Source organism: Scyliorhinus torazame, chromosome 13 (genome assembly GCF_047496885.1).
Source record: "Scyliorhinus torazame isolate Kashiwa2021f chromosome 13, sScyTor2.1, whole genome shotgun sequence".
In the NCBI taxonomy this organism is placed as follows: Eukaryota; Metazoa; Chordata; class Chondrichthyes; order Carcharhiniformes; family Scyliorhinidae; genus Scyliorhinus; species Scyliorhinus torazame.
In genome coordinates, this window is record NC_092719.1 from 106,169,189 (window position 1) to 107,296,801 (window position 1,127,613).

At 48.7% G+C, this 1,127,613-nt stretch overlaps 5 protein-coding genes across 8 annotated transcripts; 2 read left to right on the top strand and 3 right to left on the bottom strand.

The window, feature by feature from the left end:
• The first annotated feature begins 3,786 nt into the window (after positions 1-3,786).
• On the top strand, positions 3,787-722,014 carry rnf123 (ring finger protein 123). Of its 2 annotated transcripts, XM_072472026.1 has the most exons (38): positions 3,787-3,937; positions 16,692-16,776; positions 36,047-36,129; positions 56,041-56,138; positions 56,588-56,642; positions 62,778-62,863; positions 90,306-90,392; positions 97,717-97,784; positions 101,780-101,905; positions 113,528-113,642; positions 118,240-118,344; positions 119,119-119,244; positions 119,744-119,836; positions 131,932-132,005; positions 133,723-133,840; positions 133,962-134,052; positions 139,782-139,843; positions 152,307-152,378; positions 186,918-187,038; positions 187,754-187,855; positions 242,454-242,557; positions 244,754-244,949; positions 260,093-260,238; positions 286,180-286,263; positions 286,839-286,946; positions 288,930-289,107; positions 315,205-315,279; positions 320,945-321,032; positions 321,515-321,602; positions 342,025-342,109; positions 403,629-403,768; positions 422,079-422,267; positions 451,258-451,333; positions 481,865-481,949; positions 645,196-645,338; positions 654,291-654,385; positions 706,569-706,654; positions 719,780-722,014. In XM_072472026.1, the coding sequence occupies exons 1-38, from the start codon at positions 3,847-3,849 to the stop codon at positions 719,877-719,879; spliced, it is 3,924 nt and encodes a 1,307-aa protein (XP_072328127.1). In that variant the 5' UTR covers positions 3,787-3,846; the 3' UTR covers positions 719,880-722,014. The 2 variants fall into 2 exon arrangements, with proteins under 2 accessions (XP_072328127.1, XP_072328128.1); XM_072472027.1 differs by lacking the exons at positions 645,196-645,338; positions 654,291-654,385; positions 706,569-706,654; positions 719,780-722,014 and adding an exon at positions 510,083-510,237.
• Positions 573,121-575,813, bottom strand: amigo3 (adhesion molecule with Ig-like domain 3). Its single transcript, XM_072472028.1, has one exon. The coding sequence runs from the start codon at positions 575,216-575,218 to the stop codon at positions 573,707-573,709; it is 1,512 nt and encodes a 503-aa protein (XP_072328129.1). The 5' UTR covers positions 575,219-575,813; the 3' UTR covers positions 573,121-573,706.
• Positions 722,015-722,652: 638 nt separating the features above from the next.
• gmppb (GDP-mannose pyrophosphorylase B) lies at positions 722,653-754,430 on the bottom strand. 3 transcript variants are annotated; one of them, XM_072472030.1, is made up of 10 exons: positions 754,330-754,430; positions 749,538-749,672; positions 747,946-748,026; positions 743,792-743,840; positions 742,879-743,021; positions 741,511-741,669; positions 737,845-737,923; positions 736,296-736,423; positions 726,972-727,154; positions 722,653-724,362 (listed from the first exon to the last, which is right to left on the bottom strand). In XM_072472030.1, the coding sequence occupies exons 2-10, from the start codon at positions 749,664-749,666 to the stop codon at positions 724,231-724,233; spliced, it is 1,083 nt and encodes a 360-aa protein (XP_072328131.1). In that variant the 5' UTR covers positions 749,667-749,672; positions 754,330-754,430; the 3' UTR covers positions 722,653-724,230. The 3 variants fall into 3 exon arrangements, with proteins under 3 accessions (XP_072328131.1, XP_072328132.1, XP_072328130.1); XM_072472031.1 differs by lacking the exon at positions 754,330-754,430 and adding an exon at positions 750,388-750,955; XM_072472029.1 differs by lacking the exon at positions 754,330-754,430 and adding an exon at positions 750,173-750,194.
• A 34,448-nt stretch (positions 754,431-788,878) lies between these two features.
• On the bottom strand, positions 788,879-843,348 carry abhd14b (abhydrolase domain containing 14B). Its single transcript, XM_072472032.1, has 4 exons — positions 843,228-843,348; positions 832,601-832,833; positions 796,565-796,806; positions 788,879-794,799 (listed from the first exon to the last, which is right to left on the bottom strand). The coding sequence occupies exons 2-4, from the start codon at positions 832,806-832,808 to the stop codon at positions 794,617-794,619; spliced, it is 633 nt and encodes a 210-aa protein (XP_072328133.1). The 5' UTR covers positions 832,809-832,833; positions 843,228-843,348; the 3' UTR covers positions 788,879-794,616.
• A 22,480-nt stretch (positions 843,349-865,828) lies between these two features.
• On the top strand, positions 865,829-1,127,022 carry mst1 (macrophage stimulating 1). Its single transcript, XM_072472033.1, has 18 exons — positions 865,829-865,990; positions 905,285-905,417; positions 926,077-926,189; positions 968,012-968,126; positions 971,082-971,224; positions 986,392-986,512; positions 988,413-988,531; positions 998,426-998,594; positions 1,037,085-1,037,215; positions 1,041,396-1,041,498; positions 1,054,558-1,054,694; positions 1,072,180-1,072,215; positions 1,080,014-1,080,131; positions 1,091,736-1,091,813; positions 1,101,044-1,101,190; positions 1,109,536-1,109,642; positions 1,114,713-1,114,852; positions 1,126,159-1,127,022. The coding sequence occupies exons 1-18, from the start codon at positions 865,939-865,941 to the stop codon at positions 1,126,315-1,126,317; spliced, it is 2,121 nt and encodes a 706-aa protein (XP_072328134.1). The 5' UTR covers positions 865,829-865,938; the 3' UTR covers positions 1,126,318-1,127,022.
• Positions 1,127,023-1,127,613: the final 591 nt, after the last annotated feature.

Here is a 1,127,613-nt window from a genome sequence, read left to right on the forward strand (position 1 = left end):
CCGCCCCCACCCGGGCCGCCCGCCCCCACCCGGGCCGCCCGCCCCCACCCGGGCCGCCCGCCCCCACCCGGGCCGCCCGCCCCCACCCGGGCCGCCCGCCCCCACCCGGGCCGCCCGCCCCCACCCGGGCCGCCCGCCCCCACCCGGGCCGCCCGCCCCCACCCGGGCCGCCCGCCCCCACCCGGGCCGCCCGCCCCCACCCGGGCCGCCCGCCCCCACCCGGGCCGCCCGCCCCCACCCGGGCCGCCCGCCCCCACCCGGGCCGCCCGCCCCCACCCGGGCCGCCCGCCCCCACCCGGACCGCCCGCCCCCACCCGGACCGCCCGCCCCCACCCGGACCGCCCGCCCCCACCCGGACCGCCCGCCCCCACCCGGACCGCCCGCCCCCACCCGGACCGCCCGCCCCCACCCGGACCGCCCGCCCCCACCCGGACCGCCCGCCCCCACCCGGACCGCCCGCCCCCACCCGGACCGCCCGCCCCCACCCGGACCGCCCGCCCCCACCCGGACCGCCCGCCCCCACCCGGACCGCCCGCCCCCACCCGGACCGCCCGCCCCCACCCGGACCGCCCGCCCCCACCCGGACCGCCCGCCCCCACCCGGACCGCCCGCCCCCACCCGGACCGCCCGCCCCCACCCGGACCGCCCGCCCCCACCCGGACCGCCCGCCCCCACCCGGACCGCCCGCCCCCACCCGGACCGCCCGCCCCCACCCGGACCGCCCGCCCCCACCCGGACCGCCCGCCCCCACCCGGACCGCCCGCCCCCACCCGGACCGCCCGCCCCCACCCGGACCGCCCGCCCCCACCCGGACCGCCCGCCCCCACCCGGACCGCCCGCCCCCACCCGGACCGCCCGCCCCCACCCGGACCGCCCGCCCCCACCCGGACCGCCCGCCCCCACCCGGACCGCCCGCCCCCCCCTCCTCCCTCCCCCCCCCCCCCCCACCCGGACCGCCGCGCCCTCCTCCTCCCTCTCCCCCCCCCCCCCCCCCCGACCGCCGCGCCCGCCCCCCCCCCCCCCCCGACCGCCGCGCCCGCCCCCCCCCCCCCCCGACCGCCGCGCCCGCCCCCCCCCCCCCCCGACCGCCGCGCCCGCCCCCCCCGGACCGCCGCGCCCCCCCCCCCCCCGGACCACCGTCCCCCACCCTCCCCGGACCGCCCGCTCCCCCACCCCCCAGACCGCCGCCCCCCCCCAGACCGCCGCCCCCCCCTCCAGACCGCCGCCGCCCCCCCCTCCAGACCGCCGCCGCCCCTCCCCAGACCGCCGCCCCCCCTCCCCAGACCGCCGCCCCCCCTAGACTGCCGGCCCCCAGACCGCCCGCTCCCCCCCCCCAGACCGCCGCCCCCCCCAGACCGCCGCCCCCCCCCCAGACCGCCACCCCCCCCCCCCCCAGACCGCCGCCCGCCCCTAGACCGCCGGCCCCCCCCAGACCGCCCGCTCTCCCACCCCCCAGACCGCCGCCCCCCCCTAGACCGCCGGGCCCCCCACCCCCCAGACCGCCCGCAGCACGGTAGCGTTGTGGATAGCGCAATTGCTTCACAGCTCCAGAGTCCCAGGTTCGATTCCCGGTTTGGGTCACTGTCTGTGCGGAGTCTGCACATCCTCCCCGTGTGTGCGTGGGTTTCCTCCGGGTACTCCGGTTTCCTCCCACAGTCCAAAGATGTGCAGGTTAGGTGGATTGGCCATGATAAATTGCCCATAATGTCCAAAATTGCCCTTAGTGTTGGGTGGGGTTATTGGGTTATGGGGATAGGGTGGAGGTGTGGACCTTGGGTAGGGTGCTCTTTCCAAGAGCCGGTGCAGACCTGAGGAGGAGGAAAAGAGAGAGATTAAAATTCCATGAAGACCGCCCGCTCCCCCCCCCCCAGACCGCCCGCTCCCCCCCCCCAGACCGCCCGCTCCCCCCCAGACCGCCCGCTCCCCCCCCCCAGACCGCCCGCTCCCCCCCCCCCCAGACCGCCCGCTCCCCCCCCCCCCCAGACCGCCCGCTCTCCCCCCGCACAGACCGCCCGCTCCCCCCCCCCCACAGACCGCCCACTCCCCCGCCCCCCACAGACCGCCAGCTCCCCGCCCCCCACAGACCGCCCGCTACCCCGCCCCCCACAGACCGCCCGCTCCCCCGCCCCCCACCGACCGCCCGCTCCCCCCCCACCGACCGCCCGCTCCCCCCCACCGACCGCCCGCTCCCCCCCACCGACCGCCCGCTCCCCCCCACAGACCGCCCGCTCCCCCCCACAGACCGCCCGCTCCCCCCCACAGACCGCCCGCTCCCCCCCACAGACCGCCCGCTCCCCCCCACAGACCGCCCGCTCCCCCCCCACAGACCGCCCGCTCCCCCCCCCCACAGACCGCCCGCTCCCCCCCCCCCACAGACCATCCGCTCCCCCCCCCCCACAGACCATCCGCTCCCCCCCCCCCCCACAGACCATCCGCTCCCCCCCCCACAGACCATCCGCTCCCCCCCCCACAGACCATCCGCTCCCCCCCCCCACAGACCATCCGCTCCCCCCCCCCCCACAGACCGCCCGCTCACCCCCCCAGATCTTCTCTCTCCCCCCCCCCCCCCCGATCCCCTCCTCCAGACCGTCCGCCCCCCCACTCAGATCGCCCGCCCTCCCCGTCCCCCCAGACCTCCCCTCCTCCATCTGTACCCCCCCCCCTCCCCAGAGCATTGCCCCCCCTCCCCGATTTCCTCCCCCTCCCATTGTGCCCCTTGACTGACCCGGTTATGAGCTCCAGCAATGGCACATGCCCATGCTGACTCCCTCTCTTTGCTTCGTACCCCCAAAAGTGCAGGAACAAATGTCACACAAGCAGCCGCTGTCCACTCTTACTCATTAATCCCAACCCCATTGACCATTAACCTCTCTCCTACCACTACCCCCCAATTACACAGCGTGAATGCTTCCCCCTCGCTTCCCAGATTGGACTGCAGCTCATCCACCTCTCCAGGAGGTTTTGTCTCTGTCCCTCTGATCCCTGACCACTTGACCGCACCTACTTGGTCAAGTGCTGACAGCCGAGCCTTGTTTCCTGAGTACTAACTCGCCATAATCAGCATGGGCCTCTTTTACATCTCTCCTTCTGGTTGTTGTTAGGTTGATAGTCTTGCCACTTCCAAAATAAATGATCTTTCAGTTGTGCATTTCTGCTCATCTTCTGGTGCTTTGCAAGAACCAGGGCAGCACGGTAGCCTTGTGGATAGCACAATTGCTTCACAGCTCCAGGGTCCCAGGTTCGATTCTGGCTTGGGTCACTGTCTGTGCGGAGTCTGCACGTCCTCCCCGTGTGTGCGTGGGTTTCCTCCGGGTGCTCCGGTTTCCTCCCACAGTCCAAAGATGTGCAGGTTAGGTGGATTGGCCATGATAAATTGCCCTTAGTGTCCAAAATTGCCCTTAGTGTTGGGTGGGGTTACTGGGTTATGGGGATAGGGTGGAGGTGTTGACTTTGGGTAGGGTGCTCTTTCCAAGAGCCGGTGCAGACTCGATGGGCCGAACGGCCTCCTGCACTGTAAATTCTATGATAAGAACGTTGGTGCAATTCTGCACTTTTCTGCTTACTTCGCAAAAAAATTGGACTCCTTGAGCCCCCATCACTCCAGTTGAACTTGGAATGGCTTCTAAATTAAACTGAGGCAATCACAGAAATTAATTCAGCCGTGGTCTGACTGTCAGATTTTCCTTGGTTTCACTCAGTGTTATGTTTTCACTTCTGCTTTCTGCTGATTCTCAGCTCACACAGTATTAGATGACTGCACCCAACTCAAAGCATGGAATGGGAATAATGAAGTTGTTGCTATGCAAAATTTTTTCACACACAGATTTATAAGTTATAGAGACACCGATGTGGAAAATGACGTCTAAAGGTTCCAGCACGTCCTTTTCCAGGAGGAGCTATCGGCTGACCTCTGACACAGAGAAACCAAAGGTCACAGGTATGTTTGCAGCACTGGCAGTGTAGAAATTTGAATCCATCTGAGTGCTTGTCGGAATGTATGTATGGATATCAGCGCCAGAGTCCCTGATTCGATTCGATTCACGCTTAGGTCAGTGTCCTGTGGGGGGTCTGCACGTTCTCACCGTGCCTGCATGGGTTTCCTCCGGGTGCTCTGATTTCCTCCCACAAGTCCCGAAAGACGTGCTTGTTAGGTGAATTGGACATTCTGAATTCTCCCGCTGTGTACCCAAACAGATGCCGGAGTGTAGAGACCAGGGGATATTCACAGTAACTTCATTGCAGTGTTAATGCAAGCCTACTTGTGACAATAATAAAGATTATTATTATATCCCACCCCCATTAATATTGATAGTTTGTGTAGAAAAAGACCTTGTATTGTAAAAGTTTAAAAATAACCTGAAGGAATGGAGATTTAAACCATCAGGTGGCTGCTGTCTGGATGATAACTATGTCCTGTGAAGCTGCTGGGATGCAAAGGGGGATTTCTTCCTAAAAAGTACTAGGATATTGCCGTTCAGCTGGCTTGGTGGAATTCTCTACAAGTGTTGGCTCATTGAAACCTCTATTCATGGGAGCTTTGTTTGTGTTTCAGCATTAGCAAAACCTAATTGGTGTGAGCCCCTGACTCAGCGCTAACGTTCTCTCTTGTGTGCAAAGGTCGTGCATTCAAATCCCTCCTAATCTGGACTGACAATTTGATGTTGAGGTTAACAACCCATTTAATGGCTTCAGCTGATGGTGTGAGTGGTTGCAATGACACCAGGAATGGATCTCTCAGGGCAGGAATTCAGGTCTGAGCTGGAGGGCCAGGGTCACAATTTGAGCTGATTCTCATGTGCATGCGTGGAGCAAGTGGTCATGTCTCCCCTGGACCACCTTCAAGTCGTCAGGCATCGTCCATATTTTCTGTGGAAAGTTGAAACCTGGTCTTCACTCGGGTCAGTTACCAGGTTACAATTGGTGATCTTTGCAGACATCAGGAGGTGTGTCATTGAGAGGTGGACTGCCATCAGTTTTGCAGGGTATGCAATGTGTTCCAGTAGGGGCTATGGGATTTCAGGCAACTGCATGGATGTTTCTTTGAGGGTGTGCCGGTGGGACTCCGGCTGAGCTCCAATGTCCTAGTACTGAAATAGGCTGTGTTCTTGGAGGAGGATGTTTTTTCTGTGAACATCGACAGGTTCAATGCATGCTCACACAGGCAGCCACTCAAACTGTGTTGGTCTCAACATCCCAGAAATAAACCACATAACTTCCTAGAGATGGATATCTACCACGTTTGTGTGGTAGCTCCTGAGCCAGGTTGAGCAGCAGTTCTCAGTGGTTAGGTAGACCAGGGCAAGCAAAGCAGTGCATAGTGTGTTGACTCTGTTACCCAAGGTGGAACCCGCCAGTTTCTGTCTGAGATTTGCTTGTTTTAACGTTGGCTCCTGCGTTCTGGTGCTGTTACCATGAGGTCGCAAGTGATGCAAGGGTATTTGGTGTTGGTTCATGGGTAAGTGTTCAGCCTCATGGCTGAACATGAAGTTCTTCCCTGGCCTTTGAGTTGTTCAGGTGGAAGGCTGATACAACAGTCTTGGCAACATTTGGTGAAAGACATTTTCTGAAATAGTGAGTGTTTTCTCTATGTCCCGCAGCTCTTTAGCAAGGAAAGCAGAGGCCATGCCATCAGTTTATGCGAAGAGCTGTGATTTTTGTGGGAGAATGTTCACCAGTATATATGTTGGAGAGAGCCTGTGCGAGGACTGATCCCTGTGGGAGCACGTTGTGTGTGCTTGGCTGGCTGATTTGATCTCCATGGTGAACATTTGGTCGCTGATCATTGAGTTAATTAGTTTTCAGTGTGGTTTTCAGGCAACAGATGACCTGGGCACCACACTGTGACATAGGCACAGGACAAGTCAATGAAGACCTGTCTTCAGGTCTTTCTGGCGTTAATTTGTGTGGTCAGTGTCAGGACGTGCTTGGAGCAGCTGTGGCCAATGCAAAAACCTACCTGTTGTGGGGCATTGCTTATGCCAAGGTGGGGGACTGAGTCTATTTAGTAGGAGACGTTCAGTGTCAGTTCCAGTTTTTTACCGCGAGCTGGGATTTGGGTTTGCAGATGAATGGGTTGCCAAATGGTCTCCCTGGCTTACAATGACCACTATCTTGGAATGGCATCAGATGTTTGGATGGGTGCCTCTGTAGTGGATGTGGGTGAATAGCTTTGTTAGCATCTTCATGTCCCTGTGATCTTATTTTCTTCAGGAATTCTGAGTAAATCCCATTGACTCCTGCTTTGCCTGACATGGTCAGGCTGCTATCCACTTCCTCCTGTGTATATGGACTTGAGAAGTCTGCTCTGGGGCAGTTTTAAGAGATTGCAGCAGCTTGTTGTGTCTGCTGATTTTCCCTGCTGGCCGGTATCTTTGAGTTTATTAGGAGTTGTCAAACAACGGTGTCAGCTCTGACTCTGAGCCATCAGTTGCTGCGCAGCTGCTCCCAGGAGGTGCAGGAGTTTCCAGAGCTTTTCGACTTGAGTGTGTGAAGTCAATCCTCTCTGTTGTTTCCTGCCCATCTTATGAGGCATCTTTCACAAGGACCTCGAGGTGTGCTGTTGCTGCACTGAGATCTTAATTTTCCCTATATTCTTCCAAGAACCGCTCACTTTCTAGTGTCCAGTAAAGATTGAAAACCTGGCTGCTGAAAGTTCAGGACTGAGGGAGAGTAGTGTGGCAGCTGCAATCCATTGAGATGTCCAACTGAGGCCCTGCCTGCCCCCACTAGTGAACATACTCTTCCATGAAGAACTGCGGTATTCCCCTTGGGGTCCTGGTCAATATTGATCATCCCTCCAACAAATTGGTTAGCACTGCTGTCTCACACCCCCAGGGACCCAGGTAGATTTTGGTCTTGGGTGACTGTGTCTTTGTGGGTTCCCTCCGGGTGCTCCGGTTTCCTCCCACAGTCCAAAGATCTGCAGGTTAGGTTGCATTATGGGGATAGGGCGGGGGAGTGGGCCTAGGTAGCATGCTCTTTCAGAGGATCAGTGCAGACTCGAGGGACTGAATGGCCTCCTTCTGCACTGTAGGGATTCTATGGGAATTGTCCAGTAATGATCAAATTTCTGTTTGTGAGATCATGCTGTGCGCAAATTGTCCACAGCATTCTGTACATCAGAGCAGTGATTGCACTTCAAAAGTACTTGGTTGGCTGGATAGTGCTTCAGGATGTCTGAATGTTGTGAAAGGTCTTGTATTTCTCACCACCAGCTTGAGCTGGGAAGAGTGCTGGTTGGCTTGGTTCCTTCTGTGTGAACAGAATCCAGTTTTGATCCCATATCTGTGCCTTGTTGATTCTTCCCAGGTAGATGTGGGATTAGATTAAATGAATCTTCACATTCAATCCTCACCTCTCCCCACCCCAACAAAGGGAGATTAGAATCACAGTTGAGGAGCATAGATCTTTTTAAGGTGGCAGGACAGATTAAAAGAGTAGATAGTAAACATCTGAGATCATGATCTTCATAGTGGTATTGAGTACTTAAACAGGCAAATTATGCTGAATCTTTCTAAAGTTTGGGTTCGGCTGCAAGTGGAATATTGCATCCAATTGTAGTCACCACAGTAGGAAGGATGTCAGGGTTCTTGAGAGATTGCAGAGATTTACCTGAACATTTCCAGAGATTAGGAACTTTAACTACCAGGTCGGTTGAAGAAGCTGGGCTACTCTCCTTGGAGATTGTGGGGAAGTTTGATTGAGAGATACAGGATCTTGATGGGTTTGGATAAGGTTAATAATAACCTTATTGTCACAAGTAGGCTTACATTAACACTGTAATGAAGTTACTGTGAAAATCCCCTGATCACCACATGAAGAAGAACTTCCATTAGTTGATGTCAAGAGGAATATGGGATATAGATTTAAGGTTTGAGGCAAGAGGAGCAGGGGGAAATGTGAGGAACTTTTTTTACACAGCAAGTGGTAAAGATCTGGAACTCATTGTCTACGATGAATAGTTTCAGAAATAAATTGGATAAGTACTTGAAGGAAATGAACCTGCAGGCCTATAGGGATAGAGCGGATAATGGGACTGACTGGATTGCTCCACAATGTGCCAGCATAGACTCATTGGGCTGAAAGGCCACCTTCTGTCCCATAAATGATTCTGACTCCTGTGGTTGCAGCTGACCACTAGTGTGCCATCAGAACTTGTTTACATAGACAATTCTCATTTTATCTGATTGCAATGCCATGTTCAATAGCAAATGTTGATGTAAAAAGTATTAAAGATAAAAAATCATGATGGAGTGGAATTTGTGGATAGAAAATGCTTGCATAAACAGACTCTATATATTTTATACATTTTTATGTACAGTTAGCTGTATGAACCAGATATTAATATGTATATATTAGCTGGAAGCCTATAACATGTAGGGTAAGTTATAGGTTGCTGTGTGTCACCAGGCAGTGAATGTTTGCGGCTTGGATGGGTTGTCAGTATTGTTCAAAGCCACCACCAGTTTCTATCTTACACTGGCATGAAGGGTGCTGTGGCTTTTGCAGAAAATTAAAATTCCAATTGGATGCAGGTGTTTAGAATCCTAAGAGTTGAGAGGTAAACCAACAGGTCCTGCTGAAGCTTTGGAGTTGGGTGTTAATGCCTGACCTTGTCTCTAAATATCCCAGGGTTTTAAAGGAAGTAGATGAGAGTATTGTAGATGGCCAAATTATAATCTTCCAAAATCCTCTTAGTTCGGGAACTGTTTCTTTAGTCTCGAAATTGGTGTGTGTTATGCTGCTATTTACGAAAGGTGAGGGGGGAACCCAGGGAATTATAGACCAGTTAGCGAATCATTGAATCCCTACAGTGCAGAAGGAGGCCATTTGGCCCATCGAGTCTGCATCGACCCAATGAAAGAGCTCCCTACCTAGGCCCACTCCCCTGCTCTATCCCTGTAACGCTGCCTCACCTTTGGACACATGGCTAATGCACCAAACTGGCACATCTTTGGACTGTGGGAGGAAACCCACGCAGACATAGGGAGTGTGCAAACTCCACACAGACAGTCACCCAAGGTTGGAATTGAACCTGGGTCCCTGGCGCTGTGAGCAGAGCAAGCTGTGCTAACCACTGTGTCAGCATGCCGCTCATCTGTTGGTGAGAAATGACTAAAGTCTGTAATTAAATGTGCATTTCCAGTTTGTAATGGACAGATCGTGCGTGATGAATCAGATTGAATCTTTTGAAGAGGTGACTAAATTAGTGCAGAGGGAAATGTCTGTGGATATTTTTTATATGGACTTCCAGATGGCATTTGATAATATTAGCTAAAATTGAAGCATATTGGAGTTGAAGGCACATTATTGACCTCGTTAGAAAATTGGCTGAGTGAAGGAGTCGGAGAGTAGGGATAATGGGCAGGTACTCTAATTGGCAGGATCTGATTCGTGGTGTCTCTCAGGAATCTATGTTGGAGTCTTAACTATTCACTGTATTTAATAATGATTTAGATGGTTTAGAATAATAATCTTTAGTAGTGTCGCAAATAGGCATACATTAACACTGCAATGAAGTTACTGTGAAAATCCCCAGGTCACCACATTCCGGCGCCTGTATGGGTACACAGAGGGAGAATTCAGAATGTCCAATTCACCTAACAAGCACGTCTTTCGGGACTTGTGGGAGGAAACCGGAGCACCTGGAGGCAACTCGAGCAGACACGCGGAGAAGGTGCAGACTCCCGACAGACAACGACCCAACCCGGGTCCCTGGCGCTTTGAATCATAGAATTTACAGTCTGAAGGAAGCTATTCGGCCCATCGAGTCTGCACCTAAGCCCACACCTCCACCCTATCCCTGTAAACCAATAACCCCGCCCAACCCAACCTTTTTGGAAGCTAAGGGCAATTTAGCAGAAGGTGCAGACTCCGCACAGACAGTGACCCAAGCCGGGAATCTAATCTGGGACCCTGGAGCTGTGAAGCAACTGTGTTAACCACTGTGCTACCGCGCTGCCCAAAAAGCGCAGATCCTAATTTGCCAATGACACAAACACAGGTGGCAATGTATGTAGTGTAGATAGAAGTGATACATTGCAAAGCAATAGTAGGCAGCACGGTGACGCATGGTTAGCACTGCTGCCTCACGGCGCCGAGGTCCCGCGTGCGAGCCCGGCCTTGGGTCACTGTCTGTGGAATTTGCACATTCTTCCCATGTTTGCCTGGGTTTCGCCCCCACAACCCAAAGATGTGCAGGGTAGGTGGATTGGCCACACTAAATTGGTCCTTAATTGGAAAAAAAAATGAATTGGGTACTCTAAATTTACCTTTAAAAACGCAAATGAAAATTTATTTTAAATGAAAGGGCAACATTTTGTCAAATGACTAATAAAATGTTAACCGTTTATATATAGAAAATTAAAATACAAGGAGCTGGAAACCATGCTTCTGCTATTCAAAGCCCTGGCTAGACCACACCTGGCCTTGGAGGAGGTATAGTTTACATTTACCAGAATCATACCTGGACTCCAAACGATTAAATTATGAGGAGAGGTTACACCATCTAGATTTGTATTCTCTGGAATTTATAAGGTTAAGGGGTGATTTCATTGAAATTTTCAAAATAAATAGTAAAGGGAACAGGTAGGGTAGTTTTAGTAAACGTCTTTCCACTGGTTGAGGAGTCTAGGGGGTATAGTTTAAAAATGAGTCAGACCTTTCTGGAGGGATATAAGGAAACAGTACATATTCGAGGTTTGGAACTGGCTTCTGCTGAATCAATTTGAAACCTGAGATGGATGATTTTTGTTCAGTGAAGGTGTTATGGAATTGGGGCAATGACCAGTAAATGGAGTTAGGTTGCATGTAGTTAAACAAAGTTCTCACTGAATGGAGAAATAAGCTTGAGTGGCTGAATGGCCCCCCTTCCTGTTCTATGCACTGTGATTATGTCTGTTTGATTGGTGTTGCTAGCTGGAGGGATGGACTGTTACCAGGAGAATTACAGACATGACAGATGATATGTTCTAATTATTCAGTGACTTCATAGAATCCCTCCACTGCAGAAGAAGGCCATTCGCCCGATTAAGTCTGCACCGACCCTCTGAAAGAGCACTCTACCTTGGCCCTGACCCCGTCCCCCTGCGCATTGATCATGGCCAATCCACCTAACCTCTGTGGGAGGAAACCAGAACACCTGGAGGAAACCCATGCAGGCGTGGGGAGAATCTGCAAACTCCACACAGTCACGCAAGGCTAGAATTGAACCCGTGTCCCTGGCATTGAGGAAGCCGTGCTAACCACCTTGCCGCCCCCTTATTGAATCCCAAATCAATTTCTGTAATTGGGGCTGCATGGAAGCACAGTGGTTAGCACTGTTGCTTTACAGCACCAGGGTCCCGGGTTTGATTCCCTCTTGGGTCACTGTCTGTGCGGAGTCTGCATGTCCTCCTCGTGTCTACGTGGGTTTCCTCCGGGTGCTCTGGTTTCCTCCCACAAGTCCTGAAGGACGTGCTGTTAGGTAAATTGAACATTCTGAATTCTCCCTCTGTGTACCCGAAAAGGCACCTGAATGTGGTGACTAGGGGATTTTCACAGTCATTTCATTACAGTGTTAATGTAAGCCTACTTGTGACAATAAAGATTATTAATTATTAATTTAGCGTGGCCAATCCACCTACCTGGGTTGTGGGGGGTGAGATCCACGCAGACACGGGGAGAATGCGCAAACTCACTCGTACCTCATACCCGCCTCATGAATTCAACATCGTAACATCGTCCCCATTTGGGGGACCACCGGCATCCCCTCCAATTTGTCACCCATCCCCCGAGTCTGCTACTATATTTCCTACCTCAAACGCTACCCGCTAATTTATTAGGACGGCCACCCCATGCTTCTTCATATCTAATCCTGAGTAGAAGACCTGACACCTACCCACCCTTTCCTTAGCCTGGTCTGATCGAACTTCAGGTGTGTTTCCGGCAATAATGCCACATCCGCTTTTAAGCTCCTCAAATGCGCGAACATGTAGGATGTCATGACCTGCCCAAAGTCCTCTCACATTTCCATGTGATCAGTCTGGTCGGGACCACCCTCCCCGGCCCCTCACCCCGCCCTCTTGGGCCCGCGTCTCACAACCCTCCAGGCCCTCCCTTGGATGGCCGCCATCCTCGACACCCTCCTATCGTACTTCAACAGCCCCACCCCTGTCAGCAGTCCCCCTCCCCCAAACAAAACAACAATCCCACCCCTGCAACACACTAATCACCTGCTCACCCCCCATTGCGCTCCCGTGAACGAGCTAGCCTGGCAGCCCCTGCTCATGGTGCCAAACACCCTTCCCGCCGCTGATTTCCACCCCCCCTGCTCACACTCTCCCATGGTGCAAACAACAATAACAATAAGAAAGAAAGAGAAAAAGGAGAATAACCCACAGAAAAGAAGGGGTGCACTCGCCCAGCACAACCCTTCAGCATTTCACCAGAGAACCCTGCAAAAAAACAGAATGACACTTGAGTGAAAAAAGGTTCTCCTCCGAACCCTCCTCCCCCAGAGAAATGGGAAAATAACAAAAACAGTAGAAAAACAAACAAACTCCCCAGCATTGCCGGGGGGGGGAGGGGCTGCACAGAGAGAACCAACATCCCCAAACATCTCCATAGTTCAATGTTCTCCTTCTCCTGCCGGTCCATTGTCTCTAGAAAACTTCAAAAAGGAGCTTTTTTTTAAGAAACTATTCCATTTAATCAATATCTTATGTTCTTAGCTCTTTCTATGGCACATACACTTTTTTTTAGAATTTTGCAGTGCAGAAGGAGGCCATTTGGCCCATCAAGTCTGCATCGGCCCTCTGAGGGAAAGGCAATTATGATGCGATGAGGCTAGACTTAGGATGCATCGGATGGAGAGGAAAACTGCAGGGGATGGCACAATGGAAATGTGGAGCTTGTTCAAGGAACAGCTACTGCGTGTCCTTGATAAGTATGTACCTGTCAGGCAAGGAGGAAGTGGTCGAGCAAGGGAACCGTGGTTTACTGAGGCAGTCGAAACACTTGTCAAGAGGAAGAAGGAGGATTATCTAAAGATGAGACATGAAGGTTCAGTTAGGGCGCTCGAGAGTTACAAGTTAGCTAGGAAGGACCTAAAGAGAGAGCTAAGAAGAGCCAGGAGGGAACATGAGAAGTCTTTGGCAGGTAGGATCAAGGATAACCCTAAAGCTTTCCATAGATATGTCAGGAATAAAAGAATGACTAGGGTAAGAGTAGGGCCAGTCAAGGACAGTAGTGGGAAGTTGTGCTTGGAGTCCGAGGAGATAGGAGAGGTGTTAAACGAATATTTTTTCGTCAGTATTCACACAGGAAAAAGACAATTTTGTCGAGGAGAATACTGAGATTCAGGCTACTAGACTAGAAGGGCTTGAGGTTCATAAGGAGGAGGTGTTAACAATTCTGGAAAGTGTGAAAATCGATAAATCCCCTGGGCCGGATGGGATTTATCCTAGGATTCTCTGGGAAGCTAGGGAGGAGATTGCTGAGCCTTTGGCTTTGATCTTTAAGTCATCTTTGTCTACAGGAATAGTGCCAGAAGACTGGAGGATAGCAAATGTTGTCCCCTTGTTCAAGAAGGGGAGTAGAGACAACCCCGGTAACTATAGACCAGTGAGCCTTACTTCTGTTGTGGGCAAAATCTTGGAAAGATTTATAAGAGATAGGATGTATAATCATCTGGAAAGGAATAATTTGATTAGAGATAGTCAACACTGTTTTGTGAAGGGTAGGTCATGCCTCACAAACCTTATTGAGTTCTTTGAGAAGGTGACCAAACAGGTGGATGAGGGTAAAGCAGTTGATGTGGTGTATATGGATTTCAGTAAAGCGTTTGATAAGGTTCCCCATGTAGGGTACTGCAGAAAATATGGAAGCATGGGATTCAGGGAGATTTAGCAGTTTGGATCAGAAATTGGCGAGCTGGAAGAAGACAGGGTAGTGGTTGATGGGAAGTGTTCAGACTGGAGTCCAGTTACTAGTGGTGTACCACAAGGATCTGTTTTGGGGCCACTGCTGTTTGTCATTTTTATAAATGACCTGGAGGAGGGCGTAGAAGAATGGGTGAGTAAATTTGCAGATGGCACTAAAGTCGGTGGAGTTGTGGACAGTGCGGAAGGATGTTACAAGTTACAGAGGGACATAGATAAGCTGCAGCACTGGGCTGAGAGGTGGCAAATGGAGTTTAATGCAGAAAAGTGTGAGGTGATTCATTTTGGAAGGAATAACAGGAAGACAGAGTACTGGGCTAATGGTAAGATTCTTGGCAGTGTGGATGAGCAGAGAGATCTCCGTGTCCATGTACATAGATCCCTGAAAGTTGCCACTGAGGTTGAGAGGGTTGTTAAGAAGGCGTATGGTGTGTTAGCTTTTATTGGTAGAGGGATTGAGTTTCGGAGCCATGAGGTCATGTTGCAGCTGTACAAAACTCTGGTGCGGCCGCATTTGGAGTATTGCATGCAATTCTGGTCGCCGCATTATAGGAAGGATGTGGAAGCATTGGAAAGGATGCAGAGGAGATTTACCAGAATGTTGCCTGGTATGGATGGAAGATCTTATGAGGAAAGGCTGAGGGACTTGAGGCTGTTTTCGTTAGAGAGAAGAAGGTTAAGAGGTGACTTAACTGAGGCATACAAGATGATCAGAGGATTGGATAGGGTGGACAGTGAGAGCCTTTTTCCTCGGATGGTGATGTCTAGCACGAGGGGACATAGCTTTAAATTGAGGGGAGATAGATATAAATAAGACAGATGTCAGAGGTAGGTTCTTTACTCAGAGAGTAGTAAGGGCGTGGAATGCCCTGCCTGCAACAGTAGTGGACTCGCCAACACTAAGGGCATTCAAATGGTCATTGGATAGACATCTGGACGATAAGGGAATAGTGTAGATGGGCTTTATAGTGGTTTCACAGGTCAGCGCAACATCGAGGGCCGAAGGGCCTGTACTGCGCTGTAATGTTCTATGTACTGAAAGACCACTCTCCCGCTCTATTCCCGTAACCTCATCTAACCTTTGGACACACGGTGCAATTTTGCATGGCCAATCCACCTAATCTGCATATCTTTGGACATCTCTCGAGCACCCTGAGGAAACCCATGCAGACTTGGGGAGAAAGTGCAAACTTCACACAGACAGACGCCTAAGGCTGGAATTGAACCCGGGTCCCTGGCACTGTGAGGTGGAAATGTAAACCACTGATCCACTGTGCTGCACCTTGGAGGAAGGTGACTCTCTCTGCACCTCCCCACAGTGAGGGAATGACACATCAAGAGGACAATGGTGAAGGGATCAACATAAGTTCAGAACTGATACCAGCAATTGCGTTCATTATGTCACAAGAGTAGGCTATTTGACTCACAAGTTGATATTGGCTCTGTGTAGAGCACTCCTGTCAGTCCCATTCCCTTGCTCCGTCACTCTGAAGTTTATTTTCGAACAAGTGCTTAGTGCAAAAGTTGAATATAGCTGAAAAGATAAACATGTTGCTGAAATTTTTCATCTTTCACTTCTCAGGACATCTGTAAGAATGTCAAATTTCAAACAATCGCAACAATTTATACTATAGGAGAAAAGAGTCCTGATTGGTTGGCAAGTTGATTCTGATTAACTGAGGCATTGCCATGGGGTTCCCCAAGCCTCTGGGTAATGCAAAAAAGGCACAAGGCTTGAATGCATTCCTTTTGATGGATGCGTAAACCATGTTACAAGCTTGACTGGTTAGTGTAGCTACTAGCTCACCCAAGATTGTTCAGCGAGTACAGCCCGATTGCAGAATCGCTTCCAGCAGGAGATCTTTTGTTTTGGGTTTTGCAAGTGCAGATTGGTTGAATACATTCTGTACTCTGCCTATTACAAACAATAAGAAGTCTTACACCAGGTTAAAGTCCAACATGTTTGTTTCAAACACTAGCTTTCGGAGCACTGCTCCTTCCTCAGGTGTATTACAAACAAGGGAAAAAACATGCTGTTTGATTGAGGTGTTGGGACCAAACATTGAATCAGCATCCAAATACAGCCACAACATTGCTCAATGGTGTGGCAGCCAGAATGTTCTTCTTGGACTGTAAGCAGAAAATATCATTTGCAATGTCATTCAAATACCAAGGAACAAAAGCCATAAATGGTCTGGCTGTGATTTTATAATTTGTAGGGAAATAAAGAAGCGCATTTACATGCAAAGGAAACCTGGAACTCTCTTCAACCCTGCAAAGTACTGTCGAATGAAAGAGAAAATGCTGGAAAAATTCAGCAGGTCTGGCAGCATCTGTAGGGAGAGAAAAGAGCTAACGTTTCGAATCCACTGATTCTTTGTCAAAGCGCACGTACTGTGGATGCTGGGGGTCAGTTGGAGCTTTGAACACAGAGGTCAATAGATGCTTTTTTAGGGAAGGGCATCTAGGGTTATGGATCAAATCTGGGTGAATGGAATTGATCCAGCTGAATGTTGGAGCAGGCAGGTCGGGTCGACTTCTGTTCCTATGTTTCTTAGAGAGCACAGTGTGAGATCTGGAAGGTGAGAAATGGAGAATGGTTCACAATGCATGACTGCATTTCAACCAGCTGCATTCAGGAGTTCATGCAAACAACACAACTGAAGTGAATGTGTTTAAATATCCATGTACTTTAATAGCAAAACTATTAAGTCTGCATTTGTCACAATCCAGGACACTGCCTGATTCCACACATTTCTTTTGTTGATGCAGGTTTTGTGAATGATAAACTCCTCAGCAACTACCTCCACCATGCCTTCCCCAGCTCTGAGAACACACAACTGGCTGCTACGTCCAGGTACACTGTTTAATATAGTGTATCTATCGACTCTTGCTAGGCTTCATCTATATGTATAGTACCACCCACGTTCTGGCCACTTCTCTTGTGGCTCCGATCTTTTGTCCCAAATTACTGACTGTTGAAGGCAGTGTAAAATGTCCTCTGAACTCTGTGGTACAGCCATTTTTTGTATTGTGCTCCCCATATCTTACCTTTTATATTACTGTAAGGATGAGGAGAGTTAATTAGAGTGAAGGTGTTGGAATGCAGTTTGGCATTAAAATTGGTGAGTACATACCGTAGCATAAATGAATACTAGAGAGCTGTATATAATAGTAATAATGCTTCTGCAACTTATTAAAATTGATCACCTTGTTCAACAGGACAGATTTCAGAGGCGTTTTTCTGTGAAAACATTAAAACAGTGAAGCAATTCACTGAGACAAACCGAGATTTGCAGTGACAGCTGCAACAGTGCGATCAAAGCTGGTAGAAACCATTTGATGTGGTGCATCAATTGGCTTTTTCTTTAGGTTGGGGGATGAGAGCAATTAGCCAGGGTTCCTGCGCGTGTTTGTTTTCCAGGAGTGTGTGCATAAATTGAAGGTGAAAACAGGAAAGGGTTCGACGGTGCTTGAAAGCCAGACCATATCTGCTGTATTGGCTTGTATGTGCAGTATGGTCACTTGGGCAGCGTGCTGGAAGGTGACTGCTCTCCATGAACTGTACCCCAGTGTAAGTCAGCACAAGGAAGGGGGGGGGGATGCGAACAACGTGCGTTAGTCTCAGGGAGTCATTGTAGCCCAAGTAGAGGTAGACTTGTTACAATTTAACTTGGGTAAGAAACTTGACTTCAAGTGGCGATGAGCACTTGGTGTGAGCTTATTTCAGGACACCATATGTCATTCAGTGTATCATGTTACAAAGTGAAATCAACGTTCCCCAAACCTGCTACTCTAGTTGCAAGCAGCCTGTTCCTGCCTGGAAGAGTTCAAGAACACTGGGTGACAGGATGTATAAGCTTCTGTTACTTGGTATACTTGTACATTTTGTGATTTGCTCACAGAGAGCTTGCTCGTGAATTATTGAAAACAAATTATTCCTTTCTCAGAATTACATGTGCAGTGTGGATGGGGCAAACCCTGAATCCATCTCCCTGCTCGCTTCAAAAAACAATCCAAATTCAAGTTGAATCCAGTTCATTGTCCCCACAAAAGGGACATACTAGATCCAAGCTGACAAAAACAGGCATTGCACCTGATCTATGGTCTGATCCTTGCTAATGCATCCATGTCTGCTTGCTCAAGGATGAAAAAGTCCTGGGTGGCAGACAGATGGTAATAGCAACTCTCTCTCTCTCTCTCTCTCTCCTTCATGTAGCTGCATCTAACTTTGCAAGATTCGAGTCACTAATAATAGTCTGGCAGTGTAACTGGATGATACAGCTCAGTTTACACAGCCCTAGTCATGCAGATGTGTTCCAGAAAGACCACACTCATTCCTTACGTTGTTTTAACAGCAGTCAAATTTAAGTTGACCTTTAATACAGGTTGAGTGGATTCTGGGTGACAAGTAGAAATCAACTAAACAAATAAATGGAATACTGTGAACAGTTTTGATCCCCTTATCTGAGGAAAGATATACTGGCATTGGAGGCAGTCGAAAGATCCCAGGTATGGAGGGATTTTCTTAGAAGAGGTTGAGTAGATTGGGCCTGCACTCATTTGAGTTTCGAAGAATGAGAGGCGACCTTAGTGAGACTATGGGATTGTCAGAGGGCTTGGCAGGGTAGATGCTGAGAGGGTGTTTCCTCTTCTGGGAGCATCTAGGACCAGAGGGCAAAATCACGGTGTAAGGGCGGCCATGAGCTGAGCGGTCGCACGAAAGGTGAGTCTCATCTAGAAACCTTGGTTAAGGCCCTTTAACCCCAACAAATGAGCATCAGAAGAATAGAAAATCTCCCAAATCAATCCCCATCGACTGCAATGATGCCCAAAGTACCGAAGAACCAGGAACTAGTGCAGACTCGACACAGACAGTGACCCAAGCCAGGAATCGAACCTGGGACCCTGGAGCTGTAAAGCAATTGTGCTAACCACTATGCTACCGTGCTGCCCCACGTGTTTAACAACTGGATGTTCTGTGTACATCATGACAACATCCATAATGCAGAACACAACATGATACCAGGAGTGCAGAACATTTAAAGATAACGGCAGAGAAAATGAGGTGAAATAGGCTGGAGAACGAAAAGAGAAGATTCTTCTGCCCACCTGGTGAACTACGGCCAACTCAACGCAACAAACAATGGTGAAGGTAGAGATGGAAGGTTTAAAGGAACACCACCAGCTTCAAGTCTCAGGTAACCTAGATGAAAATTGGCATGTTTTCAAGCAACAATTTAGACTTATGTTGCCGCCCTTGGCCTGCAGGCACAGCCTGATGAGAGACATATTGCATAACAGGTCCTCAAGCAATCAAAATATTCAATACCTTCGCTTTTAAAAAATATTTAGAGTACCCAATTCATTTTTTTCCAATTAAGGGGCACTTTTAATGTGGCCAGTCAACCTACCCTGCACATCTTTGGGTTGTGGGGGGTGAAACCCCACGTAAACACGGGGAGAATGTGCAAACTCCACACGGACAGTGACCCAGAGCCGGGATCGAACCTGGAGCTGCGGAAATTCCCTCATCTGTTGCCTCACAAATGCCCTCACTTGCATATGATGAAATGCATTCCCAGGCGGCAACCCGTATTTTTCTGTCAGTGCTCCCAGACCCGCGAACGTCCCGTCCAAGAACCAGTCCTTCAGTTGCGCAATTCCTGCTCGCTGCCAAGATTGAAATCCCCCGTCTATCCTTCCCGGGACGAACCTGTGGTTGTTCCTTATCGGGGACCGCACTGAGGCCCCCGTCACTCCCCTATGCCGTCTCCACTGCCCCCAAATCTACAGAGTCGCCACTACCACTGGGTTTGTGGTGTACCTTTTCGGGGAGAACGGCAGTGGCGCCGTTGCCAGTGCTTTTAAGCTAGTTCCCCTACAGGACGCCATCTCCAGCCTTTTCCACGCCGCTCCTTCTTCTTCCCTCATCCACTTACATATCATAGACACGTTAGCGGCCCAATAATAATCACTCCGACTCGGCAGTGCCAATCCCCCTCTATCTCTACTGCGCTGCAGGAACCCCCTCTTTACCCTTGGCGTCTTTCCGGCCCACACAAAGCTCATGATGCTCCTGTCCACCTTCTTAAAAAAAGGTCTTTGTAATCAGTATGGGGAGGCACTGAAACACAAAAAGAAACCTCGGGAGGACCACCATTTTAACCGCCTGCACCCTGCCCGCCAATGACAGGGGCACCATATCCCACCTCTTAAAGTCCTCCTCCATCTGCACTACCAGTCGTGTCAAGTTAAGCTTATACAAGGTTCCCCAGTCCCTGGCCACCTGGATCCCTTATTACCAGCAATCTCTTGTTACCCTCCTCAGCGGCAGCTCGTCTATTCCCCTGCCCTGTTCCCCGGGGTGCATCACAACCAGTTCACTCTTCCCCATATTCAGTTTGTATCCCGAAAACTCTCCAAACTCCCTGAGTGTCTGCATTATCTCAGGCATCCCTTCCACTGGGTCCGCGACATATAACAGCAGATCATCCGCATATAATTACACCCGATGTTCTCTCCTCTAAGTACCCCTCTCCACTTCCTAGAGCCCCTCAGCGCTATGGCCAATGGCTCAATTGCCAACGCAAACAGTAACGGGGACAGGGGGCACCCCTGTCTTGTGCCCCTATATAGTCGGATGTAATCGGATCGTTGCCTGTTCGTAATCACACTTGCCACCGAGGCCCCGTATAGGAGCCGAACCCATCTAATGAACCCCTCTCCAAATCCAAATCTCTTCAGTACCTCCCACAAGTAGTCGCACTCCACTCTATCAAATGCCTTCTCTGCATCCATAGCCACCACTATCTCCGCCTCCCCCTCCGGTGGGGGCATCATCATCACCCCCAACAACCTCCGTATATTGGTATTCAATTGCCTCCCTTTAACAAATACTGTTTGGTCACCATGCACCACCCCAGGGACACAGTCCTCTATCCTTGTCGCCATCACTTTGGCCAATAACTTGGCATCTACGTTCAGGAGGAAGATGGGCCTGTATGACCCGCACTGCAGCTGGTCTTTGTCTCTTTTCAGGATCAGCGATATCGTCGCCTCCGACTTCGTTGGGGGTAGTGTCCCCCTTTCCTTAGCCTCATTGAAGGTTCTCATCAGGAGTGGGGCCAGCAGGCCCACATATTTCCTGTAGAATTCCACCGGGAACCCATCTGGTCCTGGGGCCTTCCCTGCCTGCATGTTCCCGATTCCTTTTACCACCACCTCTACCTCAATCTGCGCTCCCAGTCCTGTCCTCTCCTGCTCCTCAACCTTCGGGAACTCCAACTGGTCTAGGAAATGCATCATTCCCTCTTTCCCTTCCGGGGGTTGGGCCTTATACAGCCTCTCGTAGAATACCTTAAATACCCTGTTCACCCTCTCCGCTCTCTGTTCCATCCTTCCCTCCTTGTCTCTAACTCCTCCGATCTCTCTCGCCGCCCCCCTCTTCCTAAGTTGTTGGGCCAGCAGTCGGCTCGCCTTCTCTCCGTATTCATACTGTACTCCCTGTGCCCTCCTCCACTGCGTCTCCGCCTTACCCGTGGTCAACAAGTCAAAGTCCGTGTGTAGTCTCCATCTTTCCCTGTGTAGCCCTTCGTCCGGAGCCTTCGCATATTGCCTATCCACCCTCAGAATCTCCCCAATCAGTCTCTCCCTTTCTTTACCCTCTTGTTTCCCCTTATGGGCCCTTATGGAAATCAGCTCCCCTCTCACCACCGCCTTCAGCGCCTCCCAGACTACTCCCACCTGGACCTCTCCGTCATCATTGACCTCTAGGTATCTTTCAATACATCCCCTCACCCTTCCACATACCCCCTCATCCGCCAACAGTCCCATGTCCAATCTCCAAAGTGGGCGTTGCTCCTTCTCCTCACCTAGTTCCAAATCTACCCAATGTGGGACATTATCTGAAATGGCTATAGCCGAGTACTCTGCTCCTGCCATCTTCGGGATCAGCGCCCTTCCCGGGACAAAGAAATCTATCCGGGAGTACACTCTATGGATGTGGGAGAAGAAGGAAAACTCTTTACTCCTCGGTCTAGTAAATCTCCAGGGATTCACTCCTCCCATCTGCTCCATAAAGCCCTTAAGCACCTTGGCCGCTGCCGGCCTCCTCCCGGTCCTAGATCTGGACCGGTCCAGCACAGTGTTGAAGTCCCGTCCCCCCCCATTACCAACTTTCCCATCTCCAGGTCCGGGATGCGCCCCAACATACGCTTCATAAAGTTCGCATCATCCCAGTTCGGGGCATATACGTTCACCAGCACCACCGCTTCACCTTGCAATCTGCCACTCACCATCACGTACCTACCCCCACTGTCTGCCACTATGGTCTTCGCCTCAAACGATACCCGTTTCCCCACCAGTATTGCCACCCCTCTATTTTTCGCATCCAAGCCCGAGTGGAATACCTGTCCCACCCATCCTTTTCTTAATCTGACCTGATCGGCCAGTTTCAGGTGCGTCTCCTGAAGCATAACCACGTCTGCCTTTAGCTTCTTTAGGTGCGCAAATACCCTTGCCCTCTTAATCGGCCCATTCAACCCTCTCACGTTCCACGTGATCAACCGGGTTGGGGGCTCTTTGCCCCCCCCCCTCGTCGACTAGCCACCCCCTTTTTTAAACCAGCTCCACACATGGAACCCACGCAACAGCTTGTCCGCCAGACAGCACCCTCCCGTCCCGACCATCCCATCCCGTAACAGCTCCCCCTTCTCCTTAGCAGCAGGAACCCAGTTAATCTCTCCTCCCCCCCCCCCCCCCCCCCCCGCTAGATCCCGCTCTAGCTTGATTGCACCCCCCATATTGCTTCCCGGAGTCAGCAAACTCTGGCTGACCTCGGCTTCCCCCGTTTATCCTTAGCCTCCCTGCGTGTGAGGCCCCCTCGTTCCTACGCCCCCTTTTCCCGCCACAATTTCCATATCGCGGGAACAGAGCCCGTGCTGCCCTCTCGGCCCCGCCCCTAATGGCGCAGCTCCCTCTCTCCTTCCCCATCCCCTTCCCCACCGACGCCCACATTTCTTCGTGTCCCCCTCCTTCGAGGGGAAAAAATTCCCCCATCTGATTTACAATTTCTTGCCACACCTCGCTACTTCATTCCAAGCATCCTTTCCCAAATCTAGTCCAACTTCTCCTCTTGAATGAATGTCCACGCCTCCTCTGCCGTCTCGAAGTAGTGATGTTTGCCCTGGTGTGTAACCCACAGTCTTGCCGGCTGCAACATTCCGAATTTCACTTTCTTCCTGTGGAGCACCGCCTTGGCCCGATTGAAACTCGCCCTCCTTCTCGCCAACTCCGCACTCCAATCTTGGTAGACGCGGATCACCGCGTTCTCCCATCTGCTGCTCCGTGTCGTCTTAGCCCATCTCAGGACCATCTCCCTGTCCTTGTAGCGGTGGAATCTCACCACTATTGCTCGCGGTGTTTCCCCTGCCTTTGGTCTTCTCACGAGGACCCGGTACGCTCCCTCCACTTCCAAGGGGCCCGTCGGGGCCTCAGCTCCCATTAAGGTATGGAGCATCACGCTCACGTACGCCCCAACGTCCGCTCCCTCTGCCCCTTCGGGAAGACCCAAAATCCTTAAGTTCTTCCTCCTCGAGCTATTTTCCAGGGCTTCCAATCTCTCCATACACCTCTTGTGTAGCGCCTCGTGCGTCTCCGTCTTCACCACAAAGCCCTGTATCTCGTCCTCATTTTCGGCAACCTTTGCCTTCACTCCACGGAGCTCCATCTCTTGGGTCTTTTGCGTCTCCTTCAGCCCCTCAATCGCCTGCAGCATCGACGCCAGCACCTCCTTCTTGAGCTCCTCCACACATCGCCGGAGGAACTCCTGCTGTTCCAGGCCCCATACCAACTGGGCTCCCTCAGCCGCCATCTTGCTTCTCCCTTCCCTTCTCTGCCACTGCTCCAGAGGATCCTCCACAATCTGGCCACTACTATCACTTCTTTCCATCCACACCCGGGGGGACTCCTTCCTATGTCGCCTCACACTGGGTTTAGCCTTTGAAAATTTCCGTTGGGGCTCCCGATAAGAGCCCAAAAGTCCGTTGAAACGGGAGGTGCCGAAACGTGCGACTTAGCTAGTCATCGCCGCACCCGGAAGTCCCTCCTTGTGCTTTTTGACATCCTCTTACAAAGGCTGTCAAATGTGACAGATCTGTCCACCAATTACCCCCGGGAAACCGGGTGAAAAGGGCAAAAACCAAGGACTCTAGTGTAGCCACCTGGGATGGCCACTTCCAACTAGGTGCAGAGAAACTCGCAAAGACTGGCGGGTAAAATGGACAAGCCAAGAATCAGGCAGGCTCAGAGCCTGAAATGCATATTTGTCAGCAAAAGTCCAGACGGTATCGAAACTCCGTCCCATTAGCATGCTAATCAGGCCGATTAGCATTTGATGGCCCATCTCCACCAAAACAAAGGACTGGTACTCAAGCAACCGGGACAGCCCCAGACATTTTGGCGCCACTCCCTGTTCAAGGGAAATGCAAACAACGGGGTCAGTGACCGCTTGGGACACACCCAGCCATCCAGATCCCCGCCCACATATTGGTTAAGGAATCGAACAGAGTGATCAGGAATCACCCAATTAGTAAGGCCCAAATCAAAGGACCGCCCAAAAGCGCGCAAAAACCCCCTGAGTATAAGAAGAAGAATTCGCCATATGTTCGCTCTCTTTTGGCCTTGGTACCCCGGTCAGGGTCATCGCCAATCGTAGCAACACCAGAAGCGAGTCCAACTTCAACGCCCGCTACCAGATGGATGAGCCCAGTTGAGCAGCAGTTACTCCTTCGAACCCGAGGGATCCAGAATTGAACAGCGGCCACTGTTTTCTGACCTAAGCCACGTGCCCGAAGTTAAGTACAGGTTGTCTTAGTTGATAGGGGTAGTTAATTAGTAGTGTTTATGTTGCATGACTAATTGTGTGTAAATAACGTGCCCTTGACCTTGAACTAACTAACTGGTCATTGGCTCTTTGATCGATAGCCGGTTGAAACTTGTGGTGGTATCAATCGATACCTGGCGACTCTAAACATTCGGGCATAGAAAGAAAGGCAAATTCGCTGATGGCCCTAATTGGAACACCGCCACAGAAAAGACCAAGTAGAAAAAGAATCGGCAACAGTTATTGGCGACATCTGACGGGACTCGACCCAGAAGTGACCGTGTCACTCTGAGAGAACCCACAAAAGCATTTGAATTAGAATCCAAATTGGCAAAGTAAAAGAAACCACAAGCGAAACCAGTATCGATCAAACCTCCAGAATTCGGAAGTGTGTAATTTGCATGCGTACTAACAAAGGGATATAAGGTAAACTCGATAGATTTTGTTGCGTGAAACTTTCGGGAGTTGCGTAAACCGGAAAATAGCTTAAGCCGTACCCGTGTTTGCACCACCGCTTTATTCCCCCTTGTTCCAAATGCCGGTAAGAGACAAAAGTATTTGTAGGGATGGCCATAAGAAAGGCCTTATGCACCCATAAGAGCTCAAGGTCGCAGCGACCAATAGATCAGAACAGTGTCCCATATGGGAAGAAGAGATCAGGAAGTACCTAAAGGGAAATGGATGGCCCCTATGGTCTGAGTTTTGCACGAATGAAGAGACAGGTCCTGGCAGCATAGGACAGACTTGGTGGGACAGCCTGACCGAGATCCATAAGAAAAGTGTGACTAAGGTTCGTAAGCCGATGGCAATCGTGTCCTGTCTGGCACAATTGTGAGGCACAGAGGAGGTCGTGAGGACGCTCCGCAAGCAGCTAGAGGAGAAGGAGAAAAGTAGAGAGGGAGATTTAAGTGAAAGCGAGAAATTAAATGTACAGCTCCGGGAGCAGTTATCAGCGAAGGACAAGGAAATGGATGATGTCAAGGAGACACATCAATCCTGTTTCGCCCACCGTAGCAGCTTCCAAACCCAATATGATAAGGCATACCAGGACACACAACCTGCTGTACAGGGAAGAGAAGAGACAGATGATCAGGTACAGCAGTTAAAGAAACAATGCGATGATTTAAAGGCAGCCTTCCGAGCACTCCACAGTTCCACCACGGAACAGAGACAGTGTTCGCTGGACCATGCCAAATGCAGGCAGCAAATTGCAAGGTTGCAATCCCTGCTATCAGTTCACAATGGGTTTAGAGATACCTTTGGCCCACAGCTAGACCAGGAAGACGGCCCCGATTGGCAGGATCTCAGTGAAACGGCCCAACGGTGCATAAGCGAAACCAGAATCAAAATAGAGCCCCCCCAGGCCCCGGAAAGAAAAGCACCGCACCACCGACTGCACAGGCAGCACCCAACCCAATGAACCCCATTACCACGCAGCGCAGGGTTACCACGGAAGGCCAACCCGATTTTGTGTACACCACCCCATTGTCGATCACCCAGTTACAAGATGCCCGCGAAAAGATAGATACTTTCCACCCCACATCGGACCCACATCACTTTTTCGAGTTAGTGAAACAACAAACCCTCATGTATGGTTTAGACGAGCAGGAGCAGGTCAAGCTCATAGTTATGTGCTTGGACCCTTCAGTTAGTTCAGCCCTTCCCGACCCACAAAATGTAGGAGGAGGTAGCTCCACGAAATGAAAACGGCTATTTTAGACGCCATGGGATATAACAGAGGAGACACGGTAGACGGACTCAACCGGTGCAGGCAGAAAAAGGGAGAGCATCCAACAGCGTTTGTTAGACGCCTTCGGATCCATTTCACTACGGTATTTAGTGAGTTAGCCCGCGCCCATTTATCAGCAGACAATACGGCCAAATGGACCCGTACGTTAGTGTCCCATGCTACAGAGGCAGAACAGAAGGCATGCGCCAGTAATGACCCCTCAGACCCAGCACACAATGAAGTGTGGGTTCTGAAAAGATTGTCCAGAGCTTGGGAACAGTCCGCTCAGAAAAAGACCGAGCATGAGAGAGTAGATGCCACAATGAACCCAGTAAGGGCACACCAAGTCTCCGCATGGTTAAATGAAGGCAGATGTACTGCGCAACACCCCAAAACACAGGAATGCTATAATTGCGGACAGAAAGGACATTATGCCTGAGAATGTCAAGCCCCCCCCGAAGCAGCAAAGAAATCAGCACCCAAATGCCTCCCCAGAAACAATACCCGACCCATTCACAACGTTAGCGCCCGACCAGATAATTCGGCCATGAGTGGCACTGATTGACTGTGTTCGGGCTCCCCAACTTGGGTCTGCGATACCCTTTGGGATAAGTCTGGAAGACCGGTAGTTGCAGGCACAGTCTGGGGATACCCCGTAGAGTTCCTTTGGGACACAGGAAGGTCCTGAACCACGTTAAACTCCTACATGTTCCAGGAAGAGATCTGGCCCACTACGGATACCATTACCCTTAGTGGCTTTACAGGTCACCTCCAGCAGGGACACATCACAGCCCCTGTGGACGTACAGTTTGGTAATATTAGGACAAAACATTTGGTTGTTTTAGTAGACTTGCCCCAGGCAGCAGAACACATCCTAGGCATTGATTTCATGAGCGCGCACAACCTTTCATTCGACCCAATCAACCGATGCGTATGGAAAATGGCTAGAGCAGCGCGAGCACCCGCCACGCTCACAGTAGAAGATTATGCATATAGAATCAGCTCAGTAGGAGAGTACTGGTTTGATCCACAAACCATTACCACAGACAAAGCGGTTAGAGAGGTCTTAAAAGACATAAGACAGCATTTGCCCAGCACAAGCACGACTGCGGCAAAATCCCAGGTGCAGTAGACATTACAGGTCCCGATCCCAAGTCCCAGAAACAGTACGACTTCCCCCAGCAAGCTGAGGGAGAGAGAGCCAAGGTAATTCAAAGTTTATTGAATCAAGGTGTGATTCGACCCGTTGCATCGACAAATAATGCCCCGATTTGGCCAGTAAGAAAACCCGATGGCTCATGGCGACTGAGCATCAACTACAGAGAATTGAACAAAGTAACTCCCCTAGCAGCCCCCACCATTGCCACAACACCCGAGACCATGTTGAGACAGGGACTCCAGATGAAACTTTTTTCGGTATTAGACATCTGTAATGGCTTTTGGTCCATACCACTGGACTAAGCATGCCAGTATAAATTTGCGTTTACCTTCCAGGGACAGCAGTACACGTGGCCATGCCTTCCACAAGGCTTCCACAACTCCCCCTCCATTTTTCACAGACAATTGGCAAACGGATTATCTAAATTTTCCCACCCTGAATGCCTTGTTCAGTATGTGGACGACTTGCTCCTACAGACTGACACCAAGGAAGAGCACATCTTGCTTCTTTCTGAATTGTTAGAACTCCTTACAACGATTGGATGCAAAATTAACCCCAAGAAAGCCCAAATCCTTCAGGAAAAGGTTACATATTTAGGTACAGTCATCATGCACGGGAAGCGTGAAATAGAACTCAAACGCATTGATTCCATTGTAAATTTGCCCTTGCCCCAAAACGTTACAGCACTCCAATCATTTTTACGACTGGTTGGATATTGTCGGAACCATATAGACGGATTTGCCACAAAAGCAGCCCCACTTTCCGAGCTACTAAAGAAACAGACCCGATGGAAATGGCTTCCCCAGTACACGGATGCCGTGGATGCATTGAAACACGCCCTGAGCATAGCCCCTGCTTTGCAAGCTCCAGATCCCCACTCCACATACGCGATAAGAGGTGGCGACCACTGATCGCACCCTTTCGGCCGTTCTCCTGCAGGAAAGGCACGATCGTCTAGGACCCGTAGGCTATGCCTCACAAGTCTTAGATCCGGTCGAACAAGGATTTTCAGCCTGCGAGAGGCACCTGTTAGCAGATTTCTGGGCGGTACAGTACTTCTTGTACATAACCGGACTCAACCCAGTAACCATTTTGACCGAGCACACCCCGACACAGCTTTTATTGGACGGCAGACTAAAGGACGATACAGTAAGCCAAATTCGAGCAGCGCGATGGACCCTACTCTTACAGGGACGCGACGTCACTCTAAAACGGACAACAACGCACACGTTTCTGGCCGATAATTTGCATTATTCAGGGTGTCCACATGAGTGCGAGATCATAGCCCCAAAGCACACCACAGGACCCTTTGTTCCGAAGCCGGTACCAAGAAAGACAGGCATCGGACCCCAGACCACAGACAAAGCACTGAGAATTTATGTAGATGGCTCCTCCACAGTCCTTGAGGGGGAAAAAAGATAACAGGCTGTGGCATTTATGTAGCGGATGTGCAGGGACGCTCTTTAGACGAGATAGCTTTAAAATTGCCTGGACACTTAGGTTCGCAGGCAGCCGAGTTAGCGGCCATTGCTTACATTGTCCTGCACCCCGATTCATTCCCGACCCCTGCAGACATATATTCGGACAGTTTGTACGTCTGCAAGAGCCTAACAGAATTCCTACCCCTGTGGGAATCGAGAGGATTTATTTCCACGGACGGAAAACCTCTACCCACAGCCCCACTGCTCAAACATATCCTTCAGACAGCTAAAGGCAGAAAATACAGCATCGTCAAAGTAAGAAGCCACCATTGTTCCTCCCCGCCCGGTAATGTGAAAGCTCCCATTCGCACTGATATTTATTAGGAACACAGTGTGGAGCTCAACTGGATATACCCCCATACCCTCATGACCGGACGATCCATGAAGGATACCGAATACTTATTCGGACTTGATTTGGCCAGCCCCGCAATCACCGCCCTGACCCATGAGAAAGCAGTCCAGCACACGGTAGAGAATATTAAAGCAGCACAGCTCGCTGCAGCTGTTCAACTAGGCGCTAAACGAAAGCAGAGTAAGGCCTGCTTTGATAAAACAGTACACCCGACAGAGTATACAGTCGGACAGCAAGTAATGATCACCTTATACAACCCTAGCTCATTCCTCTCCCCTAAATTTGCAGGACCCTATTCAATTTCAGACAAAGTAAGCCCCTCAGTTTATAAAATCACGTTTCCAAACGGAAAATCAGGATGGTTCTATGTAAATCAGCTTAAGGTTTATGGAATACAGTGCATCCACTCGCACCACCTCTCATTGGCGATGGCAGACAATGAGGACCCGCCCACTGCCAACCTGAGTTCCCCCTCCTCAGCAACAGCTGCACGTCCACAGACACGACTTTGACCACGCCCCCAGAATAACATTTCACCCTGACACTTGATTCGGCTGCGAGTGACAGCACTACTGAAGCACCTGAGAGACCCAAACAGAGATCCCACGAAACAAGCTCCAGTCACTGCAGGCCCAGAGACCCCCAACCACGATACGCTCAGCCTCTTTGAAACGATTTATTTGCCCACACCGGAACCTGACCCGCCACTCGACGATAGCGACACCCCCCTTGCAACCTCCCCTCCCTACGGACCATGAAGCACTGGCACCACGACAATTCCTGTCACTTGACAAGAAATTACGAAATGGACCCCACATCGGCACGCCGGGTGAGCACGCAAACTCCAGGGAAGAGTTTGGCTCCCGGGAGATTGTGAGAACTCCGAGTCTGACTCCCACCATGGTAACCCCTTTGCAAATCTTTTTGAAATGGAATCTTGAGGTGTCCAGATGATGAGAGTCAGGAACCGATGGAGATTTACGGTGTCCTGTACCCTGTTGGAGCCTGCCCGCTTTTTCTTTCTTTAATTTGTTATTTTTATATGTTGAATGTTTTTTCTTCGTGCGACTATTTGTGTTGATCTCACTGAATTTCTTGATACAGTTTATTCTTTCGGCCTCACACCACAATTCTTGATGCAGCCATAATTACGCGTCTGACGCCACATGGCAGTTAGTGAAACAAGTTTTTTTTTTCATAGAATTTGTGTCCAAAGTTGCCCTTGGTATTGGGTGGGGTTGCTGGGTTGGGGGGATAGGGTGGAGGTGTTGACCTTGGGTGGAGTGCTCTTTCCAAGAGCCGGCGCGGACTCGATGGGCCGAATGGTCTCCTTCTGCACTGTAAATTCTATGATAATTTACAATGCAGAAGGAGACCATTCGGCCAATCGAGTCTGCACCGGCTCTTGGAAAGAGCACCCTACTCAAGGTCCACACCTCCACCCTATCCCCATAGCCCAGTAACCCCACCCAACACTAAGGGCAATTGTGAATACTAAGGGCAATTTAGCATAGCCAATCCACCTAACCTGCACATCTTTGGACTGTGGGAGGAAACCGGAGCACCCGGAGGAAACCCACGCAGACACGGGGAGAACGTGCAGACTCCGCACAGACAGTGAACCAAGCCTGAGAATCGAACCTGGGACCCTGGAGCTGTGAAGCAATTGTGCTAACCACCATGCTACCGTGCTGCCCATATTTTGTCTGGAGCCCATATAGTTACAAATTCTTACCGCTCTTGGAAAGTCACTCAGGCAGTGGAGTAACGGCACTGATCCCCGCCCTGCCTGGGGACCCACTATACATTTGATCAGCCAAGCTCGGATAGTGGAGCAACTGCACTGATCACCACCCTACCTGGGGATCCCACCCATTCTTGCCCTTATCATACCCCCCGCCCCATTCGGATGCTTGTTTTTGAAACTCTTTTTCTGTTCTTTTCTAGTCCTGTGGTTTAAAGAATGCTCTTTGCCACTAATTTTGCCCTTCCCGGCAACCCTTCGGTTGCTATTCCCCCACATCCTATCTACATGTAAGAAGCACTTGGTTGGAAAAACAAGTTTGCAGAGGACGGCGAAATTGTCCACCCACTCAGCTCATCGACCGCAGGCTGCGAGAGTGCTTGCGCTGTGACACAGAATTTTTTGGGAAATCTTGTCTCCGCAAATGGTTGTTTACAAAAATAAAATGAGGGAGTCACATATGGTGACAATTATAATGGGAAATTGACGTTGAGGAGACACAAACGGGCATACGAGATGTTAAACAACACGATTATAACAGATGCTATGCTTGTGCCCCCAGGAAGATACGAAGATACTCAACGGCGAAGGAAAGCCGAATAAGATGAAGACGACCCTGATGATCGACATCATGATCGTCGCTGGAACAGCCCAGCTGCGCGCGTTACCTACCTCTACCCCCCATACCACACAGGCCCCGAACACGACAACCCAACACAACACCCCTAGCCCAGACACTACACCGCACACACCACCCAGCCACCGATACACCCACATGGTGTGAGAACCTCATCAAGTGGTATTCACTGCCCTACACAGTGGAAGCCTTACTAGTAATAACCATATTGTACAGTATCATTCAGACCATCAGATTGCGGAAATGGAGAAGGAGAGTCTCCCGCACTCCAGTATACACATTTAGAGCCCCTTTCCTCGGACTCCAGCAAACCCCACACTCTTTCTGAACCTCTCTCTTTAATAAATACCGCGGTTGTTGTTTTGTTAATGAAGTTTATTTTCTCTATGTGAATGTTAGTGATAGGAAGAAATGTGATGCTGCTATCGAATATTTTTTGTATTGTAAGATAAGTTCTTTGATTGTTAAATAGCAGCATGAGTGCAGTCTAGTTAGAGACAGTTAGAGTTTCCCCTTTTTCGGAATGTTAAATGGCCCCCTAGAAATTTTTAGACCTGTTGTTTAGGGAAATTAGGTAAATGTTTTTGGACCCATAGGACAGAGTAGAGTAGAACCTGTCCTTGGTTAAGGGTACCCGGCATCACAACAGAACAAAGAAGACCCAGTATTGTGATCCTTCACGCTTCGCGTTGAGGATCAAGAGGACGGAGTGTAGCCATCTGGGATGGCCACTTCCAACTAGGTGCTGAGGAACTCTCAAAAACTGGCGGGTAAAATGGACAAACCAAGAATCAGGCAGGCTCAGAGCCTGAAATGCATATTTGTCAGCAAAAGTCCAGACTGTATCGAAGCTCCGTCCCATTAGCATGTTAATCAGGCCGATTAGCATTTGATGGCCCATCTCCACCAAAACAAAGGACTGGTACTCAAGCAACCGGGACAGTCCAAGACATTTCGGCGCCACTCCCTGTTAAAGGGAAACACAAACAACGGGGTCAGTGACCGCTTGGGACACGCCTAGCCATCCAGATCCGTGCCCACTTATTGGTTAAGGAATCGAACAGAGTGATCAAGGATCACCCAATTAGTAAGGCCCAAATCGAAGGACTGCCCAAAAGAGCACAAACCCCCCCCCCCCCCCCCCCCCGAGTACAAGAAGAAGAGTTCGCCATATGTTCGCTCTCTTTTGGCCTTGGTACCCCGGTCACGGTCATCGCCGATTGTAGCAACACCAGTAGTGAGTCCCAAGTTCAACTCCCGCTACCAGACGGATGAGCCCAGCTGAGCAGCAGTTACTCCTTCGAACCCGAGAGATCCAGAATTGAACAGCGGCCACTGTTTTCTGACCTAAGCCGAGTGCCCGAAGTTAAGTACAGGTTGTCTTAGTTGATAGGTGTAGTTAACTAGTAGTGTTTATGTTGTTTGACTAATTGTGTGTAAATAAAGTACCCTTGACCTTGAACTAACTAACTGGTGTTTGGCTCTTTGATCGCTAGCCGGTTGAAACTTATGATGGTATCATTCGATACCTAGCGACTCTAAGCATTCGGACATAGATAGCCTAGAAAGAAGGGCACATTCACTGATTGCTCTAATTGGAACAGAGCCACAGAAAAGACCAAGTAGAAAAAGAATCGGCAACACTAACGGGAGCTATCTTACGTGCGACGTCCTTCTACATGGCTGCCACCGGAAGTGCCATGAATGAATTATAAGAAAGTTCTTCACCTAAAGAGATGGTAAGAAAGTGAAGCTTGCTATCGTAAGAGACAGTTGTGGCAAATGGTAGAGATAAAGATAGATAAGTGCATAAGAGAGAAATAAATAGAATGATAAGCTGATGGGTTAGTTAGTTTTAGTTATGAGGTTTATAAGGTTATTATGTTTTGGGACCATAGATTTAAATTTTGGGTAAAGTTTGAGGCTCTTGTGACCTGTTCTGATGTCTGCCTAACAGTAAATCTGTTGGTTTGATTGATAGAGGTAAAAGCATGACTTTGATTGTTCCACTGAGAAGAATGTGCAAGGTATTTACCCTTGGAGACAATGGCAGTCTCCTGAGTTTAGAACAAGTAGACTCTTGGCTCAGCCAAAGCCCCAGAAAGGTACTGGGTTATTAACAGCTGTGCTGTAAGTTATCCATTTACTTTTAAGATGAAGAAGAGTTGTGATCAAAGATAGCTAATAGCATTTCTACGTGGATACAAAGCTTGTACAGCTTACTACAGGGCTAAATCGCTGGCTTTGAAAGCAGACCAAGGCAGGCCAGCAGCACGGTTCAATTCCTGTACCAGCCTCCCAGAACAGGTGCTGGAATATGGTGACTAGGGGCTTTTCACAGTAACTTCATTTGAAGCCTACTTGTGACAATAAGCGATTTTCATTTCATTTCATGTTGTCACAGGAAAGAGGACAGAAGAAGCCAAAATTGAGATTGGGTTACAGGCTTCCCTACAAATCAATGAATATTTCAGACAGCGGTTCTGTGTGATCAGAAAGAAAATACTACTTGACTTTGTGAACTCCAACATCTGGATGCTGGAGGGAGACAGTCTTTAGACGAAGCAATGTCTGCTATAAAGACAGTCATTCCGTTGAGTGTGGTGGGTGATAAGTACACAAGTGAGAATCCCACTTTTTGTCTACACAAAGAAAGTATTTAGTCAATTTTGTTTTGCCACTTGTTACAGTAAACATTTTGCATATGCAGTCTCTGGGTTATTCAGCTAATAATTGGAAGTTCATATTGCTAAAAATTATCGATATCTGTGGAGATCGTGACAAGATGAAGACTGCTGGGAGGAGATTCATGTGGAGCATAGATGAGTGGGCTGAATGCCGTTTCTGTCCTGTAGACTCTTCTATACGCTGCAGATCAGAGGTTATTTTATTGGCAAAAAGTTATAAATCTCTTCCAGCAATTTTGTCTCTGCCTGTTTCCCATTCAAGTAATTTTGTGTCACATACTCTTATTCTCACACATATTTGATATTGCTCGCTCTGGGGCTGTTGGACATTGTGCCATTGTTACTGTCACTCTTTTGAATTTAGTTTTGTTGTTTGCAATTTCATGTTCCATTCCACTTGATAATGTTGGCATCTCCTGTAGTCAAATTGAGCTGTACTTGGGTAGGTACGGAATGACCTAGTGATTATAGCCAGCAGATTCTGAGCGCTGCATTGTAGAATTGGAATAAAAATGTGGGCTGTTTCTGCAGAACAAGAAGTCTGTTCATTTTGAAAGCACCTCTCCCCATCATAGAATCATAGAAGTTTACAGCATGGAAACAGGCCCTTCGGTCCAACCAGTCCATGCCGACCAGTTTTTACCATTAAGCTAGTCCCAGTTGCCCGCACTTGGTCCATAACCCTCTATACCCATCTTACCCATGTAACTATCTAAATGCTTTTTAAAAGAGACAATTGTAATAGAAATCACCTTCTGTTCTGTGGAGCTTTCTGTTCCTCCAGGTGCTGGCTCAGGCTTTGTACTACTTTATGATCGTGCCAATCAATAATTCACCATTTCAACTGAATCTAATCCGAAGCCAATGAACTCCTCCCATGCACTAGGAGACAGGTTACTTAGTTATCTCCCTCCTTCCCCATAATGAGATCAGTTGTGAGAAAGGAAAGCTGAGCTCATAAAGAGGCACAATGTGCTTTGCTGTTAACATTTTAAAAAATTCTTTCTTGGGATGCAAGTGTCACTGGCAAGGCCAGCATTTGTTATCCATCCCTAATTGCCTGTGTATCAAGTAGCTTCTAGGCTGTTTCAGAGGCAAGTTAAGAAGCTACCATATAGCTATGGGCCTGGACTCGTATGTAGGCCAAGCCAGGTAAGGAGGCAGATTTCCTTCCCGAAAGGACATTAGTGAACCAGATGGGTTTTTACAACGAGTGATGAAGTTTTCATGGAGACCATTACTGGGCGATCTTTCAATTCCAAATTGAATTAAAATTCCACCAGGTGCCATTTGAACCCATGTCCCCAGAGCAATGACTTGGGTCTCTGGATTACTCCTCCAATGATATTACCACTTATGCCACTGTCTCCCCCCACTTATTCTGTGGTCTAGTTTAAGCTAGAGGAAAGGTGCACTTACATGGTTATGATTGTATGTTATAAATTTGTTTCAGGAAGCCACTGAATTTTCAGAACCTGAATGAACATTTGGATCGGCTACTGTCTGAGGGACTGGACAATGAGGCTGAGGACAAAGGTAGGATATGTAGAAATAATGGATGGAGTTGCAAAATAATTGACAAGTAAAAGAGCTGTCACCTCGTTCTGCTTTATGAGAAGGGTTAGTAAAATAATTCTGTGATCCATAGCCCCAGATGCGGGCATACATGGCAGGAAGGGCATTTGTTAATGCCTACATGTTGTTAAGCCTAGCTCTTTTTCAACATGTTACTGCTTTGGGGGGCATGCCCTGTCCTCATCCTACCTGACCTGTAACATGGTTAGCCACACTCTTCCTCCATTGCCACCTCTGTTGCTCTAATCTGGTTCCCTTCCTATATATTCAATGATAGTCCGAAAATATCCTGCATTTGAAACAATATCAGGGATTCTAGGGATTCAGGTGGAGCTGTACCCGATGGTGGACATCTTTGGTGTTTCAGACTTGTCAGAGCTGCAGAAGGGGAAGAGGGCATATGTCCTGGCCTTCATCTCTCCAATAGCCCAGAGGCAAGACTTGCTCGGGTGGAGGTCCCTGGTGCTGCCTAAGGCTTTGGCTTGGTTAAGGGACTTGGTGGATTTTCCTGGAGAAGATAAAGTACACTATGACAGGACTGGTGGAGGGGTTTTATTCAAGGTTACGGCTGTTCATCACCTTTTTAAAGGAACTGGCTACAGCCAACTGTTAGGGGGGATGGGGGGGTAGGGGGGATGGGGGGGTGGGGGGGGGGGGAGGGAAGGTGGTTAATTTGGTAATGTTTTCTTTAGGGAGGGGTGGGAGGGTGTAGTCTTAGTATGGGGTTGGGTTAGGGTGATGTGGGAGAAATTTTGTTTTTATAATAATGTAAAATTTATTGGAATCGTTTGAATATTTTATATGTTATAAATGAAAATTTCTGAATAAAATATTCCTGCTCCTGACCATTACTTCTGGTGTTCCCCAGGATTCTACTCTGGGCTCCTTCCCATTTCTCATCTACATGTTGCTCTGTAGCAACACTATTTACAATCATGTCAAGTTCCACATGTATATTGACATCCAGCTCGACTCCTCCATTGCCTCTGATTTATGACACTGCTTTTCTGACTCCCAGGGTAGGAGGAGCATAGATTTCCTACAGATAAATATTAGGAAGATTGAAGCTATTGCTACAGGCTCCGTTTTCTAGCCACTGCCTTCACCCGCCTCCCTGGTCATTTTCTGAGACTGAAATAGACTATTCACAATTTTGGTGTCATATTTACCTTGAGCTAAACCCCTCAATCCCATATCGGATCCAACTCCAAGACCACCTGCCTCCAGCATTCTTAACATTGCCCATCTCTGCTACTGACTCAGGCCAACTGGAACCCTCATCCATACAGTTGTTGTTTGACTCTTGACCAGCTTCCCAAAATGCACAAATGCTGGGAGGTAGCACCAAAATAGGGAACAGAATGTTAATGCTGTCAGAGTAAGGGAGAAAATAATAAGATATAAATCTGGATTACAGGTCATGTATGTGAATTCATGAAGTGTGGTGATTGGTGCGTTACAGGCACTGACTGACATGTGGAAGTATGATGTGGCTATAACTGAGACCTGGCTGGTCAGGACTGGGTGTTCAATATTCCTGGATACAAGGTGTTGAAAGAAAGATAAGAAAGGAAGATAAGGGGGAAGGGATGGTGGTGTTGACTTTTCAATCTTCCTTAGATTCATGGTGGTCTTGTAGGACTGAAGAATTGCAAATGTTAAACCCTTTTTCAAAAATGAAAGTAAAAATCAGCCCCTCAATTACAGATCTGTCGGTTTAACTTCAATGGGGGGGGGGGGGTAGCTTCTAGAAACAATAACTCGGGACAAGTTTAATAGTCATGAACAAATGTGGGTTAAATAAGGGGAGTCAGCATGGATTTCTTAAGGGAAAATCACGTTCAACTAACTTGCTGGAGTTCTTTGGAAGAGGTAAAAGAAGGTTGGTATGGGCTATGTTGTTGATGTGGCGTACAGGCACGTCCAAAAACCATTTGATACAGTGCCGCACAACAGACCTCTGAGCAAAGTTACAGCCAATGGAATGAAAGGGAAAATAATAACATGGATGCAAACTTGGTTGAGTGACAGGAAACAGATTAGGGGTTAATAGATGTTTTTTGGGCTGAAGAAAGGTTTGTAGTGGAGTTCCCCAGGGGTCAGTGTTGGGACCCTTATTTTCTTTCTAATATATATTAATGGCTTAGATCTTGGTGTAGGGGGCACAATGTCAAACTTGCAGATGAGACAAAACTTGGAAGTCTGGTGAACCATGAGGAGAGTGCAGAACTTCAAAAGTACATAGACAAGCTGGTGGACTGGACTGATGAAGTTCAATGTAGAGAAATGTGGAACATTTTGTTTTGGTAGGAAGAACGTGGAGAGACAGTAGAAAATGAATGGTACAAGGTCGGTGCAGGAGCAGAGAGTTCTGAGTATATATGTGCATAAGTCATTGAAGGTGGCAGGACAGGTTGAGAGAGCATACAGTATTAATTTATTAATGGAGTAAGGAGATTATGTTGAACTTGTATAAGATACAAGTTCAGTTTCTGCTGGAATAGTGTCCAGTTCTCGTCGCCACACTTCAGAAATAATATGAAGGAATTGGAGAGAGTGCAGAAAAGATTCACGAGGATGATCCAGGGTGAGGAACTTCAGTGGAGAAGTTAGGACTGTTTTCCTTGGAGAAATGTCGGAGGTTAGTTTGAGGTATTCAAAATCATGAGGTCTGGACTAAGTTGGGGGAAACTGTTCCCATTCATGAACAGATTGAGAATGAGAGGACAAAGAATTAAGGTAATTTGCTTAAGAAGCAAAAGGAATATGAAGAAAAACTTGTTCATGCAGCAAGTGGTTAAGGCCTGGCACCTTATCCATACATTGTGCTGGCACTCCCTGAGAGTCTGGTGGAGCCAGGTTCAATCGAAGAATTGAGAGAATTTTGACTGGTATCAGAAAAAGAAGAACGTACAGGGTTACGGGAAGAAGGTGGAAGAATGGCACTAAAGGAATATTACTCTTGCGAGAGCCAGTGCAGCCACAATGGACAGAATGGCCTCTTGTTCTGTAAAAATTCTGATTCATATTTTGCTTGATAACATTTCTGTAAAGCCACTTGAGATGTTTTATGGAGTTAAAGTTGCTATACGATTTAAAGTTATGGATTGATTATCTGAAATTATCAAATAACACAATGCTGAGTTCTGTCAATGACTGAGCTGCACAGAGTAAGACTCTGTTGAGAGGTACACTCAGTTGAGATAGTCTAGTGGGGTGCGCTCCAGTTTGCTATGGCACCTCTGGATGGGGAAATGGAAATTAGCCATGGTTTTTTTCCCTGGTCACTGTTTTCCGATTTTGTCCGCAAAATGCACAAGTGGATGTTGGGCAGTTGGTTACTGATCCATAACGATACATAATCCATATAGAATAATATTCATATTTGTGCTTTTTGTGTGATCAGCATGTCATGTTGCTTAACGATGCACATGTTTGTTTGTAATCAGGAAATTGTTCTACTTAGAATCGCTACAGTGCAGAATGAGGTCATTCGGCCCATCGAGTCTGCACCGACCCTCTGAAAGAGCACCCCAGCTAGGCCTAATTCCCCACCCTATCCCTGTAATCACACGTACCCTTTAGATACTTGGGGGCAATTTACCATGGTGAATCCATCTAACCTACACATCTTTGGAGTGTGGGATGAAAACCGAGCATCCCGAGGAAACCCACGCAGACACGGGTAGAATGTGCAAACTCCACACAGACAGTGACCCAAGGGCAGAATTGAACTGGGGTCCCTGGCACTGTGAAGCAGCAGTGCTAACCAGTGTGCTACCGTGCCATCCAACCGCTTGGCTGTGCTTGATTCTGTTCCTTGTGCAAATGGCTTGATAACTGTTATCATAAGCAGACCATGTACCTCACACCAACTGAAACCTATTTATTTTACTTCCCAATATTCAAGAAAGGAGGAGTAAATGGGAAACTATGAGCGGTTAGCCTAACATTTCTCACTAGGAAAATGCTAGAATTGGTTTTTAAGGAGGTCATAGGCAATTTAGGAAATTAATGCAAACATGTAGAATCAACATGGTTTTGTGAAAGGGAAATCATGTTTGACAAATTTATTGAGAGTTCTTTGAGAATGTAACAAATGGGTGGATAAAGGGGGACCGGTTGATGTAGTATATTTGGATTTCTAAAAGGCGTTCAGTAAGATGCCAGATAAAACGTTATTGCACAAAATAAGATCTCGGTGTTGGATATGATTATATAGGCATGGATAGAGGATTGGCGAACTAACAGGGAGCAGAGTCAGGATAAATGGGTAATTTTCAGCTTGGCAAACTGTAATTAGTGCTGGGCCTCAACTATTTACGAACTATATTAATGACTTTGATGAATGGACTGGCTGTGTTATAGCAAAATTTACTGATGATACAAAGGTAGGAAAGCAAGTTGTGAGGAGGATACAAAGGTTCTGCAGAGATATAGGTTAAACAAGTGGGTAAAAAATTAGCAGATGGTGTTTAATTTGGGAAATTGTGAGGTTGTCCACTTTGGCCGGAAGAGTAGGAAAGCAGAATGTTATTATTTAAAGAGAGAGATACTGCAGTATATATTCAAGGCCAAGAAAGAGTTTTGACCGGTGAGCGAGTTGACTTGTTATTGGGGACTGACGGGAAAGTGAAGTTTGGGCCACAATCCGATCAGTCATTACCCTATCAAATGGAGGAGTAGGTTTGATGGGCCGAGTGGCCTACTTCTCCTATTTCTTACGGTTTTATGATATGATATGCTGAGAATTGCCCAGCTCTTAACCAGTATCCTAGATCATTACTTTAAAAAAAAATTTTTTATTGAAAATTTCCATTTACAACAAACCTCTCAAACACACAACCCGAGTATGCAATTGTATCTACCAGAATAACAGGTAGAAATAAAACGTATTCTTGAACTGAACATACAAGAAATGTGATTAGAATGTACACTTGTCCTAGCCTTAGTAACAATGTGATCAGTTTTCACAGTTATGACAGATGTGGTAGAAACTACAACCTAAGAATGCCCTGTGGTAACCTGAGGGGAGCGGGTGGTCCCAGCGTACAGCCCCACAGAACGTCATGCAGCTTACCGAAGCTCGTTACCTTTCGGGAGTTGGAGCCTCTCCGTTAGTTCCCCCAGGGTTGCTATCCTACTGTCCACGTACATGTCGTTAACCCTCAAGGTCCTTCTGTTCCCCTTCCAAGTCCTAAATGTGGCATCTATCTTCGCCGTGGTGGCCCTGTGGTTGTTGCAGATGGGGGCCCCCATAGAGATACCACCAAGTTTAAAGTGGCGCTTGAATTAATTGGTTCCAGGTCTTTACTGTGGCTAGTACCACCGGTGGCTCCTTGAGTGTGTGTGGTGTGGGGGTGCGGGGCTGGGAGTGAAGCAGTGACTCGTGCCCGGAGAGACGTCACTGTGCTGGAGGCCGCCTCCATTTGGACCCATTCCACCCTCGGCTCCTTCAACCACCCCCTTGCCCCCTCTACCCCCCCAGACAAAGGCCATGTTTAGCTTATCAATCCTGGTGAAGAAGAATTTGGGGATGAAGATCCGGAGGGATCTAAATATGAAGAGGAGCCTGGGCAACACGTTCATTTTGATCACCTGTACCCTTTCCACTAACGAGAGGGGAAGGGTGTCCCATCTTTGTAGGTCCCCCTTTTCCTCCTAACACCAGGCTAGAGGGAGCCTTGTCTAGTTGTGAGCCACCTGTACCCTCAGGTACCTGAACTTGGTCTGGGTTACCTTAAACGGCAACTCCTCCAGCTCCGCTCCTCCCCCTCGGGGGTTCACCGGGAAGATTCCGCTCTTCCCCAGGTTGAGTTTGTAACCTGAGAAGGCACCAAACTTTTTCAGGAGTCCCATTATCTTTCCCATGCTAGCCAGGGGGCTCGACACGTAGAACAGCAGGTCATCTGCATAGAGTGAAACTCTTCGACTTGGTCCACCACTTCGCCGATCTAAGAGCGATGGCCAGTGGTTCAAATGCCAGTAAGAACAGGAACGGGAACAATGGGCACCTCTGCCTCATTCCTCTGTGCAGCCGAACGTACTCCGCGCTGGTGGCGTTCGTCCGCACGCTCGCCATGGGAGCATTGTATAGAAGTTTAATCCACGCGGTGAACCCTGACCCAAGCCCAAACCATTCAAGCACCACCATGAGGTACCGCCATTCTACTAAATCGCAGGCTTTCTCTGTGGCCAAGGAGATGATCACTTCGGGTGTCTTCTCCCCGGGTGCCATTATTACGTTCAGCAGGCATTTGATGTTCACGTTAGCTATCTGCCCGTGACAAACCCGGTCTGATCTTCCGCGATTACTTCTGGCAGGCAGTTCGCCAGTACTTTTGCTCGGACATTCGCATCAGTATTTGAGAGAGATATGGGTCTGTATGATCCACACTCTGTTGGATCTTTATACTTTTTGGGGATCAATGAAATTGAGGCCTGTGGCAGCGTGTGCATCAGGGCCCCCTTCAACTGTGAATTGTTGAACATTTCCTGCAAGTGCGGTGCCAATGCTGTTGCAGATTTTTAAAATAAATGTCTACCGGGAGCGCATCTGGTCCTGGTGCCTTCCCTGACTGCATGGAATTAATACATTCCATGATCTCCTCCAGCCCCAGCGATGCTTCCAGCCCTTGTCTCTCTACCTCCTCCACCACCGGAATGACCAGTATGATAAGGAACTGTTTCATCTCGAGTCCCCCTCTGGGGGCTCGGAGGTGTCTCGGCCCCGGTAAAGGTTTTCAAAGGCCTAGTTAACCTTATTCGGAACTACCATCATCTTACTATTTCTGTCCCTAACTTCCACTATTTCTTTTGCGGCAGCCGGCTTAGTTGATGCTCCAGGAGGCAGCTGGCTTTGTCTCCATGTTCGTAGAAGGCCCACCGTGACTGGTGGAGCTGGTGGACTGCTTTCCTCGTGGAGAGAGATCGAATTCCACCTGCAGCTTTTTCCTCTCCACCACGAGTTCCACAGTTTGTGCCGAGGTGTACTGCCCATTCACCTCCAGTATGGAATCGATATGCTGCTGCCGGGCTGCATTTTCTCTCTTGTCCCCAAGAGCCCTGTATGCTATTATTTCCCCCCCTGATCATGGCATTCAGTGCCTCCCAGAATGTGGAAGATGAGACCAGCCCGTTCTGGTTGCAGGTTACGTAACCATCGATGGCTTGGGATATTTTTGTACAGAGTTCCATTGGCGAGGAGGGCTGTGTCCAGCCTTCCTGGGGGCGTTGGACCTGGCCTGTCTCCAACTTTATGTCCATATAAAGAGGCACGTGGTCGAAGATTATGATCGCAGAGCATTCCGCTCTCACTACACCCTGTAAGCCCCATTTTCCCTACGATGATAAAAGTCTATACGTGAGTATGCCTTCTGTACGTGGGAGAAGAAGGAGAACTCTTTTTCTCTTGGGTGGTTGAACCTCCATGGGTCTACTCCCCCCATCTGCTCCATAAAGGAGTCTAGCTCTCGAGCCTTTCCTGTTGTGGCTCTTTCTCTGGGGTTGGATCAATCCATTTTTGGGTCTTGCACACAGTTAATGTCACCCCACCCCATGATGAGTCGGTGGGTGTCTAGGTCAGGGATTTTGGCCATAGCTTTCTTGACAAACACTGCGTCATTTCAGTTTGGGGCATACATATTTACCAGTACTACTTCAGTGTCCCGCTATCCACGACAAATCGGCTCCCTGCGTTTATCACTGTCTGTTGCCGTGAACGCTGCTGTCCTGCTAACTAATGTGGTTCCCTCCCGGGCCTTGGTGTCGAAACAAGCGTGAAACTTTTGTCCTGTGGGGTCAGTCATACTCGCCCTGTTCTCTCGAGCCTGCCCTCGCTCTCAGGCCATTCTAAATGGCCTCTGTCAGCTCCCTCTTTTCCGCTGTTGCCATGTGTGACCTGTTGTAGCCAACCTTCTACCTCCTCCCCCCTCCCTGTGTGCCCCACTCCAAACCTGACTTACCCCTCCGTTTCCTCGAAAGCATCGAAAGAGACTCATGGATGGTATGTTGCCTCCCGGGTGCCAAGGTCCGTGACGTCTCGGACTGTGTTTTCAGAATCCTTAAGGGGGAGGGGGAACAGTCACAAGTTGTGGTACACATCGGTACCAACGACATAGGTAAGGGAAGGGACGGGGATTTAAAACCGGAATTTAGAGAGCTAGGGTGGAAGCTGAGAGCCAGGACAAACCATATTGTCATCTCTGGTATGCTGCCAGTGCCACGTGCTAGCGAGGTGAGGAACAGCGAGAGAGTGCAGATAAACACATGGCTGCAGGGGTGGTGTAGGAGGGAGGGTTTCAGTTACGTGGATAATTGGAGCACATTCTGAGGAAGGTGGGACCTGTACAGACAGGATGGTTTGCACCTGAACCAGAGGGGCACTAATATCCTGGGAGGGAAATTTGCTACGTCTCTTCGGGCGGGTTTAAACTAATTTGTCAGGGGGATGGGAAAACGAGCTGTAGTCCAGAAGCCAATGTTGAGAGTAATGAGGTACTGAGGAGGTATCAAGGTCGCAGGAGTGTACCGGCAGACAGAAAGGTGGGTTGAAGTGTGTCTACTTCAATGCGAGGAGCATCCGGGATAAGGTTGGTGAACTTGGAGCGTGGATTGGTACTTGGGACTACGATGTTGTGGCCATTATAGAGACCTGGTTAGAACAGGGACAGGAATGGCTGTTGGAAGTTCCGGGGTATAGATGTTTCAGTAAGAGTAGGGAAGGTGGTAAAAGAGGTGGAGGAGTAGCATTGTTAATCAAGGAAAGGCAGTTCGAAGGGGATCTGCCTACTGAGGTAATATGGGCCGAAGTTAGAAATAGGAAAGGAGCGGTCACTTTGTTAGGAGTTTTCTATCGTCCCCCAAATAATAATAGAGATGTGGAGGAAGAAATTGATAAACAGATTATGGATAGGTGTGGAGGTCTCAGGGTAGTTGACATGGGTGACTTTAACTTTCCAAATATTGATTGGAACCTCTATAGGTCGAACAGTTCAGATGAGGCAGTTTTTGTACAGTGTGTGCAGGAGGGTTTCCTGCCACAACATGTGGATAGGCCGACAAGAGGTGGGGCCACATTGGATTTGGTACTGGGTAATGAACCGGGCCAAGTGTTAGATTTGTTTGTGCGTGAGCACTTTGGAGATAGTGACCACAATTCGGTGTCTTTCACTATTGCAATGGAGAGGGATAGGGCCATACGGCAGGGCAAGGTTTATAATTGGGGGAGGGGTAATTATGATGCGATTAGGCAAGAATTAGGGAGCATAAGATGGGAACAGAAACTGTCAGGGAAAGGCACAAATGAAAAGTGGAGCTTGTTCCAGGATCAAATACTGCGTGTCCTTGATAGGTATGTCCCTGTCAGGCAGGGAGGAAATGGCTGTGTGAGGGAACCATGATTCACAAAAGAGGTTGAATGTCTTGTCAAGAGGAAAAAGGAAGCGTATGTAAGGATGAGAAAACAAGGTTCAGTTGGGTCGCTTGAGGGTTACAAGGTAGCAAGGAATGAGCTTTAAAAAAGGGCTTAGGAGAGCTAGGAGGGGGCATGAGAAGTCCTTTAGGGTCGGATCAAGGAAAACCCCAAGGCTTTTTAATCTCATGTGAGAAATAAAAGAATGACCAGGGTGAGGTTAGGGCCGGTCAAGGACAGTAGTGGGAACTTGTGCATGGAGTCAGAAGAAATAGGAGAGGCGTTGAATGAATACTTTTCTTCAGTGTTCACCAAGGAGAGAGGCCATGTTTTTGAGGATGAGTGTGATACAGGCAGGTAGGCTGGATGAGATGAATGTTCTGAGGAAGGATGTATTAGCAATTTTGAAAAACCTTAGGGTCGACAAGTCCCCTGGGCCAGATGGGATATATCCAAGTTTTCTTTGGGAGGCCATGGATGAGATTGCAGAGCCTTTTGCTTTGATCTTAGGGTCCTTGCTGTCCACGGGGATAGTGTCAGAGGACTGGAGAGTGGCGAATGTTGTTCCTCTGTTCAAGAAAGGGATTAGGAATGACCCTGGTAATTATAGGCCGGTTAGTCTTACTTCGGTGGTCGGTAAGTTAATGGAAAAGGTCCTGAAGGATAGGATTTATGACCATTTGGAAAAATGCAGCTTAATCCGGGATAGTCAACACGGATTCGTGAAGGGTAAGTCTTGCCTCACAAATTTGATTGAATTCTTTGAGGAGGTAACTAAGTGTGTAGATGAAGGTAGAGCAGTTGATGTCGTATACGTGGATTTTAGTAAGGTGTTTGATAAGGTTCCCCATGGTCAGCTTCTGAAGAAAGTAAGGAGGTGTGGGATAGAGGGAAATTTGACCAATTGGATAAGTAACTGGCTATCACATAGAAGACAGAGTGGTGGTGGATGGAAATTTTTCAGACTGGAGACCAGTTACCAGCGGCGTACCACAGGGATCAGTGCTGGGTCCTCTGCTATTTGTGATTTTTATCAATGACTTGGAGGAGGGGGCTGAAGGGTGGGTCAGTAAATTTCCTGATGAGAACAAGATTGATGGAGTAGTGGGTGAGGTGGAGGGCTGTTGTAGGCTGCAAAGAGACATTGTTAGGATGCAGAGCTGGGCTGAAAAATGGCAGATGGAGTTTAACCCTGGTAAGTGCGAGGTGATTCATTTTGGTAGAAAGAATTTGAATGCGGATTACATGGTCAACGGCAGGGTTCTGAGGAATGTGGAGGAACAGAGAGATTTTGGGGTTCATGTCCACAGATCTCTGAAGGTTGCCACTCGGGTGGATAGAGCCGTGAAGAAGGCCTATGGTGTTAGCATTTATTATCAGGGGGCTTGAGTTTAAGAACCGTGGGGTTATGCTGCAACTGTACATGACTCCGGTGAGACCACATTTAGAGTATTGTGTGCAGTTCTGATCACCTCACTATAGGAAGGATGTGGAGGCATTGGAAAGGGTGCAAAGGAGATTTACCAGGATGCTGCCTGGTTTGCAGGATAGGTCTTATGAGGAAAGGTTGAGGGAGCTAGGGCTTTTCTCTTTGGAGCGGAGGAGGATGAGAGGTGACTGAATAGAGGTTTAAAAGATGATGAGGGGGATAGATAGAGTGGACATTCAGAGACTATTTCCTCGGGTGGATGTAGCTGTTTCAAGGGGGCATAACTATAAGGTTCAGGGTGGGAGATATAGGAGGGATGTCCGAGGTAGGTGCTTTACTCAGAGTGGTTAGGGTGTGGAATGGACTGCTTGCTGTGATAATGGAGTCGGACAGTTTAGGAACTTTCAAGTGGTTATCGAGGGGCCAGATGGCCTACTCCTGTTCCTAGTTCTTCTAGGGATTCGGGGATATGGTGTACGGGCCGGAGAGTGGAGCTGAGTCCACAAAGATCAGCCATGATCTCATTAAATGGCGGAGCAGGCTCGAGGGGGCCAGATGGCCTACTCCTGTTCCTAGTTCTTATGTTCTTATGTTATTGGATAGGCACATGGAGCACACCAGAATGACAGGGAGTGGGATAGCTTGATCTTGGTTTCGGACAATGGTCTGCACAACATCGAGGGCCAAAGGGCCTGTTCTGTGCTGTACTGTTCTATGTTCCTCCTTTACGTTTGTTTCCCCTGAACTTATGTTTGCGCTTTCTCTCCTGCCAGATGCTCCCTCCTGAGTAGTGCGCCGCAGCTTCCTCCCTCATTATACCCTGTACAACGGCCTATTGGCTAGTGCAGTGGCTCCCCTCAACGGTCGGATTCCTCAAATAACCAAGTATACCCCCCGGTGTGTCCGCCCCTACCCCTCTTGGATCCTGAAAGTCCATGATGTGATAATTGACATTTACTGCTATTTCCCAGGTTGTGTTTCTGCACAGACTTGTTGGCCGCCTCTGGGGCGACAATGTAGCCCTGAATGGTGATCCAAAGCTTGATGGGGTAGCACATGCCAAATTGCACCTTGCTTTTGTACAGTGCAGATTTAGCCCTGTTGATTTCTGCCCGGTGCTTGGCAAGTCTGCTCCAATGTCTTGATCCAAGCGGCTGGAATGTCCTTGAGTATAAGAATTGGCAAGTCATGTTGCAGCTGTATAGAACCTTAGTTAGGCCACACTTGGAGTATAGTGTTCAATTCTGGTCGCCACACTACCAGAAGGATGTGGAGGCTTTAGAGAGGGTGCAGAAGAGATTTACCAGAATGTTGCCTAGTATGGAGGGCATTAGCTATGAGGAGCGGTTGAATAAACTTGGTTTGTTCTCACTGGAACGAAGGAGGTTGAGGGGAGACCTGATAGAGGTATACAAAATTATGAGGGGCATAGACAGAGTGGATAGTCAGAGGCTTTTCCCCAGGGTAGAGGGGTCAATTACTAGGGCGCATAGGTTTAAGGTGAGAGGGGCAAGTTTTTTACGCAGAGGGTAGTGGGTGCCTGGAACTCGCTACCGGAGGAGGTGGTGGAAGCAGGGACGATAGGGACATTTAAGGGGCATCTTGACAAATACATGAATAGGATGGGAATAGAAGGATACGGACCCAGGAAGTGTAGAAGATTGTAGTTTAGTCGGGCAGCATGGTCGGCACGGGCTTGGAGGGCCGAAGGGCCTGTTCCTGTGCTGTACATTTCTTTGTTCTTTGTTCTTTGTTGTTCTTTGTTCCTACTTGCATGCCTTCACACTTTGACCATTTCAGGATCTGTTCTTTATCCTGGTATCTGTGAAGCCGCACGGTTATCAGCCGTGCTGGCTCCCTAGCCTTGTGCTGCTGCCGAAGTGACCTGTGGGCGCAGTCTACCGCCGGGGGCGCTTGGTGAAGCCCTCCTCTCGGACCAACTTCCCGAGCATTGCTGCCACATACTCTGGGGGTTCTTCCCCTTCGTGTCCTCCGGCAACCCCACAATCCACGGGTTTTGCAGACGTGATCAGTTCTCCTGGCTGTCGATTTTCTCCTTCAACCCTTTCTGTGTCTTGACCAGCCTCACTACCTCGGCTTCGAGAGCCATGATCCGATCTCCCTGAACCGTAGCGACTCTCTCTCGAGATCCCATGTCATATTATGTTAATAAAATGGTATATCACAAACTGAAGTAAGGGGCATCATGGGTTTAGCTGATTTGACCACATTCCTAGAACATTCTGTAATCAGAGACACAGACAAATAGCTGCTTGGCAAGGCCTCTCATCAGTTGCACAGGCAGCTGCGTGGAGTCACTGCTAATTGAATTACTGACGAGACAGAACTGAGATAAGGGGGATCCTAGGCCTGGTTTTGCATTGCACAGATGCTAGGACAGTTGATAAGAGTTCTGAGAAATGTCATGAGGAAGCCCCGAGCTGAACATGGACTGATCATGCAGCCCATCATGCCCAGTTACTTATTTCATTGTATCAGTATGTAATGTATGTAATCTATAATCATTACGATTGATTGTGTCCAGCCGTGATGGGCTGTGTAACTGTATCAGAATTGATGATTTTCTTTGTTTGGTGGAGAAGCGTTGGTGAGTCCAGCAACTCGCCGGTGTGAAATCAATAAACTGTTTGACGTTTGGAACATACTCGAGTGTCGAGTGATTTTGTTCGGACTAATGGGTGCTAACAGGTCCAAAGCCTTAAATCTGTGGTTCCTTGTACTTGTATGATCAGCTAATGTGAACAGCTGTTCTTTGTCTATCATATCTAAACTTCTCAATCTTGCATACCTACATCCTTTCAAACCCCCTCCACTCCAAAGTGAGCAGCCCCAGGTTCTCCAACCCACTCTAGAGCCAAAATACCCCACACTGGTGCCATGCTGGCAAATCTAATCGAATGCAGCTGTAGTTCTGAAAGGCTTGTGCTCCAGAACTATCCATGCTTCTAGCTAAGCTGTTCCAGCACATCTACAACACAGGCATTTAACTGTGTGTGGAAAATTTCCTAGGCATTTCCTGTTGACATAAAAGATCAGAGAAATCCGACCTGACCATTTATCATCCCAAGTGTCATCGATAGTACGAATAAGTGGCACTCACCATGAAACTGCACAGCTCCATTTGGGCTCTGTCAGGACCACTTGGTTCCAGGCCTCAGAACAATCAGGGCTGGAATCTTAAGCGACACAAAGGAAGACGATTGTGGTTGTTTAAGGCCAATCCTCTCAGCCCTCGGACGTTGGTGCAGAAACTCCTCATGGCAGCATTCTAGGCCCAAAAATTTTCAGCTGCTCCCTTACTGACCGTTCTTTCATAAGGTCAGAAGTGTGATGGTGCTAATTATTGCACAGTATTTAGGTCCGTTCATAATTCCTCAATGCCCATATGCAAGATGCCCAGGGCAACATCTAGTCTCAGGCCAATGAATAGAAAGTGACATTAGTGCCACAAAGTGTCAGGCAAGGATCATTTCCAATACTGGAGTCTGACCATCTCGACATTTATGCATAATGGCAGTGGCACTACCATTGTACAGTTCCTCAACATCAATATCTGTGGTGACTATTGACCAGAAACTCAACTGGTCCAGCCATATATGAGCGACAGGAACAGATCCGTGGCTGGATATTCTACTCAAGTGGTTCAATTTCTACAATTGAAGTCTGGAGTGTGATGGAATACTTGCCTGGGTGGGTGTAGTTGTAACAATACCCAAAAAGCTTGCCAAAATCCAGAACTAAGCAGCCCACTTGATTGGGAACTGATCTACTGACTTAAACATCGAATTATGAACAGTAGTTTATTGTGCCTGCAATCTGGGATAGCACCTGGATGTACAATTGGCTTGATGGTAGGAAGCAGAGGGCAATGATGGAAGGATGCTTGTTGGACTGGAGGCCTGTGACTAGTGGTGTGCGTCGGGCGTCAGTGCTGGGTCCATGGCTGTTTGTTATCTATATCAACGATTTGGATGAGAATGTAGAAGGCATGATAAGTAATTTTGCAGATGACAAAATGGGTGGTATTGAGTAAGGTTATCAAAAATTGCAGCAGGATCTTTTTTAAAATAAATTTAGAGTACCCAATTCTTTTTTTTACAATTAAGGGGAAATTTAGTGTGGCCAATTCACATACCCTGCATGTCTTTTTGGGTTATAGGGGCGAGACCCACGCAGACCCGAAGAGAATGCGCAAATTCCACACGGACCGTGACCTCGGGCCAGGATCGAACCGGGATCCTTGGCGCCATGAGGCAGCAGTGTTAATCACCGCCACCGTGCAGCAGAATCTTGATCAGCTGGGGAAGTGGGTCGAGAAATGGCAAATGGAGTTCAATACAGTCAAGTATGAGGTGTTGCATTTTGGAAAGTCAAATCAAGGTAGGACTTTCACAGTGAATGGTAGGACCTTATATGGAACAGAGGGACCTTGGAATTCAGGTGCATGGTTCTCTGAAGGTGGAGTTTCAGGCAGATAGGGTAGTGAAGAAGGCCTTTGGCATGCTGGCCTTCATCAGTCAGGGCATTGAGTATAGAAGCTGGGAAGTTATGTTGCAGTTGTACAGGACATTGGTGAGGCCACACCTGGAGTATTGTGTTCAGTTTTGGTCACCTTGCTATAGAAAAGATGTTATTAAACTAGAGAGAGTGCAGAAGAGATTTACAAGGATGTTGCCAGGACTCAAGGGACTGAGTTATAGGGTGAGATTGGACAGGCTCGGACTTTTTTCTTTGGAGCATAGGAGACTGAGGGATGATCCTTTGGAGGTGTATAAGATCATGAGAGACATGGAGAGAGTGAATGCATTAGTCTTTTTCCCAGGGTTGGGGAATCGAGAACTAGAGGGCATAGGTTTAAGGTAAGAGGAAAAGAATTGATGGGAACCTGAGGAGCAACTTTTTTTTAGACAGAGTGTGGTACGTTTGTGGAATGAGCTGCCGGAGGAAGTGGTTGAGGCAGGGACATTGTCAACATTTAAAAGGCATTTGGACAGATACATGGATAGGAAAGGTTCAGAGGGATTTGGGCCAAATGCAGGCAAATGGGGATGGCCACAGAGCGGCACTGTGCTACCGTGCTGCTCCATGTACTCGAACAGGCACCAAAATGCGGCGACTAGGGGCTTTTCACAGTAACTTCATTGCAGTGTTAATGTAAGCTTGCCCGTGACAATAAAGATGATTATTATTATTTTGGTTGGCATGGACCAGTTTGGGCCGAAGGGCCTGTCTCCATGCCGTAGTTTCTATGATTCTATGATAATCTTCAGTGTCCTTCAGCTGCATATTAAGGTCAGAAACAGTGCTTTTAACCCCTGTTACAAACTTCTCTTGCATCTGGTATCATTCTCTTTTCCAGCCATTGCCTCATGCTCAGCCAACTCTCTGTTGGTACCTTGCGTGACCCCATAAACTGACCTTTCAACTCCATTTCATTCCATCACCACCAGCATCCATCCACCCCTGCCCCAGCCATTGACACCCTCAATTTCTGAAAACCCCCTTGGTGCTTTTGTTATCTCCAGACTTTACTGTTCCAATCTGTTCCCATTCTCCAACGTTTGTAAACTGCTGCTGTTTCCTAACTGACATCAAGTCTTGCCACCCATCTCTCCTGTGCTTGTTGACCTACAATGGCAGTGGATGGAGAAACATAGAGTTTAAAATCCTCACCTTTATGTTTAACTCTCTTTATGGCCTTCAGATCCTCCTTTTTACAGGTGCACTGCAGAAAGCATCCTATCTGGCTGCATCACAGCCTGGTATGGCAACTGTTCGGCCCAAGACCGTAAGAAACTACAGAGAGTCGTGATCTCAGCCCAGTCCATCATGCAAACCCGCCTCCCATCCATTGACTCTGTCTACACCTCCCGCTGCCTTAGGAAAACAGGCAGCATAATCAAAGACCCTTCCCACCCGGGTTATTCACTCTTCCAACTTCTTCCATCGGGCAGAACTCCTGAATGAGCCTCCTATGGACGGAACCGATCTCTCTATGCATCTTCTCTACTGTTCGCACTATACTCCGTATGCCTCACACAATGTCTATGTATTTACATTGTGTGTTGGTTGAATGTCCTATGTTTTTCATGCATGGAACGATCTGCTTGGACTGTACACAGAACAATATTTTTCATTTGACCGTGGTACGCATCACAAATCTAAATCCTTGACCAAACTTTTGATCATCTCTCCTAATATCTCTTGTGGCTAAATGCTATTCTTCATTTCAATTGCTGTTTTAAGAGTGCTTTCCGCATTGACATCAAAAGCAGTTTACTTACAGGTTGTCATGAGCAAATCAAATGTCAGTCATGTGAACAACAAGATGGTGGTTTCGCCTATCTGTCTTCATTATTCTCCACCTGTCATGGATTCAATACATGCCAGCAGTCCAGACTTTATATTGTAGACTGTTATACGAGGATGAAAATACAATAGTCCTGTCTTCCATCAGATTGCAACACATGTACTATATTAAAAGAATTAGTTGTGACCGTATGCACAATTCCGCCCTACTCCGGGTCCATATTTGAGATTAAAAGCTTGTGAAGCCTTGTTTGAAATACAGTCTCCTGAGTGTGTGCTGGTGGAGGGATGCAAAGCCAGCAGTATGGAAATTGTAGTCCTAATTAACCCGTTACAGAATCACAGAATTGTCAGTGTAGAAGAGGGCCATTCGACACATTGTGTCTGCAAATGGCTCTCCAAATGGGCAATTGACTTTGTTCCATTCTCCCACCTTCTCCCCAGTCTTCTGAAGATAACAGTCTAGTTTCCTTTTAAATGCCTCAATTGAACCCGGCGCCACCACACATGAGCAGCTAATTCCAGGCCCCGTTTCAGTGTGTGAAAAAATGTTTTTCTCTTCTCACCATTGCTTCTTTTAGAGTGAAGTGAATACATTAAAAGTAAACAAACATAAAATCCTGTTTTCTGATTAGTACCTGTAGTGACTTAGTCACAGGGGGCTGTACTGTGGTTGGAGTCAATACCTTTAGTAGGTACATGGATACATGGAAGATAGGAGCAGGAGGAGGTCTTTTGACACTTCGAGCTCCTCCACCATTTATCATGATCATGGCTGATCATCCAATTCAATAGCCTAATCCCAAGGGTAGCATGGTGGTGCAGTGGTTAGCACTGCTGTCTCACAGCGCCGAGGTCCAGGTTCGATCCCGGCTCTGGGTCACTGACCGTGTGGAGTTTGTGTGGGTTTCGACCCCACAACCCAAAGATGTGCAGGGTAGGTGGATTGGCTACACTTAATTGCCCCTTAATTGGAAAAAATGAATTGGGTGTTCTAAATTTAAAAAATAAAATAGCTTAATCCTGCTTTCTCCCCATAACCTTTGATCCCATTCGCCCCAAGTGCTATATCTAGCCGCCTCTTGAATATATTCAATGTTTTAGCATCAACCACTCCCTGTGGTAATTAATTCCACAGGCTCGCCACTCTTTGGGTGAAGAAATGTCTCCTTATCTCTGTCCGAAATGGTTTATCCTGAATCCTCAGACTGTGACCCCTGGTTCTGGACCCACCCACCATTGGAAACATCTTCCCTGCATCTACCCTGTCTAGTCCTGTTAGAATTTTAGAAGTCTCCGAGATCCCACATTCTTTGGAACTCCAGCGAGAACGATCCTAACCGTGTCAATCCTCGTATGACAGTCCAACCATCCCTGGAAACAGTCTGGTGAGGAGAGTTGGCATGTAGAATCTGCTTTATATCTGTATTGGTCTAGTTCAATGAGATATATGGCTCTGACTTAGCTCCTTGAGTTCATTTGCAGTGCAACTGCTGGATTAAAAGAAATGGATTTAGCAGTGTCAACTTGCAAAGCTAGCTCACCAGGTTACACATGTTGGTTTTCCGGAATTTCAGTATGGAAATGGATTAAACCTTCCTGATGCTGCTCGTTACCCTGTGCTGCTCCACCTGCAGGCAGCAAAGCAATATTGAAGTTTCATTTATTTTGCATTTGATAACTTGAATGCTGTATGCATTGTGTCCAGCAAGTGCGTGCGCACATAACCAAAATGTGGGCTGCATGAGATACTGATATACAACATGTAACTTGTTTAGCTCAGTTGGCTGGACAGTTGGTTCATGATGTAAAGTGAGGCCGACAGCATGAGTTATTTTGGGTACTGGCTGAGGTTATTCATGAAGGCCCTGCCTTCTCAACCTTGCCCCTCGCCTGAGGTGTGGTGATCCTCTGGTTAAATCACCACCAGTCAGCTCCCCCCACCACTCAAAGGGGAAAACAGCCTATAGTCATCTGGGATTATGGCAACTTTATATCCAGGGACACAATTGAGGAGATGCTTCTACACCACTCGGCTACCAGAATTCTTAACTTCATAGAAGAACAGAAAATGTTGGAAATGCTCAGCAGGTCAGGCAGCACCCGTGGAGGGATAAACAGAGTTAATGTTTCGGCTGAATGACTTTTAGATTATCTTCCTGGAATGTTAACTCTGTTTCTCTCTCCACAGATGCTGCCAGACCAGCTGAGTATTTCCAGCATTGTCTGTTTATATTTCAGATTTCCAGTATCCACAGCATTTTTGCTTTTGGTTTATCCTTTGATTTTGATTGCTTTCAAACCACTGTCTCATCCTGCCTTGATTGGATTGAAGAACTGATTTCACTGTGATCAGGAATAAATCAGGCAATGCAAATATTCGTCAAACTACTAACATATGACTTACAAGCGTCTTGTTCAAAATTGCTATTGCCTTTTTGAAACACAATTTACATCTTTTCAGTACCAGTTTTCAGGGTTCACACTGTATGTAAATGATCTGAACCCCACAGATTAGATTTCAGCCGTTGCTCATCCTTGTGTTTCTGTTCCCCCCCCACAAATCCTTGAACTTGGTTCCAGCCTGTAACTCACTCCTAGGTATCTGTCAACCTCTACATGGTTTTTAGGTCATATTTGATGACTATCTGTCTTCCAGGGTAGTTTCTGATTGATGGCTTGGTTTTCAACTATATTTCAGATCAAAATATGGACGGGCGCCTTGGTCCAGCCACGGTGGTCCTGGATCACACAAGTGGCTTTGAGGGACTGCTGCTCGTGGATGATGATCTACTTGGGGTAAGTACTTTAGAGAAAGGCTTTATTTACTGTGCCAGGATTTCGCTCATTGACGTCTGAAGCTTCCTGCATCAGTGACAGTTCCACAGACTACAATCAGGAGTCTTCTTGGCCTATATCACTTGGCCATCAAGCACCTGTACTCCATGTGGTATAAGTAATCTGACTGGAGTTCAACCTCACCATGTTACAGCAGCCTTGCTCACACTTACTGACCAGTCCAGCTGCTGGAGCTTTCTAATACTCATTCCTTTGCACAAAGTCTTTGAAAGTTATGATTTCATAACCCTCAGAATCCAGACTAACAGGGTTACCATTTCTTCATTTCCAGTTTCTTGGTTCTCTTAATTTGAGGGGATGACTTTGAGAGTGATGCTAACCTCTTTCTGCTTGCATTTGAGGGTGTAATTGTGGAAACTGGCTTGTACTTACTTTGTTTTTTCTTTTAGGTTGTTGGTCATAGTAATTTCAGTTCAATCAGAGCTACCTCGTGTGTGTATAAAGGTGAGTGTTTAAAGAAGCATTCCGGTTGAGTCAGAGCATCAGGTGTTGCAGTTAATTCTGAGCAAGAACAGGACAAGGATTGTTTAGCTTGTCTTTCCCTTTAATCTGGGGCTAGTGCTACTGGGGCATAATGTGAACAGTCAAATTAGGAGCTGGAATAGACCACATGGCCCTCAATCCTGCTCCTCCAGATCGGGCGGCATGTTAGCACAGGGTCCCAGGTTCGATTCCCGGCTTGGGTCACTATTTGTGCGGAGTCTGCACGACCTCCCTGTGTCTGCGTGTGTTTCCACCGGGTGCTCTGGTTTCCTCCCACAATTCCAGAAAGACGTGCTTGTTAGGTGAATTGGGCATTCTAAATTCTCTCTGTGTACAGACGCCGTAGTGTAGCGACTGAGGGATTTTTAGAGTAACTTCATTGCAGTGTTAATGTAAGCCTACTTGTGACACTAATAAAGATTATAATAAGAGCATGGCTGATCTGATTGTAACCTCCAGCCTATCCCCGATAACCTTCAACCCACTTGTTTATCAAGAATTTATCTACCGAGAGTCATAGAATCATAAAGTACAGAAGAGGCCCTTTGGTCCATCAAGCCTGTGCTGACAAAAAAAACACTGATCCCACTTTCCAGCACTTGACCCATAGCCTTGAATGTTACGACATTCATCCATGTACTTTTGGTTGTGAGAGTTCCAATCTCTTCTACCCTTCCAGGCAGTGCATTCCTGACTCACAATCCTGTGGGTGAAGAAGCTTTTCCTGAAATCCCCTCTAAACCTCCTGCCTTTCACCTTAAAATTATTCCCCCTCGTTATTGACCCTTCAGCTAATGGGAACTGACGCTTTCTGTTCACCCTGCCCATGCCCCTCATAGTATTATGCACCTCAATCAGGACCCCTCTCAGCCTTCTCTGCTCCAAAGAAAACAACCTGAGCTTATCCAGCCTCTCTTCATAGCTAAAATGCTCCATTCCAGGCAAAATTCTGGTGAATCTCCTCTGCACCCTCTCTAGTGCAATCACATCCTTCCAAAGTGTGTTGACCAGAACTCCAGCTGTGGCCTAAACAAAGTCCTGTACAGCTCCAACATAACCTCCCTGCTCTTATAACCTATGCCACAACTGAAAAAAGCAAATGTCCTGCATACCTTCTTAACTACCCTATTAACCTGTACTGCCGCCTTCAGGGATCTGTGGACAAGCACCCCAAGATCCCCCTGTTCCCCTGAGCTTCCTGGTGTCCTGCCATTCATTGAGTACTCCCTTGTCGTGTTACTGCTTCCAAAGTGCATCACCTCACACTTTTCAGGGTCAAATGTAAGGAGAAGTCGCACACAAGGTAGCTCCCGCCAGGGTACTTGCTTTGTGGCCCTATTTGCCCAGTTTCAGGAATAATTCTGTTGAAAAAACCTATCCATTTAAAGACAAGGTGCTTGCATCAGAAAAATGTCAAAAAATGCTGGGGTAAGAAACCGATGGACAAAAATTCGTCAACAGACTTGAAGGCTTTGTATGACTCCTCTGTGGAGAAAATGGCGGAGGCCGCTCCAGTGACTGCGGCCGCTCCGATAACAGCGGACTTGCTTGCCGGCGTGCTATCGATGGAGTCGGTAAGCAGTTTGAATAACAGTGGAGAGTGACATCTGAGGGCCTCAAAGTTGACCGAGGACGCCGTGGGTCCTATGAGATCGAAATTGGAAAAGATCTCCGAGGTGGCATGGTGAGGTGTTAGAGGGAGTGAGTGGAGAAAACGTTGATGAAGTACAGTGAGCAAATTTACTCATTGGAGGCTGAAACCGCCAGGGTAGCCAGCGACAATACGTTGCTGAGGGCCAAAGTCGATGATCATGAGAACTGTTCGAAGAGGCAAAACCTCAGTCACGTGGTTGCTGGAGGGTATGGAAGGCCCGACTCCCACTGTGTATTTATCACGGATGTTTGGGAAGATGACGGGGGAGGGTGGACTCAAGTCCCCTCCAGAGTTGGACAGGGTTCATATGACACTCCGGCAGAAGCCCCGACCGAATGAACCACCACGGGCAGTCATTATTCAGTTTCACAGCTTTCAGGAGGAGTGGATCCTGAAGTTGTCCAAGGAACACCGAGACTGGAAATGTGAAGGTAACCTTGTCAGGAGTTGTAGCTGAGCTGGCAAGGAAGTGGGTGGCCTTCATCAAGGCCAAGGCTGTCTTATACAAAAAGGGAATTTGGTTTGGGGTGCTGTACCCGACAAGGCTTCTTGTGACCTACGAGTTGAAAGACAATTACTTTGATGTACTGGAGGAGGCAGATGCCTTTGTAAAAAAGCATAGACTTGGCTCAAGTTAATTGTGCTCTGTGACGTCTTTGATTGCTGTGGGTGGGGAAGGATGTTGGAGCATCTTGCGCATATCTGTTGGTATTTCTTTGTTTTTTGGTGGGATGGATTTTCCACTTGTTGTTTGTTTATTGGTGAGGGTCTAACTGGTATGAAGGGTGTTGTGTTATGTAATATTGTTGCAAATATATAGCTCCCAGTGGGAAATTGGTTTTTCATCGAATCATACAATCCCTACAATGCAGAAGGAGGCCAGTCAGCCCATCGGGTCTGCACCGAACCTCTGAAAGAGTACCCTACTCCCCTAGCACTCTATCCCCGCAACCCCACCTAACCTGCACATCTTTGGACTGTGGGAGGAAAACTGAGCATCCGGAGGAAACCCACTCAGACGGGGAGAAGGGGCAGACTACACAGTCACCCAAGGTTGGAAGGATAACTGCGAACAGTGTGGGAAGGGCCCACCTTATCATGTTCATATGTTTTGGGTCCTGCCCAAAGTTGGAGAAATTTTAGGGGTTTCTCTGTCAGAATTCTGCACCTACATCCTCCCTCTCAAAGTGAAGACAGATGTGAAGAACGTGTTTTAACATCCTACTAATGTCATCTGGCTCACTTACAGATTTACCCCCTTGGTCCCTTGATGAATTTATGGAATATCTTGGGATTTTCCCGAATCTTAACCGCCAGTGCTTTTTCATGCTCCCTATGCTCTCCTAATTGCTTTTAAGTTCTCCCTGCACTTTCCAAACTCTGCAAGGGCCTCTGTAGATTTGCTCCCTTTGTACCTGTTAAAAGCCCTTCTTTTCCTTCCTATCCAGTCCTGAATAGTCCTGGAGATCCAGGGTTCTCTGGACTTGTTGCATCTATATTTCACTTAAAGGGAGCATGTTGGACCTGTACTCTCGCCAATTCCATTTTGAACACTCCCACAGTTCTGCTGTGATCTGCCCAGAAGTAGCTGGTCCCAGTCTACTTTGGCCAGATAGAGTCATAGATGTTTACAGCATGGAAACAGGCCCAACGGCTCAGCTGGTCCATGCCGCCTAGTTTCTATCACTAAGATAGTCCCACTTGCCCGCATTTGGCCCACATCCCTCTATACCCACCCTGCCCATGTAACTGTCCAACTGCTTTTTAAAGGAAAAAATTGTACCTGCCTCTACCACTGCCTCAGGCAGTCTTTTCCAGGTGCTCACCGCCCTCTATGTGAAGAAAATTTCCCTCTGGTCTCTTTGTATCTCTCTTCTCTCACCTTAACCTATGCCCTCTAGTTCTGACTCTTCTACCTTTGGGAAAAGATGTCGACTATCTAATTTATGAATGCTCCTCATTATTTTAATGACCTCTATAAGATCACCCCGAAGCGTCCTATGCTCCAGAGAAAAAATCCCAGCCTATCCAGCCTCTCTATATAACTCCCTCTTCTGCACTATTTCTAATTTAACAATATCCTTTCTCTAATAGGGTGACCACAACTGAACACAGTATTCCATGTGTGGTCTTACCAAAGTCTTGTACAACTTCAACAAAACGTCCCAACTCCTGTATCCAATATTCTGACCAATAAAACCTAGCATGCTGAATGCTTTCTTCACCACCCTGTCCACCTGCGACTCCACCTTCAAGAAGCTATGAAGCTATATTCCTAGATCTCTGTGTTCTGTAACTGTTGCCAACTCCATACCATTAACTGAATAGGTCCTGCCCTGATTTGATCTATCAAAATGCATCACCTCACATGTATCCAAATTAAACTCCATCTGCCATTCATCACTGGCCCAATTGATCAAGATCCTGTTGCAATCTTCTATAACCTTCTTCACTATGCCACCAATCTTGGTGTCATCTGCAAACTTGCTAACCATGCCTCCTACATTCTCAACCAAATCATTTTTATATATATATATATATCTCACAAATTAAACTCCATCTGCCATTCATCACTGGCCCAATTGATCAAGATCCTGTTGCAATCTTCTATAACCTTCTTCACTATGCCACCAATCTTGGTGTCATCTGCAAACTTGCTAACCATGCCTCCTACATTCTCAACCAAATCATTTATATATATATATATATATATATATATATATCTCACAAATAACAGTGGACCCAATACCGATCCCTGAGGCACACCGCTGGTCACAAGCCTCCACTTTGAAAAACAACCCTCCATACCACCCTTTGGCTTCAGTCGCCAAGCCAATTTTGTATCCAAGCTTCGGTCGCCAAGCCAATTTTGTATCCAAAGATCTTGCCTTATTTTAATAAAATCAGCCTTCCCCCACCAATCCAAAACCCTTTTCTGCAGACCATCTTTTTCCTTTCTCTTGACAAATTTAAAATGTGCTGTGTTATGGTTGCAATCACTAAAATGTTCCCTCTCTGCTCCCTCGAGCACCCGCCCGGCTTTGTTCACCAGAACTAGGTCCAGCACTGCACCAGCCCTTGTTGGATCTTCGACATGTTGATATAAAAACCTCTCTTGAATACATTTGAAGAAATCTACTCGCTCTCAACCCTTTACAATGTGACTAGCCCAATTAATGGCATGGGTCGTGAAGGCCGGCCGGCTGGCATGGGTTGCGATGGCCGGCCAGTTGGTAAAAGTGGGTTCTGAGGCAAAAGTTTGAACAACACTGCTGTGCAGAGTACTTCAGATGTGGTCTCACCAATGTCCAGTATACCTGAAGCATAACCTCTACTTTTATATTCAATTCCCGTACAATAAACAATGACATTCTATTTGCTTTCCTAATTACTTATCGTAGCTGTATACTCACATTTTGAGATTCATACACGAGGACACCCAGACACCCTGCATCACTGAGCTCTGCAATCTCTCACCATTTAACTATACTGAAATGGACAATTTCACATTTTCCTATAGGAAACTATTTGCCAAGTCTTTGTCCACTCATTTATCCTATCTATATATCCCTTTGTAGTCTCCTTTTGTTCTCTTCACAACTTACTTTCCTACTTAACTTTGTGTCATCAGCAAATTTAGCAACCAAACCTTCGGCCCATTCATCCAAGTCATTTCTATAAATTGTAAACAGTTGTGATCCCAGCACTGACCCCTGTGGCACACTGCTCGTCACATCCTTCCAACCAGAAAAAGATGTACACACTGTTTCCTTCTTCGCCTGACAATCTTCTATCCATGCCAATATGTTACCCCCAACACCATGAGCTTTTATTTTATACAATATCCTTTGATCTTATCAAATACCTGCTGAAAACCTAATTACAGCACGTCCACCAGTTAGTTCTCCTTTATCCACAGCACATGTGACCCCTTCAAAGAGCTCCAATAAATTGGTTCAACTTTATTTCCTTTTTACAAAACCATGTTGACTTTGCTTTGAATTTATCTTAGTGTCTTTAATAATGGCTTCTAACATTTTCCCTATGATGGATGTTTTTTTTAAATTGTAAATTTAGAGTACCCAATTATCTTTTTCTGATTAAGGGGCAATTTAGCGTGGCCAATCCACCTAACCTGCACATCTTTGGGTTGTGGGGGTGAGACCCACGCAGATATGGGGAGAATGTGCAAACTCTACACGGACAGCGACCCAGGGCCAGGATTCGAACCCGAGTCCTCAGCGCCGCAGTCCCAGTGCTCATCACTGCGCCACATGCCGCCCTCCCTATGATAGATGTTAAGCTAACTGGTGTATAGTTTGTGATGGACATGCTTGAGCTGTGTTTGAGACTATTGTGAAGTGATGTAGGCTCTTTCTGTCATTTACCGCTGTTGTGATGTTCAGCTCACTAACTAATTCTTATGTTGTCTTTGGTTACAGGAAAGTGGATGTATGAAGTTTTGATCTCATCTCAGGGACTGATGCAGATTGGCTGGTGCACTCTGCACTGCAGGTTCAATCAGGAGGTGAGCACATATCTCTCTCACCCGTACATAGAGGGTCTGGCAAGTGGGTGCTTTTCATACTCAACAACACAGTTACAGCTCCTTTAAAATAAAACAACACATGGTGTTCCATAGAAACATAATCGGACAAATATTGACACCGAGCAACATGAGATGTTGATAAAAGTGACCAAAAACATGGGTAAAGAACTAAGTTTTAAGGAACACTTTAAGGTCGATGGAGAGGTTTAGGGAGTGAATTTCAGAGCATGGCTACCAATTGTGGGGCACTTCGCTGGAATTGGGAGAGAGCAAAGATCTTGACAGGTTGTAGGGCTGGAGGAGGTGACAGAGATCAAGAGATTTGAACGTGGGAATGACAAGTTTAAATTTGAAGAGTTGCAGGACTCAAATTGAACGTAGGTCAGCAGCAAGCTAAGCTACGAAGACAGAATGGGACAATGTGCAATATGTACAGTAGAGATTTGGATGAGCTGAAATGTACTCATTAACTGTAATTCATTTGGTTGTGAGCTGAAGGAATCTTGGAGGGTGCCCATCTCACTGATTAAGGTGAAGTGAACAGGCCGCACTATTCACTGTTGTGGTCCACTCCCTATCCTTTTATTTATTTTGTTGACAGATATTTCTACACTCTTCCACAAATCCGGCGTTCCCCTTTTTGCTGTCATCTAGGCTTTATACCTTGTTTGAATGAAAGTTTTTTTTCTAATTCACCAAATCCTCAATGTTTACTTTCATGTTGGGTGCAAAGTAAGAAAATTGTGGGCAATTCATTTGAATAGACTGTCTGATTTAAATGTGATTCACGAGATTGGATGGGTAAAGTGGAAATACTAATCCGTTTATATATACAAATCTTTCTCCACAAAATGGAATGAGTGACTGTTTGGGTGATTGCTGAGAGTTGTGGGATTTATTGTCAAATCACATATAGCTGTGCCTATATGTGATTAACACACTTTCACGTGGATTACTGGAGGGCTCTACCTGATTAATTAACTCATCTCACTTTCACAGGGATTACTAGAGCTGTGTGTGACTGTGATTAACTCATTTCATTTTCACAGGGATTACTGAGAGCTATGTCTGATTGATTAACTCACATTCACAGGGATTACTGAGAGCTGTCACTGACTGTGATTAACTCAGTTTCACAGGGATCACAGAGCTGTGTCTGACTGATTAACTCTCACATTCACAGGGATTATTGAGAGCTGTGTCTGACAGTGATTAATTCCCTCACTTTCACATGGATTGCTGAGAGCTGTGTCTGACTGTGATTAACTCACTTTCACATGGATTGCTGAGAGATGTGTCTGACTGATTAACTCAGTTTCGCATGGATTGCTGAGAGCTGTGTCTGACTGATTAACTCATTTTCACAGGGATTGCTGAGCGCTGTCACTGACTGTGATTAACTCACTTTCACATGGATTGCTGAGAGATGTGTCTGACTGTGATTAACTCACTTTCACATGCATTGCTGAGAGCTGTGCCTGACTGTGATTAACTCACTTTCACATGGATTGCTGAGCGCTGTCACTGACTGTGATTAACTCACTTTCACATGGATTGCTGAGAGCTGTGTCTGACTGATTAACTCACTTTCACATGGATTGCTGAGAGCTGTGTCTGACTGTGATTAACTCACTTTCACATGGATTGCTGAGAGCTGTGTCTGAGTGATTATCTCACTTTCACAGGGATTGCTGAGCTGTGTCTGACTGATTAACTCACTTTCACATGGATTGCTGAGAGCTGTCACTGACTGATTATCTCACTTTCACATGGATTGCTGAGAGCTGTGTCTGACTGTGATTAACTCAGTTTCACATGGATTGCTGAGAGCTGTCACTGACTGTGATTAACTCAGTTTCACATGGATTGCTGAGAGATGTGTCTGTCTGTGATTATCTCGCTTTCACATGGATTGCTGAGAGATGTGTCTGACTGATTAACTCAGTTTCACATGGATTGCTGAGAGCTGTGTCTGACTGTGATTATCTCACTTTCACATGGATTGCTGAGAGCTGTGTCTGAGTGATTATCTCACTTTCACAGGGATTGCTGAGCTGTGTCTGACTGATTAACTCACTTTCACATGGATTGCTGGGAGCTGTGTCTGACTGTGATTAACTAAGTTTCACATGGATTGCTGAGAGCTGTGTCTGACTGATTAACTCACTTTCACAGGGATTGCTGAGCGCTGTCACTGACTGTGATTAACTCACTTTCACATGGATTGCTGAGAGATGTGTCTGACTGTGATTAACTCACTTTCACATGCATTGCTGAGAGCTGTGCCTGACTGTGATTATCTCACTTTCACATGGATTGCTGAGAGCTGTGTCTGACTGTGATTAACTCACTTTCACATGGATTGCTGAGCGCTGTCACTGACTGTGATTAACTCACTTTCACATGGATTGCTGAGAGCTGTGTCTGACTGATTAACTCACTTTCACATGGATTGCTGAGAGCTGTGTCTGACTGATTAACTCACTTTCACATGAATTGCTGAGAGCTGTGTCTGACTGTGACTAACTCAGTTTCACATGGATTGCTGAGAGCTGTGTCTGACTGTGATTAACTCACTTTCACATGGATTGCTGAGAGATGTGTCTGACTGTGATTAACTCAGTTTCACATGGATTGCTGAGAGCTGTCACTGACTGTGATTAACTCAGTTTCACATGGATTGCTGAGAGTTGTGTCTGACTGATTAACTCACTTTCACATGGATTGCGGAGAGCTGTCACTGACTGTGATTAACTCACTTTCACATGGATTGCTGAGAGCTGTGTCTGACTGTGATTAACTCAGTTTCACATGGATTGCTGAGAGCTGTCACTGACTGTGATTATCTCACTTTCACATGGATTGCTGAGAGCTGTGTCTGACTGTGATGAACTCACTTTCACATGGATTGCTGAGAGCTGTCACTGACTGTGATTAACTCAGTTTCACATGGATTGCTGAGAGCTGTGTCTGACTGTGATTAACTCACTTTCGCATGATTTGCTGAGAGATGTGTCTGACTGTGATTAACTCAGTTTCACATGGATTGCTGAGAGCTGTGTCTGACTGTGATTAACTCACTTTCACATGGATTGCTGAGAGCTGTGTCTGAGTGATTATCTCACTTTCACAGGGATTGCTGAGCTGTGTCTGACTGATTAACTCACTTTCACATGGATTGCTGAGAGCTGTCACTGACTGATTATCTCACTTTCACATGGATTGCTGAGAGCTGTGTCTGACTGTGATTAACTCAGTTTCACATGGATTGCTGAGAGCTGTCACTGACTGTGATTAACTCAGTTTCACATGGATTGCTGAGAGATGTGTCTGTCTGTGATTATCTCGCTTTCACATGGATTGCTGAGAGCTGTGTCTGACTGTGATTAACTCAGTTTCACATGGATTGCTGAGAGCTGTGTCTAACTGTGATTAACTCACTTTCACATGGATTGCTGAGAGATGTGTCTGACTGATTAACTCACTTTCACATGGATTGCTGGGAGCTGTGTCTGACTGTGATTAACTAAGTTTCACATGGATTGCTGAGAGCTGTGTCTGACTGATTAACTCACTTTCACAGGGATTGCTGAGCGCTGTCACTGACTGTGATTAACTCACTTTCACATGGATTGCTGAGAGATGTGTCTGACTGTGATTAACTCACTTTCACATGCATTGCTGAGAGCTGTGCCTGACTGTGATTATCTCACTTTCACATGGATTGCTGAGAGCTGTGTCTGACTGTGATTAACTCACTTTCACATGGATTGCTGAGAGCTGTGTCTGACTGTGATTAACTCACTTTCACATGGATTGCTGAGCGCTGTCACTGACTGTGATTAACTCAGTTTCACATGGATTGCTGAGAGTTGTGTCTGACTGATTAACTCACTTTCACATGGATTGCGGAGAGCTGTCACTGACTGTGATTAACTCACTTTCACATGGATTGCTGAGAGCTGTGTCTGACTGTGATTAACTCAGTTTCACATGGATTGCTGAGAGCTGTCACTGACTGTGATTATCTCACTTTCACATGGATTGCTGAGAGCTGTGTCTGACTGTGATGAACTCACTTTCACATGGATTGCTGAGAGCTGTCACTGACTGTGATTAACTCAGTTTCACATGGATTGCTGAGAGCTGTGTCTGACTGTGATTAACTCACTTTCGCATGATTTGCTGAGAGATGTGTCTGACTGTGATTAACTCAGTTTCACATGGATTGCTGAGAGCTGTCATTGACTGTGATTAACTCAGTTTCACATGGATTGCTGAGAGCTGTGTCTGACTGTGATTAACTCACTTTCACATGGATTGCTGAGAGCTGTGTCCGACTGATTAACTCACTTTCACATGGATTGCTGAGAGCCGGTGCCGACTCGATGGGCCGAATGGCCACCTCCTGCACTGTTAATTCTATGACTGTGATTAACTCCCTCACTATCACATGGGTTGCTGAGAGATGTGTCTGACTGTGATTAACTCACTTTCACATGGGTTGCTGAGAGCTGTGTCTGACTGTGATTGACTCAGTTTCACATGGATTGCTGAGAGCTGTGTCTGACTGTGATTAACTCAGTTTCACATGGATTGCTGAGAGATGTGCCTGACTGTGATTAATTCCCTCACTTTTACATGGATTATTGGGAGCTGTGTCTGACTGATTAACACATTTTCACAAGGATCACTGAGAGCTGTGTATGACTGTAATTAACTCACTTTCACAGGGATTACTTAGAGCTGTACCTGACTGATTAACTCTCACTTTTGCTGGGATTACTGAGAGATGCGTCTGACTTTGATTAACTCACTGTCGCAGGGATTACTAGAACTGTGTCTGACTGTGATTAACTCAGTTTCACAGGGATTACTTAGAGCTGTGCCTGACTGATTAAATCACACTTTCACAGGGATTACTGAGAGATGGGTCTGACTGTGATTAACTGACTTTCACAGGGATTGCTGAGCGCTGTCACTGACTGTGATTAAATCACTTTCACATGGATTGCTGAGAGCTGTGTCTGACTGTGATTAACTCACTTTCACATGGATTGCTGAGAGCTGTCACTGACTGTGATTATCTCACTTTCACATGGATTGCTGAGAGCTGTACCTGACTGATTAAATCACACTTTCGCTGGGATTACTGAGAGATGAGTCTGACTGTGATTAACTGACTTTCACAGGGATTACGAGAACTGTCTGACTGTGATTAACTCACTTTCACAGGGATTACTAAAATTGTGTCTGACTGTGATTAACCCACTTTCACAGGGATTACGAGTGCTGTGACTGACATTGATTAACTCCCTCACTTTGACATGGATTGCTGAGAGCTGTGTCTGACTGTGATTAACTCAGTTTAACATGGATTGCTGAGAGCTATGTCTGACTGATTAACTCACTTTCACAGGGATTGCTGAGCGCTGTCACTGACTGTGATTAAATCACTTTCACATGGATTGCTGAGAGCTGTCACTGACTGTGATTATCTCACTTTCACATGGATTGCTGAGAGCCGGTGCTGACTCGATGGGCCGAATGGCCACCTCCTGCACTGTTAATTCTATGACTGTGATTAACTCCCTCACTATCACATGGGTTGCAGAGAGATGTGTCTGACTGTGATTAACTCACTTTCACATGGATTGCTGAGAGCTGTCACTGACTGATTAACTCACTTTCACATGGATTGCTGAGAGCTGTATCTAACTGTGATTAACTAAGTTTCACATGGATTGCTGAGAGCTGTGTCTGACTGTGATTAACTCAGTTTCACAGGGATTGCTGAGAGCTGTGTCTAACTGTGATTAACTCACTTTCACATGGATTGCTGAGAGCTGTGGCTGACTGATTAACTCAGTTTCACAGGGATTGCTGAGCGCTGTCACTGACTGTGATTACCTCACTTTCACATGGATTGCTGAGAGATGTGTCTGACTGTGATTAACTCACTTTCACATGGATTGCTGAGAGCTGTCACTGACTGTGATTATCTCAGTTTCACAGGGATTGCTGAGAGCTGTGTCTAACTGTGATTAACTCACTTTCACATGGATTGCTGAGAGCTGTGGCTGACTGATTAACTCAGTTTCACAGGGATTGCTGAGCGCTGTCACTGACTGTGATTACCTCACTTTCACATGGATTGCTGAGAGATGTGTCTGACTGTGATCAACTCACATTCACATGGATTGCTGAGAGCTGTCACTGACTGTGATTATCTCAGTTTCACATGGATTTCTGAGAGCTGTGTCTGACTGTGATTAACTCAGTTTCACATGGATTGCTGAGAGATGTGTCTGACTGTGATTAACTCACTTTCACATGGATTGCTGAGAGCTGTGTCTGACTGTGATTATCTCACTTTCACATGGATTGCTGAGAGCTGTGTCTGACTGTGATTATCTCACTCTCACATGGATTGCGGAGAGCTGTGTCTGACTGTGATTAACTCACTTTCACATGGATTGCTGAGAGCTGTCACTGACTGATTAACTCACTTTCACATGGATTGCTGAGCGCTGTCACTGACTGTGATTAACTCAGTTTCACATGGATTGCTGACAGCTGTGTCTAACTGTGATTAACTCACTTTCACATGGATTGCTGAGAGATGTGTCTGACTGATTAACTCAGTTTCACATGGATTGCTGAGCGATGTGTGACTGATTAACTCACTTTCACATGGATTGCTGAGAGATGTCTGACTGTGATTAACTCACTTTCACATGGATTGCTGAGAGATGTGTCTGACTGATTAACTCACTTTCACATGGATTGCTGAGAGATGTGTCTGACTGTGATTAACTCACTTTCACATGGATTGCAGAGAGATGTGTCTGACTGTGATTATCTCACTTTCACATGGATTGCTGAGAGCTGTCACTGACTGTGATTAACTCACTTTCACATGGATTGCTGAGCGCTGTGTCTGACTGTGATTAACTCACTTTTGCATGATTTGCTGAGAGATGTGTCTGACTGTGATTAACTCAGTTTCACATGGATTGCTGAGAGCTGTCATTGACTGTGATTAACACAGTTTCACATGGATTGCTGAGAGATGTGTCTGACTGTGATTAACTCAGTTTCACATGGATTGCTGAGAGCTGTCACTGACTGTGATTAACTCAGTTTCACATGGATTGCTGAGAGTTGTGTCTGACTGATTAACTCACTTTCACATGGATTGCGGAGAGCTGTCACTGACTGTGATTAACTCACTTTCACATGGATTGCTGAGAGCTGTGTCTGACTGTGATTAACTCAGTTTCACATGGATTGCTGAGAGCTGTCACTGACTGTGATTAACTCAGTTTCACATGGATTGCTGAGAGCTGTGTCTGACTGTGATTAACTCACTTTTGCATGATTTGCTGAGAGATGTGTCTGACTGTGATTAACTCAGTTTCACATGGATTGCTGAGAGCTGTCATTGACTGTGATTAACTCAGTTTCACATGGATTGCTGAGAGCTGTGTCTGACTGTGATTAACTCACTTTCACATGGATTGCTGAGAGCTGTGTCCGACTGATTAACTCACTTTCACATGGATTGCTGAGAGCCGGTGCCGACTCGATGGGCCGAATGGCCACCTCCTGCACTGTTAATTCTATGACTGTGATTAACTCCCTCACTATCACATGGGTTGCTGAGAGATGTGTCTGACTGTGATTAACTCACTTTCACATGGGTTGCTGAGAGCTGTGTCTGACTGTGATTGACTCAGTTTCACATGGATTGCTGAGAGCTGTGTCTGACTGTGATTAACTCAGTTTCACATGGATTGCTGAGAGATGTGCCTGACTGTGATTAATTCCCTCACTTTTACATGGATTATTGGGAGCTGTGTCTGACTGATTAACACATTTTCACAAGGATCACTGAGAGCTGTGTATGACTGTAATTAACTCACTTTCACTGGGATTACTTAGAGCTGTACCTGACTGATTAACTCTCACTTTTGCTGGGATTACTGAGAGATGCGTCTGACTTTGATTAACTCACTGTCGCAGGGATTACTAGAACTGTGTCTGACTGTGATTAACCAACTTTCACAGGGATTACGAGTGCAGTGACTGACATTGATGAACTCCGTCACTTTGACATGGATTGCTGAGAGCTGTGTCTGACTGTGATTAACTCAGTTTAACATGGATTGCTGAGAGCTGTCACTGACTGTGATTGACTCAGTTTCACATGGATTGCTGAGAGCTGTGTCTGACTGTGAATAACTCAGTTTCTCATGGATTGCTGAGAGATGTGCCTGACTGTGATTAATTCCCTCACTTTTACATGGATTATTGGGAGCTGTGTCTGACTGTGATTAAATCACTTTCACATGGATTGCTGAGAGCTGTCACTGACTGTGATTATCTCACTTTCACATGGATTGCTGAGAGCTGTGTCTAACTGTGATTAACTAAGTTTCACATGGATTGCTGAGAGCTGTGTCTGACTGTGATTAACTCAGTTTCACAGGGATTGCTGAGAGCTGTGTCTAACTGTGATTAACTCACTTTCACATGGATTGCTGAGAGCTGTGGCTGACTGATTAACTCAGTTTCACAGGGATTGCTGAGCGCTGTCACTGACTGTGATTACCTCACTTTCACATGGATTGCTGAGAGATGTGTCTGACTGTGATTAACTCACTTTCACATGGATTGCTGAGAGCTGTCACTGACTGTGATTATCTCAGTTTCACAGGGATTGCTGAGAGCTGTGTCTAACTGTGATTAACTCACTTTCACATGGATTGCTGAGAGCTGTGGCTGACTGATTAACTCAGTTTCACAGGGATTGCTGAGCGCTGTCACTGACTGTGATTACCTCACTTTCACATGGATTGCTGAGAGATGTGTCTGACTGATTAACTCACATTCACATGGATTGCTGAGAGCTGTCACTGACTGTGATTATCTCAGTTTCACATGGATTTCTGAGAGCTGTGTCTGACTGTGATTAACTCAGTTTCACATGGATTGCTGAGAGATGTGTCTGACTGTGATTAACTCACTTTCACATGGATTGCTGAGAGCTGTGTCTGACTGTGATTATCTCACTTTCACATGGATTGCTGAGAGCTGTGTCTGACTGTGATTATCTCACTCTCACATGGATTGCGGAGAGCTGTGTCTGACTGTGATTAACTCACTTTCACATGGATTGCTGAGAGCTGTCACTGACTGATTAACTCACTTTCACATGGATTGCTGAGCGCTGTCACTGACTGTGATTAACTCAGTTTCACATGGATTGCTGACAGCTGTGTCTAACTGTGATTAACTCACTTTCACATGGATTGCTGAGAGATGTGTCTGACTGTGATTAACTCAGTTTCACATGGATTGCTGAGCGATGTGTCTGACTGATTAACTCACTTTCACATGGATTGCTGAGAGATGTCTGACTGTGATTAACTCACTTTCACATGGATTGCTGAGAGATGTGTCTGACTGATTTACTCACTTTCACATGGATTGCTGAGAGATGTGTCTGACTGTGATTAACTCACTTTCACATGGATTGCTGAGAGATGTGTCTGACTGTGATTATCTCACTTTCACATGGATTGCTGAGAGCTGTGTCTGACTGTGATTATCTCGCTTTCACATGGATTGCTGAGAGCTGTGTCTGACTGTGATTATCTTCCTCTCACATGGATTGCTGAGAGCTTTGTCTGACTGATTAACTCAGCTCTCAGCAATCCATGTGAAAGTGAGTTAATCACAGTCAGACACAGCTCTCAGCAATCCATGTGAAAGTGTGTCTGACTGTGATTAACTCACTTTCACATGGATTGCTGAGAGATGTGTCTGACTGATGAACTCACTTTCACATGGATTGCTGAGAGCTGTGTCTGACTGATTAACTCACTTTCACAGGGATTGCTGAGCACTGTCACTGACTGTGATTAACTCACTTTCACATGGATTGCTGAGAGCTGTGTCTGACTGTGATTAACTCAGTTTCACATGGATTGCTGAGAGCTGTGTCCGACTGATTTAACTCACTTTCACATGGATTGCTGAGAGATGTGTCTGACTGTGATTAACTCACTTTCACATGGATTGCTGAGAGCTGTCACTGACTGTGATTATCTCAGTTTCACAGGGATTGCTGAGAGCTGTGTCTAACTGTGATTAACTCACTTTCACATGGATTGCTGAGAGATGTGTCTGACTGTGATTAACTCACTTTCACATGGATTGCTGAGAGCTGTGTCTGACTGTGATTATCTCACTTTCACATGGATTGCTGAGAGCTGTGTCTGACTGTGATTAACTCACTTTCACATGGATTGCGGAGAGCTGTGTCTGACTGTGATTAACTCACTTTCACATGGATTGCTGAGAGCTGTCACTGACTGATTAACTCACTTTCACATGGATTGCTGAGCGCTGTCACTGACTGTGATTAACTCAGTTTCACATGGATTGCTGACAGCTGTGTCTAACTGTGATTAACTCACTTTCACATGGATTGCTGAGAGATGTGTCTGACTGTGATTAACTCAGTTTCACATGGATTGCTGAGCGATGTGTCTGACTGATTAACTCACTTTCACATGGATTGCTGAGAGATGTCTGACTGTGATTAACTCACTTTCACATGGTTTGCTGAGAGATGTGTCTGACTGATTAACTCACTTTCACATGGATTGCTGAGAGATGTGTCTGACTGTGATTAACTCACTTTCACATGGATTGCTGAGAGATGTGTCTGACTGTGATTATCTCACTTTCACATGGATTGCTGAGAGCTGTCACTGACTGGGATTCACTCACTTTCACATGGAATGCTAAGAGCTGTGTCTAACTGTGATTAACTCACTTTAACATGGATTGCTGAGAGCTGTGTCTGACTGTGATTAACTCACTTTAACATGGATTGCTGAGAGCTGTCACTGACTGATTAACTCACTTTCACATGGATTGCTGAGAGCTGTGTCTGACTGTGATTATCTCGCTTTCACATGGATTGCTGAGAGCTGTGTCTGACTGTGATTATCTTCCTCTCACATGGATTGCTGAGAGCTTTGTCTGACTGTGATTAACTCACTTTCACATGGATTGCTGAGAGCTGTGTCTGACTGTGATTAACTCACTTTCACATGGATTGCTGAGAGATGTGTCTGATTGTGATTAACTCACTTTTGCATGATTTGCTGAGAGATGTGTCTGACTGTGATTAACTCAGTTTCACATGGATTGCTGAGAGCTGTCATTGCCTGTGATGAACTCACTTTCACATGGATTGCTGAGAGCTGTGTCTGACTGTGATTAACTCAGTTTCACATGGATTGCTGAGAGCTGTGTCTGATTGTGATTAACTCACTTTTGCATGATTTGCTGAGAGATGTGTCTGACTGTGATTAACTCAGTTTCACATGGATTGCTGAGAGCTGTCATTGCCTGTGATTAACACAGTTTCACATGGATTGCTGAGAGCTGTGTCTGACTGATTAACTCACTTTCACAGGGATTGCTGAGCGCTGTCACTGACTGTGATTAACTCACTTTCACATGGATTGCTGAGAGCTGTGTCTGACTGTGATTAACTCAGTTTCACATGGATTGTTGAGAGCTGTGTCCGACTGATTTAACTCACTTTCATATGGATTGCTGAGAGCCGGTGCCGACTCGATGGGCCGAATGGCCACCTCCTGCACTGTTAATTCTATGACTGTGATTAACTCCCTCTCTTTCACATGGATTGCAGAGATGTGTCTGACTGTGATTAACTCCCTCACTAGCACATGGGTTGCTGAGAGATGTGTCTGACTGTGATTAACTCACTTTCACATGGATTGCTGAGAGCTGTCACTGACTGTGATTAACTCACTTTCACATGGATTGCTGAGAACTGTGTCCGACTGATTAACTCACTTTCACATGGATTGCTGAGAGCCGGTGCCGACTCGATGGGCTGAATGGCCACCTTCTGCAGTGTTAATTCTATGACTGTGATTAACTCCCTCACTTTCACATGGATTGCTGAGAGTTGTGTTAGACTGTGATTAACTCCCTCACTTTCACATGGATTGCTGAGAGATGTGTCGGTGATTAATTCCCTCACTTTTACATGGATTATTGGGAGCTGTGTCTGACTGATTAACACATTTTCACAAGGATCACTGAGAGCTGTGTATGACTGTAATTAACTCACTTTCACAGGGATTACTTAGAGCTGTACCTGACTGATTAACTCTCACTTTTGCTGAGGTTACTGAGAGATGCGTCTGACTTTGATTAACTCACTTTCGCAGGGATTACTAGAACTGTGTCTGACTGTGATTAACTCACTTTAACAGGGATTACTTAGAGCTGTACCTGACTGACTAAATCACACTTTCGCTGGGATTACTGAGAGATGAGTCTGACTGTGATTAACTCACTTTCACAGGGATTACTAAAATTGTGTCTGACTGTGATTAACCCACTTTCACAGGGATTACTGAGTGCTGTGACTGACATTGATTAAATCCCTCACTTTGACATGGATTGCTGAGAGCCGTGTCTGACTGTGATTAACTCAGTTTAACATGGATTGCTGAGAGCTGTCAATGACTGTGATTAACTCAGTTTCACATGGATTGCTGAGAGCTATGTCTGACTGATTAACTCACTTTCACAGGGATTGCTGAGCGCTGTCACTGACTGTGATTAAATCACTTTCACATGGATTGCTGAGAGCTGTGTCTGACTGTGATTAACTCACTTTCACATGGATTGCTGAGAGCTGTCACTGACTGTGATTATCTCAGTTTCACAGGGATTGCTGAGAGCTGTGTCTAACTGTGATTAACTCACTTTCACATGGATTGCTGAGAGCTGTGGCTGACTGATTAACTCAGTTTCACAGGGATTGCTGAGCGCTGTCACTGACTGATTAACTCAGTTTCACAGGGATTGCTGAGCGCTGTCACTGACTGTGATTAACTCAGTTTCACATGGATTGCTGACAGCTGTGTCTGACTGTGATTAACTCACTTTCACATGGATTGCTGAGAGCTGTCACTGACTGTGATTAACTCAGTTTCACATGGATTGCTGAGAGCTGTGTCTGACTGTGATTAACTCAGTTTCACATGGATTGCTGAGAGATGTCTGACTGTGATTAACTCACTTTCACATGGATTGCTGAGAGCTGTGTCTGACTGATTATCTCACTTTCACATGGATTGCTGAGAGCTGTGTCTGACTGTGATTATCTCACTCTCACATGGATTGCTGAGAGCTGTGTCTGATTGTGATTAACTCACTTTCACATGGATTGCTGAGAGCTGTGTCTGACTGTGATTAACTCACTTTCACATGAATTGCTGAGAGCTGTCACTGACTTGTTAACTCAGTTTCACATGGATTGCTGAGAGCTGTGTCAGACTGATTAACTCACTTTCACAGGGCTTGCTGAGCGCTGTCACTGACTGTGATTAACTCACTTTCACATGGATTGCTGAGAGCTGTGTCTGACTGTGATTAACTCACTTTCACATGAATTGCTGAGAGCTGTGTCTGACTGTGATTAACTCACTTACACATGGATTGCTGAGAGATGTGTCTGACTGTGATTAACTCACTTTCACATGGATTGCTGAGAGATGTGTCTGACTGATTAACTCACTTTCACATGGATTGCTGAGAGCTGTGTCTGACTGATTAACTCACTTTCACATGGATTGCTGGGAGCTGTGTCTGACTGTGATTAACTCACTTTCACATGGATTGCTGAGAGCTGTCACTGACTGATTAACTCACTTTCACATGGATTGCTGAGCGCTGTCACTGACTGATTAACTCAGTTTCACATGGATTGCTGACAGCTGTGTCTAACTGTGATTAACTCACTTTCACATCGATTGCTGAGAGATGTTTCTGACTGTGATTAATTCACTTTCAGATGGATTGCTGAGTGCTGTTACTGACTGTGATTAACTCAGTTTCACATGGATTGCTGAGCGCTGTCACTGACTGTGATTAACTCACTTTCACATGGATTGCTGGGAGCTGTGTCTGACTGTGATTAACTCACTTTCACATGGATTGCTGAGAGCTGTCGCTGACTGATTAACTCACTTTCACATGGATTGCTGAGCGCTGTCACTGACTGTGATTAACTCAGTTTCACATGGATTGCTGACAGCTGTGTCTAATGTGATTAACTCACTTTCACATCGATTGCTGAGAGATGTGTCTGACTGTGATTAACTCACTTTCACATGGATTGCTGAGCGCTGTCACTGACTGTGATTAACTCACTTTCACATGGATTGCTGAGAGCTGTGTCTGACTGTGATTAACTCAGTTTCACATGGATTGCTGAGAGCTGTGTCTGACTGTGATTAACTCAGTTTCACATGGATTGCTGAGAGATGTCTGACTGTGATTAACTCACTTTCACATGGATTGCTGAGAGCTGTGTCTGACTGATTATCTCACTTTCACATGGATTGCTGAGAGCTGTGTCTGACTGTGATTATCTCACTCTCACATGGATTGCTGAGAGCTGTGTCTGACTGTGATTAACTCACTTTTGCATGATTTGCTGAGAGATGTGTCTGACTGTGATTAACTCAGTTTCACATGGATTGCTGAGAGCTGTCATTGCCTGTGATTAACACAGTTTCACATGGATTGCTGAGAGCTGTGTCTGACTGATTAACTCACTTTCACAGGGATTGCTGAGCGCTGTCACTGACTGTGATTAACTCACTTTCACATGGATTGCTGAGAGCTGTGTCTGACTGTGATTAACTCTGTTTCACATGGATTGCTGAGAGCTGTGTCCGACTGATTTAACTCACTTTCACATGGATTGCTGAGAGCCGGTGCCGACTCGATGGGCCGAATGGCCACCTCCTGCACTGTTAATTCTATGACTGTGATTAACTCCCTCTCTTTCACAGGGATTGCTGAGCGCTGTCACTGACTGTGATTAACTCACTTTCACATGGATTGCTGAGAGCTGTGTCTGACTGTGATTAACTCAGTTTCACATGGATTGCTGAGAGCTGTGTCCGACTGATTTAACTCACTTTCACATGGATTGCTGAGAGCCGGTGCCGACTCGATGGGCCGAATGGCCACCTCCTGCACTGTTAATTCTATGACTGTGATTAACTCCCTCTCTTTCACATGGATTGCAGAGATGTGTCTGACTGTGATTAACTCCCTCACTAGCACATGGGTTGCTGAGAGATGTGTCTGACTGTGATTAACTCACTTTCACATGGATTGCTGAGAGCTGTCACTGACTGTGATTAACTCACTTTCACATGGATTGCTGAGAGCTGTCACTGACTGTGATTAATTCACTTTCACATGGATTGCTGAAAGCTGTGTCTGACTGTGATTTACTCAGTTTCAAATGGATTGCTGAGAACTGTGTCCGACTGATTAACTCACTTTCACATGGATTGCTGAGAGCCGGTGCCGACTCGATGGGCTGAATGGCCACCTTCTGCAGTGTTAATTCTATGACTGTGATTAACTCCCTCACTTTCACATGGATTGCTGAGAGTTGTGTTAGACTGTGATTAACTCCCTCACTTTCACATGGATTGCTGAGAGATGTGTCTGTGATTAATTCCCTCACTTTTACATGGATTATTGGGAGCTGTGTCTGACTGATTAACACATTTTCACAAGGATCACTGAGAGCTGTGTATGACTGTAATTAACTCACTTTCACAGGGATTACTTAGAGCTGTACCTGACTGACTAAATCACACTTTCGCTGGGATTACTGAGAGATGAGTCTGACTGTGATTAACTCACTTTCACAGGGATTACTAAAATTGTGTCTGACTGTGATTAACCCACTTTCACAGGGATTACTGAGTGCTGTGACTGACATTGATTAAATCCGTCACTTTGACATGGATTGCTGAGAGCCGTGTCTGACTGTGATTAACTCAGTTTAACATGGATTGCTGAGAGCTGTCACTGACTGATTAACTCAGTTTCACATGGATTGCTGAGAGCTGTCACTGACTGTGAGGAACTCACTTTCACATGGATTGCTGAGAGCTGTGGGTGACTGATTAACTCCGTTTCACAGGGATTGCTGAGCGCTGTCACTGACTGTGATTACCTCACTTTCACATGGATTGCTGAGAGCTGTGTCTGACTGATTGACTCACTTTCACAGGGATTGCTGAGCGCTGTCACTGGCTGTGATTAACTCACTTTCACATGGATTGCTGAGAGGTGTGTCTGACTGTGATGATCTCACTTTCACATGGATTGCTGAGAGCTGTCACTGACTGATTAACTCAGTTTCACATGGATTGCTGAGAGCTGTCACTGACTGTGAGTAACTCACTTTCACATGGATTGCTGAGAGCTGTGGCTGACTGATTAACTCAGTTTCACAGGGATTGCTGAGCGCTGTCACTGACTGTGATTACCTCACTTTCACATGGATTGCTGAGAGCTGTGTCTGACTGATTAACTCACTTTCACAGGGATTGCTGAGCGCTGTCACTGGCTGTGATTATCTCACTTTCACATGGATTGCTGACAGCTGTGTCTAACTGTGATTAACTCACTTTCACATCGATTGCTGAGAGATGTTTCTGACTGTGATTAACTCAGTTTCACATGGATTGCTGAGCGCTGTCACTGACTGTGATTAACTCACTTTCACATGGATTGCTGGAAGCTGTGTCTGACTGTGATTAACTCACTTTCACATGGATTGGTGAGAGCTGTCACTGACTGATTAACTCAGTTTCACATGGATTGCTGAGCGCTGTCACTGACTGTGATTAACTCAGTTTCACATGGATTGCTGACAGCTGTGTCTGACTGTGATTAACTCACTTTCACATGGATTGCTGAGAGCTGTCACTGACTGTGATTAACTCAGTTTCACATGGATTGCTGAGAGCTGTGTCTGACTGTGATTAACTCAGTTTCACATGGATTGCTGAGAGCTGTGTCTGACTGTAATTAACTCAGTTTCACATGGATTGCTGAGAGATGTCTGACTGTGATTAACTCACTTTCACATGGATTGCTGAGAGCTGTGTCTGACTGATTATCACACTTTCACATGGATTGCTGAGAGCTGTGTCTGACTGTGATTATCTCACTCTCACATGGATTGATGAGAGCTGTGTCTGATTGTGATTAACTCACTTTCACATGGATTGCTGAGAGCTGTGTCTGACTGTGATTAACTCACTTTCACATGAATTGCTGAGAGCTGTCACTGACTTATTAACTCAGTTTCACATGGGTTGCTGAGAGCTGTGTCAGACTGATTAACTCACTTTCACAGGGCTTGCTGAGCGCTGTCACTGACTGTGATTAACTCACTTTCACATGGATTGCTGAGAGCTGTGTCTGACTGTGATTAACTCACTTTCACATGAATTGCCGAGAGCTGTGTCTGACTGTGATTAACTCACTTTCACATGGATTGCTGAGAGATGTGTCTGACTGATTAACTCACTTTCACATGGATTGCTGAGAGCTGTGTCTGACTGATTAACTCACTTTCACATGGATTGCTGGGAGCTGTGTCTGACTGTGATTAACTCACTTTCACATGGATTGCTGAGAGCTGTCACTGACTGATTAACTCACTTTCACATGGATTGCTGAGCGCTGTCACTGACTGTGATTAACTCAGTTTCACATGGATTGCTGACAGCTGTGTCTAACTGTGATTAACTCACTTTCACATCGATTGCTGAGAGATGTTTCTGACTGTGATTAATTCACTTTCAGATGGATTGCTGAGTGCTGTCACTGACTGTGATTAACTCACTTTCACATGGATTGCTGAGAGCTGTTATGACTGTGATTAACTCAGTTTCACATGGATTGCTGAGCGCTGTCACTGACTGTGATTAACTCACTTTCACATGGATTGCTGGGAGCTGTGTCTGACTGTGATTAACTCACTTTCACATGGATTGCTGAGAGCTGTCACTGACTGATTAACTCACTTTCACATGGATTGCTGAGCGCTGTCACTGACTGTGATTAACTCAGTTTCACATGGATTGCTGACAGCTGTGTCTAATGTGATTAACTCACTTTCACATCGATTGCTGAGAGATGTGTCTGACTGTGATTAACTCACTTTCACATGGATTGCTGAGCGCTGTCACTGACTGTGATTAACTCACTTTCACATGGATTGCTGAGAGCTGTGTCTGACTGTGATTAACTCAGTTTCACATGGATTGCTGAGAGCTGTGTCTGACTGTGATTAACTCAGTTTCACATGGATTGCTGAGAGATGTCTGACTGTGATTAACTCACTTTCACATGGATTGCTGAGAGCTGTGTCTGACTGATTATCTCACTTTCACATGGATTGCTGAGAGCTGTGTCTGACTGTGATTATCTCACTCTCACATGGATTGCTGAGAGCTGTGTCTGATTGTGATTAACTCACTTTCACATGGATTGCTGGAAGCTGTGTCTGACTGTGATTAACTCACTTTCACATGGATTGGTGAGAGCTGTCACTGACTGATTAACTCAGTTTCACATGGATTGCTGAGCGCTGTCACTGACTGTGATTAACTCAGTTTCACATGGATTGCTGACAGCTGTGTCTGACTGTGATTAACTCACTTTCACATGGATTGCTGAGAGCTGTCACTGACTGTGATTAACTCAGTTTCACATGGATTGCTGAGAGCTGTGTCTGACTGTGATTAACTCAGTTTCACATGGATTGCTGAGAGCTGTGTCTGACTGTAATTAACTCAGTTTCACATGGATTGCTGAGAGATGTCTGACTGTGATTAACTCACTTTCACATGGATTGCTGAGAGCTGTGTCTGACTGATTATCACACTTACACATGGATTGCTGAGAGCTGTGTCTGACTGTGATTATCTCACTCTCACATGGATTGATGAGAGCTGTGTCTGATTGTGATTAACTCACTTTCACATGGATTGCTGAGAGCTGTGTCTGACTGTGATTAACTCACTTTCACATGAATTGCTGAGAGCTGTCACTGACTTATTAACTCAGTTTCACATGGATTGCTCAGAGCTGTGTCAGACTGATTAACTCACTTTCACAGGGCTTGCTGAGCGCTGTCACTGACTGTGATTAACTCACTTTCACATGGATTGCTGAGAGCTGTGTCTGACTGTGATTAACTCACTTTCACATGAATTGCTGAGAGCTGTGTCTGACTGTGATTAACTCACTTACACATGGATTGCTGAGAGATGTGTCTGACTGATTAACTCACTTTCACATGGATTGCTGAGAGCTGTGTCTGGCTGATTAACTCACTTTCACATGGATTGCTGGGAGCTGTGTCTGACTGTGATTAACTCACTTTCACATGGATTGCTGAGAGCTGTCACTGACTGATTAACTCACTTTCACATGGATTGCTGAGCGCTGTCACTGACTGTGATTAACTCAGTTTCACATGGATTGCTGACAGCTGTGTCTAACTGTGATTAACTCACTTTCACATCGATTGCTGAGAGATGTTTCTGACTGTGATTAATTCACTTTCAGATGGATTGCTGAGTGCTGTCACTGACTGTGATTAACTCACTTTCACATGGATTGCTGAGAGCTGTTATGACTGTGATTAACTCAGTTTCACATGGATTGCTGAGCGCTGTCACTGACTGTGATTAACTCACTTTCACATGGATTGCTGGGAGCTGTGTCTGACTGTGATTAACTCACTTTCACATGAATTGCTGAGAGCTGTCACTGACTGATTAACTCACTTTCACATGGATTGCTGAGCGCTGTCACTGACTGTGATTAACTCAGTTTCACATGGATTGCTGACAGCTGTGTCTAATGTGATTAACTCACTTTCACATCGATTGCTGAGAGATGTGTCTGACTGTGATTAACTCACTTTCACATGGATTGCTGAGCGCTGTCACTGACTGTGATTAACTCACTTTCACATGGATTGCTGAGAGCTGTGTCTGACTGTGATTAACTCAGTTTCACATGGATTGCTGAGAGCTGTGTCTGACTGTGATTAACTCAGTTTCACATGGATTGCTGAGAGATGTCTGACTGTGATTAACTCACTTTCACATGGATTGCTGAGAGCTGTGTCTGACTGATTATCTCACTTTCACATGGATTGCTGAGAGCTGTGTCTGACTGTGATTATCTCACTCTCACATGGATTGCTGAGAGCTGTGTCTGATTGTGATTAACTCACTTTCACATGGATTGCTGAGAGCTGTGTCTGACTGATTAACTCACTTTCACAGGGCTTGCTGAGCGCTGTCACTGACTGTGATTAACTCACTTTCACATGGATTGCTGAGAGCTGTGTCTGACTGTGATTAACTCACTTTCACATGGATTGCTGAGAGATGTGTCTGACTGATTAACTCACTTTCACATTGATTGCTGAGCGCTGTCACTGACTGTGATTAACTCACTTTCACATGGATTGCTGAGAGCTGTGTCTGACTGTGATTAACTCACTTTCACATGGATTGCTGAGAGCTGTGTCTGACTGTGATTAACTCAGTTTCACATGGATTGCTGAGAGCTGTGTCTGACTGATTAACTCACTTTCTCAGGGATTGCTGAGAGCTGTGTCTAACTGTGATTAACTCACTTTCGCATGGATCGCTGAGAGATGTGTCCGACTGTGATTAACTCACTTTCACATGGATTGCTGAGAGCTGTGCCTGACTGTGATTATCTCACTTTCACATGGATTGCTGAGAGGTGTGTCTGACTGTGATTAACTCAGTTTCACATGGATTGCTGTGAGCTGTCACTGACTGTGATTAACTCACTTTCACATGGATTGCTGAGAGCTGTGTCTAACTGTGATTAACTCACTTTCACATGGATTGCTGAGAGCTGTGCCTGACTGTGATTATCTCACTTTCACAGGGATTGCTGAGCGCTGTCACTGGCTGTGATTATCTCACTTTCACATGGATTGCTGAGAGCTGCCACTGACTGATTAACTCACTTTCACATGGATTGCTGAGCGCTGTCACTGACTGTGATTAACTCAGTTTCACATGGATTGCTGACAGCTGTGTCTAACTGTGATTAACTCACTTTCACATCGATTGCTGAGAGATGTTTCTGACTGTGATTAATTCACTTTCAGATGGATTGCTGAGTGCTGTCACTGACTGTGATTAACTCACTTTCACATGGATTGCTGAGAGCTGTTACTGACTGTGATTAACTCAGTTTCACATGGATTGCTGAGCGCTGTCACTGACTGTGATTAACTCACTTTCACATGGATTGCTGGGAGCTGTGTCTGACTGTGATTAACTCACTTTCACATGGATTGCTGAGAGCTGTCACTGACTGATTAACTCACTTTCACATGGATTGCTGAGCGCTGTCACTGACTGTGATTAACTCAGTTTCACATGGATTGCTGACAGCTGTGTCTAATGTGATTAACTCACTTTCACATCGATTGCTGAGAGATGTGTCTGACTGTGATTAACTCACTTTCACATGGATTGCTGAGCGCTGTCACTGACTGTGATTAACTCACTTTCACATGGATTGCTGAGAGCTGTGTCTGACTGTGATTAACTCAGTTTCACATGGATTGCTGAGAGCTGTGTCTGACTGTGATTAACTCAGTTTCACATGGATTGCTGAGAGATGTCTGACTGTGATTAACTCACTTTCACATGGATTGCTGAGAGCTGTGTCTGACTGTGATTATCTCACTCTCACATGGATTGATGAGAGCTGTGTCTGATTGTGATTAACTCACTTTCACATGGATTGCTGAGAGCTGTGTCTGACTGTGATTAACTCACTTTCACATGAATTGCTGAGAGCTGTCACTGACTTATTAACTCAGTTTCACATGGGTTGCTGAGAGCTGTGTCTGACTGATTAACTCACTTTCACAGGGCTTGCTGAGCGCTGTCACTGACTGTGATTAACTCACTTTCACATGGATTGCTGAGAGCTGTCACTGACTGTGATTAACTCACTTTCACATGGATTGCTGAGAGCTGTGTCTGACTGTGATTAACTCACTTTCACATGGATTGTTGAGAGCTGTGTCTAACTGTGATTCACTCACTTTCACATGGATTGCTGAGAGCTGTGTCTGACTGTGATTAACTCAGTTTCACATGGATTGCTGAGAGCTGTCACTGACTGTGACTATCTCATTTTCACATGGATTGCTGAGAGCTGTGTCTGACTGTGATTAACTCACTTTCACATGGATTGCTGAGAGATGTGTCTGACTGATTAACTCACTTTCACATGGATTGCTGAGAGCTGTGTCTGACTGATTAACTCACTTTTACATGGATTGCTTGGAGCTGTGTCTGACTGTGATTAACTCACTTTCACATGGATTGCTGAGAGCTGTCACTGACTGATTAACTCACTTTCACATGGATTGCTGAGCGCTGTCACTGACTGTGATTAACTCAGTTGCACATGGATTGCTGACAGCTGTGTCTAACTGTGATTAACTCAGTTTCACATAGATTGCTGAGAGCTGTCACTGACTGTGATTAACTCAGTTTCACATAGATTGCTGAGAGATGTGTCTGACTGTGATTAACTCAGTTTCACATGGATTGCTGAGAGCTGTCACTGACTGTGAATAACTCAGTTTCACATAGATTGCTGAGAGCTGTGTCTGACTGATTAACTCAGTTTCACATGGATTGCAGAGATCTGTGTCAAGACTCTGATTAACTCACTTTCACATGGATTGCTGAGAGCTGTCACTGACTGTGATTAACTCACTTTCACATGGATTGCTGAGCGCTGTCACTGACTGTGATTAACTCAGTTGCACATGGATTGCTGACAGCTGTGTCTAACTGTGATTAACTCAGTTTCACATAGATTGCTGAGAGCTGTCACTGACTGTGATTAACTCAGTTTCACATAGATTGCTGAGAGATGTGTCTGACTGTGATTAACTCAGTTTCACATGGATTGCTGAGAGCTGTCACTGACTTATTAACTCAGTTTCACATGGGTTGCTGAGAGCTGTGTCTGACTGATTAACTCAGTTTCACATGGATTGCAGAGATCTGTGTCAAGACTCTGATTAACTCACTTTCACATGGATTGCTGAGAGCTGTCACTGACTGTGATTAACTCACTTTCACATCGATTGCTGAGCGCTGTCACTGACTGTGATTAATTCACTTTCACATGGATTGCTGAAAGCTGTGTCTGACTGTGATTTACTCAGTTTCACATGGATTGCTGAGAGCCGGTGCCGACTCGATGGGCTGAATGGCCACCTTCTGCACTGTTAATTCTATGACTGTGATTAACTCCCTCACTTTCACATGGATTGCTGAGAGATGTGTCTGTGATTAATTCCCTCACTTTTACATTGATTATTGGGAGCTGTGTCTGACTGATTAACACATTTTCACAAGGATCACTGAGAGCTGTGTATGACTGTAATTAACTCACTTTCACAGGGATTACTTAGAGCTGTACCTGACTGATTAACTCACACTTTCGCTGGGATTACTGAGAGTTGAGTCTGACTGTGATTAACTCACTTTCACAGGGATTACTAGAACTGTCTGACTGTGATTAACTCACTTTCACAGGGATTACTAAAATTGTGTCTGACTGTGTTTAACTCACTTTCACAGGGATTACTGAATATTGTGTCTGGCTGTGATTAACTCCCTCACTTTCACAGGGATTACTGAGAGCTGCATCTGGCTGTGATTAACTCCTCACTTTCACAGGGATTACTGAGAGCTGTGTCTGGTTGTGATTAACTCACTTTCACATGGATTACTGAGAGCTGTGTCTTTCTGTGATTAACTCACTTTCACAGGGATTACTGAGAGCTGTGTCTGGCTGTGATTAACTCCCTCACTTTCACAGGGATTACTGAGAGCTGCATCTGGCTGTGATTAACTCCTCACTTTCACAGGGATTACTGAGAGCTGTGTCTGGTTGTGATTAACTCCCTCACTTTCAGAGGGATTACTGGGAGCTGTGTCTGGCTGTGATTAACTCTCTCACTTTCGCTGGGATTACTGAGAGCTGTGTCTGTGATTAACTCCGTCAATTTCGCGAGGATTACGTTTGTCCCACCCAGCCTTCTCTTACTTGCAGTCGGTCCCTCTCTCTTACATCTGTCTCCTGTAGGAAGGCGACATCCACCCTCAGACTCTTGAGATGGGCGAGGACTTTGGATCCCTTCACCGACCCGTTGATGCACCTCACGTTCCATGTTACAATCCGAATAGGGGTGGGGGGCTGCCGCCCCCTCCTCTTGTGGGGTCAACCATGCTCGCTGTAAGCACCCAGACCTGCCCTTGCTCACAGGCCATTAAAGGTGGCTGCCGACTACTTCCTCATTTTCGCCGTAGCATTTGCGACCTGTTGCAACCAGCATTCTTTCCTCCCCCCACCCCCTTGTTTCTCTCCATGTACCCCTCTACCTTTGTACTCGCTCTGTGCCTCTCAACCTCTTGCAGTCTGAGTTCTGGCCTTTGCCCTCTATCATTTGCCCAGTCCATTTTTCTGGGGCGTCAAAGTAATGTTCTTTACCCTGATATGTGACCCACGGTTTGGCAGGGTAGATCATGCCAAATTGCACTCAACTTTTGTAGAGCACGGATTTGGCACTGTTGTATTGTGCTCGGTAGGTCCGCACCAATATCTTGATACAAGCAGTTGGAATGTCCTTTCCAATTGCACCCTCTCACACTCTTCGTCCACCTCTGGATCCGCTCTTTGTCTTGGTACCAGTGGAACTGCACGATTATCGCCTATGGTGCTTTACCAGCCCTGGGCCGCTGCTGAAGTGACCTGTGGGTGCAGTCTACCTCCAGGGGCTTGGCGAAACATCCTCGCTGACCAGCTCTGGAGCATCACTGCTATGTACTCTTTTTTTAAAAAAAATATTTTAATTAATTAATTAACATTTCAACATTTTTACAAAAAAATAAACGCAAACTCAACACAAGACCCTCGCCCCCTTCCCTTGGCGGCAACCAGATCCCCAAAGATAAACAAACCCTCATCTGAGGAAATTTAACCTTCTCCAAGTACTGGAACTCCATTAGATCCCCCAACCACGTCGAGGCACAAAGGGGTGAAGTTGATCTCCACTCCAACAGAACCCACTTGCAAGCAATCAACAAGGAGAAGGCTAAGACATCTGCCCCCGTACCCGTCTACAACTCCGGCAGATCTGACATCCTGAATATGGCCTCCAGGGGACCAGGCTCCAAATCTACTTGTAGGACCTCTGACCTCTGCTAAAAAACGACGTCCAAAATGTCTCCAACTTGGGGCAGGATCAAAACATATGAACATGATTAGCTGGGCCCCTCCCACACCGTTCACAGTCATCCTTCATCCCTGCAAACAGCCGGATCATCCTCATCTACGTTAAGTGCGCCCCATGCACCACGTTTAATTGAAGCAACTCCAGCCTCGCACACGAGGTTGAAGGATTAACAATCTACAGCATCTCACACTATAATCCCTCCTCCAACTGTCTGTGTGGAGTCTGCACATCCTCCCCGTGTGTGCGTGGGTTTCCTCCGGGTGCTCCGGTTTCCTCCCACAGTCCAAAGATGTGCAGGTTAGGTGGATTGGCCATGATAAATTGCCCTTAGTGTCCAAAATTGCCCTTAGTGTTGGGTGGGGTTCCTGGGTTATGGGGATAGGGTGGCGGTGTTGACCTTGGGTAGGGTGCTCTTTCCAAGAGCCGGTGCAGACTCGATGGGCCGAATGGCCTCCTTCTGCACTGTAAATTCTATGATAACTCCATCCCCAGCTCCTCCCACTTGGCCTTAATCCCTTCCATGGACACCTTATGCTCCTCCACGTCGAAACGATCCCACCCTCCAGCCCAATCACCAACAGCACTTCCTCCAGCAACAAAGAGGATGGTTCCACTGGAAATTTGGGGAGACCTTTCTCGTGAAGTTCCGCACGTGCATGTATCTGAAGTCCTCCTCATGCTGGAGCCCAAACTTCACTCCCAACTCCTCCAAGCTTGCGAACTGTCCCTCCAAAAACAAATCCTTCATCTCCTTCACCCCTCTCTACTCCCATCCGTGGAAACTCGCATCCGTTCTCCCTGGCTCAAACCCATGGTTCCATCTTATCGGCATCACCCTTGAGCCTGCCCTCAACTTGAAGTCCTGCGGAATTGCTTCCAAATATTCAGCTTGGCTACCACCACATGGCTCCCCGAACACTTCCCTGGGGCAAACGGTAGTGGCGCCTTTGCCAGGAGCCCACCTCCATCTGCATCCATAAGGCCTCCACCTCCCTACTCCAGCCCCGCACTTTCTCCGCATTCGCTGTCCAGTATTAGTATAGCAAGTTTAGAAGGTGCACTGCTTTCCTTATCCTAGCCACCTTCCCTGCCCACACAAGCAACGAGACCGGCTCATCTACCCCCTTAAAAAATGACTTTGGTCATTGCTTTTCCCTAAATTCCATTTTTACCCCGAAAAGCTGTTACGTAATCTGTGGGGTTCCTCCCCTCTGTCCCGTCCGGCAGCCCCACGATTCTCAGATTCTGCTGACACGATCGGTTCTCCTTGTTGTCGGTTTCAGCCCTTTCTGCGTTCTGACCAGGTTCGCTACCCCGACCGCGAGGACCGCTATCCAGTCCCCTTGGTCCGTGGCGGCTTTTTCGAGGTCCCTTGCAGTCGTCTCCTGGATCTCTTGTCTCCGTCCCATATCGTCCATTGCTTCATTTATGGGGGCCGTCGCGGCTTCCACTGCCGTCTTGACGGCTGCCAGGAGGTCTCTTCTCATCCCCTCCCTATGTCTCTGGATCTCTGAGGTGACGAAGCTTGTCAATTTGTCGATCAGTGCCTGGGTCTGTGCTGGGAGCTGTGCGGGGTTGGCCCTCACCAATTTTATCCCTCCCATGTGCGGTTCCCTGTTTCGAGGCTGAGATTTCCCTCCCCTCATCTTTACTGGATTTTTGACTGGGGGTGGGGGTTGGTTCTTTCCCATCTTGCTTGGCAGTGCGCTCGATGGGGGGTTAAACTGGGGGATTATATGTACTTTTGGTGCCCGTTTGTTGGGGTTAAAAGGCCGTAGTCTAAGTTCTTAGATGAGAGCCACCTTTTGTGCGACCAGCTCATGGCCGCCACTGGGCATCCGAGGATCCACACATCGTTTCATAGAATTTACTGGCTGATGCATATGATTGACTATTCGAAGAAGGATATAATTTTTTTCAAGACAGTATTTCCATGCTAGCGTGGAATATAATAGAAGAATAATAGGGAGCTTGGGGCTTTGCTTTTAGGCAGCAGTTAGTACAAATGCTGCAAATCGAAGAATCGTTTAGGAGCACAAAGGTGATCAGCTGTATTTAAACACATCAGATGAGGTTTGCTGCTTCAGGGATTGCCAGATTTTTCACTATCTTCATGACACCTGTCTATCTGCCTAACAGGAGGGGGTTGGTGACACTTCGGATTCATATGCTTACGATGGAAACAGAGTGCGCAAGTGGAATGTCACCACCACTAATTATGGCAAGGTAAGACACTCATGGATTTACACAGTAACTTGAAGAACATGGCTCAGCGTGAGTTAGGATAGAATTAATTCCAACTGCATTTGTGGTTCCTTCATAATTTCACGAGACTAATATAACCAGCATCAATAATAACTTGTCGACATTTTCTTTTCAATTTGCCCACGAGCCTTTATGGAGGGAGACATGGTGTTGTATTTCAGTTTGTCGGCCTGTGTGTTTCTGTGTCCAGTTTTGTGAATACAATCCTCTTCTGACAGTGTATTCGATATCAAAGCTGACCGGACATGGTCTTAAATGGGGTAAAGAATATGGAAGATTTTAACCCAGGTCTTGCTATATGTAATTCAGTCCCATTTTAAAGTGGTACATTTTGTACCTATTTTAAAATTTCCTTTAAAAGTGGAAGTTTCCGAGGGCGGCACTGTGCACTCTACACTGGTCCGACACTAGCTAAATCCTTCTTATTTACTTCCCTTACTCTACAATTGGTGGCTGCTCGCTCAGGCATTGTCGTCTCTGCCATCTGAGACTCAGAACTGCTCCAGCTTACTACTGCCCTCTATGCCTTAAGGTTCAGCTCTTTGTGTTTTTTTTTTGTCTTCACCTCTTTTAATGAACCTGACTAATCACAAAAAGCAGATTGTGGCGAATGGCTGATTTTCAGAGTGAAGAGAGGCTTAGTGGTCCCTAGGGACAATGCTATTTTGATACATACTAATCACTTGGTCTTCAGTAATACAGGGCATAATTTCAAAGTTTGCAGATTACATGAATCTCAGTAAAGTAGTAAATGGTGTGAAGGATCATAACGGTCTTCAGGATGTCCTAGAATCATGAAATGGCAGATGAAATTTGATATGTTGTAGTGTGAGGTGATTCATTTTGGTTGAAAAAATAGAAAAGGCGGTATAATCTTAAAGGAATATAAGAACAGATACCTTTGTGGTTGTACATACTCAAGTCTTTGAAAGTGACTGAACGAGTTAGCAAGGATGTTTAATTAAAAAAAAAAAGAAAATGGGATGCTTGGCTTTATAAACTACCATCAAATATGATAATGAAGACGTTGCACTAAATCATAAAGTACTGGTTGGACCCCAGCTGCAGTATTGTGTTCAGTTTTCGGTACCACACTTTAGGAACAATGTTGTGACCTTTGAGAAGCTGCAGAAGAGATTTGCTAGAATGATCGGAGGTGGAGAGACTAAAGAAGCTGAGATTGTTCCCTTGAGAGCAGGGAAGATCAAGGGAAGACTTTCTTGTGTGGTTGAAATCCTTGAGGCTTTCTGAGAACAAATATGAAGCAGTTTCTATGGTAGGAAGGCCAGTAGCCAGAGGACACAGATCTGAGGCAATTGAAAAAGAACTGGAGACAGCATGAAGACTTTTTTTTTGCAAAAGGGACTTATGATCTGGAATGCAGTGCCTGAAAGAGTGATGGAAGCAGATTCAATAATAACCTTCAAAGGGAAATGGATAAATACTTGAAATGGATTAAGTTGCTGTGAGTGTGTGTATGTGTATACTGTACACCAGAAAGTAAAATTAGAGGGAACATGGGCTGAGGGACGAACAGGGAATAGCAGGGGGTGGGATTAATTGAATAGCTTTTTCAAAGAACCAGTACAACCATGATGAACTAAATGCCCTCCTGTGCTATGTTAATAATGGGTTAAGAGACATTCCAATTAGTTCTCATTTATGTTAAGTATCTAATAATTGACACTGATATGTAAAGAGGCTTCAGGTGGCCTTTGTGTCAGGTGATGCGAAGATAGAGTTTTGTGCAGAGTCTGTTAAAATGAAATAAAGGTGTTTGTAAAAAGGAGCAGTACCATTGACTCTTTATACAACAGCAGCTAAACGTCTCACAAATGGTAGCAGAGGATGGGTGCTGTGCAAATGTGAAGGGTTGAAAGATACAACTTTTCCAGACCAAACTAAGGAGTGAGTGAGAAGAAAAAAAATAAGCTATATGGCTGAACCTAGGATAAAGATGGCCGGATATGACTACCCCCCCTTATTTTCTGAAAGGGGATCATACAACCAATGGAGAAGTGCAGTAGTTATGTGGACTAAGGTAATTGCTTTGGGAAAGAGAAAACAAGGTATGGCATTGGCTCATTCTCTACCTTATGACAGTAAAATCCGAAACAAAGTGTTTTCTGAGCTGGAATTGGAAGAGTTAGACTCAGAAGAAGGTCTGGAGACTCTATTACGTTATATGGATAAGATTTATGAAAAGGATGACTTGTTAAATGCATATGAAGCATGGTCAGATTTTGATAGGTTCTGGAAAATAGAGGATTTCTCCATGGAAGACTATATAATGGAATTTGGCAGACTATATAAAAGTCTGCAGAAACACAACTTGGATTTTCCACAGTCTGTGTTGGCCTTTAAATTACTTGACTGTGCTAGAGTGAGCAACATGGATAGGCTCCTGATTCTGACAGGAGTTCAGTTTGCGGATAAGGATATCTTATTTGATCAGATGACAGAAGCTTTAAAAAAGTTTCTGGGGAAACATTCGATTCCGATGGCTCTGATGACCCAAATAGGTCAGTCTGCAATAAAGCAGAGTATGGAAGATACTCTACTAACAGGATGGCGAAATCGCACGGCTACAAACAGGTACCAAGACTATAGAAGGAGATCGAGACCCGGAAATTATGAAGACAGAAACCCAGTTAGAACCTACAATAGGACGATGAACCCCAGAAATGCCCGGGGTATGATAAATCTATGTTTTCGATGTGACTCTCAATACCATTATGCTTTCAACTGTCCAACACGTTATAATAGAATGTTTGAAGCGACACATGACATGGAAGAGTCAGAAGAGGAAAAAGATAGTGACCAGAAAGAAGGCATTGTCCTATTAACAAGTAGTTTTACGCCGCTAATGAGGGTGTTGGTTGCAAAATCCTTCAATTGTGCTGTATTGGACAGTGGCTGCACATCTACTGTGTGTGGAATTGACTGGTTAAAATGTTACCTGGACTCTTTGAATGCTGAAAATCGTAACAAGTTTAAGGAATTTGAAAGTTCCACAGGTATGGGGATGATAATACTCTGAAGTCGCTGAAAAGAGTGGTGATCCCTTGCAATATTGCTGGAGTGAATCATTTCATTAGCACGGATGTTGTATCAAGTGAGATACCTTTGCTTCTGAGCAGACCGTCGATGAAGAAAGCACACATGAAACTGGATATGGAACAGGATAAGGCAACAGTTTTTGGAAAGACGGTGGACTTACAATTTACACAGTTGGGACATTATTGTATTCCATTACTGACAAATAATATTTCAAGTACAGTTGTTAAGGATGTGTTAATAGCAGTTGAAAATGGGACTTTAGCTGATAAAAAGCTTGTTGTATTAAAACTGCATAGGCAATTTGCGCACCCGTCTCCTCGGAGGCTGATAAATTTATTAAAGGAAGCAGGGGTAAAGGATGAAGACTATACTAAACTGTTAGAACAGGTTAGTGATCGCTGTGAAGTGTGTAGGAAGTACAGAAGGACACTAGCATGACCGATAGTAACCCTACCTTTGGCGAGAGATTTTAACGACATTGTGGCCATGGACCTTAAGATCTGGGATAAAGCCAATAATATATTTATTTTGCATTTTGTAAATTTAGCAACCAGATTTAGTCAATCAACGATTGTATGAAGTAAAGAAAAGAGAGTAATTCTGGATCAAATTGTGGAAAAATGGATAGGGATAGGAATCGGCCCACCGGCAAAATTCCTTACGAACAATGGGGGAGAATTTGCTAATGAGTTTAGGGATATGTGTGAAAATGTGAATATCGCAGTTATGAATACGGCTGCGGAAAGCTCCTTTAGTAAAGGTGTGTGTGAAAGAAACCATGCGGTTATAGATGACATGCTCTGGAAATTTTGGTAGAAAGACCAAACTGCAAGCTAAATTCAGCTTTAGCATGGGCGGTACATGCAAAGAATTCATTGCAGATGGTTGGGGGCTATAGTCCTTATCAATTAGTGTTTGGTAGAAATCCTAAAATTCATTCCATTTTAGATGTCCAGCCTCCAGCTTGGGAAGGGACTACAATTTTTGCTCAGCATTTAAATGCATTACATAACAGTAGAAAAGCTTTTTTGGAAGCAGAAGTCTCTGAAAGAATTTGCAGAGCTTTAAGGCATAATGTACGGCCATCAAATACCATTTTTCAGCAAGGAGACAGAGTATACTATAAGAGAGACAATGATGGAAAGGCCCAGGCAAGATCATAGGCATAGATGGCAAAACAGTTATTTTGCAACATGGCAATCAAACTGTTAGGGTACATTCATCAATGATAATGGGTACAGATAACAAATTTTCAAATGTAGACCGAGCAGACAGACATGACGAGGAACCAGAGGCATCTAGTAAGCACGTGTTACAGAACTATGAGGACGAGTTAACTGATATAGACAGGGTTTCTGTAGAGGAACACAACACTTCTGATGAATTAGAACAGGCCATTTTTCCGAAAGGACGACTGCCAAAAGTTGGTACAAAAGTGACATACTTGCCTGAAGGGTCTAGTCAATGGAAGGGTGCAACTGTTATTAGTCGAGCAGGGAAGGCCACTGGAAAGTATAAACGTTGGTTGAATGTGCAGCATTCAGGAGAAGGAGTCAAGACAATGGATTGGGAAAACTAAGTTCAAAAATGGAGGGCACAGAAACGCAGTGCCAGTTCAGATAGAACATCGGATAGTGAACAGCTCCGCAGGAAAAGGTCGAGAACTATTGAAAGGACATCCCACAGCAGAAGGGATAGATCAAGCTGTAGCAGTACAGAACAATATCTCAGGCGGGAGAGGGGACGTAGTTCATCAAGATTTCGGAACATGAGCAAGATTACGGATACTATTAGGAGTAGAAGCCCACATGCACGTGAGATTTTGGTAGCTTCCAATAAATTAGATGAAAATGTTCTCAAAGATGCCAAACAGCAAGAACTGCATAGTTGGAGTGAATTTGGGGAATACACAGAAGTACCGGATAGGGGACAAAGTGCTCTATCCCACAGATGGATTTACACGGAAAAGGTTCTTCCGGATGGAACTTATAAAGCAAAGGCCAGGCTCGTGGCAAGGAGATTTGAAGAAAACTTAGAAGATCAGGATTTAAGGGTAGATTCACCTATGGCAGGAAAGGTTATTTTAAAGATCATTTTGGCTCTATTAGCCACAAAGGCATGGGAATGCAAATCTATAGATATAAAAGCTGCCTTTTTGCAGGGGCATCAGCTCCAGAGAGACATTTTTCTCCGTCCTCCTAAAGAGGCAGCTAACACAGAAGGGGTACTCTGGAAGTTGAACAAATGTGTTTAGGGATTAAATGATACGTCTCGAGTCTGGTATTTTTCGGTAAGGTCAGTTTTGTTAAAGTTAGGCTGTTGCCAGTTGAAAGCAGATCTGCAATGTTTTACTGGCACTATTAAGTAAATCCTTCTGGCATCTTTATGATGCATGTTGATGATTTTTTGTGGGGTGGTACAAGTGATTTTGAAGCTATTGTAATCTCTGGTTTGAGGAAAGAATTCAGGGTTGGAAGTCAGGCTTCCGGTGCATTTAAATATGTTGGACTGGAAATCGGACAGACCAAGTTAGGAGCAACTTTACGTCAGCAATCTTATTTGGAAAGCATCAGCGCAATAGCAATTAGACGCCGTCGGGTTTCAGAAAAGACGCAAAGGTTTCAAAGATGGAAAAAGAACAACTGCGAAGTTTAATTGAGCAATTGAATTGGTTAGGTAGACAGACTAGACCGGACGTGAGTTTTGATATCTTAGAGTTGAGTACAAAAATGAATGATCCCAAAGTGGAAGACATAATAAGAGCAAATAAAGCGTTGGCCAAACTAAAAATGCAGGAGTGTGTTTTGAGGTTCCCGGTTTTAGGTGACCTTAGTTTATAGTGATGCATCCCATGCAAATTCATGTGATGGGGTTTCAAGCGCTGGAGGTTCCTTTTGGGGAACAATGGTAAATGTTGCCCTCTTGTGTGGGAAACAAAGAAAATAAGGAGAGTGGTCAAAAGCATTTTGGCTGCTGAGACGTTCAGCCTTCTAGTGGTGGATATGGCCTTTTATATATCTCAGATATTGACAGAAATTTGGGGATTTGGGTAATATACCTATTGACTGTCAGTGACAATAAATCCCTGTGGGAAAATGTGCACTCTACAAAATGTGTCAATGAAAAAATGTTAAGGATAGACATCGCAAGTTTGAAGCAGATGTTGGACGGGGGAAATAGCAAAAATTAAATGGGTCGACAGTAGCTATCAATTGTCAGACTGTTTTACAAAAAGAGGGGCTAGTTCACAAAGTTTTGGATATTGTTAATGAAGGGCGCCTGTTTCTGTGACTTTTCTTCTTCCAAAAATGAAAAAAAAAAGGGGGGGAAATTGCGTGTGTTTTTTGAGTTTATTGTCATTTTGGTTTCACCTAATAATTTTTTTTCTCCAAGGAAGGGGAGACTGTTAAGTAATGGGTTAAGAGACATTCCAATTAGTTGTCTCATTTATGTTAAGTATCCAATAATTGACACTGATATGAAAAGGGGCTTCAGGTGGCCTTTGTGTCAGGTGATGTGGAGATGAGAGTTTTGTGCAGAGTCTGTTAAAGTGAAATAAAGGTGTTTGTAAAAAGGAGCAGTACCTTTGTTTATACAACAGCAGCTAAACGTCTAACATGCTATTCTGTGTTTCTATTATTACTCTGCACAATCTGGCTGCTGGCTTAATAGAGAAACCGGAACAAGCCAGTCACCCCCTCGATTGAGTTCTGCATCCAGTCTGATCACAAATGATGTGTACCCCATTGCCGTTTTAACCACTTTTGTTGCAGATATCCCTTGATATCTCTGCCTTCAAAAACCCATGGGTTTCTTTTGGAAATTTTAATTGTCTGAGCAGCCAGAAGCTTTTTGGAGAAGAGATATCCAGATATCCATTACCTTTTTTGTGAAGAGGTATTTCCTGATTTCACTCCTAAATGCTTTAGGTCTAATTCTAAGGTTACATCCCCTTCATCTGGTCTGCTCCACCAGAGGAGGAAGTATCAGTATCTGCACAGAAAGAGGCATGATAGAGAAATAGTTATACAAATAGTAATAGTGCGAAATACAGGGATAACAGAGACATAATAGAGAGCAACATGTTTTCCAACTTGCCATCTGCAATGCTGGGATGATTAACTTGTATTGTAGCTGGGCATCTAATCATGGAATGTGAAGAAACAAAAAATAATTTTCTCTTTTCGATGTATATTCTTACAATTTAACTTATTTTGTTCCCTAGGCTTGGGCAGCTGGAGATATCGTCACTTGTGTGATAGACCTGGATGAAGGGAAGATTGCCTTCTGCCTGTGAGTACTGCTTAGTTATTGTGAATGAAGGTCGGCATAGTCCCAGAGGACCATAGGCTGCTCTCCCCATTTGAGAGAGAGAGAAAGAGCTGACTGGTGGTGAACTAACCTGAGGGTCACCACACATCAGGTGAGGGGTAAAGTTGAGAAGGCGTGAATAACCTCAGCGGGTTCGGGAATTGAGTCCGTGCTGTTGTTATTGTACATTCCCATAGTTGAATCTCTTACAGATGTGCTGAGACTGCAATGAGAAAATCTGGTTTATTGTCTTGAGTTAAATATACATTAATTTTATAAATCGGGGAACAAGAGAGGGGACTTGACAGCACCCTGAGGTAATATGTTGCAAAATGAAACGGTGGGGGGGAAAAAATGGGAATATTTATTGAAGCTCTGGTTTCTAATTTGACATGTGTCCATCAGTGGTATAATCCGTTTCTCTGCTCTAGTGAAGGACTTGCCTGTTGGCAGAATTGCTGTTTATGATTGAGAGATGGTTCCCATGTGAAATATCAGGAGGAGGGCCTTGGTTGGCCCTTGTGCATTGGAGAGTGATAACTTCAGAAGAAAGACGACCAACTGCCGTGCTGTACCAACCATTAGGAATAGTGGGCAAATCACATTTGTGTGCACATATATGCTCTTCTTGGTGGGCACTGTCTCAGTGAAAATGACTATGGTGCTGTTTGGCTAACTGGTTCATCAATATCCTTTAAGAAAAGTAACCATGCCCTGCTTACCTGGTCTGGCTTGTATACCACTCAGCCCCATATCAAAGTGACTGAGTTTTAATTAACTGCTCTCTGAAGTATCCTTGTGAGCTCTCAATAAATAGAGACAGGCAATAAATAGCCTAACCAATAATGCCCTACATCCCAAGAATTAATTTTAACTCCTCGAAGTGTATGGTGCCCATTGAATTGTACTTCACCATGATAAACAGTGCTAGGAATCATAGACTGTTTATAGCACAAAAGATTACAACATGGAAATCGAGCCCCCAGCAGCTCTCTACAAGAGAATTTAACTAATTCCATTCCCCACCCTTTTCCTATAGCCATGATGTGGAGATGCCGGCGTTGGACTGGGGTGGGCACAGTAAGAAGTCTTACAACACCAGGTTAAAGTCCAAAAGGTATTTTTGGAGTCACTAGCTTTCTGAGCGCAGCTCCTTCATCAGATGAGCTGGGCTCCGAAAGCTGGTGACTCTAAACAAGCCTGTTGGACTTTAACCTGGTGTTGTAAGACTTCTTACTTTCCCTATAGCAGTTGCTTATCCAATTCCCCTTTGAAAGCTACAATTGAATCTGCCTCCCTCACCCTCAGTCAGTGGATTCTAGATCCCAAACTGCTTCCCTCACCCTCACCCAGTGGATTCTAAATCCCAGACAATCTCCCTCACCCTCAGACATTGGCTTCTAAATCACAGACAATCTCCCTCGCCCTCACCCAGTGGATTCTAAATCCCAGACAATCTCCCTCGCCCTCAGACATTGGATTCCAAATCCCAGACAATCTCCCTCACCCTCAGACATTGGATTCTAAATCCCAGACAATCTCCCTCACCCTCAGACAGTGGATCCTAGATCCCAATCTGCTTCCCCCACCTCGAGCCAATGGATCCTAGATCACAATCTGCCTCTCTCAGCCAGTGGATTCTAGATCCCAGTCTACCCTCTCACCTCAACCAGTAAATTCTAGATTCCAATAACTTGCTGTGTAAAGACTTTCTTCCTCGTGTCACCTTGGTTCTTCTGTCATCAATGATTAACCTGTGTTTTCTGGTTCCTGACCCTTCCACCAACCGTAGCAACTTCTCTCTACTTCGTCTAGGTCCCTCATGATTTTGAACACCTCTATCAAATATCTTTTCAATCTTCTCGAAGAACAACCCTAGTTTCTCCAATCTATCTATGTAACTGAAGTTCTTTATCCCTGGAATCATTCACGTGAAACTTTCTGCATCCTCTCTTAAGACTTCACATCTTTCCAAAAGTGTGGTGTCCAGAATTTGATGAAAATTGACTGGGGAAAATTTCCTGGTCTTTAGATTCCAGGGGAAAGGGTGCTGATTGGCCAATAGATGACTTTGCTAAATGTGTCATTGAAGAGGGAGTGCTCCTGTTGTGACTTGTTAAAAACCTGCTGCTGAAAATTTGTCTTCAGTTATTTGTAATTTGGCCTGCATGGTTCACATTTTTAATACACCCTGAGCACATTGGCTAAAATAACGTGTGGTAGTAGCTCATGCCTAAGAAATGTGTGATATAACCTGAAGGAGGCTGGTGCCATCCGATATTAGCTCATTAAGAAAGGAGTAAATGGTCCAGACCTTCGAGAAAGCCGGATAGTCGGAGACGGGATGTACCTCCCAAGAGATGTTATGGGACCCCTCAGAATTTCCAACGCAGTGACTCTGTGGGAATTGTCCAGCAAATTTGAACTTCTGATGGGCAATTCTCTTGTTGCCGAGGACCCTGCAATAAAGTCTCAAACTCTGAGTTAGAGTCAGCGATCTCGGATGGTTCCAACTTAGTAACCTGGATAGTTACCCAGGAAATGTGAGACAGATGAAAATCTAGTCAACCACTGAACACAGCCCTCAACCTCTCACACTGATTCCACTGACACCCTTCCTGACCTGCTGACTCGTCCCTCCGACTTCCTGTCCGACCCTCTGAAATCCTGTCCGATCCTCCAACTTCCTGTCCGACCCTCTGACTCTCTCTCCAACCGTCCAGCAACTCCCTGGCCCTGTGGCGCCCTCCCCCACACCCTGTGGTGCCCTACCTCGATTGGAAGACTAGGGCCAGTGCCTTTGGGAAGAGTTGGGAAAATGGAGGTAGAAAAAGTGTTTTTGGTAGATCAGCACTGTGGGAATGGAGAACCGCACAAGATGAGATGTTCTGAATGATGTGTTAATGGGCAGTGATACATTATTAAGCCTTTTCATTTCATTGAGAGTGCCCCACATGTTGGAATGGTGACATAAACAGAATATGTGGAAACACTCGGCAGGTCAGGCAGCAGCTGTGGAGAGAGGCAGGTAACTCTTGTCTGACCTTTAGCTTTTTGTCTGCTACATTACTGAATAGCTGGTGACGTGCAGTTATTGTAAAGTCAGTCTATGCAGTTCTAGGTAAATTGCTTCTCAGACAGTCTCCCATGTTTGGAATCTAATTACAAACGATGTAACTTGTGGAATCCTGCAGCCGACTGCATGATCAGTGCATCCCAGTTGCATACCGACCTAGTGACAGCAGCTTGCTTTGGTGGGCTAAAACCCAGTAGACTGAAAGCTATTTTAAGTGTGAATTTGTGGAATGCAGCATTTAGCATCTCTTCCCTCTGGACACCTCGATTGCTTTAAATAACTTCAGTGCCAGCTGCAGCCCTCTCGCCTGGAGCTTATTTCTGGCTGTGTTCCCATGCACATCTAGGTCATGTTCCATCAACTGCTGGGTGAAAACATCAACTCGTGACTTCTCTGTTTTGATTTAAACCGCAAGAAGCCCCCTCTTCCACCTGAAGCAATGCAGATCAGAAAAGCAGCTGTCCTGTAAACGTATGGCTCATTTATCCTGTGAGAACTAATTCACCAGTGGAGATGTGCAACTCAGGATCACTGCGCTCACCTACTCTCTGGCTTGCTTAAACTGTCCCTGCCCCTTTCCCTTTCTGTGATGGTCTCCTCACTCCTCTCACCGGTAACCCAAGGCATGGGCAAATTCACTTGCTGTCTCACTTGACAATTTAAATCTGGCAAAATATATATCTCGGCTCCTCTGGGTGGAAATGCATGATGAGGGTGACCATTTAAGTTGTTGTTGACATTGGTATTGAAAGTTTTGTATGCGTAGTTTTTCTGAATTTTACCATTCCTCTGCTAATTCATGAGCGATAGTTGAAAATAATTAAATGAAACTATTATGAATTTGTAATGGTATGAGACTGAGGATGAACATTCGCTGCCATCTTGGGTCTTCCTTTTCCAGAAATGGGATCTCCTTGGGCGTTGCATTTGAAGACATCAGATTGGGACCTGGAATAGCCTATTTCCCAGCAATCAGCCTGTCCTTCAAAGAATCGGTAGCATTCAACTTTGGGAGCCGGCCAATTCGATATCCTTTTCAGTATGTGTATTGTGTTGGGAGTAATTGTCATTCAAATGTGGCACAGAAGTGTTGGCCAAAGGCTCCATCTGCAGCTTCGTAGATTCATAGAATTTACAGACAGAAGCCATTTGGCCCATTGAGTCGGCACCAGCCCTTGGAAAGAGCACCCCACTTTTTTTTTAAATACATTTTTTATTGAGGTATTTTCTTTGGCATTTTAACAGCAACAAAATCAACAATATAAATAACAAGAAAAATATATACATAGTGCAAATTCCGCCACCCTGTCCCGCAGGTCTTGCCATTACTTACCCCCCTAACCTAGACTAACTTAAACCCCCCCCCTTTTCTGCTGACGATTAGTTCTCTGCAAGGAAGTCGACGAATGGTTGCCACCTCCGGGCGAAACCCAGCAGAGACCCTGTCAGGGCAAACTTAATTTTCTCCAGGCAGAAGAAGCCTGCCATGTCTGAAAGCTAGGTCTCCGATTTCGGGGGCTTTGAGTCCCTCCATGCCAGCAATGTAAGCCTCCGGGCTACCAGGGAAGCAAAGGCCAGAACGTCTGCCTCTTTCTCCTCCTGGATTCCCGGATCCTGCAACACCCCGAAAACCGCCACCTCTGGACTCATTGCCACCCTTATATTTAATACCTTGGACATGACGTCAGCAAACCCCTGCCAAAATCCCCTCAGTTTTGGACATGCCCAGAACATGTGGACATGATTCGCTAGCCCCCCCGCGCACTTCGCACACCTATCCTCCACTGCAAAAAACCTGCTCATCCGGGCCACTGTCATGTGAGCCCGGTGCACAACCTTGAGTTGGATCAGGCTGAGCCTGGCACATGTTGCGGTAGCATTGACCCTTCCTAACGCGTCCGCCCAAAGGCCCTCATCTATCTCTCTCTCTCTCTCTCCTGCGCCCCAACTCCTCCTCCCACTTTCGCTTCAGCTCCTCGGTTTGCGACTCCTCTGAACCCATAAGCTCTCTATATATGTCCGAGACGCTCCCCTCTCCTATCCATCCTCTAGAGACCATCCTATCCTGAATCCCCTTTAACGGCAGGTGTGGGAAGGTTGGTACCTGCTTCCGCAAAAAGTCCCGTACTTGTAAATATCGGAGTTCATTTCCCCCAGCCAATGCAAACATCTCCTCCAGTGCCCTCCTACTCGGGAAGCTACCTTCCAAGAACAAGTCCTCCATCCTCTCAATCCCCGCTCTCCGCCAAATTCGGAACCACCCGTCCATCCTCCGCAGGGCAAACCTATGATTGTCGCAGATTGGGGACCACACCGATGCCCCTTCTGCTCCCACATGTCTCCTCCACTGCCTCCAGACTCTCGCCCCCCCCCCCCCCCCCCCCCCCCCCCCAGCCACCTCCTCACCATGGCTATGTTAGCCTCCCAGTACTAATTACTGAAATTCGGCAGCGCCAGCCCCTCCATCCCCCCGACTCCGCTCAAGCATTGCTCTCTTCACCCGCGGGGGCTTGCCCCCCCACACAAAGCCCACAATAATCTTATTAATCCGCTTAAAAAAGGACCGCGGGATGAAGATGGGGAGGCACTGGAAAACGAATAGGAACCTCGGGAAGACCATCATTTTTACCGACTGCACCCTACCCGCCAGAGACAACGGGAGTGCATCCCATCTCCGGAAATCCTCCTTCACCTGGTCCACCAAACGGGCCAGGTTCAATTTATGTAGCCTGTCCCAATCCCTCGCCACCTGAATACCCAAGTATCTAAAACTGTCCCCTACCGCTCTAAACGGCAGTTCCCCCAGTCGCCTCTCCTGACCTCTCGCCTGAACCACAAACAACTCGTTCTTCCCCATATTGAGCTTATACCCCGAAAACTGGCCGAATTCCCCTAAAATTCCCATAATTTCCCCCATCCCCTTCATTGGGTCTGAGACATACAACAGCAAGTCATCTGCATACAACAAGACTCTATGCTCCCCCCCCGGACCAACCCCTTCCAGCCCCTTGAGGCCCTCAGAGCAATTGCCAGCGGCTCTATCGCCAGCGCAAACAGCAGTGGGGAGATGGGACATCCCTGTCTCGTCCCCCGGTGTAGTCTGAAATATTCCGACGTCGTCCTATTTGCCCGTACACTAGCTACCAGAGCCCAGTACAGCAACCTAACCCAGTCAACAAACCCGAACCGCTCCAGCACCTCCCATAAGTAATCCCACTCGACCCGGTCGAAGGCTTTGTCCGCGTCCATCGCAACCACCACTTCAACTTCCCTACCTTCTGGGGGCATCATGATCACATTGAGCAACCTTCTTACATGGGCCCCCAACTGCCTACCCTTAACAAACCCTGTCTGGTCCTCCCCTATAACATCCGGTACACAGTCCTCAATCCTAGAGGCCAGAATTTTGGCATCCACGTTCAACAAGGACATTGGCCTATAAGAACCGCACAGCTCCGGGTCCTTGACCCTTTTCAAGATGAGCGAGATCATGGCCTGTGACATCGTCTGGGTCAAACCCCTCTTTCCTTGGCCTCGTTAAAGACCTTCAACAGTACTGGCCCCAATATTCCGGAAAACCTTTTATAGAACCTGACTGGGTATCTGTCCGGCCCCGGGGCCTTCCCCGACTGCATGGCCTTCAAACCCTCCACTATCTCCTCCAGCCCGACCGGGGCCCCCAACCCTTCTACCAGCTCCCCATCCACCTTCGGGAAAGTCAGCCCATCCAAGAAGTGCCTCATCCCCTCCGGCCCCCCAGGGAGTTCCGATCTGTACAACCTACTATAAAAGTCCCGAAAGGTCTTGCTCACCCTTGCTGAGTCCCCGACTAAGTTCCCATCCCCGTCAACAACTTTCCCTATTTCCCGAGCAGCCTCCCTCTTTCTGAGCTGCTGTGCAAGCATCCTACTGGCCTTCTCCCCGTGCTCGTAGATCGCCTCCTTCACCTTCCTGAGCTGCTCCACTGCCCTTCCTATAGTTAACAAACCAAATTCCGCCTGCAGGCTCCGGCGTTCCCTTAAAAGCCCTGCCTCTGGAGCTTCCACATACCTCCGATCCACTCGTAGAATCTCCCTTACCAGTCGGTCCGTTTCTGCCTTATCTGTCCTGTCCCGATGAGCCCGGATCGAGATCAACTCTCCTCTCACCACTGCCTTCAGCGCTTCCCAGACCACCGCTGCTGAGACCACCCCGTGTCGTTTACCTACAGGTAGTTCAGCATGCACTTCCTCAGCCTCGCGCACACCACTTCGTCCGCCAACAGCCCCATATCCAACCTCCATTGCGGGCGCTGCTTGCTATCCATACTGACCTGCAGGTCCACCCAGTGCGGAGCATGGTCCGAGATCGTAATCGCCGAATAACCCGTGTGCACCACCACCGCCAACAGGACCCTGCCTACAACAAAGAAATCTACCCGGGAATACACCTTGTGAACGTGGGAGAAGAAGGAAAATTCCTTGGCCCTCGGCTGCCTAAATCTCCACAGATCCACCACCCCCCCCCCCCCCCCCCCCCCCCCCCATCTGCTCCATGAACCCTTTCAGTTCCTTTGCCATTGCTGGCACCTTGCCCATTCTCGAGCATGACCGGTCCAGGCCTGGATCAATAACCGTGTTGAAATCCCCACCCATAATCAGCCTGTGTGAATCCAGGTCCGGAATCTTCCCCAGCACCCTCTTTATAAAATCCCCATCGTCACAATTTGGTGCGTGTACGTTGACGAGCACTACCTTCATCCCCTGCAGCCTGCCACTGACCATGGTATATCGACCACCCACACCCGAGACTATCCTTCCTACCTCAAACGCCATCTGCTTGTTGATCAAAATCGCAGCCCCCCCTTGTCTTTGGGTCCAGCCCCGAGTGGAAAACCTGACTAACCCAACCTTTCCTCAACCTGACCTGATCCACTACTTTAAGATGTGTCTCACGCAGCATCCCCACGTCCGCCTTCAGTCTCCTCAGGTGTGCAAACACACGAGCCCTCTTCACCAGCCCATTTAGCCCCCGGACATTCCAGGTGACCAGCCTATTTGGAGGGCAAAGTGCCCCCCCCCGGTTAGTCATCTCCTTTCTTGGGCCCGCCTCTAGCCCATGCGCCGCACCTCCTCCAGCCCGCCCCGGGCGGCCCCCACCCCCGACCCCCTCAGTGTCCCTCCACCGAAGTCCCTCCTTCGTCAGCAGAACCCATCCCCCCCCTAGCAACACTACTCTAATTCCCAACCCATCTAATGAACTAAGCATATACAACCCCCCCCCCCCCCCCACTGTGCTTCCATGGGCTAGCTCACCCAGCTAGCTTGGTGACCCCCGCCTCTGGTGCCCGGAAGTCTCCCACCCATTGTTCCCTCACTCCCCTCACCATGCTCATGTAAACAAGTTCCCTCATCCAACAATCCCCAAACAAACAGCCCGTAGCAAGAAAACACAAAGAATAAAAGCACCACCCACCGAAACCCAGACAGGCACGTCTCCATCCCACCAAAGTGCACAACAGTATAAACACACAAGATAAAACACAAAAGGAACATTACCAACATCTACCCCGAAAAAGAACCAAAAAACGAAACGGAAAACCGACTCTGTCCCCCCCCCCCCTTTCCTTCTCCCCTAAACAGCGCTCCAAAAAAAAAAAGACAGATACAGAAGGCATAGCCAATTTTAACAACAGAAAGAAAAAAAACCAACCGGAACCCCACCAACATTTCAAGGGGGAGAGAAGAAAAACAAACAAGAAAAAAACCTCCCAGAGAAAAACAGAAAAGGAAAAAGGGCCCAATATAGGTCAACATATTATCACTGAGTCTAAAAGTTCTCAAGCTCCCACCAGTCCTTTTCTTTTTGCCTAGTCCAACGCCTCATCGGGCGACTCAAAGTAAAGATGTTGGTCATCATGCGTAACCCACAGGCGCGCCGGGTACAGCAGACCAAACTTCACCTTGTTAAAGAAAATCGCCTTGACTTGATTGAAGCCTGCCCTCTTCCTCGCCACCTCCACGCTCAGGTCCTGGTACACCCGCAGGATGCTGTTATCCCACTTGCAACTCCGCGTGCGCTTGGCCCACCTCAGAATTCATTCCTTGTCCAGGAACCTGTGGAACCTCACCACCATCGCCCTCGGAGGGTCCCCCGCCCGCGGCTTCCTGGCAAGCGCCCAGTACGCCCTGTCCACCTCCAGCGGTCGGGGGAATGCCCCCTCCCCCAGCAGCTTTTCGAACATACCCGCTATATATGCTCCAGCATCGGCTCCCTCCGGGAACCTGACAATTCTTAGGTTCTGCCGGCGGGACCGGTTCTCAAGGTCCTCCACCTTCTCCAAGAGTCTTTTCTGCTGTTTCCCGAAGCATCCCCACCTCCAGCTCCACTGCTGTTTGATGCTCCTCTTGTTCCAGCAGCGCCTTCTCCACCTTCTGAATCACCTGGTCCTGGGTGTCCAGTCTGCTCTCTAGCCGATCAATTGATTCTTTGATCAGGTCCAGGCATTCCCGCTTCTGCCTGGCGAAACCACCCTGAATGGCCTGCATCACTGGGTCCGTTGAACGCTGCGCTGCCACCCTAGAGGCCCGTCCCTCGGCCATACTGTCTCCCGTTACAGCTTCAACACGGCTTGCTACTGGCTTCTTGGTTCTGCCCTTTCGCATACTTCTGATCCTTTTCTCCATACATCAATGCGAGGAAACCGTGTCCAGCTGCCTCAACCTACAAATTTTCCATTTAAAACCGGAAAAAGGTCCGTGGGAAAGGTCCAAAGGTCCAACCAGAGCGGGAACCACCAAATGTGCGACTTACTCCTCCATAGCTGCCACCGGAAGTCGCCAGGAGCACCCCACTTAAGCCCACACTTCCACCCTATCCCTGTAACGCAGTAACCCCACCTAACCTTTTTGACACTAAGGGCAATTTATCATGGCCAATGCACCTAACCTGCACACCTTTGGACTGTGGGAGGAAACCGGAGCACCCGGAGGAAACCCACGCAGACACGGGGAGAATGTGCAGACTCCGCACAGACAGTGACCCAAGCTGGAATCGAACCTGGGACCCAGGAGCTGTGAAGCAATAGTGCTAACCACTGTGCTACCGTGCCGCCCAGTTCATTGTGTTATTTTTGCCCCTTTACCAATGGTTTTATTTTGATGTGTGGCAGTGTTTTTGTCACTATGTTCATGATGTGACGTGAATTGTCAGTTGTCCAGCTGAGTGAGAACAAGGTTTTTTTTGCTGTCGTCCTGTGTCTTGTGTCTGGAAACCCATCCTAAATTACTGAGAAATGTACCCAAGTCGAGTTTCTATTTATCTGGTACTGAATGCGCACACATTCATGTCGATCACAACTCAGCAGCACTCTTGTCTTTGAGTCAGATGATTGTAGTTTCGAGTCCCACTGTAGGACTTCAGCAAAGAAATTTTGGCTGGTGCCCCTGTGCAGTACTGAAGGAAAGCTGGACTGAAGAGGTGATGCCTTTTAAATAGGATGTTGATGGTAGGGGTTTCAGCGATAGCAGTGCCGTTGAATGGCAAGGAGATATGGTTAGATTTTGTTTTGTTGGAGATGAGCATTGACTGTGACACTTAAGTGGCAAGTAACATTTGCACCACACATCTGCTTGAGCCTGAATTCTGTCCAGGGCTTGCTGCAGATGGCCACTGACTGCTTCCTTAGCTGAAAATGTGCTGACCACTGTGCAATCATTAGCAAATATCCCAACTTCTGACCTTATGATGGAAGGGACAGTCACTGATGAAGCAGTTGAAGATGGTTGAGTTAAGGACGCTACCGTGAGGAATCCCTGCAGCGATGTCCTGTGCCTGAGATGACTGTTCAGCAACAATCACTGTCCTCTTCCTTTGTGCGAGTTATGACCTCAAAACAACAGAGAGTTTCCCCCCAATTTCCATTGACTATATTTTTCACAGGGCTCCTTACTGTCACACTCCGTCAAATGCTGCTTTGGTGTCAAGGGCAGGTGCCTTCCCCCACTTGGTGTGACATTCAGCTCTTCTGTCCATGGACTAAGGCTGTAATGAGGTCCAGAGCTGAGTGGTCCTGGAAGAACCCAAATTGAACATCATTGAGCAGGTTATTGGTAAGTAAGTGCACCTGGTAACACTGTCCACAACACATTCTGTCACTCTGTTGGAAATTAAGAGTCGAATGAAGTGGTGGCAAGTGGCTGGATTGAATATGTCCTACTTTCTGGACAGGACATACACTGGGCAAATTTCCACATTGTTGGGGAAATGCCAATGTTGTAGATGTACTAAAACAGCTTGGTTATGGGTACAACTAATTCTAGAGTGTCTTCAGCACTACAACCGATTTGTCAGGGCGCGTGGCCGTTGCTATATCAAGTGCCTTTAACCATTTCTTGACGGCTTAAGGTGAATGGAATTGGTTGAGGATTGGTTTCTGTGATGTTGGGGACCTCGGGAGGAGGACAAGGTGGATCATCCACTTAGCACTTCAGGCTGAAGATGATTAAATACTCTCTTCTTATTCACAGAGCCTTCTACTCCCATTAATTATTTTAATTGTCCATCACTATTTACGACTGGATGTGGCAGGGCTGCAGAGTTTTGATCTAATCTGTTGGTTGCAGATTGCTTAGCTCTGGCTAAGCATGCTACTTCTGCCTTTTAAATGCATGTATTCCAGTATTGTAAAGAGTACATCACAGGAAAATCAGCAGAGCCAAGAGGATAAAAGAGTGCCATAAAGAGCGAGATGGAGAGGGGAACCTAGAGGATAAAGAGCGAGACTGAAAGTGGAGCCAGGAGGAGAAAAGAACCCAAGAAAGTGCGAGACTGAGACGGGAGCCTGGAGGATAAAAGAGAGCGAGGAAGAATGAGACTGAGGGGAGTCTGGAGGATAAAAAAAGAACGAGTGAGATGGGAGCTTGGAGGATTAAAGAGAGTGAGACTGAGATGGGAGCCTGGAAGATTAAAGAGCATGAGAAAGAGCGACACTGAGAGTGGAGCCAGAAGGATAAAAGAGCGACACTGAGAGTGGAACCTGGAGGATGAAAGAGAGCGAGAAAGAGAGTGTGTGAGGGGAGCCTGGAGGATAAAAGAGAACGAGAGTGAGATGGGAGCCTGGAGGATAAAAGAGAGCGAGACTGAAATGGGAGCCTGGAGGATTAAAAAGCACGAGAAAGAGCGAGACTGAGAGTGGAGCCTGAAGGATAAAAGAGCGAGATTGAGAGTGGAGTGCTAGCTTGGAGGCCCTGAGCTGACATCCGGATTCAAAAGTGATGTGGGGCAAGTGGAAGCAGCTGATTGAGTGGGTAAGTGCAGTCAGGCAAGTATTAACTACTTTATCGGTAATAGTTTGTAAGGTCTTTTTTTTGTGGTCTATAGTTTCTATGGGCTATATTCTATAGTAGCGAAAGCCAGGGAAGAAGGGCCCTAGAGTAGTTGATATTATTTGATTTTAAATATCTTGAAAAGACATTGGGCTGGACTCTCCATTCCTGAGCCTAAGTGCCGGCGCGAACGGAGAATTTGCGGGAGTTTTATAACAGGAAAATCGGCGCGAACCCCCATCGATTGGGTTACGGGAATAGGGTGGAAGTGAGGGCTTAAGTGGGTCGGTGCAGACTTGATGGGATGAATGGCCTCCTTCTGCACTGTATGTTCTATGTTCTATAATTCCGGTACAGAGAGGGTCCAGCACAGGTGCCGTGTGAAACATCTGTTGATCGCGCCAAACACGGCTGGAGAATGGCCGGGTCCCTGGTCGCACATGAGCAGGGCCGACAGCCTGCACCTGCCGGAAAACACGATGCCGGCGGTACACGAACCCGAACCCACCAACCGCGACCACATAGCTCACCCCTGTCCACCTCCGATCACTCCCCCTAGCAGAAGCCCCCCCCGGCCAGTGGTTAAAGAAGCCCCCCTCTTTAACTCGCCCCACCTCTATATATACACACACGTAAGACAGACAAATACAGCGGGGAAAGAAAGATGTAACATAATGATGAAAGTAGAAGGGTAAGAGTCTTTGTTTCCGATGGACATCTCCCAGTTCACCTTTCATCAATGTAGGCCTTCAGTTGGAGGATATTGTCTTCAGTCTGTAATGGTTTTCACTGTAGATTCATCCAGTTCTCAAAAACCTCTCTGTAGGTTCAGAAAAACAGCAGATAGGCAGTATTTCTAGAGGGAGACAGACAGACAGACACTCACAGCTGCTCCTCTCAGGATTCGACTGCGTCCTCTGAAATTCATACCACTCGGATAGGACCCAATCAATGCCTGTCACCGGGCAGAATATGGCCGTTGGCCAATTCATTGGCCACCAGCCAGCCAATCGAACCGAATCACTCCGATCTCTCGGGTGCCAAAAAGTCTGAGTTCTGCTGTTCAAAAGCTATATTTCCAATAGCACAGTGTACTATTTTGCAACTTTTGAATTCTTCACTTCCTCTCCTCGACTTAAAGTTTTTGTCCATTAAATATCCATGGACCAAAATGATAACGGCAAAGTAAAGAAGGAGTTAGATATAGTTTGGGGCAAAGGGGCTCATAGGATATAGGGGGGAAGGCGGGATCAGGTTGCTGAGTTAGATGATCAGCTATAATCATAATGAATGATGGAGCAGGCTTGAAGGACCTAATGGTCTCCTCTTACTCCTATTTTCTGTGTTTCTATCTTCATCAGATCAACACCTCATTTAAAAAACTTGGTGCTGCTCTTGTCATGCTTCTCTACATTGCGCATTGACCAGATGTTGATCAGTTTTCTTGATAATAGAATCAAGGATATGTCAGGCCATGAGGTTAGATTTTTATGGAATACAATTCTGCTGCTGCTCATTGCCTGCTGTGCCTCATCGATATTCTATTTTAAGCTAAACCTGTTCTGAATCTGTCGCATGTAAAACTGTTGTACTGCCAAGTGACACCTGAGTTTCCTCAGGGTGAAAACAGGAATTCATGTCCACAGTGCAATGAGGTGCCCACCCCTTCCAGCATCATCAAGGACAGAGGCATCAGCAATGGGTAGATTGGTGAGAGGTGGTCAAGTGCTGCACTCTGCACAACATTGCACATCAGCGACTTTTGGACCTGTAGGAGAACCAAAGCGGAGCTCAAAGCTTCTTTGGACCTTAATACTGAAGTGGCATGTACTGCTGCCCCGGATGCCCTCATTATTGCAAGGTTCACTTGGGTTCCATTGGTCCACTCATCTAACAGCCACATTCAAAATTATTAGCCATTCTTCTGCACACAAACACGCACACCCCTGCCCCCAATACCACCAACTTGATGGGCAGCACGGTAGCATTGTGGGTAGCACAATTGCTTCACAGCTCCAGGATCCCAGGTTTGATTCCGGCTTGGGTCACTGTGCGGAGTCTGCACATCCTCCCCGTGTGTGCGTGGGTTTCCTCCGGGTGCTCCGGTTTCCTCCCACAGTCCAAAGATGTGCAGGTTAGGTGGATTGGCCTTGCTAAAATTGCCCTTAGTGTCCAAAATTGCCCTTAGTGTTGGGTGGGGTTACTGGGTTATGGGGATTGGGTGGAGGTGTTGACCTTGGGTAGGGTGCTCTTTCCAAGAGCCGGTGCAGACTCGGTGGGCTGAATGGCCTCCTTCTGCACTGTAAATTCTATGATAATTATTCCCAAACGCACATTATATACACACCCATTGATGCAAGCTTTTTTCACTTGTGTTTTGCTTCCTACTTCAGAATTCACCAACTGTCATGCTTGCAGTGTCCCTTTAAATACTGGAGTTCACTAAATGCTGGCTTTGCCAGCGAGACCCACTTCCCAAGATATAATTTATTTGTTAAATCGGCCCATTGGTTTTCATTGTGCGCACTCAAATAATTAGTTTGCAAACCAAGTTTGATAATGCATTGTCTCTGGTTAAAAAGCTACAGACAGAAGTGCCTCACATGCTGCACATGGACAAGCACACACGGGCACGACGCACGTGGGCACATGACACATGTAGGCTCGACGCATGTGGGCACACGCCGCACTTGCACAGGCCGCACACGTGCGCACATATACCATGCACGCCACATACCACAGACGTGCCGTATGCGCATGCCCCGTGGATGCCGCACACGCGTACACACATGCCGCGCACACACACATACACAAACACAAGGGATGACAGGCAACATGGAGTTGAGGCCACAATTAGATTAGCCATGATCTTATTGAATGGCGGAGCAGGTTCGAGGCGACAAGTTTCCTACTCCTGATTCACATATGAACATACATACAAATATGCAAGTCTTTTTTTTATGAATTTTGAGTACCCAATTATTTTTTCCCCAATTAAGGGACAATTTAGCATGGCCAATTCACCTGCCCAGCACATCTTTGGATGTGGGGATGAGACCCACGTAGACACGGGGCGAATGTGCAAACTCCACACGGACAGTGACCCGGGGCTCGGACTGAACCCAGGTCCTCTGTGCCGTGAGGCAGCAGTGCTAACCACTGCACCACTGTGCCCCCGACAAAGATGCAAGTTGACATTTATGATCATCAATCGACAGCAGTTTGGCTATCACTTGTGTAACAGTTAACTGCCGGTTCACTGCTCTTTGCCAAGCCCTGTCACTTATTGTTTAAATAAATGATTGATCTAAAAAGGAGCTTGTTGTCTTTTAACTTGTCCACACATACCCAATGGAAGGCTATCGTCCTATGCAGGATCCACCAGAGGCAGATCTTGTGAAAGCACACAAACTCCTAGGATATCTGAAGAATGTGATCACTACCAGTATGGACACCCAGGTATGGAGTTAAATTTGTCCCCATAAGTGATGTTTTATTACTGCTTCGTGTCTTTGTTATTCATATTGAGGGGTTTTGAAAGACAGAGGGGCATAGGTTGGGAGAGGACATTATTTTGAAAGGTGCGGGCTAGTGTACTCTGACTAATTTTTGACACCTTGCTCCAGCATGCGATTATCCTACTCCGTGGTTGATCTGCCTACTCTAAGCCTCTGATAAAGCTGCTGATAAAACTCCGTGTTGTGAGTTAGTAGATCCCTGATATGTCAGGAGAGTAGTTTCAATTGGCCACAGGTTGATCTAGTGAGGGAAAATGTGAATGACAGTTGTGTGATATGCTGGAATCCAGTGGGGCTGTAATGATATCTTCTCGAGGACTAAGTAACCTGCTGATGTTTCTCTGTTGGTGTGAAGAATGGTCACTGGGATCACATCTTGGAATTGCTTCTCGGACTTTAGGAAAGGGGAAAGAAACAGAGCACCATACTCATAAACCCCAGGAAAAAATTACCCCCGCCATGAGTCGCAAATGCCCATTCCAGCTCAGTACTCTTCTTTTCCTTGTCTAGATCATCTGTAGTCGGAGGACATAGGGAAGATTTTAAATGAGTATTTTGCATCTGTGTTCACTATGGAGAAGTACAGTGTAGTTATAGAAATCAGGGAGGGGACTGTGATGTACTTGAACAAATTAACATTGAGAGGGAGGAGGTATTAACAGTTTTAGCGGGTTTAAGAGTGGATAAATCACCAGGCCCAGATGAGATCCCAGGCTGCTGTGGGAGGCAAGGGGATTGCAGAGGTCTTCTCTGGCCACAGGAGAGGTGTCCAAGGACTGGAGGATGGCAAATGTGGTTCCTTTATTCAAGAAGGGTGGTAGGGATAAACCAAGACATCAAGACGAGTGAGCCTAACTTCAGTGGTAGAGCAATTATTGGAAAAAATTCTGAGGGACAGAATTAATCTCCACTTGGAGAGGCAAGGATTAATCAAGGATAGTCAGCATGGTTTTGTCAAAGGGACATAATTCCTTTAAAATTTGATTGAATTTTTCGAGGTGACTGTGTGTAGATGAGGGTAGTGAAGTTGATGTAGTCTACATGAAATTCAGTAAGGCTTTTGACAAGGTCTCACATGGGAGACTGATCAAGAAGGTAAGATCTAGGGCAATTTAACAAATTGCACCCTAAACTGGCTTAGTGGCAGGAGGCAGAGGGTGATGGTCGAAAGTTGCTTTTGTGACTGGAAACTTGGGTGCAGTGGTGTTCCACAGGGATCGGTGCTGAGTCCCTTGTCGTGTACATTCATGATCTGGACATGAATATCGGAAGTAGGATTAGTAAGTTTGCAGATGAGTTGGGCAGCACAGTGACAGTGGTTAGCACTGCTGCCTTACAACTCCAGGGACCTGGGTTCAATTCTTTCTCCCCGTGTCTGTGTGGGTTTCCTCCGGTGCTCCAATTTCCTCCCACAGCCCAAAGATGTGCAAGTTAGATGGATTGGCCATGCTATATTGCCCTTGGTGTCCAAATGGTTAGGTGGGGTTACTGGGTTGTACTATTCTATGACACAAAAATTGGTGGTGTGATAAATAGGAAGAAATTCTTTGATTACAGGATGATAGAGACGGGCTGGTTAGATGGCAGAAGAGTGGCAAATGGAATTTAACCCTGTAAAGTGTGAGGTGATGCATTGGGAGGACTAACATGGCAAGGGAATATACAACAAATAGTAGGACTCCAGGAAGTACAAAGGATCAGAGGGACTTTGGTGTGCATGCCCATAGATCCTTGAAGGCAGCAGGTGAGGTAGATAAGGTGGTTAAGAAGGCATATGCGATTGTTGCCTTTATTAGCCGAGGCATAGAATATAAGAGCAGGGAGAGTATGATGGAGCTGTATAAAATGCTGTTCGGCCACCGCTGGAGTATTGTGTGCAGTTCTGATCACCACACTATAGGAAGGAAGCAATTGTGCTGTAGAGGGTGCAGAGGAGATTCACCAGGATGTTGCCTGGGCTGGAGCATTTCAGCTATCAAGAGAGACTGAATAAATAGGGGTTGTTTTCCTTGGAGCAGAATAGGCTGAGGGGTGACCTGATTGAAGTATATAAAATTATGAGAGACATGGATAGGAAGAAACTTTTCCCCTTAGTGGAGGGGTTAATAACCAGAGGACATAGATTTAAGGTAAGGAGCAGGAGGTTTAGGGGGTGGGGGGATGTGAGGAAAAGCTTGTCCACCCGTGGGGTGGTGGGAATCTAGAACTCACTGCTTGAAAGAGTGGTAGAGGTGTGAATCCTCACAACTGTTAAGAAGTATTTAGATGAGCAGTTGAAGTGGCATAGCCTACAAGGCAACGGACCAAGTGCTGGAAAACGGGATTAGAACAGATGGGTGCTTGATGACCGGTGTGGACACAATGGACCGAAGTGCCTCTTTCTGTGCTGTAGAAACACATTTAATTTCCAGCAGGTCCTCGACAGCCTCTGGCCATCACCTTGCATCATCAGCACCTCTGCATTCTCCGATCTATACCTCGTCTCAATGACCATAAACCACCTCTATTCCAGGATCATCCTGAACAGTAAGAGCAACCCTAAACTTCTCTTCACCAATCGCCTTTTAGACCCATCTCCCGAAATCCCTCTTTCTCACTTTTGACACTAAATATGAGGTGTTTGTTCACCCCTCTGTTGCCAAAATTGCCATTTTCACAGCTGCTGCAGTATTTTTGGACCTTGATCTCCCTCTCTGACTTTATCAAAAATTATTTCCTTTAGTGAAGCCTTCTAAAATCCTTTCTGACCCAGCTCCATAGTCCATTACACTATATGTATCCATGCTGCCTGACATTGTCAACATCTCACCAACCTTTGTACCATTCCCATTACTTTCCAGAAGACCAGAAGACATAGGAGCAGAATTAGGCCACTCGGCCCATCGAGTCTGCTCCGCCATTCAATCATGGTTGATATTTCCTCATCCCCATTCTCCTGCCTTCTCCCCATAACCTCTGATCCCCTTATTAATCAAGAACCTATCTATCTCTGTCTTAAAGACACTCAGTGATTTGGCCTCCACAGCCTTCTACGGCAAAGAGTTCCACAAATTCACCACCCTCTGGCTGAACAAATTCCTCCTCATCTCTGTTTTAAAGGATCGTCCCTTTAGTCTGAGATGGTGCTCTCTGGTGTTCCTTTACAAAAATCTCCAGCAGAATTCTCCGTTGGCCGAATCCTCCGGTCCGGCGGCAGTGCACCCATGTCCTCGGGTTTCCCAAAAGCGTGGGGTGGCCACAATGGGAAACCCCATTGGCTGGCTGAGGGAACGGAGAATGCCGACCCCCATCTTCATTCATTTAACCAAACAAAAATCTCCTCTGTACTTAAACTAATTACTTTCGACTCTCGAGTCTTCCCTTTTGTATCATTGCCACCCAATCTTTTTGGAGCTTCCTCCAATTTGGTTTCTGGTTTCTGAGCATCCCACGTTGAGGTTGTCAGCATTAATATTCCGAGAGACTGCAACAGTGGCTTCTTGTCCTCGTCAACTCCAATATTAAATAATTACTTTTTGTCTTCAGTATTTAACATGGAAACAGGACAGGGGAAGATGCCATTGAATGATGAGATCAGAAATGGAATACTTTTAAAGTAAGAAGAGGTTGACTATGAAATAAAGTAATGGAACTGGAGGATGAAATCCCTAGTCTGAGTGGATTGCGTTCCTGCATTTTAAAAGAATCTGGGAAAAGAAAACAGGCATTGCTGCACTTTTTTAAATAGTTTGTTCATGAAAGGTGTAGTGACAGAGGGGCTAGGGGATAGCTGATGTTATCTGTTTTTAGAAGGGTGATAGACCATCAACAGAGAACTATAGGCCAATCATCTTAACAGTGATAGAGAAATTAATTCATAGAATCCCTACTAAAGCAGAGAATAGAAGAAAATCTAGAAACCTAAAATATAATAATGAATTTCAAAAGGAAACATTTTGCTTGACCAATTTCATTTTTTTTTTAAAGAGGTCCTGTATCGCCCCACCCTGCCCAGCGATTGCCAGGGTAGTGGGGGAACCTTCTAACCCTGTTGTTGGGGACACCCAACCCTGCAATTGTCAAGGTGTCCACTTCTTGTCTTTCGAGCTGTGTTGCACAGAATGTAGTTTTCCCTTTCCCATGATGTCTGATGAGGTGGGGTTGTGAGGCACCTTTGTGTCCTGTACATTTGTGACATTGCCAAAGCAGTGTATACACTACCATTTTACAGTTAAAGATAGCAGGACAACTAATGTGTCTCTATTTTGCACAGTAATGGCCCCATGGATTAATTAAAAAAGGCGCCACATGCTGTTGCACTGAAGAGATTTGTACTTCTTAGACATTAGACACTGCAGTTAACCTGCCCATAACCCCTGTAAATCTTGCTGTCAGTTATAATACAAACATTGCTCGATCTTTAATCTTTAATGAGCTGGGTTAATTATAAAACTTTGTGTGTCTGAAGGATGTTTCCGTGAGATGTCTTTAGGATTATTTATGTATATCCTGCACCAGAGGATGAACAATACTTAATTTGTCATGTGATCTTTTTAAAGGAAGGGACGTTGACGGAACAGAATTCTGCGTTATGGCAAGCACAAGGGGAGCCCACTGTGCTCATTACTCTAGCACATATCTTCAACCGCTTTGCACCCCTTATGGCAAGTACCTGATTACTCTCTCTAGCAGTAAGGAAAGCATGGCATTTATCTGGGCCAACTGCTCAGTCACCCTGTGTGCACCAGGAGCTGAAGGCAGCAATAACATGGAAACTCTGAAATGTTGTCCAGTTGTACTTATGCAGAAGCTATAGTCACAACTCCAAAGCAGCTGCACAAGCCTGGTTAATGCAAAGTGGCATTTTACAGCTTTTGCCAGATAGAGCACTTCTGAATGCCAAGAGGAGGGCTGATATATGCCAGCAGTGAGTGGAATGCATTGCCGCCTCTTTGGGAGGGCTGATAATTCAGCTGATGCATGGCCAGAGCCATGAATGTGAATAGCAAGAGCTGCTGGTGGGCACCTGTTAAATTTGCTGGCAGTTGCAGCACTTGGAGTCAGAGGCTTTCAGTGAACCCCCCAAACCCACCAAATCAGTTCCTTCAATAGTACTAGACTTCAGTCCTGTAAATTACAGGGTTGCCTCTGGCAGTCCACTTGTCATCAATGTACTTTCAAGGCAGTATTGCATATTTCAATGGTGTTAAATGATCTGAATTTGAATAATAACTTCTCCAATAATCGTTTTGACTATTTGGCGCAGTCACCTGTATGCCTGAAGTCTGTAACTGTAAGTTATTATTTCTGTCTGCCTGTTCCTTTAATATATCAGTCACTGATAGCCGCTTGTTTCTGACACCACTCCTTACATAAGTTAAAGTCCTGCTGAAAGAGGACGTTTCTGACATTTTGTCTCTGTATTTTATTATAACCAGTGCAAGGTTTACCTCGTGGAAGATGTGTTGATGACCTATTTCTTGGGTATATTGGAGGGAGGCGGGGCAGTGGACGAGCACCCTCTGATTCAACACTTACTAGACCTCATGTGGCTCCTTATGGAGGTGAGTGCGTCTGGCTACAGATACAAACTTTATTGATGGGGGAGGAAGAAAGCTTATCCATTTCTTTGGGGGGAGGGGAGCAGGTGGCATTCAGGGTAGTGACCGCTGCTGCTCCATTGGGTTAGAACTTGGTCTATACTTGTACCCCACCATGGGACTAGGGTACTGTTGAATTTGTACTTATGCTCATCTGTGACAGTGTGTAATTTTGTTGTATCCCTGTCTCCCCATGTTGTTCAGTCTGTAACTCTATCCTGCATTTGTTTAGTGTACTTATGGTTCTTTATTTGAATGCCTCTATGGGGTTTTGCATACTGTTACCTATCCATTGGTTTAGCTAACTGTCGTGTATGTACTTGTGCACTTCAATCAAGTTAATGTATTGTTTGGAAGTCTCTGTGTGAGATAATTCATTGTATTGTACCGCTTAGGTAGACACGTTTCATTTTACAGTGCATATTCCTCCTTGTCCCTCAGGCTTGATTGATTTCTGTTACAGGATTATGAGGTCCAGGAGTGTTTGAAACAGCTGATGATGTCACTGCTTCGTGCATACAGATTTTCCCCCATCATTCCTGATTTAGGGCTACAGGTGAGGCCTTCCCATTCTATAAGGCATGTGCATCTAATCATTCGGTGCAAAAATCTGCAAGGTCCCTAAATGCAGAATCAGAGGACTGCTGTCCTTCCCTGCCCTGAGACACGTTGAATCCAAACTCTCCAAAACATCACATTTCAATTGTAACATTTAAAGTTGATTAAAATTGCTTACTACATATTAAACTGGTTGCTGGACAATACTTGGCACAAACAGTATATTTGCAATATTTATGTATTTTAACTTTATTCATGCCAAAAACAACCAAAGCACTACTCCTAATCCAATCCATAATTTAAAATTAACCCTTGACATAGAGTTGCCATATCTTGTGATTGTTCAGAACCTCTGCTTAGTTCAGTGTCTCACAGCTCAAATAGTAAAGTAAACCCCACAATTTTTGAAGATCTTGGTTATAGAACTGTCCACCAAAGAGGCCATCGTTGGCCGCTCTCACAGAGCCAAAGTACCTCTTTACCCCATGTATTGTCAATCCAACCGAGAACTTCCAAAACACCCACTGTACGTCATTCAGATGGAATGGTTGTCCCCACTGCTTGATAAGACCTGTAATATTTGGGAATTAATGCATTGCCCAGCAAGCTGTTGAGGATATTACTCCATTGATTGACATCAAGAACTCGCCGATCAACATGTATCAGTATAGTAAACCGTCTTTTTTTGACAAGAGTAGCAATACTGTTTATATACACTTTAAAAAATAAAAAATAAATTTTTATTAAGGTTTTCATAAAATATCAATAACAAAATGAAAAAAGAACCCAACAGGGTTAAGTACAAAACACGGTCTAGAAAAGCAACCCTCCCTACCCCCCCACCCCCTGTACATAAATAATAAATTAACATTAACACCCCGACTTAACACAACTGGTATTTTAACCCCCCCCGAGTTGCTGCTGCTATTGACCAATGTCTACCGCTCTGCCAGGAAGTCTAAGAACAGTTGCCACCGCCTAAAGAACCCTTGCACCGACCCTCTCAAGGCGAATTTCACCCTCTCCAATTTAATGAACCCCGCCATATCGTTGATCCAGGATTCCACGCTTGGGGGGCCTCGCATCCTTCCACGGAAGAAGAATCCTTCGCCAGGCTACCAGGGACGCAAAGGCCAGAATTCCGTCCTCTTTCGCCTCCTGCACTCCCGGCTCCTCTGCCACCCCAAATATTGCGAGCCCCCAGCCCGGTTTGACCCTGGATCCTACCACCATCGACACCGTCCTCGCTACGCCCTTCCAAAATTCCTCCAGCGCTGGGCATGCCCAGAACATATGGGTGTGATTTGCTGGGTTCCCTGAGTACCTAACACACCTGTCCTCACCCCCAAAAAACCGGCTCATCCTTGTCCCGGTCATGTGTGCCCTGTGCAGCACCTTAAACTGTATGAGGCTGAGCCTCGCGCACGATGAGGAAGAGTTCACCCTCCCTAGGGCATCTGCCCACGTCCCTTCCTCAATCTCCTCTCCCAACTCCTCCTTCCACTTACCTTTCACGTCCACCACCGAGGCCTCCTCCTCCTGCATCACCTGGTAAGTTTACGACATCTTCCCCCCCCCGAGAGCACCCTATCCTGTACTGTGTGTGACAGTAGCCTCGGGAATTCCACCACCTGCCGTCTGGCAAGCGCCCTTACCTGTGAGTACCTGAAGGTGTTCCCAGCACCCCAGACTCGTACCCACACAGGACGCCGTCTCTAGCCTCTTCCATGCAGCTCCCTCCCCCTCCATCACCCACTTGCGCACCATCGTCGCATTGGTGGCCCAGTAGAACCCACAGAGGTTGGGCAGCGCCAGTCCCCCCCATCTCTACTCCGCTCCAGGAACACCCTTCTCACCCACGGAGTCCCTCGCGCCCACACAAACCCCATTATACTCCTGTTAACCCGCCTAAAAAAAGCCTTTGTAATAAACACGGGGAGGCACTGGAACAGGAACAAAAACCTTGGGAGCACCGTCATTTTGATTGACTGTACCCTACCCAACAAGGATAGCAGCAACGCATCCCACCTCTTGAACTCCTCCTCCATTTGCTCCACCAGCCTTGTAAAATTAAGCCTTTGCAGGGCCCCCCAGCTCCTGGCCACCTGGACCTCCAAATACCTGAAGCTCCTCTCCACCTTTTTTAGTGGGAGCTTGGCAATCCTCTCTCCTGGTCCCCTGGGTGAACCACGAACAGCTCGCTCTTCCCCATTTTGAGGTTGTACCCCGAAAAGTCCCCGAATTCCCTAAGAATCCTCATTACCTCCGGCAATCTCCCCACCGGGACCGCCACATATAGCAGCAGGTCGTCCGCATAGAGCGACACCCTATGCTCCTCCCCACCCCGCACCAGCCCCCTCCAGTTCCTTGACTCCGTCAGTGCCATAGCCAGGGGTTCAATCGCCAGTGTGAAGAGCAGGGGGGACAGGGGACACCCCTGCCTCGTCCCTCGGTGCAACCGAAAGTACTCGGACCTCCTCCTGTTTGTGGCCACACTCGCCATCGGGACCTCGTACAACAGCCTAACCCACCTGACAAACCCCTCCCCAAACCCAAACCTCTTCAGCTCCCACAGGTACCCAGGCTTTCTCAGCGTCTATCGCAACCACTATCTCCGCCTCCCCCTCCCTCGCCGACATCAAGGTAACGTTCAAAAGCCCCCGCACATTTGCGTTCATCTGCCTCCCCTTCACAAACCCCGTCTGGTCTTCATGGATGATCTGCGGCACACAATCCTCAATCCTCGTGGCTAAGACCTTCGCCAGCACCTTGGCATTTACATTTAGCAACAAAATCGGTCTGTAAGACCCACACTGCAGGGGATCCTTGTCCCGCTTCAGGATCAAGGAGATCTGTGCCCGGGACATCGTCAGGGGAAAGCCCCCCCCCCTCCCTCCTCCCTTGCCTCATTGAAGGTCCTGACTAGCAACATGGGCCCAACAGGTCCATGTATTTTTTTATAGAATTCGACCGGGAAACCGTCCGGCCCCGGTGCCTTCCCCACCTGCATGCTCCTTATCCCTTTGGTCAGCTCCTCCAGCCCAATCGGGACCTCCTATCCCGCCACCAGTCCCTCTTCCACCTTTGGAAACCTCAATTGGTCCAGGAAGCGGCCCATCCCTCCCTCCCTCCCGTGGTGGCTCGGATCGGTACAATTCCTCGTAAAAGTCCCTGAAGACACCATTGATGCCAACCTCACTCCGCACCACACTCCCTCCCCTGACCTTAACTCCTCCGATCTCCCTAGCTGCGTCCCGCTTCCGAAGCTGATGCTCCAGCATCCGGCTTGCCTTTTCCCCATACTCGTAAATCGCCCCCTGGGCCTTCCTCCACTGCACCTCCGCCTTCCTGGTGGTCACCAGGTCGAATTCGGCCTGGAGGCTGCGCCTCTTCCTCAACAATCCTTCCTCGGGCACCTCCGCATACCTCCTGTCTACCCTCACCATCTCCCCCACCAGCCTCTCCCTCTCCCTCCGCTCCTTGTGGGCCCTAATGGAGATCAGCTCTCCCCTCACCACCTCCTTCAGCGCCTCCCATACCATCCACACCCGGACCTCCCCGTTGTCGTTGGTCTCCAAGTAGCTCTCTATACTTCCTCGGACCCGCTCGCTCACCACCTCATCCGCCAACAGCCCCACCTCCAAGCGCCACAACGGGCGCTGGTCCCTCTCCTCCCCCATCTTCTAGTCCACCCAATGCGGGGCGTGGTCCGAAATGGCTATTGCCGAATACTCGGTATCCTCTACTCTCGCTATCAGCGCCCTACTCAAAATGAAAAAGTAGATTCGGGAATAAGCCTTATGGACATGTGAGAAGAATGAAAATTCTCTAGCCCCTGGCCTTGCAAATCTCCAAGGGTCCACCCCTCCCATCTGGTCCATAAACCCCCTCCACACTCGAGCTGCCGCCGTCTTCCTACCCGTCCTAGACCTGGAGCGATCCAGTGCCGGATCCAGCACCGTGTTAAAGTCTCCCCCCATTATCAGGCCCCCCACTTCCAAGTCTGGGATCCGACCTAACATACGCCGCATAAAACCCGCATCGTCCCAATTTGGGGCATACACATTGACCAGTACCACCCTCTCTCCCTGCAACTTACCACTTACCATTACGTACCTACGGATTTACTCCCCCCATTGCACTTCCGCAAGTCTGCTGACCCCGGCCACCCCCGCCTCTCCTTCAACTCCTCCCATTGTGTGTGACACCCTCCTCTCCCGTTCCCCGTCCTTAGGCTCTCCCCCTCCCCCTTCCATTCTAAGCGTGGGAAACAACCCTCGCTTCCCCGCCCCCTCCAGTCTTCAGCGCGGGAAAAAACCCGCGGTTTCCACCTACCTGGCCCCGCCACCTCTGACGCAGCTCCTTTTACAGGCCCAGTCCCCTCACCCCCTGGCTCGGGCCTCCCCCTCCCCTGCGGGGCCCCATCTCACCGACGGCCACCACCCCTGTTCCGTTTACCTATCCCCCTCCAAGAGCCCCTCCGCCCAACCCAACCAAAACCGTGTCCAACCCGCCCCAACCACCCTCACCGACCCAAAAGAGAAAAACACAGAGAAAAAGAAACCAGGAGCAAAGCAAAGGGCCCCCCCTCAAAAAACCCAAAACATATCAACCGCAGTCCCCAAACGCCCATTCCGACCCTCAATCTGTGTCCAACTTCTCGGCCTGCACAAAGGCCCACGCCTCCTCCGGAGACTCAAAATAATGGTGCCGGTCCTTGTAGGCGACCCACAGTTGCGCCGGTTGCAACATGCCAAACTTCACCCCCTTCCTGTGCAGCACCGCCTTCGCTCGATTGTACCCAGCCCTCCTCTTCGCCACCTCCGCACTCCAGTCCTGGTATATTCGAACCTCTGCGTTCTCCTACCTGCTGCTCCTCTCCTTGGCCCACCTGAGCACACACTCCCGATCAACGAACCGATGGAACCTCCCCAGCACCGCCCGCGGAGGCTCGTTAGCTTTGGGCCTCCTCGCCAGCACTCTATGGGCCCCTTCCAGCTCCAGGGGCCCCTGGAAGGATCCCGCTCCCATCAGCGAGTTCAACATGGTGATGACGTCCGACCCCTCCAGCCCCTCTGGGATTCTTCCGCCTCGACCGATTCTCCATCTCCTCGAACCGCTCCTGCCATTTCTTGTGGAGCGCCTTGTGCGCCTCCACCTTTACCGCCAGGCCTAAGATCTCGTCCTCGTTGTTGGAGATCTTTTGTCGAGCCTCGCAGATCGCCACCCCCGGGCCGTCTGTGTCTCCACTAGTGTAATGTGTGATCATATAGATTTTAGAGGGAGCTAGCTGTAACTAATTTTATCCCTTTGTGAACCTTGTGTATTCAATAAAAGATCAAAAATTTACTTCATTTTTGTCAGTTTTCAGCTGTTTTGTTATTTACACAAGACATTTTATATACTTAATAGAAGTAAGTCCTAGGCTGCTTCGAGTAACTCTACAGGTAATAGCAGAGGCTCTGGCGACAATCTTTCAGACATGTTTGAATTCGGAATTTGTACCACACGATTCAAGGGTTGCCAGGGTAACACTTCTGCTAAAGAAGGATAAACTACACAACTGGGGATAGATCAGCCGAGCATTGTTCACATGTAATCTTCTGCAGGCCATAAATATAGATTATAATTCAGATCACGAAGGAAAACATGAATTGATTAAAAGTAGCTAGTATAAAAACAAGAAGTTCCCTCTGATAAATTTAATGGAGTTCTTTGAGAAAGTCATTACTGCCAAAGAAACCGCAGTGAACATATATGCTCGATATGATGCTGCAAAGCAATCTTGTCAATTAAATTAAGACAAATTAAAGGAAATGTGGCAGCATAGATAGGAATGTTGGTAAATGAAAGATATAGACCACCGGTTAATGGCACTTTGGGTTAGAGGGATGTAAAGAAATCGGTATTCCCCAGTGTTTGGACCGTCGCTATTAACATATATTATTGATACCACATATCAAAATATACAATAATCACAAAAAATATGTGAATGTAGTTTATAGAAAAGGAACACTAAACCATCTCAATAGAAAAAAAAACTGTTTAACACAATAGGTGGATATTGGATGAAATTTAGTGTGGAGAAATAAGAGAGGATGCAGTTTTGGAGGAAGAATCAGAGTAAGTACACATAAATGATAATTCATTTAGGAATAGAACAGGCATACTTGGGCTTTTCTTTACAGGAAGGGTAAAAAAGTGAGAATACAAGTTGACACATTAGTTAAAAATAAGCTCCAGGATCCTTGATTTATAAAGAGGGCTTAAAGTACAAAATCAGAGAATTTATGCGGCCCCGTTGCAAATCACTGGCTTGGCTGTTTAGTTTTTAGCTTTGGGGAGGATGGTGGAACCATGGTGTGAGAACAGGGAGATTTGCTAAGTTGACATTTGGCTTTACGTTCACAAGATCATTACGCAAGAAATTGGAGCAGTAGTAGGTCATTCAGCCCCTCACGTCTGCTCCACTATTTAATAAGGTCATGGCTGATCTGATTGTGGCTTTAACTCCACTTCCCTGTCTGCCCCCATTTCCTCCTCCTCCATTTAAATAATATTCGGTGTTTCTATTCTTCCTACCAACTTCACACTTTCCCACATTATACTCCATCTGCCAACATTTTGTCCATTGACTTGACCTGTATCCCATTGCAGACTCTATATCTTCCTCACAATTTGCTTTCCTATTGTATTCTCAGCAATGCAGTTGACCCCTTCATCCAGGTTCAGGCAGCAGCACTGACCGTTGCGGCACTTTCCTAGTTACAGTTTGCCAACCTGAAAATAACCCATTTTCCCCTACTCTGTTTATACTCTCCAGCCAGTCATCTATGCATGCTACATTACCCCCAACACTGTGGGCTCTTACCTTTTGTGGTATATTCTCGGAAGCCTTCTAGAAACCCAAATACATTACAACGCCTAGTTCCCCTTCATACACCCTGCTTGTTACATCCGCAAAGGACTCCAATAATTTTGTCAGACACAATTTCACTTTCCCAAAACTATGTTGACTCTGCCTGATTGTGTTGTGATGTGTTACTTTAAATGTCCTGCTGGTACCGCCTTAACAATGCATTAACATGTTAGGCTGGGGACTTGGTGGTGGCATGTAGGTGGAAGTCACACATCAGGTGGCTCCTACTAGAGTCTCTGGTTTTTGGACTTTTATGCCCAGTCTCAGGGGTAGTTTTTGGATGGGTTGGTGTGGGAAGTCATAAGGAGGTTGGGGAATGTCGAAATCCCAGAAGAAAGGCACTGGAAAGAAGGGGGGTGCGCAGACGTCTGCCGGTGAGTGCTGCTGTGAATCCGGCAGGAAGAAAGATGGCAGGAGCTGGGTTGTCGGGTGAGGCAGCTCCCTTTCACGGTGAAAACTCTGACTGAGGTGATGTTGGTGGAGATTGAGGTGCTGTTTGGCAAGCATTTGGAGGTGCTTCAGAGGGCGATGACGACCTCGCTTAAAGAGTGGGCGGAGGAGGCAATTGCCCCGGTAAAGGTGGCAGTGATGAGGATGTCGGTCGAGGTGTGGGAGCGAGCAGAGAAGTTGAATGGGGTGAAGGCAGCACTGTCGCAGCACAGCGCCCAGTTCACATCAATGGGTGAGAAGCTGTGGAGGGTGGCGGAGATCAACAAAGGGCTTAGAATCAAGGTCAAGGATTTGGAGAATAGGTTGAGGAGGCCCAGTTTGATAATAATGCGTCTGCCCAAGGGGGTGGTGGGCCTGAGGCCGACCGAGTACCTTGCAAATATGTTTGCTGAGTTGATGGGGGAGGGGGAAGAACCCTCCCATTGCGAGTTGAACGGGGCAGATCGATCACTCAGGCCGAAGCCTAAAGCAAATGAGGGACCAAGGGCGGTCATAGTCTGCTTTCACATCTACCACGTGAAGGAGAAAGTTTTGACTGGGTGAAGCAGAGACAAGATGTGAAGTGGGAAGGCGTTGGTATACGCATATACCAAGATTTGACAGCGTAGTTGGCGAGAAGGCAGGTGGCCCTTGGATGAGTGAAGGCGGCGTTGTACGGCAGCGGAGTGAGGTTGGGAGTGGTCTACCCAGTGAAGCTGAGAGTGACTCACAATTCAAAGGACTTTTATTTTGAGGCGGCAGAGGCGTTCGTTAAGGCTGAAGGACTGGGACTGAGATGAGAGTTGAGATTTGGATTTGGTTGGTGGGGACAGGGATTGTTTTTCTTATTGTGGGCTTTGGAGCCTTGTCGATCTCGTTTCTTTGGACTTGAGAGGTGTGAATGGTGGGGGAAGGGATCGATATCGGTAACAAGAGGATGGGTAGATCCGGCCGTGGGTGGGGCTTGTAGTAATGGTGATGGCAAGTGAGGATGAGACACCCCGGTCAGAGGGGGTTAGGGGGACCGGTGAAGAGAGTGAGAGATTTTGCGCATTTGAAGAGTTTGAAGGCATGCTGCAGGAGACCCACCTGAGGGTGAAGGATCAGATGAGGCTTAGGAAGGGGTGGGCGAGCCAGATGTTTCAGTTGGGGTTTGATAGTAGGGCTTTTTTTTGGGGGGGGGGGGGGTGATCTTGGTGGGCAAATGGGTGAAGTTTCAGATGGCGAAGGTAGTGGCAGACGCCGTTGTTGCTCAAGAAGGACAAGGATCCGGTGGAGTGTGGGTCGTACAGGCCCATATCTCTACTGAATGTCGACGGCAAGATATTGGCAAAGGTGCTGTCGCTAAGAACATAGAACATACAGTGCAGAAGGAGGCCATTCGGCTCATGAAGTCTGCACCGACCCACTTGAGCCCTCGCTGCCACCCTATCCCCGTAAACCAATAATCCCTCCTAACCTTTTTGGTCACTAAGGGCAATTTATCATGGTCAATCCACCTAACCTGCACGTCTTTGGACTGTGGGAGGAAACCGGAGCACCCGGAGGAAACCCACGCAGACGCGGGGAGAACGTGCAGACTCCGCACAGTCGGTGACACAGCAGGGAATCGCACCTGGGACCCTGGCGCTGTGAAGCCGCTGTGAAGCCACAGTGCTATCCACTTGTGCTACCGTGCTGCGCCAGGTTTGAGGGGTGCCTTCCGAAGGTGATTGGGGAGGACCAAATGAGGTTCGTAAAGGAAAGACAGTTGCCATTGAATGTAAGGAGGCTGTTGAATGTGATGCTTTCTTCGGCAGAGGGAAGTAAGATGGAGGGCGGTGGTGATGTTAGATGCGGGGAAGGGATTTGTTTGGGTGGAGATGGGGTTATTTGATGGCAGTGTTGAAGAGATTTGAAATTGGGCCGAAGTTTGTGGTGTGGGTGCAGCTGCTGTATAAGGAGCCGATGGCAAGCGTGTGCACGAATAATATGAATTCAGGGTACTCTGCATTGCACCGGGATGCCCCATGGGCCCCCTTTCTGTTTGCATTGACTGTAGAGCCCTTGGCCATTGCGCTGGGAGCTTGGGTTGCGGAAGGATATAGTAGGGGGCGGAACATGGGGGTCCCTATATGCTGACGACTTGTTGTACCTTTCGGAGCCAAGCTCTTCGGTGGGGAGTATAATAGGGTTGCTTCAGCAATTTGGGACGTTTTCAGGGTACAAATCAAATTTAGGGAAAAGCGAGTACTTTACGGTCTTATGGGAGTGGGGGGGCTGGCATTTCGTTTGGCAGTGTCTCACTTTAGGTATCTGGGGGTGCAAGTGGCCTGGGATTGGGCAGGGCTTCGAAAGTTTAATTTCACTAACTTGGGGAGGGTGAAAGCCTACTTGTTGAGGTGGGACAGTCTCCCTCTGTTGGCGGGCCGGGTTCATGCAGTAAAGATGAATATTTTGCCGCGATTCTTGTTTCTGTTTCAGTGCCTGCTGGTCTTTTTGCCCAAGGTTTATTTTTAGGGGGGGATGGACAGGCTGATCTACTCATTTGTTTGGGCGGGGAAAGTGGCTAGGATTAGGAAGGTGATATTTCAGAGGGAACGGCAGCGGGGACGGGGGACGGGGCCTCCCAAATTTGATGTACGACTACTGGGTGGCGAATGCAGAATAAATTCAAAGATGGAATGGGGGGGCGGGGGGCTCTTGCAGGGGGTCAGGGTTGCCGGCATTGACAACAGTGCAATTCCCCATGGCTCCAAGGAAGTGTCTGGTGGTAGTAACCACACTGAAGATCTGGAGGCAGTTTAGGCAGCATTTTAGGTTGGGAGCTGGGAGGGGATGCCGTTTGGGGAAATCATTTGTTCGAGCTGGGGAGCATGATGCAACGTTCCGGGGGTGGGAAGAGAGGGGGATTTCGGATTTGTTTCTGAGCGGGCGATTTGCGAGTTTGGAGGAGCTGGGTGAGTAGTTTGGGCTAGCACGGGGCGAAAGCTTCAGGTATATGCAGGTGCAGGACTTTGCGAGGAAGATCTTCCTGACCATCCCGATAGTGCCGGCCTCGTTGTTGGAGGTGGTGCTGTCCGTGGGTAGGGGGGGGGGTGTCGAAGTGGGAGGAAGAGTTCAAGGTGGCGATGGAGGAGGGATTGTGGTGTGTGGTGCTGCGGAGGGTAAGCACCCCGGCCCCGTGTGCGAGGCTGGGGCAGATACAGAGGAAGGTAGTTTACAGGACGCACCTTACAAGGTCTAGGATGAATCAATTGTTCAAAGGGGTGGAAGATGTCTGTGAGTGATGTTGGAGGGGCCCTGCAACCATTTGCAGATGTTTTGGGCCTGCCTGAAGCTGGAAATAACTTGGAGGACGGTGTTCATCATTTCATGAGTTCTACATGTGAAGGTGGAGCCCGGTCCCCTAGAAGCCATATTCGGGGTGTCAGACTGGCCGGAGCTGTAGGCAGGTGTGGGGCAGATATTTTAGCCTTTGCCACGCTGATTGCTCGCAGGCGTGTCTTGTTGGGGTGGAGGTCAGCTTCTCCACCCTGTGCCTCGGTGTGGTGGGGGAGCCTGCTGGTGTTTTTGGCCCTGGAAAAAGTGAAATTTGCTGTAAGTGGGGTGAGTGATGGGTTCTACAATTGTTGGGCTTGTTTATTTTGCATTCTGAGGAGTTGGTTACTGTAACTGCTGAGGCAGGGTGGGGGGGGGGGGGGGTGGAGGGCTGGGGGGTTTGTGCGTTTGTTGTAAGTTGTAAAAAATTATTAAAATTTGTGGAATTAAAAATACTTTAAAAAAATTTTCGGCTAACTTGTCTCCAGTTTCCTGTTTTTTGTCTCCCTCCTTTCTTGAATAGACGTGTTATACTTTTGGTGTTTCAATCCTTTGGGATCTTTGCAGAATCTAAAAAATTGCAACCAATGTATCCACTATCTCTGCAGCCACTTTTAAAAGCCTAGGATGCAGGCCATCATTATTATTTACAGTACTTTTGCTCTAGCTATCATATTGTTTTAAGCTCCTTTCTTTTTCCTCCATGATTTTCCACTACTCTTGTGTTGCTTTCTGCGTCTCCTACTGTGAAGGCAAATTACTTGTTCTAAGTCTCTGCCATTCCTTGTTTCCCCACTGTTATTTCCCCATCTCCTCCTTTAAGAGTGCCACTGCTCATTTTGGGTCTCCTTTCCTTTTTATATACTTGTAGAAATTTTTGCTGTCTTTTATAGTTATTGCTAGGTCTCACACTTTACTTTCTCCCTCTTTATTAATTTTTAGTCACCTTTTACCAAAGTATTTCCCAAAGTTCTGACTTCAGGTATATCTTGAAGGATTGTATACCCTTTCACTCAATTTGATACCATTCTTAACTCCCTTGGCTTTACCTATGAGGAGAAACTGAGTCTTCTCTTCATTTGACCAGGCATCGTTAAAAGCAGACCTATAGATGTATTTAAAATTATGAAGAATTTTGTATTGTGAATAAGAAAAAAATATTTGTGTGGGTCTACGAGTCAGCAACAAAGGGCTGAGTTTAGAACTATTGATAATTCATGGCCATTAGGTTGTGGAATATATTACCTAAAATAGTAGAAGTTGGCTTTTAAAGAGAAGTGCATAAATATAAACAAAACAAAGGGTAAAAGTCAGAGAAATGGGACTAAGTGGATAACAATGAGAGTTGGCACAGTGAGGTTGGGCCACATTGCTTTCATTTTATGATTCAAATCTTTTTTGTGATCTTTAGTGTGCTAACAGTTTATCTTTGTGTCTCTTTGCAGATCCACTATTTGCGTCTTAGCATAGCTATTCTGAAGCATGAGAAAACCAGGAAATATCTGCTCAACAATGTATTATATCCTTTTAAATTCACTTGCGCTAGTCTCTGTTTTATTCTTCTGGGCAATTGTTCGCACAGAAGAAATATTAGAAATAAAGACTCCCTGGTTCAGCTGTTCCATCTACTATTTTCTCAGTGAGCAGGCAGACAAGGTATCCGTTCTGATGGTTTTACTTATGCAGTGAAGGTTAAATAGCAGTTGGAAGGTAATAATAGCATTCTGTTACTGTCTTAAAATTTCCATCTGTGCTTTTGGGAAGTGCTTCACTCCCCCCACAATGAGACAATCACGATGGCTTTTCAATTCCGTCTGGGTAGGTTGAATGGATTGCTGCACCTCCCTGTGACCCCATAACAATAGTTGAGAAAGTTTGACATGCCATGGAAGAGCAGGGAAACATTATTCGCTACCATGCCATAAAATCCTCAACATTTGTGTCAAGAACCACTGCAAACTGCTGATCACTAAATACCCTGAAGTTTGAAGAAGAAACCACACTCAAATGATATTAGATGTGTTTCTTCTGTCACTGAATTAACATTGAATGATAGGCAGCACGTTGGCACAGCGGTTAGCACTACTGCCTCACAGCGACAGGGACCTGGGTTCAATTCCAGCCTTGGGTAACTGTTTGCACCTTCTCCCTGTGTCTGCATGGGTTTGCTCCGGTTTTCTCCCACAGTCCAAAGATATGCAATTTAGGTGAACTTTCCATGCTAAATTTCCCCTTGGTGTCCAAAGATGGCCAGGTTAGGTGGGGTTACAGGTGGGGGAGGGGGGTTTGAGTGGGCTAGCTGGATTACTCTTTCAGAGGGTCGGTGCAGACTCAATGGGCCGAATGGCTTCTTCTGCATTATAGGGATCCTATGGATAGTCAGTGATAAAATGGAATGTTATTGTTGGTGACATCATATATCAGTATTAACTATTTGTTCAGGATTTGATTCCAAAAGAATCAATCACAATGTAATTGTGTCTTTAAAAATCCCAAGTACAGAATGCTTGATCGGTGTACACACTGACAAAAACACATTATAGCTTGATAATGGTTTCTTTAGTTTTATCGAAGTACAGAAAGGATAAAACCAGCTTTAGTGATTGGGAAGAAATATTGTGCATTACTTATTAAATAGATGCAATTGGTCACTTGCCTGATCCATACATACATGTGATACTGGGGGTTAAGCTATTTCCGATATAAACTTCTAATGGGATTGGTTATAACACATTTGTCTGTCAGATCTTTTAGTGCCAAACAAGCAATAACTTACATTTGTTTGGCTCTGATTGTTTTTGATTATGATTTCTTAGCTTGTGTTGTCCTCCCTTTAAACCTGTTTCTGTACTGTGATGTTTAATAACACTTACTGCAAAGGTGAACTGCCAAATGGAAAATGCTTGTCCAATAAATTCCACTTGAGCAGTGCAATTGAAGTTGTGTTGACCTCTGTAAAAGTGCCTACTTCCCATTGATTGGTATCTCTGACATTTTCATTCTTGTATGCCAAAGGCCACCGAGGTCATGGCTGTCAGCCAGCCTGAACTGTTCTCTCCCTTTTTCTGCCTAAGGTGTGGAAGGGACAGGTGAAACCGGTTCGCACTGAGGGGAAGGGGTTTAGGGTGTGGAGAGTGGAAGGGGTTGAAGGGAAAAGGGTCATTTGGCAACTTGATATGCTAACTTCTTGTGTACCCTAAGAACTGGCATCCCAATGACCCTTAACTCAAGATTACATTTGATGTGCTGAGATCAGTGGTGTTTTTTTTCATTAAGACACCTCTTCGAGTGGAGGAAGCTGGGTTAGAGGAACTCATTCCCACCACTTGGTGGCCAACCAAGTTTGACAAAGAGGTGAGATTCTTTGTTATTTACCGGTGAACAAACTCTTATTTGAATAGGTTCAGCTTGGATGAAAAGGTTCCAAATGGTTTGCCTCATTTTAAGAGAAGATATCCCCACTTTCTTCTTCCAGGGCAAGGAGGTCAAGGAAGAAAGTGCTGAGGAGAGGCTGAGACGTCGGGCCTACGAGCGAGGCTGTCAAAGGTTGAAGAAACGTATTGAGGGCAAGTACTTAACATGGACGTCTGTGAACAATGTTAAAGGTGGAGTCATTTCCACATTGGAACCTCTTATGAGCCCCTTGTGATTGAGGATGATTTGCTTTCACTCCAATTCGATGGGTTCTGAGATGGCTGATAAAACCAATCAGTGTGTGTTCTGCAGACTCTATCACATGTGAGTTAGGTGGCTCTAGGCGGGTCGGCTGGATGAGTTTGGAGGTTGTTGTGCTCTCTCTGCCTCGGCTTTGCCTTTGCCTGTTCTGGGCAAAGTCTGTTAATGTGTTTGGTTCCTTCCCGGATGAATCTTCTCCATTTTGGTTGACCACAAACCAGGGACACCCATGAGTTGGCAGGGATGTTTGACCTCTTCATGGATGCTTTGAGGACATCTGTAAAAGGTTTCCATTCTCCTCCTGGGAGTCGCCTGCTGTGACCATTTCCCATATCACTCATGATGCAATCAACATCAGGCTCTTTCCACCTGCCCCAGAGACCTCCTGAATTTTCTTGTCATTTTTTTTACTTAATCTAACAAAGATGCTGAGCACAGTTCCTTGAATGTTAGTACCTCTGAGCGTATTCTTCATGTGGGAACCTTGTGGGAATGCCCAAAACATATTGAAGTGTGTGGGAGAGCCTTGAAGATGGATGAGCTAGATCAACTGCATTTATTTTCATATACAACAGTTGCTCATCACTTCTCACTTTTAACTGGCAAAGCAGTCTTGTCGCTGTGATAATATTGTTGCTGAACTGGCCATATTCCTGCCTCAGAGTCAGAATGTGCAGAGCCCTACCCCATTCTGGCCAGTCCTGCCATGCAGAAACCAGAGCACCAGTTCTGAATTCTAGGTTGTCATTGGCAATGGGTGTGGGAGCCACACTATTTGTATAAGATCTATGAGCCTAGGAGATCCTTTAAGCCACACATGACAAATCACCTGTAAAAATACAAAAATAAACAACAATGTACCTCTCCTGGTATATACCAACAAAAGTGTTCTGGCAGGCAGGCTGTCATCCAGGCTCCGACATAAATTAAAGATGAGAAGGTTACAGAGTTCTGTTGACAGTCTGGTGGGTAATGCCACTGGGCTTCATAGATGGTATTGAGGTTAAAGGGCTCTATTGATGTTTTAGAGGTTAAATGTTACAGGATTCTATTGATGATCCATTATGTATTCTGCCAGGGATGCAGTAGGGAGGCTACACAGCTGAACTCAAAAACTTCTGTTTGGATTCCTGGTTCGTATCCAAAGCTGGAAAGTGCACACAAAGATAGAATCAAATTCGGCTGTGACTGAGCCAACAGTACTGTTAACTGACTGCAAGACATAATTGATCAGCAGCTGTTTACAAAGATAACTTTTCCTTATTTGTTCATGGGATATCAGTGTTGCTGGCACATCCAGTTACTGCCCTTCCCTCATTGCCCTTGAGAAGGTGGTGGGGGTGAGCCACCTTCTTGAACCACTGCAGTCCATGTGCAGTAGGTACACCCTTAGTACTGTTAGGGAAGGAGTTCCAGGATGTTCCAGGGGTGGCACAGTGGTTAGCACTGCTGCCTCACTGTGCCAGGGACTCGGGTTCAATTCCGGCCTGTCTGTATGGAGTTTGCACATTGTCCCCGTGTTTGCGTGGGTTTCCTTCGGGTGCTCCAGTTCCCTCCCACTGTCCAAAGAAGCGTGGGTGAGGTGGATTGGCCATTATAAATTGCCCCTTAGTGTCCAGGAATGTGCAGGTTCAGTTATGGACTTACGGGGTTAGGACGGGTTTGACATGGGTAGGGTGTTCATTTAAAGGGTCGGTGCAGACTCGAATGGTTGCCTCCTGCATTGTAGGGATTCTATTATTCTGTGTGTTAATCCAGTGACGGTGATATAATTTCAAGTCAGGATAGTGCGTGACTTGGAGGGGAGCTTGGTGTCCCCATGCACCTGCTGTCTTGTGTTTTTAATTTTTCCCTCTATTTTCTTCTTCATATAGTTTCCTTCCTGTTCAGGTACTATTCCATGGACCCTCTCTGTCCTTTGGTACCTCTCTCAAATGCCCAGCCTTGATGCTTGGACCCATACAGTTTCTACAGCAGGCTATTCCACTCTGGTGGGTGACACACTGAAGCTTGTCCTCCTCCAGTGTTCACCCTCCCCCTTTCAGGAGTGGATGATTTGGACGGTGATCAGGAGAAAGAGCCGACAGAGTTTCCTCATCCTAGGCTGGGGCCAGTGACAACATTAAGAAAATTGAATAAACGCCTTCTCCCTCTTAGCTGGTGTATAAAACAGCATCGGGATCATGCCCAAGTATAGATTTCAGCTGTCTCCATGGTTATGGCTAATTGCTAACTGCGGGAACCCTGATTTGTTGAGCACTATTCACATGATATTTCACTCAAACAATAAATAATTAAGATCATGTCAGGCACTGAGTGCTGAATCAACTGCTTTAAGCAGAAATTATAATTAAATCTGATTTGTTGGACTGTTGGGAAATTCACCGTATTGAATGTCATCCAGACCTTGCCAGTTGGAAGGGCATAAAATCTTACTTCACTGGCACAGCTATTTGTTTCTGCAGCTTCTTCAAACTTTTACACTACAAAGATTATTTGGTGCTTTGCATCATTTTTAATTGTTTGCCTGGGATATACTTCACCTGGGGCTAGATATTCATCCCACCTAATATTTTGCGTTTCTCCTTAATTAGCATCTACTTCATCCCCCTCTTTTGTGGAACCAGATGCAAACCATTCATTAAGACTTACATTCATGTCTTCCTCCTTCGGTTACCTTTTTAGTTTTGAATAAGCATGATTCTTTCCTTAGATAGTCCCTTGCTCTCCAGGTGTTTAGAATACATCTTTGGGTTTTCCTTGATTTTTGCCAGTATTTATCTTTGCTTTCCTAAGTTTATTTTAATTTCACTCACTACACAACTCCAGACTGTCTGCACGGTTGGGGTTTAGACATAAGCTTTCTATTTTTGTTGTCGTCCTCCTCTCATTGTGTTCATTGACATCCAGGTGGGTCTAGATTTGGGAGTCTCACCCTTTTTCTTCGTGGGAACACATTTACTCAGAACCATCTTTACCTTGGTTTTGAAAGCCTCCCACTGCTCTGGCACCTTCAAGTAGCTATTTCCGGTCCACTTTTACCAAACTGCATGTCAGCATGGTAAAATGGACATTCCCCAATTTATAACTTTGACACTTGGTAGTTCTTTATCCTTTTCCAGAACAGATTCTATATCTAATTGAATTGGACCACGACCGTTAAACTACTCTTCCATTCATACCCCTTCCACCTGCTCCGCTTCATATGGGCAGCACGGTAGCACAGTGGCTATCACTGTGGTTTCACAGCGACAGGGTCCCAGGTTCTATTCCTCGCTGGGTCACTGTCTGTGCGGAGTCTGCACGTTCTCCCCGTGTCTGTGTGGGTTTCCTCCAGGTGCTCCGGTTTCTTCCCACAGTCCAAAGACATGCAGGTAAGGTGGATTGGCTAAATTGCCCTTAGTGTCCAAAAGAAAGGTCAGGAGGGGTGATTGGGTTAGGGGGATAGTGTGGAAATGAGGGCCTAAGTGGGTCAGGGCAGACTTGATGAGCCGAATGGCCTCCTTCTGCACTGTATGTTCTATGATCCACTAAAACTATGTCCAGAACTCTTGGTGGGGCTTGCTCTGCACCAGCGAAAAAGGTTCCCCTGAACACAGTTTAAGATTTCAGCGCTTTCTGTACCTTCTAAACCAAATTGATCTCAATTAATGCTCGAGTGCCCCACAACCCAAAGATGTGCAGGTCAGGTGGATTGGCCACGCTAAATTGCCCCTTGGAAAAAATAAATAAATAATTGGGTACTCTAAAATTAAAACAAAAAATTAAAGTTCGAGTAGTTAAAACCCCTTATTACTGCCCCATAATTTCTTAATGTTTCAGCTATTTGCCTACGTATTTGTTTTTCTAACTCTTATATTGAAATAGATACAGTCAATCACTGAGCAACTCTTTTGTTGTCTATTTTCTACCTTTTGTTTCCTCAACCTCCATGCGCACTTACTAATTTTCACTTTATTTTTCCAGCTTGGCTTCTGCTCCTTCCGAATCTACACTCGTGTTACCATCCCTATGCCAAGCTAGTTTAAATTCTCCTCAATAACACTTGCAAGCCTCACCACCGAGATATTGGTCCTGGACTCATTGGGTGCAACTTGTCTGGCTTGCACTGATCCTATTTCCCTTAAATCCAGTCCCAATGCCACAGGAATTAAAAAAAATGTTTTAATGGGATGTGGGCATCACTAGTTAGACTATTTATTGCTGATCCCTAATCTGAAACCCTTTCTCCTGCAACATCTCTCCAGCCACACACTAGGGTGCACTGTCCTCCAGTTTTTGTACTGTCTGGTGAGTAATTCCAGCAGGATCTCATCTGTTACTCTATGTCTTTGATATTGATAAGGGCCACAATCTCTGGCTGGCTACCCTCCCCCCCTCAGAGTCTCCTGCAGCCACTGAGCGACCCTGGACCCCAGTACCAGAGAGGCATTCTATCATTTAGGAGTCATATCTGCAGCTGCAGGAATGCTTCTCTGTTACACTAATTATTAAATCTCCTATCATTATTGCTTTAACTTCCTCGTCACCCATGATGCTGTGATCTTGAATCGGACTGTATTCTCCAGAGGTACCATGGCCCTGATCAGTACTGGCTGTGGAGCGAGATGCACACAGTGGACCCCTGCATTATCTGCCTGGTCCTGCTTCGTAGTCAAGTTTAATAGTAATAATCTTTATTGTCACAAGTCGGCTTAGATTAACACTGCAATGCAGTTACTGTGAAAAGCCCCTAGTCGCCACATTCCAGCGCCTGTTCGTGTACACGGAGGGAGAATTCAGAATGCCCAATTCACCTAACAAGCACGTCTTTCGGGACTTGTGGGAGGAAACCGGAGAACCCGGAGGAAACCTATGCAGATACGTGGAGAACGTGCAGACTCCGTACAGACGGTGACTGAAGCGCACCCGGGACCCTGGCACTATGAACCAACAGTGCTAACCACTATGCAACCGTGCCTTCTTCCTCTGCTGGCATACCCTTAAAGCGATGGGGTGGCCACCTGTAGAAATGTGCTATCTGTGCAACTGTCAGCTTCGCGGATACACCACAGTGACTACAGCTGTTGCTCAAGCTTTGAAACCTGTAGCTTGAGCTTCTTCAATTGATGATGTTTCCTGCACATCTGTTTATCTAGGAGTTGAGAACTTTCCTGGACTTCCAGGGTGGAATAAGATGTGCCCTCTACTGTTACTGTGATGCCCTGCCAGACCTCTATTTTTTGGACTACTGATCATAACAAAAATAAATTTAAAAACTTGTTTGACTGCATAAGGGCACAGAATTATAGAACTCATAGAAATATAGAGGAGGCCATTCGGCCTGTCATGTCTGTTCTGTCTCTCAGTGGTCTGTTTCAGTCCCCTGCATGTTTCAAGTTTCTATGTGCAACCTCTTTCCCTGGCCTGACAGAAATGTTAACTCTGAATCGAATATGGGAGCTTCAAACCTGTATTACTTGATTGTAGATTGGACAGTGCCAGCAGCAGATGGAAGATTGGTGTGTGTAATTATTAATGATAGGGAATGTTAGAAGTGAACATGTTATGAAGTGTGCATTGGTGGACCCAGGCAGTACAGAATGTCAATGAATGATATGTTTGGATTTTGTTTTGGCAGTTGTGGAAGAGCTGCAGGTCCAGATTCTGAAATTATTTCTCAACAACAAAGATAAGGGATCGGTGAGTAACGGTCGCTCTCAGGAAACATACAGTCAGCAGGAACAGCCTCAATACACACTCCTTGTATGAAAATGAACATGTACCAGCCAGTAACAGTTAGTCATTGCTAGCTGACTGCTACGTACAGGGTGTAGTGGGTGTCGAGCACAGCAGGAATTTAATGCATGCCTTTGCTGACTGTTGAACTGCCCTTGCGGTTTCCAATGACCTCATTAATTCACTGCAACCATGCTCTGCTGTCAGTGCTCTTTTTTGAAAAATACTTTTATTGGCAATTTGCACTTAATATCCAAACTTTGCAGAACAATACAGAAACTACAATAATAACCACCACGGTAACAACATCAACACAAGTATCACAAGCTGTCCCTCCGTCTGACAGTGGCCCAGTTCTATCTTTTCCCTACTTTATTTATATTAGTGTGAATCTTCTAATTTTTTTTAAAAAGTGTTCATATCGGGACTCTTAATGTTTAGTGATAAGAGTTACACACAACTTTACATATGTATTTGCAATTATTGCCAGGACTCTTTTATATCGTTTATAATTAATAATAACATGTGTTTTGCTGGGGAGACTGGTCTGTCCTCCAGGTTTGGCACGTGTGGGAGGGATCTGTATCCTCTCCTGCGAATGGCCTCCCTCCCCGTTTCTTCTCTGCTATATGCAGGTTCCTTTTCATCCAGGTGGTGTTCCCTTCCCCCCAGTTAGTTGCTGGTTCCGAACCGAAAAAAGGCTTGTTAACTTGTTAACTTCTACCATGTGTCGTAGAATCTCTCCTAGGACCCCCTTATTGAGAATTTTATTTTTTCCAGTTGCAGGAACTCGGCCTGGTCTGAGAGCCACTCCCTGGGCTTGGGTGGCGCTGCCGGCTTTCAGCCTAGCAGAAGTCTCTGCCTGGCGATCAGCGAGGTGAAGACCAGGGCATCCACCCACTTTCCCGTCCAGAACTCTGACACCCCGACCACTGCCACTGATCGGTACGACTCCATCTCGAACCCACCACCCAGGACTTAGCCCCGGAAAGGCCGCCCAGAACTCTCCAAGTCTAGGGCAAGGCCAGAACATGTGGGTGTGGTTGGCCGTGCCCCTCTGACACCACTCATATTTATCCACCACATTCAGGAAGAACCCGCTCATGCGTATCTTAGTAAGGTGTACTCTGTGACTTGAGCTGCATCAGGCATAGCCCGGAGGTGGAGTTGATCCTGTGCAGTGCCTCAATCCAGAGTCCTCCCCCTAGCTCCATGCCCAGCTCCTCCCATTTTGTCTGGTCTCGATAGAGGGGTCCTGAACTTTTCTATGAGTTGTCCATAGATGTCACTACATTTGTCATCCCCCAACCAGTCCAGCCCTACCATTGTGCCCAGAAATGTGTGCGCGCGGGTCTCTGGTGGAACGATTTTGTCTCCTTGCGGAGGAAGTTGTGCAGCTTGTTCCCTTTCGGGAGTTGGAGCCTCTGACGGTTCCCCAGGGCTGCCAGTCGATCATCCACATACATTTCCTTCATTCTGTGTCTCCCTGTCGTTCCACATTTCAAATGCGGCGTCTATCCTCGCTGGTGTAAATCTATGGTGTTGCAGGTGGGGGCCTCTATGGATATTGCGCCAAGCTTAAAATTGTGTATGAACTGGTCCCATGTTCTTAGTGTTGGCACTATCATCAGGTTGGAGAGGGAGGGTGTGGGAGGGAGGGAGGGCTCCGTTACTGTGCTTGTCACCGTGAATGAAACTATCCTTAGTGTGCCCACCCCCTTGCCCTTGTTTCGAAAAATGAATGAAACGCATGTCCCATCCTGCCCTTGTTCGTGGGAAATTCAAGATGGCTGCTGGCTACTTCCTCATTTTTGCTGTCACAACGTACGACCTGTTGCACCAGCCCTTTCTACCTCCAACCCTTTCTACCTCCATCCCCATATCCTTGTGCTCCCTCTTTAGTCTCCCCAATCCCTCTTTGGCTTTACTGCCTTTTGCCCTTTGTTTTCCAGTAAGCTCTGTTTTTCCCTTCCCCTCTGCCAGGTGCTTCCTCCCTCCTGTGAGGCGTGCCACGCCTCCTCAATCGCTATATTCCTGTACACCGGCCTGCTCGCGAGTGAAGCAACTCCCCAACAGTCGGTTTCCTCCATTTAATCCCCGACTACCTCCCCCCAACTACCACCCCCCTCCCAATCCTCGCTCTCTCCTCACCTAGCCCTCCTTGACCCCTTGCAGCCCGCATTCTGGCCTCTGCCATCTATCGTTGTTTGCCCAGTCCTTGGTGATCGACCGTGTGGAGACAAAGCTGGAGAACCAGGGTCAGGCGATCGAGAAGATGGACGAGGAGCAGTTTGCCTCGATGGCAGCAGAGGTGGGCCTAATGTGCGATCAGCAGATGTGGCTCCAGGAGAAAGTTGAAGACCTGGAGAATCGGTCGCGTAGGCAGAATATCAGGATGTGGGCCTGCTGGAGAGGAGTGAAGGAGTTGATGCAGGCGCGTATGTGGGAAGGATGCTGGAGAAGCTGCTGGGGAGGGTGCATTCGCATGGTCTCTGGTGGATCGAGCCCATAGGCTAATGAGGAAACTCCAGGGGAATGATCCGCCGAGGACGAAGGTGGTGCGGTTGCACCAGTTCCTGGACAAGGAGCAAATTATGAGGTGGACCAGGCAGATGAGGCGCTGCATCTGCTAGGGCAGTGAAATTCGAGTGTACCAGGATCTGGGTGCGGAGCTGGCCAAGAGTAGAGCAGGTTTTAATAAGGTCAAGGCGGCCCTCTATAAGAGGGGGGTGAAGTTTGGGCTGCTGTACCCGGCACGTCTGTGGGTGACCTACGAAGGCTGGGAATTGTACTTTGGGACGGCGGAGGAGGCGATAGAATTTATCAGAGACAGTGGACTGGCAGGAGAACGTGGACTATGAACTTTGGTGGAGATGCTTTGGTGCTGCTTTTAATTTGCGTTTGGGCCATTTTTTTTGGCTTCAGGTTTGTTTTTGTTCTCTGTTGGAAGACGGGGTTTTGATCCATTCGATTGGGCTTGGGGAGGGGTTGTTTTTGCTTGCACTGCTGGGATGTTTGAGCGGGGTGGGGGGGGATCAGTGGTGGGTAGGATGCTAGGAGTCATGGGTGGGCGAGTTCACGGAAGCGCAGTGGGGGGTGAGCAGAAGGTTAGTGGGAGGATGGGGCAGGGGTTGTTGTTGGGGGAACTGGGTTGGGGGGGTGTACTGCTGACGGGTGGGGTTTTAAAGTGTGAGGGGAGAACGATCGATGACGGAGGGCGCACGAGGGAGTGCCTGAGGAGGTGCGGTACGCAGGTTGGAGGCTGGCCCAAGAGGGACTATGGTTGATCGGCGGGGGGGCTAGGGTACCCCCCGACCAGGCTGATGACATGGAACGTGTGAGGGTTGCATGGGCCAGTCAAGAAAGGCCGTGTGTTTACACATTAAAATGGATTAAAGACGGATGTGACGCACCTGAAGGTAGGGGACCAGACTAGACTGAGGAAGAGATGGGTTGGGCAAGTATTTCATTTGGGATTGGACTCTAAAATGAAGTGGGTGGCGATTTTGATCAATAAGCGGGTGGCGTTTGAGATGGGAAGTATAGTGGCTGACTCTGGGGAAAGGTATGTTATGGTGAGCGGGAAACTGCAGGGGATGCTGGTGGTGTTCGTAAACATCTATGCCCCGAACTGGGATGGTGTTGAATTTATGAGGTGGGTGCTGGGAATTATCCCTGACCTGGACTCTCATTGGTTAATTATGTGGGGGGGGGGGGAGAAACTTTAAGACGGTTTTGAATCCAATACTGGACCGTTCGAGCTTGAGGTCTGGAAGAGTGTTGGCAACAGCCAAGGAGGTTCGGGGGTGATGGAGCACATGAGAGGGGAGTGGATCCGTGGAGTATTGGGAAACCAAGGGCGAAGGTTCGGGGGTTCATAGAGCACATGAGAGGGGAGTGGATCGGTGGTGATTTGGGAGACCGAGGGCGAAAGAACTTTCATTCTACTCCCATGTGCACAGGGTATACTCCCGAATAGACTTTTTTGTGTTTGACAAGACATTGTCAGAGGTGGTGGATATCGAGTATTTGGCAATAGTGGTGTCGGACCATCCCCCCCCACTGGATGGATCTACGAGTGAACAAGGGGGGCGTCCAGCGCCCGTAGTGGAGGCTGGATGTGGGACTGTTGGCGGAGGAAGAGGTGTGTGAGCGGGTGAGGAAGGCCATCTGGGGTTATGTAGAGATTAATGACACGGGGAGGTTTCGGCAGGTACGGTTTGAGAGGCACTGAAGGCAGTGGTCAGGAGGGAGTTTATTTCGATTCGGGCACATCGGGAGAAGGCGGAGCAGCGGAGATAGAAAGGCTAGTGGAGGAAATCCTGCAGATGGACAGGGGATATGCAGAGGCCCCGGAGGCGGGGCTGCTGAAAGAACGACAGAGGTTGCAGATGGAGTTTGGGCTATTATCTACGGGTAAAGCGGTAGGACAGTTGAGAAGGGTGAGAGGGGCGGTATATGAGTATGAGGAGAAGGCGAGCAGGATGCTAGCGCACCATTTGAGGAAGCAGGAGGCGGCGAGGGTGATTGGGAAAGTAACGGACGCAGTTGGGAATACGGTCTTGGACCCGGCGGGGGCGAACGGGGTGTTTAGGGACTTCTGTAGTAAATTGTACGAGTCGGAACCCCCAGCCGGGGAAGAGGGGATGAGGCTTTTCTGGAAAGTTTGGAGTTCCCGAAGGTGGATGAGGAGTTGATGGATGGCCTGGGGGCCCCAATTGGGCTGGCAGAAGTAGTGATGGGACTGGAGGCGATGCAATCGGGGAAGGCCCCTGGTCCGGTCAGGTACCTCCGATCTCCCTGTTAAATGTAGATGCCAAACTACTGCCAAAGACCTTGGCCTCGAGGATCAAAGACTGTGTCCCAGGGGTAATAGGGGAGGACCAGACGGGGTTCGTTAAGGGGAGGCATCTGGCGATCAACATCAGGAGGTTACTTAATATGATCATGACACCTCCAGAGGGGCGGGAGGTAGAGGTGGTGGTGGCCATGGACGCAGAGAAGGCTTTTGATCGAGTAGAGTGGGAATACTTATAGTAGGTCCTGGGCGGTTTGTGTGGGCAGGGTTTTGTGGACTGGGTCCGGTTGTTATATCCGGCACTGGTGGCGAGTGTGCTAACGAACCGGGTGAGATCAGACTATTTTGGGTTACATCGGGGGGGGACGAGGCAGGGGTCTGAATGCGGATTACAGGGTCAACGGCAGGGTTCTGAGGAATGGGGAGGAACAGAGAGATCTTGTCCACAGATCTCTGAAGGTTGCCACTCAAGTGGATAGAGCCGTGAAGAAGGCCTATAGTGTGTTAGCGTTTATTAACAGGGGGCTTGAGTTTAAGAGCCGCGGGGTTATGCTGCAACTGTACAGGACCCTGGTGAGACCACATTTGGAGTATTGTGTGCAGTTCTGATCACCTCACAATAGGAAGGATGTGGAAGCATTGGAAAGGTTGCAAAGGAGATTTACCAGGATGCTGCCTGGTTTGCAGGATAGGTCTTATGAGGAAAGGTTGAGGGAGCTAGGGCATTTCTCTTTGGAGCGGAGGAGGATGAGAGGCGACTTAATAGAGGTTTATAAGATGATGAGGAGGATAGATAGAGTGGACGTTCAGAGACTATTTCCTCGGGTGGATGTAGCTGTTACAAGGGGGCAGAACTATAAGGTTCAGGGTGGGAGATATAGGAGGGATGTCCTAGGTAGGTTCTTTACTCAGAGAGTGGTTAGGGTGTGGAATGGACTGCCTGCTGTGATAGTGGAGTCGGACACTTTAGGAACTTTCAAGTGGTTATTGGATAGGCACGTGGAGCACACCAAAATGACGGGGTGGGATTGCTTGATCTTGGTTTCGGACAATACTCGGCACAACATTGAGGGCCAAAGGGCCTGTTCTGTTCTATGTTCTAGATGAGGGGGGACTTTCAGAGGTGGGATGCGGTCCTGTTGTCTTTGGCAGGGTAGGTCCAGACAGTGAAAATGACGGTCCTCCCGAAGTTTTTGTTTGTTTTTCAGAGCCTTCCAATTTTTTTTCCCAAGGTGTTCTTTAAAAAAGTGAATGTGGTGATCTCGGGATTTGTCTGGGTGGGTAAAACCCTGCGGGTGAAGAAGGTGCTGCTGGGGTGGAGGCGTGGGGGAGGCTGTCTCTTCCGAATTTTATCAATTCTTATTCGGCGGCGAATATTGCAATGGTTAGTAAGTGGGTAGTGGAGAATGGGTCGGTGTGGGAGTGGGTGGAGGCGTCCTCATGTAGGGACCCGGGTTTTGGGGCACTGTTAACGGCACCTCTGCCGTTCTCGCCGGCCAGGTACTCCACAAGCCCGGTATTAGTGGCAGCCCTGAGGGTGTGCGAACAGTGGAGGCTGCATATGGGGTTGGAGGGGTGTCGGTGTGGGCACCGATATGTGGTAACCACCGGTTCGCTCTGGGGGGGGGGGGGCGGGGGGGGGGGCTGAATGAAGAGGTGGCAGCAGGCAGGGATTGAGAGATTAGGAGACCTTTTTATTGATGACGGCTTCCGAGCTTAGGAAAGCTGGAGGAGGAGTTTGAATTGCGAGGTGGGAATGGGTTCGGGTATCTGCAAGTGATGGATTTTGTGCGGAGGCAGGTTTTAACCTTCCCGTACCTGCAGCACCAGGGTCTACAGGATAAGGTGATGTGGGGAGCTTAGGAGAAAGTGGGAAGAGCTGAGTGGGGAGTTGGAGGCTGGGTTATGGGCGGAGGCCCTGAGGCGAGTCAATGCATCCTCGTCCTGTGCCAGGCTCAGCCTGATACAATTTAAGGTGGTCCACAGGGCACACATTACTGTGGCCTGGATGAGCAAGTTATTTGAGGGGGGGGGGGGGGGGGGGGGGAGGAGGGGGGGTTCTGCGAACCATGTCCATATGTTTTGGGCATCCCCGAGGCTGAGGGGTTTCTGGCAGTCATGTCAGAGGATGGTGCCGAGTCCAGAGGTGGCGATCTTTGGTGTGACATCCGTGAGCCCAGGGGGTGAAAGAGGCCAATGTTCGGGCCTTTGCCTCCCTGGTGGCCTGGAGACGGATCCTGCTAGGCTTGAGGGACTCAGGTTAGCGACATGGCGGGGTTTCTCATACTCGAGAAAATTAAATTCGCTTTGAGGGGATCGCTGCAGGGGTTTGCTGGGAGGTGGCAGCCATTCATTGACTTTAGGCTGTCAGCAGGATGGGTGGGGCGGGGTGAGAGAAGGGAGGCATGAGAGGGGCGAGTAAGGGCAGGAGAACCAGCGGAAGGGGGACTGGGGAAAGTGGCACTGTCAGTGTGAGCCATGTTGGCTGAGGTTTGTTACTAGGGGGTGTGATGATAATATTGTTTTGTCCTTGTTGAAACCTGATGTTTAAAATTGTTGCCTCAATATTAATATTTTCTATTTTAAAAAAAAAAAAAACAATTTCTGCATGGCGCTTGGCCAGGTCAGCACCAATGCCCTGGTACAAGTGGATGGAATGTGCTTCCCACTTGCACCCTCTTGCGTTCTTCGTCCACCTCAGGATCTGCTCTTTGTCTTGGTACATGTGGAGCCGCACGACTATCGCCCGTGATGGTTCCCCAGCTCTGGGCCACTGCCGCAGGGACCTGTGGGCGTGGTCTACCTCCGGGGGCTTGGCGAAGGCTCTTTGCCGACCAGCTTCATGAGCATCGCTGCTATGAATTCTGTGGGGTTTCTCCTTGCGTTCCCTGCAGCAGCCTCACGATTCTCCAATTCTGCCGACACGATCGGTTCATCTGATGGTTGATTTTTCCATCAGCACCTTCTGGGTTCTGATCAGGCTTGTTATAACCTGCCTGAATACTATTGGCTGGGGTCTATTGGGTAATATTTTAGTTTAGTAACATTATCAAAATCAATAACAGTACAACAATGACACCAAACACATGGCACCTCCCCCCCGGACCCACATCAGCGGAAAGGCACACCAGCCCAACTCACCAGAATAGGCCACTCCAACATGGAGCACGGCGGAGGAGAGAGAGAAAGAACAGTCCACCCCTCTCAAGAGGGGCATAATTCAGCCCGGAATAACCCCGACACATCATAACCAAACCGTACAGAGCATATCAAAAGACAAGGAACAATGCCAACAGGTGCCGAGGCAGTGCCCTCCCTCGCACCCCCGGCCGGCATCAGTGGAAGGGCGCTCTGAGCAGCCAAAGTCACCGGAAAGGGTCTCGCTGACACGGGGTAATGGAAGAAGGAGAGGGAATATCCCTTCCCCACCAGCATCGTTATTGTGCACCAAAAGAAAACACAAAAAAACGGGCAGAAATATAGCGAAGACACCAGCCCAGACAGTAGACAAAAAGCAGCATCAATACAATAACAAGCATATGAGCAAACATTAAACAACAATATGCAACAGTACGAAGACATCAGCCATTAACATGGCCTTCCAAACTTGAACTCGAAACAGTCATTATTACACCGAAGCGGCCAACAGCCTTCACGGATGTGTCATTACGGCCTCCAAGGTATCCAGTTGAGGTGAGTCACCACCGCCCTCCTCCTGTAGTCCCAATATCCGATCACCTGCTCCAGCCAGCCCCCGGTCCAGGCCACAAAAGTTGGAGTGGTAGGAATAACACATTACTTCCAAACATAGAAAAGGTAAACAGTCAGCAGTCCAAACAAAAGCAGCATCAGATGGTAAATCAGTCCTCCAAATCTCCAGCATGTTGCAGTTGATTCGGGCCGCCGCTCTTCCTCACTGGATTTCTTCCCTCTCCTGCAACAAGGCATTCAAATGAACCAGCCACCACCCTTCTCTCCTCCTTCCACCGAGCAGCAGTCGTCAATCAAATAAGCAGAAAAGGGGGCAGGCAGTTGTTAAATCTAGCCTCAGAGATACAGAGCTTCCCGGTAGAGCCAGCCTCCACATTGCTGGAAGAGGTGCTGACGACAGGGGGAGTGGAGAAGGGGGTAGTGTCGGCAGTTTAAGGGGCTATTTTGGAAGAGGAGAATGCACCACTGGATGGGATCAAGGCAAAGTGGGAGGAAGAGCTGGGAGTGGGTATGGAGGAGGGGTTCTGATGTGAGGTGCTCTGGAGGGTGAACGCCTCCACCTTGTGCGCAACGTTGGGGCTGATGCTGCTGAAGGTGGTATATAGAGTACACCTTACAAGGGTGAGGATGTGCCGGCTCTTTGAGGGGGTAGATGATGTGTGTGAGTGATGCGGGGGGGGGGTCCCCCGCGAATTATGTTCATGTGTTCTGGTCCTGTCCAAAGCTGGAGGCTTACTGGAAGGAGGTTTTAGGGTAATCTCTAAAGTGGTGCACGTGAAACTGGACCCGGGCCCTCGGGAGGCCATATTCGGGGTGTCGGACCAGCCGGGGTTGGAAACGGGTGCTGAGTCAGATGTAGCCTTCGCCTCGTTGATTGCCCGAAGGCTGATCCTGTTGGGATGAAGATCAACCTCTCCACCCTGTACCCTGACGTGGCGGGCGGACCTGCTAGAATTCTTGACTCTTGAGAAGGTCAAATTTGAACAGAGGGGAAGGAAGGCGGGGTTCTACAATCCATGGGCGTTATTCATTATACACTTTCGAGAATTGGATTACATCGAACATTTGGGGGGGGGGGGGCGGCAGGTTGGGAGGATTGAGGGAAGGGGGACGGACTGTATGTGTTGATGGTGACTATGGGTGATTCCTGATTCCTTTTTGTTATTTGTTTATGTTAACGTGCGGGAGGACAGCATGGTGGTGCAGTGGTAGCACTGCAGTCTCACGGCGCCGAGGTCCCAGGTTTGATCCCGGCTCTGGGTCACTCTCCATGTGGAGTTTGCACATTCTCTGCGTGTTTGCGTGTGTTTCGCCTCCACAACCCAAAAGATGTGCAGGGTAGGTGAATTGGCCACGCTAAATTGCCCCTTAATTGGAAAAATGAATTGGGTACTCAATTATTATTTTTTAAATGTTAGCGTGCGGGATGCTGTTTGGGGGATTGGTGGGAGGATGGGATTGTTTTTATTGATATGGGGATTGACATTGCATTCGTTACTGATTATTGTTTATTGTTGGTGGGTGTAAATTTGGGAGAAAGTGTGAAAAAGGAGGAGAATAAAAAATATATATTATTTTTAAAAATCCAGCCTCAGACTGAACCCCAGGCCAGGTCTTACCAGCAAAATGTCCTGCCCCTCCCTCGCTCATGTTTGCAAATGCGTGGAGCAGTCTCTCAGCAATGGAATTGAGAGCCTCCGCAGCCCATGTGTGCTCTCGAGAGTATGCGCTCACCTAATGAGGAGGGTGGAGAAATCATTAGCAGTTACACCTGCATAAACAGAGCTGGCCAGTGTGCTACCAACTAGAGGTGTGATGCAGTAGTGAAGTACGACTACTGCTGCTGTATATATGTAATTGTAAATAAAGTTATTTATTTTGACTCTACAAACGGGAGTTCTGGATTCTTCATGGCCCTCACAAAAGCCTCAAGTGCTGTGATCCGGTCCCCATGGTCCATGCCAGCTTTTTCGAGGTCTCATGTTGTCATCTCCTGGACTTCTAGCCTCCACCCCATATTATCCATTGCCTCCTTTATGGGGGCCATCGCGGTTTCCACTGCCATCTTGACGGCTGCCAGGAGGTCTCTTCTCATCTCCTCCCTATGGGTCTGGAAACTCACTGTCCACTGTCTGTATTCCCATGTGGAGCTCACTGCCCACTATCTGTATTTTTCTGTGGAGCTCACTGTCTACTGTCTGTATTCCCACATGGAGCTCACTGCCCATCGTCTGTATTCCTGTGTGGAGTTCAGTGTCCACTGTCTGTATTCCCACATGGAGCTCACTGCCCATCATCTGTATTCCTGTGTGGAGTTCAGTGTCCACTGTCTGTATTCCCATGTGGAGCTCACTGCCCATCGTCTGTATTCCTGTGTGGAGTTCAGTGTCCACTGTCTGTATTCCCACATGGAGCTCACTGCCCATCGTCTGTATTCCTGTGTGGAGTTCAGTGTCCACTGTCTGTATTCCCACATGGAGCTCACTGCCCATTGTCTGTATTCCTGTGTGGAGTTCAGTGTCCACTGTCTGTATTCCCACATGGAGCTCACTGCCCATCGTCTGTATTCCTGTGTGGAGTTCAGTGTCCACTGTCTGTATTCCCACATGGAGCTCACTGCCCATTGTCTGTATTCCTGTGTGGAGTTCAGTGTCCACTGTCTGTATTCCCACATGGAGCTCACTGCCCATCGTCTGTATTCCTGTGTGGAGTTCAGTGTCCACTGTCTGTATTCCCACATGGAGCTCACTGCCCATCGTCTGTATTCCTGTGTGGAGTTCAGTGTCCACTGTCTGTATTCCCACATGGAGCTCACTGCCCATTGTCTGTATTCCTGTGTGGAGTTCAGTGTCCACTGTCTGTAATCCCACATGGAGCTCACTGCCCATCGTCTGTATTCCTGTGTGGAGTTCAGTGTCCACTGTCTGTATTCCCACATGGAGCTCACTGCCCATTGTCTGTATTCCTGTGTGGAGTTCAGTGTCCACTGTCTGTATTCCCATGTGGAGCTCACTGCTCATTCTGACTATTCCCTTGTGGAGTTCAGTGTCCACTGTCTGTATTCCCATGTGGAGCTCACTGCTCATTCTGACTATTCCCGTGTGGAGTTCACTATCCACTGTCTGTATTCCCATGTGGAGCTCCCTGCCCACTGTCTGTATTCCCCTGTGGAGCACACTGCTCACTGTCTGTATTTCCCTGTGGAGATCACTAACCACTGTCTATATGCCCATGTGGAGATCACTGCTCACTCTGACTGTATTCCCATGTGGAGCTCCCTGCCCACTGTCTGTATTCCCATGTGGAGCTCCCTGTCCACTGTCTGTATTCCCCTCCCTGCTCACTGTCTGTTTTCTCCTGGTGAATCTTGGTTGTACATATTCAGGCTAATGTGTCCTTTTTGAGGCGTGATGCCCTAAACTGATCACGGTCGTCTAAGTGAGATATGGTTAGGAACCTGTTACTGAAGTGTCACTGTCGCCCATTTATATTCACTCCCATTTACCTACTGTACATTAGCCTTTTTGATTGGTCTTTGTACCTAGCTTTTAATGATTTGTGTAGATGGAGTTTGTGGAACTTGAGATGGCACAGCCTTAAGGAGTGTTGGAACTTTGGCCAAGGTGCAGTTAATGTAGGGAGAAAGATGTGTGCAGGATACTGAGGCCAGCGGTGTTGCAGGCACAGCTGAAGATTTCTGCAGTGATGTGTGGACACCGATATTGTTTGAGGTACAAATGGGCCTTATTGGTGCTGGAATCTGAAGCTGGGTACACTGAAATTCATCCATTGAAACTTTTAAGATCTGAAGGGCAGGAATTTGAGCTTCCATCTAGTTGCAAACTGAGGCTGTACCCAATTTTTGAGATGCTGCGAGGTTTAGTTCGACACTAAAATGTTTCAACTTTATCATTTCAGGGCGAGGCATCCAGATACATTTTCCTCAATAAGTTTAGAAAATTTTTACAGGAGAATGCCAACAATCGAGGGGTGAGTATTTGTTTATGATGCGTCCTAATAGAGTACTATGATATTGCATATTAATATTATGTAAGGGCAATCAATATTTTTATGTCTGTGTTTATAATTTTGTACCAGTGGAGAATGTGAAGACCTTCCTGTTGATTCCCTTAGCTCCTATTTCTTTTATTTTGCCTTTATTGTTTTGGTCCATGGATCGTTAATGGAGACATACCTTTAAGTTGAGCAGAGGACGTAAGGAACTCAGTGTCTCAAAATAATACACTGTTATATTTTGTATTTTGGGCAGAAGATCTCAGACTTTAGTATCCAAGAGATTGGAGGGGTTTGTTTCGATTGGTTGGCTGGTGGCCAATAGATTGGCCAGGGACAGTGATTGGTTCCTGTCAGGTGGAGTTTTCAGAGAAAACGTATGAGAAGCCACTGGACCCTCAAGGTGGAAGCAGCTCTCTCTCTGCTGCCTACATCTGAAGGCAGAACGTTTCTAGACCTGCTGCCTCTCTCTCTCTCTCTCCTCTCTCGACTGCTGGCTGCCTGCTATTTCTGTGAGACTACAGTGAAAATCATTACAAGCTGAAGAAAAAGATAACATCAAAAGAAAGCCTAGAATGGAGGAACTAACTGGAAGACGTCCATCTGAAACAAAGACCATAAGACATAGTAGCAGAATTAGGCCACTCGGCCCATCGAGTCTGCTCCGCCATTCAATCATGGCTGATATTTTTCTCATCCCCATTCTCCTGCCTTCTCCCCATAACCCCTGATCCTCTTATTAATCAAGAACCTATCTATCTCTGTCTTAAAGACACTCAGTGATTTGACCTCTATATCCTTTTACTTTCATCATTATGTTACACCCCTCTAACCCTCGTGTTTATTTGTCTGTACGTGTGTAGGGTGGGGCGAGTTAAAAGGTTGCGGTGGGGGGGGGGGGGGGGGGCAGGTTAGAGATTAGATAGTAGTTAACCAGTTAAAATAAAAATTAATTTCAGCTGTGTTGCGGCGCTGGGTCAAGTGTGGCTGGAATTGACTGCACCAAGGTGTCATGACGAGTAATCCCTAGATGACTGGAGATTGTACATAGCGTTGGTGTGTTTGACACTGCCTCAGAACAGGGAGCAGAGCCTTGTTGGGAGATTTAACAGGATGGGTTGGATCAGGAATAGGTGAAGAGGAGATTCGGCTCCATGTTGCTGAAGTATGTCACGAGCTGCTTGCTGCTAAGAATTGGGGCTGAAGGAAAGCCTAGGACTAGTTTTTGCATGAATGCAGCTCAGTGAAGCTGGCTGTTGGGACAAATGAAAGTTCAGACAAAGTGGTTCTTCTCATGTTAGCTAGAGAGCTGGTAATTAGACGCTGGGCTGCAGCCTGGGGAATTCAATGGGACTCAGTCTCGGGAGAAGAGATTGAGCAACTGGGAGATGATTGGGGCAGTCTCAGTTCGAGTGGCTGCTGAGGGAAAATAGAGGAGCTGAAACCCTTCAGGGGCAGACAGGGCTTTAAAGAATTTTTGTGACTCACTGATGTCTGGATGAGTTGCTGAGAAAATTTGGGGGATCGGTATGAACTGTGCCTGCCCTTTAATGTGCAGCTTGTGGTGTGCTCAACCCACAGTTTTCCTGTTAATTCATGTTTACCTCATGTTAATTCTGAATATTAGAGTTGAAGGTAGATAATGTTGACTGTTTGCTGATTTTTCAATAGCAAAAGTTCTTCTGTTTGTTTAAAACCATGGAAACTTGTGGCTCTATTTTCTGAGGAAGTTTTGGGGATTTATAGGTTTGTCTATTTTAAAACAAAAGTTAATGGTCCTTAACTGGATTGTAACAAAATTTGAGGGTCTCCTTGGCTGCCTCCTATTGATCATCTTATGCTGACCCTCAGGACATCATCAAGAAACATGTCAGTTTCCACGTCCAACAAATTATTTGCCCCTTTCCACTGCTTCAAATTTCAGTATTGGATGGACGGAGATTTTCCTCCGAGGAAACAAAGAGTAGGAATAAATGGGTCTTTTTACAAATGGCTGGTAGTGACTAGTGGGGTACCACAGGGATCAGGGCTAGAACCCCAGCTATTCACAATATATATTAATGATTTAGATGAGGGAACTAAATTTGCAGATGACATAAAGCTGGGTGGGAGGGTGAGCTGTGTGGAGGATGCAGAAATCCTTCAGTGTGATTTGGACAAGTTGAGCGAGTGGGCAAATGCATGGCAGATGCAGTATAATGTGGATAAATGTAAGGTTATCCATTCGGTAGAAAAAATAAGAAGGCAGATTATTATCTGTGGCTATAAATTGAGAGAGGGGAATGTGCAACCAAATCTGGGTGTCCTTATACACCTGTCACTGAAAGTAAGCGTATAGGTGCAACAGGCAGTGAAGAAGGGAAATTGTATGTTAGCCTTCACAGTGAGAGGATTTGAGTACAAGAGCAGGGATCTCTTTCTGCATTTATACAGTACCTTGGTGAGATCACACCTGTAATAATATTGTGTGAGGGTTTGGTCTCCTTATCTGAGGAAGGATGTTCTTGCTCTAGAGGGAGTGCAGAGAAGGTTTGCCAGACTTATTCCTGGGATAACAGACTGACATATGAGGAGAGATTGAATTGGTTAGGATTACATTTGCTGGAGTTCAGGAGAATGAGGGGGAATCTCATAGAAACCTATAAAATCCTAACAGGACTGGACAGGGTAGATGCAGGAAGGATGTTCCCAATGGCGGGGGAGCCCAGAACTAGTCTGAGGATACGGGATAGACATTTAGGACAGAGATGATAAATTTCTTCACCCAGAGAATGGTGAGCCTGTGGAATTCTCTACTACATGAAGCAGTTGAGGCAAAACATTGTCTGGTTTCCCGAAGGAGTTAGATATAAGTCTTGGGACGAAAGGGATCAAAGGATATGGGGTGAAGGTGAGATTAGGCTATTGAGTTGGATGATCAACCAATGATCATAATGAATGGTGGAGCAGGCTCACAGTTCCTAATGGCCTCCTTCTGCTTCTATTTTCTATGGTAAGAAGTCTTAGAACACCAGGTTAAAGTCCACCAGGTTTGTTTCAAACACTAGCTTTCGGAGCACTGCTCCTTCCTCAGGTGAATGAAGAGGTAAGTTCCAGAAGACAAAGTCAAAGATGCAAGACATGCTTTGAATGTGAGCATTTGCAGGTAATTAAGTCTTTACAGATCCAGAGATGGGGGTAACCCCAGGTTAAAGAGGTGTGAATTGTCTCAAGCCAGGACAGTTGGTAGGATTTCATAAGGCCAGGCCAGATGGTGGGGGTGAATGTAATGCGACATGAATCCAAGGTCCTGGTTGAGGTCATACTCATGTGTGTGGAACTTGGCTATAAGTTTCTGCTCGGCGATTTTGCGTTGTCGTGCGTCCTGTACAACGCTTACCCGGAGATCAGCGGCTGAATGCCCTTGAATGCTGAAGTGTTCCCCGACTGGAAGGGAACATTCCTGCCTGGCGATTGTCGCAGCGTCTGCATGGTCTCGCCAATGTACCACACTTCGGGACATCCTTTCTTGCAGCGTATGAGGTCGACAACATTGGCTGAGTCGCACGAGTATGTACCGTGTACCTGGTGGGTGGTGTTCCCGCGTGTAATGGTGGTATCCATGTCGATGATCTGGCATGTCTTGCAGAGATTGCCATGGCAGGGTCGTGTGGTGTCGTGGTCACTGTTTTGAAGGCTGGGTAGTTTGCTGCAAACAATGGTTTTCTATGTTTAAATATTGGGAAGACAGAAATCATCGTCTTTGGTCCACTGTGGATGGCTCAGCTATACATACAGGGAGGAGGAGGATTAGAAATACAGGATGCAATAGTGGAGTAGATGGGTATTTCTGTGGTTGCAGACACAATTCATGTATGGTATGTTGCCTACCCGATGCCAGGGTTAAGGATATCACTGATTACTTGTGGATTATTCTGAGGGGCGAGGGTGAATAGTCATATGTCCAGCATATTGGGATCAATTGTAGAAAGAAGGATGAGGTTCTGCAGGCAGATTTTAGGGAGCTGGGAAAGAGGTTACTGAGCAGGACCTCAAAGGTGTAGTGATGTGTGGATTACCTCAGTGCTATGTTCCAGTGCAGTGTTTTTTGAACTTTTTTTCCGGGGACCCATTTTTACCAACCGGCCGACCTTTGCGACCCCCGCCGGCCGACCTTTGCGACCCCCGCCGGCCGACCTTTGCGACCCCCGCCGGCCGACCTTTGCGACCCCCGCCGGCCGACCTTTGCGACCCCCGCCGGCCGACCTTTGCGACCCCCGCCGGCCGACCTTTGCGACCCCCGCCGGCCGACCTTTGCGACCCCCGCCGGCCGACCTTTGCGACCCCCGCCGGCCGACCTTTGCGACCCCCGCCGGCCGACCTTTGCGACCCCCGCCGGCCGACCGTTGCGACCCCCGCCGGCCCTTGTCCCCTATCCGGTACTTCTGTGTATACCCCAAATTCACTCCAACTATGCAATTCTTGTTGTTTAGCTTCTTTAATAACTTTTTCATCTAATTTATTGGAAGCCACCAAAATCTCACGTGCATGTGGGCTTCTACTCCTATTAATGTTCGTAGTCTTACTCATGTTCCGAGATCTTGATAAACTGCGTCCCCTCTCCCGCCTGGTATCTCGTTCTGTACTGCTACTGCTTGATCTATCCCTTCTGCTGTGGGATGTCCTTTCAATAGTTCTCGACCTTTTCCTGCGGAGCTGTTCACTATCCGATGTTCTATCTGAACTGGCACTGCGTTTCTGTGCCCTCCATTTTTGAACTTTGTTTTCCCAATCCATTGTCTTGACTCCTTCCCCTGAATGCTGTACATTCAACCAATGTTTATACTTTCCAGTGGCCTTCCCTGCTCTACTAATAACAGTTGCATCCTTCCATTGACTAGATCCTTCAGGCAAGTATATCACGTTTGTACCAACTTTTGGCAGTTGCCCTTTCGGAAAGGTGGCCTGTTTTAATTCACCAGAAGTGTGGTGTTCCTCCACAGAAACCCTGTCTATATCAGTTAATTGGTCCTCATAGTTCTGTAACACGTGCGTACCAGATTGCTCTGTCTAAATTTGAAATTTTGTAATCTGTACCCATTATCCTTGATGAATGGACCCTAACCGTTTGATTACCATGTTGCAAAATAATTGTTTTGCCATCTATGCCTATGATCTTCCCTGGGCCTTTCCATTCATTAGAATTGTCTCATAGTATACCATGCCTCCTTGCTGAAAAACGGCATCTGATGGCCGTACATTGTCTTAAAGCTCTGCGTATTCTTTCAGAGACTTCTGCTTCCAAACAAACTTTTCTACTGCTATGTAATGCATTTAAATGTTCAGCAAAACCAGAGCTAATTGTAGTCCCCTCCCAAGCTGGAGGCTGGTCATCCAAAATGGACGGAATTTTAGGATTTCTACCAAACACTAATTGATAAGGACTATAACCCCCAACCATCTGCAATGAATTCTATGCATGTACTGCCCATGCTAAAGCTGAATTTAGCTTGCAATTTGCTCGATCTGCCAAAATTTTCCGAAGCATGTCATCAATGACAGCATGATTCCTTTCACAGACACCATTACTAAATGGGCTTTCTGCAGCCGTATTCATAACTCTGATATTCATGCTTTCACACATATCCCTAAATTCATCATTAGCAAATTCTCCCCCATTGTCCGTAAGGAATTTTGCCGGTGGACCCATTCCTGTCCCTATCCAGTTTTCCACGATTTGATCCAGAATTATTCTCTTTTCTTTACTTTGTACAATCGTTGATTGACTAAATCTGGTTGCTAAATCTACAAAATGCAAAATAAATATATTATTTGTTTTTTCCCAGATCTTAAGGTCCATGGCCACAATGTCGTTAAAATCCCTGGCCAAAGGTAGGGTTACTATCGGTCATGCTGGTGTCCTTCTGTACTTCCTACAAACTTCACAGCGGTCACTAACCTGTTCTATCAGTTTAGTATAGTCATCATCCCTTATCGCTGCATCCTTTAATACATTTTTCAGCCTCCGAGGAGACGGATGTGCAAATTGCCTATGTAGTTTTAATACCACAAGCTTTTTATCAGCTAAAGTCCCATTAACACATCCTTAACCACTCTACTTGAAATATTATTTGTCAGTAATGGAATACAATAGTGTCCCAACTGTGTAAATTGTAAGTCCACCGTCTTTCCAAAAACTGTTGCCTTATCCTGTTCCATATCCAGTTTCATGTGTGCTTTCTTCATCGATGGTCTGCTCAGAAGCAAAGGTATCTCACTTGATACAACATCCGTGCTAATGAAATGATTCACTCCAGCAATATTGCAAGGGATCACCACTCTTTTCAGCGACTTCAGAATATTATCATCCCCAAACCTGAAACTTGTGGAACTTTCAAATTCCTTAACCTTGTTACGATTTTCAGCATTGAAAGAATCCAGGGAACATTTTAACCAGTCAATTCCACACACAGTAGATGTGCAGCCACTGCCCAATACAGCACAGTTGAAGGATTCTGCAACCAACACCCTCATTACCGGCGTAAAACTGCTTGTCAATAGGACAATGCCTTCTTTCTGGTCACTATCTTTTTCCTCTTCTGACTCTTCCATGTCATGTGTCGCTTCAAACACTCTTATCATCACGAGTTGGACAGTTGAAAGCATAATGGTATTGAGAGTCCCATCGAAAACATCGATTTATCATGCCCCGTGCATTTCTTGGGTTCATCTTCCTATTGTAGGTTCTAACTGGGTTTCTGTCTTCATAATTTCCTTGTCTCGGTCTCCGTCTATAGTCTTGAGCCCTGTTCGTAGCCATACGATTTCGCCATCCTGTTACTAGTGTATCTTCCATATTCTGCCTTATTGCAGGCTGACCTATTTGGGTCATCAGAGCCATCAGAATCGAATGTTTCCCCAGAAATCTTTGTAAAGCTTTTGTCATCTGTTCGAATAAGGTATCCTGATCAGTAAACTGAACTCCTGTCAAAACCAGGAGCCTATCCATGTTGCTCACTCGAGCACAGTCAAGTAATTTAAAGGCCAACACAGACTGTGGAAATTCCAGATTGTGTTTCTGCAGCCTTTTATATAGTCTGCCAAATTCCATTATATAGTCTTCCATGGAGATATCCTCCATTTTCCGGAACTTGGCAAAATCCGACCATGCTTCATACGCACTTAACAAGTCATCTTTCTTATAAATCTTAGCCATATAATGTAATAAAGTCTCCAGACCTCCTTCTGTGTCTAACTCTTCCTATTCCAGCTCAGAAACCACTTTGTTTCGGATTTTACTGCCATATGGTAGAGAATGAGCCAATGCCACACCTTGTTTTCTCTTTCCCAAAGCAGTTACTTTAGTCCACATAACTACTGCACTTCGCCATTGGTCGTACGATTCCCTTTCAGAAATAAGGGAGGATAGTCATATCCAGCCATCTTTATCCTGGGTTCAGCCATGTATCTTTTTTTTCTTTCTCACTCACTCCTTGGTTTGATCAGGAAAAGTTGTATCTTTCAAACCTTCACATTTGTATAGCAACCGTCCTCTGCTACCATTGTTAGACGTTTTAGTTGCTGTGAAATGAAGAGTCTAAAGTTATTGTTCCTTTTCACCAAACACCATTTATTTCACTTCCACAGTCTCTGCACAAAACTCTTAACAACACACCACCTGACAGAGGCCACCTGAAGCCCCTTTACACATCAGTGTCAATTAATGATACTTAACATAAATGAGTCAACTAATTGCAATGTCTCTTAACCCATTACTTAACAGCAGACAAGGGGGCAATGTACAAACTCAACACAGACAGTGACCCAGGGCTGGGATTTGGACCCAGGGCCGGGATTCAAACCCGGGTCCTCAGTGCAGCAGTCCAAGTGCTGTCCACTGCGCCACCGTGCTGCTTCCAAAAGCAATCATCATCCTTCATTTGCAATTTGAGGTTCAGTTCATTTAGAATTTAAAAGATGTCTGCAAGGTAAGACTAGTTAGCATCCAAGTTTCATCAGCAAATGAATCAACCAGAGAGGACAATTTCTCGAGGAGGAAAGCGTGGATTTCGTACCTCAGTTCGTAAACTCTTGAGTAACTTCCCTGTTGACTGACCATTACAGGAACGCTTCAAGTGGATGAAGTCCACCGTCATTGGGATTGACTGGTCACTGTTTCGATTCAATGCTTTAATGTAGACTAAAAGGTAAGCAAAAAAACTTATAGCCACCCTTCAGTTCGCAGAGGGTGACAATGTGATGGTTTCCCATGGCTTTCATTCTATCCTTTGCCAAACGTTCAGTTCAGTCCATGATTAAACCATGAGGAATATATACTCTCTCCAGATCATTTGAGTAATGTTTAGGGATGCAAAACAGATCGAGGTCATAGCTTTGTTCATCACAGGTAATCACCACGCAGTCAGCCGCCAGCATACTGCGATCACACTTTGACCCCGTGTTCAGGTGCCAACACCCCCGGGCCGCACGTGCACTGCTGAGCGGGCACGCATGCGCAGTGCGCCCGCATTTTTATAGCTGGTCACGGCCGCGACCCCCACTTTGAAAATGCCTGTTCTAGTGAGTACAGAAGGAGAAAGTTATCAATGCTTGCTTGTGTGTTGCTGCCCTCTGCTGGCAAAAACTGGGAAAAAAAAGATAAATATGATCCTCACTGCCGGTTTGATTCACTTTTAAATACTCGCAACTTGAATACAAATGCTACTATTCACACCTTGCTGTCCCTGGACATGTTACACAGACAGATTGTCGTGTTCCGATCCTGGGTCGGCACCACCTATCTGCTGTCCTTAAGGAAGAGACTGTCCTCTATCTCTATGTTAGATTTCCATTTGATATAAGATGCCGGAAACACTCCACCCCTGATTTGTTTCAAACCCTCATCTACCCTCTGTGCCTTGACAGAAATTTGAAGAGTGGGGGTGGCGGCACCGGCCTAGACCTTTGTGTCCCGGGCTTCCCTTTTTGTTTTGGCCGAGCAGTCTCTTGTGATCCTTCGCTGTCAACACCTAACATTCATGTTATTCCCCTTTGTAACTGGGATTGTCTGTGAGGAGGGTACGTGTTCTGATTCTCTAAGATGTAATGTCACACCTTGGAGCATTCGTGTCCACAGGTGGTTAGCAAAGGACCTGTGATGTTCCCCTTTTCTTTGCCTGCACTTGTTCAGGCCTTATTCTGGATCCTCTCTACTGTATCCCACAGCCTTTTTCATTTCCTCGCGTGTTCCCCTGGGTCTGGTAAGGTTGAGCGAACAGCCAAACCTAAACACATCAGCTTGAGTTTCCTCGCTTCATCTGCATCTAACCCGTGAAGAATGTTGATGGATGTAATTAAAGAACTTGAGGATCTTCAGATGGTTTATATGCCGGGATCTTTTGTGCTATTTCTGCTAACTAGGCCACTGTATGTGGCGTGTCACACTCCATGCACCCAGTCTGTGTTGTTGCGATGGGGCTCATGGGAATTAGTTGCGGAGTGGTGAGCCTAGGATGTTCAGACCAAGGAGGAAGAGGGTCAGGCCTCTCGGCTTCCTATACAATTGCAGTATTCTTGCACAGCTTTGTCCAGCTCACCTCAGTCTACCTCACCTTTCTCTGTCTTCTTTGATTCTACAGCTCCAAATGTGCACATCAGATCCCTCTGGATCTTTAGTTGCGATTTCAACTTATCTTTATCTCATGCTGACATCTCAAATGGTCAGTGGTTTGATGTCAAACAGTTTTACTCATTTGATGCAACACTTTTATGGTTGCTTGTAAAACTTATTCAACCTTTTAAGCTCTTTCTGGGCTGAACTTCATTCATGTACAGTTCGCTCCTTTCCTATATAGGCTTTCTTCGTTTCTGTTTGGAATCTGCTCATGTACCAAATTCATCTGATTCTTTTGCACTTATGTAGTAAATCTGATTTTGCAGCTTTCAACTCTTGTTTTAAAATTTCTATCTCCTAGTCTTTATCATGTCTTAAATTTTCTATCTCCTTTGCTTTTAACTCTCTCATGCAACTAAGTATTGCTATGGCGGTCTCGCATTTAGACATGCATTTTTCTAACTCTGTGGGCTTCTTCCCACTGTCTCTGTCCAATGGGTCCCAGACCTTTAATTTCCTCCCCAAACTGTCTATCCACTTGGGCCATTTACAGTTTAGGTACTCCCTGAGTGTCGTTTCCCATTCTGGATGATACTCAGCCATTTCTCAACTCAGTTGATCAAAACAGTAGTTCACCGTTTTTGGGGTCCGGTGCCAATCTTGGCAGAGGAAGAGAAGAGAATGTCTCTTCTTAATCCTTTCCAGATACCTTTATCGCTAACGTTCCGTCCGGTCTCCTCTCCACTACACCCTTGAGGTTTGCTGAACACTCCTCAAGGCTGATTATTGGAGGTTACTATATTATTAACCGGTAATCACTTTAATCTTTTTCTCTAACAATTTGTCTGCAATGTTGGTAGTTCAACCAAGCCCTCAGAACTAATCGACTACCCAGTCCTTTGTTTTTATGCTCCCTTCACCAACTTAATCCTGTCCTTCATGTGGGGCAACTGCCCTCTTAATTCAGGCTAGGTGATTGAGATGGTTTAACTCAAAACCGGACCAGTTAGTCTAAATTTAGACGTGTCCAATCTTCAGTTCATAAGATATAGGAACAGAATTAGGCCATTTGTCCCATCGAGTCTGCTCTGCCATCTCATCCTGGACTCAACTCCACCGTCCTGCCCGTTCTCCATAACCTTTCAATCCATGACCAATTTAAAGTCGGTCTAACTCCTCCTTAAATTTACTCATTGTCCCAGAATCCACTGCACTCTGGGGTAGCAAATTCCACAGATTCACAGCCCTTTGGGAGAAGTAGTTTCTCAACTCCATTTTAAATTTGCCACTTCTTATCCTGAGACTATGACATCTTGTTCTAGAATGCCCCACAAGGGGAAGCATCCTCTCCCTGTCTATTTTATGCATTCCTTTTACATCTTTGTATACCTCAATTTGATCTCCACTCATTCTTCTAAACACTCGAGAGAATAGGCCTAAACCGCTCAAACTTTCCTCATACAACAAACCCCTCATCTCTGGAATGAATCTAGTGAACCTTCTCTGAAATGCCTTCAATGCTATTATATCTTTCCTCAAATAAGGGGACCAAAACTGTGCACAATACTCCAGGTGTGGTCTCACCAATGCCTTGTACAGTTGCGACGACACTTTCTTACCTTTATACTCTATTCCTTAAGCTATAAATGCCAACATTCCATTTGCTTTCTTTATTATCTGTTGTACCTGCTGCTGGTTTTCTACCACTCATGAACGAGGACCCTCAAATTCCTCTGCACCTGAACACCCCAAAGTCTCTCCCCATTTAGATAATAAGTTGCCTTCCTATTTTTCCGAAAAATGCATGACCTCATACTTACCCGCGTTAAACTCCATCTGCCACATTTTGGCCCACTCTCCTAACCTATCTATATATCGACTTGTAAGGTTCTTATTTCCTTATTTCCTCCTTGCAACTTACTGACCCACCTACTTTTGTGTCATCTGCAAATTTGGTTATTGAACCTTCTATCCCTACATCCAAGTCATTTATATAGATTGTAAATAGCTGGGGCCCAATGCCAAACCCTGTGCCACCCATCATAGAATCATACAATTTACAGTGCAGAAGGAGGCCATTTGGCCCATCGGGTCTGCACCGGCCCTTGGAAAGAGCACCCTACTTAAGCCCGCACCACCACCAACAACCTATCCCTGTAACCCAGTAACCCCACCTAACCCTTTTTTTTTGGACACAATGGGCTATTTAGCAAGGCTAATCCACCTAACCTGCACATCTTTGGACTGTGGGAGGAAACTGGAGCACCCAGAGGAAACTCACGCAGACATGGGGAGAATGTACAGACTCCGCACAGACAGTGACCCAGCTGGGAATCGAAGCTGTGAAGCAACTGCTATCGTGCTGCCCATGTGGATCACCAAGATGTTGCTGCCCCCTGCTGGCATTAATTGATGAAACCGACAAATGTGATACTCACTGCCAGTTTGATTTACTTTTTAAAAATAAATTTAGAGTACCCAATTCGTTTTTCCAATTAAGGGGCAATTTATTGTGGCCAATTGACCTACCCTGCACATCTTTGTTGGTTGTGGGGGTGAGACCCACGCAAACATGGGAGAATGTGCAAACTACACACGGACACTGACCCAGGGCCAGGATCGAACCTGGGTTCTTGGTGCCGTGAGACAGCAGTGCTAACCATTGCGCCACCATGCCACCCCAGTTTGATTTACTTTAAATACAGCTTTACTTAACTCAAGAAACATCTACATAAGTTTCAAGACTCACAACTTCCAACAAAAATACTACCCGCTCGAGAGAACTTGGCCAGGCTCGCTCTGGAGGGTGTGCGCTTATGAACTTCCGAACTCGGGCCTTGTCTTGCGACTGTGGATCCCAGGGTTATCGTCGTCAAAATGTTAAAGCTGCTGCTTTTTAAAATTTTATTTTTTAATTTTTAAAATAAATTTAGAGTACCCAATTCATTTTTTCCAATTAAGGGGCAATTTAGCGCGTCCAATCTACGTACCCTGCACATCTTTGTGTTGTGGGGGCGAAACCCACGCAAATACGGGGAGAATGTGCAAACTCCACACGGTCAGTGACCCAGAGCCAGGATCGAACCTGGAACCTTGGCACCGTGAGGCGGCAATGCTAACCACTGCACCACCGTGCTGCTCAAAGCTGCTGCTATTTAGAATGTTAAAGTTAAACAATCCTGTCGTATAGAGACATCATTCGACCTTGAGAGACCCTTGTTCTCGATGTTCCAAAACAAAGTGTTATCAGTGAAATGTCCAGTTGCAAGATGTTGTTCTCCAGTTCCCATGAAAGTCATTCTGCTTAAGCTGCAGCTTCCACACACACACATCCGTTGGCCTCTTTTGCCATCAAGCCTCATGGCACAATGTTAACCACTGTCCTCTTTTACGATCATGCATCACAGCACAACAGTTCCATCTTTCCCATCAGAAACTGAACTGGACTAGCCCTTTTAATACTGTGGCTACCAAGGCAGGTCAAAGGTGAGGAAACCTACGGCGAGTAACTCACCTCCTGACCCCCCCAAAGCCAGTCCACTTCTACAAGGCACAAGTCAGGAGTGTAATGTAATACTCTCCACTTGCCTGGATGAGTGCAGCTCCAACAACACTCAAGAAGCTCAACACCATCCAGGACAAAGCAGCCTGCTTGATTGCTCCCCCTTCCACAAACATTCAAACCCTCCACCACCGACAACAATAGCAACCATGTTTACCAACTACAAAGATGCAGTGCAGTAACCTCTGACCACTACCATCTAGAAGGCCAAGAACAGCAGATACCTGGAAACCCCATAACCTGGAGGTTGCCCTCCAAGTCACTCGCCACCCTGAATTGGAAATATATCGCCGTTCCTTCACTGTCGCTGGGGCAAAACCCTGGAACTCACTCCCTAAGAGCGCTGTGGGTGTACCTATACTTCAGGGACTGCAGCAGCTGAAGAAGGCAGCTCACCACCACCTTCTGAAGGGCAACTAGGGATCGACAATAAATGCTGGACTAGCTAGCAACACACAATCCCATAAATTAATTGTTTTAAAAATCATCTGGCTGGAGCGATGACAAAAAACAAAGAAGGCTTTGATTCCTGGGCCATTAGGAAGGTCCTGGGGGAGGTGGAACCTACACTCGACGAACAGATTGCACCTCAACAGGACATGGACCAATATTAAAGTGGGAACATTTGCAAACGTTATCGGGAAAGGCTTAAGTTAACTTGGCAGGGTGATGGCAACCAGGGCATAGATTCAGAAGGGAGTAAAGCAAAACTGGAAATGGAAAGCAGCAAATCAGTAAGCGAGATTGGAATGTAGAGGAAACAAAGGTGTTTGGTGGTGCTAAATGATGTATGTTCCAATGCAAGAAATTTAGTGAATAAGGCAGATGGGCTGAGGGATTGATTACTCGGAAATATGATACCATTGCTGTTACTACAATTCGGCTCAAAGAATATTTGGAATCACAGCTAATCATTTCCAGATTACAGGGTTTTTGAACAAAATCGGTTATGGATTAAAAAGGTTAGCAATGTTGGTTTAGAAAAACAATTATACCTTTGAGGAGAGATAATCTATAAGGATCAGCAAATAACACCATATGGGTTGAACTGAAGAACACAAAAGGGGCAACCACACTGAGTTTACTACAGCCCTCCAGTCAGAGGGAAAAATGACAAATTGCTGAGATTCAAAAACAATAGGGCAATCATTTTAGGAGATTTTTCAAAAAAAAACCTCATATTACCTGGGATAGAATCAGTGTAAAAGATATAAAGGGCACAGAATTCTTAAAATGCGTTCAGGAGAATTTCTTTTGAGCCACTGCATAGCAAGCTCAAGAAGAGAGGGAGCAGTTTTGGACTTAGTTTTAGGGAATGAAGTTGGGCTGATGTCAGGGATATCCGTGGGGACGCATATTGGTGGTGATCATGGCTCGGAGTTAGAATAGTAATGAAAAAGGGCAAAGACCAGGAGTAAAATTTTCAATTGGGACAAGATCAATTTTACTAAGTTACGACTTGATTTAGCATTGGTGGACTGGAACTAGCTACAGAAGGTAAATCAATATCAGAGCAGTGGGACAGAGGAGATGGGGAAATATTAGGACAAGTATGGTTCCACAAAGAAAAATTGTGGGATTCCCAAATCCAGAGTTTCTTGGATGATGAGAATCCTGCAGTATTAATTGTATATGAACTGCGTTTAATTATATGCAGATGATAGGCATTGTCTGGATACCGTTACGCCTCTAAGTACACGGATTGAAACTGTGGTTGTTGGGTTAGGCGGTGCATGATTGTAATGTGTAACTCTAAACAAATATAAAAGTGTGTAAAGATTGGCTCCCATTCTATTCTTCATCAACTGACCTTCTGGATTATAGCATACAAGGTAGAATATGGCAAAAAAGAAAGTTTACATAAGAAGTTGGGGGCTGGGAAATGTATGAATGGTTAACAGATGAGATACGCTGATATAGCACAAGTGATGTACCATTGACATCAGTCAGTCAGTCATGTGTAACACTCAAGAGAGCTTGAATTCATGCTTCGGAGAACCTGTTTCTCTGTAACCTGTTTCGATGTAGTGTCAATAAAGAACTGTTATGCAGATACCAGAGTTTGTCTAGTCTGTCCATTAACCAAGTCCCACACCTAGAGTATATATAAAAACCATCCCAGAACGTGGAGACATAAATGTAAAAAACACATTGGTGTTATCGAAGGAGCCATTGAGCGAAGAAAACTGAAAGCAGCTCCGTGAAAATCAGGGGAAAGAGTAGGCATGCTGGAGAAAGGTAATGATGAGCATACTTGCTGAGCAGTCCCTGCCCTTTGTCTGCCTTCAGGGCCCATAGAGATGCCAGCATTGTGTGTTTTGCAATTTTATTTGGTACCGAGCAGCATCAGGCCTTCAAAAAAAGGATCAAAAGCTTCCTTTCTTTATGTGGTAGGTCCAGTAGCAGATAACATTCTCTGAAGATATGGAATGTTGCACTTTATTTCAAAGGGGATGGAATGTAAAAATAGGGAAGTTTTGCTCAAACTATACAAGGCACTAATTAGACCACAACTGGAATACTGTGAACAGTTTTGGCCCCTTTATCTCAGGAAAGATATCCTAGACATTGGAGGCAGTCCAGAGAAGACTCACGAGGTTGATCCTGGGTATGGAGGGATTTTCTCATGACAAGGAGTATGAGTAGGTTCGTCGTGTGTTCATTGGAGTTTAGAAGAATATGAGGTGACCTTATTGAGACATAAAGGTTCTTGGGGGGCTTGACAGAATAGATGTTGGGAGGTTGTTTCCCCTTGTCTGAGGGTTTGGGACCAGTGGGCATAATCTGAAAGTAAGGGGTCATCCATTTATGACAGAGATGAGGAGGAATTTCTTCTCTCAGAGGGTAGTGAATTTGTGGAATTCTTTGCCGCAGAGAGCTGGAGAGGCTGGGTTTGCAAGTATGTTGAAGGATAAGATAGATTTTTAATCAGTAAGGGAATTGAGGGTGACAGGGATAAGTGGGGAAGTGGAGATGAGGATCATCACATCAGATCAGTCATGATCTCATTGAATGGCGGAGCAGACTCGATGGGCCGAATGGACTACTTCTGCACCTATGTCTAATGGATTGCAGGAGTCCAGGAATGGACTCTGAGTCCATTCTTAAAGCTTTGATACTTATTTTAGCCTGAAGTAAAATTTAGTAATTGAATGAGCATATTTTAACCAGCGTGGCAAAGAGCCGGAGAATTGATTGAATTATTTCCAAAAGGCAGGCAGGATGATTGCCCCTCTTAGCTATAAGGAGCGACAGATTATTATTATTTTTTTAATAAACGTTTTATTGAGGTATTTTTTTGGGCATTGTAACAGCAGCAATATAAATAAATACATGAAAATATAAACACAGTGCAAATACCACCTCCCTCCCCAACAGATCCCACCATTAATTAACCCTCTAATCTACGCTAACCTACCCCCCCCCCCCCCCTGCTGATGATTAAATCTCCTCGAAGAAGTCGATGAATGGTTGCCACCTCATGGCGAACCCTAACAGTGACCCTCTCAAGGCGAACTTAATTTTCTCCAAATAGAGAAAGCTAGCCAGGTCTCTGACTTCGGAGGCCTTGAGTCCCTCAATGCTAGTAATATCCGTCTCCGGGCTACCAGGGAATCAAAGGCCAGAACGTCTGCCTCTTTCTCCTCCTGAATTCCCGGATCCTGCGACACCCCGAAAATCACCACCTCTGGACTCATTGCCACCCTCGTATTTATTACCTTGGACATGGTGTAGGCAAAGCCCTGCCAAAATCCCCATAGTTTTGGACATGCCCAGAACATGTGGACATGGTTCGCTGGTCCTCCCGCACATTTTGCGCACCTGTCCTCCACCCCAAAGAATCTGCTCATCCGGGCCCGGTGAACGACCTTGAATTGAATCAGGCTGAGTCTGGCACAAGTTGCAATCGCGTTGACTCTACTCAACGCGTCTGCCCAAAGGCCCTCCTCTATCTCTCTCCCCAGCTCCTTCTCCCACTTTTGCTTCAGCTCCTCGGTCTGCGTCTCTTCTGATCCCATAAGTTCCTTGTAAATGTCAGAAACGCTTCCCTCACCTATCCATCCTCTGGAAACTGCCCTGTCCTGAATCCCCCATAACGGCAGGAGTGGGAAGGTTGATACCTGTCTACGCAGAAAGTCCCGCACCTGCAGATAACGAAATTCGTTCCCCCCACAAATGCAAAGTTCTCCTTCAGCGCCCTCATACTCGGAAAGCTCCCCTCTATAAACAAGTCTCCAATCCTCTCAATCCCTGCTCGCCGCCATATTCGGAACCCCCCCGTCCATCCTCTCCGGGACAAACCAGTGATAATCGCAGATTGGGGACCAGACTGATGTTCCCACTGCTCCCACATATCTCCTCCATTGCCCCCAGACTCTCATGGCCGCCACCATCACGGGGCTGGTGGAGTACCGCGCCGGCGGGAACGGCAGAGGCGCAGTTACCAGCGCCCCCAAACTTGCGCCCTTGCAAGAAGCCGCCTCCATAAGGAGTGACAGATTCTCTCTTTGTTCTTTCCAGTCAGCATGCATTCTGTGGTAAAATTGCCAACGGCCAGAATTCTATGACCGATATACAATTGGGACACTTTAAGAATTGGGCATTTTAAATTAAAACCACAGTCCGAACCAGAGATAGGCCTAATGGGAAATCAAACTCAAATATGCTGGACAGAGACAGACTGCCAGGGCAAGTCTGGGCCTGTAACTAGGACATCAAAGATGAGGGTGGCACAGTGGTTAGCACTGCTGCCGCACCGCGCCAGTGACCCAGGTTCGATTCTGACCTTGGGTGACTGTGTGGCGTTTGTATATTCTCCCCGTGTATTTGTGGGTTTCTTCCGGGTGCTCCCATATCCTCCCCAGTCCAAAGATGTGCAGATTAAGTGAATTAGCCATGCTAAATTGCCCCTTATTGTCCAAAAGTTAGGAGGGTTAAAGGGATAGGTGGAGGATTGGGCCTAGGTAGGGTGCGCTATTGAAGCAGGGGCTGGTGCAGACTCAATGGACCGAATGACCTCCTTCTGCACTGTAGGGTTTCTATGATAATTGGTCCCATTCAAATGGATCAATTGTTGTGGATTGCCCAGATGAAGCCAGACTTTCTGGCACCTAGATTTCCCACCACTACCATATATGCGATAACGTTACGTGCGGACAACGCTCCTGAAGCTGGACCCTGGCGGTGGGTTCCTGGTCTCCTGCAGAATTGCAAAGATCTGGGGATCTGGGTTTGAACCCCACCATGGCAGATGGTGAAATTTGAATTCAATAAAAATCTGGAATTAAAAGTCTAGTGATGACCATGAAACCATTGTTGATTGTCGGAAAAACCAGCTGATTCGCTAAAGTCCTTCAGGAAAGGAAATCTGCCATCCTTTCTGGTCTGGCCGACATGTGACTCCAGATCAACAGCAATGTGGTTGACTCTTTAAAAAAAAAAGGACGGGCAATAAATACTAACCTTGCCTGAGACACCCACATCTCATGAAAGAATAAAGAGAAAAAAAATAGGCAACTCCATTGAGTGTTATGACCCCAGCCCCAAGACCTCATTGGCTGTGGGCCAGATAAGCTCTGGAAGGGCGCCAAGAGGGGTAAAAGGAAGAGGCATCCAGAGACCCTTCCCAGTGAAGACTCGACGCAGAGGCAGCGGAGAAGACTCAACGACAAACCAGAAGGAAGCAGTAGGTGAGACCCACCTTCGCCGATGAAAGCTCTGAGGCGACCAAGATTCGGAGGATTGGACCCGCAGCTCAATCCAGTTCTTTGGAATGGGTAGTATTAAGAATCTTAAGGCATACTATGGGGTAATTTAAGGGATACTGTTGAATTGTGAACTTATGTTTGTCCTTTGTTCATCTCACAAATAAGGGCACCTGGATAAAATGTTTGCATAATAAACAGGTCGAAGTGTCTGAATTTTACAGACAACAATCCTTATTGAGTGGCGATGATGGCACACCAGATGATACTCATTTGAACGCCTCAGTCTTTCATGCAACAATCTTCAACCTTTTATTTAGAAGCAGTAGAAATTCAGCCTTCAGAAACTGTGGAAGTTTATACACTCAGCAGTAAGTTGTTTTCTTTCACAACGATACCATTGGATTGGATTTGTTTATTGTCACGTGTGCCAAGGTACAGTGAAAATTATTTTTCTGCGAGCAGCTCAACAGATCATTAAGTACATGAAAAGAAAAGGAAATAAAAGAAAATACATAATAGGGCAACACAAGGTACACAATGTAACTAGATGAAACCAGCTTCGGGTGAAGCATACAGGAGTGTAGTGTTAATAAGGTCAGTCCACTGGTAACAGTGGGGAAGAAGCTGTTTTTGAGTCTGTTCCAGCATGTTCTCAGACTTTTGTATCTCCTGCCCGATCTCCTGCCCATCCACTTGACAGTGGCAGAGTTTAAAGTTATAAGTCTCTCAGTTCTTCACAATGTAAGGCCAGAGGTGGTGGATACAGACGGCACTGCAGCAGATGGTGACCATCCCCACGAAGACCTGCTGAACCTGAATTGGCTCTTCCTAGAAATTGATGAGGAAGAATTCCTTGCTGTACTGAATGATCCCTTGGAGGTTGAGGTTGTGGAGGATAATGGGCTTTCTAGTTGATAGATGCACCATGTGAAGTATCTTGTTTTTTTTTTAGAGGATTCAGCTATGTTTTTAGTGACTGAGCAGAATTCAGATCTCACCTCCACTGAACCTACCAATGTATTGCCCAACCTATCTCCTGTTGTCTGTGAAGAGTTTTCTACAGAGAATGACCTGCCTCGGTCCGGGTCGCAGTCCATAAGAGGATCACACGGCTAAAGAGAGGGTACCTTCCAGGGGTGAAAGTCAATTGACACCGTGCTTCAGTTCCAGAAGAAAATCATCTTCCCTCCAGAGCTGGAGGTCAGTACAGAAGCTGTGCTCTGAGTCCTCATTTCAGAAAGCCCAATGGTCGATTCTCTTCAGCCTCCTCGCTTGTACTGCAGGAAGAGTGTCTAAAGTGTAGGTGTGAAATTAAAAAATGAGGGAAGCAGAGTGAGGACATTGTCACGGGAGTGTCCCCTAGGAAATGTTTTCATCAAATGGCTTCAGTGATGTCATTGTGTGGGTGGAGCTGGACTGTGGCTCTGGGCTTTACTTTCGTTTTGGTTTGTGCTGTTTTGTGGCTCTGAGTTTTTTTGCTTTCGTTTACAGTTTTTGGAAGCTGGATTCAGACAGAGAAGTCTTTAGTCTCTGCATGTTAAAAGGTGATTTCAGATCACTTGATAATTTAAAAGTGGTAACTTTTCTGGAAGGAATTCAAACCTACTGTTTTGGTAAAAGGGTTTTCTGGTTTATGGGATGTTATTACATTGAAATAGTTAGGGGAAGTTATCAAGGGTTATGTATAGAGCACTGTAGCTGTGTGGGGTATTTATGTTTGTAGTTGATAAAAATGCTTACTCTATTAACTGAATTCGTAGAATAAACTTTGTTTTTGATTAAAAGTGCTTAAGGCCTCTGTTGAATAACACCTGAAAGGCAGGCCCTTGTGCTCATCGTAACCAAAATCAATAAACAGTTATAGGTTAGGTGAACTCCCATGATATACTTTGGAGTTTTAAAAAAACCCTGGCCCATAACACCATGAAAAGATCTTGGTAAAATCTTGCATAAATCTCAAGAGAATAACAAAAGGAAGTGAAGTCTTATTAGTGACCAAAAAGGGAACCTGTTTGTGGAGTTGAAAGACATGAGCAAGGTTCTAATCAATACTTGGCATCTGTCTTCACCAAAGAGGGAGGAGTGTTGCAGATATTGTCGTTCAAGAGAAATGTAAAATATTGGATGACCTGGAAATAGTGGGAAAGGAGGAGTTTAGCATCTATGAAAGTAGATGAATTGTCTATTCTGTGTCCGATGACTGCCACATTTCCCACTTGACCTGTGTCTTGTACCATGGTGCTATGGTTAGTTTGCCCATTAACCCTGCATTCCTTTATTTTCATCCACGCAAGTAGTAAGTATCTTGTACCTTTGTTCAAAGTCGAGGCCTGAGGCTCCTCCATGCCTCAATTCTGGGTGCCCAGAGTTGCCTCGTATCCCTGACCATTGACCAACTTTGAATCTCTACTAATTCAGGGTGGGGAGTTCCCCCTAGAATAATGCACATAGGAAACTCCCCCTCCCTGGTGCCCAGCAATGTCTGAAGCTCTCTGTTTGAGCTGTAGATATCGTCAATATTATTCAGGATTTCAGCATTCTCCACAAACTGCATATGTTGCAGTGACAGCACACCACCTGCCTTGCCTTTTGTCTCTCATTTGTTTATTTGATCACTTATAAAATTACAGAAAGTTACAATTTCTTAGCCTATATAAAAAAATAAACACTCACCATCTATCTGCGGTTAAAAAAAAGAAAGAAAAGAAGCATTTCTTCCCCCTCTGCTGTGAATTCGTCATCTCTGCCACCACCTCTGGCACGCAGTTCTCCAGTCGCCTGGCTAGAATGTTGGTCAGTATTTTCGTGTCCATAATGAGCAGCGAGATGGGCTTGTAAGACCTGCATTCTGTCGGGTCTTAGTCTTTTTTGGGTATCAGTGATATACTGGCTTGTGCTAGTGTAAGTGGCAGAGTGCCCCTTGCTAACGAGTCTGAATATTTGCCGCAGGTGTGGGGCCCAGTCCTGTCACAAATTTTTGTACAAGTCTGCCGTGAGTCCACCTGGTCCCGGCACCTTCCCCGCCTGCATGGAGTTCATGCTCTCCGTGATTTCTCGCAGCTCTAATAGTGCTTCTAGCCCCCGCTTCCTATCCTCCCCTACAACTGGCACGTGCAGTCCATCGAGGAACTGCTTCATCCTCAAGTCCATCTCAGGGGGGGCTCGGAGGTGTACAGTCTCCAATAGAAGGCCTTAAATACGTCGTTGATCTTTTGTGGCTCTGCTACTAGTCTGCCTTTGTTGTCCCTAATCTGCGCTATTTCCCTCGTGGCTGTTTCTTTCTCAACTGGTGAGCCAGCAGGCGGCTGGCTTTGTCTCAGCGATCATAATAAGTCCTCCTTTCCTCGTGGAGAGCAGTTCAAAACCCATTTGAAGGTTTTTCCTCCCTGCCAGGAGCTCTACAATCGGGGCCTTGGAATATCGGCGGTCTACTTCCAGTATGGTGTTGACTAGCTGTTGCCTGGCCGTCCTCTCTTCCCTGTCTCTACGTGCTTTAGAGGCAATAATCACACCCCTGGTTACAGCCTTCAGCGCCTCCCAGAACGTGGAGGGTGAGACCTCCCCATTCTCTAGCATTGTTAGTCTGTTGTCGAAGGAGTACAGCCCCCGGTAGAAGGCTTCGAATGTGTCATTGACCTTTTCTGGCTCTGCTACTAGTTTGGTTGTTGGTGATGTGCCCACCTATGGCCTGTGATATTTTCTCACAAAAATCCTTGTCGGCCAGGAGGGCTGAGTCCACCCTCCTTGGGGGCCGTTAGGCACAGCTCCAGGGTCCCAGGTTCGATTCCCGGCTTGGGTCACTGTCTGTGCGGAGTCTGCGCGTTCTCCCCGTGTTTGCGTGAGTTTCCTCCGGGTGCTCCGGTTTCCTCCCACAGTCCAAAGATGTGCAGGTTAGATGGATTGGCCATGATAAATTGTCCTTTGTGTCCAAAAAAAAGGTTAGATGGGGTTACTGGGTTACCGGGATAGGGTGGAGGCGTGGGCTTGAGTAGGGTGCTCTTTGCAAGATCCGGTGCAGACTGGCCTCCTTCTGCACGGTAAATTCTATGATTCTGTTGGGGGTTTCTGTCCATGGGATTCCTGTCTTCGGTTCCCTCTGGCAATTCGACCAACATCTAGGGTGATGATCCGGTCGCTTTGTTCCATGGGGGCCTTTTCTAGCTCCCTGATCGTGTTTCCCTGCTTTGGCGAGGGCCACCTGCATGGTGTCCAGTGGTTCTGTGACCGCCACCTTGACCGTTGCCTGGATTCCCAGCCTTATGTCCTCCTTGAGCTCCTTTAGCTCTCTGGTGACGAACTTCCTCCAGCCGCCCTAGGCAAGTGGGGGGAGTTCCTTGCGCGCCTTGTTGGCCCCTCTCTGCTGTCTGGGCTTCCTCGCCTTGTGTGTTCACTGTCTCGCTCACTGGTTTCTCCAGGCTCCTGTTGCCCCTCGTTTCCTTGTGGTCTCTGCTGCAGCTGTTGCTCGGAATATTTGGAAATATCCTGCATCTTGTGTTGGTTGAAGAGGGTGGTAAGGGGATGCTTTTTTCCCTCGGTCCTGGTGGTCTATTTCAAATAAAATTGCCTAAATTTGATTTCCTAGGAGGAGAGCCATCTTCCGTGAGTCCTCTCAGCACATCCCCGTCACCAGAAATTCCACGTGTGAAGTGATTGTGTGAAATTCATTATTATATTTTCCTAGCGACTGTAACGCATCTACAGATTATCAGTGTGAAAATCTCACATCACTTGTATTTTACTTAAATCCCTGCGAAAACATGATAACGTCAGTGAAAACACGCCAGTGTTTAGGAGCTCCAAGATGTACTTAGAATACTTGGTCTTTAATGGTTTCTCCATTACTTTTATTTTTCTGAGTTGAGTCGCAGTATTTGACACAGTGATACCATCTAGTGGTGAGAATGGGCACACCAGTCTATTCTGCCAGTAAATAAAGGTACACTTCATTTCTCATGGCTGAGGATTAAGTATTTTAAACATTCTCTGTCAAATCTTGAATTTACATTTATAGTAAGGATTTTCTCCCAGTATAGATGAAGTAACATGATGTAGCCAAGTCGGTGATTACTTTGGGAATAGCGATCACAATTCCGTAAGTTTTAGAATACTCATGGACAAAGACGAGAGTGGTCCTAAAGGAAGAGTGCTAAATTGGGGAAAGGCCAAGTATAACAAAATTCGGCAGGAGCTGGAGAATATGGATTGGGAGCAGCTGTTTAAGCGTAAATTCACATTTGAAATGTGGGAGTCTTTTAAGAAAAGGTTGATTAGAGTGCAGGACAGACATGTCCCTGTGAAAATGAGGGATAGAAATAGCATGATTAGGGAACCATGGATGACGGGTGGAATTGTGAGACTAGCTAAGATGAAAAAGGAAGCATACATAAGATCTAGGCGACTTAAAACTGATGAAACTTTGGACGAATATCGGGAAAGTAGGACAAATCTCAAACGCGCAATAAAAAGGGCTAAAAGGGGTCATGAAATATCTTTGGCTAACAGGGTTAAGGAAAATTCCAAAGCCTTTTAATCGTATATAAGGAGCAAGAGGGTAACTAGAGAAAGGATTGGCCCACTCAACGACAAAAGAGGGAATTTATGCGTGGAGTCAGAGGAAATCGGTGAGATTCTTAATGAGTACTTTGCATCGGTAGTCACCAAGGAGAGGGACATGACGGATGTTGAGGCTAGGGATGGATGTTTAAATACTCTAGGTCAAGTCGGCATAAGGAATGGGGAAGTTTTGGGTATTCTAAAAGGCATTAAGGTGGACAAGTCCCCAGGTTCGGATGGGATCTATCCCAGGTTACTGAGGGAAGCGAGGGACGAAATAGCTGGGGCCTTAACAGATATCTTTGCAGCATCCTTGAGCATGGGTGAGGTCCCGGAGGATGGGAGAATTGCTAATGTTGTCCCTTTGTTTAAGAAGGGTAGCAGGGATAATCCAGGGAATTATAGACCCGTGAGCTTGATGTCAGTGGTAGGCAAACTGTTGGAGAAGATACTGAAGGATAGGATCTATTCACAATTTGAAGAAAATAGACTTATCAGTGATCGGCAGCATGGTTTTGTGCAGGGAAGGTCATATCTTACAAACCTAATAGAATTCTTTGAGGAGGTGACAAAGTTAATTGATGAGGGAAGGGCTGTAGATGTCATATACATGGACTTCAGTAAGGTGTTTGATAAAGTTTCCCATGGCAGGTTGATGGAAAAAGTGAAGTCGTACGGGGTTCAGGGTGTACTAGCTAGATGGATAAAGAACTGGCTGGGCAACAGGAGACAGAGTAGTGGTGGAAGGGAGTGTCTCAAAATGGGGAAAGGGGACGAGTGGTGTTCCACAGGGATCTGTGCTCGGACCACTGTTGTTTGTGATCTACATAAATGATCTGGACGAAGGTACAGGTGGTCTGATTAGCAAGTTTGCATATGATACTAAGATTGGTGCAGTTGCAGATAGCGAGGAGGACTGTCAGAGAATACAGCAAAATATAGATAGATTGGAGAGTTGGGCAGAGAAATGGCAGATGGAGTTCAATCCAGGCAAATGCGAGGTGATGCATTTTGGAAGATCTAATTCAAGAGCGGACTATACGGTCAATGGAAGAGTCCTGGGGAAAATTGATGTACAGAGAGATCTGGGAGTTCAGGTTCATTGTACCCTGAAGGTGGCAACGCAGGTCGATAGAGTGGCCAAGAAGGCATACAGCACAAAGGCCTTCTTCAAAAAAATAGACAGGAGCATTATGAGCTTTGTGTGGGCGGGAAAGACCCCGAGGGTAAAGAGGGGGTTCCTGCAGCGCAGTAGGGACAGAGGGGGATTGGCACTGCCGAGTCTGAGTGACTACTATTGGGCTGCCAATGTGTCGATGGTCTGTAAGTGGATGAGGGGAGAAGAAGGTGCGTCGTGGAAAAGGTTGGAGATGGCGTCCTGTAAGGGAACGAGCCTAAAAGCGCTGGCGACGGCGCCGCTACCATTCTCCCCGAAAAGGTACACCACAAACCCAGTGGTGGTGGCGACCTTGAAGATCTGGGGGCAGTGGAGACGACATAGTGACGAGTGCCTCGGTGTGGTCCCCGATAAGGAATAACCACAGGTTCGTCCCGGGGAGGATAGATGGGGGATTTCAATGTTGGCAGCGTGCAGGAATTAGGAAGCTGAAGGACCTGTTTGTGGACGGGACGTTTGCGAGTTTGGGAGCATTGGAAGAAAAATATAAGTTGCCACCAGGGAATGCCTTCCGATACATGCAAGTGAGGGCATTTACGAGGCAACAGGTGAGGGAATTTCCGCGGCTCCCGACACAAGGGGTCCAGGATAGAGTGATTTTGGGGGCATGGGTTGGAGAAGGTAAAGTGTCCGAAATATACAGGGAGATGAGAGACGAGGGGGAGGCGATGGTAGAGGAGCTGAAGGGAAAATGGGAAGAGGAGCTGGGGGAAGAGATTGAGGAGGGGCTGTGGGCAGATGCCCTAAGTAGGGTAAATTCCTCGTCCTCGTGTGCCAGGCTTCGCCTGATTCAATTTTCGGTTCTACACAGAGCGCATATGACGGGAGCAAGACTGAGCAGGTTTTTTGGGGTGGAGGACAGGTGTGGGAGGTGCTCGGGAAGCTCGGCGAACCACACTCACATGTTCTGGTCGTGTCCGGCACTGCATGAGTTTTGGGAGGGTGTGACAAGAGTGATCTCAAAGGTGGTAGGGGTCCGGGTCAAACGAAGCTGGGGGTTGGCTATATTTGGGGTTGCAGAAGAACCGGGAGTGCAGGAGGCGAAAGAGGCCGACGTCTTGGCCTTTGCGTCCCTAGTAGCCCGGCGAAGGATTCTACTTGTGTGGAAAGAAGCGAAGCCCCCGGCGTGGAGGCCTGGATAAATGACATGGCAGGGTTCATAAGACTGGAACGAATAAAATATGCGCTAAGAGGATCGGCTCAGGGGTTCACCAGGCGGTGGCAACCGTTCCTTGACTATCTCGCGTAACGATAATGGAGAAACAGAAAAGACAGCAGCAGCAACCCAGGGGGGAGGGGAGGGGGGGAGAAGGATTATTCCATGTTCTTGTTTTTTCTTAGTTAGTTGGTGATATTTGCTTTTTGTTTATTTCTTTTTCCATCTGTTGGTTTAATATATTTAAACGACGTTTAATGTATATTCCTTTATTAAGTTGTAAAAACGGAAAATCTTTGTTTGAAAATCTTCAATAAAATATATTTTTTTAAAAAAAGAAGGCATACAACATGCCTGCCTTCATCGGACGGGGAAGTGAGTACAAGAGTCGGCAGGTCATGTTACAGTTGTATAGGACTTTGGTTCGGCCACATTTGGAATACTGCGTGCAGTTCTGGTCGCTACATTACCAGAAGGATGTGGATGCTTTAGAGAGGGTGCAGAGGAGGTTCACCAGGATGTTGCCTGGTATGGAGGGCGCTAGCTATGAAGAAAGGTTGAGTAGATTAGGATTGTTTTCATTGGAAAGAAGGAGGACCTGATTGAGGTCTACAAAATTATGAGAGGTATGGACAGGGTGGATAGCAACAAGTTTTTTCCAAGAATGGGGTGTCAATTACAAAGGGTCATGATTTCAAGGTGAGAGGGGGAAAGTTTAAGGGAGATGTGCGTGGAACGTTTTTTACGCAGAGGGTGGTGGGTGCCTGGAACGCTTTGCCAGCGGAGGTGGTAGAGACGGGCACAATAGCATCATTTAAGATGCATCTAGACAGATATATGAATGGGCGGGGTACAGAGGGAAGTAGATCCTTGGAAAATAGAAGACAGATTTAGATAAAGGATCTGGATCGGCGCAGGCTGGGAGGGCCGAAGGGCCTGTTCCTGTGCTGTAATTTTCTTTGTTCTTTATAACCAGGGGCGCTGAGGTGCTGGGCTGTGTTGATGGTTGTGGGGGGGCTTGTTTTTAAAAAAAAAATAATAATTCTTATTAAAGGCTTTCATAAAATATCAATAACAAAATGAAAAAGAAACCCAACAGTGTTAAGTACAAAACACAGTCCAGAAAAACATCCCTCCATACCCCCCTCCCCCCTGTACATAAATAATAAATTAACATTAACACCCCGACTTAATACAACAAGTATATACATCCTCTCAGACCCTCCAGTGTAAATAACAAAAACAAAAAAATAAAGTGACCCCCCCCCCAATCACCCCCCGAGTTGCTGCTGCCATTGACCAATGTCTATCGTTTTGCCAGGAAGTCTACGAACGGTTGCCACCGCCTAAAGAACCCTTTTACAGACCCTCTCAAGGCGAATTTCACTCTCTCCAATTTAATGAACCCTGCCATATCCCTGATCCAGGATTCCACGCTTGGGGGCCTCGTATCTTTCCACTGAAGGAGAATCCTTCGCCGGGCTACCAGGGACGCAAAGGCCAGAATTCCAGCCTCTTTCACCTCCTGCACTCCCGGCTCCTCTGCCACCCCAAATATTGCGAGCCCCCAGCCCGGCTTGACCTGGATCCTACCACCCTCGACACCGTCCTCGCTACGCCCTTCCAAAATTCCTCCAGCGCTGGGCATGCCCAGAACATATGGGTGTGGTTGCTGGGCTCCCTGAGCACCTAACACACCTGTCCTTACCCCCAAAGAACCGGCTGATCCTTGTCCCGGTCATGTGTGCCCTGTGCAGCACCTTAAACTGTATGAGGCTGAGCCTCGCGCACGATGAGGAAGAGTTCACCCTCCCTAGGGCATCTGCCCACGTCCCTTCCTCAATCTCCTCTCCCAACTCCTCCTCCCACTTACCTTTTACCTCCACCACCGAGGCCTCCTCCTCCTCCTGCATCACCTGGTAAGTTTCCGAGATCTTCCCCACTCCTACCCCCCCCCCGAGAGCACCCTGTCCTGTACTGTGTGTGGCCGTAGCCGTGGGAATTCCGCCACCTGCCGTCTGGCAAACGCCCTTACCTGTAAGTACCTGAAGGTGTTCCCCGGGGGGGAGTCCGTACTTCTCCTCCAGCTCACCCATTCTCGCGAACTTCCCGTCCACAAACGGGTCCCCCAACTTTCGTATCCCTGCCCTGTGCCACCCCGCAAACCCTCCACCTGTTCTTCCTGGGGCGAACCGGTGGTTCCCCCGTAATGGGGTCCCTGCCGAGGCCCCAACTTCCCCCCCTGTGCCGCCTCCACTGCCCCAAATTTTGAGGGCAGCCACCACCACCGGGCTTATGGTATACCTCCTCGGAGGGAGCGGCAGCGACGCCGTTGCCAGCGCCCCCAGACTCGTACCCACACAAGATGCCGTCTCCAGCCTCTTCCATACGGCCCCCTCCCCCTCCATCACCCACTTGCGCACCATCGTCGCATTGGCGGCCCAGTAGTCTCCACAGAGGTTGGGCAGCGCCAGTCCCCCTCTATCTCTACTCCGCTCCAGGAACACCCTTCTCACCTTCGGAGTCCCTCGCGCCCACACAAACCCCATTACACTCCTGTTAACCCGCCTGAAAAAAGCCTTCGTGATAAACACGGGGAGGCACTGGAACAGGAACAAAAACCTTGGGAGCACCGTCATTTTGATTGACTGCATCCTACCCGCCAAGGACAGCGGCAACGTGTCCCACCTCTTGAACTCCTCCTCCATTTGCTCCACCAGCCTTGTAAAATTAAGCCTATGCAGGGCCCCCCAGCTCCTGGCCACCTGGACCCCCAAATACCTGAAGCTCCTCTCCGCCTTTTTTAGTGGAAGCCCGCCAATTCCCCTCTCCTGGTCCCCTGGATGAACCACAAACAGCTCGCTCTTCCCCATGTTGAGGTTGTACCCCGAAAAGTCCCCAAATTCCCTAAGAATCCTCATTACCTCCGGCATTCCTCCCACCGGGTCCGTCACATACAGCAGCAGGTCATCCGCATAGAGCGACACCGTATGCTCCTCCCCACCACGCACCAACCCCCTCCAGTTCCTTGACTCCCTCAGTGCCATAGCCAGGGGTTCAATTGCCAGTGCGAATAGCAGGGGGGATAGGGGACACCCCAGTCTCGTCCCTCGGTGCAACCGAAAGTACTCGGACCTCCTCCTATTTGTGGCCACACTCTCCATCGGGACCTCATACAACAGCCTAACCCACCTGACAAACCCCTCCCCAAACCCGAACCTCTTCAGCACCTCCCACGGGTACCCCCACTCTACCCTATCGAAGGCTTTCTCAGCGTCCATCGCCACTACTATCTCCGCCTCCCCCTTCCTCGCCGGCATCATGATAACGTTCAAAAGCCTCCGCACATTCGCGTTCAACTGCCTCCCGTTCACAAACCCCGTCTGGTCTTCATGGATGATCTGCGGCACACAATCCTCAATCCTCGTGGCTAAGACCTTCGCCAGCACCTTGGCATCTACATTTAGCAAGGAAATCTGTCTGTAAGACCCACACTGCAGGGGATCCTTGTCCCGCTTCAGGATCAAAGAGATCAGTGCCTGGGACATCGTCGGGGGCAAAGCCCCCCCCCTCCCTTGCCACATTGAAGGTCCTAAATAACAGCGGGCCCAACAGGTCCATATATTTTTTATAGAATTCGACAGGGAAACCGTCCGGTCCCGGTGCTTTCCCCGCCTGCTTGCTTCATATCCTTTTGATCAGCTCCTCCAACCCAATCGGGGTCCCCAATCCTGCCGCCAGTCCCTCTTCCACCTTTGGAAACCTCAATTGGTCCAGGAAGTGGCCCATCCTCCCTCCTCCCTTGGGGGCTCGGATCGGTACAATTCCTCGTAGAAGTCCCTGAAGACCCCATTGATGCCAACCCCACTCCCCACCCCCTGTCCTTAACTCCCCTGATCTATAAAAACAGATAGTAAAAGTTTCTACAAATATATAAAACAAAAAAGAGTGGCTAAGGTAAATATTGGTCCTTTAGAGGATGAGAAGGGAGATTTAATAATGGAGATGAGGAAATGGCTGAGGAACTGAACAGGTTTTTTGGGTCGGTCTTCACAGTGGAAGACACAAATAACATGCCAGTGACTGATGGAAATGAGGCTATGACAGGTGAGCACCTTGAGAGGATTGTTATCACCAAGGAGGTAGTGATGGGCAAGCTAATGGGGCTAAAGGTAGACAAGTCTCCTGGCCCTGATGGAATGCATCCCAGAGTGCTAAAAGAGATGGCTAGGGAAATTGCAAATGCACTAGTGATAATTTACCAAAATTCACTAGACTCTGGGGTGGTCCCGGCGGATTGGAAATTAGCAAACGTGACACCACTGTTTAAAAAAGGAGGTAGGCAGAAAGCGGGTAATTATAGGCCAGTGAGCTTAACTTCGGTAGTAGGGAGGATGCTGGAATCTATCATCAAGGAAGAAATAGCGAGGCATCTGGATGGAAATTGTCCCATTGGGCAGACGCAGCATGGGTTCATAAAGGGCAGGTCATGCCTAACTAATTTAGTGGAATTTTCTGAGGACATTACCAGTGCGGTAGATAACGGGGAGCCAATGGATGTGGTATATCTGGATTTCCAGAAAGCCTTTGACAAGGTGCCACACAAAAGGTTGCTGCATAAGATAAAGATGCATGGCATTAAGGGGAAAGTAGTAGCATGGATAGAGGATTGGTTAATTAACAGAAAGCAAAGAGTGGGGATTAATGGGTGTTTCTCTGATTGGCAATCAGTAGCTAGTGATGTCCCTCAGGGATCAGTGTTGGCCCCACAACTGTTCACAATTTACATAGATGATTTAGAGTTGGGGACCAAGGGAAATGTGTCCAAGTTTGCAGACGACACTAAGATAAGTGGTAAAGCAAAAAGTGCAGAGGACACTGGAAGTCTGCAGAGGGATTTGGATAGGCTAAGTGAATGGGCTAGGGTCTGGCAGATGGAATACAATGTTGATAAATGTGAGATTATCCATTTTGGTAGGAATAACAGCAAAAGGGATTATTATTTAAATGATAAAATATTAAAACATGCTGCTGTGCAGAGAGACCTGGGTGTGCTAATGCATGAGTCGCAAAAAGTTGGTTTACAGGTGCAACAGGTGATTAGGAAGGCAAATGGAATTTTGTCCTTCATTGCTAGAGGGATGGAGTTTAAAACTAGGGCGGTTATGCTGCAATTGTATAAGGTATTAGTGAGGCCACACCTCGAGTATTGTGTTCAGTTTTGGTCTCCTTACTTGAGAAAGGACGTACTGGCGCTGGAGGGTGTGCAGAGGAGATTCACTAGGTTAATCCCAGAGCTGAAGGGGTTGGATTACGAGGAGAGGTTGAGTAGACTGGGACTGTACTCGTTGGAATTTAGAAGGATGAGGGGGATCTTATAGAAACATATAAGATTATGAAGGAAATAGATAGGATAGATGCGGGCAGGTTGTTTCCACTGGCGGGTGAAAGCAGAACTAGGGGGCATAGCCTCAAAATAAGGGGAAGTAGATTTAGGACTGAGTTTAGGAGGAACTTCTTCACCCAAAGCGTTGTGAATCTATGGAATTCCTTGCCCGGTGAAGCAGTAGAGGCTCCTTTATTAAATGTTTTCAAGATAAAGATAGATATTTTTTTGAAGAATAAAGGGATTAAGGGTTATGGTGTTCGGGCCGGAAAGTGGAGCTGTGTCCACAAAAGATCAGCCATGATCACATTGAATGGTGGAGCAGGCTCGAGGGGCCAGATGGCCGACTCCTGCTCCTAGTTCTTATGATCTCCCTAGCTGCGTCCCGCTTCCGAAGCTGATGCGCCAGCACCCGGCTTGCCTTTTCCCCATACTCATAAATCGTCCCCTGGGCCTTCCTCCACTGCACCTCCACCTTCCTGGTGGTCACCAGGTCGAATTCGGCCTGGAGGCTATGCCTCTTCCTCAACAATCCTTCCTCTGGCTCCTCCGCATACCTCCTGTCTACCCTCAGCATCTCCCCCACCAGCCTCTCCCTCTCCCCCTGCTCCCCCCGCTCCTTGTGGGCCCTAATGGAGATCAGCTCTCCCCTCACCACCACCTTCAGTGCCTCCCATACCATCCCCACTCGGACCTCCCCGTTGTCGTTGGTCTCCAGGTACCTCTCTATACTTCCTCGGACCTGCTCGCTCACCTCCTCGTCCGCCAACAGCCCCACCTCCAAGCTCCACAGCGGGCGCTGGTCCCTCTCCTCCCCATCTCCAAGTCCACCCAAGGCGGGGCGTGGTCCGAAATGGCTATTGCCGAATACTCAGTATCCTCTACTCTCGCTATCAACGCCCTACTCAAGATGTCGATTCGGGAATAAGCCTTATGGACATGTGAGAAGAATGAAAATTCCCTAGCCCCCGGCCTTGCAAATCTCCACGGGTCCACCCCTCCCATCTGGTCCATAAACCCCCTCAGCACTCTAACCGCCGCCGGCTTCCTACCCTTCCTAGACCTGGAGCGATACAGTGCCAGGTCCAGCACCGTGTTAAAGTCTCCCCCCATTATCAGGCCCCCCACTTCCAAGTCTGGGATCCGACCCAACATACGCCGCATAAAACCCGCATCATCCCAGTTCGGGGCATACTCATTGACCAGTACCACCTTCTCTCCCTGCAACTTACCACTTACCATTATGTAACTGCCGCCATTATCTGCCACAATGCTTGGGTGGTGTGTGTGTGTGTGTGTGCTTGTCCTTATGATAAGTGTGCCTTGTGATAAGTTGACCTGTTTGCGTCAGTGCTGTCAGATAACTAGAGTCAGTGCCTTTGTGCATGTCTCTCTTTGGATCTCAACAGTGGGACTTGAACCTGCAACCTTTTTGCCCAGCAGCATGAGTGCCTCTGACTGAGCCATGTGAATCACCCAGTCGAATCATTCAGACTTGTTCTCATCCATTACTCTTACTCTTCTTCAAACCTCAAAGTATATTTTAAAAGATATGTGGATTCTGCTCCACAAATGGTTTGTGACTGAGCATTAGTCATTTTAATCATCCCCAGTATGAAGGTGTGTTTTATAATTCCCCCCTTTTAAATCCTGTAATCTCTTGTCAGTCATGGCTCAGTTGGTAGAAGCCTTGCTACTGAGTCACGAGGTTTGGGGTTCGAGTCCCACGCCAGGCCTTGAGCATAAAAATCAGGCTGACATTCCAGTGGAGTGTTGGAGTGGCATCTTTCAGATGTTGTGTTGCCCTATTATGTATTTTCTTTTATTCCCTTTTCTTCTCATGTACTTAATGATCTGTTGAGTTGCTCGCAGAAAAATACTTTTCACTGTACCTCGGTACACGTGACAATAAACAAATCCAATCCAATCCAATCCAATGTGATGTTAAACTGAGTCCTCATTTGCCTGTTGGGTGGATGTAAAGAATCCCATGGCAATATTTTAAAGAAGAACAGGATAGCTGTCTCCAGTGTCTGGGTTGGTATTTATTCCTTAATCAACTGCACAAAAACCGAACATCCGGTCATTATCACTTCAAAAAAGCGACATTGTTGGAAGACATTGTTGCCCTCGGTATCTTAATATTCCTCCCTTGATTTTTACTCCCATCCCCATCTGACCGTTCATATCCTACTTATGGGTGGTCTTCTCGTTCTCTGAACTTCTGGCATGATATTTGCTGGTGTGAAACAATGAACAGACATACACTCATTGCAGTGAAGTAAATACAATAACATTTGCAGACCTCCAGGAATAACCCTCATTGGATTCTCCGGTGAACTATCATTCCAGCTGTAAATGTTCTCTTTGTGTGTGAACAGAATCCTGCAATCCTTTGCCCTCCTGAATACATGGTCTGCTTCTTGCACCGACTGATTGCTGCTTTGCGTAGCTACTGGGATGAATACAGACAGAGGAATCCATCATCAATACTCAGTGAAGGTACGGACTAATGCTTTAATGCTGTATGCAGAACAGTCAAAATCTGGCATGTAGTTATGAGAGATGAGGGCCTACAAATCCATTCCAAAGGGTTAAACTTCATGCTGAAGTGTGTGACCTAGAAGAACAGTGCAAAAACACCATTTGATCAAAAGTGGCATTGGTTGGGGAGCCATTGCGTGAATAGTCTCGGCATTGGAATAGTGGGTTCCCATGCCCCTGTTTCGCATGCAGCCCATATCTAATTATCCTTTCACAACCTCCCCCCAACTCCGTGTATGATTATTTTAGCATGGACCCTTCCTGTGTCATTATTGCTCCCTTCTTTCGGACACAAAGCACCTTTCCTAAGACCCCTGAAAAAATAACAGAGCTTTAACAGAATAGGACTTGTATTAGTGGCACCAGTTTTTGATGTGCGGGTCTCGACAGACAGGCTGCAATCTGGTCATACAAATCACTGGGATTCACTGCGGCACACTGAATAAAAACAGGACTTTCCACTCCTGGCCTTGAATTCTGGCAGGTATAGGTTTCGACTTCTGCTGAGTGTTGCAAACTGCTGCATCAGAAGCTGATGGCAGGAGCATGGTCTCATTTGTTAATGTGGCAGCCTGTTGATCGTGAGTCTGCCAGGAGTGGCAGATGTTAACTGTGGAAGGAGGGCCCATTACCCTTGGGTGTCTACTGAATTGCCCTGTTTTTCTGCTTCCAGATGCTTATGTTCCCCCTCAGCTCTTCTTCAATGGGAAGGTGGATTACTTTGACCTGCAGCGGCTTGGTGGGCTTCTCTCCCATCTGAAGAAAACTCTGAAAGGTGAGACGCTAGATGTTAAGTGAATAACATTCAACCATTTGGGTGTTGACTTCTCTCCCAGAAATGCAGCCTTTCCGAGAGGATGTGACCTCTAGATTTCAGTGTCCTACAAACATGTTGTATGTCTGGTTGAGTGTAATAAGGGCACATGTGCTGTTTTGTGACTACCCCTGATTCAACAGTATGAATTGCCAGGGCACTCCGTTCAAGGAAAGACTGTGGTCCCAGGCACAGAAATTACGAGCATGAGAAAAGAACAAAGTATGCCCTGGTTTTGCATTGGTGATTCAGTGATAGAATTATTGCCTGCCATGCGGGAGGCCTGGGTTCGATTCCTGGCCAGTGTAAGTCACCTTTTTTGGGTGGTACGGTGGCACAGTGGTTAGCACTGCTGCCTCACAGAACCCGAGACCCACGTTTGATTCTGGCGTTAGGTGACTGTGTGGAGTTTGCACATTCTTCCTGTACCTGTGTGTGTTTCCCCAGGTGCTCCGGTTTCCTCCCACGGTCCAAAGATGTGCGGGTTAGGTGCATTGGCCGTGCTAAATTGCCTTAGTGTCCAATGGTTAGATGGGGTTTCGGAGAAAGGTGGGAGGGGTGGGAGTGGGTCGGGGTAGGGTTCTCTTTCGAAGGGTCGGTGCACCTCGATGGGCCAACTGGCCTCCTTCTGCACTGTAGGGATTCTTTTAAAGTAGGAAAATTGAAGAGCAATCACAGTGTACTTCATGACACAAGCTATTGAAGTACAGCTCCAGACATTTTCTGGTTTAAAGTTGGCCTGCACATCATCTGACATGAACGCACCAATGAGGGGTTTTGCAAGAGGGGGAAATGCTTGTGTGAGAAAATAAATGCAAAAAGGAAGGCTGACCCAAAAGGAAGCAGTCGTTTAGTGGAAGAGAACTTGAGTATCGCAGAAAAAAAGAGACATGCTGTTGAAGCTTTTTGTCTTTCACTCATCAGGACAGTTTGCAAGAAGATCAATAATAAAGGAAACAAGATTTTTTTTTCAAATTATTTTTATTGGTTGTCCAAAGGAATTAAGGAGCAAACAAGCCCCGCCCCCAATAAGCAAGCACACAAGCAAAAAAGATAATTAAATTAACAGTCAACAGTAATTAGTACAATAAAGAGATAAAAGGCTACCATGTACTAAAAAACTTATCACTGAATCCTCTTAGGGCATACTTAATCTTCTCCAAATACAGAAAAGACAAAGTCATCCAACCAGGATGAAGCAGTCGGTGGGTTGGGGGACCTCCAGGTTATTAGGATCTGCCTGCGGGCTATTTATCAAGTAAATGCAATAATGTCTGCCTTAATCTTAGTGAAACTGGCCAGTTCAAATGGGACTCCAAATATGGCTATCAAAGGACAAGGCTGCAAGTCAATATCTAAGGCTTTGTTGGAGAAAGTGTCAAAGAAGGATGACCAGAAACCAGCCAGCCAGCTTTGGGCATGGCCAGAACATGTGGGTACGGTCTGGTTTGTAAGGGCGAGTGAGCACATGTCACATTTGTTCTTTGTGTTGGAAAAAAACTTGCTAATACTGGCCTTGGTGAAGTGAATTCTGTGGCAAACTTTAAATTGATGTGCCAAACTTTAAATTGAATTAAGCTTAACCAAGCTCAGTTGGATGAGGAGTTGATCCTAAGAAGGGCCTCCTTTCACCAGTCATCTGTTAGGTCAAGCCCAAGTTCCACTTCCCAATCATTTCTTATCTTATGGAGAGGGGAGGATCTAGAGGATAGCATGAGATCAGAACATAGAACGATACAGCGCAGTACAGGCCCTTCGGCCCACAATATTGCACCGACATGGGAAGTCAAAAAACAAAAGCCATCTAACCTACACTATGCCATTATCATCCATATGCTTATCCAATAAACTTTTAAATGCCCTCAATGTTGGCGAGTTCACTACTGTTGCAGGTAGGGCATTCCACGGCCTCACCACTCTTTGCATAAAGAACCTACCTCTGACCTCTGTCCTATATCTATTACCCCTCAGTTTAAGGCTATGTCCCCTCGTGCTAACCATTTCCATCCGCGGGAGAAGGCTCTCACTGTCCACCCTATCTAACCCCCTGATCATTTTGTATGCCTCTATTAAGTCTCCTCTTAACCTTCTTCTCTCTAACGAAAACAACCTCAAGTCCAATAGCCTTTCCTCATAAGATTTTCCCTCCATACCATGCAACATCCTGGTAAATCTCCTCTGCACCCGCTCCAAAGCTTCCACGTCCTTCCTATAATGCGGTGACCAGAACTGTACGCAATACTCCAAATGCGGCCGTACCAGAGTTTTGTACAGCTGCAACATGACCTCCTGTCTCCGGAACTCAATCCCTCTACCAATAAAGGCCAACACTCCATAGGCCTTCTTCACAACCCTATCAACCTGCATGGCAACTTTCAGGGATCAATCAATCTACCAATCTTGAAATACACCCATCACTAGTTTTAGGCACTGACAAAATCCCTTCTGTTAATGTGCTTGGAGATAGCTGAGGAAAGGATGAACAGTGTGAGTCAATAAAACTATGGGCTTGGAAGTAGAGGTAAAGCTTAGATTGAGGTAAGTTAAAATTGGCTACAAGCTCTGAAGCTGGCAAAATTCCCATCTACAAACAGGTCCATGAAACGTTCGAGTCCCCTCCGCAAGGCAAACGTCGAATCAAGCTTGGAAGGCGAGAATAAGTGGTTATTACAATAGGGCCTAATAGCAAAGGAATGGAAAGTTTAAAATGCTGACTGAATTAAATCCATATTTTGAAAGTAGAAATCACCACGGGGTTTGATGTGTATTTGGAAGGGGAAAAGGGTAGCGGGGGCACAAATGAGGGCAGGAAGAGACACCAGTTCATACTTGGATCGTGACACCATACGAGAATCTTTTGAATATTGACAGCCCAATAATAGTACAGTAGGTTAGGTAGTGCTAGCCCCCAAACCCGTCTGCTCTGCGGGCTGTAGGAGTCTTGTCTGCAATGACAAATGTTGATACCAGTTATTTACAAAAAATGATTTTGGTAAAAAGAGAGACATTGAAAAAGAAACAAGAGTTTGATTGAATTCTGCCAACTAAGGAAAGAGGGAAACTATCCCAGCGCTGTAAATCAACTTCAGTTCTGATGACCAGACTAGTAAAGTTTGTTTCATGAAGAGTTGCTGGAGAATGTGTTATGTTCACATCGAAGTAGTGTGAACCAGCACCAAATATACAAAATGGCAAAGTTCCTTGGTAATTTGTTTTGTAATGGGATTGATTGGAAAACGCTCACTTTTGTTGATATTTAATTTATAGCCAAAAAATGAACCAAAGGTGCTGGGAATTATGCTGTCAACACAGGCAATAGGGTTAGTAATATATAATAATAATCTTTGTCACAAGTAGGCTGACATTAACACTGCAATGAAGTTGCTGTGAAAAGCCGCTAGTCGCCACATTCCAGCGCCTATTCGGGTACACAGAGGGAGAATTCAGAATGTCCAAATTACCTAACAGCATGTCTTTCGGCACTTGTGGGAGGATATTGGAGCACTCGGAGGAAACTCACACAGACACGGGGAGAACGTGCAGACTCCACACAGATAGTGACCCAAGCCAGGAATCAAACCTTGGACCCTGGATCTGTGAAGCAACAGTGCTACCCACTGTGCTACCGTGCTGCCCATAATAGGATGCCATCATATAAGGACACCCTGTGCTCCACACCAGCTCGCTGGATACCCTTTAGCAGCATTGATGACTTTAAGACTATGATGGGTTCTATCGTCAGGGAAAAGAGCAGTGGAGACAAAATGCACCCTTGACGGGTTCCCTTAAATAAAGGGAAGTACTTTGAGTGTAGAGCTAGTGTGCACTTGCGGTGGAGGAGGTAGAGAGAAGGTGAATCCAAGAAATAAATTTTGGACCAAACCCAAATTTACCCAAAATTGGGAACAGATGTTCCTACTCTGCCCAGTCAAAAGCGCTCTCCACATGCAGAGAGACAACAACCTCAGGGTCAGTCATGGCAATTGAGGAAATTAAAATGTCAAGAAGAAGACGTACATTTGGGGATAATTGGCGTTCCTTCACAAAGTCAGTTTGGTCATCAGCTATTATACCAGGAAGACATGGCTCAAATGGCGCGCCAGCACCTTAGCTAACAGCTTTACATCTGTGTTTAAAAGAGAGATAGGCCATTATGAGCCACATTCCATAGTGTCTCAGCCTTTTTGAATATATATCAGGTGGATGCTTGAGTCAGTGTTGGGGCCAGAGAACCCTGACATAATGAGTTGTATATATCTAGTAATAAGGGAGTGAGTTGAGTGGAGAATTTTTTGTAAAAGTCAATAGCAATGCCACCGAGACCTGGGGCCTTGTCATTTTGCATTAAATTAATGTAGTTATCTCATCCTGATGCCAAGTTTCTGCTCTTGTCCACATCTACAGATGGGATGTCAAAATTATTTCGGAAGTCTGGCATTGCCATGCTTTCCGACGGGAGTTCCGATTTATAAAGGTTACAGTAAAAAGAAGAGAAGGTCGAATTAATGTCAGTGGGGCCAGTAGTAAGATTATGGGAGGAGTCATAAGCATGGGAGATAAACTGAGAAGCAGACTGGTGCCTGAGTTGGTAGGCTAGTGGCCAGCTTTATCTTTGTATTCATAAAAGATCCCCCATAACCATTGTAACATATACTCAGCTTTACTTGTGGAAAGTAAGTCAAATTGTGTCTGGAACTTTAGCCTGTCGGCATCTAACTCAGGAGTGGGGGTAATGGAATTTTGATAGTCGGTTTCCAAAATTTAATCCACCAATTCTTGTTGTTTTAATTTTCTTTGTTTGATAATATATGCATTGTAAGAAATGATGTTCTCCTGCAGAACCACCTTGAGGGGTTCCCATAATATTGATGGGGGGTTGGAATCAGATTTATTTGTTTGAATAAAAACATCTATACTGGTGGATATAGATTTACAAAAGTCTTTCTCAGATAGTTCAAGCTCCATTGAGGCCGACCTTTAGCTTTGGACAGAAGAGCCAAGTCAAGGGAGTGGCACGCATGGTCTGATATAACTATAGCAGAATACTCGGCAGTTTTAACTGCGGAGAGAAGAGCTCTGTCTTAAAAAAAAGTAGTTGATGCATGAGTAAGCCTGATATGCGAGAAGTAGGAAAGGTACCTTGTGACCGGTGGAAGAAATGCCAAGGATCAAAACAATCCATTTGAGTCAGATGGGCAGCACTATAGCACAGTGGTTAGCACTGTTGCTTCACAGCTCCAGGGTCCCAAGTTCGATTCCCGGCTTGGGTCACTGTCTGGGCGGAGTATGTACGTTCTCCATCGTGTCTGCGTGGGTTTCCTCCGGGTGCTCCGGTTTCCTCCCACAGTCCAAAGATGTGCAGGTTAGGTGGATTTGCCATGATAAATTGCCCTTAGTGTCCAAAAAGGTGAGGTGGGGTTACTGGGTTGCGGGGATAGGGTGGAGGCATGGGCTTACGTGGGGTGCTCTTTCCAAGGGGCGGTGCAGACTCGATGGGCCGAATGACCACCTTCTGCACTGTAAATTCTATGATGATAAAGGTGGAGAGAGATCCTTGGACATGGCGGAAGAGGCAAAGATCTTTGGACTTGAGTGGTCCGGGCTTGGATCTGATGCACAGTTTAGATCCTCTCCAAAAATAAGATGGTAGGTGTCTAGATTGGGAAGGAAGGATAGAAGTGATGTAATCAATTTTGTATCATCCCATTTAGAGGCATAGACGTTTACCAACAATATGGGAGATTGAAAAAACGGGCCACTAACTAGTATAACATGCTCCAGGATCTGAGATTACATTTAAGAGTGACAACTGTATTCTTTTGTTAATCAAATTGCCATTCCCCCTAGCTTTGCAGTTAAAGTTGGAATGAAACACCTGACCAACCCATGCTTTACGTAATCTAGTGTGATCATTAACACAAAGGTGCATCTCCTGAAGTAATGCAATAGCAGTGTTAAGGGTCTTGAGATGGGAAAACACTTTGGAATGTATTACTGGGCCATTTAATCCTCTAACATTCCATGTAAAGAGTCTGGCTGAGAGCCCTGTACCACTCTGACCATCTAAGCTAGTGATGTATAGGAAGATTTTACAAACAGGTCAGTAAATTGAATGAGAAAGAAAGCAAGGCCAAGAGTATCCATTACACAATGAAAAAAGCCAAATACAAAAAAGTCTTTGGTTACTGTCAAGGTTAAAAATCCTTCCCATCTCCCCCCTTCCTCTCCAGGACAATCATCACACTCCTAAACCACTAGAACAGAAACCAAATGGTGTGATAATAAACTTTGAATTAAATGAAACCATAAATCAAATCTTAAACTCGCCATTATAAACAAGACGAGCAGCAGGGAATTGTACCTTACGTAGCATCCGGTGACTATATAACCTTTTTAAGAGGGCATAACCTCAACATATGGACTATGTGATATAATATACTGTTGAGAAGTTACTTGTTATAATCACATGGTAAGTGCTGTAGTGCATTCGAACAATTGAACATGCCCTTAATTTTGATCATATTAAATAGCCAATACAGAGGATCAAGCACATGATACCCAAAACCTATCAACCTCCTGGCTAGCTCAGTGATGAAACGAGGCTCTGTCTGACATTTTGCCTTAATTTAGAGTAGCCAAATAACTTGACCATAACTGAAAGAATCAGCCAAGATGTTCTCACAGAAACAGAGACATGCAGCATTAAATTGCCTTGAAAATATGACCCCTAAAAGTCAGGTGACGATGTTCCCCATATCCGGAGACGGACTAAGATGAGAACCTAGACTGTAGATCCACATTCAACAGTACCATCTTTAATGACCCCGAGTGTAAACAACAATGACCAGATATTGAAAAAGCTTAATTCCAATCATTACTCCTATAAAACCCACTGAGGCATTAAATTGTAAGCCTGTCAGGAATTAAGTATGCGCCGCTGAAGGGAAGAATCTGCTTCATCTGGTGTGTCAAAGAAGTGCTCTTCTCCATTAAATGTGATCTGGAGACAAGCGGGGCGAATCAACCCGAAGCATATTCTTTTCTTGTACATTGTGGACTTGATGGGATTAAATGCTGCACGCCTCCTTGCCAGACCTGCACTTGGAAACAACTATTTATACTGTATGAGAAGAGTGTGTTGGTTGGTTGGCAAGTGGCCTCTGGTAGAGGCGTTCCATGGAAAGAATACACTAGGAAACAATCAACTGCCAAGCTTTTGTTCAAATTCAAATCAGGCAGATTGACTCGTCAAGGCATTGCCATGGGGAATGAATCAGGGAATGGCTGTTCCTTGAGCTTTTTAGTTGAAAAAGACGGACTGCGAGGACATGCTCCTTTCGCCTGAAAAGGACGGAGTCCTGTGTGTGAATAAATGTAGCTTTCAGCATGCGTAAATTAGTCACTGCGAGCTCGACTGATAATCCTAAATTGGTTTTCAGTGTACTTACCACGACCAGCAAGTGTTGTCCTGTTGCTAATGTTTGGTTGGCTCTTAATTTGGCTCTGTTTAATCACGTTTGCTCAAGAATCGCCAGGTGTCTTTCGACACCGCCACAAGGTTCAGAACCGAATACTGATCAATGACTCGATACACCAGTTAGTAAGTTCAAAAGCAATGCTCGTTTATTTACACACAGTCAAATGTACTCATGCATAAACTCTACAAACTAAACTACCACTATTACTAAAGCCTATACTTAGCTTCGGGTGCCCACTCAGTCAGAGGAACAATGGCCGTTGCTCGGTTCTGAGGCTGCTGGGTTGAGCTGTTTACAGGGTAGCAACTAGGAGCGTCTATCTCATCGCATGCGTTGACTTGGAACTTACTTGGTCTGGTGCAGCTGCTAGGCAGGTCTCTTCGATGAGAGCCAAAGCCAAAGAAGGAAGATTCTCCCTTGGGGAATATCTTTTATACTGAAAAGGGCTTCGCGCGCTTTTGGGTGGGCCTTGAACTTGGCCTCAACTAATTGGGTCTTTCTCAATCAGTCATATCAATTTTCCTCCAATAGAGGGGTGGTTCCCTGATCGCTGGGTGTGTCCTGGTGACTGTTAGTCTGCTTTGTCTTAGCCTCTTCTGGCGCCGAGGAATCTGCCTTAACAATGTGTATCTAAATGTTTCCCTTTTGTCCCCGGAGATGGCTCATTAGTATGTAGATTGCTTGGTTGTTTCTGTCCTGTCTGAGAGTTTAAGGTTCTAATCAACAGACTGAGCTTGCACCTGCTTGTTTCTTAGCATTGTCCAATTTTCCCTGCATTCTTTGCAAGTGTCCATTTTGTAATCGGTATGTGGCCATCCCAGATGGCTACAGTCCAACCCCAGAATCACAACTAAGATTGAAGCCTATTTTGAGTTTTGCAACCACAGGCAGTCAAATCAGCTCCCTTTCCTTGATGTACCATTGAGAAATTTACCAATGGTTTCTCTACTACCATCTCGCACAAGTGTACTGTCACTGGTTAAGATATACATTGGGGTTCCTACAGTTCCACACTTAATACGATTGACCTTATTGGCAACCCCGTATATAGGTCCCGAGCCATTTACTCACCGTGCAAGCTTGATGCTGAAAAAGGTCACGTCAAAGCTATCCTGATGGCTACCCTGATCAGATCGTTCCTCGCTGCGTGTCACACAAACTCATGAATGGGCTGTAAGGCTGCCACCTTTGGTTCTGAAAAGTGCCCAGTTTACGTCAAATTTTTCTATGTTTCTATAGGGTATGGGGAAAAGCGGGATTAGGCTATTGAGTTGGATGAACAGCCATGATCATAATGAATGGCGGAGTAGGCTCAAAGGGCCAAATGGCCTCCTCCTGCTCCTATTTTTTCGATTACGCTGGAAGGTTAAGGTGTCTCAAAAATCTTGACCAACTGGCCAACAAAAAGGGAAGAGTTGGTTCATGACTTCCATCAGTATGGTCCTGAATTTCCTCAAGTGAATAATTTGTCAATAGGAAAACAGCACAGCATTGAGATAGCTGTAGGAAAAAGTAATATTAAATTGACCACACCGTATTTGACAGACTCAACATTCAAAACGGAACAAAATTGTGGCATTGGTGACGTAATTGTATACAGACTGAACTATAGTTGTACTTTGTTACGGATTTTTCTTGGTCCACTCTTCCATCTTAATTGACAAAAGTCGAGTTTCGACAGATTTCTTTCAAAGAATGACATTTTGGGGCAAAGTAATTTGATCAAGCCACATAGTAAATTTAGCATGCACAGGAGAAATCTTAAAGCTCCGCACCACTGGACTTTTCCTTGTCTCATTCATTTCTGTGTTTGTGTAAACTAAATAAAGATGATATGGGGCTGGTTTAGCACAGGGCTAAATCGCTGGCTTTGAAAGCAGACCAAGGCAGGCCAGCAGCACGGTTCAATTCCCGCACCAGCCTCCCCGAACAGGCGCGGAATGTGGCGACTAGGTGCTTTTCACAGTAACTTCATTGAAGTCTACTTGTGACAATAAGCGATTTTCATTTCATTTTCATTTCATTTCATGATAATTGCAGTTCAATCAGCAGTGCCATTGTCTTGTATCATGTGAACACCAGAATGGTCGAAGGCAAACAAGATGCATATTGTTTATTTTTCATCTGGGAATTCCTATATTTATTTGCTGTAACTCCTTGAATTATCAGCTATCTCCCCATATTCCTGATGTATTATTGCTATCACGAAGGATCTTGATACTGTTGTCCCTGGAAATATTGGTATTTCCTCATTTTATTACACGGCTATAACATCTCTTTAACTGCCTGTTGATTAACTTGTACTTTAATTAAAGTGTAAAACTAATTATTGAAACAGTATCTTGTGTTCAGTGGAAGGACTACTCCGTTCCACACTGAGGAGCAATAATGGAAACTGCACTTCAATCCGCCTGCTCCTTAATATTTAGAGCAGGCAATTTTAAAAGTTCATGTCTGAGCTAATGTTGAAACAATTCCGCATGCAGCTGTGTCTGTTGGAAAATTACATTCAGTATGAAGTTCTTGACACTCAGGCTTGTAGAGTGGGATATTATTTGTGACTCTAGAAGCAGGTATAATACCAGCCTTTGTCAGGGCTGCCTGCCAGGGAAGGAAGGTCCCAGGCCTCACTCAGTTGGTTGGCACTGAGGTCAGTGAGTCTGGGAGCTCATATCGCTCTGAGATAAAAGCTTATTAATTGGTTGGAACTAAACCACCAGATCCATGTGAGACAAAATGTTTGCTTAAAGGAGGAAGCAAATTTAGGGGGCGGGGAGAGAAGCTAATTAAATTTGGTCAAATTACTTGTGCATTTTATTGAGGAAGTTTGAGAGATTTGAACACATTGTACACTCACCAGCGAGGAAGCTTTTTGTTTAACAGCTGCTGGCTTTCTGATGGGCAAACCACATCAGTGTGCTCTCATTCAGCTAGATCATCATGAGGACAGCCCTGCATGGAACACACCCACACTCCAGACCCCCCACACCTGACTGATGCCCTCCTCCCCGCAGTCCCCCCAACAAACAACATCCCACTCCCACCTCCAACCCTGACCTGGCCCCCGCCGCCACACCCCAGCACAACCGTCCTGACCGTCCAAATCTCATGCACTTACCTGGACACTGACCTTCACCCTGGGTCTGTCAGTTTTACTGGCCCCAATGCAGTTAAAAAGGGGATGTGACCACTGAGTTCACTGGAGTTGCACTGCGCTGTTAGATTCGGGGACTCATTCCCTGCAGGCCCCAAGCAGCTCCAGCCAGCGAAGGTTTGAACAGAGTTTCCCAGTGTACGTAAGTGCACTTCAAACCCTTGTGATTCTAGCAGGCCACCACTTTCTGCAGTTAGTGGGAAGTTATGGGCCTCTGTTTCTCGCTCCGCAGATGCTGCAAGACCGCTGAGTATTTCCAGCATTTTAATTTCTGATTTCCTGCAACTGCAGTATTTTGCTATTGTAACTTCCATTCCCTTGCCCTTGCCTCCTGAGGAAAAGATTTATTCGCCGATATATTTTTATGGCAGCCTGGCAACCCATTAGTATTACTTGGAAATGATATTTTTAACGTGTCAGTTGAAGCAGCGAGTGCTCGCAGGCAATAGTTATGAAAGTCCAATCCTTTGCTCATCTGACATCCATACATGACCACTTTTCAGCAGTTGTCAGTGGATAGTTAGCATTTGTCAGAATCTTACCCCATGGGATATTGAGACCTATTTGTTGCACTATTTGCAACCAACTAACAGGCCAGGTCAGGGGTCAGGCTTACGATCTTTCTGATCAGTACACACCTGGAGCTAAGATGAGATTGATCAGAAAAGATTTGAAATGGGCATGTGGTATATATGGAGCATTCTTGGGCCTGCTGCATCTCTGCAAAGAAATCCTTTTGTGTAAAGGATCATTGCAATTTCACTTGTTGACCCATTTGCGTTAGTTGGCTCCAAAGTATTATATCAAGAAACAATTAATGTTTTAATTATCTCGGTTTCCATTCAGGCTATCGATTTGACTTGTCCTTTGTTTAAACTTCCTCCCCTCACCCGCTAATTGTTGTCTCAATAAATCTATTTATTGTTGCCCTGTGTATAATAGAAACCGAGATTGCTAGAAATTCAAATTTGGATTTATGGAACTGGTAGATTATGTATATTGGAGCAATTTAACATTGGGGATAGAGGCAGGAAGAAAACACAGTTATTGATCTAAAATCAAATGTAGCTGCCACAAAATCAGGTCGAACTTATGCTGATTAAAAATAAGATGTGGGTTTTAGATTGTTTCATTCCATCCAGCTGAACAACTCAAGTGTCCTTTAATGAATGTTACTCTGCAGAATGGTGGTAAAACAAATGCAGTTTAATTGAATATGCTGCAAATTTGTAAATAATTACTATTCTTGGTTGCCTGGTGGGGCAAATCTTGAGTCAGCAATTGATGTTCGGCAACAATGATCTGTGATTTCTGAAAAGTAACAAGTTGGGCACACAAAGAAAATGTGTGGGGGGACCTGCTGCCAGGTATGTGTTATAAAAGTAAGGTACTGCGGATGCTGCCTATCTGGAAAGAAAATGTTGGATCAACTCAGCAGGTCTGGCAGTGCCTGGAGAGAGAAACCGAGTAAACTGTTCAAATCCACTCTGAAGAAGTCATACGGACACAAAACGTTAACTTTGTTTCTCTTGTCACAGATGCTTCCAGACTTGCTGAGTTTTTCACGCATTTCCTGTTTGCCAGGTATCTGTTGTTGGGTTTGTTTATTCAGAAAGTTCATTATGGGGACCTGATATCACTGAAAATGCAATGATTTTCCGATTCTGATCTCTTGAGCTGCCCAAATGTAACTGCTCCATCATTGGTGGCTGTACAAATTTATAAATTTTCCGATGAGGACCAAGCCGCTCACTTGAAATGATCTGTCCTCTTTTCTTCCATAAATAATTCTGCCAACGTGGTGCTCGTAGTGGCATGGAGGGGTTGTATTATAAGACAAAAGAAAGCTGGCCAACCTAAGACATAGTGGTCACCTGGACTGTTTCTTCATAGCTGCCTTGAACATTGTCCAGCTGCGGTGGGCTGTGCAACTGTTCGAATTGTATAAGAATTGATGATTTTCTACGTTCAGTGGAGAGGTGCACGGTGAGCCCGGTGGCTTACTCCCTGCCCTCCGTGTACCCGAACAGACTGTGGCGACGAGGGGCTTGTCACAGTAACGTCATTGCAGTGTTAATGTAAGCCTACTTGTGACAATAATAAAGATGATTATTATTATTATACCATCAGCCCGAAGTTCTGGAGTTTCCTCTCTGAACTTTACCTCCTCTAACTCTCTTTCCTCTTTGAAAACACTCCTTAAAATGGACCCTTTTGACGAAGCTTTCGCTCATCTGCTTTGATAGCTCTATGTGGCTCGGTGTCAGATTTTGTTTGAAATGCTCCTGTGCATTTTACTTCAGTGGAGCACTTTACTTAAAAATGCAACATAAATGCAATGTTGTTGTGATAATGAAGCATAGGTTCGTGAAAGGTCAGAGATTATCATAGAATTTACAGTGCAGAAGGAGGCCATTCGGCCCATCGAGTCTGCACCGGCACCTGGAAAGAGCACCCCACCCAAGATCAACACCGCCACCCTATCCCCATAACCCAGTAACCCCACCCAACACGAAGGTCAATTTTGGACACTAAGGGCAATTTATCATGGCCAATCCACCTAACCTGCACATCTTTGGACTGTGGGAGGAAACCGGAGCACCGGGAGGAAACCCACGCACACACGGGGAGGATGTGCAGACTCCGCACAGGTGACCCAAACCGGAATCGAACCTGGGACCCTGGAGCTGTGAAGCAATTGTGCTATCCACAAGGCTACCGCGAGCTGCTGGGGAACAAGTCTGCTCAATAAATTGTAGCACCATCGATCACTCACGAGGCGAGACGTAGAGAACTTCAATCGAGGCTTTATTGAGCAGACTTGTTCAGACTTGTTCCCCAGCAGCTCAGTCACAGAATGCAGCTGCGGGGAGTAAACCGGGTTCTTATACCCCGCCTATCTGGGTGGAGCCCAGTAGGCGGCAGATCCAATCGGGACCCAGCATCTGTCCTCCAATAGCTCCTCGGCATTCATGGTGTACCGTATTACCCCAATACATACCACAACATTCTCCCCTTGTTAAAAAGGAACCCGGCGGGGTGGTATGGTGGTAGGGGTTTACAGGGTCGGTGCCTTAACCATTAAACTATATACAACCATGCCGCTTTTACTGGGCCACTGAATTATTCACATTTTACCCGATTAGCAGCGTTAACTATTTACAACCATGCCGCTTTACTGGGCCACTGAATTATATACATCTTAAGTCGACTCGATGAGTCGAGATGGTGCTCTGGTCGCCCTCTCCGATCGTCGTAGCCCGGGTGGTGGTGGTGGTGGTGCTGGCTCGGGTCCGGTCGACTCTGGGAGCATTGCGCTGTCCCTCTCTGTTTCCTTACTCCTGGGCGGGCCTGGGAGGAGAACCGATCCCCCTGGGAAGGGGGTGGCTGTGAGGTGCACCGGCGGGAGTGAGGGGGTGGTGATTGGTGTTAGGGGTGTGTGAGGAGCTCCGGCGGGCGCCAGGTCCCGCAGAGAGACTGTGTCCTGTCGGCTGTCTGGCGAAATGGCTGCTGAATGGAGGACATGCATATTTATACTCCGCCTATTGGGCGGGGCCAGCAGGCAGGGACTACCGGCGAACCTGTAGTACAGGTCCTACCTTACATCACCTAATATCGGTGCAACAGTGGTTTACCACAGGGTGCTGGTGAGGCCGTACCTGGAGCACTGTGTACAGTTTTGGTCTCTTTACTTGAGAAAGGATGTACTGGCACTGGAGGGTGCGCAGAGGAGATTCACTATGTTGATTCCAGAGTTGAGAGGATTGGCTTATGGGGAGAGACTGAGTAGACTGTGACTACACTCATTGGAAAATTAGAAGAATGAGGGGGGGGATATAAGATTATGAAGGGAATAGATAAGATAGAAGTAGGAAGATTGTTTCCACTGGCTGTTGAAACTAGAACTAGGGGGCATAGCCTCAAAATAAGAGGGAGCAGATTTAGGGCAGAGTTGAGGATGAACTTCTTCACCCAAAGGGTTGTGAATCTGTGGAATTTCCTGCCCAGTGAAACAGTTGAGGCTACCTTGTTGAATGTTTTTGAGGCAAAGATAGATAGATTTTTGAACTGTAAAGGAATTGAGGGTTATGGTGAGTGGGGCGGGTAAGTGGCGTTGAGTCCACAAAAAGATCAGCCATGATCTTACTAAATGACAGCAGGCTCTAGGGACCAGGTGGCCTATTCCTACACCTTGTTCTTATGAAGCATACTGATTCCAACAAAAGCATGGTTTGTGGAAACTCTTGCTGTTGCATGGTATTTTCTCTGTGATGTTCTTCTCACAGGCAGCCCACTTGGTTCTACCTTGTGGCATCTCCTCAGAAAACCATGCCGATAAATTCTCGGAAATAAACTGGAACAGTGTTCTTAAATATGGTTCTCACCTGTGTAGGAATACTTCCAAGAGTCTAGACATCAATTTCAAGAAAGGGTATTCTTCTAAAAGTTATGATGACTGCAAGAAATATTTGGCGCAGTATTTCCAAAGTATTTTCCCCTGTAACTTCAGTTGAAACCCCAAAGAATGTGTAAATGGCTGCATTTCCACTGAGCAGTGCTGATTTTGTAGCATACGATCAGGAAACCCTCACCCCCATGCACTTTCTAGCCATCATATGTTTAGGAAAAATGTTGCATTCCGCGGAAGAGTTTGAACGAAGAACAAAGACACTTACAGCACAGGGACAGGCCCTTCGGCCCTCCAAGCCTGCACCGACCATGATGCCCATCAGAACTAAAAAACCCTACCCTTCGGGGGACCATATCCCTCTATTCCCATCCTATTCATGTATTTTCAAGGCGCCCCTTAAAAATCACTATCGTCTCTATTGAAGTCGCTATTGAATGCAGAATTCTCTGCTGCAAACCATTGCTGAAAAATGTGCATCGGATAGTTGCTTGAACAGAAGAGACTATTTAAGGGGTTTGGGAAGCAAGAGGTTTGGGAATTTGGGTAGTTTATGTGGAGGAAAACCCTAAGCATTAAGTTGATCAGATGAATGGCCTGTAACATTTGATGCAGGGGGAGTGAGAAGTATAGTCTTTTTTTAAACAATAGCAGAAGCAGGTAGCCTGACAGAAGGATTCTCATTTGTACTCTTATGTGAAAAATAATCTTGCAAGGCAGACATTAACATTAAAAAAAAATTCTATCCTATATTATTTAGTTTTCACTAATAATAACATAAAATAAATCAATACAAAATAATAAGGTGATGAAAGTGCAGAGAACTCTTGGGATGTCTCTGCATAAATTGCTGGAGGTGATTGGGCAGGTTGAGAAAGTAAAATCGCCATGTCCCCAGATGACCGTGGGCTGCTTTCCCCTTTGGTGGTGATTTGACCTGAGGATCACCAAACCTCAGACGAGGGGCAAGGTTGGGAAGGTGGGCCCTTCATGAATAACCTTCAGCCGGTACGGGAATTGAACCTGTGTTGTTGGCTCTGCATCACAAACCAGATATCCAGCCAACTGAGCTAAACTAGCCCCAAATGGAGGGTTTCCTCGAGCTGGTTGAAAAAGTGGTTAATAAAGCAAAAGGAAACCTGGGCTTTATAAATAGAGGCATAGAGTACAAAAGCAAGGAAATTCTAATGAACCTTCATAAAACACTGGTTTGACCTCAACTAGAGTATTGTACCCAACTCTGGGCACCATGCTTTAGAAAGGGTGCAGAAAAGATTTGAGAATGGTTTGAGGGTTGCGGGATTTCAGTTAATGTTTGCAGATAGATAGGCGAAGCTGAGGTACCCGTCTTTCAAGAAGTTAAGGTTGAGAGGATATTTGATAAAGGTGGTCAAAATCATGTGGTGTCTGTACAGAGTAGATAGAGAGAGACTACTTCCATTGGCAAAGGGTTGAGACTAGACAACGCCGACTTACGGTGAATGGCAAAAGACTAAAGGCAACATTAAGAAAAACATTTTTATGCAGCATGTGGTTAGGATCTAGGATGTATTGCTTGAGAGTGTGGTGGGGACAGATTCAAAAGGGATTTGTATTGAAAAGAAAACATTTACAGTATTATGGAAAGAGCAGGAGAGTAGGGCCAGCTGAAGTGCTCTTCCAGAGAGCCGGCACAGACATGAGGGACCAAATGATCACCTCCTGTGCTGGACCATTCTATGATTCTATAAATTCTAGAATTGTCTTTATCCACAGAGTGGGTGGAATGTGGAACTCGCTACCACAAGGAATAGCTGAAGTAAATGACATAGATGTACTTAACGGGTAGTGAGATAAGCGCATGAGGGAGAACCTATATTTAACAGGGTTAGATGAAGAGGGAGTGTGTGGAAGCTTGTTTGGAGTATCAATAGTATGCATTGACCACTTAGGCAGAATGGCTTGTTTCTGTGCTGTACGTTTTATGTAACTATATAAGTTAGCAGAGTTGATTGTGGAGCAGCCTTGCTGGGTGATGCTACTTCACTACCAACAGAGAGAGCTGCAGCAGCATCACCACTATAACCGTCATTCAGTCTTTTTGAAGTTCCTGAAATGTATTGAACTCAAAATTTAAAAAGGTATATATTGCAATTGTGGGTCAATCCCAAGTCTCAGGTTTTAATTGTGGAAATAGAAATTGTGCCGTTTATCATGACCAATGAATCGAACTTCTGAGGATGATTCAAAAGCAAAATGCTGCAGATGCTGGAAATCCAAAATCAAAACGGAGCATGTTGGGCGGCACGGTAATGCAGTGGTTAGCACTGCAGCTTCACAGCACCAGGGATCAGGTTCAATCCAGCCTTGGGCGATTGTTGTGTGGCGTTTGCACGTTCTCCCCATGTCTGCTTGCGTTTCTTCTGGGTGCTCCAGTTTCCCCTCTCAGTCCAAAGATAATCTGTCACAAGTAGGCTTACATTAACACTGCAATGACGTTACTGTGAAAATCCCCTAGTCGCCACACTCCAGTGCCTGTTCGGGTACACTGAGGGAGAATTCAGAATGTCCAATTCACCTCACAAGCATGTCTTTCGGGACTTGCGGTAGGAAACCGGAGCACCCAGAGGAAACCCACGCAGACACGGAGAACATACAGACTCCGCACAGACAGTGACCCAAGCCGGGAATCGAACCCGGGTCGCTGGCAGGTTTCTTGGATTAGCCATGCTAATTTGTCCCTTAGTGTCCAAATATATGACCGTTAGGTGGGATTGTGGTGATAGGGTAGGCGAGTGGCCTAGGTAGGGAGCTCTTTCAGAGGGTTAGTTCAGACTCGATGGGCCAAATGGCCATCTTCTGCACTGTAGGAATTCTATGAATACTGAGCAGAACAAGCAGCGTTGGCAGATAGAGAAATGGGTCAATGAATTTATCCCCAGAAATAGAGACAGAGAACGTAGAACATAGATCATAGAAAAATACAGCACAGAACAGGCCCTTCGGCCCACGATGTTGTGCCGAACCTTTGTCCTAGATTAATCATAGATTATCATAGAATTTACAGTGCAGAAGAAGGCCATTCGGCCCACCGAGTCTGCACCAGCTCTTGAAAAGAGCACCCTACCCAAGGTCAACACCTCCACCCTATCCCCATAACCCAATAACCCCACCCAACACTAAGGTCAATTTTGGACACGACGGGCAATTTATCATGGCCAATCCACCTAACCTGCACATCTTTGGACTGTGGGAGGAAACCGGAGCACCCGGAGGAAACCCACGCACACACTGGGAGGATGTGCAGACTCCGTACAGACAGTGAAACAAGCCGGAATCGAACCTGAGACCCTGGAGCTGTGAAGCAATTGTGCTATCCACAATGCTACCGTGCTGCCCTTAAGAACAAATTAATCTACACTATATAATTCTACCGTAATCCATGTACCTATCCAATAGCTGCTTGAAGGTCCCTAATGTTTCCGACTCAACTACTTCCACAGGCAGTGCATTCCATGCCCCCACTACTCTCTGGGTAAAGAACCTACCTCTGACATCCCCCCTATATCTTCCACCATTCACCTTAAACTTATGTCCCCCAGTAATGGTTTGTTCCACCCGGGGAAAAAGTCTCTGACTGTCTACTCTATCTATTCCCCTGATCATCTTATAAACCTCTGTCAAGTCGCCCCTCATCCTTCTCCGTTCTAATGAGAAAATGCCTAGCACCCTCAGCCTTTCCTCGTAAGACCTACTCTCCATTCCAGCAACATCCTGGTAAATCTCCTTTGCACCTTTTCCAAAGCTTCCACATCCTTCCTAGAAGTGAAGGAAGGGAATGGAAGAGTCATAAATAGACCAAGTGAAGGTGAGAGAAGTGTGGAAACAAAGTTAACAAATTCCTGTTTTGGGCGAGAGCAGTGCTCCACAGCGATTAAAGTCATCAGCATTCAGGGAGAGTGGGTCTGAGAAGGACTGAAACAAGAAATGTTCCATTGTATTGCACTAAAGTTAGGCATAGCTAAGACCCATGTGGATCCCAAAAGCAACATTCTTTGTTTGGAGTCGAAGAAGAAGTTGTTCAGTGTGAGAACAAGTTCAGCCAGGCGGAGGAATGTAGTGGTGAATGGGGACTGGTTAGGCCTCCGTTCCAAGGAAGAAGCGAAGAACCCTCAGCTCCCTGCTGGGGAATGGAGGTGTGGAGAGATTGGAAGTGTATGCTGAAGAAATGTTTAGGGCTTGGGAACCCCTGAAGTGATGCATGGCATTGGAAGAATTGTGAATGTAGGTAGGAGTAAAATGGACATGAGAGCAATTATATGAGACATTAAGATATCAGTTCAGTGAGGCAGGAATAGACTGAACCATTGGGTCTACTGGGATAGTCCTGCTTGTGGATCTTGGGAAATAGGTAGAAGGCAGCTATTAAGGATTGGGGAGATTGGAGGCTGTGTAAGGAAGATCTTGAGCGGTGATGAGGCCAGTGATAGTTACAGATACGAAAGAGAAAATGCTGGAAAATCCCAGCCGGTCTGGCAGCATCTGTAGGGAGAGAAAAGAGCTAACGTTTTGAGTCCGATGACTCTTTGTCAAAGTTAACAGATAGAGAAAGTGGGAAATATTTATACTGTGGAGTGAGAATGAAAGATGAGTCATAGCCACAGAAACCCACGGAAACCGGGTGCTAATGGCCACAGAAACCAAGGGGAAAGCAAGGTCAAACAGCAGGGAAACTAACATCAGAGGATGAACTGTAGATGTGGGGGAGGGGAAGGGGAGCAAAGAGGAGAAAGGTGAAGGAAAAGTGGATAAGATTTTTTTTTGGGGGGGATTTAAATGTATATTAAGAAAGAAAGAAATGGTAAAAGACAGTTAAAATGAAATGAAAACAAATGGGTCAAGGTGGGGTAGAGCTGATCATCTGAAGTTGTTAAATTCGATGTTCGGGCCGGAAGGCTGTAGCGTGCCTAACCGGAAGATGAGATGTTGTTCCTCCAGTTTGCGTTGCGCTTCACTGGAACATTGCAGCAGGCCAAGAACAGACATGTGGACATGGGAGCAGGGTCTTGTGTTAAAATGGCAAGTAACAGGGAGGTCAGGGTCCTGTATGCACACAGACTAAAGATGCTCAGCAAAGCGATCACCCAGTCTGCATTTGGTCTCTCCGATAAAGAGGAGACCACATTGGGAGCAGCGAATGCAGTAGACCAAATTGGAAGAGATGCAAGTGAAACGCTGCTTAACCTGGAATGGGTGTTTTGTGCCTGGGATGTTAAGCATGGAAGAGGTAAAGGGGCAGGTGTTACACCTTCTGCGATTGCATGGGAAAGTGCCATGGGTGATGGGAGGGTACTGTGTATGGTGGAGGAGTGGACTAGATTGTCTCGGAGGGAACGGTCTCTGTGGAATGCTGACAGAGGGAGTGAAGGGAAGATGTGTTTGGTGGTGGCATCAGGCTGGAGTTAGCGAAAATGGTGGAGGATTATGCTTTGCATACGGAGGCCGGTGGGATGAAATGTGAGAACGAGGGGGACTCTATCCTTGTTCTGGGAGGGAGTGGAGAGGGTAGAGGCGCGGGAGATGGACCGCACACTGTTGAGGTCCCTGTCCACAACTGTAGGTGGGAAATCACGGTTGAGGAAGAAGGAACACATTTTCGAAGGACCATTTTGGAAAGTGGCATCATTGGAACAAATGCGACAGAGGCGAAGGAGTTGAGAGAAAGGGATGGAGTCCTTACAGGGTGTAGGGTGCGAAGAGCTGTAGTCCAGATAGCTGTGGGAGTCAGTGGCTTGTAGTGGATATTAGTGGATAGTCTATTGCCGGAAATGGAGACAAAAAGATCAAGGAAGGGAAGTGACTGAGATGGCCGGTTTAGCACAGTGGACTAAACATCTGGCTTGTAATGCAGAACAACACCAGCAGCGCGGGTTCAATTCCCGCACCGGCCTCCCCGAACAGGCGCGAATGTGGCGACTTGGGGCTTTTCACAATAACTTAATTGCAGCCTACTTGTGACAATAAGCAATTCTTCTTCTTATTATTATTATATGGACCAGGTGAAAGTGATGGAGGAGTGGAAACTGGAAGCGAAGTTGATGAATTTTTCCAGGTCCGGGCGAGAGAATGACGAGGCACCAAAATAGTCATCAATGTATTGGTAAAGGAGTTGTGGGATGGGGCCCTGATAAGCCTGGAGCAAGGAATGTTCCACATATCCCATAAAAAGGCAAGCGTAGCTAGGACCCATGCGGGGTACTCATTGCTACACATTTGATTTGGAGAAAGTGAGATGAGTTAAAGGAGAAATTGTTGAGAGATACAACGAGTTCAGCCAGGCAGAGGAGAGTGGTGGTGGATGGGAATTGTCCGGGCCTCTTTTCGAGAAAGAAGCGAAAGCTCTCAGGCCACCCTGGTGTGGGATGAAGGTGTAGAGGGATTGCACATCCATGGTGAATAGAGTGCGGTTAGGGCCCGCGAACTGGAAGCTGTCAATATGACGCAGATACAATGGTTTGATGTTGGGTAGTGTGTCATCGTCCAGGGGGAGGTAGGAGTAGGTATGATCGACCTGAAATCTTAACATTGTTTCTCTCCGTAGAAGCTCTCTGACCTGCTGAGTTTTCCAGCATTTTCTATTGTAATAATGTGATTATTCAGGTAGCAGAGTAGCAATAAATACATGATGGCTTTGTAGAGTCCTGCCAAGATGAGGAAAATGCTTAAGAGTCAGGTTTTCCATGGCCTGCTTGCCTGAAAATCACACTCACTGATTGATATCACACTTTCAGCTCCTTTGGTCATTAATTGTGCATCAGTGTTTGTTCCAAATCACGCCCGTGAAATAAGATTAAAAGTTTCAAAGTCAGATCTGTTAATTCTCTTTGACTTTTCATTCTGCAGCTTTTACAAGCCACTCATTCGGTATTCCACTTTTTACGATGCCCTGCTGTCATTTTGAAGCACCAGGCTTTGTTTATTCTCACTTCTAATGTATATTTTACTTACATGGCCACTGGCCGCCCTCATGTACTTTCAGAAAAATCAAATATTTGGAGTCAACAGAATAGTCAGCTGTAGTAATACATACGGTCTAGTCGTATCCAGTCCTCTTCCAATGTCCCTAAATGTGCTCTGTTCAGGGATCGCTAGATCATAATCAGGAGCTGAAACTAAATATCATAATCTTTCCTCCTTTTAAAATTAGTGGCTTGGTGGCACAGTGGTTGGCACTGCTGCCTCACAGTGCCAGGGACCCGGGTTCAATTACAGCCTTGGGTGACTGTCGGTGTGGAGTTTGTGCGTTCTCCTCGTGTCTGTGTGGGTTTCCTCCAGGTGGTCCAAAGATGTGCAGGTTAGGTGGGGTTACGGGGGAATGGACCTAGGTAGGGTGCTCTTTTATTTTTTTTTAAATAATATTTTATTGAAAATTTTTGGTCAACCAACACAGTACATTGTGCATCCTTTACACAACATTATAACAATACAGATAATAATGACCTTTTTTATTTAAACAAGAACAAAAGAAAACAACAACAAATAAATAAATATTAAATAACAAAAATAAAAACTAGCCCTAATTGGCAACTGCCTTGTCTCAGGCCCCCCCCACCCCCCCCAAGTCCTGGGCTGCTGCTGCTGCCTTCTTTTTTCCCCCATCTATCTTTCCGCAAGATATTCGACGAACGGTTGCCACCGCCTGGTAAACCCTTGAGCCGACCCCCTTAGGACGAACTTAATCCGCTCTAACTTTATGAACCCCGCCATATCATTTATCCAGGTCTCCACCCCCGGGGGCTTGGCTTCTTTCCACATTAGCAATATCCTACGCCGGGCTACTAGGGACGCAAAGGCCAAAACATCGGCCTCTCTCGCCTCCTGCACTCCCGGCTCTTGTGCAACCCCAAATATAGCCAACCCCCAGCTTGGTTCGACCCGGACTCCTACTACTTTCGAAAGCACCTTTGTCACCCCCATCCAAAACCCCTGTAGTGCCGGGCATGACCAAAACATATGGGTATGATTCGCTGGGCTTCTCGAGCACCTCGCACACCTATCCTCCACCCCAAAAAATTTACTGAGCCGTGTTCCAGTCATATGTGCCCTGTGTAATACCTTAAACTGAATCAGGCTTAGCCTGGCGCACGAGGACGACGAGTTTACCCTGTTTAGGGCATCTGCCCACAGCCCCTCCTCGATCTCCTCCCCTAGCTCCTCTTCCCATTTCCCTTTTAGTTCGTCCACCATAGTCTCCCCTTCATCCCTCATTTCCCTATATATATCCGACACCTTACCGTCCCCCACCCATTTCTTCGAGATGACTCTGTCCTGCACCTCTTGTGTCGGGAGCTGCGGGAATTCCCTCACCTGTTGCCTCGCAAAAGCCCTCAATTGCATGTACCTGAATGCATTCCCTTGGGGCAACCCATATTTCTCAGTGAGCGCTCCCAGACTCGCGAACTTCCCATCCACAAATAGATCTTTCAATTGCGTTATACCTGCTCTTTGCCACATTCCATATCCCCCATCCATTCCCCCCGGGGCAAACCTATGGTTGTTTCTTATCAGGGACCCGCCCAATGCTCCGGTCTTTCCCCTATGTCGTCTCCACTGTCCCCAAATCTTCAGTGTAGCTACCACCACCGGACTCGTGGTATAGTTCCTTGGTGAGAACGGCAATGGGGCTGTCACCATAGCCTGCAGGCTGGTCCCCCTACAGGACGCCCTCTCTAATCTCTTCCACGCCGCTCCTTCCTCCTCTCCCATCCACTTACTCACCATTGAAATATTAGCGGCCCAATAATACTCACTTAGGCTCGGTAGTGCCAGCCCCCCCCTATCCCTACTGCGCTGTAAGAATCCCTTCCTCACTCTCGGAGTCTTCCCGGCCCAAACAAAACCCATGATACTCTTTTCTATCCTTTTGAAAAAAGCCTTCGTGATCACCACCGGGAGGCACTGAAACACAAAGAGGAATCTCGGGAGGACCACCATCTTAACCGCCTGCACCCTCCCTGCCATTGACAATGCTACCATATCCCATCTCTTGAAATCTTCCTCCATCTGTTCCACCAACCGCGTCAAATTTAGCCTGTGCAATGTGCCCCAATTCTTAGCAATCTGGATCCCCAGGTAACGAAAGTCTCTTGTTACCTTCCTCAACGGTAGGTCTTCTATTTCTCTACTCTGCTCCCCTGGATGCACCACAAACAGCTCACTCTTCCCCATGTTCAATTTATACCCTGAAAAATCCCCAAACTCCCCAAGTATCCGCATTATTTCTGGCATCCCCTCCGCTGGATCCGCCACATATAGTAGCAGATCATCCGCATATAAAGATACCCGGTGTTCTTCTCCTCCCCTAAGTATTCCCCTCCATCTCTTGGAACCTCTCAGCGCGATCGCCAGGGGCTCAATCCCTGCCTTGTCCCTCTATGGAGCCGAAAATATGCCGATCCCCGTCCATTCGTGACCACACTCGCCACTGGGGCCCTATACAACAGCTGCACCCATCTAACATACCCCTCTCCAAACCCAAATCTCCTCAACACCTCCCACAGATAATCCCATTCCACTCTATCAAATGCTTTCTCGGCATCCATCGCCACTACTATCTCCGTTTCACCCTCTGGTGGGGCCATCATCATTACCCCTAACAGCCTCCGTATATTCGTGTTCAGCTGTCTCCCCTTCACAAACCCAGTTTGGTCCTCATGAACCACCCCCGGGACACATTCCTCTATTCTCATTGCCATTACCTTGGCCAGGACCTTGGCATCCACATTGAGGAGGGAAATTGGTCTGTAGGACCCGCATTGTAGCGGATCCTTTTCCTTCTTTAAGAGAAGCGATATCGTTGCTTCTGACATAGTCGGGGGCAGTTGTCCCCTTTCCTTTGCCTCGTTAAAGGTCCTCGTCAGTAGCGGGGCGAGCAAGTCCAAATATTTTCTGTAAAATTCAACTGGGAATCCGTCCGGTCCCGGGGCCTTTCCCGTCTGCATGTTCCTAATTCCTTTCACCACTTCTTCTACCGTGATCTGTGCTCCCAGTCCCACCCTTTCCTGCTCTTCCACCTTGGGAATTTCCAGCCGATCCAAAAAATCCATCATTCTCTCCCTCCCATCCGGGGGTTGAGCTTCATACAATTTTTAATAAAATGTCTTGAACACTTCGTTCACTCTCTCCGCTCCCCGCTCCGTCTCTCCTTCCTCGTCCCTCACCCCCCCTATTTCCCTCGCTGCTCCCCTTTTCCTCAATTGGTGTGCCAGCAATCTGCTCGCCTTCTCTCCATATTCATACTGTACACCCTGCGCCTTCCTCCATTGTGCCTCTGCAGTGCCTGTAGTCAGCAAGTCAAATTCCACATGCAGCCTTTGCCTTTCCCTGTACAGTCCCTCCTCCGGTGCTTCCGCATATTGTCTATCCACCCTCAAAAGTTCTTGCAGCAACCGCTCCCGTTCCTTACTCTCCTGCTTCCCTTTATGTGTCCTTATTGATATCAGCTCCCCCCTAACCACCGCCTTCAACGCCTCCCAGACCACTCCCACCTGAACCTCCCCGTTGTCATTGAGTTCCAAGTACTTTTCAATGCATCCCCTCACCCTTAGGCACACCCCCTCATCCGCCATTAGTCCCATGTCCATTCTCCAGGGTGGGCGCCCTCTTGTTTCCTCCCCTATCTCCAAGTCTACCCAGTGTGGGGCATGATCCGAAATGGCTATAGCCGTATATTCCGTTCCCCTCACCCTCGGGATCAATGCCCTACCCAACACAAAAAAGTTTATGCGTGAATAGAGTTTATGGACATAGGAGAAAAACGAGAACTCCTTACTCCTAGGTCTACTGAATCTCCACGGGTCCACCCCTCCCATCTGCTCCATAAAATCCTTAAGCACCTTGGCTGCTGCCGGCCTCCTACCAGTCCTGGACTTCGACCTATCCAGCCTTGGTTCCAACACTGTGTTAAAGTCTCCCCCCATTATCAGCTTTCCGGTCTCTAGGTCTGGGATGCGTCCTAGCATTCGCCTCATAAAGTTGGCATCGTCCCAGTTCGGGGCATACACGTTTACCAAAACCACCATCTCTCCCTGTAATTTGCGACTCACCATCACGTATCTGCCCCCGTTATCCGCCACTATAGTCTTCGCCTCGAACATTACCCGCTTCCCCACTAATATAGCCACCCCCCTGTTTTTCGCATCCAGCCCCGAATGGAACACCTGCCCCACCCATCCTTTGCGCAACCTAACCTGGTCTATCAGTTTCAGGTGCGTTTCCTGTAGCATAACCACATCTGCTTTAAGTTTCTTAAGGTGTGCGAGTACTCGTGCCCTCTTTATCGGCCCGTTAAGCCCCCTCACGTTCCACGTGATCAGCCGAGTTGGGGGGCTTCCCACCCCCCCCCCTTGCCGGTTAGCCATCATCTTTTTCCAGCTTCTCACCCAGTTCCCACGCAGCTGTATCTCTCCCAGACGGTGCCCCCCCGCCCATCCTTTCCCGTACCCACTCCCCCCTTTCCCCAGCAGCAGCAACCCAGTAATTCCCCCCTCCCCCCCCCCCCCCCCCCTGCTAGACCCCCCGCTAGCGTAATTACTCCCCCCATGTTGCTCCCAGAAGTCAGCAAACTCTGGCTGACCTCGGCTTCCCCCCGTGATCACGGCTCGCACCGTGCGACGCCCCCTCCTTCCTGCTTCTCTATTCCCGCCATAATTATCATAGCGCGGGAACCAAGCCCGCGCCTCTCCCTCGGCCCCGCCTCCCATGGCCAACGCCCCATCTCCTCTCCCTCCCCACCTCCCCCATCACCACCTGTGGGAGAAAGAAAAGTTACCATACCGCAGGATTAAAACATAAAACCCCTCTTCGCCCCCCCCCATTCGCCCCACCACTTTGTCCAAACGTTCATTTTCATAATCCAATCATTCCAATTTTTCTTCTACAATAAAAGTCCACGCTTCATCCGCCGTTTCAAAGTAGTGGTGCCTTCCTTGATATGTGACCCACAGTCTTGCCGGTTGCAGCATTCCAAATTTTATCTTCTTTTTGTGAAGTACCGCTTTGGCCCGATTAAAGCTCGCCCTCCTTCTCGCCACCTCCGCACTCCAATCTTGATAAACGCGGATCACCGCGTTCTCCCATTTACTACACCGAGTTTTCTTCGCCCATCTAAGGACCATTTCTCTATCCTTAAAACGGAGGAATCTCACCACTATGGCTCTGGGAGTTTCTCCTGCTCTCGATCCTCGCACCATAACTCGGTATGCTCCCTCCACCTCCAACGGACCCGTCGGGGCCTCCGCTCCCATTAACGAGTGCAGCATCGTGCTCACATATGCCCCGACGTCCGCCCCCTCCACACCTTCAGGAAGGCCAAGAATCCTCAAGTTGTTCCTCCTTGCGTTGTTTTCCAGTGCCTCCAACCTCTCCACAGATCGTTTCTGGTGTGCCTCCTGTATCTCCGACTTCACCACCAGGCCCTGTATATCGTTCTCATTCTCTGCTGCTTTCGCCTTCACGACCCGAAGCTCCTGCTCCTGGGTCTTTTGTTCCTCTTTCAGCCCTTCAATCGCCTGTAATATCGGGGCCAACAACTCTTTCTTCATTTCCTTTTTTATCTCCTCCACGCAGCGTTTCAAGAACTCTTGTTGTTCAGGGCCCCATATGAAACTGCCACCTTCCGACGCCATCTTGGTTTCTGCTTGCCTTCCTTGCCGTTGTTCCAAAGGATCCGCTGCAATCCGGCCACTTTCCTCTCCTTTTTCCATCCGTGTCCAGGGGGAACACCCTTCTGGTTTACCGCACGGTGTTTTTAGCCGTTAAAATTGCCGTTGGGGCTCCTATCAAGAGCCCAAAAGTCCGTTCCACCGGGAGCTGCCGAAACGTGCGACTCAGCTGGTCATCGCCGCACCCGGAAGTCGGTAGGGTGCTCTTTTAGAGAGTTGGTGCAGACCCAGTGGGCCGAACAGCCTCCTTCTGCAGGGATTCTATGATTCTATTCTATGGTTCTAGATCCATAATTTACCGTTGAACCTGCTCCCACCATCTTTTCAGGTGTAGCTCCTTCCCGACTATAACTTGCTGCCTAAAAGCATCATCTCCTTTCTGCATTTCTTAGCTTTCTTAAGTACATCAGTTATCTTAAATATGCCAAGGTTGACGATAGATCACATTCAATGAGGATATGTTCAGAAAAACAGTAATTGGGGAGAGCAATAATTCAACCAGTTTACCTCAAGTACAATAGTTTCAGCGCAGGAGGAGGTCATTTACCCCATCATAGCTACGCTGGTTGACTTTTAATGGGAGCCATCTGTTCTAATCCTATTTTTCTTGAGATCGTGGACTGTGGATAGTGAACAGTTTATATTAATTTGTGAATCGTTCAAAAAGGGACACAGACTGAGAATTATCACGAGAGGAGAAAGTGCGAAAAATATTGTTCACGCAGTTATCAGATTGTTGAATGGCTGTTGAGGCTGAAACTACAGCATTTAACATATGGGGAATGGGATTAGAACAGATGGCTCCTGTTAAAAGTCAATCAGCGTAGCTATGATGGGGTAAATGACCTCCTCCTGCACTGAAATTAATGTACTTGAGGTAAACTGGTTGAATTATTGCTCTTCCCAATCACTGTTTTTCTGAACATGTCCTCACTGAATGTGATCTAGCGCCAGCCTTGGCAAATGTATTTCCTACTGGAGAGTGAAAACAATCTGTTCCATACTCGCAGTGTTTAATACTGTTGAGGATTCTGATGTTTGACTTGCAGATTTGGACAGAAAGCTGCAAGTGCTGTGAAGATTTAATTTGGTGTTGTGGTGTCACCCAGCCTCAATCACCTTACTTTTAGGAATACAGCAAAGGACTGACATATCATGTCTTGCTGATTATTGTTTATTGTTGATGGATGTAAATGTGGGAGAAAATGTGAAAATGGAGGAGAATTTAAAAAAAAAAAAAATTTTTAAAAAGAAGGAATACAGCAAAGGGCAGTGGCAAGCGGTAATATCCTGACAATTTAGGTAGGCTGAGAGAGAATGTTCCAATATAAAGAAAGACATTTAGAAAATGTGAAGAAAAGCAATGACTCCAAAGCATTGCAGGTAGATAACCAAATGTTGCATGTTATTGTAATGGTGGTGAGTGCAGGTAATCTTGAATGAAATGAAAATGAAATGAAAATCGCTTATTGTCACAAGTAGGCTTCAATGAAGTTACTGTGAAAAGCCCCTAGTCGCCACATTCCGGCGCCTGTTCGGGGAGGCTGGTACGGGAATTGAACCGTGCTGCTGGCCTGCCTTAGTCTGCTTTCAAAGCCAGCGATTTATCTGTGTGCTAAACCAGCCCCAGCTTGACTGTGGGTTTCAGGTTTGGAATGTGAATCTGACAGTAATGTAGAATAAGAATTTTATATTATTGGTTCAGAGGAGAACACAGGGTGGAAAGGACTGGAAAGACAATACTACAGTTGGCAGCAGGAATGAGAATTGTGAATGAGAATAGTGCATTGCTTTATTTTTTAAATGTAAAACTTGAGGGAGATATTTAATGTATTTCCGTAGCCCATCTCTGTAGCATTACCTTTATTGTATCTCCATTCCCACCTGTCCCGAGTCCCCTCCTGAACACTCAAAATCAGCTTTAGTGTGTCCAAGGATTGTTCTTGGCCTTCGTCTATTCTTCTATATTTGACCTTTAGTAATATTATCTGTAGGGCAGCATGGTAGTGCAGTGGTTAGCACTGCTGCTTCACGGCGCTGAGGACCCAGGTTCGATCCCGGCCCTGGGTCACTGTCCGTGTGGAGTTTTCACATTCTCCCTGTGTTTGCGTGGGTCTCATCCCCACAATCCAAAAAGATGTGCAGAGTAGGTGAATTGACCATGTTAAATTGCCCCTTAATTGGGAAAAAGAAAGAATCGGGGTACTCTAAATTTATTTTAAAAAGCAATATTATCTGCAGGTCCAAAGTCTGACTCCATGTCTTTGTCAAAACCATGTTTCCATCAACTATTGGTGCTCTGATGTAAGTTGTGTATCAGCTGGAAGTTTTTGAAATTTTACATTGGCAGGTTTGAATCTGGGCTGTTTGTACCTCACCCGCTGCATACTGCTCTTCTGCTGGCTCTAACACTTTCTCGATGCTCTGCCGGGGTCATCAAGTCAGCATGCGGCCTTGACCCTTGTGGTGTTGGGTGCTCTGGTGCACAGATGAGCCAACACAGTTGTATGTGGTACAACTCTATTTTATTTTAACTCTTATATACAGTTCGTTCTGGATACTCTGCACGTGCTGTCACCCTGAGTGTGTCGTGTAGCTGGTCTGTCCTTGTCCTCATCTCCAGCTAATACTGAGCACCAGGTGTCGTGTTTGTGCTTTTATATGTTTCCTGTCTTTGTCTGTGATTGGTTGTGGTGATGTGTGTTCTGATTTGTCTGTTGGTGTGTCTATCATGATGTGTGTGTTTGAATATCATGACATTCCCCCTTTTTACAAAGATATGTGCCTACGTGGTTATAAATATAATCGTGTCGTGAGTGCATCTAAGAGTGTGTGTGTGTTGTGTACAGCGTGTGTATATGACGTAACTATTTACATGGGGCGATGTCGGGTGCATCACACTAACAAGGTTGTACCATAACAAAACATGAATGCGAGAAAAACAAAAACAACTTGAACAGTGGTCCGGTCAGACGATATCTGGAACGATAAACAACAACAGGTTATAATACAGAAGTGTTTGACTTTTTGAACGTATGAACAGCGTTATAAGTCCAGTCTAATGGGTGACCGCCTCAAGAATAGGCTGGTCCTCAAGCCGGTTCAGCTGTGGAGATTTGGGTTCACACTGGTTCACCTTGGACTGTTGGAGGTGATGCTGTTGCCGAAGTCTCTACTTTTCCATTTGTTGCACTTCGTGCAGTGCTTGGTTTTTCATTCGTGCAAATATAACATTCAACATCTTTGTTAGTGTTGCCTTGGCTGTGGTTTGGTTACTAAGTTTTTTGCTGGCCAGGTGAATATTGTAGCACGTTCTAACAGCCTGTAACACAGTTCCTTCGTGTATTTCTATGTGCTGAGATGTTACTGTAGTTAGTAAGGCCTTAATTATCTGCAACTGAACACCTTCGTCGGTTTGTGGTCCTTGAGAACAACCACATATTGTCTCTATAATTCTATCAATTAATTTCTGTAAACAGTCAGATGATGTGCTGACTATGTGGGGACATTTCGACTGGCATGCCAACTCAAAAGGGAGAAAATACTTGTCTGCTTCAATAAAGTTTGCCCTGGATTTGACAGGTGGCAAGGTCCCAGAAACAGCCTTAGCTTCTGCATGGGGAGGATTTTAGCTGCTGTGGCTTGGTCACGGGTGGCGATGGAAGGGGCATGATCCGTGGCATCTCCACGAAGTCATCCTTGGGAACCAGTGGAGGATCCAGCGTGTGCGTACGGTTCAGTTGCGAGCGTGGAAGGCGGCGCAAAGCTCGCTGATTGCGCCTACGCACCAATCCATCCGCCCTGCATGCCAGGAACAAGGTGGAGTCTTTTTACTTTTTATGTTTGTGGTGGACGGCATCTTGTAGCCGATGGGTCGTTGCCATCGAAGAAGCACCATCACTAATGTCATGCAAGGCGATGACTGTGCCAGATGTGGAAGTTGGCCGAGACCGTGCACGCTGGTTCCGGCCACCTGCTGTGCCGGAAGGGCGACTCCGCAGAGAAACGTCGAAGCATGTCGCCTTGGAGAGAGAATTGTTGCTCGCATCAACGTCTGGCGATGGCGCGAATTGGTGTGTCCGTCTTGGACCGCCGGTGCTGGTCGCCACTGCCGACCCAGTGGGACTGCCACGCGATCCATTCCCTGTCGCCGTGGCATCCGCCGTCACCCTGAGCGTGCCATCACCGAGGCCGCGACACCGCCCGTCCGGAGCAAGGTCTGGTGTGCGCGAATCAGAGTCGGCGCTTGGCTGCTCCCCATCTGGAGTCCGGTCTGCCTTCCGTCGATGCTCCCCGTCCGGAGTCCCAACAGGTTCTCTGGAGGCCGCCGAGATTCCCTGAAGCTGCACTTCTGGAGTCAGAACATGCAGGAATGCACCGACCAGTGGAGAGGCTCGAGCCGTCGAGGGTGGAAGCGGTGCGCCGCCACCGCAGTCGCCAGTGGTCCCACCGTGATCGTCGAGTGCCTCGGTACGCACTAGGCGAGGTCTGTCACCTTGCACCTTTTGCATGGGAAGTGGGATGCTGTCGTCACTCGTCTCACATCCCGTGGATAGATCCTCATTAGCAGCTTGCTGTTCACTAGGGTTGGGTGAATTGTCAGAGTTTTCATCTGGTGGTGCACACCATGTCGGTGGACTGTCATTGTCTTGCCGTTGTCCTTCATTTGGGCTTTTCTTCTTTGGAATTTTAAATCTTCCCCCAGACATTGCAGAACCTTGTTTATTACCCCCAAATTCTCCCATATGTATGGTCTCGAATATAGGATCCAATGTTTCTATCGACATTGTACTATTTTCCAAAGAACATTCCGTTTCACCTTTCTTCTCAGGTACCTCATATGTATCTTTGTCTAATGTACATGCCTTCATGGTCTCTGGGTCTGATTTTGCTGGGACTGGCATGGTCACAGTCTCTCTTTTACTGTTCTCAATTGCCCACATTATACTCCCCATACATAACTGCTTAATCACTGGGGTTAGTGTGGTACAATGGATAATCGGGTCGACCTGATCTGCATCTTCACCATTAGTGGAAAGCACACTTGGTTCACTTGAAACTGCTGCGGGTTTTAAATTCGTTATCTGGCTACTCGATGTCGGTGTCCTCCGGATTCTTGCTCCGATGTTCTGCTCATTTATCAGTGGAGTGTGTATAGGTTCAATGCAATTAATGTTCCCCTCAAGGTTTGAAGAGTCATTACTGACTAACTGCTGGTCTCCGAAGTTGGGACTTTGCGGTGTTGTGTTGAAGGGAGACATTTGTCCCTGCTGTAGATATGATTCAGGTTGTGTTATTTCCATTACCTGAGGATCAATGTCTTGTCCATTTTTTCGATCCGTACTAAAACACTGGCAATTCTCAGTCTGCTCCTTGCAAGTTAAACATTCAAGTAATTTCTTTAGCAAATCCTCAGCATCCTTCTGTGACCGTGCAGCATTATTAATCTCTGTTTGGCTATAATGATCCTGAAGGTCAGCGCATAAACCTTTTTTCTTCGGGCTTGGAAGAGGCGATTCCTTTGGCTTGTCTTCAGTTGGGCTTGAACAGTCTTCAGCGCTGTGCCCTTCATTGTAGCATGAGAGACCGTCATGGTCATGCTGCTGTGTAGTGGAGCATGGTAGGCTGTTATAGCCATCTTGCTGTTCACGTGAGCATGGCAGACTTGCATCGTCTACCGCTGGTTGGTCAGGAGAGGTTGCTAGACCCTCATGGTCTTGTTCCTGCAAGGACCGCACATTGGAGTCTTGCGTTGCTTCTATCGTGGAGGCTGTCCTCTGTGGAGGCTCGTGACACTGGAGTCACTTCTTGTTCGTGCAAGGACTGCGCTCTGGAGTCTTGCGTTGCTTCTATCGTGGAGGCTGTCCACGAGCTCTCTGTGGAGGCTTGTGACACTGGAGTCACTTCTTGTTCGTGCAAGGACTCCGCTCTGGAGTGTTGCGTTTCTGCAATTGTGGAGTCTGTCCACGAGCTTGCTGTGGAGGCTTGTGACTCTGGAGTCACTTCTGGTTCATGCGAGGACTGCGCTCTGGAGTCTTGCATGTCTTCTTTCATAGAGTCGGGAATGCTGAGCGGGACGTGGACCACGCTCTGTTTGGCAGCAGGGCGCTCTCCGTGTGCTTGCACCGCTCCCTGTCTGTTAATGTCAGGCTGCAGCATCATCCGGCACTGATAAGTTGGGACGTCATATCTGCTGGGTTGAAGACCTTCAAATCCGAAAAATGAATCCGCACCTGCGTCGGATTCAATGTGGGGGTCGCCAATGTGCAACACGAAAGGTCCGTCCGAGTCATAGTCGTATAGGACCACGGAGCTATCATTGGGCACGCGAGGTCCTGAAACACTGTAAAGATCGTCATCGAAGTATTCGAGGTCGGAATCATCGGCTTGTGCGTAGGTAACTGCTTGTCGGAGGGTTCTTCGGAGGTCAAATTCATCTCCTGGGTCAATTTGTGGCAATGTGCTGTCATTCCAGGTGAGGGAAGGTTGTTTTACAGCTTTAACAGATTTTTGTTTTTTTGATTTGGGACGTTTCCCTTTTAAATTGGATTTGGGACGTTTCCCCTTTAAATTGGTGCGGTCTGGGGCCTCTGACATCCTGACGCTCGGTATGTAGCACGTAGGAAGCGACTGCGCATGCTCAGATCGCTGTTCCTTTACCGATGGCTGTTTTCTTGACTGCGCATGCGCAGCATCTCGCGCATGCGCAAACGAAACGTCCGGTTCTGCGCACTGCTCGCGCAACTGTGCTAGCGTGATACCTTTAGCAAGATGGCCGCCAACCTCGACCCATCCCTCTCTCAGGCCCGGGATTTCGGCCTCTGGGAATTCGGGCTCCGGGATCCCGGCCACGAGGTGAGTACTGCCGCTTTTCTTACCTTTACTTGCCGATTGGATTGCGTTTTCTTCACAGTACTTGGAGAATTTGTCCAGGACTGCCTGGTAATTGTACCTTTGCTGCCTCCTGAAGAAACTGAACCTTGTGAATATTTCTCTTGCCCTTGCACCGGCGATGGTGAGGAGAAATTCAATTTTTTCGCTATCATCCAGGTCTTGGAGTTCAGCTGCCACCAGGAACAATTCGAACACTTGCCGGAATCGCCGCCAGTTTTCGCGGAGATCGCCGTGGCACTGGAGCGGCTGCGGAACCGGGAGCTGTAACATTTTGCCTGGGCACTGCTGGTTGTCTCTGTACACTGAGGTATGCCGGCAGGTATTGATCCACTCCTGTGCCATGTGGTGTTGGGTGCTCTGGTGCACAGATGAGTTGTATGTGGTACAACTCTATTTTATTTTAACTCTTATATACAGTTTGTTCTGGATACTCTGCACGTGCTGTCTCCCTGAGTGTGTCGTGTAGCAGGTCTGTCCTTGTCCTCGTCTCCAGCTAATACTGTCCACCAGGTGTCGTGTTTGTGCTTTTATATGTTTCCTGTCTTTGTCTGTGATTGGTTGTGGTGTTGTGTGTTCTGATTTGTCTGTTGGTGTGTCTATCATGATGTGTGTGTTTGAATATCATGACAACCCTGAGCTCTTTTATCTAAAGCATTCCAATCTCCACCCATATAAGCTCTGATAATATATACAATATCTACTGCTTCACTGTCCTTGTCAATGCCCATAGACTCTTCTCTCTCCCTCTCTCTCTCTTCCCCCCCCCCCCCCATATACTCTTCTCTCTCTCTCTCCCTCTCTCTCCCTCTCTCTCTCCCTCTCTCTCCCCTCCCCCCCCCCCCCCCCCCCCCCCAACCAGAGCCATCTCCTCCAGCATGGAATGCCTCCTTTTTAGATCTCTCCCATCTTCTAAATTAACACTTCAATTGAGCTTCTGAGCACCCTGTCTAATCTCTATCTCCCACCTGCTCAGGATCTGCATTCCAATTGTGAAGCAGCTTTGGAAATTTTGCTGTTTTAAAAAATGCTGGAAAAGTGGATGTTGCTGAATGTAACGTTTGAGATTCTGAATTGATTTTCTTTAACCTAGACAGATTAGGTTGGAATTCTCCTTCCACCGCCAATACTTAGAATCTAATAAAACATTGTATTTAAAGCGGTGCAGATCACTGGGAGGCCTGGCTCCTCCCTTCCACCCATTGTTTCTTTAAATCAGATGCTGCCGATTCTGCTGCAGTAAGTTCAGCCCCTCAATGCTGCTGATAACTTTCTGCAACCAGTTTGATGAAGCTTTCCATCAGCAGGATTATCCAAGCTCACCTGGCGGTAGTTCAGTTTCCTAATATCCTTGATTGGAAGTACAGACACCCCCGGTCGGTGTCAGCCGTAAACCTGTCCAATGTGCAGGACAGACGATGCTTCAACTCCCCGGGTGCAGCTGATTTTGGCCGAGGTGCGGCTATATTGCTGGAATTCCATAAGTCACTCAGAAAGGTTCCTTGAGTGATCTTTATTTTACATTTATGATCTGCAATCTGTAGATTGCTGCGACAAATTTAGTACACCTGACAACAAAATGCACTTTGCAAAATAAGCTATAAATTCAAAGAAATTAAACACTAAATTATTATGTAACCCTTTTTGAATACACTCTGTTTTTCATTGCTTCAACTCCTTTCTTTTTGAATGGATCTCTCTGGGCATTGCACCCTGTGCTTCCATACTGAGGGTACCAGGCTTCCTCTCATTTTTATCCACAGCAATTGAAATACTGTTTAATCTCTTCGCTCCATTCCTCCCCACTTCATGTCCTAGTTCCTGTTGAACTTTTTGATCCTGTGGAATGCATAACGTTTGCCCTTCAGACTGGACCTAAACAGTATTGGCAGTGATCATGGTGGACTGCGCAGCCCAACAAGCAAAGGTCCATTCAGAGATATTGGGGAGGGTTGTGGTGGTTAGAAAAGGGAGACATGCTGAGATATAGAAGACTTCTGATGACAGCTAAATAGGCTAATGGATGTTTGAAGCATGGACATGCTGACATTTTCACCATGTTGTTGGCTCATACTTTACTTTCAGGCAACTAGTTTATCTTCACACTGACATTGATTCAGGCTGGGGATTCGGTTATCTAAATTAACTTTAACTCTCAGATTCTGATGGGCAGCTTTTCATTTCAGAAATATAAACAGAAATGCTGTAAATACTCAGCAGGTCAGGAAGCATCTGTAGGGAGAGAAAAATAGAGTTAACCGTTCAGGTCAATAACGTTTTGTCAGAAATGGAACTTTAAAAATATTAATTTATTGTCCATCCCTGGTTACACTTCAGAAGGAGATGGCGAACTGCCTTGAACTGGTGCAGTCCATGTGGTATAGGCACATCCCACAGTGCTGTTAAGGAGGGAATTCCAGGATTTTGACTCCTCAACAGTGAAAGAACGGTGATATATTTCCAAGTCAGAATGGTGAGTGGCATAGAGGGGATCTTCCAGATGGTGGTGTCCCCATGTATCTGCTGCCCTTGTCCTTCTAGATGGTAGTGTTTGTGGGTTTGGAAGGTGCTCCCTCAGGACCCTTGGTGAGTTCCTGCAGTGCATCTTGTAGATGGCACACACAGCTGCTACTGTGTGTCGGTGGTGAAGGGAGTGAATGTTTATGCATGGGGTGCAAACAAAGCTGGGCAGCTTTCTTCTGGATGGTCTCAAGCTTTTTGAGTGTTCTTGGCGCAGCACTCTTCCAAACAAGTGGAGAGTATTCCATTACACTCTTGATTTGTGCCTTGTAGATCGTGGATAGGCTTTGGGGAGTCAGAAGGTGAGTTTCTTGCTGCAGGATTCCCAGCCTTTGACCTGCTTGGTAGTCACGGTATTTATTATTATATTACAGTATATTATTCTGGCTAGTCCAGTTCAGTTTCGGGTCAGTGATAACCCCCAGGATGTTGTTGTGGGGGCGGCACGATAGCGCAGTGGTTAGCACTGTTGCTTCACAGCGCCAGTGACCCGGATTCGATTCCCAGCTTGGGTCACGATTTTGTGGAGTCTGCATGTTCTCCCCGTGTCTGCGTGGGTTTCCTCCAGGCGCTCCAGTTTCCCCCACAGTCCAAAGATGTGCGGGTTAGGTGGATTGGTCACGCTAAATTACCCTGTAGTGTCCAAAGGTTTGGTGGGATTGCTGGGTTACTGGGATAGGGTGGACTTAGTGAGGCGTGGGCTTAGTTAGGGTGCTCTTTCAGGGGCCGGTGTAAACTCGATTGGCTGAATGGCTTCCTTCACTATAAATTCTATGATTTTTTTCTATGTTTTTCTGTATGATTTAGCGATGGTAATGCCTTTGAATGCCATGGGGCGATGGTTAGATCCTCTCTTGTTGGAGATGTCCATTGCCTGGCACTTGCCACAGTCAACCCAAGCATTTGGACATGGTCTGCATCTTAGTCTGAGGAGTCGCGAATGAACATTGTGCAGTCATCAGCGAACATCTCCACTTCTGACCTTATGATGAAAAGGTCATGGATGAAGCAGCTGAAGATGGTTGGGCCTAGGACACTATGCTGAGGAACTCAGACCATGTTAGAGATGTAATGGGTTTTAATAAAGTACAGGTGTGGAGAAATGGGTGAGTGGAGGATAAGGTAAAAAGGAAAGGTCTTCAATAAAGTGGAAGGTGGGAGAATTAAATGACAAAAGGGGTGTTAATGGGCCAAGTAAAGAAAAAGATGGGGTTAGAGGAGGTGTAACTGGGAAAAGCAGAATCATCACCAAAGACTTGGATCTAAAAATAACACACAAATGGGATCTGAATCATTGAACTCTGTTGACTCCAAAAGACCAAAACTTGCCATGTTGTAAAATGAGGTCCTGTTCCTCGAGCTTCATTGAAACCATGTAGGAAGCCAAGGACAGAGAGGTCAGCGGGGAGTGGGAGAGTAAAAATGCCAGGTAAGCAGAAGCTATGGGTCATGCTTGCGGATTGATTGGAGATGTTCTGCAAAGTGATTACCCAATCCAAATCTGCTTTTGGTCTTTGCAGGGTAGAAAACTATCATGGGTAGTCAATACAGTATGCTAAATTGAAAGAAATGCATTTATAAGGAGTATGCACGGTTGGGGGATATGGGGATTCATGTGGATAGACCTCTGAAGGTGAAGGCATATAGATAGTAGTTAGCAAAGCATCTGGGATCTTGGGCTTCATTAATAGAGGCACCGAGTACAAAAACAGTGAAGTTATTCTGAACATGTAAAAGCTCTGGTTAGGCCCCAACTAGAGTATTGCACCCAGTTCTGGTCACCATACTTACCCCCCACCCCCCTCCACATTCTTCTAAACTCCAGCGAATATCATCCTAACCGACTCGATCTCTCCTCGTATGCCAGTCCCGCCTTCCCAGGAATCAGTCTGGTAAATTGGTTTAATTAGTTGCATTGGGTACAGGCACAGGACCCCATATCGGGCATCCCAAAATCCAGAAGAACCCGAAAACCAGGTTCTGCCCTGGAAACTACGATCTTTATCAGACATAGCTGATCTGGTCATCTGACCCTTGCTCAGAGGGTTACGGATCAATGACGGAAACTGGCCTGGTCCATCCCTCATTCCTTTCTTTTCTCGTCCTGGCAGGGTCCTGCTCAGTGGAGACTGCATTAAATTATCTTGCTCCCCCGCCCCCCATCCCTGGACCCAAGTTCCGGAAGATTGTGTATCTGGAACCAAGCTTCCCGGATACAGGATCCAGCGCCTGTATTTAATAATGAACCAAAAAAATCATCAAGCTGATTCATGAAACAAATTTGAACAAATGGATGGGTTGGTTTCTGTTACTTTCCAGTTTGAGATTGGCAGCTTTGAAAATACGTAACCAACTTCCCTACTGATTGTCTGTTCCTCATTGATTCAAGCTGTTTTGGATCCTCGCTGTCTTCAGGGGATGTCCCGGAGGACTGGAGAATAGCCAATGTTGTTCCTCTGTTTAAGAAGGGTGGCAGGGATAATCCCGGGAACTACAGGCCGGTGAGCCTTACTTCAGTGGTAGGGAAATTACTGGAGAGAATTCTTCGAGACAGGATCTACTCCCATTTGGAAGCAAATGGACGTATTAGTGAGAGGCAGCACGGTTTTGTGAAGGGGAGGTCGTGTCTCACTAACTTGATAGAGTTTTTCGAGGAGGTCACTAAGATGATTGATGCAGGTAGGGCAGTAGATGTTGTCTATATGGACTTCAGTAAGGCCTTTGACAAGGTCCCTCATGGTAGACTAGTACAAAAGGTGAAGTCACACGGGATCAGGGGTGAACTGGCAAGGTGGATACAGAACTGGCTAGGCCATAGAAGGCAGAGGGTAGCAATGGAGGGATGCTTTTCTAATTGGAGGGCTGTGACCAGTGGTGTTCCACAGGGATCAGTGCTGGGACCTTTGCTGTTTGTAGTATATATAAATGATTTGGAGGAAAATGTAACTGGTCTGATTAGTAAGTTTGCAGACGACACAAAGGTTGGTGGAATTGCGGATAGCGATGAGGACTGTCTGAGGATACAGCAGGATTTAGATTGTCTGGAGACTTGGGCGGAGAGATGGCAGATGGAGTTTAACCTGGACAAATGTGAGGTAATGCATTTTGGAAGGGCTAATGCAGGTAGGGAATATACAGTGAATGGTAGAACCCTCAAGAGTATTGAAAGTCAAAGAGATCTAGGAGTACAGGTCCACAGATCACTGAAAGGGGCTACACAGGTGGAGAAGGTAGTCAAGAAGGCATACGGCATGCTTGCCTTCATTGGCCGGGGCATTGAGTATAAGAATTGGCAAGTCATGTTGCAGCTGTATAGAACCTTAGTTAGGCCACACTTGGAGTATAGTGTTCAATTCTGGTCGCCACACTACCAGAAGGATGTGGAGGCTTTAGAGAGGGTGCAGAAGAGATTTACCAGAATGTTGCCTGGTATGGAGGGCATAAGCTATGAGGAGCGATTGAATAAACTCGGTTTGTTCTCACTGGAACGAAGGAGGTTGAGGGGCGACCTGATAGAGGTATACAAAATTATGAGGGGCATAGACAGAGTGGATAGTCAGAGGCTTTTCCCCAGGGTAGAGGGGTCAATTACTAGGGGGCATAGGTTTAAGGTGAGAGGGGCAAAGTTTAGAGTAGATGTACGAGGCAAGTTTTTTACGCAGAGGGTAGTGGGTGCCTGGAACTCACTACCGGAGGAGGTAGTGGAGGCAGGGACGATAGGGACATTTAAGGGGCATCTTGACAAATATATGAATAGGATGGGAATAGAAGGATACGGACCCAGGAAGTGTAGAAGATTGTAGTTTAGTCGGGCAGTATGGTCGGCACGGGCTTGGAGGGCCGAAGGGCCTGTTCCTGTGCTGTACATTTCTTTGTTCTTTGTTCTTTGTTCTTTGTATGCACATAGTCAATCGGATATTTGGTAACAACAGATGTGTACTTTAACCAGTCACTAATTTTTAATTCCTGAGGAAGCCTCTCAAATCACAATTTCATCCTAATGCTATTGCCATTATTTATTCTGCCAAGGACAGTCCTACAACATCCTGGGCGCTGCCATTGTCCAGAAACTCAACTGGTCCAGCGATATAAATACTGTGGTTACAAGGGGAGGTCAAAGTTATGGAATCCTATAGTGAATCACAAAAGGCTAGTATACGTACAGCAAATAATTAGTAAAGTTAATAGAATGTTATTGTTTATTGTGAGGGGAATTGATTACAAGAGTAGGGTGGTTATGCTTCAGTTGTACAGCGTAATGGTGAGACCACATCTGGAGTATGTGAACAGTACCAGTTTCCTTAGTTAAGGAAAGATGTAAATGCGTTCGAGGCAGTTCAGAGAAGGTTTACTAGACTAATACCAAGAATGGGCGAATTGTCTTATGAGGAAAGGTCAGTGTGGTTAGGTTTGTATCCATTGAAGTTTAGAAGGGTAAGAGGCGACTTGATCAATACCTTTAAGATCCTGAGGGGTATTGACCCCTTAGTTAGGCCACACTTGGAGTATAGTGTTCAATTCTGGTCGCCACACTACCAGAAGGATGTGGAGGCTTTAGAGAGGGTGCAGAAGAGATTTACCAGAATGTTGCCTGGTATGGAGGGCATTAGCTATGAGGAGCGGTTGAATAAACTCGGTTTGTTCTCACTGGAACGAAGGAGGTTGAGGGGAGACCTGATAGAGGTAAACAAAATTATGAGGGGCATAGACAGAGTGGATAGTCAGAGGCTTTTCCCCAGGGTAGAGGGGTCAATTACTAGGGGGCATAGGTTTAAGGTGAGAGGGGCAAGGTTTAGAGTAGATGTAGGAGGCAAGTTTTTTACGCAGAGGGTAGTGGGTGCCTGGAACTCGCTACCGGAGGAGGTGGTGGAAGCAGGGACGATAGTGACATTTAAGGGGCATCTTGACAAATACATGAATAGGATGGGAATAGAGGGATACGGACCCAGGAAGTGTAGAAGATTGTAGTTTAGTCGGGCAGCATGGTCGGCACGGGCTTGGAGGGCCGAAGGGCCTGTTCCTGTGCTGTACATTTCTTTGTTCTTTGTTGACAAGGTGGACATGGAGAGGATGGTTCTTCCTGTCGAGGTCACTGTTTAAAATAAGGGGTCACCCATTTAAAACATAGATATGGGGAATTTCTCTTCTCTGAGGGTGGTGAGTCCGGAATTCTCTTCCTCAAAAGGCAGTGGAAGCTGAATCTTTGAATATTTTTTTTTATTTTAAAAAAATATTTTAATTCTCCTCCTTTTTCACATTTTCTCCCGCATTTACACCCATCACCAATAAACAATAATCAGCAAGATATGTCAATCCCCATAATAGCAACAATCCCATCCGCCCACCAACCCCCAAACATCAGCCCGCATGTTTACATAAACAAATGACAAAAAGGAATCAGGGATTAGTCACCCTTAATCTACACAGGCCCCCTCCCCCCCCCCCAAACTAATGTTCGATGTTATCCAGTTCTTGAAAGTGCATAATAAATAGTGCCCATGATTTGTAGAACCCCTCCGAGCTTGCCCCCAGTTCGAACTTATCCTTCTCAAGGGTCAAGTATTCCAACAGGTTCCCCCCGCCACGTCAGGGCACTGGGTGGAGAGGCTGCTCTCCATCCCAGCAGGATCCGCCTTCGGGCGATCAACGAGGCAAAGGCTATGATATCTGCCTCCGCTCCCGTTTCCAACCCTGGCAGGCCCGACACCCCAAATATGGCCTCCTGGGGGCCCGGGTCCAGTTTCACACTCACCACCTTGGAAATTACCCTAAACACCTCCTTCCAGTACTCCCCTAGCTTTGGACAGGACCAAAACATATGAACGTGATTTGCGGCCGGCCACCCCCCCCCCCCCGCAATGCTCACACACATCCTCTACTCCTTCAAAAAATAGTCTCATCCTCGCCCTCGTGGGGTGCGCTCTAAATACCACCTTCAGCTGTATCAGCGTCAACCTCGCACATGAGGTGGAGGCATTCACTCTCCGGAGCACCTCACGCCAGACCCCCTCATCTATAACCTCTCCCACTTTGCTTTGATCCCTTCCAGTGGTGCCTTATCCTCTTCCAGAATAGCTCCGTACACTGCTGACACTGCCCCCTTCTCCAGTCCCCTTGTCGTCAACACCTCCTCCAGCAATGTGGAAGCCGGTTCCTCTGGGAAGCTCTGTATCTCCTTCCTGGCAAAATCCCGAACCTGCATGTACCTAAACACTTCTCCCTGCTCTAGCCCATACTTTGTTTCCAGCTCCCTCAATCCTGCAAACCGACCCCGAAGAAACAAATCTTTTAGCGTCTTAATCCCCTTCTCTTCCCATTTCTGAAAACTTCCTTCCCACCTCCCTGGCTCAAATCTGTGGTTCCCCCGAATCGGCATTTCCCTTGACCCTAAACCCAGTCTTTGAATATTTTTAAGGCAGAGCTAGATAGATTCTTGATTAACAAAGGGGTGAAAGGTTATTGGGGGTAGGCAGGAATGTGAGTTTGTGGTTACAATTGGATCAGCAAATGATCTTATTAACTGGCGGAGCAGGCTCGAGGATCCAAGTGGCCTACTTCTGTTCCTAATTCGTACGCTCATATGTTCATACGAGTAACTTACTTCCTGACTTCACAAAGCCTCTCCACAATCTACAAGGCACAAGTCAGGAGTGTGATGGAACATTCTCCATTTCCCTGGATGAGTGCAGCCCCAACAACACTCAAGAAGCCTGACGCCATCCAGGACAAAGCAACCCGCTTGATTGCTACCCCTTCCACAAACATTCACTCCCTGCAACACCAATGCACAGTGGCAGATGGTGTTCCATCAACAAGCAGCACTGCATGAACTCAACAAGGTTCCTTAGGCAGCACCTTCCAAATTCACAACCACTAACATCTAGAACAACAAGGGCAGAAGATACATGGGAATACTACCACTTGCAAGTTCCTCTCTAAGCCACACACCATCCTGACTTGGAAATATATTGCCTTTCCTTCACTGCCACTAGGACAAAGTCCATTAACTCCCTCCCTAACAGCACTGTGGGTGTACCTACATCACATGAACTGCAGTTATTCTAAAGGTAGCTTACCACCACCACCTTCTCAAGGGCAGTTAGGGATGGGTAATATATACTGGCCCTAACCAGCGAAGCCCACATCCTGTGAATCATATGGGCTGTGTAATTGATCAACAACCTAAGCATAACAGTAAATTTACTCAGCTAATGGATCTTACATTACTTCTTAACTGTTAGCTAGTTAATCAGCACAGCTGTAACATTGTTTGCTTATTTATGTTACAAGGGACCAACTAGAGAACAGACCATCCTATACTGACTATTATCTAATGGAAAAAGAATAATTGGTAGTCTAGTTGTGCAAGGCATTTGGGGATGAGTGACCATAATATGCTAATTCTTCATCAAGATTTTCTTAGGATACCGGACCAGACCCCAACATTTGTTAGGATACGGACGAGAACCCCAAACAAATTTTCTATTTGTAAAACTGTGAGGATAGGACACTTCACCCCAGGAGTGATGACTCTGACAAATAGGTATATTTTATGTTATTTTAATAAAGTTAACAAAAAAGGTTACTTGCTTAGCTGTGTAGAGACTTTTGGAGAGAGTTCCTTTCAAGAGCAGATGCAGTACACATCTGCTCAACCTGACAGCATTTGGCAAAACTGGGGCGGGATTCTCTGACCCCACGCTGTGTCTGAGAATCCCTGGGGGGCAGCACGAATCCCGGCCCGATGCTGGCTGCCGTATTCTCTGGCGCCGGTTTTCGGGCGGGGGCGGGGTTCATGCCACGCCGATCGAGGGCCGTTGGCAGCGCCCCCCTGGCAATTCTCCGGGCCCCGATGGGCCGAGCGGCCGTCCGTTTTTGGCCACTCCCGCCAGCGGGACCTGACAGGTAAGTCTGCGTGGGCGGTCCTTGGGTGGACGTGGGGGGATACGGCCCCGGGGGTGGGGCCCCCACGGTGGCCTGGCCCGCGATCGGGGCCCACCGAGTGGGGGCACTCCTTCCTTCTGCGCCGGCCCCTGTAGTGCTCCACCATGGCTGGCGCAGAGAAGCGAACCCCATGTGCCAAAATGCGCCGGCCAGTCTGCGCATGCGCGGAACCACACCGGCAGTTCCGCGCATGCGCGAGATCACGTGCGGCACAGGCTGGCGCGGCACCAACCACTCCGGCGTCCATCTAGCCCTGGAAAGTGCGGAGCGGAGAATTCTTTGACAAAGAGTCATCGGACTCGAAACGTTAGTTCTTTTCTCTCCCTACAGATGCTGCCAGATCTGCTGAGATTTTCTTTTTCTCTTTCATTAGCCCTTTATCTTTAACCAAGTAAGTGGTTGGAATCAATCATTACCTTACCTTCCCCGACTTTTTAATTCCAGCTTTAATAGACTTTGTCAATTTTAAACCAGGGTTTTAATAACAATGCTGCCCAAATATGAAATATAATGTATAACAAGTTCTACATTCATCAAGATGGAGAGTGACACAGTTGATTTTGAGACTAGGGTCCCGAATCTAAATAAAGGAAACTATAATGGTATGAGGTGCAAGTTTGCTGTGATGGATTAGGGAATGTTACTCAAAGGGATGATGGTGGATTGGCAATGACAGACATTCAAAGAGTGCATGGGTAAATTGCACAATTGTTCATTCCTGTCTGATACAAAAATAAAAGGGGAAATATGGCCAAATGATGGCTAATAAGGGAAATTTGAGATAGTATTAGATCCAAGGAGAGGCATACAGTTTGGCCAGAAGAAAAACAGTAAACCTGAGGATTGGGAAGTTTAGATCGCAGCAAAGGAGGACAAAGTGATTGATTAAGAAGATGAAAATAGTAGACCAGAGTAAGCTTGTGGGGAACATAAAAATTGACTGTAAAAGCATCTATAGCTATGTGACGAGAAAAAGATTGGTGAAGACAAAAGTAGGTCCCTTACAGTCAGAAACAGGGGAATTTATAACTGGGAACAAAGAAATGGCTGGGCAACTAAACACATACTTTGGTTCTGACTTCACAAAGGAATACACAAATGACATATCAGACATTTTGGGGAACACAGGGTTTAATGATGGGGAGGAACTGAAGGAAATCAATATTAGTAGGGAAATGGTACTGGAGAAATTGATGGGATAAAAGCCAATAAATCCCCAGGGCCTGATAATCTACAATCCAGTTAAGGAAATGGCCCTAGAAATAGTGGATGCATTGGTGGTCATCTTCCAAGATTCTATCGATTCTGAACAGTTCCTACAGTTTGGAGGGTAGCTAAGAAAACCCCACTATTTCAAAGGGGAGGTAAAGAGAAACCAGAACTGAAGACAAGTCAGCCTGACACCGGTCGTGGAGGAGTTGATTTAGCTCAGTGGGCTAGACACCTGGTTTGTAAGGCAGAACAAGGCCAGCAGCGCGGGTCCAATTCCCGTATCAGCTTACCAGAACAGGCGCCGGAATGTGGCGACTAGGGGCTTTTCACAATAACTTCATACTTGTGCCAAGAAAAGATTGTTGTTATTATTATTATTATTAAATGCTAGAGTCCATTGTAAAACATATAATAGCGGAGCACTTGGAAAACTGGCAGGTTAGGACAGAGTCAATATGGATTTACGAAAGGGAAATCATGCTTGACAAATATTCTGGAATACTTTGAGGCTGTAGTCAGTAGAGTTGACGAGGGAGAGCCTGGTTTATTTTGATTTTCAGAAGTTTTTCAACAAAAAGGTCCCACTTTGGGGAAAGCGGGAACAGGTTACTGAGTTGGATGATCAGCCATGATCATGATGACTGGTGGAATCAAAGGGCTGAATGGCCTCCTCTTCCTATTTTCTATATTTCTGAATATGTTTCTTGCTCTACATTCCACAATAGATTTGCAGTATTTGCTTATTCGTGGGTGTTTACTATTCCCTCCTCTGAGTCTTCCTCTTGTACGAAGTCTTACAACACCAGGTTAAAGTCCAACAGGTTTGTTTCGATGTCACTAGCTTTCGGAGCGCTGCTCCTTCCTCACCTGAGGAAGGAGCAGCGCTCCGAAAGCTAGTGACATCGAAACAAACCTGTTGGACTTTAACCTGGTGTTGTAAGACTTCGTACTGTGCTCACCCCAGTCCAACGCCGGCATCTCCACATCATGTCTTCCTCTTGTGTCTGTTATTTACTTGATCGCAGAAGATAATTAATTTGCCCACTTACCTCGCGATAAAATTTATAAATTTTGCTGAAACTTTCTTTGGTGTTGTATTGCCTGGGAACTTTACCTGCTGTTGAATTTCCATTGAACAATGTCTTTCAGTGTAGTTCATATTTTCAGTTTATTCCAACTGCAGTGTCCAGGATCAACATTGTAAACACCCCACTGTTCCCTGCAAGCAAACATTGATACCCTTCAGAAATAAGCAAAACTGTGTAGAAGCTTTGGAATTATTGGCCTTGGAAGGAATGCAGCATGGCTTTACCCAACTGAGGGATTATAGAGGGTTGTATTGCTTGGAATTTAGGAGGTCCAGGGGAGATATGATTGAACTTTTCAAGTTATTAAGCTGGTTTGGCAGCCTAGAGCTAGGAAATGCAGCCTAAAGTTTGGAGCTAATCTATCAGGATAACAGTTCTACACAAAAGGTGGTGGAAATTTGGAACTTACTTTCACAAATGGCAGCTGATTCTGAGTCAAAACTTAATCTTAAATCGGAGGCTGGTTAACAAAGATTTAACAAAGATCGTAAGGGATAAGGGGCAATATGGAGTTGGGGTTCGGATCAGCCATACTCTTTTTTTTTTTTTTTGAATGGTGAAATGAGCTCCTGGGGCTAAATGGCCTCATCCTATTCCTTTGTTCGCTGTCGCACTTCTCAAAACTTATACCCAATCTTGCACATTGAATTGGATTTGTTTATTGTCACGTGTACCGAGGTACAGTGAAAAGTATTTTTCTGCAAGCAGCTCAACAGATCATTAAGTACATAAAAAGAAAAGAAAATACATAATAGGGCAACACAAGGTACACAATGTAACTACATAAACACCGGCATCAGGTGAAGCATACTGGGGTGTTGTGTTAATGAGGTCAGTCCATAAGAGGGGCATTTAGGTGTTTGGTAACAGCAGGGAAGAAGCTGTTTTTGAGTCTGTTCGTGCATGTTCTCAGACTTTTGTATCTCCTGCCCGATGGAAGAAGTTGGAAGAGTGAGTAAAGACGGGTGGGAGGGGTGTTTGATTATGCTGCCCGCTTTCCCTAGGCAGCGGGAGGTGTAGGTGGAGTCAATGGATCGGAGGCAGATTCGTGTGATGGACTGGGCTGTGTTCACGACTCTCTGAAGTTTCTTGCGGTCTTTGGCCGAGCAGTTGCCATACCAGGCGGTGATGCAGCCAGATAGGATGCTTTCTATGGTGCATCTGTAAAAGTTGGTAGGAGTTACTGTGGACATGCCGAATTTCCTTAGTTTGCTGAGGAAGTATAGGCGCTGTTGTGCTTTCTTGGTGGTAGCGTCGACGTGGGTGGACCAGGACAAATTTTTGGAGATATGTACCCCTAGGAATTTGAAACGGCTAACCCTCTCCACCTCGGCTTCACTGCACCACTCCACTAGATTCTCTATCTCCCTCCTGTATTCTGACTCGTTATTCGAGATCCTGCCCACAATGGTCGTATCGTCAGCAAACTTGTAGATGGAGTTGGAACCAAATTTTGCCATGCAATCGTGTGCGTATAGGGAGTAGACTAGGGGGCTATGTACGCAGCCCTGCGGGGCCCCGGTATTGAGGACTATTGTGGAGGAGTTGTTGTTGTTTATTCTTACTGATTGTGGTCTGTGGGTCAGAAAGTCGAGGATCCAGTTGCAGAGTGAGGAGCCAAGTCCTAGGTTTTGGAGCTTTGACATGAGTTTGGCTGGGACTATGGTGTTGAAGGCGGAGCTGTAGTCAATAAATAGGAGTCTGATGTAGGAGTCCTTGTTGTCGAGATGCTCTAGGGATGAGTGTAGGGCCAGGGAAATGGCGTCTGCTGTGGACCGGTTGCGGCGGTTTGCAAATTGCAGTGGATCAAGGTGTTCTGGGAGTATGGAGGTGATGCGCTTCATGACCAACCTCTCGAAGCATTGCATTACGACTGAAGTCAGTGCCACTGGACAGTAGTCATTGAGGCACGTTGCATGGTTCTACTTTGACACTGGTATGATGGTGGTCTTCTTGAAGCAGGTGGGGACCTCGGAGCGGAGTAGGGACAGGTTAAAGATGTCCACGAACACATCTGTCAGCTGGTTCGCACAGGCTCTGAGTGTACGACCAGAGGTCCCGTCCAGACCCGTTCTCTTCTGAAGGTTCAGTTTCAGGAAGACTGATCTGACTTTGGATGTTGTGATGGTGGGTATGGGTATGTTATTGGCTGTTGGGGCACTCAACAGCAGATCGTTGGTTTCCTGCTCGAACCGAGCATAGAATGCATTGAGTTCATCGGGGAGGGGTGCGCTGCTGCTGGAGATACTGCTCGGCTTCGCTTTGTAGTCCGTTATGTTGTTTTGGCCTTGCCACAACCGACGGACTCTGTAACGCTAGTCTGTGACTCTAGCTTGGTCTGATATTCTCTCTTGGCATCTCGGATGGCTTTGCGGAGATCATGCCTGGATTTCTTGTATAGGTCAGGGTCGCCTGACTTGAGCGCCTCAGACCTGTCCTTCAGTAGGGAGTCAATCTCGCGATTGAGCCATGGTTTCCGGTTGGGGAACGTATGTACTGCTTTCTTTGGCACGCAGGCGTCCACACATGTGCTGATGAAGTCTGTGACGGTGGTGGCATACTCATTTAAGTTGGTCGCTGTGTTCTTAAATAGTGACCAGTCCACAGTCTCTAAGCAGTCACGCAAGAGCTCTTCTGTTTTCTCGGACCAGCACTGCACAACCTTCTTAGCTGGATTCTCCCGCTTGAGTTTCTGCTTGTAAGCTGGGAGAAGGAGCACCGTCTTATGGTCTGATTTCCCCAAGTGCGGTCGGGGGATGGAACGGTCGGCGCCCTTGATTTTTGAGTAGCAGTGGTCAAGAGTCCTGTCGCCCCTGGTGGGACAGGAGATGCGCTGGTGGAATTTTGGCAGTACACTCTTGAGGTTGGCTTTGTTGAAGTCCCCAGCCACGATGAACAAGGCCTCTGGGTGTTCTGTTTCGCAGTTGTTTATAACTGTGTACAGTTCATTCAGCGCCGCCTTCACTTCTATTACATGCATGCACTGGTCCCTTTCAGGAATACACAATCTATATGCAAACAGTGCGATTAGATCAGCAATTCTGTTGAATAGTAAGAAGTCTTACAACACCAGGTTAAAGTCCAACAGGTTTGTTTTGATATCACTAGTCTCCACATCATGGCTACTGTTGAATAGTATACACTTTAAAAATGGAAGAAATGTTTGCACCACTTGTGCCTTACCTTTGTTTGTAACTGTCCATCCTTGAATGTTGGACTTATGGAACAGGATAAACAGTACAACTCCCATGTGACATCCTTCTCGTACACACAACACTTTCATCACATACATTTATGTTTCAGACCCAGAGATTTTGCAAACATTGAGAAACCCCAGCACCTAAGTGTAACAGATTTTCTGTTTTGCTTTTGAAATAAATAGATCAAAATTGAGCCTGTCCTCTTTCAGTCAATTATAAAATGAAAGAGACATATCATCAAGTGGCTGGTGAAATATGTGTTTTTGCTGCCTAGGGAGTTAAGTTTAGAGTTTGTTAATGTGTACAATTTAACAGTTGGAGAGATTGTTAAGCATATGCTAAATGCAGACAGTTTAGAGTTCCATGTGTGTTGAAATATTAGGGAATCTATTGTAATGTGGATCTTGGGATTCCCAACATTGTCAGGATGGAAGGGCCAGCTCTGCTTCTATGGCTGATGTTAGACGTTATAGTTGCTGTGAAATGAAGAGTCTAAAGTTCCGTTCCTTTTTCACAAACACACATTTATTTCATTCCAACAGCCTTTGCACAAAACTCTCACTATACATCACCTGACAGAGGCCACCTGGAGCCCCTTTACATATTAGTGTCAATTAATGGATACTTAACATAAATGAGACAACTAATTGCAATGTCCCTTAACCCATTACTTAACAGTTGATACAGTCAATCTTGTGCTTTGACATCAAAGGAGACTGTAGCTGCAGTGTGTACGATCTGCAGGCCCACTGTAATACTCAGCAAGATTACTTCAACAGAGCCTCCCAGCTCAGTGACCTCAGCAAGAAGGGGCAATGGCAGCAAAGTCATAGGAAAACCATCAGCCTCATGTTCCCATCTAAGTTGCAGAGCATCCTAAGAGAAACATATATAACTGTTCCTTCATTGCCGCTCTTCAATATCCTGGAATTCCCTAATCAACAGTGTTGTCGTGGATCAAGAAGGCGGCTCATGACTATCTGCAGGGGAGCTGGGGAAGGTCAACAAATGGGACTTTGCCAGTGCCAGCCACATTCTGAGAATTTTTCAAAAAGACATGTTTACCATCAAGGAGCTCTCCTGGTTACCATTTACATTTTCCCTTGGTGATAATACTTCTATGAATAATCTCCATGCGGAATCAGCACCTAGCCATAGAATCTATCAAATCCCTGCAGTGCAGAAGGAAGCTATTTGGCCCATCGAATCTGCACCGACCCTCCGAAAGAGCACCCTACCTGAGCCCACTCCCCCGACCTATCCCTGTATTCTCACCTAACCTGCACGTATTTGGACACTAAGGGGCAATTTAGCCAATCCACTTAACTTGCACATCTTTGGACTGTGGGAAGAAACCAGAGCACCCGGAGAAACCTATGCAGACACGGAGAACGTGCAAACTCCACACAGATGGCAATCCAAGGTTGGAATTGAGTCCAGGTCCCTCGGGCTGTGAGACATCAGTGCTACCCACACTGCCACTGTTTCAGACTTCCAGTATTTGTTCTTGTCCTGCAATTTGCTGTCAGAATCTATCCTACCAAAAACCTGCTGTGAACAAATAAGACCAGACTTGTGTATATTGCTTCTTGTGGTCTGTTTCTGCTTATAGAAATCCTCTTGTTTAGTATCCCATTATGTTTTTTGCTGGAATGATGTATCTGTTTAATAAATTCACCTGCTTAGCCTGTATACAAAAGTTTAATGGTGCATGTTTTTTGCCACCTTCAAAGGTGACTGGACTGGGAATTCCACCCACACATTCTCCAGCAAGTGACTTATAGTATCCCTGGTAAAGAATAAAAACATAAGTATTGTAAATAGATAAGAAACAGTTGATATAAAGAAACTGAGCAAGCGAAACATTTTTGCGAAAAAGCCTAGGCAAAATTATCAACTCAAACTACAGGATTCTGAAATATAGGAGAAACCTCTTATTGGGGTTTCTAATTGTAAGTCACCAATCTTGTGGAGATATTGAGATTTCCCCCACCCCTTTTATTATCCAGTTTTGTGTTATTTCTAACTCTGTGACTCATCTAATGGAAGGGAATGGCAAATGAAGAACAAGATTAGATATTATTTCATCCGTTTAGTGGTCCTTTCTAGTTTGGGAAGGGCTCTGGGAAGAAAACAATAATTTAATAGGTTTACACTGGGCACTCATTCCTCATTGCATATAATAATATAATAATAATCACTTATTGTCACAAGTAGGCTTCAATAAAGTTACTGTGAAAAGCCCCCAGTCGCCACATTCCGGTGCCTGTTCGGGGAGGCCGGTACGGGAATTGAACCCGCGCTGCGGCATTGTTCTGCATTACAAGCCAGCTATTTAGCCCACTGTGCTAAACCAGCATTACAACAAACTATAAAGTAACCAATTAGACATATATGCTCATTTGGTCGAACAAAGCAGCCTTTGCCATGCAGATGTTTGGAGCTTGAAGCGCAAGTGGGAAGATGAGCTGGGTAAGGAGCTAGAGGCAGGTCTGTGGGAGGATGCTCTGGGCAGAGTCAACACGTCCTCATCATGTGCCGGGCTCAGTCTGATATAATTCAAGGTGGGCCACCGGGCACACATGATGATGGCCTGGATGAGCAGTTTTTTTGGTGTAGAGGTCAGGTGTGTGAGGTGTGCAGGTGGGTCTGCAAATCATGTCCACATGTTTTGGGCATGTCCAAAGCTTAGGGGATTCTGGCAGGGATTTGTCGATGTCATGTCCACGGTGCTAAAAACAAGGGTGGCGCCGAGTCCTGAGGTGGCGATTTTTGGAGTGTCGAAAGACTCGGGAGTCCAGGGGGCAAGAGAGGCTGATGTTTTGGCTTTTGCCTCCTTGGTAGCCTGAAGACAGATCTTATTAGCATGGAGGGACTCGGAGCTCCCAAAATCGGGGGTATGGGTTAGCGACATGGCCTGGTTTCTCTGGCCTGAGAAAATTAAGTTCGCCCTGAGAGGATCAGTGTTAGGGTTCGTTCGAAGGTGGCAGCAGTTTATCGACTTCTTCGGGGAAAACTAAACTGTTAGCAGATACAATAAGGGGGGAGGGGGGGTTAGAAAATGAGCGGGGTAGGGGGAGTTAGTTTAGTTTAGTTTAGGCGGGATCAGCGAGAGGAGATGGAGGGACTTGGGAATTGTGTGTATAAGCTATGTTTCATAGATTATCATAGAATTTACAGTGCAGAAGGAGGCCATTCGGCCCATCGAGTCTGCACCGGCTCTTGGAAAGAGCACCCTACCCAAGGTCCACACCTCCACCCTATCCCCATAACCCAGTAACCCCACCCAACCCTAAGGGCAATTTTGGACACTAAGGGCAATTTATCATGGCCAATCCACCTAACCTGCACATCTTTGGACTATGGGAGGAAACCGGAGCACCCGGAGGAAACCCACGCACACACGGGGAGGATGTGCAGACTCCGCACAGACAGTGACCCAAGCCGGAATCGAACCTGGGACCCTGGAGCTGTGAAGCAATTGTGCTATCCACAATGCTACCGTGCTGCCCCATGTTGACAGGGTATGGTTGTTGGTTGGGGGGAGTGTTACGTACTGGATTATGTTTAAATTTGTATTTGTATCTTTCGTTGTTATAAAACCATAAATGCCATAATAAAATGTTTGAAGCTTTAAAAGTGTGACTCCTGAGGTCACATTTTCAGGTATGCCTTGACAATGCTGCTGCAGCAAGTTTTAAATACATAAATATCTAATATATATGAAATGAAAACCGCTTATTGTCACAAGTAGGCTTCAAATGAAGTTACTGTGAAAAGCCCCTAGTCGCCACATTCCGGCGCCTGTTCGGGGCGGCTGGTACGGGAATTGAACCGTGCTGTTGGCCTGCCTTGGTCTGCTTTCAAAGCCAGCGATTTAGCCCTTGCTAAACAGCCCTTATATTAGGATGTGTGCGTTTGAGGAATTAAAGAAAGTTCTCTCCTCATTTGTATTTTTTATAGATGATCTTGCATCAAAAGCCAACATCATCATTGACCCTGCAGAGATCTCTGCCATTTCAATGGACGACTTGGATGAGGATGATGAGAATGTAACTCAACAACAGGTATAAATTCACAGTGTGGTCTTTCCTGACTTTGCATAGCTTGTTTTATTTGTTAGATCCCAAAGAGGTGTTGAAGCTACCATAGTCCTATGGTACTCTGAGGCTCAGAGTACCATAGGGATTGTAGAGGGAGTTTGTGTTTGAGATTCTGACTTCACATCCTTAGATCAACAGAACAACTATTTGTCAGAGGTTTGTACATAGTCCTCTTTAGCACAGCTAGATATTGCAAGCGTTCTTTGTATAGCATCTGAAGCTTCATATTGTGCAAGTTGCTTCTTAACCTTCACTTGCAGAATCTACATTGCCTTTGTATCAGGATGCCTTGTTTAATAGTACCTGTAGCACAAAAACAGGCCAGTCAGTCCAAGAGGTCCACACTGGCGTAGATGCTTCATAGGAGCCCAATATTGTTTGAATTCAGTGAGAGCCCCAAACACACACTTCCAACAGGAAAACCTGCATGCTGCATTATGGTTAACTACTACCCCAGAAACTCTCTTTGACTCTCGTATTGTGTTAAGCCATTATGCAAACAGAGCACGGTGGCACAGTGGTTAGCACTGCTGCCTCACAGCTCTCGGGCTCCGGGTTCAATTCGAGCCTCGGGTGACTGTCTGTGTGGAGTTTGCACTTTCTCCCTGTGTCTGCATGTGGTTCCTCCGGACGCTCCGATTTCCTCCCACAGTTAGGTGGATTGGCCATGCTAAATTGCCCCTTAGTGTCAAAAAGGTGAGGTGGGGTTGCTGGAATACAGGGATGGGGTGGAGGTGTGGGCTTGGGTGGGGTGTTCTTTCCCGTGGCTGGTGCAGGCCCGATCGGCCGAGTGGCCTCCTTCTGCACTGTAGACATTTTATGATTCTATAAACCTGCAAATGTTATGTTCATTATCCTGCATATCAAGCTCAACTTTAGCTGGTAATTATTGCTGGGCCCGAAAACATGTCGGAAGTGGATGCAGTCACAGAATGATCAAATTCACCAGATCAGATATACCGAGAGAGTGAGGAGCCAAAGAAATGAGAGGACACCATTGGATATTCAACAACACTTCAGGAGAGGAATGTGGAACACCTTTAGATGTACAGTGCTGAGCTTGTAGGGACAGATACATAGCAGAAATCAACAAGCTCAGGCTAAATAATGTGAATGGATTAACAAGTTAATAGCAATATTAGATCCTGCCGGGAGAAAGGGAAAGGTGTTCACTGGCGTGCATACAGCTACGTGCAGCAAGCAGCGTATTTAGAGGGTTATCAGATGGGCTGAAGGATACATAAAAACGTACATTGTTGCTGCAGCAAGATATAACCTTCTACTATAGTACCGAGACAGTCCGATAAGAAATGAATCTATAACCTTACAGCTGGAGATGAGCACACCATATTAAATATTCTGAGTGACTGCTTTCTTCAAGCATTTACCAGGGGAGACAATGAACAATAAGCTGTCCCTAAACAAGGTTAACCATGGCAGAATACGGGCAGCACAATAGCGCAGTGGGTAGCACTGTTGCTTCACAGCGCCAGTGTCCCAGGCTGGATTCCCGGCTTGGGTCACTGACTGTGTGGAGTCTGCACGTTCTCCCCGTGTCTGCGTGGGTTTCCTCCGGGTGCTCCGGTTTCCTCCCACAAGTCCCGAAAGACATGCTGTTCGGTAATTTGGACATTCTGAATTCTCCCTCTGTGTATCCGAACAGGCGCCGGAATGTGGCGACTAGGGGCTTTTCACAGTAACTTCATTGCAGTGTTAATGTAAGCCTACTTGTGACAATAAAGATTATTATTATTAAATTAATGGATTTCATGCGCAAAATAAAAATCTGAGATGGGCCTCAAATGAGCCCTCTCAGGTAAATCTTCAGATATAGTCAATATTCACCTTAGTGTTGGGGGAAAGCAGGGAGAAGTCATATGAGACACTGATAATCATAATAAGGGAGTTACTGAGGGTGGGGGGGGAGGGAGGGGGGGGGGGGCGTGGTGGGAGAGTGGGGGCAGAGGCAACTGGTTGGAAACAGGCATAAATATTGCAATTACTCTAGAAAGGTGACTAAACAGAAACAACTATTAACATTAATCTAGTTCCAATTCGTGTAAGATTATCTATGTAGATCAGAGAGAATCCAGGGAGTAAATAATGACGCACCCTTACGGCTGGTTTCTGATTCCTTCTCTGCATGTTTCCGAAATCCAGCAAAGGCTGGGTGGTGCTGCTGCAGGTGGGGGAGCTCTTGCCAGGCCGAGTTGGTTAAGTTCACCAACATTGGGACGAGCTAATAGGTTCCTCAGCACGGCAGCTGTGAGTTTGATGAATCCCCGTCGATCCCTGGCCACAGTGGAAAAAGTGAAGGTTCGTACTCTGACTGTGGAGCAGAGGACAGAGGAAGACAGTAAGTACCCACTGAGTAGATGCTCAGTTTGATGTATGTTTACAATAAAAATTGTAAGTTATAGTATGTAATCTTGAACAATTGCAGCAAATCTGACATCAGACGTAACGTTCTGAGATCATCTTAGCAACAAGCAATGAATTCATGATGATTTGTAAATTTGGGGAGTAAGTGTTACATCTGAGGCAGCAAAGACAATTGACATGAAAACAGAAAATGCAGGTCAGGCAGCATCTGTGGAAGCAGAATAAAATTAAATATTTTGTGTTGATGACTTTTCATTGGAACCGGAAGATGTTCGTGGATTAACGGTTTTTAAACAATTATAGAGACCGGTAAAAGGATTATTTGTTGATGGGGAGATGGTAAAACAGGGATAAAACATGGATAATGCAGGATAGAATAAATGGGGAAGAACAATGATAGTATAGAGGATAGGAGTGATTAACTGAAGATGGATGATGGTACAAGGGAAGTGGAGATGGTATTGCTGCAAGTAAAGAAATGAAAGATGCCTCCAGCGGAGGTGTAAATGGTTACCGTAGATATTTTGGTAACTTAATACAAAGCAAGAAGCTACAGTAACTGTGCAGAGATAGACCCTAATCTGCAGGTATGCTCCACTATCAAGCTCTAACCTGGGAGAGCTGCTTGAACTTCTTGAAGGTAAAACCTCCAGCTCCATCTTGGCTGCTGTTGACGGTTTTAAAAATTCTTTTACTGGATGTGGTCTTCGCTGGCTAGGCCAGCATTTGTTGCCCATCCCTGATTACCCTTGAGAAGGTGGTGGTGAGCTGCCTTTTTGAACTGCTACAGTTCATGTGGTGTAGTTACACCCACTGTCTTGTTAGGACGGAAGTTCCACGATTTTGACCCAGCAATGGGTGGTGTTCCCATGCATCTGTAAGACCATAAGATAATAATCACTTATTGTCACAATTAGGCTTCAATGAAGTTACTGCGAAAAGCCCCTAGTCGCCACATTCCGGCACCTGTTCGGGGAGGCCAGTACGGGAATTGAACCCACGCTGCTGGCATTGTTCTGCATTGCAAGCCAGCTATTTAGCCCACTGTGCTAAACCAGTCCCATGTCGGAGAGTAGGAGTTTGTTCCTGTATTCAATGAGATCATGACTGATCTGATGTGATAATCCTCAACTTATTTTCCTGGCTTATCCCCTAACCCATGATTCCCTTACTGATTAAGCATTTGTCTCTCTCAGCCTTGAACATACTCAACAACCCAGCCTTTACAGCACTCTGCGATGACGAATTCCACAGAGTCACTATCCGCCGAGAGAAGAAATTCCTCCTCATCTCTGTCTTAAATGGGTGACCCCTTTTTCTGAGATTGTGCTGTCTGGTCCGAGACTCTCCCACAAGGGAAAAACCTCTTGCCATCTACCGCGGCAAGCCCCCTCAGAATATATGTCTTAATGAGTACAGGCCCAACTGACTCAACTTCTCATTAAAAATCCCTACAATTCCGATTTCCCCACTGCAAAGAGGTTGATCCTGGTGTATACCTTGTGCACTTGTGAAAAGAATGAAAATGCAGGAACCTCCATGGGTCCACCGCCCCCATCTGCTCCATAAATGTTCACAGTTCCTTAGCCATGCCTGTCTTTTTTCCCCATTCTGGGGTTCGAACGGTCGGTCAGTGTGTCCTGTACACAGTTAAAGTTGCCCCCATTATCAGTTGGTGTGTGTCAATGTCGGAGATTTCCGCCACGGTCTTTTTTTATAAAGTCTGTGTAGTCTCAATTGGGCGTGTACACATTTACTAGAACCACTGGTGCCCCATCCTGGACACCGCGATCGGCATCTCCGACCACGCTCCGCACTATGTGGATGTGAGGTGAGAGACGGGCCGTGCCCAATGCCCACATGGAGGTTGGACACACACCTCCTGGCCGACAAGGCCTTCTGCCAGAAAACATCACAAGCCAATAGTGACTACGTGACTAACAACCGGAACAGGGAAGTCTCACTTTCAATATTCTGGGAGGCACTAAAGGCAGCGATTAGAGGGGTTACAAGGCACGTAGAGACTGTGAAGAGAGGGCGGCCAGGAAACAGCTGATTGACTCCATCCTGGAGATCGGCAGAAAGTACACGGGGCCCCGACTGGATTGGATTGGATTTGTTTATTGTCACATGTACCGAGGTACAGTGAAAAGTATTTTTCTGCGAGCAGCTCAACAGATCACTAAGTACATGAGAAGAAAAGAAAATACATAATAGGGCAACACAAGGTACACAATGTAACTACATAAGCACTGGCATCGGATGAAGCATGCAGGGTGTAGTGTTAATGAAATCAGTCCATAAGAGGGTCATTTAGGAGTCTGGTGACAGTGGGGAAGAAGCTGTTTTTGAGTCTGTTCGTGCGTGTTCTCAGACTTCTGTATCTCCTGCCCGATGGAAGAAGTTGGAAGAGTGAGTAAGCCGGGTGGGCGGGATCTTTGATTATACTGCCCGCTTTCCCCAGGCAGCGGGAGGTGTAGATGGAGTCAATGGATGGGGGGCAGGTTCGTGTGATGGACTGGGCGGTGTTCACGACTCTCTGAAGTTTCTTGCGGTCCTGGGCCGAGCAGTTGCCATACCAGGCTGTGATGCAGCCTGATAGGATGCTTTCTAAGGTGCACCTGTAAATGTTGGTAAGAGTCAATGTGGACATACCGAATTTCCTTAGTTTCCTGAGGAAGTATAGGCGCTGTTGTACTTTCTTGGTGGTAGCGTCGACGTGGGTGGACCAGGACAGATTTTTGGAGATGTGCACCCCTAGGAATTTGAAACTGCTAACCATCTCCACCTCGGCCCCGTTGATGCTGACAGGGGTGTGTACAGTACTTTGCTTCCTGAAGTCAATGACCTGCTCTTTAGTTTTGCTGGCATTGAGGGAGAGATTGTTGTCGCTACATCACTCCACTAGGTTCTCTATCTCCCTCCTGTATTCGGACTCATCGTTATTCGAGATCCGGCCCACTATGGTCGTATCGTCAGCAAACTTGTAGATGGAGTTGGAAACAAGTTTTGCCACGCAGTCGTGTGTGTACAGGGAGTAGAGTAGGGGGCTAAGTACGCAGCCTTGCGGCGCCGATGTTGAGAACTATTGTGGAGGAGGTGTTGTTGTTCATTCTTACTGATTGTGGTCTGTTGGTCAGAAAATCGAGGATCCAGTTGCAGAGTGGGGAGCCAAGTCCTAGGTTTTGGAGCTTTGATATGAGCTTGACTGGGATTATGGTGTTGAAGGCGGAGCTGTAGTCAATAAATAGGAGTCTAATGTAGGAGTCCTTGTTTTCGAGATGCTCTATGGTTGAGTGTAGGGCCAGGGAAATGGTGTCTGATGTGGACTGGTTGCAGCAGTATGCGAATTGCAGTGGATCAAGGCGTTCTGGTAGTAAGGAGGTGATGCGCTTCATGATCAACCTCTCGAAGCACTTCATTACGACTCAAGTCAGGGCCACTGGTCGGTAGTCATTGAGGCACGTTGCCTGGTTCTTCTTTGGTACCGGTATGATGGTGGTCTTCTTGAAGCAGGTGGGGACCTCTGAGTGGAGTAGGGACAGGTTAAAGATGTCCGTGAATACCTCTGCCAGCTGGTCCGCGCAGGCTCTGAGTGCACGACCAGGGATCCCGTCTGGGCCCGTCGCCTTCCGAAGGTCCACTTTCAGGAAGGCCAGTCTGACTTCGGAAGCTGTGATGGTGGGTATGGGTGAAATATGGGCTGCTGGGACACTCGCCAGCGGATTGTTGGTTACCTGCTCGAACCGGGCATAGAATGCATTGAGTTCATCGGGGAGGGTGGCGCTGCTGCCAGAGATACTGTTCGGCTTCGCTTTGTAGCCCGTTATGTTGTTTAGTCCTTGCCACAACGGCCGAGAGTTTGTCCGTGACTCTAGCTTGGTTTGATATTCTCTCTTGGCATTCCGGATGGCTTTGCAGAGGTCGTACCTGGATTTCTTGTATAGGTCAGGGTCGTCTGCCTTGAATGCCTCAGATCTGTCCTTCAGTAGGGAGTCAATCTCGCGATTGAGCCATGGTTTCCGGCTGGGGAACGCACGCACTGCTTTCTTTGGCACGCAGTCGTCCACACATTTGCTGATGAAGTCTGTGACGGTGGTGGCATACTCATTTAAGTTGGTCGCTGAGTTCTTAAATATGGACCAGTCCACTGTCTCTAAGCAGTCACGTAAGAGCTCTTCTGTCTCCTCGGACCAGCACTGCACAACCTTCTTAGCTGGATTCTCCCGCTTGAGTTTTCTGCTTGTATGCTGGGAGAAGGAGCACCGTCTTATGGTCTGATTTCCCCAAGTGCGGTCGGGGGATGGAACGGTAGGCGCCCTTGATTTTTGAGTAGCAGTGGTCAAGAGTGTTGTCACCCCTGGTGGGACAGGACATGTGCTGGTGGAATTTTGGCAGTACACTCTTGAGGTTGGCCTTGTTGAAGACTGTAAAGCTGCTGGTGGAGAGGAAAAAGTTACAAATGGTCTTTAACCTGCTATCCACTAGGAAAGCAGTGCACCAACTCCGCCAGACACGGGGGACCTTCTACGAACATGGAGAAAAAGCTGGCCGCCTACTGGCTCACAAGCTGAGAAAGCAGGCAGCCACGAGGGAAATAGCCCAGGTAAAGGACAACAGAGGCAGACTGGTAGCAGACCCAAAAGGGGTTAATTGAGCATTCAAGACCTTCTACCGTGGACTGTACAGCTCCTCGATGGACTGGACAGGCCAGTTGTAGAGGAAGAAAGGCGGGGAAACTGGAAGCACCAATAGATCTGGGAGAAATCATGGAGAGCATCAGCTCCATACAGGCGGGGAAGGCGCTGGGACCTGCTGGGTTCCCGGCGGACTTCTATAAAAAAATTTGCGCTGACCCGATTAAAGTACCCAATTAATTTTTTCCAATTAAGGGGCAATTTACCATGGCCAATCCACCTACCGTGCACATCTTTGAGTTGTGGGGGCGAAACCCACACAAACACAGAGAGAATGTGCAAACTCAACACGGACAGTGACCCAGAGCTGGGATCGAACCTCGGACCTCGGCGCCGTGAGGCAGCAGTGCTAACCACTGCACCACCGTGCTGCCCCTCTGGGTCCACAGGAGGGGGGGGGGGGCGACACCGGAGGTGGTTGTCTCCCTGGACACAGAAAAGGCAGGTACTGGAACGTTTTGGGCTAGGACCGGGATTCACCGCCTGGGTGAAACTCCTGTACAACGCCCCCAAGACGAGCATTCGAACCAACACTACCAGCTCTGAATACTTCCAGCTGTATAGAGGCACAAGGCAGGGATACCCACTGTCCCTGCTTTTGTTCACCCTAGCAATCGAACCCCCGCCGATAGTTTTATGGGGCGCGAAAAGCTGGAAGGGTATCCAAAAGGGAAACAGAGTTTTACTCTATGCGGATGACCTGCTTCTATACGTCTCAAAACCACAGGAGGGACTGAAAGCAATTGTGCAGATCCTGAAAGAGTTTGGAACTTTCTCGGGTTACAAACTTAACCTGGGCAAGAGTGAGGCATTCCCTGTGAACCCGGGGAAGTGACAGAGCTGGAGGGTCTCCCGTTTAAAATAGACCAAAACAGATTCCGATACCTGGGATCCAAATAGCCAGGGACTGGGCACATATTCACAATAAAATACACATCCAGCCCAGTGGTAGTTGCTAAACTGAAAACATGGAACCAAATGAGGCAACATTTCGGTCTGACCGAGATGTCCCTCATGGCTCCCATCTGCGGAAACCACAAGTTGCCACCAGCCATGCAAGACACCACTTTTAAGAGATGGAGACAGGACGGGATCGCTGACAGTCGGGGACTTCTACATAGGAAACAGACTAGCGACACTGAATGAACTGACAGAGGAGTTGGAACTACCTACAGGGCAGGAAATGAGACACCTGCAAATAAAACCTTTCTCTGTAAAGAGACAAGAGGATACCCCAGAGCCCTGGAGACCACACTAATAGAGGACCTGATGAATACGGATAACAAGGAAGGGGGAACTGTGGGAAAATGTATGGACAATTATTGGACAGGGCTCGAATGCCGTTAGATGAGACCAGCCGACAATGGGGAGACGAACTGGGGACAGAGGTGGGTTGGGGACTCTGGAGTGAAGCACTGAGCAGGGCCTACTCCACCTCCTGTAGCGCAAAGCTCAGCCTAATGCAATTTAAAGTGGCGGACCTGACCAGAACCCGAATGAACAGGTTCTTCCCAGAGATGGAAGATATATGTGAATGGTGCCAGAGAGACTCGTCAATCACACCACATGTTCTGAGCCTGCCCCAAGCTTGTGTTCTGGACAACTTTCTCCGAGGCAATGTCCAAGGTTGTTGGGTGAGGGTGGAGCCGTGCCTGACAGTGGCAATCTTCGGGGTATCAGAACAGCCAAAGCTACACTTGGTATAGGGGGCCGACGGCCTAGTTTTCGCTTCCCTAATCGCACGCCGGAGAATCCTGCTCGAGTGGCGATCAGCAGCACCACCCACTGCTGCAGACTGGCTAGCAGACCAATCAGAATTTCTCCACTTGGAGAAGATCAAGTACACCATCTGAGGTCAGAGGAAGGCTTCCTTAAAGCATGCGGGCAACTTGTCCTGGGAATTTTGCAGCAAGTAATACACCTCCTGACTTCCCAAAGCCTGTTCACCATCTACAAAGCATAAGTCAGGATTGTGATGGAAGACCTGTTTGAAACCAACAATGATTAGAAAGAAAGAAAACTAGAAAGAAACTAACAGGAACGCACAATCCGAGGGGGAGAGAGGAAGAGAAGGGGGAAACCTAAGGGAATGAAGGGGATGCCAAAAAGTGGGGGGGGGCGGGCGGAAGACCCCCTCCCATCCGCAAGGCAGACATGGCAGAAAACCCAAGGGAAAAGAGGGGGAAGGGGGGAGAGCGGAAGGGAAGGGGGCATCCGGGGGGGAGGGGGGGGGGGCGAAGTCAGAGCACTGGGACGGATGGTGACAAAATGTAAATAGACAGCAAAATATTACATGTACTGCACAATGATGGACACAAAACATATAGAATTGATAATGCCAATAAAACCATTTTTTAAAATGGAAGTGTAGCACCGTCAATATGACGCGAGGCATGTTGAGGTAATGTCAATTGAAGGCTTTATTAAGCAGAACTTTATCCCCAGCAGCGTGGTTACAGAATACAACTGCTGAGGGAAATGGAGGGAAAAACTGGGTTCTTATACCAGCATTTCTGGGTGGAGTCCAGTAGGTGGCAGATCCTATCAGGACCTGGCATCCCTCCACCAATAGCCTGTCGACACGTGGTGTACCGTATTACCCCTAATACATACCACCACATTCACCCCTTGTTGAAAATAAACCCGGCGGGATGGTGGTTCGCATGGTGGTAGGGGTTTACAGAGTCGGTACTGTGCCGTAACTTTGAACAAAACACAAAATTATCGCTTCAACAGGGCCAAATGGCCAAACAGGGTCGGCATGATGCCATAATTATAACAAGACACAATAACTGAAAACTGGGCCAACGGGCCAAACAGGGTCGGCATGATGCCATAACTATAACAAGACACAATAACTGAAAACGTTGAGAGTTAAAGTGATTCGATGAGCCGGATGGGCGCCCTGGTCGTCCTTTCTGATCGTCTCGGGCGTGGTGGTGATGGCGCTGGCTCGAGTCCCGTCGACTCTGGGAGCGTAACGCTGACCCTGTGTCCTTACTCCTGGGCGGGCCTGGGAGGAGAACCGAATCCCCCGGGAAGGGGGTGGCTGCGGGATGACCCGCCTGGAGTGAGGAGGTGGTGATTGGCGTTGGGGGTGTGTGGGTAGCTCCGGCGGGCGCCAGATCTCGCAGGGAGACCGTGTCCTGTCGCCCGTCGGGGTACTCCACATAGGCGTATTGCGGGTTGGCGTGAAGGAGATGCACCCGTTCCACCAACGGATCTGACTTGTGTGCCTGCACATGTTTCCAGAGCTGAATGGGTCCCGGAGCTGCTAGCCAGGTCGGAAGTGGCGTTCCAGAGGAGGACTTCCTAGGAAAGAGGAGGAGGCGCTCGTGAGGCGTTTGATTTGTGGTGGTGCACAGCAGGGACCGGATAGAGTGAAGGGCATCCGGGAGGACTTCCTGCCAGCGGGAAATTGGGAGGCTCCTAGACCGGAGGGCCAGCAGGACGGCCTTCCAGACCGTTCCATTCTCCCTTTCTACCTGCCCGTTCCCCCGGGGGTTGTAACTGGTCGTCCTGCTCGAGGCTATGCCCCTGCTGAGCAGGAATTGACGCAGTTCGTCACTAATAAAGGAGGACCCCCTCTCGCTATGGATATAGTCAGGGAAACCGAACAGTGTAAAAATGGTACCGAGGGCTTTAATGACCGTGGACGCTGTCATGTCGGGGCAGGGATGGCGAAAGGGAAACTGGAGTATTCGTCAACGACGTTCAGGAAGTACGTGTTGCGATCGGTGGAGGGGAGGGGGCCTTTGAAATCCAAACTGAGGCGTTCAAAGGGTCAAGAGGCCTGAACCAGGTGTGCTCTATCTGGCCTGAAAAAGTGCGGTTTTCACTCAGCGCAGATCTGGCAGTTTCTGGTGACTGTTCGGACGTCCTCGACGGAGTAAGGGAGGTTACGGGCCTTAAGGAAGTGGTAGAAACGAGTGACCCCCGGGTGGCAGAGGTCCTCGTGGAGGGCTTGTAGACGGTCCACTTGTACATTGGCACATGTGCCGCGAGATAGGGCATCGGATGGCTCGTTCAGCTTTCCGGGACGATACAAGATCTCATAATTGAAGGTGGAGAGTTCGATCCTCCACCGCAAGATCTTGTCATTCTTGATCTTGCCCCGCTGTGCATTATCGAACATGAAGGCAACCGACCGTTGGTCAGTGAGGAGAGTGAATCTCCTGCCGGCCAGGTAATGGCTCCAGTGTCGCACAGCTTCCACTATTGCTTGTGCCTCCTTTTCCACTGAGGAGTGGCGGATTTCTGAAGCGTGGAGGGTTCGGGAGAAGAAGGCCACGGGTCTGCCTGCTTGGTTGAGGGTGGCCGCCAGAGCTACATCCGATGCGTCACTCTCGACCTGGAAGGAGAGGGACTCGTCGATGGCGCGCATCGTGGCCTTTGTGATATCCGTTTTGATGCGGCTAAAGGCCTGGCATGCCTCTGTCGACAGGGGAAAAGTAGTGGACTGGATTAGCGCACGGGCCTTGTCGGCGTACTGGGGGACCCACTGGGCGTAATAAGAAAAGAAGCCCAGGCAACGTTTCAGGGCTTTGCACAGTGGGGGAGAGGGAACTCCATGAGGGGGCGCTTGCGTTCAGGGTCAGGGCCTATCACTCCATTACGCACTACGTAGCCCAGGATGGCTAGACGATCGGTGCGGAACACGCATTTTTCTTTGTTGTAAGTGAGGTTCAGGGCGTGAGCGGTCTGGAGGAATTTTTGGAGATTGGCGTCGTGGTCCTGCTGGTCGTGGCCGCAGATGGTGACGTTGTCGAGATACGGGAACGTGGCCCGTAAACCATGCTGGTCAACCATTCGGTCCATCTCTCGTTGGAAGACCGAGACTCCGTTCGTGACGCCGAATGGAACCCTTAAAAAGTGGTATAGAACATAGAACGATACAGCGCAGTACAGGCCCTTCGGCCCACGATGTTGCACCAAAACAAAAGCCATCTAGCCTACACTATGCCATTATCATCCATATGCTTATCCAATAAACTTTTAAATGCCCTCAATGTTGGCGAGTTCACTACTGTTGCAGGTAGGGCACTCCACGGCCTCACCACTCTTTGCGTAAAGAACCTACCTCTGACCTCTGTCCTATATCTATTACCCCTCAGTTTAAAGCTATGTCCCCTCGTGCCAGCCACTTCCATCCGCGGGAGAAGGCTCTCACTGTCCACCCTATCTAACCCCCTGATCATTTTGTATGCCTCTATTAAGTCTCCTCTTAACCTTCTTCTCTCCAACGAAAACAACCTCAAGTCCATCAGCCTTTCCTCATAAGATTTTCCCTCCATACCAGGCAACATCCTGGTAAATCTCATCTGCACCCGCTCCAAAGCCTCCACGTCCTTCCTATAATGCGGCCGGACCAGAGTTTTGTACAGCTGCAACATGACCTCCTGACTCCGGAACTCAATCCCTCTACCAATGAAGGCCAACACTCCATAGGCCTTCTTCACAACCCTATCAACCTGGGTGGCAACTTTCAGGGATCTATGTACATGGACACCTAGATCCCTCTGCTCATCCACACTTCCAAGAACTTTACCATTAGCCAAATATTCCGCATTCCTGTTGTTCCTTCCAAAGTGAATCACCTCACACTTCTCTACATTAAACTCCATTTGCCACCTCTCAGCCCAGCTCTGCAGCTTATCTATGTCCCTCTGTAACCTGCTACATCCTTCCACACTGTCGACAACACCACCGACTTTAGTATTGTCTGCAAATTTACTCACCCACCCTTCTGCGCCTTCCTCTAGGTCATTGATAAAAATGACAAACAGCAACGGCCCCAGAACAGACCCTTGTGGTACGCCACTTATAACTGAACTCCATTCTGAACATTTCCCATCAACCACCACCCTCTGTCTTCCTTCAGCTAGCCAATTTCTGATCCACATCTCTAAATCACCCTCAATCCCCAGCCTCCGTATTTTCTGCAATAGCCTACCGTGGGGAACCTTATCAAACGCTTTACTGAAATCCATATACATCACATCAACTGCTCTACCCTCGTCTACCTGTTCAGTCACCTTCTCAAAGAACTCGATAACCGCCCGTCTGCTTCGAAGGCAGTATAGTTGCGGTCACCGGGACGGATGGGGAGCTGGTGGTAGGCGGACTTGAGGTCCACGGTGGAAAAGACCTTGTACTGTGCAATCCGATTGACCATGTCGGATATGCGGGGGAGAGGGTACGCATCTAGCTGAGTGTACCTGTTGATGGTCTGACTATAGTCGATGACCATCCTCTGTTTCTCCCCGGTCTTAACAACTACCACCTGGGCTCTCCAGGGACTGTTGCTAGCCTGGATGATGCCTTCCTTCAGCAGCCTCTGGACTTCGGACCGGATAAATGCTCGGTCCTGGGCGCTGTACCGTCTGCTCCTTGTGGCGACGGGTTTGCAATCCGGTGTGAGGTTCGCAAACAAGGAAGGCGGTTCAACCTTGAGGGTCGCGAGGCCGCAGACAGTCAGTGGGGGTATAGGGCCGCCAAATTTAAATGTTAAACTCTGGAGGTTGCATTGGAAGTCCAACCCTAGGAGTGTGGGCGCACAGAGATGGGGGAGGACATACAGCTGGTAATTTCGGAACTCCCTCCCCTGCACCGTTAGGTTAGCGATGCAGAACCCCGTGATCTGAACGGAGTGGGATCCCACCGCCAGGAAAATTTTCTGGGTGCTTGGCCGAATTACGAGTGAACAGCGCCTTGCCGTGTCCGGATGAATGAAGCTCTCCGTGCTCCCAGAGTCGATAAGACACGGCGTCTCGTAGCCATTCACTAGGACAGTAGTGGTTGCAGTCTGGAGCGTCCGGGGTCGCGACTGGTCGAGGGTCGTCGAAGCCAGACGTGGTTGTTGAAGTTGAGCATCGTAATCAGGCAGTATGTTGCCGTCTGTGTCGGGGTCCTTCAGCCAAGAAGGCGGCGTCCACGGATCGAGCGCGGTCGGGGGTGGACAAAATGGCGGCGCCCATCTCTCCCTCGTGGCGTCCGGGGTCCAAAATGGCGGCGTCCGTTGTTCACACGTGGATCGCTGGGGAGGCTGGGTCTGTGGTCCCGTTTCTTCCCCGGAGATAGCGGCGACCCCGCGGGACTTGCACACCGTCGCGTAGTGGCCTTTCTTCCCGCAGCTTTTGCAGGTAGCTGCGCGGGCCGGGCAGCGCTGCCGAGGGTGTTTCGGCTGGCCGCAAAAATAGCAGCGGGGCCCCCCCCCCCGGTTGGTCTGGTGTTTTGGCCGTGCAGGTTTGCGGGGGTGGGGGGGGGGGGGTGTCGGAGAGTCGACCGCAGCGGGAGTCCACGGAGCCCAAGGGACTGTAGTGCGGTCGGGGGCGTAGTCGCGGGCGTTACGCAAGGCCACATCGAGGGATGCCGCCAGGGCCCGAGCTTCTGTAAGTCCCAGAGATTCTTTCTCGAGAAGCCTCTGGCGGATCTGGGAAGAGGCCAAACCTGCCACATACGCATCGCGGACCAGGAGCTCTGTGTGTTCACTCGCTGTTACCGCCGGGCAGTTGCAGTTTCGACCCAGGATCTGCAGGGTGTTATAAAACTCGTCCAGCGATTCCCCCGGAAATTGCCGTCGTGTGGCGAGCTGGTAGCGAGCAAAAACCTGGTTGGCGGGCCGGATGTAGATATCCTTCAGCGCGGCGATGGCACCGGTGAAACCGTCCTCGTTCTCGATAAGGGAGTAGACGTCAGGACTCACCCTGGAATAGAGGACCTGCATCTTTTGTTCGTCAGTCGGTGTGCCGGGGGCCGTTCGGAGGTAGCCCTCAAAGCATGCCATCCAGTGTTTGAAGATAGAGGCCGAGTTAGCTGCTTGGGTTGCGATGTGCAGGCACTCCGGGGTGATTCGGAGCTCCATGTTCCCACGTCGTTTTCTTCAATTTAAATTCTGCTTAATAAATTGTAGCACCGTCAATATGACGCGAAGCAGGTTGAGGTAATGTCAATTGAAGGCTTTATTAAGCAGAACTTTATCCCCAGCAGCGTGGTTACAGAATAGAACTGCTGAGGGAAATGGAGGGAAAAGCTGGGTTCTTATACCGGCATTTCTGGGTGGAGTCCAGTAGGTGGCAGATCCTATCAGGACCTGGCATCCCTCCACCAATAGCCTGTCGACACGTGGTGTACCGTATTACCCCTAATACATACCACCACAGGAAGAAAAACAAATCCCTCCATCAACCTAGTGAACCTTCTCTGGACTGCCTCCAATGCCAGGATATCTTTCCTTAAATAAAAGGATCAGAACTGTTCACCGTGTTCCCGGTGTGGTCTAAGTAGTGCCCTGTATAGTTTTAGCAAGAGTTCCCTATTTTATACCCCACTTCCTTTGAAAAGAAAACCATCATTCCATTTGCCTACTTTGTCCTTCTAGATGGTAGAGGATGTGGGTTTGGAAAGTGCTATCAAAGGAACCTTGGTGAGCTACTGCAGTACATCATGAAGATGGTGTACAATGTTGCTAGTGGCAACATTGTGCTACTGATGGGGGAGTGAATGTTTAAGGTGGTGGATGGGGAGCCAATCAGCTTTGACCTAGTTAGTGTTCAGATTTGAGTGTTGTAGGAACTGCACTCATCCAGGCAAATGGAGAATATTCCATCACAATCCTGACTTATGCTTTGCAGATGGTGAACAGGTTTTGGGAAGTCAGGATGTGTATTATTTGCTGCAGAATTCCCAGCTTCTGACCTGCTCTTGTAGCCACAGTATTTATATGGCTGGTCCAGTCAGTTTCTGGTCAAAAGTAACACCCAGAACGTTTATGGTAGGGAATTATGTTATGGTAATGCCATTGAATGTTAAGGGGAGATGATTAGATTATATCTTGTTGGAAATGGTCATTGTCTGACGTTTGTATGGTGCGAATGTTACTTTCCAACCATTAGCCCAAACCTGATTGCTGTCCAGTTATTGCTGAATGCGGGCACAGACTGCTTCAGAATCTGAGGAATTACAAATGGTGCTTTGCAGCTACCTGGCACGTGCTTCTTCAGGGACTGAGCACAAGGCCTGCTTCATAAACCAGATGTACGAACGCTGCACAAGCGCAGGTAGAACTGTGTTATCTCTTGCAACAGGATTTGCCAAAAGTAATCAATAATCAGTCTGTTGGGAGTTTGAATATTACATGGATGCAGTCAGCAAAAGTCTTAACAAAGAAAGCAACACATTAAGTCTCCAGTATTGAACTGCCCACAAATGCTTTTGGCACAAATGCTAGGGGCTTTTCACAGTAACTTCATTGAAGCCTACTTGTGACAATAAGCGGTTATTATTATAAATGCTGTCTGAATGAAATTCTCGCACAGTCGATAAAAAGTGCACAACAGTAAAAATTGTTTTTGACCCACCTAGTGTACTGTCAGCAGAAGTGCACTTAAATGTAAATTAATGTGCTAACTAAAATAGTTTAATACACAGAGGATACCCTTAATGCAACTGAAAGGTGCACTCAAACGTTAGCACCGTTGTGCCACTCAACCCTAATACTTTGGTTGAAGTGAATGCACCATGACTGGGCCAGTGTGGTTCAGTCCATGATGAATATTGTTTTTTTCTTGTGTCTTGACAATGATCTGATGCTCTAAATCCACTCAAGTGTGCCTTTTTCTATAACATTATAGTTTAATTGCGATTAGGAAGCTCCATTCAGAGCTGATAAAATTGACAGTTGATCCAGGGAAATTGTTTGTTACTAGATTTTAGGCAAGGCGGGTGAAACATTTTTTTCAGCAGCTACATTGCAGACACTGTATTCACAAGCATAATGGTGATTCTGTGAAATTTTGTATTATATACACAGTCAAACAGTGGAGTGACACACCTCAAGTATATGCCACATTGGCATAGTGGTTAACACTGCTGCCTCATAGCGCCAGGGATCCTGGGTTCGATTCTGACCTTGGGTGACTGTGGAGTTTGCACATTCTCCCCGTGTCTGCGTGAGTTTCCTCCGGGTGCTCCAGTTTCCTCCCACAGTCCGAATTAAATGTATTGGCAATGGTAAATTGCCCTTTAGTGTCCAAAGGTTAAGTGGGGTTACGGGTTTGCGGGTGCTCTTTCAAAGTTGGGCCGAATGGTCTCCTTCTGCACTGTAGCTATTCTATGAAGCCTTCTGTTTGTGATGAAACACTGTGGGAAATACTTGGTTGATTTAGGATACAGTCCTGTTGTAGATGGGGTAACACTTCTTGCAGCTTGATGCGCTACCAGTACAAGAACTGAACCACTGCCTCTGCTCCAGTACTTGTACCCCAGTGCTTGGTCTCTGTGATAATTTGGTTTGATCAGTCTGCAGGATTAGGCTTGTGGCAGACTCACAAAGAGAGTGAGTCTGTAAAGCTATCAGACTGTGATTGTTTGTCGATAGATGCAGTGCTGATGCATAATGATACTTTCCTTCTCCTTACAGTTGAAGGAAGCCAAGGAAATGATGGCCTGTTGTTAGGGCGCCCCCCCGATGAACCGGATCACCCGATCACAGAGAAATCTTTACTGGAAATTCTAGACGGCGCTATCATGATGTACAACCTTAGTGTGCACCAGCAGCTTGGCAAGGTAACGTGTTATTTTTGTTCGATCAGCTGATGTAATGGCAACTTGTGCCTGGTTATAAAATTGGCATTCTGGACTGACCAGTTTTAGAGCATGTCTGATATTCATTGCAACTGATGCCGGTCTGCCCCATCTATCCCAGTATCTGTGAGCTGCTATGGTCTGGTAGCCTTCTTTTTAAAATGGGTGGTATTAGTGCTAATTATGCATATTCTGCTCTCTGGGCATCAAATTGACATTGTCTTTCCGCATGGTGCCAAGTGAGCTACAGCAGATAGTGCTGTTGAGAAAGAATTAGCTTCTGACTGGAAAATAGGAGTTGATTGACTGGAAAAGCCAGTCCACATGTTGTAATAAACACTATTAATCATCACTTTAGCTTACTCATTGACAGGCTCAGTGAACCTTGTTTGTGTGGAATCCCAAACAAAGCCATGTTCTCTTGCAGCTTCACAGAAAGCAATTGAATTTTAATTTATTTCTCAGTTGATCACCTGTGGAATTAAGACTAAGTGTAGCCTTGAAGTGAACTGAGGTTAAAGTGTGAGGGATAATTAGACCAGAACATGTAGACTTAATTAAATTTCCATTTAAATGCTGTACTTTCTGCCATTAAAATATTACCATTATGATTGACTGAATCCAAATTTATACTGGAAAATATTCATGTAAACACGCCACACTGTATTCACACCCAATCATCAGTGTTCCATTTCTCCATGAGTCTGGTTAACTTAGTATGTGGTGGCTCTCAACCATTTTTGTCATTAAAGTAGCCTTGCCGCAGTGTCAAGTGTGCAGGGAGATCAGTTTGAAATGTTGAGTGCATGGGAAGCTTTGTTTCTCTGTGCCCCCACGCCCCACCACATTATCTCCCCTCTTCTGAAAACACCGAGCCTTTCCTGGCTTGTGATTCCACCCATCACTCCAGTTCCCCACAAAACCCATCTGTGAGGCCAAGGGGGGTTAGTAGACAATACTATTTGCTGTTTATCACCCCAATGTTAAACTCAGTTTGTAGCCTTGAGTTAATTCTCCACAGACAGAGCAGGAGGATGTGAAAGTGTATCATTGGACTTGGACAAGTATCAGAGTGAATTCAGGGTGGGGATGTCAAGATGGGAGTTCAGTTGACAATTATTCTCTGACAAGGGGAGACATTGTTTCACGACGGCAGTATTCTGAGAGAATGGAGATGCAAGTGCTGCAGGAACCTTTCAAAGTTGAACTTAAAAAACAAGATTTCAGTCAGTGATGACACTTCAGAAGCTGGGGATATGTTTGATTTCCCTTTTCGCACCTATACATCAGATAGACTAAGTATGAAGATCTATCTTATCACAAGGATTGAATTTTGAATATAATTTACTATTGACAGTTTTGTGGGGAACCGGAATCCTAATAAGTGACAAAAGGGAGGTCGCTGGGAAGTTATGTAACATCCCCTCCCCCCCCAGACTATTAGATGAACAAAATTATTCCCTGAGGTGTTGCTCTCTTCCCCGCTGGTTTTCATTCGAGTGAGAGTGATGTCAAGTGAGGGTCCAGAATACATCCATGGCGACATGTGAGAAATGATTACACGGGGGATCACAGGAAAGAGTAGAAATGTTGTTGTGTAAGGAATTCAATAGTAAGTGGGGTAAACAGCCTTTTTTGAAACAACCACCATGAGTCTTGCAAGGTATCCAATTCAAGGTGGTACACAGGGTTCATATGACACAAAGTCGGATGAATGGGTTTTTCCGGGAGTGGAGGATGCATGTGGGAGTGGGCCGGTGAATCACGCTCATATGTTTTGGGGGTGTGCAACGCTGGAGGATTTTTGGGAGGAAGTGTTCGAGACTCTGTCGGAGATAGTGGGGGTCAAGATGGTGCCATCCCCTTTGGTGGTGGCTTTTGGGGTGTGGGGCTTGCTGGAGCTGATGAAGGGGAAGTGGGGCTGATGTCGTGGTCTTTGCCTCTGATTGCCCGGCAACGGATTTTATTGAGCTGGAGGTCGGCAGCACCGCCAGGGATTGCGGCGTGGTTGGAGGATTTGTCCGAAATTTTGAGTTGGGGACAAAAAAAAATCAGGTTTGCCCTTAGGGGGACGGAAGAGCATCTTGCGCGCAGTGGAGGCCATTTCTGATCATGTTTGAGGACTTGTTTGTCGCCCGGGGTGGGGCTGGGGGTAAAAAAGGGCAAAGATTTACAAACTGTATATAACAACTTGTATTTTGAGGTGCTATTTTTTGTTTGTATCTGATTGCGTTTGGAATACATTATATTAAAAAAAAAGAGTCCTGCAAGGTGTGTTGCCTACTGGTGCCGGGTTAAAGGGCAGGGGGTCAGGAACAGACAAGATGTTGTGGTTCATGTTGGAACCAGCAAATGGTATGTTAACCTTTATAACAAAGGGATTGGATTTGAAGAGTAAAGAAGTCTTGCTGAAATTTTATAGGGCCTTGGTGAGACCACATCTGAAGTATTGTGACGGTTTTGGTCACCCCCCCATAAGAAATAATATACTTACTTTGGAGGAAGTTCACGAGATTGATTCCAGAGATGAGGGGATTGTTTTATGAAGAGAGATTGAGCAGTTTAGACCTATTCTCTCTCGAGTTTAGAAGAATGAGAAGAGAACTAATTGAGGTATATGAAATGATAAAAGGTATTGACAAAGTAGATGTAGAACAGATGTTCCACTTGTGGGCAATCTGGAATGGGAGGTAATAGTTTTAGGAAAGGGTAGCAGACTTAAAACAGAGATGAGGAGAAATTATTTCTCTCAGAAGGCTGTGAATCTGTGGAATTCCCTACCCCAGAGTGCAGTGGATGTCGGGACATCGAGTAAATTTAAAGAGGAGATAGACACATTTTTAATTAGTAATGGGTTGAAGGGTTATAGAGAACGGGCAGGAAAGTGGAGTTGAGACAGAGATGAGATCAGCCATATATATGTATGTATATATGTAATTATATATATATGTGTAATAAATAATATTGTCCAATGAGGAGAAATTAAGTAGAGTAGGTCTTATAGACATAGAAACATAGAGTAGGCCATTCGGCCCTTTGATCCTGCTCCGTGATTCATTATGATCATGGCTGACCATCCAACTCAGTAACCACTGTTTTCCAAGTGCTCTGCTATTAAACCTTTTAAAATTGACTGTAGTATTTTCCCTACTACCGACATCAGGCTAACTGGTCGATGATTCCGTTTTCTCGCTACCCCCCTTTTTCAATAGTGGGGTTACATTAGCTATGCTTTTTACAAAATAATCTTTATTGTCACAAGTAGGCTTACATTAACACTGCAATGAAGTTACGGTACACGGAGGGAGAATTCAGAATATCTAAATTACCTAGATACTTTTCCAGAGTATATGGAATCTTGGAAGATGACCACCAATGCACCCACTATTTCTGGGGCCACTTCCTTAAGTACGCTGGGATGTTCCCCAAATTTCAGAAGAATGCGAGTTGATTTAATTGAAACATGAACTTGATTTAAAAAGTGCTGGGAGGATATTTTGCCTAGCTTGGGAATCTAGGATTTATGTTTTAGTATTTATTATTTCATGGGTTGTGGGTGCCTTTGGCGGACCAGTGTTTGGCGTCCATCCCTAATTGCCCTTGAACAGAGTAGCTAGTTAGGTCATTTCAGAGGGCATTTAAGAGTCAACCACATTGCTGTGGGTATGGAGTCACATGTAGGCCAGGCCGAGTAATATACGATGCTGGAAATCTGAAATAAAAACAGAACATGCTGGATAAACTCAGCAAATCTGGCAGCATCTGTGGAGAGAGAAACGTAGTTAACATTTCAAGTCCATATGATCTTTCTACAGAGCTGAAGAGAGATAGAAAAATGATGAATTATATACTTAGAAAGTGTGAGGCAGAATGGAAAGTTAATGATAGGTCGGTGTTAAGGAGGGATAAAGGTGCCATTAGGGACTGAAGAATGTTAATGGTGGCAAAGGTACGAAAGCAGAATGTGTTAATAGGAGAACAGAGGTTAGTGCTGAGTTGGAGCAAAACTGAACAAGGGACATTGGCCATGTGGGGAAGGGATGGTTTGGGACAAACCGGAGAACTGAAGAATAGAAAGCAAAAGAGGAGAGTCCAGATGGAGGGCAAATGCCACAGTCTAAAGTTGTTGAACTCGATCGCATGTCCAGAAGGCTGTAATGTGCCTAATCAGAATAGTTCTTGCCGTTTGGGTTGGACGTTGCTGGAGCAGACCCATATCCCACACCTCTGCCCTGAAACCTTACCCTCCCTTCCAGAACCATGACAGAGCACCTCTTGTTTTCACTTTACACCCCACCAGCTTCAAAGGATCACCCTCTGCCATTTCTGCCAACTGCAGCATGATGTCACTGCCAAACACATCTTCCCCTCACCCCCACATCAGCATTCCACTGGCATTGCTCACTCCGTGACACCATGGTCCACTCCTCCAGCACGCCCAACCCCCCATCTCCTTCCCATGGCATTTTCCCTTGCAATCGCAGAAGGTAAGAACGTGACATTATGATAGGATAGGCAGAACAACTCCTCACTGTCCGAGGGCTAAAACACTCCTTTCAGGATAAGCAGCATTTTACTTTCACTTCCTTCACATTGGCCTTCAGTATTTGCTGCTCCCAATGGGTCTCCTCTACAATGAAAAGACTAAACGCAGACTGGGTGACTGCTTTGCGGAGCACCTTCGCTCCATCCCAAATATGGGTGGCACAGTGGTTAGCACTGTTGCCTCACAGCTCCAGTGACTCAGGTTCAATTCCAGCCTTGGGTGGCTGTCTATGTGGAGTTTGCGCGTTCTCCCCATATCTGCGTGGGTTTCCTCTGGGTGCTCCAGTTTCCTCCCGCTGTCCAAAGATGTGCAGGTTAGGTGGATTGGCCATGCTGAATTGCTTCTTGGTGTCCAGGGATGTGTAGGTTAGGTTAAGGGGTTATTGGGATAGGGTGGGGAAGTGGTTTTGGGTGGAGTGCTCTTTCAGAGGGTCGGTGCAGATTCGATGGGCCGAATGGCCTTCTGCACTGTAGGAATTCTGTAATCCCAGCTTTCCTGTTGCTTGCCATTTCAACTCAGCATCTTCATAGTTATCATAGAATTTACAGTGGAGAAGGAGTCCATTCGGCTTATCGAGTCTGCACCGGCTCTTGGAAAGAGCACCCTACCCAAGGTCAACGCCTCCACCCTATCCCCATAAACCAGTAACCCCACCCAACACTAAGGGCAATTTTGGACACTAAGGGCAATTTATCATGGCCAATCCACCTAACCTGCACATCTTTGGACTGTGGGAGGAAACCGGAGCACCCGGAGGAAACCCACGCACACACGGGGAGGATGTGCAGACTCCGCACAGACAGTGACCCAAGCCGGAATCGAACCTGGGACCCTGGAGCTGTGAAGCAATTGTGCTATCCACAATGCTACCGTGCTATCTTGCTATCAGACCTGCTGTAGTGCTCCAGTGATACCCAACTGGAAGAACAACACTTCCTCTTCCGATTAGGTGGCGGCACAGTGTGGCAGTCGTTAGCACTGCTGCCTCATGGCACTAAGGACTGGGGTTCGATCCCGGTCCCGGGCCACTGTCCATGTGGAGTTTGCACATTCTCCCTGTGTTTACGTGGTTCTCAACCCAAAGATGTGCAAACTAGGTGGATTGACCACGCTAAAATGCCCCTTGATTGGTGAAAAAATAATTGGGTATTCTGAATTTATATTTTTAAAAATCTTTAAATTAGGCAAGTTACAGCTTTCTGGGCTCAACATTGAGTTCAACAACTTCTGACTATGGCATTTCCCTCCATCTTGACTCCCTCCTTTTATTTTCTGTTATTCGATTCCCTTGGCTTGTCCCAACACAGCCCAATACCCTCCACCTGGCGGTCTCTCGGTCTCTCTCTTGGTCTCTCGCTCTCTCAGAAGGTGGCCACTCAGCCCATTGTGTCTCTGCTACCTGTCTGCAAAACAAACTCTGCTAGTCCGACACTCCCTACCTTATCCGCTTGGTCCTGCAAATCGTATCACTTCAGGTAAATATCCAGTCCCTTCTTGAAAGCACAACTAAACCAACCTTCACCAGACTCTCAGTGGATCATAATCACTCGCTGCGTAAAGAAGCTATTCCTCATGTCGCTGTTTTTTCCCCCTGTCACCTTAAATGCTGAAGTCTGATTCTCCACCTTTCCACCAGTGGGAATAGTTTGTCTCCTGCCTACTCTCCAATTCCCTCTTGATTTTCAACACCTCTACCAAATCTCCTCTCAACTTTCCCAGAAGGAGAATAGTCCCAGCTTCTCCAATTTATTCACTTAACTGAAGTTCCCCATTGCTAAAACCATTCTTTCCGACACTCTCTGTAATGCCTTCACATCCTTCCTGAAGTGTGGTGCCCGAAATTGGACAGAATATGTCAGTAGTTGCTGATTCAGTGTGTTATAAAGGTTACCCATTCATAATACCCATTGGGTAGGTGACTTTGTTTGAGAAGGAAAGTATCACAGAATCGTTACGCTGCAGAAGGAAGCCATTCGGCTCATCATGTCTGCACTGGTTCTCCAAACAAGCATTATGATTTAGTACCATTTCCCTGTTTTTCCCTGCACATTGTTTATATTAAAATGATCATCTAATGCCCTCTTGAATGTCTCAGTGGAACTTGTCTCCAGACAGTGCATACCAGACCTGAACTACTGGTATGAAAAAGATTTTTCTTATATCACATTTGCGCCTTTTGTCAATCACTTCAAACCTGTGTCCTCTCATTCTTTTACGAGCTGGAACAGTTTCTCCCGATCTACTCTGTCCAGCCCCCTCATGATTTTGAAATCATGAGCACACACAGTTGAGGGTGGGGGTGGTGGTGGTGAATGGGTGTTAAGAGCATGAGCACTTGAGAGAGAATGCAAGCGCTGTTGGTGGAGGAAAAGAGCAAGAACATGTGTAAGGGAGCACTGCTGTTTAATTCTGTACTAATGGCGTAATATATGGAAAGTTACTGTTGGTTACGGCGCTACTTTTTTCACTAAGGCCCCCAAGTAAACAGAAACACAATCCAATACTTTACAAATTATAAAATCATGACTCGTCAGTGACTTTCATTTCTACGATGTCCTGAATCCAACAAAACCTCCCAAGTGGTGCTGTCTACGAGAGGAAACAAAGTGGAGAATTAGGAAGAATAACCTAGAAACGTGGTTCATACAGAAAGTATAGGGACAGTAACATAATGGCCATGTTACTGGGCTAGTAATCCAGAGGCGAAATCTGGCAGATGGAATATAATGTGGGAGAATGCCCACTTTGGCAGGAAGAATAAAAAACAGCAGCAGATTATTCAAATAAAAATAGATTGCAGAACTCTGAGGTACAGAGGTATCTGGGTGTCCTGGGACATGAATCAGGAAAGATAACTGTGTAGGGACAGCACGTGATTAAGGAGGAAAATGGAATGGTGTCATTTATTGCAGGAGGAATGGGATATAAAAGTAGGGAAGTTGTCCACAGTTGGTCAGGACCTTGGTGAGACCATATCTGGAATATTGTGTACAGTTTTGATCTCCTTAAATGATATAAATGCAATAGAAGCAGTTCAGAGAAGGTTCACTGCACTTATACCTGGGATGGGAGGGTGTTGCAAGAAAAGACTGGGCAGGTTGGGCCAATGCCCATTGGCATTTAGAAGAATGGGAGGTGATATTGAAGCATGTAAGATCCTGAGGGGACTTGACAGGGTGGAAGCTGAGAGGATGCTTCCCCTTGTGGGAGAAACTAGAACTAAGGGAGACTGTTTTAAAAATAAAGGGTCTGGACTTTCGGTGGCGGCCATGGAGGAGTAGGTCGCACATTTGATAGCTCCCGCCTGTAACCGGCTTTTGGACCTTTTCCCCACGTTTTTTTCGGATTTCATGGAATAAATCGGTGAAGAGTGAGACAGTAAGGAGAAATCCCCCTCCGGTGTATGGAGAATTGGACCTGAAGTGGCCGTGTGAGAAGTCCTATAAGGAAGACGCAAGTAGCGCTGGTAACACGGGACAGCATAGCGGGGCAGCAGGGCCGTGGGGAGACGACACAGTGGTTGACGGAGCAGCTGGTGAAGTTTTTCGAGGATTGCTTCGCCAAGCTGTAGAAGGACACGCTGGACCCGATTAAGGCTTCGATTGATCAAGTGGTTCAGAATCAGGAAACCCACGGGAGGTCGAACAAAAGTTGTCTGAACACGAGGAGTATATAACCGTGCTGGAAAACAAGGTGGGGATGATGACCGACGGCCAGAAAAGAATGCAGGAGAAGCTGGAGGACTTGATGAATGGGTGCAGGAGGCAGAATCTCAGAATTCTCGGCCTCCCTGAAGGCAGTGAGGGATCGGATGCGAGGGCCTATGTGACGGACATGTTGGAGAAATTGATAGGGGCTGGGGCATTCCCTCGGCCCCTGGAATTGGACAGAGCGCACAGAGCCCTCGCGAGGAAGCCCCGAGCGAACGAGCCGCCAAGGGCTATGGTGGTACGTTTTCACCGTTTCATGGACAAGGAACATGCTTTGAGGTGGTCCAAGAAACAACGGAGCAGCAAGTGGGAGAACTGGGAGCAGATTTGGCCAAGAGGCCAGCTGGGTTCAATCGGGTGAAAACAACCCTCTTTAAGAAGGGGGTTAAATTCGGGATGCTGTACCCGGCCCGTCTGTGGGTCACACACGAGGGATGGGACTTCTACTTTGAAACGCCAGACGAAGTATGGACCTTTATTAAAGAAATGAAGCTGGAGGCGAATTAAAAAACACTTGGAGAAGTACTGTGGTGGCGATTTGTAGTGCTGGATTGTATAAATTTAAGTAGCTCTATGTGAAATAATGGGCTGTGTGGATGGCCAAAGATTGCTTTGTCTTGCAGGGATCTTGTTAGAGGGGGGGATGGGCTTTGAATTTGGTTCTGCTTTTTGGGGTGACTATTTTTCAAAATTGACTGTTTCTTCACTGTTTTTTCTGATGTTTGTTTACTGGGGAGTGTGATGCTTTTAAAATGTTTATTCATGTCGGGGGGGAGAGAGGAGAAAACAATAGGGAGACGGACTGCTTGATGCCAGAAGCTACCGAGTCAGCGTGGGTCAGCTGACTCTCGGATGCGCAGTGGGGGGTGAGCAGGTTTAAGCTGGAGCTTGACTTGGGGGATTGGGTTTACAGTGTTGCTAGGAGGGGAGGGAGAGTGGGGGAGAGCTGCTTTGCTGACAGGGGAGGAACTGGTACCAGGGGACAAATGGGAGGTTGGGAACGCCGTGAGCTTGAGGCTGGCCTAAAAAGGGTGATGGCTAGTCGAGAGTGAGGGGGGGGGTGGTGGGTGTTGGAAGCCCCCCCGTCCAGGCTGATCGCATGGAACGTGAAAGGACTGAATGGGCCGGTCAAGAGGGCTCGCGTGTTCGCGCATTTGAGGGAACTGAAGGCGGACGTGGCAAAGCGACAAGAGACACACCTAAAGGTTGCAGACCAGACGAGATTGAGGAAGGGTTGGGTCAGCCAAGTGTTCCACTCAGGATTGGACTCAAAGACCACGGGGCTAGCGATCTTGATCAGCAAACTAGTGGCACTCGAGGCAGGGAGAATCGTGTCAGACAAGGGGGGTAGGTACATAATGGTGGGTGGGAAGCTGGAGGGGGTGCGAGTGGTACTTGTGAACATATATGCTCCGAATTGGGACGACGTGGAATTCATGAAGTGGGTGTTAGGTAAGATCCCAGACTTAGAGTCACATAACCTGATCATGGGAGGGGACTTCAATACAGTCATTGATCCGGAGGTGGACCGGTCAAAATCCACGACAGGGAGGAGGCCGGCTGCGGCAAAGGAATTGAAGGGTTTTATGGAACAGATGGGGGGAGTAGGCCCATGGCGGTTTGCAGGGCCGAGGACGAAGGAGTTTTCCTTTTTTTCACATGTCCACAAGGTATACTCTTGCATCGACTTTTTTGTTCTGAGCAGGGCGCTAATACCGAAGGTGGTGGATACTGAGTACTCGGCAATTGCAGTGTCCGACCATGCCCCGCATTGGGTGGATCTACGGGTTAGTGTGGAGAGAGGGCAGCGCCAGCTGTGGAGACTGTATGTGGGGTTGCTCGCAGACAAAGCGATCTGTGGGCGGGTTAAGAGGTCCATCCAGAACTACATGGAAACAAATGATATGGAGGTCTCTGCAGCGACGGTCTGAGAAGATTTGAAGGCAGTCGTCAGAGGGGAATTAATCTTGATACGGGCCCACAGTGAAAAGGCGGAACGGGCTGAGAGGGACAGGTTAGTTGAGGAGATACTCCAGGTGGAGTTTGGGCTGTTGACCACAGCGAAAGCAGTGGAACAGTTGAGGAAGGCAAGGGGGGGGGCGATCTATGAGTATGGGGAAAAGGCAAGCAGAGTGTTGGCGCACCAGCTCAGGAAAAGAGAGGCAGCTCGGGAGATAGGTAAAGTAAAGAGTAGAGACGGTAATACTGTCCTGGACCCAGCGGGGGTGAACGAGGTGTTTAAGGACTTTTACAGTAAATTATATGAGTCGCAGCCCCCGGCTAGGGTGGCGGGGATGAGGCAGTTTCTGGATCAGTTGAGGTTCTCGAGGGTGGAGAAGGACCTGGTGGAGGGGCTGGGAGCCCCAATTGAGATTGAGGAAATAATCAAGGGACTGGAGGGCATGCAGTTGGACGGTGATGGCTACCCGGTTGAATTCTATAAGATGTTTTCAGAGATATTGAGCCCACTGCTGGTGAGGACATTTAACGAAGCAAGAGAGAAGGGAGTCCTCCTCCCAACAATGTCGCAGGCCTCAATTTCATTGATCCTGAAACGGGAGAAGGAACGGAGCAATGCGGGTCATACAGGCCGATTTCTCTACTGAATATGGATGCCAAACTGCGGGCTAAGATACTGGCGACAAGGATAGAGGACTGTGTCCCGGCGGTGATAGGGGAAGACCAGACGGGATTTGTTAAGGGCAGGCAACTCAAGGTCAATGTTCGAAGGCTTCTAAATGTTATTATGATGCCCTCAGAAAGAGAGGAGTTGGAGGTGGTGGTAGCGATGAATGCGGCGAGGGCTTTTGACCAGGTGAAGTGGAATTACCTGTGGGAGGCGCTGGGAAGGTTTGGGTTTGGTGAGGGCTTTATTGACTGGGTGTGGTTGCTCTATTAGGCACCAGTAGCGAGTGGGCGTACGAACCGGCTGAGGTCGGGGCATTTTAAACTACACCGAGGGACGAGGCAAGGGTGCCCCCTCTCCCCGTTACTGTTTGCTCTGGCCATCGAGCCATTGGCCATGGCGTTAAGAGCCTCTAGGAACTGGAAAGGGCTGGTTTGGTGCGGGGGGGGGGGGGGGTTGGAGCACCGGGTCTCGCTCTACGCGGATGACCTGCTCTTGTACATTTTGGACCTGTTGGAGGGGATGGGGGAAGTAATGCGAATCTTGGGGGAATTTGGCAATTTTTCGGGGTATAAATTGAACATGGGGAAAAGCGAGATGTTCGCGATCCAGGCAAGAGGACAGGAGAAGAGACTGGGATAGCTGCCGCTTAGAATGGTAGGGAAGAGCTTTCAATATCTGAGAATCCAGATGGCCCGGGAATGCGATGCACTGCACAACTTAAACCTATCCCGGTTGGTAGAACAAATGGAAGGGGACTTTAAGAGATGGGACATGCTCCGCTATCACTGGTGGGGAGGGTACAGGCCATGAAAATGACGGTCCCCCCCAGATTTCTGTATGTCTTTCAGTGCCTCCCCATCTTCAGCCCTAAGGCCTTTTTCAAGCGGCTGAATAAGATTATTTTGGGCTTTGTGTGGGTGAGTGAAACCCCGCGAGTGAAGAAAGTGTTGCTGGAGCACAGTCGGGGGGAGGGTGGGTTGGCCCTGCCGAACTTCTGCAATTACTACTGGGTGGCTAATATAGCCATGATTAGGAAGTGGGTAGTGGGGGAGGGGTCAGCATGTGAGCGGATGGAGACGGCGTCATGTAAAGACACCAGTTTGGGAGCATTGGTAACGGCACTTCTGCCGTTCTCGCCGGCCCGATACTCCACAAGTCCGGTGGTAGTGGTGGCTCTGAGGATCTGGGAGCAGTGGAGGAGATATAAGAGAATGGAGGGAGCATCGATTTGAACCCCGATTTATAACAACCACAGGTTTGCACTGGGTAGGCTAGATGGCGGGTTCCGGAGTTGGCAGAGGGCAGGAATTAGAAGGATGGGGGATCTATTTATTGACGGAAGCTTTCCAGGCTTGAAAGCTTTGGAGGATAAATTTAAATTGCCAGCAGGGAATGGTTTTAGGTATTTGCAGGTGTGAGACTTCCTGAGAAAACAGGTGCCGGCCTTTCCGCTGCCGCCGCCACGGGGGATACAGGATAGAGTAGTTTCCAGTACCTGGGTGGGAGAGGGGAAGGTATCGGATATTTACCAGGAGCTTTCGGAGGCGGAGGAAACTCCGGTGGAGGAGCTTAAGGGCAAGTGGGAGGACGAGCTAGGAGGCGAGATAGAGGCGGGACTATGGGTGGATGCCCTAAGCAGGGTTAATACCTCCTCATCATGCGCCAGGCTTAGCCTAATACAATTTAAGGTAGTCCACCGGGCACACATAACAGCACCTAGGATGAGTAAGTTCTTCGGGATTGAGGATAGGTGTGCGAGGTGTCCACATGTTTTGGGCATGCCCGAAGCTCAGAGGGTTTTGGCAGAATTTTGCTAAGGCAATGTCTACGGTACTAAAAACACGGGTGGTGCCGAGTCCGGAGGTAGCGATCTTTGGATGCCGGAAGATCCGGGAGTTCAGGGGGCGAAAGAGGCTGATGTCTTGGCCTTTGCCTCCCTGGTAGCCCGGAGACAGATCTTGTTAATGTGGAGGGACTCGAAGCCCCCGAGTGTAGAGACCTGGGTTAGTGACATGGCTGGGTTTCTCAGTCTCAAGGAAGTAAAGTTTGCCTTCAGAGGGTCAATGTTGGGATTCTCTCGGAGGTGGCAGCCGTTCGTCGACTTTCTCGGGGAAAATTAAAATGTCAGCAGATGCAGTATTCCAAGGGGGATTACCCACTCACGTTCGCACAAAAAGAACCTTGCTCTGAATATGTAACTAACATCCAGACACAGGTGATCAACGTTTGTAGCAGAACAAACAAAGAGGCCATCAGACGCCATAATGGGCTAATAGCTGGTCAGACAAGAGTGTTTCCGATGACAATGGATCTTGATTGAATCACCATGGCTGAACAGGAGTACTCTATCCAAATGGGACAATAGAACTCAGGTCAGGTGTGGGCTTATACCGAAGACTAATACCGACTGACCATGATGGTTTCTCCTGCAGACTCCTCCCAGGTTACAATGTCACGTGTTACTACTTGCCTGCACCTACTGGTCGGAGGCTATACATATTTACACACATCACTACAGTCAGTGAGCCAACTCTGGCAGGGACCTTCTGTGAACACAGAGACAAGGCCACCCGCCTGCTGGCCCACCAGCTGAGAAAGCAGGCAGCCACGAGGGAAATAGCGCAGATTAGGGACAATAATAACAACGGCGGACCAGTAACTGAGCCGGAAAAGGTCAACGAAGCATTCGAGGCCTTCTATCAGGGCCGGTACACCTCCGAGTCCGACTCAAGGATGAAGCAGTTCCTTGATGGGCTGGACATGCCGGTCGTGGGGATAGGAAACGGGGGCTGGTAGCACCACTAGGACTGGGAGAAGCCATGGAGAGCATCAACTCCATGCAGGCAGGGAAGGTTCCCGGACCAGACGGATTCCCGCCGGACTTCTATACAACATGTGCAGCAGCATTGACCCCACGTGTGCGGGAGATGTTGCAGACGGTAGCATGGTGGTTAGCACAATTGCTTCACAGCTCCAGGGTCCCTGGTTCGATTCCCGGCTTGGGTCACTGTCTGTGCGGAGTCTGCACGTTCTCCCCGTGTGTGCGTGGGTTTCCTCCGGGTGCTCCGGTTTCCTCCCACAGTCCAAAGATGTGCAGGTTAGGTGGATTGGCCGTGATAAATTGCCCTTAATGTCCAAAATTGCCCTTAGTGTTGGGTCGGGTTACTGGGTTATGGGGATAGGGTGGAGGTGTGGGCTTGGGTAGGGTGCTCTTTCAAAGAGCCGGTGCAGACTCGATGAGCCGAATGGCCTCCTTCTGCACTGTAAATTCTAAGACTCACTAGCAAGGGGCACACTGCCTCCGACGCTGACGCAATCTTAATCTCGCTGATACCCAGGAAAGGCAAAAGACCCGACTGAATGTGGATCCATCTCGCCGCTCAATGTAAACCCTGAAATACTGGCCAAGGTCCTAGCCAGGCGACTGGAGAACGGCGTACCAGAGGTGGTTGCAGAGGACCAGATGGGCTTTGACAAGGGTAGGCTGCTGACATCGAACATCAGGCGGCTGCTGAACGTGATAATGATCCCACTCAGGGAGAGAACACCGGATGTGATCGCCTCCCTAGACACAGAAAAGGCCTTCGACAGAGTCGAATGGAAGTACCTCCTCGAGGTACGGGAGCGGTTCAGGCTTGCACAAGGGTTCACCGCCTGGGAGAAACTTCTTTTTTTTTAAATAAGTATTTTTATTAAGGTTTCGCAGAATTTTTCATAATAAAACAGTAGTAACAATAATAACAAAACAAACTCGAGTGAACATTAACATAGTGCAAAAAGAGAATATGCAATAACAATTAAATAGACATTACCCCCCGTGACCCAGTCTTCCCACACCATCCCAATGAAGCACTCACCCCCTGCCCCCCCCCCCCCCCCCCCCACCCCACCCCCGCTACGGATTGGTGCTGCTGCCGACATTTTAATTTTCCCCGAGAAAGTCGACGAACGGCCGCCACCTCCGAGAGAACCCCAACATTGACCCTCTTAAGGCAAACCTTATTTTCCCGAGGCTGAGAAACCCAGCCGTGTCGTTAACCCAAGTCTCCACACTCGGGGGCTTCGAGTCCCTCCACATTAATAAAATCCGTCTCCAGGCTTCAAGGGAGGCAAAGGCCAAGACGTCGGCCTCTTTCGCCTCCTGAACTCCCGGGTCATCTGACACTCCAAAGATCGCTACCTCTGGACTCGGCACCACCCGTGTGTTAAGCACTGTGGTATTATCAGGTATTCCAGTACCCGAGAGGCTGTAGACCATTGGGTAAACCTAGGAGTTTACCATTGGCTGTTTGGTATGTAGCTCCGCCCTGACAGGGGGGTGGGCACGGGAGCAATAGGTCAGAAGGTGAGAGCATTGAGGGAGAACTAGGGAATAGGGACAGTGTGGCTCTGAGGCAGAGCAGACGGGGAGAAGCTGCTGAACACAGCGGGTCTGGTGGCCTGAAGTGCATATGTTTTAATGCAAGGAGCATTACGGGTAAGGCAGATGAACTTAGAGCTTGGATTAGTACTTGGAACTATGATGTTGTTGCCATTACAGAGACCTGGTTGAGGGAAGGGCAGGATTGGCAGCTAAACGTTCCAGGATTTAGATGTTTCAGGCGGGATAGAGGGGGATGTAAAAGGGGAGGCGGAGTTGCGCTACTTGTTCGGGAGAATATCACAGCTGTACTGCGAGAGGACACCTCAGAGGGCAGTGAGGCTATATGGGTAGAGATCAGGAATAAGAAGGGTGCAGTCACAATGTTGGGGGTATACTACAGGCCTCCCAACAGCCAGCGGGAGATAGAGGAGCAGATAGGTAGACAGATTTTGGAAAAGAGTAAAAACAACAGGGTTGTGGTGATGGGAGACTTCAACTTCCCCAATATTGACTGGGACTCACTTAGTGCCAGGGGCTTAGACGGGGCGGAGTTTGTAAGGAGCATCCAGGAGGGCTTCTTAAAACAATATGTAGACAGTCCAACTAGGGAAGGGGCGGTACTGGACCTGGTATTGGGGAATGAGCCCGGCCAGGTGGTAGATGTTTCAGCAGGGGAGCATTTCGGTAACAGTGACCACAATTCAGTAAGTTTTAAAGTACTGGTGGACAAGGATAAGAGTGGTCCGAGGATGAATGTGCTAAATTGGGGGAAGGCTAATTATAACAATATTAGGCGGGAACTGAAGAACATAGATTGGGGGCGGATGTTTGAGGGCAAATCAACATCTGACATGTGGGAGGCTTTCAAGTGGCAGTTGAAAGGAATACAGGACCGGCATGTTCCTGTGAGGAAGAAAGATAAATACGGCAATTTTCGGGAACCTTGGATGACGAGTGATATTGTAGGCCTCGTCAAAAAGAAAAAGGAGGCATTTGTCAGGGCTAAAAGGCTGGGAACAGACGAAGCCTGCGTGGAATATAAGGAAAGTAGGAAGGAACTTAAGCAAGGAGTCAGGAGGGCTAGAAGGGGTCACGAAAAGTCATTGGCAAATAGGGTTAAGGAAAATCCCAAGGCTTTTTACACGTACATAAAAAGCAAGAGGGTAGCCAGGGAAAGGGTTGGCCCACTGAAGGACAGGCAAGAGAATCTATGTGTGGAGCCAGAGGAAATGGGTGAGGTACTAAATGAATACTTTGCATCAGTATTCACCAAAGAGAAGGAATTGGTAGATGTTGAGTCTGGAGAAGGGGGTGTAGATAGCCTGGGTCACATTGTGATCCAAAAAGACGAGGTGTTGGGTGTCTTAAAAAATATTAAGGTAGATAAGTCCCCAGGGCCTGATGGGATCTACCCCAGAATACTGAAGGAGGCTGGAGAGGAAATTGCTGAGGCCTTGACAGAAATCTTTGGATCCTCGCTGTCTTCAGGGGATGTCCCGGAGAATAGCCAATGTTGTTCCTCTGTTTAAGAAGGGTAGCAAGGATAATCCCGGGAACTACAGGCCGGTGAGCCTTACTTCAGTGGTAGGGAAATTACTGGAGAGAATTCTTCGAGACAGGATCTACTCCCATTTGGAAGCAAATGGATGTATTAGTGAGAGGCAGCACGGTTTTGTGAAGGGGAGGTCGTGTCTCACTAACTTGATAGAGTTTTTCGAGGAGGTCACTAAGATGATTGATGCAGGTAGGGCAGTAGATGTTGTCTATATGGACTTCAGTAAGGCCTTTGACAAGGTCCCTCATGGTAGACTAGAACAAAAGGTGAAGTCACACGGGATCAGGGGTGAGCTGGCAAGGTGGATACAGAACTGGCTAGGCCATAGAAGGCAGAGAGTAGCAATGGAGGGATGCTTTTCTAATTGGAGGACTGTGACCAGTGGTGTTCCACAGGGATCAGTGCTGGGACCTTTGCTCTTTGTAGTATATATAAATGATTTGGAGGAAAATGTAACTGGTCTGATTAGTAAGTTTGCAGACGACACAAAGGTTGGTGGAATTGCGGATAGCGATGAGGACTGTCGGAGGATACAGCAGGATTTAGATTGTCTGGAGACTTGGGCGGAGAGATGGCAGATGGAGTTTAATCCGGACAAATGTGAGGTAATGCATTTTGGAAGGTCTAATGCAGGTAGGGAATATACAGTGAATGGTAGAACCCTCAAGAGTATTGAAAGTCAAAGAGATCTAGGAGTACAGGTCCACAGGTCATTGAAAGGGGCAACACAGGTGGAGAAGGTAGTCAAGAAGGCATACGGCATGCTTGCCTTCATTGGCCGGGGCATTGAGTATAAGAATTGGCAAGTCATGTTGCAGCTGTATAGAACCTTAGTTAGGCCACACTTGGAGTATAGTGTTCAATTCTGGTCGCCACACTACCAGAAGGATGTGGAGGCTTTAGAGAGGGTGCAGAAGAGATTTACCAGAATGTTGCCTGGTATGGAGGGCATTAGCTATGAGGAGCGATTGAATAAACTCGGTTTGTTCTCACTGGAACGAAGGAGGTTGAGGGGAGACCTGATAGAGGTATACAAAATTATGAGGGGCATAGACAGAGTGGATAGTCAGAGGCTTTTCCCCAGGGTAGAGGGGTCAATTACTAGGGGGCATAGGTTTAAGGTGAGAGGGGCAAGGTTTAGAGTAGATGTACGAGGCAAGTTTTTTACGCAGAGGGTAGTGGGTGCCTGGAACTCGCTACCGGAGGAGGTAGTGGAAGCAGGGACGATAGGGACATTTAAGGGGCATCTTGACAAATATATGAATAGTATGGGAATAGAAGGATACGGACCCAGGAAGTGTAGAAGATTGTAGTTTAGTCGGGCGGCACGGGCTTGGAGGGCCGAAGGGCCTGTTCCTGTGCTGTACATTTCTTTGTTCTTTGTTGTTTGTTTGGGGGGCGGGATTGTTGTTGTATGGTTGAGGTGTGTGAAGATTGGGCTGGGGGAGGAAATGTTTATTTTACCATGTTGATGTCATTGTTTATGTTACTGTTATAAAAATTTTCAAATACATAAATAAAATATTTTTAAAAAAAATAAAGGGTCGCCCATTTAAGATGGAGATGAGAAGAAATTTTGGGTGGAATTCTCTGTGTTTCTTGGCAGAGGGAGGCTGTTCGCTGGCAGTGGGATTCTCTGCCCACTGTACTGTGAATAGCCGAAGAACCTCTCCAGTGACAAACAGGAGGAAGTTTATCCAGTAGAGGCTGCAGACAAAGGTTCCGGGAGCAGTCAACTCAGTCACCTCAACTGTTCTGTGGGTAGCCGAAGATCCCCTCCAGGGACAAACAGGAGGAAATTCATCTAGTAGTGGTGACAGAAGAGGATTCTGGGAGAAGTCAACTCAAGTCACTTCGACTGAACTGTGGGTAGCTGAAGAACCCCGCCATTGACAAACAGGAGGAAATTCATCCAGTAGAGACCGCAGAAGAAGATTCTGGGAGAAGTCAACTGTACTGTGGGTAGCCGAAGAACAGGTGTCAAAGAGTGGAAGGTGGCAGCAGCCAGATTCATGGCACCGTGGCTGGCTCTGCTGCACAGGAGGGCAGGAAAAAGAGTGGCAGAACTTTAATGATAGGGGATTCAATTGTAAGGGGAATAGACAGGTGTTCTGCGGATGCAAACGAGACTCCAGGATGGTGTGTTGCCTCTCTGGTGCAAGGGTCAAGGATGTCTCGGAGCGGCTGCAGGGCATTCTGGAAGACGGAGGGTGAACAGCAAGCTGTTGTGTTGCATAAAGGCACCAATGATATAGGTAAAAAAAATGGGATGAGGTCCTACAAGCTGAAGTTAGGAGTTAAACTAGAAAGTAGGACCTCAAAGGTAGTAATTTCAGGATTGCTACCAGTGCCATGTACTAGTCAGAGTAGGAATGGCACGATAGCTAAGATTAATATGTGGCTTGAGGGATGGTGCAAGAGGGAGGGATTCAAATTGTTGGGACATTGGAACCAGTTCTGGGGGAGGTGGGACCAGTACAAACTGACGGTCTGCACCTGGGCAGGACCAGAATCAATGTCTTAGGGGGAGTGTTTGCTAGAGCTGTTGGGGAGGGTTTAAACTAATGTAGTAGGGGGGTGAGAACTGATGCAGGAAGTCGGAGGGTATTAAGGTGACAGAAACAAAAGGCAGTGAAGGCAAAAGTGGAAGGCATAGAAACCAAAGGCAAAAATCAAAAAGAGCCACATTACATCATAATTCTAAAAGGGCAATAAGTGTCAAAAAAATAAGCCTGAAGGCTCTGTGTCTCAATGCGAGGAGCATTTGTAATAACGTTGATGAATTAACTGCACTGACAATCATTAACGGATATGATGTAATTGGGATCACGGACTTGGCTCCAGGGAGATCAAGGATGCGATCTCAACCCAGGGTAATCAATATTAAGGAAAGATAGAAGGAAAGGAAAGGGAGGTAGGGTAGAGTTGGTGGTTAAAGAGGAGATTAACGCAATAGCAAGGAAGGACATTAGCCTGGAACACCAAAGGGCAAAAAACGTTCGTGGGAGTTGTGTATAGATCACCAAACAGTAGTTGTGAGGTTGTGGATGGCATCAAACAGGAAATTAGTGATGCCTTTAGTAAGGGTGCAGCAGTTATTATGGGTGACTTCAATCTGCGTATTGATTGGGCAAATAAAACTGGTAGCAATGCGATGGAGGAGGATTTCCTGGAACATATAATGAATGGTTTTCTCGACCAATAAGCCGAGGAACCAACTAGGGAGCAGGCCATCCTAGACTGGGTATTGTGCAATGAGAGAGGATTAATTAGCAACTTTGTGCTGTGAGATCCTTGAGAGAAGAGTGACCATAATGGTAGAATTTGGACAGTGACACGTTTAAGTCTGAGACTAGGGTCCTGAACTTAAAGAAAACTAACCTTGATGGTACGAGACGTGTATTGATTAGGATAAGCTGGCAAAGGGGATGACGGTGGATAAGCAATGGACATTTAAAGAACACATGGATGAATTTCAACAATTGTACATCCCTGTCAGGCGCAACAGTAAGTCGGGGAAGGTGGCTCAACTGTGGCTAACAGGGAAATCAGGGATAGCGTTAAAGCCAAAGAGGAGGCATCGAAATTGGCCAGAAAAAGCAGCAAGCCTGAGGACTGGGAGAAATTTAAAATTCAGCAGAGGACGACAAAGGGTTTAATTTGAAAGGCGAAAATATAGGTCGGGATTCTCTGATCCTGTTTTACGAGGGCGTCAACAGGGCCCCAGGAGCAGTGATTCTGAGCCCTACAGGAGGCCAGCATGGCACTGGAGCGACCCACGTCGCTCCAGCTGCCGATACCAGTGTCAAATGGGCGCCGCGGGGCTGCGCATGCGCGCTGCGACCGGCGCGAATGCGCGATGGCTTCCTTCTCTGCGCCGGCCCCAATGCAACATGGGGTAGGGCTACAGGGGCCGGCGTGGAGCTAAAGAGGCCCCCAGCCCTAGAGGCCAGCCTGCCGATTGGTAGGCCCCGATCGTGGGCCAGGCCACAGCGGAGGCCCTCCCTGAGTCGGACCCCCCACACCCCACCAGGCCACCACTGAAAGGATGCATGCCGAGGTCCCGCTGGGTAAGACCACATGTGGACAGCACCAGCGGGCCTCAGATTTTTTTTGCGGCCACTCGGCCCATCCCGGGCGGAGACCCCCGACCGGCGTCGCGCCGACTGCGCCAGCGCCAATTGCGCCGATTCTCCGCTCAGCTGGAGAATTGGCGGACCAGCGTCACGCGCTTCGCACCCGGCCTGTCGATTCTCCGACCCGGCGTGGGCTGAGAGAATCCTGCCCAGAATACGAGAGCAAGCTTGCAGAAAAAATAAAAACTGACTGCAAAACTTCTTTAGATATGTGAAGAGAAAAAGACTGGTGATGACAAATGTAGGTCCCTTGCAGTTAGAATCAGGTGAATTCATAATGGGCAAAGAAAGAGATAGCAGACCTTTTGAACGATTACTTTGGATCTGCCTTCACTAATGAGGACACAAATAACCTTCCGGAAATACTAGGGGCAGAGGGCCTTGCATGAAGGAGGAACTGAGGAAACCCTTATTAGTCAGGAAATTGTAGTCAGGAAATTGTATTGGGGAAATTGATGGGATTAAAACCCCAGGGTCTGATGCTCTGCATCCCAGAGTATTTAAGAAAGTGGCCCTAGAAATAGTGGACGCATTGGTGATCATTTTTTAGCATTCTATAGACTCTGGAAGAGTTCCAATGGATTGGTGGGTAGCTAATGTAACCCCACTTTTTAAAAAATGAGGGAGAGAGAAAACGGAATCATAGACCGGTTCGCCTGACATTGGTGGTGGGGAAAGTGCTGGAGTCAATTATTAAGGATGGAATAACTTGAGCATTTGCTAAGTGGGGACAGGATTCACTAAAGGGAAATCATGCTTGACAAATCTTCTGGAATTTTTTGAGGATGTGACCAGTAGAGTGGACAAGGGTGAACCAGTGGATGTTGTGTATCTGGACTTTCAAAAAGCTATCGACAAGGCCCCACACAAGAGATTAGTGAGCAAAATTAAATCTCATGGTATTGGGGGTAATGTATTGACGTTGATAAGAGAACTGATTGGCAGAAAGGAAGCAGAGAGTGGAAATAAATGGGTCCTTTTCAGAGTGGCAGTGTAGCCACCTGGGTTGGCCAATTCCCGACGTAAAAGGGAGAACAGCAAAGGCTGAAGGGAAATTCAGCCAACACAGGCAGAAACTAGCAGGTGCAAGTTTACTGTGTATTAAACTCTGCAAAAGCCCAGACAGCATCGATACCAGCAACCATCTGCATAATAATGTAGCGGCCATCTACATACTAATGAGCGATCCCCGGGAACAATAGAAACATTTGAAATAAACAAGGCCAAGCCAGACTCCTCGGCGCCAGCATGAGCCAACACAAAAGAGGTTAACGGACACCTAAAGACTGCCCATCGATCAGGGAACTGCCCCAGTATTGGAGAAATCAAACCAAGCGATTGGAACGAAGTCCAATCACTTGGAACCAGGTATGGGGTTCGCCCCAAAAGGCGGGAAGCCCCTGGGGACTACAAAGTAAAGCCCCCAAGTTCAAATCGTCCTTCTTGACAGGGTCACTCAGCAATGCGAACCAACCCTTGACAGTGACCTGTTCAGCTGCCGCCAAAAGACCGTAAGTTTCAAGTCAATACCAGTCCATACCAGCTTTTGAATCCCGCAGACTCAGAACCCGAACGAAAGGCCATTTGTTCCCCTGACCTGGTGGGCCAGTCCAAAGCTAAATACAGGCCTGTTAGTTACAGAAGTAGCTTAGAAAGTAGCGTTTATGCATGAGTAGATTTGACTGTGTGTAAATAAATGTGCTTTGATTTGAATCTTACTAATTGGTGCATTGAGTTATTGATCATTACTTGAACTTGACCTCGTGGCGGTGTCATAAAGATACCTGGCGACTCGAGAGCAAAGGTTATAAAACAGAGCCAATTGAACCAACCAAAAGTTAGCAACAGCAGGCAGTGACTAGTGGGGTACCGCAGGGTTCAGTGCTGGGACCCCAGCTATTCACAATATACATTAATAATTTGGACAAAGAAATTGCATTGAATATCGCCAAATTTGCAGACAACACTAAGTTGTGTGGCAGTGTGTGCTGTGAGGAAGATGCAAAGAGGCTGCAGGGTGACTTGGACAGGCTGCTGAGGGGGAAATACTTGGCAAATGCAATATAATGTGGGTAAATGTGAGGTTATCCACTTTAGTGGCAAAAACAGGAAAGCAGATTATTATCTGAATGGTGGCAGTTTTAGGAAAAGGGAGGTGCAACAAAACCTGGGTGTTATGGTGGAACAGTCACTGAAGGTTGGCATGCAGGTACAGCAGGCGGTGAGGAAAACAAATGGTATGCTGGCCTTCATAGCGAGAGGGTTTGAGTATAGTAGGGATGTAGTGCTGCAATTATACAGGGCCTTTGTGGGGCCACACCTTGAGTATTGTGTGCAGTTTTGGTCTCCTAGTTTGAGGAAGGACATTCTTGCTATTAAGGGTGTCCAATGAAGGTTTACCAGACTAATTCCTGGGATGGCAGGACTGACATATAAAGAGAGACTGGATCGACTGGGCTTGTACTCACTGGAGTTTAGAAGAATAAGAGAGGATCTCATAGAAACATATAAAATCCTGATTGGACTGGGCAGGCTAGATGCAGGAAGAATGTTCCTGATGTTGGGGAAGTCCAGATCTAGGCTTCACAGCCTAAGAATAAGGGGTAAGCCATTCAGGACTGAGATGAGGAAGAACTTCTTAGAGAATTGCGAAGTTGTGAAATTCTCTACCACAGAAATCTGTTGGGGGCCAGTTCGTTGGATGTATTCAAGAAGGAGCTGGACGTGGTCCTTGGTGCTAAAAGATAAGAGGGTTTGGAGAGAAAGCAGGAGTGGGATACTGAATTTGCATGATCAGCCAAGATCATATTGAATGGGGGTGCAGGCTCGAAGGACCAAATGGCCTACTCCTGCACCTATTTTCTATGTTTCTATGTATGTGACTCCAGACCCACAGTGTCTGGCCTGAATGTGACATCTGATCTACAGCAATGTGCTTGATTCTAACTGCCGTCTGAAGCAAGTCGCGCAGTTCAGGGCAATTAGGGAGGGGCAGGAAATGTTGACTTTGTCAACAATGCTCATACCCCCTGAACAAATGAGAACAACTGTTTTGATGAGGTTTTTAAAAGGAACTAAAATTGAGATGGCAAAGCGTTAATGTTTGGGGAAACAGTTCCAGAAATAGACTTAGATTGCTGGAAGCTCTGTTCTACAGAGCGGAATATGCAGAGTCGGGCAGATGTGTGGCTGGGATGAGTAGCTGAAGAATGGCGTCGGGTGGTGAAATAATGTGGTCTCAGTCAACAATGGGATCGGGTATTTGAAATCTAGCACGGGTTGAATGGGACACCACAGCCTGAACAAGTAGTGGAAGATGGGGGTGGCTCCAGGTGAAGGGACGATTACAAAATCATAGAGTCATAGAGGTGTACAGCATGAAAACAGGCCCTTCGGCCCAACTTGACCATGCCACCACTTTTTAACCACTCAGCTAGTCCCAATTGCCTGCATTTGGCCCATATCCCTCTATACCCATCTTTCGCAGAGAACTGTCTAAATGTTTTTTAAAAGACAAAATTGTACCCGCCTCTACTACTGCCTCTGGCAGCTCGTTCCAGACACTCACCACCCTCTGTGTGAAAAGATTGCCCCTCTGGACCCTTTTGTATCTCTCGCCTCTCATCTTAAACCTATGCCCTCTAATTTTAGACTACCTTTGGGAAAAGATGTTGACTACCTTATCTATGCCCCTCATTATTTTATCGACCTCTATAAGATGACCTCTAAGCCTCCTACGCTCCAGGGAAAAAGGTCCCAGTCTATCCAGCCTCTCCTTATAACGCAAACTATCAGTCCCGGTAGCATCCTCGTAAATCTTTTCTGTAGTCTTTCTAGTTTAATAATATCCTTTCTATAATAGGGTGACCAGAACTGTACACGGTATTCCATGTGTGGTCTTACTAATGTCTTGTACAACTTCAGCAAGACGTCTCAACTCTTGTATTCAATGATCTGAGTAATGAAACCAAGCATGCCGAATGTCGTCTTCATCACCCTGTCCACCTGTGACTCCACTTTCAGGAAGCTATGAACCTGTACTCCCAGGTCTCTTTGTCCTTTTACTCTCCCCAACACCCTACCATTAACTGAGTAGATCCTGCCCGAATATGGGTAGCACAGAGGTTAGTACAATTGCTTCACAGCTCCAGGGTCCCATGTTCGATTCCCGGCTTGGGTCACTGTCTCTGCGGAGTCTGCACGTTCTCCCTGTGTCTGCGTGGGTTTCTTCCGGGTGCTCCGGTTTTCTCCCACAGTCTCCCATGTGCAGGTTAGGTGGATTAGCCATGATAAATTGCCCTCGGTGTCGAAAAAGGTTAGGTGGGGCTGCTGGGTTATGGGGATGGGGTGGAGGCATGGGCTTGAATGGAGTGCTCTTTACAGGGGCCAGTGCAGACTCGATGGACCAAATGGCCTCCTTCTGCAATGTAAATTATATGGTTCTATGATTTGATCTACCAAAATGCACCACCTCACATTTATCTAAATTAAACTCCATCTGCTAATCATCGGCCCACTGGCCCAATTGATCAAGATCTCGTTGCAATCCTAGATAACCTTCTTCACTGTCTACTATGCCACCAATCTTGGTGTCATCTGTAAACTGACTAACCATGCCTCCTAAATTCTCATCCAAATTATTAACATAAATAACAAATAACAGTGGACCCAGTATTGATCCCTGAGGCACACCACTGGTCACAGGCCTCCAGTTTGAAAAACAACCCTCTACAACACCCTTTGTCTTCTGTCGTCAAGCCAATTTTGGATCCAATTGGCTACCTCACCCTGGATCCCGTGAGATTTAACCTTGTGTAACAACCTACCATGTATTTGCTAGGAGACACATAATGGGCTGATTTTACTGTGCCACAGTGGAAAGATTCTCGGGGCATATATTTAACAGTTAGAGTCCATCTTGTTTATTATTGACAAAAAGGCTTGGTTTCATGGGTTGTGTTCAACTCACTGTCTGTGTCTGCAGATGGTGGGTGTATCGGACGACGTCCATGAATATGCAGTGGCGTTGAAGGACACTGAAGACAAAATTGCTCGATGTCCTGCAAAGGTAAGGGAGAAGTAAAGTGAGTCTGCGACAAAGACAGATTGCATTTGGTTGGTGATACAAATACATAGTTAATTTGTTGCCCTGACTCTGGATACAGGTCCATGGATACTGGTTGGTCTTGACTCTTGCTCGAGTGGTCATTATTCAGATCTGTGTCTTGATGGTAGACTGTTAACTGTGGAAAGCATTCTGGAACTTTATTATAAAGTAGCACAAAAGCAGGTCATTTGACCCAAAAATTCTATGCCTATGTTTATGCTCCACATGAGCATACTCTAACGATTCATTTAAGCCCATCAAAATATGCTCTATTCCTTGGTCCATCTGGGCTTACTTAGCTACCCCTGCCATGCCTCTGTACTATTCACCTCACCTACTCTTTGTGGTAGTGAATTACACATTATAATCACTTCCTGAGTAAACCTTTCTCTTGCAGTATAAATTGCTGTTCCCTTTGAGATTTGATATTCTTGCAATTCTGTCCTGATGAGTGCAAGACAAAAAGCTATGACAGCGTGTCTCTTTATGATCTTCCATGCATCTCCAGCTTCAAGTTGTGCCTTTATTCCTTTCAGAGGAAGGATATTCTAGATGAATTGACAAAGAGTCAGAAAGTTTTCTCTGAGAAGCTGAATCACCTGAGTCGCCGCCTAGCGTGGATCAATGCCACCATCTACTCCAAGGTAAAGTGGACCACATGCTGGGAATATTGATGTGAGGAGACACCCACTTTCATTAGGAAGCTTGGAGCTTGACCAACTAGTCTGTGAAATCGGTCAGAGTGAAGTAATCTGTGTGGTGGTTTTCTGAAAACTTTCCCCAGTTACATAAGAACATAAGAACTAGGAGCAGGAGTAGGCCATCTGGCCCCTCGAGCCTGCTCCGCCATTCAATGAGATCATGGCTGATCTTTTGTGGACTCAGCTCCATTTTCCGGCCCGAACACCATAACCCTTAATCCCTTTACTCTTCAAAAAACTATCTATCTTTATCTTAAAAACATTTAATGAAGGAGCCTCGACTGCTTCACTGGGCAAGGAATTCCATAGATTCACAACCCTTTGGGTGAAGAAGTTTCTCCTAAACTCAGTCCTAAATCTACTTCCCCTTATTTTGAGGCTATGCCCCTAGTTCTGCTTTCACTCGCCAGTGGAAACAACCTGCCCCCATCTATCCTATCTATTCCCTTCATAATCTTATATGTTTCTATAAAATCCCCCCTCATCCTTCTAAATTCCAATGAGTACAATCCCAGTCTACTCAACCTCTCCTCGTAATCCAACCCCTTCATCTCTGGGATTAACCTAGTGAATCTCCTCTGCACACCCTCCAGTGCCAGTACGTCCTTTCTCAGGTAAGGAGACCAAAACTGAACACACTACTCCAGGTGTGGCCTCACTAACACCTTATACAATTGCAGCATAACCTCCCTAGTCTTAAACTCCATCCCCCTAGCAATGAAGGACAACATTCCATTTGCCTTCTTAATCACCTGTTGCACCTGTAAACCAACTTTTTGCGACTCATGCACTAGCACACCCAGGTCTCTCTGCACAGCAGCATGTTTTAATATTTTATCATTTAAATAATAACCCCTTTTGCTGTATTCCTACCAAAATGGATAACCTCACATTTGTCAACATTGTATTCCATCTGCCAGACCCTAGCCCATTCACTTAGCCTATCCAAATCCCTCTGCAGACTTCCAGTATCCTCTGCACTTTTTGCTTTACCACTCATCTTAGTGTCGTCTGCAAACTTGGACACATTGCACTTGGTCTCCAACTCCAAATCATCAATGTAAATTGTGAACAATTGTGGGCCCAACACTGATCCCTGAGGGACACCACTAGCTACTGATTGCCAACCAGAGAAACACCCATTAATCCCCACTCTTGCTTTCTATTAATTAACCAATCCTCTATCCATGCTACTACTTTCCCCTTAATTCCATGCATCTTTATCTTATGCAGCAACCTTTTGTGCGGCACCTTGTCAAAGGCTTTCTGGAAATCCAAATATACCACATCTATTGGCTCCCCGTTATCTACCGCACTGGTAATGTCCTCAGAAAATTCCACTAAATTAGTTCGGCACGACCTGCCCTTTATGAACCCATGCTGGGTTCAATGGGACAATTTCCATCCAGATGCCTCGCTATTTCTTCCTTGATGATAGATTCCAGCATCTTCCCTACTACCGAAGTTAAGCTCACTGGCCTATAATTACCCGCTTTCTGCCTACCTCCTTTTTTAAACAGTGGTGTCACGTTTGCTAATTCCTAATCCGCCGGGACCACCCCAGAGTCTAGTGAACTTTGGTAAATTATCACTAGTGCATTTGCAATTTCCCTAGCCATCTCTTTTAGCACTCTGGGATGCATTCCATCAGGGAATAGTATAGTTACGTATAGTTTATACCAACATGTTGCTGTGTGGAGTACGGAATCCCACTTGCACACTTGAAATCTTCCCACCAACACAGGATCAACATTGTAATGTGGTCAGACAATAATTCCAGTCCGTCGGTCATTTCAGTTTCATAGCTTGGGGATGTGTCTTGGTCTTGTGCATAGGGTGAGGCTAGGGCAAAAGCTAGGTGGTTCTACTCTTCCTAGAGGCTAGTTGCCGTTGCTCCTTGTGTAGTAAAACTTGTTCTTGTTTCAGGAGAAGATGTTGGACATCTACTGGCTGCTGCAGGTGTGCATACGAGTAATCGAACACAGTGACCGGACAAAGACGCTGTTTGCTTTCATGCCAGAGTTCTACATGAACGTCGCCATGAACAGCTACAGCGCTCTGAAGAATTACTTCAGTCCAGTCAATGGCATGGACGAACTGTCTGGTAAGTGCAGGGAACGTGGGTCAGTGATCAACAAGTCTTGTGCTTGGACTAGGAAAGAATCTTTTGCCCCGGGACAATTTGCTTGCTGTTTAATTACACTACAGTGGGGTGTTAAATCTTTTGTGGGAATGTGGTTAGTGTAGGTTATATATGCTCCAACTTTGCCAGCTATATGTTCAGCTGCCTGGGTATTACGTTCTGATGGCCTTTGTAAAATGTCTCTACCTCTCTCCCACTTTAAGGTGCTTTTCAACACCCAGCCCTTTAACCAAGTTTTTGGTGCACAGTCGTAATATCTCTTTATGTGACTAGGTTTGATCATGCTCTTGTGAAATGCCTGGGGACCTTTTACTATATTAAAGGAGTTGCATAAATCAAGTTGTGGTTGGAAGCAACAACCTCAATTGGGTGGGACAGTGGTTAGGACTGCTGCCTCACAGCACCAGGGACACGGGATCAATTCCAGCCTTGGGTGACTGTCTGTGTTGAGTTTGCACATTCTCCCCCTGTCTGTGTGGGTTTCCTCCGGGTGCTTCGGTTTCCTCCCACAGTCCATGTGCAGATTAAGTGGATTGGCCATGCTAAAATTGTACCTTAGTGTCCAAGGATATGCAGGTTAGGTTACGGGGATAGGGCGGGGCAATGGACCTGGGTAGAGTGCTCCTTCGGAGAGTCAGTGCAGACTTGCTGGGCCGAATGCCATCTGTACTGTAGGGATTCGATGATGCTGAGTACCCTTTTCTGTGGAGTAACTTTGAGAACTTCTCTAAATCTCAAACAGTCTTCAGCTCTGCATCACTTGGTTAACACATACCCCTGCCTCCCACACCAAACCCCTGGCCCCATTCCAAACAAGCACCCTGGCTTCAATCAGGATGATGAATCGTTTTTTTTTCAAATGAATCAGCATGTTATGGAGCGTCTCAATCAGAGCAGTCACTTGTGCTCTACTCGATGTTTGTTGGAGCTATGCATAATTGCTAAAAGTCTCAGTGTGATTTCAGATATAGAAATGAATGAAGAAATAACATTGTTACCATATGCCGAGACGAGCTGTGAATGGTTTCAGAGGCTGGTGGCATTAAATAGTTATTGATTAATTTATAACAAGCTTATTATTATTCTCCTGTGCAGCGTCTGAAATTGTATTTGAAATATGAGACCTGCGATTTTCATAGAACGATTCCAGTACTGGAGGCTACAATTTGGCCTGTTGTGTCTGTGGTAATTCACTGCATTCAGTTAGTTCCATTTCTAAATCTTTCCCAGTAGCCTTGCATGTTTTTCTTCGGGTGCTATCCAAATCCCATTTTGAAAGGTGTGATGGACTATGCCTCCGTCACAGTCACAGGTAGTGTCTTCCAGATCCTAATGACATACTGCATACAAAACTATTTTTCCTCATGTGACCATTAGTTTGTTTTTTTACCATTCGCCTTATATGAGTGTCCTAATTTCTCGACATTTCTACCTATCTGTATTGTCTGGACCCCTCATAGTTTTGAATTTTAAAAATTTCAATTTTGGGGATGAGAGCATCGCCGGCTAGGACAGCATTTATTGCCCATCTCTAATTGCCCTTGAGAAGGTGGTGGAGAGCCACCTCCTTGTACCGTTGCAGTCCATGTGGAGTAGGACACCCACTTTGCTGTTAGGGAGGGAGATCCAAGATTTTGACCCAACAACAGTGAAGGAAATGTGATATTTTTCCAAGTCCGGATGGTGAGTGGCTTGGTGATGGTGATGTTTCCATGTAGAATCATAGAATTCCTACAGTGCAGAAGGAGGCCATTCGGCCCATCAAGTCTGCACCAATCCACTCCACCCTATACCTGTAACCCCGTAACCTAACCTGCACATCCCCACACTAGGGGACAATTTATCATGGCCATCCACCTAACCTGCTCATCTTTGAACTTTCTGCTTTCTTGTCCTTCTAGATCAGGGTTTTTCAAACTGCAGGTCGCGACCCACGGATGAGTCACAGGCAGGTGTCGGGAGTGTTGTGTCTAAACCACAGTGTGTCTTAACCCATATACGGTGGATAAATGACTACAAGCCTGTTTCATACAATAATTCAATATTTACTCACTATCACACAATTGTTACTGTTAATCAATCACACACACACATAAGTTAAACTACAAAGCTAGTTCGCGCAAGACTTTAACTTCACTTCAAGTGTCTGGCAAGTACCGGACAGATATGGCCTTTAAGTGTAACCCGCAGTCTTGCAGTCCTCGATGGTTGGTTGTTGGTCTTCCTCGCCCTTGGCTCTGGTCTTCCTTCTGCTGGTGTCGAGGATGGTCTTCCTCTTTGGCCAGTGAAGGGTCACCGTTGTTGGTTGCTGCTGCACAGAAAGAGATTCTAAGGTGGTGCAGCACCTTTTAACCTGCTTGGATTTCGTGCCCTTTGGTGGCCAGTCTCTGGGTCATTGTCGATCACCCTGATCGATCAAGTCCAATCAGGGGCTGCCACATCGATTTTGGGGTGGGCACTCAGTGGCCATGCCTGCAAGTGTTGGGGGCAGGTAGGTCCTTCCAAATAAAGAGTTTAGGTGCTGCTGTGTCTGGTAAACAAGTATGATTGTAAACAAGTGTGATTGACAAGGCAGTTCTATTCCTGGGATAGCTTGGAGATGACCTTTTTCCTGTGTATTGTAGAGTCTGAGCTGCAGTTTATTTCTCAAGTGCTTATTTGAACAGCAGCCTGCTTGTCCTCGAACTTGGCCAATTCTCCCAGCATCCTCTGCGGAATGCCATTTTAGGTGGCCACAGAAGGATCATGGAGTGATCGGCTTTTAAATTGAGAATTCCGTCTGCGACCGGCTTTTAAATAGAGCGTTGCAGTCTTCCAGCCAGAAGCGGCAGCAGAGAGCAGATCACACACCCGGCACGTACACAGAATCACGCGCCCTGTACGTCCTTACTTTTGGCTTAAAATCACGGAGGAGATATTCCTCCATTTTCTAGCTGCAAGCAAGTGAGGCAACAGGACTGTGAAAAACTGAAGAGGGATCATTTTAATAAAGAACAAACTGAAATTGGGAACAAATCAGTGTAAAGATGATTTCTTGAGATATGGCTTTTTTAATTGTGCCAATGCAAATCAGGATGCAAAGCCCATGTGTGTTATGTGGAGGGAAGTACTGACAAATGAAGTTTAAAATCCTCAAAGGCATTTGAAGACTAAGCATGGCAAGTTCGAAGACAAACCTCATGATTTTTTTCAAAGGATGCAGCGAGAACTTAAATCATCAGCTACAATCTTTAGCAGAAATGTAACATTGAATGACAAAGCAATTGAGATTGTGAGGCCCAATAAGGCTGACCTGTCGCATCAAAGGTAAGTGAAAATGGTGTGTCGCGAAGGTTGACCGGTGTGGGTTTCGAAGTTGGCCAGCTCATAAAAGTGGGTCCCGGGAAAAAATGTTTGAAAAACACTGTTTTAGATTGTAGTGTTGCCGAAGGAGCCTTGGTGAGTTCCTGCAGTGCTTGCAGTCTGTTTGTGGTGGAGGGAGTGAATGTCTGTGGAAGACTTGCCAATCGAGTGGACTGCTTTGTCTTGGATGCTATTGAGCTTTTTGAATGTTGTTGGAGCTGCACTTATCCAGGCAAGTGTAGAGGACTCCATCACACTCCTGGCTTGTGTCTTGTAGATGGTGGACAGGCTTTGGGAGTCAGGAGGTGAGTTACTCGCCGAAGATTCCTAGCCTTTGACCTGCTCTTCTAGCCACAGTATTTTAAAGGCTAGTCCAGTTCAGTTTCTGGTCAAAGGTAACCCCGCAGGATGTTGATAGTGGGGGATTCAGTGATGGGAATGGCATTGAATTTTAAGGGACCATGGTTCGATTGTCTCTTTTTGAAAATGGTCATTGCCTGGCACTTGTGTGGCATGAGTGTTATTTGCCACTTGTCAGCCCAAGCCTGGACATTACCATGTTGCAATTGGACATTGACTGCTTCAGTATCTGAGGGGTCCTGAATGGTGCTGAACATTGTGCAATCATCAGCAAACATCCACTTCTGATCTTATGATAGGAGGAAAGAAATTGATGAAGCAGCTGAAGATGGTTGGGCTGAGGACACTATCCTGCGGAACCCCTGCAATGCTGTCCTGGAACTGAGATGATTGACCTCCAACAACCACAACTATCTTCCTTTGTGCCAGATATGACTCTAACCAGTGGAGTCTCCCCACTGATTACCATTGACCCCAGTTTTATTAAGCCTCCTTGATGCCACACTGCCTCTCGCTTCCACTTTGGCGGCCAGCTCACTTGTTCATGTTTGAAACAAGATTGTAATGAGGTCAGGAGCTGAGTGGCCCTGGTGGAAACCAAACTGACTGTTGGTGAGCAGGTTATTGAAAAGCAAATTCTGCTTGATAATACTGCTGATGACCCCTTTCATCAGTTTACTGATGATCGATGGTTTTATAAAAGGGAAATCTTGTTTAATCAATTCATTAGAGTGCTTTGAAGGAACAAGAAGAGTCGTGGATAGAGGGGAGCCTGTACACTTACTTTACTTGGATTTCCAGAAAGCATTTGATAAGGTGCCATATCAAATGCGGTTGCAAAAACTAAAAACTCATGATGTAGGGGGTAACATATTGGCCTGGATTGCAGGTTTCGCTGGCTGGCTGGCAGAAAATCAAGATTATGCATAAATGGGTCTTTGGATGATTGACAGGATGTGATGAGTGGAGTCCTGCAGGGGTCTGTGCTGGGGCCTCTACTTTCACAATTTACATCAAAGACTTGGATGAGGGGAGTGAAGGCAAGGTAGCTAAATTTACAGAAAGCACAAAGATAGATAGGAAAGTATGTTGTGAAGAAGACAAACGGAGTTTGCAGGTGGATAGGTTGATTGAGTGGACAAAACCCTGGCAGGTGGGAAAATGGGGAAGAAGAATTAAAAAACAGAGTATTAGTTAAATGATGAACAACTGCCGAATGCTGAGGTGCAGAGGGACCTAGGTGTTCATGTGCATGAATCATAAAGGTTGGCATGCAGGTGTAGCAAGTAATCAAGAATACTGTACTTTATCATGAGAGGAATTGAAGAAAAGTATGGATGTTATGCTTCAGTTATACAAGACATTGATTAGACTGCACCTTGAGTACTGTGTACAGTTTTGGTCTCCTTATTTAAGGAAGGATGTAAATGTGTTAGGAGGTGGTTCAGAGGAAGTTTACTAGATTAATGCCCAGAATGAGCGGGGTTGTCTTGTGAGGAAAGGTTGGACAGACTGGGCTTGTTTCCACTGCAAGCTTAGAAGAGTGAGAGGATGACTTGATTGAAGTGTATGAGATCCTGAATGGTCTCAACAAAGTGGATGTGGAAAGAATGATTCCTCTTGTGGCTGAGTTCAAAACCAAGAGGAGAAATTAGGGATCGCACTTATAGGACAGATGAGAATTTTTTTCCCTGAGAGGGTTTTGCGATTTTTGAACCTTTGCCTCAGAAGGCGGTGGGGTCAATGAATATTTTGGAGTTGAAGGTAGACAGATTCTTGTTATGTGAAGGAATCGAAAGTTAGTAGGGGTAGATGGGAATGTTAACCTGAACACAAACCGACCAGTCATGGAAGCAGACTCGAGGGGCTGAATGGCCTACTTCTGCTCTTATTTTATAAGTTCATACTGAGAGTAGGCTGATGGGGCAGTAATTCTCTGGATTGGATTTGTCCTGCTTTTTGTGCATAGGACATACCTGGGCAATTTTACACAATGTTGGATGAATGTTAGGGTTGTAGTTGTACTAGAGCAGCTTGGCTAGGGAAGCGGCAGGTTCTGGAGCACAAGTCTTTGCAGTATACAATGCCTTCAGCTGTTTCTTGATACCATGTGAAGAGGTCTACACTCAGCACTTCTGGCTGAAGATTATTACGAATACTTCAGGCTTGTCTTTTGCACTGATGCTGGGCTCGTCCATCACTGAGGATGGGGGTATTTGTAGAGTAGCCACCTCCCATTGAGGTGTTTAATTGTCCATCACCAACTGGATGTAGCAGGACTGCAGAGCTGAGATCTGATGCATTTGTTGTGGAATCTCTTAGCTCCATCAATCACTTGCTGCTTATGCTGTTTGGCACGAAAATAGCCCGTATTGTAGCTTCACCAGGTTGACACCTCGTATGTAAGCATGCCTGGTGTTGCATCTGGCATGCCCTCCTGCACTCTTCGTTGAACCATGATTGATCCCCTGGCTTGGTGGCAATGGTAGAGTGGGCCATATGCCAGGTCAAGAGTGATGTGTTGGGTGTTCTGGATCACAAACAGGTCACCAACACTGGAAGTGGTGCAACTCTATTTTATTATAAGGTAAACTATATTAACATACTTGAACTGTGGGTAAATGCAATACCAGCTTTAACTGTTGACCCTTGCCTAGTCCTAACCAGGTGATGCACTCAGCACATGGTGAATGTCTGTGTTGCAGGCTGTGAGCTCTGTGCTCCGAACTGGCTGCTACTAGAATGAGCGGGAACTCTCCTGTCCCCTGTCTTTATAGTGCGTGTGCTCTCACTGGTGATTGGCTGCGGTGTTGTGTATGCTGATTGGTCCCACTGCATGTCCATCAGTGTGTGTGTGTGTGTCTACACCATAATATACTGGTGTATATTATGACAAAGAGGATACAGATTGTGGTGGAGTTCAGTTCTGTTGCTTCTCATGGCCCACAGTGCCTTATGGATGCCCGGTCTTGAGTTGCTAGATCTGTTCAAAATCGATCCCATTTAGCACAGTGGTAGTGTCACCCAACACGATGGAGGGTATCCTCAATGTGAAGACGTGGTTTGTCTCCACAAGGACTGTGCGGTTGTCACTGCTGAAGATAAAGTTGAGTATGTTTTTCCCTCTTGATGGTTCTCTCACCACCTGGCGCAGACTCAGTCTGTGGTCGAGATACCAAACCGCTCTTGGTGATGGACACAGAAGCTCGCCACCCAGAGTACATTCTGTACCCTTGCCACCTGCATCCTTCAGGTGGTGTTCAACATGGAGGAGGACTGATTCATCAACAAGAGATTTCCTTGTTTCATCTGATTCCATGAGACTTCATGGGGGTTGGAATCGATATTGAGAACTCCCAGTAAATGACCACTCATCTGTGTACCACGGTGCCGCATCACCTCTGCTGGTGGGACAGGATATACCCAGGGATGGCGATGGTGGTCTGGGACGTGATCTCTGAGGTATGATTCCGTAAGTATGACTATGTCAGGCTGTTGCTTTCTATTCAATTCTGGTCGCCACACTACCAGAAGGATGTGGAGGCTTTAGAGAGGGTGCAGAAGAGATTTACCAGGATGTTGCCTGGTATGTAGGGCATTAGCTATGAGGAGAGGTTGAATAAACTCGGTTTGTTCTCACTGGAGCGACGGACGTTGAGGGGAAATTTGATAGAGGTCTACAAAATTATGAGGGGCATAGACAGAGTGGATAGTCAAATACTTTTTCCCAGGGTAGAGGGCTCAATTACTAGGGGGCATAGGTTTAAGGTGCGAGGGGCAAGGTTTAGAGGAGATGTACGAGGCAAGTTTTTTTACACAGGGTGTTGAGTGCCTGGACGTCGCTGCCGGAGGAGGTGGTGGAAGCAGGGACGATAGTGACGTTTAAGGGGTGTCATGTGAGAGTACCTTTAAGAAATGGGTGTTTATAAATGGGTGTGTATATAGATATCTGTAGTGAGCGTACCTTTAAGAAATGGGTGTTTATTACTGCAGTGATGTCAGAGAGGGGGTGGAGCTGGGCTGTCCATCAGCTTTTTACTTTCGTTTTAGGCTGTTTGCTGAAGTCAGACCGAGCAGGTGTACTGTTGATCTCTCTGCCATGAAAAGACTATCTCTTGATCATTTGGTGAATTCAGAATTATAAATGTTCTCAGTCGTGAATGTAAACCTACTGTGCTTCTGGTAAAGGTGTTTCTTTTATCTTCTGGATGTTGTTTGGGAAGTTATTAAGGATTATTTAGTGTTGTATTCTTTGGGGGTTGTATTTGAATTGATGGTTGCTGAGATGTTCACTGTATGTTTTAAAAAGGTTAACTTGAGTTCATAGAATAAACATTGTTTTGCTTTAAAAAATACTTTTCCATTTCTGCTGTACCACATCTGTAGAGTGGGCCGTGTGCTCCCCATACCACAATCTATTAAAAGTTGTGGGTCAGGTGAACTCCATGATACACTTTGGGGTTCTCTAAACCCTGGCCCATAACAGGGGCATCTTGACAAATACATGAATAGGATGGGAATAGAGCGATACGGACCCAGGAAGTGCAGAAAATTTTAGTTTCGACAGGCAGCATGGTCGGCACAGCCTTGGAGGGCCGAAGGGCCTGTTCCTGTGCTGTACATTTCTTTGTTCTTTGCTCTTTATTAAATTTTTAATTTTAGATTTTTATTGAATTCAAATTCCAACGTCTGCTTTGGTCAGAGTCGAACCCAGATCCCCAGAGCATTACTCTGGGTCTTTGGATTCCCAGTCCAGTGACAGTATCACCATGCCACTTCCTCCCCTTAATGCCTTTAACAAATTCCTTCTCCACCTACTCTGAGGAGAATAATGCCAGCTTCTTATCCCTGGTACCATTCTTGTAAGTCTGCAACTTCCCGAAAGTCTTCGCATTGTTTTTAAAGTGAGGTGCCCAGAATTGGACACAACACTGTAGTTGTGACCAAACCAGTGTTTAGAAAGGTTCGTCATAACCACTTTGGTTTTGTACTCTATGCCTCTGTTTATAGTATTGAGGATCCCACATACATTATTGATTTTTGCATTTAACTTGTAACAACTTTTCTGAGTGAAGATTTAAATAAAAAAGAAAAGAGGACAAAAGATCCAAAGGCAATACACAGTCTTAAACAAAACAAAAATGGGGAAATGAAGTGATCAGGTATTAATACACAGGAAACATATATCCAGATTTGAGGCCTGTTAGCATTAGGCCCTCAGTAATCGATTATCCCAACCCTGCTGTTTCACTATTTACTTGTGGCCCCATGATATTAAAACATATCAGGGCCTCGTTTGAGGTCACCCAGGTGTGCCCTCTTGCTGTTTCTGTGGTCGCCTCCCTGGGTTCTCCCCCCCCCCCCCCCCCCCCCCCCCCCCCCCTTCGGTGCCCTTTGGTCCACCTTCCCCTGTGCTCAGGGTGATGTCTTCCCTCTTCTCTTTTCTAGTTTCTCTCCATCTTTTGTCTGTTTCAGTCCTCTCCTCCCTTATTGCTTGCTGGTCATGAACAGGTCCTCGAACAGGTTGGTAAATTGCTTCCATGTATTGCGGAAGCCCCCCTCCGATACTGGCTGCCTTGGGTAGCGCAGCTGATCTCCAGCCAAGCAGGAGTCTCCGGCAGGTGATCAGGGATGCAAAGGGTCGGGCGCCTGCTCCTCTCCCCGAAAAGAGCTCTGGTTGTTCCAATACCGCAAAGGCAATCACTAGTGGGCATGGCTGCACCCTCACCCCCCAACCTTGGATGTGGCCTTGAAAAAGACGGTCCAGTACCCGGCCAGTCTAGGACAGGACCAGAACATGTGGGTGTGGTTGGCTGGTCCACCCTGTCACTGTTCACATTTGTCCTCCACCTCCAGGAAGAACACGCTCATGTTTGTTCTGGTTATGTGCGCCCTGTATACTACCTTTAGCTGCATTAGGCTCAGTCCTGTGCATGAGGAAGTGATGTTTGCCCTATGCTTCGATCCAGAGCCCTCTCTCCATCTCCAAGCCTAGTTCTTGCTCCCACTTTTCCCTTGTCTTGTCGAGTGGTGACCATATCTCCTCCAGTAGTCGTCCGTACATTTTGGCACAGTTACCGTTCCCTAATTCACCCGCAGTTAGATGTCTGTCCAGTAGTGAGTATCCTGGTAGCTGGGGGAACATTACTGCCCCCTTGGGGAGGAAGTTCGTTAGTGGCATATATCGCAACTCTTTCCCGTAAGGGAGCTGTCCATCAGTTCCCGGCATGATTAATTTGTCTAACTTAGTCAAGAAGGCCTTGGAGATGAAGATTGGAATGGATCTGAATAGGAAGAGGAATCTGAGCAGCACGTTTATCTTGATCATCTGCACTCTCCCCGCCAGGGTGAGTGGGAGTGAGTCCCACCTCTGCAGGTCCCTCTTTACCTCCTCCATCAGGCTCGACAGGTTCCATTGTGGATCTGTGTCCAGTCGTGGGCTATTTGAATCCCCAAGTATCGGAATTTGGTTTGGGCCAGCTTGAACAGCAAGTTTCCCAGCTCTGGTTTTCACCCGCCCCCTGCGGATACACGGGGAATGCTTTGATATTTTTCTCTGCTCACGTTACGTTTATAACCTAAGATGGCTCCGAACCCCTAAGGAGATCCACTATTTCTCCCATGCTGGCCAGTGTGTTTGAGTCATGGAGGAGCAGGTCATCATTATGGAGTGAGACTTAGTGCTCTCTGTCTCCCCTCTGGATGCCTCTCCAGCCCTTCGCTGCTCTGAGAGCGATGGCCAGTGGCTCATTCGCCACGGCAAATAGCAGCGGCATCCCTGCCTCGTGCCTATATGCAGCCAAACGTATTCAGAGCTGGTGATGTTTGTCTGTATACTCGCCATGGGAAACCGTGCAGTAGTTTCAGACATGAGGTTATCCCTGGCCCAAATCCAAACTGTTCCAGTATCTCCATGAGGTACCTCCATGTGACTCTGTTGAAGTCCAGGGAGATGATCACTTCTGGCATCCCCTACTTGGGTGGGGTCATGATCATGCTCAGCAGGCATCTGATGTTCGCTGTTCGTTGTCTGCCCTTGTCAAAGACAGTCTGATCGTCTACGTAGCTCTCCAGTCACCTCGTCAGGGCCTTCGCTATGACTTTGGCGTCAGTGTTTAGGAGTGCGATGGATCTGTATGACACGCACTCTGTCGGGTCTTTGCCTTTTTTGGTAATCAGCGATATCGAGGCCTGTGCCAGCATGGGTGGCAGGGCCCCCCGTGATACCGAGTCATTGAACATTACCTGCAGGTGCGGAGCTGGTGCTTCCAGTCCCTGTTATTTTCTTTCCCATGACTGCTTTATCCAGTCCATCGATAAACTCTCATCTTTGAGTCCCCCTCCAGGGTTTGGAGGTGTACAGCCTCGGGTCGTAGGCCGTGAAGGTCTCGTTGATCTTGCCTGGGGCCGTGGCTAGTCTGCCGTTCCTATCTTTCATCTGTGCTATTTCCTACGTGGCTGCCTGTTTACTGAGCTGGTGAGCCAGCAGGCGGCTTGCCTTGTCTCCATGTTCATAGAAGGTTTCCCGTGTCTAGTGGAGTTGGTGTACTGCTTTCCCAGTGGAGAGCAGATCAAACTCCATTTGTAATTTTTTCCTCTTTGCCAGTAGTTCCATGGTTCGGGCTATGGATTACTGCCGGTCCACCTCCAATATGGAGTTGATCAGCCCTTGCCTAGCCGCCCTCTCCTTCCTGTCCCTGTGTACCTTATATGTAATTATTTCCCTCCTTATCACCGCCTTCAGTGCCTCCTAGAATGTGGAGGGTGAGATTTCCCCATTCTGGTTGCATGATACGTACCCAGCGATGGCCTGTGACTATCTCTTGCAGAATGCCTTGACTGCGACGAAGGGTGTATCCAGCCTCCATGGGGGCACTGGGTCCAGCCCATCTCCAACCTCACATCCACGTAGTGTGGTGCATGGTGGGAGATTTACTACTGCGGGGTATTTCACTCCCGCGACCCCTGGAAGCACCGCTTTACCCACTGATACGGGAGTATACTTTGGGGGCCTGGCAGGAGAAGGAGAACTCTTTCTCCCTCGGGTGTCTGAACCTTCACGGATCCACCTCCCCGCTTGCCCCATAAAGGCTTTCAGTTCCCTTGCAATTATCAATTGCTTCCCCAACTTGGGGCTGGATTTGCCTGTCACAGGTCCTGTATGCAGTTGAAGTCCCCCCATGATGAGTCGGTGGGAGTCTAGTGTTGCTCGTTTTAGCCTTAGTTTATTTGCTCTAATTCTGTCACCTTTGCTCATGAGTCGCCAGGTATCTTTCTGATACCGCCACGTGGTTCAAGTCCAAGTAATGATTAATAATGCAACACACCGCTTAGTAAGCGTTGAATCAACGCTCATTTATTATATACAGCAATTAATACTTATACAATAATCCTACTTCTAGACTACTACCTACCACTAAAGGCCAATACTTAACTTTGGAAATGGCCCACCAGGTCAGGGAAACGAATGGTCTTTTGAATTGGTTCTGAGCCTGCGGGATTCAAAAGCTGGTGCAAGTCGATAGTCAGGAGCGCCTATCTGGTAGCGATCGCTGGAATAAGACTTACAGTTTTCTTGTAGAAGGGTCTCGAAGGTTGCGAGCAGGAGAAGAAGGGTCGAATTGAACTTTGCCCCTATTCTTATAGTCCCCAGGGGCTTCCCGCCTCTTGGGGTGGACCTCGTACCTGGTTCCAAGTGATTGGACTTGGTCCCAATCACTTGGTTCGATATGCTCCAATACTGGAGCGATTCCTTGATCGGGGGGGTGGTCGTTTACCTTTCTTTGTGTTAGACCCTGCTGGCGCTGAAAGGTCTGGGTTGGCTTTATGTTGCCAATTTGTAGCAATTGTTCCCGGGAATGGCTGATTGAAATGCAGATGGCTGGGCTGTTGTGATGTTGACGGCTGCAGGTATCGGTCTGGACTGACTTCCCCAGAGGCGAATACACTGTTTTACCTGGGCTACCCCCCATGCCCCTTTTCTCATCCTCCCCTACGCCTTGTAGTTTTGTCCCTCCCCCACCTCTCTCCTGCCATGGGCTCCCTCCCTTTCAGAGCTGTGCCATGGCCCCATCTCTCCTCTCTCTTCCATGTGCTCACATGTTCGCCAGTCTGGTGACTCTCCCCGGAAGCATTTTCATCTATCCTTCACCCTTATTTGCCGTCCCGTGTGTCCACCACCCCCCCCCCCCCCCCCCCCCCCCCCCCCAAACCTTTCTCGCTTCAGTGTCTCTCTTCCTTGCCCCCTTCCCCTAGGACGTACTGGTGCTCATTCCTGAGAACACCCAAGGACAGACAGAATAATAAAACAAAAGAGTATTATTAGTGGTCCATGTGTATCCATTATTGCTGTGTTCCCAGCCCATTTTTCTCAAAAAATTAGCCTGCTTTTCCAGGCGTGTTGAAATAATACTCATTTTATGTCACCCAGAGTCCTGCCGGGTACAGCATCCCAAAGATGTTCTTAAAGAGAGCTGTCTTGGCCTGGTTGAACTCGGCCCGCTGCTTAGCTGGCTCGGTCCCAATGTCCTGGTATATGCGGATCGTACGCCCTTCTCTTTTGCAGGACCACGTGCTCCTCGTCCAGTTCAAAGTTCGCTCCTTATCCTGAAATCTGTGGAGCTTTTCAATGATCGCATGTGGTGGTTCACCTGTTTTGGGACTTTGGCGGAGCGACCTGTGGGCTCTGTCCACCTGTGGGGCTTGGGAAAGCTTTCTCCCCGTCCAGCTTCCCTGGCATCTGTGCTATGTTTTCTGTTGGGTTTCTGCCCTCAGGTAGCCCGACAAACCTGAGGTTCTGACAGCAGGACCTATTTTCCTGGTTCTCCACCATTTCCTTGAGCTGCCACCAACCTTGCCACTTCTGTCTCAAGCAAGGTGACCCGTTCACTCTGGTCGACGGCTGCTTTTTCTAGTTCCCTCACCGTCTCCTCCTGGGCCTTCAACTGCCGCTCTGTCCTCTCCAGCGCCTCTTTGAAGGGGGACAGAATTATTATTGTGGTCGCCTTCACGGTCACCATGAGGTCTTCATATGGAGTCCCTAAGTTTTAGGAACTCGTGCTAGGAGCTCCATCCACTGTCCCTTCGGGTGGACCGGCTTTTCCATTGGCGACACTGCTCGGTCTGCCATGTCCTGCTTTGCTTCATTCCTTGTGTTGCAGCTTGGGTCGTCATCTCCTGACTCTTGCTGCTTTTACTATCTTTTCGGCTTCTCGTTTGACTTCAGGTAGTACCTTTATAAACCACTTTATCTAAACCTGTCCAGTCACCTTCGATAATTCGTGCACATGTACCTTTAGATCTTTCTGTTCCTGCATCCTTTATTTTGTCTCTTCTCGTTCTTCCTAGCAAAATGTATCACCTCTCTGCTCTACATTTAACCTGCCATGTTTTTACCCATTCAATGTCTATCAATATCATCTTCAAAGTTGACGGTACTTCCCAGTTGAGTATCATTTGCAAATTTTGAAATTGTGCCGTGTACACCCAAACCCAGTTCATTAATATAGATCAAGAATAGCAGTGATCCTGGTACCGATCCCATGGAACTGCACTCTATAGCTTTCCCAGTCTGAATATCCGTTGTTCGACAGTGCCCTATATGCTTCCTACCACTCAGTCAACTCAGTATCCATGCTGCCACTATCCCTTTTATTTCATGAGCTTCAACTTTGCTGGCAGGCCTTTATGAAATGCTTTTTTGAAGTCCATGGACACCACATCAGTTTGCTCTGAATCATCAGCAAAGTGATGGAAGGTGTCATCAACAGTGCTATAAAGTGGCACTTACTCAGTAACAATCTGCTCACTTCATTACAGCCTTGGTCCAAATATGGACAAAATAGATTAATTTCAGAGATGAGATGGGAGTGACAGTCAGAGAGACATACAATACAGAAGAGGCCCTTTGGCCCATCAAGTCTGCAACGACAAACTACACTAAATTTACACTAATCCCACTTTCCAGCACTTGGCCCCTAGTCTTGAATGTTATGACATTCCTTGACAGGAAAGAAGCATTTACTCAAGTATGGTGTAAAGAAGCCCTAACAAATTAAGTCAGTGGGAATCGGGCAGAAAGCTATCATATGGTTGGCGTCATACGAAGCCCAAAGAAAGATGGTTATGGTTATTGGAAGCCAATCACCTCAGCTCAGGACATTGCTGCAGGAGTTCTTCAGCGCACTGACCTAGGCCCAACCACCTTCAGCTGCTTCACCCAAGACCATCCTTCTGGCATAAGTTCCATTGGGGAAAGGGTAAATACGATGTTGTCAGACAAGAATTGAAGTGCATAAGTTGGAAACATAGGCTGTCAGGGAAGGACACAAGTGAAATGTGGAACTTGTTCAAGGAATAGGTACTACGTGTCCTTGATATGTATGTCCCTGTCAGGCAGGGAAGAGATGGTCGAGTGAGGGAACCATGGTTGACAAGAGAGGTTGAATGTCTTGTTAAGAGGAAAAAGGAGACTTATGTAAGGCTGAGGAAACAAGGTTCAGACAGGGTGTTGGAGGGATACAAGATAGCCAGGAGGGAACTGAAGAAAGGGATTAGGAGAGCATAGAGAGGGTATGAACAATCTTTGGCGGGTAGGATCAAGGAAAACCCCAAGGCCTTTTACACATATGTGAGAAATATGAGAATGACTAGAGCGAGGGTAGGTCCGATCAAGGACAGTAGCGGGAGATTGTGTATTGAGTCTGAAGAGATAGGAGAGGTCTTGAACGAGTACTTTTCTTCTGTATTTACAAATGAGAGGGGCCATATTGTTGGAGAAGACGGTGTGAAACAGACTGGTAAGCTCGAAGAAATACTTGTTAGGATGGAAGATGTGTTGGGCTTTTGAAAAACTTGAGGATAGACAAGTCCCCCGGGCCTGACGGGATATATCCAAGGATGCTATGGGAAGCAAGAGATGAAATTGCAGAGCCGTTGGCAATTATCTTTTCGTCCTCACTGTCAACAGGGGTGGTACCAGGGGATTGGAGAGTGGCGAATGTCGTGCCCCAGTTCAAAAAAGGGACTAGGGATAACCCTGGGAATTACAGGCCAGTTAGTCTTACTTCGGTGGTAGGCAAAGTAATGGAAAGGGTACTGAAGGATAGGATTTCTGAGCATCTGGAAAGACACTGCTTGATTAGGTTTTAGTCAGTACGGATTTGTGAGGGGTCTTATTGAATTCTTTGAGGAGGTGACCAGTCATGTGGATGAAGGTAAAGCAGTGGATGTAGTGTACATGGATTTTAGTAAGGCATTTGATAAGGTTCCCCATTGTAGGCTTATGCAGAAAGTAAGGAGGCATGGGATAGTGGGAAATTTGGCCAGTTGGATAACGAACTGGCTAACCGATAGAAGTCAGAGAGTGCTGGTGGATGGCAAATATTCAGCCTGGAGCCCAGTTACCAGTGGTGTACCGCAGGGGTCAGTTCTGGGTCCTCTGCTGTTTGTGATTTTCATTAATGACTTGGATGAGGGAGTTGAAGGGTGGGTCAGTAAATTTGCAGACGATACGAAGATTGGTGGAGTTGTGGATAATGAGGAGGGCTGTTGTCGGCTGCAAAGAGACATAGATAGGATGCAGAGCTGGGCTGAGAAGTGGCAGATGGAGTTTAACCCTGAAAAGTGTGAGGTTGTCCATTTTGGAAGGACAAATATGAATGCGGAATACAGGGTTAACGGTAGAGTTCTTGGCAATGTGGAGGAGCAGAGAGATTTTGGGGTCTATGTTCATACATCTTTGAAAGTTGCCACACATGGGGAGAGAGCTGTGAAGAAGGCCTGTGGTGTGCTAGCGTTCATTAACAGAGGGATTGAATTTAAGAGCCGTGAGGTGATGATGCAGCTGTACAAAACTTTGGTAAAGCCACATTTGGAATACTGTGTACAGTTCTGGTCGCCTCATTTTAGAAAGGATGTGGAAGCTTTGGAAAAGGTGCAAAGGAGATTTACCAGGATGTTGCCTGGAATGGAGAGTAGGTCTTACGAGGAAAGGTTGAGGGTGCTAGGCCTTTTCTCATTAGAACGGAGAAGGATGATGGGCGACTTGATAGAGGTTTATAAGATGATCAGGGGAATAGATAGAGTAGACAGTCAGAAACCTTTCCCCGGGTGGAACAAACCATTACAAGGGGACATAAATTTAAGGTGAATGGTGGAAGATATAGGGGGATGTCAGAGGTAGGTTCTTTACCCAGAGAGTAGTGGGGGCATGGAATGCACTGCCTGTGGAAGTAGTTGAGTCGGAAACATTAGGGACCTTCAAGCAGCTATTGGATAGGTACATGGATTACGGTAGAATGATGTAGTGTAGATTAATTTGTTCTTAAGGGCAGCACGGTAGCATTGTGGATAGCACAATTGCTTCACAGCTCCAGGGTCCCAGGTTCGATTCCGGCTTGGGTTGCTGTCTGTGCGGAGTCTGCACATCCTCCCCGTGTGTGCGTGGGTTTCCTCCGGGTGCTCCGGTTTCCTCCCGCAGTCCAAAGATTTGCAGGTTAGGTGGATTGGCCATGATAAATTGCCCTTAGTGTCCAAAATTGCCCTTAGTGTTGGGTGGAGGTGTTGACCTTGGGTGGGGTGCTCTTTCCAAGAGCCGGTGCAGACTCAATGGGCCGAATGGCCCCCTTCTGCACTGTAAATTCTATGATAATCTATGATTAATCGAGGACAAAGGTTCGGCACAACATCGTGGGCCTAAGGGCCTGTTCTGTGCTGTATTTTTCTATGTTCTATCTATGTTCTATAAGGTTAGAAGTAGGGCTATTTGCAGATGATTCGACAGTGTTCTGTACCGTTTGTTAATGTGGAAAGAGGCGAAGCCCCCCAGCATGGAGGCCTGGATAAATGATATGGCCGGGTTTATCAAGTTAGAGAGGATAAAGTTTGCCTTGAGAGGGTCTGCGCAGGGGTTCTACAGGCGGTGGCAACCGTTCCTAGACTATCTCGCGGAGCGTTAGATGAAGGTCGGACAGCAGCAGCAGTAACCCAGGGGGGGGAGGGGAGGGGGGGATATCTTTCTTGGGGGGGGGAGGGAGGGGGAAGGGGGGCTTTTCTGGGGGGCATTTGAGGAAGAAAATACATGAATGATCCGGAAAACTGATATGTACGGGAGGAATCCAATGTACAAAGTTCTGTATCAGATTGACTTGCCGTGTTCATGTCTTGCTATGCAAGCTTTCTTTCTTTTGTGTTACGGCGGCGGCGGGGGGGGGGGGGTTGTTTGTATGGTTGGAAATTTGGTTAAAAAAATTCTTAATAAACATATTTTTTTAAAAAAGTGTTCTGTACCTCCTCAGATACTAAAGCAGTCCATGCCCACCAGCAGCAAGACTTGGTCAAGATTCAGGCATGGGTTTATAAGTGAATAGTAACTCGTGCCACACTAGTGCCAAGCAATGACCATCTCCAACAAGAGCGAGTCTAACCATTTCCCCATGACACTCAAAAAGCATTACCATTGTTTAATTTTCAATCATCAACGTAATGAAGGTTACCATTGGCCAGAAATAGAACTGGACCAATCATATAAACACTGTGGTACAAGGGCATGCCATGGCGCCGAGGACCCGGGTTCGATCCTGACCCGGGTCACTGTCCATGTGGAGTTTGCACATTCTCCCCGTGTCTGTGTGGGTCTCACCCCCACAACCCAAAGATGTGCAGGGTAGGTGGATTGGCTGCACTAAATTGCCCTTAACTGGAAAAAAATATAATTGGGTACTAAATTTATTTAAAAAAACAAGAGCATGCCACAGGCTAGGAGGAACCCACCACCTGACTCCTCAAAGCCTGTCCATCATCTACAAGGAACAAGGCAAGAGTGTGATGGAATACTCTGTTTTTGCCTGGATGAATGCAGCATGACAACACCCAAGAAGCACAACATCATCCAGGACAAAGCAGCCTGCTTTATTGGCACCCCATCCACCACCTTAAATGTTCAATCCTTCCACCACAGTGGCTGCAGTGTGTACAAGATGCACTGCAGCAACTCAGCAAGGCTCCTTTGACGGCATCTTCCAAAGCCGCAGCCTGTAACACCTAGAAAAAGTAGGGCAATAACACATGGAAATACCCACCGCCTCCAAGTTCCCCTCCCAGCTACAGGCCATCCTGCTTTGAAACTGTATTAACGTTCCTTCGTTACTACTGGGCCAAAATACGAGGAATCCCCCCCCTAACAACATATCAGTGTTCCTACACTACTTGCATTGCAATGGCCCAAGAAGGCAGCTTACGGCCACCTTGTTGAGGGCAGTTGGGGATGGGGAATAAATGCTGTTTTTTTCAGCAAAGTTCATGTCCCATGAATGTATTAAAAAAATGCATTATCCTTGGCAACCCCCTCAGTTATGTCAGCAAATTACTGAATCAAGTTGGTTAGACAGAGTTAGCCATTAATATATCTATGCTGGCTATCTTTGACTCGTCAGTGATTGTCCGAGTGACTGCTGTAGATTTTGTCCTGGAATGTTACTCCTAACATTTTCTCACCAGTACGTTTAAACGAAAATAAAAACAGAAAATGGTGGAAAAACTCAGCATGCCTGGCAGCACCTGTGAAGAGATATGACTCTTCAGAGCTAAAGGGACGGAGATATGTGGCCGCTTCTTCCCCTCTTTAGGTCTGTTGAAGAGCCATTTTGGACTTAAAACATTAAGTATTGTTTCATTGCAGTTCTGCCTGGCATTCCCTGATTCTATTTTACCAGGGCAAGATCCATTCACATGTCACTGGAATCAGATCTCCTCCAATTAAATACTTTTACTCTAGATTTTTCCGTGCCCTTTTCCGTGGGCGGCAAGGTAGCACAGTGATTAGCACTGTTGCTTCACAGCGCCCAGGGTCCCAGGTTCGATTCCTGCTTGGGTCACTGTCTGTGCAGAGTCTGCACGTTTTCCCCGTGTCTGCATGGGTTTCCTCCGGGTGCTCCGGTTTCCTCCCACAAGTCCCGAAAGACGTGCTTGTTAGGTAATTTGGACATTCTGAATTCTCCCCCTGTGTACCTGAACAGGCGCCGGAATGTGGCGACTCGGGGATTTTCACAGTAACTTCATTGCAGTGTTTATTATTATCCATAACTAAACTAAACCTTAAGATATAATGATAGCTGTTCCCTAAATATTTCCCTGCTGACATTTGGTCCACTTGACCTACCTCATTCCACAGAATCAAAGTCAGCAGTGTCTCCTTCCTCGTTAGACTGGAAATAAACTGATCAAGAAAATTCTGCTCAACAGACTTTAGAAACTCTTCCCCCTCTTTGACCTTTGCAATATTATTATCCCGGTTTATATTAGGATAATTAAATCCCCCATCATCATGATATACATTTTGCACCCTTCTGACATTTACCTCCAGTTGGTCCTCTATATTTTTCCTACCAGTTGGTGGCCTACAGAATACACCTAGTAGCCTGCGTGTTGACTAGTGCGGGAGTACTCTGTTGTTTGTTTAACTCTAACCATAGATTCTGTCCTTAACTCCTTCAGAAAATCATCTCTCTCCAGGAGTATGATATTCTCCTCAACAAATACTTCATCCCTCCTCCCTTCTTTCCTAACACAAGAGGGAGATCGTAGTATAGTGGTAATATCACTGGACTAGTAATCCAGAGGGTAATGCACTGGGGACCCGAGTTCAAATCCCACCATGGCAGATGGTGATATTTAAATTCAGTAAAAATCTGGAATTAAAAGTCGAATGAATACTAATGCCGATTGTCGTACAAACTCAACTGGTTCAATAATAATAATAACCTTTTATTGTCACAAGTATGAAGTTACTGTGAAAAGCCCCTAGTTGCCACATTCCGGCGCCTGTTTGGGTAAGCTGGTATGGGAATTGAACCCACGCTGCTGGCCTTGTTCTGCATCACAAACCAACTATCTAGCCCACTGAGCTAAACCAGCCCTTAATGCCCTTTAGGGAAGGAAATCTGACGTCTTTACCTGGTCTGGCCTACATGTGACTCCAGATCCAATGGTTGAAGAAAAATGCCCCAGGGGTGGGCAATAAACGCTGGCCCAGCCAGTGATGCCACATCCCATGAATGGATAAAGCAAAATCTTGTATCCAGCTGTATTTAGCACCAAGACCTGTTCTCCTTTGAGCCAGGTCCTTTTTATTGCCACAGCATCATATCCCTATGTGCCTATGTACACCTGTGGCTCATTAACCTTTACAATTATTTGTACGTTTGCATGTCGTTTGCATGTATGCACAGTAAATATTATTTATTCCCTCTTAGTCTGACCCCACCTGTGTTACCTGTTCCTCCCAGTCCTTGTTGCACTTTGTTTCTCCTTTCCAATTTTACATCCTGGTTTCCACCCCAATAAATCATGCCTCCCCCAGGATTGTCCTTGCGTCTCAGGAATCTAAAACTCTCTCTCCTGCATCATGTCTCCAACCAGGTATTGATGTGCTCTATCCTCCTATTTCTGTGTTGACTAGTGCGGGAGTACTCTGGAGAATGCGATCTCTGACGTTCTCTAAAATCGGCCTGCACGGCCTTTTTACCCACGTTATAGGTACCAAAATGAACTACAACGTCTGCCTGTTGCCCCCCCCTCCCCGAGCACCTCAGTGCCCTTGCACCAAGGAGGCAACATACCATCCAGGGATCACGTCTGCAGCCGCCAAAACGCCTCCAGCTCCTCTAGGCATAGAATTTCTAATCATTATTTCTTTCCCAATCTTCCTCCTGTCCCAATGTGCTGTTGAGCCGCCCATGTTGCCATGGACTTGCCTCAGGTTGCACTCTCCAGAGGAATCATCATTTTCACCAGAATTCAGAATTCAATACTGTTTGGAGACTGAAATGTACTCGAGGGACTCCTGCACTATCTGCCTGGTCATCCTTGACTGTCTGGTGATCACCCATTCCTTTTCTTTCTGCACATCCTTGGGCATTGGGTGACCACATCCAGACAGGTACTATCCACGTAGCTCTCAGCCTCAAGAATGCATCAATGTGACACCAGCTGCTGCTGAAGCTCTGAAACCAGGAGCTCGAGCTCCTTGAGCTGGATGACAATTCCTGCTTGTCCAGGACATGTGAAGTGGTTTGGAGTTCCCATGTGCATAGGATGGGCACTTCATAGGACTGAGGCATGCTGTCATGTTTCTGTTTGTTAAAGTTAACTGAACCAAAATAAATTGAAAACTTACTGAAAACGTGACTGAACGAAAAGCTTACCAGCTACTCGTCAGTTAACATAATCCCTTGTGCTGATGACAGCTTTTCCGTCCTCAACCCCCACCCAGTATTCACCCTCTCTCCACATAATATTCACGCTCCCTCCGCCCAGTATTTACGCTCTCTCCGGCCAGTATTCACGCTCTCTCGGCCCAGTATTCACGCTGTCTCGGTCCAGTATTCACGCTCTCTCCGCCCAGTATTTACGCTCTCTCCGCCCAGTATTTACGCTCTCTCCGCCCAGTATTCACGCTCTCTCCGCCCAGTATTCACGCTCTCTCCACCCAGCATTCACGCTCTCTCCACCCAGCATTCACGCTCTCTCCGTCCAGTATTTACGTTCTCTCCGTCCAGTATTCATGCTCTCGCTGGCCAATATTCACGCTCTCTCCGCCCAGTATTCACGCTCTCTCCGCCCAGTATTCATGCTCTCTCCGCCCAGTATTCACGCTCTCTCCGCCAGTATTCATGCTCTCTCCGGCCAGTATTCACACTCTCTCCGCCCAGTATTCACACTCTCTCCGCCAAGTATTCACGCTGTCTCCGCCCAGCATTCACGCTCTCTCCGCCCAGTATTCACGCTGTCTCCGCCCAGTATTCACGCGGTCTCCGCCCAGTATTTACGCTCTCACCGCCCAGTATTCACGCTCACTCCGCCCAGTATTCACGCTCACTCCGCCCAGTATTCACGCTCTCTCCGTCCAGTATTCACGCTCTCTCCGTCCAGTATTCACGCTCTCCATCCAGTATTCATGCTTTCTCCACCCAGTATTCACGCTCTCTCCGCCCAGTATTCACGCTCTCTCCGCCCAGTATTCACGCTGTCTCTGCCCAGTATTCACGCTCTCCGCATAGTATTCACGCTCTCTCGGCCCAGTATTCACACCCTCTCCGTCCTGTATTCATGCTCTCTCGGCCCAGTATTCATGCTCTCTCTCTGTCCAGTATTCACATTCTCTCCGTCCAGTATTCACGCTGTCTCCGCACAGTATTTACGCTCTTTCCGGCCAGTATTCACGCTCTCTCCGCCCAGTATTCACGCTCTCTCCGCCCAGTATTCACGCTCTCTCCGCCCAGTATTCACGCTCTCTCCGCCCAGTATTCACGCTCTCTCCGCCCAGTATTCACGCTCTCTCCGCCCAGTATTCACGCTCTCTCCGCCCAGTATTCACGCTCTCTCCGCCCAGTATTCACGCTCTCTCCGCCCAGTATTCACGCTGTCTCCGCCCAGTATTCACGCTCTCTCCGCCCAGTATTCACGCTCTCTCCGCCCAGTATTCACGCTCTCTCCGCCCAGTATTCACGCTGTCTCTGCCCAGTATTCACGCTCTCCGCATAGTATTCACGCTCTCTCCACCCAGCATTCACGCTCTCTCCACCCAGCATTCACGCTCTCTCCGTCCAGTATTTACGTTCTCTCCGTCCAGTATTCATGCTCTCGCTGGCCAATATTCACGCTCTCTCCGACCAGTATTCACGCTCTCTCCGCCCAGTATTCATGCTCTCTCCGCCCAGTATTCACGCTCTCTCCGCCAGTATTCATGCTCTCTCCGGCCAGTATTCACACTCTCTCCGCCCAGTATTCACACTCTCTCCGCCAAGTATTCACGCTGTCTCCGCCCAGCATTCACGCTCTCTCCGCCCAGTATTCACGCTGTCTCCGCCCAGTATTCACGCGGTCTCCGCCCAGTATTTACGCTCTCACCGCCCAGTATTCACGCTCACTCCGCCCAGTATTCACGCTCACTCCGCCCAGTATTCACGCTCTCTCCGTCCAGTATTCACGCTCTCTCCGTCCAGTATTCACGCTCTCCGTCCAGTATTCATGCTTTCTCCGCCCAGTATTCACGCTCTCTCCGCCCAGTATTCACGCTCTCTCCGCCCAGTATTCACGCTGTCTCTGCCCAGTATTCACGCTCTCCGCATAGTATTCACGCTCTCTCGGCCCAGTATTCACACCCTCTACGTCCTGTATTCATGCTCTCTCGGCCCAGTATTCATGCTCTCTCTCTGTCCAGTATTCACATTCTCTCCGTCCAGTATTCACGCTGTCTCCGCACAGTATTTACGCTCTTTCCGGCCAGTATTCACGCTCTCTCCGCCCAGTATTCACGCTCTCTCCGCCCAGTATTCACGTTCTCTCCGCCCAGTATTCACGCTCTCTCCGCCCAGTATTCACGCTCTCTCCGCCCAGTATTCACGCTCTCTCCGCCCAGTATTCACGCTCTCTCCGCCCAGTATTCACGCTCTCTCCGCCCAGTATTCACGCTCTCTCCGCCCAGTATTCACGCTCTCTCCGCCCAGTATTCACGCTGTCTCTGCCCAGCATTCACGCCCTCTCCGTCCAGTATTCATGCTCTCTCGGCCCAGCATTCATGCTCTCAAGGCCCAGTATTCATGCTCTCTCTGTCCAGTATTCACGTTCTCTCCTTCCAGTATTCACGTTCTCTCCTTCCAGTATTCACGCTGTCTCCGCCCAGTATTCACGCTGTCTCCGCCCAGTATTCACGCGGTCTCCGCCCAGTATTCACGCGGTCTCCGCCCAGTATTCACGCGGTCTCCGGCCAGTATTTACGCTCTCTCCGCCCAGTATTCATGCGGTCTCCGCCCAGTATTCACGCTCTCTCCGTCCAGTATTCACGCTCTCCGTCCAGTATTCACGCTCTCTCCGCCCAGTATTCACGCTCTCTCCGCCCAGTATTCACGCTCTCTCCGCCCAGTATTCACGCTGTCTCTGCCCAGTATTCACGCTCTCCACATAGTATTTACGCTCCCCTGGCCCAGTATTCATGCCCTCTCCGCCCAGTATTCATGCTCTTCTGTCCAGTATTCACGTTCTCTCCATCCAGAATTTACGCTCTCTACGGCCAGTATTCACGCTCTCTTCCCCCAGTATTCACGCTCTCTCCGTCGAGTATTCACGCTCTCTCCGTCCAGTATTCAGGCTCTCTCCGGCCAGTATTCAGGCTTTCTCCGGCCAGTATTCAGGCTTTCTCCGGCCAGTATTCACGCTCTCTCCGTCGAGTATTCACGCTTTCTCCGTCCAGTATTCACGCTCTCTCCGTCCAGTATTCACGCTCTCTCCGCCCAGTATTCACGCTCTCTCCAGCCAGTATTCACACTCTCTCCGCCCAATATTCACGCTCTCTCGCCCAGTATTCACGCTGTCTCCGCCCAGTATTCACGCGCTCTCCACCCAGTATTCACGCTCTCTCCGCCCAGTATTCACGCTCTCTTCGCCCAGTATTCACGCTCTCTCCGCCCAGTATTCACGCTCTCTCCGCCCAGTATTCACGCTCTCTCCGCCCAGTATTCACGCTCTCTCCACCCACTATTCACGCTCTCTCCACCCAGTATTCATGTCTCCGCCCTGTATTCACACTCTCTCTGCCCAGTATTCATGTTCTCTCCACCCCTAAGCTCTTTCATGTTTGTGCTGCTAACCACCAGGTTTTCCAATCACCTACCTGCAACCAATCACCTACTTGCTGTCCTGTAAAGTTGCTGCTTTTTTTTCTGTTAATTTGTTCCCTCTCTATCTCTACTGGTGCTTTTTTCCTCGCTGCACGTTCGGTTTCCCACTGTTCTGTTTTCTTTCTCTATAACCGTGCTACTCCTTTTATTCTTTCTGCACTCTTCTTTCCATACTCTCTTTTTTTTCCCCACTGCTCCTTCTCGCCCTGCTGTGCTCTTGGTCTTCCTGTGTTCCTGCAGTGCTCTCTTAGCTTGCTCACTCTTCATTCATTGAGCTTCCTGCTGTTCTTGCTGTATTCTCACCTCCCTCCCTCCTTCCAAAGGAACTTGCCCCATGGGAGGATGAACCTTCGTCCCGGCAGGTGCAGTGGCTGTTTCATGTGCCTGGGGACAGGTTTCAATGGTCACCATGTCAATTGCAGTCGGCACATAAAACATTGTACAAGTTAGGTTGGTCCAAATCCACAATGGGGGAAGAGACATTTTCAAAAGAAAAATGCTGGTATCAAACGACTGCAATATCATGTCGACAATGTGTTGGTGAAAATGCAAAAACTGCTCATATTGAACATTGTGATTGGGTCTGTTTTTAGTTGTATTTCACCACTGGTGTTGTGTGCATTAACTGGATGCTTCTAATTGCAACAGGACTTTCAGTAATCGATATCTCTCTCCGCAGGGTATCAGGAGACGCTAAGTCGATTGGCTGCCATCCTTGCTAAACACTTTGCTGACTCGAGAATTGTAGGAACGGGTAAGCTCTTGTTCTACGACAGGAAATGCATCAGTCCTTTAGGAACGGATTTCCACGACTAAGTACAAGCAACCTGTGCAAGCTAACTGTTTGCAGCCTGCACATCTCCAACTTGACACGCAACACTAAATTGATAATAGTTTGGGAATAATTCGCCCATCAACTTGCAGATCACGGGATGAGGAAAATATCACCGGTCATTGGGGAACACTCCTCTGAGTTTGGTATGAAGGCACATGGTCAGGGAAAAGCTGAGAGGGCCTTGCTCCACCTCTGTGGTATTGCCCTGGGAGGGAGTGTCTGTCATGGAAAGTGCTCCATTTCCCAGCATGAATATTCATCACCTTTATAAACACATAATTATTTAAAAGTCAAATGCTGCAGATGCTGGAAATCTGAAATACAAGCAGAAAGTGTGAGAAATACTCAGCAGGTCAGGCAACATCTGTGGAGAGAGAGGCAGAGTTAATTTTATGGATAGACATGACTTTTCCCCAAAGGAAAGACAGAAGTGTAATAGGCTTTGAGTCAGTGGAAGGTGGGGAAGTGGCAGGGAGAAAAACAGGAAGACGTGATAGGCTGGGGGGCAGGAGAGATTAAATGAAATATTCACATACAAACTTGAGGCGTAAGCGTAGGCCACTTGGTCCTTCATGTCAGCACTGCCATTTAATAATCTATAATAATAATTATTGTCACAAGTAGGCTTACATTAGCACTGCAATGAAGTTACTGTGAAAAGCCCCTGGTCGCCACATTCCGACACCTGTTCGGGTGCACAGAGGGAGAATTCAGAATGTCCAATTCACCTAACAGTGCGTCTTTCAGGACTTGTGCGAGGAATCTGGAGCACCCAGAGGAAACCCACGCAGAATCTGGGAGAACGTGCAGACTACACAGACAGTTACTCAAGCCGGGAATCAATCCTGGGACCCTGGCGCTGTGGAGAAACAGTGCTAACCACTGTGCTGCCGCGGCTGATCTGCTTGTAACTTCAACTCCACATTCCTGCCTACCCCTTACACTCCCTTGTTAATCAAGAACCTATCCAGCTCTGCCTTAAAAATATTCAAAGACTTCTTCCACCGCCTGTGAGGAAGAGAGTTCCAGAGAATTATGAGACTGCCAGAACAACAGCAGTTTTTAGCTGAGTTGCCTGTCATTCAGTCAACAAGGTGAGGCAGAGAGCAACATTTGCCTTGTGGAGGAGGCACCGTCCAAAATGATGTCAGATGCAGCAAGGCGAAGAATTAAAATGATAATTGACAGGAAGCTCCGAGTCATGCTAGCGGACTGAACAAGGTGTTCCACAAAACAGTCATCCAGCTTGTTTTTGATCTCCCCCATGTAGAAGAGGCCACATCTTGAGTGGTGAACGCAATAAACTAAATGGAAAGAAGTACAAGTAAATCACTGTTCCAGCTGGAAGCAGTGCTTGGGACCTTGAGCTGTGAGAAGGGAGGAAGTGAACGACTGCGTTTGCATGGAAAGGTGGTGTAGTGAAGGAGATGACTGAGGAATACATTAAGGTGTCTTGGGGGGAAATGGTCCCTTTGGAATACTGAAAGGGATGGGTAGGGGAGCTATGTTTGGTAGTAGCTTCACAATAGAGCTGGCAAAAATGGCAGAGGATGATCAGTTAAATAAGAAGGCTGGTGGCGTGGAAGGTGAGGACAAGGAGAACCCTCTTGTGATTCTGGGAGGGAGAGTATGGGATAAGAGTAGAAGCGCGTGAAATAGATTGAACAGGGTGGAGGAGAATTCTTAGTTGAAAAAGGAAGACATTTCAGACACACTCGTTTGGAAGATTGTGTCATCAGAACAGAGGTGACGGAGATGGGAGGAACTGGGAGAATGGGATAGAGTCCTCACTGGAAACAAAGTGTGAGGAAGATTACCCAAGGTAGCTGAGGGAGTCTTTAGGCTGAAAGTGAATATTAGCTGATAGCTTGTCCCTACAATTGGAGACAGAGATGTCTGGGTAGGGAAAATCCAGAGATGGACCAGGTGAAGGTGAGGGAAGAGTGGGAGCTGGAAATATGGTCAATGCAATGTCCCAGGAGGCGACACCGATCGTCAATGTACTGGAAAAAGAGAATTAGAGGTCACAGCCATGAATAGGACTGGATTAAGAAATGTTATACCTATCCCACAAAAAGATAGGCATTGTTGAGACCTATGTGGGTACCCATAGCAACCCTTTTAATTGGAGGAAGTGAATGGAGTTGAAACTAAGAACAAGTGCAGCCAGGTGCAGGAAGCTGGGAGAACATAGAACATTACAGCGCAGTACAGGCCCTTCGGCCCTCGATGTTGCGCCGACCTGTGAAACCACTCTAAAGCCCATCTACACTATTCCCTTATCATCCATATGTCTATCCAATGACCATTTGAATGCCCTTAGTGTTGGCGAGTCCACTACTGTTGCAGGCAGGGCATTCCACACCCTTACTACTCTCTGAGTAAAGAACCTACCTCTGACATCTGTCCTATATCTATCTCCCCTCAATTTAAAGCTATGTCCCCTCGTGCTAGACATCACCATCCGAGGAAAAAGGCTCTCACTGTCCACCCTATCCAATCCTCTGATCATCTTGCATGCCTCAATTAAGTCACCTTTTAACCTTCTTCTCTCTAACAAAAACAGCCTCAAGTCCCTCAGCCTTTCCTCATAAGATCTTCCCTCCATACCAGGCAACATTCTGGTAAATATCCTCTGCACCCTTTCCAATGCTTCCACATCCTTCCTATAATGCGGCGACCAGAATTGCACGCAATGCTCCAAATGCGGCCGCACCACAAGTTTTGTACAGCTGCAACATGACCTCATGGCTCTGAAACTCAATCCCTCTACCAATAAAAGCTAACACACCATACGCCTTCTTAACAACCCTCTCAACCTGGGTGGCAACTTTCAGGGATCTATGTACATGGACACCGAGTTCTCTCTGCTCATCCACACTGCCACGAATCTTACCATTAGCCCAGTACTCTGTCTTCCTGTTATTCCTTCCAAAATGAATCACCTCACACTTTTCTGCATTAAACTCCATTTGCCACCCCTCAGCCCAGTGCTGCAGCTTATCTATGTCCCTCCGTAACTTGTAAGATCCTTCCGCACTGTCCACAACTCCACCGACTTTAGTGTCATCTGCAAATTTACTCACCCATCCTTCTACGCCCTCCTCCAGGTCATTTATAAAAATGACAAACAGCAGTGGCCCCAAAACAGATCCTTGTGGTACACCACTAGTAACTGGACTCCAGTCTGAACATTTCCCATCAACCACCACCCTTTGTCTTCTTCCAGCTAGCCAATTTCTGATCCAAACTGCTAAATCACCCTGAATCTCATGCCTCTGTATTTTCTGCAGTAGCCTACCGTGGGGAACCTTATCAAACGCTTTACTGAAATCCATATACACCACATCAACTGCTTTACCCTCATCCACCTGTTTGGTCACCTTCTCAAAGAACTCAATAAGGTTTGTGAGGCACGACCTACCCTTCACAAAACCGTGTTGACTATCTCTAATCAAATTATTCCTTTCCAGATGATTATACATCCTATCTCTTATAAACCTTTCCAAGACTTTGCCCACAACAGAAGTAAGACTCACTGGTCTATAGTTACCGGGGTTGTCTCTACTTCCCTTCTTGAACAAGGGGACAACATTTGCTATCCTCCAGTCTTCTGGCACTATTCCTGTCGACAAAGATGACTTAAAGATCAAAGCTTTGATCAAAGATCAAAAATACTTTTCACTGTACCTCGTTACACGTGACAATAAACAAATCCGATCCAATCCAATCCAAAGCCAAAGGCTCAGCAATCTCCTCCCTAGCTTCCCAGAGAATCCGAGGATAAATCCCATCCGGCCCAGGGGACTTATCTATTTTCACACTTTCCAGAATTGATAACACCTCCTCCTTATGAACCCTTCTAGTCTAGTAGCCTGAATCTCAGTATTCTCCTCGACAACATTGTCTTTTTCTTGTGTGAACACTGACGAAAAATATTCATTTATAGAAAGCTTTAGGGTTATCCTTGATCCTACCTGCCAAAGACTTCTCATGTCCCCTCCTGGCTCTTCTTAGCTCTCTCTTTAGGTCCTTCCTAGCTAACTTGTAACTCTTGAGCGCCCTAACTAAATCTTCATGTCTCATCTTTACATAAGCCTCCTTCTTCCTCTTGACAAATGTTTCGACTGCTTTAGTAAACCACGGTTCCCTTGCTCGACCACTTCCTCCGTGCCTGACAGGTACATACTTATCAAGGACACGAAGTAGCTGTTCCTTGAACAAGCTCCACATTTCCATTGTGCCCATCCCCTGCAGTTTTCCTCTCCATCCGATGCATCCTAAGTTTTGCCTCATCGCATCATAATTGCCTTTCCCCAGATATAACTCTTGCCCTGCGGCATATACCTATCCCTTTCCATCACTGAAGTAAACGTAATCGAATTGTGGTCACTATCACCAAAGTGCTCACCTACCTCCAAATCTAACACTTGTCCTGGTTTATTACCCAGTACCAAATCCAAAATGGCCTCACCCCTCGTTGGTGATGGATGGAGATGGTTTGGGCCTCTTTTCAAGGATTATTTACACCTTTTTAAGGCTACATCTTTTGGGGTTTCGAAATGAGAAGATAGGGTCAGCTCCAAATTCAGCTTCAGGCACAATTGGGAGCTTTGGAGCTGAATCTTAGCATGTTTGCTTCTTGGGCCCAATTTTTTAAACCTGAATTTCAGACGATTCGGGACGTGAAACCTGTCTGGATTCCCAGTTGCGCATGAGACAGCTTGAAGAAACTGACAATGTTTTAAAAAATATAGGAAAGAAAGATCACCTGGTCCATCAAGTCAGCCGTATTGTCTCAAGGTGTTACCATGGTAATGGCTGCTCTGCCTTCAACAATCAGTCCTTCAACAAAACGGCATTATCGTTTAGTGAACAGATTGCACTCGTTACTGCAAACTGTTAAAAGTTCTGTATTCAGTTAGATGGGACTGACTGATAACACGTTGCCTCACTCTGTGAGGCCTTTCCCTGTCAATTATATCAATTCAATCCAGATTAATTTGATTAAAGTAGCCTCCTTCAGTTTGCCTTCCCTGTGTGAAACAAACTTGGGTGATCAGATTCCTTTTTAGGTGTGCAAGAATTCCTGTAACTAAGCCCCTTTGTCACAAAGGTTGCAGCTACACCACAGCCCCCCCCCCCCCCCCCCACCCACACACACGTCCTAGGAGATAGGTTGGGACCTGACCCTGAACTAATACCACACATTCCTATCGTTACTGACAATAAGTATCTTGGTTATTTTATTACATTAAAGAATTAATAGAAATACAATTCGGTGTTGGTTGCAGTATGAAATGGCATTTTTACTGAGAAAGCCATCGGGATGGTTGCTGTGAGCAGTGAAAAAATTAACGTGGCTATAAAGAAGTGCTCTAGTACCGTTGTACTGTGGCATATTTATTTAGTTCATGAAAGTTTACCCTGCATGTAGCCAGCACCATGCCTAATGTGAGAATGCACAATGGAACAAAGTTCCTGGGCAGCTTGTTTATAGCAGAAGTGGAAAATATAAAATTTCTCAGCCTGATGGACCTCACGACAATAAAATCCGTTGGCTTGATTCATTCTCTCTTCCCAGATATTAAAGATTCTTTGATGCAGGCTCTTGCCAGCTATGTCTGCTACCCTAACTCCCTACGAGCTGTGGAGCGTATCCCAGAGGAACAGTAAGTCCAAACAACATATACCTTAACCTCGGCCTTTGATAAACTTACTTCAACAGATATAAGATACAATATATATACCCGTTTCTGCATTCATCACACCTGAATTTCTTTATTAAGCCACCATTAGATTTTTTTTTGTTGAGTTTTTATTCTTAATTCTTATCAAAACTATTCATAATTTTTTAAGATCTCTATTAGTTTACCCCTCAGTTTTTTTGTTAAATATCGCCACCATGCTAAAATATCATCTCGTTGCTTGTTCCATGTAGTATAGCTCCTCCTGAGGTATTTATTGCTGACAGTTGAAAGCATAGAACCAGCAACAGTGTCATTTTATCAACATTTCCGAGACTAACTGCTCAGCCTTTCATCCTCTTGCATACATTATCACTGCACTCAACACTTCTACTGACACAACTGACAAGCTGCAAGTAAGTATTGATCCCTTGGAGTAATGGAATCTTGTGCCTGTGCTTTTACAGACGTGTGGCCATGATGAAGAATCTCTTGGCTCCATATGAACAGCGACCATGGGCCCAGACCAACTGGATCCTTGTGCGACTCTGGAGGGTATGTTTACCTCTTACATTTAAAAACAGTGCTTAAAGCACTTAACAATTTTCCTTCTTCCATTGCTGTTCATTTCAGATAGGGTGACACATTTGCAAATGTCTTTTTAAATGGAAGCATTACAGGAGAGAGTTTCCGTTATAAATATTTCACAGCCCCTGCATGCCTATCTAGTTTTAAAAAAAACCTGAAATCATTTGGAGCTCAAAGTGACAAACTCAGTAGCTAAATTTGCAGATGTTACAAAGCAAAAGAAGGGAGTGGAACTAAAGATGAACAGGAAAAAGTGAAAATAGTTTTCAATATTCTTGGACATTGGATAGCCAAATAGCAGATTAATTCATTGTACACCAATACGTGCTTTACCTGGGTCAGAAATTCCTGAATAATTACACAAATGGAAAGAAAGCAATGTACTTGGAAAGAGAGAGATATAGGTTCCTAATTAGCAATAAATGGAAGCAATGAAAATCATTGGATGAATCTTCCGAGGAGTGATAATTACTGTGATTGCCACTCTGCTCCCTTTTACTTACCTTGCACCGGAACTCCACATTTTTCATCCGAGTTCCGAACTGAGTCTCCTGAGAAATCATAGAATTATCAATGAATTATCAAAGAATTTACAGTACAGAAGGAGGCCATTCGGCCTATCGAGTCTGCACTGGCCCTTACAAAGAGCACCCTACTCAAGCCCACATATCTACTCTATCCCCGTAACCCTGTAACCCCCACTTAACATTTTTGGACACTAAGGGCAATTTAGCATGGCCAATCCACCTAACCCACACATCTTTGGACTGTGGGAGGAAACCGGAGTACCTGGAGGAAACCCACGCAGACACGGGGAGAACGTGCAGACTCCGCACAAACAGTGACCCAGCCGGGAATCGAACCTGGAACCCTGGAGCTGTGAAGCAACTGTGCTAACCACTATGCTACCATGCTGCCCTAAATACAGAGCACAACTGCTCCTGGAGTCCTTCCCTCGCGGTACAGGAGTGTTTGGGAAGCCATGCCCCCTTTTTGTGGCACTCCCTGCCACATACTGGCAAAATACCAAAGGTAATTTGAGAAGCTGCAGAGAGAAGGTAAGGGGGATTGGGTGCCAAGTAGATGTGTGAGGGCAGGGTGGTAGGTAGGTGGGTGAGGAGGTTCGGTGGTAGGTAGATGGGTAAGGAGATTCGGTGGTAGGTAGATGAGTAAGGGGGTTCGGCGGTAGGTAGGTGGGTGAGGGGGTTGAGTGGTAGGTAGGTGGGTGGGGGGCTAGGGTGGTAGATAGGTGAGGGGTTAGAGTGGTAAGTACGTGGGTGAGGAGGTACGGTGGTAGATGGGTAAGGGTGTTGGGTGGTAGGTAGATGGGTGGTGAGGGGTTTGGGTGGTAGGTAGATGGGTGAGGGGTTTGGGTGGTAGGTAGGTGGGTGAAGGAGGTAGGATAGTAGTTAGGCGGGTGAGGGGGTAGGATGGTAAGTAGGTGGGTGAGGGGGTAGGATGGCAGGTAGGTGGGTGAGGGGGGTAGGATGGTAGGTAGGTGGGTGAGGGGGTAGGATGGTAGGTAGATGGATGACGGTAGGTTGTTAGGTAGGAGGGTGAGGGGGTAGGATGGAAAGTAGATGGGTGAAGGTGTAGGATGGGAGATAGGTGGGTGAGGGATAGGGTGGCAGCTGAGAGGTAATGTGATGAGTAAGAGGATAGGGTGGCAGTGCGTGGGTAGGGTAAAGGGTGAAGCGGTAGAGTGGTAGGTAGGTGGATGGGTGAAGGGGTAGGGTGGAAGATAGGTTGGTGAGGGGGAGCGTGATAGGTGCTTGAGTGGGCAGGAAGTCAGGTAAGAGTAGGGTGACGGTGAGGGGGTAGGATGGAGATAGGTGGGTGAGGGGGCATGGTGGTAGCTAGGTAGATGAGGGGGAAGGGTGATAGGTGGGTGTGGGGGTAGGTGGGTGAGAGGGTCGGTGTGAGGGGGTAGGGTGGAAGGTTAGGGGGTAGGTTGGTTGGTACGTGTGTGAGGTGTTGGGTGTAAGATAGGTGACTGGGAGGTAAAGTTGAACATATGTGAGTGTGGGGGCAGGGTGGAAGGTGAGTGAGGGGCAGGGTGGTAGGCAGGTAGGTGAGGGGGTAGAGTGGGAGGTAGGTGAGTGAGGGGCAGGGTGGCAGTTGAGTAGGGTAACGGGTGAAGTGTAAGGTGACTGGGTAGGATGGTAGGTGGGTGAAGGGGTAGGGTGGCAGTGAGGGGGTAGGGTGATGGGTAGGTGGGTGAGGGGGAGTGTGGTAGGTATGTGGGTGAGGGGGAAGGTGGTAGGTAGGTGGGTGAGGGGAGGGTGCTAGGTAGGTGGGTAAGGTGTAGGGTGATAGGTAGATGGTGAGGGGGTAGGATGGCAGGTGAGGGGTTAGGGTGATGGATGAGGGGGTAGGGTAGCAGGTGAGAGGGTATGGGGTCGGGTTGTTGGGGAGGTAGGGTGACGCGGTAGGATGGTCGGTAGATGGGTGAGGGAGTAGGGGGGCAGGTGAGGGGGTAGGGTGGTTGGTAGGTGGGTGAGGGGGTAGGGTAGCAGGGTGAGGGGGTATGGTGGTCAAGTTGTTGGGGGGGGGGGTCCAATGGGGATTTGGTTGGGACTGTGTAAAGCTAATTTTATGTTGGAGTGAATTAAGAGGCCCATTTTGAGTGCCTGAATATTGAGAGAATCCTTGGTGCGATGGCAGCTCGAATATTGTGTACCATTTTGTTCACCACAGTACAGAAAGTATATTTTTGTTAATTGTATATCAGTTGGGCGTTGATTTGCGTAAGGATATTAAATGGAAAATATTGAGTGAAAAAATGTGTATAGGAACAGACTGAAGGTGTACAACATACAGTATGTGGCTCTGTAATTAAAAACTCAGAAATAGAGTTCATTGTCCTATCTTTCACCACCTGGCTATCTGAGTTATAACAATTGCAGCTACGGAAAAATACAGGTGAGAACAACCAGAACGACGAGGGAATGGAGTGATCTGAATAGGGAGTAATTATGTAAATAGATCTTGCTCTTACTGGAAAAGAGACGGTATAGAGGTGATACGATTGTTATTTTTAGGATTCTAAATGACCTAGATATGTCGACGATAATGTTGTTTCACCTTGACCTGAATATAAAAGCAAAGGACGCAGCCTCCATTCGAAACATTAGAAATATATGCTGAGCAGAAGGAGGCCGTTAAGCCTAACGTGTTCATATTGATAGAAAAAGGACTACGCAGTCTAATCCCCCTTCCAATTCTTGGTGTATAACTCTGTAGATTATACCAATCCAACTATTTTCTAAAACATGGTAAGGGTTTCTGTCTTTACTAGCCTTTTAGACCATGAGTTCCAGACCCCCATCATCTTCGGGTGATGAAGCTACATTTTGAAATGACATCTCAGCTCTCCTCTAATTATTTCTCTGAATTACTATTTTTAAAAAAAATGTATTTTATTACAAATATGTATCAAAGCAGGTTGCAGCCAATAAACACCCGGGGAAACATACTTCCCAACAATCAACTATGCAGTCTGTACAGATTTTTCCCCTTTTTCACTCACTGCAAATGGAAGTGCATCCACCCTATCTATTCTGACCAGACCCCTCAATTTTATACATCTCAATTAAACCTACCCTTTAAGATCCTCCATTCCAAAGAAAACAAACCCAGCTGATCCAATCTTTACTCATGGATACAATTCTTCAGTCCTGGCACCGTCCTCCACTATCTCTTTTCACTCTCTCGTATGATCAGACCCGTCCTGTAACACGGTGACCACAACTATATGCAGCACTAGCTACAGTCTAACTAGTGTTTGTGTTGTGCAGTTCCAGCATTACCATCCTGCTCTGATACCCCAGCCCTTGGCTCACAAAGGAAGTTATCCCGTTTACTCTTGTCAGACGTGGTACCTAAATTCTAAACCATTCTTTAGAAATGTTATTTCAGTGAGTGAGTGGTAAATCTATTGAACTGGTTCTCGAGACATTAATATTTTTAAAAATATAAATTTAGAGTACCCACTTAATTTTCCCTTAATTGGAAAAAAAATTAGTATGGCCAATCCACCTACCCTGCACATCTTTGGGTTGTGGGGGTGAAACCCACGCAGACATGGGGAGAATGTGCAAACTCCACACGGACAGTGACAGAGGGCCGGGATCGAACCCAGGTCCTCAGCACCGTAGGCAACAGTGCTAACCACCGTGCCACCCTTCGGGGCATGAATATTGACTCATTCAAATGCATATTCAAAGTAACATTTTAATATCTTAATAATTTGAGACGTGATATGGTAGGTATAGAATGCTGGGGAAGAAGAGTTGACATTTGGACCAATGGTTTCCAAAGCTTCCCAACATTGACATTTTGTTGTCTTGTGTCTGGCCATATTGTCGACTAATTTAATAGATATTTATTGCAGTGATTAATCAGCTTCATAATGTATCCTGACATTACCTGGATGATAGAGGTAGAATGAGGTGGGTTATTGCCTTCCTTTTGTTTGACGATTCCTAATTTCCAAACCATCTTGAAATTATTCAAATTTTCATTCTGTGATCGTGCACCATACTGTGCCGAGACTAAATGTTTTCCTGGCTCAATTATCATCTAGCAATGGCCCAAGTGCTGATTATTGGGGGTTCCTAGTGGGACCTTACAGTGACTGGTCTCATTGCTGCTAATAGTGGGCCAGATGTGGACAGATGTTGAAGACAAAGGATCTCTGTATCATAAGTAACATTCCACCTCACTTCAAATGAGAAGTTCTGTGCTTTTTTGTTTTGAGGGTCTGAAATTCAGCCTTATGAATTTAGCTTCAATGGACGCTGGCCTCATCCGTTTCTGTGATTTTTCATAATCAGAACCCAATTAGGTCGAGCATATTTAACCAGGCTATCAAAGTGATAACTAAATAAAGAATAAATTCACATTTACGAAGCGCATTCCACAGCCACAGGAAGTCTTAGTTTGCTTCACAGCCAGTGAACTACTTTTGAGATACAATCACTGTTGCGATGTGGGCAACATGGCATTGACGTATTACGATCCTGGACCAGACCCCAACAGATACTGGACAGAAAGCCCAATAATTTAATTTGTAAGACTGAGGAAAGGATACTTCCAACCAGGAGTGATTCAACGCACAAATATGAATATGGTATATTAAAACAAGCTTTACTACCAACACAGGATTAAAATAACTTTAACATCATATGAGAAAATAGATTACAATTACCAGTTAAACAATGCTTAACTATAACACTAACAATGGAACACTAAATCCGAACTGTTATCTTTTATCTTCACTCAAGCAAAGCACATCTCTGGTCAAAATCCACTTTTAAATACAGTTGGCAAACCCAGGAATACTTGCTGTAAAGAGATGTTGTGGATAAACTGCTTTGAGAGAGAGACCCTTCGGGATTCAGCTTGCAGATTTTTGCCTGTGTCAAACTTCTGTTTAACCTGCCAGCCTTTTCAGAAACTTCTGTTCTGTTTTAACTAAACTGCTTTGAGACAAGCTGCTGGTTTGTCCACAGTCAAATCTTTAACTGGCTGTTTCTCCAGAAACTGCTAGCCTGTTCACAGACTGATCTAAACTGAACTGAATGTTGAAACTCAACACTTGACTGCTTCATCTCCTGGCCCCTCCCATTAACTATATCATCTTAATAAGCTAAACACAATGGGCAGGATTCTCCACCCCCCGCCGGGGATTCCGCAACTTCCGGCCGGTCCGACGCCAGAGTGGTTCGCATCGTTTTTTACGCCGGTGTCGGGCCATCGCGGGTATTCGGGAGAATCCCGACCAATGTCTCTAATTATATGCCTCCCAGGGAATCTTATTCATATAAACAAAATTCCATTAGTCCAACTTTTACAATGCTCCATTTTATCCATTGTAGCCAAAGTGTCGGTGATGGGCTTTGCTTGAGTGAAGATAAAAGATAACAGTTCGGATTTAGTGTTCCATTGTTAGTGTTATAGTTAAGCATTGTTTAACTGGTAATTATAATCTATCTGTCTTTTAAACCAGGACTTTAAAAAAAATGTTACTGCAGCAGTCCGATACATAGTAACCCTGACTTTTAACCCTTTCTGCAACAGATACATATAATACAATATATCTGAAATTTCTACATTCATCACAGACGTTTGCACCCTGCAATATGCTGCAAACAGTAAAGAGTTAAATGACCAAATCATCTTTTTCTCAGGTTGCCGCTTGAGAAATAAATGTTGGGCAGGGCATATAGTATCTTCAGCTTCAGGATGACCTAATGTGCTTTTTGCTGAGTAAATTACTTTTGGCATAATTATGTGGGCAAACAGGCCTTTCTGTTTGTTCAATGGTGAACCTGTTTTATTGATGTTCTTTGAGGGACAAATGTTGGTCAACACACCTGAGCAATCCCTCTTCTTTGGATGGTGACATGGGATCTTTTACATCCACCTGAACAGACAGCTACTGAGCTGGTTTTCTGGAGGCTAGGACTAATAACTCGATTAACAACAGAAAATGCTGGTCTCACAGCATCTGTGGAGAGAGAAACGGAGTTAACATTTCGAGTCTGTATGACTCGAGTGAAAACACACAGGGTTCACTGAACTGCCATCCTTACCCGGTCTAATCTTTGTATAACTCTAGTCCCATGCTGATGTGGTTGACTTTTAACTGCTCTCTGACTAGGCCTAACAAGCTCCTCAGTTGTAACAAACTGCCTGAAGGTCTGTCAACACCTTCTCAGGACAATGAGGAATGGGCAATAAATGCTCATATCCCAAGAATGAATTTTAATAAAAATGGAGGCGTGGGTTAATATCTCCTCCAAATGACAGCTATAACAGCGCAGCACTCTTCAACAATGTGCTGGTGTGATGGCCTAAATTTTGCATTTTAAGTCCTGGAGTGGCACGTGAACCTATAGTGTTCTGACTTGGACCCCTGTTACCAGTCAAGTCAACCTGACATTTGAGCATGTGCACGCATGTTGGTTAATGTGTTGGCAGATGTGAATTAAAACTTCACCAATGACCATATGAAAATTATATTTTTTTAAATGGTGGCATGGGAGCGCAGTGGTTAGCACTGTTGCTTCACAGCGCCAGGACCCAGGTTCAATTTCCAGCTTGGGTCACTGTCTGTGCGGGTCTGCACGTTCTCCCTGTGTCTGCGTGGGTTTCCTCTGGGTGCTCCGGTTTCCTCCCACAAGTCCCGAAAGACGTGCTGTTAGGTGAATTGGACATTCTGAACTCTCCCTCGGCATACCTGAATAGGTGCCGGAATGTGGTGACTGGGGGATCTTCACAGTAACTTCATGCAGTGCTGATGTAAGCCTAGTTGTGACACTAATAAAGATTATATTTCCTTATATATTTATATATATTTCTGGGCCTGACCAACAGCTCTTCAGAGAGTAACGTGGCAGCCACCCTTCAGATATAAAATAATTAATAATCACCAGCATGTTAACAAAGGAACAGTATTTATTTGAAAGCTGAGTGTCCACTCGAGATGGGAATCTTCTGCAGGCTGTTGATCATCAAAACGGATGAATCAGTCATTCATTTACTATTGATTTTGATACTTTGCTGTTTACAACAATGCTGCTACCTTTGAATGCAAAGCATGTGAGAGTCATTTGTTGAATGGAAATGCTGCTGTTGTGTAAAAGAACCATATGGAGCAGTCTTTTAGTTTATTTGACTGTGCAAGAAACACTTTCTGGAAAACATACTCTTCGGCTTGTGGATTGACCTAAGTCGTTGGTTTTTAAATACATTCAGTGTTACTTGTTTTTTTTAAACCTGTTTCTATGTATGTTTAATTTACTGTAAATCCATTTTGGAGTTTTAGTCTGAATGATATGATCTGACAGTGTGTTTTTCCACTTTCTGCAGAAGACATGTGTGCTTGGCTGTCAAACTCTGCAACTTCTGCACAATCTTTCTGTATCCCCATACCCAGTTATCACAAAAGCCTCTTGCTTTTTCCTTCAATGTATTGCGGACAAATGCTACCTTTCCCTCTCTGCAAATCCCTGGCACATTGGTCTAAAGGTTCAGCAGAATGCTGTTGCTGGGCTCTTTGCCCACCATAAACTATAATTTATTTATCTGCACTCACATCTCCCCTGTTTTTTTGCCAAGCTCTACTGCCTTCATTATCTGAGGACATTGACTTTGATCCTTGTATACAAATCTCTACTTGATCTCTTATTTCTCCCAAAAGCACTTTGGCTCAGCAACGTCTTCAAGACCATCAATTTCACCAGAGCTGGATTAGCCCCACCCCCAAAGACATTCTACACTAGGAGACTGCTCTTTCAGTCACTTCACCTCTGCTTTATCACACACTCTCCCTAAAGATCACCTTTCTCCAAGGATTCAAAACATTTCTAAGAACCCTTCTGTTCAGTCGAGCTTCCATTTTCTCCCCCTCCTTCCGATTTTTCTTACGCCTCTTCTCCTGCTGGGCATTCACTTTTCCTCCCGCTTGTTAGACCCCTGTAGGATAGTCACTAGGCAACAACACATCCAAGGATCCTTGCAGCTCCATCTGATCAATTTGTTTTGACTTTCAATTAATTCTAGTGAGCAGGAGTACGATTATCCATTTCAACTATGTTATGATGGCGGCCAAGTCCAGTGACTTCTTTTAAAAAGAAGAGATGAAAAATCCCAGTTACTTACTGGAGAAATTAAGACGCAATTCCATGGTTTAAAACAAAATAAATTTTACTATACAAGAGTCAAGCAAAGCAATTCCAAAATACTTTCTTTGGTAACCTCTTACACTCAAACCCAGCAAGGTAGCACAGTGGTTATCACTGTTGCTTCACAGCACCAGGGTCCCAGGTTTGATTCCCGTCTTGATTCACTGCCTGTGTGGAGTCTGCATGTTCTCCCCCTATCTGCATGGGTTTCCTCCGGGTGCTCCGTTTTCCTCCCACAAGTCCCGAAAGACGTGCTGTTAGATAATTTGGACATTTTGAATTTTCCCTCCGTGTACCCAAACAGGCGCCGGAATATGGCGACTAGGGGATTTTCACAGTAACTTCATTGAGGTGTTAATGTAAGCCTACTTGTGACACTAATAAAGATTACTATTATTAGATTATTATTAAATCAACATAAGTTAAAACATAAATTAACATGCAAATTGATTACAAACTAAGCACATTGAATGGCAAATGCAACAAAGACAGATTTCAGGAATTTTCTTTTGTTTAGAAAATATATTTTATTCAAGATTTTTGGCCAAACATAACAGTACGTAGTGTTTCTTTTACACAACAATAAAGCAATATAAATAACAGTGGCCAGTTTTAAACAAGTAAATAAATAATATATAAACAAAAACAAAGCTGAATGGCAACTGCCTTGTCCAAAATAAATACTCTCCAAAAATACAATCCAACAATCCAATAACCTATAACAACTACCTATACATATTATACATATACAATAACATCTCTGAGAGTCCGTTCGATTCCTCCGCCCCCTTCCCCCCTCTCCCCCCGGGTTGCTGCTGTTGTCTACTTCTTTTCCATTCCCTCTATCTTTCTGTGAGGTAATCGACGAACGGTTGCCACCGCCTGGTGAACCCCTGAGCCGAACCCCTTAACACAAACTTAATCCGTTCTAACTTTATAAACCCTGCCATGTCATTTATCCAGGTCTCCACACCCGAGGGTTTGGCTTCCTTCCACATTAACAATATCCTGCGCCGGGCTACAAGGGACGCAAAGGCCAACACGTCAGCCTCTCTCGCCTCCTGCACTCCTGGCTCTTCTGCAACCCCAAATATAGCCAACCCCCAGCTTGGTTCGACCCGGACCCCCACCACCTTCGAAAGCACCTTTGCCACCCCCACCCAGAACCCCTGTAGTGCCGGGCATGACCAGAACATGTGGGTGTGATTCGCTGGGCCTCTCGAGCATCTCGCACACCTATCCTCTACCCCCAAAAATTTGCTAAGCCGTGCTCCAGTCATATGCGCCCTGTGTAACACCTTAAATTGTATCAGGCTTAGCCTGGCACACGAGGACGATGAGTTTACCCTACGTAGGGCATCAGCCCAAAGCCCCTCCACAATCTCCTCCCCCAGTTCTTCCCATTTCCCTTTCAGCTCATCTACGATGATTTCCCCCTCGTCCCTCATTTCCCTGTATATGTCTGACACCTTACCATCCCCCACCCATGTCTCTGAGATCACTCTATCCTGCGTCGGGAGCTGCGGGAATTCCCTCACCTGTTGCCTCGCAAAAGCCCTCAATTGCATGTACCGAAATGCATTCCCTTGGGGCAACCCTATTTTTCCGTCAGCGCTCCCAGACTCGCAAACGTCCCACCTACAAACAGATCTCTCAGTTGTACTACCCCAGCTCTTTGCCATGCTCCAAATCCCCCATCCATTCTCCCCGGAACGAACCTATGATTGTTTCTTATCGGGGACCGCACCGAGGCTCCCGTCCTTCCCCAATGCCGTCTCCACTGCCCCCAAATTTTCAATGTAGCCACCACCACCGGGCTTGTGGTGTATTTCTTTGGTGAGAACGGCAACGGTGCCGTCACCATTGCTTGTAGGCTAGTCCCCCTGCAGGACGCCCTCTCCAATTTCTTCCACGCCGCTCCCTCCCCTTCTCCCATCCACTTACACACCATTGAAACATTGGCGGCCGACTTCCGGGTGCGGCTATGCAGAGCTAGGTCGCATATTCGGCAGCTCCTGCTTGGAACGGACTTTTGGGCTCTTTTACAGGGCCCCCACGGCATTTGTTTGACATTTCCCGGTGTGGGAAGAAGGCGGCAATATTCCCCCGACAGTGTCCCCCAGGAAGGGTATGTCTCTTGGTTGCCAGACACACGCAGAAACAGTGAAAGATTTGGCTGCAACTACAGGATAAACAGGGCCTCTTCCAGCATGCAGGCGGGGGAAGGGCAAGCTTAAAGCTGCAAGCTGACCTGAGGGCCTGTATCAAAGGTGAATTCTAGCAGCAGAGGGAACAACTGTGAAAAGACCTCATCAAGGCCACTGAAGGGACTTCCGGTTGCGGTGATGCCTAGCTAGCCGCACGCTTCGGCGGCTCCAGCTCCGACGGACCTTCGGGCTCTTTTAAGAGCCTCAACGGGGAATTTTTCGACGACGCAACCCGGTGTGGGGCGTGTGAGAAGGGAGTCCCCCCCAAACGAAGGAGGAAAAAACCGGCGGCGGCGGCTGCAGCGCGAGGAATCGTCGACCAAAGGGTCAGAAAGAGAGAAGTACAAGATGGCGGCGGAGAAAGCGCAGGCGACATGGGGGCCTGAGCATGAAATTGTGAGACGGTGCGTGGAGCTGCTGAAGAGGGAGGTGCTGACCCCGTTGCTACAGGCAATTGAGGGGCTCAAGGAGACATTAAAGACCCAGGAGACAGAGCTCCGTGTGGTGGAGCAGAAGGTGACAGATATTGAGGACGAGATCCTGGGCCTGGCGGTTAAGACACAGACGCACGAGGCACTTCATAAAAAGTGTACTGAAAGGATCGAAGCCCTAGAAAATGGAGCGCGAAGGAAGAACCTTCGGATACTGGGTCTCCCTGAGGGTGTGGAAGGAGTGGACTGTGGAGCGTACGCAAGTACGATGCTGAGCTCACTGATGGGTGCTGAGGCCCCTACGGGCCCCTTGGAGGTGGAGTGGGCAAATCGGATTCCGGCGAGAAGACCAAAAGCGGGAGAACCACCCAGGGCGATAATCGTGCGATTTTACCGCCTTAAGGATAGAGAAGAGGTCCTGAGATGGGCTAAAAAGGTGCGGAGTAGCAGATGGGAGAATGCAGTGGTACGGGTATACCAGGATTGGAGTGCGGAGGTGGCGAGAAGGAGGGCGAGCTTCAACCGAGCCAAAGAGGTGTTGCATAAAAGGAAGGTGAAGTTCGGGATGCTGCAGCCGGCAAGACTATGGGTCACGTATCAGGAGAGACACCATTATTTCGAGACGGCGGAGGAAGCATGGACCTTCATCAAAGAAGAGAAATTGGATCGGAACTGAGGGACTGATGCTGCAGGAAATGTTATTGTTAATGTTACGGTGGAAGTTAATTGAGAAGTAAACAGGGAAGGGGGGAGACATTGGGGAAATGTGGGCGCCGGTGAGGGGGGAAAGACGGGACATAGTTGGAGAATGGGGAAGGGGAGGGGGAGGGGAAAGGGAGCTGCGCCATAAGAGGCGGGTCAGGTAAAGGGATGTTCCCGCACCAGAAAGAATAAGGCGGGAAGACAGGCGCAAGGCGGATGGGAGTTCCCCACATGGGGGGGGTCGAGGAGTGAGCAGGAGTAGCCGGGGTCAGTTGAAGTCAGCTGACTTACGGAAGTAATATGGGGGGAGCAATCAAGCTAGAAAGAGATCTAGCGGGGAGGGGAGGAGGGAGGGAGAAGGGGGGGGGGGGACAACTGGGTTGCTGCTGCGGAAATCCAAAAGGAAATGGCTAAAGAGTGGGTGGGCGGGGATGGTGTGCGACGCTGGGGGAGCGAGCGGGAGCGCGGAGGCGGGATATGGGACTGGCCTAGAGAAGGTAATGGCTAGTCGACACGGGAGGGGGGCAGGTAGCCCCCTAGTGAGGCTGATCACGTGGAACGTGAGAGGCCTGAACGGACCGATAAAAAGGGCCCGAGTGCTCGCGCATTTGAAAGGACTAAGGGCAGACGTGGTTATGCTCCAAGAGACGCACCTAAAGGTGGCGGACCAAGTTAGGCTAAGGAAAGGATGGGTGGGACAGGTGTTCCACTCAGGACTGGACGCAAAGAATAGAGGGGTGGCCATTTTGGTGGGGAAACAGGTCGCATTTGAAGCAAAGAACATCGTAGCAGATAGCGGAGGTAGATATGTAATGGTGAGTGGCAGGCTGGAGGGAATGGAGGTCGTGTTGGTTAACGTGTATGCCCCTAACTGGGACGATGCGGGATTTATGAGACGGATGCTGGGGCGTATACCGGACCTGGAGGTAGGAAACTTGATTTTAGGAGGGGACTTTAATACGGTGCTGGACCCGGGGCTAGATAGATCCAGCTCAAGGACCGGAAGAAGGCCGGCAGCGGCCAAGGTACTTAAGGGGTTTATGGACCAAATGGGGGGAGTGGATCCATGGCGATTTCTTAGACCTAGGGCTAGGGAGTATTCCTTCTTCTCCCATGTCCATAAAGTGTACTCCCGGATAGATTTTTTTGTTTTGGGAAGGTCGTTGATCTCTAGGGTGGAAGAAGCTGAGTACTCAGCCATAGCGGTTTCGGATCATGCCCCACATTGGGTGGACCTGGAATTAGGAGAGGAAAGGGAGCAGAGAACACTCTGGCGATTAGATGTGGGACTGATGGCGGATGAGGGAGTGTGTGCAAGAGTGCGGGGGTGTATTGAGAGATACCTGGAGGTCAATGACGACGGCGAGGTCCCTGTGGGAGTGGTATGGGAAGCACTAAAAGCGGTGGTCAGAGGAGAGCTGATCTCCATTGGGGCCCACAAAAGGAAAACAGAGGCCAAGGAAAGGGAAAGATTACTGGGGGAGATTTTAAGGGTGGATAGGGAATTTGCAGAGACCCCGGAGGAGGAATTGTACAGGGAGAGGAGACGACTCCAGACGGAATTTGACCTTCTGACCACCAGAAAGGCGGAGGTACTGTGGAGGAAGGCACAGGGGAGGAGGTATGAATATGGGGAAAAGGCGAGTCGCCTGTTGGCTCATCAATTGCGAAAGAGGGCAGCAGCGAGGGAAATAGGAGGAATTAGAGACGAAAGGGGAGACACGGTGCGAAGGGCAGGAAAGATAAATGAGGTGTTCAAGACCTTCTATGAGGAACTGTATAGGTCTCAACCCCCAGAGGGAGAGGAGGGGATGCGGCAGTTCCTGGACCAATTGAGGTTCCCGAAAGTGGAGGAGCGGGGGGTGGTAGGCCTGGGGGCACCGATTGGGGTGGACGAGGTTATTAAGGGACTGGGAAGCATGCAAGCAGGGAAGGCCCCAGGACCAGACGGGTTCCCGGTGGAGTATTACAGAAAATATGTGGACTTGTTGGCCCCGTTGATGGTGAGGACGTTCAATGAGGCCAGGAAAGGGGGGACTCTACCCCCGACGATGTCGGAGGCGACGATATCGTTAATTTTGAAGAGGGATAAAGATCCGTTGCAGTGCGGGTCCTATAGACCCATTTCATTGTTGAACGTGGACGCCAAATTGTTGGCAAAGGTACTGGCATCGAGGATAGAGGACTGTGTCCCGGGGGTGGTGCACGAAGACCAGACAGGGTTCGTAAAAGGGAGACAACTGAATGTTAACGTGCGACGACTATTAGGGGTGATAATGATGCCCCCAGTGGAGGGGGAGGCAGAGATAGTGGCGGCAATGGACGCAGAGAAGGCATTTGATAGGGTGGAGTGGGAGTATTTATGGGAAGTGTTAAGGAGGTTTGGGTTTGGGAACGGGTTTATTAGCTGGGTTAGACTTCTTTATGGGGCTCCAACGGCAAGCGTAGTTACAGGTCGACATAGATCGGAGTATTTCCGACTATATAGGGGAACAAGACAGGGATGCCCGCTGTCTCCATTGTTGTTCGCGTTGGCAATTGAACCTCTGGCCATGGCGTTGAGAGACTCCAGGAAATGGAGAGGGGTGATTAGAGGGGGAGAAGAACACCGAGTCTCGTTATATGCGGATGACCTATTGTTATACGTGTCGGACCCAGCGGGGGGAATGATAGAGGTTATGCGAATTTTGAGGGGGTTCGGGGATTTCTCGGGGTATAGGCTAAACATGGGGAAGAGTGAATTATTTGTGATACATCCAGGGGACCAGAGTAGAGAGATAGAAGGCTTGCCTCTAAGGAAAGTGGAAAGAAACTTCCGATACCTGGGGATTCAGATCGCTAGGAGCTGGGGAACCTTGCACAGACTTAATCTGACACGGTTGGTAGAACAAATGGAGGAGGACTTCAAGAGGTGGGACATGCAGCCTCTATCGCTGGCGGGCAGGGTGCAAGCAATTAAGATGATGGTCCTCCCGAGGTTCTTATTTGTATTTCAATGTCTCCCTATACTAATCACTAAGACCTTTTTTAATAAAATAGACAGGAGCATCACGAGCTTCGTGTGGGCAGGGAAAGTTCCGAGAGTAAGGAGGGGGTTCCTTCAGCGTAGTAGGGACAGAGGAGGATTGGCACTACCGAACTTGGGCGATTACTATTGGGCCGCCAATGTGGCAATGATACGTAAATGGATGATGGAGGGTGAGGGAGCGGCGTGGGAAAGACTGGAGAGAAAGTCCTGTAAAGGGACGAGTTTAGAGGCGCTGGTGACGGCGCCGCTACCGATCTCACCTAAAAGGTTTACCACGAACCCGGTGGTGGCGGCAACATTGAATATCTGGGGACAGTGGAGGCGACAGAGAGGGGTGCGGGGAGCCCTGGTGGGGTCCCCAATCAGGAACAACCATAGGTTCGCCCCAGGAAGAATGGATGGAGGATTTCAGAGCTGGTTCCAGTTGGGAATTAGGAGGGTGGGAGATTTATTTATAGATGGGACTTTTGCGAGCTTGGGAGCATTGGAGGAAAAGTATAAGTTGCCCCGGGGAAATTTCTTGAGATATATGCAGGTGAGGGCATTTACTAGACAACAGGTGAGGGAATTTCCATTGCTCCCGACACAGGGGATACAGGACAGGGTGCTTTCAGGGGTGTGGGTCGGAGAGGGCAAGGTGTCAGAGATTTACCGAGAGATGAGGGAAGAGGGGGAGGAGTCGGTGGGCGAACTAAAAGGAAAGTGGGAAGAAGAACTAGGGGAGGAGATAGAGGAGGGTATGTGGGCTGATGCCCTAAGCAGGGTAAATTCCTCTTCCTCATGCGCCAGGCTTAGCCTGATTCAATTTAAGGTGCTACATAGAGCACACATAACGGGAGCAAGATTGAGCAGGTTCTTTGGAGTGGAGGACAAATGTGGGAGGTGTGGCGGGAGCCCGGCAAACCACGCACATATGTTTTGGGCATGCCCGGCACTGGAAGGGTATTGGAAGGGAGTGACGGGAGTGATTTCGCGGGTGGTGAGGGCCCGGGTCAAACCAGGCTGGGGGTTAGCTCTATTTGGAGTTGCGGAAGAGTCGGGAGTGCAGGAGGCGAAAGAGGCCGACGTTGTGGCCTTTGCGTCCCTAGTAGCCCGGCGCAGGATCCTACTCATGTGGAAGGAGGCGAAACCCCCCGGACTGGAGGCCTGGGTAAATGATATGGCGGGGTTCATTAAACTGGAGCAGATAAAGTTTGCCCTGAGAGGATCGGCTCAAGGGTTCACCAGGCGGTGGCAGCCATTTCTCGACTACCTAGGGGAACGTTAGAGGGAAGACAGATGACCAGCAGCAGCAACCCAGGGGGAGGGGGGGGGGGGGGGGGGGGAGGGGGGGTTTAGTTTAGGTCAAAGATAAAGGGGTTTTGTTACTTGTGTATTGTTTAAAATTTCTGTATTGTTATTGTTGCGTTTGCTTTGTAAGAGGGGAAAAATTGTTGTTTGGGAAAAAATTTTCAATAAAACATTTATAAAAAAAAAAAAAAAAAAGAAACATTGGCGGCCCAGTAGTACTCACTTAAGCTCGGTAGTGCCAGCCCCCCCCCCTGTCCCTACTACGCTGCAAGAATCCCCTCCTCACTCTCGGGGTCTTCCCAGCCCACACAAAACTCATAATAGTCTTCTCGATTCTTTTGAAAAAAGCCTTCGTGTGGGAGGCACTGAAACACAAAAACGAATCTTGGGAGGACCACCATTTTAACCGCCTGCACCCTACCTGCCAATGACAGGGACACCATGTCCCATCTCTTAAAGTCCTCCTCCATCTGCTCCACCAACCGCGTTAAATTAAGCCTGTGTAATGTACCCCAATTCTTGGCTATCTGGATCCCCAAGTACCGGAAGTCCCTTGTTACCTTCCTCAACGGTAAATCCTCTATCTCTCTGCTCTGCTCCCCTGGATGCACCACAAACAACTCACTTTTCCCCATGTTCAGTTTATACCCTGAAAAATCCCCAAACTCCCCAAGTATCCGCATTATCTCTGGCATCCCCTCCGCCGGGTCCGCCACATACAGCAACAAATCATCCGCATATAGAGATACCCGGTGTTCTTCTCCCCCCCCCCCCCCCCCCCCCCCGAGTACTCCCCTCCACTTCCTGGAACCCCTCAATGCTATGGCCAGGGGTTCAATCGCCAGTGCAAACAATAACGGGGACAGAGGACATCCCTGCCTCGTCCCTCTATGGAGCCGAAAATAGTCAGACCCCCGTCCATTCGTGACCACGCTCGCCATCGGGGCCCTATACAGCAACTGTACCCACCTGATATACCCATCCCCAAAACCAAATCTCCTCAGCACCTCCCGCAAATAATCCCACTCCACTCTATCAAATGCTTTCTCGGCATCCATCGCCACCACTATCTCCGCTTCCCCCTCTGGTGGGGGCATCATCATTACCCCTAACAGCCTCCGTATATTCGTATTCAGCTGTCTCCCCTTCACAAACCCAGTTTGTTCCTCATGAATCACCCCCGGGACACAATCCTCTATCCTCATTGCCATTACCTTGGCCAGGATCTTAGCATCCACATTCAGGAGGGAAATGGGCTGTAGGACCCGCATTGCAGCGGGTCTTTTTCCTTCTTTAGGAGGAGCGATATCGTTGCCTCTGACATAGTCGGGGGCAGCTGCCCCCTTTCCCTCGCCTCATTAAAGGTTCTCATCAATAGCGGGGCCAGCAAGTCCATAAAGTTCCTGTAGAATTCAACTGGGAATCCATCTGGTCCCGGGGCCTTCCCCGCCTGCATGCTCCCAATCCCTTTCACCACTTCATCCGTCTCAATCTGTGCTCCCAGTCCCACCCTCTCCTGCTCCTCCACCTTAGGAAATTCCAGCTGATCCAGAAAGCACATCATTCTCTCCTTCCCATCCGGGGGCTGAGCTTCATATAATCTTTCGTAAAATGCCTTGAACACTCCATTCACTCTCTCCGCTCCCCGCTCCATCTCTCCCTCCTCATCTCTCACCCCCCCTATCTCCCTCGCTGCTCCCCTTTTCCTCAGTTGGTGGGCCAGCAACCTGCTCGCCTTCTCCCCGTATTCGTACTGTACACCCTGTGCCTTCCTCCATTGGGCCTCTGCATTACCCGTAGTCAACAAGTCAAATTCTACATGTAGCCTTTGCCTTTCCCTGTACAGTCCCTCCTCCGGTGCCTCCGCATATTGTCTGTCCACCCTCAGAAGTTCTTTCAACAACCGCTCCCTTTCCCTACTCTCCTGCTTTCCTTTATGTGCCCTTATTGATATCAGCTCCCCTCTAACCACTGCCTTCAGCGCCTCCCAGACCACTCCCACCTGTACCTCCCCATTATCATTGAGTTCCAAGTACCTTTCAATACACCCCCTCACCCTTAAACACACCCACTCATCCGCCTTCAGGAATTTTCTTGACAGTCCACTCAGCATATATGTCATCAAGCACAGTTACAATGGATTTCAGCTCCTCATCTTCCAGGACCTAGGCAGATCATCACAACCAACCTGAATTCCATTGGCATGTTCTTCACAAAAAATAGCGCATACCTGCAGAATCTCTGCAATTTTACTTATGATGCTCTCGATGAACCATCACAGAATCTCTATAAGCCAACATCACATAGTCTACAATGCAAGGTTTGTGAGAGATGTAAACTGGAGACATAATCCTGGGAGATATCTTCGGTATCTTTTCAACTTTGGAACAGGGCGAAAGGAATCAACACATGTCTTTCTTGGTTCATTAAACTGACCGTGGTATTTTCTGAATTCATTTTGGGTGCTGGGCTTAAACTCATTAACATTTTATGTCATGAGCCCAGTGGACCAAACCCATTATCCTCACTCGATTAAATTTAGGATCAAATAACCAACTTGTGTTTTCTCTAGTAACTCTCCAATCAAATAAATCTTTGCTTAGCAATAATGCCTTTGAAGTGACATTTTTCATGCCAAGCTGTGATTTTTATCCTCTTCAACTTTCAGATAAGTCAGCAGACAGCTATTTGGCGTCTTCCCTCTCAACATGCAGTAATTCATTTAAGATGATCACGTTACATAAGCATCTCTTAAAATACATTGTTTATAAAACCTGGGATTTGAGAGGATTCCTGATTCATCACACATGACTCATTTAAAACACACATATTGTTTATTGGACAGCGTTTTGGCTAATGTAAAACTATTACTGTACGTGACAACATCCCTGCGATGAACAGACTGTAAATCTGATGCATCATTGAGTCCCTGGCAACCAGGTCAAGCCATTTTCTGTTTCAAGAGTTTTAATTAATCAGTGAATAAAAATGATTATATTGCTGGTTATAAAATAATTTATATATTAATAGTTAATTTTCTGTAATTGGATACACATTTGTGGCAGTCAGGGTCAGCAGTTAATATGTTTGTGGAGCACATATAAGTATATTGTAGAGTAAGTAAGCCTGTCAGATTTATTCTCCCTCTCTGAACCTCTTGGTGAAGCATAGATTCAGTCAAATTCTGATCGGAGAAACGTTTTTAAAAATTGACATCCTGACAAACAAGCACTGGTACGTTTTGTGATTGAATTTTAAATCTGTCAAACTTATTCCCTTATTTATGTTTAATTGCTATTGCTAAAGTGGCGTTAAATATTTTTAAATGGTTTATTTGATTCCTGTCCTGCCAAAGAATCGCTCAAACAGGATAATGTGTGAAGGCGTTCAGATGCTGTCAACTTATTACAGATCCCTGGCTGTCAAGGTGGGCAGGTGAATGTAAATCCTTTTGCTCATTCCCAGGCCTTTCTTCAGTGTGTGCCCTGTCACTGCTTGGCCTGACTCTCACCAGCTATCTTTATTATCAACTTTTTTAAAAAAATGCTTTTGGTTCATTGGCAAAGTGTGATTTAGCGATCATGTAGGTAGTGCAGTGATGCAGAGAATCTTGTGCCTGTCTCAGCTGATGGCAGTTGTCCGTGAAAGAGAACAAGGCCTATTTCCAGCAATCCCTCAGTCCAAACTGAACAGACTGGAGATAAACAACCACAAGCTGGGACAAACTTATCCCACTCAGTTTGAAAGTCCTGGGAGGACTCCCTCTTCCTTTCCCTGTGTGCTCGGCCAATCTGAAAAAGAGAAGGTGATTAGTTATCAGAGTTTCTTTGAAGAATAGCCCGCCTGCACAGTCTCACTCACCTGCCAACAGGGCTGCTGTAGGAATTGAGGAGGGTTTGAATAGCTGTCGTTGTGCTTATAGTCCTGCCAGCTCCAAATCTTGCACTTAAGCGTAAAGTGCCAGAAGAAAAGGGAATGTTTGGGACCTGTGTGACTGGAAACATGAGTTTTCTTTTGGTGTAATTCTGTTTCTACTTTTAGGGATGTGGATTTGGATACAGGTACACACGACTCCCTCACTTACTGAAAAGTAAACCGGAAGATGCCAACATGCCGAGCCTGCAGAGTGAGTATCAGCTGGTAAATAATGCCACTGGGGGCTTATCCCTATAGTTGGTGACAATCCTCTAGTCGTCAATTTTCGCATTGGTTTAATTTCATTCATAGAATCATAGAATTTACAGTGCAGAAGGAGGCCACCCGGCCCATCGAGTCTTCAACAGCCCTTGGAAAGAGCACCCTACCCAAGCCCATGCCTCTACCCTATCCCCGTGACCCAGTAACACTATCTAACCCTTTGGACACTAAGGGGCAATTTAGCATGGCCAATCCACCTAACCTGCACATCTTTGGACTGTGGAAGGAATCCGGAGCACCCGGAGAAAACCCACGCACACACGGGGAGAAAGTGCAAACTCCACACAGTCACCCGAGGCCCGAATTCAACCCGGGACCCTGGAGCTGTGAGGCAGCAGTGCTAATCACTGTCATCATGCCGCCAAATAAAATGGAACAAAATTACTTGGATTACTGTAATTAATAATAACTAGAATTCACATCATAGATGGGATGTGATAGCACTGGTTAGGGTGAAGAGGAGATTTACCAAGATGTTGCCTGGGCTGGAGGGTTTTAGCTACGAAGAGACATTGGATAGACATGGATTGTTTTCCTTGGAGCAGAGGAGACTGAGGGTGGACATGATTGTGATGTATAAAATAATGATGTATATAGATAGAGTAGACAAGAAGAAACTTTTCCCCTTGGTGGAGGGATCAATGGCCAGGGGGCATAGGCTTCAGGTAAGGGGCACAAGGTTTACAAGGGATGTGAGGAAAAGCTTTTTCACCCAGAATATGGTGGGAGTTTGGAACTCACTGCCTGAAAGGGTGGAGGTAGAGACCCTCATATGATTTAAGAAGTATTTAGATGTGCACTTGTGATGCCACGGCATAAGTGGTTTGGGCCAAGTGCTGGAAAATGGGATTAGAATACTTAGGTGGTAGTTTTTGACCGGCGCAGACGAGATGGGCTGAAGGGCCTTTTCTGTACTGCAGACCTCTATCACACTATGACTGTCCCTCAAAAGAGTTTAATGTAAAACTGGAAATGCTTTGGTCTGATGGTTTCCTCTATCCTATTATGAAGTCCTGTTGTAATTCACACATCAGTCCACTTAGCTGCTATGCAGTGTGTCCTACTTTGCAATTAGGTTTCTCTCCAGGAGAATGCTTCACTGCCACAAAGATAGATTAAATGTTACAGAGTCTCCATCTTGCAACATCCTGAAAAAAAAGCGTAACTAAAATGTGTTGATTGAAGTGGGTAGTAGAACAAACTCAAGGCGGTGAATGTCCAACTCCTAGTCCTTACTTTCTTCCTATGATGATAGAAGATGAGACATTTGCTGTGAGTTGTAGCCTCCCGGGAGTAAATGAGCACTGATAATTCAACTGTGATTTTTTAAAAAAAGTATTATACGGGAACCTCAGTTTCAGAACGTCTGAAGAAGAGTCATATTGGACTCAAAATATTGACTCTATTATTTCTCCTGCTTACTGATCGTTGAGACGTTTGAGAGCCTTATTTAATGAACGTAATAAATGTTAAAGGCTGTAATGAATAATCCATAATAAAGGTCAGCAGCCTCATTAGTAATGTGATCGAGAGCTCAGGATGACTCCGCTGCTTAGGACAGTGGCAAGTTATGTCGTTACATCAAGAGAATTCCAGAGAGGAGTCAAAGAGGAACTTAATCTGGGCGTGGGAAATTGAGAAAGTTTGGGTCAAATCTGAAAACACTTGATTTGGAGAGCAGTTAGCGTGAGAGCAAGTTATCCTCAAAAATCTCCCACTCCCGGCAGAAGCACACTCACCCTCTTGGATGGATGTGAAAGATCTCATGCTATTCGAAGAAACTGCAGTCCAAACAATGTGTGGGGGATCAATATTTCTCCTTCAACTAACATCCATAGAAACAGATTATCAAATCATCCATTTCATTGCTACAAGTGGAACTTTGCTATGCGTAAATTAGCTGCTGTGTTTACTGCAAAATAACAGGGACTATACTTCAGCTTTATTCATGAGCACCAAAACGTTTTGGGAAATCCAAAAGGCATGAAAGATGTTCGATAAATAAAAGTTCTTTCACTCTTGTGTCACGGAGCATCAACAATAGTGACAGCCTTCCATCCCTTAAGATGCTGCTTTGTGTTGTGGTGGCGAACTTCATTTCGTGAGACTCAGGAGCTTCACTTCTGGCATGGCAGCCTCTGCCACATTGCCTACAGAGGAAGGAAGTGGACTGAGAAGGTAAATAATTAGCTGGCTTCTGTTTTCTTATTCTTGGCTAGTTCAATTTTTTGTTTCTAACTGTCCCTCCCAACACCCTTGTAAACAGTCAGCCTTCAGAGGTCATGGAAATCAGCCACTGTCTCTATAAGATGATAAGACAAAGGAGCAGAATTAGGCCACTCGGCCCATTGAGTCTGCTCCACCATTCAATCATGGCTGATATGTTTCTCAACCCCATTCTCTGCCTTCTCCCATAAACCCTGATCCCCTTATTAATCAAGAATCTATCGAAATCTGTCTGGAAGACACTTAGTGATTTGGTCTCCACAGCCTTCTGCGGCAAAGTGTTCCACAGATTCACCACCCTCTGACTGAAAAAATTCCTTCTCATCTCAATTTTAATGGATCGTCCCTTCAATCTGAGGCTGTGGCCTCGAGTTCTAGTTTTTCCTACAAGTGGCAACATCCTCTCCACGTCCACTCTATGTAGGCCTCTCAGTATCCTGTAAGTTTCAATAAGATCCCCCCTTATCCTTCTAAACTTCAACGAATACAGATCCAGAGTCCTCAACCGCTCCTCACATAACGAGCTCTTCATTCCAGGGATCATTCTTGTGGACCCTTTCCAAGGCCAGCACATGCTTCCTTAGATACGGGGCCCACAACTGCTCCCAATACTCCAAATGGGGTCTGACCAGAGCTTTATACAGAAGTAATAATAATCTTTATTATTGTCACAAGTAGGCGCACATTAACACTGCAATGAAGTGACTGTGAAAATCCCCTAGTTGCCACAAAGTAATTGCAGTGTTAATGTAAGCCGACATGTGACAATAAAGATTATAATTATTCCGGTGCCTGTTCGGGTACACAGAGGGAGAATTCAGAATGTCCAATTCATCTAACAAGCAGGTCTTTTGGGACTTGTGGGAGGAAACCGGGCCACCCGGAGGAAACCCACACAGTCACGGGGAGAACATGCAGACTTCACACAGACAGTGACCCAAGCGGCATCGAACCTCGGACCCTAGCGCTGTGAAGCAACAGTGCTAACCACTGTGCTACCGTTCTGCCCTACATCCCTGATCTTGTATTCTAGCCCTCTCGACGTGATTGCTCACATTGCATTTGCCTTCCTAACTGCCGACTGAACCTGCATGTTAACCTTAAGAGAATCTTGAACTAGCAGTCCTATGTACCTTTATGCTTCTGATTTCCTAAGCCTTTTCCCATTTATAAAATAGTTTATGCCTCCATTCTTCCTACCAAAGTGCATAACCTCTCACTTTTCCACATTGTATTCCATCTGCCCCTTCATTGCCCACTCTCCTAGCCTGTCCAAGTCCTTCTGCAGCCCCCCTGTTTCCTCAATACTACCTGTCCCTCTGCATATCTTTGTATCATCTGTAACCTTAGCAACAATGCCCTCAGTTCCTTCTTCTAGATCGTTAATGTATATTATGAAAAGTTGTGGTCCCATCACGACTAGTAGTTTGCCTCAGGTGTCGGTGTTGGGACCACAGCTTTTTTTCATCCTGAAAAAAACCTCTTTATCCCCACTCTCTGCCTTCTGTCAGTCAGCCAATCTTCTATCCATGCCAGTGTTTTACCCTGAACACCATGGGTTCTTAACTTATTTAACAGCCTCCTATGTGACACCTTGTCAAAGGCCTTCTAGAAATCTAAATAGATCACATCCACTGGTTCTGGAAGTTCTGTCTAACTTATTTGTTACCTCCTGAAAGAACTCTTAACAGATTTGTCAGTCATGACCTCCCTTGACAAACCCGTGCTGACTCTGTCCTATTTTATCATGCTCTTCCCAAGTATTCCGCAATCTCATCTTTAATAATGGACTCTAAAATCTTACCAATGACTGAAGTCAGGCTAACCCATCTTCTGCCTCCTCTCTTCTTAAACAGTAGTGTTACATTAGCCATTTTCCAGTCCTCTTGAACCCTCCCTGCCTCCAGTGATTCCTGAAAGAGCACCACCAATGCCTCCACAATCTCCTCAGCAAAATCCTTCAGAACCCTGGGGTGCAGTCTATCCAGCCCAGGTGATTTATCCACCTTCAGACCTTCCAGTTTCCCAAATACCTTCTCCTTAGTGATGGCCACTACACTCACCTCTGCCCCCTGATTCTCCTGAAGTTCTGGTATCCCACTAGTGTCTTCCACCGTGAAGACTGATGCAAAGTAACTATTCAGTTCCTCTGCCATTTCTATTACTGCTTCTCCAGCCTCATTTTCCAGTGGACCCAATGTTTATTCTTGCCTCTCTCTTACCTTTTATATATTGTGGAGATGCCGGCGTTGGACTGGGGTGAGCACAGTACGAAGTCTTACAACACCAGGTTAAAGTCCAACAGGTTTGTTTTGATGTCACTAGCTTTCGGAGCGCTGCTCCTTCCTCAGGTGAATGAAGAGGTCTGTTCCAGAAACACATATATAGACAAATTCAAAGATGCCAAACAATGCTAGGAATGCGAATGGTCGGAGAGCAGAAGGCCTCGGAGAATGAGGACAAGATATTGGGCCTGGCGGTGAAGGTGGAGGTGCATGAGGCGCTGCATAAGAAACAGCAGAAGTTCAAGGACATGGAGAATCGGTCGAGGAAGAAGAATCTGCAGATTCTGGGTCTCCCGGAGGGAGTGGAGGAGTCGGATGCTGGAGCATATGGGGTCACGATGCTGAACAAGTTGATGGGCGCGGGTGCCTTCCCGAGGCCCCTGGAGCTGGATGGGGCCCACCGAGTCCTGGCGAGGAGGCCCAGGGTCTAATGAGCCGCCGCGGGCGGTATTGGTGCGGTTCCACCGCTTGGTGGACAGGGAGTGTGTCCTTAGATGGGCAAAAAAGGAGCGGAGCAGCAGGTGGGAGAATGCAGAGGTCCGTATATACCAGGACTGGAGCGCGGAGGTGGCCAAGAAGAGGGCCGGTTACAATCGGGCTAAGGCAGTTCTGCATCGGAAGGGGGTGAAATTCGCGATGCTGGGGTTTATGGACCAGGTGGGAGGAGTGGACCCATGCGGGGTCCAGGGAATTTTCTTTTTTTCCCCACGTCCATAAAGCCTACTCCCGGATAGACTTCTTCGTTATGAGCAGGCAATAATTCCGAGGGTTGAGGGCGCCAAGTATTCGGCCATAGCCATCTCAGACCATGCCCCGCATTGGGTGGAGCTGGAGCTAGGGAAGGAGAGGGATCAGCGCCCGCTGTGGCGCCTGGATGTGGGCTTGCTGGCGGATGAGGAGGTGAGCGGGCGGATCTGGGGGTGCATTGAAAACTATCTAGAGGCTAACGATAATGGGGAGGTGCAGGTGGAGGTGGTCTGGGAGGCGCTGAAGGCGGTGATTAGGGGAGAGCTAATCGCCACTAGGGCCCACAAGGAGAAGAAGGAGAGGAGAGAGAGGGAGAGATAGGTGGGGGAGATTTTAAGGGTGGATTTTAAGGGACTACTCAAGGAGCGACGAAGCCTCCAGGCCGCGTTCGACCTGTTGACCACCAAGGAGGCAGAGGCGCAGTGGAGGAAAGCGCAAGGGGTGGTGTATGAGTACGGGGAAAAGGTTAGTCGGATGTTGGCACACCAGCTTCGGAAGCGGGAGAGATTGGGGGAGTTAGGGATAAAGGGGGGAGCACGGTGCGGAGTGCGGTGGGAATAAATGGGGTATTTAGAGACTTTTATGAGGGGCTGTATAGGTCTGAGCCCCCGACAGAGGAGGGGGGGGATGCGTCGATTTTTCGATCGACTGAGGTTCCTGAGGGTGGAGGAGGAGCAGGTGGCTGGGCTTGGGACACCGGTAGGGCTGGAGGAGCTGACTAAGAGGCTGGGGAGTATGCAGGCGGGGCAGGCACCGGGGCCAGATGGGTTCCCGGTGGAATTTTACTGGAAGTACATGGACCTGCTGGGCCCTCTATTAGTGAGGACTTTCAATGAGGCGAGGGAGGGGGGGGCCCGACCACGGACGATGTCCAGGGCGCTGGTCTCGCTGATCTTGATGTGGGACAAGGACCCATTACAGTGTGCGTCATATAGGCCAGTCTCTCTCCTCAACGTGGACGCGAAGCTGTTAGCGACTTTGAAAATTTTGGGGCAGAGGAGGCGCCACAGGGGTGAGGTAGGTGAGGACCTTGAGATGATTGTAATCACTAAGGAGGCAGTATTGGGCAAGCTAATGGGGCTAAAGGTAGACATGTCTCCCGGCCCTGATGGGATGCATCCCAGAGTGTTAAAAGAGACGGCTAGGGAAATTGTAAATGCACTAGTGATAATTTATCAAAATTCACTAGACTCTGGGGTGGTCCCAGAGGATTGGAAAGTAGCAAACGTGACACCACTGTTTAAAAAAGGAGGTCGGCAGAAAGCGGGTAATTATAGGCCGGTAAGCTTAACTTCGGTTGTAGGGAAAATGCTGGAATCTATCATTAAGGAGGAAATCGGGGGGCACCTGGAGGGAAATTGTCTCATTGGGCAGACGCAGCATGGGTTCATAAAGGGTAGGTCGTGTCTGACTAATTTGGTAGAATTTTTTGAGGACGTTACCAGTGCAGTAGATAACGGGGAGCCAATAGATGTGGTATATCTGGATTTCCAGAAAGCTTTTGACAAGGTGCCACACAAAAGGTTGCTGCATAAACTAAAGATGCATGGCATTAAGGGTAAAGTGGTAGCATGGGGAGAGGATTGGTTAACTAACAGAAAGCAGAGAGTGGGGATAAATGGGTGTTTCTCTGGTTGGCAACCTGTAACTAGTGGGGTCCCTCAAGGATCAGTGTTGGGCCCGCAGTTGTTCACAATTTACATAGATGATTTGGAGTTGGGGACCAAGTGCAAAGTGGCAAAGTTTGCAGACGACACTAAGATGAGTGGTAAAGCAAAAAGTGCAGAGGATACCGGAAGTCTGCAGAAGGATTTGGATAGGTTAGGTGAATGGGCTAGGGTCTGGCAGATGGAATTCAATGTTGCCAAGTGTGAGGCTATCCATTTTGGGAGGAATAACAGCAGAATGGATTATTATTTAAACGGTAAGATGTTAAAACATGCTGCTGTGCAGAGGGACCTGGGTGTGCTGGTGCACGAGTCGCAAAAAGTTGGTGTGCAGGTGCAACAGGTGATTAAGAAGGCTAATCGAGTTTTGTCTTTCATTGCTAGAGGGATGGAGTTCAAGACTAGGGAGGTTATGCTGCAATTGTATAAGGTGTTGGTGAGGCCACATCTGGAGTATTGTGTTCAGTTTTAGAACATAGAACATAGAACAATACAGCGCAGTACAGGCCCTTCGGCCCACGATGTTGCACCGAAACAAAAGCCATCTAACCTACACTATACCATTATCATCCATATGTTTATCCAATAAACTTTTAAATGCCCTCAATGTTGGCGAGTTCACTACTGTAGCAGGTAGGGCATTCCACGGCCTCACTACTCTTTGCGTAAAGAACCTACCCCTGACCTCTGTCCTATATCTATTACCCCTCAGTTTAAGGCTATGTCCCCTCGTGCTAGCCATTTCCATCCGCGGGAGAAGGCTCTCACTGTCCACCCTATCTAACCCTCTGATCATTTTGTATGCCTCTATTAAGTCTCCTCTTAACCTTCTTCTCTCTAACGAAAACAACCTCAAGTCCATCAGCCTTTCCTCATAAGATTTTCCCTCCATACCAGGCAACATCCTGGTAAATCTCCTCTGCACCCGTTCCAAAGCCTCCACGTCCTTCCTATAATGCGGTGACCAGAACTGTACGCAATACTCCAAATGCGGCCGTACCAGAGTTCTGTACAGCTGCAACATGACCTCCTGACTCCGGAACTCAATCCCTCTACCAATAAAGGCCAACACTCCATAGGCCTTCTTCACCACCCTATCAACCTGGGTGGCAACTTTCAGGGATCTATGTACATGGACACCTAGATCCCTCTGCTCATCCACACTTTCAAGAACTTTTCCATTCGCCAAATATTCCACATTCCTGTTTTTCCTTCCAAAGTGAATCACCTCACACTTCTCTACATTAAACTCCATTTGCCACCTCTCAGCCCAGCACTGCAGCTTATCTATATCCCTCTGTAACCTGCTACTTCCTTCCACACTATCGACAACACCACCGACTTTAGTATCGTCTGCAAATTTACTCACCCACCCTTCTGCGCCTTCCTCTAGGTCATTGATAAAAATGACAAACAGCAACGGCCCCAGAACAGATCCTTGTGGTACTCCACTTGTGATAGAACTCCATTCTGAACATTTCCCATCAACCACCACCCTCTGTCTTCTTTCAGCTAGCCAATTTCTGATCCACATCTCTAAATCACCCTCAATCCCCAGCCTCCGTATTTTCTGCAATAGCCTACCGTGGGGAACCTTATCAAACGCTTTGCTGAAATCCATATACACCACATCAACTGCTCTACCCTCGTCTACCTGTTCAGTCACCTTCTCAAAGAACTCGATAAGGTTTGTGAGGCATGACCTACCCTTCACAAAGCCATGCTGACTATCCCTGATCATATTATTCCTATCTAGATGATTATAAATCTTGTCTCTTATAATCCCCGCCAAGACTTTACCCACTACAGACGTGAGGCTCACCGGTCTATAGTTGCCGGGGTTGTCTCTGCTCCCCTTTTTGAACAAAGGGACCACATTTGCTATCCTCCAGTCCTCTGGCACTATTCCTGTATCCAATGATGACATAAAAATCAAAGCCAATGGTCCAGCAATCTCTTCCCTGGCCTCCCAGAGAATCCTAGGATAAATCCCATCAGGTCCCGGGGACTTATCTATTTTCAGCCTGTCCAGAATTGCCAACACCTCTTCCCTACGTACCTCAATGCCATCTAATCTATTTACCTGGAGCTCAGCATTCTCCTCCACAACATTATCTTTTTCCTGAGTGAATACTGACGAAAAATATTCATTTAGTATCTCGCCTATCTCTTCAGACTCTACACACAACTTCCCATCCCTGTCTTGACTGGTCCTACTCTGTCCCTAGTCATTCGCTTATTCCTGACATACCTATAGAAAGCTTTTGGGTTTTCCTTGATCTTTCCTGCCAAATACTTCTCATGTCCCCTCCTTGCTCGTCTTAGCTCTCTCTTTAGATCCTTCCTCGCTACCTTGTAACTATCCATCGCCCCAACTGAAACTTCACACCTCATCTTCACATAGGCCTCCTTCTTCCTCTTAACAAGAGATTCCACTTCTTTGGTAAACCACGGTTCCCTCGCTCGGCACCTTCCTCCCTGCCTGACCGGTACATACTTATCAAGAACACGCAGTAGCTGATCCTTGAACAAGCTCCACTTATCCAGTGTGTCCAAAACTTGCAGCCTACTTCTCCACCTTATCCCCCCCAAGTCACGTCTAATGGCATCATAATTTCCCTTCCCCCAGCTATAACTCTTGCCCTGCGGTGTATACTTATCCCTTTCCATCCTTAACGTAAACGTCACCGAATTGTGGTCCCCAAAGTGCTCACCTACCTCCAAATCCAACACCTGGCCTGGTTCATTACCCAAAACCAAATCCAATGTGGCCTCGCCTCTTGTTGGCCTGTCAACAAACTGTGTCAGGAAACCCTCCTGCACACACTGTACAAAAAACGACCCATCTAATGTACTCGAACTATATCTTTTCCAGTCAATATTTGGAAAGTTAAAGTCTCCCATAATAACTACCCTATTACTTTCGCTCTTATCCAGGATCATCCTCGCCATCCTTTCCTCTACATCCCTAGAACTATTTGGAGGCCTATAGAAAACTCCCAACAGGGTGACCTCTCCTTTCCTGTTTCTAACCTCAGCCCATACTACCTCGGAAGATGAGTCCCCATCTAGCATCCTCTCCGCCACCGTAATACTGCTCTTGACTAGCAGCGCCACACCTCCCCCTCTTTTGCCTCCTTCTCTGAGCTTACTAAAACACCTAAACCCCGGAACCTGCAACATCCATTCCTGTCCCTGCTCTATCCATGTCTCCGAAATGGCCACAACATCAAAGTCCCAGGTACCAACCCATGCTGCCAGTTCCCCTACCTTATTTCGTATACTCCTGGCATTGAAGTAGACACACTTCAAACCACCTACCTGAACACTGGCCCCCTCCTGCGACGTCAAATCTGAGCTCCTGACCTCTATACTCTCATTCTCCCTTACCCTAAAACTACAATCCAGGTTCCCATGCCCCTGCTGCATTAGTTTAAACCCCCCCCAAAGAGCACTAACAAATCTCCCCCCCAGGATATTTGTGCCCCGCAGGTTCAGATGTAGACCATCCTGTCTGTAGAGGTCCCACCTTCCCCAGAAAGGGCCCCAGTTATCCAGAAATCTGAATCCCTCCCGCCTGCACCATCCCTGTAGCCTGAGAAGCCTTCCCCAGAAAGGGCCCCAGTTATCCAGAAATCTGAATCCTTCCCGCCTGCACCATCCCTGTAGCCTGAGAGCATCTCCTTACCTGAGAAAGGACATATTGGCACTGGAGGGAGTGCAGAGGAGATTCACTAGGTTGATCCCAGAGTTGAGGGGATTAGATTATGACGAGAGGTTGAGTAGACTGGGACTGTACTCATTGGAGTTTAGCAGGATGCGGGGGGATCTTATTGAAACATATAAAATTATGAAGGGAATAGATAGGATAGATGCGGGCAGGTTGTTTCCACTGGTCGGGGAAAGCAGAACTAGGGGGCATAGCCTCAAAATAAGGGGAAATAGATTTACGACTGAGTTTAGGAGGAACTTCTTCACCCAAAGGGTTGTGAATCTCTGGAATTCCTTGCCCAGTGAAGCAGTTGAGGCTCCTTCTTTAAACGTTTTTAAGAAAAAGATAGATACCTTTCTAAAGAATAAAGGGATTCGGGGATATGGTGTACGGGCCGGAGAGTGGAGCTGAGTCCACAAAGATCAGCCATGAGCTCATTGAATGGCGGAGCAGGCTCGAGGGGCCAGATGGCCTTCTGTTTGTTCCTAGTTCTTATGTTCTAAGTAAGGAGGCATGGCATAGAGGGAAATTTGGCCGATTGGATCAGTAACTGGCTATCATATAGAAGACAGGCGGTGGTGGTAGATGGTGTCATGTGAGAGTACCTTTAAGAAAACAGTGATGTCAGAGAGTGGGTGGAGCTGAGCTCAGTTCAGTCATTTTGAAGTTTCAGTTTGAAAAAGAGCTTGGGTGTGTGTCTGTGTTTTGCAGTGAGCTGGATCTGCTGTGATCTCTGCCATGAAAGACTATCTCTGGATCATTTGGGTGATTTAAACTCATAATAGTAAAGCCTTTAACTTAATGTGTTTCTGTTTAAAGGTGTGAAGTCTCATGGATGTTGAAAGGGATAACTGAAGGATTATTTAGTGTTGTAATATTTTCAGGGTTATCTTTGAAGTAAGGGGTGTTAAGAGATCCAATGTTTATTTAAGAGGTTAAGTTGAGTTAATGGAATAAACATTGTTTGTGATTAAAAACCCACGTGTCCATAATTGTAATATCACACCTGGGGAACAAGCCGTGTGCTGGAAAAGCAACAATCCATTAGAGGGGGAGGTTGGTTGAACTCCATGATACATTTTGGGGTTCTGAAAACACCTTGCCCATAACAATTGGGGGCTCGAGGGGGATAAAAGTCTATCTATTGGATTGGCTTTTGTGAACTCAAAGACAGTGAAGGATTATTGCTTTTCCGGTGTGGTATTTTAGTTTAAGTGGGGAGAGTTGTGAACAATGGCTCTTTCGGAGGCTCAGAGGTTTTTGGGGTTGGACGCGGTAACACGTGATACCTTACGAACAGAGAGTAAACACAGACTGTTGGGTTTGGCGAAAGCATTGCAGTTATCACTGCGAGATTAGCAGCAGATGATTATGAATTAGTTCATATGTCAAAGATTGGTTTCCGACATCAGTTTCAGCCTGTGAGGGATAGAAACTGGGGACATGAGAAATACTCAAGTGATAAAGGTAAAGGTGATCTGATGGGAGACAATAAAGAGAGTGTACCTCAGATTAAAAAAGAAATCCAGGAAGGTGGAAAAGAAATGAAAAGTTTCAAATGTTTTCACTGTAATAAACTAGGCCATGTAAAGTCACAGTGTTGGTGGTTGAAGAAAGCACTGGGAAGGCTGATGTGGTAAAACAGGATAAGACAGAGGGACTTGTTAGAGTGGTAAAGGAAAGCCCAAGGGAAGCAAAGGAGGTGCCAACGATTGTACAGCCTGTTCAAGAAGTAATTGTTAAGAAGGTGCCAGACATCTTTAAAGAATTTACTTGTGTGGGTAAAGTTTACTCATGTGTATCAGGAGGAGCAGGTAAAGAAGTCACAATTTTAAGAGATACAGGGGCTAGTCAATCTTTAATGGTAAGAGATGACGTATTATGTAATTTGGGAAGAATGTTGCTAGAAAAGGTGGTGATATGTGGAATTCAGGGTGAGAGGAGTAGCGTTCCATTATATAAGGTAAGGTTGGAAAGTCCAGTGAAGGGTGGTGAAGTGGTAGTAGGAGTAATAGATAAACTACCTTGTTCAGGAATACAGTTTATCTTGGGTAATGATATAGCTGGATCGCAAGTGGGGTTGATGCCTACTGGGGTTAATAAGCCAGTGGAAAATCAGACAACTGAAGGATTGAAGGAAGAATATCCTGGGATTTTTCCGGATTGTGTAGTAACAAGGTCGCAAAGTCACAGGTTAAGACAAGAGGAGAAATCAAAGAGTGAAGATGAAGTTGAAGTGCAATTATCAAAAACGTTTTTTGATCAGATGGTTGAAAAAAACCCAAGAACAGGCAGAGGATGAGGCGGATATTTTTAGTTCAGGAAAATTGCCGGAGTTACAACAGAAAGATGTAGAAATAAAACGGATATATCAGAAAGCTTATACGGAAGAGGAATCTGAGAGTATACCAGAGTATTATTACCGTAAAAGTGATGTCTTGATGAGAAAATGGAGACCTGTACATATGCAGGCGGATGAAAAGTGGGCAGAAGAAGGAGGTGTTGCGAGTGGCACATGAGGTACCAGTGGGAGGTCATTTGGGAATAAGGAAATCTCAAGCTAAAATACAGAAACATTTTTATTGGCCTGGACTACATGAAGATGTAGTTAAATTTTGTCAATCATGTCACACATGTCAAGTGATAGGGAAACCTCAAGCAGTGATAGAATCAGCGCCCTTAATACCCATTCCAGCATTTGAGGAACCTTTTACCAGAGTCCGAATTGGTTGTGCAGGACCGCTTCGTAAAACAAGAAGTGGGAATCAATATCGTTTGGCTATAATGGATGTGTCTACTAGGTTTCCAGAGGCCATTCCAGTACGTAATATTACAGCTAAAAGGATTGTGGAGGAGTTACTTAAATTCTTGACTAGATATGGACTACCCACAGAAATTCAATCGGATCACGGATCAAATTTTATTTCAAAGTTATTCAAAGAAGTTATGGATAGTTTAGGAATAAAACAATTTAAATCAACTGTGTACCATCCAGAATCGCACAGAGCGTTAGAAAGGTGGCATCAGACATTAAAGACAATGTTGAGGGCGTATTGTCAAGATTATCCAGAGGATTGGGATAAAGGAATCCCATTCGTATTGTTTGCAATTAGGGATGCACCGAATGAGTTTATCAAATCTAGTCCTTTTGAACTAATTTAAAAAAAAATATATATATATATTTATTAAAGTTTTTTAGCACAATTTTTCTCCCTTACAAACAATAACCCCCCCCCCCCCCCCCCGTAACAAAAAAAACAACAAGAAATTGCGCAGAGCAAGATATATACATGGCAAAATGATATATTTACACAGCTTTGTACACTGGCCCTCACCCGTACCTGCCAGTTTCCCCAACCCTTCATGTTATCTCTTGCCCATCCACCCTCTCAGGCAGTCCCCACTCCTCCCCCCCCCCCCCCCCCCCCCCCCCAAGGTTGCTGCTGCTGCTGACCGACCTTCCTCTAACGCTCCGCGAGATTGTCTAGGAACGGTTACCACCGCCTGTCGAACCCCTGCGCAGACCCTCTCAAGGCGAACTTAATCCTCTCCAACTTTATGAACCCAGCCATATCATTTATCCAGGCTGGGGGGCTTCGCCTCCTTCCACATTAGCAAGATCCTTCGCCGGGCTACTAGGGACGCAAAGGCCAGAATGCCGGCCTCTTTCACCTCCTGCACTCCCGGCTCGTCCATTATTCCAAATATTGCTAGCCCCCAGCTTGGCTTGACCTGGACTTTCACCACCTGAGATATTGCTCCCGCCACTCCTCTCCAGAACCCCTCCAGTGCCGGGCATGACCAAAACATGGACATGGTTCGCCGGGCTCCCTGAGCACCTTCCACATCTGTCCTGTACCCCAAAGAACCTACTCAACCTCGCCCCCGTCAAGTGCGCTCTGTGTACCAGCTTAAATTGTATCAGGCTGAGCCTGGCACACGAGGAGGAATTAACGCTACCTAGGGCATCAGCCCACAGACCTTCCTCAATCTCCTCCTCCAGCTCCTCCTCCCATTCACCCTTCAACTCTTCTACCAGCGCTTCCCCCTCTTCTTTCAACTCCTGGTGTATTTCCGACACCTTGCCCTCCCCGACCCATACACCCGAGATCACCCTATCTTGAACTTCTTGTGCCGGGAGCAACGGGAATTCCCTCACCTGTCGCCTCACAAAAGCCCTCACCTGCATATATCTAAAGGCATTTCCCGGGGGTAACTCGAATTTCTCCTCCAGTGCCCCTAGGCTCGCAAACGTCCTGTCGATGAACAGGTCCCCCATTCTTCTAATCCCCGCCCGATGCCAGCTCTGGAACCCCCGTCCATCTTCCCCGGGACAAACCGGTGGTTACCCCTGATCGGGGACCACATCGATGCTCCCATTGCACCCCGGTGCCGTCTCCATTGGCCCCAGATCCTTAGCGTTGCCGCCACCACCGGGCTTGTGTTATACTTTGTCGGCGAGAGCGGCAGCGGTGCCGTGACCATCGTCCCCAGGCTCGTTCCTTTACAGGATGCCATCTCCATCCTCTTCTATGCCGCCCCCTCTCCCTCCATAACCCACTTGCGGATCATCGCCACATTTGCTGCCCAGTAGTAGCTCCCCAGGTTTGGCAGCGCCAACCCTCCTCGGTCCCTACTGCGTTCCAGGAACCCTCTCCTTACTCTCGGGTCTTATTCGCCCACACAAACCCCACAATACTCCTGCCTACTCTCTTAAAAAAGGCCTTAGTGATCACGATGGGAAGGCACTGAAACACAAACAGAAACCTCGGAAGGACCACCATTTTGACTGACTGCACTCTACCCGCCAGCGAGAGCGATAACATGTCCCATCTTTTGAAATCCTCCTCCATTTGCTCCACCAACCTCGTCAGATTCAGTTTATGTAGGGTCCCCCAACTCCTGGCTATCTGGATCCCCAGATGCCGAAAGCTCCCCTCCGCCTCCCCTCCGTCCCCTATCCCTCTTTCTTGGTCCCCCGCCTGTAATACAAAGAGCTTACTCTTCCCTACATTGAGCTTGTAGCCCAAAAACTCCCCAAACTCCCTTAGAGTCTGCATGACCTCCACCATCCCCTCCATTGGATCCGCCACGTACAGCAACAGGTCATCCGCACATAGCGACACCCGATGCTCTTCTCCCCCTCGGACCACCCCCCTCCATTTATTAGACTCCCTCAATGACATGGCCAATGGTTCGATCGCCAATGCGAACAACAGGGGGGACAGGGGGCACCCCTGCCTCGTCCCTCGGTACAGTTGAAAGTACTCCGACCTCCGCCGGTTCGTCACTACACTCGCCATTGGGGCTCTGTAAAGGAGCTTAACCCAATTGATAAACCCTACCCCGAACCCAAACCTACGCAGCACCTCCCAGAGGTACTCCCACTCTACTCGGTCAAAGGCCTTCTCCGCGTCCATAGCTGCCACTATCTCCGCCTCTCCCTCCTCCGATGGCATCATTATCACGTTTAAGAGCCGCCGCACATTGGTGTTTAGTTGCCTGCCCTTTACAAATCCCGTCTGGTCCTCGTGGATTACCCCCGGGACACAGTCCTCGATCCTCGTGGCCAGCACTTTTGCCAGCAACTTTGCATCCACATTGAGGAGCGAGATCGGCCTGTACAATCCACATTGCAGTGGGTCTTGTCCCGCTTTGGGATCAAAGAAATTGTCGCTTCCGACATTGTCGGGGGCAGGGTCCCCTCCTCTCTTGCCTCATTAAAGGTCCTCACCAGCAGCGGGGCCAACAGGTCTGCGTACTTCCTGTAGAACTCCACCGGGAATCCGTCCGGTCCCGGGGCCTTCCCCGCCTGCATGCTCCCCAAACCCTTGCTCAGCTCCTCCAACCCAATTGGTGCCCCCAAACCAGCCACCTCTTGCTCCTCCACCCTCTGGAATCTCAGCTGATCTAGGAATCGTCTCATCCCCTCTTCCCCCGCTGGGGGCTGGGATCTGTACAGCTCTTCATAAAAGGCCTTGAATACCTCGTTTATTTTCGTTGCACTCCGAACCGTGGCTCCCCTTCCATCTTTGACTCCCCCTATTTCCCTCGCTGCCATCATCTTATGGAGCTGGTGTGCCAGCATCCGACTAGCCTTTTCCCCATACTCGTAGGCCGCCCCCTGCGCTTTCCTCCACTGTGCCTCCGCCTTCCCTGTGGTCAACAGGTCAAACTCCGTCTGGAGCCGTCGTCTTTCCCCAAGTAATCTTTCCTCCGGGGCCTCTGCGTATCTCCTGTCCACTCTCAAAATCTCCCCCACTAACCTCTCCCTTTCCATACCCTCTGTCTTCTCCCTATGAGCCCTAATGGAAATTAGCTCTCCCCTGATCACCGCCTTCAACGCCTCCCATACCACCCCCACCCGCACCTCCCCGTTGTCGTTGGCCTCCAAGTACCTTTCGATATACCCCCTCACCTTCCCACACACCACCTCGTCCGCCAGCAGTCCCACATCCAGCCGCCACAATGGGCGTTGGTCCCTCTCCTCTCCCAGCTCCATTTCCACCCAGTGCGGGGCATGGTCCGAAACGGCTATAGCCGAATACTCCGTCCCCTCCACCCTCGGGGTGAGCGCCCTACCCAGAACAAAGAAATCTATCCGGGAGTAGGCTTTGTGTACATGGGAGAAGAAAGAAAATTCCCTGGCCTGCGGCCTTGCAAACCGCCATGGGTCCACTCCCCCCATCTGATCCATAAACCCCCTAAGTACCTTGGCCGCCGCCGGCCTCTTTCCAGTCCTTGATTTGGAGCGGTCCAGTGCTGGATCCAACACTGTATTGAAGTCCCCTCCCATTATCAGGCCTCCTATCTCCAGGTCCGGAATGCACCCCAACATGCGCTTCATAAATCCTGCATCATCCCAGTTCGGGGCGTATACGTTTACCAACACCACCCACGTCCCTTGCAGCCTACCGCTCACCATTACATATCGCCCTCCATTGTCCGCTACAATAGTCTTGGCCTCAAATGACACCCACTTTCCCACCAATATTGCCACCCCTCTATTCTTCGCGTCCAGTCCCGAGTGGAATACCTGTCCAACCCATCCCTTTCTTAACCTGACCTGGTCCGCCACCTTCAGATGTGTCTCTTGGAGCATGGCCACGTCCGCCTTCAGTCCTTTTAAGTGCGCGAACACTTGAGCCCTCTTCACCGGCCCATTCAGGCCCCTCAAATTCCACGTTATCAGCTGGATTGGAGGGGCTCTCACCCCCCCCCACGCCCCGCCGACTAGCCATCTCCTTTTCTGGGCCAGTCCCGTGTCCATGCCTCCCTCACCCTCCAGTCCCCCAGAGGGGGGATCCCCGTCCTGACCACCTCTTCTGTGTCCCATTCCCTTTCGGCGTGTGCAGCAGCAACCCTTCCTCCCCCTTCCCCCCTCCCCTCCCCCCCGCTAGACCCCTGTCTTGCTTTTTTGATCCCCCCATGTCACTCCCATAAGTCAGCTGATGCCTGCTGACCCCCGGCTTACCCCGCCATCCCATTGACCTCCCCGCTTGGGAGCCTCCCAATCCATATGCATTCCTTCGTTCCCCTTCCCGCCTTCCTGCGCGTGGGAAAAAAAACCCGCGCTTTCCAAAGCCCGCTCCGCCCCCTCTGGCGCAGCTCCTATCGCGGCCTTGTCTCACTCCCCCAGCCCATGTAACATTTCTTGCGCGTGATTGACCCCCTATATACAACAACCATCACACATCAAACCCCAAAACATCCCCTCCACCCTCACAAACCCTCAGCTGGAGTCCAACTTTTCGGCTTGTACAAAGGTCCACGCCTCTTCAGGCGTTTCGAAGTAATAGTGTTGGCCCTTGTATGTGACCCACAGTCGCGCTGGCTGCAGCATTCCGAATTTCACTTCTTTCCGGTACAACGCCGCTTTGGCCCGGTTGAAACCCGCTCTCCGCTTTGCAACCTCCGTGCTCCAGCCCGGGTATATTCGGATCTCTGCATTGTCCCACTTACTGCTCCGCTCCTTCTTGGCCCATCTCAGGACCCACTCTCTGTCCGTGAACCGGTGGAACCTCACCACCATCGCCCTTGGCGGCTCATTTGCCTGGGGCTTCTTTGCCAGCACCCGATGTGCCCCGTCCAACTCCAGCGGCCTTGAAGGGGCCTTCGTGCCCATCATCGCCTCGAGCATCATGCTCGCGTATACCCCGGCATCAGTCCCCTCCACTCCCTCAGGGAGACCCAGGATTCGCAGATTCTTTCTCCTCGACCTGTTCTCCAGGTCTTCGAGTCTTCCCGCCCACCTCTTGTGTAGCGCCTCGTTCTGCTCCACTTTCACCGCCAGGCCCACGAGCTCGTCCTCGTTCTGACTGACTCTTTTCTGTACCTCCTGGATCTTAGCTTCGTGGGCCTTCTGCGTGATCTCGAGTCCTTCAATTGCCGAAAGCATAGGTGCCAACGTCTCTTTGCGCATCTCCTCGCGCTGCTCCTCGAAGCAGCGCTTGATGAACTCCTGCAGCTCCCCTTTGTCCCTGGCCGCCGCCATTTTGTTTTCTTTCCCTCGCTTCTCCCGTTGCTCCAGTGCCGCTCCTTTGGCCGTTACACTTCTGGTCCATTTCATAGAAGTTGGCAGTGTTTGCTTCACCAGTCTGCCCCAAAAAGTCTATGGAAACTCCTGAAAAAGGTCTGAGAGTCGGCTCCAGACGGGAGCTGCCGAATGCGGAACCTACTCCTCCATGGCCGCCACCAGAAGCCTCGTCCCTGCTTCTTCAATGGCCCTGGTAGATCTTTTCACAGTTGTTCCCTCTGCTGCAAGAATTCACCTTTGATAGAGTCCAGCCAGATTGCAGCTTTAAGCTTGCCCTTCCCCCGCCTGCATGCTGGAAGAGGCCCTCGTCTACTGCTGCAGCTCAAGCCAAATCTCTCACTGTTTCTGCCGGGTCTGGTAGCCAAAAGACACAACACTCCTGGGGGACACTGTCAGGGGAATGCTGCAGCCTTCTTCCCACACCGGGAAATGTCAAACAAATGTCGTGGGGGCCCTGTAAAAGAGCTCAAAAGTCCGTTCCAAGCGGGAGCTGCCGAATATGCGACCTAACTCTGCATAGCCGCACCCGGAAGTCCTTTTGAACTAATTTTTGGTCATGAGGTAAGAGGACCACTTAAATTGATTAAGGAAAAATTGGTGGGTGAGAAATCGGAAATTACACTATTGGATTACGTGTCAAATTTTAGGAAACGATTCAATAGATCAGGTGAATTGGCTAGACAACATTTGAAAGTTGCGCAAAATGTGATGAAGCGGGTAGCGGACAAGAAATCCAAAGTTCGTAGTTAAGCCAGTGGGGATAAAGTTTTAGTGTTGTTACCAGTGGGAGGTGAACCTTTAAAAGCTAGGTTTTGTGGACCGTATCAGATTGAAAGGAAATTAAGTGAGGTGAATTATGTGATAAAAGCACCAGATAGAAGGAAAACTCACCGAGTGTGTCATGTGAATATGCATAAAAGGTACTTTGAAAGGGAAGGAGAGAAAATTGAGGTTTTAATGATTCTAACTCAAAGTGACAAACCAAATCCAGATGACTGAATTTGACATACCTCAAATTAAATTGGAAAATGACGATGTTCTTAAAAATTGGGATGAATTGTTAAGTTACCTTCCAGAGGAAAAACGAACTGACCTGAACGAGAACAAAGAACAAAGAAATGTACAGCACAGGAACAGGACCTTCGGCCCTCCAAGCCCGTGCCGTCCATGCTGCCCGACTAAACTACAATCTTCTACACTTCCTGGGTCCGTATCCTTCTATTCCCATCCTATTCATGTATTTGTCAAGATGCCCCTTAAATGTCACTATCGTCCCTGCTTCCACCACCTCCTCCGGTAGCGAGTTCCAGGCACCCACTACCCTCTGCGTAAAAAACTTGCCTCGTACATCTACTCTAAACCTTGCCCCTCTCACCTTAAACCTATGCCCCCTAGTAATTGACCCCTCTACCCTGGGGAAAAGCCTCTGACTATCCACTCTGTCTATGCCCCTCATAATTTTGTAGACCTCTATCAGGTCTCCCCTCAACCTCCTTCGTTCCAGTGAGAACAAACTGAGTTTATTCAACCGCTCCTCATAGCTAATGCCCTCCATACCAGGCAAAATTCTGGTAAATCTCTTCTGCACCCTCTCTAAAGCCTCCACATCCTTCTGGTAGTGTGGCGACCAGAATTGAACACTATACTCCAAGTGTGGCCTAACTAAGGTTCTATACAGCTGCAACATGACTTGCCAATTCTTATACTCAATGCCCCGGCCAATGAAGGCAAGCATGCCGTATGCCTTCTTGACTACCTTCTCCACCTGTGTTGTCCCTTTCAGTGACCTGTGGACCTGTACTCCTAGATCTCTTTGACTTTCAATACTCTTGAGGGTTATTGATATCACAAGGGAAAGTTTGTAGAGATAAATTGGGAAGTACTAAAATGGCTATACATGATGTAGATGTGGGAAATGCTGTTCCTATCAAACAACATCCATATAGACTTAATCCTTTAAAATTGGCACAGGTTAACAGAGAGATTGAGAGTATGCTTAAAAATGGCATTATTGAAGTGGGTTGCAACCAATGGAGTTCACCTATAGTGATGGTACCTAAACCAGATGGCACCCAATGGTTGTGTGTGGACTATCGAAAGGTGAATGCAGTTACAAGAACGGACTCTTAGCCTATCCCACGTTTAGAGGATGGCATTGAGAAAGTGGGACAATCCGCTTTTATTTCCAAATTGGGTTTATGTAAAGGTTACTGGCAAGTACCTTTATCTGAAAGGGCGAATTAAATTTCAGCTTTTGTAACTCCTGATGGTATATACCAGTTCAAGGTTATGCCATTTGGCATGAAAAACGCACCAGCAACATTTCAACGGTTAACTCATACCGTCGTTTCAGGATTATCCAATTGTACGGTATACATCGACAATCTGGTAGTTTTCAGCCAGACATGGAAAGAACATTTAAAACATCTGAGGGAATTATTCGATCGACTTCAGGAGGCGGGTCTGGTGATAAACCTAGCCAAAAGTGAATTTGGAAAAGCCCAAGTCACTTTCCTTGGCCATACAATCGGACAGGGTCGAATGGTCCCACGGGATGTGAAAACAAAAGTTATTGGGGAGTTTCCGATACCCTCGACACAACGGGAAATAATGCGATTTCTTGGTATGAGTGGATTTTACCGGAACTTTGTACCACATTTTAGCAGTGTGGTTGCTCCACTGACGGACTTGCTCAAGAAGCGTAACAAATTTCAGTGGACAGCGGAGTGTCAACAGGCATTTGACGGCCTGAAGGCTGTGTTAACCACTGCTCCTGTGTTAGCCATCCCAGATTATACCAAACCATTCAAAGTGGCTGTTGATGCGAGTGATGTGGGTGTAGGTGCGGTGCTTCTACAAGACGACGACGAAGGGCTAGAGCGGCCTGTTGGTTATTTTTCAAAGGAATTGAATTCTCACCAGAAAAAGTATTCGACGATTGAGAAGGAGACTTTGAGTTTGGTGCTGGCTTTGCAACATTTTCACATTTATGTGACCAGCAATCCATCTGACACCATTATATACACGGATCATAATCCTTGGACGTTTTTGGAGCAATTCCGGAATAACAATGCAAGGCTGTTTCGCTGGAGTTTATTGTTACAGCCATTTCATTTAAAAATAGTACATGTGGCAGGACGGGAAAATGTGATAGCTGATGCTTTGTCAAGAATGTGATGAATGGAAGGATTTCGGTTGGAGGAAAAAAAACGGGGAAAATAGACTTTATTATTATACCTGCTTGCGTGTGTTGTTGTTTTTGTTTTTTTTGAACCGGTAAAGTGTTTTTACTGTGTGCATTTCTTAATTGATGGTGCAAAGGTGAAAAATGAAACCATGTTGAAGTTGATGGTTTATTTTTTTTCCTTGGGGGGAGGTGTCATGTGAGAGTACCTTTAAGAAATGGATGTTTAGAGAGACTTCTGGGTGCGGCGATGCCCAGCTAAGTCGCACGTTTCGGCAGCTCCCGGTGGAACGGACTTTTGGGCTCTTAATAAGAGCCCCAACGGCAATTTTAACGGCTAAAAGCACTGTGCGGTAAACCAGAAGGGAATCCCCCCTGGATACGGATGGAAAAAGGAGAGGAAAGTGGCCGGATTGCGGTGGATCCTTTAGAGCAGCGGCAAGGAAGGCAAGCAAAAACCAAGATGGCGTCGGAAGGTGGCAGTTTAATATGGGGCCCTGAACAACACGAGTTTTTGAAACGCTGCGTGGAAGAGCTTAAAAAGGAGATGAAGAAGGAGCTGTTGGCCCCGATATTACAGGCGATTGAAGGGCTAAAAGATGAGCAAAAGACCCAGGAGCGGGAGCTTCGGGTCGTGAAGGCAAAGGCTGCCGAGAACGAGGACGATATACAGGGCCTGGTGGTGAAGACGGAGATGCACGAGGCACACCATAAACAATGTGTGGAAAGGCTGGAGGTGCTGGAGAATAATGCGAGGAGGAAGAATTTAAGGATTCTTGGTCTTCCTGAAGGTGCAGAAGGGGCGGACGTCGGGGCATATGTGAGCACGATGCTGCACTCGTTGATGGGATCGGAGGCCCCGACGGGTCCGCTGGAGGTGGAGGGAGCCTATCGAGTTATGGCGCGAAGACCGAGGGCTGGAGAAATTCCTCGAGCCATAGTGGTGAGATTCCTCCGTTTTAAGGACAGAGAGATGGTCCTTAGATGGGCAAAGAAAACTCGGAGCAGTAGATGGGAGAACGCGGTGATCCGCGTATATCAAGACTGGAGTGCGGAGGTGGCGAGAAGGAGGGCGAGCTTTAATCGGGCCAAGGCGGTGCTTCATAAAAAGAAGATCAAATTTGGAATGCTGCAGTCGGCAAGACTGTGGGTCACATATCAAGGGAGGCACCACTACTTTGAAACGGCGGATGAGGCGTGGACATTTATTGTTGAAGAGAAATTGGAATGAGTGGGTTATTAAAAAAGAACGTTTGAGACAAAGTGGTGGGGCGAAGAGGGGGGACAAAGGGGGGAGAGATGATTTTTATGTTGTTAATCCTGCGACCCGGTAACTTTTCTCTCTTCCACAGGTTGTGGGGGAGGGAGGAAGGGAGGTGGAGGAGTTGGGGGCGTTGGCCATTGGGGGCGGGGCCAAAAGGGAAGCGCGGGCTTTGTTCCCGCGCTATGATAATTATGGCGGGAATAGGGAAGCAGGAAGGAGGGGGCGTCGCACGGTGCGAGCCGAGGTCACGGGGGGAAGCCGAGGTCGGCCAGAGTTTGCTGACTTCTGGGAGCAACATGGGGGGTGTAACTACGCTAGTGGGGGATCTAGCGGGGGGGGGGGTGGGAGGAGGGGATTTACTGGGTTGCTGCTGCTGGGGAGAAGGGGGAGCTGGTATGGGGTGGGGTGGGCGGGGTGGGGGGGGCACCGCCTGGGGGGGACACAGCTGCGTGGGAACCGGGTGAGGAGCTGGGTAAAAGGGGATGGCTAATCGACAAGGGGGGGGGGGGTAAAGAGCCCCCCAACCCGGCTGATCACGTGGAATGTGAGAGGGCTGAACGGGCCGATAAAGAGGGCACGGGTACTCGCACACCTAAAGAAACTTAAGGCAGATGTGGTTATGTTACAGGAGACGCATTTGAAACTGATTGACCAGGTTAGACTACGCAAAGGATGGGTGGGGCAGGTGTTTCATTCGGGGCTAGATGCGAAAAACAGGGGGGTGGCTATATTAGAGTGGAAGCGGGTAATGTTTGAGGCAAAGACCATAGTGGCGGATAGTGGGGGCAGATACGTGATGGTGAGTGGCAAATTACAGGGGGAGGCGGTGGTCTTAGTGAACGTATATGCCCCGAACTGGAATGATGCCAACTTTGAGGCGCATGTTAGGACATATCCCGGACCTAGAGGTGGGGAAGTTGGTAATGGGTGGAGATTTTAACACGGTGCTGGAACCAGGGCTGGACAGATCGAGGTCCAGGACTGGAAGGAGGCCGACAGCAGCCAAGGTGCTTAAAGACTTTATGGAGCAGATGGGAGGAGTAGACCCATGGAGATTTAGTAGACTTAGGAGTAAGGAGTTTTCGTTTTTCTCCTATGTCCACAAAGTTTATTCGCGAATAGACTTTTTTGTTATGGGAAGGGCGTTGATCCCGAAGGTAAGGGGGACGGAGTATACGGCTATAGCTATTTCGGATCACGCTCCACATTGGGTGGACTTGGAGATAGGGGAGGAAAAAGAACGGCGTCCACCCTGGAGAATGGACTTGGGACTAATGTCGGATGAGGGGGTGTGTCTAAGGGTGAGGGGGTGTATTGAAAAGTACTTGGAACTCAATGATAATGGGGAGGTCCAGGTGGGAGTGGTCTGGGAGGCGCTGAAGGCAGTGGTTAGAGGGGAGCTGATATCAATCAGGGCACATAAAGGAAAGCAGGAGAGTAGGGAACGGGAGCGGTTGCTGCAAGAACTTCTGAGGGTGGACAGGCAATATGCGGAGGCGCCGGAGGAGGGACTGTACAGGGAAAGGCAAAGGCTACACGTAGAATTTGATTTGCTGACTACGGGTACTGCAGAGGCACAGTGGAGGAAGGCACAGGGTGTACAATACGAATATGGGGAGAAGGCGAGCAGGTTGCTGGCCCACCAATTGAGGAAAAGGGGAGCAGCGAGGGAAATAGGGGGAGTGAGGGATGAGGAGGGAGAGATGGAGCGGGGAGCGGAGAGAGTGAATGGAGTGTTCAAAGCATTCTATGAAAGATTATATGAAGCTCAGCCCCCGGATGGGAAGGAGAGAATGATGTGTTTTCTGGAACAGCTGGAATTTCCTAAGGTGGAGGAGCAGGAGAGGGTGGGACTGGGAGCACAGATCGAAATGGAGGAAGTAGTGAAAGGAATTAGGAGCATGCAGGCGGGGAAGGCTCCGGGACCGGATGGATTCCCAGTTGAATTTTACAGGAAATATGTGGACTTGCTCGCCCCGTGACTGATGAGAACCTTTAATGAGGCGATGGGAAGGGGACAGCTGCCCCCGACTATGTCAGAGGCAACGATATCGCTTCTCCTATAGAAAGAAAAAGACCCGCTGCAATGCGGGTCCTATAGGCCTATTTCCCTCCTGAATGTAGACGCTAAGATTCTGGCCAAGGTAATGGCAATGAGGATAGAGGATTGTGTCCCGGGGGTGGTCCATGAGGACCAAACTGGGTTTGTGAAGGGGAGACAGCTGAATACGAATATACGGAGGCTGCTAGGGGTAATGATGATGCCCCCACCAGAGGGGGAAGTGGAGATAGTGGTGGCGATGGATGCCGAGAAAGCATTTGATAGAGTGGAGTGGGATTATTTGTGGGAGGTGTTGAGGAGATTTGGCTTTGGAGATGAGTATATTAGATGGGTACAGCTGCTGTATAGGGCCCCGATGGCGAGCGTGGTCACGAATGGACGGGGGTCTGCATATTTTCGGCTCCATAGAGGGACGAGGCAGGGATGTCCTCTGTCCCCATTATTGTTTGCACTGGCGATTGAGCCCCTGGCAATAGCATTGAGGGGTTCCAGGAAGTGGAGGGGAGTACTCAGGGGAGGAGAAGAACACCGGGTATCTCTGTATGCGGACGATTTGTTGTTGTATGTGGCGGACCCGGCGGAGGGGATGCCAGAGATAATGCGGATACTTGGGGAGTTTGGAGAATTTTCAGGATATAAACTGAACATGGGGAAAAGTGAGTTGTTTGTGGTGCATCCAGGGGGGAAGAGCAGAGAAATAGAGGACTTACCGCTGAGGAAGGTAACTAGGGACTTTCGCTACTTGGGGATCCAGATAGCCAAGAATTGGGGTACATTGCATAGGTTAAATTTAACGCGGTTGGTGGAACAGATGGAGGAGGACTTCAAGAGATGGGACATGGTATCCCTGTCACTGGCAGGGAGGGTGCAGGCGGTTAAAATGGTGGTCCTCCCGAGATTCCTTTTTGTGTTTCAGTGCCTCCCGGTGGTGATCACGAAGGCTTTTTTCAAAAGGATTGAGAAGAATATCATGAGTTTTGTGTGGGCCGGGAAGACCCCGAGAGTGAGGAGGGGATTTTTGCAGCGTAGTAGGGATAGGGGGGGCTGGCACTACCGAGCCTAAGTGAGTACTACTGGGCCGCCAATATCTCAATGGTATGTAAGTGGATGGGAGAAGAGGAGGGAGCGGCGTGGAAGAGATTGGAGAGGGCGTCCTGCAGGGGGACTAGCCTACAAGCTATGGTGACGGCGCCGTTGCCGTTCTCACCGAAGAAATACACCACAAGCCCGGTGGTGGTGGCGGCTCTGAAAATCTGGGGGCAGTGGAGACGGCATAGGGGTAAGACGGGAGCCTCGGTGTGGTCCCCAATAAGAAATAACCATAGGTTTGCTCCGGGGAGAATGGTTGGGGGATTTGGAATATGGCAAAGAGCAGGAGTAACACAATTGAGAGATCTGTTTGTAGATGGGACGTTTGCAAGTCTGGGAGTGCTGACCGAAAAATACAGGTTGCCCCAAGGGAATGCATTCCGGTATATGCAACTGAGGGCTTTTGCGAGGCAACAGGTGAGGGAATTCCCGCAGCTCCCGACGCAGGAGGTGCAGGAAAGAGTGATTTCAAAGACATGGGTGGGGGACGGTAATGTATCAGACATATATAGGGAAATGAGGGACAAGGGGGAGATTATGGTAGATGAGCTGAAAGGGAAATGGGAAGAGGAGCTGGGGGAGGAGATTGAGGAGGGGCTGTGGGCTGATGCCCTAAGTAGGGTAAACTCATCGTCCTCGTGTGCCAGGCTAAGCCTGATACAATTTAAGGTGTTACACAGGGCGCATATGACTGGAGCACGGCTCAGTAAATTTTTTGGAGTAGAGGATAGGTGTGCGAGATGCTCGAGAAGCCCAGCGAATCACACCCACATGTTCTGGTCATGTCTGGCACTACAGGGGTTTTGGGTGGGGGTGACAAAGGTGCTTTCGAAGGTGGTTGGGGTCCAGGTCGAACCAAGCTGGGGGTTGGCTATATTCGGGGTTGCAGAGGAGCCGGGAGTGCAGGAGGCGAAAGAGGCTGATGTTTTGGCCTTTGCGTCCCTAGTAGCACGGCGCAGGAAACTGTTGATGTGGAAGGAAGCCAAGCCCCCGGGTGTGGAGACCTGGATAAATGACATGGCAGGGTTTATAAAGTTGGAACGGATTAAGTTCGTCCTAAGGGGATCGGCTCAAGGGTTCACCAGGCGGTGGCAACCGTTCGTCGAATACCTCACAGAAAGATAGAGGGAATGGAAAAGAAGAAGACAGCAGCAGCAGCCTGGGGGGGAGGGGGGTGGGGGGTGGGGGGGAGGAACCAGAAGGACTCTCAGGGATGTTAGTGTATATGTATAATATGTATAGGTTGTTGTTATAGGTAATTGTATATTGGACTGCTGAATTGTATTTTTGGAGAGTATTTATTTGGGACAAGGCAGTTGCCATTTAGTGTTGTTTTGTTTTTTGTTTTGTTTTTTAATTTTGATGTTGTTTATATATATTATTTATTTCTTGCTTAAAACTGGCCATTGTTATTTATATTGTTATATTACTGTGTAAAGGATACACAATGTACTGTCATGGTTGGCCAAAAATTTTGAATAAAATATATTAAAAAAAAAGAAATGGATGTTTAAGCAATGTACCTTTAAGAAAACAGAGATGTCAGAGAGTGGGTGGAGCTGAGCTCAGTTCAGCCATTTTGAAGTTTCAGTTTGATAAAGAGCTTGGGTGTGTGTCTGTGTTTTGCAGTGAGCTGGATCTGCTGTGATCTCTGCCATGAAAGACTATCTCTGGATCATTTGGGTGATTTAAACTCATAATAGTAAAGCCTTTAACCTGATGTGTTTCTGTTTAAAGGTGTTAAGTTTCATGGATGTTGAAAGAGATAACTGAAGGATTATTTAGTGTTGTAATATTTTCGGGGTTATGTTTGAAGTAAGGGGTGTAATAGATCCAAATAAACATTGTTTTGTGTTTAAAAACCTACGTGTCCATAATTGTAATAAAAGCAACAATCCATTAAAGGGAGAGGTTGGTTGAACTCCATGATACATTTTGGGGTTCTGAAAACGCCTCGCCCATAACAATGGTAAATTTTCATCCTGGAGCCCAGTCACCAGCAGTGTACCACAGGGATCAGTGCTGGGTCCTCTGCTATTTGTGATTTTTATCAATGACTTGGATGATGGAGTTGAAGGTTGGGTTAGTAAATTTGCTGATGACACCAAGGTTGGTGGAGTAGTGGATAATGTGAAGGGCTGTTGTAGGCTGCAAAGAGACATAGATAGGATGCAGAGCTGGGCTGAAAAGTGGCAGATGGAGTTTAACCCTGATAAGTGTGAGGTGATTCATTTTGGTAGGATAAATTTGAATGCGGAGTACAGTATTAACGGCAGGATTCTGAAGAATGTGGAGGAGGAAAGTGGTGAGTCACCTTATTTTCATAGAATTTACAGTGCAGAAGGAGGCCATTCGGCCCATCGAGTCTGCACCGGCTCTTGGAAAGAGCGCCCTACCCAAGGTCAACACCTCCACCCTATCCTCATAACCCAGAAACCCCACCCAACACCAAGGGCAATTTATCATGGCCAATCCACCTAACCTGCACATCTTTGGACTGTGGGAGGAAACCGGAGCACCCGGAGGAAACCCACGCACACACGGGGAGGATGTGCAGACTCCGCACAGACAGTGACCCAGCGGGGAATCGAACTTGGGACCCTGGAGCTGTAAAGCAATTGTGCTATCCACAATGCTACCGTGCATTTATAATGCATTTATACCTTGAACTGTGCAGACGATGAGAAGTAGATGCACCCAAAGTGTCGATAGGGAGAGAATTCCTGGGCATTGGCCCAGCAGAAGTGAAGGAACGGCGATAAATGGTTCAAAGTCAGAATGTTGTGTGGCTCCGAGGGAAACATGCAGATGGCGGTATTCCCATATGCCCTTTTAGGTATTGCACCGACATCATTATTGTATTGATTATTATTTGATTGATTGACTGATCCAGCAATTCATACTGTTTTCCACATTTCAACGTGGTAAAGCTTTGCTTGGTGTTTGACTTATTCATCAAATATCATGGACTCACCTTACCTTCTGTACTTAGTCTGATGTCATGCAACCTTGTACAGATCAGAATGACTCCTTTTTCTATGTTTTCTTTGTTTTAAATTGAGGCATATCGCCTTTTGAAAGTTCAGAAAGAGTATTTGCATGATGATTATTGTCAGATCAAAAAAATCTCTAAGGAACAGTTTTCTATGACGTGATCTGAACTAAAGAGTGATGAGGATCTCCGAAGGATTGTTTTTGCTTGTATTCTTGCTGCTAAGATGCCACAGTAATATGTAAGGCTGTTTTTGTGGGGGATGTTAATATTCTGTTTTATACAAAATACCACGAGACCCAGTGAGCTCAGTCCCATTTGTCTGCATGAAGCTTTTCTTTGAACCAGTGGAAATGTTACACCTTCCACTGAATAGAGGAGTTGTAGATTCCTTTTTTTCCCTCTTCCTGAAGACTCTTTATGGGAAATAGCTCCCCAACATCATGAAACGTTGTCCTTTATGGTCAAATCTAGACATGATGATCATGGGATATGTAATAGTGGTGAAGGGGAAGCATCTTCTCTAAGCTCCGTCCTGTTCTTGGGTCATTGGGATTTGAATAGGTAACATCACATACACCACATGGACTGCATTGGCTCAGTAAGGCAGCTCACCCGTACCTCCTGAAGGACAATTAGGGATGGACAATAAATGAGCCGAGCCAGGAACACCCATATGCCATGAACAAATAAACAAAAAAATCAACATCACTTCAGTAAAGTACTGTTGAGTGCTGCACTGCTAGAGATGTTGTCTTTCAGATGAGCTTGTACAACAATGTCCTGTCAGTCTAATCGGGTTGGGCTTTTGAGGTCTCGCAACATTTTTTGAGGAAGGTTAGCCAATGTCCTGGTTGACACAGTTCCATATACTTAAGTTAGATCAAGATTGAACTGATCCAGAGGCGTGCATTTAAATGCCACTAACACAGCTGTGGAATTTAAATTTGGCTAATAACATTTTTAAAATCTGGAATGAAAAGTTACTATCGGTAATGGTGACCATGCAACTGTTGTGTTATGCTGCTTTGGATAACACAGGCTGCTACTTGATGCAGTCTTAACTAAAGGATGCTCCAGACTCTGAGATGAGTTCACCGTGTTTATTGAACTTTTAAGACAGTTCTCAAATGAGTTTGACTCTCTGCTAATCTAACTGTAATAACTCAGTCTAACTGTACCAGCTCGCTCCAAGCCACGTGCTGGGGTGTGATGTTGCTGATCAACCCTGTCTAACTCTCTAGATGTCTTTCTGTGGAAAGAGGCAGGGTGTGAGTGCCTCATCCCTTTTATAGTGTTTATGTTATGCCCCCTTGTGGTGATGCCACCTCTGAGTGTCCTGACTGCCCATTGGTTGTGTCCTATTCTGAGTGTTCATTGGTTGCATGTTTGCATATCATGACAACAACGACCAGATTGTCAAAAGAAAACCCAGCTGGTTCACTTCAGGGCAAGGAAATCTGCCATCCTTATTCAGTCTGGCCTACATATGACTCCAGACCGGATAATGTCTTGTTTGCCAACATAAGTGATTACAGAGTAATTAATTCAGGGAGATTTAGAATGTTTCTGAGAGACATAATCTTACTGTATGAATGGAAGTCTATTCTCCCTCCCTTCCTGTAAGGCTTATTGATCAATCAATACAGTAGATTTATTTCCTCTTACCTTACTCAATGGTACTGCTCCCAACTATGAGAGACCTACTCCTGCTCCGCTCCACCTGATCAGGGAAAATCTTCCTGTTTTATGGGATTCAGAATCTTAATGTTAAGTACCTGTCCACTGAGCCCAGTAAAGCTGCAGTCAGACAATTTAAAAGCCTGTCTCCTATTTTGAGTGCATGCCATTTATGAATTTTGTATGCATTGTGGGCTGCAACAATGTGTCAATGAGTCAGAACCACTGGTGTGCGCTCAGAGATGGTTACGCGAGCAGTGCCATTAATATTATCAATGTACTGTGCTCATCAAAAGACGCTGCTCAGTGACAGGGATTGTATGCTTTACCAAAACTAACCATCAGCAAGAATTTATGCACAGCCTGTGAAATACAGTTGACTCTTAACTGCCCCCCTCTGAAATGGCCAAGCAAACCACTCAGTTCAAGGGCATTTATTGATGAGCAACAACTGCTGACTCAGCCAGCGATGCTCACATCCCAAGAACGAATAAACAAAAATACTGCATCATTCTCTAACCTCTTTCCTTCACAATGCTCCTGATATTCTGGAAATGTAACCCACTTGATGCTGAGCAATCCTCACTGGGAGCACACCTCAGGGAGTAATTTTTAGTCCATTAAAATAAATCACCCTTACATCGTACTCTTCAACAACCTTTCCAAGCTATTTTATCCATCTTTCTTTGAGCATGTGTTACACCTTGAAAATGTGTAACACAAGGATATCAGGTAAATATTGTGAGGCTGCTCCCTTTGATACGGAGGTTCTCTGATGGAGAATGTGGGTCACAGATTTAACATCGATCAAGTGTAGTAGTGCAGGCTCCTGTACAGCAGAGCTCTTGCAAAATGTTTCTTATTTGCTCACAAGGTGTGTGAGATCCTGGCAAAGCGCAGATTCCTTCTCAGCTCTAGAAATCCTGAGAAAGTGATGGTGGGCCTTTTCATGAATCTCTGCAGTCCTTGCAGTAATGGAGTTTGCATGATGGGTTTGGGCAGGGAGTTCCAGGATTTAAAGAGATATGTGCCCAAATCATCACGAGTGCATAACAAGAAGGTGATGTTGTTTCTACAACATCAATCATGTATTTCTAGTATTAGGTGGTGTCGGACGGATCTATGTTGGTGAGCTACTGAATTGGATTTGGATTTGATTTATTGTCACGTGTACCGAGATACAGTGAAATGTATTGTTCAATGTAGAGTCCAGCCAGATCGTTCCATATATGAAAAAATATAGGACTTACATTAATACACAATGTAAATACATAAACACTGACATCGGGTGAAGCATACAGGAGTGTAGTACTACTCAGTAGAGAAGATGTGAGAAGAGATCAGTTCAGTCCATAAGAGGGTCAGTCAGGAGTCTGGTAGCAACGGTGGAGAAGCTGGTTTTGAATCTGTTAGTGCGTATTGTTATGGGCCAATGTTTAGAGAGCACCAAAGTGTAACGTGGAGTTCACTTGACCTTTTAATAGATTTCGGTTATGGGGAGCACAAGGGCCCACTCTACAGGTGTGATGCAACAGAGATCTAAAGTACTTTTAAAACAAAATAATATTTATTATATGAATCCAGTTAACATTTTATAAACACACAGGAAATATCTTAGCAACTATCAACTCAAATACTCCCCCCAAAGAATACAGTACTCTATAAGTAACCCTTAATCTTTCCTAGCAACATCCATGTGTTAAACCCTTTTCAAAGAAAGGGTTCAAGCAGGCTTAAATTCTCTGCAGAAACAGGTATTACTTTGAAATCCTCCAATGCGTTGAAGACATTCTGTAGCTTGTAAAGAGAGAGATCATTATACAGCTGCTTGCTTTGCCTGCAGCTATCCAACTCTGAAAACGAAACTAAACACACAGTGTAGCTGCCTGCTCAAAAACGAAAGTGAAAGACAGACAGCCTTTTCCACCCACACTCTGACATCACTGCAGCTATTTGATAAACACCCATTTCTTCAAGGTACATCTACTACAGCTATTTGATAAACACCCAGTTCTTAAAGGTACTCTCGCATGACACCGCCCCCCAAGAAAAAATAAATAAACCATCAACTTCAAGATGGTTTCATTTTTCACCTTTTCACTTTCCTTTAAGAAATATTGACAGTGAATATATGTTTTTTTTTAAACAAAACAAAACACGCAAACATATATAATAACATAGTCCATTTTAGTTGTTCTTCGCCCAACTGGAATCCCCTTTGGACAAGAAGGTCTCTGCACGATCCATCCATTTCTCTATGCCTCGGCATTTCTCTTTAAAGTCAGATACTTTAGTTCAGTCTGATCACAGAGCCACTTGTAATTCCCCAACACAGGAGCATTGGTTAACACAGCCTTCAGGCAGTCAAATGCCTTTTGACACTCCGCTGTCCACTTAAATTTGCTACGTTTCTTTAACAAGTCAGTCAGTGGAGCAACGACACTGCTAACATTTGGCACAAATTTCCGGTAGAATCCACTCATGCCAAGAAATCGCATTGTTTCCCGTCGTGTCGAGGGTATCGCCCTTTCGGATAAAGGTACCTGCCAGTAACCTTTAAGTAAATCCAGTTTGGAAATAAAAGCTGATTGTCCCATCTTCTCAATGCAATCCTCCAAACAAAGAAAAGTTACAGCACAGGAACAGGCCCCTCGGCCCTCCAAGCCTGCGCTGATCCAGATCCTCTATCTAAAACTGTTGCCTATTTTCTATGGATCTGTATCCCTCTGCTCCCTGCCCATTCATGTATCTGTCTAGATACATCTTAAATAACGCTATCGTGCCCGCCTCTACCACCTCCGCCGGCAATGCGTTCCAGGCACCCACCACCCTCTGCGTAAAGAACTTTCCACGCATAATCTCCCTTAAACGTTTCCCCTCTCACCTTGAACTCGTGACCCCTAGTAATTGAGTCCCACACTCTGGGGGGAAAAAGCTTCTTGCTATCCACCCTATTTATACCTCATGATTTTGTAGACCTCAATGAGGTCCCCCCTCAACCTCCGTCTTTCTAATGAAAATAATCCTTATCTACTCAACCTAGCGCCCTCCATACCAGGCAACATCCTGGTGAACCTCCTCTGCACCTTCTCCAAAGCATCCACATCCTTTTGGTAATGTGGCGACCAGAACTGTACGCAGTATTCCAAATGTGGCCAAACCAAAGTCTTATACAACTGTAACATGACCTGCCAACTCTTGTACTCAATACCCCTTCCGATGAAGGAAAGCATGCCATATGCCTTCTTGACCACTCTATCGACCTGCATAGCCACCTTCAGGGTACAATGGACCTGAACACTCATCTCTCTCCGTACATCAATTTTCCCCAGGGCTTTTTCATTTACCGTATAGTTCGCTCTTGAATTGGATCTTCCAAAATGCATCACCTCGCATTTGCCCGGATTGAACTCCATCTGCCATCCTTACTTGGGTCTGGCCTACATGTGACTCCACATTCACAGCAACTTGGTTGCCTCTTAACTGCCATCTGACATGGCCTATCAAGCCACTCGGTTTATCAGACTGCTACAGAAAAGTTGAATAAGAATACACCCTCCCAAGTCAACCAGACAAAGTCTTCCTCAGTCACTTAGTGCCAAACTGGGAGAGCTGTTCTACAGATTAGCCAAGCAACAGATTGACACAGTCATATAAGCAAGCCAATATGGCAGACTCCTCCATCACCATCATTGGGTTTGTTCTGCCAGTACCAACATAATCCATTTTACCCTCTCTCTTCTCTTCTCTCTCTCTCTCTCTCTCTCTCTCTCTCTCTCTCTCTCTCTCTCTCCCCCCCCCCCCCCCAAGGTCTCCATCATCACATATACCAGTCTTCAGCCAATTCTATTCACTCCATGTGATATCAAAAAATGACTGAAGGCACTGGATACAACAAAGATTTTGGACCCTGACAACATCTCCGATGTAGTACTGAAGACTTGTGCCCCATCCCTAAGCCAAGCTCTTCCAGCACGGCTCCAACTCTGGCATCTACCTGACAATTTGGAAAATTGGCCAGTCATGTCCTGTCCACAAAAACCAGGACAAATCCTATCCTGCCAGTTATTGCCCCATCAGTCTATTCTGTCATCAGCAAAGCAATGGAAGGTGTCATCAACACAGCTATTAAGCAGCACTTAGCAATAATTTGCTCGCTGATGGTCTGTTTGGCATCTCACCTTATTACAGCCTTAGTCCAGACATGGACAAATGAGCTGAAAGGTGAGGTGAGAGTGACTTCCCTTCTGTTGTGGGCCAGGGTTTAGAGAACCCCAAAGTGTATCATGGAGTTCACCTGACCCACAACTTTTAATAGATTGTGGTATGGGGAGCATACGACCCACTCTACAGATGTGGGACAGCAGAAATCAAAAAGTATTTTTTAAAGCAAAACAATGTTTATTCTATGAACTCAAGTTAACCTTTTTTAAACATACAGTGAACATCTTAGCAACCATTAATTCAAATACAACCCCCAAAGAATACAACACTAAATAATCCTTTAAGCTTTCCTTTTAACATCCAAGAAGACTGAAATAAAAACTTTCAGCAAAAGCACATCAGGTTAAAGTCACTACTAAGAGCAGTTATTAGTTTTAAATCACCAAAGGATCAATTTACATTCTTTAGATTACAGAGAGAGACACTAATACACTTTCTGGCTGTGACTGCAGCTATCCAGCTCTGAAACCGAAACTAAAACACACCCTGCAGCAAAAAGCCTAAAACGAAAGTAAAAAGCTGACAGACAGCCCAGCTCCACCCACTCTCTGACATCACTGCAGTAATAAACACCCATTTCTTCAAGGTAGTCTCACTACAGATACTTGTATACACATTCATTTATAAACACCCATTTCTTAAAGGTACGCTCACATGACACTTCACATCAAGACAGCATTTGACTGTGTGCAGCATTACAGAGTCCTTGTAAAATTGAAGACAGTGGGAATCGGGGGGAAAACTACACTGGTTGGAGTCACACCTAGTACAAAGGAGCATGATTGTGATTGGCCAGAGACCAATCATCTCAACCTCAGGACATTGCTGGAGGAGTTCCTCAGGGTGGTGTCCTGGGCTCAACCATCTTTTGCTGCTTTATCAATAACCTTCCTCCATCAAAACGTCAGCAGTAAGGATGTGTGTTGATGAATTGACTGTGTTCAGTTCCATTTGCAACTCCTCAGATGCTGAAGCAATCCATGCAACAAGACCTGGACGATATTCAGGCTAGGAATGAATGTGGCAAGTAACATTTAGCACCACACAAATGCCCGGCAATGACCATCTCCAACAAGAAAGAATATCCCCGTGACATTCAAATGGTAAATCCCCCACTATCTATATCCTGGGGGTTACTATTGACCAAAAACTTAACTGCGCAAGCCATATAAAAGCTGTAACTACAAGAACAGGTCAGAGGCTAATAATGTTGCGTGTGTAACTCGCCTCCTGACTTCCCAAAGCCTGTCAAGTCTCCAAGGCGCAAATCAGGAGTGCGATGCAATACCGTCTGCTTGCCTGGACGGTCGCAACTGCAATGACACTCAAGAAGCTCAACGCCATCCAGGACAAAGCAGTCCCCAAGAATGATACCCCGTCCACTACTTCAAACATTTATGCACTCGACCACAGGCATCAGTGTGTAATCTACAAGATGTGCTGCAGCAATTTACCAATCTCCTTTGACAGCATCTTCCAAATCTGCGACCTCTGTCTAGAAGAACAAGGGAAATAGGCGCTTGGGCACACCGTCTCTTGCAAGTTCCCTTCCTAGTCACACAGCATTCTGACTTATATAGAATTTACAGTGCAGAAGGAGGCCACTCGGCCCATCTAGTCTGTACCAGCCCTTGGAAAGTGCACCCTACTTAAGCCCATACCTATCCCGTATCACAGTAACCCCACCAAACATTTCTGGACACTAAGTTGCCCGTAGTGTCCAAAGTAGGTTAATTGGGGTTACGGGGATAGGGTGGAGGTGTGAGTTTCAGTAGGGTGCTCTTTCCAAGAGCTAGTGCAGACTCGATGGGCCGAATGGCCTCCTGTACTGTAAATTCTATGAAGTGCAATTTAGCATGGCCAATCCACCTAACCTGCACATCTTTGGACTGTGGATGGAAACCGGACGGAGTACCCGGAGGAAACCCACACAGGCACGGGGAGAACGTGCAAACTCCACACAGACAGTCACCTGATGCCGGAATTGAAACCGGGTCCCTGGAGCTGTGAGGCAGCAGTGCTAACCACTGTGCCACCATGCCGCCCCCATGACTTGGATTGGATTTGGGCTTATTGTCACGTGTACCAAGGTACAGTGAAAAGTATTGTTCTGCATACAGTCCAGGCAGATCGATCCATACATGAAAAAACATAGGCCATACGATAGACACACAATGATTGAAGTATATCACAATTCCTTCACTATCGCTGGGTCAAAATCCTGGAACTCCCCCCTCCTAACAGCACATGTGGGTGTACCTACACCAAATGCGCTACAGTGGTTCATCACCACTTTCTTTTTATTAAAAATGTGTTTCTTCAAATTTTCCAACAAAATTTTTAACAAACCCCCCCCCCCCCAATAACAAAAAGAAAGAAACGCAAACACAACAGTCAAAAATTATACAAAACTTTTACATTGGGTTTCCCCGTATACAGTAATCCCCTCATGACATTCAAAGATACCCGTAGGGAAGCCCCCTCCCCCCCCCCCCCCCCGGGTTGCTGCTGCTGCTGACCTCCTCCTAACACTCCGCGAGATAGTCTAGGAACGGTTGCCACCGCCTGAAGAACCCCTGCACAGACCCTCGTAAGGCAAACTTTATCCTCTCCAGCTTAATGAACCCTGCCATGTCATTTATCCAGGCTTCCTCACTGGGGGGCTTCGCGTCCTTCCATAATAGCAAGATCCTCCGCCGGGCTACCAGGGACGCAAGGGCCAGGATACCGGCCTCCTGCACTCCCAGCTCGTCCGTTACCCCAAATAGTGCCAACCCCCAACTCGGCTTGACCTGGACTTTCACTACCTTGGACATAGTCCTCGCGAAACCCATCCAGTGCCGGGCACGACCAGAACATGTGGACGTGATTCGCCGGGCTTCCCGAGCACCTCCCACATCTATCCTCCACCCCAAAGAACCTACTCAACCTCGCCCCTGTCATATGCGCTCTGTGAATAACCTTGAATTGTATTAGGCTGAGCCTGGCGCAAGAGGAGGAAGAATTAACCCTACTCGGGGCATCAGCCCACAGACCCTCATCTATCTCCTCCCCAAGCTCCTCCTCCCACTTACCCTTTAACTCCTCTACCGAGGCCTCCTCCTTTTCTTTCAGCTCCTGGTAGATCGCCGAAACCCTGCCTTCTCCAACCCATACGCCCGAAATCACCCTGTCCTGAGTGCCCTGTGCCAGGAGCAGCGGGAATTCCCTCACCTGCCGCCTCACAAACGCCCTCACTTGCATATACCTGAAAGCATTTCCCGGGGGTAGCCCAAACTTCGCCTTCATCGCCCCCAGGCTCGCAAACGTCCCATCTATAAACAGATCCCCCATTCTTCTAATCCCTGCCCGATGCCAGCTCCGAAATCCCCCATCCATCCTTCCCGGGACGAACCGATGGTTCTCCCGAATCGGGGACCAAACCGAGGCTCCCACCTCGCCCTTGTGTCGTCTCCACTGCCCCCAGATCTTCAACGTCGCCGCCACCACCGGACTCGTGGTGTACCTTGTCGGCGAGAGCGGCAGCGGTGCCGTCGCCAGCGCCCTCAGGCTCGTGCCCACACAGGACGCCATCTCTAACCTCTTCCACGCCGCCTCCTCTCCCTCCATTACCCACTTACGGATCATTGCCACATTGGCTGCCCAATAATAGTCGCACAAATTCGGCAGAGCCAGCCATCCCTGTCCCTACTACGTTCCAGAAACACCCTCTTTACCCTCGGGGTCTTATTTGTCCACACGAAACCCATGATACTCCTACCTACCCATTTGAAAAAGGCCTTGGGGATCATAATGGGAAGGCACTGGAACACAAAGAGAAACCTCGGGAGGCCCGTCATTTTGACCGACTGCACCCTACCCGCTCGCGAGAGTGGCAGCACATGCCATCTTTTGAAATCCTCCTCCATCTGCTCCACCAACCGCGTCAAATTGAGCTTGTGCAGGGCCCCCCAACTCCCAACCACCTGGATCCCTAAGTACCGAAAGCTCCTTTCCGCCCTCTTCAACAGCAGGTCGTCTATCCCCCTTCCCTGGTCCCCTGAATGCACCACAAAGAGCTCACTTTTCCCTACATTAAGCTTATACCCCGAGAAGTCCCCAAACTCCCTTAAGATCCGCATGACCTCCACCATCCCCTCCACTGGATCTGCCACATACAGCAACAGGTCGTCCGCATACAGCGACACCCGATGTTCCTCTCCCCCTCGGACCAGTCCCCTCCATTTCCTGGACTCCCTTAGTGCCATGGCCAGAGGCTCAGTTGCCAATGCAAACAGCAAGGGGGACAGGGGGCACCCCTGCCTTGTCCCTCGGTACAGCCGAAAGTACTCCGACCTCCGCCGATTCGTAGCCACACTCGCCACCGGGGCTCTATATAGCAATCTGATCCAGCTGATGAACCCCTCCCCGAACCCAAACCTCCGCAACATTTCCCAAAGATACTCCCACTCCACCCGGTCGAAGGCCTTCTCCGCGTCCATAGCTGCCACTACCTCCACTTCTCCCTCCACCGAGGGCATCATAATCACATTGAGGAGCCTCCGCACATTAGTGTTTAGCTACCTGCCCTTTACAAATCCCGTCTGGTCCTCCTGAATCACCCCCGGGACACAGTCCTCAATTCTCGTAGCCAGCACTTTTGCCAGCAACTTAGCATCCACATTGAGGAGTGAGATCGGTCTATACAACCCACACTGCAGTGGGTCCTTGTCCCGCTTTAGGATCAGAGAGATCAGCGCCCCGGGCATTGTCGGGGGCAAGGTCCCCCCCCCCCCCCCCCCCTCCCTTGCCTTACTGAAAGTCCTCACTAGCAACGGGCCTAGCAGGTCCACGTATTTCCTGTAAAACTCGACCGGGAACCCATCTGGCCCCGGGGCCTTCCCTGCCTGCATGCTCCCCAATCCTTTAACCAGCTCCTCCAGCCCAATTGGCGCCTCTAAACCAGCCACCTCCTGCTCCTCCACCCTCGGGAACCTCAGCTGATCCAAAAATCGTCGCATCCCCTCTTCCCCCGCTGGTGGCTCAGATCTGTACAGATCCCCATAGAAGTCCCTAAATACCTCATTTATTCTCACCGCACTCCGCACCGTATTCCCCCCCGCTATCCTTAACTCCACCTATCTCCCTCACTGCCTTCCTCTTACGAAGCTGGTGTGCCAGCATCCGACTCGCCTTCTCCCCATACTCATACGTCGCCCCCTGCGCTTTCCTCCACTGTGCTTCTGCCTTCCCTGTGGTCAACAGGTCGAACTCCGTCTGGAGGTTCCGCCGCTTCCTGATTAGTCCCTCCTCGGGGGCCTCTACATATCTCCTGTCCACCCTTAAGATCTCCCCCACCAACCTCTCCCTCTCCCTGCTCTCTCTCTTCTCCCTGTGGGCCCTGATGGAGATTAACTCTCCCCTGACCACCGCCTTCAGCGCCTCCCAGATTCCCCCCACCTGCACCTCCCCGTTGTCATTGGCCTCAAAATATCTTTCAATGCACCCCCGCACCCTCCCGTACACCTCCTCATCCGCCAATAATCTCACATCTAGACGCCACAGAGGGTGCTGGTCCCTCTCCTAACTCCAGCTCCACCCAGTGCGGGGCGTGGTCTGAGATGGCTATGGCCGAATACTCCGTTCCCTCCACTTTTGGGATTAGCGCCCTACTCAAAATTTAAAAATCTATCCGGGAGTAGGCTCTGCGGACGTGGGAAAAGAATGAAAATTCCCTGGCCTGGGGCCTGACAAACCTCCATGGATCCACTCCCCCCCATCTGGTCCATAAACCCCCTAAGCACCTTGGCCACAGCCGTCTTACCCGTCCTGGACCTAGAGCGATCCAGTGCTGGGTCCAGCACCGTGTTGAAATCCCCCCCCATTATCAAGCTTCCTACCTCCAGCATGCATTTCATAAATCCGGCATCATCCCAGTTCGGGGCATATACGTTTACCAGTACCACCCGCACCCCCTGCAACCTACCGCTCACCATCACATATCGACCTCCATTATCCACTACAATATTCATTGCCTCAAACGACACCCGCTTCCCCACCAGTATTGCAACCCCTCTGTTCTTCGCATCCAACCCTGAATGGAATACCTGTCCTACCCATCCCTTTCTCAGCCTAACCTGATCTGCCACCTTCAAATGTGTCTCTTGGAGCATAACCACGTCTACCTTCAGTCCCTTTAAGTGCGCGAACACCCGGGCCCTCTTGACCGGCCCGTTCAGGCCCCCCCCCCCCCCCCCCGCCGACTAGCCATCTCCTTTTCTAGGCCAGCCACATGCCCGCGCCTCCCGCACCCCCCAGACGGTGGACCCCCGCCCCGACCACCTCTCCTACTCCCAGCTCCCCTTTGGCCAATGCAGCAGCAACCCTATACCCCCCCCCCCCTCCCCCCGCTAGACCCACATCTAGCCCTTTTGCTCCCCCCATAACACTCCCGTAAGTCAGCTGGTCCTGCTGACCCCGGCCTCTCCCGCCATTCCATCGATCCCCTCCAGTGTGAGAATCCCCCCTCCCTGGCAGTCAGTGTGCGCTCCTCTCCAGCACCGCCCATCGGGCGGCCACTCGGCCCATCGCGGGCCTGAGATTCTGGGGGGGGGCCGCTGACAGCAGCCGCCAACCGGCGTGGCGTGATTCCCGCCCCCACCAAATCCCCGCCACCGGAGAATTCGGCAGCCGGCGGGGGTGGGATTCACGCCGCCCCCCGGCGATTCTCCGACCCGGCGGGACGTCGGAGAATCCCGCCCCTTGTCTTAACTCGCAACAATTCCTGATCACCTCACCCTATGCTTTTGTATTCTAGACCTTTATATATAAAATCCAGGATCATGTACACCTTTATAAACACTTACTTAGCTTGCCCTTCACCCTTCGACAGTGCTGCGGGTTTCTCAGTTCCTGCATCCTCTTGAGAATTTGAGCCCTTTATTTTATCTTGTTCTCCCTACTGTTGCTAACTTTTGGTTGGTCCAATTTGCTCTGTTTTATAACCTTTGCTCTAGAGTCGCCAGGTATCTTTATGATACCGCCACGAGGTTCAAGTTCAGGTACTGATGAATAACTCAACACACCAATTAGTAAGGTTCAAATCAAAACACATTTATTATACACAGTCAATCACTACTCATGCATAAACTCTACTTTCTAGACTATTCTCTATCACTAACAGGCCTATACTTAGCTTCGGAATTGGCCCACCAGATCAGGGGAACAAATGGCATTTCGTTCGATCTGAGTCTGCAGGATTCTAAAGCTGGTATGGACTGGTAGCTAGGAGCGCCTATCTCGTAGCGAGCGTTGACTAGAGACTTACTTGGTTGATGCGGCAGCTTGGAGGTCACTCTCAAGGGTTGATTCGCTGCTGAGTGACCCTGCCAAAGAAGGACGATTTGAACTTGGGGACTCTATTTTATAGTCCCCAGGGGCTCCCCGCCGTTCGGGGCGGACCTCGTACCTGGTTCCAAGTGATTGGACTGCGTTTCGATCACTTGGATCGATTTCTCCAATACTGGAGTTTTTCCCTGATCGCTGGGTGGTCCCAGAGTGTCCGTTGGCCTTCCTTTGTCTTGGCTCCTGCTGGCGCCGAGTCTGGCTTGGCCTTATTCACCTTACATGTTTTGATTGTGCCCGGGGATCGCTCATTACTATGCAGATGGCTGCTGGTTTCAGTGCTGTCTGGGCTTTTGCAAGTTCTAATACACAGGATTTCTGCACTTGCTGGTTTTTGCCTGTGTTGGCTGAATTTCCCTTCAGCCTTTGTGGATCTCCATTTTAAGTTGGGAAGTGGCCAACCCAGGTGGCTACACTACCAAAATGTGCCACTTCACATTTCTGGAATAAATTCCATCTGCTAATATGTCTGCCCATTCTTTCTGTCTATATCCTCTTCTAGGCTATCACTATCCTCCTCACACTCCACAGTCCAACCAGATGTTGTGTCATCTGCAAATTTTGTAGTTGTGCCATGTGCACGAAGTCTAGGTCAATAATCTATATCAATAAAAGCAGTGGCTCTAGATCTGATCCCTGGGGAACCCCACTGTCTTCCTTCTTCTGGTCCCTAAAACAATTATTCACCAGTACACACCGTTTCCTGTCACTCAGCCAACTTTGTGTCCATCCTAACATTTTTCATTTTATTTCATTGGCTTCTACTTTGCTAGCAAGTCTATTATGTGGCACTTATCTTTTGGATATACATCACATCAACAGCATTATCCTCATCAACCATCCCTGTAACCTCATCAAAAACTTAAATTGTATTTATATTTAATAAATTCATGCAGGTTTCCTGAATAATTCACATATGTCCAAGTGATTTGCCCTGGATTGTTGTCTCTAAAAGCTTTCCCATCACCGAGATTAAACTGTCTGGCCTGTGGTCCCTTATGCTCTTTTGTGAACATAGAAACATAGAAAATAAGAGTAGGCCATTTGGCCCTTTGAGCCTGCTCCATCATTCAATATGGTCATGGCTGATCCTCTATCTCAACACCATACTCCCGCATTCACCTATACCGCTTGACACCTTTAGAGTCCAGAAATCTATTTATTTCCTTCCTAAGTATATTCAGTGACTTGACCTCTACTGCTTTCTGCAATAGAGAATTCCACTGGTTCACCACCCTCTGAGTTAAAAGATTTATCTTAATCTCAGTCCAAAATGGCCTATTCCATATCCTGAGACTGTGACCCCTTTTTCAAGACTCCCCCAAGCCAGAGGAAACAATATCTCTGCATCCAATCTGTCCAGCTCTGTCAGAATTTTATACGTTCCGCTTAGATCCCTCTCATTCTTCTAAACTCCAGTCAACCCAGTCTCTCCTCATATGACTTGTCCCTGCTCCTGTTATGTGTTTTTCAGAGAAAAAAAGGGGGAAGCACAGCAGAACAGTGGTTAGCACAATTGCTTCGCTGCTCCAGGGTCCCAGGTTCCATTCCCGTCTTGGGTCGCTGCCTGTGCGGAGTCTGCATGTTCGCCCCATGTCTGCGTGGGTTTCCTCCTCCACTGTGCTACCATGCTGTCCCCTTTTCCTCCCACAGTCCAGAGATGTGCGAGTTAGGTGGATTGACCATGCTAAATTGCCCTTAGTGTCCAAAAGAAAGGTTAAGTGGGGTTACTGGGCTATGGGGATTGGGTGGAGGCGTGTCCTTGAGTAGGGTTCCTTTTCCATGGGCCGGTGCAGACTCGATGGGCCGAATGGCCTCCTTCTGCACTGTAAATTCTATGAGTCTATGACAATCCTGCCATCCTAGGAATTAGTCTGGAGAACCTTCACTGTGCTCCCTCTATGACAAGCATGTAATTTCTTGGGTAACATAACATAGAATTTACAGTGCAGAAGGAGGCCATTCGGCCCATCGAGACTGCACCGGCTCTTGGAAAGAGCACCCCACCCAAGGTCAACACCTCCACCCGATCCCCATAACCCAGTAACCCCACCCAACACTAAGGACAATTTTGGACACTAAGGGCAATTTATCATGGCCAATCCACCTAACCTGCACATCTTTGGACTGTGGGAGGAAACCGGAGCACCCGGAGGAAACCCACGCACACACGGGGAGGATGTGCAGACTCTGCACAGAAAGGAGACCAAAACTGCACACAACACTTTAGGTGTGGTCTCACCAAGGCAATAAGACATCCTTGCTCCTGTACTCAAATCCTATTGCTTTGAAGGCCAACTGTACCTCCATACTTGCTTTCAGTAACTGGTGTACAAGGACATCCAGGTCTCTCTGTGCATCAACCTTTCCCAATCTATCACTATTTAAATAATACTCTGCCATAGATTATCATAGAATTTACAGTGCAGAAGGAGGCCATTCGGCCCATCGAGTCTGCACCGGCTCTTGGAAAGAGCACCCTACCCAAGGTCAACACCGCCACCCTATCCCCATAACCCAGTAACCCCACCCAACACTAAGGGCAATTTTGGACACTAAGGGCAATTTATCATGGCCAATCCACCTAACCTGCACATCTTTGGACTGTGGGAGGAAACCGGAGCACCCGGAGGAAACCCACGCACACACGGGGAGGATGTGCAGACTCCGCACAGACGGTGACCCAAGCCGGAATCGAACCTGGGACCCTGGAGCTGTGAAGCAATTGTGCTATCCACAAGGCTACCTTGATAACTTCACATTTATCCAGATTATGCTGCATTTGCCATGTATTTACCTGATCAAAACTTATATAAATTGCCTTGAAGCATTTTAACATCCTCCTCACCAACAAGTTTTGCATCAAGAGCAAAATTGGAATTATTATATTTGGTTCCCTCGTCCAAATCTGGGGCTGGTTTAACACGGCTAAATAGCTGGCTTTTAAAGCAGACCATGGCAGGCCAGCAGCGTGGGTTCAATTCCCGTACCAGCCTCCCCAACAGGCGCCGGAATATGGCGACTAGGGGCTTTTCACAGTAACTTCATTTGAAGCCTACTTGGGACAATACGCTATTTTCATTTAATTTCATTTCAATCATTGATGTATATTGTTCGCGCCACACAAGTGCCAGGCAATGACAGTCTCCTACAAGAGAGGATCTAACTACCTCCCCTTGACATTCAATGGCCTTATCATTGATGAATCCCCCACTATCAACATCCTGGGACGTTACCATTGATCAGAAACTGAACTGGACCTGCCACATTAATACTGTGGCTACCAGGGCAGGTTAAAGGCTAGGAATCCTACAGCGAGTAACTCACCTCCTGACACCCCAAAGTGTCCACCGTCTACAAGGCACAAGTCAGGAGTGTAATGGAATACTCTCCACTTGACTGGATGAGTGCAGCTCCAACAACACTCCAGAAGCTCAACACCATCCAGGACAAATCAGCCCGCTTGATTGCTCCCCATCCCACAAACATTCAAATCCTCCACCACCGACGAACAGTGGCAGCCTTGTGTACCATCAAGATGAATTGCAGTAACTCGCCACGGTTCCTTAGACAACACCTTCCAAACCCAGGACCACTGCCATCTAGAAGGACGAGCAGCAGATACCTGGGAACCCTACCACCTGGAGAGTCTCCTCCAAGTCACTCACCATCCTGACTTGGAAGTATATCGTCGTTCCTTCACTGTCGCTAACGCAACATTTTGGAACTCCCTCCCTAACAGCACAATGGGTGTACCGACACCTCAAAGATTGTAGCGGTTCAAGAAGGCAACTCACCACCACCTTCTGAAGGGCAGCTAGGGATGGGCAATAAATGCTGGCCTAACCAGCAACACCCACATCCTGTAAATTAATTTTAAAAAAGAATAGCTGAAGCCCAAGCAGTGGACCCCATGGGACCCCCTAGTCACTGCCTGCCACTCTGAAAAAGACCCATTAATTTTCCTGTCTGCTAACCAATTCTCAATCCATGCCAATATATTACCCCCAATCCCATGTGCTTTAATTTTACCCACAAATCTCTTATGTGGGACTATCAAAATTTTTTCTGAAATTCCAAATATACAGCATCTACTGGTTCTCCCATATCTGTTTTACTAGTTACGTCTTTAAAAAATTTCCGTGGGTTTGTCAAACATTTCCCTTTCCCGTTTGACTTTGTTTAATTCTGTTTCTAAGCGTTCCATTTTTTTATAAATTTAGAGTACCCAATTCATTTTTCCAATTAAGGGGCAAATTTTCCACCTGGCCAATCCATCTACCCTGTACATCTTTTGGGTTGTGTGGGCGAAACCCACGCAAACACGGGGAGAATGTGCAAACTCCGGGATTGAACCTGGGACCTTGGCATTGTGAGGCAGCAGTGCTAACCACTGTTCCACCTTGCTGCTCCTAAGCGACCTATTATCACATCCTTTATAATAGACTCTAGCATTTTCCCTATTGCTGATGTTAGGCTAACCGGTCTGTTATGCGGCCTGATTTTTCCCTCCCTCCTTTTTTAAGTAGTGGGGTTACATTTGCCACTCCGGGCCCGATCTGCCAAAACTGTTCCAGAATCTACAGAATTTTGGAAGATGACAATCAATGCATCCACTATTTCCGTGGTCACTTCCTTTAGTACCCTGGGAGTTAGATGCTCAGGTCCTGGGGATTTATCGGTTTGCAGTCCCATTAATTTCTCCAGCACTATTTTTTTTTTTTTAACTCATGTTAATTTCCTTCAATTTCTCCTTGCCAGATCCTTCATTTCCTAGCAATTCTGGAAACTATTTGTGTCTTCTTCTGTGAAGACAGAACTAAAGTAGTTGTTAAATTTTTTTGCCATTTCCTTGTTCTCCATTATAAATTCTACCGTTTTCCGGCGGGGGTGAATGATGTGTTTTAGGAGTTTTAAAGTAGATTGTATAAATCAGAACCCCCAGCCGGGGAGGAGAGCATGAAGTGATTCCTGGGTGGGCTGGAGTTCCCGAGGGTAGATGAGGAGCTGGTGGAAGGTTTGGGAGCCCCAATTGGGCTTGAGGAGGTTATAGACGAGTTGGGGGGGGGGGGGCAATGCAATCAGGTAAGGCCCAGGGACCTGACGGATACCCCGTTGAGTTTTATAAAAAGTGTTCCGGATTGCTAGGGCTGTTCCTGGTAAAGGCTCCAAGGAGCTGGGAGTGCTCCCCTCAACGTTATCGCAGGCATCGATCTCCCTTATTTTGAAGCAGGATAAGGATCTGGAGAGTTGTGGGTCGTATAGACCGATCTCCCTGTTGAATGTAGATGATAAATTGCTGGCAAAGGTCTTGGCCATGCGCATAGAGGATTGTGTCCCGGAGGTAATAGGGGAGGACCAGACGGGATTTGTGAACGGACGACACCTGATGTCCAATATTAGACGGGTCCTAAATGTTATCATGATGCCTTGCGGAGGGGCGTGAGGGCGAGGTGGTGGTGGCCATGGAAGCAGAGAAGGCCTTTGGTCGGGTGGCGTGGAGGTACCTGTGGGATGTCCTGGGAAAGTTCAGGTTCGGGCAGGGATTCGTGGATTATTTCCGGTTGCTATACCAGTGACGAATGCAAGGACCAACCGGGTCCGGTCAGAGTATTTTAGTCTGTGCAGGGGGACAAGGCCCGCTTTCCCTAACACAGTTTGCCCTGGCCATTGAGCCTTTGGCAATGGCGCTGAAAGTATCGAACATTTGGCAGGGGATAGTGAGAGAGGGGGTGGAGCATAGTGTCTCACTCTATGCAAATGATTTGCTCCTGTATATAACAGACCCATTGGGAGGGGGGATTGCGGAATTATGGGAATACTGGAGTAATTTGACCGGTTCTCAGGCTACAAACTAAACATGAGCAAGAGCGAGGCCTTCACGATCCAGGCAAGGGGGCAGGAGAGGAGACTGAGGGAGATGCTGTTCAATGTGGTGGGAAGGAGTTTTAGGTACCTGGGGATTCAGGTGGCAAGGGACTGGGGTCAGCTTCATAAACTTAATTTGGGCAGGGTGATTGAGCAAATGAAAGTGGACTTCCGTAGGTGGGACGTGCTCCCGCTGTCATGGGCGGGGAGGGTACAGACTGTGAAAATGACAGTCCTCCCGAGATTGCTGTTTGTGTTTCAGTGTCTCCCAATCTTTATCCCCAAGGCATTTTTTAGGAAAATGAACGTGGCAATCTCGGGTTTTATATGGGCTGGGAAAGCACCGAGGGTGAAGAAGGTCCTTCTTGAGCGGGGGTGTGGGGAGAGAGGCTTGGCCCTTCCGAACTTTATTAATTACTTTGTGCAGCTAATATTTTGATGGTTAGGAAATGGGTAGTGGGGGAGGGGTCGGTGTGGGAGTGGGTAGAGGCGGCATCGTGTAAGGGCACGAGTCTGCAAGCTCTGTTAATAGCACCTCTACCGTTCTCGCTGGTTCGGTACTCCACAAGCTCACTGGTAATGGCAGCCCTGAGAGTGTGGGGGCAATGGAGGCAGCATATGAGACTGGTCACCGATCTGTGACAATCACCGATTTGTTCCGGGGGGTGCTGGATGGAGGCTTTAGCAGGTGGCAGCGGGCAGGGATTGGGAGATTTGGGGATCTCTTCATTGAGGAGGGTTTCCTGAGCCTGGAGGAGCTAGAGGAGGAGCTTGGGTTACCGGGTGGGAACGGTTTTCAGTACCTGCAGGTACTGGACTTTGTCCGGGGGCAGGTTCCAAACTTCCCTCGCCTCCCTCTAAGGGGACAACAGGATAAGGTGATGTCAAAAACAGGGGTTGGGATTGAGAGGGTCTCGGAAATATATAAGGAATTGATGGAGTGGGAAGGGGTTACATTTGTCTTCACTAATCTTTTTCTTTTTACATACTTATGGAACATTTTACAGCCTGCTTTTTATATTCTCATACTCTACTTTTCCCCTTTTATTCAATTTTAGTCCTCCTTCGCCTAATTCTAAACTGCTTCCAGTCCTCGGGCTTGCTATGTTTTCTAGCAACTTCATATGATTTCTCTTTCGATCTAATACTATCCTTAATTTCTTTTGTTAGACGTGGTTGGGCTGCTTTTCCTGTTGTGTCTTTGCTTCAAACAGGAATGTAGAATTGTTGTAATGCAGTCATTTATTCCTTAAATATTAGCCATTGCCTATCCACCATCATGCCTTTTAACGAAGTTCCCCAATCTATTGTAGCCAACGTACCCCTCTATTATAACCTGCCTATTTGCTGGGGACAATTGGTTACCCCATGTGATCTTGAGGAATAGGAGCTCCCCAAGGGGGGTGTGGCAGTTGTTAACCTTTCAGCTGTGTAAATAGAGGTAGCCAGTGTGGTACCGGCTAGAGAGAGAACCAGTAGCGAATTACAGGTGCTGTAAAAATATTGTTGTAAAAAAAAATAATACCTTGTTGGACTCTACAAACTCGTGCTGGATTCTTCGTGGCCTCCACAAAACCTTCATATTTTCGTACTTACCTTTGTTTAGATTTAGGACCTTAGTTTAGGATCGGACTTCATTCTATCATGTTTTTAAAAAATATATTTTTATTAAAGTATTTGCAAATTTTAAAACAATAACAAAAACAATGACATTGACATGGTAAAATAAACATTTCCCCACACGACCCAATCTTCACACACAACAACCATCTAACACCTATCCCCCCCCCCGGAATACTGCTTCTGCTGACAATTTAATTTTCCCTGAGAAAATCGACGAACGGCTGCCACCTCCGAGAGAATCCCAACATTGACCCTCTTAAGACAAACTTTATTTTCTCAAGACTGAGAAACCCAGCCATGTCACTAACCCAGGTCTCGACACTCGGGGCTTCGTGTCCCTCCACATTATAAGGATCCGTCTCCGGGCTACTAGGGAGGCAAAGGCCAGGACATCGGCCTCTTTCACTCCCCGAACTCCCGAATCTTCTGACACTCCAAAGATCGAGTCCTCTGGACTCAGCACCACCCGAGTTCCTAGCACCATGGACATTGCCTTTGCAAACTCCTGCCAAAACCCTCTGAGCTTCGAGCATGCCCAGAACATGTGGACATGGTTTGCTGGGGTTCCCGCACACATCACACATCTATCCTCGACCCCGAAAAACTTGCTCACCCTCGCTGCCGTCATATGTGCCCGGTGGACCCCTTAAATTGTATTAGGCTAAGCCGGGCACATGAAGAGGAGGAATTGACCCTGGTGAGGGCATCCGCATATATACTCGGCTCTAACTCTACACCCAGCTCGTCCTCCCACTTGCCCTTAAGCTCCTCCACCGGGCTTTCCTCCGCCTCCAACAGCTCCTGGTAGATATCCAACACTTTTCCCTCCCCCACCCAGGTACCGGACACAACCCTATCCTGTATCCCCCGTGGCGGCAGCAGCGGAAAGGCCGGCACCTGCTTTCTCAGGAAGTCTCGCACTTGCAAATATCTAAAACCATTCCCTGGTGGTAGTTTAAATTTATCCTCCAGCGCCTTCAAGCTGGGAAAGCTCCCATCTATAAATAGATCCCCCATCCTCTAATTCCTGCCCTCTGCCAGCTCTGAAACCCGCCATCCAGCCTGCCCGGTGCAAACCTGTGGTTATTACAAATCGGGGTCCAGACCGACGCACCCTCCACCTTCTTAAGCCTCCTCCATTGCCCTCAGAGCCGCCACTACCACTGGACTTGTGGAGTACCGGGCCGGCGAGAATGGCAGAGGTGCCGTCACCAATGCCCCCAGACTGGTGCCTTTACAAGACGCCGCCTCCAGCCGCTCCCACGCCGACCCCTCCCCCATTACCCACTTCCGAATCATGGCGATGTTAGCCGCCCAGTAGTAGTTGCAGAAGTTCGGCACTGCCAACCCACCCTCCCCCGACTACGCTCCAACCACATTCTCTTCACCCGCGGGGTTTTATTCGCCCATACAAAGCCCGAGATGATCTTGTTCAGCCGCTTGAAAAGGGCCTTAGGGATGAAGATGGGGAGGCACTGAAAGACAAACAGAAATCTGGAGAGGACCGTCATTTTCACGGTCTGTACCCTCCCCACCAGTGACAATGGGAGCATTTCCCATCTCTTAAAGTCCCCTTCCATTTGCTCTACCAACCGGGTAGATTAAGCTTGTGCAGTGCCTCCCATTGATGAGCCACCTGGATTCCCAGATAGCGAATGCTCTTCCCTACCATTCTAAGCGGCAGGTCCCCCAGCCTCTCCTCCTGCCCTCCAGCCTGAATCACAAACATTTCGCCCTTCCCCATGTTCAATTTATACCCCGAAAAACTGCCAAATTCCCCCAAGATCCGCATGACCTCTCCCATCCCCTCCAGCGGGTTCGAAATGTACAAAAGCAAATCGTCCGCGTAGAGCGAGACCCGATGCTCCCCCCCCCCAAACCAGTCCTTGCCAGTTCCTCGAAGCTCTTAGTGCCATGGCCAGTGGCTCTATAGCTAGAGCAAACAATAACTGGGAGAGGGGGCACACTTGCCTCGTCCCTCGGTGTAATTTAAAATACCCCGACCCCAGCCGGTTTGTACGCACACTTGCTGCAGGCGCCTGGTCGAGCAACCGCACCCAGCCAATAAAGTTCTCTCCAAACCCAAATCTTCCCAGCGCCTCCCACAGTTCCTCCCACTCCACCCGATCAAAGGCCTTCTCTGCGTCCATCGCTACCACCACCTCCGCCTCTCCTCTCTCTGCGGGCAACATAATAACATTTAGAAGCTTCCGCACGTTGGCCTTGAGCTGCCTGCCCTTAACAAATCCTGTCTGGTCTTCTCCTATCACCCCCGAAACACAGTCTTCTATCCTTGTGGCCAATATCTTAGCCAACAACTTGGCATCTACATTCAAAAGTGAGATCGGCCTATATGACCCACAGTGCTCAGGGTCCTTCTCCCATTTAAGAATAAGTGAAATCAAGGCCTGCGACATTGTCGGGGGAAGAATTCCCTTCTCTCTAGCCTCGTTAAACGTCCTCACCAGTAGTGGGCTCAATATCCCTGAGAACTTTTTATAAAATTCCACCAGGTAGCTGTCCGGCCCCGGAGCTTTGCCCGACTGCATGCCCTCCAGCCCCTTGATAACTTCCTCCATCTCAATTAGGGCTCCCAGCCCCTCCACTAGGTCCTCCTCCACCCTCGGGAACTCCAACCGATCCAAAAATTGCCTCATCCCCTCCACACCAGCCAGAGGTTCCGATTCATATAATTTACTGTAAAATTCTTTAAAAACTTTGTTCACCCCCCCTGGGTCCAAGACCATCCCTATTCTTCACTCTACCAATCTCCCTGACCGCCTCTCTCTTCCTGAGCTGTTGCACCAACAGCCTACTTGCCTTTTCCCCGTACTCATAAACCGCCCCCTTTACCTTCCTCAACTGTTCCACTGCTTTCCCTGTGGTCAACAACTCAAACTCCGCCTGCAACTTCCGCCGCTCCCTCAGGAGCCCCGCATCTGGGGCCTTCGCGTATCTCCTGTCCACCCGGAGTATCTCCTCTAATCTCTCCCTCTCCGCCCTTTTCCCTGTGGTACCGAATAGAAATTAGCTCCCCTCTAACAACCGCCTTCAGAGCTTCCCACACCGTCGCCACAGATACCACTCCCGTGTCATTTCTTTCCAGATAGTTCTGAATGGACTTATTCACCCGCCCGCAGACCGCTTCATCCGCTAACAACCCCAGATCCAATCTCCATAACGGACGTTGCCCTCTCTACTCGCCAACCCGCAAATCCACCCAATGCGGGGCATGATCCGAGACTACAATTGCCGAGTATTCCGTCCCCACCACCCTCGGTATTAGCGCCTGCTCAGAACAAAAAAGTCAATACGAGAGTAAACCTTATGGACGTGAGAAAAAACGGAAAATTCCATCGCCCTCGGCCATATGAACCTCCATGGGTCTATACCCCCCATCTGTGCCATAAAGCCCTTCAATTCCTTTGCCACAGCCGGCCGCCTCCCTTTCCGAGATATTGACCAATCCAATTCTGCATCAATGACCGTGTTAAAGACACCCCCCCCATGATCAGGTTATGTGACTCTAGGTCCGGGATCTTACCTGACACCCGCCTCATAAACTCCACGTCATCCCAATTCGGAGCACGAGCACCACTCGTACAACCTCCAACCTTCCACTCACCATTATGTACCTACCCCCCTTATCTGACACGATTCTCCCAGCCTCGAATGTCACTCGCTTACTAATCAAAATTGCTACCCCTCTGGTCTTTGAGTCCAGCCCTGAGTGGAACACCTGGCTAACCCAACCCTTCCTCGGTCTCGTCTGATCTATGATCTTAAGATGTGTCTCCTGTAGTATAGCCACGTCTCCCTTCAGTTCCCTTAGATGCGCGAACACGCGAGCCCTCTTGACTGGCCCATTCAGTCCGCCTGGACGAGGGGCTTCTAACCCCCCCCCCGACTAGCCATCACCCTTTTTAGGCCAGCCCCGGGCCCGCGCCCCCCGCTTCCCCGAGTACCCCAATGAGCAGCAGCCGCTCCCGATCTCCCATTTATTCCCTGACAATAGTTCCTCCCCTGTCAGCAAAGCAGTCTCCCCCCCCCCCCAACAGCACCAGAAACCTCATTCCCCAGGCCAAGCACCAGTATAACACTTGCTCACCCCCCACTGCGCTTCCGAGAGTCAGCTGAACCATGCTGACCCCGATAACCCCCGCCCCTGGTGGCAAACAGTCTGTCTCCCTATTGTTCGAACCTCTCCCCTCACATGAATAAACCTATTAACAGCATCACATTCCCCACTAAGTAAATAGCAGCAAAAACAAACAAACAAAAAGATGCAATTAACAGAAACTAGTGAAGAGACAGTCCCTGAAGGCGAAACCCAGTCTCCCAAAGAAAAACTCTAACTTGAAGACCCCCCCCTCCCCCCCCCCCCCCCCCCCATCAAATCCCTGCAAGGCAAAGCCCCCTACTCCCATTACCGCAACCCATAATTTCACCCAGAATGACATGAAATCTCTTTTCTCTTGAAAAAACAGTACAGTATTACGAGCCACCTCTACACAACTTCTACGCAACTTAAGTGTCCTTTAAATCGTCTCCAACTTCTTTTCTTTAATGAATGCCCATACATCGTCCGGCGTCTCAAAATAAAAGTTTCGCTCCTCGTGCGTAACCAACAGCCGCGCTGGGTACAGCATCCCGAACCTCACCCTCTTCTTGAAGAGGGTCGCCTTTGCCCGATTGAACCCAGCCCGTCTCTTGGCCAGGTCCGCTCCCGTGTCCTAATAAATACGCAACTCACAGTTCTCCCATTTGCTGCTCCGTTCTTTCTTGGCCCACCCCAGGACGTGTTCCTTATCTGTAAACCAGTGAAAACGTACCACCATGGCCCTCGGCGGGTCGTTCGCCCTGGGCTTCCTCGTGAGGGCTCTATGCGCTCTGTCCACCTCCAGGGGCCGAGGGAACGCCCCAGCCCCCATCAACTTCTCCAGCATGTCCGTCGCATATGCCCTCGCATCCGACCCTTCACTGCCTTCAGGGAGGCCAACGATTCTGAGGTTCTGCCTCCTGGACCTATTCTCCAGGTCCTCCAGCTTCTCCTGCATCCTCTTCTGGCGATCATCCAGCACCTCAGCCTTGTTCTCCAGCACGGTTATATAGTCCTCCTGGTCGGATAACTTTTCTTCAATCTCCCGTATCGCTTTCCCCTGGGTCTCCTGATGCAAGACTACTTGATCAATTGAAGCCTTGATCGGGTCCAGCATATCCCTTTTTCAGCTTGGCGAAGCAATCCTCAAAAAACTTCACCAGCTGCTCCGTCGACCACTGTGCCGTCTCTCCTCGGCCCTTGCCCTCCGCCATGCTGTCCCGCGGTACCAGCTCCGCTTGTTCTCGCTATCACGACTAAGTCGTTTCACACGGCCACTTCTGGTCCAATTCTCCATACACCAGAGAGGGAATCCTCTTTACTGTCACAAAGTTCACCGATTTATCCCAAAAAATCCAAGAAAAATCAGGGGAAAAAGGTCCAAAAGTCCATTACAGGCAGGAGCTATCGAATGTGCGACCTACTCCTCCATGGCCGCCACCGGAAGTCTCATTCCATAAAGGACCCCGCACAATAAGATTATTAATTAACCCATTTTCATTGCACAATACAAAATCCAAGATAGCTTCCCTCATTCCTTGTTGGTTCATCGACGTACTGATCGGAAAAAAAAAAAAATCTTGTTCACACTCCAGGTATTTATTTACCTTGGTATTATTGCTAATTTGGTTTGACCACTCTTTATGTAGATTAAAGTCACCCATGATTGCTGTATCACTACATGCATCTCGAATTTTCAGTTTAATGCCATCCCCTACCTTGCCACTACTATTTGGAGGCCTGCAGCCAAGTCCAATTAATATTTTCCTCCCTTTGTTAGCTCCGCCCAGACTTACCAGACTGATTCTACATCTTGATAGTTTGAGCCCGGTGCTAAGTTCCCAGCTATTCACAGTATATATTAATGATTAAGATGAAGGAACATAATGTCATGAATCCAAATTTTCAGATGACACCAAGTTGGGTGGGAGGGTGAGATGTGAGGAGGGTGCAGAGATCCTTCAGTGTGATTTGGATAAGTTGAAAGAGTGGGCAAATGAATGGCCGATGCAGTGTAATTTGGATCGATGTAAGGTTATCCACTTTGGTAGCAAAAACATTCAGACTATTATCTGAATGGCCATAAATTAGGAGAGGGGAACGTGCAACGTGACCTGGATGCCAATGTACACCAGTCACAGAAGGTAAGCATGCAGGTGCCGCACGCGGTAAAAAAGACAAATGGTTTGCTGGCCTTTATGGGGAGAGGATTCGAGCAGGAATGTCTTGCTGCAATTATACAGGGCCTTGGTGAGGCCACACCTGGAATGTTGTGTGCAGTTTTGGTCTAGAGGGAGTGCAGCGAAGGTTTACCAGACTGATTCCTGGGATGGCAGGACTGACATAGGAGGGGAGATTGAATTGGTTAGGATTGTATTTGCCTGAGTTCAGGAGAATGAGGGGGAATCTCATAGAAACCCATAAAATTCTAACAGGACTGGACAGGGTAGATGCAGGAAGGATGTTCCCAATGGTGGGTGTGTCCAGAACCAGTGGTCACATTCTGAGGATATGGGATAGACCATTTAGGACAGAGATGAGGAGAAATTTCATCACCCAGAGAGTGGTGAGCCAGTGGAATTTGTTACTATAGGAAGTAGTTGAGTCCAAAACATTGTATGGTTTCAAGAACCATAGGGCAAAGGGGACCTAAAGATATGGGGAAAACGGGATTAGGGTATTGAGTTGGATGATCAGCAATGTTCATAATGAATGGCAGAGCAGGTTTGAAGGGCCGAATGGCCTCCTGCTCATACTTTTTCTATGTTTCATCTGTTATGTTACATTCTTCCTCAGTGTTAGCTGTGACCCTCAGGTTGATGCCATCTGAAACATTTGATAGTTACTTATTGCTCATTCTAAATCGTTAATTTAAATTATGGTTAACAGTGGTTCCAGCACTGATCCTTGTAGAACACTGCTTTCTACCTTCCTGTGGTCTGTGTAACTACTCTCTACTCATAATCCCTGCTTTCTATTTTTAGCCAATTTCTAATCCTTTCAGCTCCCTGTTTTTGGCATCACATACCCCAATTCTATGATCCGATTGCGTGGCAACTTATCAACACTTGTTAAAATCTATCTATATGTCATTTACTGCATTACCCTAATTTACTTTCCATTTCCTATTCAAATAATTCTACTAGGTTATTTAAGCTCTTCAAAATCTGCGGAATAATTTTTGTTATATTTTCTGTCTTAGATGCTTTTCTATCATTACTTTTAGTGTAGATTTCTGTATCTTTCTGTCACAGATAGTTAGTTGACTGTCCTAGTGTTCCCAGGTTTTGTTCATTTTCCTTTTAGGTATATAGGAACAACTTTAGCTGTCCACCATTTGTCATTGACAATTTTCTTTGTCCCAGAGTGGTCCTGTCCCTAATTTAATTTTTAATTTTATTAAAATTAAGAACACTTCTTTGTTTCTTTTTATATTCATTGAATATTTGATTTTGTAGTTTCTCTTTGCTGTCCTAATGTTTTATTTTTAATTTCTCCCTTAAGTTCTTTGTATTCCCAATTGCCCTCATTTTCTTAAGTATGCAAATACATCTATTATGTCTTTTTAGATTCAGTGTTCCCTTTAGTTTGTTATTCATTCACAGTGCCCCATAATTAGCTGCTTATTATTGGCCTTTAACAGAATATATTTCTCTTTATTCGTTATAATTTTCTGTCTCTTTGCTTTTCTGTATTTTCTCCAAGTTTACCTTCTTTATTTCCATCCTTCTTGCTTCATAATTTGCTCTATTACCATAGATTATCATAGAATTTACAATGCAGAAGGAGGCCATTCGGCCCATCGAGTCTGCACCGGCTCCTGGAAAGAGCACCCTACCCAAGGTCAACACCTCCCCCCTATCCCCATAACCCAGTAACCCCACCCAACACTGAGGGCAATTTTGGACACTAAGGGCAATTTATCATGGCCAATCCACCTAACCTGCACATCTTTGGACTGTGGGAGGAAACCGGAGCACCCGGGGGAAACCCACGCACACACGGGGAGGATGTGCAGACTCCGCACAGACAGTGACCCAAGCCGGAAGCGAACCTGGGACCCTGGAGCTGTGAAGCAATTGTGCTATCCACAATGCTACCGTGCTGCCCTGCCAGTTATTCTCCTGATGTCATTCTAGATTCTAATCTTGCCCGTAAGACTATAAGAAATAGGAGCTGGAATAGGATATACCTATCACAGCCCTGCAAACCTGCTCCACTATTTCATAAGATCATAGCTGAATCCCAACATCGACTCCATTTTCCCATCCTATTCCCATACCGCTTGGTTTCCCAGATGCCCCAAAATATATTGATCTCAGTCTTGAATATACACATTGATTGAACATCTGTAGCCTTCTGCGGTAGATATCATCTGAGTGAAGAATTTTCTCCTTGTATCAATTCTCAATGGCTGATCTCTTATCCTGAGACGATAACCTCTAGTTCTAGACTCTCCAGCCAGAGGAAATGGTCTCCAAGCACTTAGCCAGTAAAGTCCTTTAAGAGGCTTATACATTTTAATGTGATCACCTCTCATTCTAATGAACTTCAGGGAATATAGGCCTATGTTGGACAAATCTGTTGATGGGTCAAATAACAGAAGATCAGTGGGAGGTGTTCAGAATTTAATTTAATGTGATACAGAACCAGTTTATGTCTGCAAGTAACAAAGTTCTACTTGCCAAAAGAGAGACACATGGATAACTAAAGAGATAAAGATGATATAAAACTAAAAAAAAAGACAAGCAAAGCTTTAAAAATGTATAGTACTGGTGAATGGAGAGGTTACAAAGAACAGCAAATGGTGACAAAACAGAAAGGAAAAGTCACAAAAAAGGAGAATATAAAGAAACTTTCAATGGATATCAAAATTAACACAAATCTCTTAGAATTGTATTGGCGAAAAGAGTTGAGTATTGTGGCGCCCTGGAATGCTGATAAAGGTGACATTGCGAATAAACATAAGGAAATGGCAGACATGCTGAATAATTATTTGGCCTCACTATTTACAGTAGAGATCAGGATGTCGGACATCCTAAGGAAACTATTATTGAATGAAGACCAGGGACCTTTGAGAATTAACATAAGAAAATTAATAATAATGAAAATAATGACAGTAAAGAGTGAAAATCCAGAGGGCCAGATTATTTCCATCCCAGAGTTTTAGAGGAAGTCGGTGAGAACAATGCCAATACCCTCACTATAATCTTCCAAAGTTCTCTTGATTCAGGACGCAGAGGTTTAGATTGGGACATTGCACGTATCCTTCCGCTATTGAAGAAAGACTAAAGAGAGAGCCAGGGAATTGTCGACCTCATGAAGTTAGTAGACTAAATAATTAAGGATAGGGTGACTGGACACCTTAAAAAGTTTTTGCTGATCAGAGAGAGCCAGCACGGATTAGTAAAGGGTAACTCACACCTGACAAACCTGATTGAATGTTTTGAAGAGGTGACTAAAATAGTGGGTAGGATAATGTCTCTGGATATTATTTATATGGACTTCCAGATGTCCCATATAAGATACTATTAACTAAAATTGAAGTGTGTAGAATTGAAAGCAAATTTATTGACCTGGTTTGGAAATTGGCTGAGTGGGAGGAAGGAGGCAGAGAATAGGGATAATTGGCATGTGCTCTAATTGATAACATGTGACAAACGATGGTCTCGCAAGGATCTGTGTTGGGGCCTCAGCCATGTGGTACAAAACCAGTTCATGTCTGCAAGAAGCAGTGTTCTACTTGCCAAAAAAGACAGGCAGGGATAACTAAAGAGATGAAAGACGACATAAAACTTGTAAAAAAGGCAAGCAGAAATTTCAAAATGCACACATCCTGGTGAATGGGAAAGTTACAAAGGACAGCAATGGTGACAAAACAGATAGTAAAAGTCATGGAAAGGGAAAATATAAAGAAACTTGCAACAGATATAAAAATTAACACAAGCTTTTTAGAATTATACCTGGAAAAAGAACAATGGCCCCTATTGTTAACTATTTATTACCGACATATCCAAAATTGCTAATGATACAAGGTTGAATGTAGTGTAAGGAGCGTTGATGAAAGCATAAAATTGAGAGGAGATATTGGTAGATTAAGTGAAAGGGCAAAAACTGTGGCAGATGGACTTCAGTGCCTGCAAATATGAGTATATCAGAGTAGGAAACAACAGGGTACTTTCCAAATTTTGTAAAGCTAGAAGCAGTGGAGGTGCAATGGAACTTGGAGGACCAGATACATAGATCATTAAAATGTCATGAACAGCACCTGACCAGAGGACACAGTTTGCAATGCCATTACTCTCTACTGTTAAAATGCTTGTCGGATATCCAGTCTTTGATGGTAGCTAAGTATTGGGAAGTCCAAAACTATTGCCGGTGGCCCTTTCCATTAATTCCATCCTCTCGCAGTTGTTCTCAGGTTGAACCAGAGTGTTGGTAGCCTTATACTCTTCAACTCTTGAGTTGAATTTCTAACTTGTATCCTCTCAGTACAAAAACCACTGTCACTATAACATTGTTCACCTCTGCCCTGTTTTAGATTATCTGGAGCTGAAGCTCACCCGTGCCTTGCAGAAGGAGCAGAAAAATCCTCACCCCATTCCATGGTCCGCCTTTAAATTCACAGCCTAGAATTATGTTTGTTTAGAAAACCACTGCCCATGAGGCTGCATCCCTTTGGTCAATGATTTTTTTCTATGAGGGGCTTGACGCACAGACCATTGTTGTTGATCTTGACTCCTGTCATGCTTGTAATCTCAGTAAATTTCTGTTAACTACCTGCTTTGCTTTTCTTCTTCCTCTCAGAACCTTGTCCTTCTACTCTGCTGCAGCAACACATGGCGGACCTTCTTCGCTCTGATTCTGAAATGGCAGCAAGTTTTCTGAATAGCGTGCTCAACCAGCTGAACTGGGCCTTCTCGGAGTTTATTGGTATGATCCAGGAGGTAAGGATCTGGGGGCAGCTCTACAGTAAACTCCAATCCTCTTGCCCATTCTACCAACATTTCAGAGCAAAGATGCACACAAATCGTTCTGCAATGTCCTCTAACCATTTAACAATGAGCAGCCTTGGATATGAGAGAATGGTGCCTCACCTAATATGTCACCCCCCCCTCTCATTTGTTTAACCTGTCCGTTTGAACCGCCATGATTTTTAGGGCATTGTATTTATTTATTCAGCTTGGTTTTTCAGTTTCTTTGCAAGATTTTTCTTTCTGGAGAAAACAGCACTCAGAAAAACAACTTCTCTTTCCTCTTTACCGTCACTCCCCAACCTCCACCAAATAATTGTTCTCATTCAAATCAAATCACTGCATGTGCCTTCTATGATGTGGGAATCGGCAAACACTGATGTTTGCCAGATGTGTTGTGGGAATCTGGCGTTTACCGAATGTGATTTGGGGTTGGACAGGCTCTGGCATTTGCTGGATATAATTTTGATGCAGTAAATGATCCTTCCTGAAACCAATGGAATTGGAAACCGATCAAGCTGATTTGTCTTTAGTGTATTTCAAGGTTATCAGTAATCCAATATTGATGAAGGCTTGGGAACCCGTCACTCCAATGACTAATTGCTGGGCCTTCTTGCTAAATCACATCATCTGTTTATTTACAGATCTGCTTTTAGAAAACTATCATCTTCTTCACTCTTATTTCATCCCGTGCACTTAGACTGAACATAAATAAAATATGAGATGGGAAAATCTCATAAGTGCAAGACACCTGCTATTGTTCCTGCTAAAAGTACACATTACTCAGCACATTGTATTGAATTCCCCAGCCCAAGTGATGCATGCTCTTAAGTAGATTTCTGGTATGATTATTAGATCTATGATGTTCACTCTGATCAATTGCTTTTTTCCTCTCTCCATTCGCTGATTGGATAAATACACCATTTGATTTGGCGCTGAGCAATATAAGAAAATCTGAGCCTTAATCACTGGTCTATGCTAAACGAGCTAATTGGATGACATTCGAGGTGCAAGAATTCAACTAGGCACCACGGCCTTGAGGGGTTTGTGGGGGGGTGGGGGGTGGGCACAGTCTCCATCTCTGCTCCTAACCACAATCCAGCAATCTCACCATATGTAGAAACAGCATCAAGCTCAGCTGTTAAATGTTTGATGTGGAAATGTAGCCAACACTCATTAGTCAGATTAGAAACATAGAAACTAGAAGCAGGAGGAGGCCATTCAGCCCTTCGAGCCTGCTCTGCCATTCATTATGATCATGGCTGATCATCAAGTTCAATACCCTGATCCCGCCTTTCCCCCCATGTCCCTTGATCCCTTTAGCTATATCTAATACCTTCTTGAAATTACACAACTTTGCGCAGGTCAAGGAGACACATCCTGAGTGAGTGAGACACATCCAGAGTGGGAATTGGAACTTGGTAATTTGATGCAGTGAGGTAATTCGGTGCAGAGTGGGAAAAGGTGTTTTTTCCCTACCATTTTGTTCTCTTCTGGCCTGTAACTTTAATTTGCAGGGGGAGAACCAGAGAGCATCCTGGGAAGGTAAGTGATTTTTATTTTATTTTTATTACCTTTTCAAATTGTGTGGCGGGGGAAACTGAAGTGACATCACAGTAAAGCTGTGACCTGATTGGCTGGTTGGTAATCTACACTAAATTTAAAAATTAAGCATTGTTAAACTAATTACTTAATTATAATTTAGAGGGGTATCTAAGCCAGAGATCGGAGAGTACTGTATTTAGCTTTCACATTTATAGTAGAAATCGAGTGCTAGGAAACTTATAGTTAATAGTAACTTAAAAAAAAAAAATTTTTTAATTTAATTTACTAATTAATTAACACAATGTCAATTAGAGGGCTGCAATGCTCTGACTGTGACATGTGGCAGGTCCGGGAGGCTTCCAGTGTCCCGGATGGCTTCATCTGCAGAAAGTGCACCCAACAAGAGCTCCTCACAGACCGCGTGGTTCGATTGGAGCAGCAGTTGGATGCACTTAGGAGCATGCAGGTGGCGGAAAACGTCATAGATAGCAGTTATATAAATGTGGTCACACCCAAGGTGCAGGCAGAGAAATGGGTGACCACCAGAAGGGGCAGACAGTCAGATCAGGAATCCCCTGTGGCTGTCCCCCTCTCGAACAGGTATACCCCTTTGGATACTGTCGGGGGGGGATAGTCTATCAGGGGAAAACAGCAGCAGCCAGAGCAGTGGCACCATGGCTGGCTCTGATGTTCAGCAGGGAGGATCAAAGCTCAGAAGAGCAATAGTCATAGGGGACTCTATAGTCAGGGGCACAGATAGGCACTTCTGTGGACGTGAAAGAGACTCCAGGATGGTATGTTGCCTTCCTGGTGCCAGGGTCCAGGATGTCTCAGAACGTATAGCGGGCATCCTGAAGGGGGAGGGCAAACAGGCAGAGGTCATTGTACATATTGGTACTAACGACATAGGCAGGAAGGGGCATGAGGTCCTGCAGCAGGAGTTCAGGGAGCTAGGCAGAAAGTTAAAAGACAGGACCTCTAGGGTTGTAATCTCGGGATTACTCACTGTGCCACATGCCAGTGAGGCTAGAAATAGGAAGATAGAGCAGCTAAACAGCTGGTGTAGGAGGGAGGGTTTCCATTATCTGGACCACTGGGAGCTCTTCCGGGGCAGGTATGACCTGTATAAGAAGAACGGGTTGCACCTAAACTGGAGAGGCAGAATATCCTGGCCGCGAGGTTTGCTAGTGTCACACGGGAGGGTTTAAACTAGTATGGCAGGGGGGGGTGGGTACCGGAGCAATAGGTCAGAAGTTGAAAAAATTGAGGGAGAACTAGTGTTAGGGCCAGTATGGCACTTGAGGAAGAGCAGACGGGGAGATGTTGCTGAAAACAGCGGGTCTGGTGGCCTGAAGTGCATGTTTTAATGCAAGAAGTATTATGGGTAAAGCAGATGAACTGAGAGCTTGGATTAGTACTTGGAACTATGATGTTGCCATTACAGAGACCTGGTTGAGGGAAGGACAGGATTGGCAGCTAAACGTTCCAGGATTTAGATGTTTCAGGTGGGATAGAGGGGGATGTAAAAGGGGTGGCGGAGTTGCGCTACTGGTTAGGGAGAATATCACAGCTGTACTACGGGAGGATACCTCAGAGGGCAGCAAGGCTATATGGGTAGAGATCAGGAATAAGAAGGGTGCAGTCACAATGTTGGGGGTTTACTACAGTCCTCCCAACAGCCAGCGGGAGATAGCGGAGCAGATAGGTAGACAGATTTTGGAAACGAGTGAAAACAACAGGGTTGTTGTGATGGGAGACTTCAAGTTCCCCAATATTGACTGGGACTCACTTAGTGCTCGGGGCTTAGACAGGGCAGAGTTTGTAAGGAGCATCCAGGAGGGCTTCTTAAAACAATATGTAGACAGTCCAACTAGGGAAGGGGCTGTACTGGACCTGGTATTGGGGAATGAGCCCGGCCAGGTGGTAGAAGTTTCAGTAGGGGAGCATTTCGGGAACAGTGACCACAATTCAATAAGTTTTAAAGTGCTGGTGGACAAGGATAAGAGTGGTCTTAGGGTGAATGTGCTAAATTGGGGGAAGGCTAATTATAACAATATTAGGCGGGAACTGAAGAACCTAGATTGGGGGCGGATGTTTGAGGGTAAATCAACATCTGACATGTGGGAGGCTTTCAAATGTCAGTTGAAAGGAATTCAGGACCGGCATGTTCCTCTGCGGAAAAAGGATAAATACGGCAAATTTCGGGAACCTTGGATGACGAGAGATATTGTAGGCCTCGTCAAAAAGAAAACGGAGGCATTTGTCAGGGCTAGAAGGCTGGGAACAGACGAAGCCTGTGTGGAATATAAGGTAAGTAGAAAGGAACTTAAGCAAGGAGTCAGGAGGACTAGAAGGGGTCACGAAAAGTCATTGGCAAATAGGGTTATGGAAAATCCCAAGGCTTTCTACACGAACATAAAAAGCAAGAGGGTAGCCAGGGAAAGGGTTGGCCCACTGAAGGATAGGCAAGGGAATCTATGTGTGGAGCCAGAGGAAATGGGCGAGGTACTAAATGAATACTTTGCATCAGTATTCACCAAAGAGAAGGAATTGGTGGATGTTGAGTCTGGAGAAGGGTGTGTAGATAGCCTGGGTCACATTGAGATCCATAAAGACGAGGTGTTGGGCGTCTTGAAAAATATTATGGTAGATAAGTCCCCAGGACCTGATGGGGTCTAGCCCAGAATACTGAAGGAGGCTAGAGAGGAAATTGCTGAGGCCTTGACAGAAATCTTTGGATCCTCACTGTCTTCAGGTGATGTCCCGGAGGACTGGAGAATAGCCAATGTTGTTCCTTTGTTTAAGAAGGGTAGCAAGGATAATCCAGGGAACTACAGGTCGCTGAGCTTTACGTCAGTGGTAGGGAAATTGCTGAAGAGAATTCTTTGAGACAGGATCAACTCCCATTTGGAAGCAAATGGACGTATTAGCGAGAGGCAGCATGGTTTTGTGAAGGGGAGGTTGTGTCTCACTAACTTGATAGAGTTTTTCGAAGACGTCACCAAGATGATTGATGCAGGTAGGGCAGTGGATGTTGTCTATATGGACTTCAGTAAGGCCTTTGACAAGGTCCCTCATGGTCGACTGGTACAAAAGGTGAAGTCACACGGGATCAGGGGTGAGCTGGCAAGATGGATACAGAACTGGCTAGGTCATAGAAGTGGAGATGCCGGCGTTGGACTGGGGTGAGCACAGTACGAAGTCTTACAACACCAGGTTAAAGTCCAACAGGTTTGTTTCGATGTCACTAGCTTTCGGAGCGCTGCTCCTTCCTCAGGTGAATGAAGAGGTCTGTTCCAGAAACACATATATAGACAAATTCAAAGATGCCAAACAATGCTAGGAATGCGAGCATTAGCAGGTGATTAAATCTTTACAGATCCAGAGATGGGGTAACCCCAGGTTAAAGAGGTGTGAATTGTCTCAAGCCAGGACAGTTGGTAGGATTTCGCAGGCCAGATGGTGGCGGATGAATGTAATGTGACATGAATCCCAGGTCCCGGTTGAGGCCGCACTCATGTGTGCGGAACTTGGCTATAAGTTTCTGCTCGGCGATTCTGCGTTGTCGCGGGTCCTGAAGGCCGCCTTGGAGAACGCTTACCCGGAGATCAGAGGCTGAATGCCCTTGACTGCTGAAGTGTTCCCCGACTGGAAGGGAACATTCCTGCCTGGTGATTGTTGCGCGATGTCCGTTCATTCGTTGTCGCAGCGTCTGCATGGTCTCGCCAATGTACCACGCTTCGGGACATCCTTTCCTGCAGCGTATGAGGTAGACAACGTTGGCCGAGTCGCACGAGTATGTACCGCGTACCTGGTGGGTGGTGTTCTCACGTGTAATAGTGGTATCCATGTCGATGATCTGGCACGTCTTGCAGAGATTACCATGACAGGGTTGTGTGGTGTCGTGGTCACTGTTCTGAAGACTGGGTAGTTTGCTGCAAACAATGGTTCGTTTGAGGTTGCGCGGTTGTTTGAAGGCAAGTAGTGGGGGTGTGGGGATGACCTTGGCAAGATGTTCATCGTCATCAATGACGTGTTGAAGGCTGTGAAGAAGATGACGTAGTTTCTCCGCTCCGGGGAAGTACTGGACGACGAAGGGTATTCTGTCGGTTGTGTCCCATGTTTGTCTTCTGAGGAGGTCGGTCCGGTTTTTCGCTGTGGCGCGTTGGAACTGTCGATCGATGAGTCGAGTGCCATATCCCATTCGTACGAGGGCATCTTTCAACGTCTGTAGATGTCTGTTACGCTCCTCCTCGTCTGAGCAGATCCTGTGTATACGGAGCGCTTGTCCATAGGGGATGGCTTCTTTAATGTGTTTAGGGTGGAAGCTGGAGAAGTGGAGCATCATGAGGTTATCCGTGGGTTTGCGGTAAAGCGAAGTGCTGAGGTGACCGTCCTTGATGGAGACGAGTGTGTCCAAGAATGCAACTGATTTTGGAGAGTAGTCCATGGTGAGTCTGATGGTTGGATGGAACTTATTAATGTCATTGTGTAGTCGTTTCAGTGATTCTTCGCCGTGGGTCCAAAGGAAAAAAATGTCATCGATGTATCTGGTGTATAACATCGGTTGAAGGTCCTGTGCGGTGAGTAGGTCCTGTTCAAACTTGTGCATGAAGATGTTGGCATATTGGGGTGCGAATTTGGTCCCCATGGCTGTTCTGTGCGTCTGAATGAAGAACTTGTTGTCGAAGGTGAAGACGTTGTGATCCAGAATGAAGCAGATGAGTTGCAGAATTGCGTCTGGAGATTGGCAGTTGTCGGTGTTGAGTACTGAGGCTGTTGCAGCAATGCCGTCGTCATGGGGGATGCTGGTGTAGAGTGCCGAGACGTCCATTGTGACGAGGAATGTTCCTGGTTCAACTTGTCCATGGGTGCTGAGTTTCTGTAGGAAGTCCGTCGTGTCGCGACAGAAGCTGGGTGTACCTTGTACGATGGGTTTCAAGATGCCCTCGATGTAGCCAGAGAGGTTCTCATACAGGGTCCCATTGCCTGAAACGATAGGGCGGCCTGGTGTGTTGGCCTTATGTATTTTTGGGAGGCAGTAGAGATCTCCAATGCGGGGAGTACGTGGGATGAGAGCACGTAGGGTGCTCTGAAGATCTGGATCCACGGTCTTGATCAGTCTGTTAAGTTGGCGGATGTGTTCCTTGGTCGGATCTGCGGGTAACTGTCTGTAGTGTTCTTGGTTGTTCAGTTGTCGGTATACTTCTTTGCAGTAGTCCGTTCTGTTCAGTACGACAGTGCTGTTCAGTACGACAGAAACCCATCGTACAAGGTACACCCAGCTTCTGTCGCGACACGACGGACTTCCTACAGAAACTCAGCACCCATGGACAAGTTGAACCAGGAACATTCCTCGTCACAATGGACGTCTCGGCACTCTACACCAGCATCCCCCATGACGACGGCATTGCTGCAACAGCCTCAGTACTCAACACCGACAACTGCCAATCTCCAGACGCAATTCTGCAACTCATCTGCTTCATTCTGGATCACAACGTCTTCACCTTCGACAACAAGTTCTTCATTCAGACGCACAGAACAGCCATGGGGACCAAATTCGCACCCCAATATGCCAACATCTTCATGCACAAGTTTGAACAGGACCTACTCACCGCACAGGACCTTCAACCGATGTTATACACCAGATACATCGATGACATTTTTTTCCTTTGGACCCACGGCGAAGAATCACTGAAACGACTACACAATGACATTAATAAGTTCCATCCAACCATCAGACTCACCATGGACTACTCTCCAAAATCAGTTGCATTCTTGGACACACTCGTCTCCATCAAGGACGGTCACCTCAGCACTTCGCTTTACCGCAAACCCACGGATAACCTCATGATGCTCCACTTCTCCAGCTTCCACCCTAAACACATTAAAGAAGCCATCCCCTATGGACAAGCGCTCCGTATACACAGGATCTGCTCAGACGAGGAGGAGCGTAACAGACATCTACAGACGTTGAAAGATGCCCTCGTACGAATGGGATATGGCACTCGACTCATCGATCGACAGTTCCAACGCGCCACAGCGAAAAACCGGACCGACCTCCTCAGAAGACAAACATGGGACACAACCGACAGAATACCCTTCGTCGTCCAGTACTTCCCCGGAGCGGAGAAACTACGTCATCTTCTTCACAGCCTTCAACACGTCATTGATGACGATGAACATCTTGCCAAGGTCATCCCCACTACTTGCCTTCAAACAACCGCGCAACCTCAAACGAACCATTGTTTGCAGCAAACTACCCAGTCTTCAGAACAGTGACCACGACACCACACAACCCTGTCATGGTAATCTCTGCAAGACGTGCCAGATCATCGACATGGATACCACTATTACACGTGAGAACACCACCCACCAGGTACGCGGTACATACTCGTGCGACTCGGCCAACGTTGTCTACCTCATACGCTGCAGGAAAGGATGTCCCGAAGCGTGATGCATTGGCGAGACCATGCAGACGCTGCGACAACGAATGAACGGACATCGCGCAACAATCACCAGGCAGGAATGTTCCCTTCCAGTCGGGGAACACTTCAGCAGTCAAGGGCATTCAGCCTCTGATCTCCGGGTAAGCGTTCTCCAAGGCGGCCTTCAGGACCCGCGACAACGCAGAATCGCCGAGCAGAAACTTATAGCCAAGTTCCGCACACATGAGTGCGGCCTCAACCGGGACCTGGGATTCATGTCACATTACTTTCATCCCCCACCATCTGGCCTGCGAAATCCTACCAACTGTCCTGGCTTGAGACAATTCACACCTCTTTAACCTGGGGTTACCCCATCTCTGGATCTGTAAAGATTTAATCACCTGCTAATGCTCGCATTCCTAGCATTGTTTGGCATCTTTGAATTTGTCTATATATGTGTTTCTGGAACAGACCTCTTCATTCACCTGAGGAAGGAGCAGTGTTCCGAAAGCTAGTGACATCGAAACAAACCTGTTGGACTTTAACCTGGTGTTGTAAGACTTCGTACTAGGTCATAGAAGGCAGAGAGTAGCAATGAAAGGGTGCTTTTCTAATTGGAGGGCTGTGACTAGTGGTGTTCCGCAGGTATCACTGCTGGGACCTTTGCTGTTCGTATTATATATAAATGATTTGGAGGAAAATGATTAGTAAGTTTGCAGACGACACAAAGTTTGGTGGAATTGTGGATCGCGATGAGGACTGTCAGAGGATACAGCAGGATTTAGATTGTTTGGAGACTTGGGCGGAGAGATAGCAGATGGAGTTTAATTCGGACAAATGTGAGGTAATGCATTTTGGAAGGTCTATTGCAGGTAGGAAATGTACAGTGAATGGTTGAACCCTCGAGTATTGAAAGTCTGAGATTTAGGTGTACAGGTCCACAGGTCACTGAAAGGGGAACACAGGTGGAGAAGGTAGTCAAGAAGGCATACGGCATGCTTGCCTTTATTGGCCGGGACATTGATTATAAGAATTGGCAAGTCATGTTGCAGCTGTATAGAACCTTAGTTAGGCCACACTTGGAGTATAGTGTTCAATTCTGGTCGTCACATTACCAGAAGGATGTGGAGGCTTTAGAGAGGGTGCAGAAGAGATTTACCAGGATGTTGCCTGGTATGGAGGGCATTAGCTATGAGGAGCGGTGGAATAAACTTGGTTTGTTCTCACTGGAACGATGGAGGTTGAGGGGCGACCTGATCGAGGTCTACAAAATTATGAGGGGTATAGACAGAATGGATAGTCAGAAGCTTTTTCCCAGGGCAGAGGGGTCAATTATTAGGGGGCATAGGTTTAAGGTGCGAGGGGCAAGGTTTAGAGGCGATGTACGAGGCAAGTTTTTTTTCACAGAGGGTCGTGGGTGCCTGGAACGCACTGCCGGAGGAGGTGGTGGAAGCAGGGACGCTAGTGACATTTAAGGGGCATCTTGACAAATACATGAATAGGATGGGAATAGAGGGATACGGACCCAGGAAGTGTAGAAGACTTTAGTTTAGACGTGCAGCATGGTCGGCACAGGCGTGGAGGGCCGAAGGGCCTGTTCCTGTGTTGTACTTTTCTTTGTTCTTTGTTCTAACATTTTGGCCACAACTAGTTTCTGTGGTAGCGACTTTCACAGATTCACCACTCTCTGGGTGAAGAAACTTCTCATCACCTCAGTTCTAAAAGGCTTACCCCTTATCCTCAAGCTATGACCCCTAGTTCTGTACTCCCCCACCATCGGGAACATTCTTGCACAAAGAATGATAGTAACTGTAGTATAAGAGGAAAGTTGGACTGGAGAGCTTTACTTAACCAGTATCCAGTATACAGCTTTCTGCATAACATACTTTAGTCTATGCACAACCATGCTACTTATTGCTCAGTCTAGGTATAATCCACGAATAGCCTGCTGCTCAGTCCAGGAATCTCTCTGGAATTTCCTGCTGCTCAGAACAGGATTCTTTCTCAAACTTCCTGCTGCTTAGTCAATGAGTTTACCTCAGGCGGCCAACTGTGCGGTGTATTCACCCCCTCTGTATCATGTTATTTATTGCATACATTTCCCTGATTTAATACACTGGCCTGTGCAGCTTCAGAAGAAAAGGGCAACATTAATTTACATGGTACCTTTCACAGAGGTACAAATAAATACATTTCCCTGATTTAATACACTGGCCTGTGCAGCTTCAGAAGAAAAGGGCAACATTAATTTACATGGTACCTTTCACAGAGGTCCATACAAATAGCAACAGATATGTAGAAATATTTTGTGATTGTTGCTTGCTCTGAAACTTTAAACGGAGCAGAGAAGGAAGTGTCAGTAAATACTCTCAGGGAGTCTAGCTGTCTTCATGTTGGGTCCTAGGGGAAACACGGAATGAAAAGCAGCTGGGGTGTTGAACTCCAGTTTGAGTCTAGAGGCAGTAAGATACAAATCCAGACATTGGCCCATGTCACATGATCTGTTCTTTGATTATAACTCTGTAGGTCTCTCTGTGATCTAACTAGTTGTGATAACTGTAGATGTGAATGATGTGAGAGTGAGTGTGCACTGACGTTTCTCACAAAGCACGGTCTTTCAGTGCCAGGGATGATTGTGCACACCAGGTGACTGACGTTTTTCTTTAAAGTTTTTTTTTTTGCTATCCCCTTGGTTCAGTTTCTGTGTTTCTAATGGTTGATCAGCATTCGTGTCAGTTCATTGATCCTCTGTAAAACATCAATACCTTCCTCACAGGAGTTCCAACAACATCTACCTCGAAACTCATTTAAACTCAGAGCAATTTGAATGCTCTTGGTCAGGGGCCATGTTTGTATGTGTTTTGTGAAAGCCTAGAGCGTAGACACAGTGGTTGACCAGTGAGTAAAGAAGTGGAGTGGGATTCGACTCAGCCCACCTGACTCCAGTGCAGACTGAATTTGATGGAACTTAGTTTGGTGCAGACAGACTGATGCGCACATTCAGGTATTCATACACATCATAAATGCAGAGGAACCTGTCTGGATTTCATATAGGAGGATTCCTGACCCAAGTTAACAATGGGATCAGGCAGAGCAGCCTTTGGCAACTCGATTTGGTTCTCAAAAGGCCTGGCTTGGAGCACTGGGCGTTTGCAATTAGTAATTATAAACAGGGCATGAATGTCTGTGAACTGAGCAGTTATAACACAGATAGTCCTCTGGTGACATGAACATCAACTCAATTTGCAGAGATGTGATGTACCATTGATTCTTTCATTCCTGCAAATGCTTGAACCCTCCATCCTTTGAAAAATTGTTTTACCCAGTCAATAGAATGGAAAACAAATATCTCAATGTCTCCCACTTTACGAAGGTGACCTGGAAAGCAATCCTTTTATTGCTGAGGTTGGCCTTAGGGGCAACTTTAATTTGTTCCTAATAAATGACTTAAAATCTCCCTGCTCACCTTAAATGTTTCTCCTGTAAGATCACAAACCAACCAGACCAGCAGTGGATTGTATGCAGTTCAGCGATTAGTCTTTGGTCATACAATTGGAACTGTTTTCAAGTTTGAACTTTTTCCAACACCAGTTATTCTGTGAACACCTTAACAACAGTTTTCAGGAACAGTGTAGTCCTGATTTATTTGTGAAGTTTGAAAAAAGGAAGTCGAAATAATGATCGCAAGCTGAATCTCCTATATTTGGCAATGGAGTGTCTATGGTTGAGCGGTGTCCTGGCCTGCCCTAATCCTCTTTTTTAAAAACAAATTTAGAGTAGCCAATTATTTTTCTTTTCCAATTAAGGGGCAATTTAGCATGGCCAATCCACCTAACCAGCACATCTTTGGGTTGTGGAGGTGAAACCCAGGCAGACATGGGGAGAATGTGCAAACTCCACACGGACAGTGACCCAGGGCCAGGATTTGAACCCGGGTCCTTAGCACTGCAGTCCCAGTGCTAACCACTGTGCCACATGCCACCCTCCTAATCCTCTTTCTGACAATATTCTCTTGTTATTGAAATATTCCAGAGCGGGACTTCCGGTTGCGGCGATGCCCTGCTAGCCGCACGTTTCGGCGGCTCCAGCTCAGACGGACCTGCGGGCTCTTTTAAGAGCCCCAACGGGAAATTTTTGGGCGACGCAACCCGGTGTGGGGTGAGTGAATAGGGAGTCCCACCTCAACGAAAGAGGAAAATATCGGCGGCGGCGGCTGCAGCGCGAGGAATCGACGAAAGGGACAGAAAGGGAGAAGGCACAAGATGGCGGCGGAGAAAGCCCAGGCGACATGGGGGCCCGAGCAAGACAAATTTTTGAGACGGTGTGTGGAGCTACTAAAGAGGGAGGTGCTGACCCCAATGCTACAGGCAATTGAGGAGCTCAAGGAGGCACAAAGGACCCAGGAGACAGAGCTTCGCGTGGTGGAGCAGAAGGTGACGGATAATGAGGACGAGATCCTGGGCCTGGCGGTCAAAACACAGACGCACGAGGCACTCCATAAAAAGTGTATTGAAAGGATTGAGGCCCTAGAAAACAGAGCGTGAAGGAAGAACCTTCGGATACTGGCTCTCCCTGAGGGAGTGGAAGGAGCGGACTGTGGAGCTTATGTAAGTACGATGCTAAGCTCATTGATGGGTGCTGAGGCCCCTGCGGGCCCCTTGGAGGTGGAGTGGGCACATCGGATCCCGGCGAGAAGACCAAAAGCAGGAGAACCACCCAGGGCGACAATCGTGCGATTTCACCGCCTTAAAGATAGAGAAGAGGTCCTGAGATGGGCTAAAAAGGTGCGGAGTAGCAGATGGGAGAATGCAGTGGTACTGGTGTACCAGGATTGGAGTGCGGAGGTGGCGAGAAGGAGGGCGAGTTTTAACCGAGCCAAGGAGGTGTTACACAAAAAGAAGGTGAAGTTCGGGATGCTGCAGCCGGCACGACTATGGGTCACGTACCAGGAGAGACACCATTATTTCAATACGGCGGAAGAAGCATGGAACTTTATTAAAGAGGAGAAATTGGATCGGAACTGAGGGACTGATACTGTAGGGAATGTTATTGTTATTGTTATGGTTGATGTAAATAGAGAAGTAAATTGGGATGGGGGGAGACACTAGGAAATGTGGGCGCCGGTGAGGGGGGAAAGAAGGGACATAGGTGGAGAATGAGGAATGAGAGGGGGAGAGGAAAGGGAGCTGCGCCACAAGAGGCGGGTCAGATAAAGGGATGTTCCCGCGTCAGAAAGATTATGGTGGGAAGACAGGCACAAGGCGGATGGGAGTTCCCCACACGGGGGGGTCAAGGAGTGAGCAGGAGTAGCCGGGGTCAGTTGAAGTCAGCTGACTTGCGGAAGTAATATGGGGGGAGCAATCACGCTAGAAAGGGATCTAGCGGGGGGGGGGGGGGACAACTGGGTTGCTGCTGCGGAAATCAAAAAGGAAATGGCTAAAGAGTGGGTGGACGGGGATGGAATGCGACGCCTGGGGAGCGAGTGGGAGTGCGGAGGCGGGATATGGGACTGGCCTAGAGAAGGTGATGGCTAGTCGACATGGGAGGGGGGCAGGTAGCCCCCTAGTGAGGCTGATCACGTGGAACGCGAGAGGCCTGAACGGACCAATTAAAAGGGCCCGAGTGCTTGCGCACTTGAAAGGACTAAGGGCAGACGTGGCTATGCTCCAAGAGACGCACCTAAAGGTGGCGGACCAAGTTAGGTTAAGGAAAGGATGGGTGGCACAGGTGTTCCATTCAGGACTAGATGCAAAGAATAGAGGGGTGGCCATATTGGTGGGGAAACGGGTAGCATTTGAAGCAAAGAACATCGTAGCAGATAGCGGAGGTAGATATGTAATGGTGAGTGGCAGGCTGGAGGGAATGGAGGTCGTGTTGGTTAATGTATATGCCCCGAATTGGGACGATGCGGGATTTATGAGACGGATGCTGGGTCGTATACCGGACCTGGAGGTAGGAAACTTGATATTGGGAGGGGACTTCAATACCATGCTGGACCCAGGGCTAGATAGATCCAGCTCAAAGACCGGAAGAAGGCCGGCAGCGGCCAAGGTGCTCAAGGGGTTTATGCACCAAATGGGGGGAGTGGATCCATGGCGATTTCTTAGACCGAGGGCCAGGGAGTTCTCCTTCTTCTCCCATGTCCATAAAGTGTACTCCGGGATAGATTTTTTTGTTTTGAGAAGGTCGTTGATCTCAAGGGTGGAAGAAGCTGAGTATTCAGCCATAGCGGTTTCGGACCATGCCCCACACTGGGTGGACCTGGAACTAGGAGAGGAAAGAGAGCAGAGAGCACTCTGGCGATTAGATGTGGGATTGATGGCGGACGAGGGAGTGTGTGGAAGAGTGCGGGGGTGTATTGAGAGATACCTGGAGGTCAATGACGACGGGGAGGTCCGTGTGGGAGTGGTATGGGAAGCACTAAAAGCGGTGGTCAGAGGAGAGCTGATCTCCATTGGGGCCCACAAAGGGAAAACAGAGGCCAAGGAAAGGGAAAGATTACTGGGGGAGATTTTAAGGGTGGATGGGGAATTTGCAGAGACCCCGGAGGAGGGACTGTACAGGGAGAGGAAACGACTCCAGACGGAGTTTGACCTCCTGACCACCAGAAAGGCGGAGGTGCTGAGGAGGAAGGCACAGGGAAGGAGGTATGAATATGGAGAAAAGGCTAGTCGCCTGCTGGCTCATCAGTTGCAAAAGAGGACAGCGGCGAGGGAGATAGGGGGAATTAGAGACGAAAAGGGAGCCACGGTGCGAAGAGCAGGGAAGATAAATGAGGTGTTCAAAACCTTTTATGAGGGACTGTATAGGTCCCAACCCCCAGAGGGAGAGGAGGAGATGCGGCAGTTCCTGGATCAATTGAGGTTCCCGAGGGTGGAGGAGCAGGAGGTGGAAGGCCTGGGGGCACCGATTGGGGTGGACGAGGTTATTAAGGGGCTGGGGAACATGCAAGCAGGCAAGGCTCCGGGACCAGACGGGTTCCCGGTGGAATTTTATAGAAAATATGTGGACTTGTTGGCCCCGTTGTTGGTGAGGACGTTCAATGAGGCCAGGGAAGGAGGGACTTTACCCCCGACAATGTCGGAGGCGACGATATCGCTAATTTTGAAGAGGGATAAAGACCTGTTGCAGTGCGGGTCCTATAGACCTATTTCATTATTGAATGTGGACGCCAAATTGCTGGCAAAGGTACTGGCATCGAGGATAGAGGACTGTGTCCCGGGGGTGGTGCACCAAGACCAGTCAGGGTTCGTAAAGGGGAGACAACTGAATGTCAACGTGCGACGACTATTAGGGGTGATAATGATGCCCCCAGTGGAGGGGGAGGCAGAGATAGTGGCGGCAATGGATGCAGAGAAGGCATTTGATAGGGTGGAGTGGGAGTATTTATGGGAGGTGTTAAGGAGGTTTGGGTTCGGAAATGGGTTTATTAGCTGGGTCAAACTTCTTTATGGGGCCCCAACGGCAAGTGTAGTCACGGGTCGGCAAAGATCGGAGTATTTCCAATTATATAGGGGAACAAGACAGGGATGCCCGCTATCTCCACTGTTGTTCGCGTTGGCAATTGAACCTCTGGCCATGGCGTTGAGAGACTCCAGGAAATGGAGAGGGGTGATTAGAGGGGGAGAAGAACACCGAGTCTCGCTATACGCGGATGACCTACTGTTGTATGTGTCGGACCCAGCGGGGGGGATGATAGAGGTTATGCGGATGTTGAGGGAGTTCGGAGATTTCTCGGGATATAGGCTTAACATGGGGAAGAGTGAACTATTTGTGATACACCCAGGGGACCAGAGTAGAGAGATAGAAGGCCTGCCTCTAAGGAAAGTGGAAAGAAACTTCCGATACCTGGGGATTCAGATCGCTAGGAGCTGGGGAACCTTGCACAGACTTAATCTGACACGATTGGTAGAACAAATGGAGGAGGACTTCAAGAGGTGGGACATGCAGCCTCTGTCGTTGGCGGGCAGAGTGCAGGCAATTAAGATGATGGTCCTCCCGAGGTTCTTATTTGTATTTCAATGTCTCCCTATACTAATCACTAAGACCTTTTTCAAAAAAATAGACAGGAGCATCACGAGCTTCGTGTGGGCAGGGAAAGTCCCGAGGGTAAGGAGGGGGTTCCTATAACGTAGCAGGGACAGAGGAGGATTGGCGCTACCGAATTTGGGCGACTACTATTGGGCCGCCAATGTGGCGATGATTCGTAAATGGATGATGGAGGGAGAGGGTGCGGCGTGGAAAAGACTGGAGAGAAAGTCCTGTAAAGGGACGAGCTTAGAGGCGCTGGTGACGGCGCCGCTACCGCTATCACCAAAAAAGTTTACCACGAACCCGGTGGTGGCGGCAACATTGAATATCTGGGGACAATGGAGGCGACAGAGAGGTGTGCGGGGAGCCCTGGTGGGGTCCCCAATCAGGAACAACCATAGGTTTGCCCAGGAAGAATGGATGGAGGATTTCAGAGCTGACACCAGTTGGGAATTAGGAGGGTGGGAGATTTATTTATAGATGGGACGTTTGCGAGCTTGGGAGCATTGGAGGAAAAGTATAAGTTGCCCCGGGGAAACTTCCTTAGACATATGCAGGTGAGGGCATTCACTAGACAACAGGTGAGGGAATTTCCGCTGCTCCCGGTACAGGGGATTCAGGACAGAGTGCTTTCGGGGGTGTGGGTCGGAGTGGGCAAGGTGTCAGAGATATACCGAGAGATGAGGGAAGAATGGGAGGAGTTGGTGGGCGAATTAAAAGGAAAGTGGGAAGAAGAGCTAGGGGAGGAGATAGAGGAGGGTATGTGGGCTGATGCCCTAAGCAGGGTAAATTCCTCTTCCTCATGCGCCAGGCTTAGCCTGATTCAATTTAAGGTGCTACATAGAGCACACATAACGGGAGCAAGACTGAGCAGGTTCTTTGGAGTGGAGGACAAGTGTGGGAGGTGCGGCGGAAGCCCGGCAAACCACGCACATGTTTTGGTCGTGCCCGGCACTGGTGGGGTATTGGAAGGGAGTGACGGGAGTGATTTCTAAGGTGGTGAAGGCCCGGGTCAAACCAGGCTGGGGGCTAGCTCTATTTGGAGCTGCGGATGAGCCGGGAGTGCAGGAGGCGAAAGAGGCCGACGTGGCCTTTGCGTCCCTAGTAGCCCGGCGTAGGATTCTACTCATGTGGCAGGAGGCGAAACCCCCCGGACTGGAGTCCTGGGTAAACGATATGGCGGGGTTCATAAAACTGGAGCGGATAAAGTTTGTCTTGAGAGGATAGGCTCAAGGGTTCACCAGGTGGTGGCAGCCATTCCTCGACTACCTAGAGGAACGTTAGAGGGAAGACAGATGACCAGCAGCAGCAACCCGGGGGGGGGGGGGGGGTGGGGGGGGTGGAAGTTGTAGTTTATGTTAAATGATTAGACTACCATGTTGATTAGCCATTTGTTTATTGTTGAACTTTCTTTACTGTTATGTTTGTTCTGTAAGGGGGAAAAAATTTTGATCGAAAAAAATTTCAATAAAACATATTTTTTTAAAAAAAGAAATATTCCAGGGCTCTTACAGGCTCCTTGAGCCTCTACTTTGTTGGGACAAGAACAAAAGCCTTGCCTTCTTTGAAGACAGATGCCAGATTAGAGAAGTTGAAAATACAGGGATAGCAGGTTCTATGGCCAAATTTGTGGATGACACAAAAGTAGGTGGGACAGTAAGCTGCAATGAGGAAATAAGAACCTTACAAATGGATATAGATAGATTAGGAGAGTGGGTCCAAATATGGCAGATGGAGTTCAATGTCGATAAATAAGGAACATATCAGCCATGATAGAATGATGGGGCAGACTTGAAGGGCCGAATCGCCTAATTCTGCTCCTATATCTTATGAACATGAACGTATGAAAATATTCTCAATTGGATAGTGCCGCATGGAATCCACTAATTTCTGTTCGCCAGTGTTCTTTCTTTGCACCCTCCTCTTTGTAATTTACCGGTCGCCTCTTGGTGACATCATTCACAGACATGGAGCCAGCTTCCACATGTACATCAATAACACTCATTTCGGCCTCTCTGCCATTCTGCCATGTCTTTCAGATCTTTGGGAGGTGGGTAAAAAGAGAGACAGATAAATGACAGGTGTGATAGAAGCGATGGGCCTGGTTTAATTTAATCCAGCGCACCGGTCTCCTTTTGATTCTGGTTGAATTGGGGCTCTCTGTCAGTTTATTTCTTGCCCTGGTATATTCGGTAGAATGAATAGTCGGGTCCTTGTTTCAATATTGAAGTGGAGTTTTCTCTGTTAATTCACACTGCTCTTTCTTTTTGCCCTTGTAGATCCAACAGGCAGCTGAACGGCCAGAGCGGAACTTTGTCGACAGTCGCCAGCTGAAGGTTTGCGCCACCTGCTTTGACCTTTCTGTGAGCTTGCTGAGGGTTCTGGAGATGACTATCACTCTTGTCCCCGAGATTTTCCTGAACTGGTCCAGACCATCTGCAGAACTGCTGCTGAGACGCCTTGCACAGGTAAACGACAAACCTCAGGCCCTACAGGCATGTTCACCGTTACAAATCAAATTGCTTATTCCTTTGAGAATGGGTGTGCTTGTTTGCATGCTTGTGAGGGTACTTAATTGTCACTTAAGATACTACAGTTGCCACATGCAATTGACATGGACTGTTTAATCTGGAATATGATTGTAAATGGATTACAAGACTCAGTGTTGTAAGAGACAAGCAATTCGGTCTATTTCTACTATTTCGACTATTTCTAACCACACTTAGCTGATTGCTAGGGTCGGAGCTCTTGGGTCTCCGGTCGTGGCCTCCTCTTACTGGAATTTCTGCAAGATTCAGACGGGTGTTAGAGGTCATGGATATGGAAATGAGACACACGGGTTCATTTTTTATTCTTTCATGGGATGTGGGTGTTGCTGGCTATGCCAGCATTAATTGCCCATTCCTAATTGCACCTTGAGAATGTATTAAACACTCAGAAGTATTTATTCCCACTGGTCAGATTCTTTGGCCTAGGTACTAGCCTTGTCTTAGTTGTAGCACTGATAGCCCAGAGTCATAGAGGTCTACAGCACTGCAAAAGTCCTTTGGCCCATTACCCCTGTGCTGGTCAAAAACAACCACCTAAGTATTCTAATCTTGTTTTCCAGCCCATAGCCTTTATTGTCTTGGTATCGCATGTGCACATCTAAATACTTCTTAAATGTTATGTGGATCTCTGCCTCCACCCTTTCAGGCAGCGAGTTCCAAACTCCCACCACCCTCTGGGTGAAAAGGTTTTTCCTCCCACCCCGTCTAAACCTTCTGCCCCTCTTAAATCAATGGCTCACGGTCATTGATCCCTCCACCAAGGGGAAAAGTTTGTTTCTGTCTACTCTAACTATGCCCCTCATAATGTTGCACACCTCAATCATGTCCCCCCTCAGTCTCCTCTGCTCCAAGGAAAACAACCCCAGTCTCTCTTCATAGCCAGAAATCTCTAGCCAAGGCAACATCCTGGTAAATCTCCTCTGCACCCGTTCCAGAAAATTCACCTCAGAAGGTCATGGGTTTAAATTCCACAAATCTCGGCTGACTCTTGAGCATAGAATTGAGGGAGTGCTGCACTGTTGGAAATTCCATCTTTTAGATTAATTGTGAAACGGACAGGACAGAGTGGATGTCCAAGGCACTGTTCGATAAAGAACAATTGGTTTGTCACTGTGATATTTGCTGTGTTACAGCATTCCCAGTGGTTGTGATGTGCTGCATCAGAACAATTTATTCTAAGGGGTACACCCTGATATTTCAGGCTGTATTGCATGTTATGTTCAGACAGACTCTGGAAGATTTGTTCCCACTGGTGAGATTCCTATAGTAGATCAGTGTTGTAGTGTACAGGAAATGAGGGAAGATCTGACCATAGTAGAATTGGGAGCTTCATACTGATGCTGTGTGACAGAGTATTGTAGCTCCCATCCCCAGGACCTCAGAATTATGGATCCCCACAGTCCCTTAGGTTTCCCTTCCACCTACAATCTTCCAAGTTTTCCAATCCTATCATCAAATCCAAAATTGATCTTGTCTCTTTTACTTTCTTTAATCTTGATATTTTATCAGTAAAAATACGTGTTGTCACTGGGTTTACTGAGTGTATTGACCCTGGTGTACCAGAGTTAAAATCGCACATATACATGGTATAGCAACTACACTTTCAAGATCCTAGCTATCTGTCCCCTGTCCCTGTTTCCACACCGCCTGATTTGGTCAACCACACCCTCACCTCCATCTTTGATTCTTAGCCCCCACTAAATTCATTACTCTCTATCACCCTGACCATTCTCCCCCCCCCCCCCCCCCGCCCCCACGTATAGTCCCTTAAATCCATGGGATGCAGATTTGAAAGAATATGGCAGAAGACTGATTTAGCCACACCTGGTTGGTCCACTATTTGATCCTGCTCTCCTCTGCATAAACTGCCTACCGCCCGCCACCCCCCCTTCACCTTCAAAAATAAGTTTGAGGAGCTCAACCAGGGGCTGGTTTAGCACACTGGGCTAAATCGCTGGCTTTTAAAGCAGACCAAGGCAGGTCAGCAGCACGGTTCAATTCCCGTACCAGCCTCCCCGAACAGGCGCCGGAATGTGGCGACTAGGGGCTTTTCACAGTACTTCATTGAAGCCTACTTGTGACAATAAGCGATTTTCATTCATTTCATTTTCATTTCATTTTTCATTTCATTTTCATTTTCATTTTCAAGGACCTCTTTTTCACTAGGGTCAAAACCAACTGGTCAGCTGCCATTTCCACATGCCTCCCTTCTCTCAGTCCACCTGAGCAAAGTTCATCTAGAGCTGCTCCTACCCTGGCCTTGAACTAGCATCATTCCCTACTTTCTCTATCTCCCTTCATCCCGTCTCTGGGCTCAACTTGTTCATAAGATCCAACTCCTGTTCCCTCAGTCATACTCCCACTAAACTGCTAACCATCAAATTTCCCCTTCTGATTCCATGTTAACCATTATCGTTAACAGTTCTCTCTTTGCTGCCGTCACCCCCTCATCAAGAAAAACCCTTGACCCCATCTTCCCTGTAAACCACCGTTCCCATTTATAACCTCTCTTTCTTCTCCATAAGTCCTAGAATGTGTTGCTGCCTCCCAAATCGGCTCCTATATTTGCCTGAACTCCATGTTTCAATCCCTCCAATTGGGTTTCCATCCTGCCAGAGTTAGACCATAAGACATAGGAGCAGAATTAGGCCACTCAGCTCATTGGTCTGCTCCTCCATTCAATCATGGCTGATATTTTTTGCATCCCCATTCTCCTGCCTTCTCCCCATAACCCCTGATCCCCTTATTAATCAAGAACCTATCTATCTCTGTCTTAAAGACACTCAGAGATTTGGCGTCCACATTCTTCTGCAGCAAAGATTTCCACAGATTCACCACCCTCTGGCTGAAGAAATTCCTCCACATCTCTGTTTTAAAGGACCATCCCTTCAATCTAAGACTGTGCCCTCTGGTTCTAGTTTTTCCTACAAGTGGAAACATTCTCTCCCCATTCACTCTACCCAGTCCTCTAGTATCTGTAAGGTTCATTAAGACCCTCCCCATATCATTCTAAACTCCAACACGTACAGACCCAGAGTCTGCAACTGTTCCTCATACGGCAAGCTCTTCATTCCTGGGATCATTCTTGTGAACCTCCTCTGGGCCCCTTCCAAGGCCAGCACACCCTTCCTTAGATACAGGGCCCAAAACTGCTCTCAACACTCCAAATGGGGTCTGACCAGAGACTTATACAGCCTCAGAAGTACATCCCTACTCTTGTATTCTAGCTCTCTCGACATGAATGCTAACATTTAATTTGCCTTCCTAACAGCCGACTGAACCTGCACTCCTCCTTCCAAAGTACATAACCTCACACTTTTCCACATTGTATTTCATCTGCCACTTCACTGACCACTCTCTGAGCCTGTCCAAGTCCTTCTGCATCCCCCCTGCTTCCTCAATACTACCTGTCCCTCTGCATATCTTTGTATCATCTGCAAACTTAAGCAACATTGCCCTCGATTCCTTTTCCCAGATCATTAATGTATATTGTGAAAAATCATGGTCCAACACCGACTCCTGAGGCACAACACTAGTCACCAGCTGAAGTACTCCACAATCTCATCTTTAATAACGGACTCTAAAATCTTACCAATGACCGAAGTCAGGCTAACCGGCCTATAATTTCCCATCTTCTGCCTCCCTCGCTTCTTAAACAGGGGTGTTACATTGGCCATTTTCCAGTCCTCTGGGACGTTCCCTGCCTCCAGTGATTCCTGAAAGATCACCACCAATGTCTCCACAATCTTCTCAACTATCTCCTTCACAACCCTGGGGTGTAGTCCATCCGGTCCAGGTGATTCATCCACCTTCTGACGTTTCAGTTTCTCCAGAACCTTCTCCTTAGTGATGGCCAATACACTCACCTCTGCCCCCTGATTCTCCTGGAGTTCTGCCAAAATTACAAATTACATATGTGATTGCGACAAAGGTAAACATTTTCCTTTTGTCCTTTGATATGGTTGACCACAGCATCTTCCTTTTAACACCTCTCCACTCCCCTGCATTAAATTCATCACATTTCTCCCTCTCTTTGCAGGCTTGAAATGTTAATTCTGTTTCTCTCTCACAGATGCTGCCAGACCTGCTGAGTAATTCCAGAACTTCCTCTTTTGACCTGTCCACTCTCATCCAGCTGAGTGGGATTGCTTTCTGATGGTCCCATTATAACAGTGGCCAGAGAATCATCTACAATTGCTTCTCACACAGTTACCTCTGGTGTTCCCAAGGATCTATCCTTGTCCCCATCCCTCTTTCTTCTCATTCTGCATGTTGGTGACATCATTCAAAAGTACACATAGCTTTCACGTGCCCCCCTTTATTTCTCATCTACATGTTGCCCGTTGGTGACATCATTCAAAAGTACACTGTTAGTTTTTGTGTGAACACTGATGACACCCAGCTCTTCCTCACCTGGCTCTACCTCACCCACCACTTTTCCCGACTCCTTTGGCCTGGGACTGCAGGCTCTCCTTACCGGGATAAATTGGTGAACCATTTGGGTTTTTACAGCATTCCAGCAGCTTATTGATAATTAATTGACTTTAGTTTCACAATTTTCAGTTTGTGGTCGGATTTGAACTCTCAGCATTGGTCTTCTATACTCTTCTCAGTTTGAGAGGGCATACATACCTGGAACATTTCACAGTCACCATCGCACTGATTAAAATGCCTGAGCAACATAGAATCTTCAGTCAGTGTCCTTGCACTGAAATCTGTCAGTCATTTGATTCCATTTTATTGGGATATCAACATACAGATGAGAATAATTACAGATGATATAGAGTACCGATACAAGAAGTGATTTAGTCACAGGATTTGAATGACTCCCATAAACCATTGAAATGTCCCACTTGTTTATGATCTCATCTACAGGTGTTAATTGAATTCTGGATTAATTACTCCCCATACCCTGAAGTTCATTGTACTTTATTGCCTTGTCCCTTTGCCTCTGCACCCTTTGTTTCAATTATTGGATTCATGTGGAGTGTTGTGTTCAAGTTCACTGCTGACGTGACTTATAACGTGTCGTTGCTGGATTATGCCATCTACAAATGCACATTTGGAAATAGAAAATATATAATTCCTGCTGAATATTTTAAAAATATATTTGGCATATGGGGCAACATTTGTAAGATCTTTGTGGGCATGGGGAGTTAACCGTGTGAAGTGGAACTTTGGGCTTCATGGGACGCAATGTTGCTCCACAGCAGAAAGCAGATTGAGTTCATTTTCAAGACAGCAAGAGAGGAAACAATCCTGCTGAGAAAACCATTGCAGTCCAATAAGAAAAGCATATGCGAGCAGGTTCACAAAATCCAGAAATACAGATTTATTCTCAGGCAGTCTGACACTTACTGTCTTGCTGCAGCCAGAGGGGTGTTTTAAATCGCCAATTTGCTCTGTCTGTCCTCCTCATCCAAAGGTATTGATCCTTGCTGGGGTACAACTGCGGAAACACCTAATGACCTAACCTGCACGTCTTTGGACTGTGGGAGGAAACCGGAGCACCCGGAGGAAACCCACACAGACACGGGGAGAACGTGCAGACTCCGCACAGACAGTGACCCAGCAGGGAATCGAACCTGGGACCCTGGCGCTGGGAAGCCACTTGTGCTACCGTGCTGCCCTAATATCTTGAATACTTAGATCAGATCACCCCTTAACCTTCTAAATTCGACCGAAAAAAGGTCTAATTTGAGTCATCTCTTCTTGTAACTCAACCCCTGTAATCCAGGTATCTTTTTTGTAAACCTACGTTGCACACCCTCCAAGGCCAAAATATCCTTCCTAAGGTGTAGTGCCCAGAAATGCTCACAGTACTCCAAGTGGGGTCTAACCAGGGTTTTGTATAGCTGTAGCATAACTCCTGTGTCTTTATATTCCAATCCTCGAGATATAAAGACCAGCGTTCCATTAGCCTTTTTGATTATTTTTTGCACTTGTTCCTGGCATTATGAGGACTCATGTACCTGAGTCCCAAGTCTTTTTGTACGTCTACTATACCTAACCTTCCATTTAGAAAGTACTCTGCTCTATCCTTTTTGGGTCCAAAATGGATGACCTCACACTTGCTTACATTAAATTCCATCTGCCATAATTTTGTCCATTCATCTAGTCTGTCAATATCTCCTTACATTTTTCTGCGATCATCTAGGTTGCCTACAATGCCACCTAACTTTGTATCACCCGCAAATTTAGATACATGCTTTCTAGGCCATCATCCAAGTCATTAATTAATCGTGCAAATAATTGAGACCCCGACACAGATCCCCGTGGTACACCACTAGTCACATCCTGCCAGTTAGAGTAATTACCCATTATCCCCATTCTGTCCCCTGCCAGTCAACCGATGTCCTAACTATGTCAATAATGTTCCCTCAACTCCGTGGACTTCCACTTGAGTTAACAGTCTCTTGTGTGGGATTTTATCAAATTCTTTCTGAAAGTCCATATAAATGACATTCATAGACATTCCCCTGTCCACTACCTTAGTCATTTTTTCAAAAAATTCAACAAGATTAGTCAAGCTTGACTTTCCATGTTCCGGGTGCGGCGATGACCAGCTAAGTCGCACGTTTCGGCAGCTCCCGTTGGAACGGACTTTTGGGCTCTTGATAGGAGCCCCAACGGCAATTTAAACGGCCAAAAACACTGTGCGGTAAACCAGAAGGGAATCCCCCCCGGGCACACATGGATAAGGGAGAGGATAGCGGCCGGATTGTGGAGGATCCCCTGGAGCAGCGGCAAGGAAGGGAAGCTCAAAGCAAGATGGCGTCGGAAGGTGGCCGCTTGTTATGGGGCCCGGACCAACAAGAGTTCATGCGGCGCTGTGTGGAAGAGCTGAAAAGGGAGTTGAAGGAGCTGTTGGCCCCAATATTACAGGCGATTGAAGGGCTAAAGGAGGAGCAGAGGACACAAGAGCTGGAGCTTCGGGTCGTGAAGGCAAAGGCTGCTGAAAATGAAGACTAAATACAGGGCCTGGTGGTGAAGACAGAGACGCACGAGGCACAGCACAAAAGGTGTGTGGAAAGGTTGGAAGTACTGGAGAATAACTCGAGGAGGAAGAATCTAAGAGTTCTGGGTCTTCCTGAAGGCGCAGAAGGGGCGGACGTCGGGACATATGTGAGCACGATGCTTCACTCGCTAATGGGATGGGAGGCCCCGACGGGCCCCTTGGAGGTGGAGAGAGCTTATCGAGTTCTGGCACGAAGACCGAAGGCTGGAGAAATACCCCGAGCTATAGTGGTGAGGTTTCTCCGCTATAATAACAGAGAGACGGTCCTCAGATGGGCGAAGAAAACTCGGAGCTGTAGGTGGGAGAAGTGCGGTGATCCGCGTATACCAGGATTGGAGTGCGGATGTGGCGAGAAGGAGGGCAAGTTTTAATCGGGCTAAGACGGTGCTTCATAAAAAGAAGATCCAGTTTGGAATGTTGCAACCGGCGAGATTGTGGGTCACACACCAAGGGAAGCACCACTACTTTGAGACGGCAGAAGAGGCGTGGACATTCATTGTGGACGAGAAGCTGGAATAGTCGGGCAAGAGAAAGAACTTTTGGGACAAAGTGGTGGGGTGATTATGTGGGGCAAGAAAAAAGGGGGGGGGATGGTTTTTTCAATTTGTTAATTTTGCGATCCTGGAACTTTTCTCTCTTCCCCATGTTGGGGGGGGGATGAGGAACTGTGGGCGCCGGCCATTAGGGACGGGGCCGAGTGGGAAACGCGGGCTTTGTTCCCGCGCTATGGTAATTATGGCGGGAACAGGGACGCAGGAAGGAGGGGGCCTCGCACAGTGGGGGCAGAGGACAAGGGGGGGAAGCCGAGGTCAGCCAGAGTTCGCTGACTTCTGGGAGCAACATGGGGGTGCAACTACGCTAGAGGGGCATCTAGCGGAGGGGGGGGGTGAGGGGGGGTTAACTGGGTTGCTGCTGCTAAGGAGAAGGGGGAGCTGTTATGGGATGGGGTGGTCGAGGCGGGAGGGCGCCGTCGGGGGGATATACGGGTACGTGGGAACCGGGTGAGGAGCTGGGTTAAAAAAGGGGATGGCTAGTCGACAAGAGGGGGGTGGGGGGGTAAAAAGCCCCCCAACCTGGCTGATCACGTGGAACGTGAGAGGGCTGAACAGGCCGATTAAAAGGGCACGGGTACTCGCACACCTAAAGAAATTAAAGGCAGATGTGGTTATGTTGCAGGAGACGCATCTGAAACTGATAGACCAGGTCAGACTACGTAAAGGATGGGTCGGGCAGGTGTTTCATTCGGGTTTAGATGCGAAGAACAGGGGGGTGGCTATCTTAGTGGGGAAACGGGTACTGTTTGAGGCAAAGACCATAGTGGCGGATAGTGGGGGTAGATATGTGATGGTGAGTGGCAGATTGCAAGGGGAGGCGGTGGTTCTGGTGAGTGTATATGCCCCGAACTGGGATGATGCAAATTTTATGAGGCGTATGTTGGGACGTATCCCGGACCTGGAGGCGGGAAAGTTGGTAATGGGGGGAGACTTCAATACGGTGCTTGATCCAGGGCTGGACCGGTTGAGGTCCAGGACCGGGAGGAGGCCGGCAGCGGCCAGGGTACTCAAGGACTTCATGGAACAGATGGGAGGGGTAGACCCCTGGAGATTTAGTAGGCCGAGGAGTAAGGAGTTCTCATTTTTCTCCCATGTTCATAGAGTATACTCACGGATAGACTTTTTTGTCTTGGGAAGGGCACTGATTCCGAAGGTGACAGGGACGGAATATACGGCCATAGCCATTTCGGACCACGCTCCACATTGGGTAGACCTGGAGGTAGGAGAGGAAAAAGAACAGCACCCACTCTGGAGAATGGATATGGGCTTATTGGCGGATGAGGGGGTATGTTTAAGGGTGAGGGGGTGCATCGAAAGGTACTTGGAGCTTAATGACAATGGAGAGGTTAAGGTGGGAATGGTCTGGGAGGCGTTGAATGCAGTGGTTAGAGGGGAACTGATATCCATAAGGGCACATAAAGGGAAGCAAGAGGGTAAAGAAAGGGAGCGATTGCTGAAAGAACTTCTGAGGGTGGACAGGCAATATGCGGAGGAACCGGAGGAGGGACTGTACAGGGAAAGACGAAGGCTACATGTGGAATTTGACCTGCTGACCACGGGTAAGGCAGAGGCACAGTGGAGGAGGGCACAGGGTGTACAGTACGAGTGTGGAGAGAAGGCGAGTCGGCTACTGGCCCACTAATTGAGGAAGAGGGGAGCAGCGAGGGAGATAGGTGGGGTGAGAGATGAGGAGGGAGAGATGGAATGGGGAGTGGAGAGAGTGAACGGGGTGTTCAAGGCATTTTATGAGAGGTTATATAAGGCTCAGCCCCCGAAAGGGAAGGAGGGAATGATGCATTTCCTGGATCAGCTGGAATTCCCTAAGGTGGAGGAGCAGGAGAGGGTGGGACTGGGAGCACAGATTGAGATGGAGGAGGTGGTAAAAGGGATTGGGAGCATGCAGGCGGGGAAGGCCCCGGGACCGGACGGATTCCCGGTGGAATTTTATAGGAAGTATATGGACCTACTGGCCCCGCTTTTGACGAGAACCTTTAATGAGGCCAGGGAAAGGGGGCAGCTGCCCCCGACTATGTCGGAGGCAGCGATATCGCTCCTTTTGAAGAAGGAAAAAGACCCGCTGCAGTGTGGGTCCTACAGGCCCATTTCCCTTTTAAATGTAGATGCTAAGCTCCTGGCTAAGGTGATGGCGATGAGGATAGAGGACTGTGTTCCGGGGGTGGTCCACGAGGATCAAACTGGGTTTGTTAAGGGGAGACAGCTGAACACGAACAAACGGAGGTTGCTAGGGGTAATGATGATGCCCCCACCAGAGGGGGAGGCGGAGATAGTGGTGGCGATGGATGCCGAGAAAGCATTCGACAGAGTGGAGTGGGATTATCTGTGGGAGGTGCTGAGGAGATTTGGTTTTGGAGAAGGGTATATCGGATGGGTACAGCTGCTGTATAGGGCCCCGGTGGCGAGCGTGGTCACGAACAGACAGAGGTCTGACTACTTCCGTCTTCATAGAGGAACGAGGCAGGGGTGTCCCCTGTCTCCGTTACTGTTTGCATTGGCGATCGAGCCCCTGGCCATAGCACTGAGGGGCTCCAGGAAGTGGAGGGGAGTACTCAGGGGAGGAGAAGAACACCGGGTATCTTTGTATGCAGATGATTTATTGCTGTATGTTGCGGACCCAGTGGAGGGGATGCCTGTGATAATGCAGACACTTAGGGAGTTTGGGGAATTTCCGGGGTACAAATTGAATATGGGGAAGAGTGAGTTGTTTGTGGTGCATCCGGGGGAGCAGAGCAGAGGAATAGATGACTTACCGCTGAGGAAGGTGACAAGAGATTTCCAGTACTTAGGGATTTAGATAGCCAGGGGTTGGGAAACCTTACATAGGCTTAATTTAACAAGATTGGTGGAACAGATGGAGAAGGATTTTAAGAGATGGGACATGGTGCCCCTGTCACTGGTGGGTAGGGTGCAGGCGGTCAAAATGGTAGTCCTCCCGAGATTCCTTTTTGTGTTTCAGTGCCTTCCGGTGATGGTCACGAAGGCTTTTTGAGAAAAGTGTCATGAGTTTTGTGTGGGCCGGGAAGACCCCAAGAGTGAGGAGGGGGTTCTTGCAGCGTAGCAGTGATGGGGGGGGCTGGCACTACGGGGGCTGGCACTACCGAGCCTAAGTGAATACTACTGGGCCGCCAATATCTCAATGGTGTGTAAGTGGATGGGAGAAGGGGAGGGAGCGGCGTGGAAGAGATTGGAGATGGCGTCCTGCAAAGAAACCAGCCTACAAGCAATGGTGACGGCGCCGTTGCCGTTCTCCCCGAAGAAATACACCACAATCCAGTGGTGGTGGCAACACTGAAAATTTGGGGGCAGTGGAGACGGCATAGTGGAAGGACGGGAGCCTCGGTGCGGTCCCCGATAAGAAATAATCATAGGTTTGTCCCGGGGAGAATAGATGGGGGATTTGGAGCATGGCAGAGAGCTGGGATTGTGCAACTGAGAGATCTGTTCGTAGACGGGACGTTTGCGAGTCTGCGAGCGCTGACGGAAAAATATGGGTTGCCCCAAGGGAATGCATTTTGGTACATGCAACTGAGGGCTTTTGCGAGGCAACAGGTGAGGGAATTCCCGCAGCTCCCGACGCAGGAGATTCAGGATAGAGTGATCTCAGGGACATGGGTGGGGGATGGTAGGGTGTTGGATATATACAGGGAAATGAGGGACGAGGGGGAGATCATGGTGGATGAGCTGAAGGGAAAATGGGAAGAAGAGCTGGGGGAAGAGATTGAGGAGGGGCTGTGGGCTGATGCCCTACGTAGGGTAAACTCGTCGTCCTCGTGCGCCAGGCTAAGCCTGATACAATTCAAGGTTTTGCACAGGGCGCATATGACCGGAGCAAGGCTCAGTAAATTTTTTGGGGTAGAGGATAGGTGTGGGAGATGCTCGAGAAGCCCAGCAAGCCACACCCACATGTTTTGGTCATGCCTGGCACTGCAGGGGTTCTGGGTGGGGGTGGCAAAGGTGCTTTCGAAGGTGGTGGGGGTCCGGGTCGAGCCAGGCTGGGGGTTGGCTATATTTGGGGTTGCAGAAGAGCCGGGAGTGCAGGAGGCGAGAGAGGCTGATGTTTTGGCCTTTGCGTCCCTAGTAGCCCGGCGAAGGATATTGCTTATGTGGAAGGAAGCCAAACCCCCGGGCGTGGAGACCTGGATAAATGACATGGCAGGGTTTATAAAACTAGAACGGATAAAGTTCGCGCTAAGGGGTTCGGCTCAAGGGTTCACCAGGCGGTGGCAACCGTTCATTGACTACCTCGCAGAACGATAAAGGAAATGGGAAGGTAACAGCAGCAACCCAGGGGGGGAGGGGGAGGGCTCGGGCAGGTCCCCAGGGGTGTTTTTGTATAGATATTTGTACTTGGTTATGTATATTGGATTGTTTGATTTTATTTTTTTGGAGAGTTATTATTTTTGATATGGCAGTTGCCATTTAGTTTATATATATATTATTTATTTATTTGTTATAAACGTCCACTGTTATTTATACTGTTTTATTGTTGTTGAAAGGAAGACCTTTGTATTGTTTTGTTTGGCCAAAAAATTTGAATAAAATATATTTTATGGGAAAAAAAGCTTGACTTTCCGTTCACAAATCCATGCTGGCTCTCCCTGATTGACCAAAGGTGTTCAGTCACGCCATCCTTGATTATTGACTCCAGAAATTTCCCTAGAATTAATGTTAGGCTAGCTGGTCTATAATTCCCCGGTTTCCCCCTTTCACCCTTCTTAAAAATTGGAGTGACATGTGCAATTTTCCAATCCAGAGGGACTACTCTTGAATATAGGAAGCTCTGGAAGATTAGGGCAGCACGGTAGCACAAGTGGATAGCACTGTGGCTTCACAGCGCCAGGGTCCCAGGTTCGATTCCCCGCTGGGTCACTGTCTGTGAGGAGTCTGCACGTTCTCCCTGTGTGTGCGTGGGTTTCCTCCGGATGCTCCGGTTTCCTCCCACAGTCCAAAGATGTGAAGGTTAGGTGGATTGGCCATGATAAATTGCCCTTGGTGACCAAAAAGGTTCGGAGGGGTTATTGGGTTACGGGGATAGGGTGGAAGTGAGGGCTTAAGTGGGTCGGTGCAGACCCAATAGGCCGAATGGCCTCCTTCTGCACTGTATGTTCTATGTTTCTATTATAGTTCGGGCATCTACAATGTGCTCCCCTACTTCCTTTTGCACCCTCGGATGACAACCGTCAGGTCCTGGGGATTTGTCACTCTTTAGTTCCATTAATTTCCTAGTTAGTGATGCTCTACTTATGTTAATTGTATTAAGTCCCTGTCCTCTATCGACTATTAATTTTTTTTGGAACGTCCAACAAGTTATCCTCCTCTAGTGGCGCATTGGTTAGCGCTGCTACCTCACAATGCCGTGAATCCGGCATCGGTCCTGGCCCCGGTTCATTGTCCATTTGGAGTTTGCACATTCTCCCCGTGTCTGTGTTGCTCTCACCCTCACAATCCAAAGATGTGCAAGGCAGGTGGATTGGTCACGCTAAATTGCTGCTTAATTGGAAAAAAATAATTGGGTACTCGAAATTTATTAAAATTAAAGATATCCTCCTCTTCAACTATAAATACTGAGGCAAAGTAATTATTCAACATGTCTGCCGTTTCCCCATTATCACTGACAATATCCCCATTTTCAGCTTTTAGTGGGCCTACATTGCTCTTCACTACCTGCTTTCCCTTTATATAACTATAATACTTATTGGTTTTGATGTCCCTTGCAAGATGCTTTCATGAGTCCTTTTACTTGCTCTTATAAGCTGCTTTGTGACACTTTGCTGGTCTTTGTATCTATCCCATTTGTCCAGATCTGTGCTTTGTTTTGCATTTTTATCAGCCCTTTTTTTAGTTTTATGCTGTCCCTAACCTTTTTAGTTGTTCAGGGCTGCTTTTTTGTGAAGCGGAGCCTTTCCCTCTCAGGGGTATATACTTGCTCTGTATCTCATTAAATGATTCTTCAAATATTCTCCACTGATCTTCAGTTGTTTGACTCATTAACAATCTTCCCAGTTTACCGTGGACAGTCTCTGTCTCATTATTGAACTGTGCGTAAAAACAAATGTTTGCTTAGTTTAGGGCTCAGAAATAAAGCCAATAATGTACTTTTGCCATTATTTTACACATAGCAAAGTCCCACACACAGACATATGATAAAATGATCACATGCTCCATTTTAGTGATGTAGGTTGACCGATAAAATTTGGCCAAGACACCAGGGAGAATTCTCCTGCTCTTCTTCAAATAACTCCCTCAACCAGACGGGCAGGCCCGTGGTTTTCTTCTACCGTACCCTCCAAAATTCGACACTCCTCCGTCAAAAGGAAGCCCAAGCCATTGTAGAAGCTGTGCAGCATTGGAGGCATTACCTGGCCGACAGGCGATTCACTCTCATCACTGACCAACAGTCGGTTGCCTTCATGTTTAATAATACACAGTGGGGCAAAATCAAGAACGACAGGATTCTGAGGTGGAGGATCGAACTCTCCACTGTTTTTGAAAACTCACCACTATTCTTAGAAGTCCCCCTATACCAAAAAGGGCCGACATTCTAAATGGTGATCAGGGATTCTCACTCCCCGACTCCGATGCAGACTTCAGTTGGTGCTATTCAGGTCAAACTATGTTTTCAAGTTATCCCCCGGTACAACCCATACCTTCACCAAAGATTTCATCTACTTACCACTTAGCAATGCGGGACCCAGGATCGATGCTACTAAGTAAGTAAAGTAGACTTTGGAATAACCACTATTTCAGGTTAAATTAAATTATTTTATTATTATATTTTTTCTTTTAAAAGCTGCAATTACTGTCTTTACAGAAAGGTAACAACATCTTGCTTCTGGATCCTTCTGGTTGGTTGAAGGGACCTTCAGGCCCTCTTTGACAATCAATCTTCTTTAAAGTCTGGTCTTCTTTAGATGTATTCGCTGGTTAACTCGGTTGCTGTGTCCTATCTTTCCCATGTACAGAGTTGTGAGAGCTGACTCTGCTGGCTGTCTCTGAGCTGACACTACCTACTTTTAAAATCCTAGTCTTCCTTAGATGTATTAGCTGTTTTAGTTCGGCTGCTTTGCCCTGTCCATTTCCCATGGCCGAGCTGACTGTAACCTGACTCTGCTTCTCCGCCCCTCTCTGAGTTCTGGTTCTGGTAGTTCCTGCCCTGGTCTCTGGGTTTATATATTTTTCGAACAGTTATTAAGTTTTTATGATATTGTAAAGTAACTCTTATTTAACTTTGATTGCAAAAAGTATCTTTGATCTAAACCTTCTCATCCAACTAAGTATTCATTTTGACATGACTTCACTTCATAGATCTGATTACATTGTGTCCTTTGTGATATTCAAAAATGCTTTGACTTCAAGAGGTGTGAATTTTGGTTTGGTTCCTGTCATTTCTATAGTTTTATTTTCCAATTGTGTCCTCAGCTCATAATTTTGACTTTGATTTTGGCTTTGAATTATGTTTCTCGTAGATTCTTTAATTTACCTGGTATTAGCAAATTTTCACACCTAGAATCGTCACCAAATTCAACTGAACCTCATCCTTCCTTTTCCAGATGCTTACTAAGATAGTTAATTTCAATGAAGGTGTGAGCGATTGTTTTTGGCTTCATTCAAAATCCTGTTTGTCGTGTTTGCCAAGCCTGCTTGACCAAGGATATCTACATTTTACAATCCTGCTCTGGCAGCTGCTGTTAACCCTTTGTGGGATCTTTCCCTGTATCCTCTCATGTTTCTCTCAGACCAGATATTGCCAGACCTCCATGTTTCAAATGACACATCTTTCCATATTTTCAATTACACCACCTACAACTACGATATCTTGTATCGACCCGGGAAGCTCAATGAGCCCCCAGATGCCCTCTCCCGTGGTACATGTGCTAGCGCACAAGTAGACCGACTTCGGGCCCTACACAATGACCTCTGTCACCCGGGGGTCAGTGCAGACACGATGAAACAAATGGCCTCCTCCTGCACTTTAGGGATTCTATGGTCTATGGAGGCATTTATAAGAAGAGAAAGTAGAAATTTACGTTTCTCGAGTGCCCTATCACAATGTGAGGACAGCCCAAAGTGCTTTATAGCCAGTGAAATATTGTTTGATGTGTGGTCACTGTGGTAATGTAGGTAATTCTGTGGTAATTCTGAAGCTGGCCTTTCGGACAGATTTCTCTTCACCATGACTGTAGTATTGGAAAAATTCCCAATATTCACCCCTTCTCCTGACTCTTGCAGATATCTTCTCTCTCCAGTGGTAATGCCACATGTAGTGAATAGCAGGCTATTCAACTGGGGGTTTCCGCATCCATTGGAAAATACACAGAAGCACACATTTCAGTCTGTTTGGGAACCTGGCTAATTATTTTATCCTCCCTCCCTGCCACGCCACCTCACCAGCCCAGGGGCACTGAGGCCAATTATTGTACAGCCTGACTCAGATCAGCAAACTCCGGTCAATCCAGGTAATCAAGAGTTGGAACGTTCTTGGTGTGTTTGTCTCAGCTGAACACAGGACAGTCTGTTTCATAACTGACCCCTGGGGTGAGCTCATGGAGTTCACTTCAGAAATTCTGTTAATTATGTCCTCGCATTTGCCTCGATAATAGCTCGGAGATGAGTCCTGCTTTGGTGGAGATCTGCTACGACCCATGCCTTGGTTTGGTTGGGTGACCTCTTGTCATTCTTGCATTTGGAGAAGGTCAAGTACACTTTTAGGAGGTCGGTAGTAGGGTTCTACTTGAGATGGAAGCCATTCATTTCATTTTTTAAATATTTAGTCGCCATCACTTGTTAAGGGGTTTGGTTTAATGTTGGGGGATTAAGTTAGCGTGGGTTCTTGATTGTTTATTGTGTTCATAATGAAAAATCTTTAATAAAAATATATTTTTAAACAGTCTGTACCGATCCTCTGAAAGAGGATTCTACCTAGGCCCACTTCCTCACCCTATCCTGATAACCCCGTGTATTTATCATGGTCAGTCCGCCTAGCCTGCACTTCATTGGAAAGAGAGGAAACCGGAGCACCCGGAGGAAATCCATGCAGATACGGGGAGAACATGCAAACTTCACACAGACATCCAAAGCCAGAATCAAACCCGGGTCCCTGGCTATGTGAGGCAGGAGTGTTATCCACTGTGCCACCTTCCCACTTCCCATATACCTGAATTCCATGAGAGACTAAAATTCTGTCCATCCCAGCCTTAAATGTATTCAGCGATGGAGCAGCCACAAACCTCTGGGGTAGAGAATTCCAAAGATTCACAACCCTTTGAGTGAAGTAATTTCTTCTCATCTCAGTCCTAAACGATCAGCTTCTTATCCTGAGACCTTTCTCAATTCATGTATCAGTGCTCCTTCATGTTATAGGAGGCCATGGAGGGAGGTGGAAATGTAGCATTATCACTGTTAGCAAGTCCACCACAGTGTTTGCTGTCTATTCGTGAGATGCCACAAATATCTTCACAACGAACATCTAGCAGCACAGAACTTGGCATCCATTAGATATGGTGGGCCATTATTGGTGGTCGATTTGTTTGCTTTATTATGGTGACAATCCTCTTTCTTCCCTTGTCAGCTCTAGTTTAATGGGGAGTGTAGAAGCGAGTGCCAGAAGCAGCACCATAGTTTAGACTGAGGGGGCCACGTGAGTGAGGCTGCCATGCAGTGTTTCTGTGGATTGCAATCAGCAATAGACAGAGGTAAGTGGTCCTATAACAGCTGTATTCCAACCACATCCAGTCACAAATTGTAGTAGCGAATAAAGCATCTAATAGGAAGATGTCTATGTGTAGCCACATGCTTAGCTATGATGGAACTCAGCATGTGAGTACAAGAAACAAGGCTGAAATGTTCGCAAGCATCTTTAGCCAAAGCCGCTGAGTAGATGAACCCATGTTAGCCTCTTCTGTTGGATCCACTATCATTGAAGCCATTAACAAAGTAATTCTGTTCACTGCCTGTGGCATTAAGAAGCAGCTGTGTGTACTGGACACAGAGAAGGCAACATTGGGACTATCGTGCTGAAGACTTGCACAGCTAGATGCTCCCTTAGCTAAGCGCTTCCAGTGCAGCTAAGACTGTGGCACCTTGATAATGTGGAGAATTGTCCAGGTCTGACTTTTTCACAGCAGCTTATCCACCCCCATCTAATTAGCAGCAAAGTCATCAATGGTGCCATTAAATGACATTCGAGGACAACTGTCTTCCCTTTATAAACCTCGTCTGGTCCTCCCCAATCACCTTTGGGAGGCACGCTTCCAACCTTAACACCAACACTTTTGCCAATATCTTGGCATCTACATTCAGCAGAGATATGGGTCTACACAACCCACACTCCACCGGATTCTTGTCCTCCTTTAGCAACAGCGAGAGATACCCTTAACCATCGCGTCCTCAAACATTCCCACCATCAATGGCACCAGCCTATCCTTAAATCTTTTATAAAACTCGACTGGAAGCCCTGCAGCCTTCCCTGCCAGCATCCTCCCACTTGCCACCTTCACCTCCTCCTCCCCCACCGGCTCCTCCAACCCTGCCCTCTCTTTGCCTCCCTCAACCTCGGACACTCAAGCCCACCCAAACACCCCCTCATCTACCGTCCCCCGGTGGCTCTGGCTGATACAGGTCTCTATAGAACTCCACGAACACCTCAATCTGTTCCAGAGCCGCCACCAACTCCCCCGCCTTGTCCCGTACCTGAATTATCTCCCTCTCCGCGGCCTCCCCACGGAGCTGACCTGTCAACATACGCCCTGCCTTCTCCCCGTACTCATAGACAGCCCCCACCCCCCTTTCTGGTTCATAGTATCTACAGTGCAGAAGGAGGTCAATTGGCCCATCGAGTCTGCACCGGCCCTTGGAAAGAGCACCCTACTTAAGCCCACGCCACCACCTTATCCCTGTAACCCCACCTAAACTTTTGGACACGAAGGGGAAATTTAGCATGGCCAAACAACCTAACCTGCACACTTTTGGTCTGTGGGAGGAAATTCGGAGCACCCGGAGGAAACCCACGCAGTCACGGGGAGAATGTGCAGTAAACTGAAGACTTACGGTCATATAAATTATTCCCACCCATATTTTCTGGCCCTGTTTCCTAACTCCACCCAAACGGACTCTACATCTTGATTTTCCAAGCTAAGCTCCTTATTTTCTCACGGCCACACTCTTTCCCATTGTGCTAATCAGCGTCGCAAATGGCATGCTATGTAACTGTGACAAGGACATTCAATTCCTCCCTGTCCTTCTTGATCTATCTGCAGCCTTTGACACGATTGACCTTGGCATCCTCCTCCAATGCCTCTCCACAGTTGTCCAGCTGAGTGGAGCTGCACTCGCTTGGTTCCATTCTTACTTATATAATCATAGGTAGAGAATTGTTTGCAAAGACTTCTCTTCCTGCTCCAGGACTTAAGTTCTTGTGTTCCCCAAGGATCCAACTTGGTCCCCTCCTATTTCTCATGTCCATGCAGTGTAGCCACCTGAGTTGGCCACTTCCCGACTTAAAATGGAGAACCGCAAAGGCTGAAGGGAAATTCAGCCAACACAGGCAAAAACTAGCAGGCGCAAGTTACTGTGTATTAGACTCTGCAAAAACCCAGACAGCATCGATACAAGCAGCCATCTGCATAGTAATGAGCGATCCCCGGGAACAATCGAAACATTTTGAGGTAAACAAAGCCAAGCCAGACTCCTTGGCGCCAGAAGGAGCCAACACAAAAGAGGTTAACGGACACTTAAAGACCGCCCAACGATCAGGGAACAGCTCCAGTATTGGAGAAATCAAACCAAGTGATTGGAATGAAGTCCAATCACTTGAAACCAGGTACAGGGTCCGCCCCAAAAGGCGGGAAGCCCCTGGAGACTAGAAAGTAAAGCTCCCAAGTTCAAATCGTCCTTCTTGACAGGGTCACTCAGCAACGCGAAGCAACCCTTGACAGTGACCTGTCCGGCAGCCTCCAAAGAAGTAAGTCTCAAGTCAACGCTCGCTACGAGATAGGCGCTCCTAGCTACCAGTCCATACCAGCTTTTGAATCCCGCAGACTCCGAACCCGAACGAAAGGCCATTTGTTCCTCTGACCTGGTGGGCCAGTCCGAAGCTAAGTATAGACCTGTTAGTTATAGAAATAGTCTAGAAAGTAGAGTTTATGCATGGGTAGCGATTTACTGTGTATAATAAATGTGCATTGATTTGAATCTTACTAATTGGTGTGTTGAGTTATTGATCATTACTTGAACTTGAACCTCATGGCGGTATCATAAAGATACCTGGCGACTCAAGAGCAAAGGTTATAAAACAGAGCCAATTGAACCAACCAAAAGTTAGCAACAGCTGCCCACCTGAAAGTGCAGTGTTTGTTTTTGCATGTATGCTGAATACATGCAGCTGTACCTCACCACTACCCCTCTCGACCCCTCCACTGTTGCTAAAGTATGGGATGCTTCTCCAACATCTTGTACTGTATGAACAAAAATTTCCTCCAATTAAATATTCGGAAGACAGAAGCCATTGTTTTCCTCTCTGCACCAAGCCGTACTCCCTCGCCACCAACTCCATCCCTTTCCCTGACAATAGGCTAAGATTAAACCAATCTGTTTGCAACTTTGGTGTCACATTTGACCCAGAGATGAACTTCTGCCCTCACATTTGTGCCATCATTAAAACCATAAGATCGCCCAGCTTCACCCCATTTCACCAAATCTACTGAAGCCCTTATTCTAACCTTTATTACCTCAAAACCTGATTGTTCCAACATACCCCTGGCTGGTCTCCGACATACTACCCTTTGTAAACTTGAGTTCATTCAGAACACCGCTGCCCTTGTCCTAACTCAACACAAGCCCCATTCCCTTATCACCCCTGTACTCGCTGACCTACATTGGCTCCCAGTCAAGCACATCTTGATTTTAAAATTCTCATCCCTGTTTTCAAATCCCTTATTGGCCTTGCCCAACCGTATCTCTGTAATCTCCTCCAACCCCATGACCCTGTGAAATATCTGTCCTCTTGTGTCTTCCTGATTTTAATCACCATTGGTGGCCACACCTTCAGCCGCCTAGGCCCCAAGCTCTGGAATTCGCGCTCTACTCCGCTGCACCTCACTTTCTTCCTTTAAGGCCCTCTTTAAAACCTGCCTCTTTGACCAAGCTTTCGGTCATCTGACCTCATATCTGAGTGTTATTGGAGCTGCACCTGAGTCAGTGTCATACTTTGTTGCATAACACTGCATCACTGCAGGAGTTCCCCAGGGTAGTGTCCTAGGCCCAACCATCTTCAGTTACTTCATCAATGACCTTCCTTCCATCACAAATGGTAATGTTCGCAGATGACTGCACAAATTTCACCATTCACAACTCCTCAGATAATGAAGCAGTCCATGTCCAAATGCAGCAAGATCTGGATAATGTCCAGGCTTAGGCTGACAAATGGCAAGTAAAATTCGCGCCACACAATGACCATGCCAGGCAATGACCATCTCCAATAAGAGAGAATTAAACCATTGACCCTTGACATTCAATGGCATTACCATCACTGAATCCCCCACTATCAATATCTTTGGGATTAACATTGACCAGAAACTGAACTGGACTAGCCATATTAATTCTGTGGCTACCACAACAGTTCAGAGGCTAGGAATCCTGAGTCGTTTAACTGAATGGCAAAGTTGTTAGCACTGCTGCCTCACAGCTCCAGGGTTCCGGGTTCAATTTTGGCTTTGAGTGACTGTCTGTGTGGAGTTTGCACTTTCCCCCCATGTCTGCGCGGGTTTCCTCCGGGTACTCCGGTTTCCTCCCACAGTCCAAAAATGTGCAGGTTAGGTGGATTGGCCTTGCTAAAATACCCCTTAGTGTCCAAAAGGTTAGGTGGAGTTACAGGGATAGGGTAGAGGGTATGGGCTTCAGTAGGGTGCACTTTCCAGGGGCTGGTGCTTGCTCGTGGGCCGATTGGCCTCCTTCTGCACTGTAGATTCTATCATCTATGACCTCCTGACCCCCCCTAAAAACCTGTCCACCATCCACAAGGTACAAGTCAGGAGTGTAATGGAATACACTCCACTTGACTGGATGAGTGCAGCTCCAACACCACTCAAAAAGCTCGACATCATCCAACACAAAGCAAGCCCGGTTGATTGGTACCCCTTCCACAAACATTCAAACCCTCCAACACCGACGAACAATGGCAGTCGTGTATACTATTTACAAGATGAACTGCAGGAACTCACCAAGGTTCCTTCGGCAAATCCTTCCAAACTCACAACCACTGCCATCTAGAAGGATAAGAGCAGCAGACACATGGGAACACCACCACCTGGAAATTCCTGCCCAAGCCACTCACCATCCTGACTTGGAAATATATCGCTGTTCCCTCACTGTCACTGAATCAAAATCATGGAATTCCCTCACTAACAGCACTGTGAATTTACCTACACCTCGGGGACTGCAGTGGCTCAAGAAGGCAGCTCACCACCATCTTCTGAAGGGCAGCTAGGGATGGGCAATAAATGCTGGCCTAACCAGTGACACACCCCCCGCAAATTAATAAAATATAAATTGCTGTTGTGAATTACCTTGGCACGTTTCATTACATTATAGGCGATGTATAAATGTCAGCACGGTAGCAGTGTGGCTTCACAGCGCCAGGGTCCCAGGTTCGATTCCCTGCTGGGTCACTGTGCAGAGTCTGCATGTTCCCGTATCTGCGTGGGTTTCCTCCGGGTGCTCCGGTTTCCTCCCACAGTCCAAAGACGTGCAGGTTAGGTGGATTGGCCATGATAAATTGCTCTTAGTGACCAAAAAGGGTAGGAGGGGTTATTGGGTTACGGGGATAGGGTGGAAGTGAGGCTTAAGTGGGTCAGTGCAGACTCGATGGGCTGAATGGCCTCTTTCTGCACTGTATGTTCTATAAATATAAGTTGTTATTTATAGTCGTTTGGTAGTAGAGAGCATGAGGATTGCTGAAAAAAGAGACATGCTGTTGAAGCCGTTTGCCTTGCACTCATCGGGCCAGATTTGCAAGAATAAAAAATTCTTGTGAATCAGTTCTGATGAGTGCAACGCAGAAAACTTTGACAGTAAGTCTCTTTCAGCAAAAGGTTGGTGTAACTTTGTAACAGGCAGACCTTCGTAACGCACCATTTTTGCTTACCTTTAATTCGACAGGTGAGCCTGCTTGGTCCTCACAATCTCACTTGCTTTGTCATTCAATGTTGCATTTTGGATAAGGCCTTCAGCTGACGATTTAAGTTCTCACTGTATCCTTTGATAGAAATCAAGAGGTTTGTCCTTGAACTCGCCATGAATGCCTTTGAAGTTTTGAGGGTTTTAAACTTTCATTTGCCAGTACTTCCCTGCATACAACATACATGGACTTTGCATCCTGATTTGCATTGGCACAATAAACAATGCAACACCTCAAGAGATCATCCTTATACTGCTTTGTTCCCGATTTCGGTTTCTTCTTAATGGGTTGTTCACCAGAGGCCCTGGAGCTCTGGACACAAGTCACACCAGCACTGTTTTGTCCTGCCGTGAGAAGCTCTCTCCAGCAAATTCAGTTGTGAGATCGTGGCCTGTTTGTGCCTTTGGCCCTCTTTTCCTTATTACAAAATGATCCGCCTTCAGTTCTTCACAGTCCTCTTGCTTGCTGGCAGCTGCAAAATGGAGGAATATCTCCTCCGTGATTTTGTGCCCAAAGCAAGAACCTACACGGTATGTGATGCCAGCGTATGTGCTGGGCAAGTGACTTGCTTTCAAGACTCGATCGTTCGCATTTAAAAGCTGGTCGCAACCGACATTCTGAAAAGCCAGTTGCGGCCATTGGGCACTTCTCCTGCGATCGGGAATGCCACGTCCGATTGCTCCGCTAACCCCCCGACACCCGCCCGCGACCCATCAGCGGGTCGTGACCCTGAGTTTGAAAACCGTGTTGTAGATGGTACACACGTCTGCCACTGTGTGTCAGTGGTGGAAGGAGTGAATGTTTAAAGTGCTGGACGGGGGGCTGGTCAAGTGGAGCTATTTTGTTTCCATGGTGTTGAGTTTCTTGAGCGTTGTTGGAGCTGCACTCATCTAGGTAAGTGGAGCGTATTCCATCACACTCCTGAGTGTTAGACATTTATCTGCTGTTGTATAAAGAGTCAAAGGTTCTGCTCTTTTTCCACAAACACCTTTATTTTACTTTAACAGACTCTGCACAAAACTCTATCATCACATCACCTGCCCCAAAGGCCACCTGAAGCCCCTTTACACTGTCAATTATTGGATACTTAACATAAATGAGACAACTAATTGAAATGTCTCTTAACCCATTACTGAACAGTTTCCCCTTGGAGAAAAAAAATAATTAGGTGAAAACAAAATTACAAGAAACTCAAAAACACACACGTAATTTCCCACCCCCCGCCCCTTTTTTTCATTTTTGGAAGACAACAAACAGTCACAGAAACGGGCACCCTTAATAATATCCAAAAGTTTCAGGGAACTAGCCCCTCTTTTCATAAAACAGTCTAACAATTGACCCTCGACCCATTTAATTTTTGCTATTTCCCATCTGTCCAACATCTGCTTCAAACTTGCGATGTCTATCCTTAACCTTTTTTCATTGACACTTTTTGTAGAATTCACATTTTCCCACAGGGATTTACTGTCAATGTGACAGTCAATAGGTATATTACCCAAATCCCCTAATCCCAAAATTTCTGTCAATATCTGAGATATATAAAAGGCCATATCCACCACCTCTACAAGGTTTAACGTCTCAGCAGCCAAAGTGCTTTTGACCACTCTCCTTATTTTCTTTGTTTCCCTCACAAGAGGGCAACATTTACCATTGTTCCCCAAAAGGAAAATTATAAAGCTTCCTGTGCTTGAAACCCCATCACAGAAATTTGCATAGGACGCATCACTATAAACTGAGTTCCAAGTGCCTATGGTCACCTAAAACCGGGAACCTCAAAACACACTCCTGCATTTTTAGTTTGGCCAACGCTTTATTTGCTCTTATGTCTCCCACTATGCGATCATTCATTTTTGTACTCAACTCTAAGACATCAAAACTCGCGTCCGGTCTAGTCTGTCTACCGAACCAAATCAGTTGTCCAATTAAACTTCGCAGTTGCTCTTTTTCCATCTTTGAAACCATTGCATCTTTTTGTGAAACCCGGACATGACTAATTGCTATTGGGCTGATGCTTTCCAAATAAGTTGCTGACGTAAAGTTACCCCTAACTTTGTCTGTCCGATTTCCAGTCCAATATATTTAAATGCACCGGAAGCCTGACTTCCAACCCTGAATTCTTTCCTCAAACCAGAGATTACAATAGCTTTGAAATCACTTGTCCCACCCCACAAAAAATCTTCGACATGTATCATAACGATGCCAGAAAGGTTTCCTTTATAGGCCAGTAAAACATCGCCGGATCTGCTTTCAACTGGCAACAGCCTAACTTTAACAAAACTGACCTTACCGAAAAATACCAGACTCTAGACGCCTCATTTAATCCATATACAAATTTGTTCAACTTCCAGAGTACCCCTTCTGTGTTAGCAGCCTCTTTAGGAGGACGGAGAAAAATGTTTCTCTGGAGCTTATGCCCCTGCAAAAAGGCAGCTTTTATATCTATAGATTTGCATTCCCATGCCTTTGTGGCTAATAGAGCCAAGAAGATCTTTAAAATAACCTTTCCTGCCGTAGGTGAATCTACCCTTAAATCTTTATCTTCTAAGTTTTCTTCAAATCCCCTTGCCACAAGCCTGGCCTTTGCCTTATAAGTTCCATCCGGAAGAACCTTTTCCGTGTAAATCCATCTGTGGGATAGAGCACTTTGTCCCCTATCCGGTACTTCCGTGTATTCCCCAAATTCACTCCAACTATGCAGTTCTTGCTGTTTGGCATCTTTGATAACTTTTTCATCTAATTTATTGGAAGCCACCAAAATCTCACGTGCATGTGGTCTTCTACTCCTATTAGTATTTGTAGTTTTACTCATGTTCCGAGACCTTGATAAACTACGTCCCATCTCCCGCCTGGTATCTCGTTCTGTACTGCTACTGCTTGATCTTTCCCTTCTGCTGTGGGATGTCCTTTCAATAGTTCTCGACCTTTTCCTGCGGACCTGTTCACTATCCGATGTACTATCTGAACTGATACTGCGTTTCTATGCCCTCCATTTTTGAACTTTGTGTTCCCAATCCATTGTCTTGACTCCGTCCCCTGAATGCTATACATTCATTCAATCAATGTTTATACTTTCCAGTCGCCTTCCCTGCTCTACTAATAATAGTTGCATCCTTCCATTGACTAGACCCTTCAGGCAAGTATGTCACTTTTGTACCAACTTTTGACAGTTGTCCTTTCGGAAAAATGGCCTGTTCTAATTCATCAGAAGTGTTGTGTTCCTCTACAGAAACCCTGTCTATATCAGTGAACTGGTCCTCATAGTCCTGTAGCACGTGCATACCAGACGACCCTGGTTCCTCGTCATGTCTGTCTGCTCTGTCTAAGTTTGAAAATTTGTAATCTGTACCCATTATCCTTGATGAATGTACCCTAACAGTTTGATTGCCGTGTTGCAAAATAATTGTTTTGCCATCTATGCCTATAATCGTCCCTGGGCCTTTCCATTCATTAAAATTGTCTCTCTTATGGTATACTATGTCTCCTTGCTGAAAAACGGAATTTGATGGCCGTACGTTATGCCTTAAAGCTCTGAAAATTCTTTCAGAGACTTCTGCTTCCAAAAAAGCTTTTCTACTGCTATGTAATGCATTTAAATGCTGAGCAAAGGCAGAGCTAATTGTAGTCCCTTCCCAAGCTGGAGGCTGGTCATCCAAAATGGACGGAATTTTAGGATTTCTACCAAACACTAATTGATAGGGACTATAGCCCCCAACCATCTGCAATGAATTCTTTGCATGTACCGTCCATGCTAAAGCTGAATTTAGCTTGCAGTTCGGTCGATCTGCCAAAATCTTCCGGAGCATGTCATCGATTACAGTATGGTTTCTTTCATACACACCATTACTAAATGGGCTTTCCGCAGCCATATTCATAACTGTGATATTCATGTTTTCACACATATACCTAAACTCATCATTAGCAAATTCTCCCCCATTGTCCGTGAGGAATTTTGCCGGTGGGCCCATTCCTGTCCCTATCCATTTTTCCACGATTTGATCCAGAATTACTCTCTTTTCTTTACTTTGTACAATCGTTGATTGACTAAATCTGGTTGCTAAATCTACAAAATACAAAATAAACATATTATTTTCTGTATCCCAGATCTTAAGGTCCATGGCCACAATGTATTTGAAATCCCTGGCCAAAGGTAGGGTTACTATCGGTCGTGCTGGTGTCCTTCTGCATTTCCTACAAACTTCACAGCGATCATTAACCTGTTCTATCAGTTTAGTATAGTCTTCATTTCTTACCCCTGCATCCTTTAATAAAATTTTCAGCCTCTGAGGAGACAGATGCGCAAATTGCCTATGCAGTTTTAATACAACAAGCTTTTTATCAGCTAAAATCCTATTTTCAACTGCCGTTAACACATCCTTAACAACTGTACTTAAAATATTATTTGTCAGTAATGGAATACAATAGTGTCCCGACTGTGTAAATTGTAAGTCCACCGTCTTTCCAAAAGCCTTATCCTGTTCCATATCCAGTTTCATGTGTGCTTTCTTCATCGACGATCTGCTCAGAAGCAAAGGTATCTCACTTGATACAACATCCATGCAAATGAAATGATTCACTCCGGCAATATGGCAAGGGATCACCACTATTTTCAGCGACTTCAGAATATTATCATCTCCAAACCTGAAACTTGTGGAACTTTCAAATTCCTTAACCTTGGTACGATTTTCAGCATTCAAGGAGTCCAGGTAACATTTTAACCAGTCAAACCCACACACAGTGGATGTGCAGCCACTGGCCAATACAGTACAATTGAAGGATTCTGTAACCAACACCCTCATTACCGGTTTGTTATAGGCCAATGCCTTCTTTCTGGTCACTATCTTTTTCCTCTTCTGACTCTTCCGTATCATGTGTCGCTTCAAACACTTTATTAAAACGTGTTGGACAGTTGAAAGCATAATGATGGTATTGAGAGTCACAACGAAAACATCGAGTTATCATGCCCCGTGCATTTCTGGGGTTCATCTTCCTATTGTAGGTTCTTACTGAGTTTCTGTCTTCATAATTTCCGGGTCCCGACCTCCCTCTATAGTCTTGAAACCTGTTTGTAGCCGTACGATTTCACCATCCTGTTAGTACTGTTTCTTCCAGATTCTGCTTTATTGCAGACTGACCTATTTGGGTCATCAGAGCCATCGGAATCGAATGTTTCCCCAGAAACTTTTTTAAAGCTTCTGTCATCTGATCGAATAAAGTATCATTATCCGCAAACTGAACTCCTGTCAAAACCAGGAGCCTATCCATGTTGCTCACTCTAGCACAGTCAAGTAATTTAAAGGCCAACATAGACTGTGGAAATTCCAGGCTCTGTTTCTGCAGCCTTTATGTAGTCTGCCAAATTCCATAATATAGTCTTCCATGGAGAAATCCTCTATTTTCCGGAACCTATCAAAAACCGACCATGCTTCATACGCACTTAACAAGTCATCCTTTTTATAAATCTTATCCATATAACGTAATAGAGTCTGCAGACCTTCTTCTGAGTCTAACTCTTCCAATTCCAGCTCAGAAAATACTTTGCTTTCTCTTTCCCAAGGCAGTTACCTTAGTCCACATAACTACTGCACTTCTCCATTGGTCGTACAATCCCCTTTCAGAAAATAAAGGGGGATAGTCATATCCGGCCTTCTTTATCCTAGGTTCAGCCATATATCTTTTTTTTTCCTTCTCACTCACTCCTTGGTTTGGTCTGGAAAAGTTGTATCTTTCAACCCTTCACATTTGCACAGCACCCATTCTCTGCTACCATTTGTTAGACATTTAGCTGCTGTTGTATAAAGAGTCAAAGTTTTTGCTCCTTTTCCGCAAACACCTTTATTTTACTTTAACAGACTCTGCACAAAACTCTATCATCACATCACCTGCCCCAAAGGCCACCTGAAGCCCCTTTACATATCATTGTCAATTATTGGATACTTAACATAAATGAGGCAACTAATTGTAATGTCTCTTAACCCATTACGTAACACTGACTTAGGCCTTGTAGATGGTGGACAGGCTTTGGGGAGTCAGAAAGTCAATGTTGATTGTCCTCCAATGAGCAGAGAAACAAAACCACAAGCAACGATATGTCTTCATTGGATAAATATTGGATTTCTGTCTAATCAATATCCATTTGCTCTTCCATAGCTGATAAATCAAGTATTGAATCGAGTGACTGCTGAAAAGAATCTTTTTGATCGTGTTGTCAATCTGCGCTTACCTGGTGAGTAGTTTCTTCTTTCATGCTTTTTCAAAAAGCCTATTTGTGATGCTTATTCAGGGTATGTACTCTTAGTTTGGCCAGTGAGCTATTATCAAAGCTCTTAGACTCACATCCATCATACACTAAGTGCAGAACACTTAGCCGCTCAAGCACATTCTCTCTACATTTGAGTCTATGGTTACAGGGCACTACCCAAAATGGGTGTAGGATTATAGAGTGCTAATGCCCTGCCTCAGTTTGGATTGTGTGTGTGCACCCCTCCCCCTGGCCTGGTTCAATTCAGTAAGATGTTAGGAGAGGGTCCAGGGAGGGGGACCCTGGGTGGAAGGATAGCAGGGTGAATGGAAGCAGAATGTTAAGAAGTTGCTGGGGAGGTCGGGGAGGGTGGCGAAACAAAGTCACTAGAGAAGGTGGTTCAGGAGGGAGGCAGAATGGGACTGTGGAAGAAAACGGAAAGGGGGCTCGGGACGAGGGAACATGAGTCACCGAGGAGGAAGCAGTAACTCGGCAACAAACAATGAATGAGCTTTGACAGAACAAGACAAAGACACACTCAAGGAGATGGAAGTAGTCATAATTTTTAATCTTAGATTCTAATTTATTAGGGGCAGCGCAGTGGTGCAGTGGCTAGCACGGCTGCCTCACGGCACGTAGGATTTGGGTTCGATCCCAGCCCCGGGGCACTGTCCATGTGGAGTTTGCAAATTCTCTCCTCCACAACCCAAACAGGTGCAGGGTACGTAGATTGGCCATGCTAAATTGCCTCTTGATTGTGGGGGGGAAAAAAGAATTGGGCACTTCAAATTTATTATACAACATCTATTGATTGTTTTTTTTTTAGGTTTGCATGCAATGTGTGGTATTCCAGGTGAAACGATCTGCAATGATCAATTGAATGCCGTGTGAATTACTCTGATAAGGGAATGACAAATAGTGCAAAGGTATTAACATTATTTGGATGCATGTAGGATAGATTTGGGTGGGGATCTGGAGATCTCTTAAACTGTTCTAGTTTGACCTTTTTCTGGGTAGTTAGGTTGTCTGCTGAAGGTCAATCATGATGCAAGTTGTTGCTGGTCCTCGCTTCATTCAAATACCTTTTTGGCCATTAGTCCTCCTCTTGCAATCCTTTCCTCTTTATTCATTCATGGGATGTGGGTATCGCTGTGCAGGTATTAACCAACCCTCAGTTGCTCAGGTGACGATGAGCTGCCTTCTTGACACTGCAGTCTGTATGTGAACGTGGGTAGCAGTTTTGATAAAATTGAGTGGCTTGCTGGGCTATTTCAAAGGCCAATTGAGGGTCCGTCACATCGCTGGTTGCTTTAGAGTCACATATAGGCCAGACTGGGTAAGAATGGCAGATTTCCTTACCTGAACCAGATGGAGTTTTAGCAACACCATTGATGATACTAACCTTTTTATTCCAAGTTAATTCAGTGAATCCAGGGGGAGGCAGTGCTGTAGTGGTAATGTCTCCAGACTAATAATCCAGAGGCCCAGGCAAATGCTCTGGGTAGCCGGGTTTAAATCCCAACACGGCTGGAATTTAAATGTAATTAATAAGTCTGGAATTGAAAGCCTTGGTAAGAGCGATCTTGAAACTATTGTTGATTGTTGTAAAAAGTATCTGATCCACTAATGTGCTTTAAGGAAGGTAATCCTTGGCCAGGCCTTATCGTGACTCCCGACCCACAGCAATGTGGTGAACTCTTAAATGCCCTCTGAAAATGACCTAGCAAACTATCCAGCTGTATTAAACTTACAAAAAGGAACGACCACATCGACTGCAGCAAATCAAGAAAGCAGCCCGCTACCACATTCTCAAGGGCAATTAAGGATGGACAATAAAGCTCATATTTAGCTGAATTTAGATTCCCGAACTGCCAAGGTGGGATTTGAACTGATGTCGCTGGATCATTAGGCCAGACCTTTGGATTATTAATGTAGTAGTAGAGCTTCTATGCTATATACTCTTGTGTTGATATTGATGAACATTAGTAACTCAATATATTTGCACTCTTTAGCTGATCAGTAAAGTCTTCAGTCTATGCTGACCTAGTTGACATTGTGCTGAAAGGTTAATGCCTCAGATGGTTCTCTCTGCCAGTTAAATGTAAAGATTTGGGGAAAATACAGATTCAATACTGGCTATGATGCACTATTCAAAGACAAGTTGTTGCTTGCATCCCATTGCAAATCTGTATGATGAAGGCTACCTTAAGGTCAGTGTCATAGGAAGGCTAAACGTTAGGGAGGCTAAAAGTTAGGAGTTAGGAAGGCTTAAAAGGGGTCATGAAATGTTGTTGGCAAACAGGATTAAGGAAAATCCTAAAGTGTTTTATACATATGTAAAGAGCAAAAGGGTAGGCAGAGAAAGGGTGGACCAAGGATATTGGAGGGAATCTATGTATGGAACCAGATGGAATGGAAGAGATACTAGATGAATACTTTGCCTCAATATTCACCAAAGAGAAGGACTTGGTGGACGAGGAGTATAGGGTAGAGTGTGTGGATATTCTGAGTCACGTTGATATTAATGAAGAGGATGTGCTGGGCATCTTAAAAAGCATTAAAGTAGATAAGTCCCCGTGGCCTGATGGGATCTACCCCAGAATACTGAGGGAGGCAAGGGAGGAAATTGCTGGGGCCTTGACAGTAATCTTTGTATCCTCATTGGCTACAGGTGAAGTTCCAGAGGACTGGAGAGGATCCAATGTTGTTCCATTGTTTAAGAAGGGTTGCAGGGATAATCCAGGAAATTATAGGCTGGTGAGCCTTACGTCAGTGGTAGGGAAATTATTGGAAAACATTCTTAGAGATAGGATTAACTCACATTTTTAAACAAATGGACTTATTAGTGATGGACAGCATGGTTTTGTGAAGGGGAGATCGTGCGTCACTAATTTGATCGAGTTTTTCGAGGAAGTGACAAAGATGCTAGATGAGGGAAAGGCAGTAGATGTTGTATACATGGACTTTAGTAAAGCCTTTGACAAGGTACCCCATGGTAGACTGGTACAATATGTGAAGTCACATGGGATCAGGAACTGGCTTGGCTACAGAAGGGTGCTTTTCTGAATGGAAGGCTGTGACTAGTGCCGTTCCATAGGGATCAGTTCTGGGGCCTTTGTTGTTTGTGGTGTATATCAATGATTTGGAAGAAAATGTAGCTGGTCTGATTAGTAAATTCGCAGACGACACAAAAATTGGTGGAGTTGTGGATTGTGAACAGCACCTCCTCCACAATAGTCCTCAACACCAGGACCCCGCAAGGATGTGTGCTCAGTCCTCTACTATACTTCCTATACACACAACTGTATTTAACTTCAATTCAATCTATAAGCTTGCAGATGATAAAACTGTGATGGGTTGTATCTCAAACAATGACGAGTCGTATCTCAAACAATGACGAATCAGACTACAGAAGGGAGATAGATCACTTGGTTGCATGGTGTACCGAAAACAACCTCTCTCTAAATGTTGGAAGCATAGCACGACATGCACCCCCGTCTACATCAATGGCTCCGAAGTGGAGATGGTCGATAGCTTTAAGTTCCTGGGGGTCACCATCACTAACAGTCTGTCCTGGTCTGCTCATATTGATGCAACAGTCAAGAAAGCTCAACAACGTCTCTACTTTCTACGGAAGCTAAAGAAATTCGGCACGTCTGCATCGACTCTCACAAACGTCTACAGATGTGTGATGGAGATCATCCTATCTTGCTGCATCACAGCCTGTATGGCAACTGCTCAGCCCAAGATCGCAAGAAACTGCAGAGTGTGGTGAGCTCAGCCCAACGCATCTCACAAGCTTGCTTTCCTCCCATTGATTCTGTCTGCACCTCCCGCTGCCTCAGGAAGGCAGACAGCATTGTCAGAGACACCTCGCACCCAGGCTTTGCCCTCTTCCAGACCCTTCCATCAGGCAGAAGGTTCAGACGTCTGCACCTGCACATCCAGACATAGGAACAGTTTCCTCCCCACAGCTTCAAGACTCCTCAACGACTCTCCCTTGGACTGATCTGTTGCCTGTAAGAACACTATTCGCGGTGTCCTATGCTGCTCTTGCTCATGTGTTGCTTGTCTGGCCATTATTCCGCAGAAGGCTGTGGAGGCCAAATCATTGAGTGTCTTTAAGACAGAGATAGATAGGTTCTTATTTAATAAGGGGATCAGGGGTTATGGGAGAAGGCAGGAGAATGGGGATGAGAAAATATCAGCCATGATTGAATGGCGGAGCAGACTCGATAGGTTGAGTGGCCTAATTCTGCTCCTGTGTCTTATGGTCTGTAACAATCACTATTTGTTGATGTACCATTTGTTAATGTACTCTGTCGATTATTCTTTTGTCTACTATATACGTACTGTGTCCATTCCCTTGGCCGCAGAAAAATACTTTTCACAGAAAAAAACGGTACATGTCACAAATATCTATCAATCAATCAATGCTCTTTTCTAGGGTAGGAGAGTCAAGTACTAGGGGACATAGTTCAATATGCGTGGGGAAAAGTTTAGAACAGATGTGCGAGGCAAGTTTTTTTACACAGAGGGTCGTAAATATATGGAACACGCTGCCTGGGGAGGGGGTGGGAGCAGGTAGGATAGGGGCATTTAAGGGGCATCTGGACAAATATATGAATAGGGAGGGAATGGAAGGATACGGACTCCGTAAGTGCATACAGTTTTAGTTTAGGCACAGGCTTGGAGGGCCGAAGGGCCTGTTCCTGTGCTGTATTGTTCTTTGTACATCGCTGGACAATTCAAGACTGAAATTGGTAGACTTTTCTGGCAAGGGGATCAAGGAATGTTGAACAAATGCAGGTAAATGAATTGGGTTACATCTCAACCACGACCTAATTAAATTGCAGAACAGTCTGGAGTGGCTGGTTAGCTGATTCCTCTTCATCTGAGTCAGTGATTTTTGGAGGGGAGAAAAGGAGAAGTGGTGCAAGATTTTAAAAATTATTTCGCAGGATGTAGGCATCGTTGACATGGCCAGGATTTACTGTTCATCCCTAATTGCCCTCGAGGAGGTGATAGTGAGCCACCGCTGCAGTCCCTGTGGTGTTAGGGAGACAGATGCAGGATTTTGACCCAGCGACAGTGAAGGAACAATGATATATTTCCAAGTCAGGATGACGTGTGGTTTGGAGGGGAACTTACTGGTGATGATGTTTGCATGCATCTGCTGCCCATGAACCTCTCGGTGGTAGAGTTCGAAGGTATGGACAGTGCTGTTGAAGGAATCTTGGCAAGTTGTAGAAGATACACATGGCTGCCACTGTCCATCAGTGGTGGAGGGAATGTATGTTGAAGATGCCGATCTGCAGGCTGCTTTGACCTGGTGTGAGTTTCTTCAGTATTGATGGAGCTGCACTCAAGCAGGCAGGTGGAAATTATTCTATCACACCCCTTACTTGCGTCTTTTGCATGGTGGGCTGACTTTGGGGGAAGTCGGAAAATGAATTGCTTGCTGCACAATTCCCAGCCTCTGACCTCTTTAGCCACAGTATTGTTATGGCTGGTCCAGTTAAGTTTCTGGTCAATGGTAACTCCCCAGTGATGGTAATGCCATTGAATGTCAAAGAAAGATGGTTGGATTTTCTCTTATTGGAAATGGTTGTTGCCTGACATTTGTTGTGGCGATAATGTGACTTGCCAATCATCAAGTCTTTCCAAGTCTTACCGCTTCAGACATGGACAACCTCACTATCTGAGGAGAAGCAAATGGTGCTGAACGTTGTGCAATTATCAGTGAACATCCCCACTTCTGACCTTATGATGGAAGGAAGGTATTGGCGAAGCATCTAAAGATGGGCCTAGGACTGTACCCTAGGGATCTCCGGCAGTAATGTTCTGGATCTGAGATGATTGACCTTCAACAACCATAACCATTGTTTGTTGTGCCAGATATGACACAGGGGCTGTTTAGCACAGGGCTAAATCGCTGGCTTTGAAAGCAGACCAAGGCAGGCCAGCAGCACGGTTCAATTCCTGTAACAACCTCCCCGAACAGGCGCTGGAATGTGGCGACTAGGGGTTTTTCACAGTAACTTCATTTGAAGCCTACTTGTGACAATAAGCGATTTTCATTTCATTTCATTTCATATGACTCCAACCGGTGGAGAGTTTTCCACATGATTCCCATTGACCTCACTTTTGCCACATTCGGTCAAATGCTACCCTGATAATAGAACATAGAAAAATACAGCACAGAACAGGCCTTTCGGCCCACGATGTTGGGCCGAACCTTTGTCCTAGATTAATCATAGATTATCATAGAATTTACAGTGCAGAAGGAGGCCATCCGGCCCATCGAGTCTGCACCGGCTCTTGGAAAGAGCACCCTACCCAAGGTCAACACCTCCACCCTAGCCCCACAACCCAGCAACCCCACCCAACACTAAGGGCAATTTTGAACACTAAGGGCAATTTATCACGGCCAATCCACCTAACCTGCACATCTTTGGACTGTGGGAGGAAACCGGAGCACCTAGAGGAAACCCATGCACACACAGGGAGGACGTGCAGACTCCGCACAGACAGTGACCCAAACCGGAATCAAACCTGGGACCCTGGAGTTGTAAAGCAATTGTGCTATCCACAATTCTACCGTGCTGCCCTTAAGAACAACTTAATCTACACTATATCATTCTACCGTAATCCATGTACCTATCCAATAGCTGCTTGAAGGTCCCTAATGTTTCCGACTCAACTACATCCACAGGCAGTGCATTCCATGCCCCCACTACTCTCTGGGTAAAGAACCTACCTCTGACATCCCCCTATATCTTCCACCATTCACCTTAAATTTATGTCCCCTTGTAATGGTTTGTTCTAATGAGGACAGTTACTCTCACCTCACCCCTTGAGCTCAGCTGTTTTATAGGAATATATGAATTAGGAGCAGGAGTTGACCATTCAGTCCCTCAAGCCTGCTCCGCTATTCAATAAGATTGTGTAACCTCAACTGCACATTCCTGCCAACCCCGATAATTTTTCACCCCCTTGCTTATCAAGAATCTATTTAGCTCTGCCTTCAAAATATTCAAAGACTGTGCTTCCACTGTCCTTTGTGGAAGAAGGTTCCAAATATTCATGACCATCGGAGGAATAATTTTTCCTCATCTCTGTCTTAAATAGGCGACCACATATTTTTAAACAGTGAACCCTATTTACAGATTCTTCCACGAGATGAATAATCTTTTGCTCATCCACCCTGTCAAGACCCCTCAGGATCTTGAATGTTTCAATCAAGTTGCCTCTTGCTCTATACTCCAGCAGACATAAGCCTGGCCTGTCCAACCTTTCCTCATAAGACAATCTGCTCATTCCATGTGTTAGCCTGGTAAACCTTCTCTTTACTTCTTCCAACGCGTTTATCTCCTTAAATAAGGAAATATTGTACACAGTGCTCCAGGTGTGATCTCCCAATGCCTGTGCAAGTGAAGCACAACATCCCTACTTTTGTATTCAACTCCCCTCACTATAAGTGATAACATTCAAATTACTTTCCGTATCTGCACCCTAATCTTTTGTGATTCATGCACTCGGACACCCAAATCCCTCTGCATCTCAGAGCTCTGCTTTCTCTCACAATTTAGATAAATGCTTATTTTTTATCCTTCCTGCCAAAAGGGACAATTTCACATTTTTCCACATTATGCTCCGATTATCAGATCCTTGCCCACTCGCTGAGCCTATATACATCCCTTTATAGCCTCCTTATGTCCTCTTCGCAACTTACTTTCCTATTTACCATCAACAAATATAGCAATCATACCTTTGGTCCGTTCATCCAAGTCATTTATTTAAATTGTAAAATGTTGAGGCACCATCACTTATTGGCAGCACGGTAGCATAGTGGTTAGCACAGTTGCTTCACAGCTCCAGGGTCCCAGGTTTGATTCCCGGCTTGGGGAATCTGTGTGGAGTCTGCACGTTCTCCCCGTGTGTGCGTGGGTTTGCTCCGGGTGCTCCAATTTCCTCCTACAGTCCAAAGATGTGCAGGTTAGGTGGATTGGCTATTCTAAATTGCCCTTAGTTTCCAAAAAGGTTAGATGGGGTTACTGGGTTACGGGGGTAAAGGGGGATAGGGTGGAGGTGTGGAGCCAAGTAGGATGCTCTTTCCAAGGGCCAGTGTAGACTCGGTGGGCTGAATGGCCTTCTTCTGCACTGTAAATTCTATAATCCCTGTAACACACCACTCGTCACATCCTGCCAACCAGAAAATGACTCATTTATGTGTAGTCTATCTTTCCTGTTGACTAGTCAATCTTTTATCATGACAATATGTTACTCCTGTAACATGTGCTTTATTTTCCCACTCTAACCTTTAACATGGTACCTTATCAAATGCCTTCTGGAAATCCAAGTACAGTACATCAACTGGTTCCCTTTTAGCCAAAGCACCTTTTAATTCAAAGAACTGCAATACATTGGTTAAACACGATTTCCCTTTCACAAAACCACTCTGGTTACGTTTGAATGTATTTAATTACCCTGCCATATAATCTTTAATAATAGCTTCTAACATTTTCCCTATAACAGATGTTAGGCTAACTGGCCAACATTCCCCCTTTCTGTCTCCCTCTTTTGAATAAAACAGTCATGTTTGCTATTTTTCAACTTCATAGAAGCTTCCCTGGGAATTTTGGAAAATAAAAACCAATGGCATCAATTATCTCAGTAGCCACTTCCCCTCGGACTCCAGGATGAAGTCCATCAGGACCCGAGTACTTGTCAGCCCCCAGACCCAACAATTTACTTAGTATCACCTCCCTGGTGATTGTAAATTGCTTGAGTTCCTTCCTTCCATTCCTGATTTACAGCTATTTCTGGGATGTTATTTGTATCCTTTATATTGAAGATAGAGGTGAAATATCTATTCAATTCATCTCCCATCTTCTTATTTCCCATTATTAATTCCCCAAACTGGAGACTTTGGATTGTGAGGCTGTCTGAGGGGCAGGAAGGCCTGAGGCCGGCAGGGTGTACCTTTTAGGGATGTTTGCGGAATTGCAGGGGGAGGAGGATAATACCTCCCCCTTTGAGCTGGATAGGGCTCATCAGTCACTCCTGCCGAAGCCTATTGCGAATGATCCACCAAGAGCTGTGATAGCCTGTTTTCACAGCTATCAGACTAATGAGAAGGTCTTGAGATGGGCCAAGCAAAATCGGGAATCATAGAATTTACAGTGCAGAAGGAGGCGATTCGGCCCATTGAGTCTGCACGTTCTCTTGGAAAGGGAACCCCACCCAAACCCACACCTTTACCCTATCCCCATAACCCAGTAACCCCACCCAATCGTTTTGGACACTAAGGGCAATTTAACATGGCCAATCCACCTAACCTGCACACCTTTGGACCTTGGGAGGTGTAGCCACCTAAAATGGCTGATTCCTTATTAATTTGGCTAAAACCCGATTTAAAATGGCTAACCGAAAAGGCTGATGGGAAAAGCAGCCAACAGGACACAAACGGACAGCTGCAGACAGAATAGCGTATTCGGCTCTGGGGAAGTCGGCCCAGATCGATACTCAAGACTATTAGCAGCACATCAACCCAGACATCTGCAGTTTAATCGGCTATCCCCGGGAACAATTGCAACATATTAGCAATTGAATGCCGGGCCAGACCTGTCAGCGCCTGCAGTGGCCGAAACAAAGACAGGTGAACGACCACCCCCCGATCGAGGAATCGCCCCATTATTGGAGCATATCAGACCCAGTGATTGGGAACAAGTCCAATCACTTGGGACTCAGGGTCAAGGGCCGCCCCGAGAGGCGGGAAGCCCCTGGGCCCTATAAAGTGAGGGGCCAAGTTCAGATCTCTCTCTCTCTCTCCCTTCTTCACCTGCTTGCAGCCTTCGCAAGAACCTTCAGCAAAGAACCGTAAGTTTGACTCCAGCGATCGCTACCCGATAAAGACTCCTAGCCATCGACCCGTATCAGCCTTTTGAATCCCATGGGCCAGATCCGATTCGATAAGCCATTTGTTTCCCTGACCTGGTGGGCCCTTCCTAAAGTTACAAGTATTGGCCAGTAGTGGTAGGTTTCGATATAGATGGTAGGATTATTGTGTAAGCATTAGTTATTGTATATAATAAATGACTGTTGATTTCAATCTTACTTAGCGGTGTGCTGACTTATTAATCATAATTCGAGCTTGAACCACGTGGCGGTATCAGAAAGATACCTGGTGACTCGTGAGCAAAGGTGACATAATCAGAGCTAATAAACTAAGGCTAAAAAGAGCAACAGAGGAAACCGGAGCACCCGGAGGAAGCACACGCAAACACGGGGAGAACGTGCAGACTCCGCACAGACAGTGACCATAGCCGAGACTCGAACCTGGGACCCTGGAGCTGTGAAGCAACTGTGCTAACCACTGTGCTATTGTGCTGCCCTTAAGTAAGGTGAGGTGGGAAGGCAATGGGATTCATTTATACCAGGATGTCATGGTGGAGTTGGCAAGAAGGCAGGCAGAGCGAAGGCAGCGCTTTACAAGAGTGGTGTGTGATTCGGGGCGATCTACCCAGCGAAGCTGAGGGTTACGCATAACTCCAAGGACCACTTCTTTTAAACTGAACCAAGTTTGGAATCAGTTCCCTCATGTTATGGTTGTGAGGGCATGGTTTGGGGACAGTGGGGTAATGTGTTGGGCTTTTCCTCTTGGTTGTGTTTAACATGTTTGGTTGTTTAGAAGGGTTGGGTGTTGGGGGGTTTTCTGTTGGTTTTTATGTTGGGTATCTGGGGGAAGGAGGCTCTGACGGAGGCCACCTCGTTAGCCAATTTGAGTTGGCTGGTGAACGGGAGCGAGGTGGGGGAGGGGCTGTGGCCGACCGAGCCTGTGTGGACAGGTTTCGACTGGCCTATGAGGTGTGAATAGTGGGGGGATGGGGAGTGTGCAGAGAGGAACAGTTGCAAGAAGAAGTAATTAGGGGGTTTCTGGGATGGGGGAAGGGGGAGGGGAAGTTGGCTTGACAGTGACTAGGGGTACCGCTTCATGGGGCGGGGCGACGCCCATTTTGGGCGGACGGTAAGCCTAAGAAGTTGTGGGGGGGCCAGTTATGCCCTGTGAGGTGGTAATGGCTGATGGGGTGGGGGGTGAGAGACCCCAGTCCGAATGGACTGTCTAGACCGGTGAAGTAGGCATGATACTTTTTGCATTTGAAGAGCTTGCGAGCAGATGTGGTGCTGCTGCAGGAGACCCATCTGAGGGTGTAGGACCAGGTAAGGCTTCAGAAGGTTGGGTGAGCCAGGTGTTTCAGTCGAGCTTTGACAGCAGGGCCCGAGGCGGTAGCGATACTGGTGGTAAGAGAGTTAGGTTTCAGATGGGCATGGTGGTGGCAGATCAGGGGGCAGATACATTAAAGCGACGGGTGCTTTGGAGGGGAGGTTGGTGGTGTTGGTTAGCATGTGTGCCCCGAATTGGGATGATGAAGAGGATGTTTTGTATCAGTTAATTTTAGGTGGGTACTTAAACACAGAGTTGCATCTGAAGTTGGGTTGATTAAAGCCGCGCCCTTGACCCCTTGTATGCACCGTTCATGAAGAGATGGGGGTAGCGGACCCATGGTGGTTCTTATCTGCAGGGGGTAGAGAGTATTGCTTTTGTCGCCAGTATATAATGTATATTCGAGGATTGATTTCTTTATTATGGGGAGGTCGTTGTTGTCGGGGGTGAGGAAAGCGGAATACTCGGCGATCATTATTTCAGATAATGCTCCGCGCCTAGTGGGTGTGGCCTTGGAGCAGAGGCCTGCACAGAGATTCGGACACAACCGACAGAATACCCTCCGTCGTCCAGTACTTCCCCGGAGCGGAGAAACTACGGCATCTTCTTCACAGCCTTCAACACGTCATTGATGACGATGAACATCTTGCCAAGGTCATCCCCACACCCCCACTACTTGCCTTCAAACAACCGCGCAACCTCAAACGAACCATTGTGTGCAGCAAATTACCCAGTCTTCAGAACAGTGACCACGACACCACACAACCCTGTCATGGCAATCTCTGCAAGACGTGCCAGATCATCGGCATGGATACCACTATTACACGTGAGAACACCACCCACCAGGTACGCGGTACATACTCGTGCGACTCGGCCAACGTTGTTTACCTCATACGCTGCAGGAAAGGATGTCCCGAAGCGTGGTACATTGGCGAGACCATGCAGACGCTGCGACAACGAATGAACGGACATCGCGCAACAATCACCAGGCAGGAATGTTCCCTTCCAGTCGGGGAACACTTCAGCAGTCAAGGGCATTCAGCCTCTGATCTCCGGGTAAGCGTTCTCCAAGGCGGCCTTCAGGACCCGCGACAACGCAGAATCGCTGAGCAGAAACTTATAGCCAAGTTCCGCACACATGAGTGCGGCCTCAACCGGGACCTGGGATTCATGTCACATTACATTCATCCCCCACCATCTGGCCTGCGAAATCCTACCAACTGTCCTGGCTTGAGACAATTCACACCTCTTTAACCTGGGGTTACCCCATCTCTGGATCTGTAAAGATTTAATCACCTGCTAATGCTCGCATTCCTAGCATTGTTTGGCATCTTTGAATTTGTCTATATATGTGTTTCTGGAACAGACCTCTTCATTCACCTGAGGAAGGAGCAGTGCTCCGAAAGCTAGTGACATCGAAACAAACCTGTTGGATTTTAACCTGGTGTTGTAAGACTTCGTACTGTGCTCATCCCAGTCCAACGCCGGCATCTCCACATCATGCACCGAGATTGGCGTGGAAGTTGGATGTGGAGCTGCTTGCGGATCCGGCTTTTTGTGAGGATGGCAAAGGTGGTTGATGATTATGTGGGGTTCAATAAAAATGGGGAGGTCTCGTCATTGGTGATATGGGAGGCGTTGAAGGCAGTGGTAAGGGTGAGATCATCTCGTATAAGACACGGGTGGATAAGGAGGCAAGAGAGAAGCGGCAGTGGATGATAGACAAAAATTTGGAAGTTGATGGGAACACTCAGGAATGTTTGGCCAGCAGAAAGAAAGAGCAGATGCATTTTGACCTTTTGTCTACTGGGAAAGCGATAAACCAGTTGAGGCAGGCAACGGGTGTGGTGTATGTGTAAGGAGAGAAGGCCAGTCACTTGCTAGGACAGCTCCGCCGGCAAACTGCCTACTGGGAAATTGTTTAGGTCTGTGACAGCGCTGGAGCAGGTGAATAGGGCATTCGAGGAATTTTATAGGAAATTGTATAGGTCAGAGCCCCGGGGGACAAGTCGGATATGAAAGAGATTTTGGTAGGGCTAGAGTTTCCCCCAATGGATGAGGAGGATGGGGCAGGGTTGGAGGAGCCTGTGAGGATCGAGGAGATTCGGACGGCGATAGGGAAAATGCCAATGGGGAAAGCACTGGGGTCAGATGGGTTCTCAGTGGAATTTTATAAGACGTTTTCGGACAGGTTGGCACCGCTGTTGGCAGATGTATTTGAAAATGCGATAGCCAGAGGGGTGCTTCTGGAAATGATGGGACAGGCATCATTTTACTTTTCTTCAAAAAAGATAAGTACCCAGTGGAGTGTGGGTCTTATTTGCCAATATCCCTGCTAAATGTGGATGCCAAGACTTTTTGCCAAAGTGTTGGCACTTAGGCTGGAGGAGTACATTCTGCGGGTGGTTCCGGAGGATCAGACAAGGTTTGTAAAGGGTAGGCAGTTGCCCTCGAATGTGCAGTGCTTGCTAAATGTGGTGCTCTCCCCATCAGAAGGCCGGGGGGGGGGGGGTGATATTTTCAGCTGCATACGGGAATGAGACAAGGATGTTCCATGTCCTCCCTTTTGTTTGTGCTTGGCGGGGGGGGGTACAGGGTGTCCCTGTATACCAACAAACGTTTGTCATATATTTCCAACCTGATTCCAACTGTGGGGAATATAATGGGGCTGCTCAAGTGATTTGGAGCTTTTTCGAGATACAAATTGAATTTGGAGAATGAGTGCTTTTTGGTCTCTCCGCCAGGAAAAGGAATGAGCTTGAGGGATTGCTGTTTCACTTCAGGTATCTGGGGGTACAGCTGGCTCAGGATTGGGCCTGGTTCTGTAAATTGAATTTTACAAGCCTGGTGGGCAGGGTCAAGGCATATAAGTTGAGGTGGGACAGCCTCCCCCACTCATTTGCAGGCCGGTGGAGTCAGTAAAGTTTAGTGTTTTGCCGCGGTTTTTATTCTTATTCCAATGTTTACCGGTCTTCTTGCCAAAAGCATTTTTATGGGGTGGAACGATTGAATTTGGCGTTTGTCTGGACAGGCAAGGTAGCAAGGATTTGGAAAACGGTGCTTCATTAGTGGGCAGCAAACGCCAAGAAATTATGGGGTTGGGGTAGGGAGGCGGAGGCATGGGGCTGGTTAGCACAGTGGGCTAAACAGCTGACTTGTAAAGCAGAACAAGGCCAGCAGCGCGGGTTCAATTCCCCTACCAGCCTCCCCGAACAGGCGACTAGGGGCTTTTCACAGTAACTTCATTGAAGCCTACTTGTGACAATAAGCGATTTTCATTTCATTTCATTTCATTTTTCATTTCATGTGGGTGAGGATAGACGTAGGACCTTGTAGGGGGTCGGGTAGCAGGCAATGGCGCCACTCCTGTTTGCCCCAGGGACATATTCCGGTAGTCCGGTGGTGGTGGCCACACTGAAGATATGTAGACAATTTCGGCAGCATAGGGGCCGGTCAAAGTTGATGCCGATTCGAGAGAATAATTTGTTTGAGCCGGCGAGATTGGATGCTAGGTTTCATGGCTGGGAGGAGCGGCAATGGTGGAAATGACAGACTTTGGAAGGGTAGTTCGCGAGCTTAAAGGAGTTGGCGGAGAAGTTTAGAATTCCACAGAAGGAGGCCTTTAGTTATGGACAGGATTTTGCAAGGAAGGCTTTCCGATATTTCCGGTGACACCGCCCTTGTTGGAGGGGGTGTTGTCAGTTATGGGGTCATTTTGACGATCTAGAGGAGGACTCAGGAGGAGGATACGATGCTGTTGGAAGGGGTTAAGGCCAAGTGGGAGGAGAAGCTGGGGGTGATGCGAGGGTCGTGGTGTGAGGTACCGCAGAAGGTGAACACCTCAACTTCATGCACGAGACTAAGGCGAATAAAATTAAAGGTGGTTCATAGGACGCACCTGGTGAGGTCAAGGTTGAGCCGGCTGTTTGAGGGGGTGGAGAATTCTTGTGAGCAGTGTGGGAGGGGCCCGGCCGACCAGATATGTATGCTTTGGTCCTGTCCGAAGTTGGAGATGTTCTGGGGGTCTTTCTTCAGCACCATTTCGATGATCTTGCACTTGTACTTGGATCCGGTCCCCTGGGGGCCATATTGGAGGTATGGGATCTACCAGAGCTGCAGACTGGGGCAGGGATGGATGTTTTGATTGCTCTGAATGCTCGCAGGCGGGTTCTGTTGGGGTGGATGAAGGTCAGCTCCGCCCTGTGCCTCAGTGTGGTTGGGGGACCTGATGGAGTTCCTGAATCTTGAGAAGGTTAAGTCCACTTTGGGGGGGGCTACTGAGGGGTTCTAGAAAACAAATTAAAATATTTTCACAAAATTTATTCCACGGACTCATTTTCTATCTGACCAACACTCACTTTGTTAACTCTTTTCTTTTAAGTTTCTGTACAAACTCTTCCTGTCTACCTTTATATTTCTGGCTTGCTTGCTGCAATAATGTTAGTCATTCTTTGCATTTTTATATTCTGCCCAGTCTTCTGACTGTCATAATATACACACAGGGATATGATGGTGCACAGACAGGCAGTAATTGACACAGGATGACCAGTAAACACACAGAACACAGCAGCCAATCACCACACAGGACACGGCCACTATAAAGCCAGAGGACACTAGTTTTCCCGCACTCTTGAGTTCCAGCCTCTGAGACAGTCAGAGCCCATGAGCAGCAACTAGAACATACACCATGTGGTAGTAAGATAGTCTGGTCAGGTTAGCCTCAGGCCTCCAGTCAAGTCAGCATAGTGTCAACCCACAGTTAAAGTATGTATGATAGTTAAGAGTTCAATAAAATCAAGTTGCATTTCTTCAAGTGTTGGAAGCCTGTCTCTCTCGCTGCTGCAGCAAACGCAGTCCTCGCAGACCCGGCATACCCAACACATCACTGACCTGCCACTCATCTTTGTACAATTATATGCTTTCATACTTTCTTTAAATTTTTTAGTTAACTACAGCTGGTGGGACCTCCCCTTTTCTTTCTTTGTGGAATGTGTGTTCTGTGTATTTCTGAAGTATCATTTTAAATGTCTGCCGCTCCAAATCTATTGACTTATCCCTGAACCTAATTTTGTCCATATTTGGACCATGGCTGTGATGAGGTCAGGAGCTGAGTGGCCCTGTCGGAACTCAACTGAGGATCGGTGAGCAGGTTAATTCTAAGTAAATGCTGCTTACTAGTGCTGTCGGTGGCCTCTTCAGTCACTTTACTGATGATTGAGAGTAGACTGATGGGGCAGTAATTGGCCAAGTTGGATTTGTCCTGCTTTTTGTAAACAGGACATACTTGGGGAATTTTCCACATTGTTGGGTATATGCCAGTGTTACAGCTGTACTGGAACAGCTATGCTAGGTCTGGAGCACAAGTCTTCAATACTCTGGCTGGAATGTTGTCAGGGTCCAAAGTCTTTGCAGTGCCCAGGACTATTCCTAGATATCAAGTGAAGTGAATCAAATTAGTTAAAGTCTGACATCTTAAATGCTGGAGACCTCAGGAGACCCGAGATGGAAATTCTTCAGCCTTGCTTTTTGCACAGTGGTAAAAAGAGACTTCCCATCCATTTATTATCCTTTTCTACAGCATAGATTTGTAAATGGGCTCTCATTAGTCACCTCAATAACAATAAACACCTTTCCCCTTCTGCTTCAAGGTTACATTTTTGTCTCAGGCATAGTTCAGGTGATCACATTCCTTTTCTAACAGGAGGGATATTAAATGTCCAAATTCTCTCTTGCCCTGACAGGTAGCAGAGTACTCTTGCTGAGCCAAGATTGATGGATACCCATCCTCCCATCCCATTCCACTGTAACGCTCTACTGGCTGCCGACCACTTGCAAATCTACTGATGACTTCTGTCCAGTTATCCCTCACCCACCTTACCCCTATGGCTGGCACTCACTCTCTTCCAGGCTTTGCTGGCTCCAGATTTGAGAATTCCACCATAGTCCTGGTGCTCCTCTTGCCTTCCATTAACCGTAAACTTAAGCTCATCCAAACGTCTGCTGCCGATATCCGAACTCATACCAAATCTTGTTCACCCAACAAGCCTGTGCTCAGTGACCTAAACTGACTTTCAGTTTATCAACGCTTCAAATTTAAACCTCACCAACTCCTCCAATTCTTCCATTTGAATCTTCAATTCCTGATGAAAAAGAAATACTTGCATTTATCTAGCACCATTTGTGACCTCAGGACATTCCAGAACCAAGAGGCGTGCCTTGAACTGCCTTGACCCTGAGCTCTGGAATTCTTGGCCCTCCACCTCTTTTAAGATACTTCTCAAAACCAATCCCTAGTATCTCCTGATGTGACTTGGTGGTCAATTTAGTTTGATTATTGTTTTACTGCGCTAAAGTTGTTACTGGGGGAGCACTACAATGCTGAAGTATACAACATGCTATATTAAAGCTTGCCATTAGGCCTACCATATTCAGGTATGCGCTTGAAAAGCCAGTGGAAGCAATGATTAAACTGACATGAAACCTGGTGTAAAATTCTGTTAGAAGTGTTCCAATCCCTGTAGAGGTCTATAACTTTAAACAAGAGGTTTAAATTCCCAGTGGCTGACTGAAAGGATCACACGTCATGATTTTCGAGTTTTAAGACTTTAACAAATATCAGCTAAACTCTATTTAGTTGGCCTCTAATGCTATAAACTATGGAACTACAGAAAAGACCCACCCCGTAACTTTTTAACATGTCAAAAATCCCCACACCATGGCTGTACTTAATTGCCTACGATCTACAGAATTGCAGTTTTCACCGGAATCATTCCAACGTCACTCTCAGCTTCCAAGCTTCGTAACATCGGGCTACCGTCAAAAGACACTTCGTTTTTGAGGAATTCTAAACTGAATAGTATCAGTAAGGCCCATTACAGCAACAGGCCAGGTGGCTTGATTACCATGGGAAGGCTCCCTCCGATATTTCTTTTCTCCCCACCACTGCCAACAGTCACACCAAAATGAATCTACCCTATTTCTTAGACTGGTTTTCTGTATCACAGTGAAATAAGCTGTATGTCCTCTTTCATCTGCAATTAGATTTGTGACTGGTGTCCCTTTTTACACCCATCACTGTGATGTGGCTCTCATTGTGCACAAGGTGCCAACAAGGCTTCTGTTAAGTTATCGAACCTTGCATGAGAAGGAAGCTGCCTACTTGAAATGATTGGTACATTTTATTGTCTTTTCTTATAATCCGAGGTCATGTGACTTGGTCAGATTGGTCACTCCAAGAACGAGCGCCATCTTTGGTCTTAATTCAGTTCAGTTTGCGACTGTCAATGACTGGAACGAGGTACAACTAAAGCTGTAGCTAACTAATTTTATTACTGAGGATGCCTTTCGCCGAAAGGTTAAAGCTCTGTTGACTGATAGTTGTACTTGCTAAACTGTCAATTCTATTTCACTGCTAATTTGTATTTTATTGTTTTAAGTGTTTAAATTAATTGTATTGTTGTGTAATTTTTGTTGCTGCAGCATTAGCCTCTTGGCCAGGTCGCTATTGTAAATGAAAATTGGTTCTCAATTGATATAGCTGGCTAAGTAAAGATTAAATAAAACTACATTTATTTGACCAGAGAGATTGGCGTCCCTGAGCGCATTAGCTTCAGTCCTTTTTTTCTGTCCGTAAGATCTCTCGCCCTCTCTCTGAAATCTGGGAATCAGAAAGTCTGTCTACAGTTGGTCCCAGCTGTTCTTGACTTTATTTCAGGTGTGAATATTTTGTACCTTACTTATAGTAACTCTAGATTTGGGTCCCCCCCCCACCGTCCCCCATGTCTGTTGCCAGGGAGAATTTATCACAGATCAAATGATTCTTCATTACCCCATTTTACCTTAAGTTAAAGAGATTTGAAGCATAGTAATCTTAGAAACATTTGCATTTGTAACAGAGCTTACCATCTAAGCAGTCTAGAGTAATTTAAAATTCTTGATTCACATTAGCACCTGATCTTGCATTGCTTTTGTTGGGCATAGTTTGGTTAGCCTTATTAAGGTACTTATAGCCTTAGGGTCATTCAACAGTAAATATTTATTAAGTATTAGAAGCTATATATATAGGCATAGTAAAGGGCCAAGCTAGGAGCTGTCTTCATGCTTGCTTCTAGACATGACTCTACACTGACTCAGAGGTGTAGATCATGTGTACTCTTACATCACTGTGTCGGCGGTATTGTACTCAAGCCCTTATACTACAACTCCCCACCCCCCGAGTCTTTATCCAACGTATAAGGAGGTCTTATCACCCTTCCATATCGTGTTCTTGCAACTGTTTTTAAAAAATATATATATTTATTAAGATTTTTAACACAATTTATCACCCTTACAAACAAACCCCCTCCTCCCCCCGTAACAAATAGAAAGAAAACGCACATAGCAAGACATAAACATGGTAAAACGATATGTTACAGAACTTTGTACATTGGATTCCTCACGTACATGTCAGTTTTCCAGATCCTTCATGTATTTTCTTGCTCAAATACCCCCCAGACAGACCCCCCTTCTCCCTGCCCCCCCCCCCCCCCCCTCCCCAACGCAAGACATTCCCCCCCCCCCGGGTTGCTGCTGCTGCTGACCGACCATCTAACGCTCCGCGAGATAGTCTAGGAACGGTTGCCACCGCCTGTAGAACCCCTGCGCAGACCCTCTCAAGGCGAACTTTATCCTCTCTAACTTGATAAACGCTGCCATATAATTTATCCAGGCCTCCACGCTGGGGGGCTTCGCCTCCTTCCACATTAGCAAGATCCTCCGCCGGGCTACTAGGGACGCAAAGGCCAGAATGCCGGCCTCTTTTGCCTCCTGCACTCCTGGCTCGTCCACTACTCTAAATATTGCTAGCCCTCAGCTTGGCTTGACCCGGACTTTCACCACCTTAGATATTGTTCCCGCCACTCCCCTCCAGAACCCCTCCAGTGCCGGGCATGACCAAAACATATGGACATGGTTCGCCGGGCTTCCTGAGCACCTCCCACATCTGTCCGCCACCCCAAAGAACCTACTCAGCCTCGCCCCCATCATGTGCGCTCTATGAGCCACCTTAAATTGTATCAGGCTAAGCCTGGCACACGAAGAAGAGGAATTAACCCTACCTAGGGCATCAGCCCATAGCCCCTCCTCAATCTCCTCACCCAGCTCCTCCCATTTACCCTTCAGCTCCTCTACCAACGCCTCCCCCTCTTCTTTCATCTCCTGGTATATCGCCGACACCTTGCCCTCTCCGACCCATACACCCAAGATCACCCTGTCTTGAATTTCTTGTGCCGGGAGCAACGGGAATTCCCTCACCTGCCGCCTCACAAACGCCCTCACCTGCATGTATCTGAAAGCATTTCCCGGGGGTAGCCCAAACTTCTCCTCCAGTGCCCCTAGGCTTGCAAACGTCCCATCATTGAACAGGTCCCCCATTCTTCTAATCCCTGCTCGATGCCAGCTCTGAAACCCCCCCGTCCATCCTCCCTGGGACAAACCGATGGTTACCCCTGATCGGGGACCACACCGAGGCTCCCATTGCATCCCTGTGCCGTCTCCACTGGCCCCAGATCTTTAGCGTTGCCGCCACCACCGGACTCGTGGTGTACCTTGTCGGCGAGAGCGGCAGCGGTGCCGTCACCAGCACTCCCAGGCTCGTTTCGTTGCAGGACACCATCTCCAACCTCTTCCATGCCACCCCCCTCTCCCTCCATCACCCACTTACGGATCATCGCCACATTTGCTGCCCAGATTCGGCAGCGCCAACCCTCCTCGGTCCCTACTGCGCTCCAGAAACCCCCTCCTTACCCTCGGGGTCTTATTCGCCCACACAAAACCCATCATACTCCTGCCTACCCTCTTAAAAAAGGCCTTGGTGATTATAATTGGAAGGCACTGGAACACAAAAAGAAACCTCGGGAGGACCACCATTTTGACCAACTGCACTCTACCCGCTAGCGAGAACGGCAACATGTCCCATCTTTTGAAGTCCTCCTCCATCTGCTCCACCAGCCTCGTCAGATTCAGTTTATGTAGGGCCCCCCAACTCCTAGCTATTCGGATCCCCAGGTACCTAAAGCTCCTTTCCGCCCTCCTCAGCGGTAGATCGTCTATCCTCTTTTCCTGGTCTCCTGACTGTACAACAAAAAGCTCACACTTCCCTACATTAAGCTTATAGCCCGAAAAATCCCCAAACTCCCTTAGAGTCTGCATGACCTCCACCATCCCCTCCACTGGATCCGCCACATACAGCAACAGGTCGTCTGCATAAATCGACACTCGATGCTCCTCTCCCCCTCGGACCACCCCCTCCATTTCCTAGACTCCCTTAATGACATGGCCAAGGGTTCAATTGCTAATGCAAACAACAGGGGGGACAGGGGGCACCCCTGCCTCGTCCCACGGTACAGCCGAAAATACTCCGACCTCCGCCGATTCGTAACCACACGCGCCACCGGGGCTCTGTAAAGGAGCTTAACCCAACTAATAAACCCTCCCCCGAACCCAAACCTACGCAGCACTTCCCAGAGGTACTCCCACTCTACTCGGTCAAAGGCCTTCTCCGCGTCCATAGCTGCCACTATCTCCGCCTCTCCCTCCACCGATGGCATCATTATCACGTTTAGGAGCCGCCGCACATTGGTGTTTAGCTGCCTACCCTTTACAAATCCTGTCTGGTCCTCGTGAATCACCCCCGGGACACAGTCCTCGATCCTCGTAGCTAGCACTTTTGCCAGCAACTTAGCATCTAAGTTAAGGAGTGAGATCGGTCTATACGACCCACATTGCAGTGGGCCCTTGTCCCGCTTTAGGATCAAAGAGATCGTCGCCTCCGACATTGTCGGGGGCAGGGTCCCTCCCTCCCTTGCCTCATTAAAAGTCCTCACTAGCAGTGGGGCCAACAGGTCTACGTACTTCCTATAGAACTCAACCGGGAACCCGTCCGGTCCCGGGGCCTTCCCTGCCTGCATACTCCCCAGACCTTTGCTCAGCTCCTCCAACCCAATTGGTGCCCCCAAACCAGCCACCTCCTGCTCCTCCACCCTCGGGAACCTCAGTTGGTCCAGGAATCGTCTCATCCCCTCTTCCCCCACTGGGGGCTGGGACCTGTACAGCTCCTCATAGAAGGCCTTGAATGCCTCATTTACTTTCGTCGCACTCCACACCGTAGCTCCCCTTCCATCCTTGACTCCACCTATTTCCCTCGCTGCCATCCTCTTACGGAGCTGATGTGCCAGCATCCGACTCGCCTTCTCCCCATACTCATACGTCGCCCCCTGCGCTTTCCTCCACTGTGCCTCTGCCTTCCCTGTGGTCAACAGTTCAAACTCCGTCTGGAGACGTCGCCTTTCCCTAAGTAATCCCTCTTCAGGGGCCTCTGCGTATCTCCTGTCCACTCTCAAAATCTCCCCCACTAACCTCTCCCTTTCCATGCCCTCTATCTTCTCCCTATGAGCCCTGATGGAGATTAGCTCTCCCCTGATCACCGCCTTCAGCGCCTCCCATACCACCCCCACCTGCACCTCCCCGTTGTCGTTGGCCTCCAAGTACCTTTCGATACACCCCCTCACCCTCCCACACACCGCCTCATCTGCCAGCAGTCCCACATCCAACCGCCACAACGGGCGTTGGTCCCTCTCCTCTCCCAACTCCAGTTCCACCCAGTGCGGGGCGTGATCTGAAATGGCTATGGCCGAATACTCCGTTCCCTCCACTTTCGGGATCAGCGCCCTGCCCAGAACAAAAAAATCTATCCGGGAGTAGGCTTTGTGCACGTGGGAGAAAAAAGAAAATTTCCTGGCCTGCGGCCTGGCAAACCTCCACGGGTCCACTCCCCCCATCTGATCCATAAACCCCTAAGCACCTTGGCCGCAGCCGGCCTCTTTCCGGTCCTAGATCTGTGCTGGGTCCAGCACCGTATTCAAATCCCCACCCATTATCAAGCTTCCTACCTCCAGGTCCGGAATGCGCCCCAAAATGCGCTTCATGAATCCGGCATCATCCTAGTTCGGGGCGTATACATTTACCAATACCACCCACGTCCCCTGCAACTTACCGCTCACCATCACGTATCGACCACCATTGTCCACTACGATATTCTTGGCCTCAAACGACACCTGCTTCCCCACCAATATTGCCACCCCTCTGTTCTTCGCATCCAGCCCCGAATGGAATACCTGTCCTACCCATCCCTTTCTTAACCTGACCTGATCCGCCACCTTCAAATGTGTCTCCTGGAGCATGACCACGTCTGCCTTCAGTCCCTTTAAGTGTGCGAACACTCGGGCCCTCTTTACCGGCCGATTCAGGCCCCTCGCATTCCACGTTATCAGCCGGATTGGGGGGCCTCTCTCTTCTTTCCCCCCCCCCCCCCGCCGACTAGCCATCTCCTTTTCTAGGCCAGTCCCGTGCCTGCGCCGCCCTCACCCTCCAGTCCCCCAGACGGGAGACCTCCGCCCCGACCACCTCTTCTGTGTCCCATTCCCCTTCGGCCAGTGCAGCAGCAACCCCCGCCCCCCCCCCCGCTAGACCCGTGTCTAGCTTTTTTGCTCCCCCCATAGCACTCCCGTAAGTCTGCTGACCCCGGCTTCCCCCGCTGTCCCATTGACCCCCCTTGTGGGAATCTCCTAATCAGCGTGCACTCCTCCGTTCTTCCCTAACGTGGGAAAAAGCCCGTGCTTGCCTAAGCCTGCCCCGCTCCCTTTGGCGCAGCTCCTGTCGCGGCCTTGTCTCATTTCCCCCATCCCCGAGCCTCCTCTCCCTCCAGCACCAGTGCCCACCATCTCGTACGGTCTTCTCACCCGGCCCCTTTCCCCATCCCCATCCATCCCCCAGCCCGTGGTACATTTCCTGCATGTGATTAACACCCTATGTACAACAAACATCAAACATCCCCCCCACCCTCACAAACCCTCAGTTTGAGTCCAACTTTTCAGTTTGAATAAAGGTCCAAGCCTCCTCAGGCATTTCAATATAGTGATGTTGATCCTAGTATGTGACCCACAATCGCGTTGGCTGCAGCATTCCGAATCTCACTCCTTTCCGGTGCAGCACCGCCTTGGCCCGGTTGAAACCCGCTCTCCTCTTTGCTACCTCCGTGCTCCAGTCCGGGTATATTCGGATCTCCGCATTCTCCCAGCTGCTGCTCCGCTCTTTCTTGGCCCATTTCAAGACCCTCTCTCTGTCCGTGAAACGGTGAAACCTCACCACAATCGCCCTTGGCGGCTCATTAGCCTTGGGCCTCCTCGCCAGCACCCGGTGTGCCCCATCCAGCTCCAAAGGCCTCAAAGGGGCCTCCGCGCCCATCATCGACTCGAACATCGTGCTCGCATATGCCCCGGCATCGGCCCCCTCCACTCCTTCAGGGAGACCCAGGATCCGAAGATTCTTTCTCCTCGACCTGTTTTCCAGGTCTTCGAATCTTCCCGCCCACCTCTTGTGCAGCGCCTCGTGCGCCTCCACCCTCACCGCCAGGCCCAAGATCTCATCCTCGTTCTCATTAACTTTTTTACCTCGTGGGCCTTCTGGGTCATCCCTAATCCTTCAATCGCCGACAGCATAGGCGCCAGCACCTCTTTCCGCAGCTCCTCAAAACAGCGCTTAATGAACTCTTGCAGCTCCGGCCCACATTCCACTTTATCTCCGGCCGCCACCATTTTTTTTTTCTTCCCTCGCTTCTCCCGCTGCTCCAACGCCGCTTTTTTGGCCGTTTCGCTTCTAGTCCGATCCATAAATGATGAAGGGGGACCTCGCTCTCCCCTTCCCACATGGAACGTCTTCAAAAAATTCCTGTTGGGGCTCTTCTAGAGAGCCTGAAAGTCCGTGATCGCGGGAGCTGCCGAATCGTGCGGCTTAGCTCCGCATCGCCGCAACTGGAAGTCCTTGTTCTTGCAACTGTTAGAGGATGGTAGGCTCTGTTGCTGCAAGTAAACTTTGTTAAATATGAGTTTTTTTGGCATCTGCGTGCCTTTTCATCCTCTTTCCATTTGTCGACATTTTGGCGAAACTCCAGTTGTAGTGAAAGATGCTGGTTAGTTTATCCCACTGTTTTCTGGGTTGGACGGACTCTGGGATCGTCTCTCTGGTGTTTTTTCTCTTCCTTCATGCGTCTTGCCATTACGCACGCTGGAAATGGAAGTTGGCTCTCCTATTGTGAAGGTTTGACTTGGTTGTAAGTTTACCTTTGCGTTTGGCTGTGTGGTGTGCTGCCATCAATAATTGGCTGCTACTTGGTTCCAGCATCGTTTTGGCACTGTCATCCTCGCTAGGGATTGCAGCATATGCTCTGCTATCTCTCGGTTTATTTTTTCAACCGGCATTGGACCAGAGGTTAAGGCGCTTATTGTTGCTGATTCCCTCGCTTGACTGTTTTCTACTTGAGGTGCTGTGGTAACCCTCTGATTGGTTAGTTTGTTCGACCACCTGTAATGAAAGTGACAAACTCTGCAAAGAGAGAAGACCGTTCAGAACTGAAATCCCAGTCGAGAGAATCTTCCAAGATGGAATTCCTGGGAACTTGCAGTTCTGTATAATTTATGACCGTGGCTATCTTGATGGCTTCTGAGGAGATTCAGGGCTCTACAGGTATCAAGAGAGAGAGACTGGTTAGGGATGATATACATCAGCTCAAAGTTTAATTTTATTACGATCCAGGAACAGACCCCAATTGTGGCTAGGATAGTGGACAGAAATACCAATATTTTATTTTGTAAGACTGAGGAAAGGATACCTCGCTCTTGTCGTGATTTAACGCAAAATAGGATACGATATATTGAAACAAACTTTATTACTAACACAGTGTTCAAATATATTTAAAATCACACAAGAGAATAGCTTACAATTACCCCTTGAACAATTCTAATCAATACAATGACACAATAACCCTTAACTGCTATTTTTACTTCCACTTAAACAACAAATCACAGATTCCAATTCATTTTCAAATACAATTAGCAGACTCAGGAATGCCCGAGATGTCTTTAGAGACTGCTTGAACAGATTAACCTGAGCCCTGCCAGAAACTACTTCTCAGTTTGCCTTCCACCCACAGACTAATTCTGAACCTCAACACCTGACTGCTTCAACCCCTGGCTCCTCCCATTATCTACATTATCTCACTAAACTGAACACAATTTTTCTAATTAACTATTCCACAGGGAATCCTCTTAATCGAAATAAAAATCCAGTAGCCCAAACTTTTACCATGTTTTAATAACACTTCTGGCTCACAAAATGCCTTATCTGTCTTGCAAACCAGGATTTCTAAAAAACACTACTGCAGCAGTCACATACACACTAACTCTGAGCTTTTTAACACTTACTGCACCAAATACATATATTATAATATATCTGAAATTCCTACATTCATCAGAGTTTGCTGCCATACCTTAATGGTTCCAGAATCATACCTATGACCGGAAGCTAGATTCCTCCAGGCCTAAAACATGGTGTGTCAGTTGTTCATAGCCAGAGGGTCTCAGCCATGGTTAGTCATCTAATAGGGCTGTAATATTGACCTGTGTCTAATTTAAAGTTTGTTAGATGGCCAATAACCAAAATGCCCGCATTCCAGAACAAATATCCAAGATTCAGTCAAGAAACATGCTTTTGTGCTCTCTTGGTGTGCAGCCACAACTGCATGAATCCTCTTGCGATATTTGATGGGCTTTGATGTTTTAGCCTCGCACAGCTTCCAGAAGTGCCCTAATTGCTTACATTGAAAGCATTGGACTGAAATTGCTGGACATTGATCACGCCTATGGGGGTGCTTTGCTCCGTAGTGCTGGCACAGTTGACCCACTGATTAGCAAGGATATTGCATCCGTTGGCCTGGAGTGTCCCTGTTTATGTACTGCTTCATTAACTGGGCAGTGGGGTTTACTTTATACTACGGTTTGTTTCCTTCCCTTAATATGGATTCATGCTGCAAATGGATTTCAGATTGCCTGACAATCTGGATGGCTTTCGTAAAGGTTAGATTTTCCTTCCCTTGAAGTATATCAGTGAGTGAATTTCCTACAATTATTCTATCCCTGATTAGCTCAGATTTCAGGTTTATGCAATCACAGCCTTCAGCCATTCTTTACATCTCATAAATGAAGGAGTTTTCCTGGTTGTTGGACACATTTATTGAATTTAACCCTTTCAAGGATTGTATTGCTTCTGAGGTTAAAATAAATGTCAAATGATTTTAAAACGTCATCAAATTTTTCAGATGGTTCATTAATGCCTTGTCCAAGGAATTAATGAATGGTGGCACAGTGGTTAGCACTGCTGCCTCGGCACCAGGGATCCGGGTTCAATTCCAACCTTTGGTGCCTGTCAGTGTGGAGTTTGCACTTTCTCCACATTTATGCGTGGGTTTCTCCAGGTGCTTCGGTTACTTCCCACAGTCCAAAGATGTGCAGGTTAGGGGATTGGCCATGTTAAATTGCCCCTTTGTGCCCAAAAGGTTAAGTAGAGTTACAGGGCTAGGATGAGAGGATGGGTGCTCTTTCAGAGGTTCAGTGTAGGCTGGATGGGCCGAATGGCCTCCTTCACTGTCGGAATTCTATGATTCTAACTATTAAATCGTTGGCGATCAGGCCTATGGAATAAAGCAGTGTGTTAACTTGTTCAGCTTCTGTCTTGGTGTTCAGACCTGAAGCAATCATGTGTACAAGGAATCTCTTTCTCCAAAGTCTCCAATTTTGTGACTTATCTAAACCATGGAAAATCCCAATTTGATCTGGAAGAATGGATTTCTGATTCATGGTTACGTTTTTAAATTGCGGGTTCAGCTTCAGAGGGTAGTGGGTGCCTGGAACTCGTTGCCTGAGGAGATGGTGGAAGCAGGGACGATAGTGACATTTAAGGGGCATCTTGACAAATACATGAATAGGATGGGAATAGAGGGATACGGACCCAGAAAGTGTAGAAGATTTTAGTTTAGACGGGCAGCATGGTCGGCACAGGCTTGGAGGGCCGAAGGGCCTGTTCCTGTGCTGTACTTTTCTTTGTTCTTTGTTTCCAAAAATCCCAAATGGCGCTGCTGTATGTTTCTGCACAAAGGGTATTCCCGCACTTGCTGGTTTTAGTGGGTCCCCGCAATAATGGCATTCGCAATCTCCGCATTTTAAATCTCTTCAACAATGGCTGCCCGGATTGGCTGGTTAGAATCATGCCTTCTTAGCACAATGTTCTCAGGTTTTGGAAGCATCATATACGGGCTTTGCCTGGGTTTTTAAGCTGCCTACTCAGTCCCGGTTCATTTTTAGTTAACATTTTGTTCGAGTGAACTCGGCTGCCATGTGTTCAGGCACCCACTCAGGAATTGAGTTTCTAGAACCATGATTTGAATGGCAATTTCCAACCAATGCGGTATTTAACTTTTTCCAGGACTTGTGTTAGGTCTACTGACTCTACACTCTCTTGGCATTGAAGCTGGACCTCCATAGGGCAGCACGGTAGCAAAGTGGTTCGCACTGTTGCTCACAGTGCCAGAGACCCAGGTTTGATTCCTGGCTTGGGTCACTATCTGTGCGGAGTCTGCACGTGCTCCCCATGTCTGCGCGGGTTTCCTCCGGGTGCTCCGGCTTCCTCCTACAAGTCCAGGAAGATGTGCTATTAGGTGAATTTGACATTCTGACTACTCCCTCAGTGTACCCGAACATGTGCCGTAGTGTGGCATCTGGGGGATTTTCACAGTAACTTCATTACAGTGTAATGTAAGACTACTTGTGACACTAATAACATTTATTATTATTATTTTGAGATTTATTGGAGTCTTCTGCTGCAGTGAGGAATTTAATTTTTACCTTCAGCTTCAAAACCTTTCTTTGGAACTTTTCTCTGGTGATTTCCTTCTGTGCCTTTGCTTCTTGAACATGTCTTCAGGTCAGAATACTACTTCGATTTTCTTCCTTCATTTACCCGGATTTTAATTTTCTTCTGCAGTCTTTGCGAGGTTTTAAGTTCTTCCAAAAATGTTGCAAAGTGTTGGGTTTTGGTCTTATTAAGATACTCTAAGTCTTGGGTAGTATTAATTAAACATAGGAAACTATTTATGTCGGTAGAGTAAAGGCCCAAGCTAGGAGTTGTCTTCACGCTTACTTCTACACGAGGCTCTGTCCAACACTACACTAACTCCGAGGTGCAAGTCATGTGTTCTCTTTCATCACTGTGGGAATAAGGGTCTACCTTGGTCCTGTGTATGCAGCGCACACATCTTACAGTTCACTATCATGTCCTCAAATTGCCCTGAAATGCCTGGCCATCAGATGATTGATTGTGCCTGTGCTCTGCACTTGGTGATGACCAGGTGGCCCAGTGTATTTTTTGGAGGAACTCAGGCCAAAGGGAAAGTGGGATGATCAACTGCTCATTATAGACCAGGAGATCATCAATGACAGTAAAGCTTTCATTGTACCACTGCATGGTCTCTTTATGGCCACCCTTGTTGGCAATAATTGAGAATGAGGGCAAGCTCATCTCGTATTTGTTCTTGGCAAGTTGCCGTTTGCTTGTCGTCACCAGCAGATGTCCCCTTGTCAATTGTGAGTATGCTTCAATCTCCTCAATCAGATTGGCATCCTGTTTTGTCGGAAGGTACGCTAATGCGTCCTGCCCTGTACAGGTGCATTGTGATGACACCAACCATTGGCCCACCAATGATGTTGATCTGTTTAGTGTTACGACCTTCTAGTCTAGGGCATATTCATTTCCAGCCCCCCTTGATTCGGAGTCGCAATACAATTTAATTAACCAATAATTCTTGGGAAAATACCCAAAGTCTTTGGCCTACGGATGCCCAATTATTACAGTCACCAGGTTTGTACATTTAAATACAGTTACTTTTTATTTATAACAAGAACTATCATGAAATATGCAGAAAATACAACTGGTTAACTATTATCTAATTCACAATATAGACCCAACTCTGCATTCCTTAGGTCTCTGGAAATCATCCCACTGAGGCAGGGTCCAATCATCACCTGTTAAGGGGCAGAATACAACCTTTTGGCTAATTCATTGCCCACCAGCCAACTAATTGAACCGAGTCCCACCCTATCTCTTGGGTGCCACAGAGTCTGAGTTCTGTTGTATAAAGTTAGCGGAGTGTACTATGTTGTAACTTTTGAATTCCCTTCTTCCCCTGCTGGACTTAAAGGTATATGTCCATTAAGCATCCATGGATCAAAATGATGATAACACACATAAAGAAAGGGGAAATAAGGGAATGAACAGGAAGGGCCCTTACAGTAAAATGTTGGAGGCTGGGGTCTCAGTAAACAGGAAAAATTAATATTTCTGTTTTTTTCTACCTCTTTCTGCAGGATTGGAGAGCGTGGATCATTATCCAATCCTTGTAGCTGTGACGGGAATTCTTGTCCGAATCCTGGTTGACTCTGACGTTCAGGGGTAAGAAATAGTGGGACAGGGGTTGAATATAGCAATATTGAATCTAGATGTGATACTTTAAAATGGTCAAGTGTTCACCACCCTTTTGCATAGTGTAATGTTTACATTAGCCATCCGAACAAAACCAGTTGTTCTTTAAGTCATGGTTGAGGAACAAGATGGACAAACCTGGAGATTTGGGTCCATTAATCATAGCGTATTCTGAAAAGAAGTTTTATGAAGGCAGGTCACAATATTGAGCTTTTACAGAGCGCTGACAGAAACAATGGCAGGTTTTCAGGAGGTTCAACTCCATCCCATTGATTAATTCGCTTTAAGCCCTGCTTAAAAATGATTGAGCCTTTTGCAATAAGATTTGCACACTTCATATCTACATTAGTGAAATGTTCACTGTTTCATTGTCTCCATTCTGTCAGTCACTGCACTTCAAAATAATTCATTGGTTATGAAGTGCTGCGAGATTGCGCCAATATGCGGTTACCAGAAAAGAACATCTTGTCCAGCAAGCTTTGAGAGAAATTACTGGACATAGCGACATGAATGATTCTGTCATCTGAATATATTCACGTGTTAAAAATCTCACTTTTCTTCAGGAACAAAATGCTTTTATGTATTAATGTATATTCTAATGTATAGACTAATGTATATTCTCATCAGCTTGAAAGAAATAGCTAGTAGGAACCAAGAAAGAATCATTAAGTACCCAGTAAGTATTCCACAACTGACTAAATGCCTTCATGGGAAATTTTTGTTTGGCTGCTGCACGCAATTCCATAATCGCTGTGTTTAATGTTTTTAATTTATTCATTCATTCAAGGTATGTGGGCATCTCAAGCAAGGTCAGCATTTATTCCCCATCCCTAATTGCCTATGAGAATGTGGTGTAAGCTGCCTCTTGACCCACTGCAGCCAAGTGGTGAAGAAACTCCAGCGCTTTTAGGCAGCGAGCTCCAGAAGTTTGACCCAATAACGATGATTGAATGACGATATTTTTCCATGTCATGAGGCTGTGTGACTTGAAGGAAAACTTAATGATGATGGTGTTTCCATACTTGAGCCTTTGCCATTCTAGGTGTTAGAGGTTCAGGCAAGGGAGGTACTGTTGAAGTTGTGCCAAATTACTGTACTGCATCTTGTAGATGCTGCACACTGTAAACATGATACACTAACCGTGAAACGATGGGTGCCAGTCAAGCAGGCTGTTTTGATCTTGATGGTGTCGAACTTCTTCAGTGTTGTTGGAGCTGCACTCTGATTCTGATTGGATTTGTTTATTGTCATGTGTGTCAAGGTACAGTGAAAAGTATTGTTCTGCATACAGTCCAGAGAGCTCATTCCATACATGAAAAAAAACATAGGGCGTACATAAATACACAATGTAAATCATCCAGGCAAATGGAGAGTATTCCAATACAATTCTGACCTGTTCCTTGAAGGTGATGGAAAGACATTCAGGAGTGAGGAGGTAAGTCACTCATATATAATTTCCAGCCTCTTACCTGCTCTTGTAGCCACAGTGTTGTAGTCTTGTTGTCACAGCATCAGGGACCCGGGTTCAATTGCGTCCTTGGGTACCTGTCTGTGTGGAGTTTGCACATTCTCCCGTGACTCCGTGGGTTTCCTCCGGGTGCTCCGGTTTCTTCCCACAATCCAAAGATGTGCAGGTTTGGTGGATTGGCCATGCTAAATAGCCCTTTAGTGTCCAAAGATGTGCAGGTTAGGTGGGGTTACGCAAATAGGGTGAGGAAGTGGGTAGACTTGATGGGCTGAATGGTCTTTCTTTCCTTTTTTGTATCCACTAAGCACAGTAATGTCTTGATACTTCTTTGAATGAGTCAAACTGGCTTAAAACTGATATTTGTAATGGTGTCAGAGGCTTAGGAGTAGATGATCTTCCACTCAACATTTCTGGCTGAAGACGATTGTCAACACTCCAGCCTTGTTTGCTGCACTCACATGCCACATGCTGGGCACTATCATCATTGATGATGGGGATGTTCCAATCATTTCAACTGAAACACGGAATCAAACTAGATAATCTCCCAACTTTTTTCTTCTTCGTTAAGCTCCTTTTGTAAGCGTTAATACATCCAGATTGAATAGGCACTTCGGAACGTTACCTATGTACACTTTGAATTGCAAGTACCTTGATTTGTGAATAGAGCAGAGATTACCCCTTAAAGACCACAACATGGTGTCGAACCTGACTGCTCGATGTAGTCTCTCAGCCCCTCACAATTTACCGATTTTTCCACTGAGGTAAGCTCTTAACTGGGGTTTATACAACACTCAGAGCAAAATTTCACTCCAATAGTTCTGGCAACTCCTATTGCATATGGACAGCAGCCAGTACACGGACACTGTTGCAGTGAGTTAATGCAGGAATGACTGATGGGGTAAGTCTGTGTAAAAGGTTTTCAGTGAGATGCTGCCAGGATTTAAAATAAAAGCTAGATACCAGGTCATGACAGGGCACTCAATTTACTGCTGTATATTTGCAGCCCATCAGGAGTGCTGTGAAGGAGTTCAATCAGAGCTCCTCTGCACTTGAGGGATATGGTAGCAGATTTCAATTGGCATCTCTGACACTGCACCAAGTTGAACACAGAAATTATGTAATTCTTGAATCCAGCACTGTGACTGTTTGCAGTTGGAGTCCCGGTGAAGATCTTACATGAACTGGTTTTGTGTTTTAAGAAACAGACTTGGCCTTCCAACAGATTACTGTCTGTAACCCTCCAGGTTTTCGATGGTGTGGGTATGGTTGCTGTCAGTAAGATAATACCGCAAAGGAAATCACAGTTCACAAAGTAAACTGAATGCAAGTGATCAACTGATCGTCAAAAATTGTAGAGCAGGCTCTGATGGTGAATGATGAAAAGCAAATAATGCAGAAAACGTTAGCAAGTAAGGAAACATAGACAGAATTGGAAACATTAACGCTGTTTCTCTCTTTACAGATACTGCCTGAATTGCTGAGTTTTTCTAACATTTTTCTCTGTTAGATTTCCAGCATCGACAGTATTTTGCTTTCTGTTTTCCGTTGATGAGTGGATCTTTCTGAATGTATGAAATCAACTGTTCATACATCAACTGTCCTTCTTGCTGTTCTCTAGTTCCCCTCTGTTGTTCCCCACCATTCTGTGGCTAAGTGACATGCTTCCAGGCTGCTGCTGATGCTTCAGAGGTGCAGGAGCAGACTGTGCGCATACTTTACTGGTCAGTGCTTCACTCTGCTGGTGGGGCTGAGTGATTAGCTGTGGCCGTTTAATATTGTAGCATTCTGTGTCACTAAAGGAATGTGTGGAATTTACCTGCTTCGATTTCTCTCTGCTATCGGTGACTTCTTTATGTAATGGGTGGCTCAGTATCTGCTGTTTTATCTGAATTTAGTTAAAATCTTTATCACCTGTAATGCTGATGCCAACACTGTAGCTTATCTCATTTTATTCATACAATTCTACTGTTTGCATAGAAACCCCATCAGACATTATGCATTAGACCTATGCAGCACTCCAGTGCGACTGTTGCTAATGGGACATCACTGTTAGAAATGGGATAATACTGACACCAGTATCCTCCTTCCCATCACTGGAATTCATTTCCATAAGTGCTAGTGCCGTCTGTATTACTCTTCTGGACCAGACTCCCAACAGTTGTTAGGATACCGGACAGAAACCCCAATATTTAATTTAATTTGTAAGACTGTGAGGAAAGGCTACGTCACTCCAGGAGTGATTCCACGTGCAAAAAGTGATATGGTAAATAAAACAAACTTTATTACTAACACAGGATTAAGATAACATCCACATCATACAAGAAAATAGCATGCAATGCTTAACAATGATAATGAAATACTAACTTGGAACTGCAATCGTTTATCTCCACTCAAGCAAATCCCATCTCAGGTCAGAATCCACATTTAAATACAGTTAGCAGACCTCGGGATACTTATGTTATAGGGATGTCTCAGATAAACTGCTTTGAGAAGGAGAGATCCTTCAGGAACCAGCTTGCAGAATCTTGCCTGTATCATCCAGCATTTGGCAAAAAGTTGCTCGACTATTCTCATTCCCAATCTCAACTGCTTTTTACCAGAAACTGAAATTCAGCACTTGACTGCTTCAGCCCCTGGCTCCTCCCATTAACGATATCATCTTAATAAAGCTAAACACAATATCTCTAATTAATTACTCCCCAGGGAACTTCCTTTTTTATAAACAAAATCCTATTAGCCTTTACTTTTACGATGCTTTAGTTATCCCATCTGTAGTCAAAAAGCCAGGCTTTCTTACAAACCGTGATTTTTAAAAACAGTACTGTAGCAGTCACATACAGACTCTAACCCAGGCTCTTAATCCTTAAAACATCAAATATATATAATACAATATATCTGAAATTCCTATATTTATCACATCTGGTACTTCATTTAGTTATTCATGTGTGAGTCTCAACGCTGAGAGTTGTCAGGCAGATTGACCACTTGGAGGAGGGCGGGGGTCATATGACAGCTCCACCCTGATTCTACTGGGGAGGGTGTCACGTGACAACTCCACCCTGATTATACAGAGGAGGGCATCACATGACAGCTCCATCCTGATTATACCGGGCAGGGCGTCACGTGACAGCTCCATCCTGATTATACTGGGGGAGATGTCATGTGACAATTCCATCCTGATTACACTGTGATAGGTGTCATGTGACAATTCCATCCTGCCTATACTGGGGAGGACGTCACGTGACAACTCCATCCTGATTATACTAGGGAGGGTGTTGCATGACATCTCCATCCTGATGATACTGGGGAGGGCGTCACGTGACAACTCCATCGTGATTATACTGGGGAAGGTGGACAGATCAAGGTCATAGCTACTTTGTGTGCCAATCATAGCTCAGTTGGTAGAACGCTCACCTCTGAGTCCCGCTCCAGGCCTTAAGCCCAAAAAACAAAGCTAATGCTCCAGTGTAGTGTGAGGGAATGTTGTTTTGTTAGAAGACGCTTTATAATGAAATGCCAAACCAAAGCGCACCTGCACTCTTGCTCCCATATTCATATCGTACTGTACATGTCCTTGAAATATTGTCACAAAATCCATGGGTGACATGTTGACATAGCAGAAAGGCACCAGTAGTTCCACCAAAAGTAGTCCTGGCACTTTTTAATTCTTATGTTGATGCTCCATCCTGGATCTATCTATTGTTTTGGGAAGTGGGGAAGAGTTTTCTCCAGAGGCAGCCAAGGTATCATAAGGTTTAGGTTAGCCATGGAAAAGGACAAGAAGCAATCCAGGACAAGAAGCAATCCAGAGTAAAAATACTTCATTGAAAGAGATCATAACTTTCAGTGGTGTGAGACCAAATCTGACCCAGGTAACTTGGAATCAAAGATTAGCAGGTAGAACTGTAATGGAGATGGTTTAGGTACAGTCAAAGTACATACACATGTACATGCATTGGTTAGCACTGCTGCCTCACTGCACCGAGGAACTGGGTTCAATCCCGGCCCAGGGTCATTGTCCATGTGGAGTTTGCACAATCTCCCCATGTCTGCATGCATCTCACCCCCACAGCCCTTAGATATGCAGGGTAGATGGATTGGCCACAATAAGTTGCCCCTCAATTGGATTTTATTTTTTAAAATTGCAAGGGACAACGGAAGGATGAGCAATGCCAGAACTCCCTGGATGTCACAAGAGTCAGAATAAGATGAAACAAGGAAAGCATGTATGTGACAGATGTCAGGTTGATAATATAAGTGAGAACCAGGCAAAATATAGAAAACTCAGGGGGGAAGTGAAAAAGAAATGAGAGAGCGACAAGATAACAAATGCAAAGAGAAAAACAGCTAACATAAAAGGGAATCAGAAAGTTTTCAAAAGCCCATAATTAGTAAAAGGGTGGTAAAAAGAGGGTGGGTCGATGAGGGAATATAAAGGAATTTACATTTGGAGGCAGACGGTGTGGCTGAAGTATTACCAAAAAGAAAAATGTTGTCAATTTCTTGTGAGAGAGTTGAGACACTAGGTAGCCTTAACATTGATGGATCGGAGGTATTAGAAAAGTTGGCTTATGGCGGCTTCGTGTAAGGGCACAAGTTTAGGGGCACTGGTGATGGCGCCCCTGCCGTTCCCGCCGGCGTGGTACTCCGCCAGTCCAGTGGTGGTGGCGGCCCTGAGAGTCTGGGGGCAGTGGAGGAGACATGTGGAAGCAGAGGGGGCATCGGTGTGGTCCCCAATCTGCGATAACCATCGGTTTGCCCTGGGAAGGATGGACGGGGGGTTCCGAATTTGGCGGAGAGCGGGGATTGAGAGGATGGGGGACTTGTTCTTAGAAGGTAGCTTCCCGAGTATGAGGGCGCTGGAGGAGAAGTTTGCATTGGCTGGGGGAAATGAACTCCGATATTTACAGGTATGGGAATTTTTGCAGAAGCAGGTACCAACCTTCCTACTCCTGCCGTTAAGGGGGATTCAGGATAGGGTGGTCTCTAGAGGATGGATAGGGGAGAGCGTCTCGGACATATATGGAGAGCTTATGAGTTCGGAGGAGACGCAAACCGAGGAGCTGAAGCGAAAGTGGGAGGAGGAGCTGGAGGGGGAGAGATTGAGGAGGACCTCTGGGCGGACGCGTTAGGAAGGGTCAATGCTACCGCAACATGTGCCAGGCTCAGCCTGATCCAATTTAAGATTGTTCATCGGGCTCACATGACAGTGGCCGGGATGAACAGGTTTTTTGCGGTGGAGGATAGGTGTGCGAAGTGTGCGGGGGGGGGGGGGCCAGCAAACCATATTCACATGTTCTGGGCATTTCCAAAACTGAGGGCGTTTTGGCAGCGGTTTGCTGACACCATGTCCACGGTATTAAGTATGAGGGTGGCAATGAGTCCGGAGGTGGCGATTTTTGGGATATCGCAGGACCCGGGAATCCAGGAGGAGAGCGAGGCGGATATTCTGGCCTTTGCTTCCCTGGTAGCCCGGAGGCGTATATTGCTGGCATGGAGGGACTCAAAGCCCCCGAAATCGGAGACCTGGCTTTCAGACATGGCAGGCTTTCTTTGCCTGGAGAAAATTAAGTTCGCCATGTGAGGGTCTCTGCTGGAGTTCGCCTGGAGGTGGCAACCATTCGTCGACTTCCTCGCAGAGAACAAATCGTCAGCAGAAAGGGGGGGGGGGGGGGGGGGGGGGGGAGGAAGGGGGTTAAGTTATTGTAGGTTAGGGGGGGTAAGTAATGGCAAGACCTGCGGGAGAGGGTGGTGGAATTTGCACTATGTATATATTTTTCTTGTAATGTATATTGTTGATTTTGTTACTGTTAAAATGCCAAAGAAATACCTCAATAAAACGTTTATTAAAGAAAAATAAAAGTTGGCTTATTTCTAGTTGATAAGGACCAAATTAATTGCGTCCGAGGATACTGAGGGAAGTGGGGGGGGGGGGGGGGGGGGGAAAGGAGAGGGGAGGAGGAGGAGGAGAGAGAGAGCTGAGGACTGGAAAATTGCAAATGTTACACCCTTATTCAAAATACGATGCACGGATAAACACAGCAGTAGTGGGCAGGTAGCTTAACCTCGGTGGTAGGAAAACCTCTGGAAACGATAATCCATGACACACAAATTGGACAAGTGTGGATTAATTAAGGAAAGCTGGGACTGATGAGTTAAGGGCAAATACATTTGACTAACTTGACATAAATTATTGATTTCTTAGAAAGAGTTTGATAAGCTTGCCAGCAAAGTGAAGCTCATGGGCTAAAAGCTGACAGTAGCAGCATGGGGACAAAGTTGACTTAGTCACAAGAAGCAAAGTCGTGGTGAATGGTTGTTTTTCGAACTGGAGGAAGGTATAAGTGGGGTTTTCAATGTCGGCACTATTGCTTTTTTCGATATATATATCAATGACCTGGACTCCAGTGTGCAGGGCACGATTTCAAAATTTGCCAGTGAGACAAAACTTGGGAGTACTGTGAAGACAATAATTGAAGGGCTTCAACAGAGCATAGGCAGGCTGTTGTAAGGCAACTGGCATTTAATGAAGGAAAGTGTGAAGTGATGTATTTTTGGTAGAAAGAATGAGGAGAACTAACATAAGTTAAAGGGTGTAATTTTAATGGGGGTGTAGGGGCCGATGGACCTGAGGTGTACGTGTATAAATCCTTAGAGAGGATGCAGAATGTGGTGGAGACAGTTTCAATCATGTATTTAGAAAGGAATTGAATAAAAACAAGTGCAATCTCACACACACACTTAGTTCACTTAACCCACCTCATTCCCCAGTTGGGCCAAGAAAATGCTGGTCAAGGACGTTTTCCTGAACACAATTCCGAAATTACCCCCCCCCCCCCCCCCCCCCTTCTTACCCTTTACTGTAACATTACCCAACCGATATTTGGGTAATTAAAAAAACTATGTTCTTTCACAGGATGTGGACATCGCTGGCTAGGCCACAATTTGTTGCCCACCCCTAATTACCCTTGAGAAAGTGGTGGTGAGCTGCCTTCTTGAACCACTACAGTCCATGTGGTGTAGGTACACCCACAGCGCTGTTCAGGAGGGAGATCCAGGATTTTGATCCCATGACAGTAAAGGAGCAGCGATACATTTCCAAGTCAGGATGGTGAGTGACTTGGAGGAGACCCTCCAGACGGTGGTGTTCCCAGTTATCTACTGCCCTGGTCCTTCTAGATTGTAGCAGTTGTGTGTTTTGAAGGTGCCAGTCCAGGAACCTGGGTGAGTTGCTGCAGTACATCTTGTAGATGGTGCACACTGCTGCTACTGTGCATCAGTGGTGGAGGGGGTGAATGTTAAAGGTGGAGGATGGGGTGCTGATCAACTGGTCTACTTTGCCCTGGATAGTGTTGAGCTTCCTGAGTGTTGCCTGCACTCACACAGGCAAGTGGAGAGTATTCCATCACATTCCTGCTGTTCTGTATTTTGTTTTTCTATTCTTCTGACCAATGTGGATAACTTTACATTTCCCCACAGTATACTCCATCTGTCATCTTGTTGTCTACTCACTGTCAGTATCGCTGCAACCTTTGTGTCCTCCTCGCATCTTGCATTTCCACCTAACTTTGTATCGTCAACAAACTTTGATACATTAGCCTCTGCCTCTTCGTCCAACTCATTAATATAGATTGTAAATATTTGAAACCCCAGCACTCACCCTTGCCATATTCCATTCGTACCAGCCTGCCAATTTGAAAATGCCTGATTTATCCCACCTGAAAGATGATCTTATCTCTACTTGGGATAAGGTACTCAGTCCGGTCGAAGAGGTATACAAAGCACTCTTTATATTTCAAGAATTCACTTCATAGATCTGCGCAAAATTAAATCAAACAACTTTTGTGAGTATGGAGAAAGGTCCTTGAGATGCGGGAGAATAAAATAACAGATTTCAAACTAAGAGCAATTCCAGAAAAGCTACAAAATAAGTTATTTCAAAAAAGTTTTTTTTAAAAGTAATTTTCACAGGTGCTTCAAGAATCTCGGAAGGCTAAAATTCTTCTCATCAGTCATACGGATCACATTCTTAAGGTAATCTTTATCTATGGTTTAGTCCCTTATTTACTTTCATTGGTTTAATTCTCAGCTGAGACCCCCTTGATTTGTTCAGGAAAGTGTCAGTCACTTAACAGGTGATTGGTTAATTAGACATTAAGCAATTACTCCAAATTAATTATCCTTTCTTTGATATTGTATGATTCCCGTGCCTCCTGTCCCACGGTCAAACTCCCTACGTCACATCTGGTCTATTCACATTGTTGCAAGATTGTTGCAAATTCATTGAATGTACCCTTGTATCGCTTCTCTCGCAGTACATCCTTTGCAACATTTGTCAGCATCTATAGACAGTCATGGTCAAAATTCAATAGTTTAGTCAATTTTTATAACTTGATCATATTTCTGCAGATTCAGTAATTTTTCAAGAATCATTTTATTTTCTAGTGTATTTTAGCTAATTATCTTAAAGGACCCCCTCTATAATTGTTGAATCCAACACCACTCCACTACTTTTTGCCCATGAACCAGTCCCCTCTCTGTGCTTATATATTACCAATAACTCCATGAACCCGTAATATGTGTTAACCTTTTGAGTGACCCTTATTAAATGCGCTTTGGAAATCCAAGTTTACATCATCTATTGGTTTCCCTTTATCTGCTCTATTATGTATCTCCTCAAAAAAACTCTAATAAAAAACTCAAACACCATACCCCTTTTGTAAAACCATATTGACTTTGATCATACTATGCTTCTGTAAGTGCATTGTTAAGACTTCCTTAATTATTATTAATAAATAATATTAATTATAATATAAATCCAGTATTCCTGATGATTGCGGGCCAACAGATGTTATACATGGCCATGGAGATCATCGAATAGAAACAAAAGATCTAAGTCCCGATTTTCTCTGGTGGGATAGTGGCAGAATCGGCAGAAAGATGTGACATTCAGGCCAATCCCCCTGCTGCCCGTGATTGCTGGTGGGGAAGCAGGACACAGCTTCCAGATCCATTTCCTGCCATTTCACTCCCAATACCATCGCTCCCAAAGATCCATCCAGTGGGATATGGTAATAATTCCGGAATAATAGCTCCAAAATCTATATGGGAGGGAGAAGATTGGGCGTCACGCTGGCACAGTGGTTAGCACTGCTGCCTCACAGCCCCAGAGACCCGTGTTTGATTCTGACCTTGGGTAACTGTGGAATTTGTACATTCTTCCCGTGTCTGCGTGGGTTTTCTCCGGGTGCTCCTGTTTCCTCCTACAGTCCAGAGTTGTGCACGTTAGCTGGATTGGCCATGCTAAACTGTCGCTGTGTGGGGTTAGGGGATAGGGTGGGGGATTGGGCCTTTTCACAGGGTCGGTGCAGACTTGATGGGCCAAATGGCCTCCTTCTGCACTGTAGGGATTCTATGAAGATCTGGAAGATTGGCTATTCTTCCGTTTCAATGCCTCTGGACCCTACCAAACCATTCATAGAATTTACAGTGCAGAAGGAGGCCATTCGCCCCATCGAGTCTGCACCGGCTCTTGGAAAGAGCACCCTACCCAAGGTCCACACCTTCACCTTATCTCCATAACCCAGTAACCCCACCCAACACTAAGGGCAATTTTGGACACTAAGGGCAATTTAGCATGGCCAATCCACCTAACTTGCACATCTTTGGACTGTGGGAGGAAACCGGAGCACCCGGAGGAAACCCACGCGCACACGGGGAGAATGTGCAGGCTCCGCACAGACAGTGACCCAAGCCGGGAATCGAACCTGGGACCCTGGAGCTGTGAAGCAATTGTGCTATCCACAATGCTACCGTGCTGCCCACATTGATGTGCAAGATTCTGAATGGGTTTGACCTGGTAGACACTGGGACATATACTCCCAGCTGGTGAATCTAGAATATGAGAGCACAATTTTTCAATAAAGGGCTAATCATTTAGGACTGAGGAATTGCTTCACTCAGAGGATGAATGTTTTAAAGCCTCTACTCCAGAAGGTTCTGGATGCTCCATCATCGAATACATTTTGGGCTGGGATAGATGGATATTTATTCTTGGGAAATCACAGAGTATGGAGAAAAGGCAGATGATCAACCATTATTGTTTTGATTTGTAGATCAGGCTGAAGGAGCCATGTGGTCTATTACTGAGAGTTCTTATGTTCTTAAACAACAACAGGATTCAACACAGCAAATTGATGCCTCACTCTGGAGAAAACTGCTACAGGTTACAGCTTTTCTTGCAATAATCACTCAAAGGAGATACTGCAGCTCTAAGGGATGAACGTCATACTATAAACCAGAGCTCTCAGTACTTCATGATCTCATTTCATTTCATCTAGACTGGAACATGCACTCAATGAGCAAAAGTTAGCATTTCAGATCAACATAATAGCAACCTTAAAAATTACACAGTGGAATTAGTTTGAAACTTGTAGCTATTGCAAGCACTTGGAAGCAAAGATGTGTAAAGTCAGCATCTTCTTGCCCCCCTGTCTCGAGAGGCAATAGGTGCGTGCCAATGGGTCACTGACTGATTTGGCAGTATCTGGTTCTCTATGCGGTGTCGCCTCATGGTCTTGCCTTCTGAGATTCTTCTCTCCGCCTCTTTTCACTCCATCATTCACTGCTGTCTGCCAGCTCTGGTGATCGCTGGCAACTTGTGGGCCATGTCACCGGACTTCATGTCACGTTTGCAGAAGTCTTTGAAGTGAAGGGATGGGTGGCAAGTGGGTCTTATGTTGGTGGCGAGCTCGCTTTACAATATGTCCTTGGGGATCCTGCCACCCTCCTTGCAACTCACATGTCTGAACCATCTCAAGTGCTGCTGGCTCGGTATGGCATACATGCTGAAGATATTACTATCTCGAGGACTTTTATGTTGGAGATGCAGTCCTGCTACCTATTGCCAAGGATTTGTTGGAGGCAGCAAGGATGGAATATATTGAGGTGTCGTTCTTGGTTGGCATACATTGTCCAGGCCTCCAGGCTGTAAAGCAGAATTCTGAGGACACAGGCTTGGAACACTCAAACTTTTGTGTTCCGTGTGAGTACGCTATTTTTCCGACAGACCCTCAGTCAGTTTGCACAAACCAGTAGATGCCTTTCTAATGCGCCTGTTGATTTCTGCATTGAGAGACAGGTTGCTGGTAATGGTTGAGTCCAAGTAGTTAAAATGTTGGACCACTCCAAGTGTGGTCACCCATGCTGATGGATGGAGTATTTATAACATCCTGTCCCATGACGTTTGTTTTCTTGAGACTGATGGTTAAGCCAAATTTGTTACAGGCAGCCACAAGCCTGTCGATAAATCTCTGCAAACACTCTTCTGTGTGAGCTGTTAATGCAGCGTCGTCAGCACAGAGGAGTTCCCTGATGAGAACACTCTGTATTTTTGTCTTTGCTCTAAGATGGGTGAGGTTGAACAGGCTGCCATCTGATCTTGCGTGAAGAAAAATTCCTCCTTTGGGAGACTTGAACACAAAGTCAGCCTATTCTAAATAAAAGACCTGCTCGTAGGAGCCTGTCGGACAATAGCAGACTGTACACTGCTTATTTCTCACGGTTCCAATCCAGGGAGAACTGTTGTATGCCTCATCCTTATTATCTTTCAGTTGGATGTCAACTATGCAATGGAAAGGCCCAATTATTAAATACTATGCAACTGCAGAAGCTCCCTGTGTTAACTGGAATAGATACCTTTAACCCATAAAAGGCAAGCTCATAAAACCAGTGGTACAGCCATGAACCACATCTCAATGAAGGAGACATCTGATGACAAGTTGTTGAGAAGTGCATAAGTTCCACTCCTCCACAGCTTTGGAGGTGTTCCTGAGTAATAAAATCAATATTCAAGAGAAGAGTGACGAAGTACTTCATTGAGGCAACAAGGTCACCAAGAATGGCCATGAAGAAAACTATTTTAACAATTCTGATTCCACCAGAAATTTCAAACTGGTGGGTAATTCAAGAGTTAACCTCCGCTTCCGAAGATTCTGAATGTATTCTGTAAAGGGTAATGGGGTGGGAATTAAAGGTGAGATGAATCAATTCTCCTGGTAAATGAATACATTTTCAGAGAGAAGAAGAAGTGGACTGAATGCCAGAGAAATTGAGCAGACAACACGGAGCAGCAGAGGACAGGCACATGTCCTTGCTATCAATTGAAAGATATCAAAGACCAGAAAACTGACAGATCTGGTGTGATTGATACTTGATATCGCTCAATGGTCAAACTTGAGGGAGTAATCTTACCAGCTCCATAGAAATTAGAGTTGAAGGAATGAGTGAACTTTCTCTTTCAGGGCTTGCGGCTGTACCAGAAGGATGGAAGAAGGCAGAACAAGGAATTCATAAAACTTCCCAAGTGATAGGTTTGGCCAGGGGAGAGGAAGAGGAGCAGTTGCTGAGACAGATAGCAGTTCCTGTTATTTTTGAATTATGATCCTTTCCTGAATTGGTGTGACATTTATGATCAGGGGTTATGTGTAGAAGGCAGGAAAATGGGAATGAGAAATATATCAGCCATGACTGAATAGCGGAGCAGACTCAATGGGCAGAATGGCCTAATTCTGCTCCTATGTCTTATGATATTTATAGTAAATTTGCTCTACTAGCACCCATCGACTTGGGATTTCGAGGCAAGGCCCCATTGGTCTTGAGCATGGGCTTTAGTCAATGGGACTGTATTTTTCGCTCCCTCATTGTTCCAGGCCCTGAATACTTGTACTGATCTCACTTTGCAATCTTACCAGTGTCAATATAATGGGCATTCACTGTGCTGAATTAACTGGAAAAGTCTAATTTTGATTAACCTCATTTGTATGCAAATTCTAATTAACATAACCAATTAACCATATTGTAATTGCAGAAAATGGTTTCTCTCCTAATTAATCTGTGTTGCATGCACAAATTAGATTTAATCTCCAACATTACAAAAACATCCATCAAAGTCCAGCAAAGCAATTCCTTTCTGAAAGAGTTTTGAAAGTTATTTCTGGCCGGCTGGCATGGTGGCACAGTGGTTAGCACTTCTGCATCACAACTCCAGTGACCTGAGTTCAATTCTGGCCTTGTGTGGAGTCTGCACATTTTGCCGTGTCTGCGTGGGTTTCTTCCGGATGCTCCAGTTTCCTCCCACAGCCCAAAGATGTGCAGGTTAGGTGAATTGGCTTGATAAAATTGCCCCTTAATGTCCAAAGTTTCGGTGGGGTTATGGGGATCGTACAGAGGAGTGGGACTGGATAGGGTATTCTTTCAGAGGGTTGCTGCAGACACAATGGGCCGAATGGCCTCCTTCTGCACTGTAGGTATTCTATTTGGGAGATATGTTCCTGCTAGCAATTCAGCAACAAACAACATCATGTTTTGATCAATCACAGGGGTTCCAAAACCCGGATCCACGAATTACCAGGGGTCTCCAGAGGGTCCATGATGCTGCCGACTGCCACGTGACAGGCAAGCGTTGATTGCAATACTCCAGATTTTTAAATTGGCAGGGAAAACAAATAGGCCGATCTCGGTTTATCAGCATTGAGTGCTTTGAGAGGCCTTGCTCTGATTGGAGCATTTGATTTATTCAATCCCACTGTTACGGGGCATAAACCCCCCCCCCCCCCCCCCCCCCCCCCCCCCCCCCCCCGCTCCATACATGCTTCACTACATGGTGCTGGGCCCTGGGTTGGCACTATCAGCAGTCTGGTCCGTGGGGTGAAGGGTGATGACAACCCGCTCTGCGATGAGCTCTGATGCTTACCATCATTGGACAATGTCTGACTCCTGCCCTCGGTAGCACATTCCGCCATCCAACCAGTGATCCCTGCATGCGAACTGGCCATCCCAGTGCAATGTCCCACCGAATGCTTAGAGTAGCAGAAGTGGGGACGGGCTGTGGGGGGCAGGAGAGGGAGTAAGAGGGGGGCAGAGCTGGGCACCGGGGCAGTGTGCCGTGGCTGTCCTGGGGGCCCTGGCCCGTGCCCACCTCTGCCCATGACCTCACCCGCACACCCTTTCCTCCTAGCCCAGCCTATCCCTCGCATCCTGCAGACAGAGACAGAGCACCAAGGCAGTTTGGAACGTTAGTGTACAGAGGTCTTTATTGTGATATAAACATGTGCCCTATCCCTAACACTGTCTTATCCGCTGCACCCATACCAGCTTAATTGGGGTCTAGTTTTCTGGCCTGGGTCTCAATGCTTGCAGGTATGAGCAAAGTGACTGGGTACTCTAAATTTTTTTTAAATGGCATGACTTGCAGTGAGGCTCATATCATTTTGCCTCTGTATTGTCACGCTGGTCGATTGATACAGGTCAGTGACGAAGAGGTTAAAAACATCTTCTTCATGTCCTCCCTGTGCTGAACTTCCAGGAAAAATAAGTGGAATAATTGTGTTCCTTGGTATAATTACTGATGTAATCTACTTAGGGTAGTGACAGATGGGACCTAAAGGAAATTGCATCAGTTTTGTGTTCAGCAACGTGAAGGGTATTGGTGCTGGAGAATGCAACACTTCTCTGGCACCTATTGTTAGTGGCAAATTCCCAGATCAGTTATAGGATTGTTAGATACAGAGGAAAGCCGCCTGTGCTCAGCCTGAATAATAGGCCTCAGTTTCAATCTCAGGCCATCAACCGTGCTCCAGCAGTGTAATAGTTTGTCCTACCAACCATCCTGTGACTCTCTGACCCTTCTCTTTGTGCAAAAGCCACTTACGGAGTTGAGCGTTATGGTTTCATGCTGTGTGCCTTTGTCCTGTACCTCTACTGAAAGCATATGATGCTCCTACCAAGAAAGAAGAATTGCCATTTGTTTTCCCTTTCTTCTCCGCTGCAGCAAGACGCTTAAATTGCAGGTTGGGTTGAGAGGCTCTGGGCTGTGCTTTCGGCTTGGATTGACATTTTTGGCTGATGTTCCATTGGAAACTTTGATGATTTTTGCAGAATATCCCCACATGAAGTTTCCAGGCGCAGGTATCACTCACATTGGCTATGTCTGTCATCTGATTGCTTCGTTCACACCTGACTAAATTAAATTGCCTGTTCAGCAGCACTCTGAGATTTAGCTTTGTGAGGGATTCACAAAATCTGAACAACTTGTTTTTTGGGAAACTCTGTCCTGGGTACAGTAGCCGACAAAACCATTTTGACTGGATCATCCGTCTGTGTGGCAATTTCGAGACTTCTACATAAGTTTAACAAGTGTTCAATGCACAAAGTTTCATGATATATTTATTAAATCATGAGAAACCAGGATATCCAAGTATCAAACTGCCTCTGGCTCAGTGAAGTGGACAGTATGAATTAATACTTTGAGTGAAAACTGTCCGTTTGCCATTGTACACTTTATCAGGACCTTCAGAGATTCACAATGAATATAATAACAGTATCTCTATTGCTTAATGTGCTTTACTGCACAGAGTCATACCGTACAGAAGATGCCCTTCGGCCCATCAAGTCTGTACCGACAAAACTACATTAATCCCACTTTCCAGTGCTTGTAATTTACACACTGCTTCCTGTCCTTGACACACAATTTGGATTTGATTTATTGTCACGCGTACCAAGGTACAGGGAAAAGTATTGTTCTGCGTATAGTCCAGACAGATCGTTCCATAAATGAAAAACCACAGGACATACGATAAATATACAATGTAAATACATAGACACCGACATCGAGTGAAGCATACCGTGTGCAGTACTACTCAGTAGAGAAGATGTGTGAAGAGATCAGATCAGCCCATAAGAGGGTCATTTCGGAGTCTGGCAACAGCGGGGAAGAAGCTGTTTTTTGAATCTGTTATTGCGTGTTCTCAGACTTTTGTATCTCCTGCCCAATGGAAGAAGTTGGAAGAGTGAATAAGACGGGTGGGAGGGGTCTTTGATTATGCTGCCCAATTTCCCAAGGCAGCAGGAGTTGTATGGGAGGCGGGTTCGCGTAGTGGACTGGGCTGTGTTCACAACCCTAGTTTCTTGCGGTCTTAGGCTGAGCAGATGCCATACCAGGCTGTGATGCAGCCAGATAGGATGCATCTGTACTTGGCCCATAGCCATGAATGTTATGACATTTCAAGTGCTCGACCACGCACATTTTAAAGGTTGTGAGGTTTCCTCTACTACCCTTCCAGGCAGTGCATTCCAGGCTTCCACCACCCTCTAGATGAAAATTGTTTTCCTCAAATCCCCTCTCAACCTCCTGCCTTTCACATTAAAATTCTGCCCCTCATTATTGACACTTCAACTGAGGGAATAGGTGCTTCCTATCCCGCCTGTCCACACCCCTTATATTTTTACACCTCAATCCATTCTCCACCCAACCTTCTCTGTTTTAAAGAAAACAACCCAAGTTTATCTGGCCTCCCTTCAGAGCTCAAATGCTCCATCCCTGGCAACATCCTGGTGAATCTCCTTTGCATCCTTTCCAGTGCAATCACATCCTTCAAATAGTGAGTCGACCAGAACTGCACACCGTACTTCAGCTGTGGCCTCACCAAAGATTTGTACAGCTCCAACATAACAGCCCTGCTCTTATAATCTTATAATCTATCCCTCATTGAATAAAGCCAAGCATCCCATATGCCTTCTTAACTATCCTATTAACTTGTCTATCATGTAATGCATAAGCAATTCTGTATGCTAATATGTTAGATCTCCAACCAGCAGGTGGCAGTAGAACAACATTGCACCCTCGGGGAGTCTGAGTGAGGAGTCATCATGGATAGTCGTGTTTTGTATTAGCTCTCGTATTATGGTTGTTAACAGTATACTGTTCGTTAGTAGTATTAATATTGTTTTCTACCCACGTTATTGTAATTTAATAAATCTTAACTAGTCATGAACTAGAAATTCTTTGGTTTCTAACATTGCAACGCACTAGAACATAACATGGTACCAGAAGTGATGATCTATGAATTGAGGATCTGAAGTAAAGAACTTAAGAAACAGTACTACTATAAATAAAATCTACTAATCAATGAAGAGCATCAACAGAACACATCTCAATGCTCAGCTGGTCACCAAAAAAAAATGGATAGCTTGAAAACACCACAAAGTCTTCGTGTAACTGGTAAGGTAGATGCAAATTGGTGCGCTCTTCAGTCACAGTTTACCTTGTACATAGCGGCTCTAGGTTTACAGGCACAGTCTGATAAACGGAAATAGCGTTGCTGTTCACAGTAGCAGGTCCGCGGGCTATCAAAATCTTTAACATGCTTAATTTTGAGAGAGAGAGACAGATAGTGAAAACTTTGATGCCACCGTTAAAATGTTCGATGAGCATTGTACCCCGAAGAATGAAACCTTTGAAAGGTAGATTTCAGAACGCGCACACAGCAGACAGTCAGGTCGGGTTGTTCGACAGAGTGTGTAAATTCAATGGTGTGTGTTAAGAAACGCCATAATGATTTAAGAATATGCATGGATCCGAAAGACCTCAATGTCAACATCAAGCGAGAACACTATCCAATACCAAAAGGTGAAGAAATAATGAGTGAAATGTCAGGTGTGACATGCTTCAGTAAACTGGATGCATTGCAGTGTTTTTGGCAACTGAAATTGGATGAAGAGAGTACAAAGTATTCTACATTTAACACTCCATTTGGGCGCTTCTGTTTTCTCCGAATACCTTTTGGTATAATATCCGTATTTGAAATCTTTCACAGGGCAATGGAGCACATTGTGGAAGGTATTCAAGGAGATCTTGTGTATTTTGACGATATAATAATATGGGATTCTATGAAGGAAGAACACAGCGATCGACTCATCAAAGTACTAGTGTTAAGAAGTATGGGCTAAGGTTGAACAACGCCAAGTGTCAATTTGCTGATAAATAAATCACGTTTCTGGGGGAACAAGTTGTCTGCTCAAGGCGTACAACCTGATCAAATGAAAATCGGGCAATAATGAATATGCCACGACCGTCAGACAAGAAAGGAGTTCTGAGGATATTAGTAATAATCAACTTTATAGGCAAATTTATTCCGAGTTTGTCAGCCAAGACAACTTGTCTGAGAGAAGTTATCAAGAAGATGAACACTTTTGAATGGACAGATAAGCATGAGCAAGAATGGCTTACTCTGAAGACAGCTTTGACAACAGCTCCAGTGCTAGCATTTTTCGACCCGACCAAGAAAACAAAAGTCTCGACTGATGCGTCGAAGGATGGGTTGGGTGCCGTTCTGTTACAGCAGGAAGGTGGAGAGGATTGGAAGCCAGTTGCCTCTGCGTCGAGGTCCATGATTAACTCTTGAGTGTCGATATGCTCAAATTGAGAAGGAATGTCTTGGACTAGTTAATGGCTTGGAAAAGTTTCATAGCTATGTGTGTGGCCTGCCAACTTTTCTGGTAGAAACGGATCACAGACCATTGGTAGCCATCGTCAAAAAAAACCTAAGTGATATGTTACCATGAATCCAGAGAATGATGATGAAGCTCCATCGGAATGATTTTGATCTAATTTACACTCAAAGCAAGCACATTGTAGTTGCAGATGTGCTATCAAGAGCTACAGCTGTGCTGAAAGACAACCATATTGACAACCAACATGCAAGTGCATGTCAATCTAATAACAGAGACACTGCCGGTGTCTGATGAAAAATTGAAACTAATAGTGGCAGAAACCAAAAAGGATGAAGTTCTGCAGATGGTAATCAAGAATCTCAACGAGGCATGGCCAAAAGGGTTATGTTCAAAATACCACAGCATCAGAGCAGAACTAAGTGTAACCAATGGATTCCTACTAAGGCAACAAAGAATAATAATACCACAGTCTCTGCGAGCCAAAATTTTACAAAACATTCATGAGGGCCAGCTCGCAATTGAAAAGTGTAAAAGAAGAGCACAAGACACGAGTGTTGCATTGATTACTGGGTCCAGTGGATGATGCAATACAGATTACTGGATCCAGTGCCGGGTGGGATACTGAATACTGGATGCAGTGGAGGATGTGACAATAATTACTGAAACCAGTATGGTGTGTGATACTCATTACTGGTTTCAGTGTAGGGTGTGTTGCTAACTACTGAATCCAGTAAAGGGTGCAGTACTAAATCCAGTGGGGGGCAGGGGTGGAGGAGTGATACCAATTACTGGATTCAGTGTAGCATGTAGTCCTAATTACTGTATCCAGTGTAGGCTGTGATACTGATTACTAGGTCCCATGTAGGGTGTAATACTGATTACTGGGTTTAATGAAGTTTGTGATACTGATTACTGGACCCAGTGTAAGGTATGACAATGACGATTGAATCCATTATGATGTGTGAAATTCATTATTGGTTTCATTGTGGGGCGATACGGTGGCATAGTGGTTAGCATTGCTGCCTCACAGCACCAGAGACCCGAGTTCGATTCCAACCTCGGGTGACTGCGTGGAGTTTGCACTTTCTTCCCATGTCTGCGTGGGTTTCCTCCGGGTGCTCTGGTTTCCTTCCACCGTTCAAAGATATACAGGCTAGGTGGATTGGTCATGCTAAATTGCCGCTAAGTGGGGATAGGCTGGGGGATTGGGCCTAGGTAAGGTGCTCTTTCAGTGGTTTGGTGCAGACTTGATGGGCTGGATAGCCTCCTTCTGCACTGTAGAGATTCTATGATTCTGCTCGGTCTCCCCACCTCCCCTTATTTGTAAATGCTTTGTTAAGGAGCGGACTGATCTCACTGAGCACCACTCTGTCTTACAAAACCATATCTGTGAAAACAACTATTCTGGTTGGCAATATCCCTGACTGTAAGCCTTCAGATCTCACATCCAGACAAACAGACACAGGCCTTCTTAATGCTATTAATGCTAATTCCATTAAGTATGCAGTTACCAAATATTCTGTCTGAACCGTAAAGACAGCAGCAATCTAAATTGGTGGATCGATTCCAGTATTACCATTCCATCTCACCCAGCTATTAAAAACTGCATTAGTACATCCAGTTGAACCACTGTATTTATTTCTGAAGAGCTATGAGGCCTATGTGTTACTAAATCACAACTTTGAGGGAGAGTGAACAGTCTTGTTACAAGATGACCCCTCACAGCAGCACTCACTTCTTCCGAGCTAAAGGGGGGGGGGGGGGGGGGGCAGAACTGTGATGGATGATATAGTTGGGTAGTGGGATGGAGAAGCTGAAGCAGAATAAAGGGTCACGGACCGGGGGAGCTCAGGAGAAATTGTCAAAGACGTCATGGACATAAATCGAAGGGAGTGTTAATGGTAGTGTGAAACACTAAAGAAGATATTGAGCACCACCTTATCCACCGTGCTTTCTGACTGTATAACCCATCACATTTCTACCCCACTTCAGCTCTGAAGAAGAGTTATACGGGCTTGAATCGTTAACTCCATTTCTCTCCACAGATGCTGCCAGACTTGCTGAGTATTTCCAGCATTTTCTGTTTTATTTCCGATTTACAGCATCCACAGTATTTTACATTTATTCTATGACACTCTGATTTGGACATATATCTCTGTTTCTCTGCTGTGACTGGATAAATATCCTGGAACTTCCAATCTAACAGCACCATGGGTGTACCTTGGTATTCCAATCTAACAGCTCTGTGGGTGTACCTTGGTATTCCAATCTAACAGCACCATGGGTGTACCTTGGTATTCCAATCTAACAACACTGAGGGTGCTCATTGGTATTCCAAGCTCACAGTACTGTGGGTGTACCTTGGTATTCCAAGCTCACAGTACTGTGGGTGTACCTTGGTATTCCAAGCTAACAACACTGTGGGTGTACCTTGATATGCCATTCTAACAACACTGTGGGTGTACCTTGGTATTCCAAGCTCACAGTACTGTGGGTGTACCTTGATATGCCATTCTAACAACACTGTGGGTGTACCTTGGTATTCCAAGCTAACAACACTGTGGGTGTACCTCGGTATTCCAATCTAACAACACTGAGGGTGCTCATTGGTATTCCAAGCTCACAGTACTGTGGGTGTACCTTGGTATTCTAAGCTCACAGTACTGTGGGTGTACCTTGGTATTCCAAGCTAACAACACTGTGGATCTACCTTGATATGCCATTCTAACAACACTGTGGGTGTACCTTGGTATTCCAAGCTCACAGTACTGTGGGTGTACCTTGATATTCCAAGCTCACAGTACTGTGGGTGTACCTTGGTATTCCAAGCTAACAACACTGTGGGTGTACCTTGATATGCCATTCTAACAACACTGTGGGTGTACCTTGGTATTCCAATCTAACAGTACTGTAGGTGTACCTTGATATGCCATTCTAACAACACTGTGGGTGTACCTTGGTATTCCAATCTAACAACACTGGGTGTACCTTGGTATTCCAATCTAACAGTACTGTGGGTGTACCTTGGTATTCCAAGCTAACAACACCGTGGGTGTACCTTGGTATTCCAAGCTCACAGTACTGTGGGTGTACCTTGGTATTCCAATCTAACAGTACTGTGGATGTACCTTGGTATTCCAATCTAACAGCACCATGGGTGTACCTTGGTATTCCAATCTAACAACACTGAGGGTGCTCATTGGTATTCCAAGCTCACAGTACTGTGGGTGTGCCTTGGTATTCCAAGCTAACAACACAGTGGGTGTACCTTGGTATTCCAATCTAACAGTACTGTGGGTGTACCTTGATATTCCAATCTAACAGTACTGTGGGTGTACCTTGGTATTCCAATCTAACAGTACTGTGGATGTACCTTGATATGCCAATCTAACAGCACAGTGGGTGTACCTTGGTATTCCAATGTAACAACACTGTGGGTGTACCTTGGTATTCCAATGTAACAACACTGTGGGTGTACCTTGGTATTCCAAGCTAACAACACTGTAGGTATACCTTGGTATTCCAATCTAACAGCACAGTGGGTGTACCTTGGTATTCCAATCTAACAACACTGTGGGTGTACCTTGGTATTCCAATCTAACAGTACTGTGGGTGTACCTTGATATTCCAATCTAACAGTACTGTGGGTGTACCTTGGTATTCCAATCTAACAACACTGTGGGTGTGCCTTGGTATTCCAAGCTAACAACACTGTAGGTATACCTTGGTATTCCAATCTAACAGTACTGTGGGTGTACCTTGATATGCCAATCTAACAGCACAGTGGGTGTACCTTATATTCCAATGTAACAACACTGTGGGTGTACCTTGGTATTCCAAGCTAACAACACTGTGGGTGTACCTTGGTATTCCAATCTAACAACACTGTGGGTGTGCCTTGGTATTCCAAGCTAACAACACTGTAGGTATACCTTGGTATTCCAATCTAACAGTACTGTGGGTGTACCTTGATATGCCATTCTAACAACACTGTGGGTGTACCTTGGTATTCCAATCTAACAACATTGTGGGTGTGCCTTGGTATTCCAATCTAACAACACTGTGGGTGCTCATTGGTATTTCAATCTAACAACACTGTGGGTGTACCTTGATATGCCATTCTAACAACACTGTGGGTGTACCTTGGTATTCCAATCTAACAACATTGTGGGTGTGCCTTGGTATTCCAATCTAACAACACTGTGGGTGCTCATTGGTATTTCAATCTAACAACACTGTGGGTGTACCTTGGTATTCCAAGCTAACAACACTGTGGGTGTACCTTGGTATTCCAATCTAACAACATTGTGGGTGTGCCTTGGTATTCCAATCTAACAACACTGTGGGTGCTCATTGGTATTCCAAGCTAACAACACTGTGGGTGTACCTTGATATGCCATTCTAACAACACTGGGTGTACCTTGGTATTCCAATCTAACAGTACTGTGGGTGTACCTTGGTATTCCAAGCTAACAACACCGTGGGTGTACCTTGGTATTCCAATCTAACAACACTGTGGGTGTACCTTGGTATTCCAATCTAACAGTACTGTGGGTGTACCTTGGTATTCCAATCTAACAACACTGTGGGTGTACCTTGGTATTCCAAGCTAACAACACTGTGGGTGTACCTTGGTATTCCAATCTAACAGTACTGTGGATGTACCTTGGTATTCCAATCTAACAGCACCATGGGTGTACCTTGATATTCCAATCTAACAACACTGAGGGTGCTCATTGGTATTCCAAGCTCACAGTACTGTGGGTGTACCTTGGTATTCCAAGCTAACAACACTGTGGGTGTACCTTGGTATTCCAATCTAACAGTACTGTGGGTGTACCTTGGTATTCCAATCTAACAGTACTGTGGGTGTACCTTGGTATTCCAATCTAACAGTACTGTGGGTGTACCTTGGTATTCCAAGCTCACAGTACTGTGGGTGTACCTTGGTATTCCAATCTAACAGTACTGTGGGTGTACCTTGGTATTCCAATCTAACAGTACTTTGGGTGTACCTTGGTATTCCAAGCTCACAGTACTGTGGGTGTACCTTGGTATTCCAATCTAACAACACTGTGGGTGTACCTTGGTATTCTAATCTAACAGTACTGTGGGTGTACCTTGGTATTCCAAGCTAACAAAACTGTGGGTGTACCTTGGTATTCCAATCTAACATTGCTTTGGGTGCACCTTTCTATTAACTCTAACAACACAGTGGGTGTACCTTGATATACCAATCTAACAGCACTGTGGGTATACCTTGGTATTCCAAGCTACCAGCTGTAAGTTTCAATAAGATTCCCCCCCCTCGTCCTTCTAAACTCAAAAGAGTACAGACTCAGAGTCCTCAACTGTTCCTCATACGACAAGCTCTTCATTCCAGGGATCATTCTTGTGAACCTCCTCTGGACCCTTTCTAAGGCCAGCATATCCTTCCTTAGATACAGGGCCCAAAACCGCTCGTAATACTCCAAATGGGGTCTGACCAGAGCCTTTTCCACCTCAGAAGTACATCCCTGGCCTTTTATTCTAGCCCTCTCGACATGAATGTTAACATTGCATTTGCCTTCCAAACTGCCGACTGAACCTGCACGCTTTACCTTAAGAGAATCGTGAACAAGGACTCCCAAGTCCCTTTGTGCTTCTGATTTTCGAAACATTTCCCCATTTTGAAAATCCTCCATTCCTCCTTCAAAAGTGCATAAACACACTTTTCCACATTGTATTCCATCTGTCACTTTGCCCACTCTCTGAGCCTGTCCCAATCTTTCTGTAGCCCCCTGCTTCCTCAATACTATCTATCCCTCTACATATCTTTGTATCATCTGCAAATTCAGCAACGGTGCCTTCAGTTCCTTCTTCCAGCTCATTAATGTATTGAATGTAACAACACTGTGGGTAGACATGCGTACTCCAATCTAACAACACCGTGGGAGTACCTTTGTATTCAATCTAACAACACTGTGGGTGTATATTCGTATTCCAATCTAACTGCAGTGGTGTACCTTGGTATTCGAATATAACAAGCCAATCCACCTAACCTGCATATCTTTGGACTGTGGGAGCAAATCGGAGCACGCGGACGAAACCCACACAGATACCTGTGAGGCAGCAGTGCTAACCACTGTGCCACCGTGCCACACAGTGGGTGTACATTGGTATTCCAGTCTAACAGTGATATGGGTGCACCTTAATACTCCAATCTAACAACACTGTGTTCCTTTGTATTCAATCTAACAACACTGTGGGTGTACCTTGGTATTATCATGTGAGAGTACCTTTAAGAAATGGATATTTATCAAATAGCTATGGTGGATGTACCTTTACAAAATGGGTGTTTATCAAATAGCTGCAGTGATGTCAGTGTGTGGGTGGAGCTGAGCTGTGACTCAGCTTTTACTTTCGCTTTTGAGCAAAAAGCTGGTGTATGTCTGAATTTTAGTTTCGTTTTCAGAGTGGAGAGCTACAGTGAAAGAAAGCAGATGTATATGGATATCTCTACAAGCTAAAGAATGTTTATTTGGGTGATTTCAAAGTAATAACTGTTCCTGTAGAGAATTTAAACCTGCTGTCTTTCTGTAAAAAGGGTCTTTTGGACTTATGGATGTTGTTAGGAAAGTTATGAAGGATTTCTTATAGAATATTGTATCTGTGGGGATTATTGGTGTTGATAGTTGTTAAGATGTTTCCTGTGTATTTATAAAGTGTTAACTAGATTCATTTAAAAAATGTTTTAAAAGTACTTTAGATCTCTATTGCATCACACTTGTATAGTGGGTCCTTGTGCTCCCCATAACCGAAATCTATTAAAAGTTATGGGTCAGGTGAACTCCATGATACACTTTGGTGTTCTTTGAACCCTGGCCCATAACAGTATTCCAATATAACAACAATGTGGGTGTACCTTGATATTCCAATCTAACATTGCTGTGGGTGTACCTTGATATTCTAATCTAACAGCATGTGGGTGTAACTTGGTATTCCAATCTACCAGTACTGTGGGTGTACCTTGGTATTCTAATCTAACAGCATGTGGGTGTAACTTGGTATTCCAATCTATCAGTACTGTGGGTGTACCTTGGTATTCTAATCTAACAGCATGTAGGTGTAACTTGGTATTCCAAGCTAACACCACTGGGGGTGCACATTGGTATTCCAATCTAACAGCACTGTGTGTGTACCTTGGTATTCCAATCTAACCGTGCTGTGGGTGTACCTTTCTATTCAATCTAATAACACTGTGGGTGTACCTTCATATCCCAATCTATCAGTGCTTTGGATCTATCTTGGTATTCCAATCTAACAACACTGCAGGTGTACCTTGGTATTCCAACTAACCGCACTGTGTGTGTACCTTGGTATTCCAATCTAACAACACTGTGAGTGTATCTTGGTATTCCAATCTAATGGGCAGGTTTAGCACAGTGGGCTAAACAGCTGGCTTGTAATGCAGAACAGGGCCAGCAGCACGGGTTCAATTCCCGTACCGGCCTCCCCGAACAGGCGCCGGAATGTGGCGACTAGGGGCTTTTCACAGTAACTTAATTGAAGCCTACTTGTGACAATACGCTATTATTATTATAACAACACTGTGGGTGTACCTTGGTATTGCAGTGTAACAACACTGTGAGTGTACCTTGGTATTCCATTCTCACAACACAGTGGGTGCACCTTGGTATTCCAATGTGAAAACACTGAGGGTGTACCTTGGTATGCCATTCTAACAACACTGTGGGTGTACCTTGGTATTCCAATCTTAACAGTGTGTGTACCTTGGTATTCCAATCTTAACAACAGTGTGTGTACCTTGGTATTCCAAGCTAACAACACTGTGGTAAACCTTGGTATTCCAATGTAACAACACCGTTCTAACAGTGCTGTGGGTGTACATTGCTATTCCATTCTAACAACAACAATGGTGTATCTTGTATGCCAATCTGACAACACTGTGGGTGTACCTTGGTATTCCAATCGATCAGTGCTGTGGGTGTACCTTGGCATTCCAATTTAACAGTGCTGTGGGTGCACCTTGGTATTCCAATCTAACAGTGATGTGCATGTACCTTTCAGTGCTGTCTTGCTGAAAGCTCCAGGATTTCCAGACGCAGTTGTTGAAAGATGTGACAATCTGCTACATTTGCAGTGATAACTAGGGGTAACGAACCTTTGCCAATGATATCCGCACCCCCAAGAATGTCTTTGTTTTTAATGACAGAAAGGTTACAACTGACAATATTTCAGAACACTGGATGATTTACCAGGGACAGAAACAAGTTGCGAGCATGGGTACAGGAGGTGAGCAATGGAGTTTGATGTCTGTTTTTCACTCCTGTCGCCTCTCCAGCTGGGATCAACCAACTTAGCAACAGTACGGATCAATCTTTGGAGCCTTCCTAGCACAGCTCAATACGTTTACCTTTTAAGCCACCAAGAATCTGGAGATTTGTGCTTTGGTGAAGCTTGGAACTGCAGACCTGTGGTGTGGCACAGTGGGTGCAAGCTGGTGAGGCGAGACACTTCTGCTAACATATCACAGTAAGTAATAGTGGAGTTGAATTTAATATGATGGATGTGGCCCTGTCTTATACCTTGCCTGTCACCGAGAGCAGCACAATACAGAATTGCTGATGGCACTGACCATACAACTTCCTGCAGTGTCAGATTTACTTTTAAAGACACACCATTGATTTTGATATGATGATGCTGTATTTATTACTTGTGACTACTGATTATTATCCATATAGCTAGGATGACTCGGGGCAAGGGATCTCTTTGATTTGGAGCATTCAGCCTTTATTTGACAACATTGATGCTGTGGCAGATTTAACATTTGTGCTTTCACTTTAATTGGATATTCTCTCCATTCTTCACAACGGAAATCATATTTTGTCTTTAACTTCAAGCTGACATCACTGTTGCCTTCTATTAATTCCTTTGGAATTTTACTGCTTGCTTGCTCTAATGTTAAAAGGAAGTTGTTGGTTTAAAACAGTTGCCCAGGTATTCTTGTGGTTTTGAATAGGTAGCATGCATCTGGAGTGACTCCAGAATTGTCCTACTACTGATCTACACAGTGTGTACCTGGAGTGAGTCCAGAATTGTCCCCTGTTACTGATCTATGCAGTGTGCATCTGGAATGTCACCAGAATTGTCCGATTACTGATCTATACAGTGTGTACCTGGAGCGAATCAAGAATTGTCCGATTACTGATCTATACAGTGTGTATCTGGACTGCCTCAAGAATTGTCCTATTCCTGATCTATGCAGTGTGCATCTGGAGTGACTCCAGAATTGCATTATCACTGATCTATACATTGTGTATCTGGAGTGTCTCCAAAATTGTCCTATTACTGATCTATGCAGTGTGCATCTGGAGCGACTCCAGAATTGCCTGATCACTGATCTACACAGTGTGTATCTGGACTGCCTCAAGAATTGTCCTATTCCTGATCTATACAGTGCGTATCTGGAGTGATTCAAGAATTGTCCTAATACTGATCTATGCAATATGCAACTGGAGTGACTCCAGAATTGTCCTATTACTGATCTAAGCAGTGTGTATCTGGAGTGATTCAAGAATTGTCCTAATACTGATCTGTGTATCTGGGTGAATCTGGAGTTGAGGTTGCCAATTCTCCAGCATTGGCCTGGAGCCTCCAGGAATTGGTGATCAATCTCCTGGACAATGCTATTTGCAATCTTGGTGAAAAGCATTAGAACAATGAGAAATTGTGTTTTTTGTATTTTTCTCTGAGAATTTCTCTTTACCAGATATAAAAATGTTGAAAATGGTGAAAAAGTAAAGGCTGTTTGGCTGACAGTCAAGGGTCATCCACTTGAGTAATGAGTCATTTTGCTTTCCATTTGACATCGAAAGGCAGTGCCACAAGGATGGACATGACTATTGACTAATGGCTATAGTGTGGGGCAAGTCATGGATGAAACCTCCGGGAATACATTTAGTCATAGTGTGCAACCTTATCTGGAATAGATTACCTGTCAATTTAAAATGCAGCATCCTGATTGAAAAGTGTACCCATCGAGTGTAATGAGAAGCTGTTCCACTCACTGCAACATTTATTTATAAAACTGAGATATGTGTGGAGAGCAAATATGTTTATTATGTATTTACACCAGTAATATATTGTTTATGAATGACAAGGGGAGAAACTAGAAAATGAGTGTGTTATCTGCTGTGGGAAAGTTAGTGGAATCTATAAGGACGGGGCACTCTGAGAAATTTGGGCTGATGAGAATGAACCTACTTAAATTTGTAAAGAAAAGATCATGTCTAGTGAAACTAAAAATTTTCTTGAGCAAGTATTGGTGGCTTAGCGAGTGTCTATGAATGTATAATACAAGTTATTCGCCTGGCTGTGTGTTCGAAGTGGAGTCGGAATAAATGGATATGTACTCGAATTAGAAGGAGGTAACTGTTGGAGTTCCTTGAGGACCTGTACTGAAGCTTCAACTATTTACTATATGTTTTAATAATTTAAGTAACTTAATAGAGAGGCATATAAGATTGGCGACACAACAAACTGTGTAGATAAGAGCAAAAATGAAAAGACATTGATTGATTAAGTGAGCGGTACAAACTGTGGCAGATCAATTTCAGTGCAGGTAAGTATGATGCCATTCACTCGGACCAAAAGCGGGGAATTTAATATTTTTGAGTAGTGAAAAGCTAGAAACAGTGGAAGCTCAGAGAGATTTAATGGTCCATGTGCATAGATTAACAGTGACAGTTTAGTTTTATTTAGTGCCTTCAACATAAGGAAATGCCCCAAGGTACTTTGCAGAAGCAATAAAATCTTGCACAGCCCCATGAGGAAATATTTGGAGACATGACCAAAAGCTGTGTCAAAGAGAGGAGTGTCTTAAAGAAGCAAAGCGATGTAAAGAGACAGAGCATGTCGGGAGGTTGCTCCAGAGCTTAAGGCCTACGTAACTTGATGCCTGGCCACCATTGGCGCAGTGATTAAAAATGAGGAAAAGAGGCCAGAGTTAGAGCATTGTCAATATCTTGCAGGGTTGTGGGGCTGGAGGACATTACAGAGATAGGGAGGGGTGAGGCCACGGAGGGATTTGAAAGCAAGGATGAGGATTTTTAAATCAAGCTGTTGCTTGGCTAGGAGCCAGTGTAGACAGTGAGCGCAAGGTTGATTGATGAACAAATCTGTTGCGACTAAAGACCTCAAGTTTACAGAGGATTGTAAGTGGGAAATCAGCCAGGAGTGCACGGGAATAACCAAGTCTGGAGGTCACAAAAGCATGAACGAAATCAGTGAGGTGCAATAGTCCGATACAAAAAAAAACTAAAAAGGCTAATAGAATATTAGTGAAAGTCACCATACTCCCAGAGGACCATAGACTGTTTTCCTCTTTGAGAGAGAGAGCGGACTGGTGGTGATTTAACCTGAGGGGCGTCACACTTCAGAATTGGGGCATTGTTCATGGATAACCTCAACCTGTACAGGAATTGAACCCATGCTGTTGGTATCACTCCACATCAAGAACCAGCTGTCCAGCCAACTGAGCTAACTGGCCCCCAATGGGTCTCTCCCCTTGACCTTGAATATTATTCTTTATAACAGAGGCCTGGAACATGTAGGGAAGCTTTGTTTCAGGTATGCAAATCCCAATTAGATCCTTGAGTTGTAAGTATACCTACTGTGCTGATAGGGAGGGAGTTCCAGGATGTTGCCCCAATGCCAGTGATGGAGCAGTGATACATTTCCAAGTCAGGATGGCAAGTGACCTGGAGGGAAACCTCCAGGTGGTGGGTTTCCCAGGTATCTGGTGCTCTTATCCTTCTAGATAGTAGCGGTCGTGGGTTTGGGAGGTGCTGTCTAAGGAACCTTGGTGAGTTATTGCAGTGCATCTTGTAGATGGTACACATGGCTGCCACTGTTCGTTGGTGGTGGAGGGTTTGAATGCTTGTGGAAGGGGGAGCAATCAAGCGGGCTGCTTTGTCTTGGATGGCGTCGAGCTTCTTGAGTTGTTGGAGCTGCACTCATCCAGGCAAGTGGAGAGTGTGGTGATATGCCTGTAAATAATATTACATGTAATCAGCAGTCAGACCTCTCACCAGCTGGTGGCATCAGACATCAGTCAGGTGGCATCCAGAAATGAGCAGAAGGTTGTTGTCGTGGAAATCATAATAAAGACAAATTCCTCGAGATTCGATTTAAGGAAATGTATTGCGGAGAGAGAGTGTTCCAGCTGCAAAAGCTAGTGCACCACACTCTGCGATTCGATTAAAGAATGCATATTTTATTGTCTGAAAAAATAACAGCTTGAAGTAAACAGGCATGTTTATATTAAATAGACCCTGGAAAGTACGTAAGATGAAATACGTAGTATGTATGTTCTTGCCCTTGGATAAACAATTTGAGTACACATTTTGTTATCTTTCGGAGGACAATTGTTTTCATAATAAGGCTGAGAGCAGAATATTAAGCAGTATTTTGTTTATGTTACCTGACCTACTTATTTTAGTCCAAAAGCATTGTTAAAATATAGTCAATAGTCCCAGCATGTTTCACAATTGGTAACTCATTAACTTCCCTTCCACAATTCCCTCCTTGTTGATGAGAAAATGGAGTCCTTTACATATGCAGGCAGGCTCATGTGGGCAAAGGAGGAATGACACATGCTATATGTCAACAATGGTATGCTCGAGGTATTACGGATGGAGTTACTATTGCATAGCCGGCCAGGAGGGTCATATCATTTGGTCGGTTTGCTGACCCATTGGTGAAAAAGGTGATGTCTGGATTTTCTCGTGGGTGAATCAGATCAAGGGGTTGTGGTGGCTTCAACCAATGGTAAACAGTCATGATCATACATATGTTCTGCTTCCGAGGGCGTGGGTAAGAGTGTAGCAGGGTTGACAGCTGGCACTCGCTTGTAGGTAAAGTTGGTTTGAGAGAGGATTACTTCGTACCCAGTGTGTCGAGCCGCTGTAAAATGCTACGTTGTGGATGAATTAAGCAGCAGCAAAACTGATTTTTTTTTTCTACTATGGCCGCTGTGGCTGCTACTGCTCTTAAGCAATTTGGCATACCCTTTACACAGCACATAGGGCCACCGAGTAATAGGCAAGGGGTCTTTTCCCTCCTCAATGCTCTTGCACCAGGACCCCTGTTGCAAATCCCCATGCTTCATTCACATAAAGAGTAAAGGGCTTGCTGAAATTAGGAAGTCCCAAGGTAGGGGCGCTAATCATGGCTTGTTTCAAATTTGAAATGCTTGCTCCCTCTCTGGGATCCAGGTAACAACTGAAGGGGCATCCTGTAGGGTAGCCTTGCGCAGTACTGCGTCCATCTCTCTATCGTCCGGTATCAACTACCTGCAATAGCCCACAATTCCGAGGAAGGCAAAGGTTTCCTTTTTCGTGCGTGGAGTTGGAACTCTTGCTACAGCCTGTACGCTTTCAGACCCAAGCCTCCGTTGTCCTTGCTGCAGCTGAAATCCCAAATACTGAACTATCACCTGACAGAATCGCAGCTTGTCCATTGAGACCCTATGCCCTCTTTCTGCCAGATGTGATAATAACAAAAGGGTATTCTGTTGACAAACTAGCCCTCCCTCTGAGGCTATCAATAAATTGTCATCATATTGAGGGAATGTTGAGCCTGCAGACAGCTGGCACTCGTCCAAGTCTCTTTTAATACTGTTAATTCCAATATGTAAAGGCAAATAGATATTGACTTTCTGGGTGCAATGTAATGGAGAAAAAGGCTGAGAAAGTATCCGTTGTTGGTGGTATAAAAGACAAAATGACATTGTGTCCGGCACCAATGGAGCAATAGTGCTGACAATTTTATTGATGGCTCTGAGATCTTGTCCAAACCACCACTCGTTGGGTCTTCCTACCTTTGGAATGGGGAATATAGGGGTGTTACAGGGGCTTTGTGTTCCCTTCAGCACCCCTTGCTGTAATAGTGCATTGATCACTCCCTCTATCCCTTTTTCTGCTTCCGGTGCCAACCAGTATAGTTTTAAGCAGGGCAGGGCAACGTTGTTCTGTAACTACTCCCTATGCGCTGGGGCAGAATTCAGCAATGTACTTTTACAACATGAATTTTATGTTGGGCCCATAGATGTGCCAGTACCTGGGCCAGGATTGAAGGGAGTAAATGATGGCTCTCTCAGGAAGGTTGTTGTCTTTCAAATGTAGCGGGCCATTGCTCCTCTTTCCAGGTCACTTTGCCTTCCTGTTTGCCATAAAATTCTATCAGGCAATTTTGTCCGTCCATTTCAATATACATCCCATGTATTACTTTTTTCCTTTGGCCTCTTTGATCACTTCTCCTATTTGCTTTGCCTTAGAGGGATGTCTTACGGCCAATGTTAACAAGGGTTCTGAAGTTAAACCCATCCTAAAAAGGACCCTCTGTCTATGGATCAACTGTACTAACATTCCTAATCCCACAACACCGAAAAATAAAAAGGAGGTCTGCTTTCCTTTAATGACTTTGTGTTTGTAAATTGTATGCGTGCTCATCCTCACAAACATACCAAGCCATGCAATGGGTTACTATATTCTCTCATCTGGACTCTATCAGCTTTTAATCAGTTTTAATAGCTGTGCCCAAGGGTCATTAATCTTTTGTACGACTTCCTGCAGTTTAAAAAATTTTTTTTTTTTTTAAACAGTGGTACTGTAAGGGTTGACGTTCAGCTGCCAGCATGGAACACAGGCACAGAGCGATCGGGCGCAGGCTCAGAAGTTATTAAATTTTTCAGCTGGTGAGCTCGTATTTGAGATAGTTCTACAAACATTCCATTATCAATGCAATGTATTACCAATCCTAATTTGCAGAGTGTCTGCCTAATAGGGGAAGGTGTCGCAAGTTGCGGTACATCCTTCCTGGGGGGGTTAAATGCTTCTTGGCCCCTTGCATGATAGCCTCTTTCCCTCTATTTGCTAACCAGTGTTCGAGGGACTCATTTCCTTCATTCAAATTATTATCATTATTGGGAATCCAGCCCCCATTTATGTCGGGTGGGACTGCAACCCCAATGCTTCAAAGCTGGCCAAGATGCGCCATAAGAGTATTTTAGAAGCAGCAAAACATCCCCTGGGAGGGAGCTATAAATAGCACACATTTAAGTCAATTTCCAATGACTGATTTTATAGGCGTTAGCTATTCTTAGAGACATATTTTTTTTCTTTGTCAGTTCAGAAAAAAACAATGTCTGCTGAAATAATTAATATTTCCTGCAGAATCTAAGGGGCGGAGAACTTGGCATGATGCCATCTACATCTTTTCACGTAATCTAAAAACGTATTCATATTCAGTTACTTTTATTCATAAACGCACTTTCTTCTAAACTGATTTTAGTTTCCATATGTTTCAGTTCATTAGAGAAATCTCAACAAAATCACTTAAGTTATAATCTCTGACTCTGACTCACAATGACAGACGATAAAAAATACAACCCACTTAGCACTTCATGCTTTGACTAAAATGAATTGGTTAAACAAAACATACAGATTCTCACAGCTCACAAATATCACAGTTAACCGTTAGCCTTATCTCACACAAATCTGAATTCCCTTTTCTACAGGAACCCTTCTGTTACGCTTTTACCTTGATCTTCTATTTACTTTTACTCCCCTGTTTTTTGTTTCAAGAGGGGGTCAGCTTCATTAGATTCCTATGCGGGACATATAGGTTTTCCTCCCTCATTCTGTTGCTTTACGAATGTTTCTTTTCATTTTCTTACTCATTTTGACTCCCTTATCTGTCCTCTTTAAGGGGTTCACCTTCTTTCTCGCTCCGGATGTCTTTACCGAGGCTTCGGGACGACCTGTGAGGGGGCGTTGAGTTTATTGCTCATCGTTCCTTCTGCAAAATACTTTAGAACATATACATAACAATAACAATGACCGCGGAAATCATTTACAAATGCTACAGGGAGCGCACATCGGTGTTTATCCTTTCACGATCCTCAAAGTCTTTTTTTTTTAATTTTAGTCTCCAAGGCACCTTTTTCTTCCCATGCAGCTATCATTAATTTATTAATTAAGATAACTCTCCTAGCGTGAGTCACTGGCCAGTAATTAAGGCTGTCAGCCGCAGACCCCCCGTTCAGCTGGGGTCGCAGTTTGGCTCTCTCCCTTTCAGCTGAGAGAGTCCTGTTTAGAGAATCGTTTTGGGGTTCACGTCCCGTTAAATTAGGGAAACTGCAACGACTACTCCAATTTGTCGTGGAAATCATAATCAAGACAATTCCTCGAGATTCGATTTAAGGAAATTTATTTAACCAAATATATTTGCGGAGAGAGCGTGTTCCAGCTGCAAAAGCTATTGCACCGCACTCTGAAATTCGATTGAAGAATGCATATTTTATAGTCTGAAAAAATAGCAGCTTGAAGTAAACATTAAATTTATATTAAATAGACCTTGGAAAGTACATAAGATGAAATACGTAGTACGTATGTTCTTGCCCTTGGATAAACAATTCGAGTACACATTTTGTTATCTTTCGGAGGACAATTGTTTTCATAATAAGGCTGAGAGCAGAATATTAAGCAGTATTTTGTTTATGTTACCTGACCGACTTATTTTAGTCCAAAAGCATTGTTAAAATATAGTCAATAGACCCAGCATGCTTCTAAATTGGTAACTCATTGACTTCCATTCCACAGTTGTAAGGCATACATGAGGACAGTCGCACATAAGGGTAGTTCCGAGAGAGTCTAATGTAACTCTATGATAACTTGATCTGTATAAGATTCTGATCGTTACCTTGCCACGTGTACATTAATAAATCATCGTTCTGGCTAAGTCAGTCACTTCTGTAGAATCACTGGAAGACAAGATCATAAGCACAACAGATAGTATATCATTACACTCCTGACTTGTGCCTTGTAGATGGTGGACAGGCTTTGGGAGGGGTCAGGAGGTGAGTTACTTGCCGAAGGATTCCAAGTCTTTGACCTGCCCTGGTAGCCACAGTATTAATGTGGCTAGTTAATTTCAGTTTCTGATCAATGGTAACCCCCCCCAGGATGTTGATTGTTTGGGATACAGCAAGTGTAATGCCATTGAATGTCAAGGGGCAGTGGTTATATCCTCTCTTGTAGGAGATGGTCATTGCCTGGCACTTGTGTGGCGCAAATGTAACTTGCCACTTGCCAGCCCAAGCCTGGACTCTTAAGACCATGAGGGAACTTGACAGAGTGAATGCTGACAGGATGTTTCCCCTTGTGAGAGAAACTGGAACTAGGGGACACAGTTTAAAAATAAGGTGTCTCCCATTTAAGATGGAGATGAGAATTATTTTCTCTCTTGAGGGCTAATTTTTTTTAAATTACTTTTTCTGAGTTCCAAAGCCAGGGCTCAGTGTGGACAGGGGTGAACCCCTAATTCAGCTCCTTGCCTGCTCCAAAAAACAATTCAAATTCAAATTGAATCCAATTCATTGGCCCCACAATAGAGACAGACAAGATCTGAGCCAAAAGGCAGAGCATATACTACACTTGATCTTAACCAAAACTGTGGAATCCTCTTTCCAGAGAGCAGTGGAGACAATATTTTTCAGCTGAGTTAGATTCTTGATTGACAAGGGGCTCGGTAGGGGAATAGAGTTGAAGCTGCAATCAGACCATCCATGGTCATAACAAATGGCCCACACCTCCTAATATGTATGTTTGTATGCATACTTTGTACTGTCTTTATGGTAGAAGGTACAAAAAACATTCCCTAAGTGGGGAACCGATAGACTAGCGAAAATGAAGAACTTAAGGAAACGAATCCTGATGGTCAACACTTGGGTTTTTAAAGAAGTGGCTGCACTGTTTACAACCTAGATTAATGACTTAGATGAAAGGACTGAATGCAATTTGTCCAAATTTGTTGATGATACAAAGCTAGGCAAGAACGTAAGCTGTGAGGACAACACAAAAGAGACTGCAATAGGATGTAGACAGCTTGAATTGAGTGGGCAAAAACATAGTAGATGAAATATAACAATGTATAGTTATCCACTTTGGTATGAAAAATAAAAAATAATATTTTTTAACTGGTGAGAAATAGGGAAATGTTGTTATTCAGAGGGACATGGGTTTTATTGTACACAAATCACAAGGTTAGCAGGCAAGTCATTGAAAAAGCAAATGGTATTTTAGCCACAAAGGGATTGGAGATTTTTAAAAATCTGTTCATAGAATATGAGCATCACTGGCAAGGCCAGCATTTATTGTCTATTCCTTTTTTTAGAAATATTTTAATACAAGGTGTTTTCACATATATACACAAAATATCAGAACAACACATCAACTCAATAAACAGCCACCACCCTCCTGCCCATCTGACACCAACACCCCACCACATCCCGCCTGTCTTGGACACGCCTGCACCCATCCTCTACCCCCGCAAAGGATCTACTCATCCTCGCCACCATCATATGAGCTCTATGCACCACCATAATCTACTGAAGCTTAACCTCGCACACAATGAGGATTTGTTCACCCTCCGCAAGGCCTCCGCCCACCTCCCCTCCCAACTCCTCCTCCCATTTACACTTAGTATCCCTCACTAGGGCGCCCTCCCACTCCATCAATTCCTTATAGATATCCTACACCTCCCCTCCCCATTCCATCCTTCAACAGCAACTTGTCCTGCAACCCCAGGGGCGGGACCCCCACCCCCCACACCCTTAAGGCCAACAGCACTACTGGGCTCGCGGCGCATCTGGCCAGCGAGAATGGCAAAGGTGCAAGCAACAAAGCCCTCAAACCTGCTCCCCCAGACGATGCCGTCTCCACCTGCCCCCAAACCGAGCCCTCCTCCACAGCCGACTTAGCACCATTGCAATATTCTCCGCACAATAATAAGCAATCATTTTTTTTTTTTTTAATAAATATTTTATTGAAAATTTTTGGTCAACCAACACAGTACATTGTGCATCCTTTACACAACATTATAACAATACAGATAATAATGACCTTTTTTATTTAAACAAAAAAAAACAACAAAAAATAAATAAATATTAAATAACAAAAATAAAAACTAGCCCTAATTGGCAACTGCCTTGTCTCAGGCCACCCCCCCCACCCACACCCCCCCCCCCCCCCCCCCATCCCTCCCCCCCCCCCCCCAAAGTCCTGGGCTGCTACTGCTGCCTTCTTTTTTCCCCCATCTATCTTTCCGCAAGATATTCGACGAACGGTTGCCACCGCCTGGTGAACCCTTGAGCCGACCCCCTTAGGACGAACTTAATCCGCTCTAACTTTATGAACCCCGCCATGTCATTTATCCAGGTCTCCACCCCCGGGGGCTTGGCTTCTTTCCACATTAGCAATATCCTGCGCCGGGCTACTAGGGACGCAAAGGCCAAAACATCGGCCTCTCTCGCCTCCTGCACTCCCGGCTCTTGTGCAACCCCAAATATAGCCAGCCCCCAGCTTGGTTCGACCCGGACTCCTACTACTTTCGAAAGCACCTTTGTCACCCCCATCCAAAACCCCTGTAGTGCCGGGCATGACCAAAACATATGGGTATGATTCGCTGGGCTTCTCGAGCACCTTGCACACCTATCCTCCACCCCAAAAAATTTACTGAGCCGTGTTCCAGTCATATGTGCCCTGTGTAATACCTTAAACTGAATCAGGCTTAGCCTGGCGCACGAGGACGACGAGTTTACCCTGTTTAGGGCATCTGCCCACAGCCCCTCCTCGATCTCCTCCCCTAGCTCTTCTTCCCATTTCCCTTTTAGTTCGTCCACCATAGTCTCCCCTTCGTCCCTCATTTCCCTATATATATCCGACACCTTACCACCCCCCACCCATTTCTTTGAGATGACTCTGTCCTGCACCTCTTGTGTCGGGAGCTGCGGGAATTCCCTCACCTGTTGCCTCGCAAAAGCCCTCAATTGCATGTACCTGAATGCATTCCCTTGGGGCAACCCATATTTCTCGGTCAGCGCTCCCAGACTCGCGAACTTCCCGTCCACAAATAGATCTTTCAGTTGCGTTATTCCTGCTCTTTGCCACATTCCATATCCCCCATCCATTCCCCCCGGGGCAAACCTATGGTTGTTTCTTATCGGGGACCCCCCCAATGCTCCGGTCTTTCCCCTATGTCGTCTCCACTGTCCCCAAATCTTCAGTGTAGCTACCACCACCGGACTCGTGGTATAGTTCCTCGGTGAGAACGGCAATGGGGCTGTCACCATAGCCTGCAGGCTGGTCCCCCTACAGGACGCCCTCTCTAATCTCTTCCACGCCGCTCCTTCCTCCTCTCCCATCCACTTACTCACCATTGAAATATTAGCGGCCCAATAATACTCACTTAGGCTCGGTAGTGCCAGCCCCCCCCTATCCCTACTACGCTGTAAGAATCCCTTCCTCACTCTCGGAGTCTTCCCGGCCCAAACAAAACCCATGATGCTCTTTTCTATCCTTTTAAAAAAAGCCTTCGTGATCACCACCGGGAGGCACTGAAACACAAAGAGGAATCTCGGGAGGACCACCATCTTAACCGCCTGCACCCTCCCTGCCATTGACAGTGCTACCATATCCCATCTCTTGAAATCTTCCTCCATCTGTTCCACCAACCGCGTTAAATTTAGCCTGTGCAATGTGCCCCAATTCTTAGCTATCTGGATCCCCAGGTAACGAAAGTCTCTTGTTACCTTCCTCAACGGTAGGTCTTCTATTTCTCTACTCTGCTCCCCTGGATGTACCACAAACAGCTCACTCTTCCCCATGTTCAATTTATACCCTGAAAAATCCCCAAACTCCCCAAGTATCCGCATTATTTCTGGCATCCCCTCCGCCGGATCCGCCACATATAGTAGCAAATCATCCGCATATAAAGATACCCGGTGTTCTTCTCCTCCCCTAAGTATTCCCCTCCATCTCTTGGAACCTCTCAGCGCTATCGCCAGGGGCTCAATCGCCAGTGCAAACAGTAATGGGGACAGAGGACATCCCTGCCTTGTCCCTCTATGGAGCCGAAAATATGCCGATCCCCGTCCATTCGTGACCACACTCGCCACTGGGGCCCTATACAACAGCTGCACCCATCTAACATACCCCTCTCCAAAACCAAATCTCCTCAACACCTCCCACAGATAATCCCATTCCACTCTATCAAATGCTTTCTCGGCATCCATCGCCACTACTATCACCGTTTCACCCTCTGGTGGGGCCATCATCATTACCCCTAACAGCCTCCGTATATTCGTGTTCAGCTGTCTCCCCTTCACAAACCCAGTTTGGTCCTCATGAACCACCCCCGGGACACATTCCTCTATTCTCATTGCCATTACCTTGGCCAGGACCTTGGCATCCACATTTAGGAGGGAAATTGGTCTGTAGGACCCGCATTGTAGCGGATCCTTTTCCTTCTTTAAGAGAAGCGATATCGTTGCTTCAGACATAGTCGGGGGCAGTTGTCCCCTTTCCTTTGCCTCATTAAAGGTCCTCGTCAGTAGCGGGGCGAGCAAGTCCAAATATTTTCTGTAAAATTCAACTGGGAATCCGTCCGGTCCCGGGGCCTTTCCCGTCTGCATGTTCCTAATTCCTTTCACCACTTCTTCTCCCGTGATCTGTGCTCCCAGTCCCACCCTTTCCTGCTCTTCCACCTTGGGAATTTCCAGCCGATCCAAAAAATCCATCATTCTCTCCCTCTCATCCGGGGGTTGAGCTTCATACAATTTTTTATAAAATGTCTTGAACACTTCATTCACTCTCTCCGCTCCCCGCTCCGTCTCTCCTTCCTCGTCCCTCACTCCCCCTATTTCCCTCGCTGCTCCCCTTTTCCTCAATTGGTGTGCCAGCAATCTACTCGCCTTCTCTCCATATTCATACTGTACACCCTGCGCCTTCCTCCATTGTGCCTCTGCAGTGCCTGTAGTCAGCAAGTCAAATTCCACATGCAGCCTTTGCCTTTCCCTGTACAGTCCCTCCTCCGGTGCTTCCGCATATTGTCTGTCCACCCTCAAAAGTTCTTGCAGCAACCGCTCCCGTTCCTTACTCTCCTGCTTCCCTTTATGTGTCCTTATTGATATCAGCTCCCCCCTAACCACCGCCTTCAACGCCTCCCAGACCACTCCCACCTGAACCTCCCCATTGTCATTGAGTTCCAAGTACTTTTCAATACATCCCCTCACCCTTAGGCACACCCCCTCATCCGCCATTAGTCCCATGTCCATTCTCCAGGGTGGGCGCCCTCTTGTTTCCTCCCCTATCTCCAAGTCTACCCAGTGTGGGGCATGATCCGAAATGGCTATAGCCGTATATTCCGTTCCCCTCACCCTCGGGATCAATGCCCTACCCAACACAAAAAAGTCTATGCGCGAATAGACTTTATGGACATAGGAGAAAAACGAGAACTCCTTACTCCTAGGTCTACTGAATCTCCACGGGTCCACCCCTCCCATCTGCTCCATAAAATCCTTAAGCACCTTGGCTGCTGCCGGCCTCCTACCAGTCCTGGACTTCGACCTATCCAGCCTTGGTTCCAACACCGTGTTAAAGTCTCCCCCCATTATCAGCTTTCCCGTCTCTAGGTCCGGGATGCGGCCTAGCATTCGCCTCATAAAGTTGGCATCGTCCCAGTTCGGGGCATACACGTTTACCAAAACCACCATCTCTCCCTGTAATTTGCCACTCACCATCACGTATCTGCCCCCGTTATCCGCCACGATAGTCTTTGCCTCGAACATTACCCGCTTCCCCACTAATATAGCCACCCCCCTGTTTTTCGCATCCAGCCCCGAATGGAACACCCATCCTTTGCGCAGCCTGACCTGGTCTATCAGTTTCAGGTGCGTTTCCTGTAACATAACCACATCTGCTTTAAGTTTCTTAAGGTGTGCGAGTACTCGTGCCCTCTTTATCGGCCCATTAAGCCCTCTCACGTTCCACGTGATCAGCCGAGTTGGGGGGCTTCCCACCCCCCCCCCCCCCCCCCCCTTGCCGGTTAGCCATCATCTTTTTCCAGCTTCTCACCCAGTTCCCACGCAGCTGTATCTCCCCCAGGCGGTGCCCCCCCGCCCATCCTCTCCCGTACCCACTCCCCCCTTTCCCCAGCAGCAGCAACCCAGTAATTCCCCCCTCCCACCCCCCCCGCGCTAGAACCCCCGCTAGCGTAATTACTCCCCCCATGTTGCTCCCAGAAGTCAGCAAACTCTGGCTGACCTCGGCTTCCCCCCGTGACCACGGCTCGCACCGTGCGACGCCCCCTCCTTCCTGCTTCTCTATTCCCGCCATAATTATCATAGCGCGGGAACCAAGCCCGCGCCTCTCCCTCGGCCCCGCCTCCCATGGCCAACGCCCCATCTCCTCTCCCTCCCCACCTCCCCCCATCACCACCTGTGGGAGAAAGAAAAGTTACCATACCACAGGATTAGAACATAAAACCCCTCTTCGCCCCCCCCCCCATTCGCCCCACCACTTTGTCCAAACGTTCTTTTTCATAATCCACTCATTCCAATTTTTCTTCTACAATAAAAGTCCACGCTTCATCCGCCGTCTCAAAGTAGTGGTGCCTCCCTTGATATGTGACCCACAGTCTTGCCGGTTGCAGCATTCCAAATTTTATCTTCCTTTTGTGAAGTACCGCCTTGGCCCGATTAAAGCTCGCCCTCCTTCTCGCCACCTCCGCACTCCAATCTTGATAAACGCGGATCACCGCGTTCTCCCATTTACTGCACCGAGTTTTCTTCGCCCATCTAAGGACCATTTCTCTATCCTTAAAACGGAGGAATCTCACCACTATGGCTCTGGGAGTTTCTCCTGCTCTCGATCCTCGCACCATAACTCGGTATGCTCCCTCCACCTCCAACGGACCCGTCGGGGCCTCTGCTCCCATTAACGAGTGCAGCATCGTGCTCACATATGCCCCGACGTCCGCCCCCTCCACACCTTCAGGAAGGCCAAGAATCCTCAAGTTGTTCCTCCTTGCGTTGTTTTCCAGTGCCTCCAACCTCTCCACACATCGTTTCTGGTGTGCCTCCTGTATCTCCGACTTCACCACCAGGCCCTGTATATCGTTCTCATTCTCAGCTGCTTTCGCCTTCACGACCCGAAGCTCCTGCTCCTGGGTCTTTTGTTCCTCTTTCAGCCCTTCGATCGCCTGTAATATCGGGGCCAACAACTCTTTCTTCATTTCCTTTTTAATCTCCTCCACGCAGCATTTCAAGAACTCTTGTTGTTCAGGGCCCCATATGAAACTGCCACCTTCCGACGCCATCTTGGTTTCTGCTTGCCTTCCTTGCCGTTGTTCCAAAGGATCCGCTGCAATCCGGCCACTCTCCTCTCCTTTTTCCATCCGTGTCCAGGGGGAACACCCTTCTGGTTTACCGCACGGTGTTTTTAGCCGTTAAAATTGCCGTTGGGGCTCCTATCAAGAGCCCAAAAGTCCGTTCCACCGGGAGCTGCCGAAACGTGCGACTCAGCTGGTCATCGCCGCACCCGGAAGTCAATAATAAGCAATCATAATCGTCAATCCCTGCCCCCCAGTCCCCATTCCAAAAAGCTTGCCGCACCCACGGGGCCTTCCCTGCCCACATAAATCTGGAGATCAGCCCACTGACTTTCCTGAAGAACGACTTGGGGACAAAGATTGGGAGATTCTGAAATATGAACAGAAACCTAGGCAGCACCATCATTTTCACTGTCGGCACCCGCCCAGCCAGTGACAGCGGCAACACGACCCACTTCTTAAAATCCGCCTTCATCCGCCAAAAACAACACACGCAACCAGATATAATAATATAGTCCATTTTTTTCCCGTTCTTCTTCCAACTGAAATCCTTCTCGGTTGACAGTCTCTTTGAACAAGAAGGTGTCTGCACGATCCATCGATTTCTCTATGCCTTGGCATTTCTCTTTAAAGTCAGATACTTTAGTTCAATCTGATCACAGAGTCCCTTGTAATTCTCCAACGCAGGAGCATTGGTTATCACAGCTTCCAGGCAGTCAAATGCCTGTTGAAAGTCCGCTGTCCACTGAAATCTTTTACGTTTCTTCAGCAAGTCCATCAGTGGAACAATCACGCCACAAAACTTTTGCACAAAGGTTCGATCAAATCCACTCATGCCAAGAAATCGCATTATTTCCCTTTGTCTTGAGGGTATTGAAAACTCCTCAATAACTTGATTTCACATCCCGTGTGACCATTCAACCCTCATGTATGGCCAAGGAAAGTGACCTGGGCTTTTCCAAATTCACTTTTGGCTAGGTTTATCACCAAACCCACCTCCTGAAGTCGATCGAATAACTCCATCAGATGTTTAAATGTTCTTTCCATGTCTGGCTGAAAATTACCAGATCGTCGATGTATACCGCACAAATGGGTAATCCTGAAACGACTTTGTTAGTTAACCGTTGAAATGTGGCTGGGGCGTTTTTCATGCCAAATGGCATAACTTTGAATTGGTATATACCATCTGGAGTCACAAAAGCTGAAATCTCCTTCGCCCTTTTAGATAAAGGTACCTGCCAGTAACCTTTAAGTAAATCCAGTTTGGAAATAAAAGCTAATTGTCCCACTTTCTCAATGCAATCCTCCAAACGTGGGATGGGATAAGAGTCCGTTCTAGTAACTGCATTAACCTTCCTATAGTCCACACACAACCGTTGGGTACTGTCTGGTTTTGGTACCATCATTATGGGTGAGCTCCATTGGCTGCAACCCACTTCAATTATGCCATTTTTAAGCATACTCTCAATCTCTTTGTTTTTTTTTAAATACATTTTATTCAAAACATTTTTTTTCGGCCAAACAAAACAGTACACAAATTTTTCCCTTTTACAACAATAAAACAATATAAATAATAGTGACCGTTTTTAACAAATAAATAAATAATATATAAACTAAATGGCAACTGCCATAACAAAATATTAACTCTCCCAAATAATAAAGTCAAACAAGCCAATATACATATCCAAGTAAAAATATCCATACAAAAACACCCCTGAGGACCCACCCGAGCCCTCCCCCTCCCCCCCTGGGTTTCTGCTGCTACTTTCCCAGTTCCTTTATCGTTCTGCGAGATAGTCCATGAACGGTTGCCACCGCCTGGTGAACCCTTGAGCCGAACCTCTTTGTGCGAACTTTATCCGTTCCAGTTTTATAAACCCTGCCATGTCGTTTATCCAGGCCTCCATGCCCGGGGGTTTAGCTTCCTTCCACATTAACAATATCCTTCGCCGGGCTACTAGGGACGCAAAGGCCAAAACATCAGCCTCTCTCGCCTCCTGCACTCCCGGCTCTTCTGCAACCCCGAATATAGCCAACCCCCAGCTAGGCTCGACGCGGACCCCCACCACCTTCGAAAGCACATTTGCCACCCCCACCCAGAACCCATGCAGTGCCGGACATGACCAAAACATGTGGGTGTGGTTCGCTGGGCTTCTCGCGTATCTCCCGCACCTATCCTCTACCCCGAAAAATTTACTGAGCCTTGCTCCGGTCATGTGAGCCCTGTGCAAGACCTTGAATTGTATCAGGCTAAGCCTGCCACACGAGGACGAAGAGTTTACCCTGCGTAGGGCATCTGCCCACAGCCCCTCTTCGATCTCTTCCCCCAGCTCTTCTTCCCATTTTCCCTTCAGCTCATCCACCATGATCTCCCCCTCGTCTCTCATTTCCCTGTATATATCTGACATACTACCATCCCCCACCCATGTCCCTGAAATCACTCTATCCTGAATCTCCTGCGTCGGGAGCTGCGGAAATTCCCTCACCTGTTGCCTCACAAAAGCCCTCAATTGCACATACCGAAATGCATTCCCCTGGGGCAACCCGTATTTTTCCGTCAGCGCTCCCAGACTCTCAAACGTCCCGTCTAGGAACATATCCCTCAGTTGCACAATCCCTGCTCTCTGCCATGTTCTAAATCCCCCATCTATTCTCTCCGGGACAAACCTATGATTATTCCTTATCGGGGACCGCACCGAGGCACCCGTCATTCCCTTATGCCGTCTCCACTGCCCCCAAATTTTCAGCGTTGCCACCACCACTGGACTTGTGGTGTATTTCTTCGGGGAGAACGGCAACGGCGCCGTCGCCAATGCTTGTAGGCTGGTTCCTTTACAGGACGCCATTTCCAGTCTCTTCCACGCCGCTCCCTCCCCTTCTCCCATCCACTTACACACCATTGAGATATTGGCGGCCCAATAATAATCACTTAAGCTCGGCAGTACCAGTCCCCCCCTATCCCTGCTAAGCTGCAAAAAAACCCTCCTCACTCTCGGGGTCTTCCCAGCCCACACAAAGCTCATAACACTCTTCTCAATTTTTTTGAAAAAAGCCCTCGTAACCATCACCCGGAGGCACTGGAACACAAAAAGAAATCTCGGGAGGACTACCATTTTGACCGCCTGCACACTGCCCACCAGTGACAGGGACACCATGTCCCATCTCTTAAAATCCTTCTCCACCTGTTCCACCAATCGTGTTAAATTAAGCCTATGTAGGGTTCCCCAGTTCCTGGCTATCTGGATCCCTAAGTATCGGAAATCTCTTGTTACCCTCCTCAGCGAGAAATCATCTATTCCCCTGCTCTGCTCCCCCGGATGCACCACAAACAACTCACTCGTCCCCATATTCAATTTGTACCCCGAAAATTCCCCAACTCCCTGAGTGTCCACATTATCTCAGGCATCCCCTCCACTGGGTCCGCAACATACAGCAATAGATCATGTGCATACAATGATACCCGGTGTTCTTCTCCTCCCCTGAGTACTCCCCTCCACTTCCTAGAGCCCCTCAGTGCTATGGCCAGCGGCTCAATTGCCAATGCAAACAGTAACGGAGACAGGGGACACCCCTGTCTTGTCCCTCTATAAAGATGGAAGTAGTCGGACCTCTGCCTGTTCGTGATCACACTTGCCACCGGGGCCCTAGATAGCAGCTGTACCCATCCAATAAACCGCTCTCCAAAACCAAATCTCTTCAACACTTCCCATAGGTAGTCCCACTCCACTCTGTCAAATGCTTTCTCAGTGTCCATCGCCACCACTATCTCCGCCTCCCCATCCGGCGGGGGCATCATCATCACCCCTAGCAGCCTCCGTATATTCGTGTTCAGCTGTCTCCCCTTAACGAACCCAGTTTGATCCTCGTGGACCACCCCCGGGACACGATCCTCTATCCTTGTCGCCATCACCTTGGCCAGGAGCTTAGCATCCACGTTCAGGAGGGAAATAGGCCTATAAGACCCGCACTGCAGCGGGTCTTTTTCCTTCTTTAAGAGTAACGATATCGTCGCCTCCGACATAGTCGGGGGCAACTTCCCCCTTTCCCTGGCCTCATTAAAGGTTCTTGTCAAAAGCGGGGCCAGTAGGTCCATGCATTTCCTATAAAATTCCACCGGGAACCCATCCGGTCCCGGGGCCTTCCCTGCCTGCATGCTCCCAATCCCCTTTACCACCTCCTCCACCTCAATCCGTGCTCCCAGTCCCGCCCTCTCCTGCTCCTCCACCTTCGGGAATTCCAGCCGATCTAGGAAATGCATCATTCACTCCTTCCCTTCCGGGGGCTGAGCCTTATACAGCCTCTCGTAGAATGCCTTAAACACCCCGTTCACCCTCTCCGCTCCCCGTTCCATCTCACCTTCCTCATCGTTCACCCCACCTATCTCCCTCGCCGCTCCCCTCTTCCTCAGTTGTTCGGCCAGTAACCGGCTCGCCTTCTCTCCATACTCATACTGTACTCCCTGTGCCCTCCTCCACTGTGCTTCTGCCTTGCCCGTGGTCAGCAGGTCAAATTCCATATGTAGCCTTTGTCTTTCCCTGTACAGTTCCTCCTCCGGAGCCTCTGCATATTGCCTGTCTACCCTCAGAAGTTCTCTCAACAGTCGCTCCCTTTCTTTGCTCTCTTGCTTCCCTTTATAGGCCCTTATGGATATCAGTTCCCCTCTGACCACCGCCTTCAGCGCCTCCCAGACCACTCCCACCTGGACCTCTCCGTTATCATTAAGCTCCAGGTACCTTTTGATACACCCGCTCACCCTTAGACCCCCTCATCCGCCAACAACCCCATATCCATTCTCCAGAGTGGGTGCTGCTCCTTTTCCTCTCCTACCTCCAGATCTACCCAATGTGGAGCGTGGTCCGAAATGGCTATGGCCATGTACTCCGTCCCTATCACCTTCGGAATCAGTGCCCTTCCCAAGACAAAAAAGCCTATCCGTGAATACACCTTGTGAACATGGGAGAAAAATGAAAACTCCTTACTCCTAGGCCTAATAAATCTCCAGGGGTCTACTCCTCACATCTGCTCCATGAAGTCCTTAAGCACCTTGGCCGATGCCGGCCTCCTCCCGGTCTTAGACCTAGACCGGTCCAGCCCTGGATCAAGCACCGTATTGAAGTCTCCCCCCATTACCAGCTTTCCTGCCTCCAGGTCCGGGATACGCCCCAGCATACGCTTCATGAAGTTTACATCATCCCAGTTCGAGGCGTATACGTTCACCAGAACCACCGCCTCCACTTGCAATCTGCCACTCACCATCACGTATCTACCCCCACTGTCCGCCACTATGGTCTTTGCCTCAAACAGCACCCGTTTCCCCACTAAAATAGCCACCCCCCCTATTCTTCGTATCTAAGCCCGAATGGAACACCTGCCCCACCCATCCTTTACGTAGTCTAACCTGATCTGCCAGTTTCAGGTGCGTCTCCTGCAACATGACCACATCTGCCTTTAATTTCTTTAGGTGTGCGAGTACCCGTGCCCTTTTAATCGGCCCATTCAGCCCTCTCACGTTCCACGTGATCAACCGGGTTGGGGGCTCTTTACCCGCCCCCCCCCCATGTCGACTAGCCATCCCCTTTTCTAACCCAGCTCCTCACCCGGTTCCCACGTACCCGTATATCCCACCGACGGTGCTCTCCCGTCCCGACCACCCCGCCCCATAACAGCTCCCCCTTCCCCTTAGCAGCAGCAACCCAGTTAACCCCCCCCCCCCCCCTGCTAGATCCCTTTCTAGCGTAGTTGCACCCCCCCTGTTGCTCCCAGAAGTCAGCAAACTCTGGCTGACCTCAGCTTCCCCCGTTTGTCCTCGGCCCCTCATTGTGCGAGGCCCCCTCCTTCCTGCGTCCCCGCCACAATTACCATAGCGCGGGAGCAAAGCCACCGTTTCCCACTCGGCTCCGCCCCTGATGGCGCAGTTCCCTTCTCCTTCCCTTTTCCTTCCCACCGGTGCCCACAGTTCCCCATACTCACCCCCCCCAACGAGGGGAAAAGAGAAAAGTTACAAAATTGAAAAAATTCCCCCCCTTCCCCTTCCTCGTCCCACATAATCACCCCACCACTTTATTACAGAAGCTTTTTCTCTCGCCAGACTATTCCAGCTTCTCGTCCACAATGAATGTCCACGCCTCTTCTGCCGTCTCAAAGTAGTGGTGCTTCCCTTGGTGTGTGACCCACAGTCTCGCCGGCTGCAACATTCCAAATGTAACCTTCTTTTTGTGGAGCACCGCCTTGGCCCGGTTGAAACTTGCCCTCCTTCTCGCCACCTCCGCACTCCAATCCTGGTACACGTGGATCACCGCGTTCTCCCACCTGCAGCTCCGAGTTTTCTTCGCCCATCTTAGAACCATCTCTCTGTCATTGTAGCGGTGAAACCTCACCACTATGGCTCGAGGTATTTCTCCTGCCTTTGGTCTTCGCGCCAGAACTCAGTAAGCTCCCTCCACCTCCAAAAGGCCCGTTGGGGCCTCCGATCCCATTAGCGAGTGAAGCATCGTGCTCACATATGCCCCGGCGTCCGCCCCCTCTGTGCCTTCGGGAAGACCCAAGACTCTTAAATTCTTGCTCCTCGAGTTGTTCTCCAGGGCTTCCAACCTCTCCACACACCTTTTGTGCTGTGCCACGTGCGTCTCTGTCCTTACCACCAGGCCCTGTATTTCATCCTCATTCTCCGCAGCCTTTGCCTTCACGACCCGAAGCTCCAACTCCTGGGTCCTCTGCGCCTCCTTTAGCCCTTCAATCGCCTGTAGCATCGGGGCCAACACCACCTCCTTCAGCTCTTCCACACAGCGCCGCAGGAACTCTTGTTGCTCCGGGCCCCATACCAAACAGCCACCTTCCAACGCCATCTTGCTTCGAGCTTCCCTTCCTTGCCGCTGCTCCAGTGGATCCACTGCAATCCGGCCGCTATCCTCTCCTTTATCCATATTTATCCGGGGGGATTCCTTCCTATTTCACAGCATAATGATTTTTGCCGTTAAAAATTGCCGTTGGGGCTCCTAATAAGAGCCCAAAAGTCCGTTTCAACGGGAGGTGCCGAAACGTGCGACTTAGCTGGTCATCGCCGCACCCGGAAGTCAATCTCTTTGTTAACCTGTGCCAAATTTAAAGGGTTAAGTCTATATGGATGTTGTTTAATTGGAACAGCATTTCCCACATCTACATCATGTATAGCCATTTTAGTACTTCCCAATTTATCTCCACAAACTTGCCCATGTGATATCAATAACTCTTTCAGGTCAGTCCATAAGACATAGGAGCGGAAGGAAGGCCATTCAGCCCATCGCGTCCACTCCACCATTCAATCATGGCTGATTTCAACTCCATTTACCCGCTCTCTCTCCATAGCCCTAATTCCTCGAGAAATCAAGAATTTATCAACATCTGTCTTACAGACACTCAACGTCCCGGCCTCCACCGCCCTCTGTGGCAATGAATTCCACAGACCCACCACTTTCTGGCTGAAGAAATTTCTCCTCATCTCTGTTCTAAAGTGACTCCCTTTTATTCTAAGGCTGTGCCCCCGGGTCCTAGTCTCCCCTGCTAATGGAAACAACTTCCCTACATCCACCCTATCTAAGCCATTCATTATCTTGTAAGTTTCTATTAGATCTCCCCTCAACCTCCTAAACTCAAATGAATAGAATCCCAGGATCCTCAGACGTTCATCGTATGTTAGGCCTACCATTCCTGGGATCATCCGTGTGAATCTCCGCTGGACCCGCTCCAGTGCCAGTATGTCCTTCCTGAGGTGTGGGGCCCAAAATTGCTCACAGTATTCTAAATGGGGCCTAACTAATGCTTTTTGAAGCTTCAGAAGTACATCCCTGCTTTTATATTCCAAGCCTCTTGAGATGAATGACAACATTGCATTTGCTTTCTTAATTACGGACTCAACCTGCAAGTTTACCTTCAGAGAATCCTGGACTAGGACTCCCAAGTCCCTTTGCACTTCAGCATTATGAATTTTGTCACTGTTTAGAAAATAGTCCATGCCTCTATTCTTTTTTCCAAAGTGCAAGACCTCACACTTGCCCACGTTGAATTTCATCAGCCATTTCTTGGACCACTCTCCTAAACTGTCTAAATCTTTCTGCAGCCTCCCCACCTCCTCCATACTACCTGCCCCTCCACCTATCTTTGTATCATCGGCAAACTTAGCCAGAATGCCCCCAGTCCCGTCATCTAGATCGTTAATATATAAAGAGAACAGCTGTGGCCCCAACACTGAACCCTGCGGGACACCACTCGTCACCGGTTGCCATTCCGAAAAAGAACCTTTTATCCCAACTCTCTGCCTGACAGCCAATCGTCAATCCATGTTAGTACCTTGCCTCGAATACCATGGGCCCTTATTTTACTTAGCAGTCTCCCGTGAGGCACCTTATCAAAGGCCTTTTGGAAGTCAAGATAGATAACATCCATTGGCTCTCCTTGGTCTAACCTATTTGTTATCTCTTCAAAGAACTCTAACAGGTTTGTCAGGCACGACCTCCCCTTACTAAATCCATGCTGACTTGTCCTAATCCGACCCTGCACTTCCAAGAATTTAGAAATCTCATCCTTAACAATGGATTCTAGAATCTTGCCAACAACCGAGGTTAGGCTAATTGGCCTATAATTTTCCATCTTTTTCCTTGTTCCCTTCTTGAACAGGGGGGTTACAACAGCGATTTTCCAATCCTCTGGGACTTTCCCTGACTCCAGTGACTTTTGAAAGATCATAACTAAAGCCTCCACTATTTCTTCAGCTATCTCCTTTAGAACTCTAGGATGTAGCCCATCTGGGCCCGGAGATTTATCAATTTTTAGACCTCTTGGTTTCTCTAGCACTTTCTCCTTTGTGATGGCTACCATATTCAACTCTGTCCCCTGACTCTCCGGAATTGTTGGAATATTACTCATGTCTTCTACTGTGAAGACTGACGCAAAGTACTTATTTAGTTCCTCAGCTATTTCCTTGTCTCCCATCACTAGATTACCAGCATCATTTTGGAGCGGCCCAATGTCAACTTTTGCCTCCCGTTTGTTTTTAATGTATTTAAAGAAACTTTTACTATCATTCCTAATGTTGGCTAGCCTACCTTCATATTTGAAGGTAGTCCGTTTTTCCTCTGGAAGGTAACTCAACAATTTATCCCAATTTTTAAGAACATCCTTGTTTTCCAATTTAATTTGAGGTATGTCAAATTCATAGTCATCTGGATTTGGTTGATCACTTAAGTTCGAATCATTAAAACCGCCTCCTTTTTCTCTCCTTCCCTTTCAAAGTACGTTTTAAGCATATCCACATGACACACACGGTGAGTCTTCTATCTGGTGTTTTTACCATATAATACACCTCATTTAATTTCCTTTCAATCTGATAAGGTTCACAAAACCTTGCTTTTAAAGGTTCACCAACCACTAGTACAACACTAAAACTTTATCTCCACTGGCAAAACTACGAACTTTGGATTTCTTGTCCGCTACCCGTTTCACCACATTTTGTGCAACTTTTAAATGTTGTCTAACCAATTCACCTGCTCTATTTAATCGTTCCCTAATATTTGACACACAATCCAATAATGTAATTTCCGATTTCTCACTCACCAATTTTTCCTTAATCAATTTAAGTGGTCCTCTTACCTCATGACCAAAAATTAGTTCAAAAGGACTAAATTTGGTTGACTCATTAGGTGCGTCTCTAATTGCAAATAGTACGAATGAAATTCCTTTATCCCAATACTCTGGATAATCATGACAATAAGTCCTCAACATTGTCTTTAATGTCTGATGCCACCTTTCTAACGCTCCCTTCGATTCTGGATGGTACGCAGTTGATTTAAATTGTTTTATTCCTGAGCTATCCATAACTTCTTTGAACAACCTGGAGGTAAAATTTGATCCTTGATCTGACTGTATTTCTGTGGGTAGTCCATATCTAGTAAAGAATTTAAGTAATTCCTCCACAATCTTTATAGCTGTAATGTTACGTACTAGAATGGCCCCTGCAAACCTAGTAGTCTGCAAATCCATTGTAGTCAAAAGATATTGATTCCCACTTTTCGTTTTAGGAAGCGGTCCTATGCAATCAATTAGGACCCTTGTAAAAGGTTCCTCAAATGCTGGAATGGGTATTAAGGGCACTGGTTTTATCACTGCTTGAGGTTTCCCTATCACTTGACATGTGTGACATGATTGACAAAATTTAACTACATCTTTATGTCGTCCAGGAAAATAAAAATGTTTTTGGATTTTAGCTTTAGTTTATCTTATTCTCAAATGACCTTCCACTGGTACCTCATGTGCAACTCGCAACACCTCCTTTCTATACCCTACCTGCAATACTACTTGATGAACTTCTGCCCACTTTCCATCCGCCTGCAATGTAAAGGTCTCCATTTTCTCATCAAGACGTCACTTTTACGGTAATAACACTCTGGTATCTACTCAGATTCCTCTTCCTTATCTGCTTTCTGATACATCCATTTTATTTCTGTATCCTTTTGTTGTAACTCCGCCAATTTTCCTGACTAAAAATATCCGCCTCATCCTCTACCTGTTCTTGTTCTTTTTCAACCATCTGATCAAAAATCGTTTCTGACAATTGCACTTAAACCTCTTGTTTTAACCTGTGACTTTGCAACCTTGTCACGACACAATCAGGAAAAAACCCAGGATATTCGTCCTTCAACACTTCAGTTGTCTGATTTTCTACTGGCTTATCAACCACAGTAGGCATCACTCCCACCTGCGATCCAGCTATATCATTACCCAAGATAAACTGTATTCCTGGACAAGATAGTTTCTCTATTATTCCTACTACCACTTCACCACTCTTCACTGGACTTTCCAACCTTAACTTTATATAATGGAACACTACTCCCCTCACCCTGAATTCCACATATTACCACCTTTTCTGGCAACATTCTTCCCAGACTACATAACTCCTCATCTCTTACCATTAAAGATTGACTAGCTCCCGCATCTCTTAAAATTGTGACTTCTTTACCTGCTCCTCCTGATATACATGAGTAAACTTTACCCGTACAAGTGCATTCTTTAAAGAGATCTGGCACCTTCTTATCAATCACCTCTTGATCAGGCTGTACAATCTTTTGCACCTCCTTCGCTTCACTTGGGCTTTCCTTTACCCCTTTAACAAACCCTACTGTCTTATCCTGTTTTATCACATCAGCCTTCCCAGTGCTTTTCTTCAACCACCAGCACTGACTTTACATGGCCTAGTTTATTACAGTGAAAACATTTGAAATATTTCATTTCTTTTCCACCCTCCTGGATTTCTTTTTTAATCTGAGGTACACTCTCCTTATTATCTCCCATCAGATCATCTTTACCTTTACCACTTGAGTATTTCTCATGTCCCCAGTTTCTATCCCTCACAGGCTGAAACTGATGTCGGAAACCAAGTTCTGATTTATGAACTAATTCATAATCATCTGCCATTTCTCACAGTTTTAACCCTCTGCTCTTCCACATGAGTTCTCACTACATCAGGAATTGAATTTCTAAACTCCTCCAAAAGGATAATTTCTCTGAGAGCTTCAAACGTTTGGTCTATTTTCAAAGCCATTATCCACCTGTCAAAATTACTCTTGTTTGATCCTTTCAAACTCCATGTATGTTTGACCAAATTCTTTCCTTAAATTTCTAAACCTTTGTCTGTAGGCTTCAGGCACTAGTTCATATGCACCTAAGATGGATTTTTTCACTTCCCCATACGTCCCAGATACCTCCTCCAGTAGTGATGCAAACACTTCACTCGCCCTACCTACCAGCTTTGTTTGAATCAGTAAAACCCACATGTTCTGTGGCCATTTCATTTGTTTAGCTACCTTCTCAAATGAAATGAAAAAGGCTTCTACCTCCTTCTCGTCAAACCTCGGCAATGCTTGGACATATTTAAATAGATTCCCACTAAACCTTCAACTTTGACGCTCTTTCTCACTATCCTCATCCGTATCATCCAACTGTACGTTTCCCTTTACGTCTGCCAATCTTAACTGACTTTCATGTTTCATGGCCATTTTCTGAAGTTCAAACTCTCTCTCTTTATCTTTTTCCCTGATCTGTATCTCCCTTTCTCTTTCTTTTTGTTCTGCTGCGGCTATTCTTTCTTTTCTTCTTTCTTCTCTCTCTCTTTCTTTTTCCTCTCTATCTCTTTCGTATTCAAGCTGCTTTAATTCTTTCTCATATTCCATTTGTTTCAGGTGTAACTGAATTTTTGCCATTTCCAATGAGTCAGACTGTAACTCAGGCAATTTTAAATGCTTTGCCACCGCCATAATTACCTAATCTTTTCGCATTTTGTCAGGTAATGTTAACTGCAATGTTTTCGCCAAATCTAACAGTCTGCTTTTAGTCTCTGTCCGTAAGGTACTGCGTGTTACTGTCTCCACCCCCAAAAACATCAGAACCTTGAAAGAGCCATTGTCCACAACACACTCCCCACTTAAACCAAAATGCCACACCTGATATACACCCACAATATGCTCACCCCTCGCTGTCTTTTAAGTTCACAAAGCCAGACTTCCGGGTGCGGCGATGACCAGCTGAGTCGCACGTTTCGGCAGCTCCCGGTGGAACGGACTTTTGGGCTCATAATAAGAGCCCCAACGGCAATTTTAACGGCTAAAAGTACTGTGCGTTGAACCAGAAGGGAATCCCCCCTGGATACGGATGAAAAAAGGAGAGGAAGGTGGCCGGATTGCGGTGGATCCTTTAGAGCAGCGGCAAGGAAGGCAAGCAAAAACCAAGATGGCGTCAGAAGGTGGCAGTTTAATATGGGGCCCTGAACAACACGAGTTTTTGAAACGCTGCGTGGAAGAACTCAAAAAGGAAATGAAGAAGGAGCTGTTGGCTCCGATATTACAGGCGATCAAAGGGCTAAAGGAGGAGCAAAAGACCCAGGAGCGAGAGCTTCGGGTCGTGAAGGTAAAGGCTGCCGAGAATGAGGACGACATACAGGGCCTGGTGGTGAAGACGGAGATGCACGAGGCACACCATAAACGATGTGTGGAAAGGCTGGAGAACAACGCAAGGAGGAACAACCTGAGGATTCTTGGTCTTCCTGAAGGTGCGGAGGGAGCGGACGTCGGGGCATATGTGAGCACGATGCTGCACTCGTTAATGGGAGCGGAGGCCCCGGCGGGTCCGCTGGAGGTGGAGGGAGCATACCGAGTGATGGCGCGAGGACCGAGAGCAGGAGAAATTCCTAGAGCCATAGTGGTGAGATTCCTCCATTTTAAGGACAAAGAGATGGTCCTTAGATTGGCAAAGAAAACTCGGAGCAGTAAGTGGGAGAACGCGGTGATCCGCGTATACCAAGACTGGAGTGCGGAGGTGGCGAGAAGGAGGGCGAGCTTTAATCGGGCCAAGGCGGTGCTTCACAAAAAGAAGATAAAATTCGGAATGCTGCAACCGGCAAGACTGTGGGTCACATATCAAGGGAGGCACCACTACTTTGAGACAGCGGATGAGGCGTGGACTTTTATCGTGGAAGAAAAATTGGAATGAGCGGGTTATTAAAAAAAAGAACGTTTGAAACAAAGTGGTGGGGCGAGTATGGGGGGCGAAGAGGGGGGTAAAAAGGGGGGAAAGAGGAGTTTTATGTTAATCCTGCGTTGTGGTAACCTTTCTCTCTTCCACAGGAGGTGGTGGGGGGAGGAAAGGAGGTGGAGGAGATGGGGCGTTGACCATTGGAGGCGGGGCCAAGGGAGAAGCGCGGGCTCGGTTCCCGCGCTATGATAATCATGGCGGGAATAGGGAAGCAGGAAGGAGTGGGCGTCGCACGGTGCGAGCCGAGGTCACGGGGGTGAGCCGAGGTCGGCCAGAGTTTGCTGACTTCTGGGAGCAACATGGGGGGTGTAACTACGCTAGTGGGGGATCTAGTGGGAGGGGGGAACTATTGGGCTGCTGCTGCTGGGGAGAGGGGGGAGCTGGTATGGGGTGGGATGGGCGGGGGGGCACCGCCTGGGGGGGGGACAGCTGCGTGGGAACCGGGTGTGGAGCTGGAAAAAGGGGATGGCTAATCGACAAGGAGGGGGTAAAAAGCCCCCCAACCCGGCTGATCACGTGGAATGTGAGAGGGCTGAATGGACCGATAAAGAGGGCACGGGTACTCGCACACCTTAAGAAACTTAAGGCAGATGTGGTTATGTTACAGGAAACGCACTTGAAACTGATAGACCAGGTGAGACTACGCAAAGGATGGGTGGGGCAGGTGTTTCATTCGGGGCTAGATGCGAAAAACAGGGGGGTGGCTATATTAGTGGGGAAGCGGGTAATGTTTGAGGCAAAGACTATAGTGGCGGATAGCGGGGGCAGATACGTGATGGTGAGTGGCAAATTACGGGGGAGACGGTGGTTTTGGTATACGTATATGCCCCGAACTGGGATGATGCCAATTTTATGAGGCGTATGCTAGGACGCATCCCGGACCTAGAGGTGGGAAAGTTGGTAATGGGGGGAGATTTCAATACGGTGTTGGAACCAGGGCTGGACAGGTCGAGGTCCAGGACTGGAAGGAGGCCGGCAGCAGCCAAGGTGCTTAAAGATTTTATGGAGCAGATGGGAGGAGTAGACCCGTGGAGATTTAGCAGACCTAGGAGTAAGGAGTTTTCGTTTTTCTCCTATGTCCACAAAGTCTATTCGCGAATAGACTTTTTTGTTTTGGGAAGGGCGTTGATCCCGAAGGTGAGGGGAACGGAGTATACGGCTATAGCCATTTCGGATCACGCTCCACATTGGGTGGACTTGGAGACAGGGGAGGAAACAGAAGGGCACCCACCCTGGAGAATGGACATGGGACGAATGGCAGATGAGGGGGTGTGTCTAAGGGTGAGGGGGTGCATTGAAAAGTACTTGGAACTCAATGATAATGGGGAGGTCCAGGTGGGAGTGGTCTGGGAGGCGCTGAAGGCAGTGGTTAGAGGGGAGCTGATATCAATCAGGGCACATAAAGGAAAGCAGGAGAGTAGGGAACGGGAGCGGTTGCTGCAAGAACTTCTGAGGGTGGACAGGCAATATGCGGAGGCACCGGAGGAGGGACTGTACAGGGAAAGGCAAAGGCTACACGTAGAATTTGACCTGCTGACAACGGGTACTGCAGAGGCGCAGTGGAGGAAGGCACAGGGTGAACAGTACGAATATGGGGAGAAGGCGAGCAGGTTGCTGGCCCACCAATTGAGGAAAAGGGGAGCAGCGAGGGAAATAGGGGGAGTGAGGGATGAGAAAGGAGAGATGGAGCGGGGAGCGGAGAGAGTGAATGGAGTGTTCAAGGCATTTTATAAAAAATTATACGAAGTTCAACCCCCGGATGGGAGGGAGAGAATGATGGGCTTTCTGGACCGGCTGGAATTTCCCAAGGTGGAGGAGCAGGAAAGGGTGGGACTGGGAGCACAGATTGAAATAGAGGAAGTAGTGAAAGGAATTAGGAGCATGCAGGCGGGGAAGGCTCCGGGACCGGATGGATTCCCAGTTGAATTTTACAGGAAATATGTGGACTTGCTCGCCCCGCTACTGATGAGGACCTTTAATGAGGCAAAGGAAAGGGGGCAGCTGCCCCCGACTATGTCTGAGGGAACGATATCGCTTCTCCTAAAGAATGAAAAGGACCCGCTGCAATGCGGGTCCTATAGACCTATTTCCCTCCTAAATGTAGACGCTAAGATTCTGGCCAAGGTAATGGCAATGAGGATAGAGGATTGTGTCCCGAGGGTGGTCCATGAGGACCAAACTGGGTTTGTGAAGGGGGGACAGCTGAATACGAATATACGGAGGCTGCTAGGGGTAATGATGATGCCCCCACCAGAGGGGGAAGCGGAGATAGTGGTGGCGATGGATGCCGAGAAAGCATTTGATAGAGTGGAGTGGGATTATCTGTGGGAGGTGCTGAGGAGATTTGGTTTTGGAGATGAATATGTTGGATGGGTGCAGCTGTTGTATAGGGCCCCAGTGGCGAGTGTGGTCACGAATGGACGGGGATCTGCATACTTTCGGCTCCATAGAGGGACAAGGCAGGGATGCCCTCTGTCCCCATTATTGTTTGCACTGGCGATTGAGCCCCTGGCAATAGCATTGAGGGATTCCAAGAAGTGGAGGGGAGTACTTAGAGGAGGAGAAGAACACCGGGTATCTCTGTATGCGGATGATTTGTTGTTATATGTAGCGGACCCGGCGGAGGGGATGCCAGAGATAATGCGGACACTTCGGGAGTTTGGAGAATTCTCAGGATATAAACTGAACATGGGGAAAAGTGAGTTGTTTGTGGTGCATCCAGGGGAACAGAGCAGAGAAATAGAGGACTTTCCGCTGAGGAAGGTAACAAGGGACTTTCGTTACTTGGGGATCCAGATAGCCAAGAATTGGGGTACATTGCATAGGTTAAATTTAACGCGATTGGTGGAACAAATGGAGGAGGACTTCAAGAGATGGGACATGGTATCCCTGTCATTGGCAGGGAGGGTGCAGGCGGTTAAAATCGTAGTCCTCCCGAGATTTCTCTTTGTGTTTCAGTGCCTCCCGGTGGTGATCACGAAGGCTTTTTTCAAAAGGATCGAAAAGAGTATCATGAGTTTTGTGTGGGCCGGGAAGACCCCGAGAGTGAGGAAGGGATTCTTACAGCGTAGTAGGGATAGGGGGGGGGCTGGCACTACCGAGCCTAAGTGAGTACTACTGGGCCGCCAATATCTCAATGGTGAGTAAGTGGATGGGAGAAGAGGAGGGAGCGGCGTGGAAGAGATTGGAGAGAGCGTCCTGTAGGGGGACTAGCCTACAAGCTATGGTGACGGCCCCGTTGCCGTTCTCACGGAAGAAATACACCATAAGCCCGGTGGTGGTGGCGACTTTGAAAATTTGGGGACAGTGGAGACGGCATAGGGGAAAGACGGGAGCCTTGGTGGCGTCCCCGATAAGAAATAACCATCGGTTTGCCCCGGGAAGAATGGATGGGGGATTTGGAAAATGGCAAAGAGCAGGAGTAACGCAACTGAAAGATCTGTTTGTGGATGGGAAGTTCGCAAGTCTGGGAGCGCTGACCAAGAAAAATGGGTTGCCCCAAGGGAATGCATTCCGGTATATGCAACTGAGGGCTTTTGCGAGGCAACAGGTGAGGGAATTCCCGCAGCTCCCGACGAATGAGGTGCAGGACTGAGTGATCTCAAAGACATGGGTGGGGGGCGGTAAGGTGTCAGATATATATAGGGAAATGAGGGACGAGGGGGAGATTATGGTAGATGACCTGAAAGGGAATTGGGAAGAAGAGCTGGGGGAGGAGATTGAGGAGGGGCTGTGGGCGGATGCCCTAAGTAGGGTCAGCTCATCGTCCTCGTGTGCCAGGCTAAGCCTGATTCAATTTAAGGTGTTACACAGGGCGCATATGACTGGAGCACGGCTCAGTAAATTTTTTGGGGTAGAGGATAGGTGTGCGAGATGCTCGAGAAGCCCAGCGAATCACACCCACATGTTCTGGTCATGTCCGGCACTACAGGGGTTCTGGGTGGGGGTGGCAAAGGTGCTTTCGAAAGTGGTGGGGGTCCAGGTCGAACCAAGCTGGGGGTTGGCTATATTTGGGGTTGCACAAGAGCCGGGAGTACAGGAGGCGAGAGAGGCCGATGTTTTGGCCTTTGCGTCCCTCGTAGCCCGGCACAGGATACTGTTGATGTGGAAGGAAGCCAAGGCCCCGGGTGTGGAGACCTGGATAAATGACACGGCAGGGTTTATAAAGCTGGAATGGATTAAGTTCGTCCTAAGGGGATCGGCTCAAGGGTTCACCAGGCGGTGGCAACCGTTAGTCGAATACCTCACAGAAAGATAGAGGGAATGGAAAAGAAGAAGGTAGCAGCAGCCCAGGGGGGGAGAGGGGGGAGGAACCAGAAGGACTCTCAGGGTTGTTAATATATATGTATAATATGTATAGGTCGTTGCTATAAATAATTGTATATTGGACTGTTAAATCATATTTTTGGAGAGTGTTTATCTGAGACAAGGCAGTTGCCATTTAGTTTTAGTTTTCGTTTTTGTTATATATTATTTACTCTTTGTTTATAAAACAGGTCATTGTTATTTATACTGTTATATTATTGTGTAATGGATACACAATGTACTGTGATGGTTGACCAAAAATTTTCAATAAAATATTTTTTTTTAAAAAAAAGTTCACAAAGCCAATCCAATAGATAGACTTTTATCCCCCTCGAGCCCCCAATTTGTTTAGAGAACCCCAAAGTGTATCATGGAGTTCACCTGACCCACAACTTTTACTAGATTGTGGTATGGGGAGCACATGGCCCACTCTACAGGTGTGGTACAGCAGAAATGGAAAAGTATTTTTTTTAAAGCAAAACAATGTTTATTCTATGAACTCAAGTTAACCTTTTAAAACTTACAGTGAACATCTTAGCAACCATTAATTCGAATTCAACCCCCAAAGACTACAACACTAAATAATCCTTTAAGCTTTCCTTTTAACATCCATACGACTTAAAACACCTTTTACCAGAAGCACATCAGGTTAAAGTCACTGCTGTTATTAGTTTTAAATCACCAGGATTGATTTACAGTCTTTAGATTACAGAGAGAGATTCATACACCTTCTGGCTGTGACTGCAGCTATCCAGCTCTGAAAATGAAACTAAAACACACCCTGCAGCAAACAGCCTAAAATGAAAGTGTTGGGTGTTGGGTGGAGGTGTTGAGTTTGGGTATGGTGCTCTTTCCAAGAGCCGGTGCAGACTCAAAGGGCCGAATGGCCTCCTTCTGCACTGTAAATTCAATGATAATCTATGATTAATCTAGGACAAAGGTTCGGCAGAATATCGTGGGCCGAAGGGCCTGTTCTGTGCTGTATTTTCTATGTTCTATGAAAGTAAAAAGCTGACAGACAGTCCAGCTCCACCCACTCTCTGACATCACTGCAGTCGTAAACACCCATTTCTTAAAGGTACTCTGACTGCAGATATTTATAACACACCTATTTATAAACACCCATTTCTTAAAGGTATTCTCATGACAAGATTGATGGATTTCTAGATGCTAAGGGAATCGAGGGTGAGTGTCATAGTGTGGGTAAGTGTAGCTGAGGTCGAAGATCAGCTGTTACCTTGTTGAAAGGTGGCACAAGGTGGCTGATAGCCTGCCGCAACACCTATTTCATGTGTTCTTATATATTGATTCTCTGCATTTAAAGCTACCCTGCTAGACACTTTTTTTCATTCATTATGCGCTGATTCCACACACACAAACTGTCTTTCCTATTTGTGAATGCAATTTATCACTTTCTCTCTTTCTGCCATTACGATATTCCCAAGTTTGCTTTGAGCTGCCATTCACCAGCAAAAGCCCCTGACCCAAATAGTGATTTGTATTGCTGCTTGCTCAAGCCGATCCTTGTACGCTGTCCTGTACAGAGCTAAGTGTTTTCTCAACTACCTGGACAGGTTACCCTGTCTCAGTCACTTGAAAGGCTTGGATGTTAAAATCAAAAGACTTTGGGAACTTGGAGCCTCCTTCCTTTCACATACACTCCCAATTTACAGAACTCCATGACAGGGTACATTGCCGGCACTGCTGCCTCATCTGCCCCAGTGCATGCGGGACATGTGTAATAAGCACCCAAACATTTACCATTCTGCTCAGTCTGAATTAGGAACAAATGTCACTTTTGTGCACTTGTAATTTCTGTAATGGCCTTATCCATGAGGAATAAAGCTAAATTTAGCCTGAGATGCTGCACAGACTGGGAGCTACTGGAATGGTTCCTGTCATTTAGGGAGCACCATTTGCATCTCGAAGATGAGCTGTGAACATGTTTCAATAACTTTGAAGTTGATTTAAAAAGCAGGAAATTGGATGGTGTAAAAAAGGCTGCAATTCCCTATCCCCCAGTTTGCACGACAGTGAAATGTAATCATATCCCCTATCAAATTTGATTCCAGTGGTTCGTATCATTTCTATATGTTAACGCTTCCAGATGTTGACATTTACAGAGATTGAATGTTTTTCCTGTTTTAGCCAACAACAACGGCTGAAATGGAGAAGGCTTTACTTTCCATTTGTTGGTGGAGTTTTAATTAACTTCAAATGTAAGCGTTGTTCAGATCATATTTTGTTGGTGACAGTACTCACTTGGGGATCTTGTGTGTTGAATCATGATGCGAAACAGTGAACTAGCCAATGGTAATGGATGCTCCCAACTGCAACATTCTGACTTTGCACGGCTCGAGAAGGAATCCCAGGTACATTCATGCCATGTTACAAAAGCTACAATGGTTGATTCCAAATTTTGCTTATTCATTGTTCTTGGGAATTGTGCTGAGAAAATGCAAAGATCTTCATCTTCGGCAACACGGTGGCACAGTGGTTAACACTGCTGCCTCACAGCACCAGGGACCCTGGTTCAATTCCAACCTTGGGTGACTGTCTGTGGAGTTACACGTTCCCCCACTGTTTCTTCCAGGTACTCCGGTTTCCTCCCACAGTATAAAGATGTGCAGGTTAGGTGGGGTTATGGGGATAGGGGAGTGGGCCTGGGTATAGTGCTGTTTCAGAGGGTCGGAGAAGACTCGATAGGCCAAATGACCTCCTTCTACACTGTTAGGATTCTATGATTCTATGAAAAGGAAGAATGTGCAGGGTTACGGGAAGTAGATGGGAGAATTGCACTACGTAAAATGCTCATTCGGATTGGCCATTCTAAATTGCCCCTTATTGTCCAAAGGTGAGGGGGTTACAGGGATAGGGCGGGGGAGTGGGCCAAGGTAGAGTGCTCTTTCAGAGGGTCAGTGCAGACTCGATGGGCGAATGGCCTCCTTCTGCACTTTAGGGATTCTATATTCTATGATAACGATTTACCAAATTCTCCCACCCCCCAAAAATAGTTTCTCACTTTTAGTCATAGGTTTGAATTGAAGAGCGACAATCTTCATGAAATAATGTCTGACGTTATTTTCTCAGACATGAGATCGTGACATCAGTTGAAACATTGTTCTGATATAATGATGCGTTGTGTTTCAGTGTAATTTACATTATAGTTTTACATGCATTTTTCACAAAGACTGTGCGCCTTCACCCAATCGCTAGTTTTGCTTTTCATTCCTCAGTGTGAGCTCCAGAACCTCTAGAGACTGCAGTATACAGTGAAAGTTCCTGTAGCTCTCAGCATTTCTGTCTGCATTTATCGTGTGCAGTGTGCTGCTATTTCTTATCTCTGCAGTGACAACTGACTGAACGAGGTGATTCTGCAGGCCATAGATGAGTGCCAGTACTATGATGCAGGGACAGTCGTCCTCCAGACACTTGGTCTTCTAGACGAGGTCTCTCAGAGCCTAGGGCAGTTTTACTCCGCTCAAGCAAACGTGCCTGGGCAGCCAGAATGGCGCATTGTAATGAAAAGAGACAAGACTGCCCAAGCTCACAGTCGAGCCTCCGCTTGTAAACAAGGTACAGGACAGATGTGCTAAAGGCTGTGTCCCTCTGTACGTTCATCATGTTCTCACCTCAATGCCATTTGGCATTTCAGCTTTCATTGCTGCTCAAGGCTCCAGGTAGCGCAGGAGAAAGGTTGAGCTCACTGCATTTTCTTTATTAATTTTCAAGATATGGACTTGATTAGAAAGGTTGGTATTTAATGTCTGCCTGTTGCTGCCCTTGAGAAGGTGGTGGTGAGGAAGAGCTGCTGACTAGGTGTGCATTCTTTCATCTTGACTTTGGGATCTGCTGATTCCTATAAACTCTCAACAGATGTTCTGTGAAGTTGATCATTACAACAGGGTCAGTGCACATCTGTGCATGTCCAGTCTTTTATTTATCAGTGTTTGTGTAAGCCTGTATTCACACTCTCCCCCAGTGGAGGTCCCGCCTAGGTGTATTTAGAGTGATTTATTCATTTAGGAATTTTGTTTGGGGGGGGGGATGCGCAGGCAAAATCAGCATTTATTGCCCCTAAGAATGCTTTGGTGACTTCCGGTTGCAGCTATGCAGAGCTACGTCGCACGTTCGGCAGCTCCCGCTTGGAACGGACTTTTGGGCTCTTTTCAGGGCCCCCAACGGCATTTTTCCGACATTTCCCGGTATGGGAAGAAGACTGCAACGTTCCCCCGACAGTGTATGGCTTGGACCAAGAGTGGGGCGACTAAAAAAGTGGTGGTGAAGCCAAAGAAAGTGCGAGGGAAGAAGAGCAAGATGGTGGCGGGCGGGGACCAGGCAGCGTGGATGTAGTGGGCGCAGGAGCAGCAGGAGGTTATCCAGCGCTGCTTCAGGGAGCTCAAAGCGGACCTCCTGGAGCCGATGAAGGTTCTAGTGTTAAGCTGCTGGAGGCCCAGGGGGTGACGATCTGCGAGGACCGACCAAAGATCTCAGATAACGAGGACGAGCTCTTGGGCCTAGCGGTAAAGGTGGAAACGCACGAGGCGCTCCACAAGAAATGGCAGGAGCGGTTCGAGGAGATGGAGAATCGGTCGAGCGGAAGAATCTGCGGATCCTGGGCCTCCCGGAGGGGCTGGACGTGAGGGCCTATGTGGTCACCATGTTAAACTCGCTGATGGGAGTGGGGTCCTTCCAGGGGCCCCTGGAGCTGGAAGGGGCCCATAGAGTGCTGGCGAGGAGGCCCAAGGCTAATGAGCCGCCTCGGGCGCTGTTGGTGCGGTTTTATCGGTTCGCTGCTCGGGAGTGCGTACTCAGGTGGGCCAAGAAAGAGAGGAGCAGCAGGTGGGAGAATGCGGAGGTTCGAGTATATCAGGACTGGAGCGCGGAGGTGCCGAAGAAGAGGGCCGGGTACAACTGGGCGAAGGCGGTGCTGCACAGAAAGGGGGTGAAGTTTGGCATGTTGCAGCCGGCGCGTTTGTGGGTCACCTACAAGGACCGGCACCATTATTTTGAGTCCCCGGAGGAGGCGTGGGCCTTTGTTCAGGCCGGGAAGCTGGACACAAATTGAGGGTCGGGATGGGGGGTCGTGCGTGGGGATGGTCGGTGATTGCTGTTGTTGTGTTACATTTTGAGGGGGGGTTCTTTGTTCTTGTTCAGTTTTGGTTCGGTGTGGGTGGTTAGGGTGGGTTGGGCACTGTTTTGGTTGGGTCTGTTGGGTGGACTCTTGGAGGGGGGCAAGTAAACGGAGTGGGGGGGATGGGGCCCCGTGGGGGTGGGGGAGGGGGAGGCCCGTGTCGGGGGTGAGGGGACTGGGCCTGTAAAAGGAGATACGACAGCGGAGGCGGGGCCGGGCAAGTGGAAAGCGCGGGTTTTTTCCCGCGCTGGAGGGGGCGGGGCCGGGGCGTGGAAGCACGGGCTTTTTCCCGCGCTTGGGATGGAAGGGGGAGGCGGAGAGCCTGCTGGTGGGTAATGGAGGGGGAGGGGAAGTTCCACAATGGGAGGAGTCGAAGGAGAGGCCGGAGCGGCCGGGGTCAGCAGGAGTCAGCTGACTTGCGGGAATGCAATGGGGCGAGCAATGCAGCTAGGAGGGGTCCTGGTGGGGGGGTGGAAACCGGGTTGCTGCTGGTATGGTCAAGGAGGAGCTGGAGCGAGTAGAGGGTGTTGGGACGGGGGTCTGCTGCCGTGGGGAATGGGCCAGGCGTCGGGCGCGTGGCTGGCTGAGGAGGGGTTATGGCTAGTCGGCGGGGGAGGGGGGCGGGTAGCCCCCAGATCCGGCTGCTAACATGGAACGTAAGGGGGCTGAACGGGCCGGTTAAGCGGGCCCAGGTGTTCGCACACCTGAAGGGGCTGAAGGCGGATGTGGTCATGCTCCAGGAGACACACCTGAAGGTGGCAGACCAGGTAAGATTGAGGTCAGGTGTTTCATTCGGAGCTGGATGCCAAAAATCGGGGAGGTGGCGATCTTGGTGGGAAAGAGGGTGTTGTTCGAGGCGTCGAGCATTGTGACAGACAATGGCGGCAGGTACGTATGGTAAGGGGTAAGCTGCAAGGGGAAAGGGTGGTGCTGGTCAACGTGTACGCCCCGAACTGGGTTTTATGCGGCGCATGTTGAGTCGGATCCCGGATTTGGAAGTGGGGGGCCTGATAATGGGGGGGACTTTAACACGGTGTTGGATCCGTCACTGGATCGCTCCAGGTCTAGGACGGGTAGGAGGCCGGCGGCGGCTAAAGTGCTGAGGGGGTTTATGGACCAGATGGGAGGGGTAGACCCTTGGAAATTTGCAAGGCTGGGGGCTAGGGAATTTTCATTCTTCTCGCACGTTCATAAGGCCTATTCCCGGATTGACTTTTTTGTTATGAGCAGGGCACTGATTGCGGAAGTAGAGGATACCGAGTACTCGGCGATAGCCATTTCGGATCACGCCCCGCATTGGGGGGATTTAGAGCTGGGGGAGGAGAGGGACCAGCGCCCGTTGTGCTCTTGGAGGTGGGGCTGTTGGCGGACGAGGAGGTGAGCGAGCGGGTCCGAAGAAGCATGGAGAGATACCTGGAGGCCAACGATAACGCGGAGGTCCGAGTGGGGATGGTCTGGGAGATGCTGAAGGCGGTGGTTAGGGAAGAGCTGATCTCCATTAGAGCCCACAAGGAGAGGAGAGAGCAGAGGGAGAGGGAGAGGCTGGTGGGGGAGATGGTGAGTGTAGACATGAGGTATGCGGAGGTGCTGAAGGAGGGACTGTTGAGGGAGAGGCGTAGCCTCCAGGCCGAATTTGACCTGTTGACCAACAGGAAGGCGGAGGAGCAGTGGAGGAAGTCCCAGGGGGCGATTTATGAATATGGGGAAAAGGCAAGTTGGATGCTGGTGCATCAGCTTCGGAAGTGGGACGCAGCTAGGGAGATTGGGGGAGTTAAGGATGGGGGGGGGGGGGGGGGGGTGGAGGAGTGTGGTGCGGAGTGGGGTTGGCATCAATGGGGTCTTCAGGGACTTTTATGAGGAACTGTATCGGTCCGAGCCCCCACTGGAGGAGGGAGGGATGGGCCGCTTTCTGGACCAACTGAAGTTCCCGAAGGTGGAGGAGGGACTGGTGGCGGGATTAGGGGCCCCGATTGGGTTGGAGCAGCTGGCCAAAGGGATAGGGAGCATGCAGGCAGGGAAGGCACCGGGGCCGGACGGTTTCCCGGTCGAATTTTACAAAACATATGTGGACCTGTTGAGCCTGTTGCTGGTTAGGACCTTTGGTGAGGCAAGGGAGGGGAAGCGTTGCCCCCGACGATGTCCCGGGCACTGATCTCCTTGATCCTGAAGCGGGACAAGGATCCCCTGCAGTGTTGGTCTTACAGGCCGATTTCATTGTTAAATGTAGATGCCAAGGTGCTGGCGAAGGTCTTGGCCACGAGAATTGAGGATTGTGTGCCGCAGGTCATACACGAAGACCAGGCGGGGTTGGTGAAGGGGAGGCAGTTGAACGCGAATGTGCGGAGGCTCCTGAATGTTATTATGATACCGGTGAGGGAGGGGGAGGCGGAGATAGTGGGCGGCGATGGATGCTAAGAAGGCCTTCGATAGGGTAGAGTGGGGGTACTTGTGGGAGGTGCTGAAGAGGTTCGGTTTTGGGGAGGGGTTCATCAGGTGGGTTAGACTGTTGTACGAGGTCCCGATGGCGAGTGTGGCCACGAACAAGAGGAGGTCGGAGTACTTTCGGTTGCATCGAGGGACGAGGCAGGGGTGTCCCTTGTCCTCCCCCCTGCTCTTCGCGCTGGCGATTGAACCCCTGGCCATGGCACTGAGGGAATCGAGGAACTGGAGGGGTTGGTGTGGGGTGGGGAGGAGCATAGGGTGTTGCTCAATGCGGACAACTTGCTGCTATATGTGGCGGACCCGGTGGGGGGGAATGCCGAAGGTAATGAGGATCCTCAGGGTGTTTGTGGATTTCTCAGGGTACAAGCTCAACATGGGGAAGAGCGAGTTGTTTGTGGTTCACCCAGGGGACCAGGGGAGGGGGATTGGTGAGCTCCCTCTAAAAAGGGCGGAGAGGAGCTTCAGGTATTTGGGGGTCCAGGTGGCCAGGAGCTGGGGGGCCCTGCATAGACTTAATTTCACGAGGCTGGTGGAGCAAATGGAGGAGGAATTCAAGAGGTGGGACGCGTTGCCGCTGTCCCTGGCGGGTAGGGTGCAGTCAGTCAAGGTTGCTCCCAAGGTTTTTGTCCCTGTTCCAGTGCCACCCAATTCTTATCCCAAAGGCCTTCTTTAGGCGGGTCAACAGGAGCATAACAGGGTTTGTGTGAGCGCGAGGGACTCCGAGGGTGAGAAGGGTGTTCCTGGAGCGGAGTAGAGATGGAGGGGGGGGGGGGGGCGCTGGCGCTGTCCAACCTCTGTGGGTACTACTGGGCCGCCAATGCGGCGATGGTGCGCAAGTGGGTGTTGGAGGGGGAGGGGGGCGGCATGGAAGAGGCTGGAGACGGCGTCTATGATATGGCGGGGTTTATTAAATTGGAGAGAGTGAAATATGCCTTAAGGGGATTGGTGCAAGGGTTCTTCAGGCGGTGGCAACCGTTCTTCGACTTCCTGGCAGAATGGTAGACAATGGTCAGCAGCAGCAACGAGGGGGGGGTGGGTTCTATTTTATTTTTGTTTGTCTATACTGGGGGATCTGAGGGGGTGTATATATTTGCTATGTTTGCTATGTGTTTCGGCGGGTGTTAATATATTATTTATGTATAGGGGAGGGGGGGACTGGGTTGTTTTGTTTTGTATTTAGTTCTATTGGGTTCCTTTTACATTTTGTTGTTGATATTTTGTGAAAACTTTAATAAAAATTATTTTTATTAAAAAAAAGAATGCTTTGGTGAGCCCCATGCAAAGAATACAATGAAGTGGTTCGTTCGGCCATTTCAAAGGGCAGTTAAGAGTCACATACTCCACTGTTGGTCTACAATCATGTGGCAAGATCAGGTAAAAACGACAGATTTCTTCTCGAAAGAACATTTGTGAGCCAGATGGGATTTTATGCCAATTCGGTAGTTTTATTGTCTCCATTATGATAAAGGAATGATCAAAGGTTTTGAATCTACCATTTTAGTGGTAGGGTCGGGGAAAATTATGCTCTTGGAATTTAGGGCACCAATTTGTGTGTCCATGGGGTCTAAAGCTCAAATTCAGCATCAATTAAAAAGCGACAATCAGATAGCATTTGAACACGAACACGCCTTGCATTTCAGTGTCTCAAAACAATTTCTTCTGCAGAGTGAGAAGGTTACACAAAGCAATTCATGCGTTTTTAAATACAATTGCAATTCAAATTCTTGAAGCAAAGGTAAGGAACAGTAGAAAGCTGATCATGTATAATTACTCTGCGGGAATATTTGTCACAGAGTTGAACTGGAAGCAGAGAAGCACTGGCTGCAATCAGACAGAGAGTAAGGAGACAGTGACTGTACAGTCAGTCCAGGAATGTGAATGTTAATCGCCTACACAGACTATGTGTTTTGGAATGGGAATAACATTCAGCCAAGTAGCTTACGATAGCGATCCAAGGATTGATCAGGGTTAGGAATCCCTGATCCAGGGAAAACTGAGGATTTTCTACCAGGGAGGAAACTGGGAGTCCTGATCCAGGTGGTGGTCAGGAATCTGGGAGATTTCAGTGCCTCCCGGTGGTGATCACGAAGGCTTTTTTAAAAAGTATTGAAAAGAGCATCATGGGTTTTGTGTGGGCCGGGAAGACCCCGAGAGTGAGGAAGGGATTCTTACAGCGTAGCAGGGATAGGGGGGGGGCTGGCACTACCGAGCCTAAGTGAGTATTATTGGGCCGCTAATATTTCAATGGTGAGTAAGTGGATGGGAGAGGAGGAGGGAGCGGCGTGGAAGAGATTAGAGAGGGCGTCCTGTAGGGGGACTAGCCTACAGGCTATGGTGACAGCCCCATTGCCGTTCTCACCGAGGAACTACACCACAAGCCCGGTGGTGGTGGCTACACTGAAGATTTGGGGACAGTGGAGACGGCATAGGGGAAAGATTGGAGCTTTAGGAGGGTCCCCGATAAGAAACAACCATAGGTTTGCCCCGGGGGGAATGGATGGGGGATATGGAATGTGGCAAAGAGCAGGAATAACGCAACTGAAAGATCTGTTTGTGGATGGGAAGTTCGCGAGTCTGGGAGCGCTGACTGAGAAATATGGGTTGCCCCAAGGGAATGCATTCAGGTATATGCAACTGAGGGCTTTTGCGAGGCAACAGGTGAGGGAATTCCCGCAGCTCCCGACACAAGAGGTGCAGGACAGAGTGATCTCAAAGACATGGGTGGGGGATGGTAAGGTGTCAGATATATATAGGGAAATGAGGGACGAAGGGGAGACTATGGTAGATGAACTAAAAGGGAAATGGGAAGAAGAGCTGGGGGAGGAGATCGAGGAGGGGCTGTGGGCAGATGCCCTAAGCAGGGTAAACTGGTCGTCCTCGTGTGCCAGGCTAAGCCTGATTCAGTTTAAGGTATTACACAGGGCGCATATGACTGGAGCACGGCTCAGTAAATTTTTTGGGGTGGAGGATAGGCGTGCGAGGTGCTCGAGAAGCCCAGCGAATCATACCCATATGTTTTGGTCATGCCCGGCACTACAGGGGTTTTGGATGGGGGTGACAAAGGTGCTTTCAAAAGTAGTGGGTGTCCGGGTCGAACCAAGCTGGGGGTTGGCTATATTTGGGGTTGCACAAGAGCCGGGAGTGCAGGAGGCGAGAGAGGCCGATGTTTTGGCCTTTGCGTCCCTAGTAGCCCGGCGCAGGATATTGCTAATGTGGAAAGAAGCCAAGCCCCCGGGGGTGGAGACCTGGATAAATGACATGGCAGGGTTTATAAAGCTAGAGCGGATTAAGTTCGTTCTAAGGGGGTCGGCTCAAGGGTTCACCAGGCGGTGGCAACCGTTCGTCGAATACCTCGCAGAAAGATAGATGGAATGGAAAAAAGAAGGCAGCAGCAGCAGCCCAGGATCGGAGGGGGGGGGGTGGTGGAGGAGGAACCAGAAGGACTCTCAGGGTTGTTAATATATACTGTATAATATGTATAGGTCGTTGCTACAGATAATTATATATTGGACTGTTAAATTATATTTTTGGAGAGTGTTACTTGTGATAAGGCAGTTGCCAATTAGGGTTAGTTTTCATTTTTGTTATTTATTATTTATTCATTTTCTGTTTATAAAATAGGTCATTGTTATTTGTGTTGCTATAATATTGTGTAAAGGATGCACAATGTACTGTGTTGGTTGACCAAACATTTTCAATAAAATATTTATTTAAAAAAAGGAATCTGGGAGACCTTTTCCAAAGTGTGCCTAGGAATCTAAGAGCCCTGATGCGGGAGCATTTACGAGTTTTGATCCACTCAGCTTAAACTGTAGGTAGAATAGTACAGAGCACGGGATGGTGATGGAGGGGTATGGGAAGTTGGCTGAAAGGTATGATTTGTTGAGTATGATGATGTTAGACTGCTGCTTGCCTAGTCACTGGGACTGCACTCACAATAGTGACATAAGTCATAGAATGCATACATTTGTACCACCATCGCCCATGGCGACTTATTCCTCAGCGGCTTCCTCATATGCACCTGTGCGCCCTACCCACCTCCCAAGGGCCAAGCAAACGCACATTCTCCAAGCAACGTCTCAAACATGCACGCCACATATGCACCCGCATCCGATCCCTCACTGCCCTCCGACAGGCCGACAATCCTCAGATTTTGCCTGCGGGATCTGTTCTCCAGACCCTCCAGCTTATCCCGCAGCCTCTTCTGGTGGTCCTTCATCAGCCCCATCCCCACCGCCATCGCGGCTGGCTGACCATCGTGCTCAACCATCGCTTCTTCCACCTTCTGGATCGCCTGGCCCTGGGTTTCCAGTCTCTGCTCCACACGATCAATCCCCACCTTAATCGGATCCACTGCCCTGGCCAGGTCTTTCAGATATTCTTTTCTCTGCTGAGCAAATTTCTCATGGAGAAAGACCACCAGCTGCTCCATTGACCACTGGGCCGGCAGTTTCGATCCCTGACCTTCCGCCATATTCCCCGGTGTCGCAGGCTCCACTCCCGTCTTCGACCAACGTCCTCTTCTTTTCAGACCACTTCTGGGCCACAAATCCATACACTGGTGGGAATCCTCCTCTTCTACTTCACCATCCCCTTGTTTTATCACTCAAATCCACTGTAAATCGGTGGAAAAGGTACAGAAAGTCCACCACGAGCGGGAACTATCAAATATGCGACCACTCACACCATGGCCACCACCAGAAGCCCCGTCTCCAAAATATACAACAACAAGTCATCAGCATATAAGGACACCCTATGCTCCACACACCCCTCACTATTCCCTTCCACAACCCGAGCTATTTAGCGCAATGGCCAAGGGCTCTACAGTCCACGCAAACAGAAGGGGGGACTTGAAGCATCCCTGCATCCCGGTGAAATGCAAAGTACCCTGAATTCGCATTATTCGTGCGCACGCTCGCCATTGGCTCCTTGTACAACAGCTGCAGCCATGCCACAAACATTGGCCCAATCCCAAATTTCTCCAACACCGCCATCAAATAAGTCCACTCCACCCAATCAAACGCCTCTCCGCATCTAACACCATCTCCATCTCCCTTCCCTCTGCCGGAGAAAGCACCACATTGAACAGCCTCCTCACGTTCAAGGACAACTGTCTTCCCTTTACAAACCGCACCTGGTCCTCCCCAATCACTTTCGGAAGGCACCCATCCAACCTTAATGCCAACACCTTTGCCAATATCTTGACAACCACATTCAGCAGAGATATGGGCCTGTATGACCCACAACTAGATCCTTGTCCTTTTTTAAAAATAAATTTAAAGTACCCAATTAATTTTTTACAATTAAGGGGCAATTTAGCGTGGCCAATCCACCAAGCCTGCACATCTTTGGGTTATGGGGGCGAAACACATGCAAACACGAGGAGAATGTGACCCAGAACCGGGATTGAACCTGGCAGTTCGGCGCCGTGAGGCACAGTGCTAACCACTGTGCCACCGTGATGCCCTTCCTTGTCCTTCTTAAGTAACAACGGGATGGAGGCCTGCGCCACACTCCAGTCTATCGCGTCCTCAAACATTCCCACCATCAATGATGCCAGCCTCTCCTTAATTTTTTTATAAATTCGACTGGAAACTCACGTGGCTCACCACCTTCCCTGCCTGCATCCTTCCAATCGCCACCTTCACCTCCGCCACTCCCATTGGCTCCACAAGCCCTGTCCTCTCCACCTCACCCAACCTTGGGCACTCTAACCCATCTAGAAACTCCCTCATCTTCCGCTCATCCTGTGGTGGCTCCGACTTTTCCAGGTCCCTATAAAACTCTTCAAACACGTTGTTAATCTGCTCGGGAGCCTCCACCAACTCCCCCATCTAGTCCCGCAGCCGAACTATCTCCCTCGCCGCGGCCTCCTTACGAAGCTGACCTGCCAGCATATAGAATCATAGAATTTACAGTGCAGGAGGAGGCCATTCGGCCCATTGAGTGTGCACCGGCTCTTTGAAAGAGCACCCTACCCAAGCCCACATCTCCACCGTATCCCCATAACCCAGTAACCCCACCCAACACTAAGGGCAATTTTTTAGACACCAAGGGCAATTTATCATGGCCAATCCACCTAACCTGTACATCTTTGGACTGTGGGAGGAAACCGGAACAACCGGAGGAAACCCACGCAAACACGGGGAGAACGTGCAGACTCCGCACAGGCAGTGACCAAGCCGGGAATCGAACCTGGGGCCCTGGAGCTGTGAAGCAATTGTGCAATACACAATGCTACCGTGCCGCTCATATGCCCTGCCTTTTCCCCGTACTCATAGACAGCCTCCCTCGCCCTTTTCAACTGACACACCGCTTTCCCCATGGACAATAGGTCAAAGCTCGCCTGCAACTCCTTCCTCTTTGCCAAGAGCCCTCGGTGCAGGTCCCCCGTGTACCTCCCATCCACCTCCAAAATCTTTTCTATCCATTGTAGACATTCCTCCCTCTCCTCCCTAACCGGAGGTAGGGTCGGGGAAAATGATGCTTTTGGAATTTAGGGCACCAATTTGAGTGTCCATGGGATCTAAAGCTCAAATTCAGCATCAATTAAAAAGCGACAATCAGATAGCACTAAACGAAATCACTTCACCACGAACTTCAGAGCTTCCCAAACCACCAACAGCTAAACCCCACCCGAACAATTGAACCCCACATACTCCTCAATCACCTTCTCCATCTTGTCACAGAAGCTCTGGCCCGCAAACAATCACACATCCATCCTCCACCCCGGCCTCTGGGCTCCCACTTCTCCAGAACCACATCCATCCAATGCAGAGTGTGATCTGAAATCATTATTGCCAGATACTCTGCCCACCTAATTCCGGCCAACACTGCCTTTCCCATCACAAAAATGTCAATCCTTGTGCACCGGGTAGATTAACGAACACTTCCAGTCCCTCGGATGTAAAAATCTCCACGGATCCCCCCCCCCGGGGTCAGCTGGGACATGTCCATCATCCTCGGCTCCAGCACTCTGCTCCAGTCGCCCCCCCCCCCTCCACTATCAACTCATAGATATCCAGAATGTCAGCCAACGTTCTCTTCGCGAAACCCGCAACATCCCAATTGGGGGCACATACGCTTACCAGTGCCACCAACCTCCCCTCCAACGCATCTGTCACTATCAGCTACCTGCCCCCCTGATCCACCACCACCTTCTCCATCTGAAACCTCACCTGCTTGCCCAGCAAAATTGCTACCCCCGAGCACTACTGTCAAACCCCGAAGGAAACACTTTGCTCATCCACCCTTTCCTAAGCCTCATCTGATTCCCCACCCTCAGATGGGTCTCCTGCAGCATCACCACATCGGCTTTTAAACTTTTCAAATGTGTAAAAACTCTCGCTCTCTTCACCGGGCCCCCTAGCACCCTGCAAGATGACATACTGCTCCTCCAGTTTGTTTTGGACTTCACTGGGACATTGCAGCAGACCAAACACGGACATATGGGCGTGAGAATGAGATGCTGAGTTAAAATGGCACGCAACAGAGTTATGCTTGCGGACTGAGTGAAGGTGTTCCATAAGGTGGTCACCCAGTCTGCGTTTAGTCTCCCCGGTATAGAGGCGACCCTATTGGGAGCAGTGAATACCAAAGTGAAAGAGATGCAAGTGAAATGTTGCTTAACCTGAAAGGAATGTTTGGGGCCTTGAACAGTGAGGAGGTAAAAGGGCAAGTGTTACACCACCTGTGATTGCAAGGGAAGGTGCAGTGGGAAGGAGATGGGGAGTTGCGTGTGATGGAGAGAGGGCAGCGTGGTGGTGCAGTGGTTAGCACTGCTGCCTCACAGCGCTGAGGACCAAGGTTCGATCTCAGCTCCGGATCACTCTACGTTTTGAGTTTGCACATTCTCCTCGTGTCTGCGTGGGTCTCACCCCCACAAATCCAAAGATGTGCAGGGTAGGTAGATTAGCCACGTTAAATTGCCCCTTAATTGGGAAAACAAATTGGGTATTCTAAATTTATTTTTAAAAAGAGTCATGGAGGGAACAGTCCTTGCAGAATATTGACTGGGGGCAGTGTGGGGCATGGGAGCAGATGTCTTTTGTGATGGCACATGCTGGAGCTGGGGGAAACTCCAGAGGATGAATGCAGAAGGTGCGGGGAAAAGTGAGGATAAGAGGAACTCTATTGTGGGAGGGAGCAGAAGGAAATGAGGGCAGAGAAATGGGTAACCCGCTTAAATGCCCTGTGGGGAGATATCCTTGGTTAAGGAAAAAGGCAGACATTTTCGAAGGTGGCATCATCAGAACAGGTGCGACGGAGGCAGAGTCCTTACAGGGTGTGAGAAGTGTAGTTGAGGTAGCTGTGGGAGTTGGTAGGTTTGTAATGAGTACTGGTGGTCAATCTATCACCGGAAATGGAGTCAGAGAGGTCAAGGAAGGGTAGAGAGGCCAAGGAAGGGAAAGGAAGTATCAGAGCTGAACCACTTGAAGATTTGAGAGGGGTGGAAACTGGAATAAAATCGCTTAAAGTTTTTCCAGGGTCAGATGAGAGCATGAAATGGCACCCAATATAGTCATCGATGTAACGGAAAAAAAGTTGAAGGAGCGGGCCTGAGTAGGACTGGAACAGGGAGTGTCCCACATAACCTATTAAGTGCATGACAATGACTTTATATTGGAAAACAACCAGGGTTTTCTATCCCAAGTCAGGACAAGGACCAATCGTTGAGGAACTCCTTTTCTCAAAAGATTGTGAATCTTTGGAATTCGCTACCCCAAAAGGTTGTCTTCATCATTGAATATACTTCAGGCTGAGAGAGACAGTGTTTAGTCTCTCGGAATCAAGAGATATGGAGAATGAGCGGGAAAGTGGAGTTGAGGCAGCCAATGACCGTATTGATTGGCTGAGCAGTTTCCAAGAGCCTTGTGGCCTACTCCTGCCAATCATATCATTATCAAATAAAACATACCACATAAATATTAGGACAAATCACCAAATGCTTGGCCAAAGAGTTATGTTCGAAGGAGCATCTCAAAGGAGGAAGAAGGAGCAGAGAGGCAGGGGGGTTTAAACCTTGAAATTCCAGGCTTTAGGACATCGGCTGCTAAAGACACGGCCACCAATGGTGAAGCGATTAAAATTGGACATGAGCAAGTCACCAGAAGTGGAGGAGTACAGCTCTCTAGGAGTGTTGTGCAGTTGAATGATGAGGGGGCTAAGGCCATTTAGAGATTTAAAAACAAGGATGAGAATTTAAAAATTGTGGCAATGCTTAACTGGGAGCCATTGTATGTCAGTGAGGACAGAGGTAATGGGTGAACCGATCTTGGTGCAAGTTAGGATTGACGCAGCAGAGTTTTGGGTGAACTCAAGTTTAAAAAGGGTAGATTACAGAGAAAAGACCAAACATGCATTGTAATAGTCAAGTCTCGAGGTAGCCAGAGCATGGATGAGGTCTGAGCAGCAGATGAGCGGAGTCAAGGTAGAATCAGGTGACGTGTCGGAGGTAAAAATCGGCTATCTGATGATGGCAGGATATGTGGTCAGAAATGCAACCTCGATCAAATATAATTACCAAGGTTGTGTACAACCTAGTTAAACCTCAAACAGTCATCAGGGAGAGGAATGGTGTTGGTGTCTTGGGAACAGACTTCAGTCTTGCCGGTATTGAGTTAGAGGAAATTTCTGCTCATCCAGTTCTGGGTAGTCTTGCCTGAAAACTTTGAAGAGGAAAGTATTTGTGTTTATGCCCCATCATCTTAATTGTTGAGAGCCATCTATGCACTTACTGATGTCTCCCAGTCCTTTGATCCTGCACCTTATACTTTCAAATTGCTGGTCAGATGAAGGCAAATATTGTGTGTGAAAGCACTGATTTCAAGAATCTGTTTCCTGGTAACAGTCACTGCATTAGCTCAGTCCACCGAAGCTTGGGGCGAAATGTCTGAACAGAATTGTAAAAACCCAAACACCGAGATCACTTGGTGCCCAGCTTTGTTTGCATGTATGTAAATGTGTGAGATTGAAAGACAATTGGTTGGAACTGGATGTGCACATATAGTCCTGTTTTTGGGACACTACTTCATGACAGATGTCAAGACCATGGAGAGGATACAGAGGAGATTCATGAAGGTGATATCAGGAAAGAGAGTGTTGTTTGTAAAACTTCAGACATTTCGACCAATTTATTACTCAAACGTATTGTCCAGGTGCCTTTCTTTGTGAGTTGCACAAAGTACAAATACAAGTGTATGATTCAACCAAATTTATTATTAAACACAGTAAACAATCACCCCCTTAAATTATCCCAAACAATAATAACACTCCCAAGATTCTTAAAACTACCCACGCCGATGAATTCAGTCGAGCTGCGGATCCAATTCTGAGTCTCGGTTGTCTTTGTCTTCCTCGCACCCTGCTTCCTTCTCTGGTCTGTTGTTGAATCTTCTCTATTACCTCTCCGCCAAGTCTTCACCCAAATCCTGGATGGTTGATTTTTATACCCTCCTCATGCTTTTTCAGAAGGTTCTCTGGCCCTCAGCCCATGAGGTCTTGGGGCGGGGATCGTGACACCCAATGGAGTTGCCAATTGCAACACCGCAGGACACCAGGACCCTACCCCAGGGGTCCATCTCTAGCTGGATTGTTCGCATTTAACTTTATATATGGTAACTGTGTGCCAGAAAGTTGAGCTTTATCTGGGCAATCCACAACAATCGATCCATTCGAATGGGACCAATTGTCTCCTGATGTGTTGTTCACAGGGCAGGCCGAGACATGTCCTGGCAGTCTGTCTGCATTCATTGTAAGTTTAATTCCCATCAGGCCCCCTGGAGTTGACTGTGGTTTAAAATGTCCAATCTTATATCGGGCCTAAAATTCAGCCTGTTTTGCCACAAGAGACTTTGGTTTTGAGAGATGAGAGAAACTGAGCTGTTTTCATTCAAGCAATGAAGATTAAGGGGATAAGAACAGAAAAATCTGGAAAGAAACTCAACAGATTTGGCAGCAGCTAATGCGAGAAAACCAGGATTAACGTTTCAGGCCTGTGACCTTTCATTGGAACATCCTGAGCTGCTGAGTTTTTTCCAGCATTTTCTGTTTTTATTTCAGATTTCTTGATTAATAGGATATATGATAGAGTATTTCAAATTAGAAAGGGTTTTAATAAGGTAAAGAGAAAATTATATTTTCACTGGTCAGTGACCTGGTAACTAGAGGGCATTAATATAAGATCATCCATTGACTGGAGCGAGGGTAGGAGTAATCTGTTTATTTAGTGCCCTGACCTTTTTATAGCATATCAATTAGGTTTATTTTCTCCTTTGACACTTCGGAGTGTCACACATGTGAGTTAGATGCATAAAGTTTTTATATATATATATGTGGACAGATACATTTCCCAAACTGTGATGAAGCCTTTTTTAATTAATGTAGCTTATTTCATATCACTAACTGTACATTTCTGGCTTATCATAATAAGGACATTGAAGTACTTGAGAAAGTGCAGAAACAATTTATCAGGATTGAAATGACGCAATGACCCAGCAAGATTGGGCAGTGCTCAAGGAATTTTTAATCTCTTCAAAAGTGAAGCCCAAGAGGAAATCTGGTAGAAATTGTTCAAATGATGAAAGGTTTTGATAAAGTGGATGTGGAGAACTAATAACCAAATATGCTGATAATACTCTGATTAAGCAACATCAGTGTTGAGGGAAATAGATGGTCTATCATCAGAATTGAGAAAATGTAGATATGGAAAAAACTGTTTTCACTTGAGTCCACAACTTGGTTAAAATATAATCAGATCTCAAACGATCCAATTACTAATTTAGATATAATTATTTGCAGAAAGTGGTAAGAATGTGGAGCATGTTGCCACATAGAGTGGTTAAAGTAGGTAACATTGATAATAATAGCTTCATAAGATGCATTTAAGGAAAGGTTTGGTGCAGATTTTAGGGAGCAGAGAATACAGGACTTTTGGAAGGCAGTGTAAAAGAGGTAATTAAATTAGGAAGCAGGAAAAACACTGGGATAAACCAGTTGGCATACAGCTCAATGGCCTGTATCTGTGCCGTCTATTGCATATAATTGTATTTGATGATGGTTTTACAATGCAGTATTTACCTGTGTACCCAGCTCCTCATTCTACTCACCCTTACCACTTGTGCACCTCCCCAAGGCCACACTGGGTAATAGTGTAATTGGACAGTGAACTACACATGGTCGTACTGGATATAGTGTAATTGGACAGTGAACTACACAGGGTCACACTGGATAATAGTGTAATTGACAGTAAACTGCACAGGGTCGCACTGGATAATGGTGTGATTGGACAGTGAACATTGCAGGATTACACTGGATAATAGTGTAATTGGACAGTGAGCTGCACAGGGCCGCACTGGATAATAGTGTATTTGGCCCATCAGCTGCACAGGGTCGCACTGGATAATAGTGTAATTGGACAGTGAGCTGCACAGGGTTGCACGGGATAATAGTGTAATTGGACAGTGAGCTGCTCAGGGTCGCACTGGGTAATAGTGTAATTAGACAGTGAACTGCACAGAGTCGCACTGGATAATAGTGTAATTGGGCAGTGAGCTGCACAGGGTCGTACTGGTTAATAGTGCAATTGGACAGTGAGCTGCACAGGGTCGCACTGGATAATAGTGTAATTGGACAGTGAACTACACAGGGTGGTACTGGATAATAGTGTAATTGGACAGTCACAAAACCCTGTTCCGCCGGAGGGACAAACAGAAGACCTCACGGCAACACCCCCTTCTCCAAGCTCCTGGTCCACCTTAAAAGCCGCCATAGTCAGCACCTGTGAGGAGACGCTTGGGCTCTCGACCAGGAAACACCAAGACTGGTTTGACGAGAACGATCAGGAGATCCAAGAACTCTTTGATCGCAAACGCAAGGCATTCCTGAACTGGCAGCTCCACCAAAGCTCGAGTGAGAGGAAACAAGCCGACAGGCAACTGAACGCTGAGGTACAACAAAGAACCCACGACCTAAAGAACAGATAGTGAGTGGAAAGAGCGCAGGAGACTCAGCAACTCGCCGACAACCACGATGTGCGCGGCTTCTTCAGCACAATCAAAACCATCTACGATCCAAGTACTCAGGGGCCCACCCTACTGAGAGCTAAAAACAGAGAGGCGCTCATCAAAGACAGAGAGCCAGTTAACACCTGCTGGAGAGAGCACTTCGAGGACCTCCTCAACCAAGACACAGCCTTCAACGCAAGTGCCCTCGTCACCATCCCGCAACCCGCCACCATCCCACAACACGCTACCCACCACCATCCTGCAACATGCTACCTGCCACAATCCCGCAACATGCCACCATCCCGCAACACGCTACCCGCCACCATTCCGCAACATGCTGCCCGCCACCATCCCGCAACACACTACCCACCACCATCCCTCAACACGCTACCCGCCACCATCCCGCAACACGCTACCCACCACCATCTGGCAACATGCTGCCCGCCACCATCCCGCAACACGCTACCCGCCACCATCTCAGGACACCCCTAGCTCATCGTGAGGTTGAAAAAAACAACCCCCCACGGCGGCATGTGGCGCAGTGGATAGCACTGGGACTGCGGCGCTGAGGACCCAGGTTCGAATCCCGGTCCTGAGTCACTGCTCGTGTGGAGTTTGCGCATTCTCCCCATGTCTGTGTGGGTTTCACCCCCACAACCCAAAGATGTGCAGGTTAGGTGGATTGGCCACGCTAAATTGCCCCTCAATTGGAAAAAAAATAATTGGGTACTCTAAATTTTAAAAAAAACATCCCCGGCTGAAGAACAACAAGGCCTCTGGCGCAGATGGAATCCCCGTAGAAGTACTAAAATGCGGCGGAGATGCACTCTTGACAAGAATCCACTACCTCATCACCCTTGTCTGGAAGAAGGAGAGCATGCCTTAATTGTGACCATCTTCAAGAAAGGAGACAGAGCCAACTGCGGAAATTACAGAAGGATTTCCCTCGTTTCCGCCACGGGAAAGGTCATCATGAGAATACTCCTCAAACGCCTCTCAGTGACTGAAGAACTCCTCCCTGAATCTCAGTGCGGCCTCCGCCCTTCAAGAGGCTCAATGCACATGATCTTCAGCTTGCAACAAATCCTGGAAAAGTGCTGGGAGCAGTCTCAACCTCTGTACATGGCCTCCTTCGATCTCGCAAAGGCCTTCGACTCTGTCAACCATGAGGGACTGCAGAGCATCCTCCTCAAATGCTGCTGCCCGCAGAAATTCGTCACCATTCTCCGTCTGTTCCATGATGACATGCAAACCATGATCCTCACCAACGGAACTACCACAAACCCAATATGTGTGCAAACTGGGGTCAAACAGGGTGCGTTATCGCTCCAACGCTCTTCTCCATCTTCCTCGCAACAACACTCCACGCCATCACCCGGAAGCAACAACACTCCACCCCGTCAATCGGAAGCTTCCCCTGGAGTGGTGCTAACCTACCAGACAAGCAGGAAACTGATCAACTTCCGACGCCTCCAGGCCAGAACCAAGACCACGTCAACCTCTGTCATCGAGCTGCAGTACGCAGACGATGCCAGTGTGAGAGACCGAGCTGAAAACCATTGTCAGCACATTCACCAAGGCATATGGGAGAATGGGTCTCAGAGTAAACATCTGGAAAACAAAGGTTCTCTACCAGCCCGCTCCTGCCATGCAAAACTGTCCCCCAACCATCAAGATTCAGGGTGAGCTCCTGGACAATGGGGATAATTTCCCATACCTCGGAAGCCACCTTTCCATGCGAGCAGACATTGACGACAAAACCTAGCATCAACTCCAATGCGCCAGTATAGTCTTAGGACGCCTGAGGAACAGAGTATTTTAAGACTGAGACCTCAAAACCAGCATCACGCTCATGCTCTACAGAGCAGCCCATGAGCCCTCCTGTATGCATCAGAAACATGGACAATGTACAGCAGACACCTCAAATCACCTCAAATCCATGGCGAGATATCGCCAAAGTTGCTTCCACAAAATCCTGCAAATCCACTGGCAGGATAGGCATACCAATGTGAGCGTCCTCTCCCCAGCCAATATCCCGAGATCGAGGCACTGGCCATTGACCAGCTGCGATGGGCAGGCCACATGTCCGACACAAGGCACCCAGAACAAGGCACTCCACTCCCAGCTTTGCAATGGCAAGCGATCACTAGGCGGGCAGAGGAAACACTACAAGGACACTCTGAAAGCAGGGCAGCATGGTGGCACAGTGGTTAGCACTGCTGCCTCACGACACCGAGGTCCCAGGTTCAATCACGACTGTAGGTCACTGTCCGTGTGGAGTTTTCACGTTCTTCCCATGTTTGTGTCTGTTTCGCCCCTTAATTGGAAAAATGAATTAGGTACTCTAAATTTTTTATTTTTTTTTAAAAGACACTCTGAAAGCCACCCTAAATAATGCAACATCGCCGCCAACACGTTGGAAACGCTTGCCTCAGGACGCAGAAATTGGGGGAAAAAAGCATCTGCAAAGGCGCCAATCATCTTGAGCGGCGTAGAGTGAAGTGCGTGGAGGCCAAATATAAACAGTGAAAGGAGAGTGCAGAATCCAGAGAGTCCCACTCACTCTCCTCATCAAGCACTGCTTGCCAAACCTGTGGCGGAGTCTGCGGATCCAGGATTGGACTATTCAGCCCCCGCAATACCCACCTCCCCAGAGTGGAAGCAAACCATCCTCGGCGCTCAGGGGCTCCCCAAGAAGAAGTGTGATTCGACAGGGAACTGCACAGTGTGATTGGACAGTGAGCTGCACAGCATCGTAATGTGTGATAGTGTAATTGGGCAGTGAGCTGCAGTGGTTCACATTAGATAATAGTGTAATTGGACAATGGACTACGCAGAGTCACACTGGTTGGTAGTGAAATTGAACAATGAACTGCGCAGGGTCACACTGGATAATAGTGCAATTGGACAGTGAATTGCGCAGGGTCACACTGGATAATTATGTAATTGGACAGTAAACTGCAGAGGATCACACTTGTTAATGTGATTGGACAGTAACCTGCACAGAGTCACACTGGATAATAGTGTAATTAGATAGTGAACTGCACAGAGTCTCACTGGATAATAGTGAAGCTGTACAGCCGCACAAGGTCACACGGCATAGTAATATACTTGGATAGTGAACTGCACAGGGTCATAATGTACAATGTAATTGTACAGTGAACTGCACAGGGTCACACCAGTTAATAGTGTAATTGGACAGTGAACTGCACAGTGTCACACTGGATAATAGTGAAATTGGACAGTGAACTGCACAAGAGTCGTACTGGATAATAGTGCAATTGACCGTGATTTGCACAGGGTCACACTGGATAATAGTGAAATTGAACAATGAACTGCACAATATCACACTGGATTATAGTGTAATTGGATAGTGAACTACATACGGTTACTCTGGATAATAGTGTAATTGGACAGTGAACTGCACAGTGTCACACTGGATAATAGTGTAATTGGATAGTGAACTACATACGGTTACTCTGGATAATAGTGTAATTGGACAGTGAACTGCACAGTGTCACACTGGATAATAGTGTAATTGGACAGTGAACTACATACGGTTACTCTGGATAATAGTGTAATTGGACAGTGAACTACATACGGTTACTCTGGATACTAGTGTAATTGGACAGAACTGCACAGTGTCACACTGGATAATAGTGTAATTGGACAGTGAACTGCACAGGATCGTACTTGGTGATAGTGTAATTGGCCAATTTGCTGCACAAGGTCACACTGGATAATAGCGTAATTGGACAGTGAACTACATACGGTTACTCTGGATAATAGTGTAATTGGACAGTGAACTGCGCAAGGTCACTGGATAATAGTGTAATTGGACAGTGAACTGCACACTGTAGATAGTGAACTGCACAGTATCGCACTGGATAATAGTGTAATTGGACGGTGAACTGCACAGGGTCGAACTGGATAATAGTGCAATTGACAGTGAGCAGTACAGGGTCACACGGGATAATAGTGTAATTGAACAGTGAACTGCACAGCATCTTAGTAGGTGATAGTGTAATTGGACAGTGAGCTGTAGTGGTTCACATTGGATAATAGTGTAGTTGGACAGTGGACTATGCAGGGTCACACTGGATAACAGTGAAATTGGACAATGTACTGCATAGGGTCACATGGATAATAGTGCAATTGGGCAGTGAACTGCGCAGGGCCACACTGGATAATAGTGCAATTGGACAGTGAACAGCAGGGGGTCACACTGGATAATTGTGTAATTGGACGGTGAACTACAGAAGGTCACACTGGTTAATAATGTGATTGCACAGTGAGCAACACAGGGTCACACTGGATAATAGTGCAATTGGACAGTGGACTACGCAGGGTCACACTAGATAATAGTGCAGCTTGACAGTGCACTGCGCAGGGTCACACTGGATAATTGTGTAATTGGACAGTGACCTGCACAGAGTCTGGATAATAATGTAATTGGATAGTGAACTGCACAGGATCACACTGGATAATAGTGTAATTGGATAGTGAACTGCACAGGGTTGCACTGGTTAATAATGTGATTGGGCATCAGCTGCACAGGGTCACACTGGAAGGACAGTGAACTGCACAGAGTCACACTGGATAATAGTGTAACTATACAGTGAGCTGCACAGTGTCAGACTGCATAATAATATACTTGGATATTGAACTGCACAGGGTCATACTGGACAATGTAATTGTACAGTGAGCTGCACAGGATCACATTAGTTATAAGTGTAATTGGACAGTGAACTGCAGTGTCACATTGGATAATAGTGTAATTGGACAGTGAACTGTACAGAGTCGTACTGGATAATAGTGTAATTGGACAGTGAACTGCAGAGGGCCATACTGGATAATAGTAATTGGACAGAGAACTGCACAGGGTCACACTGGATAATGGTGCGATTGGACAGAGAACTGCACAGGGTCGCACTGGATAATCGTGCAATTTGGAAAATGAGATGCACATGGTCAAACTGGCTAATAGTATGATTGGACAGTGAGCCAACTTGGTTCACTGCTGATTAATGTAAATGAAGAGGGCTTAACACTCAGATTAAGTGCAACAAGAGAGTGATCTGTAAAGAGTCATAGTTAGACACTGCTGTGTTCCAAACGAGTGATATAAAGCTACCAGGGATAGCGCCAGTCTCTCCAGTAAATTAATCATTTTGTGTTGCAATTTACATAAACAGGGGCTGTTTAGCACGGGGCTAAATCGCTGGCTTTGAAAGCAGACCCAGGCAGGCCAGCAGCACGGTTCAATTCCCGTACAAGCCTCCCCGAACAGGCGCCGGAATGTGGCGACTAGGGGCTTTTCACAGTAACTTCATTTGAAGCCTACTTGTGACAATAAGCGATTTAAATTTTTTAAAAATATCATTCTGAGCACGATTTGACCTGTACAAAGTCACACTAGCTATTATATGACCAGGCTGTATGTACCATGTGCTGAGGAAATGAGATATAAAGTTACTGGAAAAAGGATTGAAAAGGATTGAGTGACTGGATACAAGTTTGAATGAATCCCAAAGACTGTGAGCTTTTTAATTTTTACCGTATTAATTATTGTGTACTGTGTAGGGCAGTCCCTGGAGGTGATAGCCATAGGTTTAGGCTAAGCGGTGACAGATTTAAAACAGAAATGCAGAGGAATTAGTTCATTCAAAGGTGGTAATTCTGTACAATTCTCTACCCCAGAGTGCAGTGGTCTCTGGATTACTAAACAAATTTAAGAAGGGGATAGAGTAACAGGATAAGGATTTGGGGGAGTGGTCAGGACGGTGGAGATGAGGCCGAGATGGGATCAGCCATGATTGTATTGAATGGCGGAGCAGGCTCGAGGGGCTGAATTGCCTACTCCTCCTTGTTCTTATGTTTATGTTAGAAAGTGCACAGCATCAGGAATATCCAATGAGTATGCAGTGAAAGTGATGAGTGGACGCCTGTTAATCCATCTTGTTAGTGTCAGTGGAATGCCTTTGGGCAGTCGTTTTGGTCATTGTTTCTGATAACCATCGCTTGACGACAGCCTGTCATTATCTGATGGAAATATTCAGATGATGGTGGAAATAGGCTTATACAAACAACTGCAATGCTTTACAGTTTTGAGCGGTGAACGTTGCCCCTTGCTAAATTTAAATTTGAAAACATTCTACAAGCTAAACATTCAGGGACCAGTGGAGAGGGGAGGAAGGTGAGCAGGATGGAGAAGAATGCTCCATGCATCATACACTGGGAAGTGAAATGTAGCTTTTGCCTAAATATCTGAATGTGTTTAGACCAAACATACGAGGATATCTGACTCCACATCATCTGGGACTCTGATTTCCTCATCAGCCTTTCTGTCAACCAGTTACAATTCCCAAGGTCCTCTCTCAAATCATATAAATAGGAGTGTTGCATTTATAGGGCAGTAATCTCCCTCTCATTCTCTCTCACTCCCTCTCATTTTCTCCCATTCACTCTCTCTCTCTCTCTCTCACACACATAAATAATGTCTGTAGTAGGAAACAGAAGTAATGGTGCCAGAGTGGGTGTCTCTTTTTGAATTTAGGGATATTATCCAACTCCATGAGCCGTTATCTTGCCTGTTAACCTTTTGTGTGGCAGCTTATCGAATGCCTTTTGGAAATCCAGGTGTACTTGACTGATTCCCTTTCATCTACCTTGTTAGTTAAATCCACAAAAACTCTGAATAAATTTGTCAAACAGCATTTCCCTTTTGTGAAACCATGTTGCTTTGTTACAATCAAACTATGCTTTTCTACATAGATTGTAAAGACAACCTTAATAATAGATTCCAATGTTTTCCCAAAGACTGATGATGGGCTAGCTGGCCTGTAGTTCCCTGTTTTCATTCTCACTCCTTCCTTGAAAAACAGACTTATGTTTGGCAAATTACAATCTGCTGGGACCGTTCCTGAATCCAAGGAATTTTGGGAGCTATCCCTTTTAGAACTTGAGGGCGTAGGACATCCAGTCCTGTGGATTTGTTGTATTTTAACCCCTTTAGCTTCCCCAGTATATTTTGTCTGCTAAAATTAGTCACTTTAATTTCTCCTCAGCCTCTTGTTGTTGTCTATTTCTGGTATGGAATTGTGACTTCTACTGTGAAGAAACACACAAAATATTTGTTCAATGCCTCTGCCATTTCCTCATTTGCCTTCATAATTTCTCCTGTCTTTGCTTCAATGGGATCAGAGTTTACTTTTGCTACCCTCTTCCTTTTTATATGATTATAAAAGCTTTTATTCTAATCTTTTATATTTGTTGGCTAGTTTACTCTCATATTCTATTTTTTCCATTTTTGTCAACTTTCTGATGGCCCTTTACTTGATACTGTTCTTTGCAACCCTAAACCTCTTTTAACCTCATGTTATCCTTAACTTCCTGAGTGAGTCACTGATGGATCGTTTTGATGAGATTTTGTTCTTCAATGGCATGTATTTTTTTGAACATTTTTAATTGTTTCTTTAAATGTTTATTTACCACCATACAATGAAGCCTATTTTCCCAATCAGTCGTAGCCAGTTCTCCCCTCATACGTTGTAATTGGCTTTGTTTAAGTTTAAGATTCTTGTTTGTAATTGGAGTATGCCACTTTCAAAATTGAATGGTATTATGATCACTTTTTCCCAGTGGATGTTTTGCTATGCCATTACCAATTAACACTGCTTCTTTACCCAGTACTGGATCTTAAATAGCTTTATCCTTGGTTGGCTCCACATGTATTGCTCCAAGAGACTTGAAAATTGAACAAGCACATCCTCTGGACCACCCTTGCCAATGTGATTGTCTTGGTCTATATGAAGATCAAGGTCCGCACAATGATTACATTGCCTTTATTTCAAGCTTCATTAATTTCTTGTTTAATACTTTGTCCAAGGAATACCTACTGTTAGGGGGTTTATAAACTACTGCCACCAGTGTTTACTGACTCTTGCTAGTCCTAATTTCCACACTTACTGATTCCACCTCATGATCTTCTGAGGCCAGATCCTTCCTTTTTTTAAAAATTTAGAGTACCCAATTTTTATTCCAATTAAGGGGCAACTTATTATGGCCAATCCACCTACCCTGCACATCTATGGGTTGTGGGGGCGACTCGGGGAGGATGTGCAAACTCTACATGGTCAGTGGCCCGGGGCCGGGATCGGACCCAGGCCCTCGGCGCCGGCAGCAGTGCTAACCACTGTACCACCATACCGCCCCAGCCAGATCCTTTCTCACTGATGTCCTCATGACATCCTTTACTATCAGGGCTACCCCTCCTCCTTTTGCAATTCTGTCTTTCTGAAATATTATGCACGCTGGAATATTTACTTCCTGACCTTGATCCCCTTGCAACTATGTTTCTATAATGGTATTTAGATCGAAACCATTTACCTCTATTTGTGCCACTAGTTCATCCTTCTTATTGCAATGCATTTTGCATTCAGTTAACAAACCTTTATTTTTTCTTATTACGGTTACCTGCAATTACCTTATTTCTTGTAGCCCAGTTAATGTTAAAACTCTCACCCCTTCCTATCTCTCTCTTTATCCACATCATGTAACCGCTACAGATTCTAGTTGCAGTAGCATTCAGTTTTGAAGAAATAAGGAAATAATTTTCAGTGTGAGTTCCTGTAACGAGACACGGTGATTCAGTAATTCTCTTCCCTCACTGTTTTCTGCCTATGCACTCGGCACATGACATATACTGCGTTAAAAATTAACTGAATCATTTATTATAAATCCGATGCTATTAAAGATTACATCATTGCAGCGAACATGAAATGCATCTGATAGTGTTTTGGTAGATACGATATTGTACAAATGTACCAAGGACACAATATATTTGAAGTAGTACACATATTCTTCAAACCAGTTTAAAGGCAGGTTAAAACCCCATGTTCCACTCTCCCATCCTCACCCATCCATATCTTTACTGAATGCTGCTCCTGTGATTTCCTGGGGAAAGCCTGTGCCAAATGCAAGGCATCAGGATGAAAGGGAAAGTCCAAACGAAAGCGTATATGATGCGTGCAAAGCGCTATAATAGGTTACCTGCACTTCCCCAATGTAGGGTATTGATTTTCCATTAAATGCCTGTGCGGCAGAGTTACTTGTAAACTAACAACAGTACACTCTGGTCTTTGATGTAAAGAATACGAGTACAAAACATCCCTTCATTACTCTCATTGGACCATCGACTCTTAAGTAAGTACAGTGGATTACTTGGGAACATATAGGCCGTGTTTGCAAAAGCTTCCTGACTTTGAAGCACCGGATGCCCTTTCACTTGATGAGCCTAGTGCGTAATCGAAGTGTCCGAAAAGATGGAACTGGTGGAGTCTGAGTCCGACTTCAACTGCAGGATTTTGGGGTGTTTGATCTCTGGGAATTCCTCGCTGACGGCAAGGCGGATTTTGCCGTTTTGGCAGTCCTTCACCGGCTCCAGGAACACCACATGTTTGCCGCTGCCCGCCTTGCGGCCAGTGTCGTCATTGCAGGGTGGGGTGGCGGTCAGGATGGAAGACTGGGCGCTGCACTCGTTTGGCAGGGAGGGCGTTTGTCCTGGCTTACACCAGCAGCGGCATGGAGTCAGGTACAAATACATGAGCACCAAGACCAGACTCACCACACAACCCAGGAGCGTGGTGAGCCCGGTGTTGAAGCCCTCCCCGTCGAGCTTTTCATAATGCACGGTCACATTGACCTCACGGGACTCGTTGCGCATCAGCCGCTTGTTGGTTGCCATGCAAGTGTAGACCCCTGAATGCTCTTTCTGAGCCTTGCGGATCTCCAAGGTTCCATTGGAGTAGAGTTTAAATGTCTCATTGGCACTGTTGGTGTACATGATGAGTTCTTTGTTTGGTGAAATCCACTGATAGGTTGTCTGCTCGTCCTGCAAGCTGGTGTTACAGCTGATAAGCACTGACTCCCCAACCACCCCCTGGAAGCTAGCATCTACCATTCCGATCAGCCCGTAAGCTGAAGTACAGTTTTCAAACATCTTTCGGTGCTTCAGAAAGCGCAGCGTGGCCTTGGGCTGCCTGAGGGCCAGGCAGGTGTGCTCCTCTCGGAAGTCGTGAACAGAATTAAACCCACTCTTCTCCCAGTGGAGGAACATTCTGTACAGAGTGCAGTCGCAATTCAAAGGGTTGTTGTGCATGTAGAGGCCATTTTTAATGGTCTGAGGCAATGCAATCACCTCGTCAATGGGGATAGAAGTGAGCATGTTGGAGGAGATATCCATTATCTTGAGTTGAGGCAGGTTGCCTTCCTGCAAGGCGCTGAATGGGAAATCAATCAACAGGTTCCAGCTGAGGTATACCTTCTGCACATTGCTGAGTCTGAGCAGGGCACCACTGTCCACTCGTGCTATCTGATTGTTGTAAAGCAGCAGCTCTTGCAGATTGGTCAGCTCCTCGAAGAAGTGATTCTCCACCGAGTGCAGTCTGTTGGAGGACAGGTCCAAGTGCAGGAGCTGGGAGGCATTGTGGAAGGCCCCTGCAGAAATGTGGCGGATGCGATTGTGGCCGACTCTGAGTGTACGCAGGCGAGGTAGCTGTGCCAGCCAGTTATCCTGCAGCTGATGGAGGTTGTTATGACTGAGGTCCAGGCTAGTTGCAGTGGCGGGGAGTCCAGGAGGCACCAGGGACAGGCTCTGACTGACACAGCTCAGCAGATCTGAGGCACAAATACACACCATAGGGCAAATGTGGAGACTGTCCCTTGCTCTGTGTGTGAATGACTCTGATAAGTGCAGTTCTGCCACCAGCAACCACAGAACCGGAGTTACCATTCCAGAAATACTCATGGTCTAATCCTGCTGCACCACAATGAGACACTGCAGTGAAGTTTGCTGAGGAGTTAAACAGTCACTTTCATTTCTCAGCAGTTTTAACATTTAAACATGAACGTGAACAGCACAAAGGACCACATACTGCAGGGGTGACAACTTTTAGGCAAGTTCAGAGCACGGTGTTCAGTCATCGGGATTGTAGCTGAGGTCATATGACGGCATAATGTCCCAGAATCAATTGACACAGGTTACTTGCCTGCGGTACTGTCTTTCATGAAAGTACTTACAGCTGAGATTTTCCTTCAGCTCAGTGGCTGACCTTCCTCTCGGTAGAGTTGGTGTTGCTGATATCTCGTGATTTCTCATCAATACACAATGTTATCTAGAATGTAAAACTCCCTTCCCTGTAATCTCTGAGCAGATGAAGTTACGCAGCACACAGGACATCAACACAAAGTGAATGAGAAAAGCTTCTTGTCTCCCGGTGCCACAGCTTCAGTCACTTGTTTTTCTCTGGACAAATCCTTAAATGCAGATGCACCTCAGCACGCAGCGATTCATAACTTTCTGCTGTTGACTCGTGAAGAAGCAGAAAGCTCCGTGCTTCCCCACAGCCTGTGTATCATTGATCTCTCTCTTGATTTCTATTTAAACTGGAGTGGATGGGGGTGGGCAGGGCCTGCTTCATGGCTTGTTGCTGATTGGCTGCCAGCAGTATGTTCACTGTTTAAGTGGGTTTCTATTGCAGTATTGTGCAGCTTACATTCATTCACCACTAGTGGGTGGAGTTGAACTGCCTGAACTGTTATCTGCACTTGTTTCTCTGAGGCAATAGCGGAGTCAAAGACAGCAGCTGGTCCCATTGCCAGAGCTTGAGTTTTACAAGGGTACAGGGACAAGTGTAGGTCTGACTGTGACTATTCGGATAGAGACTAGTTCTCTGAGTGAAAACACAAGGGGACCTGCTGTCATGGGGGCATTGAATCAGGAGGCTACTACTAGCTGTGAGGAGGTGAAAGCAAGCTTAGTGTTTCATGACAGGGATTAGGGTGTTAACTTGCGCTGTCAGGAGAATGTGATCGGAATGGCTCTCAATATAGTCTGCTCGCTGATTCAGGTGTGACTCCCTGAATGAGGTGTTATTCTCTAACATTCTCAGTGCACTGCGCGACAACCAGAGAAACGATGGGCGAACAAACTGTTCTCAGATCTGTCAATCTTGATCTTGTGTCTGTATGATAACAGCCCAGTGACTTCTGATTTCTTGCTCACTCTTTATGGGAAAGCATCTGTTACCTGCTCTGTACCTCAACAGCAGGGTTGAAATTAAGGGCTTAATGTGTTGCAGGCATTGACCCCTTTCTCCTTGTTTGCTCGTACATATCGGAGCTCTCATTTGCTATCGTTTTTCTGTCCGTTTCTTTGTTGGTAACATGTTGCACATCATGTTCTTTTGTTATGCTACACGATTGTGTTTGTGGTCACAGTAATGTATTTGGACTCAGACATAGTATTGAATTGTAGGGTGGTTACAGTACAGAAGGAGGCCATTCAGACTGCTGTGTTCATAGTAGCTCTCTGCAAGAGCAACTCAGCTTGCCCCCGAGTACAAATGATGCTGCTTGACCTCAGGTCACCAGGGGTCATGATGTCACTTTTAGCGTATATTTTTGTTTCACTGCATCAGATGGTTACTGTTCTCTATTGGGAAGATGCTGTTTTAGTGTCTACAGGTTCCACTGCAGCAGGGGTAGCATCCGCTCTGCGATGACTTCCATGTGTTTAGCATGCAGTTCACACTTTGATTATGTAAAAGTGATAACCATCAATTCAGTCGAGTCGGTTGTTATCGAAGAACTGTGGTTTTAATCAAATAGAAATGTGCCAACCAGTTGCTCCTCCCGCACTGAGAGCCTGTCCCAGATCAGCCGGTTATATACCTCCTCAGATGGGCGGAGCCACAGGCGGAGCCAACAGCAGCATCAATCCAACAACAGCAATAACTAGCAATGGAACAACGGTAACAGTGAGTATATACAATAGCCATACGTGGCTCACCACATTCACCCCCTGCTAAAAAAAAGTCCTGCGGGGGTGAAGCGGACTCATAGGTTCAGCCTCACTGGAGGGTGTATCGTCCGCTGTGAACGCCTCAGCCCCGGCTGCAGTGTAGGCGCTGCCGTTGAGACCTTCGACTACGGAAGCACGTCGTCCTCACAACAGAGTCCCGGTCAGGGTGATGGTGCAAGGGCGGTTCTAATGCACCCGGGAAAGGACGATGGGGTAGATGGGGAAGTAGAAGGAAAGGATGAGGTGATGGCGGGCGCGGGGATACCCAAGGATGATGGGGTGGATGGGGAGATGGAAGGAAGGGATGAGGTGATGGCGGGCGCGGGGATACCCAAGGATGATGGGGTAGATAGGGAGATAGAAGGAAGGGATGAGGTGATGGCGGGCGCGGGGATACCCGATGGGGCCAGGTCCCTGAGGGAGACTGTGTCCTGCCGTCCGTCGCGGTGTGCCATGTAGGCAAACTGAGGGTTCGCGTGGAGAAGCTGAACCCTCTCGACCAAGGGGTCGGCCTTATGGCTCCTCGCGTGTTTCCGGAGGAGTCCTGGCCCAGGTGTCGTGAGCCAGGACGGAAGCGAGACCCTGGAGATCGATGTCCTGGGAAAGACAAATAGACGATCATGAGGGGTCTCGTTAGTGGCAGTACACCAGAGTGACCGGATAGTGTGGAGCGTGTCAGGGAGGACTTCCTGCCAGCGGGCGACTGGGAGACTTCTAGACCGTAGGGCCAGAAGGACGGCCTTCCAGACCATAGCATTCTCCCTCGCCACCTGCCCGTTTCCCCAGGGGTTGTAGCTGGTAGTCCTGCTTGAGGCGATGCCCTTACTGAGCAGGTACTGACGCAGCTCGACACTCATAAAGAGGAGCCCCGATCGCTATGTATATAAGTGGGGAAACCGAACAGGGTGAAGATGCTGCGCAGGGCCTTGATGGCAGTGGCAGAAGACATGTCGGGGCATGGGATTGCAAAGGGAAAACGTGAGTACTCATCAACAATGTTGAGAAGGTACACATTACGATCAGTGGAGGGGAGGGGCCCTTGGAAATCCATGCTGAGGCGCTCAAAGGGGCAGGAAGCCTTCACCAGGTGGGCCTTGTCTGGCCGATAGAAGTGCAGCTTGCACTCCGCACAGACTTGGCAATCCCTGGTCATGGCCCTGACCTCCTCTGCGGAGTAGGGCAGGTTGCGGGCCTTGACAAAGTGAAGAAGCCGGGTGACCCCCGGATGACAGAGGTCATTGTGGATAGCCCGTAACCGGTCTGCCTGCGCGTTGCCACAGGTGTCACTGGACAGGGCATCTGGGGGCTCATTGAGCTTCCCAGGATGATACAAGATGACGTAGTTGTAGGTGAAGAGCTCGATCCTCCACCACAAAATCTTGTCGTTCTTAATTTTGCCCCACTGCATGTTACTAAACATGAAGGCAACTGACCGTTGGTCTGTGAGGAGAATGAATCTCCTGCTGGCTAGGTAATGCCTCCAGTGCCGCACAACTTCCACAATGGCTTGCGCCTCCTTTTCAACAGAGGAGTGTCGAATCTCGGAGGCATGGACGGTACGGGAAAAAAATGCGACAGGCCTCCCTGCCTGGTTAAGAGTGGCTGTAGGGCAAAGTCAGACGCATCGCTTTCTACCTGGAAAGGGATGGATTCATCCACAACGTGCATCGTGGCCTTGGCAATCTCGGTTCTGATGCGGTTGAAGGCCAGGCGGGCCTCAGCCATCAGGGGAAAGGTGGTGGACTTAATGAGTGGGTGGACTTTGTCCGTGTAGTTGGGCAGCCACTGGGCATAGTAAGAGAAGAACCCCAAGCACCTTTTCAGGGTCTTGGGGCAGTGGGGAAGGGGGAGTTGCAGGAGTTGGCGCATGCAGTCGGGGTCAGGCCCTAGGACGCCGTTTTCCGCGACATAGCCGAGGATGGCTAGTCGGGTTGTGGGATAAACGCATTTCTCCTTATTTCATGTCAAATTAAGGAGTCGGGTGGTGCGGAGGAATTTTTGAAGATTGACGTTCTGGTCCTGCAGGTCATGGCCGCAGATGGTAACATTATCCAAGTACGGGAACGTGGCCCGCAGCCAGTACTGGTCGACCATTCGGTCCATCGTTCGTTGGAAGACCGAAACCCCGTTGGTGACCCCGAAGGGAACCCTGAGGAAATGGAAGAGACAGCCACCTGCCTCAAAGGCAGTGTACTGCCGGTCCTCCCGCCGGATAGAGAGCTGGTGGCATGCGGACTTCAAGTCTACCGTAGAGAAGACTCAATACTGCGCAATCTGATTGACCATGTTAGATATGTGCGGGAGGGGGTACACATCGAGCAGCGTATACCGGTTGATCGTCTGACTGTAGTCGACTACCATCCGGTACTACTCCCCGGTCCTGACGACCACCACTTGTGCTCTCCAGGGGCTATTACTAGCCTCAGTGATCCCTTCCCTCAGGAGCTGCTGGACCTGATGAAGGCCTTGTCTTGAGCACTGTAACGTCTGCTCCGGGTGGCAACGGGCTTACAGTCTGGGGTGAGGTTCGCGAAGAGCGAGGGAGGAGCGACTTTCAGGGTCGCGAGGCTGCAGACGGTGAGAGGGGGCAGGGGTCCCCCGAACTTTAGGGTTAGGCTACAAAGGTGACATTGAAAGTCTAACCCTAGTAGGAGAGGGGCGCAGAGATGGGGAAGGACGTAGAGGTTGAAATTGGCGTACTCGACGCCCTGTATCACTAGGTTGACAGTGCAATACCCCCGGATCTGCACAGAGTGTGACCCGGAAGCAAGGGATATGGTTTGTGAGACGGGGAGGACCCGGAGAGAACAGTGCCTTACCATGTCCGGGTGGATGAAGCTATCCGTGCTCCCGGAGTCGAAGAGGCAGGACGTCTCCTGCCCGTTGAGTCTGACGGCCATCATGGAGTTTTGAAGGCGGTACGGCCGGGACTGGTCGAGTTGGATCGAGCTGAGTTGATGACGATAAGCCTTGGCATTGTCATGCTGGTTACGAAATGGCGGCCCACACGGGTCGCACGTGGCGGGCGGAGTCGACGGCGTCGGCCAAGATGGCGGCCCCCACGGGTTGCACGAGATGAGTGATGCGTCAGCAGGGGGCGGTCCCGGCAGGCACGATGCCACGCTGCAGGGCCTGTGAGTCTCAGACCAGGCTTGGGAGGCTTTTGATTTTTGGGCTTGGACTTTAGGCCTGGCTAGGCATACCTTAGCGTAGTGTCCCTTCTTGCCACACTCGTTGCACGTAGCGTTTCGAGCCGGGCAACGCTGCCAGGGGTGCTGGCCCTGCCCGCAGAAGTAACAGCACAGCCCTCCAGAGTTGGCAGACTGCCGCGCGGCGCAGGTATGAGGCACGCCTGGGTCGGGTGATGACTACGCCTCCGACGTCCCCGAGGATGCCGCGTGGTCGGATGGGAAGGCATCCAGGCTCTGGAAAGACACTTCCAGCGAGGTAGCCAGTTTCACCATCTCCTCGAGGTCTAGGGCCCCTTTCTCGAGCAGCCGTTGCCGGATGTAGCTGGACCGGACACCTGCCACATCGGTGTCTTAGAACATAGAACATTACAGCGCAGTACAGGCCCTTCGGCCCTCAATGTTGCGCCGACCTGTGAAACCACTCTAAAGCCCATCTACACTATTCCCTTATCGTCCATATGTCTATCCAATTACCATTTGAATGCCCTTAGTGTTGGCGAGTCCACTACTGTTGCAGACAGGGCATTCCACACCCTTACTACTCTGAGTAAAGAACCTACCTCTGACATCTGTCTTATATCGATCTCCTCTCAACTTAAAGCTATGTCCCCTCGTGTTAGACATCACCATCCGAGGAAGAAGGCTCTCACTGTCCACCCTATCCAATCCCCTGATCATCTTGTATGCCTCAATTAAGTCACCTCTTAACCTTCTCTCTAACGAAAACAGCCTCAAGTCCCTCAGCCTTTCCTCATAAGATCTTCCCTCCATACCAGGCAACATTCTGGTAAATCTCCTCTGCACCCTTTCCAATGCTTCCACATCCTTCCTATAATGTGGCGACCAGAATTGCACGCAATACTCCAAATGCAGCAGCACCAGAGTTTTGTACAGCTGCAACATGACCTCATGGCTCCGAAACTCAATCCCTCTACCAATAAAAGCTAACACACCGTACGCCTTCTTAACAACCCTCTCAACCTGGGTGGCAACTTTCAGGGATCTATGTACATGGACACCGAGATCTCTCTGCTCATCCACACTGCCAAGAATCTTACCATTAGCCCAGTACTCTGTCTTCCTGTTATTCCTTCCAAAATGAATCACCTCACACTTTTCTGCATTAAACTCCATTTGCCACCTCTCAGCCCAGTATTTTCTGCAGTAGCCTACGGTGGGGAACCTTATCAAACGTTTTACTGAAATCCATACACACCACATCAACTGCTTTACCCTCATCCACCTGTTTGGTCACCTTCTCAAAGAACTCAATAAGGTTTGTGAGGCACAACCTACCCTCCACAAAACCGTGTTGACTATCTCTAATCAAATTATTCCTTTCCAGATGATGATACATCCTATCTCTTATAAACCTTTCCAAGATTTTGCCCACAACAGAAGTAAGGCTCACTGGTCTATAGTTACCGGGGTTGTCTCTACGCCCCTTCTTGAACAAGGGGACAACATTTGCTATCCTCCAGTCTTCTGGCATTATTCCTGTAGACAAAGATGACTTAAAGATCAAAGCCAAAGGCTCAGCAATCTCCTCCCTAGCTTCCCAGAGAATCCTAGGATAAATCCCATCTGGCCCAGGGGACTTATCTATTTTCACACTTTCCAGAACTGCTAACACCTCCTCCGTATGAACCTCAAGCCCTTCTAGTCTAGTAGCCTGAATCTCAGTATTCTCCTCGACAACATTGTCTTTTTCCTGTGTGAATACTGACGAAAAATATTCATTTAGCACCTCTCCTATCTCCTCGGACTCCAAGCACAACTTCCCACTATTGTCCTTGACTGGCCCTACTCTTACCCTAGTTATTCATTTATTCCTGACATATCTATAGAAAGCTTTAGGGTTATCCTTGATCCTACCTGCCAAAGACTTCTCATGTCCCCTCCTGGCTCTTCTTAGCTCTCTCTTTAGGTCCTTCCTAGCTAACTTGTAACTCTCTAGTGCCCTAACTGAACCTTCATGTCTCATCTTTACATAAGCCTCCTTCTTCCTCTTGACAAGTGTTTCGACTGCTTTAGTAAACCACGGTTCCCTTGCTCGACCACTTCCTCCCTGCCTGACAGGTACATACTTATCAAGGACACGCAGTAGCTGTTCCTTGAACAAGCTCCACATTTCCATTGTGCCCATCCCCTACAGTTTTCCTCTCCATCCGATGCATTCTAAGTCTTGCCTCATCGCATCATAATTGCCTTTCCCCCAGATGTAACTCTTGCCCTGTGGTATATACCTATCCCTTTCCATCACTAAAGTAAACGTAATCGAATTGTGGTCACTATCACCAAAGTGCTCACCTACCTCCAAATCTAACACTTGTCCTGTTTCATTACCCAGTACCAAATCCAATATGGCCTCGCCTCTCGTTGGCCTATCTACATACTGTGTCAGGAAACCCTCCACACATTGGACAAAAATGGACCCATCCAAAGTACTCGAACTATAGCGTTTCCAGTCAATATTTGGGAAGTTAAAGTCCCCCATAATAACTACCCTGTTGCTTTCGCTCCTATCCAGAATCATCTTTGCAATCCTTTCCTCTACATCTCTGGAACTTTTCGGAGGCCTATAGAAAACCCCTAACAGGGTTACCTCTCCTTTCCTGTTTCTAACCTCAGCCCATACTACCTCAGTACACTAGTCTTCATCAAACGTCCTTTCTGCCACCGTAATACTGTTCTTGACTAACAATGGCAACCCCCCCCTCCCCTCTTTTACAACCTTCCCTGAGCTTACTGAAATATCTAAACCCCGGCACCTGCAACAACCATTCCTGTCCCTGCTCTATCCATGTCTCCGAAATGGCCACAACATCGAAGTCCCAGGTACCAACCCATGCCGCAAGTTCACCCACCTTATTCCGGATGCTCCTGTCATTGAAGAAGACACACTTTAAACCACCTTCCTGCTTGCCAGTACACTCCTGCAACTTTGAAACCTTACTCATGACCTTACTACTCTCAACCTCCTGTATACTGGAGCTACAATTCAGGTTCCCAAGCCCCTGCTGAACTAGTTTAAACCCTCCTGAAGAGCATTAGCAAATTTCACCCCCCCAGGATATTGGTATCCCTCTGGTCCAGGTGCAGACCATCCCGTTTGTAGAGGTCCCACCGACCCCAGAATGAACCCCAATTATCCAGAAATCTGAAACCCTCCCTCCTGCACCATACCTGTAGCCACGTGTTCAACTCCTCTCTCTCCCTATTCCTCATCTCGCTATCAGGTGGCACGGGTAACAACCCAGAGCTAATAACTCTGTCCTAGATCTAAGTTTCCACCCTAGCTCCCTGAATTCCTGCCTTACGTCCCTATCCCTTTTCCTACCTATGTCGTTGGTACCTATGTGGACCATGACTTGGGGCTGCTCCCCCTCCCCCTTAAGGATCCCGAAAACACGATCTGAGACGTCACGCACCCTGGCACCTGGGAGGCAACACACCAACCGCGAGTCTCTCTCGTTCCCACAGAATCTCCTATCTATCCCCCTAACTATGGAGTCACCAATGACTAATGCTCTACTCCTCTCATCTTGGATCATCAGTTCTGCGTGCTGCACTGCTGTGACCGTCCTGCAGTTACAACTGCGGCCGAGTACCCTCAGCTCGCGCAGATATTCTGCCAGCGACTCGCCCTGGCGCTGACACCGCGTGGTCAGGAGGTGTCGAGCGAGTACCTCGTTTACTGGCCTCACGAACTGTCTTTTTAGCAGCTCCACTGCCTCCGCATATGAGGCCACGTCCCTGATCAGCTGAAAAATCCTATGGCTGTTTGATTTCCGGGGTGACCTCGGCGGCGAAGGAGCTGAGGTAGGACTCAAAGCAACTGAGCCAATGCTCGAAGATGGCCGTAGCTTCAGGCGCCTGCGGGTGAAGTTCGAGTCGTTCTGGTTTTAGACCGGCATCCATTGTAAAAAAAACTATTTGATTAAATTGATAACCATCAATTCAGTCGAGTCGGTTGTTATCGAAGAACTGTGGTTTTAATCAAATAGAAATGTGCCAACCAGTAGCTCCTCCCGCACTGAGAGCCTGTCCCAGATCGGCCGGTTATATACCTCCTCAGAGGGGCGGAGCCACAGGCGGAGGCAACAGCAGCATCAATACAACAACAGCAATAACTAGCAATGGAACAACGGTAACAGTGAGTATATACAATAGCCATAAGTGGCTCACCACAAAAAGAACTGCTAAAAAAATGATTGGAACCGGTTTTCAGCCAACGCTTTGTCACATTATGTCAGCTGTGGCTCTTGCCTCTGAGTCAGTAGGTCATGGGTTCACTTCCCACTGCAGAGAACCCAGGCTGCCAGTGCTGAGAGAGGGCTGCATTGTCTCTCTCGGGTATGAGTTAAAGATCCCATTGCAGAAGGAGAGCAGAGGAGTTCTCATCAATGTCCTTGGCAATATTTACCCCTCAAACAACATAAAAACATAAGATATAGGAGCAGAATTAGGCCATTCGGTTCGTGAAGTCTGCTCCGCCATTCGATCATGGCTGATATGTTTCTCATCTCCATTCTCCTGCCTTCTCCCCATAGCCCCTGATCTCCTTATCAATCAAGAAATCCCTTTGTTAATCAAGAACATCAGATTTGTGCTTGAGGTGCTGTTACCTACAGGGCTACAGACCAAGAGATGGAAGGTCGAATTAGACAGAATTGTTCTTTCTTAGAATCTCAGAACTAGTAGTAGGCAATTTAGCCTCTTGAGCCTGCTCCACCGTTCAATACGATCATGTCTGATCTCATCATAGCCTCAATTCCACCGTCCTGTAACCCTTCAACCCATTAGTAATTAAAAATCTGTCCAACACCTTAAATTTACTCACTGTCCCCGGCATCCACCGCACTCTGGAATAGCAAATTCCACAGATTCACGACTCTTTGGGAGAAGTAGTTTCTCCTCATCTCTGTTTTAAATTTGCTACCTCTTATCCTGAGACAATGACCTCTCGTTTTAGAATGCCCCACAATCCACCTCACATCTACTTTATCCATATCTTTTATCATCTTGTAAACCTCAATTAGATCTCCCCTCATTCTTCTAAACTCTAGAGAGTACAAGCCTAAACTGTTCAATCTCTCTTCACAAGACAGACCCCTCATCAATAATAATAATAATCGCTTATTGTCACGAGTAGGCTTCAATTAAGTTACTGTGAAAAGCCGCTAGTCGCCACATTCCAGCGCCTGTTTGGGGAGGCCGGTACGGGAATTGAACCCGCGCTGCTGGCCTCGTTCTGCATTACAAGCCAGCTGTTTAGCCCACTGTGCTAAACCAGACCTATCTCTGGAATCAATCTAGTGAACCTCCTCTGAACTGCCTCCAATGCCACTAAATATTTCCCCAAATACGGGACCAAAACTGTGCACAATACTAGAGGTGTGGTCTCACCAATGCCGTGTACAGTTGCGACGACACTTCCTTACCTTTATACTCTATTCCTTTAGCTATAAATGCCAACATTCCATTCGCTTTCTTTATTACCTGCTGTACTTGCATGCTCATGCACTAGGACACCCAGATTCCTCTGCACCTGAACACCCCAAAGTCTCTCCCCATTTAGATAATAAGTTGCCTTTCCATTTTTCCGACCAAAATGGATGATCTCGCACTTACCCACGTTAAGCTCCATCTGCCACATTTTGGCCCACTCACCTAACCTGTCTATATCCATTTGTAAGGTTCTTATTTCCACATTGTAACTTACTGTCCGACCTATTTTAGTGTCACCTGAAAATTTAGATATAGAACCTTCTATCCCTGTATCCAATCATTAATATAGATTGTAAATAGTTGGGGCTCAAGGACTGAACCCTGTGGCACCCTACTAGTTACATCTTGCCAGACAGAAAAAGATCTGTTTATCCTATCTCTCCGTCCTCTGTCCGTCAGCCAGTCTTCTATCCAAGCTAATAAGTCCATGAGACATCGGAGCAGAATTGGGCCATTCGGCCCATCGAGTCTGCCCGCCATTCAATCATGGCTGATATGTTTCTCATCTCCATTCTCCTGCCTTCCTCCCATAACCTCTGATTCCCCCTATTAATCAAGAACCTATCCAGTATTATATATTACATTATATATTACATCCACTTCACATTGCCACCTCAAAGAATTCTAATAAATTTGTCAGGCAGAATTTCCACTTCATGAAGCCATGCTGACTCTGCTTGATTCTATTATGCATTTCTAAAGGCTCTGCTATTACATCCTTTATGGTAGAGTCTTAACTTCTGTCACTGAAAATGTTTAAGGTAACTGGCCTATAGTTATTTGTTTTTTGTCTCCTTCATTTTTTGAATTAAGATGTTACATTGGCAATTTCCCAATCCTCTGGGACTTTTCCAGAATTTAAGGATTCTTGGAAGATTACTACCTGTGCACCCACAATCTCTGTAGCTATTTCCTTTAATATCCTGGGATGCAGCTCATCAGGCCCTGGGGACTTGTCTGCCTTCAATCCCAATAGTTTGTTGAATACTGTTTTCTTTTTTTAAAAATGTTTTTATTCTCCATTTTCACATTTTCCTTCAAACTTTACACCCCACCCACAAACAGTAAACGGTAACAAATACAAAATCAATCCCCTTAACAATACCAATGATCCCATCCTCCCACCACCCCAAACAACGGCCCACCTGTCAATATATGCATCCAATAAAATTAGCCCTCCCACGGTGGCAACAAAAAAACAAAGGAGAAAAAGAAAAAGGAATCCGGGATCGCCCATGGTCACCATTGACCTACAGAGTCCACTCCCCCTCTCACCCCCCCCCCCACACTCAACACCCTCCAACCTCTGAAAGAGTACCGTACATGATACCCAAGGGTTGTCACTTCCACCCCCCCCCCAAGTCTCCAACTCCTCCCGTCCACTGCCTCTTGTAAAACTCCTCCTCCCAACCTCTGTTCCTTTCCCCCAACTTTCCACCCCGGCTAGACCACTCGGAACCTGTTCTGCCAGGCTCCGATGGCTGCAGCCCCTCCCCCCACCTCACTCCCGTTCACTGGCCGGCTTAAACCGGCCAGCGTGGAGGCCCCCGCCCGGGTCCCTTTCCCCCTTGCCCAGCCCTAGGAAAGCCCAGAAATCCCCCTTTAGCACACAAACCCTGCATATCCACCTACACCCCAAAGAGCCCTCATTTCGAGTGAAAGTCCCATCACTTCCCTTGTCCAAATATATACAACATTGGCTCCTTTAGCCCATACACCCGCATGCAGTGAAACAAAAATGAAGAAAATACAGTCCTGAGGTTACATCGGCACGTGGCCATTTCTCAATTTCTCAGTTCTGCCACAGTCCTTCTGCCTTCGCAAACTTCTCCGCTGCTTCCGCCGTTCCAGAATAAAAGTCCCTGAGCGTGTAAGTCACCCTCAGCTTCGCTGGATATACAATGCCGCACTACACCTTCTTCACCCGGTTGAAGGCAGCCCACTTCTTCTCCAGCTCCACCGTAAAGTCCTGGTATACACTTATACCAGCTCCAGCCCACTGCACCGCCCCCTTCTGCTTGGCCCAGCTCAGGACCTTCTCCTTCACACTGTACCTACGGAAGCACTGAGTCACTACCCTTGGCGGCTCACTCGCCTTTGGTACAGGCCTCCATGACCGATGAGCCCGATCCAGTTCATATCGGGAGGGATCCTCCCCCTCCCCCAATAGTTTTGCCAGCATTGCGGCAAAATACTCAGTCGGCTTTGGTCCTTCAATTCCTTCGGGCAGCCCCACAATCCTCAAATTCTGTCACCTGGATCTGTTTTCCAGGTCTTCCATTTTTCCTCGCAGATCCTTGTTAATGTCCATCACCTTCTGCATCTCCTTCCCCATCGAGGCAAGTTGATCACCGTGCTGCAATACCGTCTCCTCCACTTCCTTCAGCGCCTCTCCTTGCTCTCGCACCTCCGCCACTGCTCTCGCCACCGCCTTCGTCACCGGGGAAATCGCTTCCTCCACCAGCACACTCAAAACCTCTCTCATCTCCTTCCTCGTTGTCTCCATGTATTTTGTAAACTGCCTTTCGAATTCCGCAGCCATCACCTTAGTTATTTCTTCAGCCGTAAGCAATGCAGCCTCCCCTGGTGCTCCAGCCTCCATTTTCTTTGGTGACCCCGCGGTGACCTTTCCACTCCCCGACGGACCTTCAGCTGTTTTCATTACGGACGTTCTTTTGCTCGCCCTCGACATTTTTCTTCACTGTGCCTTCACTCTGCCGCTCTGTGCCATCTCCCTGCTTTTGCCGCCTCCATGGACCCTGGGACCGGGCTTAAAGCCCCGAAAATGCTGTCCCGAACGGGAGCCATCCATTGTGCGGCCGCCTCCCGTCCGCCGTCACCGGAAGTCCATACTGTTTCCTTATTGATGCTGCTTGTTCTAAGTTCTACTGTTTCTATTATGTGAATTACCTGTTCCTATCGGGATGGTACTGGTGTCCTGCACCGTGAAGACTGAGGCAAAATATTGATTTAGCATCTCCGCCGTTTTTCTATTCCCCACTATTAACTCACCGGTTTCATCTTCCAAGGGGCCAACATTAACTTTAGCAACTCTCTTCCCTTTTATGTATTTATAGAAGCTTTTGCCATCCTTTTTGATATTTTGCACAAGCTTTATTTTTGAATTTACCTTAGCTTTTTTTAATTCTTTTTTAATAACCCTTTGTTTGTGTTTGAAAGTTTCCCAATCTTCTAGCCTGCCATTGGCCTTTGCAACATGGTATACCTCAGGTTTTGTCTTTATAATGTCCTTAACCGCCTTTCTTAGCCATGGATGTTTTTACCCCTCTTACCGTCTTGCTGTCTGGAATATATTTTAGTTGTGAGGAATTGAGTATCTCCTTAAACAACTGCCACTGCTCATCAGCTGTCCTACCTTTTCGCCTTCCTGCCCACTCTACTCGGGCCAAATCTGTCCTCATGCCTATATAATTATTAAAATTAATATTATAAATATATAATTTGTTTAATTCCAGAACACTAGTGTGGAACTCCACTTTCTCACCCCAAACTGAATGTTGAATTCTTTCATACTATGGTCACTATTCCCCAGAGGATCCTTAACTATGAGGTCATCAATTAATCCCTCCTCATTACACAATACCAAATCCAGATTAGCCATAATTGAAACAGATTATCTGGTCATCATCACATCACTGTTTGTGGGATCTTGCTGTGAACAAACTGCCATGTATCCTACACTACAATCATGATTACAATTCAGAAGCACTGCGAAAGCTGCCCGCTTTCCCAACACACTTTGAGTTGTCCCTGAGCACATGAAGTTCTATCTTTTCACATGCAGCATATGCATCGTGACATGTGGGAATTGACTTTGTGATGTCAAGTAACATACACGTATTAACATACAGGGCATGTGGGGTTTGGTCTTCCATCACTGAGTACTTTCCCAACACAGCTCTGCTGCCTATCAATCTGTTTGGACATAATAAGGGTTTTGTAAGAATACATAGCTGAAGCCTCTATTTATACAGATCTGAAGAAAATGGAAAATTCCCATCTCTGTTGTTCCTGGATGGAGTTCAAAAATACTACAGCTGCCCTCCAAGGCCCTGATGTGAAGTTGTCGGAAAAACTGTAAAGGCATAAACCTCCCTTGATCTAATTAAACAAAACACGTTTGGAATTGTACCTTACAAGTATGCCAGGCAATGGGGAGCCCTATAAAAGAGAACCTTACCATCTATAGTCATTTACCCTTCAGATTGTTTGTTTATTCCTTCTGCCAACTTATTTGGCTAGTTTTTTTCTTCTCAATTGTTTTATGCCTGAACGTTGATTGAAATCAACAGTGAGATACATTTGTAAAAGACCCTGATGTGAGCCCCAAGCCACAACATTTTGGCAGAGCTGCCTCAGCAAACTGGGACGTCATGAAGGAACTGCGTTCTTGAGCAGTGATAGGAACCTGCGTTCCTGGACACTGATGGCACCCATGCTCCCTGGAGGTGGCGTGAGTTAATTTCCTCAGTAATTTGCATTGAAACTGATCAATATTAAATAAGGCCTCTCCTGTTGAGAGATGGAGCAGTTTTACCTCTTGTTTTAATTTGTTTTGATTTGATTTATTGTCACATGTACCGAAATACAGTGAAAAATATTTTTCTGTGGCCAAGGGAATTTACACAGTTGTACATAATAGACAAAAAAAGAATAATTGACAGAGTACATTGACAAATGGTACATCAACAAACAGTGATTGGTTACAGTGCGGAACAAGGAGCCAAACAAAGCAAATACATGAGCAAGAGCAGCATAGGGCGTTGTGAATAGAGTTCTTACAGGGAACAGATCAGTCCGAGGGAGAGTCGTTAAGGAGTCTAGTAGCTGTGGGGAAGAAGCTGTTCCTATGTCTGGATGTGCGGGTATTTAGACTTCTGTATCTTCTGCCTGATGAAAGGATGTGGAAGAAGGCAAAGCCTGGGTGGGAGGGGTCTCTGATAATGCTGTCTGCCTTTCTGAGGCAGTGGGAGGTGCAGACAGAATCAGTGTGAGGGTGGCAAGCTTGTGTGATGCGTTGGGCTGAGTTCACCACACTCTGCAGTTTCTTGCGATCTTGGGCTCAGCAGTACCATACCAAGCTGTGATGCAGTCAGATAGGATGCTCTCTATCACACATCTGTAGAAGTTTGTGAGAGTTGTTGCAGACATACCAAATTTCTTCAACTTCCGTAGGGATTTGGATTTGGATTTGGATTTTGTTTATTGTCACGTGTCCCAAGTGTTGTGGGTCCAGGTTTACAGAATCCCAAAGTGTTTCATGGAGTTCAACCGACCCACAACTTGTAATAGATTGTGGTGTGGGAAGCACACGGCGTACTCTCCAGGTGTGATACAGCAGAAATGGACAAGTGGTTTTTAAAACAAAACAATGTTTATTCTATGAACTCAAGTTAACCCTTTTAAAACAAACATTGAATATCTTAACACCCATTACTTCAAAGATAACCCCAAAAGACTACAACACTAAATAATCCTTCAAACTGTTCCTTTAAACATCCAAAAGACTTCAAACCTTCAAAAATAGGAGCACATTAGGTTACATTCAATATATTTATAGTCTTTGGATTGCAGAAATCAACAGACCAGCTCTGTGTTTCTTCATGCAGCTCACAGCAAAACACCCAGACACTCCCAGCTGCGTTCTCAAACTGAAACTCAAAAAGCAGAAATGAGCTCAGCTCCCCCCACCCTCTGACATCACTTCAGTAATATGATCAGCTCCATTTCTTAAAGGTACATTGCTTAAACATCCATTTCTTAAAGGTACTCTCAAATGACACAAGGTAGTTAAAAATATGTTTCTGCGAGCAGCTCAAACAGATCATTAAGTACATGAAAATAAAATAAAAGAAAATACATACTAGGGCAACACAAGGTTCACAATGTAACTACATTACACCAGCATCGGGTGAAGCATACAGGGGTGTAGTGTTATTCAGGTCAGTCCATAAGAGGGTCATTTAGGAGTCTGGTAACAGTGGGAAAGAAGCTGTTTTTGAGTCTGTTCGTGCGTGTTCTCGGACCTTTGTATCTCCTGCCCGATGGAAGAAGTTGGAAGAGTGAGTAAGCTGGGTGGAAGGACTCTTTGATTATGCTGCCCGCTTTCCCCAGGCAGCGGGAGGTGTAGACGGAGTCAATGGATGGGAGGAAGTTTTGTGTGATGGACTGGGCGGTGTTCACGACTCTCTGAAGTTTCTTGCGGTCTTGGGCCGAGCAGTTGCCATACCAGGCTGTGATGCAGCCTGATCGGACGCTTTCTATGGTGCATCTGTAAAAGTTGGTAAGAGTTAATGTGGACATGCCGAATTTCCTTAGTTTCCTGAGGAAGTATAGGCGTTAATGTGCTTTCTTGGTGGTAGTGTAGACGGGGGTGTACCAAGACAGATTTGTGGAGATGTGCACCCCTTGGAATTTGAAGCTGCTAACCATCTCCACCTCGGCCCCGTTGATGCTGACAAGGGTGTGTACAGTACTTTGCTTCCTGAAGTCAATGACCAGTTCTTTATTTTTCTCTCATTGAGGCATAGATTGTTGTCGCTGCACCACTCCACTAGGTTCTCTATCTCCCTCCTGTATTCGGACTCGTCGTTATTTGAGATCTGGCCCACTATGGTCGTATTGTCAGCAAACTTGTAGATGGAGTTGGAACCAAATTTTGCCACGCAGTCGTGTGTGTACAGGGAGTATAGTAGGGGGCTAAGTACGCAGCCTTGCGGGGCCCCGGTATTGAGGACCATTGTGGAGGTGTTGTTGTTTATTCTTACTGATTGTGGTCTGTGGGTTAGAAAGTCGAGGATCCAGAGAGAGGAGCCCAGTCCTAGGTTTTGGAGCCATGATATGAGCTTGGCTGGGATTATGGTGTTGAAAGCGAAGCTGTAGTCAATAAATAGGAGTCTGATGTAGAAGTCTTTGTTGTCGAGATGCTCTAGGGATGAGTGTAGGGCCAGGGAGATGGCGTCTGCTGTGGACCGGTTGCGGCGGTATTCGAATTGCAGCGTGTCAAGGCGTTCTGGGAGTATGGAGGTGATGCGCTTCATGATCAACCTCTCGAAGCACTTCATTACGACTGAAGTCAGGGCGACCGGACGGTAGTCATTGAGGCATGTTGCCTGGTTCTTCTTTGGCACAGGAATGATGGTGGTCTTCTTGAAGCAGGTAGGGACCTCGGAGTAGAGTGGGGACAGGTTAAAGATGTCCGCGAACACAACTGCCAGCTGGTCCGTGCAGGCTCTGAGTGCACGAGCAGGGATCCCGTCCGGACCCATCGCCTTCCGAGGGTTCACTTTCAGGAAAGCCGATCTGACTTCGGAAGCTGTGATGGTGGGTATGGGTGTGTTATGGGCTGCCGGGGCACTCAACAGCGGATTGTTGGTTTCCTGCTTGAACCGAGCATAGAATGCATTTAGCTCATCTGGGAGCGGTGCACTGCTGCCGGAGATACTGCTTGGCTTCGCTTTGTAGCCCGTTATGTTGTTTAGGCCTTGTCACAACCGCGAGAGTCTGTAACACTAGTCTGTGACTCTAGCTTGGTCTGATATTCTCTCTTGGCATCTCGGATGGCTTTGCGGGGGTCGTTGAGACGTTGTTGAGCTTTCTTGACTGTTGCATCAATATGAGTGGACCAGGACAGACTGTAGGTGACGGTGACCCCCAGGAACGTAAAGCTATCGATCATCTCCACTTCGGAGCCATTGATGGTTCCCAAGTGCCCTTGTGGTTGCTTTATTCTCCGTAATAGCCCTGTGTAGCTTCCAGTTGAATTTTGGCTCATAAATTAAAAAGATATTTATAAGCAGTGGCTGTCAAAGTATTTTCTATCAATAGTGGAATATTCGGTATACTCTGTAATGTGAAACCAGGACTTCCAATGCCTGCATGGTGCCTGCTCAATAGTTGGCAGGTTTCTCAATGACATTCAGAAGAGACCGAGGAATTGAATAGAACTTGAACAAGGATGCACAGGGTAATATAAAAACAAAATACTGCAGATGCTGGAAATATGAAATGAAACACGGTCATGAGAATACTCAGCAGGTCTGGCAGCACCTGTGGATGGAAATACAGTGTCAACATTTCAAATTGAATGTGACTTTTTAGATTACCGGAATTTGTTTTTATTTATTTTTTGGTCTTTTAAATTTTTTCATACTTCCTGAAGCTGCTGGCTCTGGCTGGTGGTCAACTGCATAGATATTATCTACTATGTACCCTACAACGCTTCAACCTATCTCCCAGGGGATCAGAGGTCCCCAGGTGCTTGCCCTCTGAGCAGGGTGATGCTCTGGGTGCCTTGGCAATGCCAGCCTGGCAGTACCACCTGGGTGCCAGTCTGGCACTGCCCAGGTGCCCAGTGGCAATGCCAGCTGGCAGGGGCACTGCCAGGATGCCAGGCTGGCATTTTTCTTGCACTGCAAATCGGGCCCTGGGGTGTTGTTCTGTGGGGATCCTGAGGAGTTCCGGCATGCAGGGAATGCACATTCCTCGCTGAGGCCCCGTATTTACCCGAGCTCCGGGATTCACCCAGCTAATCGCACGCGCTATGGGACTTTGTTCCCATTTGGGTAGATCACACTCGTTAGCTCCATTCTCTCTCCACAGATGCTGTGAGAACCTGCTGAGATTGTCCAGCATTGCCAGCTTTTGTTTCAGAATCTAGGCCAGTCAGGTGCTTTGATCTATGATGGTCTGTAATGCACTGCCTGAACAAGTGTAGTGGAAACAAATTCTAATTGTAATATTCAAAAGGGAATTGGATACATACTGGAGAAGAAACAAATTGCAGGGCTCTGGGGAAGAGCAGGGGAGTGGCATCAATCAGACAGCTCTTTGAATGATCTGGTGCAGACACGATGGTCAGAAAGAGAAGAGAAGGAGGCCATTCATTCTATGTGTGGTGACTGCCCTTTCACTTTGTTACCCGGCAATTCTCACTTGGTTATTGGTACATGTTTCTGACGAGTTAACAGAAGGCATATGTTTCCCCACAAATTAATCATCATCTTGTTTGATTTGAGATTTCTAATTGATTCCACAGCTGTTGCTCACGTTGCTCGGTACCTGTTTAAGGTTCCAATCGGGATGAACCAGAATTTTAAAGGGGTGCTGAATCTTGGTGTTATTGTTGACTTTGATCTCACCTTCATCACCCAACATCTGATACTTTACCAAGTCCCCTTTCTCTGACGGCCACATCACCTGCGTCCCAAACCACTTTTGCTATGTTTTATTACTGGTCTCTGTAGATAATGCATGCTGTAAATGGTAGATTATTCTTTGAGGTTGGAACCTAAAGGAGCAGCAAAGCCACCCAGAGGCACTATCCTGTGTTTAATGCCCACCAATCTAGAGCTCATACTGTAGAGACTGGAGCCCCTGGTGTGTGGCCATTCACTCTCCCAAGTATCACCTGTAAGCAAGACACTGCTTTCCAAGCGTAAATGAAGCATAAAATGGAACCCGAAAAGGGAAACCCTAGTGATAAATATACATTGGAAAAGTTACCATGTTTGTCTGTAATCAGGATTACAACAATTGTCAGCTCCATTTGTTCAAATGATGGTTTGATTTACTTTTACCTAGAATTAAATCTAGCCACACGTTTTTGAGTCTCTTCTTTTCAGCTGGTGCTGCTCATCTTAACCATCATTTCTGCTGGCTGCTCCAAAACTGCCTGTAACTTCTGAGATCTGGATAAGCAATCTCAGCCTATTGCCTGAACACAGTCCAGATTTATTTATGAAGCATTTGGGAACTAAGCTGCCTGATGTCTTTCGCATACAACGAACATCACTTGAGATGTGTGCTATATCGGGAGCTTGTTTTCAAGTCCAAGGTTCGCTTTCCTTGTCCACGACCAGGCCACCTGCAGTATAGTTTCTGACAGCTGTTTGTTTATTGCAGGCAGATTCTCCTGCAGTAGCTATTTGGCAAAATAAATTAATTCAACGACAACTTTGCTTTGCTTGAAACATTAAAATCACGTCGCATCTCATCAGAATCTCAGAATCTTCACTGGGAGGGGAGAAAAAAAGTTACATTTGTATAACCTCTTTCATGACCTTGGTGGATCACAAGCAATAAAGAATTTTATGAACTGGATTCACGAGTGAAATGTAGGGAAAGCAGCTGTCAGCATGCACAGCAAGATCCCACAGACAGCAATCTGAAAATGAGCAGGTAATCTGTTTTAGTATTGTTGGTTGAGGGGTAAAAGTTGGCACATCCAACAGTGCAGCACTCTCTCAGTGGCACAATGGTGAGTCATAGAACATAGAAAAATACAGCACAGAACAGGCCCTTTGGCCCACGATGTTGAGCCGAACCTTTGTCCGAGATTAATCATAGATTATCATTGAATTTCAGTGCAGAAGGAGGCCATTCGGCCCATTGAGTCTGAACCGGCTCTTGGAAAGAGCACCCTACCCAAAGTCAACACCACCCAACACTAAGGGCAATTTTGGACACTAAGGGCAATTTATCATGGCCAATCCACCTAACCTGCACATCTTTGGACTGTGGGAGGAAACCGGAGCACCCGGAGGAAACCCACGCAGACACGGGGAGGATGTGAAGACTCCGCACAGATAGTGACCTAAGCCGGAATCGAACCTGGGCCCCTGGAGCTGTGAAGCAATTGTGCTATCCACAATGCTACCGTGCTGCCCTTAAGAACAAATAAATCTACACTATATCATTTTACCGTAATCCATGTACCTATCCAATAGCTGCTTGAAGGTCCCTAATGTTTCCGACTCAACTACTTCCACAGGCAGTGCATTCCATGCCCCCACTACTCTCTGGGTAAAGAACCTACCTCTGACATCCCCCCCTATATCTTCCACCATTCACCTTAAATTTATGTCCCCTTGTAATGGTTTGTTCCACCCGGGGAAAAAGTCTCTGACTGTCGACTCTATCTATTCCCCTGATCATCTTATAAACCTCTATCAAGTCGCCCCTCATCCTTTTCCGTTCTAATGAGAAAAGGCCTAGCACCCTCAACCTTTCCTCGTAAGACCTACTCTCCATTCCAGGCAACATCCTGGTAAATCTCCTTTGCACCTTTTCCAAAGCTTCCACATCCTTCCTAAAATGAGGCGACCAGAACTGTACAGAGTACTCCAAATGTGGCCTTACCAAAGTTATGTACAGCTGCATCATCACCTCACGGCTCTTAAATTCAATCCCTCTGTTAATGAACGCTAGCACACCATAGGCCTTCTTCACAGCTCTATCCACTTGAGTGGCAACTTTCAAAGATGTATGAACATAGACCCCATGATCTCTCTGCAACCCTGTATTCCGCATTCATATTTGTCCTTCCAAAATGGACAACCTCACACTTTTCAGGGTTAAACTCCATCTGCCACTTCTCAGCCCAGCTCTGCATCCTATCTATGTCTCTTTGCAGCCGACAACAGCCCTCCTCACTATCCACAACTCCAATCTTCGTATCGTCTGCAAATTGACCCACCCTTCAACTCCCTCATCCAAGTCATTAATGAAAATCACAAACAGCAGAAGACCGAGAACTGATCCCTGCGGTACACCACTGGTAACTGGGATCCAGGCTGAATATTTGCCATCCACCACCACTCTGACTTCTATCGGTTAGCCAGTTTGTTATCCAACTGGCCAAATTTCCCACTATCCCATGCCTCCTTACTTTCTGCAGAAGCCTACCTTGGGGAACCTTATCAAATGCCTTACTAAAATCCATGTACACTACATCCACTGCTTTACCTTCATCCACATGCTTGGTCACCTCCTCAAATAATTCAATAAGACTTGTAAGGCAAGACCTACCCCTCACAAATCCGTGCTGACTATCCCTAATCAAGCAGTGTCTTTCCAGATGCTCAGAAATCCCATCCTTCAGTACCCTTCCATGACTTTGCCTACCACCGAAGTAAGACTAACTGGCCTGTAATTCCCAGGGTTATCCCTATTCCCTTTTTTGAACAGGGGCACGACATTCGCCACTCTCCAATGCACCAAATTCAGCACTCAGTGCAAACTGAGTCACTTCAGATTATGAGTTTAAATCTTTGGAGTGGAACTTAAACCAATAACCTTCTGTCTTGGGCAACAGCACTCCCACCGAGCCATAGCTGACTCATTGAGTGAGACAAGGAGGAGGCAGGTAGGCTGCATCCAAAACAAAACAAGGAGGGAGTTAGATTATGGAGGCTTTTTGGTTGTGAGAATTGAGAGGTTAAAGGGCGAGAGCAAGAACTTGGGTCACTGAGTTTGGGCACAACATTTGAAAGAGTGCAAGAACATTGAAATCAATACCGAGAATAATTCCCATGTCTCAATGGGGTGAGGGTTGGGGGAAGGGAGGGAAAGTCTGTCCACTTTACAAGCAACTGAAGAGACACCACTGGAAGATGTGTAATACCATCTTTGCCACCAATCCACATTGTGCCAGGTAGATTGATTGTCAAAGGTAAACATTTGGAAAAGGCTACGATGGTGGCAATGGTAATAGACATAATTAAGAATATACGATTAGGCCATCCAGCCCCTCGAGGTTGGTCTGCTATTTATGTGGATCATAGATAATCTGTACCTCAGCTCCATTTGCCTGCCTTATTCCGTATCCCTTGTTTAACGTACCCAATAAAAATCTATCAATATGAAAGCAAATTATTGAGGGTGCTGGAATCATAATCAGAAAATACTAAACAATCTCATCAGGTCCGACAGCGTCCATCTGTAGCTAACGTTTTGAGTCTGGATGGCTTTTTGTCAAAGCTAGAAAGAACAGGAAATAGAATAAGATTTATACTGTTGAGGAGCAGCGGGGGAACGTGTGGAGCAGTTGGGCTGGATAATGGGCCAGCAATATGTGGAGATTGACGAAGAGGTCGTGGACAGAAAGACAAAAGGAATGGAAATGGTGGTGATCAAGGCTAGGAAGGGTGCTGATAGTGGGACCTTAAGAGATTAGAATGAGTTAATGGCCAAACAGAGATAAACAACTAGGAATAGGGAATCGATGGCCCCAGTGGGGTGGGTGGGAAGACGGGGAACAATGTTGAGGGGAAAACTGGATAGATGGAAGAAATGAAAATGAATTGATAGAAATAAAAATGGGGTGAAGGTGAAGGAAAAATCTATCAACCTCAGACTTGAAACTTCAAATTATCTCCCAGCATCAACAGCTTTTTGGGGGAAGAGAATAGCAGGGGTTTTTTTCTCCCCTTTATGCGAGAAAATGATTCCTGATTTCACTCCTCAGTGGCCTAGCTCTAAATTTAAGATTGTGCTCCTTGTTCTGAATATCTGCACTGGAGGAAATAGTTCCTCTCTTTCTACCCTACTGAATCTTTTTAGTATTAAAAAACCTGTTAATCACATCAGTTGTCAAATCTTGAGGGAATTTAAGACAAGCTTTATGCAACCCGCCATCATAGTTAAGTGGCCAGAACGTATTGAATGATATAGTACAGAAGGAGGCCAGAGTGCCAGCTCTTTGATAAAGCTAGCCAATTCATTCCACTCACCTGCGCCTTTCCCGCAGCCCTCTATTATTTATGTATTTATCCAATTTCCTTTCTAAATTCATTTTGAATCTGATTCCAGCATTCTTTCAGATAATGGATTATAAGTTACAACAACTCACTGAGTTTAGAAATATTTCCTTCTCCCCTCTGGTTCTTTTGTCGATCAATTTAAATCTGTGCCCTTGAGTTACTGCCTCTCCTCTAGCTGGAAATGGCTTCATCTTCTTGACTCAATCAAAGTCATTCTCTCCACGTCTTTGAAGGCCCTTATTCTTGGTAATTTTCTGGTAAATCTCTTCCGCATCCTCTGTCAATCCTTCCTAAAGTCCGGTGACCTGAATTGAATGTTACACTCCAGTTGAGGCCTCACCAATGGTTTAATTTTTGGGGGGAATAATATTTTATTGCGGTATTTGAAATGTTTTTATAACAGTGACATGAAGAATGACATCAACATGGTAAAATAAACATTTCTCCCCCCCCCCAGCCCAATCTTCACGCACCTCAACCATACAACAACAATCCGCCGCCCCCCCCCCCCCCATTGGAATACTGCACCTGCTGACATTTTAATTTTCCCCGAGAAAGTCGATGAACGGCTGCCCCCTCCGGGTGAACCCTAACATTGACCCTCTTAAGACAAACTTTATTTTCTCGAGACTGAGAAACCCAGCCATGTCACTAACCCAGGTCTCTACATTCGGGGGCCTCGAGTCTCTCCACGTTAACAAGATCTGTCTCCGGGCTACCAGGGAGGCAAAGGCCAAGACGTCAGCCTCTTTCGCCCTTGAACTCGTACCAGCCTCCCCGAACAGGCGCCGGAATGTGGCGACTAGGTACTTTTCACAGTAACTTCATTTGAAGCCTACTTGCGACAAGAAGCGATTTTTATTTATTTCAACTCCCGGCTCTTCCGACACACCAAAGATCGCTACCTCCGGACTCGGAACCACCTGTGTTTTTAGCACCGTGGACATTGTCTTAGCAAAATCCTGCCACAACCCTCTTAAGCTTCGTACATGCCCAAAACATGTGGACATGATTTGCTGGGCTTCCCGCGCACCTCGCACACCTATCTTCTACCCCGAAAAACCTGCTCATCCTAGCCGCTATCATGTGTGCCCGGTGGACTACCTTAAATTGTATCAGGCTAAGCCAGGCACATGATGAGGATGTATTAACCCTGCTTAGGGCATCCGCCCACAGACCCGCCTCTATCTCGCCTCCTAGCTCGTCCTCCCACTTGCCCTTAAGCTCCTCCACTGGGGTTTCCTCCGCTTCTGAAAGCTCCTGGTAGATATCCAATACCTTCCCCTCTCCCACCCAGGTACTGGAAACTACTCTATCCTGTATCCCCCGTGGCGGCCGCAGCGGAAAGGCCGGCACCTGTTTTCTCAGGAAGTCTCGCACCTGCAAATACCTAAAACCATTCCCTGCTGGCAATTTGAATTTATCCTCCAAAACTTTCAAGCCTGGAAAGCTTCCGTCAATAAATAAATCCCCCATCCTTCTAATTCCTGCCCTCTGCCAACTCCGGAACCCACCATCTAGCCTACCCGGTACAAACCTGTGGTTATTATAAATCGGGGTCCAAATCGATGCTCCTTCCACTCCCTTATATCTCCTCCACTACTCCCAGATCCTCAGAGCCGCTACTACCACCGGACTTGTGGAGTATCGGGCCGGTGAGAACGGCAGAGTTGCCGTTACCAATGCTCCCAGACTGGTGTCTTTACATGACGCCGCCTCCATCCGTTCCCATGCCGACCCTTCCCCCACTACCCACTTCCTAATCATGGCTATATTAGCGCCCAGTAGTAGTTGCAGAAGTTTGGCAGCGCCAACCCACCCTCCCCCCGACTGCGCTCCAACAACACTTTTTTCACTCACGGGGTTTTACTCGCCCACACAAAGCCCAAAATAATCTTATTCACCCGCTTGAAAAAGGCCTTGGGGATGATGATGGGGAGGCACTGAAAGACAAACAGAAATCTGGGGAGGACCGTCATTTTTACGGTCTGTACCCTCCCCGCCAATGATAGCGGGAGCATATCCCATCTCTTAAAGTCCCCTTCCATTTGTTCCACCAACCGGGATAGGTTAAACTTGTGCAGTACTTCCCATTCCCGGGCCACCTGGATTCTCAGATATTGAAAGCTCTTCCCTACCATTCTAAGCGGCAGCTCTCCCAGTCTCTTCTCCTGTCCTCTTGCCTGAGTACAAACATCTCGCTTTTCCCCATGTTCAATTTATACCCCGAAAAATTGCCAAATTCCCCCAAGATTCGCATCACTTCCCCCATCCCCTCCAACGGGTCCGAAATGTACAAGAGCAGGTCATCTGCGTAGAGCGAGACCCGGCGCTTCACCTGCCCCCGAACCAGCCCTTTCCAGTTCCTAGAGGCTCTTAACACCATGGCCAATGGCTCTATGGCCAGAGCAAACAGTAACGGGGAGAGGGGGCACCCTTGCCTCGTCCCTCGGGTGTAGTTTAAAATACCCCGAACTCAGCTGGTTCGTACGCACACTCGCTAAGGGTGCCTAATAGAGCAACCGCACCCAGTCAATAAAGCCCTTACCAAACCCAAACCTTCCCAGCCCCTCCCTCAGATAATTCCACTACACCCGATCAAAAGCCTTCTCCGCATCCATCGCTACCACCACCTCCGCCTCCTCTCCTTCTGAGGGCATTATAATAACATTGAGCAACCTTCGAACATTGACCTTGAGTTGCCTGCCCTTAACAAATCCCGTCTGGTCTTCCCCTATCATCCCCGGGACACAGTCCTCTATTCTTGTGGCCAGTATCTTAGCCAGCAGTTTGGCATCCACATTCAGTAGAGAAATCGGCCTGTATGACCTGCATTGCTCTGGATCCTTCTCCTGTTTCATGATCAATGAAATCGAGGCCTGCGACATTCTTGGGGGGAGGACTCCCTTCTCTCTTGCTTCATTAAATGTCCTCACCAGCAGTGGGCTCAATATCTCTGAAAACTTCTTAGAGAATTCCACCGGATAGCCGTCAGGGCCTTGCCTGACTGCATGCCCTCCAGCCCCTTGATTATTTCCTCAATCTCAATTGGAGCTCCCAGCCCTTCCACCAGGTCCTCCTCCACCCTCGGGAACCTCAATTGATCCAAAAACTGCCTCATCTCTTCCACCCCAGCTGGGGGTTCCGACTCATATGAACACCTCGTTTAACCCTGCTGGGTCCTGGACAGTATTACCGTCTCGGCTCTTTACTTCACCTATCTCCCTGGCCACCTCTCTTTTCTTGAGCTAGAGCGACAACATTCTGCTAGCCTTTTCCCCGTACTCATAGATCTGTTCCCTTGCCTTCCCCCCCTTGCCTTCCTCAACTGTTCTACCGCTTTCCCTGTAGTCAACAGCCCAAACTCCGCCTGTAGCCTCCGCCGCTCCCTCAGAAGCCCCATGTCCGGGGTCTCCGAGTATCCCCTGTCTACCTGGAGTATCTCCTCAACTAACCTGTCCCTCTCAGCCCGTTCCACCTTTTCTCTGTGGGCCCGTATCGAGATTAATTCCCCTCTGACTACTGCCTTCAAAGCTTCCCAGACCGTCGCTGCAGAGACCTCCCCAGTATCATTTGTTTCCAGGTAGTTCTGGATGGACTTGTTAACCCGCCCACAGATCGCTTCGTCCGCTAGCAACCCCACATCCAGTCTTCACAGCGGGCGTTGCCCTCTCTCCACACTAACCCGTAGATCCACCCAGTGCGGGGCATGATCCGACACTACGATTGCCGAGTACTCAGTATCCACCCCCTCGGGTATTAGCGCCCTGCTCAGAACAAAAAAGTCGATGCAAGAGTATACCTTGTGGACATGTGAGAAAAAGGAAAACTCCTTCGTCCTCGGCCGTGTGAACCTCCATGGGTCTACTCTCTCTTTCTCCCCCCCCCCCCCCCCCCCATCTGTTCCATAAAACCCTTCAATTCCTTTGCCGCAGCTGGCCTCCTCCCTGTCCTGGATTTTGACCGGTCCAATTCCGGATCAATGACTGTATTGAAGCCCCCCACATTATCAGGTTATGTGCCTCCAAGTCTGGGATCTTACCTAAAACCCGCCTCATGAATTCCACATCGCCCCAATTCGGAGCATATATGTTCACAAGTACCACTCGCACCCCCTCCAGCTTCCCACTCACCATTATGTACCTACCCCCCTTGTCTGACACGATTCGCCCTGCCTCGATTTGCTGATCAAGATCGCTACCCCCCTGGTCTTTGAGTCCAGTCCTGAGTGGAACACTTGGCTGACCCACCCCTTCCTCAATCTCGTCTGGTCTATAACCTTTAGGTGAGTCTCTTGTAGCATTGCCATATCCGCCTTCAGCCCCCTCAAATGCACGAACACGAGAGCCCTCTTGACCGGCCCATTCAATCCTCTAACGTTCCATGTGATCATTCTAGACGGGGAGCTTCCAACCTCTTCCTCCCCCCCCACCCCCCGCCGACTAGCCATCAGCCTTTTTAGGCCAGCTTCGAGCTCGCGCCCTCCGCTTCCTCAAGTCCCCACTCGGGCAGTCGCCGTTCCCGACCTCCCACATTTGTCCCCTAGTAACAGTTCCCCCCCTGTCAGCAAAGCATCCCCCCCCCCAGCAACAACACTATAAACCCAATCCCCCAAGTCAAGCTCCAGCTTCACACCTGCTCACCCCCACTGCGCTTCCGAGAGTCAGCTGACCCATGCTGACTTGATAGCGCCCGCCCCTGGCACCAAGCAGTCTGTCTCCATATTATTCTCTCCCCTCTCCCCCCACATGAATAAACATTTTAAAAGCATCACATTCACCAGTAAACAAACATCAGAAAAACAACAGTGAAGAAACAGTCATTTTAGAAAAATAATCACCCAAAAAGCAGAACCAAATTCAAAGCCCATCCCCCCCCCCTCTAACCAGCTCCCTGGAAGACAAAGCAACCGTTAACCATCCACAGAGCCCATTATTTCACATAGCGCTACTTAAATTTATACAATCCAGCACAACAAATCGCCTCCACAGTACTTCTCCAAGACTTCAGTGTCTTTTAATTCGCCTCCAGCTTCATTTCTTTAATAAAAGCCCATACTTCGTCTGGTGTTTCAAAGTAGAAGTCCTGTTCCTCATGTGTGACCCGCAGACGGGCTGGGTACAGCATCCCAAACTTCACTCCCTTCTTAAAGAGGGTCGTTTTTGTCCGATTGAACCTAGATCGTCTCTTGGCCAAATCCGCTCCCAGGTCCTGATAGATGCGCAACTCACAGTTCTCCCACTTGCTGCTCCGTTCTTTCTTGGCCCACCGCAAAACGTGTTCCTTGTCCATGAAACGGTGAAAACGTACCACCATGGCCCTCGGCGGCTCGTTCGCTCGGGGCTTCCTCGTGAGGGCTCTGTGCGCTCTGTCCAATTCCAGGAGCCGAGGGAACGCCCCAGCCCCCATCAACTTCTCCAACATGACCGTCACATAAGCCCTCGCACCCGATCCCTCACTGCCGTCAATTCTGAGATTCTGCCTCCTGGACCTATTCTCTAGTCCTCCAGCTTCTCTTGCATTCTTTTCTGGCGGTCGTTCATCATCCCTACCTTGTTTTCCAGCACGGTTATATGTTCCTCGTGCTCGGACAACTTTTGTTCCACCTCCTGGATCGCTGGGTTTCCTGATTCTGAACCACTTGATAAATCGAAGCCTTAATCGGTCCAGCGTGTCCTTCTTCAGCTTGGTGAAGCAATCCTCGAAAAACCTCACCAGCTGATCCGTCGACCACTGTGCCGTCTCCCCGCGGCCCTGCTGCCCCGCTATGCTGTCCCGTGTTACCAGCTCTACTTGCGTCTCCCTTATAGGACTTTGTCTTCTCACACGGCCACTTCTGGTCCAATTCTCCATACACCGGAGGGGGATTTCTCCTTACTGTCTCACTCTTCACCGATTTATCCCATGGGCAGCACGGTAGCACAAGTGATTATCACTGTGGCTTCACAGCGCCAGGGTCCCAGGTTCGATTCCCCGCTGGGTCACTGTCTGTGCGGAGTTTGCACGTTCTCCCCGTGTCCGCGTGGGTTTCCTCCGGGTGCTCCGGTTTCCTCCCACAGTCCAAAGACGTGCAGGTTAGGTGGATTGGCCATGCTAAATTACCCGTAGTGTCCATAAAGGTTGGGAGGGGTTATTGGGTTGCGGGGATAAGGTGTAAGTGAGGGATTAATGTGGATCGGTGCAGACTCGATGGGCCGAATGGCCTCCTTCTGCACTGTATGTTCTATGTAATCTATGTAAAAAAATCTGGGGGGTAAGGTCCAAATGTCCGTTACAGGCGGGAGCTATCAAATGTGCGACCTACTCCTCCATGGCCGCCACCGGAAGTCCACCAATTGTTTTATAAAGGATCATAGAATTTACAGTGCAGAAGGAGGCCATTCAGCCATCGAGTCTGCATCGGCCCCTGGAAAGAGCACCCTACCCAAGCCCACACCACCTCCCTATCCCCATAACCCAATAGCCCCACCTAACCTTTCTGGACACTAAGGGCAATTTAGCATGGCCAATCCACCTAACCTGCACATCTTTGGACTGTGAGAGGAAACCGGAGCACCCGGAGGAAATCCACGTGGACACGGGGAGAAGGTGCAAACTCCACATAGACAGAGACCCAAGCCGGGAATCGAACCTGGGACCCTGGAGCTGTGAAGCAGCATGTGCTAATCACTGTGTTACCGTTGTGCCCTAAATTTCGAGTACCCAATTATTTTTTTTTCCAATTAAGGGGCAATTTAGTGTGGCCAATCCACTTAATCTGAACATCTTTGGATTGTGGGGGTGAAACCAACGCAGACACGGGAAGAATGTGCAAACTCCACACAGACAGTGACCCGGGGCCAGGATCAAACTGGGCCCTCAGCGCCGTAGGCAGCAGTGCTTGCCACCATGCCGCCCTGGGTATTCCAAAAGGTTAGCATAACTTCTATTAATAAAACCAAGGATCCCATATATTCCTGAACAGCCTTCTCATCTTGTCCTGCCACCGTCAAAGATTTGTGTCTCATTTCCTGCACCCCATGTAAATTGTACTATTTAATTTATATTGCCTCTCTTCATTCCTCCTATCAAAACATATCACTTCTCTGTGTTACGTGCCATGTTTCTACCCATTTCACCAGTCCATGTCTTCCGAAAGACTTTTACTGTCCGTCTCATTGGATTGGATTGGATTTATTTACTGTCATGTGTACCAAGGTACAGTGAAAAGTATTTTTCTGCTAGCAGCTCAAACAGATCATTAAGTACATGAAAAGAAAATAGGAAGAAAATTATTTACTGCATTTCCATGTTTCAGGTCATTTGCAAACTTTGAAACCTGCATGTCAAGACCCTGAATACATACCAAAGAAAGCACTGGTCCTAATAGTAACCTGGGGAAGCAGAACTGTTGAATTCCTTCCAGTCTGAAAAACAACCGTTCCTCACCATTCCCTGTTTTCTATCCCTTAACCAATTTTGTATGCATGATGCCACTGTCCCTTTAATCGTACAGGCTTTAATGATAGCAAGTTTATTATGTAGTACCTTGTAAGATTAGTTTTGAAAGTCCCTGTACACAAACTCGTCAAAGAGCTCATTCCAATTAGCCAGGTACAATTTGCCTTTAACAAATCGGTGCTGACTTTCATTTATCAACCAATACTTTTCCAAATGCCATTAATTTTGTCCTGGGTTATTGCCTGTGACATTTTCCTCACCACCAGCATTAGGCCTGTAGTTGGTTAATGATAAAGAGGGACAAAGAGCTGCAGACAGTGTTATTGGTGAGTTGTGATGTCGACAGGGTGAAAACCTAATAATGAAGAACAGGGAACAGTGGAAGAGGTGTAGTCATAGGACTAGTAAGTAAAAGTAAAATTGCTTATTGTCACAAGTAGGCTTCAATGAAGTTACTGTAAAAATCCCCTAGTCGCCACATTCCGGTGCCTGTTCGGGGAGGCTGGTACGGGAATTGAACCGTGCTGCTGGCCTGCTTTGGTCTGCTTTCAAAGCCAGCGATTTAGCCCAGTGATTTTGAAGAGAAAGGGAAGATTTAAAATGAGATTGGAGAACGTGTGGCAGTTTAAGAAAGACTTTTATGGAAATATTTTTTAAAACATTTTTATTAAGGCATATATATAAAAACATATTAAAACATATAAATATATACAACCAAAACCAAAAAGAGAGCAAACAGGAAGTCTTATAACAGTTTAACAGATAAATAACACCCACCGCCCCACCCTCCCTGCCGCACCCCTCCATCCACCCTGCCTCCTCCGTTTTTACCTCCTATAACCCCCCCGCCCCCACTGCTGACGTCTTAACTATCTTTGAAGAAGTCAATAAACGGCTTCCACCTTCGGGCAAACCGCCAACGCCGGAACCCACCCCCACACACACATTCACACACACCCAGACCCTTTCAAGGCAAACTTGATTTTTTTTCCAGCTTAAGGAATTCCACAAGGTTGCCCACCCACACCCCTGGTTTCGGTGACCCCGAGTCCCTCCATTCCAGCAAAATCCATCTCCAGGCTACCAGGGAAGCAAAGGCCAAGACGTTGCCCCTCTCACCCCCTCCGACACTGCGAGAATCGCCACTTCTGGAGTCGGGACAACCTTAACCTACAATACCTCAGACATGAGGTCAGCAAACGTCCGCCAGAATCCCTTCGGCTTCGGACAAGGCCAAAACATGTGGACATGGTTCACGGGCCCCTGCGTACCGCCCACACCTATCCTCCACCCTCTCAAAGAACCTGCACATTCTGCCCACCGACATATGTGCCTGAATTGAATAAGGCTAAACCTCGCACACAAAGAGGATGCATTCACTCTCCTCAGAGCCTCCTCCCACACCCCAGTCTGTATTTCCCGAGTTCTTCCCACTTCCGTTTTACTTCTCCCATCGGGGGCCCCTCCCAACCATTAACCCCTTATAAATCTCCAACACCCTACCTTTGCCAACCCCTGTTTTTGACACCACCTTATCCTGCAGCCCGGGGGGGAAGCAGATCGGGAAAGGACAGCACCTGCTTCCTGACATAATCCTGGCATAAACCATCACCCAAAACGAAACAAAACAATAAGGCAAAAATAAGACAGAGAATACTAATATTTCCTCACGCCTCCTCCAAAGTTCATTGTCTTCCCTCTCCTGCCAGTTCATTGTCATTCAAAAACTCCATTGCTTCCTCCGGTGTTCCAAAAAAAGTACTCCCGGCCGTTGTGTGTCACCTAGAGGCGGGCCAGGTACAGCATTTTGAACGTCACCCCTTTCTTAAAGAGGGCAACCTTGACACGGTTGAATCCAGCTCTGCTCTTGGCCAGTTCCACACCCAGGTCCTGATAATACCCAAAGCTCGTTGCCCTCCCAGGTACATCTGCTCGTCTGCCTGGCCCACCTCAAGATCTTCTGGTCCAAGAACCGATGTAGCCTCACCACTATCACCTGCGGCTTCCTCATAAGCGCCTGATCAACCTCCAGGGGCCGGTCAAAAGCCCCCTCCCCCATTAGCTACTCCAGCATTTTGGCTACATAAGAGCCAGCATCCGCTCCCTCGACATCCTCTGGCATGCCAAATATTCTCAAATGTTGCCTTTGGGAGCGACTCTCCAAATCCTCCACTTTCTCCTTGAGCCGCTTCTGGGTCTCTCTCAACATCCCAATTTCGGCCACCAACAAGGTAAGCTGCTCCCCGTGCTCCCCTACCGCCTCCTCCACCTTCTGTATCGCCTGGCTCTGGCTGTGCAGCCTCAGCTCTACCCGGTCAATCCCTGCTTTCAGCGGGTCTACCACCTCCCAGCTCCTCCTGAGCATCCCTCCTCTGCTGTCTGAACTTTTCATTTAGAAAGTCCACCAACTGCTCTGTCGGCCATTGGGCTGGTAGGGCCGACCCCTTACTCCCCTCCATCTTTCCCTGTGTCGCATGGAGAGTTTCTTGCTCTTGCAGCTCCTTTCTTCTAAAACTACTTCTGGTCCACGAATCCATCCACCGACCTCACCAGTGGAATATGACTTTCCTCCACCACCTCTGAACCCTTTTCCTCTAAAGCGTACGCCCGGCAACCGAGAAAAATGACCCAAAAAAACCGCCTCAAGCGGGAGCTGCCAAATGTGCGACCACTCACTCCATGACCACCACCAGAAGTACCCCTTTTAAGGAAAGATTGATTAAGACTGTATTAAGGAATTATGCCAGAGGATAGAGCGAGAGAGACTGACTGTTGCCTACAAACAAAGGATTGAGGAAGAAGATGATGATGGGGACAATTTGGATGAAAGGGATTAGGATCAGGAGTAGAAGCTGACAGATGAAGGTGTACCATTATGGGATACTAATATGTACCACATGTTCTTTGAGTGAAGAGGCAAGAGTGATCGCTGGGTGAGGTGGCTCCAAAATAACATGCCTAGTAATGGTCGTTTGGACTCTGTATTGTGACAGACATGGTAAACTAACACCTGAGCCAGGCATGTGCGTAGTATTTGAAGCGCTGTTCATGTTTGGCAAACTAAACCTGATTTAGTCATGGAAAATGGAGAAATAGATCTATAACTAAAGACTGCATTTATTCTCACTCAGCTTCAGGTAACCATGCAGTCAAATGCCAAACCAGGTAATATGGTACTCACTGAACATGTAGCAAGAAGCTACCAATGATCTACAAACATATGAATTCGGTCCCCGAGCCTGCTCCATTAAAATATTCACTGGCTGTTAAAATAATTCACTGACCCTGCCTCCACTGCTCTCTGGGGAATAGAGTTCCAAAGTTTCATGACCCTCAGGGAGAAAGGTTTTTTTTCTCATCTCCATTTTAAACTGTGTCCTCTAGTTCTATAATAATAATAATCTTTATTGTCACAAGTAGGCTTACACTGCGATGACGTTACTGTGAAAAACCCCTAGTCGCCACATTCCGGTGCAAGTTCGGGTACACGGAGGGAGAATTCAGAATGTCCATATTACCTAATAGCACATCTTTCAGGACTTGTGGGAGCAAACCAGAGCACCCGGAGGAAACCCACGCAGACACGGGGAGACTCCGCACAGACAGTGACCCAAGCCAGGAATCGAACCTGGGACCCTGGCGCTATGAAGCCATAGTGCTAGCCACCATGCTACCATGCTGCCCACTAAGCTCTAGGCTCTCCCACAAGGAAACACATTCTTTCAGCATGTGTCGTGGGAATTGGCATGGTTTTAACTAGCTGAACACTAGCAGTATTCTGCCCATGTTTAGGGGCTCCTAACCATAGCTCCTTGAATCCACTCAACTCGTTGGGCTCAGATTATTGGGACTTGTCTTTATGGATATGGAGAGTGCACACAACATGAGGAGACATTCTGGGTGGCAGGCTGGCTCAGTGGTATCACTTGCCTGAGTCAAAGGTTATGGATTCAAATCCTACCCCAGAGCCTTGAGTGCATAATCAAGGCTGACACTCGTGACACTGAGGGATGAGACGTTAAACAAAGACACTGCCTGCTCAGGTGGACGTTTAAGGTCCCAGGACACAATTTTGAAGGAGAGCAGGTGAATTCTCCCTGATATTCTTCAACCAGCATCACTGAAACACATTGTCTGGTCGTTACCACATTGCTATTCATTCACAAATTGACTGCCGTAGTTCCACATTGCAACAATGACTACCCTGGCTGTAAAGTGCTGACGGATGTTCTGAGGTCATGAAAGGCACTATATAAATATACATCTTTCCTCCTTTCGACAGGGTGAATTTCTCAGAACCTTGGTTTAGAAGTTCTTAGAGTGATTTGTTTCTTCATGCACAAATACCCCACTGACCAAAAAAAACCCAACATAAAATAGGAATGAAATTATGGGTAGAGGTTAATAGGTAAAATTGAATTCAGTCAAAAATGGATGAGCTAAAAGCTTTTTCCTGTTTCTAAAAGTTGCAGTTTTCTTTTAGTCCTGAACAAAGGTTAGGCAGGGTGTGATTGTAGAGATGCAGTTTCAGCAGGCGAAGAGGCAGTGACTCACTAGTAATACATGGCCTAAATTATCTGATCATTTTTCCCAACATCTATTTCCCACCCTGATCAGTCAACAAAATACCCGCTTAACTCCCTCTGATCCAGAGAATCCTTCAAAATTAACTCAACACAGAAAACCTCGGAGAGAGCAGCAGAGAGAATCTGCAGAGACTGGACAGAGCTGCCGTATTCTGGTAACTAAAGTCTAAATATCGCAAAGATTCCTTGAAAAGCTACAGAGAAAATGTAAGGGGGTAGGGTGGGTGAGGGGTTAGAGTAGGTGAGGTAATGGAGTAGGGTAAGAGTTTGATTTAAAGACTACGGATAGTCCTGACAAACTTACCTAGGTAGCTATCCAGGGAATGTTTGACAGAAAAATCAGGCTAACTCCTGGGTAACTATACATCTGAACCCTACCCCCCGAATACCCTTTTGAACCCTGACTTCCACCCACAACGTGGCCTCACCACCCAATTCCCCCACCCAGTCACCCTGAGCTGACCACTCCACCCTACCCAGCTGCTACACCACCTCCTCTACCACTATAACCACTTACCCCCACCTACCCCCTCACCCACTTACCTCATCCACCCAACCCCTTAACTCACCTACCCTATCCCCTCACTCCCCCTACCCTTACCTCACCTACCCTATCCCCTCTCTTACTCTACTTGATCAAGGTGTGTGCTGCCTTGGGCAGTGGCTGCTTTTGTAATTCACACAAAGCATCTACTAATGAGGCATAAAGTGGGTAAAGGTTTACCAAGTGATGTTTCCACCAACTACATTAACACTATTCCATCATGATACTGTCATCTTCGGAAAAGTGAACAGTACCTGTTTGAAATTGGTTTCAAAACCTTTATTGCAAGAGAGATTGAGGGTTAAGTATAAAAATAGAGAAGTCTTGCTACGACTGGACATTGGTGATACCACACGTCGAGTACCGTGTACAATTTTGTTCACAGAATCACAGAACACTACAGAGCAGAAGAGGCCCTTCAGCCCATCGAGTCTGCACTAACACATGAAAGGCCCACCTAATCCCACTTTCCAGCACTTGGCCCATAGCCTTGAATGTTATGGCGTGCCAAGTACTCATCCAGGTACTTTTTAAAGAATACCTTGCTGAAGGACCAATATACTTAGAAGCCGTTCAGAGAAGATTCTAATTAGGTTGATTCCTAGGATGAAGGGGTTGTCTTATGAGGAAAGGTTGAGCAGGTTGGGCCTATACCCATTAGAGTGTAGAAGAATGAGAGGATATCTTATTGAAACATACAAGATTCTGAGGGGACTTGGCAGGGTAGACACTGAGTGACTGTTTCCTCTTGTGAGGGAATCTGGAACTAGCTGGCATAGTTTAAGAATAAGAGGGGGCTTTTATTGAAGACAAAGATGAGGAATTTCTTCTCTGAAGGTCGTTAATCTTGGGAATTCTCCACCCAGACAGTAGTGGAGACTGGGTCATTGAAGTCTGAATTAGACAAAATTTTGACCAAAAGGGAGTCTGGTGTTATGGGGGCAGACAGGAAAGTGGTTGAGGGCACAATCTGATCAGCCATAATCTTATCAAATGACAGAGCGGACTTGATGGGCCGAGTAACATACTCTTGTTCCAATTTCTAACGTTCTCAAGTCAATTGCATATAGTGTGTATGATGACCTGAATGCATTGGGTCCTAGTTTATACAAACTATTTGGAGTCGAGCCCAGGCCTGGCATTGGGATCTTAATTTAGCTCTTCACAAACTAATGAATCCACGCTTTTGACCATAAGATAAGGATGACGCTTTTGAAACCACACTCGACCAGAAGTGTTGATTAGATGATCCATCTTGGCCTACTCCTGAGGTCCCCAACATCACAGATGCCAACTTAGTTCACACCAAGTGATATGAAGGAACAGTGAAAGCATTCAATAAGGCAATAACTATGGGCCCTGACGACGACATGACAGTAGTACAGAAGACTTGTACTCCAGAGTCAATTACACACCTAGCCAAGCTGTTCTATTACAGTTACAACACTAGCTGAAAATGTGGGAAATTGTCCAGGTATGTCCTATCCACAAGCACCAGGACAAATCCAGTCTGGCCGGTTAGAACATAGAACATAGAAAAATACAGCACAGAACAGGCCCTTCGGCCCACGATGTTGTGCCAAACTTTTGTCCTACTCTCAATCACACCACCCACCACCTTTAACATTCACTCCTTCTCAACTAATGCACAGTAGCGACAATGTGTCTCATATTCACGATATACTGGAGGAACTTGCCAAGCCTTCCTCGATGGCACCTTGCAATCCCGCAACCTCTACGACCTGGATGGACAAGGGTTGCAACGCATGGGAACACCACCACCACCTGCAGATTTCCCGTCAAGCCACATACCATACTGACTTGGAAATCTCCTACTGTTCCTTCACTGTTTCCTGGTCAAAAACCTGGAATTCTCTTCCTAACAGCATTGTGGATTGACCTATACCAGATGGACTGCAGCAGTTCAAGAAGGCGGCTCACCACCACCACCTTGAGGATAATTAGGGATGGACACTGAATGCTGGCCTTGCTGGTGAAGCTCATACCCCTGAAAGCAATTATCAGTAAAGTGATGTGAAGTGCTGTCAGGCCACACTTTATGAAGGACATGCTATCAGGCCACGTTTACACAGCAATAACCTCATTGACACTCAGTTTGGGTTCTGCCAGAGGCATTCATGGACTAGAGAACTGAATTCAGTGTTCAGAATGACTGCCCCTGATGTCAAGGCAACATTTGACTGAGTGTGGCAGCAATATTAAACTCAGTGAGAATAGGCAGGAATAATCTCCACTGGTTGGGATCATACTGGGCACAAAGAGAGATGTTGTTGGAGGCCAATTATCATAGCCCCAGGACATTTTCCCAACAATGCCCTATGCATTGTCTTCTGCTGTCTTCAGCTGCTTCATCATTGATATTCCCTCCTTCATAAAGTAAGAAGTACGGATTTTTGCAGATGATTGCACAGTACCATTAGTGACTCCTCAGATACTGAACCAATCGATGTTCATATGCAGTAAGACCTGGACAGCATTCAGGCTTTGGAAGTAACATTCACACCGTACTAGTGCCAGACAGTGACCATCTCCAACAACAATAATGTTCAATGGCATTACCATCACTGAATATCCCCCATCAACATCCTGGAGGTTACCATTGGCCAAAAATTTAACTTAAGCATCCATTTAAATACTGTGGCTCAAACTGCAGATCAGAGGCTGCAGATTCTGCAGCGAGTAACTCTTCCTGAGTCCCCAAACCTATCTACCATCTACAAGGCACAAGTCAAGAATGAGATAGAATGCTGTCCACTTGCCTGGAGGTGTGTGGCCAGAACAACGTTCAAGAAGCTCAATAGTATTTAGCACAGAGCAGCCCACTTATTTGGAACCCATCCACCACTTCAAACATTCTCTGCCTCCATCACCAGCGGACAGGGGCAGCAGAGTGTATCATCTGCAAATTGCACTGCAACAACTTGCCAAACCTCCTTCAACAGCATCTTCCAAAACCACAACATCTATCACCAACAAGGACAAGGAAAGCAGCCATGTGGGAATACCACCGCCTGCAAGTTTCCCTCTAAGCCAAACTTCATCCTGACTTGGAACTATATCGCCGCTCCTTCACTCTCAGGTCAAACAGCCCTATGGGTGTTTGTGCACCAGATGGACTACAGCATTTGAAAAAGGAAGCTCACCGCCACCTTCTCAAGGCAATTAGGGATGGGCAGAAATTGCTAGCCGAGCCAGCAATGCTCACGTTAAAGAATACAGAAAAAGGTTTCTCGGCATGAGGAATGTCACTGTTGTTTGCCTTCATAGGCAGAGTTTATGAACTCAAGCTGTAGCTCTTGTCCCGCTGTATTAGGTTGAGCATTTTCAAAAGGCAGTGCTTATAGGACGTACAAAATTGTTGCTGAAAAGTGTAAGTTTACTTTACTGTTCCTTTACTGTATCTGTTGCCTCACTAAGACCAGAATTTTCCAGATCTGGACGTTTGTATATATCTGAACTATCCTATTGCCCATGTTAAGCATCTTTGAAAGACCAGGCAATTACTTGTTTCCTATGGTGCAAAGACCTTAAGAAACCAAGTAGCTAATAGCTGAGTGAATTGTCAAGTGCGTTCAACACTGTTGGATTCTTGCTGAAATGAAGTCCAATAGTTTGGTGAAAGCTCAATGGCTGCTTCCTGGGTCTTGTGTTCATCCTCAGATCAATGATATTCCAAGAGAATAACTCACATTTGTCGCGTATTATTTATCTTGCCCAGTCCACCTAACCCGCACGTCTTGGACTTTATTCTTGATGACCGTATCATCATGATTTGCAAACAAGATACGCCCTCCGATTTTGGAAATTCATTCGACAGGAAACTGAGCAGCGAGGATTGGTAGGCCACCCAATTTTAAAGAGTGACCTGCATTCTTCAAAAGACATGAAGAATCTAAACAGGGGGTGAATGTGATGAACGGTTACTGCCTTATCATCATGTAAGGTGATGTCCCCTTTAAGACTGGTCTTGGAACCCTGGGGACTCCGCCTCTGGCTCCGCCCATCTGTGAGCCATATATAAAGGGCTGCCTCATGGGCTGTGTAGCAGTCAGCACTTGTCTCAGCTCTAACATAGTTCTTAGTCTAATAAAGCCTTCTTACAGTTTAATCTCTAAGCTTCGTTATTGAGGGTACCTCAGAACATCTTACAGGGGAGAGAGGCAGCCAGGTGGAAAGGTTTAAGATGCAAGATCGGTCATAATCTTGCTCGTTTAATTACTAATTTTCTGCTCAGTAAGCTGCCAAATTTAATTAAATGAGGAGCACTGGTGCATGACAGGAGCATGTGGACACAATCAGAGCCACTCAGGAAATTGTACGTGAGCCTGTTACTGAGCATAGCTTTCCATGCAGCCTTCTTCTGTTAATGATTTCTATTGAAAAGGATTATTACCAGAGGACTGAGTAAATATATATTTTTTTAATTGATGCCGCCATAGGGCGGCACGGTGGCGCAGTGGTTAGTACTGCTGCCTCACGGCGCAGCGGACCCGGGTTCGATCCCGGCCTTGGGTCACTGTCCATGTGGCGTTTGCACACCCTCCCCGTGTCTGCGTAGGTCTCACCCCCACAACCCAAAGATGTGCAGGTAGGTGGATTGGCCATATCTTTATATTAAAACAGTAAAAAATATATACAAGGCCAAACGGTACAAACACTAATTTTGTGTTGGAGAAACAGGGTACCCTCCCCTCAGTACCAACGTACGGGGAGGGGGGGTAGGATACTCTGATTATTAATACAGCTCAGAACACAATTGTACAATAAAACAAATGATACAAGCACTAAACTTTGCGCTGGAGAAACCAGATACCCTCGCCTCTGTACCAACAGAAGGGAAAGGAAGGGGGTGGTGGGGAGAGAGGGGAAAGGAGGGTGGTGGGGAGGGAGGGAGTTGGGATGTTGGTGGTGGGGGGGCCCAATAGGGCACTGCCTCAACTATCTACGGAGGCAGAAAAATAAAAGAACCTTCAATTATGATGTGCCAGATTCCGGGAGTCCCCCAGAGAGGGTGAGGGGCGACACAGTGTCAGGCACTAGTGAGCCCCGCACCACGCTACAGAGCACCTCGTGCATCCTGCACTCCTGACACTGGCGGCTGACAGCCTTCGGACAGTCGCCCGCCAGGCCCGAATCCTCCACCACACTAAGTGTGACCCACCAACCAACCCAGGGGCTGCCTTGATCCCGCCACCGGGATCATCGACTGGCGGGATCTCCTCAGGTTCCTCCCGGGGCCCCATGCCCACAGGAGGCAGTGGTGCAGATGCCTGCTCCCATGCACATCATGAGGTAAAAACAGGCAGTGGCAAACACCCAGGTTAGCCAATCAACATACAGGAAAGAACACCACCAATCACCAGACAGAAGACTAGAGGGGGGCTTCCATCTATAAAACACACGAGGCATCAGCACTCCGCCTCTTTCCACTGGTGACAATTGTAGTGACAGTCAGGGTGTATATATCAGTCAGTACCTTCTACACGTGGATCAGAGTTAGCCTGGTCTAGTAAGTTAGAGTTAGTACACTTAGAGTAGTAGAGAGCCAACCCACAGCCAGCTGTGTGCATTGTTACAGAAGTTCAATAAATCGTATTGAACCAACGCCTACGTTTGGTGTATGCTTTACCGTTCATCTGCATCCTGTTGCAGTCCGTGTTACCCCAGGGTGAATAACACGACAGCCTGGTCACTGAAAGGCCCCGAAAATAACTCCGGAAACAGGTCCGGGATGGTGGCAGAGGTGCCCGAAGATGCGGTTGGGACAGAGTGTCTTCCAAACTATAACCCGCTAAGAAGCAGGGGGTTATCGCTGACCCCCTCCCCTGACAATATTGAAGAAGTCCGGGGTCCTAAATTGTACTGGGTGAAATGGGCCCTCTAGGGTCCCGTCCAACTCCGAAGCACCTTCCTCGGGGGACAGCAGCAGCTTCCTCACTATCCCCTTGCCTCTTTTCTTTCGGGGACTGAGCGTGACATCTATGGAAAAGAACCTGGATTGACGCTGTTTGCGGGGAAGAGGGTCACACACCAGGGAGACCTCAATCTCTGGAGGCCCCTCCAGGCTGACTCCTTGTCCCTCATGCTTCTCTCCAGAATTTGTGACTGGGACAGAGCACTCTCTGGTTCGAGGTCGCGCACCACACTACCGCCACCACAGGGGCCTGCACAGACCTTTCGCTGGGCCCGGCATCCGATGGCGAAATGTCACCGGGCTGAGGGTGTTGCTGGGGAATGGTGTGGTGTGGCGTAATGGCTGCACCCGAGTCAGTAGCCAGGGGCACTGGGTCAGTCCGGGTCAGAAGGATCCAAACACGCTAAATTGCCCCTTGGAAAAAAAAGAATTGGCACTTTAAACGTATTTTTAAAAAATTGATGCTGCCAATAATCTTGGCACCTCTGAATTGTATACACACAATTCAACTGGGTGTTATTACTGCTCGGAGCTGGTGCAGGAGAGCAATTTCTACTTGCTCTTAAACTGTTCCATCCAGTTCACATGCTATAGCTCAAACAAATGATGGGAATGCTTGGCTTTAGGTTGCAGTTAATTACAAAATGATACTTCTGGGATGACGGCTAATTAATTTATTTCAGACTAGGAGATGGTAGGTGGCTATATGTAATGATCGAAGAATTCTTGAATCAAGCAATGGGGTTTCCCAGTTACCTCAAATCTTCTCTTAAATATAGTTGTCAAACCAAATTAATGTGGCATTGTGCACCCTGCTGGGGTGGCGGGTTGAGCGATTTAACCTTTGAGGATGCAAAAGCAGCACAGAACTGTTTCCAAACATAAGCACAGTGCAGCATATTTCTGAATGCTCGGATGTTGCAAACTGGTCCCATTGATAGCTCTCCGAGGTTATCAGCGAACTAACAAAAGTGGTGATTTAAAATCTATCTGCACAGCAATCGAAAATATATGGAACTGTACTGAAATTTTTTAAAGAAAATCTGCTGAGAAATTTGGCCTTATTCTCAGATCCCAGTGTCTCCAGAGGAACATTATTCATGAAGTCACAGAATGTTTTACATTCACTGACAATTAGATTCACTGGAGTTGAATAGTTCTAAACAATGCACACAAACCTTTCTCAAAGTTCCCTCAGTGCTGGGGTTGCATGTACATCACTGTAAACTGCAAATGTGCTGTCTGACCTTCAACCCACACTTGTGTCTTGTAACACAGGACTTTGATTCAATGTGAGACATTGGTAAAATGCACTGTCAGGAGTCGAGTTGTGTGAGTGACTCTGGACTCAACATAGTTCAATTAACATTTGAAGCAGAGGAAGATGCAGGGTGAAGGGGATAGAGTGGGGCAATGGGATTTGTTTAGGTGCTGTCACAGCCTGTGCTGTAAAGCTCTGCACTTCTATACTTTTCATATCAGTGAAAATATAATGCTTAAAGAAATGTATCTTATGCAGTGTGATTGGCCAGAGTGCTCATTCAGTGCAAGCTTCCTGGATGTATCAGACAGAGAAGATGAAACATTCACAATCTGATTCACAATTTCTAGTTAGTGCCATGAGGAGTCTAACTTGCAGCTCAGTGACAGCTCCCTTTGGGGCAAGGACCCATCTGCCTTTTGTCTCCAAATTCTCCTCCATTACAAGGTCGACCCATGTATTTTCTTTGACTTTTATTTTTAGCAGCTGCTTTGGTAAAACAAATGTAATCGTGTCTGCAGCATAGATTTTCAAACTGGAGGCTGTGAATTCAGCATGGTCTGTGAGGGTATCAGGTTTCTACCCTCTTGGGACCAAGCGTACCATTCACCACAAGCATTGTGTTCCAAGAATGCTGCATTCTGCATTTGATATGTTATTTCTGCTGACGTGTCTTATAAATTCGCCCAGTGACGAAGTATTAAAAGTAAGAAAAATATTTTTAAATACATCATTTTATCCTTATTTCTTCTGACCTCGAGCTAAAGGTTTCACAAGGATCTGCCAGTCTGCACATCGATGGCAGTTAACCTCAAACTGAGGTCAAACCTTATGCCAGGTAGGCTTTGTGGCCTTAAAGGGGCTGCAGATTTACACACAGATCCATCTGAGCAGTATTACACTCCTGTTGTTATAAATGAGTATAGTTATCTGATGTGTGCCTTGCATCCAGCTCATGACCAGTCCGCATCGACATCATATTTCAGAAGTTACACTGAAGTATCACAAATGTTTTTTTTAAATAGATTACGCAGTCTCCAATATACAGAAAAGCAATAATCCTCTAATTGACCTCCGGCTGCACCAAAAACAAGATACTCCACAATGGACCTCCGTACATTTGAAAATTCATTCACAAAATGTGAGCATCGCCAGCTGGGCCAGCATTTATTACCCATCCCTGATTGCCCTCCAGAAGGTGGTGGTGAGCCGCCACTGCCTTGAACCACTGCAGTGCTGTTAGGGAGGGAGTTCCAGGAGAAAAGCAAATTACTGCAGATGCTGGAATCTGAAATGAAAGAGAAAATGCTGGAAAATCACAGCAGGTCTGGCAGCATCTGTAGGGAGAGAAAAGAGCTGACGTTTCGAGTCTTTGTCCAGGAGTTTGACCTAGCTACAGTGAAGGAACAGCAATTTTGTTCCAAGTCAGGATGGTGTATGGCTTGGAGAGGAACTTGCATGTGGTGGTGTTCCTGCGGCGTCAACTGGCCTTGCATGTGGGTTTAGAGGGTGCTGTTGGAGATATCCAAGCAAGTTGCTGCAGTGTATCTTGTAGCTCGTACATAGTGCTACCACTGTGTGCCTGTGTAGAGCGAGTGAATATTTAAGCTGGTGGATAGAGCACCGATCAAGCCGGCAGTTTTGACCTAGGTAATGTTGAGCTTCATGAGTGTTGTTTGAGCTGCACTCATCTAGGCAAGTGGAGAGTATTCCATGACAGTCCTCAGTAATGCCTTGTAGGTGATGGACAGGCTTTGGGGAGTCAGGAGGTGAGTTACTCGCCACAGGATTCCAAGTCTCTGACCTTATCTTATTATCTTGTAGCCACAGTATTATGGCTAGTTAAGTTCTGTTTATGGTTAATGGTCCCCCCGTCCCCCGCCCCCCATGTTGATAGTGGGGAATTAATGATGTTAGTGCCATTAAATGTCATAGAATCCCTACAGTGTAGAAGGAGGCCATTCGGCCCATCGAGTCTGCATCTACTCTTCAAATGAACACTCTGTCCATTTACGAGTGCCCACCCCACCCTATCCCCATTATCCCACAACCGAACCTGCACATCCCTGAACATTACGGGGTAATTTAGGATGGCCAGTCCACCTAACCCGCATATCCTTGGACTGTGGGAGGAAACTGGAGCACCCGGAAGAAACCCGCAGAGACACGGGAACAATGTACAAACTCCACATAGACTGTCACCTGAGGCCGGAATTGAACCCGGGCCCCTGGCTCTGTGAAGTAACAGTGCTAACCACTGTGCCACCAAGGGGAGATTGTTAGATTCTCTCTTATTGCAGATAGCATAGCACTTGTGTGGCATGAATGTCACTTATCACTTATGCGTGTTCGTGTTGAGCAATCTCTTTTAGCATGTGGGCATGGGCCACTACTGTAACTAAGGAATTGTGAATGGTACTGAGCATTGTGCAATTATCAGCAGACATCTCCACCTCTGACCTTTTGATGGAGGGAAGATCATTGATGAAGCAGCTGAAACTGGCTGGGCATAGGATATTATCCTGAGGAACTCCTGCTCTTGTGGGGCTGTGAAGATTGACCTCCACAACCATCTTACTTTGTGCTATGTAGGACTCCAACCAGTGGAGAGTTAGAACATAGAACATAGAACAGTACAGACCATTCAGCCCACGATGTTGTGTCGACCATTTATTCTAATCTAAGATCAACCTAACCTACACCCTTTCAATTTACTGCTGTCCATGTGCCTGTCTAAGAGTCGCTTAAATGTCCCTAATGACTCTGACTGCACCACCTCTGCTGGCAGTGCATTCCACACACCCACCACTCTCTGTGTAATGAACCTACCTCTGACATCTCCCCTATACCTTCCTCCAATCACCTTAAAATTATGTCCCCTCATGACAGCCATTTCCACCCTGGGGAAAAGTCTCTGGCTATCCACTCTATCCTTGCCTCTCATCACCTTGTACACCTCTATCAAGTCACCTCTCTGCCTTCTTCGCTCCAGTGAGAAAAGCCCTAACTCCCTCAACCTTTCTTCATAAGACATGCCCTATAATGAGGCAACCAGAACTGGACACAATATTCCAAGTGTGGTCTAACTAGAATTTTATAAAGCTGCAGCAAAACCTCGCGGTTCTTACACTCAATCCCCCTGTTAATGAAAGCCAACACACCATACGCCTTTTTTTTTTAGAAAAAATGTTTATTCAAGGTTTTCAATACATTTTTATAAAACACTCCAAAAAGGAAAGAAAATATACATAAGAAAAATAAAAAGGGGGGGCCTTACGCCATCCCCTCCAACAACTTAAACCACTAAACATTAAACTATCTAACAAACTAAGAATAAAAATGGGACAAAAATACAACAATAAAAACAAGCCAAAGCGCCCCCCCCCCCCACCTTTCTCCCCCCTGGGTTGCTACTGCTCTTGACCTCCACCTTTTCCTTTCGGTCAGTGCAGCAACAACCCAGTTCACCCCCACCCCCCGGCTAGAAAACTGTCCAGCCCCCTTACTCCCCCCATTGCACTCCCGTAAGTCAGCTGACTCCTGCTGACCCCAGCCGCTCCCGCCTCTGCCAACGATCCCCCGTTTAGATTCCCCGTCAAAGTCCCCCCCCTTCCCCCTTCAAGTCGATAACCATACACCTTCTTAACAACCCTATCAACCTGGGTGGCAACTTTGAGGGATCTATATACGTGGACCCCAAGATCTCTCTGTTCCACCACACTTCCAAGAATCCTGCCTTTAACTCTGTATTCAGCATTCAAATTCGACCTTCCAAAGTGAATCACTTCACATTTATCAAGGTTGAACTCCATCTGCCACTTCTTAGCCCAGCTCTGCATCCTGTCAATGTCCTGCTGCAACCTGCAACAACCCTCAACAATATCTACAACTCCACCAACCTTCGTGTCATCGGCAAACTTACTAACCCACACTTCCACTTCCTCATCCAAGTCATTTATAAAAACCACAAACAGCAGAGGTCCCAGAACAGATCCTTGCGGGACACCACTGGTCACCGACCTCCAGGCAGAATACTTTCCATCCACTACCACTCGCTGTCTTCTTTCGGCCAGCCAATTCTGTATCCAGACAGCCAAAGTTCCCTGTATCCCATGCCCCCGAACTTTCTGAATGAGCCTGCCATGGGGAATCTTATCAAATGCCTTACTGAAATCCATATACACCACATCCACTGTTCAACCTTCATCAATGTGTCTCGTCACATCCTCAAAGAATTCAATGAGGCTTGTGAGGCATGACCTGGCCCTCACAAAGCCATGCTGACTATCTTTAATCAAACTATGTTTTTCTAAATAATCATAAATCCTATCTCTCAGAATCCTTTCCAATATTTTGCTCACCACAGACGTAAGCCTGATGGGTCTGTGATTCCCAGGGATTTTCCTATTCCCTTTCTTGAACAGGGGAACAACATTTGCCTCTCTACAATCATCCGGTACTACTCCAGTGGAGAGTGAGGACGCAAAGATCATCGCCAACGGCGCAGCAATCTCCTCCCTCGCTTCCCGTAGCAACCTTCGGTATATCCCGTCAGGCACAGGGGACTTATCTATCCTGATGCTTTTCAAAATTTCCAGCACATCCTCCTTAATATCAACCTGTTCGAGTCTATTAACCTGGTTCACACTGTTCTCATGAGCAACAAGGTCCCTCTCTCTAGTGAATACTAAAGCAAAGTATTCATTTAGGGCCTCCCCCATCTCCTCAGACTCTAGGCACAAGTTCCCTCCACTATCCCTGATCGGCCCTACTCTCACTCTGATCATCCTCTTACTTCTCACATAAGTGTAAACACCTTGGGGTTTTCCCGAATCTTTCCCACCAGGGCTTTTTCATGTCCCTTCTCGCTCTCCTCAGTCCATTTTTGAGTTCCTTCCTGGCTACCTTGTAACCCTCTAGAGCCGAGTCAGATCCTTACTTCCTCAACCTTATGTAAGCTTCCTTCTTCTTCTTGACTAGAAGCTCCACTTCTCTTGTCATCCAAAGCTCCTTCACCTTATCATTCCTTCCTCGTCTCAGTGGGACAAAATAATTCAGCACTCACAGCAAGTGCTCCTTAAACAATCCCTACGTTACTGTTGTGCATTTCCCCAAGTACAATTGTTCCCACTTTATGCTCCTCAGCTCCTGTCTAATAGCAGTATAATTTCCCCTCCCCCAATTAAATACCTGCCCATACTGTATGTTCTTATCCCTCCATGACTATGGTAAAGGTCAAGGAGTTGTGGTCACTGTCACCGAAATGCTCTCCCACCGAGACATCTGACACCTGGCCTGGTTCGTTGCCGAGCACCAAGTCCAATATGGCCTCCCCCTAGTCGGCATTTCTACATATTGAGTCAGGAATCCTTCCTGTACACACCTGACAAAATCTGCTCCATCCAAACCATTTGCACTAAGGAGGTTCCAGTCAATATTAGGGAAGTTGAAGTCACCCATGACAACAACTCTGTTACTTCCGCACTTTTCCAAGATCTGCCGCCCAATCTGATCCTCTATCTCTCTGCTGCTATTGGGGGGTCTATAGAAAACTCCCAATAAAGTGACTGCTCCTTTCTTGTTTCTGACGTCCACCCATACTGACTCAGTAGACAAACCCTCCTCAATTACCTCCTTTTCTGCAGCTGTGGTACACTCCCTAATTAACAGTGCCATTCCCCCTCCTCTTTTACCTCCCTCCCTATTCTCCTGAAAACATCTAAACCCCAGAACATCTAACAACCATTCCTGCCCCTGTGAAATCCTTGTCTCCATAACGGCCACAACATCGTAGTTCCAAGTACTGATCCATGCTCGGGTAAGTTCATCTCCCTTATGCCTGACACTTGCATTGAAACAGACACAATTTAACACATTCCACTGAGTGCAACTTTGCCCTATCAACTGTCTATCCTTCCTCACCGACTTGCTGCATACTATTTCTGCCTGTTTAACAGCTACCGTATCCTCTGACCCATAGCTCTAGTTCCCATCCCCCTGCCAAACTAGTTTAAACCCTCCTGAAGAGCTCCAGCAAACCTCTCACCCAGGATATTGGTGCCCCTCCAGTTTAGGTGTAATCTGTCCTTCGTGTAAAGGTCCCACCTTCCCCAGAGGATAGCCCAATGATCCACATATCTGAAGCCTTCCCTCCTGCACCAGCCTTGTAGCCACGTGTTCAACTGCACTCACTCTCTGTTCCTTGCCTCACTTGCACGTGGCGCCGGTAGTTTTCTCCCTGATTCCCATTTACGTCAATTCTATTGGCCTCCTTGATGCCATACTCGGTCGAATGCTGCCATGATGTCACAGTCAGTCACACTGCCCTCACCTCAGGACCAAGGCTGTAATGAGATCTGGAGCTAAGTGGCCCTTACAGAATCCAAACTAAACATGGGTGAGTAGCATATTGCTGGATAAGTGCTGCTGATGTCACCTTCCTTCATTTTGCTGATAATCAAGATTAAAGGGAGACGGGGGCATAGTGTTATTGCCACTGGTCTAATATTCCAGAGACCCAGGGTAATGGGGACCCGGGTTCGAATCCCACCATGGCAGATGGTAAAATTTGAATTAAATAAAAACCTGGAATTAAAAAAAATGTCATGAAACCATTGTCGATTGTTGTTAAAATCCATCTGTCCTTTGTGGTGAACTCTGAAATGCCCTCTGAAATGGACTAGCAAGCCACTCAGTCCAAGGGCAATTAGGGATGGACAATAAATGCTGGCCCAGCCAGAGACACCTTCATCTCATAAATTAATAAAAAACAATAGAAAAAAAACTGATGGATTAGAATCTTTCTGTTTTTTATGGACCGGCCATACCCGGGCAATTTTCCACATTATTGGATCGGCACCAATATTGTAGCTGCACTGGAACAGCTTGGTTAGAGGATCCCCAAAGTGTATCATGGAGTTCACCTGACTCACAACTTTTAATAGATTGTGGTATGGGGAGCATACGACCCACTCTACAGATGTGGGACAGCAGAAATCGAGAAGTATTTTTTAAAGCAAAACAATGTTTATTCTATGAACTCAAGTTAATCTTTTTAAAACATACAGTGAACATCTTAGCAACCATTAATTCAAATACAACCCCTAAAGAATAGAACACTAAGTAATCTTTAATAAATTCCCAAACATCATCCAGAAGACAAAAGAAACACCTTTTAACAGAAGCACATCAGGTTTAAATTCAGTACTGAAAACAGTTATAATTCTGAATTCACCAAATGATCAAGAGATAGTCTTTTCATGGCAGAGAGAACAACAGTACATCTGCTTTGTCTGGCTTCAGCTCCAACATTAAACGAAACCAAAAAAACACAGACACACCGAAGCTTTTCTCAAAGTGAAACCAAAAAGCAGAGCCAGAGCTCAGCTCCACCCACACTCTGACATCACTGCAGTAACATGAGCAGCCAAACATTTCTTAAAGTGACATTCTCATGACACCTCCCCCCAAGAAAAAAAAATAAACCATTAACTTCAAGATGGTTTCATTTTTCACCTTCTCACTATCCTTTAAGAAATGCACACGGTAAATATACTTATTCGTTTCAAAAAACAACACAAGCAAACAGGTATAATAATATAGTTTTTTTTTTGTTCTTCTTCCTCCAACTGAACCTGCTTCCGTTCATCACATTCGTGACAAAGCATCGGCTATCACATAGGAGTTTTCTATAGGCCCCCCAATAGTAGCAGAGATGTGGAGGAACAGATTGGGAAACAGATTTTGGAAAGGTGCAGAAGTCATAGGGTAGTAGTCATGGGCGACTTTAACTTCCCAAATATTGAGTGGAAACTCTTTAGATCAAATAGTTTGGATGGGGTGGTGTTTGTGCAGTGTGTCCAGGAAGCTTTTCTAACACAGTATGTAGATTGTCCGACCAGAGGAGGGGCAATATTGGATTTAGTACTGGGTAATGAGCCAGGGCATGTGATAGATTTGTTAGTGGGGGAGCATTTTGGAGATAGTGACCACAATTCTGTGACTTTCACTTTAGTAATGGAGAGGGATAGGTACGTGCAACAGGGCAAGGTTTACAATTGGGGGAAGGGTAAATACGATGTTGTCAGACAAGAATTGAAGTGCATAAGTTGGGAACATAGGCTGGCAGGGAAGGACACAAGTGAAATGTGGAACTTGTTCAAGGAACAGGTGCTACGTGTCCTTGATATGTATGTCCCTGTCAGGCAGGGAAGAGATGGTCGAGTGAGGGAACCATGGTTGACAAGAGAGGTTGAATGTCTTGTTAAGAGGAAAAAGGTGACTTATGTAAGGCTGAGGAAACAAGGTTCATACAGGGCATTGGAGGGATACAAGATAGCCAGGAGGGAACTGAAGAAAGGGATTAGGAGAGCTAAGAGAGGGCATGAACAATCTTTGGCGGGTAGGATCAAGGAAAACCCCAAGGCCTTTTACACATATGTGAGAAATATGAGAATGACTAGAGCGAGGGTAGGTCCGATCAAGGACAGTAGCGGGAGATTGTGTATTGAGTCTGAAGAGATAGGAGAGGTCTTGAACGAGTACTTTTCTTCTGTATTTACAAATGAGAGGGGCGATATTGTTGGCGAGGACAGTGTGAAACAGATTGGTAAGCTCGAGGAAATACTTGTTAGGAAGGAAGATGTGTTGGGCATTTTGAAAAACTTGAGGATAGACAAGTCCCCCGGGCCTGACGGGATATATCCAAGGATTCTATGGGAAGCAAGAGATGAAATTGCAGAGCCGTTGGCAATGATCTTTTCGTCCTCACTGTCAACAGGGGTGGTACCAGGGGATTGGAGAGTGGCGAATGTCGTGCCCCTGTTCAAAAAAGGGACTAGGGATAACCCTGGGAATTACAGGCCAGTTAGTCTTACTTCGGTGGTAGGCAAAGTAATGGAAAGGGTACTGAAGGATAGGATTTCTGAGCATCTGGAAAGACACTGCTTGATTAGGGATAGTCAGCACGGATTTGTGAGGGGTAGGTCTTGCCTTACAAATCTTATTGAATTCTTTGAGGAGGTGACCAAGCATGTGGATGAAGGTAAAGCAGTGGATGTAGTGTACATGGATTTTAGTAACGCATTTGATAAAGTTCCCCATGGTAGGCTTATGCAGAAAGTAAGGAGGCATGGGATAGTGGGAAATTTGGCCAGTTGGATAACGAACTGGCTAACCAATAGAAGTCAGAGAGTGGTGGTGGATGGCAAATATTCAGCCTTGATCCCAGTTACCAGTGGCGTACCGCAGGGATCAGTTCTGGGTCCTCTGCTGTTTGTGATTTTCATTAATGACTTGGATGAGGGAGTTGAAGGGTGGGTCAGTAAATTTGCAGACGATACGAAGATTGGTGGAGTTGTGGATAGTAAGGAGGGCTGTTGTCGGCTGCAAAGAGACATAGATAGGATGCAGAGCTGGGCTGAGAAGTGGCAGATGGAGTTTAACCCTGAAAAGTGTGAGGTTGTCCATTTTGGAAGGACAAATATGAATGCGGAATACAGGGTTAACGGTAGAGTTCTTGGCAATGTGGAGGAGCAGAGAGATCTTGGGGTCTATGTTCATACATCTTTGAAAGTTGCCACTCAAGTGGATAGAGCTGTGAAGAAGGCCTATGGTGTGCTCGTGTTCATTAACAGAGGGATTGAATTTAAGAGCCGTGAGGTGATGATGCAGCTGTACAAAACGTTGGTCAGGCCACATTTGGAGTACTGTGTACAGTTCTGGTCGCCTCATTTTAGGAAGGATGTGGAAGCTTTGGAAAAGGTGCAAAGAAGATTTACCAGGATGTTGCCTGGAATGGAGAGGAGGTCTTACGAGGAAAGGTTGAGGGTGCTAGGCCTTTTCTCATTAGAACGGAGAAGGATGAGGGGCGACTTGATAGAGGTTTATAAGATGATCAGGGGAATAGATAGAGTAGACAGTCAGAGACTTTTTCCCCAGGTGGAACAAACCATTACAAGGGGACATAAATTTAAGGTGAAAGGTGGAAGATATAGGAGGGATATCAGAGGTAGGTTTTTTACCCAGAGAGTAGTGGGGGCATGGAATGCACTGCCTGTGGAAGTAGTTGAGTCGGAAACATTAGGGACCTTCAAGCAGCTATTGGATAGGTACATGGATTACGGATCACCTTTACCTTTAACACTTGAGTATTTCTCATGTCCCCAGTTTCTATCCTTCACAGGTTGAAACTGATGTCGGAAACCAAGCTTTGACTTATGAACTCATCATAATCATCTGCCATTTCTGCTGCTAACCTCGCAGTTTTAACCCTCTGCTCTTCCACTTGACTTCTCACGACATCAGGAATTGAATTTTTAAACTCCTCCAAAAGTATAATTGCTCTGAGAGCTTCATATGTTTGGTCTATTTTCAAAGCCTTTATCCACCTATCAATATTACTCTGTTTGATCCTTTCAAACTCCATGTATGTTTGACCAAATTATTTCCTTAAATTTCTAAACCTTTGTCTGTAGGCTTCAGGCACTAGTTCATATGCACCTAAGATGGATTTTTTCACCTCCTCATTTGTCCTAGTTACCTCCTCCGATAGTGATGCAAACACTTCACTAGCCCTACCTATCATCTTTGTTTGAATCAGTAATACCCACATGTCCTGTGGCCATTTCATTTGTTTAGCTACCTTCTCAAAGGAAATGAAAAAGACTTCTACCTCCTTCTCGTCAAACCTTGGCAATGCTTGGACATATTTAAATAGATTCCCACCAAGCCTTCGACTTTGACGCTCTTTCTCACTGTCCTCATCACTATCATCCAACTGTACGTTTCCCTTTACGTCTGCCAATTTTAACTGACTCATGATTCATGGCCATTTTCTGAAGATCAAACTCTCTCTCTTTATCTTTTTCCCTGATCTGTGTCTTCCTTTCTCTTTCTTTTTGTTCTGCTGGAGCTATTCTTTTCTTCTTCTCTCTCTCATCCTCTCTATCTCTTTCGTATTCAAGCTGCTTTAATTCTTTCTCATGTTCCATTTGTTTAAGTTGTAACTGAATTTTTGCCATTTCCAATGAGTCAAACTGTATCTCAGGCAACTTTAAATGGTTAGCCATAATTACCTCATCTTTTCGCATTTTGTCAGGTAATGTTAACTGCAATGTTTTTGCCAAATCTAACAGTCTGCTTATAGTCTCTGTCCGTAAGGTACTGCGTGTGACCGTCTCCACCCCCAAAAACTTCAGAGCCTCTGAAAGAGCCATTGTCCACAACACTCCCTACTTAAACTAAAATACCATACCTGAAAAGCACCCACAATATGCTCACCCCTCACTGTCTTTTAGTTCACAAAGCCAATCCAATAGATAGACTTTTATCCCCCTCGAGCCTCCAATTTGTTATGGGCCAGGGTTTAGAGAACCCCAAAGTTTATCATGGAGTTCACCGGACCCACAACTTTTAATAGATTGTGGTATGGGGAGCACAAAGCCCACTCTACAGTTCTGGTACAGCAAAAATCGAAAAGTATTTTTTAAAGCAAAACAATGTTTATTCTTTGAACTCAAGTTAATATTTTTAAAACATACAGTGAACATTTTAGCAACCATTAATTCAAAAACAACCCCCAAAGAAACAACCCTAAGTAATCCTTAATAAATTCCCAAACAACATCCAGAAGACAAAAGAAACACCTTTTAACAGAAGCACATCAGATTTAAATTCACTGCTGAAAACAGTTATAATTCTGAATTCACCAAATGATCAAGAGATAGTCTTTTCATGGCGGAGAGAACAACAGTACACCTGCTTTGTCTGGCTTCAGCTCCAACACTGAAAACAAAACCAAAAAAACACAGACACACCCAAGCTTTTCTCAAAGTGAAACTAAAAAGCAGAACCAGAGCTCAGCTCCACCCACACTCTGACATCACTGCAGTAACATGAGCAGCCAAACATTTCTTAAACTGACATTCTCATGACACTAGTTAACCCTAATCTCCCACAACCCCCCCACCCCCAAACTGCTGACTTAACTGTCCTGGAAGAAGTCAATGATCGGTTTCCATCTCCGGACGAACCCTTCCATCGACCTCCTTTAGGCAAATTTAATTTTCTCCAATCTTAGGAAAACCGCGAGGTCGCTCACCCATACCCCTGGTTCCAGAGGCTCCGAGACCCTCCACCCCTACAGATCCGTCTCCGGGCCACCGGAGAAGCAAAGGCCAGAACGTTGGCCTCTCTCGCCCCCTGGACTCCTAGGTCTTCCGACAATCCAAACACAGCCACTTCTGGATTCGGAACCACCTTCACCCTCAGTAACTCTGACATCACGTCAGCAAACCCCTGCCAAAATCCCTGCAAGTTTGAACAGGCCCAGTACATGTGAACATGATTCGCGCCCCCTCCACCTGGCACATACCTATGCTCCACCCCCTCAAAGAACCTGCTAATTCTGGCCACCGTCATATGCACCCTATGGACTACCTTAAATTGAATGGGATTCAGCCTGGCACACGAAGAGGACCCATTCACCCTCCTCAAAGCTTCCTCACATAACCCAGTCTCCAGCTTTCCTCATAGCTCCACCTCCCACTTTCGCTTAACTACGCCTATGGGGCACCCTCCCAGTCCATCAATTCCTTGTATATTTCTGATACCCTGCCCTCTCCAACCCCTGCTCTCGGCAGCACCTTAACCTGCAACCAGATCAGGAAAAGACAGCACCTGCTTTCTGCACCTGTAAATATCTGAACCCATTTCCCCTGGACAACTCGTACTCCTCCACCAGTTCTTCCAAACTCGGGAAACTGCCCTCCACAAACAAATCTCCAAACCTCCCGATCCCCACCTGCCGCCAACCCTGAAACCCCCATTCCAGACCTGCCACAGATCGGGGCCCAAATCGAGGCTCCCTCAAGCCTCAAGTGCTGTCTCCACTGTCCCCACACCCTCAGGGCCGCCACTACCACCGGGCTTGTGTAGTACCTGGGCGGCGAGAACAGCAGAGGTGCCGTCCGTCAACAGTGCTCCCAGACTAGTACCCTTACAAGAGGCTGCCTCCATCCACTCCCAGCCGACCCCCCCCCTCACTACCCACTTCCTTACCATGGCTATATTTGCTGCCCAATAATAATTCAATAAATTTGGCAAAGCCAACTCGCCTCCCCTCGTCCTCGCTCCAACAATGCCTTCTTTACCCAAGGGGCCTTTCCCACTCACACAAACCCCAATATCAACGAGTTAACCTTCATAAAAAAGGCTGATAAAAATCGGGAGGTTCTGGAATGCAAACAAAAACTTTAGGTGCACAGTCATCTTTACAGACTGCACCTACCCCGCCAATGACAACAGAAGCACATCCCACCTTTTAAATTTGCCCCTCATTTGCTCTACCAGCCGAGCCAGATTCAACATGTGTAGTTGCTCTCACCCTGTCCTTCACCATTTCTTTTTTTTTTACTAAATATTTTATTGAGATATTTTTGGTTTTACAACAATGTACCTGAGCCTAGAAACATAGTGCAAAAAGCCTTCTTCCTCCCTTACAGGTCCACCTTTATTAACCTCCTACTCTAAGCTAAACTAACCCCCCCCCCCCTTCTGCTGACGATTAATTTTCCGCAAAGAAGTCGACGAACGGTTGCCACCTCCGGGCGAACCTGAACTGTGACCCACTCAAGGCGAACTTGATTTTCTCCAAACAGAAAAAGCTACCATGTCAGATAGCCAGGTCTCAGACTTCAGGGGCTTTGAGTCCCTCCAAGCTAATAATATCCATCTCCGGGCTACCAGGGAAGCAAAGGCCAGAACGTCTGCCTCTTTCGCCTCCTGGATACCCTTCCGACACCCCGAAAATCGCCATCTCCAGACTTGGTGCCACCCTTGTTTTTAACACCGTGGACATGACATCTGCAAATCCCTGCCAGAATCCCCTGAGCTTTGGGCATGGCCAAAACATGTGGACATGGTTCGCTGCCCCCCCCCCCCCCCCCCCCACACACACACACACACACACGTTGCGCACCTATTATCCACCCCAAAGAACCTGCTCATCCGGGCCACTGCCCGGTGTACGACCTTAAACAGTATCAGGCTGAGCCTGGCGCATGTTGTGGACACGTTGACTCTACTCAACGCATCCGCCCAGAGACCTTCCTCTTTCTCTCCTCCTAACTCCTCTTCCCACTTGCACTTCAGCTCCTCAGTCTGCGTGTCCCCTGGCCCCATGAGTTTCTTATAGATGTCAGAGACATTCCCTTCTCCCACCCACACTCTGGAAACTACCCTATCCTGTATCCCCCCTTGGTGGTAGGAGTGGGAAGGTTGAGACCTACCTACGTAGGAAGTCCCGCACCTGCAGGTACCTGAATTTGTTTCCCCTCGCCAATCCAAATTTCTCCTCCAGCTCCCTCAAGCTAGGAAAGCTCCCCTCTATAAACATATCCCCCATCCTCTCAATTCCTGCCTTCTGCCATCTCCAAAACCACCCGTCCATCCTTCCCGGGTCAAACCGGTGATTATTACAAATTGGAGACCAGACCGATGCTCCCTCCGCTCCCACATGCTTCCTCCATTGTCCCCAGACTCTCAGGTCTGCCACCACCACGGGGCTGGTGGAGTGACGGCGGGAACGGCAAAGGCACCGTTATCAACACCCCCAAGCTGGTGCCCTTACACGAGGCCGCCTCCATACGCTCCCATGCCGACCTTCCCCCCCACCACCCACTTCCTAATCATGGCTATATTTGCCGCCCAGTAATAGTTACTGAAGTTTGGCAGTGCCAGCCCGCCCTCTCCCCGACTCCGCTCAAGCATTCCCTTTTTTACTCGCGGGGTCTTGCCCGCCCATACAAAGCCAGTGATAACTTTGTTAACCCATTTAAAAAAGGACCGCGGAATTAAGATGGGGAGACACTGGAACACAAACAGGAATCTCGGAAGGACCGTCATCTTCACCGTCTGGACCTCCCAACTAACGATAACGGGAGCGCGTCCCACCTTCGGAAATCGACCTTCATTTGGTCTACTAGTCGGGCCAGATTAAGTTTGTGCAACCGTTCCCATTCTCGCGCCACTTGGCTGCCTAGATACCTAAAGCTTCCCCCTACCACTCTAAACAGCAGTTCGCCCAGTCACCTCTCCTGTCCCCTTGCCTGGATCGCAAACATCTCGCTTTTCCCCATATTTAGTTTGTACCCCGAAAACTGGCCAAATTCCCCCAGAATCCTCATGATCTCGTAGTATTAGAGACATGAGACATCAATTACACACCTCTTGTTGCACTGAGCAAAATTTAGGGGGAGGCAGTGGCATAGTGGTATTGTCACTAGACTAGTAATTCAGAGTACCAAGATAATGCTGTGGGCTCCCAGGTTCGAATCCCACCATGGGAGATGAAATTTGAATTCAATAAAAATCTGGAATTAAAAGTATAAAGATGACCATGAAACCATGCCAATAGTCGTAAAAATCCATCTGGTTCACTAATGTCCTTCAGGGAAGGAAACCTGCTGTCCTTACGCTTACCAGTTGACTCTTAACTGCCCCCCCACCCCTTCTGAAAAGGCCCAGCAAGCTACTCCGTTCAAGGGCAGTTAGGAAAGGGCAACAAATGCTGGCCCAGCCAGTGATGCCCACAACCCAAAAACAATTCTTTTAAAAAGCAAGCAGATTGGGAGACTTGTAACTTCATTCACATTCACCTTGATCATTTACAGCCAACTTTCAGCTGTTCCTATCAATAGATTTGTTGCTGTGTTACTTGGCTTTTCTCCAATAAAGGAATGTTATTAGGAGTATCATGACCAAGTGTGAAGGGGTGATTTGGCTCCCCTCTATTCAACCTCCTCAGTTGGTAGTGTCATGAGAATGTCGCTTTAAGAAATTGTTAGCTGCTCATGTTACTGCAGTGATGTCAGAGTGTGGGTGGAGCTGAGCTCTGGTTCTGCTTTTTGGTTTCACTTTGAGAAAAGCTTGGGTGTGCCTGTCTTTTTGGTTTCGTTTTTCAGTGTGTTGCAGCTGAAGTCAGCCAAAGCAGCTGTACTGTTGATCTCTCTGCCATGAAGGACTATCTCTTGATCATGTAGTGAATTCAGAAATTTAAATGTTTTCAGTATTGAATGTAAACCCTGATGTGCTTCTGTTTAAAGGTTGTTAAGTCTTTAGGAATTAAAAGGACAGCGTAAAGGATTACTTAGTGTTGTATTCTTTGGGGGTTATCTTTGAATTAATGGTTGCTAAGATATTCACTATTTGTTTTAAAAAGGTTAACTTAAGTTCATAGAATAAACATTGTTTTGTTTTAAAAATTACTTTTCCATTTCTGCTGTACCACACCTATAGAGTGGGCAGTGTGCTCCCCATACCACAATCTATTAAAAGTTGTGGGTCAGGTGAACTCCATGATACACTTTGGGGTTCTCTAAACCCTGGCCCATAACCGTAGCAAAGTTTTAAGTTTATTTTTCATGAGGAAATGTCTTTTCCAAATCAGCATGCATTTAATTATTACAAGAAGCCAATCAAACAAGGCTTCCATAAGATGTAGGAGCAGAAGTAGGCCATTCGGCCCAAAGAGTCTGCTCCACCTATCAATGTGATCATGACTGATAGAAACAGGAGGAGGCCATTCAGTCCATCAAGCCTGCTCTGCCATTCATTATGATCGTGGCTGATCAAGTTCAATACCTTGATCCCGCCTTCCCCCCTATCCCTTAGGCCCCAATAGCTATATCTAATTCCTTCTTGAAATTACACAACATTTTGGCCTCAGCTACTGTCTGGTAGTGAATGCTACGGATTCACCACTCTGAGTGAAGACATTTTTCCTCGCGTCAGTCCGCAAAGGTTTACCCCCTTATCCTCAAGCTATGACCCCTAGTTCTGGACTCCCCCACAATCGGGAACATTCTTTCTGAATCTACCCTGTCTAATCCTGTTAGAATTTTATAAGTTTCTATTACATCGCCTCTCACTCTTCTAAACTCCAATGAATATAATCCAAACCGATTTAGCATCTCCTCATGACAATCCAGGAATCAGCCTGGTAAACCATTGTTGAACTCCATGGCAAGAATATCCTTCCACAGAAGGACACCAAAACTGCACACAATACTCCAGGTGTGGCCTCACCCATGCACTATACAATTGCAGTAAAACATCTCTATATGCTCGGCACAACATCGAGGGCCGAAGGGCCTGTTCTGTGCTGTACTGTTCTATGTTCTATTCCTATACCCAAATCCTCTCGCCATGAGGGCCAATATACCATTTGCCTTCTTTACTGCCTGCTGTACCTACGCGCTTACTTTCAGCAGCTTATGCACGAGGACACCAAGGTCTCGCTGAGTATCCACCTCCCTCAATTTACACCCATTCAAATAATAATCTGCCTTCCTATTTTTGCTACCGAAGCGGATAACCTCACATTTATCCACATTATACTGCATCTGCCATGCATGCACCCACTCACTCAGCCTGTCCCAATCCCACTGAAGCATCTCTGCATCCTCCTCACAGCTCACCCTCCCACCCAACTTCGTATCATCTGAAAATTTGTAGATTTAGCTCCCTCGTCCAAATCATTAATATATAATGTGAACAGTTGGGGTCCTAGCACAGATCCTGGGATACCCCACAAGTCACTGCCTGCCAATCTGAAAAAGACCCATTTATTCCAATGTTTTGCTTCTTGTTTGCTAACCAGCTTTCTATCCATCTCAAGACTCTCCCCGTAATCCCATGCATTTAGCTTTACATATTAATTTGCTATGTGAGACCTGAATGAAAGCTTACTGAAAGTCTATATAAACCACATCCACTGGTTCTCCCTTGTCAACTTTACTAGTTACATCTTCAAAAAAATTTTGTAGATTTGGCAAGCATGATTTTCCTTTCGTAAATCCATGCTGACTTTGTCTGATTACACCGCTGCTTTCCAAATGCTGGGCTATGAAATTGTTGATAATGAACTCCAACAACTTCCCTACTACCGACTTCAGGCTCACTGGTCTATAATTCCGTTTTCTCTACACCTTCCTTTTTAAAAGCGGGGTTACATTCGCTACCCTGCAATCTGTACGAACCATTCCAGAGTCCAGAGACTTTTGGATAATGACCATAAATGGATCTACTATTTCTAGAGCCATTTCCTTAAATACTATGGGATGAAGATTATCAGGCCCTAGAGATTTGTCCACCTTCAATCCCATTAATTCCCCCAAAACCATTTCTTTACTAATACTAATTTCCTTCAGCTCTTCACTAAAACTTGTGTTTTTTAGAATTTCCGGTACATTATTTATGTCTTCCTTTCAATTTCTTTTTTTATTTGTTTATGGGATGTGGGCGTCGCTGGCTGGGACAGAATTTATTACCCATCCTGAGGGCATTTAAGAGTCAACCACATTGCTTTGAGTCTGGAGTCACATATAGGCCAGACCAGGTAAGGATGACAGATTGCTTTCCCTAAAGGACATTAGTGAACCAGGTGGGCTTTTTTATTTCCAGATTTTTTATTGGATTCAAATTCCGCCATCTGCCCTGGTGGGATTTGAACCCTGATCCCCGGAGCATTACCCTGGATTACTAGTCCAGTGACCGTACCACTGTCTCCCCTAAATTTCAAAAGTTCCACTCAGTTGAAAGTTGAAAAATCACATTTTCAAAAATAAAGAGGCATAACTCAGAACAGGAGGTAGGTTTATCTCCTGGACTGATGCATCAAGTAGATGCGCCCTAATAAGTTCAGTTGCTTTATTTTCCTCTCATTCTAAAGGGGACCTTTGTTACTTGGCTACTGTTTCACGCAGCATGATTGAAAGCACAAACTCATGACTTTGGATGGCAGCCTTGGAATGAGTGGTTGCACATTTGGTGGCTCCCGCTAGAAGTGGATTTTTTTTGGTCCTTCCCACCCAAATCACGTGGTGTTGGATGGCAAAGCGTGCATGAGCACAGGGGAAATGGTGGGACTGGTTTATGGCACATCTGCCGAGAAGTGCAACGAGAAAGAGGCAGAAAGGACACCAGAACAAGAAAGTTTTTATGGTGCGAGACAGGGGAATATATGGTGGAGAGCAGGGGGGCAGCGCTGCCTACCCAGTGGTCTACGGAGCAGCTGGTGGAATTCCTGAAGAGCAAGCTTCAGCAGCAGAAGAAGGAGGCCTTTGAGGATTTGGTGGAGCCTGTGGTGATATGCATCACTGTATATACACAAGGGGTTAATGTAAATACACTACAACTAAGTAACCACTAGAGGGAGCACCAGAGATGTCATGACATGCAGACATACAGCCAATGGGTCATCACAACAGGACACAACCAATGGGTAATCAGGACACCCAGAGGTGGCATTACCACAAGGGGGCACATCACAACCTATATAAAAGGACAGGGCACACATGCAACAAGCAGTTAGCACCGCCCAAAGAGATGATTTGGTCCTTGAAGACTACTACTCAGACGATGATTCCTTCCTTGGACACAGAGAGCGCAATGACAATGCCGAAACACAAGAAGATAATTGGTTTTTCGAAGAATACGACTCAGACATGGCTGAGTTATTCGGATATGATGATCATACAAGCATCAGCACCATGGTTGAAAAGCTCAAAACGACTCTACTCATGGTAGATGAATCCAATACCGTGATGCCATGGCAGTTCGTCGATACATTGGGTGACAGCAACCTGTCAAATACCCACGAAGAAGACGAAGCCCACAGAGAGCGGCCTGATGCCACACAAAAAGTGGTCCACGCACCACGAAGTGTCCCCGACTCCTCACCGAGGGGAGTACACGCACCACGAAGAGTCCCCAACTCTATACAGTGAGCGATGAAAGACTCCACAGCGAGACCACTGCACGACTCCACACAGAAAGCGATGAAAGACTCCACAGCAAGACCACTGCACAACTCCGTTGAGAGCGCACAGATAGACTCCACAGTGAGACCACTGCACGACTCCACACAGAAAGCAATAGACTCCACAGCAAGACCACTGCACGACTCCGTTGAGAGCGCACAGATCGACTCTACAGCGAGACCACTGCACGACTCCACACAGGCAACGATGCCAGACTCCACAGAGAGAGCGATACACGCCTCCCCTGCAAGCCCGTTGACAGACTCCACAATGGGAGTAACTCAAGACTCCAAAGCGCAGTCCATGCATGAACAAGACCATGACGGCCTATCCACCTTATCTGAGCAACCAGCAGCAGACGATGCAAGTCTGCCATGCTCATGTGAACAACAGAAAGACTATGACAGTCTACCCAGATTACTTGAGCCACCAGAAGAAGACTCTGACAGTCTACCCAGCTCATCTAACCAACAAGAAGACACTGCAGGTCTACCCACTGTATGTGAGACTAGTGACGAAGGCATCACAATTCCCATACAAGATGTGCAACATCACAGCGAGACTGACAGATCTTAGCTTGGATGCACAGAGGCACTCGACAATCCAAGTGAAACTACTCGTGAATCCTGTTTGACCACGCCAATTGAAACCTCATTCACTTGAGGCTCTCCAAAAGAAAATGAAATCTTGAACATTTTGACTCCAGGCGAGGAGCATCAAGAAACCAAAGATGATTCAAGTGAACCTGAAATGACTCCGACAGAGGACCATCAAGAAACAAAAGTTGATTCAGGTGAACCAGACTGGGAGCATCAACAAGCCAAAGATGATTCAAGTGAACCGGACATGACTCCAGACAAGGAGCACCGAGGAATCAAAGACGAAACGCGCAATGAAACAGCAGATGCCACGAAGGACACTGACACAAGTAACTTTGTGAAGGACTCGAATTCTCCACTCGGAATGGTCATTGAGCGCAACAAACACAGCAACAAAACCTACAAAAACAACACAGACAACAACAAGAAGCGTACCAAAGGTATCAAACAACAAGCACGACAAAACCAACAACACTGGAACCACGACTGGTACGACATGGTACAACTCTGCAAATGCAGGACACCGTGACAGCACAGCTCAAGACTATGGCAAGTGTGCAGACATACAATGGCATGACACCGCATCTTAAAAATTCACGTTTGCTACACTACAAACAAGCAGACCAGCTTTCAAGGCAGCTGACATACGGCATCAATACCGCAAACACCGACACCAGTCTAGGTCAGACAGGAAAGATGACATCAAGAATCGCTACCACAAGCATCGGGGAAAAAAAGAGTCCAAATCAGACAACAAAGTGATTTGACCATTTGAACACCTCCTGATGACTTCTTGGTTCCTTAAGCACAGGGACACTGACGGCCTTCACAAGAAAATGACAACATCAACATCGACACTTCAATAACAAAACAAGAAAGCCACTCGACCATATAAATTCATGAACTTTGGACTCATAAATATTATTTGGTATTGTATAATCATCACTGTCATCATGACTTGTACATGTCATCACTTATCTACCTATTTTGTTCAATTTTCTTTAACCAAGTACAGAAAATATGTAACATGAGAAAAGGGGGGATGTGGCATCACTGTATATACACAAGGGGTTAATGTAAATACACTACAACTAAGTAACCACTAGAGGGAGCATCAGAGATGTCATGATATGCAGACATATAGTCAATGGGTCATTACAACAGGACACAACCAATGGGTAATCAGGACACCCAGAGGTGGGTTTACCACAAGGAGGCACTTCACAACCCATATAAAAGGACAGGGCACACATGCTCTGCCTCTTTCCACAGACAGACATCGAGAGAGTACATCAGGGTTGATCAGCAGCATCACACCCAGCACGTGGCTTAGAGCAGGCTGGTAAAGATAGATTGAGTTACTACAGTTAGATTAGCAGAGAGTCGAACTCATTCAAGAACTGTGTTAATAGTTCAGCAAACAAGTTGAACTCATTTCATAGTCTGGAGCTTCCTTTGCCAGAGCATACATCAATGAAGCAGCTTATGCTGCACGAAGCAGCAAAACACAACAGAGCCGCTTAGGGCAGTGACCGAGCATGTGAAGCAAAGGCTGGAGACAGGAGCCTGACAATCCAAAAGATGGAGGAGTCGATGGGGGAGCATGACAATCGGTTGACATGTCGGGAAGCGGAGTTGGGAACGGTGATGAGCAGCCAGAAAAGGCTGAGGGAGAAGCTGGAGGATCTCGCGAACCGCTCCAGGAGGCATAATCTGTGGATCATGGAGATGTCTGAAGGCATTGAATGTGCAAAGGCCACAAAGTATTGGGCAAGCATGCTGGAGAAGTTGAGGGAGCATCTGACCATCCACTCGAGGTGGACTGAGCGCACAGGGCGCTCAGGAGAATGCTTTTTCTTTCTTTACAAATTTAGAGTACCCAATTCTTTTTTTCCAATTATGCAGCAATTTAGCGTGACCAATCCACCTACCCGGCACACCTTTTTGGGTTGTTGGGGTGAGACCCATGCAGACACGGGGAGAATGTGCAAACTCCAAATGGACAGTGACCTGGGGCCAGGATTGAACCCGGGTCCTCAGCGCCGTGAGGCAGCAATGCTAGCCACAGCGCCACCATGCTGCCCGGAGAAAGGTGAGATTTTGAGGGTGGATCGGAGGTATTCGATTGTGCCAGAGATTCGGCTACTAAAAGCGAGGCAGAGGCTCCAGATAGAATTTGGGTTGGTGTCCACGGGGAAGGCAGTCGGGCAATTGTGAGGGGCAGTGTACGATTATGGGGAAAAAGTGAGCAGGAAGTTGGCACACCAGCTGAGAAAGTAGGCAGCGATGAGAGAGATTGGTAGGGTGAGGGATGAGAGAGGCAAGGTGGTGTCGGACCCAGAAGGGGTGAATGGGGTGTTCGAGGCCTTCTACAGGAGGTTGTGTGAGTCGGGGCCTGGGGAGGAAACCATGAGGCGGTTCTTGGGCGGGTTGAAGTTCCGAAGGGTGGAGGAGGAGAAGGTTCAGGGGTCAGGGACCCCGATTGGGCTGAGGGAGATGCTGGATGGCGTAGGATCAATGCAGGGCCAGATGGGGTCCCAGCAGAGTTTTATAAGAAGTTTGGTGTGGAGCTGGGGCCTCTGCTAGTGAAGATGGATAATGAGGTGAGGGGAACTCACTATGTTAGGGACTCCAGAATAGGCAAAAGCTCCCTCACTGTGAAGAATTACAGACATTGAGCAGTGTTCCCTCACTCTTGAGAGGAATCATGGTGAGTAATCACAGGCACGTATCCTGTCACTTTACACCAGGAACTGAGAATGGCCCTCAGGCACGTTATTGGTTAGTTTTGTCACCATTGACAAAAGTTAGTATAATGGGCTGTACTTATTACAAATGACAAATAGATCCCTGCCTGCGTGTTGGATGAAAACACCTGTAATATTATACTGTAATCAATTGGGTTTTTATTTTTAACCATCAGCTTCTAATTGTGGAAGCTGTTGTGTGGAATATGAATCATGTTCCTCTGGACTCCTTGCTCTTCTTTGAAGAGATATCCATTGATTTTAGCAGAACTAGATTGTCCTTCCATCTCAATTTCCTCTAGATTTGTGCGCATTTTCTTTTTTTAGAGTACCCAATTATTTTTTTCAAATTAAGCGGCAATTTAGCGTGGCCATCTACCCTGCACATCTTAGGGTTGTGGGGGGAGAAACCCACGCAGACACAGGGAGAATGTGCAAACTCCACACAGACAGTGACCCGGGGCCGGGATTGAACCCGGGTCCTCAGCGCCGTGAGGCAGCAGTGCTAACCACTGCGCCACCATGCCACCCGAAGGTTTGTGAGTATAACCATGATTGCAGATGTATACGAATCTTGTGCAATTTGTCCTTATATTTGTGTTCTGTTCATCTGACCAAATGATCACTGGGCTGGATTCTCCGGTCCCCCAGCCGCATGTTTCTCAGCGGAGCGCTGTTTGCTGGCGGCAGGATTCTCCCTTCCTGCTGCTGCCAATGGGATTTCCTATTGAAGATACCCCACGCCAGCGGGAAACCCACGGGTGGGCATGCGCTGCCAGTGGGAACAGTGAATCCCAATAGCCGGAGGAATTACGGCCACAGTCTTTCAGTGACTTAAGTATTTCCTTAGTTATGCTTTTATATTAATCTCTCCAGTGCAGTTGCTTAATTAATGGTACAGTACATTCTGTCTGCAGTGAAATTTAATCCACACTCACTGGGTGATGAATACTTTTTGTTTCACTGACTTACAAAAGATTTATGTACTTGAGTATTGTTTTGACATAAAATATACAGTATAAGCAATACTGCTGTAGTTGTCTATTTGGAGGGCCTGATACGCATTGATGCAGTTGGGTGGTGTTGCTGACTAATGTAGTGCAGACCATTCTTTGGTAGGGACTCAGGCTATACAGGGAATTCTGCTGGTGCACAGGCCCTATGGAGGTTTGGAAGGGATTAAGGGGTTTTAGAAAAAATCCGTGCCCATAGGCTGCCTTAGCGATTTGAAATGTGAAAGAGTCTCACAGGTCCCGGTGCTCTTCCAGTTCTCTGTATCATAAGTAGTTGATCATTGTATTTGTTATTGGACAGGTTGATGAATTTCATTTACTTGGCCTTTTCTCTCTGCAAAAGTACATTTAATTTCCTTTTAACCTATTTGTCCATTTGAACCCATTATACTGACCATTAAACAATTCATGGTAACATATTGAACAAGCATAAACTTTCAAGAACACAAGAAATAGGAGCAGGAGTAGACCATTTGGCCCATCAAGCCTGTTCCGTCATTCAATGTGATCATGGGCTGATTTTGGGCTTCACTCCATTTTCCCGCCGATTCCTCATATCTCTTAATTCCCAGAGACAAAAGTCTGTCTGTCCCAGCCTTAAATGTATTCAGCGATGGAGCATCCACAGCGTCTGGAGTGTAGAGAATTCCAAAGATTCCCAAACCCTATTCCAATTCCTCCTCATCTCAGTCCTAAATGATTGGCCCCTTATCCTGAGACTGTGCCGCATGTTTTAGATTTCCCTGACCAGCAGAAACAAATCTCTCAGCATCCATCCTGTCAAATCTGTTCAGACTTTTGTAGGTTTCAATGAGATCACCTCACAATTCTTCTAAACTCCAGAGAATATAAACCCAATTTAATCAGCCTCCTATCATAGAACAGTAGCTTGTACCTGCAGTCCAACTTTGTGTTCTTTGTATGAGCATACCCATATTCTTTGAACATCCGCACTTACAATTTTCGCACTCTTTAAAAAATATTCTGCTTTTCTGTTCTTATGGCCAAAGCAAACATTTTCACACTTCCCTATATTCATATTCCATCTGCCATCTTGTTGCCTGTAGTGGTTTTAAAATTAAGTCTGCTGGCCTCAGAGGCTCAAACAAATAAAGAGTTTTATTAGAACACGTTAACGCTACATGCAGTTCTGGTACGCTTCCCGTTTGCCTGCGCAAACGGCTGATGACGTCATGTGATCGGTCTCTTAAAATGCCCCTGTTCTACTGTAAGCCTGCTAGTAGGGGAACACTACACTAGAAATACCATGATTATGCAACATTGCCCTCCGGCTTAACCTGTCTCTATCTCATTGCAGCCTCTCTGTGTCTTCCCCACAGCTTACCTTTCCACCTAGCTTTATATCAGCAGCAAATTTTCTGTCTCTTCGTCTAAGTCATTAATATAGATTGGAAATAGCTGAGGCCCAGCACTGTTCCTTGTGACAACTCACTATTCACTGCCTGCCAATTTGAAAAAGCCCTGTTTATGCCCCCAATCTATTTTGTACCCGTTAACCAATCCTCTATCCAAAGGATTCCATTCCTTTTCCCCGATTCCACCTGATTTACTTTTTTACTCTTACTTGACAACTATTGTATTCTATTTTATTTTGACTCTTCAGCAGAGTGAGCCATTCGCCTGGAACAGTTGCATCAGTTGCTGCCAAGACCTCAGCTCAAAGTCTCAAAATGTTCTCTTACTACTTTTCAGCATTCAACGAGCAACAGCCGTACTCCTGGCTGATCCCTGCTTCCAACTGAGATCGATACAGTATCTTCTCGGAGAAAATGAGCTCTCAGCCATGGGAGCAACGCCCCCACCACCAGAGAAGAAACATTTCTCCCTCCAAGCATGTGAGTACAGTGGGCTTTGGCACTATGAGAGACCTGAATAAGATCTTCTGCATTATCTACTTGTACAGAACGTGTACCTATTGTATCAGATTTAAAATGCATCATGGGGAAGATCTCTGCTGACTTTGTGAGGTAGAGAATCTAGAAACTGTCCAGAGTTGATACGGAAACGCAATGAGTCAGCGGCAGAGGAGTGGTGGGAGGGTGCAGAGTGGTTGGAAGGTGCAGTGAAGGTCATTGTGCCTTTAGTAGCCTCCTTGTCGATTCAAACGCTTGTCTCGTGGAGAGAATCTGGTGTGTTGTTCTCCTTAAAGCAGAAATAGGACACGGATCCGATGGAGTGTGGTTCCAATAGGCCCATCTCGTTGTTCTATATGGATGCAAATGTGTTGGCCAAGCTGCTGGCAAGACATTTGGAGGGGTTTGTGCTGGTGGTTATATCAGTGGATCAGACTGGGTTTGTGAAGGGCAGCAGCACTCCAGTATAATTAGGAGGTTATTAAATGTGGTCAAGACCCCTTTGGAGGGGTGAGTCCCAGAGGTAACTGTGGAGGGGTGGGTCCCAGAGGTAACTGTGGGGGGGTGGGTCCCAGCGGTAATTGTGGAGGGATGGGTCCCAGAGGTAACAGTGGAGGGGTGGGTCCCAGACGTAATTGTGGAGGGGTGAGTCCCAGAGGTAACTGTGGAGGGGTGGGACCCAGAGGTAATTGTGCAGGGGTGGGTCCCAGAGGTAACTGTGGAGGGGTGGGTCCCAGAGGTAACTGTGGAGGGTTGAGTCCCAGAGGTAACTGTGGAGGGGTGAGTCCCAGAGGTAACTGTGGAGGGGTGGGACCCAGAGGTAACTGTGCAGGGGTGGGTCCCAGAGGTAACTGTGGAGGGGTGGGTCCCAGAGGTAACTGTGGAGGGTTGAGTCCCAGAGGTAACTGTGGAGGGGTGGGTCCCAGAGGTAACTGTGGAGGGGTGGGTCCCAGAGGTAACTGTGGAGGGGTGGGTCCCAGAGTTAATTGTGGATGGGTGGGTCCCAGAGGTAATTGTGGAGGGGTGGGTCCCAGAGGTAACTGTGGAGGGGTGGGTCCCAGAGGTAACTGTGGAGGGGTGGGTCCCAGAGGTAACTGTGGAGGGGTGGGTCCCAGAGGTAACTGTGGAGGGGTGGGTCCCCGAGGTAACTGTGGAGGGGTGGGTCCCCGAGGTAACTGTGGAGGGGTGAGTCCCAGAGGTAACTGTGGAGGGATGGGTCCCAGAGGTAACTGTGGAGGGGTGGGTCCCAGAGGTAACTGTGGAGTGGGGGGTCCCAGAGCTAACTGTGGCGGGGTGGGTCCCAGAGGTAATTGTGGAGGGGTGAGTCCCAGAGGTAACTGTGGAGTGGGGGGTCCCAGAGGTAACTGTGGAGGGGTGGGTCCCAGAGGTAACTGTGGAGGGGTGAGTCCCAGAGGTAACTGTGGAGGGGTGAGTCCCAGAGGTAACTGTGGAGGGGTGAGTCCCAGAGGTAACTGTGGAGGGGTGGGTCCCAGAGATAACTGTGGAGGGGTGGGTCCCAGGGGTAACTGTGGAGGGGTGAGTCCCAGAGGTAACTGTGGAGGGGTGGGTCCCAGAGGTAACTGTGGAGGGGTGGGTCCCAGAGGTAACTGTGGAGGGGTGGGTCCCAGGGGTAACTGTGGAGGGGTGAGTCCCAGGGGTAACTGTGGAGGGGTGGGTCCCAGAGGTAACTGTGGAGGGATTTTCACAGTAACTTCATTACCGTGTTAATGTGTGCCTACTTGTGACAATAATAAATATTATTATTACCTGTGTACCAAACAACTTGAGCAGCAAGTGATATAAACAGAGCTAAGTGATTCTACAACAAACGCAACAGATCTAAGCTGTGCAGTCCTGCCACATCCAGACGTGAATGATGGTGGACAATTACCGGAGGTCCCCAGCACCACACTAGTCAGTCGATCTACGTGATATCAAGAAATGGCTGGATATTGCAAAGGCTATGGGTCCTGACAATATTCCGGAAATAGTACTGAAGACTTCTGCTCCAGAACTAGCCAAGCTGTTCCAGTTAAGCTACTTCACTGGCATTAACCCGGCAATGTAGAAAATTGCCCACGAGTGTCCTACACACAGGAAACCGGACAATTCCAACCCAGCTAATTATTGCCCTATCAGTCTACTCTCCATCATCAGCAAAGTGAAGGAAGGAGTAATCAACAGTGCTATCAAGTGGCACTTACTCAGTAATAACCTGCTCATGGACACTCAGCTTGGGTTCATCAGGGTCACTCAGCTCCTGAACTCATTACAACTCGTTCAAACATGGACAAAAGAGCTGAATGCCAGAGGTGAGCTGAGAGTGACTGCCCTCGACATCAAGGCAACATTTGATCGAGTATGGCATCAAAGAACCCTAGCTAAACTGGAGTAAATGGGAATCAAGGAGAAAACACTCTGTCCAAAACCCTGACTCTGTATCGGAGCTCACTCTGTCCATTACCCTGACTCTGTATCAGACCTCATAGAATCATAGAATTTACAGTGCAGAAGGAGGTCATTCGGTCCATCAAGTCTACACCAGCCCTTGGAAAGAGCGCCCAACATAAGCCCACGTCTCCATCCTATCCCTGGAACCCACTAACCCCACCTAACCTAACCTTTTTTTGGGATACTAAGGACACCAGGAGGAAACCCATGCAGACACTGGGAGAACGTGCAGACTCCGCACAGACAGTGACCCAAGCCGGGAATCGAACCTGGGAACCTGGAGCTGTGAAGCAACTGCTAACCACTGTGCTTCCGTGTGCTGCCTACTAGAACTCAGGGGCCACTGTTTAAAAATAAGGGATTGATCATTTAAGAGGAGAATCTTTTCTCTCAGAGGGTTCTGACTCTGAGTGGTCGACTGCTGCACCTACATTCCTGTGTTTACATAAGAACATAAGAACTAGGAGCAGGAGTAGGCCATCTGGCCCTTCGAACCTGCTCTGCCATTCAATGAGATCATGGCTGATCCTTTGTGGACTCAGCTCCACTTTCCCACCCGAACACCACAACCCTTTATTCTTCAAAAAACTATCCATCTTTGAACGAGTGAGGGAGGAGGTCCGGAGATGGGATGCGTCCCGCTATCATTGGCGGGGAGGGTGCAGACTGTTAAGATGATGATTCTCCCGCGATTCTTGTTTGTTTTTCAGTGTCTCCCCATCTTTATCCCGCGGTCCTTCTTTAAGAGGCTGAATAAAATTATTCTGGGATTTGTATGGGCGGGGAAGTCCCCGCGGGTGAAGAGGGTGATTCTTGAAAGGAGCAGAGGAGAAGGGGGGCTGGCGTTGCCGAACATCAGCAACTATTACTGGGCGGCCAACATAGCGATGATAAGGAAATGGATGGTGGGTGTGAGGTAGGTTTGGGAGCGGATGGAGGCTGCTTCGTGCAGGGGCACTAGCTTAGCTGCCCTGGTCACGGCGCCTCTGCTGCGTTCGCCGGCACGGTACTCCACCAGCCCGATAGTGATGGCGGCTCTTCGGATCTGGGGCCAGTGGAGGAGGCATGTAGGGGAGGTAAGAGCATCGGTGTGGACCCCAATCTGCGGCAACCATCGATTTGCCCCAGGGAACATGGACGGGGGGTATCGACTGTGGTGGAGGGCGGGGATTGTGAGGATGGGGGATCTGTTCCTGGAAGGGAGCTTTCCGAGCATGAGGGCGGTGAGGAGAAGTTTGGGCTGACGAGAGGAAACAACTTTAGATACTTGCAGGTGAGGGATTTTGTATGCAGCCTGGTGCCGTCCTTCCCACGTCTCCCGCCGAAGGGGAGGCAGGATAGGGTAGTTTCTAGGGGAGAGGTGGGAGAGGGTAGAGTTTCAGACGTCTACAAGGACCTAATGAGAGCTGAGGATACGCAGATCGAGGACCTGAAGCTTAAGTGGGAGGAGGAGCTGGGGGGGGGAGGAGGAGCAAGAGGACGGTATTTGGGCAGAAGCCCTGAGCAGAGTAAACACGACCGCAACATGCGCCAGGCTCAGCCTGATCCAGTTGAAGGTCGTGCACCGGGCCCACACGATGGTGGCCCGGATGAGTAAATTCTTTGGGATGAAGGACAAGTGTGCTAGATGCGCCGGAGGGCCAGCTAACCATGTACACATGTTCTGGTCGTGCCCTAAACTCGGCGGGTATTGCCAGGAATTCGCAGATGTCATGTCCCGGGTGTTGAAAACTGGGGTGGTAATGAGGCCGGAGGTGGCAATCTTTGGGGTTTCGGAGGATCCGGGAGTCTAGGAAGAGAGGGAGGCCGATGTTCTGGCCTTTGCTTCCCTAGTAGCCCTGCGACGAATACTGTTAGCATGGAGGGACTCAAAGCCCCCGAGGGCTGAGGTATGGCTGTCGGACATGGCGAGCTTTCTTGACTTAGAGAAAGTCAAGTTCGCCTTGAGAGGTTCACTACTAGGGTTTGCCCGAAGGTGGCAGCCATTTATTGACTTCTTCGCAGAGGAGTAAGCGTCAGCGGGGGGGCGGGGGGGGGGGGGGGGCTAGGGTAGAGTAGAGTAGAATAGGGGGATATTGAGGCAGGTCCGTGCGTGAACAGAGGCGTGGTTTGCACTATGTTTAATTAGTGTCTTGACTTTTTTTTGTACTGTACAATGTCATTTTTTCTATATGCCTAAAATACCTCAATAAAATTGTTTGTTAAGAAAAAAAGCTATCCATCTTTATCTTGAAAACATTTAATAAAGGAGCCTCAACTGCTCAATTGGGCACGGAATTCCATAGATTCACAACCCTTTGGATGAAGAGGTTCCTCCTAAGCTCAGTCCTAAATCTACTTCCCCTTATTTTGAGGCTATGCCCCCTGGTTCTGCTTTCACTCGCCAGTGGAAACAACCTCGCCGCATCTACCCTAATTATTCCCTCATAATTTTTTTATGTTACCCCCCCCCCCAACCGCATCCTTCTAAATTCCAACGAGTACAGTCCCAGTCTACTCAACTTCTCCGCGTAATCGAAACCCCTCAACTCTGGGATTAACCCAGTGACTCTCCTCTGCACACCCTCCAGTGCCAGTGTATCCTTTCTCGGGTAAGGAGACCAAAACTGAACACAATACTCCAGGTGTAGCCTCACTAACACCTTATGCAGTTGCAGCATAACTTCTCTAGTCTTAAACTCCATCCCTCTAGCAATGAAGGACAAAACTCCATTCGCCTTCTTCAACACCTGATGCACCTGTGAACCAACTTTTTGCGATTCATGCACTGGGACACCCAGGTCCCTCTGCACAGCAGCATGTTTTAATATTTTATCATTTAAATAATAATCTCTTTTGTTGTTGTTCCTACCAAAATGGATAACCTCACATTTGTCTACATTGTATTCCACACTGTCCATCACCCTGACTCTGTATCAGACCTCACTCTGTCCATTACCCTGACTCAGTATCAGACCTCACTCCGTCCATTACACTGACTCTGTATCAGACCTCACTCTGTCCATTACCCTGACTCTGTATCAGACCTCACTCTGTCCATTACCCTGACTCAGTATCAGACCCCACTCTGTCCATTACCCTGACTCTGTATCAGACCCCACTCTGTCCATTACCCTGACTCTGTATCAGACCTCACTCTGTCCATTATCCAGACTCAGTATCAGACCTCACTCTGTCCATTACCCTGACTCTGTATCAGACCTCACTCTGTCCATTACGCTGACTCTGTATCAGACCTCACTCTGTCCATTACACTGACTCTGTATCAGACGTCACTCTCTCCATTACCCTGACTCTGTATCAGACCTCATTCTGTCCATTACCCTGACTCCACATCAGACCTCACTCCGTCCATTACCCTGACTCTGCATCAGACCTCACTCCGTCTATTACATGGACTCTGTATCAGACCTCACTCTGTCCATTACCCGGACTCTGTATCAGACCTCACTCTGTCCATTACCCGGACTCTGATTCAGACCTCACTCTGTCCATTACCCGGACACTGTATCAGACCTCGCCCTGTCCATTTCCCTGACACTGTATCAGACCTAACTCCGTTCATTACCCTGACTCTGCATCAGACCTCACTCCGTCCATTACCCTGGCTCTGTATCAGACCTCACTCCGTCCATTACACTGACTCCACATCAGACCTCACTCTGTATATTACTCAGACTCAGTATCAGACCTCGCCCTGTCCATTTCCCTGACTCTGTATCAGACCTCACTCCGTTCATTACCCTGACTCTGCATCAGACCTCACTCTGTCCATTACCCTGACTCTGCATCAGACCTCACTCCGTCCATTACCCTGACTCTGTATCAGACCTCACTTTGTCCATTACACTGGCTCTGCATCAGACCTCACTCCGTCCATTACCCTGACTCTGTATCAGACCTCACTTTGTCCATTACACTGACTCAGTATCAGACCTCACTCGGTCGATTACCCTGACTCAGTATCAGACCTCACTTTGTCCATTACACTGACTCTGTATCAGACCTCACTCCGTCCATTACCCTGACTCTGTATCAGACCTCACTTTGTCCATTACACTGGCTCTGCATCAGACCTCACTCCGTCCATTACACTGACTCTGTATCAGACCTCACTTTGTCCATTACGCTGACTCAGTATCAGACCTCACTTGGTCCATTACCCTGACTCAGTATCAGACCTCACTCCGTCCATTACACGGACTCTGTATCAGACCTCACTCCGTCCATTACACTGACTCAGTATCAGACCTCACTCGGTCCATTACCCTGACTCAGTATCAGACCCCACTCTGTCCATTACCCTGACTCAGTATCAGACCCCACTCTGTCCATTACCCTGACTCAGTATGAGACCTCACTCCGTCCATTACACTGACTCTGTATCAGACCTCACTCCGTCCATTACCCTGACTCAGTAACAGACCTCACTCCATCCATTACACTGACTCTGTATCAGACCTCACCCTGTCCATTACCCTGACTCTGTATCAGATCTCACTCCGTCCATTACACTGATTCTGTATCAGACCCCACTCTGTCCATTACCCTGACTCTGTATCAGAGCTCACTTTGTCCATTACCCTGACTCAGTATCAGACCTCACTCCGTCCATTACCCTGACTCTGTATCAGACCTCACTCTGTCCATTACACTGACTCAGTATCAGACCTCACTCGGTCCATTACACTGACTCAGTATCAGACCTCACTCCGTCCATTACACTGACTTAGTATCAGACCTCACCCTGTCCATTACACTGACTCAGTATCAGACCTCACTCCGTCCATTACCCTGACTCTGTATCAGACCTCACTCTGTCCATTACACTGACTCAGTATCAGACCTCACTCCGTCCATTACACTGACTCAGTATCAGACCTCACTCGGTCCATTACCCTGACTCTGTATCAGACCTCATTCGGTCCATTACCCTGACTCAGTATCAGACCTCACTCCGTCCATTACCCTGACTCTGCATCAGACCTCACTCCGTCCATTACCCTGACTCTGTATCAGACCTCACGCCGTCCATTACACTGACTCAGTATCAGACCTCACACCATCCAATACCCTGACTCAGTATCGGACCTCACTCCGTCCATTACACTGACTCTGTATCAGACCTCACTTTGTCCATTACACTGACTCAGTATCAGACCTCACTCCGTCCATTACACTGACTCTGTATCAGACCTCACTTTGTCCATTACCCTGACTCTGTATCAGACCTCACTCGGTCCATTACACTGACTCTGTATCAGACCTCACTCGGTCCATTACCCTGACTCAGTATCAGACCTCACTCCGTTCATTACACTGACTCTGTATCAGACCTCACTCCGTCCATTACACTGACTCAGTATCAGACCTCACAAGATCCATTACCCTGACTCAGTATCAGACCTCACTCCGTCCATTACACTGACTCTGTATCAGACCTCACTCCGTCCATTACACTGACTCTGTATCAGACCTCACTCCGTCCATTACCCTGACTCTGCATCAGACCTCACTTTGTCCATTACACCGACTCTGTATCAGACCTCACTCTGTCCATCACCCGGACTCTGTATCAGACCTCACTCTGTCCATTACCCGGACTCTGTATCAGACCTCACTCCATCCATTACACTGACTCTGTATCAGACCTCACTCCGTCCATTACACTGACTCTGTATCAGACCCCACTCTGTCCATTACCCTGACTCTGTATCAGAGCTCACTTTGTCCATTACACTGACTCAGTATCAGACCACACTCTTTCCATTACCCTGACTCAGTATCAGACCTCACTCCGTCCATTACACTGACTCTGTATCAGACCTCACTCCGTCCATTACCCTGACTCTGCATCAGACCTCACTCTGTCCATTACCCGGACTCTGTATCAGACCTCACTCTGTCCATTACCCGGATTCTGTATCAGACCTCACTCTGTCCATTACCCTGTCTCTGTACCAGACCTCACTCCGTCCATTACCCTGATTCTGTATCAGACCTCGCCCTGTCCATTTCCCTGACTCTGTATCAGACCTCACTCTGTCCATTACTCTGACTCTGTATCAGACCTCACTCCGTCCATTACCGTGATTCTGTATCAGACCTCACCCTGTCCATTTCCCTGACTCTGTATCAGACCTCACTCTGTCCATTACCCTGACTCTATCAGGCCTCACTCTGATCATTACTCTGACTCTGTATCTGGCCTCACTCTGTCCATTACTCTGACTCTGTATCAGACTGACTCTGTATATTACTCTGACTCTGTATCAGACTGACTGTGTATATTACCCTGACTCTGTATATTACCCACTCTGTTTCAGACTTCGCTTTGTCCACTAACATAATTCTTGGTGACCGTCATTGGAAACCATTTAATAACAATTTTGGGTGTATTAAACCATTTTCTGACTTTCTAATGATGATTTGTTTCAGAATGTGTCTGTGTGACTGAGTCTCCCTTTGTTTCTTCCTTTGCAGACCCAGATTACATCAGCCTGGAGGAGCTGGGGAAAGTTGAAGGTTTGCTCTCCCATTTGACCCGTGAATCCAGACAGGCTGCAGCGACTGCAATGGTGAGTACTGCAGAGGGCAGTCCATTGACACAGTGCTTTTTACCTGTTAGCCGCCAGTTTTGTTACTAAATCATTATCTTGGCACCAATACTGACAGTCTCTCAGTAAATCTATTTCTTTGCAAGCAGTGGTTAGGAACATAGTCCCAGTGTTTCCAGGACTCCAGATTGCAGGTGTTGTCGTCTGTTAGGCTGGAAGATATACAGAAACTTGAAAATACATGTACTTCATTAAGAATGTACTAGTTAATTGAGTCATAGTTTTTATGGCAAATAAAATGACACATCGGCCCTTCATGTGCGTGCCGACCATCGAGCACCTATTTACTCTCATCCCATTTTCCAACATTTGTCTGCTGTGGCATTTCAGGTGTTGCTAACTTTAGTTTGGTTCAATTGGCTCTGTTTTATAACCTTTGCTCTAGAGTCGCCAGGTATCTTTATGATACCACCACGAGGTTCAAGTTCAAGTAACGATCAATAACTCAATATACCAATTACTAACATTCAAATCAAAATACATTTATTTACACACAGTCAAATCTACTCATGCATAAACTCTACTTCTAAGCTATTTCTATCACTAACAGGCCGATACTTAGCTTCGGACTGGCCCACCAGGTCAGGGGAACAAATGGCCTTTCGTTCGGGTTCTGAGTCTGCGGGATTCAAAAGCTGGTATGGACTGGTAGCGAGGAGCGCCTATCTCGTAGCGAGCATTGATTTGAGACTTACGTTCTTCGGCGGCAGCTGAACAGGTCACTGTCAAGGGTTGGTTCACGTTGCTGAGTGACCCTGTCAAGAAGGACGATTTGAACTTGGGGGCTTTACTTTATAGTCCCCAGGGGCTTCCCGCCTTTCGGGGTGGACCCCGTACCTGGTTCCAAGTGATTGGACTTTGTTCCAATCGCTTGGTTCGATTTCTCCAATACTGGAGCGGTTCCCTGATCGATGGGCGCTCTTTAGGTGTCCGTTAACCTCTTTTGTGTTGGCTCCTGCTGGCGCCGAGGAGTCTGGCTTGGCCTTGTTTATCTCAAATGTTTCGATTGTTCCCGGGGATCGCTCATTAGTATGTTGATGGCCGCTACATTATTATGCAGATGGCTGCTTGTATCGATGCTGTCTGGGCTTTTGCAGAGTTTAATACACAGTAACTTGCATCTGCTAGTTTCTGCCTCTGTTGGCTGAATTTCCCTTCAGCCTTTGCTGTTCTCCATTTTACATCGGGAATTGACCAACCCAGGTGGCTACACTCCCTCGTGATCCTAGCGCGAAGCGTGAAGGGTCACATAATTGCGTTGTTCTGCTTTCCCTGACCCGGCGAGCACTCTTCTATGGCCATAACTATGCAAAAAAATTTTAACTGACAATTCTGAGGGGCGCTATGTCAAGCAGGGACATGCATTACAAAATAAGAAAATCGGTACCTCTAACTATCCTTAATAAACTACACTCACTCAAACATTCAATCATACTAACTTCCTAAACAATACACACAAAATCATAGCAGCATTATACATATTTTTCCTGGCTTGGCAGTCAAGCTCAGGATTGTACAATCGCTCATGAAACATTTCTTTATTCACAAAAAACTCAAATAATGTTCATTATTATCGATCGCGGGGGTCGGGGGTCTGGTCGTATCTGAAAATAGGGGATCTTATCCTATATACCGGGGTGCGAGCGCGGTAGGCTCTCCTTCGCCATTTCCTCAGACGAATAGTCTGCACGATGCAGCAGAGTATCGCCAATACCAATAAGGATTCTATCACGTAGGACAGGGAATACCAGGTTATAAACCTGTCACACCAAGATGGTGTGGTGTCGCTTGTGACTGGGCTCTGGGTGCTATGGGGAAGTGAATCATTAATGGCTGGGGGGGGGTTGAGGTCAGGGGGTTCGCGTTCGCGTGCAACCAAATGTCCATTATGGTGATGAGCAACATGGAGGATGTCCTCATGGTTCTTCTTCCTTCACTTCTCTTCTCTGGTCCTGGAGCTCCTGGAGTTCTGTGGGATCAAGCATAGTGTCTGTTACTATCTTGGTTTAATATCTCATATGATAGCCTGTCTGTCCTTTAGTGCCAATTACTCCCTTTATAATTGGTGACTATGTGTGACTCCCTCATTTTTTTCCTTTAAACCGAATTTCAGGACAAGACACACGTAAAAATACTGAAACAGTGCGAGCCGTCTCGCAGGCTGTGCGATTTACCATCCAAATGTTTGAGGATGTAAATAGCAGAGGGTTGGCAACCTAAGGGTTACCTGAAAACAAACCAAAACTTTTTGAACTAAATTGCCGAAATGAGGTGCGTATGCGCCGCGACGGGTAAGATTTGGATGGAATCCCCGGGTAGGACGGCGACCAATGCCGTGTGTGCTCTACCCGAGCGTAGCTGACCAGAGGGGGGTTCCCAGGCAGGGCGGGTCTCAATGCTGTTTCTCCACTGCCTGAGCAACCGACAAGAACGGGCAAGAAATATAGTCATCTTGGGGGGTTCCGGTATTGGTTCTTCCTTCGAACCAAAAGGGCAGTAACGAACGGGGGCCTGGCAAGCTCTCAGAGGCTTCTGCTGATGAGCGTGCTGACCAATTCTCAGAGGTTTCGGCCGAAAAATGTGTGGGGCCGTGGAAAGATTTCCGATTTCACAAACAACATTTAACAAAACTAGTACAAACGACATAAAACATGCTGCAGGTTCCATCAGAAAGGACACCGTTTTCTCCCAAGCGGTTCCTTATTAAAACATCATTATGGACACCTCAGTTATCGGTTGCAAACAGGGTCGCAAAGGGGTTCTCGTTTTGGGAGTCAGACTCAAGGTCGGCATCTTCTCCCGGATGCCAAACTCTCGAATGTATCAGGGCGGATAGGGCTGCATGGTGTGATTTGGGATCCCTCTCGTCATTCCGGACGAGTCTGTATGAGTTATCTCGGTGCCAAAAGGTGGTGTCTAGTTCTGTGGGGACGGAATCGGGGTCGTCATTGTAGATCGGTGGTCGGTGGTGGGGTTTGTTGGGGAAAGTGACGATGAAGGGATCACTCGAATCGTGCTCAGATTCGGTGGGTGTGGGGCCTGTTGCATGGGGATAGTAGGGAGACGTGCTGTGGCTATTGTCCGAGACACAGTCGCTGCTGCTGCTGTCTGTGGGCGTTCCGGGGCGGAGTCTAGAGTTCGGGGGTGGAGTCGGGGTGGAGTCCGTGGCTGGGCTGGACGTGTTGGGGGAGGGTAGGGTTACGTTGGCTGTGGGCAGGGTGTGGTCTGCTCCGTCGAGCATGACGTGGTGTGCGTGGTTAGACTGTGTTCCATATGCCTTAAGCTGGTTGATGTGGAACCACGCAGTCTTTCCATTGGGGTACTTTATTTTGTACACGGAGGGGCTTACTTTGTCCGCAATGGAGTACGGACCCGAGTATTTAAGTGACAGGAATGTGCTGGGGTTGTATACGGAGAGCATGACTTGCTGTCCTACACTGAACTCAGTCGCATGCACTGTCTTATCGAAACAGGCCTTGCTCTGTTTCTTTCTTGTGCCCAATTTCGCTGCGGCTGCTAGCTGAGCCGTTTTTACATTTTCCACTAATTGTTTGACTGCTTTCTCGTGTGTGAGGGCTGTCACTTTGGGGCTGGTCAAATCTAATCCCAATAAAAATTCTGTGCCTTGCATGGGGCGTCCGGTCATGAGGGTGTGTGGGGTGTAACCTGTAGAAGTTGAAACTGTATTTCGCAAAAACATCAGCGCAAAAGGGAGGACTGAATCCCAAGTGGTGTTGTTTTGCTGGACCATTTTTCTGAGGGTGGATTTTAGGGTCCGATTCATGCGCTCCACGATACCACTTGACTGGGGGTGGTATGCGATGTGGAATTTTTGGGTAATGCCAAATATCGTGAGGACGTTTTTCATGACGCGTCCCGTAAAATGGGAGCCTTGGTCGGATTCAATGCTGCGGGGGAGTCCCCATCTCGTAAAGATGTGGTGGGTTAGGATCTTGGCTGTGGTCTTTGCCGTGTTTGTTCTGGATGGGAATGCTTCCACCCATTTTGTAAACGTGTCTTATCACCACAAGTACATACTTATAACCATTCCTGCAAGGGGGCAATGGTCCAATGTAATCAAACTGGAGGTTAGTCCAGGGGCCATTAACGGGTCGTGTGTGGCTGAGTTGAGCTTTCTTTGCGTATCTGTCCGGGTTGTTCTGGGCACAGATAAGGCAATTCTCAACGTAGTGAGTTACATCGTCTTTTAAACTCGGCCACCAACAGAGCTGCCTGAGGTGGGCTGCAGTGGGATTAATTCCCTGATGCCCATGACTGTCATGGAACAAACAAATGAGCTCATTTCTGTCCTGTTCAGTAACCACAGAAAGGGTGTATTTTAACACCACACCATCGTGTGTGGCCAGAGCATTTTTAAACCTATCGTAAGGTGCTGGATAGTTTCCTTTTAAAATCTCCCTGAGATTGTTGTCCTGCTTCTGGGCCTGCACTAAATCCTCGATATTAGTCTGCGAGACCTGCGAGTCTGCATTCACTGGTGCGCTTTCGGGGGGTGTCCAAAAATATCCATGCCTGGAACCTGCTTTTGTCAGTGCGTCGGCTTTCACATTTGCAGCGGGGGAGGAACGATGGTGACTTCGAACTTTGATGATTCCAAAGGTCCTGTTCTGTGCTCGCTCTAAAATCTGACGGAGCAATGGGGCTGAAAGGAGGGGTTTTCCGTCTGCGGAAACAAATCCTCTTGCTTTCCACAGGGGTAGGAATTCCGTAGGGCTGTTGCAGACATAGAGGCTGTCCGAGTATATGTCTGCTGGGCTGGGGAAGGAATCTGGGTGTTCCACTATGTATGCGATGGCCGCAAGTTCTGCTGCCTGCGCGCCTAAGTGTCCTGGAAGTTTTATTGCTATTTCTTCTAGGGCGCCTCCCTGCGCGTCCTCGACGTAAATGCCGCATCCTGTTATGCGCTTCCCTTGTAATATTGTGGAAGATCCATCCACATATACCCTAATGGGTTCGCACGTGTCTGTGTGCTTGGGGCTCTGGGTTGAACTACCTATCTTTCTGGGAAGTGTTTTAACAATAAAGGGGCCTGTGTTGTGGTGTGGTGAGATGATTTTGCAGCCGTGGGGGGTGCCTGGGTACTGAAGGTTATCGGCTAAGAAAGTGTAGGCCTTGGTCCTTTTAACAGTGATGTCCCGTCCCTGCAAAAGAAGGGTCCATCTAGCTGCTCTAATCTGACTAACTGTACCGTCCTTGAGTCGTCCGTCCAGTAAAAGTTGGGTGGGGGGGTGTTCTGTGAGGATTGTGATGGGGTTTAGTCCGGTTATGTAAGAAAAATACTGTACTGCCCAAAAAACTGCGAGCAGGTGCCTTTCACAGGCTGAAAATCCCTGCTCCACAGCATCTAAAACTCTGGAGGCGTAAGCTACGGGCCTTAACTGGTCGTGCCGTTCCTGGAGGAGCACAGCCGAAAGGGTGCGGTCTGTGCTTGCTACCTCTATCGCATAGGGGGAAAGCGGGTCTGGAACTTGTAGTGCGGGGGCTGCTATGAGGGCTCTTTTCAAAGAGTCCACAGCATCCGTATGCTGCGGAAGCCATTCCCAGGGGGCTCCTTTCTTTAGGAGGTCTGAGAGGGGTGCTGCCCTGTTGGCAAAACCGTCAATGTGGTTTCAGCAGTAGCCAACCAGTCCTAAAAACAACCGGAGGGATGAAACGTTCTGGGGAAGGGGCAATTTAGCAATCGAGTCAATTATTTTATGCTCGATCTCGCGTTTACCATATGTGATAATTGTACCCAAATATATCACCTTGTTTTCCAAAATCTGGGCCTTTTTGGGGTTTACTTTACACCCAATTTTCTGTAGGAGTTCCAGGAGTTCGGACAGAAGCTCGATGTGCTCTTCCTTGGTGTCTGTCTGCAGTAGTAGGTCGTCTACGTACTGGACCAGACATTCGGGGCGAGAAAATTTGGCTAAACCATTTGCCAGCTGTCGGTGGAAAATGGAGGGGGAGTTATGGAAGCCTTGTGGAAGGCATGTCCACGTGTACTGTTGGTTTTTAAAAGTGAAGGCAAATTTGTACTGGCACGCCTTTGCCAATGGAATGGACCAGAATCCATTACTGATATACAAAACCGTAAAGTATCGGGAATTGAGTCCCTGCTTGAGCATGGTCTCGGGACTTGTGGCTACCGTGGGGGCTGCTGTGGGGATGACTTTGTTGAGTTCCCGGTAATCGATGGTCAGTCGCCATGATCCATCGGGCTTTCTCACTGGCCAAATCGGGGCATTATTAGTAGAGGCTACTAAGTATGCCCTGCTCTAATAAGCTGTCGATAACTTTTGCGATTTCTCCCTCTGCCTCTTGGGGAAATCCATATTGCTTTTGGGGTCTAGGGTCCAGGTCCTGTGATTTGTACTGGACCAGTCATCTGACCAAAACTCGCCTACTGCGCTAATCTTGTTTGCATATTCTCCTATGGTGAGCGTTGCGGGGCTCTTGCAGATTTTGCCATTCTCCAGACACATTGTTTTACCGGATCAAATGAAAGATGGTGGGAGTTCATAAAGTCTATGCCTAAAATGTGTTCTGCTGTGTGGGGTAGATCGACTAAAACTATGGGGTGCTTGGTGGTGATGTTGCCGATTTGAATGGGTACAGGGGCTGTGATGTGTCCCTGCTGTGAGTGGCCTGTAAAGCCGCTGAGGGTGATGGTGGCTGTAGTGGGCCACGTGTCCTTTTCAAACATGGTGGAGGAATTGATTGTGGTGCGGGACCCTCCTGTGTCCCAGAGAAACTCGATGGGCTGTCCCTGTATTTTTGCTGCAACTACCGGTTGGCCGGACCTATCCCAAAGGGTGTCGCAGACTCAACTGGGGGAGCCGAACACCGTCAGTCCGTTCCGTTCAGGTCCGTCTGGCCTGAACGGGTGCTCACACTATGTATGGGCTCCGCCTTATTCTTACTTAGCGTGCCCGTCTGCTGGGCTCTCTGTGGCTTTCGTGGGGCATTGCATTCTCTTGCAAAGTGTCCTAAATGTCCACAGTTGTAACACTCCTGTGACTTTTGTGGGGGGCTGTTCTTGCCTTCATTTACCCATGCGGGGTTCTGGTGTGCCTTAACTACATGTATGTCTGCTTCTGCCTGCTGTTCTTCGGGATTTTTAACTGCGGGTTTGTTTTGTACGGACTGCTCCCAGGTGCGGGACAATCTTTTTACGACCCATTTCTCATTATGAGCCTCCTCTGAGGGATCATAATTCGCACAAGCTTTCTGTCCTGTTTCTGTGGCATGGGAGATAAGGGTGCGGGTCCATTTGGCCATGTTGTCTGGGGACAAATGGGCGCGGTCTAAGTCTACGAAAACTGCGGCAAAATGGATCCACAGGCGTCCAGCAAACGCTGTGGGGTGCTCAGTCTTCCTTTGCCTGCACTTATTGAGGCCATCTACGGGGTCACCCCTGTTGTACCCGATCGCATCTAGGATCGCGGTACTCATTTCTGCAAGAGTGCCTCCACCTACATTCTGTGGGTCGGGAAGGGCTGCTACGACCGAAGGGTCTAAACTCAAAACTGTGAGCTTTACGTACTCTCGCTCATCCAGGCCGTACATGGTCGCCTGCTGCTTTACTCGTGCAAAGAAGTGGTGGGGGTCTGAGGTGGGGGAGGAACGTTTTGATCTTATCGCACGCGTCCCGTAATTGGGTCACTGTTAAGGGGGTGGTGTACATAAATTCCGTGTCGTCCGATGTGGCTGTGCAGTGGGTGGTGACTGGGTTCATTGGAGCCTGAACTATCTGCTCTGTGCGGGGTTGGGGCGCTTTTCTCTTCTGGGGTTTTCCCTGCGCACATGTTCCTTGAACATATCTCTGCGCTGTCTCACTCAATTCTTCCCAATCAGGGCCGTCTTCCTCGCCTAACTGTGATCCAAAGGTTTCCTGGAATCCTTTTTGAACTGAAAGCAGAGATTGCAGTTCTGCAATCTGCTTCCGGCACTTTGCGTGGTCTAATGAGCTTTGTCTTTGCTCCGTGGTGGCAGCATGGAGTGCTCTTAACGCTGCCTTCAGGTCACTACACTGCCTCTACCTGCTTCTCGGTTTCCTCTCGTACCAGGACTGCACGTTGTGTGTCCTGATAGGCCTTTTCATACTGGGATTGGAAGCTGCTTAGGTGCGCCAGACAAGACTGGTGTGCCCACTTGGCATCATCCACCTCTCCGTCTTTTGCTGCCAACTTCCTCCTTAATTCTACGTTCTCTTTTTCTGCCTCACTGACATCGACCTTGCTCATTCGATGTATGCCTTCTATCTCTTTCCGGAGCATCCTAACGACCTCCTCTGTGCCTCGCAATTGTGCCAAACAGGACACGATTGCCATTGGCTTGTAAGCTTTTCCTAAGCTCTTTTTGTGAATCTCGCTCAGGTTCTCCCACCAAGTATGTCCTATACTCCCGGGACCTGTTTCCTCATTGTTACAGAATTCGCTCCAAAGGGGCCATCTTTCCCTTTGAGGTATTTCCTGATGTCCCGTTTGTCCTACTCTACTGCTGGTCGCTGCGACCACAAATTCTTCGGGGTTCATGAGGCATTGCATTGCCATCTTTCCTCTCTAAATACTCTTTTTAAAATTTGGAACAAGGGGTCTTCAGGCGGTGCTGTAATTACGGGTACGGCTTTTGCTATTTTCCGGAATACAAACTCCCGACAGTTTTGTCGCAACAAAAAAATACATCAGTTTACCTTATAGCCCTGTTAGTTATGCATGCATTTAACACACTTCCGAATTATGAGGATTGATCAGAACTGCTTGAACACTTGTGGTTTTCTGTTCCCAATTGGATCTCTAATTCAAATTTTTGGTTCTCCCGGAGTGGTGAAGCCACTTCTAGATCGGATCCCGTCAGATGTCGCCAGTAATATGTTGCTAACTTTTGGTTGGTTCAATTGGCTCTGTTTTATAACCTTTGCTCTAGAGTCGCCAGGTATCTTTATGATACCGCCACGAGGTTCAAGTTCAAGTAATGATCAATAACTCAATACACCAATTACTAACATTCAAATCAAAGCACATTTATTTACACACAGTCAAATCTACTCAGGCATAAACTCTACTTCTAAGCTATTTCTATCACTAACAGGCCAATAGTTAGCTTCGGACTGGCCACCAGGTCAGGGGAACAAATGGCCTTTCGTTCGGGTTCTGAGTCTGCGGGATTCAAAAGCTGGTATGGACTGGTAGCTAGGAGCGCCTATCTCGTAGCGAGCGTTGATTTGAGACTTACGTTCTTCGGCGGCAGCTGAACAGGTCACTGTCAAGGGTTGATTTGCGTTGCTGAGTGACCCTGTCAAGAAGGACGATTTGAACTTGGGGGCTTTACTTTATAGTCCCCAGGGGCTTCCCGCCTTTCGGGGCGGACCCCGTACCTGGTTCCAAGTGATTGGACTTTGTTCCAATCGCTTGGTTCGATTTCTCCAATACTGGAGCGGTTTCCTGATCGATGGGCGCTCTTTAGGTGTCCGTTAACCTCTTTTGTGTTGGCTCCTGCTGGCACCGAAGAGTCTGGCTTGGCCTTGTTTATCTTAATTGTTTCGATTGTTCCCGGGGATCGTTCATTAGTATGTAGATGGCCGCTACATTATTATGCAGATGGCTGCTTGTATCGATGCTGTCTGGGCTTTTGCAGAGTTTAATACACAGTAACTTGCATCTGCTAGTTTCTGCCTCTGTTGGCTGAATTTCCCTTCAGCCTTTGCTGTTCTCCATTTTACATCGGGAATTGGCCAACCCAGGTGGCTACACAGGTACTCGCCTAAATACGACTACTATTATTCATAATAATAATAATTTTTAATAGTGTCACAAGTAGTCTTACATTAACACTGTAATGAAGGGGACTTCCGGTGGCGTGCATGGTATGAGTGGTCACACACAGGGCAGCTCCTGCTTGAAGGCATAGAAAAGAGCTTTTTACCCGATATTGGGTGCAATTCGACAGAAAGGGTAGTTGATAGTCGGAGGAGTAGTTGCCCCCGGGAGTGGTATGTCTGCTGGTTAACACACCCGGCAGAAGACAGTGAAAGACCTAGCCAAGGAATTGGAGGAGACATGTGGCGCAGCAGCCAGTGGAAGGATGGCGGAGGGGGAAGGGCTAGTGCAAGTAGCAAAGCCCTAGATGGAATAGTTGATGGCCTTCATCAAGGCAGAGTTCCGCCAGCAGAGGAAGGAGATGCCGGAGGATCGCTTGAAGGCCATCGAAGAGGCTGTGGCATTCCTGACGGGCTTGATGGAGAGGGTGGAGAAATGTTTGGAGGTGAAGGGGTCGCAGATCCAAGAAATTGAGAGGGTAATGTCGGACCACAGTGATCGGGTGGTGGCATTGGAGGCCGAGGTGGGGCTATTAGGAGACCTTTGCAAGACGTTGAAAGCAAAGGTGGAGGAGCAGGAAAACAGTTTGAGAAGGCAGAACCTGTGGATAGTAGGCCTGCCTGAAGGAGTGGAAGGTGTGAGTGCCACGAGGTACGTTTCGAGGATGCTGGCAGGGCTGGTGGTGAAGGGGATGCTGGATCAGGTCCCTGAAGTGGACTGAGCGCACAGGCCTCTGACGCAGAAGCCTAGAGCAGGGGAGCCGCCGTGTGTGGTGTTTGTGAGACTCCATAAGTTCATGGAGAAAGAGAAGAGCTTGTGGTGGGCCAGTGAGAAGGGCAACTGTGAATGGGAGGGGAACAAGGTCCAAATATACATGATGTGGAGATGCCGGCGTTGGACTGGGGTGAGCACAGTACGAAGTCTTACAACACCAGGTTAAAGTCCAACAGGTTTGTTTCGATGTCACTAGCTTTCGGAGCGCAGCTCCTTCCTCCGGTGAATGAACTATATACATGGACATTGAAGCTGAGCTGGCAAAACAGCGTGCAGGGTTCAACAATTCCTCGTAGAAGTCCCTGAAGACCCTGTTGATGCCAGCTCCACTCTGCACCACACTCCCCTGTCCTTAACTCCCCCGATCTCCCTAGCTGCGTCCCGCTTCCGAAGCTGATGCGCAGCATCCGGCTTGCCTTTTCCCCATACTCGTAGACCGCCCCCTGGGCCTTCCTCCACTGCACCTCCGCCTTCTTGGTCGTCACCAGGTCGAATTCGCCTCTTCCTCAACAATCCTTCCTTGGGCTCCTCCGCATACCTCCTGTCTACCCTCACCATCTCCCCCACCAGCCTCTCCCTCTCCCCCCGCTCCCTCCGCTCCTTGTGGGTCCTAATGGAGATCAGGTCTCCCCTCACCACCGCCTTCAGTGCCTCCCATACCATCCCCACTCGGACCTCCCCGTTGTCGTTGGTCTCCAGGTACCTCTCTATACTTCCTCGGACCAGCTCGCTCACCTCCTCATCCGCCAACAGCCCCACCTCCAAGCGCCACAGCGGGCGTTGGTCCCTCTCCTCCCCCATCTCCAAGTCCACCCAATGCGGGGCGTGGTCCGAAATGGCTGTTGCCGAATACTCAGTGTCCTCTACTCTCGCTATCAGCGCCCTACTCAAGATGTAAAAGTCAATTCAGGAAAAAGCCTTATGGACATGTGAAAAGAATGAAAATTCCCTAGCCCCCGGCCTTGCAAATCTCCAAGGGTCCACCCCTCCCATCTGGTCCATAAACCCCCTCAGCACTCTAGCCGCCGCCGGCTTCCTACCTGTCCTAGACCTGGAGCGATCCAGTGCCGGGTCCAGCACCGTGTTAAAGTCTCCCCCCATTATCAGGCCCCCCCACTTCCAAGTCTGGGATCCGACCCAAAATACGCCGTATAAAACCCGTATCGTCCAGTTCGGGGCATACACATTGACCAGTACCACCCTCTCTCCCTGCAACTTACCACTTACCATTATATACCTGCCGCCATTATCTGCCACAATGCTCGACGCCTCAAACGACACCTTCTTTCCCACCAAGATCGCCACCCCTCGATTTTTGGCATCCAGCCCCGAGTGAAACACCTGACCTACCCACCCTTTCCTCAATCTTACCTGGTCTGCCACCTTCAGGTGTGTCTCCTGAAGCATAACCACATCCGCCTTGAGCCCCTTCAGGTGCGCGAACACGCGGGCCCGCTTAACCGGCCCATTCAGTCCCCTTGCATTCCAGGTTATCAGCTGGATCGGGGGGCTACCCACCCCCTCCCCCGCCGACTAGCCATGACCCCTCCTCGGCCAGCCACGCGCCCGCACCCCACACCTGGCCCATTCCCCACAGCGGCATACCCCCGTCTCGACCCCCCCCCACTCGCTCCAGCTTCTCCTTGACCATAGCAGCAGCAACTCGATTCCCCCCACCCCACTCCCCAGGCTAGGACCCATCCTAGCTGATTTACTCCCCCATTGCACTTCCGCAAGTCAGCTGACCCCGGCCACTCCCGCCTCTCCTTCGACTCCTCCCATTGTGTGGCACACCCTCCTCTCCCGTCCCCATCCATAGGCTCTCCCCCTCCCCCTTCCGTTCTAAGCCCAGGGAACAACCCTCGCTTCCCGGCCCAGGCCCCGCCCCCTCCAGTCTTCAGCGCGGGAAAAAGCCCGCGCTTTCCACCTACCAGGCCCCGCCACCTCTGACGCAGCTCCTTTTACAGGCCCGGTCCCTCACCCCTGGCTCGGGCCTCCCCCTCCGCCGCGGGGCCCCATCTCACCTCCAAGAGCCCCCCCCCCCCCCCCCAACCAACCCAACCAAAACAGTGCCCAACCCGTCCCAGCCACCCTCACCAACTCAAAAGAGAAAAAACACAAAGAAAAAGAAACCCGGAGCAATACAAAGGCCCCCCCCCTCGAAACAAAAATAAACATAGCGTATCAACCGCTGTCCCCAATCGCCCGTCCCGACCCTCAATCTGTGTCCAACTTCTCGGCCTGAACAAAGGCCCACGCCTCCTCCGGAGACTCAAAGTAATGGTGCCGGTCCTTGTAGGTAACCCACAGTCGCGTCGGCTGCAACATGCCAAACTTCACCCCCTTCCTGTGCAGCACCGCCTTCGCTCAATTGTACCCAGCCCTCCTCTTCGCCACCTCCGCACTCCAGTCCTGATATATCCGAACCTCCGGGTTCTCCCACCTGCTGCTCCTCTCCTTCTTGGCCCACTGAGCACACACTCCCGATCGACGAACCAATGGAACCTCACCAGCACTGCCCGCGGAGGCTCGTTAGCCTTGGGCCTCCTCGCCAGCACTCTATGGGCCCCTTCCAGCTCCAGGGGCCCCTGGAAGGACCCCGCTCCCATCAGCGAATTCAACATGGTGACCACATAGGCCCCCACGTCCGGCCCCTCCGGGAGGCCCAGAATCCGCAGATTCTTCCGCCTCGACCGATTCTCCATCTCCTCGAACCGCTCCTGCCATTTCTTGTGGAGCGCCTCGTGCGCCTCCACCTTTACCACCAGGCCTACGATCTCGTCCTCATTGTCCGAGATCTTCTGTCGAGCCACGCGGATCGCCACCTCCTGGGCCGTCTGTGTCTCCAGCAGTTTACCAATACCTTCATCGGCTCGAACAGGTCCGTTTTAATCTCTCTGAAGCAGCGCTGGATACCCTCCTGCTGCTCTTCCGCCCACTGCACCCACGCTGCCTGGTCTCCGCCCGCCTCCATTTTGTCCTTCTTCCCTCGCACCTTCTTCGGGTCCACCACCACCTTTTCTGTCGCCCCGCTCCTAGTTGAAGCCATATACTGACGGTGAGCTGTTGTAGACTCCTTCCCACACCGGGAAACGTCGAAATAGTGCCGTTGGAGGCCCTGAAAAGAGCACAAAAGTCAGTTTTTGCAGGAGCCGCCGAATGTGCGACTTAGCTCCGCATAGCCGCCACCGGGAGTGGGGAGGCGATTTTAATTATGTCCTGGAGCCGAGGGTGGATAGGTCGAGCCCCAATTTGATGGGTAGGTGTTATAACCTGCCTGCTTACCATTGGCTGGGGACTAATGACAATCCCACAATCCTGTGGGAGTATGAGCTTCCCCAATGAGGGGGGCGAAGAAACCATTAGTAAACTCCAAGTATAAATAAAGCTGGCCAATTTGGAACCAGCAGGAAGGAGTGTGCAGCAAGAAAAGTTGCTGCCTCACAAAAGTAGGATAAGAATGGCAAAGGAGCTGGGTGAGTTTATGGAAAAGATGGGTATTGTGGACATGTGGCACTTCAAGAACCTGGGGGAAGGAAGGATTCCTTTTTATCCACATGTATATAGAGTGCATTCCAGAATTTCCTTTTTTGTGGTGAGCCGGGAGGTTTTGGTTGGGGTGGCGGGGGCAGAGTTCGCGAGGATAGTAATTTCAGACCATGCGCCCCGCTGGCTGGAGATATGGCTTGGATCGGGATGGGAACAGAGGCCGGGCTTGGAGGCTTGATTCAGGGTTGTTGGCAGATATAGGTTTTTGTGATGAGGTGCGGGCGACGAATAAAGATTATGTAGAATTGAACCAGAACGGGGAGGTGTCGACGGCCACTTTTTGGGACGTGCTAAAAGCGGTGGTCTGAGGGGAGATTATCTTGTTCAAGCCTCATAGGAATAGGAAGGAGGAATATGACCAGCTCATGGACGAGATAGTGGAGGTAAATAAGGAGTATTCGAGGGTGCCCACCACGGAGGGATTGGCGAGGAGGAAAAAATTACAGGGACAATTCGATCGGCTGACAACAGGAAGGGCAGTGGGGCAGTTGCATAGGGCAAGTGGGGTGCAATACGAATACCGGGAGAAGGCAAGTTGAATCTTAGCGCATCAGCTACGGAGGCAGGCCGCATCCAGGGAAATATTGAGGATACGGACTGGGGCTGGGTGTGTGGTGTTGGACCTGGGGAAGATAAATGAGGTGTTTAGGAATTACTATAAAGAGTTGTACAGGGCGGACCCGGGGAGTGAAGAGGGGGACACGGGTCAGTTTTTGGATGGACTGGAGTTTCCTCAGCTGGGGGAAGAGAAGAGGCAGGCGCTAGAGGAGCCCCTGGGACTGAGGGAGATATTGGACAGTATAAGGGGTATGAAGTCGGGGAAGGCTTTATAAGGAGTTCTCAACGGACCTAGCACCACATCTCTTGGGGGCGTTGGAGAAGGGGGAACTGCCGGGGACGATGACGGAGGCAGCAATCACGTTAATCCCGAAGAAGAGGAAGGACCCGGTGGAGTTTCGGTCGTATTGGCCAATATCGCTGTTAAACACAGACGTGAAATTGCTTGCTAAGCTATTGGCAGGAAGGATGGAAGGTTGTGACCTGGGGTGGTTGCGGAGGACCAATCAGGCTTCGTAAAGGGCAGACAGCTCTCTAACATTATAAGGAGGCTGTTAAATGTAATTATGGCCCCATCGGGAGCCCAGGTACTGGAGGTAGTGGTGTCCATGGACGCAGAGAAGGCATGCGACTTGGTGGAGTGGTGGTACCTGTTTGGGGTCCTGGGAAGGTTTGGGTTTGGGCCAAGGTTTTGCATGGGTGCACCTGTTATATGTGGCACCGAGGGCGAGCGTGCGGACTAATGACATTGGCTCACAGAAGTTTGAATTTCACAGGGGAACAAGGCAGGGGTGCACGCTGTCGCACCTGCTATTTGCACTGGCTATCAAGTCTCTGGCAATGGCTGTTAGGGGGTCTGCAGAGTGGCAGGGGATTGTGAGGGGATGGAGGGAGCATAGGGTGTCGCTCTATGCGGACGACCTACTGTTGTTTGTTTCGAACCCGCTGGAGACCTTGGAGAGGATCGTGGGCCTGTTGGGGAGGTCTTGGGTGTTCTCAGGATATACGTTGAATGTAGGGAAAAGTGTTCCTGGTGAATGAGTTGGGATGGCGAGCCAATTTAGGAGAGATGTCATTTAAAGTGGCTAGAGACAGGTTCAGATACCTGGGCGATGCTTCACAAATGGAATTTAACAAAGCTGCTGGAGGAGGCCAGGGAGGATCTCAAAAGGTGGGATACATTGCAATTGACCTGAGCGTTCAAGTGATAAAGGTGAACATTCTGCCGAGGTTCCTATTCATTTTCAGACACTCCCGATCTTTGTTCCGAAGGCCTTCTTTCAGAAAGTGGACACACACAATTATTTTGGATTTTGTAAGGGCGGGGAAGGTGCCAAGGGTTAGGAATGCCTGCTACAGAGGCAGCAGGGAGGGTTGGCATTGCCGAACCTGCTTCACTACTATTGGGCAGCAAACGCGGAGAAGGTGAGGCGATGGTGGGAAGGAGAGCGGGTAGAATGGGGGAGGTATCCTGCAGTGAATCCAGCTTAAGGGCTATGGTGACAGCAGCGTTGCCAATGCTGCCGAGTAGGTACTCAAGGAACTCTGTGGTACAGTCCACAGTGAAGATCTGAAACCAGTTGAGGAGGCATTTTAGGATGGAGGGGATGTTGGTGTTAACGCCACTGTGTGAGAATCATGGGTGTGAGCTGGGGGGATGGATGACATGTATAGGAGGTGGAGAGAAGCGGGACTGGTTATGGTGAGGGATTTGTATCTGGAGGAAGGGTTTGCCAGTCTGGAGGAATTGAGGGAGAGAGTAGAGCTCCTGAGAGGGAGTGAGTTTAGATAAATGCAGTTAAGGGACTTTGCGCAGAAGGAGTTCCCCAGGTTGCCGAGGTACACCCTGCTGGAGCAGCTGTTGCTCCCGGATGTGGAAGGAGAGGGTAGAATTGGAGATATATACAGGTGGCTGGGAGAGCAGGGAGGTGAGCGGTGGTGAAGATTAAGGAAAATGGGAAGGGGAGCTAGGAGATAAATTGGGGAGTATGGAGTGAGACACCGTGAAGGGTAATTGCGACCTCCTCATGCACAAGGATGAGCCTAATACAGTTCAAGGTCGTACACCGGGTACATATGACTCGGGCAAGAATGAGTCAGTTCTGGGTTTCACCCCCACAACCCAAAGATGTGCAGGGTAGGTGGATTGGCCACACTAAATTGCCCCGTAATTGGAAAGAAAAATGAATTAGGTACTCTAAATTTCTATAAAAAAAAGAATGAGTGGGTTCTTCTAGAGAGTGGCAGATGAGTGTGAGACGTGTGGGCGGGGGCCAGCGAATCACGTGCACATGTTCTGGGGCTGCGAAAGGTTGGAGAGATTCTGGGCGGGAGTGTTTGCGGCCCTAGCAAGGTGGCGATATTTGTGGTCTCGGAGAAGCCTGAGCTGATGGAGTGGAGGAAGGCCGATGTTGTGGCCTTCGCCTCTCTGATTGCCCGGCTACAAATCTTATTGGAGTGGCGGTCAGCCAAGCCACCGGGGGGGATCTGGGGGATCTGGCCGACCCCTTCGGCTGGAAAAGAGCAAATATGAGTTAAGGGGTTCAGTGGAAGGGTTTGAGGCAAGGTGGGGGATGTTCGTGATCGTGTTTGAGGAGTTGTTCGTCACCGGAGGGGAGGGTGAAAAAATATGTACAAACTCTATAGTCGTTTCCTGGGAGGTCTGTTCCCGAATTGCTTGTGTTGCAACTTTTTATACATTTAAAAATAAAACACTGCAATGAAGTTACTGTGAAAATCACCGAGTCGCCACACTCTGGCGCCTGTTCAGGTACACTGGGGGATAATTCAGAATGTCCAAACACCTAACAAACCCGTCTTTTGGGACTTGTGGAAGGAAACCGGAGCACCCGGAGGAAACCCACGCAGACACGGGGAGAACATGCAGACTCTGCACAGACAGTGACCCAAACTGGAAATCGAACCCGGGTTCCTGGTGCTGTGAAGCAACAGTGCTAACCACTGTGCTACCGTGCCGCCCTTTCAGGCAGTGAGTTCCAGATTCCCATCACCCTCTGGGTGAAAACGTTCTTCCTTTACATTCTCTTCTAAACCGCTTGCCCATTACCCCAGGTCATCGACCCCTCCTATCTACCCTATTATGCCCCTCATAATTTTGGGCGCCTCAATCAGGTCCCCCCCCCTCAGCCTACTCTACTTCAGGGGAAATAAACCCAGTTTATCCAGTCTCTCTTGATAGCTGAAATGCTCCAGCCCAGGTAACATCCTGGTGAATCTCCTCTGCACCCTCTCCAGTGCAATCACTTCCTTCCTATAGTGTGCGGACCAGAACTGCTTACAGTACTCCAGCTGCGGCCTAACCAGTGTTTCATACTGCAGTTTGATGGGGGCAGTGTAGAGGGAGCAGTTTGATGGGGTCAGTGTCGAGGGAGCAGTTTGATGGGGGCAGTGTAGAGGGAGCAGTTTGATGGGGGCAGTGTAGAGGGAGCAGTTTGATGGGGGCAGTGTAGAGGGAGCAGTTTCATACAGCTCCCTGCTCTGACATTCTATGCCTCGGTTAATAAGGACAAGTATCCCATAGTCCTATGTAACTGTGGTTATATGCACCACTGTAAATACACAAGGGGTTAATGTAGTTACACTAGGATTGAGTAAACACTAGAGGGAGCACCAGAGACATTATGACATGCAGACATACAGCTAATGAACACATAGAATAGGACACGACCAATGGGCAGTCAAGACACCCAGAGGTGACACTACCACAAGGGGACAACCCTTATAAAAGGACAGGGTACACATGCTCTTTCTCTTTCCACAGGCGACACGGACAGATTGGAAGCATCACACCCACATGTGGATTAGAGAGTCAAACTCAAGTAGGAGAATTGTTAACTGTTCAATAAATGTGTTAAACCTATCTCCAAGTCTGAACCTTCCTTTGTCAGAGTATACATCAAGGAAGCAGCTTATGCTACATGAAGAAGCATGATACAACATGGTACCAGTAGTGCCTGTTGGATCAATACAGTTCAACTCAGCAAGATCCGTGACTACCAGCAATAGCACACAGGCAAGATGTTTGAGATTCCGGTTCCTCAGCAGCTCAGGTACCATGGCAATCTCAGTGCCAACTGGCGTGCATTCAGGCAGAGATTTGAAATCTACCTGGTAGTGTCCGACCTAGATGGTGTGGCGGATGCAGAGAAAATAAAGCTTCTGCTCACCATTGCGGGTGCAAGTGCAGCAGAAATCTTCAAGACCTTCAAGTACTCCAAAGGGCAAGACAAGAGAGACTTTCAGACAGTCCTGGAAAAGTTTCAAACATGCTGCGAGGAAAACACAAGAGAGAACGGTAAAAGAAGCGCCAATACTCACCACGAGGCGAAGGTAGGCCTGCAAATGCAGAAAACGGAAGTTTTGATTGGCAGCCATCTTGAGAAAGGAGCCGCACATGCTCAGTTCCCCAAAAGAAGCGTACCGGCAAAAGAGCGCACAGAAAAGGAAGGTCCGTTTGCACATGCGCGAGAAGCCGCGCATGCGCTGTTGTGAAAATGGTGCAAAGTAAAGGAACAGCGATCTGCGCATGCGCAATCCATTCCAACGCTCTACGTCACCAGCGTCATGATGTCAGAGGCCCTGGACCACGCCCACTTAAAGTGGAAATGCCCGAAAATAAGAAGGAAAAAAAATTAAAGCCGTAAAACACAATTCTTTCACCTGGAACGACAGCACAATGCCTGAACTTCGACCAGTAGCTGAAAGTAACCTCCGCAGAACCCTGCAACAAGCAGTTAGCACCGCCCGAAGAGATGATTTAGTCCTTGAAGACTACGACTCAGACGTTGATTACTTCTTTGGACATCGCGAGCACAATGACAGCTCCGACACAAACAGTGATGATATGGTCCTTGAAGACTACGACTCAGAAGATGATTTCATCATTGGACGTGGCAACCTCAGTACCAAATCCGAACCGCAACGAGATGTGTTGTACAGTGAAGAATCCGACACAGACATGGACGGGTTCTTCGGATTTGAGGATCCTCAGCCCAGCACAGACGACATCCTAACCCAGAAGTACAGGATTCTGCTGCGGCCTGACACCAAGAGACAGAGAGAGGTACAAGCCCACAGAGAGCGGCCTGACGCCAAGAGACAGAGAGAGGTCCAAGCCCACAGAGAGCGGCCTGACGCCACACCAGTGGTCCATGCACCATGAACAGTGCTCCACGCACCACAAAGAGTCCCCGACACCGCACAGAAAGCGATGACGGACTCCAAAGCGAGACCACTGCATGTCTCCACACATAGAACACAGAAAGACTCCACAGCGAGACCACTGCACGACTCTGTTGAGAGCGCACAGATCGACTCCACAGCGAGACCACTGCATGACTCCACACAGGGAACGATGCCAGACTCCACAGAGAGAGCGGTACAAGCCTCCACAGCGAGCTCGTTGACAGACTCCACGATGGAAGCAGCGCAAGACCCCAGAGCGCAGTCCTTGCATTAACAAGACCATGAAGAGCAATTAAGATGATGGTCCTCCCGAGGTTCTTATTTGTATTTCAATGTCTCCCTATACTAATCACGAAGACCTTTTTTAATAAAATAGACAGGAGCATCACGAGCTTCGTGTGGGCAGGGAAAGTTCCGAGAGTAAGGAGGGGGTTCCTTCAGCGTAGTAGGGACAGAGGAGGATTGGCACTACCGAACTTGGGCGATTACTATTGGGCCGCCAATGTGGCAATGATACGTAAATGGATGATGGAGGGTGAGGGAGCGGCGTGGGAAAGACTGGAGAGAAAGTCCTGTAAAGGGACGAGTTTAGAGGCGCTGGTGACGGCGCCGCTACCGATCTCACCTAAAAGGTTTACCACGAACCCGGTGGTGGCGGCAACATTGAATATCTGGGGACAGTGGAGGCGACAGAGAGGGGTGCCGGGAGCCCTGGTGGGGTCCCCAATCAGGAACAACCATAGGTTCGCCCCAGGAAGAATGGATGGAGGATTTCAGAGCTGGTTCCAGTTGGGAATTAGGAGGGTGGGAGATTTATTTATAGATGGGACTTTTGCGAGCTTGGGAGCATTGGAGGAAAAGTATAAGTTGCCCCGGGGAAATTTGTTGAGATATATGCAGGTGAGGGCATTTACTAGACAACAGGTGAGGGAATTTCCGTTGCTCCCGACACAGGGGATACAGGACAGGGTGCTTTCAGGGGTGTGGGTCGGAGAGGGCAAGGTGTCAGAGATTTACCGAGAGATGAGGGAAGAGGGGGAGGAGTCGGTGGGCGAACTAAAAGGAAAGTGGGAAGAAGAACTAGGGGAGGAGATAGAGGAGGGTATGTGGGCTGATGCCCTAAGCAGGGTAAATTCCTCTTCCTCATGCGCCAGGCTTAGCCTGATTCAATTTAAGGTGCTACATAGAGCACACATAACGGGAGCAAGATTGAGCAGGTTCTTTGGAGTGGAGGACAAATGTGGGAGGTGTGGCGGGAGCCCGGCAAACCACGCACATATGTTTTGGGCATGCCCGGCACTGGAAGGGTATTGGAAGGGAGTGACGGGAGTGATTTCGCGGGTGGTGAAGGCCCGGGTCAAACCAGGCTGGGGGTTAGCTCTATTTGGAGTTGCGGAAGAGCCGGGAGTGCAGGAGGCGAAAGAGGCCGACGTTGTGGCCTTTGCGTCCCTAGTAGCCCGGCGCAGGATCCTATTCATGTGGAAGGAGGCGAAACCCCCCGGACTGGAGGCCTGGGTAAATGATATGGCGGGGTTCATTAAACTGGAGCAGATAAAGTTTGCCCTGAGAGGATCGGCTCAAGGGTTCACCAGGCGGTGGCAGCCATTTCTCGACTACCTAGGGGAACGTTAGAGGGAAGACAGGTGACCAGCAGCAGCAACCCAGGGGGAGGGGCGGGGGGGCGGGGCGGGGGGGGGGGGGGGGGGGGTTTAGTTTAGGTCAAAGATAAAGGGGTTTTGTTATTTGTGTATTGTTTAAAATTTCTGTATTGTTATTGTTGCGTTTGCTTTGTAAGAGGGGAAAAATTGTTGTTTGGGAAAAAATTTTCAATAAAACATTTATTAAAAAAAACAAAAACAAGACCATGAAGATCTAGCAACCTTATCTGAGCAACCAGCAGCAGACGATGCAAGTCTGCCACGCTCAAGTGCGCAGCAAGACGACCATGACAGTCTACCACGCTCACGTGAACAACAAAAAGACTATGACAGTCTACCCAGATTAGTTGAGCCACCAGAAGAAGACTCTTGACAGTCTACCCAGCTCATCTAACCGACAAGAAGACACTGAAGGTCTACCCACTGTATGTGCCACAAGTGACAAAGGCTTCACAATTCCCATACAAGATGTGCGACATCTCAGCGAGGCTGACAGATAGTATGTACAAAGGCACTCGACAATCAAAGTGAGGTTACTAGTGACTCCAGTGACACCACATTAATCCAAACCTCATCCACTCAAGCCTCTCCACAAGAAAATGCATTCCTGAACGTTTTGACTCTGGGGGGGTGGGAGCATCAAGACACCTCAGATGCTTCAAGTGAACTTGAAATGACTCCGGACGGGGAGTGTCAAGAAACCAAAACTGATTCCGGTGAGCCAGAAAGGACTCCAGACGGGGAGCATCGACAAGCCAACTATGATTCAAGTGAACCGGACATGACTCCAGGCGGGGAGCGCCGAGGAATCAGAGACAGCACGCTCAATGAAACAGCAGATGCCACAAAGGACACTGACACAAGTAACTTTATGAAGGACTTGAATTCTCCACTCGGTGTGGTCATTGAGCGCAACAAACACAATAAAACCTACGAAAACAACAAGAAGCGTACCAAAGGCACCAACATCAACAACAAGCACGACAAAAACAACAACACTGGAACAATGACTGGTATGACATGGTACAACTCTGCAAATGCAGGACAATGTAACGGCACAGCTCCTAACACTGGCAAGAGTACAGCCATACCATGGCATGACAGCAAATCACACCAATTCAAGTTTGCTCCACTACAAACAAGCAAACCGGCTTTCAAGGCAGATGAGTTTGTTCCACTACGAACAAGCAAACCAGCTTTCAAGGCAGATGACATACTGTATCAATATCGCAATCACAAGAAACAGCCCAGGCCGGACGACACAGATTACATAGTGCATCGCTACCACAAGCATTTTTTTAAAAAGTCCAAATCAGACAATGAAGTGTTTTGACCATTTGCACACCTGATAACTTCTTGGTTCCTTAAGCACAGGAACACTGATGGCGTTCACAAAGCAATGACAACATTGACATCGCCACTTCATCAACGAAAGAAGAAAGCCACTCGACCGTACCAATTCATGAACTTTGGACTCATACATATTATTTGGTATTGTATAATCATCACTGTCATCAAGACTTGTACATGTCATCACTTATCTACCTATTTTGTTCAATTTTCTTTAACACTGTACAGAAAATATGTAACATGAAAAAGGGGGGATGTGGTGATATGCATCACTGTAAATACACGAGGGGTTAATGTAGATACACCAGGACTGAGTAAACACTAGCGGGAGCACCAGAGACATCATGACATGCAGACATACAGCTTATGAACACAGAGAATAGGACACGACCAATGGACAGTCAAGACACCCAGAGGTGACACTACCACAAGGGGGCAACCCATATAAAAGGACAGGGCACTCATGCTCTTTCTCTTTCCACAGGCGACACGGGGCAGATCAGAAGCATCACACTCACCGCATGGTTTAGAGCAGACTGTTTAGTTAGACTGAGTTACTGTAGCAAGATTAGCAGGAGAGTCGAACTCAAGTAGGAGAATTGTTAACTGTTCAATAAATGTGTTAAACCTATCTCCAGGTCTGAACCTTCCTTTGTCAGAGTATACATCAAGGAAGCAGCTTATGCTACATGAAGAAGCATAACACAACAGTAACCACTTATCTACCTATCCTGCTGCCTTCAGAGATCTATGGACATGCACATTAAGGTCCCTCTGAACCTCTGTACTTCCTCTGGTCCTACCATTCATTGTATATTCACTTGGCTTGTTAGTCCTCCCAAAATACATTACTCACACTTTTTCAGGGTTAAATTCCATTTGCCAGTGTTCTGCCCATCTACCCAGCCCCTTTATATCATCCTGTAATCCAAGGCCTTGCTCCTCACCATTTACCACACCACCAATCTTTGTGTCATCTGCAAACTTACTGATCAGACCTCCGATATTCACATCCAGGTGGTTAATGGATTGCAGGAATTAACTATTCATAAAGCTCAAAGTTACTTTATTCAGACCCTTAAAGATTTCACACTTGTGGAGCAAACTATAACACAACAGTAACCACACTTTTCAAAATATTTTATTTGCTGTAAGTGCTTTGCTATCTCCTTTGGTCATGAAAAGCACTATATAAATGCAATTGTTTATAAAAATGGAAATTTCATGCTGTAGATTGCCACAGGACTAAAACTCAATACACATTGTAAAGGATATTAAATAGCATCTTTGTCATTAACTGTCCTGACATTTAACACAAGTTGTCCTAGGATCTAATCAGGGTCATGACAGGGTGTCCTGGTATCTGCTCTGAGATATCACATGGTGTCCTAGTATCTGATGTGCGATATCATAGTGTTTGGTATCTGATGTGGGATACCCCATGGTGCTCTGGTATCTGCTCTGGGATATCCCATGCTGCTCTGGTATCTGCTCTGGGATATCACATGGTGTTTTGGTATCTGATGTGGGATATCACATGGTGTTCTTTTATCTGATGTGGGATATCACAATGTGTCCTGGTATCTAATCGGGGTTATCACACAGTGTCCTGGTATATGATCTGGGGTATCACACAGTGTCCTGGTATCACAAAGTGTTTGTGTATCTGATGTGGGATATCACAATATGTCCTGGTATATAATCAGCGACATGACATGGTGTCCTTGTACCTGTTCTGGGCCCTGTTCTGGGCTATCACACGATATCCAAGTATCTGCTCTGGGATATCACATGGTGTCTTGGTATCTAATGTGGGATATCACACGGGTGTCCTGGTATCTGATGTGGGATATCGCAAGGTGTCCTGGTATCTAATGTGGGATATCACACGGGTGTCCTGGTATCTGATGTGGGATATCGCAAGGTGTCCTGGTATCTGATGTGGGATATCATACGGTGGCCTGATACTCGCTCTAGAATATCACACGGTGTTTGTGTATCTGACACAGTCACAGTAAAGGTTTTTGTTCCAGCCCTTAATGCAGTTTTGTTTTAAATCTCTGACATCTAACCATTCCTCCTTATGTTGCCTGTCCCCTCTCCTACTCCTGCCATACCAGTGTATCACACTCTGAACCCTAGTCCTTCACACAGGCATCAACCTTTCAATCAATCTTGAAACATAGCAGAGGCGAGTCACCTTCTCGTGGGTTGAGTGAAAGTGAGAGTGCAGATCCAGCTAACAAGCATGTAAAGTGGAGAGAGGCTGTGCTGAGGGAATTGCATCAGAATGAATAATTGACAGCATTCTCTGCCACTCACATTTCAATTATACTGACTCGGCAGCTTTTAACTTGACCATTAACAGTGTGACGAAATAGGGCTCAGGCTAATGTCTCCAATGCAGCACACGACTGTATAACCAACTCCTCCTTTCAGAAGCCAATATAAAGTCATGGTTGGCAGCAGCTGCTGAACAACCTGGACACACGATGGCAAATTGTTTAATGACCCGTCAGAGCAGCACAAAATATATAACAGCATGGAATAAATCACTGAGGCTGAAGGCATCTCCCCTCCATAGTCAGTATCTCTTCACCCTGCCCCCCCACCCAGTCCCCGCCATCATCAGTGTCTCCCCCAGCTCATCTTTCCCTCCATCGGCAATCTCTGCCCCCAGAGCCCCCCCCATCGCCCCATCGTCAGTTTCTTCTCTTCCCCCCCCCCCCCCTCCCAGCCTATCCCTTCCGCCATATTGTTGCAGGACTGGAAACAGTTGATGTGATAACATTGCGGCAGCTGAGACTCAGCCCAGCATGTGGAACAAGCGCCTCTGGCCCATTGTTTGAGGACCAGCCCCATAAACCAATGGCTTCATTAATTGGGAAGCTAGCAGGTAGCTGGATGAGAGTCTATCACATTTCAAAGTGAAGTGTTGAACATCTTGACTTGCTTCAGGAGGTCCACAGTCCAACTTTGTCGAATCTCTGGGAGTTAATGGCAGAGATTGGTGAGCAGAAGTCTGAACCCAACCATGCCCTCAGGGAGAGTCTGGGAGCAGAATGGACCAGAGGAAGGCCAGGCAGGTACAAATGAATTTGAGTTGCTGACTCCTCTGTTACCGACTTGGCTTGGTCTAGGCTTCAAAAATCCTCGAAAATTCTAAACCATCCAAGAGATAACAGGCGAATGAGTCCCTGCTGTCTGTGTTCCGAGCATAATGTTACTAAGGATATTGTAGCTCTACACAACTCTGACATCGATAGCAGGATACATTTCATCTGACAAGCTCAGACCCAAAGTAATTGGTGAATCATAATTCATGGCTGCATTCCTCCATTGGAAAACAAATACCATAACAATGTTGAGAGATAGGTATCTCTTTCCCCCATTGATGATCTCAGTCACAATCACCATCTCAATGGAACAGATTATAGTTTACAGACAGCAGAAAGACCATAGGTGAGCTTTAGAGAGTCCTCACCCACAACTCCTCAATACCATGATGTGTGTAAGGAATACTGAGACAGAACAACTGTCAAGGACATGAAAAAGCCTAAAGATCTTCATTCCACCAATATTTTGAACCCACCTTTATCTTCCAGATTATTCCAACCATTATTCACCTCACCCAAAACTCCACTGCCCAGAGGCCACCTCACCACAAGCTCCATTCTCCTATTCCCATTTTTGCTGACCACATATTGGCTCCTGGTTCACCTTCAATTTCAAATTGTCATCCGCTTGTTTGAATCCAGCATATCATCCTCTCAACCCCAGTTTCCGTAAACTTCTCCGTCCTGACACTTACACTCTTTGCACTCTCCAATTCTGCTGCGACAGTGATGTAGCCGCTGTGGGAACACCTTCATCCTGACGGCACAGGTTCAAAAAGACAGCTCACCGCTGCCATCTCATGGCCAACGAGAGATGTTCAGTAAATACCAGGGATACACATATCCCATGAATGAATAAATAAAGAGAAAAATAGTACTCATTCCCCCCCCCCTCACCATTCCCCCCACTCACTGCCCCCTCACCATTCCCCCCCTCACCATTCCCCCCACTCACTGCCCCCTCACCATTCCCCCACTCACTGCCCCCTCACCATTCCCCCACTCACTGCCCCCTCACCATTCCCCCACTCACTGCCCCCTCACCATTCCCCCCACTCACTGCCCCCTCACCAATCCCCCACTCACTGTCCCCTCACCATTCCCCCCACTCACTGCCCCCTCACCATTCCCCCACTCACTGCCCCCTCACCATTCCCCCACTCACTGCCCCCTCACCAATCCCCCACTCACTGCCCCCTCACCATTCCCCCACTCACTGCCCCCTCACCATTCCCCCACTCACTGCCCCCTCACCATTCCCCCACTCACTGCCCCCTCACCATTCCCCCACTCACTGCCCCCTCACCATTCCCCCACTCACTGCCCCCTCACCAATCCCCCACTCACTGCCCCCTCACCAATCCCCCACTCACTGCCCCCTCACCATTCCCCCACTCACTGCCCCCTCAGTATTCCCCCCACTCACTGCCCCTTCACCATTCCCCCACTCACTGCCCCCTCACCATTCCCCCACTCACTGCCCCCTCACCAATCCCCACTCGCTGCCCCCTCACCATTCCCCCCTCACTGCCCCCTCACCAATCCCCCACTCACTGCCCCCTCACCAATCCCCCACTCACTGCCCCCTCACCAATCCCCCACTCACTGCCCCCTCACCAATCCCCCACTCACTGCCCCCTCACCATTCCCCCCTCAGCAATCCCCCACTCACTGCCCCCCCCACCAATCCCCCACTCACTGCCCCTCACCAATCCCCCACTCACTGCCCCCTCACCAATCCCCCACTCACTGACCCCTCACCAATCCCCCACTCACTGCCCCCTCACCAATCCCCCACTCACTGCCCCCTCACCAATCCCCCACTCACTGCCCCCTCACCATTCCCCCACTCACTGCCCCCTCACCAATCCCCCACTCACTGCCCCCTCACCAATCCCCCACTCACTGCCCCCTCACCATTCCCCCACTCACTGCCCCCTCACCATTCCCCCACTCACTGCCCCCTCACCATTCCCCCACTCACTGCCCCCTCACCATTCCCCCACTCACTGCCCCCTCACCATTCCCCCACTCACTGCCCCCTCACCATTCCCCCCACTCACTGCCCCCTCACCAATCCCCCACTCACTGTCCCCTCACCATTCCCCCCACTCACTGCCCCCTCATCATTCCCCCCCTCACCATTCCCCCCACTCACTGCCCCCTCACCATTCACCCCTCACTGCCCCCTCACCAATCCCCCACTCACTGCCCCCTCACTAATCCCCCACTCACTGCCCCCTCACCAATCCCCCACTCACTGCCCCTCACCAATCCCCCACTCACTGCCCCCTCACCATTTCCCCACTAACTGCCCCCTCACCATTCCCCCACTCACTGCCCCCTCACTATTCCCCCCTCACCAATCCCCCACTCACTGCCCCCTCACCATTCCCCCACTCACTGCCCCCTCACCATTCCCCTACTCACTGCCCCCTCACCATTCCCCCCTCACTAATCCCCCACTCACTGCCCCCTCACCATTCCCCCACTAACTGCCCCCTCACCATTCCCCCACTCACTGCCCCCTCACCATTCCCCCCTCACCAATCCCCCACTCACTGCCCCCTCACCATTCCCCCACTCACTGCCCCCTCACCATTCCCCCACTCATTGCCCCCTCACCATTCCCCCCCTCACCATTCCCCCCTCACCATTCCCCCACTCATTCCCCCCTCACCATTCCCCCACTCACTGCCCCCTCACCATTCCCCCACTCACTGCCCCCTCACCATTCTCCCCTCACCATTCCCCCACTCATTCCCCCCTCACCATTCCCCCACTCATTCCCCCCTCACCATTCCCCACTCATTCCCCCCTCACCATTCCCCCACTCACTGCCCCCTCACCAATCCCCCACTCACTGCCCCCTCACCAATCCCCCACTCACTGCCCCCTCACCATTCCCTCCCTCACCATTCCCACCCTCACCATTTCCCCACTCAGTGCCCCTTCACCAATCCCCCACTCACTCCCCCCTCACCATTTCCCCCCTCACCATTTCCCCCCTCACCATTCCCCCCCTCACCATTGCCACCCTCACCATTCCACCACTCACTGCCCCCTCACCAATCCCCCCTCACCAATCCCCCACTCACTGCCCCCTCACCATTCCCCCACTCACTGCCCCCTCACCATTCCCCCACTCACTGCCCCCTCACCAATCCCCCACTCATTGCCCCCCCCACCATTGCCCCACTCACTGCCCCCTGACCACTACCCCCTCACCATTCCCCCATCACTGCCCCCTCACCATTCCCCCACTCACTGCCCCCCCACCATTCCCCCACTCACTGCCCCCTGACCACTACCCCCTCACCATTCCCCCCTCACTGCCACCTCACCATTCCCCCACTCACTGCCCCCTCACCATTCCCCCACTCATTGCCCCCCCCCACCATTCCCCCACTCACTGCCCCCTCACCATTCCCCCACTCGCTGTCCCCTCACCAATCCCCCACTCACTGCCCCCTCACCAATCCCCCGCTCACTGCCCCCGCCCCATTCCCCCATCCAGTGCACCCCTCCCCATTCCCCCATACAGTGCCCCCTCCACATGACCTCACTCAGGGCCTCCCCCTCACCATTCCCCCACTCAGTGTCCCCTCGCCATTCCCACACTGTGCCCCTCACCCCATTCCTCCCCTCACACCTTCCCCCTCACACCCTCCCTCCACTCACACCCTCCCCCCTCACACCCTCCCCCATCACACCCTCCCCCATCACTCCCACCCCATCACTCCCTCCCCTATCACTCCCTCCACCATCACACCCTCCCCCTCACACCCTCCCCATTCACACCCTCCCCATCACACCCTCCCCCTCACACCTCCCCATCACACCCTCCTCCATCACACCCTCCCCATTCACAACCTCCCCATCACACCCTCCCCCATCTCACCCTCCCCCCACACCCTCCCCCTCACACCCTCCCCATTCACACCCTCCCCATCACACCCTCCCCCTCACACCCTCCCCATCACACCCTCCTCCATCACACCCTCCTCCTCACACCCTCCCCATTCACAACCTCCCCATCACACCCTCCCCCATCTCCCCCTCCCCCTCACACCCTCCCCCTCTCAACCTCCCCATTCACACCCTCCCCCATCACACCCTCCCCCATCTCACCTCCCCCCTCACACCCTCCCCATTCTCACACTCCCCCCTCACACCCTCCACATTCACACCCTCCACATTCACACCCTCCCCAATCACACCCTCCCTCCTCACACCCTCCCTCCTCACACCCTCCCCCTCACACCCTCCCCCTCACACCCTCCCCCTCACACCCTCCCCCATCACACCCTCCCCCATCTCACCTCCCCCCTCACACCCACCCCATTCACACCCTCCCCCATCTCACCCTCCCCCATCTCACCCTCCCCCATCTCACCCTCCCCCAACTCACCCTCCCCCAACTCACCTTCCCATCTCACCCTCCCCATCGCACCCTCCCCCTCACTCCCTCCCCCTCACACCCTCCCCCTCACACCCTCCCCATTCACACCCTCCCCCCTCACACCCTCCCCATTCGATCCCTCCCCCCTCACACCCTCCCCTATCTCACCTTCCCATCTCACCCTCCCCCCTCACACCCTCCCCCCCTCACACCCTCCCCCCCTCACACCCTCCCCATTCACTCCGTCCCCCCTCACACCCTCCCCCTCACACCCTCCCCATTCACTCCGTCCCCCTCACACCCTCCCCATCACTCCCTCACCGCCACACCCTCCCCATTCGCTCCCTCCCCCTCACACCCTCCCCATTCGCTCCCTCCCCCCTCACACCCTCCCCATCGCACCCTCCCCCCTCACACCCTCCCCCCTCACACCCTCCCCCATCGCACCCCCCCTCACACCCTCCCCCTCACACCCTCCCCCTCACACCCTCCCCATTCACTCCCTCCCCCCTCACACCCTCCCCATCACTCCCTCCCCGCCACACCCACCCCATTCGCTCCCTCCCCACTCACACCCTCCCCATCGCACCCTCCCCCTCACACCGTCCCCCATCACACACTCCCCCTCACACCCTCCCCATTCACACCCTCCCCATCACACCCTCCCCATCACACCCTCCCCCATCTCCCCCTCCCCCTCACACTCTCCCCATCTCACCCTCCCTCCACTCACTCACTCCCCCATCACACACCCCCATCACACCCTCCCCATTCACACCCTCCCCATTCACACCCTCCCCATTCACACCCTCCCCATCACACCCTCCCCCCTCACACCCTCCCCATCACACCCTCCCCCCTCACACCCTCCCCATCACACTCTCCCCATCACACCCTCCCTCCACTCACTCCCTCCCCCATCACACCCTCCCCATCACACCCTCCGCCATCTCACCTTCCCACTCACACCCTGCCCCTAACACCCTCCCCATTCATACCCTCCCCATTCATACCCTCCCCATCGCACTCTCCCCCTCACACCCTCCCCCATCTCACCTTCCCATCTCACCCTCCCCCCTCACACCCTCCCCATTCACACCCTCCCCATTCACACCCTCCCCCATCACACCCTCCCCATCGCACCCTCCCCCTCACACCCTCCCCCATCTCACCCTCCCCCATCTCACCCTCCCCCATCGCACTCTCCCCCATCGCACTCTCCCCCATCGCACTTTCCCCTCTCACCCTCCCCCCTCACACCCTCCCCCCTCACACCCTCCCCCATCACACCCTCCCCATCGCACCCTCCCCCTCACACCCTCCCCCCTCACACCCTCCCCATCTCACCCTCCCCCATCGCACTCTCCCCCATCGCACTTTCCCCCTCACACCCTCCCCTCTCACACCCTCCCCCATCTCACCTTCCCCCTCTCACCTTCTCCCCTCACACCCTCCCCCATCTCACCTTCCCATCTCACCCTCCTCCATCGCACCCTCCCCCTCACACCCTCCCCCATCACTCCCTCACCCATCCTTCCCTCCCCCTCACACCCTCCCCATTCACACCCTCCCCCCTCACACCCTCCCCATTCGCTCCCTCCCCCCTCACACCCTCCCCCCTCACACCCTCCCCCCTCACACCCTCCCCCTCACACCCTCCCCATTCACACCCTCCCCATCACACCCTCCCCATCACACCCTCCCCCATCTCCCCCTCCCCCTCACACACTCCCCATATCACCCTCCCTCCACTCCCTCCCTCCCCCATCACACCCTCCCCATTCACACCCTCCCCATCACACCCTCCCTCCACTCACTCCCTCCCCCATCACACCCTCCGCCATCTCACCTTCCCCATCACACCCTGCCCCTCACACCCTCCCCATTCATACCCTCCCCATCGCACTCTCCCCATCGCACCCTCACACCCTCCCCCATCTCACCTTCCCATCTCACCCTCCCCCATCGCACCTTCCCCCTCACACCCTCCCCATTCGCACCCATCCCATCACGCCCTCCCCATCTCCCCCTCCCCCTCACACCCTCCCCCCTCACACCCTCCCCCTCACACCCTCACCATTCACACCCTCCCCCATCACTCCCCCCCCCCCAACACACCGTCCCCCCTCACACCCCCCTCACACCCTTCCCCCTCACACCCTCCCCCCTCACACCCTCCCCCTCACACCCTCCCCCCTCACACCCTCCCCCATCGCACCCTCCCCCATCGCACTCTCCCCCTCACACCCTCCCCCTCACACACTCCCCCCTCACACACTCCCCCATCACTCCCTCCCCATGGCACCCTCCCCATCTCACCTTCCCCTCTCTCACCTTCCCCCTCCCCATCTCACCTTCCCATCTCCCCCTCACACCCTCCCCCTCACACCCTCCCCCTCACACCCTCCCCATTCGCTCCCTCCCCACTCACACCCTCCCCCATCTCACCTTCCCATCTCCCCCTCCCCCTCACACCCTCCCCCATCACACCCTCCCCCATCGCACCCTCCCCCTCACACCCTCCTCATCACTCCCTCCCCGCCACACCCTCCCCATTCGCTCCCTCCCCCCTCACACCCTCCCAATCGCACCCTCCCCCATCACACCCTCCCCCATCACACCCTCCCCCTCACACCGTCCCCCTCACACCGTCCCCCTCACACCGTCCCCCTCACACCGTCCCCCTCACACCGTCCCCCTCACACCGTCCCCCTCACACCGTCCCCCTCACACCGTCCCCCTCACACCGTCCCCCTCACACCGTCCCCCTCACACCGTCCCCCTCACACCGTCCCCCTCACACCGTCCCCCTCACACCGTCCCCCTCACACCTTCCCCCTCACACCCTACCCCTCACACCCTCCCCTTCACACCCTCCCCCACTGACACCCTCCCCCCTCACACCCTCCCCCATCACTCCCTCCCCATCTCACACCCTCACCCTGCCCCATCGCACCCTCCCCCACTCACACTCTCCCCCACTCACCCTCCCCCATTCACACCCTCCCCCCCTCACACCCTCCCCCTCACACTCTCCCCATCTCACCCTCCCCCTCACACCCTCCCCCTCACACCCTCCCCCTCACACCCTCCCCCATCACTCCCTCCCCATCACTCCCTCACCGCCACACCCTCCCTATTCGCTCCCTCCCCCCTCACACCCTCCCAATCGCACCCTCCCCCTCACACCCTCCCCCATCACACCCTCCCCCATCACACCCTCCCCCATCACACCCTCCCCCATCGCACCCTCCCCCATTGCACCCTCCCCCTCACAACCTCCCCCTCACACTCTCCCCCTCACACTCTCCCCCTCACACCGTCCCCCTCACACCGTCCCCCTCACACCCTCCCCCCTCACACCCTCCCCCTCGCACCCTCCCCCTCGCACCCTCCCCATCTCACCCTCCCCCATCTCACCCTCCCCATCACTCCCTCCCCGCCACACCCTCCCCATTCGCTCTCTCCCCCTCACACCCTCCCCATCGCACCCTCCCCCCTCACACCCTCCCCATCGCACCCTCCCCCCTCACACCCTCCCCATCACACCCTCCCCCATCGCACCCTCCCCCTCACACCGTCCCCCATCACACCCTCCCCCATCACACACTCCCCCTCACATCCTCCCCCTCACATCCTCCCCCTCACACCCTCCCCCTCACACCCTCCCCCATCACACCCTCCCCCATCACACCCTCCCCCTCACACCCTCCCCCACTCTCACCCTCCCCCATCTCACCCTGCCCCATCGCACCCTCCCCCACTCACACCCTCCCCCCTCACACTCTCCCCATCACTCCCTCCCCATCTCACACCCTCCCCCATCTCCCCCTCCCCCTCACACTCTCCCCATCTCACCCTCCCTCCACTCACTCCCTCCCCCATCACACCCTCCCCCACTCACACCCTCCCCCATTCACACCCTCCCCCCCCCCCCTCACACCATCCCCCATCACTCCCTCCCCATCTCACACCCTCCCCTCCCTATCACACCATCCCCGTCCCCAGTGGCAGACTCCTGTTGCTGTGTTCTTTGTAGAACCATTGCACAGATTATTATCGTCTGGCATTGAACATCAAGCTCAGTGTTTGCAGTATGCCTTCCATGCTGTTTTTCCTGCAGTCATTTGCTTCTGTCCACTGCACCATCAAAACAATAATGCTGCATCTCTGTGACCCTATGTGTATCATTAGACCATTGAAATGGGTATGTGAATGTTGTGTTCCTTACAGATGGTTTCCACTAGCAGAATGGTCAGTAACTAGAGGACAACAGGTTTAAAATAATTGGCAGGAGCAGGATGAGATTTGGTTTGATGCAGTGAGTTGTGATGCTCTGGGATACAGTGCTTTTATCAAGAGAATTGATGAATAGAACAATGACATTTTGCAGGGCGATGTGGAAAGAGCGGGAGATTGAAACTATTTGGATAGCTCGACCACAGAGTCAGCATAGGCACAGTGCACTCAATGGCCTCCTTCTATGCTCTATGTTTCTACATCTTTCTCACTTCGATTGCCTTATTATTCTCCACCTCTTGTTACATGTAATTAGAAGGGGCAAGTCGAAAATGTGAAAACGAGAGTTTAATTCTCTCGCCTTAAAATAATTACTCCCAAGAGGAAACTGAGGAATGCAAGTCAGATATTAAAATAACAATAAACTTGATAATTGATACAAAGTAAATAAAGTGTTAGTAACTTGGGGCAAATAGATGCAGATAGTTTTAATATTCTGCTTAATATCTTTATCTGTGAGCAGTCTGATGGCTAATTTCTGGTGACAGAAACCCTACCCGAGGGGTCTCTGTCACACTGTGTTGTCTGCATTCTCGAGTACAATTTAGGGCTCAGAACAAAACATTTCCGATGATTGGAGCATTCACAAAGGTCAGTTTTGTCCAGTTTACAGAAGAGAAATGAGAGCACTTATCATTCAACCCTGACAAACGTTTTATACAGAGAATCCAGTGAAGATTTGGAGCCATGTTAAGTTACACCAGTTCCATTTTTGTTTCTGCTGAATTACTGTTGGTGTATTTATTGGGAGTCAGTGTAAATTAGTTATCTAAATATCCATCATATCTATTAAAGTATGCTCAGGTATGGAGGGAATCGGAGGGCTGGACAGCACACTGCAGACAGCTCAACAGAAAACATTGCAATGTAGCATGAAGGGAACAGGCCGAATGGCCTGGGCTGAGCACTGGTCAGTGAGTGCGATGGACTGTATACAATGGGCTAGTTAGCATGTTAGATGAACAATGAAGAAGGAATCTCTTTTTTTAACTCATTTCTAAATAAGATATAAGGGCCGGGATCCTCCCTTCTGGGGACTAAGTCCCCACACCGGCGGGAAAACCCGACGCCAAGGACTCCGGCATCAACGGATCCCTAGGTAAGGAATTCTCACCTTTCTAGGAGGCTAGATGGACTGTGTAGGGTTTGGCGCCGTTCCAGCCAGCGCGAGTTCGCACATGCGCAGAACGGCCGACGTGACTCCACGCATGCGCGGACCGGCCGGCGTATTCTCACACTTCTCTGCGCCAACCCCTGGGCAATATGGCGGAGCCCTACAGGGGCCCAGCGCAGAAGGAAGAAGTGCCCCCACGGAACAATCCTGCCCGCAGATCGGTGGTCCCTGATTGCGGGCCAGGCCACCGTGGGCCCTCCCCCACGCCCCCCCGAGGACTGCCCACGCATACTCACCTGCCAGGTCCCGCCGGTGTGTGAGCTGAGTGATTCACGGCGGCAGGACTGGCCAAAAATGGACGACCGCTCGGCCCAGAGAATCGCCGGGGGGGGCTGCTGACAACGGCCCCCGATCAGCGTGGCGGCAATCCCGCGCCCGCCTGAAAAACGGGGCCAGAGAATACGACAGCCGGCGGCGGGGCGTGATTCGCACCTTGCACCGGGGATTCTCCGACCCGGCAGCGGTTCAGAGAATCCCGCCCAAGGTGTTTATCATGATTAAAAATAAAAGCAGGTCAAATATACGCAAATAAATCGAAGTTTGAGAATTGTTCTGTAATGACCCCAGACAGCAGCACATAACCAAGACCCACTGCATGACATTCAACACAGCTCAGATTTCCTTAAAAGGAAAAAACTACTTCCAAATAAATGTTTCAAATAGTGCAGACCGAAATATCAAAATCAATACTTTGTGCTGCTATCATTTTACAGATGACATCAGAGCTGTACAAACCATTCGAAATACAATCATTAATGCATAAATTAATAGGCACTAATGACTTAAAATAACTTGTCTTGCAGAATAAGCAAGAACTCTAAAGTTACAGTAAGTGATCCTCACCCTGCTGAACATACAGGAACTCAGTAAAGTTACATAGCGAGTGCTCCTCACCATACTGAATACACAGGATCTCTAAATAATTACACAGCGAGTGCTCCTCACCATACTGAATACACAGGATCTCTAAATAACTACACAGCGAGTGCTCCTCACCATACTGAATACACAGGATCTCTAAATAATTACACAGCGAGTGCTCCTCACCATACTGAATACACAGGATCTCTAAATAATTACACAGCGAGTGCTCCTCACCATACTGAATACACAGGATCTCTAAATAACTACACAGCGAGTGCTCCTCACCAAACTGAATACACAGGATCTCTAAATAATTACACAGCAAGTGCTCCTCACCAAACTGAATACACAGGATCTCTAAATAATTACACAGCGAGTGCTCCTCACCATACTGAATACATAGGATCTCTAAATAATTACACAGCGAGTGCTCCTCACCAAACTGAATACACAGGATCTCTAAATAATTACACAGCGAGTGCTCCTCACCATACTGAATACATAGGATCTCTAAATAATTACACAGCGAGTGCTCCTCACCATACTGAATACATAGGATCTCTAAATAATTACACAGCGAGTGCTCCTCACCATACTGAATACATAGGATCTCTAAATAATTACACAGCGAGTGCGCCTCACCATACTGAATACATAGGATCTCTAAATAATTACACAGTGAGTGATCCTCACCCTGCTGAATACACAGTGTTGCCTTTTTACTCTTTATGTGAACCTGTTTCTTATATTGACCAAATGACCACACAACCAGTATGTTAGCTCAAAAACACAGTTTATTAATAACACAGAACTTGTATCTCTATGGAATAATACACGCTGCTCTGTACTAAACTACATCTAACAACTAAGATGACCTTTACTTAACTTCGAGTGACCGGCACTGTGCGAGATAAGGCCTTCGTCCGGGTCCATGTGGTTGGTTGGAAGATGTTCGGTTCGTCTCAGCTGGGTTCATCCTTCAGGAATGGTCGCGGGTCCTTGAACTTGGTTGTTCTGCTACAGTTGGTCGCGCACAGGCCGTCCCAAAAGAGGTCGATCTCTCATGCGCAGGGCTTTTTATCCTTCGTCTCTTTCGCGCCCTTTTGGGCAGTCCTTACTCCAGGTCCAATGGATCGATAGGGTTTCGATCACCCTCATCGATCTTAGCCAATTAGTACAGAGGCTGTGTACCTGTCTGCGTCCCAAATTGACCACAATTCCCATGGTCCTTTGCAGGTGGCCATTTTACATGGCGACAACAGGAACTCTGTATAGTTACACAGTGAGTGATCCTCACCACGCTGAATACACTGGAACTCTGTACAATTACACAGTAAGTGCTCCTTACCTGCTGAATACACAGGATCTCTATATAGTTACACTGAGTGATCCTTCCCCCTGCAGAATACACAGGAACTCTGTATAATTACACAGTGAGTGTTCCTCCCCCTGCTGAATACACAGGATCTCTGTATAGTTACAGAGATAGAGATACCTACCCTGCTGAATACACAGGAACTCTATAATTACACAGTGAGTGTTCCTCCCCCTGCTGAATACACAGGATCTTTGTATAGTTACTCAGTAAGTGATCCTCCCCATGCTGAATACACATGAACACTGTATAGTTACACAGTGAGTGATGCTCACCCTGCTGAATACACAGGAACTCTGCATAGATACTCAGTAAGTGATCCTCCCCCTGCTGAATACACAGGATCTCTATAGTTACAGTGAGTGATCCTCACCCTGCTGAATACACAGGAACACTGTATAGTTACACAGTGAGTGATCCTCACCCTGCTTAATACACAGGAACACTGTATAGTTACACAGTGAGTGATCCTCACCCTGCTGAATACACAGGAACACTGTATAGTTACACAGTGAGTGATCCTCACCCTGCTGAATACACGGGAACTCTGCATAGTTACTCAGTAAGTGATCCTCACCCTGCTGAATACACAGGAACTCTATAGTTACAGAGTGAGTGAACCTCACCCTGCTGAATACACAGGAACTCTATAGTTACTCTAAGTGATCCTCCCCCTGCTGAATACACAGGATCTCTATAGTTACAGAGTGAGTGAACCTCACCCTGCTGAATACACAGGAACTCTATAGTTACAGAGTGAGTGAACCTCACCCTGCTGAATACACAGGATCTATATAGTTACAGAGTGAGTGAACCTCCCCCTGCTGAATACACAGGATCTCTATAGTTACAGAGTGAGTGAACCTCACCCTGCTGAATACACAGGAACTCTATAGTTACAGAGTGAGTGAACCTCCCCCTGCTGAATACACAGGATCTCTATAGTTACAGAGTGAGTGAACCTCACCCTGCTGAATACACAGGAACTCTATAGTTACAGAGTGAGTGAACCTCACCCTGCTGAATACACAGGATCTATATAGTTACAGAGTGAGTGAACCTCACCCTGCTGAATACGCAGGATCTCTATAGTTACAGAGTGAGTGATCCTCCCCCTGCTGAATAGACAGGATCTCTATAGTTACAGAGTGAGTGATCCTCCCCCTGCTGAATAGACAGTATCTCTATAGTTACAGAGTGAGTGATCCTTCCCCTGCTGAATACACAGGAACTCTATAGTTACAGAGTGAGTGATCCTCCCCCTGCTGAATACACAGGATCTCCATAGTTACAGAGTGAGTGATCCGCCCCCTGCTGAATACACAGGATCTCTATAGTTACAGAGTGAGTAATCCTTCCCCTGCTGAATACACAGGAACTCTATAGTTACAGAGTGAATGATCCTCCCCCTGCTGAATAGACAGGAACTCTATAGTTACAGAGTGAGTGATCCTCCCCCTGCTGAATACACAGGAACACTATAGTTACAGAGTGAGTGATCCGCCCCCTGCTGAATACACAGGATCTCTATAGTTACAGAGTGAGTGATCCTCCCCCTGCTGAATACACAGGATCTCTATAGTTACAGAGTGAGTGATCCTCCCCCTGCTGAATACACAGGATCTCTATAGTTACAGAGTGAGTGATCCTCCCCCTGCTGAATACACAGGAACTCTATAGTTACAGAGTGAGTGATCCTTCCCCTGCTGAATACACAGGATCTCTATAGTTACAGAGTGAATGATCCTCCCCCTGCTGAATAGACAGGATCTCTATAGTTACAGAGTGAGTGATCCTCCCCCTGCTGAATAGACAGGAACTCTATAGTTACAGAGTGAGTGATCCTCCCCCTGCTGAATAGACAGGATCTCTATAGTTACAGAGTGAGTGATCCTCCCCCTGCTGAATAGACAGGAACTCTATAGTTACAGAGTGAGTGATCCGCCCCCTGCTGAATAGACAGGATCTCTATAGTTACAGAGTGAGTGATCCTTCCCCTGCTGAATACACAGGATCTCTATAGTTACAGAGTGAGTGATCCTCCCCCTGCTGAATAGACAGGAACTCTATAGTTACAGAGTGAGTGATCCTCCCCCTGCTGAATACACAGGAACACTATAGTTACAGAGTGAGTGATCCTTCCCCTGCTGAATACACAGGATCTCTATAGTTACAGAGTGAATGATCCTCCCCCTGCTGAATAGACAGGATCTCTATAGTTACAGAGTGAGTGATCCTCCCCCTGCTGAATACACAGGAACTCTATAGTTACAGAGTGAGTGATCCTTCCCCTGCTGAATACACAGGATCTCTATAGTTACAGAGTGAGTGAACCTCACCCTGCTGAATACACAGGAACTCTGCATAGTTACTCAGTAAGTGATCCTCACCCTGCTGAATACACAGGATCTCTATAGTTACAGAGTGAGTGATCCGCCCCCTGCTGAATAGACAGGATCTCTATAGTTACAGAGTGAATGATCCTCCCCCTGCTGAATAGACAGGATCTATATAGTTACAGAGTGAGTGATCCTCCCCCTGCTGAATACACAGGAACACTATAGTTACAGAGTGAGTGATCCGCCCCCTGCTGAATAGACAGGATCTCTATAGTTACAGAGTGAGTGATCCTCCCCCTGCTGAATACACAGGAACACTATAGTTACAGAGTGAGTGATCCTTCCCCTGCTGAATACACAGGATCTCTATAGTTACAGAGTGAATGATCCTCCCCCTGCTGAATAGACAGGATCTCTATAGTTACAGAGTGAGTGATCCTCCCCCTGCTGAATACACAGGAACTCTATAGTTACAGAGTGAGTGATCCTCCCCCTGCTGAATACACAGGAACTCTATAGTTACAGAGTGAGTGATCCTTCCCCTGCTGAATACACAGGAACTCTATAGTTACAGAGTGAGTGATCCTCCCCCTGCTGAATACACAGGATCTCTATAGTTACAGAGTGAGTGATCCTCCCCCTGCTGAATACACAGGAACTCTATAGTTACAGAGTGAGTGATCCGCCCCCTGCTGAATAGACAGGATCTCTATAGTTACAGAGTGAGTGATCCTCCCCCTGCTGAATACACAGGAACTCTATAGTTACAGAGTGAGTGATCCTTCCCCTGCTGAATAGACAGGAACTCTATAGTTACAGAGTGAGTGATCCTCCCCCTGCTGAATACACAGGAACTCTATAGTTACAGAGTGAGTGATCCTCCCCCTGCTGAATACACAGGAACTCTATAGTTACAGAGTGAGTGATCCGCCCCCTGCTGAATAGACAGGATCTCTATAGTTACAGAGTGAGTGATCCTCCCCCTGCTGAATACACAGGAACTCTATAGTTACAGAGTGAGTGATCCTCCCCCTGCTGAATACACAGGAACTCTATAGTTACAGAGTGAGTGATCCGCCCCCTGCTGAATAGACAGGATCTCTATAGTTACAGAGTGAGTGATCCCCTGCTGAATACACAGGAACACTATAGTTACAGAGTGAATGATCCTCCCCCTGCTGAATACACAGGATCTCTATAGTTACAGAGTGAATGATCCTCCCCCTGCTGAATACACAGGATCTCTATAGTTACAGAGTGAGTGATCCTCCCCCTGCTGAATACACAGGAACTCTATAGTTACAGAGTGAGTGATCCTTCCCCTGCTGAATACACAGGAACTCTATAGTTACAGAGTGAGTGATCAGCCCCCTGCTGAATACACAGGAACTCTATAGTTACAGAGTGAGTGATCCTCCCCCTGCTGAATAGACAGGAACTCTATAGTTACAGAGTGAGTGATCCTCCCCCTGCTGAATACACAGGATCTCTATAGTTACAGAGTGAGTGATCCTCCCCCTGCTGAATAGACAGGGGGCGAAATTCTCCGTTATCGGCGGAAACTCCGCCGATCGGCGCAAAAAACGGCGCAAATCCCACTTGCGTCACGTCATAAAAATGGGCCGATAGTCTGCGGCCCGAAATGGGCTAGCAGCGACGTAACGGGATCCGCGCTTGCGCAGTGGTTCACGCCGTGCAGCGTCATACGCGCTGCACGGCGTGACGGCTCATAAGGCCGCGCAGCTCCCCCCCCACCCGACCGGAACAGCCGACCGCAACACCCGACTTGATGGCTGGCCGTCGCTCAGCCCCGAGGTTCGAGTCACGCGATGTGGAGGCGCTCCTGGATGCGGTGGAGCAGAGGAGGGACGCCCTGTATCCCGGGCACGGCCGCAGAGTTGCCCCACGCCACAGCCGGCGTCTGTGGAGGGAGGTGGCAGAGGCCGTCACCGCTGTGGCCCTGACACCACGGACAGGCACCCAGTGCCACAAGAAGGTGAACGACCTCGTCAGAGCAGGCAGGGTGAGCGTCCCCCATATCCCCCATATCCCCTCTCCCCCATATCCCCCATATCCCCCCTCCCCCATATCCCCCATATTCCCCCCTCCCCCATATCCCCCCCTCCCCCATATCCCCCATATTCCCCCCTCCCCCATATCCCCATATCCCCCCTCCCCCATATCCCCCCTCCCCCATATCCCCCCCTCCCACATATCCACCCTCCCCCATATCCCCCCTCCCCCATATCCCCCATATCCCCCCTCCCCCATATCCCCCCCTCCCCCATATCCCCCCTCCCCCATATCCCCCATATTCCCCCCTCCCCCATATCCCCCCTCCCCCATATCCCCCCTCCCCCATATCCCCCATATCCCCCCTCCCCCATATCCCCCCTCCCACATATCCCCCATATTCCCCCCTCCCCCATATCCCCCCTCCCCCATATCCCCCATATCCCCCCTCCCCCATATCCCCCATATCCCCCCTCCCCCATATCCCCCATATCCCCCCTCCCCCATATCCCCCCTCCCCCATATCCCCCATATCCCCAAGTGAATCCAGCCCTAACCTTAACCTCTGCAATGCACGCGCAACCGATGGCGTGCATTCATATACCTGCCTAACACTGTTGCCTTTTACCCCTGCCACCACCCCCCCCCCCCCCCCCCCAGGAGAAGCGCGCACACAACAATAGGGAGCATGTGAGGACTGGAGGAGGGCCCGCTGATGAGAGGCCACTGACCGTACACGAGGAAAGGGCCCTGGAACTGGCTGGCGGACCTGACGACCGGGAGGTTGCTGATGCAGAGGTCGGGGCCCCACGAGCAAGTGAGCCACCAACAGCCCGTCCCCATATCCCCCCTCCCCTATATCCCCCTCTCCCGTATCACCTGATCACTGCCTGATGTCTAACCATGCATGCTTCATTGTGTATCGCAGGACCAAACGTCCAGGCACCCATCCCCGCAGATGCAGACCGCCCGCAGGATGCCCCTCGGAGACCACGGGAGACGGAGAGACCCGAACCCTCCAGCATGCGACGCCCGCAGGATGCCCCTCGGAGACCACGGGAGACGGAGAGACCCGAACCCTCCAGCATGCGACGCCCGCAGGATGCCCCTCGGAGACCACGGGAGACGGAGAGACCCGAACCCTCCAGCATGCGACGCCCGCAGGATGCCCCTCGGAGACCACGGGAGACGGAGAGACCCGAACCCTCCAGCATGCGACGCCCGCAGGATGCCCCTCGGAGACCACGGGAGACGGAGAGACCCGAACCCTCCAGCATGCGACGCCCGCAGGATGCCCCTCGGAGACCACGGGAGACGGAGAGACCCGAACCCTCCAGCATGCGACGCCCGCAGGATGCCCCTCGGAGACCACGGGAGACGGAGAGACCCGAACCCTCCAGCATGCGACGCCCGCAGGATGCCCCTCGGAGACCACGGGAGACGGAGAGACCTGGAGCAACAGGGAGACGACACCCCCGTCACGTGCGGGAGCGACCACCCAGCGATGAGGGGGGCAGCCACAGGCCCCCGTCACATCCGAGCCAGGACACCACTACCCAGGACACCACTATCCAGGACACCCCTACCCGGGACACCACTACCCAGGACACCCCTACCCGGGACAGCACTACCCGGGACAGCACTACCCAGGACACCCCTACCCGGGAAGACGAAATACCGGACAGTGACTCAGAGTGGATGGGTGGAGACGAACCCCCACCCCAAAGTGCCATGGACTCAGAGTGGGACGAAGAGCACGACACAACGCCACTGCTGTCACCAACACCCTCCACCATCGCAGAAACACTCACCACGGTTGGGCACTTTAGTGATGAGGCGTCTGGTACACTCACTGGTGCGCACAACACAGCCGTCCCGGTACAGCAGGTGGAGGTAGGAGCAGCAGAGGGACCGGGCGGTCGGAGGGCAGCCCAGGCCAAGCGAACATCTGCCGCCCAGATGGATCCCGGGTTCCTGCAGTTACCACACCCACACATAGATCCGATGCAACCACCGACACGGAGACGAGCGAATAGGGTGACGGGTGGCTTGCGGCGGCTGCGGTCGCAGGTGGAGGAGTCCACCCGCGTCCAGGAGCTGGGAGTGGTCCCGGTCATGCGTGCCACCCAGGCTGACACCGCACGGGTGGCGTCCGCGGTGGAGGCAATGGGTGCGACGGTGTCAGACATGGGGAACGGTTTGCGAGGCCTGGGGCCTTCCGTGCAGGCGGCGTCTGTGGCCCAGGAAATGGCTGCCCTCTCACAGGAGGCCATGAGCCAGTGCCAGCGCCAGATGGCAGAGGCGCTCAACGCCATAGCCCAGTCTCAGCAGGCCATGGCCCAGTCTCAGCAGGCCATAGCCCAGTCTCTGCAGGCCATGGCCCAGTCTCTGCAGGCCATGGCCCAGTCTCAGCAGGCCATCGCTGAGGGCATCGGCGCCAGTGGCCATGTGCGAGCTGGCGTCGCACTGTCGCAGACAGGGTTCGACAACCCCCTGGGCTCCATGGCTGCAAACCTGCAGACCCCTGTCGATACCAGCACGGGCCTCCAGGACTGGCAGCGCCAGATGTCGGGGGCGCGTCGGATGGCCAGTCCGTTCGCATCCCCCACCCATGTAGAGGCCTGGGGGCCATCGGGCACCCCGAGGGAGGAGGAGGTGGTGTGGTCCGTCCCGGCTCCCTCTGTAGGGGAGGTCCCGGTACACCGCGACACCTCGGACTCCCCCCCTTCCGTCCCAGGTGCATCGGGTGGGCAACGGGCAGGACAGGCTGGCAGCTCGCCATCCCAGTCGCCCGGGCCGCAGCCTGGCCCATCTAGGCCAGGACGCCCCAGGAAACGGCCGCCAAAGGGATCCAGTGTCAGAGGGCAGGAATCACAGGAGTCCACCTCCAGTTCTGCTGTACCGTCTGGGGAACCACGTAGACGTAGTCAAAGGGCCCGTAAGGCCAAACAATTAGACACTGAGTAAGTTGGCACGGGTGCAGGGCACAGATGAGTTTTAGGCGCTAGGGCACGTGCATGAACTCCTTTGGTTATTAAAGTCAATGTTACACCTACCGAAGCTGCCTTTATGCTCTGTCCAAAGTGTGCGGGGGTGTCATGTACGTTGAGCGCAAGTGTGTGTGTGAGGGGTGGTCTTACCTCAGCCCCAGGTGAGTCTGCCCCCTTCCCCCTGGGCCGCCATCAACATCCCCCGGGCAGAGGACGGGACCGTGCGCTGCAGTATCACAGCCGCATGCAGGGATGGTCCGGGTGGATGGTGGTACTGTGGCCATGGGTCAGACATAGTCCAACGATGTAGAGCCAGGAGCTCATCGGAGGCGGGCTGTCATCATTCTCCATGGCCTGCGATAGACACGCGTCCACCCGCAACTGGGTGAGCCCGGCCCGTTGTGCCGCCGGTGGATCGGCAATTGGGAGTGGGGGGGTGGTGTGCATGCGGGTGGGGTGTGTGGGGTTGGGGAGGGGGGTGATGGTGCTGGGTGGATGGATGGGTGGGGGGTGTGGGTGGTCGGCTGTTGTCATGGTGTGCGGTCTGTGGCCATACTACCCGATTCCCACGCCCATCTAGTCAGTGAAGCGGGCGTCTATCAGTCTGTCCCGTGCCCGCTGGGCCAGCCGGTAACGGTGGACAGCCACCCGTCTGTGTCTACCCCGTCTGCCCTGACCATTGCCCCCATCCCCCTCATCTGGGGAGGACTGGGCCTCTTCCTGCTGCTCCTCCACTCCGCCCTCCTCTGCCTGCGGCACATCGCCCCTCTGCTGGGCTATGTTGTGCAGGACGCAGCACACCACAATGATGCGGCCGACCCTATCTGACCGATACTGGAGGGCGCCCCCAGAGAGGTCCAGGCACCTGAAACGCATCTTCAGCACGCCAAAGCACCTCTCGATCACTCCCCTTGTCGCTACATGGGCATCATTGTAGCGGTTCTCCGCCTCATTGCGTGGCCTCCGTATAGGCGTCATCAGCCACGATCGCAATGGGTAGCCCCTGTCGCCCAGCAACCAGCCCCTCAGCCGGGGATGGCGTCCCTCGTACATGCCGGGGATGGATGACCGCGACAACACGAATGAGTCGTGTACACTGCCTGGGTAACGGGCGCAGACGTGCAGGATCATCATGCGGTGGTCGCAGACCACCTGTACGTTCATCGAATAGGTCCCCTTCCTATTAGTGAACACGGCCCTGTTATCTGCAGGTGGCCGCACGGCGACGTGCATCCCATCGATCGCGCCCTGGACCATGGGGAACCCGGCAATGGCAGAGAAGCCCACGGCCCGGGCATCTTGGCTGGCCCGGTCCACGGGGAAGCGGATGTAGCGGTGCGCCATGGCATAAAGGGCATCTGTCACTGCCCGGATGCACCGATGCACCGATGTCTGCGATATGCCGGACAGGTCCCCACTCGGTGCCTGGAATGACCCCGTTGCATAAAAGTTCAGGGCCACCGTAACCTTGACGGACACGGGGAGAGGGTGTCCCCCGCCAGTGCCACGCGGTGACAGGTGTGCCAGCAGGTGGCAGATGTGTGCCACGGTTTCCCGGCTCATCCGGAGTCTCCTCCTGCATTCCCGGTCCGTGAGGTCCTGGTATGACTGCCGGGGCCGGTACACACGGGGCGCCCTCGGGTGCCTCCGTTGCCGTGGGGCCGCGACGTCCTCCTCCCCCTCCTCGTCCTGTCGGTCAGGTGTCCCTCCAGCCTGGGCGGCTGCCGCCTGCCCCTCTGCGGCAGCCTGCGCCGCCTCTCTGGCACGCTCCTCCTCCTCCTCCTCCTCCTCCTCCTCCTCATCCAGGGCAACATAGACATGAGCGGCTGCCACCACGGCGGCCAACATCGCTGGATGATCTGAAAACATGACGACCTGGTGGGGGGGAGGGGAACGACGACATGTCATCATTGCCCATATCCCCTCCTCCCCCCAGCCAGGTGGCATGGACCGCATGGGTCCAACTGTTGGAGGCTGGCACCTGGCCAGGTGGACCAACTCATTTGCCCTCCCATCACCCACCCCGGCACGGACCCCCCCCCGCCCCAACCTCCACCCCAGCACGGACCCCCCCCCAACCTCCACCCCGGCACGGACCCCCTCCACAACCCCCAACCTCCACCCCGGCACGGACCCCCTCCACAACCTCCACCCCGGCACGGACCCCCTCCACAACCCCCAACCTCCACCCCAGCACGGACCCCCCCCCCCCAACCTCCACCCCGGCACGGACCCCCTCCACAACCCCCAACCTCCACCCCGGCACGGACCCCCTCCACAACCCCCAACCTCCACCCCGGCACGGACCCCCTCCACAACCTCCACCCCGGCACGGACCCCCTCCACAACCCCCAACCTCCACCCCAGCACGGACCCCCCCCCCCAACCTCCACCCCAGCACGGACCCCCCCCCAACCTCCACCCCGGCACGGACCCCCTCCACAACCCCCAACCTCCACCCCGGCACGGACCCCCTCCACAACCTCCACCCCGGCACGGACCCCCTCCACAACCCCCAACCTCCACCCCAGCACGGACCCCCCCCCCCCAACCTCCACCCCGGCACGGACCCCCTCCACAACCCCCAACCTCCACCCCGGCACGGACCCCCTCCACAACCCCCAACCTCCACCCCGGCACGGACCCCCTCCACAACCTCCACCCCGGCACGGACCCCCTCCACAACCCCCAACCTCCACCCCAGCACGGACCCCCCCCCCCCAACCTCCACCCCGGCACGGACCCCCTCCACAACCCCCAACCTCCACCCCGGCACGGACCCCCTCCCCAACCCCCAACCTCCACCCCAGCACGGACCCCCCCCCCCCAACCTCCACCCCGGCACGGACCCCCTCCACAACCCCCAACCTCCACCCCGGCACGGACCCCCTCCACAACCCCCAACCTCCACCCCGGCACGGACCCCCTCCACAACCCCCAACCTCCACCCCGGCACGGACCCCCTCCACAACCCCCAACCTCCACCCCAGCACGGACCCCCCCCCCCCAACCTCCACCCCGGCACGGACCCCCTCCACAACCCCCAACCTCCACCCCGGCACGGACCCCCTCCACAACCCCCAACCTCCACCCCGGCACGGACCCCCTCCACAACCTCCACCCCGGCACGGACCCCCTCCACAACCCCCAACCTCCACCCCAGCACGGACCCCCCCCCCCCAACCTCCACCCCGGCACGGACCCCCTCCACAACCCCCAACCTCCACCCCGGCACGGACCCCCTCCACAACCCCCAACCTCCACCCCGGCACGGACCCCCTCCACAACCCCCAACCTCCACCCCGGCACGGACCCCCTCCCCAACCCCCAACCTCCACCCCAGCACGGACCCCCCCCCCCCAACCTCCACCCCGGCACGGACCCCCTCCACAACCCCCAACCTCCACCCCGGCACGGACCCCCTCCACAACCTCCACCCCGGCACGGACCCCCTCCCGGCACTCCCCCGGAGCCCAGCCTACTCTAACCACCCCCCCCCCCCCCCGCCGCACACACACACAAGCCGAGACACACCTCTTCTCAGGCAATCAGTCTGCGGCCACGCCATTTCCTGCCCAGAGCCAACCCCCCAGGCCGTCACTCACCTCCTCGCTGGTCGGCGTGAGCCTGGAGCACCGGGTCACGCCGATGAAAAGGAGGTTTGATTGACGTCGACGTGAACGGTCATCACGTCGACGGGACTTCGGCCCATCCGGAAGGGAGAATATCGGCAGGCCGAAAATCGGCTGCCTTGCGCAGGCCCGTGACATTCTCCGCGGCAGCGGCGCCATTAACGCCCCGCCGACTTTTCTCCCTTCGGAGACTTCGGCGGGGGCGGGGGCGGGATTCACGGCGGCCAACGGCCATTCTCCGACCCGGCGGGGGGTCGGAGAATGACGCCCAGGATCTCTATAGTTACAGAGTGAGTGATCCTCCCCCTGCTGAATACACAGGAACTCTATAGTTACAGAGTGAGTGATCCTCCCCCTGCTGAATAGACAGGAACTCTATAGTTACAGAGTGAGTGATCCTCCCCCTGCTGAATACACAGGAACTCTATAGTTACAGAGTGAGTGATCCTCCCCCTGCTGAATAGACAGGAACTCTATAGTTACAGAGTGAGTGATCCTCCCCCTGCTGAATACACAGGAACACTATAGTTACAGAGTGAGTGATCCTTCCCCTGCTGAATACACAGGATCTCTATAGTTACAGAGTGAATGATCCTCCCCCTGCTGAATAGACAGGATCTCTATAGTTACAGAGTGAGTGATCCGCCCCCTGCTGAATAGACAGGATCTCTATAGTTACAGAGTGAGTGATCCTCCCCCTGCTGAATAGACAGGAACTCTATAGTTACAGAGTGAGTGATCCTCCCCCTGCTGAATACACAGGAACACTATAGTTACAGAGTGAGTGATCCTTCCCCTGCTGAATACACAGGATCTCTATAGTTACAGAGTGAGTGATCCTTCCCCTGCTGAATACACAGGAACTCTATAGTTACAGAGTGAGTGATCCTTCCCCTGCTGAATACACAGGATCTCTATAGTTACAGAGTGAATGATCCTCCCCCTGCTGAATAGACAGGATCTCTATAGTTACAGAGTGAGTGATCCTCCCCCTGCTGAATAGACAGGATCTCTATAGTTACAGAGTGAGTGATCCGCCCCCTGCTGAATAGACAGGAACTCTATAGTTACAGAGTGAGTGATCCTCCCCCTGCTGAATACACAGGAACACTATAGTTACAGAGTGAGTGATCCTTCCCCTGCTGAATACACAGGATCTCTATAGTTACAGAGTGAATGATCCTCCCCCTGCTGAATAGACAGGATCTCTATAGTTACAGAGTGAGTGATCCTCCCCCTGCTGAATACACAGGAACTCTATAGTTACAGAGTGAGTGATCCTTCCCCTGCTGAATACACAGGATCTCTATAGTTACAGAGTGAGTGAACCTCACCCTGATGAATACACAGGAACTCTGCATAGTTACTCAGTAAGTGATCCTCACCCTGCTGAATACACAGGATCTCTATAGTTACAGAGTGAGTGATCCTCCCCCTGCTGAATACACAGGATCTCTATAGTTACTCAGTAAGTGATCCTCCCCCTGCTGAATAGACAGGATCTCTATAGTTACAGAGTGAGTGATCCTCCCCCTGCTGAATACACAGGAACTCTATAGTTACAGAGTGAGTGAAGCTCACCCTGCTGAATAGACAGGATCTCTATAGTTACAGAGTGAATGATCCTCCCCCTGCTGAATAGACAGTATCTCTATAGTTACAGAGTGAGTGATCCTCCCCCTGCTGAATAGACAGGATCTCTATAGTTACAGAGTGAGTGATCCCCTGCTGAATACACAGGAACTCTATAGTTACACAATGAATGGTCCTCGCTCTGCTGAATTATAGGGAGCGGTTTATGAGCAGTATGATAACTGTGGTTCTATCATCAACAATGTTGCTTACTTGTATGTTTGTACATGTGTCGTGCTGTATGGTATTCTGCACCTCTTCTGACGACATTTGTCATCTAATGGGTAAATATGCAATGCAGCTGACTCCCTCCAGCCCACAGTCAGGTGTCAAATCCCAGGAGCCTCACTTGTATTTTATGATGGCCCAGGCTGCAGTCTGTGGGTTTTACAGAGCTGCCTGTGAACATGGTGAACTCACTAAGAACGGTGGCTGTGAACATGGGCGGCAATGTGGCACAGTGGTTAGCACTGCTGCTCACAGCTCCAGGGCTCCGGGTTCAATTCCGACCTCGGGTGACTGTCTGTGTGCAGTTTGCACTTTCTCCCCGTGTCTGCGTGGGTTTCCTCCGGGTGCTCCGGTTTCCTCTCACAGTCCAAAGATGTGCAGGTTAGGTGGATTGGTCACGCTAAATTGCCCCTTAGTGGCCAAAAGGTTAGGTGGGGTTCCTGGGTTACGGGGATAGGGTGGAGGGCTTCAGTTGGGTGCAGATCCGATGGGCCGATTGGCCTCCTTTTATACTGTAAATTCCATGTATGTATGAAACATGGTGAACTCACTACGAACAGTGCCTGTATGCTCAGATTTGACCAGATTTTGTAATCATTAGCCTCAGGGACTCTCATTTCCTTTCAGGTTGGCAGTGGCACAGGATCATATGTCAGATGCAATCTATAGGAGGGGCCCATAATCCTACTGTCGGCTTAAGGACAACTCGTGGGGAACGCAGAAACCTGACCCATGCCCTTCCTCCCTTTGCCTCCATGGATACAGCAGAGATCAGCTTCTTACACTCGATGAAAGAGTAGGAGAGTAAATGGGTCATCATCATCATCCAGAAACACATTCAAAAGAGAACTTGTATTTGTGCAGCTGATCTCACCCTTGGGTTACCTTAAAGCCTTTCACATTCAGTCAATTACTTTGAATCACAATCTCTGTTGTTCGCACTCAATGTTATATTCAACAATAAGATTGAAGTTTACTAATCCTGACAGATTTCTCTGAGGAAAACAGCAGAGTTTTGAACGGATTTGGCTGTATTTTGAGTGGTGTCTGTGTGAATTAAGAAAAAGGATGGGATGGGGCATTGACCGTGCCTGCTGGCTGTGTGATGTTTTGGAGGCCGCAGATCTCAGGATTATTGTAATCTCTTTTTGTTTCCTTGCAGCCCACCAGTGAGGAGGACCTGTGCCCTATCTGTTACGCTCACCCCATCTCCGCTGTCTTCAGGCCATGTTCACACAAATCCTGCAAGTAAGGCCAGCTTAAGCGAAACTGGGGACCGAGTCCTCTTGTACTGTCTTGTGATGATGTTCATATATTGACATTTATCTTGTCAGTATTTTTTGCAAAGGATTTTATATCACAGACCATTGAACCCAACACATCTATACCACTGTTTATGCTCCACATCAATCTCCTGTCATCCCTCTTCATCCAACTCTATTACCTTCCCCTTCCATTCCCCTTCCCCTTCCAAACAGGGGATGTTTAGCACAGGGCTAAATCGCTGGCTTTGAAAGCAGACCAAGGCAGGCCAGCAGCACAGTTCAATTCCCGTAACAGCCTCCCCGAACAGGCGCCGGAATGTGGTGACTAGGGGCTTTTCACAGTAACTTCAGTTGAAGCCTACTTGTGACAATAAGCGATTTCCATTTCATTTCATTTTCTTATCGCAAAGCTGGCTTCCCTTTGAATGTATCTACACTATTAGTCTCAATTACTCCCTGTGGTGGTGAGTTCCCTATTCTAACCTCTCTTTGGATAACATTTTCTTTATTGGATTCATTAATGAGTATTAATCAATATTTATGGCCCCTAATTTTGTACTCCCCACAAGTGAAAACATATTTAATTTTCACCTCATTGAACTCCTTCATAATTTTTTTAAGACTCTATTTGAGCACCTCCCCCTCTTTTCTGTCCTGTAGAAAAGAGCCCCCGTCTATTCAGTCTTTCCTGATAGTTGCAACCTTTCAGATCAGATGTGGTATCCTCCTTATTAATATTTATGGTTCTTCTATAAGTTTAACATAACTTCTCTGCTTTTGGGTTTGATTCCTATTGAAATGACCCTCAGTGTTTGATTTTATTTTGGCATTGTGAATTCGAGATCCCTCAATCCCGGTGTTCCTCTACTCTATTTAGACTTTTATTTTCCATGGACTATATCTCCCAGCAAAATGCAGCACCGCACATTTAACTATTACATCAAATATACAGTATAAAAACTTAGTACCCCTCTATTCCCTTCACCCTTAAATGTTTAACTGGTTTCCCCTTGATTGCATCTTTACTTTTTGTCTCAACCACATCCTGTGGTAGTGGGTTTAATGTTCTCGGGGTAAGGAAATTCCTCCCGAATTCCCGATTAGATTTCTTGGTGACTTTATTGAAAATATTTTAATTTGTTTTTAACATTTTATACATGAAACAAAACAACCCAAAACGTAAAGGACAACAGAAGAGCCCCCCCCCCCCCCTCTACCAATCAATCCACATATAACTCGAAGAGTAAACCCCCCTCCCCACAAACTCCCAAACTCCCTTATGGAACCCCTCATTCGCCCCCTCAAGGTGAACTTCATCTTCTCAAGGTACAGGCGCTTCATCCAATCCCCAGCCATACTGAGGCACAGGGCGGAGAAGCTGACGTCCATCCACCCCAACAGTCAGAGAGGCGAAGGCTAAAAGCTCTGCCCCCGCCCTTGTCTGCAGCTCTGGCAGGTCCAACACCCCAAATATGACCCCCAAGGGACTGGGCTCCAAGTCCAAGATCGCAGACATGGCGCTGAAGAAATAACCCCAAAACTTCTCCAACTTCAGCCAGGACCAGAACACGTGCACTTGTTTGGCCGGGCCCCTCCCCCACCACTCGCAAGTGTCCTCCACCCCCTCAAATAGCCAGCTCATCCTTCACCGCGTCAGGTGCACCCTGTGCAGCACCTTTAATTGTATTAACCAAGTCTCTCACACAAATTCGAAGCATTCACCCTCTGCAACACCTCATTCCACAACCCCTTCTCCAATGCTACACACAGGTCCTCCTCCCACTTTGCCTTAACTCCTCCAACAACACCATATCCTCCTCCAGAATCCTCCCATAAGTCGCCCCCAACCCCATCACCGATAACACCCCCTACAACAACGAGGAGGTAGGCGTCACCGGAAACGTTGGGAAAACCTTCCTTGCAAAATCCCGCACCTGCATATATCCAAAGACATCCCCTTCCCCTGCGGAAACCCAAAAACCCAAACTTCTCCGTCAACTCCGCTAAGCTCTCAAATGGCCCTTCCAAGAATAAGTCCTTCACTTCCACACACACCCCCCATCCCCGCTCCTCCCATCCCTGAAACTGAGCATCCAACCTCGTCGGTTCAAACAAATAATTCTCTCGGATCGTCATCAGTCTCGACCCCGCCCCAACTTAAAATGTTGCTGAAATTGCCTCCATATCTTCAGCATGGCCACCGTCACCGGACTACCCAAATATTTCCAGGGGAAACGGAAGCAACCCTGACCCCCTACAAGAGCCTGCCTCTATCTTCACCCAGATTACCCTCCGGCTCCTTACCCTAGCCTCGCAGCTTCTCGGCATTTGCCGCCCAATAATAATACCTCCACCTCCACAATTTTCTCTAGGGTCCAAATACTCCCTCCCAGTATCTCTCCAACTTCTCGCAGCCCCAGAACATGTGCGCGAGGTTCGCTGGTCCGCACCCACACTTCTCACTCGTCTGCCACCCCTTGAAGAACCCATTCATCCTTACCCGAGGCCTATGCACCCTGTGTACCACCTTAAACTGTACCAAATTCATCCTCGCACACGAGGAGGTCGAATTCACCCTGCGCCGTGCCTCACTGCATACTCCCCAACCTATATCCCCCTCCCATTTCTCCTTGATCCTTACCACTTGCGCTCCCCTCTGCTCCCCCAGCCACCTGTATACGCCCCCGATCCTACCCTCCCCTTCCACATACGGAAGCAGCAACCGTTCCAACAGGGCATATTTCGGCAGCTTGGGAAACCCTCTCTATTCCTTCCGTGCAAAGTCCCTCACTTGCTTGTACCTGAATTTGCTTCCCTTCGGGAGCTCTACACTATCCCACAGCTCTTCCAGACTTGGAAACCTCTCCTCCAGATATAGATCCCTCGCCCTCACCAGCCCCATCTCTCTCCACCTCCTACACATGCCATCTGTCTCCCCCGGCTTGAACCCGTGGTTCTCGCACAACGGTGTTAACACCAGCATCCCCTCCAACCTAAAGTGTCTTCTCAGGTGGATCCACACCCTAATCGTGGACTGTACGACCGGGCTCTCAATATACCTCCTCGGTGCCAGCGTCACCATGGCCCTCAGGCTGGACCCCTTACAGGACTCCTCCATCCTCATCCATTCTAACCCCTCTCCTTCCCACCACTGCCTCACCTTCTCCACATTCGCTGCCCAATAGTAGTGCAACAGGTGCGGTAACACCAACCCCTCTTTCTGCCTCTGTAGCAGGGCCCTCTTTAGGCTAGGTACCTTCACCGCCAATATAAACTCCGAAATCGCTTTGTCCAGCTTCCGGAAAATATCCTTCGGAATGAAGATCGGGAGGGTCTGGAATAGGAACCTGGGCAGGACATTCATTTTTACCACCTGCACCCTCCCCACCAGTGTCAAGTGTAAAGTATCCCGACTTCCGGGTGCGGCTATGCAGAGCTAGGTCGCATATTCGGTAGCTCCCGCTTGGAACGGACTTTTGGGCTCTTTTACAGGGCCCCCACGGCATTTGTTTGACATTTCCCGGTGTGGCAAGAAGACTGCAACATTCCCCTGACAGTGTCCTCCAGGAATGTTATGTCTTTTGGCTACCAGACCCGGCAGCAACAGTAAAAGATTTGGCTTGAGCTGCAGCAATAGACAAAGGCCCCGGATACGCAGAGGCCCCGGAGGAAAGATTACGGCTCCAGACGGAGTTTGATCTGTTGACCACAGGGAAGGCGGAGGCACAGTGGAGGAAAGCGCAGGGGGCGACCTACGAGTATTGGGAAAAGGCTGGTCGGATGCTGGCACACCAGCTCCGTAAGAGGATGGCAGCGAGGGAAATAGGGGGAGTCAAAGATGGAAGGGGAGCCACGGTTCGGAGTGCGACGAAAATAAACGAGGTATTCAAGGCCTTTTATGAAGAGCTGTACAGATCCCAGCCCCCAGCGGAGGAAGAGGGGATGAGACGATTCCTAGATCAGCTGAGATTCCCGAGGGTGGAGGAGCAAGAGGTGGCTGGTTTGGGGGCACCAATTGGGTTGGAGGAGCTGAGCAAGGGTTTGGGGAGCATGCAGGCGGGGAAGGCCCCGGGACCGGACGGATTCCCGGTGGAGTTCTACAGGAAGTACGCAGACCTGTTGGCCCCGCTACTGGTGAGGACCTTTAATGAGGCAAGAGAGGAGGGGACCCTGCCCCCGACAATGTCGAAAGCGACAATTTCTTTGATCCTAAAGCGGGACAAGGACCCACTGCAATGTGGATCGTACAGGCCGATCTCGCTCCTCAACGTGGATGCAAAGTTGCTGGCAAAAGTGCTGGCCACGAGGATCGAGGACTGTGTCCCAGGGGTAATCCACGAGGACCAGACGGGATTTGTAAAGGGCAGGCAACTAAACACCAATGTGCGGCGGCTCTTAAATGTGATAATGATGCCATCGGAGGAGGGAGAGGCGGAGATAGTGGCAGCTATGGACGCGGAGAAGGCCTTTGACCGAGTAGAGTGGGAGTACCTCTGGGAGGTGCTGCGTAGGTTTGGGTTCGGGGTAGGGTTTATCAATTGGGTTAAGCTCCTTTACAGTGCCCCGATGGCGAGTGTAGTGACGAACCGGCGGAGGTTGGAGTACTTTCGACTGTACCGAGGGACGAGGCAGGGGTGCCCCCTGTCCCCCCTGTTGTTCGCATTGGCGATCGAACCATTGGCCATGTCATTGAGGGAGTCTAATAAATGGAGGGGGGTGGTCCGAGGGGGAGGAGAGCATCGGGTGTCGCTATATGCGGATGACCTGTTGCTGTACGTGGCGGATCTAATGGAGGGGATGGTGGAGGTCATGCAGACTCTAAGGGAGTTTGGGGAGTTTTCGGGCTATAAGCTCAATGTAGGGAAGAGTGAGCTCTTTGTATTACAGGCGGGGGACCAAGAAAGAGGGATAGGGGACCTACCACTGAGGAGGGCGGAGGGGAGCTTTCGGTATCTGGGGATCCAGATAGCCAGGAGTTGGGGGACCCTACATAAACTGAATCTGACGAGGTTGGTGGGGCAAATGGAGGAGGATTTCAAAAGATGGGACATGTTACCGCTCTTGCTGGCGGGTAGAGTGCAGTCGGTCAAAATGGTGGTCCTTCCAAGGTTTCTGTTTGTGTTTCAGTGCCTTCCCATCGTGATCACTAAGGCCTTTTTTAAGGGAGTAGGCAGGAGTATTATGGGGTTTGTGTGGGCGAATAAGACCCCGAGAGTAAGGAGAGGGTTCCTGGAACGCAGTAGGGACCGAGGAGGGTTGGCACTGCCAAACCTGGGGAGCTACTACTGGGTAGCAAATGTGGCGATGATCCGCAAGTGGGTTATGGAGGGAGAGGGGGCGGCATGGAAGAGGATGGAGACGGCGTCCTGTAAAGGAACGAGCCTGGGGGCGTTGGTGACGGCACCGCTGCCGCTCTCGCCGGCAAAGTATACCACGAGCCCGGTGGTGGCGGCAACGCTAAGGATCTGGGGCCAGTGGAGACGGCACCGGGGTGCAATAGGAGCATCGGTGTGGTCCCCGATCAGGGGTAACCACCGGTTTGTCCCGGGGAAGATGGACGGGGGGGTTCCAGAGCTGGCATCGGGCGGGGATTGGAAGAATGGGGGACCTGTTCATCGACGGGACGTTTGCGAGCTTAGGGGCACTGGAGGAGAAGTTCGAGTTACCCCCGGGAAATGCCTTTAGATATATGCAGGTGAGGGCTTTTGTGAGGCGACAGGTGAGGGAATTCCCGTTGCTCCTGGCACAAGAAGTTCAAGATAGGGTGATCTCGGGTGTATGGGTCGGGGAGGGCAAGGTGTCGGAAATACACCAGGAGTTGAAAGAAGAGGGGGAAGCGCTGGTAGAAGAGTTGAAGGGTAAATGGGAGGAGGAGCTGGGGGAGGAGATCGAGGAAGGTTTGTGGGCTGATGCCCTAGGTAGGGTTAATTCCTCCTCCTCGTGTGCCAGGCTCAGCCTGATACAATTTAAGGTGGTCCACAGAGCACACTTGACGGGGGCGAGGTGGAGTAGGTTCTTTGGGGTAGAGGACAGATGAGGAAGGTGCTCAGGAAGCCCGGCGAACCATGTCCATATGTTTTGGTCATGCCCGGCACTGGAGGGGTTCTGGAGAGGAGTGGCGGGAGCAATATCTCAGGTGGTGAAAGTCCGGGTCAAGCCAAGCTGGGGGCTAGCTATATTTGGAGTAGTGGACGAACCGGGAGTGCAGGAGGCGAAAGAGGCCGGCATTCTGGCCTTTGCGTCCCGAGTAGCCCGGCGAAGGATCTTGCTAATGTAGAAGGAGGCGAAGCCCCCCAGCCTGGAGGCCTGGATAAATGATATGGCTGGGTTCATAAAGTTGGAGAGGATTAAGTTCGCCTTGAGAGGGTCTGCGCAGGGGCTCTACAGGCGGTGGCAACCGTTCCTAGACTATCTCGCGGAGCGTTAAATGAAGGTCGGTCAGCAGCAGCAGCAACCTTGGGGGGGGAGGGGGGGGTGGAGGGGACGTCCTGGGAGGGGGGGGGGGGGGGGGGGGGGACTGCCTGGGAGGGTGGATGAGCAAGAGATAACATGAAGGGTTGGGGAACCTGGCACGTGCGGGTGAGGGCCAGTGTACAAAGCTGTGTAAATATATCATTTTGCCATGTATATATCTTGCTCTGCGCGATTTCTCGTTTTTTTTGTTACGGGGGGCGGGGTTATTGTTTGTAAGGGAGAAAAATTGTGTTTAAAAACTTTAATAAATATATTTTTTTTTAAGTGTAAAGTATCCCATCTCCTAAAGTCCTCCTTTATCTCCTCCACCAACTTGAAGTTCCATTTGTGCATCGTCGCCCACTCCCCTGTCACCTGGATCCCCAGATACCTAAACCTATCCCTGGCTACCCTAAATGGCGAATTCTCTAAATTAGCTCCCCAACCCGCTTCCTTCACCGGAAACAGCTCGCTTATTCCCACATTCAACTAATAGCCCGAGAAGGCCCCGAAACCCTCTAACAAGCCCATAATTCTCTCCATACTCTCCAATGGGTCTGAGACGAACAGCAACAGGTCATCTGCATACAGCGACATCCGGTGTCCCTTCCTCCCCTGCCACTCTGCTGACCCCCTAAAGGCCATCAGCAAGAGCTCTGTCGCCAGCGTGAACAGCAGGGCCGACAGCCGGCACCCCTGCTTTGTTCCTCTATGCAACCCGAAGCTCCGTGAACTCATCTCATTTATCCGTGTATTCGCCACAGGGCCCACGTTGAACAGCCGCACCCACGCCACAAACTTCAACCCGAACCTTGAACAGGTACCGCCAAGCCACCCGGTCGAAAGCCTTCTCCACATTTATAGAGACCACTACCTCCAGTGCCCGTCCCCTCGACAGGGTCATGATCACATTTAGTAACCGCCTGAAGGACAGGCAACTTACCAGTAGCATTAGGCGGTTACTAAATGTGATCATGACCCTGTCCCCTTCCGTGACTTCATCCCTCTTATGCTTTCCATCACCTCTCAACCCTAATGGCTCCTCTAGCGCCTGCCTCCTCTCCTCATCCAGCCAAGGGAATTCCAGCCTGTCCAGAAACTGCCCTTTCCTCACCTTCAGGATCCTCCCAATACAATTTCTCATAGTACTCCCTGAACGCCTCATTTATCTTCCCCGGCTCTAACACTGCACCCCCCACCCCCCGTCCGTCCGTACTCTCAAGATTTCTCTGGACGCGGCCTGCCTCCGTAGCCGATGGGCTAGTATGCGGCTTACCTTCTCTCCATATTCATACTGCACCTCCCTCGCCCTCTGTAGCTGCCCAACAGCCCATCCTGTCATCAGTCTATCGAACTGCCCCTTTTTTCTTCGCCAATCCCTCCACGGTGCGGACCCTCAAATATTCCCTGTCATCCTCGACTATCTCATCCCATAATCGTCCATAGTCCTTTCTCTTCCTCCTACCTCTGTGCACCTTGAACAAGATAATCTCCCCCTGAACCTCCAATGCCTCCCAGAATGTGGCTGCCGATACCTCCCCATTTTGATTCAGCTCCACGTAATCCTTAATCACCGACCGCACCTTATCGCAGAATCCCTTGTCCGCTAACAGCCTCAAGTCTAGCCTCCATCCCTGCCTATGTTCCTGCCTAGAGCTAAGTCGAACTTCCAGCCAGTGCGGTGCGTGGTCATAAATCATGATTCCCGCATTCTCTGCCTCCACCCCCCCAACACCTCATCACCCACCATCAACACCTCTCAGCTCACCACAAAAAAAATCGTAACTTTGTACACGTGTAAGAAGAAGGAGTACTCCCTCTGCCCCGGGTTCTTAAACCTCCATGGGTCCACCATACCCATCATTTCCATAAGTCCTCCCAGCTCTATCGCCATCCTCAATCTTCCCATTGACTTGAGGTTCGACCTATCCACCCTTGGCTCCAGCACACAATTTAAGTCCCCTCCCATAATTAACTGATGTGTGTCCAGCTTTTGAATCGCTCCCAGCAACCCCCTCACAAACCCCACGTCGTACCAATTCAGTGCGTAAACTTTCACGAGCACCACCGGCGTCCCCTCCAACACCCTGCTCACCATCACGTATCTTCCCCCCCTGGATCCCGCACTTCCTTGGCACCTACAAACCCCGTCCTTTTACTCAACAGGAGGCCAGCTCCCGCGACTTTGAATCAAACTAGAGTGAAATACCTGACCCACCAATCCCTTGCTCAACCTAACCTGATACTTCACCGGGAGGTGTGTCGCTTACAAGAATACCACCCCCGCCTTCAAGCTCCTCAAGTGCGCAAAGACCCGAGACCTCTTCACCAGCACGTTCAGCCCCCCACACGTTCCATATTATGAACCTTACCAGAGGCTTGCGGCTCCAATCCTGTCTGCCATCCTCCCCAACCAATTCTGGCCCCTTTAATTTCACCCTAAACCACGCTCATCCAAGATGGCCCCCTTCTTCATCCATGACCATGCTCCTCCTCCAACACTGCCACGTCACACCCCCTCCACTTCGCAGGAAGACCATCCCCACCTTCAAGCTCCTCAAGTGCCAAAGACCTAAGATCTCTTCACCTGCCCGTTGAGCCCCCTCACAATCCATTTTACAAACCTTACCAGAGGCTTGCGCCTCCATTCCCCTCTACCGTCCGCCATCCTCTCCGACCAATTCTGTCCCCTTTCATTTCCCTAAACTGGGCCCATCCGAGATGGCCCCTTTCTTCATCCATGACCACGCTTCTCCTCCAACACTGCCAAATCGCACCCCTCCCCCTCTTCTCATTCCTCCCTTTCCCCCCCTGCTCTTTTCCCTCGCCCCCTCGAAACAAGCCGGTTGCTGTGCTGCAACAAATCGCACCCCTCCACCCTCTTCAACACCTCTCCATGCTCCTGCACCGTCTCCGATGTCTTTCCAAGGAGCCTCCTTTATCGAGACCGGCGTATTCTCTACCAACTGTTTAAACGTTCCCATCATCTCCTTCCCATGGCATTCAAAATGCTTGCCAAATGCCACTCGAACTCTACTGCCATCACCTCAGTCAGAGTGTCCACCGTAATGGGCGCAGCCCCACCCGGCGAGCTTGCTCCCGCCATCTTCCCTCCCACAGAACTCCACACCAAACTCCTGCAAGTGTACTAGTGCTCCTTTCTCTTTGTGCCGCATTCTTCCGTTGGGATTTCAATATCCTCTAATTCCCACAACTTTACTGAAGACAAGTCATATAAAAGTTCCCCCAAAACTGGATGAAAAGGGCCAAAAAGCGAGAACTCTAGCAAGAGCCACCCAATATGTGACCTCCACCTACATGCCACCACCGGTGATGACTATTGATGGTCTCGAGTTTCACCTTTCCCCACAGGAGAAAAGACTTTGTGTGTCTACTCTGGCAAAACCTTTCAGCATTTGAAATACCTTTATTAAATCACCCCAAAATTCTTTTCTTTTCAAGATAAAAGACCCAGCCTGATAACCCTTTGCAGATAGGTGCAACCTCGTAATGATATATCATTCTTGCCGATCCTTTTTTTGGCACACTAAGTGCCTTTATGACCCTATTACTAATATGGTGACCAGGGCTGTACAAAGTACTCTTCAAGTCCCTTCTAACCAAGGTCAATACAAGTTTAGCATAACTTCTCTAGTTTTCATTTCTGTCCCTCTAGAAATAAATCTGAATGCTTTGTTTGTTGCGTTTTTAGTGATATGTGTATTTGTATTCCCAAATCCCTTTGTTTATTTAGATTCTAATTTTCCAATTGCATGCCCATTCTAGAAGATTGCTAACTATCCTCTGCAATTTGGTGTCATTCTCAAATTTTGATATTGTACTTGTGGTTCCCTAGCCCAAATTGTTGATGTAAGTGATGAACAGCACTGATCCTTGGGACAGCACTGCCCACCATTGCTACTCTGGATAAACTACCGATAACATCTAATCTCATTTTTCTGTTTTCTAATGTTCTTATCTGAGTGATGGGTCTACTCTGCAGTATCCTGTCAAAGACCTTTGGAAAATTAGATGTATTACATCCACTATATTCTTGTTTCTAAGATAATGTGGTACTGCTGTTTAAGAAAAGTAGCAGGGATAATCCAGGAAACTATTGGCCGGTGAGCCTCACGTCAGTAGTAGGTAAATTATTGGAGAAAATTCTCAGGGGCAGGATTTATACCCATTTGGAAACAAATGGACTCATTAGCGATAGACAGCATGGTTTTGTGAAGGGGAGGTCGTGCCTCACTAATTTGATTGAGTTTTTTGAGGTGGTGACAAAGATGATTGATGAGGGGAGGGTGATGGATGTTGGGTTTACATGGACTTCAGTAAAGCCTTTGACAAGGTGCCTCATGGCAGACTGGTACAAAAAGTGAAGTCACATGGGATCAGAGATGATGTGGCAAGATGGATACCGAACTGACTCGGTCACAAGGCAAATGGTAGCAGTACAGGAAGTTTTTCTGAATGGAAGGTTGTGACTAGTGGTGTTCCATGGGTATCTGTGCTAGGGCCACTTGTTTATAGTATATATAAATCATTTGGAGGAAAATGTAGCTGGTCTGGTTAGTACGTTTGCGGATGGCACCAAGATTGGTGGAGTGGCAGATAGTGTTGAGGATACAGCAAGACAAAGATTGAAAACTTGGCCAGAGAAATGGCAAATGGAGTTTAATCCAGACAAGTCAATACATTTTGGTAGGCGTGCAGGTCCACAGATCTTGAAAGTGGCAACACAAGTGGACAAGGTAGTCAAGAAAGCATACGGAATGCTTGCTTGCGTTGGACGGGGCATCAAGTAGAACCTTGATATGGCCGCACTTGGAATATTGCGCACAATTCTGGTTGCCACACTACCAGAAGGATGTGGAGGCTTTGGCAAGGGTACAGAGGAGGTTTACCAGGATGTTGCCTGGTCTGGAGGGTGTTAGCTATGTGGAGCGGCTGAATAGACTCGGACTGTTGTCATTAGAACGACGGAGGTTATGGAATGACCTGATAGAGGTCTAAAGATTGTGAAGGGCATAAATAGAGTGGATTTGCAGGCACTCTTTAGGGTGGAGGGGTCAGTCACCAGGGGGCATAGATTTAAGGTCTGTGGGGCAAAATCTGGGGGAGATGTGCAAGGCAGATTTTTTACACACAGGGTGGTGAGTGCCTGGAACATGTTGCCAGGGGAGGTTGTGGAAGCAGATACATTAACGGCGTTCAAACGGCATCTTGACAAATACATGGATGGGATGGGTATAGAGGGATAAGGCACTCGGAAGTGCTGATGGTTTGGGCCAATACAGGCTTGGAGGTCCGAAGGGCCTGTTCCTGTGCTGTATTGTTCTTTGTTCATTTCCTTTCTGTAGCTACTCTTTGTAACTTATGCACCTAATCCTAGTGGTTACCTCTTTCTGCTCCCCTCTCCAATATCTGTATTTCTTTCTTATGGTATAAGGAGCAGAACTGGATCCATTACGTCAGCTGAGGCCAGACCACTGCTCTGTATGAATTCCCAATCACTTCATAGAATCCCTATAGTGCAGGAGGAACATGGAATCTGCACTGACCCTTTGAATGAGCACTCTACCCATGTCCACCCTGCCACATCCCCATAACCTAACCTGCACATCCCTGGACACTAAGGGGCAATTTAGCATGGCCAATCCACCTAACCTGCACATATTTGGACTGTGAGAGGAAGCCAGAGCACCTGGGGGAAACACCCGCAGTTTGGGGAAGAACGTGCAAACTCCACACTGACAGTGACCCAAGTCTGGAATTGAACCAGAATCCCTGGAGCTGAGGCAGTAGTGCTAACCACTGTGCCACCCTCACAGCACTTGCTGAAATCTGTGCCCTATCCCTCGAACTGTACAAAAAAAGTGCCCTTATCTCTCCACTGCTCTCACCAGGTAAATAATGCATCCAGCAATACTCCACATCCACCCCAGTGCATCCCTCCCATTCAGTGCAATAATCCCATTTAGTTTATATTTGTCTCAGTTTTTGATGTCATGCCTCACTATCTCTGTAACCATCCTGCTACCATGCTATTTTAACAACAGTGGGGACAGCCTTCCCATCCAAAGGCCAATTGAGCCACATAAGTGGCCAATTAAGGGACTCCTGCCACTGCCTCTGACATTTTATCTATGATGTGTGAGCCTTCTGAGCCCCCTGCCATGTGGGAGACCATTTGGGAGCCACCCCCTACTGGCTCGGAGGAGGGGGTTTGCCTCCTAATCAGGCAGCCTTAGGCCTGCCAATCAATGGCTTTCCCTCTGGCGACGGCACATCAACCAGCACCCCCAGCCTCACTGGGCTTTGCCTGGCTGAGCACAGTCTCCCCTGACCCCACTCACCTATTTGGAAGAGCGACCTGCTTTCCATGGCGTCGACTTCCCACCTGTGGCCACTGCGCCTGGTTCTGATGCTGAACCTCTGGTCGTCCAATCGGCCCACACGTGGAAAACTAAATGAGATCTGTGAAATATTTCATGGTATTTGGAAGCAGTGAGGGGCCAGTTCTTAAATGTTGTTCCTCCTGTATAGGTGTTACACTGTATAGTGAGAAAGAATGGACACTCTGGAAGCAGCTGAGTTATGCTTTTGAGCCAATAAATCAGGATTTTACCTGTTGCTGTTTTTCTTCCAGAGCCTGCATCAACCAGCATCTGATGAACAACAAGGATTGTTTCTTCTGCAAAGCCACAATCACAGCAGTGGATGATTACATAAAACCATCCTCCTCATAGTTACTACTGACCCTACTTTCCAACACTGAGGGTAAAGGAGAAGCAATGCCTTTTCAGGATATTGGGGACTATGCATCATGCAGGGAGCGGAATGATCAATAACTGATGTTTACAAAGGGAATGATTGTTGGTGTTTTTAGTGAGCAGTGATATGCTTGTTAGACTGCTATTCTGTTTCAAATATTGATCATTAGTGACAGACTAACGTGTTTTGAAGGGCAATTTACAGATTGGATTTCGCTCTATCCTATTGAACACCAGCATGCAAACTGTATCTTAACAATGACTGCCACGCTGAGTCCTACAGCCTACCCTATATACCAGCTCATGAGACAAAATTGAGGTCAAGTTTAAAATCATTTGAAAGGATTAGGAAACAATTGTGCGTCTCCCACTGTATTGTTTGGTGTTAGAAAGAAGTTTTGAATAACCAGTTACTTTATCCTGTAACCCCGTGAGGAGAAATCCTTTTGTCTACTGATTATTTCATGCTTACAGATACAGGTGAGCTGCTCAGTTACCCCAATCAATTTCATCAACCACTTAAGGTTTTTGTTGGGTACTTCTCACCATCGACAGAATTCAGATATCTGTTGATCAGCTGCATTTTCCAATATCCTACTTTGTTTTATTAAGTTTTATTCTTAACCCAGTTTGTCAGAAAACCATGGGAACATTTCCTTCAAACAAAGGTTCTGCCAGGCTCCATGGAAAGTCCTACCCATTTCATTGTTTTGCTTGGGCTCCATTGAAATGAGGTTTAAATTTGATGCGTTTGACATCCAGAATCCGGTCAGAATCACTGATATTAAAGCGCAGCATTGCCCACTTGTCTCACTTCCCCAGGCCTCCCATCCCCAGCTGTCTGACTGTGTCCCCTGGACTTCCATCTCAGTGTTTTTCTCAGCGTGACTCCTTCAGTTTAAATTTGAAGAAATGTTTACCTAACCCAGCAATACCTTGAATTGGGCCCAACCCTGAATATTGCAGGAGTCATGGTCCTGTGTCACCACCTGTTCCTATATTACTGTCAACAAACAGATGGAGCTGAACCTTATGAACCTCACTAACATTAACCGCAGTGCGCAGGTTGTATTTTGTCTTGGAGTTGCCATGGTATTTTGATCCTAAAGATTCTGGATTTGCAATGGGATTGACCTCGAGGGGATCTTGCACACAAATGTTGGAAGATTGAGGATGCTTCTACTTGGCCAGGCTGCAGTTCGTGAAACAGTGACTAAAACGTGCCAGCTTAAATCAACACGTTCTAAAAGTAACAATAATTGAAAGGATAAACAATAATTGTTGCACTACTGAGTGAGATACATGTCAACACTGAGCTCTCAGATAGCAGTGTACCCCATTGGCATTATGCAGCTTTAACCAATGGCAAATTCTCTTGGTATTAAACTCAGCAACTGACCAAAGCTAACACAATATGCATGAGTGAGAGTTCTAGGGAGGGGGGCATGGGGCGCATCAACCATCCTCAAAGTCACTAGCACTTGGTCACCCCACAGTATGCATTCATCAATGATAATGCATCAAATGTTGTAGTCCAGGCTGCAATGCAATTTAAAGCTGAAAATTCAACATTTCACACTGAAAATAGTCCTAAAATGAGAGTACCATTGATGATCCTCATCCATCACGAGTTATGGTTATGGTGCTGTGCACAAATGGAAGAGTCACTGACTTGTCACAGATGAGAATCCAACAGAGCTGAGGGTCAACTGTAAATGTTATCTCACAAACATTTTCAAAGCATTGAAGTTTTACATTTAGTGAAAGAGTAGATTTCCTGTGTGTTGTCTCAGTCTGAGAAATGCAGATCCCTACCTGAGAATTCCACAAACAGTTGTTTCAATGGTACTTATAAAAGGTCACTGGAACCCAGTTATGTTGATTTTAGTTGTATTAAAGGTGATGGAAGGCCTAACAGTGTGGGACACCTTTTGTTGCACCTCACTGAAACTGCATGCAGTGTGAACACCCAATGATTCCTGCTTTTAATACAGAGTCCCTCTTGTTGGAGACATGGAGAGTGTGTAAAGCTGCTGCTTATGTTGAATTTGATAGACTGTTCTTGTGTGAGTTTATGTGCAGATCTGAGCATTAAAATGATTTATCCATCAGTTTCAAGGCCTGTTTCACTACATTTGTACACAGCAAGCAATACTTCAGGACAAGCCATGTCTCCCCATCAGCTACATCACCTCAACTCCATCAATTACCAAACATTGTACAAATTTCCAGTGGCATTCCATCAAAATGGCAGCAAGAACCAGTCAGCATTCATTGCAGCAGTCAGTAAATTGCTGGGGACAGGAGCTCAGCATAGCCAATGCCATCTGTCCAACTGTGTTATTTGCCTTGGAGCAAGGGCTACTATCAAGTCATGGTTAGCACTGCTGTTTCACAGCACCTGGGACCCGGGTTCAATTCCGACTGTGTAGAGTTTGCACGTTCTCCCCTTGTCTGTGTGGGTTTCCTCCAGGTGCTCTGCTTTCCTTCCACAGTCCAAAGATGTGCAGGTTGAGAGGCAATTTAGCATGACCAGTGTCTAAAGATGTTATGGGATGGGTGCTCTTTCAGAGGGTCGGTGCAGACTCGATAGGCCAAATAGCCTCCTACTGCACTGGGATTCTAAGGCTCAAACTCACAACCTTGAGCATTGCACACGAGTACAACCACTGAGCCAAGCTCTCAACAATTGTTTCAGACACACTTTAGTGCAGATCATAATAACCTCCAATGTGACAAATGCAGCAAATCATACTTATAATTCTTTTATTTTTCATTCAATATCGACAAAATAGATACTTTAAAAAAATAAGTCAGTGCAGCCAGGAATCAATGACATGTCAATGCTTCAGCATTCGGAATACTGGCAACTTTCTCTCAGCTGCTACACCCTTAAACATTCACCAACTCCCAGCGTGCTTCAGTTCATATACCAGGACTTCACACAAACATCAGCTAAATTGCAGTTCCAGTAATGGGAGCATTCTTCCCATCTCCATTCAAAATGTATTAATAACCATCTTTCCAAATAATTGGGGCAGATCTGTAATCCATTGTAGTGTACAAGTCAAATGTACTCAGCTCATCGCCCAACTCTTCGATAGTTAAATGAACACCCAAATTATGTTTAGCACAGGCGGAATGGACAATAGCCTACAGCTATTGTAATTAAACTTGTACAATTCTGCTTGATTTCGTTTGCACAAGATTAGAACGTGTCCCGTTAAAATACAACCAAAGGCTCCATTCATTTATACTTTCAGCGTCCAGTTTCATATCTGCTCCGAAAACAAATTTTAATCAATAATATACCTTCCACCTAGAGGCCATTTGCTAATTCCAAATAGAAGTCAAGTTAATAGAAAACCAGCATACAAGTTAATTAAAAAGAACACAAGTTAGAAGCTTGGACACCACTGGTCATTATCTCACCATTGACTGGGTAACTGCTTACATTTTAAAACATGCTCTCACCTTCATTGACCTCCAATAGAGGACAACACAGTAGGAAACAGAGAAGCAACGATCTCAAAGCATCCAGCACAATGCAGTCATGTCAGAACCCTATATTTATTCCCAGGAACAATGCTTCCCCACCCTGCATCTCAGCCTTCTGGAACTAGGGAGTTACGATGTGGAATTTTAGATTAAGGTTCGAACCCAGCGTCAATACATGAGGGCGAGCTGGTAACTGGATGTGACAGGTAACACTATCTCCTCTTTTCTTTTTTACAGTTCCATTAAACTGCACGAGTAAGTTATTTTTAAAAATTACTTTGAAGAAGATGCCGCAGACCCAAGAAGAGAGAATCGCAGGGATAACTCATTCAGACACCAGCCATATGTCTTATGCTGTGTTAATGAGGGACCTGATACTGTTGGTGAGATAGGCTTTACCTCCATAAAACAGAGTACACCAACCTGTGAAATTGCTGAGAGGTGCAGCATTTCCAAGAAATATTTTAAAAGCCAACCTCTAACTAGCATTAGATGTGCCAAGGCACTGAATGTAATCCTGCATCAGAAGACCTACTCCCCTCGCGAAGCCACCATTAATTAAAAGCAGCAAATAGTTGTGGGAAATGAACTGTGGCCATTTCAAGCTGGACATCCCTCACAGACACAGATGGGAAGTGGAGAGCTACAATAGTGTCTCTCCAAAGTAATTTGTCAGTGTGAATTCAGGTTCAGGAGGGGCAAATAAGTGAAGTATCCAGACCCTCAGTATAGTTGATCAGCAGCTCTGTTCCGTCTGTTGGCGATTGGCACAGTTCATCCCTTTCACTCGGAATCAGGGCTCGTGTCCCTCTCAAGCAGTTGCTGTGACCTACATGATTATCTTAGGTTCAGGCACAGAATCGGCAATGGATTTATGAGGCAAGACATTGGCTCCATTCAGGTACAGCTCATCTTTCACGATCACATCCTCTCCCAGGACTGCAACATTCTCCATCCGCACCTGGAGACAAACAGAAAGCAATCAGCCCAGACACCACCAATAATCTCCTATCTCACCATTTAGGTACAGGAGCAGGCAACTTAGCTCCTCTAATCTGTTCTGCCATTCAATGAGATCATGTTCGATCTGCAACTTAACTCCATATAACCACCCAGAACCCTTTACACACTCCTGTTAATCAAAAAAATAAACCTAACATCAATTGCTGTTTGAGGAAAGAGTTCCAAACTTCTACCACCCTTTACCCATATCCTGATTTCACTCCTGAAAGGTCGGACTCTGATTTATAAACTATGCTCCTCATCCTGGAGTCCCCAACCAGTGGAAACAGTTTCTATCTGCCTCAACAGTTTCCCTTAATGTCTTGAAAACTTTAAATCACCCCTTAACCTTCTAAATTCCAGGGAATACAACCATAGTTTGTGTTAATCTCTCCTCATAATTAGGGTGGCACAGTGGTTAGCAATGCTGCCTCACGGCGCTGGGTCACAGTCCGTGTGGAGTTTGCACATTCAAAGGTGGGTGGATTGGCCACACTAAATTGCACCTTAATTGGAAAAAATGAATTGGGCACTCTAAATTTTTAAGGTGTGCCCAAAACTGCTCACAGTAACTCCAGATGTGGTCTGACCAGGGCTCTAAAGGCTAGCATGCCATGGAAGCATAGAAAAGTTACAGCATAGAAGAAGGTCGTTTGGCCCATGCCAGCCTGAGGTAGTTGCCCTTTCTAATCCACCTTCCTGCACCCAGTCCATAGCCCTGTATCTTACAGCACTTAAGGTGCAGATCCAGGTACTTTTAAAAATAGTTTGGGGTCTCTGCCTCCATTGCCAACTCAGGCGGTGAATACCAGACTCCCACTACTACCCTCTCTCTGCGTAAAAAGTTCTTCCTCAAACTAAAGGTGACAAACAGAAACTAGGGAATTATAGAGTCACGGTATTGTTGGGAAATTACTGGAGTCCGTAATTAAAGATAGCGTGACTGACTGACTGAACACCAGATCAGAGATACAGGATGGATTCTGACTGAACCTTTTTTGAAGAGGTGACTAAAGTAGGGGACAGAGGAATGTCGGTGTATGTTATTTATGCAGACCTCCAGAAGGAATCCGATAACGTCCCCATAACAGACTGCTAGCTAAACAAACAAATTATTGATCCAATTAGGTTATTGGCTGAGTAACAGGAGACATAATGGGGCAGATAATCTAATTGGCAAAATGTCACTCATGTTGTCCCTCAGGGTCAGTGCTGGTGCTTCATCTATACACCATATCTATTAACATAGGCGGTTGGTTTAGCTCAGTTGACTGGCTGGCTGGTTCGTGATGTGGAGCGATGCCAACAGAGCGGGTTCAATTCCCATACCGGCTGAAGTTATTCATGAAGGCCCCGCTTTCTCAACTTTACCCCTCACCTGAGGATTTGGTGACCCTCAGTCAGTTCTCAAAGGGGAGAATAGCATGTGGTCCTCTGGGACTGTGGAGGTATGTACATTTTTATTAACAACTTAAGATGATGGGATAAAGACCCACATATCCAAATTTGTCAATGACACAAACTAGGGGTATTGTCAGAAGTGTAGATGGAAGCATAACAATTCTGAAGATATTAATGGATTAAATGAATGGACAGAACTGTGAAAAATGGATTTCCAGGTACACAGATCATTAAAACGTCCTGAACTACAGAAAGTAATCAAAAAAGCTAATGGAGTGTTAGCCTTTATAACTGAAAAACTAGAATCTAGGAGGTTGAAGTCACGTTTCAGCTATTAGACCATAGCTGGAGTTAGAGAGAATAGTTCTGGGCACCACATCTTTTGAAGGATATACTGACGATGCAGGTGCAATATAGACTTACCAGAATCATACCTGGACTACACTGGAGTTACATTCCCTGAAATTTAAACACGGAATGGGTGATTTGATAAAGCTTTCACGTTAAAGGGGTGGGTAGAAACTTCCCACTGATTGGAGAGTCAGATTAAAAATTTGATGAGAGTCTTTCAAAATTGACTAAATGCTCCTACACCTAAATGGGAGTACGCTCTTCCTGCGAGAGCAACTCTTAAATTGAAGTGGGAGATTTTTGTCAAAGTTCCCCCTTCCCAAAGAAAACTAAAATTAAAAAGCGTCTTTTGCAGATCGACCACGGCCTCACTGAATGGTGGAACAGGGTTGAGGCGGTAAATGGTCCACACATGACATGTCCCCCATTAACATAACTTTTATCCTATGGTAATGGACATATTTGATATTGGATCATTTTGCACCCATCCACCCCACATTTTCACCCAAACAATAGGCCCAAGTTGATTGATTTCTCTGTCCAGTCCATGAACCAATCATTTACCCACTGTCAGTTAAACCTGCTCACATGTCAATGGTACTCAGACGCCCAAAACATCAAACAAGAGATACGGTCCAGGAGATGTATTCACACCCAAAAAATAACACGAGAATAGTCCGAGAACCAAGAGGACAGAAAAAGAACCCCTACCACCCTCCCTCTATCTTGGCTCTCCCTCACCCCAATACTGACACTGCCCTCCCTCAACTACTGAGCTCTCACACCCCCTCCCTCACCACCTCCTCGTTGACTTACCCACTGCCCTACGTCAGAGCTCCAGCCAATGATGCAGGACTCCAGCCAGGAGTGGGAGCGTATCCGAGAGCCCTTCAGGACGGTGCAACGCTTTATCCGCACTCCATCCTCAATCACCACTCTGGGGCCAATCGTCACGTTCGGACCAATGGAGCACTTCTCTCCAATTTGGGCACTTGGGTCCTAGTAGAGAGAATGACCAATTGGCAATGAGTCTCAGTCTGTCAGAGGCAAGGTGAATCGGAGGGCTGAAATCTAAAGAGGACCAGGCAGGGAGGCTGAACACTGATCTTCCATATCTAGCCTAGGCAGGTAGGGTGCAAGTCTCTTGTTGGTTAGTTTTAAAGGTCTTTAGTAATAACCCTATATTGACAGTGCTTCATCCTGTAAATTAAATTCAAATAACAATGTTACTAAGATAGGGATGAGTAGGGATGGAGCTGCATGTGGATAATGATGGCTCACTGCAGTTATTAGGGGATATTCAGAGACTGGGTCTGAAGGATAATGTTTGGGCAGTGTAGAGGGAGATTGAAGTCACCTTTGGCTGTACAACATCTGGTCCGGGGAATGCTGCATGTTTGTAAAGTTTGCCCAGCACCAATGTCCTTAATGCAAGCAGGTAATATCTAGTCCTCATGACTCACATACACTGTCTTTACTGTAGTGGTGGTCACTCAGGAGTATGTATGCCACCATGCTTATAAGTGAACCGTGACTTTCAGGATTAGAAAGGGAACACCTTGGAAGTCTCTGACCCCACCCCACCCCGATGATAACAGCCAGAGCAGTACCCACCGTGAGTCTAGCAGCCATGGCAGTACCCAACCCAATGATAACAGCAATGGCAGTACCCACCCTAATGACAACAGCCAGGGCAGTACCCACCCCAATGATAACAGCAATGGCAGTACCCATCCCAATGATAACAGCAATAGCAGCACCCACCCTAATGATAACAGCAATGGCAGTACCCATCCCAATGATAACAGCAATGGCAGTACCCACCCTAATGATAACAGCCAGGGCAGTACCCACCCCAATGATAACAGCAATGGCAGTACCCGCCCTAATGATAACAGCCAGGGCAGTACCCACCCCAATGATAACAGCCAGGGCAGTACCCACCCCAATGATAACAGCCAGGGCAGTTCCCACCCCAATGATAACAGCCAGGGCAGTTCCCACCCCAATGATAACAGCCAGGGCAGTACCCACCCCAATGATAACAGCCAGGGCAGTACCCACCCCAATGATAACAGCCATGGCAGTACCCACCCCGATGATAACAGCCAGGGCAGTACCCACCCCAATGATAACAGCCAGGGCAGTACCCACCCCAATGATAACAGCCATGGCAGTACCCACCCCGATGATAACAGCCAGGGCAGTACCCACCCCAATGATAACAGCCATGGCAGTACCCACCCCGATGATAACAGCCAGGACAGTACCCACCCTGAGTCTAGCAGCCATGGCAGTACCCACCCCAATGAAAACAACCATGGCAGTACCCAACCCAATGATAACAGCCATGGCAGTACCCACCCCAATGATACCAGCCATGGTAGCACCCACCCCAGTGATAATAGCCAGGGCAGTACCCACCCTGAGGCTGGCAGCCTGTAGCAGTATCCACCCTGTAGCTAACACAACTTAATGGGTGGTGACAGTGGAGCTATTGGATTAGGAGAAGATCCGGCTGCTTTCATTCATGCCCCTTCAGGAAGGAAAACCATATCCAGTCAGACCCATATACAACTACAGTTCCACATACTGGTGGTTGACTCTCAACTACCCTAACCAGCCACTCAGTTATGGCATCTAGAAATGACCAAGGACTGGTTCAAAAAATAAAAGGCAATGGAATCCAGGAGAATGTAGCAAGCTGGATATAGACTGGGCTCAGTGACAGGAAACAAAGGGTAATTGTTGATGAATGCTTTTGTGTGGGGTGGCACAGTGGTTAGCACTGTTGCTTCACAGCTCCAGGGTCCCAGGTTTGTTTCCCGGTGTCCGCATGGGTTTCCTCCGGGTGCTCTGGATTCCTCCCAGTCCAAAGATGTGCAGGTTAGGTGGATTGGCCATGATAAATTGTCCTTTGTGTCCAAAACAAAAGGTTAGGCAGAGTTACGGGGATAGGATGGCGTGTGGGCTTAGGTAGGTTGCTCTTTCCAAGCGCCGGTGCAGACTCGATGGGCTGAATGGCCTCCTTCTGCACTGTAAATTCTATGATTCTATGACTGTTTCTAAGGCTGTTTCCAAATAGGTTCCACAGGATTTAATGCTAGGTCCCTAGTTTCTTGTATTATATTTTAACTATTTTATGGAAATGCAGGGAGAATAATCATGAAATTTGCAAATTACAAAAATTGGTCACATGGTGATAACCAGGAAGATTGCTGAAGAATGCAGGAAGACTGGTCAATAGACTGGTCAGGTGGGCAGAAAAGTGGCCAATGGAATTCAATGCATAGATGTGTGAGATGATGCATTTGGGACGGTCAGACAAGCAAAAGATGACACAGTAAATGGCAGAATACGGAAAGGTGGAGATGAAGTGCAAGACTTTGGAGCAAATATCCACAGATCCCTGAAGGTAACAGGGACATGCTGATAAGGAAGTTAAGAAGGCATTTATTTTTTTGGCTTTATTAACCGAGGCATAGAATATAAGTAAGAAGTCTTACAACACCAGGTTATAGAAACCACATCATAGAATATAAGAGCAGGGAGATTACGTTGGAATTATATAAAACATCAGCTCTGGACTTGGCTTACGCTGAGCTGCAGTGTTTCTCTATCACAAACACACAGATCTGAACCACTGGAATGCACCAATATCCAACCATCCTACTGCAATCTTGATTTCCTTTTACAAGTCAGATTTTTGGTTCCTAAAATCATAAGTTTAAAAAAGAAAATCTCCAAATGTCAGATGGGAGAAACAGAATAAGTTTTAAAACCAGAGAGCTGAGCCACGAGAGAGGGAGATACTCCTGCTTCCAGGCTGCACTGCTAACTGCTTTAGGCGGTATGGAGGTCTGGTCATTACAGAAAAGATGTAATTTTTGCATTGGCGAGGGTACAGATATTTACAGGGATGTTGCCAGGACTGGAAAATTGCAGCAATGGGATAAGATTGGACAAGCTGGGGTTGTTCTCTTTGAAAGAGGACGCTGAGGAAAGATTTGAGTGAGAAGTATCAAATTGTGAGGAGCCTGGACAGGGTGGATAGGAAGGACCTATCCACTGCGACACAGACCTATCCACAGGGCGGCACGGTAGCACAGTGGTTAGCACTGCTGCCTCACAGCGCCAGGGACCCGGGTTCAATTCCTGCCTTGGGTGACTGTGTGTGGAGTTTGCACATTCCCCTCGTGTCTGTGTGGGTTTCCTCCGGGTGCTCCGGTTTCCTCCCACAGTCCAAAAGATATGCAGGTTAGGTGGATTGGTTATGCTAAATTGCCCTTTAGTGTCCAAAGATGTGTGGATTAGGTTGCGGAGCTTTGGAGTGGACTTGCTGTAACCTGCAGGGCCATGCACCAAATGCTAGGAAGTGGGATTATGCTGCGTGGGTAGATACAATGGGCCAGGTGGCCTCTTTCTGCGCCATAATCGTTCTATAATTCTATGAATAAGTGCCAACTTTCCCATCTGGGTGGCATAGTTAGGTGGGTTACGGGGATAGGGCGGGGGGGATTGGGCTCTTTTGGAGGGTCGGTGCAGACTCAATGGGCCCAATGGCCTCCTTCTGCGGATTCTGTGGATTCACAGCATAGACTTTTTGATTGGTTTAAAGGCAAGCTTTCTAAATATTTCAGAGTTGTTTCCTCTTCCAAAATTCAGAGGATATCACAACTGGAAAACATAGGGTGGAAAGTATGAACTACCAGATTGTTGTAAAAGCCCATCAGGTTCACTAATCTTCTCCAGAGGACAAACTCTGCCATGCTGACCTAGTCTGATCCACAGGTGACACCAGGCCCCCAGCGATGAAGTTGATTCCTAACTGCCCTCTGAAACAACTTGGTAATTGTTTCAAGAATACGGCTCACCGACACCTTTTCCAGGGCAATTAGGGATAGGTAATGATTGCCAATCTCAGCAACAACACCCAGATCCCAGAAATGTATTTGCTTTTAAAGTTCAAGTTAGTACAGGATGAAATCGAAGAGGAATGGAGAGGGCGTTAGGGCAGCATTAGGACATAAACAGAACAAGAAACTCTTAATTAAAACTGGAATTTGTTTTTTGCTAATGTTTGAATGGTTATGTTGCAGTATCACAGTGATTGTGTGGTTTTATTTGTAAAACGAGCCAGCTCAGGGAGAATGAAATTTCTCTGGACTTGGCTTACGCTGAGCTGCAGTGTTTCTCTATCACAAACACACAGATCTGAACCACTGGAATGCACCAATATCCAACCATCCTACTGCAATCTTGATTTCCTTTTACAAGTCAGATTTTTGGTTCCTAAAATCATAAGTTTAAAAAAGAAAATCTCCAAATGTCAGATGGGAGAAACAGAATAAGTTTTAAAACCAGAGAGCTGAGCCACGAGAGAGGGAGATACTCCTGCTTCCAGGCTGCACTGCTAACATCACTCGCTGGTCACAGCAAACATGGGCCAGTCACTGCCACCTGCTGGAGGATAATGGACAATTCACCTCGCCCTAAAATTCCAGTTTAGCAACACAAACAGACCAAGACGAAATGAAATGAAAAATCGCTTATTGTCACAAGTAGACTTCAATGAAGTTACTGCGAAAAGCCCCTAGTCGCCACATTTCGGCACCTGTTCGGGGAGGCTGTTACGGGAATTGAACCGTGCTGCTAGCCTGCTTTCAAAGATCAGCGACTTTTAAAAATGCTCAGCATTCCATCCAGTGGAAAATCCAAGCAGACACAGGCTGGAACGTGACTGAAGAGATTTATTCAACAGGCATGATTACAAAGGAAGATCCACTTGGCCAAGATGAATTGATCTGAAGTCATGTTCAAAATAAGATTGATTGAGTGATTGATTGCACAGAATTCCCCCAAATCCAGCATATTTATTCCCACTAGCAGGACATTGTGGCAAATCCATCATGACAGTTACACGACCAGGTGTCGAGCAGTCTGGGAGCTGCATTCTCCAATGACGATAGTTCCTATTGATACAATGAAAAGCTGAGAGGGTTTGCTACCATTAAAAATGTTGCTGTGACGTCAGATGACAACCATGGTGTGATCGGTCGCACAAAAGGTGGCTCCTGTTTGGAGGCATTGGTTTTACATTTATTTTTACCAGATGTTCAGGGGGACTTTGGTGGAAAGGTGTGAGGAGAGTGGAATGTGATTAGTTCTCTCCTGGACTGAAATGTCAATGGGATAACAGACCCGGTTAAAGACGGTGAAAGCCTTGGCCCAAGAGTTGGAGGGGACTCGCGGTACGGCACAAGCTGAGAAGATGGCAAAAGGGGAAAGGTCGTCATCGTTGGCAAAGCTGCCAATGGATCAGTTGATGATTTTCATCAAGGACGAATGTCGGTAGCAACAGAAAAAGATGCAGAGGGACTGGTTGAAAGTGATTGAGGGGGCCGTTGCACCTCTTTGCAGGACCTTGGGTTGGGCGAAGAAGCACTTGGAGGTGCAAGGAGTGAAGATCCAAGAGTTGGAGAAGGCAGTGTCTGACCCGAGTGACTGGATCGTGTCACTGGGGCAGAGATGCGATGCTGGGGGATGTTTGCAAGATGCAAGACGGAGGACCAAGCCAAATCGATATCGGAGCCAGAATCGTCGTGTTGTGGGCTTGAAGGGAGTTGAAGGAATGAGCACCATAAGTTAGGTCGTGAGGATGTTGCTGAAGTAAGTGGAGGAGAAGGTTCTAGACAAGGCCCAGGAGGTGGACCAGGCCTACATGTTTTTGAGGCAGAAGCCAAGAGCAGGGGGAGCCATGGCAGGCGGTGATTGTGTTCAGGGACAAGTTTCAGCACAAAGAAATGTTTTGAGGTGGGGCCAGGGCGAGTGGGGCCTGCAGCTGGGAAGGAATAGCGCCACACCTTTTGGATGAAAGGGGATGTGGCAGGAATTGGAGGAGTCACTAGGGTTGCAGGACACAATGGAGTGCATTGGCATGATGCAGTCGGGAAAGGCACCGGGGCTGGATGGTTCCTGGCAGAGTTTTATAAGCAGTTTGTGGCAGAGTTGGCTCCCCATCTTCTGAGTCTGCTCATTGGAGAGCGGTGAAGAGGGGGGAGCTCCCAGTTACGCTGGCACAGGTGTCCATCTCACTGGTCCCGAAGGGAAGGACCTGATGGAGTGTGGGTCTTATAGGCCAATCTCGTTACAGAATACGGACGTGAAAGTCTTGGCCAAGCTCTTGGCAAGACTGTTGGAGAGGTTTGTGCCGGAAGTGGTTTCAGAGGATCAGACAGGAGGCAGCCCTCCAGTACAGTAATATCAGGAGGTTATTAAATGTGATAACTTTTCAGAAGGGTGAATGCCAGAGGTGATCGTGTCAATGGATGCAGAAAAGGCCTTTGACAAATTAGAGTTGCAATATTTGTTCAAGATTCTTGGGAGGTTTGAGTTTGTGCCGAAATTTGTGGCTTGGGGCTGCGGCTACTGTACGCACCCCCCATGGCAAGAGTGAAGACAAAGGAGGTGAATTCCGGATATTTTGGGCTGCATAGTGGTACGGGACAAGGATATGCGACGTCGCCATTGCTGTTCATGCTGGCGATTAAGCCCGTGGCAATATTGTTGCAGGCTTCCACCGAGTGACAGGGGTTTTTGACAGGACAGAGTGCACAGGCTGTCGTTGTATGCTGCGATTTATTGTTGTTTGTGCCGAACTCACTGGAGAGTATGGGAGAATTATGGACCTGTTGGGAAAATTTGGGGTCTTTTCAGGATATAAATTGAACTTTGGGAAAAGTAAGATCTTTCCGGTAAATGCTTCAGTGGGGGCCCTAATGTTTAAGGTGGCGGGGGTTATATTTGGGGATTCAGGTGGCCCAGGTGGAACATGAAAGGCTTAGTAGAGGAAGTTAGAGGGGACTTTAAAAGGTGAAGTAGCCTGCACCCTCCCCGGTAGGGAGAGCACAGGTGGTTAAAATATTGTACTGTCGAGATTCCTGTATGTTCTCCAGTCCCTCCCAATTTTTCTCCCCAAGGCCTTTTTCCAGAGGGTGGACAAGTGATCTCGGAGCTTGTTTGGGCAGGCAGGACGCCACGGGTTAGTAGGGCCCTGTAGCAGAGGTGGAGGTGGGATGGGGGGGCTGGCGCTCCCAAATATTCTGCATTATTATTGATAGTCCACGTCTCTACCCTATCCCAGTAACCCCCACTTAACCTTTTATTTTTGGACACAAAGGGCAATTTATCATGGCCAATCCACCTAACCTGCACATCTTCGGACTGGGGGAGGAAACCGGAGCACCCGGAGGAAACCCACGCACACACGGGGAGAACGTGCAGACTCCGCACAGACAGTGACCCAAGCCGGAATCAAACCTGGGACCCTGGAGCTGTGAAGCAACTGTGCTAACCACTATGATACCGTGCTGCCCGAGAAAGCACTTTAAATTAGGGCACATGTTGGTGCTGGCCCCGCTCTGTGGGAACCAGAGGTTTGTGGCAGGGGTGATGGATGGGATGTGTAGAAAATGGCAGCAGGAAAGGATAATGCAGGTTCATAGAATCCCTACAGTGCAGAAGGAGGCCATTCGGCCTATTGAGTCAGCACCGATCCTTCAAATGAGCACTCCACCCATGTTCACAAACCCCCCCCCCCCACTACTATCCCCGCAACCCCATAACCTAACGTGCACATCTCTGGACACTAAGGGGCCATTTATCTTGGCCAATCCACCTACCCTGTACATCTTTGGACTGTGGGAGGAAACCCGAGTACCCGGAGGAAACCCACGCAGACACGGAGGAAACCCACGCAGACACGGGGAGATCGCACAAACCCTGGTCCCTGGCGCTGTGAGGCAGCAGTGCTAACCACTGTGCCACCCCTGTTAATGACTTGCTCAGGCAGGGAACATTTGCAGGGCTAGAGGAGTTGCGGGAGAAGTTTGAATTATCAAGGGGAGGGAGTTTAGGTTTAGATATTTCCAGGTGTGGAATTTTGCACAGAAGGGACTGCCTTCATTTACTCAGTTACCAGAATACATGCTGTTGGAGAAGATGTTGCTCCCAGATGTGTGGGGGAGGGGGAACAGAAGGATTGGAGTTACACATGGGTGGGTTGGGAGAGAACGGAATCGAGTGGAAGTGGGAGGAGTTGGGGATGGAGATGTGTGGGGAGTTTGATGTGAAGTAATGCAACCGGGTCAACTCAACCTCCCCCTGAACAAGGTGGTGCAAAGGGTTCGTATGACTCTGGCCCAGATGAGTGGGTTCTTCCTAGGTGTAGCAGGTGAGTGCAGGAAGCGGCTGGCAAACCACGCCCACATGTTTTGGGGGTGCGTGAAATTGGACAGCTTCTGATAGGTGGTGTTTGAGAGTTTGTTGGGGATTGTCGGGGTTAAGATGATTTAGGGCCCTATGGTGTGATTTCTGTGAGGTGCCAGGGGTGTAGGACGGAAAGGGGATTGCCTGCCAAACGGATTCTGTTAAATTGGTGGTCAGCCGTGTCACAGTGGGTTGGGAGCATGTTGGGAGACGTATGAGTTTGTCAGGTTGGCGAGGATTAAGTTTGCCCATAGGGATGCAGAGGTGGGGTTCTGCATACAGTGGAGGCTGTTTCTGTCCATGTTTGAGGATTTGTTTGTCGCGGGGGGGGGGGGGGGGGGGAATATTAAAAGGGGGAAAATGAACAAACTGTACGTATTATGTTTCGTTGGTGCAATGTGAATGTTTTTTTGAGTATGTTTGGAATAAAAAACATTGTTTTAAATGCTGCTGTGCTATGGGTGTGTGACTCCAATCAGCAGTAAGCTCAACTTCAACCTACCCAATTCTTCACACTGACATTTAACCAAAGTCGAGGCTCCCCCATTTCCAGGTCCACTGAACCAACTGATGCAGGCCAGGTGTCCACGGCTCCTCACAGGATTGATGCCAAACTCAGTGAGGAAGGTGCTTTAGGTCAGGGAGATGGTGAAATACTCCGACTAATTGAGAGAGTGAGTGTTGGAAAAATCCATGAGATCTAACTCTCTATCTAGAAGCAGCATCTGGCCAAGCTGAGCAAATGCTGAGATAGCAGAGAATTAAGCAGAAGGCATCATGATTGGATTGAAGTAAGCAGCAATGACAGCCCAATGACCCAGAGTGAAGAAGATAAATTGATGTCAGGTGAAAAGCTCTCTAACAGAGACTTACCACCAGGACATTTCCGACAATGCCAGGTCCTTGGTGCAGTCTGTCTGGTGCTTTGTGTCGCAGGGACTGCAGGTACATGCACATCCCTGTCAGGAAGTCTTTGGGCTGCCCAATGTCCATCCAGAACCCTATATACAAAGCAAACAAATGCAGAATTTTCCAAAACTTTACCACAATCCTTCATCCCTGAATTTGAGCTCCCTCAGACGATTTCAATCCCGGACACAATCCAATAGTACATTCTGCCTCGCGCTTCACAAATCATCACCTTTAGGTAGACAGCAGCACGGGGAGGCCATTCAATCCATCACACTTGTGCCAGCTCTCAGTCCCATTGCCCTGGCCCTCCCCCATTGTGTCACAAATGTTTATTGTCAATACTTATCTAATTCCCTTTTGAATGTTAATAGTGAATCTGCTTCCACTGTCCTTTGAGGCAGAACATTCTAGGACATGACAAATCGTTAAGAGTAAAAAGAATTCTTATTCCTCCCCACACTCCGGTTTTCCTGTGAATTCTCTTCCGTTTGTGTCCTGAATCAATCGACATGAACTTTGAAAGCTCCAGTTAAACCCCACAACCTTTTGCAAGAGAGTTCCTGGTTTCCACTAGACTTCCCAAATTCACTTTGAAGTGACCTAGCTGTCATGTGAACATGAGGCCCCTTTGCTCTGCATTTCCGGGTTGCACAGTGGTTAGCACTGGTGCTTTACAGCTCCAGAGTGCCATTTCAATTCCTGGCTTGGGTCACTGCCTGTGTGGCGTCTACACGTTCTCCCTGTGTCTGCGTGGGTTTCCTCCCACAAGTCCCGAAAGACGTGCTATTTGGTAATTTGGATATTCTGAATTCTCCCTCTGTGTACCCGAACAGGTGCCGGAATGTGGCGACTAGGGGCTTTTCACAGTAACTTCATTGCAGTGTTAATGTAAGCCTACTTGTGACAATAAAGATTTTTATTTTAAAATGGAGATCAATTTTCTGTATTTCTTCCATGGGTAGGGCCCTTCCTCAGGGTCAGACCCCACCTCAACGCTGCCTCTTTGTGCAACGTACACCAATGCAGATATCAGCAAACGAGAGAATGCCAGATGAGTAAGCTTTGCAGTGTACACCATCGATTATGTGATTTCCTACCCTCAATTGTAAAAATTCTCCCAGCACAGAGAAAGTGAGAAATTTGAACTTGAGGAGTCTTGTGCCTGAATTAAGACAAGTTACAGCAATCACTGGCCTGTGCTTTGCAAACTGATCTCATTTGAGACAGCAGTGAAGACTCCAGAATTGGGAGGTGACATCCGATTACAATCTGTGCGCTCTTGAACATTGGAGAGGTCACAATGTCCTTTGTGATTGAATAGATTGTGGACCTTCATCTAAATGATCACTGCTTCTTTAGATATGGGTGAGAAAGAACTGGCATGTTTGTGTGGAGGTGCAGGGGGGGGAAGAAAAGGTGTTGGATTATCAGTTCACAGTGATCAGACTTGAAGCTCAAATACTCTGCGGGGTTCAGAAAGAGTCTCTGCCCCACTGAGTGCATTCCTCACCTTGCAGCTCCATGGCATACAACTGTCCCTCTTGTGCCATCATGGGGAAAATCTCCTTCTCTATGGAGGTCGGCCTGAGCTGCAGAGAGACGGAGGACCATAGAGTCAGCACCATTAACAGGACCAACCAACGTTCCTCCCACAGTACCTGTGGGCTCACAGACTCCCAGTCACTTTAATGGTTCATTACACAGCTGATGTGGCTCACAGCAGCATTCTGCCACCCCCGCTTTCCCTCCTGTCAAATATACAAGACCTGCCCACACTTTACCCATCCTGTTAATCACACTCACACTATACAAGACATCTCAAACTGGCAGAACCCCCTGGCATGGGGGAATTCTAATTTACTTCCATCGTCCCGGGAAAAGAGGTCTTTTATTCAGATACAGCACTGGGACACCAGTATCATGCTCTTTGTCTTTTGTTCCATGACATCTTTGTCATTTAATCTCTCCCACCCTCTGCGCTATCCCAGACCTTCCCTTTTGCTCCACCTGATCATCCCCTCATCCCCATCCCCACTTTCTCAGCAGCATAAAACCCATCACATTTCTACTTCTCTTCAGTTCTGAAGAGTCAGTTGAAACATTAACTTGATTTTCACCATCCACACTATTTTGTTATTACTCTGGTCCTTCAGACACCCTAACCACTCTTCAGATTTTGGCCCCCCAAAATTAGCTGTTTGATTGTGGAGGGCATCCCAACCAAGCCAGATTCACATGCACATCCTGTTCAGTACTAAACCCTTACCGGATCATGGACTGCGGGGTTTCCCTTCTCACACGGACCCCGGCGTCCCCCTTCTCACACGGACCCCGGCGTCCCCCTTCTCACACGGACCCCGGCGTCCCCCTTCTCACACGGACCCCGGCGTCCCCCTTCTCACACGGACCCCGGCGTCCCCCTTCTCACACGGACCCCGGCGTCCCCCTTCTCACACGGACCCCGGCGTCCCCCTTCTCACACGGACCCCGGCGTCCCCCTTCTCACACGGACCCCGGGGGTCCCCCTTCTCACACGGACCCCGGCGTCCCCCTTCTCACACGGACCCCGGGGGTCCCCCTTCTCACACGGACCCCGGGGGTCCCCCTTCTCACACGGACCCCGGGGGTCCCCCTTCTCACACGGACCCCGGGGGTCCCCCTTCTCACACGGACCCCGGGGGTCCCCCTTCTCACACGGACCCCGGGGGGTCCCCCTTCTCACACGGACCCCGGGGGTCCCCCTTCTCACACGGACCCCGGGGGTCCCCCTTCTCACACGGACCCCGGGGGTCCCCCTTCTCACACGGACCCCGGGGGTCCCCCTTCTCACACGGACCCCGGGGGTCCCCCTTCTCACACGGACCCCGGGGGTCCCCCTTCTCACACGGACCCCGGGGGTCCTCCTTCTCACACGGACCCCGGGGGTCCCCCTTCTCACACGGACCCCGGGGGTCCCCCTTCTCACACGGACCCCGGGGGTCCCCCTTCTCACACGGACCCCGGGGGTCCCCCTTCTCACACGGACCCCGGGGGTCCCCCTTCTCACACGGACCCCGGGGGTCCCCCTTCTCACACGGACCCCGGGGGTCCCCCTTCTCACACGGACCCCGGGGGTCCCCCTTCTCACACGGACCCCGGGGGTCCCCCTTCTCACACGGACCCCGGGGGTCCCCCTTCTCACACGGACCCCGGGGGTCCCCCTTCTCACACGGACCCCGGGGGTCCCCCTTCTCACACGGACCCCGGGGGTCCCCCTTCTCACACGGACCCCGGGGGTCCCCCTTCTCACACGGACCCCGGGGGTCCCCCTTCTCACACGGACCCCGGGGGTCCCCCTTCTCACACGGACCCCGGGGGTCCCCCTTCTCACACGGACCCCGGGGGTCCCCCTTCTCACACGGACCCCGGGGGTCCCCCTTCTCACACGGACCCCGGGGGTCCACCTTCTCACACGGACCCCGGGGGTCCCCCTTCTCACACGGACCCCGGGGGTCCCCCTTCTCACACGGACCCCGGGGGTCCCCCTTCTCACACGGACCCCGGGGGTCCCCCTTCTCACACGGACCCCGGGGGTCCCCCTTCTCACACGGACCCCGGGGGTCCCCCTTCTCACACGGACCCCGGGGGTCCCCCTTCTCACACGGACCCCGGGGGTCCCCCTTCTCACACGGACCCCGGGGGTCCCCCTTCTCACACGGACCCCGGGGGTCCCCCTTCTCACACGGACCCCGGGGGTCCCCCTTCTCACACGGACCCCGGGGGTCCCCCTTCTCACACGGACCCCGGGGGTCCCCCTTCTCACACGGACCCCGGGGGTCCCCCTTCTCACACGGACCCCGGGGGTCCCCCTTCTCACACGGACCCCGGGGGTCCCCCTTCTCACACGGACCCCGGGGGTCCCCCTTCTCACACGGACCCCGGGGGTCCCCCTTCTCACACGGACCCCGGGGGTCCCCCTTCTCACACGGACCCCGGGGGTCCCCCTTCTCACACGGACCCCGGGGGTCCCCCTTCTCACACGGACCCCGGCGTCCCCCTTCTCACACGGACCCCGGCGTCCCCCTTCTCACACGGACCCCGGCGTCCCCCTTCTCACACGGACCCCGGCGTCCCCCTTCTCACACGGACCCCAGGGTCCACTTGCGGCATTGCTAATCGCTCAGGACAAGTAATCAGTGTCTGAGGCAACTGGAGCAGAGTAGAAGTTAGAGGAACAGAGCTTCCTTCCCGTTTTCTAATCACAATATTTTTTTTATGTGTGAGGAGATCAGGACTTTCATTACTTTCACAGTAAAGTCAGGATCCCAGATATGAGCAATCCAGGTTGGACTAAGAGAAAAACATCCGCTGAATACCTTTCTTTCAGAAGTGAAGTCACTGATTTAAATCATTAACAATCATTTACAGATACATCTGGTACCAAATACATTAATAAATTCCTAATTATGAAGACCACGTAAACCAGCCACAGTTCTAGTTGGTGCAAACATTGGGATTCAATCCTTTTCTTTTCCATACAAATTTAGAGTACCCAATTCTTTTTGTTTTCCAATTAAGGGGCAAATTAGTGTGGTCAATCCACCTACCCTGCATATCTTTGGGTTGTGGGGATGAGACCCACGCAAACACGGGGGAATGTGCAAACTCCACATGGACTGTGACCCAGATCGAACCTGGGTCCTCGGGTGCTAACCACTGCACCACCATGCCACCCTCAATCCCAACCACACAGAGGGCAGTGTAGAAGGAGTTTACTCTGTAGCTAACCCTGTCCTGTACCAGTCCTGGGAGTGCTTGATGGGGATAGTGAAGAGGGAGTATACTCTGTATCTAACCACGTGCTGGACCTGTCCTGAGAGTGCTTGATATAGACAGTTTAGAGAGCTTTATTGCACATTCCACTGTGACTATATCTAATATAATAGGGTTTGATTCTCCATTTCTCAGTATTAACATCTTTCACTTTGACGTGTGTGAAATGTTCTCCTGTTGTTCAGGCTGCCTGTTAGTAGGGGTATGAATTACACCAAGTACTGTCTTTAATGTACACCAAAATAATGTTTATCAGGGAGTGGGAACAAAAGGCAGTTGAGGTTCAAGACCATCTGCCTGAAATGCCCCTCCTCACTTGGTAAAGAAATTGTTGAAGTGAAGTTAGTTGTAAAGGGTATAATACCTGGATCCTGTTCAGAATGGTGGGGCTGAATATATACATCCCAGCATTGATCTTGTTAGACACAAACACTTGAGGCTTTTCCACAAATCGATGTATCCGTCCAATCTCTGCTTCATATATCACAACCCCGTATTTGGATGGTTCCTCTACTCTGGTGACCTGTCAAAATGATAAATATGGATCAGTTATTATCTTGCAGCACGGGAGCATTGTGGATAGCACAATTGCTTCACAGCTCCAGGGTCCCAGGTTCGATTTCGGCTTGGGTCACTGTCTGTGTGGAGTCTGCACATCCCGTGTGTGCGTGGGTTTCCTCCGGGTGCTCCTGTTCCTCCCACAGTCCAAAGATGTGCAGGTTATGTGGATTGGCCATGATAAATTGCCCTTAGTGTCCAAAATTGCCCTTAGTGTTGGGTGGGGTTACTGGGTTATGGGGATAGGGTGGAGGTGTTGACCTTGGGTAGGGTGCTCTTTCCAAGAGCCGGTGCAGACTCGATGGGCCGAATGGCCTCCTTCTGCACTGTAAATTCTATTAATTATCATACAGAGGGTGCAAGGGCCTGCGGTGTGGGGGACCTTTACAAAACACTTCTGTCTTTCAGCCTCTCTTGAAACATTGTTCAGTTGCTGGGATAGAGAGCAGTTAGCTCCACTATTGCAAGGATTGGATTGGATTTGTTTGTTGTCACGTGTACCGAGGTACAGTTAAAAGTATCTTTCTGTGAGCAACTCAAACAGATCATTTAGTACATGAAACAAAAAGAAAATATATAATAGGGCAACACAAGGTACACAATGCAAATACATAGACACTGGCATCGGGTGAAGCATACAGGAGTGTAGTATTAATCAGGTCAGTCCATGAGAGGGTTGTTTAGGAGGAACACCCTTACTTAAATCCAGACAATAGCTTGCATAGCTTGCTGTTCAGGCTTTAACTTTGCATGTGATACAAGAGGACAGGTTTTCTGATGGACATCACCGTGGTCACAAGGGCAGCCAAAGGTACGGTAATTGTTTTTTTGAGGACAAGGCCAGTATTTATTGCCCATCCCTAATTGCCCTTGAACAGAGTGGCTTGCTTAATCATTTCAGAGGGCAGTTAAGAGTCAACCACATTGCTGTGGGTCTGGATTCACATGTAGGCCAGGCCAGCTAAGGAAGGCTTGCCCTTATGAACCAGATGGGTTTTTACTACAATCTGAGTCACCATTACCGAGATTAGTTTTTAGTTCCAGATTAATAATTGAATTTAAATTCCACCAGTTGCCATGGTGGGATTTGAACCCATGACCCCAGAGCATTAGCCCGGTCCTCTGGATTACTAGCCCAGCGGCACTCCCACTATGCCACCGTCTCATCACTTACCACGATGGTACCCTCCTTTCCATGATGCTTGTGAAAGCGGACCATCTCCTCGAAGGGGAACTCACAGATCACGTCGCTGTTTAGGACAAAGAAAGGTTCCAAGCTGCTAGTGATCAGCTCACGGGCCAGAGCCAGGGGTCCAGCTGCAAACACAACAGTGAAAAAGGCCAGCTAGTGCCACATGCTCCAACAGGAGGGCCCTTACACACCAAGATTCACAATCACCATCCAGCAGTCACATACTCGGTCTGACAGGTTCCTCTCCGCCTTGTGCTACCCATTCTTTCTCCAGGTTGCATTGTCACACAATCATTTATTAAGCAAGTGAGCAGTCAGGCAATGGCTTAACCGCCAATTCTCACTCCACTTCAAATGGCAGGCATCTCCTCTCCCCTCAGGGAGAACCCCAGGTTGGAGAAATGTCCTGCAGGGAACCATATCCTGCCAGTTGATGACAGTGGTTTTCAATCGGACCATGCCAAGATGGCAATGGCTAGATTTTGGTAACGGTCAAGATGGAAATGGGGAAGAGGCAGTGGATGAGCTTGTGGCACAGATCAACCGTGACCCATCTGAACAGCAGAGAAGATTGAAGGGCTGAATGGCTTCTTCCTGTTCTTTTCTTGTGCTATAAACCAGCCCATAACAGATACAATACTTAATCCAATTCTGAAAGAGATTCAAATCAGAATAGCACTGGGGTTAATGACATTCAGGAAAGTTTCATGTGACATTGAGAGTGCAAAGGGGAGAAGCCAGGAGTCTAATGGGGACAAATACTATCGATCAAAGCTAGTGAGAAATTACAACTGTGCATCTCCCCAACTCCCCTCAGGCCGAAGGTGTGAAAGATCAGAAAAGTGAGCGCAACCCTTTCGTTGCAATATATTGACAGATGTGGCATGGTTCTTACCTGTTCCCAAAGGCTCCTTTTCATGTGAGAGAGAGATACGAATACCCAGCTGAAAAAAACACACAAGACAGTTGGTGAGTGAAGAATACACAATAACTTGTGCTTCCTTCCTTCCTGCGCCTCATCCATCACGTAGGCATTCATTGAAGGTGAGCATAGAGACAGAGATGGATGTCCAAGCAGCCAGGACTAGTGCTCACCCAACACCTACACTTATGCCTGGCAGCCACGGCTCGGGTGGCTACACACTCACCATCCAAGCCCAATTCCTGAGACCAGAGTACGTGATAAAGGCAGACACTCGTGCGGTACTGAGGGAATGCTCCACAGTTGCAGATGACGTCTTTAAGATGAGAGACTAAACGAAAGATCGGTGTGCCATCTCAAGTGGATGTAAAAGGCTAATGGCGCTATTCGAAAAAGGAGGCCAATATTTATCCTCAGCCAACATTACAAACAGATTATCTGGTCATTGTCACATTGTTTTTTGTGGGGCTTTGCTGAAACATTGCTGAACCCAGAGCCACTGTAGATCAGCGAGCATAGGGGTTGGGTTCTAGTGATGGTTTGGGGTTGGGTTTTAGTGATGGTTTGGGTGTGGGATTGGATTTTAGTGATGATGTGGGGTTGGGTTTTAGTGATGGTGTGGACGTGGGTTGGGTTTTAGTAATGGTGTGGGCGTGCGTTGGGTTTTAGTAATGGTGTGGGTTTGTGTTTTAGTGATGGTGCAGGTGTGAGGTTGGGTTTCAGTGATGGTGTGGGCGTGGGGTTGAGTTTTAGTGATGGTGTTGGGTTTTAGTGATGGTGTGGGCGTGCGGTGGGTTTTAGTAATGGTGTGGGTTTGTGTTTTAGTGATGGTGTGGGTGTGAGGTTGGGTTTCAGTGATGGCTTGGGGTTGGGTTTCAGCAATGGTTTGGGTGTGGGGTTGGGTATCGGTGATGGTTTGGGTGTGGAGTTGGGTTTTAATGATGGTTTGGGTGTGGGGTTGGGTTTTAGTGAAGGTGTGGGGTTGGGTTTTAGTGATGGTGTGGGGTTGGGTTTTAGTGAAGGTGTGGGGTTGAGTTTTAGTAATGGTGGGGGTTGGGTTTTAGTAATGGTTTGGGTGTGGAGTTGGGTATCGGTGATGGTTTGGGTGTGGAGTTGGGTTTTAATGACGGTTTGGGTGTGGGGTTGGGTTTCAGTGAAGGTGTGAGGTTGGGTTTTAGTAATGGTGTGGGGTTGGGTTTTAGTAATGGTGTGGGGTTGGGTTTTAATGATGGTGTGGGTGTGGGTTTTAATGATGGTGTGGGTGTGGGTATCGGTGATGGTTTGGGTGTGGAGTTGGGTTTTAATGATGGTTTGGGTGTGGGGTTGGGTTTTAGTGATGGTGCGGGTGGGGGGTTGGGTTTTAGCGATGGTGCGGGTGTGGGGTTGGGTTACGGTGAGGGTGCGGTTGTGGGGTTGGGTTTCAGTGAAGGTGTGGGGTTGGGTTTCAGTGAAGGTGTGGGGTTGGGTTTTAGTAATGGTGTGGGGTTGGGTTTTAGTAATGGTGTGGGGTTGGGTTTTAGTGATGGTTTGGGTGTGGGGTTGGGTATCGGTGATGGTTTGGGTGTGGAGTTGGGTTTTAATGATGGTTTGGGTGTGGGGTTGGGTTTTAGTGACGGAGCGGGTGTGGGGTTGGGTTTTAGCGATGGTGCGGGTGTGGGGTTGGGTTACGGTGATGGTGCGGTTGTGGGGTTGGGTTTTAGTGATGGTTTGGGGTTGGGTTTTAGTAATGGTGTGGGGTTGGGTTTCAGTGATGGCTTGGGGTTGGGTTTCAGTGATGGCTTGGGGTTGGGTTTCAGCAATGGTTTGGGTGTGGGGTTGGGTATCGGTGATGGTTTGGGTTTTAATGATGGTTTGGGTGTGGGGTTGGGTTTTAGCGATGGTGCGGGTGTGGGGTTGGGTTACGGTGATGGTGCGGTTGTGGGGTTGGGTTTCAGTGAAGGTGTGGGGTTGGGTTTTAGTAATGGTGTGGGGTTGGGTTTTAGTAATGGTTTGGGTGTGGGGTTGGGTATCGGTGATGGTTTGGGTGTGGAGTTGGGTTTTAATGGTGGTTTGGGTGTGGGGTTGGGTTTTAGTGACGGTGCGGGTGTGGGGTTGGGTTTTAGCGATGGTGCGGGTGTGGGGTTGGGTTACGGTGATGGTGCGGTTGTGGAGTTGGGTTTCAGTGAAGGTGTGGAGTTGGGTTTTAGTGATGGTGTGGGGTTGGGTTTTATTAATGGTGTGGGGTTGGGTTTCAGTGATGGCTTGGGGTTGGGTTTCAGCAATGGTTTGGGTGTGGGGTTGTGTATCGGTGATGGTTTGGGTGTGGAGTTGGGTTTTAATGACGGTTTGGGTGTGGGGTTGGGTTTTAGTGACGGTGCGGGTGTGGGGTTGGGTTACAGTGACGGTGCGGTTGTGGGGTTGGGTTTCAGTGAAGGTGTGGGGTTGGGTTTTAATGATGGTGTGGGGTTGGGTTTTAGTGATGGTGCGGGGTTGGGTATTAGTGATGGTATGGGGTTGGGTTTTAGTGATGGTGTGGGGTTGGGTTTTAGTGATGGTGTGGGGTTGGGTTTTAGTGATGGTGTGGGGTTGGGTTTTAGTGATGGTGTGGGGTTGGGTTTTAGTAATGGTGTGGGGTTGGGTTTTAGTAATGGTGTGGGGTTGGGTTTTAGTAATGGTGTGGGGTTGGGTTTTATTAATGGTGTGGGGTTGGGTTTTAGTAATGGTGTGGGGTTGGGTTTTAGTAATGGTGTGGGGTTGGGTTTTAGTGATGGTGTGGGGTTGGGTTTTAGTGATGGTGTGGGGTTGGGTTTTAGTGATGGTATGAATGTGGGGTTGGGGTTTAGTGTTAGTGATCGTGTGGGGTTGGGTTTCTGCTCAAGCAGTACTGGATATCGGATATGCATTTTGATAATTTAGTGACAGTGGCGATATCCAAGGAGATGGTGGTGAGGTCCAGCTGGACGACATCAGTGTACATTAATGCACCTTGGTAAATGAGAAATAGGAAGGGGCAAAGGATGGACCCATGAGGAGCACCAAAGTTAACCATACAGGAACAGAAAAGAGAAACCACAACATTCTGTTACTCTGAATACAACTACTCAGATAGGAAATGAATCAGGTGTGAGCAGCCCCATCCAGTTGAATGGCAGTGAAGAGACGTTGGAAAGGATGGTGTCAAAGGTTGCGGACCCGTTGAGAGGGGCATAAAAAGAAAGTTTCCCTTTGTCACTGTCTCAAAAGGATGTCATTTGTGACTTTGAAAGGAGCGGTTATGATCCTGTCACAGGGGTAGAAATCTGTTCGCAGCAAAGCATTCTGCAGATGGGATGATAATTTGCCAGGACAGTGTGATCCAAGGGTTTGTCTTCTTTTTTTGTGGAGAGTAGTGATGGCAGCAGAATCAAAGGAGAGAGAGCAGAACCTAAAGAGGAAGACTTGTTAACAACATCAGGTAACATGGGGACCAGGAGGGGAAGTGCACTCATTGTCTTTGTCATTCCAATCAGATTTTCCCGCTGGTATCTCCCCCAAGAAGCCGCCTTCACACAGGTCTCACAACAGTGAGGGCCAGCAGGCGAAAAGACAATGGGAGGATCTCCACTAATTAATCCTCACCAGTCAGCAGGAGTCTCTGACCTCACGTGTGCTGAGGCCAACTGCAGTTCCTGACAAAGGATGAATCGAGATCAGCGAATTGATTTAACCTTCAGCCGCACCAGTATGTATGACTCAACACCCCAAAGCACGATATCCAAAGAGCTATCACAGGATCCAGACTGACCGCTCAATTTACTGGAAGTTAAATTCCAGCCATTTCATTCAAAACAAAGCTCTTTCTTTCACTCTCAGGGAGAGTGACTTTAGACATTTCAGTGGGGTTATCAGGGTAGATTAAGTCCCGCTTCTCTCTCCTGCACCCAATCATGTCCCACATTCTTTCCCTATAGCTCAGCAAAAAAGAGCCAATCAGACGCAGAAGGTGAATTCCACCAACCTCCATTTGAAAGTAAGTCAAACAATCAGCATTTAATCAGGCTGCGAACTTCAGAATTTAGCTCATGTTTTCACAATGTCTCGCACGATTGCAGAAAACATTAGTGTGCAGAAGACAGTCCAGCCCACTGCCATAGCATTGTCCTCCTTACCTTCTGCTCCTGTTCCTTCATCTCCTTCTCCAACATCTCGGACATATAGCTGACAGCGAGGATCACATGCGATACACCTGCCTGCTCAAAACAGAAACAAACAGTTATCCACGGGAAGGGAAAGGCTCAAGAACCTTCTGTCCATAGACTGCACTTTGTTTTTTCACATGTATCAAAACAGGTTACAGCAAATAAACACCCCTGAAGACATACTTCTCAACAATCAACTATACAGTCTGTACAGATTTTCCCTCTCCCCCCACGACGAACGGCCCCTCAAACACGGTCACAAACATCCCCCACCTTTTCTCAAACCCCCTTACAGAGCCCTCAACTCATACTTTATCTTCTCTAAACGCAGGGAGTCATACAGGTCACCTAACCGAGCCGCTACCCCTGGTGGCGATGCCGACCGCCACTCCAGCAAAATTCGCCGCCGTGCAATCAGAGAGGCGAAGGCCATGACATCGGCCTTACTCCTCTCCATGAGCTCCAGCTTCTCGGAGACCCCAAATATCGGCACCAAAGGTCCACCTCCTCCTCCACTATTCTGGCTAAGACCGCAAATACTCCCACCCAAAATCTTCCCAATTTTTCGTAACCCCAAAACATGTGCACGTGATTCGCTGGCCCCCACCTCTCACACTCATCTGTTACCCCCTGAAAAAATCCACCCATTCTCCCCCGAGTCATAGACTGCACTGTCAGGCTGATTAACTCAATGCCCCCGATAAGCACATACATCCCACTGTCACAACACTCTTCGTTCTGAAGTTTCAGCTGAAGAATAACACAATGAGCAAAGTTTATTGGATCAGGATACCAAACTGTTTAGAAGTAAGCAACACTTTTGGAGATTCTGCCCTGCGATGCTGTACTATATAACACAGGGGTAAAGTAGTGCTGACTGCAGATCTGTTCCGGGTATGTAAGAAACAAATCGGGTTGTTGAATTAATTATCAACTGTGTTAACGAGGGCAGCACGGTGGCGCAGTGGTTAGCCCTGCTGCCTCACGGCGCTGAGGTCCCAGGTTCGATCCCGGCTCTGGGTCCCTGTCCGTGTGGAGTTTGCACATTCTCCCCGTGTTTAAGTGTTAAGCCCCCACAACCCAAAGATATGCAGGGTAGATGGATTGGCCACACTAAAGTGCCCCTTATTTGGAAGATATTAATTGGGTACTCTAAATTTATGACAAAAAAAAGAAAAAAGCTCTGTTAACGAGCACTGTCACTAGTCTCTTCCATCTTGGTCTCAATGCCAAAGAGAAAACCAAAACATTAAAAGATATTGGTGTATCCATAATATCGTTTGAAATATTCTGGCACCAATATAAGAAAGTGGCAGATTATTAGATATAATACTTGCACAATGTTAAAGGGCTACAAGCTCATATAATAAAATAAATATAATGGAACAATTGGAGGGTAATTTGGGAACATGCACTGCCCCGAACTTTGCCCCTATACGCAGCCAATCATTGTCACACATTGGCATAATGTTACTGCTAGATCCTGAAGTTCCTCTTTGAGTGTGAGTGCTCCATTCTCTCACATTTTGATCTCTGTCCTCACTGGAAGGTGATGACTGTACCTTGGCCAAAGCTTCCACTTGGTGCAGTAGAATGGGCTTGTTGCAAAAGTCCACCAGCGGTTTTGGAACACTGAGTGTCAGCGGCCGTAACCGCGTGCCGTAGCCTCCGACCAGAATCAATGCTTTCATTGTCAGCTGTAAAAATGAAAGCAGAGCAGCAGTTGAATCAATAATCCAGAGGTTAACGTATAAGAACAGAGCCTGAAACTGCTTCAATGTACCAGCAGCAACAGGAGGGTGACACACAGCAGTGTGACAGTCAATACCGACAGGGGAGGGAGAATTACATCCCCACAAAACTGCTGAGCTCTCAACTTCCCGACATGGTCCCCAGGTTAAGTGATCTTGTTAGCGGCTCCCTCTCTCCTTCAAACCTCCCATCTTCGTACATCTCCTTAATCCTTTCAAACTACTGTCCCATCTCCAACCTCCCTTCCCCTCCAAAGTCCTTCAACGTGTTGTCACCCACCCCAAATCCTGTCCATCATTCCCACATGTTTGAAACCCTACAATCAGGTCTATGCCCCTTCTACAGCATTGAAACAAACTCTTTATCAAAATCACAAATAGAATTGAGACATTGGCCTCTTATTCTAACTATGTGCTGCCTCTTGGCACGTTAGCACAAAACACACCTTTAAGTTAAACATGTGCAGTGATGACACCCAGTTCTACCACTTCTCTCAACACCTCCATTGTCTCCGATTTGACAAGTTGCTTGTCACACGTCTAGTATTGGATGAGCAGAAACTTCCTTCATTTGAAAACTTTGTGACCTAGACATTGATTCAACCACTTCCCTGCCTAGCGTCTGAAGCTGAACTAGACTATTCACAATAAGAAGTCTTACAACACCAGGTTAAAGTCCAACAGGTTTGTTTCGAATCACTAGCTTTCGGAGCGCTGCTCCTTCCTCAGGTGAGTGACATTGAGGACAACATTTGGAAAGTAGTGGTGTAATCAGACAAAGTCAGCATGGATTTACAAAAGGGAAATCATGCTTGACATATCAACTGCAATTCTTTGAGGATGTAACTCATAGAGTTGACCAGGGGGAACCAATGGATGTGGTTTATTTAGACTTTCAGATGGCCTTTAACAAGGTCTCACATAGCAGATTAATATGTAAAGTTAAAGCTCATGGAATTGCGGGTTGTGTCTTAAGACGGATAGAAAGTTGGTTAGCAGAGTTCCGGTGGAGGCCATGGAGGAGTAGGTCGTGCATTCGACAGCTCCCGTCTGGAACGGACTCTCGGACCTTTTTTCAGGAGTTTTCACGGACATTTTGGGGCAGATTGGTGAAGCAAACACTGCCAAAAGGATTCCCTCTCTGTTGTATGGATAGCTGGACCAGGAGTGGCCGGGTGAAGCTTTTAAGTCCCAACAGACAGAAGCGTGCGGAGCGGGCGCCGAGGCATGGCATGGCAGCCGGTATAGACCAGGGTGCATGGGCGCAGTGATCACAGGAGCAACAGGAGTTCCTTAGGGGCTGCTTTGCTGATCTTAAAAAGGACATGCTGGCCCCGATGAAGGAATCAATAGACCAAATGATCGCAACTCAGGCGACACAAGGACCTGGGTGCGGAGCTGGCCAAGAGGTGTGCTGGATTCAACCGGGTGAAGGCGACCCTCTTCAGCAAGGGGGTGAAATTTGGGATGCTACACCCAGCGAAGCTATGGGTCACGTACAAGGAACGGCATCACTATTTTGAGACGTCGGACGAGGCGTGGTCATTCATCAAACAAGAAAAACTGGACTTGAATTAAAGGACAGTTAAGCTTTGGTAGAATGCGGCGGTGGGGCTGGGTAACACGGTACCGTTTCTAATATAAGATTGTATACAATATTGGGTGCTTGTAAGGACTGTGGTGGTGGCTGGAGGGTGCAGTGTTTTCGGCAAAGTTGAGATACCGAGAGAAAGGAACCCTCCCCCCAAGGCGACCCTCTTCAGCAAGGGGGTGAAGCTTTTAAGTCCCAACAGACAGAAGCGTGCGGAGCGGGCGCCGAGGCATGGCATGGCGGCCGGTATAGACCAGGGTGCATGGGCGCAGTGATCACAGGAGCAACAGGAGTTCCTTAGGGGCTGCTTTGCTGATCTTAAAAAGGACATGCTGGCCCCGATGAAGGAATCAATAGACCAAATGATCGCAACTCAGGCGACACAAGGCCATTCTCGCCGACCCGTTACTCCACAAGTCCGGTGGTGGTGGCAACACTGCGGATCTGGGGACAGTGGAGGTACAAGAAGGTGGAGGGAGCATCGGTCTGGACCCCGATATGTAACAACCACAGGTTTGTCCCGGGTAGGATAAATGGTGGGTTCCAGAGCTGGCAGAGGGCAGGCATCAGAAGGATGGGAGATCTGTTCATAGACGGAACTCTTTCCCAGTTTGAAGGCGCTAGAGGACAAATTTAATCTGCCACCAGGAAACGTCTTTAAATATCTGCAAGTACGAGCCTTCATGAAAAAACAGGTAGTGGCCTTTTTGACGCTGCCGCCACTGAGGATACAGGACAGGGTGGTCTCCGGCACCTGGGTGGGGAGGGGAAGGTGACGGATATCTACCAGGAACTACAGGAGGCGGAGGAAACCCCGGTGGAGGAGCTCAAGGGCAAGTGGGAGGAGGAGCTAGGTGAGGAGTTGGAAGCGGGTCTGTGGGCAGAGGTCCTGGGCAGGGTTAATTCCTCCTCATGTGCCAGGCTCAGTCTAATTCAATTTAAGGTGGTCCACCGGGCACACATGATGGTAGCGAGAATGAGCAAGTTTTCTGGGGTAGAAGACAGCTGTATGAGGTGCAAGGGCAGCCCTGCAAACCATGTCCACATGTTTTGGGCATGCCCGGAGCTTAGAGAGTTCTGGCAAGGGTTCGCGAGGGCAATGTCCAAGGTGCTTAACACACGTGTGGTGCCGAGTCCAGAGATAGCGATCTTTGGAGTGTCAGAAGACCCGGGAGTTCAGGGGGCAAAAGAGGCCGACGTCTTGGCCTTTGCCTCCCTAGTAGCCCGGAGACGGATTTTATTAATGTGGAGGTCCTCGTGCATCAGTCGGTGAAAGTAAGCGCGCAGGTACAGCAGACAGTAAAGAAGGCAAATGGTATGTTGGCCTTCATAGCGAGGGGATTAGAGTATAGGAATAGAGATGTTTTACTGCAATTGTATAGGGTCCTGGTGAGGCCACGCCTGGGGTATTATGTGCAGTTTTGGTGTCCTTGCCTGAGTAAGGATATTCTTGCTATGGAGGGAGTGCACCAAAGGGGTCAGGACTATGAGGAGAAACTGAGACAGCTAGGATTATATTCATTGAAGTTGAGAAGAGCGAGATGGGATCTCGTAGAAACTTATAAAATTCTAACAGGATTCAACGGGGTAAATTCAGAAAGAATGTTCCCGATGGTGGGGGAGTCCAGAACTAAGGGTCATAGATTGAGGATAAGGGGTAAACCTTTTAGGACTGAGGTGAGGATAAATTTCATCACTCAGAGAGTGGTGAATCTGTGGAATTCACTACCACAGAAAGTTGTTGAGGCCAAAACATTGTGTCATTTCAAGAAGGGAGTAGATATAGTTATTGGGGCTAAAGGGATCACGGTATATGGGGGGGGGGGGGGGGGGCGGGGGGGTGGAATCAGAATCAGGGTATTGAATTTGAGAAGCCATAATGAATAGCGGAATAGGCTTGAAGGGCCATCTAGCCTCCTCCTGTTTCTATTTTCTATGTATGTTCCTATGGTCGGTTCCAGGTTCATGTCTCGGGGGGGGGGGGGGGGGGGGCATGGGATGGGGAAGTGTCTCGGGATGGGATGGGGAAGTGTCTCGGGATGGGATGGGGAAGTGTCTCGGGATGGGATGGGGAAGTGTCTCGGGATGGGAAAGTGTCTCGGGATGGGAAAGTGTCTCGGGATGGGAAAGTGTCTCGGGATGGGAAAGTGTCTCGGGATGGGAAAGTGTCTCGGGATGGGAAAGTGTCTCGGGATGGGAAAGTGTCTCGGGATGGGAAAGTGTCTCGGGATGGGAAAGTGTCTCGGGATGGGAAAGTGTCTCGGGATGGGAAAGTGTCTCGGGATGGGAAAGTGTCTCGGGATGGGAAAGTGTCTCGGGATGGGGTGGGGTGGGGTGGGGTGGGGGGGGTGTCTGTGAGGGATGGGGGGGGGTGTCTGTGAGGAATGGGGGGGGGTGTCTGTGAGGAATGGGGGGGGGGTGTCTGTGAGGAATGGGGGGGTGTCTGTGAGGGATGGGGGGGGTCTGTGAGGGATGGGGGGGTGTCTGTGTGGGGATGGGGGGTGTCTGTGTGGGGGTGGGGGGGGGGTCTGTGAGGGATGGGGGGGGTCTGTGAGGGGGGTGTCTGTGAGGAATGGGGGGGTGTCTGTGAGGGATGGGGGGGATGTCTGTGAGGAATGGGGGGGGTGTCTGTGAGGGATGGGGGGGTCTGTGAGGGATTGGGGGGGGTGTCTGTGAGGGATGGGGGGGGGTGTCTGTGAGGGATGGGGGGGGGTGTCTGTGAGGAATGGGGGGGTGTCTGTGAGGGATGGGGGGGTGTCTGTGAGGGATGGGGGGGGTGTCTGTGAGGAATGGGGGGTGTCTGTGAGGAATGGGGGGTGTCTGTGAGGAATGGGGGGGGTGTCTGTGAGGGATGGGGGGGGTGTCTGTCGGGGATGGGAGGGGTGTCTGTGAGGGATGGGGGGGTCTGTCAGGGATGGGGGGGGGGGGGGGGGGGTGTCTGGGAGGAGTGTCTGTCGGGGATGGGGGGGTCAGTCTGTCGGGGATGGGGGGGGGGGAGGGACAGTCACTTACCTATCAGCCGGTCCCGTCCAGCGCCGCACTCTCTCTGGCTCCGCCCTTTGCGGCTCAAACATGGGCGACGTGGCACTGCCGCCCCGCCGTATCCCGGCAACAACCAATAGCAGACGGCCTGCCAGATAAGGACCAATGGAAAGTGGGAATACTGCAATGCGGGGCAGCATTTAACCAATAGAAGAGAGGCAACATCAACCAATGGGCGAGGGACAGCGGCACCGACATTAACCAATCGGAAGGGAAACTGGATGAACGCCAACGAGTGAAATGAGTAAACAAGATGGTTCCTGGATCCGGCGCTGAGAGCACAGCGCCCCTGGCTATTAGGTGGATTTAGGATGTTATTACCACTGAGAGCAACATTTCACCAGCGCAATTAGAATGTTGAGAAACCTCTAAAGTTAAACCCAGATTTAGAATAATTCAGTGTTAAATGATGTGGAATCATTAATTAACATGAAACTTGTGCTCCTGGCGACATCTCAAACCACCTTAAAACTGCAGCAAGTGAGTTTGTATATGTTACAGTGCATTTTTCAAAAATCTATAAACACGGGAGAACTCCCCATCCACTGGCGTCGCTCCAATTTACAGGACAGGACCCCGACCATCCAGCAAACCATCGGCTTATTTAAAAAATATATATTTTATTCAAATTTTTCGGCCAAACAAAACAATACAAAGGTTTTTCCCTTTTTACAACAATAAAACAATATAAATAATAGTGACCGTTTTTAACAAATAAATAAATAATATATAAACTAAATGGCAACTGCCATAACAAAAATATCAATTTATTATCTCTCCCAGATAATAAAATCAAACAGTCCAATATACATAACCAAGTACAAATATCTATACAAAAACACCCCTGAGGACCCGCCCGGGCTCTCCTCTCCACCCCGCCCACCCCGGGTCGCTGCTGTTGCCTTCCCATTTCCTTTATCGTTCTGCGAGGTAGTCAATGAACGGTTGCCACCGCCTGGTGAACCCTTGAGCCGAACCCCTTAATACAAACTTTATCCGTTCTAGTTTTATAAACCCTGCCATGTCGTTTATCCAGGTCTCCACGCCCGGGGGTTTGGCTTCCTTCCACATAAGCAATATTCTTCGCCGGGCTACTAGGGACGCAAAGGCCAAAACATCAGCCTCTCTCGCCTCCTGCACTCCCGGCTCTTCTGCAACCCCGAATATAGCCAACCCCCAGCCTGGCTCGACCCGGACCCCCACCACCTTCGAAAGCACATTCGCCACCCCCACCCAGAACCCCTGCAGTGCCCAGGCATGACCAAAACATGTGGGTGTGGTTTGCTGGGCCTCTCGAGCATCTACCACACCTATCCTCTACCCCGAAAAATTTACTGAGCCTTGCTCCGGTCATATGCGCCCTGTGCAAAACCTTGAATTGTATCAGGCTTAGCCTGGCGCACGAGGACGAAGAGTTTACCCTACGTAGGGCATCTGCCCACAGCCCCTGTTCAATCTCTTCCCCCAGCTCTTCTTCCCATTTTCCCTTCAGCTCATCCACCATGATCTCCCCCTCGTCCCTCATTTCCCTGTATATATCCGACACCCTACCATCCCCCACCCATGTCCCTGAGATCACTCTATCCTGAATCTCCTGTGTCGGGAGCTGCGGGAATTCCCTCACCTGTTGCCTCGCAAAAGCCCTCAGTTGCATGTACCGAAATGCATTCCCTTGGGGCAACCCATATTTTTCCGTCAGCGCTCCCAGACTCGCAAACGTCCCGTCTAAGAACAGATCTCTCAGTTGCACAATCCCAGCTCTCTGCCATGCTCCAAATCCCCCATCTATTCTCCCCGGGACAAACCTATGATTATTTCTTATCGGGGACCGCACCGAGGCTCCCGTCCTTCCCCTATGCCGTCTCCACTGCCCCCAAATTTTCAGTGTTGCCACCACCACTGGACTTGTGTATTTCTTCGGGGAGAACGGCAACGGCGCCGTCGCCAGTGCTTGTAGGCTGGTTCCTTTGCAGGACGCCATCTCCAATCTCTTCCACGCCGCTCCCTCCCCTTCGCCCATCCACTTACACACCATTGAGATATTGGCGGCCCAGTAGTACTCACTTAAGCTCGGTAGTGCCAGCCCCCCCCTATCCCTGCTACGCTGCAAAAACCCCCTCCTCACTCTCGGGGTCTTCCCAGCCCACACAAAACTCATGACACTTTTCTCGATTTTCTTGAAAAAAGCCTTCGTGACCATCACCGGGAGGCACTGAAACACAAAAAGGAATCTCGGGAGGACTACCATTTTGACCGCCTGCACCCTACCCACCAGTGACAGGGGCACCATGTCCCATCTCTTAAAATCCTCCTCCATCTGTTCCACCAATCGTGTTAGATTAAGCCTATGTAAGGTTCCCCAACTCCTGGTTATCTGAATCCCTAAGTACCGGAAATCTCTTGTTACCTTCCTCAGCGGTAAATCATCTATTCCCCTGCTCTGCTCCCGACATAGTCGGGGGCAACTTCCCCCTTTCCCTGGCCTCATTAAAGGTTCTCGTCCAAAGCGGGGCCAGTAGGTCCATATATTTCCTATAAAATTCCACCGGGAATCCATCCGGTCCCGGGGCCTTCCCCGCCTGCATGCTCCCAAGCCCCTTTACCACCTCCTCCATCTCAATCTGTGCTCCCAGTCCCGCCGTCTCCTGCTCCTCCACCTTCGGGAATTCCAGCTGATCCAGGAAACACATCATTCCCTCCTTCCCTTCCGAGGGCTGAGCCTTATATAACCTCTCATAGAATGCCTTGAACACCCCCGTTCACTCTCTCCGCTCCCCGTTCCATCTCTCCCTCCTCATCTCTCACCCCACCTATCTCCCTCGCCACTCCCCTCTTCCTCAATTGGTGGGCCAGTAGCCGACTCGCCTTCTCTCCATACTCATACTGTACTCCCTGTGCCCTCCTCCACTGTGCCTCTGCCTTACCCGTGGTCAGCAGGTCAAATTCCACATGTAACCTTTGTCTTTCCCTGTGCAGTCCCTCCTCCGGTGCCTCTGCATATTGCCTGTCCACCCTCAGAAGTTCTCTCAACAATCGCTCCCGTTCTTTACCCTCTTGCTTCCCTTTATGTGCCCTTATGGATATCAGTTCCCCTCTGACCACCACCTTCAACGCCTCCCAGACCACTCCCACCTGAACCTCTCCGTTGTCATTAAGCTCCAAGTACCTTTCGATACACCCCCTCACCCTTAGACATACCCCCTCATCCGCCAATAAGCCCATATCCATTTTCCAGAGTGGGTGCTGTTCTTTTTCCTCTCCTACCTCCAGGTCTACCCAATGTGGAGTGTGGTCCGAAATGGCTATGGCCGTATACTCCGTCCCTGTCACCTTCGGAATCAGTGCCCTTCCCAAGACAAAAAAGTCTATCCGTGAGTATACCTTGTGAAGATGGGAGAAAAATGAGAACTCCTTACTCCTAGGCCTAATAAATCTCCAGGGGTCTACTCCTCCCATCTGCTCCATGAAGTCCTTGAGCACCCTGGCCGCTGCCGGCCTCCTCCCGGTCCTGGACCTCAACCGGTCCAGCCCTGGATCAAGCACCGTATTGAAGTCTCCCTCCATTACCAACTTTCCCGCCTCTAGGTCCGGGATACGCCCCAACATACGCCTCATAAAATTTGCATCATCCTAGTTCGGGGCGTATACGTTCACCAGAACCACCGCCTCCCCTTGCAATCTGCCACTCACCATCACATATCTACCCCCACTATCCGCCACTATGGTCTTTGCCTCAAACAGTACCCTTTTCCCCACTAATATAGCCACCCCTCTATTCTTCGCATCTAAACCCGAATGAAACACCTGCCCCACCCATCCTTTACGTAGTCTGACCTGGTCTGTCAGTTTCAGGTGCGTCTCCTGCAACATAACCACATCTGCCTTTAATTTCTTTAGGTGTGCGAGTACCCATGCCCTTTTAATCGGCCCGTTCAGCCCTCTCACGTTCCACGTGATCAGCCGGGTTGGGGGGCTCTTTACCCCCCCCCCACCTTGTCGACTAGCCATCCCCTTTTTTAACCCAGCTCCTCACCCGGTTCCCACGTATCTGTATATCCCACCGACGGTGCCCCCCCGTCTCGACCACCCCGTCCCATAACAGCTCCCCCTTCTCCTTAGCAGCAGCAACCCAGTTAACCCCCCCCCCCCTCCGCTAGATCCCCCTCTAGCGTAGTTGCACCCCCCATGTTCCTCCCAGAAGTCAGCGAACTCTGGCTGACCTCGGCTTCCCCCCTTGCCCTCGGCCCCCACTGTGTGAGGCCCCCTCCTTCCTGCGTCCCTGTTCCCGCCATAATTACCATCGCGCGGGAGCAAAGCCCGCGTTTCCCACTCGGCCCCGCCCCTAATGGCGCATTTCCCTTCTCCTTCCCCTTTCCGTCCCACCGGCGCCCACAGTTCCTCATACTCCCCCCCCCCCCCCCCCCCCCCCCCCCAACATGGGGACGAGAGAAAAGTTAGAAAAGTTACACGATCATACAATTAACAAATTGAAAAATCATCCCCCCCCCCCTTCCCCTTCCTCGCCCCACATAATCACCCCACCACTTTGTCCCAGAAGCTCTTTCTCTCGCCAGACTATTTCAGCTTCTCGTCCACAATGAATGTCCACGCCTCTTCTGCCGTCTCAAAGTAGTGGTGCTTCCCTTGGTGTGTGACCCACAGTCTCGCCGGTTGCAACATTCCAAATTGAACCTTTTTGTGAAGCACCGCCTTAGCCCGATTGAAACTTGCCCTCCTTCTCGCCACCTCCGCACTCCAATCCTGGTATACGCGGATCACCGCGTTCTCCCACCTACAGCTCTGAGTTTTCTTCGCCCATCTGAGGACCGTCTCTCTGTCATTGTAGCAGAGAAACCTCACCACTATAGCTCGAGGTATTTCTCCAGCCTTTGGTCTTCGCGCCAGAACTCGATAGGTTCCCTCCACCTCCAAAGGGCCCGTCGGGGCCTCCGATCCCATTAGCGAGTGAAGCATCGTGCTCACATATGTCCCGACGTCCGCCCCCTCTGCGCCTTCGGGAAGTCCCAGGACTCTTAAATTCTTCCTCCTCGAGTTATTCTCCAGTACTTCCAACCTCTCCACACACCTTTTGTGCTGTGCCTCGTGCGTCTCTGCCTTCACCACCAGGCCCTGTATTTCATCCTCGTTTTCAGCAGTCTTTGCCTTCACGACCCGAAGCTCCAGCTCCTGGGTCCTCTGCTCCTCCTTTAGCCCTTCAATCGCCTGTAATATCGGGGCCAACACTTCCTTCTTCAACTCCTTCTTCAGCTCTTCCACACAGCGCCGTAGGAACTCTTGTTGCTCCGGGCCCCATAACAAACGGCCACCTTCCGACGCCATCTTGCTTCGAGCTTCCCTTCCTTGCCGCTGCTCCAGAGGATCTTCTGCAATCCGGCCGCTATCCTCTCCTTTTTCCATGTGTGTCCGGGGGGATTCCCTTCTGGTTTACCGCACAGTGTTTTTGGCCGTTTAAATTGCCGTTGGGGCTCCTATCAAGAGCCCAAAAGTCCGTTCCAACGGGAGGTGCCGAAACGTGCGACTCAGCTGGTCATCGCCGCACCCGGAAGTCCCACCATCGACTTATTTTTGCTGTAAATTACTAGATCACATCATTAATCGTTTGCTGATCAGACATCCTGAAGTGCAGATTATTCTTATCGATGAAGAGTTTGCAGGGCGGCACAGTGGTTAACATTGATGCCTACGGCACTGAGGATAAGGGTTCGATCCCAGCTCTGGGTCACTGTGGAGTTTGCACATTCTCCCCGTGTCTGTGAGTTTCACCCCCACAATCCAAAGATGTGCAGGTTAAGTGGATTGGCCACACAGAAACACAATTCATTCTTACCAGCTAGTTTTGTTACAAACAATTACTTTCAATTCCGACAATAAGGGATTATTATTTTTATTATCATGAGATTCTGGTGTCTCGCAGTTGGTCAGGTCTCCACTCTGTTCTGGCACAGTTTGCAGAACTGAAAAGCCGTGCCTCTATAAAATGTTAGCTGAACAATTAAATATTTCTAAGCTGTACATTAAACTGAAAAGTAACCAAGCTCAAAGAATTCATCACCAACAGCTCCAACTGTATTCAGTCCAATGTGTTTCCTTTGCCATTTCGTTTTTGTCCAAGAATAATTAAGGACTGGAACAACCTTCCACAGCCCTTAATCTCCATGCTCTCTCAGGATTAATTTCAGGAAAATCTGCTGAACTTTTAAAATTAATGTGACCATTGACTGCGCTCATTGTGTAAACATTTCTTGCTGGAAAACCTGAGAGGGAAATTTCCCAAATATGAAGAAGGAATATAATACAAATACAGAGTAAGAGGACAATGAAATCTGGAGTGGGGTGCCATTGGTATTTCCTTCAAGTAAGCTCTCCTTCTGGCAACTCCTACAACTGACTCGGTCCCAGACATAAGTTTTCACCTTTCCTTTGGATATTACCCTACAACGTTGAGAGGTAGATTCCGATGTTAGGCAAGTCTGCACCTCCATGTTTAGCTTCCACTACACGGCTGCAGAATATGACAGCGATATCCAATAAACGTTGACTGACACAAGCCCATGGGTATGCTTTCCAGCCTCGCCTGGACTAATGTTGGAGTTCCGCACTCCTACTACACCTGGTCTACATTTTAAATTTGGGCTGTTACCTTGCATTAAGACAGGGAAAAAAACCCACAAAAGTTGAAACCCAGAGAAAATATACAAAATGTTACATGGATACTGTAACACTGTACAAAAGAAAGGAAAGGTAATGTTAGTGTATATAACCATACAATATGAGGGCTTCCTGGATTGACACTGTAACAGTGTCCGCAAACAATTAAATGTCATTGATTACAGAGAAAAGAGGATGGACAGGAATTTCTCCAATTAAATATTTGGACGTCAGAAGCTGTTCTTTCCAGTCTCCACTCCAAATACCACCCCCTAACTTCATCTCCCTTGGATTCGATCCAGACCCCGGGTCACTGTCCGTGTGGAGTTTGCACATTCTCCCTGTGTCTGCATGGGTCTCAGCTCCGCAACCTCACAAAGATGTGTAGGGTAGGTAGGTTGGCCACGCTAGATGGCCCCTTAATTGGAAAATTAAATTGGGTACTCAAAATTTATTTTTTTAAACCTCCATCTCCCTCCGTGGCAACAATCTGAGATTAAACCAATATGTTCGCAACCTTGGTGTCATGTTTGACCTCGAGATGAACTTTCAACCATATTCGCACCATCACTAAGACTGCTTCCACCTCAGTAACATCACCTAACTTTGTGCCTGCCTCTGCTCTGATGCTTAAACCCTCATTTATGCCTTTGGGTACCTCCACACTCAACCATTTTCAGCAGCTCCTGACCGGCCTCCAAAATTCAACCCTATTTGAACTTCAAAGATCTGCTGCCCAATATTAACTCGCACCAAGTCCCATTCCATATCACCCCTGTGCTCACTGGCCTACACTGGTTCCCAGCCAAATAACATCTTGATTTTAACATTCTCATCCTTGTTTTCAAGCCCCTCCATGGCCTCGCCCCTCCCTGCCTTTGTAATCTCCTCCAGCCCTCCAAGATATCTGTGTGCCTCTAATTCTGGTTTCTTGAGCATTCCCGATTTTATTCTCCCCACCATTGGTGACACCACACATTTCCCAGCTTCAGCTTGTTCTTGTAGCCACTGTTAGTCACGATAGGTTCCTGGTCAATGATGGGGGTTCAGCGATGGTAATGCTGTTGATGGTCAGGTTGCCATCACTAGACTTTCTCTTTTGAAAATAGTCATTGCCTGGTGTAATGACTGAGGCCAGTCCTTTAAGATTGGCCAATTAGAATATGAGTTCCCTGATTAATGGCCCAATGAGGGAACCCCTTTCTCTGTATATAACAGGGAGTATCGGATCCTCCGCACTCCCAGTGTAGGCAGCAAGCTGAATGTACCTGGTTGTTCGCTTGTTGGTTTTGCAAATAAAAGGAATTCTGGTGAAGGGACTTCTGCCTCCGTGGACTTATTACAGTGGCGACGAGGAAAACGGAATGACCCAGCTCATTAGCAGCCACCGCATATTGAGGGTAAACCACTGACAGGCAAAATGCCTCTATTCGGAAAGCTGGACTCTTTTGACCCTGCAGCGGAAGACTGGGCCCAATATGTAGAGCGGATGAAGTACTTTTTTAGAGCACACAATATAATTCCGGATGAAAAGCAACGGGCCATTCTGCTGACCCCGTGTGGGCCGGCAGCCTTTGCCATTATGCGCAGGCTCACTTTTCCAGAGGCACCGGACACGAATACTTTCCAGGAATTGACGGACTTAGTAAAAGAGTACTATGACCCTAAGCCACCTCTGATCCTACAAAGGTACCGGTTTTACTCAGCATTCCGAGACACTGGGGAGTCAGTTACAAACCTTTTAACAAGATTAAGGCAATTAGCAGAGGCTTGCGATTTGGCCTGACGCTAAATGAGATGCTCCAAGACCGGTTGGTGTGTGGAATAAATTATTTAGCGATACAGAAACGTCTGTTAGCAGAGGCCGAGCTGGATTGTAAACAAGCATTGCAGCTGGCTTTGTCCTTAGAAAAAGCGGCAAGCGGAGCACATGAGTTACAGGGTACTCTGATGGAGGTAGACGCCCACACCAGTGAAACTGAGTTAAGGGACTACCGCTGGGGTTAGGCAACTGTACAGCCACCCTCAGGAATGACTTGGATACTAAGTTACCCAGGCCCACTCGCAGGAGCCGTCCCAAGCAAGGGAAAATTAGGTCTAGACAGATGGCAGCCCCTGCAGCTTTTCGCCGAGCAAAATATTGTAGTTGTTGCCAGAGAGGAGAAATAGAAGCCCAAAACCAACATCTTGGAGAAGGGCACATAGGCCGGAGTACAGGAGAATGCACACCTTAGAAGCCCCACCTACCTCCGACAAGGAACAACTAAATTGTGCAACGATGGTTAAAATAAACCCATTAAATTATCCATAAGGTTGAATGGACGTCCCACGCTGATGGAAGTCGACACGGGAGCAGCTGTATCAGTGATAGGGGAACAGTATTCAATAAAATTCGCACTGGACTCCAACTCTTATTCCTAACCAGGACCTCGGCAAAACTGAGGACATACACAGGGGAACCACTGAGAGTGTTGGGCACAACACATGTAACTGGCTTATGGAGAGCAACTGGTTAGGCTGCCTTTAATGGTAGTGAAAGGTGCGTGACCAAGATTATTGGGACAAAACTGGCTAAAAGAGTTCCAGCTGGATTGGGTAAACATTTTCCAGCTGGAAAATGGGCGCCTGATGCAGACCATTATGCAGATACCCAGAGGTTTTCCGAGAAGGGCTCGGAACAATAAAGGGAGCAAAGGCGACATTGCATGTAGATCCAGAGGCAGTCCCAAAATTCTACAAGGCCCAACTAGTACCCTTTGCGTTAAGGCAGAAAGTCAATATGGAAATAAAATGTTTAGAGCGTGAGGGAATAATAAAACCGTCCAGTTTGCAGAGTGGGCGACACCCGTGGTGCTTATCCTGAAGCCGGGCGGCTTGGTCCGCCTTTGTGGAGATTTCAAACAAACGATTGATCGCTACTCACAACTGGACAAATACCCAATTCCCTGGATTGAGGATTTATATGGCTGGAGGACTCCTATTCTCAAAGCTGGATATGAGCCTCGCATATCTACAGCTGAAGCTGGACAAAGAGTCGCAAAAATTCTCAACGATAAACACCCTGAAGGGCCTTTTTCAGTACACAAGATTCGGGGAATCGTCAGCTTGTGCGATATTCCAGAGGACAATGAAGAATATATTACGAGGGCTACCACAAGTCGCCATTTATCTGGACGACATCCTCATTAGGGGAAAAACAAAGGCAGAACACCTGCAAAACCTGGAGGAAGTCCTTAGGAGGCTTTCAGCAGCAAGCGTGCGCCTAAAGAGGGAGAAATGTGTTTTCCTCGCACCTCAAGTAACTTCTCTGGGGTGCAAGGTTGACCTGTCAGGACTACACCCTTTGGAGGATCGGGTGAGGGTGATTAAAGATGCCCTGGCCCCCACCACAATCCAGGAGTTTGGGGTTTTAAAAAAATGTTTTTATTCCCCATTTTCACATTTTCCTTCAAACTTTGCACCCCACCCACAGACAGTAAATGGTAACAAATACAAAATCAATCCCCTTAACATTGACAACGATCCCATCCTCCCACCGCCCCAAACAACAGCCCCCCTGTCAATATATGCATCCAATAAAACAAACCCTCCCACGGTGGCAACAAAAAACAAAGGAGAAAAAGAAAAAGGAATCTGGGACCGCCCATGGTCACCATTGACCTATAGAGTCCACCCCCCCCCCCTTACACTCAACACCCTCCAACCTCTGAAAGAGTACCGTATATGATACCCAAGAGTTGTACCGACCCCCCCCCCGCTCTCCAACTCCTCCCGTCCACTGCCTCCTGTAAAACTCCTCCCCAACCTCGGTTCCTTCCCCCCAACTTTCCACCCCGGCTAGACCACTCGGACGCTGTTCTGCCAGGCTCCGATGGCCGGAGCCCCTCCCCCCACCTCACTCCCGTTCACTGGCCGGCTTAAACCGGCCAGCGTGGAGGCCCCCGCCCGGGTCCCTTTCCCCCTTGCCTGGCCCTAGGAAAGCCCAGAAATCCCCTTGTAGCACACAAACCCCGCATCTCCACCTACACCCCAAAGAGCCCTCATTTCGAGTGAAAGTCCCAACACTTCCCTTGTCCAAATATATACAACATTGGCTCCTTCAGCCCCTACACCCGCACGCAGTGAAACAAAAATGAAGAAAATACAGTCCTGAGGTTACATCGACACATGGCCATTTCTCAATTTCTCAGTTCTGCCACAGTCCTTCTGCCTTCGCAAACTCCTCCGCTGCTTCCGCCGTTCCAAAATAATAGTCCTTGAGCTTGTAAGTCACCCTCAGCTTCGCTGGATATACAATGCCGCACTGCACCTTGCTAATGTACAGTGCCCTCTTCACCCGGTTGAAGGCAGCCCCCCTCCTCGCCAGCTCCACTGTAAAGTCCTGGTATACACGTATACCAGCTCCAGCCCACTGCACCACCCGCTTCTGCTTGGCCCAGTTCAGGACCTTCTCCTTCACACTGTACCTACGGAAGCACTGAGTCACTACCCTTGGCGGCTCACTCGCCTTTGGTACAGGCCTCCACGACCGGTGAGCCCGATCCAGCTCATATCGGGAGCGATCCTCCCCCTCCCCCAATAGTTTCGCCAGCATCGCGGCAGAATACTCAGTCGGCCTCAGTCCTTCAACTCCTTCGGGCAGCCCCACAATCCTCAAATTCTGTCCCCTGGATCTGTTTTCCAGGTCTTCCACTTTTCCTCGCAGATCCTTGTTAATGTACATCACCTTCTGCATCTCCTTCCCCATCGAGGTAAGTTGATCACTGTGCTGCAATATTGTCTCCTCCACTTCCTTCAGCGCCTCTCCTTGCTCCTGCACCTCTGCCACTGCGCTCGCCACTGCCTTCGTCACCGGGGAAATCGCCTCCTCCACCAGCACACTCAGAACCTCCCTTATCTCCTTCCTCATTGTCTCCATGTATTCTGTAAACTGCCTTTCGAATTCCGCAGCCATCACCTTAGTTATTTCTTCAGCCGTAAGCAATGCGGCCTCCCCTGGTGGTCCAGCCTCCAATTTCCTTGGTGACCTCGTGGTGACCTTTCCACTCCCCGACGGACCTTCAGCTGTTTTTTGTACGGCCGTTTCTTTGCTCACCCTCGACATTTTTCTTTACTGTGCCTTCACTGTGCCTCCTCTGTGTCTTCTCCCTGCTTTTGCCGCCTCTGTGGACCCTGGGACCGGGCTTAAAGCCCCGAAAATGCCGTTCCCGAAAGGGAGCCCTCCATTGTGCGGCTGCCTCCTGCCCGCCGTCACCGGAAGACCCCCACAATCCAGGAGTTAAGGTATTTTTTAGGACTGGTGACATACTTTGGAAAATTCATACAGAACAGGGCTTCCATCCTGGACCCCCTACACCAATTACTAAAAAAGGGCAAGCCTGGGAGTGGTCCGCCCACCAAGACAGAGCTTTCAAGAAGATCAAACAACAGCTCTCCTTAAAAAACGTCTTGGCACACTAAGACCCCAGGAAAGAGTTGGTGTTCACTTGTGACGCGCCTTCATATGGTGCTGGTGCAGTTCTGGCACACAGAGGCCTATAGCGTTTGCTTCCAGGTCATTAGCAGCAACAGAACGAAAGTACGCCCAATTTGAAAAGGAAGGACTGGCTGTGATCTTCGCGGTGAAATAATTTCACAAGTATTTGTACGGGTGGAAATTCACTATAATTACAGACCACAAGCCATTGCTGGGTTTGTTGAAAGAAGACAAAGCAATACCACCAATAGCTTCGGGCGGATCCAACGCTGGGCCCTACTACTGCCGGCTGGCATCAACTGGAGCATCGGCTGGGAACCCGGGTGGCAAACACCGATGCACAAGCAGGCTGCCATTACCGGACGCCCCACCATTAGTAGCCAGAATAGAGGAAACTCTGATGACGTTACATTTCCTGGACACCCTTCCAGTGGCCGCACAAAACATTCGTTTATGGACCCAAAGGGACCCGGTTTTATCAAAAATAAAACACATGGTGCTAACGGGGGAGATGGAAAGACCGGTCCAGGCGGAATTCAGCCTTACTGGAGCAGAAGAGAGCAGATCACCTTGGAACATCCTGCTATGGGGAGGCTCGAGTAATAGTTCCAAGTCAAGGCCGTCGAGCCATACTGGCTGAACTACATCATGGGCACCCTGGAGTCTCCAAAATGAAGATGCTGGCCCGGAGCTATGTCTGGTGGCCGGGCCTGGACACATACATCGTGGCATTGGTAGGTTGGTGCCAAGAATGCAAACAAGGGCAGAAGGTGCCACCGGCAGCCCCGCTGTACCCATGGGAATGGCCGGGTAGACCATGGTCATGACTTCATGTCAATCTTGCAGGCCCGTTTATGGGTTCAGTGATTTTTGTAATGGTAAAAATGGCTGGATGTCTACAAAACAAACTCTGCAAATTCAACAACTACCATCGGAAAATTCCGCACCTCGTTCGCACTCATGGTATCCCGGAGGTGTTAGTTTTGGATAATGGATCGGTTTTCACCAGCCAGGACTTCACAAAATTTATGAAGTCGAATGGCATTCGGCACAAGGACGGCACCATACTGCCCGGCATCAAATCGCTTGGCACAGAGAGCTCTCCAGACCCTAAAAGTCGGGTTGAAAAAACAGTCAGCAGCATCATTGGACACCAAACTGTCGCGCTGGCTATTTGACTACAGAACAACCCCACAACGGGAATAGCACCGGCAGAGCTACTCAAGGGCAGACGACCCCGAACCCGGCTGAGTCTACTATTCCCGAATTTAGGTGGCAGAATAGAGCGACACCAAGAGGCCCAATGCAGGGGCCACGACAACACCCACTGAGAAAGGCAGTTCATCACGGGTGAAAAGGTACGGGTCAGAAATTATGTGAATTGCCCCACATGGGTAGCAGGAACAGTCAAGGCCAGGACAGGACCTGTATCGTATGAGATACGTGTGGGAAAACACCTGGACCAGGTGCGAACCTCGGATTCGTTTCCTCCCCCGGAACTGACTCAGACCAGCATACCGAGGACCGTGGAGAGTCCTCCCCGACTAACTATTCACGCCCCTCCGACAGCACTGGTGAGGGACTCGGACATGGACACAATGGATGATGCCGCGGCTGTCCCCCTGCCGCCGGAGGAAAGGGGCGAACCGCCCCTCAGGCGTTCACATCGGAAAAGACTGGCGCCTAGCCGTTATACCCCCCCCCCTCCCCCACGTCGGAGGCCGGCCGAAGTGGAGGATCCGGACCCGGCGCAGAAACGAAGCAGAAGACCCGTGAGTCACAAGGACCACAGGGGCTCCTCGGACTTTGGGGGGTGAGGATGTAATGACTTAGGCCAGGCCTTTGTGATTGGCCAATTTTAGAATATGAGTTCCCTGATTAGAGGCCCAATCAGGGAACCCATTTCTCTGTATATAACAGGGAGTGTCAGATCCTCTGCACTCCCGGTGTAGACAGCAAGCTGAATGCACCTGGTCGTACTGCTGTTGGTTTTGCAAATAAAAGGGATTCTGGTGAAGGGCCTTCTGCATCCTTGGACTTATTACACCTGGCACTTGTGTGGCATTAAGATTGCATACCATTTATTGGCCTCAATGGTGCCAAGTCTTGCCGCATGTCGACTGCTTCATTATCTGAGGAGTCATATTCACAGTAACATACCTACTACAATCTCAGTTCAGAGCCCAACAGTGGTTAGGATACTGGACAGAAACCCCAATATTTTATTTTAAATTAGTAAGACTGTGAGGAAAGATACTTCACTCCAGGAGTGATTTCACAAAAATAGGATACGGTATATTAAAACAAACTTTATTACCAACAGTATTAAAATATCTTTAACATCACACAAGAAAATAGCTTATAATTACCCCTTAAACAATGCTAACCAATACAGTGAGTACAGTAACCCTTAACTGCTATCTTTAGTTCCACTCAAACGGCATCTGATTGGCTGGGGCCGGAATTGGTGCTGGAGAGCTTGACAAGCTGGAGCTGTTTCTAAGCATTCCCCTCCTCACCCACTCTCATTCCAGCCAAGAAGATGGCACCAAGGAGACCAGCACCTCGCTTTCTGGAGAGTGATCTGAATAGGATGCTGGATTGGGTGGAGGAGAGGCAGAACATCCTCTATCGCAGGGTGGGCAGAAGAGGCAGTCAGTGCTGCCAGTCACACCAGGCAGACCGACACCCAGTGTTGAAAGAAGATGAACGACTTCCTTAGGGCAGCTCAGATGAGTCGCCCCCTCGGTTCCCCTGACATCACTCGTGTCCCACGCTCCTCACATCATCTCCCACTCCCCTAGAGGCCAACCCACCTCATACATCTCACCCTCCATGAAACCTGTATTGTCCTGTTTGGTCAGGTGCCTTGCACACACATGTCACCAGCTACAGATCCCCCGTAGAACTCACCTCCGTGTGTCTCATCGTGTCCTTCCTGTGTCCCCTAGGACAAGGCAGCCCATAATCGCAGGGAGCTTGAGAAAACCAGTAGGGCCGTCATGGACTCGGGGCTCACACTCTCGTTGAGCAGAGGGCACTGAGGATGGCCGGAGAGGTCCATGAGAAGGCTGTCTCTGAGGCGGAGGTCAGCAAGTGGCAAGCAAATGAGCCCCCAATGCAAAATGATGTCCCTAAAGCAAGTGAGTCACCCCTCGCCCACAGCCCACTTCTTCCAAGATCTCACCATGTCTTTTGTCTTGCAGAATCACTAACAGACGAGGTCAGGCCATTCAGGATCACTGTCCCCCAGCCACACAGCCTGGGGCCACCAGTCCGGGAAGACACCGACTTCTAGTCACTGCTGTCACCTTAATCCTCCACCTTCGCAGAGACTTTTAGTGAATAGGCTCCTGGGTCACCTTCTGGTGCAAACTTCACACATGCTGCAGCACATCAGGTGGAAGCAGGGAGTGGGCGATTGGAGGGCTGCCCAATCCCAGGGAACAGCTATAGACTGGACAGGTGTGGCGCTTCTGGAAAGAGTGATCCCATCACTGATAGCGATGGAGACACAGAGCCAGGATTTACAGGAGGGGGTGTCAGCAACCTACCAGTGCCTGCAGGTGCGGCTGGAGGGGTCCAACCACCTACAGGGGCAGGAGATGGTGCTGATAATGCGTGATACCCAGAGCAACACTGAATGGGTGCCGTCCGCAATGGAAGGCTTGAGGCAAGATGTCAGAGCCATGGGTCAAGACAGTCAAGGCTTGGGGCACACTGTGCAGACGACAGCTGAGGTTCAGGACAGGGGAGCCCAGTCACAAGCAGACATGTACCAGGCCCACATGGACATTGCTGCAGTGCTCCAGAGCACAGCCCATTCACAAAGGGCCATGCCTGAGGGAGTCGAGAGCATTGGCCAGGCGCTAACTGACCTTGGCCAATCACAGAGGAACATGTCAGAGGTGCAGAGGGACATGGCACAGTCTCAGAGGGACAGGGCACAGTGCCAGAGGGACATGACCGTGGCTGTGGGGGACATGGCTGAGGCAGTGAGGGACATGACTCACTCACTGATGGTCGTGCCCCAGTTTCTGAGCTCCATGATTGAGAGTATCGAGGCCATGGCTCAGACGAGGGCAGGCGTATAGGACTGGCAGCACTAGGGGGCCCTGGAGCCTCCAGAGCTCATCAGCCTCATTTCGATCCCATGGAGTAGCCCGGGGGCCATCAAGCATCCCTAGGGAGGACGTGAAGGAACCATGTGGTGCCTCCCCCAGGAGAGGTGCTGGAACACCTCAGCTCTTTGAATCCCCCCCACTGGCACATGTGATGGGCAGCAGGCAGAACAGGATGGCACTGTTCTGCCACCCTGTGACACCCAAAGGTCAGCCGTGCCCATCCAGGTCCAGAGGACGGCTGCCAAAGACATCTCATGTCAGAGAGTGAGCGACACAGCAGGCCGCCTCCATGTCTGATGTACATTCTGGGGTAACATCTAGAGGAAGCAGTAGGCCATGTAAAATTAAAACGTTGGATACGGTTAAGTTGGCACGGGTACAGCACCTAGATGATAGGGGTCAGGGCACAACAATATGTATAGTCACCAGTAAACACTCTTGAACCAACATTCCGACCTGCCTCAATCCTCTGTGTGAAGGGATGGGCTGCGCCTGGGTACCGAGGGTGAGCTGGGTGGGGCTGTGGGAGGGTGGGTGAGGGGGCGGGGTGGCCTAGAGGATGGGGCAGGGCCCCCAGGACATTTGAATATTCTACCTGGGGTCACCCTCAGAGAGGTGGCAGGGGACAACACCAGGTATGAAGCCATTTTGTATGTCAGCTTATCCAGTGAGCGACTCATCACCGCTCACCATCTCCATAAACCCCCTATTCTTCAAAGGATATAAGGGCCCGTGAGATGGAATGGTCAGCACACATGCGGGGAACACCTGTCAGGCAGTGGAATGTGATCCTGAAGGCAGGAGTCAGACTTTGCCAAATGATGAGCAGCACCAGAGCTCATCTCACAGTGAGCCGTCATCATCCTCCGTCCTGTGGACAAGATCCACTGATACTGTCAATCCAGGGCCAACACCCTGTGGTGATGCTGAGAGGACCCTCGGAGGGGGGAGCTGAGGTGGGGGGATGGAGTGAAGGAGTGGTACAGGGAAGAAGTGATGGGAGGAGGGACAGGGAAGATGAAAGGAGGAGGGACAGGGAAGATGGAGTGAAGGGAGGAGGGACAAGGGAAGATGGAGTGAAAGGAGGAGGGACACCGGAAGGTGGAGTGAAGGGAGGAGGGACAGGGGAGGATGGAGTGAAGGGAGGAGGGACAGGGAAGGTGGAGTGAAGGGAGGAGGGACAGGGAAGGTGGAGTGAAGGGAGGAGGGTATGGGAAGGTGGAGTGAAGGGAGGAGGGACAGGGGAGGATGGAGTGAAGGGAGGAAGGACAGGGAAGATGGAGTGATGGGAGGAGGGACAGGGGAGGCACAGTGAAGGGAGGAAGGACTGGGAAGATGGAGTGATGGGAGCAGGGACAATGAAGATGGTGTGAAGGGAGGAGGGAAGGTGGAGTGATGGGAAGAGAGACAGGGAAGGTGGAGTGATGGGAGGAAGGATAATGATGATGGAGTGAAGGGAGGAGGGACAGGAAAGGTGGAGTGATGGGAGGAGGGACAATGAAGATGGAGTGAAGGGAGGAGGGACAGGAAAGGTGGAGTGATGGGAGGAGAGACAAGGAAGGTGGAGTGATGGGAGGAGGGACAATGACGATGGAGTGAAGGGAGGAGGGACAGGAAAGGTGGAGTGGTGGGAGGAGGGACAATGAAGATGGAATTAAGGGAGGAGGGACAGGGAAGATGGAGTGAAGGGAGGATGGACAGGGAAGGTGGGGTGATATGAGGAGGGATTGTCATGTGAGAGTACCTTTAAGAAATGGGTGCTTATAAATGGGTGTGCATATAAATATCTGTAGTGAGAGTACCTTTAAGAAATGGGTGTTTATTACTGCAGTGATGTCAGAGAGTGGGTGGAGCTGGGCTGTCTGTCAGCTTTTTACTTTTGTTTTAGGCTGTTTGCTCCAGGGTGTGTTTTAGTTTCGTTTTCAGAGCTGGATAGCTGCAGTCACAGCCAGAAGGTCTATGAGTCTCTCTCCCTGTAATCTAAAGACTGTAAATCGATCATTTGGTGATTTAAAACTAATAACTGCTCTCAGTAGTGACTTTAACCTGATGTGCTTCTGTTGAAAGTTTTTTTTAAAGTCTTATGGATGTTAAAAGGACAGTTCAAGGATTACTTAAGTGTGTATTCTTTGGGGTTATATTTGAATTAATAGTTGCTCAGATGTTCACTGTATGTTTTAAAAAGGTTAACTTGAGTTCATAGAATAAACATCGTTTTGCTTTATAAAATACTTTTCCATTTCTGCTGTACCACACCTGTAGAGTGGGCCGTGTGCTCCCCATACCACAATCTATTAAAAGCTGTGGGTCAGGTGAACTCCATGATACACTTTGGGGTTCTCTAAACCTTGGCTCATAACAAATTGGGGGCTCGAGGGGGATAAAAGTCTATCTATTGGATTGGCTTTGTGAATTTACAGAATTTTACAGTGCAGAAGGAGTCCATTCGGCCCATCGAGTCTGCACCGGCTCTTGGAAAGAGCACCCTACCCAAGGTCAACACCTCCACCCTATCCCCATAACCCAGTAACCCCACCCAACACTAAGGGCAATTTTGGACTCTAAGGGCAATTTAGCATGGCCAATCCACCTAACCTGCACATCTTTGGACTGTGGGAGGAAACCGGAGCACCCGGAGGAAACCCACGCACACACGGGGAGAATGTGCAGACTCCGCACTGACAGTGACCCAAGCCGGGAATCGAACCTGGAACCCTGGAGCTGTGAAGCAATTGTGCTAATCACAGTTCTACCGTGCTGCCCTTTCTTGCTTGCCCATTGCTCCCATTCACTGAACTTAAAGACGGTGAGGGGTGAGCATATTGTGGTTGCTTTTCAGGTGTGGTATTTTAGTTTAAGTGGGGAGTGTGTTGTGGACAATGGCTCTTTCAGAGGCTCTGAAGTTTTTGGGGGCGGAGACGGTCACACGCAGTACCTTACGGACAGAGACTAAAAGTTAGATTTGGCAAAAACATTGCAGTTAACATTACCTGACAAAATGCGAAAAGATGGGATAATTATGGCGGTGGCTAAGCATTTAAAGTTGCCTGAGATACAGTTTGACTCATTGGAAATGGCTAAAATTCAGTTACAAATTAAACAAATGGAACATGAGAAAGAATTAAAGCAGCTTGAATACGAAAGAGAGGAAGAAGGAGAGAGAGGAAAAAGAAAAGTAGAGAGAAGAAAGGAGAAAAGAAAGAATAGCCCTAGCAGAACAAAAAGAAAGAGAAAGGGAGATACAGATCAGGGAAAAAGATAAAGAGAGAGAGTTTGAACTTCAGAAAATGGCCATGAAACATGACAGTCAGTTAAAATTGGCAGATGTAAAGGAAAACGTACAGTTGGATGATAGTGATGAGGATAGTGAGAAAGAGCGTCAAAGTCGAAGGCTGGGTGGGAATCTATTTAAATATGTCCAAGCATTGCCAAGGTTTGATGAGAAGGAGGTAGAAGCCTTTTTCATTTCATTTGAGAAGGCAGCTAAACAAATGACGTGTGGGTATTACTGATTCAAACAAAGCTGATAGGAAGGGCTCGTGAAGTGTTTGCATCACTACCGGAGGAGGTATCTAGGACGTATGAGAAGGTGAAAAAATCCATCTTAGGTGCATATGAACTAGTGCATGAAGCCTACAGACAAAGGTTTAGAAATTTAAGGAAATAATTTGGTCAAACAGACATGGAGTTTGAAAGGATCAAACAGAGTAATTTTGATAGTTGGATAAGGGCTTTGAAAATAGACCAAACGTTTGAAGCTCTCAGAGAAACTATACTTTTGGAGGAGTTTAAAAATTCAATTCCTGATGTAGTGAGAAGTCATGTGGAAGAACAGAGGGTTAAAACTGCGAGATCAGCAGCGGAAATGGCAGATGATTATGAATTAGTTCATAAATCAAAGATTGGTTTCTGACATCAGTTTCAGTCTGTGAGGGATAGAAACTGGGGACATGAGAAATACTCAAGTGGTAAAGGTAAAGGTGATCTGATGGGAGATATTAAGGAGAGTGTACCTCAGATTAAAAAAGAAATCCAGGAGGGTGGAAAAGAAATGAAAAGTTTCAAATGTTTTCACTGTAATAAACTAAGCCATGTAAAGTCACAGTGTTGGTGGTTGAAGAAAAGCACTGGGAAGGCTGATGTGGTAAAACAGGATAAGACAGTGGGGTTTGTTAGAGTGGTAAAGGAAAGCCCAAGTGAAGCGAAGGAGGGGCAAGAGATTGTACAGCCTGATCAAGCGGTGATTGATACGAAGGTGCCAGATCTCTTTAAAGACTTTACTTGTGTGGGTAAAGTTTACTCATGTGTATCAGGAGGAGCAGGTAAAGAAGTCACAATTTTAAGAGATACAGGAGCTAGTCAATCTTTAATGGTAAGAGATGAGGAATTATGTAGTTTGGGAAGAATGTTGCCAGAAAAGGTGGTAATATGTGGAATTCAGGGTGAGAGGAGTAGTGTTCAATTATATAAGGTAAGGTTGGAAAGTCCAGTGAAGAGTGGTGAAGTGGCAGTAGAAGTAATAGATAAACTATCTTGTCCAGGAATACAGTTTATCTTGGGTAATGATATAGCTGGATCGCAGGTAGGAGTGATGCCTACTGTGGTTAATAAGCCAGTGGAAAATCAGACAACTGAAGTGTTGAAGGACGAATATCCTAGGATTTTTCTGGATTGTGTAGTAAAAAGGTCGCAAAGTCACAGGTTAAGACAAGAGGAGAAATCAAAGAGTGAAGATGAAGTTGAAGTTCAATTATCAGAAACAATTTTGATCAGATGGTGAAAAAAGAACAAGAACAGGTGGAGGATGAGGCGGATATTTTTAGTTCAGGAAAATTGGCGGAGTTACAACAGAAAGATGTAGAATTAAAATGGATGTATCAGAAAGCATACACGGAAGAGGAATCTGCGTGTATACCAGAGTGTTATTACCTTAAAAGTAATGTCTTGATGAGAAAATGGAGACCTTTACATATGCAGGCGGATGAAAAGTGGGCAGAAGTTCATCAACTATTATTGCGGACTTCCGGGTTGCGGCGATGTGGAGCTAAGCCGCGCGATTCGGCAGCTCCCGCGAAAACGGAATTTCGGGCCCGCTAACGGAGCCCCAACGGCATTTTTTTGAAATCCAACCCGTGGGGAAGGAAGAAGAAAGGTCCCCAACCAACCTGTATGGATCGGACCCGCCGCGAAACGGCGCAAAAAGCGGCCCTGGAGCAGCGAGAGAAGAAGGGGGAAAAAACAAAATGGCGGCGCCAACAGACATAAGAGATGCAGGAGTTCATCAAGCGCTGCTTTGAGGAGATGCGCAAGGAGATGGTGGCGCCTATGCTGGCAATAATTGAAGGACTTAGAGCAACCCAGAAAGCCCAAGAGGTGAAGATCCAGGAGATCCAGGAAAAAGTGACCGTGAACAACGATGAGCTCGTGGGCCTGGCGGAGAGAGTGGAGCGGCACGAGGCGCTGCACAAGACGTGGGCGGGAAGACTCGAAGATCTGGAGAATAGGTTGAGGAGAAACAACTTGAGGATCCTGGGACTCCCAGAAGGAGTGGAAGGGGCCTATGCCGCGGCATATGTGGGCACAATGATCGGGACGCTGATGGGTGTGGAGGCCCCCCCCGGGATTGCTGGAGCTGGAAGGGGCGCACCGAGTGCTTGCGAGGAAGCCCAATGCAAAAGAGCCGCCAAGGGCGATGGTGGTGAGATTTCACCGGTTTACGGACAAGAGAGAGGGTCCTGAAATGGGCCAAGAGGGAATGGAGCAGCAAGTGGGATAATGCAGAGATCAGAATATACCCGGACTGGAGTGGGGAGGTCGCTAAGCGGAACGCGGGTTTCAACCGGGCCAAAGCGGTGCTGCATCGGAAAGGAGTGAAATTTGGAATGCTGCAGCCAGCGAGACTGTGGGTTACACATAATGGCCAACACCACTACTTCGAAATGCCCGAAGAGGCGTGGACCTTTATACTAGCTGAAAAGCTGGACTCTAATTGAGGGTTTGTGTGGGAGGGGGGTGTTTGAGGGTTGAAGTATGATGGTTGTTGTACATAGGGGGTCAATCACGCACAGGGAATGTTATATGGGCTGGGGGAGAGAGACAAGGTCACGACAGGAGGCAGGCTTTGGAAAGCGCGGGGTTTTCTTTACCGTGCGCGGCAAGAAAGGCGGGAAGGGGAGCGAAGGAATGTATATTGATTGGGAGATTCCCACACGGGGGGGTCAAAGGGATGGCGGGGGAAGCCGGGGTCAGCAGGTGTCAGCTGACTTACGGGAGGGATATGGGGGGAGCAAAAACGTTAGACGGGGATCTAGTGAGGGGGAGGGGAGGGAGGGAAGGGGGGGAGGAGGAGGGAGGGGAGGAAGGGGGGGTGGGGGGGAAAGGGTTGCTGCTGCACTGGCCGAAAGAGAACGGGACACAGAAGAGGTGGCTGGGACGGGGGTCCCCCGGCTGGGGGACTGGAGAGGGAGGGAGACGTGGACAAGAAAAGGAGATGGCTAGTCGGCGGGAGGGGCGGGGGTGAGAGTCCTTCCAATCCGGCTGATAACATGGAATGTGAGGGGCCTGAACGGACCGGTGAAGAGGGTTCGAGTGTTTGCGCACTTGAAGGGACTGAAGGCAGACGTGGCAATGCTCCAAGAGACACACCATCAGGTGAAGAAAGGGATGGGTAGGACAGGTATTTCACTCGGGATTAGACGCGAAAAATAGAGGGGTGGCAATTCTGGTGGGAAAGCATGTGTCATTTGAGGCCAAGACTATCGTAGCGGATAATGGAGGGAGATACGTGATGGTGAGGGTAGGCTGCAAGGGACGTGGGTGGTGTTGGTAAATGTATACGCCCCGAACTGGGATGATGCTGGATTTATGAAGCGTATGTTGGAGCGCATTCCGGACCTGGAGGTAGGAGGACTGATAATGGGAGGGGACTTTAATACAGTGCTGGACCCAGCACTGGACTGCTCCAGATCAAGGACGGGAAGGAGGCCGGCGGCGGTCAAGGTGCTCAGGGGTTTTATGGATCAGATGGGGGGAGTGGACCCATGGAGGTTTGCAAGACCGCAGGCCAGGGAATTTTCTTTCTTCTCCCACGTACATAAGGTTTATTCCCGAATAGATTTCTTTGTTCTGGGTAGGGCGCTTATTCCGAGAGTGGAGGGGACGGAGTATTCGGCCATAGCCGTGTCGGACCACGCCCTGCACTGGGTGGAACTGGAGCTGGGAGAGGAGAGGAACCAACGCCCGCTGTGGCGGTTGGAAGTAGGACTGCTGGCCGATGAGGTGGTGTGTGGGAAGGTGAGGGGGCGTATTGAAAGGTACTTGGAGACCAACGACAACGGGGAGGTGCGAGTGGGGGTGGTATGGGAGCCGTTGAAGGCGGTGGTCAGGGGAGAGCTGATCTCCATTAGGGCTCATAGGGAGAAGACAGAGGGCATGGAAAGGGAGAGGTTAGTGGGGGAGATCTTGCAAGTGGACAGGAGATACGCAGAGGCCCCGGAGGAAAGAGTACTCAGGGAACGGCGACGGCTCCAGACGGAGTTTGACCTACTGACCACGGGCAAGGCGGAGGCACAATGGAGGAAGGCGCTGGGGGCGACCTATGAGTATGGGGAAAAGGCTAGTCGGATGCTGGCGCACCAGCTCCGTAAGAGGGCGGCAGCGAGGGAAATAGGGGGAATCAAAGATGGAAGGGGAGCCACGGTTCGAAGTGCCACGAAAATAAATAAGGTATTCAAGGCCTTCTATGAAGAGCTGTACAGGTCCCAGCCCCCAGGGGGGGAAGGGGGGATGAGGCGATTTCTGGACCAGATGGGGTTCCCGATGGTGGAGGAGCAGGAGGCGGTTGGTTTGGGAGCACAAATTGGGCTGGAGGAGCTGAGTAAGGGCTTGGGGAGCATTCAGGCGGGGAAGGCCCCGGGGCCGGACGGGTTCCCGGTGGAGTTCTATAGAAAATATGTGGACCTGCTGGCCCCGCTGCTAGTGAGGACCTTTAACGAGGCAAGAGAGGAGGGAACCCTGCCCCCGACAATGTCGGAGGCGACAATCTCCTTGATTCTTAAGCGAGACAAGGATCCACTGCAATGTGGATCGTACAGGCCGATATCGCTCCTCAATGTGGATGCTAAGCTATTGGCAAAAGTATTGGCCACCAGGATTGAGGACTGTGTCCCGGGGGTGATTCATGAGGACCAGACGGGATTTGTAAAGGGCAGGCAGTTAAATACCAATGTGCGGCGGCTCTTAAACGTGATAATGATGACATCGGAGGAGGGAGAGGCGGAGATAGTGGCAGCTATGGACGCGGAAAAAGCCTTTGACCGAGTAGAGTGGGAGTACCTCTGGGAGGTATTGCGCAGGTTTGGGTTCGGGGGAGGGTTTATTAGATGGGTTAAGCTCCTTTATAGCGCCCCGGTGGCGAGTGTAGTGACGAACCGGCGGAGGTCGGAGTACTTTCGGCTGTACCGAGGGACGAGGCAGGGGTGCCCCCTGTCCCCTCTGTTGTTTGCATTGGCGATCAAACCATTGGCCATATCACTTAGGGAGTCCAAGAAATGGAGGGGAATAGTCCGCGGGGGAGAGGAGCATCGGGTATCGCTATACGCGGATGACCTGCTGCTATACGTGGCGGACCCAATAGAGGGGATGGTGGAGGTCATGCAGACTCTGAAGGAGTTTGGGGAGTTCTCGGGCTACAAGCTTAATGTAGGGAAGAGTGAGATTTTTGTATTACAGGCAGGGGACCAAGAAAGAGGGATAGGGGACCTACCGATGAGGAGGGCGGAGAGGAGTTTTCGGTATCTGGGGATACAGGTGGCCAGAAGTTGGGGGGCCCTACATAAACTGAATTTGACGAGGTTGGTGGAGCAAATGGAGGAGGATTTTAAAAGACAGGACATGCTCCCGCTCTCGCTGGCGGGTAGAGTGCAGTCGGTCAAAATGGTGGTCCTTCCGAGGTTTTTGTTCGTGTTTCAGTGCCTCCCCATCGTGATCACCAAGGGCTTTTTCAAGAAAGTAGGTAGGAGTATTATGGGGTATGTGTGGGCAAATAAGACACCGAGGGTTAGAAGAGGGTTCTTGGAACGCAACAGGGACCGAGGAGGGTTGGTTTTGCCAAACCTACAGAGTTACTACTGGGCAGGAAACATGGCGATGATCCGCAAATGGGACTTGGAGGGAGAGGGGGCGGCATGGAAGAGGATGGAGATGGCGTCCTGTAAAGGAACGAGCCTGGGAGTGTTGGTAATGGCACCGCTGCCGCTCTCGCCGACAAAACACACCACAAGCCCGGTGGTGGCGGCAACGCTAAGGATCTGGGGCCAGTGGAGAAGGCACAGGGGTGCAATGGGAGCATCGGTGTGGTCCCCGATCAGGGGTAACCACCGGTTTGTCCCGGGGAAGATGGACGGGGGGTTCCAGAGCTGGCATCGGGCGGGGATTAGAAGAATGGGGGACCTGTTCATTGACGGGACATTTGCGAGCCTAGGGGCACTGGAGGAGAAATTTGAGTTACCCCCGGGAAACGCATTTAGATATATGCAGGTGAGGGCTTTTGCGAGGCAACAGGTGAGGGAATTTCCGTTGCTCCCGGCACAAGAAGTTCAAGATAGGGTGATCTCGGGGGTATGGGTCGGGGAGGGCAAGGTGTCGGAAATATACCAAGAGATGAAAGCAGAGGGGGAAGCGCTAGTAGAAGAATTGAAAGGTAAATGGGAGCAGGAGCTGGGGGAGGAGATTGAGGAAGGGCTATGGGCTGATGCCCTGGGCAGGGTTAATACCTCCTCCTCGTGTGCCAGGCTTAGTCTGATACAATTTAAGGTGGTTCACAGAGCGCATTTGACGAGGGCGAGGCTGAGTAGGTTCTTTGGAGTAGAGGATAGGTGTGAAAGATGTTCAGGGAGCCCGGCGAACCATGTCCATATGTTTTGGTCATGCCCGGCATTGGAGGGGTTCTGAAAAGGAGTGGTGGGAGTAATATCTCAGGTGGTGAAACTCCGGGTCAAGCCAAGCTGGGGGCTAGCAATATTTGGAGTAGTGGATGAGCCGGGAGTACAGGAGGCGAAAGAGGCCGGAATTCTGGCCTTTGCGTCCCTAGTAGCCCGGCGAAGGGTCTTGCTATTGTGGAAGGAGGCGAAGCCCCCTAGCCTGGAGGCCTGGATAAACGACATGGCGGGGTTAATAAAATTGGCGAGAATTAAGTTCGCTTTGAGAGGGTCTGCACAAGGGTTCTACAGGCGGTGGCAACCGTTCCTAGAATATCTCGCGGAGCGTTAAGAGGAAGGACGGTCAGCAGCAGCAGCAACCCTGGGGGGTGGGGGGGGGGGGGGGCGGGGGGAACGAGAGATTGCTGGAGGGATGGATGAGCGGGGGATAACATGGAGGGTGGGGGAAACTGGCACGAATGGGCGAGAGCCAGTGTATAAAGCTATGTAAATATACCACCTTGCCATGTATATATCTTGCTCAGGGAGAATTTGCGATATTTTGTTACGGGGAGGGGGGGGGGTTATTATTTGTAAGGGGGGGGGAAATTGTGTTGTTAAAAAACCTTAATAAAAATATTATTTTTAAAAAACTATTATTGCAGTAGGGTATCGAAATAAGGTGTTGCGACTTGCACATGAGGTACCAGTGGGAGGTCATTTGGGAATAAGGAAAATTCAAGCTTCAATACAAAAACATTTTTATTGGCCTGGACTACATAAAGATGTAATTAAATTTTGCCGATCATGTCACACATGTCAAGTGACAGGGAAACCTCAAGCAGTGATAAAACCAGCACCCTTAATACCCATTCCAACATTTGAGGAACCTTTTACAAGGGTCCTAATTGATTGCATAGGACCGCTTCCTAAAACAAAATGTGGGAATCAATATCTTTTGACTATAATGGATGTGTCTACTAGGTTTCCAGAGGCCATTCCAGTACATAATATTACAGCTAAAAAGATTGTGGAGGAGTTACTTAAATTCTGTACTAGATATGGACTACCCACAGAAATACAATCGGATCAAGGGTCAAATTTTACCTCAAAGTTATTCAAAGAAGTTATGGATAGCTTAGGAATAAAACAATTTAAATCAACTGCGTACCATCCAGAATCGCAGGGAGCGTTAGAAAGGTGGCATCAGACATTAAAGACAATGTTGAGGGCTTATTGTCACGATTATCCAGAGGATTGGGATAAAGGAATTCCATTCGTACTGTTTGCAATTAGGGATGCACCTAATGAGTCAACCAAATTCAGTCCTTTTGAACTAATTTTTGGTCATAAGGTAAGAGAACCACTTAAATTGATTAAGGAAAATTTGGTGAGTGAGAAATCGGAAATTACATTATTTACATCAATACCCCAGAGCAGGGGGATTGATATGGTAATTGGAGAGAAAGAGAAGCATGGTGGGTATGCTGGGATCAGGACAAGGGAGTATGGGCCTGGGGGATGGAGTTGCAGGCTTTTGTTCTGGTTGCTTTAGGGTGGGACCTTGGGAGGAGGGGAGGACACCTTGCTTGCATTAAGTGGTAGGCTAGTGAATGGGAGTGGTGTGGGGGGAGGGTATTCAATTTGTTTAGCAGTTTGACGAGGCTCAATGAGTCTTGAGGGTTTGTTTGGGAGACGGAGGGGGTTAGCTGAGGCAGCAGGCAGTCTGCCTGCTCGGGGGTGGCGGGTTGGAGGGGCGAAGAGGTGGGGGTCAGGTAGGGAGCTGGCAGTGACCAAGGGATATACTTTGTCTCACTTTTTGGGTGGGGCAGGTGGCCACCTTAGGTGGGCCATGGGCCTAGGAACTGGTGATGGTATGACGCATCACGGTGGTAATGGCTGACTCGAGGGTGAAGAGGTGTGAGAGGCCCCCAACAAGGTTAGTCATCTGGAACGTGCATGGCCTGCGGGTGTCCAGTAAAGAGGGCAAGTGGTATTGCTCATTTAAAGAGCCTGGGAGCCAATGTGGTGTTTTTACAAGAGACTCACATGCGGGAACGGGGTCAGACTAGGGTTATAGCAGATCAGAGTGGATGGTAGTGATGGTAGTAGGGGCATTAAAGGGGAAACAGGTGGTTCTAGTGAATGGGTATGCCCAAATTGGCCCGATGTATTGTTTGTGAAGCAGTTGCTGGCTACGGTGCCTGAGTTGATCACCCACCCATTGATTCTGGGGGATGATGTGAACTGGATGTTGGACCCAAAGGTAGATTGCTCCAGACCAAAATCGTTGGCCCCGGCTGGGATGGCAAAGGTATTGTCTGCGTTTATGGAGGAAATGAAAGGGGAGGGGTTGGGGGCAGATCCATGGTGCTTTACTCGTCCGAGGGAGAAGGAGTCCTTGTTTATTCCTCAGACACAAGGTGTATTCGAGGATTGATTATTTTATTATGAGTCGTACCCTTCTCGCTGGGGCAAAGAAAGCCGAATACTCAGCAGTGGTTATTTCAGACAATGTGCCACATTGGGTGGACCTGGTGTTAGGGATCAGTGGGGAGTGCCAGATGGGGTGGCGGTTAGACGTAGGGCTGCTGTCAGAGTTGGGGTTCTGTGTGAGGAATTTGAGGGCCATACGGGAGTATGAAGAACATAACGATAATGGGGAGGTCTCTCCTTCAATTTTGTGGGAGATTTTAAAGGTGGTGATCAGAGGAGAGATCATAGAGGAGAGCACATGTGGAGGCGGAGGCGAGGGAGGAGCGACAGAATTTGGTGGATGAGATTCTAGGAGTGGATGGTAGTCCTGCTGGCGACCCGACCCCGGAGCTTCTGGCTTGCAGGAAAAAAACTGCAAATGCAGAGTGGTGGGGCAACTGAGGAGACGAAAGGGACGATGTATGAATATGGGGAGAAGGCCATTTGTCTTCTGGCTCACCAATTATGGCAGCATTGGAAGGCCAGGGAGATTGTTCAAGTTAGGGATTTGGAGGGCAGGGTGGTCTCCGCCCCGGAGTGTTGGAATGGCCTTTTATGAGAGGTTGTATAGGTCGCAGCCGCCAGAGGGCGAACGAGGGATGGCAGAGTTCCTGGGGGTTTGGAGTTTCTGAAGGTGGGGGAGGAGTTGGATGTGCCGTTGTCCCTGGAGGAGATTCAGGCAGCTTTGAAGTACATGCAGGCAGGGAAGGCACCGGGGCCGGATGGATTCCTGGTGGAATTTTATAAGAGGTTTTCGGATCATTTGGGTCCGCTGTTGTTGGGCACGTTGAGAGGCTCTTTTACATGGGGCGCTCTTCCCGAGACACTGGGGTCGGCGTCCATCTTGCTGCTCCTGAAGAAGGACAAGGACCCCACAGACGGTGGGCCGTATCGTCCAATTTCTCTGTTAAACGTAGATGCCAAGTTACTGGCCAAGGTATTGGCATTAAGGTAGGGGAAAATCAGACGGGGTTTGTGAAGCGACGGAGGTTGTCATTGAATGTGCGTCGGTTGCTGAATATGGTGCTCACCCCTGCGACCGGGCCAGTACCAGAGATAATTGTATCATTGGATGCAGAGAAGGCGTTTGACCGGGCGGAGTGGGGATACCTTTTTGCAGTGTTGGAGAAGTTTGGGTTTGGTCCTGGGTTTGTTCGTGGGTGCGGTTGCTGCAAAACACCATTGTGGTATTATCATACCTGTCAGAACTGCAAGGGTTAATGAAGTGTCAAAAGTAGCCACCATGGGGAGCTACAGTTACAACTATATAAGGCAGTGATGCCTTGTGGGAGAGTGTGCAGGAGTTAGAGTCAGAAGTACTGATAGTGTAAGTGAGAGCAGATCATAGTTTAAACCAGTAGTGAAATTAGCTGTAAATGAGTGTAGTTTAAATATTATTAATCAACTGTGTATTCTTTAGGAATATGTGTTGAATCCAAGTTAGTAGTGTTAATAAATTTATAGCTTTGTTTAAGTTCAAGCTATTTTGTGACCTTTGTGAACACTACGCCAACCATTCTGAAATAAGAAACACACAGAACACCACAACCATCTGCTCTGGATCCTTTCAGTTGCATTGGGGTATGAGCCAGGGGTGTCCGATGTCTCCCTCTTTGTTTGCGTTGCCAGTTGAGCCGTTGGCCATTCTTTTGTGGGCCTCAAATGCATGCAGTGGGACCATTAGAGGTGGGGTGGAACATAGGGAGTTATTATATGCTGTCGATTTATTGCCGTACGTTAGGGACCCAGGGTCTTCAATAGGGAATAATACGGGCATTTTGCCACTCTTCAGTGCCATCTCTGATCACATAGGGAAGAGTGAATATTTTGTGGTCAGTGCATCAGGGCGGGGAACTAGATTGGAGGGGTTGCCATTTTGGTGAGCAAGGACTAGTTTTCTATATCTAGGGGTTCAGGTGGTGGGGGATTGGGGCGACTTCAGAGGTCGAATTATACAAGCCTGGTGAGTAGAGTTAAGGTGTCTTGCAGAGGTGGGATAGTCTCCCATTATCATTGGTGAGCGGGTCCAATTGGTTAAGATGAACATCTGACGAGCAGCAAGGTGGCGCAGTGCTTAGCACTGCTGCCTCATGGCGACAAGGTCATAGGTTCGATCCCAGCTCTGGGTCACTGTCCGTGTGGAGTTTTCACATTCCCCCGTGTTTGCATGGGTTTCGCTCCCACAACCCAAAGATGTTCATTGGAGGTGAATTGGCCACGCTAAATTGACCCTTAATTGGAAAAATGAATTGGGTACTATAAATTTTTTTTTAAAAAGTCTTGCTGAGGTTTCTATTTTTATTTCAGTGTCTCCCGGTGTTCCTGGCCATGTCCTTTTTCCGAAGGGTCGTGAAGCTTATTTCCAGTTTTATTTGGGCGGGTAAGACCCTGAGGATTTGGAGGGAGGTGTTCCAGCGGGAGAGACAGGCAGGGGGCTTAGCGTTGCCAAATATGCTGTATTGTGCGGCCAATGTGGAGTAGGTTCTGGGGTGGTGCAGGGATCTGGGGGCTCTCTGGGCTCAGATGGAGTTGGGGTCATGTAGGGGGACAGGTTTGGGAGCTTTGGTAACATCGCCACTTGCCACTTATTGGGACAGTTTCAAGGCTGGCTACCATTTGTACCAACCAGCTGTTTGAGCCGGCAAGATTTGATGCCACATTTGGTGCATGAGAGAGGGCTGGAGACACTGGGGGATTTATTCCTGGAAGGGTGGTTTGCCGGCCTGGAGGAGCTGAAGGAGAAATTTGGACTGTTCGGCTCGGGCATGTTTAGGTACCGCCAGGTGTGTAGCTTTGTTAAGCGCTTTCTGGTGGTGCAACTATTCTCGTTGTTGAAGAGGTTTCTCTTCTGTTAGGGGTTCCGAGGAGGACAGTACGTCCTGCATGTATGAGCGGATTGTATTGGAAGAATTGAGTTCAGTGGAAGGGGTGAAAGCTAAATGGATGGAGAGTTGGGGTCAATACTGCAGGAGGAGGTGTGGAGTGAGGGACTGTGGAGGGTGAATGCTATGTCATCGTGTGTGAACTGAGCCTTATCCAGTAAAAGGTGGTGTTTCGAGTACACCTCACTAAGGCTAGGATGAGTCATTTTTTTGAGGGGGTGGAGGATACGTGCAAGCGCTGCTCACACCACACACACACATGTTCTACTGTTCTAAACTAATGGGTTTCTGGAGGACCTAATTCAACAACATGTCGCCGATCCTAAATATCGAAATAGAGCCCTGCCCACTGGTGTCTATTTTTGGGGTTTTAAATGTGCTGGAGCTGTGGATAGGTGCGGGGGTGGATGCCCTTATCTTCACCTCGTTGATGGCGCAGTGGATGATCCTGTTGGGCTGCACGTTGGCAACACTGCCGAGTGCTTCGACGTGGCTAGGGGATTTGATGGAATTTTTGCACTTTGACAAGGTCAAATACACCGTGAGGGGGTCAATTGAAGGGTTCTCCTGGAGATGGTGGTCATTTTCCAAAATTCTTTGGACTCTGGAATGGTTCCTGCAGATTGGAGGGTAGCGAATGTAACTCCACTATTCAAAAAGGGAGGTAGAAATAAAACAGGGAACTATAGAGCAGTGAGCCTGATGTTGGTAGTAGGGAAGTTGCTGGAGTCCACGTGTGAAATAAAATAAGTTTTGTTTTTCTCTAACAGCTCGGTGTGGACTCTTCGTTGCCCCCTTACGAAAGCGACTTGACAAAGCAGTGGACTGTTACAGATTACTCAATGTCACTGTAAAAAAGCTGTGCGATGTTAAGGGATTTATGAAGAGGTCATATATTTGCAATGAGAGAATAACCTTTGGAGCTAATGCCTTGAAAGAAGAAATACTTTTCAGTTAATGATCAACTAAATCAAAGTGTAGACAACACGAGATTTAAAAAAAACATGTAGGTGCTGTTGGAACTGGGAGAGAACAGAACTGAACTCTGCACTCACTCAGGCCGACTCCTCGTGACTGCCTGGTCATTCAGTTCTATTACTAGGATATCTTTGCGGCGTCCACCCTCCGTCACCATTGGTTAGATGGGGACAGTGCCCTCTTCATTCTGATCATGCCTTTTCCAGGGAGTATTGAAACTGCTTCCCAGGCCTTTCATTTCATCTGGTTTCTTTCCTCAAATTGCATCCATTTCTTCTGCTGTTTAATTAAAAATCCGGGTAATGATGAGAATCCAGACTTGCAGCTCAATTCCTTCCCCTTGGACTGTCTTTCAATGATCACCAACATATTTTGGATCAAACGTCATTAATCTATCCAGTGTGCGCACCAAATTACCTCGTTTCCTTTCTTATCAGTTGTTTAACATAATCTGCTTGAATCCTTTCAGATGACAGAAGCTCCATAGTTTACCTCAGAAACCAGCCACCCCCATTCTCACTAACTAAATTCTCTCTCTACTCCTGAATTATTTCCTAATCTTGAACATATGGGGTTGATTTTTTGACTTTCTCACAATGGCAATGAGTACCATCATCTTACATCTTATGCCTCTTACAGAACTGGACAGATTCTCCTCGCTGCTTTCTGTTACAAGCACACTTATGTCCAGGGTGTTAAAGATGAGAATCTGCTCTAAGTTCTGCCGTTCTGTCAACTAGTGGTGGGAAACTGCATGTGGTCCATCAAGTCTCTGAGAGGAGCTGGATGATAAAAGAGAACAAGAAAGAGTGAGGTAGAGAGCAGAGCCAGGAGATTAAAGTGTGCAAGAAAAAGCGAGACTGACAGCAGTGTTGGGAGATAAAAAAGCACGAGAAAGAGCAAGACTGAGAGCAGAGCCGAGCGGATAAAGGAGCGAGTCAGAGAGCAGAGCTGGGTGGATAAAGGAGCGAGAAAGAGCGAGTCAGAGAGCAGAGCTGGGTGGATAAAGGAGCGAGAAAGAGCGAGTCAGAGAGCGGAGCCGGGAAGATCAAGCAGCAAGAAAGAGCGAGACAGAGAGCGGAGCCGGGAAGATAAAGCAGCAAGAAAGAGCGAGACAGAGAGCGGAGCCGGGAGGATAAAGAGCGAGGCAGAGCCGGGTGGATAAAGGAATGAGGAAGAGTGAGACAGAAAGCATGGCTGGGTGGATAAAGGAACAAGAAAGAGCGAGACTGAGAGCAGAGCCGGGCAGATAAAAGAGCGAGAAAGAGCACGAGAGCGCAGAGCGATTGGTTGGTGAGTATTTTACTTGTTTTCCTCATAGATCATTTAAATACAATTTATTGATAACTGTAAGGTTTTCTTTATAATAAAGTTTTTCTAACAGCAGTGGTAAAGCATGTTGGGGGCTGTCGGGTTTATTAATTGAAATAAATAAAGATAAATAAATATAATAAATAAATAAATAAATAAATACCTAAAACACGTGTGTGTAATTAAGACATGAATTATTTTTAGTTGTAGCTGGCGTTAGCTTTGATAAGCAGTGTAAATTCTAATATACGTAAGGTAAGTGTAAATATTTATTTTGTTTTTTCCACTTGAAGTTGATGACAGTTCTATGAATATATAAATGATGAAGCATTTTGTGGAACTCGTTCTGAAATATTTGGTGTGTATTAAATGTATTTAATCTTACTCATGGGGTCATGGTTAATGAACAAGTCTGATTTCAACTTTGCAGCTCACTAAGATGAAGGAGGGTCAGTCAAGCGGCCCACTCACTGGCATAGGTTGCCCATCACTGCTCTGAATGCTTGGAAAACAATGATCAGTTCCCAACCTTTGAGCCCCTTTCACAACTTCCTCACAGGTCTTCTCTCAGTCTTCAGAAAATGTCGCTCCCTTTCAAATCTGGATGCGTGCTCTCAGCAATGACTCCTGCTACATAATTTGTTTACTGCGGTAAAGAAATTGTCAAATCAACCAAACCCATTTCAATTTTATGGGAATAAAAATTGGAATTTATTGTAACACATACAAAGATTGTTATCCTCCCTACAAAGAATGATCAAAATCTGATATTTGTTAGCTCAAAATCACATATTTCAGTACTCCATGTTATGGTTATAATGTCAAGCAATGATAGGCAGTACAGATAATGTTTCAGAATCCCAAGAAAATCAGCAAGGTTGGAGAATGTAGCTGTAATAAAGCAAAGTATGTGTGTGATTTATATAAGATATATAGGAAGATAGCAGTACGCCATTTGGCCCATGGAGCCTGCTCTGCCATCCAACTAGATCAAGCTGATCAGCTACGTCTACGCCATCTTCCCCACTATCTCCATATCCCTTGGTGTCATTACTATCCAGAAATCTGGAAAGGATGGCCATATTATAGAAATAAGTTTAGATTTTCTTTTCAATCAAGGCCTAAATATTACAAAGAGTTTATGGTAAGAAATATAATCATTGGCAAGAAGAGGAAGACAGTACTCTAGTATAGTGACAATTTAGAGATTGAGTGTTCAAATCCCACCATGACCAGGTATGATTTTGAATCCCAAATCAGGTCATTGGTAACTTAGCACCAGATACAAGAATCCCATGGAAACTCTGAGCTTGTTCTGCAGGCACTGGGACTTACTATTCTCACTCGCTGGCTCCCATTAAATCACTGCATGCCAATGATGACCTTGGGTGACTGTCTGTGTGGAGTTTGTACCTTCTCCCCAGTCTGCGTGGGTTTCCTCCCACAGTCCAAAGATGCGCAGGTTAGGTGGATTGGCCCGGCTAAAATTGCCCCTTAGTGCCCAAACGTTAGATGGGGTAGTGGCATGGGCCTAGGTAGGGTGCCCTTTCAGTGGGTCATTGCAGACTCGATGGGCCGAATGGCCTCCTTCTGCACTATAGTGATTCTATGATTCAGTCCTTTAAAAATAACTCAAGTCAACGAGCGATGGAATAGGAAATTGTTGTGATCTTAAAAGGTGCAACTTGGTATTGCTAGGAGTGAGATTGCAACTTCAGCAGAGTCTCAAATAGGCCACAGGGGACCAGCCAGCTTGCAGTATAATGATAGAGGAGTCTTACTACAATTGCACAGGGTTTTGGTGAATGCATATCTGGAATACTAGGTACAGGTTTGGTCTCCATGCCATGTTTAAGGAAGGATACACTTGCATTGGAGGCAGTATAGTGACTGGTCACTGGATTGATCTCTGGGATGGGGGTGGGGGGGTTACCCTATGATGAGAGGCTGAATAAATTGGGCTTATATTCTTTGGAGTTTAGAAGAATGAGAGGTGATCTCATTGAAACCTAAAAAATTCCAAAGGGGTTTGACAGAGTGGACGCTGAGAGATTGTTCCCCCTGGTCAGGGAATCTAAAACACGGGGCAGTCTCACGATAAGGGGCAGATAATTTAAGACTGAGATGAGGAGACATTTCTTCACTCAAAGGGTTTGCGAATCTTTGGAATTCTCGACCCCAGGGGGTTATGGATGCTCCATTATTGAATATATTTAAAGCTGGAATGGACAGATTATTCTCTCTCAGGGAATTAAGGGATATGTGGAGTTGGTGGGAAAGTGGAGGAAGCCCAAGATCAGACATGATCACATTGAATGGCGGAACAGGCTCGATGGGCCGAGTGGTCTACTCCAGCTCCTATTTCTTGTGTTTACTCTTCCCGGTTCCATGTCCCACTGATTTTAATTAGTGTCAGGTTACTTAACAGGCATACAATCTGCTCCCGCCTGGTCAGAAGTTGAGTCTAAACTCCAGGTTGTAGAGCTGGCGCCACCTCAGGAAGGATAAGCAAAATGTCCTCCTGCTGTGCTACACCTAATAATTTAGCACCCATTTCAAACTTGGGAGAAAAAGTCACACATGGACAGGGAGTTGAAATCATTCCTTGTATTGTTCGGTTTTCACTGTGGGAAATAAACATGCTTCGAGCCTCGGGCATTGGGTCTCCTGAGGGCCGGCGTGTTTCTTGGAATGTCCAATGATAATCCCGTTAGCTATGATACATACGTGTTAAAGCTTCTCAATACTTTTACGTGTGCAGCTGTGGCGAAATGCAGAAACTAAGGCGAGAAAAGCAAGTTTGCAGACTTTTTAAGGTTCCTCTCCTCGTTGGGGATGGGGGGGTGGGGGGGAGGGGGAGGGAGGAGCCAAGCATTCCCTAGGGTGAAGCAGAACAAAATCCACTTGCTAACAGTGTATCCTCTCATTGCAACCAAGCACCAGGATTCAGACCACTATCAGACTGTTCCAATGTTCAGGGGGATCTGGATGTTAACTCTCTCCATCAGGCTTGGTTCCATTTCCCATATTATATCCGAACAGAACAAGATCAATCTGAGTTTTGAACTTTTTAATAGACCGCCAAGTCCCGACAGCTTTTTGGGGGAAAGGGTTGCAGTATTCCAGTGTGTGTGTAGAAGTGCTCCTGACATCACCACTGAACAGGCTTGCTCTAATTTGAAGGGAATGCCCCCATGTTCGAGAGCAGAGCAAATAGTTTCACTGAATCGACTGAATCCTTCAATCATTTTAACACCTCAATTAATCACCACTTTCATTCGTGGGATATGGGTCTCACTAACTAGGCCAGCATTTTATTGCCCATCCCTAATTGCCCTTGAGAAGGTGGTGGTGAATTGCCTTCTTGAACCGCTGCAGTCCATGTGATGTAGGAACACCACTGTACTGTTAATGAAAGGCGTTCCAGGAGTTTGACCCAGCGACTGTGAAGGAACAGTTATATATTTCCAAGTCAGGATGGTGTGGCTTGGAGGGGAACTTCCAGGTAGTGGGGTTCCCAGGTATCTGCTGCCTTCTTCTTCTAAATGGCATTGGTTGTGAGTTTAGAATGTGCTGTCTAAAGAGTGACGAATTAAGGATGAATTAATTAAGAATTGAGGAGGTGGTTGGGGGGCTGGGGGGAGGGAGGGAAGGGATGTTGACAAGGGCTTGAAGTTTCTATCAGGAAGCCCAACTACTCAGTGCCTTCCTCCAGCCATGTGAGAACAGAGGTTTCAGAAAATCAGCTGTAGATCCAGACTCCTGCTACTCCAGCTCCCAGAGGCAGGATTTTAGAAGCAATTGGGAGTAATTTGAAGTGGTCTGACAACTTATGTAGACATGTAGACGGAGATCAAACTAATGTCAGCAGCTGTAACATTGGAGCGGTGACCTTAATTACACAGGCCAGAGAGATATTAACACCATCTCGCAGAATGCTCAGCTACTGCTATCAATACCCTGCCACGCACTGTTTTAGCCAACTTCAATTCCGAGACTGCAAAAACAGTGTGAGAATAAAGAAGTTTTGCTGCAATTGTACGGGACTTATGTGAAAACGCATCTGGAATAGTGTGTGTAGTTTTGGTCTCCATATTTAAGGAAGGAAAGACAGTCGCTGGGGGCAATGCAGCGAAAGTTCATTAAATTGGTCCCTGGGATGAGAAGATTGCCCTATGATGAGTAAATGGGCCTATATTCGCTGAAGTTTAGAAAACAAAGAAGGTCGACACAGTAGCTTAGGGGTTAGCACTGTTGCTTCACAGCGCCAGGGTCCTGGGTTTGATTCCCGGCTTGGGTCACTGTGCAGAGTCTGCACCTTCTCCGAGTGTCTGTGTGGGTTTCCTCCCACAAGTCCCAAAAGACGTGCTATTAGGTGAATTGGACATTCTGAATTCTCCCTCTGTGTACCCGACAGGCGTCGGAGTGTGGAGACTAGGAGATTTTCACAGTAACCTCATTGAAGTGTTAATGTAAGCCTACTTGTAAAACTAATAAAGATTATTATTATTGAAGTTACAAGATTCTGAAGGGCCTTGACAGAGTGGACACACAGAGATTGTCTCCCCAACTGTGGAAACTCTAACACGGGGGCAGGATAAAGGGGCAATTTCCTTTTTCTATTCGTTCATGGGATGTGGGCATCACTTGCTAGTCCAGCATTTGTGCCCATCCCTAATTTCCTTGAGAAGATGTGGTGAGCGCCTTCTTGAACCACTGCAGTCCATGTGGTGTTGGTACATCCACAGTGCTGTTAGGGAGCAAATTCCAGGATTTTGACCCAACGACAATGAAGAACAACGATATATTTCCAAGTCAGGGTGGTGAGTGACTTGGAGGGGAACCTCCAGATGGTGGCGTTCCCAGGTATCTGCTGCTCTTGTGGGTTTGGAAGGTGCTGTCTAAGGAACCTCATTGAGTTCCTGCAGTGCATCTTGTAGATTGTACACACGTCTGCGACGGTGTGTTGATGGTGGATGGATTGAATGTTTGTGGAAGGGGGAGTAATCAAGCGGGCTGCTTTGTCCTGGTTGGGGTTGAACTTTTTAGGTGTTGTTGGAGCTGAACCCATCCAGGCAAATGGGGGAGTATTTATTCCATCACACTCCTGACTTGTGCCTTGCAGTTGATGGCTTTGGAGAGTCAGGAGGTGAGTTACTCGCTGCAGGATTCTTCGGTTCTGACCTGCTCTTGTAGCCACCATTTATATTGCTGGTCCAGTTCAGTTTCTGGTCAATGGTAACCCCCCCAGGATATTGATAGTGAGGGATTCAGGAATCATTCAGGACTGAGGTGAGGAGAAGTGTTCACACAAAAGATTGTGAATATTTTGAATTCTCTACACCAGAGAGTTGTGAATGTTCCATCATCGAAGATATTTAAGGCTGGGATAGTCAGATTTTTGATATCTTAGCAAATCGAGGGATGTGTGGGAAAATAGAGATGAAGCTGAAATTCTGATGCAAGGGGAGGATTGGGGTCCCATGCAACATAGAGTACGATCAATGGAGCTCATCATCCATCTTCCACTCTTTGTCTGTGGCTGATCCATAGAATTCCTACAGTGCAGGAGAAGGCCATTTGGTCCATCGAGTCTGCACTGACCCTCTGAAAGAGCACCCTACACAGGCCCACTCCCCTACCCCATCCCCATAACTCCACCTAACCTGCACATCTTTGGATACTAAAGGGACAATTTAGCATGACCAATCCACCTAAACTGCACCTCTTTGGACTGTGGGAGGAAACTGGAGCACCCGGAGGAAACCCATGCAGAGAAGGGGAGAATGTGCAGACGCCACTCAGACAAGGTCAGAATGGAACCAAGGTCCCTGGCGTTGAGGCAGCAGAGCTAACCACTGTGGTACCGTGCCGACTCTCAAGGAGACATTACAAGGAGGTCCAGATAAAAATGCCCAAGTAATCGGATTTTACCTCCAAAACCTTTGTCATTTCATTGAAATGAAATTCCTGCCAATTCCTGTAGTGGACAATTTGTACCCATCAAGAGCCCTTCAGTTGATGCATAACCAGCACTCGTGCACTCGTACACACACGCACACACACACACTCAGCCCACAAAACCTTTCACTCAGCTGGTTAATTCAGATGGTGTGATTAGAGTAGGTGAATGGTGTCTGATCTCGGTGTCCACGGTTCTGAGTCACTTATGAGTCTAAATCACTGAATTAGAACAAAGACACCAGGAATAGGCTGATTGGTCAATGTGACAAGGATTGCTAGCAAATCAGCATCAAAATCTCTGAAAGAAGCTGATCATAAAATCAGTAATGCCATTGGAGGAAAGGTGGCAGGCACTAAACAAGGTTCTTTCTGATTGGCACATTTAATAAGTGACAGAGCAGTTTAATTCAATTGCTAACTGGTAATTATTTAGCTGCAGTGAGAGTGTAATCGGAGGGGATTTAGGACAGATTGTGCAAGAACTCCAGGACTGTTTGATGCCACTCCTCCGGGTCATGGAGGTAACATGCATGCGGAGCCCCCTTCATTTTGTGCACCTTGTGGTTGCCCAGGTTCTTCAGATTGTTGAATGACGCTTCACCCATCGGCTTGTCCTCTTCACCGTAGATAATCAAGGTTGGGGTCTGTCAAAAACATAAAGCATGGATCAGTGTCCGGGGCTGTCAGTGCAGTTAACTGATCTAGTAAAGATGTGCAGCAGAGCCTACTGCAACCTCATCGTCCAATAGTGGCAATGCTCAGTCACCTTTCAGAGCTATTTCTTACAAACCTCCCTCCAGTAGCTTACCAATAGCCGGAGGATGTTAGAGAGAAATGGGAGAGCCATACTAGTCACTGTAGAAGTACAATGGTGAAGGGGGACACCACAAACATCCCAGGTTCAGTCCTTACTCCGTGATAGCTTGTCGGGAACTGCAACTGATGTTGGTGTTCCCCAAGTTTCAATGGGGTGGTGGTGGTGGGATTGGCGAAGGGGGAAATCAGCCAGGGTTCCTGCTCCTGATTATGACCAGCACAATATGGATGATGGCTGCTAATTGAACGGGGCTGATTCCCTGCTCCCCCCTCTGTTTCCCAAGGTTGACAGTTGCTCACCATAACTGAACAGATAGAACGATCATACACCTGGATAGTGATAATATCACTGAACGAGTCATTCAGAGGCCCAGCTCTGGGGAACATGGGTTCAAATCCCACCACAGCAGCAGGTGAAATTCAAATTCATTTATTTAATATCAATTAAATCTGGAATTGAACAGTCTTAGTAATAAAGACTATGAAACCATGATCGATTTATCATACACACCCAGCCGATTCATTAATGTCCTTTAAGGAAGGGGATGATTCATTTTAGACAGAGATGAGGAGAATTCTTTTCTGAGAGTTGTGAGTCTCTGAAAATCTCTTCCTCAGAAGTCAGTGGTAGCAAAGTCTTTGAATACTTTTAAGGCAGAGCTAGATAGATTCTTGATAAGCCGGGGGTGTAAGGTTATTGGGGATAGGTGGGAAAGTGGGGTTGAGGTTACAATCCGATCAGCCGCAATCTAATTGAATGGCGGAACAGTCTCGAGGGACCGAGTGGCCTACTCCTGCTCCTAATCCGTATGTTTGTAAATCTGTCATGCTTACACCCCATTTCTTCAGAGCTGACATTGTACTTTGGTAAAAATAACTATCCTTGTTTAAAACAGCTCTTCTGTGTGAGTCAAAAAAAGGGGCACTGGCTCCTGATTCGATCCTGGCCCCAGGTCACTGTCCGTGTTGAGCTTGCACATTCTCCCCGTATCGGTGTGGGCCTCACCCCGACAACCCAGAGGTGCAGGGTAGGATAATTGGGTACTCTAAAATTTATTTTTAAAAGGTTTTAGTGACTGGACGATTGGCACCAGTCTCTGTCACAGTAACTGGGCCTGCTCAATACATGGGACCCAATAAGAGTGGTTCAAGAGTATGCAGTTCCAGAATAAGTAGCATTCATTCTTTGGAGTCCCATTTCATTGATCCAAGTACATAATGCAGACTGGTGGCCCCACCGGTGTAAGAGTGCCGCTCTGCTGGAGATGCTGTTTCTCAAATGGGATATGGAACCAAAGTCTCGAGGGCTGTCTCAGGTGGATATAAAGGTTCCCCATGGACATACGTGGAAGAAAAGTGACCGAGTTTTCCCCAGTGCCCTGGCAAATATTTATCTCTTCACCAATATTATGGAAATGGATTGTTTGGGTCAGTATCTGACTGTGGGAGCTTGATGCACAGATTGGCTAGTGTTTCAGACCACAGTGGACCCCCCCTGCTTTGATTGGCTGTGAAGCATTTTGGGACATGCTGAGGACGTCAAAGGCGCTCTATAAATCCAAGTTCTTTGTGTCAGTGGAAGATCCAGCTTACCTGCACAGTGATGTACTGCTCGGCAGAGAATTTCTCAGTACAGATCGGGGCGACAGGGATGAATCCCTTTACCAGGTCATTGTGTCCAAACAGGAATGGCAGTGAATACATTCCACTCAGTGAGGGGCTGATTATCACAACCGGGCCCAGCTTCAAACCCTTCAAAACATCCAGAAGTAAAGTGGCAGGAGCGAGGTCTCCCACACTGGCTGGAGCACTGGATTCTTTGGATCGACCCAGTCCTGAGGGGAGAAGACAGAGAGAGAAAAACAGAAGGAAATTACAGTGCCTTTAATGTACAACACAGAGCCTCGGAGAAAGAGATGTGACTCCATCAGCAACAGCATCCATCGGCCCAGTAAGTTTCATCAAGCTGTGCTGAGTGAATTGATCTAGGACAAGTTGTTCCTGAACTAGGGAGGGGGAACACCTGTTCGTTTCCATGTGGGTGTCAGTTGAGGATGGGTCAGGATTAACGGTGATGCTCCTTGCAGGTGATTAGTTTATCACAACGCAACAGATACATGCATGAGAAATTGCCATGTTACTGAAGTAATTCTGGAGTGCTACTTTGGGCTGCAGTAGAGTGCTTAAGTTGGGGTTTTGTGACTGAGGGAGTTTGGTGAGGAGGGAGTGAGGTGCTCCTTTCATTTTCTACCTTTCCTCAGAAAGGCGAGCGGCAGTCTTGCAGTGGGAACCATTGGGGCCATTAACAACAGCTTTCTAAGGTGACGTCACAGTTTAGGATGTGACATGGGACTAACGGGAGCAGCTGATTGGTGAGGACGTCCTGGTGGGTATTTTCATACTATATAAAATTGTATGTCATTGCTTTAGCAAGGGTAGGGTCTTATTTGATTTATTTCATTTTTTAAGTCTTAAGTTTTAAATTTAAAGAGTTTTGTCATGGCAGGAGAGCCATGATATGCCCCTCCTGCTATATGTGGGAAGTAGGGCACATTTCCAGTGCCCGGGACCAGCACGTGTGCCGGAAGTGCATCCAGTTGCGGCTCCTGGAAACCTGGATTTCAGAGCTAGAACGACAGCTGGGGGCACTGCAGAACATCTCCAAGTCTGAGAACATAATGGATAGCACGTTTAGAGAGGTGGTCACGCCACAACTGAAGTAACTTGAGGAAGGAAGGGAATGGGTGACCATCAGGCCGACCTAGAGAATCAGGCAGGTAGTTCAGGAATCCCCTGTGGTCCAGCTCACAAATCGCTATTCCATTTTGGAGGCTGATTAGGGTGTTAGATCCTTCAGGGAGAGCAGACAGAGCCAAGCATCTGGCACCACCACCAGCCCATCTGTACAGGAAGGGGGAAAGAGAGGAAGAGCAATAGTAATAGGGAATTTTATAGTCAGGGGAACAGACTAATGTGGCCGTTAACACGACTCCATGACGGTGTGTTGCCTCCCTGGTGCCAGGGTCCGGGATCTCACTGAACGGCTGCAGGGCATCCTGAAGGGGGAGGGTGATCAGACAAAGGCCATGGTACATGTTGGTACCAATCTCATAGGTAGAAAGAGGGATGAGATCTTGTATCAAGAATTCAGGGAGCTAGGCAGTATACTAAAAAGCAGGAGCTCTCAGATTGCAATCTTTGAATTACTCACAGTGCCACGTGCTGGGGAGTACAGAAATAGGAGAATAGCGCTGATGAATGCGTGGCTTAAGAAATGGTACATTTTTGGGGAATATGGGATCTGTACACGCAGCATGGCCTACATCTGAACTAGAGTGGGATCAACATCTTTGCAGCAGGTTTGCTAGTGCTGTTGGGACAATTTAAATTAATTCAGCAGGGCGTGGGGACATAGACTGTTAGCAGAATACGGACACAACATAATACAGGAAAGCAATCAAGTCAGAGGGAATACAGCGGTAGTAACTTTCAAGGGCGAAAGGCAAGGCTGAACGGCCTCTACTTTAATGCCAGGAATATTACAGGTAAAACGGATGAATCAAGGGCAAAGATTGATTGACACGTGGAATTGTGATATAGTCACCATCATAGAGATGTGGTTTCGGGAGGGGTAGGACCAGCAGCTCAAAATCCTGAGATATAGAATTTTCAGGGCAGACAGAGGAGGAGGCATGGCATTATTAGTTAAGGAATCAGTTACTGCAGTGAGGAGAGATGATATCTTGGAGCGGGCATCAAATCATAGAATTTACAGTGCAGAAGGAGGCCTTTCAGCCCATTAAGTCTGCACCAGCCCTTGGAAAGAGCACCCTACCCAAGCCCATACCTCCACCCTATCCCTACACCCTATCCCCGTAACCCCACCTAACCTTTTTGGACACTAAGGGCAATTTAGCATAGCCAATCCACCTAACCCGCACATCTTTGGGCTGCAGGAGGAAACGGGAGCACCCAGAAGAAACCCACGCAGACACAGGGAGAATGTGCAGACCCGCACAGACAGTGACCAAAGCCGGGAATTGAACATGGGACCCTGGAGCTGTGAAGCAACAGTGCTAGCCACTGTGCTACCATGCTGCCCTATGAATCTTTGTTGGTAGAGTTTAGGAATAAAAAAAGGTACAGCCAAATGTGGCGTTTATTATAGACCCACAGATAGCCAGCGGGAAATTGAGGAGCAAATATGGGCACAATTCATGGAGGTGTGTAAAATAATAACAATAAGGTATTGATATTGTTAAGTCATATTAAGTGATTTCAACTTTCCCAACATTAATTGGGCTTAAATGGAGTGGATTTCTTAAAATGTATATAGAACATTTTAGGTCAATATGTAGAGGGCCCAAAAAGGGATGTCGCAGGACTGGCATTAATTCTGGGAAATGAAGCTGGACAGGTGGTTGAGGTGGTGGTGGGGGGTATTTTAGTGGTAGTGAACACAACTTGGTACAATTTAAGCTTGTTATGGAGAAAGAAATAGACAAGTTGCAAAATAAAAATTTGGATTGGGGAAGAGCGGATTTTAGTAAAATAAGGCAGGATCTGGCCAAGGTAGACTGGGAAGAGCCACTCGTGGGAAATCTACAGAACAGCAGTGGGGGTTCAAGAAGAAAATGGAGAGAGTACAGGCCCAACATGTTCCCTCTAGGGTGCTAAGAAACAGTAACAAGCCCAAAGAACCATGATGACCAGGGATATTCAGGATACAATGAGAAGGAAAAGAGGGGCTTTTAGCAGGTACAAGGGGAGCAAATCAGTAGAGGCATTAGTGGAGTACAGAAATGAAATGAAAATGCAGGATGGAGCTTAAGAAAGCAATTAGGGACTTCCGGGTGCGGCGATGACCAGCTAAGTCGCACGTTTCGGCACCTCCCGTTGAAACGGACTTTTGGGCTCTTATTAAGAGCCCCAACAGCAATTTTTAACGGCCAAAATCATTGTGCGGTGAAATAGGAGGGAATCCCCCCGGATAAATATGGATAAAGGAGAGGATAGCGGCCGGATTGCAGTGGATCCATTGGAGCAGCGGCAAGGAAGGGAAGCTCGAAGCAAGATGGCGTTGGAAGGTGGCTGTTTGGTATGGGGCCCGGAGCAACAAGAGTTCCTGCGGCGCTGTGTGGAAGAGCTGAAGGAGGAGGTGATGGCCCCGATGCTACAGGCGATTGAAGGGCTAAAGGAGGCGCAGAGGATCCAGGAGTTGGAGCTTCGGGTCGTGAAGGCAAAGGCTGCGGAGAATGAGGATGAAATACAGGGCCTGGTGGTAAAGACAGAGACGCACGAGGCACAGCACAAAAGGTGTGTGGAGAGGTTGGAAGCCCTGGAGAATAACTTGAGGAGGAAGAATTGAAGAGTCTTGGGTCTTCCCGAAGGCACAGAGGGGGCGGACGTCGGGGCATATGTGAGCACGATGCTTCACTCGCTAATGGGATCGGAGGCCCCGACGGGCCCTTTGGAGGTGGAGGGAGCTTACCGAGTTCTGGCGCGAAGACCAAAGGCAGGAGAAATATCTCGAGCCACAGTGGTGAGGTTTCACCGCTACAATGACAGAAAGATGGTTCTAAGATGGGCGAAGAAAACTCGGAGCTGCAGGTGGGAGAACGCGGTGATCCGCGTGTACCAGGATTGGAGTGCGGAGGTGGCGAGAAGGAAGGCAAGTTTCAACCGGGCCAAGGCGGTGCTCCACAAAAAGGTTACATTTGGAATGTTGCAACCGGCGAGACTGTGGGTCACACACCAAGGGAAGCACCACTACTTTGAGACGGCAGAAGAGGCGTGGACATTCATTGTGGACGAGAAGCTGGAATAGTCTGGCGAAAGAAAAAGCTTCTGTAATAAAGTGGTGGGGTGATTATGTGGGACGAGGAAGGGGAAGGGGGGGGGGGAAGATTTTTTTCAATTTTGTAACTTTTCTCTTTTCCCCTCGTTTGGGGGGGGGGGGTGTGGGGGGAGTATGGGGAACTGTGGGCGCTGGTGGGAAGGAAAGGGGAAGGAGAAGGGAACTGCGCCATCAGGGGCGGGGCCGAGTGGGAAACGCAGGCTTTGCTCCCGCGCTATGGTAATTGTGGCGGGAACGGGGACGCAGGAAGGAGGGGGCCTCGCACAATGAGGGGCCGAGGACAAACGGGGGAAGCCGAGGTCAGCCAGAGTTTGCTGACTTCTGGGAGCAACATGGGGGGTGCAACTACGCTAGAAAGGGATCTAGCGGAGGGGGGGGGGGGGCGTTAACTGGGTTGCTGCTGCTAAGGGGAAGGGGGAGCTGTTATGGGGCGGGGTGGTCGGGACGGGAGAGCACCGTCGGTGGCATATACGGGTACGTGGGAACCGGGTGAGGAGATGGGTTAGAAAAGGGGATGGCAAGTCGACATGGGGGGGGTAAAGAGCCCCCCAACCCGGCTGATCAGAGGGCTGAATGGGCCGATTAAAAGGGCACGGGTACTCGCACACCTAAAGAACTTAAAGGCAGATGTGGTCATGTTGCAGGAGACGCACCTGAAACTGGCAGATCAGGTTAGACTACGTAAAGGATGGGTGGGGCAGGTGTTCCATTCGGGCTTAGATGCGAAGAATATGGGGGGGTGGCTATCTTAGTGGGGAAACGGGTACAGTTTGAGGCAAAGACCATAGTGGCGGACAGTGGGGGTAGATACGTGGTGGTGAGTGACAGATTGCAAGGGGAGGCGGTGGTTCTGGTGAACGTATACGCCCCGAACTGGGATGATGCAAACTTCATGAAGCGTATGCTGGGGCGTATCCCGGACCTGGAGGCGGGAAAGCTGGTAATGGGGGGAGACTTCAATTCGGTGCTTGATCCAGGGCTGGACCGGTCTAGGTCTAAGACCGGGAGGAGGCCGGCAGCGGCCAAGGTGCTTAAGGACTTCATGGAGCAGATGGAGGAGTAGACCCCTGGAGATTTATTAGGCCTAGGAGTAAGGAGTTTTCATTTTTCTCCCATGTTCACAAGGTGTATTCACGGATAGACTTTTTTGTCCTGGGAAGGGCACTGATTCCGAAGGTGACAGGGATGGAGTACATGGCCATAGCCATTTCGGACCACGCTCCACATTGGGTAGATCTGGAGATAGGAGAGGAAAAGGAGCAGCACCCACTTTGGAGATTGGATATGGGGTTGTTGGCGGATGAGGGGGTATGTTTAAGGGTGAGGGGGTGTATCAAAAGGTACCTGGAGCTTAATGATAATGGAGAGGTCCAGGTAGGAGTGGTCTGGGAGGCGCTGGTCAGAGGGGAACTGATATCCATAAGGGCCCATAAAGGGAAGCAAGAGAGCAAAGAAAGGGAGCGACTTCTGAAAGAGAACTTCTGAGGGTAGACAGGCAATATGCAGAGGCTCCGGAGGAGGGACTGTACAGGGAAAGACAAAGGCTACATATGGAATTTGACCTGCTGACCACGGGCAAGGCAGAAGCACAGTGGAGGAGGGCACAGGGAGTACAGTATGAGTATGGAGAGAAGGCGAGCCGGTTACTGGCCCAACAACTGAGGAAGAGGGGAGCGGCGAGGGAGATAGGTGGGGTGAGGGATGAGGAAGGTGAGATGGAACGGGGAGCGGAGAGGGTGAACGGGGTGTTTAAGGCATTCTACGAGAGGCTGTATAAGGCTCAGCCCCCGGAAGGGAAGGAGGGAATGATGCATTTCCTAGATCGGCTGGAATTCACGAAGGTGGAGGAGCAGGAGAGGGCGGGACTGGGAGCACGGATTGAGGTGGAGGAGGTGGTAAAGGGGATTGGGAGCATGCAGGCGGGGAAGGCCCCGGGACCGGATGGGTTCCCGGTGGAATTTTATAGGAAATACATGGACCTACTGGCCCCGCTTTTGATGAGAACCTTTAATGAGGCCAGGGAAAGGGGGAAGTTGCCCCCGACTATGTCGGAGGCGACGATATCGTTACTCTTAAAGAACAACAAACAAAGAACAAAGAAATGTACAGCACAGGAACAGGCCCTTCGGCCCTCCAAGCCCGTGCCGACCATGCTGCCCGACTAAACTACAATCTTCTACACTTCCTGGGTCCGTATCCCTCTATTCCCATCCTATTCATGTATTTGTCAAGATGCCCCTTAAATGTCACTATCGTCCCTGCTTCCACCACCTCCTCCGGTAGCGAGTTCCAGGCACCCACTACCCTCTGCGTAAAAAACTTGCCTCGTACATCTACTCTAAACATTGCCCCTCTCACCTTAAACCTATGCCCCCTAGTAATTGACCCCTCTACCCTGGGGAAAAGCCTCTGACTATCCACTGTGTCTATGCCCCTCATAATTTTGTATACCTCTATCAGGTCTCCCCTTAACCTCCTTCGTTCCAGTGAGAACAAACCGAGTTTATTCAACCGCTCCTCATAGCTAATGCCCTCCATACCAGGCAACATTCTGGTAAATCTCTTCTGCACCCTCTCTAAAGCCTCCACATCCTTCTGGTAGTGTGGCGACCAGAATTGAACACTATACTCCAAGTGTGGCCTAACTAAGGTTCTATACAGCTGCAACATGACTTGCCAATTCTTATACTCAATGCCCCGGCCAATGAAGGCAAGCATGCCGTTTGCCTTCTTGACTACCTTCTCCACCTGTGTGCCCCTTTCAATGACCTGTGGACCTGTACTCCTAGATCTCTTTGAATTTCAATACTCTTGAGGGTTCTACCATTCACTGTATATTCCCTACCTGCATTAGACCTTCCAAAATGCATTACCTCACATTTGTCCGGATTAAACTCCATCTGCCAGCTCTCCGCCCAAGTCTCCAAACAATCTAAATCCTGCTGTATCCTCCGACAGTCCTCATCGCTATCCGCAATTCCACCAACCTTTGTGTCGTCTGCAAACTTACTAATCAGACCAGTTACATTTTCCTCCAAATCATTTATATATACTACAAAGAGCAAAGGTCCCAGCACTGATCCCTGTGGAACACCACTGGTCACAGCCCTCCAATGAGAAAAGCATCCTTCCGTTGCTACTCTCTGCCTTCTATGGACTAGCCAGTTCTGTATCCACCTTGCCAGCTCACCCCTGATCCCGTGTGACTTCACCTTTTGTACTAGTCTACCATGAGGGACCTTGTCAAAGGCCTTACTGAAGTCCATATAGACAACATCCATTGCCCTACCTGCATCAATCATCTTAGTGACCTCCTCGAAAAACTCTATCAAGTTAGTGAGACACGACCTCCCCTTCACAAAACCGTGCTGCCTCTCACTAATACGTCCATTTGCTTCCAAATGGGAGTAGATCCTGTCTCGAAGAATTCTCTCCAGTAATTTCCCTACCACTGAAGTAAGGCTCACCGGCCTGTAGTTCCCGGGATTATCCTTGCTACCCTTCTTAAACAGAGGAACAACATTGGCTATTCTCCAGTCCTCCGGGACATCTCCTGAAGACAGCGAGGATCCAAAGATTTCTGTCAAGGCCTCAGCAATTTCCTCTCCAGCCTCCTTCAGTATTCTGGGGTAGATCCCATCAGGCCCTGGGGCCTTATCTACCTTAATATTTTTTAAGACACCCAACACCTCGTCTTTTTGGATCTCAATGTGACCCAGGCTATCTACACACCCTTCTCCAGACTCAACATCTACCAATTTCTTCTCTTTGGTGAATACTGATGCAAAGTATTCATTTAGTACCTCGCCCATTTCCTCTGGCTCCACACATAGATTCCCTTGCCTATCCTTCAGTGGGCCAACCCTTTCCCTGGCTACCCTCTTGCTTTTTATGTACGTGTAAAAAGCCTTGGGATTTTCCTTAACCCTATTTGCCAATGACTTTTCGTGACCCCTTCTAGCCCTCCTGACTCCTTGCTTCAGTTCCTTCCTACTTTCCTTATATTCCTCGCAGGCTTCGTCTGTTCCCAGCCTTTTAGCCCTGACAAATGCCTCCTTTTTCTTTTTGACGAGGCCTACAATATCTCTCGTCATCCAAGGTTCCCGAAAATTGCCGTATTTATCCTTCTTCCTCACAGGAACATGCCGGTCCTGAATTCCTTTCAACTGCCACTTGAAAGCCTCCCACATGTCAGATGTTGATTTGCCCTCAAACATCCGCCCCCAATCTATGTTCTTCAGTTCCCGCCTAATATTGTTATAATTAGCCTTCCCCCAATTTAGCACATTCATCCTAGGACCACTCTTATCCTTGTCCACCAGTACTTTAAAACTTACTGAATTGTGGTCACTGTTACCGAAATGCTCCCCTACTGAAACATCTACCACCTGGCCGGGCTCATTCCCCAATACCAGGTCCAGTACCGCCCCTTCCCTAGTTGGACTGTCTACATATTGTTTTAAGAAGCCCTCCTGGATGCTCCTTACAAACTCCGCCCCGTCTAAGCCCCTGGCACTAAGTGAGTCCCAGTCAATATTGGGGAAGTTGAAGTCTCCCATCACCACAACCCTGTTGTTTTTACTCTTTTCCAAAATCTGTCTACCTATCTGCTCCTCTATCTCCCGCTGGCTGTTGGGAGGCCTGTAGTAAACCCCCAACATTGTGACTGCACCCTTCTTATTCCTGATCTCTACCCATATAGCCTCACTGCCCTCTGAGGTGTCCTCTCGCAGTACAGCTGTGATATTCTCCCGAACCAGTAGCGCAACTCCGCCTCCCCTTTTACATCCCCCTCTATCCCGCCTGAAACATCTAAATCCTGGAACGTTTAGCTGCCAATCCTGCCCTTCCCTCAACCAGGTCTCTGTAATGGCAACAACATCATAGTTCCAAGTACTAATCCAAGCTCTAAGTTCATCTGCCTTACCCGTAATACTTCTTGCATTAAAACATATGCACTTCAGGCCACCAGACCCGCTGTGTTCAGCAACTTCTCCCTGTCTGCTCTGCCTCAGAGCCACACTGTCCCTATTCCCTAGTTCTCCCTCAATGCTCTCACCTTCTGACCTATTGCTCCCGTGCCCACCCCCCTGCCATACTAGTTTAAACCCTCCCGTGTGACACTAGCAAACCTCGCGGCCAGGATATTTATGCCTCTCCGGTTTAGACGCAACCCGTCCTTCTTATACAGGTCACAACTGCCCCGGAAGAGCTCCCAGTGGTCCAGATAATGGAAACCCTCCCTCCTACACCAGCTGTTTAGCCACGTGTTTAGCTGCTCTATCTTCCTATTTCTAGCCTCACTGGCACGTGGCACAGGGAGTAATCCCGAGATTACAACCCTCGAGGTCCTGTCTTTTAACTTTCTGCCTAGCTCCCTGAACTCTTGCTGCAGGACCTCATGCCCCTTCCTGCCTATGTCGTTAGTACCAATATGTACAACGACCTCTGCCTGTTTGCCCTCCCCCTTCAGGATGCCCTCTACCCGTTCGGAGACATCCTGGACCCTGGCACCAGGGAGGCAACATACCATCCTGGAGTCTCTTTCACGTCCACAGAAGCGCCTATCTGTGCCCCTGACTATAGAGTCCCCTATTACTATTACTCTTCTGCGCTTTGACCCTCCCTTCTGAACATCAGAGCCAGCCGTGGTGTCACTGCTCTGGCTACTGCTGTTTTCCCCTGATAGGCTATCCCCCCCCCCGACAGTATCCAAAGGGGTATATCTGTTCGAGAGGGGGACAACCACAGGGGATTCCTGCACTGACTGCCTGCCCTTTCTGGTGGTCACCCATTTCTCTGCCTGCACCTTGGGTGTGACCACATTTACATAACTGCGATCTATGACGCTTTCCGCCACCTGCATGCTCCTAAGTGCATTCAATTGCTGCTCCAACCGAACCATGCGGTCTGTGAGGAGCTCCAGTTGGGTGCACTTTCTGCAGATGAAGCCATCCGGGACGCTGGAAGTCTCCCGGACCTGCCACATCTCACAGTCAGAGCACAGCACCCCTCTAACTGACATTGCGTCAATTAATTAAAAATTTTTTTTTTTTTTTGAATATTTTTTTTTTAAATTTCAAAGTTACTGTTAACTATCTGTTTCCTAGCACTAGATTTCTAATAGAAATGCGAAAGCTAAGAAGGAAAAAGACCCACTGCAGTGCGGGTCTTACAGGCCTATTTCCCTCCTGAACGTGGATGCTAAGCTCCTGGCCAAGGTGATGGCGACAAGGATAGAGGATTGTGTCCCGGGGGTGGTCCACGAGGATCAAACTGGGTTCATTAAGGGGAGACAGCTGAACACGAATATACGGAGGCTGCTAGGGGTGATGATGATGCCTCCGCCGGAGGGGGAGGCGGAGATAGTGGTGGCAATGGACGCTGAGAAAGCATTTGACAGAGTGGAGTGGGACTACCTATGGGAAGTGTTGAGGAGATTTGGTTTTGGAGAGGGGTTTATTGGATGGGTACAGCTGCTATATAGGGCCCCGGTGGCAAGTGTGATCACGAACAGGCAGAGGTCCGACTACTTCCGTCTTTATAGGGGGACAAGACAGGGGTGTCCCCTGTCCCCGTTACTGTTTGCATTGGCAATTGAGCCGCTGGCCATAGCACTGAGGGGCTCTAGGAAGTGGAGGGGAGTACTCAGGGGAGGAGAAGAACACCGGGTATCATTGTATGCAGATGATCTATTGCTGTATGTTGCGGACCCAGTGGAGGGGATGCCCGAGATAATGCGGACACTCAGGGAGTTTGGGGAATTTTCGGGGTACAAATTGAATATGGGGAAGAGTGAGTTGTTTGTGGTGCATCCGGGGGAGCAGAGCAGGGGAATAGATGATTTACCGCTGAGGAGGGTAATAAGAGATTTTCGGTACTTAGGGATCCAGATAGCCAGGAGCTGGGGAACCCTACATAGGCTTAATTTAACACGAGTGGTGGAACAGATGGAGAAGGATTTTAAGAGATGGGACATGGTGCGGTCACTGGTGGGTAGGGTGCAGGCGGTCAAAATGGTAGTCCTCCCGAGATTTCTTTTTGTGTTCCAGTGCCTCCCGGTGATGGTTCCGAGGGCTTTTTTCAAAAAAATTGAGAAGAATGTTATGAGCTTTGTGTGGGCTGGGAAGACCCCGAGAGTGAGGAGGGGTTTTTTGCAGCGTAGCAGGGATAGGGGGGGACTGGCACTGCCGAGCTTAAGTGATTATTATTGGGCCGCCAATATCTCAATGGTGTGTAAGTGGATGGGAGAAGGGGAGGGAGCGGCGTGGAAGAGACTGGAAATGGCGTCCTGTAAAGGAACCAGCCTACAAGCATTGGCGATGGCGCCGTTGCCGTTCTCCCCGAAGAAATACACCACAAGTCCAGTGGTGGTGGCAACGCTAAAAATTTGGGGGCAGTGGAGATGGCATAAGGGAATGACGGGTGCCTCGGTGCGGTCCCCGATAAGGAATAATCATAGGTTTGTCCCGGGGAGAATAGATGGGGGATTTAGAACATGGCAGAGAGCAGGGATTGTGCAACTGAGGGATCTGTTCCTAGACGGGACGTTTGTGAGTCTGGGAGCGCTGACGGAAAAATACGGGTTGCCCCAGGGGAATGCATTTCGGTATATGCAATTGAGGACTTTTGTGAGGCAACAGGTGAGGGAATTTCCGCAGCTCCCGACGCAGGAGATTCAGGATAGAGTGACATGGGTGGGGGATGGTAGGGTGTCAGATATATACAGGGAAATGAGAGACGAGGGGGAGATCATGGAGGATGAGCTGAAGGGAAAATGGGAAGAAGAGCTGGGGGAAGAGATCGAAGAGGGGCTGTGGGCAGATTCCCTACGTAGGGTAAACCTTCGTCCTCATGCGCTAGGCTAAGCCTGATACAATTCAAGGTCTTTGCACAGGGCTCACATGACCGGAGCAAGGCTCAGTAAATTTTTCGGGGTAGAGGATAGGTGCGGGAGATGCGCGAGAAGCCCAGCGAACCACACCCACATGTTTTGGTCATGCTCGGCACTGCATGGGTTCTGGGTGGGGGTGGCAAATGTGCTTTCGAAGGTGGTGGGGGTCCGGGTCGAGCCAAGCTGGGGGTTGGCTATATTCGGGTTTGCAGAAGAGCCGGGAGTGCAGGAGGCGAGAGAGGCTGATGTTTTGGCCTTTGCGTCCCTAGTAGCCCGGCGAAGGATATTGTTAATGTGGAAGGAAGCTAAACCCCCGGGCGTGGAGGCCTGGATAAACGACATGGCAGGGTTTATAAAACTGGAACGGATAAAGTTCGCACTAAGAGGTTCGGCTCAAGGGTTCACCAGGCGGTGGCAACCGTTCATTGACTATCTCGCAGAACGATAAAGGAACTGAGAAAGTAGCAGCAGCGACCCGGGGTGGGGGGGGGGGGGGGAGGCTCGGGTGGGCCCTCAGGGGTGTTTTTGTATGGATATTTTTACTTGGATATGTATATTGGCTTGTTTGACTTTATTATTTGGGAGAGTTAATATTTTGTTATGGCAGTTGCCATTTAGTTTATATATTATTTATTTATTTGTTAAAAAACGGTCACTATTATTTATATTGTTTTATTCTTGTAAAAAGGGAAACATTTTTGTACCGTTTTGTTTGGCCGAAATTTTTTTTTGAATAAAATATATTTTTTTTAAAAAGAAAGCAATTAGGAGAGCAAAGAGGGGATATGAGAAAGCTCTAGCTGATAAAAGTAGGGAAAATCCTAAGATATTCTATAAATATCAGGGAAGGGGTAGGGCCCATTAGGGACCAAGAGGACAATCTGTGGATGGAGCCAGAGGCCATTGGTAGGGTGTTGAATAAATACTTCACATCCATCTTCACGAAAAGAATAAGGAGGTAGATATGGAACTCGGGGAGAGAGACTACGAGGTTCTTGAGCAAATTAACACAGGCATGAGGTGTTGACATATCGGCATAGAACATACAGTGCAGAAGGAGGTCATTTGGCCCATCGAGTCTGCACCGACCCACTTTAAGCCCTCACTTCCACCCTATCCCTGTAACCTTTTTGGACACGAAGGGCAATTTTAGCATTTTCAATCCACCCGTCTTTGGACTGTGGGAGGAAACCGGGGCACCCGGAGGAAATCCACGCAGACACGGGGAGAACGTGCAGACTCCGCACAGACAGTGACCCAGCAGGGAATCGAACCTGGGGCCCTGTGCTGTGAAGCCACAGTGCTAACCACTGTGATACCGTGCTGCCCTGGCAGGCTTAAATGTGGACAAATCTCCAGGTCCGGATAACCTATGTTTCAGGCTACTGTGGGAGGCGAGGGAGGAGATTGCAAGGGCTCTGACCCACATTTTTTATTCATCTCTGGCCATGGGGAAGGTGCCAGCGGACTGGAGAATAGCTAGTGTGGTTCCATTATTCAAGACGGGTTCTCGAGATAAGCCAGGAAACTCTAGAGCAGTGAGTCTCACGTCAGTGTTAGGAAAAGTATTGGAGAAAATTCTGAAGGAGCGAATCTATCTCCACTTGGAGAGGTGTAGCCATCTGGGATGGCCACTTACAACAAGAAACATGGACGCTCGCAAAGCCTAAAGGGAAATGTGGACAATGTAAGATTCAGGCAGACTCAGAGCCTGAATGCATATTTGTGAAGTAAAGAATCCAGACAGCATCAAAACCCCCAACCAATTAGCATTCTGATGGCCTATCTCCGTAAGACAAAGTAACCGATACAATCCCAGACATTTCGGCGCCACTCCCTTTACTCAGGAAGCATCAACAACAGGGTCAATGACCGCTTAGGACACGCCCAGTCATCAAGGCACCCGCCCCTTTATTGGCTCAGATCGAATACAGTGATCGTAAACTACCCAATTAATGAGGTCCAAACCGAAGGAACGCCCAAAAGAGCGCAAAACTCCCCAAGGATAAAGAGAGACACTGCCATGTGTTTGATCTCTCTTGGACTTGGCGCCCCGGCAACAACCATCTCCAATCGCAGCACCACCAGAAGCAAGTTCAAGTTCAATGCCCGCTACCAGACGGATGAGTGTAGCTGAGCAGCAGTTACTTCTCCAGACCCAGTAGATCCAGGTTTGAACAAAGGACACGGTTCCTCTGACCTAAGCCAGGTGCCTGAAGTTAAGTACAGGTTGCCATAGTTGATAGGTAATTTAACTAGTAGTGTTTATGTTGCATGATTAATCTTGTGTGTAAATAAAGTACCCTTGATATTGAACTAACTAACTGGTGTTTGGCTCTTTGATCGATATCCGGTTGAACCTTGTGGTGGTATCATTCGATACCTGGCGACTCTGAGCAATATAATATCGATATCTAAAGAAAGAAGGGGATCCTTATTGATTGCCATATTTATAGCAGGTAAAAAAGGCAACAGTTATTGGTGACATCTGACGGGACTTGACCCAGAAGTGACCGTGTCCCTCTGAGAGAACCCACAAACCGTTTGAATTAGAAGTCCAAATTGGAAAAGTAAAAGAAACCACAAGCGTAAGACCAGTATCGATCAAACCTCCAAGATTCGGAAGTGTGTAATTTGCATGCGTATTAACAAGGGATACAAGGTAACCTCGATAGATTTTGTTGCGTGAAACTTTCGGGAGTTGTGTGAACCGGAAAATAGCTTGAGCCGTACCTGTGTTTGCACCACCGCTTTATTCCCCCCTGTCCCAAATTCCCGGTAGAGATACAAAGCTAATCGTAGAGATGGCAATGAAGGCAATGGAACGCTTTATGCACCCACAAGAACCTGAGGTCGCAGCAACCAACAGAGTAGAACAGTGTCCCATATGGGAAGAGGAAGTTAGGAAGTACCTAAAGGGGAAAGGATGGCCCCTATGGTCTGAGTTTTGTGCCAATGAAGAGACAGGTCCTGGTAGTATAGGCCAAACTTGGTGGGATAACCTGACCGAGATTCATAAGAAGAGTTTAAGTAGAGTTCGTAAGCCGATGCCAATCGTGTCCTGCTTGGCACAATTGCGAGGCACAGAGGAGGTCGTGAGGACGCTCCGTAGACAGCTTGAGAAGGAAAGGAGTAGAGAGGGAAACCTTAATGAAAGTGAGAGATTAAATGAGCAACTCCAAGAGCAACTAGCAGCGAAGGACAAGGAGATGTCTGATGTCAAACGGGCACACCAATCTTGTCTCGCTCACCTGAGCAGCTTTCAGATTCAATATGGTAAGGCCTACCAGGACACGCAACGTGCGGTTTTGGTAAGAGGAAACGGAAATCTTGTGTGTAATTAAAGTACCATTGATCTTGAACTAACTAACTGGTGTTTGGCTCTTTGATCGATAACCGGTTGAACCTTGTGGTGGTATCATTTGATACCTGGCGACTCTGAGCAATATAATATCGATATCTAAAGAAAGAAGGGCAACCTTATTGATTGCCATATTTATAGCAGGTAAAAAAGGCAACAGAGGCAAGGTTTGATCAGGGATAGTCAACATGGCTTTGTCGGAGGGAGGTCATGCCCAACAAATTTGATTGAATTTTGTGAGGTGGTGACCAGGTGCATAGATGAGGGTAGTGCAGTTGATGTAGTTTACATGGATTTCAGCAAAGCCTTTGACAAAGTCCCACATGGGAGATTTATAAAGAAGGCAAATGCACATACATTACAGGGCCACTTGATAAAGTGGATTCAAAATTGGCTTAATAGTAGGAGACAGAGGGCGATGACAGATGGCTGCATTGGTGTCTGGAAGCCAGTGACCAGTGACGTACCGCAGGGATCAATGCTGGGTCCCCTATTGTTTGTCATTTATATAAATGACACAGATGACTAATTGGGAGGTAGGTTCAGTAAGTTTGTGGATGACACAAAGATTGGTCAAATTGTTAACAGTGAGGTTGAGGGTCTTGGATTACAGGAGTCATCGAATTTTACAGTGCAGAAGGATGCTATTTGGCCCATTGAGTTTGCACCTGTCCTTGGAAAAAGCACCCTACTTAAGTCCACGTCTCCAACCTATCCCAGTAACCCCACCTAACCTTTTGGACATGAAGGGCAATTTAGCATGGCCAATCCACCTAACCTGCATGTCTTTGGAATGAGTTAATAATAATAATCTTTATCAGTGTCACAAGCAGGCTTCATTAACACTACAATGAAGTTACTCTGAAAATCCCCTAGTCGCCACACTCCGGCGCTTGTTCGGGTACATCGAGGGAGAATTCAGAATGTCCAATTCACCTAACAGCACGTCTTTTGGGACATGTGGAAGGAAACCGGAGTACCCGGAGGAAACCCATGCAGACACAGGGGAACGTGCAGATTCTGCACAGACAGTGACCCAAGCCGGGAATCGAACCTGGGACCCTGGCACTGTGAAGCAACAGTGCTAACCACTGTGTTACCATGCTACTGTGGAAGGAAACCGGAGCACCCGGAGGAAACCCATGCAGACACGAGGAGAAAGTGCAAACTCCACAGTCACCCGAAGCCGGAATTGAACCCGGATCCCTGGAGCTGTGAGGCAGCAGTGCTAACCATTGTGCCACCGTGCCACTGGAAGATAGAGACAGGATAATCAAATGGGCAGATAAGTGATAGATTGAATTTAACCTTGAAAAGTATGAGGTGATGCACTTTGCAAAGAGTAATTTGACAAGTATTCAATGAATGGCATGACACCTGCAGTACGTCACTGGAACAAAGGGACCTTGGAGTGTTTGTCCATAGATCTCTGGTTAATACGGTGGTTAAAAAGGCATATGGGACACTTGCCTTTATCAATCGAGGCAAAGATTACAAAAGCAGGGAGGTCATGTTGGATTGTATAGAACTTTGGTGAAACCACAACTGGAGTACTGTGTGTAGTTCTGGTCGCCACATTATAGGAAGGATGTGATTGCACTGGAAGGGGCGCAGAGGAGATTCACTCGGATGTTGCCTGGGATGGAACATTTAAGTTATGAAGAGAGGTTGGATAGGCTTCGGTTGTTTTCGCTGCGGCCGAGAAGACTGAGGAGTGACCTGATCAAGGTGTACAAGATTATGGGGGGCATGGAGAAGGTGGATGGGGAGCAGCTGTTCCCCTTAGTTGAAGGGTCAGTTACGAGAGAACACAAGTTCAAGGTGAGGAGGTTTAGGGGGATTTGAGGAAAACCCTTTTTACCCAGAGGGTGGTGACAGTCTGGAATGCACTGCCTGGCCGGGTGGTAGAGGTGGGTTGCCTTACATCCTTTAAGAAGCATCTGGATGAGCATTTGGCATGTCATAACATTCAAGCCTCTGGGCCAAGTGCTGGCAAATGGGATTAGGTAAGTAAGTCAAGTGTTTTTTTCATGTGTTGGTGCAGACTCAATGGGCCAAAGGCCTCTTCTACAGTGCGTGATTCTGTGATGGGCCCTCAGTGACTGAGGGAAGCATGCACCAGCTAAAAAGAGTGGAGGAAGCTGGCAGAAGAAAATAAATACTGAAAGCAAGGTTGGAGGCTAGATATTCTGCAAAAAGTAGCTCGCATTCTGACTCCCTAAAATCTCTTCACATCTCCAAGGCCCTTGTCCAGATGGGTGCAGTTGAGTGCGTGTGTGAACAGCATTTCAAATGGAATGGGTGGACAAGGAGTTAAAAGTGCTTTTGCCATTCAACCCTGCCCTTTGTTTTCTCTGATTGTAGTTTAATTTGTTGGCCATGTTGCGACACAGGCATTGAATGTTATGTCTTTCACAATGACTCTGGCATCTGTCAGTGAGAGAGGCGGATTGCAGAACCCTCAGCAAACAAAGGAAACCCTGGCTGCTTCTAACCCTGCCCATCAACTTATGGGTGCAGTGGTTCTGTTAATCCAAAGGACCCAGGTTTGCATGCCACTGCGATAGTTTCAGAATTTGAATTCAGCTTAAAAAGCCAGAGATATAAAGTTGGTATCAATAAAGTGACCACAAAGCTGTCAGATTGTGGTTAATAAAAAGACTCAGCTCATTCACTCATGCTCCGAAGGAAACCAGTCATCCTTACACAGGTTGGGCCCTATACATGTCTTTGATCAACCTGGTAGATGCTCAGCTGCCTTAGGAAGTGGCCTGGCAAAGCACTCAGTTATACAGGACAAATGGGGATGCTGGAAATCTCAGCAGGTGGTGGCCATGGAGTGAGTGTTCGCACACAGGGCAACCCCAGCTCAAAGGCGTTGGTTAGAGCTCTTTTTACCCCAAAACGGGGGAATTTTGATGGGAAAGAGAAGCTGAAGGTGTGGAGGAGAAGTTCCCCCTCCCGGGGGTGGCATGTCTGCTGGTTATCAGACCCGACAGAAGAAGGTTAAAGATCTGGCCAAGGAATTGGAAGAGACCTGTGGCGCGGCAACAATTGGAAAGATGGCGCAGGGGGAAGGGTCGTCGCATGCTGGAAACCCCCGATGGAGCAGTTGATGCCGTTCAACAGAGCGAAGTTCCGCCAGCAACGAAAGGAGATGCAGGAAGATCGATCAAAGGCCATCGAAGGAGTGCTAGCACCTTTGAAAGGCTTGTTGGAAAGAGTCGAGAAGGTTTGGAGGTACAGGGGTCGCAGATCCGGGAGATGGAGAGGGGGATGTGGGGCAGACCTTTGCAAGTCCCTAAGGACAAAGGTGGAGGAGCAAGAGACTAGATCTAGAAGTTAGAACCTGCGTATTGTCAGGAAGGGACATGGGAAAAGAGCAACGGGGCTGCAGAGAGTCCCCGCCATAGGGGTAACAGCAACAACCACAAAATGAAAGAAAGAATATAAAAATACAACAGCCATGGCGAAAGGAGGGGCCAAGATGGAGCCTGACTATCAATGGGGAAGGAGAGAGAGAGCAAGGAAAGGGTGTGGGCCGATGAAAGGGGTACATGTAAATTGTACATAAGCGACATCTCACTCTGTAAAGTGTGTGTTTTTAATATGTCTAATTGTTAAATTGGTAAAATTGGAAAATTCTAATAAAAATATTTATAAAAGAAAAAACCTGCGTATTGTTGGCCTGCCTGAAGGTGCGGAAGGCACAAGTGCGACGAGGTACGTCTCAAGGATGCTGGCGGGGCTCGTGGTGGATAAGGCCCCGGAGGTGAATAGAGCACACAGGTCTCTAAAGGCAGAGCCAAGAGTGGGGGAGCCGCAGCAGGGTGTGATTGCGAGGCTCCATAGGTTTGCGGAGAAGATCCTGTGGTGGGCCAGGGAGAAGGGAACTGCGAATGGGAGGCGAACAAGGTCCAAATCGACCAGGACATTGGAGTGGAGCTGGCGAAAAGGTGCGTCGGATTCAACAGGGCCAAGGCGGCTCTTTATCGAAGGTAGATCAAGTTTGGGGTGTTGTACCCGGTCAAACTGTGGGTGACGTTTGAAGGCCGGGAGTACTATTTCAAAACCCCATAGGAGAGGCAGCACGGTGGCGCAGTGGGTTAGCCCTGCTGCTCACGGCGCCGAGGTCCCAGGTTCCGGGGATGTTGTTTATTTTTTGGAGGAGGTGATCTGTGATCTTGGATGTGTCTTTGTTTGTGTGGGGGAGGTCCACATGCAGCCGTTTGCACAGACAGGGAAGGTGGGGGAGGGTAAATAGGATGAGCCTTCGGGCAGGAGCTGCCATGCTGGCACGTAATGCTGGTGAATGGAAGTGAGGTGGGGGAGATAGAACATATGTGCAGAAGGAGGCCATTCGACCCACTTAAGCCCTCACTCCCACCCTATCCCCGTAACCCAATAACCCCTCCTAACCTTTTAAGGTCACTAAGGACAACTTATCATGGCCAATCCACCTAACCGACATGTCTTTGGACTGTGGGAGGAAACCGGAGCACCCTGAGGAAACCCACGCAGACACGGGGAGAACATGCAGACTCCGCACAGACAGTGACCCAGCGGGGAATCGAACCTGGGGCCCTGGCACTGTGAAGCCACAGTGCTATCCACTTGTGCTACCGTGCTGCCCAAGTAAATAGACAGGGTTGTAGGTGCCAAGGAAGTGTGGGATCCGGGGGAAGATACGTGATAGTGAGCGTGGTGTTGGAGATGGCTGCGGGGGTTGGCCAAGGGCAGGGGGATGCGATGTGGCAGTGTTGGGAGGACGAGCACGGTCATGGATGGAGAAGGGGGCCATCTTGGATGGGCCTAGTTTAGGCTGAAATTAAAGGGGACAGAATCGGCAAGTTGGATGGGGGACAGTAGAGGGAATGGAGGCACAAGCCTCTGGTAAGGTTCGCAACATGGAACGTATGGTGGCTGAATGGGCCAGTGAAGAGGTCTCGGATCTTTGTGCACTCGAGGAGCTTGAAGGCGGGGGTAGTCTTCCTGCAGGAGATGCACCTCTGGGTGAGGATCAGGTTAGGTTGAAAGAGGGATGGATGGGTGGGTCAGGTATTTCATTCTAGTTTGATTTAAAGTTGCGGGGGGTGCCCATCCTGTTGAGTAAATAGACGGGGTTGTAGGTGCCAAGGAAGTGTGGGAGCCGGGGGAAGATACGTGATAGTGAGCGTGATGTTGGAAGGGACACCGGTGGGTGTTAGTGAATGTTTATGCATTGAACTGCTACAATGTGTGGTTTGTGAGTGGGCTTCTGGGAGCGATTCCAGACCTGGACATGCATCAGCTGATTACGGGAGGAGAATTTAATTGTGTGCTGGAGGCAAGGGTGCATGGGACGAGCCCCAAGTCAATGGGCAGACTGCGGGTGGCGAGGGATCTGGGAGGGCTTATGGAAAGGATGGGTATGGTGGACCCGTGGAGGTTTAGGAACTTATTTTCTCACGTGTACAAAGTATACTCCAGAATTGATTTTTTGTTGGCGGGGGGGTGAGCCGAGAGGTGTTGGTGGGGTTGGGTGGGGGCGGAGCATTCGGGAATAGTGATTTGGGACCATGAGCCGCACTGGCTGGAGGTTCGACTTAGCGCGAGGCAGGAGCAGAGGCAGGGATGGAGGTTACATTTGGGGCTTCTAGCGGACAGGGAATTCTGTCGGTGATTAAGGCCTATGTGGAGCTGAACCAAAATGGGGGGGTATCGGCAGACACATTCTGGGAGGCATTGAAGGTGGTGGTTCGGGGGGGGGGGGGGAGATCATCTCGTTCAAGGCGCACGGAGAGGAGTATGGACGATTATTAGATGAGATAGTCGAGGTTGACAGGGAATATTTAAGGGCCCCCACCATGGAGGGATTGGCTAAGAGATGAAGTTACAGGGGCAGTTAGACAGGCTGATGACAGAGAAGGCAGTTGGGCAGCTACGGAGGGCGAGGGGGCGCAGTGTGAATATGGAGAGAAGGCGAGCCGCATGCCAGCCCATCAGCTACGGAGAGAAATCCTGAGTGCGCGGACAGGGAATGGGGAGGTAATGTCAGAGCCGGGGAAGATATAGGAGGCGTTCAGGGAGTACTATGAGAAATTGTATAGGGCCGTTTCTGGGGGTGAGGAAGGGGATATGGGGCAATTTCTGGACGGGCTGGAATTTAGAAGGCTGGATGTGGAGAGGAGGCAGGCACTGGAGGAACCCTTAGAGTTGAGAGGTGGGGCAGCATGGCGGCGCAGTGGTTAGCACCGCTGCCTCACGGCACCAAGGTCACAGGTTCGATCCCGGCTCTGGGTCACTGTCTGTGTGGAGTTTGCACATTCTCCCAGTGTTTGCGTGGGTTTCAACCCCACAACCCAAAGATGTGCAGAGTCGGTGGATTGGTAACGCTAAATTGCCCCTAAATTGGAAAAAAAATGAATAGGGTACTCTAAATTTTTTTATTTATTTATTTATTTATTTTTTTTTTAAAAGAGTTGAGAGAGGTGATGGAAAGCATAAAAGGGATGAAGTCGGGAAAGGCCCTGGGGTTACCCCTAGGCGTTCGAAAAGGAGTTTGCAACAGAGTTGGCACCACACTTATTGGGGATGCTTAGCGAGGAGCTGGAGAAGGGGGAGCTGTCGGAGACAATGACACAAGCTTGATTATGCTAATTTTTAAGAAAGGGAAGAATCCGTTGGAGTGTGTGTCATACAGGCCCATATCGCTGTTGAACACAGACATAAAGTATTGGCTATGTTAGTGGAAGGGAGGATGGAAGGATAAGTTCCGAGGGTGGTTGCAGAGGACCAAACAGGTTCTGTGAGGGGCGGGCAGCTTTCCAGTAACATTAGACGATTACTAAATGTGATCATGACCCTGTCGAGGGGACGGGTACCGGAGCTAGCGTAGGAGGCTTTCAACAGGGTGAGAGGTGGTACCTGTTCGAGGTTCTGGGAAGGTTTGGGTTTGAGCTGAAGTTTGTTGTGTCTGCTATATGTGGCCCCGGTGGCGAGTGCATGGACAAATGAGATGAGTTCACGGAGCTTCGGGTTGCATAGAGGAACCAGGAAGGGGTGTCCGCTGTCGCCACTGTTGTTCGCGCTGGCGATAGAGCCCTTGGCGATGGCCCTTAGGGGGTCAGCAGAGTGGCAGGGAATTATGAGGGGGAGTAGGGAACACTGGGTGTCGTTGTATGCAGATAACCTGTTGCTGTTCGTCTCCGACCCATTGGGGAGTATGGGGAGAATTATGGACTTATGAGTGGGGTTCGGAACCTTCTCGGCTATAAGCTGAATGTGGGAAAAAGCGATGTGTTTCCGATGAAGGAAGCGGGTCAAGGAGCCAATCTAAGGGTGTTGCCATTTAGGGTAGCCAGGGATAGGTTTAGGTATCTGGGGATCCAGGTTATGGGGGGAGTGGGCGACGATGCACAAATGGAACTTAACAAAGTTGTGCAGGAGATAACGGAGGACTTTAGGAGGTGGGATACGTTACGCCTGACACAGGCAGGGAGGGGGGTGAAAATGATTGTCGGCAGGGAAGACACCTAGTGTGAAGAGGGCACTGCTACAGAGGCAGAAAGGGGGGTTGGCATTACCAAATCCTCTGCATTATTACTGGGCGGTGAATGTGGAGAAGGTGAGGCGGTGGTGGGAAGGAGAGGGGTTAGGATGGAGGAGGAGTCATGTAAGGGATCCAGCCTGAGGGCCATGTTGACGGTGGCACTACAGCTGGTACCGAGGAGATATACTGAGAGCCCGGTCATACAGTCCACGATTAGGGTGTGGATCCAGCTGAGAAGACACTTTAGGACGGAGGGGATGTTGGTGTTAACACCGTTGTGCGAGAACCACGGGTTCAAGCCAGGGGAGACGGATGGCATGTATAGGAGGTGAAGAGAGATGGGGCTGGTGAGGGTGAGCGATCTAATATCTGGAGGAGAGGTTTGCAAGTCTGCAAGAGCTGTGGGATCAGGTAGAACTCCCAAAGGGAAGCAAATTCAGGTACAAGCAAGTGAGGGACTTTGCACGGAAGGAATAGAGAGGGTTTCCCAAGCTGCCGAAATATGCCCTATTAGAATGATGTTGCTTCCGGACATGGAAATGGAGGGTAGGATCGGGCGCATATATGGATGGCTGGGGTGCGGGGGGAGCGCAAGTGGTGAGGGTCAAGGAGGAATGGGAGGAGGAGTCCGGGGGGGGGATAGGATGGGGAGTGTTGAATGAGGCGTTGCAGGGTGTACTCGACCTCGTGTGCAAGGATGAGTTTGATACAGTTTAAGGTGGTGCATAGGGTGCATATGCCTCGTGTGAGGATGAGTGGGTTCTTCGAGGGGTGGCAGACGAGTGTGAGAAGTGTGGGGGGGGGGAACGAGCGAACCACGCGGATATGTTCTGTGTGGGCGTATTCGGACGCTAGCAAAGATTGTGGGAGTAGGGGCCGGGCCGGACCCCATGACGTTGATTTTTGGGGTATCGGCAAGGCCGGAACTGATGGAGGGGAGGAGGGCCGATTGGATTGGATTTGTTTATTGTCACGTGTACCGAGGCACAGTGACAAGTATTTTTCTGCGAGCAGCTCAACTGATCATTAAGTACTTGGGAAGAAAAGGGAAGAAAAGAAAATACATAATGGGGCAACACAAGGTATACAATGTAACTACATAAGCACCGGCATCGGATGAAGCATACAGGGCGTAGTGTTAATGAGGTCAGTCCATAATAGGGTCATTTAGGAATCTGGTAACAGCGGGGAAGAAACTGTTTTTGAGTCTGTTCGTGCGTGTTCTCAGACTTCTGTATTTCCTGCCCGATGGAAGAAGTTGGAAGAGTGAGGAAGCCGGGTGGGAGGGGTCTTTGTTTATGCTGCCCTCTTTCCCCAGGCAGCGGGAGTTGTAGACGGAGTCAATGGATGGGAGGCAGGTTCGTGTGATGGACTTGGCGCTGTTCACGACTCTCTGAAGTTTATTGCGGTCCTGGGCCGAGCAGTTGCCATACCAGGCTGTGATGCAGCCTGATCGGATGCTTTCTATGGTGCATCTGTAAAAGTTGGTAAGGGTTAATGTGGACATGCCGAATTTCCTGAGGAAGTATAGTTGTGCTTTCTTGGTGGTAGCGTCGACGTGGGTGGACCAGGACAGATTTTTGGAGATGTGCACCCCTCGAAATTTGAAACTGCTAACCGTCTCCTTGGCCCCGTTGATGCTGACAGGGGTGTGTACAGTACTTTGCTTCCTGAAGTCAATGAACAGCTCTTTAGTTTTACTGGCATTGAGGGAGAGATTGTTGTCGCTACACCACTCCACTAGGTTCTCTATCTCCCTTCTGTATTCAAACTCATGGTTATTCGGGATCCAGCCCACTATGGTCGTATCGTCAGCAAACTTGTAGATGGAGTTGGAACCAAATTTTGCCACGCAGTCGTGTGTGTACACGGAGTAGAGTAGGGGGCTAAGTACGCAGCTTTGCGGGGCCCCGTAATTGAGGGCTATTGTGGAGGAGGTGTTATTGTTCATTCTTACTAGAACATAGAACATAGAAAAATACAGCACAGAACAGGCCCTTCGGCCCACGATGTTGTGCCGAACTTTTGTCCTAGATTAAGAACAAATTAATCTACACCCCATCATTCTACCGTAATCCATGTACCTATCCAATAGCCACTTGAAGATCCCTAATGTTTCCGACTCAACTACTTCCACAGGCAGTGCATTCCATGCCCCCACTACTCTCTGGGTAAAGAACCTACCTCTGATATCCCCCCTATATCTTCCACCATTCACCTTAAATTTATGTCCCCTTGTAATGGTTTGTTCCACCCGGGGAAAAAGTCTCTGACTGTCTACTCTTATCTATTCCCCTGATCATCTTATAAACCTCTATCAAGTCGATCCTCATCCTTCTCCGTTCTAATGAGAAAAAGCCTAGCACCCTCAACCTTTCCTCGTAAGACCTACTCTACTCTCCATTCCAGGCAACATCCTGGTAAATCTCTTTTGCACCTTTTCCAAAGCTTCCACATCCTTCCTAAAATGAGGCGACCAGAACTGCACACAGTACTCCAAATGTGGCCTTACCAAGGTTTTGTACAGCTGCATCATCACCTCATGGCTCTTAAATTCAATCCCTCTGTTAATATTCCGCATTCATATTTGTCCTTCCAAAATGGACAACCTCACACTTTTCAGGGTTAAACTCCATCTGCCACTTCTCAGCCCAGCTCTGCATCCTATCTATGTCTCTTTGCAGCTGACAACAGCCCTCCTCACTATCCACGACTCCACCAATCTTCGTATCGTCTGCAAATTTACTGACCCACCCTTCAACTCCCTCATCCAAGTCATTAATGAAAATCACAAACAGCAGAGGACCCAGTACTGATCCCTGCGGTACGCCACTGGTAACTGGGATCCAGGCTGAATATTTGCCATCCACCACCACTCTCTGACTTCTATCGGTTAGCCAGTTTGTTATCCAACTGGCCAAATTTCCCACTATCCCATGCCTCCTTACTTTCTGCATAAGCCTACCATGGGGAACCTTATCAAATGCCTTACTAAAATCCATGTACACTACATCCACTGCTTTACCTTCATCCACGTGCTTGGTCACCTCCTCAAAGAATTCAATAAGATTTGTAAGGCAAGACCGACCCCTCACAAATCCGTGCTGACTATCCCTAATCAAGCAGTGTCTTTCCAGAGGCTCAGAAATCCTATCCCTCAGTACCCTTTCCATTACTTTGCCTACCACCGAAGTAAGACTAACTGGCCTGTATTTCCCAGGGTTATCCCTATTCCCTTTTTTGAACGGGGCATGACATTTGCCACTCTCCAATCCCCTGGTACCACCCCTGTTGACAGTGAGGATGAAAAGATCATTGCCAACGGCTCTGCAATTTCATCTCTTGCTTCCCATAGAATCCTTGGATATATCCCGTCAGGCCCGGGGGACTTGTCTATCCTCAAGTTTTTCAAAATGCCCAACACATCTTCCTTCCTAACAAGTATTTCCTCGAGCTTACCAGTCTGTTTCACACTGTCCTCTCCAACAATATGGCCCCTCTCATTCGAAAATACAGAAGAAAAGTACTCGTTCAAGACCTCTCCTATCTCTTCAGACTCAATACACAATCTCCCGCTACTGTCCTTGATCGGACCTACCCTCGCTCTAGTCATTCTCATGTTTCTCATGTATGTGTAAAAGGCCTTGGGGTTTTCCTTGATCCTACCCGCCAAATATTTTTCATACCCTCTCTTAGCTCTCCTAATCTCTTACTTCAGTTCCCTCCTGGCTATCTTGTATCCCTCCAGCGCCCGGTCTGAACCTTGTTTCCTCAGCCTTACATAGGTATCCTTCTTCCTCTTAACAAGATATTCAACCTCTCTTGTCAACCATGGTTCCCTCACTCGACCATCTCTTCCCTGCTGACAGGGACATACATATCAAGGACACGTAGTATCTGTTCCATGAACAAGTTCCACATTTCAATTGTGTCCTTCCCTGACAGCCTATGTCCCCAACTTATGCACTTCAGTTCTTGTCTGACAGCATTGTATTTACCCTTCCCCCAATTGTAAACCTTGCCCTGTTGCACACCCCTATATCCCTCTCCATTACTAAAGTGAAAGTCACAGAATTGTGGTCACTATCTCCAAAATGTTCCCCCACTAACAAATCTATCACTTGCCCTGGTTCATTACCAAGTACCAAATCCAATATGGCCTCCCCTCTGGTCGGACAATCTACATACTGTGTTAGAAAAGCTTTCTGGACACACTGCGCAAACACCACCCCATCCAAACTATTTGATCTAAAGAGTTTCCACTCAATATTTGGGAAGTTGAAGTCACCCATGACTACTACCCTGTGACTTCTGCACCTTTCCAAAATCTGTTTCCCAATCTGTTCCTCCACATCTCTGCTGCTATTGGGGGGCCTATAGAAAACTCCCAACAAGGTGACTGTTCCTTTCCTATTTCTGACTTCAACCCATACTACCTCAGTAGGCAGATCCTCCTCGAACTGCCTTTCTGCAGCTGTTATACTATCTCTAATTAACAATGCAACCCACCCACCTCTTTTACCACCCTCCCTAACCTTATTGAAACATCTATAACCAGGAACCTCCAACAACCATTTTTGCCCCTCTTCTATCCAAGTTTCCGTGATGGCCACCACATCGTAGTCCCAAGTACCGATCCATGCCTCAAGTTCACTCACCTTATTCCTGATGCTTCTTGCATTGAACTATACACACTTCAACCCATCTCCGTGCCTGCAAGTACTCGCCTTTGTCAGTGTTACCTTCCCCACTGCCTCACTACACGCTTTGACGTCCTGAACATTGGCTACCTTAGTTGCTGGACTACAAATCCGGTTCGCATTCCCCTGCCAAATTAGTTTAAACCATCCCGAAGAGTACTAGAAAACCTCCCTCCCAGGATATTGGTGCCCCTCTGGTTCAGATGCAACCCGTCCTGCTTGTACAGGTCCCACCTTCCCCAGAAGGCGCTCCAATTATCCAAATATCTGAAGCCCTCCCTCCTACACCATTCCTGCAGCCACGTGTTCAACTGCACTCTCTCCCTATTCCTAGCCTCGCTATCATGTGTCACCGGCAACAAACCAGAGATGACAACTCTGTCTGTCCTGGCTTTTAACTTCCAGCCTAACTCCCTAAACTCGTTTATTACATCCACACCCCTTTTCCTACCTACGTCGTTGGTACCAATGTGCACCACGACTTCTGGCTGCTCCCCCTCCCTCCCCCTTAAGGATCCTGAAGACGTCTGCCTGGGGTGGGGCAGCATGGTGGCGCAGTGGGTTAGCACTGCAGCCTCACAGCGCCGAGGTCCCAGGTTTGATCCCGGCTCTGGGTCACTGTCCGTGTGGAGTTTGCACATTCTCCCCGTGTTTGCGTGGGTTTCGCCCCCACAACCCAAAGATGTGCAGGCTAGGTGGATTGACCATGCTAAATTGCCCCTTAATTGGAAAAAATTAATTGGGTACACTAAATTTATAAAATAAAAATAAAAACTTCTGCCTGGGGTGGGATGTAGACCGCTGTGATAATGGCTCAAGTGAACACACGTGGAAGATAATATGGGCGGCACTTCATGGTCAGGTATTCCAGGTCCGGGGAGCAGTAAGTCGCCAGGGTCGCCACATCCAAGCACCAGGTGGAGTTGATGATGAGGCAAACCCCTCCACCCTTCGCTTTACCTGATGACGCCGTGTGGTCTGCCCGGTGAATTGAGAAGCCTTCAGCTTGTAAGGCACAGTCCGGTGAGGCGGGTGTGAGCCATGTCTCTGTGAAACAGAGCACACAGCAGTCTCTTATTCCCTCCGAGAGGCAAGTCTGTGGTAAGACGTGGTGGCCTTCGCTTCTCTCGTTTCCCAGCAAAGGATTTTATTGGAATGGTGGTTGACTATGCCGTCGGGGGTGGCGGCCTGGCCAGGGGACCTGTACGACGGTTGGAGAAGATTAAGTTTGAATTGAGGGGATCAGCGCAGAGCTTTGAGGCATAGTTTATGACCATGTTTGAGGAATTGTTTGTCGCCGGGTGGGGGGGGGGGGCGTGAGATGTGTGGAGAATGTTCTCAGACTTATTTACATTTTTGTACCTTTGAATTCGTTTGGAATAAATACATTTTACGAATCTGTGGAGAGAGAGACACAGTTAACAGGCGTGATCTACTCGAATGGGGACAGAGTCCCGGAATGGGCGAGATCAGCTGGGTGTTTCCCTGTTCTCGGAGCGCTGAGAAACACCCCTCTATCTAACGCTCATCAGGGTAGAACGGGGGCCTCAGCGGGGAACTCCCCAACGAGGGTGCACTTAGCCCCATTTTCTGCACTGAGAAGCTCCACTCGCCGGAACTTAAATGGCGTTGTGATCTCACGAGCCCCCAGCGCGACCCCCGAACCCCCAACTCATTATAAGGGGATGCCCGAGCCCCCTGTAACCCCTCACACTCACGGACGACACAACCCAGTCTAATCACCCCGTGCAAAATATGCCAGCTTGGCACCTTGGCAGTGCCAGCCTGGCACCCTGGCAGTACCCCTGTCAACGCCACCTGGGCATCTTGGCATTGTCAGTCTGACACCCTGATGGCACTGCCGGGGTGCCAAGCCTGCAGTGCCAGGGTGCTCAGGTGGCATGCACCTGGGAGACTCCAATTGCTTGGGAAACCCCCCCGCCCGCCCCCAAGTGCCAGTCCATCTGGTCCCCGTTTGTGGAGACCAGTACTGAACCGCGCTCGCCCAGGGTCTCCAAGACGGCGGAGTTAGATCCCATGGTTAGGCCAGCATTTATTGCCCATGTCAAATTGCCCGCGGGAAGTTGGTGATTGCAGACCGGGTGATCACATGACACGGTTACTTAAGAAGTCAAGTGTCAGAAGTGTGGGAGTTCTCCCCAGAATGCAATCATGTAAATAGCAGCTCATAAAGCGAATAAACCATCGTTTGTTATAAGTCCTTGGTCACCAGTCATTGGAGCCCAGCACTTCTGTCAGGAGTTGGCAGTGCGGCACAAGTCCTTTGCCGCATCGACCTGCTTGTGTGCGACGAAAAAGTTGCGGACAACAGGGCAAAGTTTGAAAAGGAGTGGTGTATATATTGTGGTGCCGGACTATCAGATAAATGAAAAAAGGTACAGGCTTACACCTGATTAAATCCCGTGGTCTCTGAGACCATCAAGATATTTTGAGTCCTTTGTGTTTCAAGTGTAGGAGGAGGAAGAGGACTTCAAAATGATTCTGAAAAATTCTGAGCACGTGTTTAACTCTACAGAGCAAAGATCTGATACATCGATGCTCATACATGCCAACATAGCGAAGAAATGTGCACTTGGCATCCTTACTGATTAGTTAGTCAGGAGTCGAATTGTCTGTGGAATCCACAACGACCTAGTCCACAAGCAGCTGCTTCGAGAGAAAGATTTACTACAAACAGCCATTAGCATCTGCATGCTAACAGAACAGTCTTAAAAAAAGCAGCAAGGGGTTTAGGTGGGAAACTGCTGATTTTGCAGCACAGGATATGTTCTACCCCAACTGAGGTGGCTATTACCCACAGAACAGAGCAGCATGTTTAGCAGATGTTAAACGCTGCAACAAATCTGGAAAGTGGAATCACTTCGCAAAATGCTGCAGATCGAAACCTCAGTAACTTTCTTTTGACAAGAGCTGCATTGCGGCAGGTCAGTCCTCCAGGGTTAGGAGCATCGATAAAGTGGATGAACTGGAGCTCAGTCAGAGCAACCAAACCAATAAGCCTTGGATTACTCGCTACTGTGAGAGTGCCAACACCATCAGAGGAAAGTGTAGTGATCTTCACCACCCTCAACAAAGCAAAACTGAAGGTATAGATTGACACTGGAACAAAGTATAATGTATTACCCAGTCAAATGCTGCGGGAACTAGCCCCACATGCTGCACCAGACCTCAATCCCAGGTAGACCTCATGGCCTGAGGCAGACAATACAACGGCTAAATGACAGATCACCATCTCAGTGGACAAGCATGCTTTACAGTGCTTCCTTAGCATGACAAATTATCTCCGTTAATTCCGTGTTATAGTGAGGTCACTGGACCTCTTCATCAACTACTCCTCCAGGACATCGAATGGTGCTGGCAAGAGAATCATACAGTGTTATTCAACAGACTCTAACAGGCACTTGCAGCCCCACTGGTGCTACAATACTTTGACTCGAGCACCTGTACGTATATCAGCAGATGCCTTTCAGCATGGACTAGGCACAGTCTGCATCCAGAATAGCAGGCAAATAGTCTTTGTTTCAAGGACTCTTACTGACACTGAGACTCGTTATGCTCAGATCAAAAAGGAAATTGCTTTTGTCTTCGCCGGTCAGAAATTATGACTTTGCATATGGTTATCCTGCAACTGATGAAACTGATCATCAGCCACTCATAACTATTTCTTAAAAAGCCTCTTCACACTGCATCTGCACGTTTGCAGTGCATAATACTAAAGCTAGAATGCTGTAACTTCAGTGTCGGCTACAAACGTGGTAAGGAGCTGTATTTGGTTGATGCCCTTTCCAGAGCCATTCTACCCACAACAAACCAGGCAGATCGTGAGGATGACATAGACATCATGACAAGAGGTGCTGCCCTTTCATAGAATCCAGGAACTCAAAGATGCCATACATGTGGACATCACATGCAGACAACTTCACAACATCATCATGAGGGACTGTCCGGAGTTCTCAGGGTGGCTTCCACACAAGCTCCACACATTCTTTGCCACCAGAGATGAATTAACTGTAGAGGACGCACTGATGCAGCGTGGTCAGCAATTCATCATCCCTAGCTCTCTCCAGAGGGACTACACCCAGCAACATCAAAGGCATCCAGTGTTGGAAGCAACCAGATTAAGGGCAAAGGAATCACTCTACTGGCCCTCCATGTACACAGAGGGAAGTCTCCAGATGTGCACCTTGCAATGCACTCAAGCCGCATCAAACCAAAAGAGACCCACACCTACACGAGGTCCTGGGCTTCTCATTTTACGGCAGTTGCCATTTTCTTTTTATTTATGTATTTTTAAACTTAAAGTACCCAATTATTTTTTTTTCCAATTAAGGGGCAATTAGTGTGACTAATCCACCTACCCTGCACATCTTTGGGGTTGTGGGGGGTGAGACCCATGCAGGTACGGGAAGAATGTGCAAACTCCACATGGACAGTGACCCGGGGCCGGGTTCGAAGCTGCCATTTTCAAATGGTGAAAACATTTGGTCTTAGTTGATTCATACGCCAGGTGGTTTGAACTCAATTACCTGCCAGACATGAAGAGTGACAGTCATAATCAAGCTCAAGGGCACTTTGCCACACATGGCATCCCTGAGAGGATAATGACGGACAATGCTCGCCAGTTTATCTCCAGGGAGTTGAAAAATTTTGCATACACATGGGAACAGCCCCCTATACCCCTATACTGGGCCATTGACATCACAGTCCAATGGCCCGGCAAAACAGATGGTACGGTCAGCAAAGCATCTATCGAGGAAATGTGCACGAGATCATACAGATTACTGTGCTGCACTGCTTAGCCTGTGAAACGTGCCAAGGCAGGATCTGCCCTCATCAGCACACAGACTGTTCACCATGTGCACCCAGACCACATGGAAGGAGTGGACCTGTGGAGGTTCCTGCACCCAAGAAAACAGGACTATTCGTTTTTCTCCCTGGTAGACAAGGTGTACTTGAGGATAGATTTTTTCATGGGGGAAGGCGCTATTTGCTGGGGTTAGCAGGGCGGAGTACTCAGCAATCGTGATTTCGGACTATGTGGGTTGGAGAAGGCGATGGCCCAGAGGTTGGGGAGGAGACTGGATGTGGGGTTGTTAGCAGACCGGAGTGTTCGTGTGGGGTTTAATTGCACGGGGGATGTTTTGCAGTCGGTAGCTTGGGAGGCTCTGAAGGCAGTAGTGAGATGGGGGGGGGGGATTTTGTTCAAAGCTGAGATGGACAAGGAGGAGAAAGGAGTGCAAAAAACTGAGAGAGAAGATTCTGGAGGTGGATAGGAGTATGGAGAGTATCTGGACCGGGGTCTCTTGGCCAAGAAGGAGTTGCAGGAGAGGTTCGACTAGTTATCCACAGGGAAAGCGGTACGCCTGTTGAGAAGGGCGAGGGAGGGTGGTCTACGAGCACGGGGAGAAGGCAGGGCGTATGCTGGCCGGCCAGGGTTATACTTTGGGTACGGGATAAGATGGGGAAGCTGGTGTGGCCCCAGAACAAATCAATAAAGTATTTGAGGAGTTTTATAGGGACCTGTATAGGTCAGAGTCACCGGGGGAGGAGCGGGGATGAGGGAGTTCCTGGACGGGTTGGAGTATCCGAGGCTAGGTGAAGAGAATAGATCAGGGTTGGAGGGGCCAATGGGGGAGCAGGAGGCAAAGAAATTGAAGGACAAGTTGGCGCCGCTGATGGTGGGAATGTTTGAGGATGCGACAGGCAGGAGTGTCTTGCCGCAAACGATGGGACAAGCTGCTATTTGATTGCTGCTAAAGAAGGATAAGGATTCAGTAGAGCGTGGGTCGTACAGGCCCATATCGCTACTGAATGTCGATGCCAAGATATTGGCAAAGGCGCTGGTGTCAAGGTCAGAGGGATGTCTCCCGAAGGTGATTGGGGAGGATCAGACAGGGTTTGTGAAGGGAACGCAGCTGTTCTCAAACGTGCGGAGGTTGTTGAATGTGGTCCTGTTTCCGGCGGAGGGAAAGGAAATGGAAGCGGTGGTGACACTGGACGCAGAGAAGGTGTTTGAACAGGTAGAGTGGGGTTACTTGGTAATAACAATAATCTTTAATAGTGTCACAAGTAGGCTTATATTAATACTGCAATGAAGTTGCTGTGAAAATCCCCTAGTCACCACACTCCGGTGCCTGTTCGGGTACACTGAGGGGGAATTCAGAATGTCCAATTCATCTTAACAAGCACGTCTTTTGGGACTTGTGGGAGGAAATCGGAGCGCCCAGAGGAAACTCACGCAGACATGGGGAGAAGGTGCTGATTCAACACAGTGACCCAAGCCTTGAATCGAACAACATGCACAACATAGAGTGTCTTTATACGCGATAATCTGCAGTTGTGCATCTTGGAACCGAACACGTCGGAGGGGAATATAATGGAGCTGCTCCAGAGATTCGGCACGTTCAAAGGGTATAAATTGAATTTATGGCCTCCCATAGTAGGGGCGGGAGTGGTGGGGGCTGCCATTTTGTTTGGCGGCAACTCACTTTAGGTACTTGTGGGTGCAGGTGGCCTGGGATTAGGCAGAGCTCTGAAAATATAATTTTCTAGCTTGGTGGGACCTGTCAAGGTGGGATAACCTCACTCTCTCTTTGGCGGGCCAGGTGCATGCAGTTACCTGACGGTTGTTTGATCCGGGGGGGGGGCTAGGCCTCCCAAACTTGCTGTACTATTATTGGCCGGCAAATGTGGAGAAGGTGTGGGGCTGGAGCAGGGAGGGGAGGATCGGTGGGTAAAGATGGAGGCGGGGCTTTTGTAGGGTGGTTGGGGTTGTGGGCACTGGCAATGGCACCACTCCTGATGGCTCCAGGAAACTACTTGGCGAGTCCGGTGGTGATCGCCACAGTAAAGATTTAGAGGCAGTTTCGGCAGCACTTCAAGCTGGGGGCTGTGTCGGGGGGATGCCGATTAGGGGGAATCATGGGTTCGAGGCGGAATGATGGATGTGAGGTTTTGGAGATGGGATGAGAAGGGGATCAGTGAAATGAAGGAGCTGATCCTTGGGCGGGGTGGGGGTGGGGGGTGGGGGGGGGGATTCGCAAGCATCGAGGAGTTGGGAGAGAAGTACGGGTTGGTGCAGGGGGAAGGGATTAGGTACATGCAGGTTCAGGACTTTGCAAAAAAGACTTTCCTGACATTCCTGATAGTGCCGGCCTCTTCATTGCTGGAGGTGGTGCTGTCAGTGGGGGTGCTGGAGAGGGGGGGGGGGGGGGGTCATGACGGCGATCTGCGGGAGGATCCTGGAGGAGGATAGGGTATCCATGAAGGGGATTAAGGCAAAGTGGGAGGAAGAGCTGGGTGGGGGGGGCACTGAAGAGGGATTGTGGTGTGAGGTGCTGAGGAGGGTGGATGCCTCGACTTCCTGTGCGAAGTCGGGGCTGATACAGCTGAAGGTACTGTTCAGGGCACGCCTCAAAAATCAAGGATGAGCCGGCTGTTTGAGAGGGTGGAGGATGTCTGTGAGCGACGTGGGAGGGGCCCTGTGAATAACGTTCATATGTTTTGGTCCTGCCGAAGTTGGAAAGGTTTTGGAGGACGGTGTTCAGTACAATCTCAGGGGTTTTGCATATGGATGTGGAGCCCGGCCCCCTAGAAGCCAAATTCGGGGTGTCGGACCAGTCCAAGTTGCAGGCGGGTGTGGGGGCAGCCTTCGTTTAGCCTTCGCCTCGCTGATTGTTCGCAGGCGGGTCTTTTTGGGGTGGAGATCAGCTTTTCCAGCCTGTGCCTCGGCGTGACGGGGGAGCCTGCTGGAGGTTTTGACCCTGGAGAAGGTGAAGTTCATGCTGAGGGGTAGGGGTAGGAGGGGTTCGACAATTGTTGGGATTTGTTCATCACGTACTTTTGGAAGTTGGTTACTGTTGACTGTTGGGAGGGGCAGGGGGATTGTTTTTTGTATTGTTGGGGTTCTTTTGTATGGTGAAAACCTGTTGACTAAAAATATTTTTAAAAAATAAATGAATAAAGGAGTTCTCCCAGAGCACAGGCAGAGGACATGCATGGTGTAGCTTCTCAGCTAGTGAATAAAACATTGTCTGTTCCAAGACCTTGATCGCCGGTCCTTGAGAATCCAGGATGCCTACAGTGTGATACCATCTTCTTCAACCGCTGCAGCCCATGTGCTGTAGGTACTCCCACAGCTAATGCGTCTTAGGATTTTGAAGCGAACAGCACAAAATCCTTCATCATGTGCTGACAACTTCCTTTCTTGCCAACGTCACGCATCACTCAATGTGTATACTGTTCAAGAGTAACTCGCTACCTCACCTGGTAAGTCGATAGCGACTGCCTCGTATCCCGCCTCAGCCAACTTCTGGAGGGTACCAAGCTTCAACCAATTCTCAGAGGTGTAGAGAAGGCCATGGAGCAGCAGCACAGAGAGCCTGGGAGGCTCTTCCGTGGGTGTGGTCAGGCGGTAAAACAGTTCCTGGCCTTCAGATTGCACAGTGCCTTCCTTAGTCTCAATACTCACCATGGTTCCCAGCAGTTACTGCAGCATCCTGCAGAGGAAACGATGGATAGCACGGGGTTAGATACATAGTACACCATAAGACTATAACACATAGGAGCAGAATTAGGCCACTTGGCCCATCGAGTCTGCTCTGCCATTCAATCATGGCTGATATTTTCTCATCCCCATAACCCCTGATCCCCATAATAATCAAGTTTAATCTACACTCCCTCTACACTGTCCCCCATCAAACACTCCCAGGACAGGTACAGCACGGGGTTGATACAGAGGGAACGAGGGAAAGTGTAGTAGCGATTGGGAACTGCCGCAAGCTTCCTGGCGCTCGGCGCGGTGAGGCTGGCAACGCTATTCAACGTTAATTGGTCCACTTAACGAGATCCCAGGGGCTTCTCGCTGCAAATGAACGCTCGCCAGCTGATTCACCGGCACTGCGCTCGCCAGCCCCCCACTAACAAGATCCAGCAGCACCTAAACAGCAGTTGAACAACCAGCCCCACATAGCTTGCAGCCATGGCACCGAGACGAGCGGCTCCAAGATTTGGAGACGCGGACATAGGGAGATCCTCGATGCGGTGGAGGACAGGAGGGTTGTCCCGTTCCCCCGAGAGTCCTGGAAGGGGAGCCTCAGGGCAGCCAGTACAGTCTGGGATAAGATGGCAGTGACCGTGAGCTTGGGGGGTGTGACCAGGAAGACTGGCATCCAGAATAGTCAGAAGGTCAACCACCTGCATGGGTGAGTTGACACCAACGTCTCCCTCCCCCCATCCTTGCAACCCCTCCCTTCACCCCCTCTCCCTTCAATCCCCCCCAACCCTTCCTTCCCACCCCCCCTCCCACTACTAAACCACGTGTGCAGCAACGATGCCCCCTCTGTGTCCCCACAGGAGAAGCTCTCCCACAATAATCAGGACAGGGTCCAGACTGGCGGTGGGGTGCCGGACATACGAATCCTCACCACCTTCGAGGAGCAAGCCCTGCAGGTGACGGGGCTGGCCGAGGACAGAGCGGTCACCAACGCGAATGCTGGCAAAGCCGCAGAAGAGAGGAACCACCGGGCCCCACCCGGAGGACCTGTCAAACATGAGTTGTTATTGCCTTACTGACTGACCCATCCCTCCCACTGACCACATGTCCATTCTTCCGCAGGTACTCCAGCCGACGGCACCGGCCCATTCCGGGTAGCCCGCTCTCCTGCCTCCCAGGAGAACACCTTGGAGGAGAGCTCTGTGGATGCCACGATCGACGTGTCACAGCTGACATCCCCACCCTCCACCAGCACAGATACAGACACCTCGGTGGGACATGTTAGTGGTCAGGCTTCTGGGGCACAATCTGGTGAGCACCACACTGCTGATTATGTAGATCAGGTGGAGGCAGGAACCCCCAGGCGGGACAGCAGTCGGAGGTCTGCTGGATCCCAGTTGGGTTCCAGCCTGATGCTGAGCCTGTGGAACAGAGTTAGCCGGAGCTGATGGAGACATTAGAGAGTGGCCGAGACATTCAGAGGGAGATGTCAGCGAAACTCCAGCAAGTCCATAGCCGATTGGAGGAGTTCAAGAGGCTATGGGCACATGCATTGTCGCCGTCAATGAGTGACACTGAGCCCAACACTGTTAGGGTAGCGACCGCAGTGGAGAGCCTGGTGCACGAAGTTGGCAGCATGAATGAAGGTGTCCAAGGTGTCGCGCAGTCGGTGACGGCCATGGTTGAGGGACTCGACAGAACGTCCGACTCGCTGGGGAATGTCACCAAGTACCGAACCGAGATTGATAAGATGCTGCGGGAAATGTCCTGCTCTCAGATGGGCATGGCTGAGGCGCTGCCGAGCATGTCCCAGTCACTGAGGAGCATCGCCGAGGGTGTCAATACCATGGTGCAGACATCGGGGAGCCGCCAGGGCTGGCAGAGCCAGATGATGCCGGGGGCAGCCGGGGCTCAAAACAGCTGCCCCTCTGTCCCACGGGGAACCCCAGGGCCCTATGGGCACCGAGCGGGAGGAGATGGCACTGAGCGCCAACCAGCACCCGTCCCATGGATTGAGGTTGGTGGCCGCCAGCTTCCCCTCTGATGAGGCTGCGTCTTGAAGTCATGGGACAGGGCGGCACGCTGTGCATGTGCTGTCAACAAGTACACCTCAGATGTGCCTCCTCGGGACACACCTAGATGTAGAGCAAGGAAGGTTAAGCACATTAAGGATACTGAGGGCCGGGGGGGAGGCACCATCGGCAGAGTGGTGGGGGGGGGGGGGGGGCTTGACTACAAGCAGTATGACACCTCTGGCATTTTGTTTTCTTCTGCAACATGGCCCAACCTCCAAACTCCTGGCTGATCTCTCCAGACATCCTCCCCCTCCCTGTAGCACATCACCCTCCAGCCACGGACATGTCTCCGGAGCTGTGTCCCATCCCCGGGGTGTTCGGATGTTGGCTGCTGCGTGTGTGGTGTTGCCTCCCGCAGTGTTCAGGCACAGTGACCAGGCATCAAGGTGTGATTGGGATGCTCGGCAATGACTCCCACATGCTACATGGTCCACCCACCCCTGGTTTGTGTGAAGTGCTCACTTAACCACGATTGCCAATTCCCTTTCAGCAATAGTCTTCAGCCGCACAGCCAGAGGCCTCGCCTTGGCAGTCGGTGGGGGTTATGGGTGGTCGATGGGGCAGACGAACAAGGGCGAGGGTTGCTTCCAGAATGGGTACACAGATCCAGGGGTTGGCATGGTGGTGCCGAGCGTGGTTGTCCCCCCCCCAGCCGATGGTCCCCCACCTTGTGCCGAGCACAGGGCCAGCAGTCCCAGCACCCCAAGCTGTTTGCCTGTGAGAAAAGATGGCTAATTACCTCCTCGGCTCCCCACAGCAGCTGCTCCGCCAACGTCACATTTTTTAAATAGGTGCACTGAACGGCACCCACATGACCACTCGCTGGGGAGGTGGTGAGATGAAGGGTGGCTGTTCCTTCCCATTAATGGGATGGAGATTGGTCATTATTAGTTTCTCGCCACGCCGCCGCGGCATCCTCATCTCGCCAACGGGAGCGGTCCAGTTAGATCAGAAACCGATCAGTGCCCAGTGTGGGTCCCGATTTTGGCTATCTAACCGGCCCACCCGCTCTCATCCGGCACGACATGGCCGGTAGATTGCGCCCAAAGTTTACCTTCGTCACAGGATGTCAGCTATGATTGGGATGGTCAGGTGTTGGTTTCTCGAGAAGAGGAGTGATGACGGCAAATTGAAAGCAAAGAGGGACAACAGCTGGAGAGAGAGAGAATTACTGGTTGTAATTGTGACTAACATGAGGGCCAGCAGGGGAAGTTAGATGATCAGCAGTTTAGTGGGAATAGGATTGAGGGAATGAGAGGTGGGTCTCGTGGACCAGATAATATGAAAGGTCATGAGGGCAGATGGGAGAGAAGAGAAAGAGGCAAGTTCAGGGCTCGGGCAGGAGGTCATTTAGTGGACGTCTAGCCCATTGGGTGAGAAGGGGATGAGACAGCTGAGGCAACTGGCGGGATTGTCTTAGTAACTTGTCCATGAGCTGCTCACACGTAATGAGGGAGAGGAGGGTGGAGGGGACCGGGGAAGAGGTGTATTAGCAGATCATTTACAGCAGACGGAAGCAGGCGGGGGTTCTCTTTGCATTCCTGCAATAATGATCAGATTTAGCAGACAGGATCAATACTCAATAGTTTAATTGGTCTGGTGGGTGAATAGCGAAACCAATTGTCTGCCACATTCTTTCAATGCTGCATCCCTTGGACTCAAGGGAGTGAGAGGTGAGAGCTGTACCAGAGGGAGCGGCCAGGGTGAGAGTGAGTTATGGTTTTATCAAGAATGAGCCCATCAAAAGTGGAGGTGAGGGTGCAATTCAGTAAATCAGTCGCTGCAGAAATGTTGTGGCCCACAGAGGGCCAAATGCGCAAGTTTGGATTTTGAATGGCATTTGTAAGTGAATTTGGGGATAGCTTTTTCCAGCGATGGACAGAGGAGGTAGAGATGGGAGAATGATACGAGTAATGAGCAGAGATGTCCTCATCTGTAATTGAAAAGATGTGAGCTCAATGTAAGACAATAAATGCAAGACTGCACACAGGAGGCTGGCTATGGGTTGGGAAGTTTACCTGGGAGGGAGCATTAGGCAGCAGTGAACTCAGAGAAGAGAGCGAGAACACAAGGAGTTGAGGTGAGAAAGGGAAGTCGTTCGGCTCAGAGGCGGAGGGAAAACAAACAATGAAGAAATCTTGGCGATTTGTATTGTGTTTGGGAGGGTGGTACAGAATGATGACTTTGAATGAGAGGGTGAGAGGGGTGAAACAAGGCGAGGTGCTTAAAGGAGGAGACGGTGCTAGAAGAGGAGGGGGGAGTGGTTCAGGAAAATGCGTGATCTGGTGATTATCACCACTGTCACATCACTCATCATGACAGGGTGAGTGGTGAGGACGGGAAGCTTCATTAAGGGAGGAAGAAGGTGCCATCACCCCACAACTAGGTTTCTGTTAGACCATGATGGTGATGTAATCGTCCACAACAGGTTCATGGATGGCAAGGCCCTTGTTGACAAGTGAATGGAGGTTCTAAATGGAGACGAGTAAAAGGATAGTGAGAATAGACCACGTGCAACATCTACAGAGTTAACACTGGGAGAGCTGGTTCTGACAGGAAGATGACTGGCAGAATTAGCCCCCAGCGGGTGCACTGGGCGGGAAGGTCAGCCAGAGAGACAATAAGGCGTAGGAGCAGAAGTAGGCCAATCAGCCCATCGATAGTGCGGTGTGGCATTTGGGTTTGCAGCTTGTAATGAGCCAACACAGAGTGCCTCGATGTCCAGAGAGGCACAGAGAGACGCTGTAGGCTGATCCCAGAGAGTCCAGCCTGGGACGGCAGGAAGTGAGCAGGAATATTGACTATTGAAGTTGGGGGAGGGAATGGTGGTGGGACAGGGAACGGGAGAGTGGAGAAGTGAAAGGAGACATGATGAGGAGAGACAGTCTAGGAGTGAAGGGGATAAGAAACATTAGAAAGGAAATAGAAAAAGAGCAAGATTAATGGGGCTCAAATCCAGACCAACAGCCAAAATGAGCACAGGGTACAGCGCAAGTGACGTAAAAATATTAAATTTGGATACAAAAAATACATGATAATAGACAGGCGATAGGAAATAGATGTTGTTAACAGAAAGTAGTACAGAGTTAAAAATTGGTCTTGTGGTGTAAAACAATGACTTAGGAAGGGGGCAATTAGCACAGAGTAAGACTGAGCTGTTATCCGAGGTGGAAGACACAGATAGCAAGTGAAATTTAGGAGCTAGACGTTGCCCAAGGAGGCACTTTCCAAAGAATAAAGGTTCCAGGGGTACACAGACTCAGTTTGCTACAGAGTTGGAGAACAGCAGGAATACCAAAAGCAACAGCAACTCCCTTACTGATTATTCAGTTCAGGAACAGGCGGGAGCTGAAAAACAGGCTGAACCAGTATCCAGATTCCACAGGCCACTGAGGTCTCTCATTCACAACAATGATGGGGGAGGGGCAGCGACATGACCTAAGATATGCTGACTAAAGAGCAGCAACAGTCCCAATCAAACACTCCCAGCACAGGGTTAGATACAGAGTAAAACTCCCTCTAAACTGTCCCATCAAAAACTCCCAGCATAGGTACAGCACAGAGCTAGAGACAGAGTAAAACTCCCTCTACACTGTCCACATCAAACACTCCCAGGACAGGTACAGCACGGGGTTCGATACAGAGTAAAGCTCCCTCAACACTATCCCCATCAAACACTCCCAGGACAAGTACAGCACAGGGTTAGATACAGAGTAAAGCTCCTTCTACATTGTCCCCATCAAACACTCCCAGGGTAGGTACAGCAAGGGGTTAGATACAGAGTAAACAACAGTGTTTTCCAACTTTTTTTCCCAGGGACCCATTTTTACCAACAGACCAACCTTCGGGATCCAACTCAGCCGACCTTCGCGACCCACGTCGGCCGACCTTCGCGGCCCACCATTTTCTTTTACCTTGTTTGTTGCTGACAAAAATGGAGGAAATGGTTTTGGGTCCCTTTGGCCCCAATGGTCCCTTTGTCTCTTTGGTCCCTTTGGCCCCCCCGAACTTGCAAAAAAAGAAAAGGCTGCAACCGTATAAAAAGAAATGCGGCTGCACTGCGCATGCACACCGGTGATCGGGCACGCATGTGCAGTGCGGCCGGATTTTTAAAATATGTTTGTGGCCATTTTGAAGGCCGCTTGCAGCCTTCAAGCGGATTTGCGCGATCGGGAGCACCGCGACAAACGGCTCCGCAACCCTTCCAACACCCACCCGTGGGTCGCGCCCCCGAGTTTGACAATGCCTGCTCTACAGTATCCCAATCAAACTCTCCCAGCACAAGTACAACGCAGGGTTAGATACAGAGTAAAGCTCCCTCTACAACATTCTAATCAAACTCTCCCACGCAGATAAAGCACGGAGCTAGAAACAGAGTAACGCTCACTCTACACTGTCCACATCAAACACACCCAGGACAGGTACAGCACGGGGTTCGATACAGAGTAAACTCCCTCTATAGTTTCCCAAACACTCCCAGGACAGGTACAGCACGGGGTTCGATACAGAGTAAACTCCCTCTATAGTTTCCCAAACACTCCCAGGACAGGCACAGCACGGGGTTCGATACAGAGTAAACTCCCTCTATAGTTTCCCAAACACTCCCAGGACAGGTACAGCACAGGGTTTGATACAGAGTAAACTCCCTCTATAGTTTCCCAAACACTCCCAGGACAGGTACAGCACGGGGTTAGATACAGAGTAAACTCCCTCTATAGTTTCCCAAACACTCCCAGGACAGGTACAGCACGGGGTTCGATACAGAGTAAACTCCCTCTATAGTTTCCCAAACACTCCCAGGACAGGTACAGCACGGGGTTCGATACAGAGTAATCCCCCTCTATAGTTTCCCAAACACTCCCAGGACAGGTACAGCACGGGGTTCGATACAGAGTAAACTCCCTCTATAGTTTCCCAAACACTCCCAGGACAGGTACAGCACGGGGTTCGATACAGAGTAAACCCCCTCTATAGTTTCCCAAACATTCCCAGGACAGGTACAGCACGGGGTTCGATACAGAGTAAACACCCTCTATAGTTTCCCAAACACTCCCAGGACAGGTACAGCAAGGGTTCAATACAGAGTAAACCCCCTCTATAGTTTCCCAAACACTCCCAGGGCAGGTACAGCACGGGGTTCGATACAGAGTAAACCCCCTCTATAGTTTCCCAAACACTCCCAGGACAGGTACAGCACGGGGTTCGATACAGAGTAAACCCCCTCTATAGTTTCCCAAACACTCCCAGGACAGGTACAGCACGGGGTTAGATACAGAGTAAACCCCCTCTATAGTTTCCCAAACACTCCCAGGGCAGGTACAGCAGGGGTTAGATACAGAGTAAACCCCCTCTATAGTTTCCCAAACACTCCCAGGACAGGTACAGCACGGGGTTCGATACAGAGTAAACTCCCTCTATAGTTTCCCAAACACTCCCAGGACAGGTACAGCACGGGGTTAGATACAGAGTAAACCCCCTCTATAGTTTCCCAAACACTCCCAGGACAGGTACAGCACGGGGTTCGATACAGAGTAAACTCCCTCTATAGTTTCCCAAACACTCCCAGGACAGGTACAGCACGGGGTTCGATACAGAGTAAACCCCCTCTATAGTTTCCCAAACACTCCCAGGACAGGTACAGCAAGGGTTCAATACAGAGTAAACACCCTCTATAGTTTCCCAAACACTCCCAGGACAGGTACAGCAAGGGTTCAATACAGAGTAAACCCCCTCTATAGTTTCCCAAACACTCCCAGGGCAGGTACAGCACGGGGTTCGATACAGAGTAAACCCCCTCTATAGTTTCCCAAACACTCCCAGGACAGGTACAGCACGGGGTTCGATACAGAGTAAACCCCCTCTATAGTTTCCCAAACACTCCCAGGACAGGTACAGCACGGGGTTAGATACAGAGTAAACCCCCTCTATAGTTTCCCAAACACTCCCAGGGCAGGTACAGCAGGGGTTAGATACAGAGTAAACCCCCTCTATAGTTTCCCAAACACTCCCAGGACAGGTACAGCACGGGGTTAGATACAGAGTAAACCCCCTCTATAGTTTCCCAAACACTCCCAGGACAGGTACAGCACGGGGTTAAATACAGAGTAAACTCCCTCTATAGTTTCCCAAACACTCCCAGGACAGGCACAGCACGGGGTTAGATACAGAGTAAACTCCCTCTATAGTTTCCCAAACACTCCCAGGACAGGTACAGCACGGGGTTAGATACAGAGTAAACCCCCTCTATAGTTTCCCAAACACTCCCAGGACAGGTACAGCACGGGGTTCGATACAGAGTAAACCCCCTCTACAGTTTCCCAAACACTCCCAGGACAGGTACAGCACGGGGTTCGATACAGAGTAAACCCCCTCTATAGTTTCCCAAACACTCCCAGGACAGGTACAGCACGGGGTTAGATACAGAGTAAACCCCCTCTATAGTTTCCCAAACACTCCCAGGACAGGTACAGCACGGGGCTCGATACAGAGTAAACCCCCTTTATAGTTTCCCAAACACTCCCAGGACAGGTACAGCACGGGGTTAGATACAGAGTAAACCCCCTCTATAGTTTCCCAAACACTCCCAGGACAGGTACAGCACGGGGTTCGATACAGAGTAAACCCCCTTTATAGTTTCCCAAACACTCCCAGGACAGGTACAGCACGGGGTTCGATACAGAGTAAACACCCTCTATAGTTTCCCAAACATTCCCAGGACAGGTACAGCACGGGGTTCGATACAGAGTAAACCCCCTCTATAGTTTTCCAAACACTCCCAGGACAGGTACAGCACGGGGTTCGATACAGAGTAAACTCCCTCTATAGTTTCCCAAACACTCCCAGGACAGGTACAGCACGGGGTTCGATACAGAGTAAACTCCCTCTATAGTTTCCCAAACACTCCCAGGGCAGGTACAGCAGGGGTTAGATACAGAGTAAAGCTCCCTCTACACTGTCCCCATTAAACACACCCAGGACAGGTACAGCACGGGGTTCGATACAGAGTAAACCCCCTCTATAGTTTCCCAAACACTCCCAGGACAGGTACAGCACGGGGTTCGATACAGAGTAAACCCCCTCTATAGTTTCCCAAACACTCCCAGGACAGGTACAGCACGGGGTTCGATACAGAGTAAACCCCCTCTATAGTTTCCCAAACACTCCCAGGACAGGTACAGCACGGGGTTCGATACAGAGTAAACTCCCTCTATAGTTTCCCAAACACTCCCAGGACAGGTACAGCACGGGGTTCGATACAGAGTAAACCCCCTCTATAGTTTCCCAAACACTCCCAGGACAGGTACAGCACGGGGTTCGATACAGAGTAAACCCCCTCTATAGTTTCCCAAACACTCCCAGGACAGGTACAGCACGGGGTTCGATACAGAGTAAACCCCCTCTATAGTTTCCCAAACACTCCCAGGACAGGTACAGCACGGGGTTCGATACAGAGTAAACTCCCTCTATAGTTTCCGAAACACTCCCAGGGCAGGTACAGCACGGGGTTCGATACAGAGTAAACCCCCTCTATAGTTTCCCAAACACTCCCAGGACAGGTACAGCACGGGGTTCGATACAGAGTAAACCCCCTCTATAGTTTCCCAAACACTCCCAGGACAGGTACAGCACGGGGTTCGATACAGAGTAAACCCCCTCTATAGTTTCCCAAACACTCCCAGGACAGGTACAGCACGGGGTTCGATACAGAGTAAACCCCCTCTATAGTTTCCCAAACACTCCCAGGACAGGTACAGCAAGGGTTCAATACAGAGTAAACCCCCTCTATAGTTTCCCAAACACTCCCAGGACAGGTACAGCACGGGGTTCGATACAGAGTAAACCCCCTCTATAGTTTCCCAAACACTCCCAGGACAGGTACAGCACGGGGTTCGATACAGAGTAAACCCCCTTTATAGTTTCCCAAACACTCCCAGGGCAGGTACAGCACGGGGTTCGATACAGAGGAAACTCCCTCTATAGTTTCCCAAACACTCCCAGGACAGGTACAGCACGGGGTTCGATACAGAGGAAACTCCCTCTATAGTTTCCCAAACACTCCCAGGACAGGTACAGCACGGGGTTCGATACAGAGGAAACTCCCTCTATAGTTTCCCAAACACTCCCAGGACAGGTACAGCACGGGGTTAGATACAGAGTAAACCTCCTCTATAGTTTCCCAAACACTCCCAGGACAGGTACAGCACGGGGTTCGATACAGAGTAAACTCCCTCTGCACTCACTGTTTCAGGAGCAGTGAGTTTATTCAGATATTGGAAGGTAAGTATTCAGACTACTGAACTGACAGAAAAGAAGTTGAACAAACCTAACTCTTGGAGAAAGTTGGGCAGTTTGCAGCTGTCTGTTTCTCTGCTGATTATGTAACTCGTTCAGGAAAAAGCAGTAGAGAGAGGCCTGCATTCGGAATGGGAAAATCGGCACCAGCGCCCTCTGCTGCTGGGAGATACCATGACCAGAGTTTGGACAACAGATAAAGAGCTTGCTCCATTTTAGTCATAGAAACTTACAGCAATAATGGAGACCATTCAGCCCACTATACCTATGCTAGCTCATTGATAGAGCTAGTCAAATTAGCTCAGCACACAGATTTTTCTCTTAACCCTGAAAATTTGTCCTCTTCACACTATGTCCAATTATCTTTTGAAAGCTTCCATGGAATCTGATTCCACCACATTAGGAATTTCTTCTGGGCCTTAACAACCCTTTGTGTGAAGAAATTTCTCACTTCCCAGCTGGTTCTTGTGCCAATTGTGTTAAACCTGTGACCTCCGGTTATTGAGCCATTTGTCAGAAGGAGCTGTTTCTCCCCAGTTACTCGATCAAAACATTTTATCCTTTGAAGTCCAGGCTGAGGCGTTCAAAGGGGCAGGAGGCCTTCATCAGGTGTGCTCTATCTGGCCGGTAGAAGTGCGGCTTGCACTCTGCGCAGACTTGGCAGTCTCTGGTGACGGTCCTGACCTCCTCAATGGAGTAGGGCAGGTTGCGGGCCTTGACAAAATGGAAGAACCGGGTGACCCCCCGGGTGGCAGAGATCACAGTGGGGAGCCCGGAGTCGGTCTACCTGTGCGCTGGCACATGTACCAAGGGATAGGGCATCTGGGGGCTCATTGAGCTTCCCCGGGGGATGCAAGATCTCATCGCTACAGGTGGAGAGCTTGATCCTCCACCTCAAGATCTTGTCATTTTTGATCTTGCCTTGCTATGTATTATTAAACATGAAGACAACCGACCGTTGGTCAGTGAGGAGAGTGAATCTCCTGCTGGCCAGATAATGCCTCCAACGCCGCACAGCTTCCACAATGGCTTGGGCCTCCTTCTCGACAGAGGTGTGCCGAATTTCGGAGGCATGTAAGGTGCGGGACAAGAAAGCCACGGGCCTGCCCGCCTGGTTGAGGGTGGCAGCCAGAGCCATGTCTGATGCATCGCTCTCCACTTGGAAGGGGAGGGACTCGTGGACTACGTTCATCGTGGCCTTGGTGATGTCCGCCTTGATGTGTTTGAACGCCTGGCGGGCCTCAGCCGTCGGGGGAAAAACTGTGGACGTGATGAGCGGGCGGGCTTTGTCGGCATAATTAGGGACCCAGTGGGCGTAATATGAGAAAACCCCCAGGCATCGTTTCAGGGCATTAGGGCAGTGGGGGAGAGGGAGTTCCAGGAGGGGGCGCATGCGGTCGGGATCGGGCTCTAGGACTCCATTTTCCACTACGTAGTCAAGGATGGCTAAGCGGTTGGTGCGGAACACGCATTTCTCCTTATTGTAGGTGAGGTTAAGGAGTTTGGTGGTATGGAGGAATTTTTGGAGGTTTGCGTCGTGGTCCTGCTGATCGTGGCCACAGATGGTGACGATATCTAGGTACGGGAGGTGGCCCGCAGCCCGTACTGGTCAACCATTCGTTCCATCTCTCGCTGGAAGACCGAGACCCCATTAGTGACACCGAAGGGAACCAAGGAAGTGATAGTGGCGGCCATCTGCTTCGAACGCAGTGTATTGGTGGTTCTCCGGGCGGATGGGTAGCTGGTGGTAGGCGGACTTCAAGTCTACTGTGGAAAAGACCCGGTACTGCGCAATCTGTGAGGGGGTACACGTCGAGCTGCGTATTCCGATTGATGGTCTGATTGTAGTCAATGACCATCCTGTACTTCTCCGCAGTTTTCACAACCACTACTTGAGCTTTCCAGGGGCTGTTGCTGGCCTCAATGATCCCCTCCCGCAGAAGCCGTTGGACCTCCGACCTGATGAAGGTCTTGTCCTGGGCACTGTACCATCTGCTCCTAGTGGCAACGGTTTTGCAGTCCGGGGTGAGGTTCGCAAACAGGGAAGGTGGATCGACCTTAAGGGTCGTGAGGCCACAGACGGTGAGGGGGGGGCAGGGGTCCGCCGAATTTCAAAGTAAGGCTTTGGAGGTGGCATTGAAAATCCAGGCCGAGTAACAGGGCAGTGCAGAGATGGGGAGGACGTAGAGCCGGAAGTTGCTGAACTCTACGCCCTGGACGGTGAGGGTCGTGACACTGTACCCCCAGAATTTCAACGGAATGGGATCCGGAGGCCAGGGAGATTTTCTGGGTGACGGGGAGTACCGGGAGGGAGCAGCGCCTCACCGTAGTGGGGTGGATGAAACTCTGTGTGCTCCCGGAGTCAAAGAGGCAGGTCGTCTCGTGCCTGTTGATCTTCACCGTCGTTGTAACGATCATGAGGTTGTGGGGCAGAGACTGGTCCAGGGTGATGGAGGCGAGCTGCGGAAGATGCTGGGAGGTCCCAGGCTGATCAGCGATGGCGGAGGTAGCAGTAGGCGGCGAACGGCCAGATGAGCAGGGGTCCTGAGACGCGGTCCAAAATGGACCGAAGATGTCGGCGCCCACGGGGCGCACATGGCGGGCGGCATCAAAGATGGCGGCGCCCACGGGCCGCAAGTGGCTTGCGGTGGGGAAGATGGCAGCGCCCACGGGCCGCACTTGGCTTGCAGAGGGGAAGATGGTGGCGCACCTGGGTCGCACGTGAGGGGGGTGTAGAAATGCCGGGCCTGGAAACAGCGGCGACCGACCGGGCCTGGCAAACGGAAACAACGTGCCCTTTCTTCCCACACCCATTGCAGGTAGCGCTCCGCGGCGGGCAGCGCTGCCTGGGGTGTTTGCTTTGTCCACAAAAATAGCACTTGGGGCCCCCCAGGGTTGGCTGGCTGCTGCGTGGCGCAGGCTTGCAGTGAGCTGTAGTCAGCAGCTGGTGGGGCCCACGATGCCCACGAGGGTTCCGCGCGGTCAGGGGTGTAGGACTGCAGGTGACGGGAGGCCACTTCTAATGAATTAGCAAGCTGCCTAGTCCGAGATCGAGCGTACCCCCTTCCAATAGTTGCTGGTGGACGTACGTAGACTTCATGCCCATGACATAAGCGTCTCTAATTAAAGGTTTGGTGTGCTGGACTGCCGAAACTGCCTGGCAGTCACAGTTCCTACCGAGGATCTGTAGGGCCCGTAAGAAATCGTCCAGAGTTGCTGTCTCATGGCCAGGAGGTGCCTGGCATACACTTGATTAACCGGTTTAATGTAATGTCCCTTCAGGAGCGTCATCGCTTTGGAGTAGGTGGGCGCATCCCGGATGAGGGGAAAAATGTCAGGGCTCACCCGTGAGTAGAGGACTTGGAGCTTCTGCGAGTCTGAGGGTTCATCAGTGGCTGCTCTGAGGTAGCCTTCAAAGCAGGCTAGCCAGTGCTCGAAGGTGGACGTGGCGTTGGCTGCGTGAGGGCTCAGCTGCAGGTGATCAGGCTTGATGAGGAAATCCATCTTTTAAAATCTTGTTCAATAAATTGATGTACCGTCAATTACCACGAGACGAGAATGGTGGAACAATCGAGGCTTTATTGCACAAGATGTTGTGCCTCCTGTAGCTGGAACCAGAATGGCTGCAGTGCAGGAGAGCAGACACTTTTATACGCCTCCTGCAGGGCGGAGCCAGCAGGCAGGGATTTACTGTTGTACCTGTAATATATGGGCAGTGCCGTAATACATACAATATAACACTACTGGTGTTTACCACAGGCTGTACACTTGAAGCTCAAGATCAGCGCAGTGCTCATGCTCCGCAAGGACTCCTCCATGACAGAGACCATGGCTTGCAGACCCTCCGGGATCTCCGCCAGATTGCACCACGCACCCTGCTTGACATCCAGCATTTGCCACCTTTGAACGATTATTCCAGAGGCTCATCGCTCCCTCAGACTCAGCATGGCATTGTCTTCAGCTGCCCTCCAACTGCTGATGCACTGGACACTCCCTCTCTCCAGCAACTGCCCCGGCAAGCATGACGTGCTTTCACTGCTGTACCCTAACAACTCCCGACACGGTCACGGCCCCCGGCGTGCCAGTATCTGCGCTCGTGCTTGGTACTGAGGGATGGTGTGCCATGCATGCATACTCAATGTCTCAGGTGTCAAGGAGGGTCGTCAGCCTCTTGGGTGGCTCTGGTGGACGGCCCAATTGAGTGCTGAAAACGTCACCTCCAACACCATACCATGCTGTCCCCAACTCAAACCATCCTCGAGTTGATAACCATACCACCCTTGACACCTGACCCTTTTGTTGTGTTGGGAGCTCTGCTACACAGACGAACCAACATGGTTGCAGATGGTACAACTCTGTTTTATTACTATCAATAACAACATCTGTAAACGTGTTACTGTGGTTCGTTTATTACCCTTTAACCTGTGGACCCAGCCCTAACACTATCTTGGAAAGGCACTCAGCACATGGTGTATGTCTGAGTGGCTTGCTGTGAGCTCTGTGCCCTGAGCTGTCTCCTGCTGGAATGAGCGGGAACTGTGGTGTTCCCCGTTTTATAGTGCGCATGCTCTTGCTTGTGATTGGCTGTGATGTTGCGTGTGTGTTGATCCGTCCGTTGATCTGTCCATCAGTGTGTATGTGTGTTTGCACCATGATGTTTATCTGAATATCATGACATCCCCCCTTTTTTACAAAAATATGTGCCTATGTGTTAATAAATATAGATGTGTACTGAGCGCAGCTGAATGTGTGTGTGCACTATCTACAACATGTACATGAGGCTAAACTATACACATAGGAAGGTGTCAGGTGCAACATAGCAACGAGGTTGTACCATAAACAAAACAAGTGGAAACATCAAGCATCAAAACGAACTCCTGTAACGACAAAAAAAGAAACATATTAACATTGTGGCATAAAACTTTAGTGAGTCCAATGTTCAAACAGGCTCATAAGTCCAGCCTAGTAGGTGGGCGACGAATTCGGGTTGACCGCCTCAAGGGTGGGTCAGGATCCACCGGCTGAGGAATGGGCCTGGCCACAGGCGACAGAGGAATGGGCATGGTGGCAGGAAGCTCCATGAAGTCGACATCAGGGACAACAGGAGGGCGTGGCACCGGTGCATGATCACGTAGCGAGCGCGGAAGTAGGCGAAGAGCCCGGCGATTGCGCCGGCGAATGGAGCCATCAGGCATGTGAACAAGGAACGAGCGGGGAGCCACGCGTCGGAGAACTTCGGCTGTTGCCGACCAGCCACCCTCTGGTAGGTGGATGCGGACGTTGTCTCCAGGCGCCAAGGCAGGAAGATCAGTTGCCCGAGTGTCATGTGCCACCTTCTGCTGAGCACGCTGCTGTTGCATCCTTTGCAGTACTGGAGCATAGTCGGGTGTAGGAACAAGAATGGATGGTACAGTGTTCCTGAGGGTGCGACCCATCAGCAGCTGGGCTGGTGAGAGGCCAGTGGCTAGTGGGGCCGAGCGATAGGCCAGCAGGGCTAAACAGAAGTCAGATCTGGCATCAGCAGCTTTGCAGAGGAGCCGCTTGACGATATGAACGCCCTTTTCCGCCTTGCCATTGGACTGGGGATGCAAAGGGCTGGACGTCACGTGTGTGAAGCCATATGAAGCAGCAAAGGACGACCATTTTTGGCTTGCAAAACAGGGCCCATTGTCCGACATGACAGTAAGCGGAATGCCATGGCGAGCGAAGGTCTCTTTGCATGCCCTGATGACAGCGGACGATGTCAAATCGTGCAGGTGTATGACCTCTGGATAATTCGAAAAGTAATCTATGATGATGACGTATTCCCTGCCGAGCGCATGAAAAAGGTCCACACCCACCTTCACCCAGGGGGACGTCACCAACTCATGGGGCTGAAGCGTCTCAGGGGGCTGCGCCGGCTGAAATCTTTGGCAGGTGGGGCAGTTGAGCACCATGTTGGCAATATCGTCGCCGATGCCCGGCCAGTAGACAGCTTCTCGGGCCCTCCACCTGCATTTCTCGACCCCGAGATGACCTTTGTGTAATTGTTCGAGGACCAACCTGTGCATGCTGTGTGGAATCACAATCCGGTCCAGCTTCAGAAGGACACCGTCAATGACGGCCAAGTCGTCCCGGACATTGTAGAATTGTGGGCACTGTCCTTTGAGCCACCCTCCCGTCATGAGGCGCATCACACTTTGTAGAAGGGGGTCAGCCGCAGTCTCCCGGCGAATACGGGCCAGACTTGAATCATCAGCTGGCAGATTGGCCGATGTGAAGGCCCCATGTGCTTCAACCTGACAGACTAAACCCCCCGATTCGGGCGGTGTGCTCACTGCTCTGGATAGGGCATCCGCGATGATGAGGTCCTTTCCCGGGGTGTAGACAAGTTGGAAGTCGTACCTCCGGAGCTTGAGCAGAATGCGTTAGAGGTGAGGGGTCATCTCATTTAGGTCCTTTTGTATGATGCTGACCAGGGGGGGATGGTCGGTTTCCACGGTGAACTGAGGGAGACCATACACGTAGTCGTGGAACTTATCTATGCCGGTTAACAAACCCAGGCACTCCTTCTCGATCTGCGCATAGCGCTGTTCTGTGGGGGTCATGGCCCGCGAGGCATAGGGGACCGGGGCCCATGATGCAGTGTCATCCCGTTGCAGGAGTACCGCCCCAATGCCGGACTGGCTGGCATCAGTCGAGATCTTCGTATCTCGAGAGGTGTCGAAGAACGCCAATACCGGGGCGGTGGTGAGCTTAATTTTGAGCTCTTCCCATTCCTTCTGGTGTGCGGACAGCCATTGGAACTCCGTGGTCTTCTTCACTAGGTGTCGAAGAGCCGTTGTGTGGGAGGCAAGTTTGGGAATGGACTTCCCCAGGAAGTTGACCAACCCGAGAAAGCGTAGCACTGCCTTCTTGTCTGCCGGCTGCGGCATGGCTGTAATGGCGCTCACTTTGTCTGCATCCGGACGCACTCCTGACCGGGATATGTGGTCCCCCAGAAACTTTAGCTCAGTTTGGCCAAAAGAACACTTGGCTCGGTTGAGGCACAGGCCGTGTTCTCGTATCCGAGCAAAGACACGCTGGAGACGACTGATGTGCTCCTGTGGTGTGGTGGACCAGATGATGACGTCGTCAACATAGACGCGCACCCCTTCGATGCCCTCCATCATCTGTTCCATGATTCTGTGAAATACCTCGGATGCCGAGATTATGCCAAACGGCATTCTGTTGTAGCAGTACCTGCCGAAAGGAGTGTTGAAGGTGCACAGCTTCCTGCTGGACTGATCCAGATGAATCTGCCAAAAACCCTTCGAGGCATCAAGCTTTGTAAAAATGTTAGCCCGGGCCATTTCGCTCGTGATCTCTTCCCGTTTCGGTATGGGGTAGTGTTCCCTCATGATGTTGTTTAGGTCTTTCAGGTCGATGCAGATCCGGAGTTCGCCAGAGGGCTTTTAAAAAAAAAAATTTTTTATTAAAGGTTTTCATAAAATATCAATAACAAAATGAGAAAGAAAAAAGAACCCAACAGGGTTAAGTACAAAACACAATCTAAAAAAGCAAACCCCCCAAACCCCCGCCCCCGTACAAAAATAATAAATTAACATTAACACTCCGACTTAATACAACAGGTGTATACACCCCCTCAGACCCTCCAGTGTAAATAACATAAACAAAAATAAAGTAAACCCCCCCCCCCCCCGAGCTGCTGCTGCCATTGACCAATGTCTATCGTTCTGCCAGAAAGTCTAAGAACGGTTGCCACCGCCTAAAGAACCCTTGTACCGACCCTCTCAAGGCGAATTTCACCCTCTCCAATTTAATGAACCCTGCCATATCGCAGATCCAGGATTCCATGCTTGGGGGCCTCGCATCTTTCCACTGAAGGAGAATCCTTCGCCGGGCTACCAGGGACGCAAAGGCCAGAATTCCGGCCTCTTTTGCCTCCTGCACTCCCGGCTCCTCTGCCACCCCAAATATTGCGAGCCCCCAGCCCGGTCTGACCTTGGATCCTACCACCCTCGACACCGTCCTCGCTGCGCCCTTCCAAAATTCCTCCAGCGCTGGGCATGCCCAGAACATATGGGTGTGATTTGCTGGGCTCCCTGAGCACCTAACACACCTGTCCTCACCCCCAAAGAACCGGCTAATCCTTGTCCCGGTCATGTGTGCCCTGTGCAGCACCTTAAACTGTATGAGGCTGAGCCTCGCGCACAAAGAGGAAGAATTCACCCTCCCTAGGGCATCTGCCCACGTCCCCTCTTCGATCTCCTCTCCCAACTCCTCCTCCCATTTACCTTTCAACTCCACCACCGAGGCCTCCTCCTCCTCCTGCATCACCTGGTAAGTTTCCGAGATCTTCCCCATTCCCACCCAACCCCCTGAGAGCACCCTGTCCTGTACTGTGTGTGGCAGTAGCCGCGGGAATTCCACCACCTGCCGTCTGGCAAACGCCCTTACCTGTCAGTACCTGAAGGTGCTCCCCGGGGGGAGCCCGTACTTCTCCTCCAGCTCACCCAAGCTCGCGAACTTCCCGTCCACAAACAGGCCCCCCAACCTTCGTAGCCCTGCCGTGTGCCACCCCGAAAACCCTCCACCTGTTCTTCCTGGGGCGAACCGGTGGTTCCCCCGTAATGGGGTCCACGCCGAGGCCCCAACTTCCCCCCTATGCCGCCTCCACTGCCCCAAAATTTTGAAGGCCGCCACCACCACCGAGCTCGTGGTATACCTCCTTGGAGGGAGCGGCAGCGGCGCCGTTGCCAGCGCCCCCAGACTCGTGCCCACACAGGACGCTGTCTTCAGCCTCTTCCATGCAGCCCCCTCCCCGTCCATCACCCACTTGCGCACCATCGTCGCATTGGCGGCCCAGTAGTACCCACAGAGGTTGGGCAGCGCCAGCCCCCCCCTATCTCTACTCTGCTCCAGGAACACCCTTCTCACCCTCGGAGTCCCTCGTGCCCACACAAACCCCATTATACTCCTGTTAACCCGCCTGAAAAAAGCCTTCGGGATAAACACGGGGAGGCACTGGAACAGGAACAAAAACCTTGGGAGCACTGTCATTTTGATTGACTGCACCCTACCCGCCAAGGACAGCGGCAACGCGTCCCACCTCTTGAACTCCTCCTCCATTTGCTCCACCAGCCTTGTAAAGTTAAGCCTATGCAGGGCCCCCCAGCTCCTGGCCACCTGGACCCCCAAATACCTGAAGCTCCTCTCCGCCCTTTTTAGTGGGAGCTCGCCAATCCCCCTCTCCTGGTCCCCAAGCTGAACTACGAACAGCTCGCTCTTCCCCATATTGAGCTTGTACCCCGAAAAGTCCCCGAATTCCCTAAGGATCCTCATTACCTCTGGCATTCCTCCCACCGGGTCCGCCACATACAGCAGCAGGTCATCCGCATAAAGCAACACCCTATGCTCCTCACCACCCCGCACCAACCCCCTCCAGTTCCTCGACTCTCTCAGTGCCATAGTCAGGGGTTCAATCGCCAGTGCGAAGAGCTGGGGGGACAGGGGACACCCCTGTCTCGTCCCTCGGTGCAACCGAAAGTACTCGGACCTCCTCCTATTTGTGGCCACACTCGCCATCAGGACCTCACACGACAGCCTAACCCACCTGACAAACCCCTCCCCAAACCCGAACCTCTTCAGCACCTCCCACAGGTACCCCCACTCTACCCTATCGAAGGCCTTCTCAGCTTCCATCGCCACCACTATCTCCGCCTCCCCCTCCCTCGCCGGCATCATGATAACGTTCAAAAGCCTCCGCACATTCGCGTTCAACTGTCTTCCCTTCACAAACCCCGTCTGGTCTTCATGGATGATCTGCGGCACACAATCCTCAATCCTCGTGGCTAACACCTTCGCCAGCACCTTGGCATCTACATTTAGCAAGGAAATCGGTCTGTAAGACCCACATTGCAGGGGATCCTTGTCCCGCTTCAGGATTAAGGAGATCAGTGCCCGGGACATCGTCGGGGGTAAAGCCCCCCCCCTCCCTTGCCTCATTGAAGGTCCTAACTAACAGCGGGCCCAACAGGTCCATATATTTTTTATAGAACTCGACCGGGAAACCGTCCGGCCCCGGTGCCTTCCCCGCCTGCATGCTTCCTATCCCTTTGATCAGCTCCTCCAGCCCAATTGGGGCCCCCAGTCCCGCCACCAGTCCCTCTTCCACCTTTGGAAACCTCAATTGGTCCAGGAAACGGCCCATCCCTCCCTCCTCCCGTGGGGGCTCGGATCGGTACAATTCCTCGTAGAAGTCCCTGAAGACCCCATTGATGCCAACCCCACTCTGCACCACGCTCCCTCCTCTGTCCTTAACTCCCCCGATCTCCCTAGCTGCGTCCCGCTTCCGAAGCTGATGCGCCAGCATCCGGCTTGCCTTTTCCCCATACTCGTAGACCGCCCCCTGGGCCTTCCTCCACTGCACCTCCGCCTTCCTGGTGGTCACCAGGTCGAATTCGGCCTGGAGGCTGCGCCTCTTCCTCAATCCACAGGCTCTTCCACATACCTCCTGTCTACCCTCACCATCTCCCCCACCAGCCTCTCTCTCTCCCCCCGCTCTCTCCGCTCCTTGTGGGTCCTAATGGAGATCAGCTCTCCCCTCACCACTGCCTTCAGTGCCTCCCATACCATCCCCAGTCGGACCTCCCCATTGTCGTTGGTCTCCAAGTACCTCTCTATACTTCCTCGGACCCGCTCACTCACCTCCTCGTCCGCCAACAGCCCCACCTCCAAGCGCCACAGCGGGCGCTGGTCCCTCTCCTCCCCCATCTCCAAGTCCACCCAATGCGGGGCGTGGTCCGAAATGGCTATTGCCGAATACTCGGTATCCTCTACTCTCGCTATCAGCGCCCTACTCAAAATGAAAAAGTCAATTCGAAAATAAGCCTTATGGACATGTGAGAAGAATGAAAATTCCCTAGCCCCCAGCCTTGCAAATCTCCAAGGGTCCACCCCTCCCATTTGGTCCATAAATCCCCTCAACACTCTAGCCGCCGCCGGCTTCCTACCCGTCCTAGACCTGGAGCGATCCAGTGCAGGATCCAACACCGTGTTAAAGTCTCCCCCCATTATCAGGCCCCCCACTTCCAAGTCTGGGATCCGACCCAACATACGCCGCATAAAACCCACATCGTCCCAGTTCGGAGCATACACATTGACCAGTACCACCCTCTCTCCCTGCAACTTACCACTTACCATTATGTACCTACCGCCATTATCTGCCACAATGCTCGACGCCTCGAATGACACCTTCTATCCCACCAAGATCGCCACCCCTCGATTTTTGGCATCTAGCCCCGAATGAAACACCTGACCTACCCACCCTTTCCTCAGTCTTACCTGGTCTGCCACCTTCAGGTGTGTCTCCTGGAGCATAACCACATACGCCTTGAGCCCCTTCAGGTGCGCGAACATGCGGGCTCGCTTAACCGGCCCATTCAGTCCCCTTACATTCCAGGTTATCAGCCGGATCAGTGGGCTACCCGCCCCCTCCCCCACCGACTAGCCATGACCCCTCCTCGGCCAGCCACGCGCCCGCACCCCACACCCGGCCCGTTCCCCACAGCGACATACCCCTGTCTCGACCCCCCCCCCCACTTGCTCCAGCTCCTCCTTGACCTTAGCAGCAACTCGATCCCCCCCCGCTGCTGGCTAGGACCCATCCTAGCTTGTTTACTCCCCCCATTGCACTCCCGCAAGTCAGCTGACTCCTGCTGACCCCGGCCACTCCCGCCTCCCCTTCGACTCCTCCCATTGTGTGGCAAACCCTCCCATCCTGCTCCCCATCCACAGGCTCTCCCCCTCCCCCCTCCGTTCTAAGCGCGGGAAACAATCCTCGCTTCCCAGCCCCGGCCCCGCCCCCCCCCAGTCTTCAGCGCGGGAAAAAAGCCCGCGCTCTCCACCTACCAGGCCCCGCCACCAACCAAAACAGTGCCCAACCCGCCCCATCCACCCTCCCCAACCCGAAAGAGAAAAACACAGAGAAAAAGAAACCCAAAACAATGCAAAGGCCCCCCCCCCCCCCCAAACCAAAAATAGGCATAACATATCCACCGCAGTCCCCAATCGCCCATCCCGACCTTCAGTCTGTGTCCAGCTTCTCGGCCTGAACAAAGGCCCACGCCTCCTCCGGAGACTCAAAATAATGGTGCCGGTCCTTGTAGGTAACCCACAGTCGCGCCGGCTGCAACATGCCAAACTTTACCCCCTTCCTGTGCAGCACCGCCTTCGCTCGATTGTACCCGGCCCTCCTCTTCGCCACCTCCGCACTCCAGTCCTGATATATCCGAACCTCCGCGTTCTCCCACCTGCTGCTCCTCTCCTTCTTGGCCCACCTGAGCACACACTCCTGATCGACGAACCGATGGAACCGCACCAGCACCGCCCGCGGAGGCTCGTTAGCCTTGGGCCTCCTCGCCAACACTCTATGGGCCCCTTCCAGCTCCAGGGGCCCCTGGAAGGACCCCGCTCCCATCAGCGAGTTCAACATGGTGACCACATAGGCCCCCACGTCCGGCCCCTCCAGCCCCTCCGGGAGGCCCAGAATCCGCAGATTCTTCCGCCTCGGCCGATTCTCCATCTCCTCGAACCGCTCCTGCCATTTCTTGTGGAGCGCCTCGTGCGCCTCCACCTTTACCGCCAGGCCTAAGATCTCGTCCTCGTTGTCGGAGATCTTTTGTCGAGCCTCTCGGATCGCCACCCCCTGGGCCGTCTGTGTCTCCAGCAGCTTATCAATAGAAGCCTTCATCGGCTCTAGCAGGTCTGTTTTAATCTCTCTGAGGCAGCGCTGGATACCCTCCTGTTGCTCCTCCGCCCACTGCCTCCACGCTGCCTGGTCTCCGCCCGCCGCCATTTTGTCCTTCTTCCCTTCCTTCTTCTGGTCCACCACCTTTTTTGTCGCCCCGCTCCTAGTTAAAGCTATATACTGACGGGGAGCTGTAATTAACTCCTTCCCACACCGGGAAACATCGAAAAAGTTCCCTTGGGGGCCCTGAAAACATAGAACATAGAATTTACAGTGCAGAAGGAGGCCATTTGGCCCATCGAGCCAGCACCGGCCCTTGGAAAGAGTACCCTACTTAAGCCCACAACACCACCCCATACCCGTAACCCAGCAACCCCACCCAACCCCTTTGGACACGAAGGGCAATTTATCATGGCCAATCCTCCTAACCTGCACATCTTTGGACTGTGGGAGGAAACCGGAGCACCCGGACGAAACCCACGCACACACGGGGAGAACGTGCAGACTCCACACAGACAGTGACCCAAGCCGGGAATCGAACCTGGGACCCTGGAGCTGTGAAGCGACAATGCTAACCACTGTAAGCCCAAAAGTCCCAAAAGAGCCCAAAAGTCCGTTTTTGTGGGAGCCACCGAATGTGTGACTTTGCTCCGCATAGCTGCAACCGGAATTCTCGAGAGGGAATCCTTTTGGCAGTTTTCGCTTCACCAGTCTGCCCCAAAAAGTCCGTGGAAACTCCTGAAAAAGGTCTGAGAGTCCGTTCCTGAAGGGAGCTGCCGAATGCACGACCTACTCCTCCATGGCCTCCACCGGAAGCCTCGTCCCCTCTTCTTCAATGGCCTTGGTGAGATCTTTTAACAGTTGTTCCCTCTGCTGCTAGAATTCACCTTTCATAAAGGCCCTCAAGTCAGCTTGCAGCTTTAAGCTTGCCCTTCCCCCGCCTGCATGCTGGAAGAGGCCCCTCTCTCCCCTGCAGTTACAGCCAAATCTTTTACTGTTTCTGCCGGGTCTGGTAACCAATAGACATACCATTCCTGGGGGACACTGTCAGGGGAATGTTGCAGTCTTCTTCCCACACCGGGAAATGTCAAACAAATGCCGTGGGGGCCCTGTAAAAGAGCCCAAAAGTCCATTCCAAGCGGGAGCTACCGAATATGCGACCGAGCTCTGCATAGACGCACCCGGAAGTCCCAGAGGGCTTTTTAACGCACACCGTGGAGCTGACCCATGGCGTGGGCTCCGTGACCCGGGATAGCACTCCTTGGTCCTGGGGATCTTACAGCTGCTGCTTGAGGCGGTCTTTGGGTGGTGCTGGGAATCTACGAGGTGCGTGAATGACCGGGGTGGCGTCCGGTTTGAGCCGTATTCTGTAAGTGTAGGGCAGTGTGCCCATACCCTCGAATGCCTCTTGGTTGTGGGCGAGGAGCGAGTGGAGCTGTGCCCTAAAGTCTGCACCCGGGAAGTCTGATGTGCCTTCTGGAGACAGAGCGTGGACCCGCTGAACGAGGTGGAGAACCTTGCACGCCTGTGCGCCTAGCAGGGAGTCCTTTGATGATCCAACTATCTCAAAGGACAGTGATGCTGTGTATGTATTGTGTGTCACCTGGAGCTGGCAGGATCCCATGGCCGGGATAACGTTCCCGTTGTAGTCGACCATCTTACAATGGGATGGCCGAATCGGTGGTCTGACCTTCAAGGCGTAGAAGGCTGACCATGCTATTAGGTTGGCGGAGGCACCAGTGTCTAAACGGAATGTGATTGGAGATCGGTTGACCGTTAGGGTGGCACACCATTCATCACCCGGGTTGACACTGTTCACTGGCAACGGCTGGTGGGTCCTGCTTGGGGACATCCGGTTCCTGTCAATGACCGCAACACGGAAGGCTTCCCGGTCGGCTGTATTACCGGTCTATATATCGTCAGGGTATGACTCGGTGTATGGCGGCTGAATGGTCCGCACGTCCCTGCGAGGCTGGCGGAATTGGGGAGCGTTGGCAGGTTGAGCTGCTCAACAGCAGGCAGCGTAGTGGCCCATCTTGCCACAGCGGAGGCATTGTCGGTTCTTTGCTGGACATTGCCGCTTTAAATGTGCGGATCTACAGTTGCCGCACGTCATGGCGTTCGTTGCGCCATCGCGCATTCGCAGTTCGGTCCTGCGTAGAGCACGCCTGCGCGTCACATCCCTCTGCGTCAACGTCTCTCTTGGCGCGTACAAGCGCGGGAGGCCGCGGAAAGCACGCGAAATGGCCGCCCTCGTCCGGGCCGCGCGCCGGGAGGAATTCGATCGCCTGGACCCGCTCGGCCACGTAGGACCCTTGCCTTGCCGATTCGGCCACGTAGGACCCCTGTCGCGCCGATTCGGCCGCCTGGAATTGGGAGTAGCGGCTGGTCGCGTTTTCATGGAGGACGCAGGCTTCGATGGCAGTGGCTAGGGTGAGGCTTTTAAGTTTGAGGAGCTGCTGGCGTAGGGTGCCCGAGGTGACCCCAAAAACGATCTGGTCCCAAATCATGGAATCGGCGGTGGCCTCGTAACCGCAGGACTGCGCGAGGATACGGAGGTGTGTCAGGAAAGATTGAAAAGGCTCATCCTTACCCTGCAGGCGCTGCTGGAAGAGGTACCTCTCGAAGCTCTCATTTACCTCGACGCTGAAGTGTTGCTCGAGTTTAAGAAGGACCGTCTTGTACTTCGTCACCTTCCGCGAACACCAGAGAGTTGTAGATGTGGATGGCGTGTTGCCCTGCTATGGAGAGGAGGAGGGCGATTTTCCTGGTGTCCGAAGCGTTCTCCCTTTCTGTGGCTTCTAGGAAGAGCTGGAAGCGCTGTTTAAACAGCTTCCAGTTGAAGCTGAGGTTTCCAGCGATTTGGAGCGGCTGCGGCGGGCTGATGGTGTCCATGGCGCAGGATGGCGGATCTCTGAAGATGTGTAGGTCGGTCTCACAGTTGCTGGGTTCCAATCCTGGTACTATGTCGTGTTGGGTGCTCTGCTATACAGACGAACCAACACGGTTGCGGATGGTACAACTCTGTTTTATTACTATCAATAACAACATCTGTAAACTTGTTACTGTGATTCGTTCATTACCCTTTAACCTGTGGTCCCAGCCCTAACACTATCTTGGAGAGGCACTCAGCACATGGTGTATGTCTGAGTGGCACGCTGTGAGCTCTGTGCCCTGAGCTGTCTCCTGCTGGAATGAGCGGGAAATGTGGTGTTCCCCGTTTTATAGTGTGTGTGCCCTTGCTTGTGATTGGCTGTGATGTTGCGTGTGTGTTGATTGGTCCGTTGATCTGTCCATCAGTGTGTGCGTGTGTTTGCACCATGAAGTTTATCTGAATATCATGACACCTTTGATGGACCAAAAGCTGTTGATTCATCTCTCCAGTCTTGGGACCCACTGGCACCTGTGCTTTGAGACTACCTGAAACCCACACACTTGTTCGTAACCATGGATGGGCACCCTCCTCAGTGCCCCATTCTGCACAATGCCCACTCAGTACTCACCCGTGTTGAGTGCAGAAGGTCATTGATACGTTTCCGGCACTGGATCCAGTTTCACTGGACAAGCTCTTGGCTGCTGATCTGTGCTGCCACCTATGTCCAGCCCTTCTTGGTAAGATGGGGTGGCCTCCTCCTACTGTCCTTTTGCAGCAGGATGTCCCTCCGTTCTCTGACTGCCTCCACCAGGATTCTGAGGCAGTTGTCTGGGAAACGGAGCACTTGCTGTTGCCGGAGATTCCCTCACGTCTGCTGTGGCCTCCTGAAGTGGCCATTCTGCAGCCACAGATTTATCTCTGTCCTGTGCACGCCACTTTTAAAGGTTGTGGTGGGCCGCCATTGGACACGGCGCCAGTCATGTGCCTACCCCTACCCTTCCGGTCAAACATATCCAGTGCAGAGTGCTTCACGTTGGCTGACACTTAAGTTGCAGCCAGCGTAATATTGTGAGTTTTTATTTGAGTTGGGAAGGACCGGGATGAGTGGCCACCTCTGGTTCCACCCACCAATAGCACATGCCAGACATTAAGATCTACCCCTGCAGCACTGTGCACAGTATTGATGTCCTTATTTAAGAAAAGATGTAAATGCATGAGAAGCCATTCAGAGGTTTACTAGGCTAATACCTGGAATTGACAGGTTGTCTAATGAGGAAAGGGTGGACAGGCCATGCTTGTATCTGCTGGAGTTTGGTTGGAAGATTAAGAGGCGATTTGATTGAAACATATAAGGTAATGAGGGGTATTGACAGGGTGGATGTGAAGAGGATGTTTCCTCTTGTGGGAGAATCTAGAACTAGGAGTCCCTGTTTAAAAATAAGAGGACGCTGATTGAAAATGGAAATGTGGCAATTTTCTTCTCTCAGAGGGTCTGAGTCTCTGGAACCTTCTTCCTCAAAAGGCAGTGGAAGCAGCATCTTTGAATATTTTGTAAGGCTGAGATGGACAGATTCTTGGGAAGTAAGGGGGTGAAAGGTTATCGGGGGTAGGCGAGATGCGTAGTGAGGTGACTACCAGGTCAACTATGGCCTCGTTAAATGGCAGAACGGGCTCGAGGGGCTGAATGACCAGCTCCTGCTCTTTGTTCATTTGTCACTGTGGTGAATGTATAATTACTGATAATTCACCAGCGCACTGTGTTATGTTATTAACCCTGTGGGCTCTACCTGTGGGCCATTGTGTGGCTTCACCCACAGGGGATATGTTGGGGCATGTATGGGCTCCGCCCATGGCTCCACCCCTTTAGATGAAGTACAAGAGCAGCTGACCTGCGGGGCCGCCTTCAGTATTGTACCGGTCACAGGCAGGCTCAGTTCTAAGCTGTTTACTTCTCCACGTGTCTTCGAGTGAATTGATGGTCGCATCAATTTAATCAGCTTAAAATACTACTATGGAATCAGCTCTCAAACCTGACAGACTGGAACTTTTTCACATTGGCTTCGATGCTTCAAGGCCTATCTCGCCACGCCGTCTACACCATCCGTCACTGATGAACAGAATCTGAGCCTCCTCCACGCACGGGTGAGCCATCGCATTTCTGTCCAGATCGACGAAGCCGCTTCCTATACAGAGGCCCTCGCACTACTCGAACGCCTCTATGTGCGGCCTGTGAACGAGGTCTACGCGCGACACGTCTTCACCACTTGCTGCCAGCGCCCCAGGGAGTCGCTAGATGATTACCTACGCGACCTCAAAGCCCTCGCGCGCAACTGTAACTACCAGGCCATTACGGCCACTCAGCACATGGAGCTCGGCGTCCGAGACGTTTACGTGGCGGGGGTCCGATCGAACTATGTGAGACAGCGCCTGCTCGAAAAAGGGGCCCAGGACCTGGACGACACGGTAAAACTGGCTACCTCTCTGGAGGTTGCTTTTCAGAGCCTTACTGCGTTCCCAGCCAACCACACGACCCCCTCGTGGGCCCCCGACCAGAGAATACCCCAGGCCAGTGCCGCGCGGCCGCCCGCCCATCATGGGGGGCTACCCTGCTACTTTTGCGGCCAGTCCCAACACCCCCAACAGCACTGCCCGGCCCGCAACGCAAACTGCAGCAGCTGCGGGTGAAAAGGACACTTCACCAAGGTCTGCCTGGCTATGTCTAAGAACTCGAACTCACAGGCCCGATCCACAGACTCACAGACCCGCAGACCCCGCAAGGTGGCAGTGTGTCTGCCGCCTCTGCCTCCGCACAACACGTGCGACTCATGGGGGCTGCCACCTTGGCCATCCTCCCCACGTGGCCGGCCACGTGCGATCCACGGGGGCTGCCATCTTGGACGCCATCCTCCTCACCGCCCGCCACGCTCGACCAATGGGGGCTGCCATCTGCTACGCCGCTCGACGCATACGACCTAAACGGATAGCCATCGCGGGGCCGCCCCAGCACCTCCCATCACACTGCTGGCTACCCACAACTCAGCGCGGTCACTCTGGACCAGTCGCGACCTAAGCACCTCCGGAGCTCCATGATGGCCGTCCGGGTTAACGGGTACGAGACACCTTGCCTTTTCTCCGGGAGCACAGAGAGCTTCATTCACCCGGACATGGGTCCTCGCTCCCAATATTCCTGGTGCAACAAACCATCTCCCTCGCCTCTGAGTCGCACTCGGTGCAAATCCAAGGGTGCACTACTGCAACCCCAGCGATACAGGGCGCTGAGCACGCTAATTTTCAACTATATGTGCTCCCAGACCTCTGCGCTCCTCTCCTTTTGGGACACGACTTCCAGTGCAACCTCAGGAGCCTAACTCTTAAGTTCAGGGGGCCCCTGCCCCCACTCACCATATGCAGCCTCGCGACTCTAAAAATCGACACCCCCCTCTCTTCGCAAACCTCACCGCCGATTGTAAGCTAATAGCCACCAGAAGCAGGCGGTATAGCATGCAGGACAGGACGTTCATTAGGCCCGAGGTCCAGCATCTCTTGCGGGAGGGGGTCATAGAGGCCAGCAATAGCCCCTGGAGAGCTGAGGTGGTGGTCGTCAAGACCGGGGAAAAGTTCCGGATGGTGGTTGATTACAGCCAGACCATTAACCGGTTTACGCAGCTCGATGCGTACCCCCTTCCCCGGATTGCAGACATGGTAAATCAGATCACGCACTACCGCGTGTTCTCCATGGTGGATCTGAAGTCTGCATACCACCAGCTCCCAATCCGCCCGGAGGATCGCCACTACACGGCGTTTGAGGCAGACGGCCGCCTTTTCCATTTCCTCCGGGTCCCCTTTGGCATCACAAACGGGGGGTTTTCCAACGAGCAATGGACCGAATGGTGGACCAGTACGGGCTGCGGGCCACATTTCCGTACTTGGACAATGTCACCATCTGCGGCCATGATCAGCAGGACCACGACGTCAACCTCCACCGATTTCTCCAAACCGCCCAAAAACTCAACCTCACCTACAACAAGGAGAAATGCGTTTTCCGCACAACCAGGCTAGCCATCCTCGGCTACGTCGTGGAAAACGGGGTCCTAGGGCCCGACCCTGACCGTATGCGCCCCCTCCTACAACTCCCTCTCCTTCACTGCCCCAAGGCCCTGAAGAGGTGCCTTGGATTTTTCTCCTACTATGCCCAGTGGGTCCCCCAGTATGCGGACAAAGCTCACCCACTATTTAAGGCCATGTCCGGACATCGCTAAAGCTGCGATGCGCGCAGTGAACGAATCCGTCCCCTTCCAGGTGGAGAGCGACGCCTCAGAGGTCGCTCTCGCCGCCACCCTCAACCAAGCAGGCAGACCGGTAGCGTTCTTTTCCCGCACCCTCACCACCTCTGAAATGCAACACTCCTCGGTCGAAAAAGAAGCCCAAGCCATCGTGGAAGCCGTGCAGCACTGGAGGCACTACCCCGCTGGTAGGAGGTTTACCCTCATCACCAACCAACGATCGGTTGCCTTCATGTTTGACAATACGCAGCGGGGCAAGATCAAGAATGATAAGACCGTGAGGTGGAGGATCGAACTCTCCACCTATAATTACGATATAGTATATCGTCCTGGGAGGCTCAACGAGCCCCCAGATGCCCTGTCCCGCGGCACATGCGCCAGTGCGCAAGGTGACCGACTATGGGCCATCCACGATGACCTCTGCCACCCGGGGGTCACCCGGCTCGCCCATTACAACAAGGCCCGCAACCTGTCCTACTCCACCGAGGAGGTCAGAGCTATAACCAGAGACTGCCAAATCTGTGCGGAGTGTAAACCGCACTTCTATCGACCAGATAAGGCCCACCTGGTAAAGGCATCCCGGCCCTTTGAACGCCTCAGTATCGATTTCAAAGGGCCCCTCCCCTCCAATAACCGCAACATGTACTTCCTTAACATCATAGATGAGTTCTCCCGTTTCCAGTTTGCCAACCCCTGCCCAATATGACCACCCCACTGCCATTAAAGCCCTGCATAGTGCCTTCACCCTGTTTGGTTTCCCCAGTTATGTCCACAGCGACAGGGGCTCGTCGTTCATGAGCGACGAACTGCGTCAGTACCTGCTCAGTAAGGGCATCGCCTCGAGCAGGACGACCAGTTATAACCCCAGGGGAAACGGGCAGGTGGAGAGGGAGAACGCGACAGTCTGGAAGACCGTCCTACTGACCCTACGGTCCAGGAATCTCCCAGTTTCTCACTGGCAGATCCTCCCCGATGCGCACCACTCTATTAGGTCCCTCCTTTGCACGGCCACAAACCAGACTCCTCATGACCTTTTGTTTGTTTTCCCTAGGGGAGCTACCTCAGGGGCCTCGCTTCCGCCCTGGCTGATGCCACCGGGTCCAGTCCTCCTCCGAAAACATGTTCGGACCCATAAGACCGACCCCCTGATAGAGAGGGTCCAGCTCCTGCACGCCAACCCACACTATGCGTACGTCAAACACCCCGATGGCCGGCAAGATACCGTCTCCCTCCGGGACCTGGCGCCCGCAGGCTCCACCACCGCTACCACTACTGCATCCCCCACACTATGTCCCGTCTAACCTCACATGTTCAGCGACCCCACCCCTATATGGTTCCCACGCTCCCTCCCACCCGCCGCACCGGTCCACAGGAATGAATCTCCGGAAGAGCCGCTCCCGGAGTCCACGCCTGTGCCCGCTCCGGACCCACTTCCACAGCCACCCGAAGCGGCTGCAACACCAGTGCTTCGGTGGTCGCAACGTACGATCCGGGCACCGAATCGACTGAATCTATGAGCCCGTCACCCCCGCCGGACTTCATTTTTTAATCAGGGGGTGAATGTGGTGAATGTATAATTACTGATAATTCACCAGCGCACTGTGTTATGTTATTAACCCTGTGGGCTCCACCTATGGGCCATTGTGTGGCTTCACCCACAGGGGGATATATTGGGGCATGTACGGGTTCTGCCCATGGCTCCACCCCTTTAGAGGAAGTATAAGAGCAGCTGACCTGCGGGACCGCCTTCAGTGTTGTACCGGTTGCAGACAGGCTCAGTTCTAAGCTGATTAAAACCACGGTTTACTTCTCCACGTGTCTTCGAGTGAATTGATGGTCACATCAGTTACAACATTTATTGCTCTTCCCTAATTGCTCTTAGAGAGGTAGTGGTGAGTCCCCACTGCAACTGATTGGGCTCGCTGGTACGTTTCAGAGGGCTGTTAAGATTCTCCTAATTGAGATGGGTCTGTAGTCAAGTAGAGGCCCGATCGGGTAAGGATGGCAGATTTCCTTCCTAGCTTTTTGTTTCCTGGTTTACTTATTTTAATTTAAATTTGTTAATTGCTCTGGTGGAACTTGAACTCCTGACCCGAGACCAGGGGCGAGATTCTCTGTCCCACCAGCCCCGTGTTTCTCGACGTGCACCATTCGGTGACGGCAGGATTCTATCTTCCCGCTGCTTGTCAATGTGATTTCCCATTGACGCCACCCCATGCTGGCGGGAAACCCACGGGCGGGGGTGCGCTGCCAGCAGGAAAAGAGAATCCCGACAACAGGAGAATTCCAGCCCAGACCTCTGGATTCCTGTCCAGTAATGTGATCGTTACGCTGCTGTACCCCACAGGTCCAGTCTCCTCGCAGTGGTGGGGATTGGTGGTTGTTGAATGGGGATAAATGCAAGAAGTTAATGTAGTCTATTTATGTTGAACACTGTTATAACCCCCACGAGGACCACGGAGAAACCATTGTTTATCGCCACGTAGGACCCGTGGAGTACGACTTCCCCGATAGGGGTTGGAGGCCACCCAGCTGGAACCTGTAACAGGCTTACATAACAGCCGGCCCAAAGCAGGGCCTGGTGTGGTTCGTTCTCCCAGTAAGGACGGGGCTGGGAGCGAGTTAATGCTTTGTGCAGAATACTGTATATAGTTAAATAAACCTCCGTTCTACTACTGCTAGCTTCCTCAAGTTACTAAAAACACCTACTGCCCAGGAGGTTAATAAGTGAACCAAACACAAACATTGGCAGAATGCTGCAACGAGATTGTGAAAAGGGTCATGCATTGAGCCCAGAGCAATCAGCAGAATATTAACCCGGCAGCAACATCAATGACCCTTACGGCTGTACAAAATGAAGTCTCTCCATATCCTGCTCTTCCTTTTCAGCAGCAAGATTGTGGTTGGTAAGTTCAATAAAAGCGATTGCTCTCAACTGGGAGATGGATTTGCCGTGCACTACAGAGTTGTGGGATAATGATGTCTCTCACATTGCTGCGTTGAGTTAAATTATCTCTTCAGACTCTGACTATTAGCCAATGTCCCGTGGAAGAGTTGACAGTAAATTGTATTGCATGAGGTTCCATGATCAGTGCTTCGCAGTGTAAAATTTACTGTCTGGAGTTACCCCTATCCAGACAAGGCTGTATCTGGACAGGGGGGGTATACAGATAGGGCTGTATCTGGACAGGGGGGTATACAGAGAGGGCTGTATCCGGACAGGGGGGTAGACAGAGAGAGCTGTATCCGGACAGGGGGGTATCCATACAAGGCTGTATCCGGACAGGGGGGTATCCAGACAAGGCTGTATCTGGACAGGGGGGGTATCCAGACAAGGCTGTATCTGGACAGGGGGGTATCCAGACAAGGCTGTATCCGGACAGGGGGGGTATCCAGACAAGGCTGTATCCGGACAGGGGGGTATCCAGACAAGGCTGTATCTGGACAGGGGGGTATCCAGACAAGGCTGTATCTGGACAGGGGGGTATCCAGACAAGGCTGTATCTGGACAGGGGGGGTATCCAGACAAGGCTGTATCCGGACAGGGGGGTATCCAGACAAGGCTGTATCTGGACAGGGGGGTATCCAGACAAGGCTGCATCCGGACAGGGGGGTATCCAGACAAGGCTGTATCCGTACAGGGGGGTTATCCAGATAGGGCTGTATCTGGACAGGGGGGGTATCCAGACAAGGCTGTATCTGGACAGGGGGGGTATCCAGACAAGGCTGTATCTGGACAGGGGGGGTATACAGATAGGGCTGTATCCGGACAGGGGGGTATACAGAGAGGGCTGTATCCGGACGGGGGTATACCAGAGAGGGCTGTATCCGGACAGGGGGGTAGACAGAGAGAGCTGTATCCGGACAGGGAGGTATCCATACAAGGCTGTATCCGGACAGGGGGGTATCCAGACAAGGCTGTATCCGGACAGGGGGGTATCCAGACAAGGCTGTATCCGGACAGGGGGGTATCCAGACAAGGCTGTATCTGGACAGGGGGGGTATCCAGACAAGGCTGTATCCGGACAGGGGGGTATCCAGACAAGGCTGTATCTGGACAGGGGGGTATCCAGACAAGGCTGTATCTGGACAGGGGGGGTATCCAGACAAGGCTGTATCCGGACAGGGGGGTATCCAGACAAGGCTGTATCTGGACAGGGGGGGTATCCAGACAAGGCTGTATCCGGACAGGGGGGTATCCAGACAAGGCTGTATCCGGACAGGGGGGTATCCAGACAAGGCTGTATCTGGACAGGGGGGTATCCAGACAAGGCTGTATCTGGACAGGGGGGGTATCCAGACAAGGCTGTATCTGGACAGGGGGTTATCCAGACAAGGCTGTATCTGGACAGGGGGGGTATCCAGACAAGGCTGTATCTGGACAGGGGGGTATCCAGACAAGGCTGTATCTGGACAGGGGGGTATCCAGACAAGGCTGTATCTGGACAGGGGGGGTATCCAGACAAGGCTGTATCCGGACAGGGGGGTATCCAGACAAGGCTTTATCCGTACAGGGGGGTTATCCAGATAGGGCTGTATCTGGACAGGGGGGGTATCCAGACAAGGCTGTATCTGGACAGGGGGGGTATCCAGACAAGGCTGTATCTGGACAGGGGGGTATCCAGACAAGGCTGTATCCGGACAGGGGGGTATCCAGACAAGGCTGTATCCGGACAGGGGGGTATCCAGACAAGGCTGTATCTGGACAGGGGGGTATCCAGACAAGGCTGTATCTGGACAGGGGGGGTATCCAGACAAGGCTGTATCTGGACAGGGGGGTATCCAGACAAGGCTGTATCTGGACAGGGGGGGTATCCAGACAAGGCTGTATCTGGACAGGGGGGGTATCCAGACAAGGCTGTATCTGAACAGGGGGGTATCCAGACAAGGCTGTATCTGGACAGGGGGGTATCCAGACAAGGCTGTATCTGGACAGGGGGGGTATCCAGACAAGGCTGTATCCGGACAGGGGGGTATCCAGACAAGGCTTTATCCGTACAGGGGGGTTATCCAGATAGGGCTGTATCTGGACAGGGGGGGTATCCAGACAAGGCTGTATCTGGACAGGGGGGGTATCCAGACAAGGCTGTATCTGGACAGGGGGGTATCCAGACAAGGCTGTATCCGGACAGGGGGGTATCCAGACAAGGCTGTATCTGGACAGGGGGGGTATCCAGACAAGGCTGTATCCGGACAGGGGGGTATCCAGACAAGGCTGTATCTGGACAGGGGGGGTATCCAGACAAGGCTGTATCCGGACAGGGGGGTATCCAGACAAGGCTGTATCTGGACAGGGGGGTATCCAGACAAGGCTGTATCTGGACAGGGGGGGTATCCAGACAAGGCTGTATCTGGACAGGGGGGTATCCAGACAAGGCTGTATCTGGACAGGGGGGGTATCCAGACAAGGCTGTATCTGGACAGGGGGGGTATCCAGACAAGGCTGTATCCGTACAGGGGGGGTATCCAGACAAGTCTGTATCCGGACAGGGGGGTATCCAGACAAGGCTGTATCTGGACAGGGGGGTATCCAGACAAGGCTGTATCTGGACAGGGGGGTATCCAGACAAGGCTGTATCCGGACAGGGGGGTATCCAGACAAGGCTGTATCCGTACAGGGGGGTTATCCAGATAGGGCTGTATCTGGACAGGGGGGGTATCCAGATAAGGCTGTATCCGGACAGGGGGGTATCCAGACAAGGCTGTATCTGGACAGGGGGGTATCCAGACAAGGCTGTATCTGGACAGGGGGGTATCCAGACAAGGCTGTATCTGGACAGGGGGGTATCCAGACAAGGCTGTATCCGGACAGGGGGGTATCCAGACAAGGCTGTATCTGGACAGGGGGGTATCCAGACAAGGCTGTATCTGGACAGGGGGGTATCCAGACAAGGCTGTATCTGGACAGGGGGGTATCCAGACAAGGCTGTATCCGGACAGGGGGGTATCCAGACAAGGCTGTATCTGGACAGGGGGGGTATCCAGACAAGGCTGTATCCGGACAGGGGGGTATCCAGACAAGGCTGTATCTGGACAGGGGGGTATCCAGACAAGGCTGTATCTGGACAGGGGGGGTATCCAGACAAGGCTGTATCCGGACAGGGGGGTATCCAGACAAGGCTGTATCTGGACAGGGGGGTATCCAGACAAGGCTGTATCTGGACAGGGGGGGTATCCAGACAAGTCTGTATCCGGACAGGGGGGTATCCAGACAAGGCTGTATCTGGACAGGGGGGTATCCAGACAAGGCTGTATCTGGACAGGGGGGGTATCCAGACAAGGCTGTATCCGGACAGGGGGGTATCCAGACAAGGCTGTATCCGTACAGGGGGGTTATCCAGATAGGGCTGTATCTGGACAGGGGGGGTATCCAGACAAGGCTTTATCCGTACAGGGGGTATACAGGCAAGGCTGTATCCGGACAGGGGGTATACAGGCAAGGCTGTATCCAGACACGGCTATATCCGGACAAGGCTGTATCCGGACATGGCTGTATCTGGACAGGGCTCTATCTGGACAGGGCTGTATCCGGACAGGGCTCTATCTGGACAGGGCTGTATCTGGACAGGGCTCTATCTGGACAGGGCTGTATCCGGACAGGGCTCTATCTGGACAGCGTTGTATGCGGACAGGGCTCTATCTGTACAGGGCTGTATCTGGACAGCGTTGTTATGCGGACAGGGCTCTATCTGGACAGGGCTGTATCTGGACAGCGTTGTATGCGGACAGGGCTCTATCTTGACAGGGCTCTATCTGGACAGGGCTGTATCTGGACAGGGCTGTATCTGGACAGGGCTGTATCTGGACAGGGCAGTATCTGGACAGGGCTGTATCCGGACAGGGCTCTATCTGGACAGGGCTGTATCCGGACAGGGCTCTATCTGGACAGCGCTGTATCTGGACAGGGCTCTATCTGGACAGGGCTGTACCCGGACAGGGCTCTATCTGGACAGCGTTGTATGCGGACAGGGCTCTATCTGGACAGGGCTGTATCTGGACAGCGTTGTATGCGGACAGGGCTCTATCTTGACAGGGCTCTATCTGGACAGGGCTGTATCTGGACAGGGCTGTATCTGGACAGCGTTGTATGCGGACAGGGCTCTATCTTGACAGGGCTCTATCTGGACAGGGCTGTATCTGGACAGCGTTGTATGCGGACAGGGCTCTATCTGGACAGGGCTGTATCTGGACAGGGCTGTATCTGGACAGGGCTGTATCCGGACATGGCTGTATCCGGACATGGCTGTGTCCGGACAGGTCTGTATCCGGACATGGCTGTATCCGGACAGGGCTGTTTCTGGACAGGGCTGTATCTGGACAGGGCTGTATCTGGACAGGGCTGTTTCTGGACAGGGCTGTATCTGGACAGGGCTGTTTCTGGACAGGGCTGTATCTGGACAGGGCTGTATCTGGACAGGGCTGTATCCGGACAGGGCTGTTTCTGGACAGGGCTGTATCTGGACAGGGCTGTATCTGGACAGGGCTGTATCCGGACATGGCTGTATCCAGACATGGCTGTATCCGGACAGGGCTGTTTCTGGACAGGGCTGTATCTGGACAGGGCTGTATCTGGACAGGGCTGTATCCGGACATGGCTGTATCCGGACATGGCTGTGTCCGGACATGGCTGTGTCCGGACAGGTCTGTATCCGGACATGGCTGTATCCGGACAGGGCTGTTTCTGGACAGGGCTGTATCCGGACATGGCTATATCCGGACATGGCTGTATCTGGACAGGGTGACATTATGACAGGCCAAGACCTACCGTCCACATCACTGACAGATCTGACCTCTTGTTTCCCTAGTTACGGGTTATTAACCAGTCAGGGTGGGGTTCTGAACGGGCCCCCAATATCATGCGGGAGCCATTAGTTGAACTGTAGAAGCTGCTGGTAATGCTGCACATCAAGATGGGTGGGCAGCACAGTGGTTAATGCCACAGTCTCACAGCGCCAGGGACCTGGGTTCAATTCCAGCCTTGTGTGACTGTGTGGAGTTTGCATGTTCTCCTCGTGTCAGTGTGGGTTTCCTCTGGGTTCTCCGGTTTTCTCCCGCAGTCCAAAGAAGTGCAGGTTAGGTGGATTGGCTAAACTTCCCTTTAGTGTCCAAAAGGTTAAGCGGGGTTACAGTGCCTGAGAAGGGTGTTCCTTTGGAGGGTTGGTGCAGACGTGATGGGAAAAATGGCATTCTTCAGCACTCTAGTGATTCTATGAATCTATGATTGAAGGGACAGATGAGACCCTCAGATTATTAAGAGCTGTAGTCTTCAGTAGAGACTGGACCTTTGAAGAAGGGTGTTTGGGGTCCGTATGGAAGGAAGGTTGTCCTCCTCCAGTTTATAACATTGGGACCAGATGCTCCCCTGGCCTGTTGGTATTTTGCAATCGGGCTATCCTGGGCAATTAGTTATGGTCAGGTGGAGGGAAGAGATCTGGGGCGAAATTCTCCCCCAACGGCGGGATGTCCGCCGACTGGTGCCAAAGACGGCGCCAATCAGACGGGCATCGCGCCGGCCCAAAGATGCCGCATCTTTGGCGGCCTAGCCCCAACATTGAGGGGCTAGGCCGACGCCGGAGGGACTTCCGCCCCGCCAGCTGGTGGAAATGGCGTTTGTTGCCCCGCCAGCTGGCGCGGAAATGCGGCGCATGCGCGGGAGCGTCAGCGGCTGCTGTCAGTTTCCCGGCACATGCGCGGGAGCGTCAGCGGCCGCTGTCAGTTTCCCGCGCATGCGCAGTGGGGAGAGTCTCTTCCGCCTCCGCCATGGTGGAGGCCATGGCGGAGGCGGAAGGGAAAGAGTGCCCCCACGGCACAGGCCCGCCCGCGGATCGGTGGGCCCCGATCGCGGGCCAGGCCACCGTGGGGGCACCCCCCGGGGTCAGATCGCCCCGCGCCCCCCCCCCCAGGACCCCGGAGCCCGCCCACGCCGCCTGGTCCCGCCGGTAAATACCAGGTTTGATTTACGCCGGCGGGACAGGCAATTTCTGGGCGGGACTTCGGCCCACCTGGGCCGGAGAATCCAGCGGGGGGTCCCGCCAACCAGCGCGGCCCGATTCCCGCCCCCGCCCAATCTCCGGTACCGGAGACTTCGGCAGGGGCGGGGGCGGGATTCACGGCGGCCAACGGCCATTCTCCGACCCGGCGGGGGGTCAGAGAATGACGCCCCTGTTCCTCCACCAAACTTTTATGTGTGGTAGATGGGGGAAAGGGGAGAGGGAAGAAATTTGACCCTGGAGTGAAGGCAGTGGCAGATTTTGTCATCTTTGCAGCTGTTTCCTATTTGGTTTGAGATAATAGTGAATGGAGGAAACTCCAGCCCACACTGAGTGCTACACTGCTGTTGCTGCTGTGGTTTACTATGCCTGACTGTTTAAGCTCAAAGTCTATCTGGTATTTAGGTCCATCTTCAGGTCATTGAAAGTTTAAAGGTCTACCCATTGGCACCTGTTTGTAAATTTCTGGTGTGAAATGACTGGCAGTGTCAATCGGGTTGAAAGGGAGCCATGGACACTGCCAGGAATCCGGCTGGGTGGTGCCAGTGGAAATCTCCTTAATCAACAACAAACTGCATTTATGTAGTGCCTCAATTGTAGCGAAATGTGCCAAAGCACTTCACAGGAGCATAATCAAATAACATTTGCAGTTGAACTGGACAAAGAGACATGACAACATTAAAGTGAGCAAAAGCTTGGTAAAAGAGGTAAGTTTTAACGTGTGTCATATTTTGAGTCTCCAATGCACCAACATAACTGTATATTTAGGTCATAGCTATAGCTGAATGGTGGCACTCTCCCGGTCAGATTGTTGTGGGGTGAAGGGAATTGGGCACACAATCTTGGCCAGCAGTGTGGTGCAGTCGTGAGAGAGATTACCCTCTCGGGTCGATGCAAAAGATCCCACTGAAAGAAGAGAAGGGATGATTCCCCCAGTCTCTTGGTCGATGTTTATCCCTCAACAAACACCATTAAGTTTGCTGTGTACAAATTGCTGACCGGTTCTCTATGTTGCAGCTGTAAGACAGGATGGTGCTGTCAACCCAAAAAGATGCCCTCCTACCACACTAATGACTAACGTGGATATAATATAATATAATAGACTAACAGCCCTGGTCTGGCACAAAGCAAGTAATCCATACAGGAACCCATTGTGCCGCTGTAAGTGGGAATTACCATTGAAGGCACCCTAAGCCATCGGGAAACCTGCAGGGGGGGGTGAAGGGAGTGAAGTGCTTGTCATATGAGGAGCGCTGAGGACTCTGGGTCTATTTCCACTAGTAGGAGAAACTAGAACATGAGGGCACAGCCTCAGACTGAAGGGATAATCTTTTAAAACAGAAATGAGGAGGAATTTCTTCAGCCAGTGTTGGTCAATCTGCCGCAGAAGGCTGTGGAAGCCAAGTCACTGAGTGTCTTTAAGATTAATAAGGGGATCGGGGTTATGGGGAGAAGGCAGGAGAATGGGGATGAGAAGCATATCAGCCATGATCGAATGGCAGAGCAGACTCGATGGGCTGAATGGCCTAATTCTACTTCTATATCTTATGGGACCAGAAAATCCCACTGCCAGCGGACGGGCGGAGATTTCTGGCAAATATTTATTTCCTATAAAGACTATAAAGATAGAGACTGTAAATTTTTCTCTATCCTTCTCTTTATTGTCTGACTATGAGGGGAATGTTGTGAACCCTCTTCTGCATTTTGAGTGTCTGCAATAAGCTAATCATCCTATCTTGAATTTGCTGTGGGGTTATTAATGGAAAATTGGAAGATGCCAAAAGCAATGGGTTGGGAAATACGCCACCATTTCTAAAGAGGGAAAGAACTCAAAAACACCTTTCTGTTAGCGCTGGGTGGGGAGAGGAGAAATTAGTGCTGTGTGAATTATCCACCTCTCCTGTCCAGAACAGTACTGAGATCAACAAAAATGTTTTTTACACATAATAGTCTATGGTTGTACTCTTAGGCTAACAAACAAACCCTAAAGAAACCTCATCTAATCCCCAAACCAATCACATTCCTCTTTCTTCCTGATGTCAGGCTCCTTCTTCTCATGTCCAATCAATAAGCTGATATTGTTTTCTCTTCCTCCCTGTCACATCCTGTTGTGATAAAAGGAATTCGGGATTATCTCAGTCAAGCTTTTGAAATGCTTTTCTTGCAATAGCTTTGAAATTCACCACGTTCCACCATTACAGATGACCAAGTGGTGACCCTGGAACATTAAACACTTGGTCACGTTGTGCAATTCAATTTTGGCTCACAGCGTTGCTGCTCTGGATAAGACTGTTGACCCAGGTTATTGAGTCTGTCAGCAGGAATAGCGCAGAAAGTTCCAGGAACTGAGAAATGTTTCTGTTGGAGCCCCAACCACTGGGACCTGTCAGCATATAAACTAGGGCTGTCTTCCCAGTAATTACCCAGTTATTTACACTGATTTATTTAACGCTGCTTCAGTCAAATGCAGACCCTGCGTCAGCTACAAAGCCCTTTACATTAGGAAGAGTGTCAAAGCACTGGGCGGCAAGGTGGCACAGTGGCTAGCACTGCTGCCTCACAGCACCAGAGACCCCGGTTCAATTCTGGCCTTGGGTGACTATGTTTAGTTTGCATGTTCACCCCGTGTCTGTGTGGATTCCCTCCTGGTGCTCCAGTTTCCTCCCTCAGTCCAAAAATGTACAGGTTAGGTGGATTGGCCATGCTAAAATTGTCCCTTAGTGTCGAAAGATGTGCAAATTAGCTGGGGTTATGGGGTTACAGAGCTAGGGCAAGGGAGTGCAGAGGGTTAGTGCAGACACGATGGGCCAAATGACCTCCTTCTGCAGTGTAGGGATTCTATGGTCCCCCGAATGCCCCATCCTGGAAACCCCCCATCTCCTGGACCCAGCACAGTCAGTACTGCAAACATCCTCCACCTCACTCCTGAGACCTTCTCACTACCCCTACCCCGACTCTGCTCACCTGCCCCTCTCCCCCCTTGGCTCTTCTCTGACATTGACGGGACTGAGGAGCCCAGGGTGCTGGGGGTGGAGGAAGAGGATGGTGAGCCGCGACGGAGACATGGGGGGAGAGCGGCTGAACAGTGCTGGAGAGATGGGGTGAGCAGCGCCGGGTGTGGGGAGGAGGGAAGGTGTGGGGAGAGGAGGGGCTGAGCAGGGCCGGGTGATGGGGGAGGGGCATGAACAGAGTCGGTGAGGGGATTGGGGGTGCTAGAATTAAAAGGTGAATGAAGGAACCCTTATAAACACCAGTAAGCACTTGAAGCACTCAGCAGAGCACTCACCAGAACACTGTTTTACTGCTGGACCTCAAGGGGTATTCCCACGTCCAATGACCTCGATGGTAATGGGGCCTTAATTTTGTATCTAATAGATTCTGCTGATGGATGTTAAGTATCCAGTAGTTTAAGGTAACAGGAGGAACAAGTGCTGAGTTTTGATTTCAGTTTATTTTAAGATGTGCAGAAAGAATGATTCGCTCCAGGAATGATTGCATGAAAAAATAGGACTATGATATTTCTTTTCTTTTTGGAAATATTTTTATTATAATTTTTATAGAAAGCATACAATAACACAGAATAACAACTAAACAGTAAGAACCCTCACCTCCCACTTCCCCTTACAACACTATAACCTCATGACTAACACCCCCCCACACCTACCCTACCCCCATACCCCTAACAGCTAACATGGACCAACTCTTTAAAGTACATTCGAAATGCCACCATCTGCGATAAAACCCCTCCATCAACCCTCTCATGGTAAACCTGACCTTCTCAATCAAGTTACCCAGCCACGTCGTGGCACTTGGTGGTGTAGTCAATCTTCAGCCCAAGAGGATCCGCCTCCTTGTCAAAAGCAAGAGAAAGGCCAGGACATCTGCCCCCGTCCAGTCCGGTGCTCCAAAAACTGTCACCAGTGGACAAGGCTTCAAACCAATGCCCAAATTGCCGACACAGCACTGAAAAAGGACCTCCAGAAGCCCACCAGGTGTGAGCACGACCAGAACATGTACGTTGGCGCACTGGCCCCCTCGACAACCTATCACATCTATCCTCCACGCCACTGCAAAAACCGACTCATTCTAGCCTTTGTGAGGTGTGCTCGAAACACTACCTTTAGCTGAATGAGATTCAGCCTCACACAGGACAAGGTGGCGTTCACCCTCCTCAGTGCCTCACACCAAACCCCCTCTTCCAATATCGCCCCTCACACCTTCAACCGAGCACATCTCCTACCCCACAATCCGCTGGTCTATGCCCGACGTACTTGCCACCTCCGACCCGGAGCAGGATAAAATCAGCTCGAGCTGCTTCACCAGGAAGGCTGGAAAGTGCCGTTTGACCCAATTACGCACCTGGAGATACCTGAACCCATCGGCATCTGATACCTGAACCCATATTTCTCCTTCACCTCCCCAAGGCTAGTGAACCCACTTTCAAAATAAATCTTCCACCTTCTCCAACCCCTTTTCCTTCCATTCCCTAAACTTCACATCCAACTTAGCCTGATTGAATAACTGGTTTACACAGATGGGAGCTAGCCTCAAGGCAGTCTTCAAATTGAAATATTGAAGGAATTGCCTCCAAATTGTTAATGTGGCTACTACCACCAGGTTAGTTGAGTGTTTCTTCTGCACCACCAGGAACGGAGCCGTTACCAATACCCCCAGGCTTGCCCCCCTCATGGACTCTGCTTCCACCCGGACTCATAGCTCCTCTGAATCTCTGCAGCACTTTAGCACTTTTTCAGCATTGGCCGTCCAAGAGTAATATTGAAAGTTTGGCAAGGCCAAGCCCACCTGCTTGTCTCTCGCTCTCTGGAGCACCTTCCTCCTGATCCTCAGGCCCTTACCCGCCCAAATGAACCCAGACACAAGCCGGTCGATCTCTCTGAAGAACGCCTTGGGCAGGAACACAGGGAGGCACTGAAATAAAAATAAAATTCTCGGCAAGATATTCACCTTAACCGATTGTACTCGGCCCGCCAGGGATAGTGGGAGACCGTCCCCCCTTTACAGGCTGTCTTAACTTTCACAACCAGATTTGTGTACTTCACCCTCCGGAGTTTCCCCCAGTCCTTTGCTATCTGGACGCCCCAATACCAAAATTGACTTCCTGCTAGCCGGAGCGGCAACCCACCAAGTTCCCCTCTCCACCCCGGTGCTCCAACCACCAGGTATTCATTCTGTCCTATATTTAACTTATAGCCAGAAAGGTCGCGAAGCGCTGCAAGATCCACATAATGTTTCCCACTGACGCCTCCAGATCTCTAACGTATAACAGCAAATCGGCGGCGTATAGCGAGACCCTATGCTCCATCCCTCTCAAACTATTCCTTCCCAAGCTTTCAAAGCCCTCAGTGCCATGGCTAGTGGCACGATTGCTAACGCAAACAACAGAGGGGACATCCGACATCCTGCCTGATGCCCCTGTATCGACAAAAGGGCTCAGAATTCACTGTTAGTGCAAACACTGACAAATGGGGCCGCATAAAACAGCCTGCCCCACGCTACGAAGCCCGGTCCAAACCCAGTATCGCGAACAGATAGTCCCACTCTACCGGTCGAACGCTTTCTCTGCATCAAGCAAATTTATGATCTCCAGAACCCGGCCCTGCCCCCCGGGATAAGCACCACATTCAACAGCCACCTCACAGTTGCCGTCAACTTCTGCCCCTTTATAAATCTTGTTGAGTCTTTCCTCACCACCTCTGGGAGACAAGGCTCCAGTCTTAATGCCAACACCTTAGCGAGAAGCTATACATCCACATTTGACAGGGAGATCAGACGATATGACCCGCAGTCTGCAGGGTCTTTGTCCTTCTTCAGGAGCAGGGATATCGACGCCTGCCCCAGCGTCTGTGGCAGAGCACCTCTTTCCGAGGAGTCCCTGAACATCCCCAACAATAAAGGGGCCAGCTGGTCTACACATTTTTACAAATCTCCCTCTCTGCCTCCCATTTCCTCAGTTGATATGCCAAGAGCTGACTTGCCTTCTCCTCATACTCGAAGATTACCCCTTTAGCTCACGTCAACTGTCACACTGCCTCATTCATAGAGATCAGGGGTGGGATTCTCCGACCCCATGCCGGGTCGGAGAATCGGCGGGTGCTGGCGTGAATCCCGCCCCCGCTATGTCCCGAAGTCTCCGGCACCAGAGATTCGGCAGGGGCGGGAATCGCGCCGCGCCGGTTGGTGGGGGCGGGAATCGCACCGCGTCGGTCGGCGGGCCCACCCCCGCCGATTCTCCGGCCCGCGATGGGCCGAAGTCCCGCTGCTGGAATGGTTGGCCGGCCAGCGTGGATTAAACCGCCTTTTGAACGGCGGGACAAGGCGGCGCGGGCAGGCTCCAGGGTCCTGGGGGGGGGGCGCGGGGCGATCTGGCCCAGGGGGGTGCCCCCACGGTGGCCTGGCCCGCGATCGGGGCCCACCGATCCGCGGGCGGGCCTGTGCCGTGGGGGCACTCTTTTTTTTAACGCCTTCGCCATGGTCTTCACTGTGGCAGAGGCGGAAGAGACCCCCTCCCCTGCGCATGGGCGGGGATGACGTCAGCAGCCGCTGACGCTCCCGCGCATGCGCCGACCCGCGTCGCCCGGCGTAGACCTTTCGGCCCTGGCTGGTGTGGCACCAGAGGCCTTTCCCGCCAGCCAGCAGCGCGCAAACCACTCCGGCGCGGGCCTAGCCCCTCAAGGTGAGGGCTTGGCCCCTAAAGGTGCAGAGACTTCCGCACCTTTGGGTCGGCCCGACGGCAGAGTGGTTCCCGCCACTCCACCCCACGGGGACCCCCCGCCCCGCCGGGTAGGGGAGAATCCCGCCCCAAATCGAACTGCGCTTGCTGTTTTTTTCTCTCCAATAATATCTCTGGGATGGACTGTTCACATACCTGCGATCAACCTCTATAATATAATCTACCAGCTTTTCCTGCTCCCTCCTTGCCTCTGCATGTGCCTTGAAAGATATAATTTCTCCCCTAATTACCACCTTCAGTGCCTCCCATAGTATCGAGGGTGAGACCTCCTCATTATCGTTGTTCAAAATGTAATCCTGGATAGCCCTGAGATCCTTGCACAGAACCCCAGGTCTACATTTAACCCCCGGCCTACCTCCAACTCCAGGCCCACCCAATGTGGGGCATGGTCAGAAATAACCATCGCCGAGTACTCAGACCTCTTCAATTCTGCCAACAGCGCCCGGCCCATGAAAAAGTAATGAATCCTGGAAAACACATCAGGTACTGAGGAAAAGAACAAAAACTCTTTCTCCTCCGGATGTCCGAACTGCCAAGAGTCTATCCGTCCACCCCCCGCCACCCCCCACATAAAGGCAATTAAAGACTTTGCCATCCCACCCCCCGGACCAGCGACCTTGGCCTAGAGCGACTCACCCTCGGGTCTAGCACGCAATTCATGTTCCCCGCATCCTGAGTTGAAGGGTATTTTGATCTGGCATTGCTGCCAGCAACTGTTTTCTGAACATTGCATCGTCCCAATTTGGGGTGTTTATATTTACCAACACCACCTTCCCCTTCTAAAACCTCCGTGACTTTGGCAAGTCGCGTGCCCTCATCCGCTATTACCTTCTCCGAACAAAACCAGACCCTTTTATTAACGAGAATCGCCACCTCTCGGGCCCTGCTGTCGAACCCTGAATGAAAAACTTAGCTCACCCAAGCTTTCCGAAGCCACATCTAATCCCCATCAATGTCGACCCCCAGACTCTTTAAATGAGCAAAAACCCCTTGCTCTTTTGACTGAGCCCCCCAGGCCACGGACATTCCAGGTGAGCACCCTGTTGGGGGTCTCTCACCCCCCTCCTCAACCTCAAGTCAGCCATTACCACCATGATAGACCACAGCTTCACCTATGATTCCCAGGCCATAGCCCAGCTAAGGTGGCGACCCGTCCCACCCCAGTGGTGGAACACAGAAAAAGGTCCTGGTCACTATCAGTTTTGCCCCCCCCTCCAGTCAGCAGAAAGCCTACCCACCTCCTCTTACTACCATCCCCGCCCATCGAGCCTAACCTAACTGGCCCAAGGAGTCGCAGCCTCTTACCCCACTTGACTTCCGTTAATAGGCCTACCTCCTCGCACTAGCAAGGTGAGCACCCCCCCCCCCCTCCCCCAAGCCCCACCTATTCCCTAGCCACCATTTTTGCTCCTGCCCCAAGCTCGTCCCTCCCCCTGGTCCTCATTTCCACCTCTATTAAACCAAAAACAAAACTCGAGGAAGAAACCCCCCGTCCCCCCAGAGTACTAAACACGTACAGAAGAATAAACATGAAAACAGAGCAAATGAAACATCCACTATCTAACCATCTCTACCATAACCTCAACCCCCCTCATATCAACATCAAACAGTAAAACCCGAACCACCCATCAGCCCACCCGCATCCCTCAAACCATGCCCAGTCCATGGTCTCTGATGATGTCCTCAGCCTCCTCCGGAGTTTTGAAATAAAAGTCCTTCGAGTCAAATGTGACCCTCAGCTTTGCAGGGCATACCACCCCAAATCGCACTTCACGATTGTACAAGACAGTCTTCACCTCATTGAAGGTCGCCCATCGCCTCGCCAGTTCCGTGCCAATATCTTGGTCAATTCCCACCATGCTACCGTCCCAGTCAATGCTTGGGTACTTTTTGGCCCACTCCAGGACACGCGCCTTCCTCTGGAAACTGTGGAACCAAATGATCACTGCACGCGGTGGCTCATTTGGTCGCAGCTTCTGCCTCAAGGCCCGGTCCAGCTCTGGCGCAGCAAACACCTCTTCACCGCTGAGAGAACTTTGCAGAAAGGTACTCAGTCGGCCATCAAGTTCCTCCGTCAGACCCACCAGCCTTATGTTCATCCCCCTGGACCTGTTCCCCATATCATCAAGTTTCACCTTGAGGCCCTTATTTCTGTCACCGACAATCGCCATTTCGGCTTCCAATGACGTGAGTCGGTCCCCGTGGCCTTCTCGCCTTTAGGTCTCTCAGCCTGCTTGCCTGCCGCCTTAGCCATCTTGCCCAGTTGCTCCTTTACCGGGGCCCAGAGCCTCCTCCACCATAACTTTAAATTATGCCCTCATGGCCATGCCTCAGGAATCGCTCATCCATCTCCCTACCGAACCTCTCTAGTTCATTTGCCATCACCCCGCCATCATTTCAAGGGTGATGGGCATGGCCATTCCCTCGCCATCTTTGTTGAATCCTTGTTTGGGCATGGCACTTGTAATGTCCCCCCCATCGCCTCTCTTCAACATCACCTGATTCACTCTCGTTTGCTCCACCAGGTCGTCGGGTTAGATCCCCAAAATTCCTTGCAAATAAAGCAGAAAAGCCCGAAGTACCGGGACCTGCGTGGGAGCTGTGTGGCTGGAAGTATTTCTTAAACAAAACTATATTATTTATACAATATTAAACTTTTAACTTCACACCCGAAAAGAACAACTTCCAATTAACCCTTAACACAACTATACAGGGCGCGATTCTCCGAGCCCCGCGCCGGGCCGGATAATCGCCGCAACCGCGCCATGAGGCCCCGACGACGCTGGCGCGCGATTCTCCGAGATGTGGAGAATCGCCGCCATTTGCACCGGCGTGTTTGGCGCGGCGCCAGTCGCGGCGGGGCCGCCGATTCTCCGGCCCAGATGGGCCGAGCGGCCGCGCGGCCACGCGGATACGGCAGAGTCATGCCGGCGCCGTTCACCCCTGGTGGCTGCCGGCGGGAACACTGCGCGAAGGGTCGGAGGCGGCCTGTGGGGCGGGGATAAACGCTCCCTCACCGGGGGGGGCCTCTGATGGGGTCTGGCCCGCGATCGTGGCCCACCAATCGGCGGGCCGGCCTCTTCCACCCCGGGCCTACTTTGGTACGCGGCCGGCCCCTGAACCCCGACGCCATGTTGAGTCGGGGCCGGCGCGCTGAAGAAGTCCCCCACGCATGCGCAGGTTGGCGCAGCCCAACTGCGCATGCATAGGTTGGCGCGGCGCCCATTTGGCACTGGGAAGGGAGGCTAGAGCGGCGTGAACCACTCCAGCGTCGTGCTGGCCCCCTGTGGGGGACAGAATCAGTTGTCCCCGTGCCAGTTTCACGCCGTCGTGAAATGCAACAGGGTTCACGACAGCGCGAACACTTGGTCTCCATTTTGGAGAATCACCCCCATAATTTCCCAATAAACAACAAGAAAAGAAACATACAGCACTTAATCCAGTTTAAAATTAGCAGGTCAGAGATTAATACTTCCATTATAAAATAGATTTGATTCTGGTTGGAACCCCTCTGGCTGAATATCTTCAAATAGCTGCTTCAACTTGTTACAGCCTCTTCCTTGTACTCAGAGAAGACTACACTGCTTTAAAATATCATTACTTTTTTTGTAACCTATCCAACTTGGAACGAATTGTGGAATCAGAGTCAGGCAGATCAGAACTCAGCTCCTCTCTCTCTCAAGCTTTTCCAAACTCACTGCCTCTCCGCCTTTCTGAGCTCTACCCAGCAATGATGTCATCTCCCCAAGCTGAAAAACATGTTGGACTGGATTCTCCGCACCCCGACACCGGAATCGTGGCCGGCGCCGTGGAGGAGAATCCAGTTTGACGCAGAAATCGAGATTGGTGCAGGTTCACAGATTCTGCGGGTCCCGAAAAGCGGCGTACTCGGGGAGTACACCGTGCCGCCTGGGGCCATTGCCAGAGGCCCACTCAGCAATCCTCCGCCCCAACCGGCCGAAGTCCCGATGGCGTGGAACTAATGTGCTCCAGCCGGCCGGGATATTCACGTGGCGGCTGCAGACTCACTCCGCAGCCGCCCTGGTTGGGATGGGCGGATTGGAGGCCGGGGTGGGGGAGGGGCCTTATAGGCGGTTGGGGAATGTTCGTGTGAGGTTTGAGGGCCGGGTGCGCGGCCGATCGGGGGGGTCTCTTTCTTGGGTCTGGTTCCGCAGTTCGAGTCCGCCATGGAGCACGGCGCGGCCGTTGGAGGCTGCCACCGTGCGCATGCGCTGCCTCTGTCCCGGAAGTGTGGGGGCCTGTATCTGCAGCAAAAGCTGCAAAATTTACTCCGGGCCCCTGTTAGCCTCCTGCAGGGCTTGGAATTAGTAGTCCTTTCACGCCAGTTTTTCTGGCATGAAACTCCACCGTTTTGACGCTGGCGTCAGCACTTAGTCTCAAAATTAGAGAATCCAGCCTCCTATCTCTGCGGGCTACTAAAGCACACTACCTCCCCAGGGACCACCTGAGTTACTCCACTGTGCATTAGCCCAGACTGAAAACATCAATTTCATCTTCTGGCTGCTAAAACACCCAGGCTCTGCAAACAGAATTCTTTAAACAAAGACATGACCACTGCAGTCAAACGCATTCCATCCCAGGTTTTTAACCCTTAAATTGCCCACTGCATTTATAATCCGATTTTCCTAAAATCTTCCAATTGTCACAGGTGTGCGTAAAGAATCAGCCAACACTGGAGAGATTGTGTTGGAGTGGAGAGGTCAGCTCTATGGTGAGCAATAAACAATCCCTAACCTAGCCTCAGGCCGCTGAACATTCTGACCTGCTATTTAGAGACGCGTTCGTTACGGGCATAGGGTCGGCCTACACCCGCCAGCACCTCTTAGAAGGGGCTACCCTCAATCACAAGAAACTAGCGCTCTCGCTCACAGTCGCTTCACGCAATATACAGGCGTATGCCCCCGACCGCATGTGGACCCATCAGCGACCTCCCCCAGCCAACCCCAGGCCTGCGCCACGCATCCCGGGGGACCCAAGTGCTACTTCTGCGGACACTCAAAACACCCCCGACAGCGCTGCCCGGCATGGAGTGTGCTCTGGAAGGCTTGTGGGAAGAAAAGATATTTCGCTGCTGTGTGCCAGGCCCGCTCGGTCGCCGCTATTGTCCCGGCAACCCCCATGTGCGACCCGCGGGCGCTGCCATCTTCCTCGCCTCAGACCTCGTGCGGCCCGTGGGCGCCACCATCTTGCTCGCCTCACAACATGTGCGGCCCGTGGGCGCCGCCATCTTGCCTGTCTCAGGACACGTGCGGCCTGTGGGCGCCGCCATCTTCCCCACCTCAGGACCCCTGCTCATCGGGCACCTCATCGGGCCACTCATCGCCTGCAATCGTCTCCGTCACGATCGACCAGTCCCGACTGCACAACCTCGCGACCGCCTCGCCGGCAGTGAAGGTCGACGGGCACAAGATAACCTGTACTACAGGTACGGGGGTATATCCCTGCCTGCTGGCTCCGCCCAGTAGGCGGGGTATAAATTTGTGGGCTGTCCGAGCTGCAGCCATTTCGGCAGCAGCTGCGGGAGGCTCCACATCTCTGCGTAATAAAGCCTTGATTACTCTCTACTCTGGTCTCATCGTAATTGATAGTGCATCATTGAACAAGATGTTGTGCCTCCTGTAGCTGGAACCAGAATGGCTGCAGCGCAGAAGAGCACACATTTTTATACGCCGTCTGCTGGACGGAGCCAGCAGGCAGGGATTTACCGTCGTACCTGTAATATATGGGCAGTGCTGTAGTACATACAATATACCACTAGTGGTGTTTACCACATTCACCCCCTGTTAAAAAAAAGTCCGGCGGGGGTGACGGAAACATTACAAATTAAGTCTGTCGGGGGCTTTGGCCTTCCGCCGCGATCGCCTCAGTCCTGCTGGTGATATGGGTGCCGACCTGGTCACCTGCGACTCCGGGAGCGTGTTGTCCTCGTCTTTGTCACCCCTGAGTGGATCCAGTGGGAGGACGGATCCTGCAGGGGTGGGGGCTGAGGTGAGGTTTGCTGGAGGGAGGGTGAGTGGTGCAGGGGTGAATGAGGCAACCGGGGGAGGGGAAGGAGCAGTGTCAGGTCGGGGGTCGTGGGTGGGGACCCAGAGGGAGACGGTGTCTTGGCGCCCGTCGGGGTGTGCTACGTAGGCGTACTGCGGGTTTGCATGTTGGAGGTGGACTTTCTCGACCAGGGGTCCGATTTATGGCAACGCACATGTTTCCGGAGGAGGACGGGTCCAGGAACTGTCAGCCATGTTGGGAGCGAGACCCCGGAGGTGGACCTCCTGGGGAAGGCAAACACACGTTCATGAGGGGTCTCATTAGTGGCGGTGCAAACCCCCCGACCAGGCTGATCACGTGGAACGTGAGGGGCCTGAATGGGCCGGGCAAGACGTCCCGCGTGTTCTCGCATCAAAACGGGTTGAAGGTGGACGTGACCATGTTGCAAGAGACGCACTTAAAGCTCGCTGACCAGACGAGGTTAAGGAGAGGATGGGTGGGACAGGTGTTTCACTCGGGGTTAGACTCAAAGACCAGAGGGGTGGTAATTTTGGTCAGTAAACGAGTGGTGTTTGAGGCGAGGAGCTTCGTGGCGGACAAGGGGGGCAGGTACATAATGGTGAGTGGCAAGCTACAGGGGGCCCGAGTGGTGTTAGTGAATGTACATGCCCCAAACTGGGACGATGCGGACTTCATGAGGCGCGTGCTAGGTAGGATCCCGGACTTGGAGTCAAGTAACTTGATTATGGGAGGGGACTTTAATACGGTCTTGGATCCGGTCTTGGACTGTTCCAAGTCCAGGTCGGGAAAGAGGCCGGCGGCGGCCAGGGCCCTGTGGGAGCTCATGGACCAGATGGGCGGTGTGGACCCGTGGAGATTTGCGCGGCCAAGGGAGAAGGAGTTCTCCTTTTTCTCCCACGTCCATAAAGTCTATTCGCGGATAGACTTCTTTGTGTTGAGTAGGGCGCTAATCCCGAGGGTGGAGGGGGTCGAATACTTGGCCATTGGGGTCTCGGACAACGCCCCGCATTGGGTGGACCTGTGATTGGGGGTGGAGCGGGGGCAGCGCCCTCTCTGGAGACTGGATGTGGGGCTGCTGGTGGATGAAGAGGTGTGTGGGTGGATAAGGAGGAGCATTGAGAACTATGTGGGAGCGAATGACGCAGGGGAGGTAACGGTAGCAGTGGTGTGGGAGGCTTTGAAGGCGGTCGTTGGGGAGAGTTAATTTCTATTAGATCAGACAGAGAGAAGAAGGAGAGGGCAGAGAGGGAGAGGCTGGTGGGAGAGATACTCAGGGTAGACAGGAGGTACGCGGAGGCCCCCGAGGGGGGCTGCTGAACGAGCGCCGGAAACTGCAGAGTTCGACTTGCAGACCACGGGGAAGGCGGAGGCACAGTTGAGGAAAGTGAAAGGGGCAGTCTACGAGTATGGGGAGAAGACGAGTAGGATGCTGGCGCACCAGCTGCGCAAGAGGGAGGCGGCTAGAGAGATCGGGGGAGTGCGGGATAAGGAGGGCAACATGGTGCTGAGCCCAGAGAGGGTCAATGAAGTCTTCAGGGAGTTCTACGGGAAGTTTTACGAGTCGGAACCCCCTGGGGAGGGATGAGGCAGTTTATGGACCAGTTGAGGTTCCCGAGGGTGGACGTGGAGCGGGTGGAGGGACTGGGGGCCCCGATTGGGTTGGAGGAGGTAGTCAGGGGGCTGGCAAGCATGCAGCCGGGCAAGGCCCCGGGTCCGGACGGCTTCCCCGTAGAATTTTATAAGACGTTCTCGGTGCTACTGAGCCCACTCCTGTTCAGAACCTTTAATGAGGCAAAGGAGAGAGGGACCCTTCCCCCGACAATATCGCAGACATTGATTTTGTTTATTTTGAAGAAGGAGAATGATCCGCTTCAGTGTGGGTCCTACAGGCCGATATCGTTCCTGAATATAGACGTCAAACTGCTGGCAAAAATTCTGGCCACCAGAATAGAGGACTGGGTCCCGGGAGTGATTGGGGAGGACCAGACGGGTTTCGTCAAGGGCAGGCAGCTGAACACGAATGTGAGGAGGCTCCTGAACATTATCATGATGCCTTCGGAGGGGGGAGATGCGGAAGTAGTGGCTGCAATGGATGCGGAGAAGGCCTTTGACGGAGTGGGAATACCTGTGGGAAGCTTTAAGCAAGTTTGGATTTGGTGAGGGATTCATAGGGTGGGTCAAGCTGCTGTATCAGGCCCCTGTAGCGAGTGTGTCCACGAACCGGCTAAGGTCGGAGTATTTCAGGCTGCACCGGTGGACGAGGCCCCTGTCCCCTGTCCCCGTTGCTGTTTGCCCTGGCAATTGAGCCGTTGGCCATAGTGCTCAGGACATCAAGGGATTGGAGGGGGCTGGTGCGCTGGGGGAGGAACACCGGGTCTCCCTCTACGCGGATGACCTCTTGTACATTTCGGACCCGCTAGAGGGGATGGGGGAGGTCATGCGGATCCTGATGGACTTTGGGAGCTTTTCAGGGTATAAATTGAACGTGGGGAAGAGTGAGCTGTTCGTGATCCACGCTAGGGGCCAGGAGGAGAGACTGAGGGAGCTCCCGCTCAAGGTAGTGGGGAGGAGCTTTCAGTACTTGGAGATACAAGTGGCCAGGAACTGGGATGCCCTGCACAGGCTCAACTTAACCCGGCTAGTGGAGCAGATGGAGGGAGAGTTTAAAAGGTGGGATATGCTCCCGCTTTCCCTGGCGGGACGGGTGCAGACTGTGAAGATGACGGTTCTCCCCAGGTTCCTCTTCGCATTTCAGTGCCTCCCCATTTTTATCCCCAAGTCCTTTTTTAAGTGGGTGAATAGGATGGTTACGGGATTTGTGTGGGCGAATAAAACCCCGCGAGTTAAAAGGGCATTCTTGGAGCGTAGCCGGGGGTGGGTGGGTGGGGTGGGGGTGGGGGGGGGGGGGTGGGGGGGGGGGGTGCGAGGACTGACTCTGCCAAACCTCTGCAGCTATTATTGGGCGGCCAATGTGACCATGATCAGGAAATGGATGATGGAGGCGGGGGCGGCATGGGGGCAGCTGGAGGCGGCGTCATGTAAAGGCACCAGTCTAGGCGCACTAGTCACAGCGCCGCTGCCGTTCTCGCCGGCGCGATACACCACAAGTCCGGTGGTGACAGCGGCACTGAGAATTTGGGGGCAGTGGAGGAGACATAGGCAGGAGGAGGGGGCCTCAGTGTGGACCCCGATACGGAATAACCACAGATTTGCTCCGGATAGGATAGATGGGGGGGTTCCAAGTTTATAGACGGGACTTTCCCCAGCGTGCAGGCGCTGGAGGAGAAGTTCGGCCTGCCTCCGGGGAGTGCGTTCAGGCACCTCCAGGTTCGGGACTTTCTTAAAAAGCAGGTGGGGCCATTTCCGCTGCTGCCCCCGCGTAGGATCCAGGACAGGGTTGTGTCTGGCATCTGGGTAGGGGAGGGGAAGGTGTCGGACATATATCAGGAGCTGCAGGAGGCGGAGGAAGCTTCAGTGGAGGAGTTGAAGGGCAAGTGGGAGGAGGAGCTGGGTGAGGAGCTAGATGAGGGCCTGTAGGCTGATGCCCTGGGCAGGGTGAATTCCTCCTCATCATGTGCCAGGCTCAGTTTAATTCAGTTTAAGGTGGTACATCGGGCACACATGACGACGGCGAGAATGTGTAAGGTTTTTGAGGTGGAAGACAGGTGCCCGAGATGTGCAGGGAGTCCGGCGAACCATGCCCATATGTTCTGGGCATGCCCGGCGCTTAAAGAATTCAGGTGGGGGGGGGGGGAATTGTTGATATAATGTAAGTTGTGTTTTGTATGAAGACCACACCCACCTTGTTTTGTTTAATAATTCTTGTTTATTTTTGTTATGTAAAAATGTTGGTTGGAAAAGCATTACATTTATATAAAAAAACAAATTAGTGGCGGTGCAGAGGAGCGACCGGATGGAGTGGAGCGCGTCGGGGAGGACCTCCTGCCAGCGAGAGACCAGGAGATTTTTAGACTGCAGGTCCAGCAGGCGGCCTTCCAGACCGTCCCGTTCTCCCTCTCCACTGCCCGTTTCCCCGGGGGTTGTAGCTTGTCATCCTGCTCGAGGTGATGCCCTTGCTGAGCAGGAACTGACGCAGCTCATCGCTCATGAAAGAGGATCCCTGATCGCTGTGGATGTAGGTGGGGAAACGGAACAGAGTGAAGATGCTGTGCAAGGCTTTAATTACCGTGGCAGAAGTCATGTCGGGGCATGGGATGGTGAAGGGGAACTGGGAGAACTCATCAATAACGTTGAGGAAGGACACGTTGCGGTCGGTGGAGGGGAGGGGCCCTTTGAAGTCCATGCTGAGGCGCTCAAAGGGGCGGGAGGCCTTCACCAGGTGTGCTCTATCTGGCCGGTAGAAGTGCGGCTTGCACTCTGCGCAGACTTGGCAGTCTCTGGTGACGGTCCTGACCTCCTCAATGGAGTGGGGCAGGTTGCGGGCCTTGATGAAATGGAAGAACCGGGTGACCCCCAGGTGGCAGAGGTCATAGTGAAGAGCCCGGAGTCAGTCCACCTGTGCGCTGGCACATGTACCGCGGGATAGGGCATCAGGGGGCTCTTGAGCTTCCCTGTGCGATACAAGATCTCATAATTATAGGTGGAGAGCTCGATCCTCCACCTCAAGATCTTGTCATTTTTGACCTTGCCCTGCTGTGTATTATTAAACATGAAGGCAACCGACCGTTGGTCAGTGAGGAGAGTGAATCTTCTGCCGGCCAGGTAATGCCTCCAACGCCGCACAGCTTCCACAATGGCTTGGGCCTCCTATTCGACAGAGGAGTGACGGATTTCGGAGGCATGGAGGGTGCAGGACAAGAAAGCCTGGTTGAGGGTGGCGGCCAGAGCCACGTCCGATGCATCGCTCTCCACTTGGAAGGGACTCGTCGACCACGTGCATCATGGCCTTGGCGATGTCTGCCTTGATGTTGTTGAAGGCCTGGCGGGCCTCAGCCGTCAGGGGAAAAACTGTGGACGTGAGGAGTGGGCGGGACTTGACCGCATAATTAGGGACCCACTGGGCATAATATGAGAAAAACCCCAGGCAACATTTCAGGGCCTTGGAGCAATGGGGGAGAGGGAGTTCCAGGAGGGGGCGCATGCGGTCGGGGTCAGGCCCTAGGACTCCATTTTCCACTACATAGCCAAGGATGGCTAAGCGGTTGGTGCGGAACACGCATTTATCCTCATTGTAGGTGAGGTTAAGGAGTTTGGCGGTATGGAGGAAATAGTGGAGGTTTGCGTCATGGTCCTGCTGATCGTGGCCGCAGATGGTGACGTTATCTAGGTACAAGAAGGTGGCATGCAGCCCGTACTGGTCAACCATTCGGTCCATCTCTCGCTGGAAGACCGAGACCCCATTGGTGACGCCGAAGGGAACCCTAAGGAAGTGATAGAGGTGGCCATCTGCTTCGAACGCAGCGTATTGGCGGTCCGCCGGGCGGATGGGGAGCTGGTGGTAGGCGGATTTCATGTCTACTGTGGAAAATACTGCGCAATCTGATTGACCATGTCAGATATGCGTGGGAGGGGGTACGCGTCGAGCTGCGTGTACCGGTTGATGGTCTGACTGTAATCAATGACCATCCTGTGCTTCTCCCCAGTTTTCACTACCACTACTTGAGCACTCCAGGGGCTGTTACTGGCCTCAATGATCCCCTCCCGCAGAAGCCGAGGAAATCCATCTTTTAAAATCTTGTTCAATAAATTGATGTACCGTCAATTACCACGAGAATGGTGGAACAATCGAGGCTTTATTGAACAAGATGTTGTGCCTCCTGTGGCTGGAACCAGAATGGCTGCAGCGCAGGAGAGCACACACTTTTATACGCTGCCTGCTGGGCGGAGCCAGCAGGCAGGGATTTACCGTCATACCTGTAATATACTGGCAGTGCCGTAGTACATACAATATACCACTAGTGGTGATTACCACACTCATCTCGAACCACAGGTCACCTTCCCCAAGAACAAACAAAAAGAAAAATCACAGCGCCAGGCAGCAGGAGGGGGGGATGGGGATAGCTGTCCTCTTAAATACTTTTCACCCCTGCTACCCTTTGTCAACAAAACAGTAAAAAGAAGGAAAAAAAACCACATCGGAGGAACCACTCCCCCATCACTCCAACCCCCACTCTACCCGTATCCCCAATTACTTCAATGCACCTCAGTCTCCCAAGATCATTCAGTTCAGTTCTCCCCCAGTATATGTTCCTTGATAAAACCTATATCTGGGGTTTCAAAATAGTACTCCCGCCCTTCATACATCACCCAAAGCTTCGGCAGGTAGAGCACCCCAAACCTAATCTGCTGTCGATATGACACCGCATTGACTCTATTGAAGCCCACACACCTGTTTTGCCAGCTCGGCTCCAATGTCCTGGTATATTCAGACCTTGTTCCCCTCCCGTTCGCAGTTGCACTTCTCACTGGCCCACTGCAGAATCTTCTCCTTCTCCACGAACTTGTGGAGTGTCACAATCACCGCCCGCGGCAGCTCCCCCCGCTCTAGGCTTCTGTCTCAGAGACCTGTGTGCTCTGTCCGCCTCAGGGGCCTTATCCAGCACCCACTTCGCCACCAGCCCCGCCAGCATCCTCGAAATGTACCTCGCGGCACTCGCACCTTCCACTCTTTCAGGCAGGCGCACTATTTGCAGGTTCTGCCTTCTCAAGGCATTCACCTGCCCCTCCACCTTTGCCCTCAACATTTTACAGAGGTCTCCTAGGAGCTTCACCTCCATCACCAGAGCCACCACACAATCGCTGTGGTCCAAGATCACTCCTTTGATCTCCCGAATCTGCGACCCCTGCACCTCCAAACACTTCTCCACCCGTTCCAAAGAACTCTTCAGGGGTGCCACAGCTCCTTCGATGGCCTTCGAGCGATGCTCCCTCATTTCCTTCCTGTGCTAGCAGAATTCCTCTTCAATAAAAGCCATCAGCTGCTCCATCTGGGGCCTTCCAACTTGCATCAGCCCTTCCTCCTGTCCTGCATGCTTACAGTGGCTGCTGCTGCAGTAAGGCCTGCTCCAACTCTTTAGCCTAGTCTCTCACTGTTTTCTGCCGGCTTTGATAACCAGCAGACATACCACTCCCGGGGGAAACTACTCCTCCAACATTCACCTCCGCCTTTTCATCAAAATTCCACCCAGTATCGGGTAAAAAGAACTCTTTTCTGTCCCTTCAAGCAGGAGCTGCCCTGTGTGTGACCACTCACACCATGGCCACCACTGGAAGTCCCGGGGAGTTGGGTCCCTGGCACTTTTTGCCCCTGAGTGATAAGGATTTTTATTTTTTCTCGATCCCCAGTGGGTTTCCTCCGGGTGCACCGGTTTCCTCCCACAAGTCCTGAAAGACGTGCAGTTAGGGGAATTGGTTATTATGAATTCTCCCTCAATGTACCCGAACAGGCGCTGGTGTATGGCGATGACGGGATTTTCACGGTAACTTCATTGCAGTGTTAATGTAAGCCTACTTGTGACAATAATAAAGATTATTATTATAAATCAGAAACCCAAAAGAACTTAGGCGTCCTAGTTCACGATTCTCTTAAAGTTAACATTCAGGTTCATTGGGCAGTTAGGAAGGCAAATGCAATGTTAGCTTTCATGTCATGAGGGCCAAAATTCAAGAGCAGGGATGTACTGCTGAGAATATGTGAGGCTCTGGTCAGACCCCATTTGGAATATTGCGAGCAGCTTTGGGCCTGATATCTAAGGAAGGATGTGCTGACCTTGGAGAAGGTCCAGACGAGGTTCACAAGAATCATTCCCGGAATGAAGGACTTTTCATATGAGGAGCAGTTGAAGACTCTGGTTCTGTACCCAATGGAATTTAGAAGGATGAGGGGGGAACTCATTGAAATTTACAAAATACTGAGAGGCCTAGCTAGATTGAACATGGAGAGGGTGAAAAATGAAAATCACTTATTGTCACGAGTAGGCTTTAATGAAGTTACTGTGAAAAGCCCCTAGTCGCCACATTCCGGCACCTGTTCAGGGAGGTTGGTACAGGAATTGAACCGTGCTGCTGGCCTGCCTTCCAAAGCCAGCGATTTAGCCCAGTGTGCTAAACAGCCTAGTGGATGTTTCCAGTAGTAGGAGAAATTAGAATCTGAGGGCACAGCCTCTGACTGAAGGGATGATCCTTTAAAACTGAGATGAGGGGGAATTTCTTCAACCAGAACCTGTGGATCTCATTGCCGCAGAAGGCTGTGGCGGCCAAGTAACTGAGTATCTTTAAGACAGAGAGAGATAGGTTCTAGATCAATAAGGGGTTATGGGGAGAAGGCAGGAGAACGGGGATGAGAAACATATCAGCCATGATTGAGTGGTGGTGCAGGCTCGATGGGCTAAATGGCCTAATTCTACTCCTTTATCTTACGGTGGTAGAGAATTGGCCTCTGCTCCCCCCCCCGATGTCCATTGGCCAGCGCCTCCTCCTCACCTCGCTGAAGGTTTCGCAAGATGCTCGTTGACCTCACTTTTGCCTCAGGCTGTCCGCCAGGCCGAATGTCAAAAAGCTGGCTGCTGCTTTACACCTTTACTGAATAAAAGTTCTGAAACTTTGCACCAATTCAGGACATCCGTGTGTGAACTGCTCTAAGTCTCCACCACCTCGCAACGTCTGGTAAACTGTTTTCCTGCTCTAAAGGGGAGTCCTCCAATCACAGCCCGATGTTGTTCTGTGTTGCCTGCTGATAGGCTCAAGAAATGCAAATGAGCCTGTCAGCAAATTAAGAAAGACCAAGGTTCTGATTTCCCATGGTGCTCCCAACACAACAGTCACCTCTCTGTATGGGGACCCCCCCATTGGCCAGGGCCCCATGCTGGAGTGCCGTGTGTTTCATTGAAAGCCTGCGTTGCTCTAAAAAATCTCACGGTTGCTTCTGGATCGACGTGGACTTTTGCTTGTATTCCTTTGATCTTTCTCAATTCCTCCTGGAACTCATCTTGGTTTTTTAATGACTTCATGCAGGTTCCCCTCTTTCAAGTGACATCGAAACAAACCTGTTGGACTTTAACCTGGTGTTGTAAGGCTTCGTACTGTGCTCACCCCAGTCCAACGCCGGCATCTCCACATCATGTCTTTCAATTTAGTTCAACTCGATCTCCTGAGGCTAATCACGCTCCATTAAACTCAGTACTTGACCTGACACCACTATCAACGGTAGCCGTGCAGACTGCTGCCCATAGTTCACTGGAGTCATGGTCACCCCGACTACTTTTAAAAATAAATTTTGAGTGCCCAATTATTTTTTTCCCAATTAAGGGGCAATTTAGCATGGCCAATCCACCTAACCTGCACATCTTTGGGTTGTGGGGGTGAGACCCACGCAGACACGGGGAGAATGTGCGAACTCCACACGGACAGTGACCTGGGGCCGGGATCGAACCCGGGTCCTCAGCGCCGTAGGCAGCATCACTAACGACTGTGCCACTGTGCTGTCCTGCGCCGACTATTTTTATGGCCTCTCTGGTATATGTAGCCAGTCTAGTTGCAGTACTCTCCGACCCAGGGGTTGAACCCCTTCTTGGAGATACCGGTTGATCTGTTGGCGAAAGACAGTAGCTGATACCCTGTATCCACTTTCATCTTCAGTGGCTGGCCATTCGCTAACAGTACTACTGTGATGGGGCTACTTTTCCTGCTCTCACATTATCGAATCATAGAACCATAGAATAGCTAGAGTGCAGAAGGAGGCCTTTCGGCCCATTTAGCCTGCATTGACCCTATGAAGGGGAACCCTACCTCGGCCCTATACCTTCAGCCCAATAACCCCACCTAACCTTTGGACACTAAGGGGCAATTTATCACGGCCAGTCCACCTAACCTGCACATCTTTGCGCTGTGGGAGGAGGCCGGAGCACCCGGAGGAAATCCATGCAGACGCAGGGAGGATGTGCAAACTCCGCACAATCACCCAAAGCTGGAATTGAACCCAGGTCCCTGCTGCTGTGAGACAGCAGTACTAACCACTGTGCTGCCCCAAAAGTTTGTTCAGGTACAAAATGTTCCGTTCATCCGCTAGACTATCTTCCACAGTATGCACTGGGGCTGGATTATTTACTGTGCTGGTACTGGGCACTTGTGCCTCAGATGTCCTTTTCTTCCACACATGAAGCACCCTGCTTCTCTAAATCTACACGTTTCTGGGGGCTGACCTTCCTTGCACCAATAGCACTCTATTATTCCTATGCTCTTGTTTAAATTTTCTATACTTTGTGGCCCTTCCAGCTTCTGCGTTACTCTCTTGACTTAAACCAGTGCCCCACTCTTGGAAAACTGCTGCTTGCAGCTTCCTGCCCTAACTGGTGGATTTCATCACTCTGAGCACTTTGCAGCTCCTGAGTGCCCTTCTCGGTGCTCAATTGCTGATGCCATTTCCAGCGTCTTTTTAAAACTTAACACCAAATCAGCTAACAAGCTGTAATGGCCTCCCTTGGACTTCTCCCCATGCGGTTAAATTTGCTTTGTAATATTACTGAGGGCTTAGGGTGGTAAAGCCCCGTTTCTACCCCAACGAGCTCTGCAAATGTCTTTGTGTCGGGAGCATTCAGGGATGTTAAACTCCAGACGCACCATGAGGAGATAGCTTGTGACCCAGAGGAAGGGGGTCACCGGTAAGGACTCTGTCCTGAGAGGGGCAAAGAACTAGGGAGGGTTCCGGTGGTAACAGTGCAGGTGTCCTCAGGTTGAGGTGAGCCCTGCTGATCCCCTGCTTCCTCTGCAGTGTGACAGTGCTTCTGAATAGTGCCAACATCTGCTGGGCCTTGATTGAACTTGGCCACACCCATCCCCTTGATGATACAGCTTGGGTATAAATGTGCCCAGAGGGGTGGCCTAGGTGGACTCCCACATGCCTAGAGGCCTTCTGAGCATTCAAAGGATACAGACAACACTCTGCAGAGTGAGAAGCCAGGAGCCTGTACGTAGCACCAAAGACAGACTGCAGCAATGGCGGTCTGATCCAACACATGATCCTGAGGGGGACACCCTGAGTCCATGGGCCCGACAATAAGTTGCTTCCTGCTACAGCCCCTGCCCGGGCAGCCCAACAGTTTTCAACAGTTTTTCAGTGGGTTTTTTTAGCCTCTGGTTCCCCGTCTGTAGCCGTGGCGCCCAGTCCACGTCTGTAAATGCTTATAGTAATTCGCGCCTGCGTGACATCCGCCTGAGAGGGGCGGAGCATTCTGGAAGCGCAGAGCATGTGTCCAACTAGGTAAGTATATTTAAAGGAATGCAAATGCCGATTCTGCATGCCCCTTCTGTTGCAGGGTGCAAGCCCTGTTTTCACCGCCAGAGAGAGACCGGAGCATGGCACCCGAATCGGCGATGGGCGCAAACCTTGGTTTTACCAATTCTCCGCCCAATCACGACTCTCGTTTCCAACATCGCGAGGTGGAGATGTCTGAGACAGTATTGATCGATCTATTTGGTGCTGTTTGAGGGAAAGCACACCTGTAAATGACCAATTCCTGCCATTCCCTTTTGTTTGGTGTGCTTGTTTTATTCACACACACTTTTTCTCCATTGGGGAACAGTGGGCAAGTGTTGGAAGGATTAGCAGGATGATTATCAACTCCTTAAACCACATCATGAAGGGCGTCATGGTGGCGTAGTGGTTAACGTTGCTGCCTCACAGCGCTGAGGACCCAGGTTCGATCCCGGCCCCGGGTCACTGTAGGGGTGGAGTTTGCACATTCTCCCTGTTTCTGCGTGGGTCTCACCTCCTGTGGTGAACACCACTAGTGGTATATTATATGTATTATGGCACTGCCCGTATATTAGAGGTACGATGGTAAATCTCTGCCTGCTGGCTCTGCCCAGCAGGCGGCGTATAAAAGTGTGTGCTCTCCTGCACTGCAGCCATTCTAGTTCCAGCTACAGGAGGCACAACATAGAACATAGAACATAGAACAATACAGCACAGAACAGGCCCTTCGGCCCACGATGTTGTGTCGAACCTTTGTCCTAGATTAATCATAGATTATCATTGAATTTACAGTGCAGAAGGAGGCCATTCGGCCCATTGAGTCTGCACCGGCTCTTGGAAAGAGCACCCTACCCAAAGTCAACACCGCCACCCAACACTAAGGGCAATTTTGGACACTAAGGGCAATTTATCATGGCCAATCCACCTAACCTGCACATCTTTGGACTGTGGGAGGAAACCGGAGCACCCGGAGGAAACCCACGCAGACACTGGGAGGATGTGCAGACTCCGCACAGACAGTGACCCAAGCCGGAATCGAACCTGGGACCTTGGAGCTGTGAAGCAATTTTGCTACCCACAATGCTACCGTGCTGCCCTTAAGAACAAATAAATCTACACTATATCATTTTACCGTAATCCATGTACCTATCCAATAGCTGCTTGAAGGTCCCTAATGTTTCCGACTCAACTACTTCCACAGATAGTGCATTCCATGCCCCCACTACTCTCTGGGTAAAGAACCTACCTCTGATATCCCCCCTATATCTTCCACCATTCACCTTAAATTTACGTCCCCTTGTAATGGTTTGTTCCACCCGGGGAAAAAGTCTCTGACTGTCTACTCTTATCTATTCCCCTGATCATCTTATAAAACTCTATCAAGTCGATCCTCATCCTTCTCCGTTCTAATGAGAAAAGGCCGAGCACCCTCAACCTTTCCTCGTAAGACCGACTCTCCATTCCAGGCAACATCCTGGTAAATCTCCTTTGCACCTTTTCCAAAGCTTCCACACCCTTCCTAAAATGAGGCGACCAGAACTGTACACAGTACTCCAAATGTGGCCTTACCAAAGTTTTGTACAGCTGCATCATCACCTCACGGCTCTTAAATTCAATCCCTCTGTTAATGAACGCGAGCACACCATAGGCCTTCTTCACAGCTCTATCCACTTGAGTGGCAACTTTCAAAGATGTATGAACATAGACCCCAAGATCTCTCTGCTCCTTCACATTGCCAAGAACTCTACCGTTAACCCTGTATTCCGCATTCATATTTGTCCTTCCAAAATGGATAACCTCACACTTCTCAGGGTTAAACTCCATCTGCCACTTCTCATCCCAGCTCTGCATCCTATCTGTGTCTCTTTGCAGCCGACAACATCCCTCCTCCCTATCCACAACTTCACCAATCTTTGTATCGTCTGCAAATTTACTGACCCACTCTTCAACTCCCTCATCCAAGTCATTAATGAAAATCACAAACAGCAGAGGACCCAGAACTGATCCCTGCGGTACGCCACTGGTAACTGGGATCCAGGCTGAATATTTGCCATCCACCACCACTCTCTGACGTCTATCGGTTAGCTAGTTCGTTATCCAACTGGCCAAATTTCCCACTATCTATGCCTCCTTACTTTCTGCAGAAGCCTACAATGGGGAACCTTATCAAATGCCTTACTAAAATCTATGCACACTACATCCACTGCTTTACCTTCATCCACATGCTTGGTCACCTCCTCAAAGAATTCAATAAGACTTGTACGGCAAGACCTACCCCTCACAAATCCATGCTGACTATCCCTAATCAAGCAGTGTCTTTCGAGATGCTCAGAAATCATGTCCTTCAGTACCCTTTCCATGACTTTGCCTACCACCGAAGTAAGACTAACTGGCCTGTAATTCCCAGGGTTATCCCTAGTCCCTTTTTTGAACTAGGGCACGACATTCGCCACTCTCCAATCCCCTGGTACCACCCCTGTTGACAGTGCCGAAAAGATCATTGACAACGGCTCTGCAATTTCATCTCTTGCTTCCCATAGAATCCTTGGATATATCCCGTCAGGCCCGGGGGTCTTGTCTATCCTCAAGTTTTTCAAAATGCCCAACACATCTTCCTTCCTAACAAGTATTTCCTCAATCTTACCAGTCTGTTTCACACTGTCCTCTCCAACAATATGGCCCCTCGCATTTGTAAATACAGAAGAAAAGTACTCGTTCAAGACCTCTCCTATCTCTTCAGACTCAATACACAATCTCCCGCTACTGTCCTTGATCGGACCTACCCTCGCTCTAGTCATTCTCATATTTCTCACATATGTGTAAAAGGCCTTGGGGTTTTCCTTGATCCTACCCGCCAAAGATTGTTCATGCCCTCTCTTAGCTCTCCTAATCCCTTTCTTCAGTTCCCTCCTGGCTATCTTGTATCCCTCCAATGCCCTGTCTGAACCTTGTTTCCTCAGCCTTACAAAAGTCTCCTTTTTCCTCTTAACAAGACATTCAACCTCTCTTGTCAACCATGGTTCCCTCACTCGACCATCTCTTCCCTGCCTGACAGGGACATACATATCAAGGACACGTAGTACCTGTTCCTTGAACAAGTTCCACATTTCACTTGTGTCCTTCCCTGACAGCCTATGTTCCCAACTTATGCACTTCAATTCTTGTCTGACAACATCGTATTTACCCTTCCCCCAATTGTAAACCTTGCCCTGTTGCACGCCCCTACCCCTCTCCATTACTAAAGTGAAAGTTACAGAATTGTGGTCACTATCTCCAAAATTCTCCCCCACTAACAAATCTAACACTTACCCTGGTTCATTACCAAGTACTAAATCCAGTTTTGCCCCTCCTCTGGTCGGACAATCTACATACTGTGTTAGAAAAGCTTCCTGGACACACTGCACAAACACCACCCCATCCAAACTATTTGATCTAAAGAGTTTCCACTCAATGTTTGGGAAGTTAAAGTCACCCATGACTACTACCCTGTGACTTCTGCACCTTTCCAAAATCTGTTTCCCGATCTGTTCCTCCACGTCTCTGCTACTATTGGGGGGCCTATAGAAAACTCCTAACAAGGTGACTGCTCCTTTCCTATTTCTGACTTCAACCCATACTACCTCAGTAGGCTGATACTCCTCGAACTGCCTTTCTGCAGCTGTTATACTATCTCTAATTAACAATGCCACCCCCCATCTCTTTTACCACCCTCCCTAATCTTATTGAATCGTCTATAACCAGGGACCTCCAACAACCCCTCTTCTATCCAAGTTTCCGTGATGGCCACCACATCGTAGTCCCAAGTACCGATCCATGCCTTAAGTTCACCCACCTTATTCCTGATGCTTCTTGCGTTGAAGTATACACACTTCAACCCATCTCCGTGCCTGCAAGTACTCTCCTTTGTCAGTGTTCCCTTCCCCACTGCCTCATTACACGCTTTGGCGTCCTGAATATCGGCTACCTTAGTTGCTGGACTACAAATCCGGTTCCCATTCCCCTGCCAAATTAGTTTAAACCCTCCTGAAGAGTACTAGAAAACCTCCCTCCCAGGATATTGGTGCCCCTCTGGTTCAGATGCAACCCGTCCTGCTTGTACAGGTCCCACCTTCCCCAGAATGCGCTCCAATTATCCAAATACCTGAAGCCCTCCCTCCTACACCATTCCTGCAGCCACGTGTTCAGCTGCACTCTCTCCCTATTCCTAGCCTCGCTATCACGTGGCACCGGCAACAAACCAGAGATGACAACTCTCTCTGTCCAGGCTTTTAACTTCCAGCCGAACTTCCTAAATTTGTTTATAACCTCCACACCCCTTTTCCTACCTACGTCGTTGGTACCAATGTGCGCCATGACTTCTGGCTGCTCCCCCTCCCCCTTAAGGATGCTGAAGACACAACATCTTGTTCAATAAAGCCTCGATTGTTCCACCATTCTCGTCTCGTGGTAATTGACGGTACATCACCTCCACAACCCAAAGATATGCAGGGTAGGTGGATTGGCCACGTTAAATTGCCCCTTAATTGGAAAACAAAATTGGGTACTTTAAATTTACAAACAAATACCACATTGTGAGTAATCCTTCCAAGGCCAACAAATCCTGGAATAAGACTTGAGCCCAGAGCTCCGGGTTTAGAGGCTCTCCTGCCTATTGAGCCACAAGATAAATGTTTTGTTACAATAACATGAAGCATGCAGCTAGTTAACCTGAGTGACAAGTATTTGCACTGAACACTAGAGGCGGTTAAACACATTGTGACAATTACAAATGTCTTCTCTTGCATTATATTTGTTAATCCTTGACAGAGTAGTAGAGAGTCAGGAAAATAAAAACTGCTAGTTATTACTGCACCAATTTCAGTTTTTTCAAACATATATATAAATAATATAGGCTATAATGGTTTGCAGGATTTAGAAGGCTCGACCTTGATGATGCATGTAGAAATGGTACAGCAGTTATCATGGGGGATTTTAATCTACATGTCGATTGGTTTAACCAGGTCGGTCAAGGCAGCCTTGAGGAGGAGTTTATAGAATGTATCCGCGATAGTTTCTCAGAACAGTATGTAATGGAACCTACGAGGGAACAAGCGGTCCTAGATCTGGTCCTGTGTAATGAGACAGGATTGATTCAGGATCTCATAGTTAGGGATCCTCTCGGAAGGAGCGATCACAATATGGTGGAATTTAAAATACAGATGGAGGGTGAGAAGGTAAAATAAAGCACTGGTGTTTTGTGCTTAAACAAAGGAGATTACAATGGGATGAGAGAAGAACTAGCTAAGGTAGACTGGGAGCAAAGACTTTATGGTGAAACAGTTGAGGAACAGTGGAGAACCTTCCAAGCGATTTTTCACAGTACTCAGTAAAGGTTTATACCAACAGAAAGGAAGGATGGTAGAAGGAGGTAAAATCGACCTTGGATATCTAAGGAAATAAGGGAGAGTAGCAAATTGAAGGAAAAAGCATACAAAGTAGCAAAGGTTAGTGGGAGACTAGAGGTCTGGGAAATCTTTATGGGGCAACAGAAAGCTACTAAAAAAGCTATAAAGAAGAGTAAGATAGATTATGAGAGTAAACTTGCTCAGAATATAATAACAGATAGTAAAAGTTTCAACAAATATATAAAACAAAAAAGAGTGGCTAAGGTCAATATTGGTCTTTTAGAGGATGAGAAGGGAGATTTAATAATGGGGGATGAGGAAATGGCTGAGGAACTGAACAGGTTTTTTGGGTCGGTCTTCACAGTGGAAGACACAAATAACATACCAGTGACTGATGGAAATGAGGCTATGACAGGTGAGGACCTTGAGAGGATTGTTATCACTAAGGAGGCAGTGATAGGCAAGCTAATGGGGCTAAAGGTAGCCAAGTCTCCTGGCCCTGATGGAATGCATCCCAGAGTGCTAAAAGAGATGGCATGGGAAATTGCAAATGCACTAGTGATAAGTTACCAAAATTCACGAGACTCTGGGGTGGTCCCGGCGGATTGGAAATTAGCAAACGTGACACCACTGTTTAAAAAAGGAGATAGGCAGAAAGCGGGTAATTATAGGCCAGTGAGCTTAACTTCGGTAGTAGGGAGGATGCTGGAAACTATCATCAAGGAAGAAATAGCGAGGCATCTGGATGGAAATTGTCCCATTAGGCAGACGCAGCATGGATTCATAAAGGTCGTGCCTAACTAATTTAGTGGAATTTTTGAGGACATTACCAGTGCGGTAGATAACGGGGAACCAATGGATGTGGTATAATCTGGATTTCCAGAAAGCCTTTGACAAAGTGCCACACAAAAGGTTGCTGCATAAGATAAAGATGCATGGCATTAAGGGGAAAGTAGTAGCATGGATAGAGGATTGGTTAATTAATAGAAAGCAAAGAGTGGGGATTAATGGGTGTTTCTCTGGTTGGCAATCCCTAGTGGTGTCCCTCAGGGATCAGTGTTGGGCCCACAATTGTTCACAATTTATATAGATGATTTGGAGTTGGGGACCAAGGGCAATGTGTCCAAGTTTGCAGGCGACACTAAGGTGAGTCGTAAAGCAAAAAGTGCAGAGGATACTGGAAGTCTGCAGAGGGATTTGGATAGGCTAAGTGAAGGGGCTAGGGTCTGGCAGATGGAATACAATGTTGACAAATGTGAGGTTATCCATTCTGGTGGGAATAACAGCAAAATGGATTATTATTTAAATGATAAAACATTAAAACATGCTGCTGTGCAGAGAGACCTGGGTGTGCTAGTGCATGAGTCGCAAAACGTTGGTTTACAGGTGCAACAGGTGATTAAGAAGGCAAATGGAATTTTGTCCTTCATTGCTAGAGGAATGGAGTTTAAGACTAGGGAGGTTATGCTGCAATTGTATAAGGTGTTAGTGAAGCCACACCTGGAGTATTGTGTTCAGTTTTGGTCTCCTTACTTGAGAAAGGACGTACTGGCACTGGAGGGTGTGCAGAGGAGACTCACTAGGTTAATCCCAGAGCTGAAGGGGTTGGATTACGAGGAGAGGTTGAGTAGACTGGGACTGTACTCGTTTGAATTTCGAAGGATGAGGGGGGATCTTATAGAAACATGTCAAATTATGAAGGGAATAGATAGGATAGATGCGGGCAGGTTGTTTCCACTGGCGGGTGAAAGCAGAACTAGGGGGCATAGCCTCAAAATAAGGGGAAGTAGATTTAGGACTGAGTTTAGGAGGAACTTCTTCACCCAAAGGGTTGTGAATCTATGGAATTCCTTGCCCAGTGAAGCAGTAGAGGCTCATTCATTAAATGTTTTTAAGATAAAGATAGATAGTTTTTTGAAGAATAAAGGGATTAAGGGTTATGGTGTTCGGGCCGGAAAGTGGAGCTAAGTCCACAAAAGATCAGCCATGATCTCATTGAATGGTGGAGCAGGCTCGAGGAGCCAGATGGCCTACTCCTGCTCCTAGGTCTTATGTTCTTATGATAGCTAACTTGTTGGATCTGTTGTTGCTGCTGAAATATCCATGATATTGCCCACGTTTGTGTCATCGATGTTACAGTTGATAAAGAGATCTGTTGACAAATTATGTTTGTTGTCATTTCCCAGAATTTGCCAGAACACAATTGGCTTCCCACAGGTCAATATTCCCAAACGTTCAACATCAGTTGACCAATAGTTGGCAGGTTATGTCCTTGTAAAGAAAGTAAGTCAATATTTAGTTGGCCAGTTCCCTAAATTTAACAGTGACTCAGAACATAAAACCATCCTGTTTCTCATTTGTTTAATGGTTCAGAACTTGAATAGTGTTAAAAGAGAGACATGTTGCCAAAGCTTTACATCTGGGACTCATCAGGCCAAATGCAAGAATGCCAAATTTCAAACAAGGCAACAATTTATACTGCAGGAGGAGGGGTGCTGGCTGGTTGGCAAGTTGAACTGTGATTGGTCAAAGCAATACCATGGTGAGAGCAACTGGCAACAGTAGGCTCCTCTGCTTTTAGGTAATTCAAAAAAAGATGCAAGGCTTGAACACATTCCTTTTATTTGCAGGGGATGAATCCCTGCGTGTAAATGTATGTCACTTTATAGCAAGCGTAAATGAACCACATTATAAGCTCAACTGATTATCTTAAATGAGTTGTTAGTGTAGCTATTAGCTCAGTCAGGATTGTTCAGCAAGTGATGCCCAATTGCAGAATAAGATCAAACGGTAGATATTTTATTTTCGGTTTTATAAGTGTGGGTTTAGCTAAGTATGATCTGTGCTCTGCCTATTACAAACAGCTGGAGGAACATGTTATTTTATTCAATCAGCCAATCATTGAGATGTGCATCCTACCTGCGTTTGACGTTTGGCATACTTGGAATTGTCCATATGAGTGCAAGACACAAAGCTTCAACAGCATGCCTCTCTTTCCACCGTCTCTTCAAAATGTCAACAGAATTCAGCATTATAATGATTAATCTTGGCAGCAAAGTATTTCACATGAAATGGATCTCCAGTAAGATCAATCCCGTACGATACAGGGTACACTCACAGTACTATACCTGATGCTATCCTGGTTGTTGTATTTTACAACAATAATGGAGTTGTTGACTAATCATAGCAAGTAATCTCGATTGTTTATTTTATAACACACCCAGATATGACATAAGGAAACGTTCAGTGTTGCAAAGCTTCAGGGAGCACAGATCCAAAGTCACCTGTTCCATCCACACAAGCTACACTTACCAGATGTCATGTCTCAAATTACTGATGTATCATATTCCATAATGTTATATTCCAAACAAGATTGTGTCTTGTTTGCATTTGAAGGGATCAATACAAATTGTTTCTACCATCTTCCAAGGGAGCCTGTGTCATGGATTTACCACTTGTTTACTGAACTGGAATTGTTTCCATACATTAGTTATGCATTTACCTCTTTACGTTCAGGCACTATCCTCAGCTTCTACTACTCCAGGCAAGGTAAAGCACCTTGCCATGGTCTACTCTACATTATTCAGTCATTGTCATTAATCATGGGGTGATGATATTTTCCTGTCTCTCATTTTGAAATGATTCTACGAATACATCTGTAATGTGCTAGTTAACACTTCCGGTACCCGTGATGAAATTAACCTGGGGAGCTGCACTGAATTTTCAGTTTGGGGCATTGATCCTTCATTGCCCCATCCAGCCTCTGATGAATAGGCCAACTTTTGCTGCCTCCAGTTGTTGCAGATGAGTGAAACCATAACCTCTCTCTTTTTCAGGCCAGCGGAGCGCTCTGAATGACTACCACCGCTCCAAGGGAGTGCGGCTCCAGGGTCCAACTGATTGGCCACAGGAGGTGCCTTTCTCGGAAGAGGAGTGTGCCAGCCAATGTACTAGGATTCTCCAATGCAGGTAGAGACCTCTGTGAACAGGGACTCCCTCAGAACTGTTTATTCTCCAACTTACCAGTGCACCCCAGGAAAGGCTAGATTTCCAGAGCTGGAGCTGGGTTTTCCACTATTGGTGAATTGGATTCAGCTTTGACAAAGCTCGATTTCCGCCAATCCCAGAAAGCAGCCAGTTTTCCTGTTCTGGGGTAATTTATTGAAGCTGTCAGGGAGTTTGCCTGGAGAATGAATGGAGATGGGCTCAGGCACCACTAAATATAATGTTGTCTGTTTAATAAGGACATGGGGAGACCACACCGAGTAAAATAAAGGAGGGGAGTTTTATTAACAACTCGATATTTACACAGCCCAGTAGACCGCCACCGGGTTCCTGTTCTGATTGGTGCCTTATTAGCCGACCTTTTATTTAAAGGTTAATAGAGATCCCCACCCCTAACAGGGGAGCGCGTTCTCCACGAGGAGCTTGGGGAAGATAATCGTTTCCATCCTGTACGCTCCGTGCAGACTTTTACGGCCTGTGCCTCTTGCTGTTACTAAAAGTATTTCAAACGATTGAAAATGGGGCTGAGACCTTTTTTTTTTGGAAAACATTTTATTGAAGCATTTATAATTTTAACATTTAAACATTCTAAACAGCAGAGCGGACCGACACACGCAACAACATCACAATAACATACCCAACTCCCCCCCTCCCCCCCGCCCCGCCCTACCTCCTGACTGCTTGTATATTAGATTCCCTATCCTTATTTTACAATGCCATGCGTCCCTTTCCCCCCACTACCTCTCCCCCACCCCTCCCCCTTCTGCTGATGGTCAGTTTTCCTTAAAGAAGTCGATGAACGGCTGCCACCTACGAGCGAACCCCTGAATTGAACCTCTTAAGGCGAAATTAATCTTCTCCAGCCTGAGAAACCCACACCCCCGACTTTGGAGGCTCCGAGTCCCTCCATCCCAGCAAAATCCATCTCCGGGCCACCAGGGAGGCAAAGGCCAAAACGTCGTCCTCTCTCCCCTCCTGGGCCACTGGAGCCTCCGACACCCCAAATATTGCCACCTCTGGACTCGGAGTAACCCTCCCTTCCAGGACCTCTGACATGACGTCTGCAAATCCCTGCCAGAATCCCCTCCGCTTCAAACACGCCCAAAACATGTGTACGTGATTTGCCAAACTTTCCCCGCACCTCCCACATCTGTCCTCCACCTCCTAAAAATACCTACTCATCCAGGCCACAGTCATATGAGCCCTGTGGACCACCTTGAACTGGATCAGGCTAAGCCTGTCACACGATGAGGATGAATTGACTCTCCTCAAGGCCTTTTCCCATAGTCCGACTTCTTACTTGCCTCCCAACTCTTCCTCCCACTTCCTCTTCACCTCCCCGATTGAGACCCCTTCCCGCTCCATCAATTCCTTACATATTTCCAAGACCCTCCCCTCCCCAACCTCTGTTTTTGACATCATCTTATCCTGCAGTCCCCTTAGAGGGAGGCGAGGGAAGCTTAGAACCTGCCTCCGGACAAGATCCCATTCCTGTAGGTACCAAAATCCGTTCCCACCCGGTAACTCAAACTCCTCCTCTAATCTCTCCAGGCTCGGAAAATCCTCTTCAATGAAGAGATCACTAAATCTCTCAAGCCCTGCCCGCTGCCACTTCCTAAAGCCCCCATCCAGCTCTCCCGGAACAAAATGGTGGTTGTCACAGATCGGTGACCACACCGACGCCCCCTCCAGTCTTATGTTCTGCCTTCATTGCCCCCATACCCTCAGGGCTGCCACCACCACTGGGCTTGTGGAGTACCGAGCCGGCGAGAACAGCAGAGGTGCCGTTAACAAAGCCTCCATACTCGTACCCTTACAGGATGCCGCTTCCACCTCCTGCCACACCGACCCCTCCCCCATTACCCACTTCCTAACCATCGATATATTCACCGCCCAGTAATAATTAATAACATTCGGAAGGGCCAAGCCCCCTATCCCACGCCCCCATTCCAGAAGGACCTTATAGAACATAGAACAATACAGCGCAGTACAGGCCCTTCGGCCCACGATGTTGCACCGAAACAAAAGCCATCTAACCTACACTATGCCATTATCATCCATATGTTTATCCAATAAACTTTTAAATGCCCTCAATGTTGGCGAGTTCACTACTGTAGCAGATAGGGCATTCCACGGCCTCACTACTCTTTGCGTAAAGAACCTACCTCTGACCTCTGTCCTATATCTATTACCCCTCAGTTTAAAGCTATGTCCCCTCGTGCCAGCCATTTCCATCCGCGGGAGAAGGCTCTCACTGTCCACCCTATCTTCTTCACACTCGGGGTCTTACCAGCCCATACAAAACTCGAGATCGCCGCGTTCATCTTCCTGAAAAATGCCTTGGGGACACAAATTGGAAGACATTGAAACACAAATAGCAATCTCAGGAGGACTGTCATCTTCACAACCTGTACCCTCCCCACCAATGACAGCAGGAGGGAACTGTGACCTTTGCTGAATTGCAGAGGCCTCCTTTATTCCAAGCTGAGCATTAAATTCTCCATTCTTGCTGGCAATGCCAGCAAGGCAAACTCCCAATGGAGAATCTCAGCCCTGAGCTTTTCCAGAACTCTGCTGCCTGTGTCTTACAGCACGTTCTATTCACCTATCACCCGGCCATGTGTTTAATAAGTTACACTGGCTTTAACTTTAAAGTCTTGGGGCACAAAACATTTCTAACTGTCATTTGTTTCACCCCAGCTCTGTCGCCGAGTTCCCCACTGCTACCTAATCACACTTAGTCACTTTTTTGGGCCCTGGGAAGTTTCTGCCCGGTCAAGCCCAAACTTAAAATTATCTTCACCACTGGGGATTGTGGTGATCTCTGTAGGTGCATGCACACAAGGGGTTAATGGGTAGATAGCAGCACCACATGATCACCAGAGGGCTGGACTAACAGGGGTATAAACGGCAGCCACATGGGGTCTCTGTCTCTCTCTCGGGTGTGCTGTGAACAGGGAAACATCAGAATCACATAGATAGTTAGTGGAGTTACATTTCGTTACAATTGTTAAGTATTATCCAATTCCTAGTTCCCATGTTAAGGTAAAGAACTCACGCATTAATAGTTACAGTTACTCAATAAACCTTTGTTGTTACTGGACTAGTTTGAGTCTTCTTCAACAAGATTCAAAGGACCTCACCATCAGCCAAGGATTGAGTAACACGTGTTATCTTTTTAAAAAATATATATTTTATTAAAGATTTTCAAACATAATTTTTCCACTTTACAAATCAACATAAGAGATAACACAATAACTAATAAGTAGCATTATTTAAACAAAATAGTGAACTAGCAAAGTAACAAAAAATAGCGCTCCCCCCCCCCTGGGCTGCTGCTGCTGACGATCTATTTCCCCTTAACGTTCCGCGAGATAGTCAAGGAACGGTTGCCACCGCCTGGAGAACCCCTGAGCCGATCATCTCAGCGCAAACTTCATTCGTTCCAGTTTTATGAACCCTGCCTCCACGCCGGGGGGTTTCGCTTCCTTCCACATAAGTAGGATCCCTCACCGGGCTACCAGGGACGCAAAGGCCAGAATATCGGCCTCTTTCGCCTCCTGCACTCCCGGCTCTTCCGCTACCCCAAATATAGCTAACCCCCAGCCTGGCTTGACCCGGACCTTCACCACCTTTGAAATCACTCTTGCCACTCCCCTCCAGTACTCATCCAGTGCCGGACACGACCAGAACATGTGTGTGTGGTTCGCCGGGCTCCCCAAGCACCTGTCCTCCACCCCGAAGAACCTGCTCAGCCTCGCTCCCGTCATGTGTGCTCTGTGTAGAACCTTGAATTGTATCAGGCTAAGCCTGGCACACGAGGAAGAGGAATTTACCCTACTTAGGGCATCAGCCCACAGCCCCTCCTCAATCTCCTCCCCCAGCTCTTCTTCCCATTTTCCTTTCAGCTCCTCTACCAGCGCCTCCCCCTAGTCTCATCTCCTGATATATTTCGGACACTTTGCCCTCCCCGACCCATACCCCCGAAATCACTCTATCCTGGATCCCCTGTGTCGGGAGCAGCGGAAATTCCCTCACCTGTTGCCTCGTAAACGCCCTCACTTGCATATATCTAAAGATATTCCCCGGGGGCAACTCATACTTTTCCTCCAGCGCTCCCAGGCTCGCAAACTCCCCGTCAATAAACAAGTCCCTCAATCTCCTAATTCCTGCCCGATGCCAGCTCTGGAACCCTCCGTCCATCCTTCCTGGGACAAACCTATGGTTATTCCTGATCGGGGACCACACCGAGGCACCCGTCACACCCCTATGTCGCCTCCATTGCCCCCAGATCCTTAAGGTTGCCACCACCACTGGGTTCGTGGTATACTTTTTTGGGGAAAGCGGTAGCGGCGCCATCACCAGCGCCTTTAGGCTCATTCCTTTACAGGACGCCATCTCCAGCCTCTTCCACGCCGCCCCCTCTCCCAACCTCATCCACTTGCGAACCATCGCCACATTGGCGGCCCAGTAATAGTCGTCCAGATTCGGCAACGCCAGACCCCCTCTGTCCCTGCTGCGCTGCAGGAACCCCCTCCTTACCCTCGGGGTCTTCCCTGCCCACACGAAACTCATAACACTCCTATCTATTTTCTTAAAAAAGGCCTTAGTGATCAAAATGGGGAGACATTGAAACACAAAAAGAAACCTTGGGAGGACCATCATATTTACCGCCTGCGCTCTGCCCGCCAGTGAGAGCGGCAGCATATCCCACCTCTTGAAATCCTCCTCCATCTGCTCCAGCAGCCGCGTCAGATTGAGTTTGTGTAAAGTTCCCCAGCTCCTGGCTACCTGAATCCCCAGATATCGGAAGCTCCTTTCCACTCTCCTTAACGGCAGGCCGTCTATCCCTCTTCCCTGATCCCCGGGGTGTACTACAACCACTCTTCCCCCATATTAAGCCTATATCCCAAAAAATCTCCAAACTCCCTCAATATCTGCATAACCTCTGTCATGCCCTCCACAGGATCCGCCACATACAGCAGTAGGTCATCTGCGCAGAGTGACACTCGATGTTCCTCTCCCCCTCTAACCACCCCCCTCCATTTCCTAGAGTCTCTCAACGCTATGGCCAGTGGTTCAATTGCCAGCGCGAACAGTAATGGGGACAGGGGGCACCCCTGTCTTGTTCCCCTATGTAACCGAAAATACTCCGATCTCTGCCGATTTGTGACTACACTTGCCACCGGGGCCCCATAGAGGAGCTTGACCCAACTGACAAACCCCTCCCCGAACCCAAACCTCCTCAACACCTCCCATAAATACTCCCACTCTACACTATCGAATGCTTTCTCTGCATCCATTGCCACCACTATCTCCGGCTCCCCCTCCGCCGGGGGACATCATTATCACCCCCAACAGCCGTTGCACGTTGACATTCAATTGTCTCCCCTTTACAAACCCTGTCTGGTCTTCATGCACCACCCCCGGGACACAATCCTCGATCCTCGTCGCTAGCACTTTTGCCAGCGACTTGGCGTCTACATTCAGGAGCGAGATAGGCCTATGTGACCCGCATTTCAGCGGATCTTTATCCCGCTTCAGGATTAGTGATATCGTCGCCTCCGACATTGTCGGGGGTAGAGTCCCCCCTTCTCTGGCCTCGTTAAAGGTTCTCGCCAACAGCGGGGCCAACAAGTCCACATATTTCCTGTAAAATTTCACCGGGAACCCGTCTGGTCCCGGGGCCTTCCCTGCCTGCATGTTCCCCAGCCCTTTGGGCACCTCATCCACCCCGATTGGCGCCCCCAGACCTGTCACCTCCTGCTCCCCCACCCTCGGGAACCTTAGTCGGTCCAGAAACTGTTGCATCCCCTCTTTTCCCTCCGGGGGTTGGGACCTATATAGCCTCCCATAAAAGGTCTTAAACACCTCATTTACCTTCCCTGCTCTCCGCTCCGTAGTTCCCGTGTCATCCCTAACTCCCCCTATTTCCCTCGCCGCTATCCTCTTACGGAGCTGGTGGGCCAGCAGCCGGCTCGCCTTTTCCCCATATTCGTATCTCATCCCCTGTGACTTCCTCCACAGTTCGCGCCGGGATCGGCAGCTGGAGCGGCGCGAGCCGCTCCAGGGCCGTGCTGGCCCCCTGTTGGGGCCAGAATTAGTCCTGGCAGCGGCCCGTTCACGCCGTCGTAGAATGCGACGGCATTTACGACAGCGTGGACACTTTGCTGCAGGATTAGAGAATTCCGCCCCCTATTTTTTTCATGTATGGAATGATCTGCCTGTACTGTACGCAGAATACTGTTATGTTTGGTCCTTTGTACTTTACAAAGGAATCCACCAAACCCTTCGACTTGTTCAAACCAAAAAATTTTATTGAGTCTCGTGTGGTAAGATAGCACTCTGACACAGAGCACATTATTATGGAGTCTGCTAACTACTCCTCTGGAACTTGCACCTAGCACTGATAATTCACATGCATGTGTTATTACCCTCTCAATCTTCTTCTGAAGATGGCCGGATGTGTCTCCCCTTATACCGGAGTCACAGGTCACATGACCTTGGTCTAGAGACCGCATGGTGTCTGTACTGCCACCTGCTGGTTGGAGGTCACACACCTTCCAACTATGATATAGCCCATCGGCATATCACCACATCACCCTTCCTCACAAAACATCAAGATAATTTTTTATTACCGGTAACAATAAACATTAAACTTTCTACATTCATTATATGTAGCTGGTAAAGTTAACGAGTTTTACTAAAGTGTCCATAGACATGCTGTGCCTGACATGTGTCCGTTTCCTTTGTACAGATCTCATTCTTTTGAGTTGTTGCCCACTTCGTCGGAGACTGGTTTACTTGCCAGCGACTTACTTCTCTTACGCTTCGCCCTGTGCCTTTGAAAGGCCTGTGTCCAAGATTGCCATACTTGAGTTACCAGTCGCTTTTTCTTCTGCTTTCTTGGATGATGTTGCTTGCTACTTGCGACTGCTTTTGTTGCTGGTTGTCTGGTGGGATGTGGTAGATCTCCCAGTCTTCTCTTTTTTCTCTTAATTTTTAGGACACAGTGATATATTTTGGTGTGTCTCTTGTTTTTTTTCTTCTTTGTAACAGCCTCTGGCGTGGTGCTGGCTGTCGTGTGTTGAGTTGTTTGCAGAGGTTTAGGCATTGCGTCATCTCTGGGTGGTGTGACCACGCCCACTTCTGCGGCCTCATCGACATGCTGGATCACCTGTTTCTAGGGCCGTCATGAAGGCTGGAACTGGGATTGTCGGTTTCGCCTCTTCTTGGCGTGCTGGAGCATCGGTGACTTGCTCTTCATCGCTGGAGATGACTATACTTTCTGGCTGAGCTGATCCAGGCAATGGGTCTTCTTGATCAAACTCATTAATGTGCGAGTGGTCCGTGGAGCTGCATAATGAGATAGTCATTAGGTTATCCTCAGAGTCAGTGTCAGAGTTGCTGACTGTTGCAATCTCCACGTTGCTGTAATCAGCATCTTCATCAATGTCCTCCCATTCGTCATTGGTGCCGCCGTCTGCTTGGGAGTAAATTACCGGAGCCATTTCAAGGTCTTGTAACGGGTCACCACATACCTCTGAGGCCAGTTTTTCCAAGATTGGGACAACTTCTTGCGTCTCTGGTTCAATCAATAGCTGATCTTCGGTTGTATCAGCAGCTTTAATTTCTACATGCGCCATCTCCAAACTCACGCTCTCCACGGAGTCCAGCGCGATCTGGGCGTCCACCATGACCATCTCGTCATTGTTTGCGGATCACCGGAGTCGTACTGCTGGAGCCTCATCTGTGCTGCTGGAGAAGAGATTTACCAGCCGCTAATAGTGTTCGTCATCCGTCTCCCCTTCCATGTCACCACTTTCTGCATCATCGTCGATAACTTCAAGCAGATATCCATAGTAATTGTCATTAGATTCAGCATCGTCTGCAATGATTTCACCTGAAAAATATAACATCGCATACGGAATTATTTGTTCACGAAATAGAGCAGCAAGTTCAAAATCAGCCTTTTGTTTGGCCGCCAAAGCGTGGCTTAAAATTCCACCCTGTGGAACGTCAGTGAGATGAAGAAGTTGAAGAACAATTCCTTGGATAAGGTTCTAGTCGCTGTTCTTGGATTGTTTTGACCCCTGCACTTTGGTTTTATTTGAATTGTTCGTACTGTTACATTTTTGCCCTCCTTCCAGTCGATTGTGCAGCCGATGCAGCCGATGATTTGTGGTTCAGCAAAGAACGATTTCAGCGGCCGTGAGCCCAACTGCTACACTTTAGAGATCACTTCATTTGTGAAATACTCGTTAGGCCCGAATGTAAAGTATGGTAAACCACTGTGTTCTGATATTAGAGGTTGTACGGTAGAACCTGCACTACAGGGTCACCTGGGCCCCTGTGTGCTAGCTTCGCCCAGGAGGCGGGTATAAATATGCGTGGCCTCCAGCTCGCAGCCATTTCGCCAGCTGCTGTGGGAGGCCACACATCTGATACTAGTAAAGCCTCAGTTTGGATTCAACTTCGTCTCCAGTCAAATTGATCGTGCCTCAATTTATTAGTATCAGATTCAGAAGATGGACCTCCGGATTAAACCAGATCGCCTGCAGCTGGATCCACACGCAAGCGACGCCAGAAAGGAATTCCAGCACTGGCTAGCTTGTTTTGAAGCGTATATCACCGCGGCGCCGACCCCTGTTCCAGAGGCTCAGAAGATTCAAATCCTGTACTCCAGACTCAACTCTAAAATCTTCCCGCTGATCCAGGATGCTCCCAATTACGCTGATGCCATGACTCGACTCAAAGAAAATAATGAGCAGAAGACGAATACGCTCTTTGCCAGACACGCGCTCGCAACACGTACTCAACTACCTGGTGAGTCAATCGAGGACTTCTGGAGGGCCCTGATCCCATTAGTTCGGGACTGTGACTGCCAGGACGTTACAGCTAAGGAGCACTCAGATCTCCTTATGCGGGACGCTGTTGTAACTGGGACAGGGTCTGATGTTATCAGGCAGCGGCTCCTAGAAGGGGCCATGTGCGACCTCGCAGAGACTAAAACACTAGCGCTCTCCATGACGGTCACCCTGCGCAATGTCCAGTCCTACGCCCCCAACCAGGGGTGTTACCCACCCAATACGCCTGCGCTACGCGCCAGCCAGTGATCTCCGGGGGGCCCCGATGCTATTTTTGTGGCCAGCAAAAACACCCCCGCAAACGCTGCCCGGCCCGCGCTGCCCTTTGTAAGGCCTGCGGGAAGAAGGGCCACTTTGCAACGGTGTGCCAGGCCTGCTCAGCGGCCGCGGTCGCCCCCCCCCCCCCCCCCCCCCCCCCCGGTCACGGACAATGGGTGCCGCTATCCTCCCCTCCTCCCCAGGCCATGTGCGAGCAATGGGCGCTGCCATCTTCTCCCCCGCACAACACGTGCGTTTTATGGGCGCCGCCATCTTGCTCCACCCTGCAATGTGCGTTCCATGGGCGCCGCCATTTTGTAATCACCGGGACCTCCGGGCACCGCCATCTTGTCCACCCCGCAGCACATGGATACCAACGACGTTTCAGGACCCCGACTCAGCGGCCGCCTCACTAACCGACGATCAACCACGGCTCGCATCCATGGCAATCGACCAGTCCCGACCACATACTCTGACCAACGCATCCACCAGCGTGAAAATCAACGGCCATGTGACCTCCTGGACTCCGGGAGCACCAAGAGCTTTGTACACCCGAATACGGTAAGGTGCTGCTCCCTTAAGGTACACCCTACACCCTACCAATCAAAGTATCTCCCTGGCCTCCGGATCCCATCGCGTAGCGATCCGAGGGTACTGCACGGTCACGCTCACAGTCCAAGGCGTAGAGTTCCATGGCTTTCGCCTCTACGTCCTCCCTAACCTCTACGCTGCACTGATCCTCGGCCTGCACTTTCAGTGCAACCTCCAGAGCATGACCCTTAAATTCGGCGGACCCTTACCACCCCTCACTGTGTGCGGCCTGGCGACCCTGAAGGTCGATCCTCCTTCCCTCTTTGCCACTCTAACTCCAGATTGCACCCCGTTGCCACCAGGAGCAGACGGTACAGCATCCAGGATAAGGCCTTCATTAGGTCCGAGGTCCAGCGGTTGCTTCGGGAGGGAGTCATCCAGGCCGGCAACAGCCCCTGGAGAGCTCAAGTGGTAGTGGTTAAGTCTGGGGAGAAAAACCGGATGGTCGTGGACTACAGCCAGACCATCAACAGGTACACACAGCTCGACGCGTACCCCCTCCCACACATATCTGACATGCTTAACCAGATTGCACAGTACTGGGTCTTCTGAACGGTGGACCTGAAATCCGCTTACCACCAGCTCCCCATTCCGTAAATCGGACCGGCCATACACCGCCTTTGAGGCAGACGGCCGGCTATATCACTTACTTAGGGTCCCCTTCGGCGTCACCAATGGGGTTTCGGTCTTCCACAGGGAGATGGACCGAATGGTCGACCGGCACAGCTTGCGGGCCACGTTTCCGTACCTAGACAATGTGACCATCTGTGGCCATGATCAGCACGACCACGACGCCAACCTTGCTAAATTTCTCCGCACCGCCACTCTCCTCAACCTCACGTATAACAAGGAGAAATGTGTGTTCCGTACAAACCGCTTAGCCATCCTTGGCTACATAGTCCAGAACAGAGTTCTGGGGCCCGATCCCGACCGCATGCGCCCCCTCATGGAGCTCCTCCTCCCCCAGCAGGCAAGCCCGTGGCATTCTTTTCCCGCACCCTCCATGCCTCCGAAATTCGGCACTCATCCGTCGAAAAGGAGGCCCAGGCTATCGTTGAGTCTCTGCGACATTGGAGGCATTACCTGGCCGGCAGGAGATTCACTCTCCTCACTGACCAACGGTCGGTAGACTTCATGTTCAACAACACACTGATAAATGATAAAATCTTGTGGTGGAGAATCAAGCTCTCCACCTAAAATTACGAGATTAAGTATCGCCCTGGCAAACTCAACGAGCCCCCAGATGCCCTATCCCGAGGTACATGTGCCAGAGCACAGGTAGACCGACTCTAGGCCCTGTATGACAGCCTTTGTCACCTATGGGTCACTCGGTTGTACCACTGCATTAACAAAGAACAAAGAACAAAGAACAAAGAAATGTACAGCACAGGAACAGGCCCTTCGGCCCTCCAAGCCCGTGCCGACCATGCTGTCCGACTAAACTACAATCTTCTACACTTCCTGGGTCCCTATCCCTCTATTCCCATCCTATTCATGTATTTGTCAAGATGCCCCTTAAATGTCACTATCGTCCCTGCTTCCACCACCTCCTCCGGTAGCGAGTTCCAGGCACCCACTACCCTCTGCGTAAAAAAAGAAAGGGACGAAATTTGCCCTACTCCATCGAGGAAGTAAGGACGATCACCAAGGACTGCCAGGTCTGTACGGAGTGCAAGCCGCACTTCTACCGGCCGGACCGCGCGCACCTGGTGAAGGCCTCCCGTCCCTTTGAACGCCTCAGCGTGGATTTCAAAGGCCCCCTTCCCTCCTCCGATCGACACACATATTTCCTCAGTGTGGTCGATGAATACTCCCGGTTTTCCTTCGCCATCCCATGCCCCGACATGATGTCTGCCACCGTCATTAAAGCCCTTAATTCTATCTTCACTCTGTTCGGCTTCCCCGCCTCCATCCACAGTGACAGGGGATCCTCATTCATGAGTGATGAGCTACGCCAGTTCCTGCACAGCAGGGGTATCGCCTCCAGCAGAACGACGAGCTACAACCCTCGGGAAAGGGACAGGTAGAAAGGGAGAATGGGACGGCATGGAGGGCCTTCCAGCTGGCCCTATGGTCCAGAAATCTCCCGGCCTCCCGCTGGCAAGAGGTCCTCCCTGATGCACTACATTCCATTTGCTCATTACTCTGCACTGCCACTAACAGTACGCCGCATGAACGTCTTTTTGCCTTCCCCAGGAAACCCATATCCGGGGTATCGCTCCCAACTTGGCTCACAGCTCCGGGAACCGTGCTTCTCCGTAAACATGTGCGGCTCCACAAGGTGGATCCGTTGGTGGAATGGATGCACCTGCTCCCAGCAAACCCACAGTACGCCTACGTGGCGTTCCCCGACGGCCGCCAGGATACCGTCTCCCTCAGGGACCTGGCACCAGCAGGTTCCACCCCCACACCACCCCCGTCGCCCCCGGTGCCACCCTCCCCGCCCCCGCTGCCCCCAGGACCTCCCTCTGCCCATCCTCGTTGATGAAGAGGATTCCGGCACGCTCCCGGAGTCAACTTCGACCACGACAGCACCAACATCGCCATCTCCACTTCGTCGATCTCAAAGGACCATCAAGGCATCGGACCGGCTGAACCTCTGACCGGCCCGCCGGATGACCAGAGACATTTTTTTACTGCTCTGTAAATATTAAGAATTGCTAATTGTATATAGTTATCCACCACCCCCGCCGGACTCAATTTTAACAGGGGGTGAATGTGGTAAACCACTGTGTTCTGATATTAGAGGTTGTACGGTAGAACCAGCACTACAGGTTCACCTGGGCCCCTGCATGCTAGCTCTGCCCAGGAGCTGGGTTATAAATATACGTGGCCTCCAGCTCGCAGCCATTTTGTCAGCTGCTGTGGGAGGCCACACATCTGATACTAATAAAGCTTCAGTTTGGATTCAACTTCGTCTCCAGTCAAATTGATTGTGCCTCATAAAGTCCAGAATGAAGCTCCACGGCTTTTCATTTTCTGTCCATTTAACACTCATATCTCGTAGATGCTTTAATACGGGTTCATCATGTTCTCGTTTCATGCCATTGAGTCTGTGCATGGTCTTCAAGACTGTTAAACAGAATTGCGGAATGCTCGCCGGCAGTTCCGTCCCTACGCCTGGTTTGTCGTCTTTCACTAGGATTTCTTCTGAATCCTCATACACCGTGCACACCGTAATGCCTTGTAGGGATTCACTGTGCTCAGGTGACCAGCTATCTTCTGGGATATTTAGCCGCTCGACTAGATTCAGGGATTCACATGATTTTATCCCAGGTACTGAGTACACATTTATGTCTCCAATGTGAATGCGTATTGTGTGCTTCATGCCTGCCACTGAGGGCACTAGTTCGCAAACATCAAAGGTCTCCAGAGTTCTTGTTCTGAAGTCTATCATCAGCCCTGGCTGATCAACAAAGTCTTGCTGCACATTTAGCTTTTGCAAAGCATGTTGAGTCACGGGATTCGCCGTCGCTTTAGGGTCAAAGTCACAATGAATGAAAGCATAATTTAGCATTACCTTCAATTTGAGTACGGATGTAAAGGAGTGTTCTAATTATCTTCATTCTTTCTTACAATTTTGTTTTCATCTTTGTTTCTCAGAGTTTTCTGGTTTCTCGCCCTGATGAGATCGATGAAAACTGTGCTTCTGTGTTTCTCTCATCTACTGCATGTACCACTCGTGCATGGTCCATGGTGGAACGCGCAAAACAATTGTTTTGCAAATTGCCCAACACGGCCGCACCTGGAACAAACTTTTCCGTAGGCCGGGCATTGCCGTGGGATATTTTTGGCACAAGATGGCTCCTGTCGGCCACTTAAAATGGCCACCCACGCTGAGACCACGTTTCTTCCTGACGTGCGTCACATCACTAATGGCGCTGGCTTCTTCTTCCACGTTGGCTCCAAAACGTTTTGCGCAGAGTGCGCCTATTCTTTGTGCAGCAAACTCGTTCGCCTGGCAAATCTCCACCGCCTTTTCCAGCACCAAATCTTCCTCCCGCAATAATATCGTCCGAAGCTTATCACCAAGTAAACCAAAGACAATTTGGTCGCAAATTAACAAAGATTTCAGGTCACTGAAGTTGTCTGACTGGGCCTTCAGCCTCAAGTCCATGACAAAACGATCAAATGATTCGCCAGGTCTCTGGGTACGCATAAGGAACATATAGCGCTCAAACATTTCATTTTTCTGAGGGGAACAAAGCTATCGAAGTGCTTCATCACTTCATCAAATTTCTTGTGATCCTTGTCTTACAAGGCCCACAGGCACAACGTTGAGAGGGCGGAGACAGAGGTTGGTGGATGCCATTGTAGAAGTGAATTGATGGTACTTGGTGGCCCCATCTAGGGAGCTGTTGGCAGAACGGAAGAAACAGGGAAGGTGGTGGGTCAGCTTCGGCACTCAAGGGGGCTGCTTTATGAATAGGGGGAGAAGGCTGCTAGCCCGTCAGTGAGGTAAGGGATGTGGAGGAGAGTTGGTGACAACGGCAGAAAAAAAATAATGAGGCATCCGAGGCCTTCTATTGCAGGCTGTATAGATCTGAGCCCTGAGGGGAGGACGCGGAGATGGGGCACTTTTTAGATGGGTTAGTGTTCCCAGAGGTGGAGAGAATAAAGGGACAGGGACTGGAGGCGCCATTGGGATTGCAGGAGATAATGGAGTATGTTGGTTAATGCAGTCAGGGAAGACACCGGGGCCGGACGGGCTTTCCGGTAGAATTTTATGAACAATTTTCGGCAGAGTTGGCGCCCCATCTCCTGTGATGTTTAATGACTCGCTTGAAAATAATGGACCTACTAGGGGAGTTTCGTGCCTTATCTGGGTACAAACTGAATGTGGCACTGAGTGAGGTATCCCCGGTGAACGCAGAGGGGAGGAGTGTGAATTTGGAAGCATTGCCATTTAGCTGGCCAAGATAAGGTTTCGGTATCTGGGAAGTCAGATGACCCATGACTGGGCCACGATGCGTAAGTGGAAGTTGGCAAGTGCGGGAGAGGGGATAAAAGCGGATTTGAAGAGGTAGGATGCTCTACCATTGTCCTTGGCATGGAGGGTACAGACCGTAAAGATGAACATTGTGCCGAGGTATTTATTTGTTTTTCAGTCCCTTCTGATATCCCTTTCAAAGGCATTCTTTCGGAGGGTGGATAAATTAATTTCAGAATTTGTATGGGCAGGAAAGATGCCTAGGATCCAGAGGTCTTTTTTGCAAAGAGGATGGCCAGTGGGGGGGGGGGTTGACGCTCCCAAAACAGCTATAGTACTATTGGGCAGCAAATGTGGAGAAGCTGAGATGGTGATGGGGAGGGGGAATGGATGCAGGCGGAGGAGGCCTCCTGTGTGACGGTGTGCTTAAGGGCCCTGGTGATGGCTCCCCTCCCGTCCTCTCCAGGTAGGCACACCAACAGTCCCGTTGTGGTGTCATCCCTCAAAATATGGAACCAACTGAGGTGGCATTTTGGAATGCGGGGGTATGTCGATATTGGCTTCAATATGTAGGAATCATAGGTTCATACCAGCAGGGGTACACACGACACAGAGGAGCTGGGGGTTTAGGGAAGGGGCAGAGCGGGTAACAAACCTGTTTGCAGAGGGGAGGTTCGCGAGGCTCGAGGAGTTGCAGGGTAAGTTCCAGCTGCCGAGGGGGAGGGAATTAAGATTAATGCACGTCCGGAATTTTGTTTGTAATGAGCTTCCCTCGTTCCCTCAGCTGCCAAAGCATACACTATTGGATCAATTGCTAACTCAGGAGTAGCTGGGGGCAGGGAGGATTGCGGACATTTATGGGTGGATTTTAGGAAACCGCAAAGGTGCCAGTGGAGGAGATAAGATGGAAATGGGAGGAGGAATTAGGGATAGAGTTGGGGAGGGGGGGCCTGGAGTGAAATTATGCACCTGATAAATTTGGCATCATCCTGTGCCAGAATGAGCCTTATACAGTTCAAGTTGTGCTCAGGGCCTATATGACTCGGCCTCGTATGAGTGTGATCTTCCCTGAGGTTGGGGACACATGCAGGAGGTGCAGAAGGGGGCCTACGAATCATGTTCATATGTTCTGAATGTGCCCAAAGTTGGGGGGATTCTGGGCATCGATTTCCACCCTGTCAGAGATTGTGGAGGTGAATATGCTGACGTGCCATTTGGTGGCGTATTTCGGTGTTTTGGACCTGCCAGAGCTGCGAGAGGGCAAGGAGGCCGATATCATGGCCTTTGCCTCACTGATTGTCTGGCAGCAAATCTTACTGGGGTGGAGGTCGGCCATGCTGACGAAGGTATCAGAATGGTTGGGGCCTCTGGAGAATAAAGGTACCTTTATTGGCAGCTGTGCTTTTAGCTGCCTAGGCCCACGGCTTTGGGATTTGCTCCCTAAATCTCTGTGCCTCTTCGTTCTCCCTCTCTCTGTTCCCCACTTTAAGACATTCTTTGAAACTTTTTGGTCATCTACTCTGATATCACCTTATGTGACTTGATGCCAATTTCTTTGCTTGATTATACTCCTTTGAAGAACCAGATTCAAAGTAACTTTCTAAATGGAATTGGGAGTACTCTGGGGAAAACCAGGCAGACATGATGGGCGAAATGGCCTTTCTCTGCTGTATAATTCTACAATTTTGTAAATCAACTTTAGATGTTAAAAGCCCTATATAGTTTGGATTGTTAAATGTAACCAGTCTCTACACCTCTGGCTGGTTTAGCACAGGGCTAAATCGCTGGCTTTGAAAGCAGACCAAGGCAGGCCAGCAGCACGGTTCAATTCCCGTACCAGCCTTCCCGAACAGGCGCCGGAATGTGGCGACTAGGGGCTTTTCACAGTAACTTCATTTGAGGCCTACTTGTGACAATAAGCGATTTTCATTTCATTTCATTCATTTCATAGTCACGTGACTATGCCGTGAGGCCGCTTCTAGAGGCAGGCATCTTAGGTCAGGTGAATAAAGTGTCTCTGAGAATCATACTGATGAAGTACAGAAATGAAGAAAAATAGAGAAGACACTGAGAACACAGCTTCAAAATCTGCAACAAAACAAACAAGGGAAAACTGCCAAAGGTTGCAAGGCTGCAAGTGAGACAGCTCAGAAAGGTGAACAGAAAAGTCCAAATCTGCAAAAAAGCTGCTGAAGAAAGGGTAAAAAAGCACACACAGGCTGCTAGTGAAATTACTGGCTGCAGAGAAAAAGGACAAAGGAAACACAAACAGAGGCTGCAATCACATTTCCAGTCCAATTGAAAATAATGTATGGAAAAACGGTAGTTTTCCACTTACAATGGCAAAACTATGTGGTTGAAACAGATTGAATTAATACGCATGAAATGATAAGAGTAGCCACATTCCTAACATTGTCAGGGAGGGACTACTACAAAGTGTATAGCCACTCTAACTCTAACTGACAAGCAAAAGAAAAAAGATGAGAGATTTTGAAAGCTTCAAATGCACCTTTTGAACCTTGAATGAATGTTACATATGAATATTATGTATTCAACGCTAGAGTTCAGCGTGAAAATTAGTCAATTGAGCATTATGTGGCAGAACTAATGCACCTGGCAAAATCATATGAATTTGGACAGCTATAAGATGATCTGATTAAAGATAGATTGGTCCTCGGTGTGAGAGATGCCTTGTCAGAGCATGTCTATTGAAAGATGAGAAACTGATGCCAAAGAAAGTGATAAACCTGTGCCAAAATGTGGAAGTTGTGAAACGTCAGCTCGAGCGTATGTATGGTAGAGTATACTGGGAGACACACTATGCTGAGAGATAATCCAAGCCAAAGCACTAGAACAATTGCAGACAAAGGGCAATATGGAGTCAATTCCAGCCCCACTTGACCAGGAGTCACAAGACAAGTGAATTAACCAATAATTCTAAGAAAAATATCCAATTATTACAGTCACCAAGTTTGTAAATGTAAATACAATTACTGTTTATTTAAATCAAGAACCATAATAAAATATGCAGTATATACAACTAGTTAATTATCATCCAATTCCTAATTCCGCACTTTGACTTGCTCCCACCCTCTAATACACACAAGCTGGACAAACACAGAGGGGAAGAAAGGGGTAAAACAATCATAAGTAAAAGGAAAAAAAAAGAATCTTTATTTAGATGGTGGTTTCTGGGACCTTACTCCTCTTCAAACTTTTCCTTCAGTTTGAGGCTTTACTGTAGATTCATTCAGGTCTCCATAATTTCAGAAATACAACACTCATTGCCTTTCTGGAGAGAGAGAGAAGCTTCTTGTCTTTGTTTGCAGCCTACAATGGTTTTCCTGTAGATTCAGTCATTCACTCAGGTTCTCTGCAGCCCCAGGAACACAGCACTCACAGCCTTTCAGGAGAGAACAAAGAGGAGAGAAAAATCTGCTCCTTGCGCTTTCAGGAGACAAACTGAAACTCCTTGGGACGCTGACAATCATTTCACTGGGATAGGATCCACTCCCATCACCAATTACTGGGCAGAGTACGGCCTTTTGGACTAATTCATTGGCCACCAGCCACTCAACCAAACCGTGTCTCACCCCATCTCTCTCTCTCTCCCTGGTGCTGACAATTATGAAGCTCCTGTTCAAACAAGCAGAGTGTTCTTTCCTGCAACTTCTGAATTCCTCATTCTCTCTGCTGCTTGCCTTAAAGATACATGTTCATTAATCACCCATGGATCAAAAATGATAACAGCAAATAAAAGAAAGGGAATGTAAGGGAAGAAACAGGAAGGACCCTTACAGCAGGATGAAAATACCGCGGAGGACAGCTTACACAGGAAAGGCGGATTGCCCAGCATGGGTAAAGCAGTATTTGAACTGCTAGAAGCAAAATCGTTTCACACACAAGTGCTTGGCCAGAAAAAGGCAAAGTAAGTCGAGACAGATGGCCACTGGAGAGAGTCCAAGAGATGAATCTGATGAAGAACAATACATTATTCAAAAGGTTGGTTCAGTCAAGTCGATTGGTAACAAATAGTTTGTGACTGTCACCATGATGACCGCAGAGGGAGAATATCAGGTAAACAAGAAATGCCAGGTAGCCACTGGTACGGTTTGCAACATAATGGCCTTCACAGATCTGTGTGAAGTGGCTCAACATGACAAACCAAAAATGAAACCCTCGCAAACAAGATTGAGGCTATATGATGGCACAAGACTCATACTGAGAGCACAATCGAGTCTGACAGCCCAATGCAATGGCGAGAAGGACAATCTCGAGTTCCACATCATAGACAAGACGCAGCAGCCACTCACCTCAGCTGGAGCCTTGGCTGGCAATCGTGAACATTCCAACAGCCCCCAGTAGTTATCCCCGAGGATACCAGTCGTTAGTATTGTGCAAATTCTGATACATACCCATTAGCCCTGTTCTTTGACTCCTACCTCAAGACCAATTTCGCTCCCTGTGTCTAAGGTCATCTCCAATTCCAAGAACTGCCATGGCATGACATGATTTAGCTCCAGTTAGTAATTGGTTGTTATGCAAACAGTCAGTAATGGACCTAGTCTTTGCTATTGCAGTAAATCAGCTTTATTTCAGTCCAAACTGTATGCGTAGCTATATAGGGACTTGTGTGTCAGTGGACGCATGAGTATGTGTGATCCACTGTGGTTAGGAAAGTGTGTGTACATGGCAATGTGGATGCATGTGTGTGTGTGTGTCTGTGGAGACAATAGTGTTTTTGATGATGTGATTGCGTGTGCGAAGGTGTGTGCTCATGTAGACATGTGTGTTGACATGTGTGAAGGAAAATCCAGTAAAACGTGGAAATGAAGGATACCAGTAAAACTTTCTGAACAGGTCTTGTTTGTCTTAAATGGAGCCCCAGCATTATTGGCATTCATATTACTGATTTTTACTGGGATTTAAAACATTTTAAATTTTCTTTTCATTCTGAGATATGCATGAATGTGTATTGAACGAATGTGAGTGTGCTCTTTGGGTGTATTTTTGTGTGCGTACTCTGGGAATGTGTGTAACAGAGTGTGAGTGTTGCTGTGGTGTGTGTATGGGCAGGAGATTGATGGATGGATGGATGGATGGATGGATGGATGGATGGGTGGATGGATGGATGGATGGATGGATGGATGGATGGATGGATGGATGGATGGGCACCCGATAAATGCAGTCATGTTCAGGCTGCGAGTGCCTCCCCCCCCCCCCCCCCCCCCCCGCCCACCCCCCGAAGGCTCCCAACATTGTTGGGCGGCTTGGTGGCACAGTGGTTAGCTGCTTCCTCACAGCGCCAGGACCCTGAGTTCAATTCCGGCCTTGGGTGATTGCCTGTGTGGAGTTTACATGTTCTCCCTGTGTCTGCATGGATTTTCTCCGGGTGCTTCGGTTTCCTCCCAAGTCCAAGAATGTGCAGGTTAGGTGGATGGGCCTTGCTAAATTGCCTCTTAGTGTCCAAAGATGTGCAGACTAGGTGGGGTTCCGGGAGGTAGAGCGGGAAAGTGGGCCTAGGTAGGGTGCTCCTACGAGGGTTGGACAGACTCCATGAGCCAAATGGGCTCCTTCTGCACTGTAGGGATTCTATAGTTCTATTCTTCTATGCTTCTAATGTGGAATGGCCAGTTAGATGAAGACTTCAGACAGCACTGTGCTCCCAGTTCAGAGTGACTGCAGAGAAGGAGTCAAAATTGTCAAGGGGAGCTTCAGGTAAAGTGAAGGCGAAATACATTTTCCTTAGTCAATTGAATTATTTTTATGACTGCCATGCATCCAACTCTAACCTGAGTAAAAAACAGAACATTTTGGGAACTGGACCTGAGGATCGATACTTACATTATTCTCTGTTTAATTTTACCTCATAATGGATGGTTTCAAAATAGAAAATAAATTTGCAGCATAAATACGGAGCCGTGTGGTTGGAGCCTGTGGAAACACAGCCTTGAACTCTTCTCTTTTTCCCATTCAGAGCTTTTAATTACAACCTCCAGAGCAAGCAATGCAAGCTACTACACTGGACCCATCGGGAACAGGGCACAGAACGGCACAGACACAATCACATTGATCTGTACGAAAAGAAAGGTACGTCTGTCTGAGGATCTTACCCATAGGCCCGACCCCTCACAAAAATCAACGTTTCACTTCCAGAAACCCGAGGGGTGTTGTTCTGGGAACTTACCAAATGTGGGATGAGGCAGGAGAAAGAGCAAAATAAAGCACGCTGTATGGCTGTGCCTAGTCACAATGTCCATTACATCTCTCTGTATTAGTAATAATAATGGTAGAAAGAGAGTAGACAAAGGTAATGTAGTAGATGTAATGTAATTGGATTTTCAGAAGATTTAGAAAAAGGAACTGTGGTGAACCACTGTATTATATTGTACATACTGTTCTTACTTATGGTACTTACTGTTCTTACTGTTTGTTACATGTCTGGGTTTGTCCCTGCTGGCTCCGCCCCTCGGGCTCAAGTATAAAGGTAGCTGACCTCCAGCCCTGCCCTCATTCTGGGACCGGCTGCCAGCAGGTATCTTTTAGCTGATTAAAGCCACAGTTTACTCTTCCGACTCTCGTCTGTCATCATTGATGTCACATCAATTTAATCAGCTAAAATTTTAAGATGGATCCATCACTCAAGCCTGATCGCCTGGAGCTGGATCCTCAAGCAGCCGATGCCACTGCCACGTTTGAACACTGGCTGAGCTTCTTCGAATTTTACATTGATTCCTCTGCCACTGCCGTTGCTGAGACCCACAAGCTGCGAGTCCTCAACTCCCGGGTGAGCCCGCAAGTTTTCCTTCTTATCAGAGACGCTACCTCATACGAGGATGCGATAACACTGTTGAAGGGGGAGTATGTTAAGGAAGTCAACCAGGTGTATGCTAGGCATCTCCTTGCCACGAGCGACAGCGCTCCGGAGAATCACAAGCTGAATTTCTGCGCGCCGTGCGGGTACTCGACCGGAACTGCAGTTGTAAGGCGGTATCAGCTGTCAAGCACACCGAATTGCTGATCCGGGACGCCTATGTCGCAGGCATAAAATCTAATTGCATCCGCCAGCGCCTACTAGAAGGGGGTACACTCGACCTCCAAGATACAGTACAACTCTCAGACTCGTTGGAAGTGGCCTTCCATAACATGGATGCCTACACCTCCGACCATGCGGCACCCTCGTGGGCGTCATGGGCACCGCCATCACCCGACCCAGCGGCGCCGCAAGCCTGTGCAGCGCAGCGACCCGCCAACTACGGAGGCCCGAAATGTTACTTCTGTGGCCAGGGTAAGCACCCCAGACAATGCTGCCCAGCAAGGAGCGCGATCTGCAACGGGTGCGGAAAGAAGGGCCACTTCTCTAAAGTCTGCCAGGCCCGACCTGTTTCTAAACCCAGCAGCTTGCTTGTAGCCCACGGGGACTGCCCCCATATTTCACGTCATCCGCCCGTGCGACCCGTGGGGGCCGGCATCTTCGACGCCACCTGCCACATGCGACCCGTGTGGGCTGCCATCTTGGCCGCCATCTTCGATGCCACCCGCCACGTGCGACCCGTGGGGGCCGCCATCTTCAACGCCACCCGCCACGTGCGATCCGTGGGGGCCGCTATCTTGGAATCACCCCACCGCCTCCCGGAACCCCTGCTCACCAGATCGTACGCTGGCCTCCGCTACCCTCGATCAGCCCACCCACCTTCTGAAGCTTGCCTCCATCAACCTCGACCAATCTCGACCTCATCCCTCACTAAATCCATGATGGCCGTCCGGATCAACGGCCACGAGACGACCTGCCTCTTCGACTCAGGGAGCACGGAGAGTTTCATTCACCCAGATACGGTACGGCGCTGCTCCCTCCCAATTTTACCCGCGACCCAGAAAATCTCCCTGGCTTCCGAATCACATTCCGTGGAAGTCCGTGGGTACTGTGTCGCAACCCTTACAGTACGGGGCGTCGAGTACAAAAATTTCAAACTCTACGTCCTCCCACTACTCTGCGCTGCCCTACTACTAGGTCTAGATTTCCAATGCCACCTCAAAAGTGTTACCTTGGAGTTCGATGGGCACCTGCCCCCTCTCACCGTCTGTAGCCTCTCGACCTTTAAGGCCGCCCCACCCCCGCTCTTTGCTAACCTCACCCCGGTCTGTAAGCCGACTAGGAGCAGACGATACAGTGCTCAGGACAAGGCCTTTATCAGGTCGGAGGTCCAGCGACTCCTGCGGGAAGGGATAATAGAGGCCAGTACTAGCCCCTGGAGAGCCCAAGTGGTGGTCGTCAAAACTGGGGAGAAGCACCGGATGGTCATCGACTACAGTCAGACCATCAACTGGTACACGCAACTCGATGCGTACCCTCTCCCGCGCATATCTGACATGGTCAATCAGATTGCGCAGTACCGAGGCTTCTCCACTATTGACTTGAAGTCCGCGTACCACCAGCTCCCTATCCACCTGGAGGACCGCCAATACACTGCCTTTGAGGCAGATGGCCGCCTCTACCACTTCCACAGGGTCCCCTTCGGCGTCACCAATGGGGTCTCGGTCTTGCAACGGGAGATGGACCGAATGGTTGACCAGTACGGGCTGCGGGCCACGTTCCCATATCTGGATAATGTCACCATCTGCAGCTATGACCAGCAGGTCCATGACGCTGACCTCCAACATTTCCTCCACACCGCCAAGCTCCTTAACCTAACATACAATAAGGAGAAATGCGTGTTCCGCACAACCAGCCTAGCCATCTTTGGCTACATTGTGGAAAATGGAGTCCGAGGACCCGATCCCGACCGCATGCGCCCCCTCCTGGAACTTCCACTCCCCCACTGCCCCAAGGCCCTGAAGAGATGCCTGGGGTTCTTTTCCTATTATGCCCAGTGGGGCTCCAATTATGCGGACAAGGCCCGCCCACTCATTAAATCCACCATTTTTCCCCTGATGGCTGAGGCCCGCCTGGCCTTCAACCGCATCAAAACAGATATTGCCAAAGCCGCAATGCACGCTGTGGACGTGTCCATCCCATTCCAGGTGGAGAGCGATGCGTCTGACTTTGCTCTGGCCGCTACACTCAACCAGGCGGGCAGGCCCATGGCTTTCTTCTCCCGTACCCTCCAGGGCTCCGATATTCGACACTCCTCCATCGAAAAGGAAGCCCAGGCCATTGTGTGCGACATTGGAGGCATTACCTGGCCGGCAGGCGATTCACTCTCCTCACTGACCAACGGTCGGTTGCCTTCATGTTTAAGAATACGCAGCGGGGCAAGATCAAGAATGACAAGATCCTAACGTGGAAGATCGAACTCTCCACCTATAATTACGATATCTTGTAACGACCTGGGAAGCTCAATGAGCCCCCTGATGCCCTATCCCGCGGTACATGTGCCAGCGCACAAGTAGACCGACTTCGGGCCCTCCACAATGACCTCTGTCTCCCGGGGGTCACCCGTTTTTTCCATTTTATCAAGGCCCGCAACCTGCCTTACTCCATCGAGGAGGTCAGGACCATGACCAGGGACTGCCAGGTCTGCGCGGAGTGCAAACCGCAATAGAGCACACCTGGTAAAGGGCTCCCGCCCCTTTGAGCGCCTCAGCATCGATTTCAAAGGGCCCCTCCCCTCCACTGACCGTAATGTGTACTTTCTCAACACCATTGATGAGTACTCACGTTTCCCTTTCGCCATCCCGTGCCCTGACATGACCTCTGCCACAGTTATCAAGGCCCTGCTCGGCCTCTTCACCTTGTTCGGTTTCCCCACTTACATCCAGAGTGATCGGGGTTCCTCCTTCATGAGTGATGAGCTGCGTCAGTTCCTGCTTAGCAAGGGCATCGCCTCAAGCAGGACTACCAGCTACAACCCCCGGGGAAACGGACAGGTGGAAAGGGAGAACGCAACGTTCTGGAAGGCCGTCCTTCTAGCCCTAGAAGTCTCCCTGTCTCCCGCTGGCAGGATGTCCTTCCCGATGCGCTCCACTCCATCAGGTTGCTCCTGTGTACCGCCACCAATGTGACCCCTCATGAGAGGATGTTTGTCTTCCCCAGGAAGTCCACCTCAGGGGTCTCGCTCCCGTCCTGGCTGATGGTTCCAGGGCCCGTATTCCTCCAGTAGCATGCAAGGAGTCACAAGTCGGATCCCCTGGTCGAACCATTCGGTGTCGGATGGGTGTCGGATGGGTGTCGGATCCCCATTCTCCTACATGCTAACCCCCAATATGCCTACGTGGCACACCATGACGGGCGGGAGGACACAGTCTCCCTTCGGGACTTGGCACCCGCAGGTTCCCCAGCGACCATCATCACTACCCCCGACTCTACACTGTCTCCCTCCATTACTACTCACGACTCTACACCGTCTCCCTCCGTTGCTACTTATCCGGAAGACGACACGCTCCTGGATACGCAGGCCTCAACACTTCATCCGACACCAGTGTCCTCACCACAGCTGGGACTGAGGCAATCACAGCAGAAGGTCAGAGCCCTCGACAGACTCGATCTCTAATTCAACCCGTCCACTTCACCCCCGCCGGACTCTTTTTTTTAACAGGGGTTGAATGTGGTGAACCACTGTATTATATTGTACATACTGTTCTTACTTGTGGTACTTACTGTTCTTACTGTTTGTTACATGTCTGGGTTTGTCCCTGCTGGCTCAAGTATAAAGGTGGCTAACCTCCAGTCCTGCCCTCATTCTGGGGCCGGCTGCCAACAGGTATCTTTTAGCTGATTAAAGCCACAGTTTACTCTTCCGACTCTCGTCTGTTGTCATTGATGGTACATCAGGAACCATCTAGCGGATTAATGTCTAAACTCTGAGCATGTGTAGTTGGGGGCAAGTACCAGGATGGGTAGCACGATTGTTACAAAAGAGAAAGAAAGGAGACAGTTTCAAAGTGGTTACTCACATTGGCAAACGGTGGGAAGTGGTGTTCCACAAGAATCAATGCTGAGACCACAAATCTTTACCCTTTTAATAAACAAGTTGGGAACTTGAATTGCATATCCAATTTCAACATTTGCAGAGGGCTCAGCTTCGGGCAGTGAAATTAATACATAGGAGCTTGCAGGATGGATGTCGAATTGCAGAATGGGTGTTGAATTGCAGAATGGTGTTAAATTGCAAGATGGGTGACAATTTGCAAAATGGGTGTTGAATTGCAGACTGGGTGTCGAAGTGCAGAGTGGGTGTCAAATTGCAGAGTGGGTGTCAAATTGCAGAGTGGGTGTCGAATTTCAGAGTGGGTGTCGAATTGCAGAGTGGATATCGAATTGCAAAATGTGTGTTGAATTGCAAAATGTGTGTCGAATTGCAAAATGTGTGACAAATTGCTGAATTGGTGTCGAATTGCAGAGTGGGTGGCAAGTTGCAAAATGGGTGTCAAATTGCAAAATGGGTGTCGAATTGCAAAATGTGTGTTGAATTGCAGAATGGGTGTCGAATTGCAGAATGGGTGTCGAATTTCAGAGTGGGTGTCGAATTGCAGAGTGGATATCGAATTGCAAAATGTGTGTTGAATTGCAAAATGTGTGTCGAATTGCAGAATGGGTGTCGAATTTCAGAGTGGATATCGAATTGCAAAATGTGTGTCGAATTGCAAAATGTGTGTCAAATTGCTGAATTGGTGTCGAATTGCAGAGTGGGTGTCAAGTTGCAAAATGGGTGTCAAATTGCAAAATGGGTGTCGAATTGCAAAATGTGTGTTGAATTGCAAAATGTGTGTCGAATTGCAAAATGTGTGTCAAATTGCTGAATTGGTGTCGAATTGCAGAGTGGGTGTCAAGTTGCAAAATGGGTGTCAAATTGCAAAATGGGTGTCGAATTGCAAAATGTGTGTTGAATTGCAGAATGGGTGTCGAATTGCAGAATGGGTGTCGAATTGCAAAATGGGTGTCAAATTGCAGAATGGGTGTCGAATTGCAAAATGGGTGTCAAATTGCTGAATGGGTGTCGAATTGCAGAGTGGGTGACAAGTTGCAAAATGGGTGTCAAATTGCAAAATTGGTGTCAAATTGCAAAGTGGGTGTTGAATTGCAGAATGGGTGTCGAATTGCAGAATGGGTGTCGAATTGCAGAGTGGGTGTCGAATTGCAAAATGGGTGTCAAATTGCAGAATGGGTGTTGAATTGCAAAGTGGGTGTTGAATTGCAAAGTGGGTGTTGAATTGCAAAATGGGTGTCGAATTGCAAAGTGGGTGTTGAATTGCAAAATGGGTGTCGAATTGCAGAGTGGGTGTCAAATTGCAGAGTGGATATTGAATTGCAAAATGGATGTTGAGTTGCAGAATGGGTGTCGAATTACAAAATGGGTGTCGAATTGCAGAATGGGTGTCAAATTGCAGAGTGGATATCGAATTGCAAAATGGGTGTCAAATTGCTGAATGTGTGTCGAATTGCAGAGTGGGTGTCAAGTTGCCAAATGTGTGTCAAATTGCAAAATGGCTGTCGAATTGCAAAATATGTGTTGAATTGCAGAATGGGTGTCGAATTGCAGAATGGGTGTCGAATTGCAGAATGGGTGTCTAATTGCAAAATGGGTGTCAAATTGCTGAATGGGTGTCGAATTGCAAAATGGGTGTCAAATTGCTGAATAGGTGTCGACTTGCAGCGTGGGTGTCAAGTTGCAAATTGGGTGTCAAATTGCAAAATTGGTGTCAAATTGCAAAGTGGGTGTTGAATTGCAGAATGGGTGTCGAATTGCAGAATGGGTGTCGAATTGCAGAATGGGCGTCGAATTGCAAAATGGGTGTCGAATTGCAGAATGGGTGTTGAATTTCAAAGTGGGTGTTGAATTGCAAAATGGGTGTCAAATTGCAAAGTGGGTGTTGAATTGCAAAATGGGTGACGAATTGCAGAATGAGTGTCGAATTGCAGAATGGGTGTTGAATTGCAAAGTGGGTGTTGAATTGCAAAATGGGTGTCGAATTGCAAAGTGGGTGTCGAATTGCAGAATGGGTGTCAAATTGCTGAGTGGATATCGAATTGCAAAATGGGTGTCAAATTGTTGAATGGGTCTCGAATTGCAGAGTGGGTGTCAAGTTGCAAAATGGGTGTCAAATTGCAAAATGGGTGTCAAATTGCACAGTGGGTGTTGAATTGCAGAGTGGGTGGCAAGTTGCAAAATGGGTGTCAAATTGCAAAATGGGTGTCGAATTGCAAAATGTGTGTTGAATTGCAGAATGGGTGTCGAATTGCAGAATGGGTGTCGAATTTCAGAGTGGGTGTCGAATTGCAGAGTGGATATCGAATTGCAAAATGTGTGTTGAATTGCAAAATGTGTGTCGAATTGCAGAATGGGTGTCGAATTTCAGAGTGGATATCGAATTGCAAAATGTGTGTCGAATTGCAAAATGTGTGTCAAATTGCTGAATTGGTGTCGAATTGCAGAGTGGGTGTCAAGTTGCAAAATGGGTGTCAAATTGCAAAATGGGTGTCGAATTGCAAAATGTGTGTTGAATTGCAAAATGTGTGTCGAATTGCAAAATGTGTGTCAAATTGCTGAATTGGTGTCGAATTGCAGAGTGGGTGTCAAGTTGCAAAATGGGTGTCAAATTGCAGAATGTGTGTTGAATTGCAAAGTGGGTGTTGAATTGCAAAATGGGTGTCGAATTGCAAAGTGGGTGTTGAATTGCAAAATGGGTGTTGAATTGCAGAATGGGTGTCGAATTGCAAAATGGGTGTCGAATTGCAGAATGGGTGTCGAATTGCAGAATGGGTGTCAAATTGCAAAATGGGTGTCAAATTGCTGAATGGGTGTCGAATTGCAAAATGGGTGTCAAATTGCTGAATGGGTGTCGAATTGCAGAGTGGGTGTCAAGTTGCAAAATGGGTGTCAAATTGCTGAATGGGTGTCGAATTGCAGAGTGGGTGTCAAGTTGCAAAATGGGTGTCAAATTGCAAAATGGGTGTCGAATTGCAAAATGTGTGTTGAATTGCAGAATGGGTGTCGAATTGCAGAATGGGTGTCGAATTGCAAAATGGGTGTCAAATTGCTGAATGGGTGTCGAATTGCAAAATGGGTGTCAAATTGCTGAATGGGTGTCGAATTGCGAAGTGGGTGTCAAGTTGCAAAATGGGTGTCAAATTGCAAAATTGGTGTCAAATTGCAAAGTGGGTGTTGAATTGCAGAATGGGTGTCGAATTGCAAAATGGGTGTCAAATTGCAGAATGTGTGTTGAATTGCAAAATGGGTGTCGAATTGCAAAGTGGGTGTTGAATTGCAAAATGGGTGACGAATTGCAGAATGGGTGTCGAATTGCAGAATGGGTGTTGAATTGCAAAGTGGGTGTTGAATTGCAAAATGGATGTTGAGTTGCAGAATGGGTGTCGAATTGCAAAATGGGTGTCGAATTGCAGAATGGGTGTCAAATTGCAGAGTGGATATCGAATTGCAAAATGGGTGTCAAATTGCTGAATGGGTGTCGAATTGCAGAGTGGGTGTCAAGTTGCAAAATGGGTGTCAAATTGCAAAATGGGTGTCGAATTGCAAAATGTGTGTTGAATTGCAGAATGGGTGTCGAATTGCAGAATGGGTGTCGAATTGCAAAATGGGTGTCAAATTGCTGAATGGGTGTCGAATTGCAAAATGGGTGTCAAATTGCTGAATGGGTGTCGAATTGCAAAATGGGTGTCGAATTGCAGAATGGGTGTCGAATTGCAGAATGGGTGTCGAATTGCAAAATGGGTGTCAAATTGCTGAATGGGTGTCGAATTGCAAAATGGGTGTCAAATTGCTGAATGGGTGTCGAATTGCAAAATGGGTGTCGAATTGCAGAATGGGTGTCGAATTGCAGAATGGGTGTCGAATTGCAAAATGGGTGTCAAATTGCTAAATGGGTGTCGAATTGCAAAATGGGTGTCAAATTGCTGAATGGGTGTCGAATTGCAGAGTGGGTGTCAAGTTGCAAAATGCGTGTCAAATTGCAAAATTGGTGTCAAATTGCAAAGTGGGTGTTGAATTGCAGAATGGGTGTCGAATTGCAGAATGGGTGTCGAATTGCAGAGTGGGTGTCGAATTGCAAAATGGGTGTCAAATTGCAGAATGTGTGTTGAATTGCAAAGTGGGTGTTGAATTGCAAAATGGGTGTCGAATTGCAAAGTGGGTGTTGAATTGCAAAATGGGTGACGAATTGCAGAATGGGTGCCGAATTGCAGAATGGGTGTTGAATTGCAAAGTGGGTGTTGAATTGCAAAATGGGTGTCGAATTGCAAAGTGGGTGTTGAATTGCAGAGTGGATATCGAATTGCAAAATGGGTGTCAAATTGCTGAATGGGTGTCGAATTGCAGAGTGGGTGTCAAGTTGCAAAATGGGCGTCAAATTGCTGAATGGGTGTCGAATTGCAAAATGGGTGTCGAATTGCAGAATGGGTGTCGAATTGCAGAATGGGTGTCAAATTGCAAAATGGGTGTCAAATTGCTGAATGGGTGTCGAATTACAAAATGGGTGTCAAATTGCTGAATGGGTGTCGAATTGCAGAGTGGGTGTCAAGTTGCAAAATGGGTGTCAAATTGCAAAATTGGTGTCAAATTGGAAAGTGGGTGTTGAATTGCAGAATGGGTGTCGAATTGCAGAATGGGTGTCAAATTGCAAAATGGGTGTCAAATTGCTGAATGGGTGTCGAATTGCAGAGTGGGTGTCAAGTTGCAAAATGGGTGTCAAATTGCAAAATATGTGTCAAATTGCAAAGTGGGTGTTGAATTGCAGAATGGGTGTCGAATTGCAGAATGGGTGTCGAATGGCAGAGTGGGTGTTGAATTTCAAAGTGGGTGTTGAATTGCAAAATGGGTGTCGATTGCAGAATGGGTGTTGAATTTCAAAGTGGGTGTTGAATTGCAAAATGGGTGTCGAATTGCAAAATGGGTGTTGAATTGCAAAATGGGTGTCGAATTGCAAAATTGGTGTCAAATTGCAAAGTGGGTGTTGAATTGCAGAATGGGTGTCGAATTGCAAAATGGGTGTCAAATTGCTGAATGGGTGTCGAATTGCAAAATTGGTGTCAAATTGCAAAGTGGGTATTGAATTGCCGAATGGGTGTCGAATTGCAGAATGGGTGTCGAATTGCAGAGTGGGTGTTGAATTTCAAAGTGGGTGTTGAATTGCAAAATGGGTGTCGAATTGCAGAATGGGTGTCGAATTGCAGAGTGGGTGTTGAATTTCAAAGTGGGTGTTGAATTGCAAAATGGGTGTCAATTGCAGAATGGGTGTTGAATTTCAAAGTGGGTGTTGAATTGCAAAATGGGTGTCGAATTGCAAAGTGGGTGTTGAATTGCAAAATGGGTGTCGAATTGCAAAATGTGTGTTGAATTGCAGAATGGGTGTCGAAATGCAGAGTGGGTGTCAAGTTGCAAAATGGGTGTCAAATTGCAAAATTGGTGTCAAATTGCAAAGTGGGTGTTGAATTGCCGAATGGGTGTCGAATTGCAGAATGGGTGTCGAATTGCAGAGTGGGTGTTGAATTTCAAAGTGGGTGTTGAATTGCAAAATGGGTGTCGAATTGCAAAGTGGGTGTTGAATTGCAAAATGGGTGTCGAATTGCAAAATTGGTGTCAAATTGCAAAGTGGGTGTTGAATTGCAGAATGGGTGTCGAATTGCAAAATGGGTGTCAAATTGCTGAATGGGTGTCGAATTGCAAAATTGGTGTCAAATTGCAAAGTGGGTATTGAATTGCCGAATGGGTGTCGAATTGCAGAATGGGTGTCGAATTGCAGAGTGGGTGTTGAATTTCAAAGTGGGTGTTGAATTGCAAAATGGGTGTCGAATTGCAGAATGGGTGTCGAATTGCAGAGTGGGTGTTGAATTTCAAAGTGGGTGTTGAATTGCAAAATGGGTGTCAATTGCAGAATGGGTGTTGAATTTCAAAGTGGGTGTTGAATTGCAAAATGGGTGTCGAATTGCAAAGTGGGTGTTGAATTGCAAAATGGGTGTCGAATTGCAAAATGTGTGTTGAATTGCAGAATGGGTGTCGAAATGCAGAGTGGGTGTCAAGTTGCAAAATGGGTGTCAAATTGCAAAATTGGTGTCAAATTGCAAAGTGGGTGTTGAATTGCCGAATGGGTGTCGAATTGCAGAATGGGTGTCGAATTGCAGAGTGGGTGTTGAATTTCAAAGTGGGTGTTGAATTGCAAAATGGGTGTCGAATTGCAAAGTGGGTGTTGAATTGCAAAATGGGTGCCGAATTGCAGAATGGGTGTCGAATTGCAGAATGGGTGTCGAATTGCAGAGTGGGTGTTGGATTGCAAAATGGTTGTCGAATTGCAGAGTTGGTATCAAATTGCAGAGTGGATATTGAATTGCAAAATGGATGTTGAGTTGCAGAATGGGTGTCGAATTGCAAAATGGGTGTCGAATTGCAGAATGGGTGTCAAATTGCAGAGTGGATATCGAATTGCAAAATGGGTGTCAAATTGCTGAATGGGTGTCGAATTGCAGAGTGGGTGTCAAGTTGCAAAATGGGTGTCAAATTGCAAAATGGGTGTCGAATTGCAAAATGTGTGTTGAATTGCAGAATGGGTGTCGAATTGCAGAATGGGTGTCGAATTGCAAAATGGTTGTCAAATTGCTGAATGGGTGTCGAATTGCAAAATGGGTGTCAAATTGCTGAATGGGTGTCGAATTGCAGAGTGGGTGTCAAGTTGCAAAATGTGTGTCAAATTGCAAAATTGGTGTCAAATTGCAAAGTGGGTGTCGAATTGCAAAATGTGTGTTTAATTGCAGAATGGGTGTCAAATTGCAGAATGGGTGTCCAATTGCAAAATGGGTGTCAAATTGCTGAATGGGTTTCGAATTGCAGAGTGGGTGTCAAGTTGCAAAATGGGTGTCAAATTGCAAAATTGGTGTCAAATTGCTGAATGGGTGTCGAATTGCAAAATGGGTGTCAAATTGCTGAATGGGTGTCGAATTGCAGAGTGGGTGTCAAGTTGCAAAATGTGTGTCAAATTGCAAAATTGGTGTCAAATTGCAAAGTGGGTGTCGAATTGCAAAATGTGTGTTTAATTGCAGAATGGGTGTCAAATTGCAGAATGGGTGTCCAATTGCAAAATGGGTGTCAAATTGCTGAATGGGTTTCGAATTGCAGAGTGGGTGTCAAGTTGCAAAATGGGTGTCAAATTGCAAAATTGGTGTCAAATTGCTGAATGGGTGTCGAATTGCAAAATGGGTGTCAAATTGCTGAATGGGTGTCGAATTGCAGAGTGGGTGTCAAGTTGCAACATGGGCGTCAAATTGCAAAATAGGTGTCAAATTGCAAAATGGGTGTTGAATTGCAGAATGGGTGTCGAATTGCAAAATGGGTTTCGAATTGCAGAATGTGTGTTGAATTGCAAAGTGGGTGTTGAATTGCAAAATGGGTGTCGAATTGCAAAGTGGGTGTTGAATTGCAAAATGGGTGACGAATTGCAGAATGGGTGTCGAATTGCAGAATGGGTGTTGAATTGCAAAGTGGGTGTTGAATTGCAAAATGGGTGTCGAATTGCAAAGTGGGTGTTGGATTGCAAAATGGTTGTCGAATTGCAGAGTTGGTATCAAATTGCAGAGTGGATATTGAATTGCAAAATGGATGTTGAGTTGCAGAATGGGTGTCGAATTGCAAAATGGGTGTCGAATTGCAGAATGGGTGTCAAATTGCAGAGTGGATATCGAATTGCAAAATGGGTGTCAAATTGCTGAATGGGTGTCGAATTGCAGAGTGGGTGTCAAGTTGCAAAATGGGTGTCAAATTGCAAAATGGGTGTCGAATTGCAAAATGTGTGTTGAATTGCAGAATGGGTGTCGAATTGCAGAATGGGTGTCGAATTGCAAAATGGTTGTCAAATTGCTGAATGGGTGTCGAATTGCAAAATGGGTGTCAAATTGCTGAATGGATGTCGAATTGCAGAGTGGGTGTCAAGTTGCAAAATGGGTGTCAAATTGCAAAATTGGTGTCAAATTGCAAAGTGGGTGTTGAGTTGCAGAATGGGTGTCGAATTGCAGAATAGGCGTCGAATTGCAAAATGGGTGTCGATTGCAGAATGGGTGTTGAATTTCAAAGTGGGTGTCAAATTGCAAAATGTGTGTTTAATTGCAGAATGGGTGTCAAATTGCAGAATGGGTGTCGAATTGCAAAATGGGTGTCAAATTGCTGAATGGGTGTCGAATTGCAGAGTGGGTGTCAAGTTGCAAAATGGGTGTCAAATTGCAAAATTGGTGTCAAATTGCAAAGTGGGTGTTGAATTGCAGAATGGATGTCGAATTGCAGAATGGGTGTCGAATTGCAGAGTGGGTGTTGAATTTCAAAGTGGGTGTTGAATTGCAAAATGGGTGTCGATTGCAGAATGGGTGTTGAATTTCAAAGTGGGTGTTGAATTGCAAAATGGGTGTCGAATTGCAAAGTGGGTGTTGAATTGCAAAATGGGTGTCGAATTGCAAAATGTGTGTTGAATTGCAGAATGGGTGTTAAATTGCAGAATGGGTGTCGAATTGCAAAATGGGTGTCAAATTGCTGAATGGGTGTCGAATTGCAGAGTGGGTGTCAAGTTGCAAAATGGGTGTCAAATTGCAAAATTGGTGTTAAATTGCAAAGTGGTGTTGAATTGCCGAATGGGTGTCGAATTGCAGAATGGGTGTCGAATTGCAGAGTGGGTGTTGAATTTCAAAGTGGGTGTTGAATTGCAAAATGGGTGTCGAATTGCAAAGTGGGTGTTGAATTGCAAAATGGGTGCCGAATTGCAGAATGGGTGTCGAATTGCAGAATGGGTGTTGAATTGCAAAGTGGGTGTTGAATTGCAAAATGGGTGTCGAATTGCAAAGTGGGTGTTGAATTGCAAAATGGGTGTTGAATTGCGGAATGGGTGTCGAATTGCAAAATGGGTATTGAATTGCAGAATGGGTGTCGAATTGCAAAATGGGTTTCGAATTGCAGAATGGGTGTCGAATTGCAAAATGGGTGTCGAATTGCAAAATGGGTATTGAATTGTAGAATGGGTGTCGAATTGCAAAATGGGTGTCGAATTGCAGAATGGGTGTCGAATTGCAGAATGGGTGTCGAATTGCAAAATGTGTGTCGAATTGCAAAATGGGTATTGAATTGCAGAGTGGGCGTCGAATTGCAGAATGGGTTCTGAATTGCAGAATGGTTGTTGAATTGCAAAGTGGGTGTCGAATTGCAGAATGGGTGTCGAATTGCAGAATGGGTGTCGAATTGCAAAATGGGTGTCGAATTGCAAAATGGGTATTGAAATGCAGAATGGGTGTCGAATTGCAAAATGGGTGTCGAATTGCAGAATGGGTGTCGAATTGCAGAATGGGTGTCGAATTGCAAAATGGGTGTTGAATTTCAAAATGGGTGTCGAATTGCAAAATGGGTATTGAATTGCAGAGTGGGTGTCGAATTGCAGAATGGGTGTTGAATTGCTGAATGGGTGTCGAATTGCAAAATGGGTGTCGAATTGCAAAGTGGGTGTTGAATTGCAAAATCGGTGTCGAATTGCAGAATGGGTGTTGAACTGCAGAATGGGTGTCTAATTTCTGCCCCACAGCGCCAATGACCCGGGTTCAATTCCAGCCTTGGATGACTGTTGTGTGGCGTTTGCACGTTCTCCCCGTATCTGCATGGGTTTCCTCCGGGTACTCTGGTTTCCTCCCACAGCCCAAAGATGTGCAGGTTAGGTGGATACCCATGCTAAATTAGCTATTAGTGTCCAAAGATGTGCAGGTTTGGTGGATTGCCCATGCTAAATTACCCTTAGTGTTGTCATGTGAGAGTACCTTTAAGAAATGGGTGTTTAAGAAATGTGCCTTTAAGAAATGGAACTGCTCATGTTACTGAAGTGATGTCAGAGTGTGGGGGGAGCTGAGCTTTACTTCTGCTTTTTGGAGTTTCAGTTTGAGAGAGCAGCTCGGAGTGTTGTGTGTTTTGCTGTGAGCTGCAGGGAGAAACACAGAGCTGGTCTGTTGATTTCTGAAATCCAAAGACTTTAAATATATTGAATGTAACCTAATGTGCTCCTATTTTTGAAGGTTTGAAGTTTTTGGTTGTTTAAAGGAACAGTTTGAAGGATTATTTAGTGTTGTAGTCTTTTGGGGTTATCTTTGAAGTAATGAGTGTTAAGATATTCAATGTTTGTTTTAAAAGGGTTAACTTGAGTTCAGAGAATAAACATTGTTTTGTTTAAAAAAAACACTTGTCCATTTATACTATCTCACACCTGTAGAGTGCGCCGTGTGCTCTCCACACCACAATCTATTAAAAGTTGTGGGTCAGTTGAACTCCATGCTACACTTTGGGGTTCTCTAAACTCTGACCCATAACAATTAGGGGCTCGTCCGGGATAAAAGCCTATCTATTGGATTGGCTTAGTGAACTTAAAGAGAGTGAGGGGTGAGCATATAGTGTGGTTGCTTTTCAGGTGTAGTATTTTAGTTTACGTGGGGAGTGTGTTGTGGACAATGGCTCTTTCAGAGGCTCAGAGGTTTTTGGGGGTGGGCACAGTAACACGCAGTACCTTACGGACAGAGACTAAAAGCAGACTGTTACATTTGGCAAAAACATTGCAGTTATCATTGCCTGGCAAAATGCGAAAAGACAAGGTACTTCCCGCAGTAGCTGAGCATTTACATTTGCCTGAGATACATTCTGACTCATTAGAAATGGCAAAGCTCCAGTTGCAGATTAAGCAACTTGAACATGAAAAAAATTAAAGCAGCTTGACCATGAAAAAGAATTAAAGCAGCTTGAATATGCAATGAGAAAAAAAGAAAGAATAGCCCTGGCAGAACAAAAAGAAAAAGAAAGAATAGCCCTAGCAGAACAAAAAGAAATAGAAAGGGAGATACAGATCAGGGAAAAAGATAAAGCGAGAGAGTTTGAACTTCGGAAAATGGCCATGAAACATGACAGTCAGTTAAAATTGGCAGACATAAAGGGAAACGCACAGTTGGATGAGATTGATGAGGACAGTGAGACAGAGCATCATAGTCGAAGATGTGGTGGGGATCTATTTAAATATGGCCAAGCATTGCCAAGATTTGACGAGAAGGAGGTAGAAGCCTTTTTCATTTCATTTGAGAAGGTAGCTAAACAAATGAAATGGCCACAGGACATGTGGGTATTACTGATTCAAACAAAGCTGGTAGTAGAGCTAATGAACTGTTTGCATCACTACCGGAGGAGGTATCTGAAACGTATGAAGAGGTGAAAAAATCCATCTTAGGTGCATATGAACTAGTGCCTGAAGCCTACAGACAAAGGTTTAGAAATTTAAGGAAAGAATTTGGTCAAACATACATGGAGTTTGAAAGGATCAAACAGAGTAATTTTGATAGGTGGATAAGGGCTTTGAAAATAGCCCAAAAGTATGAAGCTCTCAGAGAAATTATACTTTTGGAGGAGTTTAAAAATTTAATTCCTGACGTAGTGAGAACTCATGTGGAAAAGCAGAGGGTTAAAACTGCGAGATTAGCAGCAGAAATGGCAGAGGATTATGAATTAGTTCATAAATCAAAGCTTGGTTTCCGACATCAGTTTCAGCCTGTGAGGGATAGAAACTGGGGACATGAGAAATACTCAAGTGGTAAAAGTAAAGGTGATCTGATGGGAGATAATAAAGAGAGTGTACTCAGATTAAAAAAGAAATCCAGGAAGGTGGAAGAGAAATGAAAAGTTTCAAATGTTTTCACTGTAATAAACTAGGCCATGTAAAGTCACAGTGTTGGTGGTTGAAGAAAAGCACTGGGAAGGCTGATGTGGTAAAACAGGATAAGACAGTGAGGTTTGTTAGAATGGTAAAGGAAAGCCCAAGGGAAGCGAAGGAAGTGCAAAAGATTGTACAGCCTGATCAAGAGGTGATTGATATGAAGGTGCCAGATCTCTTTAAAGAATTTACTTGTGTGGGTAAAGTTTACTCATGTGTATCAGGAGGAGCAGGTAAAGAAGTCACAATTGTAAGAGATATGGGAGCTAGTCAATCTTTAATGGTAAGAGATGAGGAGTAATGTAGTTTGGGAAGAATGTTGTCTGAAAAGGTGGTAATATGTGGAATTCAGGGTGAGAGGAGTAGCGTTCCATTATATAAGGCAAGGTTGGAAAGTCCAGTGAAAAGTGGTGAAGTGGTAGTAGGAGTAATAGAGAAACTATCTTGTCCAGGAATACAGTTTATCTTGGGTAATGATATCGCTGGATCGCAAGTGGGAGTGATGCCTACTGTGGTTGATAAGCCAGTGGAAAATCAGACAACTGAAGTGTTGAAGGATGAATATCCTGAGATTTCCCCGGATTGTGTAATAACAAGGTCGCAAAGTCACAGGTTAAGACAAGAGGAAAAATCAAAGAGTGAAGATGAAGTTGAAGTGCAATTATCAGAAACTATTTTTGATCAGGTGGTTGAATAAGAACAAGAACAGGTGGAGGATGAGGCAGATATTTTTTTGTTCATGAAAATTGGCGGAGTTACAACAGAAAGGTGCAGAAATAAAACGGATATATCAGAAAGCATATACAGAAGAGGAATCCGAGAGTATACCAGTGTTATTACCGTAAAAGTGATGTCTTGATGAGAAAATGGAGACCTGTACATATGCAGGCGGATGAAAAGTGGGCAGAAGTTCATCAAGCAGTATTGCCGGTAGGGTATAGAAAGGAGGTGTTGCGAGTTGCACATGAGGTACCAGTGGGAGGTCATTTGGGGATAAGGAAAACTCAAGCTAAAATCCAGAAACATTTTTATTGGCCTGTACGACATAAAGATGTACTTAAATTTTGTCAATCATGTCACACATGTCAAGTGATAGAGAAACCTCAAGCAGTGATAAAGCCAGCGCCCTTAATACCCATTCCAGCATTTGAGGAACCTTTTACAAGGGTCCTAATTGATTGCGTAGGACCGCTTCCTAAAACAAAAAGTGGGAATCAATATCTTTTGACGATAATGAATGTGTCTACTAGGTTTCTAGAGGCCATTCCAGTAAGTAATATTACAGCTAAAAAGATTATGGAGGAGTTACTTAAATTCTTTACTAGATATGGACTACCCACAGAAATACAATTGGATCACGGATCAAATTTTACCTCAAGGTTATTCAAAGAAGTTATGGATAGCTTAGGAATAAAACAATTTAAATCAACTGCATACCATCCAGAATCGCAGGGAACGTTAGAAAGGTGGCATCAGACATTAAAGACAATGTTAAGGGCTTATTGTCAAGATTATCCAGAGGATTGGGATAATGGAATTCCATTTGCTCTGTTTGCAATTAGGGATGCACCTAATGAGTCAACCAAATTTAGTCCTTTTGAACTAATTTTTGGTGATGAGGTAAGAGGACCACTTAAATTGATTAAAGAAAAATTGGTGGGTGAGAAATCAGAAATTACACGATTGGATTACGTGTCAACTTTTAGGGAACGATTAAATTGGCTGGACAACATTTGAAAGTTGCACAAAATGTGTTGAAACGGGTAGCGGACAAGAAATCCAAGGTTCGTAGTTTTACCAGCGGAGATAACGTTTTAGTGTTGTTACCAGTGGTAGGTGAGCCTTTAAAAGCTAGGTTTTGTGGACCGTATCAGATTGAAAGGAAATTAAGTGAGGTGGAGGATGTGGTAAATGTGGTAAAAACACCAGGCAGAAGGAAGACTCACCGAGTGTGTCATGTGAATATGCTTAAAAGGTACTTTGAAAGGGAAGGAGCAAAAAAGGAGGTTTTAATGATTCTAACTCAAAGTGACGAACCAAATCCAGATGACTGTGAATTTGACATGCCTCAAATTAAATTGGAAAATGAGGATGTTCTTAAAAATTGGGATAAATTGTTAACTTACCTTCCAGAGGAAAAACAAACTGACCTGAAAGAGTTATTGATATCACATGGGCAAGTTTGTAGAGATAAATTGGGAAGTACTAAAATGGCTATACATGATGTAGATGTGGGAAATGCTGTTCGTATCAAACAACATCCATATAGACTTAATCCTTTAAAATTGGCACAGGTTAACAAAGAGATTGAGCGTATGCTTAAAAATGGCATAATTGAAGTGGGTTGCAGCCAATGGAGCTCACCCATAGTGATGGTACCTAAACCAGGCGGTACCCAACGGTTGTGTGTGGACTATAGAAAGGTGAATGCAGTTACAAGAACGGACTCTTATCCTATCCCATGTGTGGAGGATTGCATTGAGAAAGTGTGACAATCCGCTTTTATATCCAAATTGGATTTACTTAAAGGTTACTGGCAGGTACCTTTATCCGAAAGTGCGAAGGAGATTTCAGCTTTTGTGACTCCAGATGGTATGTACCAATTCAAAGTTATGCTATTTGGCGTGAAAAAGGCCCCAGCCACATTTCAACGGTTAACTATTACAGTAGTTTCAGGATTACCCAATTGTGCAGTACACATCGACGATCTGGTAGTTTTCAGCCAGACATGGAAAGAACATTTAAAACATCTGATGGAGTTATTCGATCGACTTCAGGTGGCGGGTTTGGTGATAAACCTAGCCAAAAGTGAATTTGGAAAAGCCCAAGTCACTTTCCTTGGCCATACAGTCAGACAGGGTCGAATGGTCCCACGGGATGTGAAAACGAAAGTTATTGGGGAGTTTCCGATACCCTCAACACAACAGGAAATAATGCGATTTCTTGGTATGAGTGGATTTTACTGGAAATTTGTACCAAATTTTAGCAGTGTGGTCACTCCACTGACGGACTTGCTCAAGAAGCGTAACAGATATCAGTGGACAGTGGAGTGTTAACAGGCATTTGACGGCCTGAAGGCTGTGTTAACCACTGCTCCTGTGTTAGTCATCCCAAATTATACCAAACCATTCAAAGTGGCTGTTGATGCGAGTGATGTGGGTGTAGGTGCGGTGCTTCTACAAGACGACGACGAAGGGCTAGAGCGGCCTGTTGGTTATTTTTCAAAGAAATTGAATTCTCACCAGAAAAAGTATTCGCCGATTGAGAAGGAGACTTTGAGTTTGGTGCTGGCTTTGCAACATTTTCACATTTATGTGACCAGCAATCCATCTGACACCGTTATATATCCTGATCATAATCATTTGACGTTTTTGGAGCTGTTCCGGAATAACAATGCAAGGCTGTTTCGCTGGAGTTTATTGTTACAGCCATTTCATTTAAAAATAGTACATGTGGCAGGACGGGAAAATGTGACAGCTGATGTCACGAATGTGATGAACAGAAGGATTTCGGTTGGAGGAAGAAGGACGGAAGGACCTGTTTGCGTGTATTGTTTTTTTTTAAATCAATAAAGTATTTTTACTGTGTGCATTTCTCAATTGATGGTGCAAAGGTGAAAAATGAAACCGTCTTGAAGTTGATGGTTTATTTTTTTTTTCATGGGGGGAGGTGTCATGTGGGAGTATCTTTAAAAAATGGGTGTTTAAGAAATGTGCCTTTAAGAGATGGAACTGCTCATGTTACTGAAGTGATGTCAGAGTGTGGGGGGAGCTGAGCTATACTTCTGCTTTTTGGAGTTTCAGTTTGAGAGCAGCTCGGAGTGTTGTGTGTTTTGCTGTGAGCTGCAGGAAGAAACACAGAGCTGGTCTGTTGATTTCTGAAATCCAAAGACTATAAATATATTGAATGTAACCTAATGTGCTCCTATTTTTGAAGGTTTGAAGTTTTTTGGATGTTTAAAGGAACAGTTTGAAGGATTATTTAGTGTAGTCTTTTGGGGTTATCTTTGAAGTAATGGGTGTTAAGGTATTCAATATTTGTTTTAAAAGGGTTAACTTGAGTTCATAGAATAAACATTGTTTTGTTTTAAAAAACGCTTGTCCATTTCTGCTGTATCACACCTGTAGAGTGCGCCGTGTGCTCCCCACACCACAATCTATTAAAAGTTGTGGGTCAGTTGAACTCCATGCTACACTTTGGGGTTCTCAGAACCCTGACCCATAACAGTGTCCATAGATGTACAGGTTAGATGGATTGACCATGCTAAATTGCCTCTCAGTGTCCAAAGATGTGCAGGTTTGGTGGGGTTACCGTGATCGGGTGGGTCTCTATGTATGGCGCTCTTTCGGAGGGACGGTGCCACATAGAACATAGAACATAGAACGATACAGCGCAGTACAGGCCCTTCGGCCCACGATGTTGCACCGAAACAAAAGCCATCCAACCTACACTATGCCATTATCATCCATATGCTTATCCAATAAACTTTTAAATGCCCTCAATGTTGGCGAGTTCACTACTGTTGCAGGTACATAGAACATAGAACATAGAACAATACAGCGCAGTACAGGCCCTTCGGCCCACGATGTTGCACCGAAACAAAAGCCATCTAACCTACACTATGCCATTATCATCCATATGTTTATCCAATAAACTTTTAAATGCCCTCAATGTTGGCGAGTTCACTACTGTAGCAGGTAGGGCATTCCACGGCCTCACTACTCTTTGCGTAAAGAACCTACCTCTGACCTCTGTCCTATATCTATTACCCCTCAGTTTAAAGTTATGTCCCCTCGTGCCAACCATTTCCATCCGCGGGAGAAGGCTCTCACTGTCCACCCTATCCAACCCCCTGATCATTTTGTATGCCTCTATTAAGTCTCCTCTTAACCTTCTCTCCAACGAAAACAACCTCAAGTCCATCAGCCTTTCCTCATAAGATTTTCCCTCCATACCAGGCAACATCCTGGTAAATCTCCTCTGCACCCGCTCCAAAGCCTCCACATCCTTCTTGTAATGCGGTGACCAGAACTGTACGCAATACTCCAAATGCGGCCGTACCAGAGTTCTGTACAGCTGCAACACGACCTCCCGACTCCGGAACTCAATCCCTCTACCAATAAAGGCCAACACTCCATAGGCCTTCTTCATAACCCTATCAACCTGGGTGGCAACTTTCAGGGATCTATGTACATGGACACCTAGATCCCACTGCTCATCCACACTTTCAAGAACTTTACCATTAGCCAAATAGTCCGCATTCCTGTTATTCCTTCCAAAGTGAATCACCTCACACTTCTCTACATTAAACTCCATTTGCCACCTCTCAGCCCAGCTCTGCAGCTTATCTATATCCCTCTGTAACCTGCTACATCCTTCCACACTATCGACAACACCACCGACTTTAGTATCGTCTGCAAATTTACTCACCCACCCTTCTGCGCCTTCCTCTAGGTCATTGATAAAAATGACAAACAGCAACGGCCCCAGAACAGATCCTTGTGGTACTCCACTTGTGACTGTACTCCATTCTGAACATTTCCCATCAACCACCACCCTCTGTCTTCTTTCAGCTAGCCAATTTCTGATCCACATCTCTAAATCACCCTCAATCCCCAGCCTCCGTATTTTCTGCAATAGCCTACCGTGGGGAACCTTATCAAACGCTTTGCTGAAATCCATATACACCACATCAACTGCTCTACCCTCATCTACCTGTTCAGTCACCTTCTCAAAGAACTCAATAAGGTTTGTGAGGCATGACCTACCCTTCACAAAGCCATGCTGACTATCCCTGATCATATTATTCCTATCTAGATGATTATAAATCTTGTCTCTTATAATCCCCTCCAAGACTTTACCCACTACAGACGTGAGGCTCACCGGTCTATAGTTGCCGGGGTTGTCTCTGCTCCCCTTTTTGAACAAAGGGACCACATTTGCTGTCCTCCAGTCCTCTGGCACTATTCCTGTAGCCAATGATGACATAAAAATCAAAGCCAAAGGTCCAGCAATCTCTTCCCTGGCCTCCCAGAGAATCCTAGGATAAATCCCATCAGGTCCCGGGGACTTATCTATTTTCAGCCTGTCCAGAATTGCCAACACCTCTTCCCTACGTACCTCAATGCCATCTATTCTATTAGCCTGGGGCTCAGCATTCTCCTCCACAACATTATCTTTTTCCTGAGTGAATACTGACGAAAAATATTCATTTAGTATCTCGCCTATCTCTTCAGACTCCACACACAATTTCCCATCCCTGTCCTTGACTGGTCCTACTCTTTCCCTAGTCATTCGCTTATTCCTGACATACCTATCGAAAGCTTTTGGGTTTTCCTTGATCCTTCCTGCCAAATACTTCTCATGTCCCCTCCTTGCTCGTCTTAGCTCTCTCTTTAGATCCTTCCTCGCTACCTTGTAACTCTCCATCGCCCCAACCGAAACTTCACACCTCATCTTCACATAGGCCTCCTTCTTCCTCTTAACAAGAGATTCCACTTCCTTGGTAAACCACGGTTCCCTCGCTCGACGCCTTCCTCCCTGCCTGACCGGTACATACTTATCAAGAACACGCAGTAGCTGATCCTTGAACAAGCCCCACTTGTCCAGTGTGCCCAACACTTGCAGCCTACTTCTCCACCTTATCCCCCCCAAGTCACGTCTAATGGCATCATAATTGCCCTTCCCCCAGCTATAACTCTTGCCCTGCGGTGTATACTTATCCCTTTCCATCATTAACGTAAACGTCACCGAATTGTGGTCACTGTCCCCAAAGTGCTCTCCTACCTCCAAATCCAACACCTGGCCTGGTTCATTACCCAAAACCAAATCCAACGTGGCCTCGCCTCTTGTTGGTCTGTCAACATATTGTTTCAGGAAACCCTCCTGCACACACTGTACAAAAAACGACCCATCTATTGTACTGGAACTATATCTTTTCCAGTCAATATTTGGAAAGTTAAAATCTCCCATAATAACTACCCTGTTACTTTCGCTCTTATCCAGAATCATCTTCGCCATCCTTTCCTCGACATCCCTAGAACTATTAGGAGGCCTATAAAAAAACTCCCAACAGGGTGACCTCTCCTTTCCTGTTTCTAACTTCAGCCCATACTACCTCGGAAGAAGAGTCCCCATCTAGCATCCTCTCCGCCACCGTAATACTGCTCTTGACTAGCAGCGCCACACCTCCCCCTCTTTTGCCTCCTTCTCTGAGCTTACTAAAACACCTAAACCCCGGAACCTGCAACATCCATTCCTGTCCCTGCTCTATCCATCTCTCCGAAATGGCCACAACATTGAAGTCCCAGGTACCAACCCATGCTGCCAGTTCCCCTACCTTGTTTCGTATACTCCTGGCATTGAAGTAGACACACTTCAAACCACCTACCTGAACACTGGCCCCCTCCTGCGACGTCAAATCTGTGCTCCTGACCTCTCTACTCTCATTCTCCCTTACCCTAAAACTACAATCCAGGTTCCCATGCCCCTGCTGCATTAGTTTAAACCCCCCCAAAGAGCACTAACAAATCTCCCCCCCAGGATATTTGTGCCCCTCAGGTTCAGATGTAGACCATCCTGTCTGTAGAGGTCCCACCTTCCCCAGAAAGAGCCCCAGTTATCCAGAAATCTGAATCCCTCCCGCCTGCACCATCCCTGTAGCCACGTGTTTAAATGCTCTCTCTCCCTATTCCTCATCTCACTATCACGTGGCACGGGCAACAACCCAGAGATAACAACTCTGTTTGTTCTAGTTCTGAGCTTCCATCCTAGTTCCCTGAAAGCCTGCCTGACATCCTTGTCCCCTTTCCTACCTATGTCGTTAGTGCCAATGTGGACCACGACTTGGGGCTGCTCCCCCTCCCCCTAAGGACCCGGAAAACACAATCCGAGACATCACGTACCCTTGCACCTGGGAGGCAACATACCAAACGTGAGTCTCTCACGCTCCCACAAAATCTCCTATCTGTGCCCCTGACTATAGAGTCCCCAATTACTAATGCTCTGCTCCTCTCCCCCCTTCCCTTCTGAGCAACAGGGACAGACTCCGTGCCAGAGGCCCGTACCCCATGGCTTACCCCTGGTAAGTCCCCCCCCCCCACAAGTATCCAAAGCGGTATACTTGTTTCTCAGGGGAACGACCGCAGGGGATCCCTGCACTGACTGCTTTTTCCCAGTCCCTCTTACAGTTACCCACCTATCTCCAATCTTTGGTGTAACTAATTCCCTGAAGCTGCTATCCATGACCCCTTCTGCCTCCCGAATGATCCGAAGTTCTTCCAACTCCAGCTCCAGTTCCCTAACTCGGTCTTGGAGGAGACTTAATAGAGGCATACAAAATGATCAGGGGATTAGATAGGGTGGACAGTGAGAGCCTTCCACGTGGGGCATTCCACGGCCTCACCACTCTTTGCGTAAAGCACCTACCTCTGATCTCTGTCCTATATCTATTACCCCTCAGTTTCAAGCTATGTCCCCTCGTGCTAGCCATTTCCATCCGCGGGAGAATCTGGAGTCTCCTGAGATTGCTGAACATCAACTTTAGACCCCACGAAGTCCCATGGCACCAGGTCAAACATCAGCAAGGAAACCCTCTCGTGATTACCATGTACCATCCCTCCTTGGCTGATGAATCAGTACTTCTCCATGTTGAACACCACTTAGAGGAAGCACTAAGGGTGGCAAGGGCCTAAAATACCATAGAACATAGAACAGTACAGCACAGAACAGGCCCATCGGCCCTCAATGTTGTGCCGAGCTTTGTCTGAAACCAAGATCAAGCTATCCCACTCCCTGTCATTCTGGTGTGCTCCATGTGCCTAACCAATAACCGCTTGAAAGTTCCAAACGTGTCCGACTCCACTATCACAGCAGGCAGTCCATTCCACACCCTAACCACTCTCTGAGTAAAGCACCTACCTCGGACATCCCTCCTATATCTCCCACCCTGAACCTTATAGTTATGCCCCTTTGTAACAGCTACATATACCCCAGGAAATAGTCTCTGAACGTCCACTCTATCTATCCCCCTCATCATCTTATAAACCTCTATTAAGTCACCTCTCATCCTCCTTCGCTCCAATGAGAAAAGCCCTCGCTCCCTCAACCTTTCCTCAGAAGACCTACCCTCCAATCCAGGCAGCATCCTGGTAAATCTCCTTTGCACCCTTTCCAATGCTTCCACATCCTTCCTATAATGAGGTGACCAGAACTGCACACAATACTCCAAATGTGGTCTCACCAGGTCCTGAACAGTTGCAGCATAACCCCACGGCTCCTAAACTCAACACCCCTGTTAATAAACGCTAACACACTATAGGCCTTCTTCATGGCTCTAGCCACTTGAGTGGCAACCTTCAGAGATCTGTGGGCATGAACCCCAAGATCTCTCTGTTCCTCCACATTCCTCAGAACCCTGCCGTTGACCCTGTAATCCGCATTCAAATTTGTCCTACCAAAATGAATCCACCTCGCACTTATCAGGGTTAAACTCCATCTGCCATTTTTCGGCCCAGCTCTGCATCCTATCAATGTCTCTTTGCAGCCTACAACAGCCCTCCACCTCATCCACTACTCCACCAATCTTGGTGTCACCAGCAAATTTACTGACCCACCCTTCAGCCCCCTCCTCCAAGTCATTTATAAAAATCACAAATAGCAGAGGACCTAGCACTGATCCCTGTGGCACACCGCTGGTACTGCTCTCCAGTCTGAACATTTTCCATCCACCGCCACCATCTATCTTCTATGAGATAGCCAAATTTCCCTCTATCCCACACCTCCTTACTTTCTTCATGAGCCGACCATGGGGAACCTTATCAAACGCCTTACTGACATCAATTGCTCTACCTTCATCTGCACACTTAGTTACCTCCTCAAAGAATTCAATCAAATTTGTGAGGCAAGACTTACCCTTCACAAATCTGTGTTGACTATCCCGGATTAAGCTGCATCTTTCCAAATGGTCATTAATCCTATCTTTCAGGACCTTTTCCACTAACTTACCGACCACCGAAATAAGACTAACCGGCCTATAATTACCACGGTCATTCCTATTCCCTTTCTTGAACAGAGGAACAACATTCGTCACTCTCCAGTCCTCTAGCACTATCCCCGTGGGACAGTGAGGACCCAAAGCTCAAAGCCAAAGGCTCTGCAATCTCATCCCTTGCCTCCCAAAGAATCTTAGGATATATCCCATCTGGCCCAGGGGACTTGTCGACCCTCAGGTTTTTCAAAATTGCGAATACATCTTCCCTCAGAACATCTACCTCCTCCAGCCTACCCGCCTGTATCACGCTCTCATCCTCAAAAATATGGCCCCTCTCCTTAGTGAACACTGAACAAAGAACAAAGAAAATTACAGCACAGGAACAGGCCCTTCGGCCCTCCGAGCCTGCGCCAATCCAGATCCTTTATCTAAACCTGTCTTCTGTTTTCCAAGGATCTACTTCCCTCTGTTCCCTGCCCATTCATATATCTGTCTAGATGCATCTTAAATGATGCTGTCGTGCCCGCCTCTACTACCTCCGCTGGCAAAGCGTTCCAGGCACCCACCACCCTCTGCGTAAAAAACTTTCCACACACATCTCCCTTAAACTTTCCCCCTCTCACCTTGAAATCGTGACCGCTTGTAATTGACACCCCCAATCTTGGAAAAATCTTGTTGCTATCCACCCTGTCCATACCTCTCATAATTTTGTAGACCTCAATCAGGTCCCCCCTCAATCTCCGTCTTTCCAACGAAAACAATCCTAATCTACTCAACCTTTCTTCATAGCTAGCACCCTCCAAACCAGGCAACATCCTGGTGAACCTCCTCTGAAACCTCTCTAAAGCATCCACATCCTTCTGGTAATGTGGTGACCAGAACTGCACGCAGTATTCCAAATGTGGCCTAACCAAAGTCCTATACAACTGTAACATGACCTGCCGACTCTTGTACTCAATACCCCGTCCGATGAAGGCAAGCATGCTGTATGCCTTCTTGACCACTCTATCGACCTGCGTTGCCACCTTCAGGGTACAATGGACCTGAACTCCCAGATCTCTCTGTACATCAATTTTCCCCAGGACTCTTCCATTGACTGTATAGTCCGCTCTTGAATTAGATCTTCCAAAATGCATCACCTCGCATTTGCCTGGATTGAACTCCATCTGCCATTTCTCTGCCCAACTCTCCAATCTATCTATATTTTGCTGTATTCTCTGACAGTCCTCCTCGCTATCTGCAACTCCATCAATCTTAGTATCATCTGCAAACTTGCTAATCAGACCATCTATACCTTCGTCCAGATCATTTATGTATATCACAAACAACAGTGGTCCGAGCACGGATCCCTGTGGAACACCACTAGTCACCTTTCTCCATTTTGAGACACTCCCTTCCACCACTACTCTCTGTCTCCTGTTGCCCAGCCAGTTCTTTATCCATCTAGCTAGTACACCCTGAACCCCATACGACTTCACTTTTTCTATCAACCTTCCATGGGAAACTTTACTGAAGTCCATGTATATGACATCTACAGCCCTTCCCTCATCAATTAACTTTGTCATTTCCTCAAAGAATTCTATTAGGTTTGTAAGACATGACCTTCCCTGCGCAAAACCATGCTGCCTATCGCTGATAAGTCTATTTTCTTCAAAATGTGAATAGATCCTATCCCTCAGTATCATCTCCAACAGTTTGCCTACCACTGACGTCAAGCTCACAGGTCTATAATTCCCTGGATTATCCCTGCTACCCTTCTTAAACAAAGGGACAATATTAGCAATTCTCCAGTCCTCCTGGACCTCACCCGTGCTCAAGGATGCTGCAAAGATATCTGTTAAGGCCCCAGCTATTTCATCTCTCGCTTCCCTCAGTAACCTGGGATAGATCCCATCCGGACCTGGGGACTTGTCCACCTTAATGCTTTTTAGAATACCCAAAACTTCCCCCTTCCTTATGCCGACTTGACCTAGAATATTTAAACATCCATCCCGAGCCTCAACATCCGTCATGTCCCTCTCCTTGGTGAATACCGATGCAAAGTACTCTTTAAGAATCTCACCCATTTCCTCTGACTCCACGCATAAATTCCCTCTTTTGTCTTTGAGTGGGCCAATCCTTTCTCTAGTTACCCTCTTGCGCCTTATATACGAATAAAAGGCTTTGAGATTTTCCTTAACCCTGTTAGCCAAAGATATTTCATGATCCCTTTTAGCCCTCTTTATTGCGCGTTTGAGATTTGTCCTACTTTCCGATATTCCTCCAAAGCTTCATCAGTTTTAAGTTGCCTAGATCTTATGTATGCTCCCTTTTTCATCTTAGCTAGTCTCACAATTCCGCCCGTCATCCATGGTTCCCTAATCTTGCCATTTCTATCCCTCATTTTCACAGGGACATGTCTGTCCTGCACTCTAATCAATCTTTCCTTAAAAGACTCCCACATTTCAAATCTGGATTTACCCTTAAATAGCTGCTCCCAGTCTGCATTCCCTAGCTCCTGCCGAATTTTGTTATACTTGGCCTTTCCCCAATTTAGCACTCTTCCTTTAGGATCACTCTTTGTCCATGAGTATTCTAAAACTTACGGAATTGTGATCACTATTCCCAAAGTAATCACCGACTGAAACTTCAACCACCTGGCCGGGATCATTTCGCAATACCAGGTCCAGTATGGCCCCTTCCCGAGTTGGACTATTTACATACTGCTCTAAAAAACTTTCCTGGATGCTCCTTACAAATTCTGCTCCATCTACGCCTCCAACACTACATGAGTCCCATTCAATGTTGGGGAAGTTAAAATCTCCCATCACGACCACCCTATTGCTCCTACATTTTTCTGTCTACATATTTGTATCTCTACTTCACGCTCGCTTTTGGGAGGCCTGTAGTAAAGTCCCAATAATGTTAGGGCACCCTTCCTATTTCTTAGCTCTACCCATATTGCCTCAGTGCTCGAATCATCCATCGTGCCCTCCTTAATCACAGCTGTGATATCATCTCTGACCAGTAATCCAACTCCTCCACCCCTTTTACCTCCCTCTCTATCCCTCCTGAAGCATCTATACCCTGGGATATTTAGTTGCCAGTCTTGCCCTTCCCTCAACCAAGTCTTAGTAACACCAATAACATCATATTCCCAGGTACTAATCCAAGCCCTAACTTCATCTGCCTTACCTGCTACACTTCTTGCATTGAAACAAATGCACCTCAGACCACCTGTCCCTTTGCATTCATCATCTCTTCCCTGTCTACTCTTCCCCTTAGTCACAATGAGTTTATTATCTGGCTTTAGTTGCTGCCTCTTTACTAACCTCTAACTTCCTAACCTGGTTCCCATCCCCCTGCCACATTTGTTTAAAACCTCCCAAGAAAAGTATTAATTCAACGCCTCTCCTATCTCTTCTGACTCCATGCACAAGTTCCCACTACTGTCCTTGACCGGCCCTAACCTCACCCTGGTCATTCTTTTATTTCTCACATAAGAGTAAAAAGCCTTGGGGTTTTCCTTGATCTGACCCGCCAAGGACTTCTCATGCCCCCTCCTAGCTCTCCTAAGCCCTTTTTTTTTAGCTCATTCCTTGCTACCTTGTAACCCTCAAGCGACCCAACTGAACCTTGTTTTCTCATGCTTACATACGCTTCCTTTTTCCTCTTGACAAGCCATTCAACCTCTTTTGTGAACCATGGTTCCCTCACACGGCAATTTCCTCCCTGGCTGACAGGGACATACCTATCAAGAACACGCAGTATTTGTTCCTTGAACAAGCTCCACTTTTCATTTGTGCTTTTCCCTGACAGTTTCTGTTCCCATCTTATGCCTCTTAATTCTTGCCTAATCGCATCATAATTTCCCCTCCCCCAATTATAAACCTTGCCCTGCCGTATGGCCCTATCCCTCTCCATTGCAATAGTGAAAGACACCGAATTGTGGTCACTATCTCCAAAGTGCTCACCCACAAACAAATCTAACACTTGGCCCGGTTCATTACCCAGTACCAAATCCAATGTGGCCCCACCTCTTGTCGGCCTATCCACATATTGTGTCAGGAAACCCTCCTGCACACACTGTACAAAAACTGCCCCATCCGAACTGTTCGACCTATAGAGGTTCCAATCAATATCTGAAAAGTTAAAGTCACCCATGACAACTACCCTGAGACCTCCACACCTATCCATAATCTGCTTTGCAATTTCTTCCTCCACATCGCTATTACTATTTGGTGGCCTATAGAAAACTCCAAACAACCTGACCGTTCCTTTCCTATTTCTAACTTCAGCCCATATTACCTCAGTAGGCAGATCCCCCTCGAACTGCCTTTCTGCAGCCGTTAAACTATCCTTGATTAACAATGCTACTCCTCCACCTCTTTTACCATCTTCCCTACTCTTACTGAAACATCTATACCCCGGAACCTCCAACAAACATTCCTGTCCCTGTTCTAACCATGTCTCCATAATGGCCGCAACATCGTAGTCTCATGTACCAATCCACTCTCCAAGTTCACCTACCTTATTCCGCATGCTCCTTGCATTAAAGTAGACACACCTTCCTGTCTGCCGGTACACTCCTGCGACCTTGATACCCTCCTCAGTACCTCACTACTCTCAACACTGGCTTCTAGACTACAGCTCGTTTTCCCATTCCCCTGAGAAATTAGTTTAAACCCCCCCCGAAGAGCCGTAGCAAATCTTCCTCCCAGGATATTGGTGCCGTCCTGGTGTACAGGTCCCACTTTCCCCAGAATGTGCTCCAATTATCCACGTAACTGAAACCCTCCCTCCTACACCATCCCTGCAGCCACGTGTTTATCTGCACTCTCTCCCTGTTCCTCACCTCGCTAGCACGTGGCACCAGCAACAAACCAGAGATGACAACATGGTTTGTCCTGGCTCTCAGCTTCCACCCTAGCTCTCCGAATTCCTGTTTTAAATCCCCGTCCCTTCTCTTACCTATGTCGTTGGTACCGATGTGTACCACGACTCGTGGCTGTCCCCCCTCCCCCTTAAGTATTCTGAAAACACGGTCCAAAACGTCACGGACCCTGGCACCCGGGAGGTAACATACCATCCGTGAGTCTCTTTTGTTGCCACAGAACCGTCTATCTGTCCCTCTGACTATCGAGTCACCAATAACTATTGCTCTCCTGCTCTCCCCCTTCCCTTCTGACAGGGACGGACTCAGTGCTGGAGATCCAGTCACCGTGGCTTACCCCTGGTAAGTCGACCCCCCCCCCCCCCCCCACCACTATCCAAAACAGTATACTTGTTACTAAGGGGATTGACCACAGTGGATCCCTGTACTGACTGCTTCCTCCCAGCCCCTCTCACCGTCACCCATCTATCTTCATTCTTCGGAGTAACTACATCCCTGAAGCTACTATCTATGACCAACTCTGCCTCCCGAATGATCCGAAGTTTATCCAGCTCGAGCTCCAGTTCCCTAACGCGGTTTCTGAGGAGCTGGAGATGGGGGCACTTCCCACAGGTGAAATCAGCAGGGACACTGACGGCGTCCCTCACCTCAAGCATTCTGCAGGAGGAACATTGCACTGCCTTCCCTGCCATCCCCCCTAGATAACTTGCGGATAGAACAAGAAAAAGAAAGAAAGAGCTTACCTGATATTCACTCACCCCCTTAGATTAGAGGAGGTGAAAGGGTGGGGGACACTGCAAGTGTAGTGTCTCGGGTTTAGCAACCGCCCAACTTAAATACAGGTAAAAATAAAACACTTAACCACAACCACTGCGTCCCGCACTATAACAGCAATCAGAAACAAGCCATCTGGGTGGGGGACTTCAATGTCCATCACCAAGAGTGGCTCGGTAGTACCACCACAGACCAAGTTGGCCGGGTCCTAATGGACATCGCAGCTAGACGGTCTGTGGCAGGTGATGATGGAACCAATAAGGGTGAAAAACATGCTTAGCCTCATCCTCACCAACCTGCCTGCTGCAGATACATCTGTCCATGACAGTATCGGTATAAGTGGCCACTGCACAGTCCTTGTGGAGACAAAGTCCCATCTCCACATTGAGGATATCCTACATTGTGATGCTACCTCTTTGTTAAATGCAATAGATTCAGAGCAGATCTTGCAACTCAAGACTGGGCATCCAATAGGCACTGTGGGCCATCAGCAGCAGCAGAATTGTCTTCAACCATAATCTGCAACCTCTTGGCTGGGCATATCCCGCACTCTACCATAACCACCAAGCCAAGGGATCAACCCTAGTTAAATGAAGAGTGCAGGAGAGCATGCCAGGAGCAACAACAGGCATAGCGAAAAATGAGGTGTTAACCTGGTGAAGTTACAACACAGAACTACTTGTGTGCCAAACAGCATAAGCAGCAAGTAATAGACAGAGCGAAACAATTCCACAACCAAAGCATCAGATCTGAGCTCTGCAATCCTGCCACATCCAGCCATGAACGGTGGTGGACAATTAAACAACTCACTGGACGAGGAGGAGGCTCCACAAATATCTCCATTCTCAATGATGGAGGAGCCCAGCACATCAGTGCAAAAGACAAAGCTGAGGCATTCGTAACAATCTTCAGCCAGAAATGCCGAGCGGATGTTCCATCTCGGTCTCCTCTGGAGGTCTCCTGCATCACTAATGCTGGTCTTCAGGCAATTCGATTCACCCCACGTGATATCAATAAATGGCTGAAGGCACTGGGTACTGCAATGGCTGGGCCCTGACAATATTCCGGCAATAGTACTGAAGACTTATGCTCCAGAACTTGTCGTGCCTATAGCCAAGCTGTTCCAGTACAGCTACAACACTGGCATTGACCCGGCAAAGTGGAAAATTGCCCAGGTGTGTCCTGCACACAAGAAACAGGACAAATCCAACCCAGCCAATTGCCACCTTATCAGTCTACTCTTGATCATCTGTAAAGTGCTGGAAGGAATCAGCAACGGTGCTATCAAGTGGACTTACTCATCAATAATCTACTCACTGATGCTCAGGGTCACTCAGCTCCTGACCTCATTACAACCTTGGTTCAAAATGGGAGGGAACTTGTTCCTAGAGATGGAGGAGATGGGGGAGGCCCAAATGAATATTTTGCTTCAGTATTGACTAGAGAGAGGGACCTTGTTGCTCATGAGAACAGTGTGAACCAGGTCAATAGACTCAAACAGGTTGATATTAAGAAGGAGGATGTGCTGGAAATTTTGAAAAGCATCAGGATAGATAAGTCCCCTGTGCCTGACGGGATATACCCAAGGTTACTATGGGAAGCGAGGGAGGAGATTGCTGCGCCATTGGCGATGATCTTTGTGTCCTCACTCTCCACTGGAGTAGTACCGGATGATTGGAGGGAGGCGAATGTTGTTCCCCTGTTCAAAGGGAATAGGGAAATCCCTGGGAATTACAGACCAGTCAGTCTTACGTCTGTGGTGAGCAAAATATTGGAAAGGATTCTGGGGCGAAATTCTCCCCAACGGCGGGATGTCCGCCGACTGGCGCCAAAGACGGCGCCAATCAGACGGGCATCGCACCGGCCCAAAGGTGCGGAATGCTCCGCATCTTTGGCGGCCTAGCCCCAACATTGAGGGGCTAGGCCAACGCCGGAGGGATTTCCGCCCCGCCAGCTGGCGGAAATGGCGTTTGTTGCCCCGCCAGCTGGCGCGGAAATGCAGCGCATGCGCGGGAGCATCAGCGGCCGCTGTCAGTTTCCCGCGCATGCACAGTGGGGAGAGTCTCTTCCGCCTCCGCCATGGTGGAGGCCGTAGCGGAGGCGGAAGGGAAAGAGTGCCCCCACGGCACAGGCCCCCCCGCGGATCGGTGGGCCCCGATCGTGGGCCAGGCCACCGTGGGGGCACCCCCCGGGGTCAGATCGCCCCGCGCCCCCCCCCCCCCAGGACCCCGGAGCCCGCCCACGCCGCCTGGACCCGCCGGTAAATACCAGGTTTGATTTACGTCGGCGGGACAGGCAATTCCTGGGCGGGACTTCGGCCCATCCGGTCCGGAGAATCCAGCGGGGGGTCCCGCCAACCGGCGTGGCCCGATTCCCGCCCCCGCCCAATCTCCGGGAGCGGAGACTTCGGCGGGAGCGGGGGCGGGATTCACGGCGGCCAACGGCCATTCTCCGACCCGGCGGGGGTCGGAGAATGACGCCCCTGAGACATAAGATTTAAGATTATTTAGAAAAACATAGTTTGATTAAAGATAGTCAGCATCGCTTTGTGAGGGGCAGGTCACGCCTCACAAGCCTCATTGAATTCTTTGAGGATGTGACAAGACACATTGATGAAGGTCGGGCAGTGGATGTGGTGCATATGGATTTCAGTAAGGCATTTGATAAAGTTCCCCATGGTAGACTCATTCAGAAAGTTAGGGGGCATGGGATACAGAGAAATTTGGCTGTCTGGATACAGAATTCACTGGCCGAAAGAAGACAGCGAGTGGTAGTGGATGGAAAGTATTCTGCCTGGAGGTCGGTGACCAGTGGTGTCCCGCAGGGATCTGTTCTGGGACCTTTGCTCTTTGTGGTTTTTATAAATGACTTGGATGAGGAAGTGGAAGGGTGGGTTGGTAAGTTTGCCGATTACACGAAGGTTGGTGGTGTTGTAGATAGTGTCGAGGGCTGTTGCAGGTTACAACTTTTCACAGCAACTTCATTGAAGCCTACTTGTGACAATAAGCAATTATTTTTATTATTATAACAGGACATTGACAGGATGCAGAGCTGGGCTGAGAAGTGGCAGATGGAGTTCAATCTAGATAAATGTGAAGTGATTCACTTTGGATGGTCTAATTTGAAAGCTGAATACAGGATTAAAGGCAGGATTCTTGGAAGTGTGGAGAAACAGAGGGATCTTGGGGTCCACGTACATAGATCCCTCAAAGTTGCCACCCAGGTTGATCGGGTTGTTAAGAAGGCGTATGGTGTGTTGGCTTTCATTAACAGGGGGATTGAGTTTAAGAGCCGCGAGGTTTTGCTGCAGCTTTATAAAACTCTAGTTAGACCACACTTGGAATATTGTGTCCAGTTCTGGTAGCCTCATTATAGGAAGGATGTGGATGCTTTGGAGCGGGTACAGAGGAGATTTACCAGGATGCTGCCTGGACTGGAGGGCATGTCTTATGAAGAAAGGTTGAGGGAGCTCGGGCTTTTCTCACTGGAGCGAAGAAGGCAGAGAGGTGACTTGATAGAGGTATATAAAGTGATGAGAGGCATGGATAGAGTGGACAGCCAGAGACTTTTCCCCAGGGTGGAAATGGCTGTCACGAGGGGACATAATTTTAAGGTGATTGGAGGAAGGTATAGGGGAGATGTCAGAGGTAGGTTCTTTACACAGAGAGTGGCGGGTGCATGAAATGCACAACCAGCAAAGGTGGTTGAGTCAGAGTCATTAGGGACATTTAAGCAACTCTTGGGCAGGCACGTGGACAGCAGTAAATTGAAGGGTTATAGGTTAGGTTGATCTTAGATTAGGATAAATGGTTGGCACAATATCGTGGGCCGAAGGGCCTGTACTGTGCTGTACTGTTCGATGTTCTATACCAGACTGAGCTTCTTGCGACTATATGTATCTCCATATACCAGTCTGGGCTCCTTTCAACACTATGTGTCTCCATATACTAGTCTGAGCTCCATTCAACTGTATGTATCTCCAAATATCAGTCTGAACTCCATTTGACTGTATATATCTCCATATACCAGTCTGAACTCCATTCGGCTGTATATATTTCATATACCAGTCTTAACTCCATTCGACTGTATATATTCCATATAGGTCTGACCTCCTTTCGACAGTATGTATCTCCATATACCATTCTGAGCTCCATTTGATTGTACATATCTCATATACAAGTCTGAATTCCATTTGACTGTATATATCTCCATATATCAGTCTGAGCTCCATTTGACTGTATATATCTTATATACAAGTCTGAACTCCATTCGACTGTATATATCTCCATATATCAGTCTGAGCTCCATTCGACTGTATATATCTCATATACAAGTCTGAACTCCAATCGACTGTATATATTCCATATAGGTCTGAACTCCTTTCGACAGTATGTATCTCCATATACCAGTCTGAGCTCCATTTGATTGTACATATCTCATATACAAGTCTGAATTCCATTTGACTGTATATATCTCCATATATCAGTCTGAGCTCCATTCGACTGTATATATCTCATATACAAGTCTGAACTCCAATCGACTGTATATAACTCCATATATCAGTCTGAGCTCCATTCGACTGTATATATCTCATATACAAGTCTGAAGTCCATTTGACTGTATGTATCTCCATATATCAGTCTGAGCTCCATTCGACTGTATATATCTCATATACAAGTCTGAAGTCCATTTGACTGTATGTATCTCCATGTACCAGTCTGAGCTCCATTCGATTTTCTCTATCTCCAAATGCCAGTCTGAGCTCCTTTCGACAGTCTGTATCTTCATATATCATCTGAGCTCCTTTCATCAGTATGTACCTCCATATGTCTGAGTAGTATTCAACTGTATGTATCTCCATATATCATTTGTGCTCCATTCAACAGTATGTGTCACCATTTACCAATCTGAGCTCCATTCGATTGTATACATCTCCATTTACCAGTCTGAGTTGCATTCAACTGTATCTATCTCCATATACCAGTCTGAGTTGTATTCAATTGTATATATCTCTATATACCAGTCTGAGTTGCATTCAACTATATGTATCTCCATATACCAGTCTGAGCTCCATTCGATGGTATATATCTCCATATACCAGTCTGAGCTCCAATTGACTGTATATTATCATGTGAGTGTCCCTTTAACAAAGGTTTTTGTCTTATCACATGGCTTCAGTGAAGTCATTTTGTGGGTGAGGCTGGGCTGTGGTTGTGAGCTGTTATGGTTTCATTTTGAGTTTGATTGCTGTGGACGACAGACAGGAGAAATAAGTGTTTTGGCCTCTCTCTGTTTTCATTTTAAATATCTGTTCCAGTAAAAATCACCTTGGTGTTGGCTTTGGAGATATAATTGCTTTCCGGAAGCAAACACATTTGAATTTGTTGGTTGAAAACCGGATTAGAATCCGAGGGACCAAGACCAGTCTTAGTCAAGCCAGAATACAGTGTGCTGAGCCATGCCTTTGAAAAGAGGGACTGGATTCTCCGCCGGCGGGATGCTCCGTTTTGCCGGCAGCCTGGGGGTTTCCCGACGGTGTGGGGCTGCCCCACAATGGGAAACCCCATTGACCGGCCAGCGTAATGGAGCATCCCGCTGGCGGGGTGAAACAGAAATGCGGCGGGGTGGAGAATCAGGCCCAGGGTTTTTGGTTTTAGTGGATTTTGTTTTTCAATAGGAACAGTTAAAGGGGGGATTAATTAAGTGTTATATATAGATTACTGTAGCTGGGTGATGTCTTTATGTTTGTAATTGATAAAAAATTCTTGCTGTGTGCTTATATAAATGTTAACTAAGTTCTGAGAATAAAGCTTGTTTTGATTAAAGTGTCTCGGAAGACTGTTGAATCACACCTGAAGGGAAGGCTCTTGTGCTCATCCTAGCCAAATTCAACATAAAGGTTGTAGGTCAGGTGGACTTCATAATATACTTTGGAGTTTCTGAACCTTGGCCATAACAATATATCTCCATATACCAGTCTGAGTTGCATCAAACATTTTGTATGGGGTTATGGGGATAGGGTGGAGGCGTGGGCTTAAGTGGGGTGCTCTTTCCAAGGGCCGGTGCAGACTCGATGGACCGAATGGCCTCCTTCTGCACTAAAAATTCTATGTATCTCCATATACCAGTCTGAGCTTCATTTGGCTGTATGTATATCCATACACTTGTCTGAACTCTATTCGCCTGTATGTATCTCCATATACCAGTCTGAGCTCCATTCAACAGTATGCACCTCCATATACATGTCTGAGCTCCATTCAACATTATGCAGCTCCATATACCAGTCTGAGCTCCATTCGACTCTATGTACCTCCATATACCGGTCTGAGCTCCTTTCAACAGCATGTGTCTCCATATACCAGTCTGAGCTTCATTTGGCTGTATGTATATCCATAAACTTGTCTGAACTCTATTCGCCTGTGTGTACCTCCATATACCAGTCTGAGCTCCTTTCAACAGCATGTGTCTCCATATACCAGTTCGAGCTCCATTCAACATTATGTATCTCCATATACCAGTCTGAGCTCCATTCAACATTATGTATTTCCATATACCAGCCTGAGCTCCATTCGCCTGTATGTATCTCCATATACCAGTCTGAGCTCCATTCAACATTATGTATTTCCATATACCAGTCTGAGCTCCATTCGACTGTATGTATCTCCATATACCAGTCTGAGCTCCAATCGCCTGTATGTATCTCCATATACCAGTCTGAGCTCCATTCAACATTATGTATCTCCATATACCAGTCTGAGCTCCAATCGCCTGTATGTATCTCCATATACCAGTCTGAGCTCCAATCGCCTGTATGTATCTCCATATACCAGTCTGAGCTCCAATCGCCTGTATGTATCTCCATATACCAGTCTGAGCTCCATTCAACATTATGTATCTCCATATACCAGTCTGAGCTCCAATCGCCTGTATGTATCTCCATATACCAGTCTGAGCTCCAATCGCCTGTATGTATCTCCATATACCAGCCTGAGCTCCATTTTCCTATATGTATCTCCATTAACCAGTCTGAGCTCCATTCGCCTGTATGTATCTCCATATACCAGTCTGAGCTCCATTCAACATTATGTATCTCCATATACCATCTGAGCTCCATTCGACTGTATCTCCATATACCAGTCTGAGCTCCATTCGACTGTGTATCTCCATATACCAGTCTGAGTTCCATTCGACTGCATGTATCTCCATATACCAGTCTGAGCTCCATTCAACATTATGTATCTCCATATACCAGTCTGAGCTCCATTCGACTGGATGTATCTCCATATAGCAGTCTGAGCTCCATTCAACATTATGTATCTCCATATACCAGTCTGAGCTCCATTCGACTGTATATATCTCCATATACCAGTCTGAGCTCCATTGAACATTATGTATCTCCATATACCAGTCTGAGCTCCATTCGACTGTATATATCTCCATATACCAGTCTGAGCTCCATTCAACATTATGTATCTCCATATACCAGTCTGAGCTCCATTCGTCTGTATGTATCTCCATATACCAGTCTGAGCTCAATTCAACATTGTGTATCTCCATATACCAGTCTGAGCTCCATTCGACTGTATGTATCTCCATATACCAATCTGAGCTCCATTCGACTGTATGTATCTCCATATACCAGTCTGAGCTCCATTCAACATTATGTATCTCCATATACCAATCTGAGCTCCATTCGACTGTATGCATTTCCATATACCAGTCTGAGCTCCATTCGTCTGTATGTATCTCCATATACCAGTCTGAGCTCCATTCAACATTATGTATCTCCATATACCAGTCTGAGCTCCTTTCGACTGGATGTATCTCCAAATAGCAGCCAGAGCTCCATTCAATAGTATGTATCTCCATATACCAGTCAGCTCCATTTGATTGTATATATCTCCGTACACCAAGTCTGATTTACTTTCGACAGTATGTATCTCCATAATACCAGTCTGAACTCCATTCAACAGTATATCTCGAAAGACCAGTCTGAGCTCCATTCAGCTGTCGTATATATGTCCATATATACTCCATTCAACTGTATCTATTTCCATATACTAGTGTGATAAATTGTGCATATTCCTCCTTCGGTTCGTGTTGGATCTCTCACGAGGCGTCCAATCTGAATGGTTTCTTTTTAATAATCTTTATTAGTGTCACAAGTAGGCGTACATTAACACTACAATGAAGTTACTGTGAAAAGCCCCGAGTCATCCCACTCTGGCGCCTGTTCGGGTACACTGAGGGAGAATTTAGAATGACCAATTCACCTAACAAGCATGCCTTTCAGGCCTTGTGGGAGGAAACCGGAGCACCCGGAGGAAACCCACGCAGACACGGGGAGAACGTGCAGACTCCACACAGACGGTGACCCAAGCCGGGAATTGAACCTGGGACCCTGGCGCTGTGAAGCAACAATTCCTCCAAGTTGATTTACAGCTGAAGCCCTCCACAGATTGACTGAAATGGCCTTGCAAGCCATTCAGTTCAAGGACAATTAGGAATGGGCAACGAACGCTGGCCCAAGCAGCGTCGCCCACATCCCAAGAAGGAATTTTTAAAAATTCAGCGTTACTAGTTATAATACACCTTATCCCTGGATCAATTGCCTTTCTTTTGAAAGGTGTGAATGCCGCTGACAAGACTAATTTCCATTCTTAATTGCCCTTGATAGGGTGGTGGCTCACAGTCTTCTTGAGCCACTCTGTGGGTTGTTGGGGAATTTCAGTGTGAAGTTAAAGGTGAACCACATTTCTATGTGTCCGTTAGGTAAAGGCCAGATCAGGTGGGGAAAGCAGATTACCTTCGCTAAAATGGCACTACTGAACCAGATGGAGTTTTAAAACATTCCAGTAGTTTAATGGTCACCATTGCTGAGACGTGCTTTTTGTTCGTGATTTTTACAAATTCTTAGGCATTTATAGCCACAAAGGAGGCCATTTCGCCCATCATGCCCACGCTGATCAATAAAGGCCTGACTACACTAATCCCATTTTCCAGCACTTGGCTCATTGCCCTGGAGATTATCTCCACCCTAAATGAATATCTAAATAATTCTTAAATGTTACAAGATTTTCTGACTCCACCGCCCTTTCAGGCAGTGAATTCCAGATGCCCACCACCCTCTGGGTGATAACGTTTCTCCTCAACTCCTCTCTTAGCCACCTACCACTTGCCTTAAATCTATGGCCCCTGGTAATGACCCCTCTACTACTGAATTGAATTGAATTTCCGATCACTGCTTTGGTGGCGTTCGAACTCATGTTTCTGGGGCATTTGTCCAGTCCTTTGAATTACTGGTCCCTTAGCATTATCACTGCCAATTGTGAGTGACACACACTTGAAGTTACAGTGCTCCAGTGTACATTAGATAAGATCTACTCCTTGGGCCTTAACCTTTAATAGAGTAAACATGAGACTGGAATCCCATTCTCGTGGATGTTTCTAATCTAATCTAATGGGTTCTTTTGTGTCACATTTGACACAAAACATTACCTGCTGAGTGTTTTTCCGGTACTTTCTGTTTTTATTTCAGCGTTATTGCTTATAGCTAACCATACTTCATGTAGACCTGTACCTCTTTCAACATTCTGATATTATTTCACGTTGTTTTTGTAGATTATATGCAAGAATGCATTACGGACAGGGGGTTTGCATACAGGGGACGTGTTTCCAAAACCAAAAGTGAGAAGATTTGCCAGAAGTGGACCTCCAGCGTGCCTCATGAACACAGGTAGAGTATCTCTTTGGCCTTTAAGTTCTTTTCCTGGTTTCTATCTTAAGTGATGGACATCAGATGATCACTGATGCAAATGGTTTTGATATTAGAAAACATTCAGTTCTATTAACCAGTCAAATAAAGATGGCGGGTGAATCGGCTCACTTCAGAGCATCATGCAGAGAAAAACCTTCCTTACTTAGATTACCACGGAAGGGCATGGAAGAGGTTTTGGAGATCTCCTTGGTATTGAGTTATGTGGTGAAAGGGTTAATCTAGGAGAATGGTTGGGCTAAAGAAGGTCGACCTTCCCGTATAGGTGCAGTGAAGGGCCAAGAGTATTCCTGCGAGGCGGTAGGAGCGCATGAGTTTCTTGCCTCTCTCAGGTGCATTGCAGACACCTGCCAGTGACTGACCCAGTGAGGGTTACCAGGCCTGTGTGACTCTTTACCGGAGGTCCTAAAAGGGATCGCTGAAGGCCACCTCAAAAATGGTATATTTTCTAAAAATGTACTCACCTTACTCTAGGGTAGGGGGTCGCTGGTTCAAGGAACTTGGGCCGATACTCATTCCCTCTTATTTCTTCTCAGCCAGGCTGCTTGATTTGCTACACTCCTGCAAACCTGCAGCCTGATGTTACTATACCAAGAAGGTCAAATTGCCATAGTCCTGTCCTCCACCTCATTAGCTGGTGTTCATTGTTCTCTTACTGCAGACTGATTCCTTGGTCCTGATTTTCACCTTTTGCGAGTCCAGACATTTCCTGACATGGCAATCCTGTCTCATATCTGCCTACACTTCTTTTATACAGCGTGGCAGACATTGGCTACTGCCTCTGAAGCAGGGCCAGGCAGAAACATAGCAGGGCAGAAGCCTTGGTGGGAAGCTTAGAAGGCAGGGTCATTGGCTTAGTTCTGTAAAATTGGTCTGAAGCCCCCACCCCTCAAATCCAGCCGTCACTCTTCCACATTCTCCTCATTCCCATGCGCCTCATGTTCCATGCCCGCATGCCTCCTCCGTATCTCCATGCTCCATTCATATCTCCCATGCCCTCATGCTTCCTCTGCCCATTCAAACACACCCCATATCCCCCTCACCCCGCATACCCACTGACCCAGCATATGCTATGTACTGAACCATTGAGCCTGATAATGACATTGGGAAGACTTAGAAATGATCATGAAACTGATAAAATAAATAGTCATTTAAAAATCACTTCATATAGGCTATTATTCTAATATGTGGTCATAAACCCTTCAGAATAAACAAACTCACAATCCTCTTGACAGCTGTATCAACAAGCCCTGCTGAGCTGAATCAATTTGTGGGTCTGGAGCTCAGCCAATCATGCATAATAAGATTCTGTTGAAAAACAATCAGGAAACCTCTGGAACTGAATGCAGAAAGTCTTTGAGGTCATTGAAAGAGCTGTTCAAGCTTTGAATATTTGAGCCATCTTTCAATGAAAAGATTAAATTGCAGGGAGAAGTGGTACAGTCAAATTTGAGTAAAAATATTGTTCAACACAGAACATCACTTTATCCAGTCAATAATGTACCTTAGTACATCTGTAGACTTTTCTACTTACTCAATGCTGGCCAATTAATGGGCACTTGTCTTTTAAGAACAAAATCTTATCATCAATCTCTGCCTTAGAACATGTTTAACTTATCATGCAGCATTTCACTATGAAATGTAAAGCTGGTAACGTCCTTTGAAGTACCTGTCAAAAGGTTCCAGACTCCAGACTAGGGTTCCATCATGGCTCACAATTCCTCTGAGTTGTGATGAACCACTTCACCTCCAGAAGCCGGCCTGATTCCATCAACATTGCAGTGGTTCTGAAATGCCCATTCCCGCAAGGGAGCTGGTAAAGTCAGGAATGCTGTGTATGGGTTCGCTACCCACACCATTATCCCATGCTGCTGCACTGGAGTTGTGGGGATTGGTGAAAGTGAGACTTCCTGGAATCCCTGCAGTGCAGAAGGAGGCAGTTCAGCCCATCGAGTCTGCACCAACCCTTCGAATGAACACTCTAACCATGCCCACTCACCCGTCCACCCCACCCTATCCTCATTACCCCATTACCTAACCTGCACATCCCTGGACACTAAGGGACCAATTTATCAGGGCCAATCCACCTAACCCGCACATCTTTGGACTTGGCTTAATGGTTTTATTCCTGTCTCCAACCTAGAAGGTGTTGGTTTCAAACCCCACTCCACACAGTCCCAGTCTACAAGACTATGGAACGTTGGCTTTGAATCCTGCATTCGAGTCTAGCGGGATACTTGAATCTAGTGGGAGTGATGGCTCCTCTCCTGTCTTATTTCTTGTGAGGTCCCATAAAACTGTACCGCAGTATGGGACGGGCCATTCTATTGAATTGCATGAAGTTGTTGCAGTTATGGGAAGGTGTCCACATCGAGGTGTGCCAGACTATTAACCACTGTTCACCAAGGAGGGTTGGGAAAATACAAAAGCAACTCTTTTTCAGACTTAATCACCCCGTCAATCCTTTTACAGACTAGAAACATACAAAATAATGGTAATTGGAGAAGGGGGGTTTAAATTGCAGAGTTTCTCCACAACAGTGATTTGTAATATCTGCTGCCGTATTTCAAGGTGTGCAGATGCTGGCGTTGGACTGAGGTGAGCACAGTAAGAAGTCTTACAACACCAGGTTAAAGTCCAATAGGTTTGTTTCGAATCACTAGCTTTCGGAGCACAGCTCCTTCCTCAGGTGAATGAAGAAGTGGGTTCCAGAAACATATATATAGACAGAATCAAAGATGCAATACGATACTTTGAACGCGAGTCTTTGCAGGTAATTAAGTCTACAGGTCCAGACGGAGCAACTCTTTGACTCTGTTGGACTTTAACCTGGCATTGTAAGATGTCTTACTATATTACAAGGTGTATGCTTGTAGAAAAGGTCTAAAGTTCTGCCTGGCCTTTTACTTTTGACAGAAACACTCCAGCTGATTTCCCAGAGAAAGGGCTGGATCTCAATTACTGCCGTAACCCTGACAACCATGAGAACGGCCCCTGGTGTTACACCACAGACTGGCACACTCGGCTGGAGGACTGTGGCATCGCGAGATGTGACCAAGGTAAAGTTCTCTTCATAGAATTCCAGCCCCTTGAGAGAGAATCCCCACAGGCCCAGCTCAGAGCCTGTATCCATGCCAACGGAGTTCAGTTTCGTGTAGAACAACCTGCTGCTCGGCCTAGTCCACCACTGTGAGTTTGGGTAGAATGTCGCAGTGAGGACTGAGGCCAAATATTCCAGGTGACCTGAGGGATTAGCACGGGCCACAGCAGTGCCATGGTTTGAAGCAGCCAATACTCAGTTGGCAGCAGTACTCTTGCCTTTGAATAGCGACCTTTTGGGTTTAAGTCTGACCCCCAGACTTGCGTGAAAAACATCAGGGCTGATGTACTGAGGCAGTACTGTATCGTCAGAGGTGCTTTCAATAAGGTTTGTGAGGCACAACCTACCCTTCACAAAACCGTGTTGACTATGTCTAATCAAATTATTCCTTTCCAGATGATTATACACCTTATCTCTTATAAACCTTTCCAAGATTTTGCCCACAACAGAAGTAAGGCTCACTGGTCTATAGTTACCGGGGTTGTCTCTACTCTCCTTCTTGAACAAGGGGACAACATTTGCTATCCTCCAGTCTTCTGGCACTATTCCTATAGACAAAGATGACTTAAAGATCAAAGCCAAAGGCTCAGCAATCTCCTCCCTAGCTTCCCAGAGAATCCTAGGATAAATCCCATCTGGCCCAGGAGATGAATATTGCAAGTGAAATTTGCATACCTCCGTTGTGGTCACCCTAACTTGAAGGTGTACCTGAGCTAGAGACCCTAGCTGTTCAAGTGAAGGCAAGCATCCAGCAGGGAGCAGTAGAGTGGAGCTGCTGATTGGCTTTTGCAAGGGAAATTTGCATACCTCTGTTGTGGTCACCCTAACTTGAAGGTGTACCTGAGCTAGAGCCCCTAGCTGTTCAAGTGAAGACAAGCATCCAGCAGAGGGCAGTAGAGCAGAGCTGCTGATTGGCTGTTGCAAGGGAAATTTGCATACCTCCGTTGTGGTCCCCTTAACTTGAAGGTGGTTTGTGGAGGAGCTGTTGTCAAGTGACACTTAAACCCAAAACACTTCTTCAGTTTTTCCCTCCCTACCACCTCCTTTAACCAAAAAAACAACCGCTGTAAAGATCAAGAGGAAGGCTCGAGGTCAGGTAGAAGTAGAAAGAAGTTGAACCGTGACACCACAGCCTGCAGGTAAGGGATTGGCTGGTGACTGGTAAGTAGTTTTTCTTTTATTTTCCCTCAGGTGTTATCGTGCAGGGCACAGAAGTTGCTGAGTGAGTGCTTGCTGCGAAGGGGAGTGAATAACAGGTAAGCTCTTTCCTTCTTTTTCTTTTTTTTTCTCTAGAGGGGATGGCAGGGAAGGTAGTGCAATGTTCCTCCTGCAGAATGTTTGAGGTGAGGGACGCCGACAGTGTCCCTGCTGATTTCATCTGTGGGAAGTGCACCCATCTCCAGCTCCTCAGAAACCGCGTTAGGGAGCTGGAGCTGGATGAACTTCGGATCATTCGGGAGGCAGAGGTGGTCATAGATAGAAGCTTCAGGGATGTAGTTACTCCGAAGAATAAAGATAGATGGGTGATGGTGAGAGGGGCTGAGAGGAAGCAGTCAGTACAGGGATTTCCTGTGGTCGTTCCCCTTAGTAACAAGTATACCGTTTTGGATACTGTTGCGGGGGGGCGGGGGGGGACTTACCAGGGGTAAGCCATGGGGTGCAGGTCTCTGGCACAGAGTCTGTCCCTGTTGCTCAGAAGGGAAGGGGGGAGAGGAGTAGAGCATTAGTCATTGGAGACTCCATAGTTAGGGGGATAGATAGGAGATTCTGTGGGAACGAGAGAGACTCGCGGTTGGTGTGTTGCCTCCCAGGTGCCAGGGTGCGTGATGTCTCGGATCGTGTTTTCGGGATCCTTAAGGGGAGGGGGAGCAGCCCCAAGTCGTGGTCCACATAGGTACCAACAACATAGGTAGGAAAAGGGATGTAAGGCAGGAATTCAGGGAGCTAGGGTGAAAACTTAGATCTAGGACAAACAGAGTTATTATCTCTGGGTTGTTACCCGTGCCACGTGACAGCGAGACGAGGAATAGGGAAAGGGAGGAGTTGAACGCGTGGCTACAGGGATGGTGCAGGAGGGAGGGTTTCAGATTTCTGGATAATTGGGGCTCATTCTGGGGTCGGTGGGACCTCTACAAATGGGATGGTCTACACCTGGACCAGAGGGGTACCAATATCCTGGGGGGGAAATTTGCTAATGCTCTTTGGGAGGGTTTAAACTAGTTCAGCAGGGGCTTGGGAACCTGAATTGTAGCTCCAGTATACAGGAGATTGAGAGTAGTGAGGTCATGAGTAAGGTTTTGAAGTTGCAGGAGTGTACCGGCAGGCAGGAAGGTGGTTTAAAGTGTGTCTTCTTCAATGCTAGGAGCATCGGAATAAGGTGGGTGAACTTGCGGCATGGGTTGGTACCTGGGACTTCGATGTTGTGGCCATTTCGGAGACATGGATAGAGCAGGGGCAGGAATGGTTGTTGCAGGTGCTGGGGTTTAGATATTTCAGTAAGCTCAGGGAAGGTGGTAAAAGAGGGGGAGGAATGGCTTTGTTAGTCAAGGACAGTATTACAGTGGCAGAAAGGACGTTTGATGAGGACTCGTCGACTGAGGTAGTATGGGCTGAGGTTAGATACAGGAAAGGAGAGGTCACCCTGTTAGGGGTTTTCTATAGGCCTCCAAAAAGTTCCAGAGATGTAGAGGAAAGGATTGCAAAGATGATTCTGGATAGGAGCGAAAGAAACAGGGTAGTTGTTATGGGGGACTTTAACTTTCCAAATATTGACTGGAAACGCTATAGTTCGAGTACTTTAGATGGGTCCGTTTTTGTCCACTGTGTGCAGGAGGGTTTCCTGACACAGTATGTAGAGAGGCCAACGAGAGGCGAGGCCGTATTGGATTTGGTACTGGGTAATGTACCAGGACAGGTGTTAGATTTGGAGGTAGGTGAGCACTTTGGTGATAGTGACCACAATTCGATTACGTTTACTTTAGTGATGGAAAGGGATAGGTATATACCGCAGGGCAAGAGCTGTATCTGGGGGAAAGGTAATTATGATGCGATGAGGCAAGACTTAGGATGCATCGGATGGAGAGGAAAACTGCAGGGGATGGGCACAATGGAAATGTGGAGCTTGTTCAAGGAACAGCTACTGCGTGTCCTTGATAAGTATGTACCTGTCAGGCAGGGAGGAAGTGGTCGAGCAAGGGAACCGTGGTTTACTAAGGCAGTCGAAACACTTGTCAAGAGGAAGAAGGAGGCTTATGTAAAGATGAGACATGAAGGTTCAGTTAGGGCGCTCGAGCGTTACAAGTTAGCTAGGAAGGACCTAAAGAGAGAGCAAGAAGAGCCAGGAGGGGACATGAGAAGTGTTTGGCAGGTAGGATCAAGGATAACCCTAAAGCTTTCTATAGATATGTCAGGAATAAAAGAATGAGTAGGGTCAGTCAAGGACAGTAGTGGGAAGTTGTGCTTGGAGTCCGAGGAGATAGGAGAGGTGCTAAATGAATATTTTTCGTCAGTATTCACACAGGAAAAAGACAATGTTGCTGAGGAGAATACTGAGATTCAGGCTACTAGACTAGAAGGGCTTGAGGTTCATAAGGAGGAGGTGTTAACAAAGTGTGAAAATAGATAAGTCTCCTGGGCCAGATGGGATTTATCCTAGGATTCTCTGGGAAGCTAGGGAGGAGATTGCTGAGCCTTTGGCTTTGATCTTTAAGTCATCTTTGTCTACAGGAATAGTGCCAGAAGACTGGAGGATAGCAAATGTTGTCCCCTTGTTCAAGAAGGGGAGTAGAGACAACCCCGGTAACTATAGACCAGTGAGCCTTACTTCTGTTGTGGGCAAAATCTTGGAAAGGTTTATAAGAGATAGGGTGTATAATCATCTGGAAAGGAATAATTTGATTAGACATAGTCAACACGGTTTTGTGAAGGGTAGGTCATGCCTCACAAACCTTATTGAGTTCTTTGAGAAGGTGACCAAACAGGTGGATGAGGGTAAAGCAGTTGATGTGGTGTATATGGATTTCAGTAAAGCGTTTGATAAGGTTCCCCACGGTAGGCTACTGCAGAAAGTACGGAAGCATGGGATTCAGGGAGATTTAGCAGTTTGGATCAGAAATTGGGTAGCTGGAAGAAGACAAAGGGTGGTGGTTGATGGGAAGTGTTCAGACTGGAGTCCAGTTACTAGTGGTGTACCACAAGGATCTGTTTTGGGGCCACTGCTCATTTTTATAAATGACCTGGAGGAGGGCGTAGAAGGATGGGTGAGTAAATTTGCAGATGACACTAAAGTCAGTGGAGCTGTGGACAGTGCGGAAGGATGTTACAAGTTACAGAGGGACATAGATAAGCTGCAGCGCTGGGCTGAGAGGTGGCAAATGGAGTTTAATGCAGAAAAGTGTGAGGTGATTCATTTTGGAAGGAATAACAGGAAGATAGAGTACTGGGCTAATGGTAAGATTCTTGGCAGTGTGGATGAGCAGAGAGATCTCGGTGTCCATGTACATAGATCCCTGAAAGTTGCCACTCAGGTTGAGAGGGTTGTTAAGAAGGCGTACGGTGTGTTAGCTTTTATTGGGAGAGGGATTGAGTTTCGGAGCCATGAGGTCATGTTGCAGCTGTACAAAACTCTGGTGCGGCCGCATTTGGAGTATTGCATGCAATTCTGGTCGCCGCATTATAGGAAGGATGTGGAAGCATTGGAAAGGGTGCAGAGGAGATTTACCAGAATGTTGCCTGGTATGGAGGGAAGATCTTATGAGGAAAGGCTGAGGGACTTGAGGCTGTTTTCGTTAGGGAGAAGAAGGTTAAGAGGTGACTTAATTGAGGCATACAAGATGATCAGAGGATTGGATAGGGTGGACAGTGAGAGCCTTTTTCCTTGGATAGTGATGTCTAGCACGAGGGGACATAGCTTTAAATTGAGGGGAGATAGATATAGGACAGATGTCAGAGGTAGGTTCTTTACTCAGAGAGTAGTAAGGGCGTGGAATGCCCTGCCTGCAACAGTAGTGGACTCGCCAACACTAAGGGCATTCAAATGGTAATTGGATAGACATATGGACGATAAGGGAATAGTGTAGATGGGCTTTAGAGTGGTTTCACACGTCGGCGCAACATCGAGGGCCGAAGGGCCTGTACTGCGCTGTAATGTTCTATGTTCTATGTTTAACAGAGACCCTCTCATGGCAAACTTAATTTTCTCGAGGCAGAGGAAGCCAGCCATGTCCGAAATCCAGGGGCGCGATTCTCCGCTCCCGCGAGTAAGTGCCCACGCCATCGTGAACGCGGTCGAGGTTCACGACGGTGTGAAACGGCCCCAATCTCGACCGATTCAGGGCCCGAAAATGGGCTAGGATCGGGGCCGCGAGAAACTCGGGGGGGCGTGTCGCTAAAGCAGCGTCGTCAGCGCGCGCTGCATAAAAGCGTCATCCACCGCCTAACCGGCGTCACCCCGCATGTGCGGGTTGCCGTCCTCCCCGAGGCCGCCCCGCAAGAAGATGTCGGATGGATCTTGCGGGACGCGGAGGAAAGGAGGTCCTCCTTCAGAGAGGCCGGCCCGCCGATCGGTGGGCACCGATCTCGGGCCGGACCCCTTTTGAGTCCTACCCCGGTGAAAGAATCCCCCTCACCCCCCCAAAGGCCGCCCCCCCAGCGTTCCCGCGCTGTTCCCGTCGGCAGCGACCAGGTGTGGATGGCGCCGGCAGGAAGCCGTTGTTTTGGCAGGCCGCTCGGCCCATCCGGGCCTGAGAATAGCGGGGGTGGCGGAGAATCACCATTTTGGGTGTCTCGGGCGATTCACCGGACTGTGCCGCGCAGAACTAGATAGTGCCGCTTGGGTGCATCGCGGGAGGGCGTCGGACCGGCGTCGCGTGAAAAAATGGCGCCCCGGGCGATTCTCCCAAACGGCGCTGCATCGGAGAATCACGCCCCAGGTCTCCGATTTAGGGGGCTTTGAGTCCCTCCATGCTAGTAATATGCACCTCCGGGCTACCAGGGAAACAAAGGCCAGAACGTCCGCCTCTCCTCCTGGATTCCCGGATCGTGCGAAACCCCAAAAATCACCACCTCTGGACTCATTGCCACCCTCGTGTTTAATACTGTGGACATGGTATCGGCAAACCCCTGCCAAAATCCCCTCAGTTTTGGGCATGTCCAAAACATGTGGACATGATTCGCTGGCCCCCCCGCGCACTTCGCACACCTGTCCTCCACCCCAAAGAATCTGCTCATCCGGGCCACTGTCATATGAGCCCGGTGCACGACCTTGAATTGGATCAGGCTGTGCCTGGCACATGTTGCCGTTGCGTTGACCCTACCCAACGCGTCCACCTACAGGTCCTCCTGTATCTCTCCCCCCAGCTCCTCCTCCCACTTTCGCTTCAGCTCCTCGGTTTGCGTCTCCTCCGAACCCATAAGCTCTCTATATATGTCCAAGACGCTCTCCTCCCCTATCCATCCTCTAGAAACCACCCTATCCTGAATCCCCTTCAGCGGCAGGAGTGGGAAGGTTGATACCTGCTTCCGCAAAAAGTCTCGGACCTGTAAATATCGGAATTAATTTCCCCCCGCCAATGCAAACTTCTCCTCCAGCCCCCTCATACTCGGGAAGCTACCTTCCACGAACAAGTCCCCCATCCTCTCAATCCCCGCTCTCCGCCAAATTCGGAACCCCCCCGTCCATCCTGCCCGGGGCAAACCGATGTTATTGCAGATTGGGGACCACACCGATGCCCCCTCTGCTCCCACATGTCTCCTCCACTGCCCCCAGACTCTCAGGGCCGCCACCACCACTGGGCTGGTGGAGTACTGCGCCGGTGGGAACGGCAGGGGTGCCGTCATCAATGCCCCCAGACTTGTGCCCTTACACGAAGCCGCCTCCATGCGCACCCATGCCGGCGCACCCCCCACCAGCCACCTCCTAACCATGGCTACATTAGCCGCTCAGTAGTAATTGCTGAAATTCGCCAGCCCTCCATCCCCCCGACTCCGCTTGAGCATTGCCCTCTTCACACAAAGCCCACAATAATCTTATTGATCCGCTTAAAAAAGGTCCGCGGGATGAAGATGGGGAGGCACTGGAAAACGAATAGGAATCTCGGGAGGACCGTCATTTTTACCGACTGCACTCTGCCCGCCAAAGTCAACGGGAGCGCATCCCATCTCCGGAAATCCTCCAACATCTGATCCACCAGCCGGGCCAAGTTCAATTTATGTATCCGATCCCAATCCCTCGCCATCTGAATACCCAGGTACCTGAAACTGTCCCCTACCACTCTGAACAGCAGTTCCCCCAGTCGCCTCTCCTGACCTCTCGCCTGGACCACAAACATCTCGCTCTTACCCATATTGAGCTTATACCCCAAAAACCGGCCGAATTCCCCTAAAATTCCCATAATTTCTTCCATCCCCTCCATTGAGTCTGAGACATACAGCAATAGGTCATCCCCATACAGCGAGACTCTGTGCTTACCCCCCCCCCCCCCCCACCGCCCCCCCCCCCCCCCCCCGGACCAACCCCTTCCAGCCCCTTGAGGCCATCAGAGTAATTGCCAGCGGCTCTATCGCCAGCGCAAAAGCAGTGGGGAGAGGGGGCATCACTGTCTCATCCCCCGGGGCAGTCTATAATAGTCCAAAATCATCCTGTTTGTCCGTACAGTTGCAACCGGAGCCCGGTACAGCAACCTAACCCAGTCAACAAAGCCCCTTCCAAACCCGAACCGCTCCAGCACCTCCCATAAGTAATCCCACTCGAAACAGTCAAAGGCTTTTTCCGCGTCCATCGCAACCACCACCTCAACTTCCCTACCCTCCGGGGGCATCATGACCATGTTTAGCAGCTTTCTTACATTGGCCACCAGCTGCCTACCCTTAACGAACCCAGTCTGATCCTCCACTATAACGTCCGGTACACAGTCCTCAATCCTGGAGGACAAAGTTTTGGCCAGACGTTTGGCATCTACGTTCAGCAAGGAAATCGGCCTGTAAGACCCACATAGCTCTGGGTCCTTGTCCCTTTTCAGAATGAGCGAGATCATGGCCTGTGACATCGTCTGGGGCAGAGCCCCCCTTTCCTTGGCCTCGTTAAAGACCTTCATCAGCACCGGCCCCAATATTCAGAGAACTTTTTATAGAACTCGGCTGGGTACCCGTCCGGTCCCGGGGCCTTGCTCGACTGCATGGCCTTCAGATCCTTCACTAGCTCCTCCAGCTCGATCGGGGGCCCCAGCCCTTCTACCAGCTCGCCATCCACCTTCGGGAAAGTCAGCCCGTCCAAAAAGTGCCTCATCTCCTCCGGCCCCGCAGGGGGTTCCGACCTGTACAACCTGCTATAAAAATCCCGAAAGGTCTTGCTCATCCCCGCCGAGTCCCCAACTAAGTTCCCATCCCCATCAACAACTTTCCCTACTTCTCTAGCTGCCTCCCTCTTTCTGAGCTGCTGTGCAAGCATCCTGCTGGCCTTCTCCCCGTGCTCGTAAATTGCCCCCTTCACCTTTCTGAGCTGTTCCACTGCCCTCCCGGTGGTTGACAAACCAAATTCCGCCTGTAGCCTCCGGCGTTCCCTTAGAAGCCCTGCCTTTGGAGCCTCCACATATCTCCTATCCAGTCGTAGAATCTCTTTTACCAGTCGGTCCATTTCTGCTCTATCCGTCCTGTCCCTGTGAGCCCGGATCGAGATCAGCTCTCCTCTCACCACTGCCTTCAGCGCTTCCCAGACCACCACTGCTGAGACCTCCCCCGCATTGTTTACCTGCAGGTAGTTCAGCATGCACTTCCTCAGCCTCTCGCACACCGCTTCGTCCGCCAACAGCCCCATATCCAATCTCCATTGCGGCCACTGCTTGCTATCCCTACTGACCTGCAGGTCCACCCACCCCCCCATCTGCTCCATGAACCCTTTCAGCTCCTTTGCCATTGCTGGCACCTTACCCGTTCTCGAGCATGACCGGTCCAGGCCTGGATCAATAACCGTGTTAAAATCCCCTCCCATAATCAGCCTGTGCGAATCCAGGTCCGGAATCTTCCCCAGCACCCTCTTTATAAAATCCCCATCATCCCAATTTGGCATGTATTCATTGACCAGCCCTACCTTCATCCCCTGCAGCCTGCCACTAACCATGATATATCGACCTCCCACATCCGAGACGATCCTCTCCACCTCAAATGCCACCCGCTTGTTGATCAAAATCGCAGCCCCTCTAGTCTTTGTATCCAGCCCCGAGTGAAAAACCTGACTGATCCAGCCTTTCCTCAACCTGACCTGATCCACTACTTTACGATGTGTCTCCTGCAGCATTACTACGTCTGCCTTCTGTCCTCTCAGGTGCGCAAACACACATGTCCTCTTTATCGGCCCATTTAGCCCCCGGACATTCCAGGTGACCAGCCTAGTTGGGGGGCAAAGTGCCCCCGCCGGTCAGCCATCCCCTTTCTTGGGCCCGCCTCCAGCCCATGCACCACACCTCCACCGGCCCGCCCCATGGCGGCCCCCACCCCCGACCCCCTCAGTAACCTTCCATCGAAGTCCCTCCCACATCAGCAGAACCCACCCCCCCCCCCCTCAGCAACACTACTCTAAGACCCAACCCATCTAATCAACTAAGCATATACACACCCCCACTGTGCTTCCGTGAGCTAGCTCACCCAGCTAGCTTGGTAGCCCCCGCCCCCGGCGCCAAGAAGTCTCCCACCTATTGTTCCCTCTCTCCCCTCCTGCCCGCCCATGTAAACAAATTCCCTCATCTCACAATCCCCAAACAAACACCCAGCAGCAAGAGAACACAAAAACAAAAGCATCGCCCCCCCAAAACTCAGACAGGCACTTTTCCATCCCACAAAAGTGCACATCAATAAAATCACACAAGATAAAACACAAAAGGGACATTGCCAACATCTACCGGCAAAAAGAACCAGAAAAAAAAACGAAAAATTGACTTTTTCCCCCTGTCATAATATCCACTCATGTATATAATGAGATACAGACAGGCAGTGACTGACACACAGAATAACCAATAAACACACAGGACACAGATCAACCAATCACCAGACAGGACACTGCAGGGGACACCACCACTATTAAATACACGAGGCATCAAGATTCTGCCTCTTCTCACTGGACACAGCTACAGAGATAGTCCGGGTGCACAGTGCAGTGAGCACCGTCTCCATGTGACAGAGAGCCAGTCTGGTCAAGCCAGACAGCGGTTATCAGTTTAGATTAATAGAGTGTCAACCCACAGCAGATTATGTACAGCAACCAGCAGGTTCAATAAAACAGTGTTGAACCATCTCCTGTGTCGGAAGCCTGTTTCTAGTCTCACTGCATCCAGTTGCAGTCAGTGTTAAACCAACTCATATAACACATCAACCCCCCCTCCTCTTTCCCCTAAGCAGAGCTCCAAAAAACAGACACAAAACAATACGAGAAGGCATAACCAATTTAAAAACAGGAAAACAAAACCCACCAAAAACCAAGGGGGAGAAAAGAAAGAAAAAACACAGAAAACAGAAAAAGGCCCAATATAGGCCAACAAGTTGTCTCTAAGTCCGAGAGTTCTCAGACTCCCACCAGTCCTTTTCTTTTCGCAAAGTCCAGTGCCTCATCGGGCGACTCAAAATAGTGATGTTGGTCCTCATGCGTGACCCAAAGACACGCCGGATACAGCAGACCGAACTTCACCTGCTTCTTAAAGAAAATAGCCTTGACTTGGTTGAAGCCTGCCCTCTTCCTCCGCACCTCCACGCTCAGGTCCTGGTACACCCGCAGGATGCTGTTATCCCACTTGCAACTCCGCGTGCGCTTGGCCCACCGAAGAATACATTCCTTGTCCAGGAACCTGTGGAACCTCACCACCATCGCCCTCGGAGGGTCCCCCGCCCGCGGCTTCCTGGCAAGCGCCCAGTACGCCCTGTCCACCTCCAGCGGTCAGGGGAATGCCCCCTCCCCCAGCAGCTTTTCGAAAATACCCGCCACGTATGCCCCAGCATCTGCTCCCTCAGCTCCCTCCGGGAGCCCGACAATTCTTAGGTTCTGCCGGCGGGACCGGTTCTCAAGGTCCTCCACCTTCTCCAGGAGCCTTTTCTGCTGTTCCCGAAGCATCCCCACCTGCAGCTCCACTGCTGTCGGGTGCTCCTCTTGTTCCAGCAAATAAAAGAAAATACATAATTGGGCAACACAAGGTACACAATGTAACTGCATAGACACCGGCATCAGGTGGAGCATACAGGGGTGTAGTGTTAATCAGGTCAATTCATAAGAGGATCATTTAGGAGTCTGGTAACAGCGGGGAAGAAGCTGTTTTTGAGTCTGTTCGTGCGTTTTCTCAGACCTTTGTATCTTCTGCCCGATGGAAGAAGTTGGAAGAGTGAGCAAGCCGGGTGGGATGGGTCCTTGATTATACTGCCCGCTTTCCCCAGGCAGCGGGAGGTGTAGATGGAGTCAATGGATGGGAGGCAGGGTTGTGTGATGGACTGGGCTATGTTCATGACTCCTCTGTGGTCCTGGGCCGAGCAGTTGCCATACCAGGCTGTGATGCAGCCCGATAGGATGCTTTCTATGGTGCATCTGTAAAAGTTGGTAAGAGTCAATGTGGACATGCCGACTTTCCTTAGTTTCCTGAGGAAGTATAGGTGCTGTTGTGTTTTCTTGGTGGTAGCGTCGACGTGGGTGGACCAGGGGAGATTTTTGGTGATGTGTACCCCTAGGAATTTGAAACTGCTTAACCATCTCCACCCCGGCCCCGTTGATGCTGACAGGGGTGTGTACAGTACTTTGCTTCCAGAAGTCAATGACCAGCTCTTTAGTTTTGCTGGCATTGAGGGAGAGATTGTTGTCGCTGCACCACTCCACTAAGTTCTCTATCTCCCTCCTGTATTCGGACTCATCGTTATTCGAGATCCGGCCCACTATGGTCGTATCGTCAGCAAACCTGTAGATGGAGTTGGAACCAAATTTTGCCAAGCAGTCGTGTGTGTACAGGGAGTAAAGTAGGGGACTAAGTACGCAGCCTTGCGGGGCCCCGGTATTGAGGACTATTGTGAGGAGGTGTTGTTGTTTATTCTTACTGATTGTGGTCTGTGGGTCAGAAAGTCGAGGATCCAGTTGCAGAGTGGGGAGCCAAGTCCTAGGTTTTGCAGCTTTGACATGAGTTTGGCTGGGATTATGGTGTTGAAGGCGGAGCTGTAGTCAATAAATAGGAGTCTGATGTAGGAGTCCTGGGGCGAAATTCTCCCCAAGCGGCGCGATGTCCGCCGACTGGCGCCCAAAACGGCGCCAATCAGACGGGCATCGCGCCGCCCCAAAGGTGTGGAATGCTCCGCATCTTTGGGAGCCGAGCCCCAACATTGAGGGGCTGGGCCAACGCCGGAGGGATTTCCGCCCCGCCAGCTGGCGGAAACGGCCTTTGTTGCCCCGCCAGCTGGCGCGGAAATGACATGTCGGGGCGGCGCATGCGCGGGAGCGTCAGCGGCCGCTGACAGTTTCCCGCGCATGCGCAGTGGGGAGAGTCTCTTCCGCCTCCGCCATGGTGGAGACCGTTGCGGAGGCGGAAGGGAAAGAGTGTCGCCACGGCACAGGCCCGCCCGCGGATCGGTGGGCCCCGATCGCGGGCCAGGCCACCGTGGGGGCACCCCCCGGGGTCAGATCGCCCCGCGCCCCCCCCAGGACCCCGGAGCCCGCCCACGCCGCCTTGTCCCACCGGTAAATAGGTACTCTAATTTACGCCGGCGGGACAGGCAATTTATCAGTGGACTTCGGCCCATCCGGGCCGGAGAATCCAGCGGGGAGGGGGCCGCCAACCGGCGCGGCCCGATTCCCGCCCCCGCCGAATATCCGGTACCGGAGACTTCGGCAACCGGCGGGGGCGGGATTCACGGCAGCCAACGGCCATTCTCCGACCCGCTGGGGGGTCGGAGAATGACGCCCCTTGTTCTCGAGATGCTTTAGGGATGAGTGTAGCACCAGGGAGAAGGTGTCTGCTGTGGACCAGTTGCGGCGGTATGCGAATTGCAGTGGATCAAGGCACCCTGGGAGTATGGAGTTTATGCGTTTCATGACCAACCTCTCGAAGCACTTCATTACAACTGATAGTAGTCATTGAGGCATGTTGGTGGATAGGCTGGGACATTTTTCCCTGGAGCACAGAAGGCTCAAGGGTGATCTTATAGAGATCTAGAAAATACTGTGTTCAGTTCTGTTCACCCTATTATAGAAAAGATATTGTTAAACTAGAAATAGTTCAGAAAAGATTTACGAGGATGCTACCAGGACTTGATGACATGAGTTATAAGGAGAGGCTGGATAAGCTGGGACCTTTTTCCCTGGAGCGTAGGAGGCTTCGGGGTGAACTTATAGAGGTCTATAAAATAATGAGGAGCATCGATAAGGTAGATAGTCAACATCTTTTCACAAAGGTGGATGAGTCTAGATTTAGAGGGCATAGGTTCAAGGTGAGAGGGGAGAGATACTAAAGAGATCAGAGGGGATGTTTCTTCACACAGAGGGTGTTGAGCATCTGGAACGGGCTGCCAGGGGGAGTGGTAGAGGCGGGTACAATTTTGTCTTTTAAAATGCAGTTAGACAGTAACATGGGCAGGGTGGGTATAGAGGGATATGGGCCAAATACGGGCAAGTGGGATTAGTTTAGTGATAGAAACTGGGCGGCATGGACCAGCTGGGCTGAAGGGCCTGTTTCCATGCTGTAAATATCTATGACTCTATAACAGATTACCTTGCCATTGAGTCATTGCTGTTTGTGGGATCTTGCAGTGTAAAATTGGTTGTCACAGTTCTGAGATTACAACGATAATTTTAAGAATTTACTTAATAGTCCCTGCAGTGCATTGAAATCATGAGGTCATGAATGGTACTGTGGCAATGTGTTCGATATAACTAATCTGGAGTTCAACATTTTCATGAAATATTTTAACATATTGAAGAATTGCTGATCTCTTTTTAAAGTTTACTTTTCATGTCATTGAGACAAAGATAGAAAAAAATGAAGGAACTCAGAATTGTTGATAATACTCTTACTTTAGAAGTAAACTTCCTTGGCATTTGTATTTGTCATAGTTTTACAATTAATCCTTTATAAATCACTGGTTAGGCCTCAACATGATTCAAGTCACTTCACTTCAGGAAGGATGTCAAGGTCTGAGGTGCAACTGGTACCGGGGATGAGGGCCTTCACTTATGTCGAGAGGTTCCACAGGCTGGGATTATTCTCTTCAATATTGTGAAGGCGAGAATAAGGAGAAATTATTTCTACAGATTTAAGTTGATTGCTGAAAGAAGAGACACTTAGGTGATGAATATTTATGATCGAGAATGGACTACGCTGAAGAGGCAGAGATTCATAGAAGTAAACTTGTTAAAGCGTGACTTTTATTCCAATTATATCTTGTAAAGAATGAGAAGGGAAAGGATTGTTTCCCAGACAACTCAGTTCTAGTAGTGACACTGTGTTGAGTGGCCATGGGACTCTGAAGACAGTGGACGGAATCTTACCAGAATTTGGCAAAGTGTCTGGTTCAGCCTGAAAACTGGTGTGTAACTCTCCAGTCGCACAGACCAGGGCACGTCGCTTTGGAGGGGGCGGAGCATCGCAAAAGCAGCGCCGCCCCCGATTTGGTTGGAAACGGGTATTCTCTGGCCGAACGCGATATCGGCGAACAGAGAACCCCACCCCAGTTTTCTCTCCAAATATTCAGCCTCTTAGAGAAAACAAAATGAGTGGGCATGGTTTACGCTGTCGCTCTGGCAGGGTGGGGTCTCATAGAGCCAGGAGCCAGCTCCACAGAGATCGGACTGCCATCTTTAAAGGGTGCCCCAGTCAGCACTGCAGCCTAACGGCCCCCAGCCCCAATCACGGAGGTGTGGGGGGCTCTCCAACCGCCCTCCCCCTAATAATCCTTGCTGGCATTCCCCCCGCATTCACCGTTGGCATTGCACCCCCGGCACCGATCGACACTGAAGTGCAAACAACCAAGTATAACCTTCAATAATGAACAAAGATGGATCTGCACTTGCTGATGAGATGGGGAGAGAGAATCACCATCACTCCTCAGCAAATAGGTTCACAGGAAAAGCTCCTGAAATCACCTGACATGCATCTCTCTGTTGTTTTTGCTCAGATGTATGTCTGTTGTGCAACGGTGAAGATTACAACGGCTTCGTAGATCGCACAGAAAGTGGGAGAGAGTGTCAGCGCTGGGACCTCAGTTATCCACACTCACACAAATACCAACCAGAGAAGTACGTAACTAATATCTCAAAGTTCAAAGCAAGCAGTACAAAATTATCACTGAAGCACCTGGATCCTGTCAACAAAGGATTCATTGGATCATAAGAGTGGACAAAATTGTTACATTCATCCATCGCGCAGCCACAGTGAAATGATATGAAATTAAATGAAAATGAAATGAAACGAAAATCGCTTATTATCACGAGTAGGCTTCAATGAAGTTACTGTGAAAAGCCCCTAGTCACCACATTCCAGCGCCTGTTCGGGGAGGCTGGTACGGGAATTGAACCGTGCTGCTGGCCTGCTTTAAAAGCCAGCGATTTAGCCCAGTGTGCTAAACCAGCCCCTTAGTGAACTGAACAGCACATATTAGCAAACTCCCGGTTTTGATCCATGTTCAATTCTGAGTGAATGTGGTGGCAGATTAGAAGTGGGACTATCTCAATGCTGTGACATAACAGCAGCAGTGCAGTAAGATGTACCCGAACGTAGTTCACTCCTGTCCATAGGATATGAGTCCTGCAATATTGGCAGGCTGGCACCTAATGGATGGTTCTGCCACTAATCGTCATCTCATCATGGAAGCTCCTGTCTTTCTGGTGCAACTGGAAATTAATGCTGCAGGATTCAATCCACCTCACCACGCCAATGTTTCCCGTGTGTGGACCCCCACATTTCTCTTCCAATCCATTCAATACTGTTTGAAAACCAGCTGTTATACCAGCAAAATAGCTCAATCGGTACAACAGCACGGTAGCACAGTGGTTAGCACAGTTATTTCACAGCTCCAGGGTCCCAGGTTCGATTCCCGACTTGGGTCACTGTCTGTGTGGCGTCTGCACACGTCTGCGTGGGTTTCCTCCGGGTGCTCCGGTTTCCTCCCACAGTCCAAAGATGTGCCGGTTAGATGGATTGGCCATGATAAATTGCTCTCAGTGTCCAAAATGGCTGGGTGGGGTTACTGGGTTACGGTATAGGGTGAAGGTGTGGGCTTGGGTAGGGTGCTCTTTCCAAGGGCCGGTGCAGACTCAATGGGCCGAATGGCCTCCATCTGCCCTGTAAATTCTATGAAATCCTGGAAGTATTGCCCCACATTGAGCCGAAGCTGAAAAATTGAATGTTTCTTATTTGGGTTGAGGATTTGGAACCAGGTCCAATCACAGCGGAGAACAAAGGAAAGTATGGGTGGTGAGGCCTATCAGAGACTCGTACCAGAACCCCTCCCAATAGGACTCCTTCAGGTCTTTCCATATCCATATGTAATGGCAGAGGCCATTTGTGGCCTGAATTTCCAGTCAATGTGCTTCCTGTCCATCACTGCTCAATGCTGTCATGGCAAAGGTGATGCCAGGTCCCAGGGGGTGCCAGTAACAGCTCAGAGGGCCCCCATGGAGGGAGAGAGCCCTGTAGTGGCCTCTTCTCCTTCCACAGCTCCACTCTTACCTCGCTTTTATCTCTGCTGAAGCCTACAAGGCAGCCAACCATTGAGGCATTAGTGCCCCTTTAGTTGCCTGGGATTAGGGCAAGGGAATTCTGTGAATGCAACCAGGACCTGCCAAATAAATTAATGGGAAGAGGGTTCAACATGTCAATCTTAGTGGCTCTTCCAGATTTATAGACACACTAGCATGTCAGAGTCCCAGGAGCATGTTCATTTTCCCACCGCATCAAGGTGCAGTCCCGAGGGAAAGCCCACACAATAGACTTTCATTCCACGATTCTGGGATGAATTTGAATCCAAGTAAAAGGCCAGGGTGCTAAACCATTGACCGCCCTCCCAGCCCTCCCCCATCCCAGCTTCCTAGCATCATGATTAAGATAAGGCATCTTTTTGTGTGACAGATTGGTCAGGCCTGGTACAATCCTAGTTTCTAATGCCATTATGGTTCCTCTCCCTTCTGACGGATCAAGATACCCCGAGAAGAACTTGGATGATAATTACTGTCGCAATCCTGATGGCTCCCTCCGGCCCTGGTGTCATACCGTTGACCCTAATGTGGAGCGTGAATACTGCAACATACAGAAATGTGGTAAGTGAAGCTACAGAAGGGAGGCTCACAATATAAAGTGAACCTTTTTTTACATATAAATCTTGGCAAGTATTGCAGCTTGTCCCCTTGGAGGTCATAACTCTCATGATGGTAGGACAACCGCAGCTCTTCTCTTCCTCATCAAAGTAACTATTCCTGATCATATATGATTAAATATTGGGTCTCGGGCTGGCTGTTTAGCCATGGAGGGCATTGCCGGGAAGTCTGGTCCAGTTTTCACATGGATGTTTTCCAGCAGGAAGTGCTGCATAACTTGATTGCTGGTTTGTGCAACTCATTGATACACTGGCCCATACTCATCATTTTTAGCAATTTGGATGCTAGTAACATGATGGTAGGGGGTCTTGTGGCGCAGTGGATAGCATCCCTGCCTCTGAGCCAGAAGCTCCAGGTTCAAGTCCCACCCCAGGTCTTGATGACCAAGGAAGGTGCATTCATAATGCCACCAGATAGGTGTAGCATCAACTTAGAACCATAGAATTCCTACAGTTCTAAAGAAGGCCCGATAGGGGGAAGACGACAGACTCAGTCATGCTTCCTGCCAACCTTAAAGAGTAGGGCAAACCTTAACAGAGCAGAAAGGACACTTCAAAAGCTCTGGTGTGGAAGATGGCACCGTCAGAGTAAATGTGTTGTCAACGGAAAGTTTGAGAAAAGGGAATAGAGCTCTTTCAGGGAGCCGGGTGTAGAGCAGAACAAATCCAATCTGGACATCAGTCAATTAGCAGCAAGATGTTGTCAACTGTGCTACCAAGTGACATTCCCTCATCAAAGAGCTGCCCACTGGTGCTCAGTTTAGGTTCTGCCAGGACCGCTCGGAGCCTTGGCCTAAAGGACATAGGACAATGTCCAGTTCAACAGAGTACTGCTTCTCCAGAATCACGAACGGGAATTTGACACAGTGGTGGAAGAAGTGCTATTCCGGTCTTTTACAAAACGAGGAGTGGTCCAAGGAAGGGAGCAGGAGGAAATGAGACATGAGAGCTGAGGTCGAGAAAATTAATTAGGTAAGTGGATAGGTGACTGGCTGGTGAGGATGAAGTTCTTTTTCTCTAAATTAGACAATGGTTTAATTTTTTTTTTGGAAAATATTTTTATTCTCCCCCTTTTTCACATTTTCTCCCAAATTTACACCCACCAACAATAAACAATAATCAGCAACAAATATGTCAATCCCCATTTCAATAACAAAGATCCCATCCTCCCACCAAACCCCAAACATTAGCCAGGATGTTCACACAAACAATTGACAAAAAGAAATCTAGAATCACCCACAGTCACCATTAACACACACAGCACCCCCTCTCCCCAACCCTCCCACCCTCCCCCCCCAACTAATGTTCGATGTTATCCAGTTCTTGAAAGTGCATAATGAGCAATGCCCATGAATTGTAGAACCCCTCCATCCTTCCCCTCAGTTCAAACTTAACCTTCTCAAGAGTCAAGAATTCCAACAGGCCCCCCTGCCACGCCAGGGCGCAGGGTGGAGAGGTTGCCCTCCAACCTATCAGGATCCGCCTTCGGGCGATCAACGAGGCGAAGGCTACAACATCTGCCTCCGCACCCGTTTCCAACTCCGGCTGGTCCGACACCCGAATACGGCCTCCCGGGGGCCCGGGTCCAGTTTCACGTGCATCACTTTAGAAATTACCCTAAAAACCTCCTTCCAGTAATCCTCTAGCTTTGGACAGGACCAAAACATATGATAGTGATTTTCTGCCCCCCCGCTCCCCCCAATGTTCACACACATCTTCTACCCCTTCAAAGAATCGGCTCATCCTCGTCCTCGTGAGGTGTGCTCTATATACCACCTTCAACTGTATCAGCCCCAACCTCACGCACAAGGTGGAGGCGTTCACTCTCTGGAGCACCTCACACCAGAACCCCTCCTCCATATCCTCTCCCAACTCTTCCTCCCATTTTGCTTTGATCCCTTCCAGTGGTGCCTTCTCCCCTTCCAAAATAGCTCTGTAAACCGCCGATACTACCCCCTTTTCCAGTCCTCCTGTCGTCAGCACCTCCTCCAGCAATGTGGAGTCCGGCTCCACAGGGAAGCTCTGTATCTCTTTTCTGGCAAAATCTCGAACCAGCATGGATCTAAACATTTCCCCCTGCTCCAGCCCATACTTCACTTCCAGCTCCTTCAATCCTGCAAACCGACCCCTAAGAAACAAATCTTTTAGTGTCTTAATCCCCTTCTCCTCCTATATCCAAAAATTTCCATACCACCTCCCTGGCTCAAATCTGTGGTACCCCCGAATCGGCATTTCCCTTAACCCTGCCCCCAACCCGAAGTGTTGGCGAAACTGCCTCCAAATTCTCAATGAAGCTATTATTACCGGACTCCCTGGGCGGGATTCTCCACCCCCACACCGAAGTGGCCGCGCCGTCGTGAACGCCGTTGAGGTTCACGACGGCGCAGAACGGCCCCGGTCCCGACCGATTCCGACCCTGACAATGGGCCAGTATCGGGGCCGCGTCATCCTCCCGCTCGAGGCCTTGTCGCCCGGGTAAAAGCGGCGCCGCATAGATGACGCGGCCAGCGCCGCATAACGGACGTCATCTGCGCATGCGCGGGTTGCCGTCCTGTCCAAATCCGCCCCGCAAGAAGATGGGGGACGGATCTTGCGGGGCCGCGGAAGGAAGGAGGTCCTCCTTCAGAGAGGACGGCCCGACGATGGGTGGGCACCGATCGCGGGCCACCCCACATTTAAGGTACCCCCTGGTGCAGGATCCCCCCCTCGCCCCCCCACAGGCCGCCCCCCCAGCGTTCACGCACCGCCCACGACTGTAGCGACCAGGTGTGGAAGGCGCTGGGGGGAACCCGCCGTTTTGGCCTGGCCGCTCGGCCCATCCGGGCCTCAGAATCGCGGGGGTGCCGGAGAATCGCCATTTTCGGTGTCTCCGGCGATTCTCCGGCCTGCGGCCCGCGAAACTCGACCGGGCCGTTCCCGCCGCTTGGGAGGGCATCGGACCGGCGTCCACAGAAATTTCGGCGCCCCAAGCGATTCTCCCAACCGGCGTGGGAGTGGAAAATCCCCCTGAGTATTTTCCCAGGGCCATCGGGAACGGCGCTGTTCAATCCTGCCTTCAATCATGATCCCCTATACAAACTCTCCTCAATTCTGACCCATTGGGAATCAGCCCCTCTGACCCAGCTCCGCACCTTCTCCACATTCGCCGCCCAGTAGTAATACATCAGGTTCGGAAGACCCAAACCCCCTGCCTGCCTTCCCCTCTGTAGCAGCACCTTTCGAACTCTGGCCACCTTCCCTCCCCATATGTACGAGGTAATCATTCCTTCAATCTCTCTGAAAAATGCCTTTGGCAGGAAAATCAAAAGGCATTGAAAAATAAACAAAAATCGCGGCAACACGTTCATTTTAATCGCCTGTACCCGACCCGCCAGTGACAGAGGGAGACCATCCCACCTTGCCAGATCAGCTTTCACTCTCCCCACCAACTAGAAATGTTGTACCTGCGGAGCCCCCCCCACTCCCGGGCAACCTGCACCCCCAGATACCTAAAGTGAGTCCCTGCCCTACGGAATGGCAGCCCTCCCACCCCTGCCCCCACCTCCGGCTGAGACACCACAAAATACTCATTCTTGTCGAGATTTAGTTTGTACCCCGAGAAAGACCCAAACACCCGAAGCAGCTCCAATATTCCCCCTATTGACACACTCGGTTCCGACATGTATAACAGCAACTCATCAGCATATAAGGACACCCTATGCTCTATCCCCCCCCCGCACTATTCCTTTCCATACCCCCGAACTTCTTAATGCGATGGTCAGCGGCTCAATCGCAAGTGCAAACAGCAGGGGGGACATAGGACATCCCTGCCTAGTCCCACGGTGGAGAGAAAAGTATCTCGAGCTGATGTTATTTGTGCGGACTCTCGCCCTCAGCTCCTTATATAGTAACTTTACCCAGTCCACAAATTTTGGTCCAATCCCAAACTGCTCCAGAACTGCCATCAAGTACCCCCATTCTACCCGGTCAAACGCCTTCTCAGCGTCCAATGCCACAGCCACCTCTGTTTCCTTCCCCTCTGCCAGTGCCATAACCACGTTCAATACCCTTCTAATGTTTGAAAAGAACTGCCTCCCTCTCATGAACCCTGTCTGATCTTCACCTATCACCTTCGGGAGGCACTCCTCCAGCCTACCTGCCAGTACCTTCGCCAATACTTTTGCGTCCACGTTTAAAAGTGATCTGGGCCTCTAATGAAATGAAAATGGCTTATTGTCACAAGTAGGCTTCAATGAAGTTACTGTGAAAAGCCCCTAGTCGCCACATTCCGGCGCCTGTTCGGGGAGGCTGTTACGGGAATTGAACCATGCTGCTGGCCTGCCTTGGTCTGCTTTCAAAGCCAGCGATTTAGCCCAGTGTGCTAAACCAGCCTCTTTCAAAGCCAGCGATTTAGCCCAGTGTGCTAAACAACCCCTTCGACCCACACTCCGTCAGGTACCTATTGTTTTTTAAAAAATATATTTTATTCAAGATTTTTTGGCCAAACATAACAGTACGTAGTGTTTCTTTTAAACAACAATAAAGCAATATAAATAACAGTGGCCAGTTTTAAACAAATAAATAAATAATATAGAAAAAGAAACAAAAACAAAACTAAATGGCAACTGCCTTGTCAAAAATAGATACTCTCCAAAGATACAATCCAACAGTCCAATATACATTACCTAAAACAAGTGCCTATACATATACAATAACATCCCTGAGAGTCCGTCCGATTCCTCCCCCCCCCCCCCCCCCCCCCCCCCCCCCCCCCGGTTGCTGCTGTTGTCTTCTTCTTTTCCATTCCCTCTATCTTTCTGTGAGGTAGTCGACGAACGGTTGCCACCGCCTGGTGAACCCTTGAGCCGAACCCCTTAATACGAACTTAATCCGTTCTAACTTTATAAACCCTGCCATGTCGTTTATCCAGGTCTCCACACCCGGGGGTTTGGCTTCTTTCCACATTAACAATATCCTGCGCCGGGCTACTAGGGACGCAAAGGCCAAAACATCAGCCTCTCTCGCCTCCTGCACTCCCGGCTCTTCTGCAACCCCGAATATAGCCAACCCCCAGCTTGGTTCGACCTGGACCCCCACCACCTTCGAAAGCACCTTTGCCACCCTCACCCAGAACCCCTGTAGTGCTGGGCATGACCAGAACATGTGGGTGTGATTCGCTGGGCTTCTCGAGCATCTCCCACACCTATCCTCTATCCCCAAAAATTTACTGAGCCGTGCTCCAGTCATATGCGCCCTGTGTAACACCTTAAATTGTATCAGGCTTAGCCTGGCACACGAGGACGATGAGTTTACCCTACGTAGGGCATCAGCCCACAGCCCCTCCTCAATCTCCTCCCCCAGCTCTTCTTCCCATTTCCCTTTCAGCTCATCTACCATGATCTCCCTCTCGTCCCTCATTTCCCTATATATGTCCGACACCTTACCATCCCCCACCCATGTCTCTGAAATCACTCTATCCTGCACCTCCTGCGTCGGGAGCTGCGGGAATTCCCTCACCTGTTGCCTCGCAAAAGCCCTCAGTTGCATATACCGAAATGCATTCCCTTGGGGCAACCCATATTTTTCCGTCAGCGCTCCCAGACTCGCAAACGTCCCATCTACGAACAGATCTCTCAATTGTGCTACCCCTGCTCTTTGCCATGCTCCAAATCCCCCATCCATTCTCCCCGGAACAAACCTATGGTTATTTCTTATCGGGGACCGCACCGAGGCTCCCGTCCTTCCCCTATGCCGTCTCCACTGCCCCAAAATTTTCAATGTAGCCACCACCACCGGGCTTGTGGTGTATTTCTTCGGTGAGAACGGCAACGGTGCCGTCACCATTGCTTGTAGGCTAGTCCCCCTGCAGGACGCCCTCTCTAATCTCTTCCACACCACTCCCTCCCCTTCTCCCATCCACTTACACACCATTGAAATATTGGCGGCCCAGTAGTACTCACTTAGGCTCGGTAGTGCCAGCCCCCCCCTGTCCCTACTACGCTGAAAAAATCCCCTCCTCACTCTCGGGGTCTTCCCAGCCCACACAAAACTCATAATACTCTTCTCGATTCTTTTGAAAAAAGCCTTCGTGACCACCACCGGGAGGCACTGAAACACAAAAAGGAATCTCGGGAGGACCAGCATTTTAACCGCCTGCACCCTACCTGCCAGTGACAGGGACACCATGTCCCATCTCTTAAAGTCCTCCTCCATCTGTTCCACCAACCGCATTAAATTAAGCCTATGTAATGTACCCCAATTCTTGGCTATCTGGATCCCCAAGTACCGGAAGTCCCTTGTTACCTACCTCAACGGTAAATCCTCTATTTCTCTGCTCTGCTCCCCTGGATGCACCACAAACAACTCACTTTTCCCCATGTTCAATTTATACCCTGAAAAATCCCCAAACTCCCCAAGTATCCGCATTATCTCTGGCATCCCCTCCGCCGGGTCCGCCACATATAACAACAAATCATCCGCATACAGAGATACCCGGTGTTCTTCTCCTCCCCTGAGTACTCCCCTCCACTTCCTGGAACCCCTCAATGCTATGGCCAGGGGCTCAATCGCCAGTGCAAACAATAACGGGGACAGAGGACATCCCTGCCTCGTCCCTCTATGGAGCCGAAAATAATCAGACCTCCGTCCATTCGTGACTACGCTCGCCATCAGGGCCCTATACAGCAACTGTACCCATCTGATATACCCATCTCCAAAGCCAAATATCCTCAGCACCTCCCACAAATAATCCCACTCCACTCTATCAAATGCTTTTTCGGCATCCATCGCCACCACTATCTCCGCTTCCCCCTCTGGTGGGGGCATCATCATTACCCCTAGCAGCCTCCGTATATTTGTATTCAGCTGTCTCCCCTTCACAAACCCAGTTTGGTCCTCATGAACCACCCCCGGGACACAATCCTCTATCCTCTGTGTAAAAAACTTGCCTCGTACATCTCCTCTAAACATTGCCCCTCGCATCTTAAACCTATGCCCCCTAGTAATTGACCCCTCTACCCTGGGAAAAAGTCTCTGACTATCCACTCTGTCTATGCCCCTCATAATTTTGTAGACCTCTATCAGGTCGCCCCTCAACCTCCTTCGTTACAGTGAGAACAAACCGAGTTTATTCAACCGCTCCTCATAGCTAATGCCCTCCATACCAGGCAACATTCTGGTAAATCTCTTCTGCACCCTCTCTAAAGCTGCCACATCCTTCTGGTAGTGTGGCGACCAGAATTGAACATTGTACTCCAAGTGTTGGCTAACTAAGGTTCGAACTAAGGTAGAGACTTTCTTGGGCTTTCTTGATTGGTGCATCAACATGAGCGGAACAGGATCACGGTTGGTGATGGTGACCCCCAGGAACTTAAAGCTATCGACCATCTCCACTTCGGAGCTATTGATGCAGGAGGGGGGGTGGGGTTCGTGCTACGCTTCCTTGGTCTTTCCGACATTTAGAGAGAGGTAGTTTTCGATACATCATGCAACCAAGTGATTTATCTCCCTTCTGTAGTCTGATTCGTTGTTGTTTGAGATACGGCCCACCACAGTCGTATCATCCTCAAACATATCGATTGAGTTGGAGTTAAATCAGTCATATGAGCTGAAGTGCAAATTGGAGAGACACAGACAAAAAAGGGAGGGGCAGGAATTTCTGGACGTTTTTTGCCAGAATACAGTCACACCCCAGAGAAAAACACAGGTCCAGGAAAAGGAGAATGCGATTGAAAAAAGAGTTGATAATGAGAATTTAGGAAGGTTTTGAAGGAGGCCCCACAGGCACCTGTCCTGACAAGGAAAAGACTGTTGTTATGGGTCAGGGTTTAGAGAACCCCAAAGTGTATCATGGAGTTCACCTGACCCACAACTTTTACTAGATTGTGGTATGGGGAGCACACGGCCCACTCTACAGGTGTGGTACAGCAGAAATGGACCAGTGGTTTTTTAAAACAAAACACTGTTTATTCTATGAACTCAAGTTAACCTTTTTAAAACAAACAGTGAACATCTCAGCAACCAGTAATTCAAATACACCCCCCAAAGAATACAACACTAAGTAATCTGTATGCTGTCCTTTTACCATCCAAAAGACTTAACAAACCTCCAAACAGGAACACATCAGGGTTTACAGTCAAGACTGAAAACATTTATACTTCTTCTGAATTCACCAAATGATCCATAGATAGTCTTTGGATAGCAGAGATCAGCAGCAGTGCAGCTCACTTTTAACTTCAGATTCAGCTCACTGAAAAACACAGACACACCCAAGCTCTTTCTCAAACTGAAACTAAAAAGCAGAAGTGGAGCTCAGCTCCACCCATACTGTGACATCACTCCAGTAACATGAGCAGCTCCATTTCTTAAACACCCATTTCTTAAAGGATACTCTCACATGACACTGTAGAGATGACAATTACAATGAAGGCCAAGGCATCGTGGTTCAGAAGGCTGTCCAAGGCTAGAAAAAGCAGAACAAGAATGTAGCAGTGGGGGATGAACCCAAGGTCCTTCCTGTGGAAGGATTGCTTGGTGTCAGCAAGGGGATGGTGATTTTGGACAGACAAAGTGAATTTGGAGGAAAAGAGAGAGGGGGTCAGAAGAGAATGAAGAGGGAAAATGATGTGGAGAAGGTCTGACATTCAAGAGCACTTGATGTTTTGGAGTTTTGAAAGGCAGACGACAATTGAAACGTCAGATGAGACAAAGGTTGAAGGGAAACCTTGGACCAGGGCAGCTCTGAAATGAAGTTTAGTGATGCATTTGAGAGAGCTGGTGAGGGTGTGTACAGGGATGCACGACGGAATGGGTTGAGGAAGGAGTATGACAGAGACATGTGATCATGGGTACCAACTGAAACAGGAAGATTTGAGTCAGAATGCAGATAAAATGAATGGAAGCTGGAGTGCGTTGTCGAGAAAATGCAACCTTGCCAAGTACAATATCAAATCTAAATGATGGAAAGAAAGATGAACTGTGTTTTAAAAATATGCAAACCAAAGACATACCCTCAGTGTGAACAACCTCGAAAGACAAGATTTCAATGTGTATTCTAGAGGAACCTATTCTCTTGGCTTGATGTGTCCCCAATTCATTGAATTAAAGTTTTGATTTGTTCCATAAAAACCAGCCAGGGTGGCACAGTGGTTAGCACTGCAGCCTCACAGCACCAGGGTCCCGGGTTCAATTCCAGCCTTGGGTGACTGTTTGTGTGGAGTTTTCACCTTCTCCCATTGTCTGCGTGACTTTACTCGGGATGCTCCGGTTTCCTTCCAGAGTCCGAAGATGTGCAGATAAGGTGGATTGGCCACGCTAAATAGCCCCTTAGCATCAAATGGTTAGGTGGGGTTACAGGATTGGGGGAGGCAGGGTGTGGGTGTTAGAGGAGTGGACCTATATTAGGGTTATCATTTGGAGGGTCCATCCAGACTCAATGGTCCGAATGTCTCCTTCTGCCCTCTCGGGATTCTATGGGAAGATTTGATGTGCGATTCAGCGGCCCATGCTAGGTGCAATGGGTGAATTGCAGGACAGACCCAAATTGGGCTCCACACCCGGTGCTGGGCTGATCGCGAGTCACCCGACTCGCTCCGCCCGGTGCAATCTGCCAGGGGTGCCAGGCTGGCACTGTCGGCGTTGGCTGAATCGCGTCCTTGAAATCCAATGTGGACTCAGTCCCAAGGTTTTGGGGCACTGCGCTGTCAGAGGAGAAGGGGCAGTTAATTAAACCTAAAACAAATTACTCCAGGTGCTGTCAGTCAGAAGCAAGGCTTCATCTGGTCTTGTTTGTGAATAACCAGATAATCTTTGCTCACGGTTAACGTTTTTTTTTGTTTGTGCTTTTTCTTTGGTCCAATAGCAGGGCAACACAAGCTGAAAGAGGTGGAGATCACCAAACCATGTTTCAAACATAATGGGGTGGGATACAGAGGGACCGTGGCCCAGACCTCAGCCGGCAACACCTGTCAACGTTGGGATCAGCAACACCCACATGCACACGAGTTCACACCGGAAAACTATCCATGCAAGTATGCAACTATGCCAGCCTTGAACTATTACTGACCAGTGTCATTTGAAGTAAAAAGCAACCACTGAACATTGGCAAAGACAAAATGGTACAGATGTTGGAGATCTGAAATATAAGCATGAAAGGGAGAAAATACACAGCAGGGCAGGCAGCATCTGTACAGAGGCCAATGCCTTTCACCAGAAGTGGGCATTGTCAGAGATTAAACAACTGTGACAGACATACAGAGCTAGAGAAAAGGTCAGACAAGCACCTACAAGAAGTCCTCCTATTTTCCTCAATCGAGGAAATTGGCCGCACTCCAAATTTCCCATCCTGCCCATGATGATGCTCATTGCTGGCGTGACCCGAAAATACCAGCCTGTGTTCAACAGATTATCCCACATCCTTGCCACTACCTCCACTGAGACGCCAACACCAAACACATCTTCCCACCAATTTCAGCATTCCGAAGGGACTGTCCCGTTGGCTGTCACTCTGCATTATCTCTCTGTTTCCGTTATCTCGCATTATCTGTTATCTCTCTCTATTCATTAATGGTCCCTCTAACCATGAGCTATCTCTTGCCCCATCTCGATTAATTGTCTCTCTCTATCCATTAACTGTCTTTCTCTCTGTTAACCATGAACTGTCTCTGTGCATTAATTCTCTCTCTCTCTCCATTAACCGTCTCCCTCTCCCCATTAACCATCCCTCTTGCCCCACTAACTGTCTCCCTATCTCTCCATTAACTGCCCCTTTATCCATTAACTATGTTGAATCCGCGATAGGCAGAATTGTCGAAAACCCGAACCGAGTAAGATTCAGACAACAAAATACAAGTTAACCTAAACAGTTAATTTATTTTACTTGCAACAAGGGGAAACCGCAACTAAGCAAGGGTTAGGGCGAGAATCCAAAGTACAACAGTCCTCCTGGGACATTTATTTATTTTGTTTTTTTTAATTTGTTTTTATTCAAAAATTTTCAGTAATTTTTACAAGCCACTACAAAAAGAAAACAATAAAAAGAAAACATAACAATTAAACAAAAAATAACTTAACCCTTTAACAAATTAACAATTTAACAAAATAAGGTAGGGTATCTGCCCTCTACAAGTGAAGTCAGTCCACCACCCCCCCTTCCCCCCACCCTCCCTCTGGTTTGCTGCTGCTGCTGACCTCCACCTAACGTTCCGCGAGAAAGTCAAGGAACGGTTGCCACCGCCTGGAGAACCCCTGCAAGGACCTTCGCAAGGCAAACTTTATCCTCTCCAACCTGAGAAACCCCGCCATGTCACTGACCCAAGCCTCTACACTTGGGGGCTTTGCGTCCCCCACGTTAACAAGAGCCTTCTCCGGGCTACCAAGGAGGCAAAGGCCAGAACTCCGGCCTCTTTCGGCTCCTGCACTCCCGGATCGTCTGATACCCCAAATATCGCTATCCTCCAGCTCGGTTTCACCCGAGTGTCCAAGACCTTGGACATAGCCTTCGCGAAGCCTTTCCAAAATCCTGTTAGTGCCGGGCATGCCCAGAACATATGGGTATGGTTCGCTGGGCTCGGAGCATCTCACACACCTGTCCTCCACCCCAAAGAACTTACTCATTCTCGCCTCTGTCATATGCGCCCGATGCAACACTTTAAACTGAATCAGGCTAAGCCTGGCGCAAGATGAGGAGGAAATGACCCTGCCCAGGGCGTCAGCCCACAGGCCCTCATCCAGCTCCTCACCCAGCTCCTCCTCCCACTTGCCCTTCAGCTCTTCCATCAAGGCCTCCTCCGCGTCCTGCAGCTCCTGGTATATGTCCGATACCTTGCTGTCCCCTACCCACACATCCAAGACCGCCCTGTCCTGTATCTCCTGGGACATTTATACACTGGAGTAAACAAGTGCCACATGACTTTGAATCTTGGTGCCTAAAAAACACCTTACTCAGCTTAAAATCCTAAAAGACCTTATTTAATTTAAAATCGTAACACCTTACAGTGCCAGGATGCACTCAAGCTGTATCGATAATGTATCAATACATGCCTATGGGTGTGTGTGACAATGTGTGGAAACAGATGTCGAAACAGCACGGTAGCATAGTGGTTAGCGCAATTGCTTCACAGCTCCAGGGCCCCAGGTTCGATTCCCGGCTGGGTCACGGTCTGTGCGGAGTCTGCACGTTCTCCCCGTGTGTGCGTGGGTTTCCTCCGGATGCTCCGGTTCCTCCCACAGTCCAAAGATGTGCAGGTTAGGTGGATTGGCCATGATAAATTGCCCTTAGTGACCAAAATTGCCCTTAGTGTTAGTTGGGTGGGGTTACTGGGTTTAACTGTCTCTCTCTCCATTAACTGTCTCTCTCTCCGTTAACTGTCTCTCTCTGCACCAACTGTCTCTCTCTCCATTAATTGTCTCTCCATCAACTGTATCTCTTCATTAACTGTCTCTCCATTAACTGCCTCTCAATCAACGGTCTGTCTCTCCATTAACTGTCTCTCTCTCCATTAACTGTCTCTCTCTGCATCAACTGTCTCTCTCTCCATTAACTGTCTCTCTCTCCATCAACTGTATCTCTTCATTAATTGTTTCTCTTCATTAACTGTCTCTCCATTAACTGTCTCTCTCTCCATTAACTGTCACTCTCTGCACCAACTGTCTCTCTCTCCATTAACTGTCTCTCTCTCCATCAACTGTATCTCTTCATTAACTGTCTCTCCATTAACTGTCTCTCTCTCCATTAACTGTCTCTCTCTCTCCATTAACTGTCTCTCTCTCCATTAATTGTCTCTCCATTAACTGTCTCTCTCTCCATTAACTGTCTCTCTCTCCATCAACTGTATCTCTTCATTAACTGTCTCTCCATTAACTGTCTCTCTCTCCATTAACTGTCTCTCTCTGCATCAACTGTCTCTCTCTCCATTAACTGTCTATCTCTCCATTAACTGTCTCTCTCTCCATTAACTGTCTCTCTCTCCATCAACTGTATCTCTTCATTAACTGTCTCTCCATTAACTGTCTCTCTCTCCATTAACTGTCTCTCTCTCTCCATTAACTGTCTCTCTCTCCATTAATTGTCTCTCCATCAACTGTCTCTCTCTCCATTAACTGTCTCTCTCTCCATTAACTGTCTCTCTCTCCATTAACTGTCTCTCTCTCCATCAACTGTCTCTCTCTCCATTAACTGTCTCTCTCTCCATCAACTGTCTCTCTCTTCATTAATTGTTTCTCTTCATTAACTGTCTCTCCATTAACTGTCTCTCTCTCCATTAACTGTCTCTCTCTCCATTAACTGTCTCTCTCTTCATTAATTGTTTCTCTTCATTAACTGTCTCTCCATTAACTGTCTCTCTCTCCATTAACTGTCTCTCTCTCCATTAACTGTCTCTCTCTTCATTAATTGTTTCTCTTCATTAACTGTCTCTCTCTCCATTAACTGTCTCTCTCTGCATCAACTGTCTCTCTCTCCATTAACTGTCTCTCTCTCCATTAACTGTCTCTCTCTCCATCAACTGTATCTCTTCATTAACTGTCTCTCCATTAACTGTCTCTCTCTCCATTAACTGTCTCTCTCTCCATTAACTGTCTCTCTCTCCATCAACTGTATCTCTTCATTAACTGTCTCTCCATTAACTGTCTCTCTCTTCATTAATTGTTTCTCTTCATTAACTGTCTTTCTCTCCATTAACTGTCTCTCTCTCCATTAACTGTCTCTCTCTCTCCATTAACTGTCTCTCTCTCCATTAACTGTCTCTCTCACCATTAACTGTCTCTCTCTTCATTAATTGTTTCTCTTCATTAACTGTCTCTCCATTAACTGTCTCTCTCTCCATTAACTGTCTCTCTCTCTCCATTAACTGTCTCTCTCTCCATTAACTGTCTCTCTCTCTCCATTAACTGTCTCTCTCTTCATTAATTGTTTCTCTTCATTAACTGTCTCTCCATTAACTGTCTCTCTCTGCACCAACTGTCTCTCTCTCCATTAACTGTCTCTCTCTCCATTAACTGTCTCTCTCTCCATTAACTGTCTCTCTCTCCATCAACTGTATCTCTTCATTAACTGTCTCTCCATTAACTGCCTCTCCATTAACTGTCTCTCTCTCCATTAACTGTCCCTCTCTCTCCATCAACTGTATCTCTTCATTAACTGTCTCTTCATTAACTGTATCTCTCCATTAACTGTCTCTCTCTCCATTAACTGTCTCTCTCTTTCTTTCAACTGTCTCTCTCTACATTAACTGTCTTTCTCTCTCTCTCCATTAAATGTTTTGCTTACTCCATTAGCTATCTCTCTCTCCATTAACTGTCGCTCTCTCCATTAACCATTTCCATGTCTATCCACCTATCCGGTAGCATTGTGGGAGGCAGCACGGTGGCATTGTGGATAGCACAATTGCTTCACAGCTCCAGGGTTCCAAGTTCAATTCCGGCTTGGGTCACTGTCTGTGCGGAGTCTGCACATCCTCCCCGTGTGTGCGTGGATTTCCTCCGGGTGCTCCGGTTTCCTCCCACAGTCCATTGATGTGCAGGTTAGGTGGATTGGCGATGATAAATTGCCCTTAGTGTCCAAAATTGCCCTTAATGTTGGGTGGGGTTACTGGGTTATGGGGATAGGGTGGAGGTGTTGACCTTGGGTAGGGTGCTCTTTCCAAGAGCCGGTGCAGACTTGATGGGCCGAATGGCCTCCTTCTGCACTGTAAATCCTATGATTAACTATCTCTTTAGTGTTACGACACCCTGGGCTGGTGTGTGGTCAATTCCAGCCCCATGTGCCCCAGATTTACAACACAAGTGAATTAACCAATAACTCTTATAAAAATACCAAAGGGCGCAATTCTCCAGCATCGTTCACTCGCTCACGTGTAACGAGGCAGGTGAATAGTGGGAGTGGCCAAAAACGAAGGGAGCCAGGTGTCAAACAGTTTGTGATGCTACTGTCCTGCTCCCGTAGGCAAAATCGGGATCTCGCCGTAGCGTGGCGAGAAACCAATTATCAACATTTCAGCCCTATTTTGATGCAATTAACGAGAGCGACCCCATATCCAATGGCCTCCCATCATTCAGTGGTCTCCCCAGCAAGTGGTCACGCTGGTGCCAATTAGTACTCCTTTTGAAAAACATTAATCTGGCGGAAGGGTTTCTGTGGGGAGCCGAGGAGGTGAGTAGCCATCTTTGCTCAATTCCCGCTCACTACCACACTTCGAAATTTTTTCGGAGGATCTGGCCCAATGTCTTTGATCCTTGGCTGTCCAATAATTACAGTCACCAGCTTTGTAAATTAAACAGAATTACTGTTTATTTACAACAAAAACTATCATGAAATATGCAGTAAATACAATTGGTTAATGGCAAGATAATACCTCCCACTTTAACCTTTCCCAACCCTCTACACGCATACGTAAAGGGTAAAAATAATAAGTGGAGGCAAGAAGCAGGGCGTGATTCTCCCCCAAATTGTCTAAGTTAATTTGTGGTGGGTTTCTTAGGGAGTTTCCCGTTGGCTCTGCTTGTGAGTTCCCCACCGCTATTTAATGACACTTCGGGCTGGATTTTCCGATCGCCAACGCTGAAATCGTGTTCGGCGATCAGCCGGAGAATGCGTTTTTACATCCCCTCAGAAACGGCGTACTGGAAGACATTACCTGAGGCACTCACCCGTTGCTCTGCCCCCGATGGGCCGTGTCCCCGACGATGTGGGGCGCGTGTCCTCACAACCTTCGGGGACCTCTCATGGTGGCTGTGTCCAGCGCCGCCATAGTCGCGGGGGGTGGGGGGGGGGAAGAGTTATTCTGTTGGCCAGGCAGGCTTCGGCAGGGGCTAGGGGGCTGGTGGGGATGGTCTGAGGGTTGCAAGGGGGTAACATGGGGGCAGTGTTTGGGAGGCCGGGTCGACATGCGGCCGGCGCCAGGTTGTACGGCGCAGCACCCGCAGGCCGCTGCCATGCACTACGTGACCACGGGCCCGGCCATTCTGCGGCTGTATCCGCAGGTTTACGCAGCGCGGCTGCTAGTCCTCCACCGGGTGGAGGATCGGTGCGGGGCAGTGCCGAGATTTTGGCCATAGGACCAGACGGATTCTGTGGACATAGCTGTAGAATCGGAGAATCTAGCCCTTAGTCATTTTTTGGGGCCCTAGGGAGTTTCTCACTGGTTTAGTCAACGCTTAAAATTGTTTTGAGCACTGGGGAGCTGAACTCAGAGATCGGGCTGTCATTTTGAAAGGGTGCCCCAATCTCTAAGTGAGCTTGTGGGTCTCCTACGCCCCCTACCCATGGGCAATGTCACCCCCCCCCCCACAAACAAGGACACTACACCACACCCCACAAGTGAGGACATCCCGCTATGGGGTCCCTGGGGGTCCCTCCTCTTCAGGCCCCCCAAGCTTCCTTACAAACCCCCTCCCTTCTAGGACCCAATCCATCATCACCCCAACCTCCTGGAGGCCCCTACTTACCTGCCCTGCACTTCCCCACCCTTCAAATCCCCTCTCCACCCTCATTTCATGGGCATGGCCCCCTTGCCCCTGACCCTTGGCATTGCCACCTTGGCACCTGTGCACCTTTGCATTGGCACCCTGGCACTCAGCCACCCTTGCACTGCTACCCTCGCACCCAGGAAGTTCTCCTGTTGGCTTGGCAGTGCCAGCCGGGCACCATGGCAGTACCATGGTGGCAGTGCCAAGGTGCAAGCTGGGCAGTGCCAAGGTGCCCACATTCCAGGGGGAAGGCCAGGGGGCAACTCTCTATTTACCCTGACCACCCAGGGGTCTCCGATGGCCCGGTAGACCTCCCGGTGTAGCACTGATAGACCAGCACTGATCAGCGCCTGGCTGCATCGTTCTGGGGAGTCCGAAGAATTGAGGGAGGTCAGTGGATCCCACGCAGGTAGGTCATAAGTAGGTTTACGACCTACTTCCACGAACGTCATTCGGTCCCACCCCATTTGGGACGGGACTCCAGAGAATCTCGCGAAGCATGGAGCCTGTCTAGAGGCTCGCTGGAAGCATCTCCCAGAATTTTCCGGCCATATTGTGCTCTCGCTTGAGCGCTACGCAGCCGGTGAATCGCGCCCAGTCTTTATTTCTGGTCATTTTAGCACACTTTTTTTCACAACAAGCTTGCAGATTAAAGTATTTAGTTTACAGCCTGTACTGTTCTTCTTTGCAGATTCATTCATTCAGGTACTCTGTAGTTTAAAACTGCATTAATCACAGCTTTCCAGAAGAGGCACATTGCTTCACATCAAACATTTCTTTCAGTTTGTGGCTTTTCTTAAGGCCTCTGTAGTCTCAGGAAAACAGCACCAGAGACTTTCTGGAGGGATTCAGACCTCAGAGTCGGGATCCTGTAGAGAGTTAGGTGGATCTTCCTGGAGAGAATGAGCTGGGTCTTTCTGGAGAGAGTTAGCTGGACCTTTCTGGAGAGAGTTAGCTGGGTATTTCTGGAGAGAGTTAGCTGGGTCTTTCTGGAGAGAGTTAGCTGGGTCTTTCTGGAGAAAGGAAGCTGGATCTGTCTGGAGAAAGTGAGCTGGGTCTTTCTGGAGAGAGTTAGCTGGACCTTTCTGGAGAGAGTTAGCTGGGTCTTTCTGGAGAGAGTTAGCTGGGTCTGTCTGGAGAGAGTTAGCTGGGTCTATCTGGAGAAAGGAAGCTGGATCTGTCTGGAGAGAGTTAGCTGGGTCTTTCTGGAGAAAGTTAGCTGGGTCTTTCTGGAGAGAGTTAGCTGTGTCTTTCTGGAGAGAGTTAGCTGGACCTTTCTGGAGAGAGTTAGCTGGGTCTTTCTGGAGAAAGGAAGCTGGATCTGTCTGGAGAAAGTGAGCTGGGTCTTTCTGGAGAGAGTTAGCTGGACCTTTCTGGAGAGAGTTAGCTGGGTCTTTCTGGAGAGAGTTAGCTGGGTCTTTCTGGAGAGAGTTAGCTGGGTCTTTCTGGAGAAAGGAAGCTGGATCTGTCTGGAGAGAGTTAGCTGGGTCTTTCTGGAGTGAGTTCGCTGGGTCTTTCTGGAGAGAGTTAGCTGTGTCTTTCTGGAGAGAGTTAGCTGGATCTGTCTGGAGCGAGTTAGCTGGGTCTTTCTGGAGAGAGTTAGCTGGGTCTTTCTGGAGAGAGTTGGCTGGGTCTTTCTGGAGAGAGTTAGTTGGGTCTTTCTGGAGAGAGTTAGCTGGGTCTTTCTGGAGAGAGTTAGCTGGATCTTTCTGGAGAGAGTTAGCTGGGTCTTTCTGGAGAGAGTTAGCTGGGTCTTTCTGGAGAAAGTTAGCTGGATCTTTCTGGAGAGAGTTAGCTGGATCTTTCTGGAGAAAGTTAGCTGGGTCTTTCTGGAGAAAGTTAGCTGGATCTTTCTGGAGAGAGTTAGCTGGATCTTTCTGGAGAAAGTTAGCTGGGTCTTTCTGGAGAGAGTTAGCTGGGTCTTTCTGGAGAGAGTTAGGTGGATCTGTCTGGAGAGAGTTAGCTGGATCTTTCTGGAGAGAGTTAGCTGGGTCTTTCTGGAGAGAGTTAGCGGGATCTGTCTGGAGAGAGTTAGCTGGATCTATCTGGAGAAAGTTAGCTGGGTCTTTCAGGAGAGAGTTAGCTGGATCTTTCTGGAGAAAGTTAGCTGGATCTTTCTGGAGAGAGTTAGCTGGGTCTTTCTGGAGAGAGTTAGCGGGATCTTTGTGGAGAGAGTTAGGTGGATCTTTCTGGAGAGAGTCAGCTGGGTCTTTCTGGAGAGAGTTAGATGGATCGTTCTGGAGAGAGTTAGCTGGATCTTTCTGGAGAGAGTTGGCTGGGTCTTTCTGGAGAGAGTTAGCTGGGTCTTTCTGGAGAGAGTTAGCTGGATCTCTCTGGAGAGAGTTAGCTGGGTCTTTCTGGAGAGTGTTAGCTGGATCTTTCTGGAGAGAGTTAGCTGGGTCTTTCTGGGGAGAGTTAGCTGGATCTTTCTGGAGAGAGTTAGCTGGATCTTTCTCAAGAGAGTGAGCTCGATCTTTCTGGAGTGAGTTCGCTGGATCTTTCTGGAGAGAGTTAGCTGGATCTTTCTGGTGAGCGTTAGTTGGGTCTTTCTGGAGAGAGTTCGCTGGATCATTCTGGAGAGTGTTAGCTGGATCTTTCGGGAGAGAGTTAGCTGGATCTTTCTGGAGAGAGTTAGCTGGATTTCTGGAGTGAGTTCGCTGGATCTTTCTGGAGAGAGTTAGCTGGATCTTTCTGGAGAGAATTGGCTGGCTCTTTCTCGAGAGAGTGAGATGGATCTTTCTGGAGAGAGTTAGCTGGATCTTTCTGGAGAGAGTTAGCTGGATCTTTCTGGAGAAAGTTAGCTGTGTCTTTCTGGAGAGAGTTAGCTGGATCTTTCTGGAGAGAGTTAGCTGGATCTGTCTGGAGAGAGTTAGCTGGATCTTTCTGGAGAGAGTTAGCTGTGTCTTTCTGGAGAGAGTTAGATGGATCGTTCTGGAGAGAGTTAGCTGGATCTTTCTGGAGAGATTTAGCTGGGTCTTTCTGGAGAGAGTTAGCTGGATCTTTCTGGAGAGAGTGAGCTGGATCTTTCTGGAGAGAGTGAGCTGGGTCTTTCTGGAGGAGTTAGCTGGATCTTTCTGGAGAGAGTTAGCTGTGTCTTTCTGGAGAGAGTTAGCGGGATCTTTCTGGAGAGAGTTAGCTGGTTCGTTCTGGAGAGAGTTAGCTGGGTCTTTCTGGAGAGAGTTAGCTGTGTATTTCTGGAGAGTGTTAGCTGGATCTTTCTGGAGAAAGTTAGCTGGGTCTTTCTGGAGTAGGTTAGCTGGAACTTTCTGGAGAGAGTTAGCTGGATCTTTCGGGAGAGAGTAGCTGGATCTTTCTGGAGAGAGTTAGCTGTGTCGTTCTGGAGAGATTTAGCTGGATCTTTCTGGAGAGAGTTAGCTGGATCTTTCTGGAGAAAGTTAGCTGGATCTGTCAGGAGAGAGTTAGCTGGATCTTTCTGGAGAAAGTTAGCTGGGTCTTTCTGGAGACAGTTAGCTGGATCTGTCTGGAGAGAGTTAGCTGGATCTTTCTGGAGAGAGTTAGCTGTGTCTTTCTGGAGAGAGTTAGCTGTGTCTTTCTGGAGAGAGTTAGCTGGGTCATTCTAGAGAAAGTTAGCTGGGTCTTTCTGGAGAGAGTTAGCTGTGTATTTCTGGAGAGTGTTAGCTGGATCTTTCTGGAGAGAGTTAGCTAGATCTTTCTGGAAAAAGTTAGCTGGGTCTTTCTGGAGTAGGTTAGCTGGAACTTTCTGGAGAGAGTTAGCTGGATCTTTCGGGAGAGAGTAGCTGGATCTTTCTGGAGAGAGTTAGCTGTGTCGTTCTGGAGAGATTTAGCTGGATCTTTCTGGAGAGAGTTAGCTGGATCTTCCTGGAGAAAGTTAGCTGGGTCTTTCTGGAGAGAGTTAGCTGGGTCTGTCTGGAGAGAGTTAGCTGGGTCTTTCTGGAGAGAGTTAGCTGGATCTCTCTGGAGAGAGTTAGCTGGATCTCTCTGGAGAGAGTTAGCTGGGTCTTTCTGGAGAGTGTTAGCTGGATCTTTCTGGAGAGAGTGAGCTGGATCTTTCTGGAGAGAGTTAGCTGGGTCTTTCTGGAGATAGTTAGCTGGATCTCTCTGGAGAGAGTTAGCTGGATCTCTCTGGAGAGAGTTAGCTGTGTCTTTCTGGACAGTGTTAGCTGGATCTTTCTGGAGAGAGTTAGCTGGATCTTTCTGGAGAGAGTTAGCTGGATCTTTCTGGAGAGAGTTAGCTGGATCTTTCTGGAGAGAGTTAGCTGGGTCTTTCTGGAGAGAGTTAGCTGGATCTCTCTGGAGAGAGTTAGCTGGATCTCTCTGGAGAGAGTTAGCTGGGTCTTTCTCGAGAGATTTAGCTGGATCTTTCTGGAGAGAGTTAGCTGGATCTTTCTGGAGAGAGTTAGCTGGATCTTTCTGGAGAGAGTTAGCTGGATCTTTCTGGAGAGAGTTAGCTGGGTCTTTCTGGAGAGAGTTAGCTGGATCTCTCTGGAGAGAGTTAGCTGGATCTCTCTGGAGAGAGTTAGCTGGGTCTTTCTCGAGAGATTTAGCTGGATCTTTCTGGAGAAAGTTAGCTGTGTCTTTCTGGAGAGAGTTAGCTGGATCTTTCTGGAGAGAGTTAGCTGGATCTGTCTGGAGAGAGTTAGCTGGATCTTTCTGGAGAGAGTTAGCTGTGTCTTTCTGGAGAGAGTTAGATGGATCGTTCTGGAGAGAGTTAGCTGGATCTTTCTGGAGAGATTTAGCTGGGTCTTTCTGGAGAGAGTTAGCTGGATCTTTCTGGAGAGAGTGAGCTGGATCTTCCTGGAGAAAGTTAGCTGGGTCTTTCTGGAGAGAGTTAGCTGGGTCTGTCTGGAGAGAGTTAGCTGGGTCTTTCTGGAGAGAGTTAGCTGGATCTCTCTGGAGAGAGTTAGCTGGATCTCTCTGGAGAGAGTTAGCTGGGTCTTTCTGGAGAGTGTTAGCTGGATCTTTCTGGAGAGAGTGAGCTGGATCTTTCTGGAGAGAGTTAGCTGGGTCTTTCTGGAGATAGTTAGCTGGATCTCTCTGGAGAGAGTTAGCTGGATCTCTCTGGAGAGAGTTAGCTGTGTCTTTCTGGACAGTGTTAGCTGGATCTTTCTGGAGAGAGTTAGCTGGATCTTTCTGGAGAGAGTTAGCTGGATCTTTCTGGAGAGAGTTAGCTGGATCTTTCTGGAGAGAGTTAGCTGGGTCTTTCTGGAGAGAGTTAGCTGGATCTCTCTGGAGAGAGTTAGCTGGATCTCTCTGGAGAGAGTTAGCTGGGTCTTTCTCGAGAGATTTAGCTGGATCTTTCTGGAGAGAGTTAGCTGGATCTTTCTGGAGAGAGTTAGCTGGATCTTTCTGGAGAGAGTTAGCTGGATCTTTCTGGAGAGAGTTAGCTGGGTCTTTCTGGAGAGAGTTAGCTGGATCTCTCTGGAGAGAGTTAGCTGGATCTCTCTGGAGAGAGTTAGCTGGGTCTTTCTCGAGAGATTTAGCTGGATCTTTCTGGAGAGAGTTAGCTGGATCTTTCTGGAGAGAGTTAGCTGGATCTTTCTGGAGAGAGTTAGCTGGATCTTTCTGGAGAGAGTTAGCTGGATCTGTCTGGAGAGAGTTAGCTGGATCTTTCTGGAGAGAGTTAGCTGGATCTTTCTGGAGAGAGTTAGCTGGATCTTTCTGGAGAAAGTTAGCAGGATCTTTCGGGAGAGAGTTAGCTGGGTCTTTCTGGAGAGAGTTAGCTGGGTCTTTCTGGAGAGAGTTAGGTGGATCTGTCTGGAGAGAGTTAGCTGGATCTTTCTGGAGAGAGTTAGCTGGGTCTTTCTGGAGAGAGTTAGCTGGGTCTTTCTGGAGAGAGTTAGCGGGATCTGTCTGGAGAGAGTTAGCTGGATCTATCTGGAGAAAGTTAGCTGGGTCTTTCAGGAGAGAGTTAGCTGGATCTTTCGGGAGAGAGTAGCTGGATCTTTCTGGGGAAAGTTAGCTGGGTCTTTCTGGAGAGTGTTAGCTGGATCTTTCTGGAGAGAGTTAGCTGGGTCTTTCTGGGGAGAGTTAGCTGGATCTTTCTGGAGAGAGTTAGCTGGATCTTTCTCAAGAGAGTGAGCTCGATCTTTCTGGAGTGAGTTCGCTGGATCTTTCTGGAGAGAGTTAGCTGGATCTTTCTGGTGAGCGTTAGTTGGGTCTTTCTGGAGAGAGTTAGCTGGATCATTCTGGAGAGAGTTAGCTGGATCTTTCTGGAGAGAGTTAGCTGGATCTTTCTGGAGAGAGTTAGCTGGATTTCTGGAGTGAGTTCGCTGGATCTTTCTGGAGAGAATTGGCTGGCTCTTTCTCGAGAGAGTGAGATGGATCTTTCTGGAGAGAGTTAGCTGGATCTTTCTGGAGAGAGTTAGCTGGATCTTTCTGGAGAAAGTTAGCTGTGTCTTTCTGGAGAGAGTTAGCTGGATCTTTCTGGAGAAAGTTAGCTGGATCTTTCGGGAGAGAGTTAGCTGGATCTTTCTGGAGAGAGTTAGCTGGGTCTTTCTGGAGAGAGTTAGATGGATCGTTCTGGAGAGAGTTAGCTGGATCTTTCTGGAGAGATTTAGCTGGGTCTTTCTGGAGAGAGTTAGCTGGATCTTTCTGGAGAGAGTGAGCTGGATCTTTCTGGAGAGAGTGAGCTGGGTCTTTCTGGAGGAGTTAGCTGGATCTTTCTGGAGAGAGTTAGCTGTGTCTTTCTGGAGAGAGTTAGCGGGATCTTTCTGGAGAGAGTTAGCTGGTTCGTTCTGGAGAGAGTTAGCTGGGTCTTTCTGGAGAGAGTTAGCTGTGTATTTCTAGTGAGTGTTAGCTGGATCTTTCTGGAGAAAGTTAGCTGGGTCTTTCTGGAGTAGGTTAGCTGGAACTTTCTGGAGAGAGTTAGCTGGATCTTTCTGGAGAGAGTTAGCTGGGTCTTTCTGGGGAGAGTTAGCTGGATCTTTCTGGAGAGAGTTAGCTGGATCTTTCTCAAGAGAGTGAGCTCGATCTTTCTGGAGTGAGTTCGCTGGATCTTTCTGGAGAGAGTTAGCTGGATCTTTCTGGTGAGCGTTAGTTGGGTCTTTCTGGAGAGAGTTCGCTGGATCATTCTGGAGAGTGTTAGCTGGATCTTTCGGGAGAGAGTTAGCTGGATCTTTCTGGAGAGAGTTAGCTGGATTTCTGGAGTGAGTTCGCTGGATCTTTCTGGAGAGAGTTAGCTGGATCTTTCTGGAGAGAATTGGCTGGCTCTTTCTCGAGAGAGTGAGATGGATCTTTCTGGAGAGAGTTAGCTGGATCTTTCTGGAGAGAGTTAGCTGGATCTTTCTGGAGAAAGTTAGCTGTGTCTTTCTGGAGAGAGTTAGCTGGATCTTTCTGGAGAAAGTTAGCTGGATCTTTCGGGAGAGAGTTAGCTGGATCTTTCTGGAGAGAGTTAGCTGGGTATTTCTGGAGAGAGTTAGATGGATCGTTCTGGAGAGAGTTAGCTGGATCTTTCTGGAGAGATTTAGCTGGGTCTTTCTGGAGAGAGTTAGCTGGATCTTTCTGGAGAGAGTGAGCTGGATCTTTCTGGAGAGAGTGAGCTGGGTCTTTCTGGAGGAGTTAGCTGGATCTTTCTGGAGAGAGTTAGCTGTGTCTTTCTGGAGAGAGTTAGCGGGATCTTTCTGGAGAGAGTTAGCTGGTTCGTTCTGGAGAGAGTTAGCTGGGTCTTTCTGGAGAGAGTTAGCTGTGTATTTCTGGAGAGTGTTAGCTGGATCTTTCTGGAGAAAGTTAGCTGGGTCTTTCTGGAGTAGGTTAGCTGGAACTTTCTGGAGAGAGTTAGCTGGATCTTTCGGGAGAGAGTAGCTGGATCTTTCTGGAGAGAGTTAGCTGTGTCGTTCTGGAGAGATTTAGCTGGATCTTTCAGGAGAGAGTTAGCTGGATCTTTCTGGAGAAAGTTAGCTGGATCTGTCAGGAGAGAGTTAGCTGGATCTTTCTGGAGAAAGTTAGCTGGGTCTTTCTGGAGACAGTTAGCTGGATCTGTCTGGAGAGAGTTAGCTGGATCTTTCTGGAGAGAGTTAGCTGTGTCTTTCTGGAGAGAGTTAGCTGTGTCTTTCTGGAGAGAGTTAGCTGGGTCTTTCTGGAGAAAGTTAGCTGGGTCTTTCTGGAGAGAGTTAGCTGTGTATTTCTGGAGAGTGTTAGCTGGATCTTTCTGGAGAGAGTTAGCTAGATCTTTCTGGAGAAAGTTAGCTGGGTCTTTCTGGAGTAGGTTAGCTGGAACTTTCTGGAGAGAGTTAGCTGGATCTTTCGGGAGAGAGTAGCTGGATCTTTCTGGAGAGAGTTAGCTGTGTCGTTCTGGAGAGATTTAGCTGGATCTTTCTGGAGAGAGTTAGCTGGATCTTCCTGGAGAAAGTTAGCTGGGTCTTTCTGGAGAGAGTTAGCTGGGTCTGTCTGGAGAGAGTTAGCTGGGTCTTTCTGGAGAGAGTTAGCTGGATCTCTCTGGAGAGAGTTAGCTGGATCTCTCTGGAGAGAGTTAGCTGGGTCTTTCTGGAGAGTGTTAGCTGGATCTTTCTGGAGAGAGTGAGCTGGATCTTTCTGGAGAGAGTTAGCTGGGTCTTTCTGGAGAGAGTTAGCTGGATCTCTCTGGAGAGAGTTAGCTGGATCTCTCTGGAGAGAGTTAGCTGTGTCTTTCTGGACAGTGTTAGCTGGATCTTTCTGGAGAGAGTTAGCTGGATCTTTCTGGAGAGAGTTAGCTGGATCTTTCTGGAGAGAGTTAGCTGGATCTTTCTGGAGAGAGTTAGCTGGGTCTTTCTGGAGAGAGTTAGCTGGATCTCTCTGGAGAGAGTTAGCTGGATCTCTCTGGAGAGAGTTAGCTGGGTCTTTCTCGAGAGATTTAGCTGGATCTTTCTGGAGAGAGTTAGCTGGATCTTTCTGGAGAGAGTTAGCTGGATCTTTCTGGAGAGAGTTAGCTGGATCTTTCTGGAGAGAGTTAGCTGGGTCTTTCTGGAGAGAGTTAGCTGGATCTCTCTGGAGAGAGTTAGCTGGATCTCTCTGGAGAGAGTTAGCTGGGTCTTTCTCGAGAGATTTAGCTGGATCTTTCTGGAGAGAGTTAGCTGGATCTTTCTGGAGAGAGTTAGCTGGATCTTTCTGGAGAGAGTTAGCTGGATCTTTCTGGAGAGAGTTAGCTGGATCTGTCTGGAGAGAGTTAGCTGGATCTTTCTGGAGAGAGTTAGCTGGATCTTTCTGGAGAGAGTTAGCTGGATCTTTCTGGAGAAAGTTAGCTGGATCTTTCGGGAGAGAGTTAGCTGGGTCTTTCTGGAGAGAGTTAGCTGGGTCTTTCTGGAGAGAGTTAGGTGGATCTGTCTGGAGAGAGTTAGCTGGATCTTTCTGGAGAGAGTTAGCTGGGTCTTTCTGGAGAGAGTTAGCTGGGTCTTTCTGGAGAGAGTTAGCGGGATCTGTCTGGAGAGAGTTAGCTGGATCTATCTGGAGAAAGTTAGCTGGGTCTTTCAGGAGAGAGTTAGCTGGATCTTTCTGGAGAAAGTTAGCTGGATCGTTCTGGATGAAGTTAGCTGGGTCTTTCTGGAGAGTGTTAGCTGGATCTTTCTGGAGAGAGTTAGCTGGATCTTTCTGGAGAGCGTTAGCTGGATCTTTCTGGAGAGAGTTAGCTGGATCTTTCTGGATAGAGTTAGCTAGATCTTTCGGGAGAGAGTAGCTGGATCTTTCTGGGGAAAGTTAGCTGGGTCTTTCTGGAGAGTGTTAGCTGGATCTTTCTGGAGAGAGTTAGCTGGGTCTTTCTGGGGAGAGTTAGCTGGATCTTTCTGGAGAGAGTTAGCTGGATCTTTCTCAAGAGAGTGAGCTCGATCTTTCTGGAGTGAGTTCGCTGGATCTTTCTGGAGAGAGTTAGCTGGATCTTTCTGGTGAGCGTTAGTTGGGTCTTTCTGGAGAGAGTTAGCTGGATCATTCTGGAGAGAGTTAGCTGGATCTTTCTGGAGAGAGTTAGCTGGATCTTTCTGGAGAGAGTTAGCTGGATTTCTGGAGTGAGTTCGCTGGATCTTTCTGGAGAGAATTGGCTGGCTCTTTCTCGAGAGAGTGAGATGGATCTTTCTGGAGAGAGTTAGCTGGATCTTTCTGGAGAGAGTTAGCTGGATCTTTCTGGAGAAAGTTAGCTGTGTCTTTCTGGAGAGAGTTAGCTGGATCTTTCTGGAGAGAGTTAGCTGGGTCTTTCTGGAGAGAGTTAGATGGATCGTTCTGGAGAGAGTTAGCTGGATCTTTCTGGAGAGATTTAGCTGGGTCTTTCTGGAGAGAGTTAGCTGGATCTTTCTGGAGAGAGTGAGCTGGATCTTTCTGGAGAGAGTGAGCTGGGTCTTTCTGGAGGAGTTAGCTGGATCTTTCTGGAGAGAGTTAGCCGTGTCTTTCTGGAGAGAGTTAGCGGGATCTTTCTGGAGAGAGTTAGCTGGTTCGTTCTGGAGAGAGTTAGCTGGATCTTTCTGGAGAGAGTTAGCTGTGTATTTCTAGAGAGTGTTAGCTGGATCTTTCTGGAGAAAGTTAGCTGGGTCTTTCTGGAGTAGGTTAGCTGGAACTTTCTGGAGAGAGTTAGCTGGATCTTTCGGGAGAGAGTAGCTGGATCTTTCTGGAGAGAGTTAGCTGTGTCGTTCTGGAGAGATTTAGCTGGATCTTTCTGGAGAGAGTTAGCTGGATCTTTCTGGAGAAAGTTAGCTGGATCTGTCTGGAGAGAGTTAGCTGGATCTTTCTGGAGAAAGTTAGCTGGGTCTTTCTGGAGAGAGTTAGCTGGATCTGTCTGGAGAGAGTTAGCTGGATCTTTCTGGAGAGAGTTAGCTGTGTCTTTCTGGAGAGAGTTAGCTGTGTCTTTCTGGAGAGAGTTAGCTGGGTCTTTCTGGAGAAAGTTAGCTGGGTCTTTCTGGAGAGAGTTAGCTGTGTATTTCTGGAGAGTGTTAGCTGGATCTTTCTGGAGAGAGTTAGCTAGATCTTTCTGGAGAAAGTTAGCTGGGTCTTTCTGGAGTAGGTTAGCTGGAACTTTCTGGAGAGAGTTAGCTGGATCTTTCGGGAGAGAGTAGCTGGATCTTTCTGGAGAGAGTTAGCTGTGTCATTCTGGAGAGATTTAGCTGGATCTTTCTGGAGAGAGTTAGCTGGATCTTTCTGGAGAAAGTTAGCTGGGTCTTTCTGGAGAGAGTTAGCTGGGTCTGTCTGGAGAGAGTTAGCTGGGTCTTTCTGGAGACAGTTAGCTGGATCTCTCTGGAGAGAGTTAGCTGGATCTCTCTGGAGAGAGTTAGCTGGGTCTTTCTGGAGAGAGTTAGATGGATCGTTCTGGAGAGAGTTAGCTGGATCTTTCTGGAGAGATTTAGCTGGGTCTTTCTGGAGAGAGTTAGCTGGGTCTTTCTGGAGAGAGTTAGCTGGATCTTTCTGGAGAGAGTGAGCTGGGTCTTTCTGGAGGAGTTAGCTGGATCTTTCTGGAGAGAGTTAGCTGTGTCTTTCTGGAGAGAGTTAGCGGGATCTTTCTGGAGAGAGTTAGCTGGTTCGTTCTGGAGAGAGTTAGCTGGGTCTTTCTGGAGAGAGTTAGCTGTGTATTTCTGGAGAGTGTTAGCTGGATCTTTCTGGAGAAAGTTAGCTGGGTCTTTCTGGAGTAGGTTAGCTGGAACTTTCTGGAGAGAGTTAGCTGGATCTTTCGGGAGAGAGTAGCTGGATCTTTCTGGAGAGAGTTAGCTGTGTCGTTCTGGAGAGATTTAGCTGGATCTTTCTGGAGAGAGTTAGCTGGATCTTTCTGGAGAAAGTTAGCTGGATCTGTCTGGAGAGAGTTAGCTGGATCTTTCTGGAGAAAGTTAGCTGGGTCTTTCTGGAGAGAGTTAGCTGGATCTGTCTGGAGAGAGTTAGCTGGATCTTTCTGGAGAGAGTTAGCTGTGTCTTTCTGGAGAGAGTTAGCTGTGTCTTTCTGGAGAGAGTTAGCTGGGTCTTTCTGGAGAAAGTTAGCTGGGTCTTTCTGGAGAGAGTTAGCTGTGTATTTCTGGAGAGTGTTAGCTGGATCTTTCTGGAGAGAGTTAGCTAGATCTTTCTGGAGAAAGTTAGCTGGGTCTTTCTGGAGTAGGTTAGCTGGAACTTTCTGGAGAGAGTTAGCTGGATCTTTCGGGAGAGAGTAGCTGGATCTTTCTGGAGAGAGTTAGCTGTGTCGTTCTGGAGAGATTTAGCTGGATCTTTCTGGAGAGAGTTAGCTGGATCTTTCTGGAGAAAGTTAGCTGGGTCTTTCTGGAGACAGTTAGCTGGATCTCTCTGGAGAGAGTTAGCTGGATCTCTCTGGAGAGAGTTAGCTGGGTCTTTCTGGCGAGTGTTAGCTGGATCTTTCTGGAGAGAGTGAGCTGGATCTTTCTGGAGAGAGTTAGCTGGGTCTTTCTGGAGAGAGTTAGCTGGATCTCTCTGGAGAGAGTTAGCTGGATCTCTCTGGAGAGAGTTAGCTGGGTCTTTCTGGAGAGTGTTAGCTGGATCTTTCTGGAGAGAGTTAGCTGGATCTTTCTGGAGAGAGTTAGCTGGATCTTTCTGGAGAGAGTTAGCTGGATCTTTCTGGAGAGAGTTAGCTGGGTCTTTCTGGAGAGAGTTAGCTGGATCTCTCTGGAGAGAGTTAGCTGGATCTCTCTGGAGAGAGTTAGCTGGGTCTTTCTCGAGAGATTTAGCTGGATCTTTCTGGAGAGAGTTAGCTGGATCTTTCTGGAGAGCGTTAGCTGGATCTTTCTGGAGAGAGTTAGCTGGATCTTTCTGGATAGAGTTAGCTAGATCTTTCGGGAGAGAGTAGCTGGATCTTTCTGGGGAAAGTTAGCTGGGTCTTTCTGGAGAGTGTTAGCTGGATCTTTCTGGAGAGAGTTAGCTGGGTCTTTCTGGGGAGAGTTAGCTGGATCTTTCTGGAGAGAGTTAGCTGGATCTTTCTCAAGAGAGTGAGCTCGATCTTTCTGGAGTGAGTTCGCTGGATCTTTCTGGAGAGAGTTAGCTGGATCTTTCTGGTGAGCGTTAGTTGGGTCTTTCTGGAGAGAGTTAGCTGGATCATTCTGGAGAGAGTTAGCTGGATCTTTCTGGAGAGAGTTAGCTGGATCTTTCTGGAGAGAGTTAGCTGGATTTCTGGAGTGAGTTCGCTGGATCTTTCTGGAGAGAATTGGCTGGCTCTTTCTCGAGAGAGTGAGATGGATCTTTCTGGAGAGAGTTAGCTGGATCTTTCTGGAGAGAGTTAGCTGGATCTTTCTGGAGAAAGTTAGCTGTGTCTTTCTGGAGAGAGTTAGCTGGATCTTTCTGGAGAAAGTTAGCTGGATCTTTCGGGAAAGAGTTAGCTGGATCTTTCTGGAGAGAGTTAGCTGGGTCTTTCTGGAGAGAGTTAGATGGATCGTTCTGGAGAGAGTTAGCTGGATCTTTCTGGAGAGATTTAGCTGGGTCTTTCTGGAGAGAGTTAGCTGGATCTTTCTGGAGAGAGTGAGCTGGATCTTTCTGGAGAGAGTGAGCTGGGTCTTTCTGGAGGAGTTAGCTGGATCTTTCTGGAGAGAGTTAGCTGTGTCTTTCTGGAGAGAGTTAGCGGGATCTTTCTGGAGAGAGTTAGCTGGTTCGTTCTGGAGAGAGTTAGCTGGATCTTTCTGGAGAGAGTTAGCTGTGTATTTCTAGAGAGTGTTAGCTGGATCTTTCTGGAGAAAGTTAGCTGGGTCTTTCTGGAGTAGGTTAGCTGGAACTTTCTGGAGAGAGTTAGCTGGATCTTTCGGGAGAGAGTAGCTGGATCTTTCTGGAGAGAGTTAGCTGGGTCGTTCTGGAGAGATTTAGCTGGATCTTTCTGGAGAGAGTTAGCTGGATCTTTCTGGAGAAAGTTAGCTGGATCTGTCTGGAGAGAGTTAGCTGGATCTTTCTGGAGAAAGTTAGCTGGGTCTTTCTGGAGAGAGTTAGCTGGATCTGTCTGGAGAGAGTTAGCTGGATCTTTCTGGAGAGAGTTAGCTGTGTCTTTCTGGAGAGAGTTAGCTGTGTCTTTCTGGAGAGAGTTAGCTGGGTCTTTCTGGAGAAAGTTAGCTGGGTCTTTCTGGAGAGAGTTAGCTGTGTATTTCTGGAGAGTGTTAGCTGGATCTTTCTGGAGAGTGTTAGCTAGATCTTTCTGGAGAAAGTTAGCTGGGTCTTTCTGGAGTAGGTTAGCTGGAACTTTCTGGAGAGAGTTAGCTGGATCTTTCGGGAGAGAGTAGCTGGATCTTTCTGGAGAGAGTTAGCTGTGTCATTCTGGAGAGATTTAGCTGGATCTTTCTGGAGAGAGTTAGCTGGATCTTCCTGGAGAAAGTTAGCTGGGTCTTTCTGGAGAGAGTTAGCTGGGTCTGTCTGGAGAGAGTTAGCTGGGTCTTTCTGGAGACAGTTAGCTGGATCTCTCTGGAGAGAGTTAGCTGGATCTCTCTGGAGAGAGTTAGCTGGATCTCTCTGGAGAGAGTTAGCTGGGTCTTTCTGGAGAGAGTTAGATGGATCGTTCTGGAGAGAGTTAGCTGGATCTTTCTGGAGAGATTTAGCTGGGTCTTTCTGGAGAGAGTTAGCTGGATCTTTCTGGAGAGAGTGGGCTGGATCTTTCTGGAGAGAGTGAGCTGGGTCTTTCTGGAGGAGTTAGCTGGATCTTTCTGGAGAGAGTTAGCTGTGTCTTTCTGGAGAGAGTTAGCGGGATCTTTCTGGAGAGAGTTAGCTGGTTCGTTCTGGAGAGAGTTAGCTGGGTCTTTCTGGAGAGAGTTAGCTGTGTATTTCTGGAGAGTGTTAGCTGGATCTTTCTGGAGAAAGTTAGCTGGGTCTTTCTGGAGTAGGTTAGCTGGAACTTTCTGGAGAGAGTTAGCTGGATCTTTCGGGAGAGAGTAGCTGGATCTTTCTGGAGAGAGTTAGCTGTGTCGTTCTGGAGAGATTTAGCTGGATCTTTCTGGAGAGAGTTAGCTGGATCTTTCTGGAGAAAGTTAGCTGGATCTGTCTGGAGAGAGTTAGCTGGATCTTTCTGGAGAAAGTTAGCTGGGTCTTTCTGGAGAGAGTTAGCTGGATCTGTCTGGAGAGAGTTAGCTGGATCTTTCTGGAGAGAGTTAGCTGTGTCTTTCTGGAGAGAGTTAGCTGTGTCTTTCTGGAGAGAGTTAGCTGGGTCTTTCTGGAGAAAGTTAGCTGGGTCTTTCTGGAGAGAGTTAGCTGTGTATTTCTGGAGAGTGTTAGCTGGATCTTTCTGGAGAGAGTTAGCTGGGTCTTTCTGGAGTAGGTTAGCTGGAACTTTCTGGAGAGAGTTAGCTGGATCTTTCGGGAGAGAGTAGCTGGATCTTTCTGGAGAGAGTTAGCTGTGTCGTTCTGGAGAGATTTAGCTGGATCTTTCTGGAGAGAGTTAGCTGGATCTTTCTGGAGAAAGTTAGCTGGATCTGTCTGGAGAGAGTTAGCTGGATCTTTCTGGAGAAAGTTAGCTGGGTCTTTCTGGAGAGAGTTAGCTGGATCTGTCTGGAGAGAGTTAGCTGGATCTTTCTGGAGAGAGTTAGCTGTGTCTTTCTGGAGAGAGTTAGCTGTGTCTTTCTGGAGAGAGTTAGCTGGGTCTTTCTGGAGAAAGTTAGCTGGGTCTTTCTGGAGAGAGTTAGCTGTGTATTTCTGGAGAGTGTTAGCTGGATCTTTCTGGAGAGAGTTAGCTAGATCTTTCTGGAGAAAGTTAGCTGGGTCTTTCTGGAGTAGGTTAGCTGGAACTTTCTGGAGAGAGTTAGCTGGATCTTTCGGGAGAGAGTAGCTGGATCTTTCTGGAGAGAGTTAGCTGTGTCATTCTGGAGAGATTTAGCTGGATCTTTCTGGAGAGAGTTAGCTGGATCTTTCTGGAGAAAGTTAGCTGGGTCTTTCTGGAGAGAGTTAGCTGGGTCTGTCTGGAGAGAGTTAGCTGGGTCTTTCTGGAGACAGTTAGCTGGATCTCTCTGGAGAGAGTTAGCTGGATCTCTCTGGAGAGAGTTAGCTGGGTCTTTCTGGAGAGAGTTAGATGGATCGTTCTGGAGAGAGTTAGCTGGATCTTTCTGGAGAGATTTAGCTGGGTCTTTCTGGAGAGAGTTAGCTGGGTCTTTCTGGAGAGAGTTAGCTGGATCTTTCTGGAGAGAGTGAGCTGGGTCTTTCTGGAGGAGTTAGCTGGATCTTTCTGGAGAGAGTTAGCTGTGTCTTTCTGGAGAGAGTTAGCGGGATCTTTCTGGAGAGAGTTAGCTGGTTCGTTCTGGAGAGAGTTAGCTGGGTCTTTCTGGAGAGAGTTAGCTGTGTATTTCTGGAGAGTGTTAGCTGGATCTTTCTGGAGAAAGTTAGCTGGGTCTTTCTGGAGTAGGTTAGCTGGAACTTTCTGGAGAGAGTTAGCTGGATCTTTCGGGAGAGAGTAGCTGGATCTTTCTGGAGAGAGTTAGCTGTGTCGTTCTGGAGAGATTTAGCTGGATCTTTCTGGAGAGAGTTAGCTGGATCTTTCTGGAGAAAGTTAGCTGGATCTGTCTGGAGAGAGTTAGCTGGATCTTTCTGGAGAAAGTTAGCTGGGTCTTTCTGGAGAGAGTTAGCTGGATCTGTCTGGAGAGAGTTAGCTGGATCTTTCTGGAGAGAGTTAGCTGTGTCTTTCTGGAGAGAGTTAGCTGTGTCTTTCTGGAGAGAGTTAGCTGGGTCTTTCTGGAGAAAGTTAGCTGGGTCTTTCTGGAGAGAGTTAGCTGTGTATTTCTGGAGAGTGTTAGCTGGATCTTTCTGGAGAGAGTTAGCTAGATCTTTCTGGAGAAAGTTAGCTGGGTCTTTCTGGAGTAGGTTAGCTGGAACTTTCTGGAGAGAGTTAGCTGGATCTTTCGGGAGAGAGTAGCTGGATCTTTCTGGAGAGAGTTAGCTGTGTCGTTCTGGAGAGATTTAGCTGGATCTTTCTGGAGAGAGTTAGCTGGATCTTTCTGGAGAAAGTTAGCTGGGTCTTTCTGGAGACAGTTAGCTGGATCTCTCTGGAGAGAGTTAGCTGGATCTCTCTGGAGAGAGTTAGCTGGGTCTTTCTGGCGAGTGTTAGCTGGATCTTTCTGGAGAGAGTGAGCTGGATCTTTCTGGAGAGAGTTAGCTGGGTCTTTCTGGAGAGAGTTAGCTGGATCTCTCTGGAGAGAGTTAGCTGGATCTCTCTGGAGAGAGTTAGCTGGGTCTTTCTGGAGAGTGTTAGCTGGATCTTTCTGGAGAGAGTTAGCTGGATCTTTCTGGAGAGAGTTAGCTGGATCTTTCTGGAGAGAGTTAGCTGGATCTTTCTGGAGAGAGTTAGCTGGGTCTTTCTGGAGAGAGTTAGCTGGATCTCTCTGGAGAGAGTTAGCTGGATCTCTCTGGAGAGAGTTAGCTGGGTCTTTCTCGAGAGATTTAGCTGGATCTTTCTGGAGGGAGTTAGCTGGATCTTTCTGGAGAGCGTTAGCTGGATCTTTCTGGAGAGAGTTAGCTGGATCTTTCTGGATAGAGTTAGCTAGATCTTTCGGGAGAGAGTAGCTGGATCTTTCTGGGGAAAGTTAGCTGGGTCTTTCTGGAGAGTGTTAGCTGGATCTTTCTGGAGAGAGTTAGCTGGGTCTTTCTGGGGAGAGTTAGCTGGATCTTTCTGGAGAGAGTTAGCTGGATCTTTCTCAAGAGAGTGAGCTCGATCTTTCTGGAGTGAGTTCGCTGGATCTTTCTGGAGAGAGTTAGCTGGATCTTTCTGGTGAGCGTTAGTTGGGTCTTTCTGGAGAGAGTTAGCTGGATCATTCTGGAGAGAGTTAGCTGGATCTTTCTGGAGAGAGTTAGCTGGATCTTTCTGGAGAGAGTTAGCTGGATTTCTGGAGTGAGTTCGCTGGATCTTTCTGGAGAGAATTGGCTGGCTCTTTCTCGAGAGAGTGAGATGGATCTTTCTGGAGAGAGTTAGCTGGATCTTTCTGGAGAGAGTTAGCTGGATCTTTCTGGAGAAAGTTAGCTGTGTCTTTCTGGAGAGAGTTAGCTGGATCTTTCTGGAGAAAGTTAGCTGGATCTTTCGGGAAAGAGTTAGCTGGATCTTTCTGGAGAGAGTTAGCTGGGTCTTTCTGGAGAGAGTTAGATGGATCGTTCTGGAGAGAGTTAGCTGGATCTTTCTGGACAGATTTAGCTGGGTCTTTCTGGAGAGAGTTAGCTGGATCTTTCTGGAGAGAGTGAGCTGGATCTTTCTGGAGAGAGTGAGCTGGGTCTTTCTGGAGGAGTTAGCTGGATCTTTCTGGAGAGAGTTAGCTGTGTCTTTCTGGAGAGAGTTAGCGGGATCTTTCTGGAGAGAGTTAGCTGGTTCGTTCTGGAGAGAGTTAGCTGGATCTTTCTGGAGAGAGTTAGCTGTGTATTTCTAGAGAGTGTTAGCTGGATCTTTCTGGAGAAAGTTAGCTGGGTCTTTCTGGAGTAGGTTAGCTGGAACTTTCTGGAGAGAGTTAGCTGGATCTTTCGGGAGAGAGTAGCTGGATCTTTCTGGAGAGAGTTAGCTGGGTCGTTCTGGAGAGATTTAGCTGGATCTTTCTGGAGAGAGTTAGCTGGATCTTTCTGGAGAAAGTTAGCTGGATCTGTCTGGAGAGAGTTAGCTGGATCTTTCTGGAGAAAGTTAGCTGGGTCTTTCTGGAGAGAGTTAGCTGGATCTGTCTGGAGAGAGTTAGCTGGATCTTTCTGGAGAGAGTTAGCTGTGTCTTTCTGGAGAGAGTTAGCTGTGTCTTTCTGGAGAGAGTTAGCTGGGTCTTTCTGGAGAAAGTTAGCTGGGTCTTTCTGGAGAGAGTTAGCTGTGTATTTCTGGAGAGTGTTAGCTGGATCTTTCTGGAGAGAGTTAGCTAGATCTTTCTGGAGAAAGTTAGCTGGGTCTTTCTGGAGTAGGTTAGCTGGAACTTTCTGGAGAGAGTTAGCTGGATCTTTCGGGAGAGAGTAGCTGGATCTTTCTGGAGAGAGTTAGCTGTGTCATTCTGGAGAGATTTAGCTGGATCTTTCTGGAGAGAGTTAGCTGGATCTTCCTGGAGAAAGTTAGCTGGGTCTTTCTGGAGAGAGTTAGCTGGGTCTGTCTGGAGAGAGTTAGCTGGGTCTTTCTGGAGACAGTTAGCTGGATCTCTCTGGAGAGAGTTAGCTGGATCTCTCTGGAGAGAGTTAGCTGGATCTCTCTGGAGAGAGTTAGCTGGGTCTTTCTGGAGAGAGTTAGATGGATCGTTCTGGAGAGAGTTAGCTGGATCTTTCTGGAGAGATTTAGCTGGGTCTTTCTGGAGAGAGTTAGCTGGATCTTTCTGGAGAGAGTGGGCTGGATCTTTCTGGAGAGAGTGAGCTGGGTCTTTCTGGAGGAGTTAGCTGGATCTTTCTGGAGAGAGTTAGCTGTGTCTTTCTGGAGAGAGTTAGCGGGATCTTTCTGGAGAGAGTTAGCTGGTTCGTTCTGGAGAGAGTTAGCTGGGTCTTTCTGGAGAGAGTTAGCTGTGTATTTCTGGAGAGTGTTAGCTGGATCTTTCTGGAGAAAGTTAGCTGGGTCTTTCTGGAGTAGGTTAGCTGGAACTTTCTGGAGAGAGTTAGCTGGATCTTTCGGGAGAGAGTAGCTGGATCTTTCTGGAGAGAGTTAGCTGTGTCGTTCTGGAGAGATTTAGCTGGATCTTTCTGGAGAGAGTTAGCTGGATCTTTCTGGAGAAAGTTAGCTGGATCTGTCTGGAGAGAGTTAGCTGGATCTTTCTGGAGAAAGTTAGCTGGGTCTTTCTGGAGAGAGTTAGCTGGATCTGTCTGGAGAGAGTTAGCTGGATCTTTCTGGAGAGAGTTAGCTGTGTCTTTCTGGAGAGAGTTAGCTGTGTCTTTCTGGAGAGAGTTAGCTGGGTCTTTCTGGAGAAAGTTAGCTGGGTCTTTCTGGAGAGAGTTAGCTGTGTATTTCTGGAGAGTGTTAGCTGGATCTTTCTGGAGAGAGTTAGCTAGATCTTTCTGGAGAAAGTTAGCTGGGTCTTTCTGGAGTAGGTTAGCTGGAACTTTCTGGAGAGAGTTAGCTGGATCTTTCGGGAGAGAGTAGCTGGATCTTTCTGGAGAGAGTTAGCTGTGTCGTTCTGGAGAGATTTAGCTGGATCTTTCTGGAGAGAGTTAGCTGGATCTTTCTGGAGAAAGTTAGCTGGGTCTTTCTGGAGACAGTTAGCTGGATCTCTCTGGAGAGAGTTAGCTGGGTCTTTCTGGCGAGTGTTAGCTGGATCTCTCTGGAGAGAGTTAGCTGGGTCTTTCTGGAGAGAGTTAGCTGGATCTCTCTGGAGAGAGTTAGCTGGATCTCTCTGGAGAGAGTTAGCTGGGTCTTTCTGGAGAGTGTTAGCTGGATCTTTCTGGAGAGAGTTAGCTGGATCTTTCTGGAGAGAGTTAGCTGGATCTTTCTGGAGAGAGTTAGCTGGATCTCTCTGGAGAGAGTTAGCTGGATCTCTCTGGAGAGAGTTAGCTGGGTCTTTCTGGCGAGTGTTAGCTGGATCTTTCTGGAGAGAGTGAGCTGGATCTTTCTGGAGAGAGTTAGCTGGGTCTTTCTGGAGAGAGTTAGCTGGATCTCTCTGGAGAGAGTTAGCTGGATCTCTCTGGAGAGAGTTAGCTGGGTCTTTCTGGAGAGTGTTAGCTGGATCTTTCTGGAGAGAGTTAGCTGGATCTTTCTGGAGAGAGTTAGCTGGATCTTTCTGGAGAGAGTTAGCTGGATCTTTCTGGAGAGAGTTAGCTGGGTCTTTCTGGAGAGAGTTAGCTGGATCTCTCTGGAGAGAGTTAGCTGGATCTCTCTGGAGAGAGTTAGCTGGGTCTTTCTCGAGAGATTTAGCTGGATCTTTCTGGAGAGAGTTAGCTGGATCTTTCTGGAGAGAGTTAGCTGGATGTTTCTGGAGAGAGTTAGCTGGATCTTTCTGGAGAGAGTTAGCTGGATCTGTCTGGAGAGAGTTAGCTGGATCTTTCTGGAGAGAGTTAGCTGGGTATTTCTGGAGAGAGTTAGCTGGGTTTTTCTGGAGAGAGTGAGCTGGATCTTTCTGGAGAGTGTTAGCTGGATCTTTCTGGAGAGAGTTACCTGGATCTTTCTGGAGAGAGTTAGTTGGATCTTTCTGGAGAGAGTGAGCTGGGTCTTTCTGGAGAGAGTTAGCTGGATCTTTCTGGAGAGAGTTAGCTGGATCTTTCTGGAGAGAGTGAGCTGGGTCTTTCTGGAGTGAGTTCGCTGGATCTTTCTGGAGAGAGTGAGCTGGGTCTTTCTGGAGAGAGTTAGCTGGATCTTTCTGGAGAGAGTTAGCTGGATCTTTCTGGAGCGAGTTAGCTGGATCTTTCTGGAGAGAGTTAGCTGGATCTTTCTGGAGAGAGTTAGCTGGATATTTCTGGAGAGAGTTAGCTGGATCTTTCTGGAGAGAGTTAGCTGTGTCTTTCTGGAGAGAGTTAGCGGGATCTTTCTGGAGAGAGTTAGCTGGATCTATCTGGAGAAAGTTAGCTGGGTCTTTCTGGAGAGTGTTAGCTGGATCCTTCTGGAGAGAGTTAGCTGGATCTTTCTGGAGTGAGTTCGCTGCATCTTTCTGGAGAGAGTTAGCTGGATCTTTCTGGAGAAAGTTAGCTGGATCTTTCTCGAGAAAGTGAGCTGGGTCTTTCTGGAGAGAGTTAGCTGGATCTTTCTGGAGAGAGTTAGCTGGGTCTTTATGGAGAGAGTTAGGTCGATCTTTCTGGAGAGAGTTAGCTGTGTCTTTCTGGAGAGAGTGAGCTGTGTCTTTCTGGAGAGTGTTAGCGGGATCTTTCTGGAGAGAGTTAGCTGGTTCGTTCTGGAGAGAGTTAGCTGGGTCTTTCTGGAGAGAGTTAGCTGTGTATTTCTGGAGAGTGTAAGCTGGATCTTTCTGGAGAAAGTTAGCTGGGTCTTTCTGGAGTAGGTTAGCTGGAACTTTCTGGAGAGAGTTAGCTGGATCTTTCGGGAGAGAGTAGCTGGATCTTACTGGAGAGAGTTAGCTGTGTCGTTCTGGAGAGATTTAGCTGGATCTTTCTGGAGAGAGTTAGCTGGATCTTTCTGGAGAAAGTTAGCTGGATCTGTCTGGAGAGAGTTAGCTGGATCTTTCTGGAGAAAGTTAGCTGGGTCTTTCTGGAGAGAGTTAGCTGGATCTGTCTGGAGAGAGTTAGCTGGATCTTTCTGGAGAGAGTTAGCTGTGTCTTTCTGGAGAGAGTTAGCTGGGTCTTTCTGGAGAGAGTTAGCTGGATCTTTCTGGAGAGAGTTAGCTGGGTCTTTCTGGAGAGAGTTAGCTCTGTATTTCTGGAGAGTGTTAGCTGGATCTTTCTGGAGAGAGTTAGCTAGATCTTTCTGGAGAAAGTTAGCTGGGTCTTTCTGGAGTAGGTTAGCTGGAACTTTCTGGAGAGAGTTAGCTGGATCTTTCGGGAGAGAGTAGCTGGATCTTTCTGGAGAGAGTTAGCTGGGTCTTTCTGGAGAGAGTTAGCTGGGTCTTTCTGGAGCGTGTTAGCTGGGTTTTCTGGAGAGAGTTAGCTGGATCTTTCTGGAGAGAGTTAGCTGTGTCGTTCTGGAGAGATTTAGCTGGATCTTTCTGGAGAGAGTTAGCTGGATCTTTCTGGAGAGAGTTAGCTGGATCTCTCTGGAGAGAGTTAGCTGGATCTCTCTGGAGAGAGTTAACTGGGTCTTTCTGGAGAGTGTTAGCTGGATCTTTCTGGAGAGAGTGAGCTGGATCCTTCTGGAGAGAGTTAGCTGGGTCTTTCTGGAGAGAGTTAGCTGGATCTCTCTGGAGAGAGTTAGCTGGATCTCTCTGGAGAGAGTTAGCTGGGTCTTTCTGGAGAGTGTTAGCTGGATCTTTCTGGAGAGAGTTAGCTGGATCTTTCTGGAGAGAGTTTGCTGGATCTTTCTGGAGAGAGTTAGCTGGGTCTTTCTGGAGAGAGTTAGCTGGATCTTTCTGGAGAGAGTTAGCTGGATCTTTCTGGAGAGAGTTAGCTGGATCTTTCTGGAGAGAGTTAGCTGGATCTTTCTGGAGAGAGTTAGCTGGGTCTTTCTGGAGAGAGTTAGCTGGATCTTTCTGGAGAGAGTTAGCTGGATCTTTCTGGAGAGAGTTAGCTTGGTCTTTCTGGAGAGAGTTAGCTGGATCTTTCTGGAGAGAGTTAGCTGGATCTTTCTGGAGAGAGTTAGCTTGGTCTTTCTGGAGAGAGTTAGCTGGATCTTTCTGGAGAGAGTTAGCTGGATCTTTCTGGAGAGAGTTAGCTTGGTCTTTCTGGAGAGAGTTAGCTGGATCTTTCTGGAGAGATTTAGCTGGATCTTTCTGGAGAGAGTTAGCTGTATCTTTCTGGAGAGAGTTATCTTGGTCTTTCTGGAGAGAGTTAGCTGGATCTTTCTGGAGAGAGTTAGCTGGATCTTTCTGGAGAGAGTTAGCTGGGTCTTTCTGGAGAGAGTTAGCTGGATCTTTCTGGAGAGAGTTAGCTGGATCTTTCTGGAGAGTGTTAGCTGGATCTTTCTGGCGAGAGTTAGCTGGATCTTTCTGGATAGAGTTAGCTGGATCTTTCTGGAGAGAGTGAGCTGGGTATTTCTGGAGAGAGTTAGCTGGGTTTTTCTGGCGAGAGTGAGCTGGATCTTTCTGGAGATAGTTAGCTGGATCTTTCTGGAGAGAGTTAGCTGGATCTTTCTGGAGAGAGTGAGCTGGGTCTTTCTGGAGTGAGTTCGCTGCATCTTTCTGGAGAGAGTGAGCTGGGTCTTTCTGGAGAGAGTTAGCTGGATCTTTCTGGAGCGAGTTAGCTGGATCTTTCTGGAGAGAGTTAGCTGGATCTTTCTGGAGAGAGTTAGCTGGATCTTTCTGGAGTGAGTTCGCTGGATCTTTCTGGAGAGAGTTAGCTGGATCTTTCTGGAGCGAGTTAGCTGGATCTTTCTGGAGAGAGTTAGCTGGATCTTTCTGGAGAGAGTGAGCTGGGTCTTTCTGGATAGAGTTAGCTGGATCTTTCTGGAGAGAGTGAGCTGGGTATTTCTGGAGAGAGTTAGCTGGGTTTTTCTGGCGAGAGTGAGCTGGATCTTTCTGGAGAGAGTTAGCTGGATCTTTCTGGAGAGAGTTAGCTGGATCTTTCTGGAGAGAGTGAGCTGGGTCTTTCTGGAGTGAGTTCGCTGCATCTTTCTGGAGAGAGTGAGCTGGGTCTTTCTGGAGAGAGTTAGCTGGATCTTTCTGGAGCGAGTTAGCTGGATCTTTCTGGAGAGAGTTAGCTGGATCTTTCTGGAGAGAGTTAGCTGGATCTTTCTGGAGTGAGTTCGCTGGATCTTTCTGGAGAGAGTTAGCTGGATCTTTCTGGAGCGAGTTAGCTGGATCTTTCTGGAGAGAGTTAGCTCGATCTTTCTGGAGAGAGTGAGCTGGGTCTTTCTTGAGTGAGTTCGCTGGATCTTTCTGGAGAGAGTGAGCTGGGTCTTTCTGGAGAGAGTTAGCTGGAACTTTCTGGAGAGAGTTAGCTGGATCTTTCTGGAGCGAGTTAGCTGGATCTTTCTGGAGAGAGTTAGCTGGATCTTTCTGGAGAGAGTTAGCTGGATCTTTCTGGAGAGAGTTAGCTGTGTCTTTCTGGAGAGAGTTAGCGGGATCTTTCTGGAGAGAGTTAGCTGGATCTATCTGGAGAAAGTTACCTGGGTCTTTCTGGAGAGTGTTAGCTGGATCCTTCTGGAGAGAGTTAGCTGGATCTTTCTGGAGTGAGTTCGCTGCATCTTTCTGGAGAGAGTTAGCTGGATCTTTCTGGAGAAAGTTACCTGGGTCTTTCTGGAGTAGGTTAGCTGGAACTTTCTGGAGAGAGTTAGCTGGATCTTTCGGGAGAGAGTAGCTGGATCTTTCTGGAGAGAGTTAGCTGGGTCTTTCTGGAGAGAGTTAGCTGGGTCTTTCTGAAGCGTGTTAGCTGGGTCTTTCTGGAGAAAGTTAGCTGGATCTTTCTGGAGAGAGTTAGCTGTGTCGTTCTGGAGAGATTTAGCTGGATCTTTCTGGAGAGAGTTAGCTGGATCTTTCTGGAGAGAGTTAGCTGGATCTCTCTGGAGAGAGTTAGCTGGATCTCTCTGGAGAGAGTTAACTGGGTCTTTCTGGAGAGTGTTAGCTGGATCTTTCTGGAGAGAGTGAGCTGGATCCTTCTGGAGAGAGTTAGCTGGGTCTTTCTGGAGAGAGTTAGCTGGATCTCTCTGGAGAGAGTTAGCTGGATCTCTCTGGAGAGAGTTAGCTGGATCTCTCTGGAGAGAGTTAGCTGGGTCTTTCTGGAGAGTGTTAGCTGGATCTTTCTGGAGAGAGTTAGCTGGATCTTTCTGGAGAGAGTTAGCTGGATCTTTCTGGAGAGAGTTAGCTGGGTCTTTCTGGAGAGAGTTAGCTGGATCTTTCTGGAGAGAGTTAGCTGGGTCTTTCTGGAGAGAGTTAGCTGGATCTTTCTGGAGAGAGTTAGCTGGATCTTTCTGGAGAGAGTTAGCTGGGTCTTTCTGGAGAGAGTTAGCAGGATCTTTCTTGAGAGAGTTAGCTGGATCTTTCTGGAGAGAGTTAGCTTGGTCTTTCTGGAGAGAGTTAGCTGGATCTTTCTGGAGAGAGTTAGCTGGATCTTTCTGGAGAGAGTTAGCTTGGTCTTTCTGGAGAGAGTTAGCTGGATCTTTCTGGAGAGAGTTAGCTGGATCTTTCTGGAGAGAGTTAGCTTGGTCTTTCTGGAGAGAGTTAGCTGGATCTTTCTGGAGAGATTTAGCTGGATCTTTCTGGAGAGAGTTAGCTGTATCTTTCTGGAGAGAGTTATCTTGGTCTTTCTGGAGAGAGTTAGCTGGATCTTTCTGGAGAGAGTTAGCTGGATCTTTCTGGAGAGAGTTAGCTGGGTCTTTCTGGAGAGAGTTAGCTGGATCTTTCTGGAGAGAGTTAGCTGGATCTTTCTGGAGAGTGTTAGCTGGATCTTTCTGGCGAGAGTTAGCTGGATCTTTCTGGATAGAGTTAGCTGGATCTTTCTGGAGAGAGTGAGCTGGGTATTTCTGGAGAGAGTTAGCTGGGTTTTTCTGGCGAGAGTGAGCTGGATCATTCTGGAGAGAGTTAGCTGGATCTTTCTGGAGAGAGTTAGCTGGATCTTTCTGGAGAGAGTGAGCTGGGTCTTTCTGGAGTGAGTTCGCTGCATCTTTCTGGAGAGAGTGAGCTGGGTCTTTCTGGAGAGAGTTAGCTGGATATTTCTGGAGCGAGTTAGCTGGATCTTTCTGGAGAGAGTTAGCTGGATCTTTCTGGAGAGAGTTAGCTGGATCTTTCTGGAGTGAGTTCGCTGGATCTTTCTGGAGAGAGTTAGCTGGATCTTTCTGGAGCGAGTTAGCTGGATCTTTCTGGAGAGAGTTAGCTGGATCTTTCTGGAGAGAGTGAGCTGGGTCTTTCTGGATAGAGTTAGCTGGATCTTTCTGGAGAGAGTGAGCTGGGTATTTCTGGAGAGAGTTAGCTGGGTTTTTCTGGCGAGAGTGAGCTGGATCTTTCTGGAGAGAGTTAGCTGGATCTTTCTGGAGAGGGTTAGCTGGATCTTTCTGGAGAGAGTGAGCTGGGTCTTTCTGGAGTGAGTTCGCTGCATCTTTCTGGAGAGAGTGAGCTGGGTCTTTCTGGAGAGAGTTAGCTGGATCTTTCTGGAGCGAGTTCGCTAGATCTTTCTGGAGAGAGTTAGCTGGATCTTTCTGGAGAGAGTTAGCTGGATCTTTCTGGAGTGAGTTCGCTGGATCTTTCTGGAGAGAGTTAGCTGGATCTTTCTGGAGCGAGTTAGCTGGATCTTTCTGGAGAGAGTTAGCTGGATCTTTCTGGAGAGAGTGAGCTGGGTCTTTCTTGAGTGAGTTCGCTGGATCTTTCTGGAGAGAGTGAGCTGGGTCTTTCTGGAGAGAGTTAGCTGGAACTTTCTGGAGAGAGTTAGCTGGATCTTTCTGGAGCGAGTTAGCTGGATCTTTCTGGAGAGAGTTAGCTGGATCTTTCTGGAGAGAGTTAGCTGGATCTTTCTGGAGAAAGTTAGCTGTGTCTTTCTGGAGAGAGTTAGCGGGATCTTTCTGGAGAGAGTTAGCTGGATCTATCTGGAGAAAGTTACCTGGGTCTTTCTGGAGAGTGTTAGCTGGATCCTTCTGGAGAGAGTTAGCTGGATCTTTCTGGAGTGAGTTCGCTGCATCTTTCTGGAGAGAGTTAGCTGGATCTTTCTGGAGAAAGTTAGCTGGATCTTTCTCGAGAAAGTGAGCTGGGTCTTTCTGGAGAGAGTTAGCTGGATCTGTCTGGAGAGAGTTAGCTGGGCCTTCTGGAGAGAGTTAGCTGGGCCTTCTGGAGAGAGTTAGCTGGATCTTTCTGGAGAGAGTTAGCTGGGTCTTTATGGAGAGAGTTAGGTCGATCTTTCTGGAGAGAGTTAGCTGTGTCTTTCTGGAGAGAGTGAGCTGGGTCTCTCTGGGGAGAGTTTGCTGGATCTTTTTGGAGAGAGTTAGCTGGATCTGTCTAGAGAGAGTGAGCTGGATCTTTTGGAGAGAGTGAGCTGGATCTTTCTGGAGAGAGTTAGCTGGATCTTTCTGGAGAGAGTGAGCTGGATCTTTCTCGAGAGAGTGAGCTGGATCTGTCTACAGAGATTTAGCTGGATCTTTCTGTAGAGAGTGAGCTGGATCTGCATAGAGAGAGTTAGCTGTGTCTTTCTGGAGAGAGTTAGCTGGATCTTTTTGGAGAGAGTTAGCTGGATCTTTCTGGAGAGAGTTAGCTGGATCTTTCTGGAGAGAGTGAGCTGGATCTTTCTCGAGAGAGTGAGCTGGATCTGTCTAGAGAGAGTTAGCTGGATCTTTCTGGAGAGAGTGAGCTGGGTCTGTCTAGAGAGAGTTAGCTGTGTCTTTCTGTAGAGAGTTAGCTGGGTCTTTCTGGAGAGAGTTAGCTGTGTCTTTCTGTAGAGAGTTAGCTGGATCTTTTTGGAGAGAGTTAGCTGGGTCTGTCTAGAGAGAGTTAGCTGTGTCTTTCTGGAGAGTTAGCTGTGTCTTTCTGTAGAGAGTTAGCTGTGTCTTTCTGGAGAGAGTTAGCTGTGTCTTTCTGGAGAGAGTTAGCTGTGTCTTTCTGTAGAGAGTTAGCTGGGTCTTTCTGGAGAGAGTTAGCTGTGTCTTTCTGTAGAGAGTTAGCTGGATCTTTTTGGAGAGAGTTAGCTGGGTCTGTCTAGAGAGAGTTAGCTGTGTCTTTCTGGAGAGAGTTAGCTGTGTCTTTCTGGAGAGAGTTAGCTGTGTCTTTCTGTAGAGAGTTAGCTGGGTCTTTCTGGAGAGAGTGAGCTGGGTCTGTCTAGAGAGAGTTAGCTGTGTCTTTCTGTAGAGAGTTAGCTGGGTCTGTCTAGAGAGAGTTAGCTGTGTCTTTCTGTAGAGAGTTAGCTGGATCTTTTTGGAGAGAGTGAGCTGGATCTGTCTAGAGAGAGTGAGCTGGATCTTTCTCAAGAGAGTGAGCTGGATCTGTCTAGAGAGAGTTAGCGGGATCTTTCTGGAGAGAGTTAGCTGTGTCTTTCTGGAGAAAGTGAGCTGGATCCCTTCCCCATGCTGCCAGAATCGAGACTGAAACCAAAGCTCAAACTTTGGACTCTGAAAAACATCCCAGTGGAATAGAATCCAATCACTCCATGTTACCAAGCAGAACGCAGCCATTTGGGCCAATCCATTCGCCACCAGCCGATCCATCAAACCGAGTCCCAACACAATCTCCCCGTTTGGAGTGGGCAAGTCGGCAGTTTCTGTTTAAACCAGCACTGCCTTCTGGATTCTTCTGCTTGAATTAAAGATACAGGCTTCATCCATGGATCAAAAATGTGAAGGCAAATATAAAAGTAAGGGGAAATAAGGAAGCTATCTATCTCTCTCCAAATCCCAATTATCACTTTATCCATTAACCGTCTCTTTATCCATTAAAGGTCTCACTCTCCATGAACCATTTATCTCTCTATGCATTAACTACCTCCCTCTACATTAAACATTTCTCTCTTTATCCATTAACTGTCTCATGCTTGTGTTTGCCGCACAGAGGATGCTTTTTGCTTCAATAGTTTTTGTGTTTGCCTGAAGATTGATGGTGCCCTCATATTTATTTTAACTTCTCAATAACCCTTGCTGTTCAAAATGTTCCCCATAATCCCATTACTGGGACAATGCATCAGCTGTGCCACTGCTGATTCACCATGATGCTAACCATGTTCAAATCTGTTCCCCAGAAAAGATTAGCATAATTTCCAGCATGGGAGAGTGCAATGGTTTAAGAAATGGTGCGTTTGCCAATATTACTGTTGAAGAGGCTTGAGCCAGCCTTCTTGCTGTGACATTCCAAAGTTTAAAAAAATATATATATTTATTAAAGTTTTTTAACACAATTTTTCTCCCTTACAAACAAAAAAAAACAAAAAACGAGAAATCGCGCAGAGCAAGATATATACATGGCAAAATGATATATTTACACAGCTTTGTACACTGGCCCTCACCCGTACGTGCCAGTTTCCCCAACCCTTCATGTTATCTCTTGCTCATCCACCCTCCCAGGCAGTCTCCCCCCCCCCACCCCCCCAAGGTTGCTGCTGCTGCTGACCGGCCTTCCTCTAACGCTCCGCGAGATAGTCTAGGAACGGTTGCCACCGCCTGTAGAACCCCTGCGCAGACCCTCTCAAGGCGAACTTAATCCTCTCCAACTTTATGAACCCAGCCATATCATTTATCCAGGCCTCCAGGCTGGGGGGCTTCGCCTCCTTCCACATTAGCAAGATCCTTCACCGGGCTACTAGGGACGCAAAGGCCAGAATGCCGGCCTCTTTCGCCTCCTGCCCTCCCGTTTCGTCCACTATTCCAAATATTGCTAGCCTCCAGCTTGGCTTGACCCGGACTTTCACCACCTGAGATATTGCTCCCGCCACTCCTCTCCAGAACCCCTCCAGTGCCGGGCATGACCAAAACATATGGACATGGTTCGCCGGGCTCCCTGAGCACCTTCCACATCTGTCCTCTACCCCAAAGAACCTACTCAACCTCGCCCCCGTCAAGTGCGCTCTGTGGACCACCTTAAATTGTATCAGGCTGAGCCTGGCACATGAGGAGGAGGAATTAACCCTACCTAGGACATCAGCCCACAGACCTTCCTCGATCTCCTCCCCCAGCTCCTCCTCCCATTTACCCTTCAACTCTTCTACCAGCGCTTCCCCCTCTTCTTTCAACTCCTGGTGTATTTCCGACACCTTGCCCTCCCCTGACATTTCAAAGTTGCATTATTTTTCACAGTCTCAGCCCCAGTAGGAAGCAGCGAGTGAAACACATTTCAGGAACAATCTCTATGAAGAAATAACTTCCATGTGGACACCATGGTGGCTCAGTGGTTAGCACTACTGCTTCACAGCGTTAGGTACCCTTGGTCTTGGGTGACTGTCTGTGTGGAGTTTAAAAAAAAAAAATTTTAAATATCCAATTCATTTTTTTCCCAATTAAGTGGCAATTTAGCGTGACCAATCCACCTATCTTGCACATCTTTTGGGTTGTGGGGGCAAAACCCACGCAAACACGGGGAGAATGTGCAAACTCCACACGGACAGCGACCCAGAGCCAGGATCCGAACCTGGGACCTCAGCGCTGTGAGGCAACCGTGCCATCTGTGTGGTGTTTACATATTTTCCCCGTGTCGGCGTGGGTTTCCTCCAGGTGCTCCGGTTTCCTCCCACAGTTCAAAAATGTTAGGTGAGGTGGATTGGCCATGCTAAATTGCCCCTTAGTGTCCAAAGGTTAGGTGAGGTTACTGGGATAGGGAGGGGGAGTGGGCCAAGTAAGGGACTCTTTGGGAGGGTTGGTTTTGGTGTAGACATTGTTAAGTTATGCTTCTTCATGTAGCATAAGCTGCTTCCTTGATGTATGCTCTGACAAAGGAAGGTTCAGACTTGGAGATAGGTTTAACACATTTATTGAATAGTTAACAATTCGCCTACTTGAGTTCGACTCTCCTGCTAATCTTGCTATGGTACCTCAGTCTAACTAACCAGTCTGCCCTAAGCCATGCGGTGGGTGTGATGCTTCCAATCTGCCCCTGTCCTTCTCTCTTGGTGTCACCTGTGGCAAGAGAAAGAGCATGTGTGCCCTGTCCTTTTATATGGGTTGCCCCCTTGTGGTAGTGTCACCTCTGGGTATCTTGACTGCCCATTGGTCGTGTCCTATTCTATGTGTTCATTAGCTGTATGTCTGCATGTCATAATGTCTCTGGTGCTCCCTCTAGTGTTTACTTAGTCTTAGTGTATTTACATTAACCCCTTGTGTATTTACAGTGATGCATATCACCACAGACATGATTTGCCGAATGGACTCCTTCTGCACTGTAGAGATTCTATGATTCTATGTTAAACCTATGAACCTCCAGTATGTAGTATTGTTCACTGTTATATCTATAACTACTGGTTTGGAGCAATGATTTAAGCTGAACCTGCCTTTCTGTGCCAGTGAAACAACCACGATGAAGTCCCTGTTCACACTTAACGTTTCCCTGTATTTGGCTCGGTGGTAGTTGAATTTAAAGGTTTTGATTTCAAATCCCACTCCAAAGAGTGTAACATATTCCAATACTAGTTTTTTTTCTAAAATTATACTTTATTCATGACATTTTAAAAATCCATTATAAAACTTTTCAACATGAAAGTGATAGAAAGGGCCATGTCTCCATACAGTATGGTCCACTCTTAACTACCTCGATACAATTGCAATTATTTTGATTTTTTTCAGCGTGCATTCCAGGTCAGGTATATAATCCAGTCCAGTTCTCCCAGTGCAGTACCCAATGGGCTCATAATTAACTTGGGATTTCTTTCAGCACTCCCCACTATTCCCTAAAGGGAAATAATGTGTGTGTGAAGATACTCAAAAAAAAATACAGCACCGTGTGAATGCTGCACTGTTGAAGGTGCTGTCTTTTGGGAGAAATGTTAAACTAACCCTCTCAGGTGAGTATGAAAGGTCCTTTGGCTAGGGTATTTCTCTGATCTCCTGTCAGTAACCCTCAACCCATAGAACTAAAACACACGGCTAGATTCTCCAGGGAATCCCAACGCCCAGAGAATTCCAGCCCCTGTGGGACTTTGGTTGATGTTAATTAGTTGCGGTGTTCCTATAATGAAACAGTGACTAGATTTCAAAACCATTCCTTTGGCTGTAAAATGCTTGGGGATGTCCTGAGATGGCCAATGTCTTCAAACTGCACGTGTGATCCACGAATAGTGTGGAAGTTCCAGACACAGAATCTAATCTTTTGTTCCAGGGGGTTGGAGGAGAATTATTGCCGAAATCCTGATGGGTCAGAAGCCCCTTGGTGTTTCACCACAGATGAAGGAATCCGGAAGGCGTTCTGTTTCCAGCTGCAACGCTGTAACGATGACATTGAACCTGAAGGTAATATGAACTGAGCAAGTTAACAGCACTGAAGAATGTAGCTGTCAGTGTAACTGACCAAGGGTGTTCCAAGATCGTGCTGAACAAGAATGAGAACAATGTCTGAGAGTAGACTAACCAAGAAAGAAAGAGGTAGAGATAGAGAAAAAACAGAGACGGACAGAGAGACTGAGAGAGCGGGGGAGAGACAGAGAGGCAGAGACGGACAGAGAGAGATGGACAGAGAGAGACAGAGAGCGCGGGAGAGAGGCAGACAGAGAGACAGAGAGAGACAGATCAGAGATGGACAGAGAGAGATGGACAGAGAGAGATGGACAGAGAGAGGGGAGAGACAGAGAGGCAGACATAGAGGCAGAAGAGAGGCAGACAGAGACAGAGAGGGAGGGGGAATGCAGCCCCACATGTGTTGTAAGGTTTACTCAGTTTCTCACAACGTGATCTGGAGGCTTGCGTGGTTGTACATCAAGTGTTCATTAACAATTCATAACTATATACATCTCCAAGGGATAGTCCTGCATGGTACCATCTACTTGCTGGCTTCTGCTAGATTACTCGTGTACTGAGTCCAATATCATGTAATTCTCTACATCATAATGGGGATGTCTCAGTTGTTTTGGGCAAATGTTGTTTCAGAGCTGTAATTGTTATATTCGGCATCGCCCGTACTTGGTTTTCTCCATCCAGTTTGTTTTTTGTGCTGCTTAGAGTCAAATTTCTCTTTACCAACGGCCCGTCTCCTTTGTTCAGACTGCATGGGCTTTTCCCATTCCCTCCAGAGGGAAATGTTCATTCCATTCATTGGTAGGTGGACTTGAGTTTTCTTTTTCCGGGTGACTCGGCTCGTTTTTCTGAAATTGATGTCTCAAAAGTGAAACTTTCATTTCCACTCATTTCACAATTTCACCCAAATATTTGGTTACTCTCTTATTTTCCAATTCTTTTTCAAACCGATGAATCTCTTCAGTCTGGCAAACTCCTCAGGTGAGTTCAATTGTCTTTGTTTCAGATTGATCAGCATACTCTTTATACAAACTTAACAACTTCACCTGGGTATTCAAGCTCATTTCAATATCTTTCCTCCATGGTCATTGACTGCTCCTTACACTTGTTCAATTCATTCCTTAGATCCTCAATCTATTTCTTGGAATTTTCCTTATCTGCTTTTAAAGTCTGGATTTGCTCTTCCATACGGCGCATCTCAACCTTCACATTCTTCAGCTTGGATCAGTTTTGGTTGTGTAACTCTGCTGTCATCCAACTGTTCTGATTCGTCAGCAAATCCTTTTCCTGTTCCAGGCATTTTTCACAATACTTGGTGGAGACTTCTGATCCTTGAAGTCCATCAAATTTTAATTGGCCGGATTTACGGCATGTTTTGCAGTGGTGGAAGCCCCTCGCCATTGGCCGAAATTCTGTCAATGGAGTTTCCCATTGTTTTACACCATTCCTGCCGGGGAACCCAGGGCGGGGAGAGGAGGGAGGGGAGGTTGCCATCGTCAGGAGCAGAAGATCCTGCCGGCTGGGATGGCCAAAAAAGCCTGCCCAATATTTCATTAGCAAACTCGTCTTCCATACTGGAAAGTTGGTTCTTCTACACTGAACAGTTTTTCCCCAGAAGAACCTAATTCCCGGGTGCTCTTCATCGAGCTTGCATTCTTTAATTTTATTTCTGTTGGTTGTTTCTAAGACTCTACACGCTCCTTTGCGAGAATGTGGGGCTGTGATTGGCTACAGAGGCTCCATTTGGACTGGCAGCAGATTTTCAGGAGGGGCACTGGGGGATTATACAAAGTCCTGGGGAAGTACCCAGAGGTTTTCCAGGAGGGCCTGGGTAAAAGCAAAGGTGGCATGGCCAAGGTACACCTAGCCCTGAGGCCCAACAAAGTACTTCAGGACCCGCCCAGTTCGCTACGCATTGCTGACAAAGGTAGAGGATGAACCCAACCACTTGGAAAGTCTAGGTATCATCTGTCCGGTGCATTTTGCAGATTGGGCAGCACCTGCAGTCCAGGTACTTAAACCTGACAAAACAGTCTGTCTGTGTGGGGGTTACACGTTTACGGTAAACAAGGCCTCTCGTTTTAACAGATACCCAATGCCGTGAATAGAGGACCTCTAGGCAAAGTTGGCTGGGGTCACTCTTTTTCTAAACTCGATATGAGTCATGCGTACCTCCAATTGGAGCTAGACAGGGTTTATAGAACATTTGTGACCATTAATACCCACAGAGGTCTCTATGAATATACGAGGTTGCCATTTGGAGTGTCATCGGCTGGCGTTATTTTCCAGAGAGTGATGGAGAACATTTTCCAAGGAATGCCCCAAGTGCTGGTCTACTTGGATGATGTCCTATTTGCCAGAGCCATCGAAAAGGGGTACCTGAACAAGATGGAAATCCTCCGCCAGTTTTCTGAGGTAGGCGTCCGCCTTTATGAGAGGAAAATGTGTTTTCTACGCCAAAGAGGTCACGTGGATTAGGTATTGTGTGGCAGCTACCGGACAACACCACATGTAACAACTGGAGTGGCACCAGCTGAACTGGGCTGGAGGCTGAGAACCCACCTTCGCCTAACGTTCCCCGATGTTAAGGGGAAAGTAGAAAGGAAACAAGACCGTCAGAAGCAATACCGAAGCAGATGGACGCAGAACAGAAGTTTATTTATTTTTTCAGCCCTGCCCCGTGGAGCCCTGCCCTCTCACAACCCCGGCCCCACTTTCTCAACCTCCAGGACAATGCTTCTGACCAGGGGATGCAGTATACAGACTGTATTCTGACATATGCAGTAGACAGACTTCAGAGACGGTGGGCGGGATTCTCCAGCCCGCCAGCCCCGTTTTCCGGGGTGGCGCGGCCCTGCTGGTAGCAGAATCTTTCATTCCAGCAGCCGGCCAAAGGGGGTTTCCCATCTATCCCACGCCATTGGGAATCCCGCGGGTGCGCTACAGGCAAAGCGGAGGATCCCACCAATGGAGAATCCCGCAGGGTGTCCGGTGGACTGGACCGGTATCTTACTCGATAAAATCACAAAACGGACGGTGCGGAAGCACCTCGACTACCTCCAGAGCAGGGAGCCAGCGTCAGGACAAACCCCACCGCAAGAACCATCTTCCAGCCCCGGTGGCCTGGCACAAGGGGCCTGGGGACATCACCCCCTTGGGGCTGCGACACTGAGATGCATGAAGTGGAGGATTCTGGTTCCGACATGGAGACGTAGACAGCTGAGTTTTCGAACGATGGCCTTGCCAGGGAATGGTCCCAGGTGGTGCCCCCCACACGATCGACACAAAATCGGCGTTCCCCAACACGCTACACGCCCCCTCCCCCACAGCAGCCGGAGGTGCAACTGCAGGCAAAGCGAAGAAGACAACGTCCTCCACAATAGAGAGACTTACGGACTTGGGGGGGGGGGATGTTGTAACTCCCATGAAACCCACGGAGGGGTCCCGATTGATCTCCCCGTGGGCCTCATGGAGTACGAGCTCCGCAGCTGAGGGATGGAGGCCCAACAGGGGGCTTGTTAATTCCCTGAGGTAAAGTTAGCACAGGAAAAAACAGCATCGCCGGATAGTCCCAGCTGGGACTTGAATCATGGAATTTACAGTACAGAAGGAGGCCATTCGGCCCATCGAGGCAGCACCGGCCCATAGAAAGAGCACCTTACCTAAGCCCACACCTCCACCCCATACCCGTAACCCAGCAACCCCACCCAACCTTTTTGGACACTAAGGGAAATTTAGCATGGCAAATCCGCCTAACCTGCACATCTTTGGACTGTGGGAGGAAACCGGAGCACCCGGAGGAAACCCACGCAGACATGGGGAGAAAGTGCAAACTCCGCACAGACAGTGACCCAAGCCGGGAATCGAACCTGGGACCCTGGAGCTGTGAAGCAACTGTACTAACCACTATGCTACCGCGCCCCCCTTGTGCTACCGTACCCCCCTACCTTTGGTGTATTTCCTAACTGTGAGTAGGAAATAAACTACTTTTGACTCACCTTTTCGGGACTCCTGATTTACTACAATAGTGATCATGAAAGATGCTATAATAATGCAGTCATGTTGTATGTTGGGGGGATGATACATACTCCATCACCAGCTGCCTTCAAAGAATTGTTCTCAAATTATTCCTAAATAGCAGCAGAACAACCAATTTACACTGAACTTTGTCACTTCACAGACTGTTACACTGGAAATGGAACAAAATACAGAGGATTTGTCAGTAAAACTAGGAAGGGCATTCCCTGCCAGATGTGGAATTCCAATACACCCCACCAACCACGGTATGACAACATCACATGGTTCAAAATCCTATAAACCCATGATTGGAATTACAAAATTGCTCAGAGAGCCTCTTTAATCAGGGAGAAGTGTGTTACTGAGGTTAGTGTCAATCAAAGAGCTTTGTGAGGCTGGGTTAAGGTTAATCACAGGGATTAGTGTTAGTCACAGAGACTATATTACTGGGATTAGTGTTAATCACAGGACTGCGTCTATTACTGGCTTCATGTTAATCACAGGGCCTTTGTAAATTACTGGTAATCCCAGGGACTGTATATACTGCTGGGATGAGTGTTAATCACAGGGACTGTGCGTATTACTGGGATTAGTGTTAATTACAGGGGCAGGTGTATTACTGAGGTTAGTGTTAAGCGAAGGAACTATGTATATTTCTGGTCTTACTGTTAATCACGGAGACTGTGTATATTACTGGGCTTCGGGTTAACCACTGGGATTGTAGGGGCTGGTTTAGCACAGTGGGCTAAATAGCTGGCTTGTAATGCAGAACAATGCCAGCAGCGCGGGTTCAATTCCCGTACCAGCCTCCCCGAACAGGCGCTGGAATGTGGTGACTAGGGGCTTTTCACAGTAGCTTCATTGAAGCCTATTTGTGACAATAAGCGATTATTATTATTATTATATATTGCTGGGATTAGTGTAAAGCACAGGGACTGTGTATATTACTGGATTCATGTTAATCACTGGGACTGTATATATTCCTGGGATTAGTTTTAAGCAAAGGGACTGTGTATATTTCTGGGATTACTGTTAATTTGAGGGACTGTGTGTACTACTGGGCTTCGTGTTAATTACAGGGACTGTGTATATTACTGGGACTAGTGTTAAGAACTGGGACTGTGTATTTCTGGAATTACTGTTATTCACAGGGACTGTGTATATTACTGGGATCAGTGTTAATCATTGGGAGTATGTGTATTACTGGGGTTATGATTAATCACAGGGACTGTATTACTGGGATTAGTATTGATCAAGGGACTGTGTGTTACTGGGGTCATTGTTAACCACGGGGGCTGCCTTTTTCCTGCATCAGCATTAATCACAGGGGCCATGAGGGCGATTCTCCGAGATTGAGGCCAAGTGTTTGCGCCGTCGTGAACGCTATCGTGTTTCACGACGACACGAACAGGGCCCGGGCACGACCTATTCTGGCCCCCCTAGGGCCCGACCCAACATGGGGTCGGTGTTCAGGGGCCGGCCGCGGCGGAAAGTAGGCCCGGGGGGGGGGGGGGAGAGGCCGGCCCGCCGATCAGTGGGCCCCGATCGCGGGCCAGACCCCTTCGAAGCCCCCTCCCCCAGTGAAGGAGTCGCCCCCCCCCCCAAACAGGTCGCCCCCTCGAGCGTTCCCGCAGAATTCCCGCCGGCAGCACCCAGGGATGAACGGCGCCGGCGGGACTCTGTCGCATCGGTGCGGCCGCTCGGCCCATCCGGGCCGGAGAATCGGCGGCCCCGCCGATTCGCGGCTGGCGCTGCGCCAAACGCGCCGGCGCAAATGGCGCCGATTCTCCGCACCTAGGCGCCGGCGTCGTGCCACGGTTGCAGCGATTCGCCCCCCATGTGTATTATTAGGCTTAATGTTAGTAACAGGGACTGTATATTTCTGGGGTTATTTTAAATCTCTGGGATTGTGTATTACTGGGGTCAGTGTTATTCACAGGGAGTTTGGGTATTACTGAGATTAGTGTTGATCACAGGGTTAGTCTTAGTCACAGGGACTGTATATTACTGGACTTCATGTTAATCACAGGGGCTGTGCATTTTTTCTGGGCATCATGCTAATCATAGGAACTGTATATATTACTGGGGTTAGTGTTAATCACAGGGACTGTGTATGTTGCTGGGATTAGGTTTAATAACAGGGGCAGGTGTATGACTGAAGTTAGTGTTAAGCGAAGGGACTGTGTGTATTTCTGGGCTTACTGCTAATCACAGAGACTGTGTATATTACTGGGCTTCGGGTTAACCACTGGGACTGTATATATTGCTGGGTTAAGTGTGAAGCACAGGGACTGTGTATATTGCTGGGCTTCATGTTAATCACAGGAACTGTATATATTACTGGGGTCAGTGTTAAGCACAGGGACTGTGTATATTTCTGGGATTACTGTTAACCATAGGGACTGTGTATATTACTAAGCTTTGTGTTAATCATAAGGATTGTGTATATTACTGGATTACTGTTAATCAAAGAGACCTCATATATTACTGGGCTTCATGATAACCACAGGGCCTGTGTATATTACTGGGATTAGTGTTAATCACTGGGACTATGTGTATAACTGGGCTTAGTATTAATCACAGGGACTGTGTGTTACTGGGATTAGTATTAATCACAGGGACTGTGTGTTACTGGGATTAGTATTAATCACAGGGACTGTGTGTTACTGGGATTAGTATTAATCACAGGGACTGTGTGTTACTGGGGTCATTGTTAATCACAGGGGCTTCCCTTTTCCTGCATCAGCATTAATCACAGGGACCCTGGGCGCGATTCTCCACTCCCGCGCCGGTTGGGAGAATCGCCTGGTCCGCCAAAATTTCCGGGGACGCCGGTCCGACGCCCTCCCGCAATTCTCCTAAGCGGCGGGAACGGCCCGGTCGAGTTACGCAGGCCGGAGAATCGCCCGAGACACCCAAAACGGCTATTCTCCTGCACCCCTGCTATTCTCAGGGCCGGATGGGCCGAAGTCCCGACGGCGTGACCCCAGTTCACGCCGTCGCCGTTCGCACCTGCTTTTTAAAGTCATCAGCCAGTCGTGCTGGCTGACGCTGAGCAGGGAGGAGGTGAGCGGACTGCAGCACAGCGCCCGGAGACCGGGTCGGCTTCCCCGAGAAGGCTGCGGCCAAAGGGGGGGTGCGGGAGAGTGTGCAGGTGGGAGGGGGGGGTGGGAGAGTGTGCAGGTGGAGGGGGTGAGAGAGTGTGCAGGTGGGGGGGGTGAGGGAGTGTGCAGGTGGGGGGGGTGAGGGAGTGTGCAGGTGGGAGGGGGGGGGGTGGGAGAGTGTGCAGGTGGGGGGGGTGAGGGAGTGTGCAGGTGGGAGGGGGGGTGGGAGAGTGTGCAGCTGGGGGGGGGGGGTGCGGGAGAGTGTGCAGGTGGGAGGGGGGGGCGGGAGAGTGTGCAGGTGGGAGGGGGGGTGGGAGAGCGTGCAGGTATGGGGGGTGAGGGAGTGTGCAGGTGGGAGGGGGGTAAGGGAGAGGGTGCAGGTGGGAGGGGGTGAGAGAGTGTGCAGGTGGAGGGGGTGAGAGAGTGTGCAGGTGGGGGGGGCGGGAGAGTGTGCAGGTGGGGGGGGTGAGGGAGTGTGCAGGTGGGAGGGGGGGGGGTGGGAGAGTGTGCAGCTGGGGGGGGGTGCGGGAGAGTGTGCAGGTGGGAGGGGGGGCGGGAGAGTGTGCAGGTGGGGGGGGGCGGGAGAGTGTGCAGGTGGGAGGGGGGGGCGGGAGAGTGTGCAGGTGGGGGGGGTGAGGGAGTGTGCAGGTGGGGGGGGGGTGAGGGAGAGGGTGCAGGTGGGAGGGGGTGAGAGAGTGTGCAGGTGGGGGGGGTGGGAGAGTGTGCAGGTGGGAGGGGGGGCGGGACAGTGTGCAGGTGGGGGGGGTGAGAGAGTGTGCAGGTGGGAGGGGGGTGAGGGAGAGGGTGCAGGTGGGAGGGGGGTGAGAGAGTGTGCAGGTGGGGGGGGGTGAGAGAGTGTGCAGGTGGGAGGGGGTGAGGGAGAGTGTGCAGGGGGGGCGGGAGAGTGTGCAGGTGGGGGGGTGAAGGAGAGTGTGCAGGTGGGAGGGGGGGGCGGGAGAGTGTGCAGGTGGGGGGGGGTGAGAGAGTGTGCAGGTGGGAGGGGGGTGAGGGAGAGGGTGCAGGTGGGAGGGGGTGAGAGAGTGTGCAGGTGGGGGGGGTGGGAGAGTGTGCAGGTGGGGGGGCGGGAGAGTGTGCAGGTGGGGGGGGTGAGAGAGTGTGCAGGTGGGAGGGGGGGGTGGGAGAGTGTGCAGCTGGGGGGGGTGCGGGAGAGTGTGCAGGTGGGGGGGGGGCGGGAGAGTGTGGGGGGGGGGCGGGAGAGTGTGCAGGTGGGAGGGGGGGCGGGAGAGTGTGCAGGTGGGGGGGGGTGAGGGAGTGTGCAGGTGGGTGGGGGGTGAGGGAGAGGGTGCAGGTGGGAGGGGGTGAGAGAGTGTGCAGGTGGGGGGGGGGCAGGAGAGTGTGCAGGTGGGAGGGGGGGCGGGACAGTGTGCAGGTGGGGGGGGTGAGAGAGTGTGCAGGTGGGAGGGGGGTGAGGGAGAGGGTGCAGGTGGGAGGGGGGTGAGAGAGTGTGCAGGTGGGGGGGGTGAGAGAGTGTGCAGGTGGGAGGGGGTGAGGGAGAGTGTGCAGGGGGGGCGGGAGAGTGTGCAGGTGGGGGGGTGAAGGAGAGTGTGCAGGTGGGAGGGGGGGCGGGAGAGTGTGCAGGTGGGGGGGGTGAGAGAGTGTGCAGGTGGGAGGGGGGTGAGGGAGAGGGTGCAGGTGGGAGGGGGTGAGAGAGTGTGCAGGTGGGGGGGGCGGGAGAGTGTGCAGGTGGGGGGGGTGAGAGAGTGTGCAGGTGGGAGGGGGGTGAGGGAGAGTGTGCAGGGGGGGCGGGAGAGTGCAGGTGGGAGGGGGGGCGGGAGAGTGTGCAGGTGGGAGGGGGGTGAGGGAGAGTGCGCAGGTGGGAAGGGGGTGAGGGAGAGGGTGCAGGTGGGGGTGTGTGAGAGAGTGTGCAGGTGGGAGGGGGGGGCGGGAGAGTGTGCAGGGGGGGCGGGAGAGTGTGCAGGTGGGAGGGGGGGCGGGAGAGTGTGCAGGTGGGAGGGGGGTGAGGGAGAGGGTGGGGGGGGTGAGAGAGTGTGCAGGTGGGAGGGGGGGCGGGAGAGTGTGCAGGGGGGGCGGGAGAGTGTGCAGGTGGGAGGGGGGTGTGGGTGAGGGTGGGGGGGGTGAGAGAGTGTGCAGGTGGGAGGGGGGGCGGGAGAGTGTGCAGGGGGGGCGGGAGAGTGTGCAGGTGGGAGGGGGGTGAGGGAGAGTGTGCAGGTGGGAGGGGGGTGAGGGAGAGTGTGCAGGTGGGAGGGGGTGCGGGAGAGTGTGCAGGTGGGAGGGGGGTGAGGGAGAGTGTGCAGGTGGGAGGGGGGTGAGGGAGAGTGTGCAGGTGGGAGGGGGTGCGGGAGAGTGTGCAGGTGGGAGGGGGGTGAGGGAGAGTGTGCAGGTGGGAGGGGGGGCGGGAGAGTGTGCAGGTGGGAGGGGGGTGAGGGAGAGTGCGCAGGTGGGAGGGGGGTGAGGGAGAGTGTGCAGGTGGGAGGGGGTGCGGGAGAGTGTGCAGGTGGGAGGGGGGTGAGGGAGAGTGCGCAGGTGGGAGGGGGTGAGGGAGAGTGTGGAGGGTGTCGTCCATCCGCGGATGCCACATGTCAGCCGCCCTGATATGGCAGGACGGTGACGAGGACACGGCCGCAGGGTGCGTGTGGCTGATGGGCACAGGAGAGTGGCACACTGGTGAGCAGTACGGTGTGAAGTGACCGCTGGGCGCAGACAGTGACCAGGTGTTAGGCTGGCTGCGAATCTGCAGCGCGACCAGGCCACCGGGACACACAGGTATCCCAGGCAACCCGGCTGACGAGGTGTGGAAGAACCTCCGTGTAACATGTCATTTCTCTGCCCCCCACCACCCTCCTGCAGGTCACCATGTATGCCAACCAGACAGCAATGTTCACCGCCGTGGTTGGAGCAGCTGCTCTGGAGTTTGCCATCCAGCAGCATAGAGTCGGACGGCCCACAGTGGCTGCAGATGCAGCGGTTGCCGGTGCAGCAGAGGGGATGGCCGTGGAGTGGCCCATCGTCGACGCGCAGGTCGCAGGCGCTCAGGACCCGAATGTACAAGGGGATGCCGAGGGGAACATTGACTGCCAGACGGTGAGGAATGCAGAGGAAGTGCTTGGGGGGGAGCAGGAGGAGGAGGAGGAGCAGGTGGAGCAGGAGGATCCACTGATGGTGGTGCCAGGACACCACAGGCGTCCAGCAAGGCCGAGGATGTACCGTGACAGAATGGCGTTCGAGGCCCTAACGGACATCACATGCAGGAGGAGACTACGGTTCAGCAGGGAGACGGTCGCACATATATGCCAGCTCGTGGCGCACCTTGCACCACGTGGAATGGGAGGACACGCGATACCAGTCTCCATCAAGGTGACGGTGGCCCTAAACTTTTATGCGACCGGTTCCTTCCAGGCGCCGAGCGGGGACCTTTGCGGGATATCACAGGCATCGGTCCACAGGTGCATCAGGGCCGTCACCGATGCCTTGTCGCCATCGCGGACAGGTACATTCAATTCCCCGAGGACCGAGCACAGCAGGAAGCACGGGCACGTGTATTCGCCAAGGTGGCCGGGATACCGATGGTCCAGGGTGTCATCGATGGTGTGCACGTCCCCATGCGCCCACCTGCAGACAGCAGGGACGTGTTCATGAACAGGAAGGGCGCATACTCCATGAACATCCAGGTGGTGTGCGACCCCCACATGAAGATCATGCACGTGTGTGCAAAGTACCCCGGCAGTGTGCATGACGCCTACATTCTGGCACAGTCGTTCATCCCCGCAATGTTCGATGGGTGAGGGGCTGGTTGCTGGGCGACAAGGGCTATCCGTTGAGGTCATGGCTGCTGACTCCAATACGGAGGCCTCAGACCAACGCGGAGAGCCTATACAACGAGGCCCATGCAGCAACCAGGGGTGTGGTGGAGCGGTGCTTCGGCCTGCTGAAGATGCGATTCAGATGCTTGGACCGATCAGGAGGGGCCCTGCAGTACTGGCCCGACAGGGTCGGTCGCATGGTTGTGGTCTGCTGTGCGCTGCACAACATTGCCATGCAGAGGGGAGATGACCTGGCGGAGGAGTCGGAGGGAGGACCCGACGGCACTGGAGCCGACGCAAACGAGGAGGACGGGGAAGAGGAGGATGTGGAGGATGAGGATGATGGCGCGCATCAGGGTGGAGGGAGGGGCGCAGGACACAGACACTGCCCGGGTGCTGGATACGTCCAGGAGGCTGCACGACGGCACCGCCGCGGACAGCGGGCACGCGATGCGTTGGTGGCCGCACGGTTCGTGCACTGTGGGGGTGGGATTCGCTGAACACTGCCACTTGCACCATCACTCCTGCACACGGGCACCACACAGCACCCCCCCCCCCGCACCGCGTTCATGGCAACAATTCCACATCACCTTACCACTGCGGCACTACGGGATTGCACAACAGTGATGATTGGGTAAGCGGGTGTGATCAGTGCCATGTTGAATGATGACAGCCCGCTCTGCGATGAGCTGTGAGCTCAGATTCGCCAGCCGAGGTCTGACTCGTGGCTTTAGCTGAACCATGCACTCCGGTGGTCACAGCCTTCGTGACGGAAATTTCACCACATGCCCGTGGGGTGGCTGGCGTCGGTGTACCGAGGACAACGGTGTCTGATTATGGGGGGGCGGGGGGGGGAAAAAGGGTCACCACATCCAGAACAGACCTTGAACGGCTCATATACAACAACGCCAATCGGGCACCCTCCCGAGCCCCCTGGCACCGGACATAGCACACAGTCTTACAAGTCAAATTTAACAGTGCGTTTATTCGTGTGGTGAACATAGGTGCCCTACCCCCTACAACTAAACTGTGCCCTGCACCCGTGCCAACTTCTTACGTGCCTAATGACTTTGCCTTACGGGCCCTACCACTACGTCTAGGTGTGTTCCCAGATGGTACAGCAGGAGTGGAGGTGGACTGCTGTGACTCACGCCCTTCGACATGGCTCCCCGTCGGCACACGTTTCCTGGGGCGGCCCGGCTTCGGTGGGCCAGGCTGCTCGGCAGGCGTGCTGGATGGCGTGGTGCCACCCTGACCTGCCCGCTCCCCACCAGATGCGCCAGGGACAGAACGGGGGGAGGCCGAGTGTACCGGGACGTCCCTTGCTGGAGGTACCGGGACGGGCCCCAGAACCTCCTCCTCCCTCGGGGAGCCCGGTGGCCCCCGGGCCTCACTGTGGGATGGAGATGCGCTCGGAGACATGCCCCGTCGCACCCCCGACACCTGGCGCTGCCAGTCCTGGAGGCCTGCAGCGGTATCGACCATGGTCCGAATGTTCGCCGAGACGGAGCCCAGGGAGTGCCACATTCTTGACAGGGGCTGTGCTATCTCAACCTGTGAGTGCGCTACGCCATCCATCACGTGTGCCAGGCGGTCTATGCTCTCCGCGACTGACTGCTGGGACTGTGCCATCGCTTGCTGGGACCGGGCCATGGCATGGTGAGACTCAGCCAGGGCCCGGAGAGCGGCGGCAATGTCGTGTTGGCTCTGGCGCATGGCTACCTGTGAGAGGGCAGCCCGCTCCTGGGCCATGGATGACGCGTGCACGTGAAGCTCAACGCCTTGCAGAACCTGACCCATGGCCAAAACCCCTTCACCTATTGCCTCCACCGCGGACGCCACCCATGCGGTGTCGGCCTGGGTGGCTGCGATGAGCAGCACCACTCCCTGCTCCTGGACGCAGATAGACTCCTCCAGCTGCGTGTGCAGGTCCTGGAAGATGGCCCTCATCCCATTATTCAGTCCCTGGGTGTCCACATGCATCGGTTGTCCGGGTGGGTCAATTACATCCAGGAACCCGGGAACCGCCTGGGTGGCAGCTGGTTGCTGGGCCTGGGCTGCCCTCTGACCGTCCAGCCCCTCGGCTGCTCCAAACTCCACCTGCTGTCCGGCTCGGCTGTGGGGTGCGCACCAGACTGTGACCCAGGAGCCTCATCACTTATCTGCCCAACCGAGGTGGGTGTCTTTGTGATGGTGAACGGTGTGAGAGACAGCAGTGCCGCAAGCTCGAGGTCATCATCCGTCCAGAGGTCTGGTGTGTACTGGTCCCCCTCATGGCCCAGCGCAAGCTCCATGCGGGCCATGTCGTCTTGACCTCCAGTTCGATCCAGCGGGTGTGTGGCCGTGATGTGGGCTTCGACATGACTGTCCACCCTGTGCCCCTGACTAATGTCTGTCCCGGAGGTCTCAGCGTCCCGGTCCTGTGTCCCAGACTGTGGGGTCTGCCCTCCTGTCCGACCAACTGCCAACCTCTGCCGTGCGTCCCTTGGGTGACGTTGCAGTGGGTGGCGTTGCGCTGATTCCTGGGCGAGACGTCCCTGAAGGTTCGGCGGGTGGCTCTGGGGAACATAAAAGATTCGGGGTTCGTTAGACACGGTGGCCCGGGTGTATGGTGGTGGTGGGTGCACAGTGTGAGGGGGGATGGGATCTGGGGTGCAGTGGCCAGAGTGTATGGGGGGATGGGATCGAGGGTGCAGTGGCCAGAGTGTGAGGGGGGATGGGATCGGGGGTGCAGTGGCCAGAGTGTGAGGGGGGATGGGATCGGGGGTGCAATGGCCAGAGTGTGAGGGGGGGACGGGATCGGGGGTGCAATGGCCAGAGTGTATGGGGGGATGGGATCGGGGGTGCAGTGGCCCGAGTGTGAGGGGGGATGGGATCGGGGGTGCAGTGGCCAGAGTGTGAGGGGGAGGGGATCGGGGGTGCAATGGCCAGAGTGTGAGGGGGGACGGGATCGGGGGTGCAATGGCCAGAGTGTGAGGGGGGACGGGATCGGGGGTGCAATGGCCAGAGTGTATGGGGGGATGGGATCGAGGGTGCAGTGGCCAGAGTGTGAGGGGGGATGGGATCGGGGGTGCAGTGGCCAGAGTGTATGGGGGGATGGGATCGAGGGTGCAGTGGCCAGAGTGTGAGGGGGGATGGGATCGAGGGTGCAGTGGCCAGAGTGTGAGGGGGGATGGGATCGAGGGTGCAGTGGCCCGAGTGTGAGGGGGGATGGGATCGAGGGTGCAGTGGCCCGAGTGTGAGGGGGGATGGGATCGGGGGTGCAGTGGCCCGAGTGTGAGGGGGGATGGGATCGAGTGTGCAGTGGCCAGAGTGTGAGGGGGGACGGGATCGAGGGTGCAGTGGCCAGAGTGTGAGGGGGGACGGGATCGAGGGTGCAGTGGCCAGAGTGTGAGGGGGGACGGGATCGAGGGTGCAGTGGCCAGAGTGTGAGGGGGGACGGGATCGAGGGTGCAGTGGCCAGAGTGTGAGGGGGGACGGGATCGAGGGTGCAGTGGCCAGAGTGTGAGGGGGGACGGGATCGAGGGTGCAGTGGCCAGAGTGTGAGGGGGGCGATGACGGGCTGAGGGGGGGGGGGGGGCGGGGGGGGGACATGCAGGGTTCTCTCACTTGCTTCTGCGCCTCCGACCTGGCATGGCGCGACCTCCCGGGTGGCAGATCCCCCAGCGAGGTCCAGGGCCCTCTGCTTGTGAACGGTTAGGGGGTGCAGGACAGGAGAACCCCCTCCGGTTCTCATGCGCTCCCGCTGGTTGTGCGCTGTCTTGTCCTGTGGGGGGGGGGGGGGGGTTGGATAAAGCATCACCATTAGGCGGGTATCATCAGGGGGTGCAGATATAGACAACATTGTTGCTGGTTCAGGAGACAGCACGCCATGGCTTTGCTCCAGGGGGGTCCCGGGGCTCATGTGGGTCGAGTAGATAGTTGGGCACCGTGACACCACCCAAACCCCCTGACCCCCCTAACATCGCCCCTGATGCCCCCCCAACACCCCGTGACCCCCTCAAACCCCCTGACCCCCCCAACATCGCCCCTGATGCCTCCCCAACCCCCTGTGACCCCCCAAACCCCCTGACCCCCCCAACATCGTCCCTGATGCCCTTCCCAACCCCCCGTGACTCCCCCAAATCCCCTGACCCCCCCAACATCGCCCCTGATGCCCCAGTCTCCCCCAACACTCCCAACGCCCCCCCCCCAACCCCACTTCCCCCCCCCGTGCCGGGGGGAGGAGCCTGGGGGCACCCACATGGCACTTACCCTGGCAGCCCGGGTGAGGTCGTGCAGCTTCTTGCGGCACCGCTCCCCCGTCCGGGGGGTCTGCCCCACAGCACTGACTGCGGTGCCCACCTCCCGCCAGCTGCGCCTCACCGCGTTGGATGGCTGGCGATGCCCACGTCTTGGGCAGAGGGTGCCCCTTCTCCGCCCCACCACATCCACCAGGGTGTCCAGGTCCGTGTCCCGGGACCTCAGTGCGGCTCTTCGGGGCTCAGCCAGCTCCTCTATTCTCCTCCGGGTCCTCTGTGCGCGGATCGCACAATTTATGACGCAGCGCTGCGTCATTCGGGCGTCGCGCGGTGACGACGTGGCCTTCGCGGAAGGCCCGCCCGAGGTTCTCGCGGCCCCGATCCTAGCCCTTTTTCGGGCCCTGAATCGGTCGGGATCGGGGCCGTTCCGCGCCGTCGTGAACCTCGACGGCGTTCACGACGGCGCGGCCACTTCGGCGTGGGGGTGGAGAATCGCGCCCATGTGTATTACTGGGTTTAATGTTAGTCACAGGGACCGTCTATTACTGGGGTCAGTGTTATTCACAGGGAGTTTGGGTATTAGTGAGATTAGTGTTGATCTCAGGACCTCCGTGCATTACTGGTATTAGTGTTAATCGCAGGGACTTCATATGTGCCTGGGCTTCATGTTAATCACAGGGCCTGTGTATATTACTGGGTTATAGTTAGGTACAGGGCCTGCGAATAATTCTGGAATGACGTTAATCACAGGGACTGTATATATTACTGGGCCTCATGTTGATTGCAGGACCTGTGTATATTACTGGGTTATAGTTAAGTACAGGGCCTGCGAATAATTCTGGAATGACGTTAATCACAGGGACTGTATATATTACTGGGCCTCATGTTGATTACAGGACCTGTGTATATTACTGGGGTTCGATTGGATTGGATTGGATTTGTTTATTGTCACGTGTACCGAGGTACAGTGAAAAGTATAATTCTGCGCGCAGCTCAAACAGATCATTTAGTATATGAAATGAAAAGAAAAAGAAAATACATAATAGGGCAACACAAGGTATACAATGTAACTACATGAACACCGGCATTGGATGAAGCATACAGGAGTGTAGTGTTAATCAGGTCAGTCCATAAGAGGGTCGTTTAGGAAGTCTGGCAACAGCGGGGAGGAAGCTGCTTTTGAATCTGTTTGTGCGTCTTCTCAGACTTTTGTATCTCCTGCCCGAAGGAAGAAGTTGAAAGAGTGAGTAAGCCGGGTGGAGGGGTCTTTGATTATGCTGCCTGCTTTCCTCAGGAAGCGGTAGGCGTAGATAGAGTCTTCATGTTAGGATTAGTGTTAATCACAGGGACTGTGTATATTTCTGGGTTTCATGTTAGTCATAGGGACGGTGTATATTATTGGGGTTAGTGTTAAGCGCAGGGACTGTGTATATTTCTGGGATTACTGTTAATCGCTGGGACTGTGTATATTACTGGGATTCGTGTTAATCACAAGGGCTATGTATATTACTGGAATTAGTGTTAATCACAGGGACTGTATATATTGCTGGGATTACTGTTAATCACAGTCACTATGTATATTGCTTGGATTAGTGTTAATCATCGGGACTGTGTATATTACTGGGATTAGTGTTCATCACAGAGACTGTGTATATTGCTGATTACTGTTAATCACAGGCATTATGCATATTGCTGGGATTAGTGTTAATCATAGGGGCTGTGTTTTTTTACTGGTATTAATGTTAATCACCGGGATTGTGTATATTTCTGGGATTACTATTAATCACAGGAACTGTGTATATTACTAAGATTTATGTTAATCACTGGAACTGTTTATATTACTGGGATTAGTGTTAAGCATAGGACTGTGTAAAGTACTGGGATTAGTGTTAAACACAGGGACTGTACATATTACTGGAGTTAGTGTTCAGTACAGGGTCTGTGTACATTTCTGGAATTACTCTTAATCAGAGACTATTATTGGGAATAATGATATTCTGAGGGATTGTATTATTACTGGGATTGAGTTTGGCTTATTGCTGTATAATACTGGTGATGTTTGTATCTTCAGGGTTTATGTTTGTTAGTGGGACTTGGATCAATTTCAGCATTGCTGTACGTTACTGAGATTATTGTTCAATGTGTGCTTTGTATTGAAGAGAATAGAATGACATTTTCCTTTCAATCCTTTCCCACAGAGTCACTCCGACGACCCACCCGAATGCTGGACTTCGGGAAAACTATTGTCGAAACCCTGATGGGGACAGTCACGGACCCTGGTGTTACACCACTAATCCCAAAGTGCAGTGGGATTATTGCGCCATCCGTACCTGTAGTAAGAGAGAAACTGTTGTTCTTCACAGGCTGAATGTGGATTGGAGATTCCAAGCATCTGTTCCCAATATACTACAGCTGCAAGCACAGGGCAAATGTAAACAAATGCACAGCTAGCATCGCAGAGTACAGGCAAATTGTTATATACAGAACATTGTTTTCACAATACAGCCACAGAGATAGTGTCACACATTACAGGCTCAGAGATACATTACAGAGACAGTCTCACATATTGTAGGTGAATAGGGGCAAAATCCTGGAATTTCTTCCCTAACAGCATAGTGGGTGTACCTACACCTCAAGGACTGCAGCAGTTCAAGAAGGCAACTCACCACCAGCTTCTGAAGGGCAACTAGGGATGGACAATAAATGCTGCCTAACCAGCGACGCCCACATCCCATAAATGAATTTTTAAAAGATAGCCTGCCACAGTCCAGAGACAATGGACAATTTAATGGGACAGAAACAGGGATTTGGGGCCCATTTAGCAGGGTGTTTCTCGGCCCCTGCAGCGCTGAGAAAGACCCCCCTATTTAAGGCACTTTGCCTGTTTTTTTTTTCAGCCTCGGTGAGGAACGCCCTGCTGAGGCTGCACGTCAATCATTTCCTGCACTGGCGGGCCCAGGTCCGACCAGATTAAATGCCAGCCAGTTTTATTCGACCACCTTCAGCCACCCCACCATGGCCTTCGGACACCGCACTGCACCCAACTTACCACTTATGGGGCCTTCAACCCACCCCCGCACTCACCCCAACTCTTAAGGGCAAGGTGTAGCCGTCTGAGATGGCCACTTACAACCAGGAACAGAGAAGCTCGCAAAGCCTAGCGGGTAAAATGGACAAAGTCAGATTCAGGCAGGCTCAGAGCCTGAAATGTATATTTGCGAGTGAGGAATCCAGACGGTATTGAAATGCCGACCAATTAGCATTTGATGGCCCATCTCCACCAGACAAAGGACTGGTACTTGAGCGACCGGTCCAGTCCCAGACATTTCGGCGCCACTCCCTGTGCTGGGGAAGTGTAAACAACAGGGTCAGTGACCGCTTGGGACACGCCCAGCCATCCAGGCACCTGCCCATTTATTGGTTCGAAATTGAACATAGTGATCAGGGATCACCCAATTAGTGGGGTCCAAACTGAAGCACCGCCCAAAAGAGCGCGAAAACACCCAAGCAGAAGAAGAGAGACCACCATGCGTTCGTCCTCTTTTGGACTTGGCGCCCCGGCAACAACCATCTCCAATTGCAGCACCACCAGAAGCAAGTCCAAGTTCAACGCCCGCTACCAGACGGATGAGCCTAGCTGAGCAGCAGTTACTTTTCCAGACCCGATAGAGCCAGAATCGAACAACGGCCCTGTTCCTTTAACCTAAGCTGGGTGCCTGAAGTTAAGTCCAGGTTGTCTTAGTCAATAGGTGTAGTTAACTAGTAGTGTATGTTGCATGATTAATTATGCATGTAAATCAAGTACCCTTGACCTTGAACTAACTAACTGGTGTTTGGCTCTTTGATCGATAGCCGGTTGAACCTTGTGGTGGTATCATTCGATACCTGGCGACTCTGAGCATTAGAATATAGATATCAAAAGAAAGGAGGGCAAACTCACTGATTGCCTTAGTTACAGCAGAGTCACAGGAAAAGGCAACCAAGGGACCCTGGGTCTGATCCCTGACACAGACAACCTGGCACCTGGGCACCTTGTCACTGACAGCCTGGCACCCTGGCAGTATCTCCACCAGCCTGCAGTGCCACCCAGGCACCCTGGAAGTGCCCCTACCAGTCTGGAAGTGCCACCATGGCCCCCTGGCAGTGTGCCAGGATGGCACTGCTAGTGAGCATGGATGGCAGTGCCAAGGCACCAGACTGGCAGTGCCAAGATGCCCAAGTGTCCTGAAAGCCACACTCAGTGCCATGCACCGTTACATGAAGACACTCGACATCTCACTCCAGCAGCACTGTCTTACTCTCTCTCAAAGCTGTCCCTGTCCCCAGTTTCATTTCATCCTTCGCATCATTCAACACCTTAACAAGAATCTTTTCCTGTTTGTTGCCGATGTTAGGGAACGCAAGCTTCAACAACTTATCAACACCACTGCCGATCCCAGGCCCTCCACCAATCCAAATCCCTCCTATCTCATTTCTCCCAGCCCCAGCCCTTGCCGCATGCTCACCATATCCTCCGACCTTCCCATCTCTGAGGATGAGCGTGCTGTTCTCAGCAAAGGACTCAGTTTTGTACCCTTATGTCCCCACCTCAATGAATTCCGGGCTCGACATGATGTTGAACTCTTCTTTCATCGCCTTCATCTTCGTGCCCATTTCTTTGGGCAGGAATCCTCCTCCCGTTCCTCCAAGTGGACACCCCCGCCAGGACAATTATCTGCCCTCGATCTTTTCATTGAGAACTGTCGATGGGACATTGGCCGTCTTAATTTTTCTGTCCCCTTCACCCATTCCAACCTCTCTCCTTCCAAACTTTCTGTTCTTCACTCCGTCAAGTCTAACCCCGACTTTGTCATCAAACCTGCCGACAAAGGGGGTGCCTTTGTCGTCTGGCACACTGACCTCTACCTCGCAGAGGCTGAGCGCCAACTCTCAGATACTTCCTTCTACCTCCCCCGGACCATGACCAGACCGCTGAACGTCAAGCCATTATCTCCAACACTATTAGCGACCTCATTTCCTCTGGATGCATTCCCCCTCAGGCTTCCAACCTCATCATCTCCCAACCCCGGATCCCGTGGAGGCTGCCCTAGCTATTCTTGTGGTAGCCGAGGCGGGCAGACATTGTGGAAGGTAACAACGGCAACGCAGGCTGGAGGTGGTACCACATGTTCAGGGGGCCGCGGCACACCCTGAAGATCTTGCCGCCCATCAGACTGAGGATGGGGAGTGATGGCCCACGGTATACAGGTGTTGTTGGTCCTTTCATGAGCTGACAGACAACATATGCTGCAGAAGAATCTATCTCAGCAGAGAGACAGAGAGTGCGCACCGGTGCCACGCAATCGCAGACATGGCACCCCGTGGAAGAGGAAGACACACGCTTCAGGTGACTGTGAAGGTCACTGCAGCCCCCAACCTCTGTGCCACTGGGTCATTCCAGGGTTTGAGAGGCACCTGTGTGACGTTTCGCAGTCATCTTCCCACAGGTGTATCCGGGAGGTGATGAATGGTCTGTATGTCCAGGCATCGGACTATATCACCTTCGGCCTAGACCAGGCCCACCAAGATGCCTGGGCTACAGGATTTGCTGCCAGTGCCGGGATGCCCCAGGTCCTGGGGGTGATCGATGGCACACATGTTGCCCTGCGAGCAACGGGGCATCAGGGTGTACCCTATATTAACAGGAAGGGGTTCCACTCCCTGAATGTTCAGATCGTATGTGGCTGCCACCTCAGAATCATGCACCTCTGTGGCCACTACCATGTAGTGCATGACAGCTACATCCTGGGGCACTTGGAGATCCCCGGACCAGCCCAAGATGACGGGTTGGCTCATAGAGGACAAGGGAAATCTGCTGAGGACATGGATGATTACAGAGAGAGTGTCGCACATTACAGAGAGAGTGTCGCACATTACAGAGAGAGTGTCGCACATTACAGAGAGAGTGTCGCACATTACAGAGAGAGTGTCGCACATTACAGAGAGAGTGTCGCACATTACAGAGAGAGTGTCGCACATTACAGAGAGAGTGTCGCACATTACAGAGAGAGTGTCGCACATTACAGAGAGAGTGTCACACATTACAGAGATAGTGTCACACATTACAGAGATATTGTCACACATTACAGAGGTAGTGTCACACATTACAGAGATATTGTCACACATTACAGAGGTAGTGTCACACATTACAGAGGGTGTTACACATTACATAGACAGTGTCGCAAATTACAATGACAGTGTCGCAAATTACAGCGATAGTGTTGCACATTACAGAGAACGTTACACATTCCAGAGATAGTGTCGCAAATTACAGAGATAGTGGGCGAAATTCTCCGTTATCGGCGGAAAGTCCGCAGATCGGCGCAAAAAACGGCGCAAATCCGACTTGCGTCACGTCGGAAAAATGGGTCGATAGTCTCCGGCCCGAAATGGGCTAGCAGCGACGTAACGGGATCCGCGCCTGCGCAGTGGTTCACGCCGTGCAGCGTCATACGCGCTGCACGGCGTGACGGCTCATAAGGCCGCGCTGCTCCCCCCCACCCGACCGGAACACCCGACCGCAACACCCGACTGGATGGCTGGCCTTCGCTCAGCCCCGAGGTTCGAGTCACGGGATGTGGAGGCGCTCCTGGACGCGGTGGAGCAGAGGAGGGACGCCCTGTATCCCGGGCACGGCCGCAGAGTTGCCCCACGCCACAGCCGGCGTCTGTGGAGGGAAGTGGCAGAGGCCGTCACCGCTGTGGCCCTGACACCACGGACAGGCACCCAGTGCCACAAGAAGGTGAACAACCTCGTCAGAGCAGGCAGGGTGAGCCTCCCCCATATCCCCCCTCCCCCATATCCCCCATATCCCCCTCCCCCATATCCCCCATATCCCCCCCCACATCCCCCCTCCCCCATATCCCCCCTCCCCATATCCCCCCTCCCCCATAGCCCCCTCCCCCATAGCCCCCCTTCCCCCATATCCCCCATATCCCCCCTCCCCCATATCCCCCCTCCCCCATATCCCCCCTCCCCCATATCTCATATCCCCCCCTCCCCCATATCCCCCCTCCCCCATATCCCCAAGTGAATCCAGCCCTAACCTTAACCTCTGCAATGCACGCGCAACCAATGGCGTGCATTCATATACCTGCCTGACACTGTTGCCTTTTACCCCTGCCTCCCACCCCCCACCCCCCCACAGGAGAAGCGCGCACACAACAATAGGGAGCATGTGAGGACTGGAGGAGGGCCCGCTGATGAGAGGCCACTGACCGTACACAAGGAAAGGGCCCTGGAACTGGCTGGCGGACCTGAGGACCGGGAGGTTGCTGATGCAGAGGTCGGGGGCGTACTAGCGAGTGAGCCACCGACAGCACGTCCCCATATCCCCCCTCCCCTATATCCCCCTCCCCCATATCACCTGATCACTGCCTGATGTCTAACCATGCATGCTTCATTGTGTATCGCAGGACCAAACGTCCAGGCACCCATCCCCGCAGATGCAGACCGCCCGCAGGATGCCCCTCGGAGGCCACAGGAGACGGAGAGACCCGCACCCTCCAGCATGCGACGCCCGCAGGATGCCCCTCAGAGACCACAGGAGACGGAGAGACCCGGACCCTCCAGCATGCGACGCCCGCAGGATGCCCCTCGGAGACCACGGGAGACGGAGAGACCTGGAGCAACAGGGAGACGACACCCCCGTCACGTGCGGGAGCGACCACCCAGCGACGAGGGGGGCAGCCACAGGCCCCCGTCACATCCGAGCCAGGACACCACTATCCAGGATACCACTACCCAGGACACCACTACCCAGGACACCACTACCCAGGACACCACTACCCAGGACACCCCTACCCGGGACAGCACTACCCAGGAAGACGAAATACCGGACAGTGACTCAGAGTGGATGGGTGGAGACGAACCCCCACCCCAAAGTGCCATGGACTCAGAGTGGGACGAAGAGCACGACACAACGCCACTGCTGTCACCAACACCCTCCACCATCGCAGAAACACTCACCACGGTTGGGCACTTTAGTGATGAGGCGTCTGGTACACTCACTGGTGCGCACAACACAGCCGTCCCGGTACAGCAGGTGGAGGTAGGAGCAGCAGAGGGACCGGGCGGTCGGAGGGCAGCCCAGCCCAAGCGAACATCTGCCGCCCAGATGGATCCCGGGTTCCTGCAGTTACCACACTCACACATAGGTCCGATGCAACCACCGACCCGGAGACGAGCGAAGAGGGTGACGGGCGGCTTGCGGCGGCTGCGGTCGCAGGTGGAGGAGTCCACCCGCGTCCAGGAGCTGGGAGTGGTGCCGGTCATGCGTGCCACCCAGGCCGACACCGCATGGGTGGCGTCCGCGGTGGAGGCAATGGGTGCGACGGTGTCAGACATGGGGAACGGTTTGCGAGGCCTGGGGCCTTCCGTGCAGGCGGCGTCTGTGGCCCAGGAAATGGCTGCCCTCTCACAGGAGGCCATGAGCCAGTGCCAGCGCCAGATGGCAGAGGCGCTCAACGCCATAGCCCAGTCTCTGCAGGCCATGGCCCAGTCTCAGCAGGCCATGGCCCAGTCTCTGCAGGCCATCGCTGAGGGCATTGGCGCCAGTGGCCATGTGCGAGCCGGCGTCGCACTGTCACAGACAGGGTTTGCCAACCCCCTAGGCTCCATGGCTGCAAACCTGCAGACCCCTGTCGATACCAGCACGGGCCTCCAGGACTGGCAGCGCCAGATGTCGGGGGGGGGCGTCGGATGGCCAGTCCGTTCGCATCCCCCACCCATGTAGAGGCCTGGGGGCCATCGGGCACCCCGAGGGAGGAGGAGGTGGTGTGGTCCGTCCCGGCTCCCTCTGTAGGGGAGGTCCCGGTACACCGCGACACCTCGGACTCCCCCCCTTCCGTCCCAGGTGCATCGGGTGGGCAACGGGCAGGACAGGCTGGCAGCTCGCCATCCCAGTTGCCCGGGCCGCAGCCTGGCCCATCTAGGCCAGGACGCCCCAGGAAACGGCCGCCAAAGGGATCCAGTGTCAGAGGGCAGGAATCACAGGAGTCCACCTCCAGTTCTGCTGTACCGTCTGGGGAACCACGTAGACGTAGTCAAAGGGCCCGTAAGGCCAAACAATTAGACACTGAGTAAGTTGGCACGGGTGCAGGGCACAGATGAGTTTTAGGGGCTAGGGCACGTGCATGAACTCCTTTGGTTATTGAAGTCAATGTTACACCTACCGAAGCTGCCTTTGTGCTCTGTCCAAAGCGTGCGGGGGTGTCATGTACGTTGAGCGCAAGTGTGTGTGTGTGAGGGGTGGTCTTACCTCAGCCCCAGGTGAGTCTGCCCCCTTCCCCCTGGGCCGCCATCAACATCCCCCGGGCAGAGGACGGGACCGTGCGCTGCAGTGTCACAGCCGCATGCAGGGATAGTCCGGGTGGATGGTGGTACTGTGGCCATGGGTCAGACATAGTCCAACGATGTAGAGCCAGGAGCTCATCGCAGGGCGGGTTGTCATCATCCTCCATGGCCTGCAATAGACACGCGTCCACCCGCAACTGTGTGAGCCCGGCCCGTTGTGCCGCAGGTGGATCGGCAATGGGGGTGGTGGTGTGCATGCGGGTGGGGTGGGTGGGGTTGGGGAGGGGGGGTGAGGGTGCTGGGTGGGTGGATGGGTGGGGGGGTGTGGGTGGTCGGCTGTTGCCATGGTGTGCGGTCTGTGGCCATACTACCCGATTCCCAGGCCCATCTAGTCAGTGAAGCGGGCGTCTATCAGTCTGTCCCGTGCCCGCTGGGCCAGCCGGTAACGGTGGACAGCCACCCGCCTGTGTCTACCCCGTCTGCCCTGACCATTGCCCCCATCCCCCTCATCTCGGGAGGACTGCGCCTCTTCCTGCTGCTCCTCCACTCCGCCCTCCTCTGCCTGCGGCACATCGCCCCTCTGCTGGGCTATGTTGTGCAGGACGCAGCACACCACAATGATGTGGCCGACCCTATCTGACCGATACTGGAGGGCGCCCCCAGAGAGGTCCAGGCACCTGAAACGCATCTTCAGCACGCCAAAGCACCTCTCGATCACTCCCCTTGTCGCTACATGGGCATCATTGTAGCGGTTCTCCGCCTCATTGCGTGGCCTCCGTATAGGCGTCATCAGCCACGATCACAATGGGTAGCCCCTGTCGCCCAGCAATCAGCCCCTCAGCCGGGGATGGCGTCCCTCGTACATGCCGGGGATGGATGACCGCGACAACACGAATGAGTCGTGTACACTGCCTGGGTGACGGGCGCAGACGTGCAGGATCATCATGCGGTGGTCGCAGACCACCTGTACGTTCATCAAATAGGTCCCCTTCCTATTAGTGAACATGGCCCTGTTATCTGCAGGTGGCCGCACGGCGACGTGCATCCCATCGATCGCGCCCTGGACCATGGGGCACCCGGCCACGGCAGAGAAGCCCACGGCCCGGGCATCTTGGCTGGCCCGGTCCACGGGGGAAGCGGATGTAGCGGTGCGCCATGGCATATAGGGCACCTGTCACTGCCCGGATGCACCGGTGCACCGAAGTCTGCGATATGCCGGACAGGTCCCCACTCGGTGCCTGGAATGACCCCGTTGCATAAAAGTTCAGGGCCACCGTAACCTTGACGGACACGGGGAGAGGGTGTCCCCCGCCAGTGCCACGCGGTGACAGGTGTGCCAGCAGGTGGCAGATGTGTGCCACGGTTTCCCGGCTCATCCGGAGTCTCCTCCTGCATTCCCGGTCCGTGAGGTCCTGGTATGACTGCCGGGGCCGGTACACACGGGGCGCCCTCGGGTGCCTCCGTTGCCGTGGGGCCGCGACGTCCTCCTCCCCCTCCTCGTCCTGTCGGTCAGGTGTTCCTCCAGCCTGGGCGGCTGCCGCCTGCCCCTCTGCGGCAGCCTGCGCCGCCTCTCTGGCACGCTCCTCCTCCTCGTCCTCATCCAGGGCAACATAGACATGAGCGGCTGCCACCACGGCGGCCAACATCGCTGGATGATCTGAAAACGTGACGGCCTGGTGGGGGGGAGGGGAACGACGACTTGTCATCATTGCCCATATCCCCTCCTCCCCCCAGCCAGGTGGCATGGACCGCATGGGTCCAACTGTTGGAGGCTGGCACCTGGCCAGGTGGAACAACTCATTTGCCCTCCCATCACCCACCCCGGCACGGACCCCCTCCCCAACCCCCAACCTCCACCCCGGCACGGACCCCCCGCCCCCAAACCTCCACCCCGGCACGGACCCCCCCCCCCCAACCTCACCCCGGCACGGCACGGACCCCCCCCCCAACCTCCACCCCGGCACGGACCCCCCCCCCCCAACCTCCACCCCGGCACGGACCCCCCCCCCCAACCTCCACCCCAGCACGGACCCCCCCCAACCTCCACCCCGGCACGGACCCCCCCACAACCTCACCCCGGCACGGCACGGACCCCCCCCAACCTCCACCCCGGCACGGACCCCCCCCAACCTCCACCCCGGCACGGACCCCCCCCAACCTCCACCCCAGCACGGCACGGACCCCCCCCCAGCCTCCACCCCGGCACGGACCCCCCTACCAACCTCCACCCCGGCACGGACCCCCTCCCGGCACTCCCCCGGAGCCCAGCCTACTCTAACCACCGCTCACCCCCCCCCCCCCCCCGCCGCACACACACACACACAAGCCGAGACACACCTCTCCTCACGCATTCAGACTGCGGCCACGCCATCGCCTGCCCAGAGCCAACCCCCCAGGCCGTCACTCACCTCCACGCTGGTCGGCGTGAGTCTGGAGCACCGGGTCACGCCGATGAAAAGGAGGTTTAATTTACGTCGACGTGAACGGTCATCACGTCGACGGGACTTCGGCCCATCCGGAAGGGAGAATATCGGCAGGCTGAAAATCGGCTGCCTTGCGCAGATCCGTGACATTCTCCGCGGCAGCGGCGACATTAACGCCCCGCCGACTTTTCTCCCTTCGGAGACTTCGGCAACCGGCGGGATTCACGGCGGCCAACGGCCATTCTCCGACCCTCTGGGGGGTCGGAGAATGACGCCCAGTGTCCGCAAATTTCTGAGATAGTGTTGCACATTCCAGAGAATGTTACACATTCCAGAGATAGTGTCACACATTACAGAGATAGTGTCACACATTTCAGAGATAGTGTCACACATTACAGAGAGTGTTACACATTACAGAGATAGTGTCACACATTACAGAATGTTACACATTACAGAGATAGTGTCACACATTTCAGAGATAGTGTCACACATTTCAGAGATAGTGTCACACATTACAGAGAGTGTTACACATTACAGAGATAGTGTCACACATTACAGAATGTTACACATTACAGAGATAGTGTCACACATTACAGAGATAGTGTCACACATTACAGAGATAATGTCACACATTACAGAGAGTGTTATACATTACAGATGCAGATCGGGGGCGAGATTCCCCGACCCCCCGCCGGATCGGAGAATCACCGGGGGCTGACGTGAATCCCGCCCCCTTCCGGTTGCCAAATTCTCCAGCACCGGATATTCGGCGGGGGCGGGAATCACGCCGCGCCGGTTGGCAGCCCCCCCCCCCCCCCCCACGCCCCCCCACGATTCTCCGGCCCGGACGGGCCAAAGTCCCGCTGCTAGAATGCCTGTCCCGCCGGCGTAGATTAAACCACCTACCTTACCGGCGGGACAAGGCGGCGCGGGTGGGCTCCGGGGGTCCTGGGGGGGGCGCGGGGCGATCTGGCCCCGGGGGGTGCCCCCACAGTGGCCTGGCCCACGATCGGGGCCCACCGATCCGCGGGCGGGCCTGTGCCGTGGGGGCACTCTTTTCCTTCCGCCTTCGCCACGGTCTCCACCATGGCGGAGGCGGAAGAGACTCCCTCCACAGTGCATGCGCGGGGATGCCGTGAGCGGCCGCTAATGCTCCCGCGCATGCGCGGCCTGGAGATGTCATTTCCGCGCCAGCTGGCGGGGCACCAAAGGCCTTTTCCGACAGCTGGCGGGGCGGAAATTAGTCCGGCGCGGGCCTAGCCCCTTAAGGTTGGGGCTCGGCCCCCAAAGATGCGGAGGATTCCGCACCTTTGGGGCGGCGCGATGCCCGACTGATTTGCGCCGTTTTGGGCCCCGGTCGGCGGACATCGCGCCGATACCGGAGAATTTCGCCCCCTGTGTCACACAATGCAGACACACAGCTGCAGGCCTGGGATCGATGATCATTGCAACTATAATCTGGGCATACTAGCAGGCTTTGCAATAACACTGTTCACAATTGCTGAAAAAATGGATGTCTCCATGTGTGGTTTGATGTGTTTAGGCTTTGTGAGGCTGTCTTGTGCGATATGGGAGAATTGCACATTTGAAGGACACAATGGGCTGAATGTCTTCCTGCACTGTAACAATTCTGTAAATAACTTTGCACCATGTTCCCATCTTTCCATTATCGTTTGCCGGGTGGCTACTCATGGTTTGCTTGTTGGTAAATTGGAACATAAATTTTTTAAAAACTCATTCATGGGATGTAGGCATCGCTGGATCGGCTATCAGTTATCGCCTATTCCTAGTTGCCCTTGAGAAAAGTGGTGGTAAGCTGCCTTCTTGAACTGCTGAAGTCCATGTGTTGTAGGTACACCCACAGTGCTGTTAGGAAGGGAGTTCCATGATTTTGACCCAGTGTCAGTGAAGGAACGGCAATATATTTCTAAATCAGGGTGAGGGAGTAACTTGGAGGGGACCTTCTGTCTTCCCAAGTGTCTGCTGCTCTTGTTCTTCGAGATGGTAGAGGTCGTGGGTTTGGCAGGTACTGTCTAAGGAGCCTTAGTCAGTTCCTGCAATGCATCTTGTAGATGGTACACGGTTGCCACCGTGCATCGCTGGTGGGGGGAGTGAACCTTTGTGGAAGATTGCCAATCAATCGGGGGCTGCTTTGTCCTGGATGGTGTTGAGCTTCTTGAGTGTTGTTGGAGCTGCACTCATCCAGGCAAGTGGAGAGTATTCCATTACACCCCCCCCCCCACCCCCCCCCGCCACCACCCTCCCCCTCACCCACCCCGCTCTACCTGCCGCCATCCCGGCACCTGCCCCCACCATTTTTTAGCTTTTAACCCAGACTACCAGCCCAAACAGAAAATTGAAAACCGCCCCTCGTGACAACTCAATAAGTCGATGAACAGCTTCCACCTCGAGGTGAAACCCTAGTCTGTACCTCTAATGGCGAACTCGGTTTTCTCGAAGTGCAGAAACTCTGCCAAATCGCTCACCCGTATCCCTGCACCCAGCGGCTCCGGGTCCCGCCAACACAACATAATCCGTCTCCGGGCTATCAGTGAGGCAAAGGCCATTACAGCGGCGTCTCTCTCCCTGCACTCCCAGATGCTCCGGCAGTCGAATACTTGCCACCTCCGGACTCAAAGCTACTGTTACCCCCTATTCTTTGACATTATGGGCGGGATTCTCCCAGCACCGCGCCGGACCGGAGAATCGCCGCAATCGCGCCCCGACGCTGGCGTGCAATTCTCCGAGGTGCTGAGAATCGGTGCCATTTGTGCCGGCGCGGTTGGTGCGGTGCCGGTCGCGGGTCGCTGTCTGCGGCGGGGCCGCCAATTCTCCGGCCCGGATGGGCTGAGCGGCCGGGTGGAGAAAGCAGAGTCCGGCCGGCGCCGTTCACCCGAGGTCACTGCCGGCGGGAACTCTGCGCGAAGGGTCGGGGGCGGCCTGTGGGAGGGAGGGGGAGGGGGGCTCCGACCCCAGGGGAGCCCTCCGATGGGGTCTGGCCTGCGATCGGGGCCCACCAACCGGCGGGCCAGCTTTTCCCCCCCGGGCCTACTTTGTTGCGTCATGTTGCGTCGGGGCCGGCCCGCTGAAGAAGTCCCCCGCACATGCGCGGGTTGGCGCGGCGCGCATTTGGCGCTGGGAAGGGAGGCGTGAACCGCTCCAGCGCCGTGCTGGCCCCCTGTGACATAATATGCACCAGTATATCATGGTGCAGCCACACACTGATGGACACACAGTGGGACCAATCAACACACACAACATCGCAGCCAATCACCAGTGAGAGCACACGCACTATAAAGACAGGGGGCATCAGAGTTCCCGCTCATTCGAGTAGCAGCTAGCTAGGAGCACAGAGCTCACAGCCTGCAAGGTTTAGAGTAGATGTACGAGGCAAGTTTTTTACGCAGAGGGTAGTGGGTGCCTGGAACTCGCTACCGGAGGAGGTGGTGGAAGCAGGGACGATAGTGACATTTAAGGGGCATCTTGACAAATACATGAATAGGATGGGAATAGAGGGATACGGACCCAGGAAGTGTAGAAGATTGTAGTTTAGTCGTGCAGCATGGTCGGCACGGGCTTGGAGGGCCGAAGGGCCTGTTCCTGTGCTGTACATTTCTTTGTTCTTTGTTTGTTCTTTGCATGGGCACGCCCCCATATACTTACAAGATCCTACTCAAACAGAACGCCACGCCTGTGGTGCATGCACCTCGCAGAGTCCCAGCACCCCTCAAGGACCGCCTCAAGCAGCAGCTGCAGGACCTCCAAGACCAAGGAGTGATCTCCAGAGTTACGGAACCAACCGGCTGGGTCAGTTCCATGGTGTGCGTAAAGAAGCCTTCCGGCGAGCTCGGAATCTGCATTGATCCAAAGGATCTGAATCGCAACATAATGAGGGAGCATTACCCAATCTCCAAGCGCGAAGAGATCACATGCGAGATTGGTCGGGCCAAGGTCTTCACCAAACTTGACGCCTCGAAAGGATTCTGGCAAATTCAACTAGACAGATCCAGCAGGAAACTGTGTACCTTTAACACCCCTTTTGGCAGATATTGTTACAACAGGATGCCGTTTGGGATCATATCAGCGTCAGAAGTGTTCCACAGGATCATGGAACAAATTATGGAAGGTGTTCGCGCCTATGTCGACGACATAATCATTTGGTCCACCACCCCGCAGGAGCATATCAGTCGCCTCCAGCGCGTGTTCAAACGCATACGGGAGCAGGGCCTACGCCTCAACAGAGCCAAATGCTCCTTCGGCCAGACGGAACTCAAGTTCCCAGGGGACCACATCTCCCAGTTGAGTGTGCGGCTGGATGCGGACAAGGTGGCTGCCATCACAGCCATGAAAAAGCCAGAGGACAAGAAGGCGGTCCTCCGATTTCTGGGCAAGGTCAACTTCCGAGGGAAGTTCATCCCTAGCCTCGCCTCTCATACCACAGCTCTCAGGAACCTGGTCAGGAAGACGACAGACTTCCAATTGTTTCCTGCCCATGAGAGCGAATGGACAGAACCATCGCCCGCTGGTCAATATAATACAAAAAGACTTGAACGACATGACGCCTCGCCTCCAGCGCATTCTGCTCAAACTCCGGCGATACGACTTCCAGCTCGTATACACCCCGGGCAAAGACCTGATCATAGCCGATGCTCTGTCCAGGGCAGTCAACACCCCGTGTGACCCAGCGGGATTCGTCTGCCAGGTTGACGCCCGTGTGGCCTTCGTGGCCTCCAATCTACCGGCCACGGATGAACTCCTCGTCCAAATTCGCCGCGAGACTGCGGCTGACCCCCTGCTACAGCGTGTCATGCGCCACCTAACAGACAGGTGGCTCAAGGGCCAATGCCCGCAGTTCTACAACCAGAGACGATCTGGCGGTAGTCGATGGTGTCCTCCTGAAGCTGGACCGCATTGTTATCCCGCACAGCATGCGCCAGCTTGTCTTGGAACAGCTACACGAGGGCCATCTTGGCATGGAGAAGTGCCGCCGACGGGCCCAAGAGGCAGTGTGCTGGCCTGGCATCAATGACGACATCGCCAACACAGTGCTCAACTGTCCCACCTGTCAGCGGTTCCAGCCGGCCCAACCACGTGAGAACCTACAGCCCCAGGGGTTGGTCACGTCCCCTTGGTCCAAGGTCGGCATCGACCTGTTCCATGCGCTGGGCAGGGACTATGTTCTGATTGCAGTCTATTTTTCAAACTACCTGGAGGTGGTACGTTTGCACGACATCACATCGTCTGCAGTCATCCGTGCCTGTAAGGACACCTTTGCTCGTCACGGCATCCCACTCACTGTGATGTCGGACAATGGCCTCTGCTTCGCGAGCCAGGAATGGTCCAACTTTGCCAGAAGGTACAACTTTGTGCATGTGACATCCAGTCCCCTGTACCCCCAATCCAATGGCAAAGCGGAGAAGGGCATCCACATCGTCAAACAGCTCCTCTGCAAGGCTGCCGATGCGGAATCCGACTTCTACCTCGCCCTGCTGGCCTACCACTTGGCCCCACTGTCCACTGGCCTGTCGGCAGCCCAGCTGCTCATAGGTCGCACCCTGAGGACGACGGTGTCGTCCATTCATGTCCCAGACCTCGACCACGTTCCGGTCCTTCAACGAACGCAACTGTCTCGTGCACAGCACAAGGCGGCTCATGGCGCCCGTGCAGCTGATCTCCCTGCTCTGGCTCCAGATGACAACGTCCGCGTCCATCTTCCGGATGGTGGCTGGTCTGCAACTGCTGTGGTTCTTTGGCAGGTGGCCCCCCGCTCGTTCCTGGTTCGTCTACCGGATGGTTCCATTCTGCGCCGTAATCGGCGTGCCCTTCATCTCGTTCCGCGCTCGCTACGTGATCCTCCGCCAGTGCCATGCCCTCCTGTTGTCCCTGACCTGGACTATGCAGAGATTCCGGTTACTCTGCATCCTCCTCACTCTGACGCAGACGGCTCCTGACCCACCCTTGAGGCGGTCAACCAGAATTCCCACCTCTTAAAGTCTGACTTCATTCCCTCCTCCAACCGTGTCAAATTCAGCTTACGCAGTTGGGCCCAGCTCCGTGCCACCTGTATCCCACGGTAACGAAAACTCGCCCCTACCAACCAAAATGGCAGCCTCCCCAACCTCCTCCCTGTCCCTCGGCATTAATTGGAAAATCTCACTTTTCCCCATGTTGAGCTTATACCCCGAAAAGAGGCCAATCTCCCCCAGAATCCCCATGATCCTGTCAAAGCTCCCGACCGGGTCTGAACTATACAACTGGAGATCATCTGCCTACAAAGAAACTCTGTGCTCGGCCCCTCTCCCCCAGCTCAGTATCATCCATCCCCTCGAGAACGCAAGTGCCATTGCCAAGGGCTCAATCGCTAGGGCAAAGAGCAGTGGGGAGAGTGGACACCCCTGCCTCATTCCACCTGTGCACCCATGTTACTCTGTTAGTCCAAACACTCACCTTATACAAGAGCCCTGCCAAACCCCAAACCATCCAGCACCTTGAATAACTACGCCCACTCTACCCGATCGAAAGCTTTCTCCACGGCCACAACCACTTCCATTTCTGCCTACTGCCCCTTCCCCTCTACCATCCCTCACCTGCAATTCCCCAAAACAGTTGAACATACTTACCCAATCCACACCCACACATGGTAAATACAACAATCTGTCCTGCATACACACCCACATTCCCAATACTGGCATCTCCAAAGTTCAGTGTCCCCCCCAGTTCATGGTCTCTCATAAAATTACTTGCCTCCTTTGGCTTGTCAAAATAAAATTCCTGATTCTGCTGCATGACCCACAGGCGAGCAGGATACAGCATCCTGAACTTCATTTCGCCACAGAACAGGCATAGTGATTGTGTCCCAGAGAACAAGCGTGATGATAGTGCCCCAGAGAACAGGCACAGTGATTGTGCCTCAGAGAACAGGCACAATGATAGTGTCCCAGAAACAGGCACAGGGCCAGTGCCCCAGAGAGCAGACATAGTGACAGTGTCCCAGAGAACAGGCACAATGACAGTGTCCCAGAAACAGGCACAGGGCCAGTGCCCCAGAGAGCAGACATAGTGACAGTGTCCCAGAGAACAGGCACAATGACAGTGTCCCAGAAACAGGCACAGGGCCAGTGCCCCAGAGAGCAGACATAGTGACAGTGTCCCAGAGAACAGGCACAATGATAGTGTCCCAGGGAACAGGCACACTGATAGTGTACCGTGTCCCAGAGAACAGGCACAATGATAGTGTCCCACAGAACAGGCACAGTGATAGAGGCGGCTAGAACAGGCACAATGAAAGTGCCTCATGTTAGAAGTGCAGAGATACTGTCCCACCGTACAGGCATGGATATGGTGTCCCAGAGAACAGACGTGGAGATGATGTCTTGTATTACAAGCACAGAGGTAGAGGTAGTGACTGACATTACGCACAAAGGTTTGGCATTGTATATTGCTGAATCAAATGACACAGGAGATTATCTGCACAATGGGACATCAGCTGGGTGGGCTCGGTATTCATTTGGATGTTGGTGCCTCTTATCTGACTGAACATAGTTGACCTCAAGACCTTGAATGAGCTGGGAAAGTGGGAGGGGGCAGAGGCCTGAAGCCACAATCCTCTGCTCTGCTTTCCTCTTTCCTGCACCTGTGACTGGTGATTTGCAGGTGGAGGATGGAAGGTCACTATCTACCAAATCCTCTCGCATCTTAGATATGTAAGGATGGGAATCCTCCAGGATTGCAATTGCAAAGAGATTTTTTTAAATATAAATTTAGATTACCCAATTGGGTTTTTTTCCAATTAAGGGGCAATTTAGCATGGCCAATCCACCTAACCTGCACATCTTTGGGTTGTGGGGGTGAGACCTACGCTGTCACGGGGAGAATGTGCAAACTTCACACGTACAGTGACCCAGGGCCAGGATTTGAACCCTGGTCCTCAGCGCTGCAGTCCCAGTGCTGACCACTGTGCCACGTGCAGCCCCACAATTGCAAACTGATTTAACAAACAAAAATGACTGCTGACTTCCAGTTGCACTCCTTTAATTGAGCAATTATCATCTGTTTCAATTCCAGAAGGACATGCCAAGCCGACCAACAAGGAAGATCCAGGTACACGAGGAGAAACAGAAACTTGCAAAGAGAAGCAGAAAGAATTGTCTCTGTGGTTATGTTGGATGGTTTTGATCTTCCAGCAATCCTTCCTCTGATCAAATTTAATTATATTTTTTTTGCATGAATGGGGAGCTGGGAAAAACTGGGATTCTTCCCTTTAGAGCAGATAACGTCACAGGAAGATTTAATTGAATAATTCAAAATGAGTGTTGTGTTTTGATAGAGGGAAGAACACCTGCCACTGTCAGGAAGGTCAGTAGCCAGTTTATACTTTCTCCTGATTGAAGGGAAGATCTTAATAATGTTTGCCTTATAATGGGGCATGTGGAACATTCCTTCTTCCATTGCTTTCTTTTTTAAAAAGGGCAATTTAGCGTGACCAATCCACCTAACCTGCACATCTTTGGGTTGTGGGGGCAAAACCCACGCAAACACGGGGAGAATGTGCAAACTCCACACGGACAGTGACCCAGGGCCGGGATCGAACCTGGGACCTTGGCGCCATGAGGCAGCAGTGCTAAGCACTGCACCACCTTGTTCCATTGCTAGCTAGGGCCTGCCCTCTCTCCTTTTCCAAGTGCATTGATGACTATATCGCTGCCACTTCCTGCTCTCACCTTGAATTGGATAAAGTAATCAACCTTACTTCAAATTGCTGTTCCCCTTCACCCTTCAGATGGTCCATCTCACACACAAACATATGAATTAGGAGCAGGAGCAGGTCACTCAGCCCCTTGAGTCTGCTCCACCATTCAAAAAGATCATGGTTGTTCTGATTGTAACTTCAACCCCACATTCCTGCCTATCCTTTAATAACCTTTCACCCTCTTGTTAATCAAGAATCTATATGTTTTTAAATAAATTTAAAGTACCCTATTTCCCCCCCCCCACAATTAAGGGGCAATTTAGCGTGGCCAATCTACATACCCTGCAAATCTTCGGGTTGTGGGGGTGAGAATTCCACATGGAATCAAGAATCTATCCACCTCTGCCTTAAAAATATTCAGAGACTCTGCTTCCACTGTCTTTTCAGATAGAGAGTTCCAGAGACTCACGACCCTCTGAGAAACTATTTCTCCTCACTTCGGTCTGAAATTAGCGACTTCTTATTTTTAAACACAGACTCCCTAGTTTTAGATTCTCCTACAGGAGAAGACATCCTCTCCACATCCACCCTATCAAAACCCCTCAATCAAGTCGCCTCTTAAACTTCTAAACTCCAGCAGATACAAGCATGGCCTGTCCAACCTTACCTCATAAAACAACCCATCCATTCCTGGTATTAGACTAGAAAACCTCCTCTGAAATTCTTCTAATGCATTTACATATTTTCTTAAACAGGGTGACCAGTCCTGAACACAGTACTCCAAATGTTCTCCATACATCTGAAGAATAACCTCCTTACTTTTATAATCAGTTGCCCTCACAATAAATCATAACATTCTAACTACTTGCTGTATCTGCATACTAACCTTTCGCGATTCATGAACTAGGACAACCAGATCCCTCTGTACCTCGGAGCTCTGCAATCTCTCACCATTTAGATAATAAGCTTCTTTTTTATTTTCTTCTGCCAAAATGGACAATTTCATTTTCCCACATTGTACTCCATTTGCCAGATCTCTTCCCACTCACCTAACCTATCTATGTTGCCTTGTAGCCTCCTTATGTCCTCTTCACAACTTACTTTCCTCCCTACCTTTCTGTCATCAGAAAATTTAACAACTGTCCCTTTAGTATCTTCACCCAAGTCAAGGATATAAATTGTGAAGAGTTGAGGCCCTGGCACTGATCCTGTGGCACACCACTTAGTACATCCTGCCAACCACAAGAAGACCCATTTACACCAACTCTGTTTCTTGTTAACCAATCAATCTTCTATCCATGACAGTATGTTAACCCCTTCACATGAGCTTTAATTTTCTACAGTAACCTTTGATGTAGTACCTTATTAAATACCTTCTGGAAGTCTAGGTACAGTACATCCACCGGTTCCCCTTTATCCACAGCCCATGTGACTCCTTCAAAGAACTCCGATTAATTAGGTAAACATGATTTCCTTTTCACAAAACCATGTTGACTCTACCGGATTGCCGTGAATTTTTCCAATGCCCTGCTATACCGCCTTTAATAATAGCTTCTAACATTTTCCCTATTACAGATGTTCGGCTAACTGGCCTGTAGTTTCCTGCCATCTGTCTCCCTCCCTTTTTTTGAATAAAGGAGCTATATTTTCAACTTCCGATCTAATAGAGCCCTCCCCAAATCTATGGAATTTTGGGAAATCAAAACCAATGCATCAACTGTCTCACTAACCACGTATTTTAAGATCCTAGGGTGAAGTCCATCAGGACCCGAGGACTTCTCAGCCCACCGACCCAACAATTTATACAATACGACTTTCCTGGATTGTAATCTTTCTGACTTCCTCCCTCCCTTTCATTTCCTGATTTGCAGCTATTTCTGGGACGTTACCTGTGTACATTGAAGATTGATGCAAAGCAAAATAGCTGTTTAATTAATCTGCCATCTCCTTATTTTCCTTTATTAACTCCCCAGATTCACTTTCTGTTGGGCCAATGCTCACTCTGTTGACTCATTTTGATTTAAATACCTATAGAAACTCTTACTACCCGTTTTTATATTTCTAGCTTGCTTTCTCTTAGAATCTAATCTTTCCTTCCCAAATAATGTGGAGGAACAGAGAGATCTTGGGGTTCATGTCCACAGATCTCTGAAGGTTGCCACTCAAGTGGAGAGAGCCGCGAAGAAGGCCTATAGTGTGTTAGCGTTTATTAACAGGGGGCTTGAGTTTAAGAGTCGCGGGGTTATGCTGCAACTATACATGACCCTGGTGAGACCACATTTGGAATATTGTGTGCAGTTCTGGTCACCTCATTATAGGAAGGATGTGGAAGCATTGGAAAGGGTGCAAAGGAGATTTACCAGGATGCTGCCTAGTTTGGAGGGTAGGTCTTATGAGGAAAGGTTGAGGGAGCGAGGGCTTTTCTCTTTGGAGCGGAGGAGGATGAGAGGTGACTTAATAGAGTTTTATAAGATGATGAGGGGGATAGATAGAGTGACGTACAGAGACTATTTCCTCGTGTGGATGTAGCTGTTACAAGGGGGCATAACTATAAGGTTCAGTGTAGGAGAGAAAGGAGGGATGTCCGAGGTAGGTTCTTTACTCAGAGAGTGGTTAGGGTGTGGAATGGACTGCCTGCTAAGATAGTGGAGTCGGACACTTTAGGAACTTTCAAGCGGTTATTGGATAGGCACATGGAGCACACCAGAATGATAGGGAGTGGGATAGCCTGATCTTGGTTTCGGACAATGCTCGGCACAACATCGAGGGCCGATGGGCCCGTTCTGTGCTGTACTGTTCTATGTTCTATAACTTTTTGGAATAAATCCACGGAGGCAGAAGTCTCTTCGGCAGAATCCCTTTTATTAACAAAACCAACAGCAGTACGACCAGGTGCATTCCGCTTGCTGTCTACACTGGGACTGCAGAGGATCTGACACTCCCTGTTATGTACAGAGAAAGCGGTTCCCTGATTGGGCCATTAATCAAGGAACTCATATTCCAATTGGCCAACCTCAAAGTCTAAGTCATTACATCTTTAAGCCATTCTTTGCTGTTCTTATGTCCAATCTTCTGTCCTGCCACCTGTCCTTGCACAATTTTATGTTTTTTTTTAAAGTGTGAAAATGTCTTTTAGCTTTCTTAGTTAATCACAGATGGTGGGACCTCCCCTTGGAATTTTTCTGTCTCATTGGAATGTATCTATTCTGTGTATTCTGAAATATTCCTTTGATTGTCTACCACTGCATCTCTATTGATCTATACCTCATTTGCCAGATCACTTTAGCTAGGTCTGCTTTCATGCCCACATTATTGCCCTAATTGAAGTTTAAAATGGTGTCTTGGTTACACTCATCCCTTCCTCAAACTGAATGTAAAATTCAATCATATTATGATCGCTGCTGCCGAGGGGGCACCTTCACTATTCCTATCTCATTGCACAATACCAAGTCTAACATTGCCTACTATAGATTATCATAGATTATCATAGAATTTACAGTGCAGAAGGAGGCCATTTGGCCCATCGAGTCTGCACCGGCTCTTGGAAAGAGCACCCTACCCAAGGTCAACACCTCCACCCTATCCCCATAACCCAGTAACCCCACCCAACACTAAGGGCAATTTTGGACACTAAGGGCAATTTATCATGGCCAATCCACCTAACCTGCACATCTTTGGACTGTGGGAGGAAACCGGAGCACCCGGAGGAAACCCACGGGGAGGATGTGCAGACTCCGCACAGACAGTGACCCAAGCCAGAATCGAACCTGGGACCCTGGAGCTGTGAAGCAATTGTGCTATCCACAATGCTACCGTGCTGCCCTCTGGTTGGCTCCAGAATTTGCTGTTCTGAGAAACTAACATTTGATGAACTCACCTATGCTACCTTTGCTCATTTGATTTTTTCCAGTCTATATGTAAATTTAAAACCCATGATTATCACTTTAGCTTTCAGACAAGTTCCAATTATCTCTTCCTTAATACTCTATTCTACTGTATAGTTACACCTGGGGCTCTGTACACCGTTCCCACAAGAAACTTCTTTCCTTTATAATTTTGCTAATCTACCCAAACTGCTTCTACATCCTGGTTTCCTGAAATTGGGTCACCCCTCTCCAATGTGTTAATATCATCATTAATTAAGAGTCACCCCTCCACCTGTTCATAACTTCCTGTCCTTCTTAAATGTCACATACCCTTCAATATTTAGGTCTCAATCTATGTCATCCTGTAGCCATGTCTCTGTAATAGCTATCGGATCATACTTTATTTCTATATATGCTATTTGTTCATCTGTTTTGTTTCCAATGTTAAATGTCGTTGGATCCAGAGCCTTTAATTTTGTTTTTTTAAATTATTTTTGTAAAGTCTGGCCTTGCCTGCTGATTTACTCTTAGATTTGTACTCCATCTCTTCCTGTCAAGACCTGTTTATAATCTTCCATTTTAGTACCTTTCTCCTTTGCCCTGTCTCGACTCTTTGATTTACCACATCTTCCCAAATTTGATCCCTTGCCCCAACTATTTAGTTCAGAACTCTCTCTACTTCTGTAGTTATGCAGCTTGCTAGACCACCAGCCACAGCACGGTTCAGATATATACCATTCCAATGGTACAGCCCCCACTTTCCCCAGTACTGGTGCCAGTGCTCCACAAACTGGAACCCATTTTCCCTTCATTAGTCTTTAAGCCATGTGCTCAATCTTCTAATCTGTTTTATCCTATGCCCGTTTGCACATGGGTCAGGTAATAATCCAGAAATTATGACCTTTGAGATTCTGCTTCTTAATTTGGTGCCTTGCTCCTCATATGAACTGTGCAGAACCTCCTTCCTCATGCTGCCTATGTCATTGGTACCTACATGGGCCATGATCCTTCCCCTCCCACTGCAAGTTCCTCTCCAGTCCTCTCCAATATACAGAACCGTGGTGGGCAGCACGATAGCCTTGTGGATAGCACAATTGCTTCACAGCTCCAGGGTCCCAGGTTCGATTCTGGCTTGGGTCACTGTCTGTGCGGAGTCTGCACATCCTCCCCGTGTGTGCGTGGGTTTCCTCCGGGTGCTCCGGTTTCCTCCCACAGTCCAAAGATGTGCGGGTTAGGTGGATTGGCCATGCTAAATTGCCCTTAGTGTCCAAAATTGCCCTTAGTGTTGGGTGGGGTTACTGGGTTATGGGGATAGGGTGGAGGTGTTGACCTTGGGTAGGGTGCTCGGTGAGCCGGTGCAGACTCGATGGGCTGAATGGCCTCCTTCTGCACTGTAAATTCTATGATAATCTATGAAACATGGCTGTCTGGTTTCTTGTTCTTTGCTTTATGGAACAGTATCAATCCTCCTCACTATACTGTCCCCTGTTACCACTACATTCCTTTTAGCTCCCCCCATTTAATTGGCTTCCTGTACCGCAGTTGCATGGCCAATCAGCTCATCCGCCCAGCTGCACCCATTCTCTTCCAAACAAGCTGAGTGTAGCTCAAAGTTATTGGACAATTATGCAGGGCAAGTAGTGCTGTAATAGTTGGGGATTTCAATTGCCCTAAGGTAGACTGGGAAACGGGTTGAGTGTGGGGCACGGAAGGGGAGAAGTTCCTGCAGTGTGTGCAGGAGAACTTCCTGCAACAGTACCTTTCCAGTCCTACCAGGGAGCAAGCGGTGCTTGATCTGGTCCTAGGAAATTAGGCAGGACAGGTGAAGAGTGTCAGAGTGGGGGAGTCGTTGGGAAGTAGCGATCATAATATAATACGATTCAATATTAAGTTGGAAAAGGATAAAAATCAGTCAAGGATTAAGATCCCAAACTGGAAAAGGGCAAATTTTGGGGTTCTAAAAATTGATCAAGAACAGGTTGCTTGGACACGCATTTTGGTGGATAAAACAGTAGATGGAAAATGGGAGACTTTCAAAGGAGAGATGAATAGGGTGCAAGCTAGATACGTACCCATGAGAACTAAATACGGGGTACCCAAAGCTAGAGTACCTTGGATGGCTAAAGATATGGATGATAAAATAAGGAAGAAAAAAGAGGCATATGATGCAAGCCGGAATAATAATAGCAATAGAAATCAGGAATAGTATCTTGTAATCCTACACAACAATGACTGTACGTTTCATAGCAGCATTAGTCCTACATCACACTGACTATACCTTTAATATCTGGGCGTAGTCCTGCACCATAATGTCTGTATTTTAATATCAGGGTGTAAGTCTACACCACAATGATTATACCTTTAATATCAGGATGTAGTCCTACACCACAATGACTGTACCTTTGATATCAGTGTTAGTCCTAAACCACAATGACTGTACCTTTAATATCAGGGTGTAGTCCTACACCATAATGACTGTACTTTAATATCAGGGTGTAGATCTAATATCAGGGTGTAGTCCTGCACCATATTGACTGTACTATTAATATTAAGATGTAGACCAACACCACGATAACTGTACCTTTACTACCACACTATAGTCTTACAACACAATGACTGGACTCTTAATATCCAGGTTATTCAAACACCACAACGACTGTACCTTTAATATCAGGGTGTAGTCCTACACCACAATGATTATATCTTTAATATCAGAGCGTTTCTCTACACCACAATGACTGTACTTTTACTATCTGAATAGAGTCCTACACCACGGTGACTGTACCTTTACTATCAGGGTGTAGTCCTATACCACAATGACCGTACCTTTAATATCAGGATTTAGTCCTACACCATGATAATTTTACCTTTACTATCAGGGTGTAGGCCTACACCACAATGACTGTACCTTTAATATCGGAGTGTAGCTCTACACCACAATGAATGTACTTTTAATATCGGAGTGTAACACTACACCACAGTGACTGTACCTTTAATATCAGGGCATAGGCCTACACCACGGTGACTGTACCTTTAATATCAGGGCATAGGCCTACACCACGATGACTGTACCTTTAATATCAGGGTGTAGGCCTACACCACCAAGACTGTACCTTAATATCGGAGTGCAGCTCTACACCATAATGACTACCTTTAATATTAGGGTGTTATTCTCGTCTGTGGAGATTGGAGGAGTCAGTTTTCCTGGGCTTCTCATTATTTCTGATGTTTCCATGGTTCGTGTGCCAAAGTTAAGGGCCAACGGGAGCCCCCACTGGGTAGGTTCACTCGCTAAGCAATGCCTGCACTATGTGATTGATGCTGGTTTTTGATCCTTTTTCAGAGTTCGTTGCATTTGACGCCTGTGGAAGGCGGGAAGACCGAGAAATTTCGAATAAAAAGAGTCGGATAATAGGAGGTCAACCCGGTAATTCCCCCTGGACCGTGAGCCTTCGCAACAGGTAACGTGAGCAAGGGCAGTAACCTAAGGGACAGATTCCAGGGTTATAAATTACACCCTCAAAGCACTATGTGCTCCGTCACACAATGACAACGCTCTCTGTGTGAATAGAAAAGAATGCCAGCCTCACAGTGTCCAGTCCCTTTATAATCACTAGCTCTGCTTCTACAGTTTCCCAGGCTGGTGAAACCCTCACTTGAATTTTAAAGCAGCTTGCCACCTTGCCAATATATGACTCACACGGGTAAGTGTTAGAATGAGCTCCTGAGGTTCCTAGCCTGTTCGCCACAACCTCAGGCCATGAAACCTCAGTGGAATCTGAAGATAAAAACAGGTCAATTCAGCTGCACCATATCCACCCAATCAATGATCTAACACAGGAACTAAAGATCAATCTCTCTAAGTGCAACAAGCTCGGTGTAACATCATTAAGTGACGTCGAAAGAGGTGTCATTTTAATTTTTTATTGAAGGTGCGGAGAGAGGGCTTAATTTCATCAACTTTTCTTTCATTTTCCTTTTCTTCACATGGTCCATCTTTAACATTTTCCCCTGCTTTCTCAACTTTTCTCTCTCCATTTCTGTGCTAGGTTGACTCACTATAAGGCCACTAACTGCCACAGCTCCCTTGACAAAATCTCTTCACATCCTGCTTCCTGTAAGGTCTCCATTCCATTCTCCCGATTTCTCCATCTCCGTTGCATCAGTTCCGAAGATGCAAGCACTTCAGATACGTTTTCTTATTTCTCAACTGAGGATTCCCTGGGCTCCCACCACCACAGTGGCCGACAGGGCCCTCGACTATTTCTGTTCCATTTTCCGTGTAACTGCTCTCAATTCTCCCTCCTGCTCCCGGAATGATTGGGTTTCCTTGTCCTCACCTTCCACTCCAGCTTGAATCCATGCAGCATCCTCTGCCATTTCTGCTACCTCTCACATGATGCCACCACCAAACATACCTTCGCCTCCTCTCCTTTTCGGTGTTCCATAGGGACCATTCCCTCCAGTACACCCTGACCCATTCCTCAGTCTGCCCGAAAGCACCCTCACCTTCCCACGCCACTTTGCATGCAAGTTCAGGAGATGCAGCACCTGCCATTTTACGTCCTGCCTTCTAACCCTCCAAGACTCCAAATACTCCTTCCAGGTAAAATAATGATTTGCTTGCACTTCTTTCAATTTACTATTTTGCATTTGCTGCTGCCAAAGCAGTCTCCTCTACATTTGGAAAACCAAAAATAAATTTGCAGAACATCTTTGTTTAATTTGCAAGTGTGATTCTAGTTCCTGGCCACCTGTCATTTTAATTCTCTGTCTCACAACAACGCTGATTTCTCTGTCCTCGGCCTGCTGCAGTGTTTCAATGAAGCTCACGAAACAGCCCCTCATTTCTCGGTTAACGACTTTACAGCCTTCTAGACTCAGCACTGAGTTCAACAATTTTAGATTCTAATCATGAACCCCATTTTGTTTAAAGCTTTGCTATCTTTAATAAAAAGTCATCCAGACTCAAAACATTAGCTCTCTTCTCTCTCCACAGATGATGTCAGACCTGCTGAGGAACCCCATTTTGTTATTTTCTTTTTGTTTCTGGGGGCTTTCAAATTTTCTTCTGTTTTCAGACAAACCCATCTGGTTCCCCCAACATCCTTTATGGGAGGAAATCTGCCAACCTTACCTGGTCTGGCCTACATGTGACTCCAGATCCACAGCAATGTGTTTGACTTTTTATTTGTAAAATATTTTATTAAGGCATTTGTGATTTTATAACAGTAACCGTAAACCATATACAAACAACTATAAACATAGTGCAAAGATCCTCTACCGCCCTCACAGGTCCCACCTTTCTAGAACAGTAATCTAGACCAGTGTTCTTCAAACTTTTTTTCCGGGGACCCATTTTTACCAACCGGCCAACTTTCGGGACCCAACCAGGCCGACCTTCGCAACCCACACCGGCCGACCTTTGCGACCCACGCCGGCCGACCTGCGCGACCCACCATTTTCTCTTACCTTGTTTGCTGCTGCCAAAAATGGAGGCAATGGTTTTGGGTCCTTTTGGCCCTCTACAGGCTCCTCCAATGGAACCTGTTGGATGAAGGTGAAGCCTTCTGGTGTCGGAAAGTATGGAGTCTCCATCTGTCCAAAGTTCTGCATTTTGTTCCTGTAAAATGTGATCAAATAAATCCCCCCTGAACTTGTAAAAAAAAAAATGAATAAAATAAATGAAAAAAATAAAAATTAAATGAATAAAATAAATGAATAAAACTCCCACAAACTTGTAAAACAAAAAGCTCCAACCGTTCAAAAAAAAAAGCAGCCGCACTGCGCATGCGTGCCTGATCATCGGCGCTGTTATTAACAGCTGGCTACTGCGGCTGTTGCACACAGATTTGCGCGATCGGGAGCGCCGCGACGGACGGCTCCGACACCCTCCCGACACCCGCCCGCGACCCACCCGCGGGTCGAGCCCCCGAGTTTGACAATGCCTGATCTAGACTAAACCCCCCCTCCCCCCCTCTGTTAACAGTTAATTTTCTCTGAAGTCAACAAACGGCTGCCACCTCCAGACGAACCCTAGCATTGACCCTCTCAGGGCGAACTTGATTTTCTCAAGACAGAGAAAGCCAGCCATGTCATTGACCCAGGTCTCTGATTTCAGGGGCTTCCAGGCCCTCCATGCTAACAATATCCGTCTCCGGGCTACCAAGGAGGCAATGGCCAAGACGTCAGCTTCTCTCGCCCCCTGGACTCCCGGATCCTCAGACACTCTGAAGATCGCCACCCCTGGACTCGGTGCCACCCTTGTTTTTAACACCGTGGACATGACAACTGCAAACCCCTGCCAGGATTCCCTAAGCTTCGAACATGCCCAAAACATGTGGACATGGTTCACTGGCCCTCCCACGCACCTTGCATACCTGTCTTCTATCCCAAAAAGCTTGCTCATCCGGGCCACCGTCATGTGTGCCCGGTGAACGACGTTAAATTGTATCAGGCTGAGTCTGGCGCATGATGTGGACATCTTGACCCTGCTTAATGCATTTGCCCAGAGACCTGCCTCTATCTCTCCCCCTAACTCCTCCTCCCATTTGTGCTTCAGATCCTCTGTCTGTGTTTCCTCTGTCTCCATGAGTTCTTTATACATATCTGAGACCTTCCCCTCTCCCACCCATACTCTAGAAATTACCCTATCTTGTATCCTACGTGGCGGTAGGAGCGGGAAGTTTGGAACCTGCCTTCGCAAGAAATCCCGAATCTGCAGATCCATAAACCCCATTCCCTCCCGTCAACTCAAACTTCTCCTCTAACTCCCTCAAACCGGGGAAGCTCCCATCTATAAACAAATCTCCCATCCTCCCGATCCCTGCTCTCTGCCATCCCCGAAACTCTCCATCTAGTTTCCCTGGGGCAAACCGATGGTTGCTACAGATTGGAGCCCAAACCGATGCTGCCTCCGCTCTCTCATGTTTCCTCCACTGCCCCCAGGCTCTCAGTGCTGCCATTACCACCGGGCTTGTGGAGTACCGGGCCGGCGAGAAAGGCAGAGGTACCATGATCAATGCCCCTATACTCGTGTCCTTACAAGATGCTGCCTCTACTCGCTCCCACACTGACCCTTCCCCCACTACCCACTTCCTAATCATGGCTATATTTGCTGCCCAGTAATAGTTTCTAAAGTTCGGCAGCGCCAGCCCATCCTCCCCCCGGCCCCACTCCAGCATCACCTTCTTCACTCGCGGGGTTTTACCCACCCAAACAAAACCGAAGATCACCTTATTTACCCGCTTGAAAAAGGCCTTTGGGATAAAGGTGGGGAGACACTGAAAAACAAACAGGAATCTCGGGAAGACCGTCATTTTCACTGTCTGTACCCTCCCTGCCAGTGATAACGGGAGCATATCCCACCTTCGGAAGTCCTCTTTCATTTGTTCCACTAACCGGGTCAAGTTTAGTTTATGTAACAGCCCCCAGTCTCGTGCCACCTGGATCCCTAAATAATGGAAACTACCACCCACCACTCTGAACGGCAGCTCTCCCAGTCTCCTTTCCTGCCCGCTTGCCTGGATCGCAAACATCTCCCCATGTTCAATTTGTAACCCGAGAAACGGCCAAATTCCCCTAAAATCCTCATGATCTCTCCCATCCCCTCTAACGGGTCGGAAACATACAGGAGCAGCTTGTCGCGTATAGCGAGACCCTGGGTAGGATTATCCGAGCCCCGCGCCGGGTTGCCCCGTGGCGGTAGGAGCGGGAAGAATCACCGCAACCGCGCCACGCCGCCCCGACGCGGCACACGATTTTCTGAGAAGCGGCGCCATTTGCGCCGGCGTGTTTGGCGCGGCGCCGGTCGCGGGCCGCTGTCCGCGGCCGTGCCGCCGATTCTCCAGCCTGGATGGGCCGAGCGGCCACGCAGAAACGGCAGATTCCCGCCGGCGCCATCCACACCTGCTCGCAGCCGGCGGGAACTCTGTGCGCAGGGCCGGGGGACGGCCTGTCGGGGGGTTCCTTCACTGTGGGGGGCCTCCGCTGGGTTCTGGCCCACGATCGGGGCCCACCGATCGGCGGGCTGGCCTCTCCAGCCCCGGCCCTATTTTGTTACACAGCCGGCCCCTGAGCCCGCGTGCCATGTTGCGTCGGGGCCGGCGCGTTGAGGAAGTTCCCTGCGCATTCGCGGGTTGGCGCGGCACCACTGCGCATGGGCGGCACCACTGCGCCTGTGTGGGTTGGCGCGCCGCCCAGTTGGCGCGGGGAAGGGAGGCCGGAGTGGCGTGAACCGCTCCAGCGCGGGTCTGGCCCCCTGTAGGGGGCAGAATCGGTAGTGCCCGCACCTGTTTCGCGCCGTCGTGAAACGCGACGACGTTCACGACAGCGCGGACACTGCCTCCATTTCGGAGAATCCCGCCCCCTGTGTTCCATCCCACCCCGGACCAGCCCCTGGAAGCTCTTAACGCCATTGCCAGTGGCTCAACGGCCAGAGCGAACAGCAACGGAGAGAGGGGGCATCCCTGTCTAGTCCCCTGGTGCAATCTAAAATAGCCCGACGTCAGCCGGTTCGTTCGAACATTCGCCTCTGGTGCCTGGTACAGCAGCCTGACCCAGTCGATGAAACTGTCCAAACCCGAACCGCCCGAACACCTCCACAGATAGTTCCATTCCACCCGGTCAAAGGCCTTCTCTGCGTCCATTGCGGCCACTCCCTCCACCTCCTTTCCCTCTGGGGGCATCATGATTACATTCAAGAGCCTTCTAACATTGGCCGTTAGCTGCTTACCCTTAACGAACCCCGTCTGGTCTTCCCCTATCACCCCGGGACACAGTCTTCTATCCTTTTAAAAAATATATATATTTATTAAAGTTTTTAACACAATTTTTCTCCCTTACAAACAATAACCCCCCTGCCCCGCCCCCCCCCGTAACAAAAAAAACAACAACAAAAACGAGAAATTGCGCAGAGCAAGATATATACATGGCAAAATAGTATATTTACATAGCTTTGTACACTGGCTCTCTCCCGTACGTGCCCGTTTCCCCGACTCTTCATGTTATCTCTTGCTCATCCACCCCCCAGGCAGCTCCACCCCCCCCCCCCCCCCCCCCCCCTCCGGACGCCCCACCCCACCCCCAGATTGCTGCTACTGCTGACCGACCTTCCTCTAACGCTCCGCGAGATAGTCTAGGAACGGCTGCCACCGCCTGCAGAACCCCTGCGCAGACCCTCTCAAGGCGAACTTAATCCTCTCCAACTTTATGAACCCAGCCATATTGTTTATCCAGGCCTCCACGCTGGGGGGCTTCGCCTCCTTCCACATTAGCAAGATCCTTCGCCGGGCTACTAGGGGCGCAAAGGCCAGAATGCCGGCCTCTTTCGCCTCCTGCACTCCCGGTTCGTCCACTACTCCAAATATTGCTAGCCCCCAGCTTGGCTTGACCCGGACTTTCACCACCTGAGATATTGCTCCCGCCACTCCTCTCCAGAACCCCTCCAGTGCCGGGCATGACCAAAACATATGGACATGGTTCGCCGGGCTCCCTGAGCACCTTCCACATCTGTCCTCTACGCCAAAGAACCTGCTCAACCTCCCCCCCATCAAGTGAGCTCTGTGAACCACCTTAAATTGTATCAGGCTGAGCCTGGCACACGAGGAGGAGGAATTAATCCTACCCAGGGCATCAGCCCACAGACCTTCCTCGATCTCCTCCCCCAGATCCTCCTCCCATTTACCCTTCAACTCTTCTACCAGCGCTTCCCCCTCTTATTTCATCTCCTGGTGTATTGCCGACACCTTGCCCTCCCCGACCCATGCACCCGAGATCACCCTGTCTTGAATTTCTTGTGCCGGGAGCAACGGGAATTCCCTCACCTGTCTCCTCACAAAAGCCCTCACCTGCATATATCTAAAGGCATTTCCCGGGGGTAACTCGAACTTCTCCTCCAGTGCCCCTAAGCTCGCAAACGTCCCGTCAATGAACAGGACCCCATTCTTCTAATCCCCGCCCGATGCCAGCTCTGGAACCCCCCATCCATCTTCCCCGGAACAAACCGGTGGTTACCTCTGATCGGGGACCATACCGATGCTCCCATTGCGTCCCGGTGCCGTCTCCACTGGCCCCAGATCCTTAACGTTGCCGCCACCACCGGGCTCGTGGTATACTTTGTCGGCGAGAGCGGCAGCGGTACCGTCACCAACGCCCCCAGGCTCGATCCTGGACAGGCTGCCATCTCCATCCTCTTCCATGCCGCCCCCTCTCCCTCCATAACCCACTTGCGGATCATCGCCACATTTGCTGCCCAGTAGTAGCTCCCTAGATTTGGCAGAGCCAACCCTCCTCGGTCCCTACTGCGTTCCAGGAACCCTCTCCTTACCCTCGGGGTCTTATTCGCTCACACAAACCCCATAATACTCCTACCTACTCTCTTAAAAAAGGCCTTGGTGATGGGGAGGCACTGAAACACAAACAGAAACCTCGGGAGGACCACCATTGTGACCGACTGCACTCTACCCGCCAGCGAGAGCGGTAACATGTCCCATCTTTTGAAGTCCCCCTCCATTTGCTCCACCAAACTCGTCAGGTTCAGTTTATGTAGGGCCCCCCAACTCCTGGCTATCTGGATCCCCAGATACCGAAAGCTCCCCTCCGCCCTCCTCAGCGGTAGGTCCCCTATCCCTCTTTCCTGGTCCCCTGCCTGTAATATGAAGAGCTCACTCTTCCCTACATTGAGCTTATAGCCCGAAAACTCCCCAAACTCCCTTAGAGTCTGCATGACCTCCACCATCCCCTCCATTGGATCCGCCATGTACAGCAACAGGTCATCCGCATATAGCGACACCCGATGCTCTTCTCCCCCTCGGACCACCCCCCTCCATTTATTAGACTCCCTCAATGACATGGCCAATGGTTCGATCGCCAATGTGAACAACAGGGGGGACAGGGGGCACCCCTGTCTTGTCCCTCGGTACAGTCGAAAGTACTCCGACCTCCGCCGGTTCATCACTACACTCGCTACCGGGGCTCTGTAAAGGAGCTTAACCCAACTAATAAACCCTCCCCCGAACCCAAACCTACGCAGCGCCTCCCAGAGGTACTCCCACTCTACTCGGTCAAAGGCCTTGTCCGCGTCCATAGCTGCCACTATCTCCGCCTCTCCCTCCTCCGATGGCATCATCATCACGTTTAAAAGCCGCCGCACGTTTGTGTTTAATTGCCTGCCCTTTACAAATCCCGTCTGGTCTTCATGGATCACCCCTGGGACACAGTCCTCGATCCTCATGGCCAGCACTTTTGCCAGCAACTTTGCATCCAAGTCTTCTATCCTTGAGAACAAGATTTTAGCTAACAGTTTGGCATCAACATTCAACAGGTAGATCGACTTGCAAGACCCGCATAGCTCTGGGTCCTTCTCCTGCTTCAGGATCAGTGAGATTGAGGCCTGTGACATTGTCGGGGGAAGAACACCTCGCTCCCTTGCCTCGTTAAACGTCCTCACCAACAGTGGGCCCAGAGTCTCAGAGAACTTTTTATAAAATTCCACTGGGTAACCATCTGATCCCAGGGCCTTGCCTGACTGCATGGCCTCCAGTCCATCTGCTATTTCTTCAATCCCTGTCGGGGCTCACAGCCCTTCTACCAATCCTTCGTCCACCTTCGGGAACTCCAGCCCTCCTAGAAATTGCCTCATTTCTTCCACTCCAGCTGTGGGTTCCGACTCGTACAGCTTGCTGTAAAACTCCTTAAACACCCCGTTGACCCCTGCTGGGTCCAAGATTGTGTTCCCTCCTCTGTCCTTCACTCTCCCTATCTCCCTAGCTGCCTCCCTTTCCCTGAGCTGGTGCGCCAGCATTCTACTAGCCATCTCTCCATATTCATATATCGCCCCCCCCTCGCCTTCCTCAACTGCTCCACCGCCTTCCCCGTAGATAACAATCCAAAGTCCACCTGTAACCTCTGTCGTTCCTTCAGTAATCCTACCTCCAGGGCCTCCGCATACCTCCTGTCTGCCTGAAGTATTTCCCCGACCAACCAATCCACCTCTGCCCTCTCTTCCTTCTCCCTATGGGCCTGAATCAAAATCAGCTCCCCTCTGACCACTACCTTCAGTGCGTCCCAAACCATTGCTGCTGGGAGCTCTCCCGTATCGTTAATCTCCAGGTAGTTCTGGATGGATTCCCTCACCCGCCCGCACACCTCCTCATCCGCTAACAGTCCCACATCCAATCTCCATTGTGGGCGCTGACCACCCTCCTTGCTCACCCGTAAATCCACCCAATGTGGGGCATGGTCCGACACAGAAATCGCCGAATACTCAGTGTCAACCACCCCCGCCAGTAAAGCCCTATTCAAAATAAAAAAGTCGATCTGGGAGTATACTTTATGTACATGTGAGAAGAAGGAGAACTCCTTAGCTCTTGGCCGTCCAAACCTCCATGGGTCTGCCCCACCCATCTGCTCCATGAACCACTTTATTTCCTTCGCCATTGCCGGCACCCTGCCTGTCCTTGAACTCGACCGGTCCAGCCTTGGGTTAGTGACCTTATTGAAGTCCCCCCCATGATCAGCTTGTGTGAATCCAGATCCGGGATCTTCCCTAACATCCGTCTTACAAACTCCACATCATGCCAGTTTGGTGCGTAGACATTCACAAGCACCACCGGCAACCCTTCCAGCTTCCTATGATATATCTACCCCCCACATCCACAACTATTCTCCCCGCCTCAAATGGCACTCGCTTATTAATCAGGATCGCTACCCCTCTAGTCTTAGAATCCAACCCCGAGTGAAATACCTGCCCGACCCATCCCTTCCTCAGTCTGGTCTGATAAATTACCCTCAGGTGTGTAGCATTACGTCTGCCTTCAATCCCCTCAAATGTGCGAACACACGAGCCCTCTTAACCGACCCATTCAACCCTCTGACGTTCCACGTGATCAGCCTGGTCGGGAGGCTGCTCACCCCTGCCGATCAACCATCCTCCTTCTTAGGCTAGCCTCCAGCCCGTGCCCCGCGCTCCTTCCGGCCCGCCCTCAGGTAGCCTCCGTCCCCGACCTCCCATTTATCTCCAAGCAGTGCACGAGCAAGAACAATTTTAGCAGAGTCCCTACAGCAAAGATCAGTCACCTCAGTCTCTATCTAGACCTTTGCTTTTCACAAAGTCCATTGCTTCATCCGGCGACTCGAAGTAAAATTGCTGCTCTTCATAGGTAACCCATAAACGAGCTGGATAAAGTAGACCAAACTTCATCTTCCTCTTGAAAAGGGTCGATTTCATTTGGTTGAATCCCGCTCTTCTCTTGGCCAGGTCCGCACCCAGATCTTGGTAGATGCGCAGAATGTTATTCTCCCACTTACAGCTCCGTGTCTGCTTGGCCCAACGCAAAATCTGCTCCTTATCCAGGTATCTGTGCACTCTTACCACCATCGGCCTCAGTGGCTCATTCGCCCGCGGCAACCTCGCAAGCGTTCTGTGCGCCCTGTCCACTTCCAGAGGTCTAGAAAATGACCCCTCGCCCATTAACTTCTCGAGCATATTCGCCACCTAAGCCCTTGCGTCCGTTCCCTCACATCCCTCAGGGAGGCCAATGATGCTCAAGTTCTGCCAGCAGAACCTATTCTCTAGGACCTGCACCTTGCCTTGCAGCCTTTTCTGGTGCTCTTTCATCAACCCCACCTATGCCTCCAGCTCAGTTAGGTGTTCCTCGTGCTCAGCCACCATTTCCTCCACCTTCTGGACTGCCCGATCTTGGGCTTCCAGTCTCTGCTCCACTCGAGTGATCGACTCCATGATCGGGTCCAGGCATTCCTTTTTTTGCTCGGCAAAGCCCTCCCGAATAAACTCCACCAGCTGGTCTGGTGTCCACTGGGCCGCCAAGCCAGTACTCTGCAGATCCGCCATACTTTCCTTTGCTGGAGAATCTACACGTGCCTGCTCGATTCGGTTCTTCCTTCCCTTACATCCACTTCTGTACCATGTCTCCATATACTGTCTGGGATTCCTCCTCACAGTCTCATCCACCACCGACCCCTCAGCCGAATTCCGAAAAAAGTCGGGGGGGAAAAGGTCAAAAAAGTCCGCCATGAGCGTGAGCCGCCAAATGTGCGACCTACTCTGTCTTGGCCGCCACCGGAAGTACCGTGGTTGACTCTTAACTGTACTCTGGAATGACTGAGTAAGATGGTCAATTCACGGGCAATTAGGGATGGGCATCAAATGCTGGCCAGCCAGCAACACCCGCAGCCCATCGTCTATTTTATCATTTAACTTCTCCTGCCTTCCACCCATCACAGACTTTCCTGTTAGTTTCCCCCACCTTTCCCTGCCTCTCCACTTGCATGAAACCAGTTTATTGCCAATACATTCCTCTTCAGATGAAAGCTCATGGCTCTGGGAAATGGGCCGGAATTCTCTGACTGTTGGGGTTCTCTGTTTCTACCGGCAGCGCACCCTCGGCAGCGGAGTTCCCATGCGGGAAACCCACTGACAAGCAGCGGGAAGAGAGAATCCTGCTGCCAGCGAACGGTGTGCCACCGAGAAACACAATAAGTCTAGAAGATATAGACTCAGAATTAGGTCATTCGGCCCATCGAGCCTGCTCTACCATTCGATCATGGCTGATATGTTTCTTATCCCCATTCTCCTGTCTTCTCCCTAAAACCCCTGATCCCCTGAACACGCGGCGGGGGGAACCGAAGAATCCAGCCCTGCTATCTTTGTTTCTTTGTCCACGAGCATTGCCAGATCTGCTGAGTATTTCCATCACTTTCTGTTTTGCTTAACAACTTCCAGCTTCTGCGCCATTTTATTTAAATGTTCCATTTAACTGATTGTCAAGAATCATCCAATCAAGCAACAAAGAGGGGCAGATCACATTCCAATTGGTGGAGGAAGGGTGGGACTCTGTGAGGATTGGTTAAGCAGCCAATGGTGGCAGTGTGGGGGTGGGGCAGTTCAAAGTGGGCAGTCCCATGATAAAACCCCCCAGGAATCTGTCCAATCAGAACCGTCAACGTGCCTGGGAATCACTGTGGAATATTTCTTCACCATTCTCTCTCGCCGATTCTGTTAATTTTTCTTGCACATGTTTGAATCTTATTTCCTTTCTTTCCAGGGAAGGGACACATTTTTGTGGCGGGTCCCTTGTGAGCAGGAATTGGATCATCAGCACAAAGCAGTGCTTTTCTTCCTGGTAATGGTTTGACTATTTCTTGCATTGGATTGGATTGGATTGGATTTTGTTTATTGTCACGTGTACCGAGGTACAGTGAAAAGTATTTTTCTGCGAGCAGCTCAACAGATCATTCAGTACATGAAAAGAAAAGGAAATAAAAGAAAGTTGAGTTCTCGTTGTGCCGAATCATTGAATATGTTCTCAGATTGCCCCGTGGTGTTTGGTGTAGGGTGTGTGATACGGCACACGCTGGAAACATGGGCACTCAAAGCTCAGGTGGTGAATGTCCCATGTTGCACGAAACTGAGGCAAACAGAAGATCCCTGGTTTGATCCTCCGTCTCACTTGGGGTTAGGGATATTTTAGTTGACCAAAGTACCAATGTTGGAGGAGGGAAGAAAAGTGAGAAACAGATATTGTTGTTGCACAGTTCCGCCATCCTAACCAGGCACAGGTCAGAATCTCACCCCCCTTTCACCTCCTGACAGATGTAAAATTCACTGGGAGGACTCACTGTGCCAAGATACCCTCCTGTGGGTACCTGCAGAGGGGTTTTCTTGGTTGTGGGTGAAGGCAACAGTCACCTTTCAAACAGGAACTAGTGAGGTGGATGGGGATGTGGAGAAGAAGGAGCTAAAGTTGGCAAGAGATACAGTCCTGCTTCCCTCCGCCACTGACCCCACTATATTTTGGAGGTGGACACCTCAATTGCATAAGGGGGGTGGGGTGGTGTGGTGCTGGGAGCAGGACAGAGCGGCATTCAGGCTCAAATCCCATACCCTTCAATCCACTGCTCCGGGTTGGGGGGGGGGGACAGTGGGGGGGGGGGGGGGGGGGGCGCGGGTGTTCAGGGCCATAGTGTTTTACAGCACAGAAAGAGGCCCCACTGCCCATCGTGTCTGCGCCGACCATCAAACACCTATCTTTCCGAATCCAATTTCTCAGCACTTGGTCCGTAGCCTTGTATGCTAAGGCATTTGGTGTAGAAAGTTCCCTAGTGCCCAACTCCACCTCTCCGTCACTATATCCCAACTGGATAGAGGTTCTGCTCCTTTAAATGATGAGCACCTGTTCCAACCAGGAATCCTGCCATTTCTCAAAAGTTTCACTATCCTGCTTAGGGAGGCCAGTGAGACTCTTGAAGGCTTTTGGTCCCGGAATAAAAATAATATTTGTAAAGGAAGAGAAAATCCAGGCAGAATATCGGCCTATTTGTTGCCTTCAAAAGTTAAATTCTGACTCAGTCATAGATTAAGAGAAGTCTTGTTATGGGCCAGGGTTTAGAAACTCCAAAGTATATTATGGAGTTCACCTAACATACAACTTGTTTGTTGAATTTGGCTAGGATGAGCACAAGCGCCTTCACTTCAGATGTGATTCAACAGTCTTCCCAGACACTTTAATCAAAACAAGCTTTATTCTAAGAACTTAGTTAACATTTATATAAACAAACAGCAAGAATTTTAATCAATTACAAACATAAAGACACCCCACAGCTACAGTAATCTATGTATTACACTTAATGAATTCCCCCTTAACTGTTCCAATTCAAAGACAAAATCCCAGAAACCAAAACCCCCTTTCTGTTTTTTAAAAATATATTTTATTCAAGATTTTTGGCCAAACATAACAGTACATAGTGTTTCGTTTACACAACAATAAAGCAATATAAATAACAGTGGCCAGTTTTAAACAAATAAATAAATAATATATAAACAAAAACAAAAACAAAACTGAATGGCAACTGCCTTGTCCAAAATAAATACTCTCCAAAAATACAATCCAACAATCCAATGTACAATTACCTATAACAACTACCTATACATATTATACATATAAAATAACATCTCTGAGAGTCCGTTCGATTCCTTCGATTTTTAAGTTACCAAGCAGGTAGCTATAATCAATGTTTTTTTTTACTAGAACAGATATTTAAAATGAAAACTAGAGAGAGAGAGACAGGCCAAAACACTTATTTCTCCTGTCTGAGTCCACACCAGCTAAATGTGAATGCGAAACCAAAAACGCTCACAGAGCCACAGCCCAGCTCCACCCACACAATGACATCACTGAAGCCATGATAAGATTAAAACCTTTCTTAAAGGGACACTCACATGACAGTCTATAGTGAAGAGGGCAATTTGTTTGTTTTTAAAAATATATATTTATTCAAATTTTTCAACAAATTTTCAACAAAACCCCCCCCAACAAAAAGAAAGAAACAAGAACACAACAATCAGAAATTATACCATAACCCCCGATATAACATTTAAGAACACAAATAGGGAAAACCCCCCACCTTCACTCAAACGCCACCCCAAAAGAACCCCCCCCCCCCTCCCCCCCCCCCCCGCCCTTGGGCTGCTGCTGCTGACCTCCTCCTAACGCTCCGCGAGATAGTCTAGGAACGGTTGCCACCGCCTGGAGAACCCTTACACAGACCCTCGCAAGGCAAACTTTATCCTCTCCAACTTGATGGACCCTGCCATGTCATTGATCCAAGCTTCCACACTAGGGGGTTCGCATCTTTCCATAGTAAGAAAATCCTCCGCCGGGCTACCAGGGACGCAAAGGCCAGAATACCGGCCTCTTTCACCTCCTGCACTCCCGGCTCGTCCGATACCCCGAATAATGCTAATCCCCAGCTCGGCTTGACCAGGGCGTTCACCACCTTGGACATAGTCCTCGCAAAACCCCTCCAAAACCCATCTAGCGCCGGGCACGACCAGAACATATGGACGTGATTTGCCGGGTTCCCCGAGCACCTCCCACATCTGTCCTCCACCCCAAAGAACCTACTCAATCTCGCCCCTGTCATATGCGCTCTGTGAGTAATTTTGAACTGTATTAGGCTGAGCCTGACGCAAGAGGAGGAAGAATTAACCCTACTCAGGGCATCAGCCCACAGACCCTCATCTATCTCCTCCCCAAGCTCCTCCTCCCACTTGCCCTTTAACTCCTCCACCAAGGCCTCCTCCCCTTCCTGCAGCTCCTGGTAAATCGCCGAAACCTTGCCTTCTCCAACCCATACACCCAAAATCACCCTGTCCCGAATCCCATATGCTGGAAGCAGCAGGAATTCCCTCACCTGCCGCCTCACAAACGCCCTCACTTGCATGTACCTGAAAGCGTTTCCCGGGGGTAGCCCAAACTTCTCCTCCAGCGCCCCTAGGCTTGCAAACATCCCATCGATGAACAGGTCCCCCAGGTGCCCGATACCAGCTCCGAAACCACCCATCCATCTTTCCCGGGATGAACCGATGATTCTCCCGAATCGGGGACCAAACCGAGGCTCCCACCTCGCCCCTGTGTCGCCTCCACTGCCCCCAGATCTTCAGCGTCGCCGCCACCACCGGACTCGTGGTGTACCTTGTCGGCGAGAGAGGCAGCGGTGCCGTCACCAGCGCCCTCAGGATCGTGCCCACACAGGACGCCATCTCTAACCTCTTCCACGCCGTCCCCTCTCCCTCCATTACCCACTTACGGATCATCGCCACATTGGCTGCCCAATAATAGCCACACACATTCAGCAGCGCCAGCCCCCCCCTGTCCCTGCTACGCTCCAGAAACACTCTCGTCACCCTCGGGGTCTTATTCGCCCACAGAAATCCCATGATGCTCCTGCTTACCCGTTTCAAAAAGGCCTTAGGGATCAGGATGGGAAGGCACTGGAGCACAAAGAGAAACCTTGGGAGGACCGTCATTTTGACAGACTGCACCCTACCCACCAGTGAGAGTGGCAGCATATCCCATCTGTTAAAATCCTCCTCCATCTGCTCCACCAACCGCGTCAAATTGAGCTTGTGCAAGGCCCCCCAACTCCTAGCTACTTGGATTCCTAGGTACCGAAAGCTCCTTTCCGCCCTCTTCAGCGGTAGCTCGCCTATCCCCCTTCCCTGGTCCCCTGAATGCACCACAAAGAGCTCACTCTTCCCTACGTTGAGTTTATACCCCGAAAAGTCCCCAAACTCCCTAGGGATCCGCATGACCTCCACCATCCCCTCCACTGGATCCGCCACATACAGCAACAGGTCGTCGGCATACAACGACACCCGGTGTTCCTCTCCCCCCCGGACCAGTCCCCTCCATTTCCTGGACTCCCTCAGTGCCATGGCCAGCGGCTCAATTGCCAGTGCAAACAACAAGGGGGATAAGGCCTCGTCCCCCGGTACAGCCGAAAGTACTCCGACCTCCGCCGGTTTGTAGCCACACTCGCCACTGGGGCTCTATATAGCAGCCTGACCCAACTGATGAACCCCTCCCCGAACCCAAACCTCCGCAACACTTCCCAAAGATACTCCCACTCCACCCGATCAAAGGCCTTCTCAGCATCCATAGCTGCCACTACCTCCGCTTCCCCCTCCAGCAAGGGCATCATAATCACATTGAGGAGCCTCTGCACATTTGTGTTTAGCTGCCTACCCTTCACAAATCCCGTCTGGTCCTCATGAATCACCCCCGGGACACAGTCCTCAATTCTCGTAGCCAGCACCTTCGCCAGCAACTTAGCGTCAACATTGAGGAGCGAGATCAGTCTATACGACCCACATTGCAATGGATCCTTGTCCCGCTTAAAGATCAAAGAAATCAGCGCCCTGGACATTGTCGGGGGCAAGGTCCCCCTCTCCCTCGCCTTATTAAAAGTCCTCACTAGCAACGGGCCCAGCAGGTCCACGTATTTCCTGTAAAATTCAACCGGGAACCCATCCGGCCCCGGGGCCTTCCCCGCCTGCATGCTCCCCAATCCTTTAACCAGCTCCTCCAGCCCAATTGGCACCCCCAAACCAGCCACCTCCTCCTCCTCCACCCTCGGGAACCTCAGCTGATCTAGGAATCGTCGCATCCCCTCCTCCCCTGCTGGGGGCTCAGACCTGTACAGATCCCCATAGAAGTCCCTAAATACCTTGTTTATTCTCACCGCACTCCGCACCGTATTCCCCCCTCTATCCTTAACTCCACCAATCTCCCTCTTACGAAGCTGATGTGCCAGCATCTGACTCGCCTTCTCCCCATACTCATACGCAGCCCCCTGCGCTTTCCTCCACTGTGCCTCTGCTTTCCCCGTGGTCAACAGGTCGAATTCCGTCTGGAGGTTCCGTCGCTCCCTAAGTAGCCCCTCCCCAGGGGCCTCTGCATACCTCCTGTCTACCCTTAGAATCTCCCCCACCAACCTCTCCCTCTCCCTTCCCTCTCTCTTCTCCCTGTGGGCCCTAATGGAGATTAGCTCTCCCCTGACCACCGCCTTCAACGCCTCCCAGACTACCCCCACCTGCACCTCCACGTTGTCGTTGGCCTCCAAATATCTTTCAATACAGCCCCGCACCCACCCGCACACCCCCTCATCCGCCAATAGTCTCACATCAAGGCGCCACAGCGGGCGCTGGTCCCTCTCCTCCCCCAGCTCCAGCTCCACCCAATGCGGGGCGTGGTCCGAGATGGCTATGGCCGAATATTCCGTTCCCTCCACTTTCGGGATTTGCGCCGTACTCAAAATGAAAAAGTCTACCCGGGAGTAGGCTCTATGGACGTGGGAAAAGAAGGAAAATTCCCTGGCCAGCGGCCTGACAAACCTCCATGGATCCACCCCCCCCATCTGGTCCATAAACCACCTGAGCACCTTGGCCGCAGCCGGCCTCTTACCCATCCTGGACCTAGAATAGTCCAGTGCTGGGTCCAGCACCGTGTTGAAGTCCCCCCCCCGATTATCAAGCTTCCTACCTCCAGATCTGGAATCCGACCCAGCATGGGTTTCATAAATCCGGCATCATCCCAATTTGGGGCATATATGTTCACCAGTACCATCCGCACCCCCTGCAACCTACCGCTCACCATACGTATCGACCTCCATTATCCACTACAATATTCAGTGCCTTGAACGACACCCGCTTCCCCACCAGTATTGCAACCCCTCTGTTCTTCGCATCCAATCCTGAGTGAAAGACCTGCCCTACCTATCCCTTTCTCAGCCTAACCTGATCTGCCCCCTTCAGATGTGTCTCCTGGAGCATAACCACGTCTGCCTTCAGTCCCTTTAAGTGCGCGAACACCCGGGCCCTCTTGACCGGCCCGTTCAGGCCCCTCACATTCCAAGTTATCAGCCGGATCGGGGGGGCTACTCCCCCCCCCCCCCCCCCCCCCCCCCCGCCGACTAGCCATCTCCTTTTCTAGGCCAGCCACGTGCCCGCGCCTCCCGCACCCTCCAGTCCCCCAGGCCGCGGACCCCCGCCCCGACTACCTCTCCTACTTCCAGCTCCCTTTTGACCAATGCAGCAGCAACCCAGTCCCCCCCCCGCTAGATCCTCATCTAGCCATTTTGCTCTCCCCATGACACTCCCGTAAGTCAGCTGACTTCTGCTGACCCCAGCCTCCTCCGCCATTCCATCGAATTCCCCCAGTGTGAGAATCCCCCCACCCCATTGGCAGTCGGTGTGCGCTCCTCTCCAGCACCGTGGTTCCGCCCCCCCCGGCCCCACCCCCATCCTTCCCTAATGCGGGAAAAAGCCCGCGCTTTCCTGAGCTGGCCCCGCCCCCTCTGGCGCAGCTCCTTTTTGCGGCCTTACCCCAACTCCCCATCCCCGGGCTTCCACTCCCCCTCTTCCTCCGCGGGGCCCTGCCCCTCCAACACCGACTCCCACACTCTCCCACAGCCCCCACATCAAATCCATTCACCCATCCCCACCCAGCACTCAAACCAAAAGAACATTCCCCAAACGCGGTAAACACAGTAAACATCCCCCACGACAAACCCTCAATTTGAGTCCAACTTTTCAGTCTGTATAAAGTTCCATGCCTCGTCAGGCGTTTCAAAATAGTGGTGCCGATCTTGGAACGTGTCCCACAATCGCGCTGGCTGCAGCATCCCGAACTTCACCCCCTTCCGATGGAGCACCGCCTTAGCCCGGTTGAAACCAGCCCTCTTCTTAGCCACCTCCGCACTCCAGTCCTGATAAATTTGGATCTCCGTGTTCTCCCACCTGCTGCTCCGCTCTTTTTTGGCCCATGTCAGGACACACTCTCTGTCCATAAAGCGGTGGAACCTCACCACTACAGCCCTTGGCGGCTCGTTGGCTTTGGCTCTCCTTGCCAGGACCCGATGAGCCCCATCCAGCTCCAGGGGCCTCGGGAAAGCTCCCGTGCCCATCAGCGAATTGAGCATCGTGCTCATATATGCCTCAGCATCGGACCCCTCCACTCCTTCAGGGAGACCCAGATTCCGAAGATTCTTCCTCCTAGACCTATTCTCCAGGTCCTCAAATTTTTCCGCCCACCTCTTGTGCAGCGCCTCGTGCGCCTCCACCTTCACCGCCAGGCCCAAGATCTCGTCCTCGTTCTCAGAAGCTTTTTGCCGCACCTCCCGGATCGCCGCCCCTTGGGCCTTCTGGGTCGCCACAAGCTTCTCAATCGCTGCCTTCATTGGCGCCAGCATTTCTGTCTTCAGCTCCTCAAAGCAGCGTTTAAGAAACTCCTGCTGCTCCTGCGACCACTGCGGCCACGCTGCTTGATCTCCACCCGCCGCCATCTTGCTTTTCCTCCCTCGCACTTTTCGCTGCACCAGGATCACTTTTTTGACCGCTCCACTCCTGGTCCAATCCATATAATGTCGGGGGGGACCTTGCTGTCACCTTCCCACACTGGAAGCCGTCGAACAATTTCCATTCGGGCCTCTCTGAAGAGCCCAAAAGTCCGTTCCCGGCGGGAGCTGCCGAACGTGCGACCTACCTAGGCATAGCCGCAACCGGAAGTCCGAAGAAGAAGGCAATTTGGCCCATCATGGCTGCACTGCCTCTTTGAAAGAGCCATTCAATTATTCCTATTCCACTGCTTTCTCCCTCTAACCAAACAATGTTCTCCCTTCCAAGTGATTCATGGAATCATAGAATGGAAAGAGGCCATTCAGGCCACTGTGTCTGTGCTGGCCCTCTGCAAGAACAATTCAGCTAGTCCCAGTCCTCTGCCCTCTTCCCAAGGCCCTTCAGTTTTTTTTCTCTTCCAGTGCTCTCTCTAATTGTCCTTTCGAAGTTAAATCTGCTTCCACAACCCTTTCAGGCCGACTCCTGATCACAACAACTCACTGTGTTAAAACAATCTCATTTCGCCCTGGATTATTTTGCCAATTATCTTAACTTTGTGCCCTCTGATTACTGACCATCCTGACAGTAGGTCTAGTTTTGTCTCCTTTTCTCTAAGTTTGTTTTAACTTTACTTAACACCTTTAATGGTATCCTTGCTTTTGTCTATTCTCCTTCACAATGCCTAACATCACTTAATGATTACAGGACCAGGACACATGTCAGTCTTGTAACCTGGGGATTGGTTCTTGAATCCAGTTGTTGTTGATGTTAGCCTATCTTCACGCCCGCACCTTTGGGGATTAGTGGGGGGAAATAGTGCAAGGATTCCCGAGCTGACTAGCAGCCCATTGAACCATGTTGAACTATCCTTCTCTGGCCAGCAAATCTTAATGTTGAGCTCAAACTCTGAGTTTTTGTTCCAGCAGTAGGGGCACTACCACTGCGCCACAAGGCCCCCTTTTGAAGCCACGACAGATTGATGAGTGAAAATCTCCGCTCAATAATCATTTCCAGAGTGAAATGGCGTTGGGGAATCTCAGCCACACTTTCTGGTTTGGAGCTGAATGAAAGGCTGTCCCACTCAGACTGGCCTCTTGGGTGTGCTGCAGTGAGAGTGACAAGTGTCATAAGGGCTGCTGGGACGAGACGCACCATTGGGTCAGGTCTGATGATCTGCTGTGATAATGTAGTGAGACATGGAGCAGGGGTCCCCCCCCCGTGGTGCGCTTTGCTGCAGCGGAGGTGGCGTGCCATTGGCCAGTTGGGGGAGGGGGGGGGGCTGTTCCAGTCGTGCTGTTGTCAATGGGATTTCCCATTGTTCACACCCTCTGCCGCTGAGAAAGTCTTGATGCTGGCTGGTGCTGCGTCAAAGCTCCAAAAAGCTTTGCCATGTTCTGTTCCCCTCATCGTGCTGAACACAGAGTTCTTTCAAGAGTGCAAATAAATCATTTTTCTGCTTTTGGAGATTCCACACTGGCCAACTAGAGAAACCGAGTTAATAAGGACACAATCTACGCAAGAACACAGAGCCGGGTTATAGAAACACTTTTAGATGAGTAGGGAAGAAGGGGAATATTTCTCTCTGATGAACCAAAGTGGACAACCCCTAGATAACACACCCTAATATCAATCATGAACCTGGAAACCAATATCTCAATTTGTGTTGTTTTCTTTTAGTTATGCTGAGCACCGGGGCTATGAGGCCTGGATGGGAACCGTGTTGAAAAATCCCCTGCCCAATGATCCGGAGAAGCAAGCAATCCCCATCCAAAAGGTTGTGTGTGGACCAAAAGGATCCAACCTGATCATGTTGGAGTTAGAGAGGTATCTCCGCCGATAAAATAGCAGTTCCTGTTGGCAGTTCTCTACCCATCTTTTTGAGTGTAGATTTTTTTTAAATTTAGTTATTCTTGGGATGTGGGTGTTGCTGACGAAGATTAACTGACATTTATTGCCCAGCCTTAGAATGTGGTGGTAAATTGCCCTCATAAATCACCATAGGGTATCTGGTAAAGTTACAGCGACTTCATACAACTGAATGGTTTGCTCGGTCATATAGGAGGTGAGTAAAGAGACAACTAGGAATTTGATACTGGAATCATGTGTAGGTCTGAGGGAAGGGGGCTTTCTTCCCTAAAGGACATTAGAGAACCAATTGGGTTTTAATAACAATCTTGCTGTTCCATGGTCATTTTTATTGATTCCGATTCTCTTCCCACACCTAGTGGTGGGCAGCGCGGTAGCACAGTGGTTAGCATTGTTGCCTCACAACACCAGAGTCAAAGGTTCAATTCCCAGCTTGGATCACTGTCTGTGTGGAGTCTGCACGTTCTCCCTGTGTCTGCGTGTGTTTCCTCCGGGTGCTCCGGTTTCCTCCCACAAGTCCAGAAAGACGTGCTGTTAGGTGAATTGGACATTCTGAGTTCTCCCTCTGTGCATCTGAACAGGCGCCAGAGTGTGGCGACTAGGGGATTTTCACAGTAACTTCATTGTAATGTTAATGTAAGCCTATTTGTGACAATAATAAAGATTATTATTAAGGCAGACCTTCGTCAGTTTTCATAGCCAGTAATTCCTGGAACAGGTCACTAGTCTGTCACCAGGGGCTTATAGCTTGAGGTGCACAGCTCCACATCAAATGTATCTTACCAGGTGTTTCTCCCGCTCTTACTGTCAGCCATTGGTGTGTTTGGAAGGATTTTGCAGGCTGACACACTCAATCTGTTTGACCACATTATTTTTATTTATTAATTTTTAATAATGAAGGGGTAATTTAGAGTGGCCAATCCATTTACCCTGCAGACCTTTGGGTTGTGGGGGCGAAACCCACGCAAACACGGGGAGAATGTTGTAACTCCACATGGACGGTGACCCAGAGCCGGGATCGAACCTGGAACCCGGTGCCGTGAGGCAGCAGTGTTAACAGTGTGCTGCCTGTTTGACCACATTATGAACGCACCTTCCTTGGCCATCAAGTCCTGGGATAGGACTCAAACTCGGAGGAAGGGACGCTACTGCGTCACAAGACGCTTACTTTTACTGATACCAGCAGCTCTTTATTCCAGAATTATTAAGCTGAATTTAAATTCTCAAAACTGTCATTAAATTTGAACTGAACTACTCGACCAGTAGCGGCCATACCCCATTATGATATTTGATTTGTAATTTTTCTTTGAGCCAATCAGCATAAAACAAAGAATCATAGAATTTACAGTGCAGAAGGAGGCCATTCGGCCCATCGAGTCTGCACCGGCTCTTGGCAAGAGCACCCTACCCAAGGTCCACACCGCCACCCAATCCCCATAACACAGTAACCCCACCTAATCCCCGTAACCCAGTAACCCCACCCAACAATAAGGGCAATTTTGGACACTATGGACAATTTAGCATGACCAATCCACCTAACCCGCACATCTTTGGACTGTGGGAGGAAACCGGAGCACCCGGAGGAAACCCACGCACACACAGGGAGAATGTGCAGACTCCGCATAGACAGTGACCCAAGCCGGGAATCGAACCTGTGACCCTGGAGCTGTGAAGCAATTGTGCTAACCACAGTGCTACCGTACTGCAAGATGTAAATGACAGAAATGTGATTGTGACGCAGAGATGGGGAAATGCTTTCGGAAATGCTCAGAGTAGGTATGACTTCCAACATTAGCAGCTGATGTCCAGTGATGGGCTCCATGGTGAATCAGAACTTTCTAAGGCCAGGGTTATTATGTGAAGTTGCACAACCAGGGTCATTGATTTATTGGTTTGACAGTGCGAAGGGTCTCCTTGCTCTAGGAGGCTGCAGAGAGGGGACTTTAGGAACACCGGGTACTTGTCCTAGTAATCTGGGATCAGTGAGAGAAAGAAAGGTTGTGTGACCTGGGTGCTTGGGGAAGAGAGTCTTGGAGCCTTGTAAAGCCAAACTTATGAGAACTTACATGGTGGTGGGGTTCTGGGAATGGGAGTCCTGAGGTCTGGGAGGGACCAGGGTGTGAATAGGATCCAAGCTGGTTGGTGCAGCCGAAACCAAGACACAGAGCTTTCCTTTACTGAGAGACATTCAGTCTCTCAGCTCTCCTCTCACTCAACCCAGTGTCCCAGCTATCCCCTATTTATATATGCTCAAGGACAATTAATATCCACCGTTTTCTGTAACATTAACAATGTGATTGATAGTAATAAATCTTAACAATGTAATTGAAAAGTGTCAACAATTATAGTGGGGGAAGACACAATGTGGAGTTGAGACACAACCAGATGACCTATTATCTTATTGAAAGGTGGAGCAGGCTTGAGGGGGCGAATGACCTACTCCTCCTCCAAAGTCCTTTGTTCCTTTGACATGGCATTAACAAACCTTAGCAAAACAATTGACAAGACGGTATCATAGGGAAGGAGGGTGATACTGTACCAGTGGGTGATGGGTAGAGTCCAGCAACATTGAGGTGGGGGATGGATAATATAAGACTAGGCCTGAACAATTTCTGGCTCCATTAGTACCATCGGGTAACTCCTCTCACTTATCAGGTCAGTTCCAATATCTCCCCCCCAAAAAATTGAATCAATCCAGCTCCCCCCCACCCTCACCAGGAGGAAACATCCCCTCCCATCACCCATCAGGTAATGCCGCACAAAACATCATCTGGAAGCCCCCGTTGCCCTCACCCATTCCTGCCCATTGACATCCTCACTAATGCTGTCCATGCCATTTTTTAGGCAGTGTGGTAAACACCACTTATAACATTGCATGTATTACGGTACTGCCCCTGTATTACAGGTACAACAGTAAATCCCCGCCTGCTGGCTCCTCCCATCAGGCGGCGTATAAAAGTGTCTGCTCTCCTGCGCTGCTTCCATTCTGGTTCCAGCTGCAGGAGGCACAACACCTTGTGCAATAAAGCCTCGATTGTTTCATCATTCTCATCTCGTGGTAATTGACGGTACATCAATTTATTGCACAAGATTTTAAAAGATGAACTTCCTAATCAAGCCTGATCGCCTGGAGCTGAGCCCTCACGCAGCCAACGCCACGTCCACCTTCGACCACTGGCTAGCCTGCTTTGAAGACTACCTCAGAGCAGCCACTGAAGAACTCTCGGACCCACTGAAGCTCCAAGTCCTCTACTCACGGTTGAGCCCTGAAATTTTTCCCCTCATCCGGGATGCGCCCACCTACACAGAAGCGATTACGCTGCTAAAGGGACATTACGTTAAGTCGGTAAATCATGTTTATGCCAGGCACCTTCTGGCCATGACACAGCAACTCCCGGGAGAGACTCTGGACGATTTCTTGCGGGCCCTACAGATTCTCGGTAGGAACTGTGACTGCCAGGCAGTTTCGGCAGTCCAACACACCGAACTATTAATCAGAGACGCTTATGTCATGGGCATGAAGTCTACGTACGTTCGCCAGCGACTATTGGACGGGGGTACACTCGATCTTGCAGAGAATAGGCAGCTCGCTAACTCACTCGAAGTGGCCTCCCGTAATCTGGAGGCCTACACCCCCGACCGTGTGGCACCCTCGTGGGCATTGTGGGCCCCACCAGCTGCCGACTCGAGCTGACCGCAAGCCTGCGCCGCGCGGCAGCCAGCCAACTCCAGGGGGCCCAATTGTTATTTTTGTGCCCAGAGCAAACATCCCAGGCAGCGCTGCCCAGTGCGGAGCGTGACCTGCAACGGGTGTGGGAAGAAGGGCCACTTTGTTTCCGTTTGCCAGGCCCGGTCGGTCGCTGCTGTTTCCAGGCCCGGCATTACTACGCCCCCCACGTGTGATCCAGGGGCGCCGCCATCTTCTCCACCACAAGCCACGTGCGGCCCATGGGCGCCGCCATCTTTAATGCCGCCCGCCATGTGCGCCCCGTGGGCGCCGCCATCTTCGGCGCCATTTTGGACCGCGCCTCAGGACACCTGCTCGTCTGGCCGTTTGCTGCCTGCTGCTACCTCCGCCACAGCTGATCAGCCCGGAACCTCCCAGCATCTTCCGCAGCTCACCTCCATCACCCTGGATCAGTCTCGGACCCGCTACCTCGCGACCGCTACGGCGACGGTAAAGATGAACGGGCACGAGACGACCTGCCTCTTTGACTCCGGGAGCACAGAGAGTTTCATCCACCCTGCTATGGTAAGGCACTGCTCCCTCCCGGTGCTCCCCGTCACCCAGAAAATCTCCCTGGCCTCCGGATCCCATTCCGTTGAAATCCGGGGGTACAGTGTCGCGACCCTTACCGTTCAGGGCTTAGAGTTCAGCAACTTCCAGCTCTACGTCCCCCCCACCTCTACGCTGCCCTGTTACTCGGCCTGGATTTTCAGTGCCATCTCCAAAGCCTGACTTTGAAATTCGGTGGACCCCTGCCCCCCTCACCGTCTGCGGCCTCACGACTCTTAAGGTCGATCCACCTTCCCTGTTTACGAACCTCACCCCGGACTGCAAACCCGTCGCCACTAGGAGCAGATGGTACAGTGCCCAGGACAAGACCTTCATCAGGTCGGAGGTCCAACAGCTTCAGCGGGAGGGGATCATTGAGGCCAGCAACAGCCCCTGGAGAGCTCAAGTGGTGGTAGTGAAGACTGGGGAGAAGCACAGGATGGTCATTGACTACAGTCAGACCATCAAACGGTACACGGAGCTCGACGCGTATCCCCTCCCACGCATATCTGACATGGTCAATCAGATTGCGCTTTATCAAGTCTTCTCCACAGTTGACTTGAAGTCCGCCTACCACCATCTCCCCATCCGCCCGGAGGACCGCCAATACACTGCGTTCGAAGCAGATTGCCGCCTCTATCACTTCCTTAGACTTTCCTTCGGCGCCACCAATGGGGTCTCGGTCTTCCAGCGAGAGATGGACCGAATGGTTGACCAGTACGGGCTGCGGGCCACCTCCCGTACCTAGATAACGTCACCATCTGCGGCCACGATCAGCAGGACAACAACGCAAACCTCCAATATTTCCTCCATACCGCCAAACTCCTTAACCTCACCTACAATAAGGAGAAATGTGTTTTCCGCACCAACCGCTTAGCCATCCTTGGCTACGTAGTGGAAAATGGAGTCCTAGGGCCTGACCCCGACCGCATGCACCCCCTCCTGGAACTCCCTCTCCCCCACTGCCCCAAGGCCCTGAAACGATGCCTGGGGTTTTTCTATTACGCCCAGTGGGTCTCGGATTATGCGGACAAGGCCCGCCCGCTCATCAAGTCCTCAGTTTTCCCCCTGACGGCTGAGACCCGCCAGACCTTTGACCACATCAAGACGGACATCGCCAAGGCCACGATGCACGCGGTCGACGAGTCCCTCCCCTTCCAGGTGGCGAGCGATGCATCGGACGTGGCTCTGGCTGCCACCCTCAACCAGGCAGGCAGGCCCGTGGCTTTATTTTCCCGCACCCTCCATGTCTCCGAAATCCGTCACTCCTCTGTTGAAAAGGAGGCCCAAGCCATTGTGGAAGCTGTGCGACATTGGAGGCATTACCTGGCCGGCAGGAGATTCCCTCTCCTCACTGACCAACGGTCGGTTGCCTTCATGTTTAACAATTCGCAGTGGGGCAAGATCAAAAATGACAAGATCTTGAGGTGGAGGATCGAGCTCTCCATCTATAACTATGAGATCTTGTATCGCCCAGGGAAGCTCAATGAGCCCCCTGATGCCCTATCCCGCAGTACATGTGCCAGCGCACAAGTGGACCGACTCCGGGCTCTCCACTATGACCTCTGCCACCTGGAGGTCACCCGGTTCTTCCATTTTGTCAAGGCCCGCAACCTGCCCTACTTCATTGAGGAGGTCGGGACTGTCACCAGAGACTGCCAAGTCTGCGCAGAGTGCAAGCCGCACTTCTACCGGCCAGATAGAGCGCACCTGGTGAAGGCCTCCCGCCCCTTTGAGCGCCTCAGCATGGACTTCAAAGAGCCCCTCCCCTCCACCGACCGCAACGTGTCCTTCCTCAACGTAATTGATGAGTTCTCCCGGTTCCCTTTCACCATCCCCTGCCCCGACATGACTTCTGCCACGGTCATCAAGGCCCTGCACAGCATCTTCACTCTGTTCGGTTTCCCCACTTACATCCACAGCGATCGGGGATCCTCTTTCATGAATGATGAGCTGCGTCAGTTCCTGCTCAGCAAAGGCATCGCCTAGAGCAGGACGACCAGCTACAACTCCCGGGGAAACGGGCAGGTGGAGAGGGAGAACGGGACGGTCTGGAAGGCTGTCCTGCTGGCCCTTCGGTCTAGAAATCTCCCGGTCTCCCGCTGGCAGGAGGTCCTTCCCGACGCGCTCCACTCCATCCGGTTGCTCCTCTGCACTGCACGAACGTGTGTTTGCCTTCCCCAGGAAATCCACCTCCGGGGACTCACTCCCAACATGGCTGACAGTTCCTGGGCCTGTCCTCCTGCGGAAGCATGTGCGGAGCCATAAATCGGATCCCTTGGTTGAGAAAGTCCACCTCCTCCATGCAAACCTGCAGTACGCCTACGTGGAACACCCCCACAGACGACAGGACACAATCTCCCTCCGGGGCCTGGCATCCGCTGGGTCCCCACCCACAACCCCCGACCTGATACCGTTCCTTCACCCCCCGGTTGCCTCATTCACCCCTGCGCCACCCAATCTCCCACCAGCGAACCTCACCACAGCCCCCACCCCAGCAGGATCCGTCCCCTCACCGGATCCACTAAAGGGTGACGAAGAAGAGGACAACACGCTCCCAGAGTCGCAGGTGACCACGTCGGCGCCCACATCACCACCAGGACTGAGGTGATCGCAGCGGAGGGTCAGAGCCCCCGACAGACTCAATCTGTAATGTTTTTCTTCACCCCCGCCGGATTCTTTTTTAAACAGGGGGTGATTGTGGTAAACACCACTAGTAACATTGCATGTATTACGCCCAGCAGGCGGCGTATAAAAGTGTCTGCACTCCTGTGCTGCTCCCATTCTGGTTCCAGCTGCAGGAGGCACAACATCTTGTGAAATAAAGCCTCGATTGTTTCACCATTCTCGTCTCGTGGTAATTGACGGTACATCAGGCAGTCACAGGTATCCCTACATCAGTCGACATTCTCAGTTTGTTGCTGCCTTTTAAACACTCAGTACCTCAGGAGTGTGATTGTTTAATGAAACTCTGCCTGTAAAAATAATTCCATCAAGAAATGCTCAGAAGATCATCACTTACACAATTTTAAACTTTTACATAAAGATGCTTAAGCCCTGGAAATGCTTTTATGTCGTTGAGAATATATATTTATTTTAATTGAGTTTAGAGCAAAAATAAGGAATACTGGGATTGATGTGACACGTAGTCAAGCTCAACGAACCCAATGACTGAAATAGATCATTTGAAGAAAAATTAAATCGTTCTCAAAATTACCGTTGAGTAAATCAACCCACTCTCAATGTTGAGGATGTCCCCAGAGAGAGCAGGGTACCTCGGTGATAGTGTTAGAGGGTAGCCAGGGTTGTCTGTTCTGGGGATAGAAGGTCGCGGGTTGTGACTGTCAGTACGAGGGACAGAGTGTGGCAGGGGCGGGTGACACTGGGAGAGTATTGAGAATTGATGGGACTTGATTCAAGGACAAGGAGGACAATGCGGCTTCTTGGGGTCCTGGAGAACTGGCGAGGGAGTCTGGTAGTTTCAAAAGTGAAGTTTCTGGAAGCACTGCTGATCAATACATTGAAAGTACTAAGAGAGGATTGAGGAATTGCAAGGTGAAGGTGTGGGATCTGGACGCACAACAAACTCGATTTCAGAATCTGCATGTTAGAAAAGGACTTGAAATGATATATGGCCCTCTGTAATCTCAGGCTGCTTTCCATCCGTTTACAACCAATACGGACTTTTTGAAGTGTAGTCACTGTTATGATATGGGAAAGTCAGCAGACAATTTATGCACAGCAAGTCCCCACAAAGAGCAATGAAATAATGGCCAGATAATTTGTGACAGTGATGTTGGCTGAGGCTAAATATTGGCCACAGCACCCGGGAACACTCTCCTGCTCTTACTCGAATTGTCCCACAGGATCTTTTACATTCAGCTGAGGGGGCAGCTGAATGGATGACACTTCCAGCAGTGCAGCACTGCAGTATCAGCCTGGATTATGTGCTCAAGTCTTCCTGGTCAACACTAGATGCTCTTTTACACCGATATCTGATACTCTGTGATTTTTTCTGCCCTTACAGGCCTGCCACATTGAATGCTCGGGTTGCTTTGATCTGTTTACCCCCTCAGGGGTACATAGTTCCTGAAGCCACAACCTGTGAGATAGCAGGTTGGGGAGAGACACAAGGTGAGGACAGCTTCCAACACTCTGGTAAGAGTTCAAACTGCTCTTGTGTCGGACATGGGCCTATCATGGTGATTTGAACCAGTTCAAACTAGCAACGCAGGGGAATGAAAAGGAGTTATCTTGCTCCATTGCTGGTGATGGTGCTCACAAACTGAAATCCTACCCAATCATTTCAGAAGCAGAATCCAGAGATGGGTTCAGTTAAATGAATTACTAATAGCACAATGCTGCACCCTCAACACATGGGCAACCGTTCTGTTGGTGCACTGAACAAGCTAGCTGTGTACAGCATTTCCAATGTGTGGATCTGTAGTATTGGCAGAGGCTGGCACAGTGAGCGTGAGGTGAATACTGGGGCTGCCTGGTGTGGAATTATGAGATGAGACTTTGTAATACATACCAGGAAGGTTTGATGATCCAGATCGTTATTGTCACACAACCTGTTGGACCAAGTCCCTGGGCAGAATTCTCACCCCCCCCCCCCCACGCCGGGTGGGAGAATCGCCCGGGCACCGCGCGAGTCCTGCCACGCCGTCCCGACGCCCGCGCGCGATTCTCCCACCGCCCCCCCCCCCAAACCGGCGCGGCGTGAATCACGGCTGGCCGCTCAGAGAATCGCCGCTTGCCGTTGGTAATGGCCGAGCGGCGATTCTCCGGCCCGGATGGGCCGAGTGGCCTGCCCAACACGACAGGTTCCCGCCGGCGCCATCCACACCTGGTCGCTGACGATAGGAACAGCGCGGGAACGTTGGGGGGGGGGGGCGGCCTGTGGGGGGACGAGGGGGGTTCCTGCACCGGGGGGGGGGCTCAAAAGGGGTCTGGCCCGCGATCGATGCCCACTGATCGGCCGGCCGGCGTCTCTGAAGGAGGACCTCCTTTCCTCTGCTGCCCCGCAAGATCGATCCGCCATCTCCTTGCGGGGCGGCCGCGGGGAGGACGGCAAACGCGCATGCGCGGGTGACGCATTTACGCGACGCCGATCGCGTCATTTTCGCGGCGCCGCTTTTACGCGTAAATGACGCGCCGTCGCTCCAAGCCCCCCGGGGGCAGGAGAATAGGGGGCTGGGAACGGCCTCCGACGCCGGAGTGAAACACTCCGCTTTTCACTCCAGCGTCGGGACTTAGTCTCCCGATGGGAGAATTGCGCCCCCTATACTAGTTCCTTGGGGCGCAATCCACCGGCAGCTTGAGCGCGGTGCGTCCGGTGAATGCCGGAAGAGCCCTCTCGCAGGCTTCCCGACAGTCTTCACGCCTTGTGGGATTCACCCAGGTCCCATGAGGCGTCAGAGTCGGAATCCCGTCCACGAGGGGCAGGACCAGACAGCGGGCACCAAAGCTGGTTTTTAATCGGCTTCGGCAAATTTACCCAGCATCCACCAGCCTCCCTCGATTCCCTGCCTCGGCAGGGAGGTGGTGGGGCCCTCCACACGGGTGTGCCGCCATGGGAGGTTGGGGGTGGATGCATTGGGGGGTGGCAATTGCTCACGGCACTACCATGCCAACCCTTGGATCCCAATCGCATGTTGGGGGCAACCCCTATCCCTGCCCATCTGCTCCACGGATCACCCATAACCCCCACTGACGTCTGAGGTCTCTGGCTGCGCGGCTGAAGGCAGTCGCTAATAGGGAATTGGCAATCGTGGTTAAGTGAGCACTTGACACATGCCAAGGTAGGTTACCGTGGGTAGGCGGGCAGGCGGGTCGTGTGGCATGTGGGAGTTATTGCCTAACATTCCAATCAAACCTTGATGCCTGGACACTGCGTGGGAGTCAACACCACACACGCAGCAGCCAACATCCGAACACCCATGGGATGGGACACCGCTCCCGGGTCGTGAATCACGGCCAGAGGGTGGGTGGGTGCCACGAGGAGGGGGGGTTGCCTGGAGAAACAGGCAAAGGGTTCGGGGCTAAGCCCGCATTGCCGAAAAAAGTGACAGAGGCATCATAATGTTTGTGCAAAGAGTTGTTTAATGTGCTGTACAATACCCCATTTTCAATAGTGCCATCCCCTCCCCACCCCCTACCTAACCCCTTTCCCCTATCCCAGGGCCCTCTGATGCTCAACATGCTTGGCCCTCCTATCTCTACCACTACGTCTCAGTGTTTCCCCAGCATGCACATCTGAGGTGGAGGCAACCAATGGGACAGTTCCAGGTTGGCACTCAGCGCCCCCTCCTCCCAGTCGGTGCCCATAGGGCCCTAGGGTTCAGCTTGGGACGGAGGGCCAGCTGGTTCGAGACCCGGATGTCCCTGCATCATCTGGCTCTGCCAGCCCTGGTGGCTCCCCATGGTCCGCACCATTGTGTCAACGCCCTCAGCGATGCTCCTCAGTGACTGGGGAACATCCCCCAGTGACCAGGCCATGCCCTGCAGTGCCTCAGTCCACCTGCGACTGGGACAAGCTCCGCAGCGCCTCAGCCATTCCCATCTGAGAGCGGGACATGTCCCGCAGAACCTCAACAAAGTCGGCCTGGTACTGGGTGACATCCCTCAGTGAGGCAGACATACTGCCGAGACCCTCAGCGCAAAGCATGGACACCGTCACTAATGGTGCCAACATCGTGCACCAGGCTCTCCACTGTGGTTGCCACCCTAGCAGTGTTGGCCTCTGTGCCACTCATTGCCGGCGCCATCTCCTGCGCCCATAGCCTCTGGGATTCCTCCAATCGGCTATGGATCTGCTGGAGTGATGCTGACATCTCCCTCTGAACGCTCAGGTTGCTCCCTATCATCCCCATCAGCCCCGGGTAACTCTGTTCCAGAGGCTCAGCAGCAGGCTGGGACCCAGCCGGGTCCAGGGACCCAGCAGACCAACAACTGCTGTCCCGCCTGGGGGTTTGTGCCTCCACCAGATGTACATCATCAGCAGTGTGGTGCTCACCAGATTGTGCCCCGGAAGCCTGACCACTAACATTTCCCACCGAGGTGTGTGTATCAGCGTTGGTGGAGGGTGGGGATGACAGCTGTGCCGCGACTGTGACAGTTACCTCCTCAGAGCTCTCCTCCGAGGTGTTCCCCTTGGAGTCAGGAGAGGGGGCCACCCAGGGTGGGCCAGTGCAGTCGGCTGGAGGACCTGCGGGAGAATGGACATGTGGTCAGTGGGAGGGGTGGGTCAGTAAGGCAATCACTACTCACGTTTGACAGGTCCTCCGGCGGGGCCCGGTGATTTCTCACCTCTGCAGCGTCAGTCAGACTCCGCGTTGGTGACCGCCCTGACCTCGGCCACACCTGTCACCTCCAGGGCCCGCTCCTCGAAGGAGGTGAGGATTCTCAAGTCCGGCACCCCACCGCCAGTCTGGGCCCTCTCCCGCTGATTATGGGAGAGCTTTTACTGAGGAGGCACAGAGAGGGCATCATTAGACACATGCGTGGTGCACAGTCGTGGGGGGTGGGGGGAAGAGAGGCGTGAAGGGAGGGTTGGGGAGGAGGGAGGGTTGAAGGGGGATGAAGGGAGGGTTGAAGGGGGGTGGAGGGAGGTTTGGGGGTCGCCTGAGGGAGTTGGGGGGATGGATGCTCCCTTGGGGGTTGGGGGTGGGGTGTTGGTGTCTACTCACTCGTGCTGCCCGGTGTCGGTCGTTGACCTTCTTCCGACAATGGAGGCCGGTCATCCTGGTCACACTCCCCAAGCTCAGAGCTGCTCCCACCTGGTCCCAGGCAGCGCTGGCTGCCTTGTGGCTCACCCTCCGGGACCCCAGGGTGGAACAGGTCATCCCTCCTGGTCTCCACCACATCCAGGAACCTCCCCAGGTCGGCATCCCCGGATCTTGGGGCCGGTCTCCTCGGTGCTGTTGTTGTGAGCTGGATGGGGTTGGCCGAGCAAGTGCAGCCTAAGTGCTGCTCGCCGTTGTTAACGGGGGCTGGCGAGCGCGGTACTGGCGAATCAGCTGGCGAGCCGGCTTTCCGGGTGAGAAGCCCGGGATGCCGCGTTAAGTGGACCAATTAACATTGAATAGTGCTGCCGGCCTCACCAGGCCGAGCGCTGGGAAACACCTGACAATTCCCGCTCGTTACAGCACTTGGAAATCTTTCCTTAGAATTTTTTTTAGCACTGGGGAGCTGAACTCAGAGATCGGGCCGCCATTTTGAAAGGGTCCCCCTATCTCTAAGAGAGCTTGTGGGTCCCCCACACACCCACCCATGGGCAGTGTCACTCCCCACACACATGGGCACTACCCCACCTGCTCCAAGTTAGGACACCCCGCTATGGGGTCCCCCCTCTTCACATCCCCCAAGCCCCTTTACAGCACCCCCTTCCTTCTTGGACCCCCACCCAATCACCCTGTGGCCCCTACTAACCTGCCCTTCACTCCCCACACCCTTCAAACCCCCTCCATCCTCATTTTATTGGCGTGCCCCCCCCCTCGCCCCTGACCCTTGGCAGTGCCACCCTGGCACTCGACCCTTGCACAGCCACCCTGCCACCCAGGCAATGCTCCTGGTGGCTTGGCAGTGCCATCCAGGCATCTCAGCAGTGCCAGGGTGGCAGTGCCAAGGTGCCAGCTGGGCAGTGCCAATGTGCCCACGTTCCGGGGGGGGAAGGAGGCCACCATGCACTGACCCTGACCACCCAGCAGTCTCCGGTGACCCGAGAGACCCCCCAGGTGCCGTTTCGCCTGGTCCATGTTTGTGTGGACCAGCACTGATTGACGCCTGGCTGATGCCTCCCCGGGGAGGCTGAAGCCTCACGCGAGGCTACTGGATCCCGCGCAGGTAGGTCGTAAGTCGGTTTTCAACCTACCTCCGCGAGCATCATTCGGTCCCGCGCATTTGGAGCGGGGCTCCGACTCCGAAGTCTCACGGGACTTCGGAGAATCTCGGGAGGTATGGAGGCTGTCGGGAGGCTTGCTGGAGGCCTCTCCTGGCATTCTCTGGCCGTATTACGCTCAAGCGAGAGCCCAACGCGGCCAGAGATTCCCGCCCAACCTATCATTGAATAGCGGTGGGGAACTCGCCGGCAGAGCCGTCAGGAATCTCCCTGAAAAACCCGGCACAAAACAACTTACAAAGTTTTCCGGAGAATCGTGCGGCGTACCTTTGTCTGACCTCATTTCTCCTCTGCATGTGTAGGTACAGGAAATGATAATGTTCTGAACATCCTGACGGTGCCAGTGATGAGTAACAAGAGGTGTAACCAGTATTACAGAGGCCGCCTTCCTGAGACAGAGATCTGTGCTGGCACTCTGGAGAGGGGAGCTGGAGCCTGTGAGGTAAGAAACTAGGACAGCAGCAAATTGTAATGACCAGTGACAGCAGATGAAGGAGGACTGCAGACAGAGCCCCGGCGAGGTCTCGAGTCAAACCTCAGCCCAGAGTCCTAGTGACGGTATTTGAGTTTGGATTATTTTAACAGATTGCACTTTGTTATCCATTTAATCCATTTTACACATGGCCTCCGCATGCAGAATAAGACAGTGTAGGGGGAGCTTCATTCTGCGTTTAGCTTTCACTGAACAAGGAGTTCTTGTTGGCGGTGTTACTGAAACTATCCCGCAGACAATGTGTGATGCTCAATCAGAATGGTGTCTGTTCCACGTGGCGAGTAAAATGGCTACAACCGGAATGAAAGGTGACATCCAAAGATCACATGACCATGACAAGCTACCGTGCAGAAAGAAAATAGTGAACAAAGATATTTCGCCAAACATCCCCCCCTTTCATAGAAAAAAATAACATGCACTCTCATTTGCAGGTGTAGGTTATCCACGTGCATGATTTATCAACAAAAGCATCACACATGAAACAAAAACATTTTGGGTGGGATTCTCTGTTAGCCGAAATCGGAAAACGCGATTGGGTGGAGAAAAGCCACTGATGCCAAAATCGTGGTAGGTGCCGGTTTGACAACAAATTGCAATACTCGGCACCCTGAAAATGGCGTTAATGCGCCATCCGCCGATTAAATGCCGTTTACATATCATTAGCGAGCCTGACCCGGTATTCTCCGGGGCCTCTGCGATTCTCCCGATGGCACAGTTCACTTGTGGTTTCAAAAATCATGAACCTGGTGTGGTCGCTGCTGACAGAAACACAGAAGAGTTAGGACACGGAGAAGATCGACTGCGGGCTGCTGGCGCAGACACTGACCGTGCTGGCGGGGGTGGGGGGGCCCCTGCCAGGACCGGACGAGTGGGGGGGTATAGCAATCCCTGTATGTGTTAATACATGTTCAGTGAATGTAAAGTAAGTACAGACAGATGATCACGAGATGGAAACACTAACAAGAGCTACACAAGAGGTGTTTTGCGTTCTTTCTTTAGTTAGTGGTGTGTGGAGAACAGCTAGAGTGAAGACGTAATTGTGGTAGTCACCACTGTTGTATATATCACATACAAGATATAATACGGTAAGGCTCCTGTACTACAGATACGGGGGTAAAACCCTGCCTGATTGCTCCGCCCAGTCGGCGGAGTATAAATGTGTGTGCTCACCGAGCTGCAGCCATTTCGGCAGCAGCTGCAGGAGGCTTACTCTCGATTACTCTCTACTCTCGTCTCGTTGTAATTGATAGTGCATCAATTTATTAAGCAGAGATTTTACAACGATGGACCTCCGCATCAAGCCGGATTGCCTGCAGCCTCAGAGGCACAGAAGCTCCAGATCCTGTATACGCGGCTGAGCTCCGATATCTTTCCCCTCATCTGGGACGCGCCTACCTACGCTGAGGACACGGCGCTACTGAAAGAGAACTACACTCAGCAGACCAACAAGCTCTACGCCAGGCACCTCCTGTCCATGCGGCATCAACTCCCCGGTAAATCTGTGGAAGAGTTCTGGAGTGCCTTGCACGCCCTGGCGAGAGACTACGATTGCCAGGCCGTTTCGGCCGTTGAACATTCCGAACTCCTAATTAGGGACGCTTTTGTTACGGGCATAGGGTCGGCATACATCCGCCAGCACCTCTTAGAAGGGGCTACCCTCGACCTCGCGACGACCAAGAAACTCGCGATCTCACTAACGGTTGCCTCCCGTAATGTACGAGCGTACACCCCCGACCGCACGGCCCCCCCCCACTCCTGGACATCGTGGACCCCACCAGCGAACACCCCATCGTGGATCCCACCAGCGACTGCCCCCAGCCAACCCCAAGCCTGCGCCGCGAGGCAGCCAACCAACCCCAGGGGACTCAAGTGCTACTTCTGTGGACAGACAAAGCACCCCCGGCAGCGCTGCCTGGCGCGGAGCGCACTCTGCAAGGCCTGCGGGAAGAAAGGACATTTTGCTGCTGTGTGCCAGGCCCGCTCGATCGCCACCATAACTAGGTCCATTGTTCCTGCACCCCCCACATGCGACCCGTGGGAGCCGCCATTTTCCTCGTCTCAGACCACGTGCGGCCCGTGGGCGCCGCCATCTTCCCTGCCTCAGGAACCCTGCTCATCGGGCACCTCATCGGGCCGCTCATCGCCTGCTGACCAACCAGGGCCTTCCAACACCAGCAACAGCTCGCCTCCATCACGATCGACCAGTCTCGACCGCACAACCTCGCAACCGCGTCGACGACGGTAAAGGTCGATGGCCACAGGACACCTTGCCTTCTTGACTCCGGGAGCACAGAGAGCTTCATCCACCCCGATACGGTAAGGCGCTGTTCCCTCGCGGTACACCCCATTACCCAACGAATCTCCCTGGCCTCCAGATCCACTCCATGGAGATCCGGGTGTACTGCACGCCACCCTCACCATCCAGGGCGTAGAGTTCCGCGCCTTCCGGCTCTACGTCCTCCCCAACCTCTGCGCTGCCTTGCTACTCGGCCTGGACTTCCAGTGCAATCTCCAAAGTCCAACCCTGAAATTCGGCGAGCCCCTACCACACCTTACTGTGTGCGGCCTCATGACCCTTAAGGTCGAACAGCCTTCTCTGTTTGCAAACCTCACCCCGGATTGCAAACTCGTCGCCACCAGGAGCAGACGGTACAGTGCCCAGGACAGGACCTCCATCAGGTCCGAGGTCCAGCGGTTGCTGCGGGAAGGCATTATCGAGGCCAGCAACAGCCCCTGGAGAGCCCAAGTGGTAGTTGTGAAAACTGGGGAGAAAAACAGGATGGCCATTGACTACAGTCAGACCATCAATCGGTACACGCAGCTCGACGCGTACCCCCTCCCACGCATACCTGATATGGTCAATCAGATTGCACAGTACCGGGTCTTCTCGACAGTGGATCTGATATCTGCCTACCACCAGCTCCCCATTCGCAAGGCGGACCACCAGTACACCGTGTTTGAATCGGTTCCCTTCGGCGTCACTAATGGGGTCTCGGTCTTCCAACGGGAGATGGACCGAATGGTTGACCGGTACGGACTACCTTCCCGTACCTGGATAACGTCACCATCTGCGGCCATGACCAGCAGGACCACGACGCTAACCTTTCCAAATTCCTCCACACCGCCAGACTCCTCAACCTAATGTACAACAAGGAGAAGTGCGTGTTCAGCACCAACCGCTAAGCCATCCTCGGCTACGAGGTGCAAAATGGAGTTCTAGGGCTCGACCCCGATTGCATGCGCCCCCTCATGGAACTCCCCCTCCTCCACTGCCCCAAGACCCTCAAACGATGCCTGGGGTTCTTCTCATACTACGCCCAGTGGGTCCCTAACGATGTGGACAAGGCCCGCCCACTCATTCACTCCACCATTTTCCCCCTGACGGCCGAGGCTCACCAGGCCTTCAACCGTATCAAGGCCGACATCGCCAAGGCCGCGATGCACGCGGTCGACGAGACGCTCCCCTTCCAAGTCGAGAGCGATGCATCAGACGTCGTTCTGGCCGCCACCCTCAACCAGGTAGGCAGGCCCGTGGCATTCTTTTCACGCACCCTCCATGCCTCTGAAATTCGGCACTCATAAAGGCCCGCAACCTACCCTACTCAATTGAGGAGATCAGGGCTATCACCAGAGACTGCCTGGTCTGCGCGGAGTGCAAACCGCACTTCTACCGGCCAGACCACACGCATCTAGTGAAGGCCTCCCGCCCCTTTGAACGCCTCAGCGTGGACTTCAAAGGGCCCCTCCCCCGACCGCAACACGTACTTCCTTAATGTGGTCGACGAATACTCCCGATTCCCCTTTGCCGCCCCATGCCCTGATATGATCTCTGCCACGGTCATCAAAGCCAACACCATCTTCGCTCTGTTCGGTTTCCCCGCCTACGTCCACAGCGACCGGGGATCCTCATTTATGAGCGATGAGCTGCACCAGTACCTGCTCAACAAGGGCATTGCCTCGAGCAGGACGATCAGGTACAACCCCAGAGGAAACGGGCAGGTGGAGCGGGAGAATAGGACGGTCTGGAGGGCCATCCAGCTGGCCCTACGGTCCAGAAATCCCCCGGCCTCCCGCTGGCAGGAGGTCCTCCCCGACGCACTTCACTCCATTCGGTCGCTCCTGTGAACCGTGACCAACGAAACCCCCCATGAACGTCTCTTTGCCTTCCCCAGGAAGTCCACGTCCGGGGTTACGCTCCCAACGTAGCTGGCAGCTCCAGGACCCGTTCTCCTTCGCAAGCATGTGCGACTCCACTAGGCGGACCCGTTGGTCGAGGGGGTACAGCTACTCCATGCAAACCCGCAGTACGCCAACGTGGCGTACCCCGACAGCCGCCAAGACACAGTCTTCCTCAGGGATCTGGCACCAGCTGGGTCCCCACACACACACCCCCCTGCTCCGGCGCCACCCTCCCATCCCCCGGCGCACCCCACTGCAGCCCCCGCTCCAGCACAATCCGTCCTCCCCTTGCTCCCACCCGGGGATGAAAAGGATTTCGACACGCTCCTGAAGTCACCGAAGACCAAGCTGACGCCTGAGTTGCCACCAGCACTGCGGCGCTCCCAACAACAGATCGAGGCGCCTGATCGTCTAAATTTGTAACCTTCTCTGTAATTTTAAAACCAATCTGTATGTATATAGTTTTCCACCAACCCCGCTGGACTCATTTTTAACAGGGGATGAATGTGGTAGTCACCACTGTTGTATTATATTGTATATATGGGTATTACGGTAAGGCCCCTGTACTACAGGTACGGGGTAGATCCCTGCCTGCTGGCTCCGCCCAGGAGGCGGAGTATAAATATGTGCGCTCTCCGAACAGCAGCCATTTCGTAAGCTGCTGTAGGAGGCCACACATCTCTGTGTAATAAAGCCTCAATTACATTCTACTCTCGTCTTGTCGTAATTGATAGTACATCAATGAGAAAAACCCCAGGTAACGTTTCAGGGCATTAGGGCAGTGGGGGAGAGCGAGTTCCAGGAGGGGGCGCATGCGGTCAGGGTCAGGCCCTAGGACTCCATTTTCCATGACATTGCCAAGGATGGCGAAGCGGTTGGTGCGGAACACGCATTTCTCCTTATTGTAGGTAAGGTTATGGAGTTTGGCGGTATGGAGGAATTTGCGTCGTGGTCCTGCTGATCGTGGCTGCAGATGGTGACGTTATCTAGGTACAGGAAGGTGGCCCACAGCCCGTACCGGTCAACCATTCAGTCCATCTCTCGCTGGAAGACCGAGACCCCATTGGTAACGCCGAAGGGAACCCTAGGGAAGTGATAGAGGCGGCCATCTGCTTTGAACGCAGTGTATTGGCGGTCCTCTGGGCGGATGGGGAGCTGGTGGTAGGCGGACTTCAAGTCTACTGCTTAAAAGACTCGATACTGCGCAATCTGATTGACCATGTCAGATATGCGTCGAGCTACGTGTACCGATTGATGGTCTGACTGTGGTCAATGACCATCCTATGCTTCTCCCCAGTATTCACTACCACTACTTGAGATTTCCAGCGGCTGTTGCTGGCCTCGATGATACCCTCCCGCAGAAGCCATTGGACCTCCGACCTGATGATGGTCCTGTCCTGGGCACTGTACCATTTGCTCCTAGTGGCGACGGTTTTGCAGTCCGGGGTGAGGTTTGCAAAGAGGGAAGGTGGATCGACCTTAAGAGTCGTGAGGCCGCAGACGGTGAGGTAAGGCAGGGGTCCGCCGAATTTTAAAGTCAGGCTTTGGAGATGGCACTGAAAATCCAGGCCGAGCAACAGGGCAGCGCAGAGGTGGGGGAGGACGTAGAGCCGGAAGTTGCTGAACTCTACACCCTGGACGGTGATAGTCGCGATACAGTACCTCCGGAATTTCAACGGAATGGGATCCGAAGGCCAGGGAGATTTTCTGGGTGACGGGGTGTACTGGGAGAGAGTAGCACCTTACCGTAGTGGGGTGGATGAAACTCTGTGTGCTCCCGGAGTCAAAGAGGCAGGTCGTCTCGTGCCCGTTGATCTTCACCGTCGTTGTAACGGTCGCGATGTTGGGGGGCCGAGACTGATCCAGGGTGATGGAGGTGAGCTGCGGAAGATGCTGGGAGGTTCCGGGCTGATCAGCTGTGGCGGAGGTAGCAGTAGGCGGCGAACGGCCAGACGAGCAGGGGTCCTGAGGCGCGGTCCAAAATGGACCGAAGATTGCGGCGCCCACGGGGCGCACATGCCGGGCGGCATCATAGATGGCGGCACCCACGGGCCGCATGTGGCTTGCAGAGGGGAAGATTGCAGCGCCCTTGGGTCGCACGTGGGGGATGTAGACATGCTGGGCCTGGAAACAGCGGTGACCGATCGGGCCTGGCAAACGTAAACAACGTGCCCTTTCTTCCCACACCCATTGCAGGTCTCGCTCCGCGCCAGGCAATGCTGCCTGGGGTGTTTGCTTTGTCCACAAAAATAACACTTGGGCCCCCCTGGGTTGGCTGGCTGCCGCACGGCGCAGTCTTGCGGTGAGCTGGAGTTGGCAGCTGGTGGGGCCCACGATGCCCACGAGGGTGCCGCGCGGTCGGGGGTGTAGGACTGCAGGTTACGGGAGGCCACTTCTAGTGAATTAGCATGCTTCCTAGTCTCCGCAAGATCGAGCGTACCCCCTTCCAATAGCCACTGGCGGACGTACGTAGACTTCATGCCCGTGACATAAGTGTCTCTAATGAAAGGTTCGGTGTGTTGGACTGCCGAAACTGCCTGGCAGTCACAGTTCCTACCGAGGATCTGTAGGGCCTGTAAGAAATCGTCCAGAGTCTCCCCAGGGAGTTGCTGTCTCGTGGCCAGGAGGTGTCTGGCGTACACTTGATTCACCGGTTTAACGTAATGTCCCTTCAGGAGCGTCATCGCTTCAGAGTAGGGTGCATCCCGGATGAGGGGAAAAATGTCAGGGCTCACCCATGAGTAGAGGACTTGGAGCTTCTGCGGGTCCAAGGGTTCTTCAGTGGCTGCTCTGAGGCAGCCTTCGAAGCAGGGTAGCCAGTGGCCGAAGGTGGACGTGGCGTTGGCTGCGTGAGGGCTCAGTTGCAGGCGATCAGGTTTGATGAGGAAATCCATCTTTTAAAATCTTGTTCAATAAATTGATGTACCGTCAATTACCGCGAGACGAGAATGGTGGAACAATCGAGGCTTTATTGAACAAGATGTTGTGCCTCCTGTGGCTGGAACCAGAATGGCTGCAGCGCAGGAGAGCACACACTTTTATACGCCTCCTGCTGGGCGGAGCCAGCAGGCAGGGATTTACCGTCGTACCTGTAATATATGGACAGTGCCGTAATACATACAATATATCACTAGCGGTGTTTACCACAGACCTGCCGGACCGGGCATGCTGTTGAAGACTCCGTTGAGCGGAGAGATAGTGCGATACATCTGCTATATGATGGCACACCTGGCACCCTGGGGGTATGGGGGAGGACACCTGCTCCTGGTGACCGTTAAGATGACGTTCGGCCTGAACTTCCAAACAACGGGGTCCTTCCAGTTGCCGAGTGGGGTCCTGTCCAGGATCTCACAGACCTCGGTCCACAGGTGCATCTGCGCCGTCATGAGGCCTTATATGGGCAGTCGGATCAATACATCCATTTTGATGTGGACCGAGCCCACCAGGATGTCCGGGCAGTGGGGTTCGCTGCCATCGCCGGGGTGCACTGGGTCCAGGGGGCGATGGACGAGATGCATGTCGCCGTACGGGCAGCTGCAGATAACAGGCCGCTCTACACTAACTGGAAGGGGTTCCACTCGATGAACGTCCTGCTGGTCTGTGACCCATCAGCTGCACATCATACACCTCTGCACCCGTTACCCGGGCGGTGTGCATGATTCCTTCATCCTGACGCACTCGCCGATCTCTGACATGTTCGAGGGGCAACCCCCCCCTCCCCCCCCCCCCCCACCGGCTGAGGGGTTGGCTCCTGGGTGACAGGGGTTACCCGCTGCGGCTGATGACACCTATCTGGAAGCCACAGGCTGACACGGAGACCGCTACAACAACACCCATACAGCGACCAGGAGTGTGATCGGGCGGTGCTTCAGAGTACTGAAGAAGTGGTTCAGGTACCTGATGACAACCCGCTCTGCAATAAGCTCTGGTGCTCCGCTTCGTATGACAATGTCTGATTCATGCTCATAGTTGCACCGCCCACCTGGGTAATGCCTGCATGCTAGCTGGCCAGTCCATCTCAAGGTCGCACCGAATCCCTGGGGTGGGGATGATGGGGACGGTCGGGGTGTAGTGGGTGGGGGAGGGAGGAGGTTGGGGAACGCGGTCCGCCCAAGGTTCCCCCCGCCCTCCCTGGCCAGCTCGGACCAGCCCACCCCCACAGTCATCAGACAGAGCACCGAGGCATGTTGTAACGATGGTAACAGGTGTTTATTGTGAACATAGAACATAGAACTTACAGTGCAGAAGGAGGCCATTCGGCCCATTGAGTCTGCACCAACCCACTTAAGCCCTCACTCCCACCCTATCCCCGTAACCCAATAACCCCTCCTAACCTTTTTGGTCACTGAGGGCAATTTACCATGGCCAATCCATCTAACAAGCACGTCTTTGGACTGTGGGAGGAAACCGGAGTACCTGAAGGAAACCCACGCAGCCACGGGGAGAACGTGCCGACTCCGCACAGACAGTGACCCAGCAGGGAATCGAATCTGGGACCCTGGCTCTGTGAATCCACAGTGCTATCCACTTGTGCTACCGTGCTGCCCTATATGCAAATATATACAGTCTGTGCCCAGGCCCCTATAACTAGAAGCCCAGGAACCGTCTAGACGGCAGCTGGTTCCTTGGGCCGGCCTGCCCTCTGACCTTCTGGCTCCTACCTCTACCTGCTGTACCGGATGTGATGTGAGGTGTGCACCATATAGTGTCCCAGGAGCCTCTTCACTAATGTGCGCAACCGAGGTAATAGTCTCTGGGATGGTGGAGGGTGTTGGAGACAGCAGTGACGGGAAGTCAGTGTCATCATCCGACCCGGGCTAGGGGGTGTCCTGAGTCTCAGGCGGTGGGCTGGTGTTCGGGCTGCTCTCCCCATCAGTGCTCGGCCGTCTGGGTGGCACCGGCACTGGCACTTGTGGGGGTCCTCCGGGTGTTCCCGCCCATCTCCGGCAGGTCTTGTAAGACACAAGACGACATGTATGGTTAGACAGCAGGCCGAAGGTGTGTGGGGGGGGGTGCAGGTCTGAGGGGGTGAGGGGTGGGGGGGTGGGTTGAGGGGGATGGGGGGTGAGGGTTGAGGGGGATGTGGGGGGGTGGTCCACACACGTGTCATGGGGACTGCAACTAAGCGGGGTCTCACTTCCTCACCTGCTGCCAACCTCCACCTTGGTGACCTCCCTTTCCTCCAGGCTGCCGACCACGTCCTGTGCCCTCTGCTCAGGCCTGGTGAGGGGCCGGCGATCTGGTGGTCCCCATCTGGTCTTCTCCTGCTCCCAGTGGTTGTGTGCGGTCTTCTCCGGGGGGGGGCGCCTTTCCCACCTGTGCCTAGTATGGTGAATGGCAGCACCTGGTAGCCTTCCTCTCGGGCCGGGGTACGGGGTCACCTTCTCTCTCCAAGGCGTCCAGGAGGGTGTCCAGCTCAGCGTCCTTGAACCGTGGCGCTGCTGTCCTTCCAGCCACCTTGTTGACAGGGACGGTGTGTGTGGGGGGAAGTGCGGCTGCAGCGTGTGAGCCTCATGAGCGCCAATCACGGTACCGGCGAAACCGGCACTGTTTCCATGGAATTGATTGTGTTCCACATGGCGAAGGTGCTCGCCCATTTAAAGTAGCTGAATTGGTGCATCGGTTGCGCCGTTTTTTTCTGTCGTAAGACACCCCGGTTCCCACGCCGGTGTCGACAGTTAGCCGCAAAATTGGAGAATCCAGCCCATGGTAACTGTGTGAACAGTGAAAGGCAATGTTTAGATTCAAGAAAAATGTTTCTCAGGGCGGCAAGGTGGTGCAGTGGTTCGCACTGCGGCCTCACGATGCCGAGGACCCGGCTTCGATCCCAGCCCCGGGTCACTGTCCAAGGTGGTGCAGTGGTTCGCACTGCGGCCTCACGATGCCGAGGACCCGGCTTCGATCCCAGCCCCGGGTCACTGTCCAAGGTGGTGCAGTGGTTCGCACTGCGGCCTCACGATGCCGAGGACCCGGCTTCGATCCCAGCCCCGGGTCACTGTCCATATGGACATTCTCCCCGTGTCTGCGTGGGTCTCACTTCCACAAAGAAATTGGGTACACTGGACGGGATTCACCGTTGGCTCACGCCGAAATCGGGAAATGCGATTTGGCGGAGAATAGGTTCTGATGCCAATTTGACGCAAATCACAATTCTCCGTCGCCTCAACAGTGACGTCAATGCGGCCCTCAATGCACGTACAGTAAACGCCGTTTGTATATCATTAGCTGGCCTGACCCGGTTAGTCCGGGGCCTCTGTGATGCTCCACCTCCGATGGGCCAAACTCCCAATGGCTCAGTTCACTTGTGCTTTTAAAAATTGTGAAACCAGCGTGGTGGCTGCTGAGGGAGAGAGAGGGGGTTCGGAAAGTGTCCAACATCACCATAGTTTTCTGACAGTTGTGCCGCTGGCCGGGGGGCTGCTGCCAGGGCCGGTGGAGTAGTAGGGGGTAGTGGGCTGTGGGGGTCGGGGTGGACGGGCACCGAACACCATTGCCACAGCCGGAAAGGCAGCCATGCAGTTGCATGTTCCGCTGACAGCCCACTTTGAAACTGGTACCATGGGTCATTTAGGTGTCCCCTCCAGGCCACCCCTCCCCCCAGGTGCCCTCTGGCCCCGGCCAACCCATCAGCAGGATGGGTGCGCTCCAGCGAAACCAGTGCCATCTTTTTGGCTGGGATAAATGTGTTTGGGGATTGTAATGCGAATGTGCAGCTGCAGGTTGTCAGCCTCCTGAGTGTCAATCACGTACCCGGTGAATCCCCCATCGGAATAGATTGTGTTCTCTGTGGTGTCGGTGCTAGCCCCTCCACAGCCGCTGAATCAGTTCAGGTTCGGCGCCAGTTTTGCTGTCGTGAAAGTGCATGAATCCTGCCCCGACATCAACACTTAGTCTCAGGAACGGAGGATCCGGCCCTCTAAATTTTATAGAAAACAAAAGAAAAATCTTTCTCCACTTGTGGAATGAGACGAGTGAAATATGTTTGGAAACCTTTCCCCAAATCGGGCGGGGTGCAGGGCGCAGTAACTGTCACTTGTGTTTCAATGAAACCTAAAGTTGTGTCTTATGCCTTTCAGCGGGATTACGGCGGGCCCCTCGCTTGCTTTACCCATGAATGCTGGGTGTTGGAGGGAGTCATCATTCCTGGACGAGGATGTGGTCGACCAAATCAACCTGGGATCTTTGTCCGAGCTGCAATGTTCGTGGACTGGATAAAAAAAGTCATGGCACTCTAGGCATTGCAGTGAGAGCTCAGGCTCTGTGGAGAAACGAGAAATTCCTCAGCTGCATGATGTGAATATGTTGTTCCCATGGCCCAGTCCTCTTATCAATGCAATGTTACTTCTCCTGGTTGTCCGTATAGAACTGAAAGCAGTTTAATCTTCAAGTCTCGTTATGTACGGCTGGCTTTGTTATTCGATTGAGCATATTTATTAATTTATCTTTGCGAAGATCTGCTAATCAATGTTGCAGTGAATCAATTATCTTTGGGATGCTAATGAATCACTGAAGTTATGCATGTGATTAAATTGCATATTTTCAATCAGCATTGTTTTGTGCATTAGGCATTAATTTAAAGATTTAAAGTAGCTGATATCTGGGTTGTTGTGACCATGTTTTGACCTGTGCTACATAGAGTAGGTGCTTCTGTCATGATTAGAAATTGCTGACATCTATACCCTTCCAGTTTAACCTGCACATCTCCTCATTTATATCCACACAGGACAGTCAATGCATTGTAATAATAAATGTCATCCCCTCGGGAGTGCTGTACTATTTGTCATGTTGAATTTTAAAGAGCGTTTCAGAGCATCTGTGAAACTTCATCCTAAGTCTCATCATCAAACTTGTCACAAGAGACGTTGTGCAATGCCAAAGTTTCATTTGGATAAAAATGATAACGAATAACATTTATGTCCAAAATAAATATTGACCAACAATCCATTTCTCAGTTCCTAAATTATCTGCAATGTCTGACAGGATGTGGGCATCACAGGCAAGGCCAGCATGAGTTGCCCATCACTAATAACCTTGAACTGAGTAACTTGCTGAGCTATCTCAGAGGGTATTTAAAAAAAAGATATATCTTTATTCAAGGCATTTGCATATATACATATAGAATCAGAAGAACAATCAAATAACTCAATAAACAACTAACACCCACTCCCTCCCCTGTGCTCACCTCTCAAACCTCCTTAAACAAATCAATAAACGGCTTCCACCTCCGGGTGAACCCATCTCCTCTGGTCTTAACCTTCTCCAGCCTCAGGAATTCCCCCAAGTCTCTCACCTATGTCCCCGCTTTAGGCGGCTCCGAGTCCTGTGACCCGGGCAAAATCCGTCTTAGGCTATCAGGGAGGCAAAGGCCAAAACATCGGCTTCTCTCACCCCTTGGACTCCGGGTCTTCCAACAGCCTAAATATCGCCACCTCTGGACTCAAGACCACTATCACCCCCAGAACCTCGGGAATCACATCTGTTGTGTTATGCTTCTTCATGTAGCATAAGCTGCTTCCTTGATGTATGCTCTG

What these genes read in the sequence shown, in the direction of transcription:
- abhd14b (XM_072472032.1), bottom strand. Translation starts at nt 832,808, where the DNA reads ATGGTGAGTATTGAGACTAAGGAAGGCACTGTGCAATCTGAAGGCCAG. An exon ending in AGTCGCTATCGACTTACCAG is followed by an intron (nt 796,807 to 832,600) that starts GTGAGGTAGCGA and finishes TTCTCCCCTCAG; the next exon opens with GACTGGGTCGATCCAAAGAA. An exon ending in AGCAGTACATCACTGTGCAG is followed by an intron (nt 794,800 to 796,564) that starts GTAAGCTGGATC and finishes TGTTTTTGACAG; the next exon opens with ACCCCAACCTTGATTATCTA.
- rnf123 (XM_072472026.1), top strand. Translation starts at nt 3,847, where the DNA reads ATGTGGAAAATGACGTCTAAAGGTTCCAGCACGTCCTTTTCCAGGAGG. An exon ending in GCAGAGGACAGAGGAAGACA is followed by an intron (nt 244,950 to 260,092) that starts GTAAGTACCCAC and finishes TTCTCCTTACAG; the next exon opens with TTGAAGGAAGCCAAGGAAAT. An exon ending in AGGCTGCAGCGACTGCAATG is followed by an intron (nt 654,386 to 706,568) that starts GTGAGTACTGCA and finishes GTTTCCTTGCAG; the next exon opens with CCCACCAGTGAGGAGGACCT.
- amigo3 (XM_072472028.1), bottom strand. Translation starts at nt 575,218, where the DNA reads ATGAGTATTTCTGGAATGGTAACTCCGGTTCTGTGGTTGCTGGTGGCA.
- mst1 (XM_072472033.1), top strand. Translation starts at nt 865,939, where the DNA reads ATGAAGTCTCTCCATATCCTGCTCTTCCTTTTCAGCAGCAAGATTGTG. An exon ending in ACTAGGATTCTCCAATGCAG is followed by an intron (nt 905,418 to 926,076) that starts GTAGAGACCTCT and finishes TTTCCCATTCAG; the next exon opens with AGCTTTTAATTACAACCTCC. An exon ending in GACCAACAAGGAAGATCCAG is followed by an intron (nt 1,072,216 to 1,080,013) that starts GTACACGAGGAG and finishes ATCCTTTTTCAG; the next exon opens with AGTTCGTTGCATTTGACGCC.
- gmppb (XM_072472029.1), bottom strand. An exon ending in AAAGGAGCCTTTGGGAACAG is followed by an intron (nt 743,022 to 743,791) that starts GTAAGAACCATG and finishes TTGTGTTTGCAG; the next exon opens with CTGGACCCCTGGCTCTGGCC. An exon ending in GAAAGGAGGGTACCATCGTG is followed by an intron (nt 741,670 to 742,878) that starts GTAAGTGATGAG and finishes TCATTTTGACAG; the next exon opens with GTCACCAGAGTAGAGGAACC.